The sequence below is a fragment of the Rhinatrema bivittatum genome, chromosome 9, assembly GCF_901001135.1.
Source record: "Rhinatrema bivittatum chromosome 9, aRhiBiv1.1, whole genome shotgun sequence".
Lineage (NCBI taxonomy): Eukaryota > Metazoa > Chordata > Amphibia > Gymnophiona > Rhinatrematidae > Rhinatrema > Rhinatrema bivittatum.
In genome coordinates this window covers 109,514,950-110,507,998 of record NC_042623.1, presented here as the reverse complement: position 1 = coordinate 110,507,998, position 993,049 = coordinate 109,514,950, and the positions used below count along the sequence as shown (strand labels likewise).

At 43.2% G+C, this 993,049-nt stretch overlaps 4 protein-coding genes across 16 annotated transcripts; 2 read left to right on the top strand and 2 right to left on the bottom strand.

Annotated features, from left to right (window-relative positions):
• Positions 1 to 36,894: 36,894 nt before the first annotated feature.
• TMEM117 (transmembrane protein 117) lies at positions 36,895 to 673,881 on the bottom strand. 4 transcript variants are annotated; one of them, XM_029616183.1, is made up of 8 exons: positions 673,767 to 673,881; positions 640,094 to 640,395; positions 517,424 to 517,556; positions 309,908 to 310,007; positions 234,900 to 234,997; positions 134,106 to 134,265; positions 59,447 to 59,576; positions 36,895 to 40,253 (listed from the first exon to the last, which is right to left on the bottom strand). In XM_029616183.1, the coding sequence occupies exons 2-8, from the start codon at positions 640,365 to 640,367 to the stop codon at positions 39,598 to 39,600; spliced, it is 1,551 nt and encodes a 516-aa protein (XP_029472043.1). In that variant the 5' UTR covers positions 640,368 to 640,395; positions 673,767 to 673,881; the 3' UTR covers positions 36,895 to 39,597. The 4 variants fall into 4 exon arrangements, with proteins under 4 accessions (XP_029472043.1, XP_029472045.1, XP_029472046.1 ...); XM_029616185.1 differs by lacking the exon at positions 673,767 to 673,881 and adding an exon at positions 673,574 to 673,659; XM_029616186.1 differs by lacking the exon at positions 673,767 to 673,881 and adding an exon at positions 673,084 to 673,567.
• Positions 673,882 to 722,624: 48,743 nt separating this feature from the next.
• Positions 722,625 to 789,734, top strand: TWF1 (twinfilin actin binding protein 1). 2 transcript variants are annotated; one of them, XM_029615198.1, is made up of 9 exons: positions 722,633 to 722,848; positions 725,388 to 725,465; positions 728,787 to 728,965; positions 734,265 to 734,360; positions 748,954 to 749,058; positions 773,646 to 773,771; positions 778,553 to 778,703; positions 779,099 to 779,220; positions 783,037 to 789,734. In XM_029615198.1, the coding sequence occupies exons 1-9, from the start codon at positions 722,824 to 722,826 to the stop codon at positions 783,205 to 783,207; spliced, it is 1,053 nt and encodes a 350-aa protein (XP_029471058.1). In that variant the 5' UTR covers positions 722,633 to 722,823; the 3' UTR covers positions 783,208 to 789,734. The 2 variants fall into 2 exon arrangements, with proteins under 2 accessions (XP_029471059.1, XP_029471058.1); XM_029615199.1 differs by lacking the exon at positions 748,954 to 749,058 and having other exon boundaries at positions 722,625 to 722,848.
• Positions 783,004 to 875,080, bottom strand: IRAK4 (interleukin 1 receptor associated kinase 4). 7 transcript variants are annotated; one of them, XR_003858553.1, is made up of 15 exons: positions 874,858 to 874,985; positions 873,126 to 873,295; positions 860,683 to 860,828; positions 843,555 to 843,707; positions 840,518 to 840,681; positions 831,625 to 831,689; positions 819,999 to 820,113; positions 809,358 to 809,467; positions 803,677 to 803,860; positions 803,084 to 803,182; positions 797,131 to 797,193; positions 796,091 to 796,249; positions 795,912 to 795,978; positions 794,291 to 794,402; positions 783,004 to 783,139 (listed from the first exon to the last, which is right to left on the bottom strand). XR_003858553.1 is itself a non-coding variant. In XM_029615192.1 (14 exons), the coding sequence occupies exons 2-13, from the start codon at positions 873,284 to 873,286 to the stop codon at positions 795,934 to 795,936; spliced, it is 1,464 nt and encodes a 487-aa protein (XP_029471052.1). In that variant the 5' UTR covers positions 873,287 to 873,295; positions 874,858 to 874,985; the 3' UTR covers positions 783,011 to 783,139; positions 795,912 to 795,933. The 7 variants fall into 7 exon arrangements, 6 of the variants coding, with proteins under 6 accessions (XP_029471052.1, XP_029471053.1, XP_029471051.1 ...); XM_029615192.1 differs by lacking the exon at positions 794,291 to 794,402 and having other exon boundaries at positions 783,011 to 783,139; XM_029615193.1 differs by lacking the exons at positions 783,004 to 783,139; positions 794,291 to 794,402 and having other exon boundaries at positions 795,820 to 795,978; positions 874,965 to 875,080.
• A 538-nt stretch (positions 875,081 to 875,618) lies between these two features.
• PUS7L (pseudouridine synthase 7 like) lies at positions 875,619 to 932,059 on the top strand. Of its 3 annotated transcripts, XM_029615349.1 has the most exons (9): positions 875,619 to 875,674; positions 885,153 to 886,073; positions 886,960 to 887,119; positions 891,686 to 891,881; positions 898,308 to 898,406; positions 900,792 to 900,873; positions 905,068 to 905,345; positions 913,114 to 913,167; positions 931,570 to 932,059. In XM_029615349.1, exons 2-9 carry the CDS (start codon positions 885,167 to 885,169, stop codon positions 931,906 to 931,908), a joined length of 2,115 nt encoding a protein of 704 aa, XP_029471209.1. In that variant the 5' UTR covers positions 875,619 to 875,674; positions 885,153 to 885,166; the 3' UTR covers positions 931,909 to 932,059. The 3 variants fall into 3 exon arrangements, with proteins under 3 accessions (XP_029471209.1, XP_029471211.1, XP_029471210.1); XM_029615351.1 differs by lacking the exon at positions 891,686 to 891,881 and having other exon boundaries at positions 886,960 to 887,105; XM_029615350.1 differs by lacking the exon at positions 913,114 to 913,167.
• The last annotated feature ends 60,990 nt before the right edge of the window (positions 932,060 to 993,049 follow it).

The window sequence follows — 993,049 nt, the reverse complement described above, 5'->3', positions numbered from 1 at the left end:
CTACTTACTTGATCTATAAAGCTGTCAGTGGGAATGGACCTTAATATCTTACAGGTCTTTTAACGAATTATGTTCCAATACGGTCATTCCACTCTCCTGAAAAGGTGCTATTGCCTTGCTTATAAACTTGTGATTAAAAGATACTCATAACCCATTCATTTTCGATTGCTGGCCCCATTTTATGGAATTCTCTTCCTCTATCAGAGAAGAACATTATTTCTTAAACATTAGAAAGCATGTAAAGGCATTTCCCTTTGCACAAGCCTTTGAATTTATTTAAAACAGGTTACTTGAATTATTTTATTTTGCATAGCTGCTGTTTTGTTTGTTAACTGAGTCTTTTATGCTGTATTTATCTTGATGTTTTATGTTTCAGTTGTGATTCACTTAGAAAACTGTATGTTGTTTTCTGCAGAATAGAAATATTTTAAACACATATAAAGTAAGAAAGAAGACAAGGCATAACTACAGCAACAGGGGGTATCTCCTTCCCCCTCCCCTGGAACATATGCATTGATGGTAAGCACAGAAAGGAAGCAATGCAACAGTATTTATTTATTTATTTTATTTATTTAAATTCTTTTAATATACCGATGCTCAAGACAAGGTCTTATCGTACCGGTTTACAATGAACTAGGGGGAAAACAACCAGTTAACAATAGAAGCAGGAAATTACATTATAACAGGGAATGTGGAACTTGGTAGTTAGAGGAAAGGGATAGGTTTAACAATTTCTAACAGGAGAACAAAGCAAATAAGCAGAAACGTAAGTGCTTACATGGTAAGCATATATACCAAAATTACATCGTGTGTACTATTAGGCAAGTTATATTAAAGTGCGGTTGTCCGAGAAACAGTTCCTTTTTTGAGTTGCTGAAGGAGGATGCAACCGCGGGGTATGTAACTGTGGGGGTGATCCTGCGGTTTCTTCAGGGGTATGCTTGGGCGAACAGCCAAGTTTTTAATTTTTTTCTGAAAGTGATATGGCAGTGTTCCTGGCGGAGATCTGGCGGGAGAGAGTTCCAGTGATGCGGACCGGCAGTTGATAGTGCACGTTTTCAATGGTGTTGTGGAGAACGGACTTTTTTGGGGGAACCTGGAGGGAATCTCTGTATGCAGATCTGGTGGGTCTTGTAGAGGCGTGTGGTTTGAGGGTATGGTAAGTTGGAGTGAGGATTCCTGAAATAAGGTTTTGTGGATAATAGTAAGTGTCTTGAAGAGAATTCTGTAGCGAATGGGTAGCCAGTGGAGTATTTTTAGAATCGGGGTGATGTGGTCCATGCGGCAAGAGTTTGTGAGGATCCTGGCTGCAGCGTTTTGCAGCATTTGAAGAGGTTTAGTAGAAGAGGCTGGGAGACCTAGCAACAGAGCCTTACAATAGTCAATCTTTGAGAAAAAGTATTGGCTTGAAGGACCGAACGGTAGTCGTGGAAGTGTAGAAGAGGTCTTAACTGTTTTAGTACCTGTAGTTTATAAAAACCTTCTTTGGTGGTGTTGTGATGAATTTTTTGAGGTTCATTCTGGAGTCTAGGAATGCCCCCAGGTTTCTCACTTGACTTGTTAGTGGTGTGTTGGTATTGAAGGCTAGCAGGATATTATCATTGGGGGAAATGATTAGCAGTTCGGTCTTGGACGTATTGAGTACGAGGCAGAGACTTGAGAGAAGGAGGTTGATGGTGTGGAGGCAGCTATTCCAGTAGTTTAGGGTGTCTGAAACTGGATCCTTGATGGGGATTAGGATCTGCACATCGTCGCATAGATGAAGTATGTGAGGTTGAGATTATTGAGGAGTTGGCATAGGGGGAGAAGATATATGTTGAATAGGGTCGGCGAGAGAGGAACCTTGGGGAACTCCTTGTTTGGCAGCTACAGGATGAGATTCTTTGTTGATTATTTTAACTTTATAGTATCTATCGCTTAGAAAGGATTTTAACCAGAGGAGTGCAGCCCCTGAAATGCCTATTTCCATCAGACGGTTGATGAGGATTGTGTGGTTAACTGTGTCGAACGCTGCCGAGATGTCTAGCAGGGCTAGTAAGTATGATTGGCCTTTGTCGAGACCCAACAGGATGTTGTCCGTTAATGAGAGTAGGAGAGATTCTGTATTTCTGCGTTTCCTGAAACCGAATTGCGATGGATATAGTATGTTGTGGGATTCGAGGTAGTCAGTGAGTCTAGTATTGACCAGCTTTTCCATTAGCTTGGCTATGAAAGGTAGGTTAGCGATAGGGCGAAAATTTGTGGGGTTGGATGGGTCCAAGTTGGGTTTTTTTAGTAATGGTTTCAGCGAGGCTGTTTTTAAAGCATCCGGGACAGTACCATTTGAGAGTGAACAGTTTATGATGTCGGCCAAAGGTTTGGCGATGATGTTAGGGATTGTGAGAAGGAGTTTGGTCGGGATTTGGTCTATAGGATGCGAAGAGGGCTTCATTTTCTTGATGATAGATTCTATTTCCAGGGATGATGTAGTATCAAAAGATTCTAGAGATCGTTTGTGTGTCAATGGGGCATGGTTTTGGTCAGGAGGGGGCTGGGAGTTGGGAATGGGGTTGGAAGATAGTAGCGGGATAAGTAAGTTTTTTATTTTGTTGTCGAAGAAGACTGCCAGCTCGGAGGATTTGTTTTGTGCTTCTTCTTCCGGGATGACTGGAGGAATAGGGGTGGTGAGTGTGGCAACATATGAGAAGAGAGTTTTTGGGTCATAGAGGAAGCCGTGTATTTTTTTGGCGTAGAAGTCCCTTTTTGTACGAAGAATGGTGGCCCTATAGTAGCTCATTGTGGTTTTGTAGGAGGCCCGTGCAGAGGTGGTGGGATTCTTCCGCCATTGTTGTTCTTTGTGTTGAAGGTTTAGTTTAAGTGTTCTTAATTCTGATGAGAACCAGGGTTTCTTGTTAGTACGGGCAGGATTAATATGTTTGGATGTCAAGGGGCATAATTTATCAGCTGCTGCGTGGGTGATAGTTAGCCAGGAGTTCATGGCGGTGTCCGCATTTGTGAGGTCCAGGTTAGTTAGTTCCTTGGTGAGCGTGTTGCTGAGAGCATCCATGGAGCATGTTTTTCTAAATTGGATCGTGGATTTAGTGATGTTGGTGGTGGGTTTTTTTTTTATGGATATTTCGGTTTCAATAATCGAGTGATCTGACCAAGGGATGGGGGTGCAGGTAGGAGGATAAGTGTTCAAGATCTGGTCATTCGTAAATATTAAATCTAGCGTGTGTCCTGCTTTGTGCGTGGGTTTGTTAATGATTTGTTTGAAACCCATGGCCATGAAGGAGGAGAGGAGGGCTTCGCAGTTGGCTGAGGGGGAAGGGGAATCAACATGAATGTTGAAGTCTCCTAGCAGGATCGCTGGTGAGTTGGTATTGATGTGTTTGGCTACAAGTTCTATGAGAGGCGATGGGTCGGAGTCTAGGAGCCCAGGCGGGGCATAGATAAGGCAGATTTGGAGTTGAGTGGATTTAAATAGTCCGATTTCGAGTTTGGTAGAAGTTTTAATTGAGTGCTGGGTTAGTCTTAATTCTTTTTTTGCAGCTAGCAGTAATCCTCCCCCTCTTTTTTTAGTTCTGGTAATGGAGAAGAGGTCGTATAGCTGAGTTGGTAATTGGTTGATTAGGGGTGTGTCTGTGTTTTTCAACCATGTTTCAGTTATAGCACACAGGTCCGGTTGAGTGTCCAGTAAGTAGTCGTTGAGCAAATGGGATTTTTTTGACAAAGATTGGGAGTTGAGGAGGGTTAGTATGATTAAGGATAGACCAAGGAATTGGTTTAGAGGGGAAATCATAATGGGGATCAGGGATCTCTTAGAACGTTGTGTCTTGGGTAAGGGTGAATTAACTCTGTTGAGGAATGAGTGCGGAATGATAGGGATAGGGAGGGTTTGCATCATGTTGATTAACTGGAGAGGCTGGATGACTGCTGGTGAGGCTGGATGACTGCTGGTGAGGCTGGATGACTGCTGGCTGGGTGCCTGTTGGTGAGGCTGGATGACTGCTGGTGAGGCTGGATGACTGCTGGAGAGACTGGATGACTGTTGGAGCGGCTGGGTGCCTGTTGGTGAGGCTGGATGACTGCTGGCTGGGTGCCTGTTGGTGAGGCTGGATGACTGCTGGTGAGGCTGGATGACTGCTGGTGAGGCTGGAGGACTGCTGGAGAGACTGGATGACTGTTGGAGCGGCTGGGTGCCTGTTGGTGAGGCTGGATGACTGCTGGCTGGGTGCCTGTTGGTGAGGCTGGATGACTGCTGGTGAGGCTGGAGGACTGTTGGAGCGGCTGGGTGCCTGTTGGTGAGGCTGGATGACTGCTGGCTGGGTGCCTGTTGGTGAGGCTGGATGACTGCTGGTGAGGCTGGAGGACTGCTGGAGAGACTGGATGACTGTTGGAGTGGCTGGGTGCCTGTTGGTGAGGCTGGATGACTGCTGGCTGGGTGCCTGTTGGTGAGGCTGGATGACTGCAGGTGAGGCTGGAGGACTGCTGGAGAGACTGGATGACTGTTGGAGCGGCTGGGTGCCTGTTGATGAGGCTGGATGACTGCTGGCTGGGTGCCTGTTGGTGAGGCTGGGTGCCTGTTGGTGAGGCTGGATGACTGCTGGCTGGGTGCCTGTTGGTGAGGCTGGATGACTGCTGGTGAGGCTGGAGGACTGCTGGAGAGACTGGATGACTGTTGGAGCGGCTGGGTACCTGTTGATGAGGCTGGATGACTGCTGGCTGGGTGCCTGTTGGTGAGGCTGGATGACTGCTGGTGAGGCTGGAGGACTGCTGGAGAGACTGGATGACTGTTGGAGCAGCTGGGTGCCTGTTGGTGAGGCTGGATGACTGCTGGCTGGGTGCCTGTTGGTGAGGCTGGATGACTGCTGGTGAGGCTGGGTGCCTGTTGGTGAGGCTGGATGACTGCTGGCTGGGTGCCTGTTGATGAGGCTGGGTGACTGCTAGTGATGGTAAGGCTGGATGACTGCTGGAGAGGAAATGAGCGAGGGAGGAGAGGGTGGGTGCGTGATTGTGGGTAGCTGTGGCCGGTGCGTTTAGGTTACGAGAGGGGGGGATATAGGTGGATGATAAGCGTGGGTGGCTTCTTCTGTGATCTGGTGCACACTAAGGGGCACACAAAGGGGCAGGCCCCTTTGTCGCGCTCCTTAGACGCGCGACGCCAGGCGCGAGATGCCTGGGTGGGTCTTGAGCCCTTTAAGGGCACTTTAGATGACGTCGGGAGGTGGGCGGGCTTACCGCATGTCCCTCCTGCGCTGGGCCGGTTCGGGGCTCCTTCTCTTTTTTTCTCCACGGGCCGCTAGCCGCAAGGGAGGCCAAGGCCTTGTCCGCCTCCCCTGACCCCGATGGGTCCACGCCGATTGCGCGGGGAGGGTGGCCAGCCAGGAAATGGCCGGCCTGGGAGCGTCTTGAGCCCTTTAAGGGCACTTTAAATGACGTCAGGAGGTGGGCGGGCTTACCGCGTGTCCCTCCTGCACTGGGCCGGTTCGGGGCTCCTTCTCTTTTTTTCTCCGCATAGACACATGCAGTAGACACATGCAGCTATAACTGAGGAGGACAGAAGAAGGTGAATGCCCCAGCTGAAAGTTGGATCAAATAATTCATACAAACAAGACAAGAGATTGCTGCAGATGTCACACCTTCAAACCAATTAATCACTCCCAGGAACAATTGCTGCTCAAAAGATCTTAAAAAATGTCAACATTACTCTATAGGAGGAGGGTGGAAACCTCTGACTCAACTAGAGTTTGGGGGCTGATTTTTAATAATCAGTTACACCTTGCCCACCCAACAGGCCAATATTTTAATCAAAAACACATTTACATATATATTTTTGAAAAATTATTTAAAAATGACATTTCCCATGTATCAAAAAAACTTACTTGAAACAGCTATCACCAATGAGTGACCCGCCATGGCCATGTTTCGAAGATTTTTCCTTCCTCAGGGATCAATGCTGTCTTTGCTCCAGCGGATCAAGAAAATGGCAGTAAAATCTGCTGGACATTTATTTTCCTGATCCGCCAGGGACGGAAACTTGAAAATGGGCACACGAGTGCACATATACACGTGGGTATCAGTGCACAGCAATTTTATATCCTATGGGGTAGATTTTTAAAAAACGCGCATGCGCACACATGGACATGTGATCTTATAACGTGTATGTGCCGGCACGTGCATGTTATAAAATCAGCGGTGGCGCACGCAAGGGAGGGTTGATTTTGTCCATATTCACGCAGCAATGCATTGGGGCCTTCCCCAGTTCCCTCCCAGTCCAATCCAATTAAGGAGCGGACTGGGAGGGAACTTTCCTACCTCCTACCCTAACCTCCTGTCCCCTTCCCCTATCCTTCCCCGCCTCTTATCCCTATCCTAGGGCTCCCCATTTTGTTACCTTTTTTTTTTTGCTCCTGCAAAGGAATTGTAGTAAGTTGCACGCACCGGTACCCTGCCGGCGTGCGATTCTCCGGTACAGCAGCAAATGGCTGCTGTACCGGGCACCTCTAGCCCCTGTGCTTTACACGTGCGGGCCATTAAAAATCCAGCCGTATATGCGTAATGTTATAAAATATTACCTAATTTGAAGCTTGTGCGTGGCAAGGCAGCGTAAATCGGCTTTCAGATGCACAAGAGAGGGAATTTTATAACAGATGCGCATCCAGGGCATGGCCGGTCTAGAGCTAGGTCCTCCAAAACCCCCTGTTCTTTAGTCTGCACTCCCCCCCAGTTAACTCAGACCCCTCAAACACTTCAAAGATGCCTGGAAATACTTTTATTCAGACTTACACCTCATCCATAGCAGAAGTAACTTTGCACTGAAATATACCTGGGCGTGTGCCCAGGCGCGTACCTACTTGTATGCATATCTCTTGGCCCCGCCCCAGAATGCCCATGCCCTGCCCACATTCTGCCATTTTTTCCCCCGATGCAAGATATTCGTGCATCGGGACTTGTGCACACATGTGGACGGCTTATAAAATCGGGTGAACAAGTGCATGTGGCAGATGAGTGCCCATCCCCGATTTTGGCACGCTTCCGGCTTTTAAAATTCACCCTGAGGTTCCTGTAGAATGTATTTGTTTGTTGTTTTACATTGTTTCCGTTTTTTTTCCCTGCAGGACCTCTTTTTTTCCTACTTAAAGAATATTTTGTTCTTTGCACTTTTCAAAATAAAAAAATTGCCCTCCCTTTTTGCACAATTTAACTTGAAATGTCCTTCTAAAAGGTTTATAAGCTATTTGGTGAGGTGATATGTTTTTGACAGTTATCTGCCTTGCTAAAGGATACAAGTCAACAATCTAAGCTGTGAAGTTTCGCAAGTAGTACATTGGTAAACTGATTTACTGTGCTCTTCTTGGTAAGTATTTTTTGTTTCTCCTGACGCTATGTTCTAGGATGTGATGTTGAAATATTTATGTTTAGAACTTTGTATACTTTGAGAATACTGAATCTCTCCCACATTGTGATTTTTGATATATGTACGGTATATTATCCCAATGATAATTTCTGTTGGAAGAATACCATGAAATGTAATAATAATTTTTTTTTTAAAGATATATATTAGATAATTAAGCCAGTAACTAATGTCTACGCCGGACAGATACAGCAGAAGAAATTCTGTATAAGTCTTTCTCTGTTCAGCAATTTTGTTTTCAAAGAAAATTCTGAAAACTGCAAGAAATGCAAAATATTGGCTATGGGGAAAAAAACAGGGGCTCACATGGGAGTTCATGGGCCATTTCACCTCTCATGCTCTCAAGTTATTTCTGCACGGGGAGGGGGAAAGGACAAGCCTTTAGGGTCTTCCTGGAGATCCTCTGCAACCGTTCAGCAAAAATAAACACAAATCACCACTGTAAATAATACATCTTTTTTTTTTACCGGCAAACTTGACTGCTGGTGAGAAATCACAGTGAGCACACTCTTTTAGTGACATTCAATACAGAAAAATAAAGCGCCAATAAATCACAGTTTCAATCAATTGACAAGACATGCTGTAAACCCTAGCACAGTGTTTTCCAAACCTCTCCCGGAGGCACACTTAGTCAGTCAGGTTTTTCAGGATTGCCAAAATGAATATGCATGAGATAGATTTACATACATTGGACATGCAGTATATGCAAATCTATCTCATGCGTATTTATTACAGATATCCTGAAAACCAGATTGGTTAGGTGTGCCTCCAGGAGAGGATTGGGAAACACTGTCCTAGCAGTAGGTACTCTTGCAAGAAGCCTGCTGCTCTCCGTGGTCACTTCCTTTAATTGTACCAGCAAATCTGGATGCAGATCTCTGGAATCTAGTAAAGGAGAACTGGAAGCTCTTTAGTAAACAAACAAATGGGGTCATTTACTAAGCTGTGTTTGGCCTTTACTATGTGGAAAACCCATTAATGCAGTAATAACACAAAGTATTTTCCCTCTGGCACTGTCAGTACGGTAATGAGCAAATTAGCAGGCAAATGTATGCTAATCAGCTCATTACTATGCAAAAGTATGCAACTAGAAGTCTGTGGTTTGCTTAAAAATTTAAAAGCCACATTATTTGACACAAATTTAGCTAGAATTCCAGATAGCCATACCAGGATATAAGGCCACCATTGTATGTATTTCCAGGGGGCAGCTAAACTGCGGTATTTATCCTGGAGGTATTGAAAAAGTTGCTGGTACTCAGAACCACAGCTTTGCAGATTACCTTCAAGGGAAATTAACATGGTTTAGAAATGACCCTCAAAGACAGATGAGTCTCTGACTGATGCTTTCCTTAGATAGTAGTTATGGAACTCTACTCCTTTTTCACATGAAACAATTTCCTGGAACATTTCAGGAGTAGGGAAATATTCCTTTCTTCCTTAAGACCACAACCTGATTCTTCATAGTCTCAATGCTCCCCTTAAACCACATGCCAAAAATATCCCTAAACCTGAAGGCCTGGGCTTCCAGACCTCGGGCCCCAGCCACCTTCCCAGGGCAGGAAAACAATTTATTTCTCTTCATGACAGAGTCTACGAAGAATTCTGACACTTGAGGGTTCTATAGTGTTTTTAAATTCAAGTTACTTCCCACTGGGAAGCATCAAACTTCTTTACCAGTACTACTACTACTACTATTACTACTACTACTACTATCTCTGATCTCACACTGAGGATGTGTTGCTACTCTGAGGCCTACTATTTATTTATTTATTTGAAATATTTTCTATACCGTCGTTAAGTTATATACCATCACAACGCTTTACATACAGGCACATATAGTAATGTTAAAATTGTATTGGGTAATACTTTCTATCAAAGTGCCAGTAAGGTTCCGGTTACAATGTTTCAACAATAAAGAATGTTTGATGAATGTCATAAATCTTGTCCATTTATACGTGTAAAAGGTTTACTTTTAATGTATAATACTTTTGTACAAATTATGCACATATTTAACTACGTTCTGTGAGCTGATGTTCTTCTGCCTGCTTTATTTTCCTGTTCTCCATTCTCTTTGTAACACGTTTGTTTGAATAGCCAGGTTTTTTAACTTTTTTTAAAAAGTTTGAAATTTTTCTGTAATCTGATCTCAAGGGGCATGGTGTTCCATAGTATCGGTCCTGCTAAGAATAGTGCCCGCTCTCTAATTTGGGTCAGTCTTGCTGTCCTAACCGAAGGGATGGTTAGGAGGGCTTTGTTTGCTGATCTGAGATTTCAGTTTTGTGTGTACAATTTTAAGTGGGTGCGTGCCTATGCACGCAAATGCCGTTTCTACCACATAAGTGGGGGGATTTTAATAGACACGAGTGCCAATGCCATTACCAGTTTTCCCCAATTCGTTCCCAGTTCACCCAGGTAAGGGACAGGACTTCCAAACCCCTCTGGTTTAATAGCCTCCCTTCTGCCGTTAGCCCCGATCCTTAAAACCCCCTGATCTATTTATCTTTATTACTTATATATCCTCCATAGCATAAGTAAAGTTATGTGGCAAGGGGACCCCCAGCACGCACCTATGTGCGAAAGTATTTATGCACTAATTTGAACTTGAAATCTAAGAACGCCCATGTCCTGCCCAGCCCATGCCCCACCCCTTTTTTGGAACTTTTCATTTGTGTGCACAGTGGGAGATAACCACAAACTTGGGCTGCTTTTCAAATCCAGTTGATGCGTAACAGCCTGATATATTTGCATATCTCCCAGTTTTGGTGCATGTTGAGCTTTTAAAATTCCCTTTGTGTTTACTTGAATTTGTGGAATGGTAAACCCTGAACAATATGAACACACTCTGGCCACACTCTTCTCCTTTTAAAGTTTATGCTTAGGATCCTTCCTGGAATCAGTGATGTTGTCAATGGCATTCATGACAACGTTTTGCCAGAACTCCCTCATCGGTTCCTTCATGAGTTGACAAAGGTTTGCTATAAGAAAGAAATAAGCCTTGAATGTGACTCTTGATTCTTGATTTATGGGTTGGATCAATACTGTTATGTTTTGTTTTTTTAAGGAAGTCAGATCCCCTGGATTGATGGGATGGCATAGTCTATACCTTGTTGGTAAATTTGTTCCTGGCACAGTAGCGTTTGGAGGGCACAAAAATATTGTGAACTACTCTTGAATAATACTCATAGCTAACCCAGACCTTCTTGTTTGATCTTCAAATCACTGGTGAATATAGTTTTGTACAAATTTGAACTGGAAGCATTCATTTTATTCTTATGAGACAAGGGACCAATAATGTACAATTTTTAATCACTTTCTTACAAAATTAAACATTTAGAGAAAGACAAAATGAGCTATTTCCAAAGGTATTACTGTAGTCCTTCTGCTAGAAATAATTATTCCAATTATATATTATACAGTGCAACAAAGATTAAGTGAGATTTCTAAGTCATGTGATTTCAAAGCATAATAGTGAGATATTGTTTAAAAATTCATGGCAAAGTATATTCTGGGTGTTATTGTCTTCTATAATATCCTCCAACTGCACAAAACTGATGTTGTGTTCCGCGACCGTGGTGCGCCATGACCGCAGCCCTCTACCGTGTTCACGGTGTTCCCTCACCGCGGGAGGCCCGGGAGAGGGCTCTGATTCAGGCTGTCGCTCCCGCACGACCTCCGGGGCTGCTCGCTGCAGGGGGAGCCGTCCTGCTCCCCCCTCGCGGCGTCCAGCGACGTCTCTCCTCCGAGGGGGAAAATCCAAGATGGCCACCACCATCCTTAGGTGTGAGGCCGCGCCTCCTCTACAGATTTAAAGGGACCTAATCCCTTTAACTGGCTTCACCTGTTCCTGATCAGCCTAGGCAGGGGAAGTATAAAAGGAAGCTTCCTCTGCTCATTCATTCCCCCGACGTCATGACGACCAGCCAGCGGCGACCCGATTAACGGCGCGATTCCACCAGGCGCTGTTATAGAGGGGCAGCCCACTACCATCGGGCACTTAAAGAAAACTACATCTTGTGAGAAAAAGACACAAAAAAATAGTAAAAATGAACCGAGATGTTAAAAGAGAAAATCAGCGATGTGAAGACCCGCCCCCCCCGACGTCATGACGACCAGCCAGCGGCGACCCAATTAACGGCGCGATTACACCAGGCGTCGCGCAATGAAGGGGTTTTCCCCTTTGTGCTCCCCTTCATGGTAACCTTTGTGCTCCTTCTAATATAATTATATTTATGTTTATGTTAATAATTTAACTTTTATTAATGTTATTTAGCTTTTTGCTTTGTTTAAAATTATTTCATTATTGACATTTAAATGTATTAGACTAAGGAATTTTACTTCCTGCTTATTCTGTTTCATTGTAAACCGGTTTGATATACATTTTATGCAGGAAAATCGGTATAAAAAAACTAAAAATAAATAAATAAATAAATAAATAAATAAATTCAGTGACTTGACAATGTCCTCTAGCGCTGTCTAGTCTGCTTGCTTCGGTGAGTTCCTTGAGCTTGGATTGCTGTTCCTCTTGTCTTGGTGTTCCCGGTTCCTGACTTCAGATTGGCAAGTGGTGATTCTCTGGTGTGTAACTTCGAACTGGTGAGCGACGACCCTCTGGCACTCGACCTAGGACTCCTTCAAGACTACCGTCTCCAAGGGCCCGCCTAAGTCCCAGCGGCCTGGGTCCCTACGGGCTCCTCCCGGGGGGACTGCGGGCTTCCATAGCGAAGCTCCAGTCAGCCCTTGCACTGACACCTGACCTCTCAAAGGTCCACCTAAGTCCCAGCAGTCTGCGTCCCTACGGGCTCCTCCTGGGGGGACCACAGACTTCCAGGGGTGAAGACACAGCTCCTCTTCTCGTCTCTTCATCCGCCTCCGCAGTCGCCTCAGTCCCCAGTGCCAAGGGTCAGCTGGTCCCGTCTTCTGCTCTGCCTCGCCACCCAACGAGAGAACCTACGGATCCTCCGAAAGGTATACCATCCTCCTGTCGGCCAAGGGTTCACAAGCCTGAGCATAACAACTGAGTCAACAAGAAGTTAGAAAATACACAATACGAAAATCTATTATCTGGACAACTTCTGGCACTATTTTGAAACCTAAGCAATTCTTGTCAATGTGCATTGAGTCAATTTAAATATTGTAAACAAACTATAAGTGAAGCATACAATTTCAAATTAGGGTCAAATATACTAAAGGAATTTGGGCATATTAGTTCCTAAGTTACCTAATTCATTCCTAGCAATGTAACCCCCATCCTTGTAATGTTCCATCTTAATTGCAGATATATTTTCTCATGGAGGATCAGTTTGCAAGTCCCTGAAGATAAATCCTACCAAGTGACAGTATGTTATAATAAAAAAAAGCAATTTAATATTGCACTAAGCCTGATGATTTGGGAGGTCTGTCCGCCTGACTAGAACACAGAAGATCAAATATGAGAATTTAGCTGTTTGGTTTGGATTTAGCTTGCTTTTAACATTTCTTTTCTTGAACATAAGGTGGATTAATCTATATCACCTCTGAATAAGTCTGGGCACGTAGTATAAAGGGAAATAAGGGGACAGCTATGTAAGTGTATTTGAGAGAATTGTAACTTAAAAGGTCAAAGCAATGTCTTGTCTTCAGAATGTTGAAGACTAGGTGTCCATTTATTTAATAAAAAAATGATGATTTATTGAAAAGACTTTTCTTTATAGAACCAAGGCAGACATCTACCATGCTTTGTTATTAAATAATGGTTTCTTGACAAAGGTTCATAGGAGTGGTCTCATGTATACTTTCAGGATTGTAAGCAGGTTTAGGGGTACAGGGATCTGCTGCTACAAGACACTTCCAGCTGCCCTCCCACCTTACTTCAATCCTAACTAAGGGAAAAGACAATGTGTATTCTCCTCAGAAATAGACTTTTATCAGACTTGGCAGGATATAGTTTTTAGAAAATAACAACAATTCCTATCTCTAACATCTTGGCCACTAAGCACCAGTTTTTCCCTAGAGAAAGTTCTGTATCATGGGTAGTTTCACACATGTCATAAACCTTAGCTTACTTAAGACATTAGTACTTATGGCTAACTTACTTACCTCTGATTCCAACTTCAGGCAATACCTCTGTTCATCTCTGAAGCAGGTTCCGGCTGGAGAGCTGGAGAATGTGGGCAGGGGGAGGCTTGCTTCCTGGGCTTGGTGCTGGCAGTGCAGGCAGGCTGTGCAGGAAGGAAGCTAGCTTCTGGCTCTCGTGCTTGCCAGCTGTCTGGGCTGCTTCTCACCTTCCTCATCTATGGCTCCGTATCACTCTCCACAGCTGAGCCAGGGTCTCCCCTTGCCAATCACCTGACTATACATGGTCTTCTCCCTTCTCGATAGCTGGGAGGGCTGGTTAGCTTCTAGGGATGCTTCGACACAAATTTCAGGGTCACTCTCAGGATCCACTTTCCAGGTTTTCTCCCAGGGTTTGTGTTCAGGGTTTGTATCTTCTTTTCTTCAGAGTCTGTTGCTTGCCTTTTTAATTCTTTCTTGCCCCCCCCCCCTGTCTTATACTTTCCAGCTGATAAATATGCATAAGCTCATGCATAATCTCATGGTAGTTGGAGGGTCTTTTGCCATATTGCAGGTCTTTTTCCCTCCTCCTCATTACTTCGGGAAGGGTCCTGCTATATTGGGGGTCCTTTTTCCCCCTCCCATTCTTTTGGGGGGGGGGGGGGTGAACTACCACATCTGTAATTTTTCTCCATTTCAGGATGCCCTTCCTCTAAGAATGAGTGTCTTTCTGATCTCTGCTTGCTTGGCTGTCCCTGACACTTGCTTAGGATCTTAAGTCATTGCCTCTCTATCTGCTTTATATTTGCACAGGAACTGACAAACAGGCACAGCTGATAAGGTATCCTTCAATGTATCAGGACAAAGCCTCTTCATTTTCCACAGCAACAATGTTTTAAAGTTCACCTGGGCAAAGTTCCTTCTCTTTCTGTGATAGTGTCTGGGGCCTGTCAGAATTTGGCCTGTACATGGCTATTATATTTCATAATTGGGGCATCAGTGGTAAACATGAGATATCTCTCTACAGGATGAAAGAACCATGTAATGAAGCTTGAATGGTTCTGATATTCTATTTTAAAGCAGCATTTTTCTACACCCAAGCTTAGGTGAATCAGCTTCTAATTTGTGAGCACTCCCATCAATCTGCCACAGAATTAAAAATGACTCTACAGATCAGAATAAACTATGGGACTCATGTTATAAGAATATCCACACATTTATTCAGAGAAAGCTCAATGCATTCCTATCCAGAGCTTTGAAAAAGTTACAACCAAAGTTATTCACTGCCATGGGTGAATAAATACATTCAAATGTTTTCAAAAGACTGCCCAGAAGCCCTGTACATCTTGGGAAAACTGACTAAACTCCGTTAACATGGTTTCTTCAGGTTGCTCATGCCCTCTGATTTATAATACATTATCCACTTCATTACAGTATACATGGGCCTCAGTAACCCGTTTTGGACATGCCAAGTTGCTCTGCTGCTGTCAGCAACATCTGGAATAGGATGGAAGGAACTTATAAAGCATGCTTAGAGTGTCATATTAGCAAAATCTAAGGGCAAGAAGTCAAAAAACTTTGTCAGACTTGAACACATCAACCTCAACTCGGACTCAATCAAATGTCCTCTGAAACACTTATGTGGCACTGCTCCATATGAAAAAATGGAGAAACAAAAGATGTAAAAGCAGCTACAGAAAGTACATTAGCCAATGTTCTAAGGAGAGCAACATTTTGTAAAGCCCACTTTGTGCATAAAATAATGCATGTTATTGTGATAACCCACATAATTTTCCCTTCTAGAATGTGAAGCAGACTCTACTACATTTTTTGTTTTTCCAAATTGTAAATTTTTGCATAGCTTCACACTTGCTAAATGTATTTAAATTAATAATCAATGAAATGTTGCAATGGAAAATAGCTCATTAACTATCAGTGCATAATAAAAGTGCTCATAAAATTTGCTTTGCAAAATTGATTTTGCCCAAACTTTAACTTCACCACATATTTTGTGAAATTTCACATACAAACAATGCATGTGCTATTTTGCTACCAGATGTATTTGCATATAAGTCCCAGTAGGAAAATAGCAAACACAATTCCATAATTAGTGTGCATATGTAGCTCCCCTCAGTATATTGACCTCTAAGAAATAAATTCTAATGAGTATAATCTTTAAAACAAAGGAATCCATTACTTGTGAAATGGGCATATATCATACAAAACGTCATGTACCACATTAAAGTTGCCTTTGCTAACCTGTCCATTTCTGCTCTTCTTTTTTTCATTGCCATTAGATCAATCTAGCAGATGAAGAAAGCATGATCTAGTGACATAGGCAACAAGATAGCCAGGCTGCACCTAACAGGCTATAACTCAACAGATATCAATTCAGTTGATGCTTGGAGCAGCTGGGTACTATCCAGCAAGGATGAGGGATGGATATTCAAACAGCTTTACTAGTTCTTTTAATTGTTTAAATTATTACAAATATTGGTTATAAGGCTTAAGTGAGTTAAGTTGAGGTGTGTTGGATTAAATATGAGAACATAAATGTTCATGTATCCAGGACAGTACAGAATAAACGAAGAAAACAACTAAAAGTAACTTGGTTAAGGAACAAAACCCTAACAGTGATCAAACTTCTACAAATGGGTTATATCCTTAGTAGAGCAGACCAGAATAAATGGGTAAAATGAATGGGCCAATTGGTTTTTATTTACTGTCATCTATATTGTTTCTATGATACTATGTTACTCCATGGGGAAAAAACCTTCAGAAACCATTATGTTTCTCTGCTTTCAAACCCTCTGCCAACATTATCACTGTACCACTCTATCTTTAGCATGCATTCACATCTAGCAACTACATAATACATAGCAAATTATTTCAAAGGAGGGAGATGCAGAGGGAAATAAATGTGGTTATTATTATGACTGCTATAGGCTAATATAATCAGCATTAAACTTGTCAATTAATGATCTTTTGCTTTTTGCATATAAGCATCATGCTTTTTGCATATAGAGCCTTGTGAAGATGACCAAATTTCAACTGCCTAGATTTAGGTGAAATGTCAGCCAAAAACTTAAGAACCTAAGGGCCTCATTTACTCAGCATTACTTTAGTAAATATGGCCCTAAGTTTGGCTGAAAATTCATTAAAATCTACACAGGTCAAAATGAAGGGGTTTTTGAAGGGGTTAATAAACATGTTGATAAAGGTGAACCGGTAGATGTAGTGTATTTGGATTTTCAGAAGGCGTTTGACAAAGTCCCTCATGAGAGGCTTCTACAAAAACTAAAAAGTCATGGGATAGGTGGTGATGTCCTTTCGTGGATTACAAACTGGTTAAAAGACAGGAAACAGAGAGTAGGATTAAATGGTCAATTTTCTCAGTGGAAAAGGGTAAACAGTGGAGTGCCTCAGGGATCTGTACTTGGACTGGTGCTTTTCAATATATATATATATATATATATATATATAAATGATCTGGAAAGGAATACAACAAGTGAGGTTATCAAATTTGCGGATAATGCAAAATTATTCAGAGTAGTTAAATCAAAAGCAGACTGTGATACATTACAGGAGGACCTTGCAAGACTGGAAGATTGGGCATCCAAATGGCAGATGAAATTTAATGTGGACAAGTGCAAGGTGTTGCATATAGGGAAAAATAACCCTTGCTGTAGTTACACGATATTCGGTTCCATATTAGGAGCTACCACCCAGGAAAAAGATCTAGGCATCATAGTGGATAATACTTTAAAATCGTCGGCTCAGTGTACTGCAGCAGTCAAAAAAGCAAATAGAATGTTAGGAATTATTAGGAAGGGAATGGTTAATAGAATGGAAAATGTCATAATGCCTCTGTATCGCTCCATGGTGAGACCGCACCTTGAATACTGTGTACAATTCTGGTCGCCGCATCTCAAAAAAGATATAGTTGCGATGGAGAAGGTACAGAGAAGGGCAACCAAAATGATAAAGGGGATGGAACAGCTCCCCTATGAGGAAAGGCTGAAGAGGTTAGGGCTGTTCAGCTTGGAGAAGAGATGGCTGAGAGGGGATATGATAGAGGTCTTTAAGATCATGAGAGGTCTTGAACAAGTAGATGTGACTTGGTTATTTTCACTTTCGAATAATAGAAGGACTAGGGGGCATTCCATGAAGTTAGCAAGTAGCACATTTAAGACTAATCGGAGAAAATTATTTTTCACTGAACGTACAATAAAGCTCTGGAATTTGTTGCCAGAGGATGTGGTAAGTGCAGTTAGTGGAGCTGGGTTCAAAAAAGGTTTGGAGAAGTTCTTGGAGAAGTTTATTAATGGCTATTAATCAATTTTACTTAGGGAATAGCCACTGCTATTAATTGCATCAGTAGCATGGGTTCTTCTTAGTGTTTGAGTAATTGCCAGGTTCTTGTGGCCTGGTTTTGGCCTCTGTTGGAAACAGGATGCTAGGCTTGATGTCTCTTGGTCTGACCCAGCATGGCAACTTCTTATGTTCTTAGCCACCTAGATTTAGGATGTTCAACTTTGAGTGCATAAACTCTGCTGGCTAGTGCTGAAAATCAATGTTAATCAGCTAGTTCTCTAACTTTAAGAACTACTCCCTGTTCCATAAACAAGACCCAAGAGGCAGGCTGAGCTACAGAGTCTCACTGCATGGATGAGATGAAGGGGCATGGAGATAGACTTCAGATTTGCTAGGAATTGGGGAACATTCTGGGAAAAGAGAAGTTTATTCTGACAGGATGGACTCTACTTTAACCAGGGTGGAACCTGGCTGCTGGTACCAACATTTGAAAAGGAGATAGATCCTTTTAAACTAGATTATGAGGGGAAGTTAGTAGTAGATTGGAAGTACATGGTTCAGAGGAAGGTATTTTCAAAGGATACCTGCAAACTAGGGAAGTTAGAATATCCAGATAGAGAGCTGCGGTAAAGGTTTAAATAAGCCAGATGGATTTAAATAAAAAGCACACAAATATAAATGACTCCAATGTGCCTGTATCATCTGCAAATAAGCCATTCTGATACAAATAGAAATACAAATGAAAAATATACTTTACAAAATCTGTATGTGAATGCAAAAAGTCTGAAAAATAGATTAGCAAATTAGAATGCATGGCACAAAATGACGATATAGACATAATAGGCATCTCAGAGACCTGGAGGAAGGAAGATAACCAATAGGACACTGTGATACCAAGATACAAATTATATTTACATGACAGGGCAGATCAAATTGGTGAAACGGTGGCATTATATTTTAATAGTAGCATAAAATCAAGCAGGATAAAAGTTCTGCTGAAACAAACTGCTCTCTGGAATCCTTATGGATCAAATTTCTAAATGGAAAAATACTGCAGTGAGGATATTTTACCACCCTCCTGGCTAGAATGAGAAAACAGACTATAGAATGCTAACAGAAATTAGACAAGCTAATAAAATTTGCAATACAATAATAATAAATTTCAAGTCGCCTGATTTTGATTGGGAAAATTTCACCTCAGGACATGCTAGGGAGGTAAAGTTCCTGGATTCCAGAAATGCTTTATATAGCAACTGGTCATGGAACCAATGAGAAATAAAATTCAGATCCTACCCCCACCCCACCCCCATGATGTCCATGTTGATACCTATTCAAAGGTGCTGTAGACGTCTATGAAGCTTACTATTGCATGTCTGGTGACTCTTTGGGGTCATCACAAAATGGCCTTAGTCTTGTATGCTGTAAGCTAGGATAGGAAAGGTAGTGGAGGGAGGGCTCCATTTCTGAACAGCTCTTCCACTGAGGTTGCTGGAATGGCCAGTCCCCTGCTGCTTATAAAAGCAGGACGCAGCATTGCTAGGCATGGCATTTTGGTTAGGAGTTAGAAAGAGTAGGAATGGTTTTTTTCTTGAGTTGTTCCCCTGCTTGGGTATTGGGTTCCACAGTCTGGGCCAATACCCTAGTAAGAAAGGGAGCAGTGCCTGCCTTGGTACTGGTTCTACAATGTGATGCCTTTTGAGAATTCCTTCTGTGAGAGCCCTGCTACCCCTGGCTGGAGGAATTTGGGGTACCCACCACTTAGGTTAGATGAGGAGGTAGGGAAGATTCCAAATGGTGACCTGCTGCAAAGGATTTCTACTTTTCTGCCTTTTTTGTGAAATTTTTTTCTGAGCTCCTTAAGAGGGGATGTCTGTACAGAGATCTCTATTCCCTGCTACTGTACATTTCCTAAGAAAAATCCCATTGAGAGAACTGAAAAGGGAACTGTGTGCAAGACTTAAAATTCTATCCTGAGGTCACCCAAGTTGAGTCTTCACCTAGGAGAGAGACACTTAGGGAAGACTGTGCAAAGAATGTAATTCTTTTGCCATCACTATTTTTGGAAAGGGTTTTCCATCCCTGATAAGGATCCCCTGCCCAGCTGGGAACCTTGTTTATCTAAGTGATTGAAGGTAAATGTTTCCCTGCCCAGTACTGAGAGACACTTGCACAGATAAATTGGAGAACTGTAAATGTCACCTTTAATTCCATGACAATCACTGATGTGAACTCTGACAAGAACTCTGACAGAAAACATTTATTTTTGGACACTCAGTCTAAGCCTTCAGTCTTTTGTGGCACTCATATCCTTTCCAGTTGATAGAGACTTGTTACTCCCCAAGGGAAGCAAAATAAGAGTTACCCCAGCCATCTTCGGCCTTGGAGGATTTAGTCCTCCCCCCTAATGGAAAGAACCCTGTCCCGGACCCTTGGACAGTGTCGAAGTGGAAGAATTGACTCCGGGACCTTTGTGTGCTCCTGGCCCCTAAACCAGAGAGGGGATTTCACAAGGATGCACTTTATTTCTGGTTGCTAGTGACTGTTTTGGGCAAGGCAGTCCCCTGCCAACCAACAGCACCGCAGTTGTTGTTGTGCCCGTTGGCACTTTGTTCAGTAACTGTTGATCTTACCTGCTGCCAGGGACAACCTGGAGATTGGTATTCACCCACATGTGAGGACTACCATCCTGTTTGTCCTAGGAGAAAGCGAAGTTGCTTACCTGTAACAGGTGTTCTCCTAGGACAGCAGGATGTTAGTCCTCGGGAATCCTGCCCACCACCCCTCGGAGTTGGGTTCTCCTTCCGGTTTGTTGTTTTATTTTTTCGCTCGTATTTTTTTTATCTGTGTTACGAGACTGAAGGGAAACCTTGCGTGGACGTGCAGATAGTGGCATGCTGGGCATGCTCAGTGTGCTAGTCAAAGCATCTAGAAATTTTGACAAAAACTTTCCATGCTGGGCTCTATCGGATGATGTCTCCCACATGTGAGGACTACCATCCTGCTTGTCCTAGGAGAAATGGCTATTTACTAAATTGTATTCACATTGCTTTAAATTATTGAGTGATCAAGTGTCTTAGTATGCTATTTGCATTTCACTCAACATTTGCCTCCTGCATAGCACTATTTGAAGTCTTTACAAAATAGCAATACTAGTAGTTGAAATCAGCATGTGGACTGTGAGCCTGTACATGCTCACAGATGCTTGCATGGGTTTCTTTCTTTAAAAAAGCCCTGCATGAGGAGGGATTTGGGTCACAACAGAATCTGTGAGCTTGCAATGTTTCAATGGACTAGTGCTGATTTCAAGTGCTAATGCTGCTGACACTTGCAGATCTCCTTGAAGCTTATGACCTGCTATGAGGGGAGTTGAATGTTGAGTATGCAAGGGCTGCTGATGGTTGCCATGGCTCCTCTCAATTCATCCATTACAGAATCTCCTGATACAATACAAATCACTCCACTCTGAAGCTTACCATCCCTACTCACCAGGTATTATCCATCTTTGGCCTGTATTCTAAAGGAAAATCTTGCAGCTTACCTTGGACAGGAGGTTTCTACAGAAGAGGCTGTTTGAAAGGTTAGATCATGTGCTAGATAGGTTCGAGGGCTATATAATCTGTGGAGGGTGAGGGAATGGACATGAAAATGACTAAATATGTGAAAAGATCTGGTAGATTGAATGGGGGACCATCTGGAGGGGTGACAGAGAACAGTAGGAACAGAGGGAGAAATGACAATTAAGGGATTGGGATGAGACTGAGGAGGGAATAGTGAATGGGTGAGATAGAAGGGATGACAGAGGAAAGGAGGGATTATAAGATGGCCTTGGGGTAGAACGGATCAGATGAGAAAAGAGAAAAGAGAAGGTGAGCTGGGGAAGAGAGAAGAGCTAGGGGATATAAGAGTGTATAAGTTGGATTGAAAGAGCAAGAGATAGTGGCTATGCTGGTATGGAGGAGTGGTTCAACTAGAGACTGTAGAGATTAAAGAGGGAATCAGCTGGCTATCATTTAGAGTGAGAGTGGAGTGATTGTTGGGGAGGGACAACATCCCAGCTATTTAGTTAAGGCTTCCCTTTAGGCTCATGTGATTAATAGAAAAAAAGCAAACAGAGGGTGTCATTGGCTATATGTTTGGGAAGACCCATCTTACTTCTTCAAAGGGCCATAGAATTAATGCTGCCTTGCACAAGCACAGGAATACCTTTAGAGTGAACATTCTTGTCTGTTTCCCAATTAGTAATAGCACAGCACAGGTAGACCAGGGCACACATGAAGTGGCCCTTTCCACTACTGCACATGGTACAGTAGAGGAGATGTCATATATAAGTTCTGGTAGGAGCTTCATTCATCTGAAGCTGGCTGCTACTGCAAGGTTAACTAAATCTCTTCTGTGTCTCACACCTGCAGCTATGCTGCAAAAGAAAAGTTATCTTTCAAATCCCACAGGGATGATGGCCTACTGTAAGAAAGTTTAGAGTTGCAGGGACCTGTCTGCTACAGGACACTTTCAGTTGCCCTCCCACCTTACTTTATGATCCTAAGCTCAGAAAAAAACCCAATGTATTCTCCTCAGAAATAAACTTGTATTTATCAGATTTGGCAGGATATAGCATTTAGAAAATAACAACCATTCCTGTCTCTAACATCCTGGCTATTAAGAACCAGTTTTCCTTAAAGAAAGGTCTGTACCATGGGTGGTATCAAACATGCCATAAACCTTATCCTGTTTAACATGTTAATACTTTTACTTATGGCTAACTTACTTACCCCTGGTCCCAACTTCAGGCAATACCCCTCTGTTCACCTCTGAAGCAGACGCTGGCTGGAGGTCTGGAGAATATGTGCAGGGAAGGACTTGCTCCCTGGGTTTGGCACCGGAAGAGCTGGCAGTGATCTGAGGAGGAAACTGGCTCCTGGCTCTGGTACTTGCTGGGCTGTTTGGGGCTTGCTCTCGCCCCCTCACTGTCTCAGACTCTGTCTCGCTCTCTGCACCTCAGCAAGACATCTCTATCTCCAGTCTCCTGCCTCGGTCTCTTGGCCACACCTAGTCTTCTCCTTCGAGAGCAGGGGGTTCTAGTCTGCTTAGGGCTCCACTTTCTTCTGGTTCCTTTTTTTTCAGTGGTCCCTTCTCTGGCTTCAGGTCCTCTTTTCTGCCTTATCTGCCCCGTCTTATACTTTCCAGCTGATAAATATGCATAAGCTCATGCATAATCACGTGGTGGGTGGTCTTTGCCACATTGCAGGTCTTTCCCTCCTCCACATTTATTTGGGGGGGGGGGGGGCCCTGCCAAGTTGCAGGTCTTTTTCCCCCTCCCCATTTCTTGGGAGGGGGGGAGAACTGCCACATCTGTATGGCAAGCTGTGATTCCAGAGTGTTTTTCTCTGTCTCAGACTGACTCCCTCTCTTCCAAGGGTGGGGGTCTTTCTGATCTCTGGACTTGCTTGGCCGGTCCCTGACTCCTGCTTATGAGCTTAAGTTGTTGCTTTGCCTCTCTGTCTTCTTTTTATTTAAACAGGCAGCTCTAGATAACATATCCTTCAGTGTAAAGTTCTCATCAAGGCAAGGTTTCTTCTTTTTCCAGAGACAGAGTCTTTTGGGGCCTGTCAGTATTTGACTGCATATTTATTGGTTATTACTATTCATATTTTGTGCTTTCAGTGGTGAAATATGGGATATCGCCCTACACAACCTATCCCAGCTCAGACAATACATAAGATAATATATGAAGACAAAAACAAATGGCTGAACTCTACCATCAAGCTACATGTGCCTCAAAGGGATCTCAGATCCTATAATAAAGGATTATTATCAATACCAAATATAAAATCAGCACGCCTGAGTGAGGTTAGAGACAGGACAATTTCGGTCGCAGGACCAAAACTTTGGAACAGCTTGCCTCCAGAGTTGAGAATGCAGGAGGATTTAAAATGATTTAAGAAAGACCTGAAAACCTGGTGCTTTCAAGAAGCTTATGGAACCGAGATTTAAAAGATCATTGAAAGCTAGACTCCACACGAAACTTTTCCTATTTTTCTTATCTATTGAGTTCCTCTCTATTTTATCCTTTTTTAGTTTTTAAGCTTTTAATATGATGATTAACTTAACTAATTATTCTTATTGTTTTATTAATATTATTGTATCTCATGTTTCTTACTTGTTTTAGCTACATTGTAAACCGTAAAGATAGAATCATGTGTTCTGACTCACGGTATATAAGAAAGAAAGAAAGAAAGAAATATATATATATATATATATATATATATATATGACTACAGGTGTCTGAAGTCTCTATATCTATAATCCTAACCTTTTCCCTGCACACAAGGCTCCTTGCTGCCATCTGGCAATCCCCTCATTAACCTTCCTACACATATCTGTGAAAGAAGACCACATTTCACTGTAGATCAGTCTGCAAGAAGACTGGTTTGCTCTGTATGTTACTATACATGTAGGACTATCTCCCATTTAAGGGATCTCACACAAATGCTCCCAGCTGTGAGCTCTCAGGAAGCCTTTGCTTTTTCCATGACCTTACCCCCTCACCCACCTCCACCACCTGTAATCTTTTAGGAGCCTCGCACTGGCCTATTTGCAGTCAGTCATCAGAGCTTGCCTAATAGCTGAAGCTGGATCTGAACAGTTATTTCCCTCAGCTGCTGCCCTTTCCAACAATAAGAACAAAGAATGTATAAAGTAGATGAAGCTAGAGACACCCAGTAGAAACTATTTGCCCTATACATATGAATACAGAGGCCACACAAATATTCTTATGAGATATATTGATGCAGATTTCAAGTTCTGTTCATTACAGATGAAAAACCTAGTTTTATTTATTTATTTATTTATTTATTTATTTGTTTAATTAACAGCTTTTTTATACCGACATTAAAGTACACATCATATCGGTTTACATAACAACAAAAGGTAGAAAATACAAATAACAGGGGGAGGGGACAGGGAGAACTAAGAAACCGGGGGTCAGAAGGGGGGGACCCCAACAATTAGAGAAAAGGAGTGAAGCGAGAGGAACGGTAACACATGGTTAAATAAGGTGCAAGAGTACAAAATATACAAATGAGGTGTAAGAGTACAAACTATAAATGAAACCAGGATCCGGTGGGTCGTGATAGCAATTATAAAAATATGCAAGGGTTATGAAGATTACCGGAGGTGGGGTCATGAGAATAGCCAAGGTGTCAAGGATGTTAATCCGGGAAGGCTTGATGGAAGAGCCACGTTTTTAGCTGTTTTCTAAATTTGAAAGGGCAGGGTTCCATACGAAGATTAGGCGGTAGATCATTCCAGAGCGTGGGGCTGGCAATTGAGAAGGCGCGATTCCTTGTGACTGAGAGGCGGGCTTTCTTAAGAGAGGGAACTAGCAGGGTTAATTTATGAATTGTTCTGGTAGGGCGGGAGGATTGTGTGGGTGGAGGGGTTCATTAAGCCAAGAGGAGTTGTGGTTGTAGACAGCTTTGTGTAAAATAGTTTAAAGATAGACAAGCAATGGACAAATAAAACCAAGCTTCAGAGGATAAGGTCATCATCCATATAAGCCTTCCTTTCCCGCCCCTCATATAAAATCAGCAGGTGGGATAGCTGCAGACTCCATGCCATCAGTAACAGGCAAAGCTAGCCCAGCTCTTACCAACATTGGAATCTATAGGGGTAAATAATGGATTGGTTCCTAAAGTTCCTGATGAGATGCTTTTTGATACTATACCATTTATAGATTGACTCTGCACACTTTCAAGTATAAAAGTATGCATATACCACTACATTGCAGTGGTTATATGCATGTAAAATATACAAATATATGTAATAATAAACATGCACATATTTGCTATGAATTTTAAAAATATATCCATGTAGTATTTAATCTCATAAATCCCACCTCATTAAGAAGGCAATATTCAAAGGAATTGTGCATATAAAAGTAACATACTATCATAGTAATATTCAAAAGCCTATTTATGTGCTTAAAATAAACTTGCATGCGTAAACCTATTGACAATTCAATAGCATGTACTGTAAGCAATTTTCGAAAGCCCACTTACACAATAAAGTGTACAAGTTTGAAACACGTAAATGCTTTTGAAATTTAACCCCCATGTACATGCAAGTATGTGCCATTTTTGCATGTATGTGGGTATAAAGGGCTTGTTCCCAGTGCATGTCTTCCAACTTGCACCATATCCAGAAGGATTGGAATGCCACTAAGGAAGCTTAACTTTCTACTTAAGGATGTAGACTTTCTTGTCTGTGATGTTATAAAGGCCCAGCATCTCTTGTATAGCCCCGTGTCCAAGAGAGTGGGCTTATACAGGAAGATGAGGACATGGAAGAATATCCACCACAGACTTAATGCAGTCTTTCACAACCATAGCAGTGGGAAAGATGTGAGCCATAAGTACCAGGACCTCTGACATCTTGTGAAGCAGATCAGGATGACAGCTGGGGTGCCTGACAGCTAAATCACTTTCTTTGCAGCAGAATGGATGGTAGGGATGTGCAGAGCAAAATTTTATGTTCATATTTTTTATGTCCGAAAGGGGGTCCCACTTGCGGCCAATATGGACATAAAAAAAATCCAATGAGTTGGGTATATGTACATATGTGCAAAAAAAAAATTTAAACCCCCTCACCCTCCGTAATCCCCCCCCCAGACTTACCACAACTCCCTGGTGATGGAGCGAGGAGTGAGGACGTCATTTCTGCAATCCTTGGCGAGAAGCATGTGACGTCGGTGGCACGTCGAGTGACGCGGCGTCACGTGATTCCCGGCTCGTTCGCGCCGGACGGCTCGTTCGGCCCAAAAAGAACTTTTGGCCAGCTTGGGGGGGTCAGGAGGCCCCCCCAAGCTGGCCAAAAGTTCTTTTTGGGCCGAACGAGCCGTCCGGCACGAACTTGCCGGGAATCACGTGACGCCGCGTCTGAGTGACGCGGTGCCACGTGATTCCCGGCTCGTTCGCGCCGGACGGCTCGTTCGGCCCAAAAATAACTTTTGGCCAGCTTGGGGGGGTCAGGAGGCCCCCCCAAGCTGGCCAAAAGTTCTTTTTGGGCCGAACGAGCCGTCCGGCGCGAACGAGCCGGGAATCACGTGACGCCGGCGTCACTCAACGTGCCGCCGACGTCACATGCTTCTCGCCAAGGATTGCAGAAATGGCGTCCTCACTCCTCGCTCCATCACCAGGGAGTTGTGGTAAGTCGGGGGGGGGGGGGGTTAAGGAGGGTGAGGGGGTTTATATTTTTATTTTGGCTCAACAATCGCGATTTCCCACATATCGAACATATCTATGTTCGATATGTGGGAAATCCGATCGTTTATGTCGAATCAATTTTTTAAGTAAAAAAAAAATATGAGTTGCGTTTTACTAATGCGGTCAATCCGAATGCACACCCCTAATGGATGGTGCTCAGCACCATTTTGGATGCAACTGTGGGAGGTGTGGGACACTTGGACACCTTGCAAACTGAAGGCCATTCAAGTGAGCTTTTTCTATAGGAAAGTCACATAAAGTGCTTTCATGTATGTATTGACTATAATTATGTACAGCACCATACATTAATCTACATGATCCCTGTCCAGTGAAGGTCCTGTGCATGTGGCCATTCAGGGAGATACATTGGACCACTCAAGGCATCATGACCTCACAGGGTTCCTGCACAGAAAAACCTAACTAATTTATGTGCCATAATGCAGTTATACTCACAGAGACTTTTCCTGCTCATTAGTCATCATTAGTCAATCTTTTCATTAAAACACTCTGCACCCCAGTTCAATGGTAAAAAATGTAATGCTTTACGGAGTGATGACTGAGAAATGAATTCCTAACCAAGAAACTTTCCCGTATATTATTGTTACTCTATCTGAGGGCACAAAGAAACTACTAGAACCCACTTTCTTGTCACCTTCACACCTACTACACTCGTCAGGGACAGGCATCTCTTCCACCCAGTGGCCCCATGTTGAGATGGGGGTCAGCACTGATCCTCTGCTCAACTTCTCCTTTTGTGGCATCTTTTATTTTTTTATGCCAGCAGTCCTTTAAGGTGATGGCGGTTCTCTAAGTTTGGGCCATCATTGCGTTAAAAGGCTGCTTGCAGCGTTCTTTTGTACTGGTGTGTTTGGCTGCAACACAAAAGAACGCGCCAAGCAGTCATGATGCTTTTTCAGGGGAGGGGCTCCACTATCACGGCAACATCCCCCCATGATAGTGGGACCCCCTTCTGCAATAAAACATTGTGCTTAGTGAATCTAGGGATACGCCAGATAAGTAGCAATATTCAAACTTTTCCAGCTAACTAGCAATTTTTTCAGCTAACTTACCCATCTTTGAATATCTACCTCTAAAACATCACAGGGAACTTGATGTGATATCTTTGCGGCTCCACTGTTAATTGATAATATGGCAACTGCTATTATCTCTTATGTTAGATTATTTCTATTTCTTTTTGGTTTAAGCTTGGAACCTTTCTAGATCTCTCATTTGTGGATTCAAAAGACATTAAGAATTTATTATTCATGTTGTTTTTTTTTACTATTGTATTTCAAGCATGATGTTGATTTTCTAATACAAGTTTGTACTTGTGTTTAAAATTGAAATGAAATAAACAATTCATTACTTTTGTTATGTGTTATTAAATCTTTATATTGTCTCATTTTTGCAGTGCAATGGCCCTTTCCTGCTGCTTGCCAATATAGTGGCTCCGCTAGGCTTCCCTTACTGATTGTGTGGTGTAAGAAAAATCAATATTTCATTTCTTACAATGGCTAGATGGATTGTCCAGGTAAAGCATACAGTTGAAGGCTAGAATCGTCCTGACAGGGAATAAAAACTATGTTTTTCCTATTTCAAGCTCCACATATTACAAACAGCTACTGATAGCTGTGCAGTGCTTTCTCCAATTAGGATCTATCACTGTATAGCTTAAAGACCTTTCCAAGACTACAGAGTCATAAGTGTATGTCTAAACAGCATTGACTAAATCTCTTAATTGCTTCTTACCCTGGAATGTGTTTTATAAATGTTAAGGCTGATCAGAAAACCAGACAGGTGCTGTTGAATACTAATGAAACTAGGAAGTATGACTGAATGTTCAGCATTTTTAACAGTCTATCATATATTCAAAGACCTGTTCAATATAAATAAAAACATTGTTTCTGAAGACTATGTGACCAATGTATTAAAGTGCACTAATATTTTGAAATATTGCTGTCAGGAACTGGATCCTAGCTGACATTAAACCAGATCATTAGAAGAATCCCTATGTCCCCCTGTAGGTACCAGGGAAGGTACAATGAGTGGGAGCCAGGTCTGCTCCACTTTTCATATTGACTTGGATGTTAACTCCTTTGTCCAAATGACAGAGAAAGGTGCTATAACTCCTTTTATTTCCCTCCCAGTACTTATTTCCTTTGCAGGTTGACTTGGACCATCTCTATACACCTTAAGACATTGTCCAGGCCCCAGGATGGAGATTGCCAGTGACAGGAGCAACCATAAAGGGGTGTGAGCAAGCTTTAGTGCTGAGTACCTAAACAATCATTGGGCAGAGGTCTCTGGAAGCACATATCTTTCTGATGCGTGAATATATATTTTCCTTTATCCTGACTTGAATATTCTCTTATTAGTTTATTTTACATAGTTTTAAGTTTAATAATTTATCATTTTAATAACTATTGTTTGATGTACATTTTTGCATTGTATCATTGATTTGATTTATTTTCTGTAAACCATTGTGATGTAAATACGAACGACGGTATATAAAAATTGTTAAATAAATAAAAATAAATAAATATATAATAAGACATGGATGACTGGCCATGGCGCCCAATGGCATCTTTGCAAAACCTCTTTTCAAGGGTCATACAAGTCAAACATCCCCCCATTTCCACACCGCCTGCCAGTGTTTTACACATCCATGACAGAACCTCACTAGTTTCCACATGGATTTGGGAAAAAACAGAGATGAATGGAGTCAGCTGCATAGCCTAAGGCACCCGTGTTAGTACTAGCTAAGGAAAACAATGGCCAAATCCCCTGAAAAACACATGACATTAGAATTATCAGAACGCTATTTCAAGCAGAAACGTTATCGCCAGCACCATTTTGTGATTTATAGAAAAATAAAGGTAACAAGAAAATGACATCAGGAAGCAAAGCATGAATATGAGATGATATCACTGAAAGCTGGTTGGTCTGTTTGAAATTGAGTCTTGTGTAATAATTGATGCATTGAAGGCTATATAAACATACAGCCTCAGCACTGGTTTGCCATTTCTATTGAAAGTGTAAGAAAAAGCAAAAGTGGCTGTGAAAATGAATATATTTGATGGAATGGACAAATTTATTAGGTGGACCCCAAAAACTTTTGTTAACACTCTGTGGAAATAATAAACAGTAGAACAAATATTTAGGGTTGTCAACTTTCATTGTATACAAAGACAATAACTTTCAAAGGGGCATGTGAGCGCACGTTGAAGTGTGAGTTTGTGTGTGTACAGGGACGCGGCAATTTTATAACATAAACACACATACATATATACATTATAAAATAGCCTCTCGGTTTTGGCTTTTAAAATTCACCTCAAAGAAAGGTACAACTAAATGATCCCAAATATAAAAATACCAACAACATTCCATTACAACAGTCAGGAAAACTATAATTACTTAATGACTGCCAGTGCCACCCCTGCCATTAAGAAAACATGCACTTGATTTGAAGAAGAATCACGGATATCTGTTATTTATCAGGTCACACAAACTTTCTAATAACTCATCACTGTTGCCCATCACTGTTGCTTAGCCCGTGAGTAAGTGATCAGTTTTACAGTGACATAGAAATGATGGCAGATAAATCCCAAACTGGTCCATTCAGCCTGCCTGTTATGTTCGCTGGCCACAGTGCTCCACGGCCGGCCCCACTCACCTCCCAGCAGCGGGCTCCGGCTCTCTGGCAGCGGTGGGGAGCCGCTGCTGACGCAAGCCACTCTATCTTGGGGCCGCCGGAATCTCCCCTCTTTTTTCAGTGGCTGGAACGCTGCTGACTGCCATGGGCCCCCTCCTATGCACGCGCGTGCGCCTCTTCCGGGGCTTGCAGAGGGGAATTTCTGCTGGCTTCCCCTGATGACGACATGGCTCCAGCCTATTTAAAGCGGCATCGGGCTCCCAGCAGGTGGCTTGGCAACAGGTCTCCTCACTGTCTTCTCCAATGTACTCGTTTGGTGTTCCTGATCCTGCATTCCTGATCCTGCCTTCCAGTTCCTGTTCCGGACTCCTCTTCCCTTGGATGGACCTTGGCTCATGACCTGGCTTGCTTTTTTACTTCGTCTTCTGCCGCCCACCTCTGACCTCTGGACCAGACCTGACCACGTCTTCTGCCGCCTGCCTCCAAATCCTGGACTGGACCTGACCGCGCCTTCTCCCTGCCTCTGATCTTCGGTCCCTCATTACCAACCACCTCGTCTGGCCGTGCCTACGGGATCGTCCATGCAGAGGCCCACCTAAGACCAGCTGGCCATGGTGCCCAAAGGCTCAACCTGCGGGGAACGAGGGCTGGTAGTGGTGAAGCTTCTGTTGGTCTCTGCTTCCTTTCTGGCCTCGCCTTCTGATGGTGGGGTCCTGCAGGGGTCTCCCTCACAGGTAGCGCCAACATCACCTCAGGCCAAGGGTCCACATTTGCAACACTGCCCAATTGAGACTCTTCTGCTTTGGGAAGACAAGCATACAAATTCCCACATGAAACCCAACACCAACTCCCCTCTACTGTCTTGTGTTTTTACTTCATATCAGACCCCTTTACTCACCACTGGCATCCCAGGGCTAGTGCAAAGATATCAGGTTGCTCTAGGCAAAGCTTATAGCATTATGCAACCACCCTAATCCCCCATCCCAGCCCTTCCCAAACACAATTAAAAATTATATAATTAAAACAGATTTTATATTGAAAAGGCCATTCAAAGTGTAGTCACCTGAGGTAAAAATATGACTTACTATATGTATATTATATTACATGTACTGTTGGGGTGCCAAACAGAAAACCCTGCAAAAAAGACTTTTGGAATACATATGGCATTAGGGCTACTGTAACGCAGGTTGAGTGTGGGCTGGGCCCTTAAACGGAATTGCAATTATAATATAGTAAACCTCTCATGCCAAAAAAGCACTAACTGCCAGCATTCAAACAGTAAAAATCCTACCTTTGAAAATGTGATGCTGCAAATATTACTCTAGGCTCCAAAACACAAATACATCTTCTATTAAGAAAACTGAACAAGCCAGGCTGCTCTAGATCCCTATACAGAAACTACACACTGGCAGGATAGCTCACCTTGGTCACACGTTCAGAACACAGAGGGAACTTCAGCAAATATAGAATAAGGTGACCTTAAAGTATAAATAGAAATGTGAAGATGAAAAGTGAACTGGAAACAGCAAAAAGTCAGACTCTGCATACAGTGCAAGAATGGAAAAACAGAAACATCACCATTCCTCATAAAACATCAAATAATAAAATCAAGAAATATAAACATCAATAATAGCAAAAGCATATTAATAAAAAGAATACATATTTCATAAACGGGGGAGGGTGCAAGATGGCTGCCTGACTAGATGCGGGAACTTGGAGCTCCTGCTCTTTTTCATTTGTAGACTTTCCTAGCATTTTCTTATCCCCTAAGAGCTATGGGGAAAAGAAAAGCTTACCCCTTGGCAGGAGCCACCCGGCAGACTACTATACTGGAGTTTTCACCATTTCTGCCTTCTCCGATCGTCACCACAGACTTGGCTGAAGGGGCTGCTGATGCATCAATTGCTAAGGTTTCACTCAGCCCAATCGATCGATCATCGCCCCGTCCTCCTGCTTTAGCCACTCGTGCAGAAGTGGCATTGCCAGGACAGGTTTGGATTTCCGGCATTACTCCTGATTTGCCGAGCGGTGTCTCGCTGCCCGCTGAAGAATATGATTGATCAGATACACAATATTAGGAAGGAAAAATACCCAGACGCCTCTGCTGTACTGTGGCCTGTCAGAGGTGAATGAACTTTGAGTGCCTTTCTGAGCATGACTTGCAGAATATCCCTGAAGTAGACCTACTGGCACCAACATATTCAATGGCAACATTTACTTCATAATACACTGAAGCTGGGTTCGCATGAAACCAGGATGCAAGCTTTTGTCTTACAAATGCCTATCTCAACGGACAGAAACCAGGTAAAAAGAAGATCCTTTGAGGTTACAGTTTTAATTAAATCCTGGTGCCAAGAAACGGAATTCAGGCCTAACTCCTATTGAAGCCACAGACTTGCGATTTGTTTACACAACAAAGAATATCAAGAGAAGAACAGAAGAACACAGTGCATCAAAGCCAGGGTGATAAAGGAACTTTTATGGTGGAAGGGTGGTTTCAGGGAAGACAAGTAAATAGTATGATTTTTACAAATGAATGGAGGATGTCCTCACAAGCATTTCCTATACATGATAGATTGTCATGACAACAGCATCATGTGTTTTTGTAAATGAGGTTGTGGGCAGTTACATGATTCTGGAAACTTCGGTAGTGCTGTATTTTGATTATATAAGTCAGGGCATATCATATATTCATTGAGATGCTAGTTATTACAGATAGAGGGCATATAGCAACTCCCAGGAACACTTGTCTTTGACTCTTCTTTAAAAAGCCAAAATAAATTAAATTTTAAACCTCTTGCTGAGTTGAAGTGTTCTTGTTGCCCTGGCTTTGAGTCCAGAAATTATTGACACCGCCACCACTGAAGAACTGTTGCGGGGAACAGCAGCGCTGTGTCAGCCTTGTCAGGAGATGGGAAGTATAGCTGAAGGTGTGGTGTGTCTGGTGTTTCAGCATTAGGGGAGGCCCTGTTATCTGACAAGGTTCCTGCAATAGGTTCATCGATGATTCAAGATGCCATCAACACTCTTCAGGTCAGACCAAACCTCATCTAGTAACTTTGGATAGTTTGTGGGGACTTCTGGCTTCTGTTGAGAAGTCAAGTTTCTTCGCTGGTAACACTTACATTAGATATTTACTCCAAATGTTTGCAATTCGGATGTCTGCTTGTGAAATAACTATTTCTAATTCAGAGACTTCTGTTTTTAAAGTTCAAGAAATACAAACTAAACAAGTGATGGATTCTATTCTGGTTTCACATAAAATTGAGTTTGGAGAATGTGTCAAGAAATCTGAACCTGCGCATCTTGAATTACCCTCAAGTTCCTCTAATTTCTCCTATAGAGATGTTTAAATTATATATGAAAGAAATTTTGCTGGTTCAGGAATCTGCTTATCCCCCTATTCAAAAAATCTTCTGCTTGCCCTTGAATAAGAAGAATTCAGAATACAACAAGATGTCTCTCTGAATTTAACTGATTTCTTACAAAATTCAACTTTACATCATCATTATAGAGCCACCTTGTTGATTTCTTTTGTATTTTTGCAAGATCGTGATAATATTCTGTGTTTGTTTTTTTGTAATCGTGAAGCTTTGTTTAAGGGGGAAAAAAATCAGGATTTTTCCAGATTTAGTTCGTGCCACCAAAGAGAGCAGGAAAACATTTCTCCTTATGAGATCTGAGGTGCTAGCTTTAGGTGTTTCATTTGTTGTTAGTCACCCATGTAAATGTATTGTAATACTTAATGCCATTAGATATGTTTTCTTTGACCCATCAGCTGCGGGACTTCATCAAGGCCAGATGTACTACTCCTTCTTAATCCATCCTAGATGTTTTGTTTTTTTTAATATAAGAGGGCAGTGCTAGTTCTAGGCAGCTTTTATTATTCTTTTGTTATTACCTTGAATTGTATGGTTGATTTGTCCTAAGACCATTTTCTTTCTCCCCCATTATATATGTTACCATGAGGATACTGCTGACATTATCTTTATTATATATTTTCTTTACTTTTCTCGCAATGTATCCTCAGTTTTCTTTTGAAATATGTTTTGCATTTGAAATAATGTTAAACTTTAATAAAAAATAAAGTTAAAAAGATATTTCAAAAACAGCTGATGAATAGAATAACATCCAATTATTAACTCATTAACATTTTAAAAAATTTATCAAATCCCAATAAAATATTTCAAAACAGCAGACACAAAGTTCAATAATTAAAAAATAATAGGGATAAAAAAATTCTTCATACCTGGGAACCTTTGATTTCCAGTCATGCTGATATTGTCATGAATTAATGAGGGGGAGGTTGCAGAAACTTTATATTATCTCTGTGATATATACATATTCACTGGTCCTCTCTCTCTCCCCTCACACACATGCTCTCCCACATTCACTGGCTCTCACTCTCACAGACACACATACTGACTCACACTCACTGCCTCTTTCTCCCCTTACACATAGACAGACTGTGCACACTCTCTACCTTCTTTTCCTCATACAGAGTAGATCTCTCACACTCACTGGCTCTCTCAGACAGACATACACATACCAGATTTCTCACACTCACTGGTTCTCTCTCCCTCACACAGAAACATACACACACAGGCTCTCCCATTCACTGACTCCCTCACACATAGACACTCTTACTCCCTCTCTCATACAGGCTCTCTCTCATCTATATCTCTTCTTCTACACATGGGCAGCACCACTGAACATCTTGTTTTTCGGCCGCAGGCAGAAGGGTAGATGCCGTAGTTTGCGCTGGGCCTCTTGCTGTTGGAGTGGGAGAGGAGATGCTGATGGCTCAGGTGAACCTTTCATTATTCAGGTGGGAGGGAAGAATACCAACAGCCCCAATGGGCCTCTCACTCTTTGGGGGATGGTAGGTGCTGGCAACCGCACTGGGCATCTTGTTGTTTAACCACCAATGGGAAAGGAGATGCCAGTGGCCAAGCTTGGTCTCTTGCTGATGCTGTTTGGGTTGAAGGAAACTTGGGGAGATGTTGGTGGCCCAATGGGTCTCTTGCTGTTCAGGCAGGAGGGGAAGTGCTGGTGGCCGAAGAAGCAGAGATTCAAAGCTAACAAGACCCTGGCTTGTGTTGCAGATTGCTGTTGCTGCAGCAGGGACAGGGGGGCATGTGTAAGCAGCTGAAGTGCTCAGTCTTCTTGGTGGTAGTGTAGTGCCACTGTTGGCTGTGGAGTTAAACCACCACTCCTTCAGGTTAGGAGATGCAAATTGCTACTGTGTTTGATTGGAGGATTTAAATCCAGATAATTTCTGGACATTTTAATCTTCCGTCGGAATTCTGGACACTGTCTTTAAATTCTGCACTGTCCGGAGAAAATCTGGACAGTTAGCAACCCTACAAATATTTGACTTTGAAAGACAGAAGTCACTATAAACATAGAAATGATAGCAGAAAAAGACCAAACGGCCCATCCAGTGTGCCTAGCAAGCTCCCACACTTATCTGTTTCACTGACCACCAAGTTCAGGGCCCTTGTTGGTAACTGTTTGATTCGAATTTCCTGCCACTCCCTGCCGTTGATGCAGAGAGTAATGTTGGAGTTGCATCATAGGTGAAGCGTAAGGCTTAATGTTTGTCTTTTATAACACTTTGATAGATTATTTTTCACAATTTTACTTTGTTTAAACACTTTTCATGATTAAAATTTCTATAAAATTATTTAAAATCTAGCAAATATATTTGTAAGTTTGTGATGAGTTGGGAAAGCCTTGGGTGAAATCCATGGTAGTACACTTTCCTTTTTTGGGCTTTTATATCCTCTATTATTCATTTTTTAAATAATTTTTAATTAAACATTTTTGCTCATTAACAGCCTGATTTACTAAACCTTTTCTCCCAGTCTGGGTCTATGGGGAAAATATTTCATAAAGCTGGTCCTTAATTTTTCCATTTCAAAATAAGAAGTTGGCTTTAATGTTGTTCAGTGCTAGTCTAGTTTTAATGCTGTTCAGTCTGCACAAGTTCGCCCTTGATAAAACAGATGTAACTTTGTGGATGTGTGTTTGTATGAGTATTTATGCACTTGTGCACAAGAAAACATGCACTCAAATTTGTTTTAAAAATATAGGGGAAAGTCTGAGCATCAAAGATATATATAGACTTATCTCAAAAATCCATGCAAGGTATATCAAATGTAAAAAAACAAAAAAAGAAAACATCAAGTAATAAAAATCCAGAATACAAAAATAGTACAACTGAATATACAAACAAAACATGATTTCCAAATAACTTTATTGGAACCATTTATAGGGATAAATCAGCTATAGCAGTGAACGTTTATGTGCTTAGAAATACAGTATTTCAGTATGTTATAGAAACTTGGAAAAGTCAGTGGCTTAGGTCAAAGTCCAGGACCAAAAATTGAAAATGAAAGACAATAGTAAACAAATGTAAGTATGCACTCACTGCTGTGCTTATTTGAAGAGTGAACTGTTTAACACTGAATGAAAAGCAAAGACAACTGAAAGAAAATTCTTACCTCTTCTTTGATGGATAGAGCCAAGCTCCTCATTTTATTAGTCAGCCATGTTTACTTTCCTATCCTCTTTCTACGTGTTGGGTGAACATGACCCCTGTGTTTTTGGGTTTTGTTTTTTTTTTATCAGAATACCATAGAGATTTGCCATTGCCTTATATAGCCCACAGCACCAAGTCTCTTCTAGTGGCCTCCCTATCCAGATACTGGTCAGATCTGACCCTGCTTAGCTTCTGATATTTAAGAAGATCAGGCTCGCTCAGGTCAGTGTTACTACCAAGTAATATAGCTTACCTAAAAAGTGAACTGATATAGATTATATAATCTCCCAATCCATTTTCACAAATCCCCCCAAAAGTAATGTCCTATGAATCTTATGCATATATTATGTCTGGTGGTAGATTTTTGTATTGCTCTGTGTACATTTGACTATTCACTCACATTTTTATATCTAGATTTCTAACACGATTCCAAAAGTACAGGACAAGATGGGTTAATTGAGTAGTAATATATACAGTGAAAGTTCCATTATCCAATATGTATAGGGAATAGCTGGTGCCAGTTAATTCAATATGCTGATTATATGAGCATATCTCTTCTTCCTGTCAGTTCCCCTCCCCTCCAGTCCAGTCCCTTGTAGGGAGCAGGAGGGGAGAGGGTGATGCTGGAGTTACTCTACTCTACTCTCCTCTCAAATCCAGCTCTTCCCTTCCTGCCATTTCCCTTCCCCTTCCTTCCCCTCTTCTTTCTTGCTGGAAGCAAGGCGGTGGTGGAGTGCATTCAGCACAAAGCACAACAGCGAAACGCTACTCTACTGCCTAATCCAACATTGTACCCCCCCCCCCCCTTCCCCCAAAGGGCTGCCTGGGCAAGATGCCAGTTACTTGACCATTTCAGATGGTTAAGTTTAGGATAATGAGACTTTTACTGTATTTAATGAATGGAGCCCCCTTTCTCACTCATAAAGAATGATATATAATGTGGCTACTATCCCTCTTGATGAACTGAACTGTTACAATAGAAGCAGAAGAGAAAAGATGAGAGAGAATATGTGGAGGACAGCAAGGAAAGATGTTCCATCAGCTTCACAAACCATGGAGAAGATGAGGAATGCTTACATTAGTTGAGTCAGAAGACTGGAAATGAATAGGTCTGCTGTCTAGTCTTCATATAGTGGGTAAAGTAAAAGCATGTATCTCTATTATAAAGGCTTGCCATGGCTGTAAATACTTTGCCCTGAGAACAAGAGTGATGCAGAGACTTGTATGATGTCCTGCTTCAAAGGTTTCTTCTTTTTTTTTTAAAGGGTCAGAATGGAGGGCAGTGGTGCATTTTGGTCTTCTGCAGAGAAGAATATTCTAAGAAGCATACAACTAAAAAGAGATGTTATCTAATAATGTGGTTTGGCATCACAGGCCAGGATGGTCAAATGTTACGTACTCATGAGTTGCTAGGGAGGAAGGAGGTGTCCTTTTATGAAATGTTATAAATGTGTTGTATATATTTTGGGCCTTATTCAATGCATATTTCTTCCATAGACAACGAATGGGAAGACAGCACTTTTTTGAATAAGACACTGTATTGGTAAAACGTCATCTTACTGCATTTTCTAAAGATAATTGTCATTGATTTATAAAGATTTTTATCCATAAAGGTACAATATGGGGCAAATTCTTTTTTAAAAATGGGTGCTTTAAATATTATCAATGTGCAAAAGGGCAGGGGATGTAAGGACAGGTGACCGTCGGAAAGTACTAGGAAAACACCAAAAGATATTATTACTCAATTGCTATTACTAGTGAAGAAAGACACATTTTTATAAGTAGTGACCCATGTATTATCTCCCTACTGGTATGGAATTATACATCTGTATTTGTGTTTGCCAGTCAACAAGAACTGAAAGATAATCGACATGCCACACTACCCTGCAGTTCAACTGCCCATGTTACCAAGTCTATTGCAGCTCAATGTAAGTAAGAAAATCGTCATTTCAGTCTGGTACCTTATTAGAATCATTTTTTCACAAATATCTGTGTGTCTGATGATGAAAAAAATCTAATGTTATTCAAGAAGAGTACACAAAAACCCTGCACAGTACTGTATGTCACAGCATTGTTTTGTAAGTATAACATATCAAGGCACCACTATGGTTAGAACTTTATACCTGCAAGTTATCTAACACCATATCACAAAGCAAATCAAAACATTAGTAAAAAGCCTGTGCTATTGTGAGAGGCAATCTACTCTGTAAAGGAAAGTTCAATATAGGCACATCTATTATAGAAATTGAAAAAAGTGTTTTACAAAAAGCACATATGAGCACCGTTATAGCACAGGATATGCATAACTATTGTTTTCTAACCACTATGTAAACTTTAATTTATGAGAAGTAAAATTTGAGTTTCAGCTCCTGATTCTGTCGTTCTTTTTCTGGTTGAGGGACTATGCCATAGGCTCGCTATTGGGTATAGGAAGCCCAACTGGCTCTGTTGGTGCCAAGGTCTCTTGCTCATTAGATTGCAAGTTTAACTTCTCAGAAACCAGGAGGGAAGGCGGCTCTTCAATTTCATTCACTTCTGTCCTTACAGTAACCAAAGATGTGTTGTGCAAACTTAAACTTTCCTCTATAGAAGCCTTTAAATTTTCAATGGTCATTCCCATCTCTTTGCTGTGCTCTGATGGAGATTTCCTTTTTATGCGTGTGTATGTTTTGTCCTTGTTTTCCATGCCTTGCTCACTCTTTTGAAATCGTCCAAAGAACCAAACAAAGAATCCAAACAAAACAAAAGCCAATAGACTTGGAATAAAGGCCAGGCACTTGACATTCAAGCTAGTTCCAATATATCTGCTGTGTAAGAACATGTCTCCATTGACGTAGCTCTGGTTAGTATTAGGGTTGGTGTTATTGGACCTCCATTCCCACGATAATGTTGTCCTGTTAAGATTTTGTAGGCTTTCAGAATCTTTTACAGTGTAGATTTTCTTGCCAGGACCTATATACTGACCATATGCTGGAGGTTTGTAAAAAATTTGATTCTTCCACATATTAAGATCAAGGATCAAAACAAGAAAGATAATCCCGTAGTTAAACCATTTACCTGTATTAAAAAGAAAAAAAAGTAATTTAAATGCATAGAATATATCAGCAGGTCCATCTGCATGCCATGTATCATTTCCTAATGGAAATTTTACTGTTTTATCATTATTTCCTTTCAACTAAGGATCCTCTGTGTATATCCAATGCTTTCTTGTATTCTGCTATTGATTTTGCCTCTACCCAAATCAGCACTAGAGGCTATTTCATGCCTTGACCAACCTTTCCTTTATGTGAAGAAACAATTTATTTTGCTACTCCTCCCTTTGGGCCTCATTTCCAGGAAATAGTCTATCTTTTGGAATGATTTATAGCATTGATATATGTTAATGTCTCTATCGTTCCTCACAATCTCACTTCTCCTTTATAATATACATATTTCAGCCCCTTAGTCTCATTTCATAGGGTCTATGGAGCAGAGTCTGCACCATTTTATTAATCCTTTTCTGGACTGCTTCTACTCTGTTTATACCCTTTTGAAGATATAATCTCCAGAACTGGATACAATACTTCAGATGAGGCCTCACCAGTGATTTATACAGAGGCATTATCATTTCTTTTTCTACTGGTAATATCTCTTCTTATGCACTCTAGTATTCCACAGGTTCTTCCAACTGCCTTGTCACACTTTTTTGAAATCTTTTTTATTTAACATATTTATTACCCACCTTCCTGGTTTAAAAAAATCACCCAAAGCAGTATACATAATATGCATAATTCATAAAATCAACAATAATCAATCATAAAAACATTATACCAGTACAGTCATCATATCAGCTTGCTAGTGACCCATCCCACTCTCTTTCCTTTTACCTTCCCCTAACAGGTCATGATTTTACTTTTTTACAAGACAACAAATAATTATTTTCTAATCTATATCCATTAGAAGACAATGCTAAAGTACGGGAGGCAATGATGAAAAAATGCCCTAGCACACAAACAAACTTGCAAAATTTCTCTAAAAGTTGGAATGACCAAGAAAGCTCCCTGACTAGACCACAATGATCATGTAAATATAAATATCACTGTAACTTTTTCTGTAGCTAGTCAGGATCTTTACCACTCAACACTCAAAAGGTTAATGTCAAAATCTTAAATTGTGACTGTAGATTATGAGATGATTTGCAGCTGGGAGCAAAACATTTGATACTCGCTGCTGTTTAATTAAAGGAACTGTTTGTGGTTTGAAAGAAATTCCTGTACAGTTGTCGGAAATTGGTTTCTCACTGGGACAATGGACTTTTAAAAAGAAGATGATGACTTTCCCAATGAAGATGGGATAAAAGATCAGAAGACTCAAGGATGTTCACATTTTAAAGACTGAGAGGCCTGAAGTTAAGGAATGTTTGCCTTTGCAGAGACTTTGGTTTTGAAAGAAAATATGAAAATTTAGAAAAATATACAAAATTATGAAAAAGAATTGAAAAGGTGCATAAAAGAAAAAAAATGCTTTCTATAAAAATCCTTTAAAAAAATTGTTCACATCATATTCTTGCCTTCATTTGCATTTTTTTCAATGCATATGTTTGCTTAATTTTGAGTTTTGTGTTTCAGGGTTGCTTGTCTTTGGTATGACAGGAAATTGTGCTGTTAACATGGATTTTCCTTTATAGGATATGATATTCAGTCTCCTGGAAAATGGATTGAGAAGAAAAGTGTGTGTTTTCTCCCTGTTTCAAGTTCTTGGATCTCTAGCTTAGAATTTCCGTGAGAGGGTATTCTGAAAGAAGAGGCATTGAAGGAATGAAAAACTAAAGAATAATGTCACCCAGACAATCAGTCCAGTGGAAAGATGCCAACCTGACTCTTGTCCAATGCGAATAGAATCATATATGGTTTAAAGGGTATAGGTATGAGGTGTAGGCCCATTGCCAAAGGTCAATGTGGTTTAACTCATGGGTTTCTTGCAGGTAAGGCAAAAGCAGCCTTGGAAAACTTGACTTTTCCCCCCTGTGCGGGATCCCCGAGAGGTCATAGGGTCTTGCATGGCCCGTGGCCCTTCCCATGTGCCCCTATACCCAAGAGCTGACTGGGAAAGAGGTCAAATGGATGTTATCAAAACCTGCAAGAGGGTAGCCACTCAGGAAGGTGTGAAAACTATGAGGACAAATTAGCAAAGCTTGAAGAATGGTCTAGAGTCTAAGAGCTAAGATTTAAAGCTAAAAAATGTAGCGTCATGCACTTGGGTTGCAAAAACTCAAGGGAATGGTACAGTATATGGAATAAAATTCTTTGAAGCATGAAGCAAGAGCGGGATTTAGGGATGATCATATCTGATGATCTTAAGGTGACCAAACTGATGGAGAAGGTGATGGTAAAAACTGGTCAGGAGGAAGCAGGAGGTAATATTGCCACTGTATATGTCTCCAATGAGATCTCTTTTAAAATACTGTGTACAATTCTGGAGACTACATCTCCAAAAGTAAATAAACTGGATGGTGTAAGTCCAGAAGGTGACTACTAAAATGGTCAATGGTTTTCGTTGTAAAGCATAATGTCTGTGAGTTCCCCAGGAATGTTGGATGCCAGGGGAGTCAAGTCCAGGCCTCCACAAGACAGAGAGACTTCCGCCTAGGCCATCCACCTTTCCTTCGAGTTCAGCCCTCTGGTGCTGGTGGACAACAAGGCATGAAAAGTGAGGTTAGATCCTGGCACAAACAGGGAACGTGAGGTCTGGAACACAGTAAGGCACAAGAATGAACCAGAAATCCAGGACCCCATGCAGGAGAATAAATAGGAATTGAAAGTAGAAGCGGAAGCTGAAGATAATGCAGCCTTCCAGAATGTAGCCAAGGTATGAGTACTGGAAGGTAGGGCCAAGCTCTGACAACTCACTGCTAATATTATCTCAATATAAGTACAAACCTATACAGGAAACAAGATCGCTGCCGGGAGCAGGGAGAACGAGCAGCACAGAGCTGGAAGGACTAGACAGAAGGTTCAAGAGCTCACAGCACTGCCTGAAAGACTGGAGGAGCAACGGATATTTACAGGATTAGACTTAAAGATCTGAACATATATATCCTAGAAGAGTGGTTTACCAACCTGGGTTCCAGGAACTCCTAGGGGTCTGCAAGACCATCAAAGGGGCCCACAAGAAGGGAGGAAAGGAAAGTACAGCTGCTAAGAAGTAGAGCGGGCTGACTAATCTCTGAGGAGCTCTGCTCTAAAGGTTCCTGCTGCCTAATCCCACCAAGGAGAGGAAGATCACAGCCTTGAGAAAGCCCAAACTGAAATGAAGGGGGAGGGGGGAGAATATTGCTGATTGCCACCACAAGGAGTCTGAAGCTATGCAGAGAGGAGAGGAAGCATGTTGCCACCAGCACCTTCAACAGTCGCTGTGCCACATGACCAGAGGCAGCAGCAAAAGGGTGATGCCCCTGAGTAGCAATTCTGGCCACTGCTATATGTGCTCTGGTTGTCCTGAAGACCTGGTAGTGAAGGAAAAAGCTGGACTGAGGGAATAGTATGGCCATGATGGAGGTCAGAAGACAGGGGCCATAGCAGGTTCAGCACTCAGAAAGGAACAGAGAAGGGATAACAGGGAGGAGAGGGCAAGAGGGAGAACATAGGAGTGAAAGCACTTGGAAAGGGCCTTAAGAGGTAGGAGGGCAGAAGGAAGTGCTATAAACTACTGGGTATATTATAGGGGTGCTTTAAAAGTGCTGCTGCAATCTCATATTTTATTGAGATGTTTGTAGTTATATGAGTGCCTTGAAAATGCTGCTACAAACCTGTTGCAGTGCTGAGATGTTTATATTTGTATCTAATTAGTCCTGTGCTGATTTTACTGAGATGTGTTGTATTCTTAGTCCTGCTGTTGACATATTTCAAGTTTAACCCTATCCTCATTTTGTCTAATTCTGTTATTGATGAATATCAAGTTTAGTCCTTGCTAAAGTCTCCTTCAGACTGTAAGTTACCTTTCAAATTAGTTGACCAGAAAACACCATACCTTTGGTGAATTTCTTATTCAAAAAGGTGGATAATAAATGAAAGAATGCTTGGAATGGTCCATGGGGATAGGGAAGGAGGGAGAGGACCAGGAAGAGGACAGGAAGCAAGGCACTCAGGAAAGGGTCATGACAGTAAGAAGACATTTGAGAAGGGACTATGGGGAGGGGGGTGCAACACTCAGAAAAAGGCCAGGGAGGAGGGGAAGTATTCAGGCAGGGGCTTTGATATGGAGGACCAGGAATGGGGATATAGGAAGGAGAGGACAGAAGGGAAGGCATTAGTGAAGAGGACATAGGTGGGGCCAAGCAGGGAAGAAGGGAAGGCAAGAGGGAAAGCACTCAGGAAGGGGTTGCATGAGGAAGGCAGGAAGTACAGAACTAGAGAAAGGTCTATAGAGGAAAGAGCAGGAGGAAGAGTACTCAGGAAGGGTTCATTGGTGGAGGAAGGCAAGGCAGTAGGGAAGGCACTTGGGAAGGGGCTATTGAGGGAGGTGGGGAATAGCACTCAGGAAGGAGCTTAAGGGAGGACAGGAGGGGAGAGTACAGCTTATATCAGAAACCATTCCTTGTTTAATATTAAGTTTTATACATTACCAATGATTCTAGAGTATATATTTATTTATTACATTAATCAGTTTTCTGTATGGTATTTAACTGCATGTAAACATTAAAGAGATGCATGTGGGGGTCCGCAAACATTTTGGAGGTTGAAAAGGGGTCCACACTCCCCAAAGATTTGGGAACCCTGTCCTACATTTACATTTATTGCATTTATAAACCACCTAACACTAAGAAGGCCTAGGCGGTGAACATAAAAACATACACAATATAAATCAAGAATAATAGAAAACAACATACATTTAAAATCAAAATAATAATGTGTTACATAAAAACAAAATAAAAATAAATTAAAACAGTAACTTGAAAATAAAATTAATATGAATAATAATCAAATAGGTAAAATGGTAGGGTAAAATTAACCAAAAGCTAGATTAAATAAAAAGGTCTTAATGAGTTTTCTAAATTGAAGAAGTGAATCACAAAGTCTGATTTCCATTGGGAAAGAGTTCTGCTATGGAGAAGGTGCATTTGCGAGTAGTGCTGAGTTTGGCGAATTTTAGGAAAATTATAATAGAGATATTTAAATATCTACTAGGTATTAGAGATGTGAATCGTGTCCTCGATTGTCTTAACGATCGATTTCGGCTGGGAGGGGGGAGGGAATCGTATTGTTGCCGTTTGGGGGGGGGTAAAATATCGTGAAAAATCGTGAAAAATCGTAAAAAAATCGAAAAAACGTAAAATCGCAAAACCGGCACATTAAAACCCCCTAAAACCCCCCCCGACCCTTTAAATTAAATCCCCCACCCTCCCGAACCCCCCCCCCCAAATGACTTAAATAACCTGCAGGTCCAGCGGCGGTCCGGAACGGCAGCGGTCCGGAACGGGCTCCTGCTACTGAATCTTGTTGTCTTCGGCCGGCGCCATTTTCCAAAATGGCGCCGAAAAATGGCGGCGGCCATAGACGAACACGATTGGACGGCAGGAGGTCCTTCCGGACCCCCGCTGGACTTTTGGCAAGTCTTGTGGGGGTCAGGAGGGCCCCCCCCCAAGCTGGCCAAAAGTTCCTGGAGGTCCAGCGGGGGTCAGGGAGCGATTTCCCGCCACGAATCGTTTCGTACGGAAAATGGTGCCGGCAGGAGATCGACTGCAGGAGGTCATTCAGCGAGGCGCCGGAACCCTCGCTGAACGACCTCCTGCAGTCGATCTCCTGCCGGCGCCATTTTCCGTACGAAAACGATTCGCGGCGGGAAATCGCTCCCTGACCCCCGCTGGACCTCCAGGAAACTTTTGGCCAGCTTGGGGGGGCCTCCTGACCCCACAAGACTTGCCAAAAGTCCAGCGGGGGTCCGGAAGGACCTCCTGCCGTCCAATCGTGTTCGTCTATGGCGCCGCCATTTTTTGGCGCCATTTTGGAAAATGGCGCCGGCCGAAGACAACAAGATTCAGTAGCAGGAGCCCGTTCCGGACCGCTGCCGTTCCGGACCGCCGCTGGACCCGCAGGTTATTTAAGTCATTTGGGGGGGGGGGGTTCGGGAGGGTGGGGGATTTAATTTAAAGGGTCGGGGGTGGGTTTTAGGGGGTTTTAGTGTGCCGGCTCACGAGTCTATAACGATTTATAACGATAAATCGTTAGAATCTCTATTGTATTGTGTTCCATAACGGTTTAAGACGATATTAAAATTATCGGACGATAATTTTAATCGTCCTAAAACGATTCACATCCCTACTAGGTATCTATGCACAAGAAGCAGAACTTTTTCAGTGGAATGGAGGCTCTGAATGAGGAGTCATGGGATGAAAATGAAAGGAGGTAGATTTAAGAGTAGGGCTTCTGATTTTTGGTTAAAACTGAAAAACCCCGAAAAAACACCCTTGATGGGGAAACTGGATTTTCAGTTTTAACAAATCCCCCCCCCCCCCCCCACACACACATCAAAAATAGGCCCATCTGATGGTGCTTTGATGATGTCATCCTGCTGCTTCAGCATTGCCCAAATGTTTTGGAGCAGGCCAACAGTAGCACAAGGCCCATGAGAGGGAACGGACACCGAGGGGCAGCAGGTTGCAGGGAGCCCAAGCTCTGCTATCTAAGAAGAGGATCATGGGAAGTATAAGCAGGGAAGGGAGTGGAATAAATGGGGAAGGAGAGAGCCTGCCACCAGCCCTCCAGCCATACAAACACATCCTGCCACACTCTCTAGCTACACACAGTGCAATGGATTGGGGAAAGGGAGGGGAGAGCCATACACACACCCTGCTGCTCCCTCCAGTCACATACACACACACATGCACTCTGCATCCTATTCTAGCCACATATATACACATACACACCCACACCCATACTCTCGTCCCCTCCAGCCATACACACTCTCTGCCACCCCTTCAAGCCACAAACATGCACACACACACCCACTGCCACTTCCATCATCCTACCACTTCACAATAGTCATATACACACACCGCGCAATACACCATGAAAAATGTACACCTTATTAAACTGAATTCATAAAAAAGCACCAAAATTTCAGTCTATGCCATAAAAATACAGATAAACACCATTTTTGGTATCCTATTGTAAAACTCTAGGAGCAGTTTAGGGAAATGTGACAGAGGACAGAAGAGAATAAACTCCAGCCATTCTTCGCAAGACTTTTATTATTTACACAAAATTGAAACAAGCAGAAACTTATCTCAGCAGTATTTAAAGAAAAGTCACAAGCAATCAAACATAAATAGTTATAGCAAATTCTATACTTCTTTCTTTCTGGGGGCCTCCTTGTTCTCAGTTGGGCCTTCTCTCTTATTTCCCAGCTAAGGAAAATGCCCTGGGACCAGAATTCCCTTCTGGACTGTGCCAGATATCTGGAGCTACTACTTTAAGGTGTTCTGAAGGTCTTTCTTGAATACTCCTCAACATACCTTCCCCTCAGCTTAATCTTCCTAAGCTGAGTCCCTGCCTGTACCAGGGATATTTCTCTGGCTAAGAAGTCAGCATTGGCATTCTCCTTATTGGCTCGATTCCATACCTTATAGTTGAAGGGCCTGAGGGCCAAGAACCATTTCATGACCCTACCATGGGGACGCCTTATTTCATGTGATCTACACAAGGGGTTGATGGTCTGTCACAAGTATAAATTGGCAGCCAAGCAGCTAATACCAGGAAGGCTTCTAAGGCCCACTTGATCACTAAAGCTTCTTTTTCAATTGTTAAATACAATTTCTCCCTCTCCATTAGCTTCCAGCTAATAAAGGTCATTGGGTGTTCCTGGCCATCTTTCTCTTGTGCCAGGACTGCTCCTAAGCCCACCTCCGAGGTGTCTGTCTGGGCCACGAACACCTGGTGAAGACCAGGCTTATCAGAAATGGTTCTGAGCATAGAGCCTTCTTTAAAAATCTGGAAGGATCAGAAGAGGTTCTTGAGAGAGCAACTCTCCTGATGACGTTTCTTTATTTTCAGGATCTTAATTTAGTAATGAAGCACTACTTTCAAAACTTTAATACTTCCTTCTATGGTGGTCAAGTTTGGATGTATCACGATTTTGCTAAAGCTACACAAGATCGCTGTAAGGCTTTCTTAAATATGAAAAAAGAAGTATTGGATAGTGGTGCATCATTTCTTCTATGATATCCTTGCAGATGTGTGGTAAGAAAGGGAAATAACACCTTTATTTTCTTTAGTGCAGATCAGCTGAGTAACTTCCTTAAAAACCAAAAGAGCCCACAGACTTAAACAGCACCCAAATAATCTAGGCATTTAATACATTTATGGGAGTTGAGTAACCACTATTTCTTTTTATTTACTGAAATTGTGTAAGAATCTCCATATTATAAAGACATTCCCTTGTTTAAAAGATTGTGTATTCAACAATAGAGATGGTTGAGCTGGTTAGCTCTATGTTGTTTTTTCTTTTTTTTTCTCTTTCTTTCTTTAACTTTAGGTTTGCTTGGTAATGATCTCATTATTTTGCTGTACAAAGATATATTTGCCTTGTATTTTATGTTGAAAAATCAATAAATAAATAATAATAATAAAAATCTGGAAGGTCCTGTCTGCATCCATGGATCAGCTGACCTTCTCTGGGCCTTCTTCTGCAGCAGACAAAGGAGTGGTTTGGAGTAGAGGAGTAACTTAGTGGTTAGAGCAGCAAGCTATGACCAAGGGGAAACTAGGTTTCAAATCCCTCTGTCACTTGTGACCTTGAGTAAGTCACTACTATCCATTGCCTCAGGTACAAAATTAGATTGTAAGTCCTGTGGGGATAGGGACATACCTATACAATCTGCTTTTATGTATGAGTTGAAGTACCAAAAAGTGGAATCTAAATCTTTTGTAGTATCTGATGAATCCTAAAAAGGCTCTCACCTTACTCTTTGTCTGCGGGGTGATCATTTTTATTTTTGTGCTTGAGGATGGATCTTCCCCTTCCCAAGGGAGTATCCAAGGTATTATACTTTTGAGCCCCTAGCAGGTATTTATTGGGGTTGGCCATCAGCCCAGCCTTCCATAGGACTGTAGGTGCTGCCTTTAGTTGGTTCAAATGTGTTTTCCAGTAGCCACTATATATAACAATGTCAAGAAAGGCTGTGACATAGTCCTGGTGTGGGCTTAATACGTAGGAAACCAACCTCTGGAACATAATGGGAGCTCCATGAAGTCCAAAATGCAGAACTGTAAACTGGAAGTGTAGAGAAAGTGTAGAGAAAGCTGTTTTCTCTTTTTCTGTTGGTGTAAGAAGGACCTGCCAATATCCCTTTTGTAACCCAGAATATTCATAAACTGTCTTCTTCCCAGCCATTCAATGAGTTTGTCTATGGGAGGTATCAGATAGGCATCAAGCTTTGAGGTCTCAGAGATTTTTCTGAAGTCTAAGGAGAACCGTATGCTACCATTTGGTTTAGGAAAAATGGGCAAAGACTAGGCCCTATTGTTTTTTTCTAATATGCTGAATCAGAGCATTTGTTTTGTCTAAGTCTCTAGCATATGACTCTGGCCTCTGGAATGGCTGCTGTCGAACCACCACTCCTGGAGGGGTAATGATATAATGGCAAGTGAGGTGAGTTCAGCCTGGAAAATTGGAAAATACATCCTTATTCTGGTTTACCAGCTGGTCTAGGTCAGTTTTTTTGAAGGGCAGAGAATTGGTCCCAAAAAGGGACAAGTGATAGTCTGGGCTTTGGTGAGATTTCTGGGCCAAAATTCTCTCCTGAACAAGGCCGCATGTTGGTACAACCCACTTCTTTAGGAGGGTCATATGGAAAATTTGAGCCTTCTTCCTTTTATCCAGTTGGGCCACTTTATAGTTCATGGGATATATCTCCTCCGCTACCTCATAAGGGCCTTGACAATGGGACAATAATTTACATTCTGAAGAGTATGAAGACATGGGATCCACATTGAAATAACTGTTGAACAGCGGACTGGTTATATTACAGGGCTTGGGTATCTTGGGCCTTCTCCAGACATAGGTGTGCAGCTTCTCTAGCCCTTCTTAGTTGTTCCTGGATCTGGATTACACAGATGACCAGGTTCCTTCCAGAAGTCAGTTCCTTCTCCAGTCTTCTCCCATTTATTAGTTTAAACATGAAAAAGTCTGTTGAGCTCTGTGAACTTCTTGGACTGCAAATAATACATAGGGCAACAACAAATTCCAGTTCTTGTCATTCTCCACAATGAACTTCCTCAGCATCTGCTTGAGGGTTTTGTTAAAACATTCCACCAGCCCACTGGTTTACGGATGATAAACTGAGGTTCCCAGGGTTTCATTAACCCTTGATTGGTTAATATTTCCTTGGCTAGTCCAACCTGGGAGTATGTCTCCATCAAGGCCATTGCTACCATTTGAGTCTTCATATTTCTCACACATACAGCCTCTGGCTACCTAGTAGCACAGTTCAGACTAAAATATATTTATTCCTGCAGCTGGACCTTTCAATGGAGTTTCTATGATGAACATTGGCACCAGGGGAGCTGCTTGAACCCCAGCAGGTTTAGTTAGGTGACACCCTTCAACCCACCCATACCCCCCCCACCCTCCCTCCCCTCACCCTTTCCTTTTACCCCGCCCACCTCTCACCCCATCGCCACCTTTCCACCCTGCTCCACTGTAACCCCAGTTAAAACTTACAACCTTTATGTTTAAATCAAGACACCGTTATTACCTGCTGTAACTGCTGTAAATAAGCTAATATTTTATATATATGTGTTTAATTGTTTAATAAGTTATCAATATAATCCACCATAACTGCTGTAATTAAGCTTTAATATATATCATTAAATAATCTATTTATCCTTCATTAACCGCTGTAATAATCAACCATGTTCTAACCTCGTTAAGCAACCTATCCTGTAAATACTGATACGTTCCTTGTACCTTTCTCAGCTGCTGTCTTTCCTCCTTTACCTCTCTCCCCCCTCTCCCCCCCCCCTTTTTTCGCTCCTGCTCCATTCCCCCACTCCCTGTTTTTTGTAATTTCCTCCTTTCTCAAGTTTATTGTAAACCGGCGTGATGTGCTTGCACGAACACCGATATATTAAAAGCTGTTAAATAAATAAATAAATAAATAAATATGTAGGACAGGATTGACTTGTATCATCAATCCTAGATAGGTATTTATATCTCTATGGGAGGCCCACCTAGTAACTCAAGGTGAGGTTTAGGTATTAGTGTAAGGGTTAGGGGCCACTTTGACATTCAAAGTGAGATGTACGAACAGAACAGTTCTCTCTTGTGAAGGTTTGATGACCCTCGGAGTGAGGAAACTCACCCAAAGATGAGATTTGTGCAATGTTCTCTCAACCTAGCTTGATGTTACCCAGATAGAGAGTCCATGAAGCTAGGTTGAGAGAACATTGCACAAATCTCATCTTTGGGTGAGTTTCCTGTTGCATTCGTGCCTGTTTTCACTCTCGCTCCACCCTCTCTACCTCTGTGGCAACTCCCTTCGGGTCTGACGGACAGATGTTGCCGCGGCTTCTCCTCATCGCTTCTTCCCAGTGTCCCCGGGCTGGCCTGATGCTGCGGATCCGCCATATTCCTGATGACATAAGGGCGCGTGAGCGAGCTCCAGAGTTTGTACCGGCAAGGGCACGAACCTCAGGGGCGTCCCCCCGTAGTGACGTCATCCGCTTCCACCTTAAAATGTCTTTGTTTGCAACTACGAATCAAGTTAGCAAGGGGAATTCTTTCTCCGCTGCTCTGCCTCCACAAACTTACCAAGGGATACCCGCTCTTCGGGGGCCCCGCTCTCTCTTCTTGATTTCAGATTCTAAGATGGGATCTGGTACTCACTCGTCGAGGGCCTACATCCCTGAATGCTCAGAAGACTCCGTATTGCCTGGAAGCGATCGCAGACATGAACACTTTGAGTTCTATTGCAAATAGGAACCGGTACTCGCTCCACGAGGGCCCATGTTCCTAATACTGAAGACTTTCTTCTGTCTAAGAAGTTATCACCTACCTATATCTTGTGAATTACTATTTCATATTGCAGAAAGGAACCAGTACTCGCTCCACGAGGGCCCATGTTCCTAAAACCCTTCAAAGACTCTCTTCTATAACCCTCCAGAGATTCTCTTCTATTTCAGAAGCCATCACATACACAGATATTGTGAGTTCTTATTCCAGATTGCATTTAGGAACCAGTACTCGCCTAAAGGCTCCTGATCCTGAATATACTGAAGACTCTCGGTTGCATAGGAGCCATTACAGATATATCTACAATTGTGAGTGTATCATCTACTGGTTATGTATCCAGCATACCCTGTCTACTCACTACCTATAGTCTCTCTCTACAGCTCAGCAAACTCAGAGATCACAGTTCCAGTATCTGAGGGACTTCAGCACTGCCGAGTACTTCAGCTCACTACTGCCACCTCTGGTGGTTCTACTACCTTTCTAATAAAGAACTATCTGTGTCTGTCTCCATACTCCAGCCTAGCCGGTGGTCCCTCTCAGGATATCCCCCTGGGGGCGTTGTCATCTGCCATCGGCCCAGGGATTCACCAACTTACATTGGGTGCTCTTCCCCACACTACAAGAGTTGTATTGTACAGACTGTCACTCCGTGGGGAGCCAACCCACTACAGATTGATAACTCCACCTACGGAGTATTATAAATTGCCAGCTCCTCCCCTTCGGGGTACAACATTGATCAGATTGCTGTTCCTCCCTTCTGGAGGAGCTGATCATTAACAGATTGCTAACCTCTTAACTGGAGAAGTACCGATTGCTAACTCCACCCCTCGGGGGAATTGATCGACATCAGATTGCTAACTCCTCCCCTCAGGGGAGCTGATCGATAACAGATTGCTAACTCCTCCCCTCGGGGGATATGGTCGATAACATTTCCTCACGCCAAGGGTCATCGAATCTTCACAAGAGAGCACTGTTCTGTTCGTATGTCTCACTTTGAATGTCAAAGTGGCCCCTAACCCCTACCCCTCTCTGTGACATCTGGGTGAGAATCATCATCAGAGGCTGTTGAACGTATTGGCACCTCGTGGACCTCAGTGCCTTACCTTCCTGCTTCATACCATCTATCTACAGCAGTACAATAAAGCCTTCCTGCTATCTGAGTTTAGCCAAGGGTCCACAATGCCACAAACACAACAATAACTAAGATAGCCAGGAATATTCAGGTATATTCAGCAGTGCGTCTATGACACTGAACATACAACACTAATTAGCCGGTTATGTATATTTAGTCACGTATGTATATTTGGGCATTAGCCAGTTGTGACAATTTGGGGCACTTAACCGGCTAGAAGATAGATAGAAAGGTGCCCAAATATTCATTTAGCCAGATAACTCCTGAGTTATATGGATAAATGCTTCTGAATATGGATCTTCACATCATCTCCAAGTCAAAACCAAAGATTCAAAGACTGACCCATATGCTTCCCTTAAATAAATTTGAGTATCTCTTTAATGCAATAAATTAACCAAAGAAGAGTCCATATCTTCATTTCTTAATAATGTAACTATATCATACTTGTTTAACTGCAGAAGTAAGTCAGAATTTATTCTAAGCTGCCACGCAACATTATATCATGCTGGATCTAGAATGTTCAAGCCCCCCCTAATGTTTTATCTAATGTCAACTTGGCATAGCTAATCCTAGTAGTCTTCACCTACCAGAAAAATTGTACTACCACAGACAAACAACTGAATGTCTTTCTGCCTGACCCAACAGGGAATAATTTGCAATGGCTATAGAATCTTAGGAAAAATTACCATCTTGTCTACAGCACAATAACTAAACAAAAACACTGGTAACTCCACCCACTTAATTAATAAAGAATTATTAAGGCCAATATTCAAAAAATCTACAATGAATAAGTTATCCAAACTTAGCAAAATTTAGCCAGATATGTTATCCTGGATATTCAGTGGGATAAGCGTTCCACTGAATATCTCTGATTAAAGTTATATGACTACCTTAAGCTTGATAGCATTTAAACCTAACCCACTACCTTTTGAATATTGCTGGTTAGGTTTTAAGTAATTGGCCTCATGCAGAAAAAAAAAACCAAGCTATCTCACAGGCCTAGTGGCCTTCCCAGGCTGAGCATCCCCACCCCTCCAAATGGATTAAAAAAAAGAAAAACAATACGTGGTCCAGTGCCAGCCAGCACCCCTCCCACCGCCTGCTCTCCAGTCGCAGATTTTTTATCTTCAAATACCCCCCAGCTTCCATTCCTCCCTGTCCTATCCTCCTACCCGAATCCTAACCCTCCCACCCTCTCAATCCTTTTAAGTGTGTCATTCTTGGATGGCTTTCATGTTTTAGTTCTTTTAGAACTCTGGGGTAGTTGCCTTCTGGTCCCGGTGATTAGTCTGTCAAACTGATATATTACATCGTCCATTCTCACAGATATTTGTTTAAATTGTTCAGAATTTCCACCATTAAAGAATGTTTCAGGTCTGTGTATGTTCCGAACATCCTCCTTAGTAAAGACCAAGGCAAAGAATTCATTCAGTTTTTCTGCTATTTCTTTGTCCCCCTTGAATACCCCCCTTTTCCCTCTCGGTCATCTAGTGGCCAAACTGACTCCTTCACAGGCTTTTTTGCTTCAAATGAGCTTGAAAAAAATTATTCATTTTTGCTGTGCTGGCAAGCTTCTTCACAAATTATTTTTTGTCCAGTCTCACTACTGTTTTACATTAACCTGCCAGTGTTTCTGCTCTTGGCTATTTTCATCATTTGGGTTTGTTTTATATTTTTTTAATGTTATCCTTTTAGCTTTAATTGTCTCCTCTACCTCTTCATTAAACTGTGCTGGCAGTCTTTTGGTCTTCCATCTACCTTTTTAATGCATAGAATATATTTTAAGAACATAAGAACAAAAGAAATTGCCATGCTGGGTCAGACCAAGGGTCCATCAAGCCCAGCATCCTGTTTCCAACAGAGGCCAAACCAGGCCACAAGAACCTGGCAATTACCCAAACACTAAGAAGATCCCATGCTACTGATGCAATTAATAGCAGTGGCTATTCCCTAAGTAAACTTTATTAATAGCAGTTAATGGACTTCTCCTCCAAGAACTTATCCAAACCTTTTTTGAACCCAGCTACACTAACTGCACTAAACACATCATCTGGCAACAAATTCCAGAGCTTTATTTGCGTTGAGTGAAAAAGAATTTTCTCCGATTAGTCTTAAATGTGAAACTTGCTAACTTCAAGGAATGCCCCCTGGTCCTTCTTTTATCCGAAAGTGTAAATAACGGATTCACATCTACTCTTTCAAGACCTCTCATGATTTTAAATACCTCTATCATATCCCCCACTCAGCCGTCTCTTCTCCAAACTGAACAGCCCTAACCTCTTCAGCCTTTCCTCATAGGGAAGCTGTTCCATCCCTTTATCATTTTAGTTGCCCTTCTCTGTACCTTCTCCATCGCAACTATATCTTTTTGAGATGTGGTGACCAGAATTGTACACAGTATTCCAGGTGCGGTCTCACCATGGAGCGATATAGAGGCATTATAACATTTTCCGTTTTATTAACCATTCCCTTCCTAATAATTTCTAACATTCTGTTTGCTTTTTTGACTGCTGCACACCTGAGCCGACGATTTTAAAGTATTATCCACTATGATGCCTAGATCTTTTTCCTGGGTGGTAGCTCCTATATAGAACCTAACATCGTGTAACTACAGCAAGGGTAATTTTTCCTATATGCAACACCTTGCACTTGTCCACATTAAATTTCATCTCTGCCATTTGGATGCCCAATCTTCCAGTCTTGCAAGGTCCTCCTGTAATGTATCACAGTCTGCTTGTGATTTAACTACTCTGAATAATTTGTATCATCCGCAATTTGATAACCTCACTCGTCGTATTCCTTTCCAGATCATTTATATACATATTGAACAGCACCGGTCCAAGTACAGATCCCTGAGGCACTCCACTGTTTACCCTTTTCCACTGAGAAAATTGACCATTTAATCCTACTGTCTGTTTCCTGTCTTTTAACCAGTTTGTAATCCACGAAAGGCCATCGCCTCCTACCCCCTGACTTTTTAATTTTCGTAGAAGCCTCTCATGAGGGACTTTGCCAAACGCCTTCTGAAAATCCAAATACACTATATCTACCGGTTCACTTTTATCCACATGTTTATTAACCCCTTCAAAAAAATGAAGCAGATTTGTTAGGCAAGACTTCCCTTGGGTAAATCCGTGTTGACTGTGTTCCATTAAATGATGTTTTTCTATATGCTCTACGATTTTGATCTTGAAAATAGTTTCCACTATTTTTCCTGGCACTGAAGTTAGGCTCACTGGTCTATAGTTACCCGGATCGCCCCTGGAGCCTTTTTTAAATATTGGGGTTACATTGGCCACCCTCCAGTCTTCAGGTACAATGGATGATTTTAATGATAGGTTACAAATTTTAACTAATAGATCAGAAATTTCATTTTTGAGTTCCTTCAGTACCCTAGGATGCATACCATCCAGTCCAGGTGATTTGCTACTCTTTAGTTTGTCAATCTGGCCTACTACATCTTCCAGGTTGACAGTGATTTTCGTTCAGTTCATCTGACTCATCACCCCTGAAAACCATCTCCGGAACTGGTATCCTCCCCAACATCCTCATTAGTAAACACAGAAGCAAATAATTCATTTAGTTGTTCTGCAATGGCCTTATCTTCCCTAAGAGCCCCTTTAACCCCTCGGTCATCTAATGGTCCAACCGACTCCTCACAGGTTTCTTGCTTTGGATATACTTTAAAAAGGTTTATTATGAGTTTTTGCCTCTATGACCAACTTCATTTCAATTCTCTCTTCGCCTATCTTTCAATATGCAAACTTTACCCTTTGTACTTCTTTTAATTTTTATTTCTAATTGCCTCATTCTGTCATAGTCTTCCTTTTTAAAGTTATAAACTACAGCACTAATTTTACTTAATGTCCTCCCTCCAGTGATTATGCCAAATCTGATTGCATTACAATTGCTATTGCTTAGTAGCCCCACAATAGTAACTACTTATACCAGGTCATGCGTTCTACTGAGGAGTAGAGCTAATGTAGCTTCCCTTTTCCTTGGTTCTAGGAACAGCTGCTCCAGGAAGCAGTCATTTATGGTATCTAGAAACTTAATACTCTAGCATTAGGGCTGGTGCTAGCTTTTTGCTGCCCTGGTCGAACAAGAATGTGCTGCCCCCTCCCCCCCCCCCCTTGTTCATTCATTGTCTGTCTTGGGCTCACCAAAAAAAATAATCCCAGCTCCCTCCATGTGATAAAACTTTAAAAACTGACAAACCACCCCCTCCCCTGGTGAATTTTCTAGCCTTCTACAATGACACCCCCCCCCCCCCACACACACACACACACACACACTGCAACTTTCCCCTAGGCCAGCTCCACACACACAGTTAAGAGTTACGCATTTATAATAATATTTTACATGACAAATATCAAAGTACCGTATTCTGAGGTAAAACTAATCACTTAAATTATATTTACATGCACTGCTGTGATGCCAACCTGAATTCCCTGCAAAAACACACTTGAACTCGTATTTTATATTTTTTATATTTTGCTTTCGGAACTTCAAAGCAGATTACATTCAGTACTGTAGGTATTTCCCATCCCTAGAGAGCTTACATTCTAATGTTGTACCTGAAGCAATGGAGGGTAAACTGACTTGCCCAAGGCCACAAAAGGAACAGTAGGATTTGAACGCTGGTTTTCCTGGTTCATAGCCCACTGCTCTAACCCACTAAGCTACTCCTCACTCCTATATGGTATCAGCCCTACTGAATCACCCTAAAACACTAATCCGCTTCCTATTAGAGAATACCTACCTCAATCACACATGCAGATCATAAACAGACCCTCATCAAATACAGAATATAGCAACCATAAAGTAGAAATATAAAAGTGACAAAACCTGAACTGGAAACCACAAGAAGGCACACTCTCTATGAAGTGCAACAATAAAAAAAACAGAACTATTATTATTCCTCAAACATGAGAGGCTTCTAAGAAAACTAAAAAGTCATGTGATAGGAGGTGATGTCCTTTTGTGGACTGCAAGCTGGTTAAAAGACAGGAAACAGTTTTCATAGTGGAAAAAGGTAAACAGTGGAGTGCCTCAGGGATCTGTACTTGGAACGGTGCATTTTAATATATTTCAAAATGATCTGGAAAGGGTTACGACAAGTGAGATGATCAAATCTGCGGATGACACAAAATTATGTAGAGTAGTTAAATCTCAAGAAGATTGTGATGAATTGCAGGAGGACCTTGTGAGACTGGAAGACTGGGCTTCCAAATGGCAGATGAAATTTAACGTGGAGAAGTGCAAAGTGATGCATATAGGGAAAAATAACCCATGCTATAGTTACACAATGTTAAGTTCTATCTTAGGTGTTACCACCCAGGAAAGAGATCTAGGCGTCATAATGGATAATACATTGAAATTGTCGGCTCAATGTGCTGTGGCGATCAAAAAAGCAAACAGTTTAGGAATTATTAGGAAGGGAACAGCAAATAAAACAGAGGATGTCATAATACCTCTGTATCGCTCCCATGGTGAAACTGCACCTTGAAGACTGTGTGCAATTCTGGTCACCGGATCTCAAAAAGGATATAGCAAGAAGGGCAACCAAAATAAGGGGAATGGAACGGCTGCACTATGAGGAAAGGCTTAAGCATTTAGGGCTGTTCAGTTTGGAGAAGAGACGACTGAGGGGGGATATCACAGAATTCTACAAAATAATAAAAGGACATGAATAAGTTAATGTAAATTGGTTACTTACTCTCTCAGATAATAGAAGGACCAGGGGGCACTCCATGAACTTAGTAAGTAGCTCATTTAAAACAAATCGACGAAAATTCTTTTTCACTCAGCACATACTTAAGCTCTGGAATTCATTGCCAAAGGATGTGGTTACAGCATTTAGTGTAACTGGGTTTAAAAAAGGTTTGGATAAGTTCCTAGAGGAAAATTTCATAATATCTCTCTCTCATCATGTGTTGGTTAATGCCTTCAAAACATGTTAAAGTGTTTACACTACTAACCAGAAAACCATACATTAAGGAAGTTTATAATAAAGACATAAAAAATCAGTACTCTAAAGATGAAAACTATTAATGACAAATTACATTTTATATGCAAAATAAAATATGACTGCTCTTGATAATCCTTACTAAAAAGACTGTCACAATACCTGTTATGTGAATATGATATTCTTCCTTGAAGATTCGTTGCAAACGAGGTAATCTTAGCTGTAAATGTGCAGTGGGCAAGCCAGGAAGATTCACATCCACATCACCCATAAAATGCGGAAATTCCCAATCCTAACAGGTCAAAAATAATAATTAAAAAAAAAAATTGTGAAATTACAGAAAATGTTTTCCTTTATAATTAGCTGTAAGAACAGTACAAATTGTATTTGTGAATGCTTAGAAACCTTATTTAATATAACTCAGACAGCTAATAGATGCATCAGTGTGACCTTGATTAAGATACATGAATAGGCATTCTGCTCTGTGCTGCTATACAACAGAGAATTCAATGTTTAAATAAATAGAATGAAATGTTCAGATTATACACATGGGCATTCATTTTCAAAATAAAGACATGAACCTTGACTGAAAAAAAGGGCAAATTTAATTTCCAAATATGCAAGCTTATACTTTGCATTTTCAAGAACAGCTCATCAGCAATGTAGGAAGATAAGCCACGTTTAACCACTGGAAAGCACCGAATATGAATCATAATAGCCAAAGACAGATGCAGACAAATATGCTGACAGGCCCAAAAACACTGTTACAGCTAAAAAAAAAAGGAGAAACTTTGCCCAGATGAGAACAATGATATTTATCAAGATCTGCCTGTTTGTAAGCTCCTGTGTAAATAAAACTAAGGTAGAGGGACAATGCAGCAACTTAAGCTCAGAAGCAGAAGTCACTGACCGGCCAAGGGAAGCCCAAAGGTCAGAGGGATCCTCACCCTTGGATGAACGGGGAGCATTCTGAAATGGAGAAAAATGCTTACACTGGCATACAGCTTGGCATACAGAAATGGCAGGACCCTTCCCCCTGAAGAAAAGGAGAGGGGGAAAAGACTGCAATGCGGCAAAGACCCTCTATCCACTACATGATTATGCTGAAGCTTATGCATATTTATCAGATGGAAATTATAAGATGGGGGGGGGGGGCAAATAAGGAGACAAAGTGGACCCAAAGCAGCCCAGCAATCCCTGCTAATCGAGGAGGGAGAAGGCTAGGTGTGGCTAACAGACCAGAGAGAGAAAACGCCTTGCCTAGGGTCAGACGGTGGCATGAAGTCTGAGGCGGTGTGCTCTGCCAGTACCAGACCCAGAAGCAAGCCCCCTCCCCTGCCCACATTCTACAGACCTCTGCTTCAGAGGGAAACAGGGAAATTGCCAGAAGTCTTAATATATTAGGAAGGCTATGGTTTATGACATGTTTGAAACCAACCATGATACAGATGTTTCTTTAGGGTAAATTGTTGCTTAGTGGCCAGGACGTTAGAGACAGGAATTGTTGTTATCTTCTAAATGCTAAATTCTGCCAAATCTGATAAATAAAAGTCTAATTCGGAGGAGAACGTGTTGTCTTTTCCTGCACTTAGGATTGGGAAGTGAAGTAGGAGGGGAACTGGAAGTGTCCTGTAGCAGTCAGGTCCCTTCTCCCCTAAACTTACAGTACACCACTGCAACATGCACAAATGAAAGGACAAAGGTTTTGTCTGATGCTGAAGATCATTCACAATGGTAATTAGTCAAACACCATATTGCTAGCACCCCCTATTTATTTAATATAAAAAAGAAAAATGTTAATTATGAAGAAGGCAGAAAGACATTTACAGAAAACAAGGTAGAAGGAAAGAAAGGCAAAGCAGGATTAAAATCTAAATTCTAATGTGAGCCAGTTTTTAATATTATAGGGATCATAATCTACAAAGGTCAGACTGATGCAGAATGGGGATGAAAAAGTAAATGTCAATCCCCACCATTTTGAACTCCCTTTGGCAAACTGCCAGATATTTAGGTTTTCCCAAATAGCACTATCATGATTAGAAGATGTGAATCGGAACCGGAATCGGATCTGTTCCGGTTTCAACATCTTAAAATTTTTATCGTCCGGGTTCGATTTTTTTTTTTGTTATTGGCTGTGGCCCGATCCGATACACAAAAACCCCCTCCCCCCACCCTCCCGAACCCACAAAAAAACGTTTTAAAATTACCTGGTGGTCTAGTGGGGGCGCGGGGAGCGATCTCCCGCTCTCGGGCCATCGGCTGCGTTAATAAAATGGCGCCGATGGCAGGAGATCTCGCCGGACCCCCCGCTGGACCACCAGGTAATTTAAAAACATTTGGGGGGTTTTCGGGAGGGTAAAGGGGATTCGTTTTAAAAGGGTCGGGGTGGGGTTAGGGGGTTATTTTGGTGTGCCGGTTTTCCCACCCTCCCCCCAAATACTCCCGTACCCGATTAACGATTTTTCATGATAAATCGAGGGGAATTTGTATTGTATCACGCACTCTTAACGATTTTTGACGATTTAAAAAAATATCGGACAATTTTTTTAAATTAGTCAAAAAACGATTCACATCCCTAATCAGATAAGGGAACCCAGAAGAGCTGACCCACCAGCTCCCCAAGGGGAACCAATTGACTTCTATGTCCCTGTAACTGTAATCTTTCCAACTATTGTAGCTGGGGAGGGCAGTTATTTGCTGTGGCTTGAGAAAAGATATTTGGAGCATGCGGATGCAGACACCATGAATACTAGAGATTGTGAATCGTGTCCTCGATCGTCTTAACGATTGATTTCGGCTGGGAGGGGGGAGGGAATCAATATTGTTGCCGTTTGGGTGTTAAAGTTATCGTGAAAATCGTGAAAATCGTGAGCCGGCACACTAAAACCCCCTAAAACCCACCCCCGACCCTTTAAATTAAATCCCCACCCTCCCAACCCCCCCCCCAAATTCCTTAAATACCTGGGGGTCCAGCGGCGGTCCGGAACGGCAGCGGTCCGGAACGGCCTCCTGCAATTGAAATCGTGTTGTCTTCAGCCGGCGCCATTTTTCAAATGGCGGTGCAAAATGGCGGCGGCCATAGACCAACATGATTCGACTGCAGGAGGTCGTTCCAGACCCCACTGGACTTTTGGTAAGTCTTGTGGGGGTCAGGAGGCCCCCCCCAAGCTGGCCAAAAGTCCCTGGGGGTCCAGCGGGGGTCCGGAAAACGATCTCCTGCCGCGAATCGTTTTTCATACGGAAAATGGCGCCGGCAGGAGATCGACTGCAGGAGGTCGTTCAGCGGTGGTCCGGACCCCCGCTGAACGACCTCCTGCAGTCGATCTCCTGCCGGCGCCATCGACTGCAGGAGGTTGTTCAGCGGCGGTCCGGAACCCCCGCTGAACGGCCTCCTGCAGTCGATCTCCTGCCGGCGCCATTTCCGTACGGAAAACGATTCGCGGCAGGAGATCATTTTCCGGACGCCCGCTGGACCCCCAGGGACTTTTGGCCAGCTTGGGGGGGCCTCCTGACCCCCACAAGACTTGCCAAAAAGTCCAGCGGGGGTCCGGAATGACCTCCTGCAGTCGAATCGTGTTGGTCTATGGCCGCCGCCATTTTGCGCCGCCATTTTGAAAAATGGCGCCGGCTGAAGACAACACGATTCAATTGCAGAAGGCCGTTCTGGACCGCTGCCGTTCCGGACCGCCGCTGGACCCCCAGGTAATTTAAGGCATTTGGGGGGGGGGGTTCGGGAGGGTGGGGGATTTAATTTAAGGGGGGGGGGTGGGGTTTTAGGGGGTTTTAGTGTGCCGGTTTTCCCTGCCCTCCCCCTTCCCCCGATTTACGATTTTTTTGACGATAAATCGGGGGAATTGGTATTGTATCGTGGCCCTAATGATTTTTGACGATTTAAAATATATCGGACGATATTTTAAATCGTCAAAATAACGATTCACATCCCTAATGAATACCCTCAGCTCTGCCTCACAATTATGTATCTTTAATTTGGCACTCAGAAGACTCTAGCCCTAATGTATTTACTATGGCTCAGGGGTAGGAGTAAATCTGTTTTTCCATGCAGTACTCATTATCCTGTATGGGAGGAAAGTTATACGGTGTCCTTTACTTCTCATTGTTTGATTTTCCTCCCATTCATTTGGAAGAAAAAAAGGAGTTTTAGAAAGATCCCAAAAAGTACCATTGCTGCAGCCTTCCTAGGACTCAATGCTACTATTATAAAGGGGAAAATGCTGTAGAGAAACCTTCCTTAAAGACCAAATGAATCCTTAGAAAAGGAACACCACCCACTTCCCCCGCCTTCATCTCAAACCACCACACTTTCTGAGAAGTTTGTTTCTCTTGCTTGAAGAAGTAACATTAACTGGATGCCAAGGTGATGAGTGAGGATCAACTGGGAAGCAATTTGGCATAATATAGCAGAGATGGCATTCATGCTTAAAAGTACATTTCTACAGAAACTCACAAATACTTATACCTTAAATAAAATCATATATGTATATCGTTCATCTCAGTAAGTCTATGGTGAATAATTTGAGATTTGTGGAATTTTTTTCAGTACAGGCATATAGACCAATATTTAAAAACAGATTATATGATTTTCAAACTTCTGCAGTGCAGGGTTTTTGGTACATGAGGATTAAGCACACCGAGGAAAAAAAAAAAAAGAGGTCAATATTCAGATGCTGGTTGGCTTGCAAAGTTGGCTGGATAAACTTATCTGGATACTCAGAGACATGCCTGCGCCGCTGAATATACCCAGCTATGTCAAAGTTAGCCAAATAAGTTTAGGACTGTTTATTGTGAGTACTAAAGTTATCCGGCTATTAGGGTCATTTATCAAATTGCTATAAGGCGTTTTCGCATGCGTTAGCAACATAACTCATGTGTAAGCAAATCAGAAAAGAGGGAGGAGTTTGGGGTGTGATTTGTGACTGAGTTGACAATTTTGCAAAGCTGCATCACACAGCTTTAACTATATCTTTTTCATTAGTGTTAAGTCGTGCAATAGGGCATTTGCACATGCTGTTTTTAAGCTCCTGGAGTCAGCTTAGCTGTCAGGACCCTTCTATACCCATGGGGGAGAGGGAGAGGAGGGGGGGAGGGGGAGGGGAGGGGGAGGGGAGAGGGGAGGGGGAGGGGGAGAGAGAGAGAGAGACTAGCCATAATGCCCTCATCCTAGGTAGGTATTTCTATCTCTATAGGAGGCCCACCTAGTAACTTGAGGTGAGGTTTAGGTATTAGTGTAAGGGTTAGGGGCCACTTTGACATTCAAAATGAGACGTACGAACAAAACAGTGCTCCCTTGTAAAGATTTGATGACCTTCGGAGTGAGAAAACTCACCCAAAGATGTGATTTGTGCAATGTTCTCTCAGCCTAGCTTGATGTTACCCAGGTAGAGAGTCCATCAAGCTAGGTTGAGAGAACACTGCACAAATCTCATCTTTGGGTGAGTTTCCTCACTCCAAGGGTCATCAATCTTCACAAGGGAGCACTGTTCGGTTCGTACGTCTCATTTTGAATGCAAAGTGGCCCCTAACCCCTACACTAATACCTAAACCTCACCTCGAGTTATTAGGTGGGCCTCCTATAGAAATATAAATACCTACCTAGGATGAGGGCATTATGGCTAGCCAGGCTGATTCTCACTTTTTCTCTCTCTCTCGTTGTAGAAGGGCCCTGACAGCTAGGCTAGCTCTCTGGGAGCTTAGACCTACTAAACATGGTCCCCCCATTGGTTGTATTTAGGAAATACAACAATTCTGGCATTTATCGCAATTTGCGGTAACTTAGCGCTTTGCATAAGTATTAGCGCAAATTGTGATAAACTGCCTATTACCATAAAACTCACCCTTTTTCCTATCACACGCGATATTTAGTGCATTTTGATAAATCCAGGCCTATGTTATTTATTTATTTAATGTTTTTTCTATACTGACATTCGTTAGATACATCACATCGGTTTACACTGTAACAAACAGTAGCAAGAATTTGCTTTTACAGAGAACATATGAGTTAAAACAGTATAGTTGTGGTTACAGGGGGCGGGACAGTGGGAGAGAAAAATAGATGAAACAAACAACATGAGTAGGGGTGGAATGGTATTAGGAATTTGAGGGTTGTGGGCTCGGCTAAGGTATATATAACTGGGGAGAGTATAAAAGCAACGGCGGGTTACTATTTACAAATTAGGGTAAATTATATATAGAAAAAGCAATAATTTATTATGTTATGTTATGTTAGATAGATAATGCTGAAAATCTTACTTAGCTAGATAGCTGGCTCTGTCCTGGAATACCCCATTCTGCCCCTCAACTAGCCAGATCACTTTTTAGCTGGATAAATAAATATCCAGCTATCTCAGGGCCAATTAGTGTAGTGGGATTTTCAAATCCCACCATTTGTCTGACTAAGCCCCTGTCATGTTAATTTAATAGTTCTAAAATAAATCCCTTAGATAATCAGTACTACAACCCAACTAGCTGAAGAAGAAAGATACCTGTGAGAGTGCGCAGTGGGGCAGTAGGATCCTAAGCCCCGCAAGCTGAAGAAATGAGAGCGTTGTGGGACAGACAGTGATGCTGTACAGTTGGATCAGAGCAGTGGTAGCCACTGCCAGTACAGGCCAGGGGAGTTGAGATGAGAGAAAAGGGAGGGAGATAGAGAATGCTGGGGATGAGCTGGAGGGGAAGGGATATTGTAGACAGAATTGAGTAAGACTGTTATGACTGGGAGAGAGAGACTGGTAAAGCTGGGGAAAAAAAGACGGCCAGTTGGACTGTGGTTGGGGAAGTAGGGGGGGCAAGAAAGAGTGAGAGGTTAGAAAAGAAGGTGCCTGGGGGAGACATAGAATGAGGGGAAAGCTACTGTGGGGAGGCGCTAAAGAAGAAGGAGAAACTGGTGAGGTTTGGCTGTGGGGAAGGAATAGAAACTGTGGTAGAAGGAAAGACTTGTGGGGGAGGAGTCATGGAGACAGAGCCTGGTGAGGATGGGCTGGAAAGAAAGTGGGTGGAACAAGCTGGGAATCCTCAAAACATCGGGAGGCTGAAAATGGTCCATAACCCAAAAAGGTTGGGAAACCACTGGCGTATATTCTTTCCAATCTTGTTTCTTAAGGGATTAAATAACTACAGTTCATATAAAACCAAAGAAAGCTAAATATAATGTTTGTTGCCTTTTTGATTTTCAAAGCAATAAAATACTCAAAATCTTTCCAGATTTATACCCTGAATACTCCACTGGAAAAATATCACTCACCAGGGCAGTAAATCTCCATTCTGTGGGACAGGACACCCTTAGATTTAAAGGGCTGATAAGGTTAATGAGCCTGCATTTGAGAGCTCCTTTTAATGTGATTTTGCTTGCTTGCATCATGTCCCAACAATAAAGTGTGGCCTCAAAGCTTGTATACTCTTACAGTGTGCTTTCTCCTCTGTACAGCAGCCAGCACTCGGGTAAGCCTGTCACAGAGCTGCTGAAAACAAAAGGATTTGAGGATGGAGTATGATAGAGTCCTGAGCCCTGGGTTTCTTGAGGCAGATTTTTCAAGACTCTATGCAAGAGTCAGCAAAGTCTGTGGCAATTCTATGGCAAATTTGCTTAATTTCCTCATAGAGATTCCCAAAAAAGTCAATTTTTTTATTGAAAACAATTTGTTTTAGTTTTTAAACAATATTTATACAAATAGAAATTTGCCAAGTACAAAAAAAATCAGGAATTATCGATATAAGTTACAAACTTTTTAACTGTGAAATGTCGCTTTAATTTTGAATAGTGCAATCATCCTTTTTACATTTATTGAGAATGTCCTTGTCTTTCCAAGTATATGAGTTACATTTACTAAAAATGCTCTTCATAGCAGAAGTTTATCATGCAGCTAATTACACACAGAAAAGTATGTGCATATATATTAGGTATATGGTAATAGATTTAAAAAACGGGTTGAATTAATACAAGTTTGAAACTTTTCAGCAGAAGTGCCAGTTGTCAAGACTTCTATAAATTGAAATTAATGCCCTCTTTGCCAGCTGTGGGACGGCAGCAGATGCAGACTTCCAAAAACACATTCAAATCTTTGTACTTGGGTATTGGTTGGCCACATATTGAGTGCAAAAAATCTCTGTATAAAGATGAAATGTTTCTAAAGCGACATCACTCTATCCAGGTATATATCCTAACCATGTTTTGGTTTGATTTAAGAGCTCTTTGAGAGATCAAACACTCTGACTGCATTCGCTGTTCAACTTCAATTTCCACCTTTCCCCCATGTTTCCTTTCAGGACAGGGGGGATAGGGGGAACAGGAGGAGAGGGGCTGGATTAGGGGAAGAATGGCTCTTCTTTCATCAGCTCTGTCTGATCCAGCCTTGGCCTCACTCGCCTCCTCCTGTTCCCTGCAGGCTGTTTGTGAGAGGGCGTACAGAAGCAGGAACAGAGAGCTAGCTCAGACTGAAGGCTGGCATCCTGTGGCTTATTTAAATGTCTGAATTAGAGGGGTAGAGAAACTTCAGGAATGTTCATTGTGTAGCAGGTTGTATAATATGTACCAACATACAGGTCTATCCAGTACCGAGCGGTAGGAAGAGCTGCGTTAGTGCCCGGCGCACCCGCGGTTGCCGCACGCACAGTGCAGCTCACCTACCGCTCGATCCTGAACTATAATTTCATGCAAATGTAAACCGCGTCTAAGAAGGGTCCGTGAAGCGTTAGGCCCGCGCAACCCATTTTACTGGATAGAGCACTTATACAGTATCCTGGGTGCGCGGGCCTAACGCTTCACGCCACGCTGGTATCTGTCATTTCAAATGTCATTTGAAATGACAGATACCAGGAAGTCGGGACTAGGGATGTGAATCGTTTTTTGACGATTTAAAATATCGTCCGATATATTTTAAATCGTCAAAAATCGTTAGGGCCACGATACAATACCAATTCCCCCGATTTATCGTTAAAAAATCGTAAATCGGGGAAGGGGGAGGGCAGGGAAAACCGGCACACTAAAACCCCCTAAAACCCACCCCTGACCCTTTAAATTAATCCCCCACCCTCCCGAACCCCCCCCCAATGCTTTAAATTACCTGGGGATCCGGCGGTGGTCCAGAACGGCGGCGGTCCGGAACGGCCCCCTCAATAGAATCGTGTTGTCTTCAGCCGGCGCCATTTTTCAAAATGGCCACCGCAAAATGGCAGCGGCCATAGACAAAAACGATTCGACGCAGGAGGTCGTTCCGGACCCCCGCTGGACTTTTGGCAAGTCTTGTGGGGGTCAGGAGGCCCCCCCAAGCTGGCCAAAATTTTTCTGGGAGTCCAGCGGGGTTCCGGGAGCGATTTCTTGCCGCGAATCGTTTTCGTACGGAAAATGGCGCCGGCAGGAGATCGACTGCAGGAGGTCGTTCAGCATGGCGCCGGCTGAAGACAACACGATTCTATTGAGGGGGCCGTTCCGGACCGCCGCCGTTCTGGACCACTGCCGGATCCCCAGGTAATTTAAAGCATTGGGGGGGGGGGGGTTCGGGAGGGTGGGGGATTTAATTTAAAGGGTCGGGGTGGGTTTTAGGGGGGTTTAGTGTGCCGGCTCACGATTTTAACGATTTTTCACGATAGTTTACACACCAAAACGGCAACAATACGATTCCCTCCCCCTCCCAGCCGAAATCGATCGTTAAGACGATCGAGGACACGATTCACATCTCTAGTCGGGACTGCCAGTCCCCCCTCCCCTCCTCCCGAAGCAGGGCGCGAAAAGCAGCCTTGCTCCGGGAGGAGGGGAGAAGGGACTGGCAGTACGAAGCGACTTACTTTTTGCAGCCCCCTCCGGACATCGGACGACCTCTCCTGCCTCCAGCTGCTCGCGAAGATGGACGCCTGCAAAAAGTAAGTCGCTTCGTCTCTTCACACTGTCAGTGTCTCTTCTTCCCTCCTACCGGAGCAAGGCTGCTTTTCGCGCCCTGCTTCGGGAGGAGGGAAGAAGAGACACTGACAGTGTGAAGCGGCAAAGCAACTTACTTTTTGCAGCCCCCTCCGGACATCAGACCTCTCCTGCCTCCCGCTGCGTGACTTACTTTTTTTTGCAGCCCTCCAGCCATCAGCAGGAACGGATCGTGGCTCCCCTGCCTCCCGGCGAAGATGGACGCCTGCACGGGGGAAAGCGGCCCCTGTGCGTGCAATTGGCCACTCAAGACGTGACGCTCAAGATGTGACGTCACGACGTTTGGCGTCACGGCATGTGGCGTCACGTCTTGAGCGGCCAATTGCACGTAGCCGCGCGTATCTTATAAAATCCGGGGTCGGCACGCGCAAGGGGGTGCACATTTGTGCAACTTGCGCGCGCCGAGCTCAGCGCGCGCTGCCTGTTCCCTCCGAGGCCGCTCCGATTTCAGAGCGGCCTCGGAGGGAACTTTCCTTCGCCCTCCCCCCCCCCCCCCCCCCCTAACCCCCCCCCCCCCCCCCCCGGCCCTATCTAAACCCCCCCTAGCTAGGAACAGTTCCAGCCTCAAAGAGACAATAAAATCTTTTATGGCCCTCATTGGTGTTTGGATTGCACCCAAAGATGGGGGTTACATATGCATTTAGGCTGCAAAACCCCATAAGAGAGGTACAGTATTGGGGTGAAATTTTTCTAAGCATGACAGAAGAGCGGAATATGGAGATGATTGTATCTGATTATCTTAAAGTGGCCATATAGTTGAATAAAGTGACAGCAAAAGCCAGAAAGATGCTTGGCTGTGTAGGGAGAGGAATGATCAGCAGAAAATGGGAGTTGATAAGAACATAAGAATGTAAGATATGCTATACTGGGTCAGACCAAGGTTCCATGAAGCCCAGTATCCTTTTTCCAACCGTGGCCAAGCCAAGACTGAGAACCTGGCTAGTACACAAACATTAAATAGATCCCAAGCTACTAATGCTGGCAATAAGCAGTGGCCATTCCTTATTGGTTAATAGCAGTTTATGGACTTCTCCTCCACGAACTTATCCAAACCTTTTTTTAAACACAGCTACACTAACTGCCTTAATCATATCCTCTGGCAATGAATTCCACAATTTAATTGTGTGTTGAGTGAAAAAGAATGGTCTTTGATTTGTTTTAGATGTGCTGCTTGCTAACTTCATGGAGTGCCCCCCTAGTTCTTCTATTATCTGAAAGAGTAAATAACCGATTCACATTTACCCATTCAAGCCCTTTCATGATTTTATATACCTCTATCATATCCCCCATCAGCTGTCTCTTCTCCAAGCTGAACATCCCTATCTCTTTAGCCTTTTCATGCCCTTTTTTGTACTTTCTCCAGTGCAATTATATCTTTTTTGAGATGCGGCGACCAGAACTGCACACAGTATTCAAGGTGATGTCTCACAATGGAGCGATACTGCAACATTATGACATCCACTGTTTTATTCACCATTCTCTTCCTAATAATTTCTAACATTCTGTTTGCTTTTTTGACTGCCACAGTGCACTGAGCCAATGATTTTGAGTATCCACTATGACATCTAGATCTCTTTTCTGGATGGTAGCTCCTAATATGGACCCTAACATTATGTAACGACAGCAAGGGTTATTTTTCCCTATATGCATTTGTCCACATTAAATTTCATCTGCCATTTCGACACCCAATCTTCTAGTCTCACAAAATCTTTCTACCATTTATCACAATCTGCTTGTGATTTAACTACTTTGAAGAATTTTGTGTCGCCTGCAAATGTGATCACCTCACTCTTTGTACCCCTTTCCAGATCATTTATAAATATATTAAAAAGTACCAATCCAAGTACAGATCCCTGAGAAGCGATACTGTTTTTTTATTTCCACTGTGAAAACTGACCATTTAATACTACTCTCTGTTTCTTTTCTTTTAACCAGTTTGCAGTCCACAAAAGGATATGGCCTCCTATCCCATGACTTTTTACTTTTCTTAATAACTTCTCATGAGGGACTTTGTCAAATGCCTTCTGAAAATCTAAATACACCACATCTACCAGTTTACTTTTAGCCACATGTTTATTCACCACTTCAAAAAAAATGAGGCAGATTTGTTAGGCAAGACTTGCCTAACAAATCTGGTAGGTAAATCTGGTAGGTAAATCCATGCTGGCTGTGTCCCATTAAATCATATCTGTCTAAATGTTCCATGATTCTATTCTTTATAACAGTATCCATGATTTTTCCCGGCACCAGTCAGGCTCACCAGTCTATAGTTTACTGGATCATCTCTGGAGCCCATTTTAAATATCGAGGTTATATTGGCCATCTTCCGGTCCCTAAATACAATGGATGATTTTAATGATAGGTTACTAATTACTTGTAATAGTTCTTATTTTGCCCCTGTTCAGGTCCCTGGTGAGACCTCATTTGGATTACTGTGTACAATTCTGGAGACTATACCCTCAAAAGGATATAAACCGACTGGAGTTAGTCCAGAGGGTGACAACTAAAATGGTCAGTGGTCTTGACTCTAAAGCATATGGGGACAGACTTAAGAATATCCTAGAGGAATGTTGAGGCAGGGGAAATATGATAGAGACATTCAAATACCTCCAAGGTTTTCATACATAGGAGGCAAGCCTCTTTCAGTGGATAGAAGGTTCTAGAACAAGGAAATATTTTTTAACAGAGAGGCTAGTAGATGCATGGAACAGCCTCCCAGTGGAGGTGATGTAGACATAAATAGTATCTGTCTGAAATCAAGAAAATATGAGATAAACACAGGGGATATCTGAGTGAGTGATGAAAATTAGAAAGCTAATTAGTTGGGTAGAATGGCAAACTACATTGGCCATATGATCTTTTTCTGCCACCATGTTTCTCTGTTTCTATGGAAGGTGGTACTCCTGCTTGCTATCTCTTTCATTAGGCATATCAATGGCTACAGTCCTTCATAAAAGAGTGGTGTACCACATCGATCTTGAATTTCTCCTAGGGTGGACTGTTTTTCACTGGCATCAAGCCATCTTTATTGAGAAGGCCCTTCATTTGCTGGACTGTGAGAGGGCCATGGCCCATTACTGCAAGAGAACTCAGCCACATCATTAGGCTTATGACAAACCATTGGGTTTGTCTGTCTACAAACCCAATGGTCTGGGAGTAGCAGTTGCCATTCTTTCCTTGTCCAACTGGCTAGCATGCTGTATTGCACACTGCCATATGTTAGCTGGCCTTCGAATTATTGACTCTGTCAAGGCTCGTAAAGTTGGAGCCACAGATTTTTATTGCTCTCCAGAGCGCTATCCCTATTGCAGACATCAGCAAAGCTGCAACTTGGTTATCTGTATGGCACACTATTGTGTGGACAACCTGTCCAGAGGAGACAGTAAATATGGACAAGCAGTTTTGCTCAGCTTGTTCATCTGTAGTCCACTCTGTATGGGGATGCTGGTTTGCTATGTACAGTAAGTGCTCTGCTACGCAACCCTCAGCTTGGGACTCCCTACTTATCATGGCTAATTCAGCCCTGCTTATCAATGGAGAAAGCAAGTCTTCTTATTGTAAATTGTGTTCTCTGCAGATAGCAGGATGAATTAGCCTTGCTTAATATGCAACTGCCTTACTGAAGAGTCAGCTATCTAGCTAAACTTAAGTTCTACAATCGACTGAGGGGCTCACAAGGCAACATATCTGCTGGAACTCCCACACATGCTCCGTAGTAAAAACTCTACTGAGCTAGACAGATGGATCCGTTTGGCGCTATCGGGTGACATCACACACGTGTCATGGCTAATTTATCCTGCTGAATATGGAGAACACCATTTACAGTAAGCAATCCTAATTTACAATAGTCACTGTTCTTATTAAAGACTTGTTTAGATATGCAAGTTGAAGAATATAAGCAACATAGTTGGCTTCTGGGATGTGTGACCAGTGCGATAGGATGCCATGACTGAGGGGGCGGTCATGGACCTGTGCTGCCGGTACAGTATGATGGCATCTCCTCCAAAAAGTGCTGTGCCTTTCTGGTTTCTCACCAGTGCTTTGGCCCTAACTCATTAGGCTGCAACCAGCAGCTTATAAAGTACTGCCCATGTAGAAGTCTGGCTTGCCTCTGCAGCCTCATGCTGTTTACTCCCCCTTCCAAGGAAGCAAAGGCACAAGGTGTATTAATTCAGAGGATATCGATTCAGATCATCCTGGTGTTCAGAAAAACTAGTCTGTCTGTTGTCCAGCCCCCAAATCCCTCAATAGGAAAGCAAGGTATCCTTAAGAAATTTACCGGTTTTGGTGTTCCATTTATATCAATTACTGTTATTTTATAAACTTTACTGGAGAAATTTTCAAAACTCCAAGGGGTGCGTACAGGACCATGGATACTTTGTACCCGTGGGCATGAAAACAAATGTATAAAGGGAAACTCTCTGTGGCGTTTTTCTAAAAATGCTGGGCAAGCCAGCACTGTAAGTTCATTAGTTTCCGTGGACTTTGCACCTGCTTTAAAGCAGGTACAAAGTCTGTGTCAAAAATAAGACAGGAAGGGCGATTTTCTGAAAAAAGTGTCCTCTATGTGTTTTCTTCCCCCTCAGGAGTCTTGACACTGTTTTGCTATAAGAATCTTCTCAAGATTGCCATTTATTTTTTCTCCCTAGGTTTCCTTATTTATTCATAATTTTTGCACATTTATATTGTTAATTCACTTTGGAATGTCTATTTAAATCAGAATATCAAATTTGTCTTTCAACTAAACTTCTCTACACATATTTAATATTTTCTATTAAGTATTAAATGATGAGGTGAAAGAGGCTATTTTTAGACAAAAAAACATCCTTCAAAAATTGGAAAAAGGATCCATCTGAAGAAAATAGGATAAAACATAAGCATTGTCAAGTGAAGACATTGATAAGACAGATAAAGAGATAATTTGAAATGAAGTTGGCCATAGAGGCAAAAACTCATAATAAAAACTTTTTAAAACATATCCGAAGCAAGAAACCTGTGAGGTGAGTCGGTTGGACCATTAGATGACTGAGGGGTTAAAGGGGCTCTTAGGGATTACAAGGCCATTGCAGAAAGATTAAATGAATTCTTTGCTTCCGTGTTTACTAATGAGGATGTTGGGGAGATACCAGTTCCGGAGATGGTTTACAAGGGTGATGAATCAGACAAAGTGAACCAAATCACTGTGAACCTAGAAGATGTAGTAGGCCAGATTGACAAATTTAAGAGTAGCAAATCACCTGGATCGGATGATATGCCTCCTAGGGTACTGAAGGAACTCAAAAATGAAATTTCTGATCTATTAGTTAAAATTTGTAACCTATCATTAAAATCATCCATTGTACCAGAAGACTGGACGGTGGCCAATGTAACCCTAATATTTAAAAAGGGCTCCAGGGGTGATCCGAGTAACTACAGACCAGTGAGCCTGACTTCAGTGCCAGGAAAAATAATGGAAACTATTCTAAAGATCAAAATCGTAGCGCAAATAGAAAGACATTGTTTAATGGAATACAGTCAACATGGATTTACCCAAGGGAAGTCATGCCTAACAAATCTGCTTCATTATTTTGAAGGGGTTAATAAACATGTGGAGACGTAGTGTATTTGGATTTTCAGAAACCATTTGACAAAGTCCCTCATGAGAGGCTTCTAAGAAAACTAAAAAGTCATGGGATAGGAGGCGATATCCTTTCGTGGATTACAAATTGATTAAAAGACAGAAAACATTGGGGTAGATTTTCAAAAAGCGCGATTTGGCGTACTTTTGTTGGTGCATCAGGCGCTAACAAAAGTACGCTGGATTTTAGTAGATACGCGCGTAGCCGCTAAAATCCTGGATCGGCGCGTGCAAGGCTACCGATTCCGTATAACCGGCGAGCACCGAGCCGCGCAGCCTACCTCCGTTCCCTCCGAGGCCGCTCCGAAATCGGAGCGGCCTCGGAGGGAACTTTCTTTTGCCCTCCCCTCACCTTCCCCTCCCTTCCCCTACCTAACTCACCCCCCCCGGCCCTGTCTAAACCCCCCCCATTACCTTTGTCGGGGGATTTACGCCTCCCGGAGGGAGACGTAAATCCCCGCGTGCCAGCGGGCCGCTAGCGCGCCGGGACGCGACCTGGAGGCGGGTCTGGAGGGCGCGGGCATGCCCCCGGACCCCCCCGGGCCGTAACCATGCCCCTGGACCGGCCCCGAAACGCTACGTTCCGCCCCGAAAACGCCCCGCGGATCGGGCCCGCCCCCGATACGCCCCCCTCGGAAAACCCCGGGACTTACGCGAGTCCCGGGGGCTCTGCGCGCGCCGGTAGGCCTATGTAAAATAGGCGCACCAGCGCGCAGGGCTCTTAAAATCCGCCCCAGAGAGTAGAATTAAATGGTCAATTTTCTCAGTGGAAAAGGGTAAACAGTGGAGTACCTCAGGGATTTCTACTTGGACCGGTGCTTTTCAATATATATATAAATGATCTGCAAAGGAATACGACGAGTGAGGTTATCAAATTTGCGGACGATACAAAATTATTCAGAGTAGTTAAATCACAAGCGGAATGTGATACAATACAGGAAGACCTGGCAAGACTGGAAGATTGGGCATCCAAATGGCAGATGAAATTTAATGTGGACAAGTGCAAGGTGGAGCATATAGGGGCGGATTTTAAGAGCCCCGCTCGCGTAAATCCGCTCGGATTTACGCGAGCAGGGCCTTGCGCACCGGCGTGCCTATTTTCCATAGGCCTGCTGGCGCGCGCAGAGCCCCGGGACTCGCGTAAGTCCCGGGGTTTTTTGTCGGGGGCATGTCGGGGGCGTGTCGGGGGTCAGGGCCAATCGATGCGACATTTTGGGGGCGGGACGTGGCGTTTCGGGGGCGGGCCTGGGGGCGTGGTTTCGGCCTGGGGCGGTCTGGGGGCGTGGCCGTGCCCTCCGGAACCGCCTCCGGGTCGCTTCTCGGCTCGCTAGCGGCCCGCTGGCGCGCGGGGATTTACTTCTCCCTCCGGGAGGCGTAAATCCCCGGACAAAGATAGGGGAGGGGGTTTAGATAGGGCCGGGGGGGTGGGTTAGATAGAGGAAGGGAGGGGAAGGTGAGGGGAGGGCGAAAGCGAGTTCCCTCCGAGGCCGCTCCGATTTCGGAGCGGCCTTGGAGGGATCGGAGGCAGGCTGCGCGGCTCGGCGCGTGCCGGCTGCACAAAATCGGCAGCCTTGCGCGCGCCGATCCTGGATTTTAGCAGATACGCGTGGCTACGCGCATATCTACTAAAATCCAGCGTACTTTTGTTTGCGACTGGTGCGCCAACAAAAGTACGCGAACGCGCATTTTTTGTAAATCTACCCCATAGGGTAAAATAACCCTTGCTGTAGTTACATGATGTTAGGTTCCATATTAGGAGCTACCACCCAGGAAAAAGATCTAGGCATCATAGTGGATAATACTTTAAAATTGAATGTGCTGCAGCAGTCAAAAAAGCAAACAGAATGTTAGGAATTATTAGGAAGAGAATAGTTAATAAAAAGGAAAATGTCATAATGCCTCTGTATCGCTCCATGGTGAGACCGCACCTTGAATTCTGTGTACAATTCTGGTAGTCGCATCTGAAAAAAGATACAGTTGCAGTGGAGAAGGTACAGAGAAGGGCAACCAAAATGATAAAGGGGATAGAACAGCTCCCCTATGAGGAAAGGCTGAAGAGGTTAGGGCTGTTCAGCTTGGAGAAGAGACGGCTGAGGGGGGATATGATAGAGGTCTTTGTTCATGAGAGGTCCTGAATGAGTAGATGTGAATCGGTTACTTATACTTTCGGATAATAGAAGGACCAGGGGGCATTCCATGAAGTTAGCAAGTAGCACAATTAAGACTAATTGGAGAAAATTCTTTTTCACTCAACGCACAATTAAGCTCTGGAATTTGTTGCCAGAGGATGTGGTTAGTGCAATTAGTGTAGCTGGGTTCAAAAAAGGTTTGGATAAGTTCTTGGAGCAGAAGTCCATTAACTGCTATTAATCAAGTTTACTTAGGGAATAGCCACTGCTATTAATTGCATCAGTAGCATGGTATTTTCTTAGGGTTTGGGTAATTGCCAGGTTCTTGTGGCCTGGTTTGGCCTCTGTTGGAAACAGGATGCTGGGCTTGATGGACCCTTGGTCTGACCCAGCATGGCAATTTCTTATGTTCTTATGTTCTTATTATGTTTTTACAAATATCAATACACATTTATAAAATTATGTTATATTTTTCATACATAAAAAATATTTACTAACACAAACTTTTCTGAAAAATCTTGTTATGTATATATTTTTTAAATATATTTTCTTATAATTATTTTTTATTATTTATTTTATCTTTCTATTGTATGGCTCATAGTTGTTTATTGTCAAATATTTTGCCCTCAATTAAATTAGATTTTGTTTAGACTGAATAATTTTCGAGAATGTAAGTTTGGCATTCCTCTCCATTTCTATGAGCTCCGAATAGACACTGGTGTTGAATATCCCTGTCTGATATAAATTCTTATGGGTAATTAAGATGTTTTGGACTGTGAATCTGGTTTGTGTGTGTGTGTGTATTTATGTCTCTGTTTCAATTTTTAAATTTTCCCCTGATGTAGAAAGTCTGCCAAAACATGGGCATGTTGGGATCTTTTTCATTTATTTACCATCACAGTAAGACAGAGATTTACTAAGTTACAATAAAGCTATAAAACGCAAAAAATAGCTGGTTTTCATGTAATATTCATAATATTGTGCATTTGCATACAAAAAATTTACTAATGCATGCAAAGCAGCTATTGCATATGTAATCCTATGCTAATAACATAACATGACTTACCACAGCTCAATTATTTATTGAAAAATTATCTACAACTCAGGAGTTATAGATTATTTTTCAGTGGAAGCATTAGAATGTTAAACCATGTACTGATGCTTTTATGCTGAAATTCAAGGGTCCATCCCTCTGCCACCTATCAAGGTGGCCCCTCAGTAAAAAAAACAAAAAAAACTTTTATTGCTGTATGCTGAAGTTCCACACCCTTCCCAAAGCACCTCCCCTTTCAAAAAATATTTTTCACAGTTCTAACACCCCCAAGGGCTTCCTACCCCAACCCCTGGCCATACCAGTCCTCCTATACTTTATCACAAGTTCCTGGTGTCTAGTAGCCCCCTATCCCCAGGCACCCCTTCCTTTGATTAAGTCCCTGGTAGTCTAGTGGCCTATCTCTGGACCCTCCCGTACCTCGAGAAAAAATCCATAGTGTCAAGAGGGGCCCAAACTACTCTCTAGATTTCAGCCAGTGAATGCCATTTTCCAAAATGGCACCAACTGGCCTTTGCACCATGACATAATAGTTTTTTTGGGGGGAGAACCTGGGAGGGTGGGAATGTTTCAGTAAGTGGAGGGGTTTGGGTAGGGGTAAGAAGAATCACTGGGGTAGATTTTATAAATTTACGCAAGCGCGAACAAAAGTACGCTGGATTTTATAAGATACGCGCTGCCTGTTCCATCCGAGGCCACTCCGAAATCGGAGCGGCCTCAGAGGGAACTTTCTTTCCACCACCCCGCACCTTCCCCTCCCTTCCCCTACCTAACCCAACCCCCCGGCCCTATCTAAACCCCCCCCCACACCTTTGTTGGCAGATTTACGCCTGCTTTCAGCAGGCGTAAATCTGCACGCACCAGCGGGCTGCTGGCATGCCATCACCCGACCCGGGGGCTGGTCCGGAGGCCTCAACCACGCCCCCGGACCTTGACCAGGCCCCGGTCCAGCCCCGAACTGCCCCCTGACCCCGGACAAGCCCCCTCCCCCACCCCTTTTACGAAGCCCCGGGACTTACGCGCGTCCCGGGGTTGTGTGCGCGCCAGCGGCCTATGCAAAATAGGCGCACCGGCGTGCGAGTGCCCTGCGCGCGTAAATTTGGCTGGATTTACGCGCACAGGGCTTTTAAAATTCAGCCCACTGTGTGGCATTAAAAGTACTTATTTATTTTAATGCGAGCCTACCACAGCAGGCGGCAGGGGGAGAATATTTTGGCATGAGAGGAGGGTAAGGGTTAGGGCCGATGCTGGCCCTATTAGAAAATGGCGGCCCTGTACAAAGGGGGCTGCCATCGCGCTTTCACCCTTTTCCCATATTTTCTCTTGCAGAATTTTTCTATGAGAAAAACTATCAGAGGGAAACCACTGTGATATTTTCTTGTGGAAGAGGTGAAATAGCATGGGAACTCCCCATAGTGATATTTTGCCCCCCCCATAGTAAAATAATTGCAGCTTTATAAATCTCCTCTAATACTGTTTATTAGAGATGTGCCAAGCCTGAACCTTTTGGTTTTGGCTTCGTTTTGGCCTGCCGTGGGAAATTTTGTATTTCCCGCGGTTCGGACCTTTTAAATTCGAGGGGACCCGAATTTGGGGTTAATGTGGGCTAACATTTTTATATTAGCGTGCAGTAAACCTGAATACAAATTTTTCCCAAAATTTTGGCAAAAACTCATTCGGTATTTGGGCTCCCAGAACCAGGCCGAATTAGACAATTTCGTTGAAATTGCCTAATTTGTCCTAGACGAATGCACATCCCTATTGTTTATCATTATGGGGTAATTTTCAAAAGGATTTACACTCTTAAAACTTGGTTTTACTAATGTAAATGCACTTTACATGTGTAAGTGGGCTTTTGAAAATTGCTACAATATATGCTATTGAATTGTCAATAGGTTTTACATGTGTAAGTGCACTTGGCTGACAGTAATGCACAACTTTATTAATATTACCAATAGATGATACAATATAGTCCCCCATTTTCTGTACCATCTTCTGCAGTTCTAAGGTATACATTTACTATGTGACAGGGGATATATACAAATAACAGAAAAGAGAGACAAGTAACTGCAGAAGTGTACAAGCCAGTAGTAGGAGTAATAAGTGAAACAAATATTGATACATTTGAAAAAGCTATCAATGTGAAATATAAAATATATCTATATATAATTTCACTAAAGAATTCTAAATAAATAAATTAATTAAATAAATAAATACACAAACAATTAAGGTCATTCATCATTTTTACGTTAGGGCCTTAACGCTAGTGGGGGCCATTTTACATGCACAGTCACAGGTACGAATAGCACAGTAGTGAAATTTTAGGTGATTTGGAGTGAATAAAGGTAGAAAAAGATTAGATTATGTACAATGTACTCTCTACCTAGCTTGAGAGTACATTGTACAAATCTAATCTTTTTCTACCTTTATTCACTCCAAATCACCTAAAATCTTTACTGATGGCAACTGTGCTGTTCGAACCTCTGACTGTGCTTGTAAAACTGCCCCCCAAAACCTAGTCCACCCCACCAAACCTCACCCCGAGTAGCCCCCTCTTACAGTGGTATAAATAATTAACTTATATGTGAGCCTCCATAGAGTTTTTCTCTCTCTCTCTTTCCCTCCCCAAATTACAATTCCATTGTGAAAAAATAACTATGAAATGTGGTACCAGAAAAATTAGCTTAACCATACCTCTTTTTTATCGCAGGCACTATTTTTGCTATATTTATAGCAAAATGATGAATCTAGGTCAATATTAGTGTGCAGGTAAATAAATGAAAAAGTTCCTATGTCCATATTTTGACAGACTGCCTGTATCAAGGGACATTTTTAAAAACTGCAACAGAAGCATACACACACACACACACACACATACACATAAATACAGGAACTGTAACTACAAATGTATAAAACTGGTAGGCTGCTGTGAGTGAAAGAAAAATAAAAGTCAACTCTGCAAGTATATTTAGCTTGTTTGTAGAAAACCTAATGGGCCCTTTGCAACAGTAAAATGGCATGAAATCAATAAATCTCACTGGCGTACAGAAGAGAGGCACTACTGATATAAACTGGAATTTGGCAAAGAGATCAAAACATCTAAACCTTTTAGCTACTGATATCAATAGTACTGTAGATTTAAAGATTTTTAAATAGAGGAAACGGTTTCCATAGCACACATTTACTTAAAAAAAGCATGTCTTTAAATAAGTTATCAATATGAATACTCCTTTCCACATACTCCTTCCACTATACCTTTTCCCCTGAGTGTTTTGTTAAACTAGGTCATATAAACCAGCCATGAGAGCTATGATAAGAATATAATAAATCTCCAATAAAGGAATCTATATTTTATAAGAGTCTAGTGAAAACCGCTCTATGCTATAAGAGGACATGTCTCTGTTTAAACTCTATTGTGGATCAAAGAATGATATCAAATTGGCAGGGAGGGACTCTAGAATAAGAGGAAATCTTGGAGTTTTTATTTCAAAGCACAACAAACCATTTCACAAATCACAGAGTATTTCATGTACATAAGACTACATTTCTTGTAGCAGAATACTGTTTGTCTATGGGTTATTGAAATATTTATTACACACTTAAAACCAAAGGGGCAGATTTTAAAAAAATACGCGAACACGTACTTTTGTTTGCGCACCCAGCTCAAACAAGAGTACGCTGGATTTCAATAGATACACATGTAGCTGCGCGTATCTTAAAATCTGGGGTCGGCCCGCGCTGCCCGTTCCCTTCCCCTACCTAACTCACCTCCCCAGCCCTATATAAACCCCCCTACCTTTATTATAAAAGTTACGCCTGTCCGAGACAGGCGTAACTCATGCGCGCTGGCCGGCCGCTGGCGCGCGATTCCCCGGCCCAGGAGCAGTTTCAGAGGCCTCGACCACGCCCCCGGGCCGTAACCACGCCCGCTGCCCCACCCCAGATGACGTGCCGTGGCGGCACAGCCCCCCAGGAAAGCCCCGGGACTTACGCGCGTCCCGGGGCTTGCGCGCGCCGCTGAGCCTATTCAACATAAGCTCGGTGCGCGCAGGGGGAGCTTGGGGCAGGTTTTCGGGGGGTACGCGCGTACCCCTTTGAAAATCTGCCCCAAAGTGTGGTGTATACATTCAAAATTAACAAAATCAACAACAATTTTATTTATAATTTTATTTGAATTATGCATAATTATTATTCAAATGATTTGGATAGTATAAGTTGTTTTGTAAATGATTGTATTATTTTTGTATAACGCTTGCAAATTGTTGTTGATTTTGTTAATTTTGAATGTATACACCACACTTTGGAGCAGTTTCAGAGGCCTCGACCACGCCCCCGGGCCGTAACCACGCCCGCTGCCCCACCCCAGATGACGTGCCGTGGCGGCACAGCCCCCCCAGGAAAGCCCCGGGACTTACGCGCGTCCCGGGGCTTGCGCGCGCCGCTGAGCCTATTCAACATAAGCTCGGTGCGCGCAGGGGGAGCTTGGGGCAGGTTTTCGGGGGGTACGCGCGTACCCCTTTGAAAATCTGCCCCAAAGTGTGGTGTATACATTCAAAATTAACAAAATCAACAACAATTTGCAAGCGTTATACAAAAATAATACAATCATTTACAAAACAACTTATACTATCCAAATCATTTGAATAATAATTATGCATAATTCAAATAAAATTATAAATAAAATTCAATCTACAATCGTACTGAAATTATTACCAGCATTCCTAATCAAAATATACAAGCATTGGGGTACATTTTAAAAAACAGCGCGCGCTTACTTTTGTTCACGCAACCGGCACGAACAAAAGTACACCGGATTTTAAAAGATACACGCATAGCAAGGGGTCGGCGCACGCAAGGCTGCGCAAAATCGGAAGCCTGCCTCCGTTCCCTCCGAGGTCGCTCCGAAATCGGAGCGGCCTCGGAGGGAACTTTTTTTTTGTCCCCCCCACCTTTCCCTCCCTTCCCCTATCTAACCCACCCCCCGCCCTACCTAAATCCCCCCGCCCCACCTTGTTCAATGCCGCTGGCAGGCGTAATTTACGCGCACCGGCTGGCCAGGCCCCGACACAGGCCGCTGTGTCAGGGCACTCGGCCACGTCCCGGGACCGCCCCAGACCACAGACACTCCCTCGGACACGTCCCAGACCGACCATTTTAGCAAGCCCTGGGACTTGCGCGTGTCCCGGGGCTTTGTGCGTGCCGGCGGCCTATGCAGGGCTTTTAAAATCTACCCCATTGTTTTGTGACAAAGTAGCAGCTTCATCTTTTAGGAATCCCACCTCACAGAAATTCTGCAAGACTAGTCCTCAAGAGTCACTAACAAGTCTGGTTTTCAGTCAAATCCATCTCATGCATATTCATTGTAAATATCTGAAGATCAGGCCTCTTTGTGGATTTTGAGGATTGGATTTGGCCATCCCCATTATACAAGAATATTAAGGATTAAACACTTGTCTAAAATGCTATGTCATGAGTAGTTTTTTAAAGACAGCTAGATTTCTGGTTTCATGAGTCTCAATCAGCATAGAATTTCATAAGATAGGTAAAAAGCAAGAGAAAGCCCTATAACAAGCAGTAAAAGTCAAAAAAATAAGTTGGGAGAGTTAGAGTGTATACCACTGGATGAAGAGGTAGATATAATTTGCATCTCAAGGTCCTAGTGGAAGGAAGATAGTCAATGGGACACTGTGATACCAGGGTACAAATTATATCAAAATCATAGGATGGATAAAATTGGTGTATGGGTGGCACTATAACAATAACTTTTAAACAGGTGCACAGGGCACATATGTGCACACGTTTGCCGGCTCACATCCAGAGACACGTCCATTTTATAACATATGTGCATATATGTATGCATGTTATAAAATAGTAGGGATGTGAATCATTTTCCATATCGTCTTAACGATAGAAATCGTCTGGCAGGGCAAGAAAATCGTGTTAGGCACGATTTTTTAGTTAAAAAATCGTTAAAAAATCGTTTTTTCCGATTAGTGCGCACTAACGGGAGTTAGTGCGCACTAACTGAAAATGATACAATTTGACACTTTTCAGGTCAGTTAAGGTCAGTTTAGGAATGAATATGTATTCCTATTGGCTGCCCTCTTATTTATTCATGTTACCAAGGTTCCCACTGACAGTATATGGGGATGGGAAATGGAAACAGTTGGTAGCTTGACAAAACAAGTAATGTGATCAGTCAATGTAACTAGAACTTGTGCCCTAACCCTGATACCAGGGGTATTGTGATCTTCCTGCACACAGTGCCCTATCCCTATTAATACCAGGAGTGTTGTGATCTTCCTGCACACAGTACCCTAACCCTGGCACCAGGGGTGTTGTGATCTTCCTGCACACAGTGCCCTATCCCTATTAATACCAGGAGTGTTGTGATCTTCCTGCACACAGTGCCCTATCCCTATTAATACCAGGAGTGTTGTGATCTTCCTGCACACAGTGCCCTATCCCTATTAATACCAGGAGTGTTGTGATCTTCTTGCACACAGTGCCCTAACCCTGGCACCAGGGGTGATGTGATCTTCATGTACACAGTGCCCTATCCCTATTAATACCAGGAGTGTTGTGATCTTCCTGCACACAGTGCCCTATCCCTAATACCAGGGGTGTTGTGATCTTCCTGCACACAGTGCCCTATTCCTGATACCGGGGGTGTTGTGATCTTCTTGCACACATCCCGGTATCAGGGATAGGGCACTGCATGCAGGAAGATCACAACACTCCTGGTATCAGGAATAGGGCACTGTGTGCAGGAAGATCACAACACCCCTGGTATTAGGGATAGGGCACTGCATGCAGGAAGATCACAACACTCCTGGTATTAATAGGGATAGGGCACTGCATGCAGGAAGATCACAACACCCCTGGTATCAGGGATAGGGCACTGTGTGCAGGAAGATCACAATACCCCGGAGGAGTGAGGGTCAGGCAGCTCCCCCCTGTCTGTGAAGCCAGCCTCTCACTAGTAATGCAGGGAGGGAGCTGTCTCAGACTTCACCATCCTCCCCCCCCCCCTCACCCACACACCATTCACTGGCTGGGACATGGGGGAAGTCAGGAGTGAGGGTCAGGCAGCTCCCCCCTGTCTGTGAAGCCAGCCTCTCACTAGTAATGCAGGGAGGGAGCTGTCTCAGACTTCACCATCCTCCCCCCCCCCCTCACCCCCACACCATTCACTAGCTGGGACATGGGGGAAGTCAGGAGTGAGGGTCAGGCAGCTCCCCCCTGTCTGTGAAGCCAGCCTCTCACTAGTAATGCAGGGAGGGAGCTGTCTCAGACTTCACCATCCTCCCCCCCCCCCCCCTCACCCACACACCATTCACTGGCTGGGACATGGGGGAAGTCAGGAGTGAGGGTCAGGCAGCTCCCCCCTGTCTGTGAAGCCAGCCTCTCACTAGTAATGCAGGGAGGGAGCTGTCTCAGACTTCACCATCCTCCCCCCCCCCCTCACCCACACACCATTCACTGGCTGGGACATGGGGGAAGTCAGGAGTGAGGGTCAGGCAGATCCCCCCTGTCTGTGAAGCCAGCCTCTCACTAGTAATGCAGGGAGGGAGCTGTCTCAGACGTCACCATCCTCCCTCCCCCCTCACCCACACACCATTCACTGGCTGGGACATGGGGGAAGTCAGGAGTGAGGGTCAGGCAGATCCCCCCTGTCTGTGAAGCCAGCCTCTCACTAGTAATGCAGGGAGGGAGCTGTCTCAGACGTCACCATCCTCCCTCCCCCCTCACCCACACACCATTCACTGGCTGGGACATGGGGGAAGTCAGGAGTGAGGGTCAGGCAGCTCCCCCCTGTCTGTGAAGCCAGCCTCTCACTAGTAATGCAGGGAGGGAGCTGTCTCAGACTTCACCATCCTCCCCCCCCCCCTCACCCACACACCATTCACTGGCTGGGACATGGGGGAAGTCAGGAGTGAGGGTCAAGCAGCTCCCCCCTGTCTGTGAAGCCAGCCTCTCACTAGTAATGCAGGGAGGGAGCTGTCTCAGACTGGTATCAGGGATAGGGCACTGAGTGCAGGAAGATCACAACACCCCTGGTATCAGGAATAGGGCACAGGTTCTAGTCATATTGACTGATCACATTACTTTTTTTGTCAACTACCAACAGTTTCCATTTCACATCCCCCCAACCATCACCTCAGTTGGAACCTTGGTAACATCAATAGATAAGAGGGCAGCCAGCCAATAGGAATACATATTCATTCCTAACTGACCTTTACTGACCTGGATAGTGTCAATAATTTGTATCATTTTCTGTTAGTGTTCCTGAGTTTCCATTTCCATTTCCCATCCCCCCAACCATCACCTCAGTGGGAACCTGGTTAACATCAATAGATAAGAGGGCAACCAGCCAATAGGAACACATATTCATACCTAACTGACCTTTACTGACCTGGAAAGTGTCAATTTGTATCATTTTCAGTTAGTGCGCACTAACTCCCGTTAGTGCGCACTAACACGATTTAACGATTTTTAACGATAAATCGTTAGAATTTCTATTGTATTGTGTTCTATAACGATTTAAGACAATATTAAAATTATCGGACGATAATTTAATAGTTGAAAAACGATTCACATCCCTATAAAATAGCCTGGATACACACCCATGAGCGCACAAATTTAAATGGACACGCACATGTGGGCGCAAATGCTGCATCTACTGAGGAAGTGGGGGACTTTTAACGTTCGCCAACACCATAGGTAGTTTTCCCAGTTCATTCCCAGTTTGTTCAGTTTTGGGATAGAATTTGCAAACTTAATTTTATAGCCGCCCTCCCCCCCCCCCCCCCCCCCCCATTAGCCCCAACCCTTAAAACCTCACTGACTAGCCTAGATATTTTTGTTTTATGACTTACATGCCATCCACAGCAGTAGTAAATTTACCTGGCAGGGGATCCTGGCATGCGCCTGTGCACGTATTTACACACACATCTCTTGGCCTGGCCCCAACATGCCTATGCCACACCCAGATCACGCCCCACCCTTTTCTGCAAACATTTTACTTGTGCGCTCATCGGGAGATACGTGCGTCCTTGGATGGCTTTTAAAATCCGCTTGGTGCGCACCAGCCCCACTTAAGAACATAAGAACATAAGAAATTGCCATGCTGGGTCAGACCAAGGGTCCATCATGCACAGCATCCTGTTTCCAACAGAGGCCAAAACCAGGCCACAAGAACCTGGCAATTACCCAAACACTAAGAAGATCTCATGCTACTGATGCAATTAATAGCAGTGGCTATTCCCTAAGTAAAATTGATTAATAGCCATTAATGGACTTCTCTTCTATGAACTTATCCAAATCTTTTTTGAACCCAGCTACACTAACTGCACTAACCACATCCTCTGGCAACAAATTCCAGAGCTTTATTGTGCGTTGAGTGAAAAAGAATTTTCTCCGATTAGTCTTAAATGTTCTACTTGCTAACTTCATGGAATGCCCCCTAGTCCTTCTATTATTTGAAAGTGAAAATAACCGAGTCACATCTTCTCGTTCAAAAACTCTCATGATCTTAAAGACCTCTATCATATCCCCCCTCAGCCGTCTCTTCTCCAAGCTGAACAGCCCTAACCTCTTCAGCCTTTCCTCATAGGGAAGCTGTTCCATCCCCTTTATCATTTTGGTTGCCCTTCTCTGTACCTTCTCCATCACAACTATATCTTTTTTGAGATGCAGCAACCAGAATTGTACACAGTATTCAAGGTGTGGTCTCACCATGGAGCGATATAGAGGCATTATGACATTTTCCATTCTATTAACCATTCCCCCTTCCTAATAATTCCTAACATTCTATTTGCTTTTTTGACTGCTGCAGCACACTGAGCAGACGATTTTAAAGTATTATCCACTCTGATGCCTAGATCTTTTTCCTGGGTGGTAGCTCCTAATATGGAACCTAACATCGTGTAACTACAGCAATGGTTATTTTTCCCTATATGCAACACCTTGCACTTGTCCACATTAAATTTAATCTGCCATTAGGATGCCCAATCTTCAAGTCTTGCAAGGTCCTCCTGTAATGTATCGCAGTCTGCTTGTGATTTAACTACTCTGAATAATTTTGTATCATCCGCAAATTTGATAACCTCACTCGTCGTATTCCTTTCCAGATTATTTATATATATATTGAAAAGCACCGGTCCAAGTACAGATCGCTGAGGCACTCCACTGTTTACCCCTTTCCCCTGAGAAAATTGACCATTTAAACCTACTCTCTGTTTCCTGTCTTTTAACCAGCTTGTAATCCACGAAAGGACATCGCCTCCTATCCCATGACTTTTTAGTTTTCGTAGAAGCCTCTCATGAGGGACTTTGTCAAATGCCTTCTGAAAATCCAAATACACTACATCTACTGGTTCACCTTTATCCACATGTTTATTAACCCGTTCAAAAAAATGAAGCAGATTTGTTAGGCAAGACTTCCCTTGGGTAAATCCATGTTGACTATGTTCCATTAAATCATGTCTTTCTATATGCTCTACGATTTTGATCTTGAGAATAGTTTCCACTATTTTTCCTGGCACTGAAGTCAGGCTCACTGGTCTATAGTTACCCAGATTGCCCCTGGAGCCTTTTTTAAATATTGGGGTTACATTGGCCACCCTCCCGTCTTCAGGTACAATGGATGATTTTAATGATAGGTTACAAATGTTAACTAATAGATCATTTTTGAGTTCCTTCAGAACCCTAGGATGCATACCATCCGGTCCAGGTGATTTGCTACTCTTTAGTTTGTCAATCTGGCCTACCACATCTTCCAGGTTCACAGTGCTTTCGTTCAGTTCGTCTGACTCATCACCCCTGAAAACCATCTCCGGAACTGGTATCTCCCCAACATCCTCATTAGTAAACACGGAGGCAAAGAATTTTTTTATTTATTTATTTATTTAATTTTATATACCGGCAACCGTTTGCACATCGTGCCGGTTTACAGATAACTTAAAACAAGGATATATATAGGCAAAGCCTTTACAAGGAACATTGTGTAACCTAGAACATAGTAACAGATCAATAACTAAATAAATAGGGGAGGGAGGGGAGGGGGTGGTCGAGACAAAGGGGGGGGCAGGGGGGGGGTGAAGACGGAAACGTGAGGAGAAAATATGTACAGGGAAACAATGAACAAGTGGTATGTACATAGGTTGTGTGCAACATTTGAAAATGCGCAAGGGCAACAGTGAAAGGGGTAAAAAGATATGTACGGTGCTAATAAGAGATAGATTATTGTGTGGATGATAAGTGAGGGGTTTGTGGTTGTCTTGAGGGGATGGGTGTAGGTCCTGTGGTAGGGGTGTTAGTACTAGTACTAGATGGAGGTTGGGTTAAGGTGTTTATAGGTGGTGAAGGTGATTGGGGGTATGCTTGGAGGAAGAGCCAGGTTTTGAGTTTCTTTTTAAAGGTGGGTGTGGAGGTTTCGGTGCGAAGGTCAAGTGGCATGGAGTTCCACAGGGAAGGGCCTGCGAGGGAAAGGGCCCTATTGGTGGTGGAGATGAGTCTTGTGGATTTTATAGATGGGGGGATAAGAGTTCCACGAAGGGAGGAGCGTGTAGGTCTTGTGGAGGTACGAGGGAGGAAGGGTGGGCTTAACCAGTTGTAGTGTTCATTAGTAATACTTTTGTGGATGAGGGTAAGGGTCTTGTATAGGATGCGTGAATGGATGGGCAGCCAATGGAGGTTGATGAGGGTGGGGGTAATGTGGTCTTTCTTCTTGACATTAGAGAGGATGCGTGCAGTAGCGTTTTGAAGGAGTTGGAGAGGTCTGAGGTGGGTGGCAGGGAGTCCAAGTAGGAGTGCGTTACAGTAATCGATTTTTGAAAAAATTAGTGACTGGAGTACTGTGCGGAAGTCATGGAAGTAGAGGAGGGGTTTGAGTTTTTTGAGGGTTTGGAGTTTGAAATAGCAACTGCTAACGATAGATTTGATATATGGTTTGAAGGTTAGTTGGTTGTCAAGTATAACACCCAAGTTTCTTGTGTCGGAGATAAAGTTAGGAGTCTGAAGCGTGGAGGGACAGGGTATGGGTGCATGTTTGGAGGAGATGAGGAGGAGTTCAGTTTTCTGAGGGTTGAGGGCTAAGTGCATGTCGGTGAGAAGTTGGTTAATGGAAGTGAGAATGGTGTCCCATCTATGTAGAGCAGTGAGTACAGTATCTGTGAAAGGAATGAGTATTTGCACATCATCTGCATAGATGAAGTGTGTAATACCAAGGTTAGAAAGGAGGTTTGTGAGGGGGAGCATGTAAATGTTGAATAGCGTGGAAGAGAGGGAGGATCCTTGGGGGACGCCACAGTCGAGATTAACAGGGGGGGATGTGAAATTATCAATGAGGACTGTGTAGGTGCGGTTTTGGAGGAAGGACTTTATCCAGGAGAGGGCAGTACCTGAGATTCCTATACTGGTGAGAGTGTTGATAAGGATGTTATGATTTACAGTATCGAAGGCGGCGGAAATATCTAGCATGGCAATGAGATAGGATTTACCGGCATCCATTCCTTTGATGATGGTGTCTGTGAGGGAAAGGAGTAGGGATTCGGTACTGAGGTGTTTACGAAAGCCATGTTGTGTAGGTGGGAGTATGTTGGATTGTTCTATGTGGTCAGAGAGGCGGGGAATTAACTAGTTTCTCAATGATTTTGGAGAGGAAAGGGAGATTGGAGATGGGACGGAGGTTGGATAGGTTGGAAGGATCAAGGGAGGGTTTTTTTAGGATAGGTTTGACCACAGCTTGTTTCAGGGAGTTGGGTACCAGGCCGTGTTCCAGGGAGCAATTCACGATTTTGGAGAGTGAGGTGGCTATTGTTTTAGGAATAGCGAGTAGTAGTTTAGTAGGGATAGTGTCTGAGGGGTGGGAGGAGGGTCTCATCTTTTTTAAAATGTTTTCTATTTCTAGTGTTGAGGAGGGTTCAAAAGAAGTGAGGATGTTAGGTGTGTGTAGGATGGAGGGGGTTATACTGTTAGGTTGGGGGAATTTTTGGGGTTGGGGGTAAACTTGGCGGTGATGTTAGCTATTTTGTTCTTAAAGAATAGGGCAATATCATTGCATCGGGTCTGTGTGGAGGGGACTTGGGGTGCAGACATATTAGGTTTGGTAAGATTTGAGACTAGGGTGAACAGTTGCTTTTGGGTTGAATTGGAGGTGGTGAATTTTCTTGGCATAGTATTCCTTTTTTGTAGTTTGAATGGCGTTTCTATATGCGTGCATGAGTTGGTAATAAATGGTTCTTGTGGCAGTGGTGGGGTGTTTGCGCCAGTGTCTTTCTGCTGTTCTAAGCTGTATTTTTTGGGTTTTGAGTGTCTGGGTGTACCAGGGTTTTTAGATGATTTGGTTTGGGTGATTGTTTTTTGAATGGATGGACATAGGTTGTTGGCGATTTTCAGGGTAGTTTCTGTCCAGGTGGATATAGCACTGTCTGCTGACTCTTGGTCAATATGGTTTGTGATGTTGGAGCAAGCCGTGGCCAGGGTATCTATAGGGCAGGTTTTACGGAATTGGAAGGATTTAGGCTGGGTAGGGGGGGAGGTGGGAGGGGTTTGTAGAGAGAGAATTGTGTTGATGATGGAGTGATCGGACCAGGGGACAGGAAGGCATGTAGGGGAGTGGATGATGTTTATGAGTGAATTGGTGAAAATGAGGTCAAGGGTATGACCAGCTTTGTGGGTTGGAGAGTGGATGAGTTGGGTAAGGCCCATTGCGTCTAAGGTTGTGATGAAGGCTTCGCATGTAGGGGATTGTGGGATGGTGTCGACATGCAGGTTAAAGTCGCCAAGGAGTATCGTGGGGATGTCGGGGGAGAGGGAGATGGTGAGGAATTCAATGAGGGGGGAGGGGTCTTTTTCTAGTAGACCAGGAGGGGTATATATGAGGCATATTTGTAGGGATTGCGATTTGAACAGGCCTACTTCATATTGGTTGGGAATATTGCAGGTTTGTGAGGTGAGCTTGAATTCTTTTTTAGCTATGAGGAGTAGGCCCCCTCCTCTTTTCTTTTTTCGGGGGGATAGAGAAAATGTCATAGTTTTCGGAAGGTAGTTGGTTAATGAGAGGGGGTGTCGCAGGGTTTGAACCAGGTTTCGGTTACTGCAAAGATTTCTGGTTTGGAGTCAGTTAGAATGTCATTGAGAAGGTGTGTTTTTTGTTTAAGGGATTGGGCGTTGATGAGTAGAAGTGAAATGAGGGAGATGGTAAGGGCCGGGGAGGTGGGAGATATAGGGATGGAGGTCAGACGCCTTTTTTGAGTGTTGTGGTGGCTGTAAGAGGGGAGGAATAGTTTGGAAGTGGGTCCGAGTGGGTAAGTGGGTGGACGATGGTGAGCGTGTGGGGGCATTATTGGATGGGGGGCTAGTAAACAGATGTATTGGAAAGCAAAACAAATTGGGATGTGAGGGAACCTTAAGGCAATTAAATAGATTTAAAACAATTGTAGCAGAATAATGCAGATGCATGCACGGTATTACAATGAACAGATTGAGGCAACTTAAACAAACTATTGCACTTGGTGGGAGTAGTGGAGTTGGTGTAGAAGACATGCAATTTCACAGCTGACAGCAATTAGTAGGGGTAATGCAGGAGAATAGCTTAATGTAATATAGCAAACAATTGCAAATTGTAGTTGTAATATAACAACTAGTAGTATTATAACAGTTACAGTTACAAATGGTAGTCAGGCATTTAGATAACGTAGGTTATGAAATACAGATACTGGACTCACGTTTGATACGCTTGACGTGAAAAGAACACAGTATTCGACATTTGTAACATGGGGTGGCAGAAGTTTGTGTATAGTCCATGGCCTGTTCTTAGTGTATTCTTGTCTCCAAAGGGCAAGCGTCGGATTTTGTCGGGGTGATCTTAGTCTTAGTCACATTACTGGATGCAGTGTAGGAGGAATAGTAGAGCGCTGCAACAGGGCGACACGAAGGGGCGAAACAAAGGGGCAGGCCCCTTTGTCGCGCTCCTTCGTGCGCGCGACGCCGGGCGCGCGACGCCGGTAGAAGAACGCCGATTAAATGCCCCTGAGGCGGCGGCTGGTGATGAGGTCACCCCGGCGCCTGGCTCGTGATTGGCAGGCTGGGGGATCGCTGAGGACGCAGGTAAGTTGGGCCTCGAACGAGGAGGGGCCTGGACGCAGCGCCTCGCGGTCGGCAGGGAGCCCGTTGGGGGGAAGGGTAAAATCGAAGGCCTTACCCCGACGGGCTTTTCGCGCCGATCTCGCAGGCCCGAGCAGCCGCTTCCCCCGAAGTCCGTCGAAGAAGAGAAGGCCGCCAGTCTTTCTGCATTGGCCTTATCTTCTCTAAGAGCCCCTTTAACCACTCTGTCATCTAATGGTCCAACCGACTCCCTCACAGGTTTCTTGCCTAGGATATATTTTAAAAAGTTTTTATTATGAGTTTTTGCCTCTATGGCCAATTTCATTTCAAATTCTCTCTTCGCCTGTCTTATCAATGTTTTACACTTAGCTTGACAATGCTTATGTTTTATCCTATTTTCTTCAGATGGATCCTTCTTCCAATTTTTGAAGGATGTTTTTTTTGGCTAAAATAGCCTCTTTCACCTCACCTTTTAACCATGACGGTAATCGTTTTGCCTTCCTTCCACCTTTCTTAATGCATGGAATACATATGGACTGCACCTCTAGGATTGTATTTTTAAACAATGTCCATGCCTGTTGAACACTTTTAACCTTTGCAGCTGCACCTTTCAGTTATTTTCTAACTATTTTCCTCATTTTATCAAAGTTTCCCTTTTTAAAATGTAGTGTTAGAGCTGCAGATTTACTTATTGTCCCCCTTCCAGTTATTAGTTTAAATTTGATCATGTTATGATCACTGTTGCCAAGTGGCCCCACCACCGTTACTTGTTCGTGTATCTCACGGTTTTGGCGCACACAGGGCTTTTAAAATTCATATATATATGTTAGAGAGACCATTGAGTCAAATAGGATAAAATGTCTGCAGGAAACAAAATGCAATGTTGAATTGTTATGGATAGAAATTCCAGGTGAAAAGGAGAATAAAATAGTAGTGATGGTGTGTCACCATCCACTTGACCAGAATGAAATAACAAACAATGAAATGCTAAAAGAAATTAGGGAAGCTAACAATCAGCAGCAAGGTAATAATGGTGATTTCAATTACCCCAGTATTAACTTGGTGAATGTTACATCAGGTAATCAAACAGCACTCATAGATAAACTATATTCCTACAAACCAACTAAAGCCAAAAAGATTTTTTGAAAAAAAATGTACATTGTTGCGGGACTATTCATAGCACCTGTGCAATTGTTAAGCTACTATTTTCTTTGTATGCCTCAAGTCACATTTAATCATTAACTCTTGCCACCTCAACACACCTTATTTTTTTAATTGTTTTGAGAAAATGCAAATAAAAGAAAAGAAAATATTACTCCCTTCTGTTTTTTTTTTTAGTTCGCAGTATTCATGTTAAATTCATATAATGAAGCGAAGAGACCAGCCCATTGCATTTTCTCAAAAAATTTACAAAATAAGGTGTGTTGACTTGGCAGGATTAATGATTTAATGTGACCCGAGGTATAGAAAGCTGCTTAACTAGGACAACTACTACAAAAGGCAAGGGATGCCTTCAAGGGAAGTATGCACACCAGAGTCAGAGCTGCAAGCTTTGCCCAGGAGCACTCTGGCCCATAGAGGGCTTGCTGTGCAGGAGGGTACACAGGCAGTACAGGGAGAGCATCTTTCATCCATGAACCACATTGCTGGGGATGTCAGAGGAACATATGGTTATGAGGTATTGCCTCAGCTCTCAGGCTATCATGGAATTCTATCAAGAACTCAGAGGGAATCTGGATTCAGTCACAGAATAGTCCCGTGCTATACCAAGCCTCACCAAACTATTGTGCACCCTGTATTTTATGGAATCTGGCTCCTTCCAAACAAAAGTCAGGGTCATTGGGGGAATGTCCCAAACATCTTTTTCCCGCTGTCTGGGCCAGGTCACAACAGCTGTATGTAGCCACCTTAATCATTACATAAGATTCCCTCATGAAAAGAAGGGCTTGCTGGACTTGAAGAGAGGGTTTTATGCCATTGCCAGCTTTCCTAATATTCTGGGAGCTATTGACTGCACTCACATAACCATCATCTCACCCCATGGTAGGGAAGAAATCTACTGTAATAGAAAGCTCTTCCGCTCCACCAAAGTGCAAGTGGTCTATGATGCTCGACAAGTGCGTCACAGACCACAGAGATCAGCCTTAGCTAATAGATCAACAACACAAAGCAGTACCATTGATAGAAGCCAGTCTGTTAAAGTCTGCCTGGTCCCAAGCAACAGCAGTCCTCATTACTGGCTGCTCTTGGGCAGTGGGGAATCTCTATCCTCTACACCTTTGCAACTCATCTACAGATGTCACACAGCAGCTGACATAGTGTTCTAGCAAGCTGCAAGTAGAAGACATTTTTTAAACTGTCGACCTAAATAAGTTTTTAAGTGGTTTCAGGAGACAAGTAAGGGGCCCTAAGTAATCTCTTGTGGGGTTATTAGTGTCACTTTACCTAACATCACACAAGAATTACATGTACAACACTACGTATTTTCTGGCCTGGCACCTGCACATTTCTCCTCTCTAGAGACGAATAAGACCTAGTGCTTTGTGTACTTTTCATGTAGGCTTCCGACTAAAATGTTATGTGATGACAGCATTTGGTGCTATCCCGAAAGAAGGCCCATTGTTTGGTCGGAGTGATATATTTTCACAGTGGAAGAGGCCAATGGTTTGTTATAGCTGCATTATGACATTAGCATAGCTATACAATCTATTGATTAACTGGATAACTTGGCCATTACCCAACTTACTAAAAATTGGCCTCTTAGTGTTTGGCCATATTGGACTATCCATGACTAGAAGCACAGATCACTACTTTAAAATGACCTCATATATTAGGACTATCCAGAGCCAGTCAAACTTTAGAATGTCCCCAATGTGCATGCACATGATAAATGAAAACACACTAAATCTAACATAATAACAATCAGGTCAATTAAGCTGAAAACTAGACTTTTTATTTCCCTAGAAAACTGGATTTGGAAAGCTATGATCTGTGGCACCTAATCAAGTATCATCGCTACTTTGGCTGGGCTAGTTGGGGGTTATAAAATAGGACAAATGTCTACCACAATCCCCTCGGTAGTTGTGAATAAAGGCTCATTGGGTTGTAGCCCAATAAAGGCCAGTTCCAAGTAAGCTTGAAGCATAAAGGCGCAGGATGAAAGTATTCTGCCAAAAACATGCATTGTTAATTAATGCTGAAAAGACTGTGGCAAATTCCTGCTTTATACAGATTGTCAAAACAAGAGTCGAAAGTCTCATACAATATTCAGTAGCTACTATATATGATATTCTATAGTGTTTCATACCCTTCATTCTCTATTTTGCCTCATGTGACAGGGTCCTAAATAGGAGATGTCAAAAAAATCAGGAAAATCTTTTCCTGAAAGAAAGAGAAACAGGTGGTCCAGAAGCTGGGCATGGCAGCAAAAACTGCAGGTTAAAATCCCCGAGGGGAAAAAACCCCAATAGTAACAATAAGTCCAGTTGTTTGGTTACTATGGAACCAATTAATATTGTGAAGAGTTCCCTGGGGAGAGCCATAGATAGAGGATGAGGCAGGGTGCTAAAGCACCCAGATCTAGGTGGCATTGATTACTGAAATTGGGATAAAAATGGGGCAGACTCGCGATTGTGGGGAGGTTCCCCCCTTAACATGGCACTTGCCGGAGGGGAGAGCCCCCCTCACCCCTGTTGCTGACTTACCTGCGGCGCAGAGTTGGCAAACGAGCCTTCCCCCCGGCCCGGGGGAAGGGCCGTGATGATGTCAGCCTCACGAGTCTTGCGAGGCTGGGGTCACCAAAAACCGCGGTGAGCGCTGGGCCCGGCCTCTTTCCCGGCCAGCGCTCGCGTTTCTCCCCACCCACCCACCCAGAGGAGCGAAGGTGAAAAGGTCATAGCGTAAGGGGCAAGGTGGAAGCAACACGATCAATAATGTGAAGTTGATGTTAAAAGGTGGATAATAATGTATAATTCGTCGCAGCTAGATGGTGGTGGGGGTACCCGAGTCCGTAGGTAGATGGGGACCTCGAGGACACGGTCAGGCGGACCGGAAGTCCTCAGTGAAGGAAGGTGCGTGTAGCTGGGCGTGGGCTGCCTGGAGGAATGGCCTCGTGGCTCTGGTACGGCGGGGGACCGGAAAGATGGTGGCGGACTGGCTTAATATGGCGGACGCCGGATTTGACACCCAGATTACAGTATGGATGCACGCACCAATGGCTTGAGTACTGGTAATGTATTCATGTTAATTTACCTTAATGTTGTTAATAAATGCTGCGGCCTTGTTTTCACCAGAATTGGAGTTTGTGGAGTATGTTGGGTGGCATGGGAGTGGGGACCGGAAGTGAGGAGGGGGGAATGGACACGGAAGTGCAAGCTGCCAATGTTAAGGAAGCAGCTAAGTTCTTTATTTGTAAATTCAGCTATAAAGGAGAGCTGCCAGAGAGCTAAAGTAGGTAGACCAGATGAACCTAAGGGATGGGGGCACAGACTCCATGTGTTGGAGGTAAGAAGAAAAGGGAATAGCCAGATGGTTTCCTACAAAGGATAAGATTGTGCTGTACAGAGGGGAGCTGGGAGGTTTGTTTTTTTTTTGTTAGTGAACCCCAGAGGCAGCTCCTGAAATTTTGTATGAGGGGGTCATATCAGGGGCAGGATGTATGTCAATACCAAATGCCTTTTCTTCCAACCAAAGTGGTCCAGCTAGGAGGAGGTCCTGGCCCCCTGCCCTACTACTGGAGCAGCCCCTGATGTACCCTACAGAGGTATGCAGTTTGGATTTACTGTTTGCTGGCACTGCTCTGGCTCTATGCTTTCTGTACCGGGAAAGCTGCACATGTGAGTGTAAATTAAATAAAGCCATTTTATGAAGCAGTTCCTGTCTACAGCCTGGTTCAAGACAACAGCTTGAGGACTCATAAATCCTCACCCTCATGTTGCTGGATTAATTCTGAACATATATCTAAGGGGTTGGCATGTCCGAATATCTAACACTGATTTCTTCATTAAAGAAAATCTTTGGCAATGAAGAAATGTTTTATTGTGTAGTATAATTCTTTATAGAATAATGTGACCTATGTACTAAAAAAAATTAAAATTAACATGCATATCGATGCTGAATACAAAGGACACAACGTATCCCAACATGCACACAATTTAACTTTACATTTTAACTTGCCAGCATAAGCTAAACAGGTACATGGAATGCTAGTGACCTTATTATCTATTAGTGTGCGATGTACTTCGTTCCTTGAGCAGGAGCTAAAATTAACGTGCATGTCTAGCTGATTCAATGCTCTAACAGTTTATGACTGGGCAGAAGTTCAGGCCTCGATTTTCCCTCAATAACATACAAACTCCCCAAAAGTCACCCCACTCCTTGGATCCCCCATATAAAATGTCTATGCCTATGCTTGACCCCTTGCACACACTAAAATAAGACCTTGATCCTGGCTCCCCCAAAATAAGAAAATCCTTGATATCACTCCACAACCCTGCGAAAGGGCACCATGCTGACTTGACAGGAAGCTACTCCCTTATCACCTACTGTTCGACATCCAGTGCTGATCTAGCACTGCATAGCATCTCTAACTTTGAAAAAAAAACCCAATTACCTTGAAATGCACTTATTCTACAGTCCATATTCAATTGATATGTATACTCTACCTCCTCAAAAGGATGAATTAGTGTGAAAAATGAAAATAGTCATTAAGTATGAATCCGAAGTGAAGATTAATCTTCAACAGCCTTCCATCTGACCTCAATGCAGAACCTGCCTGATTGCGTGCACCTGCCAAGAAATGCAATTCAGCTTTTTATGCCACGGCACAATATCTGTCTCCTCTAGCTCCCTTCAGAAAACACGAAAGAGCCTTTCAGAAATCACTTGGGAAGACTTGTCAAAAACACAGTGAACCAAATTCTAATTTTACTGACTCATCTTTGTTTTGACAACGAAGATAACTGGTTTTGGCTTTCAAGATTGTCTTTAATACCAAAATCCACTACGAAGAAGAGCAATTGTTTAATATTTGTCTTTCCAGTTTTCAGACAGATTAGAATTTGCAGGTAAGTCTTGAATGCATAAAAGCATTTTTTCTTAAATTAATGTGAATCCCATAGAGGAGTATGCATATGGTAGTAAAATAGCTTTTACTTTATACATGTGCAGTAGAAAAGCTAAAGCACATTTTTAAATAATATTTTTGCTAGTTACCAAAAAAAAAAAATGTGATAGCATTACCTTAAAGAAATTAATAAAAGCTTGGCATTCTGGACAGAAAATTTATAAGACTGGAACATTACAAACAAAGTAATTATTTTCAATTGTCTTAACAATTGTTAAATCAATTTTCTCAATAAAAAAACACCATTTTAAACAATTCACTAAGTCAGAGAAAATCAACTCTTCCAGAGCAATGTGCTTAGCTGAGGCATCATGCAGAAAAAAATTGCTTATTTAATTACAGCAAAGATAACAGAAGTGCCACATAACTAAATTATTGTGTGCATTTTCCTCATTGTAATTAAACAAAATAATGACCCTGGCCTTAGGTACTGCTGCCTGGAGATTAATACTGGGCCATGGATGTTGATGATTAAATGTAAAGCCTTCAAGTCATAACCCTATCTTGAAGGTTTACCAGGAATTATCCAGGAAATGCGTAGTTTAGAGCAATATTTCGTTTTTCAAATGTTGATATTTTTTCAGTGTCAAAGAACTGTAGGCATTATTCAAAAAGGATTTCTTCCATCCACATAAAATGGGAGAGAGTCCTTTTTTAATACAATACGATGTACATTCTGTGGTAATGTTGCTGAGTAAAGCATTTCTAATGAATTTATTCCTAAATCCTATTCAAACAAAATCCTAGGAATCATAGTGTATATCTATTATTGTTATAGCTGTATACTAAAACTATGATATATGCATTATTGTTTCCTATTTACAACAAAATTTGAATTTGAAGCTGCTAGGGCACACCAGGAAATGAGGAAGGTGGACATGCTGGATAGGCCTTTGATTATTTTTCAAGTTAAAAGTGCTGGGAGGCACTGTTCCTTATAAACTATGTGTTGGTAATTTTCAAAGGAGTTATGCAGGTTAATGTAACATACTATCATAGCAAATTTCAAAAGCCATTTACTTGAGTAAAGTGCACTTACTTGAGTAAATTGTATGAACAATTCAATGGCAAATATTGCAGCAATTTTCAAAAGCCCACTTACTCAAGTAAAACTCAGTTTTATGGCTGGATTATGTGATGCAGTGAACCCAGATGGACAGCTGAATTCGGGCTCCGGGTGCTACCCCTGGAACATCATGTCTCATCAAAGTGAATTTCAGTCCTTTCTCGCCTACTTTTGTAGAACAGCTGTTAATAGTATATGGACAGATTCATAACAAGACTTCCCAAGGTAATGCCCACCAGATTCGCAAAAAGAGAAAAGAAGAAACTGCACTTGTCCGATTCCAAAATGGCTGCTGCAAAGGAGAATGCCTCCCCAATTCAGGTTAAAGTCATGAACCTAATGGCACTTACCATTGCGGTACTGGAGGCACTAAGCAGCAGGCTCATTGCCATCTCTGCTCAGATAGCAGGGGTGCAGAGCTCGATAGCGGATTTTGGCTCCCACTTAGAAGTGGTGGAAGGAAGAGTCGGAGTAGTGGAGGATGACTCTGTCGCAGCAGAAGGAAAATACAAAGCTTGGAGAAATTGATCATTGACCAATCTGAAAAACTCAAAGATTTGGAGAACTGCTCTAGCCGCAATAATCTGACAAGGTTATTCATCAAAATGTGTTATGGCATTAATGCACGCGTTAACACCATAATACATGTGATAACGCTAGCGCATGGTGCAAATGCAAATTTTGGGAAGGGGTGGATTAGGGAGGAGTTTGGACGGGATTTATGAAAATGAGGAGCAATATCACACTGTGTGATAGCATAATGCATGCTATTGCACAGTTTTAATGCAGGAAATAACTACCTTTTTTCCTGGCGTTAAGCTATGTGATATGACTGAAACGGCCGTAACGCAATTTGCGATACATTTTTCAAATTGCATTTCAGCCATTTCTGGGCTTGGGGGGGGGGGGGGAGAGGGCTGGAGTGGAGTGGAGTTGGTAGAGAGAGAGAGAGCCTCTGTGGGAGGCCCTCACAGTGTGCAATTATTTATATGCCTATAGGAAGGGTATCTAATAGCTCGAGGTGAGGTGTTGGTGGTGGTGGTTTAGGGTTTAGTGGCCAGTTTTTCATGTAGATTAAGACATATGAACAGCACAGTACACCTCGGTGAAGATTTGACATAATTTGGAGTGAGGAAAGTCTCACAAAGATGAAATTTTGTACTATGTTATCTCGGCCTAGCTTGATGGTACCCTGGTATAGAGTCTATTAAGCTAGGGTGAGAGAATATAGTAGAAATGTCATCTTTGTGAGACTTTCCTCACTCCAAATGATGTCAAATCTTCACCGAGGTATACTGTGCTGTTCATATGTCTCACTCTGCATGGAAAACTGGCTCCTAAACCCCAACACCTCACCTTGAGCTATTAGATGCCCCTTCTACAGAGATATAAATACTTGACTACTATGAGGGCCTTATAGATAGTCTCTCTCTCTCTCGCTTTCTCTCTCTCAGCATGAGATGTGAAATAGGAATTATCGCAGGGCGTGAAATGTTTACTGCACCATGCGATACTACCGATGTGAAGCAGTATGTTATTGTGTGTTGTGGTAATTCTAAAATTTCCATAAACATGCCCCTTTTTCTTAGTGTGGGAGTTATCCATGCATTATTACCACATTTTGATGAAACTAGAGGTGAGAGCGGTAGGAATTCCCAAGGCAGTGGAGGAGAGGCAATTAAAATCAATGCTGGTCTTGCCAAGGAATTGGGCCTTTCACTGGACAGTGGGCCTATTATTATTGAAGTGCACATTGGCTTGGTGGCATGAAGAACCAGGCCAAGAGTGATAATATTTAAATTGCTTAATTATATACAAAAAGTGGAGATTATGATGTTATACCACAAGAGAAAAGAGCTCCGTCTGAGTAATCAGTGTATCCTACTATTTCAGGATTTTTCTCCCTTCCAGGAGGAAGGAGTTCACAACAGTCTGTTTGACTTTAGCCTCTAAACAGATATGCTTTGTACTGCTCTATCCTGCACAGCTGAAAATCTGGCTTAATAATAAAGATAATTTTTTTGAACTGGTGGCAGATGCACAAAAATCTGTAGAGGAATTACCTGTGTCTGGGGAATGACAATTATGATATGTTCTAGTTATTGGGATTCCAGTTTCTCCTGGGGGGAAAAGAAGTCACTGTTTGTCCAGTTCTGGGACTGTCCTTTACAAGTATTGCTGCATTGGCATATTTCAGTGTTAAGTTATTTGCAACATACATTTTCAAGCTTTTAAATGTTCTCAACGATTGGGATTGGAATCAGCTAAGCAGTGGTCACAGCGGTGGAGATTTCATGCTGATTGTCATAACATCTTCTTCTGGACCTATGTGGTTTATATATGTTCTTTTTGTTTTCTCTTGAGGGACTGCTGGGCCTCCTTAGTACGTTTTCAGGGATTTTTACCATAATCTGTACTCTGCTGAAGTGGAGGATTTATTAATAAGGGGCAAATATATGTCCAAGGTAAATCTGCCACAGGTGAGGGAGCTAGAATTGCAGAAATTCAATCAACCAATTATGGAGGGGAAATAGCAACTGTCATCAGAGAGCTAAAATCGCTCTAGTCTCCTGGGCCAGATGGTCTACATGCTCTCTTTTACAAAGTGTTATTTGAGCCCATAAAGGAGCCACTTACCAGCCTTTTTAATTCTATGATACAGTCTGGGTGCATGCCGGACTCATCCTGGGCAGCTATGGTGATTGTTCTGCCTAAGCTGGGGAAGGATCCGGTCTGTCCTACATCTTATCGTCCTAACTCACTGCTTAATTTAGACATAAAGATTTATGCTAAACCGATAGCCAATCAATTAAAATACATATTATCTTCCTTAATATCTAAGGAACAGTCAGGCTTTGTTTTCGGAAGGCAGTCTTATGCTAATATCAAGTGGTTGCTATTGGCGATGGAAGAGAGCTTGTTTAATAAGTTTCAAGATCCGCTGATTGTTAGCTTTGATGTAGAGAAGGCCTTTGAGGGGGTCGCCTGATCCTTCGTTCAATTTGTATTGGGTGCCTTTGGTTTTAGTGGATTTATTCTGGAAGCGATACAGGTATTATATTCTAATTCATTACTTTATAACCAGGTCAATGGGGCACTGTTGGAGGCATTTTCCTTACATCGTGGCACTAGACAAGGCTGCCTCTTATCACTTTCATTGTTTATTTTAACTTTGGAGCCTCTGATAAGGAAAATCCAGCAGGAAGATTCTAATAAGGGCATTTCTTTTGGCCCACTAGATATTTTAATGACCTTGTCAGAGGCATAATCCTCTTTTCCACAAGTATTGAGATTAATTACAGATTTTGGGAAATTTTCAGGGTTGAATCTGAATTTAAATAAATCTGAGGGGTTGGATTTAATGGGACATTTAGAAGGGGGCTGGCCTGGTTTTCCTTTGAGATGGGCGGAGGAGAAAATTAAATATTTAGGAGTTATGGTTCACAGAGACCCTCAGCATTGGTATACATGTAATATACAACCCTGAGTTAAAGATTTTCATCAGAAGACCAAAGCTTGGATGGACTTCCCCAAATCCACCCTGGGTCATGTGGCCCTTTTACAGATGATACTAATCCCAAAGCTATTATATGTTTTGCAAATGGTACACATTATAATGAGAAGTAAGGATGTTAAGCTTATAAATATTAAATATATGGAAGTCAAAAAAGGTGTGATTCTCAATGGCCAAGCTAAGCTATCCTAAAGCTGAGGGTGCCATAGGTTTCTCTAATATCAAATATTACAATATGGAAAGTAATTTAGTCACCATTGCTGGGTGGTTGGGGGGGGGGCATGGTGGCTCCAGTACCTTGAATTTTGAAGCAAAATGTGTACATCCACTGAATTTAAAATATGTACTCCATGCCTTTATGGATTCTCTTGCTGTTAAGATAGTTTGTTCAGTATATTTTGGAACTATTCAACAGACATGGAAATTTCCTAGGGCATTACTCCTCTTTCCTGGGAACTTTCTTCTTGCCTACCATTAACTGGTAATCCACAATTTAGGGCTGGTGAGTCTAATATAATGTTCAAGATGTGGAGGCTAATGGAGTCCACTCCATACAATCCTTTTATGATATGAGGTTGGGGGGATACACTCAGTGCAGCATTGTATTGAGCTCTTGGGTTTCAGCTCTAAAGATTTTCTCACTTATTTTCAAATACAGAGTTATATGTCAAATCTTTTAAAAAACAGGCTCAGTGATTGCAACGCCGGTGCTTTTCAAATATTTCTTAATTTGAGAATAGCGCGAAAGGTAACTATGTCTGTGGCTTATAAATACCTTCATTCTATTTTCACATATAAGTTATTGCAAGCTATGGCGGATGTGTGGGGGCAAGACCTTGCAATTAATATTACAGAAAAGGAGATTCTGGCGGGTGTTCTGAACATTAATATGGTCACAGAGAGTATGACTCTTAAAGAACTGCAATTTAAAATACTTCACAAGTTGTTTTTTTTGGCCCATATCACTTCCTCTGATCAATGTCTGAAATGCAATGAGATAAAGGCAACTTTTCTGCATCGTTTTTGGAATTGCAACCATATTCAACAACTTGGCTGGTCAGAGGCATTCTGTATATTAGGTATAAAGGGGGATACCATTTATATCAATAAGGCCCATAAAGTATTATTGATAAAGGCTAGTTTAGTAGCAAAGAAATATATAATGTCTATGTGGAAGGATGTGGTGGGTCCTTCAAAAAGGGTCTGGAAAGCAAATATGATGGAATTGATGATGCTCGAACATAAATTTATAGATCCCCTAAGTACCAAAAGTAAAACAAAATGCCTTTTAGAGGTCAGGACACCATTCTTTTCATTGGTGCCTGCTGAAATACGGAATTCTCTGTTGCTATTGGGTATGACGAAAGCTTTAATCTAGGGTTAAATGATTTTTTTTTTTTGGGGGGGGGATATATTATGCTCAAGTCGCTTTTAAAATGTGGGGTATAGAGAGCTAGATTAGATAGTGAGTACAAAAGCTATGAGGTAGTCTGGAAGGTTATGTGTTGCTCTAATCATGGGGGTTGGGTGGGAGGTGGGAGGGTATACTTTCGGGTGGGGGAAGAAAAAGTGACAATATAGGGATACAGATGGCTAATTTACTGCTTTGTACTAATAACGTTTCCTGTTCTCTGTTTGTCAAGTTGAAACATATACTATGAGATACTGAATGTAATGTTTGTGAAAAAACCTAGTAAATATATTGGAAAAAAAAAAGTTTTATTCAAGTAAATGTGTTTTAAAATCAGGCCCTTAATGCGCAAGCTGCACATAGCTTATAAACCTGCCATATAAAGTCTTCCTTTCCTTACATACTGTCTAATTTTCAACCCATAAGAGGGGCCAGTATGCAAAGAAATTCAGCATCAGCATTCTGCCTGAGCAGAGGAGAAGGAACCAGTCACAGATTCAGCAAAGGAAACAAAATTAGATTCAATAAACTGTACAAGTTGATTTGTAATTGCCTTCTCAATCAGCTTTTCATAAAAAAAGTATATTAGGTATTGACTGGTAGTTGTTGCATAAGCAGGATCCAAGGATGATTTTTTTCAGAACTGGAGTTACAACTGAACCCTTCAATGGCAAAGCCAATTGACTCTTGACAAGGGAAATGTTCACACGCCTACTCAACCACGATCCAGGCTGAAGATGTCACAATTTTCAGGGACAAGCAGGGTGAGGAGGTTAGGGTTGGGGGTAAAGAAAGAGGGGAGAGTGAGAGGATGGGGCCACCTTTGAGGCTATTCAGAACTGGGAAGGGGAGAGTGAGGGGGAAGGTGGCAACATTTGTAGGGGATTCCTAGTTGTAGGTTGCAGGGAGGCTTTGGTTTCCTTGGACCTAGTGCAGATGGCAGGTAGGTTTTCTGCTGGAAATAATAGCTTAAGCACTAGTAGGGGAGGGCAGAGACTCAGGAACCTCTGTGTGACCACATGGGTGCTTGCGGAGGCCCTCTGTAGATCCCATTGGTGCCAGGCCCACTGGCAGGAGGGTCGGGGCTGGTAAATGAGGTCAGCAGCAGCACGGACGAACCTAATTCTGGTGGATCTGGAGTCCCAGGGAAGGGAAGACCTTGGATGAAGCAGGTCAAAGCATTACTCGCTCCTCCCTTATTTGTGGACAAAGCATTCAAAGAAGGTCCCAGTAGAATTAAAATGTTCCCACCAAATCTACCCACAAATGTTATACCTACTAAAAAATGTCCACACAAACTTTATATGAAAATTTACATGCATGCTTTTTGAAATTCAAGTGTATAATCTCAGCTTTAAAAACTGACCATGGTACGCAATCTGCATGTGTAAGTGGGCCTGCAAAGCTTTATGCTTGTATTTTATAAAATGTGATGGGAGCTGCACAGTTTATAAAATATCACATATGTGTATTAGAACAAGACGTGTGACTATATAACATCCCATTTCCCCCAACTGGACAGCATCCTGAATATCCACCCCCAGCCCCACTGAGAAGGCAGAAACCCAGAATTTCATGGATTACTGTGGGCTCCGGCAGAATAAGGCCTGTGATGAAGAGACACTCACTCGCCCACAGTTACTCTTACATAATACCTTTTCTGCATTGGATAACAAAGAAGCTCCAGCAATAGAAAACATAGTCACCAGGAAACCTTTAAACATTATTAAATGCCATATGAGGAATCTCCTTCTCCTGGGAGACTCAGTTATAAAAACATAAGAAATTGCCATGCTGGGTCAGACCAAAACCAGGCCACAAGAACCTGGCAATTACCCAAAATACTAAGAAGATCCCATGCTACTGATGCAATTAATAGCAGTGGCTATTCCCTAAGTAAACTTGATTAATAGCCGTTAATGGACTTCTCCTCCAAGAACTTATCCAAACCGTTTTTGAACCCATTTTGATGGGGACAGGACAGTTAAATGCCTTCCAGGATCCTCAGCAAGTAGAACTACCAACCAGATAATCAATGCTATTGCTACTGCAGAATAAAGTAAAGACTCTGATATCAATATTATCATCCATCTGAGGACCAATGATCTTTCTATAAATAGTATCCCTGAGGTACAGAAAGATTTCCAAAATCTAGGGAAGAGGTTTAGACACATGCAAAGTATTTCTTGAAGCATTACCTGTTCATGGAAACAGAAAGGAAAAGCTATGCCATATAGATAATTTCAATTTCTGGCTCAAAACCTGGTGTAAGGAAAGTGGTTTTGGATACATTGGCGACTGGGACCACTTATGTAGCAATAAAAGGTTATATGGTAAGGATGGCAGGAAAGAGGATGCTAAGTGAAAAATTCAGATCATATATTATCAGATATTTAAACTAGGAAGCGGGGGTGGAAGGAGGTGGTCAGTGAAATTGGCATGTCACTCCTAAGCAATACAGGAAGTGGGAACAGAAAGTAACAAAATCAGTCAGTTCAGAAAAACAGAAAAGGCGACTAAGAAGAGCAGCTGGAAAGCTATGATGACAAATACTCATAGTCTAAGCAATAACATTCCAGATCAGCAGGCCCTAATGGTGGAGGCAGACTTTGACATTGTTGCTGTTACAGAGACATGGTTCACTGAGTCTCGTAATTGGGCTATAACTTAAGGAAGGATCGAGAGGACAGAAAAGGGGAAGAAGTAGATGATTTTGTCAAAATCAATATCCAAGAAACTGAATTGGAAGGGATGTGGGGAAAAGAAGCAGCATTATGGATTGTTCTAAAAAAAAATAAGATGGTGCTTCCATTTCTACTGGTGTGACCTACAGGCCTCTGACTCAGATAGAAGAACTGAACAGAGATCTAATTGAAGACATTTAAAAGGTGGAAAAGAAGGGAGAAGTGTTGCTTGTTGGATATTTTAATCTACTGGATGTGGATTGGAGCATCCCTTCTGTAGAATCAGAAAAAAGGAGAGAGATGCCCTTCAAGTGGCTCTGCTGAAACAAACGGTAATGGAACCCACGAGGGAGGGTGTGATCCTCGATCTAGTGCTCACTAAGAGAGATAATGTCACTGATGTTCAGGTAGGGGCTCACTTGAGCACCAGTGATCATCAGACAGTATGGTTTGATATCATGAATAGGATACAGGGAAGTCACACCAAGACCCAAGTTTTGAAAATATCACAAATATGGATTTTGTCAAAATGGGGACTTATCTGGAGAAAGAACTGGAAGACTGGGAGAAAATGGGTGGGGTGGAACAGTGGGCCAAATTAAAAAGAGCTATTACAAAGGCAACAAATCCATATGATAGGAAAGTAAACAAGAGTAAGAGGAAAAAGAAACCAAACTGGTTCTCTCAGGAGGTGGCTGAAATAATTAAGGCAAAAAGAATAGCATTCAAGAAGTATAAAGAATCCCAAAAAAAGAATACAAGGAAGAATATCTTAAAATTGAGGGAGATGAAGAAAGAAATCAGGAAAGCAAAAGGTCAAGCAGAAGAAAGAATTGCCAAATAGGTCAAGCAAGGTGACAAAACATTTTTCAGATATATCAGAGAAAGAAGGGAGGTCTGAAGTGGTACAATGACATTAAAAGATGAGGAGGAGCACTGTATGGAGAGAGATGAAGAAATGGAGGAAAAATTAAACAAATACTTCAGTTAGATGTTCACTAAGGAAGACCCTGGAGAAGGACCACCGCTGGTTAACAAGACCATAGATTGGAATGGGGTAGGCGAAACTCTGTTTATAGAAGAGAATGTATGGGAAGAGTTAGGTAAACTGAAAGTGGACAGGACCATGAGATTCATCCCAGGATCCTGAAGGAGCTCAGAGATGTGCTGGTGTGTCCACTGAATCATCTGTTCAATAGATCCCTGGAAATGGGAGTGGTGCCATGGAACTGGAGAAGAACGGTGGTGGTCCTGCTTCACAAGAGTAGTAGCGGAGAGGAGGCTGGAAATTACAAGCCAGTTAGCCTCATCTCATTAATGGGAAAATGAATGGAGACTCTGCTGAAGGAAAGGACAGGGCAAACAAAATAAGTGGCATGGAACAGCTGCCCTATGAGGTAAGCCTAAGGAAGTTAGGGCTGTTCACAAAATCATGAAAGGACTTGAAAAAGTTAATATAAATTAGTTATTTACTCTCCCGGTATCGGGACCCAACCTTGTGTCAGGCCGAGGCTCAGGCATCAGGACCCGGCCTCCTTACTACTGGGACTTCCAAATAACACATTGCAACCTTTACAAATGTTACAGAATGCAGCTGCTAGAATACTGACAGGTACGAGAAAATTTGACCATATAACCTCCATCTTACTAGCATTACACTAGCTGCCTATAAAATATTGCATTGACTTTAAAGTTTTATATTTAATTCATAAAGTCATAAATGGGGAGCAAACTGAATGGTTGAAGACAGCGATTCACCTTCACACTCCTCAGCGTAATTTAAGGTTCTTAAATAAAGGCTTCCTAACTATTCCTTCAATCCGTACGGCTCATTTAAGTGAAGTTAGGTCAAGGGCTATCTCAATAACTGGACCTCAGCTATGGAACACCTTACCACTGGAAATGCATATATAAAATAATCTAAAAACATTTAAGAAAGATTTAAAAACATGGGTTTTTAGAAAGGCATTTCAGGAAATTGAACAATAACTCAGAGGCACATATAATGTTGTTCTTATTGAAGCAGCTTGGCAAGCAGAGATCTAGTACCTAGTTTATTTTACTTCTCTTTTATTCTGTTTACTTGTGCTATTATTCTTATTTTAGAATTATTTTAATTTGATTTTATTATTGTATTTAAAACTTATTTATCATTTTATGATTTTGTATTCTGATTTTAATTTTTGAACCTTTGTGATAGAACACTGAACAATGGTATATAAAATCAGTAAATAAAAAAATAAATAGATAATAGAAGGACTAGGGGGCACTCTATGAAGTTATCAAGTAGCTCATTTAAAACGAATTGAAGACAATTCTTTTTCACTCAGCGCATAGTTAAGCTCTGGAGTTCATTGCCAGATGATGTGGTTACAGCAGTTAGTGTACCTGGGTTTAAAAAAGGTTTGGATAAGTTCCTAGAGAAAAAAAATCCATAAACTGCTATTAATTAAAAAGCAATAGTAGCTTGAGATTTATTTAATGTTTGGGTACTCGCCAGCTACTTGTGACTTGGATTGGGCACTGTTGGAAACAGGATACTGGGCTTGATGGACTCCTTGGTCTGACCCAGTTTGGCAATTCTTATGCTCTTATCTACAATCAGGAGGGTTTATGAACCCAAGGTAGCATGGATTCACCAGGAGAAAGCCTTGTCAGACAAATCTAAAACATTTTTTTGATTGGTTGACTACAGAATTGGATTGAGGAAGAGTGCTTGATGTAATCTACTTGGATTTCAGCAAAGCTTTTGATATGATCTTGCATAGGAGGCTTGTGAATAAAATGAGAAGCATGGGAATCAGAGCCAAGGTGGTGGTATGAATTACAAACTGTTGGTTGACTGATAGGAGACAGCATGTAATAGTAAATGGAACCTACTTTGACGAGAGAGACATGTTAAGTGGAGTGTCATAGGGATTGGTGTTTGAACCAGTTCTGTTCAATATCTTTTTGAACATTTTGGAATGAACAGAAGATAAAGGTTGTCTATTTCCAGATGATATTAAGATCTGCAACAGACTGGACATGCCTGAAGGAGTAGAGAGAATGAAAAGTGATTTAAGGAAGCTTGAAGAGTGTTTGAAGGCTGGGTAGCTAGGATTCAATGCCATGAGGTGCAGGGTCATGCATCTGGGATGAGGTAATCCAAAAGACCTGTATATGACAGGGGGGGGGGGGGGGGGGGGAGAGACTGATGTCCACAGACCAAGAGAGAGGTCTTGAGGTAATAGTGACTGACGATCTGAAGATGGCAAAGCAATGAGACAAGGTGAAAGCTAAAGCCAGAAGAATGTTAGGCTGGAAGGAAAGAATAACCCGTAAGAACAAGGAGGTGATAATTGGTGAGGCTCACCTGGAGCAGTACCATGTTCAGTTCTTGAGACCATTCTTGAGACAGAATGGAGGTGGCTCAAAGAAGAGCAACCAAAATGGTGGGGTCTGTATCAGAAGAATTATGAGGAGAGGCTGAAGAATCTAAAAATGTATATACCCAGGAAGAGAGAAGGTGCAGGGAAGATATGATATAGACCTTCAGATACCTGAAATGTTTTAATGATGCATGAAATTTGAACCTTTTCCATTGGAAAGAAATCAGTAGAATTAGAGATCACAAAATGAAACATCAGGAAGGAACACTCTGAACTAATATCAGGAAATATTTTTTTCATGGAGAGGGCCGTGGCTACCTGGAATACCCTAGGGATATGCATTTGTTTTAAACACATTTGTAAAACACAATGATTAAGGGGCAATTCATTTCATTCAGGGGGTCACAAACCAAATTAAGGGGCCCCCAGAATTAATCAAATCTTATTCATTTAATTCATTTAAAACTTCGGGTTGGGTCTAAGCTTAGGCCGGGGCCTCACCTAGGGAATAGGCTGAGGCCCAAACCAAGGGCTATGGCCTAGGCCTGACTGCAACTCCAGGGTCTAAGCCTAGGATCGAGCTGACACTGGAGCCTCAGCCGAGACCGGAGCAAAGGCCCAGAATGCCCTCAAAAATTACTTACCTGATCCGTCTGGAATTTGAAGCATAACCTGGCTAGGTCTCGACACCAGGGCCTTGGCCTAGGCTGGTGCCTGTGCTCAGGCTAGACCCCAGGGACCAATCCATAGACTGAGTCCCAATGCCTAAGCCTAGGCCTAATGCTGGTTCCTGATGCCTAGTCTTTGGTCTAGGCCAGGGCTTATGGCTCCAGAGATTGGTCCAGAGGCTGAGTCCTGACACCTGAGCCTAGGCCCAGGCCTAGGGTCATTGCCAGGGCCCGGTCACTCTGACCAGATGCCTGGGCCTTGGCCTAGGCTGGAGTCCGTGCCCCAGGACCAATGCTGGGGCCAAACCCAGAGGCTGGGTACTTCTGCCTGGGTCTCATCCTAGGCCATGGCCCAGCCCCCAAAGCCAAGGCCTGGCCTCAAGGCTGAAGCACAACCCAGAGGCTGGGTCTCAATGCTGGGGCCTCAGCCTGTACCCAGGTCTGATGCCTCTCCTGGAGGCCAGGTCCTGACATCTGGGCCTCAATCTAGGGTCAGGCACAAGCCTCAGAGGTCTTTTTCTTAGATCTTCTTTCTTCTAATGACGCCGTTCACTGGAGTTGCACCAGAGTTAATTAACTCTGGCACATCCTTCTCAGTGGTGCTATATGACATTGGGCTTGAGCTTGGGTGCTAGGCTAGGCTGAGGCCCAGACATTGGGCTCAGCCTCTGAATTCAAGATGAGGAACCAGTGTTGGGATCCGGTCTTTTTCTTAGATCTTCTCTCTTCTTTCTTCTAATGACGCTGTTCACTGGAGTTGCACCAGAGTTAATTAACTCTGGCACATCCTCCTCAGCACTGCTATATGACATTGGGCTTGAGCTTGGGTGCTAGTAGGCTGAGGCCCAGACATTGGGACTCAGCCTCTGAATTCAAGATGAGGAACCGGTGTTGGGATCCGGCCTTGTGTCGGACCGAGGCCCAGGCATCTGGGTTGGGTCCCAGCATTGAGCCTTGGTCTGGGCCAAGGTCCCAGTGTCAGTACCTGGCCTCCGGGCCTGGCTGCAGTGAGCCCTGATCTAGGCTGAGGCCCAGACTTCAGACCTGGGCTCCAGCATCCAGTTTAGACCATGGCGTTGGGACCAGGTCTACATGCCTCGGGTCTTGCGTAGAGCCTAGGTCAAGGTCACATTGACCTACTGTGACTTTGGCCTACGCAAGTGCAAGCTTTTCGCCTGGATATAGGCCTCGCCCGCAGATCCCCAATGGACTGGGTAAGTGAGGGCCGGGGAATCCTGGCCCTGGAATTTTTCTGGATGTGAGGGATGGGTGGTAGGATTTTTGTTTTAGGATGTTTATTTTTTTAACGTTTGATTCATTTTTTTTTAAAAGAAAGAAACTAATCAAACATTAAACAAATTGAAATTTGTGGGGAGAAAAACCTCCCGAAAATGAACCAAAAAACAAAACAAATGTTTTACCCCTGTACATGCCTAGAATGCCCTTTCAGAGGAGGTGGTGAAGACGAAAACAGTCACAGAATTCAAAAGGGCATGGGATAAACTCTGTGGATCCCTAAAGCTCTCTAGTTCATGCCCCGTCCAGAACATGCCCACATCCTGCCATTTTTTGAAATCTTTGGAGATGGGAACACTGTGGGAGATACGCCCTATCTAGGCAGCTTTTAAAAGCTGCCCAGTGCGTATGAGCCCGACTTATTCACACATCCTGTAATTTATGCGTGTGCTGGGCTTTTAAAATCTACCTCAAAGGGTTTACATACAAAGAAGCCAATATTCTAAAGCATTTATCTGGATAACCTTTTAGTTATCCAGATAAATGCTGACTTTTGAATATCAGTACCACTTATTTGGCTAAATTTTAGCATATCAGGGCAGAGCTGTGATAGTTGAATAACTCCTTCACTAACTCTGATATTTGGAGTTAGGTGAATTATTCAGCTATGTATAGACGTAGACTCGAGGAGTTATAAAGTTATCCAGGAATGTGTTCCCAGATAACTTTAACTTAACTGGCAAAATTCAAAGAATAATGTGTTAACTAGTGCTACCAGTAAAAAAAGAAAAAAAGCTTTCAAATGGGCCTTATAGCCCAATTCCCTCCCCTCCCCCCCCCCCCCCCCCCACCTCAGTGAAACCAATGCCGGCCCTGCTGGCCAATGCCCTCTCTTCCCAAAATATTTATTTATTTTTTAGTTCTTTTTTTATATTTATTTTTAACTTTAGACATATTAAAACAGCAGGCTACAAAATAATAAATTAGTGCCAATCATGTCTGCATTACTATTCATATAAAAGAGCTCAACCTTCATAAGCCTGTTTAAATAAAAAAAAAAACTTTAACTATTTTCCTGAAAGTTTTAATACAATCAGCAGATTGAATGTCCTCAGGTACAGAATTCCAAAGCAATGGTCTTGCAACAGCAAACATTTGTTCTCTTGTTTCCCACAGGCAAAATTGTTCAACGGATGGCACTTCTAATAAGTTTATGCCTTGTGATCGTAATAAATGGGTAGAAACATAAACCCTCAAGGCAGCACTAAATGCAGAAAGGAACTACTCAGTGTAGTACCTGGAAGATTAAAAGTAGGATTTAGAACTTAATACACCACACAACAGGGGAGCCAATGCAAAAACTTCAAAATTGCTGTTACATGCTGATATCTTGAGGCTCCAACTTAATACGTGCTGTGGTGTTTTAGGCTAACTGTAAAGCCCAGAAAGTAGAAGCCAGAAGACCTAAAAAAAACTGAATTACAGTAGTCTAGACTTCATGCACTGTCATCTATATCACTGTTTGAAAGTCATCAAAAACTAATAGTAGTCTCAATTGCCATACCATATGTAGCTTATAAAGGTTTGCGGGCTCTAGGTCCAAAAAGCTTTCTTCCCCTCCTAAAAATGAAGATCTGCCACATAAGTTCACCCTCCTCCTCTCTCCCCATCATACCCAGACTCCCTAATCCTTTATGATGACCAGGCACTCAAAACTCACATATGGGTCCCGGCGAATCCAGCATTGCTCTATCAGCAGTGCTAATTGCGTAAGCTGTAAGAGTTGCTGTCAAAGCAATACGCTGACAGCTAAGTTAAAGTCATCCAGGAACATCTTTCCGAATAACTCTGAAACCTGTCAATATTCAAAGAAAGTCTGATAGGTTTCAAAGTTATCCGGGTAGATTTACAAGGATAATTTTATTTGGGGATATTCAGTGGGATGTTTATCTCACTAAATATCTCTGATTTATTCAGCTAACTTTAGCCAGAGATGGTATTAGTTTAAGAGGTTTTAAAATACGAACAGCACAATAGACATCAATGAAGATTTTATGTGATTTGGAGAGATGAAAGGTACACAAAGATGAGATTGCTACATAGTTCTCTTGACCTAGCTTGATAGCAGCTAGGCAGAGAGAGCATCAAGCAAGGTCGAGAGTACAATTACCAATCTCATCATTTTATACCTGTTATCACGCCAAAGCACATAACATCTTCATTGATGTCTACTGTGCTGTTTGGTCCTCTGACTGTGCATGTAAAACTGCCCCCCAAAACCTAGCCCACTACCAAAACCTCACACCGAGTTACTAGTTGCCACTCTTACAGTGGTATAAAAAGTTGACTAATATCTGTGCCTCCCCAGAGGCTCTCTCTCTCCCTCCCCTTGCCTGAAATGGGATTTGTAATATTTATCGCAAATTCCATTTTAGGCATAATGCACATAATAACGCCCTGAAAGAAAAGTGTAGTTATTTCTGGCATTAAATCCCACGATAGCATGTGTTACGCTAACGCACACAACTTTAAACACCCCTCACTTTCATAAACCCCGCCCAAACTCCTCCCATTTGACTAAATGTGTCAAATTTGCATCTGCATCTCGCAATGCGTTATTTATCACATGCATTATGGCATTATTACTGGGCAGTCCAGACACCAAACTGTTGAAGGACAAATCTGTCTTTCTACCAAGAGTCAGCAAGTTTTCCAGAGTAGTAAAAGAGTTAAACTCTTCTAAAGATTTAGCAAGGCAATGATTACAAGTCCTATATTTTACAGCGGTTACCAGAGATACCATTCCATAAACAAGATTCAACATGAAAAATCTGCATCTTTCACCTTTAATGAAACACGGTCATAATGTTTTTAAAAACACACTTCATTCCACCATTAAAAAAGGTTGCATTAAATTGGTAGAGAAGAGAGAGAAAAAAATCGCCCTTGGAACATCTCTGGGAGATCTAGAATATGTTCTAAGAACAGTCACCAGATCCTCAGGCCGGTGAACATTATCTATTAAATACGACTGTGCAGAAGGTACGGTCAGATGGAACTTTTGATAGTGTTTCCTGCTCTCACATACTTCCATTCATACATTAACAATTTCACATTAAGATCAGATAATATTGTTGCAGCACTGGATGTAAGTGTAAACTGTGTGCAGTTTATGATTCCAGAGCAGGTTTTAACAGAAGTTGCGCTGGAGCACGCTGGGAGCAGGTACGTTGAATAAGTGTGTATCCTGCTCCAGGCAGGGATTTATGTGTTTGGGGGGGGGGGGGGGGGGGGGGTCGGATGGGGTAGCGTCAAGGGAGAATGGGGATTGCAGCTGCCATATCTTTGGATTAGGGGGGCACAGGGGTGGGAGGGACCAGCAGCAGTACTTTACAATTAAGATAGAAACAGGGAAGGGGTTGGGAGAAGGATATAACACCTGCAGACCATGGCACTAAATTTAAAAGGGGATTGGTGGTAGGGGGTGCACGACCTGACAGAGCATTATGGAAAGTTTATGACAAAGGCTGAAAATCAGGCCATAGACCCTTTACTACTACTTTTTTTTTTTTTAAATTCACAGTGCTACTTGACTGAATGTCTTTTGAAGGTATCCAGTTAAGTAGGACGTTATCCGGCCACACAAGATTGGATAACTAAAATACCTAACCGGATATTTTCAAACATAGCCAGTTAGTTTTTTAGTTATCCAACTACATGTAGCCTGATTTATTTATTTATCTGTTTATTTGGACATATTTATATGCCATCTATACAAAGCTCGAGATGACTTTCATTATTAACATATATCAAAAAGATAAAAACAGTAAAGAAAAAAGAACATTTTTCATACTGCTGCTTCTATTAGGAGAAATGCTAAATCATCACTTAGCAGTCAAACGTCTAATGGAAAAGATGTATCTTTAACAGCTTTTTGAACATGTTCATGTAGTCAATAGTTCTGAGAATCAATGGTAAAGGGTTCCAGAGAACGGGACCAGGATTCCATCAAATGGACCTGCCGCATTGATGATATATCTAACAAGCCTCTGAGAGGCAAGCATGTTCAGTGGGACATTTATCCCGCTGAATATACGGGACAAGTTATCCGGCTAACTTTATCTGGATAATCTTACTGAATATTACCCCCATAGGGCCGGATTTTAAAAGCTCTATGCACGTAAAGCTCTACGCACGTAAGTCCACTGGCCATTTGCCTCTATGTTGGAGGATCGTGTGCCAGCAGGCTGCCAGCATGCGCAACTTGTGCCTGCCTGGAGGAAGGTGCAAAAGTCTCTGGGGTTTTATGTGTGGGAACATGCAGAATTTCTGACAATACAACCCTGGAGGTTCTGGATTTCAGTTTCCTACCTAAGATCCTAAATTTATCCTCCAGAACCTCCTTCCTGCATCTTCCTACATCATTGGTACCCACATGTATCATGGACTATCAGCTTCTCTCCAGCACTCTCTAAAAAATGTATCTAGGTGGCGCATGAGATCTGCCGCTTCATACCAATTTATCTTCATGCTCATCAGCCACCCAGCTATCTACATTCCTAATGCCAGGTCACCAACTATAACAGCCATCCTAACTCTTCCCTCCTGGGCACATGCTCTGGAAACACATTCTCAGTGCATGTAGATAAAGCATCATTTGAAGGGCACATCCTAGCTACAGGCTCACTCCCTGCCACACAAAGATGATGGTTTCCTGTCAGGTTACTTTACTTCTCCAAAGCAGATTCATTGGAGTTGGGACTGATCTACTATGTCCTTGAAGGTCTCCTCTGTATATTTTCTGTCTGCCGAAGCTCTTCCAGATGTGTCACTCTTTCCAGAGATTGGTCTCATTCTCTGAAAGCCGAGAACTCTTAGCACCATAGACACACATACAATCTCACTAACAGGTAGATAATCATACATGTGGCACTCGGTGCAGAAGACTGGATAGCCTCAAACCTACTGCTGAACTTCTGTGTGCATCTCAATTTTGTTGAGTTCTAAAGTTTTAAAAGCTGATTAAGGAGTTAGTATATCTATGAATTTAAGGGTTTTAAAATTTGACAAGGGTTTATAAATTATTTATTTGGTGTTTTATAAATGTAAGGTTTTTAAATTGATAACTAGATAACTTATGTTAGTTTGTGAATGACCGACAATACTTAAATTAATCAACCACTAAAATCAACCACTAAAATCAGGGCTAATTGTATGTTATTCTAAATCATTATTTGATTCTTATTTTGAAGATTTTCCTCCTAATGGAGAAAGATAATCTATATAACAAAAAGGTGGCTGGGGGTTGGTAGGAATCAAACCAGTGACTAATTGCCCAGGAACCAATACTCTCACCATTAAAGATCAAGTAAGTGACCTTTGCTAACTCACATTTCTGATGCAAACAAATACTAACCTTACGAATTCACAAAATTAATCCAGTCTATTAATCTTAAACACACACAATTCTTTACACTTGCAAATAAATACTAACTTTTACTAGTTAACAAATTAATCCAAAGTCTATTATACCTAAACACACACATTCTTAACACTTGTAAACTCTAGCCTTATACACTAACACACAATATACACAGCCAGTAATAGTTTTGTCCTTTAAAAATTTGTTTTTGAAGATTGAAACGTTCTTTTCCAGTAATTCCAATTTACCACCGGCAGATGAAGGTTATTAGAGAAGTGCATTCATTTTAAATGAATTAGACAATTTCAACAAAATTGTCTAATTCGTCATGGTTCGGGAGCGCTCTAAAATGAAGCAAATTTTTCTGAAATTTCGGAAAAATTCGTATTTCGTGTTAATGCACACTAATGGGAATTAGTGTACACTTTAAAATGTTAGTGCACATTAACTAAGGTTAGTGTACACAAACAGGAGTTACTGCACACTAACATGAGATTCAGGAACCACAAAAAAAAAATCCCGAACCGCGGAAAAAATGAAATTACCCGCAGGGGACCCGAACCAAACCATGAATACTACCCCTAACCAATTAAACCTAATACTTCACTTTGAATATATATACAGCACAGCTCGCTGCTTCAACGACAGGGGGGATGAAGATAAGAGGATTTACAGACAGACAACTACCAACTAGGACTCAATTGCATAATCTGGGTAAACAAATAAGTGTGGGAGTAGCTTGCTTGTTACGACGGTTACTACCCCAAACCAATACTTCACTTTGAATAATATACAGCGCAGCTCACTGCTTCAAACGGCAGGGGGAGAATGAAGAAAAGAGGATTTATATTAAGACAACCAACAAGGACTAAATTGCACAGGCTGGGTAATCAAATAAGCGTGGGAGTAGCTTGCTTATTGCGGCGGTTACTACCCCTAACCAATTAGGCTTGATACTTCACTTTTATGCGCTCCAGCACTGCTCTCTACAGCAATGGGCAGGGTGGAAGGAAATTAGAACCAAAAAGTTTACCAATAAGGGCCCTGACCTCAGCAGTCAGAGTAACAGATAAGTATGAGAAAAACAACTGTGAAAGCTTGCTGGGCAGACTGGATGGGCTGTATGGTCTTCTTCTGCCGTCACTTCTATGTTTATATATATATATATATGAATAAAAAAAAATACACATCTCTAAAGGTTATACAGTCAGCAATTCTTCTTTGTATATAGCTTCTGAATGTACTTTTGCAAGTTCTTGTGTTATATTACAAACTACAAAGTGTCTGGCAGTAGAGGGATTCTGATTTGCTGTTGCAGAGGTAATACCAGAATTTGAATATATATTTTTGTATGGTGAGTTGAAAGGGGAATTGTCCTAATTATGCTGTGCATATACTCAAGAATAGGTCTAAATATTTTGATGTTGACAGTGAGATACACTAGAGTTTGCCCACCCTTCAACCCCATTGTGATACCATTGGAGCGGTCTAAGACTAGGGAAAGCTGGAGAACAGACCAGGCTGGAGTCTGTTCTGCTTTTCATCAGGTTTATTGCAAAACATCCAACAAGACAGAAGTAAAATGGCTGCTTACCTCAGCAGACTCACAATGCAAGAACACTTTCAAAAGGACACAGCACTCCATTACAGCTTCCTTCTTCTCCCTGGGGCCTATCTAACTCTCTCAGGGCCTCACCTTTGTATCCCTTACCTCAGGGAAACGCCTCCACCCGAGGATCCCTTTCCTGTCTGTCTTAAGGTAGACCAGACCAGATAGCTGGAGCCGGTCTGTTAAGGCACTCTGAAGCTCTCTGTCATATACTCTATCATACCCATATTGAAAAACAGTGCAGCACATCAGTCTCAAGTTTCTCCCTGATGAAGTAAACGAAGACTAAAAGTTCTGTGAAAAAATAAAATTAATAACTTTAATTTCAATAACATTTTGTAAAAAATAGTTAAAAATATTTTATATTTCTTTTGTGCCATTTTAAAGAATAAGATAATATTTAGGATTTTTTTAAGGTCAGCTGCTACATGTAGCATGCAGTGAGTCATGCACTCTGTCAACTGTGTCACAATGGAAAAAAGAATGAGAACTGACCTTAGGTAAATCAACATTCTGCCTAGCGCAAGAAATCCTAAAGCGGGAAGAACAGCATATAAGTTCTTTCTCCAGTAATCATATAAATGATTTCCCAGTCAGGAATTTCTTTATCCAGGAGAATGGTCCCTTGTCAAGAGGCTTTTAAAAAATGTTTTCTCTTATGTCTGAAATCAATACATGTCAACAGAAAAGTGCTAGTGTGTATAAGCAGAGTTATAGAGCCAGAAGCCTTAGCAATGCAAGTATTTTCTGTATCATGGAATTATTTTCCAAGCTTTGTTTCATCTAATGTCCCTAATTCTAAATGGTCCTATAAAGATTTGCTAAGTTCTAGTGATAGGAATCCTTCCAAAATGGCTGAGAATGTGGTTTCTCTGCTTGTAGATTCACATAACTAAGTTCATTTTGGCCTCCCATTAACAGAAGGCCTTCTAATGTTAGGGTACATTTTCTTAAGTGCTAATTTGATTTCTTGGTGTTCTCTTACAATACTATAGACACCCTTCCTGTACTTCTCAGTTGTATCAATTTGTGACAGTATTGGTGTTATCTGATTAAGTTGTGGCAATGCAATGTGACATAGGTAAAGTTATTCTCTCTTAGGTGTTAAACATAAACACTATTGGATCCCAATTTTCTACCTTCTGTGCACTATTAAAATAATTTCTCTAACACATCCAGCAATTTCTTTCAGTTCAAGTTTCTCAGGGCTATACAATCATAACTCTGAGTTGACAGGGTCTGAAACTTTTTGATTTGTTGCCTCCTGCAAGATAGGAAAGCAATATAATATAAAAGACAAAGTTTCTGCTCCACAAAGCAAACTAGTAGAAATTAACAAGGAAGCAAAGTTAAAATATTCATGTTTGCTAAAATATAATTTCGTCAATATTTAAAAAGCCAGCGAGCAAGAAAGCTAGCCAATTAAGTTTATCTAGCTAACTTGTCCGGATAAAGTTACCTGGGTAACTTTGGCTCTCACCAACTTATTAAATATTTGCAAACCCCCACCCCCCGCCCCAAAAGACATGCAATGGCCAATTCCCCTCCCCAACCTGATTCCCTGTAGGAATAAAAATATTGGATAGCCAAGCATTTCCTTCCTGTCCCCCACTATAATTGAATATTGTCCCATGGAAGTAGCACTGATCCCCCCCAGCAGTACCATTAAAAATGTTTTTACCCAAAATCCCTTAAACCTCAAGCCTCCAAAACTGTCCTGAACGTAGACCAGGAGCAGTAGAGGCTGTTACCTGCTCCTGCTCTGCAGAATATTAAGTGCTGATAGCTCTGACAGCTACTTTTACTAGTATTATTTTGCTCCATCAACAAGCAGGGCTGAATTAGCCATGACACCTACGACATAATGTGATGGTGCTGAACAACCCAGAACCTTGTTTGTTAGTTTCACAAGGCAGTGCATGCTCAGGAGTTCCTGCGCATGCACTGCCTTGTGAAACATTCAGTCTTTTTTTGCCTGAGCTTCGCACAGACATGTACTCTCTATCTTTTCTCAAAATATGCTCAAGCAGTCTCATTTTGGTTTTTGATTACTTCCTCACTGTCTCGGCAGCCTATCAACATTCTTTTCAGTGCTAACAAAAAAATGCATATTAAAGATATTGGAATGTCTGATTCTAAGAAAGCCATACCAGTGGCTTCAAAGATTGTATCTGTGGTCGCAAGATGTCCATCACCGATAGTCATGACATCTCCTAGAAATGCCTGGGACCAGACTATGGCTTGGCTAATTGCTATGATTGTGGGTGAATCTGTCATTTGATAAAATAAAGCTATAGAGACTTTAAACCTGGGAAGTTCTTCCCCCTCTAGAATCCCTGTGCCTTCTGGGAGTTAGAGTCCAAGTCTTATTCTGATTTCTTTTACAAACTGGATCTCCTTTCCAGTTTTTCTTATAGCCCACCTTTTTGCATTCATTAGGGGAATATAAAATCCCATCACAATATATATGACAAGTTGGCCAATGACCCATGTTCTGTGGATAATCTCTTCAGGGACAAGAAGAGATTAAAAAGCCCAGATTAAAGAGCAGCATATGGTCACTCAATCCTAGTCTTCTTCCTCTAAGTATTCTTACTTCTCTTAAGTGGTCCTTCTTTCAGAGTTGCCCCTTCCACCAATTTCAGCGATATCAAACTAAACATAAACTCCCATAACAACTTCTGGCCCGAGGACACCCACATGAGATTTGTCAATCTAAGACACCACAGGAGGCTCGCAAACTGGGGCCTCCTGAGGCCTTGACCTCATTAAGGGGAAGGATTCAACTGTTCCTCAACAAGTGATAAAATATTTTTAAAAGTCTGTTGGATCCTCAAAACTGTAGAATCTGGTTACTGTTTGCTCTTCTCCCAGGCTCCAATGTTTCACCAATGTTCAGCCTTCAATCTGGATCTATCTTACTTGACTCAAATTCATCTCAAGATGGTTACTTCTCAGCCAGTGGATATAAGAACCTATCCCTCCTGAACAACATGGTAAGGGGTTCCATACCTGCTACTTTCTTATCCCCCAAGAAGTCAGAGGGATTGAGACCCATAAACATCCTGTATTTATGAAGTCTGAAATGGGATTTGTTATAGAAGTTTGAGATGAATGCCCTCCATACCATCCTACCCTTTATCCAAGACGGAGACTGGATATACACTCTAGATCTGATGGATGCATATGCTCACATCTATCCATCTCATATTCATGGTGCAAAAAATTCACTAACAAAACAAGGTTCTGGTAAAACATCTACATCATTGGAAGATTTGTGTTTTCACTTATCTGGATGACTGGCTGGTAATGGGGGTGCTAGACTTCAGTCCCTAGATTTCATAGACAGTTTCACCTATTTTAATGTCTTTACACTGGCTTCTGGAGATCTGGAGGGTCAAATTTAAGATTTTATTATAATATTTAAAGTGTTTCATGCACTGTATTGGAGCTACTTTAAAGTTTATACTCCTTCATGGTGCTCACAGGAAAGAACCTGCTGGAAGTAACATCTTTGAAAAAATACCACCTATGCACGACCAGAGAACAGTCATTTGCAGTTGATGGCTCCCAACATCTGCGAAGCTGCAACTTGGTCATCATTTCACACTTTCATGTCCCACTACTGTCTGGATAATCTGTTAAGAAGCAACAATAACTTTGGGAAAGCAGTTCTACGCAGCCTTTTCAACCAATAATCCACTCTCCATGGGGGATCCAGGTTCCCCTCAGTTTGGGATCCCCTACATTTCATGGCTAATTCAGACTTGCTTATCGATGGAAAAAGTGAGTTTGCTTACTATAAACAGGATTCTCTGTAGACAGCAGGAGGAATTAGCCATGCTTAATACACACCCACCTCTCTAGAGAGTCAACTTCTTATCTAAAGCTAAGATCTACAATTGACTGAAGGCCTGACAAAGCAATCCATGCTCAGTAGTAAAACTTTATTGAGCTAGAAAAAATGCCCCATGTCTCTTGTCTTGTAGGTTTGTCTTATTAGATTGTAAGCTCTAATTATCAAAGACTATTTTTGTGTTGTTTGTACAGCACTGCATATGTCATGTAGAGCTATAGAAATGTTAAGTAGTAGTCTTAGTAGTAGTGATTGGCGCTATTGAACAATGTCACTCATGTATCATGGCTAATTCAGCCTGATGTCTATGAAGAATCTTGTTTACAGTAAACAAACATGATTCACTGTACTTGAGCAATGATTGGTCCCTTCATTGACAGCTAAAAGTGAAGGGACCAATCCCCATTCAGAATTCAGTTCTCATATGTCATTCATGAATTCTGTCACTAGTAATTTGTAAGAATCACAAGAATTCCATATTAAGGTAGCATAGGCAGTGGGTAAGTTATCTGGGTAAAGTTACCAGATTTACTTTACTCCTGTATTCAACAAAACACACCCGATAATTATGTGTTCCACTAAATATACTAACACGTCAATTTTAAAAACATTGCTTGTACAAAAAACAATGGTCAAATATAAATTACGTCGTCGTAGAAAAAGAGGGAAATATTACTTCACTTGAAAATCGTCGCTCCAATAACTATGTATAAAATTTCTTAAATATCTTCGTTTTATTTTATGTTTTTTATTTTTTATTTTTTATTTTTGAATTTTGAATCTTTATGAACTTTTTAATTATTATAACTTTGAAGACGATAACTACTTATATAATGATATGAGAGTGAACTGCATCAGCAAGCCAGTTGGCGTCAAACCAGAAGTTTTATGGTGAGCACCCGGTCTTCTCAATCATTTGCAGTCACTTGTATAACTTCATTTTCTCATTTATGTTGAACAAATAAAGTTTTAAACTGATGCAGACACTTCTAAATGACGGCGGTGAATGTCGGTGAATGTCATTAAGAACGGCTCAACTGCGGCCGAAGTTTCACTGAAAAACAGCTTCATCAGGAGCCAAATCTAAACAAAATTTATCCAAAGGTTCCGTCTCTAAAGGAACAGCTGATGCTGTTTGATGCTTCGTCTTCATATTTGAATATGAGGACCGCAAGGTCTCTTTACTTCACTTCAGTATTCATAACTTCAATGTCCAATTATCACTAAATGAAAAGACAAAAGTGTGTAAAAATAGAGAGTATCTCTTATACTTATCTTAACACGGAGCAGGTAGTCGTATCCTTACTCTGGACGCACTGGTCTCACACATGAATTCAAAATGGACAGAACGCTATCACTGATTTCAACACCACATCAGTGAGATTCTATTGGTCACGCAAGGGCTAAGCGGCCCTATAACAGTGGTGTTGAAATCAGTGATAGCGTTCTGTCCATTTTGAATTCATGTGTGAGACCAGTGCGTCCAGAGTAAGGATACGACTACCTGCTCTGTGTTAAGATAAGTATAAGAGATACTCTCTATTTTTACATACTTTTGTCTTTTCATTTAGTGATAATTGGACATTGAAGTTATGAATACTGAAGTGAAGTAAAGAGACCTTGCGGTCCTCATATTCAAATATTTTCTTATGAAGACGAAGCATCAAACAGCATCAGCTGTTCCTTTAGAGCGGAACCTTTGGATAAATTTTGTTTAGATTTGGCTCCTGATGAAGCTGTTTTTCAGCGAAACTTCGGCCGCAGTTCAGCCGTTCTTAATGGCATTCACCGACATTCACTGCCGTCCTTTAGAAGTGTCTGCATCAGTTTAAAACTTTATTTGTTCAACATAAATGATGGAATGAAGTTATACAAGTGACTGCAAATGATTGAGAAGACCGGGCGCTCACCATAAAACTTCTGGTTTGACGCCGACTGGCTTGCTGATGCAGTTCACTCTCATATCATTATATAAGTAGTTATCGTCTTCAAAGTTATAATAATTAAAAAGTTCAGAAAAATTCAAAAATAAAAAATATAAAAATAAAACGAAGATATTTAAGAAATTTTATACATAGTTATTGGAGCGACAATTTTCAAGTGAAGTAATATTTCCCTCTTTTTCTACGACTTGCATTTACTGTGACGGAATTGTTGAGCTCTTTTTAGGAGTTCCAAATATAAATTACAACATATGGGTAATCTACAGGTATTATTCTGTCATGAATAAATATACAATATATTCCTGTATCTATTATCAACAAATGTTTTTTTTATTGTTCAGATTAAGCAAGAACCATATATACAACAAGAACAACAAGGTTATTGAATTTCATCTGCATCCAAATGGCAGAAGAAATTTAATGTGGACAAGTGCAAGGTGTTGCATATAGGGAAAAATAACCATTGCTGTAGTTACACGATGTTAGGTTCCATATTAGGAGCTACCACCCAGGAAAAAGATCTAGGCATCATAGTGGATAATACTTTAAAATTGTCGGCTCAGTGTGCTGCAGCAGTCAAAAAAGCAAATAGAATGTTAAGAATTATTAGGAAGGGAATGGTTAATAGAAGGGAAAATGTCATAATGCCTCTGTATCGCTCCATGGTGAGACCGCACCTTGAATACTGTGTACAATTCTGGTCGCCGCATCTCAAAAAAGATATCGTTGCGATGGAGAAGGTACAGAGAAGGGCAACCAAAATGATAAAGGGGATGGAACAGCTCCCCTATGAAGAAAGGCTGAAGAGGTTAGGGCTGTTCAGCTTGGAGAAGTGACGGCTGAGGGGGGATATGATAGAGGTCTTTAAGATCATGAGAGGTCTTGAACAAGTAGATGTGACTCGGTTATTTTCACTTTCGAATAATAGAAGGACTAGGGGGCATTCCATGAAGTTAGCAAGTAGCACATTTAAGACTAATCGGAAAAATTCTTTTTCACTCAACGCACAATAAAGCTCCGGAATTTGTTGCCAGATGGTGTGGTTAATGCAGTTAGTGTAGCTGGGTTTAAAAAAAGTTTGGATAAGTTCTTGGAGGAGAAGTCCATTAATGGCTATTAATCAATCTTACTTAGGGAATAGCCACTGCTATGAATTGCATCAGTAGCATGGGTTCTTCTTAGTGTTTGGGTAATTGTCAGGTTCTTATGGCCTGGTTTTGGCCTCTGTTGGAAACAGGATGCTGGGCTTGATGGACCCTTGGTCTGACCCAGCATGGCAATTTCTTATGTTCTTATGATGTTCCCTATAATGGTAATGAAGAAATGATAGTTCAGTACTGATCCCCTGAGGAAACCATTTGGGTGAAACGAGAGTCTCTCGTCAGGAGTTCTATCAATATCGAGAGAAAAGGGATCTGTGTGAGGAAGCATTAAGGGAAAATTTTGGGAGTTGTATGAAGAAAACATCTAGAGTTGTGTGAGGAAATATTTAGAGAAAATTTTGGGTGCTTCTGTGTAACAAAAAATTATGACAACAAATGTAATTGTGTAAAAAATATTAAGATATAATTAAGTAAATGTTAGGGAACTATTTGGGAATTGTATAATTATTGGACAATGGGATTAGTCACATGTATGAAATAATGATGGAAAATGTATGTATTTTAATGTAATAGGGATATGTGCAATATTATATTATGTGGCTGAATGTGGTATGAGTGGATAATGTTTAAAACTTTTAATGGTAGTGAACAATAAAAAAAATATTTGTTGATAATAGATACAGATATATATTGTATATTTATTGTACAAAAAACAGCCATGTACGTGTGTATGTGAGCCTTGCACGAGCAATGTGCAAAGTATGTGTGTACATAACCATGTGCATGCCAAGAAGAAGGGGTGGAAAGGGGGCAGGCATGGGCGTTCCGGAGCAAGGCCAAGGCTTAAGCCCACAAATCCACATTTTAAAAAAGATGACCATCGGCTTTTTATCTGCATAAATTTACTTTGGGTCTTGATGAGGAGCTAGTCTGGAGATCTCTTTTAGGGTATTTAGCACAGTGTTAGGGTTCAGGGTCAAATGGGGGGGCATGCAGGATGAAGGACCAGAGGGTCTTGAAGATGACAATATGAACTGGGCAAAGTGGTGGACTACTTGGAAAATCCGTTTTTTTCCCTCACGCAAGCATATTTTAAAATCCACCTGCATATGAGCATAAAAGCCACTAAAAGCCCTAGCTAAAATATGCATGGGAGGGGTTCTTTAAATGATACATGTTTACTTGTGAGCAGCATCTCTCTGCTTGCGTGCCGATACACCCATTTTTGAGTGTACGCACATTCCTTTTAAAATTACCCTATGAGAGAACATCTAATTTATCCACATCACGTTAGGACTGCTCTCTGGCATGAACTGACGCTGAATATTGACGTTATCTGGATAAATTCACCTCGCTCACAAGAACTCTTCAGATTTTTCAGCTAAAAACTTATCAGATAAAACACAGGTGGTTAACATGGTAGGAATTTCAAATTCTATGGTTTGTCTGGTTAAAACTGAACTTAGCTGGACAAATCTCTTTGAATATGGACCTCACGTGTTACCACTACAAAATTACGTTCATTTTATTTCATTGAAGAAAGCACCACCCCGTGCTTAAATTTACAGATCTAGAAAACTAGCTGATCGATTGAGTACTTTGAGATTTCAATTTGCTCTTGGAATGAGAAAGAGGAAAACAATTATGCTTCAGTGCAGCACTTGTTCACCATAATTTAAGGTGAGGCCACTTTGGTTACTACTGTTCATTTCTGTTTTACAATTCTCAAGCCTGTTGGATCTCCCTGTACCTTGACGTAGATATTGCAGATTTATGATTAAAATTCACAGGTGTTTTCTTTATCCTAGTTTGCTAGGTTTTATTTTAATGTACAGCATGTTCGTGATTGAGGACAAATGAAACTATGTGCAGGATTTGCATACGATGCACTGATTACAGCTATGCAATCATAACTTCTTTTCTTAGTTAAAGCCTATTTCATACAATATAAAAAATGCATTCATAACTTTGTAATCAATTCAGGAAAGTAATAGAAATTAAGAGAATGAAGCTCATCACCAAGCAAACATGATAAAATGATGCAAGAATGCCTAAGACACCTGAATATGAACAAGGTACAACTAATCAGGATGATGATCACCAGGGAATGCTTGTGAGACTTACACTTTTCTTCTATATTTTCTTTTCTATGTCTGCCATACTTCTGTTTCAGACTAGGCTTATGTATACCTTTTTAAACATAAGTAGCCAATCTATAATGCGCACACACTTAGGAGATGTATACAGAAATACTTATTGTCTATTTGTCTCCTATAAATCTGAATCTCTCAGTGCTGAAAAAATAAAGTTGTGACTACTGATGAAAACGTTCTTCTGTCTTGCCCAGTGTTGTTGTACTCCATATTTTGACTATCTTATGTCACTACATAAGAGTATAATGCAACCATCTACAAAATCTTTGAGCCATATATTTGAAGATATTGATCTGTAGCATTTTTATTCATGCTACAAAGAAGAAACATTTTTTTTCAGCATCTGTAAAAATGCCAAATATATCCAGTTAATCATTTATTATGTTATATCCAAATAAGCATTTATGCAGTGAGTAATTTGCAGATATTTTTGTTTGAGTTTTATGTTAATCTACCTCAATCACCACCATTTGGAAGATTGTTCTATGAGCTTTTTGTGTTCTTCCCCATTTCAGAAAGGAAAGAATTCTTTAAAACAGATTTAATGAAAGTCTTATAACCCTTAAACAAGCAGATATAGTGACCTTGCTTCAAATGTCTCTCTGTTACCAATAAAAGTTATGGACATGATAAAAATTCTCATTACTGTTTGCTCCAAGGTTGGACAGATAAATCACACCAGAGTTGAATAAGCAATATAATTATAAATTATAAGGTTATGTTTCTGAACTAAGATAGGTCATCTGCCAGCTTAATTTTTAATTTTCTCATTTACTAAGGCAGATGAATGGTGGCAATTCAAGCTTGACTTCAGACAACGTAAACTATCACTAAAGAAAGGAAGTTGCAGAGTTAATACAAAATGCTAAGTAATATAGGGCTCTTGATGCCCTAACGAACATTTACAATGTAGAATGTGGCAGATTTTTTTGTGATTGATGAGAGGATCCTCATCAATCACATATGGTAGAACATATGGTAGTTCCATGAGTCATAGAGAGGAGATTTTGGAGTCTGAAGCTCATCTTGAGGATTTCAGAGCATGGCTATGTGCAAGACCTTTGGATCCACTGGAGAGAGTAGTTTTATCTATCTGGTAAGAGTAACAGACCAGCTAGGGTCCTCTTGTCCTATTGGGATATTTTTTCTGACAGGGTAAGTCTGAAACCACAGGAGTGGATAAAGTGGGAAAGAGTTCTCCATTTTTTTCTGCAGACTGGGAAGGAAAGAAAGGCTTTTGGGGAAACTGAGCTATTTGATAGTAGCCAAACATACGTGCATATGTTCAGGGGCAGATATATGCATATTTTGTAATCTGCGCTAGCTGGTATGCATTTATAAAATACTGTTGCAGATCTAAGAGTGGACATATATGTGCATATATGAGGCCACATGGAGTTGTTTGAAAGCTATCCTCCCTGGTTTTGACTTTTATTTTAACATTTTCTTTGTGCAATTGGAAATTTGAATATATGTGCAAAGAAACCTGGATTATGGCATGCTGTATGAAGGCTCTCTGAAAGTACACACAAATCACTTAATTGTCCACTGAATTATCTGAGACTCAGTCAGAAGTTATTGATATAATAAAAAGGATTCAGACAACTTAATCCAGTTGTGCCTAGGCAAACAAGCAATACAGCAAGTACAACTAGTTCAGGACCATTCAATGCAATACAAACTGCTTCCTATCTTCACTTGCAATGCATTCAGAAAGTATTCAGACCCCTTCACGTTTTCCACATTTTGTTATGTTACAGCCTATTCTAAAATGGATAATATGCATTTTTTCCCTCCTCAATCTACACACAAAATTTCGCTTTTTTTTTAATTTGCAAAAAATTCTACAACCTGATTTTGCTTTGTGTGTGTAAATTCAGGAGGGAAAAATGCATATTATGCATTTTAGAATAAGGCTGTAATGTAACAAAATGTGGAAAAAGTGAAGGCATCTGAATACTTTTTGAATGCACTGTATAACATTTTGAGCTAAATGCTGAAAACAAAAAGCATACTTAAAAAAAATTCTTTCATGATCTGCTTCTCTTTGCTCCCTCTGGAGAACAACAAACTTCAGAAGGAAATTTCACAATATTGAAAAGCCAGGTATTTGTAAGTGTGTCTTATGGGTGTAGGAGCAATAATATATATACTTTAGAGTAGGATTCCATACAACTATTGAGAAACAGATGGTATTCATAGCAATTTGGTAAAAGTGAAAGCAAGCAAGTAATAAAAGATAGAGAAAGTGTTTCAATTCCTCCTCATCCTGGTATGGTTTTTTTTCGCTTCTACTTTCATATTTACTGTATCTATGACATGTAAACTCCTGCACAACATTCTGTTTAACTTCTTCAACAGTATTTTTTCCAACAGTAAAACAGGTCTGTGTCCTCCCTGATATATAGTTTTGCTCATAAGAGAAAGACAAAATATGAAAAAGCGTTTGTGATACAATTTTCTTTTTCCTATTTGTAATGTCACATGCATGTAAAGGTTTCCTAACTCCTATACAGCATTCTGCTGCTACTATTATTTATCAATTCTAAAGTGCTACTAGACATATGCAGCACTGTAGCGATGCGTATCAGTCATTGTTTCCCAACCAGTGTGCTATGGCACATTGGTGTGCCTTCAGACCTAATCAGGCGTGCCATGGAAAAGTCGCCACTGCCTCATACTCAGATCTAGTCCAGCATCTTGTAGTGAGTAACAAGAGACACCAGTGGTGGCTCTTCAACATATATAATCATGCATGCCTCTTCCTAGTTACAGCATGAACCTTGGATTGTGGTAATTAATGGGTAGCATGCATGGTACAGAGAGTTGGGACCTGCTTTGTACAGCACACACATTATACACAGCAGCTCCTGATCTTACCCATCTTTGAGTCCTTTCTGTCTCTATCTTATCCCCAGGCTAAGTGAAACAGGACTTGACTCAATCTGAATTTTGGCAGCAGCAGCAATGAAGGAGCTCTGGCAGCCACACGCAGTAACCAAGATAACTAATTGAGTTGGCTGCCTACACTGCACTAGACCTGTATATAGAGGGAACTGGCCCATCATGATAAATTCATGCTTGCCTTCTCCCTTCTCCCTTTGTTTTAATATTTGGAAGAGAGCCATGAGATTTTCAGTGCTTTTCTAGATCTTGTTTTCGCCATGGGTCCTCCCCCTGTCTGCATTGCCTGGTCCATGAGGGTCGGTGATACACACAATATGTTTTAATGGAGGTGTTCCACAGGCATGAAAAGGTTGGGAAATACTGTTGTAATAAAACTGATGTTTTATGCGATTTCAACAAGCAGCCATCCTAAAAAAACATAAATGAGTTTTATTTGGTTTTCTGAAGATACACAGGGACTCTGAGTCCTGTTTTTAAACATAAACTGTGATTATCTTTTTAAAAAAACACTCAAATAACTTTCTGCCAAAATATTTTCTAAGTCACAAATTAGGGTTAATTATGCCTTTGTGAAAGAGCCTCATGATGCTAGTTTCTACTACTCCATAATATTTGTTACTTGTTGATGGTTCTCCCATGATCTTCAAATGCTATACCTTCTGTTCCTTAATAATTTATGACTGCCACTAATATCATTTAGTAACGAGGGGTTAGATTTTCTGGTCCTTAGAGTCATTCTTAGAATAGGTACCAATGAAGTTATACTGGTTATCTGGCATTTTAGATAGCGTAAAGGGACAGTTGAAATAACTACAGGGTTCTTGCAAGGTTTCAGAATTCACAATTACATAATACATAATGCACAGAATCAGAAATACTGTTGTAGGTTTTCAGATGTAATAGACAAACACGTGATGGACAGGTTATATTCTCCACTGAGAGTAACTACATGAGCTTCTGCCACCTCTGCAATTCAAGCTTATCAGTCCTGTTCTATAGAATTAAAATATACTTTTTTAACTCCAAGATCATGAGTCTTCAGTAATGCACCATAGACTGCAGATGCTTAGTGACAGATTTAGGTTGATGAGACCTTGGGCAGTGTCAATACCAGTGCCATGCCACCTCCTTACACTGAACCTTGGAGCCCTTAACTCCTATTGTCACCTCCCTCCATCCACCTTGAGGCTTTGCGCTCCAGCTATGAAAAACTTCCTTAGACCAAATGAGTGCAGGGACTAAACTAATGCTCATAGTCCCCACCTAACAGCTGGTGAGCGCAAGCTTAGTCATTGCACTCATGGCAATCTAAGGATAGTGCCATATTGCTGAATTACAGCCTCCGAGGTCCAGTGTGGGGCGGTGAGTTGAAAAGATTTGGAGGTACAGGACAGGATAGGCAGTCTGTGGGGGGGCAGAAGCAGGCAGGACATTTGCTGCTCTCAAATTTTGGTGCCCTAGGCGCGGGCCTAGTAGAGGCCCATGAATAAAGCTAGGTCTATTGCTGCCAAGTGCCTTTGCCAGACAACTTTACTTGTTAAAAATGTAAACAATTTTTAAATTTGCTTATAGTGCATGTTCTCTGCTTTGTGTTTTCATCATTCGCATATCTGTAGCATTCAATTACCCTAATGACTAGGTTTCTTCTTTAGAGAAGATTTTGGCAGAAAACAATATCCCATTTGGCAAGTTATCAAATTTATAACTGGAAATAAAAGCAAAACAAAGCAATAATGGTCTCTTATTGCAAGACCAACTGGCACTTTGCTAAGTCCCTATGAATTCTAATTTAAAATGCCATCATTAATAGAAGACACCGAAAAGTTTTGTACTCTATTAAGTTATTTGTTCTAGTGGAGACAAGATATGCAGGCCTGGCCAACTTAATCAAAATGAAAGAAAAATTAGGACAATGTACCTGCATGACAATAAGAAGGTCAAAGACCAAGATGAAGGAAGCCAAGAAAGCTCTCGAGACCTCATCACTTGGAAGAAATCCGCGATTCAGCTTGTCCCAGCTGATCCAGTCAGTAGTGATGACCAGCACTACCACAGAGGTCAGAGTGAACAGAACGGTCCTGCAAAAAACAGGGATTTTTCTTATTCTTAAGGAAAGCTGTAAAAATGTTTAATATGTTTTTTCTCTCCAGCCTGCATAGCCAGCCAAGAGATCTCAAAGGAGGAGAGCTGTAAATTAAAGTCAGTAATTTCTATCCGATAAGGCAATGCACTGAGCAATTTCTTTATTTGCTGTATCAAGCAATCCAAAATAGGTTAGAAAACCAGTGCTATCTTAATTTTGTATCTTTCATTGTTCTTCAGTTGTGAACTATGCAAATAAAGATGTGGAGTAAATACACATCAGGACATAGTACATAAAACAAAGACTGCAATTTTTGGAGTTGTTCTGCTAAATTCCAAGCAGGCAGTTGTGCTCTTGCAGCTTGGAACAAATATATTTACTCTAATTTGGAGGCATCAGCCCATTTAAGTCTATGGAAGCTGTTTTCTCAGCTTCCACGTCATCTGCCCATCCCATTGCACCTTCCCCTTTTGTTCTCTTGCATTTAGCCATTTTGCTGGTATGGATGGACCTGACCTACAAATAGAAAATGAGTCAAATGCCCTAAATTAAAAAATGTGCATTGACTTGACGTTTCATGCCCTTCCTCAATAATTACATTAGTATTTGGGGTATGATCAGTTGGCTCCCTCTACCCAGGTATGATATCATCTGGGAGTATATATTGCTAGAAAGTCATAATTAGGGTAAGAGAGACTGAAGTGAACCAGAATATATATTCATTATTACTACTACTTATTATTTTTGTTGTGCTACTAAACATATTTAGTTTAGTTTATTAATCTGTTTAATCACATTTATTTTAAAAAAATCAATGCAATGGTAATAAGTATTCAGGCATGATAAGTCCCTGCCTCTAATACATTACAATGTAAAGGGCAAATTTTAAAAGATCTGTGTGTGACTTGGCTGCGCGCGGGCTGCGCAGATTTTAGAAGGCCCACGGCCACGCGCATATCTCCCGATTCACAGATACAAAAGATTTGACAAAAAAGAGGAAGGACATGGACGTGATCTGGGCAGGACATGGGTGGGCTGCAACTGCACCCACAAAGTCACTTACGTGCTTTAATGTGCACCGGGATCCCTCAACCACGTAACTTACTTCTGCTATGCGTGGTAGTAGTGAAATTAAAAAAAAAGGATAGTCAGCGGGGTTTTAGGGGTCGGGACTAATAGGGTAAAAGGGAGGCAAGTTAGGTAGAGGGTTTAGGAGGTCCACTCCTTTACTGGGGTGAACTGGGAGGGAACTCGGAAATAGGCCTATTGCGTCGCCATGTGTACCTACTAAAATTCCCTCCCTTATGCGCTTGAGATGGGATTCACGCACACGTGCGCACGTCGATATAAAATCGTGTGCACATGTACGCATGGCTAGCCGATTTTATAACATGCGTGCACAAACACTAGGGATGTGAATCGTGTACCCGATCATCTTAACGATCGGGTTCGGCTAGAGGGAGAAAAAAATCTGATCGGTGGTGATGTGAATTGGAATCGGTTCCGATTCACATCGTTAATTTTTTTTTAGTGAGGCCCGACCCTTTAAAATTGACCCCTTACCTTCCCCCACCCTCCCGAACCCCCCCAAAACCTTTTACGAGTACCTGGTGGTCCAGTGGGGGCGCAGGGACCGATCTCCCGCTCTCGGGCCATCGGCGCCATTTTATTATAGTTAAAATTCTGTGCTAGGGAAAAAACATGTGCCAAAACCCATGCTAAAGCTGTGCAGCAGAAAACTGCAGGAGAAACAGGCGCTAAAATCGGCAATAATGTAAAAAGTGCTGCAGAGTTCCTTAATAGCTGTTTAAAGTGACATGGGCCAAACTGAAGTACAATCGGTGTGCATAGATGTCCATCAAATTTATGGGACACGCCTTCTTGCAGGGGAATGAAAGGCAGCTCCTTCCAGGGCCATGTGCTGGGTGTTGCTAGGAGTTGGTTGGAGTTAGTGGTTGGGGGTATTCTTTTGTGATTTCTGAGTGGCATCTTCTGTGCTGCTGGTTTTTCCTTCCCTTTCCCTTTTCTTTTGTCTTTTGTCTGTATTATTACTGCATGCATTGCTTGTTGTCCTGTAATTGCCTGTCAGTCTTTTTTGCCTGCTTGTTTAGGTTCCCGAAAGAGTGGAGTAGGTGTTGTGACTAGGGTGAGAATGGAGTGTGACAGAGAGGGTGACAGTGGGGGAAAGTATGAGCATGACAGGTGGTGATGGAGTAAACAGGACGAGCATGGAGTGTGAGTCAGTTGAGTATAGCCAAAGAGGGGAGATAGGGTAGGAGGAGAGGGGTATGCGGGTCATAAGAACATAAGAAATGTCATGCTGGGTCAGAGCAAGCCCAGCATGTTGTCTCTGACAGTGGCCAGTCTGGGTCACTAGTACCCATCAGATCCAAAATAGTTGATCAATTTCTTGTATCTTACTCTCAGGGATAAGTGCTGGATTTCTTAAGTCTACCTACCTAATAATTGTTTATGAATTTTCTTTCAGGAACTTGTTAACATAAGAAAATACAATATGCCAGGGTCAGACTAAGGGTCCATCAAGCCCAGTACCCTGTCTCCAACAGTGGCCAATCCAAGTCACATGTACCTGGCAAGTACCCAAACATTAAACAGATTAAATGTTAGTTGCCTTGACCACATCCTCTGGTAACAGATTCCATAGCTTGATCATGCTCTGTGTGAAAAAATATTCTCTATGATTTACCAGTTGCTAGTTTCATGGAGTGTTCCCTGGTCTAAGTTTCATTTGAAAGGATAAATAACCATTTCCAAATTACCCCTTCTACCCCATTCATGATTTTAAATCTCAATCATATCCCCTCTTGGTTTTCTCTTCTTCAAACTAAAGAGTCCTATTCTTTCTCCATAAGGAAACTTTTCCAGTCCCTTTATCATTTTTGTTGCTCTTTTTATATGAGGGCTGACAATCCCCATGGCTTCTCCAATGAATTCCTTTGTTGGCTACGACAGGATTTGTCACTGATGTTAACCAGTTCTTTGACACTGGGCAAGTTGGTGCAAGGGAACTGGGAGATAGATTATCAGAGTGTGGCCATGATCTGCTTATGATTTAAGTAAACTGTGTGCCAAACAAAGATCAATTTAGCAAGTTGGGTTGATTTGGAAGGTTACCCACAGTAACCTTTCAAAGTTTACTTTAATGAAATGTGAAGTACATTTGTTTAAAATAAATGTGACATCTGAAACAAATGTGTCTCATTTGTTTCATTCATGAGATCCATCTAACAAATGGGGACCGTCCCACAAATGAAACATTCTATAAATTGCATTTGTATCGTCCCCCATTCATTTCTATAGACCATTGAAGTCTATGGGCCATAGGAATCAGTTGGGGAACAGGTGAACTGCAGTTAGAAAATGTTACTGGCCTGGGTGTTTCACTGGTGTCGCCAGCCCAGTATCCTTACTCCAGAGACTTCTTTGGACCAGGGATGCTGGGCCTTTGTTTCACGGATGTCATAGGCCCAGCATTAACACCGATGAAGAATGAGACCAATGAAGAACAAGGCTGTCATTTAAAAATTTAATTATATTAAAATTGCATTTAAAATGGGAAAAAAAGCATTTCATGAAACAGACATATTGCAACATTAAAAAAAAACAAAACAAAAAACAGGCACATTTACAATCTAAACATATTCATAAATGGTATGTTCTCCTTCTGGCACTCATCGTCCCGGGGATTGGCGCCAATCTGAGAAGACAAAAATGTTGAAGTCAGAATTCCACTCCACACACCACCAGACAATCCATCCCACCTCCACCATGTGTACAAATGTACCTCTGAAGTAGTCCGCAATGATCTTGCGACAGAGCTCACTCCCCCTTGCCGTGCTATGTTCACCTGCAGCAGGTGCAAACATTTCAAGCTTTGGCGCCAGGTCCGGAGTAACATCTTGATTGATACAATGTTGGAAGGTGATACTATGCAGCATACAGCACACCACTACAATATCTGCTACTTGCTTCAGCGAACACTGCAGTACACCTCCAGAGCACTCAAGGCAGTGGAATCTTCTTATCCGTGCACCGAATGTATATTCAAAGACTGCTCTAGTTTTTGCATGTGCCTCATTGTAACGGATTTCTACTACTGTACATGGCACAGACAATGGTGTGAACAGCCATGTTTTGCAGCCATAACCAGAATCTCCTGTTAAAAAAAAAAAAAAAAAGAAAAGGAAAGTGTGTACTATTGTTTAGCAAAGTGTTCAGCAAATTTCCAGCTTTTGGTATCCACCCCGAAAAGCTTATAGTGAAAAATTTCAACTAAACTTTTAATATCCCCAACTTGCTTCATTCTATGGCACAATAGTATGCACTTCTGGCACCAGGCACCTCAAAAAGCTTACATTGCAACTTTAAAGTATTCTCTTTGTTTTGACTTGCGTTTTAAACTTCACTGCATTTCCCTTCAGTGAAAATTTGGGCCAGTGCCGCCTGCAGAAGGATGAAGGCGTCATGGCTGCTTAAGGCAAAATTGGAGACAACCCTGATGATCCTCATATGCACATGGCAGACAACTTGTATATTCAGGGAGTGGAACTGCTTCCTGTTACAGTATGCAATTTCTTTCCCGTGTGTGGGGGTAAGAGCAACATAGGTGCAATCGCACCCATTACACTCAGCATGCCAGTTATGTCAAAGAAAGCACACTTCATCTCCTGCCACTCTGTAAGCTGCTGTGGATAGATAGTTTTAAGATTTCTAGAGATTATTTTTGTTATTTTATAATCATTAATTTATGTTTGATTTTATTAGAGTAGGGATTGTTTTGTTGAATATGTCATTTTATATCTGTTTTACGACTGTGAACATTTTTATTGTAACCCACCAAGCATATTGGATTGTGCGGGCTAAAAATCATTCTAAATAAATAAATAAATGTGCTGCCTGCCCCATTTCATCATGGCTCTGACTACCTGGCTGAAATGCTTTGGAAACAGACTGGCCCATACCAGTCGCCATATCCACTGTGTTCCAGAAAGAAACCGTGGCGAGAAAACGCAAGGCACTGAGAAGCTTGATCAAGCCTGGAATGGTATGTCCATACTCTGTTAGAGGATCAATATCAGGCTTGATTTCTTCATAGAGAGAAAGATTTGCCATGGAGCTCAGTCTATATGTCCCACTACATCTGTCTCTGACAACTGTAGCAGTGCTGCTGTCAGTCAGAATATCTGTTGTGTGCATGCCCTTCTGTGAATCGCTTCAGCAATGTCCTGCTCATCGTGAATCCTTCTCTCTTCTTCTGCAATAAACTGTTTTCTCTCAGTCTGTTCCCTCTCTTTTCCTAGCTGTAAAGCTTCTGCCACTGTTATTTGCTGCTGACCCACAAAATGTACCAATGCATCAAAAAAGGTATGTATATAATCCATGATTACAACACTGAAGCAGCCACACACAGCCACATAAATGCCAGCAATGGATTAAAATGGCCACCAGACATATGCTTTACTGTTTACTCCTGCCCTGTCTTAGGTGCTAAACAAACTTGTATTAAATAACAGGTGCTACAATGTTTCCCTGCTAATGCGGCTCTCTCTATTGCCCGGTTATTAGTTAATTGCTTAGTTTACATGGCATTTGCATGCCAACCGCATGTTTTTACTCCGATTTTTGGGTGAATATTTTCAGAACTAAAACTCATATTACATACATGACTAAGCTTAGCACCAAAAAACCTGTGCAAAAATCAGAATAAAAACATGCATATAGCTTATTAAATCAGCCCCTAAAATTACTGGAGTATGCATCTCTCAGATCCAGCTCACACTACATTAGAACCTGGAAGTGCATCTGAAAAAGTTAATGAACAAATCACATTACTGGACACAAAAGATACAAATACTACTGTATAATATGTTATACAGTAACAAGTTATATCAATAACAAAAAAATATAAGCCATATAATGTATCATAATGGTAGATAATATATGTCTAAATTTAAATGAAACTAGACCAGGGCAGACTCTCCATAGCTGCCTCTCATTGGCTACATTCAAATCTTTCGTAAATGTTACACCTTTTATTTATTTATTTATTTATTTATTTATTTATTTAAAATCTTTTCTATACTGTCGTTAAGGTGGGTACCATCACTAGAGATGTGCATCGTTTTTTGTGTTCGTGTCGTTCTTCGTTTTTCGGCCGCCATGGAAAATGTCGTTTTTTTTTCGGTTCGGGTCTTCTTTTTTGCGAAAAATCAAATTTTAGTTAGTGCGCGCTAACTCCCCGTTAGCGCGCGCTAACTCCCCGTTAGTGCGCGCTAACTCCTGTTAGCGCGCACTAACAAAAACCGTTAGATTTTGTTACTTTTTGTTTCTTTTTGTTAGTTTTTGTTAGTGCGCACTAACGGGAGATAGCGCGCACTAACGGGGAGTTAGCGCGCACTAATAGGAAAAATGAATTTTTGCGAAAAAACAGGAAAATCCTGATTTTTTTCGGGCTCCCTAAAACATGCCGAATTGGACAATTTCGTTGCAATTTTCCAATTCGGCAAAAACTAATGCACATCTCTAACCATCACAACGGTTTACAGTAAGGCACATAAATCAGTCATTGTCATTATTAATAATAATAATAATAATAATAATAATATCTTTCTTTTTCACTTGTTTTCTTCCTAATAGTAGTAACATTTAATAGCAAATTATACAAAACAACTGTTTAATGGAATATGCATATTTTGTAGCACATTACATTAAACTGTGTTGTGTAAGAGGACACTTCTAGAGGAAATGTTTTCCCGCTGCATTATATGATACTATCACCTTGGGAAAAACAGTATCAAAAGTTATATTTACATTGAGTTGCCTTTCTGTTCTACTTTTGCCAATTAATAGAGTTTAAATATGTGTTTTCAACAGATTCACATGTCATTGCTTTTTAATATTTATCCAGTTCTGATCAGTCTAATCTATGGGGTTCAACTTCCGTTTTAAAGAGAAAAAAAACATTGTAGGTCACATTAGGTTGGTTTCATTCTAATGTGAGTCAGCATTAACTGCCCCCTAACACTGCTCCTCCAAACGTTTTTAATCCCAAAAATGAAGCATGATAACTGGTGGATCTTTGTAGAACCAGGCTTCAGCTGTATTTATACAATAAGTCAGACTGAGGATAAATTGCTCCTTGATGACAAATGCTATAAATTACTTACTTAAATCTTACAGAGAGCTTGAGCTGTTGCATTGCATATAACTGTAGTATTTAGTTTACTTCATTTAACAAGCAAAGACAATTAATTAAATCAAGGCTTTTGGAGTTAAAACGGACATATAGTGGAAATAAATTAGAGAGAGAGAGAGAAGAAATCAACTGTCACAAATTGCCATTTCCCCTCAAATGATAGCTTGATTGAAATTTTAAAAAGTTGGAATTTGGATTTCTGTAGCCCTGGGATGCATCCTTTACAATTCAATCACACCCTCCTGCCCCCCACCACCCCATGCCTTCTTTCTGGTTAAAGTAAAATGACAAAGAAAAAGGAAAAAATGCATCGTAGTGATGAAAACAGTAAAATAACATTAGAGGCTACAGAAAGGGCAATAACGAGGATAATTCACAGGTTCTGGTGTTGGCCCATATTGTCCCTGATCATATCACATTTCTAACCTGGTGGCAGGATATAACATATTTTGCTGCTATGTCTACTGTCTCTCCTGTTCCAAAAAAATGACAATTCTGTGTTAAACTGTTCTAGTTCCCAAAAGTCATTTACTGAATCCAGACAGGACCGGCGGAACCACTAGGTGAACTAGGCCTGGGCCTCGTGCACCAACCAATAGGGGGTGTGAGCCATGTGGGGCTGCGAGCGGCAGTGCAAAGAGGAGTGGCGATTTGGCAATCTCCACTCCGCTTTGCCAGCATGGCACCGCCGTTCACAACCCCACATGGCTCGCGCCCCCTAAGGGAGGGGGGGGGGGCGGCGTGGCACGGCACTCCTCTTTGCTGCTGCAGCCCCACATGACTCGCATCCCCAAATGGGGGTGGCGAGGCGACCGGGGGGAGGGGGGTATGGCATGGCCGGGGGGGGGTGGGCAGCGTGAAGCAGAAGGTGCCTAGGACGCCTAATCCCCTTGCATTAGCCCTGAATCCAGAGTGACACCTACAGTTTGTTGCAATTTTGTAGCCAAGACTACCAGCAGAATTTTGCCAGCTCCTAAAAAATTGCAACCAGCTAGCACCCACGTGACTTGGCTGCTACTGCAGTTTCCTCCACCATTAACCACCTGTGATAACCACCATTGTAGTTCCACTCCCACAACATGCATGCTCTGCCTATTTCCCCTATCCTGAGAGTCCACAGCTGCTATTCTCCGCCCCTCTCTCTCATGTCTAGTTCCCCTCATAGCAGCTGCTTTTCTCCCACAGCCTCTTGCTGCCAAAGATCTCCTCCCACAACTCTCTGCGGCTCCTGCTTTTCTCCCCACATTACTCTTTTGCACCAGTTCACAGCTATCTTCCAGAGCTAGCCCTTGTACCTCTCCAGCACCTTCAGGAAAGGCAAAATAGCCCATAGGAAAAAGAATACTGTATCAGCATAAACTTCTGTGAAGCATAGTATGGAAATTTTTACATAAAATTCTATATTTAAGAAGTGTGTATCCTCCTCTACATTTCTCACAAAAAAAACAGGCTACTCCAAATTTCTAAGTGCTCTAACATTTGGGTAATGCATTCTGGAACAAGCATCCTTCAGACATTCAATATTTCTCTTCTGTTTCTAGTTTCTAGAAGCTTCTTTTCCAATTCACCCAGTTCAAACTACAGGCACTCAGCCTCCAGCTGTTCCTATCCATATAATGTAACTCTGCACCTGCCTACCCCACCATGACCTTCAGAACTAGGTGGCATGGTCAGTGCTCTCTTGCAGGACTGTGCTGCAGAAAGCAGAAAAGCAGAAGTAAAATCAGAGGTAAACTATGATTAAGGTTTATAACATGCCACTGGAAAAGGAAAAATACCTGAAACAATGAGTAAAACTGGGAGTTACTTCTAGGCAATTTATTACTTATTCCTCACCATGCACTGTGCATAAATCCATTGAACAGAGAATGCCTATGGCTTTTAATTTCACTCATGAATACTTTAGTTTACTGTTTTGGTGTATAAAATGGCTCAGCTTGTTTTAAGAAGAATGAAATTCTGTAACCCTGGGTGTAATTGCAGTAATTTATGGAAGAAAGCAAAGGAGACAGAGGAAAAGACAAAAGTTTGATGAACCATAGCAGAAGGAATAATTCATGACCCATGGGTTATAATGATATAACTATGGCATAGGTCAGATCTGGAACCCCTGGAGCTAACTGATGTGTCAGTGCATTATTTCTCAGTCCATTTTGTACGTACTTTGTACTATTCAATGAAGCACGCTTTCTTTTCTAATTATTTCGGATATAACTTTCCAGATTATTTATTTGACACAACAAATGAACTAATGCACTGTCAAGAAGCAGTTTAATTTGGGAATACATTTTTTATTGCACCAATATGCAGTGGCACGTTGCATTAAATGTGACCAGCCAGTTCTACTTTGTATTCATGGCATTCAGCAAATTCTGTATTAAGAACCACAGAAAAAACTGTAAGTCAAGTTAAATACTTTATATCAATTTTAATTCCAGATATATAACTGCCTCAGATGTATTGTGCCCCAGTGTCCTATAACACGCAAGGCAAAATAATGCTGCAGCTGCTCTTGTCTGATTGCTAAAACTGTAAATTTTGCTTGTTTTTCATAACCAATAGTTTTCTTATGCAATGTCTAGGAGTGTGTTCTCAAAAGGCACTAAAACAATTACATCTTCAAAAGTACCATTTCAAATAAGAAATGCAAACTTTCCTATGGTCTGATTTAAAATAACGTACACAGTAATTATTTTGGATTCATACTAGATTCTGGTACTCAAAAACACTATGCATACAAAGGTCAATTTTCAAAGCGTTTAGGTTTCTAATCTTGCGAGTTAGGCTCCAAAAATTGGTCCTTTTGAAAATTTACTAGGGGGGAATTCCTAAATGTATGCTCCTGTTTTCACTCGGTTTCTAAATTTAGGCACCTATGACGTGGGTGGCTACAAGGGTGGAGTTAAGAGTTGGGGGGAAAAATGCCCCATGGTATTCTTTTGCCTGTATCCCCAAACATTCAGCTTGCCAGGTATCTGCAACGATTTAGCAATTTTACAGTTTACATGCATAAGAGGCCAATCTTTCAAAAAAGCTGAGTGCTTAAATTTAGCACCAAAGTTAAGTACCTAAGGGGGTCATTTTCTAAAGGGATCGCACGCGAAAAGGGACTTTTCGCGTGCAATACCTAGATCAGGGTGGAGTCGGGGCTGCGTCAGCACCGGAAGGGGAGGAGTCGGGGTGGCACTGGGGCGGATGCAGTGAAGACGTTGACGGCGAAAAGGTAAGGCCACTTATCGCCACCAGTAACGCGCCCAATAGCACCACCTTTCACAGTGGTGCTATTGGTTTGTGAAAGCCGGCAGCGATAGCACCGCGGTGGTGTAATTGCTGCCGGCTTTCGCAGGCCCACCCCCCGGTACCACGCGATTCACTAAGACCTGCGATTTTAGAAAATCCAGGCCTAAATTAGGTTTCAGACAAACTTAGAACCCTGTTTTCAAAAGAAAATGTTCCTATACTAAGGATTATAAAGTTAGGCCTGCTATTTGTTTGTCGCACAAAGGGTGGTGGATGCATAGAATTCCCTCTCAGATGAGGTAGTGAGGACAAAGATGGTAATAGATTCAAAAGGACATGGGATAAATCCAGAGGATTCCTAATGGCTAAATGATGGAGCAAAGAAAAGGAAAACCCATGCTGACTGGGGTAACCTGCACAGAGCAACAACTACCCTAAGAATAAACAAAAAACAAAAAAAAGATTGCTGGGCAGACTGGATGGACAACTTGGGTCTTTTTCTGCCAATATTTACTATGTTATTATGTTAACTATGCAGATTTAGGATAAGTTTGGTGCCTAGTGTTGAAAATCACTGCTAAGCACCCATTTTTCCTAGCCCTAACATGTACGCTAAAATGTCACTTAGTTTTTGTTCTACATCGTTAGTATGCGAGCTGTGTAATAATTGTATTACACATACAAATTTTGCATGCATGCTAAAGTAGGCTCCACTCTTGGTGCAACTGGGGTGTGATGGCGTGTACCGACAACTCCCTCATTCTACTTCAAGGAGCCCTGTTCAAGGTTTTAACCAGTCCTCCTTAAGGCAGAAAGTTGATCCAGTCTTATTATATTCCTGAACTATTCCTGTGGCCGCAGCATGCCCAATTATGCTAATTATGGTGACAGAAGTGGGATTTTTTAGCTTAAGCGGGAAGCACAAGTAAAAACCCACAGCCTCCAAGAAGAAGAAAAAAAATAAAAAACTGCTTGTAGACTGTTTTTCCTGGAGCCTTCTGACTTCAATTTCTCTTACACAGGCCAAGGGGGCTATCCCCACCTGGGCAGTCAGGGGTCAAGTAGAAAATTAGGACCATGTGAGTTATCTGTTTCGAAGCTGGCTGAAAGACCAGACAAATAAGAGTATGTGGAAATGGATCGATAAGATTTAAAATCTGAAAGGTACAATGCATTCAGAAAATATTCAGAACCCTTCACTTTTTCCATATTTTATTATGTTACAGACTTTTTCTAAAAAGGATATTATGCATTTGTTTCCCTTCTCAATCTAAACACAATACCCATTAATGACTAAGCAAAATCAGGTTTGTAGAAATTTGTGCAAATTAATAAAAAACAAAACAAAACTGAAATATCGCATTTACATAATAAGTATTCAGACCCTTTGCTAAAAAACTCAAAGTTGAGCTCCGGTGCATCCTGTTTCCATTGATCATTCTTGAGATATTTCTCTAATTTGACTGGAGTCCATCTGTGGTAAATGCAATTGATTGGACATGATTTGGAAAGGTACATACCTGTCTATATAAGGTCCCATAGCTGACAGTGCATATTATAGCAAAATCAAAGCTATGAAGATGAAGAAATTGTCTGTAGACCTCCAGGACAGGATTGTGTTGAGGCACAGATCTGGGAAAGGGTACAAAAAAATTGCTGCAGCATTGAAGGTCCCAAAGAACACAGTGGCCTCCATCATTCTTAAATGGAAGAAGTCTGAAACCTGGAATTGTCCGTTCGCCCACTCTAACTGAGTAGTCAGGGAAGAAGGGCCTTGGTCATGGAGGTAAATAACTGATGGTCACCTTGACAGAGCTCCAGAGTTCCGCTGTGGAGTTGAGAGAACCTTCCACAAGGACAACCATCTCTGCAACACTCCATCAATCAGGCGTTTGTGGTAGATTGGCCAGATGGAAGCCACTCCTCAGTAAAAGGCACATAGCCCATTTGGAATTTGCCAAAAGGCACTTAAAGGACTCTCAGAGCCTGAGAAATAAGATTATCTGATCTGATGAAACCAAGGTTGAACTCTTTGGCTTAAATGCCAGGCATCATGTTTGGAGGAAACTAGGCACCGCTTATCACCGAGCAAATGCCATCCTTATGGTGAAGCATGGTGGTGGCAGCATTGTGCTGTGTGGATGTTTTTCAGCTGCAGGAACTGCGAGACTAGTCAGGATCGAGGGTAAGATGATCAGAGCAAAGTATAGAGAACTTTGATAAAAACCTGCTCCAGAGCTCTCTGGACCACAGACAATTCACCTTCCAACAGCACAATGACCCTAAGCACACAACCAAGACAATGCAGGAGTGGTTTGGGCAAAAGTCTGTGAATATCCTTGAGTGGCCCAGCCAGAGCCCAGACTTGAACCTGACCAAACATCTCTGGAGAGACCTGAAAATAGCTGGGCATCGATGCTTTCCATTCAACCTGACAGAGTTTGAGAGGATCTGCAGAGAAGAATGGAGTAAAATCCCCAAATCCAGGTGTGCCAAGCTTGTAGCATCATACCCAACAAGACTTGAGGCTGTAATCGCTGCAAAAGGTGCCTCAACAAAGTACCCAGTGAAAGGTCTGAATACCTATGTAAATGTGATATTTCAGTTTTTTTCTTTTAATTATGGGGTATTATGTGTAGACTGAAGAGGGAAAAATGCTTATTATCTATTTTAGAAAAAGGATGTAATCTAACAAAATGTGGAAAAAGTGAAGGGGTCTGAATGCACTGTAGAGGAGTTTAGTTGAAGAAAGGGGTGACTTATCTAGTTGGGTAAATCATATAAGTAAAGTAGAAAATGGAATGGGTGGAGAGAGGTTGGATGGGAGGGAACAAATTCGCACAGATTACTTTTTCAAAGACTTCCTTAAATGCTTGAGATTGAGATGGACTATATACCAGAAGACACCTGAAAACAGAATTTTTGCCAAAATCAAAGTACCACATTTAAAAGAGAAATAATATTTTCTTTCTTATCTGAAATGCAGGTAATTAGTTCCAAGCTGAAGCTCCAGCGACTACAGAGGCATAAGCCAATAAAAATGGCCCCAGTTTGTTTAAAACATACATTCTATGGATGGCTTCAGCCACCATGAATAAATGTCTCATCTAGAAAAGATTACTTTTTCAAAGACTGCCTTGAGTCTTGTAGCAATTGAGGTGTACTATATAGCTGAAAACACCTAAAAACACATTTCTTACCCTTTCAGAAAATGTATTTAGCAGAAAACAAATTTACTTTTACTTTTATTGTTGCTTTGGGAAAACATTTTATTTTACTTCAATATACAATTAAACAAATATTGCAGGTACTGTGGCAACATTTTTGTACACCCAATAATCCTATAATAAACACTTATTTGGACTACTATGAAATAGTCTTACAATAAACATTTCTTTATTAGTATTAGAGTATTAGAGCATGAAGAACTCTGAAACTCAAATGGAATAATGCAGTAGACTATTATGATGTCATCTGACAAATCTGAATGGTCAGCTGCTTGATAAACATGTTATTCACACATACCATAAACAATATGGGGTAGATTTTCAAAGGGTTACGCGCGTAACCCTTAAAAAAAAAAAACCCTGTGTGTGCCGAGCCTAATTTGCATAGGCTCGGTGGCACGCGCAAGCCACGGGACGCACATATGTCCCGGGGCTTTCGAAAATGGGCAGATCGGGGGCAAGGCCGGGGGCGTGGCGGCGGCATTTCCAAGTCCTCTGGCACAGCGGCCATGCCAGAGGTTTGTGCGCCGGCAGCTGGCTGGCGCACGCAAGTTAAGCTTGCCAAAGGCAGGCGTAACTCCATCAAATAAGGTGGAGGGGGATTTAGGTAGGGCGGGGGGGGGGGTTAGATAGGGGAAGGGAGGGGGGCAGAGGGAACGGAGGAAGCCTGCGCAGCTCGGCACACGCAATTGTGCACCCCCTTGCGCGCATGTTATAAAATCGGGCGTAGATTTGTTCGCGCAACCCGGCGCGAACAAATCTATGCCCGCGCGCAGGTTTGAAGATCTGCCCCTATATATATATAACTGGAGCAGTTGAGACACCCTGTTAGGCTGGCCTCCCAATAATTACATAACACAAATTGGAATCAAGACAACTTTGGATATAATGGCCGCAGCTGTTTATTAGATAACTAACAAGGAAATCTAATTAGGGTATTCAAATCCTGACTAGCCTATTCTAACCCTTGGGAGGTGCCATCAGGTCGATCCATGAATTCCCAAGGCTTTGTATCTTCTCTGCAAGCCTTGACTGTTGTACTGTCCCTTAAGGGGGTGCCAACTGGGCAGACTGTCACACAGCATGCTTATTGGTCTCTCTTCCTGTTGTCAGCAGTACAATCTGTTGGGTGTCTTTATGGCCCAATCCCCTGGGTCCCCTGTCTGTCATACCTAGGTCGTCATTTTTTGAAAACAGGCCATAGCTCTAGTTATGCCTCCTTTGCACCTCCTGATCCCTTCCGCACTCTCTAAAACAGGGCTGGAGCACTCTACCATGGTGTGGTCCCCATGCGCACCCCCAGACCCCACAGGACTCAGGAAGCATATGGGCGAACCTCAAACTCCTGCAGGAACAGGTCATTACCCATATATGACAGGTGAACCCTATCCCAGCTAAAGAGATCAGGGTAATGTACAACTACCAATTAATGCGAAAATGGAGACTTCCTCTCAGGTATATGGCTTTGGAGAATTGCCTAATGACTCTGAATAGTACCTTCCTCACCAGCCACCTGATGACGAGGCGTGGTACTGGATCACTTGATGCAAGTGTCAGGTCTTTAAGCAATTTTAGGTCATAGTATTTAACAGCGAGAGGCCCTGTATTTTTCCCTGTTATTACCTCCCAGATGTATGATAATAAGGACGAAGAGGATCATGTCTCACCCCCTACTATGTAGGAGAGGCAAGAGATGGCTCCAGCGCATACTCCCCTTAACGATCCACCGGACCAGCCACCCCTGCTGGCTAAACTAAGGTCATGACAAAAACTGCTGTGAATGGCCCACTGCTATGCATGTCATGAATGAATGGCCAACTACCCACAGACAACATCTGCAAGGAGAAACACAGAAGACACGTACAGGCTGATACAGTACAGTGCGCTCTGGTGAAGTGCACAGTTAACCCGCGTTTGGACATGCGTTTTCGACGAGCTAGCTTTACCCCTTATTCAGTAAGGGGTAATAGTGAGTCGAAAACGGGCAGCCAACCCCCCGAAACTAATAGTGCCCGCAACATGCAAATGCATGTTGATGGCCCTATTAGTTACTCCCACGCAATTCAGTAAGTAAAATGTGCAGCCAAGCCGCACATTTTACTTTCAGAAATAAGCGCCTACCCAAAGGTAGTCCATCAAGCTAGGTTGAGAGAACATTGCACATATCTCATCTTTGGGTGAGTTTCCTCACTCCGAAGGTCCTCAAATCTTCACAAGAGAAAACTGTGCTGTTCGTACGTCTCACTTTGAATGTCAAAGTGGCCCCTAACCCCTACACTAATACCTAAACCTCACCTCGAGTTACTAGGTGGGCTTCCCATAGAGATATAAATACCTATCTAGTGTAAGGGCATTACAGCTAGTGTCTCTCTCTCTCTCTCCTTCTCTCCTTCTCTCTCTCTTTCTCTCTCATATAGCTAGATTGGCTCTCTGGGACTAAAAATGGTCCACCCAGTGGTTGTATGCAGGAAATAGAATTCCAAAATGTATTGCAAAGTGTGAAAAGGGTAGCATTTCACATAGGTATTCATGCATTTTGCGATAAACTGCCTATTACCATAAAACATACCCCTTTTCCTATCGCAAGCGATATTTAGTGCATTTTTGATAAATCCAGGGGTCTGCTTGCAATTAATGCTGACAAGGCACAAAAGAATCTCACTGGAAGAACGAAGTTGCCTAACAGGGACCTTCATTTTCAGTTTTTATTTTATTTTGCCTGAGGATTTCAATGTTATAACAAAACAAGTCAGTGGAAAATGACTTTGTTATAACACACAGGAGAAAAATCAATGTAAAATACATTTTTCCTCTGATTCCTTTGTTGAAATTCCCAGGCAAAATAAAATGAAACCTAAAAACAAAGGTCCCTGCTAACAGGGAAATAGCAACACACCTGATTCTTCAAATAAATAGGGGCCAAACTAAAAAAAATCTTAAAAACCATACATACAATTTGAAATCTACATCTAAAAACTTGGAGACAAAGCAAAGTGCTAAGTGCTGGAGATACAGTATGCAGTCCCAGGGTTACAAGTCTAGTAATAGCTTAGCTGCACAATTTTGATCTAATTGCTTCTTTGCTGAATGTTTCATTGGTTAGACCACTCAAAAGCTAGTTGCACTACTCCAGCCTATTCATGACAAGGGACAAAGCAAGCGTAGATAACATAACTAAGGCCTAGATTTTCTAACACAGCGCGGCGGCGTAAATCGTGTGGTACAGGGGGGCAGGGGGATGAAGCGGGGGCGGGCCTGTGAAAGCCGGCAGTGATCGCACCTCTGCGGTGTGATCTCTGCCGGCATTCACACCCAATAGCGCCATCATAAAAGATGGCGCTATTGGGCGTGAAATAGGCAGCGAAAAGGCTCCTTACCTTTTCACCGTCCACGTTGTCTTCGCAGCGTCCGCCCTGGTGCCGCCTCCACTTCTCCTGTTCCGGTCTTGACGCTGCCCCTTTTTAGTGATCGCATGCGAAATGGGACTTTTTGCGTGCGATCGCTTTGAAAAATGACCCCCTAAGAGAGCCAGAAGATAAATACCTGCCAGGCATCACAATAAAGTCTGGGTGACAAAATCAGGCCATGCCATACTACCATGGCAACCAGCAATGGTCTTGTACTGAGTATGTCAACAACATGAAAAACCCAGCAAGTGTTCAAAATTGACTTGGGAAAAAATGTGTACAGAGAATTGTACCTGTGATTGTTTTACTGTAGATATTTTCCCCCTGTAAACAAAACACTTGGTTTTGAAAATGCAAAACTAAGGAGGTCTCGATAACCTGGAGAAGGCCTGGGCGAACAAGTGGACTAATTGGGAAATTAATTATTTTTATTTATGCGTGCAATTTTTAAAATACACTTACATGTGTAAATTTGGACTTACATGAGTAAGTCCTACTTTATTTTAATGCATAAAATATATGTATGTATATTTTTTAAATAGGTAGGAAAGGGTACAGCATTCAGTGCTTTGATATATGTGGTTTGAATACATTGCATGTATTTGTATGTAGCCTATATACATGGTAGGGTATATAGGGTAGAGATATGTGTATTTGCAGGGTAGAGATATGTTTATTTTATAAAATGCATGTATATCATACATGTGGTTTTAAAATACATATATATATATATATATATATATATACTTGCACAGATTTAAAAGGGGAAAATAGGGTCACTCTCTTAACCTAACCCTGCTTCTGATTCCACCTCCTTTTCTCACAGATAAAAGCAGGTATATTTTTTATTCCAGCACAAACTTTTAACTATGTACAATGTAGGCAATTTTCAGACAGCTTATTTATCCTGGTAAACAGCTTTTGACAATTGCCTTACCCAAGGTTCAACCTATTTGGTGGCAAGTTGCAGAGAAATGTTGTGCCTCTACAACTGCTGTATATGTATTGAAATTAGGGATGTGAATCATTTTTCTAACGAATTGAAATATCGTACGATATTTCTATATTCGTTAATATATCGGGTACAAAAAGAAACAATCACTTTTCCCCCCGTATTTTCTTAAAAATCGTTTTTCGGGTTAGTGCGCGCTAACTCATGTTAGCGTGCACTAACAAAAAAAACATTTATTTTTGTTATTTTTTGTTACTTTTTGCTATTTTTGTTAGCGCGCACTAACCCGAAAAACGATTTTTCACTAAAAAAAAATGGGGATCCACGGGAAAACGAGATTTTCCCACGGCCAGATGAACCTGAAAGCGGGAACGATTGGGCACCCGATTCACATCCCTAATTGAAATTTCTTTTAACTAACATAAAAATATGGACTACGCAATAGATAAGGTTTGTCTAGTTGCTTTGTTTCACATTGAATCTTAACTACTAACCACTGAACCACTCATCAAATTCTCGTTAAATCAAATCTCATTCTGTCTACTCCCTCGAAAGTGTCCTCTACAATATTGCTCACAAAGAAATTAAAAAGAATCAGCCCCAGGACAGATTCGTAAAGCATTCTATTAATCATGCTTTCCTCATAATGAATTTTATTTACCACCACCCACTGCTGTCTATCACTCAACCAGAAGAGACATATGTAGTGTATGGCCCTCATGATGTTGAGTTTTCAAAATTGATTCCTATGGAGTTGGGGTGAATAAGTGTTGCAAAATATTCAAATGAGGCATTCTTATTATTGAAGCATGAACAGCCATTTATAGCAGTGACTGGATAACACTATCACATATTTGGGAAGGAAGATGTGTTTGCAGATCCATCAGATGACAGTGTTGTTGAAATCTACTGAAAATATGACAAATGTGATAAATGAATAATCTGATCAGGAGACTCAACTGAAAACAGCCATTCCCAGCCTCAGCCTCAGTCTCTGACAGGGCTTTGACTACTTCTGGTCATTAACCCTCTTGTCTAGCACTTCCACTGAGTCCACATCTACCAGATGTGGGCAACAAACCAGAAATGGAAGGCCTGAAGCTGCCCACTTTCCTTGCAAAATATTTTCTATTTCATAAGCAAATGTCAGTCATGGTATGTTGCTTTACAAACATACTACTGATTAGGGATGTGCTTTTATTTGAAATGATATGGAGAATGTCAAGGACATTATCTATATTATTTCATTTCATTTTATAAATAAACAAAAAATGCAATTTGCATTCTTTTTGTTTTTAGTGCGCACTAACTCAAAATAATGTGCTATAAATTGAAAGTATGCAATAACTTGAAATAGTTAATGTGCACCAATTCAAATTAGTATGCACTAACCTGAAATAACGTGAACTCCAACAGTGAACACTCACTTGAAATAGCATGCACCAAAATCGAAATAGTGCACACCAAAAACGATACATAAGAACATAGGAACATAAAGCTTGCCATACAGGATCAGACCAAGGATCCATCAAGCCCCGTATCCTGTTTCCAACAATAGTCAAGCCAGGTCACAAGTACCTGTCAGGATCCCAAAGGGATAGATAGATTCCAAGCTGCTTAACCCATGAATAAGCAGTGGATTTCTGCAACTCTCCCTAATTGTTAAAGGACGTTTCCTCCAGGAGCTTGTCAAAACCATTTTTAAATGCAGCTATAATAATAGCTTTTGCCACGTCCTCTGGCAACGAATTCCAGAGCTTAATTATACATTGGGGAAGAAAAAGGAAGAGGGGATTAAAGGAGCCATGGGTACAATTAAGAGATATCTGTTATATTTTTTTTTTTCAGTTCTGTGGTTTTAAGAGTATTATGTACTATGTTGATTAAATGTATCATAATTGTAACTCATTGGCTTTTAACCCAACAAACAAGTTTGAAAAAAAAATCTTATTAGTTTTAAATGTATTACCCAGTAACTTCATTTTGTGTCCCCTGATCTTTGTACTTTTTGAAAGAATAAACAACTGATTAATATTAATTTGTTCCATTCCACTTATTATTTTATAGACCTCTATCATATCTCCTTTCAGCCAACTCTTCTCCAAGTTGAAGAGTCCTAACCTCTTTAGCCTTTCTTCATTAGAGATGTGAATCGTGTCCTCGATCGTTTTAACGATCGATTTCGGCTGGGAGGGGGAGGGAATCGTATTGTTGCCGTTTGTGTGTGTAAAGTATCGTCATAATCGTTAAAATCGTGAGCCGGCACACTAAAACCCCCTAAAACCCCACCCCCGACCATTTAAATTAAATCCCCCACCCCAAATGCATTAAATTACCTGGGAGTCCTCCGTAGCGGCGGTCCGTGGCTAAATCGGGGGAAGGGGGAGAGCACAAAAACCGGCACACTAGATCGTGAGGTCTTCAGCCGGCGCCATTTTTCAAAATGGCCGCCGCAAAATGGCGGCGGCCATAGACGAAAACGATTCGACGCAAGAGGTTGTTCCGGACCCCCGCTGGACTTTTGGCAAGTCTTGTGGGGGTCAGGAGGCCCCCCCAAGCTGGCCAAAAGTTCCTGGGGGTCCAGCGGGGGTCAAGGAGCGATTTCCTGCCGCGAATCATTTTCCGTACGGAAAATGGTGCCGGCCATACGCGTATGGCCGGCGCCATTGTCCGTACGGAAAATGGCGCCGACAGGAGATCGACTGCAGAAGGTCGTTCAGCGAGGTCCAGAACCCTCGCGAGATTTCCGGACCTCGCTGAACGACCTCCTGCAGTCGATCTCCTGCCGGCGCCATTTTCCGTACGGAAAACGATTCGCGGCAGGAAATCTCTCCTTGACCCCCGCTGGACCCCCAGGAACTTTTGGCCAGCTTGGGGGGGCCTCTTGACCCCCACAAGACTTGCCAAAAGTCCAGCGGGGGTCCGGAACGACCTCTTGCGTCGAATCGTTTTCGTCTATGGCCGCCGCCATTTTGCGGTGGCCATTTTGAAAAATGGCGCCAGCTGAAGACCTCACGATCTAGTGTGCCGGTTTTCGTGCTCTCCCCCTTCCCCCGATTTAGCCATGGACCGCCACTACGGAGGACTCCCAGGTAATTTAATGCATTTGGGGGGGGGTTCGGGAGGGTGGGGGATTTAATTTAAAGGGTCGGGGGTGGGTTTTAGGGGGTTTTAGTGTGCCGGTTTTCCTGCCCTCCCCCTTCCCCCGATTTACGATTTTTTGACGATAAATCGGGGGAATTGGTATTGTATCGTGGCCCTAACGATTTTTGACAATTGAAAATATATCGGACGATATTTTAAATCGTCAAAAAACGATTGACATCCCTATTCTTCATAGGGGAATTGTTACATCCCCTTTATCATCTTGATCACCCTGAACCTTTTCTAATTCTGCTATATCTTTTTTGAGATGTGATCACCAGAACTGAACACAATACTCAAGCTAAGGTCGCACCATGGAGCGATACAGAGGCATTCTGATATGCTCTGTTTTATTCTCCATTCCTTTCCTAATAATCCCTAGCATTCTATTTGCTTTCTTAGCTGCTGCTGTACATCAAGCAGATTTCAACATATTATAAACGATGATGCCTAGATCCTTTTCCTGAATGGTGACTCCTAATGTGGAACCTTGCATTTTGTAAGTATAATTTGGGTTTCTCTTCCCTAAGTGCATCACTTTGCACTTGTCTACATTAAATTTAATTTGCCATTTGCATGCCCAGTCTCCCAGTTTTGTAATGTCCTCTTGCAATTTCTCACAATCCTCTTGTGATTTGACAACTTTGAAGTATTTTGTATCATTGGCAAATTTGATCTCCTCACTTGTTGTTCCCATTTCCAGGTCATTTATAAATATATTAAAAAGCATCGGTTCCAGAACAGATCCCTGGGGCACTCCACTAGTCACCTGTTTCCACTGGGAAAATTTACCATTTAGCCCTAACTCTCTGCTTTCCAAATGGTTAAAAGATGGAATGAATACATGTGAATAGTGAATACTTACATTAAAAAAACAAAAAATTATATACAACAAAACTAAAGAAACAAAGAAAAAAAAACCTAAAAATGAAACAAAAGCAAAATGAAATGAAGGTTTGGTCATGCACACTCCTACTACATATCTCTTGTTTCACTGTTGCATTTTGTGCTCTCTATAAATTTTGCAACGAAAGTTTGGAACTACAAAAATTTTCTTTTGAAAAAAATCTTGTGATTGTTTTTATTGAGTGGGGTTAGGTGTTACAGGATAGGACCTTTCTTAAATATATTTCCTTCCTTCAGAAGTAATTGAGGGTGGAAAAGAGAAGGGAAGGATGTGAAAGTCAGAGAGGTGAAAAGAAGGGAAAGTTCCATATCCTCTCTTGTACTTTGCCAACTCTCTTCCAATTTTTCTCTCCTGGGATCCTTTCACCTCCTGCAAGCTAGGTCATTGTACACCAGGGACCATACCACCTGCTATCCATTTCCTCCAAAACCAGTACTGGCCTCCCCATATTCCACCTACCGATGACACCTGACAAGTGGCATTGTGGTCAATAGTAGGTATGCCTGGGCCTGACAGTGAAGGGATGTTCTCCCCTACTGTCTCTTTCTTTCTTACTCCTCTTTCACCTTTTCTCTCCCTCTTGCTTCTCTCTGTCCATCTCTTCCCCTTGGTTTCTGCAATGTTTCCTGCTGCATCAACCAAAATGCCTTCATTTATTTCTGTAAACTGCTTTCTGCCATCTCTTCTGCAGCTAGCAATGGTGGTATTCGCAGCTATGAGGCAGACAGCAGGATCCCACATTTCCAAAGCCAGGCTAGCGGCAGCGGTAATCATGTCCACAGGAGAGGGAGCAGGATGTATTTGCTGCCTAACCTAGTAGCGGCAGTGATCGTGGAGATGGCATGAGGCGGGAGCAAGGATATATTGACCATGATCACTGTGGGGGGGCAGGGGATGGGAGAGAGGGAAAGACAGCATAACTAGAATATGTCCAGCTTGGGCTGGAAAGAAAAACAGCAACAGGAAGCAGCATTGAGAATTTCAGGTATCTGGCTCTCTGCTCTCCTCAGCCAGCAGGCATATGTGGCCGTTATAGAAAGCACAGACTTGCTGTCTATATCAAATTTTGATGGCACACCTCCCAGCTCTTAGTGACACACTGGTTGAGAACTGCTGCTTTAAATAAGCACCAAAGAAAGTGATTGTTTCTTCTCTCTTTTCAACCTTCTATGCATATTTACAAAGTAGAGAACAATGGATAACACCCACGATAAGAAAAAGGGGCATGTTTAGGGAAATTTTAGAATTACTGCAACACACTGCTTTGCATCAGTAGTATCATGCGGTGTGGTAAACTTATCACACCCTGTGATAATTCTTTTTTTTGCAGCTTGCAGAGAGAGAGAGAGAAAGAGAGAGAGACTGAGACTATCTACAAGGCCTTCATAGTAGTGAAGTATTTATATCTCCATAGGAGAGCCATCTAATAGGTCGAGGTGAAGTGTTCGTGGTGGCTTAGGGTTTAGGGGCCAGTTTTTCATGTAGAGTGAGGCGTACGAACAGCACAGTACACCTTGGTGAAGATTTGACATCATTTGGAGTGAGGAAAGTCTCACAAAGATGAAATTTAGTATTATGTTATCTTGCCCTGAGTACCATCAAGCTAGGGTGAGATAACATAAGTACTAAATTTCATCTTTGTGAGACTTTCCTCACTCCAAATGTTGTCAAATCTTCACCAAGGTGTACTATGCTGTTCGTACGTCTCACTCTACATGAGAAACTGGCCCCTAAACCCTAAACCACCACGAACACCTCACCTTGACCTAGTAGATGGCCCTCCTATAGAGAAATAAATAGTTTCAAACTGTGAGGGCCACCCCAGAGGCTCTCTCTCTCTCCCCCTCCCTCCCAAGCCCAGAAATGGCCAAAATGCAATTCTAAAAATTTATCGCAAATTGCGTTATGGCCATTTCGGGCATATCACACAGCTTAATGCCAGGGAAAAAGGTGTAGTTATTTCCGGCATTAAATCCATGCAACAGCATGCGTTATGCTATCACACAGTGTGATCTTGCTCCTCATTTTCATAAATCCCACCCAAACTCCTCCCTGATCCCACCCCTTCCAAAAATTTGCATTTGTGCCATGCGCTAGTGTAATTATTGCATGTGTTTTGGCATTATCGCACGCGTTAATGCCATAACATATTTTGATAGGGATGTGCATTCGTTTTGAACGAATGCACAATCTGCAACTTATATGTCCCTATTCGTTGCATTCGTGGATCTGCGAAACGTATGGTGAACCCCCATGAATGCAAATTATCATTAACAAATAAAACCCCCACCCTCCTGACTCCCCCAAGACTTGTCAAAAGTCCCTGGTGGTCCAGCGGGGGTCCTGGAGCGATCTCCTGCACTCGTGCCATCGGCTGCCGGTATTCAAAATGGCGCCGATAGCCTTTGCCCTTACTATGTCACGGGGCTACCGGTGCCATTGGTTGGCCTCTGTCACATGGTAGGAGCACAAGATGGCGCTGGCTGTCCATTGCTCCTACCATGTGACAGGGGCTGACCAATGGAACCAGTAGCCCCTGTGACATAGTAATGGCAAAGGCTATCGACACATATGATACCTGCACTGATCTGAGCCAATTCAAGTGGTTCAAAAAGCCCCTGAGGCAGCTCGTAGAGCGAAATTCGGCCAGAGTCGGGCAAGTTTCAATAAAGTCCATGTTTTACCGATTCCACCTCGTTGTTCTTTGCTGCTAGCCATATTGGATCGGTTACCGGTTTGTTTTCTTGGACCATCCCTTTATTTGTTTATGATACAGTTTATGATACAAAACTATTAGGGGTAGATTTTAAGAGGCGCGCGAACAGCCTACTTTTGCTTGCGCATCAGACTCAAGCAAAAGTACGCTGGATTTTAGTAGATACGCGCGGAGCCGCGCGTATCCACTAAAATCCTGGATCGGCGCGCGCAAGGCTATCGATTTTGTATAGCCTGCGCGCGCCGAGCCGCGCTGCCTCCCCCCGTTCCCTCCAAGGCCGCTCCGAAATCGGAGCGGCCTCGGAGGGAACTTTCCTTTGCCCTCCCCTCACCTTCCCCTCCCTTCCCCTACCTAACCCACCCACCCGGCCCTGTCTACACCCCCCCCTTACCTTTGTCGGGGGATTTACGCCTCCCGGAGGGAGACGTAAATCCCCGCGCGCCAGCGGGCCTGCTGCGCGCCGGGCCGCGACCTGGGGGCGGGTACGGAGGGCGTGGCCACGCCCCCGGGCCGTAGCCACGCCCCGTACCCGCCCCCAAAACGCGGCCGACACGCCCCCGAAACGCCGCGTCGACCGGGCCCGCCCCCCGATACGCCCCCCTCCGAAAACCCCGGGACGTACGCGAGTCCCGGGGTCTGCGCGCGCCGGTAGGCCTATGTAAAATAGGCTTACCGGCGCGCAGGGCCCTGCTCGCCTAAATCCGCCCGGTTTTGGGCGGATTTAGGCGAGCAGGGCGCTGAAAATCCGCCCCTTAGTGAATTCCTCACTGATGTAATCTGTGGGTTATTAGCAGTAGAGTCAGGATTTAAGGATAGGGCATTATGTGTTGGGATACTGGGGTTTATACAATTGGGATATCTATTTTTAAAGGGTGATTTTATGGCTGAAATGCACATGTACAAAGGACATGCAAACCTCAGTCCTAATTTTGAAAGTGAACTTACGCATCTATATCTGCTTTTAATATTAGCAGGACTGTGCATACCTTAGTGTGGTACAGACACATTACACCTGCTAATGAGCAGCCTGTATAAAGATACATGCAGAATCTCTTCCGCATATACTTCTATGCATATAGCACCCAGGGTAATTTTCAAAAAGCATCTTTATATGCATAAAACTGTGTTTTATGTGCATAAATGCTTTTGAAAATTAGCCCTTTGATATTTATATTTATTGATGCAAATAATGTTTTTGTTATACTATCAATCAAATATGAAAGGTAAGAGATCTTGACAAATTTATATGAGGACCCCACAGAATACAGCAGGGAAGCAGAATGGCTGGGGGGAGACAGGAAGGGAGGAAGAAAGAGACACAGAGAGCTGACAGAGGCGGCTGAAAGACAGAACTAGAGGGAGGGGGAGGGAGAGAGCTGGGCCAGAGTGCTAAGGTTGAGAGAGAGAGAGAGAGAGAGAGCAGGGGTTGGGTATTGAGAGTAGGATGGAAGGAGGTAGAGAGAAAATGGGGGGGGGGGGGTAGTTGAGCCTGGAGGAGAGAGAGCAAGTGAGGGGGTAATTGTTGAATCTGAGCTAGAGAAGGAGAGAGTTTGAGTCTGTAGTTGGGAAAGGGGGAGAGATAGAGAACTGGGGAACATGCTGAGCATAGTGTGAGGGAACAGAAAGAGAGCTTGGGAATGTTGCACCTGAGATGAGGGCAGAAAGATAGAGCGATGGGGATGGGTATTGAGCTGGGGCGAAGGAGGAGAGAGAGAGAGATGGTAGGAAACTATTGAGCCTGGGGGTGGGGGAGACAGGAAGGAGAGCTGAGGTATGTCTGAACCTGAGGTGGAGGGAGAAGGAGAAAGCTTGGAACAAGTAAGAGAGAGCTGGGGTTGTAGTTGAGCCACATACAAAGTTGGTTATATCAAGGGCTATAACAACTCCCATTGTTGTATTTTTCTTTTGAAAATAAAAGGAACTCTGAAAAACACAATTAAATAGGAAAAAAGACTACATGGCATATCTTATCTGTCCATCCACACCCAATTGCTCAGCTCTACAATGCCTACCACTCTCTCAGAGATCCTTTGTGCTTGTCCCATGATTCATGAATTCAGATTCAGTCCTCGTCTCCAGCATGGCAATACTTATGTTCTTATGTAACTCTACTGGGAGGCTAATCCATGTATCTACCACATTCTCTGTAGAGAAATATTTCCTTATATTATTACTTATTCTGCCCACTTTTACCCTTAATGTTCAGTTTTTATATTATTGCAAATGACAACCACAGTGTTTCTAAGCATCACTGATGCTCAAAAGTTTCAATAGAATTTAGCAAAGAAGTATTTCATATGTTCATTACAGAACTGTGATTTATTACAAAATCCTATCACATGTATACATTTCCACTATGTACTTTATAACAATGATCTGCCAGTAGTTACTGAAAAAGCCATTTTTCTTCGATGACAGCAGCAGTGATCTGAAGAGCCTTTCACACTGAAGGACATTAAACTACCAGGCCCAGGAATGTTGCTAGCTCTGGGCCCCAAATCTTCCCAACAGTTCCATGAATCTCATTTTATCTGCCTTTGGCTTCTAAAAAAAGGAAAAAAATAAAGAGGCATACCTGGCCTTGAATGGGCTCTGATCTGTTAGAGGTAATTTTCTCAGCCTTTCAGCCAGAGGGTGAGCCTGTTCTTTATAACCAAATAAGCTAAGAAGGCTTTAATACTTGCTTCCAACCAGACATACCTGTAATCCCATCCCAGAAGACTCGGATTGATCCTTGGGGGATTGTAACAGAGTGCCCCTATTTTCCCCTTTAAACCTGTGCAGGAGCCTGGTCCACCTTAATTCCCCTTGAGAGAGAGAGAGACAGAGAGAGCGCTCTGTGAGTGGGGCCCAAGAAAGGATTAATAAGAGTTGGGTCCCATGTTGGTTAGTCAGAACAGGTCCAGGTCTCCAAGAAGAAGGCAGCTCCTGTAGAATAATGCTGTCCAAACAATAAGCTGTAAAGGAAGCTGTGAGTATTGAGAGTACACTGTTCTGAAGTTTAACAGTCTACTAATGTTTTGTTTGTTGAAGCTGTAAAATAAAGATAACGTGTTTTGAAAAGGCTGGAGTCAGTCTAGATTTATGCCTCCAGCCAAGGGATCGCTGCTCAGGTCCTATATATGGTGTCATGGATGAGATTTTGTTTCTAAAGCATCACAGAGAAAAAACCCAAAGCCTCCAGAGGGAAGGAAGAAAGGTTGTGCATGTGTGTGTGTGTGTTGCCTGCTAAAAGTTTGTAAGCTAAGAAGCCTGCAGAAGAGAAAAGATAAGTGTCTTTGTACATTTCAGAGACTTGTGATGAGGACCTGTGATTCTAAAACAAAGCACAGAACACAGGAGGCCTTTGGCTCTAAAACAAGGTACAGAGCACAGGAGTGCACAGAGCATGGTGGGCTCTAAAAGGTTGTGGCTCAGAAAGCATGACTGAAGAAAAAAAAAACAATTGAAAGGTTTCAGAGAGAGAGGAAATGGATTCATGGGTCTGGCTGCAGGGACATGAGAAAGTGGTAAGGTTAAGCCGGCTAAAGAGATAAGCTCTACTGGAGATATTTAGGGAATAAAAAGTGAAAAAGTTAATGCTGGTTATGCAGGATTTTTGTTTTTTTTTACCTTTGGAAAAGAAAAAGGTGCGAGATAGTGGTACAGCAAAGCTGTGCTAAGTAGGTTGTGGCCCTGGAAAAGCTACCAGAGTTGGCTGTGAGTGCTGAATGTGTGGGGATAGGGTGTGTCCCTTCAGAAGTGAGCATGTTACTCTAAAACAAGGAGTGCAGCCATGTAGGTCTAGCTGGTAGGAATTCCCAGCTATCCAGAGTCAGAAGGAAGAGAAAACCTGAGGCTGAAAGTACAAATGTTTGAAAGCAAGTTGAGGCTGGGAAACCAGAAAACCCACTCCTGGCTGACCTGGCGGTGCAGGGAGATGGATGGGCACAGATGGTGACAGATAAAGGCAATTGCAGCAGAGATTGACCAGGTGCTCAGCAAGCTCTGGGAATGTGCCCTAGATAGAGAGGCTGCGGTGAGTCCAGAAGGTGGCACCATAGATAAAACAAAGAAGGGCACTGTGAAGAACCATGAGAGAGGAGTCACAGAGAGCCCTGGGGATGGCAACACAGACTGCCCAGAAGAAGGTTGAATTGAGATGCCTGAATTTGGTGCTACAGGAGAAACTGACAAAGACCCTATAGGGTGCCCAAACATTATTTATTTATTTATTTATTTAGAATTTTTATATACTGACATTCTTGATACAATATCAAATCAAATCGGTTTCCAATATAACAAAAACAGTCGCTGTTGAAGCGTTACATTGAACAAGGTATCAGAACTACAGAACTTAACTTATTATATTATATAGGGATACATGAATCATAGAACATCATTAATAGGTGTAATAAATAAGGAAACAATAAACAACATAAGGTAAAAATAAAGTAGCAAACTATAAGGAGCAGCGATCTATGTTAGTGGGTGTGACATGAACTGAAGTCTCTGATAGGGTATCTTTAGTAACATATTGATTGTCTTAATCTGGCGTACGCGGGTCCTAAGGGTAGCGAGCGGGTCCTAAAGGGAAGTGGGAAAGATTATGGGTCCCATAGAAGACTGTTATGTCCTTTGGCCAGTGTCAGAGTGTTCTTGAGATTCCTGGAAGACTTGTCGAAAAAGCCAAGTTTTTAGTTGTTTCTTAAAAATTTGATGGCATGTTTCTTGGCGAAGTTCTGGAGGCAGTGAGTTCCAGAGGGTGGGCCCGGCTGTAGAGATTGCTCGTTTTCTTAATGATGTTTTGACCGGAGGAGCATAAAGAGATCCTTTGTAAGCGTGTCTTATAGGTCTTTGTGATGTGTGCGGGCAGATTTGCGAGCTTAACTTGAGGTGAGCAATGCCGATAATGTCCTTGTGGATCATCATTAATGTTTTGAAAGTAATCCTTGATTTTATAGGGAGCCAGTGAAGTCCGTGTAGGATTGGTGTGATGTGGGCTCTTTTATTAGAATTAGTGAGTAACCTCGCCGCTGCACTCTGGACCATCTGTAAAGGTTTGATAGTTATGGCAGGAAGGCCTAGGAGAAGAGAGTTGCAGTAGTCTAACTTAGTAAGTATGATAGACTGAAGTACTAAACGGAAGTCACTGAAATGTAGGAGGGGTTTCAGATTTTTGAGCACTTGGAGTTTGAAAAAACATTATTTAGTAGTGTTGAGGATGAAATCTTTTAAGTTGAATAGATTGTCTAGTCGTACCCCTAAGTCTCTGACCGAGGGGGAGTGGTTAATGAAAGATTTTACGAATTGAGATGCGCTTTGGGAGTTGATGTGAGAATGATTTTCGTCCGGCGAGATGATGAGGATTTCGGTTTTGTTAGAGTTGAGGATAAGGTTCAAGCTGGAAAGCAGAATATTGATAGACTGTAAGCAATTATTCCAGTGTGCCCAGGTTTTTTGCAGGGATTCAGTAATAGGAAGAAGTATTTGAATGTCGTCAGCGAAGATGTAATACTTTAGTTTAAGGCTGTAGAGTAGATGACAGAGTGGTAACAGGTAAATGTTAAAAAGTGTGGGGGAAAGGGAAGATCCTTGCGGGACTCCTCTGTTAGATTTGATTGGGAGAGATTCTTTGTTATTGATCCTGACTTTGTAGAATCTGTTCTCCAGGAACGATTGGAACCAGCTATGTGCCTCTCCTTGAATTCCTATGTCAGAGAGCCGTTCCAGTAAGATGGAGTGATTAACCATGTCAAATGCGGCCGATAGATCAAGAAGTGCGAGAAGGTAAGGTTGTTTTCTTTCAAGATTAAGGAGGATGGTGTCTGATAACGATGATAGTAAAGCTTCCGTGTTTTGCGATTTCCTAAATCCGAACTGGAAAGGGGAGAGAATGTTGTTCTCTTCCAGGTATTCAGATAGTTGTTTGTTTACTAGTCTTTCCATCACTCTAGAGATCAAGGGAAGGTTAGCAATTGGACGGAAGTTTGCAGGATCAGCCGTCGAAAGGTTCGGTTTTTTTAGTAGGGGTTTTAGGATAGCAGTTTTGAGTTGTTCTGGAACTTTTCCTTGGGTTAGAGAGCAGTTTATGATGTCTGCTAACGCTTTGGAAATGGTGTTTGGAATGGAGAGTAGAAGATTGGAGGGTATGACGTCCAAAGGGTGAGAGGAAGGTTTGAGCTTTTTGAGAATGATTTCGATTTCCATTGATGATGGGGACTCGAAAGAAGTTAAGTTGAACTTCTTGGTGGATGAAGAGGAGCTAGTAGGCAGTACTGTCGGCTGAATGGTGGATATAGGCTTAAGGAGGTCGGTTATCTTCTTGTCAAAGTAGATGGCTAATTCCGTGGCTTTGTTAAGTGCTTGCTCATCAGGAATGGTCGGTGGCGAAGGTTTTGTAAGAGATGTTACAAAAGAGAATAAGGGTTTGGAGTCGAAAGAGAAGTTATGAATTTTTTTTGCAAAAAAGTCTTTTTTGGCTTTGTGGGTGGCAATCCTATATGCGTTGAGGTGGGCTTTGTAGTTTAGTGTTGTGATGGTGGAAGGAGACTTGTGCCATCTAATTTCTTTTTTCCGAAGTTCTTGTTTGATGATTTTAAGTTCCGGAGTGTACCATGGATGCCTATTTGCTTGCGGTGGTTTCAAGGATTTAGTGAAGGTTGGGCAAGATAGATCTGCGACTTCATTTGTTATCGAGAACCAAGAATTAATGGCTGAGGAAGCGTCAGTGAGATCCAGTCGTTCAAGCTCTTTGGTGAGCAGATTACTAAGTAGGTCCGTGGAACAAGGTTTCCTATAATGTATTGTGGTAGCTGGGTAGCTAGGACGAGGCTGGACGTTGGTTTGAAGTTCGGCAGAGATGATGTGATGGTCAGACCACGGGATAGGGATGCAAGTTGGGATAATGGTCGAGGATAGGCCTTCGTTGAGAAAAATCAGGTCGAGTGTGTGTCCCGCTTTGTGCGTGGGACCTTTGACGATCTGGCTGAAGCCTAAGTGATTGAGGGCTGTGAGTAAGATGTCACAGTTGTGGGATAGATGTGGGATGTTCACATTACCAGGAGGCCAGAAATTGTTTACATTACCAGGAGGCCAGAAATTGCTCCCAGGAGAAGCCTAAAGAAGAGGGCTGTGAAGAACCCTGAGAGGGGGGTCACAGAGAGCCCTAGAGAGGGCAACACAGACTTCCCAGAAGGAGGTAGTATTGCGGTCTGAATCTGGCACTACTGGAGGCTCTGAGGAAGGTCCTGTAGAGCGCCAAACACGGAAGAGGAGTCGGTGGAGTCCCTAACGAGAGGGAGCTCAGAGAAGCCAACACCTCATGCTGCGGAGTCCCCAGCAAGTGGGCCTGGGAGGGGCCAGTGACTGTCACGAGTAGCCAGAGAGTTCCAGGAGGCTACCAGAGAAACCGCCAATAGAGACACCACAGCCAGTTCAAAACGTTCTGCCAGGTGAAATTCAAACCTGGAAGTAGCAAGGGATTTCGTTAAAGGACTAGGGGTGCACACTGTGCAGGGGGTGGTGACTGTAGTACATACTAGGGTAACCCCAAGCCTAATTGGCAGAAGGCCAGATAAGAGTGGGTGGGAATGTGAGGCACTTCCCTGGATGGGATTCAGGGGGAGTGAAAATGTTCAGACCAATAGGTCCAAGCTAAGGGGGGTATGTGACAGTGCCCCTATTTTCCCCCTTAAACCTTTGCAGGACCAGGCTAGATGCCTGGTCCATCTTAATTTCCCTTGAGAGAAAGAGAGCTCTGTGGGTGGGGCCCAGCAGGAGAGGAATAAGAGTTGGGACTCAGGTGGGTTAGTCAGACCAGGCCCAGGCCTCTAGGAGGAAGGCAGTTCTTGAGAATAATGCTGTCCAAACAGTGAGCTGTAAAGAAAGCTGTGAGTATTGAGAGTACACTGTTCTGAAGTTTAACAGTCTACTAATGCTTTGTTTGTTGAAGCTGTAAAATAAAGATAAAGTGTTTTGAAAAGGCTGGAGTCAGTCTAGATTTACGCCTCTAGCCAAGGAATCATTGCCCGGGTCACACAGGGATTATAAGGAATCATTGTGATAACCCAGTGTTCTCAACAAACTGAAAGCTGTAAGCTGTGCTGTGAACTCTGGCATGAGGGACAATGAAAACTCTAAGTATCTGTTGGTAGTATTTGTAATATATGTGAGAAACCTACTGGAAAATTCTGACACAGACAAGACTGATTGAATATTATGAAGTTGAAGAGAACCTGTTATCTTTCATGTTATGAATAAACCTGTAATGAATGAGAAGATATCTGTATTTCATATCCTGTGGCTAGCAACCTGACAAGGCTCTAGGAAGGGAACAGTCTGCATCAACAGTACCAATTCTAGAGAAGGGGGAAAATGAGGTACTAGCCACTGAAATATCTAGGGAAGGGCCAAACCAGGTGCTGAGCTTACTACTAAATTAGGATATCCTATACTGTGGTTCAGGAACCCAAATGGGGAACTAAATCTGCAGCTGGGGGGTTACAAGTGCCTCAAATAGCAGTACTTTTTAGGCACCAGCAGCATTAGTAGTGGAAGTCAGCATGGGGCCTGTGAGCCAGCATGCACTCACAGGCCCTGCAGTGGCAGTATCCTTGCATGGGTTTCTGTAACAAGAAGCCCAGCATGAGGATAGATCATGACCACTTCAGAGGCTGTGAGCATGCATTATCTCATAGACCCTTTGCTGACATTCATTACTAATGCTGCTGTCACTTACGGATCATCGTCAGACTTAAGACTAACCAAAAGGGGAGGGGAGAGATGAGTGTGCATGGGCTGGAGGAGATAGCCACAGCTCTTCTCACCTCACTCACTATTGAATCTACTCAAGAGAAATATGTTGCTCCTATCATCAGCTTGTCCCATCTTCTCACCAGTTGTCATCCATCTTTGACCGGGGCCCAAAGAAAAATATTAACATTGACCTTGGAGAGGGGAATGTTTAGAGAAAGGGCTGTTTGAAGGGAGGGAGGGATCAGATGTAGGAGGGGTTTGAGAGTTGGATCATCTAGAGAGGGATTTGCTGTGGAGGATGAGAGAAGGTAATGAAAGTGACTGGAGATGTTAGAGGAGCTAGGGGTTGAGAGGGGATCAACTGGGAGTTGAAAGAGAAGAGTTGGAGGAGTTGAGAGATAGGAGATGGAGGGGATGACAGAGGATCACTTGGAGGTTTTAAGAAAGGCTTGGGGATGAAATGATCAGCTGGGGGATGCAAAAAAGGCTGAAGGGGATGAGAGAGAGAATTTGGGTTAGGGAAGTGAGAGGAGCTGGAGGATATAAGTGAATATCAGTTGAAGGGGCAGAGGTTGAGAGAGCAGATATGCTTGAGGGGAGGAGGGTAATGAGAGGAGGTTTTCTGGAGAGGGTGGAGCCTGAGAAAAAAAAGAGAGCAGGGGGTTGCTGATGAGAGAGGGCTCAGCTGGATTGTGGTGAGAGTGGGAACAGAGCAACTACTGGATAGGGATCACATCTCTGCTAATTTATTTTGTTGCCTTCTGGGGTTCTGTGAATTTTCAAATGCTAAAATGGTGTCATAAAAACATGATGGCAGAAAAAAACATATGGCCTGCCTGCCTAATTAAGATTTACATTTTCCATCACTCCCTCAGAAATCACCTGTATTTATCCCATGCTTTCTTGAATTCAGATACTGTTTTTCTCTCCACCACCTCCACTGGGAGGCTGTTCCATGCTACCACTACCCTCTATTACAAAATCCTACTTAAGATTACTCCTGAGTCTACTCGCTTTCATCTTCATCCCATGAACTGTTTTTCCAGAGGCTTGCCTCCTGTGCATGGAAGGTATTTAAATGTCTGTCATATCTCCCTTATCGTTCCTCTAGGGTATACATCTTTAAGTCTGACCTCATATGCTTTAGACTACACACAATTTTAGTAGCACCTTCTGGACCAATCTCTTTTGAAGGTACAGTCTACAGAATTATACACAGTATTCCAAATGAGATCGCACTAGAGATCTATACAGGGGCAATATCACCTTCCTTTTTTTTGTATAATCATTCCTCCCTGATGCAACCAAGCATCTTACTGGATTTTGCTGTTGCTTTATCTATCTGACTGGCTACTTTAAAATCATCAGATACAAACACCCACAGATCCCACAGTTCTGTTGTGCTTAGAAAAATTTCACCCCCCAATACTGTACCTCTTAGGTTTTTGCAGCCTAAATTAATAGCTATGCATTTTTTTTTAGCATTAAATCTTACCTGCCAGACCCTAGACCATTCCTCGAGCTTTGCTAGGTCCTTCCTGGCAGTCTACCCTGTTGCAGGTTTTGTTAGCATTGGAAAAAAGACAAACCTTTCATTACAATTCTTCCACAATGGCACTCATGAAAATGTTGAAAAGAACAGCTCCCTAAAGCACACATTTAGAAATGTATCCTCGGCGTGAACCCCATTTACCAATACTCTTTGTCACTTCCAATTCAACCAATTTCTAACCTAGTCAGCCAGTACAGGGCCATTATCAAGAGTGCTCAATTAATTTGTAAGCTGCCTATGCAGAACTGAGTCAAAGGCCTCAGAGAAATCCAAGTACATTACATCTCACACTATTTCTTGATCAAATTCATCTGATAAAAACTATATTTGATAAAATCGTGCTACCTCGGAACTTGAAATCCATTGGATTCCAAAAGCTGCATTTTCCCCTAGGTTTTAATTAATTTGCTCACCACAGAGATCAGACTAATTGGTTTGCAGTTTCCAGCCTTCTCCTTACTTCTACTTTTATGAATAGGAACCATATCTGCCTATCTCCAGTCCTCCAAAACTACTGACTCTAAAGGAGCACTGAAAAGATCAGCCAGTGGAGCTGCCAGAACTTCTTTAAGTTTTCTTACTACCCTCAGATGTACCCCATCCTGCCCTATCACCTTATCTACTTTAAGTTTAGTTAGCTCCTCACTAACACACTTTTCTGAAAACCAATTGAGATCTACCTCACTTCCAATCTTATTTGTGTTTGTTTGATGTGGTCCTACTCCTGGCCCTTCCACATTGAACACTGAATAGAAATATTTGTTAAGCAATTTAGCTTTTTGTCCATCAGCCTCTAAATAGTCCATCCCTTCACCTCTGTGTCTCACAAAGCCACTTTTGCGAGTCCTTTTATCACTAACTTATCTAAAAAAAAAAAAAAAGGTCATGCCCCCCTATTTTACTCTATTTCCTATTGTTTCTTCCATTTGAATGTTTGCATTCATGACTACTTCCCTAGCTTCTCTTAGCTTTTCCAGATACTGTCATCTGTCTTCCTCTTTCTGCAATCTCTGGATTTTATGAAGGCTAACCTGTTCTCTCATACCTTTTCAGCTACTTTTTTAGAAAACAATAGTGGCCTCTTTATCCTCTTACCTTTATTTACTTTCCATTAATAAGGTTCGTTGCCTTTAGATATCTCCTATCAATTCTGCCCATGGCTCTTCTAACTACCTTTAGATTTTTCCCATTCAGCAAATGACTCCATGAGGTTCTCTTCCATTTTAACAAAGTTAATTTTTTCAGACGTTTAAGACCCTTGCCTTAGGATGGACCTTCATCTCCTGATGTCTAATACTGAACCACATCATCCAGTGATCACTGGATCCCAGATGATCATCCACTACGACATCAGAGATACTGTCCCTGTTGGTGAGCACCAGTATTGTCCTCTCCTGTATGGGTTCTGTTACCAGTTAACAGAACAGTTCAACCTGCAGAGAATCCAGGGTCTCCTAGAAGACACTGCAGCCAGGATGTCCCAATCAATATCCGGCAGATTGAAATCACCTAGCAATAGCATCTCCCCTTTCACAGCTATTTTGTGAATATCCTCCTTTAAATCTGGATGTATTTCTTTTGTTTTGACGGAGGCTTGTAGATTACATCAATATAAACAGATGTTCCATTGCCTCTTTAAAGATTAACCTGCAAGGGCTCCTCCTCCTCCTCCTTACCTCATAAGCCCTGCAATTCTGTTGATTTAATATTATTTTTTCATGCAGTGCCAGTCTCCTTCCTTCCTTCCTTCCTACCTAGCTCTTCCTGAAGAGATTGTAGCCCTGATATAACTATATACTAGTCAAGGTTTTCTTCCATGACTATCTCTAGATCCGGGGACTTTATTTCCCATACTATGAGCATTAGTTCACAGAGCTTTCCAGATATTGCCCTTTTTCACATTTTTATACAAGTATTTAATGTTTTATTTACCTTACATTTTTTGTTTCCCCCATCCCCAACATTTCTAGTTTAAAGCCCTCCTCAGCAGGCTCATATTGGTTAAAAGATTGTAAATCCCTGTACTTCGCTCTCCCACCTACCCCTTTTCCCAGCATGATCAACCTCCTTGTAGGAGGTCGAAAAGCAGCCACTGTGCTTCTTATCTGCAGCCGCCTGCTTCCTCTTCTGCTGGCTTTACTATGAAATATGTCATGTGGGGCCCTGTAGCTTTGCAGGCCCAGGCCTGTGCAGTCAAACATCATAGTGCAGCTGGTAGAGGGGAAAGGAGTTAAAAGCATGGATGCTGCTTTCTTTCTGCTGGTGTAAGGGTGGCTCTTTTGGTCTGTGTGATGCAGGGAGGATCACACAGGAGAGCAGGAATGAAGGGAGGAGAAGAAATGGGGAGAGACAGTGCAAACGGTAGCCAGGGGAGCAAATACAAAATGGGGAGAGTGTGCAAAGGGGCTGGGGGATGAAAGGAAGGGGAGCTGAGATGTTGAGTGAGGGGTCTTCAGGGGATGAGAAAGTACACAAGGGGGGCTGGGTGCTGAGGGCAGGAGTGCTGAGATAGAAAGTGAGCAAGGAGGGCTGGAAGTGAGAGCAAGAGAATTTTGAGGAGAGTGAGCAAGGGGGGGTCAAGGAGTGTGAGATAGCAAATGAGGAGGATTAGGTGGGCGTGAACAAGGGGGGATGGGTGGAGACTGTGCATTTAAGAAGAGAGGGAGAAAGTGACAGAAGAAATCTGCTATGAGGCAGCAGTTCATCACTTGATCCAGACCAGAAGATCAGGAGCCCCACCCACCAGTCACATTAAATGCAAGTGATACAACCTGATCTTAAAATCTTATTTAATTAAATATGAGGATTTTTATCCAGCCTTTCCAAATAATGTTCAATGTTATAGTCTTTTTTTTTTTTCATTATAGAATTCAGGTGGAATAAGTCCCTGCCTCGAACAGCTTAAAAAGCTAAGTGGGTACCTGAAGTAACTGGAGATAAAGTGATTTGCCCAAGGTCAGAAGAAGCGTCAGTGGAGGACGTGGGATTCAAACCCTGGCTTCTCTGCATTTCAGCCCATTGCTCTAACCCCTAGGCCACTCTGTTTAAAATGGTTTACACATGACATGAATGTGCAGTTTTAGGAGAGGAAATTGTGATCCTTCAGTTTAATTCTTAAAATGTTGGGTGGGGTGGGGGGTGGGGAGGCTCCATGGACCCGTGCCCCTGCCTGACCTTTTAAGTTCCGAGCAATGCCCCTGACCAGAATGCCGAAGGAACTTGCATGTTTGTTCAACATTCACACATTCAGAGAAAATGTTGGAAGGCGGCTTGAACAGTGTTTTACACGGGCTGTACAAAACTTGGATTTATTAATGAACCAGATTCCTAACCTGAATGCTAATGCAGCATAGCAGACTATGGTTTCTGCCAGTCTTAAGAAGAAGAGGATTAAAAATAGCCACTGTCACTGTGTACCTGTCAGCTGCAGCGTAATAAAGATTCACTACAATATGCATAGTTCTCAGAAATCTTTTTTTCTGAACCACCATGCATCAGCAAATAGAAAAGGCAGTGAATAAATTAAAACAAAAAAATATAAGCCTCAGGTTGATGTATTTGAACTTCACTGAAAACATTCTTCATACATATTTAATTGCTCCACTGAAACTGTATCTGTTTTCCAGAGCTTTCAGATATTTTTTCCATTTCATTAGTGAGCCTAAAGCATGAGTACCTCTTAACCCAAAATGATTGATTCTTTAAATTTCTTTCTATTTAGAGACCTGAACACTAAATGCGGTAGGGTATAGACTAAGACAAAGATCATATGCTTAAATAAAAAGTCTAACTACTGTAAATGCTGGCTCATCATATGGAGCCACAATAAAAATGCATTATGTCGTTTAATAAATGTAACCCTGGCACACTCTAACATGAGATGGGCACAGCAGTTCTTGTCCATTGCAGGGTGGGGAGAAGGGGGCACTGAGGGGGGAGGGGGTAGAATAATCTCCAAGGTCCTCTGGCTGGGGGAACACTGGTTGATATTACAAATAAAAGAATTCTCCTTTTACTTTGAGGTACAAGGTATATAGGTATTTACAACAGACTATACAATTCTTCCACTCTTCTATTAAAGAGAGCCTCAGTTCCACAAATTCCTTTTTATTAAACAAACTATAGATACTTCTTGAACAAAAAGGTTGTTCCCTTTTTCCAACATAACCTCCACCGACTTCCTATCTAATCAGTTACTTCCATTGAGATATCATCATCTACCCATCTCTGGCATACTCTAGGTTTGCCAATACCAAGTGAGTATTACATTGGATTCCCAGCAATATATCTTCCCACATAAAGGTTATGCACTGTTCCTGGACAAATCAAGTAATTTGTTGAGCTCACTCCAAAGGCAAACATGATAGCAGCTGAACTCCTCAGACTTGTTGACACAAAATGAGCTTTCCTCTCTTCCCTTTAATTATTCTGAGAGAAATGTACCTGGCTCCAGTCCACAGAAGACTATAGCTGTAAAATGCTACCATCCAGAGGAACAACATTTCCACAATCCCTCTGAATTCACTCTGTTGAGTCAAAACTTCTACTCCTCTCCACGAAAGATACCTCTCTATAGCATGAAGCAGACTTTTCTCTCTTCTTTCCTTTAGAGTAGGGATGTGCAGAGCAAAATTTTATGTTCATATTTTTATGTCCGAAAGGGGGTCCCACTTGCGGCCAATATGGACATAAAAAAAATCCAATGAGTTGGGTATATGTACATATGTGCAAAAAAAAAATTTAAACCCCCTCACCCTCCTTAATCCCCCCCCAGACTTACCACAACTCCCTGGTGATCGAGCGAGGAGTGAGGACGTCATTTCTGCAATCCTTGGCGAGAAGCATGTGACGTCGGTGGCACGTCGAGTGACGCGACGTCACGTGATTCCCGGCTCGTTCGCGCCGGACGGCTCGTTCGGCCCAAAAAGAACTTTTGGCCAGCTTGGGGGGGCCTCCTGACCCCCCCCAAGCTGGCCAAAAGTTCTTTTTGGGCCGAACGAGCCGTCCGGCGCGAACGAGCCGGGAATCACGTGGCGCCGCGTCACTCAGACGCGACGTCACGTGATTCCCGGCTCGTTCGCGCCGGACGGCTCGTTCGGCCCAAAAAGAACTTTTGGCCAGCTTGGGGGGGCCTCCTGACCCCCTCAAGCTGGCCAAAAGTTCTTTTTGGGCCGAACGAGCCGTCCGGCGCGAACGAGCCGGGAATCACGTGACGCCGGCGTCACTCGACGTGCCACCGACGTCACATGCTTCTCGCCAAGGATTGCAGAAATGGCGTCCTCACTCCTCGCTCCATCACCAGGGAGTTGTGGTAAGTCGGGGGGGGGGGGGATTAAGGAGGGTGAGGGGGTTTATATTTTTATTTTGGCTCAACAATCGCGATTTCCCACCTATCGAACATATCTATGTTCGATAGGTGGGAAATCCGATCGTTTATGTCGAATCAATTTTTTAAGTAAAAAAAAAATATGAGTTGCGTTTTACTAATGCGGTCAATCCGAATGCACACCCCTACTTTAGAGCAGAGGTTCCCAAAACTGTCCAGGGAAACCATCAGCCAGTCAGGTTTTCAAGATATGCTTAGCATGCACATTTTTATTCATGAATATTCATTGTGGATATCCTGAAAACCCGACCGGCTGGGGGTCCCGCAGAACAGGTGCTCAAGCTTCTACTCTAGAGAAACACTCGCAACTCTACTCTCCTGAGAAAGATCTAGTATTATAGGATTCCCAACATACTCTCTTATTGGCAGAAAGCATTTACTGTACACCCATCACTTTCTGAGTTAGAGAATGACGATTCGCCTGTACTAAGGCATTGGGTTTATATAAATGAACTAAAGTAAGCAAAAAGCAACTACCAACTGCAAGATACTGTGTCCTTTTTGAGTACCATAAAATACTGAGCTAAAAGCACAGTAGAAATGATTGTGAAGTACAACAAAATGACTTTCTAAAGAACAGAATAAAATTTGTATATATATATCATGTTACATGCTTTCATCATCACTGGGCTCTTTGTAAGTTAATTTGCTTTGTGAGAAAATACATACTTTTTAAGCTGTATAAAATGAACCTAGAATTTTTGTAGCTGATAATAATTATAAAGATTCCAGTGTTCCCAGGACCAATATGGCTACTAGTATGTTAAAGTAAAACAACTGTAAAAATAAGTTAATCATTTTAGCAATTTTGATAGGTACAAGAGAAAAAAATTACACATTTGTAAGACCTTGTACAGACAGAGGTACTGTGAAATACAAACTATTTGCAGATCTAAGATGTTAATTTTCATTTCTTTTTAATTATGTGTTTATAAACCATATTTGAATGCCATACAGTTATTAAATTGATATCACCATAAACAAAGACATGCTGTCTTGAGTCCAGTATGATACAGTGTAATGTTGGACTTAAAGGTTTCATGTTATTATTCATTTAACTTTGAAAATTGTTCACCGGCAGGGCAGGGGCTGGGGGGAGCATTCGATAGAGGGATGCTTCCCCCCCCCCCCCCCCAGAAGGGAAAAAAAAGGAAGCTGGTGCCATCGGGGCTGATACCACCCCCCACAGTCCCCAGACCACCCATCACCCGCCCACTGCCAAGGGACCACAACTGCGGCGGCAACACCAGAAGCGCTTGTGCCATCAGGTGCATGCCTTTGGCATGCGCACAAAGAAGCGCAATAAAGGAACCTGCCTCTTTGTGTGCACCTGAAGTGAAGCCAAAAAGAGTATACTCAGTTTCAGTTTCACTCCGACTATCCAACGACAGTCATGGAATACATACAATTCATAGAACCTATCTGTCCTAGGATGAGACATATATGGAAATCTAAGGAGAAGTCCAAGAATCAAGCAAAGAAGGATCGCACAGCTGGTCATCCCAATGATAAGTAACAACTCTCCCATTATCCCTTCATGCCTAATGTTTACACTGCTTTCATTGAATGTTCAATCCTTGCCAAAAAATAATGCCTCTGATAAATGACCTGTTAGAAGATTTAAATCCTACCATTTTTTGCATTTCAGAAACCTGGCTCAATAACAAAAATAATGTACTTCGAAACTAAATTTCACATCCTAACTATGATGTATTTCATTAACCTAGACCTAAATGAAGATGTGAGGGGTATACTAATAATCAGTAAAAATAACCAAAAAAAAACAAACTACTTATAAAGTAGAGATTAACCCCCCCTTACAAGGTGGCAATACTAAAATCACCTCAACTAAACATAGGAATGGTCTATTGTCCACCTGGATTACTTCAAAAAGACTGCTCACCTATAATCGAATTATTCACTAAGGCATTTCCATCACCTGAATCCACCTTAATTCTAGGAGACTTTAACCTACATGTAGATAGAACACCTAAAACTGCAGCATGTTAAATGTTCTTAGAGACAATGGAAGCAATGGGATGGTCTCAATGTATAAGTAACGCTACTCATAAAGCAGGACAATTCTTGACAATATTTGCCAATTACAATAATTGTCTATTCAATTACTGCCCTGGTCTGATCACCAATTAATAAAGGTAGAAATAACCATCCTCAACCCAACAAAAAAAATATAAATAACAATCAAATATTCACCTTCAGAAAAAAGATAGAAAGGGAGATACTGACAGAATCAATTAAAAAAATAAGCTACTTGATTTTAATCATGCTAATGCCTCCTCAGCATTTGACTCCTGGGATAAGATTGTTAATGAAATAGCTGAAAACCTAAGTCCATACAGATGAAATCTAAAAGAAAGGGATACCTCTAAACATAAGAAGCCATGGTACAACAATGAGTTAAGATGCACTAAACAGACCCTGAGAAAATTTGAGAAACAATGGCGGAAACACCCAATTGATGAATCCCTAGGAAAGTATAGATCTGTAACAAAATACCGTGAACTAATCAATAAAGCAAAAAAAGACTACTATGCAAAACAGATTCATGGGGTAATATTTAATTCCAAATTGCTCTGAAGTTGTTAAAAACCTAATAAAAGACCCATCATCCTCCGTCCCAAGTACCTATCACTTCTCAAAGAACGCCTGCAAAGAATATGCAACTTCCTTTTTTAGATAAAATCAATAGGTTGAAAATGCAATTCCCTACCTGCTCAACAAAAAAAACCTGAAGAAACACATGATTAGACTAAATGGTCCACATTCGACAGAATAACTAAACTTGAAATTAGCCAAAACATTACTGAAATTAATCCTATTCACCCATGTGACCCAATCCCTGCTAGTTCCTTGAAGCAAGTACACAGTGTAATCACTCTGACAATCACAACCTTAATCAATCATTTGCTCTCAGAAGAATGGGCTCCAGATGGGGCAAAAAAAGCTGTGATAAAGCCAATCTTAAAAAACTAAAACAGGTAGACCTGACAATTGGGACAACTATCGTCCAATACCCAACTTGTCTTTTCTCTCTAAAGTTCTTGAAAAAGTGGAGCTACCTCGACTAGTAAACCACTTGGAAGACCATGATATTCTATACCCAAACCTATTTGGATTTAGAAAAAAATCACTCAACTGAAACTTTATTCATCACTTTACCGGACTCTGTCCATCGTGGGTTTGTTGAAGGTAAATCTTATTTTTTTTGGTGCTAATTGATTTAACAGCTGCCTTCAACACTGTGGGCCATACCCTGCTATGCCACCAGCTGAAAACAATAGGAATAGATGGTAATATTCTAAAATGGTTCACATCATTTCTCTCTGATAGGACATTCCAAGTGAAACTGGGCAACTACATATCTGATACCTTCCATACTGATACTAGGGTGTCCCTCAAGGCTCAGAACTCTCAGCAACACTATTCAATATCTATATGCTCCCTCTATGTAAATTATTAGCAGACTTAGGAATCACTTTCTTATTCTACGCTGATGACATACAGTTCCACATCCCACTCGCCAAATCATATGAAAACACAGCATCAACACTCTCTACATGAAAGCAATATAGCAACTAACCGTAAACACAAAAAACCCCCTGAAATCATTTAGTTAAGGAGAAATTCTTAATTAGATAAACTTCTGCCTCTAAACCTGGGTAATTTTCACATTATCCCCTCAGATCAAGTATGGGACTTAGGGATCCAGACAAATGAAAACCTTACAATGAATAAGCACATAAATTAATGAATATAGGCTACACCAAGCTGCCCATGTTACATCGGCTGAAGCCATTACTGACTATTAAAGACTTCCACACTGTTCTACAAACTTTAATTTTCTCAAACATAGACAACTGTAACTCCCTATTACTAGGCATTCCTACAAATCTACTAAAACCACTACAGCTATTAAAAAATGCTACAGCAAGACTTCTATTGGGTAGAAGGAAATGTGATCAGATTTCATCCTCGCTAATATCACAGCATTGGCTGCTAGTACAATCCTGAATCTATTATAAAGTACTAACATTAATATTTAATATCTGCTACAGTGATAACCCTGGTCTGATAGGTGTGACATTACAACCATACACACCGCAAAATAAAAGACTATTGATTGTGCCAACAATAAGGAGCACACATCTGATGCAAATAAGAGATCAAATGTTTTCCATAACAGGACCAAAACTATGGAATTAACTACCTGAGACACTTTGCTTGATACCGGAAGGAAAGAGATTCAAACATGAACTGAAAACTTGGTTATTCAAGAACGTATATAACCCAACCTAAAAACAATTGCATACAGAGACTACAATAACAAGGACAAAGATAATAATAAGTAATGACAAATTACAAGAATCTTAAGACTACATATGTGAAAATTATTAAAATAGAACCTCTGTACTTCCAGCCTAAAGCTCTAGACCTTAGACAACTTGTTCCAGAACATCAATGTAGATTAAGATATATACCTATTGTGTTGATCTATATTATGAATGTAACTTTTGTAAACCCTTTACTGAAATTAATCAGTTGTTTGCTATAAATGATTTTGGTTTGAATGATTTTGGGTGCAAGATATATAGCGGCTGATGTCCTAAACTGGGTTAACACTGGCAATTAATGCCTGCAGATGTGGTGTTTAATGTGTTTATTAATAGCTGGTGTCAATGAGATGCAAATGATGCATGCATTATCACAGATGGTAACAAACACAAGTAAAAAGTTCACGTTTTAATGCAGGCAGTAATGCAAATACCTAACTACATATCTCTAAGATATCTCTAAGATATGTAGTTAAGTTTTTGTGTTAATGAATGTGTTACATTTTGTGGGTTTTAATGCATGCAGTTTTTCACTGCACTAATAAAGAGCTATTTTAAATATTATCTCTTTATCTCATTAGCACTGATTTTGCATTAACACTAACACTTGCTAATTTACATATATTAACTGCTTCTGATAGATAACAAAGGCATCTAACGCAGGTTACCGCCAGTATTACCGATAATACAATTTAGTACGTTTTCCCCTAGCGTGCATCTGGTTTATTCACCCACTCTGTAGTATATCTCTCCATTCTAGAAGACCATTTGATAAAAGTAAGCCTTTTATTTCCCTGAAGGCTTTTCATTGTTCTTTGGGCTAAAAGTGAATATTCTTTATCTGTTAGAAGCATTAAGGAAATGCCTTAATGTTAACAAACATAAACATTGCAGATCAAGAACCATATCTGAATGCATAATATGTTATGATGTTACCCGTGGGTCCTGACATTTGGGTGCTGCAGAAACTGTCAGCAGTTTTGTGATGGTACATCTCTAGAGCAGAAACTGCAACCTTTACATTTAAGTTTCAAGTGCCATATTTACAAGTGCTGGAATATGAGATTTTGAAGTTTCTAATCCATTATACATAACGAATGCATTTAGAGACATCAGAACACCAGATGACGGCACTATTGCCATTTTTAACCAGATTGTAAGGATTAGCAAATGTAGTCACAGTGAACTTAGCATAAGGTATGAACTCATTGCCTTTGAAGACTTATAGACATTAGATACAAAGAAAGAATATGTTTAAAAGTACATAAGAAATTGTTTTTTATTTTGTTTGAAGGTCAATATTAATGGGTATGTTGCCTGGGAAATAAAAGTGACTATAGAAATATGGAGTTCCTCTGTAAAAAAAGCATTTATTTTAACTGTTTTTTAAATGTAATTTATCATCTAATCATGTCTGATCTGTTAGTTTCTGAACCAGACTTTTCCAGGGTAATTTTCAACAGCCTGCATAGGACTGAAGTCTGTGTGTAGAAAGTATACGCAGACTTTAGCCCAAACCTTTGACGTGCACATGCATCCATAAGTCTGCTTTGAAAACTCCTGGCATGCGGAGCAACAGTGGCAACATACACATGCACATTTACACTTGCTCAGGAGCAGATCTAATGCATACCTTTGAAAATCAGAAATGTGCAGGTAAATGGTTTCGCCATCCCAGATCGTCTCCAAAACACTTCGTTGAAGTGTACACAAAAGTACATATGAAATTGCTCACAAAGGTACTTTTAGGTGCACAAGCCCAAGGGCAATTTTCAAAAGGCCACTTACATACATGTAACTGGATTTTATGCGCTTAAATAGCTTTGAAATTTTCCCCTTTCATATCCTTCTTGCTATTTCCATTGTTTCACGTATGGCCCCGAACTCCCAATATATCTAAAACCCTCTTATTTGCATAAGGTTTACCGTTATATACTGCAGCCAGCGATATGGAAAGGAAAGGATACGCTGTATCAATGGCTCTTCACCTGATGGCTTGGGACATACATCTATATAAATAAAAATGTAAATGTTCGCTTGTTCAAAATCTTAACTCTCCGAAAGTTCTTCACCGATTGCCTTGAAATTTTGACACAACGTTGCTTTCGAATACGCACATGTTTTTATATACCTATATTAAATGGATGTCACACCTGTGACAGGTAAAAACATGATTTTTTGGAAAAACAGTGCCATCTGTTGGACGTAAAAGCAACATACGCTATCTACAATATAAATGGGCTCTGACCGACGGACCGCAAATCCGCAGTAGAGAGCAGCTAAACCGCGCATGCGCGGACCATATAGCTCTGCGCTACATGCTGGGTGTCACAGAGGGGAGGAGGAAAGGGCAGACGAGTCGCCGCTCCAAGAAACGGCTCAGCCCGTTCCTCCGCCGCTGGGGAAGGGGGGAGAGAGTAGGGACTGCCGTACAGTTACACACAGGAGGAGGAAAGGGTAGAAGAGTCACCGAGCCAGTCCGTCCACCACCGGGGGAGGGAGTTGGGATGGCCGGAGCAGAGCAAATGCAGTAGAAAGTGGCTGTGAAGAGATCACAAGTAGCTTCAGCCTGTAGCAGCCAAAGCGCAAAGAGCTGAACAGAGAACAGCTCACCCTCCTCCCCCGCCCCCTGAGTCCCGCAGATAAGGAGAAACCAAGTAAATATCCCGCAACTGTGGGGGGGGGGGGAGGCAGTGCTGTCAAGCCGCCCGTGGGTCTCAGCCACCACGGGAAGAGTTTACATGGGCATCGCTCCACCCCCACTTCCAGCAAACCACTGTCACGAGAGTGAAAACCAGAGCCCTGCTCCCTCCTCCCTCTCAAGCCCCCGATCGGATTTCTTAAAGGCACAGGTCTCCCAGAAAGAGCAAAGTAAGCTAGGCAACGTGTCCCAAATCTGTTGCAGTGCCTACCGCCTGCCCTTTGTGAGGGGGATGGACGGAGTGTTTTCCTCACTCTCCCAGACACAACAGGCGTGGGAACTTTGCAAGCTCTTGCGAGTGCAAAGCAAAGACTTAGGTGGAGAGGGGACAAAAATATTGCCCGTTTTAACTGTGTGAGAGAGAAGTGTGTTAATGTGCGCTGAAGGCGAGTGTGAGTGCCAGAGAGAGAGAGAGGGAGACTACGTGAGGGATTGTGTATGTGTGTGAGTGGGATTGGGCGTGCATGTGTGAGGGACAGAGGGAGAGTGAATGTGCAAGAGAGCAAGAGAGAGGAAGCCTATGTAGGGGACTGTATGAGAGAGAGAGTCTCTACCCCCCCCCCCCCAGCTCTCCACTTATAGGTTAGAGTGGAAGGGGTTGAGTGTAGAGGGGAATAAGAGAGCAAAGGAGTCGAGGCCTATAAGGATAGAGTAAAAGGGGTCTGAGCCTGTCCCTCCACCACCAGGGAAGGGGGAGGGAGTTGGGATGGCAGGACCATTACGCCTCGCAAGATCCCCCTCAGCCACCACTGCAGCTCCTACCACTGCTGCCGCCTCTGGCACTTCGTGGTGCTGGGGGGGGGGGGGAAGAGCAGAGCAAAGACGTAGGAGGAGGGGGGACAAAAATCTCACCCGTTTTAACGGACTTAATGGCTTGTACTAAATATTTTACGATTCCATTTCAATGTTTCCGATTGCATTGTTAAATTGAATTTTCATAGATTTCGATTTATTTTCATTTTGATTTAATTATTTCATGTGACATTGCGTTGGAATTGAGCTGTGTCGTTTACCATATTGTTCATATACTGAGTATAGTTTATTTTTTTTCTTGTTTCATTCTTTTTCATTTCTACAATTATGCAGTTTACATCTAGACACGGATTGCTTCTCACATGGACAATTTATTTATTTATTTATTTATTTAATGATTTTCTATACTGGCATTCGCAATGAATATTGCATCATGTCGGTTTACAATTAACAAGTGTAGAGGGAACAAGAAAGATAATAAATAATAATGATTATAATAATTAATAATAGTAAACATTAAACAAGTGAAGGCGAAGGTTTGCAGTTACAATAAAACAAGGGAGTTATACAACTTGGAACAGAGAAAAGAAGCTAGGATTTTAACAGAGAGAACATCTGTGCCAATAGCGGCATTTGTAGCATTAATGAATTACCCTAGTGCGGTGAAGTTGTTAATTACTGTGTTAAGGTAAATTCTAAGTGATTAGTTAATGATGAATTGAGGTTCAGATTAGGTCTGGAAAGGCTTTCAAAAATAGCCACGTTTTGAGTCTTTTCCTAAATGTAGGAAGGCAGGGTTCCTGTCGCAAATCTGGTGGGATGGAGTTCCATAGTGTTGGTCCTGCAGTGGAGAAAGCCCTATCTCTGGCGGTTATGTGTCGAGTGGTTTTGGAGTGAGGTACTTGTAGGGATTCTCTGTAGGACTCTCTGATGGGTCTGTAGGAAGTATATTTTTTGAATGGAATTTGAAGGTTAAGCGGAGAGAGTTGATGGATTGCTTTGTAAATAGTGGTTATGGACTTATATATGATTCTGTAGTGAATTGGCAGCCAGTGAAGGTCTTTAAGGATTGGTGATATGTGGTCTCTTCTCCGTGTGTTTGTTAATATTCTCGCTGCCGTGTTTTGAACCATCTGCAAGGGTTTAGTGTGAGATGAAGGAAGACCTAATAGTATAGAGTTGCAATAATCTAGCTTAGCAAAGATTATTGATTGCAAAATAGTTCTGTAGTCCTGAAAGTGGAAAAGTGGTCTTATTCTTTTTAAGACTTGGAGTTTATAGAAGCAGTCCTTGGTAGTTTGATTTATGAATGATTTAAGGTTTAGCCTGTTGTCAATGATAGCTCCTAGGTCTCTTACTTGTGGAGTTTGTAAATTGGGTGGTGGATTTGTGTGGATGTTGCTGTTTTCAGAGGAAATTAGGAGGAGTTCGCTTTTTAAAGAATTTCGTATTAGGTTAAGGCTGGAGAGGAGTCCATCAAATTTTAGAAGACAAGTTTCCCAGAATTCTAGAGTTTTAGTGTAGGATTCTTTGATGGGGATGACTATCTGGACATCATCTGCATATAGAAAGTGTTTAAGGTTTAATTTGGTTAGCAGTTGGCAAAGAGGGAGCAGGTAGATATTAAAGAGCGTTGGTGAGAGGGAGGAGCCCTGCGGAACTCCCAAAGAGGAAGAATAGTGCTGAGATGCTTTGTTGTGTATTTTGACCTTATATTTTCTGTTCCCTAGGAACGATTTGAACCACGACAATGCTGTTCCTGTTATTCCAATGTTCGCTAATTGAATTATTAGGGTAGAGTGGTTAACCGTTTCAAAGGCAGCTGAGAGGTGCAGGAGGATCAGTAAGTAAGCCCGACCTTTATCCAAGCCCATGATAAGGTAGTCGGTCAGGGATATGAGTAGTGATTCAGTACTTAAGGATTTTCGGAAACCATATTGGGTCGGGAACAGAATTTTATGTTCTTTGAGGTAGTCTGAGAGTCTGGCGTTAACTAATTTTTCCATTAGCTTGGCTAGGAAAGGGAGATTGGATATTGGATGGAAGTTGGTAGGATCTTTAGGATTTAAGTTGGGGTTTTTTAAGAGCAGTTTGATAGATGCAATTTTCAGGCCGTCAGGGTAGATTCCTTGAGCTAAGGAACAGTTGATAATGTCTGTCAGAGCTTTGGAGATGGTGTCTGGTATTAGTAGGAGAAGTTTGGATGGGATGTGGTCTAATGGGTGTGACGAGGGTTTCATTTTCTTCAGGGCAGAATGTATCTCTGAGGCAGTGATGGGTTCGAAGGATTGTAGAGTAATCTTTGTTGTGATGGAAGTATGAGTTGGATGGCGCTGAGGTGTTGGATCTCAGCTGTGTTATAAGGTTGGAGATTTTGTTGCTAAAGAAGAGTGCCAACTCCTCTGCTTTTTCTTGTGCTTGGTTGGCAGGGATGTCAGGAGTAATGGTTTGCGTTAAATTTGATACATAGGCAAAAAGGGCTTTTGAATCAAAAATGAGATGGTGGATCTTGTGCGCATAGAAGTCCTTTTTTGTTTTTGAAGTGGCACTTTTGTATTGGTGGAGGGCGCGTTTGTAAGCGGAGAGGGAGGTCGGTGCGGGTGCTTTCCTCCATTTGCTTTCTTTCTGTCGAAGGGAGTGTTTGAGTTTTTGCAGTTCTTCGTTAAACCAAGGTTGTCTTTTGGAGGTGTTTTCTTTGAGTTTTTTTGTTGCCAATGGACAGAGTTTGTTTGCTGCTGTTTCTGTAATCTTGGACCAGGAGTGGAGTGCTGCATTGGGCGAGGATATGTCTATGAATGGGAGTTCTAGGACAAGGTGATTGTGTAATTCCTCGGAGTTGCAAGATTTCCTGTATATAAATTCAGGTTGCGGTACAATTTTATTGCTCATTTGTGTCAATGAAAAGGTGGAAGATATTAATGTATGGTCAGACCAGGGGACAGGTTTGCATGTGGGTGGAGTTGACTGTGAGATGCTTGAGTTTACAAATATGAGGTCCAGGGTGTGACCTGCTCTGTGGGTAGGTTTGTTTATGATCTGTTTGAAGCCCATAGCAGACATGGCGGTTAGGAAAGATTCGCAGTTGGTTGAGAGAATGGGGTCGTCGACGTGTAAGTTAAAATCTCCCAATATTATAGCAGGATGCTCCAGATTAAGATAAGTGGCTGTTAGTTCTAGCATGGGTGATGCATCGGAGTCCAGAAGGCCTGGGGGGGCATAGACTAGAAGGATTTGCAGATGGTGACGGGTGTGCGTGATGGGCGTGCGTGACGTACGCCGTGACGTCACGCACGCGCGTTCATGTGCTTTCATTGGCTTGAGCGCCCGTCAATTTGGGCGCTCAAGCCAATGAAAGTCTGCTTCACTTCGCTCGCGCCGTGACATCATGTGCTTCGGAGCCGAGAGCCCGAACTGTGCCGTAGAGTACCTGCTGGAGCTGAACATCATCGAGAGCCAGCAGAAGTTATTGGAGACGCAGCGGCGGCGCATCGAGGAGCTGGAGGTGCAGCTGTAGCGGCTGAGCCAGGACAACAGGGACCTGCGCGGGGACCGCTGGAAGGGATGGATGGCAGAGAAGGCTGAAAAAGGCAACAAAAAGTAAGTTGGTACATGTCGAGTGGCTTCGGGAGGAGGGGATTTTAGATTTTTAGGTTTTCCTTGGGTTAAAGTTGGGATCCACTTCCTGGTGCCTGTCATTTCAAATGTCATTTGAAATGACATTTGAAATGACAGTTACCAGCGCACCCAGGATACTGTATAGGCGCTGTATAAAGCGCCTATACAGTAAAATGGGTTGCACGGGCCTAACGCTTCACAGACGCTTCTTGGACGCGGCTTGCATTTGCAAACTATTTAAATACAGTATCGAGTGGTATGTGAGCAGGACTTTGCGTGCGGCAAGCGCGGGTGCGCCCGGCACTAATGCAGCTCTTCCTACCGCTCCTTACTGTATCAGCCCGAAAGATATTGAACAGAACCAGTCCAAGAACTGATCCTTGAGGAACTCCACTTACCACTCTTCTTTCTTCAGAGCAGGTGCTATTTATTACTACTCACTGATGCACAAAGCCTTTTCAAACACTGGGACAGATACAGTTTCTACTGAGAATTTGGGGTCGGCACTTCCTTCTACCTAATTGATTTGTTTAATGTTCTAAGGAATCTCGCTATCTAAAGATCTGATAATTTCTCATGCCGCAGTCAGCTTTCCCCAGCCAACCTGCAGTGCCTGATCCCGTCATTATAAACCATTGTTCTCATATGAAAGAGCCCATTCTGTGTCCTATCTATAAGATCTGATAACTGCTCTTACGCAGCGGTTGGGTTTCCTTTGCCAACCCGCAGCACCATTGCTTGACCTTGCCAGTATAATCACCTTTTCTAAATATCATAAACAGTCAACTCCAAAGTTTGTTTGCACTGAAAAGTTCCCGTGTGTAAGATTTGCACAGTGTCTGGTCCCTCTGACGCAGCCCTGTCGGGGTCCTTGTTCCTACACCATTAACTACATTTTTTTTAAGACAGCCCAGAGTGCTTCTTCCTTTCCCTACTCCCCATGCATTTCAGTTGCTCAGATATTGCTTTTGTGTTGGAATTTGCTGGATTTTCTAGTCAAAAGGCTTTGTTAGGTGATGTCAGAAGCTGCTAACAATTTGAAATTGCATACTGTGGCTTACCAATATGGCAGAAACTGCCCAAGACAAGAAAACTTAGGATGATGTAGCTTAGTATTGGTCCATATAGGTTCGTAGAACAAAGTATTCCAAGAATAGATAAAGATAAGTTGTTTACCTATTTAGCTGACCATTGTATCCCGCAAGGTATCATGCAAACAATGCATGCTTTATGCATAGGTATTAAACAGGGGCGTAGGGCGACTGCTGAAGTTGGTGGTTCACCAGAAAATTTGCTGCTGTCAAGTGCCCTAGAACACAGTCCACCCATCTACATTACCTTGTGAATACTACGTTCTTTGATGAACAAAGCCTATCAATTTCAAGTTCATAGAAATTCAATCTTTAGAGGGAAAATTAGCTAAATCCATCTCTTAAAATAATCGCCTAATCTATTAACATAAGTTACAAAAAAATATGTGAATGAAAATAATATTTTCTGCAAGCACATTCAAAACCATTTTTCTGCATGCAAATGAAATTAATAAAGAGCAAACTTCTGTTTAAAATAGAAATAAGAAAAAGAGGATCATAATTCTGTAAAAGCCAGTGATGATAAGTACCATAATTTTCACAGCAAAAATTCAAGTTACCCAAGAAGTGGATATTTAAAATACAGACAAATTCTCACCAAATACAAAATAGAAACTTGCCACCAAAAACTGTACTGGAAACCAGAAGCCCAACTGTATTATTATTCCTCATAAAACATCAAGCAATAAAATCAAGAGACATAAAACATCGTTCATAGTATTAAAACCATATGTGGGACCTGAGTGGCGATCCCTTGGCTGGAGATATAAATGTAGACTGACTGCAGTCTTTTCAAAACAGTTTGGGCCGGATTTTTAAAAAGTACACTTGTAAAACCCCGGGATTTACACGCATAGCCAAGCTTTACGTGCGCCAGGCCAATTTTCAAAGGGTCTGGCCACACATGTAAACCCCCAGGACACATGTAAGTCCCGGGGCTAGCCAAAGGAGTGATCAGGGGGGGCAGGGAGGTCCAGGGGTGGGGCTAGAGGCGCCCGGCACAGCTGCCATTTGCCACTGTGCCAGCATGCGCAACTTGCTCCAGCTCAGAAGCCAGAGCAAAAGGTAAAATAAGAAATTTGGGGGTAATTAGGATAGGGATAGGGGGAGGGTAGGATAAAGGAAGGGAAGGGAGGTTAGGCTAGGGGGTTGGGAAGTTCCCTCCCAGTCCGCTCCTTATTTGGAGCAGACTGGGAGGGGACTGGGGAAGGCCCCGATGCATCACTGCGTGCGCCAGCGTGCACATGTTATAAAATTGTGTGTCTATGTGTGCGCGCCAGGTAGCGCGCACACATGGACGAGCGCTTGTACCTTTTGAAAATCTACCCCTTTATCTTTATTTTATAACTTCAACAAACAAAACATTAGTAGACTGTTTAACTTCAGAACATGTGTACTCTCAATACTCACAGCTTCTTTTACAGTTTCATGCAATACTCACAGCTTCCATTACAGCTCAGTTTTAGACATCATTATTCAACAGGAGCTACCTTCCTCTTGGAGACCTGGACCTGGTCTGACTAACCCACCTGGTTCCCAACTCTTATTCCTCCCTTGCTGAGCCCTGCCCACAGAGCTCTCTCTCTTTAGGGGAATTAAGGTGGGCCTGCTCCTGCACCAGCTACAGAGGGAGATTAGGGTCACTCTGTCACACACCCTCAGCTTGCACCTATTGGGGCAAGTGTATTTACACCGCCTGGCTCTTATCCAGGGAAATGCCACCCCTTTGTATCCCCCTTAATTAGCCTCCACACTGCTAGGCTAGGGGTTCCTGGGTCAAGCTGCCCACCACAAATTAGGACTAACTCTGAAAACTTTGCCACCACCATCTAGTGTACCCTCTTGTCCAGGGTTTAACCCCAGTCCTTCCCATGAGTCCATATATAGCTCCAGGTTCCATCTCTCCTCCGGTAGGACTCCTTGGACATTTCATAGATATTCTAGCACTGGTATCCACTCTCTCTTTATTATTACCATGGCATCTTCTGACTTCTGCATACCATCTACACCAACAGTGCCACCCTTAGCCTCAATGTACTCTTGCCCTAGCTTGATCCACTCTCTATCTAGCTGTTATCAAGCTATGTCTAGAGTACAATGTACAAATCTCAGCTTTGTGTACCTGTCCTTATTCCAAATCACATAAAATCTTCATTGATGCCTACTATGCAGTTCGTACCTCTGACTGTGCATGTAAAACTGCCCCCCAAAACCTAGGTATTGTTTTGAGTTGTAGGGAGATGAGGTACCTGCACAGTCCACAACATAGGGAAAAGTCTTCGGGTTATACCATTGTACCTAAACGCCTCCTAGGGATCTTTTGTTAGATTGCAAATGGACTTTATTGTGATGCCCTCAGTGTTAACATGGAGATATATTTTACATGTTGTCTGCATGTTTAGTGGGTGAACTGAGGCGTTTCCTGTAATTAAAGATGTTTCCATGACTGTTGCTAAGAAACTTTTAGCTGAAGTTATACCTTGCTGTGGAATCTCAAAAACAATTGAAAGTGATAAGAGTAGCCATTATACAGGAAAGATGTTGCAAGAACTGGGACCCCTAAGCATCAGGCCTTATTGAATACTTAAATCAAGACCTGAAGAATAAATTGGCCAAAATCACCCATGAGACCTTTTTGAACTGGCCAGCTGCTCTCCCACTTGCCCTCATAAGCATGAGGTACATGCCCAATCGTAAACATGGCCAAAATCATGTGATACTCATGGGCCTACCCATGCCTGTGTCTTCTATGCCCAGTCTCCCAGATAACATGGATTTTGCACAAGATGAACAGATTTTACATTTTGTTTCACAGCTACATCAGCAGGTCAAGAAGATACATCAGAAAGTTGTTCCCTCACTCCAAAGGCCTGCTAATCAAGTTTTCCCTGATGTCCAACTTGGTGACTTTATGTATTATAAAGTGTTTAAAAAACTGCTTCTGGCCTAGGTGGAGAGGTCCATACCAAGTGCTGTTGGTCACTCACTCAGACTTGTAACTGCAGACATGATCACTGGGTGCATGTCAGTCACTGTAAAAAGACTTACGAACCAGAGCTAGTGATCCTTGTTGGCAGAAGTGAGGCACTTTCAGTTCCAGGGTAATCCAATCCAACCGGAAAGTCATCTAGCCCTCACTAGCTTCCTGGCAAAACTAGGTTTCCTCTGGAGTCAGAAGTTGTAGTCTCTCTTTGGAGCTCATAGTCAAGATGCTGTGCATGCTTCTGTTCTTTTCTCTTGCATGATTAGTCCTCAAGTCTTCATGTGTACCATTATAATGAGGCCGTGAAGTTGTTTCACTCCATCAGCTCTGGCCTCAGTCTCACTTAGTGCTGGCTTTGCACCCAAATACCTGTCACCATGACCGACTACACCAATATGTTCAATGCTCTCCTAGTAAATCTTACCCTTACTAACTAGGGATATTTTTGTTGCCCAGTAGCTGCCTGCCAAGTGAAGAAACCAGTCTACCATCCCCCAAATATTCACCCTCATCGCCAAGTCAAGAAAGGAATGAATACTTCCTTAAAACAAAATGGCTGAAGTAGATTTGTCCATTTCTTCCTCCCAAGCCTTGGGGTCATCGAACTTGAGAAATTTGTCCTTAAGTTTTCCATCACCATTGACAGTATGACCAACTAAACTGGAATTGCCATCAGTGCCTTGCAACAGGAGGTTTCTTCTCTATCTGGCTCTGAACAATTGTATGGCCCTGGACATATTACTAGCTAAAGAAGGAGGTGTCTGCTAGGCCATAAATGCCTCCTGTTGTGCCTACATTGACAAAGAAGGGCCTATTAAAAAATCCATCCTTATGTTAAGTAAAATGGGCAACCAGGCCCATGAATTAACTGTTGGGGAAATGAAAACTGATGAAGGATATTTTGGGTACTGAATCTTGGTTTGAGGTCTGGGAAAGAAAATGACTTACTTCATACTCATTAATGCTGTAGATATAGTCCTTATATTATCTGCTTGTTTTCTTGTACAGGAAGAATCTTGCCTCTGTGTCCCCCATCACCCTTATGGTGATGCACACCTCTCAGATGCTTTTAGCACCATTGGAACTTCCAGAACTGTCTTCTTTCATGGATCCACATAGAGTTGAATGGTTGCCTGATACAGGACGAACTCCCTGGGGATTTTAGTAGTTAGATTGCTAGGCCTTTGGCAGCAAAGGGAGCATCAAAAGGGAGGGGTTTGTCATAATTTGCTGGATTTTCTAGTCAAAATCCTTTCTTAGGTGATGTCAGCAGCTGCCAACAATTTGAGATTGTGCAGTGTGGTTTACCGATATGGCAGAAACTACTCAAGGCAAGAAAACTTAGGTTGATGTAGCTTAGCATTGCTACATATAAATTAGTAGCACAAAGTATTCCAAGAATAGATAAAGATAAGTTGTTTTATCTCTTTAGCTGACCATTGTATTATGCAAGGTATCACACGAGCAACACGTGCCTTATGCATAGGTATTAAATATATGAATATTTATATTAGAGTGCATGGATACAGTTAGCTGCTTTGTTAATTGCTTTTTATCACATTTTATAGATCATAAGGTCGAATTTTAACTGTGTGGGCAAGACAAGTTCCCTTTTGCTTGATGGTGGCTTGTCCCTCTCAAATGCATGCATCTGATAAGGAATACATGGAAGCAGAACTTGCAATCTGTTTTGTTTCTTGTTTTAAAAGTAAGAGCTAAGAGTTTTGGCCTATCACAAAATTTCCTAAGGGGGATTTACCCCAGTTTTTCAGGGAATTTTGTCATCTCATTTCTATACTTTTTGAACAATGTATAGCCTGGTATGGTTGCATCCCATTCATTAGACTCTCTGAACAATGTCTCTTTAACAGCAATAATATCCAAGTCTGCTTCCAACACTATGACCTGCAGATCTGGAATTTTATTGCCCAGACTATGAGCATTTGTGCTCATAGCGTTCCAGTTTTTTTTCACTCAGCTTGCTACTCTTCCTGGTCAGCTTTTCTGCCTTTATGTTTAAAAGCAGATTATTTAGCTGATTTTTGTTAATTTCTCAACCCATTTCTTATATTTGTCAGGGAGGGGCAAAATTCCAACTTCCTTCTGCTACCCCCATCCTCTAGTTTACATGTCTTATGACATGTAATCTGAATTTCTCTCTTAGCATTGTCTTTACTGCTAAGGACAGATGCAGACCATCTTTACCAGATAGCCTTTTACATGGCTTCTGTTACAGGAATGGCTAAGGAAAGGTGAACTTAACCTAAAGATTAATGATTGATAATTGCAGCAGATAGTGGACTATAGACAAGAAGGTTCAGTCTGCAATAAAAAGAATGATAAAATACCCTCAAAAGATCGTACTTGTTCTTTGAAAGCCAAGAGCTCTTTGCAACTGGTGCAAACATACTGTTACGCCCATTGGTCACAGATGGCTGCGATTTCTCATGCTCACCTCTTACGAATGGCGACCTCCGCCAGCCACCGCCGACCAGCCTGGTGTCCCGGGATGGCGTGGGCGCTGCCGAACGCCATCTTGGACCAGGGATCACTTAGGCGTGCGCGCATGGGCCGCTCTTGTACACGTCATGGTAGGAACCTCGGGGGCGACCCCCGGAATGTCATCATCCACCTCTGGTACTTAAACTACTCGGCCCTTCACTGCTATGAGTTAGTAAGGACTTCCTTTCTGCTGAATTCCACTCATTGGACTTGCATTCAAGTTCTTCATTGGCGTGAGACTCTGTGTGCCCACTCCTCAGGGGCCCTATCCGTCTCTGGTTAGCCGCTCCTCGGAGGACCTTCTGCCTTGAACTACCATTGGTTCCTCTTCCTGGAACTCCCTCGAACTGCCTTCTGTGAGTAACTACTTCTTTGGACTTCAGCTATCTATGCCTCATTTGGGGATTCGCTGTGGTGTATCCCATTCTCTCCTGAAGGAACTACTCCAGTATACCTGGCCTATTGGCTTTTACTGCACTTCGGACAAGCCTTCTCTTTTCATCTTGGAGACTCATCTCCGGCGTAACCCGTTTGCGGGCCACTACCGGATCTTCATGTCCGAGTGCCCTCCATTACTGCAAGACTTTCTGGCATACCCCGCTCCGCGGCCCACTACCGGATCATCATCTGTGACATCACCATCATTGGGTATACCCCCTGCTCTGAACTTTACTTTCTGCTATCAATAGAAGACTATTCCACAGCTGTGTCTGATGTTGCTGAGGCCACGCCTGCTGGCGGTGAGGCTCACAGGGCTCCTCCCTGTGGGCGGAGACACCTCTTACCTTGGCCAGGGGGTAACACTAGAACTAACATAACACATACAACTTTTCAGCAACAGGTAGTTAATCATTTATTTATTTAGATTTAGTTCATGTGGCATTTGTGCAAAAGAGATAGTCCCATCCCACTGCAGGACTGCTATTTGAATCTTAATGTTGATGACTTATTAAGGTTATTTAAAGTTGTAGGAGGAGGGGGCAGTTAATCCAATTTGAAACACCCTAATAAATTTAAGCTACCTTAAATTAATCTATTTTTAATTACTTGTAATAGGACTACAGTTAATCAGTTAATCAAGCAAATGTAAATTTTAAAAGGGTTGCACCGATTTTATAAACATGCGCATATTGACGCACACGTTATAAAATCAGCTACCTGCACGCATATGTGCGTGAGTGCTGATTCATGCGCTGAGGGGGAGAATTTTGTTTGACGCATGCAGCAATGAGATCGGGCCTTCCCCAGTTCCTTAACCCCCTAACTATTCTTCCTCCCTCTTTCCCTCTCCTCTCCGACCTCTAAACCCCCGCAACTACCTTTTTTTTTTTTTATTTGTTGGCTACTTACTTGCTCTCCGGAGCAGTAGTAGCTTCCGCATGCCAGTCAGCTGCCAGCGAGCACTTCAGTGAGACAGCACCTAATGGCTCTGCCTGGCCAGCCCCAACCCAGACCCTGGCCATCCACTTTTTAAAAGCTTGCCACATCCACATATACCGGGCTGCTGGGCCGCTTTGAAAATACGCTGAGCCCAGCCACATGCATATCTTCCGGGATTTGTGCGCACTGGGCTTTTAAAATCAACCCCTTATTGATGTAAGCTCTAATTGACTTATTAGAAAATATTCCCCTTCTAACCTTCTAATTTGGATTACAGACTATAAATCAAACTATGTATCTGAAGTGGAGGGAATCAACACTGCTGATTACTTCTCCAGGAAACAGCTCACACACCTTCCCACACCTGCACTTGGGAAAGTTATTGTTTTCTTTTCTGCTAGGAGTTAGCAATCTGTTAGAGTTGCTGCTTGAAGTTAGCAATCTGGTATAGGTTAGACTGTGGAGTAGCAATCTGTTGTAGGAGCTGCTAGGAATTAGCAGTCTGTTAGGGTTTGCTCCTCTTAAGGGGAGGAGTTAGCAATCCTGTTGAGCTTTACTCCCCCAGAGGGGAGGAGCTAGCAATCTGTTAGCGACTCTGCTAGGTTAGCAGTCTGTTGGTAAACTGTTATAGAGTTGCTTCCCAGAGGGGAGAGGTCAGCAACCATATAAGATCTGTTCTTCCAGAGAGGAGGAGTTAGTATCTGTTATGGATCTCCGCACAGAGTGGCAACCTGATATTCGAGAGTTCCCCAAAAGGGAGGTGTTGGCCATCTGTATGGTTCCTGCAAGAAGTAGCAATTGGATATGATACAGTTCCTAAGGAAGGTTAGACTGCAAGGTAGCAGTTTGTTGTACTCAGCTCTTGAAGTGTGAGAGATGAGCACTCTAATCTAGAATGGTGAATCCTTGGGCTGATGGCAGATGACAGTGCCCTCAGGAGGATATCATGAGAGGGACCACCGACTAGGCTGGAGTATGAAGACAGACACAGATAGTTCTTTATTAGACAGGTAGAACCACCAGAGGTGGCAGTAGTGAGCTGATGTGCCCGGCAGGGCTGAAGTCCCTCAGATTCTGGAACTTCTATCTCCGGGTTTGCTGAGCTGTAGAGAGAGACTCATAGTGAGTAGACAGGGTATGCTGGATACATAACCACTCACATAGATTAATAAGAAGGCTCAGTAGCTGGAGAGAGTTAGGCCCTCGAGGAGTGAGTACCTGGTTCCAGGGACAGCTCTGAGAAAGCGATGGTAACTCACAGTTATAAGAACATAAGAAATTGCCATGCTGGGTCAGACCAAGGGTCCATCAAGCCCAGCATCCTGTTTCCAACAGAGGCCAAACCAGGCCACAAGAACCTGGCAATTATCCAAACACTGTAATGGTTTCTAGGCAATAGAGAATAGTATATTCAGGAACAGGAGCCTCTAGACGAGTACTGGTTCCTATATGCAAACTGAAATAAGAACTCACAATATCTGTATATGAAACAGCTTCTGAAATAGAAGAGAGTCTTCGGCGGGTTTTAGGAACATGGGCCCTCGAGGAGCGAGTACCGGTTCCTATCTGCAATCTGTAATTATAACTCACGATCTCCATACCTGCGATAGCATCTTAGACAGAAGAGAATCTTCAGTGTTCTAGGAACATGGGCCCTCGAGGAGCGAGTACCGGTTCCTATATACAACTGGAATAGAAACTCACAACGTTCACGTCTGCGATCGCTTCCAGGTAATAGGGAGTCTTCTGAGCATTCAGGGACATAGGCCCTCGAGGAGCGAGTACCGGATCCCATCTTAGCAATCTGAAAACAAGAAGAGAGAGCGGGGCCCCCAAGGAGCGGGTACCCCTGGTAAGTTCGAGGAGGCAGAGCAGCGGAGAATGAAGCGGGTCGAGATGATCCCCGTAATCAATCCCTTGCAAGCTCAATTCGTAAGCATAAGCAAAGACCTTTTATGTTGGAAGCGGATGACGTCACGCCCTACGTCATCAGGAACATGGCAGATCCGCAGCTTCAGGCCAGCCCAGGGACTCCGGGAAGAAACGGCGAGGAGAAGCCGCGGCAGCAACTGTCCATCAGACCCGAAGGGAGTCGACTCAAAGGTAGAGAGGGTGGAGCGAGGGCAAGAGCAAGCATGAACTCAACAGTTATCTAGCTACTTCTGATATTCACAGTTAGCCGGATAATATATCCAGCTAACTCTGGTCATGCTGTAGAGCAATCCTAAAGTTAGCTGGATAAACTTATCCAGCCATATTCAATGGTGTGTCTACATCACTGAATAGCCCTCCAAATGTACACCTAAAACCACTAAGCTGCAATGTTTTTTGCAGAAGGGCTCTCACTGCAATAGAGGGCTCCTCCCCTGAATAAAAATTGCAGCTTGATGATGCATTGTTTTGTCTTGCAGCCAAATACCTTGGGACAAAACAATGTGACTAATGACCCTTTAGGTGCAATGATGGACCGAATCTCAAGGGCCCACCATCGCCTTAGAGGGCCAATTGAATAAAAAAAATGTGAGGCAAAAAAGAAGTTGAACAGAGGTCAGGACTGACCCCCAGCTCAACTCGGGGCCACATTTGAAAAGGCTCTGATACCACAAAGTCAAAAAAATAGAATAAAGTGCATGTGTAGTGTAGCGACGGCCTTCCCCAAACCACTGTCACATATAGAAGTTGCTATTTTAGAAGAGACTTATACACGTACAATTGGCAACTTATTCATGTAATTTTATACATGTTAATTATTTTGTGCAATTGATATCAGACTTATGAATTGTCTACTATTGGTCGGGTAGGAGGTCTAGGGGGAGTTCAGAGTGAAGAACTAAGAGGGTTTTGGTGAACTCGGGAAGGACTGGGTAAACTGGTGGAAGCTTCAGCAAACTGGTGATTTCAATTATGCATTCATGTTTTAAAATATACTGACTTCCATGCATAAAACAGGGTTTTATGCGAGCAATTGTCAATGTAAGATGTAAATAGGTAAGAAAAGTACAACCTTTCAATATACTGCAGACATTTAGACACAAGAAAAGATATGTGTATATGCTACAGCATACACAATTGTATATTTTATAATCTGTGTGAACCTGATACTTTTATCTAATCCAATAATATATTATAGTAGATCTCCACTTTGAAAGTTACTTTCTTAGAATACATACAGTATTTTGCTGATAGATTATTTGCATCTCAAAGATCTATTTTTAATATTTTTACAATTGCTTTGCATTTGCTATAATGAAACCTCCATTTCTGTTAGTCGATCTTCAGTTTTCAACTGTTGACAAAACTGAATAATTTGCGTATGTTACGGCTATGGCTGCTGTGCAACTGCCTCACCACCAGGGGTCCTTCTAGAGCTGGCTCTCCTGACGGGCCCAGTCCATCTCCCTTATTCACTCTGGGGCGGATTTTCAGAGCCCTGCTCGCGTAAATCCGCCCAAAACCGGGCGGATTTACGCGAGCAGGGCCCTGCGCGCCGGGAAGCCTATTTTACATAGGCCTCCCGGCGCGCGCAGAGCCCCGGGACTCGCGTAAGTCCCGGGGTTCTCGGAGGGGGGCGTGTCGGCAGCGTTTTGGGGGCGGGTACGGGGGCGTGGCTACGGCCCGGGGGCGTGGCCGCGCCCTCCGTACCCGCCCCCAGGTCGCGGCCCGGCACGCAGCAGGCCCGCTGGCGCGCGGGGATTTACGTCTCCCTCCGGGAGGCGTAAATCCCCCGACAAAGGTAAGGGGGGGGTGTAGACAGGGCCGGGTGGGTGGGTTAGGTAGGGGAAAGGAGGGTAAGGTGAGGGGAGGGCAAAGGAAAGTTCCCTCCGAGGCCGCTCCGATTTCGGAGCGGCCTTGGAGGGAACGGGGGGAGGCAGCGCGGCTCGGCGCGCGCAGGCTATACAAAATCGATAGCCTTGCGCGCGCCGATCCAGGATTTTAGTGGATACGCGCGGCTCCGCGCGTATCTACTAAAATCCAGCGTACTTTTGCTTGAGTCTGATGCGCAAGCAAAAGTAGGCTGATCGCGCTTCTTTTAAAATCTACCCCATTATGTTCTGGACTTTATTTATTTATTTATTTATTTAACAGCTTTTAATATACCGGTGTTCGTGCAAGCACATCACACCGGTTTACAATAAACTTGAGAAAGGAGGAATTACAAAAAACAGGGAGTGGGGGATGGAGCAGGAGCGAAAAAAGGGGGGGGGGAGAGAGAGGGAGGAAGGTAAGGAGGAAAGACAGCAGCTGAGAAGGTAAAAGGAACGTAGCAGTATTTACAAGAGAGGTTGCTTAACGGGGTTATACATTGTTTAATTACAGCGGTTAAGAGAGGGATAAAAAGATTATATAGAGGAGAAAAATGGATGCTTACTTACAACAGTTATGGGATATAATGAAAACTTATTTGAACATTTAAAAACACAAAAATGTAACATATTAGCTTATTTACAACAGTTATGGTTATAGCAGGTACTAAAAGGGAGCTTAATTTAAGGTTTTTAGCACAGGTTCAATGTTTTAAAATTGAAATACAGCGGAGGACGGTAATGGGTAGCGCAGGAGTGAGAGGTGGGCTGGGGGGGATATAGGAACGGGTGAGGGGAAGGAGCGGGGTGAGAGGGGGGGTATGAGGGGGTGGAGGGGGGTGAGGCTGGGGTGGATTAAGGGAGGCTTGGGTGGATTAAGGGAGGAGAGACTAGGGAGAGACCAGAGGGGGGAGACTGGGTGGACTAGGGGGGACGGCTACGAGGGGCTGGAGTTGGGGTAAGCCTGCCTGAAGAGCCAGGTCTTAATGCCTTTTTTGAAGATGGGTAGGGAGGGTTCAAGACGGAGGTGTGTAGGGAGGGAATTCCAGAGGATGGGGCCTGCGATGGTGAAGGCTCTTTCTCTGGTGGTGGATAAGCGGGCTGTTTTGAGGGGGGGGGGTGTGAAGGGTGCCTGTGGAGGTGGATCTTGTCTGGCGGGTTGAGAGGTGGAAGTGGGGCATTTCTTTAAGCCAAGGGGGGTGGTTTTTGTAGAGGGTGTTATGAAGGATGGTGAGGGTTTTGTATTGGGAGCGGAAATGGATGGGCAGCCAGTGTAGGTCTGTTAGGATGGGTGTGATATGCTCTCTTTTACGTGTATTGGTAAGGATTCGAGCCATGGCATTTTGGAGGGTTTGGAGAGGTTTGATGGTGGAGAAAGGGAGGCCTAGTAGCAGGGCGTTACAGTAGTCCACTTTGGAGAAGATGGTGGACTGTAGGACTAATCTGAAGTCTTGAGTGTGGAGTAAAGGTTTGAGTTTTTTGAGGATCTGAAGTTTGTAGAAACCTGCTTTGAGGAGGGACTTGATGTGGGGTTTGAAATTGAGGTGTTGGTCAAGGGTGACTCCCAGGTCTCTTACGGCGGGGGGTAGTGTGGGGGAGATGTTAGGGGGCGGTGGTGTGGTGGAGGAATCATGCTCAGGTTGCTTGGATATAAAGAGTAGTTCGGTTTTAGTTGCATTGAGAGCAAGGTGAAGGTCGGTTAGTAGGGCGTTGATGGTGACTAGGCAAGATTCCCAGAAAAGGATGGTTTCATTGAGGGTTTTTTGAATGGGTATGAGTATTTGTACGTCATCGGCGTATAAGAAGAAGTTCAGGCCTAGGTTTGAGAGTAGGTTGCAGAGGGGGAGGAGGTATATATTGAAGAGGGTGGAGGAAAGGGAAGATCCTTGGGGAATGCCTTGTCTGAGGGGGACGTGGCTGGATTCAAAGTTTTCGAGTTTTATAAGGTATTCTCTGTTAGTGAGGTAAGAGGTGAGCCAGTCCAGTGCTGTGTCGGTGACTCCTATCTCTGTCAAGCGTGTGATAAGGATTTGATGATTGACAGTGTCGAAGGCTGCCGATATGTCTAGTAGGGCCAGTAGGTAGGATTTTCCTTGGTCAAGTCCGATGAGTATGGCATCAGTGATGGCTAAGAGGAGATTCTCGGTACTTCGGCCTTTCCGAAAACCAAATTGTGAAGGGTGTAGGAGGTTGTGGTCCTCGAGATAGTCGGTGAGCTGGGTATTGACTACTTTCTCGAGGACTTTCGCAAGGAAGGGTAGGTTGGAGATGGGCCGATAGCTTGCAGGGTCAGAGGGGTCAAGGGATGGTTTTTTTAGGAGGGGTTTCACAACGGCGAGTTTGAGGGGATCTGGGACTTTGCCGAAGGTGAGGGAGCAGTTAATAATGTTAGCTAGGGGTTTGGCGATGGTGGTGGGTATGGAGAGGAGGGTTTTGGAGGGGATTGCGTCTAGGAAGTGTGTGGCCGGTTTCATTTTTTTAAGGATGGTCTCGATTTCTAGCGTGGAGGTGGGGTCGAAGGCTTTGATGCAGGAGCTATTGTGTATTGTGGAGGGGGTGTGGCCATGGGGTGGTGGGGGAAACATAGGAGGATACTGGAGATTTTGTGCTGGAAGTATTTAGCAAGATCGTCGCATTTTTTCTTGGAGCTTTCTTCCGTCGTAGCAGGGTGGGGGGTTTTAGTGAGGTTATTGACGTAGGAGAAGAGGGCATTGGCGTTGAATTGTAGGTCGTGAATTTTTTTGGCATGGAAGTCCCTTTTGGCATTGATGGTGGCTTGTCGGTAGTTGTGCAGTGATTGCTTATACACTGCTTTGTGTTGGGGGGAGTGGTGGCAGCGCCACAGGCGTTCTTTTGATCTGAGGTCCTGTTTCAGTCTTTGGAGTTCTTTGGAGTACCAGGGTTTTTTTTTGTTCTGTAGGATGGGGATTTCTTTATGTATCACGGGGCAGAGTTCATTGGCTATTGATTTGGTTATCTGATTCCAGGAGTGAAGGGCTGCATCTGGATTTGAGAGGTCAAGGTTACCAACAGTTTTGTCGAGTGCTGTGGTTATGCTTTCAGAGGAGCAGGGTTTATGGAAAGATATAGTTTTCCTTTGGGATGGTGATATCTTGGCGGGGGAGGTGAGGCAGATTTGGGCATTGATGATGAAGTGGTCGGACCAGGGTATGGGGGTTGTTGAGGGGGGGCAGGGTGTGGATAGATGGGAGTTGATAAATAGGAGGTCGAGGGTGTGCCCTGCCTTATGAGTGGCGGAGGTGATGAGCTGTTTGAAACCTAGGGCTTCGAGGGTGGTTAGGAGTGTTTCGCAAGAGGGGGTATGGGGAGTGGAGTCCACATGGAGATTAAAGTCTCCGAGGATCACTGCGGGGGGAATCTGTTTTGAGGTTGTCTACAATAAATTCAATGAGGGGGGAGGAGTCATGTTCGAGAAGGTTGGGTGGGGCGTAAATAAGGCAAATCTGGAGGGTGGGTGATTTAAAGAGTCCGATTTCTAGTTTAGGCGGGGGGCAGATGGGTTGGAGTTTGAGGTTCAGGTGCTTTTTTGCGGCCAGGAGTATACCACCACCTCTCTTTTTAGGTCTTGGGATGGAGAAAGTGTCGTATAGTTTTCCGGGGAGCTGATTAAGATAGACATGGTCTGATTCTTTGAGCCATGATTCAGTGATAGCAAGAAAGTCAGGGTTATCATCCGTGAGCAGGTCATGGATGATGGGGGCTTTTTTGAGGATGGATTGTGCATTTAGGAGGGTTAGGGTGAGAGTGGCTAGCCCAAGGAATTGGGTGAGGGGAGAGGTCAAAATTGGGACTAGCGAGCAACGAGGATTGGCAATGTGGAGAGGGGGAGCGCAGGGTTTGCGCAAGTGAGGGAGATATAGGATGGGTACAGATTGTATGCACATGTCTGGTGTGGTGGGGCCGGGAGGGTGTGGTGGCCCTTTTGGGGGAGGAGTCTCTGGGGTGTGGGGAAATTAGACTGGTCAGAGCTTAGAGAAGAGCACATGAGCATTAAGACAGTGATAGGGCATACAGAGGCAGGCACAAAAAAACAATATAGGTTCTTGTAGCATAAAATTCTTGTAACATAAAGTAATGTAGGCAACGCAACAACACAATATAGGCAACACAAAAGCAATATAGGTTCATGTGACGTTCTTGTAAAGTCAGGTACTCTTGTTTGGAAGGGGTCATGTGAAGGAGACACACTTACGTATGTGAAGGAGACACACTTACGTATGATACACTTGATGTGAAGTCCAGGGTGTTGGATGATTTATCTGGGGGAGGGCAGAAAATTTGCCAACAGTCTAGCTTGTCTTTAGTGAGCGTGGTTCACTTGGTGTGGGTTCCTGTTTTCTAGTTACAGGCGGTGGTTTCTGGCAGGGTGTTTTTGTCTTTAGTGAGGTTGCGGGATACTGTTTAGGGAGAAACACGGGGTGCTGCTCGGGGTGAGCGAGGGGCGAACCGAAGGGGCGAAACAAAGGGGCAGGCCCCTTTGTCGTGCTCCTTCGGCGCGCGACGCACGGCGCGCGACGCCGGAGCTACTGTAAGTTTAAAGGGCCTCTGTGCCCTTTCCTATTGGCTGCCGGTAAGTATGGGTAGGCTGGCCTTTAATCGCGTCTCTTTCCGGTCGGGGCAGCGGCAGGACGGAGCGGCAGGCCGCGTGGTCGGCCTCGGACCCAGCGGGGGCAAGGGAGAATTTGAATGGCCTTCCCTTTATATCCCTGCCTGGCAGTTCCCTCGGTGCTTCGGCATCGAGCTCGCCTGGGATCCCTGCTCTAGCCTTCCTTGCTTTGCTGTGCGTGTGGTCTTTGGGCCCTGCTTTGCTTTGCCTTGCGCTGTGTGTGGCCTTCGGGCCTTCTACCCTGCTTTGCCTTGCCTTGCGCTGTGTGTGGCCTTCGGGCCTTCTACCCTGCTTTGCCTTGCCTTGCGCTGTGTGTGGTCTTCGGGCCTTCTACCCTGCTTTGCTTTGCCTTGCGCTGTGTGTGGCCTTCGGGCCTTCTACCCTGCTTTGCCTTGCCTTGCGCTGTGTGTGGTCTTCGGGCCTTCTACCCTGCTTCTGCCCTGCCGTATGTGTGTGGCCTTCGAGCCCTCTGCCCTGCTGTGAGTGTGTGGCCTTCGGGCTCCCAGCCCTGCCGTATGTGTGTGTGGCCTTCGGGCCCTCTGTCCTGCCGTGTGAGTGAGGCCTTCGGGTCCGCTGTCCTACTGTGTGCGTGTGTGGCCTTCGGGCCCTCTGCCCTGCCGTATGTGTGGCCTTCAGGCTCTTTACCTTACTACTAGGTACCTTGACCCAGCCTGGACTCTGATACTGTTGCCTGCCGCCTGCCCTGACCCAGCCTGGACTCTGACACTGTTGCCTGCCGCCTGGCCTGACCCAGCCTGGACTCTGACACTGTTGCCTGCCGCCTGCCCTGATCCAGCCTGGACTCTGACACTGATGCCTGCCACCTGCCCTGACCCAGCCTGGAATTTGACACTGCTTCCAGCCTTACTCTGCTCCACTGTCACCATCATCAGAGACTTTCCAGCCATCCCTATCTCTCTCTACCTGGAGTCACTCCAGAAGGTGGTATTCACAACACCAGAACACAGTCCGAGTGTAACAGCGTAATAAGAGTAATAAGAGTGTTTAGTTGGTTTTCAGCAATTTTTGATACTGCCCTGCATTGGAGGCTCATGTTGGTTAAGTTTGCTGTGATGTGTTTTATTATATATTTTTGTTCCTTTTTGTCAGTAGTTTATAATCACATACATTTTTTAGTTTTGCTAAATTGCTGGGATGTTTTTCTTCTACCTTGCTTCTATTTTATATTTCTATTTTCAGTTTTTATTGACTAATATTGTTTTGTTTAAATGTTGCTGTACATAGCTCTGTAGTCTATTTGGGAGGAATGGTCTAGAAATATGAATAATATATAATTAAATAAATATTACTTCTTCTAACCACTGAAAATAAATAAAATACTTCTCTATAGACACTTGACATAAAATGTGTGTGTATTATTCTGAACTGTTTCCAATAAAAGGAAAAGAAACAAAATTCAACTAAATATGTTATTACACTACAATTTCTATCACAAGATATTACTGAAACCTGAATTATCTTCACAACAGTCTGTTCTCTATCTTCTGGCTAGAACAATATATCAGGCAATATAAGTCTCCTCCAAAAGCTCATTAACTTTAAACAAAATTACTAATGTAAGGCTGGACTGGATTCATTGCTTCTTTGTACAATAAGCTGGATATGTTATCCGGCTAACTGTGAATATCAAAAGTAGCTAGATAACTGTTGTGTTCATGCCTGCTCTTGCCCTCGCTCCACCCTCTCTACCTCTGAGTCGACTCCCTTCTGGTCTGATGGACAGTTGCTGCCACGGCTTCTCCTCGCCATTTCTTCCCGGAGTCCCTGGGCTGGTCTGAAGCTGCAGATCTGCCCCTACAATGACTTAGTTAAAGCTTCATCTTCTATGGAAGTTCAGTAATTAAACTGGTTCTGTATTCACCGATAAAAAGTCCCTCTCCAAGTTAAAATGTTCTGCCCAAAGAAAATCACTTTCATTTTAATTGAAATTAATTTAATATTTATATTATGCCTTTCACTGGTTGGCCACTTCTGGATTAACAAGGTAGAATCTGTTAGCACAAAAAAATGACCTATCTGCTTCAAAGAGAAAAATACCATTAGCTAATTCAATTTTTAACAAGTTTGCTTTTCATTGGTTAACAGATAAAAATAATTAATATGAGAACACCTGATGAGGTGAGGTATTCATCAAGTCATTGGGCTTCAGTCATTGAACTTATTTAGGATCTATTTTGTCTGCAGATCAGACTTCCCGAGAGATTCCTATAGGGAACTGAAACTACAATGTTCTTTTCCTATTAATTCAAATTTAATACCGATTTATTTTCCTAAAAATGCATTAGATCCATTACAAAAAAATCTACTTATTATGGTTAAAGTTTAAGACATCTTTGACTTGTAGTTTTCCTATAAATCAATAAAGTCACCCTTTCCAAAAGTACTTTTCTGACTCATTTTCACACTGGCAAGTCTTTTTGTTCTCAACAAACTAAAGTATTTTCATCTCTGTGACAACTATTTATTTAGAGCAAACATCTCAGTCAGCCAGACTTTTGCATAACACATGCTGGAACATAATCCTTAGAAGAAAAAAAAACACCCTCTTGGAAAGCCTTTCTCATGCACATAGAAATAAAACCTTGCTTGCTTCTCTAGAAATTTTTGAAGTCAAATTGTAGAATTAAATATAAAACTCCAAGATGTTCTCTTATCTTACAGAAAGATTGCATAGAAGGGGACCATATGGATTTGTGGGCAATGGGATCCTTGTTCTCACAATCTCTTGCCCTCCTACTGTATCACAACTACAGTCTCTGGGACTCTCACATTTTAAATAGGAACTAGCCAACAGTTCCCATGATAGCCAATAATAAACAAATACAAAAAAAATAATTACCTTAGGGAAATCAGTCTCCTGTGTATAGCAACTATAGTTTATATTAAGGGGGATTAGCCAACCTAAACAATTAAATAAATGCTTTTAAAAGCACCGGCTCATATTAACATATGGAATTATGCTAAATGTGCTTTTTATTTTGCTTACTAAACACAGAAATCTCATGTAATAGTAAAAAAAACAGGCACGCACAACAACCTTAGTGTTGCAACGGCCGGCCATGGGCTCTTTGGCCGGTCCTTCTCACCTCCTCTCTGCAGTCCTGCCAGCTTCACTCTGCCTCACGGGGCACTGGAAACATCGCCGTCTTCCTGGGCCTGTCTTACGGCCGCTGCAGAGTTCCCTTCTCTTCCAGGTTTCCCTAGCGCATGCACGTGCGCCTCCGCAGGATTTAAAGGGGTCACGGAGCACTAGGGCTGCCGGGCTCGCCCAGATGATGTCACTCGACCAGTCCTACTTAAGGCAAGCTCTGACTGTCAGAGCTTGCCTTTGCAACAGGTCCCTTCCTAGTTGCCACAGGTCCTCTCCAAGTTCCAGTTCTGTTTCATTTGTGCCTTTTGGAGCCTGACCTCTGCCTGTCCACTGACTACTCTTAACTGCTGCCTGGAACTGACCTCTGCCTGGACAGTGACTACTTCCGGATTGACTACAGGTACTGAACCCTGCTTCGGCTGACCATTCTGAACTACTACTTTGGCCTTGATCCTCGTTTTCCATTCGGACTCTCTGTTCTGGCCTCCTGTGACCGCTAGACATTCTGGTTTGGACCTCGACCACGCACCCTCGTTCGTGGTGGGCACTCCTCTGCACTTCCTCTCCAGGAGATCCTGCGAGGCCCACCTAAGACCAGGCAGCTCGGGTAACCAAGGGCTCAACCTGAGGGAACCCCGGGTTGCTATTGGTGAAGCTCCTGATTGCCTATGTCTCCTCCTGTGGTCCGCCTCCTGGTGGCAGGCGCTCTCCGGGTCTGACCGGAGTGCCTACCAATCCTGCACATCCAGCTCCAGCACAACACTTAGTAACATTTTGCCGTGTTTTATCAATTCTAGCTTGTCTGAGTATGTTGATGTATCTGTACCAGTTAGTGGAATATCAGGGCCGGATTTTAATACCTACGCACAGGCGCACATGTTATAAAATCCGGGGTCGGTGCGCTCAAGGGGGTGCACAATAGTGCACCTTACGCGTGCCGAGCCCTTGGGGAGCCCTGCTGGCTTTCCCCGTTCTTTCCAAGGCCGCTCCGAAATTGAAGTGGCCTCGGAGGGAACTTTCCTTCCGCCGCTCCACCTTCCCCTCCCTTACCTGCCCCCCAGCCCTACCTAAACCCCCCCCTAACCTTTATTTTATAAGTTGCGCCTGCCTCTGGGCAGGCATAGGTTGTGTGCGTCGGTCAATGGCCGGCCTGCAATCCCGGGCACAGCAGCAAATGGCCGCTGTGCCTGGAGGCTCCGGCCCTGCCCCCGCCCCAGACCACCCCGCCCATGCCCCACCCCTTTTTTCAAGCCCCGGGACTTACACGCGTCCCGGGGCTTTACACGCGCCACCGGGCCTTTAGAAAATAGGCCCGGCGCGTGTAGGGCTTTGAAAATCTGCCCCTCAGTGTTTGGAAGTTCCATTCCAATGCAAATTTCTGACAGTTTCTTGGCATATAGCTTTTATTATATACTTGAATTCCATGAGACGTAAAGTATATTATGGTGATATTTAGGAATACTGGCCAGTAATAGATTAAATTTAAAGTGTGAAAGAAGGCTTCAAATAATTTTACATGTCTTTCTCTTACATTTCCCCCCCAAGATACCATGTAGGCTTACAAATATTCAAGAGTTGTAGTTGTCTAGTACTGATAAAAAAAAGAGAAAAGTGTAAGAGAACTTCAGGCATAGCTCTTCAAATGTGCAGATCAAATACTTTTGTAGGGAAAAAAAAAATCTAATCAAGTTATTTGTTGTATAACATGACACCACTTAAAGCAGTAATCTTCCTGAATTTCTACACTATGGGCATGATTTTAAAAAGCATTTACATGCTTAAAATTGGGTTTTACACATGTAAATGTACTTTACCTATGTAAGTGGGCTTTTGAAAATTACTACAATATCTGCCCTTGAATTGTCCATAGAATATTCATGTGTAAGTGCATTTTATGCATGTAAATAGCTTTTTAAAATTGTTATGATAGTATGTTACATTTACATGTGTAACTCCTTTTAAAATTACCTCTTTATTGCTTTGAATCATGGGTGAATCTTTTCCAATCTAGTATAAATCCAGGTTTGAATCTAAAGGTATTTAACACAAATTTATTTTGACTTGGATTTACTTAAATTGGCAAAGAATGGTGTGATCATTTCCATATTCAAAATGCAAATGAGTAAATATTCACATCTGACTTGGTCACAAAGATCTGAACCGGTATATGTAGAAATTTGAACTGAGCAATGAAAATATTGAATTTATTTACTCCATATCCTAAATTAGTTTGTGGTATGTCCATGATTCACTCCAATTATCCTATCCCCCAACCTCAAGCCTAGAGTTACAAGCTAACTACATGTCAATTGGAAATGCACAGTCAATTCAGTTTACCGCTTGCAACTATGTACTAGAGGTGTGCATTCGTTTTGAACTTAAATGTAAAACGCTACTTTTTTTTTTTTAACTTAAAAAAGTGATGAGGCGAAAACGATCGGATTTCCAACTTATTCAACATAGCTATGTTGAATACATTGGAAATCGCGATTGTTGATCCAAAATAAAAATTTAAACCCCTCACCTTCCTTAATCCCCCCCCAAAGACTTACCACAACTCCCTGGTGGTCCAGCGAGGAGTCAGGACGCCATTTCTGAACTCCTTTGCGAGGAGCACGTGACGTCGGCGCCACGTCGGAGTGATGCGGAGTCACGTGATTCCCCGCGGGTTTGCTCCGGGACCCTCGTTCGACCCAAAAGGAACTTTTGGCCAGCTTGGGGGTGTCAGGAGGGCCCCCCCAAGCTGGCCAAAAGTTCCTTTTGGGTCGAACGAGGGTCCCGGAGCGAACCCGCGGGGAATCACGTGACGCCGCGTCACTCCGACGTGGCGCCGACGTCACGTGATTCCCCGCGGGTTCGCTCTGGGACCCTCGTTCGACCCAAAAGGAACTTTTGGCCAGCTTGGGGGGGCCTCCTGACACCCCCAAGCTGGCCAAAAGTTCCTTTTGGGTCGAACGAGGGTCCCGGAGCGAACGCGCGGGGAATCACGTGACGCCGCGTCACTCCGACGTGACGCCGACGTCACATGCTCCTTGCAAAGGAGTTCAGAAATGGCGTCCTGACCCCGCTGGACCACCAGGGAGTTTTGGTAAGTCTTGGGGGGGGGGGGATTAAGGAGGGTGAGGGGTTTAAATTTTTATTTGCACATATGGACATAGACTCAACTTATGGAATTCTCCATATGTCCATATTGACCGCAAATGACCCCCCCTTTCGACTTATGGACTTATGAACATAAACTTTTGGTCTGCACATCCCTACTATGTACCTGCATTTCTGCTTTTCTTGGGAAAACTGGAACCACATATAGATTCAGTAGGTAAAAATCAGGACTGTTTCAGCCTGTCCAGATGATTGGCAGTCAATTGGAAAAGCTATCTACATTAACATCCTAATTTGGATGAGTTTCCCATTTCATTTGAACCTGTTTGCATATTTCTATTTGCCCTGCATGCTATTTACATTAGCATTACATTCTAAATAACCAAGTCTCTAGATCATTTCTTTACATTAATTCTAAGGGCAATTTTAAGAGAGTTATTTTCCACAACTAAACACCTGTTTACCCATGGAAAATACCCCTTTGAAAATTATCTTCTCCTCTGTGCTGGGAGGATGGCGATTTCATTTTGAAATCCCTGCGCAGTATTTGTTCCATATACTTTGCCTTGCACAAGCTATTTATAAATTCTTAAAATAAATTAAATGCCAGTGGTACCACCTACGCCACATGGATTTTCCCCTTGAAATTTGGCTTGCAGGCCCACAACTACAAAGTACCTGTTGTCCTGCAATCTGCTTAGGAGGGCTGATAGTAGCCCTCAATACCTCTACATATTCCTCTGCTTTTATAAAGTACTACAGTTAAAAAAAAAAAAAAAAAGTTTAACAAATCAGCCAGATTTATCTTATGCCAAAGCTATGAAAACATGAATTACAAGCTTGTTTTCCCTTGAGATCTAATAGCAAAATTAGATTTTTTTAAATGAAAGATCAAGGAAACTAGCAAAATGCGTACTGAGAAACCTTTCTGAAAGACCCTAAGGGCAGCTTTCTCTAAGATACTGCAGCGTATTGATATTTCAATCTGTCTGTTTTGCTTATATTGTACAACCATACTTCATAATTGCTGAATTGGATTAGATAAAAGTATGAACACAATGTTCATTTTGTTGAAAGCAGGTTCAGGATACACAGAGGTTGTAGAGCTGGATGTCTGAATGTTAATAATCAAAAAGGCTAAATTCTGTCTCTCTAATAATTCCATTAGATGATTAGTACGGAACGGAATCCATTTACTATGAGGTGAGGACAGTGACAAGTTGAGGCTGCATGATTACAAAATACAATTGATAATTCAGTAATTTCATAAAAATCAAAATGATGGGGACAAAGTAATGTGCTGTTGTAATTGAACATTTTATGCACAATTCAGCTGATGACTCATACAGACTCTGTGCACTATGTTTAACAATCCTGATCTTTCATATGGTACGTGGGTAGAGGAAGGCTGAAAGCAGCTACTGCGTGGCAAATGACATTTTCAATATACATACAGTAGGGTGCTACAAAGATCATTCATCAATAAGGCATATTGCCAATTTACTTTTACAAGAAGTACAGTAGTTGAGAGAGGTTAGATCCTTTGTCTCAAGCACTACAATGATACATAAGTATACTTCCAATTAAGCTAAGTGAGCTAACTAATGAGACAGTTTTATCAATTGACCACCAATCTTTTATGGAAGTCGAAGAAAACATTTTTCATATAGCCAAGCTTGATTTGGGCACACCAGTTACTCTAATTCTATTACGTTTTATCTTATGGAAGAGGAGTTAACTTATTATAGCATTTGAATGCAAGTTTGAAGTCCTTTTCTTATAAAAGCTCTGTGTAACTTTGGTTAAATCACTTTGCTTCCCTGAGCTTTAGTTAACTGAAGTATAATTGGGAATTATCGGTGTTTCTTTTTTCAGCATCTCTGGATGCTTTCGCTTTGCATGAGTACAAGAAACATCCTGCCAGGCCATTCATTCTGAATCTAACTTTATGAAGTATTAAACTATAAAGCATGTCGAATTCCTGTTATACAGTAAGAACCACTGTCTGACTGTTCTTTATTATATGTAAACAGAATGGATAACTTGAGCCCAGGGGAGGTTCTATAATGAGGCAGGGTGAGGAGCCCGCTTCAGGCGGCAGAATTCTGAGGCGGCAAAAAATGCCTCTCTCAGAACACTGTTATGGCGTCCGCCTCACACTGCTTGCCCCTGCTGCGTATGCCTCAACTGCCTGGGGGTCACCGCTGGAGCTCAGGCCTGTGATGGCTGAAGAATGGAGAGAGGCTGGGGGCTACTGCCGGAGCTCAGGCTGGCGTCTGCTGAAGAAAGGAAAGAAGCCACATGGAGGAAAAGAAGAGGCCGTCGGCCAAGCCACGTGGCTGAAGAGAAGAGGCCAACCGGCCGGGCTACAAGGCTGAAGAGAATAGGCCGACTGGCTGGGTTTCACGGTCTTCTCTTTTTTGCCTCGTGGCACAACTGTCAGGGGCCTCTTCTTTTCAGCCACTCAGCCTGGCCAACAGTGGCCTCTTTTCTTCAGCCGCACAGCTGAAGTGTAGAGTCCCCTGTAAGCTGGACTTCAAGGCAGAAAATAGAAGGCTGTGGTCTGCAAGACTGCACCACTAAAGAGAAGAGGCCCTGTCAGCTGGTATGTTCCGGAAAGAGAGAGAGAGCAAGAGTGTGAGTGTATATGTGTGAGAGAGAGCATATGTATGCAAGATGGAACATCTATGTGTGTGAGAGAGCATATGTGTGAGCAAATAGCATGTAAAAGAGCATATGGGTGAACTTGTTTAGGAGCATGTGAGCAAATAGCATGTAAGTCTTCATGTGTATGTTAGAAAGAAGCTGTGCAGGCTCAAGGAAGCCTCTGTTTGTACATTCTGGGGAGAGAGAATGTGCATGAGTGAGAATGTGCACGCATGTATGTGTGTGAGAGAGAATGTGAGAGAGCATATGAATGTGTAAGTGAGAGAGAACATGTGTGAGGATATATGAGTAAGCAAGTGCACGTGTGTGTGTTGGAGAATATGGGTATGTGACACAGAGAGAGAGAAGAAAGTTGTACCTCTTCCCGAACTATCTATGACAATTTCAGGGTGACTTGAAATCAAAAGTTCCCAGTTATAGGGAGCAAGAGATTGTTTTTATCCATGTTATTTGATGTCTTCTGTGTTTAAATATTTTATTTATTTGGTTTATATTCTGCATTTAAGGGTATTTGGGAATCATTTAAAAAAATTATTATTGGGTATTCTTTTCATCAGGTGTTTTGAATATTTATTCTTTTTATGATTATGGTTTTACTATTATGATTGATGGTTTATATAATCTTGATTTTATTTGATGTTTAATGAGGAATAGTGATGTTTCTGGTTTTATACTGTTGCACTGCAAATGGAGTCTGTCTTGTTATGGTTTCGAATTCAGTTTTTGTCTGCATGTTTCTAGTTATAATTTGTCTCTTTATTCTGTATTTTGTGAGTATCTATATTCTGCATATATTTTGCTAGTATGTAGTTTCAGCTTTGCTTGCTCTATTTTCCTATTATCAGGTGTATTGCTGTTTTAGGGTCTGGTGTAATATTTGAAGTGTTGCCTTTTCATAGGTAGGGTTGTTACTGTTTGAGTGCTGGCAGTTAGTGTTCTTTTCGTATGGGAGGTTTACTATATTGTAATTAAATTTACTTAAAGCTTTCTGAGGGCTGACATACTTTACAATAGTCCCAATACCTTATGACTGTAGCTGTTTTTTCTGGAGTGTTTTCTGGTTGGTACCATCAGTAATGCATGTAAATAATATACTTTTTAAGTGATATTTTTACCTCAGAACATTAAATATTCTTTTTCATGTAAAATCTGTTACGATAAATGCATATTTTTTAAATTATTTGTGGGAAGTGTGGGACCAGGAGTGAGTGCAAGGCTGTAAGGTTCGCCTATGACACCTAAGACCCTCGCACCAGCTCTGGCTGCACTGGCTCCACAAGAGAACGTAGGATTTCATATGGAGCGGCCTTGGAGGGAATCCTCTAACGCCCTCCCCTCACCTTCCCCTCCCTTCCTCTACCTAACCCATCTGCCCGGCCCTGTCTACACCTCCCCCTTACTTTTCTCCGGGGATTTACGCCTCCCAGAGGGAGGCGTAAATCCCTGCGCGCCAGCGGGCCTCCTGCGCGCCGGGCCGCGACCTGGGGGCGGGTACGGAGGGCACGGCCACGCCCCTGGACCGCCCCGGGCCGTAGCCACGCCCCCGTACCCGCCCCCAAAACGCTGCCAACACGCCCCCCGAAACGCCGCGACGACCGGGCCCGCCCCCGACATGCCCCCGACACGCCCCCCTCGGAGAACCCCCGGGACTTACGCGAGTCCCGGGGCTCTGCGCGCGCCGGGAGGCCTATGTAAAATAGGCTTCCCGGCGCGCAGGGCCCTGCTCGCGTAAATCCGCCCGGTTTTGGGCGGTTTTGGGCGGATTTACGCGAGCAGGGCTCTGAAAATCCGCCCCTATGTGAGCACATAAGCAGCAGTACAACAGTATCATGTCAGAGAGTGTGTGTGTGTCTGTGTCAGATGAGAGAGAGACACACACACAGCCATACACACTTTGTCTGTGAGAAAGAGGGAGTGTGTGGGTATTTTTGTCTCTGACACAGACATACTCTCAGTGCATGGGTGTCAGAGAAAGAGTATGTGTCTTTGTGGTTGTTAGTGTATATGTGCCAATAAAGTTTCTGCAATCTAAAAAATCTGTTTGTGACTGAGAATGGTGTCTGAACCTGTCTGGCAGTGTCATTCATTACTTGCAACTGGTTCAAGAGCCAGACCAGGAATCCAGAATATATCTCTATAAGAGATATATGCAGATGTGTAGGGGGCCCAGCAATTTGCATGGATGGAATGGGGGCTGCAATTCTGTTCACCCATCGTCTCTAGATTGTGTTCAACTTCTTAGTTATTTAGAAAAGATTATTTTGGAGATATTTTGGCTCAATTCTGCTGGGTTCCAGGGATGATTTATTGTGCTTTAGGGAACTGTTGATATATGTGCTGCAGGGAAAGCACATGAAGGTGTCAGATACCCCATGGGCCAGTTTTGAAAAAGTCCCCCGGACCAATATTTGCTTGCAGTCTGCCTGTGGTGGGAGTCCAGGCCGGCAGCAGCTGAAGAAAGAGAAGAGGCCCCATGTGAGAGAGAGGCAGCTTGCTTGTATGTGTGTGTGAGTGGCAGCTTAAGTAGGTATGTGTTTGTGTGTGTGTGTGTGTGTGTGTGTGTGTGTGTCTGAGAGAGAGAGAGAGAGGCAGCTTATGTATATGTTTTTGCACCGTGTTAATCCATGACAATCTCATAATGATTGTAAATGAAAAGTTTCCAGGTATGGAAAGCAGAGTAGTGTATTTTTAAATATTTTATTGGTATTTGGGAAATTTTACAAAATAATGTTTTGAAATATGTTCTTTTTATTAGCATTTATATTAAAGGGCCGGTGGGAAATTGCTGCCATCCCTCCCTGATGACATCACAGCTCCAGCCTATTTAAGGCTGCATCTGGCTCCCAGCAGGCGGCTTGGCAACAGGTCTCCTTGCTTCCTGCAAGTTCCTAGTTCTCCGCCTACGCTCTAACCTTTGTGCCTCTCTGCTTGACCTCGGCTGACCTTGGACCGGACGACTACGAGCTTCACCGCCTGCCACGATTTTGCCAGGACTCCGACTATGAGCTTCGCCACTTGCCACGTCCTTGGCCCGGCTACTGACTCTGAGCTTTGCCACCTGCCACCACTTCGCCTGGACATTGCCTTCGAGGCTATGCTGCCTGCTTTGACCTCAGCCCAGGCACCGACTTGGTCCAGAGCTACCCTCGGACTCCGGCCTGCCAGCCAGCCGGCCCCAGTACCCGAGGGCTCAACCTGAGGGGAACAAGGGATGGTAGTGGTGAAGTTCAGCAGGGGTCTCTGCCACCTTCCTGCCTCACCAACCAATGGAGGGAACCTATGGGAGGCCTCCCTACAGGTGGAGACAACTCCTCCTCGGTCCAAGGGTCCACAAGCAGAACAGAAAGATGTAACCAAACTTGTGGAGGGCCCAACAAACTGCTTGGATGGAAGGGGGACTGCAGATCAGTTTGCTCACCCCTGGTCTAAGGTGTGCTGTAGTTGTTTAGAAAAATATGAAATTTGTTGGAGATTTTTTTGTCTCAGTTCTGCCAGGTTCAAAGTCACACGATGTATCTTTCAAGGGTCGATGGTGCAGTTTTTCGAGCTGTTGAAATATGTGCTGCACAGAAAGCACAAGAGTGAGTCACAGATATCCTGTGGGCTGGTTTTAAAAAATATCCCCTGGGCTGATACTTTCTGCAATCCATCCCTGCTAACACTCATACCTAGGATCTCTCCAGATTTGGCCCGGAGACCGGGTGCCCTGTTGCAGAAGGCCAGAAGAGAAAAGGACTGGAGCAGCACACACTCGAAAGAGAAGCATCAGCACCCGTGCCCCCAGAAGAAAACGTGAAGCCCGGTGCTGCGCAGCAAGAAAGACAAGTGGGAGTGTCACCCTCCTCCATGGGCAACAAAAAACTGAAGAGGCAGGAGGAGGAGCAACAGTGTTGGGCCATGTGTGGAAAATAAAACAAGGGTAGAGTGGGCCGACACTACTGGAGGAGGAGGAGGAGGAAGTGGAGTGCATGTCCCATGGGCCTGGGGAAAGAGGAGGCTCCTGTGGTTAATGAGAATTGAGGTGAGAAGAGACCATGAGTGCTTGTGTGTATGGAAGAGGGAGAGATGTGAATGAACATATATGTTTGCGGAAAAGGGAGAGGGAGGGGTGGCAGGGTGGGCACCATCTCATCCCTCGCCTCAGGTAGCAGATTACCTTGAGTCACCCCTGCTTGAGCCTGTTTTCAAACTCAGGCTCATATGCCCCAAAGTGCAATACTTATCTCAATTTGACATTTATCTTCCTGCCTAATTCAAATCAACCAAAACTCAATATTATAGCACATGACAAAATCATATTTTGAAATCAGTCCAAATATAATGCTATAAGTACATCCTACACAAAACAAATCTTCAAATCACTGTTTAAATGCACTTTCGCATCAGTCTATTTGAAACATCTTCAGACTTGGTCATACAAGAGGGGAGGTAGGACAGAACCAGTAAGAGAATGTAGCTCACTCTTACTAATATGGGAAAATAAGGCACATCATTTCCCAAAAGGCATGATTAACTGGGTTCATATACATGTAGAAATGTAGTATGGATACTTCCAAACACACCTGGAAAGTGTGATTAAAACTCCTTCCAGTATGCTGGGAGCCAAAGGTAAGAGAGTCAGTTTGGATTAAATGCAAGTCTCGTTCGAGCCAGAGAGAGAACTGCCTTGGCTCTGGTTACATATGATAGTAAGAGATGCATCAGTTTTAAACTTTTTTTTTTTTTTTAAACTTGGCTCATAAATACTGGATTCAAGCTTGCAGATTCTTGATTTCCATAAATAATGAGTTTAATGAACAATAACATCACTTTTTAGCTGCTGCTAAAGAAACTCTTTTCAGCAATAAGAATGGCTAGGAAAGGCCATGTAAGATAGCTTAGTGCACCAGTTTTTGAGCTTGAAAACAAAAGAGGGCAAAACTGACCCCACTACAATGATGCAGCAATGTAATAAATACAACATATTTCCTCTTTAAAACTTAATGGGTAGTTTCAGTGGGATAATTTAAAAGAGAAAGTATACTTTCCCTTTGAAAATTGGTATAACTTGCAAAATTTGTTTTTTAATTTATTCAGGCTTTTACAAAATTACCCCCATAAAACCCATGTTCACTGAGTGCTGAAACTTTCAAGGAGGTGGCACTTACTTTTTCAGACAACTCTGGGTACAAGACAAATGTACAGTTCCTATGTTATGAACCCTGCCCGCGGAGCTAACCCCCATGAGCAGGCACTCACTCACCCTTTGCTGCTTCTACCATGCTTCACCCGACGCGGCACGGACGCCGCCGTCGGGCCTTCCGGTGCAGCTGGAGCCGTGGACTTTCTTGTTCTCGCGGCCCGGAGGCCGCCCCTGCTGCTCTGCTTCACCACAGCAGGAGCCGCGGACTTTTCAGCATCCTCTTCGCGGCACGGAGCCGCAGATGACGTCATTAATATCTTCATGGCCGGAGGCCGCAAGCCCCGGCCTGGATTAGCGGCTGGAGCCGCCCTCGGGGCCTCCTGCAGTGGCTGGAGCCACTGCCATCATCGGGGTCTGCCTCCAGGCCCAGCCCTGCTCTTTCTCGATGTCGTCGTGCAGGACCACTGTCCACGGTCCTGCACAGTTCTGCTTCCTTCCTCTAGGTGCGCGGCTGCGCCTCTCTACTGAATTTAAAGGGCCAGCCACAGGAAGTGTTCCTGTGGCTGGCCCCACCTATGGACTGATTTCCTGTTCAGCCCTATAAAAGGGCTGGTCTCGTCATTGTTCCTGGCCTTGCATCGGAGTTACTTCACTCTGGAGGATCCTGCCTGCCAGAGCTCCATCAGGTCTTCTTCGTGGAGCTCCTCATCGTTTCATCTTCATGTCATGTCAAGTCTTCGTGCCTGAGGTCTTTGTCTAGGTGTCCTGGTGTCTCGTCTTGATCTTCTGCTTCCTGATGTCCCAAGTTCCTTGGTGTCTTGCTCCTGTGTCTTCAGCGCTCTTGAGCCTTCTGATCCTGTCAGGCCCTGCTCCCTCGGATGACGTCTTTCCCAAGCGTGCAGTGGCCTGCAGGTGGAATTCGTTCCTGTGCTCCTGAGCCATCGTGTCCTGCCAGCCTTTGCAAAGCTCTGGATGACTTATGGCTCTGTCATCAAAGTTCTGCCTCAGCTGGATTCTTCCTTGTGCTTGTCCCACTCTCCATGTGGTCCATGACCAGCCTCCTCGGGCTGTGTAGGGTGCGCAGTGGGATAGGGTGGTCCGGGACCAGCCCATTGGGTCCGCCTGTGAAGGTGGGCTGAGTAGGGCGCCCTGACAGACAGTGCCAATGTCCTTCCGCCCAATTTCTCGTCTTGTCTGGACTTCGTCAAGTTCCTTGTCTCTGATGTCGTCGCAGCGACCCTGGTCCGCGATGTCTTCGCATCAGCCTTGGTGTCATGTCTTCAATAGCCCTGGTGTCATGTCTTCAACAGCTCTGGTGTCATGTCTTCAACAGCGCTGGTGCCATGTCTTCAACGTCTGTGATGCCGTTGCATCAACCTTGGTGTCATGTCTTCGTATCAGGCCCGTCTGCCCTCGTCCTCAGCTCAGGCCTGCTGCTCCATGCCGATCTAAGCAGCAGGTCTGAAAGGGCTCGGAATGGTCGGAGGACCATTCAACTTCCAACATCATCTTGTTCTTGGCCTTGGGAGCTTGCAGGCCTGGCAGAGGGTTAGACCGTTTGCCATGCTGGAACACGCCGCCAACCCTCGGTTCGGTCCTGGATCCGTCTGGGGTCGGGCTGAGGTCCATGGACACACTAAAACACCCCTTCTCAACACCCTATACATAACAGCTGCATTGTGCAAATATTTTTGCCTGATTATTACCTCATCATGCCTGTATTATGCAGAGCTGGGCATAATATTATTCAGCCCCTCTTTAAACCAAGGGCTGAATCTGAATCATACTATGCTTTGCATGAGCACAGACATTCCATGTGTACCAGCACCTGAGTTTCCATGCGTTACCATTTACCCCAATGCCTGAATTCCATCAAGACAGGCACCTCAATGATATCAGCACCTGTGCAGAATCCCTCTGCCCTCTTCTGGTGGGATCCTGCCACCAGAAGGACTCAGCGACATCTCACCTGGGTCCAGGTATCCCATTCAACCAATCAAACTATCTTCTGCAATGCTGTGTTAGCAATACATAATCTTATACGAGTTAAGTATGCCTAGGGTCCATTGGGGCAGATTTTCTAACCTGCGCACAAATGTATGCCCGATTTTATAACCTGCGCGCAGGTTATAAAATCTGGGGTCGGCGCATGCAAGGGGGTGGACACTTGTGCACCTTGCACGCGCCGAGCCCTAGGGGAGCCCCGATGGCTTTCCCCATTCCCTCCGAGGCCGCTCCGATTTCAGAGCGGCCTCGGAGGGAACTTTTCTTCGGCTCCCCCCCAACCTTCCCCTCCCTTCCCCTATCTAACCCACCCCCAGCCCTACCTAAATCATGTGCCTACCTTTATTTCAGGAGTTACACCTGCCTTTATTTCAGGAGTTACACCTGCCTCTCCAGGCGTTAACTTGTGCGTGCCGGCTGGCTGCCGGCATGCCATCCCCCGGCACAGCCACTGTGCCGGAGGACTTGGGACTGCCCCTGGACCGCTGCCCCGCCCCATTTTCAAAGCCCCGGCACATACGCGCGTCCTGGGGCTTGTGTGTATCGCCGAGCCTATGCAAAATAGACTTGGCGCGCACAGGGACAGGTTTTCGGGGTTATGCGTGTAACCCTTTGAAAATCTGCCCCTTTGTTTTCAGTTTAAACAGATTTTTCACCCATAAATTCCTGGATTTTTCCAAAGGTGACAATCAGTTTAAACCAATATTTACATTAATTTTAGGATGATTGAAAAGCTGCTCCAGAGCTGCAGATGCATAGTTTCAAGGTCTTCAGCCACTGTTGGAAGCTAGTGTGGGCCGAAGCGCTTGCTGTGCTTCAAAGTCCCTTCCTCCAAGAGTGAAAGCTCCAGTGCTACCCATGCCACATTTCAAGTCCCACCTCCTCATCCCCCCATGCAGCCAAAGTGCTTTCTATCTGATACCGTGAATGTGTTTGAAGCAGGCTCTGTCCACCAGAAGCACTTCTCAGCAGGTTCTCTGGCCCTGCACAAAAGCAGAAATGTAGTGTTGCAGAGCGGGGAAGAGGAGGGTGTGGGGGCGGAGAAGAGAGTGATTCTCAGTGGGATGGGAGGAGAGAGAGAAGGGGATGCTAGGCAGGGGATGGGGGTAAAGATGTGGATGCTGCTGAGTGGAAGAATATAATAATGTTTTATTGTCCTGGCTTCCGTCCACCAAAATAAACTCAGATATTTACCCGGAAAAATAAAGCAATACAAACCAAAAATGAAGTTCTCTAAGTGTACCCCATCCAGACAATAGACAGATCTACATTTTAGACCTAAACCTTAATGTTTCACTATCTAGGTCCCTTGCCCATCCCGAAATAATACCTATCCTTGTTTAAGATGTTTAAACAGCCAGGTCCTCCAGCAGCTGTGGTTAGGCTGCGAGTTTTTTTTGTTTCTTTGACTCGTTAATTCGACAGAGCACTTAGGGAAGATGAGGTCATCGTGTAAAGACTAAATTGATTCTTTGCTTCAGAGGCAGTTTTCAAGGGTGACTATTCAGATGAATTGACCCAAATCACGGTGAACCTAGAAGATGTAGTATGCCAGACTGAGAAACTGAAGAGTAGCAAACCACCTGGGCCGGGTGGTATCCATCCCAAGGTTCTTAAAGAACTCAAAAAATGAAATTTCAGATCTATTACAAGTAATTTGTAACCTATTATTAAAATCATCAGCTGTACCTGAAGACTGGAAGGTGGGCAATATAACCCTGATATATAAAAAAGGCTCCAGAGGTGATCCGGGAATGTATAGACTGGCGAACCTGACTTCAGTGCCAGAAAAAATCATGGAAACTATTATAAAGAATTAAATCACAGAACATATAGACAGACATGATTTAATGGTACACAGCCAGCATGGATGTACCCAAAGGAAGTTTTGCCTCACAAATCTGCTAAATTATTTTGAAGAGATGAATAAGCATATGGATAAAAGTGAACAGGAAGATGTGGTGTATTTGGATTTTCAGAAGGTGTTTGAAAAATCCCTCATGGGAGGCTTCTAAGAAAACTAAAATGACATAGGATAAGAAGGCATTGTGCTTTCGTGGATTACAAACTGGTTAAAAGACAGGAAACAGAGAGTAGGATTAAATGGTCAATTTTCTCAGTGGAAAAGGGTAAACAGTGGAGTGCCTCAGGGATCTGTACTTGGACTGGTGCTTTTCAATATATATATAAGTGATCTGGAAAGGAATATGACGAGTGAGATTATCAAATTTGCAGATGATACAAAATTATTCAGAGTAGTTAAATCACAAGCGGATTGTGATACATTACAGGAGGACCTTGCGAGACTGGAAGATTGGGCATCCAAATGGCAGATGAAATTTAATGTGGACAACTGCAGAGTGTTGCATATAGGGAAAAATAACCCTTGCTGTAGTTACACGATGTTAGGTTCCATATTAGGAGCTACCACCCAGGAAAAAGATCTAGGCATCATAGTGGATAATACTTTAAAATCATTGGCTCAGTGTGCTGCAGCAGTCAAAAAAGCAAACAGAATTTTAGGAATTATTAAGAAGGGAATGGTTAATAAAATGGAAAATGTCATAATGCCTCTGTATTGCTCCATGGTGACACCGCACCTTGAATTCTGTGTACAATTCTGGTCGCCACATCTCAAAAAAGATATAGCTGCGATGGAGAAGGTACAGAGAAGGGCAACCAAAATGATAAAGGGGATGGAACAGCTCCCCTATGAGGAAAGACTGAAGAGGTTAGGGCTGTTCAGCTTGGACAAGAGACGGCTGAGGGGCGATATGATAGAGGTCTTTAAGATCATGAGAGGTCTTGAATGAGTAGATGTGAATCGGTTATTTCCACTTTCAAATAATAGAAGGACTAGGGGGCATTCCATGAAGTTAGCAAGCAGCACATTTAAGACTAATCAGAGAAAATTCTTTTTCACTCAATGCACAATTAAGCTCTGGAATTTGTTGCCAGAGGATGTGGTTAGTGCAGTTAGTGTAGCTGGGTTCAAAAAAAGTTTGTATAAGTTCTTGGAGGAGAAGTCCATTAATTTCTATTAATCAATTTTACTTAGGGAATAGCCACTGCTATTAATTGCATCAGTAGCATGGGATCTTCTTAGTGCTTGGGTAATTTCCAGGTTCTTGTGCCTGGTATGGCCTCTGTTGGAAACAGGATGCTGGGCTTGATGGACCCTTGGTCTGACCCAGCATGGCAATTTCTTATGTTCTTAAGCTTAGTTCTGGGAAATTTTCCAAAAAACTAGCCCCTTTGAAAAGGGTCCCTTTATAGAAAACACGTGGCACTTTTAAACAGAATCAGATGAAAAAGACTTTCCAGATAGCAGTTTAAAAAAAAAATGCTACCACTAAAAAACTTCTATTTTTCACACATCTGAGAAGCTACCCGAGCAGAACAAGCTTTAGTGACAGGGCTCTCTGAAGTTATTTGTACTGCTTTATCTCCTCACTGCCTTCCAATACTGCTCATTACAGTGACATGCTACTGGAAGCACCAGATTAACAGCAACAGATGGTGCTTTTGAAAACCGATAATAATGATGATGCATAGCAATTGACAGAATTAGTAGGTCTTTCTGTGCATTTACCCATAAAGACACTCATTCATTATAGAGAAGTATATTTTCAGATCAGCATATCAATATAGTCAAGGCATTCCCAAAGTCAGGTTTAAATAACTCATAGACAGTGACACAATAGACTTCTATTATCTTCTATAAATTTGCATGTGACTTGTTTGGCTTAGTGACCTAACGTCCATGAAGTTAATGACAACATTGTGGAGGCACTGAATATATCACAGATGTAGCCATAGGAATCCAAATTAGCTAAATATTTATCAGGACCTATACCTCCAGCAACTGTGAGCAATTTTTGAAGTTAAATTTACAGGAGATTTATAAAAGGAATGATCCAACTCAGAGTGACACAGTCTTTGGGTAATCTGCACAGAGAAGTTATTCAGCATAAAACACAATGCATTGTGCTTCCAAGAAGGCACTGGGGTACCCTGCATGAAATGGCAGTTACAGCAACCCTAAACAGAAGGCAAAAGGCTGACTTGCACAGAATGGCAGTTAGAACCCTAAAAAGAAGCCATAGAGTTACAAGCATAGAGTGGTTACAACACTAAACACTTTACTGAGTAGATTGGAAGGGCCATTTTTAGGGATGTGAATCGTTTTTCTGACGATTGAAAATATTGTACGATATTTTCAAAGTCGTCAGAAATCGGGGGCTCCCCGAAACCGATAGGAAAACCCCATAAAATTGTTCATGGGGTTCTCATCGTTTTGGGGGAGGGCGGGAAAAACGGCACACAAAAACAACCCCTAAACCCACCCCGACCTTTTAAAACAGCTCCCTTAGCTTCCCCCACCCTCCCAACCCCCCAAAATGTTTTAAAATTATTTGGTGGTCCAGTGGGGGTCCCGGGAGCGATCTCCAGCTCTCGGGCCGTCGGCTGCCACTAACAAAAATGGCGCCGATGGCCCTTTGCCCTTACCATGTGACAGGGTATCCGTGCCATTGGCCGACACCTGTCACATGGTAGGAGTAATGGACGGCCAGTGGCATCTTTAAAAATGGCACAGGCCATCTAGTGCTCCTACCATGTGACAGGGGCTGGCCAATGGCATGGATACCTGTCACATGGTAAGGGCAAAGGGCCATTGGCGCCATTTTTATTAGTGGCAGCCGACGGCCCGAGAGCGGGAGATCGCTCCCGGGACCCCCACTGGACCACTAGGTAATTTTAAAATGTTTTGGGGGGAGTCGGGAGGGTGGGGGAAGCTAAGGGAGCTGTTTTAAATGGTCGGGGTGGGTTTTTTGTTTATCGGCTCGGGCGCAGCCGATAAAAAAAACCCTCGATCGGGCCGCACGAAAAAAAATTCACGATGTGAATCGGAACTGATTCCGGTTCACATCTCTAGCCATTTTTATCTTTATCCATCATCATTTGCCATGTTATTTTGATGGGTTGATCCTACTGTCTGTTTCCTATCTTTTAATCTGTCCACAATCTCCAACAGCACATTGCCTCTTTTCCCATAATTTTTTAATTTTCTCAGGAGTCTCTCATAAATGACTTTGTCAAATACCTTCTGAAAATCCAGATACACTAAATCCACTAACTGACCATTATCCATGTGTATTAACCACTTTAAAAAATGTAGCAGATTGGTGAGGCAATCTGCTACATTTTTTTTGGGTAAATCCGTGTTGGCTCTAATCTATTAAATTATGTCTAACTATATGTTAAGTAACGTTATTCTTTAGAAGAGTTTCAACAATTTTTCACAACACTGACGTCAGGCTCATTAGTCTATAGCAGGAATGGCCAACTCTGGTCATCAAGAGCCACAATCAAACCAAATTTCCAGGATATCCACAATATCCATGAGATAAATTTGCACATAATGGAGGGAGTGCATGCAAATCTATCTCATGCATATTTATTGTGGATATCTGGAAAACCTAGCTTGTTGGTGGCTCTTGAGGACCGGCGTTGGCTACCACTGGTCTTTAGTTTCCTGGTTCACCCCTGAAGCTCTTTTAATGATTGACATTACACTAGTCACTCTCTAATCTTCATATACAATAGAAATTTTAATGATAAATTACCAATTACTAGTAATAGGTCTGCAATTTCATTTTTTAGTTCTTTCAGAATTCTGGGGTGTTCAGATAAATAGAAAAACAGATATGAACTGGAATGCACATTTCAAAAGCTGTTAAGCATTGGTAGTTAGGTCATCTTAACAAAACAGGCACCCTTTACCTCAATCAAATAACAATGATTGCACATACATTTATGACAAATACACATGTATGGAGTTAATATTCAAAGTTGTCCATTTATCTAAGTTAGCCAGATAGACCTATCCGGCTAAATTAGATGGGATATTCAGCAGTATGGCTATGTTGCTGAATATCCCTGGACAAATCGCTACTTAGACGGAGAAGTATTATTAAGCAGGTCTAACTTAAGAAGATAAGTTATCTGTCAGGCTGAAGATCTCTACTTAGCCACGTAATTTATCTGGCTAAGTAGCGCTACCCCGATCTGCCCATTGCTCATCCACAAATTGGCTAAAAGATAGCCGGATAAGTCACTTATCCAGCTATCTAGCAGCTGCTGAATTTAACTGGATATTCAGCAGCTGCTAGATAGCCGGATAAGTCCTACTTATCCAGCTATCTGCTGGCTGAATATTGGGCCCGTACATGCCTTGTGTGTACATTTACACTCCATTTTATAAAAATACATGTGTTCAATTTGCACACCATATAATTTCCCACATGTGTGGGTAACTGACTGTAAATTAGGAGCAGATGCAGTTATTTTAGATCTGTGTGCATACCTACTGCCAAGTATGCACATAATGGCTGCCAGGAGTGGCGAGCAGCTGCAGAAGCTTAATTTCCTGCCTGAAGTAGTGGTCACACTGCTCAATGACATTTTGAAGGCCCAAAACCATCTCTATGGCTAGGCATCCACTAGAGTGAATGACTATCAGAAGGAAAAAATATGGGAAGCTATAGTAAACAAGCTCCACACTGATTTCCATAATCACTGCAATATAAGATTTATGTAAAAAATAGCAGGCCCTCCACAGGAAGGTCAAAACCAAGCAGTGTTTTTTTTCCTCAATTCTGCTTATCTGCCATTGAATGCAAGGTAATGCACACCATGGATGAAGCAACATTGGCAGGTATTAGCCAACAAGATACCTCCCACTCAGAAGGACACAAGTTCAGGTCAACAAGTTGCCATCCTTACTCTCTGCCTCTATAAATTTACCATGAACGTGTGCTTTTCCTCATAGGACTCTCCCTATTTGCTGCTATCCAAAGCTGACTTGTTATAGCCTGTAACAGAGGAGTGAAAGTAGCCAGCTCCTGCAGAGGGTGAATAAAGGCCAGTGAAGTTTTGGAGACCCCCATTCAGAAGCAATTCCATTCCTGTGGGAGTCTTTACAAGGCCACCCAGCAGCAGCATGTGGTATTTCAAATACCAATTGTTATAGTACCTTTGAATACTGAAAGTATAATGACACAATTTGCATGCAAATACATAGAAATCAGCTCATTACGAGGTAATCTGTTGTAAATAAAATAACATAGTTTTCCTAAAAATATCATCAGTTATACTCTTGAGTAGTAGCTAGCTTTCCCAGGGAACATAGCACTCGTTAACATGCACCTCGATTCTCCTGGGGTCACTGCAAGTAAACACTTCCTCCAAGGGTGACAAAAGACCTGGGGATCTGTCAAAACTCACTGCCCCAACCCCTGCTGCCCCTTAATGCAGGCAAAGTTCAAACATTGAAATGATAACATAGTAAAGATGTGGTGAAGGCCCCACCTCAACCCTTCTCCTTTTTCAGAAAATAACCCTTCCTGGCCCTCCAACCCTCCCAGGCCTTAATAAAATTGCCCTGTATTCTAGTGGGAACCCGGAGCACCCCTAGGATCCAGACCCAGCATAGCTATTGGCAACTGGGAAAAGCAGGAATTAGCTGTGGAAAAAAAAAAGCATATTTCTGAACATCTATCTATCTCTATGTGTGTGTGTGTGTGTGTGTGTGTGCGTGTGTGTGTGTGAGTTTTATTGTGAGTGTGTGTGTGTGTAATTGTATGCAAAAGTTCAGGTACCCCTGGTCAAATTGTACAAGGGAGCAGAAGCTGACACAACTTATGCATGGTACAAAGTTAAACATGGGCTACAACAACACCCAGAGGTGGAAGATCACACACTAAATCAAACAAGATCAATACTAGGGATGTGAATCGTTTTAGGACGATTAAAATTATCGTCCGATAATTTTAATATCGTCTTAAACCGTTATGGAACACAATACAATACAGATTCTAACGATTTATCGTTATAAATCGTTAGAATCGTGAGCCGGCACACTAAAACCCCCTAAAACCCACCCCCGACCCTTTAAATTAAATCCCCCACCCTCCCGAACCCCCCCCCCAAATAACTTAAATAACCTGCGGGTCCAGCGGCGGTCCGGAACGGCAGCGGTCCGGAACGGGCTCCTGCTCCTGCATCTTGTCGTCTTCGGCCGGCGCCATTTTCCAAAATGGCGCCGAAAATGGCGGCGGCCATAGACGAAAAAGATTGGACGGCAGGAGGTCCTTCCGGACCCCCGCTGGACTTTTGGCAAGTCTCGTGGGGGTCAGGAGGCCCCCCACAAGCTGGCCAAAAGTTCCTGGAGGTCCAGCGGGGGTCAGGGAGCGATTTCCCGCCGCGAATCGTTTTCGTACGGAAAATGGCGCCGGCAGGAGATCGACTGCAGGAGGTCGTTCAGCGAGGGTTCCGGCGCCTCGCTGAACGACCTCCTGCAGTCGATCTCCTGCCGGCGCCATTTTCCGTACGGAAAATGGCGCCGGCCATACGCGTATGGCCGGCGCCATTTTCCGTACGAAAACGATTCGCGGCGGGAAATCGCTCCCTGACCCCCGCTGGACCTCCAGGAACTTTTGGCCAGCTTGTGGGGGGCCTCCTGACCCCCACGAGACTTGCCAAAAGTCCAGCGGGGGTCCGGAAGGACCTCCTGCCGTCCAATCTTTTTCGTCTATGGCCGCCGCCATTTTTCGGCGCCATTTTGGAAAATGGCGCCGGCCGAAAACGACAAGATGCAGGAGCAGGAGCCCGTTCCGGACCGCTGCCGTTCCGGACCGCCGCTGGACCCACAGGTTATTTAAGTTATTTGGGGGTGGGGGATTTCATTTAAAGGGTCGGGGGTGGGTTTTAGGGGGTTTTAATGTGCCGGTTTTTCGATTTTTCGATTTTTCGATTTTTACGATTTTACACGATTTTCACGATTTTTCACGATATTTTACCCCCCCAAACGGCAACAATACGATTCCCTCCCCCTCCCAGCCGAAATCGATCGTTAAGACGATCGAGGACACGATTCACATCCCTAATCAATACTGGATTTTAAGGTTTGGGTTTATTTTGCTTGTCTGGTTTGCTGTCTGCCTTTCTTTGCACATGTCCTATTTAATTATTTTCTGTTTTATAGGTACTTATCTCCCCCCCACGATGAGGCCTTAGTGAGCACAGTCTGTGTCAGGGGTACACAGCATTTGTAAGAGAGTCTTGGACATTTATTGTTACCAGTAAACTTTTCATTTATTTGACTAGTTTGTGGACAGACTCTCTCTTCTTTATTCTCACCTCCTACATTTTTCAACAAAGTTAAACATGTAGGGGTAGATTTTTTAAAAAAGCGTGTTTGCGTACTTTTGTTTGCGCACCGATCCAGGATTTTGCGTACTTTTGTTTGCGCGTGCCGATCCAGGATTTTATAAGATACGCGCGTAGCCGCGCGTATCTTCTAAAATCCTGGATCGGCACGCGCAAGGCTGCCGATTTTGGGCAGCCGGCGCGCGCCGAGCCGCGCAGCCTGTCTCCGTTCCCTCCCCTCACCATCCCCTCCCTTCCCCTACCTAACCCACCCCCCCGGCCCTATCTAAACCCCTCCTACCTTTATCCACGGATTTACACCTCCCGGAGGGAGACGTAAATCCACGCGTGCCAGCAGGCTGCTGGCGCACCGAGACCCGACCCGGGGGTGGTTCCGGAGGGCGCGGCCACGCCCCCGGAATGCCCCGGCCCGAAACCACGCCCCCGGGCCCGCCCCCGAAACGCCGCGTCCCGCCCCAAAATATCGCGTCGTTCGGCCCCGCCCCCGACACGCCCCCTTCGAAAAACTCCAGGACCTACGCGCGTCCCGTGGCTCTGCGCGCGCCGGCGGCCTATGGAAAATAGGCACGCCGGCAAGCAGGGCTTTTAAAATCCGCCCCGAAATCTTTATGCAAATTCCTATTTGCCGATTTTAACAAATTGAAAATAATAAAATAAAGAATGTAGCATGTGTAAAAGTTGGAAACACACTCTCAGCCAGTGCTTTGTAACACTTCCTTTGGCAGAAATAACAGCTTCCAAACACTTCCAGTAGCCAGCTAAGTCTTTTGATTCTGGCTTTTAGAATATTTTCCCACTCTTTCTTGCAGAACTTTTCTGGCTCAGACATATTCATAATTCTCCATGCACTCCCACAGATTTTCAGTAATATTCAAGTCTAGGACCATGAAAGCCTCACCTTTCTTTCTTGTAAACATTTCAATATTGATTTTGACATTTGTTTTGGATCGTTGTCTTACTGAAATATCCAACCTCTTTTCAATTTCAATGTCTTCGCTGTCAGTGGGATATTGGCTTCTAAGATATATTCCTGAAAGTTTCAAGCTTATCAAAGTTTTGGTCTGCAAACGTTAGGCAATGACTTATGTGATGGGGTTGAGGGAAAGGTTTCCTTCTGACAGCTCTTCCATGCAAACACTGTTGTGTAAATAACACCGAACTGTAAACTTGTGAACGACTACGGTAATCCAGTGTCAGTTAAACTTTTCAGCAGGTCACTTCAAGTGACTGGTGGATTCTGCTTTGCAGATCTGACCAATTTTTCGTAGTCCTATTAGTGATTTTTCTTCATCGTTCAGATCTTGCCTTGACTTCAACAGTTCCAAGCAATTTCCATTTCATAACAATATTTCTGGCTGTACAAATTGCCAGCTGGAAGCATTTGGAGATGTTTTTATGCCTAACCCTACTTTCTAAGTGTGAATAATCTTCATTTTCAAATGCTCAGACATCTAGTTTGAAGAACTCATGAATACTGATGGAAGTCCAGAAGAACCATCACAATAAGAGAGATTAGAAGAGTAAGGTTATTTGTACAGCCATGGAACTGACCACCTAATTAGGTTGGGCCCTATTAAAAACTTAAAAAAAAAAAAAGTAATGAAGAATGAACTGGCAGGGTGTCCAAATTTTTGCACTTGCTATATTCATTTTTTCATTATTTTGAATCTGTTAAAAATCAGGAAATAATAGCTATTTTTATTTTAAAACTGCAGAAAGCTGTCTTGTTTAACTTTGTATCATGTAGAGGTCGTGACAGCTTCTGTTCACTTAGAAATTTACTGAAACATACAATTTTGTCCAGGGCTACCTAAACATTTGCACACACCTGTGTCTCTCTCATTCATGTGTCTCTCTATTGAGCACTTATTAGGGATGTGAATCGTTTTTTGACGATTTAAAATATCGTCCGATATATTTTAAATCGTCAAAAATCGTTAGAGCCGCGATACAATAACAATTCCCCCGATTTATCGTCAAAAAATCGTAAATCGGGGGAAGGGGGAGGGCGGGAAAACCGGCACACTAAAACAACCCTAAAACCCACCCCGACCCTTTAAAATAAATCCCCCACCCTCCCGAACCCCCCCAAAATGCCTTAAATTACCTGGGGTCCAGAGGAAGGGTCCCGGTGTGATCTTTTACTCTCGGACCTCCGTGCGTTGTAGAAATGGCGCCGGCGCTACCTTTGACCTGTCATATGACAGGTCAAAGGTAGCGCCGGCGCCATTTTGTTTTTTTTGTCCCCTGACGTCAGGAGCATAGGAGATCGCTCCTGGACACCCGCTGGACCCCCAGGGACCTTTGGCCAGCTTGGGGGGGCTCCTGACCCCCACAAGACATGCCAAAAGTACAGCGGGGGTCCGGGAACGACTTCCTGCACGCGAATCGTTTTTCCGTATGGAAAAACGATTTGCGGTAGGAGATCGCTCCCGGAACCCCGCTGGACCCCCAGGGACTTTTGGACAGCGCCATTTTGCGCAAAATGGCGCTGGCCGTACGGCAACACGATTCGACTGCAGGAGGTCGTTCCGAGGCATTTTGGGGGGGTTCGGGAGGGTGGGGGATTTATTTTAAAGAGTCGGGGTGGGTTTTAGGGTTGTTTTAGTGTGTCAGTTTTCCCGCCCTCCCCCTTCCCCTCCCCCTTCCCCTCCCCCCCACTGGACCCCAGGTAATTTAAGGCATTTTGGGGGGGTTCGGGAGGGTGGGGGATTTATTTTAAAGGGTCGGGGTGGGTTTTAGGGATGTTTTAGTGTGCCGGTTTTCGATTTACACGTTTACACGATATTTAAAAAACCCAAACTGCGACGATCCGATTCCCTCCCCCTCCCAGCCGAAATCGATCGTTAAGACGATCGATCACACGATTCACATCTCTAGCACTTATCCCATTCACTGTAAATAAATAATTATTTAAAACAATTATCTCTGTATCTATGTATTTCTCTGGCAGATGGCCTGGTTATGGGCATGAACTCTTCCAGTTCGCCCTGTTCACTTTAAATGTGAAGACATCAATACTCACTCTTTGGACACAGGGTGGTCTCCCACACCACCTCCAGTAACTCTGCATCCACTCCAGACAACTCTTCAGAATCCTTCTTCAGGCCTTTTCAAGAGATTTTTACAGTTTCCCCCCCTTTAGGAATCTCTTTTCTTCTAATCCTGTCCTGGGCTGTGGGGCCAAATATTTCTTCTGCTCCTCCTTCTCTTAGACCCAGGCTGGTCCCTTGGTTGCTTCTCCATTAGAAGAAGAAACATCATTTTAACTTCATGTCTTTCTCCTTAAAGGGGCAAGCCTCTGCAGGGCCCCTCCCTGAGGAGAAGCTGCTCTGGGCTAAACAGAGTTCTGATGATTCCCTCCAAAACTCCTGCCAAACTTTGATCAGCATTATTTATGTAATGTTTGGCTGGCTGTGGGACAGCCCCACGACTGACTGTACTTACCCAGATTCCACCAGAGCCCCTTCGTGGCCAGAATGCCGCCATCAGCTTCCTCGTACTACATCGCACCATAGGCGCACATCTGTGCACACTTTAAAGGTTCCGCAGCAGGAAATCCGCTTTGTGGTGCCAATGTACGATCTCACTGTTTCTCCTATTTAAGGCCTGGCTTCACAGCTCTTCCTTACCTCAGCAACAGGTCCTCCTGCTTCTTTAGCAGTGCGTGTTGCTTCTTCTGATCCTGCCTCATTCCAGCCTTGTTCCTGCCTTGCCTTGTCCAGCACTCCTTGTCCTGTTTCCAGCCTTACCTCAACCTGGTCCTTTTCTTGCCTACCTGGAATTGACCTCTGCTACAGACCTGGACTACTGGACCTGGACCACTGTCCTGCCTGCCACTGACCTCTGCTATGAACCAGGACTACACTCTGGCCTGCTGCTGAACTCAACTACATCTTGCTCACTGCCTGCCCTGACCCTTGGCCTGAACCTGGAAACTGATTGCTGCCTTCCCTGATCTCAGTCCGGCCCCAGACTCCCTCTTTTTAATTACCCTTTGAGACTGTCGACTAAGTTCCACCGGCCCTTTAACTCCAAAGGCTCAACCTGTGAGGAATGGGGCTGCTATAGGTGAAGGTCCAGCTTTGTTCCAGACTCACAAAGGTTCACTGCCATTACAAATTAGTCCTTAATTTATTTCTCTAGGATGATCTTTATCCCCTAACCTCTTTAAGGAGACACTTTCTAAAGATCTCACTAGAAATTCACTTCATAAGCTTTCATTGGTTTACATACACAATGTAGCATTTTGTCCCTTCGGTGTTATCTTATTATTTTTATGGAACTTTTATTATGTGAATATGCAACTTATAATCCGCCTCGAACATTGCATGTACAGTGTGGAAAACAAATTCTTTTAAATAAAAATAAATACATACTTTGACCATTCACTGTGCCATCTAGAATCTATTGATGGTAATTGCAAGCCCCAGTATTTGTCCCACCAAAACATTCAAATTTTATCAATTATTTACAAGATCCCAGAAACAAATCAAAGGCCTCCCCCACAAAGACCCTTTTTCTAATGAAACAGGACTCATTTGGGAGGCCCATCACAAATGGAACATGAAGTAGAATGTCATAGTGGAGATCTCTCAAAGACATCCTCCTGATTTCTCCAGGCACCTAAAGTAGCTTTTCAAGAAGTCAAATGTCTTCTCTATGACAGCCCTGATCTGCCTATAGGCATGATTATAGCATTCATCTGCTGCACTGTTGGGACATGCTAGGGGTTCATCAGCTATGTTTTGAGATTATTAATGAAGAAAAGGGGTAATCTATGTTAATTTTAGGTGTAACATTTCTGTATCGGTGTAACCTGCACGATGCTACATAAGCCACTTGCTTGGCAGACTGGCTGGACCATTTGATCTTTATCTGCTGTCACTGGTATGTTACTATATTACTATGTATCACCTGTGGGGGAGAAGGCAGAGAAGAAGAAAGTTAGAGAGGCAAACAGAGGATACACAATTGCTGGACTTTGGTGAGGCCTGAGGGGGCCTCCTGGTGCAGAGTTACAAGACCTGTTTGAAGCTGAATGAAAAGAGAGAGCAATGGTCAGTTGTACACTAGTGGTTGTGTGAGCTGCATACATACCTAGGAGCCATTTCCCAACGATTTGGTCATGCTCAAAGCGGTTGTGAATGCCTGATTGTGCCTGGAAACCTAGTTATGTCTTCAGCTATATAAGACCTCTGGCACTGCAGACCACCTGCACGTTGAGGCAATGGAAGCTCTTGCATTAACAGAAGCTGGCCTCACTTCCACTTCCAGCAGTGGACTGATTCTAATAAGTGTGTATGAGCAATCAAATCCCAAAACTGATGGAAAATGAGCAATGTCAGAGAACTTTGTTATGGTTAGCTGTTGGTGCTGTCTATCATCAAGAAAAAAAAGCCCTTGAGAAAAGCACTCAAAAACTGAGCAATACAGAACAAGGTGACTGCCAGCAAAATCAAAGAAACAGCAGACAGATAATTTAAAAACACAATTCTTTAACTCGTGACAACTCCAAACACTCTCCAACAACTCCCACCAATCTCCAAACTACAGCACTAAATACTACTCCAGTCATCAGGTCCCAAAGACAAGCGAGGTTTAAATTCAGTGGTTTATATAGCAGGTGTAAAAATGTTATTCATATTTGATAACGTATAGGCATTATTCCATTTAAAAAATATGTAAATATGTACACACTTGCAGGAATGCTCTCTTTGTACATCCACACTTTTTCGCATGGCAGTGACAGTACATATGGTATTCCCGACCTTCTGAAAACTGGTTTTCCACACACACTGTGTATTCACAGATTTTACATAAATAAACCCCACGTAAGTCTTTGAAAATTGTTTATAACTATCTAATTTCCTTTTCAGCTGCATACTTACCTATATATTTTTGTCCCCCTAATATTTTTTTTTCAACAAGCACAGTGTAAATAGCTTCGGTAAAACCCAATAAAATAATATCAACATTATTTTCATTGTCCATGATGGTAACTTTCTAAAAGAATGTATGCAGTTAGTCTGGCAGGGCCAATTTACAATGAAACCATGACAAGCCTGTTAATATTCTTCTTTCTATGCAATACTTCACTATTTCTACCTCAATTATTGATTCAAGCTTTTTCCTGCTACAGATATTGGACTAATAGGCTGACATTTATCTAGTTCAGTTCTAAGCTGTTACAGAAGTTAATTTTGTGTAACTAGCTGTTGCCAAAAATGATTCTAACATTAGCTGAAAATGTAAATGTTTACAAAGTCTGGCATATAAAAATCAAAGTGCCCCGAGGGGGTAGGGCTGACTTTATCTCGCCGCCGAGATCAGCTTCTGCTTGAAGCATCGCATCAGCTCTTGCTTACCCTCTAATGTTCATGGTACCAGAAGGAAGAAGTTGCTTCAAGTCAAAAAGCAGATGTGACTGATTAATTAATCAACTAAGTCCCTGCCCCAAGATCACTTAACAACAACTTCTATGAAGGCTTCAGATGGCTTTTAAATTTGAAAGAAGAACTTCAACATGATGTGCCCCTTTGAAAATCACTTCAGACGGGCTCCGAAAACTGGGCAACAATTTGCAATGTATTTATTTATTTATTTTATAGCTTTTCTATACCGATGTTCCTGTAAAATATACATATCACAACGGTTTACAATGAAACGACAACATTCGCTCAGTGCGATACAGAGAACAGAGATGGTTATTAACAGTAAAACGGGTCATAACATCACATAAACCTTATTAGATAATTCAACGCTAATCAACGCTAATCAACTAATCAACTCAGAAAGGATGAGATGAAAACTGTATAAAACATTGGGGATAGTAAACTAGACAAGGTGTCCACAAGGAAAGATTACTTGAGAGCGAGAAGTTGCAAGTGAAGAAGATTACGTGTCCGGGAAGGCTTGGCTGAATAGCCATGTAGTTTCTTTTTGAAAGCAGATGGGCAAGCATGTAGTCTAAACGTTAAAAGTATAACATCCAACAGATATTCATTTACAACAGTTTCTCTTCCGTTGAATAAATGGCATATTAAACATCAACTCTCTCTCTAACCATAATTTATAGAACGGGATTCAATATAAACTTACCAGAATAAAATAATCCTAATATTTCCTTTTTTCCAAAAAGCTCTAGCAGACTTTCCCCAGTCTGGATATGGTTTGTCCTGAAGCATCATGTCTGTGACCTGCAGAAGGAACATAAAATGCTGCAATTTAGACAGAAATGCAAAACTATAATAATAAATTGCAAACGTAATCAACAAGCAGATACATAAATCTGGCAACAACAAAGCAGCAACGAGCCTGAACAGAGCAATTAGATTGGAGGTTTTTCTTTTCACAGGATCCTTCAGAATGTGCAGGAAAAAAATTGAAAACATGGTTGATATTTACAATTTTCAATTAATCTCGTAATGAGTAATTATTGGGGATTGTGGACATAGTGAAAAAGCTCATACTGTGATCTATAGTAGTATCAGGGAGACCTAGCAGAAATAAGTATTAGTGGTGTGTGATAATGGCTGCTGTTAACTGGTAAAGAAATGTATTATTTTTAAAATTGTATTTTGTACATGGTATATTATATAGTTGTACATTGCATTGGATGTTTTTAACAGAAAGGCAATTAATAAATAAATGTAAAAAATAAATACAAATAAATAAATGTGCCACTGAAGTCTACGATAAAAAAAAAACAAAACCACAACATAGATTTCTAATAGATTAGTTTGGATAAAGTAGATACAAATTTTATCAGACACCAACCAAAATGAAGCTGTTACCCCTCCAGAATCAAGCATACATTTGTTTCTGGTCCCAGAGGTGGCTGGCTATGAAGAAACATAGCTGGGGATGAGGATAGGGTAGGGCCACCATGGGGACCAGGAGTGCATGTTAGCTCAGTCACCTCCTTTGTAGCCTGACACCACCGGGACAGGAACAGCCACCCAGAAAGTCTGGGCAGGTGTGCAAAAGAGGATCCATAAGGAAAGAGAGCGAGAGAGAGAAGGTACCACTCAGGAAAAACATCTGGGCGTAGCTGTTGATATTACATTGAAATCGTTGGCGCAGTGTGATGTGGTGGTTAAAAAAAACAGCAAACAATGATAGGAATTATTTGGAAGAGAGTGGCAAATAAAACAGAGGATGTCATAACACCTCTGTATCACTCCATGGTGAGACCACACCTTGAATACTGTGTGCAGTTCTGGTCGTCACATCTCAAAAAAGATATAGTTGCACTTGAGAAAGTACAGAGAAGGGCAACCAAAATGAGAAAGGGCATGGAACATCGCCCCTATGAGGAAAGGCTAAAGAGGTTAGGGATGTTCAGCTGGGAGAAGAGACAGCTGAGGGGGGATATGATAGAGATCTACAAAATCATGAAAGTACTTGAATGGGTAAATATGAAATGGTTATTTACTCTTTCAGATAACAGAAAGACTAGGGGGCATTCCATGAAGTTAGCAAGTAGCACATTTAAAACAAATCAGAAAACATTCTTTTTCACTCAAGCTTAAATTTTCAAAGCACATCACCAGGTTACATACATTTGTAATGCTGGCACGTGCACGTTATTTTGCATTGCCGGTAGTTCTACGCGTATGTATTCTTGAGTGCACAAATATGCGCGCATGAAAAAGGGGCGTGTTGGGGCGGACACTGGACATATGTGCATTTCACGTATTTTATAAGGGTTGCGATCTCATGAGATGGCGCGTTCAGCCAAACACACATGTATATATTTGCTACTGCATGTATACGCGAGCCAGTGCAAACTTTCAGTTTTGCTCGGGTGTTTTCTGTTGGTTTGCTCTATGCTCTGGGACACTGGATGCAGAAGCAGGGCAGAAGGTGGGAGGGAGTGTTTCAGGGACTTACTGGTGGAAATTGGGAAAGTGTCAGCTAATAGCAATGGCTTGCAGGTTTAGAATGTGGGTTTGAAAGGGCTAAGGCAGGGAATCAGATTATAATGTATGCACTGTGCTTTAAGTATAACAAGGACGAGACAGGAACAGGAGGTGAGAAATCAGTATTGTACCTACAGGTATTGAGGGGGATATAGATAAATAGTGTATCTTTTCAACATTATGATTACAATAGCTGCATGAGTACTCAGATCATTATGGATCAGAAGAGAAAGAGAGAAGAGGAGGAGAAGAAGAAAACAGAGGAGGAGATACCCCTTACAGAGAGTTTACAGGACTCAAGACACAGGTTCTGGATCTGTCCGACAAGGAAGTAATGCGCAGGTTCAGATTTAACAAGGAAACCATATTGTACCTATGCCAACTGTATAGATACAATATGGTACCTGTATAGGTACAATATAGGTACAATATGGTGCAGTTAGAGCCAGAACTGTAGTTCTGGCTCTAACTGTTAGAGCCAGAACTACAACCTACTACGGATGTGCATTCGTTTGTGACGAAATAGGAAATAGACGATATTTCCTATGTCGTTGTGTTTCGGGGGGGGGGGGCGACGAAATAGGAAATTTCGTCGCGTTTTGGTGGGGGGGGCGGAGAAAGGGCACATAAAAAAAAACAAAAAAAAACCAAACCCACCCCGACCCTTCAAATTTAGTTAATTGCACCCCCCACCCTCCCGACCCCACAAGACTTGCCTGACCCCCCCCCCCCCAAGATTTACCGAAAATCCCTGGTGGTCCAGCGGGGTCCAGGGAGCCATCTCCCCCACTCGGGCCATCGGCTGCCACTAATCAAAATGGCGCCAATGGCCCTTTGCCCTTACCATGTGACAGGGGCTATCAGGGCCATTGGTCGACCCCTGTCACATGGTAGGAGCAATGGATGGCCCACACCATTTTTTAAGATGGTGCTGGCCATCCATTGCTCCAACCATGTGACAGAGGTAAAGTTAATCACATCTCTACAACCTACCATCCAAAGGGGCTATGCCTTCTCAGTACATGTCAAGGTAACTACCGCCCTGGCCTTTTATTGCTACCAGAGAAAATCCAATCTTAATATAATAATAATATTTATTTATGTAATACACGAATCCCTATCTATACAGATAAAAACTATTCACATTCAGCTATCTTCCATCCATACACCCCAATTAAAAAAATACACTCAATTATACATTTTTATTCTTATCTAAAAATATATATCTCTATACTTCATTACCTAAACATATAAATATATGTAGCCAAAAACCTATTCATTATCATATCCTAGAATCAATGTTTCATCAAAAAGATCAGCATCATCCTCTCCTCAATTTCCCAAGCATATAACTATATATAACAAGAACTTCTCATTTATCTTGTCCTAAATCAATTCATTGTTATTTCAAAAAGACCTAGCTTAATGTTACCCAGGTAGAGAGTCCATCAAGTTAGATTGAGAGAACATTGCACAAATCTCATCTGTGGGTGAGTTTCCTCACTCCGAAGGCCATCAAATCTTCACAAGAGACCACTGTACTGTTCGTACATCTCACGTTGAATGTCAAAGTGGCCCCTAACCCCTACACTATTACCTAAACCTCACCTTGAGGTACTAGGTGGGCCTACCATAGGGATACAAATACCTATCTAGGGAGAGGACACTATGGCTAGTCTCTCTCTCTCTTTCGAAGAGTGTCGCAGTAGTGGAGAATTTTCTACAGAATATTGGTTATTAGTCCCTGAAGAAGCCGTAGTAAGAGAGGATGATACAGAGATTTCTTTGTTGGACAACATAAGAGGGAAGGACAACGCTGATCTTTTTGAAATAACGATGAATTGATTTAGGACATGATAAATGAGAAGTTCTTGTTATATATAATTATATGCTTGGGAAATTGAGGAGATGACGCAGATCTTTTTGATGAAACATTGATTCTAGGATATCATAATGAATACGTTTTTGGCTACATATATTTATATGTTTAGGTAATGAAGTATAGAGATATATATTGTTAGATAAGAATAAAAATGTATAATTGAGTTTATTTTTTTTAATTGGGGTGTATGGATGGAAGAGTATGAATGTGATAGATAGTTTTTATCTGTATAGATAGGAATTTGTGTATTACATAAATAAATATTATTATTATATTAAGGTTGTATTTTCTCTATGAGTAGGGTCATTGTATTAGTGTAGGGAAAATTTAAAAAGTAGTACCCTCTGATTTAGTGATACCTTTTTTTTTGCTACTGGCATCTTCTAAACCCCTCTAGGGGTCACATCTGGAATCACTCAGTCAGCCACCTCTAAGTGCCTAGAGCAGGTCCTGGCTGCCTTGCACAGGAAAGCATAATACTTTATCTCCTTCCCCTCTAGAAGACAGAAACAACATCAAATAATGACTGATTTCTATCAAATTGCATGCTCCCCCTCAGTTTTAGGGGTTATCGATTGCACTCACGTCACCATAAGGGCACCAGGAGGAGACGAGGCCACATACTACAACCACAAGGGATCCCACTCCCTAAACATGCAAGTAGTTTGCAATGCCAAGGACATCATCATGAATGTGGTGCCCTGGTTTCCAGGATCCACTCACGATGCCTATAATCTCTCGCAATCAAGAATTCATGACCATTTCCAGTAAGGACACATCACTGGGTGCCTTCTAGTTAGGAAGGCACCCACCACTTCTACATATACCCATTTTTCCTGCTTACTTTTGTCACCCTTGTGTTAGACGCTGCGGATGGCTGCAGCAGGCCCTCCTTACCTCTGCTCTGGGCGTCGGCACTCACGTGTCGGCGGGGAGTCTCTCCCGCAGCAAACCTTGGGCCTCCTCCACTCCCGTGGGTCCTGCCGCAGGATCTATGCCGTATTCTGCGGCAGCCGGGATGATTCCCGGGCCCCCTTCGCAGCACCAGGCCACAGGCCTCCGCTCTCAGCAGCCCATGTCAGGCAGGGCCCTCCCTAAGCACGCAGCTGCGCCTCCTAAGCCTTCTTAAAGGGCCAGCATCAATTGATGCAGCTCAGCCTCCTGGAGGACATCAGGCGCCGGGAACTATTTATTGGAGCTTCCTCTTTCTGTTCCTCGATTTGGCAATGAGTCTGCTTCACTTTGGTGGAGTCTTCTGAGCTGCTTTGGTGTCTTGCGTCCTGTTCCTGCCTTCCAAGTCTCATTCCTGCTCCAGCTCCCATCCTTTGGTTCCGACGTACGGATCTTCTGGCTTCTGACCTCGGACTGGCTTTCGGTGATTCTTCTGGCTTCGACCTCGGACTGGCTATCGGCAACTCTCTAGCTTCTGACCTCGGACTGGCTTTCAGTGATTCTTCTGGCTTCAACCTCGGGCTGGCTATCGGCAACTCTCTGGCTTCTGATTCTGGACTGGCTCTCGGCGATCCTCTGGCTTCTGATCCTGGACTGACTTCGGACGACTCTTCCGGCTGTGAATCCATCGTCTTTGCAGGGTCCATCTAAGACCAACTGGCCCTATGCAACCAAAGGCTCAACCACCGGGGAATGGGGCTGGTATTGGTGAAGCTCCAGCCTGCCCCTGCGTCAGCTCGGCCTCGCCTCCCGACGGTGGGGACCTGCGGGGGTTCGCCCTCTCAGGTAGCGCCAACTCCCCCTCGGGCAAAGTGTCCACATCCTCGTCTGCCAACACAACACTTATATTTAGGGTGCCACTGAAGGGTTCCTCTAAACTAGTCCTCTGAGCTGTGCCACTATGAAACCCAGAAGGCATATGTAACCCTGATTCTCTGTGTCTTCTCCTCCTACAGATGACAGAAGCTATCCACTGAAAACCTGGTTCATGATCCCCATTGCCACCCCAGGAACTGCAGGTGAGTGTTGCTATAACAAGGCACACTGTAAAACCAGGGCTGTCATAGAGAGAACCTTTGGTCTATCTAAAACACACTTCCGCTGTCTGGACAGATCTGGAGAATGCCTTCTTTATAGCCCCCGAAAGTGTGTGAGATCTTTCCAGTCTGCTCTTTGATACATAACCTTGCACTAAACAGACACATGCCTTCTCTGATGGAGGGCCATCAAGAGAATGAGGAGGAGGAAGAGCATCTGACTCAGGAACAAATGGAAGAGAAACATCGCTTGAGTCAAAGGCAGGCTATACAATAAGGGGTAGATTTTAAAAAGCATTTACTCAAGCAAAACTGGTTTTTGCTCGAGTAAATACACTTTACTCAAGTAAGTGGGCTTTTCAAAATTGCTACAATATATGCCATTGAATTGTCCATAGGATTTACTCAAGTAAGTGCACTTTACTCGAGTAAATAGCTTTTGAAAATTGCTACGATAGTATGTCACATTTACATGCGTAACTCCTTTGAAAATGACCCCCTAAAGGAGCACTCTCATTGAAAGACATTTCAGAAGGTGATAGTGCATTTATTTACAAAAAAGTGCAGCAAAATAAAGGATATGAAACAAAAGCATCACTTCCATGGCCGGCCTCTTTTTCTGGCTTCAGGAAGCTTAGGCTGCCCCAACCTGGAGCTCCTGGCACAGTAGACTCCTGCTACTGCTTACGCTTCCCTCAGAGGGCAAAGGAGTTTGTGGTAGTTCAAGTTCATGGCTGCAGGAAGGTACAAATGGAAGAAGCAGTGGCTGTGGTGCTGGTGGCGGAAGCATGACAGGTGGTGCAGGCGGGGGTGGTGCTTGCTGAGGTGCCATCCAGGGATAGCCTGGTGCAGGCTGAGCCATGAAGAGATAATTTGCAATGGCCATAATTACCAGCTATTAAAATGCATTTTACTTGTAATGAATTAGATATTGCAAGTTTTTCCATATTCCGCCACTTTCCAGCTAAGTCATTATCCAGTTAAAATTTAGCAGGCATTCCGGGGACAGTTCTGGGAGGGGTTTGGTTATCTGGCTATCAGCCAATTTTGAACCATATCCTGGGTTATATAGAATTATTTGCATATTAAAGAAAAAATTGAGTGTAATGTGAATAATGTTAACAATTGTTGGACCACCTCTCCTTTTTGATGATTTTAATTTTTTGAGATAGAAGTTGGGCTTTTTTTTTTTTGGGGGGGGGGGGGGGGGCTATAGTTTCTGTTATAGCAGTGGCAAGTAAGCCATGACGAGTGAAACATATATTTAAGACAGTATGTATAAAGTAAAGGCTGAGATAATTTAAAATGGCCATAATTGCCAGCTATTAAAATGCATTTTGCTTGTAATGAATTAGATTTCTAAAACATATGTAATGAAAGTGCAAATGACTGTTCTCTGATTTACTTCAACAATCTACTCCTTCTAAAAAAAATATTACAATGTATAGTTTTCCCTGGGCAATTTCCTTGTCAGTTAATTTTATTATGCCTGTTTTGTCTTACTCTTAATACGACCCCAGGTTGGGAAAATAAATATTTGGATAAATATTTAATACTCAGCCGGGTCTCTTTAAAGATTTAATTAATTCAGTTTAGCATTACTTATCTAGTTTCAGCAAGGTTTTGCATAGCAATAAGCAATTGCAAGGAACAAAATGATTATCAGGTGGCCTATATTCAATTTTCACTGTTTTCTCCTGGGCACTTCTGAAAAAAATACTTATTTGTTAGAAGAATGTAATCTGCCACGGCATGACCAATTATTACAGCAGCATGTTTTACAAGAATGACATTCAAATAGGAGACATTTTCCTTGGGAAACTGGAAAGATGAGACAGAGAACGGTGCCTCTGATATTAGATGGCTGGTCTTTTTCATCTCCCAACTCTAAGCCTTTATTTTAAAGCCATATATCAGATCAATGTAAGGTCACTTACAGCTAAATTGGCAGAAGCCGAGGCAGTCATTAAAGGGATGCATTCAATAAAGAAAAATCCAATTACCTTTTGCATTAGAGAAATCAAATTCATTTTCTGGTGTTGGTCAAGGACAGTCATTGAGGGGGGATGGTGCAGGGAAGATGGTATTTAGAAGAACAGTATCAAAGTTTAAAAAAAAAAAAGCTTGTTTATGTAGAATAAACAATTCCACCCTGCCCCTTTAACTGTACAGTTACCTCTACTGGTATTTAATGGAAAATAAAATGACTTTGTTGAGAAGTAGATTCAACTAAACATCAGTTGTAGCATATCATTAATCTGGTACACCGTATACAGAGAAATCAAAGATCCATAAAAACTCAAGGATTATTTGGCAATACAACAATTCACCAGGTTAGTTGAAAAATATAAGCACACAGTTTCAGAATAACTGAAATGAAATTGTCACAAAATCTTTTTGGGAAGAATTCACCCAAAATAAATTTGGCCCCTGGAGGGTGAATATGAGAAAAAAAAGCCAAATGACTGTCATTTCATAGATATCAGGGATCTATCTGGCTGAAAAGAAGACATATAGGAGCCACCTCCATAGATTTTCCACGGATATCCTCCACACCATCTACAGATCTTCCTATAAAGATTAATTTAGTAAAATATAGATATACCTTTTCTCTTTAAAACCCTCCTCTGTTGTGTCGTTTTAGTAACATCTGGGTAAATTCTTACCACAAATTTACTCCTTTTCCCATAGCCAGCTCGGCTCCACATCGCAGCTCGCACAAAATGGCGAAAAACACTATGGGAAAAGGAGTAAGTTGTGTTCCCTAAAGAAGGCATAAGGTAATGCTGAAACATTGTCAATGTCAGATGGAGATACTACAGCGAGCAGAGAAAGAGATTAAGATTTTCCAAGCAAATGTTTTGCAAGTGAAAGATAAGTAAAAATCTTTTTAATGTAATAAATGAATAAAATAAAATAAAAGAATAAAATAGAGTGAAGCGTGGGAAGAAGTAAATGACGTGAAACCTGGTACTCATGTATGATACTGGTTGAAGCCCATTGCGGGCAAGAGCCTGGAGATTGGATTGAAAGAGCACTTCTATTTCTGATACTAATTCCCTATACCAATTAGATTAAATTATTTGAAAATAATATTTGGTGTTCCTCATGAGTGGAGGGGGTGTTTTTGATAAACAAATGAGACATTTATTTGTTTCATTCATGAGACTCGCGCATTTTTTTGTTTCATTCATGAGACCCGCGCATGTTTCGTAGGACCTAAAATGAAACATATTTCGACTCATTCACTGTGTTTTACCCATTTTATTTTAATTTAATTTATTTATTTAACATTTTTATAGATCGACATTCGTTGGGAATATCACATCGGTTTCCAGAGAACAAGTATTGCAGCGAAACAGAGCTTTACAATAAACATAATTATAACTGGGGGGGGGGGGGGGTTATTAAAGTTATAACAGGGAAAAAGTATAACAAGTAATCAGTTATAACAGGGAAAACTATAACAGGCAAGCAGAAAATTGGGGAGAAATGTGATAGGTGAGCAGTAACAATCACATAAATCAGGTACATCAGGCGAGCAGTATCAATCACGTATATCAGTTACATCAGAAGTCAATTTGGTGGAATGGAAAAGGGAGGGAATGGAGGAGGCCGAAGAGTTGAAGGAAACAGTTATACCAAAGGGAGGCGCTGGGACTATTCACAGGTGCTGAGGATACCAATGGGGCACTGGAATGATTTACAGGCGCTGGAACTATTTACAGGCGCTGAGGCAGATTACAGGGTTTTAATGGTAAAAATAAATACAAGAGTGTCACAGAGGAAGGAGAGGGAGGGGAGCGTGGAGAGTTGCAGGAAGGAGAAGAAAGCGAGGAGGGAGGGGAATGCGAGGAAGGAGAGGATGGGCACTAAGCTAATAAATTATAAAGGGAGAGGTAGGAGGGGAAGAGTTGCAGGGGAGGGGGGGAAAGGAAAAGTAGGGGGAGGGGGAAAATAGAGGTGTGAGGGGGGAAATAGAGGTGTGAAAGACAGGGGAGAGAGGAAGGGGTAAGGGGGAACAGGAGGTGCTAGCAAACAGCTCTAGGGGCAGAAAAAAGGGGGGAGTAGGAAGGAAAGGGGGGGGTTAACACAGGGAAAAGAGAGAGGGGTTAGGCGTTGCTACTGTAGGCCTGGATGAACAGCCATGTTTTGAGTTTTTGTTTGAATTTCTTAATGCAGAGTTCTTGTCTCAGATCAGGGGACATGGTGTTCCATAGGATGGGTCCAGCGATAGATAGAGAGCATTCTTTAGTAGATGTAAGGTTGGTGAGTTTAGGTGAAAGAGTTTGTAATGTAGCCTGGTATTGCGATCTAGTAGGTCTGGTGGTGGAGCGGAATTGTAAGGAGTCGCTAAACCAATGCATGTTAGGGTTATGAAGGGCTTTGTAAATGAGGGAGAGTGTCTTGTACTTAATTCTAGCTGATATCGGGAGCCAATGAAGTTGTTTGAGAGGCCAGGAGGGTTTTGCAAGTGTGTGATAGAGGGAGGGCGTTTACATGCAGATTAAAATCTTCGAGGATAATGGCTGGAGTGTCAAGTGATATATTAGTAGCTATGTGTTCAATGAGAGGAGATGGGTCCCTGTCTAGTATACCTGGTGGAGTGTAGATTAAGCATATCTGCAGATTAGGAGATTTGAATAGGCCGATTTCAAATTTTGGGGGGGGAGGTTAACTGAGTGTGGACTCAGCTTGAGATCTTTTTTTGCGGCTAGTAGTATACCGCCGCCTCTTTTCTTGAGTCTGGGTAATAGGAAGATATCATAGGGGTGGTTGGGAAGTTGGTTTAGTAGCACTTGGTCAGTATCCTTAAGCCAGGTCTCAGTTATGGCACAAATCTTGGGTTTTTTGTCGAGTAGTAGATCATTGAGAATGGGGGGTTTTTTTGGTTAGGAATTGTGAGTTAACTAGAAAGAGTATGAATGTTGCAAGGCCCAGGAGTTGTGTAAACTGACCTGATTTGATACTTGTATTGAGAAGGTCGGTATATAAAAATCCTAATTAAATAAATAAATAAGAGGATTTAGCATGATCGGTAATAAAGATCTGACCTGATGGCGGGAGTGGGTGAGGTGGGGTGCATTACGTGGGGGGTTATGGTGTCTGAGTGTTGGTATTGGGTGTATCATTATGAATGAAGTGGTTCAATGGCCTGTATTATGTTGGTGGGGGTAGGACGGACTGCAGATAGGTGGAGGGAAAGGGGTAGGGGGGAGAGGTAAGGAGTGCAGGCGGAGTTCAGGGGTGTGGAGAGAAGGGGGAGGAAAATTGGTGCAGAGGGGCCGGAACTAGCAAGGGGAGTGAAGGAGAGGAGTTAGGGAAAGGGTAGAGAGAAAGAGCTTAGGTATAAGGGGGGAGATGAATAGTATATCTATTAAGGCTGTTAGAAAATTTGCATTTTTGCTTGTAGAGGAATGGGTAGGGGGAGGGGTAAAGAAGGGGCAACAGGGGGCAAGAGGGGAGGTCTAGGATGTGGAGAGATCTTGGCGGGGAGAGGAGACCTAGTGCCGGGAAGCCGGTGTTAGAAGAAGGAAGTGAAGGGAAGTGAAAGGGAGGCAAGGGCAAGGAGGAAGAGTTTAGGTTAAAAGGAATGAGATAATCAGTATATCTAAAAAAGCTTTTATATATTTTGCAATTTGTTTGTAAAGGTTATAATAATAATGCCTTACTTGTTGTGGTGGTAATTTATTAGTCTTGGTTGTTGAGAGCAGGCAATACAGAGGGGACACTGAGGGGCAGGCCCGATAGTAGGCTCCTGATCCTGGAAGCTAGTGCGTGATGGGCATTGCATTGCAGCTTGAGTCAATTGTTACTCGGCGTTCCTCAACAATGCATATTCCTAGTGTCCAAACAGTTGGAAAAGGCAATGGAAAAATTCAGAAAAATGCTTGGGTGCATAATGTTCAGCAGAAAACAAAGGGGCGGATTTTAAAAGCCCTGCTCGCGTAAATCCAGGCGGATTTACGCGAGCAGGGCCTTGCGCGCCGGCGCGCCTATTTTCCATAGGCCCGCCAGCGCGCGCAGAGCCCCGGGACTCGTGTAAGTCCCGGGGTTTTTCGAGGGGGTGTGTCGGGGGCGGGGCCGATCGGCGCGGCGTTTTGGGGGCGGGACGTGGCGTTTCGGGGGCGGGCCTGGGGGCGTGGTTTCAGGCCGGGGCAGTCCGGGGGCGTGGCCGCGCCCTCCGGAACCGCCCCCGGATCTCGTCTCCGTGCGCCAGCAGCCCGCTGGCATGCGTGGATTTACGTCTCCCTCCGGGAGGCGTAAATCCAGGGATAAAGGTAGGGGGGGGTTAGATAGGGCCGGGGGGGGTGGGTTAGGTAGAGGAAGGGAGGGGGAAGGTGAGGGGAGGGCGAAAGGGAGTTCCCTCCGAGGCCGATCCGATTTCGGAGCGGCCTCGGAGGGAACGGAGACAGGCTGCGCGGCTCGGCGCGCACCAGCTGCCCAAAATCGGCAGCCTTGTGCGCGCCGATCCAGGATTTTAGCAGATACGTGCGGCTACGTGCGTATCTACTAAAATCCAGCATACTTTTGTTGGCGCCTGGTGCGCCAACAAAAGTACGCGCTCACGCTGTTTTATAAAATCTACCCCAAAGGTAATATTCCCCTTTAAGTCCCTGGTGAGACCTCAATTGGAATTCTGCACCTTCAAAAGGATATAAACAGAATGGAGTTGGTCATGAGTGGGGTTACAAAAATAATCTGTCTTTGTTATAAAGTATATGTAGACACATAAAAATCTGAACATGTATACCCTAGAAGAAGTATGGAATTGGAGAAATATGACAGAGACATTTAAATACCAAGGAATAAAGGCACAAGAGGCTTTAGAACAAGGAGTCATACAATGACAGTGAAAGGGATAGATTCAGAAATAAAGTGCAGAAATATTTCTCTACAGAAAGTGTGGTAGATGCACGCAACAGCCTCCCCATGGAGGTGGTGGAGATAAGGGGATCTGAATTTAAGAAACCATAGGATAGGCACAGGGGATCTCTGAGGGAGTGGTATAGAATAGATGATAGAGCTAAGCAATTGTAAAGATAGGCAGACAAGATGGACGATGATCTTTTTATGCCATTGTGCTTCTACGTTTCTAGATACTGTTGAATAAAGGATGGCTATTCTTTGCCTCACTTTTGTGAATATATTTTAATAAATTTTAACACAGACCTTTTTTTCAAGCCAGTGATTAGACGTTTAGAGGTGAATTTTAAAAGCCTGGCACATGCCAAAATCAAGAGATACGAGCCCAAGTTGGGCTGCATGTGGAAAATTTCAGGGATTCCAGCTCTGAATTCCTTTGTTAGTTGTGCAGACAGTTGTTGAAAGGTTTGAGACTGCACTGTTTAAGCTAGGAAAAGTAGTAGACGCTCTTGGGTCTGGACATGTGACAAAGTAGGCTAAAAAGCAAGCTAACATACACCAAGCAAACTCCTTTTTTCCTCATAAAAGGCAAGGTAGCAGTACCAGCTAAAGGCTAGAGAACCAGAGATAACATAGGACTATTGAATGCTAAGGTTTAATTAAATATATATTTATTAGGAGCTAAAGTTTTACTTTATATAGAAAGAATTAAGTATTTATTGGTTAAGTTGACCATTAGGACATGGAGACAAAACGTAAGCTTATGCCTGGTATTACTTACAGGAATTAAGCATTAATTCTACAAATCTAATAAATATTGAGATATATGGATGCTGATTGGTTGAGAGCTTGTTATCAATGTTTCTGGATCTAAAGTGTTAATTTCAACTGTGACACTCAGAGCTCTCCAGGTTTGGTCAATGACTGTAACCTGTTTATTATCTTGCACGTATAAAAGAGGAACTTTAACTGGACTCAGCTGATTGCACTGTATTACCAGTTTTTCTTTAGCTGAGGTATACAAAGCCAATTCCGAGGCCTCCGGAAATCCAGAGAGTCTTTCCCTTAGGATTTTCTACACATGCACCCACCAAATTTTAAAAGCTGCCAAATGCGCACGTATCTCCCGCTGCGCGCATCTTAACTGTTTTAAAAAGGGGTGGGGCAAGGGCATTTCAAGGTGTGGCCAAGAGATGTGCGCATAAATATTTACATGCCTGGGTGTGCACCCTGATCCCCTGCTGTGTATGTTTACTTCTGCTTGGGATGAGGTATAAGATAAAAAATAAAAAGAAAGAGACATTTCTCAGAAGTTTAAAATGTCTGGGGTAACTAGGGAGAGTGGAGACTATCAAAGCGGGGTGGGGGGGGGGGGAGGTTTGTAGGACCTGGCTGTCAACTGGTGCACGAACTGGTGAAACTTGCAATGGCATGGATGCGCACCCCTTTTAAAATTTCCCGTCTTATACGGGATTTACATGCATAGGTGTAAAATTGGGCACATACGTGCGGTCAGGCTATATTATAACCATGTGTGCACGTACGTGCACAAGTTATAAAATGGCCATACATCTGGGCGCACGCCGATGCACACGTGCCAAAGAGTTTAGGCTCGCTGGTTTGAAATTTATTGGCCATGGGCTTCTTTGTCATTGTTTAGTAATCTCCAGATGTGCAAGCCCTTCTATATATCCTACTTAGTATAATTTACATCACTATCCTTTCATTATAATAACCACTTTGTTCATGCATTTAGGTTGCTTTGTGGCTAAATTGTCTCATTTTGGTTCTCATTTTATCTTATTTCAGACCATGATTTGCTGAAATCTCCCAAATAAGAACATAAGAACATGCCATACTGGGTCAGACCAAGGGTCCATCAAGCCCAGCATCCTGTTTCCAACAGTGGCCAATCCAGGCCATAAGAACCTGGCAAGTACCTTTTATGACTGCTACTATTTGTATTTGTCTATGCTCACTTTCTTGAATTTTAAAAGATTTTGGGTGACTCAAGCTCTTAGAAGATAGTGGGCTGAAAAGATCACAGGTTGAGTCATTTGGTTTTGAACTGAATACCATCCAAATGATTTTATACAGAAAATGTCCATTGCTGTTCTATAACTATATTAAAATTATTAATCAGGGAAACTGAGATGACACATTATTCCATCTGTAGAACAAAAACTCTCCTGTTTCTGTTCTACACACAATATGACTCATGCATTAACAATCATTCATTTAGGGAAAGAAAAATAGGGAAACTGTTAATGCCAGACAGAGATTATGATAAATTTACAACAAACCTTTCCAACCAGATACTGAACAGTTAAAAAGAAACATGCCGTAAAAATTCTTCCCAACTTCTGAAGACTCAAACTAATTTGACTAATACAATCTGTGCTACAATATATTTTTCTAACATAATTTCACTACTACTACTTACTGCTTGTGTAGTGCTACTAGATGTTGCACCAATTTAAAAGGGTACTGTTAATGCTGGTCAATGAGAATTTAAAAACACATGACACTTTTTACACCTGTGATGCAATCGCAACTAAATATAAATTGAAGCAACAGGATTGACTATCCTGGTGAGGTGGCTCACCAAGACATGAGCACACCTTCAATTTGTTGCTTCAGTTTTTGTATCTTTATTGATTCCTCAGAGTTTTATTCAAATGGGATCCACAGCAGTGTCAAATAGTGAGACACTACAAATGTACACATCTGACTGGTGCCTTAACTGGTTATTAAGCAGAATTTTTGGATCATAAAATTATAATTGTGGGGATTAGAACCAAGATGGCGGCATGAGAGGCTACTTGAAAAGCTGCTCTTCTGAATATTTGTTACTACATAGAAATGCCTGCCAAAAGGAAGGGTAAATTGTGGGTGTATCCTCCCGAACCTGCCTTACCCACTGGTCAGAGGATGATTACGGCTTTTGCTGCCTCGATGCCAGAGAAAATGGGGGCGGAAGTTCCCGCTGTGGATGTCAAAGGGGGAGCTTCGTTTCCACCTGGGGAAACTACGCTCAGCCCCCCCGGATTGTAGGCCTCCGCTGGCCCCGATGACACGGGCCAGCCTCCAGGAAGTGGCGCAGATTAGTGATGTCATCGCCCCAACAGGAGGGGGACACCAAGGAGGCAAATCTACGCCGGTAATGCAGCTCTACTCAAGCCCATTGGGAGCAATGGAGGTGCGGGCAATGGGAGAAAATTTGTCACCTATATCCCCATTGGACTCCGCCGAGGAAGAGCGCAGGATCCAAGAGGCGCAAAGATCGGAGGCAACAGGGTTATCGCTTGTTCGAGCAGGGGGTGAGTTTCAATTACCCCCTAAACTGACTGTCTTTACCCTGTATAAGTTGTGGGACCTGGTGGCTAGCTTGGGACAGCTAGTCATAGAATGTGACTCAAAATACCTAAAGATAGAAATGGAATTACATTCTTTAAATCAAAATCTTGGGGCCCAAATAAAAGATCTTGGAAACAAGCTGAATGTAGTTGAACAAACGATGAGTCAAGTACAAGCTGTGAATGATAAAGTGATTAAAGACATTGCAATGCATTCCAAACGATTGGAATTGCTTGAAAATCATTCTAGACATTTTAATTTAAGATTTCTTAACTTTCCCAGAACTCTGGTTGAAGGAATTCAATGTACTTTAAAAAAGTTTTGGATTGAATGTCTAAAATTTGAAGAATCGCAGTTACCAATAATTAACAAAGCTTTCTTCCTAACGAAGTCAATGAGAAAACCAGGATGTGCTCAGATAGGAATTATGGAAAATTTAACACAATTTATTGAAAATACTGACATAGAAGTTATGGATAGAGGAACCTTGCTAGTGTCCTTTGTCATTGAAAGGGACGTTAGCAAAGTTATGAAGGGTTTCTTTCAGAACCAGAATGTTGAATTCTATGGTCAATTAATTAAAATATTTCCAGACCTATCTAGACTACCCAGGTTAGAAGGAAAGAGTTCATTGAATTGAGGCCTCAAGTGCTGGCTTTAGGATACACCTTTGTATTAAGGTATCCGTGTAGATGTAATGTTAGGCGTAAGGATAAGAATTTCATATTTACTCTTGTAGAACAATTAAAGTCTTTTTTGTACGCTAGAAGTGTTGTTAGTCCATCTGGACCAGATCCCAAATAACAATCATGAAAATGAATCCGGCATAGAACGTTAAGCCAGTTACTATTGGAAATAATGCTTAAATAACTCCCTATAAGTTTCGGTTCTACTTTGACCCATATGATACCTCGTTTTAAAAGCATGTAAATGTGATGGATCCTTGATTAAGAATGTATGGTTATAAGAAATGCTACTTGTATGCTTTTATTTTTCCTTAAAAGTATGAATTGTTATACTTTGTAAAAAATCAATAAAGTATAAATTAAAAAAATAAATTATAATTGTGGATTACAGTGTAAAAATGAAAAATGGTGGGAAATGCCCAAATGGATCCCTAGATACTTGGATGGTAATTACTACAATATAGAAATGGTCCCATTGGTATTCAGAGGTTCACATTCATGATCACCTGCCCTTTTCCATCCCAGTCCTTTGAGATAAACACTTTTAAACTTACAATGTGCAATGCTGAAAGAGGTGCAATTTAGAAGTGTTGCTTGCGTTAAAAGACCTATATACATCTATACATGAGCGGTGTGTGAGCATTGCACATTTTAAAAGCCACAAATTACATGTTTATGCGTGTGTGCAAGCTAAAAAAAAGGAGGGGGAGGGGCAGAGGTGGGGCATGTCAGAGGCATTCCAGGGTGGGGTCAAGAGTTACATGTGTTACTAAGTATTTTAAACCCGATGGCCGCAGAGTGCAGAGGGCTATTAGCTATGCATGTTTACTTCTGCTCTTGATGAGATAGAAGGCTGCATAAATCTCTATTTAGGCCTAACATTGACTGGATGAGGGATCTCGGTCTACTGGGAGGTGTGCAGGCTGAAGAACCAGAGAGGTCTGGATGACCTCAAGACTGACTGGGCAAATTGGTGAACTAATTGGTAAAACTGGGAATGGCATTCACGTGAGCATTTTTTAAAATCTGCTTACTTGTATGCATTGAAGATGATAAAGACTTAAGGAAGATATGGAAAATATATTTGCTTGAATAACCACTTAAAATTAGGGGCATACATACGTGCGGAGGCGTATTTTAAATCATATGCACATAAATGCACGCATGATTTAAAATTCCAGCATATGAGTGCTCACGTGCCCATATGCATGTGTTTGGGACCTGTGTGCTTATTTTAAAGTTTCTACCAAAATGTAATAGGTTGTTGACTGATAAAGCAGTCTTTCTATGCAGAAACTAGAACTGGAGCTAATAATAGATGGACATAATAAATTGTTTCTCACTTATTTTCATTTGAAACAGCTTATATTTGTAAGATTATAGACTTAGCACATTCGACTTCACTGTGTTTACCTCCTTGAGATGTATAGATTCACTGACAAATATCTCTTTTTTTTTTTTTTTAATATTCATCCTTATTAAAAGATTTTACCATGAACATAGTACAAAATGAAAACTGCTTTGTTTCTCCAGGCATAACATGTCCTTTTCATGCAAAAATACAAAAGGAGCTACCTCCCATCCCCAAATACAGGGGAAGGCCACAACTGCAGATATTTATTTATTTATTTATTTTATTTATTTTTTATTTATTTAACGGTTTTATATACCGACATTCATCAATGATATCACATCGGTTCACAGCGAAACAAGAAACTAGTGCCTGTAGCGGCGCTTTACATCGAACAAGTTTAACATAATACAATTAGAACATATTGAAACATAATAATTAGAGAGTAAGGAAAGGTAGGGGAAATAAAGCATTAATCTAAAATTAAAATAAAATGAATACAAGAGGGTAAAAAGAGAAAAAAGGAGGAAAAGTGACAGAAGTATGAAATTAGATTAATAAATTAGTGTAGGCAAAGATTGCAGGTATATACAAAATGTACAATTATAGGGAATAACATGAAATATCAAATGTGAAGGGAGGGGTGAGGAGAGGGGGGGAGAAGAAGGGGTAGGGAGGGGGTAGGGTAATACAGAAGGGAGTGAGGGGAGGAATGATGTATGCTTAGGGAGAAACCAGTTCGAGGGGGACTCATCCGCATTTAGTGAAAATCTGGGTCAAGGGGGACAGAGATGGGAGGGCATAGATGAGAGAAATGAGAATTTAAGTGTATGCTTTGGTGAAGAGCCAGGTCTTAAGCTTGCGCTTGAAAGTTTTTGGGCATTCTTCTTGGCGAAGTTCAACTGGCATTGTATTCCAGAGAATGGGCCCTGCGATTGATAATGCACGTGCTCTCGTGGAGGTTAATTTGTAGAGTTTAGGTGAAGTGGTGGGCATGGTGGCGAGATGAATGTGTCTAGTGGGTTTATTGGCTTGGTGAAATCGGAGGGAGTCATTGAACCAATTCATTTCGGGGTTGTACAAGGCCTTATGAACGAGTGAGAGAGCCTTATATTGTATACGGGAGGCTATGGGAAGCCAATGTAGATCTTTTAGTACCGGTGTGATGTGATCGTGTCTGTGTGTGTTGGTCAAGATCCGTGCTGTAGTATTTTGTAGTATTTGAAGGGGGTGGATGGCATTGTTGGGGAGTCCGAGGAGAAGGGAATTACAATAGTCTGTTTTGGCAAAGATAATAGTTTGTAGAACCGTACGGAAGTCAGGGGGATGAAGTAGAGGTTTAAGTTTCTTGAGGGTGTGAAGTTTAAAGAATCCATCCTTTATTATATTACTGATGAATTTCTTCAGTGAGAAGTGACCATCGAGAATAATACCCAGATCTCGGACTTGTTGAGCAAATGGGATGTGTGAAAGCGGGGAGGGGTTCAGTTGGTTTTGAGGTGAGATAAGCATAATTTCGGTTTTAGAGGTGTTAAGGGCTAGGTGGATGGAAGAAAGGAGGTTGTTTATGGATTGGAGGGTATCATTCCAAATATCCATGGTTTTTGAAAGAGAGTCGGTAATGGGGATGAGCAACTGAACATCGTCAGCGTATATATAATGAGGGAGGTTGAGGCTAGAAAGGAGGTAACAGAGGGGTAAGAGGTAGATGTTGAAAAGGGTTGAGGAGAGGGATGAACCTTGTGGGACACCTTGCTTGAGGGGTATGGCCTTGGAGACATGGTTTCCTAGCTGAATTTTGAATTCTCTATTACTGAGGTAGGAGTTGAACCAATTAAGGGCAACACCTGTGATGCCAATTTCAGATAATCGCTGTAGGAGAATGGAGTGGCTGATGGTATCAAATGCAGAGGAGATATCAAGAAAGGCAAGGATATAAGATTGCCCTTTCTCGAAGCCTTTGAGGATATGATCTGACAGGGAGAGTAAAAGAGTCTCGGTGCTGTGGGATTTCCGAAAACCATACTGAGAAGGTGCAAGGATGTGGTTTTCATCGAGATATGCTCTGCTTCCAGATTGAGGAGAGGAGTGGAAGCTGGGAAGCAGACCTGCAAGCATGATTTAAACATGGACCGGTCAACCCACCAGCCTCTTTTTTCGATGTTTTTTTTTTCAAAGTGCTCACCTCACAGGTCACTTCAGTGTTTTTCCCTTCCTTCTATGCCTCTGCTTGTACACAGTTTTGCTGTCAAACGCTCACGTCTCCCCCAGTGCTGCTCCTGCATCCATCTGTGCACCAGTTTGCTTCTAGGACCGGAGGCCTCTTTAGCACTGGGTTGGTCCTCCCATATACAACCATGAACCCAGCCCTCTCCTCTCCTCACCTCCTTGCACTCTTGATGCCTCCCTGTCTGCCTACGGTCCTTGTGGCTTTTTCATAGTTCTCAAACAGATATGCAGGTACCTTGCAGACGTTGGGGAGCATGTTGGCCAGGGTTTTGAGCTTCAAGGTGGTATGGTGCATCACCCATTGGTCTCCTGGGAGTGGCCAGCAGTGATGTTTTTGCTACCATCTCCCATGTAGTTAGTGGTTTGGTGTGGGGAGTTGAGCCTCTGGGTGGTAGAGATGCCTTGGATGGACATCTGATGGTTGTGCGTGGAAGTGGGGTTCCCCTGCTTTGTGATTGGATGCCTGATTGTTCAAATGAGACAAGGGGGATGAAACAGCGACTTGATATTTGTGATGTGTGTCCCCCGCCATGAGAAGGGGATCAGCCTTTTTGGGGCCATTTCTGATCAGTATGCTACAATTATGGGTGGCTATGCTGCACCTTTCCCATAGTACAGGTGGGTTTTGGGTCAGGTGCTGCTAGACTGATAGGGGATGGAGAAGCCGTCTTGGTTAGGTCAGGCTACTTCATTGGTAGCCATATTGAAGGGGTCATTACCACAACAGATATCAGCCAATTTTAAGGGGTTGATGGTTTAGGATTACAGCCATCTTGGGGAGGTCTGCATCTGGTTTTCCAGCAACTGTGGACCGCAGCCATCTTGAAAAAGTCCACATCAAGTTGTACAGCAGCCATGTTGGTTTTCAGGGAGTGCTCCAACTGCAGCCCGATTTTGCTTTTGTTGTATTGTATATGTAGTGTGTGTGTCAATGGCGCCTCCCTGGTATGGTCCAATAGCCTGTGTCACTCACAGCACAGCCAGTTTAACACTGTGTTGCAGCTCTGATACTTTGGGGGACAGCTAGAGTGCCATATCTGCGTGTATGAGCACCAGTGGCTTTAAGTGACATTCACACATGCCCTGCCACATGGCCTTGATATGGCAAAGTCACGTTCCCTCTTTTCTCTTCCCCTCATTGCTCGAAGAGAGGCCACAGTGTGCAGCAGTGATAGTGTGGAGGCGGTTCAAGAGGAACCGTGGCTGCAGCTGGTTTGTTGTCACTCCCTTAGCATCAGGTGGGTGTGCTTGTGACTTGGCAGACTGAGAGGTGTTTTCATTGGTGGGTCATGCTACTTGGGGGATTGCAGGCCACCTCACATCAACAAGGTGCTCGACTGCAGAGATGTATGGCATAGCATGTGATTGATAGATTCTGCAGCCTGGTGTTGGGATAGCCAATGATATCAGCTCACTGTTGGGGAACAAGCTTGCCGTACTGGGGCACTGGATGAATGGAACCCGTGGGGTCTGCTGGTGCACAGGTCTTGATCGGTGGCTTATCAGAAGAGTCAGCAATGCTAGCATCTGAAAGGTATTTTGGCAGAGTAGCCAAGGAAACAGGCATGCAGACTAAATTGTTTTGGAGGCATTCTTCGAGCTGCTGGGGTTAATTTTTCCGGCTCCTGGTGTCAGGATCAGATGGCATTGGGCCTTTTGGGAGGATGTAACCTAACTTAGGGCAACAAAAAAGGAAGCTGTGTCAAAGCTGCACTAGAAATGATAGACTCAGTAGAGGGACAATTTGCTTCCACAGCAGTGGAATACAGCATGTCACAGCTCCTGTTCTTGTCAGCAACTGGATACAATATAATGCACATCTCTCTCTTCCACCTTAAATGTCTAATCATTTCTTATCTGTATGGTTCTATACAAGTGATTGGGCTTTTCAAAGGAAGTAGGAGGCTGTAGCCCCTGCCCCATTTACTGTATTCCTGTCAGAATGCCCTCTGGGGCTTGGCCAGCTGCATTAAAATGCTCTCAATGACATACAGGTAGGCTGGGCAGCCAAAGGCCCTCAAGCGACATGCTGAAGGTTTTAGGCAGCATTGTCTTAACAGCAGGTCCAATAGTTGTATTTTGTAGTCTCAGGAAGTTGACATCCAGCAGTGTACTCTATAATACCATCTCCATCACCTTCCAGCTCTTCCTCTCAGTTATTCGGGAAGAGTGTCCTAGTCTGATGTGTGATGGTATGACCCATGTGATATGCTGCAGCTGTACCATGCATGCTTCAAGTTTACTCACAAACACTGCTGCTGATCTAGGGCTTTTATGCCAAGATTTCCTTCAGCAATCACAATGTGTCTCAAGTGATGGGTCATTGTGCACCCTTTATGGTGGTCAGGGGTATCTCATTCAGAGTTTCTAATTTTGGTCCATACTGATCACTGTGGATTAGCATAGGGGAGTCGAGTTGCACTTCCATGGCTGACCAAGGTAGGGATTTGCATGTTGCGCTGATATTCTGATAGCACATTAAACATTATGGGGCAGATTTTAAAAGGATTATGCGCGTAACCATGAATTCCCGCTCCTGTGCGCACCAAGCCTATTTTGCATAGGCCTGGCGACGCGCACAAGCCCCGGGATGTGCATATGTCCTGGGGCTTGAAAAAAGAGGCGGGGAGGTACGAGGCGGGGGCGAGACCGAGACCTCCAGCATAGCGGCCCGGCCGGCGTGCGCAACCTACATCTGCCCAGAGGCAAGCGCAACTTCTTTAACAAAGGTCTGGGGGGGGGAGTTTAGGTAGGGCTGGGGGGCAGGTTAGATAGGGGAAGGGAGGGTGAGGTGGGAGGGGCGGAAGGAAAGCCATCGGGGCTCCACTAGGGCTCAGCGCGCGCAAGGTGCACAAGTATGCATCCCCTTGCGCGCGCCGAGCTGCGAGCAAATGTTATAAAATCGGTTGTAGATTTGTGCGCACCAGGTTGCGCGCACAAATCTACGCCCGCGCGTAAGTCTTAAAATCCGGCCCTATGCCTAGAAGTGGGCATATTTTCTTGCCTCTGAGAGCACACGCACACCAGTGTATTCTATGATGGGTCATCTGGTTAGTAGTAAACACCAGCTACTATATTTATTACATTGCTTTTGCACCCAGATACCTGTTTGCTGCAGGGCTTTCCTATAGCAGTGATGCTCAGGTGGCTTTGCCATTAAGATGGCTTATTCATGCCCAGTCCTCTGGGCATGGCTGCATTGCCAGATCTTCTGCCATCCTGTTTGTTCTGTAAATCTTTTTATACCTTTACATTAGAACCTATATATATAGTTTTCTTATGTATTTACAGACTGGTGGGCTTGTGGAGCTGCTCTAACTCTATCTTTACAGATAATTCTTTCCACGTCATCTTCCATAGAAGACTGTGCACATATTCTTGTTCTATGCCTGATTTGCATGTTCTACTTTTATTTTCATATGGCAGTCAACACTGAACAAGCAAGTCATTTTGCCATTTGAACTGCTCTAAAGTTAATATCCACAGTTCCCTATCCAGTTTTCTGGATACCGTCGCCACTGCTATTGCAGATAATGATGTTATTGCTAGCAGATGTTAAGAACATAAGAAAATGCCATACTGGGTCAGACCAAGGGTCCATCAAGCCCAGCATCCTGTTTCCAACAGTGGCCAATCCAGGCCATAAGAACCTGGCAAGTACCCAAAAACTAAGTCTCCTCCAAGAACTTATCCAATCCTTTTTTAAACACAGCTATACTAACTGCACGAACCACATTCTCTGGCAACAAATTCCAGAGTTTAATTGTGCGTTGAGTAAAAAATAACTTTCTCCGATTAGTTTTAAATGTGCCCCATGCTAACTTCATGGAGTGCCCCCTAGTCTTTCTACTATCCGAAAGAGTAAATAACCGATTCACATCTACCCGTTCTAGACCTCTCATGATTTTAAACACCTCTATCATATCCCCCCTCAGTCGTCTCTTCTCCAAGCTGAAAAGTCCTAACCTCTTTAGTCTTTCCTCATAGGGGAGTTGTTCCATTCCCCTTATCATTTTGGTAGCCCTTCTCTGTTCACGTCAGGCAGCATATAATGCATCACCTCCAATCCTCATATGCCGACTCTGCTTACATATTTTCTTTCCTTACTACAGCAAGGTCACTTATAGCAACCAGGCTTCTGTTACTTGCTGAGGCTTACCTCAAGGCTTTTGGAGGTTTCCCATCGGCTTTCAAGTAGAACACACAGTCAATATTTTTTTTTATGAGGGGAGGTTATGTGAGCCACTCTAGTTCTGTGGGAAGTAAGAGGTTATTGCATATAGGAATTAGACCTTCAAGCACCCATTATCTCTCAGATGCAATCCAGGAATGAGTTGGTCAACAATACTCTAGTTTTCTCTTTTTTGGAAAACACCCTGGCATCTCCTTGTTCCTCCAAACTTGACCAATTCAGAGTTTGGCTAATATACTTGTGTTTATCAACTGTGAAGTTCTGCCTTCTTAGGAATATCGCTAACAGCATGCTATCTGTCAGCACTGGGCATTATGGCATACCCCTATTGAGATTCCGCGATGGCCTCTGACAGTAGATGCTCTCACAAATTGTCCTGAGCTTGTCAAGGAACGCAATTTTCCCTCTGCCAGGTTCCCTTTGTCTCCTGCAAGCTCTTGTACCAATTAATGACAGATGGCTTCTGGGCGTGACTTTTTTCTTTAAGAACATCAACTCACAGCATTGACACTATGGATTGGGTGGCAGTGGTGCTACATCAGTGGTTAATTATCTGACTCACAGTTCCCCCTCATTTCTTCAATTACTCCTTCCTGCAGGTGAATTCGGATATGGACAGCTTGCACTCTTGTTTAGTATCTAGTGCAGATAGTAAAGTTGTAGAGGATTGTGATAAAGCAAGACAGGGACATTGTGTATGCGTCACCATCTCAGGCCTTCCAACATGCATTCTAATCAGTCTAAATTGGCTATTTGGCTATATCTTCCTGCAGTTCCTCAGGCATGGTAGTTCATGCATTTCTGGTCTAGTCTCTAATGAAAGTGGCCAAGCTTTAATAGACCAGTGGTTCACAATGCATGATAGTGTAGGCGTGTCACCATCTCCAGGTCTTCCGCCATACCTTCCAAACCCATGGATTTGCTACAGCCTCTAATATCTTCCCACTGTTCAAAGTCGGGATGTACAACATCAAATGCATACCATTCAGTTGAAGGTGCCTTCCCAAGACAGCTTATGTTTTGTTCAGCTTTAGGTGCAAGCACCAGAGAGCGGGCGCCTTCTTTGGTCTGAGGTGGAGTAAACTCATATTTCTAGGGGCCAAAGTTATTCTACTGCTGCACCCAGTCTGGAAGAAAGATGCTAGAACTTGGGTACTGCCACAGAATATCATGGCCACCAGAAATGTGAGTTAACCTTTGCTCCATCTGAGGCCAAGGAGTTAATATGAAAATCTACTTAAATACATTAAACTAGGAGTATGGAGGTAAGCACTTGAAGTTGGAAGGAGTGTGACCAAAATGGATATGTATGCAAGATTATAGCCAAGTTGGGATGCCCAGTGCCAACCTCGCATGCAAGGCCATTTTGCCAAGTGAAATGAAAGGGTAAGCTCTCTGGAACAGGCAACAACAGCCATTTGAGATACACAGCACCAAAGTGTATACCATTTGATTCCACTTGGCATGCCTTGCCCAAATGGTCTTGCATGTGAAATTGTTCCTAAGTCAGGATGCCCAATGCCATTCTTGCATGCAAGCTTATTTTGGTCACATTCCTTCAAACTTCAAGCACTTACCTCCGCACTCTTGCTTTAAAGCACTTTTTAAAACACCTTTCTGCATTAGTGTGGCTTTTTCAGTTTAACTCCAATTTTAGCATAAATGTTACTTTTAGTATGCTTTAACTCCTGTTTGATTTGCATCTCATTAGCTTACTGCATCCCGCAGGGAACCCTAATTTAATGTGCACATAAAATAAAACCCGTGCTAATATTTAGCTCCAATTATAGCCCACATTTTATTACTTCAGCCTTTAAGTTAGTTGGAAAAGTAGATCTTCCCCATTATGCCTCTGTGATACCCACTACATAGTTAGCTAACTATTTAGCCATATAAATATTTATCTGGCTAAGTGGTGGCCACTGAGTGTGTAGAGTCACCGCCACTTAGCTGGATAAGTTCCTATTTATCCTGCTAAGTGGTGCTGAATATTGGGCCAATGTAACTTAAATGGATGATGTGCCATTTGTAGGTGCCCAATAATGAAGAATATAAATTGGGCTTCTGAGCCTACATTTGTAAACTTCAATTTTAGGTGCCTATTTTTTAGGTAATTCTGATGTCTATATTCAGCAGTGCGGCAAGCAGACAATTTAGATATTCAGGAAAGCTGATATTCAGCTTCTATTTACCTCTTCCAGGCCAAAACTGCTGGGGGTGAATCAACCCTGTAGTGAATAGGCAATAACGTATTTGCTTCTAATCTTAATGTTAAATGCAATAAAAACATTATCACCCTTTAATTAACAGAAAGACAATTTTCAAATGATTTTAGTCGAGTAACTAAGCAGTTACCCAGGTAAAATCAGTGGCACAAGATTGCCCCCACCATCATGGATAAAATTACCTGTGCTGTTTCATGGCATGAGTACTTTTACTTATGTTACAAATAAGAAAATAAGAACATAAGAAATTGCCATGCTGGGTCAGACCAAGGGTCCATCAAGCCCAGCATCCTGTTTCCAACAGAGGCCAAACCAGGCCACAAGAACCTGGCAAGTACCCAAACACTAAGAAGATCCCATGCTACTGATGCAATTAATAGCAGTGGCTATTAATGGGTGGGGTCAGGGTGGGCCAGGGAGACTTTTGTGTGCTTTACAGAGCTGAATCTGAACCTGCTGTAAAGCTGATACAAAATCCATGGGTACATAAGCATCCATGCTGCACGATAACTCGTGAATTTTTAAAGGGAAACTCTCTTTAAAAATTCATTTGCAGGCCCACCGATACAACGTACCTGTGTGCCTGCAAGCAATGCAGGGATTTAAAAAAATGTCCTTATATGTGTAGACATATAGATAAATATAGATACAGGGAAGAACATACATAGAAAATCATTATTATTCCTTATGAGATCCCAAAAACCAGATCTGTACACAAGGACTGGAGCTGATAATTGCAGGTCTCTACTATGATCAGTGGATGTCAATTCAAAGGAATATTTCAGTTTGACTCAGAAGACAATTGCATTTATGCTTTGCTCTGCACTTTTCCTCTGCAGATTATCCATAATACTTATATTACTTTGCCTTCAATTGTTTATTTGCCCTTGGTACACTACACACAGTATTGAACCTCTGCCTGTTTTTGTTGTAGTGAAGCATAATTTGTTGCAGTCATTAACAGAATGACCATAACAGCAGAAGCAGGTCACAGTCATACATCATCTTTGTTCACCTCAGAAACCATTACGTTTTTAAATGTGGCTCGCACATGCTGTGGCGCTACTCTCTTTATGGCAAGCCAGAAAAACTGAGAAAATACAATTCTTGGACCTCTTCTCTTACATAGAAGAGTAGAGGAGCAGCCTGCTGTGAACCAGGAAAGCCAGGATTCAAATCCCGCAGCCGCTCCTTGTGACTTTGGGCAAGTCACTTCACACTCCATTGCCTCAGGTACAAATTTAAGAACTCGTTTACGAAGCTGCCTTATGCTGTTTATCACATGGCAAATGGCCTAATACAGTGATAATGCAAGGTATTTAAAATACTGCGCATTATTCAGCCCCTGGCACCATGAGTCTGATAATGAGCTAATTAGAGGGGTGTTAGTCGGGGCCACCATTGTGTGAAATTTAGAGGCCTTGTAATGCCTCAGTATTTATCTACCATAGAAAATACATAGAAACATGACGGCAGAAACAGGCCATACGGCCCATCCAGTTTGCCCATCTGCCCAATTAATTAAGCATCTCTTTCTAAGAGATCCCCTGAATTTATCCCCATGATTTCTTGAATTCAGAAGCTGTTGTTTCCACCGCTTCCACTGGGAGGCTGTTCCATGCATCTGCCACCCTCTCTATAAAGAAATATTTCCTAAGATTACTCCTGAATTTACCCCCTTTTCACTCTCATGACCCCTCATTCTAGAGCCTCCTTTCCATTGAAAAAGGCTCACCTCTTGTGCATAGAAGCATTTGAGATATTTTAATGTCTCTATCATATCGCCCCTCTGTTTAAATCTTTAAGTCTGTCCCCACATGCTTTAGAACGAAGACCACTGACCATTTTAGTAGCTACTCTCTGGACCAACTGCATCCTGTTTATAACCTTTTTTTACATCATAACTATCGGGCCAATACAGTACAGTGCGTTCTGATGGAGCTCACTGTTAACCCGCCATTGGACGCGCGTTTTCTCTTACACTTTATTCAGTAAGGGGCCGAAAACGTGCGTCCAACCCGCCGAACCTAACAGTGCCCTCAACATGCAAATGCATGTTGATGGCCCTATTAGGTATTCCCGCGCGATTCAGAAAACAAAATGTGCAGCCAAGCCGCACATTTTGCTTTCAGAAATTAGCGCCTACCCAAAGGTAGGCGCTAATTTCTTCGGGCACCGGGAAAGTGCACAGAAAAGCAGTAAAAATTGCTTTTCTGTGCACCCTCCAACTTAATATCATGGCGATATTAAGTCGGAGGTCCCGAAGGGTAAAAAAAAGTAAAAAAAAAAAATTAAAAAAAATGTGGTCGGCCCGCGGCTGTCGGGTCGAAAACTGGACGCTCAATTTTGCCGGCGTCCGGTTTCCGAGCCCGTGGCTGTCAGCGGGTTCAAGAACCGACGCCGGCAAAATTGAGTGTCAGCTGTCAAACCCGCTGACAGCCGCCGCTCCGGGCCAAAAGGAGGCGCTAGGGACGCGCTAGTGTCCCTAGTGCCTCCTTTTGCCTGTTTTTACCGCCGGGCATCATTTAAATACAGAATCGCGTGCACAGGCAAGTGGGCCTGTGCGCGTGCCAGGAGAGCAGGCGTTCGCCCGCTCTCCCGCGGACTTTACTGAATCGGCCCGTATGTGAATACATCTGATGAATATTTATTGTGCATATCCCGAAAACCAGTCCTGTATCAGTCTGTCACTACCAGCACCGGATCTAGTTTGCTCACCTTTCTTCGTGTTGCAATGCTGATCTCTGGATTTTTCCTATGTTGTTTGCACCTATGGATTCCCTGGCCTTATCTCACTCCATTTATGAATTTACTGTCTCACCCTTCCTGGAGAAACTGGAACTACAAGTTCAGAGATGAAATGGGCCAAAACCAGAAATGGACCAGCTTGTCAGGGGTGAATAGGCTGATGAGTACATGAGGGATCCTATGCAGAATGCAATATTTCCCTCATTAAAATATATATATGAGCCTCATTGTTCCAGTTTGGTCATACAGTTATTCCTCTGTCATTTACAATATCTAAAATTGGATGACATTGCACTTGGGGCATACTTAGTGATGTCCATGAAAGTATAGGTAGTGGTACGGGATAATTTTCCTAGCTTATAGTTATTCATAATTCTCATTTTATACCACCACTCTTAAACAGCTCTGAGCAATATACAGCAATAAAATATAAAATATCAAACATTTAAAAACATAAAATACATGTATTTCATACTAAAGAGTTGTTATAACCACGTCGGGCTCTTTGAGCAGTTGGCCGAGTTGTGGGAAAAGTGCAGTATATCTGCATATTTCTCTCAGTTACATCAATAGTTCATTTTGGAAGTCATCACAACCCACCTCAGGCCTGAGCTGTTGTCACCTCCCTGTGCTCCTTGAGCAGTTGGCCAGGGACTGGGAAAGTTGCAGTATATCTGCCTCTGTGGCATCCGGAAAATATGTCAAACCAATGGGCTTTCACCAGCTGGCCAGGAATTGAGTGCCATAGCATTACTTCAGGTCAGTACACTCTCCCTTTCTTTATTTCCTATGGCTCCACTACATCTAATGCTAATCCTTCCCCAACCTTATTCCCTGATGCAAACCACTACTAACAGCAAATCTACGGACCCCATTCTCTCAATTCTTTGCCTCATCAACCATTTTCTTTTCTACCTTGTCCACTCTATTAACTTACCAAAAAGAGACATACCAGTGTGGTCAGATTTTGAAACAATTTCAAAGATAGAGATAGAATCAATGATAAAAAAAACCGAACCCTGCGACTCATCCATTAGATGTAATTGATACAGCCACTTTAAAATTATGTACTGAAACTATTAGTTATTAGATATTAAAAAGGGTAGCTGAGAGGGCGGAACCCTGTGGTACTCCGGTTTCTAAGTCTATTTTAGCAGACATCTTATTTTTAATTTTTACTGAAAAAGTCCTATTATCTAAAAACGACGAAAACCATTTCAAAGTATTATTTTGGATGCCTATCTCTTGTAACCTAGTGATGAGAATTTTATGATCTATGGTATGAAATGCAGCAGAAAGATCTAACATTATTAGTACATAGCTTTGACCTCTATCAAATCCTCTCAATACAGTGTCAGAGAGGGTTAATAGTAATGTCTCAGTGCTGTGTAATTTTCGAAACCCATGTTGAGATGAATATAGTACCTCATTGTTTTCAAGATGCTCGCTTAGTTGTTTAACAACTTTTTCAATTAGTTTAGCCACAAATGGTAAATTTGAAATGGGTCTGTAATTCTTCAGATTAGAAGGGTCGAGAACTTTCTGCCTCAGAATGGGTTTCACTACAGCATTTTTTAAACTGGGGTGAACTTTTCCTTAATTGAAGGCAAAGTTCACCCCAGTTTAAAAAATGCTGTAGTGAAACCCATTCTGAGGCAGAAAGTTCTCGACCCTTCTAATCTGAAGAATTACAGACCCATTTCAAATTTACCATTTGTGGCTAAACTAATTGAAAAAGTTGTTAAACAAAAGCGAGCATCTTGAAAACAATGAGGTACTATATTCATCTCAACATGGGTTTCGAAAATTACACAGCACTGAGACATTACTATTAACCCTCTCTGACACTGTATTGAGAGGATTTGATAGAGGTCAAAGCTATGTACTAATAATGTTAGATCTTTCTGCTGCATTTCATACCATAGATCATAAAATTCTCATCACTAGGTTACAAGAGATAGGCATCCAAAATAATACTTTGAAATGGTTTTCGTCGTTTTTAGATAATAGGACTTTTTCAGTAAAAATTAAAAATAAGATGTCTGCTAAAATAGACTTAGAAACCGGAGTACCACAGGGTTCCGCCCTCTCAGCTACCCTTTTTAATATCTATTTATTGCCATTGTGTCATCTTTTAACTGGTCTTAATCTCATCTATTATGTCTATGCAGATTATATCCAAATTTTAATTCCAATTGAAGGGAGTCTAGAAGACACTTTTATTTATTTTATTTATTTATTTAGCATTTTTCTATACCGACTTTCCAATAACAGAATTATTGATCAATTCGGTTTACATTCTCAACAATAACAATGACAAGTAAATGTCTTACAATGAACAGGTCGAATTAACTTGGGTTAAGATATATGGGGTTAATAACATAATTAAAAGGTACGGTGCCTAATGTAGTCTAGCTAAACAGGTGGTATTATAATGTTGTTAGATAATTTTAAAAGCATTCAGATGTATTTGAATATCACTAGTCAATTGTTAATTCAAATGAAATTAATTTTAAATTTAGATAAGTCAGTATTTATGGTTTTAGATAGGAAAAATGTGTTTTCAGAACAGAAATCTGTAGTGCTAAATGTTGATACTTGTTTTAAATTGGTCAATGTAGCTAGGAATTTAGGTTTACTTATAGATTTTGAGATGAACCTAAAGGCTCATATCAAAAAGAAAGTTAATGAAGGCTTCGGTAAATTGAGGATGCTTAAACGTTTGAAACCGTTACTTTCTAGAGACAATTTTAGATATGTACTTCAGGTGATGTTATTTACAGGTATTGACTACTGCAATTCTACTATGTTAGGCCTACCTAAATCATCGATTTATCCACTACAGATATTACAGAACGCTGCGGCGCTGGTATTGACTAATACCAAATGGAGAGAACATATTTCTCCTGTCCTTCAAAGTTTGCATTGGTTACCAGTTGACTTTAGAATAAAGCATAAAATGTTGTGCATTATTCATAAAATCTTATACAGAGAAAAGACCGATTGGCTAAATTTACCTATAAGACTACATATCCCCCAATGTGAATTAAGATCTGCCAACAAAGGTCTTCTTACCGTCCCTACGGTAAGATCAGCACATCTCAGCGAGGTTAGAGACCGTGCGATATCTATCACCGGTCCAAAACTATGGAATACCTTACCATCAGATTTAAGACTGCAGTCAAATTTGAAAACTTTCAAAAAGGATCTAAAAACCTGGTGCTTCAGGCAAGCTTTTTTGAGAGTAACACAGAGGATGCAGCATGAATTCAAGTTGGAGAGTTACTAACTTGATCTCATTAACTTGGTTTTATTTTCTTTTATAGTTTTATTCTTTCTTTTCATAATTTTTTAATGAAAATTTTATTTACTTTTCTAAGTTTTTATTTCTATTAGTCGAATTATTGTAATTTTTATTCTACACTATGAGATTTTAGTAATTTATTGTTTTTTTCTTAATATGTTGTAAACCGTAGAGATGGAGATATAATCTCTCAACAATGGTATAAAAAAGCTGTACAAATAAATAAATAAACACTATTTTTGAGCTTCAAAGTGTTCTTCCTTTCATCCAGCCATCTCCATCTCATCCATATGATTATATTCACACATCCACCTCTTTTCCCTGTGTTCTTCTGCTCTTTACCTCACAGCTGGGGATATCAAGTGCAATCCTGGCCCTCCAAGGCAAGTTTCACCCTATCTATGCACATCAAACTGTAACACTGCCAGTCTATGTTTATCCTCCTACTCCTCTCTTCCTCATCTCTCCCTTTCTCATGTCCATTCTGGAATGCCTGCTTTATTTTCAACAAGTTTGCCTACATTCATGACATCTTTCCTCTCATAATTCTTCATCTCTCGCCTTGACTGAGACTTGGCTTTCTCCTGAAAACTCTGCTTTAATTGCTGCTGTCTGTTATAGAGGTTACCTTCTCACCCTGCAGCTCCTAACTACCATTTCTCTCTTAACTATCACTGCTCATCGGGCAAGTCACTCTTATCTTTGCCCTCTGCGCTCTTCCACTTTCAACTCATGACTGTGCTTTCCACCTTGCTGCACCAAATGCTTGGAATAGATTTGCTGATTCGATACACCATGCTTTCTCTCTCTCTCTCGTCTTACTCAAATTGTCTAAAAACCTATCTTTTTTAGGCTGTTTTTAAATCTTAATCCCCGATTATTCCACTCATAACCTTATTGATTTTAACCATTTTCTTAATAAATGAAATTCCCAAAGTCTCTTTGCCCTGTATGTTTGTCTTGATTAGATCACAAGCTCTACTGAGCAGGTACTGTCTCTTATGTATTTTAGTACAGCGCTGCATACATTCAGTATTTATTTATTTACAAATTTTCTATACCACCTATAACCAATAAAGATATGCCTGTTTATAAAAGTTGATCTCAAATGTATTAAGTAGTTTTTTGGTTTCAGTTACTGTTAAATGTACTAAGTTGTTGTATATGTAAACTGGAGTGAAGGCATCTAGCTATACTTCGGTATAAAAAAAAACCCTTAAATAAATAAACAAACAAACAAACAAATAAATAAATAAATAAATGACAGAAAAACCAGGCTATAGTAGAGCTATAGAAGTGATAAGTAGTAGTTATAGTAGGTAAGAAACCAAAAATGCTTGTCCATCTTTTAGTCACAATTCTACTTCATTTAAAAATCCGTTACAACAATTATACAACCTGGGTAAGACAACCACTATAGATGAATAAGGTACAAAGCAAGATGAACTGCAGTCTTGAAATGAAAACAAGCCCAATAATTTTCTTTTAGGGTTTGTTTTTTGGTTTTTCAATTGATTATTTTTTTATTTATTTCATTTCTGAACCTAGAAATACAAAAAATCCCCCAAACAAACAAAAGAAATGAAATGCCCTCCCAGAGGTCTTTCACCCCTCCTCTAGCTCCTCAGCAAAGCTTTGGGGCTCGGGCTGGCTCAGGCCCCTTTGACCTCATCTTGCTCCACAAAACCAGCGTTAGGCCCAGGTCTACCTAGTTCGGCTGAGCTGAGCCCATTTAGGGCCTCCTTAGGCTCCTCCAAACCCCCTCCCCCACATAGCCTGCTAGATACCTTCACGGCCTTAACTAACCCCTTCAGTGGGGAGATACCCAAGGAAGGAGTAAGAGTGATGCCCATTTCTCCTGCCTCCACCAATTAATTTGAAAAAATGGTGCCATCTTCAAAGCAGCCAGCATTGCTCCTGCCCCATTCTTGGGCACAGTTTAGTTTAATTTAGTTTTAATTAACCACCTTTCTTATGATAAATCAAAGCAGTACCCAACTACAGAAGAAGAGTAAATGGGGTCTGGGATGTCCCTAGCCTTGACAAGCTAGGCAGGGGGGTGGGGGGTGGGGCCTGTGTAGGCCCTGCCTGGGCTCTGTTCAGTCTAGTTCTGATAGAGCCAGGCCCAAAGAAGGTTTTGCAGGGCTGAGGGAAGGTCATTAGGGCCTCAGCAGACCCTGGCAAAGGTAGGCCAAGGCTTCAAGGCTTTGTTGAGGGGTAAGAGGAAGGCTAGAAGGCCACAAGGAAGGCTTTTGAAAATGAAAATACCATAATTAATGGGCATTTTTATGAGGCCATTTTCAGTTTGTTCCATTCAGAATGAATAAAAAATGGCCTCCTTCATCCTGTTTAACACATTTGATTTAAAAGAATGCACAACCCTACCAAATATATAACCACTGTCATATAAAAAGTCCATGTCTGCACTGCACCTTTTTTTTTTTTTATAAGCAATGAAGAGCTGCCCAAAAAGGTGGCATACTCCAAAGTTGCACTCCATCCATTCTAGATAAAAACCCTAACTGAACCAAGACCCAGAAGAAGCTGAGGATACAGATTCTCTGAAGGCAAAAAAGCAGGGGAAGCTGCAGCAACAATGGCTTACATCATAAGTCAGTATATCAGCTGAGTCCTAGCAGGGTATGAAGGTATGAAGTATATGAAATGTTAATGGTATCTTTTCACAGTTTACACTGTAGTGCGTGTATGTGAGAGAAAGAGAATTTCTACCTTTGGCAATCTGTCATTTGCTTTTTTCTTTTACTGTGTTTCAGGTGGTATGTTTCTAAAGGATGATTAGTGTACCCTTGTGTGAGCCTCCAATTCCCATTGCTCCTATCTTCCTTCTGTTGTACCATGTCTATATAATGATGTGAGTTATCTGAGCTACCCAGCATTGAAAATGTGGTGTGCAGATTCTTCAATGTAAGAGAAGAGTGTCATTTTTTCAGATGAGCAGTCAGAAGTTCTCCTTAATGACACACAGCTGTTAAGACATTGAAAAGCAGGCAAACTGAATGCATGGGAAGAGTTTTACTCTTCTTGTTCATACATGACTAGCCATTAAGCCCGTAACAACGGGCTACATTAAAAAAAAATTTTCGGTCCATTTCCTTCTCCCTCCCACCTCCCCCTCTAGTCTCCCTCCCTCCCCCCTCTAGTCTCCCTCCCTCTCTCCTCCCCCTCCCCTCCCTCTCTCCTCCCCCCTCCCCTCAGTCACTCCCTCCTCCCTCCCCCCTCCTCCCCTCAGTCACTCCCTCCCCTCTCCCCCTCCCCTCAGTCACCCCTCCTCCCTCCCCCCTCCTCTCCTCAGTCACTCCCTCCTCCCTCCCCTCAGTCACTCCCCCCTCCGTCATTCCCCCCCTCCCTCCCCCTCTCTCAGCTCATTCACAACCCCTTCAGATGGCACAAAAGGAAGATCTCCGGGGGAGGTCCCTCCCTCCCTCGCGCACGCCGCCGCTACCACTCCTCGCCGCCACCACTGCTCCTCGCCGCCGCTGCCGCCGCCATGTTTTCAAAGAGCTGACGCTCTGCTCTGACTGACGTGTTCGCCTGCACATGCGCAGTAGAGCTGCTCTCTACTGCGCATTTGCGGCACATCGGTCAAGCCTCATTTATCTAATAGATAGTCTTCTACTATTGCAAATTACCAAGCTGTTAACTTCCTAAATCATGGGAGTTAATTTTCTTATGATAGATTATATATTTTGGGGTAAATATTCAAAGCTAAATGGCTAAGCAAGTTAGCCGGATAAGACTTATCCAGCTAACTTACAAGGGATATTCAACAGCATGGCTATTGAGCAGGTCTGACTTATCTTGCTATTGAGCAGGTCTGACTTATCCAGTTAATATAGCTGGATAAGTTTAAATTTCATAACTTATCCAGAATTGTTATCCAGATAAGTAGCTTCTCCCCAAAATACCCATTTCTTGCCTACTATTTAGCAAGATAAGTGCTTATTTAATTATTTATACATTTTATATATATATTGTTCCATGTATAGATCACAACAGTTTACAAAGTGACATTCATAGTTATTACTCAACAAACATACATTGATTGGTTAGAGGCGATATTCGAAGACATGCATTAATGTTATCAAGTGAAATTATCTAGAACATAATGATGAGTGATCTAGTGTTTAAGATAGAGGGTACAGAAAATTGAAACAAAGTGATAATTTACACATCTTAATCAAAGGGTTGTTTTGAGAATCTTACATTCTCTCATTTGGTTTATTCTTCATGATTCCATTATTATCTTTTATCCTTCTTGTCTTGGTGGCTCAGTGTGTTCAGATGTTTTTAAGTTAGTTCATATGCATTTTTGAATAGCCATGTTTTTAGCTCATGTTTAAATCTCTTTCTATCTGGTAAAATACATAATGTCTCATGCAGAGTATTCTAGAGCTTTGGACCCACTATGGAAAAAAACACGGTATCTTATTTGTGTCAGATGTGTGCTCCATATTGTGGGGATAGCCAATAGTCCCTTATTTTGACATCTCAGTGTTCGCTGTGGATTATATAGTTGTAGTGTTACTTCTAACAAGCTGGTGTTATTGGAATGAATGATGCTGAATATTATCGTTAGAACTTTATAGTAGATTCTGGCTTGTACCAGTAACCAATGCAGTGACATAAGTGAGGGTGTTTTGTGATCATATATCCTAGATCCTAATAAGATCTAGGATATATGATCCTTGCTGCAGCATTTTGTAATAGTTGTAGTGGTTTTAAGTGACATGCTGGAAGACCTAATAGTAAGGAGTTACAGTAATTTAGGTTTGAGAAGATTAGAGTTTGCAATACAGTATGGAAGTCCTCAAAAGTTAACTGTTGCAACCAATGAAGAATACATAACTTGGCATAACCTGTCTTAATTTACTGATGTGCATTTTCATTGTAAAGTTCTCATCCAGCTGTATTCCTAAATCCTGAACTTGATTTGAGGGATTAATTTGAAAATTACACAGGTTAAGGACAGGTGGTTTAATTATCGATGAGTTTCTACTCAGCCAAATGATTTACATCTTTTTTAGTGATAGTTTAAGTTGTGAAAGCTCTTGTTGTATTGCTTTCATATATGTAGAGAGTATCAAAGCTGTATTTTCATAAGATCTGGAAAGAGGGATGTAAAACTGTATGTCATCAGCGTCCAAGAAAAAAGTTATTCCTAGGTTCGTCAGTAATTTACATAGTGGGAGCATGTAAATATTGAAAAGTGTTGCTGAGAGTGTTGAGCCTTAAGAGACACCTGTATCATACTGAAAAGTATCAGATATATGGTTACCCAGTTTGACGTGGAATGATCTGTTAGACAGAAATGAAGAGAACCATCTGAGAACCCTGCTGTCAATTGCAATGTTTCTCAACTTATCTGAATAAGTGGCAGCCACTACATGGCCAGATATTCAACAGCTGCCACTTATTCAGATATGACCTTACTTCTCTGACTAAGTGCCACTGAATATCAACTTCTTTGTACATAGTTTTTCTTTCCTCTGCTTCTTGCATTATTTCCTTTGAAATTGGGGTATGCAAAGGTTTGGAGGATGTTGAAATGATGCAGTGAAGTGATTGAAATGTTGGCAAATATTTTTGTCTTCTTGTCCTTAGTTTGCATGTGTTTTGTGTGTTTACTCTACTTAATATCAGATATTGATGACATCAAGAGGCTGATTCTGCACATCTAAAAAGGGACAATAAGGACTGTATATTTTTATTAAAGCTGATAACATTACATGCTATAGAGAAGTGGCTGATTTTAAAACTTACATAAAGACTTTTGTGGCTTTTTCCAGATAAGCAGCACCTACTGATTCTCTGTGTAGGATATGATTATTTTTGCTAAATTTGGGAAATATATCATTTCAAAGTAATGATACCAGCAGCCAATCTGAGTGAGCTCTCCTGAACAGGAATTCAAGTATCTTTCCTTCCCAGAAATGAGGCAAGATGTAATCATCATTTTACATGCTTTATTTTCAGTCACAAAAGCATACTTCACAGCTTATTTCCAGTTAGGGACTTTGCCCATGAGTTCAGGACTCTAACTGAAATTATTTATTTTATTTTATCCTCTCTCCTCGTTCACACCGAGGAACCATGTTAATGTTACTGTTATTTCTCGTCTATCCTATTTAATTATTTACCCTCCTCCCAGTTTCTAATTCCTTGTTAAAATGTAATTTCCATACTTTACCAGTTTTGATGTAAACCGGCATGATGTCCACAACTAATGCCGGTATATAAAAATGTTTAAATAAATAAATAAAATTTAAAAAAACAGATGTATTTCCCACCCTTCCTAAGTTCAGAATGGGGTAAAATGTAAAGTGTACACAGAAAAGGAGGAAAAGGGGGGAAGAGGACAAGGTAAATATCTTAGGAAATGGGGGAAGGAAAGCACATGTATCTAAGGATTGGAATCATTAGTGAAAAAGGTGTAGAAGTTCAAATATGGAAAGGGGTAGAGAAGAGGGAGAGGAAGATTAAGTAGCATCCCCCACAGGGGGGCATGTTGGGGATAGTCCATTGTCATATAGGTTGGGGAACACTTTTTAGTGCTTTTTTTGAAGAAGGTCCTTTCACAGAGACATCTAACTTTGTTGGGTAGCCTGTTCCATAGGAGTGGTCCTGCAGAGAAGAGTGCGCACATTCTGGTTTCCTCAATGTGGGTGAGCTTTGGGCGTGGAGTATCCAGTAGCATTTGGTTAGATGATCTGAGCAGTCAGGAAGGATCATGGATTTTTACTGTTGAGGAGAACCATGGGGAATCCAGGTTGTGTATAGAGGAATGAAGAATCATCGCTAGTTTATATTGGACTCAGTAGGAGATAGGGAGCTAGTGAAGAGATCTGAGTACAGGTGAAATGTGATTGCACATGGGAGTGCTGGTAAGGAGTCTTGCTGCTGAGTTTTGTATGATTTGTAGTGGGCGTGTAGCGATTGACTGTAGACCTGTCAAGAGGGAGTTGCAGTAGTCTAACCCAGAGAATAGTAGGGACTGAAAGACTGACCTGAATTCTGAAAATTCGAGAAGGGGCTTGAGGTGACGGAGCAGGCATAATTTGTGGAAGGAGGAGTTGGTGATAGCTTTTATATGATTGTACACAGAGAGTGAGAGGTCGATAATGACTCCCAAGTTTCACACACTTTGGGAAAAGAGATGGAATGGGAATCAAAGGAGATATGGTCGGGTGTGTCAGCAACAGGATGGCGGGACAATACAATGATTTCTATTTTAGATGTGTTAAGTGCTATTTTATGGCAGTTCAGCCATTTTTTAATAGATGTAAGGTAGTTGGTAAGGAAAGATTCAGTCATAGCCCATGTTTCCTTGAGAGGAAAAAAGAATTGAATATCATCAGCATAGATTTTATAGTGAACTCCAAGGTCACTAAGGATGCAGTATAATGGAGTTAGGTAAAGGTTAAATAATATGGTGGAGAGAAGAGATCCCTGGGGTACTCCAGAACTCAGAGGTGTCAAGGGGGTGGTAACCTATTCAATTTGGACTTGTTGTGTCCTGTTAAGGTATGAAGAGAACCAGGCAAAGACTGAACCAGTTATCTCGAAGGAGCACAGTCTTGAAAGCAGGATGTAGTGACTAACAGTGTCGAATGCAGCAGAGATGTCTAGTAGACATAGGAGAAATGAAGAGCCTTGGTCAAAGCCCCAACTCACTGTGTCAAAGCTTGATAGTAGTAGCAGTTAGGTGCTGTGGTGTTTCCTGAAAATGAACTGGTATTGGTTGAGGATATTATTTGAATCAATAAAGCCACAGAGTTGGTGGAGAACTGCATTTTCTAGTCTTTTGGCCATGAAAGAAAGGGAGGACACTGGGTAGTAGTTGGAGGTGATGGTTGGATAAGCAGTCAGTTTCTTGATAATGGGTCTAACTGAGGCTTACTTTAGGAGATCAGAGACAATGCCATGTTGTAGTGAAGAGTTGATGAACTTAGTGATGAATGGAGCAATATCCAGCTTGATAAGTTTAAGTAGAGATGTATGGTAAGGGTTGAGGGGATTCGAAGAAGGTTTCAGGTTATTGATAATTTTAGTGGTGTCTGATGCTATAATTTCATCAAAGCATTTCCAGATTGGGCCTTGAATGATAAGGACATTGTGGGGCTCATCATAATCGGATTTATTGAAGATGTTAATGACATTTGCAATCTTGCTGATGAAGTAAACCGCGATTGTTTCCGCAATGTTCATTACGGGAATGATGGAGGGGAGAGAAGAAGTGGTCAAAATAGGGTTCATTGTATACTTAACAGAGGTATGTAGTTCTCTGGAGTTGTTTCGTGAGGCTGATAATTTCCTGTAGATATAGGACTTCTCTGGAGAGTTTACAGCCTCTTGATAAGATGCTAGTTTATCATTATATATCGTTTATTCATGTGGGAAGGTTCTTTTTTCCATTTTTTTCTCATGTCTCCTCAGCTCCCGCTTAAGGGATTAGAGTATGTTCTTTTTATTGAGAATGGTTTAGGAGGGGCTAGTTTGTTCTTTTTGTTGAGAATGGTTTCAGAAAGGCTAGTTTGTCAAGGGTTGATGAAAGGGAGGAGTTCCAATATTCCAAGAGTTCTTCAGGTGAGTTATAAGAGCTGTTATCTAAAATCGAAACAAGGTTGGATGCAAGAGACTCAGGGTCAATATGGCCTCGTATCATGGATGTGGAATTATTTCTATGGGAGATTTGATCACAGGATTTGGGCTTGAGGACAAAGTTGATAAGGAAATGGTCACTCCAAAGAATTTCAGTTTCGGTTGTGTTCAGATCTATTACATGATAACCCTCGGGGTTGACAAATATTAGGTCCAGGCAATTGCCTTTTTTGTGAGTGGGGGATGAGATGATTTGCTACCAGCTGCATGAGAGATGGGTAATTAAAAAAGTGTTGGTAGGGGATGAAGAGTGTGTGGCTGGCTGGTGGAGGTTGAAGTCACCTAGGATTATGGTAGTAGACAATTCAGGTTGAGATTAAGGATTGCCTTGCACATGGGGAGTGCATTCTTGGCAAGGAGCCCGGGAGGGTTGAGGTCAGACAAAGGTTCATGTGTTGGGATTTTAGGCATAGCATCTCATAAGCAGCAGGGGTAGAGACATCTAACATAGTGAATTTCAAGTGAGATTTGAAAAATATAGCCAAATATCCACCTCTTCATCCTATTCTTGGTCTATGGAAGTATGATAAATTAGATGGACAGCAGTGTCATAGTCCTTTAGCTAAGTTTAGGTAATACATAAACAGTCATAAGATCCAGAGGCAAGGAGGTTCTTCTTCAGTGGAATTTGGTTTGTTGGTTATGAGGCCATGATGAAGATGCTAAGAAGAAAGCAGGATAAGAAATTATTGACTGTGCCCTTAAAGAAGAACATGGAGAGTAGTTCGAAACACTGACTGTGTCTGGCATGGACATCAAGTGACAGAAAAGAGCTTAAAGATCAAGACACACTTATATATTAAGAAGCCTCTATGAATTGAGAGTGCCATTGTTCGGAAAGGACATTTTGCAGATAAATGCTATTATAATAATTTGGATTTTATTTGCATAAAAAAAAACAGATTTGGCAAATCAGGCCTATGCACAATGTTGAGCTGTGATTATATATTAGATGGATGGTATTTAAAAGTGAGTCATTCTGATGATGCCTAGTATGATGGTCAATAATGTATTATTAAACAATTATTGAAGATGGCTACATTCAACAACACTATTTCCTGAATAAGTGCTGCTGAATATTCAGGTAAAGTTAACCAGATAAAAGTATTCATGTAACTTTTATTTATTTATTTATTTAACATTTTTTTTTTTCTATACCGACCTTCATGGTTAAATACCATATCAGGTCGGTTTACATCGAACAGGGGTAAAAACTAAGGTAAAGGAAAAAAACAAAGTTATATTAAACGAGGACCGTGAACTTGGAAGCTTAGGTAGCTGGAAGAAGAAAGATTAAGTTAAGTTAAAGGGAGACATAACAAATTCCAGACTAGAGTTAGTCCAGACTAGAGTTAGTCCACATGTTAGAGTCGGTATCCATGTCGTCCAGGAAATCAGAGGAGGGGAGGTTCCATTGTTCGTGAGTAGATAACGCCTAATGTGCGTCCCAGGGTTCTGAGAAGGCTTGGCGGAACAGCCACGTTTTGAGTTTTTTCTTAAAAGTTAGCAGGCAAGGTTCCAGCCTGAGTTCTGCAGGGAGGTTGTTCCAGATGGCTGGGCCTGCTGTCGAAAAATGCTCGGTCCCTAGATGCGATGAGTCGTGTGGCTTTGGTTGGGGGGGCTTGTAGCGTACCTTTGGATATTTCTCTCATTGGTCTGTTAGATGTATGGAGTTTTAATGGAATTTCAAGGTCGAGATAAAGGAGATTGTGGATGGATTTGTGTATTAATGTTAAAGATTTGTGTAGGACTCTGTGGTTGACTGGTAACCAGTGTAGGTTTCGGAGGATGGGTGTAATATGATCTCTCCGGTTGGTGCTGGTCAGGATTCTGGCCGCAGCATTTTGTATCATCTGAAGTGGCTTGATGGTTGAGCTGGGTAGTCCTGTGAGGAGCGCGCTGCAGTAGTCTATTTTGGCAAATATCAATGATTGAAGGACTGTCCTAAAGTCGTGGAAATATAAGAGAGGTTTGAGTCTTTTTAATACCTGTAGTCTGAAGAAGCAGTCTTTGGTTATGCTGTTAATCATACTCTTTAGATTAAGACGGTTATCAAGTATTACCCCAAGGTCTCTAACCTGAGTATGAGTGAGGGCGAGGTTATGGTGAGTCTGTGATTGGTAGATGTTTTGGTTGGCGGAAATGAGGAGGAGTTCAGTCTTATTACTTCTCTCAGCAGATCTTGGAATATAGACATATAAGATTGTTAATGCAGGCCATAGAATCAGGACCAGCCCTTGGGTAGAGTGAATCAGGAAAACAGTACTGGGCCCCACTCTTTGACATCATGTTGGCAAGTAAAGTTCTAACTAGCACAGTACTTGTCAACCAATGGACATGCTGCTGTCCTGCTCAAGGCAAAATCCTTGCTCTTCCATGGTAATGGCAGCTCCATCTTGATATGCTGTGCCCTACTCTAGCACAATCCTCTTGCCCTGCCAAGGTACAACTCAATTCTATCTCTCCTGTTGGCAGATGGAGAGCAGCATAAGAAAGAACATAAGAACATAAGAAAATGCCATACTGGGTCAGACCAAGGGTCCATCAAGCCCAGCATCCTGTTTCCAACAGTGGCCAATCCAGGCCATAAGAACCTGGCAAGTACCCAAAAACTAAGTCTATTCCATGTTACTATTGCTAATGGCAGTGGCTATTCTCTAAGTGAACTTAATAGCAGGTAATGGACTTCTCCAAGAACTTATCCAATCCTTTTTTAAACACAGCTATACTAACTGCACTAACCACATCTTCTGGCAACAAATTCCAGAGTTTAATTGTGCATTGAGTAAAAAAGAACTTTCTCCGATTAGTTTTAAAAGTGCCCCATGCTAACTTCATGGAGTGCCCCCTAGTCTTTCTACTATCCGAAAGAGTAAATAACCGATCCACATCTACCCATTCTAGATCTCTCATGATTTTAAACACCTCTATCATACCCCCCCTCAGTCGTATCTTCTCCAAGCTGAAAAGTCCTAACCTCTTTAGTCTTTCCTCTCTTACCTATCCCTGCCTCTTCCTCTGTCAGCTAAAATCTGTTGTCTGGAAATGATATGTCTTGTACTGGAAGACACACCTTCACCACCAGAAGTATCAGGGAACCCTCCCAGACTCGCTCATGACTCCTTCCCCCTATGACAATCAGATCCTTGGTTCTATGACACCTTCCCCCTCCCAAATTCTTATCAACATGATGAAGCCTCTGGGACCCATGCACCATGGCCTATCCAACATGATTAAGCATCTAGACCTGCATCCCCTGAACCTGCCACAACCCCATCGAAGATTCTCCTCCACAAATGCATACATCCATCAGCACCCTCCAGTCCAATCTCCCCGTGCCACAGCCCTTCAAACTTGCAGCTCCCAAAGTCCAATTGTGTTTGGGAGGGAGTGGGTGGGTGGCATGTCAAAAGGTCCAAAAGTCATTCTAGGGACAGGGAATTCCTCACGTTAGACAGTTCTATCACTCTGGGCCAGTTAATGCATGGAAAGCATGGTACAAGTTTCCTCCTGTGTTACCATGACTACTCTGTCTTTAACGTGGCTCTAGTAATGCAGGGCATAATCTGCATATCATTAGATAATACAAAGGGCCAAATGTAAGCCAGCATTAAAACCAGCAGATAGCTTGCATTACCAATCCTGTTTTAACACCAGTTAATACATAGATTCTATAGGAAATTCAAAAAGTGAGAGACATGCAGCTTTCAAATTATTTCTTCAGTTTATTTTATGTGTTGAATTCTTTTGACAAAAAGAATTGACAGACAGAAGCTCCTCATATGAAATAAACCACAGGAATTTAGTTCCTGTGAATTTATATCCATGGATTAATTTTGATCATTATTTTTAATTATCCCTAAATGTCTACTTATCTGACAGTGAGCATAGTTTAGAATTTAAATAGATTAACTCATTTCTGAACTGTCACATGTAAATTCCTGCCCAGCCCTTCAATCCAAAACTGCTGGCTTTGTTACATTTTGTTTTATGTTTATAGAGGTTCCCAGGGATTTACTGAACATAACATCAAAATGCTTTGTAATTATTTAACTGAATGCTTAAACAAAGCGGGAGGCATTTTCTGATTTTTTCATTACTAACATGCTCATGGTGCATCAAACAGAAGAAAATCCAGTGCTGAAAAATAGACAATTGAAATGTGATGTACTCCAGACTGGAAGCATGGGGTTTAAAGTGCTTGGTATCATCTCAGCTTACTGAATATGTCATTAACATCCATATGGTGCTTTAAATTCTGCAGAATGAATAAATTAAATCATCAACCTTAAATGGATTACTTAAAACCAGTCTCTCTGACTATATGGCACCTTGAACTGTTTTGTTGGCTCTGCTTCACTATCTTCTAACACAGATTGATTACTATCAGTGATCAGCAAACAATGTTTAGTAATATTTGTATGGCTATATAATTTACAAAAATATAAAAACTAGAGATGTGAATCGTGTCCTCGATCGTCTTAACAATCGATTTCGGCTGGGAGGGGGAGGGAATCGTATTGTTGCCATTTGGGTATGTAAACTATCGTGAAAATCGTTAAAATCATGAGCCGGCACACTAAAACCCCCTAAAACCCACCCCCGACCCTTTAAATTAAATCCCCCACCCTCCCGAACCCCCCCCCCCCCAAATGCTTTAAATTACCTGGGGATCCAGCAGTGGTCCAGAACGGCGGCGGTCCGGAACAGCCCCCTCAATTGAATCCTGTTGTCTTCAGCTGGCGCCATTTTGCAAAATGGCCGCCGCAAAATGGCGGTGGCCATAGACCAAAATGATTCGACGCAGGAGGTCGTTCCGGACCCCCGCTGGACTTTTGGCAAGTCTTGTGGGGGTCAGGAGGCCCCCCCAAGCTGGCCAAAAGTTCCTGGGAGTCCAGCGGGGTTCCGGGAGCGATTTCTTGCCGCAAATCGTTTTCCGTACGGAAAATGGCGCCGGCAGGAGATCGACTGCAGGAGGTCGTTCAGCGGGGGTTCCGGACCGCCGCTGAACGACCTCCTGCAGTCGCTCTCCTGCCGGCGCCATTTTCCGTACGGAAAACGATTCGCGGCAAGAAATCGCTCCCGGAACCCCGCTGGACTCCCAGGAACTTTTGGCCAGCTTGGGGGGGCCTCCTGACCCCCACAAGACTTGCCAAAAGTCCAGCGGGGGTCCGGAACGACCTCCTGCGTCGAATCATTTTGGTCTATGGCCGCCGCCATTTTGCGGCGGCCATTTTGCAAAATGGCGCCGGCTGAAGACAACAGGATTCAATTGAGGGGGCCGTTCCGGACCGCCGCCGTTCTGGACCACCGCTGGATCCCCAGGTAATTTAAAGCATTTGGGGGGGTTCGGGAGGGTGGGGGATTTAATTTAAAGGGTCAGGGGTGGGTTTTAGGGGGTTTTAGTGTGCCGGTTTTCCTGCCCTCCCCCTTCCCCCGATTTACGATTTTTTAACGATAAATCGGGGGAATTGGTATTGTATCGTGGCCCTAACGATTTTTGACGATTTAAAATATATCGGACGATATTTTAAATCGTCAAAAAACGATTCACATCCCTAGTAAAAACCATTTTCCAGATAAAGGTTCATTTCAGTTGACTTTATTTGATTTATATCCCACTTTTAAGGCACTTCTAAGTGGATTACATTGAGGTACTGTGAGGTGAGTAGTTGAGTAGTTATCTATCCTCATGTGGCATAGGTCCAATCCCCAGACCTTGGTGTCGACAAGGCCCAGGACTAGGTGGTGACCTGTGCCCTCCAATGACCATCTAATATTAACTTCTGAGTTACTGAGGGATTAGGAAGTAGGGATGGGAGTCCACCTGACCCCCGACTAGCTCAATTTTGGGGGGGTTGGGGTACCCTAGACAACAGGGATTTAAATATATTTGGATGGGGAGATAGGGATGGGGATTTTGGGGAGGGAGTGTAGCCAAAGGGGCAATTTGCTTTGATAAGGGGGAGGGGTGGGGAAGGTAGTGGGCCATCACCCTAAGGTTGACATTACTTTTTATTTTTTTGATTTTATGGGGCAGGATCACCTCAGAAGGCAGCGGTGGTCTCCACTGAACCCAAGGGTGATGATTTCTTATTTGGGCAAAGGACAATTTTTCAGGCAACTGAACCTTTAAGTGATGGTGGCCCTGGCTGGGGTGGGCTGCCATCATGCGGGAAAGGGAAGTACTGCGATGCGATTTTTTTGTCATGCGTTTGTACCACGATGAAATATCATACCACGTTAGTTTATCAGGGAGGGCCAACTTTCACAGGGACACCCTACCCTGCAATATTTGGCCCCTCCTGTAATAAACTATTGTGTCTTAATAAATCTCCCTATACCTGAGGCAATGGAGGGTGATGTGATTTGCCTAGGTCATAAGAACATAAGAAAATGCCATACTGGGTCAGAGCAAGGGTCCATCAAGCCCAGCATCCTGTTTCCAACAGTGGCCAATCCAGGCCATAAGAACCTGGCAAGTACCCAGCAGCAGCAGAATCTGAATCTTAGTTTCCCTGGTTTACAGCCCATTGCTCTAAATACTAGGATACTCCTTTAGGGGCAGATTTTAAAATATATGCGCGGGCATAGATTTGTTTGCACAACCTGGCACAAACAAATCTACGCCCGATTTTATAACATGCGCGCGCTGCCGTGCGCATGTTATAAAATCCAGGGTCGGCATGTGCAGGGGGGTGCACAATTGTGCAACCTGCATGCGCCGAACCGAGCAGCCTGCCTCCGTTCCCTCCGAGGCCGCTCTGAAATCGGAGCGGCCTCGGAAGGAAATTTGTTTCCGGCCCCCCCCCCCCCACCTTCCCCTACCCAACCCACCCCCAGTCCTAACTAAATCCCGCCCTACCTTTATTGAGAAAGTTACGCCTGCCTGAGGCAGGCGTAACTTGCGCGCACTGGCTGGCCAGGCCCTGACACAGGCCGCTGTGTCAGGGCACTCGGCCATGCCCCCGGGCCACAGCCCCGCCCACGGCCCCGCCCCATCAATTTTTCGAAGCCCCGGGACATACGCACATCCCGGGGCTTGCGCGTGCCGCCGAGCCTATGCAAGCTAGGCTCAGCGCGTGCAGGGGGAGGTAGGGGGAGGTTTTCAGGGGTTGCGTGCGTATCTTACGCACGCAACCCTTTGAAAATCTACCCCTTACTGTTTATGATTCATTGGATAAAGTAAATTTTTCAACTGCCCTAGATAACGTACGATTGGGCAGAGCACCAATCAAACTGGACCTGATTTACTGAATTTTTCTCCATAGACACAGAATGGGGGAAAAAACCTTGGTAAATCATGCCCTTCTATAGGAGAGGTGCCAGCAATAAACTGTAATCATTAGTTGTATGATATGCATTTCCTATTCCCATCAAGAAGTTAGGAAATAGATAATAACATAGCATTATAATAATAAATATAATACTGGTAAATTTCAAACATAGCAATAATACTAAAGTTCAACTCTAAAAAGACACAGGACAATTTTTTTTTCCAATTTGTTTCTTGCCTTTGCAGAGTGTAAATCCATGGCACATGGTTTTCAAACAGTGTTCATTCATCAGCATCTCTAGGAACAAATAGCTCAACTCATTTTTTAGTTTAATTCTGATCAACATATCATAATAATACAAAAACAGTTTTGAAAAACAATTCTCTGTGAAAGTCATGGTTGCTGACCAGTAATAACATAATTACTGCAAAAAAAATGGGTATTTTTAAAGAAATGTAATGTGCAAAGCTCCATGTTCCATGGGGGCTTTGCTAGCTGTCAGTTCTGAGAGTGATCCTAGTTTTCAGCATCGTGCATCGTGCATCAGTGCTGTCCGTTCAGCACCATGAGGAAAGCAGGAGCCGACATGCAACACCAGCAGCCAAGGCATAATTGATAGTCTCTATAGACCTTTTAGTTACCAAGCATTGAGATTTGTTAAATAACATTTTTAGCTGAAATTTACTACTGTGCAGTAGCCAGTTTAATACCGCAAAAAAAAATAAAAATGTCAAGCTACTGTATTTTACAAAAGCAGCACTTCACCATGAGATGACCATTTTTATAGACACTGACTACATGGGTGCTTCAGGGCTGAAGCAAATATGGAAATATTAAATTGGGTTCATAGCACCCACATATATTTGCCTCTCTTTTCAGAGCAGTGAGATGTGCCATTCCCGAATCCCCTCAGGCTGCAGGGATGTTGACAGCATTGCACTTTCTGTTCTTGCATTCACCCTTCCGTCTCTATCCATGCTCTTCCTATAACCGCACTGGAGGAAGCAGGGGTCAAGGAGTGGGGAAAGAAAGGATATAGAGGGGAGATGGAGGGTTACAGGAGTGGGTGAAGAGACTGTGATGAAAGCTAAGAATATGTTATGAGCAAGCTCCTCTGGAGGGAGGAGCTAGAAATCTGTTATGGTTATACTCCTATGAAGGGGAGGACTTAGCAAGCTGTTATGGTTCCTGCTAGGGAGTTCGCATTCTGTTAGGAATCTCCTCCTGTGGTAGCAGTAGTTAGCAATCTGTTATGAATCTCCATACAGAGTTTAGCAATCTGTTATAATCTATTCCTGAGGAAGGAGAGGTTAGTAAACTGATATGCTTAGCTCCTGTAGAGGGAGTAGTAACAAACTGTAATGAATCTGTTGCTGAAGGCTCCTGGTAGGGAAGGAGTAGCCATCTGTTACCAGCGGAGTGCTTGGAGAGGACACTCAGCTGTAGAGGAATGTAGATAGGTGAATCCTTGGGCTGATGGCAGATGACTGCGCCCCCAGGAGGATATCCTAAGAGGGACCACCGGCTAGGCTTAAGGGAGACAGACACAGATAATTATTTTATTAGACAGGTTAGTAGAACCACCAGAGGTGGCAGTAGTGAGCTGATATGCCCGGCAGGGCTGAAGTCCCTCAGGTACTGGAACAGCAATCCCAGGGTTGCTGAGCTTTAGAGAAACTATAGATAGTGAGTAGGCAGGGTATGCTGTGTTCATAGCCAGAACTGGATGATAGATCTCACATAAGGTCTTTAGAAAGCTCAGTAGCTGGAAAGGGTTAGGCCCTCGAGGAGCGAGTACCTGGTTCCAGGGAAGGCTCTGAGAGAGTGTTGGTAACTCACAATTGTCTGTATCTATGATAGCTTCCAGGCAGTAGAGAATCTTCAGAGGAGCGAGTACCGGTTCCCATCAGCAATCTGAAATAGAGAAAAGAGAGCGAGGACCCCGAGGAGCAGGTACCCCTGGTAAGTCCAAGGAGGCAGAGTAGCTTGGACGAATCCTTGCTAACTCAATTTGTTAGCAAATACTGAGACCTTTTATATTGGAAGTGGATGTCGTCAGTTCAGGGGGACGCCTCTGAGGTTCGCACCCTTGCTGGTACATTATTCGGAGCTCGCGTGCCCTACATAATCAGGAACATGGTGGATCCACAGCGTCGTGCCGCAGACAGTAAGAAGACGCCGTGGCAGCAAACCATCCATCAGGCCCGGAGGGAGTCGCCACAGTGGTAAGGAGGGCGGAGTGAGGGTGTCGAGCAGCGATGGACGCAACAGAATAAAATTATATAGTCACCTCCTCTGCTACTTTTAGTGAAGAAACACAAAAATTAGCCTAATTAGCTTAACATTAATTAATTAAATTCATATCGTAGCAAAGGAATGGGATGGTATGTGCACCCTGAGATGGTTGTGCATACTAGATTGCCAAAAAAGGGAGTAGAAGACTTCTACCTTGGAGAAGATAATAATTACAGCTCTTACCTGTCTTGGATAAAAAGGAGATAGGGAGTAAAGACCCTTGCTGGGATTTCTAAGAAAGGAGGCATCCAGGAATTTCCTGTAATATTGTGCTGGAAGAAAGAAGAAATCCCTAAAATGATTTATGGATGACCAGGTAATAGAGCTGCGTCTCTTCGGCTTCATGCCTAAGCGCTCAGAAACCACTGCTCAGCTTGAGCTGGGTGAAGGAGAGGAACTTTGTTCACAAGGCCCGTCAATAGGTTTTGGTGCTGAAAAATTGAACACCTTCCTTGACAGTGTTTAGAGCAGCTTCATGGTCTTTTAGCCTCGCCAATGACTTTGGAACTGGATTTATGGACTCCGGCCTTTTCTTTAAATTTTCCCTAGATAAGATTTGAATCTCATCTGATAAGTTTTGATGGCCCAAAGCAACATCTTAGTGCAGATATTATGGGTCATAATGTATTTTACTGTATGTCTAGACATTTATAGCAGGTTGTATGACGGACATTTTCTGCCTGCACTCTAAATGCTGGTCTTCTTGACAGTGGCAGAAAAGTTGGCAAAATGAAATCAAAATAATAAAACAATTTCAGTAAAAGACAAAAAGAAGAAAAAAGAAATTAACTGAGGAGGCCTGATAAAGGATTTAAAAAAAAAATACAGTTCCCAATAGGAGTGTCAAAAAATGAAGAAATAAAACAATGCAAAAAACCTTAGATACTAGAGGGTAAGAAAGAAAATGTACTAGGGCACACGAGATCAGGGGATGAGAAAAATGCTCTCGAGCTACCGTACATGACTAACCCCTTGATTCATTAAAATGCATTAGTAAGACATCAATAATGCCCACGATAAGAAAAAGGGTGTGTTTAGGAAATTTTAACATCCTGCACTGAGAGAGAGAGACAGACAGACAGACAGACTACCTACAAAGCCCTCATAGTAGTTAAGTATTTATATCTCTATAGGAGGGCCATCTAATAGGTCGAGGTGAGGTGCTGGTGGCAGTTTAGGGTTTAGGGGCCAGTTTTTCATGTAGAGTGAGACGTACGAACAGCATAGTACACCTTGGTGAAGATTTAATATCATTTGGAGTGAGGAAAATCTCACAAAGATGAAATTTTGTACTATGTTATCTCACTCTAGCTTGATGGTACTCTGTTATAGAGGTGATGTGAAAAAGACTCAAGTATCTCTAACAATCCAAAGTCAATGTTTGCCAAAAGAAATTTTTTGCATTTAAATGACCTCATACCGGGCTTGGATGTGCAGAATAGCATGGTCATTTGCCTCTATATGTAGGGTAGCAAAATTAGTTGCCTCTGCCAAGGTTTTTAATCATTGGTCATGAAAACGTTATTTTCATTATGCTTATCGTGATAAAATGTTCTCCTTATATCATGATGAAATTTCTTATTGTGACATGCTATTTTCTTTCAAAACATTTGTTTCATAAGTTTGCGATGTAAAATTACAAGCTACTTAGCATGGTTGAAGAAACATTATAGACCCAGTGCGTTCAGAGGTGTTAGCAAGCTGCCCAAATTTCTTTTGGCAAATATTGACTTTGGATTGTTAGAGGTACTTAAGTGTTTTTCATATCACCAATATATACTATGACAATTACCTCACCAAAAATTGTCTGAGAGATTATTATAACTCTGTTATAGAGTCCATTAAGTTAGGGTGAGAGAACATAATAGAAATGGCATCTTTGTGAGGGCCTCCCCAGAGGCGCACGTTCTCTCTCCCCTCCTCCCTTCCCAAGCCTAAAAATGGCCAAAATGCAATTCTAAAAATTTATCACGAATTGCGTTTTGGCCATTTCAGGCATATCGCATAGCCTAACGCCTGGAAAAAAAAAGCATTAAAACCGTGTGATAGCATGCATTAATCTATCACACGGTGCAATATTGCCCCTGCCCACATTCCTCGCTGATCCCACCCCTTCCAAAAATTTGCATTCGTGCTGTGTGCTAGCACTATTATCGCATGAGTTATGGCATTAATGCGTGCATTAACTCCATAACACATTTTGATGAATGACCCAGTAAATTTGTACTCACATGCAGCCAAAAATATGTTTGTTGCTGGCAATAGAAAAAAAGGTACGGGAGTATGCTGTGCTGGTATGTGAGCGCAATGTCTGCCAGCAGTCAGCCACGCCCCCGGACCACCGCCACACCCCTGGATGCGGCCCCACCCATGGCTCCGCCCACACCCCGCCCATTTTTGCAAGCCCCAGGACATACGCGCGTCCCGGGGCTTGTGCGCACCGCCGAGCCTATGCAAAATAGGCTCGGTGCGCGCAGGGGGGGTTTTAATGGTTACGCACATAACTCTTTTAAAATCCGTCCCAATTTGAGCTCTGCATAACTTAGTGTACCAAATGAAGAATGGTGACTTAATTGAAATATGATCTATATGTGTACAGCACAAGATTTGTGGCCAAGGAAAAGGAAGTAGTAAGCAGACCAATTCATTTAGCTTATATAATTTTGCATTGTATCACCACAGATTCTTCTATTAGAAGTGAGAACAGGTATGTAAGCCTGGACACCTTAGGACTCATTCTCCTCTCTTACTTTCTTCAGCTATCTACTAATACTATGTTCAAAGACTCCAAAAAGATGGAAAGTTACATTACGTTTTGTAATTTTTGGGGAACATATGGATGCAGCATGCACTTGTATGCAGAATTGCCTGCAGTTATAGAAGGTAATGAGGTAGAGTGTTTTTTTAGAATCTAGTTAGGAAAGTAGAAAGCATAATTATTAAAATCATTATTTAGTCTTTTGGAGGCCAATTTTCAGCCTCCTTGCAGTGCTTGCAATCTGCAAGCCAGTTTTGAAAGGAAAACTCACAGAGCTTCACCTTATAAATTCTGTGATGTCCTCCTTGCTACAGATTTGGAGGAAAAATCAAATTCTGGAAGATAAACTAGAGGATCTCAAGAATAGGAGCAAGGCAGACAATGTGGAGTGTTTGAGCCTTTCAGAAAGTCTGCAAGGCAACACTCTATAGTATTGGTGTGAATTGACCTCTCTGAGTTGTTGGAAACAGAGATATGCAATTGTCCATTGCTGGTGGAACGAGCACATCGTGCGAGTCCCAACAGTGAGAATGCTTCTCAATCTAGGCAAGTGATTGTTAGATTTCTCAATTTTGTGGACAAAATGAAAAGTCTGACTGCCTATTATAAAAAAGAAAACCTACAATGCAAAAACTGTAAATTGCTATTGTTTCTGGATTTTTCAGCGAAAGATTTGACTTGGGGCAAAGAAATGTCTCCTTATAATTCTCAACTGTTTCATAAGAGCATTTCATTCTCATTGCAATATCTTGCCTGCCTAAATGTTTTTCATAATGAGGTAATGAGAATCTTCACTACCAAAGAAGTATAATCTTTTAAGGAACTTTTGTGAAACATTACTTGTGATGAAACATTTAGGACATTGTAATTTCATGTTGAGTTGCCAAGAGATTCATCTGGCCAGAGCTTCTCCATTTTGTACAACTAACATGGTGGTTGAACAATTGTGATGGATGTGATGGTTGGATATATTCTCAAAGTCTTTTTTTTTTTTGGCTTGGTTCCTTAAGACTTGCCCATTTGCTGACTCTCGCAGAGTTAGCAACGGATTGGATTTGTTCCGGTCTGAAGCTGCTCTGCCGCTTCTGCTGCTGCTGGAAGCTCCTTGGGTACCCGCTCCTTGGGGACCCTTTCCTTATTTCCAGGTGCCTATCCTGAATCCAGGTACTTGCTCCTCGAGGGCCTATGTGTCTATTCTGGTGCCTGCTATCAATTCGTCTACCTGCTGGAACACCACCTATCAGCTACAGAGAGTGAGTACTACTTCTCCCAGTCTGTTCATCTACAGCTCCTCCTCATCTATCTGCATCGGGCCCTACACCACCATTGTGGAATGCTCTGCTGATGATTGTTGCTGGGAATTCCCCTGTGTCTACAGTTCCCCAAAGGCCGACAGAACATTATCAACTCTCCCAGTAACAGATTGTTCTAACCCCTTAATGGCAGGCTATAGGGTTTCCAATGTAATAGATGATGATTTCTCCATCAAAGAGCATATGGTAGAGCCAGCAGCACTTTGTACTACAGCTTCTTCATAAATGTTCCTGGACTTGCTGATTCTACTTGTGCAACAGTCTGCCCATCACCATGATTTTGACCTATCACATCTTGGGTTAAGGACAACAGCCCCTCAAACTTTGCAAACTGCTCTGTGCCAATGTTGAGAGGAACATGAGAATTGGGGGCTCATGGAGATAACAGTTCCATCTCAAGTGGTGATAGAAACACTTAACTTATCAGACCCCCAAATGTACACCAACATTAGATGGGATATTGATTGTCAACCCCTGGAGAGAGGGGCCTCAGACCTGGATGTGTGTAGGACCTAATGGATCCCTTTCTCTTCTTCCTCATAAGAACCAATTGACGGAAGCTCAGGAAAGTCAATGCAAGGAAGTTACTGTACTCATAGACCAGTAGCTCCCCTCACTGATATTTATTTTATATTTCACTTTGTGGCACTTCTAAGCGAATTACATTCAGGTACTGTGGATATTTCCCTATCCCTTCTGAACATTTCACTGAAGGCACACCTCTTTGGCGCACAGCTTTAGCTGCATACTGGCAGCTGCGCACTAGACAGTGCTGCCTTTTCTCCCCTCAGCTGAGATGCTGGGCTGAGAATACTGGGTCTTTCCCACGGCGATAGAACAGCATCTAGAAGGTGCAACAGCCAGGGAGGTGTTTCCTCTGCGCTGCCCCCAATTATTTCTCCAAGATTGCCCTGTCATGAAATATAGGCACAAGTATAAATAGAGTGGAATGAAAACATTGTGTTGGGTACACTGTCTGAGAACAAATCTTTGTACAGCTTTGTTATGGTAAATTTCGGGAAATGAGCCTACCCTGTCATAAAAACTGTTCCTCTCTTGATAGTGCCAAAGCAGTGAGGTGTACAAATAATTTCTTTCACAAAATGAAAATTTGACAAGATGTCAATTTAGAGCAGCTACTTCTATAAGAGATGCTGATACTACAGAATTGAAGTTTCTGCTAAATGCAGGCTTATTCAGTGAACTCATTCCTTATCACCAAGTTTAATTATAGTATTCAGGAAACATCAGGAGATGTTTTCATACAGTATGTGTAGACATAAGTTGAGTAAATCTTATTAATATCAGCGGTATCACTTTTCAAGAGTGCATACAAATTAAATAGAGATGTATGAATGAAACTGAGGGAGGCGCCAATATCTGTTCTTTGCAATTTGGTTAGAGTTTAGCAGGGTGTATGATTTGACAATATACATTGATTAGGAGGTAATTTTATGTTATTAATTTACTTGATTAATCGCATTATCATACAATTGTAAATCAAAGTGATGCACATATACAAAACTAACAGAATAGAAACTTGGGCAATAGATTAAAATTATAACATACAATATCATGACATCCTCATAAATAATGAGAAAAGAAAGAAGAAAAAGTAAATAAAATTAATAACATTAAAAACACCATTATAAAAATAATATGGAACAATAATAAAATGAACAAAAATAGACAATAAATAGAATTTAAAAACTCAAAGAAATACAAAGGGATTATAAATAAGGAATTTCAGGTTGTGCCCGTTTTATAAACATCACATATGTGCTGGTTTATAAACCTTGAGAATATGCGTGTACTTGCAGTATCAAATGTGAATGTGAACAGAGGAAAAACAGTGGTGCTTTAGGGGCGTTCCGGGGTCAGGGTTTCGAAGTATGCTCATAAATTGCTATTTTCTAGGCAGTATACGTGCATACATTACCGAACATGTCTGTATGCTTTTACTTTGCTAATTGACTTGCACAATTGAAATCACACTTGTCTCATGTCAGTAGTTTTTGGGTGGGATGTCTGGGGGAGCTGGTGGGGGATCAAGGTGAAGTGCTGGAGTGTTTAGATCAGGTGTAGGCAACTCTGCTCCTGGAATGCCTCAAACCAGTTTGGTTTTCAGGATACCCACAATGAATATGTATGAGGTATATTTGCATGAGAAAAATTAATTATTTCTTTTCATAGGAGGGAAGCTTGTACTTTAAGGCCCTATTGGTGGGAACAGGTAAAAGTTACTTCTAATGATGCTGGAATAATTCAGAGTTTGATTGTTCCCAAAATTTTATTCTTTACTTCAATTGAGGATTAGAAGAAGTACTTTACAGAAGAAAAAAATATTTAAAGGTGAATTTTCAAAATGTTACAAGCATAAAAATGTGCATATACATGCATCAGTTGCCTGTACTCGTTTATTCTGTATTTTATAAAAGCCAAAAATACCTCCATATTGTCACTTTCACATGCACATATATGGGCATAAAAAAGGGGCAGTCTAGGGGCAACAGTTGTGCACCTGAGTTGATTTTTTAAAAGACACATGCATACATTTGCCAACTTATGTATTTATGCAGCTGTTAATTGTACAGCATAAGTGATATTAAATATGTTTATTATGTAGTACTGGGTGGGAGATGGTGAAATTGGGAGAGTTTGGACTGAAGAACTAGGAGGGTCATAGAGACCCTCCTGGTCAAACCGGTGGACCAATTAGTTAAACTGGTAATTTCACTTACATGCGTGTGGTTTAAAATACACTGATTTATGTGTGTAAATCCCAACTTATTCAAGTAAGTTCTACTTCATTTTCATATGTAAAATATATATACATATATTTTTAAATCAGGTGGGTAAAGTACGTGCTTTCAGTACATTAAAATATGTGGTTTCAATGCATTGTATGTATTCACACTGGCTTGCATACATGTATGTGGTGTAGTGTACCACAAGTTACGTGTAGCTGGAAAAATTCAAGTTGGTGGAAGTTACATATAGAAATCACAAAACTGAGAAATAACTTACCAATATTTATATCTTATATTTTGTAAGGTATGACCATCATAATAGGACATATGTCATATTGTGTACAAGACACATTCAATAACTATGCCAATGTTTTGTAATCATCAGCCATTTAAAATTAATCTTTTTCTTTATCTTTTCTTTTGCATCAATAAAAATCACCCTTATGTATTCTACTTGAAATAACAAGGTTGGAAAAAGCTACTTTGTATTTCTCTATACAACATCATTTTACAAATATGAATTTCCTTGATATACTTATCAAGCAAGGTAACCATCTAACTACTAATCTCTTTTGTAAACCAACCGATAGGAATGTATTGCTGGATTTTTCGAGTTACCACCCATATCACCTTAAAAGGAGCTTATCTATAGGACAATTTTTGAGATTATGACGCTTATGCACAGAAAAAATGGACTTTGAAATACAAGCACAACAATTGTTTCATAGACTACTTCAGCGGGGTTACCCTTTAAAATTATAAAACAAGCCTACAAAAGGGCGAAGCATGCTAAGAGACAATGGCTATTGTTAGACAACAATAAAAATAATACATCAGTCACCTCATTGGTATGCACACTCCGATATTCCACCAAATCAAAGCAAATAGCATTTATTTTAAAACAACATTGGTCAATCTTGAAAATTCATCCAGTGTTTGTGAGTCCACCCCTTATTGCATATAGCAAAGGTAAAATCTGCAAGACATGGTGGTACACTCTTTTCTCCCAACTGACAAAACTATTAGTAATGATCGCCCTTTGGGACACTGGCCCTGCAATAATTGCACAATATGCAAATTCACCATACCTGGTCCAATTTGGCAAGATCATTTTGGTACTGAACATAGGGCTCATACATACTCAGATTGTAATACCACACATGTTATTTACCTTATCAAATGTCCTTGTGACAAATATTATATCAGAAGTACTAAGAGGCCTATTCGCACAAGACTCATTGAACATAAGAATTGTTTAAATACAGCGAAGGTACAAGCACCAATCATATTACACTGTTTGGAATACCTCATTCATTTCTGGATCTGCAGTGGCGGGTGATTGACACAATACATACTAATAGCCAGGGGGGGGGGGGGAGATCCGCAATTCATTTTGAACCTTAGAGAACAACAATGGACTTTCAGATTAAAAACAGTGCATCCAGCTGGACTCAATTTGGCGGTGGAGTGGTATTCCATCATCTAAAAGGATCGGGAGCAATTGACTGACTGGTAGGCCTTTAAATACCTGGACGTAGCCACACTTCCGGTAGATGCTTTTGGAACAGGAGCAAGCAAGCAGACAGCCGGCAGGCGTAACTCAACAAAATAAGGTAGGGAGGGGGATTTAGATAGGGCTGGGGGGTGGGTTAGATAGGGGAAGGGAGGGAAAGGTGGGGAAAGGTGGGGGGGAACAAAAAAAAGTTCCCTCTAAGAGAACAGGAGAGAACAGGGAAAGCCATCAGGCCTCCCCTAGGGCCCGGCGCGTGCAAGGTGCACATGTGTGCACCCCCTTGCATGCGCCGAACCTGGATTTTATAACATGCGCATGGCAGCGCACTTGTTATAAAATCAGGTGTACATTTAAGCGGCCGGGTAGCGTGCACAAATGTATCCTCCGCGCATAATTTTAAAAATCTGCCCCATTATATATGCAAGTTTGTAATCAGGAAACCTACTCATATTCCAGTTGTCCTGGGATATTCTTGTGCACTGTAGGAAAAATTCTAATACTTTTCTTTATTTCTGTTTCTAAAACAAGCTACCAAATGTGAGAACACATTTACATACTACAGGATAAATTTTGTATTCCATGACAAGGTCATAAATCAAAGCCTTGGCCACTAATTACCTTGAGAGCTCCAGGGAATTTGCATGGTTAAAGTGTCAATACACAAGGAGCTGGATGAGCAAAGACTAATTATGTTTTAGTCACAAATATACATGGAAAGAGTTTATCCACTATTCTCATATTGGATATTACTATATAACCAGCTCTCTGTGTATTTCTCTAAATCATTTTATATTCCAATATAAACACTTATAGGTGAACACCTCAGAGATATTAGTGTTTCCATAAGATGCATCCTATATTGCTTTTACATATGAAATTCAAGGTATTTCTAAAAAAATACAATAAAGGATATGACAAAAGTTACTTTGTATGAATAACTTCTTGCAAAATCCCTACTTTAAACAAAAAAGTGTAATTTTATGAAGAATCTCCAAAGACAATAATTTGCATTGTTTTATTTTATTTTTCACCCTTATGTCTTCAGCAGTCTGAGTCACTCCCAGGCCTCCCTGGAAATGTCTACCCATGCAGTGCAAACAATCCTTGCTGGTCCCAAGGACTGGAGGGGTGCCTCTTTAGACATGTATCTTCAAGTATGGCTGTTTTCTGGTAGATCTTCCACAGTAGCGAAAGCTACCTTTCCTTCCTCCACAGGCTTGACAGCATCTTCTCTGTGATGTGCCCAGATCCAGCTGACCTCAAACAAGGGATCCAAGCTTGGACCTCTGCACCACAAAGCAAAGCAGTCCATCCCGAGCTCTACATTCTTACTTTTGGGGCAAACATTTTTCCATATCACTGACCAGAGTACTGTGAAATCAGATAGCAAAGAATCAATTAATTCTTTGCTTTCTTTCATGTGCTCTTTAGCTAAATTTGTTTTATGGACTCATTCTAGCACCTTTCCATTTGTCACAATTTGATATTACTCTTTAGAACAAAATCTATTTTGATAAACCATAACACCAAGTGATTTAAAAAAAAAAAAATTGTGTTTGTCACGTATGTTTTGGCTGTGATACTGAAACAGCAAGTATGCTTACCTTTTCACAGGGGTCTCCCTAGACAGCAGAATGAATTAGCCATTATGCAAAGGGTGACGTCATCCTACAGTGCCAACATAGACCCAGCTCTCAGAGCTCAGTAAAGATTTTACTGGGCATGCACAAGAGTTACCATGAAAACATGCTGCCTTGTAAGCCTTCAAAGCCTCTTTCACAGCTTAAGCTTTAGCGACCCAGTCGACACTCCACGGATGTAGGCTGATGTTAAGAATAGTTAATTCATCCTGTTGTCTACAGAGAACATGGTTTACAGGTAAAGAAACTTGCTTTCTCCATCGACAAGCAAGCATGAATTAGCCATTAGGCATAGGGAGTTCCAAGCTGAGGAAGCATTTACTTTAAGACAACCTGGCCCCATCAGTTAAGAGTGGACTATTGGGTGAACAAACTGCACAGAACTGCTTGTCTAAAGTTGCTGTCTACTATGGATTTGATGTCCAAACAGCCATCCATGTAACAGCTTTGTACATCTCTTCTGTAGAAGTGGCCCTGAATGAGCCATTGAAGTTGCCATGGCTCTCACTTGATGAACCTTGACACATTTTACACTTCACAAGCCAGTCAGTGCTGCATGATACAGTCCACTAGTCAACTAGATACAGAGCTGACTCTAGGATAAATGGCTCATTGAGCAAAAATTGACAATGACAGCCGCATCCCCTCCAGACATTCCTCCCCCTTTGATCCTGTTCTCTCCCTCGTTCTAGCTATTCTCTCCCCTTCTCCCTTCCCATCCTGGATCCTACTCTCTCCTGCTTCATGCCCTCATCCCAAGTTCTCTTTCCCTCTCCCTACCCCCATTCATCTACAGTCTCCACTTCCCCCTATGCAATCCTATGTAAGTCTCCTTCCTGTGCCCCCACCATCACCCCAAATTGGTCACCCTGTTCCCCACCATCACCCATGTAGCTCTCCCTCCCTCTGATCCCCACAAATACTCCCACAACTCACACAGGTCGTCCTATCTCTGACTTTTCCACCACCCCATGCATATTCTCCATGTGCTCCTCCCCTGATCACCATTATCACTCCATGTAGATCTCCCTCTCCCTGCCTCAAACCCTAAATGTTAAAAGGAAAAAAAGTGAGTAAATTGTAGGTCTTCTCTCCTCCCAATGGTCATATCTCACACTCTTCCTTGAGCCCACTACTGCCTGGCAGGAGGAGCAGTACTTTAATGCCTCAGCTTTCTCTGACACGCAGGACCAGGCTCATGGTATGAATTACAAGATTATTGGATCGTGTGGCTCATGTTGCAAAACTGGCCCTGCTCAGCAGAGGAAACTTATGTGCTATTAATTGTCACTCCTTTTGCCAGTTGGCATGTGGCAGATCCAGCATAACCCAATTGGTGATGCCGGTATTGCAGGTATGTCCCTTATTCCATGGCATCCAGGGCAACTGCCTAGTTCTGTCTACCCTAAAGCCAGCCCTGATTGGACAGAGTTTGGGATATGCCCCCTCCCAATCATTGGGATCAAAGGTCACAAACAGTTGAAAATTGCGATGGTGCAGATGAGTCATCTTTAAGTAATATGTCAAAACTCTCTTACAGTCCAAGGAGTGGACAATAGCTTAACTAATACTGAACACAAACAGTACATTCGGAAATAAATTGGAATGGGTCCATAGAATGATCCTATTGTGAAAAAAAGTGCAGAGCTTGTAGTTCACTTACTCTTTTTTCCAAAATGATGGCCACATGAAACAACACTTTCCAGGTAAGAAACTTCAATTCCAGTGAACTTGAGAGATTTGAAAGGAGATTTGATGAGTTGAGCTAGAGCTACAGAGATGTTTATTGAGCAGAAGTTTGGAATGCCACAGTCCCTTCATAAACATGGATACCAAAGGATGGTGAGAGATCACAATTCCTTTCACCTGCTGGTGATATGCTGCAATGGTGCCAATATGAATTTTAACTGAAGAGGTGCTGAGGCCTAAGGATGAGAGAACTAATAGACACTGAAGCAAATCTCTTGGGCCACAAGAAAAGGGATCCAGATGGCAGGACCCATATCAATTCGAGAACCTCTTCCACTTGAATCTGTAGGAACGTCTGGTTCAAGAATTTGTAGCCAAAAATCAGTATGTCCTCCACCTCCTTTGGAAGGTGTAAGGAGGTGACTACTGGACTTAACATCCATGCCGTGAGTGATGGTAGGTTTGGATGGCATAGACTGTAGTCTTCCTCAGTGATAAAAGTTGGAGAGTTTTTCAAAAGAACTGTAGACTGATCTGATAGATGGACGAGATACTCTACTTGTCATGGTGAAATTTATGCTACAAGGATTATCCTTGACATATCCTGAATGATCTTATGGATTAACCTGGCACTGAGAGGAATTGTCAGTCCAGTCTAGCACTAAATCATCAGAAGCTGATCTGTATTTGCTCAGATGCACAGAACAGAACTTTTCTAGCTTTCTATTGTCTTCTGAGGTGAATAGGACAATCAATGGCTTCCCCCAATGACTGAACAAGTCATCTGCTATTTTTTGGTTGAAAAATCACTTGTAAGGAAGCAACACTATGCTGAAGTGGTCCACCAACAAATTCTGATTCCCAGAAAATTAGCTGCCTGGAGATGTGGGTTGTGAGATCCGGAGATAAAACAGAGACTGATTCTTCTCATCAGTACAAATATAAAAAGACAGGAAGTGAAACAAGAAAATTGTATTTACTTTAAGTTGATTGATAGATCAGTCTGGGTGGTGGACAGTTTCTAACTTCATACCATCTGGCTTGTTGACACCATTATAATATTTCACTGTAGATTTAGTGTTCTTTTTATTTTGAAATTTGTTTATGTTTCACTCCCTGTCTCTAAATTTGTACCAGTAGTGAGATCCTGCATATAACCGGATTTGAATGGCCTCCTGACAAAAGGTATAAGTTCTATCTGGATTATATTTTTCTTCCCCAAGAGGAAGTGAGAGAAAGTCCTCAGAACACAGTGAATGATTCTCTGTTGGGGACTATGATCCTTGGTGGAGATGTTGACAGAAAGAACCACTTGATGCAGAGGGACAAGTAGTGAGAGACTCACCTGTAGAATTTCCAGCTTCCTTCACCAATGAAGGGATGCTCTCATTCCAGAGGTCACAGATATTTGGTGGGATAAAATTGATAGAGTGAATACCATTGGCTTTGAAGACCCCACTGAAGATCCTACATGTGCAAATCAGTCAAAATCACCACATGTACCGCAGCTGCCTTGTGGCCAAGAAGGACCAGGATTGATCTTGATGACACTCAGTCCTACTGAACTAAGGCCCTTATTAGGCCCACCAGCAATGTGGCCCTTTCAAAAAGAAGAAACTCTTTTCCTGAAGTGAATCTATTCAGACTAATCTGAACTGAATTATTTGAGATAGAACCAGGTCTAACTTGATAAAGTTCACCAGGAAGCCCAGGGACTGGAATGGAATTCTCAAGGGACCACAGAACGTCTGACAGAGATGGGCCACCACCAATTGCCCAGGTGTGGGATTATGCAGACTCCTTTTTGATGAAGCTATGCTGCTGTTACTGCAAAACATACGGACGATAACTTTCAAAGGGGCAGCAATTTTATAACATATACGCATGTTATAAAAAAGCCTAAGCGCACGTATGTGTGCACTCAATTTTGCAAGTGGGATCATACAGTCACATAAAGACAGATTTGAGCCATGCAAGTGGGGACATTTTTTTTTTAACAGGCATGTATCCATGCCATGACCAGTTTCACCAGTTTGTCCACCAGTTTGCTCAATCTAGAACTAGGTCTTCCAACCCCCCTAGTTCTTTAGCCATTTACTCCAGAGCCCTTAAACCCCTCAGGGATGCCTGTATTTTTCTTTTAACTTACACCTCTCCTCCATAGAAGAAGTAAACATATGCGGCACTGGACCTGGATTCATGTCCAGGCATGTTGGTACTTGTGTACACATCTCTTGCCCCCCTTGAATGCCAATGCCCCTCCCACACCACACCCAAACCACACCCTTTTTCATTCAACATGAGATATTCGCATATTGGGAGATATGCATGCACATAGGTGGCCTTTAAAAATGGGGGGGGGGGGACAATACGTGCATGTCCTACATGCATGCACAATTCCCGATTTTGGCGCATGTCCAGCTTTTAAAATTCACCTCTTAGTGAACACCCTTAGGGTTGCAGAGAGGCCAAAGGAAGCACCTTGTATTGGTAGTGCATATCCTTCATCACTAACCTGAGGAAATTCCAAAGGGTGGGATGAATGGGAATATGTGCATAAGTGTTTTTCAGTTCCAGATCACAAATCCAATTCCTTGGGTGAATAAAAGGAAGAATTCTGGTGAAAGGTCATCTTGAATCTCTCCCAAGCCTGCAATTTATTTAGTCTTTGCATGTCCTGAATAGGCCTTTCTTGCCCTTACTTCTTGGGAAGTATGAAATAATAGACATAGAATCCCTTGTCCCTGTTCAGGGAAGGGACAAGTTTGACCACCTCTGCTGAAGAAGTGACTCCACCTCCAGCTGCAACTGAGTTGATTGAGAAGGGTCTGAACTGAAGACTGAAATCCTTTGGGTTGGAAGAGAGTGAGAGAAGAATAAGTGGTAGCCATACTCCACAATTCTCAGGAACCAGACGTCCTTGGTGATATGGAGCCATTCTAGGAAGTAGGACTGAACCCTTACCCATTTTGAAGGAGGTAGAGTCATCAAAAACTGATGCCCAATGTCTACTGTTGAGCCTTAGGCTTATTCCTTTTCATCTGAAGATGTTGAGAGAACACCTGCTAATGATGATGATGCTAAAAAGTGCATACAAAAATTCTTTGGAAGACCGGGCATTTGTAAAGAAGTGTGGGCATCAGACAGGAGGCGTTTGGTCCCCCACCGCAGCTAATGATTGTAATATTGATTGATGCTCCTTAATCAGATCTATTGTGTCTTGAATTTTGTCAATGAACAGGTTGTCACCTGTTCAGGTCACATCAGCAAGTTGATCATGCACATCGTCTTAGAGGCTGCTCACCTATAACCATGTGAGCCTTCTGGACCCTATAGGAGCAGTCAAAGACCTGGCCACAGTAGCGAAAGCTTTATAAAGGGAAGGATAAGGTGCTTCTCACATTCCTCTCTAGCTTCCACTGCTCAAATGAAGTCTGCCTGCTCAGTCTGATAATTCTGGCAAGGGTTTTAGCTTCTGGACACATCCATGCAAATACTACACTATGCAGAGTTAATGGCCTGTAATCCCAGCACTGAGCATAGAACCTTGAAGACCTTCTTCCCATTATAAATCCAATGCCTTTGGATCCTTATTCGGGGTGTGTTGGAGTGATCACAAGTGTACTTGGTATGATTCAACACTGATTCTACCATCATGGACTGGTGCAACAATTGGACAACCTAAAACCCAGAGAAGTCTAAACTCCAGGCTACCAGAAGACATGATATACACATCTGTCACATCTCATCTGCAGATCCTGTAGAAGTGAGTGAAGTGGGATAACTGCAGAATTTGCAAGGGGTTCAAGGAACTGAAGGAGCTCAAAGATGTCTGTTCTTGGATCCTTTTTTTTCCTAACGCTAATGAGATAGAGTTTTCATCAGCTTATCAAGATCCTGAAGTAACAGAAATGTTCTGGGGGAAAGATATGCTGTGGCAAGTCTGGAAGGGGATCAGGTGGAATCCCTTTGGCATCTTCCTTATTTCCTGACCACAGGGAAACACAAAATCATGACCACAAAGATGAAGAAGGCAACAGAGATAGAGAGATCAGAGAGCTGGATCAGTGGGAAATGTCTGGAAGGAAATCAGAATGGATAGAGTCTACTTCTTCACCCTCCAATTTGTGAGGAGACTTCCCTGGAGGAAGAGGATTTCATTCATTATAGTCAGATATTATTCTAGTATATTAATTTGCTGTTTGGTTGCTCTGCTATAGAGTTAAGATTTAAAAACAAACAAAAAAAAACACTCCAGCTTTTAATCTGATAAAATCTCTCTCTTATTTGGAGTTAGCTGGAACTAATAATCTCTGTTTAAATATTAATATTGGGTATAAAGAGCTGAGTAAAAAATTTACAAAAAAGGATAAACAAACTTCTAGAAATGTCCTGTTCTACCTGGATTGGGTGTGGCTGTCTCAGAGCTCGGGGAGGTAAACTTTGAGAAGCAGGAGATCCATTGTGGACAGTGCACAGTGTGAAGCCAGGGAGCACTAAAAGTTCTTGTGTCCAGCTAAGTAAAGGTTTAACTTAGTTAAATTTAGTAAGCCAATCAGGGGGAGGGTCTTATTAAACTCAATTGCAGATACAGAATCCTGAGAACATCTGTGACCAAGGGTTAACTGACTCCCTCCCACCCTACCCCTGGGTTTTCTGATATAGTCTGCCTAAATTCATAATTGGCAACAAGATAAATTAGTAAATTGGTATTTCTTTAAGTGTTAACCATCAAATTACCAAAATGAGGACTATCCAATGTAACTATTGTGGAGCCTTTATTCTGAGGGAAATCACCTGGAAACGTAGGGCTTGCCCCATTTGTTCAGGACACTCTTCCTCGAAAAAGGAGCTGGCTGAAGTTAAAGCTCAATGAGCTTCAATGAAGAAGTTCATTGAAGAAGCTCATTGAAGAAGCTCATTTACAATATTCAGGAATTAATTCCCCATTACCACAGAAAAACCAAAAGTCAAGGATAGAGAGATTTACAGTGGGCTCAGGCAGGATAAGACCTGTGATCCACAGCACCTGTTCTTGACTAGCTGTGCAACCCACAAGTCTACCCCCCATTCACACAGGGCATTAAGGAACTCAATAAACAACAAGATTACAGATGGCTCTGGTAGAATTGAACCTCTGATGGAGAGACACACACTGTATCAAGTGCAACAAGTACAAAAAGCCTTCTCTGTATTAAATACTGACGAAGTTCTTGAGAAAAAGATTGAAGTGTTATCTGAAAAGAAAGAAGAAACCCAATGCATACAAGAATTCCAGATCAGTAACCAAAGGAAAAAGCTCATTGTGCTGGATGAATCTGACATCAAAGGCACTAATCTTTTCCCTTGCACAATTGCAAAGGGAAGGGAGAAGTGGATAACAAAACTCAAGTAAAGTCACAAAGGAGTCCAGGTACAGCAGTAACCTGAACGAGGAAAGCTGGAAAGCTCTGTGTACAAATGCTCGTAGTCTGGGCAATAAAATCCCAGATCTGCAAGCCCTAATGGTGGAGGCGGACTTGGACATTGTTGCTGTCACGGAGACGTGGTTCACGGAATCTCACGATTGGGATACAGCAATACCGAGCTATAACTTGTTAAGGAAGGACAGAGAGCATAGGAAAGGGGGAGGAGTGGCTCTTTATATCAGAAACAATATCCAAGCATCTGAGCTGCAAGGAAGATGGGGCAATGAAGAAGCACTATGGGCCAACCTAAAAAAAGATGGGACATCCATTTTATTGGAGTGGTTTACAGGCCTCCAAACCAAAACAAGAGCTTGACAGAGATCTGGTTGAAGACATCCAAAAGATGGGAAAGAAGAGAGAAGTGGTGATTGTTGGAGACTTTAATTTGCCATATGTAGACTGGAGAATCCCATCTGCAGAAACCACCAATAGTAGAGAAATAGTGGATGCTCTGCAAGGAGCTTTGTTCAAACAAATGGTAATGGAACCCACAAGAGAGGGAGCTATACTCGATTTAGTGCTCACTAATGGAGATAATGTCTCTGATGTCCAGGTGGGCACCCACCTCAGCACCAGTGATCATCCATTGGTATGGTTTAGTATCACAAAAAGGATACAGAAAAGAAGTACATGGACCCGAGTTTTGCAGTTGAAAAACATGGACTTTGATGAAATGGGGAAGTACCTGGAGGAAGAACTAATTGGCTGGGAGAATGAGAGAGATGTGGAACAACAGTGGATCAAACTAAAAGGAGCAATTACCAAGGCAACTAATCTATATGTTAGAAAAGAAAAGAAAAATAAAAATAAAACCTATCTGGTTCTCCAAGAAGGTGGCTGAAAAAATAAAGGCTAAAAGAACAGCATTCAAGAAATATAAAGGATCCAAAAGAGAGGAGCACAAAGAAGAATATCTGGTAGAACTGAAGGAGACAAAGAAAGTAATCAAGACGGCAAAAAGTCAAGTGGAAGAAAGGATTGCCAAAGAGGTAGAGGTGACAAAACATTTTTCAGATACATCAGTGAAAGGAGAAAAGTTCAAAGTGGTATAGTGAAATTGAAAGGTGAAAAGGATCAATGTGTGGAGAGAGATGAAAAAATGGCAGAAATATTAAACGAATACTTCAGTTCTGTGTTCACTAAAGAAGACCCTGGAGAAGGACCGACTCTAGTTAACAAGAAACTAGAGGGGAATGGAGTAGATGTAACTCCATTTACAGTAGAGAATGTATGGGAAGAGCTGGGGAAACTGAAAGTGGACAAAGCCATGGGGCCTGATGAGGTTCATCCCAGGATACTGAGGGAACTCAGAGATGTGCTGGCAGGTCCACTGTGTGACCTGTTCAATAGAGCCCTAGAAACGGGAGCGGTGCTGAGTGATTGGAGAAGAGTGGTGGTGATCCCGCTTCACAAGAGAAGAAACAGAGAAGAGGCTGGTAACTACAGACCGGTTAGCCTCATCTCGGTGGTGGGAAAAGTAATGGAGCCACTGTTAAAAGAAGGGCTCCAGAACTATCTACAGGTCTCCAGTGAACTATCTACAGTCGGAAGAATTGCTGGACCAGAGGCAGCATGCATTCACCAGGGGAAGATCCTGTCAGACAAATCTGATAGACATTTTTGACTGGGTAACCAAGGAATTGGATCAAGGAAGAACATTGAATGTCATCTACTTGGACTTCAGCAAAGCTTTTGATACAGTTCCGCACAGGAGACTGGTGAATAAAATAAGAAGCTTAGGAGTGAGTGCCAAGGTGGTGGCCTAGATTGCAAACTGGTTGATGGACAGAAGACAATGTGTGATGGTAAATGGAACTTATTCTGAAGAGAGAGCGGTGTTGAGCGGAGTGCCGCAAGGGTCGGTGTTGGGACCCGTCCTGTTCAATATCTTTGTGAGCGACATTGCGGATGGGATAGAAGGTAAAGTTTGTCTTTTTGCGGATGACACTAAGATCTGCAACAGAGTTGACATGCTGGAAGAAGTGGAGAGAATGAGACGGGATTTAAGGAAACTGGAAGAGTGGTTGAAGATATGGCAGCTGAGATTCAATGCCAAGAAGTGCAGAGTCATGCATATGGGGAGTGGAAATCCGAAAGAACTGTATTCAATGAGGGCAGAAGGGCTGATGTGCACGGGGCAGGAGAGAGACCTTGGGGTGATAGTGTCTAATGATCTGAAGTCGGCGAAACAATGTGACAAGGCAATAGCTAAAGCCAGAAGAATGCTGGGCTGCATAGAGAGAGGAATATTGAGTAAGAAAAGGGAAGTGATTATCCCCTTGTACAGGTCCTTGGTGAGGCCTTACCTGGAGTACTGTGTTCAGTTCTGGAGACTGTATCTCTGAAGGGACAGAGACAGGATGGAAGCGGTCCAGAGAAGGACGACCAAAAAGGTGGAGGGTCTTCATCAAATGACTTATGAGGAGAGATTGAAGAATCTAAATATGTACTCCCTGGAGGAAAGGAGGCACAGGGGTGATATGATACAGACTTTCAGATACTTGAAAGGTTTTAATAATCCAAAGACAACGACAAACCTTTTCCGTTGCAAAAAAATCAGCAGAACCAGGGGTCACGATTTAAAACTCCAGGGAGGAAGACTCAGAACTGGTTAATTTCCTTGATGTGTGCATGTCTTAAAATCTGCCGACTTGTGATGTGTAATTCAGGACTTACATGAGTAACTTCTAGTTTGCTTTCAAGTGTAAAATATATGCATGTATACATTTAAAATAGGTGGGTAAAGTGGGTATATTCAATCCATTGATATACATGATTTCAATGCACTGCATACACACACATGTAAACCTATATATGCACGTATGCTGTGTGATACAATTAAGCCTATTTTATAAAACATATACATATCATATGTATGCATTATAAAATACTATAGCAAATATGTGCACAGCCATATACAAGTGTATATGCCTCCACGCATAGTTGTTTGAAATTTATCCTCCCTCTGTGTAATTTCTATCCCTTTGTCTTACTACATAGAGATGGTTGTATCATAATAAACTTTCTCTTAATATTGACAAATCAAAAATCATAATAATATCCTCTTTCCCACATGACAATATTTCCTCTATTCTTTTTTTTTAACCTTTTATTTAGAACATTATTAATGAACAAAGAACAAAAGCTTTGTAGAGAAACAGCGAGATCCAAATACAAAGAAAATATCCATTATGCAAATATCTTTTTAAAAATGTCAATATTAATAAGCCCCAACCATTTTAAAGAAAAACAAAGCAATGGGGAGCAGAGAGAATAATAGGGAGAAAAAAGGAAATTACATGGAAGCAAAGCATTAACTAGAGATACATGCCCCAAAAATATTTTATGCAGGATTATTAAGACTCTGAAGGGACAGGAGATGATGTGAAAAGTTTCTCGGTTTTCACAAAAGATTTAAGCTGTCCCATAGAAAAAAAAAACATAAAAATCAGAGCGAAACTTAACAAAACATTTACAGAGATAACATAAGGATAAAGTTGCCCCAATTTCCAAAGTTTCTTTCCTTAGAACCAGGAACCCCCTCCTTCTCTCGAGTAACTCTGCAGATGTTAGGAAAAATTCTAATCTTTTTACCAAGAAATACAGAATCCAGATTCCGAAACTATGAGAGCATCACAGAGTGAATATCAACATCAGCTACAAAAGAGACTACAAGAGTGGTACAGTCAATATCTATAGTTGACGACTTTCAAAAATTCAATCAAATTAGGTGAGCCTCCCTGACCACACGCCCCAGAACCAGGGCAGTGAGATAAAGCAGAAAGAAAGGAATTTTTATTTATTGATGGAAGCTTATCCTGAGGGAACTTCAAAACCTCCAGGAAATATCTTTTCAAGGTCATCAAAGGAAGCACTCCTATGAGTTTAGGAAAATTCAAGAACCGTAAGTTCAACCTATGTGAGGAGTTTTCCAAAAACTTTACACGGCAAGACATAAAAACTCACTCCTGAATCATAGTGGCTTGAAAGCTTGAATTTTTTCCACATATCTTGATGATGACTCAATTTGCAACCTAGTCTAGACTCATGATTCGATGCTTAAGTATCCACTTTAGATAGAACAGAATTCATCTTAGAAGTGGAACAGTTAGAATTTTAGCAAATTGCTCCAAAACTTCCCAAACAGAGTCAAGAGTTACTACCACAGGCTTTTGGGGGGGGGGGGGTTTTCAGCTTGGTTACAAACTCATCTGGCACAAAATCAGCAGAGAATCTAGAGGCAGTCAATGAGGAAGAAACACGAATTTGAGGAAATTTCAAACAAGAAGAAGTAGCCACCTCTCCGTTATGATCTGCCTACAGACTGGTGGGATCCAACCCAACCAAGCTGGTAAGGTGCAGGAGCACAGGGACTTCCTCAGCTCCCTCCCGCACTAGCACTGGAAACTCGTCATCCTCCAGCACCAGCACCACTTCCTCGGAAGTGTTGATCTTCTGAACCGGCAGTAGACTTTGCTCCCTTGGGCTGAGGGAAGCCTCCTCCTCTAGCCAAAGCACTGCTCCCCCAGTGATGACTACAATGGAGACCTCCTTGGAACAACCAGGCATGGCAAACATGAAGGAGATGGTAGATTGCTGGCCTGAAAGATGAGTAGACTTGGCAGGGAAAGTCCTCACTTTTCCTTTTCTCTTAGGAGCCATATTCAATAAGCAAAATGAAACACAAAGGGCAGCCAGCACTTCAGTTTAAGCTTGAGCAGCCATCTTGCTTCGCTACCGCTGTTATTCATTTTGATGACCTCAAGATTCAAATTTCCATCAAAGTTCAAAACCTTGGGGTATTCCTAGATCCAGCACTATACATATAAACTCATGTTAAATTTGTAGTACAAAGTTCATTTGTAAAGTTATGCTTAGTACACCATCTAAAGCCTCTAATCGATCCTAATGATTTCCATATGGTCGTTCCATCACTAATACTTACTGGACTAGACTATTTCAACTCCCTTTACACCAGACTACCATCAAGTATACTAAAACTGCTTCAAATCATTCAGAATGCAGCTGCCCAAGTATTAACGGCACCTTGCTTATGAGAGCATATCACTCCAATATTCACACTGGCTTCCAATGCACTCCCATATTAGCTATAACTTGGCAATTATTATTCACAATCTTCTGAATAATCAACATGGATTCATTCTACTTTATATACTCCATATTCTCCGTTCCTCTAACCAAGGTCTCTTAGAATTCCCCTCCATGAAAGCCGCACCTCTGAATGAAACACAAAAGAGATCTTCTCCACCACAGGCTCTGTGGTGTGGAACACTCTGCCAGCAACCATATGTAACTTAAAAGATCCAAAAGCATTTAAAAAGGTTTTAAAGATGCTCTTATTCAAGGAAGCATTCAAATCATCTGCCTAAAATTAGTCTTCCCTGAGCCCATGGTTTGTTTTGTTTTTGTCTTCCTGCAGCATCTTGTATAATTGCATATTTATTTGTGGTTTTCTTCTTTCATGTTCCATTTTTATATTATGCATGTTGTTACACACCGCCCCAAACTTTGGAAGGTGCAGGGAAGAAGTACCGTATTTTAAATAAATAAATCTCAGCTAACTCATGTGTCCAAACGATGTTACCTTCACTTATATTCTGCCTATATCACAATACCACAACTGACTCAGAAGGGTGAGGTTACCCCCTACTGAGGCACAGAGGGTACCTGGAAGTTCTCCCACCTAAGTGCTGGTAGGTTTGAGCTTTATTTAGGTTTTGAGGTCTCAAAGGATCAGATCCCTAAGTGGAACAGAAGGCTGCGAAAAGTGCTCCAGGTAAAGATGTCTTTAAAAATAGTGCAATGCCTGTCGGCATAGTAAAATGGATTTATTAGGAAAAGCAAAGCTCTCCAAATGGGAAAATAAAATATTGAAGTATCTTTAGTCTATAAAAGCATAAAGTTTTAATGCAACCATTCTGTGTTCAAATTACTACATGCAAATGCTCCAAGATAATTTGTCTATCATTCCAAAGTGCACAATTGTACTGTATTTTCAGACAGGTGTAGAGGCCCTATGATTGTAGCTTTCAGTTCAATTTTGCTTACTATAGCAGATCAATATTTCTGAGTCACCACAAGAGTACCAGTTCAGTATGTTTTCAGGAGCCTAGACTAACAGGCTCTTAGCAGATTAAACAAGATCTCACAGATTAAACAAGAATGTGTAATCCCTCTTATCTTTAATAGATATGCTAGGTAGATATACGTGTTGCATAACTTGGATTAATAACCCAAATTTAAGTCTTGAGGGAATTTTGAGTAAAAATGAAACCTGGCATAGAGCTTTTTATCTAAAAAATATTTTTAAGACTGCTGATTCCAATGAAAGCCAGAATGCTAGAGAGGACGTGCTTTGAAGTAGTTTTCTCCCTGTGATTTTGCTTGATTAATAAAGCAATATTATTCTGGATTGGAGTCTGGTATATTTCGTTTGTGAGCCAGAGGAATTAATCATATCACAGGATAACTTGCAGACTTGGTAATATAAAGTGTAAATGTATTTTTTTTTTCAAACCATAATTTTTAAAAGCTAATGTTGCCTCCACGTGTTCCCCTACTTTACAGTATCCAATCCTACACATGCAGAAACACAATTTAATGTGCTTTTTTTTAAGCCAAAGTACCAACAGATGCCTAAATTGTGGTTCTTCAGTCAGTCAGAAACGTGATGCCAGGCTGGGTAAATTAGAAGAGGGGGTGCCGTTTCAGAACACAATGCAGGGTACACAGGGGGTGGGCAGAGGGCTGACCGCTGTGGTGTAACCTGTCAATAACTTTAGCACACAAAAATACAATTTTCATAAGCAGGTATATTTCAAACTTCAGTTTACAGAATTCCATAAAGAAAGAATTAAGTCAATTCAGTTGAAAAAAAAATGATTACATTTTGGATACTGGAATTATATGATCCAGTTATGAAGTGGAGCTGTGAAGATTCTTTAATTTCTTACCATCCATGCAGTGACAAAGTCTCCCATCCATGTTCCCACTGCTGCTACCTTCATAAAGCTCTCATTCCTGATGCCCATGTACGCTGAGATAATGTATGTGCTGTGGAAAAAATGCAATGTCTTATGCATTCATTTAATTCTATAAAATATACTCCAGCATGCTGCAATATAAACAGTGGTATTTCTTCCTTAAACACAATTGAGACTTAAAGATTACAGAATACTAATCAGAATATGAATCTATCTACAGCATTCAGTTTATACCAGATTATTCTAATTACACTTTGACACTAGGGAATGCAATGTTATATGTAACCAAAAAGTTGTGCATGGCTGAAATAAAACCAATATGCATTGTGCAATATTTCAAAGGTATATACAACAAGCAGTGAAAACCTGTTAAATAAAAAATGTTATTGCCAAGTCATTAATCCTTTGGACCTCTTAGAGCAACCATGTTTGGGAAATGCCGTAAGTGGAGGAGTTAATGGTTAGAGCAGCAGGCTGCGAACCAGGGTGCAAATCGCACTGCTGTTCTTTGTGACCTTGGGCAAGTCACTTCACTCTGCATTGCCTCAGGTACAAACTTAGGAGGCTTTTTACCAAAGGTTTTCTCCCATTTTGTATCTATGGAGAAAAATTATCCGTCTAAATGGCTAATTTGGCAATTTCAGACACTTATCCGTCTAAATTATAGCTGGATAACTACTTATCCAGCCACAATCCAGCTGGATATAAAATGGGTGTGGTCAGATAACTAGCTACATACCCGGACATCTTCAGAGATAAATGGGTAAGTACCGCACCTTAAGAAAAAAAAAAAAAGACCAAATCGCAGGACTCTCGGCCTGATGTCCTCCTCATCCCCGTCTCAAACCCCCCTCCCCTTCTGCTCTCCTGGAAAGCTGGCACCTAAAAAAAAATAATTTAAACTTAAGAAAGAAGATAGCCACCGTCCGGAGACTCCCCCCTCCCTATCAGCTATAAAATATGGAACTTGCCCAGTCTGCCTCCTCCCTCAGCCAAACCCCCCCCCCAACCCAGGTTCATACCCTTCCACCCACCCATTCTGTTCAAAGTTGCCCCCTGTCTTGTCCGTGCTGGGATCGCTGTGTTCTGTGGTCCCTACCGCTTCCAGTATTACTTAAGTAATAACGCTAGAAACATACTCTTTAGTGAAAAGTGTGCTTCCAGTGTTATTACCTAAGTAATGCTGGACGAGGACGAGGCTGCAGAACACAGTGATCCAGGCAAGCATAAAGCGGGAGACAATTTTGAAAGAAACAGGCGGGAGGGAAAGGTGTCAACCTGGGGTAGGAAAGGGGGCACAACGTCACGTGATTCCCGGCAAGTTCGCGCCGGACGGCTCGTTCGGCGCGAACAAGCCGGGAATCACGTGACGCCGACGTCACGTGATTCCCGGCAAGTTCGCGCCGGACGGCTCGTTCGGCCCAAAAAGAACTTTTGGCCAGCTTGAGGGGGTCAGGAGGCCCCCCCAAGCTGGCCAAAAGTTCTTTTTGGGCCGAACGAGCCGTCCGGCGCGAACGAGCCGGGAATCACGTGACGCCGCGTCACTCGACGTGCCACCGACGTCACATGCTTCTCGCCAAGGATTGCAGAAATGACGTCCTCACTCCTCGCTCGATCACCAGGGAGTTGTGGTAAGTCTGGGGGGGGGATTAAGGAGGGTGAGGGGGTTTAATTTTTTTTTTTGCACATATGTACATATACCCTACTCATTGGATTTTTTTTATGTCCATATTGGCCGCAAGTGGGACCCCCTTTCGGACATAAAAAATATGAACATAAAATTTTGCTCTGCACATCCCTATTGCAAACCCCCTGGGGATAGGGAATTACTACAATACCTGAATGTAATCCGCTTTGAAGTGTCTGAAAAGCAGAATATAAATCAAATAAATACAAAAAATAAGAATTTACAAGGCATGGGGATTAACTGGTTCATGCAGTATATGCGAGCTTACAGTTGGACTCAGTGAATGTGAGGTAGTTGATTGATATAAAAACAAAAAAAACTTAAGAATTGCCATGCTGGGTCAGACCAAGGGCCATCGAGCCCAGTATCCTTTCTCTGACAGTCCTATTAAGTAGATCTATTTCCTATTACTCACTCCCAGGGATAATGATGGCTTTCCCTAGTTTACATAGCTAAATGTTTAGGGACCTTTTCCTCTGGGAACCTGTGCAAATCTTTTTTAAACCACAGTATAGGGCCGATGTAGAACAGTGCGCTCAGCCGAGCGTACTGCTTAACCCGTGGTTGAGTGCGCGTCCAAAGCCCCTGATGCTATAAGGAGACCAGCGCATCCAAAACGCTCGGCCAACCCCTCTGGGCGAAACTAATAGTGCTAATCACATGCAAATGCATGTTGATGCATTTGCATGTGTGTGAGAGATGGAGGAAGAATGTCTGTGTATGAGAGAGGTACAGAGAAAATGTGTGATTGTGTGTGTGTGTGTCTCTCTCTCACAAACACATGCTCCCTCTGTCTCTCACCAAGCATATATGTGTGTGTATGAGAGAGAAGGAGCATATTTTGTGTGTGTGTGTGTGTGTGTGCGTGCATACGTGGCCCCCGTCTATAACAATCTTAGGATGACAGATATGGAGAGTGGGAGATTTTTAAAATCCTTTTTAGTTTTAATTATTGGGTGTTATATGATGTGTCTGCTGTTTTAAAATATTTTATAGATGTTTAGGACATTTAAAAATTATATATTGGGGGAGGGGGAGGGTGTGCCAAAGAAGTATTTGCCTCTGGGCATCGGTTTCCTTTGATTTTAGTGAAGGCTTGGGCAGTTTTCAGAGCAGCTGAGTGATGTCATAACACCTCATTCACCCCACTTTCATCTCAGCATCATGGCTCCTCCTGGACAATCACAAGGCTCACATACCTCATAAAGTGGCCTGAATTCTAGATCTTTGCTCTCCAAGTCACCCTACCCTCTTTTTATGCAATGCTTCAGACACAAGATGCAGGAATAGGGGGGTAACTATGCTGCAAGCCTGATTGGTTACCCATAGCCATGGTCCTTTTAAATTGGGTAGATTATGCACATTTTCATGTTTTTTCTTTTTTTTTTCTTTTTTTTTTTTTTTAAATCATGCAGCCAACGGAGTTATATTTCACCTTCTCTTAAAGATCGCCTCTAAAACATCCACATGCTTTTCATGGAAAAAGTCTGAACCAATTTTGTGGGTGCCTCACATGTCGAGCTGAACATGAAGTGGTGCCTAGAAAAGATACGGTCGGAAATTCTTTTATCCTTTAGGAAAAAAATGTGTTCCCAAACAGGGTGGTGAGATGAATGAAATGGCTCTCTCAGGGGAAGGAGTGAAGGCAAATACAATAACAGAATTTAAAAAAATGGGATAAGCACAGAGGATCTTTCATAGGAAAAAAAAGTGAAGGGAAAATCAAAGATCAATTATAACCTCTGGCACTACAAAAGGAAGGAAACCAGGCAGATTAAATTTGCCTTACCATTATCTGCCATCATATTCTATATTTATTTGCTTATATTTCTTCCCTCTTATCTTTCTTTGTGCTTTACATTGTCCCCATGAGCTTCTACCGTCTCAGTCATCTTCAGGTTCCCTTGAAAATATAAATCCTCCACTCTGCCAGGGCCATCAACCCAGCCCTACAGTTGATATATGGTAATTACATGCAAAACTATAAACCTGGATGGGAGCGCATGCTTTATTCAAGGCTAAAGTGAAGGCTAATCCAGAAAGATCTGCTGCTCTTTGGATAATTTGTATGGATAAGAGCAGTGGTTCTCAACCTTTTTTTGGCCGGGACACACCTCACAGATGGTTCTCACATGCGTGACACACTGAGCATGTGACCGTCACGGGGCTAAATGTAAACATGCACTCTGCATCCACAGGAATCCCCTCAACCCCCCGCAATGAGTGCAGAGCAGATCTAGGGCATTACCCTGTACAACTCGCCATACAAAAAAAGATATTCTGGTTCTGATGACATCTCAGTAAAGCAAAACAAACTCCCTTTACTACCAGGCACAATAGCCCTTCTTATGAAAAGACAGTAATTTACCACTAATGCATATCCTATTGAGAAAACACAACAAATAAGATTGATACAAAAGCCTACATGCTAGTAAAATATCTCACCTCTGTCACACACCCAGAACTGACCTTCACCAAGTACAGAAAGACCACACATTATAAATATGGAGACAGAAACTGGAATGGAAAACCAAAAAAGCCACTCTGCATGCAGTGCAAACCTAGAGAAATGGAAAGAGAAATATAGCACCTAACATAGTCCCAGGATCTGCAATAATGCACACAAACTAACCCGCACAAAGATACACCTGTATTATGGAACACACACAACAGTAACAACCCTATCTAAGGAATACAACTATTAAACCAGGCCCTAAACACTAATACATTTCCTATTGGGAAAACAGAATAAGCCAAGCTGCTATAGCGCCCCACACAGAAATAATTGTAAAGCTTTACTAAAAATGTTACAAAACAGCTGCTGAACAGAATATCCAACAATTAAAAACTCATAAAAATTATTAAAACATGTCCAAATATCAATAAAATATTTCAAAACAGCAGACATCGCATAATACCCAATAATTAAAATGGCAATCAAGAAAAATAAATTTAAAAAGCCACCTTTTCTTACCCTCTCCAGCAACTCTCCTACTCCTTTCCCTTCCAGGCCAATAGCACTCACAGGAAGCAGCAAGGGCTGCTGAAGCTCTGTCCTCACAGTCCTCTTCCTTAGCGCCCACAACCAGTCACTCACACACACATAAATCCAATTAGACCCCACGAACAGTCTCGGTCTCTCTCACCTCCCTGACCAGTCTCTCTCTCAATCACACTCATGGTCTCTTATATACAAGCTCTCAATCACACACAAATGCGCTCACACCCACACCAGCTCTCACCCAGGCTTCCATTCACACCCACACACACCAGCTCTCACCCAAGCACCCATTCACACCCACACACACCAGCTCTCACCCAAGCACCCATTCACACACAGACACCCCAGCTCTCACCCAGGCACCCATTCACACACAGACACCCCAGCTCTCACCCAGGCACTCATTCACACACAGACACCCCAGCTCTCACCCAGGCACCCATTCACACCAGTTCTCACCCAGGCTTCCATTCACACCAGCTCTCAACCAGGCACCCATTCACACACAGACACACCAGCTCTCACCCAGGCACTCATCCACACACACAGACGCACCCGCTCTCACCCAGGCACTCATTCACACACACAGACGCACCCGCTCTCACCCAGGCACTCATTCACGCACACAGACGCACCCGCTCTCACCCAGGCACTCATCCACGCACACAGACGCACCCGCTCTCACCCAGGCACTCATCCACGCACACAGACGCACCCGCTCTCACCCAGGCACTCATTCACGCACACAGACGCACCCGCTCTCACCCAGGCACTCATCCACGCACACAGACGCACCCGCTCTCACCCAGGCACTCATCCACGCACACAGACGCACCCGCTCTCACCCAGGCACTCATCCACGCACACAGACGCACCCGCTCTCACCCAGGCACTCATTCACGCACACAGACGCACCCGCTCTCACCCAGGCACTCATCCACGCACACAGACGCACCCGCTCTCACCCAGGCACTCATTCACGCACACAGACGCACCAGCTCTCACCCAGGCACTCATTCACGCACACAGACGCACCCGCTCTCACCCAGGCACTCATCCACTCACACAGACGCACCCGCTCTCACCCAGGCACTCATCCACGCACACAGACGCACCCGCTCTCACCCAGGCACTCATTCACGCACACAGACGCACCCGCTCTCACCCAGGCACTCATTCACGCACACAGACGCACCCGCTCTCACCCAGGCACTCATCCACGCACACAGACGCACCCGCTCTCACCAAAAACTTCTTCTTCCTTCGCTGCAGGGATGGGCTCCAGTTCTGCCGCGGCTTTACTCCGGCGGGCCTTCTTTTTTCGCCACCGCGGGAATGGGCTCCCGTGGTGGCCTCGGTCGGGTTTCCTCTTCGCCGCCACAGGCTGTGGCGGCCTTGCTTTGTCGGGGTCAGGTCTCCTCTTCGCCGCCATGGGAATGGGCTCCCATGGCGGCTTTGCTTCGTCGGGGGTCGGGTTTCCTCTTCACTGCGCGATCTTGCTTCGTCAGAGTTCAAAATTCCTCCCTGCCTGCCTCACCGGCCAATCAAAGGCTTCCTCCCTTCTTCCTACTCCCACTGGTAGGGAGGAGGCTTCCGATTGGCCTGCGCGGGAGCAGGCAGAATGAAGGAGGCTTCCCATTGTGTAATGGGGGTAGGAAGAACAAAGGCTTCCAATTGGCCCGCGTGTGCTGGAAAAAGGCAAAAGGAAAGTAGAACGGGGTAGTGGGACACCGGGAGACGCGACACACCTGGCGGTGTTTGGCGACACACTAGTGTGTCGCGACACACCGGTTGAGAAGCGCTGGATAAGAGTATAGAAACTGATCCTGTTATTATGGCTGGTTATGAAAATCCCTCAACAAGAAATAATAATAGTACTAAGAGTAAAAAATGTTGCTAAACTCAGGATGTCAGATCATATTTCTACTCGTTAGCAATTCATTTTATTTCCTATGGTATGTCAGACACTTTAAACCTTTTGTTGAGTTCCATGATTCAGAAACACTGGTTCATTCACTTGTTTTATCTAGGTTAGGCTACTGCAATGAATCATTGCAAGGACTGCCAGTGGGAACAATATCTTGGTTACAACTTATTCACAACGCTGTGGCAAACTTAATTTGGGGATTGTGAAAGTATGACCATGTTTCCCCTGCACACAGTTTTAACGCACAACGAACTTATTATATCAGCCATACAGGAAGGGAGTGAGAGGGCGGTTACTGCCACTGTGCTGCACTGCCCGCCCCTGCACCAATAGCAGCAACTTGGACCAGGGGATGGGAAGAGCAGCACAGTGGCAACAGCATCATTGGGTGATAAGAATGTGAGGACACTATTATTATTATTATTATTATTATTAATCAAAAATTGTATTATTAACTCCCGATGCAGAAGGGTAATGGCATGCTAACGCATCAGGAGTTTAAAAAAGCACATTAACTAAAAATTGTGTGTTACAAAATTCTTAGTGCACATATGATGTATGCACAGAAAATATGTTTCCACAAAGAAAACATGGTTTATGGGCACAAATCATGTTTTCTTTGCATATATTATTTTTCTTCACAAAAGAGAATTTACAACAGCATTTACACAGAGATATAATATGATGGCAGACTAAGGCCCAGTGGTCCATCTATTTTGCCCAGCAACTTGTTCAGTGTAGTAACTGCCACTCCCTGCAGATTACCCCCATGCCTTCTGTTAACAGTAGTAACTGCTGTTCCATGCAGGTTACCCCCATGCCTTCTGTTAAGAGTAGTAATTGCCGCTCTGTGCAGGTTACCCCCATGCCTTCTGTTAAGAGTAGTAATTGCCGTTCCATGCAGGTTACCCCCATGCCTTCTGTTAAGAGTAGTAATTGCCGCTCCGTGCAGGTTAACCCCATGCCTTCTGTTAAGAGTAGAAATTGCCGCTCTGTGCAGGTTATCTCCCAGATCTTCTGCAAAGAGTAGCAACTGCCTTTTTGTGCAGATTACCTCCATGCTTTCTATTAAAGGAAGTAACTGCCTCTCAGTACCTCAGTACAGATTACCTCCATGTCTTCTGTTAAGGGAAGTAACTGCTGCTTCAAGCAGGTTACCCCCCCCCCCCCCCCCCCTTGCCTTCTGTTAAAGGATATAACTGCCTCTCAATGCAGCTTACACCCCCCATACCTTCTATTAAGGGTAGTAACTGCCATTATGTGTAGGTTATCCTCATGCAGAAATGTTACACCACAAGTTAATAAACCATTTTCTTCATTTCCATTCTCTAGTCATTAGGGATCCTCTGTGTTTATCACATTCCTTTTAATTCCATTAGTGTTCGTGTCTTCAATACCTCTCCCAGGAGGACATTCCATGCATCCATTACCCTTTCCATGAAGAAATATTTCCTGACATTGCTCCTGAGTGTATCCCCTTGGAGTTTCAAATCATGACCCCTGGTTGTACATCTTTCCGTCGGAAAAGGTTTTATTCTTTTGCATCAATTATATCTTTAAGGTATTTAATAGTATCACATGTCCTCTGTCTCTCCTTTCTTCCAAATTTAGGTCCTCCAGCCTCATCTCATAAGTCTTTTGGTGTAGACCCCACATCGTTTTGGTTGACTTTCTCTGAACTGCTTCTATCCTATCTCTATTCCTTTTGAGATATGATCTCCAGAACTGAACACAGAGGCATTATCACTTCTTTTTTCCAGCTGGTTATGCCACTCACTATGCAGCCCAGCAGGTTTCTAGCCTTAGCCATCACCATGCCACATTAATTCACTGCCTTCAGATTGTCAGATACTATCACCTCGAGGTCTCTTTCCCAGTCTGTGAATATCAGTCTTTTGCTCCCCCATTATGTGCCCCTCCTTTGGATTATTGCACCCCAAATGCATGACTCTGCACTTTTCGGCATTGAATCCCTCCTGCCAAACCTTTGACCACTCTAGGTTTTCTTAGATCACTTTTCATTTCCTCTACACCTTAAGGGGTGTCCACTCTGTTGAAGATCTTAATGTCATCCTCAAAAAGGCAAACTTTACTTTCTAATCCCTCCACAAACTCGTTTACAAAAATGTTGAACAGAACAGATCCCAGATCCCAGAACAGATCCCAGAAACGACCCCACTCATCACTGACTATTTATCATTACACACTGTCACTGGTCAATCAACTAATTTGCAATCCATTCCACCACCTTAGGGCCCACTTCTAGGTTTATCATTTTGCTCATGAGCCTCCTATGCAGGACTGTATCCTGCATAGGAGGCTCATGAAATACAAGAAAACCATAGGAAGTGCTTTTCCTTGATCTAATTCATTAGTCACCCAATAAAAAAATCAATTAGGTTTGCTTGACGTGACTTTCCTCTGGTAAAACTATGTTGCCCTGGATCCTGCAACCTACTAGATTGTAGATAGTTCATTATCCTTTCCTTCAGCAGTGTCTACAATAAGTTTCCCACTACCAAGGTAAAGCTAATCGGCCTGAACTTTTCATCCTCCTCTCTGCTACCACCTTTGTGCAACGGGACCATAACTGCCCTTCTCTAATCTTTCTGCCCCACTCCCATTCTCCAAGAATCTATTGAGCAGATCTTTCTGCAGACCCATAGGCTGTTCACAACATTCTGTGAATTCATTTCATTTCTGGGGTTTGTTTTACTGTGAATTTCTAGACTTTAAGCATTTCTACAAGAAGAACACGGGGGGAGGGGATGCATTGGCCCCCGAGAGCCAGAGACCTTCGGTACTCCTCTGCCAGTCAGTCACTTTAGAGCCCATACCTAGAGTGCTCAGTATGATTATAATTTATCTATGAGGAACTACATCAAAGGTCTTGCTGAAATCCAAGTACACTACATCTAGCATTCTAGCCTGGTCTAATTTTCTGGTTACCTAGTCAAATAAATTGATTAGATTTGTCTGACAAGACTTACCTCTGGTAAAAATGATACTGCCTCGGAAACTATACTCAATTTGACTTCAGAAACTGCAATGTCCTCTGTTTTAGCAGCAATTCCATTAATTTATTCACCACAGAAGTCAGACTAGCTGGGCTGTATTTTGCAGACTCCTTACTTCTACTTTTGTTGAAGAGGTACCATCTCTGCCTGTCTCCAGGCCTTTGAAACCATTCCTAACTCTAAAGAAGCATTAAAAAGGTCAGACAGTAATTTCCAGAACTTATATATAGAAACATAGAAACATAGAAATGACGGCAGAAGAAGACCAAATGGCCCATCCAGTCTGCCCAGCAAGCTTCCCTCATTTCTTCTCCCATACTTATCTGTTTCTCTTAGCTCTTGGTTCTAATTCCCTTCCACCCCCGCCATTAATGTAGAGAGCGGTGGAGGAGCTGCATCCAAGTGAAATATCTAGCTTGATTAGTTAGAGGTAGTAGGAGTAGTAACCGCCGCAATAAGCAAGCTACACCCATGCTTATTTGTTTTTACCCAGATTATGTTATACAGCCCTTATTGGTTGTTTATCTTCTCCCCTGCTGTTGAAGCAGAGAGCTATGCTGGATATGCATCGAAAGTGAAGTATCAGGCACATTTGGTTTGGGGTAGTAACCGCCGTGACAAGCCAGCTACTCCCCGCTTTGTGAGTGTGAATCCTTTTTTCTTCTCCCCTTCCTGAACTTCCTGAAGTTCCCTTAATTCCCTCGGATGTATCCTGTTCGGCCCCTTTGTTTTATCTACTTTTTGCTTTGCGAGCTATTCGCTAACGCAGTCTTCTGAAAATTGTTTGAAGTCTAACTCTCTTCCATTCCTATTTGTGCAATCACTCTCTCTCTCTCCCCCACATGTAATCTCTCTCTTTCCTACTTGCAATCATTCCCTCTCTCTCCCACATACAATCACACTTTTTCTCTCTCCACGGGCAATCAAATGCTCTCTCTCTCTCCCCCTGATGCAATCACACTCTCTCGCTCACATGTAATCACACACTCTCTCTCCCCCCATGAAATCACACTTTCTTTCCCTCTCATGCACTCACACTCTCTCCTTCCCTCCCACATGCAATCTTTCTCTCACCCTCATGCAATCATATGCTCTCTCTCTCATTCTCTCCCACAGGCAATCACACACTCTCTCTACCTCCCACAAGCAATCACACTCTCTCTCTCCCTCCCACATGCAATCACACACTCATATGCAATCACACACACACTCTCTCTTTCCCACATACAAACACACTATCTCTCTGACATGCATTAACACACAAGTGCTTGCTCTCTCTCTCCCTTTCCCACAAATAATCACACACACACACACACACACAAGCTAACATACACTCAGTGCATGGGCCTCTTTTCAGTTGCCAGCAGGATGGCGTCTGCTGACAGCTGCTGGTTCCTCCATCTCTCTTCAGCGACCACGGACATGACCTGCCAGACTTCTTAATCTTCACCCATCAGGGGATCTTCTGGCAGCCACCAGATCTTCCCTTTCTCTCTTCCTTGACAGCCTCTCATATCATCGAGAGTGCGGCAGTAGGAGTCGCGTTTAAGGAAACTTCATCTCCTGCTGCTGCGGGGCCAGTCTCGCAATAAGAGACATGAACCTGGCCCCTCGTCAGCAGGAGATGACATTTTATTAAATGTGACTCCTGCTGATGGGGTGAGGGTGGACTATACCTTAACTTGGAGCTGCATGCACACATTGGTGGCAGCAGCAGCTACTTAGCTGCTATTCAGTGCCATGCGACTGCTCCCGTGCCAGTAAAAATGGGTTTGGGTGTCACTTATGGTGTGGACTCAGAAGTAATCTAACAAAATATATCTTTACAGAAAGAGTGGTGGACACACAAAACAGCCTTCCTGTAGAGGTGGTGGAGACAAGAACAGTATCATAACTGAAAAAATAATGGGACATGTACAGAGGATCGCTGAGGGAAAGGAGGGGACCTTAAAGCTGAGCAGGAAATGTAGCTGGGCAGACTGGATGGGCCATATGGTTTTTATCTGTTATCATGTTCAATGTTTCTATTCTATTCTTAGGCTTTTATTATATCACCTTTTATCCCTGCAAGTTAACTAAAGCGGTTTGCATCATTTAAGATAGAATACATCAATACAGCACACTATAACTTATAAAAAAAAACCTAATTTAAAAATCCCTAATGCAGTCCTACCCATTTCTCACTCTCACCAGGTTAGTGACAAGACAACACTCCCTTCTAATTTACAATGCATTAAATCTAAACAAGCAGCATATAAAATACAAAGTGTAAAATATTAATACAACACAATAAATAACAGTATCCCCTATAAAGAACATATAGTTTTGCTAAAGTCATTTTCCAGTCCTAAGAGGCCCAGATTAAAATATGTCTAAAAATACACAATGGGAACATCCACCTGTGAAGGATTTTTTTTCCCCCAATAAATTAGATTATTACCACTAAATCTAGGAGCAAATGCTTAACATGTGGCATTTAAATGCAAGCCTTGTAATAACTAGCTGTTCTGAACATTCATTGTGCTTTTTCCATCACTTAGTAAAGTCAGGGATTACTGAGAAAAGCAGAGTATTTTGACATCTGCATGTTCGAGATGGCAAATTACAAACTTTAACATGAGAAGCAAGAACTGAAGCAATCCCTAAGTGCCTGCCCGCTTTAGTGGTTTTAAAGATTCTCCTGTAGGGATGGTTCAATCATGCTGATGTGCAGCTGGGTAACTTCCTTGCTTTCCTTTTAACTGTGACCTCCTTTGCCAAAGTTTTGATTATAATGAAATGTTTTGCTTTTTTAAAGTCCTACATGTCAAGCATTTGTATCACTAGGAATCTATACAAAAAAAAAATCTTTAAACATGTAACTATTTAAAGCTGTTTTGTACAAGTTTCTAATAATAAATCATACAATAAACTCACTCTAATAAATTATTTTACAACTGCATAAGTATACTAATATCATAAAGAATTCTATAATGCCTTGAAGCATTCCAACATCAAATTATGGCTGGTCATATTCATTACACTGCAATGGTAAATGATATAAGCAGGCAAAACTAAGTATTAGGTTGGGGAATTTTAAAATTTTTTCCAAAACCCAAACTCAACTGCCCAGTGATTTGAGGCTGAACAACAAATATCTTAATGGCTGGCTAGGTTTGAATGGGGTTGCCGACTGGTTCCCTCCAGTCCTGATTTTACCCCATTGCATGCATGGACATATAGTTATGATTTTCCCATTAATTTCCCTAAGAAAAAACTATGCATACGTTGTGGAAAAGACAAGACTGGATTAGTCTGTTTATTATGACATGGACCCAGTTGGGTCATTCCATATCAAGTGGACCAGGTGTCTATGCTCAACTTCCACCAAATCAGACCAAATTTTGCATGGATGTTCTCCAGGGTCTCAACAAAACTGTACTATATTTTTTCACCTGGATCTCCATTGGTTGGAGAGCTAGAGGCAGTACTAAGTACCATGCTCCACGCAACCTAAAATGGCCATTTTGTCCGGCTGCAGCAGCCAGACAACACCTCTCAGGGGCTTGAAATTTAGTGGATTAGTACAACCCCTGGTGGTAAATCCCAGTGCAAAGTTTGGAACATAACGTGAGATTGCCTCCTTCTTTATGGGCCAGCAAAATATATGAAAAATGTTACATACTTTGATTCAGGCCCTGACTGGACCAGTAGTCATGGCCCATAGCATATATGTATAACATTTGTACTAAAAGACTTTACAGGCAACTGGAAGCAAAGATATCATTACATAAAGAAATGTCACTTTTTTGCAAATTTTTGCCAATTTTGCGGTGCAAATATCTCTACCATGGAGTTTTTAATTCTTTTCTTTTGTATGTCATTTGAAAGAGCATCTTTATTTATTTCTACAAAACTCACCCTGTTTCATTTCTAAACCGTTCTTGCTTTGGTCAGAATTAAGGCCCCAATGATATGCATTATTTGCATGCGTGGGCATGCTATGTTAAATAGAGGCATCTTTGGTGCCCTGCTGTATAACACACAAATGAGCTAGAGATGTAAAAATTCTACAGTGCGGCGAAGCTCGTTGTGCTTACCATGCTTATAGCTTGTGACACATCTTGCTTCAACATACTTTTATAAATGACCCCGCAAAATGGACATTTTATTGTGCTGTGTTATTTACTATTTGCAAGCCTGAACATGCAAAAGTATCACCTTCACAAGGAACTATGTTAATGTCATATTAACAGTGTGTTGTGTTAGAGATTTTAAAAACATGCCCTGGCCTGTTACACCATTGTGCTCTTTGGGGTAGATTTTATAAAGTTGCATGCAGGCGTCCATATGCACGCGCTACCCGGCGCTTGCACATGGATGCCTGATTTTATAACATGCACGCGCACAAGCACGCATGTTATAAAATCGGGGGTTGGCGTATACAATTGTGCACCCTGTGCACGCCGATGCCCAGCGGCCTTCCCCAGTTCCCAACCCCCTACCTTAACCTCCCTTCCCCTTCCCCTAACCAACCCGCCCCCTATAAATTATTTTACCTGCCTAGGGGCAGGCGCAGGTTGCATGCGCCGGCACCCGACCGGCATGCATTCCTCTGACACAGCGGCAAATGGCCGCTGTGCTGGAGGCCTCTGGCCCCGCCCCTTTCCCGAAGCCCTGGGACTCAGACACGTCCCGAGACTTTATGCGCGTCACCGGGCCTTTGTAAAATAGGCCCGGCACACGTAGGGCTTTTAAAATCTACCCCTTTGTGTGCCTTGTATCAATTTTTTCTTTGTGTCAAAGGAGGACATTGAAGCAATCAGACCTGTTCAGGCTGAGAGGTTTAGCAAAGGTCATGCAGATGCTGGCACAAGGGAAAATCAACAATTCAAGCCCATTGATGCAACTAAAATTTACATTAGCAAAATTTTGAATCACATCATCTCATTTATTGCAAGTGCTCTTGAACTTGAACATGAATATTTTCATGCCCTTCAGCTTCCAACTTAGCTTGCATCTATGATAAATTCTGGTGGATTGGCCATATAAGCAAAGTCTCAACTGAAGAACGTGATGTCTTGGTCAATTTCTTGCACCCCCAGCAGCTATGATTAAAAGACACTGGCATATATTGTCTCTTCATGAAATATTTAAAGAACCTCCACTCATTGCCACTTCTAGAAGAATAAACATTCGAGACAAATTAGTGCACGCACAATTGTTAGCTACATCTAGGGCCATAGAAGAGCCAGGCCATTTTGAATGTGGACAGTGTATGAGCACACAATAACAGGGAGAGTGTGGCAGGTACCGAGCACCGGATATAAAATTATTATAAAAAGGGCCACAAATTGCCTTTCCTCTAATGTTGTTTATGCTGTTATCGGCCCTTGCCCTAAAATTTATGTTGGGCGTGCCACCCGTTCAGTAAAGGTGAGACTTACAGAGCACAAATCGAGTTTCAAAACATCGAAAGCAAAGGCAACAATGGAACAACATCTTAAGGATGCCAATCACAGCTTCAAACAATTAAAATGAACAATTATTGAACAAATACAGTGTTCCTTACATGGAGACAACATAGTGGCCCGACTGGACCATCGGGAGGCTTTTCGGATTTACACATTAAAAACATCAGCCACAAGTGGGATGAATGAAGAATTAAATTGGTCTTTACTATTATAATCTATTATATCTATTTGTGCGTTTAGCGGTTCCAGATTTAAAGCCGGTGAAGGATTGACAGGCAGTGGAAGTGTTTCATTGGTTCCAGATTCAAACGTGATTAGGAGAGGCTCATTGGTTGGAATAGGAGCTTCTGATCACGTATTTAAAGGAAGAGTGAGTGTCAGAAGATGGAGTATGGCAGCGCGAAAGATCTTACCTAGACACAGGCATGCAAGGAAACAACATATTCATCAAGACATTGATTTTCCAATATCCCCCTGAGGAAGGACTGCGAGTCTGAAACATGGCCACTTTGGGAGGAAAATATTTCATTTCAGTGTCTGACTGATTTAGTGTTGCAACTCACCGGTTGTTCATATTAACGAGAGCTGGGTATAGACTGTTCTTAACAGTTTTCATTTTGATTTACTAAAAATATTTTGCACTTAGAGCACTTTAATGATAAAAATCACTGAGTGGAAGGAGGTTGGCGGTTAATGATTACAATCACACATCGTATAACATTACTGTGGGGTAGTGCCAAATGTATGAAACCAACAGTCCCCTTCCTTAATAATTATGAATAACTAATTAAATTGCTCTTATAAAATTATGTATTGAAGTTATAAAAGGGTATGAGTTGACTCCGTCAACCATTTCAAAAAAATGTGTTTAGGTTTATGAAAGAGTTTTATTAAACTTAATAGATTAGGTGATTATATAATATTTGGCAATACTATTAAGATATCACCTGTTTGTGGTTTATATATTTTTTTGGTCTTTTTAACATAGAGCATTCATGCATGCAAATGATGCTTATCTTTGGGACTGTAATTCTGAACAAAGCAAGGCTGGGTCCAAGACAGAGTGACTTTTGTAGCAAAAAAGGCACTCTTTCAAACACATTAGAAAGAAAAAAAATAAAAACTCACAGTAGAGCTATTTGCACCCAAAAAATGGTAAAAACTTGCATAACAAGGTGACATCATGTCATTATGGAACCATATCTTTGCTTCCAGTTGGCTGTAAAGCCTCCTAGTGCAAATCCTAGATATATGCCATGGGCCATGACTACTGATCCAGTTATGGCCTGAATTAAAGTATACATCAGGAGCACTGAGGAGTCAAAGTAGGCCTTACATTTTTTTTCTCAAAAATTTCACTTATTTTGCTGGCAAATCAAAAGGGTGGCAAGCTCATGTTAGGTTCCAAACTTTGCAAAGAAACTTAGCACCAGAGAGGTTGTAATAATCCACAAAATTTCAGGACCCTACCATGGGTTGTTTGGCATGGATTACATTACTCTAAGAGTGACCTTCATTCAGCTGCCTCTAGCTCTTGAATCATAGATATCCATCTGAAATATTTTGCATCGTTTTGTTTGAGGCCTTAGCAAGCATTCATACAAAATTTTATTCAATTTGAAGGAGGTCAAATGTGGATGATTTTCTAAATTGGGCACTTGACATGGAATGTCCCAGTTGCAATTCCTGGTTTGGTTGAAATGCTATGAAAATCCATTCTCTCACTGTGATTCAGATACAGAAACATCTTTCCTCCCTAAACTTACTTCCCCCCTTCCACATTTTTCTATGTTGGTGGATAACACCATTATCTTCCCTGTCTCTGTTGCCTGCAACCTTGGGGATGGTCTCTACCTCCTCTTTCTCCTTCTTTGTGTACAACCAAAATACTGCTAGAACACAGTGAGACTGATTTTGAGTGGGCTGGTGAGCAGGAACACTACTCGGATAGCATTATCAGGATATTCAGCGGAACAAACCCAAATAAGTGTTCTGCTGAATACCTGAATAAAGTCATCTGGGGAAGTTTAGGACAGGTATTTTTCCAACCAGACACATTTGACTATCTTTGTCCAGGCAGCGCTGAATCTAAAGGGAACCTGTGCCCAGGAGTGACCCAAGCACCACTTCTTTGTGCAAGTAATGAGTAAGAGAAACAGTGTAGCTAGTGAGGGTGCACTGGGATGGGAGTGGGGAATATCAAATCTTGGTTTTTGTTTGGATAACTCCAAACGTTACCCGGACAAAACTTTTGAATATCAAAGGTATTGTTTCTTTCTCTATAACATCACCAAATTCTGACACTACTTTTCTAAATGCACTGCCAAGTCTCTTATTCACTCTCTCATCTCCTCCCACTTGAACTACTACAGTCTCATTTTCACAGGTTTCCTGCTGAATTGCCCTTGCTACACAGTCTCTCTAAAATTTAGCTGCACAACTGATATTCTTTCAGTGTCTTTATGACAAGGCTACCCCTCCTCTCACGGCACTGCATTTGCTCCTCATCTGCTTTCCTATTCTTTTCAAACAATTTCTTCACACCTACAAGTGCCTTCACTCTGCAGTTCCACACTTCCTCTCCTCTTTTATATTCCCCAACAATCCTGCTTATGATCTCCATTAATAAAGCAAGCTGCTCTTTTTATGACCCTTGAAGAACCAGGGCAAACTGGGGATAGAGCGTGCCCCCGAAGAACCTTTGTCAAGCGAAACATCTTGGGGTATATTATTTTCATACATGTATGAATGATGGTGGTGTGATGTTATCTACTGTGAGTATTTTGGATGTATGGTTGTAGGTGAATCTTTTAGGATAAAGGTGGTTGATGTATTTTATGGTGTGGGTTTGTATATTATATTGTGGTATTATGTTTGTATATTTTAATAAATATTTTTGCATTGTGTTTATATCATTTTTTTATGCATAGGTTGATATAACAAGTAGTGCAGCCTAATTTTTTTTTTTTTTTTATTTAAGCTGACTCCTTCCCATTACATTGTTCAGTTTTTCAGATCTAAACATAAATCTTTTCTTTTCACATTTTCTCCAAACTTCATGGTGTCATCTTAATCAATGACTGATTGAATCAACACTTGATTGGTTCGATGTCAAAAGAAAGGAGGAAGAGAGAAAGGCAAAATCTCTCTATGCCAGATTTTGACCACCTCTACAATGTCACATTTAAGGATAGTCTATACCAGATGTTCCCAAACCTGTCCCGGGGGACCCCCAACCAGTCAGGTTTTCAGTATATTCGCAATGAATATGCATGAGCTAAATTTATATGTTATGGAGGCACTGCATGCTAGGGGTGTGCATTCGGATTGACCGCATTAGTAAAACGCAACTCATATTTTTTTTTTACTTAAAAAATTGATTCGACATAAACGATCGGATTTCCCACATATCGAACATAGATATGTTCGATATGTGGGAAATCGCGATTGTTGAGCCAAAATAAAAATATAAACCCCCTCACCCTCCTTAATCCCCCCCCCCCGACTTACCACAACTCCCTGGTGATGGAGCGAGGAGTGAGGACGCCATTTCTGCAATCCTTGGCGAGAAGCATGTGACGTCGGCGGCACGTCGAGTGACGCCGGCGTCACGTGATTCCCGGCTCGTTCGCGCCGGACGGCTCGTTCGGCCCAAAAAGAACTTTTGGCCAGCTTGGGGGGGTCAGGAGGCCCCCCCAAGCTGGCCAAAAGTTCTTTTTGGGCCGAACGAGCCGTCCGGCGCGAACGAGCCGGGAATCACGTGGCGCTGCGTCACTCAGACGCGACGTCACGTGATTCCCGGCAAGTTCGCGCCGGACGGCTCGTTCGGCCCAAAAAGAACTTTTGGCCAGCTTGAGGGGGTCAGGAGGCCCCCCCCAAGCTGGCCAAAAGTTATTTTTGGGCCGAACGAGCCGTCCAGCGCGAACTTGCCGGGAATCACGTGACGTCGGCGTCACGTGATTCCCGGCTCATATTGGCCGCAAGTGGGACCCCCTTTCGGACATTGGCCGCAAGTGGGACCCCCTTTCGGACATAAAAAATATGAACATAAAATTTTGCTCTGCACATCCCTACTGCATGCAAATGTTTCTCATGCTTATTCATTATGGATGTCCTGAAAACCTGACTGGCTGGGGGTCCTCCAGAACAGGTTCGGGAACCTCTGTTCTATAACTTGTTTTGCATATTTCTTCATATTACATTTTGCTTTTCAGTAGAGTTGGATTTGTTTTACATCTTTCTTAGGTCTAAGATCTTCTGTGGCTTGCTATTATTTCAAAGTTTACATTACAATTGTTAGTCTCCTACCAAAAGAAAAAAAAAAAGTCAAACCACAACATCCCAGGAGTACAGTGCCTGTGGCTTTGAATGGTATGCCAATACCATTGCTAAGGTCTGTGAATAACCCGGAGTAATATCCCAGGAGTACAGTGCCTGTGGCTTTGAATGGTATGCCAATAACATTGCTACAGTCTGTGAATAACCCGGAGTAAAACCAGTGGGGTACATTTTAAAAAACAGTGCGCGCGCGTAATTTTGTTCGCACACCAGGTGCAAACAAAAGTACGCTGGATTTTATAAGATACGCGCTTAGCCGCACATATCTTATAAAATCCGGGGTCGGTGCACGCAAGGGGGTGCACCGCGCCAAGCCCTGCGCGGCTTGCCCGTTCCCCCTGAGGCCGCTCCGAAATCGGAGTGGCCTCGGAGGGAACTTTCCTTCCAACCCCCGCACCTTCCCCTCCCTTCCCCTACCTAACCCACCCCCCCCCCCCCGGCCCTATCTAAACCCCCCCCCCTTACTGTTATTGTAAAAGTTACGCCTGCAGGCTGGCTGATGGTGCGCCATCTCCCAACCCGGGGGCTGTTCCGGAGGCCTCGGCCGTGCCCCTGGAACGCCCCCGGGCCGGCACCACGCCCCCGACACGCCCCCCCGGAATGCCCCGAATGTCGCTCCGTCCACCCGACACGCCCCCCTAGCGAATCCCTGGGACTTATGCGCATCCCGGGGCTTGAGTGCGCCGCCGAGCCTATGCAAAATAGGCTCAGCGCGCGCAGGGGTGTTTTAAAAGGGTTACGTGCGTAACCCTTTTAAAATCTATCCCAGTGTGTGCAGTTAAGAGATGGGAAAGGGAAATCTGGATTTTTAACCCTCCTTTTAAAAGTAAGGCTCCAGGCAACTTGTAACGCTTTTAGAATTCAGCAACAATAATTCCCTTCCCCAAAGAGCTTACAATCTATGTGGGCAGCTGAGGCAGCAGAACAAAGTGACTTGCCTACGGTCACAAGGACTGTCAGTGGGAAAAGTGGATTTTAACTCTTGTTTACAACCCATTGCTCTAACCACTAGGTCACTCTTCCTCCTTTGATTTAAATCAGTGCCTCAACTAGAAAATGACCATTTCTAAACCTACTTCACCTTCAAACCTATTGGACTGGGTGGGAGAAAATACAATCTAATCCAAACTAGGTTGTTATTTTCAGTTTGAATTATTTCAAGATAATGATATCTTTTATTGGACCAATATAAAAATTATCCAAAAATAATGATGCATGTGAGTTTTCCAGATTAATATCATCCTGAAAACTCATATACATGTTTGAATAAACTTTATAGTCAATAGAAAAGGTCCCTATCTGCAAAAAAAAATAAAAATAATAATAATAATAAAGTTTCTCTAGAAATAACATGGCTACTAGAATTCTATGCCTATCTTTCTTTTCGCTATATTATGGTTGTTTAAAAAGGCAGCACTGGACTCAAGCAATGAAAGGCCCTCCCATACATTAATTTTATATTTTGTCTCCTGGTTTCATCTTCGTATGCAGGTGGAATATTATTAAATACAGGATGACCTAAAAGATTGTTTTCTTCTTTTAGGAGAAGGTGTTTGCTTAATGCTGCTGTTGGTCAAACACTGCTATAATGCTGGTGCACAATAGTTGCCAATGACTTGCCAGCTGGGGTTATTTTTCTTTTCCTTCTGCATGTATTGCGGCATAATGATGCAAGCGCACGTTTCAATTTATTAGAAAGTGAGGCGCTTAATGCATTATACAAACAAAATACTGATGTCAGTTTTTAGCAATCATTGCCTGATGGTCTGTCTCTGACCACTATCTTGCAAAAATATCCCCTTGAAGAACCAGGGCAAACTGGGGATAGAGCTTGCCATCTGTCGCTCATTCATTTGGATTGTAGCCAATTAAAGGTGGGTCAGGATAATATCAGGAATGTGATGTTGTCAGGGTGACCTTCTTCTATTTTAATCCATTTTTCATCAGACACAGTAGGCTTGTTTGAAAAGAATAACCTCACTGTGTTTTGTGCAGAACAATCCTCAAATCAAAGAGCAGAAGCCACAAAATTAAAATAAAAGAAGGTATTCTCAGGGCAGCCCAAATAATGCATAAAACAGCAACTTTATGTGCGACTGCTCTGTGTTTTTAATTGGTTTTACATTATTGCTAAGAAATTTGTAGCACGTGGCTCTGAAAGGGGTAATTCTGGTGTACTTTAATTCTGGAACGAGTTTAGTCAACATGCTCCTGATAGCAAGGCAATTACAGGGCTTTAAAATGCCATGTTTTTTAAAAGAAAAAAAAGTACCCAGACAGCTAAGGCTCCCTGTTCTAAGACTTTTGCTATTTTAGTGTAGTTGCTCTCACAAATATCTTTATTAAACATCATTTTAATGGACTATTTAACAATTGAGCTTTTCATGTTACAAGTTTATACCTATCTTCTATTTCTTTTTCAATATACAAATAACAGAACCCTCTTGCTTCAAGGTTTATTCTTTAGCCCTGTATCACATAAGATATGTACAGATTCTGTCATCTCCCTACTAGAAATCAGGCAAAGTATATCATTGGTGTCTGGAGGAGACAGAGCAATAATATAGGTGTTTTTCCCAATGTGGAAGAGAATCATTGGTAGATTCCTCTAATACATAAAGCCAGACCACCATCTTAGGGTGTGGATTCATTAGTTTGTTTTGCAGAGGCAGCTTGCTCTGGATGTTATCAAATTTTGCTGTTGTTCAAGTTGCTGCCTTCATGGAGCCTTTTAGTTAAATGGGAGTTTCTTTTGACCCTCCAAATCCATTTTATTTTTTCACATTTGGATATTTAATTTTTGAGTACCCACTAACTAGGGACTCACTTAAGTTAATTTCTTTGCTGCTGTAATGTCAAATGTAGGCGTTTCCCTTCACAAAAGAGGAATCTAAGATCATCAAGATCTGAGGTGAGGGATGACGTTCAGCCATCCAAAGGGGACAAAGGAGAGATGGGAGAAAAAAAATTGGAATGGACCCCCAACAGGGCTTAACATCATCTACTGGAGATTTGGAGTACTGAAAGGGACAGGAGGAGAATGATTGGTGCCACTCAGGTACTGTGAGGAAACTTTGGAGCTCAGAGGAGAAAATTACATGGAGAAGGTAGGAGATAAATGACTCTGTAAAATACATATCATCTTTAATACTTTACAAAGATTGAGAGGGAAGCCTTAAATTGCCCTAAGCCAATGGGTTGGGAGAAACATCAATATAAACTTTATCAATTTTCTTTAACTTCTACAACATGAATAAGACTTTTGAGAAGTCACAAATTCATTTAAAAACACTTCTGCCATTTAAAAGTGAATTGATCAGCTGAAAATATTCTTTTTACCATTTTACCACTTATCAGTAAATGTACTGTTGGAAACAACTACAGCTTCCAGTGTGTCTCACTTTTTAATGACTAATGCTCATATGTGTTGTTATCATCACTGCAGTATGCAAAGACTTCACACCCGGATTTACCCGGCTGCCAGAACCCAAGGGCTCAATCTGCGGGAGAGGAGGATGATATAGCCTGTAATGCTCCAGGGCGTGTTCGCCAACTGTCAGCATGGGCTTTTAGGTTCGCCTACGAGTGTATGTCAACTACACCACAGCACTAAGGGCTGATAGGCATCACACTCATCACAGTTTGCAAAGGGAATGAGCTTGACTGACTTGTCTCAGGCTTCCACCATCTCTGGACTGGTGCTTCAGTTGAAATAGTCAATACAGCAGAACATTTTTACTTGTGAATCTATGGAGACAAATTCAATATTTTAAGAAACAAATTATAATCATGTTTATTGACTTCATAGTGACACCTCAGAACTGTATCAATTATGGAAATAGTCAAATAACTGTATTTTGTTTGACTATTTTGTCCTTGCACCTCATTTATAAATATTTCTTGGTTTATAAAATATAAATGTATAAAACAATAGATCTACATAAACAAAAAAAAATAAAGACTGAATCTCAGAAGAAAGTGGCCAACAAATCATTCACCTGAGCTTAATACAATAGTAGGATCTGATAAATCATTACCACATTATCCAACAGTAGGTCTAACAATAATAAACTTATATCAGGGATCCATATTGAATTGCCAAAAACTTCAGAAAAGAACCAGACCTTAACTGCCTTCCTGAACCTCAGATAGCTTCTGAGCAAATATCTTGGGGGAGACAATTCCATAATAAAGGGGCCTGATAACTAAAGGATGCCACATGTAGACAGTTACAACAAACCGCTCCATTCAATGTCATCTTCTTCAATAGTAGGGTTACTACTGATTTACTTAACCTAGAAGGAATGACACTTTCTACACACCATCTAATGTTTTCCTTGTTTTCCTCACATCCTTTTCTGTGAAAACTCGTTGACAGCCGCCGTTCCTGTCCAAAAAGAAGCACTAGGGATGCGCTAGTGTCCCTAGTGCCTCTTTTTACCGCGGGCCCTAATTTAAATAAATTAAGTTACTGAATCGCGTGCACAGGAGAGTGGCCTGGGCGCTCGCCCGCTCTCCCGCGATTTTTACTGTATCAGCCCGAATGTAATTTAACCTGGCTATTCCACCTTCTGCATTTTACTTATTTTTCAATTATAACTGCAGTTAACTGTCTCAGACCTGCAAGGATTATATATATCCATCCCTCTCTTTCCTACCCACCAAACAGTATCCATCCCATTCTCTCCCCCCTCCCCCTGAGCAGTATCTTCTTTCTCTTCCCCATCCCTGCTCTCTCTTTTCCCTCCCAAGCACCCATTCCCATCTCTCTCTCTGCCCCCAGCAACATTCCACTTCTCCCTAACTTTGTCCAGTATATCCCCTCCCCTACCAGCATCCATCACCTTCACTCTTCTCCTTGTCCAGCAGCATTTCCTTCACTCTCTCTTCCCACCCACTTCCCAGCATCCCCTCTCTTCTTCTCCTTCCCCTCCCCAGCTGCCCAAAAGCATTCAAGTTCCTCTTTCTTTCTTCCATCCTACTGGTGGTGGCCTCCTCCTCCTCTCTAATATACCTCATGGTCCGACTGGCTTCCGCACACACTGCACCTGCCTGACAGCATCACATCAGCATTCCGGTGTCTGTGCTGAGGCTTAAACAGCCTACAGGAGTATAATGCAATGAGCTGGCTAATGGCATAACACCCTGGTGCATCGCTGGTGCCTTCACAATTTGATGCCGTGGGCAGTTGCCTTACTCTGTGTTGCCAATGCTGAAATCCAAGACTGGCGAGCATAAGCATACAGATGCATGTCAAAAGGGTCAGTCTGAGGCAATGCCAGTCTTTACCCCCTATCGCATATGAAGGTGGGGTCCTGTTTATCTTCAAGACATCAAAATTGCATCTCTTCCTTTTGATTCGGAGCTAACTGGGTACCTGCATAAGCCTTTAAGAATCTCTGACAAATGTTGTTCCTTGTCAAACCACCAGCAGTTGCTTGATGAACATGTCCTAATGCTCCTCTTACCAAACATATGACTACCTTAGTAGCAGTCAATTCAAACAGTAAGAGAAGTGGAAATCCCATCAGCAAACTATTTGGAAGGACCAAACATCACTAGGACCACTGAACTGACCTTACAATAAAAAAAAAAAAAAGAAGAAGATTTTAACTTAAACAACTATTTTAGACAATGTATTACATATATCTTAAATGAGTGCTATACTTCATTTTATTTTCACTTGATAAAATGAGCCTTTATGTACTTACAGTAATAAGAACATTTTATGACCTTTTTCCTTGCTCAAGAAAATGTCATACCACCAGAGACTGGTGTCTGAGTCAATAAAATATTGTGAGACATTTACATGGAATGTGACATTAATTTCATAAATTATATGAGGCTGAACAATTCAAATATATGCTGCAAAAAAAAAAAAAAAAAAGTGACATGAAATCTGTCACCCAAGCCTCAAAAGCTTTGTCTGCAAGGGTGTGTGTGTGTGTGTGTGTGTGTGTGTGTGTGTGTATACATATATATTCAATGCCATGAGGAGCAAAAGATATGGAGTTTTATATGCAGCCTAAAAGGAATAAGGCAGTTACTTTGTCTTGCATGAATGAGCCTCACACCACCCTGGCTTTCACATCTGTCACCCTATTGTCCCAGACTCCAGTAGCAGCTGTTGAGATTCAAAGGAATGCCAAGACGTCAGCTACAGAAATTGGTGGCACCCATGGTGACTCAATCACTGCAAACAGAGAGGCAGCACAAAATACAGGAAAAAAAAAGTTAAATTATAAAAATAAAGGCTAGAAATGTAGGTGATGTTGGGTAAAAATACACAAGAAGCCAGAAAAACATGCAAATGATCAGGAGAAAGGTATTACAAAAAAAAAGCAAACCATGTAATATTAAAAATGGAAATTTAGCCCAACAGCTTAGTTGACCATACAAGAGTCTGTCACAATACATAAAGGCTCAGAAGAAGATTGTTAAAGTTACCGATTATAGTAACTTAATATAACATCTGATTCTGCTAAATAATATTACAGAAAATAAGTTTTAAAAGATATATAAACAAGTAATTAGGTTTTTAAAGAAAAAAGCAACATCAACATCCATTATTTCTACTTGTCCTCCCTTTCCAGCAATATTTTGTCATTCTCAGTACACCTGAAAATATGAGTAACTCAAAAGATCCAGCTATTTTAAAAGTTTGGGTTCTTTTTATTTACTGTGTTGGCAGCACAAATCTTTTGAACTCAGGAAATGCCAATCAGTTTTTGCAGTAATAATGTAGTTTGACTCTTCTGAGTACCATAGAAACAGATGTGGACAGAGAGGAGGAGCCAGAGAAAGCGATGGGGCAGGATGGGATAACATCCGAAGGTTTTAAGGAAACTTAGAGAGGTCCTGGAAGCTCCTCTGGCTGACCTTTTCAATGCATCTTTCCAGCTGGGAGGAGCTCTGGAGGAGTGAAAACAAATGGATGTGGTTCCTCTTCACAGAAATGGAAGCAAGGAGGAGGCTGGGAACTAAAGACCAGTTTTTCTGACCTCTGTGGTGAGTAAATTCATGGAATCCCTGCCAAAACAGAGGACAATGCAGTTTCTGGAATCCAACGGATTACAAGATCCTAGACAACATGATTTTACCAGGAGTAGGTCTTGTTAAACGAATCAGATCAATGTCTTTGATTGGGTGACCAGAGAGTTGGATCAGGGGTGAGTGTTAGATGGATTTCATTAAGGTCTTTGATGCAGTTTTGCATAGGTGGCATAAATGGAGTGGGATCCAAGGTGGTGAAATGGATTAGAAATTGGATGGCCGACAGACAGTGCGCAGTGGTAAATGGAAGTCACTCTGAGGAGAGAAAGGTGATTAGTGGAGTGCCTCAAGGATTGGTTCTATTTAATATCTTTGTGAGTGATATTGAGGAAGTAATTAGAAGGAAAAGCTTATCTTTTTGTGGATAATACTAAGATCTGCAACAGAGTGGACACCCCTGAAGGACTATCGAGAATGAGAAGTGAACTATGAAAGCTTGAGCAATGGTCAAAAATTTGGCAGCTTGGATTCAATGCCAAAAAGCACAAAGTCATGTATTTGGGGTGCGGCAATCCAAAGGAGCTGTATATGTTGGGAGGCACAAGACTGATGAGTACAGACCAGGAGACAGCTCTCGGGGTGATAAGGATCTTAGGTTGGTGAAGCAATATGACAAGGCAGTGACCTAGGCCAGAGGGAGGCTGGGCTACATAGAGAGAGGCAGAACCAGCAGAAAAAAGGAAGTGATAAAGCCCCTGTACAAGTCTTTGGTGCGGTCTCATTTGGGATACTGTGCTTAGTTCTGGAGACTGTATCTCAAAAAGGATAGAAGCAGTCCAGAGAAAGGCAATCAAAATTGTGTGGGTTCTGCACCAAAAGACATACTTTAGAGATGAAGAGAGACAGGGAGATATTACACAGACTTCTAAATTCCTGAAACCTATTCATACTGCTGAAGAATTACAGGTCAGGATGAGAAACTCCATGGCAGTAGACTCAGGAACAATGTCAGGAAATATTTGTTCACAGATTGGGTGGTAGATGCATGGATTACCCCTCTTGGAAAAGGCAGTGAAGATAAGAACAATAACGGAATTCAAAAATGTGTGGAATAAGCACAGAGAATCCCTAATAGCTAGAAGCTATTTATTTATTTAGATTTATATTCCACTTTTTGCATTTTTTTCAGAGCTTCAAAGTGGATTACATTCAGGTACTGTAGGTATTTCCCTATCCCCAGAGGGCTTATAGTCTAAGTTTGTACCTGAGGCAAGTGGAGGGTAAAGTGACTTGCCCAAGGTCACAAGGAGCTTCAGCAGGACTTGACCCCTGGTCTTCTGGTTCATAGCCCACTGCTCTAACCACTAGGCTAGTCCTCCACTCCAAGGAAATGGATGGAAATGAAGAAACGGGGTAATCTGTAGTATCACTTCTGCATGGAACAGCAGTTACAACCCTAAACACCTTGCTGAACAGACTAGGAGGATCACTCTAGTCTTTATTTGCTGTCATTTACTATGTTACAATAGAAATAAACTGAGCATCCTTGGTATGGGTCCTAAAGACCCTTTTTGTCCTTGAGCCCTTCAGAATCCACCCTCAGAATTGGAGGGAAAACTCAATTTACATGCCTTTCAATTCCACTCCTTTCCCCTCCAGCCCCTATCCTACTCTGCTGCTGCTTCCAGTCCTCTTCCCCCAACCCTGCTGATAGCTGCAGAGCTGACAGGAAAGCACAGTCCTACTCTATCCGTTTAAGTAATTTCGATACTTCCACATGGCGTAAAAGTGAACTTTGGTTCTTGAAACAACTAATGGAGCAATTCTGATTTATATTCCACTTTTTGTGACTGACCAGCCACTTCAAAGCAGATTACATTCAACTACTGTAGGTATTTCCCTAGCCCCAGGGGGCTTACAATCGAAAGGGGTCATTTACTATGATGTGGTGGGGCTTCAGTGCACAATATTTTGCTGCTATAGCATGGTAATCACTGTTAACACAATATATATATTGTGCATTATTTTAACTTTTTCACTAATGTGCATGTAAATATGCAAATCTCATGCAAATCATGGTAACTTTCCGCTTCTTATATTAAGATAACACAATTTTTCACTAATAAATATCGCAAAAAAATGGAAAAAAAAATAGCTACAGCTTTTGAGTTGTTGCTATTTAAGTTTTGGACAAAATATGTGAAAATGGCCAAATTTGGGAATTATTTTTTCCAAACTCCTCCAGACAAACCTAGAGGCCTGCACCTATAAAAAAAAAAAAAAAATCTTTCCTATTGGACCATGCTTCTAGGAGCCACTCTGTTACACCAGTTTATAGTGGTTTTGACATACTGGATGGTTCAGCAGTGCCAAGAGGGAAGAAAAGCAGAGATGCTACCTAGGATAGTCCCGGGGCAAAGCAGCAATAGGTACAAGTAGGGCAGTAGGGCCCGCATCTAGAATCACCAAACAAGTGTTACACAGGGCCCACAGGGAGCAAATCTTGATCCCCATACCACATTATTAGGTCTTCTGGAGGAAGAGGTGATCATGAGATACTGCTTGAGCTCAGAGGCCATTATGGCTTTTTAAGAAGAGCTCAAAGTATACCTGAATTTGGTGAGGTCCCATGCCATTCCAGGCCTTGTGAAACTGATGACCACCCCCTATTTCATGGCTTCTGGCTCCTTTCAAACTGTAACTGTTGTAGGGGGCATGTCACAAGCCTTTTTTCAGGTGTCTGTACTAGGTGCTGCCAGCTATATGCAGCCATGTACAAGCTGACATCAGATTCTTTACTCAAAGGCAGGAATTGCCAGCCCTAAAGACGGGTTTCTAATCCACGACTGTTCCCCCATGTCCTTGGTGCAATAGACTACACCCATGTAGCCCTCATTTCACCCTATTAGAGGAAGGAGTCCTACCACAAGTGAAAGTTCTTCCACTCCCTCAATGTGCAAGTGGTGTGTGATGCACAAATATATATCCTCAATGTCATGCTTGAGACCCAGGAACACCTATGATGCATATATCCTGTGACAATTAGCATTTTTACTGCAGTTTGAGAAGGAGGAGATGTATGGCCATGGCTGGCTACTTGGTAAGATTGTTGTTTCCATTTTCATTTCCTTTCAATGTCTTTCCTGCATATGCCTGGGAGGTAATATGTCAGCCTAAGGACTGTGCAGCTCTAAGGCTCTGTACCTTCAGAACCATTATCTATTCATAACCAACACATCCAGGCTTTGTCACACTGTCTAGAAGGTAATGAGCAGAGGGAGTCTAGTAACGACCTAGGTCAGGGCTTCAATCATCGATGGCAACTCTTTATCGATTATTTATTTATTTATTTATTTAAAATTTTTATATACCGGCATTCATGTTGCAAACACATCATGCCGGTTTACATATAACAGGGGTGTAAAGTGAACAATTCAATAACCTATTTGTGTAGAAGGAAGCAGTTACAAATAACAAGGTAAAAGAACTGGGAGGAGAGAAGAAAAGGGAGAGAATAACATTAGGTATAGGTATTTACATTAGTAATAACATTTTTACATGTGGAAGTGGTAGAATCTGGCTGAATAGAATTAATCGGTGTCCGGGAAAGCTTTTTTAAACAGCCAGGTCTTAAGTCTCTTCCTGAAGGTTGGGAGGCTGGGCTCCTGTCTAAGGTCCGGTGGGATGGAGTTCCATAGAAGGGGGCCGGCTGTTGAAAAGGCCCGATCTCTCAAGGTAATGTGTTTGGTAGTTCTGGCTGGGGGCACTTGAAGAGATCCTCTGAGTGTGTCTCTTGTTGGTCTGGAGGAGTTATAAATTTGGAATGGGAATTGTAAGTCGAGTGGGGTGTGTTGATGGATGGTTTTGTATATTATGGAAAGAGATTTGTAGAGGATTCTAAAGTGAACAGGCAACCAGTGGAGATCTTTTAGGATTGGAGATATATGGTCCCTCCTCCTGGAGTTTGTCAGTAATCTTGCCGCAGCGTTTTGTAACATCTGGAGGGGTCTAGTATAGGAGGAAGGTAGGCCCAGTAGGATAGAGTTACAGTAATCGATCTTAGAAAAAATGATAGCTTGTAGAATGGTTCTGAAGTCCTGAGTGTGGAAGAGTGGTCTAATTCTTTTCAGAACTTGGAGTTTGTGGAAACAGTCCTTGGTGGTTCTGTTGATGTAAGCTTTAAGGTTCATCCGGTTATCAATTAATACTCCTAGATCTCTCACCTGTGTAGTAGTTGGGATAGTTGGAGGATTAGAGATGGCATTGTTATCTGGGGAGATGAGAAGCAGTTCTGTTTTAGAGGAGTTTAAAACTAGGTTTAGGTTAGCCAGGAGATGTTTAATTTCGAAGAGACAGTTTTCCCAGTGAACCAATGTTTTTGTGTAAGATTCTTTAATGGGTATCACGATCTGGATGTCGTCGGCGTAGAGAAAATGTTTGAGGTTAAGGTTGGAGAGGAGTTGGCAGATAGGTAAAAGATAAATGTTAAAGAGTGTAGGTGACAGTGAGGAGCCCTGAGGGACTCCTATGGATGCGTCCATTCGTGAAGATTCTTTGTTCTGTATCTTAACCTTGAAGCCTCTGTTGGAGAGAAAAGATTTAAACCATGAGATACCTATAGAAGCCAGAATGGAAGTGAGAATGGAATGATTGACCGTATCAAAGGCGGCTGATAGGTCCAGTAGAATTAAGAGGAAGGATTGGCCTTTGTCAAGGCCCATTAATATGAAGTCAGACATGGAGATGAGGAGGGATTCTGTGTTCAGTGATTTGCGAAATCCGTATTGTGATTGGAATAGGATTTTGTTTTCTTCTATGTATTCGGAGAGTTGAGTATTGACAACTTTTTCTAGAATCTTGGCTATGAATGGGAGATTGGCGATAGGACGGAAGTTGTTGGGGTCTTTAGGATCCAAGTTGGGTTTCTTGAGTAGAGGTTTGATGGAGGCCAATTTGAGGTCGTCAGGATATAGTCCTTGGGAGAGTGAGCAGTTAATGATGTCCGACAATGTTTTAGCGATGGAGTCAGGGATGGCCAGGAGCAGTTTGGTGGGGATAGTATCCAAAGGATGGGAGGAAGGTTTCATTCTTCTTATAAGAGTTTGTATCTCTAAGATAGAGATGGGTTCAAGTGTTTCCAGACCATTGTTGTTGGGGGATGATTGTTGAAGAGACTGGTAAAGAGCAGGGTCGGTGGGATTAGAAAGCAGATGAGTTAGAAGGCTGTTGACTTTGTTGTGAAAATGAAGAGCAAGTTCTTCAGCTTTGGGTTGTGCTAGGTCATTGGGAATCTCCTGTGGGATGATTTGGGTGAGATTGGAGACATAGGCGAAGAGGGCTTTTGCGTCGAAGATTAAGTGGTGAATCTTGGATGCATAGTAGTCCCTTTTGGATTTAGAGGTAGTTGACTTGTATTGATGGAGGGTGGCTTTGTAGATGGATCGTGTATTGGTGCTTGGGGATTTGCGCCAGTCGCTCTCTTTCTGTCTTAGATTATGTTTTAGCTTTCTTAGTTCTTCCGTGAACCATGGTTGTCTTTTGGAGGCGTTTGGGAGTGATTTTTTGGTTGCTAGCGGACATAGCTTGTCGGCTATGGAATCTGTGATGGCTTTCCAAGAGCGGAGAGCTGTGTTCGGGTTTGAGAGATCAATGGATGGAAGTTGAGAGGCTAGGTGTGAGCTGAGGTCTTCTGTAGAGCAGGATCTTCTGTATGGGAAAGATGGTGAGGGCCCTTTGGAGGTGGAGGGTTTATTCAATGAGAATGCGGTTGAGATAAGTGAGTGATCAGACCAAGGGACCTTCTTGCTTTTGAGGCGTGAAGAATGTTTGATGCCTGGGTTAATAAAGATAAGATCCAGCGTGTGGCCTGCTTTGTGTGTGGGTTTGGTAACTAATTGTTTGAAACCCAGGGCTGAGAGGGCTGAGAGAAAGGATTCACAGCTGGATGATGGGGTAGGGTTGTCCACATGCAGATTAAAATCTCCTAGGATAATTGCTGGAGCGTCCAGTTTGATGAGGGTTGTGATTTCCTCTACTAAGGGGGAGGGGTCTGTCTCAAGGAAGCCCGGAGGGGCGTAGACGAGTAGGATTTGTAGTTGTTCCGAGGTGAAGAGACCCATTTCTAGCTTAGAGTCTGAGTTGTATGGGTGCTGGATGAACCCGAGGTCTTTTTTTGATGCAAATAGGAGTCCTCCTCCTCTTTTTTTCAGTCGGGGGATGGAGAAGATGTCGTAGTTTGATGTGGGGAGTTGGTTTATAATTGCTGTGTCCGTGGGTTTGAGCCATGTTTCTGTTATAGCACATATATCTGGTTTGGTATCAAGGAGATAGTCGTTGAGGATTAGAGATTTCTTGGACAGAGATTGTGCATTGAATAGTGAAAGTGAGAATACAGTGAGGCCTAAGAGTTGGGTGATGGGTGTTATCAAAATTGGGGTGAATGATTTAAGGTTTCGGTGTAGCGCCTGTCGTTTGTGTTGTAGTATGAATGATCTGTTAGGTTTTCCTATTGCTGACAGGCTGTGTTGTAAAATAGGTATTGGGAAGGTGGGGAACATTTTAGCGTGTAGCGCTTGTGTTGTAGTGGTGCTGCGTTTGTGCTGTTGATGGACCGGGGGGAGAAGGCAGTCTTTGTGAGTCTTTTGCTTTAATGTAGAGTGCTGAGAGGTAGTTGTTTTGCTGTTGCTTGAGTGTTGTTTGCTCAGGATGGTTGCTTGTTCAGGATCGTTGCTTGCTGAATGCTTGTAGTATGGTTGTTTGCTCAGGATGGTTGTTAGCTGACTGCTTGCAGGATGGTTGTTTGCTGAATGCTTGTAGTATGGTTGTTTTGCTCAGGATGGTTGTTAGCTGACTGTTTGCAGGGTGGTTGTTAGCTGAATGCTTGCAGGGTGGTTGTTAGCTGAATGCTTGCAGGGTGGTTGTTTGCTGAATGCTTGTAGTATGGTTGTTTTGCTCAGGATGGTTGTTAGCTGACTGCTTGCAGGATGGTTGTTTGCTGAATGCTTGTAGTATGGTTGTTTTGCTCAGGATGGTTGTTAGCTGACTGTTTGCAGGGTGGTTGTTAGCTGAATGCTTGCAGGGTGGTTGTTAGCTGAATGCTTGCAGGGTGGTTGTTAGCTGAATGCTTGCAGGATGGTTGTTTGCTCAGGATGGTTGTTTGCTGAGCACTTGTTGAATGCTTGCAGGATGGATGCTTGTTGAGAGCTTGCTGAGATGACACTGGCTGGGTGCAGTATGGTGCTTGCTGGGAGAGAGCTGGAAGAACGTGAAGCAAGATGGATGCTGGCTGAGTACTAGTGCAGCATTGGTGCGATGCTGCTCGGGGAAGTGAGGATCGAAAACGAAGGGGCGAAACAAAGGGGCAGGCCCCTTTGTCGCGCTCCTTCGGCGCGCGACGCTCGGCGCGTGGCGCCTAGCAGGGTCTGATTTAAAGCCCTGCCGGGCTCTCTCTGGTTGGCTGCCTTCTAGTTGAGGGCGGGCCTAGGCGCGTTTCTTTTTAGTTTTTCGTTCGCCGGAATCGGCCTCGGCGATCGCGGCTGGCGTCGGGGTCCCCCGGGTGGGGAGGCCGAACACTGACCTGACCTTCCCCCGGTGGGGCTCCGGCGCCGGTCGCGCAGGTCTTCGGTCGCCGCGTGGAGGAGGAAGAGAGAGATGGCGCCTAGCAGGGTAGGATTTAAAGCCCTGCCGGGCTCTCTCTGGTTGGCTGCCTTCTAGTTGAGGGCGGGCCTAGGCGCGTTTCTTTTAGTTTTTCGTTCGCCGGAATCGGCCTCGGCGATCGCGGCTGGCGTCGGGGTCCCCCGGGTGGGGAGGCCGAACACTGACCTGACCTTCCCCCGGTGGGGCTCCGGCGCCGGTCGCGCAGGTCTTCGGTCGCCGCGTGGAGGAGGAAGATTATCTATGATTATCCCTCTCAGACTTATATTCTAAGAACCCAAGTGAATGTAGATTGCCAAATTTCAATATAAATAAATACTATATTCTGATAATGATTGTATTTGTAGTAATAAAAATAAAATATTGGTCTATTTGGGTTACTTTATGGTTTCTAAGAATTATTTGGTTTTATCATTCCTTATTTTAGGCATTATTACCACTCTTATTGCTAATTCCCCTCACAAACTGATAACAGGAAGAGATAGATTTGCATATGCTGGGTCTCCAAATATATCTCAGACATATTCATTATGGATATCCTGAAAACTATACCAATTAGGTATGCATCCAGGAAGAGATTTGGAAACAGGAGGCTTTACATTACTAGCTTTCTTACCTCCATTCTATAATCGAGAAGGATGTCCTAGGATATGCATAGCCTTTACTGTAGGTGGCAATGATTCACTAGGAACTAAAATAATTTCCATCATTCATGGTTGAAACAGATCCAACCCTGAAATAATTTAAAGTTTAATCACCTTCAAATTTCCACATTTTAGATTTTCCATTTCCACACTGTCCTTTATCAAAGAATTATAAACAATGTCTTTTATAGTACATTACTGAATATGAGTAATACAAATTTTTTAAATAAATAAATTTCCAAGTTAGACATTATTTTCAGGTCTTTTACTCTTTTCCTAGTTTTCTATGAGATTCCATTTGCTGATCCATCTTAATTCCATTAGTCTTTTTTTTTTTTTTTTTTTTACATAACTATAAGTCAATTTTTCCAGTAGCTACTGTTTGAAGATGCATCCTAATTCTTCCCCCAAAAATCTCATAAGGTATTTCTCCTGAGGTTTCTAGATTCCTGTTTCTCCCATCTTAGAATCTACAAAATCATTTTCTGCTCAGCAACACAATCTACCATAAACAAGGCTAAGTACCTACTACAGAGAAACTGCTTCCAAATCCATAGCTACTTCGAAAGCTGCAGTCACAGCTATAGCAGTGGCAGAATCTTCCATCTTTTGCTAGATAAACTTACTATAGTCCCATAAATGGTCACAGTTTTCCAGAACCAGAGCTGTGGATTCCACCACCACCACAATCTTTGGCACCAGACAAACAATTGTGTTGGGTCTGTGAGGTGACTTGCAGCATGATGCCACCATTGCAGCCACTAACTCGTAGGAATCTGATGCAGCTTTTTGGAGATCTTGGATAACTATACAAGCTCCAGGCTAAAGGTATGTTTGGCATCAAGAGTCTGGTACAGTCTGTAGTTACGTCTTGTAGAGGGTCTACCGTTTCAGTGCTTTATCCTCGACTAGAAGTGCTACAGGTCTGGGTTCAGGTCCAGACGGGCAGGAAGATTTCTCTTCCAGGGCCCTTGGTTCTGTCGATCATAATCTCTGTGACTACTTCACAGATCAAATAGTTTCATGAGGTGCCAAATAATGAAGAATAAGAGTAGGGAAGACAAAATCAACACAACAGTGAGAAAGCAGGAATCACAAAAAAGTGTCCACCCATCCCCCTAAAGTCCACTCTGGGGTTCACTCAAAAAAAGGACTGGAGTCCATAGTTGGTGTTCAAAGAAAATATAGACTTTACTGTAACTTAAAGAAGATCCAGGTCAAGACAACAAAAATAAGAATCAACATACATTCAATGATCAATAAAAAGCAAATGGTTTCTCTGTCCAACCTTCTTCAGTTCACTTCCCTTCCTGATCTTTTACCTTCATCCTGATTGAAAATATTCTCACCAGTAAGAGTGGAATAACTAGAGTATAGTTCCAGTTCTGGCATGAACTGGGCTGAAAGAAGAAAAATATCCCCAAGCAAAAATACTAAACTGGGTTCTAAAAAGTCAAACACTTCAACTGTAATCCCAACTCTCAAAAAATACAAGCCTTTTGAGTTATTGGCTCAAAAGGCAACTTCCTTCTCTTTACCCCAACTGTGAACTGGTCAAATGGGCAAAAAGATCTCTGATTCCAATCCTTTGGGATACCGGAGGTATGCCCTTCCCTCAGGCACTGGCCAGTAAAAATCCAAAAAGTCTTCTCACACATCTCTTCCTCAAAACCTCTTCACCAAATGCTTGAATTGCCTTCAGTGAGATCCTCGGGGAATCTCCAGTTCTTTGACTTCCTTGCTTTGAGATCTTGTGGAAATCTCTTGTTCTCCAATGCACTCTCTATAGAAAAACAAAGAAGGTTTCAAACTCCTCACTCTTCCTCTATCTCTTTTTCACTTTCCAACCCACTGAAGCACTGGGCATGCTCCATAGGTTTTTATACCCCAAAAAGCCTATCCTCCAAAAAGGTGAGAGTTAAAACAATGGGAGGAATAAAAAATGCCAAAACCCTCCTAATACACCTAAATAGAAAAATCACATGGGGATAATGTTAGTGACTGGCACAGTCCCGTCATACTTCTGAAAGTGTTTTACTATTATATTTTAAAGATTCCCATTTTTTTTTATTTCCATTTCCCTATGTTTAATGATTTATCTGTGTTACTAAACATTATCCAATAGCATACAGCCACAAAATAACAAATATGCTACTGTGTGGTTAAAACATTTTTTAAAAGAAGTCAAACCACCTTCTAGCAAAAGATCAATAAACCAAAGTATGTTTCTGGCATGCAGATTACTCTTTCCTCTTTTCATGCTACTTTCCTGACTTTTACCCTTCTAGAATTAAATGAAATTTTGATTAAAAGAATGCAGAGTATGCCTCCAAACTAATCAAATTAAATCTACAATACGAAAAGTTTTAATGTCAGCAATATTAAAAATGTTTTGTACTATGACTTATTTAAAAAGCATAATACTGAGGCATCATACTTTAAATCATAAAACATCAATACTCATTACATTATGCTGATGGCATTTCATTAATGGAATCGAGAGGCATCATGTTACTAATCTCTTGGCATCTCTAAAATAACCTTCTTGATGAGATTAGAGACTTAAATATAGGCCAACTCTGTCAGAGGGTTTGTGTCTTGGACTCACTCTAGCCTTCAAAAGGGATCCCACTGGGAGTCACTTGCTTGAAGAATAATTATGATCAATAATTCTACAGACTACAGTCCTGATTTACTAAGCTTTTTCCCAGAGACACGGAATAGCCTTAGTAAATCAGACCCTTAGTTGTATAACATCAAGCCAACTAAAGCTAGCACCAGACAAGAATAAAAAAGAAAATAAAACGCAATGTAAGATCCCAATAGAAGATGATGTGCACTATAATTTTGAACAAAAATGATGATTGATCTTCTTGACAATAAAACAAAGAACAGAAATCTTCAGAGACCAGGAAATGGAAGGAGAATACAGCAAAAGTCCACACAGTTTTATGTGCCACTGGTCTGTTTTAAAAGAACTTCCATTCACATCCCAATATGTCACTTGTGTGTATGACACTAATGAGCCATAGAAGAAAGCTCTTTGGAACAATGCAAGTATTAAAACGAGCAATAGCAACACATTTGAGAGACTTGAGAAAGAAAATACTTAACATATCCTGGCTTACAAGTGAGATTGGGTTCATTCTCATCCCTGTATGTGAAAAACAAACCCATCTAGAGAAATTAACCTGTGTTCAATCAAAATGGTGGCACGATGAGAAAGATGCAAATTCGAAACATATCGAGAAAAACACTGGATTTCTATTCAGCTAATTTGGAATAATCATGGCATGTGCCAAGATGAACAATTTAGGTATTTTTTTTAACCCAGCTTTACCACAAGTGATTTTTCATCTTCAAATTCAAGCACTGCAAACTCAAAAATTGGACACACTGGGAGGTAGCCTAATGAGTACATTTTCAAAGAAGTTATGCATTTAAAATCAGCATATATGTGCGAAAGTAGCTTGTATTTGCGTACATGCTATTTTATAAACATCAAAGGTACACACATTTTGGGGTAGATTTTAAAAGAAGCGCGATCAGCCTACTTTTGCTTGCGCATCAGACTCAAGCAAAAGTACGCTGGATTTTAGTAGATACACGCGGAGCCGCGCGTATCCACTAAAATCCCTGGATCGGCGCGCGCAAGGCTATTGATTTTGTATAGCCGGCGCGCGCCGAGCCGCGCTGCCTAACCCGTTCCCTCCAAGGCCGCTCCGAAATCGGAGCGGCCTCGGAGGGAACTTTCCTTTGCCCTCCCCTCACCTTCCCCTCCCTTCCCCTACCTAACCCACCCGCCCGGCCCTGTCTAAACCATCCCCTTACCTTTGTCGGGGGATTTACGCCTCCCGGAGGGAGACGTAAATCCCCGCGCGCCAGCGGGCCTCCTGCGCGCCGGGCCGCGACCTGGGGGCGGGTACGGAGGGCGCGGCCACGCCCCCGGACCGCCCCGGGCCGTAGCCACGCCCCGTACCCGCCCCCAAAACGCTCCCGACACGCCCCCGAAACGCCGCGACGACCGGGCCCGCCCCCCGACACGCCCCCGACACGCCCCCCTCCGAAAACCCCGGGACGTACGCGAGTCCCGGGGTCTGCGCGCGCCGGTAGGCCTATGTAAAATAGGCTTACCGGCGCGCAGGGCCCTGCTCGCGTAAATCCGGGCGGATTTACGCGAGCAGGGCTCTTAAAATCCGCCCCTTTTTGTTTTGCAAGCACATTTACAATGTGAAAAGGGGTGGTCTGATATGGGGCCAAGTCATAGGCATGGAAGTTGCCATTTTAAGAGATTTACGTGAATACATTGTCACGTTTAGTTGACTGCGGCAGCCACGATGCAGTCGGCCTCACTATCTCCAAGATGCCATCATGCCACTCCTTTGATGCTACTCCTAGGTACATATATGCGCACACTTCAGGGCTTTGCCCCGGTGGTAAATTCCTTCAGGGCATCAGATGATATCATCCCAGCTGAGAATTTAAACTCTGATCTTGCAGACAGCCGGCAACTTCACAACAGGTCTCTTGTGCTGCATTGTTGTTGCTTATGTGTCCTGATTGTCCCGAGTCCTGCATGTTTCTGTCTCCTGCCCTTTGTCTTGGGTTGTTCCTGCCAGTGTCATCTTGTTCTTGGTCTCCCTCCTGCCTTGTCTAGTCCTTCCCTTCCTGCCTGTGTTGCTGTCTTCCTTGGCTTGTTACCTTGAACTTTGACTATGGACTGGATTTGGACTTCTGCTTCCCATCTGCCTGCCTTGCCCTTGGAATGGATCTGGACTTCTCCTTGCATTCTGCCTGCCTTGACCTCAGATTGGACCTCGATTTTGCTTTGCTCTCTGCCTGCCCTGATCTTGGCCTGGTCTTCAATTCCATCTCAGCTTGGCTACTCAGCTTGCAATCCCTGCTGGCCACCAGAACCCAAGGGCTCAACCTAAGAGGGAGGTGGTTAGTCAGGTGAAGGCCCTGTCTAGTAGCAAGCCAGCTGCCGCCTGTTAAAGCCTTTCTTGTGCCTGTACAGAATAGGCTGTACAAACTTAACAGTGATCTAAGGGCTCATGAACCCTGCCTCGGGATAGTCATGCAATTTTACTTCTGCTAATTAACTATCGCAACTAATATCATACTTGCCCATAGTCTATTTTTGTGTGGGAGGTATGAGTGAATTGGGGGAGTTCAGGATGAAGTGCTAGGAGGATCTCTGTGAACTGGAGATAAAGTGGGTGAAATGGTGAAAGCAGGGCTTAATTTGTAAACAAAAAGGAAGTGGAACTGAGGAGGATGGTGGGAGGGGCAAGGCCAGGGCCAGGTATGACCTGTGCAAATGGGCAGGACCAAGGCTGTAACTCTCTCACACACACACACACAATATAACTGAAACCATTCTCCACTTTTTTAACATGCTCAATGAACACTGTTAGACAAAGGATGGCTGGGGATACAGGATCACTGGGGTAAGGAGGAGAAGGTGGATAGAGAGCATGGGGCTCTCTCTAACCCCCTCCTACTCTCTGCCCTGGTGAGCCTGATCCTCAATTTCCAGCCCCTGCCCCCCCCTCCCTCCCCATCCTCCTCCTTCCACAGTGGTCCTAAATCCCTTAAGTCTAAACACTTATCCCTGGTGATCTTCAAGCCCCTCCTTTCCCTGGAAAATCATGCTGTGCAGCCATTCTCCTCCTCCCCCCTCATTGGCCAGTAGAGTACAGGCCTCTTCTTGAAGCCAGAATTAGCTGGCTTACTTCCGCTTTAGGGATTGGAAGCAGTCTGGCGAGCAGTCTTCACTGTTCTCAGTCTTTTTGGACAGGAATGTGGGGCCCGGAATTCAAAAGCATGGCCTGCTCATTGCCTCCTTGGGGGTGGAAGGAAGGGAGCAACACCACATGCTCTCCTCACTCATTCTCTTCTCTCCCTCCCCCCATCATACACAATCTTTTCTCTACCCCCCTCCCTGATCACTCAGACTGATCATCTCACTCACATCTCCATATCCCTCTGATCTCCTCAATCACATCCTGCAGCACCTCTGATTCCAAGACTCACTCATTCCCCTCTCTCCCCCACATAACCCACAGTATCGCCAATCCCTTCACTCACACTCTTGCTTTCCCACATCCCATCACTCCTTCTCCTTCCCCTGCCTCTGATCCCTTCATTCGTTTCCCCCACCATCCCCTCATTCACTCTTTTGGTCCTCTTCACTCTCACCAGCAGAGAAGGCAGGGCCTGGGATGATGGCATAATAAGCAGGAAGCCAACACACGAAGGAGTGCCAGAAGCAGTGGAGCTGACTAGCATTCACCCCGTGTCTTTTTTTTTTTTTAAACCTAGGCTGTTGTCCCTCACAGCTTCCTAAACTGTGTTGGGAAATTGTACAAAAATCAAAGTTATGCGGCTGCCCTTGTCTTCAGGGTAAGCAGCTCCAAAACCACTCTGTTCTTCCCTGCTTCCTCCAAAGGACTGGGGGGTCCATAAATAATCCATGCAACTACCGGCTCTCTTCTGTTTCGTCAGGGAGCCGGCCCTGCTCCACTTTCTCGGCTACCAGAATAAAGGTGGCAGTACGCTGTTCTGGGTTATTCTGCTAGAAATTAAGCCCTCGGTAATGGACCCAAAAAAGAGGCTGAGTTAGTACAAGTTTAAAAGATGCGAGCAGTGGTACCCATTCAGCAGGGCCAGGGTTGAAGACCTGACAATGTGCAGCACTGCTTACAAGCTTCAGATTGGTGCTAAATTTAAACTTCTCAACCCGTTCTCTTCTCTTTCCCTGCAGACGGCCTGGAGGGGAGGAGATGAAGAAGAATATATCCCTGCTACTCTGCTTCTTGAGCTTAAAATGAAGTACCAGAACCGTGTTCCTGGCTGTTCACTCACAAATTCAGCCCTGGGCAGAGGTTTTGGCAAATGGTGATTTCAAATGCATGTGCATATGCTAAAACATACCTGCTTCCGTGTATAAATCAGGCGTTTATGCATATACGTTATATTTTTTTTCACACACAAAACATATGGGCCTATGTTTATAAAATAGATAAGAGAAAGTATACACTTTCATTATATGTTGAAGGGCAGATGTATGCCTATTTTATAATCTGTGCAGACCATTATATGAGCAGATTATAAAATACCATAGTAGATCTTTGTGTGCCCATATACGCATGTATACGGGGCCGCATGGAGTTGTTTGAAAGTTATCCTTTTCAGTGTATTACGTTAATCATTATTGTTTAGGATCCTTATAAAGGTTATTCAAACAGAACATTTTCCTATTCTGAGACTATAGAAAAAATTCTTATAGCATAAGGTTCTAAGGGGGAAATGACAAAACATAGCTTTAAATGAGCAGATATATAGAACTCCAGGATATAGGATAGGGGCTGTTGTCCTTGGTGGATACAACAGGGCAGAAGAAGCCGATAGATTTTAAATAATTTTCTTATACAAACAGATCCTGTTATTGATGGGGGCTATTCCCACATCGCAAAAGGGTGAAATGCTCACTAACTGGCTTAGTTTTAAAAGAACGCACGTTCACCCATAAACACGCAAAGCAGCACGCGAGCTAAAGATATGCTGCAATTTTATATAAGAACATAAGAACATGCCATGCTGGGTCAGACCAAGGGTCCTGTTTCCAACAGTGGCCAATCCAGGCTATAAGAACCTGGCAAGTACCCAAAAACTAAGTCTATTCCATGTTACTGTTGCTAGTAATAGCAGTGGCTATTTTCTAAGTCGTGTGCACACATACATGCGTATCATTTTAAATATCCCACTGCGTAGAAGAGGTGGCTCAAATAAATGTCCTGCTCGTATTACCACCGGGGCTTTTGTGGCTTTTATGCACATATGCTCACACAAGGGGAAAACCAGTTTTTTCATGTCCTTGGAGAGAGGGAGAGAGAATGAGAGAGAGATGATGATGATCCTAAAGATTGCTCATGAGAAAAGTGTTTCCACTTGATGTATTTAAGATAAGTAAAAGTTTTGATAATATATGAACATGACACTAAGGCATAAAAGCACAGAAAACCTTTTTATATAAAAAATGCATTGGTAATGGAAGGCAGACCAATGAGTATATATTGTGGCAGCAACAGAATTTGCAATAAAGATTTGCAGCAATGAACACTGTCCATTAACCATGAATATGATGATTTTGCCTGTATACATTTATATTTTTGCATCAATCACGTGCATATATTTGACTGCGAAGAATTAAGAAGGATTATTTATAGTTATTCAATGTAGGTGTCTATATTAGGCACTAAAGTTAAGCACCTACATTCAGTGAGTATTGGCCCCTAAATGTATTTTCAGAATACAGACACCTAACTTTAATTTCGAGTGCCTAAAGTTAAGCCACGTATAAGAACACCTAACTTTAGGTATCTCACCCCTAGATTTATCAAAATGCTGTAAATATAGCAGAAATAGCTCCAACGATTAAAAAAAAAAAATGGGCATGGTTAAGAACATTTCCAAGCTACCGCATCGCATAGGCAATTTCTGCAGTGCATGCTATATTATCGCACCTTGCAGTAATCTTCACAGAGGGAGAAAGAGAGAGAGACTCTGAATAGAAATCAAAGTCACTCTCTATTTATATCACTAACAGGGGGCACTTTTAACTTGAGGGCGGTTACATACATAGTCAGAAGAATCTTCAGTGATGTCATCTTTACTGTTCATGCCTCTGACTGTGTATGTAGAGCCCCCTCGTGCCCCCTTTTACAGTGGTATAAATAGAGTCACTTTTTGATTTCTATAGAGTCTCTCTCTCTCTCTCTCTCTGTGATAAAAACCTTTTCCCTGGTAATGTGGGCACAATGCACAGAAAAATGGTGCCGTTATTTATGGCATTAGAACCCGAGTTACTGTATCACAATCCATGTTAGGAGCTGCTCATTACCGTTAACTCTACCCAAACTCCTCCCACTTGCATAGCAAATGTGAAATTTGCATACTAGCATGCCTTGCGCTATTTAACGTGTGCGTTATGGCATTATCGCGAGCGTTAAAGCCCTAATGCGTAATGATAATTGACCTTGTACGTTAGAAGCCCAACACTGGAAATCAGAGCTGAGTAACTAATGTTATTCCCTGAACCCGTCCCCACCCCCTTTGTAGACCCCAAAATTTAGGGGCCTTGGAATTTTATGAACTTAAATATAGGTGCTCAGAGATGACAAAATGTAAAATCTAGGCTCCTAATTCTTAAAGTTAGGTGCCTAGGTCTACTCAATATTGAACTCATAGTTGTCTTAGACTAGACAAATATCTTGTGAATCAGAGGTACTTAGAATTATCTAAAGCTATGCAAAAATTAATAATGAAGTTAGTGTTAGCTTATAAATTTCACCAAATCTTTTTGATCAGTCTTAAATATACTGAATATCCAAGGTAGTGGCATGATACTGAAATTGTAATACTGTATAGGTAGCCAAATGAAGATATATTAAAACTCTCAGTAGGTAAAATATGTATTATAATAATATAACTTCAAGCTGTACCAGTAAAATGCAATTACCATCCTGAGAGCTGGACTAATCAGAAACATATTTGTTTCTACAATTATGATAGCACAGAAATCTGCAATTTGTTATAAGCTTATGAAAAAATAGAGTGATTATTATGAGTCATGGAAATGGAGATAGGGACAAAAAGCTAAATGCCTGACTAATAGGTAAAGCCAGAAATAACTTCCTAAAGTTAAGCAATTGTGCTATATGCATATGTAGCAGAATTCATTATCATTATCTGAATAAAATCTAAATGGGTCATTTTTTGGTTATACATCATATAAAAATTAATAACTTTTTTGCGACACAGTATCAGGTTTGCTGCATAACCGATGTGATCCAAACTCATTCTTCACACAGCAGCATTCAGTTTAGGAAGAGAGTACTGCCTTGAAAATTACACATTTCCAGGTAGTGCTCTTGTCCTCCTGCAAGTATTTAGCACCATAGAGAGGGAGAGGCTAAAGTGGTGGCCTGGGGAGGTCTGTCCCGTGGCACGAGGGAGGAGGGGAGAAGCAACATGGCCAAGGACCCTCTGCCCTGAAGGAGAAGTGAGTCAGTATAGATTCAGGAGAGAAGGGGATGAAGGGAAGGAAAGATGGGAAAATAAGAGGCAGGAAAGGGTTTGGAGACAGAAAGAGACTATGGAAGTGTAACGCCCCTCACCTCTGGTCTGAAGCACCTCCGGCACCAGGCTGCATCAAAACAACTTCCTGCTGCCATTGAGCCCTTTTATAGGTCCTGTTGGCAGCACTTTCAGTGATGTGCTCAGATGACATCACATCTTGCCTTGTATAAAGGGAAGCTCAGAACTACTACCCAATGCCTTTGCAACAGGACCCCCCATGCTTTCTTTTGCAGTTTCAGTTGCCGAGCATGTTCCCAGCATTCCTACTTCCTGCCTTGTACCTGGTGCCCTCCTTGTGAGTCCTGTGGTTCCCTGTCCCACTCTCCATTGTCCTTGTTTGCCCTGGTGCTTGTTCCTGTGTTTCTCATCGCACCCTCAGACCAGACTCCATTCCCGTTCAGCTCGGCTAGCTGTCTAGACTCTGTCACCACCTTTGGATCACAACAGGCAAGACCTACCGGCCGCCAGAACCTGAGGGGCTCAACCCAAGGGGGGAGGTGGTTGACTAGCATAAGGCCTTCTCCAGGGCTGCATCAGCCGCAGCTTGTAAGACCTATCTTGTGTTCATACAAGATAAGCAGGGTAAACATAACAGTGGCACAAGGACTCACGACGCCCCCCCCCCCCCCCCCCCCCATCCCCAGCATAACAGGAAGGATGGAAAGATTGCAGGAGGAAACATGGAAAGAGAAGGTTGTAGAGTGGTGAGTGGAGAGGGAAGTATGTGGAGGGTGGGATGGAGGGATAAGGGTAGGGAGGATACAAGAATGTCCAGGACATGATGAAGGGAGAAAGGAAATGAAGGTTGAGGAGGAAGAGAAAGAAGAGTTACAGAAAAGGATGATGGATGAAAGGGGGAGAGTAGTAGAGGGATGAGAATTAGTTTGGGGAAGGAGTAAAGAAAAGGAGAGACAGTAAAGAAAGAAGAGAAGACAACAGTAAAAGGAGGACAAAAATGAGTTCAAGAAAAAAGAATGAAATGACTAAATATATAATGGAGACAGAAAAAAGATTTAGAGGAAAAACACACCAGACACAGATAGGTTAGAAACATTTTTCTATTTAATCACCCTCTGGTATTTTAAACTTGCTACACAACACATTTTCCATAAAATATTCCCTGTTCAGTGTGCCCTGCAACTTAGAATAAAAATTAGTGCTATGAAGACTGGAATACTTGAGTTGGAATCCCACCGTCTGTGTGATTGTGTACATGAGAGGTATACAACTCTGGTCTCTGAGGCCACAAACAGATGTGACATTTTCAAGATAAATATAGAAATTCATATTAAAAGCCTTTGGGTAACCTTTTGAGTTATGCACACAAAAATCAAGCATTAAATACTTCTCCCCTGCCGACTGCATAAATTCTGTGCACAAAAGGAGTAAAAATGGAGGTGTTTTGGGGGCATGACTAAACTTCAGCCAATGAGCATACATATTGACTGTGCTCCTGGTAAAGTTATGCACATAAGTCAGGTTGGAGGATATAGTCATTCATGACATGCAGAACCTTTGTTTTCCTAGATGCTCTGATTTGACGTTTACCCAATCAATACTGGGGTAATTGAAATTTCCCATTATTATTGTGTTGGCAATTTTATTTGCTTTTCTATTAACATTTCACTGTCATGTCTTCATTCTGGGCAGGGGGATGGTATTATACTCTTACTACTATACTCTTTTCCATGATGCGTAACATTTCTATCCATAATGATTCCACACCACTTTTTGTTTACTGCAGGACTTTTATCCTACTTAACTCTATGCCACCCTTCACATATAATGCCACCCCCTCCACCAATTTGATCTGCTTTGCAAAGTTGATGTAATTTGTATCCTAGTGTAACTTAAGGGTGGGACAGAACCCTGATGCTGTTCCCAACGGCACACAGAAATAAAATAAGACCCTTTCTGCAACCAGTTCTCCATGGATAGCTTTTCACTTCTGAGGTCCAGGATTCTTGGTGGGGAGAAGCATAACTTCAAGACTCTAAATCCATGGGATTTACGCGCGCCGGACTAATTTTCAAACAGGCCCGGCCATGCGCGTAAACCCTGGTACACGATTAAGTGCCGGGACCTGAAACGTGGGTGTTCCAGAGGGCGGAGAAGGGTGGTATGGGGGGCAGGGAGGGGTGGGGCTGGAGGCACCAATACAGCCGCCATTTGCCGCTGTGCCAGGGAAGCATGCGCTGGCAGTTGGCTGGCGTGCACAACTTGCTTCTGCTCTAGAGGAGCAGCAACTTAAACAAAAAAAAACAGGTAAGGCAGATTAGGTTTTGGGAGTGGGGAGGAGAGATGAAGGGGAAGGGAGGCTAGGGTAAGGAAAGTTCTCTCCCATGCCAGTCCTTAATTGGAGCAGATTGGGAGGGAACTGAGGAAAGCTGTGATGCATCACTGTGCAAAACTAGCTAAAATCTAACCCCCTTTCGCGCGGCCTGCCAATTTTATAACATGTGCACGCCAGCATGCGCATATTATAAAATTGCGTGGCCATGTGCGAGCGCTGGGTATTTTTTAAAAATTTTACCCTTTATGTTTCAAATAAAATTGATGAACAATAATGGACAATAAAGTTAAATAAATTTGTGTCTTCTCTCTTCTAGTAAAGTATTTGAATTTATAAAAGCCATTTTATCTACTCCTTCTCAATTATGCAGATTGAAGAAAGTGTATTTTCATTTAATATAATTTATTAAAATTTATATATCACTTAACATTTAAGGCCTAAGCAATGTACAAGATAAAACATTCAAATAAAATAACATATAAATGCAAAAAACTTAGAAACAATACAAAATCAACAAAAAATGTGGATGTTCACTAAAGTCATAGCTTCTGGAGGCATAATTATTTGAACCCATATGAGGGACGCAAGAATTGCTGACGTAGCACAAGAGGAGATCCTTCTTACAACTCCTAAATTTATCTGAAGCTTCTACCCAATGTGGAATGGTTGGAATCTTAGTCCAAATTACTTATCATAACACAAGTCCCAGTTGTCCAACCTCTCCTGCAATCTTTTTAAATATCTTAGATCTCCTTCTGAAAGCACCAAGTGGGCACTCTCCTCTCAGGTGCAGCACACTTGAGTCAGTAAAAAAAAATAAATCTTTAACAATACCTTCAACTCTCCCCTCTGATAATTGTTATGAATCGCTCTGCCCGCGGGTTCCCCCGCAAGCAGGCTCCGTTGACTTACCACGTTGTGCTGTCTTTTCTTCACCGACGCGGCAGGATGCCGCCGTCGGCCTGCCCACGCAGCCCGGAGGCCGCCCCACATCGTTCTGGCTTCCGCGGCCAGAGCCGCGGCCTTCTTCGGGGCTGGGACCGCCCCCGACGTTGACTTCCTCTTCGCGGCGCTAAGGCCGCAACCCCGGGCTGGAGTGGTGGCTGGAGCCGCCCCCGGGGCCTCCAGCAGCGGCTGGAGCCACTGCTCACGTTGGGCCTGTGTCCCAGGCCAGCCCTGCCTCCTTTGTCGCAACTACATCGGTGCAGGCCGCTGTCTGTGGTCCTGCACAGCTCCTGCACTCTCCCTAGGCGCGCGGCCGCTTCTTCCTTTACAATTTAAAGGGCCAGACACAGGAAGTGTCTTGGCCCCACCTTGCTGACTGTTGCCTGTACCAGCCCTATAAGGGGCTGCTCCGTCTGTTGTTCCTGGCCTTGCATCATCGTGGAGTCTTCGCTCTGGAGGCTCTTGCCTGACAGAGCCTGTGTAAGGTCTTCTTGTCTCATGGAGCTCCTCATTGTGCTGTCTTCTCGTCACGCCATGTTATGTCTTCGTGCCTGAGGTCCTCGTCCAGGTGTCTTGATCCTCTATGTCCTGGTGTTCCTGCCTTCCGTGATGTTCCTTCCCACATTTTGCCTTCAACGCTCTCGAGCCTTCTGGTCCGGTAGGCCGGGTGTCCCTCAGATGCAGTACTCCTGAGTGGACTAGCCTGCTGGTGGACGGTTGTCCTGTGCTCTTGAGCCGTCAAGTCCCTGTTGTGTGTTCATGTGCTGTCCCGCTCCCGTCGTGGTCCGTGACCAGCCTCTTGGGGCTGTGTATGGCGCGTACTGGGACAGGGTGGTCCGCGACTCAGTCCCACGGGTGGCCTGAGTAGGGCGCCCTGAGAGACAGTGCCAATGTCCATGCCTTGCGTTGCCTTTGTGGATGTCAAGAGTCTTCGTGCTATGTGATGCCATTGCATCAACCCAAGTCTTCGCCATGGATGCTGTTGCAGCAGCCATGTGTCTTCGCCATGGATGCCATTGCATCAACCCAAGTCTTCGTGCCATGTGATGCCGTCGCTTCAACCCAAGTCTTCGTGCCATGTAATGCCGTCGCATCAACCCGAGTCTTCGTGCCATGTGATGCCGTTGCATCAATCCAAGTCTTCATGTCAGGGACCATCTGCCCTCAACCTCAACCTCAGGCCAGGCCTGCTGCTCCATGCTGCTCGCAGCAGGTCCGAAAGGGCCCGGAATGGTCGGAGGACCATTCACCTTCCATCATCCCTGGATGTTGGCCATGGGAGTTTGCCGGCCTGGCCGAGGGCACAATTGTTCAGCCACGCGGGGCCACCGTCAACCCTTGGCTCGGCCCGGAAGGTCTGGGTCAGGCTGAGGCCCAAGGGCGCACAAAACACCATACTCAACAGAATGCAAGGCCTTTCGAGGCCGTACTCAACAATAATAAATAGGAATCTATTCCTCTCTAATAACACTTCCACTCCTCAGTCTCTTCCTAGGTTAAAGACACATCTTTTTCTCCACAACTTTGTAAACTGGGACCCTGGTACCAAGGGCACTCAGTCACAACAGAAACAAAAGTAGACCGATTAAAAAAAAAAAAAAAAAAACCAGAGACAGGAAAGGAGGAAAAAATTTCCTTGTCTCCATAAAATGTGAAGATAGTCACGGAGAAAAACCACTCAAAATTGAATCTCCTCTATATCGGGTCACTAACTGATCTACATATCCACTGAAAGTGAGATAAAGAGGAGCAGAATCTTCTCTACCCCTTGAATTAACCCTTACATATGGATTTCTCAAATCCTCTATGAAGGAGGTACCAAGGCTCTCACAGGGATGGTGTCCAAAAAGTGGATCAAAAAGGACAACACAGCAAAAATGGATCAGACAAGCAAGATGACCAGGAGAGCAAATCAAGAAAATTCTCTGAACTACCAGTTTCCAAGGTGCAATATAATGGGCTTATCGCGGCGGTAAAATGAAAATTAGGGGAAGGGGTAGAGTTAGGGAAGAGTTTTGGAAGGGTTAAGGGAAATAGGGTGGCGGCACCGCTGCTAACAATAATGTTTTGGACATTATCGCCAGCAGTAGCACAGGAAATAGCACCACCTTTTAGCGTGGCGCTATGGGGTCGATAGTGTGCTGCAGGGCCGCACCGCGGCAGGCGAAACCTCACCGCTGTGATGTGGCTGGCTGCACACCAGCTCCCCCACCCTTTAATTCATCCCCCCGCCCCCTTTACCATGGCAGCTCTTCATTCCGCAGGGAATGATGAATCTAGCCCTAAGTTAGGAAAATATTTAACAGGAAGCAGGTCCATCCTTCCTTCTGAAAGAATAACCACAAATCCAACTAAGAATTCACTAAGATCTAAAAGTCCAACAGAAATCCATGCTCTAAGATAGTGGCAGAGGTTTATATACTGCTAGGGCATGCCATCTACAGCTTCCACTTGGGGGGAGTCAAACCCAAACCTCTCTTCACCAAATGTCTCTGAATCTCCACAGCTAGATAGTGCATTCCTTCTGAAAAGGAAACTAAGGGTTTCTTACACTAGCATCACAGTGTCACACTGATTATTGTCCTTCTACCAGGTCTTTGAAATGCTTAATTTAAATGATTTGTTTTGTATGTTGGGGGACAGCCAGCAATAGTTTGATTTCAGAATAGGCCAACCCGGCCCTAGGGAGCACACCAGGTTTCCCTAGGCATCCAGGGAGCTGAAAAGTTAACCCAAAGGGGTAGGGTGGCAGAGTGGGTGAGTGAGAAGGGATCCAGAATTTCTTGCAGGAGAGGGGTAAATAGTTGAGAATTTGATGGGGGATGGCCAAAATAATTAACTTTGCAGGCTGGGGACTGCTGCTTAGGGGAGGGGGGGAGTTATTGGCTGAGGGGATTCCAGATGCTGTTGGGGGGTGGTTGCTGCTCAGTGGGAGGTCTTAAGGGAGTGGGGTGGGGACAGGGAAAGAACCACCGTTCTATATTAGGTGCTACAACCCAAGAAAGAGATCTAGGCGTCATAGTGGATAACACATTGAAATCATCGGTTCAGTGGGCTGCGGCAGTCAAAAAAGCAAACAGAATGTTGGCAACTATTAGAAAGGGAATGATGAATAAAACGGAAAATGTCATAATGCCTCCGTATCGCTCCATGGTGAGACCGCACCTTGAATACTGTGTATAATTCTGGTCGCCGCATCTCAAAAAAGATATAATTGCGTTGGAGAAGGTACAGAGAAGAGCTACCAAAATGATAATGGGAATGGAACAGCTCCCCTACGAGGAAAGACTAAAGAGGTTAGGACTTTTCAGCTTGGAGAAGAGACAGCTGAGGGGGGATATGATAGAGGTGTTTAAAATCATGAGAGGTCTAGAACGGGTAGATGTGAATCGGTTATTTACTCTTTTGGATAATAGAAAGACTAGGGGGCATTCCATGAAGTTAGCATGTGGCACATTTAAAACTAATTGGAGAAAGTTCTTTTTCACTCAACGCACAATTAAACTCTGGAATTTGTTTCCAGAGGATGTGGTTAGTGCAGGTAGTATAGCTGTGTTTAAAAAAGAATTGGATAAGTTCTTGGAGGAGAAGACCATCACCTGCTATTAATTGAGTTGACTTAGAAAATAGCCACTGCTATTATTAGTAACGGTAACATGGAATAGACTTAGGTTTTGAGCACTTGCCAGGTTCTAATGGCCTGGATTGGCCACTGTTGGAAACAGGATGCTGGGCTTGATGGACCCTTGGTCTGACCCAGTATGGCATGTTCTTATGTTCTTATGGCTTTGGCACCTTTTACTTAATCCTTGCGGCCCATCTCTTGAGACAGTGGGGGGGGGGGGGGGGGCGCAGAGGTCTCACATGCTTTCCGGGAAGGGGGGGTTAACACGAGGGGGTTATTGTGGGCCAGCATATCCTTTTTAGAAGATGGTGGCCCTGGCAAAGGGTGCAGCCATCTCTTTCCCTTTCCTCTCAATATTTTTTCTCACTGAATTTTTTCGTAAGAAAAATACCATGGGGAAGCCGCTGTGATATTTTACTGTGGAGGGGAAAAATACCCTGAGAACACCCCGCACAGTGTTGTACTGTAGACCACAGTATTTGTCCCTTCCCACGGTAACATATAGCAGTATAGTAAATGACCTCCTTCAATTTTAAAACTTTTTTGCCTTTTAATATTTTGCAATATCAGCATGTTTTGTTAAGTGGGAACTTAGATTTATTTGCATTCATTTTTTTGTCCTTTGTGTGTTTTTCAAATTTTTTCCTATATTTTTAATTTTTGTAAAGGCTGTCGTAGACCAGATGGATTTAAATAAAGGGCAGACAAATACGAATGAATACAAATTACCTTATCAACTGCAACTAAAAAGAAAAAAAGCATACCTTCAATTGTCTATAAATGAATGTCAGAAGTCTAAAAATAGATTGGAAGGTTAGAATGCATGGTACTAAATCATAATACAGATATATACAATATCACCACAATAAATGTATAGCACGTGATAATCAGCATTTTTCACATGATAAACTGTTTTTCACACGTTAAACACTTATTGTGATTTAGTAAATATACCCATAAATATGCAACTGGCTTTACCACAACCCCTTTATCAGGATATTCAAACATCCCTGTTTTGCTAGTATCCATTCAGGATACTTTACTCTGAACCATATGCTCCTAAATGACAGCCAGTTTTCCCTATGGTATTGTTTAAATTTTGCTCTCTTTTTTTATGTGTTAGCATCGGTTGCCAGATTCTCCAGTAGTTAAGGTAAGACGGCATAGGTGCCACCATCCCCAAAATGTTCCCCAGCTCCTAACAAATCTAAACCCTCTTCCATACACCATCATCTCAGCCACACACATAGAGATTATGGAGCTCAGCCTGCCTATGGGGTCTTGCACGTTTCTATTTCCTATATAAAATCCTATATTTGGCTCCCAGAACCCCCTTCTTCAGCTTCCTATGTCATTGGTACCCACATGAACCACAACATATTGAGCCACTCTGGCATTCTCTAAAATTGTATCTTGGTGATGTATGAGGTCTGCCACCTTTCAACCAGACAAATCAAGCGATCCTCATGCACACCAGCCACCCAGCCATCCACATACCTAATGATACAAACACTAATCACAACAATTGAATTGCTTCCCTTCTGGGCACAATTTCCTGGAGACACATCCTTAGAGGGAAGATAATGAATCACTTGGAGGGCAGGTCCCAGTAACAGAATCACTTTCAACTATATCAAGCTGATGCTCTCTTGCTACACCAAAGAATTTTGTTTTGGTCCCACAGAATTTATGACTGGACCAGGCTACTCTATACCACCAATACCAAGTCATCCACCCACACACTTTAATACAATCTCTAATACCTGTTTCTCACCAATACAGGAGGAAAGACTAAGCAGCACGTGATACTTGTGTCCCCCAAAATAAACCTTGATATTTACCCAGTAAATTATGAACCGTTTTTCTCTTGTTTTTGTTGTTAAAATAAATATTGATAATTTCTTAGGGGAAATGAAATGAAATCTGAAAAAGAACAATCTTGCCCATCTCCTCTTCACTCCTTCCAACAGCTATTCATGCTGGGCAGCTGAATTGTTTGAGTTCAGAGGCATCATCAGTAGCCCTGCTCTGAAATAGCTGACTCCCCCGGTGCTTTCAGAACACTGGGCTGCCGGCACCACTCAGCTCTAATTTACTGCCACTAAAAAGCAACAGAGACAACATCAAGCACTGAAATATAGATTGATAACTAAAACCCAGAAATAATGTAACTGCTTCCACCTGATGACAGAAAGAATGGGCTCTGCCTTCAGGAAAAATACAGTAAGGCTGTGCATTATTAGCCACAGTATCTGTATGTCTCAACACTTTTTTCACATAAGGTCAATATGCTCTAATGGGAATATGATTAATAGGGCTGGCAACTTACAAACAGATTTCATTCAATTTATTTCAACAGTTTTAGTAGTAAGCCATAGAGAAGGTCTACTATTGGTAAACCAGTAAATTGTCTTACATGACTGTATACATAGCCTCTTTCTCTCTCTCTCTCTTTCCATATACCTCTCTCCTTCAAATACCTCCCTCAATAAACATTCAATCAGTATTAAACCTTTATTATAATATTTTAAAAATAAATTTGATTAACTATATTGATTTTTTTTATAAAAACCTGTCCGTTGCCTTTTCTTACAAATAAAGAATACTTCAAATTTTGTTTTAAATCAAACATCTCACAAATCACCCAGTCACCCACTCACAGACATATAACATTTTAGAACTGATATTACTGCATATCCCTGTACCTCTATATGTTATTATTATGGAGAGAATTACAATAGTACTTTTCAACTGGAACATATATTATATAATACCATATGTTTAACACATCTATTTCTCTGATGCAGTTCCTTACACACTCATTTTCTAAACAAATGTTCTTTATTGTGTCATTGCACATCATGCAGATCTGTTACACAGTAAATTCCACACAAAGAGCCAATACAGGTCTGTAAATAATCCCCAATGATTCAGACGCTATAGCTAATTCTTAAAAAATATCTTATGATGTCATGACCATCATACTAGGCTTCATCGTATGGGCTTTCGCATATTCGGACTCAGCCTTATATATAATCATAGGTCATTTCAGTTCTGCCTACAACTGCAATGTTAGCATATAATTTTTTTAAAGAGTTTTTTGAAATGCACTTAAAATTAAATTATTGAAGAGTAAAATCTCAACCGTACAAATATACCACACTTATCTTTGAACATTTTTCAACATCTATCATGACGGTCTTGCTGTAATTCACAAGAAGCTGGTGACCCGACACGGGACCGTGTTTCGGACTGCTGCTGGATTTTATCAGTCCTTTTTCAAGGGTAGTAGTTTCTGCGTCAAAAAACAACATTTCAATAAAAATACCACTAAAGATTATAACCACGATAATACAGTCATAATGGACCACAGTTATAGCAAACAACCGCGTGTCTCAAGATACTCGCATTTGTTTCACGGTTTTTTCAAAGTATAGTTTACAAATGGCAACCCGGTGTTTTTAACAAATGCGAGTATCTTGAGGCACGTGGTTGTTTGCTATAACTGTGGTCCATTATGACTGTATTATCGTGGTTATAATCTTTAGTGGTATTTTTATTGAAATGAAAAAGGACTGATAAAATCCAGCAGCAGTCCGAAACACGGTCCCGTGTCGGGTCACCAGCTTCTTGTGAATTACAGCAAGACCGTCATGATAGATGTTGAAAAATGTTCAAAGATAAGTGTGGTATATTTGCACGGTTGAGATTTTACTCTTCAAGAATTTAATTTTAAGTGCATTTCAAAAAACTCTTTAAAAAAATTATATGCTAACATTGCAGTTGTAGGCAGAACTGAAATGACCTATGATTATATATAAGGCTGAATCCGAATATGCGAAAGCCCATACGATGAAGCCTAGTATGATGGTCAATCATTGGGGATTATTTACAGACCTGTATTGGCTCTTTGTGTTGCATTTGATCTCCGATACAGTTTGGAACTAAAATACTCTATATCCCTACTTTGGTAATTCTTAAGTTCACACAGTAAATTCCACCAGGTCCAAAGATTATCAATGAACAAGCACCCTCAATTCAACAAACAAGCTCCAACAGTTCCAAAAGTAAACAGTGAATGGACACCCATCTCGTGAGTAGACAAACTCCTCTACTGAAGCTTTTGTTTCACTCTGTTATGGGCTTCCTCCTCAGGAGGAACCAGTGCTATTGTAGTGATCCTCACGAGGGGATAATCCAAGCAGGGCTGCACCCGAGCCACGCTCTAATGTTGTGTTGCTTAAAAGAACAATCTTGTCACAAGTCCACCCCAGACTAGATTTAATTTCCATAACACCTCATCTCAAGGTAAATTCATAGAAAATGTATATTTCAGCACAAAGTGCTTACCTAGATTAAAAAAAAAATCATAAATACTTTCCTTTCTTATTTGTAGCATGCATCAACAAAGCAACAGGATAGCCACTTAAACATACTATGCAAAACATTCACTATCTCTTGTGGGTTTACAGCATTCACTCCATTACAATACTGCATAATAACCCTGGCAGCAGTATACAGGCTAGAATCTGCTTACATAGCTTTAACTAAAAAACTCAACCTATCATTCATAAAAACTATTCCCTTACATTTTAAAGCTGTCTAGTACCCCCAATATTACCTGATCTGATGATCAGTCAGTCAAGACAGTTAGAGACTCGTTCCTTGACGGTGCAAAAGAGCTTGAAAAAGGGTGAAACAAAAGCTTTTGTAGAGGAGTTTGTCTACTTATGAGGAGAGTGTCCATTCACCATTTACCTTTGGAACTGCTGGAACTTGTTTGTTGAACTGAGGGTGCTTGTTCATTGATAATCCTTCTCCAGGGTCTTCTTTACTGAACACCGAACTGAAGTATTTGTTTAATATTTCTGCCATTTCTTCATCTCTCACCACACATCGATCCTTTTCAGCTTTCAATTTCACTATCCTACTTTGGACCTTTCTCATTTCTCTGACATGTCTGAAAAATGTATTATCAGCCCGCTTTACCTCTTTGGCAATCCTCTCAGGTAGTACAATCGCACATGGACGTGGCTATTTTATAACATGCATGCTGAATTTTAATAAGGAATGGACAGGGAGGGAACTTCCCTAACCCTATCCTTCCTCCCTCTTCCCCTCTCCTCCCCACCCCTAAACCCACTCTAATTATTCCCAAATTTTTTATTTTCATACTTACTGCTCCTCCGGATCAGAAGTAAACTCCGTGCACCAGCCGGCTGCTGGTGCGCACTTCCCCGGGACAGCGGCTAAGGGCGCTGTCCCAGCCCGCCTCCCCGCCCCAACCTGACCCCCAGCCCCTTTCTTTAGGCCTGACATTTCTGCACTTATCTGGGGTTACACGCATGGCTAGGCCCTTTGGAAAATGCAAGCGGTGTGCACAGGGCCCAGTCACGTGCGTAGCCCCTGGTATTTGCGCGCATGGGCCTTTTAAAATCTACCTTTTATTCTTTTTTTCTGCCTTCCACATGCTTTTGAATGTCCCATCAATGCGTGACAAAGTGGCTTGTGAATAAATGTACTGCCTGCCTGATGAAGGTGTTATGGGTGCATCAAGGGTAGCAAAAATGTGCTGGGAAATCTGGATTTCTGTGGTAGTTTGTTAGTTGGTCTTCCAGCTAAGTCATTACAAGCTTTGCAAATGGTTCAAAATGCAGTAGCCAGAATGATTAGTGGAATTGGGTATCGGGAACACACCACTATAGTTTTAAGTATGTTACATTGGTTACCTGTAAAATGCAGATTACAGTTTAGAGTAGTGGCAATAATCCATAAATTTTTATATTCTGAGGATTGTTGTACAGTGGCCAGTGGATTACGTTGATATGAGCCGGTGTATACTTTGCAAACACTGAGAACTTGTCTGTTGGAATTGCCTGCTGTTGGTGGATATAAATTGCAAGGAATACATAGAAGAGCATTTTATTATGCAAGTCCTAAATTGTAGAATGCACTACCCATAGAATCAAGGGCTGAGGAAGGCATTAAAGTGTTCTGGAAAAGGGTAATGGCACTTTATTTTAGAAAAGCATTTGAAAAATGTTGGTCTTATTGTTGACTGGATTTTACATATTTTAAAGTTTTATTTTTCTTATATCTGTATTTATAGATGTGTTTTTTTGGAATCCACATTGGACATATGTATTTGTGGAAGATGTGGAATATAATATTTAATTAAATAAATAAATAAATAAATAAATAAATAAAGTCGGACAACAAATGGCAGATAATAAAGCAATTCCTGCACCACATGGATACTGCCTTGTAGCATGAGAAAATAACTCCTTTGACCTCTATGCTACTCATCCTACACACTCATTTAGCTCAGAGAATCACATTGTCAAGCCTCAGCCATACATGATTTTGTACTTGGTAAGTATTCACATTCTTGAAGCAGGCAAATTTGGAGACAGCACTCAAGATGGCAATGATGCCTTTGGGACGCAGCCCCCGATGGGACCTCTGGCCCGGAACGGCTTTGCTGCCAACAATGACTTGTCTTTCTTCAAGTGGTACCCATAACAAGGATCGCGATAATGGATTCAAAATCTGGTTTCTGCAGAAAAAGTAATTTCCCTCAAAATGGCTCTTTGTACAGCTCAGTCTGAGCCACGTCCTGCTCCTTGTGCTTTTCACAAGCTCGGGGGTCAACGTTATTAACATAGTGGATGTGATGACGTGACCCTATGATGTCCCATCAGACTGGCCAACACCGGATGACACGGTCCATGGATATTTGAACATGCGCAGTATGACATTCTTCAGAGCCACCTTTGCATGCTTTATACTCTAAGATGTCCCCCAAAGTGGGAACGGTGGCCATCTTAACTAAATCATGCAGTTAGCAAAAGCACAGCGGTTTCATTCCAAAATAAAACAAAATGTAGCAAAAACACACCGAATCACATTTTCTTCAAATAAATTTACAATTACAATACTTCAGGGTCCCTGTTCATGCACCAGAAGTGTTGCTATCCTTTCCTACAGTTATTTAATCTTAATGTCCATGACTACCTGATTGGGGGGGGGGGGGAGAGGGGGAAGAGATTGCTTCCTAAGTATTCCTAAGTATTCACAGTGACTCTCCTTTCGAACAAAATAATAATAATAATCACACTGGATTCAAGAAGTGGTTTCCAAGCCAATTTTACTGACAGTTGATAGAGTATAATGTGATAAATTGATTCAAGTAAATAAAGCTGTGGCCATGTGGTAATCCATGAGTCCAAGTCTCAGTGTCATAGTTTGGATGTGCAAGGTAGTAAGGGAGGGAGCGATAAAGCACGGATTTTGGGGAGGCCGCCCCCTCCCCCCCCCTCCTCAGGGACAGAGTTGTGAAGAAATGTATAACTATAAAGTATAATATTTACAAAGATTTGTAGACTTGAAATCAGTACTAAACAACACTAATTTTAAGCATAAGCTTCAGCAACAGTTGCGTATCACTGTACAATGGGCTCATTTCAAAGCTACAAGCAGTAAAGAGCCTCAGAGCTGCAAAACAATACATATGTGGCTCATTGAAATGGCTGTTTTAATGAACTGTTTGCACTCCATCTTCAGCAGGTTAAGGATGTTAAACTGCTGCCCCTGTTGAGCATGACTAGATAATTCCTCTTTGTTATCTCCCTGGAAACATGTCATGATGTGTCTTGGCGAGCAAAGAATAGCACTGCATTTACTCCATGCCAGCTGCTAGGAGGGCACACACCTGGGTAAGGTCCCTGCAAGATTATATATATTGCATCTGAACGGCATATGTGACAGCTTTAAAAAGACTACTTCTGACGCTGACCTTAATTTTAATACACTGAAGTGCTTTAGCTGATACACGTCTGACCCATTATGTCCCAGTGGTGTTTCACTCTCATATTCTCCTTCTGTGAACTAAATTATTCACGGTCTGATTCTACTGGAATCCCTTGATTTCATTTCTCTCTCCTTTATTAATTTCCAAAAAGGCTTCTGTCATGGTATCACCTTTTAAAAAACTTTCTAGTGAAACACAGTTAAATCAAACTTGCATAACCAATATAGTCTCTATGGGGGGAGAGGGGGGGAAATCCTTCTGGATACTCTTTGCAACTCCACCTTTAAGGAATACTAAAACTGACACTGAAACTAACACCTTTAAGGGACACTCTGATCTGACTGGCCAACAGCTGTGCCCTTCTTTAGAATAACAAAGCTTGTGTGCCTGGTCAGGGCTCCTGTGATATCTGTTGGGAAAATTCATCACTTCTAAAGATAATGGGTATTAGCAAATGGAAAGTATGTTAAAGTATTTAGCTGAACTATTTTTGGAGCTGGGCATTACTGGCAATATATATGTGGATGATATCTAGTTCCTCCAGTTCCTGATTCCTGTCAATGATGATATTAATAAAACCATTAACTTGAATTCATATTTAGCTAGTTAGCTGCAGTGAAGCAAGTTGGTCTTAAAGATAAAACTGAGATTTTGTGTATAGGTAATTCTAATAAGAGATAACTGAATTTAACTGTTTTCTCAGTTTTGAAGGCTCATGTGCTAATGATTTAACTTTAAGTTTGGGGATTTGGTTGGACTCTAGTTTTTCTTGGAGCCACATATTGGAATGGTGGCTCAGAGGGCTTATCTACAATTAGAGTCAGTTTGCCAACTTCGGTCTTTTCTTGATTTACAAGCTTTGAAAATGGAAGTCTAGTCATTGGTAGTCTCAGTCCTAGATTACTGTAATATTTTGTATGTGGGATTTCCAGCAAACCTTACCTACAGGTTATAGCTATTGCCTAATATTGTGACTCATCTGGTATTGGATAACCAAAGTAGGAAAAGGTATCTCCAATGTTCCAGACAGTGAACTGGCTACTAATTGTAGAAATGGCAAAATTTAAGCTATTGACAATAGTTTCTTGCTCAATGAGAAGTAATGGCCCTAAATATTTTTGGGAGAATCTGACCTAGTATAGCCCCGGCCATATGCTCTGGTCTTCTTTGGTTGCCTACGGTTTGGCCACCAGCATCCATGGACTCAATCCAAGATGAATGTGACCATTGCAGGCAGAAGATGACCTGGCACTGTTCCAGTTGGAAACTGTCTTACTCACCTTGGCAATGTACAAGCCACTCTGGCCTTGGCATCACACTTCCAACAGACTATGCCATTACATTGTGGAAGGAAGACCAATACAGTAATTCAAAAAGGTAGTCAATCAAATAGAAAATCGATAGTGGGAAACTTGGAGATCAAGTAGGGTATTTGCCATTGTAGTATATAGGGGAAATGGGTAGATTGAATGGGCTTGATATTTCATTCTCTATCAGTTTCTCTCTTTCAGTTCTGCCATATAAAAGAAAGTAAAGATTCAGTGTATTGTTTTCAAATAAAAATATATAAAACTGATAAAATAATCACAGGAAACCGAATACAGCATTACTCTCCTGAAATAATGCTGAGCTAACTCAGGATTGTATCTTGTTTTCCCAGAACCAGTTAGGTTCACACCAAAATGCAAAAATCAGCTTGGATTTTTACATTTAATGTCAGATAACATGAACTTTTAATGTTATAATCAGCTGGGATTTTCAAAATGAATCAGTTCAAAGTTGCATCACTTTTCATATAGTGTGCTGGCAGAAATTTTACTTCACATTCCTCTAACTTAACCTATGCATTTTGTAATCAATCTTACAGCAATCAGAAAAAATAAGCATCCAGCTCTTATTTAGACGTGAATTGAGTCAAAAACATGCAGAGCATTTGCTAGGTCCATGAGACCTGTGCTCTAAAGCAGTTGTGAGGGACATTGTGCTAAGCACAGGACATAGTTTGATCATTAATTTTTTTCGAGTTCCCTCTATTGTCATCAGTGCACGACCTGAAGCTGAAAATGAAATGTGGGCAATTTTCAGCTTGTGAAATTTAGTTTTAAAGGGACTATACTTTGGGAGCTGAAGCAGCTTGGAGGGCAAGGATAGAGAGCCAGCCTGTCAGCTAGCCCTGTCTGGTCAGCCAGCCTAAAAGAAGAGTGACTTTCAAATGTAAAAGAGACCGCACTACTAGAGTTGAAACAGCTCAAGAAAAGAGAGCAAGAGAGAGAGAGAGAGACGGTGACAGTCAGCCCACCCAGATAGCATGCCACTTTCAGAAGGAACTTAGGGCAATTTTGAAGAACCACCCTATTATGAAAACACTGAAGGTATAGTAAGTATGAAACAAATGCCTGTGGTTCATTTACACTTCATGACCAAGTGCTGGTTATGAGAAACAATATTTTCCAAGTGAGAAACTTCAAGCCATGGACTTGAGAGGATTAAAAGAAGGTTTTATAAGTTGAGCTGAAATGATATAGAGGTCCCAAGATCCTGGAGGTTTACTGACCAGAGGTTTGGAACACCACTGTCCTTTCCAAAATTTTGATAAAAAGGGGTAGAGAGAGATTAGAGCTCCTTCCACCTGCTGGAAATGCACTGCAATGGCACTAAAATGAACTTTGACTGGAAGAGATGCTAAGGCCTGATGACAAAAGGCAGAACAGATAATGAAACAAGTCCCTTGGGCCACAGGAGAAGGGATCCAGTTGGCTAGTCCAACACCAGGGCGAGAACATCTTCCACTTGAAACAGTACGATCTTCTGGTTGAAGGTTTTCTGGCACTAATCAGAACTTCTTCCACCTCTTAAGGAAGGAGTAAAGCGTAGACTACTAAGCCCTCAATATCCATGATGTAAGGGGCCAGCGAAGCCAAGTACAGATGGCAGAGTCTGCCAATCTCCTGTGTGATGAGTCAGAGATGTTCCCAATGGAACCAGAGTCTGAATTAACAGATGGACTAGATACGGCACCACACTTGCTGTGACTAGGCTGACACTATGAGGATTATCCTCACTTTGTCCCAAAGGATCTTTTGGATGGTTCTAGCAATCAGAGTATTAAGGGGGTATATATAAAAAGGGAATTTTCAAAAGTTGTGCATGTAAAAAACAGCACTTCCACGTGTAAAATAGCCTATATGCGAGTATATGATATTTTAAAAACCTCAACATAAACCCATAAATCAGGGTCCGCGAGTAAATTTACACAAGTAATAAAGGGGCAGGACGGGGTGCTCTAGAGACGGGCCAACATTTATGCAAGAAGTTGCTATTTTATAAGCAATTTACACATGTAAATGTGACACTTTATTTACTCCTGCTCAGTATCAGAAGTAAGTTATTGTAAACATCTTAAAAGTGAAAAAAAATGACTGGGTAGGGATTCTAGGTAAAATGGGGGGGACTTCAGGCCAAAGAGCCAGGACAATCTTAATGAGCTGCAGTTGGCCAGCGTGAACTGGTAGCCTAATTGGTAAAACTGGTTATTTCGTTGCTGCACGCATGTGAGAAAATCCCCTGACTTGCACGTGTTAAAGCTGACTTTCAGAGATAAAATGCATCTAAATAATGCGAGTAAAATCTACTTGCGTATCCCTTTAAAATTAATACATGGGTATGTAATTTGCGCACACTTATCCAGCACCTTTGCTGTTATTTAGAAGGACAAATTTGAATTTATCTGGATAAATAGCAGCACTTATTTGGCTATATTCCAATTTATCCAACTAAGTAGCCACAGGAGAAACTTAGGTGGAAAAGTCTGAAAAGCACTACTTATTTGTCTAAGTAGCACTTTTCAGACTTCTTCGGCTAAATGCTGCTGCTTATCCAGATAAGTCTGAACTTTCACGGCTTGTGGTTTTTATATATGCGAGCATGTTTGCATGCTTAATATGTACTCATATTTTATAAAATGCACATGCCTGCTTTTCAATGGAGAATAGGTTTGATTTTTTTTTTTTTTAAGACAGCAGGAAAGGGAAGCAGTTCATAAAGAACGCATGCTGACTTGGGTATCTTTCAGAGTCAGATATGGCAAAAAATGCTTCATCCAGCCTCGAGCCAGGGTTTGTTCAATTCAAGGCTGGTGTGTTGCATGCTGAGCCATAGAATAGTTTAAATCAGGGATAAGCAACTCTGGTTCTGGAGTGTCATAAACAGGTCTGGCTTTTAAGATATTCACAATGAATATGCATGAGATATATATGCACACATTGCCTTCACTGTGTGCAAATATATCTCATACATATTCAATAGGGATGTCCTGAAAACAAGACCTATTTGTGTCATTCCAAGACTGGAGATTCCTACCAAAAATTTAGATAAAATGCAAGACCAGACAACTGAAATCAAATCCATGTCTCTGCCCCTGAAGATCTAGATTGGTCCTCAGATAATTCAAAAGGTGTGCTGGGATGCAAAGAAGGCCTTTCCAGTATTTGGAAGGCTTGGAGGACAAGAAGTTGTATGGAATTTGGGTGGAAGACCCATGAGCTCTTAAATTGTTCTGTATAGATGTTTTATGATATGAAAGTACTGATCTTGTTTAACCTTGTAAGAGGAACTGACCAACACCAATGTTTTAAAGTAGGGGAAGGGGGTAGGAGGAAATCATCAAAGTTGCCCAGATAACTTTATCTGGGTAACTTTTGTTGAGTATATTCCCATTCCCAAGTCTTCCATTGAGTATATTCAATGGGAGACTTGTCTGGCTGAATATTCGGCTAAAATGCATTTTTTTCTATTTATCTGCACTTTCCAGAAAAATTCCAGGATGGCAAACAGCTGACAAAAAGTAAAAATAAGAAAAATTTCAAACATTTTTAAACCTGCTTTCACACCTTTCCTGCTACCATCCATCAGTTGAACTCACCATCTGTAGCTATCTACCATTTCAGTGACTGCTGTAGCGGCCTGAGCCCTGTGGTCATTAGCCTGGTCCACTTGATGTCATCTATCGGGTGCCGGCATTTAACCCAGGATCAGATGCTGGAGGCGCTCACACCGGAAAGGCATGCACATTCGTCATGTGCACGAAGAAACGAGACAAAGGGGCTGCCACTTTGTGCGCCCCTTGGGTGCGCTTTCGGCTAGTAACGTCTAGCATTGTTTGATATTTTCTTTCTGGCCGTTTCAATTTTGTGGTTTATTTTAAGGTATATTTAACACTGTAGAATGTCTAACATTTCTGTTGTAACTGGACAAGATTGTTATATTACACCAAAAATAATGCATACCTGGCAACCAACCCCCAGTCATCGTGTCCTGGAAAAACGTCTCAGTTACACTTACCTCTGTATTAACTTTACATCCACTTTTCTGATTCTGTTAATTAATGCTCAGACCTTTTATCTGTTTCCATCTCTCACTGTTTATGTTTAACTCAAAATGGGCTCAAGGATATTGATATCTCTGTTTTGAACAGGTATTGCCCTTCAAACTACAGTTATGTATTTAAATCAAGGCAGCTACGAAAAGGTGGGGGCGTGGTTATATTTTACAAAAATAAATCTGAAATTTATTGAATATGACATTTTGAAGCCCAACCAATATGAAATACTTTGTCTAAAATCAGACTTTATTAATATTTGCCTTATTTATTGCCCCCCAGGCCTACTCAGCTAAAACTCTTCTCCGATTTTTGAAGTAATACTTAGTCTTCAACTATCTATCTAAAACTATAGTTCTTGGAGATTTTAATCTTCATGTCGCTGTTACACCTCCTACGCACACGTTACATACTTTTCTCGACACCTTTCTAGCATGTGGCTGGGACCAAATCATCTCATCGCCAACACACATAAAAGGACATACTCTTGATTTATGTTTCATAAACAGAAGCAACTTTTTTAATGCTAAAGTGAAAACCTCCACTAAAGCTGCCTCCTTCAGCTTAGGTTCAAGCAGGCCTATGGGGGTGGGCCATAGCCACCCATGACTACAAACCTGGACTGCCAGCACCTTGCAATGCTTTTGACCCAGAAAAGTTCTACAGAAATGTGTGTCTTTGGATATCACCATCAGCTACTTTAATAATATGTATAACAGGCTGCATATATTGTTTCCAAAATAATTTCTAACAAACATGTTATATTATGTTGTAAATATATAAACAAATATTCATATTTTAGGAGAAAATTTTCAAATGCATATACACAAGTAAAACACAGATTTACACATGTATATAAGCCTTTTGAATTTTACCTGGGGATTGTACACATTAAAGTAGGCACAGAAGCGATTTCTTGCATACTTTTATGCACACTTGAAAGTCGTATTCCTGGAAGTAGAGTTAGAACAGTAAAACCATTTATGGGGGGGCACTAGCGAGAAGCTTGGAAGATGGCAGCCTAATTCACTCGCTCCCGCAATCTTTTTCATAAAGTGTTGCAGATCTTCTTTTGCCCCACTGATCTCCAAGTGGTGGGTCACACTTCTCACTTGTCTGCAGCAAAAACTGGGAAATTTGAGGCAGGCTTTGCACTCTCCTCAGGCATGAAGTGATCCAAACAAGATCCTCTGTTGCCAGTGAAGACATCGCCAGTATCCATGAAAGCAGGGTCTCACAAGATGCCATCCTGTCGGAGCTCCTTCAACTTAAAGAAATACTAAAAATCAATATTACAGCAACTAGTGAAATTAAGCCGGAGATCTCAGAACTATCGCTTAAAATAATCTCCTATGCTACTAGATTGGAAGAATTGGAGCAGCTTACTTCTACTCTGGCGTCAAAGGTGATGCTCTTGTTGGTATTGTCCAAGAAGATGGAGTCAATGCAGCACGACATTGAGGACCTCTCCAACTGCAATCACAGGAACAATCTTAGAATTCTTGGCCTGTGGGAGGGCATTGAAGGCATCAACATGATCGTCTTCTTGGAATCCAGGATCCTGCAATGGCTGGGAATACAATTTTCACATCTTTTTGAGATAGAAAGAGCCCAAAGGGTCCTTCCAGGTCTCTCACTGAATCAAAATTTCTAACTGATCATTGGTGTTCAAGATTCTCCGATATCCACAAGTATGGAGATCCTTCAAGCGGCTCGCAAGAAATGATCTCTGCTGATTGAGGGTAACAAAGTGTTTTTTGCTCCTGACTTGGTAAAGACAACAGCGCAGCATTAGAAAGCCCTGCTGGAGTTGCAACCAACTTCGCAAGCTTGGTGCACAATTTGGGCTTTTCTACCCCCACTAGGAGCTTTGAACCTCTGGAGGATCTCAAGCGGTTTTTAGATCCCTTGTTGTCTGATTCCGCTATGATTAGATGAACTGTGACCTTTCCGGTTACTGTTGTGATTTGGTCATGTTTTGCATTGTTTGGTGGCAAAAGGCTGCTACTTCTATGATTAGTTTGACGTAGCAACTTTGATATCCTTTTGAATATTATGCGGGTGTGTTGCTGCTAGCTTTCAACCTCATTCTCATTGATCCTGCTTGTTTTTGTATTTTTGATTCTTCAGTGGAATAGTCTTCTTTTTGGCCAATTCCCTTTTTCTCCTTCCTTGCCTTTTTATTTTTGACATTCAATGTGCCACTATGAGGCATCTTCATCTTTTACTTGTAATTGGATCATTTTGGTTCCCATCCATTTTCTTCCTCGACTATGGCTAATATTCAATATGTTTCGTTGAATGTCAATAGACGCAATTATCCTATCAAGCAGAAGAAAGTTTTTTCTTACCTTGGTTCTCTCCATCCTGATATTTGTTTTATTCAAGAATCCCATCTCAATAACTCGGAATCACTTAAATTACAGCAATCATGGGTGGAGGAGAAGGTGTTTTCTTCAGCTGGTAGTAATGAAAGGGGTATGGCAATTCTTCTGCACAAGCATCTTGATGCTTAGATAGTAAAGAAGTCGGTTGATGTTTTTGGATGGTGGCTCCAGGCACCCCTTCAGTTTCATTCTCGCTCTCTCCTTGTTTTCAGTATATGTGCTCCTAATTCAGATGACCCTGATTTTTTTCATACCATTTCAAGTATTTAGTTGGAATATTGTGGCACAGAGGTTTTTCTGGGAGGTGATTTCAATTTGCCTTTAAATCTTGATAAACAATAAAAATGTAAGGGCCATCCCTCCTAAGTACATCAGGCTCTTCTGCATCTGCAACAGCAATTTGGCCTTTTAGATCCTTGGCGTCATCTGCATCCCACAGATAAGGACTTCATTTTTTTTTCCATCTCGCATAAGTCATATTCTCGTACCAACTATTTCCTTGTTTCCTTGTCACTCCTCCCACAATTATCTGCTCGTATACAGCCTATCCTTATTTCAGATCATGCAGTGGTCTCCCTCTCATTCACTTGGTCTGGGGAGCCTCCATCTTGGAAGACCTGGAGATTCAATTCTAGTCTACTGGCTGATCCTCACTTTGGGACTTTTTGAATTAAAAGAGAATTCTTCTGCACTGCAGAGTGTCTTTGCAATCAGTGTGGAAAGCCTTCAAGCCCATTATCCAAGGTCATATTATTTCCCATTCCGCTTATAAAAATAAAGAAATAAATTCTGCATTACTACAATTGGAAAAGGAAATCACTCTCCTGGAATTAACCCATATCATGGTGGAAAGACCACAGGATCTTTATACTCTTTTTTGCAAGAAATATGAATATAACAAACTCAAGTGACAGAGTTGGCCTCTCTATTTTTTTTTGGGCAATGCTCGCTATTACTCTGACAGCAACAAAAGTGGCCGGCTACTTGATAATTACTTGAAGCAGCACAACGACGGAGTCATGTTTCAGCTATCTCATCTTCATAGGGATCAGAATGTTTTGGATCAGTTTCAACAATTTTATTCCTTATTGTATACTTCACACTCTGGTTCTGTTTCTGTTCAAAAAAAATCTGGAGTCCTTAGTTCATCCAACCTTCATGGAGGTCTAATGGGAAAAACTGGATGCTCCTATTTCCCTACTGGAAGTTCAGCATGCTTGAGTTCTCTCCTTTCTGGAAAAGCTCCTCGTCCTGATGGCCTGTCCGTTGTATTTTACTCCACTACTAGGGATATATTGCTTCCTAAAATGCACTCTTATTTTTGTCTTGGAAGTTGGTCTGTGGGATAAAGCATTTACTGAGGTTTGCATTATTGTACTCCCTAAACCAGGAACAGACCCCTTATTCACTTCCAATTATAGGCCTATTTCTCTGCTTAATATGGACTATACAATTTTTACCAAAATCTTGACTTGTCATTTGAGTTTGGTAATTGGGAGCTTACTTCACACAGACCAAACTGGTTTCTTAAAAGGTCATAATATCACCCATAATCCCCACTTGTTGCACACTGTATCTCATATTTCTAAATTGTGCTCTGATCCCATTATTGCCCTTTCCCTTGATGCCAAAAAGGCATTTGATAAGGCGGAGTGGTCCTAAATGTTCCAAATTCTCCATTGGTTTGGCACTGGTGAGTGCTTTATCTGAGCGGTGGGTGTTTTGTATGATTCTCCTAGGGTCACAGACTTTGTCAATGACCTCAACTCTGCTATTTTTACTTTGGGGAGAGGCACTAGGCAGGACTGCCCTCTCTCCCCACTTCTCTTTAACCTCTCTTTGGAACCACTTCCTATAGCTATCCATTCACATTTTTTGATTTCTAGTATTACTTACAAGGATGTGGAATGTAAGCTTTCCGCCTATGTAGATGATGTCTTGCTTTATATTTCTTTGACCCTGAAGTGTCTTTCCCTGCACTTCTGAATTTGATTACTACTTTCTCTTCCTTCTCTGGATACAACGTTAATTGGCAGAAGACTCAGGCCATGCAGTTGAATGTACATGGTGTCTGTATTGATCTCCATAAATACAATATTCAATTTACGACTTCTGGGATGAAGTATCTGGGTGACTTTTCAATCAGATTTTGCTGCCACAATTTCCAATTATGAGTCTAGTCTCATTCATATGGTTCAGAAAATGTGTTCTCAATGGTCTCCATTGTATTTCATCTCATGGGGGAGATTGGACTCGATTAAAATTGTCTTGGCCCCATGTATTAATTTTTTATTGAGTATGTTCCCAGCTTTGTTCCATCTTTTTTTATATAGGCAACTTGATAATTATATGTCCTCCTTTTTAGGGAACGATAAACCCTCCAAGATTGTTCTAGCTAAATTAAAAGCTTCTAAAGAGTGAGGTGGTGTTAATTTTCTGGATTTTTATAATTACCATCATGCCTATATGTTGCACCAGGCCTATTTTTGGTTCTCTATTTTAATATTACTGTTTGTCCATCTTGGCTTGCCTTAGAAACAGCAATTGTTTCGCCATTTTCTTTCTTACTACTAATGTCCCCTCTTGTTTAAGATGTTCCGCTGCATTTATTTTTCTACTGCAAAGCTTTTATCTGCTTTGGATGGTATTTAGCCTACTGACATCCCTGGATGGACATGTTCCAATACCACTCCGCTTTACTTTAATTCCCATATACTTATTGGGAAAGCTTCTTTGGATTGAAAAATTTGGCAGTCCTGTTTTATTTGGTTTGTTCCTCAGGCAAGATGTTATCTTCTGAAGAGTTGAGTTCTAGATAGTCACATCTCTCTACTCAGAAATACAAGTAGCTTCAATTATGCCATGCTTTAAAATCTCATAGTATTCTCTCTTCCGAAATGGTGGTGGATTCCCAAGTCTTTGTTTGTTACCATAAATTAGAGGCTGGTGGGCATTCAGCTTCTTCTTTTTATAAATTGCTCAAAAAACACCTTTTTCCTCACTGTGCTGGTACAGAGAAATGCTGGGGGGCTGATTTTCATTTTGTTCCTTCTGCTTCTCAGTTGGAAATATTTTGGCATTCAACGGTTAGAATATCTTTATCATCGTCTATTACCAAATCCATGCATTTATTGTCACATTGGTCCCTCTGGACACCTTGGAAATTGTTCAAGTCCAGACTCTAAAACTCTCTTCGATGCTGGTTATGTACTGCCAATAGAACGGCTCTCTCTCATATGCTCTTTGAATGCCCTTCTGTTCGATTATTTTGGGAGGTGGTATGGTTTAAACTTTGTGAATTCTTTCCTTTAATGTGTCCCATTAACTATAGTTTAATTATTCTAAAATCCTCAGCTCCTGAAGCTGACCTTTCATTATTGCACAAAAAACTATTAGATTTTTTTCTCACCATTGCCTTAAACAGATTTTGTTGAATTGGAAAGATTTCTCCTTATTGAATGTTCATTTTTAGTAGAATTCAGTGTGTCTTTATTATAAATATGAGAGAGTAGCCGCACTTAAATGTGGTTGTCTTTCTTCCTGGCTTTGTATGTGGGGTCCAGTTGAGAGCTTGTTTAATGTCCCCTAATCTGTCTTTTGCTCTTTTAAATCTGTATTTGTTTCTGGTCCTTTCGGTTTTTGTATATTCTGGTTTTTTCCCAGAATCTCCTCTGTTCCCCATGTTTTATTTTACAATTGTATTCTGTAAATGGTACTTTGACTTATCCCATATTGCAACTTGTTTGCTTATTTTTCTTTTGCTCCTGTCTGCTTGTATTGCTTCTTGTAATGGCATTTTGAAGTCTCCCTCTCCTTCCTTATTGTAAACCATTTTACTTCAATAAAAATATTGAACTTAAAACCAATTATGTGTTTTCTTTCAAAAATTGAAAGTATGCATATAAATGTGCATGACCACATTTACATCTGCTGCCAAGCAGGTGCAAACATTTGCGCATACCTGCTAATTTTCAAAGTCCATTTTGAAGTCCACTATGAAAATTAAGGCAGAAGCGTGCATGTACTTTCTACATGCAGACCTCAACCCTATGGGGTAGATTTTCAGACCGCGCGAATAGGTGTACTTTTGCTGGCGCATCAGGCGCAAGCAAAAGTACACAGGATTTTAGCGGATACGCGCGTAGCCGCGCGTATCCGCTAAAATCCTGGATCAGCGCGCGCAAGGCTATCGATTCTGTATAGCCGGCGCGCGCCGAGCCGCACAGCCTACCCCCGTTCCCTCCAAGGCCGCTCCGAAATCAGAGCGGCCTCGGAGGGAATCCTCTAACGCCCTCCCCTCACCTTCCCCTCCCTTCCTCTACCTAACCCACCCGCCCGGCCCTGTCTAAATCCCCTCCTTACCTTTGTCGGGGGATTTACGCCTGCGCGCCGGGACGCGACCTGGGGGCGGGTCCGGAGGGCGCGGCCACTTCCCCGGACCGCCCCGGGCCGTAACCACGCCCCCGGACCCGCCCCCAAAACGCTGCCAACACGCCCCCTAAACACCGCGCGGCTCGGGCCCGCCCCCGACACGCCCCCCTCGCCAAACCCTGGGACTTACGCGAGTCCCGGGGTCTGCGCGCACCGGTAGGCCTATTGAACATAGGCGCACCGGCGCGCAGGGCCCTGCTCGCCTAAATCCGCCCGGATTTGGGCGGATTTAGGCGAGCAGGGCTCTTAAAATCCGCCCCTATGTGAGCTATTATAAATTGGGCTCTTAGTGTAAATTGACCATGTGTTTTTACAGGTTCATCCTCAGGGGGTTTTCGTAACGGGGGTTATCATAACTGTTGAATGTAATTATCAAAATCTTGAGAAGGGGATAAGGGCCTGAGCCCCTGAATCTTTAAGTACCTACCCATACCCTTTGAAAATAGACACTAGCTTGGATTTTGATGAGGCAAATCAAATGGGTTTTGGATTTAACTTGATTTGTTCTGAGACAGAAATTAACTAGAGCACAGACAATCCAAGGCATAATAGAGCCAATATGATCTGTGATATAGATATAACTTTAATTACGTATCTGAGACAATCCACCAAAGCTTATACCCACCCACAGCTCACATCCAAAGCTCTATTTAAATTGTGGCAGAATCTTAACATTGCAGGATCACAAATTTCAGTAAAACCATGACTTATGCAGGACCTTATCAATCAGGTGTTTCCTGCTGAATGGCTGTAGATCAGCTTAGCTGTTTCTCACACTATTCAATCACAACTATTTGAAGTTTATTTTACAATTTAGGCAGATCCAAACTCGTAACATATTTGACATCTGCTTTACATTAGCTCTTTATTTTAATAACATTGCATCCCAGAAAATGTTTTTTGTACAACTATATATTTTACTTCTTTAATATAAATAAGGCCAATAAGTTTTTAATATTTTGAGGAGATGCTTCAATATACATTTCTAGGAATACTTATCTTTGTTATATAAATTCTGGTAGGCTATCTAAAAGAGGCTTCTTAACTCTGGCCTAGCTAATACCTTAAAGCTATTGAAGTGATATTTGTAAAAGACCCTTGCAAAGGACATATAAATTGAATTTAACTAAAATCTTTAGCTTAGCACACAGATTGCATCTGCGTTTGAAGAACACAGATTATCTTGGCATTTTATGTTACCTGCTGCTACTACAGTGCTTGCCAGGAATCCAGATATAATCACTGTCCCAAGGATATGCTGAAACTACGTGCAGTCAAAACCAGCGAAGTTGGCACTGTACCTAGCATTACCTCATGGGGTGAATATATTCCACAGCTCCCTGGAATGTTTCTTATATCTTCTTTAGCATTTTCTTTGTTCTTTTCACTCATTGGCAAATCAAACCTTTGCATCATCAGACAGCATCTATAAACCTGCAGGCCATTTATTCATGCCACACATTAAATTAACATAAATGTATTTACAAAAGCCAATTTAGAGTAATTTCTGGGTGGTAATCAACCAAACGTTAGGAAAAATAGACGGTCCAACAACTATATGCTAGATTTTTTCTTATTCATGACAATTCCTCAGTGAAATTTGTCTACACTCTCCACCTTTTGCTTCTTAATCCAATCCTACCTCTAATTAGACTGGATTAAGCCTCTCTCACTAATTGAGTGTAGAGACATGTAAGGTACTACTTTCTAATTAAAAAATGATTCCTTCTGCATTTCATATAACTGTGGAATTATGTAATAGAAAATGAGATTATTTGTGATGTAGCAATATTAAAAAATGATACCAAATAATGAGGCTGATCTACTATTCTGAGAAAAACTTTGTAAATGAGGCTCAATCCACAACCCCCCTTTTTATATTTACTTTTGTTTGTTTTCTTTTAAATGCACTCAATCTCCACCTCATTGGACGCCAGAACACACACCCACCTACCTAACCCCTCCATCGCTTACTATGTAGTTCCTGACTGTGTAGTGGTGGCCCGGAGTGCCTTCTAGGCTCCAGGCCCGGTGGCAGCCATTTTTCAAAATGGCACAGGCCGGCCCTTTTCCCCTATCTCATATGGGGATCTGGCCTCCAGGGAGAGGTTAGAGAGGCTTAGTGAATTTAAATAGAGAAGATGGAGGTGAGGCCTGGAACGGATCTTACAACTTTAATTTTTTGTACACACCTCCAGTGCAGTGGGGAGGGGGGGTGTCTATGGAGTTCCCCAGGCCTTTTTCATGACTTTGGCGTGGCTTACTTGGTAGGCGCAGCAGGGTAAGGCCCCCAGGACTGTTGGACCAACAGTCCTGGGGCCACCATCATACCTTCTTTGGAGACGTTTATCATCGAAATATTTTTACCAGCAGAAATTTACTGCAGGAAAAATACTGTGGGATTTACAAAGCAGCAAGTCCAATTCCCTCCGCTTTGTAAGTCCCGTGATATTCTTCCCTGCGGCTTAATTAATGAACCCCTAAGGTTTTATCTGAGTCTCTGTAGTTATTTGTTTTGCAAAATTTTACATAGTAAAATCATTGGGGTAGATTTAAAGAGCTGCGCGCGGGTGTACATGTGTGTGCACTACCCGACATGCACACATGTACACCTGATTTTATAACATGCACGCACATGTTATAAAATCGGTGGTCAGCGCATGTAAGGGGGTGCACAATCATGCACTTTGTGCACGCCGAGCCTTCCCCATTCCCTACCCCCCCACCCCACCTTCCCTTAACTCCTCCGCCCCCCCCATCCCTAAGTTAAACCCCCCAAAAAATTGCCTTACCCTGCTGCGCCTGCCTTGGGCAGGTGCAAGTTGTGCGCGCCAGCCAACTGCCGGCACGCAATCCCCCGGCACAGCGGCAAATGGCTGCTATGCCGGGAGCTTCTGACCCTGCCCCCGGACCGCCCCACCCCGCCCCCGGACCGCCCCTTTTTGAAAGCCCCAGGACTTAGCTGCGTCCTGGGGCTTTACACTCGTCGCCGGGACTTTTTAAAATAGGCCCAGCACGCGTAAGTCCAGTTATGCGCGTAACGCTTTGAAAATCCGGCCCATTGTGCACAAATTTTCTACACGGTTCATTTGCTTGAGAAGAAAAATAAGTGAATACCTAGCTAGTGTGTGCAGAAACAAAAAAAAAAGCACGGTTTAGTATATGGGTCTCCGTGCTTGCCAAGATGGCAAGAACACTGAATTTTTGTTTCATCTGTGTTAGATCCATAACTTTAAAACAGTTTGAATGAATTACTAAGTTTGTTTTATTATTATCATTACTTTATCAAATCCCATTCCTATTGACATGACCACCCTGTTTCCTATGGAAGGTCAGGGTGTTTGTTCACAGTTACTGGAGGACATCAGTGATTCCTAGTTTGTTTTACCATTCCAACTCTTTTTACCATGCTACACATGCAAGTTAATGCAGTAGAAGAGGACCAGAAGGGCTCATCTGCACACTGCTCCCAGCATCCCCCGGGAGAGGAGTCCAGAGGTCACTGCAAGCAATCCAGGGCTTGAATTCCACAGCCCCAGCTTCCAGAGGCCCCGCACCCTTTGCAGCAGAGGAGGACCGGAAGGCTCATCTGCACACTGCTCCCAGCATCCCCCGGGAGAGGAGTCCAGAGGTCACTGCAAGCAATCCAAGGCTTGAATTCCACAGCCCCAGCTTCCAGAGGCCCCGCACCCTTTGCAGCTAATATGCTTCCCTTTAGCCGTAACCCTTAAAATCCCACTAGCTAGCCTAGTATGTTTTGTTTCATTACCTACATGCCATCCATAGCAGAAGTAAAGTTCCACAGCAGAGGACCCTGGCGCACACTTGTGCGCGTAAATACTTACACACATATTTTACATACCCAGAGCACCCGTATCGCACCCATGCCCTACCCAGACCCTGCCCCTTCTTTTGCCTTTCCCATTTGTGCGCGTACCGGGAGATATGCACATACTCTTAAAATCCACGCAGTGCACACTGGCCCAAGATACTTGCGTATCTCCTGGCTTTGGCACATGCAGGGCTTTTAAATTTGCCTTTAAGCATTTTCCCCGTAGATACAGAATAGGAGAAAAGTCTTAGTAAATCAGGCCCTTTGCTTGATGATTTCTTGGAATCATTTTCTTTGTAGATGGATTGTCTTCATTTGCCATGTCAATTAAGGATTTCTTTGGATTGTTATTTAAACTTAATAACAATAATATAAGAAAAATAATTTTTTGTCAGAATTATTCATTTTTTGATGCAGAATTCCCCCATCAGTAAGATCCTGAGCACAGATCTTTAGTAAACAGATATTTATATTTACACTCATACTTGTCCAGGATAAGTGGTCTGACTTTTTTTTAAAGTGCTATTTTAGAATATCACTGACATCTTTCTAAGTACACATGATGACTGCTCTAGTCACACAAGATCAAGCAGTATTCCAGTCTCGTTTACTTGTCCACTGAACAGGAAACCTGTTTCTTACTGATAGCACCATCAAGATAAATGATGATCCTAGAGCTCAAAATGCCAGGCCTGTCAATAGTCTAAAGACTTTTTCACTCACTCATTAGAAACCTTCTGACATACAAACTTCCATGAAGTCAAAAAACAAGTACCTTTTAAAAATGGAAATAATAAATCTTTTCAGAACAGTGTAGATTCACTTATTAAAGTTTTCCTTTGCAGCCAGTGGCCTCCACCACCCCATCCCCTTCAAAGGGTAAGGAGGGGGCGAGGGCAGAAACCAATAGCACCAGAAATTTGTTATAGTTCAATTTATAACTACTTTTCCAAGCTCAGGGCAGAGTCCACGTTGTCATCTTCACGGTTTGTCTGCAAATCAGCAGAAATGTTCAAGCGCGAGCAACAGTGAGGTTCCTAGCTTTCTATGGGATTCTTCCCCCAAAGCAGCGTAGAAGGAAGCTCATCCCATAATGGCGTGGATCCAACTGTTCTGTGTTTCAGGACGTCTCACAGGTTTTGTAAACCACCCACCAACACAGGACAAGGGTGCTGTCTGTCAAGTTAGAACAAAGATATGAGGAGGACAATTTGCAAACGATGTTACCCGGCTAATTAAGCAGTTACCTGGGTAAAATGGGAAAGGGGCCTCAAAACTTTGCCCAGCCCTCTCTGTGGGTATCAGTGACCTGCACTTTTTCTCAATGTGGGTATTCACCCCTTGCTGAAAAGGGACAGAGGCCAGAGCTGGCCAACAATGTGCAGGGATTTCATTTTGAAATCCTCATACGTGGCTTAAGGCACTAACTTGGCACCCGTTACAAAGGAAGTGTCCCTTTGATATTGTGCATGCAGGCCCACAATTTAAAAATTGCCCCATAAGGGAGGCATTTTCTTAAACTGTCCACATTGGGATGAAGTCTGCAGTTCCTTTTATCTGCAAATTTTGCAGCAACTTTCAAAGAGAAAGTTTGCGTATGCTTTCACTCTGCAACTTGCTGTGAGAACTAACATTTTCACCTGCTTTTTGTGGGGGGAGATCTTCTATGGAATATAATATAAATGGACTTGAAAATGTAACCTATACATTACTTTCTAATCCCCTCCAAATCCCACCCTAGGCAATGCTTCCTTTAAATGCAGCTAAAAGAATGCTCATTGCTCTACAACGTGTGCACTTTCAGCCATATTTACACACATAAATCACTAGGGGCCTGATATTCAAAACTATCCGGGTATGTAACTTATCTAGATAAGTTGCAAGGTATGTTCAGCGGCACGGCTATGCAGCTGAATAGCCTCATGGAAGCCGCTACTTAACCTAAATTGTATCCGGCTAAATTAGATCAGCTCTATTAAGTTAACCAGATAAAGTAGCGCCACCTCAATCCGCCCACTGCCCACCCACAAAGTTCTCTGGCTAAGAGATGTCATAATGCCTCTATATCGCTCCATGGTGAGACCACACCTTGAATACTGTGTACAATTCTGGTCGCCGCATCTCAAAAAAGATATAGTTGCGATGGAGAAGGTACAGAGAAGGGCAACCAAAATGATAAAGGGGATGGAACAGCTTCCCTATGAGGAAAGGCTGAAGAGGTTAGAGCTGTTCAGCTTGGAGAAGAGACGGCTGAGGGGGGATATGATAGAGGTCTTTAAGATCATGAGAGGTCTTGAACGATTAGATGTGACTCGGTTATTTTCACTTTCGAATAACAGAAGGACTAGGGGGCATTCCATGAAGTTAACAAGTAGCACATTTAAGACTAATCGGAGAAAATTCTTTTTCACTCAACGCACAATAAAGCACTGGAATTTGTTGCCAGAGGATGTGGTTAGTGCAGTTAGTGTAGCTGGGTTCAAAAAAGGTTTGGATAAGTTCTTGGAGGAGAAGTCCATTAATGGCTATTAATCAAGTTTACTTAGGGAATAGCCACTGCTATTAATTGCATCAGTAGCATGGGATCTTCTTAGTGTTTGGGTAATTGCCAGGTTCTTGTGGCCTGGTTTTGGCCTCTGTTGGAAACAGGATGCTGGGCTTGATGGACCCTTGGTCTGACCCAGCATGGCAATTTCTTATGTTCTTATGTTCTTAAGAACACCAACAGCCTGATTTTAAGGCAGTGCTGTTCTCAAATCTCAGAGGCTACCACAGGAGCAGGATATTTTATGGCACCTTTGGAGCCAGAAGCACCACTCCCTGGGAGCTGCCCAAGACCAGCAGGACTGGAAAGGAGACGGCAGAACAAATTATTAAGATAATGGTGTCAACACACTCCCTGAACAGTTGGGTCCACAAGTCATGACTGCTGGGGAGTGCAATATTATATAACATTCTACCATGATCATTTAAATGTCTCTCGCTGGTACTGTATTTTATCTTCCTATTGTCAGAGATTAATGAAGACTTTTGTGTACAGAGAAACTGTTTAATCATCATTCCTGTAGTGTCAAAGTAATAATCCAACATTTATGACCGTCAGTTTATTACCACAGAAATGTTAATAATAAAATCAAGCCTCCCCTCAGGAGCAAAATCCATTAGAAAAACGGCTTTAAATTTCAAATGTTTGTTGATTCAAGGTGTATCCAGCAGTATTTGAAACATAAGGAAAATGCATTTTAAACACAAGTCCTGAATCTAGTTTTCCAGTTTTCATATTCCTCAGTAGAAAATGGGAAGATTTAACTGTTCATTTGTAGTACAATATCTAAAACTGGGAACACCAGACACCACCTTTAACCCCTTCTCCCGAAACACACGCACAAAATCTTTGCAATCATGTGTTCTCACATTTGGGCAAATGCAAGCAAGAGAATAAATAAAAGACATGGAGAAGTGCTAAGCAAGGTGTGCCATTAATAAAAATACACAATTTTTTCTCATTATATTAATGAATTTTTTTCTTTACACTTTATATTCTTTTCTATCTGCACAGTTTTACTTTAAACAAAATATCCATCAAATCATTCTTTTGATGTCCTAAAACATTCTAAGACATGCATAATGCTGATACCATATTGTGACCTAGTGTTTGGGTACCTAAAATATACCTAAAAACCAGACAGAAAGACACATTCTGATTAATTAGTTAATAGTAATCTGAACTGTCATATTTAATGAAGCATATTAAAGGAAATACTGTTCAGTAAGCTCAATACAACCTTGATTTGCCATTGTTGAAGCATTTTTATGCTTTAGCAATTCCTGACTAGAAAACTTTGTATGTTTGTACCGGTGGCTATCATTCTTTGTGTGACATCTGCTGCCCTAGTTTTTATTTAACTGAAAATCCCTGAGGATCCCGTTAAGTGCCTCAAATTTGTCACTTCACAATAACACAGTCATTTCGTTGCTGTTCCCAGTATACCCCCTCCTAATTTAGTCTATCACCATTTAGCTAACTAAGAGATTGGGCCTTTAATTGAAGTCCATAAAGCTGTCACTGTGATCCTCATGGAAAATTTACTGTAACTTGCCCATAGGCATGTCAAAAAGAAAAATACATTTTAAGTGTCATAGTCATGGTGCCAATTTGTTCTGGGTATTCTGCTGTTGTAATTTTAATGAGTGCACTGCAAGTTCTCACATGGGGCCTACAATCCATTACAAGATGTTGCTCTATATATAAACTGAAGGCAATATATATAAACTGAAGGCAATTGACTATCAGTCGGCACGGACAAAAATTACAATTATGCTATATTTTCACTTATTGTATAAAAATAAAAATGTTGAAATTGTTGAAATTGATACAATAGTAATACAAATTCTTATTTGTTTACAAATAGGATGCAAAGCATACAGAACTATAGATACATGTGGGGCTTGATTCTTAGAAGCCCAAATAGGAGGAAATAGGCTAAAAATCAGTGCAGACTGAGAGATAGAGAGGAATATATATATATATATATATATATATATATATATATATATATATATATATATATATAAGCATCATTATCCCTTTTGGGGCACTTAAAGTTGCTATGATGACATTGGTCCCCTAAAGAAAAAGGCCAAAGAAGCACACAGGAAGCTCAATAAATGACATTAGCAAAATGTAAGGACAAGAAGACAAAAATACTTGCCAACACTTCAATTCTCACACTGCTTTATTCACGTACTCTCTTGAACACTTATTTGGACCTACTCCATATGATATAATGAGGTGAATATACATCAATCAGACCTATAGAAAATGTCCCAATTGTCCCAAAACACAATAGTCTTCCTATGTATACAACTCTACAAAACAAAACTTGTTCCATGTTCATCTTAATTGATGAACAGCTCTTAAGGACGGAAAGGTGATACACAAATTACTTAGAAAGCAAAGCACACCTTTATCAAATAGGGAAAAATAACCCTAGCTGTAGTTACAGGTTAGGTTCTATCTTAGCAGTTACCACCCAGGAAAGAGATCTAGGCGTCATAGTGGATAATACATTGAAATAGTCAGCCTAGTGTGCTGTAGCAATCAAAAAAGCAAACAGAATGTTAGGAATTATTAGGAAGGGAATGGAAAATAAAACAGAGGATGTCATAATGCTTCTATATTGTTCCATGGTAAGACTGCACCTTGAATACTGTGTGCAGTTCTGGTCACCGCATCTCAAAAAGAATATAGTTGCACTGGAGAAAATGTAGAGAAGGGCGACCAAAATGATAAGGAGCATGGAATGGCTGCCCTATGAGAAAAGGCTAAAGAAGTTAGGGCTGTCAGTTTGGAGAAGAGACGACAGAGGGGGAATATGATAGAAGTCTACAAAATCATGAAAGGACTTGAACAACTTAATGTTACTCTCTCGGATGATGGAAGGACCAGGGGGCACTCCATGAAGTTACTAAGTAGCTCATTTAAAACAAATTGAAGAAAATTCTTTTTCACTCAGTGCAAAATTCACTGCCAGAGGATGTGGTTACAGAAGTTAGTAAAACTTGGTTTAAAATAGGTTTGGATAAGTTCCTAGAGGATAAATCCATAAACTGCTATGATGGTAATTAATAAGCAATAGTAGTTTGTGATCTTATCTAATGTTTGGGTACTTGCCAGGTACCTGTGACCTGGATTGGTCACTGTTGGAAACAGGATACTGGGCTTGATTGACCCTTGGTCTGACCCAATATGGCATATTGTTGGTATTTGAGGTAGTTGTGGGTGGATCCTTGGGCCAGTGGCAGATGACCACGCCCCCGGGGAAGATCCCGAGAGGGACCACCGGTCAGGCTCAGAGTATGGAGACAGACACACACTAGTTCTTTTATTAAACAGTAGGGATGTGAATCGTTTTAGGACGATTAAAATTATCGTCCGATAATTTTAATATCGTCTTAAACCGTTATGGAACACAATACAATACAGATTCTAACGATTTATCGTTATAAATCGTTAGAATCGTGAGCCGGCACACTAAAACCCCCTAAAACCCACCCCCGACCCTTTAAATTAAATCCCCCACCCTCCCGAACCCCCCCCCAAAATAACTTAAATAACCTGCGGGTCCAGCAGCGGTCCGGAACGGCAGCGGTCCGGAACGGGCTCCTGCTCTGAATCTTGTCGTCTTCAGCCGGCGCCATTTTCCAAAATGGCGCCGAAAAATGGCGGCGGCCATAGACGAAAAAGATTGGACGGCAGGAGGTCCTTCCGGACCCCCGCTGGACTTTTGGCAAGTCTCGTGGGGGTCAGGAGGCCCCCCACAAGCTGGCCAAAAGTTCCTGGAGGTCCAGCGGGGGTCAGGGAGCGATTTCCCGCCGCGAATCGTTTTCGTACGGAAAATGGCGCCGGCAGGAGATCGACTGCAGGAGGTCGTTCAGCGAGGGTTCCGGCGCCTCGCTGAACGACCCTCCTGCAGTCGATCTCCTGCCGGCGCCATTTTCCGTACGAAAACGATTCGCGGCGGGAAATCGCTCCCTGACCCCCGCTGGACCTCCAGGAACTTTTGGCCAGCTTGTGGGGGGCCTCCTGACCCCCACGAGACTTGCCAAAAGTCCAGCGGGGGTCCGGAAGGACCTCCTGCCGTCCAATCTTTTTCGTCTATGGCCGCCGCCATTTTTCGGCGCCATTTTGGAAAATGGCGCCGGCTGAAGACGACAAGATTCAGAGCAGGAGCCCGTTCCGGACCGCTGCCGTTCCGGACCGCCGCTGGACCCGCAGGTTATTTAAGTTATTTGGGGGGGGTTCGGGAGGGTGGGGGATTTAATTTAAAGGGTCGGGGGTGGGTTTTAGGGGGTTTTAATGTGCCGGTTTTTCGATTTTTCGATTTTTAACGATTTTTCACGATTTTTCACGATATTTTACCCCCCCAAACGGCAACAATACGATTCCCTCCCCCTCCCAGCCGAAATCGATCGTTAAGACGATCGAGGACACGATTCACATCCCTATTAAACAGTATATTGAACCACCAGAGGTGGCAGTAGTCAGCTGGAAGTGTCCAGCAGGGCTGTAGTCCCTCAGGTACTGGTACAGCGATCGTGGATAACTGAGCTGTAGAAAAACTGAATATAGTGATTAGGCAGTGTATGCAGAGCTCAGGAAGAGAACCTTGATGGTAACACTCACACAATAGTCTCTAGAAGTAGTCCAGGTAGTCCAGTAGTTTGGAATGAGTTAGGCCCTCGAGGAGCGAGTTAGGCCCTCGAGGAGCGAGTACCTGGTTCCAGGAAAAGCTCTGAGAGAGAGATAGTAACTCACTGGTGTAGTAGGCAGTGATGACTTCCAGGCAGAATAACTATTCAGCAACCAGTCCTGGAACATGGACTGGTTCCTGACTGTGACCTGAAAAACAAAGAGAGAGCAAGGCCCCCGAGGAGCGGGTACCCCTGGTAAGTCCGAGGAGGCAGAGTAGCTAGGAGAGAGCGAAACTGGTCCTGTAATCCAACTCCTTGCTAACTCGATAGTTAGCGATTTCTGAGACCTTATATATCCGGATCGGATGACATCATCTCAGGGGGACGCCCCTGAGGTTCACGCCACTGTTGGTACATCAGTCAGGGCCGCGCTACGCGTGCGCCCTTAGGCACTTGTGAATCATGGCGTGGCATTCTCTGAAATCCTTCCTGTTCCACGTGCAGGTCCCCAGAGGCAGGCAGAGCTCCAGAATTTCAATGTGTGGATGAGACGATGGTGCAGGGAAGAGGGATTCAGCTTTGTAAGGAACTGGGGAAACTTTTGGGGAAAGGGGAAACTTTTCCGAAAAGATGGGCTCCACCTTAACCAGAGTGAAACCAAGCTGCTGGCATTAACTTTCAAAAAGGAGATAGAGCAGCTTTTAAACTAGAACAAGGGGGAAAGCCGACAGTCACTCAGCAGTGCATGGTTCGGAGAAATGTATCCTTGAAGGATACTAATGAAACAGGAGAGTTAGGGCATCCCAACAGAGAGGTTCCATTAAATGCAAACATAGTTCATATATCTATATGTAAAAAATCACCAAAGCTAATGATTTCTGAATTATCCCAAACAACTGAAAAGCAGGTTGTTAAAACAAACAAAAAACACACTTTGAAATGTCTGTATGCCAATGCCAGAAGTCTAAGTAGTAAGATGGGAGAGTTAGAGTGTAAAGCAGCAAATGATGAGATTGACATAATTGGCGTCTCAGAGACTTGGTGGAAGGAGGATAACCAATGGGACAGTGCTATATCAGGGTACAAATTATATCGCAATGATGGGGAGGATCAATTTGGTGGGGGTGTGGCACTTTATGTCCAGGAGGGTATAGAGTCCAACAGGATAAAGATGAATTAATACAAGAGACTAAATGCTCAGTAGAATCTATATGGGTAGAAATCCCATGTGTGTTGGGTAAGAGTATAGTGATAGGAGTATACTACCGTCCACCTGGACAAAATGGTCAGACAGATGATGAAATGCTAAGAGAAATCAGGGAAGCAAACCAATTTGGCAGTGCAATAATAATGGGAGATTTCAATTACCAAAAGAAGAAGAAGCAAAAAACCTTGCACATCCGCAAGTATCAAAGTACACTGGTGCAGGATAAATTTTGTCACCACCAAATTATTCAAAAACCTTTATTAAAGTTCCAACGAGAAGAGGTAAATCAGTATACAGATGGCAACTCCATGGGTTAAATGGAAGAGATATTACAGCGGTCCCCCGACATGGTCCCGTGTTTCGCTAGGCTGCATCGGGAGGGACCAACACGAAGGTTATTATCTAGACATAAAAATATATATAAAAGTCACTATACATAGGTGGTGAAACGGCTGTACATATAATAGCAAACTGTACACATACCTTCTAGCAGTAGTCAATGGAGCGCGAACGCCCTCACATTTGACAGTCATTTAAAGGTGAGAAAAGGCGCGAAAGCAGACAGTCTTGCGAGAGCTGTCAAAGGAAATCACAGCAGCGACTCAGTCGAACAAATACCACTCGATATCCTTGTTGAGTCCTTTCGGGGAAACCGTGTCCAAAGTGAAAATCCATTTCTGTTCCCTTCGACCCAGAATCTCGGAGAAGTCACCACCCCTAGTGGGACGGTGAACCACCTCGAGAACTGAGAAGGAAAGATCAGAAACGGAGTGGCCGCGTTCCGACCAATGTGAAACCAGGGGTTCATCTAATCTACAAAGACGTATATTTGAGCAATGCTCTATCATCCGAGTCTTGAGCATCCTGGTGGTCTTCCCAACATACAGGAGTGGGCAAGGACATTTTATAACATAGACAACTCCTTTTGTCACACAGTCAGAGTCCACTCGTACTTTAAAAAAACGGCCAGTAAGGGGTTGCACAAACCCGGAGGATTGCTCAGTGTGACAACACATGCTACAGTGTCCGCATGGCCTGTGTATGGCATTAGTAGAAGGGGTAAAGACAGCTGGGGAAGAGGCAGTATGTACAAGCTGGTCACGTAGATTTTTGCCCCGCCGAAAGGTGACGCGCAGGGGGCTCTGCAACAAGTCAGAGAGTGCTAGTAAAGTCCAGTGTCGGCGAATCATGGTGGCTATAGCATTCCCTAGAACGGAAAATGGAAGGATACAATTATTAGCCACGTCGTCCGAACAAGAGGAGGGAAGGAAGAGCCAATCCCTATGTGTATAGAGTGCCCTTTTAAATGCTTTTTTTTTTTTTTCAATTACCCCAATATTGACTGGGTAAATGTAACATCAGGACTTGCTAGAGACATAAAGTTCCTGGATGTAATAAATGATTGCTTCATGGAGCAATTGGTTCAGGAACCAACAAGAGAGAGAGCTATTTTAGATTTAATTCTTAGTGGAATGCAAGATTTGGTGAGAGAAGTAATGGTGGTGGGGCCACTTGGCAACAGTGATCATAACATGATCAAATTTAAACTAATAACTGGAAGGGGGACAATAAGTAAATCTGCAGCTCTAACACTAAATTTTAAAAAGGGAAACTTTGATAAAATGAGAAAAATAGTTAGAATAAAACTGAAAGGTGCAGCTGCAAAGGTTAAAAGTGTTCAACAGGCATGGACATTGTTTAAAAATACAATCCTAGAGGCGCAGTCCATATGTATTCCGCGCATTAAGAAAGATAGAAGGAAGGCAAAACGATTACCGTCATGGTTAAAAGGTGAGGTGAAAGAGGCTATTTTAGCCAAAAAAAATCCTTCAAAAATTGGAAGAAGGATCCATCTGAAGAAAATAGGATAAAACATAAGCATTGTCAAACTAAGTGTAAAACATTGATAAGACAGGCGAAGAGAGAATTTGAAATGAAATTGGCCATAGAGGCAAAAACTCATAATAAAATCTTTTTTAAATATATCCAAAGCAAGAAACCTGTGAGGGAGTCGGTTGGACCATTAGATGACAGTGGAGTTAAAGGGGCTCTTAGGGAAGATAAGGCCTTTGTAGAAAGACTAAATCAATTCTTTGCGTCCATGTTTACTAATGAGGATATTGTGGAGATACCAGTTCCGGACATGGTTTTCAGGGGTAATGAGTCAGACGAACTGAACGAAATCACTGTGAACCTAGAATATGTAGTAGGCCAGATTGACAAACTAAAGAGTAGCAAATCACCTGGACCAGATGGTATGCATCCTAGGGTACTGAAGGAACTAAAAAACGAAATATCTGATCTATTAGTTAAAATTTGTAACCTATCATTAAAATCATCCATTGTACCTGAAGACTGGAGGGTGGCCAATGTAACCTCAATATGTAAAAAAGGCTCCAGGGGTGATCTGGGTAACTATAAACCAGTGAGCCTAACTTTAGCATCAGGAAAAATAGTGGAAACTATTCTAAAGATCAAAATCGTAGAGCATATAGAAAGACATGGTTTAATGGAACACAGTCAACATGGATTTATCCAAGGGAAGTCTTGCCTAACAAATCTGCTTCATTTTTTTGAAGGGGTTAATAAACATGTGGATAAATGTGAACCAGTAGATGTAGTGTATTTGGATTTTCAGAAGGCATTTGACAAAGTCCCTCATGAGAGGCTTCTAAGAAAACTAAAAAGTCATGGGATAGGAGGCGATGTCCTTTCGTGGATTACAAACTAGTTAAAAGACAGGAAACAAAGAGTTGGATTGAATGGTCAATTTTCTCAGTGGAAAAGGGTAAACAGTGGAGTGCCTCAGGGATCTGTATTTGGACCAGTGCTTTTCAATATATATATAAATGATCTGGAAAGGAATACGACGAGTGAGGTTATCAAATTTGCGGATGATACAAGATTATTCAGAGTAGTTAAATCACAAGCAGATTATAATAAATTATAGGAGGACCTTGCAAGACTGGAAGACTGGGCATCCAAATGGCAGATGAAATTTAATGTGGACAAGTGCAAGGTGTTGCATATAGGGAAAAATAACACCATATTAGGAGCTACCACTCAGGAAAAGGATCTAGGCATCATAGTGGATAATTTAAAAATTGTCGGCTCAGTGTGCTGCAGCAGTTAAAAAAGCAAACAGAATGTTAGGAATTATTAGGAAGGGAATGATTAATAAAACGGAAAATGTCATAATGCCTCTATATCGCTCCATGGTGAGACCGTACCTTGAATACTGTGTACAATTCTGGTCGTCACATCTCAAAAAAGATATAGTTGTGAAGGAGAAGGTACAGAGAAGGGCAACCAAAATGATAAAGGTGATGGAACAGCTCCCCTATGAGAAAAGGCTGAAGAGGTTAGAGCTATTCAGCTTGGAGAAGAGACGGCTAAGGGGGGACATGATAGAGGTCTTTAAGATCATGAGAGGTCTTGAACAAGTAGATGTGAATCGGTTATTTACATTTTCGAATAATAGAAGGACTAGGGGGCATTCCATGAAGTTAGCAAGTAGCACATTTAAGACTAATCGGAGAAATATTTTTTTTCACTCAACACACAATAAAGCTCTGGAATTTGTTGCCAGAGGATGTGGTTAGTGCAGTTAGTGTAGCTGGGTTCAAAAAAGGTTTGGATAAGTTCTTGGACGAGAAGTCCATTAACTGCTATTAATCAAGTTTACTTAGGGGTACATTTTAAAAGAGAGCGCGCACGCGTACTTTTGTTTGCACATCAGGCGCGAGCAAAAGTACGCTGGATTTTATAAGATACGTGCATAGCCGCGCGTATCTTATAAAATTCGGGGTCGGCGCGCACAAATGGGTGCACATTTGTGCAACTTGCGCATGCCGAGCCCTGCGCGCGCTGCCCATTCCCTCCGAGGCCGCTCCGATTTCGGAGCGGCCTCGGAGGGAACTTTCTTTCTACCCCCCCACACCTTCCCTTCCCTTCCCTTCCCCTACCTAACCCACCCCCCGGCCCTATCTAGACCCACTCCCCTCCCTTTATCGGAAAAGTTACTACTGCCTCCGGGCAGTAGTAACTTACGAGCGCCGGCGCAACAGGCCCAGACACAGGCCGCTGTGTCGGGGCACTCGGCCATGCCCCCAGACCACCCACACGCCCCCGGACACGCCCCCGATCCCTAACCACGCCCCTGGCCACATCCCGACCGCCCTTTTTTGCAAGCCCTGGGACTTACGCACGTCCCGGGGCTTGCGCGCGCCGCCGAACCTATGCAAAATAGGCTCGGCGTGCGCAGGGGGGGGGTTTGGGGTAGGTTTTCGGAGGGTACGCGTGTATCTTATGCGCGTACCCCTTTGAAAATCTACCCCTTAGGGAATAGCCACTGCTATCAATTGCATCAGTAGTATGCGATCTTCTTAGTGTTTGGGTAATTGCCAGGTTCTTGTAGCCTGGTTTGGCCTCTGTTGGAAACAGGATGCTGGGCTTGATGGACCCTTGGTCTGTCCCAGTATGGCAATTTCTTATGTTCTTAAGCAAAACTATGTCTGCATAATTCAAACTTCTCCTGCTCAACTACAAGTGCCTTCACTCAGCAGCTCCTCATTACCTCTCCTCTGTTGTCTTGTGAACTCCATTTATAAAGGAAGCTGCTCTTCCTTATGATCCCACCAGATGAGTCCAGAACGCATGGGTTTAGCCATCCTACCAGCAGATGGAGAACAGAGAGGATTCTGATTCTCTGATATCACCCCTTATAGGATACTTTGAAACCTACAGCTTGCATTTCTCTATCTCTAGCAGATGATAGAGCTGCTGAATCCTGCAGCTTGAAAGTTGCACACCATTTGAAAGAAGCTATTGTGGAATCCTCCTGTGCCCCTCTGGAGAAAAGAGAAGTGGTAAAGTCCATGCTGGAGCATCTTCTCCAGTTGGCAGCCATGGTCCAGGAACCATTACAGCGGGGCCTAGGTATATATTCCATTTCTTTTGTGGTTCTAAAGAAAAAAGTTATGTTCAGGCCCATTCTAGCTCTCAAATGATTGAACAAGGCCTTGAAGGTTCTGCATTTCTGAATGGATAATCTTCGTTCCATGATTGTGGTAGTGACAAGAGGAGAATATCTAAGCTCTTTGGATCTTTCCAAAGAGCAGTATCTCAGATTTATGGTCCTCGAAGGTCATATCACTTTCAAACGCCACCCTTTGACTCCCGATAGCGCATTAACAAAAAAACATTTATTTTTGTTATTTATTTGTTACTTTTTTACTGAAACATCATCACAGAACAAACTTACTAATTTGCCTTTAATCACAGGACAAAATATCTGCAGTGTTTTCTATATGGCTGTTTCCAGATGATTTATTGACCTTGCCACCTCTATTGGATACTAGACACCCTGTGCCGTAGGGATGTGAATCGGGTGCCCGATCATTTGCGCTTTCGGGTTCGTCTGGCTGTGGGAAAATCTCATTTTCCTGCAGATTGGCATTTTTTTTTTAGTGAAAAATTGTTTTTTGGCTTAGTGCGAGCTAACTCCAGTTCTCTGTGCCAGTTCTACACCTCACCATCTCCCCTGTTTATTGCCCTCTGTCAGTCCTCCCTCAACCCTTCATTGAGTTGCTCCTTTTACCACTTCCAGCTATCTGGCTAGCCTGATCCTTTCCCTCAACAGCTGAATCCTTTCTTGTTCTCTAGAAAACCCCTCCCCCCAAATCCTACTTCTCTGCATTTCTCCCTTGCTTACCTTCCAACCAATCATACCTTCCATTCTTCCCTGGGAGAAGTATATCACAAATTATGCATTTATAATTTACTTTCACTGAAAGCCCATTTTATATGAAAAAGGACTTTCAGAGGTAAAATTTTCACTTACAACTGTCACATGTGCAGAACACAGACAAACATTCACTAAATACAGAGTAAAGAGATCATAAACTATAAATAAAAGCATGCAAACAAAAACTGAACTGGAAACCACAATAAGCCAGATTCTGTATGCAGTGCAACAAGGGAAAAATAGAAATGCCACTATTCCTCATAAAACTTCAAACAATAAAAATAGCAATATAAAGCATGAATCATAATAGTAAAACCATATTCTTAAAAAGAAATAGTTCAAAACAGCCGACAAATAGAACCACATCCAATAATTAAAAATCATATAAAACTTTTCCAAATGGCAATAAAATATTTCAAAACTGCAGATATATCAAATAACCAATAAATAAAACTAAGGATTAATAAAGTCCCCACTTTCCTGAGATTGTCATGGATTATCCAAGAGCGAGGAGGGATTTGTTGCATACAAACTTTCTCTCATATATACGCTCATTTGCTTTCTCACTTTCACATATTTAATCATATACACACATACAAATGCTCGTTCACTCTCGCATACTAAATCATAAACACACACGTTCATATGCTATGCTTGTTTGCTCTCTCACATGCTCAATCATACATACTCATTTTCTCTCTCACATGCTCAATCATACACATGCTCTTTCGCGCTCTCACATGCTTAGCGAATGAGCGTGTCTGTATGATTGTGCATGAGAGTGATTGAGTGTATGTGATTCTGCATGTGAGATAGTGAACGCGTATGTGTGTGAGTATGATTGTGCATGTGAAAGAGTTAACCAGTGCGAATGTGTATGATTGAGCATGTGAGAGAGAGAGTCACATAAAAACACACACTCGTTCGCTCTCACATGCTCAATCATACACATAAGCACTGATTCACTCTCACATGCACAATCATACTCACACACACACTGCAGTCAGAAAAAGGGAGGGCGGTGGTGTTACTGGAGTCTATAGACCCTTGTACTCTAGGCAGATCAATGTAACACTGCACTCCTCAAAACCCACCCTGAGTTGAAAGTGCCTCTCTTACAGTGGGAGATATACAGAGTGCCATATTGTGTGTGTGTGTGTGTGTGTGTCTCTCTCTCCCCCACTCCCTCTACCTCCATGTTCAGGACCCTTCTGGTTCCTCATCCTGAAAGCCCCGTACTTGAGCCTGAGCCTTGCTCTTCATCAGGACCCTTTGCAAAATTCAGGGTTACGCGCTTAAGTCTTGTCCCCGCCCCTTTTCCGTCTTCCTATTCTCGATGCACACCCAGATATGTATGCATGTACTTCCCAGCTTCTTAAATTTTGCGTTGCTTGCCACGGCCCATATACTCGTGTTTGGGGCTGTTTTTGCGCGAGCAACGCTTCTAAAAGCTACCTGTCAGGAAGAATACCATAAACACTAATCATCAATGTAAGTTAAAATTCTCCTTCTGAGTGTATGTATGCATAGATACATGTATACATATTGTAAAACCATGAAACAAATTCCTCAGAGATATGAACATTCAGCTGTTTGTACCAGTTTATGCTAATATCAATGCCTGAGCTCATTAATATGTCACAGTTGTAAGGAAACAAAATCACACTCCAAGTAATGTAAATTCTTTTATAGTATTAGCTCCATTACTTAAAGATTTATGGAGCTGATCTGGATTATGCATACTCTAAGTTATGAATGTATCACATCCATTATCCTTATGAAAAAGTGCAGGGGAAGCAAAATATTAGTTATGGGGAAATGAGGATATGTATGGATTGTGCAGATATTTCTGTAAACTGCTAATCAGAACATGTCTGGAAAGACAGGGTATCTGTATGCATCAAAATAGAAAAAGTAACTCAGGAACAAGGTGCTTTATCTCGAAGAATCGAGTCACTGGAAAATGCTTCTAGACATTTAGGGCCGGATTTTAAAAAGGTTACGCGCACCGGACCTATTTTATAAAGGCCCGGCGACGCGCGTCTAAGTCCCGGGGATTTACTAAAGGGGCTGTCTGGGGGCGGGGAATGGGCGGGGTGGTCCGGGGCAGGGTATGGGCGGGGCTAGAGGCCTCTGACACAGCGGCCATTTGCCACTGTGTCAGATGATCGCATGCTGGCAGGCTGCCAGCATGTGCAATTTGGGCCTAGGCAGGCGCAAAAGGTAAGATAAAAGTCTGGGGGGTTAGAGTAGGGCTAGGGGGGGAAAGGTTACAGAAGGGGTGGGAAGGCCAGGCTAGGGGAAAGGGAACGGGGAAGGCAGCGCGGCTCGGCACACACAAGGTGCACAATTGTGAACCCCCTTGCTTGCGCCGACCCTTGATTTTATAAGTTGCGTGTGCAAGTTATAAAATCGGGTGTACATGTGAGTGCGCTGGGTAGCGTGCGCACATGTATGCCCGCACGCACCCTTTTAAAATCTACTCCTTAAGTCTTCGGGTTTTGAATTTCCCCAAAATTATGGGGGAGATTCCTGTTATTACTTTTAAAAAATACCTAGTGGATTGTTTACAGGAAAGCATTCCCACTGTTAATAAGATCTTTTTCTCTCCATCTCCTAATGCACAAGGTGTAATTACCTCTTCACCGTTGCTTAATTTGACTCAGATTTTGGAATCTTCTGGGATAGAGATTACTGAGAGATCCACTTGGACTGTTCCTGTTGTCACAGATCTTGACCTCAGTAAAGTTATATCTGCTTATTTTAGGAATATTAACACTCCTTTTCATGGTCAAACGGTGAGAGTATATCCAGACTTATGGAGAATAATGCAAGAGAAGAGCATTTCTCGCTTTGCAGGAAGACACTATAGCACTGAGTGCAGCATTTTTGTTTTGTTACCCCTGTAAATGTTTTGTCAGATACCGCAATGATTCATATGTCTTTTTTTCTCCTAACCAACTTAAAACTTTCCTAGAGGCTAGGAGAATTGTTTTACCATTGTCTGTTCCCAATGTGAATCAATAGTCCTGAGCTATATAAAGAGCCTATTTTATCTGGAATTCAGGCTATTATTGTGCTTTTTTTTTTTTGTTTCTTGTTCTCCTTTTATTACTTTTGTCCCCTCTCCCCCTATTCACTTACTGAGAAAACAGAAATAGCTCTTTGCATATTTTGCTTATTGTCTGTTATACATGCATTATTTTGTGCCATTCCTGTTTGTTTTTCTATACAAAGTTTTGTGCTTTGTTTAATATTATCTTCTAATAAAAATAAAGTTAAAAAAAATAGAAAAAGTATTTGCAGACAGTCCAAGTCTGAATTGTCCACAGGGAAACCAGGGGTTGGAGTGGGTAGGGATGATGAGGACGATGAGAACAAAAACTATAGAAATAGATACCCATGCTTAACCCACTCTTAATAATAAATTAAAAAAAAAAAATTCAAAAAAACCCAGCATATGCTGAATATTGCTGACAGTTACCAGAAGTAGAAAAGTGCTATGTATCAATATTATAACTACAGAAGCCAATGTACTGAAGTCTGATAAGCTAATGCTGTGTTAACATGCATTAATTCCAGTTTAATGCATATTGATGCTGCATTGGTCTTAACATACTATTGCATTAGTCTACATTAAAGTTAAATGTAGTGTTAACACAATAAAAAATATTGCATGAGTTGCTTGACCTGCATTTGCACATGCAAATTTGCAAGGGACTCTATTAGCTAACACAGACACTTAATATCCATTAAGGCAGTGGTTTTCAACCCTGTCTGTTGTGCTTCGGAGTGTGAACCCTTGGTCCAGCGAAGAACGGATGTTCAAACGCTGGAAGGCGAGGCCCCGTCAAGGCCTTATGTTGAAACAGAAGAAGATCTGGATGCAGGCGCCTCCTGCAGGTCGTGTAGTCCAGATAGCTGGCGCCTCCAGCAGGTCGTGTAGTCCAGATAGCTGGCGCCTCCAGCAGGTCGTGTAGTTCAGATAGCTGGCGCCTCCAGCAGGTCGTGAAGTTCAGATAGCTGGCGCCTCCAGCAGGTCGTGAGAAGTAGAAGAATATGAGCAGCCAAAACAAGGGGATTTTCGGGAAAACCGCAGCCGGTCCAGGGGTCGGAGCCAGAGAACACCTCAGCCGGTCCAGGGGTCGAGAGCCAGAACACACCTCAGCCGGTCCAGGGATCAAGAGCCAGAATACACCTTAGCCGGTCCAGGAGTCGAGAGCCAGAATACGCCAATGCCACTCCAGGAGTCAAGAGCCAGATACCACACCAAAACCAGTCCAAGAGTCGATCACAGGAGAGCAGGAAACAAGTACAGGAACCACTGGGAGCCAAGAAGCCAAGGCAAGGTCTGAGGTGCAGACCTTGCCTTAAATACCCTTAGCCAGCAAGAGCTAACAGGAAGGAGCCACTCAATTTCCTGTAGTGGCTCCTTTAAGAATTCTTCAGCCGCGCGCGCGGCTCTAGAGGAACCAGCAGGGGGCGGAGTCAGGCGCGCGTTGGGGGACTGCAGACGCCGTGGCCATGTTGGAGCAGGAGCAAGAACGCCGCAGGACCACGAGGCAAGTGACGGAGGTTACCGCGAGCAGCGCGGTCCACCGCCCCGGTGAGTGGCCAGCCCCGGCGGCGGCTTGCCGCCATCGGGAAGCATAACACTGTCCTGGGGACCCCCCCAACCAGTCGGGTTTTCATGATATCCACAATGAATATGCATGAGAGAAAATTTGCATGTTATGGAGGCAGTGTATGCAAATTTTCTCTCATGCATATTCATTGTGGATATCATGAAAACCCGACTGGCTGGGGGGGGTCCCCAGGACAGGGTTGAGAACCACTGCATTAAGGCCTTGTGGCACTGTGAATGAGCAGTCAGGCTTGTGTTTAGTAATTTTATTTACAGTGCACAATAAACTTACATAAAATTGTATACCTTCACAGTAAACACTGAAAGCAACAGCATTCAAGTATAGACTTCACCTTAGGATAGTAATGTTGCACAGGAGCTGCCTTCTCCTGACTGGTAGAACAGCAAAGTTAAACACGTGCTGCCTTCTCCTTGAGACCTGGGCCTGGTCTACTGATCCCAGCTAAGCTCTGACTCTTATCCTCCCCACCTGGGTCCCACCGACAGAACTCTTCCTGCCCAGTAGGGCTCCGTCCACAGAGCTCTCTCCCTTTACAGGATTTAAGGTAGACCAGATATCTAGCCTGGTCCCACACAGGTTAAGGAGGGGGTCTAGGAACACTCCTTCAAAGGCCTACATTAGCCTCATAGCAGTTTAGTACCTAGATTTCTGTATTTACTCAGGTACTTAAGTTAGAAAGTTTGCTAGAGGAAGAAAACTGAAAAAAGATACTGAACTGTAATATTAGGTGCATTAAGGTTTTGAACTCAAGAGCAAGTCAAGAGAACTGCACCATGTAAAAATTAACCAAGGCCAGATGAAATTCATCCAAGTGTATTACTGGAAATATGGCTTTACAAATATTTATTTCATGCTCCAGTTAAGTGAAGTGCATTCTAAGGAACTTTTCTGTTTATCAGTTTTTAGCCATCAAAAATTATAGGACAGAGCAGCCATAAAAATGGTTTTTGCCTGATACAATTATCACTAGATTTATACATGGTAAAATTAATAAAAGATGTCAATGGCATTTAAAACAGTTTATCTTATGGAAAAGGCTTAAGGAAGTGTTGCAGTAGAAAATTTAATACACATACTTTAAAAACAAAATCTCCTTTGCTTTCAATCTGACAATCCTCAAATATAGACTAATCAAATTGAAGAGATCTGTAATTTGGTTAAAGTCCTGCAGTGGACACCAGTGAGTATGTATCAAAACTCAGTCAGTTACAGTCTAATGACAAGACTTCCACAATAAGTAGAAAATGATTCAACAAACCTGTTATGTTTTGGTGGTGTTGTGGGCCCTAGATCGTAGCAAGAGATGGAACCTCCCACAGGGAGGAGCCCTGTGGGGACTTGCTGCGATAGGCTGGCTCTAATGATATACACACAGAAGTCAAGAGAGTCTTTATTATACAGCCGATGATGGAAATAACCTGAGGAGCGGACAGAGGAGGGTGGTCCCAGAGTAGAGGTTTCGCTGATGCTCCGCAGCGTGACTCGCGGAGATGAACTCACACCAGTAGACTGTAGATCCGGTAGTGGTCCGCAGAGCGGGGTATGCCGTGAATCCACACTGTAGATGGCAGGCCTGTAAGGTAGATCTGGTAGTGGTCTGCAGAGCGGGGTACGCCATGAATCCACACTGTAGAAAGGTGAGAGAGAGAGAGAGACAAGCTGGAAAGCTGGTGTACTCACTCTGTAGAGATAGGCAGATGAAGATAGGGCCCTCCGAGGAGCGGAGGCCCAGGATGAGGCAAGGCCCCCGAGGAGCGGGTACCAAGGGTGTCCTTTTGCTGGAACAAGCTGACCCCGAAAGGTAAACAGGAACATAGTAAGGCCCCCGAGGAGCGGGTACCTGGGTTCTCCGGAGTAGAGAACAGAGCGAAGGAGTCTGTATCCTGAGCGAAATCAGCAGGAACTTATCCTTGCTAACTCGTAGCTGGAATGGAGTTTAGAGTTTAAATACCCGGAGGTAGTGATGTCATGCAGAGGAGACACCCCTGAGGTTCCCACCATGATGTACCTAAAGGGAAGGTCAGCGAGCGCGTGCATGCCCTAGGTGATCCCAGAAGGAAAATAGCGAACGCAATCGCCCTTGTTGGTCCGGGGACGCCGGAGCGGTCGGCGTGTGGAAGCGGAGGCAGCCATCTTGCCAACTGGAACGGAGAAAGGTAGAAAAGAGGTGAGACAGAGGCCGCAGCCATCTGCGGCCGATGGGCGCAACAAAACCAAAATCATTTATTTAGTCCTTGAGATATCCACACTTTTGTACCAGAGACTATATCCCCCAACACATACATGTTTCGGGGACATGCTGCATCGGGAGGGACAATAATAGTAGAATAAAGCCAAAAGAATAAATATCAGTAACAACTCAAAACCCCCAAGCAAACAAGATATAGACATACCTACTTTCAGTTAGCATAAACAGTGTATATATATATATATATATATATGCATATTCTGTATTCAAGGACAGATGAAACGCCAATCAGGGAGATGGCTTAAGAATTTGGTAGGAGCCACATCTTCATACTGAGAATCAAGACTTCTTGTACTGTTCAAATTAGATCCTGAATAAGTGCTCTTTGGAAGTAATGAGTTTAATTATTGAAACAACTCTTTCTCGAGCTGCAGTCACAGGGTCTACCCAGTTTGATATTTTGAAGACACAGACATTGGTTGATTCTTTTTCCATTAAGTTGGTTACGTTTAAGGAGGAATTAGATAAGTTTCAAAATGTTTTAAAAGCAGCTAAATTCAAGAAATTTCAACACGACGAGTTAGATTACTCCTGAGGATTTATATATCCACGGATGTTGGCACAACAATCATCCAAGAAACGTGTGGCTTTTGCTTCATCCTCAGATGACACTTCAGGGGACAAACTTCCCCCTTGTCCATCCGAAGAATCCCCAGTCTAGGCCTCTTCTGCTCCATTTTCATCAGACTCTGGCTCCTCTGCCCATCATTTTTTTTTTTACAGGAATGCTATACATGTGGATGACTTTGACAGGAAGCACCATTGTACAGTATGCACCTTTGGCAGAAGGGCCATCATATAACACCCTCTCACAAGGATGACCTGCACACCAGCAGCAGGAGCCCTGGTAAACACTCTGTCTCCTGCTCATACGTCTTCTTTAGTATGTAATTTTTCATCATATCACTTATCTGTGGCTGAACACATTGTCTTGGAACTTGGACTTACCTTTTTACCTAGCATTTCCTATGATCTGTTTAACATTTGTGTACATTGACATCATTTTTTCAGATCACTTCATCTCAAATTATTATTTTTAGAACATCCCTTTTCTCCAGATTCTTCTGTTATCAATCACAGATAGGTGACTAGCCCTTAGAACCTTGTTTTGGGACAATGCAGCTATTTAAAAAATATAAGGAAAATTAAAGTGGGTAACCCCTCTGCCCTATCACCAGGAAGGCTGAGAGTGGCAGTTCAAAGGAAAGTAAAGATTTTTAAAAGTAGCACTACTTTGTAGTGACATTAATGGAGAAAGGATTTGCTCTGTGATAAGGATAATTTTCCATGTGGGGAATTAAGCAAACGGCAGAAAATTTAGCAGAGGAAAGGACTGCTGGTGGTCAGCTCTGCCAAGCCCAAAAAGTATTTGTGGTGAATCTAGCCTGCACCCTAAGGGGAACAGCCATGAACCAGTAACCCTGCTGTTACTGAGTTCCTGTATCCCTGGAAGATTTGAAAGAAAAGGAGAAAGAAAGAAAAAGAAGATTTGATTCCAGATCACAGAGAGATTCCTGTTCCTTGAAGGTAAAAAGAAGGGACAGAGTAGTTAAAAGTACAAGCAATTGAACAGGAATGTGGTAATTGTTTTTGCCTGTTCTAATTAGAGGGGAGTGGGATTTTGTTTTCTGTGTACAATAACTGCTGTACACAGATCTGTTTGAGGGGATGCCCTGAAATTAAAGATGGTGTCTTCCTGATTATCATTTATTTTCTTTAGCTAGATAAATCAGTTTCACCAAGCAGATGCACACCCACAGCAGAAAGACTTTTAGCTTGTGGAAGATAACTCACTCTCAAAAGTAAAGTAAAGCAGTGGAGATACCCAAGGCCATCTGGCTAATGAGAAATTACCTAATAATTTCCTTTTCTTTAGGACAGTCAGAAAAATTCAGAACAAGTGGGTTATGCATCTCTACTAGCAGATGGAGACAGAGCAAACTGATGTCACAGTACATATACCCCTGCAGTGACATCAGCTTGCCAGTATTGTCTTCAAAAGCAACTGTGGACAAACTGCAAAAATCTTGATTAAAAACAAGTAACCATTTCAATACTCGGCAAACAGTCAACACTGAGCACAGACATGAATGTATAAACAGCAGTCTATGGACTGGATTAACACTTACCAGTAATCCCTGTAACATGTAGTCACAAAGAGGACCATAATGCAAACATTCGACAGCCATGGGAGGTAAACTGGATTCATCTGACTGCCCTAAAGAAAAGGAAATTATCAGGTAAGTAGTAATTTCTCATTTCAAGGTGTCCAGTCAAATGAATCTAGAACAAGTGGGATGTACCCACGCTACTGCCAAATAGGGTGGGAAGCTGCCCATGGTCCATTCAAAACTGCACGTACAAAGGCTGCATCCTCCATGGCCTCCATACCCATATGGTAATATTTGGAAAGGGGTGTAAGGAGGGCCACATCGCAGCTCAGCAAATGTCAACAGGGGACAACAATAACGTCTGCCCATGACACTGCTTGAGCCCTAGTGATATGAGCCCTAATCTGACTATTGAAAGGCTTCCCAGCATCCATGTATGCAGCCATGACTACCTCTTTAATCCAGCAAGCTATCATAGCCTGTGAGGTCAGCTCTCGCTGTCCAGTACCACCGTGAAAAACAAACAGGTGATCCAACTTCCTGAAAGGTTTAGAAACCTCCAGATACCTGAAAATATGTTTTTTGACATACAAGGGTCACAACAGACGATACCCTCCACATCTCTCTTTGTCCAGAGAAAGCAGGGAGATGAACTGATTCAAGGGAAATTCAGTGACCACCTTCAGTAAAAAGGTTATCACTGTACGCTCCTGGAGTCACCTGAAGGAATGGCTCATGGCAAGACAAGACCTGGAATTCAAAACCCTACATGCAGACCAAATTACCACAAGGAACAATATTTTCAAGGACATAGTATGCAGTGGTCTAAACTCAGGGTCTGCCAAGAAAACCAATATCAATTAAGACTCCAAAGGAGCACAGGAAACTGCAAGGGAGGACAAAGATGGTTCACTCCTTTCATAAAACGGCCACATCAGGATAAGCCAACAAGGAACCACCGTTTACCTGACCCCTGAAACAGGCGAGAGTCGCTACTTGCACCTTTAAGGAAATGAGAGGCAAGCCTTTATTCAAGCCATCCTGCAAAAATTCCAAAATGAGCAGAATCTTGACCAAGGAAGAAAGAGTACCTTGATTTTCACACCAGACCTCAAACACTCTCCAAACCTGCACATAGGCCAAGGAAGCAGAGAACTTTCTAGCTCTCAGTAAGGTGGAAATCACCACTGCAGTCTCACCGTTTCATCAAGCGAGCCCTTTCAAGGGCCATACTGAAAGACAAAATCAAATCTTTCGGTATGGCCCTTGAAGGACAAGTCCCTGATGCAACAGGGTCCTGTTCACCAAACAAAAGCGAGTCATTAAAGGGTAACTTGGTGAGACTACTCTTGGAGATCGTGTCGGCCAACCAATATCTCAACCATAACTGACACCTGGCCACTACTATAGAAGCCACCCCACTGGCTAAAGTGTGGACCAGATCACAGTCCACATCTGCAAGAAGGCAGAGTTGGTTCCATAACTGCCCTGGAATTTACCCCAGGGATATCAACCTCCTGGGATAGAAGCAAATAACAGCAAGCCACCAAAGAAAAGAAGTGATCTGCAAGGACATTGCTACTGCTTCAAATGCTTGCTGAAGTATAGTCTCAATCTTTTTATCATGAGCATCCTGCAGGGCCTCTCCGCCTTCCACAGGATTAGTTGTTCACTTGGAGACTGCACATACAAGTGCATCTACCTTCGGAAAATGAAAGAATTCTCTTAACACTGGATACAGAGGGTGCAGGCCTTCCAAAACCCGACCCCCTTTGAAATTAGCCTCTGGAGCACCCCACTCAAGAGCAATCAATTCTTGAATGGCTTCCGTAATGGATTTCTCTTTGGCTCAGACCCAGAATCTGCCCCAGGAACTCCAAACATTTTCAAGGTCTGAGAAATCAGAGCTGGCAGATCTTCTTCTGTATGAAAGAACCATTTCATAGTTCTATATGGTTCTAATATGGGGGGAATTTCATCATCCTCAAGAGAGTCAGGATCGGCATCATCATCTGTGCCATCTGGATCTTGATCCAGAGGACCCGCTGCCGCTCTAGCAGTACTCCGGCACTTAACAGAGATCCAGCAAGGTTCCTACCTGCACCTCTGCTATGGGAGCAATGGACAGGGCTGTGGACTGCTCCTGAAGAAAGGATTGCAGCCCCTGAAAAAAAAATTCTACCCTTACCTGGCTGAATACAGAGACAGTCCCCAGCTGCGGGGGGAGAGGGCATGTGCCATCACTGCCGTGTACGGCTTCCTGCACCCGCTGCCTTTCAGCTGCTTAACCAGCTAACTCCATACCGGCTGAAAAACCAGCTACTGGACCAAGGCATTCATCTGAGGGACCACGGAAATCATCTCAGGAATTCTCAACTGTGGGAGGGACCATTTGTTATCACCACAGGAGAGCAGGGTGAATTTATTTCCTCAATTCTCCTTTTCTTTAAAATGAAGTAATCTCCAGTGGGGAGATGAACGTCCACCATCTGCTGGAGATGGAGAATACTGGCAGCTGATGTCAGTGCAGGAGTATATAAAATGTGACAATAGTTTGCTCCATCTCTAACTGCTGGTAGATGTGCACAGCCCACTTGTTCTAGATTCATCTAACTAGACGCTAAGAAATTATTATTTAAGGACCTGTCTTCCATAAATTTGTCCAAACTTTTTTTATACTCAGCTATGCCAGTAGCCTTGCCCATATTCTCTGGCAATAAATAACAGATTAATTTATTCACTGACTGAAAATGCACTTTCTTAAGTTTGTTTTAAATCTGTGACCAGTAATTAACCATTCCCTATTAACTCACTGCGCACCACACGTAATTTTATAAACCTCTATCATATCCCTTCTCATCTGTATCTTTTCCAAAATGAAGAATCACAACCTGTTTAGTCTTTCTTCATAAAGGATCGACTCCATTTTATTATTTATGTTGCCTTTCTCTGCAAGTTTTCTAATCTTACCATATCTTATTTGAGATGGGGTGATGAGAACTGCACACAATACTCCAGGTGCAACTGCATCATAGATCTATCGAGGCATTATTATATTTCCAGTTTAGTTTTCTATGGGAAATGGAAGGAAAGAGACAAAAGACAGATGTTAGGAAAGCAGAGAAGATGCAGGAAATAGATATTGGCAATAAAGGGGAGAAGCAGCAGGGGGACAGATGCTGGGGAAAAGGGCAAAGAGATTTGGGGTTGTTACTAGGAAGGGGAAAAGGCAGGAAGCAAATCAGGAAGAGAAGAAGAGAGAAAAATTGAGGATTGGTAGAGAGAAGGATTAAAAATGTGGAGGGATGGGATAGAAGGCATTATCAGAATAAGAGATGGTGTTTAGACAAATAGGAAAAGTAGGCGAAGGGAATAGGAGACAAAGAAACATAATGGATACAAGGAAATGGAGTGGAGTACTAGGCAAAACAGCTGAGAGATACGAGAAACGCTAGACAGGAGTAAAAAGAGAAGAGATGGCAATAAAGAGAAGAGAAATATGGAAGCTAAGAAGAGAAAATTCCTTGAATCTCTGATGGCCATAGCAGTAGGTGGCAGTGCTATACAAGAGATAGCACACAATGCTACACAAAAATACGCACTTGGAAAGATATGTGCACATATCTCTGTAGGTATGTGTGTCTGTGTACATCCCAAAACCAGAAAAAATTAGATGGAATATTAGTACCTGCCTATACTGTGTTTTAATAGCTTGTTATGCAGTGAATATTGCGAATATACACTTGCACGGTGTTAAATTAAAAAGTATGTGCATTAGTTACATGCCTATTATGCACATACAATACAGTTATGAAAATAAAGAGGTCTATATTTAGCTGCTGTGTGGTTCGTCAAGGTAGACATAAATTTATACTGCTAACTTAGTCTACATACTCAGTAACACGGCTGCACCACTGAATATATCCAGCTATCCTACAGTTAGCCAGATACGTTTATCCAGCTAATTTTAGGCCAGATTTAGGGAATGACTAGACTTAGCCAGATAACTTATCTGAGTAACTCAGGTCCTCCCAATTAGCCAGATAAGTTCCAAAATATTAATTTAACCGGATAACTTCCGAGTTATTTGGATAAATGCTTCTGAATATGGACCTTGAAATATATATGTGATGTTTTCAAAAATGCCTCCAAAATGTCCCCATAAAATGTCACTTTTCAATGCAGCCAAAAGTATACAGGTTATGGAAGCATGCGTGCATTTTCTTGGTGGCTAAAAATCGGTTTACCTGGATATAGCTGATTTAGGAAGGTTCACTCCATTTTTAAACAAAACACAACTTAGAGAAAGTGCTAACACTAAAAACACTTCCTTTCCCAACTCATAAACTTACATAAATCTACAATGGTCCTTATATACAGGTTAGAGAGATTTGATCCAACCTGAATATGAGGTCCATCACTGATGCATGGAGTTTATGAGATGAGAAGGCAAATATTTTTGATAACTGTATTTTTACCCACATAAAAGGACCTAAGCTTTTGAAAATTTACCCTGTGATCTAAAATCCTATTAAAGCCAATACTGAAAAAAATGATAAATGAATAACTTTTCTGACTAAGTTATCGGAAATATTTAATAGGATAAACCAATGTCTCTTTGAATATCCTCGAATAAAATTATCTGTCTTTATGTTGGCAGATAACTTTGACACTTAACCAGCTATGTTTGAATATCAGTGGGTATCCAGATAACTTTACCTTAGTTGGCTATATTCTAAGAATATATTCTAAGAATATAGCCAATTACATGGTGACCATGCTTAAAAAGAAAAGAAAATCTAGCAGGCCTTCCAGTCCAATTCTTTACCTCCCACCCCAGTGAGACTAATGTGAGGCCTGCTGACCCAAGCCTCCCCAAAGACTGTGCCAAAGTCGAAGGCATATAAAGCTTATCGCTATCCCCCTCCCTCTGCAGTTTGTTAAAAAAAAACTTACCTCAAGCATTTCCTTTTATCTTCTCCTCCATTTTCCCCCACCCCTCACCCCAATCCTAACCCATCTGTCCCACCTGACACCTTCTAAAATCCTCTGGAATGCTGAGATCATGGTGTACTTATACCACTAAAGCGAAACAAAGTGGCTGCCCAAGCCGCAAGGCAAACAATAACACAATGTAGGACAGGAAAAAACACTTTATGTCCATAAACTTATGTTTCAAAAAAGTTTTTAATACAAAAGATCCAGATGGATCCACAGATTGGAGAGCATCAACCTGATGCAGCAGGAAAGGATCCTGTAGAAAGAACCTGCTCTCCAGGTGATGCATTGTCCTTTCACACCAAGTATATCTCCCCAAGGTCTACTGCCAAGGAGGAAAGGGTTAGGTCGGCCATCATAGTTGGTGATTCGATTATTAGGAATGTAGACAGCTGGGTGGCTGGTGGGCATGAGGATCTCCTGGTAACATGCCTACCTGGTGCGAAGGTGGCGGACCTCACACGTCACCTAGATAAGATTTTAGACAGTGCTGGGGAGGAGCCGGCTGTCGTGGTACATGTGGGCACCAACGACATAGGAAAATGTGGGAGGGAGGTTCTGGAAGCCAAATTTAGACTCTTAGGTAGAAAGCTTAAATCCAGAACCTCCAGGGTAGCATTCTCTGAAATGCTCCCTGTTCCACGCGCAGGTCCCCAGAGGCAAGCAGAGCTCCGGAGTCAATGCGTGGATGAGACGATGGTGCAAAGAAGAGGGATTCAGTTTTGTTAGGAACTGGGGAACCTTTTGGGGAAGGGGGAGTCTCTTCCGAAGGGAAGGGCTCCACCTTAACCAGGGTGGAACCAGACTGCTGGCGCTAACTTTTAAAAAGGAGATAGAGCAGCTTTTAAACTAGAACAAAGGGGAAAGCTGACAGTCACTTAGCAGCGCATGGTTCAGAGAGAGGTATCTTCAAAAGATGCTAATGATGCATTAGAATTAGGGCATCCCGACAGTGAGGTTATAATTATAAGAAAAGTATTCCAAGTGCCTGTAATTAAAAACTCAGCTGAGCTAAAAAAATTCTAACTTATCCCTTTCAATTAAAAAGCAGAATGAAAATACAAACAAAAAACAAACTTTGAAATGTTTGTATGCTAATGCCAGAAGTCTGAGAAGTAAGATGGGAGAATTAGAATGTATAGCAGTGAATGATGACAGACTTAATTGGCATCTCAGAGACATGGTAGAAGGAGGCAATGACATAGAGGAACACCCGGGAGGCGGTATGGCGCTTTATGTCCGGGATGGCATAGAGTCCAACAGGATAAACATCCTGCATGACACTAAATGCACAATTGAATCTTTATGGGTAGAAATCCCTTGTGTGTCGGGGAAGACTATAGTGATAGGAGTATACTACCGTCCACCTGGTCAAGATGGTGAGACTGATAGTGAAATGCTAAGAGAAAGTTTATTTTATGTTGTTTAATTAGTTTCTATTAAAATCGATGGGGAAAGAAATGCTTACTAGTTTGGACTCTAAAACAGTGGCAAGAACGACCCAAAGCACAAAAAAATGGGCAGAGGGCATCACAAGTAGCACGACCAACCCATGGCACTGTAGCATGGGCAAAGCAACAAAAAGAAAACAGAAATATCCCACAACATAGAGTTTAGAGTGAAGCAGGAAGCGCAGTGACTCAGAGTTTCCTTGTACTAGAGCCTACCAGTGCACACAGTAGCACCCTAGCAGTAAGAGTAGCACAACTGACCTGACCAGTACTGGGTACTGAATTACCGACAGAATATTCCCCAAGTCTCTTGTAAACTTTTAACAGGACTCTTAACACCGAAGCAAAACGTTTTACAACCTGTGTCTGACTCGCTCAAAATCTAACACAGGAAGACCAAGTAGAAATGTGAGGGGGTAAATAATATTCAGCCAAAAAGCAGCTAGTTAAGTGAGCCAGATACCCATATCCGACTAACGTACCTGGGATATTCAGCGACAGGATATCTGCGATATCCAGCTAACTTTAGACTTGCCCTATGGCACGTTTAGAGTTAGCCGGTTAAGTTAACGGGCTAACTCTGAATATCAGAGATAGCTGGTTAACTTAACCGGCTAACCCAGCTCCTCCCTGGAATGCCCCCGACTTACCCGGCTACATTCTAGCTTATTAATTCGTTATCCGGCTAAGCATTTAAAATGCGGCTAGGCCATTTAGATGAACTTTCCCATTATCCAATGAAATGGCTTTTGAATATGTACCCCTATGTGTTTTAAGCTTAAGTTTTGCTTTGGCTTTCAACTAAAAAAAAAAAAAAAAAAAAGATTAAGAAATTCATGCTGGTATAGGCTGGTTGGAAAACTGCTTCAATATGAATAGTTTTGCTCCTTCTTTTCCCTAACCCAAAACAGTTCCACTCTATCTCGTTTGAAGTTTAAAAAGAAAACTGCACTGCTTTTCTTCCTCTATAGACATTTAAGGAACTGAAGTGAATGAAAACAAAAAGATTTGGGTATTTTTGAGTTCCTCATTATTTCTGTTTGGTGGCAATAAACGGCACCAAAAATCAACTCATTTATTGTGTTTTCCCATTTGGATTCAAATGCACATCCCTAATGTTTTACATTTTAATTCAATGTTCATGACAATAGGATTATCTTGCAACTGTGAGATGCCTGAAAACTTTAATTTTCCACAGTTTGGGAATTCTGAACAAAGGACTTTAAGGGGTAGATTTTATAAATTTGTGCGAGGGCGTACTTTTGTTCGCACACCAGGCGCAAACAAAAGTACGCTGGATTTTATAAGATACGCGCGTATCTTATAAAATCCGGGGTCGGCGCGCACAAGGGGGTGCACATTTGTGCAACCTGCGCGCGCCGAGCCCGGCGCGCGTTGCCTGTTCTCTCCGAGGCTGCTCCGAAATCGGAGCGGCCTCGGAGGGAACTTTCCTTCGCCCTCCCCCCACCTTCCCCTCCCTTCCCCTACCTAACCCACCCCCCGGCCCTATCTAAAACCCCCCTACCTTTGTTGCCAGCGGGCTGCTGGTGCGCCATCACCCGACCCAGGGGCTGGTCCGGAGGCCTCGACCACGCCCCTGGTCCCGCCCCGAACCACCCCCTGACCCCAGTCCCGCCCCCTCCCCACCCCTTTTACGAAGCCCCGGGACTTACGTGCGTCCCGGGGCTGTGCGTGCGCCGGCGGCCTATGCAAAATAGGCGCGCTGGTGCGCGAGGGCCCTGCGCACGTAAATCCGGCCGGATTTACGCGCGCAGGGCATTTAAAATCTGGCCCGAAGGCTATTCAGATGTAGAATATTAAAATGCAATAAGATAATTCTATTTAAATCTAATGCACAGTATTTTTTCCTGCTAAAGTTACAATATAATCATAATCAGGGGCAATAGGAATTTTCAGAAAATTCTCCTTAGACCTGAGAAGAGTTTTAATAGAAATTTTGCAGAGTATTTTGCAGAACTTGCATGCTGGTGTGAGAAATTCTTTTGACCTAGCGGTTTCTTCCTGCTCCTTTAAGCCTCCAGCTCAACTGGAACCAGAGCTGGGATCCTGTCACCATGAACTTTCATTCACAATACATAAGAATTGTTCCCTATTTTATATCCCCCTAACCTCAATGTACCTAGTCTGGTCATTGCAGTTATGGCCCTGGGCCAAGGAGTAATACACTAGGGCTCTTTCCAGAACCCTGTAATCATGAGCTCTGAATATTTATTTATTTATTTATCGAGGTTTATATACCGTCGTTCAGTTTTTGCCATCACAATGGTTTACAAAGTTTCGATGTGGCCACTTGATGTCACTCTTGAGTGATAATCATGACTCCCTTGTAAGGGTGCTTTGAGAAGGTTTTCTGTGTAGCCAAACTAGTTTGGTGGCAGTGAACAAATAAAGATAATTATAGCACAATGAAATTGAACTGATCAGACTTGTAGAACTATCCAAGGCTACTGAAATACTAAAAAGTATGATGAAGATTAAAAAGTATGTTAAAGGTCAGTACTGAGTTTCATTTCTGCCTTCTGGGCTCCATTTACATGAAATAATATGACATAAGGATCCAGTCTTATTAGCATATATGAGAGAAAATGTAATGCCAACCAATTGGAAAATGTTATGCAAACAAACTAACCCACTGATGTGTATGTTTAGAGGCAGTGACATATTTAGCTGAGTGTAATGGCTCAGAAGAGCTGAGGTGGTGTTTACTCTGCATTGTCTGGTAAGCTGCATTGATCCTATTATGAGATATTTTATAATAAAAGACTGATTTTTTTTTCTCTCTAGCTGTTGGGATTCTGTGTTTACTAACACCCCCAACATCCTCCCCCCAGGTGGGATTGTGAACAGGAATCAAACGATGGATCTTCTGCATGGCAGTGCACAGCACTCGCCAACCCATGAGTATTATTTTATAGCCTCACCTACTGTGGTGTGAGAGGGGAGTCCACTTCAGCAACTGTGCCATGCAGACAATCCCCAAAACTGCCAAACAGGGTTTGTGCAAAGCCTAGATACCCCAGAGAGTAGAAGGGAGTACCTAGGACTACATTTCTCAGGTTTCCTAGAGAGAACCAAGAACTATAGGGCTCTGAGGGTGGAGTTGCTTAGAGTAGACAGGGCAGGAATGCCAATCTCACCAAACACATGGGTGGGATAAATTAAAAGGTTTGTGATTTGCCAAGGCAGAAAAAGGGGCTGCCTTTGCCTGAACTGATAGAAGTAGAAGAATGTATGACTACTGGATGACAGAGGAGTACAAAAGGAGATATCAAAGATAACAGACGATTTTGACATGGATGTTGACTGAAGGTTACCCCTATTCTTGTTTTACTGTAGCAACTGAAGAACTTTGGGGTCCTATGTCACTATGGAGAGAAGGAATGAGTGAAAAGCAGTTCTACTGCAAACAGTTGCTAACTAAGGGCTTCATTTACTAAGCATTTTTCCCATAGACATAAAATGTCAGAAAAAACACTAGATAAGCTCAGTACCTGGGACAAACATAAATTTAAAGACTTATTCAGAGGCCTGGTGCAAGAGTGGAGAAGACCTGCTGGCCAAAGTGGCTACTCACCCCCGCACAGAACTATTTCTGGACATAGTGGTAAAAGTGGACCTCCAAACCCACACTGTCACATAAATTCTAGTTTTGACTCCTGGAAAAGGTTAACCTACTAAACTAGTTTACAAAATATTGCAGACAGTTACTATATTTTTTGTTGGAAACTTTAAGCTTTTTCAGTCCTATAGTTTAGGACTAGGTCAATTACAGAATTTCGAGACTAATGCCTAAGAGGTAGAATGCAAAAATGTAATATTTGTCCGCACCGAACTATTATATGGGGGCAACAGAATAAAATAAATTTTTTAATAAGATTCACTAAAACTGCATGTATGACAGTACATGTCAATGCAACTGACTTCTGATTGCATCATGTTTAAAAAAAATACTGCTTTAAGGGGTCTGCTATAAGTAAAATGAAACTTTTATTTCATTAAAATAAGCATTTTGCCTGCAGGGTCTTCCTGTTTAGCCATTCATATTTTGCCTGCCATTGTTTTCAGATGTTCTCTCCTTTACCATCACTCCCTGATACATTTAACACCTGTTTTGCTCGTCCATCTTCCTTCTATTATTTCTGCCCTGCTCACTCTTTGATGATGACAGTCTGAATCTCTCCAAATGTCTACTTAGCTTCAAGAATTCAGAAAGCCTGAAGTTTCATTAAACCGATCTGTTAAAATTTTTTAAAGCACTAGGGGGAGCTCAGGCAATCAGACTGCTTGATTGGTTGACATGTCCCCCAGTATAGTGTCATCACATAGTGTGAAACAGCAGTTGAAACAATGCACCACAGGACAGGGGAAAGGTCAGTAACCTCCACCTGCACCACCTTTTTAAATTTAAATAAATATATATATATATATATATATATATATATATATATATATATATATATATATATATATATCATACAATGTGGGCTGACTTTATAATAAGGTTTGGCTCATCAGAACTAAGAGTCTCCATAGCCAAACCCGCACAAGGTGAAAGTCAACAGAAAGAAAATTACAGCAAAGAAGGGGAAGGAAAGACTAAAGCTTGGGGGTATTTATGGGGCTTTTTGAGAGTATAACTTACCAGTGTCCCAAAGTATAATCAAAAACATAAGGTAGGTGACAAGTGAATTTGCACTGTAGAGGCATTTCCCGCAGTCCCAGGTTTAAGAAATGTTTTCTTATTCCATGCTGCCTTAAACAATTTTCAAGAACAAATGAAATGCTAACACCAGGGAATTTATAGTAGCAGTTAATCTACAGCAGTAGCTAAGTAAGGTCAATAATGTTGATTGTATCTATGCAAAGCTAAAGATTAAACTAAGTCAACCTTACTCTTTGATGCACAGCTCTATAAACCTCTAACACTTTGGAGGATTAAAAGACTGATTTCTCTGCTTGAACAGCAAAGGTCAGCCTAACCATACAAGCAACTGAAAGGACAAGTTACAATGAGGCTGATCCGGTGGCTCAGTGTTGGTGCTGTGCACAGCCATGTGGAAGGGCCTGAGTTCAACTCCCACCTTCGCATTAGATAACATTTGGAATGTTCTTTCTTCTCTGGAACAGACTAAGTTCTTTGACCACCACCATGAAAGTTATTCTATCCAATGGAATCTCAAGAAACTATGGTGAGGGCTCACTCAGATCAGATTGAAAATCTGAAACACACTACTGAAAAATTATCTACGATAGGGTCTACATTAGTGCAAGATAAGTTTTTGCTCCTCCACAGATTGGAGAATTTAAAAAATGCTTTGAGAACTTTAAGGGGTAGATTTTATAAATCACCAGGCGCGAACAAAAGTACGCTGGATTTTATAAGATACGCGCGTAGCCGCACATATCTTATAAAGTCCGGGGTCGGCGCACGCAAGGGGGTGCATATTTGTGCAACTTGCGCGCGTCGAGCCCGGTGCGTGCTGCCTGTTTCCTCCGAGGCCACTCCGAAATCGGAGCGGCCTCGGAGGGAACTTTCTTTCCACCCCCCGCACCTTCCCCTCCCTTCCTCTACCTAACACACCCCCCTGGCCCTATCTAAACCCCCCCCCCACCTTTGTTGCCAGATTTACGCCTGCCAAAAGCAGGTGTAAATCTGCGCGCGCCAGCGGCCTGCTGGCGCGCCATCACCCGACCTGGGGGGCTGGTCCGGAGGCCTCGACCACGTCCCCGGGCCGGCGCCACGCCCCCCGGTCCAGACCCGAACCGCCCCCTGACTCCGGACACACCCCCTGACCCTGGACACGCCCCAGACACACCTCCTGACCATGGACACGCCCCCTCCCTGCCCCTTTTACGAAGCCCCGGGACTTGCGCGCGCCGGCGGCCTATGCAAAATAGGCGCACCGGTGTATGAGTGCCTGCGTGCATAAATCCGGCCGGATTTACGTGCGCAGGGCTTTTAAAATCCGGCCCTTAGTCTACAAGTACTGAATTTTCCTGTAGTTTTGATATCTCCTGTTGAATTATTTAAAACCCATGGGGCATGATTTTAAAAAGTATTTACATGCTTAAAACTGAGTTTTACACGTGTAAATGTACTTTACTCGAGTAAGTGGGCTTTTGAAAATTGCTACAATATAAACCATTGAATTATAAGATTTACTCGTCTAACTGCACTTTACACTAGTAACTGGCTTTTGAAAATGACTACGATAGTATGTTACATTTATGAGTGTAGCTCCTCTCAAAATCACCTCCTTTGTGCAGGCAGTTCTTGGAATTTCACAGAGTGTTGTGCCTAGGGTTGCCAATGGGCTCCAGATTTTCAGGACAGGTTGATCCAGATCTAGTTTTACCTAACTGGATGCTGGCATTTATTCTGATTTCCCTGCTGCATTTCCTAAGAAAAGCAAAGACTATAAGTACCTGCATGCAGGGGAATAAAAGGAGGACTGGATCAAACTGTCCTGAAAATCTGGAGCCAGTTGACAAGCCTGGTTATGCCTTCTATTCATAAAACTTTTTACCTGCCAGGTGGGAGGGGGACAGAGGCCAAAAATACTGATCAGGCCATTTCACATTAAAATGGGACGATTATGGATATTTCTGCATTATCAGAGTAAACAGAAGTGGACAAGGTGCATAGAGCCAGACTGTTAGTGTCATTTGCAAGATCGAGATTTTGGGATTCAGCTATTTTTTCATTCAGCTCATATTTTGTTCGTGGGTTTTAAGGTTTGGATTTTTCCTGGCTTTTGTAGGCACCTCAAGAACGGAGGAGGAAATTTCTCAATATGTGTCAAAAGATTGTGGTTTTGGGGGCTCATTTCTTTCTACAATTTCCTTGCAAATGTTTGACACTATTTTCTTTTTTTTTTTTCTTTTTTCTTTATCAATTTACACAAATTTACAAAGAATAAACTTTGCGTGAAATACATTTCATGAGATATAGGAAAAAAAAAGAAATTCAAGAAAAATAATATATAAGTATACATAATTCCAGAGTACATTTAACATGGCCCTGGATCCTTATCATATCTCAGAAATTTACAGCAGGAACATTTAAAGGGGGGCGTATTTTCTATAACATTGAGAAGAAATAATTAAGTCAACTAAAGACAAATAATTAGGCGATTCACTGCACTTCAATTTGTTATTGATCTTCATTTATGGAAGGTTGTTTTCTGCTAAGTAGGAACTCCTTCAAATGATCAGGGTTGAAAAATATAAAGGTATTATTGGAAAATTTCAACACACACCTGCATGGGTAGCGAAGTTGGAAATTTGCTCCTAAAGCCTGCGCCTCAGGTCTCATAGATAGAAACACTTTACGATGTTGTTGTGTCGGTCTAGATAAATCAGGATATATTCGGACAACTTGATCCGATATAGCGCTTTAATATTTTTAAAATAAGCTTTCATTATTCGACTAAAGTCTTGTTCCGAGTATAAAGATACAAATAATACCGCTCTCTCAATTACTTCCAGCTCAGAATTTTCCAGGTACTGGGTAAGATTTAGGAAATCAGGCCTGTTCCCTTCAGCTAAAGGCATATTTCCAGCTCTTTGAACCAAAAAGCTGATCTTTTTCACAGCAGGTATTTCTTCCACTGGGATCTTCAAGACCTCTTGAAGGTATCTTTTAAAAGTAACAATAGGTATTTCACCCATAATTTTTGGAAAATTTAAGAGTCTGATATTCAAATGTCTAAGATAATTTTCGACTACTTCAAGCCTTCTGGAAGAAATTTGAGTATCCTGGATCAAGCTTGCTGAAGTATCTTGTAATTTACCTACATCAGATTTTAAAGACTCTGTAACTGCACTTGTTCTTGCTGTGCTAGGAGATTGTCCTTAGTTACAGAGTCTAATTTCTTCCCCAGCTCTACTATTTGAAGTGTTTGCTCCTTAATTAGCTTAGACATACCTGCCATCATTCCCCAAAGGGAATCCATCGAGACAACCTCGGGTTTGTTAAAATCCTCAGTCTCCAAGATGTTTGATCCATTTTCTCTTGTCGAGCTTCTCCCTTCTCACCCGGAGACAATCACTCCTCCAACCACTCCTCTCTCCGAGGAGTCCGGAGCTCTCGACAGAGCACCAGGGTGAAGCTCTTCCGGGTCACCACCGTCACTCCCGGCAAGCAAAGATCGTCTGATGAGGTCCTCATCCTTCGTCGATGCAGGAACGGTGAGACACGGTGAGGAAGCTATAATGGGTTGTCTAAGATCTGGCGGGCTTAGAGTGACTTCCCGGGCGAGATCTGGCCTTCTCCCCCAGATACGCCAATGGGGCTTGAAGCCTGCTGAGTCAGTGCAGGGGCGGTGTACTGCGTTATTAATCGCTGCTCCATTACAAAATCTGGATCTGCCGGGAATACCCTGATTTTTGCTTTACGCTTATGAGGCATTCTTAATAAAGAAAATCCCCGCTTAGATAACAAGTATCTATTCGGTTTAAATTTATTTAGGAAAAGAGTTTTCGGAGCTGGTGCTCGTACGTCCGACTAAATCGCCATCTTGGAACGCCCCCTCGTTTGACACTATTTTCTAAAGAGAAATTTGCTTTCTTTGAGCCTTCTCAGCTTTGTACTTTTATGACTCTAGAGTTGCTAGTAATTGATCTTTTCTTATTCCTCTGGCTTCTGAGTGACTTTGGCTAGTGGCTAGGTTAGCAGGGGAATCTGCTGGCTTTATTTGAGGGAATAATTGTTCTCTTGGGAAAAATGCCTAGACCTTTTCTTTCTTTATTCTCGCCCTGTATTTTCGGGCCCCCTCATTATATTCTCGTCTCCAAACGCAATCGATGTTTTACTTTTATGATGTATTTCCTGCTACGTTTTACACTGCTGCTTGTTGTTTCTTTTGCAAGATATGCTTGTATCTTTATTTGATAAAGCATAGTTTACAAAAAAAAGAATAAAACTGAAAATATCATAATCTATGATGATATCACACTTTGAATACAGTTGTGATCGCTCCATCTCAAAAAGATAGAGCAGAAGTGCAACAAAAATGATAAAAGGGATAAAACAACTTCCTTATGAAGAAAGGCTTAACAGGATTTGGGCTTTTCAGCTTGGAGGAGATGACAAAAGTGATACTATAGAGGTTTATAAAATCATTAGTGGTGTAGAAAAAGTCATTCAAAAACAGCTAGACAATTTTTTAGAAAATAATATTTTATTTCCTAATCAGTTTGGGGCAGATTTTAAAAGCCCTGTGCCGGCGCGCCTATGTTGCATAGGCCATCGGCGCGCACAAAGCCCTGGGACGCGCGTAAGTCCCGGGGCTTTGCTTGGGGGGTGTGCCGGAGGGCATGTCGGGGGCGGCGCAGCATTCGAGGGCGTTCTGTGGGCGGGGCTGTGGGTGTAGTGCCAGCCCGGGAGCGTTCCGGAGGCATGGCAGAGGCCTCCGAACCAGCCCCCGGGCCGGGGAATGGCGCGCTGGCAGCCCGCCAGTGCGCACAAGTTATGCCTTCCCGAGGCAGGTGTAACTTTCTTAACAAAGGGGCGGATTTTAAAAGGCCGGCGCACCTATTTTGCATAGGCTGCAGGCACGCGTAAAGCCCCGGGACGCGCATAAGTCCCGGGGCTTTCAAAAAGGGGAGGGAGGAGGCGTGTCCGGGAGCCTTCCCGAAACGACGTGGCGTTTCGGGGGCGGGCCCGGGGGCGTGGCGCCGGCCCAGGGGCGTGGTCGAGGCCTCCGGACCAGCCCCCGGGACCGGAGGACGGAGCGGGGCTGCCGGTCGACGCGCGCAAAGGTAAGGGGGGGTTTAGATAGGGCCGGGGGGATGGGTTAGGTAGGGGAAGGGAGGGGAAGGTGGGGGGAGGGCGAAGGAAAGTTACTCCGAGGCCGCTCCGAAATCGGAGCGGCCTCGGAGGGAACAGAGGCAGGCTGCGCAGCTCGGAGCGCGCAGGATGCCGATTTTGCACAGCCTTGCGTGCGCCGACCCTGGATTTTATAAGATACGCGCGTACTTTTGAAGATCTACCTCAAAGGTAAAGGGGGATTTAGGTAGGGCTGGGGGGTGGGTTAGGTAAGGGAGGGGAGGGGAGGGGAAAGTGGGGGGGGGGCTGGAAACCTGCCTCGGAGGGAACAGAGGCAGGCTGCGCAGCTCAGAGCGCACAGGATGCCGATTTTGCACAGCCTTGCGTGCGCCGACCCTGGATTTTATAAGATACGCGCGTACTTTTGAAGATCTACCTCAAAGGTAAAGGGGGATTTAGGTAGGGCTGGGGGGTGGGTTAGGTAAGGGAGGGGAAGGGAAGGTGGGGGGGGGCTGGAAAAAATGTTCCCTCCGAGGCCGCTCCGATTTCAGAGTGGCCTCGGAGGGAATGGAGGCAGGCTGCTCGGCTCGGCAGCGCAGGTTGCACAATTGGGCACCCCCATGTGCGCGCCGACCCTGGATTTTATAACATGCGCACGGCATTGATATCTTTTGAGGAGGTCGGTATACAAAAATCGATAAATAAATAAAAAATACATATGCTTTTAGTGAATTGTTATTTAGTGAACTGTTATGAAATTGTGTATTGTTAACCGACTTGATATCTTTTGAGGAAGGTCGGTATACAAAAATCGATAAATAAATAAATAAATTGAAGGATGGCTATTTTAAATTATTAATTTTGAGAAGGCTGAAACCATTTTTAGACCAATCAGATTTTAGATCTGTTTTACAAGCGTTAATTTTTGCCAATATTGATTATTGTAACACGATACTTTTAGGTTTACCAGCATCTACTATTAGACCTCTCCAGGTATTGCAGAATTCGGCCGCCAGAATATTAACTGGCCAAAGAAAATGTGATCATGTCACACCTACTCTGATCTCCCTACATTGGCTTCTGGCATTTTATTGGGTTCAATATAAAACAGTCTGTATAATAAACAATATAATATATAGTGAAAGAACTGAATGGCTAAATACATTTATACGATTGTACGTTCCTCAAAAAAATTTGAAATCAAACAACAAAGGACTTTTGACTGTGCCAACAATAAAATCTGCCAGACTTAGCCAAGTATGAGAACGTGTAATATCAATTGCAGGAACAAAAGTGTGGAATTCCCTTCCAACTCAATTGAGATTGCAAGCAAATAAGAAAAAAATTCAAAGCAGAGTTAAAAACTTGGCTCTTTAAATGTGCCTATATAGAGCAAGAGCACTAGTTACGTATTGGCTTAACTTTTCTGCCTGCTTAATATAAATGAAAACTGTTTTTAGTTTAGTAATAATGTCTTTTGCTGTTCTTAATATTAGTTTTATGAAGAGTGATGTGTGATGTTTATATTTTAGTTTTTGAATCTTTTAACAGCTAAGTTATGTGATTTCTGTACTTTTTATCTTTTTAATTTTTAGCTGTTAATTCTTTTAACATATTATAGTATTTCCCTTGTAACTGATTGTAAACCGTTGTGAAGGCCCCACTGATGTGATGGTATAGAAAAACAATAAACCATAAACAGGTTACTAGGAACCAGTTTATTTACCCTTTCAAATAAAATTAGGACTAGGAAACATTCCATGAAACTAACTGGAAGCAGATTTAAAACAAATTAAAGAAGGTATATTTGCAATCAACATATTATTGTTCAAGCTCTCATTTCAACTCGTATTGACTACTGCAACTCCTTATTGATAGAGCTCCCCAAAGTACATTTACATAGATTCCAATTAGTACAAAATACAGCAGGAACGAAACCCTGGGAACATATCCAATCCGTGTTGACATCATGCCATTGGCTTCCAGTATCTAAGTGAATAGACTTTAAGATTCTGTGCTTGATATTTCATATTATATATAATCTGGCTCCCCAATATTGTGTGACATCATATCTTTTTAGCAGCCATTCCAGCCTTTATGGTCAACCCAATAATATCATCAGATCCCTTTTTTCAGGTTAGAAGAAACTAAGAAACAAAAATGTTCTTTGCACAGGCCTTCATCTTTCAAATTCATTACCATTGTCAATTAATCCTACAGGAAACTTCCCATCCTTCTGGAAAATGTGTAAAGCATGGCTTTTTAAAACATGCTTTGAATAAATTTAATTATGTTTATGTCTTGCTATTTGACATTTGTGATCTGTCTTAGTTGTAGTTATGCTTTTTTTTATCTAAACCACTTTCTAGCCTATTTGGAAGAAGTAGGCAATAAATTATAAATTGAATAAAAAATAATAATAATTTGTTGCTAGAGGATGTTGCCAAGGTTAATAGTATACATGGGTTTAAAACAGGATTAGCCAAATTTCTGGAGGACAGGTACATTAACCAGTTGGACATGGGGAATCATCCTTTCTTACTTCTGGGAGTGAGCAACAAGGAATGGATTTCCCCATTAGGATCTGCCAATTACTTCAAAGTGATTAGGACTGGCCACTGAGATGATGCTGGACTCAATGGATCATTGGTTTAAGCCAGCATGGCACTTCTTATGTTCTCATGGGTATGTCACATTGCCACTAATCTGGGCCTAAAGCAGAGGATTTAAAAGGCTGCATGAAACTTGGTATTCTTCAGCTGTCTGTGTATGCTGTTTCCCTGTCTTCCACTTAACCTCCCGCACGTCTCCGTCTTCCTCACTCAAACTCATCTTGGCACCTCCCAAGTCAACTCTCCCCTCATCTCTACATTAAGGAAGCCCCCAACTTGCATCCACCATTTTACTTACAGGCTGTGAGCTAGTCTCCAGGAGCAGCCATACATGCATCGGAGAAGATGGGATACTTATCCAGTATACATCATAAGTGGCGGAGGCAAGAGATAGGAGACTCATCTGGTATTACCCACCTCCTGTGCCCATCATGTACAACAGTTGGTAAAGGAGAGAAGGGAAGAATTTGATATCTAGCAAACAGATCCCTGGAAGTGTTTTTTATTTGTTATTTTTAATTGAATCTTTATTAATTTTTTCATCAGTGACTTACATCATGAAAACAAGAAAATATGTATTCCAACACAACATAAAGGAAAAGAAAACAATTACCATTCTAATCTGTTGTTACATATTCCATAATTGAGGGACTCTCTTGAAAACATATATATATATATATATAATCTTCATATATAATAAACCAGGAAATTTCCTACATTCCATTTATTTAAACAGAAAAAGAAAAATATATAAGGAGAAGGGAGTTATACTTTTTCTTTACTGAACGTCGTCCTTCAATACCTCATCTTGACTTTTATCTGATAAAAAAAGTTTCTAAATATGTTGGATCAACAAATCCAAATTTTTTTCCTCTATAATTAACTAAACATAGACATGGAAATTTTAAGAAAAATGTTGCACCAATTGCAATTACACGATTTTTTAAAGACAAGAAGTACTTTCTTATTGCCTGTGTGGGTCTGGCCACATCCAGGAATATTTGCACTTTGTGCCCACAAAATAACATATCTTTAGATCTAAAGAACTTCTTAAACAAATTCTCCTTGTCTTGTTTGGCAATAAAAGAAATAAAAAGGGTAGCTCTATTGTTTAGAACATCCATTGACTCCTCTAGAAAAAGTCGATATTCCCAAAGTAGATGGAGCCTCTCCAGTAACTCTGGCTGGCTTTTTTATTAAGTAATAAATCTTTGAAATCTTTGGAATCTCCTCATCTTGATATAACAAAATTTCTTTTAAGAATTTTTTAAACATCTCCCAAGGAGATAACAGCCGGGTCATAGGAAAATGTATAATTCTCATATTCCTAGATCTCAACAAGTTTTCTATATGTTCAATTTCCTTATGCATTGTTATTGGAATCTTTTTGATGCCTATGTTTACTTGATTCTGGAGCTGATTATATAATCTCAATCGGTTTGAATTCCTAAAGATCTGTGGAGACTGGGAGGAGGTAAGGTGACAGGAAGTGTGGAAAAAAGCACCAAAGGCAAAAGGTTAGTTTCACTTTGGGGCGGAATTTCAAAGGGTGACGCGCATATATTACGCGCGGAGCCCCGAAAACCCGCTCCTGCGTGCACCGAGCCTATTTTGCATAGGCTCGGGGATGCGCGTATGTCCTGGGGCTTGAAAAAAGGGGAGGGGCGTGGGCAGTCAGGGGCGGGGTGGGAGCATGGCCAGAGGCCTCTGAAGGCCTGCTAGGCTGGGGAATCGCGTGCCGGCACTCAGCCGGCGCACGCCAGCTACGCCTGCCCAAAGGCAGGTGCAACAAATAATAAAGGTGGGGAGGGGATGGTGCGGGGGGGGGGGGGGTCGAAAGGAAAGATCCATCTGAGGGTTGCGCGTACAAATCTACACCTGCGTGTAGGTTAGAAAATCTGGCCCTTTGTCTAGAGTGGATACTGCTTGAAGAGGCTGAACCAATACTCACCTCTAGTTTGATATTATGGCTTAGGCACAGGAAGTACGTTATACGATGTTGCTAGCTGTTTTGAAAGTTTACATCAGGGTAAAGATCAGTGCAAACTCTACCATGAGAAGCTGACTGAAAAGTCTTTCAATCAGAAGAAACATCTATAATGACATTGCTCAAATATTTATAAAAATTGCTAAAGGAGCAAGATAAAAAGAAAAAACAGCCTCAGTTTAAAAAGAGGCTTTTGGAATTGCACCAGGGTCTAAGAGTTTGAAAACGCCACCAGGAAAACGGCTATACTGAGTGTTTTGACTCTGATCTGCAACCTTTTTCTAACAGGGAATTACCAGCAGTCAGGTATATACATTGATATGTAATATGTCTCAGTTGTTTTTATTTTTTTCTGTCTACTCTATGGAAAGATTAATTGCTCAATTTACACTTTTGCATAGCACCATTTCTCTTTTGGAGGGACAGTCCCTCTTTTGGATCCAAGTCCGCTTGTTCTCTTTCCTATTGGAATATTTATAATCCAGGAACATCACTTAGAAAATGCTATTAAGCTTATCACAATACCATACCTTTTTTTCATTCTTCCCCAGTGGTTCTGGAGCTGGAGCCTAGTAAAAGCAGCCGGAGTTGGTGTAACAATTTGGAGATGCTCCCGAGCCAGAGCAGGGTTTTGTGGAGCAGTCTGGAGCTAGAGCTGAAGGTCTACTGCAGCCACTTCAGAGTTGGAGCTGGCAAGCCCACAGCATTGCCAACACTACCACTTAACCCAGGGTATAGCATGTGCTCCCTGTGGTCTGAAAGGACCCCAGTCTATGGGTTATAAGTGAAATTTAGGTGCCCAGTGTTATTAATCTGGTACCTTTCATGAACATAAAATGTGCTCGAAAAAAACTGGTAATCTGTAATGTCAATCACTGCAGACACAAGCAGAGTGCAAATATTTGTCAAATAGGTGTTTATTAATATTATTTATAGATACAGATATGTTTGCCTCTGTATGTTTTCTCTGCAAATCCATGTGTTTTTGAGGAACAAAAAAAACAGAAATTTTTCAAAAAAAAAAAGGTCATTTCTGGAACCACTTTCAGCAGCATGTGAAGGATAAATCACACCATCTGAAGACCGACTGGTGTTTTACTTCTATTTTAAGCAGGCATTTAAATTTAGCACTAAATTCAAGACTGATAACCAGGGTTGGCTGGTGCCTACATTGTTCCATTCCTGTATAAAATCCAGACAAAGGCAGCGTAGTTGAATCATGGTGCAGCTGTAACACACAGCATGATAGTAATCCCAGCTGAGTTCTACAATCTCCACCAACAGACGGCATGCACCAAATTGGGCATGATTAATGAGTGATCCACCAAATAGCTGGTCTTAATTAAATAACAGTGGTTAATTAGGATGTGATTTATGCACATAAAAAGCACTTAGAAATGTCCGGACCAGAGTTTACATTAAAAAAAATATATCTCAAGTCCTGTACTTTTATTGCAGTCAGTTCAAGAAATTCTTCATTTATGACACTCCTAGATGAGGAAGATTCCTATAGTGCTGAGAAATCTTCAGGCACATAATTATCATCCTTTTTTTTTTTTTTTTATAGATTACAATTTACTGTATTTCTTAATATAGCCTGGAAATGTCTCATGCACATGCCTCTTTGTCATTCTTGTTTGGTATGAACTGAAACGGGGTTTTTTACCAGCTTGCTACAAACACAATGCAGCTCACACACCTATGGTTAACATGAGAGAACTGGAAAATTTCTAACAGGTCACTTGTTTACTGGTATTGTCCTCTATGCCCTGGGTTATTCATTTTGTTGGAAAAGCTAGGGACAGAGTCAAACATGTACTATGGCTGGTATCGGCACTTATATAGGATTTAGTCACCAAAAAGGGCTAAACTGACCAGATTGCCTGGGTCATCATATTCCAGAGAATAAGCCCTCCAGATTTATTTACTAAACTTATATTCCACTATATCCTATTATGATTGATCACAGCAGATCACAAATATCCATTCATAAAATAGTTACAATCACAGATAGATGAGCCAAGGTGGTTTCAATATAGTACTTAAGAACTAGAAATGCTCAAACAGAAACAAACTCATAGAAAATATGTGGCCTGGGATGATAACCCAAGGTTTCATCCGTCATGACTCATGTCACCAAAAGCCCTACACTAGAGGTGCAATGTGACCAAGTCATCATCAATCCTGACTTTTTTTTTTAAGAGGCAATAATGTCAAAAATGTTTCTTTACCTCAAAGTGTCCCTCAAACCTCAACAGACCGGGTCTGATAAAAAGTATCTAAAACTGCAGGGCTAGTCTTCATATATGCGAATGCTAAAAGGTAGATTTTAAAAGGGCCGTGCGCCCATAAACGTGCGTATCTCACCACACACAAAAATACGCGCTGTTAGGTTATAAAATGCCCTCCACGTGCGCATGGCTGGAGCTGGTATGCACATAGATACGCGCGCCACTTTGCTACTGCTCCTTGTTAGGCACAGGAGTCAGGAGACCATCACGGGGGGGAGGGGAAAGAGACTCTTTATAGGGCTCAGTCTGATACTCTATCTATGGACCCATTGTAAGGGGGCACTTTGATTTGGGGTGAGTTTTTCAGGAAGTGGGTTGGGGTTAGGGGGTGGTGTTACAGACACATTCAGAGGTATCCATTGTAAAATTGAGCTGATTAAAGAATTTTGGACCTTATAAGTGATGAAAAGGAGTTGCCTCAGGCTCTGGAACGCCCGTGCCCTTCCCCTTTTCCGCCCACTTTTTCTGGACTCGTGTACAGCAATGTCAATGTACATGCGCCCTTCCCGGCTAATTCAAATTTGCATAGCTCCCGCTCGGGCCACTTGCGCGCGTAAATGGCGGGTTTTGCACGCGCAAGGCTTTTAAAATCTACCTTAAAGTTGGTATTTTTCATATCTTACCTAAAATCATTTTGGTCCAGATTTTATTTATTTATTTTATTTATTTAGTGTTTTTATGTAAACCGGCATTCGCGATAAAGTTCACATCATTCTGGTTTACATTTAACAAGGGGTGAATGAAAATAACATAGAACTGTAACAAGTAAGGAGAGACTCTGAAGTTACAATAAAACAGGGATGTTTAAAACTTGGAGAAGGAGAAAAAGGCGAGAGGAATTTAACAGACGAGCAATTGTTTACAATGTTCTAAGAATGTCTGACTATGGTTGTCTGTGAATTAGGGATCAGTTGTGGTCTGGATAGGCTTGCTTAAACAACCACGTCTTGAGCCAGATCCCACGTGCGCTGGGCACCATGCCACTTTTATGACATCTGAGTGGAGATCAGGACATAGGGACATTTCCAGAGAAGCAGCAGCCAGAATAGACAGTCTGTGATCCTCTGAAGCTTCTATCCAGCAGCTCTCGCCATTCCTGCTGTTGCTTCAGCAGCTGCTTCTGAAGGTCCCACAACCTCTGCCAATCCAGAGAAGCCAGTGACTCTTGCCATTTCAGTAGCCCCACTGGTTTCTGCCGTTCTGGCTGCCCTGAAGGCAGCCAGTGGCAGAAGCTGCTGGAGGCACTGGAGCCAGAGAAAGCAATAATAAGTAATAAAAGGAGCACAGTTCTGAGTGAGACTAGGGATCACCGTCCTCCTCAGTCCCATTCAGACCGCTATCTTTGTCCCTGGCTCCAGCCACTACCTTTCTCACTTCCCATATCTCACCTCTTTCTTCTCCTGGTTTCTATGATCTGAGATCACCCATTTTCCCCAACTCTGGACTGGAAAGAGGTTCACTGTTGCAGAAGATACTGGTCTAGGGGAAGGACACTGCCACCACAGGAGAGAGAGGTGTGTGTGTGTGTGTGTGTGTGTGTCTTCTTCAACTCCTTAATATTGTAAAGTGACACATACCCAGAACATGCTGGGACCGTTAATAAATGAATCAGGTTTCCAAATGTGCTATTTTACAATTAACTAAAAGAAGCACACCATAGATATTTTTTAAATTAATCTAAAAAAGTATGCTGTTTAGGGAACATTTATTTTAAAAAAAACTATGTATTTGGCAATATTTCCCCTTTAAATCCTTGAACATTCAAGATGCTTTTGCACTAGCCTAGCAGAATTCAAGGTAGCCCAAATGCTTAAAGATAGTAAGGCCTGGGTGTTTAATAATTCAGACTTGGAGACAGGCCAGCTTTAGGCCTGTCATGAAGGACATACCATAACATCAGTTGTTTCTCACTGAGCTTGTTAGATAATTCAGAGTTCCCACTGCTTTTAATTCAGTAAGGTGATTCCTTTATTAAAGTCAAAATAGTTGCACTCCTTTTCTACCATATTATACAACTGCTTTTGTTCTGATTTCTTCCGTGGGATGTTGCAGTCTGGCTCCTTGTATTTTTCAATTCTTCCATTATTCGGAATCTCTCCAGACAGATCAATTAAAAACTTAAGCTGTCAATTTTTTTTCACTCAGAGCCATCTGTCCAGAGAAGTTAGTTTAAGTGCATTGTTGACAGTGAAATAAAACTTACATCAAGCCTTATCTTACTCAACAGGATACAAATATTTTGCTACAGCGCCCTCTAGCTGTCAATTCTCATTCTGCAACCTCAGAAAAAAAATATTTGAAAATATTAAACAGATTTTCATAGTAACAAAGAAAATAATGCTGATAAAGGCCAGAAGATTTGTCTAACTGACCCATTTTTTCCTGTTGCAATACTGCACACTTACAGTAAATCATATTTAGCTTTGCTTTTGTTTTCCCACCATTAAGGATCTTCTATGCTTGCAATCATGCTTTGTTAAATTTCAGTATTGTGTATACATCCACCACCTCCACTGTAAGGTTGTTCTTCCACACTTTCTGTGAAGAAATATGTCTTTGTTATTGTATGGTATGTCCTCTTTTAGCCTCATACCATGACCCTGTGTGGAAACTTCATTTTCACTGATAAATATTTGCCTTTGGGGCATTATTTACACCGGCATGTAAAGTCTCTGTCACATCATCTTCTCTCCTCTCCTTTGTCAGAGCAGCAGCACTCACACTTGCTGCTACTGCTTTCTCTGGGACCAGCTTCAAAGAACCCTGGCTACCCCAAACAATTCCTTTTATACTCACCACAAATGTAAAATTGATTTGGATTGGCTGCTGCTTGTTCCATTAATTTGCACTCTTGTCTTTGAAATTTCTATTCAGTGGTATCCATGTGGTACAGTGATATCAGAAGACTGACATATTTCAGCAGCCAGTACAATTGTTCTTCATCAGCACATCTCTGAGTTTAGTTAAATTTTAACATTCATTTATCTCTATTTCAAATTCAATAAACTTTGATGAAAACAATTTTACATTGCCCAGTCCCAAAACCATACTCCACTATTACCTTTTCAAGAAGATGATCACAAAATTATTAAAATCAGAAGATTTGTTTTTACTTTTAAAATAATTTTCTGTCTAAAACTCCATTTCTGCACATTTTGATGGGAGGGGAGTGCACGTTTGTCTACAAAGCACTAAGAAAATCTGTTTAAAAGGAATCCTGTCAGCAGTTGTCAGTTTAAAACGTCCACATAAGAAATCATGAATGCCTGTCAAAATACTAAAATAACTTATTTAAAAAAAAAAAAAGTTCATTATATAAAATTTTCATGACAGACTTCCCCAAGTACTACAGTCTCCTTATCTTGGGACTATAACCTCTATTCATGAAAACTGAATATTTGCCTATAAAAATATTTTAAAGAAATGCAGAAGAACACAGAAATAATTCTCACTGAAGTCTATGGGGAAATAAATTTTCAATTACAATGGGCCACCCAACTTCCAAACAGAGGCACCACTCCCCCCCCCCTCCCCCCACACACACACACACGCACGAGGTATAGCACTAGAAAAGCCTCAATCAGACCTTTCTAATGCCACTGCCCTCCTACCCATGTGGGCAGAAGGTTTCTGCAGTTCTAATGGCCTGCAAAAGCAGTTGCCATCAGTATAAAGGAAGTCCCTGCCTAATGTCAGACATCATCAGATCGTCTGCTTGCATCATTGGGCTAGTGTGGTTGACTGAAAACTATGAGGGCCAGATTTTAGTAGCTACGCGCAGGCGTAGATTTGTGTGTGCAACCTGGTGCTCACAAATCTACGCCCGATGTTATAACATGCGCGCACAGCCGTGCGCATGTTATAAAATCTGGGTCGGCACACGCAAGGGGTTGCACATTTGTGCATGCTGAACCCTAGGGGAGCCCCGATGGCTTTCCTCGTTCCCTCCGCCCCCCCCCCCACCCCACCTTCCCCTACCTAACCTGCCCCCCAGCCCTACCTAAATCACCCCCTACCTTTATTTTATAAGTTGCGCCTGCCTCTGGGCAGGCGTAGGTTGCGCGCGCCGGCCAAATGCCGGCAAGCGATCCCCCAGCACGGCCGCTGTGCCGGAGGCCTCGGTCCCGCCCCCTCTCCGCCCCTTTTTTCAAGCCCCGGGACATATGCAAAATAGGCTCGGCGCGCAGTAGCGGGTTTAAAAGGGTTACGCACATATATTACGTGCGTAACCCTTTTAAAATCCACCCCTGAGGTTTTAACCACAGGAACAGGAAAAATCCCAGGGATCTGCCAATCACAGGTATTCTCTGAAAGAAGGGCAGATCAGGCCAGACCTTAAAGAGAGGAAGGTAAGCCTCACCCCCCTGCCAAAACAAAAAAAAAAAAAAGATATTGCCTTATTCACATCTTTATCAACATAGAAGAGCAATCTCTGACTTCCAGAAGAGCATAACCTGACATTCAGTGTCAGTGAAGTTGTTTTATTGGTCAGCAGCAGCCACTTCAGATGCAAGCTGCCTCATGATCAGGAAGAAGCAGAGTAGACAATGAGGACTCAAAATCCAATATCCATCCTCTCCCATGTCAGAGGAAGAAATCCATCTTTTGCCTCCTCTCTTTTCTGCATCGACATCTGTGATAGATTCCTGGCTAGCCAGCTCCTCAGGAAAGAAAAGCTGTGGACAGGTTCATTACTTTCCCTTATACCTGCATCTCACCGGCACTTCCTGGATCCTCATGCATTCTCATTTTTTGTATTTTTCAAAGGCTCTTATTCTCCTCTTAGACACCCTTCTGTGATGGATGTGAAAGAGGTAGATGATTCACTCCCCATCGTTAAGTATAAAAATTAGAAAGATCTTTTTGTGTACTTAAGGTGATTTCTGTCTTCCGGCCAGGAGGGGTGCCGGAAAACAGAAATCACTTGGACTCCAGCTTTCAAAAGAAAAGGCACTATTTTTTTACATAAACAGAAAAAAGCAGCAAAAACCTGGTTACTTCAGCAGTGATATATCAAAAGTCAGGCATTTATATGTACAGGGCCGGATTTTAAGAGGTACATCAGATTTTATAACATGCGCGTGGAACCGCGCGCATGTTATAAAATCCGGGGTCGGCACGCGCAAGAGGGTGCACACTTGTGTACCTTGCATGTGCCGAGCCCTAGGAGAGCCCCGATGGCTTTCCCTGTTGCCCCCCCCCCACCTTCCCCTCCCTTCCCCTACCTAAACCCCCCCCCCCCCCCCCCCCCCTCACCTTTGTTTTACAAGTTGCGCCTGCCTCTGGGCAGGCGTAGGTTGCACGCACCGGCCGAATGCCAGTGAGCGATCCCCCAGCCTAGTGGCCCCTCGAAGGCCTCTGGCCACGCCCCACCCCGCCCCTTTTTTCAAGCCCCGGGACATATTCGCTTCCCAGGGCTTGCACGCGTCACCGGGCCTATGCAAAATAGGCTCGGCGCATGTAGGGCTTTTAAAATCTGCCCCTCAGTGTTTTGGCATACTTCCTAGAGCTTCCTCTTCCAATTCTGGGCCTATCTGCTCTTTCCTGGTTTCAGCTTTTATTTTCCTTCTCATGGAAACGCCTTGTGGCCTAGATTCCCATTCTGCATATAAGGTGGGCTGGGCTAAATAGATAGTCCTAGTCCTTTAAGGTGTCATGGGACTCTATCCTATACCCCTTCATTATAGATAGTTAGAAAAACAACAAATAGTAAACTTTAAATTTTTATTGACTAGATTTTCAGCCAGCAGCTGTTCATGGGATAAACTGAATTATGATTATTTTACTTTTTGCTGGTGTGTCCTCCCCTATTAAGAGAAAGTGAACATGTCAATTAAAAAATTACAGAAAGGTCTGCCTTGTTTGTGACTCTTTATTCAGAAATTGATGTTGGAATAATTATGAAGAATTATTTCAAAAATTTAAATGTTTCTTTTATGGGTGGTCAAGTTCGTATCTTTCCAGATTTGGCAAAACCAACGCAAATGCGAAGGAAAAAAGTTTATTTCACTGCGCCCAAAAGTGCTTGCACTAGGAGGTACCTATATTTTAAGGTACCCCTGTAGGTGCATAGTCAAACTTTTGGGGAATACTTATGTGTTCTTTAGTCCGGAACAACTTCAAGCCTTTCTAGAGGCACGAGAGCAGACCCCGCAGCCCATAGAGCTGGATCCAGTAAATGAATCTGATGTTTAAACCCAGCCTTACTTCTAAATTGTTTCTTATGTTCTCCTTTTATTCTTTTCCTCCTCAGTTACCTACGAAAGGTAGAGATTGTGAAATTTTGTCATGTTTCAATATTTAATTTTCAAATTTCAAATAAGAATTTCATGTAAAGAACAATTTCTCAATCTCTTGTGATTCTAGTGGCTCATTTATGTGATAACAAATATCAGACATTAAAATCAGTCTAGGCAGGGCAAGTCTTTCACTCCTCTTTAATTCTAAAAATAACAGGGTGTTCATGTTCTTCCAAAAAGCTCTGCCTAGGATGATAGATAAAGCTTTTTATTTTTTTACCTAGGAGGTAGATAGGTTATTCTGGTCTAAACCCTTTTGTCAGCTCAGTTTATTCTAGTGAACATATATGGTTCAATTATAAAGTATAACTCCTTTAATAAAAGCTTAGAAAAGTTTCTCAAAGATGTATCTGATATCCTGGGCATCCAAATGGCAGATGAAATTTAATGTGGAAAATGATGCACAAATGGAAAAATCATCCCCACTACAGGTACACAATGTTGGGTTACATATTGGAAGTCACCACCCAGGAAAAGACCCTTGGAGTCTTTGTGGACAATCCATTGAAATCCAGTGGCGATGGTCATGCAAACAAACAGAATGTTAGGAATGATCCAAAACAGAATGGAGACTAAAGCAGAAAATATCAGATCGATCCATGGTACGACTGCACCTGGAGTACTGAGTGCATTTCTGGCAGCCTCATCTCAAAAAAGACATAGGGGACCTAGAAAATATGCAGAGAAGGGCAACAAAAATGATAAAGGGGATGGAAAAGCTCCCTTGTGAAATCAGACCTCTTCAGCTTGGAAAAGAGATGGCTGAGAAAGGACATGAGTGGGGTGGGACAGGTAAATAAAGGATAGTCATTTACGATTTTGAATAATACTAAAACAATAGCAAAGGGCTTCCCAAATCTGTCCTGGGGACCCCACGACCAATGATCCCTCCAAGGAGTGCGTAGGTGTCTGCCCCTAGTTTGAGCAACATTTTTTTAGTGTGAGCAACATTTTTTTTTAAGCCAATAACTTTTGAATGCCAGTATTAGCGTTGCATTTCTGTATATAGCACAAAGAAAAATTTAAATGTAAAACCTGTGAATGACACTCCAAAATGTATGCACAATCGCTTAAAAACATAAGAACATAAGACTTGCCAAGCCCAGTATCCTGTTTCCAACAGTGGCCAAGCCAGGTAACAAGTATCTGGCATGATCCCAAGGGTTAGTAGATTCTACGCGGCTTAGATGGAACCATGCCTACAACCAGTCAAGTTTTCAGGATATCCACAATGAATATGCATGAGATAAATTTGCATATAGAGTCTCCATGATATGCAAATTTATTTCACACATCCTGAAAACCTGACTGGCTGTGAGGTCCCCAGGACAAGTTTGGGAATCCCTACAATAGGACTCTTCATGAAACTATCAACCAGCAGATTTAAAACAAATCATAGAATCTACCTTTTCACTCTACACACTGACAAGCTGGGAAATCTGCTGCCAGAGGACATGGTCAAGGTGACTAATAAAATGAGGTATAAAAAGGTTTGGGCAAGTCGCTGAAGGAAAAATCCATGAAACATTAGTAGCCAGGCAGACTAGGGAAAGCCATTACTATCCCTGGGAGTAGGTAACAAGAAATAGATCTACTGTTTGGGATCTGCTGGTAATTTATGACCCAGACTGGCCACTGTTGGGTTTGATGGACCTTGGCCTGACCCAGCATGGCATATCATATGTTCTTTTCCTCTATTACCTGGAGGAAATAGGAATATGTATGTTGACCCCAACAGAAACAGGTAGAAAGATCTCACCCTAAAATATAAGCAGAGCATAGATCTGACATAGCTTATTAACAAACAAACTGCAAGATATATGGAGTCTGCTTAACCCTAACAGTAGAGATTTTACTTACTTCTCTCTTCAAATTTTATTTTTTATTTATTTGATTTGATTTATATTCCACTTTACTGGCTTCTTATAGTAGGTTGAACTTTTTACTATGCTTATCTGTACTGACTCTTAAAATTAATACATGTAACATATTACCTAGCACAATATCAGATCATAACCCTAATTCATTTCAAATCAATTTCTTTCATTATACTCCTAGAAACTCAATTTATCCTTGTTAGGAAAGGATGACTTCAAGATGCTAGTAGCAAATACCATATCTGGCTTTTGTTCTCATCACCCAAGGAAGAGTATTCACTCACTTTAGGATGGGAGAGGCTGGAGAGAGAAATGACATCATGTTATTGCCAGGTTCTTGTGGCCTGGTTTGGCCTCTGTAAGAAACAGGATGCTGGGCTTGATGAACCCTTGGTCTGACCCAGCATGGCAATTTCTTATGTTGAAAGGATGCTTCTCAGCATGTTTTGGTTTTTTTTTTGTCAACCTGGCTCTTTTTTCTGATGTCAATCAGCTGAAGCACAAGGGGAAGTCTAAAATTTACCCCTCTGAGAAAGCAATCATCGGTCCAATCCAAAAAGTTTCATTATTGCTAGGATCTCAGCTTCCCCTGGCAGAGAATTCACAGTTTGATTCCATCCCCAGTTGCAGACACACCAAGAAGCAGAAACCCACATAAGTTGCAAAGACACTTTCACGAGATATGTCTTCACTGGCATCTTTGTTGTATTTGATTGCTGTTTTCGGTGACACTGATTGCTGAGCCCTCTCCTGAGTCTATGCCCATGGAAACAGCACAGAAGAAGAAGGAATGTATAATCTATTGAGCTTCAGCAGCGTTCTCAACAGGAGTAATGGTTACCGTATCCAATACAGCCCGAATCTCTTGAACCTATATAGAGTAGACGGTTATGATATTATCAGAAGCTACTATTACTGGCACATCTGAAAAAGCACAGGCCAATATCACCTCTTTGGAACATGTGCAGGAGGCGAAAAGTACACATAATTGGCAGTGTAGGGCAAGAGAAGTGCTGCTAATTCAATGAAATCTAATAAAAATTATGAACTTCATTAATCTCCTTTATACTTGAATCAGACTGTAATGTCTTTCAGTTGTTTTTCCTTTTTGTGGATTTAAGCACCCCTGCTATAGCTCAAGCCACCCAGATCGGAAGAAGAGTCCTGCAATTAAGACAAAATGTTCTTGATTTGGGGGCTAATTTTGTGCTCTACTCTCTTGCTAAATATAAAAGGTGTGCTATTAAGGAAACAATTATATTTTTAATGATCCAAATCAAACAGTCAAATATTTTGTCAATTCTCTATTAGACAATTATTCAGTATTGTCTGAAGATTCTTTGTTATTGGACTCATAGGTAGTTTTTGTCTCCTATATTTTGTGACTGTAAGGTTACAATCTCTTTGAAGATCTTCATAATTCTCCTAGGACAAGCAGAATGGTAGTCCACACATGGGTGACATCATCAGATGGAGCCCAGCACGGAAAACGTTTGACAAAGTTTCTAGAACTTTGACTGGCACACTGAGCATGCCTAGCATGCCACTATCTAAGCATCCTTGTGGGGTCCCTCTACAGTCTCTTTTTTTCCGTGAAGTAGTTGCCTCATGGTAGTGGAGCTCTGCTCTTAGCTCATCCTTTTCAAAGTATTTTCCAGGTCGTTTTCAAAGTTCTTAGTGCCAGGTCCCTCCTTCTTAGTCGGTGCCATCCGGTATGCGGTGGGTGTTTAAATTTTCCCTCCATGTGGTCGATTCCCAGCAAGTCGCCTCTCGGTGACCGATGGCCATCGACCACTCGCCAACTATTTTTCATGGCGTCGTCCAGTTTTCGCTGATGCCCCCAGTGCACGCAAACCTTGTTGATTAGTGATCCGCAAGAGGTCTGTATCCTCTGCCTGGGGGAGTCACACGACATCCGAGGTGCCATCTGTGTGACCAGATGACCCCCAAAGGCTGTCGTGCCCCACTGGATAAGATGAAAAAGCTTTTTGCCAAAATGTCTGATCCATCTACTCTGGCATTCGGGGCATCAACAACTAGAGGCCGAGGAGAGCCATTAGATACGCCATCCCTCTCTACCGCTCCAGCGGGTCCTTCTTGTGAAAAAGGAGCCAGTGATAGGCTGTCTCTGGTGTCATCGCACTCAAGGACTCAGAATCTTCACCTTCCTTGGCTCTGGGGAAAGACCAGGCCGAGCAAAGAGGGAAATCCCTCAAGCATCACCACCAGTCGCCGTTGGCGCATGGCTCCAGGACTGGTGTGGCCACTGCAGTGACCCCATATTAAAGAGGCACCATCCTCTATCAGACCCGGGAGTCCAAAGCATTCTCCACTGGTTGTGGTGCTGGGCACCGAGCCTCCTTGAAGCTCGGAGGATGCTCTGGTGACACCTCCTCCTCCTCCATCCGTCTTAATTACAGTGGACTTTCAAGAGGAGTTGGACCACAGGGTTCAGCAGGCAGTGTTCTGAGCCCTGAGGGGTATCAAGCAGACGTCAGCACCGGCCCCCATGCCAGTGCTGGAGCCTGCACAGTCTCTCTTGGCACCCCTGCTAGAGCATCCAGTGGCCACCGATGCCCCCTTCTGGAGCTATTCCCATTATCGAGTCCTCCAAGAAAGAATCCGTGCAGCAGACAGAGCCCTCAGGGCCCTTAGTGCTGCAGCCAGGGTTCCCCAATCCCACTCCCAGACCATCGGGGATCTTGGTGCTATCGACGGCCTCAGGGCCATCAATGCCAAAACCGAGAGGCTTGGGCAGGGATCCTACACGCTGGTCCCCGAGGGACCTTAGCGAGGAGCCCCCCATTTGAAAAACAATTGATCCAACCTAGAAACCTGTACCTCTCCCTCCATTTCTGCTTCAAAAAATACACCTATATTATGAACTTTTTCTACAGCCAGTGGCATTACCACATTGTTTGAAGTCACAATTCTGAGCACCTCTGTAGCAAAGTCCATAACTTATCTATTCTGTTTAAGATATTGTGCAACAGTCTCTACGTAAATCATAATCCTTTGGGAATAGTTTAGACCATCGTCATCCAAGGGAATCATTAAATGAATGTCATCTACATAAAGGTACCCTTGAATACCCAATGATTAAATAACTTCTCCCAGTGGCTGCAAAAAATACTGAAAAATACTGGAGAGAAAAGGGAGGCTTGCAGGACTCCACAATCAAATTTCACCTCTGACAGTCCCTCTATTAACATCAAGAATGACAATCTGCTGTAAGGCCTTCCCATGGATACTCATTTCACAGAATCTCTGAATCAGGATAGGTCCACCAGATCAAAGGAGAACTAAAATTACCTCCTTCCTCTTATCCAGCTTGCATAGAATGTCATAGCCACTAAGATTAAAATTGGCTCAGTGCTATGACTTTTATGGAATCCCTCTTGACATCTATCTGACTTCCCCCTCTCTTCCAAATATGCTGTTAGCTGCACTGTCACTGCTTTCTCTATAGCCTTCGCCAGAAATGGAATGGATGCCACAAGCATAAAACTAGCACAGCAGCTTTTATCCAACCCAGATCTCTTTAGTAATGGTGTAAAAATCACATTATTCAATCTTAACAGCAAATACCTTTCTCTAATAAGGCATTAATGATCTGTATTTTAAACTTACATCTAGTACAGACCTTCACAAGACTATCTGGACATGGTCTAACATACAATAAGTAGCTCAAACCTATGTAAGAAGCTGTTTAAATTTTACCAAAAACAGCTTTTCAAATTCCACCAAATTGTCCAATGTAGCCTCTTCCCCTGCTTCAATAACGCATTCTGTATTAAAGGATGTGAAGAGTTTAATTGTGCCCCGAATCCCACTTGCAGTTCATCAAGTTTCTTAACGTAATAAGCTCTAAAATCATTACTGGTTGGAATCATACTATCAACACCGGAATTATACCACCTCTTTACCCAACATTTTCTTTATGTAAAGCAGAGACCCCCAGCCAGTCAGGTTTTCAGGATATTACAATGAATATGCATGAGATAAAATTTGCATGCTATGGAGGCAATACACACAAATCTATCTCATGTATATTCATTGGGGATATCCTGAAAACCTGATTTGCTGGGGATCCTCCAAGACAGGTTTGGGAGCCTCTGCTAGAAAAGATATTTCAGGATTGCCTGCATCCAAAGAAAGAAGTCTAGAAAACCACTTAAGAACATAAGAAATTGCCATACTGGGTCAGACCAAGGGTCCATCAAGCCCAGCATCCTGTTTCTGTTAGGATCTGCTATGCTGATGGGAGGAGCTAACAGATGGGAGTTAGCATTCTGTTACAGAGTTGCTAGGGAGTTAGCAATCTATTGTAGTTCTGTTGTAGGTCTGCTGCTGGATACTCCTATAAGGGGAGGAGTCAGCAATCTGTTCAGAATCTGATAGGATCTGCTATGCTGATGGAAGGAGCAAGCAGATGGGAGTTTAGCAATCTTGTGATGATATAGACTGACGTTGACAATCTGTACCAGCGGAGTGCTAGAGAGGGCACCCAGCTGGAAAAAATGTAAAGAGGTGAATCCTTGGGCCGATGGCAGATGACAGCACCCCCAAGAAGATATCCTGAGAGGGACCACCGGCTAGTCTTGGGTATGGAGACAGACACAGATAGTTCTTTTATTAGACAGGTTAGTAGAACCACCAGAGGTGGCAGTAGTGAGCTGATATGCCCGGCAGGGCCGAAGTCCTTCAGATACTGGAACCACGATCCCAGGGTTGCTGAGCTGTAGAAAGACTATAAATAGTGAGTAGACAGGGTATGCAGAATACATATCCAGAGGTAGATGACAAATCTCACATAGGGTCTGAATGAGGCTCAGTAGCTGGAAAGGGTTAGGCCCTTGAGAAACGAGTACCTGGTTCCAGGGAAAGCTCTGAGAGAGCGATGGTAACTCATAAATGCCTGTAACTGTGATATCTTTTAGACAGTAGAGAATCTTCAGAGTGTTTAGGAACATGGGCCCTCGAGGAATGAGAACCGGTTCCTGTCTGCAATCTGAAAGAGAGAAAAGAGAGCGAGGCCCCCAAGGAGCGCGTACCCCTGGAAAGTCCAAGGAGGCAGAGTAGCTTAGATGAATCTGTAGAGTCCCCAAATCAAAGTCTGAATTCATAGTCCAATTCGTAGTCCTTGCTAACTCAATCTGTTAGCGAAAGTAAGAGACCGTTTATGTTGGAAGCGGATGACGTCAATATAGGGGGACGCCCCCGAGTTTCGCGCCCTTGCTGGTACATACTTCGGAACGCGTGCGCGCCCTACGTCATCAGGAACATGGCGGATCCGCAGCGTCGAGCCGGTCCGGGTACGCCGGAGAGAAGCATCAAAGAGATGCCGCTGCAGCAAGCCGTCCATCATGCCCGGAGGGAGTCGCCACAGAGGTAGAGAGGGTGGAGTGAGGGTGAAGAGCAGCCACGAACGAAACAGTTTCCAACAGTGGCCAATCCAGGCTACAAGAACCTGGCAAGTACCCAAACCCAAACATTTTTTTAGCTTTAACCACCACTCTAGTAAGCTTTGGCTTTCTTATACCAATTACTTCTAGTAATAGGTGTGACATATTTTCACTTCTTTTATCAAATTATGTAACTCCTCTGTAAACCAAGCCTTTTCAGAGCACCCCTTATTCCTCTGAATTTTCCAAGGTGCAAATTCATCCAATACTCTGGTAATTCCTGCATACCATTGATTTGTTACCATTTCAGCTGAACCTCCTGATAAACTATTTACCATTTCATAAGAACATAAGAACATGCCATACTGGGTCAGACCAAGGGTCCATCAAGCCCAACATCCTGTTTCCAACAGTGGCCAATCCAGGCCATAAGAACCTGGCAAGTACCCAAAAGCTAAGTCTATTCCATGTTACCGTTGCTAGTAATAGCAGTGGCTATTTTATAAGTCAACTTAATTAATAGCAGGTAATGGACTTCTCCTCCAAGAACTTATCCAATCCTTTTTTAAACACAGCTATACTAACTGCACTAACCACATCCTCTGGCAACAAATTCCAGAGTTTAATTGTGTGTTGAGTAAAAAAAGAACTTTCTCTGATTAGTTTTAAATGTGCCACATGCTAACTTCATGGAGTGCCCCCTAGTCTTTCTATTATCCGAAAGAGTAAATAACAGATTCACATCTACCCATTCTAGACCTCTCATGATTTTAAACACCTCTATCATATTCCCCCTCAGTCATCTCTTCTCCAAGCTGAAAAGTCCTAACCTCTTTAGTCTTTCCTCATAGGGGAGCTGTTCCATTCCCCTTATCTATCATCAAAATCACTTTATCTATCTTGACTCCAACCAATCAAACAGACACACACAACATTCAACCTCTTATCTATCGAATAGGAAAACCTCACTCCCCACTGATCAATCCAGGGAACCCTCTGTAAGCCTAAACAAATGCATCCCCAAACTTGCAAACCAACTCAGTGTTATGTAGGCCCTGTAGGCAATAAAGATAAACCACTGTCTTTCAACATGCTTACAAAATTTTGTGCAAGTCGATATTCTGACTCATATATAAAGATTAGAATACCCCACTAACAATAAATAAGCTGATTCTAAAGCCATCAAAGCAATGGAAATTCAGCCAATGCAGCATGAATTTGATGCGTTACATCCAGAGGACAATATATTAAAAGTAAGTTAAACTGAAATGGCTTTTGAAACTTTAAATTAAGCACCTCACATTCTATTGGAGCAATCAAATCTACCCACTGTACCACCCTATCTTCTTTAAATACTATGGCTAACCCTCTCTCTTTCCTTTCTCCTCGAGAAACAAATTCCAAGCATTATATCACAGAGTGCAATGGACATACAGGTAATCTCCCCCTCCTATGACAGCCAAGTATCAGTAATTAAAACTAAATTCACTTTAGAATCTTCAATTAACAACAATCCAGAAACCTCTTCAGTTACCTTATCATCAATCAAAATATTGTTCTGAACTGATATAATTGCCTCCCCATTTCTATCCCTAATCCCCTATCAGAGGTCTAGTCCCCACAATTCATGGAATAGAGGAAACAGCCTCTTTTGAAAAGCACATGATTTCAACACTCAGTTCCGTAGGTTATGAGATAGTTCTGATAATCCTCTGGATCCTCCTCAGCGTCCCCCAAAGGGCACACTAAGGAAGGCGAGCCGAAGCCACCTCACAGCGGCCCAGTATCTTTTTATAAGAGGGCTGAAGAAGGCGTCAGTGGGCTTAGCTAAAATGTACATCAGCATGCGAGAAGGACTATGAGCCGCTTATTAATGGCTCTCCCCAGGGTAGTTCTCACACTACCTGGCACTGCTGCTACTGACAACACGGCAGAGCAAAAGTCCCCCTCAACGCCCTCGATAATAAGTTTGCCAATAATCTCTGTAGTGGTCCAATGTTTTACGTGGGCATGGCAGGGACGTGAGCCGGCAAGGAGGGGCTTCGAACCGCTGACTGATGGCTCTCCCCAGGCCATTTCTGATACTACCCAAAACTGTTGCTGACAACATGGCAAAGCGAAAGTCCCTCTCACCTCCCTTGATTTTGAGGTCACTAAGGTGCCAAGGCCAGCCAGCGCTATTTTCAAGCGACGCCGGAGGTGCAGGAGGTAAGTAGACATCCGTTTTACTTCTTTTACTAACCAAGCGTAAGTGGAGGCTAGGGCAGACCCCAGCCCTGGCAATCTTTTTTTGGGTGGGAGGGGGGAGGGTTTGAGGAAGCCAAGGAAAGTCCCATTTCTTTTCTTTCTTTTTTTTTATGGAAAATTCTGGGCTTATCACTCCATGTTCTCAGATTAATGCATGTCATTTTTTTTCCTTCCAAAACTTTTATTTTTTGTACTGTAGTTATAATTAAGGATCTATGCTTTCAGTTTTTATTTTATTTTGCCTGTGAATTTCCATATTTGAACAAATGTCAGTAGAAAAATGACTTTGATATAACACACAGGAGAAAAATCAGTAGAAAAGTCATTTTCAAATACCTGAGTCTGATAATATGCCAGGCATAAGGAAAATCTGTACACATCACAGGGTTAATTTTTGTCCGCATTGGTGTAAAGCTGACTTTATCCTAATTTTCAAAGGGAAGGTATGCATGTACATTACCCTTGAACATTATCCCAGGAAAACTATCTGCACATATTTACTAGGGGTGTGCATTCGTATTGAACATAAATGTAAAACGCTACTTATTTTTTTTTAACATAGCTATGTTGAATAAGTTGGAAATCGCGATTGTTGATCCAAAATAAAAATTTAAACCCCTCACCTTCCTTAATCCCCCCCCCCCAAAGACTTACCACAACTCCCTGGTGATCCAGCGAGGAGTGAGGACGCCATTTCTGAAAGCCTTTCCGAGGAGCACGTGACTTTTGGCCAGCTTGGGGGTGAGGCCCCCCCAAGCTGGCCAAAAGTTCCTTTTGGGCCGAACGAGGATCCAGGAAGCGACCCCGCGGGGAATCACGTGACGTCGGCGCCACGTCGCAGTGACGCGGCGTCACGTGATTCCCCGCGAGTTTCCTCCGGCACCCTCGTTCGGCCCAAAAGGAACTTTTGGCCAGCTTGGGGGTGTCAGGAGGCCCCCCCAAGCTGGCCAAAAGTTCCTTTTGGGCCGAACGAGCGTTCCGGCGCGAACCCGCGGGGAATCACGTGACGCCGCGTCACTCCGACGTGACACCGACGTCACGTGCTCCTTGCAAAGTTGGTCAGAAATGGCGTCCTGACCCCGCTGGACCACCAGGGAGTTGTGGTAAGTCTTGGGGGGGGGGGGATTAAGGAGGGTGAGGGGTTTAAATTTTTATTTGCACATATGGACATATACTCAACTCATTGAATTCTGTTTATGTCCATATTGACCGCAAATGGGACCCCCTTTGGACATATGGACATATGAACTTAAACTTTTGCTCTGCACATCCCTAATATTTACATGTGTGAACATGTATGCATAGTATTTCTGACAGAAGTTATCATACACTTTTGAAAATTCAGAAGTGGGAGTGTAATTGCAAACCCCCACCCACAAGAATGCCTCTTCACACTACAAGTAAAAGTACATGCATATAGACCCAATGTGCATACTTTCACATCCATTTAGGAGGTAATTTTTTAAAGGATTTACAACAATAAAACTGTGTTTTACATGCATAAATGGACTTTTGAAAATTCATGTTTACACATGTAACTCCTTTGAAATTTCAATTCATTTTCAAAAGGTTTTACAAGCATAAATGGGCTTTTGAAAATTTCCATGATATATGCTACTTTCACATGCTTAAATCCTATTAAAATGACCTGCATGGGGTGGGCAAATTTCTAAAAGCCCATTTCCTTGGGTAAAGTACTGTAATGCCTGTAGAAATGGCATTGAAAATTACCAATATTCCCCAAATAAGATATCAATGCATTTGCCATCATATTAGGCACTACTGGTATTCTAATCTTCTTTGCCTTATTTATAATCATATGGCGTGATGAAAGTCCATTTTTTTGATTGCAAATAAGTGTGCATGCAATAAAAAAAAAGGACTTTCATCACGCCATATGATTATAAATAAGGCAAAGAAGATTAGAATACCGGTAGTGTTCCAAATGCATTGATATCTTGTTTGGGGAATATGAGTATGTTTGTATCACTAGGATTCCCTGAGATCTTCATGCCATTTTTGTATGAATACTATTGAAAATTACCCTCCATATGTCTTGTCTTCTAATTAGATTTCCATTGCTTAAAGTACACAATATATATATATATATACTTTGTCTAGTGCACTAACTCAGAGTTGTTGCAGAAGTCATCTATGCTAGGTGTATTATTCTTCAATTGAACAGAAACTGGGAGACTTCTGAAAATAGTCATGGACATTGGACACAAATATAAATTAGAAAGTCCTTGAATAAAGACATGTTGTTGCTGTATGTAATTTGTTGTAAAACGCCCTGGCATAGAACATTATATAAATGCCAAAATAATTATGGGTTCTGTCACTGTTGAGTATACCGGCATGCTGTACTCCCTACTGGATTATAATATAGTTAAGACCCATGTTAAGGACACATGTATAAAAACTTGCCTTCACAGTGTAATTCACAGGAATACAGGCAGCATACCTTTGTAGGGTAATGAAGGAGTAATTGATTCTTGTGTTTCTTTGTTGCATTGACACATGCATATTGAAAATGACTGTTTAATAACCAAAAAAAAAAAGGCTGAAGACTTTTATTGAAGTTTCTGCCTTTCTTTACATACATTACAGTGGACAGTAGAATACTGGAGTTTGACAAGTTCTGCTGAGGATCTGAAAAAGCATGCAATATGCTGTTTTCAATCAAAGATGTAGTCATTGACTGTTTAAAAATAGCAACAGATGTCCATCTGAAATATGTTCTACAAAATAGCCATGCCTATAACCATGACTGTATGTGATCAGCATCATATGGCCTGGCTCTTCTTATAGGATACTGTACATGAAGACTTTTATGAAAGAAAGAATTGGAACATATATCCAAACAGAAAGAGACACATATTCTCAACTGTATTTTCAAGGCATTGAGAAATTATAAAAGAGGCTGTTAATATTGCATCATTGGATACAAAGAGAAGATCAAAGAAAGAAGACATCTCCACATCCTTGTCTCACCACTCACTCTGATTTAGCCAATTAGGATGATCTAGAGTAGGAGTCAAAGCAAAGATGAAAAACAGGAATTTAAATTTGCACCACATTGCTACTATTTAACCCTTAAAGATCCCTAGACAATATTATGAAGGAAGATACTTATACAATATACCGTATTTTCCGGCGTATAAGACAACCCCCCCTTTTTTTATACATATTTTTAAGAAAAAAAATAATTTTACACTCAAACAGGAGCAACCCTATCTATGAAAAGGCAACACTACAAATACCGTATATCAGGCCCTAAAAACCAATACACCTCTTATTAGGAAAACAGAACTAGCAAGCAGCTATAGATCCCCACACAGAAATAATTGTAAAACTATACTAATAAGCAGAATAAATGTTTCAAAACAGCTATGAACAGAATAACATCAAACAATTAAAAACTCATAAAAACTATTAAACATTCTCCAAACACCAATAAAATATTTCAAAAAAGCAGACACATCACATAATATTAAATAATTAAAATGGTAGTCAATCAAGAAAAATAAACTTAAAAAGCCACCTTTACTTACCCCCTCCAGCAGCTCTCCTACTCCTCTTCCATGCAGGCTGTAGCACACACCAGAAGCAGCAGTAGTGGCTAAGCTCTATACTCATGGTCCTCTTCCTTAGGGCCCATGTCTCTCACACACACACCATACCAGTCATGCCCCCATGACCAGTTTCTGTCTCTCACACACCAATCATTTCCCAAACAGTCTTTGACACACACACACCAGACACCTTCCTGAACAGTTTCTCTCATGCCATACACACACACAGGCTTCCCACTCCCATGTTCTGCTTACCGTACATATACGGGCTTCTCACTCTCATAATCACTTTCTCTGTCTCACACACCCACACACCAGTCTCTCTCTCATTTCCATGCTCGCTCTCCATGTGCACAGGCTTCTCATTCCCTGAATCACATTCTCTCTCTCACATTCACACACACCAGTCTCTTTCTCTCACACACACCGTCACCTTATCAACCAGTCTCTCTCTCATGCACGCACACACACACAGCCCTCCCACTCCCATGCTCTCTCTCACATAATCAGGCTTCTTACTCCCATGCTTTCTCACATACCCAGATTTCTCACTTCCATGCTTTTTCTCTCTCTCACACTCACATACACATCAGTCATCTCTCTGAGCAGTCACTTTCATTGTCTCTCACATATACACACACATGAGCTCTCTGACCAGTTTCTCTCAATCACACTCATGCTCTCAATCAAATGCATTCTCTCACTTACACACAGGCTGGCTGGCTGCTTCTCTCTCTTTCTCTCACTCACTTCCTCTCCCCTCCCCCATCCCCAAGCACAAATAGTAGCTGCAGCAGCCTCCTCCTCCAGCCCCTGAAGGCCAAGAAAGAAGAATCCCATCGGCCGCGGGAGGCTCATGCTGCTGTCTCCTTTCCCTATTATAAGTTGCTTCGATTGCTCGGGGGCCGATGCTGCTGTCGCCGCTGCTATTTTTTCATGCGGCATGGCTTTCTCCTTCCCGCGCACCGCGTATCACTTCTTGTTCCGGGTCGGGGGGGCGGGAAGAAGAAAAGGCCAGCCGCGGATGCCACAGCTTTTTTTTTTTTTTTTGCACCGCTGCCGTTCCCGCTGGGCTTGAACGTGCTGATAGCCCAGCGGCAACGGCAGCACGGAAGGAAGAGCAGCGGGAGAGATCGGGAGCACGCAACACACCAGTGAGAAACGCTGCCCTATAAGACGATACCCGGCGTATAAGACGACCCCCGACTTTTAAGAAGATTTTCAAGGGTTAAAAAGTCGTCTTATACACCGGAAAATACGGTACATTATCAAGTGAATTTTAAAAGCCAAAACTGGGTGCTATGTGCATAAGTTGGGCTGGCAAATGCCAAGCGGATTTTCAAATCCGCCTCAGTATGCATGTATCTCCCTTTACGCTCACAAAGAAAAAGTTTAAAAAAGGAGTGGGACATGGTTTGGGCAGGGCATGGGCATTCCTGGATTTCACCTTGAAATTTGCGTATAAATACTTTGCACAGGTGCACGCTGGGGTCCCCTACTGCATAACTTTACTTTTGCTATGAAAGACGTATACATAATAAAATAAAGATAAATAAATCGGTGAGGTTTTAAGGGTTGGGGCTAACAGGAGGGAAGAGAGGCTATTACACTAGGAAGGTTTGGAAGTCTGATATGTGTGCCTGGAGTTTGAAAGCAACACAGAGACTACGGCTCAGACTATGGCTCACCCAGAATCCTTTGCTGCTTGGCCTGTCTGCAAATTCTCGCCATGAGAACCTCAAAATGACCCTAGACTGGAGACTCTGGGAGACATCTGGACTGCATTTGGAGCTGTTCAAAATTTATGATGGATGGTCATGAGGTCATAAAGAGCAAACTGACGAGGTCACGTTCTCACAAGATACCGTCTCAACTCCCAGTGAAATCAGAGTCCTAGAGATCTCCTGAGGATGAAAAGCTGACAGGACAAAGAACTAACAGAAGATTGACGTGAACAGCATACAACTGGGCCTCAATTGGGCCTTAAGGTGGGAGGGGGAACAGGGTAGCTTAGATTTAGTGTGTCTTGTTTTGATACAAGACACGTGGCACGTGATCCTCCCATAGATTCAAGCACTTTGGGGATTGAGACTGTCTGTGTTATCTATAAAATGTATGGGGAGACACACAGGAGTAGTTCTGAATAAAAAAAAAAAAAAGGAACTGCTACTCCGTTTCTCCCAAAGGTACCAGAATTGCTTTTTGATATGCAATAAACTTACATTTGTTTCTACTAAATTTGGTATGGTATCTTTGTGTTCATGGGGCAGCGCCTTTAAGCTGATTTAATGCTTAACAAGTCCTATCCCTGACCTGGGTGAATCAAAAACAAACTGGGAAAATGAGCAATGAAGTCGGCACATGTGCCTTTTAAAATTCCCCCACTTATGTGGGAGTAGTAGGATTTGCGCGCACAAGAAAGTGCGCACATGCGGGCCCGCACGCCAGTTTTAAAATTCACCTTTATGTAAACTGTAGTTAATAATATAAGGTTTGCTTACTTCTTGTCATCTGTTATCAAGTTTGTTTAACAATATATTATCTGATGTCCAAAACAATGATACTTTTTCAAAATTTTCATAACCAGAATAAATCTAAATTTTATATACGTTAGAAGTGGTTTCTTTTATTATTATATTCTCCGCAACACCTTTACTGTACACATATCATTTATTTGCTTTCCTTGACATAGATTTGATTTAAAAAAATAAGTGGTGCAGGAATGGCATTTCTACACCAGCTTACTTATTGCTGCTTTAGGGATATAAAGACTCCCTACAGGCATTTGAGACAAAAGATAATGCTGTACCTAGCAGTTGTAGAAACCAGATTTTAGGATCAGAAATATATTTTTTTCAGCAGAATGTAATTTTGGGTTGTTTGAGTTCTCTTAGATAGCTACATTCTTAGGTTTTTATGATTTACCTACACTACAACCGTTTCTGCTAAGACAGTAATGAACTTTGAGTTTTTTAGATCCTATATCTGTTGGGTGTTTAAAAAGGATTTACCTTTATGTAATAGAGAGGCTTTAATACTGTTTTCAGCTTGAATCTTTTAAATTATTTTTTTAAGACACAGAAACCATTTTTATTTTATTTTGCATGGAATTATAATGTTACAACAAAAACTGTGTGTTAATAAACCTTAGATGTTTACCACAGCATCATATGATTTCTTGTCTTGGTAGAAGCAGGTCACTGGTAAAGCAAATAAACAAGAAACTGAGAAATTAATTGACCATTTCTTCTAAATTAGACACTTTAAGCAATGTTTGTATTTGTTTATGTTTATTTGTATTTGTAATGTATAACCTGCTTTTAAACAATCTCATCAAAGTAGCTTATGTTACTAATACTAATAACATTAAACAGTAACTACAAAAGACTTCATAACACAATAAACAATATAAAGAAACACATCAATAGCCTTATAATAAACCAGTGGTTCTAAACCTTTTCTTCTGACAGATGATGCTCACGTGTGCCACACTGAACACATGACCATCAACAGGGCTAAATGTAAACATATATTCTGCGTCCATAGGAACCCCCTGGCCCCCCAACAATGAGTGCAGAGTAGAACTAGGATATTTCCCCACACAACTCACCATACAAAAAGGATATTCCGATTCTGATGTCATCTCAGTAACAACAAAACAAACTCCCTCTACTACCAGGCACATTGTAAAATAATACAAAACCTGGAAAAAAATCCACTCAGCACATGTAACAAACTTGCCATACCACGGCAGCACTAACTCCGAGGACTCAAACAGCAATAGCGCCACCTATGGAAAAGCAGCATTGCACCACCAATGCATGTCCTATTGAGAAAACACAACAAATAAGATTGAAACAAATGCCTACGTGCTAGTGAACTACTCACCTAAGTCACACACACAGAGCCAACCTTCACCAAATACAGAATGAAAACCAACAAATTACAAACATGGAGACAAAAACTGGAATGAAATTCCCAAAAAGCTCCTCTGCATGCAGTGCAAAACTGAAGAACTAGAAAGAGAAATACATTTCCTCCTACCCTTCTAACTAAGCAAAGTACAAAGACAGAACAAATGCACATTCCCAAAACTGACATATTATGGCTCTTGCACCTGTCACTCCCCCTTCATGCCCCAATTTCTCCCTTTCAATCATCCCCTCACACACAATCACTGCCAGCATCCCCACCCTCACCCCCTGTATCCTCTTCCCTTTGTTCCCTCTCTCCTTACCCAGCTACCCTGAACTTAGCAGTCCCCACAGTCCTTCCTCTCTTCCAAACCTCCCTGCTCAGCATTCCCAACTTCCTTTCCCCCGCCCTCACAGGATGAAGAGAGCATAACAGCATCACTTCCAGGCCCCGTGGGGAAAGTTGGTGTCCCATGAGGCCCAGAAGAGCAGGAGTTGGCAATACCTTGCTCTGATCTGGGTGAAGGAGGAAATAGCCTCCCCACTGGGCCAGAAAGAGGAGAAGGAAGTGAGAGAGTAGACTCCTGTCAAGCCCAATAAAGAAGTCCAACTCCCACCCGAACTAATGAAGTGAGAACAACCTCCTGCTTGCTCTGTGACACACTTCGCGACACACTGTAATATACTTTCACGGAGACTTAAATAATATCTCAGATAGAGCTTGCAGTCCAAAATTTAAAAACAGAGACTTTATTACCCATTAAAAATTTCATCAAAAAGCCATGGTTTAGGTGCAAAGGTCGAAAGATGAAGAAGAGTTCCATAGAGTAAGCCCTTGGTAGCTAAAAACAGTCTCTCTAGTGGTCTAACCTAACCTTAGTAAAGGAAGGAATAGTAAGTGACATTGGGATACATGTAACAACTCTGGTTCATAAAGTGTCAACATGCTTTTAAATAATTAGGGTGACCAGTATGCAAATCTTTGAACATCAACTAAAAAAAGAATACATTTTGTTCATGTAACAATTGGGAGCCAATGAAGAGCTTTCAAGAACGGCATGATATGGTCAAACGTTCGTGACCCAAAGATCAATTTGGCAGCAGTGTTGTGGAGTAACTGAATTTCTCAAAGCAGTCATTGACAGACCCAAATACAGAGTATTGCAATAATCTAGCATGTCATTACTAGGGAATGCACCAAAAGTTTGTTAATCTGCTTTTCCTTAAATGTTGACCTTTCTCTGACAAGGTCCTTGTGAGGGAATGTATAGGAAACTCTCTCAGTCTACCTTAAAGGACCGGTCACAGCTATCCCACCCAGTCCTCCTTAAGCTAGAGATCCACAGGGAATCTGAGATAAAGAAGGAGCCCACCACCAGAGCATAAGACTGGAGGCCCTAGAAGGGTTAGGTGGGACCCAGGGAGATGACCAAGCAAAGTCAGATCTAATTCACAATATGAGCTTTTCCGCATAGACTCACTACTTGTTGGAAAAATATTAAAGGATTGTGAAATGGGTAGAATACATTGCTAGCTATTAAACTGATTTAGAATCCTTTATATATGGGAGAAATTGCAAATTATAGCATTACCATTCCAATTTTCACGTTTTATTATCGTTTCACTTTTAAATCACATCAAATTGAAACCTGCTGTACCACTGGATTAAATCTATTGAGCAGTTTTAGCAAGCAACAAACACATGTAATTTCAGCCAGCTATCAAATATTTGTTCCCTAAAGCCATATATAAATAACGCTTAATTTAAAATAAATATAATTTTACAGATAGCTAATACTCAGTGCATGAATCCATTTCAGGATGTGTTTAAATTAGGACTGAAACACACAACTTGGAAAACTTGCTGTGGGCATATCCTGTTGTGCCAGTTTCAAATTCCTTTTTGCAAAAATGGCAATTATACAGAGGTCAATATTCAAGAGAGTTTGTCCCAGCTAAATTTTTTTTTTTTTTAAGTTAGCTGGACAAATCCAGAGATTTGAAATTTCTGCCCCGCTCACCAGCAAAATGTTAAGAACATAAGAAATTGCCATGCTGGGTCAGCCCAAGGGTCCATCAAGGCCAGCATTCTTTTTCCAACAGAGGCCAAACCAGGCCACAAGAACCTGGCAATTACCCAAACACTAAGAAGGTCCCATGCCACGGATGCAATTAATAGCAGTGGCTATTCCCTAAGTAAACTTGATTAATAGCCGTTAATGGACTTCTCCTCCAAGAACTTATCCAAACCTTTTTTGAACCCAGCTACACTAACTGCACTAACCACATCCTCTGGCAACAAATTCCAAAGGTTATTAGCTGGCTTAAATTTAGCTGGATATAAAGAAGCGGGGGTGGGGGGGGGAGTTATTCTGGGGTCGTGGCTAAAATGTATCTGGCTAGAGTACTGTTTCCCGACCCTCTCCTGGAGGCACACCATAGCCGGTGGGGATTTTCAGGATTTCCACAATGAATGCGCATGAGATGGATGTGCATACACTTGCAGCAGAGCCTTCTCTCTGCCACTATTAGTATTCCCTGTTTTCCCAGCTATAGAAGGGTTTTTTGCATTTTTGGAATCCTCACCCTGCATTTGGCCATCCCTATGTTGGGATAGGTCTTAGGGGTATAAATTGCCCCCTGAGCATAAGCAAACAGTCTTTCTGCTCTCTGGTGGATTGATTCGGAGATGTTTAAGAGTTCAAAGAAGTTTTCAGGAGAGCTTTACAGATATTTTTGCCCAGGCTCTGCTAGGAGGGCTAGTTACCACCTCCCTAGAATAACGATGTGATCTGTGTTGGGTTTGTCTTTTTTATTTTTGCTTGCATCCAGTAAACAGCAAGGCATGGCCTCTGGAAGTGAAGAAGTGGCAAGAGTTTTGGGACCAGTTTTGCAGTAAGGCCAGTTGTCACAACCAGTGGCTCGCATGACGGTCCTGCAAAATGCCACGCTTATCTCAGACGCCACCATGCCACTCCTCAGGCCCCGAATGCAGTCATTGCACACAGTAGAGAATCCCGCCAGCCACTGCTCCCCTCATGCCCAACAAGCACCCTCTTAAAGGGCCCATGGTGGGAACAGAGCCGTGGTACTCACTAATTTCATCACCAGCCTTAGCCCTTATAAGGGTCCTCCAGTCAGTCTTTCATTACCTTGGTGCTTGATTGTCCCAGGGCGTGTTGCTCTTTTGTGCTTCTTTCTTCATCTCATCCGTCCTTGTTTCTTGCCTTGTCTCTTGCCTTGCTGTTTCTCGGTCCTTGCCTTGCCTTATCTTGCCAGTCTATCTCTCAGTCTTGGTTTGTACTGCCCTTGTCCTCCTGGCTTGACTTCCTGGACCTCGACCTCTGGCTTTGAACTCAACCCTGCTTCATTTGCCACCTGCCCTGAACTCTGGCCTATCTTCAGTTACTGCTGTCTGCCGCTCACCTCAACCTCTGGCTTGTCTTCCGGTTCTGCTGACCGCAGCCTGCCCAGACACAAGCCTCCAGTTAGTTTCTTCTCCAGCCTGCCCAAGGGCCCCACCTAAGACCTGCCAGCTGCCAGAACCCAAGGGCTCAATCTGCATGGGAGTCGGCTGGTATAGGCGAAGCTCTAGCCGGTTCCACCTCTTGGTTTCCCTGCAAGCTGATGGTGAGGGTCTAGTGGGCTTGCTCACTAAATAGTGGTCAACCACACCTCATCACAGGGATGGTGACTTTTAACAGGCGCGCGGGCACACATGTTCACACATTCGTCGGCCCATATCCAAGGATGCGGCCATTTTATAACATACAGGTGTATATACAAACATCTTATAAAATAGCATGAATGCGCGCAAATCTGCATGCAATTTTTGTAAATGCCGCTTCTACCGCTTACATGGGAGGATTTTAAAAGACATGCATGCCGAGGCCATTACCAGTTTTCTCATTTTGTTCCCAGTTCGCCCAGGTAAGGAACAGACTTCCAAACCCCCCCCTAGTTTAATAGCCTCCCTTCTCCCCTGTTAGTCCCGTCCCTTAAAACCCTGCTGATGTGTTTAGGTTTTTTTTGTTTTACGACTTACACACCATCCATTATACGGTAGGGGACCCCGGCCCTCGCCTCTGCGCGTCACTATTTAAGCGCAAATTTCAAGATGAAACCCAGGAACACTCATACCCTGCCCCTTTTAGGAACTTTTCATTATGTGTGTAGCGGGAGATTAGCGCGTACATGAGCAGCTTTTAAAATCCGCTCTGCGCGCACCAGCCCGACTTGTGCACATGCCAGGCTTTTAAAATTCACCTTTAAGGGTCCATATCCCCGGTGAGTCTTACACCAGTATCACCTTGCTGTAGTAATTGGAAGTTGGCTGTTTTATCCCACAACTAGCAAACAGTGAGTAAAGGCTGCTAATTTATGTAATGGCTTTGAAGAAAATACGGGACAAGGAGCTTTTTCCATCCTACCCCTTTGCCTTATGCTGGCTGGTGAAGAGACTTTTCCCACTCTCCACAGGGAAAGCAATTTGGAAACCGGTTGGGTCAGAGAAAGAAGAATGAATGGGGGAGATGCTATGGACAAAGAAACCACTGCTTTTGTTGTTAGGATTTTTATTTTGCTGTCCATGATTTTTGCAATCCTAGCTTGGATCCTTCATTTTTAAGTAAAAGTCAAGAATGCCTTTCCTACAAGACTCTTCTGTTGTGAGTAGATACCAGCCAGAGAAAGAGAGAGAGAGAGAGAGGTGGGGTATGAGTACATGACTAAGACTGCGTTACCCACTACTGCACCAGAGGGCCCAAGAGGTTGAACGTCTTCCCTGCCAGATTAACCCCGGCATTCTCAGAGACTGGCCTGGACAACGTGCGAGAGGAAGAGAGATGTGGGATATTGAGGAACCCACCCTGGGAACTGTGTCGTTCCCCCCCCATGCATCCCCATGATGGGGGTGGTTTTTACACACTGTATGCAACTCCATCTCATGCGAATTCTTTGTGGATATCCTGAAAAAAGATGTGTTAAGTGTCCCTCCAGCAGAGGGTTGGGAAACACTGGCTTAGAGAGGAATTCAGCACTAGCCAGATAAACTTAGCCACCAAACAGGCAGAAACAGGATCTCAACTTGGAGGACGTACTGCTCAGAGGGGGTGGGGCTACTTTCTGAATGGCAGAAGGAGAGTCCCTTCCAGGAAGGGAAGCAGCAGAGCTCCAGAGCCCATGGAGGTTGGAGAAACAGAGGAGCCTCAAGATCATTCTGAGCTCACGGATACACCAGCACGATACCAAAGGAGGTAGGCTCCAACTGGTGGTTAGAATAAAGAACTTTCTTAAAAAAAAAAGAAAGAAAGAAAACCAGACAGACCAGAACCGCACACAAAGTGGATTTCAGTGGGAGGAGAGGGAGGTGGAAATCCCCAGCAGCATTATACGTTTACATGGGCAAAAGTGCCGTGTTAATGAATTTCTCTGCTGAGAGAAGTTTGATATAAGACGGTCATTAGATGTTTGTGAAGAAAAGAGCTGGCAATCACACAACCCCTGAGAAAGCCTCACCCAGAGTCTGAAAGCGACAGCAGTCACCTGAGTTTGCTAATTACCTGGATTTACTGCTAAGCAGAGAACAGTGGATCTTTCCATTCTTCTTTGTTGTCTTCAGACTCTGGTGGGAGAAGGCAAAGGTTTTCTTTTCTAGAAATGAAGATCTTTCCACATTCGGGATACTAAGAAAACTCAAATTATTATCAGGGACTTTCCCTAATTACATAAAAGGAAGACACCTTCCAAACATTGCACTGAACAAATGATAAACTAAAACCGCACAGTTCCTTTCCCCCAGCTCTATTACCAAACCAAAAAAAAAAAAAACCAAACCCTCATTTTCCCATTACTTTCATAAAAACAGGTTTTGTCCTTGTAAATTTCAGCATTCCGCTTCACCTTAGAATACCACCAGTTGTGCTTTCTGTCAGACACATGCTGTTTCCTTTGCACTAAAATGACTTGAAAAATAACTTACCGGGCCAGCCTACATTTTCCCAACTAAGAATAGAAACTAAAGACTAACAAAAAATGTCTTAATGAGTCCTTAGAGCACTCAAGAATTACAAGTGAGTCTGCAAAAATGTTTTGCGTGAAGATATTCAGTACGACTAAGCACCTAGGAATGGTTTTTCTTAAGCAAAATTTCAACCAAAGGATTCCCAGGTCGTTCATGTACAATTCTCATTCATTCTGAGTAGATTAAACTAAAAAAAAAGAGTCTAAAAAAAACAGGGGGAGGGGAGAGCGTGTCACAAAATGCCCTCGCTTCAAGGGTATATTTTAAAAAGGTATCATTTTTATTCCTATGGAAATAACTGCTTGACAATACGTCTTTAAGTTTCTTTGTCATATTTATGTGCATTTTCACGGCACAGTTTTTCAAGAAAAATGGAGGGGGTTTGTAAATAACTCATGAAATGCAATATGTTTTTTAATGTAATGTAAAATTGTAGCTCGCACGCAGTATTCAAAGCCAGGCTAAAAAAAACTAGAGATCATTCATATTCAACATGCACTGCATGCCATTAATTATTTGCTCCAGCTACCTGATTTATTTTCACTTGATGTCCATTCCCTGATAAACATTTTAATAGAATTAGTGGGTAAATAAATCTCTGTTTGGAAGGGAAGAGAGCATCACAAGACAGGAGACCTCTGTGCAAACTGGACTTGGTTTATCAGTGTGGCCGTGATATATATATAGGGGTAGATTTTCAGACGAGCGCGAACAGCCTACTTTTGTTTGCGCTCCAGGCGCAAACAAAAGTACGCTGGATTTTAGTAGATACGCGCGGAGCCGCGCGTATCCACTAAAATCCTGGATCGGCGCGCGCAAGGCTATCGATTTCGTATAGCCTGCGCGCGCCGAGCCGCGCTGCCTCCCCCCGTTCCCTCCAAGGCCGCTCCGAAATCGGAGCGGCCTTGGAGGGAACTTTCCTTTGCCCTCCCCTCACCTTTCCCTCCCTTCCCCTACCTAACCCACCCCCCCGGCCCTGTCTACACCCCCCCCTTACCTTTGTCGGGGGATTTACGCCTCCCGGAGGGAGACGTAAATCCCCGCGCGCCAGCGGGCCTGCTGCGCGCCGGGCCGCGACCTGGGGGCGGGTACGGAGGGCGCGGCCACGCCCCCGGGCCGTAGCCACGCCCCGTACCCGCCCCCAAAACGCTGCCGACACGCCCCCGGAACGCCGCGACGACCGGGCCCGCCCCCCGACACGCCCCCGACACGCCCCCCTCCGAGAACCCCGGGACTTACGCGAGTCCCGGGGCTCTGCGCGCGCCGGGAGGCCTATGTAAAATAGGCTTCCCGGCGCGCAGGGCCCTGCTCGCCTAAATCCGCCCGGTTTTGGGCGGATTTAGGCGAGCAGGGCTCTGAAAATCTACCCCATAATGTAAAATGAAACCCAGGAGGGGCAAAAGCAAAGTGTACTCATATTTCATGCTATTGGAGGGCTGATGCAAAACTTTTGCTTTGGTTCATTTCACTGATAAGTCAAGTCCAGCTTGCACAGAGGTCTCCTGTCTTGGGATTACTACACTTAAACCAGTAAGCCTTGATACGTTTGACAGAACTACAACATTGCTCTCCGCTTCGACAGCAGGGTCAAAAAGGGAGAATTGGATTCAGGTGATAGCTAACCTGGACTCCGAATTTTATGGTCTGGGATACTGATATACAGATATTAGGGGAAAAGTACAGGACTGCCTCTGTGGCCAAGTTCAAAAGCAAAACACGTTCAAGCAGCCTTGTCTGAATTATCAAGGCTGCTCATCCCATAAAAATGTTGGTATTGGTTTGATAGTTGCTTGATTTTGATTATTACTACTCTTAACCCATAGCTTGGGGATAACTGGCATGGAGTAGCAGTTACTACCTTTAACAGAAATATGGGGTACCCTGCACAGAGCGGCGGTTACTACCATAAGATACTTGCTGGACAGATTAGATGGACCATTTGATCTTTTCCTGTCGTCATTTACTATGCTACCTTAATTTTCTCTAACATCGATTATTACAATTCTTTACTGTTAGGCTTACCAGCAAATACATTAAAAACATTACAATTGTTACTACAGCTCGAGTCCTAACAGGCAGCAAAAAGTCTGATCATATCACACCTGTATTAATATCCTTACACTGGCTTCCAATAAATTTCTGGATACAATACAAAATATTACTCCTCATACATAAAATCGTTAATAATAAAGACACTGACTGGCTCGGAGCAATTCTCCAGAGAGCTTTAAGATCAGCCGATAAAGGCCTTCGAAGTATTCCGTCATTAAGGAGCGCACATCTGAGGGAAGTAAGGGATCATGTGATCTCACTGGCAGGCCCTAAATTGTGGAATACAAAGCCTGAAACTCTTCATTAAGTGACAGAAATTAAAGGATTTAAAAAATAACTAAAAATAGGGCTTTTCCAAATGGCATATGAAGTCACATGAGGTATAGAAGTTAAGATAAGCAACTGATAAGTGACTGTTATTTTATGAGGATGTAATGTTTTATTTTATGTGTTTCACTATTGTAAAGCACCCTGATCCTTTATGAAAAGACGGAATATAAATATTTGAGAAAACCGAAATTATACTATTAAATAGAAAATCAAATCCCAACAATTTTGCATTGCTGCACATTTCACAGGAGAAAACTGAATTATCAGCGTATGCTAGGGATTTAGGAATTATAATAGATAGTGAATTAAACATGAAGAGAACATCAGCACAAAGTTTAAAGAAGGTAACAATAAACTTCATATGCTAAAACGGTTAAAACCTTTACTTCATCAAGATCATTTTCGCACAGGTCTCCAAACTTTAGTTTTTTCTGGCATCGATTACGGTAATGCCCTATTACTTGGCTTCCCGACTTTTACTCTTGGACCTCTACAACTATTACAAAATGCAACTGCCACTCTGTTAACTGAAGCGAGAAAATTTGACCACAGAACACCTATATTAAGTTCATTACACTGGCTTCCTATTAAATCAAGGATCAAATTCAAAGTACTGTGTTTACTACATAAATACCTGAACAATGATAAAACAGAATGGCTGAATGCTATTTATTCATCTTTATATCCCTCAAAGAAATTTAAGATCCTCTAGTAAAGGTCTCCTTGAAATACCATCAATACGTACGTACAACTCACCTCAGTGAGAGATAGAGCCCTAATGACTGCAGGACCGAAGCTCTAGAACTCAATTCTTACAGTGCTGAGAACACAAACAGATTTCCTGGCGTTTAGAAAACAATTAAAAACTTGGCTGTTCGAGAAGGCTTTTTAAGGTTATATCTGGCTATCAAAGGCGAAAAACAAAACACAAAAAAAACCATATTTAAGAAGATAATATGAAGGCACTGTTATTTTTTCTTATTATGTTTATATTAACTATATTCTTATGTACTGTTTTATAATTATTTATACTTTTAGAATAAGATTGTATTTTATAACTCCTTTTAATTTGTATGCATTTTATACATGCTAAATTTGTAAACCGTCATGATTGTTTTCAGAATGATGGTATATAACAGTTTTTAAATAAATAAATAAATAAATAAAATTCTATGTTACATAAGAGTCACATTTTCCTATTTTCCTACTTTCTCTGGTATCCAGTTGTTGCCTAATGCAGTTTTTCTCTCTGAGTCACTAAGAAGGAAAATGGCAAAATAATCAGACTTTCCAAGGGTTTAATATCATGAATATTCCATTTTGATACTTTTAGAATGGTTTGTTCATTGAAGCACTGAAATATTGACTAATGTAAGTTTATGCTTAATTTGCACTTTTGTTAAAAATCAAGATCTGGAGGCATTGTGGTAAAACGCCAACTTCCTGTTGCTTCTTTTCTTGATGATATGGATTTTTCGGTTCGGTAGTAGCAGAATTATAAGTAACAAAAGGGTGACTTTGGGGTAGATTTTCAGAGCCCTGCTCGCCTAAATCCGCCCAAAACCGGGCGGATTTAGGCGAGCAGGGCCCTGCGCGCCGGGAAGCCTATTTTACATAGGCCTCCCGGCGCGCGCAGAGCCCCGGGACTCGCGTAAGTCCCGGGGTTCTCGGAGGGGGGCGTGTCGGGGGCGTGTCGGGGGGGGCGGGCCCGGTCGTCGCGGCGTTCCGGGGGCGTGTCGGCAGCGTTTTGGGGGCGGGTACGGGGCGTGGCTACGGCCCGGGGGCGTGGCCGCGCCCTCCGTACCCGCCCCCAGGTCGCGGCCCGGCGCGCAGCAGGCCCGCTGGCGCGCGGGGATTTACGTCTCCCTCCGGGAGGCGTAAATCCCCCGACAAAGGTAAGGGGGGGATGTAGACAGGGCCGGGCGGGTGGGTTAGGTAGGGGAAGGGAGGGGAAGGTGAGGGGAGGGCAAAGGAAAGTTCCCTCCAAGGCCGCTCCGATTTCGGAGCGGCCTTGGAGGGAACGGGGGGAGGTAGCGCGGCTCGGCGCGCGCAGGCTATACAAAATCGATAGCCTTGCGCACGCCGATCCAGGATTTTAGTGGATACGCGCGGCTCCGCGCGTATCTACTAAAATCCAGCGTACTTTTGTTTGCGCCTGGAGCGCAAACAAAAGTAGGCTGTTCGCGCTCGTCTGAAAATCTACCCCTTTATGTTTAGCAAGTTTGCTTACCTGTAAACAAGGTTTCTTGTAGATAGTAGGATGAATTAGCTATAATGCATGGTTGATGTCATCTGATTGTGCCGACATGAATCTAGCTCAGAGCTCAGTAAAAATCTTAGAGATAAATTTTCAAAAGATTACACGTGATAAAAGGGGCATATAGGTACATATGTGAAGCATCTGTGTGTAATCCATATTTTTTAAACATGTCATATAGGCATACAAATACACCTTCGCAAGTAAAAGAAGGCATAAAAAAGTAGGCATGTTAGGGCATGATTTGCACATATGTGCGTAATGAACTATTTTAAAATGACTTATGTGTGAACTTCATCAGCACTGTGCAAGTACATTTACAGCTGCTTGTTTACTCACCAAGCTTAAACTTTCAGGGTGATTTGCTACTTTATGTTTGGCAGAATGGCTTCTCTGACTGCATGGACATGGCAACAGGCTAGGGAGTGAGCATGAGCATACCTTTGACATGCTGGGCCATACTGGAGGTTACTGGGACAGACTGGGCCACACTTGGTGGTGTGAGTGTACATGGGATAGACTGAGCTATACTGGGGGTTAACTGGAAATTGGTTATACTTGGAGGTGTTAGCATATCTGGGACAGACTGGGTCTTACTGGGGGGTAACTGGGACAGAATGTGCTATACTTGAGGGGGTGGTATCTCGACCTTGAAGAGTTTGGGGTAGATTTTAAGAGGCGCGCGAACAGCCTACTTTTGCTTGCGCATCAGACTCAAGCAAAAGTACGCTGGATTTTAGTAGATACGCGCGGAGCCGCGCGTATCCACTAAAATCCGGGATCGGCGCGCGCAAGGCTATCGATTTTGTATAGCCTGCGCGCGCCGAGCCGCGCTGCCTCCCCCCGTTCCCTCCAAGGCCGCTCCGAAATCGGAGCGGCCTCGGAGGGAACTTTCCTTTGCCCTCCCCTCACCTTACCCTCCCTTCCCCTACCTAACCCACCCACCCGGCCCTGTCTACACCCCCCCCTTACCGTTGTCGGGGGATTTACGCCTCCCGGAGGGAGACGTAAATCCCTGCGCGCCAGCGGGCCTGCTGCGCGCCGGGCCGCGACCTGGGGGCGGGTACGGAGGGCGCGGCCACGCCCCCGGGCCGTAGCCACGCCCCGTACCCGCCCCCAAAACGCCGCCGCCACGCCCCCCGCAACGCCGCGCGCTCCGGCCCCGCCCCCCCGACACGCCCCCCTCCGAGAACCCCGGGACGTACGCGAGTCCCGGGGCTCTGCGCGCGCCGGGAGGCCTATGTAAAATAGGCTTCCCGGCGCGCAGGGCCCTGCTCGCCTAAATCCGCCCGGTTTTGGGCGGATTTAGGCGAGCAGGGCTCTGAAAATCTACCCCTTTGTGCATTAAAATAACTGCAAAATTCTCTGGAGGTTGAGAAAACTGAGAAAGTCTAAAGACATCTGTTCTCGGATCTTGTTTCTTCCTGGACCTGATGGAAAATGTCTTATTTAATTATTTATCGGGTTTTATATACCGTCATTTGAATTCATCATTATAAATCCATCATAACGGTTTACAAATATGAAGGTTACATGTTAAGGGATAAACAGAGTTTCAAAAAGGTTTAAACTGTTGTTAAACACAGGGGAATCAAATTATTGATTACTGTTAATTACTGTTCTGGTTTACGTTTAACTTCATAGTTATAGTCCATAGTTGGGATAAGTTCATATATTCATTTAATCTTCAGATTGAAGTGGAGGGTGAAGTTGTTGTGTTGTTCATTGGTGAGTTGGTATGCTTTGTTGAACAACCATGTTTTTAGCTCTTTTTTGAATGTTTTTCGGTTTTCAGTAGGTAGGGAGTTCCAGAGTTTTGGGCTACCTAGAGAAATTGCTTTCTTTTGGGTTGAGGTGAGTTGCTTGGAATGCAAAGGAGGTGTTTTTAGAAGTCCCTTGTTTGCTGATCTGAGGTTTCTATTTGGGGTATGTAGTTTTATAGATGAACTTAGCCAATTTTCTTGTTTTTCATATATAATTTTATGGAGGATGGATAGTACGTATTCAATTCTGAATCTTATTGGTAGCCAGTGTAGTGAGATAAGTATTGGAGTGAAGTGGTTGCGCTTTTTGGATCCAGTGAGGAATCTTGCAGCTGCGTTCTGTAGGATCTGTAGTGGGCGAATGGTATTTATAGATAGGTTGAAAAGGAGTGAGTTACAGTAATCTATGTTGGAGAAAATTAGTAATTGAAGGACTGTTCTGAAGTCATTATTGGAAAGAAAAGGTTTTAAATGACGGAGAGTAAGTAGTTTATGATATCCATCTTTGATTTTTATTGTGATATGGTTTTTAAAAGAAAGTTCTCTGTCAATTATTACTCCGAGGTTGTGGGCATGGTTGATTGGAGATATAACTGAACTTTGGTTCATTAGGTTGAGTGGTGGTATTTGAGGAGAGTTGTTTTTTCTGTCTAATAAAATCATTTCAGTCTTGTCGAAATTGAGGATGAGTTTTAAGTTGGTTAGAATTTCCTTTATATTGTTTATGTAAGTTGCTGTTAATTTGTAAGTTTCTTCTAGTGATTTTTTTATTGGGATTAATATTTGAATATCATCAGCATAGATGAAGTGTGTCAGATTGAGATTTGATAGGAAGTGGATAAAGGAAGCAGATAGATGTTAAAGAGCGTTGCTGACAGAGCGGATCCCTGGGGAACTCCCGTGTTTAGAATGATTTTCTTTGAGAGGGAATCATTGAGTAGTACTTGGTAGGATCTTTGAGATAGGTAAGAGGAGAACCATTGTAGGGTTGTTTCTTTAGCTCCAATTTTGGATAGACGGTTAATCATGATGGAATGATTTACTGTATCAAAGGCTGCAGAAAGGTCGAGTAGGATTAGCAAGTATCTGTGGCCTTTTTCAAAACCTTTGAGTACGAAGTTGTTCATTGCTAGTAGAAGGGTTTCAGTGTTCAGTTGTTTTCTGAAGCCAAATTGAGCGGGTAGCAGGATGTTTTCTTCTAGGTGGTCAGGGGATGGCTTTTTCAATGATTTTGGCAATGAATTGGAGGTTTGATATGGGTCGGTAGTTCATTGGGTTTTCAGGATCAAGATTATTCTTTTTGACAATGGGTTTGATGATTGCCGATTTTAGGCATTCTGGGTAGTTTCCTTCCGTGAGGGAGATGTTTACAATTTCATTTATCGTTTTAGTTATTGGTGGTTCAAGATTTTTTTTTGTAATGGGAATGGCGTCAATAGGGTGTTTGGCTGGGTTCCTTTTTTTAATGATCATTTGGACTTCTAAAGAAGATGCTGTCTCAAAGTAGGGTCAGCTTTTTGTTTGAATGTTTGGTATTTTCTTGTCTTGTGAGTCATTTTTTAGGTTGTTCTTTATGAGGGTTTTGATTTTTTTTATTAAAGAAGTCTGCGAAGTCGTTACTAGAGATCTTTGATGTTGCTTGTGGTTGGTCATCGTAAGATGATTTGGTTAGGCTTTTTACTATGTTGAAGAGCATCTTAGGGTTTTGTTGGTATTTGTTTATTTTGTTAGTATAGAAGTCTTAACCAGTTTATCCAAAAACCCTGCATAGCACTGATCCTACAGATGAGAGGTATGCTGTGACACGTCCGGGAGGAGATCTGAAAGGTTTTCGTGGAATCTTCCTGCCCACCTAACCGTACGGATAGACTGAGCAATGACCCCTATGATGATGAGGGCAACCGAGGGGGGAAACCTCTGTTGGTCTGATGGGGAGACATCTGACAGGAACTCTGAATGAACTGACCCTGCTTCTTTCCATTCATTAAGGAATCCCCCTCTGAAGGAAGTGAATCTACCACTTCAGAATGAGGAGTTACTCCCAATGTTGAGCGTCTCACAGGAGGGACATACGCCTCTGGTGGGATTTTGGAAAGCCCGTTGTATAGGAAAACAATTCCTCCATCTTAAAAAAAAAAAAAGAGATTCTAGCCTCCCTCTCTGGTCTTCAGGGCTTAAGGAGACAAAGAAATTCTTCACCAGCATCAACAGCTTGGCTCCCACTGGCTGAGGGACCCTTGTTCTGCAGCTGAAGGAGAAACGTCCTCTTCTGAAATCGATGCTACACTCAATCCCTGGACTGTGATGGATCCAGGAACCAGAACCACAATGGGGGGAGCCTTCCCATGCTTGCAGGAACAAAAAGAGGGGAAAATCTCACCTCAACTTTTTTTTTTTTTTTTTTTTACCTGCCAGTGCCTTCCTCGGGGCCTCCATTTTCCAAATGCAGTACCACTGCTTCCTTAGGGACATCCGACTACGGCTGCAGCAGTTAGAGGAGTCATGATACAGGTGCAGAAAGCGATGGCAAATGAAATGCATATCAGTGGTGGACATAGAACGCCTAAGATTCAGGCCTTAAAACTGCTGACTGTGGTGTTCTTGGCCTTGGGCCTTCCCATAATCTTTTTTTTTGTTTTGAGTAGAAGTGAAAAGTTCTGTTGAGGTGCTGACAAGATAGTGGCAACAATAGTTTAAATGTAACAAGGCAGATAACGACTAAAATATGCAGCCAAAATCAAAAACTAAATGACATGTCTGTGCGGTACGTCGCTCACACAAAGCTAACAAGGCACAATGCACATGCGCGTGCTCAGTAAGACGTTTACTGAGCTTTGCAAACTGGGTTTATGTCAGTCCTGTTGGATGATATCACCTACGAGTTACGGCCGATTCATGCCAGCTTCTCAACATAGAAACCAGTTCAAATTGTTCCCTTTTTCTCTCCTCCACAGAACGATTGCCTGGAAACACAGGCTGCCCTTAGCCAAGGGGAAGCAGAGAAGCCTCTTTCAAGATTGAACCTTTGAGCACCAGTCTGTGCAGGCAGCAAATTCTGCTTTTCCTCCTCCCAAGATTTAAGTGCAGCACTTTTGTAAAGAGATCTGGAAACTCCCCCAAGACTCACCATCCAGGGATGAAATGCATTTTCCATGTGTTCCCCCACCCCCTCCCCATACATACACACACACACACACACACACACACACAGTTTAGTGGGAGTACACATTGAGTGCATCTCTTCCCTGGTCAGTGCACGCCCCCAGCTCAGCTCAATGGACTGCTTTCATTATCTTCCCCCAATACCCAACATCTCCCTCCATCACCCCCCACTGAGGTGCAGTCCTCTCTCCTCCAGTCACCACCCCAACATCCACACACAGATCCCTCACTCTCTCCACTGCTGCTGCTTCCTCCAAGGTCCTAATCCCAAGCCGAAGAGGAGGCCTCCTCCCTCACCGGCAGATCAGGGGCCAAAGACAGCCTGCAATTTCCAGGGGCTCTCATCAGCACCAAAAAATACTGAAGCTGTTGGTTCCTGAGGGCCAAGCTGCCAGAGTCAATTTGCAGGGGCCTAATCAGTGGCTGAAAACAATGCCTCCTGCACCCGGGGCAGTCTTACCAGCAATGAAAATTCACTCATCTGGTGAGAGGATTTTCAAAACATTGCCTTTGCAACACCTTTATATCACTTGACTCACATAAGATGTGAACATTAGTCAAGTACATTAAAACGTGCGGCACACTGGGCAAGTCACAGGATCAGCCTTCAATGATAGTAACATAAGAGAACTGAAAGCCTTGAAAACCAAGTAGCCCTCCAGCTCAGAATGAAAATGTATAAAAGGATTTTGTTTCTGAAGATTTCAGACTGCTCCTCTGGAAATCCACTCAATTTTGTCTGATTAAAGCATCCCCTCCCTCAATGAATCCTCTACAAATTCCCTGGTTTATTTCCTTCCTATTCTTTTACTGATATTTTCCTTTATAGAACTAAATTACTGCTCCATTTTCTTCATTTTGTTTCTCCTCCCCCTCAAAATGTCAGCCCATCAGGACCCATCGGGGCTGTTCTCTAGCCATCCAGCACACTTCATCCCATCACCTCATCGCTGTCCCCCATCTGTTACTCTTAATTTCTGCCCCTCCTCAATTTAATCCCACCAACCCTAAATTTTCTCAGTCATGGCTATGCTATCCTATCCAAGGCCTCCTGCTTGCTTTTCTTCTTGTGGGTCCTGCCTTAATTAGATTGTAAGCTCCAAGGAATCGGGACCGTCCACTATGTGTGTCTATACACCACTGTGAACATCTAGTATGCACCATACAAATCATACTACTACTACTACTACTACTACTACTGCTGCTAATTTCAGAACACGAAGACGTGTGTGTATGCTTGCTAGGTATGGAAATGTTCTTGAAATATTTCTTTTGTAGTACCACTTAAAGCAGGTCACAAAGGAAAACAGGCAAGGTCATTACTGCAACTGCCCACATTTCAGCCTTGAATGCTCGCATCTAACAATGCTTCTAGTTCAGCTACAATCTAATACTGAAAAATTGTTCTTCCTTTCTATATAGGTCACAATGTTCCTACAATAGTTAAATAACCTAGGGAGATGGGGGGCACATTTATTTCTGTCATTTTTTATTGAGTAGGTTTATTTGGGATCACTGTGCTAGTTAAGCCTAACAATGGCTGTAACAATTGGAAGGGTCTGTAATGCCGCATATTCACTTTCCACTGCATATGTTAATGACCTTCAATTTGTCTTTCTCTTCTGTTTTAGGATGACCACAAACTACCATGCAGTGGGACTGCTAAATTGAAATCTTTCCATTTTTAATCAATTAACTATGAACAGAGCTTATGACTACGCAGTTAGAAGTCAAAATGACATTTTAAAAGTAATCATATAATTACTGTTTGGGCTACAGCAGAACAAAGTCACAGCGCCTCAGCCCCAACCCCCACCACCTCCTTCACTATTTTTCACCAGGAGGTTTCCATGATTAGCTACTGCAGTACAACCACCTCCCACTAATAGTTTGTCAAATAAACAGGTCTTAACAACCTAGCATCTTATTTCTTCAGCATTCTCTCTTGTCTATGGGCTCACAAGAAACAAGTTTAGCCTGTATCACAACCAGTTCATAACTGAACACAATATATATATACCAGCCGTTAAGCCCGTAACAACGGGCTACATTTAAAATTTTTTTGGTCTATTTCCTTCCCCCTCATTCTCCCTTCCACCTCCCCTCCCCATTCTGCCTCCCACCTCTATTCTCCCTCCCACTCCCTCTCACCTTCCCCCCTCTAGTCCCTCTCACCTCCCTCCTCTAGTCTCCCTCCCTCTCACCTTCCCCCTCCCCTCCCTCTCTCCTCCCTCCCCTCAGTCACTCCCCTCACTCTCCCCTCAGTCACTCCCCCCTCCCCTCAGTCACTCCCCCTCTCTCAATCCCCTCCCCTTTCAGCTCATCCACAACCCCTTCCCTCGGATGGCGCAGACGGAAGATCTCCTGGGGGGGGGGCGGTCCATCCCTCGCGCGCGCTGCTGCCGCCGCCATTGCTCCTCGCCGCCGCTACTGCTCCTCCCAGCGCCATTTTTTTCAGGCACTCTCCGCTCTGACCGACGTGCTCGCCCGGGCATGCGCGGTAGAGCTGTTCTCTACTGCGCATTTGTGGCACATCGGTCAGGGCTCCCTTATCTAGTAGATACGAGGGATGAATATTCAAAGGGATCTAACCAGCTAAGGACCGGTTTACTAATAGAGGCAAAGATGTGCCTGGGGTCGGCCGGTGCCATTTTAAAAATGGAGCTATTGAGGGGCCACAACCGCCGCCACTAGACCACCAGGGATTAAACGTAAGCTTTGGGAAGGATCTGGGAGCAGCGAGGTGAAGAAATGTGTTTTATCAATGGGATGGGGCATCCTTACTGGGAGCAGGGCCCTTTATTTATTTATTTTATATATATATGACAGAGTGTACAGGAAGGGATTTTGGAGAGGGGGTCCCACTAGACTGCCAGGCATATTTTTAACTCAGGGCTGCGAAGGGCTTTTCTGAGGGCTAGGTAGTCCTTTTAAAATATGGCAGCCCCAGGATGTGGGACTGCCGTAGTGCATTGTCAAGGCCAGAAACGTGCAAGGTTCGCCGCCAAACAACATGAGGAAAATTAAAGCTGGCTTCACGAAGCTGCAGTACTCAGGACCACAGTGTAGTAAATCCCACGGAAATTTTCTGTACAGTAAATGTATCGCACTTTAGTAAATCAGCCCCTTAGCAGCTAATCGAAGTCTTTGAAAATCTAACCACCCTAAGTCGCTAATTTAGCTGCTAAAATTGCAGGTATTCCTGGGGTGGGGTTAGGTTGGGGGAAGGAATATAACCAGGTAACACTAATTTTCAGTGCTAGCCATCTAAGTTAAGCGACTTAAATCTATGCGACTATCCAATTACTCCTGATCTTGCCAATTAACTTCCCAACCACCCCAAAACCCTGATCAAAAACTGCAGCCCCTATCCCACTACCCTCCTCCCCAGAAAGCATCCTCTCCTCCAAAGGTCCAAGCAGAAATGGACTTCTCACCCACATCCCAGACTCATTGATAACCCTCCTCTCTCACCCCCAAACCCTGATCATAAACTGAACACCCTCTTCCTCCACCTACTTTCCCCATAATGGATAATCTTCCCTCCCCCACCCCTGAAACTGCATCCCTCTCTCCCACCCCTGAAGAATGATCCTCTCAGCAATTGGCTTCAGGGGTGGGAGAGAGGGATGCTGTCATCTTCAGAGAGATTGTTAAGAGCATTGCAGCTTTAGGGTGGGAAGGTGAGAAGTAGGGTTATCTGTGGAGTTCAGGGGAACTTGTAATTAGGTGACTGTGGCTTCAGGGATGGGAGGGAAGAATTTTTGCTGGTTCTGGGGATGGCTGTTAAGAAGATTGCAGGTTAAAGGATAGGAGGGTTATCCACAGGCTTTAGGGGAAGGGAATCCCTAGGGATTGTCTTTAGGTGGTAGTGGACTTTCCTAAAAAAACCCAAAACCAAACAAACCTATCTACCTCCTAACTTAGGGAATCAGGAGCAGAGATGGATTTAGGAATTTGCCACCCCTAGGCACTGTTTGCTGCTATAGTGCCCCCTCTTCCATCTCCCCTCCCCCACAGAGAGCAGGAGGCGTAAGGCACAGTCCCAGTTTGCTGTGGCAGCTCAGGCATAAATTCTGTGGCAAAAACTGGAAAAATCTGAAGCACACTGACAAATATTTTCATCATTCATATTATAAAAATTAAGTCATTTTCCAACCTTGCTTGTTGCTGTATAATGTATTTTTTTTATTGGATGAGTAAAAGGGACCTTAAGCATCGGTACAGGGATGACATCTCAGGGATGGACAAAAGAGGAGAGGGTAAGAAGACCAGGGATGGGGAGAAGAAAGGAGGAAGACCAGGAATGGAGTGAGGAGAAGATGAAAGGACTGGGGATAGAAGGAAGGAATATGAGGACTGGGGATGGGGGAGGACTGATATAAAGGTCTAGAGATGGGGAGGATGGGATAATGGGGAAGGTAGAGGAAAGGGGAAAATCAGGAATCTGAGATGGGAGGAAAAGGAGGGAGAGGAATGGAGATTCTGGGATGGGGAATGGGATAAGGACATGTTGGGGGCGGGGGGGGGGAGGTTCCAGGATCTGGGGGACAGAATCTGAGATCAAGTGGGAAAGAGAACCTGAATTGCAGTGGGTGGGGGAAGAGGAGAGGAGCTATCCCTACTGTACTCTGGTCCTGCTCCCCTTACAACTGCTCTCTGTCTGGCACACACACAGAAACACTGCCCCCTTCCCCCCAACTTATCTATTCTCGTTCCTCAGTCTCTCTTCTCACTCCAAATCATTCAGCCCCTCCTAATCTTACCAAAATGATCCCCCTTTGCTTTCTGTGCTCCAGGCTCACCCTCCTCCCAGTTTTGTTCCCTGTCCCTGGATCAGGAAGCTGAGGGCTATTCTCTGTTGAGTGAGATTCAGCACCGCTGGAAGGCAGTAAGTCTTCCGCCAGCCTGCTAGCCCCTTAGATGTTTGCCACCCTCGGCACAGGCCTACAGTGCCTATTGACAAATCCAGGCCTGATTAGGAAGGTAGATCCTCTATAGCTGCTCAGGGGTTTATTTAAAAAAAAATAAATAATAATAATAATAATAATAATAAACCTCTGTACCCAATTTAACAAGACTATAGATGGCTGAGTGCAGGTGTATTTTGTAGAGATGTGAATCGGAACAGATATCGGATCCGATTCTGGTTCCGATTCACATCTATAGAGATGTGAATCGGAACTGATATCGGATCCGATTCTGGTTCCGATTCACATCTCTAATTTTTAGTCACAACCTAGCCAACTAGATTGTGGCTGCAAATAAGCTTACTCTCAGCTATCTACAATCTAATTAAAAAGGGCACTCAGAGTGATGTGCTACCAATTTCTGATCAAGAGGATCTGGCCAGCTAAGACACACTTTGTTTTCATCCAAACATTTGGCAAAGGAGTACCCAGAAGAACCCTCCCAGTGTTGTGGTTGCATATCACTGTATGCAACCACAACATTGGTACAAATGTATAATATGGCTCAAAAGAAATCCCAAGGCACATTGTGATATATTTAATCTGACATGCAAATGTTAGTCTTATTCAGCAGATGGCCAGGGCCATCCCTGATGGAGTGGTGGGGGGGGGGGGAGGCGGAAAGGGAAGCCATTTGGGGTGATTGCCGCAGGCCCCACACTTCATTGCTCAATTCCCTGATGCATCAAAATCAGTTGTTCTTGCCACTGCTAGAAATGAGACAAGTGGATCTCTATCTGAGAAGTAAGTCAGCTTCACCAATTTTACATTTTTAATATAGCACAGAACTGACTTCTTTTCTCAAATACATTAATAATTTCAGATTTACTGAGATAGCAACGTTGGGCTATATTGAAGTTGGTCCTGTAACATGGAAAGGGTATGGCAAGCATCTTTCTTTCTTTCTTTAATCATCACTGAGGAAGCTCAGAAGGATCCTGCTCTGACTGCTGTGCGACCAGCTCTCTATGCTCTCATGCGTTTATTACTGTCTTCTACAGCACCCACAGATAAATTTTCTGACGAGATAGTAACTATGCTGAAGCATATTTCTCACCTAGTCCATCTGAAATTATCAATTGATTTCACTTCAGCCAGAAGATTAAAACATCCTCACAAAAGTGTTGCATCTTATATTGCTGAGCTTCAACAAATAGCTGACCTCTGCAATTCTGGCAAGAACGCAGAATCTAAACTACAAGATTATCTGTCTTGTCGAAGGCATTTGTGATGAAGCTCTGCAATGTCATCTCTTCCCTGAGAACACCTTAACATTGCAGTTTGTTGAGAAAGGGTTATTGTAACTGATGCTGCATAACAGCACCTACTTAACCATTTCAACAAAAATATACCACAATCACAATGCCTACATTGATCAAACTGTCTGGCAAAAACCTGAAAACTCTGCATCATCGTGTTTCTACTACAATGGAAAGCACACACTGGATTTGTGCCAGCACGTGGACATAGAGTGTCATTTTTTGTTAGAAAGATCCCATCAAGCATGTCTGCTGCCCAAAATCTATAACATCAAGGAAGAAAGAAGTGTGAGAGCAATTGCAGGTCTTTTCTACACAAGTTGAGTTAGTCAAAGGATCAAAGTATATTCAACACCAAATCAGTGGTTATAAATGAAGCAATGCAGCAGACAGAAGTGGACTTAAGAAAGGCTTTCAGAATCCTATCACAAGAGACATACCAACTACTCTGGTATCAGTATTGCCTGAAGTAGATAAGCTTTCGGCAGTTATTTGCTATCATTTGAAACAGTACTGGTGCACTACAATGAGAAGTCATCAGTTATTACTTGTGATACTTCACTATATGACAAGTTCAGACTCACAAGATAACAGAAGGAACAGCTACTACTTGCTTACTACTCCAGGACACTGGCATCCATGGAGACAAATAATATACAAACTGATTGCCAAGTACTAAACATCATATCAGGGATCAAGAAATTCCATGATTATCTGTGGTCATGTGAAGATGTGCAGAGATTGCACGCTGCTATTAAAGATACCGTAATGATCAAGAATAAGCCCATATCACAAGTGTTGTCTCTGTTGGATTATTTGCTAATCTACTACTCTGATAAATGAATGGCGTACATTGAGGATAACTTTCAAACAAGTCCATGTGGCCCCATATACATACGTATATGGCTATGTGAAGATCTGATTTTGTAACCTGCGTGACTTAGATATGTGTGTTTTATAAAATACATGCTCTACCCCACAACAAATGCATGTATGTAATCTTACACACAAATACAAGCAACACATTGAGAACAAATATTTTATTGCACTGAATGTGTGTACTTTTCCTACCAATTTAAAAAACATATGCGCATATATTTTATGCGTAAAAATAATTAGTACTTGCTTGCAAAAAACCCTATTTATGCACTGATATTGGTATATTTTAAAACATGTGCACATATTTGAAATTACCAGGTTTTTATTAATTCCTTTACCAGCTCATCCAGTCATTCTCCAGGTCAAGACCCTCCTGTTTCTTCAGCCTGAACTCCCAGCCAGCCAACAGTACACAATAAACAAGTCTGATATCAATTACGCAAGATAATTAGCAGGTATAAAATTGCATGAGTATGCTGCCAAAAGTAGGTGCGTAAGTGTCTTATAAAATAGCAACTTATCCATGCAACTGTTGGTCCCTTCAAATAATGTCCCTTTTTTCACACACATATATGTGCCCGCAAAACCAAAACTACACATGTACTTTGAGTTTTTATAAAACAGCAATTGCACAAGTACAGGCTACTTACGTGCGCATATGCTAATTTTTATGCATATAACACTTTAAAAATTAAACCCCAATATCCTTAACCAATACTAGAGAGGTAGCATGAATGTGATTTTCTGATACTGCAAGAAATTCTAATGCTATGAGCAGCGCCAGAACCATCCCTGCTTGGCAATAATATTGCAAGAATGACATCAAAGGACCAGATCTTGTCCAGTATCTTCAACTGAGTGGAGAGAGAATAATGCACAAAGAAACTGGAGGAGAAGTATAAGTTTTTCATTCTTCATCAAAATGGAAAAGTTGCATTATAATCCCAAAAGGAAGAAAGGTCATGCATTTTGGAAGTTCTACATGCTACATATCCAAGCATCATAGGTATCAATGATATAGCTACAAGTCATGTCTCATAGTCAAGAATGGATATTAAAACTGAATATACTAATGAAATGCAGCACATATTATACTTTACATAATACATCGCTAAAGATAAAGTTACACATACAAGAAGTCATAATGACTATCTGGTCAAGACTACACAATGGGGTCTATGCAATAAAGTTTAATGTGCATATTAAGAGCCTTTAGTGCATGTTAAAAATTGCATGCAAGGCAGTAGGTCCTTAACATGCATGTTAAGATGGTCCCCCAATCACACTGGCATATAGGTGCTAAAATTACTTACCTATATGTAAATGAGGAAGTGTCATAAATAAATGAGATTTTACCTGCCAGCATCATGGCCAAGTGGCACTGCTAGGAGGCACATCACCATATAAGGTGAAGCATGCCATTTATCATATATGATTACATGCTTCCTAATAGCAGCAACATTTAGTGGCATCTGTAGTGTGGATAAGAGAGCTCTGATGCCCCTTCTACCTGTGAAAATCCTGTTCCTCCAAACTGGTAAGACCTGAGCCTGAAAGTGAGGGGCCTTTTATGTCAGGGTTTCTACAATGCATAGGGGAAAAGATACTGCTCAGAGCGAGGGAGTCAAGAAGGGACCTCTTTCTCTATGCCAATATTCAGGGAGAGAAGAAATCCCATGTGCTGACCAGCCAAAAATGAAAGAGCCAATTAGTACATGGGATTGCTACATTGAGCTAGCATGCACAACCTAATATTTTTTATGTACATAATACTACCATTCCTATACAAGTGAGGCAAAAGTTTAGGAAGCACATAGTAAAAACTTACTGCATACCATATTGTGGTGCTTTACCATGCACATTAAATTTTTACCATCTCACAAAGTAAATTTTTTATTGCAAGTTGTCTTTGTGGAATCATTTCAAGGACAAGTATCTTTCATTGCCATGCTGTACATGTTTTTATTATGAATGTTTTTATGTACTCTGCTTTGAACAAAGGATAAAGGAGGATTATAAATCATTTAAATAAAGAAAAGAAAATAAATAACTACTTCACCAGGAGGTTAGAAATTACCCCAGACAGAATAACTTTTGTAAATGCAATCATCACTGTATTATGTCAATTATTTAAAACCCACGGACAGAAAGGTGTCATTGTGTCAGACAGAAGTCTGAAAAATTCAAGACATTTGTGAAACAAAATCAATTTCCAACACAACCACAGTATTATTTGATCCCTAATCAATGATACAATCAACAATTTGCAGAAAAAGATTGGCCAACCCGATCCATTCATTTCTTAATTGTACAACATGTTCTGCCATGTAGCACAATAGAAAGTCCAGTAGAAATGTGAATGAATTGCTAGCAGTGAAGTATGAGAACATGTACATCTGAAGGCTTTCTTGACCTATATATTTGTATACTTAGACTGGGCTGCGGATCTTAAAGTCATCAATCCATGGCACTATGAAAATGTGAAAGGGATAATTCAGTCTCCATGCAAAATTACAGCTCTAGACCACAGTGCACATCAGCTCCCATTATCCAAGGTGACCAGACCCGCTTCATAACTGAGAGAATGTTTGATGGACTCATCTGGCAGCATCATGTTGATCAACTCTGCATACTAAGCCAGATACACTATCAGTAGAACCTGTGATTTTTAAACTACATCTCTCCAACCCCATTTATAGCCTACTCCCATCTCAAGACAAGAACCAGTAAACAAGCATTGCAATAGGAAGACCAAGGCAGCATCAGCAGTGTGGGTTGTGGGCACATATAGTCCATGTGTACTGCCTGCCCCAGTAATGTGTACTGCCTGCTTAAATAGGCAACATGTATCCTGGGGAGAAGAGGAATGGCAGGCATGCAGATCGTTTGCACACACTCTACCCTCATGGTCCACACTGCCACTAATTTTGTTCTGCCTTTACACCAAGAGAACAAGCAGATAAACCAGGAAGGAGGGCATACTGTCCTCGGGAATTTGTAAGAAGATCCAGGAGATTTGGGCTTTCTACTGAAATTCCCTATGCATAATATTTAAATTAAAAATTAAGCGCAATTGAAGAAAAAGATGATTTAATCACACTAGAGATCTGGGTCTGCACTTTGAGATCACTATCTATAATTACACCTAAAATTTTCATTTCAGACTTTACTAATAAAGGGGTATCATCAAGTATTAGCTGTGATGTAAAACCTCACACAGAGGGTTTTTGGATCTACAGTACCATTTGATCATAAGCAATCAATGATCGCGTGCAGGCAGAACTGCAATTTCTGAATAGCCTCCACTCAGTTCTTATCCAAACTACAATAAACCTGAAGTTGTTGGTGTGTTTGGTTAATAATGGGCATCTGCTATTACAGATGAGTTCTAAAAAAATTCATTAATGATCATATCTGAAGTATAATGATTCAGTCACTGTGACTCCTGCCGCAATGTGTGTCAGATTAAACTAGTGAAATTCACTTTATAAAGGCTTACTAAAACTCAACTAATTTACAATTTAATCAGTATATAACTTCCTGTATTCTTCTGAGATTAAAAACGTGAGACCATATCATTCCAGCCTTAAAACAACTCTATTGGATTCCGGCGAGTTGCAGAATCAAATTTAAGATTTGCTTCTTGTTTTTTTAAGGTTTTGTTTTTAACTGCCTCATATCTCAACAACCATCTACAGATTTGACCTCAATAAAAAGTATACGTTTTTCAAAAGATGTTCTCCTATGTGTCCTTGTTTTAAATTATTCATTTACTAGTAGTAAATTCTCATCCAAGAACAGAGACATACTGTGCAGTGTAGGAAGTGTGTAATTGAGATGTGTGTGGTAGAAAGTGCACGCTAAGTTCGGATGTACTGTGTGGTAGTAGAGAGTGGACTGACTATTTAAAGAGAGTGAGAAGCGGAGGCAGGGAGAAGGTTGGAGCTCAGTTTCCAAATGTGGTAGTAGAAGGTGGACTGGACAATACAAAGAGAAAGGGGCAAAATGGGAGAGTGGGGAGAAGCTGAAGAGTACAGGGAAAGAGAGGGACCAAAGTCCTGTAGAAGATGAATCATCTTGTATAGGGAAAGCAAAATTTCTTCCCGAGAGCTTGCTATGATTAGCCAGTCATCCTGGTTATGGAAAAACCTGAATCCCCTGGTGACACAGATGTGCTGGTACCTCTGCAAGGCATTTGGTAATGACTCTCGGGCTGACGACAGGCCAAACAAGAGTTACTTGTATTGGTAGTGGAAAGAATCCACCTTGAAGTGAAGGTAGCGCCAGTGGGAAGGATAGATGGGTATATGAGCATTTGCATCCTTCAAATTGAGAGCTCATATTCCATCCCTCCTTTTGGATATAGGGGAGAATCATGCTGAGGGAATTCATTTTGAAATTCTCTCATTGTCTCAGATCCAAAATAGGCCTCAATCCTCTTTACTTCTTGGGAATGAGGAAATTTCGGGAGTAGAAACCCTGTCTATGTTGGAATGCAGGGACTGACTCTATTGCTAGTTGCTTGAAGAAAGAACTGTACTTCTAGGCAAAGCGGTGTCAAATGAAATGTGTATGGATTGAGAATCGAGCAATGTGGAAGAGTTGGTAGCCAGGAGGAACAAAGAGTATCCAGTCTGCACTATTTTGAGAACCCATGTCCTTGGTTATCTGGCACCACACCTCCAAGAAGGCTTGGATTCTGCCTCCCACCAGAATGAAGAACTGTTGACTGCTCAGAGGGATCAAAAATTGGGCCTAAGTTTAGGCTGGCATGTTATATCATTTTAGGCTGATGATACTCTCGCTGTCAAGGCTGACCAGACGCCATTGCTTTGTTGGGCCAGAAGTGATGGCAGACAGTACTGTAAAAAGGTCAGAACTGCCATTTTTGGAAGAAATACCTTTTGTAAGTGCAGAAGGAATGTCTCGACATAAAGGGCTGCTCAGGACCCATCAAGAGGGATTGGACCACTACATTTTGCTCTTTTATTTGAGAGACAGTTCCTTTGACTTTTTTGCCAAACAGATTGTTTCCCAGGTAAGATAGGTTTGCCAATCTCTCATGGACAACTTCTAGAATACTACTTATGATGAGCCATGCCATTTGCCTAGCTCCAATCAAAGCTGATGAGGTATGTGAAACAAGAGTCAAATGACTCAGACAGAACAGAGAAGGTGATAAACACATTCTTCTGCATCCAAAAGCCTACTGCTGTAGGCTGTAGAAAATGCAGTCATTAATATACTGTACCATATTGAACTAATGAGTAGCAATACAAGCGGTAAGCAAAGAGTTTCAAAAAACATTTTCTTGCCAAAATTGTCCAGTAGCCTATGGCCCTTTCCTGCAGGTGAATTTGAATTAATTCTCATCTTTTTTGGCTTTTTCCAGAGCAGATTACAAAATGACAGACTGGTGCGGCAGTTTCACAATGCTGAACTCTAGTGATTTTTGGACTCTGTATTTTAAATCTAGCTTCCTTGCTGTAGGAATGCCAAAGATAAACATTTCCCAAATTTTCATCTGCAACAAGTTTAGAATACTGTGGACTGGAATAGCTGCTGCTTCTGATGAGGGTATGTAATACCTGGAGCAGTCTGAAGACTTCTAACCAGCGGTCTTTATTTTTACATACGTGGAAGCCAAACATCGTCCCCATCGTTCCTATGAACTTTGAATCTGGCAAGTCCTCCAGGAATGATGTATAGTAAGGAGGATCTGTAAGGGGCCAATGCAAAAAAAAATGCACTGAAAGCAGGCACTGAGTGTTCAGCACCCGTTTTCCTAACGTGCCCCCAGGCACCACTCCTGGAGGTGCCATACAATATTTTAATTAGGGGTTGCACTGTCAAGGAGGCACTAGGGTTGATTGCACACCCCTAGCACCTCCTTGACAGCCAGCACCCGGGAGTGGTCGGCTGTCCACCGGTTAAGAAAATGAAAAGAGGAAGGCCAAATCACTAATGTTGGTAGCAAAGATACTTAAAGATGTGGCAACAAATTCTGTCCACAAGTATTTGTGAAAGTTATTAGATAATTTATTGTTTCATAGCTTTATTAGTGGTATTTTACTCATGGTTTTAACAGTGGTATTTACAGCTGAATTCACAGTCCCCATGGATATTAGAATTTGTTGCCAAGTCTTTACATATCTTTGGAATAAATATTTACCCAAAGCCTCATGTTTTCTAAGATGGACTGTGATTTTGTCATCTTCTGTGCAGCAGCTGAGAACCTCCTTGTCACTGATATGACTAGCCACTTTGCCATTTTAAATCCTATATACATAGTATATTATTCAATATGCTATATACTATAGTCTGAGTTACATTAGTGGCCACATTAGTATCCCTCCCTATCTCCAGGATTAGAGAAGATTTACGCCTAATCCAATATTACTCGCCTTTTATGTAGAAATGCAAAACCATGAAAGAGAGCAAAATATAAGGGAGATAACTAGTATACAACAACTACCAAAAAATTAACTAGTTAAGGATTGTATTTGGCACCCTATTAAATCTAAATTATGAATGTTGCTATTTATAATAAAATTTTACTTTTTATTGAAACTTATTAGTTAAAAATGTTTTTATGTTTATATGAAATTTTTTTGGGAAGGAATAGACCTCAGCACTGGCCCAATGATTCTGTTAATTAACAGAAATGCATCCTTATAAGCCGTGTTGATACAATCACAGGTCTATAAACCTATCCTATTTTTAAATTTATTCTTAAAATTATTGCTTAATAGTGAAAAATTTATTCTTGAATTTATTGCTCAAGAGTGAATCATTTTACATTGGAGATTTAAATGCTATAAAGTTTTTTCAGTTGCCCAACGATCTTGGTTTGATCGTGCAATATATTCCAACAACGAATCAAAAAATCTTGATTACATTGATATGAAAAAACTGCATAATATGTCAAAACTATATTATTGTTGGTTTAACATATAGTTCAAATTTCTTAATATCACTGATGTGAAAAAAATTTTTTTATAAACATGCATCTGAACCTCCATTTTAACTTTTACGTTGCAATAACTAGAAGGCTTTCTGGAAAAAGATGAAAAACACCATAACTGGTTATCGAGTGTGTTGACTTGAACTCTATATCACGAGCACTTCTGGTGAACAACAATTCAGTTGTGTGAAACACTTCTAATAAGCAACAGTTCAATTGTGTAGATTTGAACACAGAGCCAGACTGGCTTCCAGTAATATAACTTCCATAAACTGTGATAGTTTTGTGATGGTGCCACCCGACAGTAATTATAACAGAGAACCTGTTTATATGATGGCAAACAACCTTTCTTGTCCCGACAATAACTTATCTTGAAATCTTGTAGCCCAGATATCTTGTGGCTATGCGGTCCACTTCACATCCTTAGCTGAAGCTGCCGCAATTGCTTCAATTTCTTTACAGAAGCCGCCGACGTTGGCAACGTTTCGGAACCTGCATCAGGGCGAGCTTGATATCGGACAAGATCGTCTCCGTGGTCGGGTCTGTCCCTGGTTTGAATCTCCCCCTGCCAAACAACATTGTCAGAGCAACATAGATATAAGCTAGCGTGACATAAGAGTTCTGCCAGCTAGCTTGAAGTATCCTTGTGGATGAGTTCCCAACTAGGGATGGATATGGGTGGAGGGGAAAATAGGGGAGGAAGGGCATAGAGGGGGATCGTGACTCCCAGAGGAGGTTTTGAAGAAATGATGGAGTATCGAGAGGGGGTAGGAAGGATTGGGATTCCACGCAATAGGGAGGAAGAGAGCCAGGATGATCATGATCATGATGGGGGTCATGATAAACAGTTCTGAGCGTGAGGGGAAAGTGGGATTACGGCTTGGGTGTACTTCGTTTTAAAAACGTTTCTCTGCTATCAAGAGAGAGGGGGCAGAGGGATCGCAGTACTTTTTTTTATTAAACTAGGGAGGGGTTGCCGGGGGGATCTAGCCACTTAGTTCACACCTTAAACTTGGGGGTGTTAGGTAGGGAAAAATTGGACCACCACAGTCAGATAGATATATAAAACCTGGCCATCTTCACCAGCTATATTCAGCATGCAGCTGATTAAGTCTAAAGTTAATGAGGTAAACATACCAGGTCAACTTTAGCTGGATGTATTAAGTAGGGCGACTAATGTTATCTGGATAACTGTAGGTAAGTATATTCAGTGTTAGACTTGTCCCGCTGAATTTCCAAGACAACTCATCCAGCCACTCTTACAAAGATAACTTGTCCACTCACTGCTTTTCTGAATATTGTTTTCCAAATGGCTGAAAAAGCTCAAATCATGCGGCAGTGTGTGGATTTATTAGCACCCTAACCTCTTGGTGAATTCATTTTATTTATTTATTTTAAAAAATTGTTTTCCCCCTGCTTTTCTGCACTTCAAAGCGGATTACATTCAGATATTACAGTTATTTCTCTGTCCCCAGAGGGCTCACAATCAAACCCCTAGATTAGTCATTCTGCTATATTTATAGAAGAATGATGAGTCGCGAAAATAAAGGGGTGGGGGGCGATAGTGGGAAGCTGGCCGTATCGTATCATGGTTTGGCATATCGCCCCCATAGTGCCACACCAAAAGGTGATGTTATTTTGGGTGCTTTTTGCCCACCAAAAGCCTACCCTAACCCCACCCTATCACATGCAATAACAGCCTATCATGTTTTAAAAGAATGACCCTATAAATTTGTACCTGAGGCAATGGAGGATACTTTCCCAAGGAAACAAGTGGCGGTGTGGGATTTGAACCCTGGTCTCCCTGGTTCAAAGCCTGCTGCTCTGACTACTAGGCTACTCCTCCACTTCATTCTGTATATTTTGTACATTGTAAAAATAACAGTATAAAATGTGATGAGAGATTACGAAAAGCAATCAAGAATTAGCCAGATGGAGATGCGTTGGTAATGAGATTACAAACAGCTGTGAGGATTACAGGGCTAAGATTCATGTCTTCCCCCACCCTTCTGCCAAGAGAGGGAGGAATAATCTCCGAACATACAGTCTCTTTTTCATTGCTGAGAAAATGACATGCAAAATAAAGTTCAGAGAGGAGTCACAGTTCCAACCCAGTTTGCATTTTGCCTGAGTTTTGAACTTTAAGATGCATTTATATAGTAACATTCAGTACCATTTTCCATAGGGGCACCATGCATGGATATAATTTATGGCTATGTTGACTCATCTATAAATACTTAGAAATGATCCACTATAACTATTCTATCAGCAAGAACAGGAGTGATAGAAATTAAATATGCTTGCGACTGAATCAGAGGGCGCAAATAAGGATTAGGGAAAGAGATGACCAGAAATTGCACTGCCACTCTAGGGAGAAGCAACTGGGGCAGACTGGATCCATAAGCTCTTTATGTGCTATGTCACTCTGTGGCCATAATATTTCAGTATAATTCAGAATAAATCTTTTATCAAATGCGTTTTCCAAGCGATGTTCTCAGCAACATAAAATGGAACTGGATGGACTGACAAAATGACAGATTAGGGCATACCAAATATGTCCTTGCTGATTATATCTGAAGTGTGCCACTAATGCAGCGGTTCTTAACTTTATCCTGAGTCAGAGCCAAACTAAGACTTGCTGAGGCCCTTAGCTACATCAAGTTTAAGAGGCCCCATAGCAATACCATCAAAATTTAAAACGTGAAATATAGATTTTTTTTTTTAATTTAGAGGCTCCTCCCTTATAATTTGAGGCCTTAAGCTGAAGCTGAAATTTGTGCCTAAATCTGGCACTGCCTAGGGCCATACCTAAGCCATCTGGTTTTCAAGATAACCATACCGAATATGCATGAGATAGATTTGCATATATCAGATTTCCGATATTTGCAGTCTCTCTCATGCATATTCGTAGTAGCTATCTTGAAAACCAGACTGGTTAGGTATGTCCCCAGGACAGGGTTGAGAACCACCGTACTAGTGAATGGCAATATACGTTATGTTAAGGCCCTTCTTATACCCAGTGTACTAGCCTCTCATGTCTTAAAGAGAAAGAAATCCAGCTGAATAAAGGATGTAAAGGAGGGCAGGATCAGTGACAAAGGCAGAGACAGGAAATGGTGACACATCTGTATGTGTATAAAAACACTACTGAAATTAGTATCAATTTGGCCAGGACAGATCCACTGCCCAGTCCAAATTCTCAAGCAGTCTAAATAATGTAATCTACTTTGAAATGGCTGAAAGGCAGAATACAAATCAAAATAAATAAATACTATACAACTTGCCTTCTTCCTGCCACTGCCTCGTGTGAACATCCGAGGCTCACAAGCATTCCTCGCAGCTTCCTCACTGCTTCGGGACACTCGCTGCGCTAGGCCCTTGGACACTCTCTCCGCCCCCTTCTAATGTCATCTCGGGGAGCGAGGGGTTGAAAGCATGAGCACGACACCAGAGGTGCCGTGCACCGAAGGAGCGCATACAAGGGGCAGGCCCCTTTGTGTGCCCCTTTGTGTAGCCCACCTCTGGGCTACAGAAGGGGCCTCTTCTGGTATCCTTCATCTATTTGTCAATTAAATAACTTAGTGTTCCCATGGCTCAATACTACGATAAACCCATTAGTACTATATTAAACCAAGGAGGATATGGGACAATGCCTTATAATCCAAAACAAAAAAGACATAGAACTCTTCTTCAAATACCACTTATGTTAGAAACATTTGTAACTGCTTGTCTTGTGTTATCTATATTATTAATCAATGCACAATCGATAACGAAAATAATTCCAGTGATTCCATCCTGCAATTTTCTGTATTACAGAAACATGGCTAAAAACATATGATTCTGTATTAGTGAATCAAATTGCTAATTATTCATATGATGTTCTCTCAATAAGGACAAATCATAAAGGTGGTGGCTTAATGCTAATAGAAAAAAAGGATTTAAGTTTGAAACAAACTCAGATTTCTATTGCTCCACCATTTGAAGTTGGTTTATTTAAATCAAAAGTATCTCAGGTATGCTTAGTTATTGACCTCCAGGTCTGCTGGAACATAGTAGTTCGCCCTTAATCGAATTATTAGCACATAATTTAGACAATGATGTTCCATCCATAGTTCTAGGTGATTTTAATCTTCATGTAGATTCTATGCCCTGATCTTTTGCATGTGAAACTTTTCTTGACACCTTGTAAGCTCTAGGCTGATAACAGATTATCAAGAATCCTACTCACAAGACCGGACATACTCTTGATTTAATACTCATAAATAATGACATTACAGATCAAATAGTTATGGTCACTATGCCTGTTGCCTAGTCGGATCATAATCTAATCCAGGCAACGATACCCTTTAAATTTAACCCTCCGTCTATTATGATCAATGAACCTATTGTATCTTATCGTAAGCCCATCAAGATTGATGATTTATAATTTTTTTATTTATCAGCATTTCAATATTCACAAGTAAATCTTGCAGAGAAATAACAGTGCGATTCTGAAATCTTGTATATTAGAAAGTACTTAATACACATCTCCATTATTAGTACAGCACTGATAAAAATAAAGGAAATAGGAGGGCTCGGTAATATGAGTGTTATATTATACAAAGAAAAAATCCTAAATAAAACAATGGTCGCTAAATGAGATTCCCAACAAATATCCTATACCGCTAAGTGATCTAGGGGTATATTAGGTGTGTGTGTCCAGGAACGCTCTTAATTGAGATGGATCGAAAAAGATGTAATTCTGATTTTGATATTTAATACATTTACATGGGTAATGCAGTAAAAACTGTGCCCCTATTTGCAAAACGTCTGGACGCATTGTTAAAAAAATTTTCCTTCTTGATTGAGTTATTTTAGTAAGGTCAGGATAAAACCAAACCTTTTGACCATAAAATAAGGCCTGCCTACTACAAAAGAACTGCCTGAAAATATTATTCCGATCTACTAAAAATGCAAATGAAATTAGAAGAGGTCTCCTTCTAGTAACCATAGTCTCTTGAAACATCTCAAGTATCTCAGAGATGTCCAGAGATACCGATTGTCCATCCACATCCTCGCTGGTATCCATAGCTTGAGGCAAATAATATGCTTTAGTAATTACTGGTTTAGCAGAATCGGGAAGCTTCAGGATCTGAGAGGTATATATTTTGAAGTTCCATTGGGGAAATCATTTTGATCACAGGGAAATTCAAAATTCTTAAACTATGAGATCTTAAACTGTTCTCTATATTTTCCAGATTTTTGTTGTTAATCAATTCAGCTTGTACCAAATTATGCTGTACCTTTTCAACAGCAGCCATACGTTGCTCCAAAGCTTCAACCTTGTTATTTTGATGGGATATCATATTAGCATTTGATACCACCTGATTTTTAGTTTCCAAAGTAATTTTTGATAAGGAAATAACTGAGGCTTCCAACAACTTTAAGGCAGTCCAAATAGTGGCTAAAGTCATCTCAGAAGGCAGCTGGATATTTACCTCAGAAACAGACATTCCCGGAATAACACCACCTATCCCCAAAGCAGTGGCTGTCTCATTCTCCATACCTGGGGGTGATGGTAGGATTGACGATGTTCCTCTCAGGTCGTGCAGGCCAGGTCCCCCTCTGCTCCTATCCCCATAGGGTTGTACCTCCACGGCTCCTTCGAACCCACTGATCTCTTGCGGGGATCCTTCCGGCAGCCCAGCGGTCACACCTCCCCAGAGAACTTCTGGGGGAACCGCTTTCACTGATTGTTCTCCGCTCACTGGGCTCAACAAGATGTCCAGGGTCAAAGGGGAAGGTGTACGCCCTACAGCCGTCCCCACAGCGACCTGCTCTCCCAGCATATTCGTTGAAGCCGCTGCAAAAAAACTCCCGAGTCGCGGCTGTGAGGTCTCTAAAGGAGAGGAGCTTAACCCAGCTCCCCTCAATCTCACCTTCCTCTTCGTATGAGGCACTGAGTCGTGGAAATAAAAAATGAAAGGTAATCGAATCCAGAGCTTTCAGCCAGCGTGTCTCATCGGGCGGCCATCTTGAGACTCCAAGATTGATGATTTAACCGAAAGACTTCCAGGAGTACTTAGTAATATAAATTATGAAAATGTCGACATTGCTACAACATCTTGGTTTGATGTTACTACCAGCATTGCTGATTACCTTAGACCCATTATCAACAAATGTCCAAATAATAAAAGGTCAATTAAGCCCTGGTATAACCACAAAATAAGAGAATCAAAAAGATTACTTAGACAAAAAGAAAGAATGTGGCAAAATAATCCCTCCAATCAAACATTAGTTATATATATAGCGCTTTGCTTTCTAAATACAGAATGCTAATTAATAATATGAAACAAAACATTTTTACCAAACAATTCACGATATTAGATTTAACTCAAGAATCTTATTTTCTATGGTCCAAAATTTAACAAAATCTAACATAGGTATTTTAGTAGCTGATCCCAGAATACCAGGTAATAAATGTAATGAACTTGCAAGCTTTTTCAAGGAAAAGATTCAAAACCTTCTCAATAACATCCATTGAGCTTCAGACCAAACAATTACATTAAAACCATGAGCTGTAACCCCTTGAACATCTTTTGAAAGCATCTCTACTTTAGAAACTGAAAAATCTTAAAGAAAGTAAATCCAGTGACTCATCCTTTAGATACAATTCCTACCTCAGCATTAAAGTCAGTGGTTCAGTTAATTTCTTCTCCCATTGCTAGGATAAAAAAAAAGTCAACCTGTTCCCTATCGGGCGGATTTTAAATGCGCTGCTCGCATAAATCCGGCCGGATTTATGCGAGCAGGGCCCTCGCGCACTGGCGCGCCTATTTTGCATAGGCTGCCGGCGGGCGCAGAGTCCTGGGATGTGCGTAAGTCCCGGGGCTTTTTTAAGGGGGCATGTCGGGGGCGTCGCCAAATGATGCGGCGTTTCGTGGGCGTGACGCGGCGTTTGGGGGGCGGGCCCGGGGGCGTGGTTTCGGCCCGGGGTGTTCCGGGGGCATGGCCGCGCCCTCCAGAACAGCCCCCGGGTCGGGTCTTGGCGCGCCAGCAGCCCGCTGGCGCGCCCGGATTTACGTCTGCCTCCGGCAGGCGTAAATCCATGGATAAAGGTGGGGGGGGGTTAGATAGGGCCGGTGGGGTGGGTTAGGTAGGGGAAGGGAGGGGAAGGTGAGGGGAGGGCGAAAGAAAGTTCCCTTCGAGGCCACTCCGATTTTGGAGCGGCCTCGGAGGGAAAGGAGGCAGGCTGCACGACTCGGCGCACGTAGGCTGCCCAAAATCGGCAGCCTTGCGCACACCGATCCTGGATTTTATAAGATACGCGCAAATCTTATAAAATCCAGCATACTTTTGTTTGCGGCTGGTGCGCCAACAAAAGTACGCGATCGCGCTATTTTTTAAAATCTACCCCTATGATTTTATTTTCCCATCCTTTTATTAAGAGTTTTGTTATAGAAAATGTTTTTGTATTTTGTTTCCCACCAGTAAATATTACTGTTGTTTTATGATGTTTTGGTTATGTAAACCGTTGTGATGTCCCCTTCGAATGATGGTATACAAAACCTTTTAAATAAAATAAATAAAATAAAATAATAAATTTATCATTATCTCAAGGCAAGATGCCTGTGCCATTAAAATGTGCTGTTATAAGACCAACATTTAAAAAAGGAAATCCTGACTCAAATATGCTAATTTCAGACCCATCTCTAATTTACCATTTATGGCCAAGATACTGGAAAAAGTAGTACAGGCTCAGCTAGCAGAGCATCTTTGATGCAAGTAACATACTCTTTCCGCTCAAGTCGGATTTAGAAAACATTTTAATACCAAATCTCTACAGCTTGCCTTAACAGATACTGTGTTAAGGGGATTTGATGCAGGTCAGTCATATTTATTGGTATTACTTGACCTATTATCTACCTTTGATATGGTTGATCATTAAATCCTGATTCGCAGGTTGTCTGAAATTGGCCTCAATAGTCTCCAATGGTTTATTTCGTACTTACAGAATCATTTTCAGGTGGGGATTGGTAATTCTATATCAGAGAAATTCAATTTGGTTTCAGGAGTGCCTCAAGGATCATCTTTATCTGCTACCCTTTTTAATATCTATATGTTACCTCTTTGCCAACTATTAACCAGACTAGGTATCACCAATTATTTATATGCAGATGATATTCAGCTCCTGGTGCCCATTAAAGATTCAACAGAAAATACTTTGAAATTGGTCTATGTTTACATCTCAGCAATTCAACAACTATTAGTTCACATGAAATTAGTCCTGAACCTTAATAAAACCGAGATTATATTATTGAATAAAAAATTGACTTTAAATAACCCTCCACATCTTCAAATGGACTCCACCCAAATTGAATTAGTTAGCCAGGCACGCGATCTGGGAATAACAATAGACAGCGACCTGAAGATGAAAAAACATTTTAGTTTGAAAATCAGAGATGGATATAACAAACTACATATATTAAAACATTTAAAATCTCTCCTTAGTCATGAAAACCTTTGTACAGTACTTCAAATGTTAATATTTTCCAACTTGGACTATTGTAATGCCCTTTTATTTCGCCTCCCAGCAAGTACGATAAGACCTTTGCAACTACTACAAAACTCTACAGCCAGGGTCTTAACTGGGTGTAAAAGGTTTGGCCAATTTTAATCTATCTGCATTGGTTGCCAGTAAAATTTAGAACTGATATTAAAGTTCTGTGCCTTTTACACAAATGTATTAATAGTGATAAAACAGAATGGCTCAGTGCGGCCTTACATCTTCACACCCCCAGAGAAATTTGAGATTGGCAAATAAAGGCCTTTTGGTTGTCCCCTCAGTATGAAATGTACATTTGAGTGAGGTGAGGAACAGAGCCATTTCAATAGCAGGACCTAAATTATCAAACTCTTTACCTATTGATTTAGGGCTGCAAACAGATTTTATGATTTTCAAAACAAATCTAAAAATGTGGCTTTTTAAAAAGGCTTTTGAAGGATGTGATTAACTGGATATTATCTACCAAGGCAAGGAAATTAAATAGGGTTTTTTTGAAGAATGAGGCTAGCATCTTTTAGCTGTTTTTATGTTATTTATGATTTATCTCTGTTATGTGCCTATCGGTCGCAGACAGCTGCGACCGCAAGTACTCACAGCTTGTTCTGCTTTCCTACCCTCCCCGGGTCTCCTCGCTGCACGGGCTTCTCTGCATCACCGTGTTCCGAGGGCCTCCTCGCGGAGGCATGGACGCCATTACTTCAGGCTCCGATTCCGGGTCCTCCTAGGCGTGTGCGGGTGCGCGTCACAAGTCCCGCCTTTGAAGTTACTTCTCTGGGAACCTCGGGGGCGTCCCCTGTTGATGATGTCATCGGACACCAGTATTTAAGCTCCTGCTTCGTCCCGAGTAAGCCAAATTGGCAGCAAGTTCCATACGAGTCCTACGCCTGCCTTGTTCCTGAGACGCCACCGCTCCTGCTTGTATCGTGGACCCTGTCTGGCACCCGCTCCTCGGGGGTCAGTGTGCGCTCTATGGGGACCTGTTCCCTGGCCTACCCTGCTCCTCGAGCTGGCCCCACGCCTCTTGGGTTCCATCTGGCTTCCTGCTCTACCTCGGCTCTCCTTGGGAACTATTGCAGCGTTGTGTGAGCTCTCAGCCGGCCTTCCCCACTCCTCGGGGTTGCACTGTATCCTTCAAAAACTGTTCGCGCCTTCCCGCTCCTCGGGCCGCGCTCACCTACTCCAAGACCACCCTGGGCTTCCCCAATCCTCGTGGCTTGCTCCTTGTGATTCTACAATTGACAGCTGTCCTGCTCCACGGGCCTGTTTTTCCATTTCTCAGCCAGCTACTGGACTTGGGCTCAGGCTCACCACCCCGGGGGATTCGCCTACACTCTCCCTCTATGCCACTGCGCTGTGGTTCTGCCCCTCGGGCTGCACCATCGGAGAATATCCTGCTTGGCTATTCGGGCGCCCATCATCCCGTGATCTGCCTGGCGCCCTCTCTCTTCAAGCTCTCCAAGTGCCATCTACATACTGCTACCCTACGGGGTCATCTCCTGGTCTCTGGGGCTCTCCCCTCGACTGTGCATAGAGCTTCCTTACAATCCATCACCTCGCCTCCTGATGGTGCGGACCTGTGGGGCTCCTCCCCACAGGCTGTATCAACTTGCACCAAGGGTCCACTTACACACTAATCATAACAATCTCATAACTTTTGGTTTTATTTTATATTTCTTAATTTCTTGTCATTTGTTTTTACTTTATATTTAGTGTAATTTTAATTTGTTTATGATTTATTTATTTGATTTTATTTCTTATACACAGTTTTGATTGTTCACAGAATGACGGTATACAAAATTAATTAATAAATAAAACATTTATTGCATTATTTTATTTATGCCAATTTATATACCATACTTAGATTTTATATATGAGGTCAGGATGTATTACCAATCACTGGTACAAGCAGTGGAAGATTATCTGTGGGTATTATGACCAACTATTACTTTTAAGATGACAGCACTCTGTTTCCTGCAATATACAAATAGTGTCAAAAAACTCTAAAATTATAACAAAGTGTTTTCTTCTATAAATAAAACCTTTTTGTCCACATAAATGCATGCTGCTATTAGCACTCTGCAATCATACACTGCAGGTAATTTTGTGCAAGCAATGGGATTTCAGGAAAAAACACTGTACAAAATTATCAGACACTGATCTTTCATGGCAGTTAACCTCATACACATTGTACTCAGTTCAACAGTTCCTTCCAACAGAATGAAAACCCATTTATTGAGACCACTGAAGTACAAAACGCTGCCAAGAATAGGGTTTCACCATGATCTGAGCTGCAAATGTTATTTGCTAATTCTTAAAGAGGTACTAGCTCAAGCTAGTCCTATAGCAGCGCTATATACTGATATATAAGATATCCAGATTTACATCGTGAACCCATCTTCTAAATTCCCAGGAAGATAATCCTTGAGCCCACTCTATATATCTGGCACTGTAGAACTTGGAGAAGAAGGCTTCTTGGAAAAACTATTACAATTCTGAAATGGGCAAAGCTTAAATGAAACTGGTTACATTGGTATATTGAGCTTAAAGAATTGGATAATCATACAATTTCAAAGATTCAGTGATAAATATCACTTACCCTCATCTCAAAGTTTTAAGGGGACAATTTTGCATAGCCCGCATGTTTGCCAAGTACGCGAGTACTTTTATTTTGTGTACTTTGTGACTAATTGTCAAAGAAAACCTGTGCAGGTGGCTTCCTTTGAAAATCAACTAGTGCAAACTACATGGGCTAAAAGCACCTGTCTACTTTGCACTTGCTATTTGAATGGGTAAGACAGGGGTAATGGAAATTAAGAGAGAACACATACTTTTGGAAATACCTGCATGTAATCTATTCTGAAGTGTCGAAAAGTGGAATACAAATCAAATCAAATAAACAAACAAGTATGCATGCTGTTTTACTCCCTTGGCCTCAATGTTCAAAGGAACACCTGTTTAATGCGATTATGTGCATTGCGAACCCAAAATATGCTTTTTAACTACTCTGAGGGACATTTTCAGAAAGATAAATTTGCATAGAAAAAATATTTACCCACATAAATGGCTTTGAAAATTTTCCTCCCCATGGATACAAATAAATAATGCACTGCTTACAAAGTAGTTCCATGTTAGGAGTCACCACCCAGGAAAAGGATTTCAGAGTTTTTTTGTATAATACCTTAAACTCTTTAGCTCAGTGTGCTGCAGTGGTTAAAAAGGCAAATAGAATGTTAAGAATTATTTGGAAAGGAGACAAGAATAAAACCAAGAATATAATAATGATCTTGTGTGCAGTTCTGGTCACCCCATCTCAAAAACAACATAGTGCACAAAGAAAAAGTACAGAGAAGGGCAAGAAAAATAATAACGAGGATGCAAAAGCTCCCTTATGGAGAAAGACTAAACAGATTAGGGATTAGTGAATTACTATTTACATTTTCAAATAACACTAGGACTAGGGGACATGCCAAGAAACTAGCAACCAGCAGATTTTAAACAAATTATAGGAAGTATTTTTTCACTCAGTGCACAATCAAGCTATGGAATCTGTTGCTAGAGGATGTGCTCAAAGCAACTAACACAGTGGGGTTAAAAAGAGGGATGGCCAAGTTCTTGAAGGGAAAGACCTTTGGGGAAATGTATTGGATCTCGTGGGATAATATACAAATTCTGTGTGGATGACACTCAGCTTATTTTTCCAGCTGCTGATACAGTTGAAGAAACCTTTAAACAGATGGTCAACTGTTTGAGGAAAACAGAACACTGGATGGTGAAGAACGAATTAGTCTTAAACCTGGCAAAGAGAGTTCACTATGGATCAGTCGCACTATGGCGTCTGTCTGATGATAATCCCTAGTTTGTGTTTAATGGGCAAGATTTTCCATTTTCATCCAAAGTTCAAGATCTCGAAATAACATTTGATTTTAGGCTGTTGTTCAAACCCACAATCAGGAATGTATTAAAAACAGGATTCTTTAAGCAGAGGATGGTGAGACATCTTAAATGGGTGTTATGTAAAAATGATTTTTTATGGAGTGGCTCAAAGTCTGGTTCTTTCAACACTGAACTACTGCAATGCTATCTATATTGGGCTCATCAAAATACATCTCAAAGTTTACAGATGGTTCAGATAGCTAAAGCACAAATGATCATAGGCCTTGGTCTAAAGGAACATATTACACCGACCTTGATGGTGCTCCATTGGCTGCCAGTGGCCTACAAAACTGAAAATGATAATTATGTTATTCAAATCTTTACAGGATGATGGTCCTAGATATTTGAAAAAAACATTGGCTCCTTACATACTGAAGTGGACCTTAAAGTCTTCTGATCAAAAGAAGCTGATTGAATTACTATTAAAGGAATGTCACATACAAATGGTGCATTCAAGAGCACTTTCAGTCATTGGACCCAGGCTGTGGAGTAGCCTTCCTCTGTCTCTCAAATGAGAACCTGGTATAAAAAAAAGGTTAAGAACTGAAAACACTAGGTGGTGAATTTTAAAGTGCTGCTCACATTAAAAAGCCCATATACACAATTATATGGGCTGCGCGTAAGCAACGTGTATTTTAAAAGCCATAAATGACACGCGTATATGTGGATGCATGTGTAAAAATAAAAAAAGGGGCAGAGTTGGGGCATGTCAGGGACATGCCGGGAGGACCCAAAATTTAGGCACATAAATCTGTATTTTATGTCCGATGGCCACACCACACAGTGGGCTGTTAGCCGCGGATGTTTACTTCCACATTTGATGATGCTTAGACCTAAAACGACTGGGTGAGGAGTCTCGGTCATCTGGGGGGGAGTGCAGGCTGAAGAACCAGAGGGATCTTGATGACCTCAAGATGAACTGGGCAAACTGGTGGACCAATCGGTAAAACTGGGAATGGCCTTCATGCAAGCATGTTTTAAAATCAGATTACCCCCCCCCCCCCCCCCCCGTGTGTTAAAGCTGACAAACTCCGAAGGAAAATACACAAACTACATGAGCTCGAGTAACCGCTTAAAATTAGGAGCACACATATGAGCAGTAGGTGTATTTTAAATCATACGCACGCAACTGTGCATATAATTAAAAATTCCAGTGGATGAGCACTCATGTGCCCATACGCGCATGTACAGGCGCCCATGCATTCATTTTAAGGTTACCGTCCCTTATTCTTAGAGGCATATTCAGATGTGGTAAAATGATAGAAGTATTAGACAAGATGAGGAAATCAGGGGGATTCTATGTTATTTTAGCTGTGCTTTATCATGAGTTGGTAGAAAACATTTTATTGACAGAAGCCTATAATGATTATAACCTTAAGCTACATAGTCAACTTTATGGCATTTCAACATATTGTATGATACCAGAATATGAAATAGTTGAGAATTTAATTTATTCATTCTTTGTTCCTGTGTGTTTTGTTTGATAGGGTGGAAATGAATAGCTTCTTTATGTAGATAAGTAGCCTCTACATGTCAAATATTTAACATTTAAGATTGTAATCTGCCTTGTACAATTTTACTGAGAAAGGCGGAGTCCTTCCTGGAAATATTTTCTGTGTGCTCCAAAGCTTTTCAATCTAGTCCTACTCCATGAGAATTCTATAAATTCTAGGAAAAGCTTCAATAAGATTGCTGTGTAGGCTTAGTAAAGGTATGGAAGAAGGAATTAAAGATGTTGAAGAGTGTTTCTTGAGCATATTTGTGACTAAATCTGTACGATTATGTCAGGTGTGATTACAGAGTCACTTTACTCCATGATTCACCCATCTTACTGGACCCCTCTTTCAAAATTAAAAAGAATCAGAATACTACATGATTCTCATATGAATGCCTTCCCAGTCCCAAAACACTGCTGTGTGTGTGTGGGATGCCTTAAATAATCATATAACGCAGATACCCTTGTAGCCTGAAGTACACTGAGACTCTCAGGCCTCTCTGGGGAAGTTATGATGCGTGTCCCTGGAAACAAGGGTTAGGGGACGCCAAAAAAGACGTCTTGCTGTAAGCAAGAAATGATCCATGAAACTGAAGTACCAGGGACAAAACCCATTAAGCATCTGGTTATACGCGCAAGTTACATATTTTTCTTTTCTTCCCTTTTTTAATCAAGAAAAAAATTGACACAGAATTTTTCTGTTCAGGCTTAAAGGATAAAACTCACAAGAGGCATGGTCCTGCAGTCCAAAATTATATTCACTTGATGGAAAACAGAAAATTCCAGGCCTCTGCAGCCTTACAGTTTTGTTTTTAGCCAAATGTGACTCTAAAACAGTACTAAAGGGATCCTGTTGTGCGGTCTACCTACCAAGATGGTGGTCTCACACAAAATGACCTTCCTTCACTGTTGATATTACCTATGGACTGGCTGGGGTCAAGCATATGCTGCTGTGAAACTTTAGAGGCACCCGTGACAGTGCTTGGCTTTATTCTCCCCTAGAATCAGCACAATGTGGGAGCTGATCGCTTCTGCTTTCTTTCTATTCCCCTGCTCTCAGACCAGCAGAAACTGTGCAGGACAGACAACTGGAGGAGGTAGGACGGTAAGTATAATGTATTGAGACTATGAGGTCTCCACTAGATGGCCCTAGTTCCCAGCCCTTGGATAGACAATAGCAAAAGAGCATACCATTCAACACAGCTCCTCCCCCAGAGGTTGTCTGGGATCAGAAGTCATTTAGGCATAAGTTAATATGGCAGTGTAGATTTGATTTTTAGAAAGGAGGAGTGATTTCAGTATGCTCTCCATGTTAGGCCCCCAGCTTAGCACAGAAGGGAGAGACTGCCCTGGCAAGACTGGAGGGAAGAGAGTGAAATACTGAAGGATTTTTGCTGTTTTTCTGGATCTTTGCAGTTTTTGACCTGTACCATTCCTGACAGGCTGTATCCCCCTGCTCAGGGTGGTCAGGAGGGAACTGTATACCTCTTTGCCCAGCTCAAGAGGAGATTACTGTGACTAGTTAAAGAAGAGATACAGTTTTCCCAGTTTGAGTTTTTTGTCTAGCTGTAAAGGAAAGGAAGCTGTTTTCTGTCAACCCTCCTTGCCCAGAGCTGGAAGCTGTGAGGACTGCTTTCAGTAGTTGGTCTTTCCTCCAGGAAGGTCTGAGTTTATCTTTTGAAGAGGAGTCAAAGGGAGCAAAGAGGAGAAGGACATCTGGAGACCACCAATGTTCTATACACCCCTGGGGACACAGGAAACTGCCAGATTGGTGTGTAGGATTTTTCATGGACCTCAGGTATTATGGTAACAGATCCAGTCACGGTTAGAATACCAAAGCCCATTTGGGTGACTTATCCCATTCCATGGAGGATAAGCAAGTTTCAATCTCCTCCCTGAAGGGACACATAGGTAAATGCAGAGATTCTTTAAAACCTGACTCCTGTAAACCTAAGGACCCTGGATGTACTTGGACACTTTATTACACATATTAATTCTTTTGAAATCATCACAGTAAACTTTAATTTGAACACCCATCCAGAGAGTCTAGACTGGTTTGTAAGTGTACCTGTCCCAAAGAGCTATGGTAATACACACACATGGGAGATCACTACTGCCTGGACCAAGAAGAATCCATCCCTTGGGGAAAGAAGAGTTGGGGAAATGGCAGAGAAGGAAGCCCCAAAAGAAATTATTTTGTGTGCCCTTAGGATGACAGTCAAATCCACTGAAAAAGGGTTACATAAAATGGTGCCCAACATGGGGTTTGAGGGCAGTGGAGATGTGCAACAGTGTTGCCTTGTTGCGACCAGTAGGCCACTCCCTGCGGCCTGGTCGCCATCGCCGCCATTCTTCGCGGCAGGGAGAACCGCCTGCCAACTTCCTTCTTCACGGCAGGGAATGCCACTGCCTCTCCGATGCGGTCCTGTGGCTCAGGGTCCGCCTCCAGCTCCTGCCTGTTTCTGTTCTTTGCGGCAGGGAGCCACTCTTGCCACCTCCCTCGCAGCAGGGAAGACGCCGACACCGAGAAGTCTTCACCTTTGCGGCCTAGTGCTGTCGCCAGGTCACCTGCTTTTCTTCGTGGCCTGGAGGCCGCCGCTGTCCATTGTCCTGCTCCACTCCCTGGGCCCTCCTCTAGGCGCCAGCAAGCATCTTTTCTTCCCGCAGCTTCACCAGAAGCTAGTTTCAGTCCACTTCCTGCTTCAGCCCTATAAAAGGGCTCAGTTCCTGTTCCTCAGGGCCTTTGATCCAGAATCCACAGTTGTCTGTGTTCCTCTTCGGGTCAAGGTCCTCCGTGGTCTTCTCTTGTTTAGATGGCTCTTCGTTCTGTGTTCCTGGTCTCCTTGTCCTGATGTTCCTGGTCTTGTTCTCCGTCGGAGCTCATTGCCTGTTCCATGTCCTGATGTTTCAGATGTCCTGATGTTCTGTGGTTTCGTTCCTGAAAGTCCTGATGTTCTATGTCCTGATGTTCCAGATATCCTGTGTTCCTGATGTCCTGGTCCTGATGTCCTTGTCTTCGCTTCTGCAACCAGTTTCTGGTTTCCTTTTGTCAACCTTTCCTGGAGTGCCACAGTCATGATCCGTCACCAGCCCATGGGGGCTGTGTAGGGCGCTTCGTGGTACAAGGCCTTCTTCTCGTCTGCAGCACAAGCCTCCAAGAGTCTTCTGTTTTTAATGCCTTGCTTTTGAGAAAACTGAGTCTTGAATCCTGAGTCTTGAATCCTGTCCTGGTCTTTGGAGTCCCTTGTGTCTGCTTCCATCCATGCCTAAGATTCTGCCAGAATCTGCTCTGCTTCAGCGTGGTCCACGACCAGCCACAGCGGCTCTGTAGGACACGCCCCGGTGAATCTTCGTCATGTTCCAGTTTCGTTCCACTTCTTCGCCTGGAGTCTGCTTGTGTTCAGCATGGTCCGCAACCAGCCATGGGCGGCTGTATAGGGCGCACTGCAATGCAGTTCTTACCCAGTACTTTCATCTGAATCCTGAATTGTTGCCTGAGATCTTCTGAGTAACCTGAATCCTTATCCGAGTCTTCTGAGTAACCTGAATCCTTGTCCGAGTCTCCTGAGTATCCAAGTCTTCGTCTGAGTCTCCTGAGTATCCAAGTCTTCGTCTGAGTCTTCCGAGCAACCTGAGTCTGAGTCTTCAGAGTAACCTGAGTCTTCGTCCGAGTCTTTCTAGTTTCTGAGTTCCTGTCTTGTCTTGTTCCTGCCCTCAGCCTCTGTCTGGCCTCATGCTCTTGTCATTCCCAAGCGGCGGGTCTGAAAGGGCTATAGAGTTGGCCGTATGGCTACTCTTGTGACCAGCATTGCATTGCTGGGTCACACTGGTGCATGTAGGTCCAGCGGAGGGCTGATCCTGCCTTGTTCCTTCTCTGAAGTCCCTTGCCTTGGTTCCAGTTCTGCTGTTCTTGCTCCGCCAATGCTTGCATTCTCTCACCTCCCACGGTATGCCTTGGGACTCCTCCCTGAGTCATGCCGTGGTCCAGGGGCTCATGCTCTCCCATGAGCTAGCGACCACACCTCCATGCTCTCATCATCAGCTGAAGTCTGCAATCGCAACAATCCAGTCCTCTCCCAGGAAGGAAGGCCATGTCAGTGAGCAGAGAGTTCTCTGAGCTCCCAGAACCTGGCCCTGAGGGTGAGCTTCTATATCAACCATTGCCCCTCATGGTGAGGGATCATTCTTGGTTGATACCCAGCTACCTAAGTGATAAGAGGAGATTGTACCAAGTCTCCCATTGGGAGATAATTATATCCAGAAGAGTACAAGGAATATTTGGCCTCCAGTAACTGTTTGTACCAGTGTACGTTAGGAACTACGTGGAGGAAAATCATGAGGCCTCTTTGATAGACTATGCTGACTGTACCTTCTAGAAAAATTACAAAAAATCAAATTTCAATAAAAACATGGTATTCTTGATTTATTTATCACTGAATTAATTCACTATTGCTTCCTTTATAGGTGGGATCCTCTTCATAGAATTCTGTAGTATAATTTTCTAACATTTTTCCTTTGCTGTTAGTACCTTTAGCTAAAGTTCTCCTGTGGTCCTGATGCCTAGCTCATAATTATGTTTTCCTTTCACAGGACATGTGTAAGGAGCAGGGAGAAGAAGCAGCAGTTTGAAGAGATCTTCCACCCAGAGATCTAAAGAAGAGTGTAAAGCTTGTGTGTGGCTGAAAGTGTTTGGTATCCCCCACGGAGATTACCTATTTGAAGTGCTTAGCATTTTTTTAATATTTCCCTGCTGATGGTGTGGCGTGTCACCTGGATGGGACCGAGCTCTCTTTAGTCCAGGGTGAGCCTCACAGCCAGTCTGTGCAAGGGGCGGTGAGACTCATTGGTCCCACTTAATAGGTGGAAGAGGCCAGGAGTGCGTGTGTATGAGTTTTCCCCAAGGAAACTTACTTGGAGGATTGTGTATGAAATATATATCTTATGGTGGTTCCCACTGCCATATAGTTTTGTGGTAGAGTATGTAAGAAAGGTATAGTGAGTGACAACCCACTGGGTATTGTTCTTTCCCCGGGGGAACATAGGAATGAGCTTGGAAAATGTCCTCCCTTCAGGAGATGGGAGAAGGTGGTGGAAAGGAGGATTCTCCCTTTCAGAGAATGGAAATGAGGGTGGAATGTGGATGTATATGTAATGTATTGAAATAACTTGTGCCTTTTCAGTAAGGTCCTGTGTCTTTAGTCTGTGCTGGACATAGGCTCCACTTGGGATGGTATCCCCATGTGGTAAGGCCAAATGTTCTAACATCTTGCCATGTCATATGTCTATCGTGTCCTTCAATGTCAGAAAATAATTGTACTCAAGTAAGAGTCCTTCCACACAAACAAATCTTTTTTGTGGATAGGGAACTATGACGACCTCCTGGTTAGCCACTAGATGGCCCTAGATCCCTACCATAGAATTTAACAGCTCACAGGCTGATGCAGTAAAGTGCGCTCAGGCTGAACGCACTGTTAGCCCCCGTTTGGCTGCGCGTTTTTGACACGCGCGAGGAAAATGCATAGCCAACCCCCACAAAACTATGCATGTGGATGGGCCTATTAGTCCTTCCCGGCCGGCACCGGGAAAGTATATAGAAAAGCAGAAAAAACTGCTTTTTCTGTACACCCTCCGACTTAATATCATAGCGATATTAAGTCGGAGGCCCCAAAAATTAAAAAAAATTAAAAATTAAAAAAAATTAAAAATTAAGAATCTGCCCGTGGCCTGGAAGACGGACGCTCAATTTTGCCGGCATCCGTTTTCCAAACCCGTGGCTGTCAGCGGGTTCAAGATCCGATGCCGGTAAAATTGAGCGTCGGCTGTCAAACCTGTTGACAGCCGCCACTTCTGTCAAAAAGGAGGCGCTAGGGATGCACTAGTGTCCCTAGCGCCTCCTTTTACCGCGGGCCCTCATTTACATATTTTTTTTTCTGAATCGCACGCCCAGGAGAGTGGGCGCTCGCCGGCTCTCCCGCAGGTTTTTCTCTAACGGCCCGTTAGTGAGAAACATCAGTATTGTGCAACCTCTCCTTTGAGGCTGGCTGTAATTGTTGGTCTCAGCCTATTTGAGGGGGGGGGGGGCTAGAAGTAGGAGCAGTTTTGTCAGTTTGAGTTAGTCTTTGGAAAGATGACGAGCAAAGCTCATGAGGAGGGGTATAAGAGAGGAGAGGTAGTGAGGAGCTAAAGAATGAATGCACTTATAGGTGAGTAAACAGAGCGTGAACTGCAGAAGCAGATCGGGAACCAATGGAGTTATATGGGTGTAATGACACTGGCAAAAGATAGCTTGTGCAGCTAAATTTTAAATAAATTGTAGTGGAGAGACATAGTTCACTGGGAGATCTGCAAGGTGCAGGTTGCAGTAATCTAAGCTGGAGGCGATACGTGTGGATAAGTTTTCTGAGTGTATTCAGAAAGGAAGAGATGATATTATTGATACGATAGAGAAAGTAACATGTCTTAGCAAGCTATAGATGAGTGTAGAAAAGGAGAGAGAGGAGTCAAGGATGACCCCAAGGTTGCAGACTGAAGGGAAAGGGAGGATGGCAGCATTATTCACAAAAACAGAGAAAGAGGGGAAGTAGGCTTGGGGGGAAACTTGAGAAGTTCTGTCTTGGCTACTTTAAGATGGTGGTGGGGCATCCAGGTGGCAATGTCAGAAAAGCTAGCTGAGATTTCTGACTGTATTCCTGATGAAATTTCTGCTGAAAAGAGGTAGACTGAGGAGTTGTCAGTATGAAAGTCATAGGAGGGGATCAGAACACCAACAGAATAAGTATAAAGACAGAAGAGGACCCTTTATTTATGGCATGCTTTTCTAGCTGGAGAGTTCAAAGCATGCTACAAATAGAGCTGGTTTACAGTGTAGTTCACTACAGTGTAATATAGAAGTGGTAGAGATTCATAGATTAGTGGACACTTTGACGCGGCCCTTCAGCATTTCACCCAACAGGAGAGTTCACATATCTCCCAGCCCTTGAAGCGATGGGCGCAGTCAGATGTGGTGAGCAGATGGTATGAGGAGCCTGGATGCTGAGCTTCTGGAGAGGTTAAGAGAACTCAGCGTCATCACTACTATGGGGCCAGGTGGAGGGAGAGGAAAGAGGGACGTATGGAGGACAGATTTTTCATTCACCCCTGACAGCACTTCAATTTCCACATGTGGTCTTCAGCCCAGCCCTTAAAGAGACAGACGCAGAAAGATGAGGTGAACAGGTGGGTAGGAGGAGCTTTTATGGCCCTGCTCATGGAGTGTACAGAGACCTCTATGTTGCTGCTGCTACAGCACAAGTTGAGTGGGAAGGAGACCCTGGATGGAAGTCAGGCTCTTCACTCATTCCTGCTGGAGCTTCAATATTCCCTATGCAGTCTTCAACCCAGCCCTTAAAAGGAACGGGCACAGCTGGATAAGATGAATAGGTGGTGGGAGAAGGCTGCATGGATCTGCTCCTGAAGGGGTTTGGAGACCTCAGTGTTGCCGCTGCTATGGGGTTGAGGTCCTGGATAAACGTCAGGTTTTTCACTTATTGGCACTTCAATTTACCTGCATCATCTTCAGCCTGGCCCTTAAAGAGAAGATACAGTATAAAGGAGTAGTGGGTGATCAATAGTATCAAGATAGTATCAAAAGCAGTAGATAGATCAAGTAGATAGATAATGAAGATCAAGTAAAGGCCTTTGGATATGAACAGGTCCCTGGAGGCTTTGGTAAGGACTGTTTCTCTAGATTGTAAAGCATAAAATCCATATTAGAGTGGATCAAGAATGGCTTGAGATGAAAGAAAGTCAGCAGAAGTGAACGGCACATTCATGCAGCTTAGATGTGAAAGGGAGGAGGGAGTGGGGATGAAAGTTAGCAGGGCAAGCAGAGTCCAGTGAGAGCTTTTTGAGAAGCAATGTGAAGACAGCATGTCTATTGGGAGTGCAACAGTTACAGTGGAGAGTGACAGATTGAGGAATGATAGATGGAAGAGATGACTACAGGGAGAAGAATTGGGTAAGAATGGATTCAGAAGGGCATGTAGTGAATTTGGAGAAGGAGAGAAAATGGACAATTTCCTCCTCTATAACATTTCAGAAAACGAAAAGGAGATGGCAAGGTCCAAAGGTAGGGGAGGAAAATGAAGTGGGGAATGGGGAAAGAGATGATTTCAATGCTTCCAAGCCTTCTAACTCCCTCATCTTTAATGCTAGAAGTGGGGCAAGAGTGAAGGGGCAGAGATCCCAAGCCCCACCCATGGCTATGCCCCTGGCTTGAACTGAAATCTTCCTTGGACATGTAATCTGCCACTTTTACACATCTGTAGTTATTGAGTAATTCATGCTGTTGACATGAGGCACCTGAATCTTCTGAAAATGGTTCTTTGATGTCAGTTGCCACTTGATCAATATGGTTTGTTTTTCCATGAAGTGTATATTGCTTCTTGGTGGATTCAGAGGTGCTCTTTTCATTAGATGACACTTGCTATTTTTGCTTTCTGAATATTTTTTCGTTGATCTGTTTCATTGCTTCAAAAATATTAAGTCCCTGTTGCATTTTGATGATTTTTATTTCCCTTGGGTGTAAAAGAGCATTCCCTTCAAAATGTCCACATTTCTTGCAGTGACAGCATTTTATTTTCTGCCATTTTCTCTGAAGTTTCTTCAAAATCTGCATGCACTATATGCTTGTTCAGTATCTGCAGAATCCTTCTTCTGGCATTGTTCTTCTTGTAGAAGCGCATGACATTTGTTTTCTGAAGGCAGCTCAGATATGTTGCATACATCAGAACTCGAATTGTTGGTAATACAACTCCTGCCTCCTCAATTGGATGGAACATAGGGCCCGTCGCAGGGAAATAGCCAAAATCTGGGCGCAGAGTGAAGCAGGGGTGGGAGGCAGAAGTGAGAGAGGGAGGCAGTTTGAGGAGGAAGCTCAGTGTGGCGATGGGATGATTAAGATTGGAGGCAAGATAGTTTATCAAATGGAAATAGTAGACCTTGCTTGGTGACAGCACCAGCAAGCTGGAAGGAGGTCAGCATGAATTTGAATCAGCATGAGCATGGGATTTGAGAGAGAGATGCTCTGCATTGCGAGCACAGGAAAGTAGATGTGAATTTTGGAGGTCAGCAAAGGCTGGGGTCTGGAATGCCTTACAGGATGGAAAAGGGTAGGGGCAGCTATGTGAAAGCAGAGAAGAAAATAGTGTTAAGAAGAAATTGCCTCCTCATCAGACTGAAAAAATAGTGAAGGAGAGGAGAATTGAGCAGAGAGGAAACAAAGGTCAATAGCTTGGACGTTCCTGAAGTTTTTGGACAAGACTGTGGGGGAAGGCGGTTAAATGAGAAAGTTATCAGTTGATTGTCAGAGAAGGTAAGTACAGAGGTGGAGTAGTCCAAGAATTACTTGCGCTCCTGAAGATAAAAAAGAGATAGTCTGCTATTTTTGTATCTTGATAAGTTGCTGTATATATCTTACATTCTATGAATTCCAGAAAGAAGATCTCTGATATAATGCATGTATGAGACTGAGATTATACCAACATATCCTAGCTTTCCAGTGAAGTTCATTCCTGTTGTATGGACAAAACTAACCCATCTAGAGATATTACCCAAGAAAAGCAAAAAAGGTATAGGGCAGAGAATTTTCTCTCTCTCAAGCTAGCAAAGGGAATTCCATTTCCTATCTGAAATCCTGCAATTGCAACCATACTCAATCTCTACACACACACAGACACACACACACACACACACACACACACACACACACAGTGCTGAACAGGCTTTGTGACCCAGTTTACCTGCTGCAAACAAAGCCCAGACTGTACTTTTGATCCTAAGATTAGATTGGCAATTATATTTTGCATAATAATAAAATAGAATAAAATGATTTTGCCAGTAAATAGCAGCCTTTCATGGCAATTAAGCCCAATTTAGTACCTTCCTGAGAAAAAGAAAAAACGTACACTGTAGGAGTCAGTCACCCAAGCAATTTGCTAAGTAGTTTAGCTATATACTATAATTTTGTGGGCATTATGATTATAGAGAAGTGAACATGTTGGATTATTCCAGTTTCTGAACTACTCCGTAACATTGATGCGAGCTGTACATAGTAAATCCATTTAAGTGTAACATTTTAATCTGTTCTCAGTGCAATACACTGTAAGTGCATGTGCAAGCCAAGTTCAAAAGGTTAGCTAAATTGATCCCGTGTAACCCATCTAAACTGTCACTTTGAAAGAAACAGTTATCATCATCCACAAAGATTTCTCGGTAAGGGTTTGAGTGACCTTTTCCTACACCAATGTTACTGCCTCTGATCAAACAAATGTACATTAAATTTAGCACAATTTTAGGGGATCATTTACCAAGCCAAAGTATTTTTTTCCCTGGAGCAGAAAAATACTGTGGGGGCTTTCAAAGTTGCGGTATGTGGTATTTTCCCCAGCAGTAAAGTTCTGTGGGGAAAAAAAAGCGCAGTGCAAAAGCCCCAAAAGATGTGTGGTGGCAGCCCCGTCACTCAGAACCACCATGTTCTTAAAGCGTCATTATGGCCTGAAAGACAACTCCCCTCCCAATATGTGTAAGACCTTTGCCACCTCTAGAGGTGGTCCTCAGGAGAAAAAGTAAAAAAATAAAAAAATATGTAAGTCACACAACAACCACCCCACCTCCCTGTCCAATAAATAGCCTCCTCGGATCCAAATTCCCCACCCCCCCCTCCTGACCCCCCTGACCTACCCCTCCATCTGAGCATACCTGGTGATCCAGTGCTCTCTCTCTTTATTCAAAATGGCACCAATTGGCCAAGATGCTTGACATGCCATCTAGTATCATGGCCAGAAGGCACCATTTTGAATTCAGAAAGCACCAGGCCCAGAGCCTAAGGAATGAACTGGATCCCACTGAACCAGCAGGTACGCCTGGGGGGAGGTGGGCTAGGCAGCAATTTATTGGAAAGGTGGACAGGGCATTCGCCACCGAACTCAAACTTTTTTTTGGTTTGTTTTACGTTTATGCCAGATGGCCATCTTTAGAGGTGACGGAGGTCTCACAAGAATCCAGGAAGAGGGAGTCCTTACACACACTGAGGGGGAAAGTGTCTTTTGGGCCGTGATGGCCCTTTAAGAACCAGCCCGAGAGCATTGGGATACAAGGTTAGAGTCCCAATGCCCCCAGGGAAAATTAACTACAACTCCAGAGTTGTAGCTAACATTTATTTATTTATATGCTTTTATATACCGGTGTTCGATTTACAAATCACATCGGTTTACATATAACTTGAAGGTGCAGGAAGCAAAGCATTTCCTTTTGTCAGGTACAGGGAACGACTACAAAACAGTAACGTGACATAATAACAGTAATATGAGTAAAACAGTGTTAATAATAGCAATAAACAGTATTAATAAAAGGAATAAACAGTATATATAATAGCAACATTCAGGAAAATAACGTGGCTTGCCTTTTTTGAGGCAAGCCACGTTATTTTATTAGCATAAAATTTACTAGTAATGAGCTGTTTGCATGCATTTGCAAGGCATATGCTTGCAAAGTAGTTCATTACCATACCAGCATTATTTGAGCTTAAATAACGTAAGGCATTTAAAATGCCATGTGTTATTGCTGCATTAGGCATATAACGCATGGTTAAACGCCTAACGCAGCTTAGTAAATGACCCTCTTCATTTGAATATTGTGCTAGAATCTGATGCCAGCTTCAAATGTTTCTGTTACAAACCAGGTCACGCATTGCTGCAAAGTCATTTCCCTCAGAACTTACACCAGAACTTACACCGGTTTTCAAAGCAAACATATACATGTGACTTTGCTTTGAAAATTTCACTAGGAATACTACCTACTAATATGTATGGGTAGTTTTTCAGGGCAAACGCACACATACTGTTGAAAAGTCCAAAGAATACATGTCAATGCAAACGCCTTGCAAACCCATGCCCGGGAATGCCCCTTCTCACTGCAGGCAAGCATATGCCTATAGGCCCTATGCACGCAAGTCCACCCACATATACAGCCGGCCTAGGTCTGCAGGTAAAGCACTGTTTACCTACGGAAATGGGTAAAGTTACCCTCACAGAGGGGCCGATGCAATATTTGGGTGCTGAGCTCGGCGCGCCACTAAACGCGCAGCTGGACGTAAGTTTTGGACGCGCTAGATATACACCCGATGCGATGTCAGAATAGCGTGTCCAAAACGTCTGACCATACTGGCACGTAGCAAATAATGCTCATCATATGCAAATGCCGTGTTGATGAGGCTATTAGCTAGTACCCCGATGTAAAAAAAAAAAAAAGAAAAGCACACCCGACGCGCACATTTTAACGCTCAAAAAAGTTAACGTCAGCCCATAACTGGTGTTAAGTGTTTAGGCACCCTAAGCCATGCTCAAAAAAGCAAAAAATGCAGCTTTTCAGTGGTTCCTCCTACTTAATATCATTGCCATAGTAAGCAAGAGGAACCACAGAAAGCTGCAACATGAAAAAAAAAAAATCTTGACAGCAGTCAGGTTAGGAAAAGGGAAGCTCAATTTACGAGCGTCCGTTTTCCTAACCCATGGCTTATGCACGGGATAGGAAAACGGACGCTCGGAAAATTGCGTGTCCTTTTTCCTTACCTGCGCACAGCCATTTCTCCTGGGCACTCGATGCCATGGACGCACTACGAACGTGTATCCCTTTTAGCGTACAAGCTCATTTGAGAACTACATCGAACGCCCAAGAGAGGGGAGGTGCCCGCGTTCAAAAAATGTGCATCCAGGTTGGAAGCACGGTTTTTGCGCACGATATTGCATCGACCCCAGAATATGCTACTGCATTAGCCTTAGTCATAGTCTAGTTGATAGTGGGGAGGGACGTGGAAAAGGAGGAACTAATGTTTACAGTACAGTGGTGCAGGGCACATCTGGAGAAAGGTATAGACTGAGCTATCAAAGGTGATCTGCAGAAGCATAACTTATTATCATTATAGAAAAAAAATATTTAGGTATAAAATTTCAGGGGAAAAAAAATAAAAAAATAAATAATTCCAGAACTTGCATACTCCATAAGAACATAAGAAAATGCCATACTGGGTCAGACCAAGGGTCCATCAAGCCCAGCATCCTGTTTCCAACAGTGGCCAGTCCAGGCCATAAGAACCTGGCAAGTACCCAAAAACTAAGTCTATTCCATGTAACCATTGCTAATGGCAGTGGCTATTCTCTAAGTGAACTTAATAGCAGGTAATGGACTTCTCCTCCAAGAACTTATCCAATCCTTTTTTAAACACAGCTATATTAACTGCACTAACCACATCCTCCGGCAACAAATTCCAGAGACTAATTGTGCATTGAGTAAAAAAGAACTTTCTCCGATTAGTTTTAAATGTGCCCCATGCTAACTTCATGGGGCACATGCCTGACCCAGACACTAAAATCAAACAGCGTAGGGTCAGAGCTGTTGTAATCATAGGTCCTATTTTTTTAAATAAATGTCCCAACTCCTCACTATTCATTCCAATTCAAACAGTGCTAAAAAAAACAACAAAAAACATAATAATAATAATAATAATAATAATAAAAAAGGCTACAAAATCAATAATTAAATAAATAAATGTTATGTCCAATTCAAGCACTTTCAATAAAAAGTCCAACAACTAGCAGACCCAAAAAGAGAAACTTATCTCATTGCATGCAATCCTGACATGAATTCATGTTTCGTATATCTGCTTCAGGGGAGTCAATAGTGTCCTCATTCTCTATTACCATCTAGGCAAAGTGGAGGAGGAGGAGAAAACGTTTCCCACAGTTTCAACAGAGTGCTAAATTCTCTAGCTCCAGCATTGCAAGACACAATGAAATCCAACCTTTATTTATTTAAACCATTTATATACCACTTTCCCAGTACAACCAGGAATAGCCTAAAAGAAGGCAAATGGCATGTACTCCACAAACATGCATTGTAACCAGGCTGGACAGGGCCAGAAATGAACTCCCCCATGCAGGGAACTCAGGCTGATGGACTGAAACCTAAAGAGAACAGTATTAACACTCCCCAATAGGAAACCCTGGTGTACAACACTTACAGACCAGCTAGCACTAGAACCAGATTCCAAAAGGAAGCCGAGACTGGTGTCCCGGGGCAGAGGACTGCTTCTGTGAGGCCAGGCTGGAAGTGGAGGGAGCGGGGGACGTACCAATGGAAAAATCTCTTAGTGACTGCAAACTGAGTCCCACCGCACCTCGTGCTGTGAAAGACATACCCACACCACTCCTTCGTGCAAAAGTTATAAAGTACACCAGGGCTGTACTGGTGGAGATCAGGCCGAGCCACAGGCCCAAGAGCTGCAGAAAGCCAGTTTGTGACTGGAGCCTGCTTCACTCAAAGTTTTCTCCCATTTTGTGACCATGGGAAAACGTCTTAAGAAATAGGGTCTAAAACAAGAAAGCTGGCATCTGATTACCAGTGCGTATTATGGGAAAGTAAATAGAAGCAAAGCTGTATAGATGCTAATTCATATACAAGGTGGTTTTCAAAGGATTACATTCACAAACGCATAGGACAATACCAAGTTATTACAATATTTCAAGTAATTTCTCTGTCAATTGGTTTATTTTGCTGGAAAACCAGAAGATAATTTTATTTTCGTGGATGTAAGCTAAATAGGAGTAAAGTAAATGTCCCCGTACGTTATACGGACCCTTCCCCCATCTCAGTTTTTACAAAAAGAGACAATGAGGAACCCATGCAGCATTCACAAAGGGGACGCTTTATATCTATATATAAAACATTCTTTGCTAAAGTCCTATGCAGGTTCTCTGCTCATCACTAACTAGCCACAAAGCATTATGGGATAGGTTCTCTGGAGGTGAGTACTGCATTGCTTCAAAAAACCATTTTGCAGAGAGAGAGGGAGGGAGGAAGGAAGCACAACATAAAATATACAAATATCTGTATCCATGTCATTTATTGCTGGTTAAAGTGCAGAGCAGTGTAGGCATACATATATAAACACATACACATACACGTATTATATAGATACATGCACACAAACCATAATACTTTCTCTGCTACAGCAGAGCAGCATTAATGAGGAAGCGTTGCTTCTTACTTGTTTTGCTTCAAATGCTTCACACTGCTTTGATTTTGTCCGCTAGGGTATCTCCAGCTGCCAATGAAGTTTCAGCTCCAGAGATTTGGATGGGTTTTCTCCAGGAATTGTTGGAATCAAGATTTTGTATTTGTTACAACAGTTACAGTTTTTGCTAGAAGTGAAACACTGGTATTTTTTTCGGGAAGGCAAACAAACACTCTCGATCCCCATGACTCCTCCCTGATGTGTTTTTTTTTTTGCTAGGCAGAAGGTTCAAGTGGCAGAGGATGGAGCAGCCATGGGGACCAGATGCATGCTTATCCTTTGCTCTTGCACTGCTTGGGGAATGAGTGAGCAGGAAGCATAAGAGCAGGCTCACTAAGTGGAATCAGGTGGGAGAAATTGGAGGAGAAGATGTAATCACAGAGGCCGGCACTGTGCTCCATGTTGTTCTAGGCTCAGCTGTTTTGAAAGTGGCGAGTATAAAAGCTGCTGCATGGACTTTCTAAAATATTTTGCAGCTATTGCAGTAGCTGTAATGAAAAACATTTTTTTTTTTTTTATCAAAGCTCTGCCATTTATGCTTTTTGAAAACATGAACAGAGGAAACAGGAAGTGGTCAAAGACAAAGTTCACACAGGAATAACATGTTCCTATTAGGGGAGATTATTGCTCTCTACCTCAGCCTAAAATTAGAACAGATAATTCAGGGCTATGAATAGCAAAACGTACCAGTATTTGACTTCTTATAACTATACTGAAACAGAGAAAGAAATGGATACAGCTACTCAATAATTTGCATATTTTAACACAAAACAGGTAGAAAAAAATGGAAAGGATAATTACTGGTTTAGAAATGAAAAAAGCTGAGTATTTAATTCATAGCTACCTTAGTAACATAAATGTGCCTTCTGCTGCCATCTAGTGGCAATCTCGTGAAATTACATGACTGCAAAACAAATCTTTTGAAGATTGCGGTACTATCCTCACTTTTAAGGACTCGTTTACTTAATAGCGCTCAAACTTTGGGTGCTATTAAGTACGTTAATGGATTATTTTAATTCAGCTTCCAGAAGAGCAAATGGGGCATATTTACTAAAATGTCTTAATGCACAGTAATGTGATAGCGTACCTTAGTAAATCAGCATTTTAATGTGAACAAGAGGTTTTACAGAAAGTCAAAAGGGCTGAGGAGTTGTTACATTATCTAAAATATATAACTAAAATGTTTACACATTTTTAATTTGAAGTCATTTGATTTTACATTGGCTCCTGAAATTTTGCTGTAGCTCAAACAAGGACTTTTGGTGGATAATCTGGGACCACTGATATGAGGCATATAGGAAGGTCGCACTCTTTCAAGGTTTGGTTTGGGTGAATAAATATTTTAATATGATCTCATGCTTGGTCTGCCCTATATAGAGTTTCTGACAAGGGTTGTGTTGCTGAATACAGATGTGGATAACCATAGATGAACCTAATGTGCCTGTCTAGCATTCCAGAATTAAATTAAAAGGTAAACTATCTTATTCACTTTTATTTGCAATAGTATTAATATTGGTATGCAATTCAACATTAAAAAGCAGAAAGGCTGAATTCAACAGCAGATGCTCTGCTATTTAAATACAATCTCATGCCCCTGGCAGCTCTGAACAATAACTGTACAACATTCTCTTTAAACAAATTTTGCTAATAGAAGGACAGAATTTATTGGTTTTGGATTGTGCATAAACAAATGTCTTTTTTTTCTCTACACCGGTATCTTAAAAAAAAAAAAAAAAAAAAAAAAAGCAAGATGTATTTTATAAGTGAACTGTTATGTCTGAAGGGTAACTAGTGTCACATTTCTGGCACCTCCAGTGTCTCCACAAATTGCTGCCTTACATCCACAATATACTTTTAGCTGCTAATAGAAACACACAGAGAATAAAAGTGAACTGCAGATGAGCCACTCTAGACTGTAAACTGATAATGTAAAAATCCATCTACACAGCTCATATCTAATTCCTACTGGAGAGGCTGGAGTCAGGATGGTGTTGTCCCAATGGTTCAAATCCGGCGTAAACTGTACAAACTCAATTTTCAGTCGTACGCAATTTGGAACCTCAAGGCATCGGCTTGAGTTATCACATATTTTGAGATGTCTATTTCTAAATTCAGATAGGGATACAACAGGGACCTGATTTTATTGCGGGTCCCTGCTATAACATTAACAGCATTTAAAAGTATACTACTGCTGCTGACTCATCCTCCCCCCCCCCCCCCCCACCTCGATCCCTGAACCTCCCCTTGCTGGTCAGACTAAGAGTGTGCTTAACTGCATCTGTCTCCTCCATCAGCCAGCTTCAGTCCGCTAAGTTTGAACTGCACAGGGCCCTGCAGTGCTGCAGGTCCTCCAGGCTCCACACAATACAAAGAGGGAAACCAGCCAACGGAGGAAGGAGGGGAAGCGCAGGGATTGAGCTGGGGAGGAAGAGAGAGAAATCAGTGGGGACGGCAGCAGCAGCAAACTTTAAATGCCGCCTCCCAAAAACAGCTGCTTGAGCAGGAAACCATGATAAAACCAGGACCCTGGACATACAAGGCTAGGTTGAGGGTCTGCGGATACTTTTGTATCGTGGATTTCCAAGGTAATTTTCGGAAGGAAACTACCAGCACAGGTTCTCTTTGCATATTAGCTTTGGCAAGCTTGCTGAGGAAAGCACATGTGGGGATTTGAAAATAAAACCTCCATGCAAATTTTGCCTCCACCAACCTCTGTCCCACCCTAGGTCACCCCTTTTTCCTCCTACAGCTAAATCTGGTCACTTTGTGAAACTCAGTAGCTAGATTTAGCTGCTGGGGGGAGCGAAGGCAATACTCAGCCCTAGGAATTTACCCTGTAAAATCTCTGACGTCATACTCATAAGGGGACACCTGGAAAAAAATAACTAAGAGCAGAAGTCATCAAAATAAATGCGTAACTTAGCCAATGGTTTGACTACTTGTTACTCCTTTTTAGTAAGTGGACCCCTATCACTCTGCAGCTAAATATCCATTGCTCAAAAAATAATGCACAACATTGTCAAAAATCCTTTTCCAAGTGTTTTTATTCATTTAGAAGGCTTCATGGTAAATAGTTAGGCATCACACAAAACATATGCATTTTTTGAGTTCAAACACTAAAACCTAAATTCGGTCCCTACCTTTCACTCTAAGTTCCCATTCATCTAATTTCTTCATCTTCAAAAAATGCTGAAATCTAAGCAACATAACATTTTACCACACAATCACCTCATGCCTAGGTAAGGAAGCAAGGGAGCACAGGAATGGGGATGTCACCATTTGCTTCTCGTTTCAATGGAGCTCCAAGCATATAAAAGGCAAAAAAGATGTACTCGGTTTTCTCAATAAAGTGAATCAGAGCTACTGCTGATTGCAAAAGGATCATTTCAGCTCTAACTGGTTTCTATCTGATCTACTATGATCTGTAGCGCATCTGATTCCAAAAGAAGGAGGGAACCTAGTTTAAGAGAAATCACGGAGCTTGTATGCGAAGAGAACCCAAGCCCCTCACTTTGACAGCGTGACCTCTAGTGCTGATGAGATAATGATAGAGCTTTACCATTCACCATAACGAGCGGAAAGCTCAGCTTACCTCATGTCCCCTGCCATGTAGAGACACAAATTGTAAATATGGGAAAAGAGGAAGAGGAAGAGAATGGTGCTGAAGAACATGGTCATCCAAGATCCGTGATCCTCCCGAAACATCTTCAGCCGAAGTAGCTGACCTGTATTGTAAACATAACCGGTAATTACTACACTCATTCAAGGGGAATTAATACACATAAGGCCCGATTCACAAAGGCTTTTCTCCCATTTGCTGTCAATGGGGAAAACACAGGGGCAGATTTTAAAAGCCCTACGCGCGCCGAGCCTATTTTGCATAGGCCCGGCGACGCACGCAAGCCCCTGGGCTTGAAAAAAAGGGGCAGGGCGTGGGCGGTTCGGGGTGGGGCGTGGCCAGAGGCCTCCGTAGGCCCACTTGGCCGGCGTACGCAACCTACGCCTGCCCGGAGGCAGGCGCAACTCGCATAATAAAGGTTAGGGGGGGTTTAGGTAGGGCTGGGAGGCGGAAGGAAAGTTCCCTCTGAGGCCTCTCCGATTTCGGAGCGGCCTCAGAGGGAACAGGGAACGCCATCGGGGCTCCCCTAGGGCTCAGAGCGTGCAAGGTGCACCCCCTTGCGCACGCCGACCTCGTATTTTATAACATGCGTGTGGCTGCGTGCGCCGGGTTGCGCGCACAAATCTACGCCCGCGCATAGGTATTAAAATCTGGCCCTTAGTGAATCCGGCCTTTGAAATTCACATTTACTTATAGCATGAAATCTAGTGATTATCAATAAAAAGTGTAGAGATTTTGTAAACAGATGTTTGTCTCTATATCATAGATAAATTAGGAGCAATACAGGTCAGCAAAGCTTTACTGAAATCCAGTTTTACACTTTTAGGATTGCTACAGAATGTCCTTTAACACTGCACAGGGCATTCGGTTTGCTTCTCAAACACATAATATACCAGCAATTTGCCTGCTACTGTAAAATAACTTAATATTCTTTTAATTAAGCAAAGCATTCATTATGAAAAAAAAATTACTACTAAGCTTAAATTAAGCCTGATCCTTAATGGTGGATTTTTCTCACTTGATTACTCTCATCATTTGAACCAATTAGTTTTGATTTATCACCCCCACATTATAAGCCTCTTAAAACAGAAAGCACTTTCATTATTTCCTTTGACAATGCACTAAAAGGATTATTTTAATAGAAGTAGAGCGGCCTGGTCCTTGCATCTATGGTACATTATCCCTCTGCCTACCCACAGAAGGCTGTTGCTGGGAAACCTGAATATGTGTTTGAGTTTCCTGCAGTTATATTTCAGTTGAATTTCTTCTGGGAGGGAGAGGGGCTGAATCACTGAGTGACAAGCACAGATGCTTATTGCTCTAAGACCAGGTCTAGTATGGACAGCATGTTCAATAGCATGGTTCAATGATCTAGCATGATTTGCTTTATCATTTTTCAATTAAATTTAGGAAACAACTGAAAGTGTCACTAACAGCTAACGAGCTCCATTTAGAAGCAGGTTTCTTCCCTTAGGTGCTTTAGGGGGAAATTGTTTTATTTATTTATTTGTTTGTTTGTTTGTTTTTCTATACCGACATTCAATAAGGAATATCACATCGGTTTACATGGTAACTTGTGGGATAATTTTACAACAGGTCATATTATCTTTACATCGTAACAGCAACAGTGTCCTATTATCATAACAGTATAACTGATTAACACTAATAAACAGTTTGGAGATTCGTTTGGAATACTATTTAGCAACGTAACTGCATTAGATCATATAACAGAATAACATCAATAAACAATTTGAAAATTCGTTTGGAATATTATATGGCGACATATCTGCGTTTGATCATTGAGGTGTTTGTGAGCTCTAAGTTTGAGATATACAGATATTCTGGGGGGCAGGGGACTTGTTTAGATCAATCAGAAGTCGGGCTTGAGATTTATTGTAGTCTTAATAGGAAGTTCTCTTAGGGAGTTATGGGTCGTGTTGGTTTTCTGGTTGTTTTACAGAATTGCAGGGTTAACTTGTCGGCTGGAAGGGAAAAGATGAAAGAAAAAAATATATATATTGCACTATTGTATTCACCCAATCAATGCGCCATGCACTGCGTCTTTACATCTTTGCACTGGGGTAACCTGCGTGGAGCAGCGGTTACTATCCTAAACAGCAGTGTTATGATTGCATCAGGCCCTCAAGAAAGCATTAAGTTAACCTACACAGAGCACTGGTTACAACTCCAAACACCAGTGATGCAGGAGCAACAGACTTGGGGGGAGGGCTGGGGTGAGCTGCATGGAGGGAGCATGGTAGTAACCCAAACTTTGATGAGTCTGGGGAGGCTAGATTTTTTTTTTTTACAAAAGCCTCACTAACCTTGATGAATTATTACAACGCTTGGGAATAAGACATAGAAGGGAGGGAGGGGGGCCTGGATGTCTGTCCAGAAGGGGGCTATTAAAAATGGCCAGTGTGGTCTTTCTTCTAAAGCATATGGGGATAGACGTAAAGGTCTAAACATGTATACTCTAGAGGAAAGGCAAGATAGGGAAAACAGGATAGAGACATTTAATTACCTCCAAGGTTTCCATGCATACAGGAGGCCAGCCTCTTTCCTAACAAAGGAGGCTCTTGAACGAGGTGTCATGGGATGAGTGGGCAGACACGGAGTAGGAAATATTTCTTTACAGAGAGCATAGTGGATGCATGGAACAGCCTCCCGGTGGAGGTGATGCAGACAATAACAGTGTTTGAATTCAAGAAAGCATGGTATAAACACAGAGCATTTCTGACAGAGTAATGGGAATTGTAAAGCTAAATTAGATGGGTGGCTGGGTAGACCAGATAGATTATATGGACTTTTTCTGCTGTCACGTTTCTAAGAATTGATATTTTAAGAAGCAAAGTTGAAGATGGCAAAGCCTGAAATAGCCTACTAGCACAGTTGGTAGAGGCCATCACTGTAACAGATTTTGAGCATCCTTGAGATGGAGGGCAGTGATAGGGTGAGAGTTGGATAGAAGACTGAGGGGGGGGGGGGGGAGGCAGGGACTGGTGTTGGGCTGCATATGAGAATTTATACGTCCATCTATCCAAAGTGAACCAATCTCAACTGGACTGAATGGATAGGCCATTTCAGTCTTTAGCGGCCATCATTTACTATGTACAGTATGTTAATTCATTTCAAACTTATTTACTTCAGGGTGCTCGCAACTCGTTTCACACATCTTGCATTTCACATTTGTCTGAAAGAAAGCTAAATAACAATTGTCCTATATCAGAAGACAGTAGTATTAAAGAGCATTGTCTTAACTAGATTTAAAGAGTTTGAGAGCTGTTTTCCAACTGCCATAGTCATATCCATCCAAGAAGGAGGTAATGCTGGTAAGGGAGTTCATTTTGTCAGAAGACAGTTGGGGATATTCTGGCTGTAGTTGTAATTAGGAACAAAGAGACCCTAGTCTCCCCTCCAGGGGATATTCCCTAAGCAACTAGTAACAGAATTAAAAAATAAGAGGCTGATATTGGACCCGAGATCATAAATTAAGAAGGTACAGCCTAATATTAGGGATGTGAATCGTTTCCCATATCGTCTTAACGATAGAAATCGTGTGGCAGGGCAAGAAAATCGTGTTAGGCACGATATTTTAGTTAAAAAATCGTTAAAAATCGTTTTTTCCGATTAGTGCGCACTAACTCGAGTTAGTGCGCACTAACGGGAGTTAGTGCGCACTAACTGGGAGTTAGTGCGCACTAACTGAAAATGATACAATTTGACACTTTTCAGGTCAGTTAAGGTCAGTTTAGGAATGAATATGTATTCCTATTGGCTGCCCTCTTATTTATTCATGTTACCAAGTTTCCCACTGACAGTATATGGGGGATGGGAAATGGAAACAGTTGGTAGCTTGACAAAACAAGTAATGTGATCAGTCAATGTGACTAGAACTTGTGCCCTAACCCTGATACCAGGGGTATTGTGATCTTCCTGCACACAGTGCCCTATCCCTATTAATACCAGGAGTGTTGTGATCTTCCTGCACACAGTGCCCTAACCCTGGCACCAGGGGTGTTGTGATCTTCCTGCACACAGTGCCCTATCCCTATTAATACCAGGAGTGTTGTGATCTTCCTGCACACAGTGCCCTAACCCTGGCACCAGGGTGTTTTTTCCTTTGTTTAACAACTTACGCCAGCTGGCAGGCTGCCAGTGCACGATCCCCCAGCACATAGCCACTGTACCGGCCGCCTCCAGCTCCGTCCCACCGCTCCCCGCCCCTTTTGCAAGGCCTGGCTCATGTGCGCGTAGCAGGGGGGACGTGCGCGGCCAGGCCCCTTCTAAAATGTGCGCAGAGCGCACAAGGCCCAGCCATGTGCGTAACTCCCAGAGTTTACGCATGGGGGTAGGATTTTAAATTCGCCCGTAAATCAATAAATAGAAGCAGCCCAGTGAGTTCTAATATCATCATCATTCTCTCTCTCTGTCTTTCTTTTTCAACCCCTTCTACCTCATGCCATCACTCTCCCTCTCTTTCTCTCTCAAAATCCTTTCTCTCTGGTCTTTCTCAATTCCACCTACCCACCCATTCCCAGCAGACTTTCTTCTCAGTGCCCCCAACCTTTGTCTTCTGACCCATTTTCCCATACTCAACAGTTTCAGCTTGTTTCTCAAACATCACCCCTCAAACCCTCACCCTCCTCACACAGTAGCAGCTTCTGAAACCCCACCCCTCCCTACATATGCAGTAGCCTCATAACAGAAGGCTCCGAACCACCACACCTCCCCACAGTAGCTTTTCAACAACCACCCCTACCCGCACCAGCAGCTTCTCAACCCCCCAACCCCATAGCAGCCTATCTTACTGTGATCCGCCATAAGGAGTGTACAAGAGGCTGGCTGAGACACAGGATCACCAGTGTCTCCTCTTGCCTTGGTGCACCGGAAATTATATTTCCCCATCACCACTGCCACCTCTAACCTCATTGCCATCACCTCCACTCCATTGGCTGTCACTGTCTCCTCTGTCCTAAGCTCCCTGTTGCTTTTCTGCTGATTGGACCTACCAAGATGCCTCCTTTGCATCATTGGCCTGTACCAGAAGAATCCTCTTTGCTCATAATGATAAGAGCAAAATGCAAACCAGAGGCAACATTAGGGATCTGCAGGCCTACAAGCCTTACTTTGAAGAAAAATGTGATAAAGATTAATAAAATCATGAGTGGTGTGGAACAGATAAATAGGGAATGGTAATACTAAGCCTAAGAGACCCTCCAACAAACTAAAATTTAAAACATTTAAAAAAATAGTTTTCAGCAAACACAATTAAAATGTAAAATGTGTTGCTGAAGAATGTAGTCAAGGCTAATAGTATAGCTGGGTTTAAAAAGGGTATGAACAAGTTTCTGAGAACAGGTCCATTAACAATTATTAGCTTGTTAGATTTGGGGATCACCACCTCTTAATTCTAGGAGGAATATCAAGTTCAATAAATAAAAAATTCTCTCCATAGAGAGACACTGTTAGAAACAGGATGCTGGGGGGAAGTGACATCACCTAAGATGGCCACATAGCTGCCTAGCTCCTGCAACCGGCACCTAATAATTGTGATTTACTCAGCTCCATATAGTTTGATCAGCTTCCAAGTCAAATATTTAGCAGCGCGAAAACATGGTGACTCAAAAAAAAAAAGTCACGGACCTTTGGGAATTTTCCTTCCCCAGAAGGTGTGCCGATTTAAAAGAGGGATGCGATCCTAACATGGTGCCAGCAGAGATTGCTGACACAGTTACTGGGCCCGATCAACTTGTGGCTGGAGCCGGAGGACTCACTCAGGATGAACAGCTTGCATGGTTCAGGGAGTTGAAGGCTGATATCAATGCGGTTAAAATGGAGGTGGTCAAAACTGTGAGTGAGTTAAAGAAAGACATGGCTGTTTGATCAAAGGCTTATTGATGTAGAGAAGTGGGGTCATGAGACGGATAATTTCGCACAAATGCTATCTGATATACAAATATTGCAAAAGGATAAAAGTGCTTTAGCCCTCAAAGTGGAGGACCTAGAGAACAGATCACGACGTGGCAATATTAGGATCCATGGAGTTCCTGACAATCATAAATATAATAACTGCAGAGAAATCATGTAATCGATGTGTGCCTGCATTTCATCAGAAGCTAGCAATTCTGAAGGCAAGAGAGATATAGTGGAAAGAGCTCATCATTCCCTGGGTAACATTCAGCCAAAGCGAGCTAGAGATATTGTGGCTTGTTTACATAATTATGCCACCAAAGAAGAGATTATGCGCAAAGCTTGTTCAATATGAACTATTTCCTGGCATGGATATTGCTATTTTCAACAATTTGTCTCCTCAAACTCTGCAAAGATGATGGGAATTAAAGGCGATGGTTGATGCCTTATGATCAGAAGCTATTTGATATAGATAGTTATATCCTTTTGGAATAGCTTTTAGTACTGCCAATAAGCTGCAGAGGCCACAAAGTTTTTGTAAGAAGTTGGCATCTCTGTTCCACCACCTATGCTGGATGCCAAACCCAAATGAAGGAGAGAAACTTCCAGATGGCAAAGGATTGGCAAGGGAGCTAGAAAACTGCGCAGGAATTCTGATGGAAACATTCCTGAGGCAATATCGGCGGGAAGAAGTCTTCATTGAAGGACTGTATTTCTAAATTGTCTTCATTGGTATATTTGGAAAATGTACTTTTGGGACATTTGAAGCAATGACTAACGTTATTTGGCAAGCCATGAGAGGAAGCCAATGCCCCTATTTAATTTTTTTTTTTTCTTCTCAGGAGCTGAGTTTATTTGTTGGCTATAGTATTATGAATGTTGGTGCTTGCAGGAGACGTCATTTCGTTCTAATGAAGTATGCATATATACACACACATGGATATTTTGGTTGGAAAATGTTGGGGAGAAGGGGATTTTGTAGTGGTATCATAGATGAGAATTCTTATGGTGTGCTTCTTTACTATGTTCATATGAGTTTTTATCTAGTACTGAGGTTAGGAAATATTTGCAGGCTACTGCAGGTAGCATTTGGAGATCTATGTTTTTCTACTTTTATTGGTACAACTTAGTTTTGAACCACTTTTGAATTAAAAAGTTTTCATCTATAGAGTTATTCAATACGAAGGAATGTGGAATTAGCTGCACATTGCAGTTAAAGATTTTGGCGGCAATATAATGTCTTTTTAAGATATATTAAAAAAATACACATATAAATACAAAACATTTTTTTCCATTGGTGGCACTGCTAATATGAGGGTGGTTGGTGGTGTGTTTATGATTATAAAAGTAATACTGCTTGGTAATCGGGATGGTACCTATGAATAGTATATATATGAAACTATCATCAAGGGATGTTGAGCAGATTTTTTTCCATCATTTAACAGATTTAGTAGGTTTTGTTTTATTTTCGGCACATGGCCAGACACTGTTGCTCCTCTTCCTGTGTCTTCAATTTCCCATGGAAGAGGGCAACATTCCTTCTCGTCTTTCTTGCCACGCAGCACCGGGCTTCACATTTTCTTCCAGGGGCATGGGGGCTGATGCTCATCCTTCTTCAAACACATGCTGCTCTTCTGGTCTTCTGCAGCAAGGCATCCGGAGTTTTCAAGCGCTGGCTCGGAGACCCAGCAATTTGTTCAGAATTCTGGCATCTCCAGGCCAAATCCGGAGAGTTCCCAGGTAAGGCAGCCGTGGTAAAGGCAGGCAGTGTGAGACAGATGCCACAGCGGCATTCTGAGAGGGGTATTTTTTACTGCTTCAAAATACTGCCACCTAAAGCGGCCGCCTCACCCTGCCTCATTATAGAACCGCCCCGACCCCCATGTATCAGTAAGTTTTGGTTGACATGCCTTGCTTATGGCCTTGGTCGTAGAAGCAGTCCTGTGATTTTTCTTAATGTCTGAGCATCAATACCCCAGACTGTAAAAAAGTCATGACTCATGTTTGTTGTCCCTGAATCCAAATTTCCCTTTCCTTTCAGCCCCCACACTCCTCCATCAAAGCAGAGAGCAATGTTGCAGTTTCATCAAAAGCATCAAGGCTTATTGGTTAAGGGTAGTAATCCCATGTTTCTATTAAGGGTAGTAACTGCTGCACTGTGCTGGTTACCCCCATGCTCATCACTTCCGCAGACTGTGAAAGTCAGGGCTCTCGATGGTTGCTGTCTAAATCCAATTCCCCTTTTCCCCTGCTCTTGAAGCAGAGAGCAATGTTGGAGTTGCATCAAAAATATCAAGGTTTATTTGATTAAGGGTAGTAACCTCTGCACCAGCAAGTTACCCCCCATGCACGCTTTCGTTTCCTTCAGGACTTGGCCATAGAAGCAGTCCTATGCTTTTTCCCTTATGTCTGCCTAACAGTATCTCAGATCATGGAAACCGGGGCTTTCTGTTGTCATCTGAATCAAATTCCTCTTATCCCCCTGCTGTTTAAGCGGGGAGATAAAAGGAATGTATAAACTTGTGTGGCATGCTGTAAGGATTTGTGTACTATTATGACTAATAAACTTTAAACAATAAAAAAAAAAAAAGAAACAGGATGCTGGGCTGGATGGATCATTAGTCTGAACCCAGCATGGTGCTTCTATTCTTAGGTAAATTCTAGCACCAAGGGTGATATGAATCCTGCAGGGAGAAGTTCAGGATCCTAGTAAGTTTGTGTTTCTTCATAGAAAAGATGTGGATATATGGAACAGAATCAATCCCAGTGGGGATGGGAGGAGCAAAGACTGCACTGAAATTCAAGGAGGCACAGGACAAGAATCCGTACAGGTGAGAAAGCAAGGGTCGAACCAGAGCTCAAGCAGATATACCATACTGAAGTAGTCAGGGAAAAGGATACAAGAGATGGGCTCAGTGCTTTTCATCCAATATCTATTATGCTGTTGTAATCAGAATCAGCGTTACACAATGTTCTGTAAAAGAGGTTGGTGCATTATTTGACGGAAGCAAACATTTCAAAACTGGGATTTGAGTGAGTATTAAATCAACATATAAAACACTAACCAGCACGGACTGTACTGAATTTACTATATAGGAACTCTGTGCAAGCAGCACAGAACATTGGACCTGGCACAATGCTTGAAAACATTGGCTGGTAAGTAATAAGAAAATTGTAGACTTAAGGCGAATAGATGGCAGCATGTGCTCTTTTTAGACATTTTCCCTGCCTATGCTTATAATTGTTGCAATGCTGCGTTCAGCATCGCTTCATTTGGCAGCAGGGGATGGGGAAACAAATGGCAATTTCTCTTTAGAACAAATGGATTAAGGGAATCATTTTTAAACTTTTAAAAGGTGGTTTCATGCAGCAGATTTTGTTCCTTTAACCTGTAGCATTACCTACAATTCTCATAAATGCTCTTTCAGTAAACAAAAATGAACATCTGTGCATAGCGCTACATTATTGCACAGAATGAATAAAGACCAGAGATCCACTGAGTACAATCTGCTTCCAATTCTCTAATGGATTTCTATGGGGAAATTTAGAGGAAAATGAAATTGCGCTGCCTTGTTAGGAAGCGCATTGGAAAAACTCCCTTCCAGACCCTAAATATAATTATCAGAGAAACCTTTCCTCCTGCCAGGGATACATCGAAACTGAGAATACAGCACGGACCACTGAAGGAGGATCTTTGTGATAAAGTTGTTAGCCAATAGTCTGCACAGTGCTCCAAAAATTATATTTCCTATTTAAATACCAAAAAAAAAAAAAGAGAGAGACTGGGGAATAAGACCAGCAAAGGGAAGGATATAGCTATATAAAAGCAGGAAAACTCAGCGATGTGGTTCTATTATTTCGAGTTTATGTGCCAGCTTGAGTGACCAGGATGAAAAAGTATTTTATTGCAGCCCAATTTTTTATTTTTTTTTAAAGTTGCACGAACGCTATGAGTTGTCACTTTTTGGTATTGTGTGGGGGAACACGTTTCTGTGAAAAAATCTTTACAAATTTCTGAGTCTGTGGGGGCTATGATTATAACACAGTGATGAGAAACACTATAGGAGTCTTTGTAAGCTAATGATTTCATCATCGCATATGTTATTGACCCTCAATTTATGAACATAGTCATCCTGGACCTTTATTTATAGTTCCATGGTATTTTCGTGCACTAAACATGCAGCCAGGACTGGGATGTAGCTAATGCTTTACTATGCTGTGCCAGCTCTCATAACAGCTTTAGGATGGAGAAGTGAAGAAATAATATTCTACAAACATTATGTTACTCGTGCCGTCCGCGGCAGACCCTTGGCGCAGCCCCCTCACCTTCTTACACGGACTCCAGCTCCTGGTTCCTCTTCGCTAGCGGCGGTGGGCCGCCGGCTTCGACCTCGGGCCACCCTCGATGCCTCCAGCTCTACCATGGTTCCCAGTGTCACCAGTCAAGATGCCATTGCTCGTCGGGCCTCTCTGCGTGGGCAGCAGAGAGACGCCACCACCCGCGCCGCGCCCCTCCCTAGGCACGTGCGCGCATCGCTAATCCTTTTAAAGGGCCCGCAGCGGGAACCTGACCGCAGCCCCGGATGATAACATCAGACTCTCCAGTGTATTTAAGCTCAGGCCTCGCTCAATAGTGTTGCCTTTGCAACAGCTCTCCTCGTACTCCAAGTACTCGTTGATAGAGAATCCTCTCTATTCCGTGTTCCTGATCTTCGTAGTTCCTGGTTCTGTCTTCTACGTTCCTGCAATGTTTACGTTTTGGATTGACTCTACGGATATCGATTCTGCTTTGTTTGACTACGCTTCAGCCTATCTCCAGACCCAGACTTCTGCCATGCCTGACTACTCTACTGCCTATCTCCAGACCCAGACCTCTGCTACGCCTGACTACGCCTGACTTCTCTGTGATCAGACCATCACCTTGATTGACTATGCTATAGACTTCTCCGTGTTCAGAATTCTACATTGCTTGCCACGACTTCCATTTGCCTCCGGCCCTGATCCAAGCCTGTCATTGACACCTCTCCTAGCCTATTCCCTGGATGTAGACTTACTAGGCTTTGGCCAATCTTTGCTTGAGCGCCTCCAGCTACTCTTCGTTCCATTGGCGCCCAAGTTCCAGTACCGTACCCAGTCCAGGGTAGGACTACGCCATCTATCGACTGCTGTCTCCGGGCTGAACCACTTTTCTCGCAAACTAACCTCGAGGCCCACCTAAGTCCTTCCAGCCCCGGCACACAAAGGCTCAACTCGTGGGGAACGAGGGCTGCTATAGGTGAAGCTCCAGCGGCCTTTACCTTCAGCCCACTCCACCTGCTGATGGTGGGGACCCATAGGTCCTCACCTACGGGTTGCGTCAACCCAATCTCGGCCCAAGGGTCCACCTCCGATGCAACACATTAGACTAATATGGTAAAATACAAGTGACGCAGCCTGTTTCACAATTTTTACAAAAAAGAAGTGTAACTATGGGATCTATTCACTAAAGCATGTTAAAATTGGCTAACACACTTTACCTGTCAATTTTAATGTGTGCATTAAACTACAGTTTAAAACAGTGAGAAACATATTGCTATTGTATTAAAATGGCTGCATTAAACCAAACATGATCCCTTTAACACGGCTGTGATTTGTGTCAGCCACTAGAACCATGTTAAGTGGCTCAGGGATGTCAGCCTGGTTGGCGTGGGCTGCAGGGAATCTGATGTGGGCAAGGGGTGGTGTCAGCTTTATTCATCAGACCAGAGTGTGTGAAATTTCAAAAACTTAGCATTGTGAATACTTTCATTCGGGCCGATACAGTACAGTGCGCTCCGATGGAGCGCACTGTTAACCCGCCATTGGACGCGCGTTTTCCCTTGCCCCTTATTCAGTAAGGGGCCGAAAACCTCCGACTTATTCTCATGGCGACATTAAGTCGGAGGTCCCGAAACTTTCCAAAAGTAAAAAAAAAAATTTGAAGTCGGCCCGCTGCTGTCAGGTCGAAAACCGGACGCTCAATTTTGCCGACATCCGGTTTCCGAGCTGTGGCTGTCAGCGGACTCGAGAACAGACGCCGGCAAAATTGAGAGTCGGCTGTCAAACCCACTGACAGCCGGCGCTCCAGTCCAAAAGGAGGCGCTAGGGATGCGCTAGTGTCCCTAGCGCCTCCTATTACCTGATTTTACCGCCAGACCTAATTAGCATACTGAATCGTGAGCACAGGAGAGCGGGCGTTGGCCCGCTCTCCCGCGGACTTTACTGAATCGTCCCGAATGTCATATAATGTGATGACATCAATGCTTTTGCATTTGTATAACTTTAGTTACTCTGAAGCAGTAATGTGGCTGGTTTGGGTCCTCCCTACCTTTAGATAGGGCTATGTGACATTTTCTCTCTCTTTTTTTTTTTTTTAATTAGGCAACAATTTTTTAAAATACCCAAGCCTAGAAAGAGCCTTCTCCTCCTTACTTTAGGATCATAGACCATTGCCATTTCAAAGAGGCACCACCCTGGCACTCTGGCTACACAATCCCACCCCCGCTTTGCAATTTCTGGAGGTGAAATCCTCATTGTCCAAGCTCCTAGGGGAGGACCCCTGCCTTCACCCTACGGTCCTGTCCATGGGACTCCAAAATCTTAAATTCGGCCCTGAAACCAGGTTTTATGCACAGAAATGGCCATTCTAAGATTGACCTGGGTTCAGTGAAAATAAAAGTACAATTGGGATAAATCCTTGCAGTGCTGACAGGAATAATTGGACAGACTGGATGGTTAATAGGTCTTTTTCTACTGTCATCTACTATGTTACTATAGGAGAATTCAAACTGCAATAGTCGTATTGTGAGTGAATGCTGCTAAAGGGGCCAAGATGTGTGTGATAACCATGTTCCTATCTGATGCTGCAAACAGAAAGACATACTATAAACAGCATCTTGAATATATCACTGTATGTGCAGCTGCTCTGAATCATGTTTTGTAGGTGAATCCAATACCACATCCCTTTCCAGCCACTATTCACATTTATGGCAAAGGTTTGAACTGAGCTCAGTGTATAATTTAAGAATGACTGTGTTTATCATAACTAGAGTTGCTATCTTACCCAGTTCAACCTGAAGAGGCCGTCCAGATTTGGTTTTGCCCCTCTGCATTCATGGAGGTATAATCCTACTTTTCTTAGGGAAATTGGAAGTACAACTCCATACTTGCAATGGGGTAAAGCCAAGACTGGATCATCCTTTTTGAGTTGGCTTGGTTGAGATGGCAATCCTAATTATGACACAATCACTCAAGGAGAACTCATCGATCCCCTCAATAAATATACAACCCAACACACTTAGGGCCTTGATATTGTTGGAACAGAGAGGAAGTGAGTAGAACGGCGGCTGGTAGCGGCGGTGAGTTCGTTTGGTACAAAGTGAGAGGCCAGTATACAGTGGTGTGACATCTGTATTTTTGCACAGAAAGACTGAGCTCCTTGAAGTGTGTCCGGTCAGCCGGTTTTTCACTAATCGGTTAAGAGGAGTAAAAAGGAAGTGTTTGGATGTACCTTATAAGCGTGGGCATTGTGGTCCTGATATGTGGTGACTATAATTAATAGGAAATACTCGCTCATCAAGAATGATGTATGAGTAGAATTAAGAAATGATCCCCTGAAGAAGCCCAATTAGGGGTGAAATGAGGTGCCTTGTATGGTGATTGGTGTCAAAATACTTGTTGATGAAGATTTGGGCGATCGGTGTAAGAAACTTTGTTTTTGAAAGACTGAGAAGCAGCATTGAAATGGGTGATCATTTGGAAACACGGATTGAATAAACTATTTGGCTCTGATTAGATAAATCCCTATGGAATATATGGAGAGTACTGTTTAGTAATTGAAACAATTGAAGTATACCATTAGATGATACTGAATAAGATTATTTAAAGGGTATAGGGATATTTTATGGGGTATGTAGTTTTTAAGTGAATGAATGATGAGTGAATGTGAGTATGTGTTATTAGGGGGTTAGGGTAGTGGCTATGGGTGATTAGTGTTTAGTACATGTCCGGACTAGGTGCATATTAAAATCATCATTAAAATTTATTATTAAAGTTATTATAATACATAGTGTGATGATATATGTCTATGTTGAGGGGTGATATGTACTAATGTATATGTACTGTCATATGGTGCTGTTTGAAATTATGTATTAAATTGTTATTTAATTGTGATGTTAAAAGTGATACAACAATGTCTATGTGGTTTGATATGGAACAATAAAGTATATTAAAATTTATTAATTCAAGGTGATATTGAACATCAATTTAAGGTGATATTGAATATTCATGTTAATAACCTTAGGATTCCCTAAGTGTGTTGGATTGTAATCCTAATTATGACCCACCTCAGATTTCCCATGTCATGGTATACTCTGCCATCAAATCTTATCAAAATGAGGTTATGGTTAAGAATGGATTTGATTGGATTGACCCAAAGGAGCACAAAGACCCAGATTAGTTTAGCCCCAACTTCTGCCCACTGGGTTGGCAGCAATCATAAAACTCCTTCCTCCTGAAAGGAGAGGAGTGTAGATTCCAGTCATTCCACAGCCACAATATATATGGCTAGATTTAGGATTCACATATACCAGCTTCTGAAGGAATCTATAAGCTGAGAATTCTGTGAGCTTGTTGCTGCCATGCCTGGGTTACAATAGGAAGGGCCTTATTAACAAAACTTCCTGGTGACTACAAATTAAGGTCCATGGGTTCTCAACCTTGAGCTTTCAGTTATAAATGGTAGTAAGGTTGCGGTTTCCAGTTATACTGGAAGTTTATGTGTGAAAGTTGTTGAACGAGGCAATAAAAAATAATAGATATAATCTGACAATGGTCTAGTTCTGAGATTTACTTGAGGACACATTTCCACTTGTAGAGAGCCCTAGGTCTGCACCAGGTGGCTCTAGGTCCCTGCCCTTTACCTACACATAAGAACATAAGAAATTGCCATGCTGGGTCAGACCAAGGGTCCATCAAGCCCAGCATCCTGTTTCCAACAGAGGCCAAACCAGGCCACAAGAACCTGGCAATTACCCAAACACTAAGAAGATCCCATACAACTGATGCAATTAATAGTAGTGGCTATTCCCTAAGTAAACACAGACAGGAAGGAGATACCATCCCTACAGCACCTCCCCCAGAGGATGGCCAAGGTGGCTAAATCCCAGTTCAGAAAGGGGGCTAGGCGAGTAGAGAGAAGGATCTTTTTCATATGGCTTTTGGGGTGTGAGGAGCTGTTTTTGTTACCTCTGTGTTGAGTTAGGCCCTCCCGGCTTAACTTGGTGTTTTTTTGAGGAGATTCCTTCAGTGAACACATTCGGGCGGATTTTAAAAGCCCTGCTCACGTAAATCCGCCCAGATTTATGCGAGCAGGGCCTTGCGCGCCAGCGCGCCTATATTCCATAGGCCGCCGGCGCGCGCAGAACTCCGGGACGCGCGTAGGTCCCGGGGTTTTTGGACGGGGGGGTGTCGGGGGCGTGGCCGAACGACGCGGCGTTTTGGGGGCGGGACGCGGCGTTTCGGGGGCGGGCCCGGGGGCGTGGTTTCAGGCCGGGGTGTTCCGGGGGCGTGGCTGCGCCCTCCGGAACCGCCCCCGGGTCGGGTCTCGGCGCGCCACCAGGCCGCTGGCGCTCGTGGATTTACGCCTCCCAGAGGGAGGCGTAAATCCATGGATAAAGGTTGGGGGGGTTTAGATAGGGCCGGGGGGGTGGGTTAGGTAGAGGAAGGGAGGGGAAGGTGAGGGGAGAGCGAAAGAGAGTTCCCTCCGAGGCCGCTCCGATTTCGGAGCGGCCTCGGAGGGAACGGAGGCCGGCTGCGCGGCTCGGCGCGTGCCGGCTGCCCAAAATCGGCAGCCTTGCGCGCGCCAATCCAGGATTTTAGAGGATACGCGCGGCTATGCACGTATCTTATAAAATCCAGCGTACTTTTGTTTGCGCCTGCTGCGCAAACAAAAGTATGCGATCGCGCAGTTTTTAAAAATCTATCCCACTGTCTGTTAGGATCTGCCTCCGGTTTTGTGGCAAAGAGACTTCTGTTGCAATTTGAGCATTTTACCTTTGGGTGAGACCCTGGTGCAGTCTGGTGTGCAACAAACTCTGGATCCAGAGGCCAGGGGTTAGAAGATCTTTGTGCTCCTCTCCTGCAAGTGAAGGGGCTACAGTGACTTATCACTTCAGAGGAAGTTTGGTCTTTGAATGTGTTTTCCCTTTTTTTGGGTTTATGAGAAAGTTAGTACCACCCTTCCTCACAGTGCAGAAGCTGGGCTGTAATAGCCTGGGTTTTTCCAGCAACAGACCTTTTCCAATAAGAAATCACATCAGGTGGAGTCTGGAGTAAGAAGGACGAAGAGAAGAGGCAAGATCTTTGGAGACCCAGCCCTGGGATTTCCACCCCTTTGGGACACAGGCCACAGGCTGGGGTTTGACAGAACTGGACTCTCGTGGACCTCGGGTACGATTTTGAGACTAATGGGATCCTCCTCACACACAGGAATTCCCCTGCCCCAGTGGGATATCTTATTCTCTCACACCCTATGGAATAAGCTTTAGCCCAGGATCCTTCATTGAGGACACATGCACAGACAGAAAGGGGAGAGAAGTTCAGAGAACGAAACCAGTTTGAGCAGAGATAGATTTTGGACCACTTATTTGTGACTGATTGAACTTTATTTATTCTACAAAAATCAGAGTAAACTTTATATTTAAACTCCTTGGTCCATGCAGCCCCATCAGAAATTAACAAACAGGAGAAAGGATGGGATTCCACTAAACTGCTTGGGCCTTGAAGATCATTCTTCCCCTCAACTGAAAAGAACCCATCTCTTGGGACAATAAGATTGAGGAAAGTGAAAATTGGAATTAACACCAAGAAATAAATTATTTAATGGACCCTTAGGATTCAGCCCATCTATTAAAAAAAAAAGGAGTTACACACTTTTGATTCTTGTACCTCACAATCATCATTCATCATTTTGGCAAAATTAAAATTATAAAATTTTGATCTCCCCTTGTAGTTAAAGAATCACACAAATGGCTACAGATTAGGATTAGATTAACGGAGAAGATATCAGTGGTCTACAGAGTAAAATCAGACGTGAACCAAGTAGACAAAATACTAGCATATAAAAAAACTCTCCTATCTATAGTTCATTTCATCAAAGTATCTAACTTTGGGGTAGAGGTACTAAACAGTGTTAACATCGGCAGTTAACATGCATAAATATGGTGTTTTTTCATGCATATTAACAGTCAATGTTAACAAGATGCAAATGAAGCGCCCATTACTACAGATGCTAAAATATGCACATTAATGCAGATGGTATTGCAAAAACTTAACTATACCTCCCAAGTTATAACTTAGTTTTGTGCATTAATGTCTACATTGCATTTTGTGAATTTTAACACCCGTTTTTGCTGTGCTAATAGGTAATATTTTGCATATTTTTGCATCTCATTACCTCACTAGCATAGTTTGCGTGCTTTAATCACTTGGAATTGATAATGCAGTCATTTAATGTATATTAATACTTCTGATACCATTAATGAGCTTTAGTTCAGGGGCCCTTTTAAAAAAACTTTATTTAGAACACACAAAGGTACGAAGAGAATTCTATACCCAAGAAAGCCACATTTATTTAGAAACAACTTACGAACGGGTAATAATACAGTGACACAGCTTCACTGAGAATATGAATGTGTCGCCTGTTTGATGTATTTATGCCTTGGCACTAGAAAACAGCATTCGGCTAAAGTTGAAATCCTATTTCTGCCAAACTATATCTAGATCCTGTACATGCAGAAACAGCCTCGCCCATTCATGAAACTAAGATGAGAACCTGTGGAACCCAACAACACAGCTAGCAGCTACGGTACTTCACATATTGTTAACTGAACCTCGCCGCGATACTGGGCCAGCGCCAATTCTGCATCACATCAGCCAGCCACAATGCGAACCCTGCAAAGAGCCGCCCGGTAACTGGTGGGTGAGAGATTCCCCCTCTCCTGCTCCCTCACTTCATTTTCTCCTGCTCAGAAACAACTATAGCACTTTTGTTTTGTTTTGGGGGGTTTTTTTTGTCTATTTGTTTAAACGATTCTGGAAACTCCATTTAGAAGTCATACAGCAGCTGGAGGATATTAGGTATGGCTCCTTCAAAAATACAAATATCAAGGGAGAATGTGAGCCTGCCCAGGCCATTCTCGATATGAGAGCCACCATGAAATATTTATAAACATATGGTGGTAGATCTATGGGGACTCCATGAACAGCTTGTGTACGAGTCAGAAAACAAAACAGGGACAGACTTTTTTCATGGTTTTCTCCAATGTAAAAATTGCTCCATATCAATTAAAATATTCTATTTATTTTCCAGGATGCAAAGTTAATATATTCTCTGTCCTTGCCCCCCCCCCTCCCCCAAAAGTGAAAACTATTTAAATGCCTTCTTAGCAGGAACATAACATCCTACAGTAAGTATAATATATTCAGCCACAAGGCAAATGCAAAGTCACCCAAAATATGGCAGTTTCTCATAAACAGATGCTGCTCTTATTCAACCTGACTTCATACTTAATTGAGCGAAACTAAGTAAGACATAACTGTGTAAGAGGCACTTTTACACAGCTAAACACTTTAGAAATGTATATCATTTACAATGTTATTCTAGAGTTCCGGTGATACAGAAAGATGAAGTCAATGTAATAAAAGGTGCTAGAGCAAGCGCCTATCTTCTCCTGTTTGTATGCACATTCTTGTGCGCATAACTTACTCACAATTTAACAAAATATTTTAGCACACAAAAATATGGGCCGGATTTTCAAAAGGTTACGAGCACCGGGCCTATTTTAAAAAGGGCCGGCGACGCATGTAAGTTCCGGGTCTTTACTAAAGAGGAGGTCCATGGGCGGGGCGGTCCATGGGCGGGGTAGTCCGTGGGCGGGGCCAGAGGGCTCCAACAGAGCGGCCATTGCAGCTGTGTCGAAGGACCGCGTGCTGGCGCAATAAACAGATAAAATAAAAATTTGGGGGCGGTTAGAGTAGGGCTAGGGGGGGAAAGATTAGGGGAAGGGGTGAAAGGTCAGGTTAGGGGGAAGGGAATGGGGGAAGGCAGCGCAGCTCGGCTCATACAAGGTGCACAATTGTTCACCCCCTTGTGCGCGCCGACCCCTGATTTTATAACTTGCACGCGCCTGCGCGCGTGCAAGTTATAAAATCAGGCGTACGTGTGCGCGCGCCGGTTAGCACACGCACATGTTCGCCACGCGCGCTCCTTTTAAAATCTACCCCTATGTGTGCAAATCACCTCTCTTCCAAGTAAATCCCCCATTGCAGAGCGAGGTGTGTTAAAACCATAGAGGCTTAACTCATGCTTTTTTAATGCTGAAAGTTTTACTCCTGGAACTGAGATGGCACAAAGTTAACACACATCTCTGGGGCTAGGGTTAAGCAGAGTCTTTTCAAGGTCCTCAGGGTTTTCCACACAAGGGCTCTTCCTGCTAAACAGTCAAGCAAAACAAAAAAATCCTTTACAGTGCTGTTGTTCAAAAATAGTCTTTACTAGAAACTGATGGCAGGACAAAATACAAAGGAGTAGATTTTCAAAGGGTTACACGCGTAGGTTACGTGCATAGCCCCCGAAAACCTACCCCAAACCCCCCCTCGGCGGCACGTGCAAGCCCCGGGACGCGCGTAATTCCCGGGGTTTTCCTGGGGGGGCGTGTCGGGGCGTGTCGCAGCGGCGCGTCACCCGGGGGCATTCCAGGGGCGGGGCTGCGGGTGTAGTTCCGGCCCAGGGGCGTTCTGGGGGCGTGGCCGTGGCCTCCGGACCACCCCCCAGACTGGAACCTGGCGCGCCGGCAGCCGGCTCGAGCAGGCGTAACTTTGGGAATAAAAGTAGTGGGGGATGCAGATAGGGCTGGGAGGGGGTGGATTAGGTAGGGGAAGGGAGGGGAAGGTGGGGGGAGGCGGAAGGAAAATTCCCTCCGAGGCCGCTCCGATTTCGGAACGGCCTCGGAGGGAACGGGCAGCGCACGCAGGGCTCGGCGCACGCAAGGTGCACAAATGTGCACCCCCTTGCGCTCACCGACCCCGGATATTTGTTTGCGCCTCGTGCGCGAACAAAAGTACGTGCTCGCGCTTTTTTATAAAATGTTCCCCAAAGTCCACGCACAATACACTTAGGGGCGGATTTTAAAACCCCTGCGCGCCGGCGGGCCTATTTTGCATAGGCTGCCGGCGCGCGTAAAGCCCCGGGACTTACGTGCGTCCCGGGGCTTTCGAAACGGGGAGGGACGGGGCGTGTCCGGGGGTGTGCCGCGGCATTTCGGGGGTGGGCCCGGGGGCGTGGCGCCGGCCCGGGGGCATGGTTGAGGCCTCCGGACCACGCCCCCAGGACCGGAGGACGGAGCGGGGCTGCCAGCGACGCGCGCAAAGTTACGCCTGCTTTCAGCAGGCGTAACTTTGCCAACAAAGGTAAGGGGGGGGTTTAGATAGGGCCAGGGGGGTGGGTTAGGTAGGGGAAGGGAGGGGAAGGTGGGGGGAGGGCGAAGAAAAGTTCCCTCCGAGGCCGCTCCGAAATCGGAGCAGCCTCGGAGGGAACAGGCAGGCCGCGCTGGGCTCGGCGCGTGCAGGTTGCACAAATGTGCACCCCCTTGCGCGCGCCGACCCCGGATTTTATAAGATACGCGCGGCTACACGCGTATCTTATAAAATCTGGTGTACTTTTGTTCGCGCCGGTGGCGCGAACAAATGTACCGGCGCAAGTATTGTTTTAAAATCCGCCCCTTACGGCAATAACTCAGTCCAAATTCACAAAAAAAAAAAAAAACAACAAACAGAATCCAATCTCTTTCCACTTCCTCCCCACAGGTAAGCTCTTATGGGAAGCTACCCTTCCACCCTGGGCCCTCCGGGTATCTGGTGAGGAGATGAAATCTTTTTACTTTAGGTTCCTTGTCTCTTTCTCTCTCCCCACCCTTTGGAGTTTGGGGCTGACTGAAGCAGTCTCTGATTTGGCAGCCTTTCCTCTGGCACCTTCCAGTACACTCCTCCATCAACTCTCAAGGAAATCCTCTTCTCCTTAAGGCTCCCAGCTCTACTCTGATACACTTTTCAGGCAAGCTGTTCTTCCTCTGGCACCTTTCAGTACCCTCATCCCCAGCTCTTAGGAAACCTCTCTTCACCCTTCTGGGCTTTCAGAAATTCCTATTCCTGGAATCCTTTTCCTCAACTCCTCTGAGCCTTCTCTGTGAAGGGTGAGTCCTCTGGTGCTACTCTGTGAAGAGACAGCTGCACACGCCCGCAGAACTCCAGTTCTTAGAATCTCATCTCTAAAGCCTCCTCTATTCCAATGGGTGCAGGGGCTTTTATACCTCCCTGTAACCCCTCCCAGTGGGGCGTGGCATTCCTCCTTGACACACTAACAACATATGCAGGCAACGTCTCGTGAGACCTGCCACATTCCGGGCACTCAGACCAGCTGAAGCCACGTACTGCATGTTTGTAAGGGGCGGGAACATTTTCCTAGTGGCAGAAAATGGGCACTCCCTGCATGTTCTTCCAGGTCCTAAAAAAAAAAAAAATCAGGCTTGGCATTGGAGTATCCAAGTCTGAGACATTGAGCCAGAGTTCCTCCACCCTGGAACTCTAAGCCACAAGGACTCTAACCCAGGACACCTGAGTCAGCAACACAGAATTTCTATGTACAACTATCTGTCTTTACTTAAGCTCTCTGGAGCAGCTTTTTGCAACAGAATTGCCACTGCATGTACAACTGTCTACCACGGTCATTTCATACTTCTTCACTTCTCTGCGAAACCTGGAAAACAGCCGGCAACAGAACTGTTGGCCTGGCAGGAGCTGCAATAAAGCAGTGTGATGGGAACGGGGGGGGACGGTGAGCCTTATGCAGTGAAAAAGAGAAGCATGAGACGATGGTGATAGACAGATGTACTGTACATACAGTGAGTGCTGCACAATGGTGACAGCTGTGCTACTGTAAATGCCTAACAAACTGTACATATAACAATCCTGCTACAAATGTGCATTCCCCAATAACTTGCATAATAACAGAAAGTTGCATATACAACTATTTTGCACACAACGGGGAAAACTGTGCTAAGTGCTTGCCCCACAGAGAAGAATTTTTTTTTTTTAACTGTATGCCTGTTTTTGAGCCTAAATCATATTTTCTGCACATATTGTCTTACTATGGTTTTGCTTTATTATTTATATTAATTGCTATTAATAACCATTTTACTACTTTTATTATTGTCTTTTATCTATTTTGCTATTAGGCATTGTATTTATATTCTTTATTTATTGTATTAATTTATCTTATTCTGAACCGTTGTGATGGTCCCACTGAACGACGGTATACAAAATCAACAAATCAATAAATAAATAAACTATGTTCTATGCATGCCTCGCATATTTTTGGGTTAGTATGCTTTTTTTTTTTTTTTTTTTTAAATCTTCTAATGCATTTGCATACTATTTGCTTACAGTATGGGGAGTTAATTCAGTTTTTACTAAGCAAGTAAAGAAAATGTGAGCTAAAATTTAGCTTATATTTTTTACTCACATTTTATTTCATCATGCCCACAAAATGAGACAAAAGATGAGGTCCTCAGGGTCCATCTAGTCTGCATTGATCTCAGGCTTGCCTTCATTTCTTCTACATTAATCCCATTCTTTCATAAATTCAGTTACTGTTATTGCCTCCATCACTACTCTGGAAGGCTATTCCATGCCTCCATTACTCTCGCCATGAAGTAATATTGTTTGATATTATTCTTGAGTTTACCCTCTTGAAGTTTCAAGTAGTAACATAACAACATAATAACAAAAACTAAAACGCATCCCCCCAACACAATCTTGGATGACAGACTCACAGTCTTGGATGACATTGTCCCACTGGCAGAGTTCCTGACACAGGAGGGAGGAAAACACTTGGTCTGCCTTTCCTCTTGACTGACATCTTAACGATATAGCCAAACTCAGAGCAAGCAAGCCATGCATGTCTCCTCCCCCTGAACTGTTTCTACAGTAAAATTTCGGTTGAAACACCATCATAGTATCCAACTTCTTTACTGGCGCTCTGAAGAGTTCAGTTACAGCTACATCCATGTTGACTTTGGTCCTTTTAGTGGAGTATCAGCTCCATGTTCTTGGTATCACTTAGACTTGGCTTCAGGAGGATGAAAGTACATGTTTATCACAGGTTTGTCCACATGGATATATCTTAAGTTTTAAACGTAGAGACTGGCGTGGGGGAGGTGCCTTGTTTTACATTTTTGACTCTTAAAAGAGCGGCATTAGAACTAGCTGCTTTAGGAGTTTGATGCTCTGTTTGTTAAATTTGGAACAAAAATTAATTTAGCCTAACTTCTTGCCTTCTGCGCCCGGGTGTCTGACACTACTTCAAAGGACGAGGTATTTGATTTGATCTCAGGTATCTCAGTTGTTCGGTCTTTGAAAGTTTAACCTCCCTAGCATCATCCACGTTTTTCCCGCCCTCCCCCAAAACGATAAGAGAACCCCACAAACAATTTCATGGGGATTTCCTATCGGTTTTGGGGAGCCCCCGATTTCTGATGACTTTGAAAATATCGTACGATATTTTCAATCGTCAGAAATATGATTCACATCCCTAGTTTTTAATGCTTTTATAGGTTAGAGTACATTTTTATGCATGCTATATATATTTTAATATATTTATGTACACTTGCTTTCTGGTTTTATAATTTTGGTATATTGTTTGTTAACCCCTTTGATGATACTAATAGAATTGCAGTATAGCAAGTAAATAAATTACTAATAAGAGGATTACACAATTAATGTCCAGGGCTAGGAGAATCCACCCTCCCCCCCATGGAGAACCTTTTAACTGGGAAAAAAAAAAAAGAGAAAAACACAGTATAACCTGACTTAGCTTTGGTACTGAATATGCGCTCTGTGACTGTTTATTTATTTATTTATTTATTTAAAGGATTTATATACCGGAGGTTCCTGTATAATATACATATCACCCCGGTTTACAAGGAACAGTAACTATCACTTCATTTAGCGGTTTACATTGAACAGATTAATCGAAGTAACAAATTAGTGTATATTACATCTGAGAAGGGGATTACATAATATATTATAGATGCCCTACCAAACCAGATACCAAGTAATTTATGTTGAAGATGTGGCCAACCCTTCGGTTTGTCACTAGTTACAGCATAGGATTTCCATTGCCTTTCAGTCACTCCACTAAGATGATTGTGATTGGCTATACCAGGGGCATAAGGTGGAGTTAGGGGTAGACTGTGTAGACATTTTGAATTAGGTTTTGAGAAGCAAGGAGCTATTTTTACTTTTTCCCTGCTGAGTTAGACCCAATAACCCAGCTTGGTATTTTTTCTTGCATTAGAAGAGATTTCTCATCAGTACACTCGTTGTCTGAGAGGGGCTGCCTCCCTTTTGAAGAGAGACAGGTTTTTGTAGATTTTGGTCAGCTTTTGGATTTTTTTTTTTCTTATTCTAGGGAATACCCTGTGCTTTGGAGAAGGCAACCTCACCCCATTCCTGAGAGCAGGGGCTGGAGACCTGTGAGCAACCCCTCTACTCTCTAGAAGAAGCAAAGACCATTGACAGCATTACCCAGCGTGAGATATTTTAGATAGATACATTTTTATTTTCCCCCCTTTTGTTAGTCTGGAGATTTTTCCCCACCCCTCTGCACACTTGAGGAAGGAGACAGAGGGTTGGGAACCGAACTGAAACATCAGGCTTCTCTCCAAGAGAGGTCATCCAAGGTTGTAACATAAGGCTTAGGAGATTTCCAAAATGGATCTCCACCCCAAAGGGATCAGGACACAGGCTGTGGGCATCAGACAACTTTGGACTCAGGTAGGATATTTTCATGGAGTGGGGCTTTTCCCCAGATTCCCCTATCTACTGGGCTGATTGCATAGATGAGGAGACAGTGGCAAGCTCCTTCCCAGGAGCAAGGCAGATGGTCACAAGCCCTCCAGTAGTAAATAGTTCAGTTGGACAGTTTCATTTGTTGAATGTTTGTGGGACAGTGATTGATCTTCTGGAAATAATCAGTACATTTGATTTGAACACCCACATATTTCAGGAGAGACAATCCATCACCTGGGCCACAAAGGATTTCTTTTCCCCCCACAGAAAGAACTCACTCCCTGGGAAGTGCAGGAAGGAGGAGAAGGATGGCAAGCTCAGCCCCGATTAATAAATACTTTTATTATGTATTTATTTATTTAACAGTTTTATATACCACAGTTCAGGTAACAATGTTACTAATCACTTCGGTTCACATTTCAACAATTACAATGACAATATAAAGAATAATTTATAATGTCTTACATAGAACAGGGAGAGTGAAACTTGGATAATATTACCCTAGGAAAACTGATAAATCCCTGGCAAAGGGTAAAAAAGAAATTATTTTTTGAAAACTGTGTGAAAACTCCTTATTGTAAGTAAGAAAATTACTCCAGCATTGATGGCCCTGAAAGAAAATCCTTCCCGCGTCAGAGAACCACTACAATTTCCCAAGCTAAAAACTTTCCCAGAGAACTCTTCTGTACCATCGCCAAAATCACAGGCACTGCTTTACCTCTACCATCCTCTCTCAACAGTTCTACCCACTGCAACAAACTTGCTGAATGTTTTTCTAATAAAATCACAAAAATCAGATCTGAATTCCATAATATTACTGCAGATATCACACTGGATATGGAAATTACCACACCCACACATTCCATTAATACCTTCTGCCCTCTTACTCTGGAACAGGTAGATGACTACCTTTCTGACATCAAACCCTCAACTTGTCTGAATGATCCATGTCCAACGTGGTTCATCAAACAGGCCAAAGCTGGTCTTCTCACCTACCTTCACAACATCATAAACTCGTATCTCTCAGAGGGCCACCTTCTTCACTGCCTGATGGAAGCTGCTATCTAACCTACATTGAAGAAACCGAATCTGGACACCCAGTGTTCTTAGCAACTACAGGCCTGACTAACATCCCATTCCTCAGCAAAATCATTGAAAAGCAACTCTTTTCAAAGCTCCAAACCTTCTAGATCCCTTCCAGTCTGGTTTCAGACCAACTCACAGTACTGAAACAGATCTAATATGCTTGGTGGAAGATCTTTCTCTGTACATGGATCATGAGCAACAGGCCCTTTTTGTGCTCCTGGATCTATCTGTGGCCTTTGATACAGTAGACCATAAGATTCTCATCTCCCAACTATGGGATCTGGGTCTCTCAGGTTTTGCACTAGATTGGTTTAAAATCTTCCTACAGGGCCGTACACAAACTATTTCCATGGCACTGGCCTCCTCATACCTTCATCTCCTCACATGTGGTGTACCATGAGGCTCCATTTTAGCATCTACCCTGTTCAACAAAAATCTAGCCCCACTTGGTAAGCTAATTAGGAAGCATCACATCCCATTCAATGTCTCTGCAGATTACATCCAACTACTGTAATCCTTAAGCAGCAATATTGGCCAAGATATTTCTAACTTGAACTTCTGCTTCAAGAGGATTGTAAGTTGGCTTCACTACAACAAACTAAAACAGAATTTAACACCGGGGTTCCTCCTTGTAGCAGGTCACTGGTACTTCTTTTCCTCGTGGAGGATTTGGAGGGCAGGTCTTTCCTAACCTGCACAGCCTCAGCCCTGAGCCCACGTGGTGTCCAGGCTCTCACAAGGGTCCTACCCAAAAAACAGACCCAAAGGGAAAATCCTAACCAGCCAGTGAATGGACTGGATAAGGAAACTCCTCCCAACCAGGCAGGGCTTGCCTGGCTCCTCTGACTGGGCCTGAAAAAACAACTCCTCTCCACTTTCTAACTCTCAGCAAACCTAAAGGACTTTCACCTCTCAAGCTTTCTGTAGAGAGCTGCTACATAGACTTTCAGGGGGACAGCCATTCCAGACCCCACAAAGGGAGGGGCTGCATTTGAATGGTATCCTCCTCCTCTCACTAGCTGAACTAAAGCCTCACCCAGATCTTAAGGGTGACATAACTATAGGGTCCGTCACACTGGTTTACAGTAAAAACGAGAAAGCCAAGAGACAATGCTGGCATTCATGAAACCAGGTTGGTCTGGCAGGCTATACAAGGGATCTGGGAGGACAGATGATTGGGCAAAAGCTTTAAGATAAGACATGAGAAGGGAGGGGTACTGGTGTGAACTAAAGAGAGGATGGTATATGGTAGAGTCCTAAGTAGGAAGATGCCAAATCTGTCCCAGATGCAGAGTGATAATCTTACAACAGGTCACATTCTATGGCTGGCAGCTTCGATATAGCCTTATTGTGGACAGGATAACTAGACCGCCTGGAGGGTTTAATTGATCCTTTTCTGCCTCCGTTTACTATGTTATTATTGAACTTGCTTTTTCCACTTCTTAGATTTTGTATTTCAGCCACCTTACCTAAGCATCTCTCTCCAAGTTGAGTCAATATATGCAGATGAATACATTCTGCACTTCAGTTCCAAAGATAAAGCAAGCACACTGACATAACAAATAATTGAATAAAAAAACAACAGCAATGCAAGCACACTATAATAAAATATTTTATGTAGGTATTTAAAAATTCACAGGGAAAAAGTGCAAATCCTTATAATTGGGACAAATATTGACAAGCTTATTTAATAAAGAATTTTTCCATAAGCAAAGAAAGGGGGGAAATTCTGAGTCACATTTACTAAGCATTTTTCTTATAAACACAGAATGGGAAAAAAAAAACTTTAGGAACTCTAACTGTTCTTTTTACAGTACTGCACAAAGTGAGACACGGAATTACTCTTCACTAATGACTTTTCCTCTGAAATACGAGGAGGAGCTTGAAACCTAATTTGAGAAGCTTTCTTGCTCAAGCAAATGCTGTACTTAACACAGTTGATTGCTGGAAGGGGCGAGAGGCAGATTCATTCAACGCACAGAAAGAATATAGTGCTTGAAGGAGGATCAGCAGTAATCCGATGGAAGGACAACACCTGAGCTTAAAAAGAGCATCTTGTATTATTAACTATTCTTTTTACAATGACTCTTTCATTTTCAGACAAGGTAAGAATGCCATTATTACAGGAAAAAGATGACAAACTAACAGAGATAAGGGGCAATAAATGTTTCCTAATTACTATTTTATTTTAAGAGTGTTGGCTATGTGCACAGCATTGTTTAAATGTCATTGAGAAGTTATTTACCATTCTGTTCTATCACTGTTTCCTGCAGAAGCTGGGTGTTTGTCTTTTTCTTTGGTTTAAGAAACAACTTAATGTTATTAGTGAATGAAATCTACACATCTTTAGATACTAAATTTGTTTCTTTGCAGGTGGTTGATTAATTCTTACATTGGATCAATAAAAGGGTACTGATTGTCTATAAAGACACCCAGGATTGCTTCGGCTACTGGAACCTGAAATGAGCTTGTAACTTAGGGTTTATAAAAAGAATCTGTTTGGTCTGATAATATATGCCTAAATTAGCAAAAATATGTGCCAGCCTCCTAATAAAAAAAAAAAGGAGAACATTAGGAAGAGGGTCCTCCTTCACAGGAGTCAAATTAATGACATAAATTTGCAGGGAGCACACAAAAAGTACAAGATTATACAGTCATATGAGAAAGAGATTTATTAGATTAGGGCAGAGAGGTTTTGTTCTCACTGATCCCGAAAGAGGGAATAGTTTCTGTAAAGAGGCAAAGAGCAAAAGCGGCAAGTCACTTATGTAAATTCCAGCTGTGTGCACAGCGAAAATAAAATCCAGGTGGATAACTGTCAAAGAACTGTAAGCGGTGGCATATCCGCCTGCACGTGGCCGCGTGTAGTTTCACAATAGTATTTTATAACATGCGCTTCTCACACATGGCACGTATTATAAAATGTGTGTGTGTGTGTGTGAGAATGCACAAAGGCATGCAATGCACCGAAACCATGCATTTCAATGCAGTGACCGGGCACACTTTATCCACCCGTTCTAAACATCCGCGCGCATAGATTTTACGGGCGAAAATAAAGTAGAACTTGCCCGCGTAAGTCAGGATTTACATGCGTAAACTGTTTATATTCTATGATTCTATGTACAAATTACTGCACAGTGAGACTGCAACATAATGGAATGAATTTTCAAGGGGCTTTTGTGTGTAAAAATAGCATATATGTGCCTAAATGGCATGTCCATGCGTATATGCTATTTTAAACCCTCAAAAGCATGTGCATACATGTAGTATGGCATGCACATTTTAATAGGGAAGCAAGAAGTTGTCTAGGAATGTTGTAGGGTGAGGTTGAGAAGTACATGTGCAAATTGCTATTTTGTAAAAGGTAAATTCACATACACTACAAACTTGTCCACACATCAGACTTATCTTTTTTCTGCAATGTGTGGGGGGGAGGTTTGGGTGAACTGGTGGGGGTTAAGGGTCTAAGTCAGGGCTTCCAAACCTGTCCTGGGGACCCCACAGCCAGTCGGGTTTTCAAGATATCCACAATGAATATGTACGAGATAAATTTGCATACATGTGTAAGCCTGCATATGCACATTTTTATAAAACATGCATATGTCATACGTGCGGGTTATAAAATACTAGCTTAGATCTGCTACATGCATTCATATATGTCACCGCATGTATTTGTTTGACAGTTATCCTCATACTTTATAAAATACCTGCCACCATGGTCAAATCAGAGGTATAACTTAGTGGACATGTTATATATTTTTATGCATTAATCATGTACTTCTGAGGCAAAAATTGCCAAATTATATATCTTACCTGATAATTTTCTTTCCTTGACTACTGCTAGACCAGTTACTCTTGGGTATATTCCCTTTCCTTTTCTGGTAAAGACAGAGACCACACTTCTCAAGTTTGCTTGTGACATCAGGTCCACCATAAGAGGGGTGTGGATGTAGGTGGCCTTCAGTAGACTATTGACAGAGCTGACTCTTGCCCGGCTGCTTTGGAGACCACAGACCAGAATAAGTAAATCAAGATAAGAACAAAAGAAAATCTTTGCCGTGAGAGGACTTAGTCAAATCTTCAAGATTCAGATTTCATCCTGGACAATCTGAAGTTGATTTAAAATGAATCAACAATTACTGACATGACTATTAACATTTCATTTTTTTCTCTCTTTTTTTGCAAACTCTCAAAGGTGCTTAGGGTGCTCCCAAAGGTCCTTAGCGACCTGTTCCCTGGGGTGGGGCAGGCCATTAAGGAATTCCTTTACACTTGGAAGCACTCGTTCAGTTAGCTGGGGGGGGGGAACTAGACTAGTCTAGCAATAATCAAGGAAATAAAATTATCAGGTAAGATATAAAATTTAACATTCCTTATCCTACTGCTAGACCTGTTACTCTTGGGATGTATCAAAGCTTTTAATCTGGTGGGCGGGAGACTGCAAGCGCAGCCTTCAATACCCCGGCACCAAGGTTGTATGTGTGTCAACAAGTACATCCAATCTATAGCGTTTAGTAAAATGAGTGTAGGGACGACCAAGTGGCCGCTTTGCAAATTTTCTCTGGCAACAGCTTAGAAACCTCCAACCAAGAAGCCACTTAAGGAGTAGTTGAGTGCACCTGCAGCCCCACTGGAATTGGTTTACCTTTCAGAAGGTGTGCTGAACCAGTGGCCTCTTGATCCATCTAGACAAGGTAGCTCTGGAAGTTGCCTCTCCTTTCCATGGACCCGCGAAAAGAATGAAAAGTCTGTCGGACTACATGAAAACATTAGTAGCTTTCAGGTGTCCGAGTAAAGTTTGTCTAATGTCCAGGTAATATAGCTTTTTCTCTTCTTTCCCTATCCTGGCTTTTTCATAAGCCGGTAAGGTAATAGTTTGGTTCAAATGAAACGCGGTCCCCACCTTCACTAGAAAGGAAGGGAAAGGACTGAATTTGAGCACTATGTCTGAAAAAATCAAAAAGGGGTCTCTACAGGAGAGTGCCTGTAGTTCGGAGATCCTTCTTGCTGAGCATATAGCCACCAAGAAAGCTTTCTTGAGAGACAGATCCTTAAAGGAGGCTCGCTTCAGCAATTCAAATGGAGACTTTGTTAGTGCTTTAAGGACCAAGTTGAGGTCCCATGAGGGGATGAGAGGGCAAAAGGGTGACCTAATGTGCTTTACTCCTTTCAAGAAGCAACCTATATCCAGATGCATTGCTTTATTGAGCCATGAAATAGGCCTACACTTTATTGGGCCATGAAATAGGAAATGTCTGCAATCTGAACTTTTAGAGAGTTGAAGGCTAGACCCTTATCTAAACCTCACTGCAGAAAGTCCAGGATCTCAACTAGATCCGCTTTCCAGGGAGAAACACCCTGTTGATGACAGAAGCTTTCAAATAGGTGCCATATTTGGATATATGCCAGGGATGTGGAGGTCTTTCGGGCCTTTAACATAGTGGAAATTAGTATCGGTGAGTAACCTTTAAGGCTTACATATGCCCTTTCAAGGGCCAGGCCGTAAGACAGAATGAAGCTGGATTTTCTAATACTATCAGGTCCTGATGTAACAGGCCCTGTTCCACCTGCACGGGTAGTGATATGTCCACCAGCAATCTTTGCAGATCTCCGTACCATGATTTTCTTGGCCAGTCTGGAGCAATCAGGATCGTCAAAAGATGTTTTTCTATCGTTTTCAATGTTCTCCCAATCAGGGGTCCTTCCGTTAATCAGGGATTGATCAATGCATCTGTGCTGCAGAAGTTCCACTCCCTCCTTGGCTGAAGAAGCTGCTTTCCTTTGCATTGGATCGAGCTGCCATCAGGTCCATGGTTGTGAATCCCCATTTGGTGGTAATTTCTAAGAATGCCCCTTGACTGAGTCCCACTCTCCTGGGTCTAACTTGTGCCTGCTTAAGAAATCTACCTGAATGATGTTTGGTTCTTTTATATAGTCTGCCAACAGAAGGCTCAAGTTCCATTCCACCCAGTTGCATATTTCTGCTGCTTCCTGAGCTAGTTCCCTGCTGCGAGTTCCTCCCAGACAGTTCACATATGCCACTGCTGTCACATTGTCTGAAAGTATCCTGATTGGTTTCCCTCTTATCAGAGGAAGGAAGGCTATAAGGACTAGTCTGATGGCCCTTAAGTCTAGCATGTTTGCTGACCAAGTTTTCCTGTCCTTCCCACTATCCCAGCTCCCCCAAATTCTTCATGAATTTATCCAATTCTTCCCCAAATAACAGGCTCCCACAAAAAAGAAGCTTCGCTAAACAAGACTTAGATGTTTCATCAGCTGCCCAGTTTCAAAGCCATAGAAGCCACCTTGCTGCCACATCTAAAGCAGTCGCTGAGTGGAAATTCTGAGGAGATCGTAAAGGGTATCCGGCAAAAAGGCTACCCCATACTCTATTCGAGCTGAATCAGTAGACTCAGTTAACTGCTACACCTATTTAAAACTGCACCAACGACCTAACCCCCACTGCGTTTGTGGAAAAATCCTGCTTTAGAATGAATTCAATCTTTCTGATGATCCCACTTCCACGGGATAGTGGTATTATGAACTATAGATGATACTGAAGCATCTACCTTAGGGATTCTCAGGAGAGAATCCTTCATCTCTAGAAGTAAGGGATATAATTTCCCTAGAGATCTTGTCTCTCTGAAGATTCCCTGAGGATTCTCCCATTCGGCCATCATCATTTCTTTCAGGGCGAGATAAAGATGGAATGTCTTTGAAGGTTTAAGCAAGCCTTACAAAATAGGTTCCCCTTCAACTTGCCTCTCTTCTTTAGTTTCGGAAATTTAGAGTTCTGCTAGAGAACTGGAAATGAAAACACGTAACTCCTCCTTTTCAGAATAGGCAGAACACCGTTGACTCTACTTTGTTCTCTGAAAGCCAAGCCTCCATGTCAGAGTGAGTTGAAATTGATAATCCCAAAAAAAATCTCCTAGAGATTCCTGAATAGGAGACTTGGCTTTTACTGAAGCCTCTAGGGCTGTGCTGAACCTCGCATGTTAGATGTCCCTTTCCTGGTTGGCTTGCACAGCTTCAAAGCCCTGGTGCATTAAAAGAATAAATTCTGTGGAAAAACCTCCCTGGGAGGAGCCAGCAAGCTCCCCTTCTGACCTAACAGGCTGTCTTGTTCCAGGGCTGGCTCTCGAGGGCGAGGTCGGGCCTACAAGATCCCTGGGTAAGCTGCCTGACTGCAACTCAACCTTTTGTCCTGCAGGCTTTGTAATCTCTCCTTCTGGGAAATTGAGTGTTCCTTGTCGTTCCTCTATGGGGGAAGGAGACTGTAAAATGGGGTCTGGTCTCCCTGGGTTAGCATCACAGAGAGGACAGATAGACGAGGCCACAGAAGAAATCCACTTGGACCTGAATCCCGGACACCTTCCGCCTCTCAGCATTTTATCGGGAAAGGAAGAGAGGAAAAAAAGAATGCGGTTTGATTTTTTTTTTTTTTTTTTTAAACGTACTGCACATGCGCAAAGCAATACCTTAATCCTAGATGTAATGCCCCCCAAGCTGTTGCCTCTGGCACTACCTTCCACTCAATGGCTGCATATCCTGTCCTCGCGTTCGATCCGAAGCCCCTTACCTCACGATTCCCCCCTCCCTCGGGACTAAGAAGCGAGGTAAGGGGGTGGAGGGACCGACCCTGGTTCCCGGTCTCCCCTTAGATAGGGGAACCCCCACAAGGGCCTCCGCACCAGGAAACCCTGCAAGGAGCTGGAAGCACTGCCCGAGGGACTCGATGAGGAGGAGCACAAGGTTTTTTGTTTGTTTTTTTTTTTTGAGCAGGTCTGCAATTCCAGGCACCAGGCAGAGACATAGGTAGGGAGATGCTCTGTCGATCCACCTACAACCACACCCCTCTTATGGTGTGTACCTGACATCACATACAAAATTGAGAGGTGTGATCTCTGTTTCCACCAGAAACAGAAAGGAAACATACACAAAAGTAACGGGTATAGCAGTAGGATAAGGAAATAATGTAGTATTTTATAAACAGTGTGACATCCACCATACAGTTTATATAATACTTGCATAAATCTCCACGCATTCACTTATGCACACACAGATTGTGTACTGCAGTTTTGAAAATTGGTCTCAATGGAGTTGATATTCAGCTGCAGAGTGGCTAGTTAAGTTAGCCAAATATAGCTATCTAACTAACTTAAAGGGAACATTCAGTGGCGTGACCGCACTTCCGAATATACCCTGCTATCTTTTTTTTTCTTTCAAAATAATTTTTATTCAGTGGCAGGACATGCAACAAGATACACAGTGTCCATACTGTTACAAAAATCCAAATAATACCATACATCAGAACAAGACACTACTGGTCTGGAGTGAATCTAAGTATATATCATCCTGTCACAGACAATGTTGTCCTTTATATGTCCCCATGTATACTATCACATACACAACATAACACACAGTTCCAGACATGCACTTTCAAAGACCTCTCCCCATGTGATTACATATATTTTACATCGCATATTAATGATATCCAATAATAGATACTATAGATACCCATATATAAATAAGATATATACATGTGAAAATGCACATATCTTCATTATTCATGACCAGTCCAGCAAATAACCTTGAAGCATTAAAGATTGTTTCCTATCCTCTGCTAGGGTTCTATAAAAAGAATTCTACAATTTAATATATCTGTCTGATGTTTGCAAAGCGGAAAGCAACATCCAACCGCTCATTACCATCACTTCTGAATCTTGGACTGCCACAGTAACAGTTCCAGTGATTCGTCTGCAAACCACTTTTGTAGTTTACATTCACACACTGCTGGTAACACGTGAAGTATAAAATGCCTCTTTGCTTAACAGGCATCGGCAAGGTGATCTACTTTTCCAAACAGGCTTGTCTCTCCATCTGGGACAATGTGGATTCCAGAGATGTTAGACACTCTTTCCAGAACTGCATGCCAAAAAGGTTGACTATCACAACATTTAAAAAATGTGTGCTGCATAGCGCCAGAATCTGCTTTACTTCTATGTTACAACCTAAAGATTTATCAATGCCCTTACAATACCTCTTCAAATTAGTCATATAACAATGATGAACAATCTGAAATTACATTTCTTTCTTTTTTACATCTGTATTGTCTGCATGCAACCTCAAAAATGACTGCTGTACATCAGTTGTAGATAACTCTTTTTCCACAACTTCAATCCGGTACATTGCCAGCTCTGTCAGTACATTATGGGAAAATGTAAGCGGACATAATCTATACCACTGAGAAATGGAATTCTGCATCCCCCCCCCCCCCCCCCCCCCCCGCTGACTTCATATCTTCCAACAGATTTTTCCCCGTTTTCACTTGCGTGTCCAACTAACACAAAGAATGAAAATAATGCCTAGTCTGGAGATATGCATAAAAATGAGATTTAGGGAACTCAACCGTTTTGTAACTGAGAAAATGATTTCATAATTCCATTATCATCATATCAATGTTCAGCATACTTCAAACCTTTCATGTGCCAACTATGAAAAGCATTCGGGCTGATACAGTAAACAGCGCAGGAGAGCGGGCCTAGGCCACTCTCCTGGACGCGCCAATTCAGGAAGCCAAGCTATGCAAATTAGGGCCCGCAGAAGCGACGTCTGTCAGCGGGTTTGACAGCCGACTGCTTAATTTTACCGGTGTCAGCTGTCAAAGCCGCTGACAGCCACGGGTTCGGAAAATGGAACCCGTGGCTGGCAGTAAACCGATATGATATCTCTACTGATATCGGTATAGAAAATTCTTAAATAAATAAATAAATTTCCCCTCAGCCATCTTTTCTCCAAGATAATGAGCCTTAACCTCGTTAGCCTTTCCTCATAGGGGAACCATTCGATTCTCTATTTATTTTAGTCGCCCTCCTCTGAACTTTTTCCAATTCCAATATATCTTTTTAGAGATGTCGCAACCAGAATTGCATACAGAACACTAGATGCAATCACACCATCGAACAATTGAGGTATTATATTCTCCATTTTATTCTACTTTCCTTTCCTAATAGTTTCTAATATTCATTTTGCTTTTTGTTAATCGCTGTTCCAACTGAGCCAAGGATTTAAATAATTTGTCCATGATGACACATGGATTCTTTGCCTGGGTAGTGACTCCTAGTATGAAGCCTAGCAAAATTTTTCCCTATGTGCATCAATTTGTACTTGTCCACATTAAATTTCATCTGCCATTTGAATGACCAGTCTCCCAGGCGCACAAAGGTCTTCCTGCAATTTATCACAATCCCTTGCATTTAACAACTCTGACTAATTTATTGTTGTCTGCAGATTTGATCACCTCATTCATTCTCTTTTTCAGATTATTTATAAATATATTAAAAACATACCAGTCCCACTACAGATTCCTGAGGCAAGCCACTATTTACCTGCCTCCATTGAGAAAACTGACCCTTTTAGTCCTACTCTTTTCCTGTACTTTACCCAGTTCACAACCCACAATAGGACATTTCCTCCTATCCCATTTCAGAGGAGCACTGCGTCGTTCCCATTGTACAATTTACAAAATAATAGGATAAGTATCTGTTAGGGGTGTGCATTCGTTCCCTATGAATTGGCAATCCGCAACGTAAAGGGACATATTTGTTGTATTTGTGGGGAAGCGAAATGTATCGCGATTCCCCACGAATACAACGAATCTTCGCCGAATTATTCGGCCGTCTAAAGGAACCAATTTAAACAAACCTCCCCCAACTTTCCTGACTGGCCCAAGACTTTCCGAAACTCCCTGGTGGTCCAGCGGGGGGTCCGGGAGCAATCTCCTGCACCACACCCTCAGCTGCCGGTATTCAAAATGGCGCCGATAGCCTTTGACCTACTATGTCACAGGGGCTACTGGTGCCATTGGTCAGCCCCTGTCACGTGGTAGGAGCAATGGATGGCCGGTGCCAGCTTGTGCTCCTACCATGTGACAGTGGCTGACCAATGGCACTGGTAGCCCCTGTGACATAGTAAGGGCAAAGGCTATCGGCGCCATTTTGATTACTGGCAGCCAATAGCCCAAGTGCAGGAAATCGCTCCCGGACCCCCGCTGGACCACCAGGGGGTTTGGCAAGTCTTGGGGGACCCTCCTGACCCCCACAAGATGCCAAAAGTCCAGCGGGGGTCCAGGAGCGACCTCCTGCACTCGGACCGTCGGCTGCCAATATTCAAAATGGCGCCGATAGCCTTTGCCCTCACTATGTCACAGGGGGCGAAATAGTGACATAATGAGGGCAAAGACTATCGGCGCCATTTTGAATACTGGCAGCTGACGGTCCGATTGCAGGAGGTCGCTCCTGGACCCCTGCTGGACTTTTGGCAAGTCTTGTGGGGGTCAGGAGGGTCCCCCAAGACTTGCCAAAAGCACCTGGTGGTCCAGCAGGGGTCCGGGAGCAATCTCCTGCACTCGGGCCGTCGGCTGCCAGTAATCAAAATGGTGCCGATAGCCTTTGCCCTTACTATGTCACAGGGGCTACCGGTGTCATTGTTTAGCCCCTGTCACATGGTAGGAGCACAAGATGGCGCCAGCCATCCATTGCTCCTACCACGTGACAGGAGCTGACCAATGGCACCAGTAGCCCCTGTGACATAGTAGGTCAAAGTCCATCGGCGCCATTTTAATTACCGGCAGCCAAGGGTGTGAGTACAGGAGATGGCTCCCGGACCCCCTGCTGGACCACCAGGGAGTTTTGTTAAGTCTTCAGGGGCTCAGGAGGGTGGGGGGTTGTAGTTAATTTAATTTTAGCCGGGACGAATAAGAATTAACATATAAACGTATCGGGGGCTCCCCTTGCCGAATGCAACGTATCTGCCCCCGACGAATACAAATCCCGAATGCAACACATGGCGTCCCTCTGCACATCCCTAGTATCTGTGTGTCCACTTATTGATGCAAATGCAGTACTGTGAATATGTTTGAAAGTTAGACTTGCTGGTCTTAAGCACCAAAAAGGTATAACTGTACAGTCACACAATATAGCGTATGTTAATTTTAAGGTCTTCAGAAAATATAGTAAATATTTTATTTTGGCATAATAAAATCTAATTATTTGGATTCTATATCAAAATGTATATGTAAAAACAGAATCTGACAAAAAAGCTAATTTTCAAAACTATGCAGATTGTTGCAAAGTCCATGCATACTTTCCCTCAGATGCTTTGTACCAGTTTCAAAGAGAAAGCATGTGCATAGGGAAAAAGTACCCAAATAGATCTGCACCTGGATTTTCTGCTGATATGTGTTCCATGAAAAATAATGCTCAAAGCCTTACTAAATGAAGCTTATCTGCAGTACAGCATTTGCGTGTGTAAGTGGACTCCTGGAGATTAATGCTAATATTTTATAGCCTGTGCAGTGGGAGCTGCACAGTTTATGTAATACTACAAATTTCTGCTCTGAAAATACATTTCCAATGCAGGAAAACACATACTCTCTCTACGCATTTTATAAACATGTATGTATATTTATACGTGCAAAACAATTGTAAAACTGCACAAATAACCAGAATTAAATGTAGGGACAGGTATTTTATGACACATACGTGAATATTTGTGATCATCAAATAACCGACACTACCACCAGTTCACCCAGTCCTTCTCTAGGTTAACCTAGACTCTTTAGCATTTCACTCTGAACTCCTACCAGTTCACCCACACCTCCCACCCAAACAATTGCAGACAAAAGACAAGTCTGATTTCACATACGTGAGTTAATTAACAGGTGTAAAATTGTTTTGTAATGTATAAATGTATCTCTCTTACAAATTAGCAACAACCACACTTATTTCAGAACCCTGCCCTGGAATGTCCTAACTCACTTCTTTTTTCCCCCCTGATAAAATTATGCGAGAAACCAAAAATACATATACCCTTGATATGTATAAAACAGCATATCCATGCTACTTTTGCGTGTATATGCTATTTTTATGTGCAGAACCCCGTTGAAAATTCACTAAACAGAAACTCCAAAGCTACTGTATGTGCGTTGCTGCCTCCTCCAAGTTAACGCCTGCCTCCGATTCCACCTACTTTTCACATGGGTAAAAGTATGTGCTATGTTGTTCCCTAAGGGGTAGATCTTAAAAGCCCTGCACGCGTAAATCCTCCTGGATTTACGCGAGCAGGGCACTCAAGCGCCGGCGCACCTATTTTGCATAGGCTGCCAGCGCGCGCAAAGCCCCGGGACACGCGTAAGTCCCGGGGCTTCGTAAAAGGGGCGGAAGGGGGCATGTCCGGGGGGGCGGCCAGGGGTGTGGTGACTGTTCGGGGGCGGGCCGGGAGGGCGGTCCCTAGTTCCCCGGCACTGTGGCCTGTGCCGGGGGATGCCGAGGCGGCGCGCACAAGTTACGCCTGCCTCAAGCAGGCGTAACTTGTACAGCAAAGGTGGGTGGGGGGGATTTAGGTAGGGCTGGGGGGTGGGTTAGATAGGGGAAGGGAAAGGAAGGTGGGGGGACGCGGAAGGAAAGTTCCCTCCGAGGCCGCTCCGATTTTGGAGCGGCCTCGGAGGGAACGGAGGCAGGCTGCGCGGCTCGGCGCACGCAGGCTGCCGATTTTGCGCAGCCTTGCGCACGCTGACCCCGGATTTTATAAGATACTCACGGCTACGCGCGTATCTTATAAAATCCGGCATACCTTTGTTTGCGCCGCTTGCGCGAACAAAAGTACGCGCGCATACTTTTTAAAGATCTACCTCTATGTGTACTTTTACTTGCATACTTAGGGCCTGATTTTAAAAAGCATTTACTCACTTAAAACTGGATTTTACTCGAGTAAATGCACTTTACTCATGTAAGTGGGTTTTTGAAAATTGCTACAATATATGCCATGAATTGTCCATAGGATTTGCTCACGTAAGTGTCGTTTACTCAAGTAAATGGCTTTTGAAAATTGCTACAATAGCAGTTACATTTACACGTGTAAATCCTTATGAAAATTACCCCCTGAGTGAACAGTGTTTACTTGGGTAAATGTTAACTTTTAAAACCATCAGAATTGAGGCTGCAGCCTACTTGCAATCTACTCTATGAGCCAATCCAAGTTTTAAGATCATCTGGAAGAGCTAAACTTTGCATACTGTAGTTAAGGGAGGAACCTTTGTCGGCAACTAATAATAGGCAACTGTGCTATTGAATGTATACCCACTAGAGCTTTGTCAGGAAAAAGATGGCTCATATTTTCATAAGAAGGTTAAGGCATTTCTTTTCAATCAGGCCTTTTCATATGGATGACAGTGGTTGCTTTATTATGCCCATTATTTTATTAATTTTTGTTTTAAACCAAAAAATAAAGGCTTATTGCACTATGTAAATACCATAGGGGTAGATTTTTAAAGTTATGCGCGGGCGTAGATTTGTTCGCGCAACCCGGCGCGAACAAATCTACAACTGATTTTATAACATGCGCGCGCTACCGCGTGCATGTTATAAAATCCAGGGTCAGCGTGCACAGAGGGGTGCACAATTGTGCAACCTGCATGCACCGAGCCGAGCAGCCTGGCTCCATTCCCTCTGAGGCCGCTCCGAAATCCACCCCCCAGCCCTAACTAAATCCCCCCCTACCTTTGTTCAGAAAGTTACGCCTGCCCAAGGCAGGTGTAACTTGCGCACGCCGGCCAGCTGCCGGTGCACCATTCCTCGGCCCGGGGGCTGGTTTGGAGGCCTCGGCCATGCCCCCAGGCTGGCACCATGCCCACGGCCCCGCCCTCGACATGCCCCGACACGCCCCCCCCCCCCCCCAAGCAAAGCCCAGGGACTTACGCGCGTCCTGGGGCTTTGCGCGCGCCTGCGAGCAGGGCTTTTAAAATGTGCCCCATACTGTTTTGTGATTTTATTATGTTTTTATTTGTTGTGTTTTAAGTTCTTATAAGTGTTAGAAATATTGTACTCTATGTTTCTTTTTGTCCTCCACTATGGGCTTTATTATTGGTTGATGGACAAGAATTGCTTCTAAAATGATTAAATAAATAGCTTTTGAAAAATGCCCTCTACGTCAATTAAAATGATTAACCTGTTCAATTAAATCATTGCCAAAGAATGTTTTCAGTCCCATATTTCAATAAGTGTTGCACGTTTGCTCCACAGCCTGTATTGTGGAGCTGGATCTCCAGAAAAGTGAAACTAAGGGACCTGGCAATCTGATCTCGATATATAAAAGTTTGTAGATACTGAAACCTATCACAACCTTTTTACGGACAATTCCTCTGGGCCCTGAGGTATCACAAACATAACAAATCATTTCTGTATCATTCCTGGATTAATTTGCAGTACATAACGTTTTTCAGTAAATTCTGAAATGTCAAAATAACCAATTCCTTCTCATTCTTTCCCTTAGATACAATCCATGGAACAGTGACAAATGAGACTTGCATTACTTTCCTCTGCAGAGATCATAGCAACCGTGAATGGTACTGTTATTCCTTAATTGTAGTATGCATATTAGCACTAATTATAGGATTTGTGGGGAACACTGCTGCACTGCTAAATTATGCATACTGCAAAAAGTCATGGACCAGCAGCACTATTTTTCTCTTCAATTTGGCACTTTGCGATATCACTTGGATCCTTACAATTCCTATCTCAATTATCTTCAGTCTCCGGACATTAACTGTGCACTCTGCTCAGAAATTCTGCCAGTTCAAGAGAATATTATTTAATATCAATATCTACGGAAGCATCTTCTTCCTCATGCTCATTAGCTTTGATCGTTATGTGGGCTCTGTTCATCCTCTCAGTTCATTAAAATGGTGGGACAAAAGGAAGGCTACATTTTGCACCATAGCAATATGGATCTTCGTTGTTATTGAGGCAGTTCCTGATTTTTATCACACCTTAGCAGTTCAGGGGAGTAATAACATTATTGCTTGCCTGGACAATATTCAAGGACCTTTATACTTTGTAGCTCCCCTCATTCTCTCAAGAACTATATTTGGATTCCTCATCCCAGTCACAGTTATCTTTACATGCTACATGTTGACGCTCAAAGTGTTACGACAACTGAAGAAGCACCATCGTAGAAAGAACAGAATTGTGAAGCCCTTCATGCTGGTTTCAGCTTCACTGATTGTTTTTTCCATTTCTTTTGTCCCATATCATCTCATGATGATAATTATATTATTTTACAGAGTGAACTATTTAATAAACTCTGACAACATAAGCCTCATATTTGCCATCTACGAGGTTACCGAAACCATTTGCAGTTTCAGTAGTTGCTTAGACCCGATACTTTTTATACTGGCAAGTAATAAATTCCGTGACAAACTTAGGGCTATGAAATGCCCTTCTAGAAGTCTTTGCCACTGCTGTCAATCATGGAGAGTGGGAGATGTTACTATTCTTTTGGAAGCAAGGATGAATTAAACTGTGTTTTACACACTACAACATTAAATCTCAGAACATAAAGGAAATATACAAAGCTTATTGCTCTTTCACAGGAAAAGTTTGATAAATATGTTATCTTGGGGATTTTCATTTATTATTAATTCTCTTTGTTATACTGTTCAAGAGTGAGTTCATCTATGACTTGTTCAATCTTCATGTATTTTCAATGTTATATGCATTAAGACAGCCATCCCAAATACTTTTCATATTGCTTCTAGATATTTCATAAATTACCAATATACAAGAAGAGAGACACAAAAGTAACCTTTACTATTTTTTCCAAAAATTTCCTAGAAATTATTTTAAAGTTAAACAAAACATTATCTCTCTCATTTTCTACTATTTAGTGAACATTGAATTATTTAAGAGCAGGAGTGAAGTACTTTATTGTTTTCAAAGCTAGTTTTGTCTCTCATTCTCAGGTGTTCAGTTATATTCTAAGGACTGAAAGTAAAATGTACCAATGTTTACAGGTATTTGTAATGCCTGGCTGACCAGGGGGCAACCCATGGCCAGCCTCATTCACCCCAAAGTCACCAGATGCCGCCATTGCTAGGACCGCTCCTGCACACATGCGCGCTGCCACCAGCTTGGTAGGCTATGCGGCAGGAAAGTAGCCATGGCACCCAATGATGACCTCAACATGACTGGGTAATTAAACCCCAGTCATGCTTCCAGCTGGCGCTTCAACAACATGTCCCCTCTGCCATGCCTTGCCTACAGTGTATGTTGCTTCTCCTGCTCCAGCCCTGCCTTATTCCTGTCCTCCCCCGCTCCTGACCTTCCCCTCCATTCTCCTTGTCCTCTGCTTAATCCTCTTGTCTGACTGACCTCTTGTGCTTTGACCTCTGCTTGAATAGTGGTTCTGCCTGATTGCCGCTTGTCCTGACCACTGCACGGATACAGACTCTGCCTGACTGCCACTTGTCTGGAGCACCACACGGATTCTGCCTCTACCAGATTGTCACCTGCCCCGCCATCTGCTGTGATCCGACTCCACCTGATCACTCTCTTGCTGGACTCTCGCCTATGTCCTGCCAAACTCGGAAACCAAGGGTTCAATCTGAGGAGGAAGAGTCTGGTAAAGGTGAAGCCTAGTTCTTGTCCCAAGATGAACATGTCTGCCTGTTGTCGGCATGGCTCTAGCTCTTTTGCCTGCCAGGCTGCACCAAACACACCACAGTCAAAGGACACACACACTCCGTGACAGTATTTTTATATTTTTACAGATCAACACAATAATACAACTCCAATTCAAGAGAAAAAAAAACTGCCAGTGTTGGTTGCTTTCCACCCCGAAAAACGAAGGAAATTTTCCCGAAATTTCATTTTTCGTGGTTAGTGTGCACTAACACGAAATTCGGGGCGGACGAAAAAAAAAAAGGTCCAAACCGCGGGAAACCGAAATTTCCCGCAGCAGGCCTATAACGAAGGCCGAACCAAAAGGTTCAGCCAAAGCACTTCTCTAATAAATTTAAGTATGTATATATAGGAAGTAATTTTCAAACTGTCCATACTGAACAAAATCTACATGTGTTTTTGCTTTGAAAAGTGATGAAGGTACAAAGTATGCATGTCACCTGCATTTGCTTTTTCTGCAGGTAGAAGTTTGCTAGAGAAACATGTGCAAAGATTTGAAAATGCAATCTACATGCATACTTTTCCTCCCCAAACCCAAACATCCCCCGGGAACACCTCCTCTCAACATAACCAAATGTATTTAGTTAGTAGGTTTTCTAGCTCACCTCCTCATACAATTATGCTCAAAGCAGATAGCAGCAGCCAAAAGGGACATACATAATTATAAAATACAACCAATTGATGGGGGGCAATTTTCAGATAACTTTTATCCATGTAAATTACTTTGGAAATTGCCCTCATACTTTTAGAAGTACTGTACTTCAAAATGAAGGCCGACTGAAGCTCTGCATGTATTTAGTTTGAAAGCTTTTCAAAGCTCAGGCATGCACAGACTGCAGAAGTCTATGGTTTATAATGTCTGCATACAGAAAAATGTTCTGGAGCAATCCTGTTACACAGCATATGACATTTTCTCTAAAATGAAATGATTAACTTTTAACCTGTTTTAAAACTTGCTTCAGCCTTACTTCAGCAGTCGGCTAGGGCGCAATCCGCGGCACAGTGGCAAATGGCCGCTGTGCCGGGAGCCTCTGACCCTGCCCCGCCCCTTTTTCCAAGCCCCGGGGCTTTCATGCGTTCTGGGGCTTTAGGCCAGGCACGCGTTACCTTTTGAAAATCTGCCCCTGTTTGGGGTGTGGAGATTATTTTAAAATATCATCTTGACAGCCCAGATAAATTGATTCAACAAGTTTAAAAAAACCCAAAAGACAACCAAACTACTGCCGACATGGCTAAATGGTGCCGTGAAAGGATATTAGAGCCAAAAAGGTGTCCTTTACAAAATGGAAAGCAAACCTTAATTTAAAAAAAAAAAAAATAAGAAAGCATGTAAGTACTGGCAAATTAGATGTAAACCATTAATAAGGCAGGCCAGAAGAGAATTTGAGAAGAGACTTACCAAACAGGCAAAAATTAATAATTATAATAATACCTCAAACACAAGAAGCCTGCAAACCACATGGACAGTTTCAGTGCACATGCTTTATGCAAATTCTCTAAAAGAAAGCATCCACATTGCTTCTCTTTGAAAATGAAAAAGTACAAAGTATGCAAATTAAAAGTCCCCACATATTTAGTACCTGCTATTTGTACAGGCAGTGAAGTGGGGTAGGAGCAAAATGGTGTTTATACATTTGAAAATAAAGTGTACGTATTCATTAAGCCATTCTGTATTTTTGCCATAAATAAATGTAAGGGACAGAGTACTTTAAAGTCAATTCTGAATTTCTGATTTAAATACCCAGAAGCATGCCTCTTCACTCTACTAAAAAAAATGCAAGCTACGGAACTCACATGTACTTTTAGCTGCATCTGAGGAGAGCAACTTCCAGTCAAGCCATTTTACCCCAGTAAATATTTTATTCTGGATTACTACACTTGGTACTCAGCAATGGCATGTACTTTTGTGATGAGAGACCTTATTGCTGAAATATCCCAAGCACAGAGCCTTGGACTTGGCCATGAGGCTGATTGCCTAGAGGTCTCTAGCACTGCCATGAATGTTAACAAGTTTGACTCTTAGTTGATGCTACAAAATACCATGTGCAAAGCAATGTACGTTAAGACTCCTTTAAAAGATCAGAACCAGGCATTTAGCTGGGTCCACCTAAAGATAATGCATGTCGCACAAGGGCATCCTGGTTGCAAGGCATTTCACCTGAGAAGAGGAATAAAGATTTAGGCCCAAGGAGGAACAGGGAGACCATGGGGATGAAGCGAAAGTAGCTCCTACAACAAGTCTGTCCTGATGATGAGTACTGTAATTTATGATTTATACTGCTGAGGTAAGCAGACTGTTTTTATTATTTCTTTGCATTGTAAATAAAATCACTTCTCTGTGAAGGAAGGCTGGAGTCCAGACTGTTCTGTTCATTGGGTACCTGTGAAATTCAGAATTGACTTTAAAGTACTCTGTCCCTTACATAAATGTATTTATGGCAAAAATACATAATGGCTTAATGCTGCCCTACATTTCTATACCCCACAATGAAATCTCAGATCTGCTAATAAAGGTCTTTTGTTTGTGCCCTCCATTCGATCAGCCCATCTAAGTGAAGTAATAGATGGAGCTATTTCAATTGCAGGGCCAAAGATATGGAACTATTTGCCACCTGACTTGAGATTGCAGGCTGATTTTAAATCTTTTAAAAAAAATCTTAAAACATGGCTATTTAAAAAAAGCTTTTGAAGGTTGTGAATGATATGACTGAGCTGTCTGTTCGATTGTTTCTGATAAATATGCAAGAACTGGACCAATTCTTACGATATGGCTGACAATTTTTTTGAGAAAGGAGGCATGTCATTTCTTTTTATTTTATCTATATTAACTTTATTTTAAATTTTTACCAGGCTTTCCATTGTTATTAATTTGATGCCTTTATTATTATTTTTAAATTGTATTGTATTTTATATTTTCTAATTTACATTTATTTAAACCATTGTGATAGAATACGGAACAATGGTATATAAAAGTTTTAAATAAATAAATAAAATCTATATAAATAAAAATGTAAATGTTCGTTTGTTCAAAATCTTAAATCTCCGAAAGTTCTTCACCGATTGCTTTGAAATTTTGACAATGTTGCATTCGAATGCGCGCATGTTTTTATATACCTATATTATATAGATGCCACAGCTGTGACAGGTAAAAACATGCTTTTTTTGAAAAACAGCGCCATCTGTTGGTCGTAAAAGCAACACACGCTATCTACAATGTAAATGGGTTCTGACTGACGGACCGCAAATGCGCAGTAGAGAGCAGCTCTACCGCGCATGTGCGGACCATAGAGCTCTGCACTACGTGCTGGGTGTCACAGAGGGGAGGAGGAAAGGGCATACGAATCGCCGCTCTGAGAAACGGATCAGCCCGTTCCTCCGCCACTGGGGAAGGGGGGAGGGAGTAGGGACTGCCGGACAGTTACACACAGGAGGAGGAAAGGGTAGAAGAGTCACCGAGCCAGTCCGTCCACCGCCGGGGAAGGGGGGGGAGGGAGTTGGGAGGGCTGGAGCAGAGCAAATGCAGAAACGTGCGCTTTCTCTTTTCTTTCTTTTCCATTTAACCACACTGAGCCACAGCAACGCGTGGCCGGGTACAGCTAGTACATAAATATTAATTGATAAGACAAGACTTTCCTCGTGTAAATCCATGTTGGCTGTGTCACATTAAACCGTCATTCTTACCCCTTACCCCCCTTATCCCTCTACCCCCTTCCCCTCTCCCCCCCTCCTAGTTCTTTTATCAGTTTCATTGTAAAGCCCCTTCCCTCTACCCCCCCCCCCCCCCCCCCCCCACTAGTTCTTATTCAGTTTCAATGTAAAGCCCTTGTTGGCCACTTTTTGTTCTATGCAAACCGATGTGATGTTTTCTTAACGAATGTCAGTATACAAAAACTTTAAATAAATAAATAAATAAAATTCTATATCTTCTGTGATTTTGCTCTTTAGAATAGCTTCTATGATTTTCCTCAGCATTCACCAGTCTATAGTTTCCCGGATTCCTTTTAAAGATTGGCATTACATTGGCCTCTCTCCAATCTCCAGGTGCAAAAGACAATGTTAATAATAGATTACAAATTAATAGTAATAGAACTGCAATTTCATTTGAGAGTTCTTTCAGAACTCTAGAGTATGTACCATCTTGTCCGGGCGATTTGCTATTCTTTAGTTTGTCAATCTGCCCCATTACATCTTGCAGGTTTACTGTGACTTACTTTAGCTCTTCTGAATCACCACCATTAAATACTATTTCCACATGGGTATCTCCTTAACATCCTCTTCTGAAACACTGAAGCAAAGAACTCATTTAGTCTTTCCACTATGACCTCGCCTTCCCTAAGTGCCCCTTTAACTCAAAAGATCATCTAACAGTCCAACCAACTCCCTCACAGGCTTCCTGCTTCAAATATATTTAAAGTTTTTATCATGAGTTTTTGCCTCTCTTGCCAGCTTTTTTTCAAATTCTCTCTCTTTCCCTGCCTTATCAATGTTTTACATCTAACTTTTCCATGCTTAAAACTTTTTCCTATTTTCTTCAGATGGATCCTTTTTTTCCTTTTGCCAATTCTTGAAAGTTCTTTTGGCTAAAACAGCCTCTTTCACCTCACGTTTTAACCATGCTGGTGGTCATTTGTCCTTCCTTCCACCATTTTTAATATGTGGAATTTGATCACGTTATTATTCTGCATTCCTCTAAGAATTAGGTCTAAAATGGTTCCCCTCTTGTTGGTTCCTGGACCAGCTGCTCCATGTAGTAGTCATTCATTTTATCTATAAACTTTACCTCCCTGGTACATTCTGATGTGACATTTACCAAGTGAATATTGGGATAATTGAAATCGCCCATTATTATTATTATGCTGCTAAATTTGTTAGCATCTCTAATTTGTTAGCATTTGTTTGTCTTTCTGTTCATTTTGGCCAGGCAAATGGTATATACACCCACCACTGTACACTTTCCCATCACACACAGAATTTCTACCAAAAGTCTACTGTGTATTTAGTCTCCTATAGGATCTTTATTTTGTTGGACTCTATGGCTTCCCTAACAAAGCGCCATGCCCCAACCAAGTTGATCCAACCTATTATTGAGATATAATTTTTACCCTGGTATAGCACTGTCCCATTGGTTATCTTCCTTCCACTAGGTCTCAGATGCCAATTATGTCCACCCCTTCTTTCAGTGCTATACATTCTAACTTTCCTATGTTACTTTTCAGACTTCTGGCATTAGCATATTGACATCTCAAGTACGTTTTTTTTTATTTGTATATACAAATTTCCTAGCAGTGAACAGGAATAAGTTGGAATCTTTTAACTTAGTCTATTCTTTACTTACAGGCACATGGACTACGTTTGCTTTTCTTGAACCTATCTGGATGCTCTAATTCACCTGTTTCTTTAGTATCCTTCGAAGATGCCTCCCTCCAAATCATGCACTGCAGAGTGACTGTGGGCTTCCCCCCCTTGTTTTAGTTTAAAAGTTGCTATATCTTCTTTTTAAAGGATAGTGCCAGCAGCCTGGTTAAGGTGGAGCCCATCCTTTCAGAATAGACTCACCCCTTCCCCAAAATGTTGCCCAGTTCATAACAAAACTAAAGCCCTCTTCCCTGCAAAATTGTTTCATCCACACTACTCCAGAGCTCTGGAACACGGAGCATTTCAGAGAATACTCCCCTAGAGGTTCTGGATTATAACTTTCTATATAAGAGCCTAAATTTTGTTTCCTGAACCTCCCTCCCATGCATTCTTATGCCATTGGTCCTCATATGTACCATGACAGCCAGCTCCTCCTTAACACCATCTAAAATCCTGTCTAGATGACATGTAAGGTCCACCACCTTCACTCCAGACAGGCAAGATATCATGTCCTCACGTGCACCAGTCACCCAGCTATCTACATTCCTAATAACCCTTCCCTCCTGAGCACATGCCCTTGGAGACCCATCTTCAGTGCAAGAGAAAAATGCATTACCCGAAGAACAGGTCCTAATTACAGGATCACTTTCTGCTACACCAAAGTGATTTTCTCCAAGTGACCTTGTTCCTCAAAGGTAGCACAGGGGCTGCCAGACTGGAGTTGTGGCTTAGCTATGTCCCTGAACATCTCCTCTATCTACCACTCTGTCTGCTTCACCTTCTCCAAGTCTGCCCCTCTAGTCTCCAGAGATTAGACTCGTTCTCTGACAGCCAGGAGATCTTTGCACCATGTGCACACATAAATCCTTTCACTGACTGATAGATAAACATACATTTGACAATTGGTGCAAAAGACTGGAAGGCCCCCATCTCACTTCTGGCAAGAGAACAATAAGTAATCTACTAAAGGGATGGGTTACTCCCTTGTTTTAAATAAATCCCTGATTGATTTTTGGAATGAAAATGTCTCTTGTCCTCTTAAATGGGATAATAGTCTATAAATCAAAGAATGTGCTTAGGAGTGGGTGGAAGGGAAATAAAGGCATTACTAAAAATTACCTGCCTTTCCTTTTTAATTAAGCACACAAACTAAAGATTAATTTGCCCCCCCCCCCCCCCAGTTTCACTTCTCCCCCAAACTTTAAATCCCAAAATTACCCAGCAAAGTCACCAGCAAAATCTTCTTCTGCTCTCAATACTCCCTCAGGAGTATTTCAGTTAGTCACTAGGGCTAGGCAACTGTCCAACAGGTCGGGAAATGCCTCCCCACCCACAACCCAGAAAGTATGGATAAGTTCAGGGTAACACTACCTTTAGGATTCCCTACATTCACTAGGAACTCTGAACTGCCTTTATAGGTTCCCAGCAGGGACTTCCTGCGGTGCTGGCTGATTATGTCACATCCTCCAGGAGTATATAAGCAAGTTCCTTGCAAACAGCCAGTGCCTCACCAACAGGTCTCCTGGTGCCCTCGTGTTCCAGTACGTGTTGCTATCCTTGTCTTGTCCCTTCCTTGTACCTTGCTCTGTTTCTTCATTCCTTTCCTTGTCCCTAAATTCTCTGTGCTCTGATCCTTATCCAGTTCCTTGCCCATCCACTCTCATTCCAGTTATTGCTTGTCCCCTTCCTTGCTTGTCTGGTTAGTCTTGTCTTGGACTGATTACCCAGATTCTGACCCTGGCCTGGCCTCCGTCCTTCTGCTGCCTGCCCTGACCCTCTTGCTTGTTACCCATTCTACTGTTCTCTGGCTGCCTCGACCCATGCTTGCTTGGACTCTTCTCTTGGATTGACTTGGGACCCACCAAAGTCCTGCTAGCCCCTGGAACACAAGGCTTATCCTGAGGGGAACAGGGCTGGAATAAGCGAAGCTCCAGTCGGTCCTGTCACAGGGTTTCTCCACCAGCTAGTGGGGTGGGCTTAGTGAGCTTGCTCACTAGGCAGCGTCAACCACTCCTTGGCATTTGGGGACACTTCTTCAACAGGCATTACACATTGGTATGGTCTCTACTCCGTCTGATGCAGGTCTGGGAGGAGGTGGCACTTAATTGGGACCCCAGGCAGACAGACTAGCCTGCAGAAGTTGTTGCTGCTGCTATAGTAACTGTTGGCTCACTCAGTGCAATGTATCCAACTGTTGGTGGGTCTGCTGCTGATGGCCTAAGTGGTGAAAGAACTGTTGCTGAATTTTTGTTTACTTTCTGCTGCTCTGCGAGTTGCTTTAAAAGCTGATCTTCCTCAATGTTACTTTTGCTTCTTCCCCTAGTTGAAGATATCATATTCATCCCATTTCAACACCATTTGTGGTAGGGTAGGGCCCCTTTGAAACAAAACATGGCTCTGCCAACATTTGAGGTAAATCAGGTTTATTCATTGGAGAAAACAACAGAAAAGCTTCGCAGCTACGACATTTGAGTTTAGATCAAACAAACCAAAACCTAAAAATGGTGGCTCTGTGAAAATGTTAACTAAACTCCATCTTGGTACATATCTGTATCTTGGTAAGGACTATCTCTGAGTTCAATAATCAAATGTCCATGGCCTTACCCAGTTCATACCTAGGAAGGGACACAATTAGTCCCAACAATCTGGCTCCAGCCAGCTTGAAAGAATCCCATCAGGTAGCCTGTTTTAGCCCATCTTCCTATCTTCAAGGTGGCTTTAGAGGCCAGGATTTTAGAGTTCCTCCTGCAGCAAAGACGAGTAAAGTAACTGAGCAGTCTCCTCCCTAGCTTCTTCCTCCTCTCCTCCTTTTCACTGCCTTGCTCAGGATATGGATTGGAGTTCTGGGCCGCCTTCACCTCAGGACGTCTAGAGTCTTTTGTTTTCTTAAAGTTAACACCCCACTTTAAATCCTTCTCACTTTCTCCCCTGGGAGTTTCTATAGTATGCCCCCTGGCATCCTGGCTGTCTTCCAACACACTGCTTCGTAAGTGCAGATTTTGTCACAAAGATGTCTATTTTTTAATGTTTCTTTACCCAGCCACCCCCAATGGGGCCAAGGCGAATAGTATTTAAGAGATTATGCAAATGAGGCACAGATAAGAAAGAAGTAAGTTTTTAATATCACGCCTGCTCAGAGTGCTGTCTTTGTTTTATTATATAGAGGACCAACATCATCTGCGTGACTGAATATCTAGAACAAGATAAGGCTTATGCATATTTTAATGAGCCAATAATGCATTCCATGGCTTAGGGCAGGAATGACCTCCAAATGCCTCATTATGTGCTCATTAACAGCCTATTCACTATTATCTGGGCTCCAGAGACTGATTTTTCTTTTTGATGATACCAATTAAAATAGTCGTCAAACCTCTCCTGACTACCTCTTCCTTTCTGGTTTCTAAACGGTGAAGAGTGCATAAACCCCTAGTTATGAGAGGTTTGATATGCTCTAAGTAGTTATCAAAAAATGTTCCGCATTTGTTCCTTTATATTAGTGTTATTCTGAACACAGTAAGAATATATTTTTAATGGATTACGGAGACCTTTCCTGCTATATATATACAATTGTTTGCATAAACAGAGGGATAACTTCTCTACAGCTTAGTCGAGGAACAGGTAAAACCAGGAGTTACAAGGATGGAATGGCTGATTAAAAGTATTCATGTGCTTTCCCAATACATATACTTCTAGCCGCAATAAAAAAAAAAAATTGTTCTCAGAGGCATAATTTAGTAAAGGGAGAAAATTATGCGCATACACATAGAAATCTAGCTCAAACAGAGTATATTCATTAGGGCTGTGCGGAAAACCAGACAGGTGTGGGCAGTCTTGACTTAGTAAATCTGAGAACCAACAGTCAACACTTAACTTTTAAAAAGTTAGCATGTTTAAAAGAATAGTCAATCAAAGCAGAGCAACAGCATTGTATAGTGGTTGATATGTGAGATTTATTAGTAATAGTTTGCGCAATAGTTTGACAGTTATCACTGTGCAAAGATTTACAGAATGGGCAGAACCAAGCCCAAAATGCTAAGGCTATGAAAACTTGGTTATTGAAAAGCAGAAGGTGCAGCTAATACTTGGAAGTCACTACAACCTATTTTATTCCTACACTCCAGAAGCTGGAGTGTAGGAATAAAGAAAAGAATTTAAATCCTCTATGGAGGTTGAACTTCAACTCAAGCTGAAAAAATGGGAGTATCTTAAGGGCATTCTATAATGACCGTGTGTGTATATTCTTTTCCGAAGTGCTGCATATTATCTGAATCCGAGTGACCTCAGGATAAAGTGGAGGAACAGCGACAAACAAGATACTTCTGAAGAGTTTTCTAAGCAAAAGCATATAAACTGAGTTACACAGACCTGAGAAAATTGATCCGAGCAGTTATTTTTCAGGTTTTTGCCAGTGATGTTACAGAAGAAAAACCAAGAGGGCACTTGGATGCCCCTTGTCAAATGATTTTATGAAAAAGCATATTGGTTATTTATTTTCAGGTTGTAGACTGCCTCTTCCCAGAGGGCCACAAAGCAGTGAACAACAATCAACAGCAAAACAATTTAAATCATACTAAAATGATAAAATATATTTTCATACCATAAATTCATATATATATATACAATAACCAGTCAGATCATCTACTAAATTAGGTTGGAACCAAAACAGGTCCAAACATCAAACCAGGAAAGACTTTAAAAAAAGGATACTAGCATTGTGAAGGAGCGTATAGCCATCTCCCTCAATCTACCTTAAAGGACCAGGCTCAGATGTCCCGCCCGGTCCTCCTTAAACTTGGGCTCCCAAAAAGTATCCTGGGAGGAGGGAAGAGTCCAAACCTTGAGCATAAAACCTAAGGGCCTAGACAGGCCCCAGGGAGCTGACGGAGTCCCAGATTTCAGAGAGACCACTTTTCTGGGAAGCGGGCAAACCTGTATGCGCCTAAGCCAGAGACTGCCAGAATTCAAGGTGCCTGCTTTGTTGCTCGCTGTCTGATATCACTGTAAATAAAGAGCACTTAAAGCACAGCCAGAATGCACAGTGTGCATTTCTCTGGCTGTGCCCACGCCACTGACCACTCCTGTGCCACCAGCATCAATGTAACAGAGCCAAGAAACAGCCACAAGCAGCCTACTGGCGAGTTTAAGGAGCAAACAGGGGCCACAACATCTTTACACGACCAGCAACCCCCGATATAACAACAGAACAAGGAAACAAAACAAGTGAGCTCCTGGCAAATTTAAATTAGAAATTTAGGCCAGGCTAACTCCAGAATACCTACTGTATGCTATGCTATCTACAGGAATGCAGCCTTGAACAGCTCATGGCTATATCAGTGAATGATTTAAGCTCCTGGGCAGAAGACTTGAACTTTCTATTAGTCTACAACCCATTAACTGTACCCGAAACTGTAAGCAGTGATTGTTGAGGAATGCAAAGTTAGTACTAGCACATAATGCTATATATGGCAGGCAATATACTGTGGTGCTGAGTTATTTAAGACTTTATAGAACAAAAAGATTACCTTAAACTCCACCCTCTGAGCAACTGGAAGGTAGAGCAAGAGCTTAACAATGAGCAACATATGATCATAAGACTGAAACTTAGGAAGCCCTATAGAGAGGGAATTACAATAGTCCACGTATGTTGTAAGTATTCGTGGACCACTATAATTAAATTAATTTTTCCCAAAAAAAGACAGCCTCTTGATAAGAAATTCAGATATTGGGATAGTAAAGAATGGCACTTATGATTGTCTTGAATGAACTGAATGTATAACTGAATTTCTTCCTTCACTCTGTTAATATTTCCGTACACAATCTTTTCTTAAACTGTGAAGGTAGGTAGCCTAGACAGGAACAAATTGTCAAAAGTCAAATGAAAACTGACGCTACAGAAGGCATCAAAGCTTGTAGATACAATAGTGGGTGACAATTTTAATAGGTCTAAATTTCTAAGGTCAAGCATAAAAATGTCAAAAAATGTCATTCATGAAAAAAAATTAGGAATGCTACTAAGTTCTCATATGATGCAGAAATCCAGTGATGTGCTGTCAACTTTTTATCAAGGGCTCTCGCCTGCTCTGTGTCACTATATGAGACACTGATACATTTTTAATAAGCAGTTCTTGAGAGCTGCCGGGAGCTTGCTGCAGCTCATCATTGCTTAAAACGAGACACATTAGTTATGTTCGCCTTAAACAAATTCCAAACTTTCTAACTTTTATGCCAAAAGGCAAAATCAAAGTCGAGCGAGGACAAATATATGGCAAAAATAACTCCATCTTCAAACAGGGCTTTAGAAGCAAAATGGCACTGTCAATTTTACAAAGATTTTTACAGTTTGATGACGAGATAGTTACACAAAGCTCGTTGTAGACAAAAAAAGACACTTTTCACTGTGGCAGTACATTTTGGACCCAAGAATAACCTTTGCTGATCCAAGCCCTCTCACACACAAAGACAGAAGCCCAAGATATACTAAGACTCTGGCAAGTCTGGCATAAGTCCTGGTAAACTCAGAGGAAGGCAAGAAGCTGGCAGCTGAAAGGGTCCTAGGAGAAGCTGTAGCCAGCGTTGTGACTTTTTTGGTTCTCAGCCAGGCAATCAGTTTGATCACTTGATGTCTGTGTGTTTAGACTATGTTTCAGTTCCACACTTACCATCATTTAAAGAATAACTTAATAAGGACACCCTATACATCATTTTAAAGGGACCACATCTGTTCGTGCTGCCTAGGAACAGCAGCCAGGCATCCTGTGCTCTTTTATGATCATAAACAGCCTTTAGAGAAGAGGCAAGAAGAGTGAGTGCCAGTAGCCTCCACATGTGTATGTTTGTATCCATGGCATGATGGCCAACACGTATACTGGCAAGCATCATTATTCAGGGCTGAGGCAACAGGTGGTGTGCAGGGCATCCTATCAGAAGGGACAATCCAATATGTGTGAAGGAGGTGGTATAGAAGGTAGCAGGAATGGATCACATGAAGCAGAGCCCCCTCTATTTTGAATGACTGTTAGAGAAGCAGGGCAGGTGATGCAATGCCCATTTCCCCAAGCCTTCTTGCCCTGTGTTGATGAGGGCAAAGGGGGTTTGTTGAGTTTGTGAGGCCATGACAGTAATATAGGGGATGAGGACTGCATAGTGTATGTGTGTGAAGTTGTGTCGCTAAGCAGGGCTTAATTTGTGGAGGGGGAATGGGGGCAGAACGCAGTTCTGGCACATCTTTTCAAGCTAATGAGGCAGACACAGACGGATATTACATGTTTTAATCATAAATACAACTAGTGTTAAATGGGTTTTTTTTAAGTTACTTGTATGACTTATAATTCTTTAACTTTTAATGCTAATTTTTAATCATTGATGTCTCCTCTGTTTCTTTCAGTTCTCTGTTAAATGTAAGATGTTGTTGTAACTAAACCAGGGTGAAGGCTGATAGCTATATCTCGGTATAGAAAAAACTCTTAAATAAATAAATAAAATATTCTACTCCAGCTCTTCCCCTTCAGGCAGCCTGCAGGGAAGAGAAGGGGCTGAGCTCCCTAATCCAGGCCCTCCTCTCTTGTTCCCCCTTCCCCCCCCCCACCCCTCTTCTCCTCCTATATTGCAGGGAACGGGGGTGATAGTGAAGCAAGCACTACAGAGCAAACAACAGACACAAAAAAAAAAAAGGTTTCAATTGGCACACGTTTGAAAGTTGTGAGCAGTAAAGTCAATTGTCAAGGCTCTAACCCTAGTCTGGATGAATGTCACTAGTGCTCATAACTGTTAAACTTATGCTAATTCAACCCCTTTTTGTGTCCATTACCAAGGGCTTAATTTCTGGCAGAACAATCTAGAACGACATTCTGCCACCTTCTTTCTGTGACCTGAGAAAGCAGAGCAGAGCTAGCAGTGTATATAAGTTCTGGTTCACATATGGAAACAGAACAGAGCTACTAGTTGCATGGATCATTTATGACCCCCCCCCCCCCCCCGCCCCCCCCAGCCATTGGTGGAAGCAGAGAAGAACAGAACAAGAAAGTGCTGGAGCTGCTTACTCCGAGACAAGGGCGTGTGCGTTCACACCTAGCCCAGGCCCTGCCCCTTTGCACAGGTCATACCTGGCCCCGCCCATCTCACTCTCTCCACAATTCCTTTCTGCCTACAAAATTAAGTCCTGGGGCTAAGGTTCTGTGAATGATGTTCTTTCACAGGCAAGACAACTGTGCATGAGGTTTGGAGGCGTCAGAATGTCTGGGTTAGAAAAGGTGTTACAAAGAGAGAAAGTATATTTTTATCTATTTATTTATTTATTTAAAAGATTTTGTATACCGTCAAAAAAAAAAAATCCACAACTTCATTTTCGATTCAAAGGCACTTTTCTCCTACGTCTCCTCACTTACCAAACCATCTCCTCCCACTATCCCAGACCACCAAGCACTCAACAAAGCCAACAAACTTGCCAATTACTTTAAGACAAAAATCTCCAACCTTACCTATTCTCTCACATCCAACAGCATCCCCCCAATACACCACCTCATAACCCTGCCTCAACAAAATGCCAGTCTTGAGTCATTTGAACCCACCTCTTCTTTGGAGATTGAAAATACCCTCAAAAAACTCAAACCATCCTCCCACCCATCAGACCCATTACCGACAAACTTGCTCATCGCCATCCCGAACACCATCTCTAAACCTATTTCCAAAATTATTAACACATCTCTATCTCAAGGTTTAGTACCTAACCAGTTAAAATTGGCAATCCTCAAACCTCTACTTAAAAAACCAAACACCTCCCCATCGGACCTAGCTAACTTCCATCCAATCACAAACTTACCTCTCATTGCCAAATTGATGGAAAAAATTGTCAACAAGCAACTGTCAGAATATCTGGAAGAACATAACATTCTATCTCCTGCTCAGTACGGCTTTCGCAAATCCCTAAACACCGAATCTCTCCTACTATCACTCACGGACTCCATCCTCGTAAACCTGGAGAAAAAACAATCCTATCTGCTTGTTCTCTTAGATTTGTCCGCAGCTTTTGACACGGTAAAACACACAATACTTATAGACCAACTAGCCAACATAGGCATCAAAGGCTCAGCGCTCAGTTGGTTTCGGTCCTTCCTGAACAATAGGTTCTATAAAGTCAGGATTAACAACAAGGAATTTCATCCCATCCCTAAGACCAAGGAGTCCCTCAAGGATCTTCACTTTCACCCACCCTCTTCAATATATACCTCCTCCCTCTCTGCCACCTACTCGCAAACCTTAAGCTTACCCATTACCTCTATGTGGATGACATACAAATCCTGATCCCGATCACGGAATCCCTCAAAAAACTATTACCTATTGGAATGACTGCCTTCAGCCAATTAAAGACCTACTCTCCAGTCTCAACTTAGTTTTGAACGCCAATAAAACGGAAATGCTCATTATCTCCCATGACCCCCCCCATCTCATCAAGCTCCTCTCAATCAACAAATATCAATTTCTCTCCTGACGTCAGAGATCTAGGAGCTTGGCTTGACAACAATCTAAACCTAAAAAAGTTTATAAATACTACCACAAAGGACTGCTTTTACAAATTACAAGTACTCAGAAAACTAAAACCCCTCCTACACTTCAATGATTTCAGGCTAGTATTCCAATCCATCATACTATCCAAGCTAGATTACTGTAACTCCCTTCTACTCGGACTCCCTACAAATACAATCAAACCCTTACAAATGGTAAAGAACGCCGCCCCCAGAATCCTCACAAACACCAACAAAAGAGAACATATCACTCCAATCCTCCATAACCTTCACTGGCTTCCCATAAAACATAGGATCCTCTTCAAAGTTCTTACAATCGTTCACAAAGCGACTCACAAACTCGCGCCCATCATGCTAAGCACACAACTTCAACCTCATACATCCTCCAGACCCATCAGAAGCGCCTACAAAGGCACACTGTATGCCCCACCTGCAAAAACATTACTAAGGAAACAAGCACTATCTTCAGCAGGCCCCCACCAATGGAACGCGCTCCCCCCAGATCTAAGACTTGAACCTAGTCATCAGGAGTTCAAAAAAAAACTAAAAACCTGGCTCCTCCGCCAAGCCTTTCCAGACACTTAACGCTGCCTAGATGCTCGCATTCTCGCGTAATATATATTCAGTAATCAATCACATCAACCCGTCCCCTCGTTCCCTATTAAGATACTATGCTTTATTGTATATACTGCGCTTTATTGTTTTACTTTATTTTTCAATACTATGATACCTATTGTTTTATTTGTTACTATAATATGATATTGTGTTCAAAAGTTTTTCTTGTAACTATTCTATGCCATGTTCAATTTGTACTTTGTTTTATAGTTATATGTAAAGCCCCTCCCTTTTGGGCATCTCACTGTTTTATGTAAACCGGAGTTATTTGTATCTGATACAAGAACCTTGGTATATAAAAATTAAAAATAAATAAAAATAAAATTTGTGGTTACATCACAACGGTTCACAAGGTATTAACATCTAAAAACATGACATTTTCAATAGTTACATAATAAAATACAATTATAAAGACATTTAAAAGTAATAAAAAACAAAGCAAATCGACAATTATGTATTATACTCAAAGGAATTAGCTCAAATTGGAATTATCCAAATTCCAATTTTAATAAATTTTCAAAACTGTATACAAAAGCCACACAAAAATGATTTTCAATGAATGTTTTATCATCACTGATCACATCCCTAAACCCTTAAAAATCTTCCCAACATATATCATATGCATTCGCTCAAACTATTACATACATATCCATCATACACTCACATAATAATAAAATACATAGGCAAACAGTATCACATAAGTAAAATAAACATGAAGTGAATTTCAAAGCTTTCCATGTCAACTTATCCGGAGTATTCAGCCCAGTTTGTATAAGGGTTTCTCTAAGGACTTCCCTCTTCAGTCAGATATTGACACCTCTACTTGCTTGGAAAATGTGGAGCGCATTGTTAGCCCAGGTTTGGCCACGCGTTTTCAACGCGCTATTAAGGGGTAATAGCGCGTCGAAAACACATCGAAAAACGCGTCGAAAATGCGTGGCCAAACCTGGGATGCTGATTTAGCCAGCGTCCATTTTCCGAACCCATGGCTGTCAGCGGGTTTGAGAATCGATGCCGGCAAAATTGAGCGTCGGCTGTCAAACCCGTTGACAGCCACCACTCCTGTCAAAAAAGAGGCGCTAGGGACACGCTAGTGTCCCTAGCGCCTCTTTTTATCGCGGGCCCTAATTTGCATAGGCCACCCTCCTTATTCGCGCGCCCAGGAGAGTGGCCTGTGCGCTCACTGGCTCTCCCGCGCGTTTTTCTGTATCGGCCTGATTGTACTTTCTCTCTTTGTATTCTCTGTAATTGTACGTGAGAGAAGATTCCTTGTATTTGTACCTTCATTAGAAAAGGTGTTAACATTTTAATACATTCTGGCCTTGCACACCAGTAATTTCTCCTGCAGCTTGCTAACAGGCAGATATTCAGCACCACTTAGCCAGATAAGTAGCGACAGCTGAATATCTGGCTGCAATAAGTGGTCACCAATTAGCCAGATTAGTGGTGGGCACAGGGCTGGTGCAAGCTGCAAGGGTATTAGGAGCCCTCGGCGAACCTTCTGCCTTGTGCCTCCCTCCCCCCATCGGGCCACCCCCTACCGGCTCGAGTCAAACTAGTTTGACTCGAGCTGGTAGTCGGGTCGGGTGAGGACAGACGGGTCCACTCGTCGGTCGGCAGCAAGAGAGAAGAGACAGCCGCTGCTGGCAGGATATTTCACTGACGACTGACCTGTCCATCCTCACCTGACTAAGTGCTTGAGTCAAAGAGCCAGTAGGCGTCGGTGCGAGGAACGGACAGGTAGCTCGTCTGTCGTCGGTGAAATATCCTGCTGGCTGCTGCCCCTGGGACCCTGGTGCCCTAGGCCCCCGCCTAGTTCTTCCACCGGCCCTGGCTGGGCAGGATGTGGGTGGATCGGAGAGCAGCTACTTATCCGGTTAACTGGATAAGTTACATCTGCTCAATAGCAGATCTAAAGTTAGCCAGATAAGAATTAGAGGCTAACCAGCAACTTTTACAGGGATATTAAGCAGCATAGCCATGCTGCTGAATATCCTTTGTAAGTTAGCCGGTTAAGTCTTATCCAGCTGTTTGAATATCAAGTCCTAAATCATTTGCAATATTTTGCTCTCATGATCATAAGCATTTTAATGTTTTTACTGCAATCCAATCTGAACAACATGGAAATTGCAGAATATAAAATGGTATAAATAAACAAATAAATAGATAACTCAAATGTGTGTGCACATGCTGGGGTTTTCCTTAAGGTTTCTTGTGAAGCCAGGGCAAGTAAATGCTGAAGAGCAAAGACAAATGAGGCAGACTTCTGAATGCTGTAGGGGCAGGCATTCTCGCTTTCTTGCAGACGTCTGAATGCTGTACGGGCAGGCATTCTCGCTTTCTTGCAGACGTCTGAATGCTGTACGGGCAGGCATTCTCGCTTTCTTGCAGACGTCTGAATGCTGTACGGGCAGGCATTCTCGCTTTCTTGCAGACGTCTGAATGCTGTACGAGCAGGCATTCTCGCTTTCTTGCAGACGTCTGAATGCTGTACGGGCAGGCAATCTCGCTTTCTTGCAGACGTCTGAATGCTGTACGGGCAGGCAATCTCGCTTTCTTGCAGACGTCTGAATGCTGTACGGGCAGGCAATCTCGCTTTCTTGCAGACGTCTGAATGCTGTACGGGCAGGCATTCTCGCTTTCTTGCAGACGTCTGAATGCTGTACGAGCAGGCATTCTCGCTTTCTTGCAGACGTCTGAATGCTGTACGAGCAGGCATTCTCGCTTTCTTGCAGACTTCTGAATGCTGTAGGGGCAGGCAATCTCGCTTTCTTGCAGACGTCTGAATGCTGTACGGGCAGGCATTCTCGCTTTCTTGCAGACGTCTGAATGCTGTACGAGCAGGCATTCTCGCTTTCTTGCAGACTTCTGAATGCTGTAGGGGCAGGCATTCTCGCTTTCTTGCAGACTTCTGAATGCTGTACGGGCAGGTATTCTCGCTTTCTTGCAGGCGTCTGAATGCTGTACGAGCAGGCATTCTCGCTTTCTTGCAGACGTCTGAATGCTGTACGGGCAGGCATTCTCGCTTTCTTGCAGACGTCTGAATGCTGTACGGGCAGGCATTCTCGCTTTCTTGCAGACGTCTGAATGCTGTAGGGGCAGGCATTCTCGCTTTCTTGCAGACATCTGAATGCTGTAGGGGCAGGCATTCTCGCTTTCTTGCAGACGTCTGAATGCTGAACGGGCAGGCATTCTCGCTTTCTTGCAGACGTCTGAATGCTGTACGGGCAGGCATTCTCGCTTTCTTGCAGACGTCTGAATGCTGTACGGGCAGGTATTCTCGCTTTCTTGCAGGCGTCTGAATGCTGTACGAGCAGGCATTCTCGCTTTCTTGCAGACGTCTGAATGCTGTAGGGGCAGGCATTCTCGCTTTCTTGCAGACGTCTGAATGCAGTACGGGCAGGCATTCCCGCTTTCTTGCAGACGTCTGAATGCAGTACGGGCAGGCATTCCCGCTTTCTTGCAGACGTCTGAATGCTGTACGGGCAGGCATTCTCGCTTTCTTGCAGACGTCTGAATGCTGTACGAGCAGGCATTCTCGCTTTCTTGCAGACGTCTGAATGCTGTACGGGCAGGCATTCTCGCTTTCTTGCAGACGTCTGAATGCTGTACGGGCAGGTATTCTCGCTTTCTTGCAGACGTCTGAATGCTGTACGAGCAGGCATTCTCGCTTTCTTGCAGACGTCTGAATGCTGTACGGGCAGGCATTCTCGCTTTCTTGCAGACGTCTGAATGCTGTACGGGCAGGCATTCTCGCTTTCTTGCAGACGTCTGAATGCTGTACGGGCAGGCATTCTCGCTTTCTTGCAGACGTCTGAATGCTGTACGGGCAGGCAATCTCGCTTTCTTGCAGACGTCTGAATGCTGTACGGGCAGGCAATCTCGCTTTCTTGCAGACGTCTGAATGCTGAACGGGCAGGCATTCTCGCTTTCTTGCAGACGTCTGAATGCTGTACGGGCAGGCATTCTCGCTTTCTTGCAGGCGTCTGAATGCTGCTGTACGGGCAGGCATTCTCGCTTTCTTGCAGGCGTCTGAATGCTGCTGTACGGGCAGGCATTCTCGCTTTCTTGCAGACGTCCGAATGCTGTACGGGCAGGCATTCTCGCTTTCTTGCAGATTACCGAATGCTGTACGGGCAGGCATTCTCGCTTTCTTGCAGATTTCCGAATGCTGTACGGGCAGGCATTCTCGCTTTCTTGCAGACATCTGAATGCTGTACGGGTAGGCATTCTCATTTTCTTGCCTTTAGTTTGCACTGTTATGGCTTGCACATGCTCCAGGCAATTTCTCTGCCTTTTTCCACAGGGGACTGACCTCACCAGAGTGACTAAGTCTGAAAGGCATAATGAGGCTCATTCATATCATAATGAGGCTTGCCTGGCCTCAAATGCCTCATTATATGTTCATAAAAGGCCAAATTGCCACTATTTGGCTACCTTTCCAACTTCAAATTGGGTGAATCTACCCCCACAGTTTTCATTGTTCTCAGCTGTCAATTAGAATAGTAGTGAAAAAAGCAGTTTTATATACAAAATCATTAAAATATATTTAGCAATTATGTACTCTCATTTTTAATATAATAGAAAGCCATAGTTTCCCCAATTATTGCATGATTTTACATTTAATCATCATAAGGAGTCTAGATATCCTAATATCTGAAAAAGAGAGATTTTCAATATAATCCTCTGCAGTAAGCCAGAATAGAGAAGCCTTAATTGGGTAAACAATAACCCATAATATTTTTTTACATATGAATGTGGAAAAGATATGTGGATAGAGACAAAAATAAAAATGTTGCCTGTTTGTTCAAGTGAACCTGCTGCATAGGGATACACGTTTATTTGAAACAAAAATGGAAAATGAGACAAATAAGCCTGTTTTTGTTTAATATCAAATAGAAACATACGAAATAAAATGAATTTGGACCCCCAAAAAATGACAATTTTAGTTTTAATTTTTTTTTTGGCAAAATATAAGAAATAGCACGCATATTTGTAATACTTTGCCAAACACAAATGAAAACAAAAATATTAAAATACCTGAAAACAAAAAAAGCAAGAAAACAGAAACAACATTTTTGGCCATGCACATTCCTACTGGTACTTTAAGAACAGCTTCTGCAAACTTCCGACCTTAAAAAGTTTTAGGCCACACAAACATCAGATAGTCAGAGAATGCTTTAAAAAAAAACAAAAAACAAAAAACTAGCATAATTTACAATGTGCAAAACATCAGTAGCTGAGAAAGCAAATGTAAACTTTAAATCCACTGCCAAATCAAAACGACTGCTAAGTGCCAACGACTGTTCTAAACGCAACAACATTCACAAAGATTAGGAGATATACCCAAAGAGTGAAATTCCTTTATTCTGACTTTTATGAACAGTTGCGTACCTGGTACGGTACAACCCTGTTTAGGAAATCATTCTGCCCAATAGCCTGTTAATGATTAAAATATCTGGCCTTGCAACATTTTATAAAAGCCCCTTGCCTGGCAATATGAGTTGTTGTTTATGCAGCTTTTCTATGCTGTTTGTTTTCCCACAGCTTTGCAGAAGCAGAAAAAGTGCGATTCAAAACATCCTATTTGTTTTCCTGCTGCTTTCAACTCTGCCAGGCAGAAAAAATACGAGCTCAATTCACCCATTCTACAGCTGGTAAAGAGGATGAGGTGAAAAGCTATCGGGCAGGATGGCAAATAAAAAAAAATCTATATGCGCTATTCAAAACAGGAGCAGGAGCACACCAAATGGAATAAGTATGGTAAAAGTGTGCAGACAATAAAGCACTCAGGGCCTACCCTGCTCCAAGCTGTAGAAAGCATTCCCTGCCACATTTCCTTTTGCATGAGCCCTAATTATTTTTATAGTGCATTCCATATGTATGCAGGACTGTACAGAGACACATAATAGATGGTCGCTACTCCTTGGAGCTTATAATCTAGTCGAAACCAACAAATCAAGACAAATAACAAAAATCAAATAAGAGGCTTTGGATTAGAGCAGTCTAAGGCATGACCGAGAAGATTTAAAGTAGATTTGTTATAGATACAGATTTAATTGAGCATCATCAAGTATGATGCCGAGACTGGAAATATTGAGGTAGATTTTAAAAACATACGCGCGCGTGAACAAAAGTATGCTGGATTTTATAAGATACGCGCGTAGCCGCGTGCATCTTATAAAATCCGGGGTCGGCGTGTGCAAGGGGGTGCACATTTGTGCAACTTGCGCGAGCTGAGCCCTGCGTTCGCTGCCCGTTCCCTCTGAGGCCGCTCTGAAATCGAGGCGGCCTCAGAAGGAACTTTCTTTCTACCCCCCACACCTTCCCTTCCCTTCCCCTACCTAACCCACCCCCCCCCCCCCGGCCCTATCTAGACCCCCCACTACCTTTATCGGAGAAGTTACTACTGCCTCCGGGCAGTAGTAACTTACGCGCGCCGGCACGGCAGGCCCCGACTCAGGCCGCTGTGTCGGGGCACTCGGCCATGCCCCCAGACCGCCCACACGCCCCCGGACATGCCCCCAATCCCAAACCGTGCCCCCTGGCCACACCCCTGACCGCCCCTTTTTGCAAGCCCCGGGGCTTGCGCGCGCTGCCGAGCCTATGCAAAATAGGCTCGGCGCACGCGGGGGGGGGGTTAGGGTAGGTTTTCGGGGGGGTACGCTCATATCTTAAGCGCGTACCCCTTTGAAAATCTACCCCAGTGTCTCTTAGCCAATCAGATCTATGCAAGGGATTTCTGTAGTCTGTGGCAGGGGCTTGTTAGTATTTAATAAGGTTTGCCTCAGCCCAATAAGTGCTGGCAGCAGGAATGTTCATTCATTTGAAATGACAGACAATATCAATGATATTGTCTATGCATTTCATTTAGCTTTTGAAACAAAATGATAGAAAAAATGTAACATTTTATGAGGTTTTTCTCTTGTCTTTTGTGTGCACTATTGCAAACAGCGCAAACCAGGGGACTCCGGAGACCCTTCGTTCTATCCCCACCCTGTCTCCATTTCCCAAAAACGTAATAAAATATTAGGGGGCATCTTGACTGGGAGCCTGCCTGACTGTGGGAGATGATGCGTGTACTTCAATCTGCATCTGGGATGATTTCTGGGTCATCCTGATGCCATTGATGGGCATCCTCAAGCATCATAAAAACTGTGCACCTTCAGAGTCAGATTGGGAAGTTTGACTGGTAGCTTGCCTGTCTGTGGGGGATGCAGAGTGCAATTCCATCTGCACTTAGGGTGATTCCTCCATTGTCCTGATGTCATTGATGGGCACCCTCGAGCATCATAAAGAGCTGCATGTCTGAGAAGCGAGATACTCTACTTAATTTTGGTCCGGTCTTCTTTTGCCTCTTGATGAGGAGGAAAAGGAAAGGAGCTATACGTGCCAATCCAGCAAAGGGAGAAGCTCCTTCTCACTCTCCATGCAAATCTTTATTCATTTTTCACCAACCGTTCTCCAAGTGTGGGACAGGTGAGCTTGAGAGTTCCTCCTCCTTCTCCTCTGAACGTTCTGCATCTCTCAGCCCAGATACCAGGCCTCTACCATCTCTAGGAGGAGAAAGAGGTTCAGTCCTAGAGGGAAGAAATCAGGTAACTGTTATGGTTCTACATCCATTATCCCAAGATGAGTCCAGTTCTGTGGACATGAACAACTAGAAATCTAGGTCCATTCCCTCTGTGAATGTCCCTGGAGCTCAAGGATTAACACCTTCCTTCCCTATTCAGTTATGGTCTCTCGTTTTACACTAGAGTCTTTATGAACTCTTGTATCAGCTTTGGAACAATCACTTATGTCTAGGATCAATAGGATCTTAGTGTCCTTTGAACAACTGCACTCACAACTTGGTACTCATTCTCAATTGCTCCACGAATGGGAGAAGAAACTTGGGAATTTGGAATCTCAAATCACCGCACAGCAGAGTACATTGCTGGCCTTGATGAAGGACAATGAGACTTTGCGTTATAAAATCTAAAATAGGGAAAATTATGTATGCTAAGAGGTTCAATTTGAGTCTTCTGAATTTCCCTAAATCTGATACAGTCTCTCCTATTGATATGCTAAAGAAATTTATTTAGAATTGTTAAAGGTTTCTTCTGATGATGTTCCATGTATTCCATCTACACCTACCAGTGAGAGAATCTGACGTGCAGGTTCTTATCTCTTCAGTGGGTTTAGATGTACCTGAGAGTGTAGATTCTACTATCCCTTTAAATGATGTTTAGGAGTGAGATGCTCAGAGTGCAACATGACTGATTACTTATGCCCAAGAGTTTGAGAAAGATTAGGCAGACACTTACGTTTTTGGGGGGGGGGGGGGGGGGGTTTAGGATTATAGAAAAATTATTGACTATTATTCTAGATATGTCCAAGTCTTCTCAGCAAAGGTTTAGATTATTTCTTTAAAAAAAAAGAAAAGAAAGAGTATTGGCACTTGAAGCTAGTTTCCTCATGAGATTTCCTTCTAAATTTTGTGTCGAGTTGTTGAATGCTAAATACATCTTTCATGATCCTGATCAGTTAGAAAGATTTCTTCAGAATAGAACGCCAGTATGTAAGATTAATTAATTGATTAGCCAGTATATATTTTGGTTGGAGGCATTTCCATTAATTGTTTCTCTTTTTAGCGCCCTCTACTGTGGTCTATAAATTGAAGATCATCTCTATATTTTTTATGTGATTTTTCTATATTAATATTCAATAATAGGATTATCTATTTGGTTTCAAATTCAAATAATCTATTTGAATGGATATATTTTTAAATATATATATTTTGTAAAATAAAACCCCAGTCACAGGCCTTGCCCTATCCCCTAGCCCTTCCCCTTTGTTAAAGAAAATGCCCACTTTCCAGGAGACAGACCCCATGGCTCACCCTAGCCCACTCTCCTGCCCCTGGACTCACCAAATTCTCTCTGGTGGCCTAGTGGGGGCGCAGGAGTGACTCACCCACTCCTGGTCTCAGCAGCTGCCAATTTTCAAAATGGCGGTGGCCGCCCTTTGCTTCTTTTATGTGACAGGGGCAACAGGCCAGCCGACGCTATTTTGAAAAAATGGCACTGGCAGTCTTTTACCCCAATCATGTGACAGGGATAACCAATGCCATTAGGTCACTCCTGGGCCCCCACTAGACCACAAGAGAGAATTTGCTGAGTCTGGGGAGTTGGGGGGGAGATCATGTGGCTGGACTAGGGTGGGATGTGGAGGTACCAGTTCCCAGTGGGGAAGGCATTTTCTTTTCAAAATATGTTTATTAGCATATTGCAGCCAATCATACAACTATCCAAAACAACTCCATCGTAATAGCACAGCAATATAATAACAAAACACATAACCTGAGAAATAGACTATCAACCACTAATCAATTTATCGTTATTACCCCTTTCCCCCCCCCCCCCCCCCCAACTCACTCAGGCTCACACATGGCAGCACTCATACTTTAACCCCCCCCCCCCCCCACCTACCCCAAACTAAAGAAGCAACAACAGCACCAGAGTCTATGAAATAACCAAGATCACGCAGGGCTGTTTAGTTAATATCAGCAAAAGTAGGGTTGCCAACTTTCAACTGTGAAAAGTCCAAACACTTGGACGCACAGATTAACATTTTCAGCTTTGTCCAATTATTTCTTTGAAACTTTTATTACTTGCCTTATTACTAGAAAAATGTGCAGAAAGCCATATGATACCAAATATAAAAATATCAATAATAATCCATTAGAACAGTCAGGAAAACTACAATTAAGTAACAAGTGCCATCCTCACCTCCTAATCTAAGAACTCTATCTAATCTGAAAAAATTCAAAAAAGCTCTGAAGTACTATCTATTCAATCAAGCATTTCTAGAATTTTGCAACAATAATTACTATCTCTATTGCTGTACATTTTTATGATATTTCTATGTTTTATTTATGATATTTATTTTTATGTTCCTGTATTTTATTTTTAATCAATTATTTATTTGTGTTTAAATATTATGGATGCTCTGTTGCAACCTGTCCCGAACCTTGATGAGTGTGGGATATAAATTCTTTTAAATAAATAAATTAGGAAAACAAGCATTCAATATGAAGAAGAATCACAAATACTTGTCATTTTCAGGTCGTACAAACTTTCTAATAACTCATTAAATCTATTTTGCCTCATTACTGTTGCTTATCCCTTGAGCCAATGATCAGTCTCATAGTAAAGATACAGATGATGGCAGATAAAGCCCAAACTGTTCCATCCAGCCTGCCCAGTTGAGATTCCTCTGCTTTGGGTAGATGAAGCTGAACCGCAGCCAGGCCAGTTGGCACCAATGGCCAAGTGAAAAAGTGTGCTCTCACCATGAACACAACATACACCACCACAAGGCGGGAGCCTCTGTTAAATGTAGGGGGCTTTAATTTCTATTTTTAATTTTAACCCAGTAGTTTCCACCTGCTCCTTTGGGTTTCCAGCTCAATTAGACCTAGTATGGGGATATTGGCACCAGGAGCCTTATGTAATTATAAAAATGTGCAGCCCGCTCTATCTGCAATTTTAGGTGGAATACAAAATTACATACAAATTACAACTCATAACTATCAAAAAATTCACAAGACAAACAAAAACATTTATATATCCATGCTTCAAATATTATTCACCATATTCATTTATTTAAGCATTTTTATATACCGGGTTACGTTGGGAACATCACCCCGGTTTTACAGGTAACTTAATGCAGCAAGAGGCTTTACAATGAACAGGTATCAACGTAGTAACAGGATTAAATGAGCAACAGTAATAATTAACTATGTGGAAGGGGTATATATTACAGGCAAGGGGAATGGCAAGGGATCCATTGGCCTGGAAGGGAGATGTACAAGGGAGATGTACTGGGGAACTGTACAGGGGAAATGTACAGGAAGATAAAACATGTTAAGGAGAAATTCACTGAGACCTAAAAGGGAGGGATGTATAAACAGGGAGGAGGACTTAAAGGGAATTCGGGATTATGTATTACCGGAAGTATTAAGAGGGTAATTTAAGGAGAATTATGAAGGGGTATTGACAGAGAGACGGAGAGGAAGCAGGCTGGGTGTGGCGGGTCAGTTAGGTGTATGCCTGTTTAAAGAGCCAGGTCTTGAGGTACTGTTTGAATTTTTTTGGGCACAGTTCCTGGTGAAGACTGGGGGGGGGGGGGGCATCTTGATCCAAAGGGCAGGCCCAGCAATGGAGAGGGCACGTTGTTTGGTAGACTTAGGTTCTGTCAGTTTAGGCGAGGGTGTTTGCAGTGTCGCACGGTGTTGGGTTCTGGTAGGTCTGTCAAGGGTACGAAATCGGAGGTGTTCTTTGAACCAGGGCATGTCATGGTTATGGATTTATGAATGATGGTGAGGAATTTGTATATAATCCGTGATGTGATAGGCAGCCAATGTAGGTGTTTGAGGACGGGTATATTGAGGACGAGTATATTTAAATGTTAGGTTTCTAATGGTGGAATAATGAGCATGGAAAATAATTGTATCTGTATCTTATGGACAGTTCAGAAGATTCAATATCAGACATCCAATGTGCCTAATGTAAAAAGCTGAGAAACTTCCCATGAAGTTTCTCTTTGAAAATCTGGGGCCAGCCAGAACCATGGGTCCTTGCACACCCACAGACTTTACACCTGCTATCATAAAGTACATGCAGAATTTCAAAATTAAATCCCAGCATGTTTGCTTGCCAGTTCTATCCTCCCCCTTAAAGCCTTGCGCTCCATAGCAGTCACACCCTCCTCACAGAGAAACATTATGCATTCTTTTTGTGCCCCACCAGATGGCAGAACTACTTCTGAGGGTCATATCTAATTAGGAACGATCTTATTTCTGTATTAACATAGCCCTTGTATACTGTTAATGATGAGCGGACGGCTGGCCTGTTTTTGAGGGGGGAGGGGAATGTGACTTTTTGCTCTTGTACTTTGCTGTTATTATTATTAGTCTATTAGTGACTATTATTATTAGTGACTATTATTATTAGTCACTAATAAAACATGATAAAATAAAAAAAAATATGCATTTAGAATACATGAAAAAGAACATTCAAATTACAGTCTTCTGAGGCAAAAATAGCACTTACAACATGTATATGATATTTACACTTTCTGCTATGGTGCCAACCCTGCAAAAAAGACTCTTGGAACCCATATAGTATTAAGCCTATCATAACGGGTGCTGGGTGCTGGGTATGGGTTTGGCCCTGAGGATGCTATGAGTACACTGAATTACAATTATAATACACATGCAGATGCACACACACACACACACACATTTGATCAATGTCATACACACACACACTCTCTGCTGTGCTCAGTTTCACACACACACACACACACATTCTCTGCCATGCTCAATCAGACACACGCACACACATGCTCTCTGCCATGTTCAGTCACAGGCACACACGCTCTCTCTGTGCCATGCTTAATCACACACGCACAAAGACCTCTTTCTCTCATTTCCCCCCCCCCCTCTCTGGAAGCACAAACAGCAGAGCAGCAGCATCTAGTCCCAGGGGCCCACCAGACCCTCCTCCTAGCCTCAAGTCGGTGCTGTTCCTGCTCCTGACTGAAGCTGCATATATTTTGGCCGGGGGGAGGGGGGGGGCCATGCTGTTCCTCCCGCTTCTGACTGCGGGGGAAGAGTGAAAAACAATTCTTCTGGTGGCCCCGCGGGCCGAGCTGCTCCTTCTGCTGCTGCGTGCCGGGCGGGAGAAGCCCGTAACTGATTGCAGAGGAAGGCATGTCCTGTGCAGGCTGCCTCTCTTGAGCGGCAGTGTTTGTATTTGTGTTCTGACGGCATTTTACCGCCCCTTTCTTCAAAGAGGACGCTGAGGGGAAGGGGAACACCAAGAGCAGACAGAGCAGTTCATCTTCTCCCTGCTGCCGCAGAGCTCTAGAGGACCAAGGTTTTATCAGGAGAAGGGAAGGGAACTTTAAGCCACACTGTGGGTGGCGCTCCATGCTGGTTAGCACCTATGGCTATGGTCATATCGACCATAGGCTAGCTACAGCTCTGAGATGAAGATACATATTCCCACATGCAGCCCAACATCAACTTCCCTCCACTATCTTGTCTTTTTCACCTGATATCAAACCTCTTTACCCACCACTACCATCACAGGGCTGGTGCAAGGGTATTAGATGCCCTAGACAAAAAAAACTTATAGCCTTGCACGACTCCCTCCCTCTATTATAACTGCAAAATAATTATGCAGTTATAATAGATTTTTACCTGGAAAAAGACATTCAAAGTACAGTCTTGTGACATAAAAATATGACTTACAATAAAAGTATATTACTGGTATGGTGCCTAACAGAAAACCCTACATCTGATGACGTGTCCTCTCCTCGAAAGTTCATGCCTCCATGGATTGGTTAGTCCATAAGATGCCACCCACCTCTTGTCATTTTTGCTACACCAGACTAACACAGCTATCCTTCTGAAGATCAAAATTACAGTATAGTAAGCCTTCCAAACCAAAACAGTACTAACTGCCTGCACTCAAACAGTAAAAACCCCACCTTCGAAAAGAGAACACTACAAATATTACCCCAGGCCCTAAAACACCAATACACCGATTAGGAAAATAGAACGAGCCAGTCTGCTATAGATTCCTACACAGAAAATACACACTATCAGAATACTTCATCTGGGTCACACATGCAGAACTCAGACCATAAAGTATAAATAGAAACATGCAGCTGGAAACCGCAACAAGCCAGACCGTATATAGCACAAGAATGGAAAAAAAGAAACATCACCATTCCTCTCAAAACGAACAATAAAACCAAGAAATATAAAACATCTTAATAGTAAAACCATATTTCAATATGGTTCATAAAAATTTCAAAAGAGCTGATGAATAACATCCAATAATTAATAACTCAATATTAAAAAAATGTTAAGTTTACCAAACCTCAATATTTTAAATCAGCAGACATATCAAAGTCAAATAATTCAAATAAATAGGAATAAAAAAATATCCTCCGCTCTCCATACCTGGGAACTTTTGATTTCTAATCATCCTTAGATTGTTCTGGATTAGTGGGAGAGAGAGAGGGTGTTCACAAACACACGTTCATTCTCTCTTTCACAAACACACTCGCAAACACCAACATAAGGTTCTCATTTACTCAAAAATCTTCCCTTCCTTGCTCACTCTCTCATGCGCACACACACACATGCTCTCTCCCACTCACTCTCTCTCCCCCATACACAGGCTCTCCCCCCACCTCCACACATGCTCTCTCACAGATATAGGCTCTACACACACACACACCCGCTCTCTCACACTCACAAGCTCTCTCCCCCACACACACACAAGTTCTCTCACAGTCACAGGTTTTCCCCCTACCGATCACCACAAGCTCTCTCACATGCTCAGACCCTTCACTCACAGGTTTTCTTCCCCTCCCCACACTCATTCACAGACACTCTCACACTCAAAGGCTTTTTTCCCCTCCCCCACAAGCAAACTCTCTCTATCCCTCGGCCTCTGCTGCAGCACGCCCACGGCCCCTGAGCTTCTTGTTGTGCCACGATGAGAGGGAAGGTGCTGGTGGTCTTTATTTGTTGCACTGCACGAGGAAGATGATGAGCTGATGACCCTATTTAGTTCTTCGGTGGGCGGGTGGTGAGGTGTCAGCAGCTCTGCGGAGGCCTTTACTCCTTTCACACTGGAATTCCTGTCTCTACGCTTCTCCGTTCCTCAGGATAGCCTCAGCGTTAACACACCGGACATTCAATCTCTACGCTTCCCTGCTCCTCGGGAAAGCCTCAACGTTACCACACCAGAGATCCTGTCTCCATGCTTCCCCGCTCCTTGGGCCTGTTCTGTGCCTCTCTGTCTTGGAGATCCTTTCTCTGGTTCGTTCTATCTCCTGACCTACCCTGCACTGCAATACCTTGGAACTGTTTCTATCAGACCCGCTCCTCGGGGCACCCCGCAGTATTGCCACAGAGCAGGTGTCTGCGATCACGTGGCTGTAATGCAGACAGCTCGGGTATGCCTCCTGTCTCCTGGGCCACAGCCGTGGTCCAGTAGCCTGTGTTTCCATTACACCTCACCTCCCGACAGTTGGGCCCTGTGGGGCTCAACCCCCTCAGGGAGACTCAACTCCCACCTCGGGCCAAGGGTCAATGAAACCTACAAAACCTAATACCTAGGCAGAAGCTCATAAAACTTCCTCCATGCATTGGAAGCGGACATTCGCTAGGACTACATCAGAAGCGGCAGGTGGGTGGGGCAGGTATTCTGCGACCCATGGAGTCTTTTTTTTTTTTTTTTTTAATTTCAGAAAATAGGGCATACTATTTGCAAATAATGTGCACTATTTGAAAACAGCATGCACTACTTTCTGAAACCAAAACAAAAGAAAACTAAAAACTTAAAAAACAACAAAAAAACGAACTCCACTCAAATGAAAACGACAAAAAACTAAATGAAATTTTTTGCTGTGTACATCTCTAACTGACAGCCTAGTTTGTGGCAATACTTCTGTCTGTGCTCTGTTCCCATGACACAACATCCCGTGGCAGGCAGAGAAGAAGGGAAGTACAATTTTTCGTAACCAGCGTAGGAATTTTTAAAAAGCATACTTTGTGCAAATGTTCGCAAATAAACTATCCGAGTTGATTCTGTTTGAAAATCAACAAGGGCAAAGTAAGCATGGTAAAAGTGTCCATGTACTTTGCACCTTTTATTTATAAAGGCAGTGGAAAGAAGCAAAGTAGCATGCAAACATTATCAAATGTGCATGCACGGTTTTCCTTTGGACTTAAAAACATCCACATGAACGCCTCTTCTTCCTGAGGCTAAAAGTGTGCATGTTAGGGAACCCATGCATACATTTAGCCACATCAGAGGAGGGCAATTTTCATCCAGGTAAATGTCTTTGAAAACTCCCCTCAGAGAGTCTTTCATTCGGGGAAGGCGCTTTTTTGCATGTAAACAGTGTGGGGCTCAATCAGATCTGTGCAAGGGGTTTCCGCAGTTTGTGACAGGAACTTGTCGGTATTTAACAAGGTTTGGCTCAGTCCAAGTACTACAAATGTTGGCACTGTTTGAAGCAGAGTGGTAATATGCAGAATCTTTGCAGAAATTCATGCACCTGTAAAAGTGGCATAAAATATTAAGGTGGCCTCAGAGAGGTCAATTTCTAAAACAAAATCTAATGCTATACTAAGAAATATTCTGTTAGGATTTGTGGGTATGTGGGCCCTTTGGCTGAGGTGAGAGATGGTACTGCCCAGGGGAGGAGCCCCACTGAGCCTCACTGTCGGGAGGCGAGGTCTCGGCTGCGGGATGGTATACAGCAGAAGTAGAGAAGGAGAGGGTGACCCCAGGAGACAGGCCACGGAGCGAAAGCGCAGGTGCTGACGTCAGACTCAGCTTGGATAACTGGAGTCAGGCAATAGGTGCGGCACTACCCAAGGAACGGGGGTGCCGAGTGAAAGTACAGTCACTGAAGTTACACGGAGTCCATAGAGATAATACACAAGAGGGTTCCTCGGTGGGAGGTCACGGTAGTGGTACGCAGAGCGGGGTACACTGGCGAGGGTTCCTCTAGCGATATCACAGCACAGGTCCACAGAGCGGGATAGACCTGGAGAAGGCTCCTCTATCGATATCATGGCAATGGTCCACACAGTGGGTTACACCGGAGAGGATTCCAATGGAGATATCACAGCAGTGTTACTCACAGTGACTGAAGACAAAGGAGTAGATCCGTAGAAAACCTCGGGAAGCGAGGCAGGCAGGAGTCCGGGTGAAAGGCCCTCCGAGGAGCAGATATCCAAGAGACGAGGAAGAGCCCCCGAGGAGCGGGTACCCGGTAGTCTCACACCACGGAAGCAGGAACCGGAACAAGTACTGAAGCGAGAGTAGGTGGATTCAGCGAGATGAACTCGTTGCCAAGTCGTCGGCTGTCTGGGCCGGCGAGCTTAAGTATCCAAGATGAGTGACATCATCTGAGGTGGATGCCCCCGAGGTTCCCGCTATGACGTGGTTAAAGCAGGCCCCGGAGCGCGTGCGTGCGCCTAGGGGACCCAGAGAGTAAGATGGCGGTCGGCGGCGTCCATGCTGCTCAGGTGGGCCCGGGAACGGAGGCAGGAAGGCCGGCAGTAGCTGGCAGAGGCCGTGAGTTTGCCCAATGGAGCCAAAGCAGAGAAAAAGGAGGTGAGCAACAGAGGTCGCAGCCGTCTGTGGCCGCGGTGCGTAACATATTCACTTGTCTTCCAAAAAAGAGCATATAAAAATAAAGGAAAAATGTATTAGAATAAAATAAAGGAGAACATGGCAAAAGTTCAACTAAGGGAGAAATAAATTTAAAATAAAAATATCCACGTTAATATTATGAGTAAATTTGGATAGTGTTCTGCTTTAATAAATCAAATCACTGATAGAGTTATTCCAGAAATCCTCACGGTTATGTTAGAAATAAGAAAAGTCAGTACTCTGAGAAGATATGATAATGGATGTGCATTTTTAATAACATGACATTCTAGGAAAAAGAGTCATTGTGGAATTTTATTTCCAGCCGTTCTTTTGTACGCAGTCTGTAGTGGCCACACCTAACTTGGCGAACTGCTAATATGGCATTTACATTCGATCAAAGTTGGTTTTCAAAGTTCCTTGGATAGCGGAGAGTCTAACCAAGTGTTTCCATTGCTATTTGGAGAGCACCATTTAGTCTTGTTGCTATCCCAATCAGAAAATGTTACTACTTGCCCAGTAAACACAGTATCTATGTGTGAAAGAGTGGAGGTGTCCTCAGGTAGGAACAGATACTCTGAAATATAAAAATAAAAAAAAAAACTTACCTTATAGGAAAACAGTGCAGAATGGAAGGCACAGCGTGATCTGAAAGAAGTTGTATCTTAGAAAAAGCCTATTATTCAGAGAATGGACCAAGAGCAAGGGTGTGATACATCTTCCAAAAGTCAGCTAAAGAATAGCATTTTCCTCTATTTATACTATTGATGTCAGGATGGTTTGTATTTTAGGGATGCTGATAGCTCTTCTTCTGACAAGGAGCTCCGAAGAGCCTGTAGGGATAAGCCAGTCACCCTAAAAAGGAGTGTACAACTCAACCAAACTCTGCAGGCCTGAGCAACACAAGATGGAAGTCCAGCCATGTAATGGCCCCTGCAGTTTTAAGGCCTGTGAGAACAACAAAGAGGAGAAGTTGTTATTGTTCTTCATATCAAGCATCTATCTTCACCTTATAATTTTGCTGGTACTGCCAAACACAAACTTGCTTTGTTTCTAGTTATGAGACCTAGTATTGTTTGCCAGATGTCTTCTGATTCGTGCTAGCATTTCTGTGAGAATATGCATATACGTACCAGTGAAGAAGTAGTCATAATGGAAGCCCACCAGACCTATGAAAGTGGACTGTGATAACATCCAATCAATATTAACTTTTAGATTATATGCATATGTATGAAGTCTGGAGAAGAAAGAAAATGTCTTTGGACTTATAATTACTGGACTGTACTGCTATAGCACAGTACCACAACACTCTGCTTGCTGCTGTTCACACAAGCTCCAAACCCAGGAACTTGGCACCCGAGACTTTCACGTAGCTCAAGCTAAGCTTTAAGACTGGGCTCCCAGCTCAGCTCAGCCCAGCCTTGCTCCATTAATTTTAGAATACTATCCAACTTCATCCTTACCTAAGCCCTGGCAAGCCAAGCCATCTTTTCCCCTTCCTCTGACAACATAGCTTACAAACGCTTTTGTAAGCACTACGGGTTTGCCGCCCTAACCTGTCGTATGCCTTCCTGAGATCCAGCTGCCTATCTTTCGTGCTAAGGCAGAACCCTGATTCTCCTTAAGGACAACCCAGTTGCAGCGGAATCAGTTTAAGATAATTGGCTAAAATTACTACTGTAAGTTGGTATAGTTTAAATGGCATTGCATTTGAAAAGTGCAAGTTAACCCTCGCACAAAGTTTTCATAACATTTATAACAAGAGTGCTTTGCTCTGTTAAATCAGAAACTTAAAACAATATCTACTGTTTATAAAACCACTGTATGCTGCTACAATAAAACTATTTTATCTCTAAAAAGGTATGGATATTCTGCTCCCTTTTACCTGAACTTGTGACGCGTATTTAATTTTAAATGTCAGATAATCCATAATTGTAAAATCCCTTATAAGCCAAAGCCCTGTTGTGCTTTTATTACAAAGCCAGGGTTCTATCGTTCTTTTACTAAAAGATCCAGAGCTCTAGAAAGGCCTTGAGGCAAAGTCAGAAGTGTTCTGTTTGACCCTTTTCAAAGGCTAGAACCCAGGACTGTATATGATAAATCGTCATTACAACCAGAAACCCGAAGTCTTCCATTTATCCTTGCATTAAGGCTGGGAGCCTGAAAGGTTTTCTGTGCAAATCCTGAGGTGCTAAAACATGAAAAATAGAAGTTGTCTTGCTTCTAAACTTACTGACTTCTATTTCTGAGCGTGTCAGGAGACTGGATCCCTCACACTATGTAATACCTAAAGCTAGCGTAAGTTGACAAGTATGGGAATTCAGGATCTGGGAGAGATATACAATCTTTTATTGCCTTTTTATATTTCTCTTAGCACTGATGCATACAGGAAAAATGTGATTGATTTCAACCAAAATTGAATTCATGAACTGTAATCTTGTGAGGGCTGAAAGCTGATTGAATTCTCAACCCCCAATAGGCAAATAAGGTTAGAGGGGAAATACATCAAAGTGAGTGTCCTACAAAGCTACTTGAAAATAACACGGGGAACAAGAGGAGCAGTTTGGGGGATATTTGAAGGAAAGAATAAAGACCTGAAAGGCCAGAGCTGGCCTAGTGGCTCAGAAGCAGTGCTGTTCACTGCCTTGTGAAAGGACCTGGGTATGATTCTCAGCTCAAGTCTTTTGTTCCTCTGGTCAGCCGAGGCTGGGAATGCTGTGAAGGCAGTATTCAGCCTCTGAGAGGAGGATGGGGGTTCAAATCATAGTTATTGAACAACGGTGACACTAGTGACCATATTTAAGTCCATAATTGCAGGGTTCTGGAAGGAACCCTGGAGCATGGCCCTCAGTCACTTACTGTTGCTGCAGTGACTGGACTAACGCAAGTTAAAATAAGGGGAGAAAGTTGCAAACGAAAGCTCATGGTGCCTAAAGGAGAAGGAAACCACCAGGTCAAAAAATTACCTAGAACTCTATGAGGCCTATATTCAGCTGCAGATGAAACCATTCCACTGCATATACTCAAATTAAAACAAAGTTATCCGGATAAGCTTATCCGGATAACTTCAGGACTACCTCTCACCACGACTACAGTTATCCAGATAACTTCAGCCAGCCCAAAACACCATCCCTTTATCCAGTTAGATGGGTAAGAATTTAAAACCTTGGGGTTTTGTCTAAGTAACTCAAAGGTTACCCAGACAAACACCTTTGAATATCAATAAGTTGGAAGCACCAGGAGCAGATAAGGAGTTACCTCGCTCACGGCCTGGATTTTTATGCTCCGGGAAGGGAGGGGGCTATCACATTGGTGTTTGTAGGTGGGTAGCAGGGTGGGCAGGGAGAGCAGCAGGGTAGCCTTATAATATAAACAACACGGATAACTTCAGGACTACCTCTCACCACGACTACAGTTATCCAGATAACTTCAGCCAGCCCAAAACACCATCCCTTTATCCAGTTAGATGGGTAAGAATTTAAAACCTTGGGGTTTTGTCTAAGTAACTCAAAGGTTACCCAGACAAACACCTTTGAATATCAATAAGTTGGAAGCACCAGGAGCAGATAAGGAGTTACCTCGCTCACGGCCTGGATTTTTATGCTCCGGGAAGGGAGGGGGCTATCACATTGGTGTTTGTAGGTGGGTAGCAGGGTGGGCAGGGAGAGCAGCAGGGTAGCCTTATAATATAAACAACACGGGCAAGGAGGAGGGCAGGAGCAATCAGAGACCCTCCTCCCCCTGCCAAAATATTTTACTCTTGGGGGGGGGGGAGAGATAGTTGGCACTACTTGGCCTGTTGGGGCCAATTTGGACAAACTCAGAAAGGGCACAGGAATCAGGCCACAGGTCCAAAAAATGTCTTTAATTTTTCTTTTTTTTTAATATGGCAGGTGCTACTTAGCCAGAGATCTTTGAAGATACTCATCTAAGTAACAAGTTATCTGGCCACACAAGGATGGATAACGTAAATCTAACTGGCAATATTCAAACATAAAATGTTACATAATTTGTGGGAATCTCATATACTGAACCACACTTTATTTTAGAAGATTTTTTTAAAGCTGCTTCTCAAATACATTCATTCATCATATATATATTATACAATTTGTGTTTATTATTAAATTCTTTAAATACACTTTTAAATACAAAAATTTAAATATGCTATTACAAAATGGTATTACAAATGCATATATGCACAACAATTTACTTCAAAACGTAGACATATCACATAAAATGTATTCAATGAATATACCATGTGTCGCTAACTTTAGCTGGATAACTTGTCCACTAACCGGCCTACTGAATATTGGCCTTGAGGTGATCATACTTGATGTTCTCAAAGTAGCAAAACTGTGTGACAAGGCAGTAGCCAAAGCCAGAAGAATGCTAAGGTGCATAGGGAGCTACCACCCAAGAAAGAGATCTAGGCGACATAGGGGATAACACATTGAAATCGTTGGTTCAGTGTATTGCGGCAGTCAAAAAAGCAAACAGAATGTTGGGAATTATTAGAAAGGGAATGGTGAATAAAACAGAAAATGTCATAATGCCTCTGTATCGCTCCATGGTAAGAACATAAGAACATGCCATACTGGATCAGACCAAGGGTCCATCAAGCCCAGCATCCTGTTTCCAACAGTGGCCAATCCAGGCCATAAGAACCTGGCAAGTACCCAAAAACTAAGGGGTGGATTTTAAAAGGGTTACGCGCATAAAAGTTATGCGCGTTACCCTTAAAAAAAAAACCCTGCGCGCGCCGAGCCTATTTTGCATAGGCTCGGCGGTGCGCACAAGCCCCAGGACACGCATAAGTCCCGGGGCTTTGCTAGGGGGGTCATGTCAGGGGCGGCGCAACGTTTGGGGCATTCCGGGGGGCGTTCCGGGGACGTGGTTCTGGCCCGGGACTGTTCCGGGGGCATGGCAGAGGCCTCCAGACCAGCCCCCGGGTTGGGTGATGGCACGCCAACGGGCCACCGGCGAGCGCGAGTTATGCCTGCTTTGGGCAGGCGTAACCTTGCGATAAAGGGAGGAGGGGTTAGGGAGGGGAAGGTGGGGGGAGGCGGAGGGAACGGGCAGCTCGTGCAGGGCTCGGCGTGCGCAAGGTGCACAAATGTGCATCCCCTTGCGCGCGCCGACCCCGGATTTTAAAAGATACGCGCGGCTTTGTCTGGTTGATACCGCCTAAGAGATTATACTAACCCAATTAACCCGCCTAACCCAATTATACTCAATAACAACCAAAAAATAGAGTTAGCAGATAAAGTACAGAACCTAGGCATAATAATTGACACAGAGCTAAACTTAAAACAACACATATCTCTAAAAGTAAAGGAAGGATACGCTAAACTAATGGTGCTGAAAAGACTTAAACCTCTCCTAACAACCGCCAACTTCCGATCAGTACTCCAAGCGCTGATCTTTGCAAGTACCGATTACTGTAACACCCTTCTGCTAGACCTACCACACACGTCACTAAGACCACTACAGATATTACAAAACACAGCGGCCAGAATCTTAACCGGCAAAAGCAAAAGAGAACACATCACAGAAACTCTGGAAGAATTACACTGGCTACCCATTGAACAAAGAATTCAGTACAAAACACTATGCACCATACATAAATTAATACACAATGAGAATGCAGACTGGCTGAACACAGCCCTTCGTGTACACATCCCAAATAGGAATCTGAGATCAGCCAACAAAGCACTCCTCACTATTCCATCAGTCAAAACAGCCAGACTTACACAAGTAAGAGAAAGAGCTCTATCCTTGGCAGGACCCATACTTTGGAACACCATGCCCACAGAGTTGAGACTACAAAGCAACAACAAAACCTTTAGAAAAAATCTAAAAACCTGGCTTTTTAAACGAGCTTACCAAAAAGAGAAAGGAGAATAGCACTCAAGGGAAAGCAGGTACAAACAATTGAACCACAAACAACTGAACAACCAAAATCAATATGTGTGTAACTTTTAAGCAGATTAAGTTTCATTCTTTAAAGCTCAGCAAAAGAGTTAACGCACAATGTTAAAGGTATTCTAGTAACCTAATCTGTTACAATGTGAATTGGAAATGAATCATTACACTTACCAATTAATATCATTTACAAACTATGTTACCGACCCTCAAATGGCACCTATGTAACTTAAGATACATTAGCTTCTTTTTATTTGCCTTAATGTAAACCGTTGTGACGGTTCCCACCAAACGACGGTATAGAAAAATGTTAAAATAAATAAATAAATAAAATTATTTGAATCACTAGAAGACATCTGAGAGTGCTCAATGGTTCAAAAAGTGAGTAATAAAGAAAATTTAACCTTCTCTCCCAAAGCCTTCACTCATGAAGTAATAAATTGAATTAGAATTTAGTATTAAGGCTGGAAAGGCAATAGCGAGGTGATAAACTGTTTGTTGGTTCTATTAATGCCTCATACCAAGCGGAAGGCCAAAGTCAGGGAGATGACAACATCATCCCCTGTACTATTGGCCTCCCAACCTCGGATACCTGCCTTTTTCGCCCCTACAGCAGGAATGGAACTGGTGGTACAGGTCGCTGGAGGGATAGGCATTGAGCAATTGCCAACTTCCCTGACTGAAACATCTTTGAGTCCCGGTGCCCCTACCACTCCTCCACCTTTTCAAATTTCTTCTGATTTTGTGAGATTGCAAGATGATTTACAAGGAAAAGGAGAAGGAACCCCAGCCACAACGGGGGGGAATGGAATCAAGAAGCCCTGAGATTTTTTTACAACTGGATAAACCAACTGTAATAACTATGGACACACTTTGGGACGCTATAAAAGCTTTAGAGTCTGCTGTAATAAACCTTACAAGAATAACAATTGACTCTAATCAGCGATTTAAGAATATTGAAACATCAATGTCCAATTCTGAAGTTAAGACTCAACAAATGGAGAAGCGTCTTGATAAATTAGAGACATGGCAGCAGAAGTTTGCCGGAGCAGAAATTATCTATGACAAAAAATTAGAAGTTTTGGAGAATTCATTTAAATATTTAAACCTTAGGGTAATAAATTACCCAAAACATGATCTAATTTTAAAGAGTACTTGGTAGAAATTTTAAAAATTCCTCAATCTAATATTCCTACTATTTCAAAGATATATTATGTAAATCCAAAAGGAGTTTCTACTCAAATTAGTAGTGAAAGACAAAACTCTTTGAATTTAACGGGAGTAATTGAATCAAATATAGATACAGTCATTACAAATAGCTCAGTATTGCATGTATCTTTTTCATTTGCCATAGATAGAGATCTGGTATTTAAAGCATATATGAGAAATAGGACGGTTCCTTTCTATGGTGGCAGAATTTAGATGTATCCTGATCTTTCTAAGCAATCCCAAGATAGAAGGAAAAAATTCCTAGATTTAAGAACAGACGTAGAAGTAAAGGGTGGAAAAATGTTATTAAAATTCCCCTGAAAATGCGAAGTTGTTTTCCAGCAACAGAAATTTGTATTCTTTGAAGTTTCACAGTTAAGGGTTTTTCTAGACTCAGGCTCCCAAGAGGAGTTAGAGGCTAAATAGAGAGATACCTGTTCTGTAATACTCAAATTTCAGTTGTTCATCTGGTAGAAGGTATTCTCCTAGTAATGTCCTCAGATATTGCTCTATTACTTATAACTTCATGAGGTATTACCTTTTATTTTGAATATTGGATATGAATATTAGATAGGAATACTGATGTTGACATAAAGTAAATAATCTTGTAAAAACTTTCATTCTGATCTGTATTCATCCAAGATGATTGCTTGTTTGTAAAATGGAAATGCATAAATAAAAAATAATAATAATAATAATAATAATAATAATAAACACTGTATTCCTTCACTACAGTGTCCAATATTGCAGGAAAATGCAAATTCCTGTTACATTTCACATCAGAACAGCAGCTAAGGGCAACAGCTTCAGTACATGTATTTGTTCAATCACAAATAATGGACGCCAGTCTTTCACCGATTAAAATTAATATAGGCGTGAGTATTCCTTTTCCATAAAGCAAAAGTTCAACAGCAAATGCGACATCTGTCCCTGTGTACTTAGACATATTTACACTAAAATGAATGGTCTTAAAATCACTTTTATAAGTTGCCAGGCGCCAGCTTCATACACAGATTGTATGAAATAGGATTATTATATCTGCTGTAATAAAACAGAATAAAACAGAAATTATTTGATTGCCAGTGTCAATATTTTCTTTGATTAAAATATGTATTTTGCAATATTTCATTCTCATATATTGTTTGAGCTAGCTCATAGCATACTGCATCTGCTCCTCTAACCAGTGATTGTCAGCACAGCACACTCTGCATACTGATTTCTAATAGCTATAAAATTCTGCCACTAAATTCTGCTGGAGTTTGGGATCACTGCCAAGCGTGGACTTAGCAGGGAGTCAAGAGGCTGCCTTCTCTAGTGTAGCCCCCACGTTCCTGGGATGCCCTGCCTAGGGAGGCATGTTTAACTGACCGAGGATTAGAAAAAGGCAGAGTAATTCTGAAAAGCAATGTCATGGGTCAAGCAGCGCTTTAGCTGAGGAAATTTTTTTTTTTTTAAATAAACTGTCCACCCGATACGCGGGTAAAAGTGAATGTATAAAAGACCTGTATGCACACACTTTTCCCCCAAATTCGGGTGAAGCGTTACGGGGTAGGGTAGGGAGGCGGTGCAGAGGTCTGGACAGGGATTTCATTTATATGGGTACTTTTTAATTTTTGAAAAGTTAGGGGCATACATTTTCATTGCAAAAACTACTTGCACTCAATAGCAGGTATAACTGCATGAGCAATTTTGTTCAGGGTAATTTTCAAAGTGAATTTATGCAAGGCTTTGAAAATTGATACAATTTCTGCGGGACACTTGCGAAATTATTTAGATTCAGATCACTTTACTGGTATGACAATCTTCACATGTTTTGCCAAAGTGGTTAACATAGAAAGAGGAAAACACATTTCAAAACACTAATAACAGTAAAGCAACATTTCAAGGTATAGCAAGGATAATTCCTGGATTTTGGTGCATGTCAATAGTGTCCCTGGTCAGATTACATTTCTGGCCTGGTGGCAGGAAACAACACATTTTGCTGTTGTAGCTGCTTTCTGCTGTTTTCCCTATGGCTGTCTGCAAAAGTGCAAAATCTGTGGGTACTTTTTGCCCCAGAACTTTGCAATAAGTTTCATAGTGAAAGCATGCACCTAAGTTCACTTCAAAAACTGCCTAAGGAAAATTGTCCACAAGCACATTGGTACCTAATTTTTGCTGGTACTTTTCAATGCATAAACTATTCTCATGCTTTTTAAAATTCAGAAGCAAGCACACAGTTCCAAACCTGCCCCAGGAATGTGAGTAAAAGAATGTACATAGAGGCCCCGTGTGCATATTTTTACCTACATAGAAATTGGGTATTTTTCAAAAAGCCCATTTCCGCAGGTACAGCTCTTTTACCTGTGGAAACAGCTTTTAAAATTCTTATAGTGAAGGTTTTTTAATTTATATTTCATGGCTCCCTGTGGGTGTTTTATATTGGGTTTTCTCTTAACAATTTATACTTTTTTCTCTATTTGATTTCATGATGTTTTATTTAGTTATATGTATGATTTTATGATGTTATACATTTTTATGACCTTATTGCTATTTAATTACTTTGAGGGCCATATTCATCCACTAACCAGCTGAGCAGCTTAGCCAAATAAATATCTGGCTAATTTGGTTGGGATATTTAGCAGTGTGGTTGCACCCCTGAATATACACGGCTATCTAATAGTTAGTCACATAAGTTTATCTAGCTAACTTTAGTCCTGCTCAATAGCAGATCTATCTTATCTGATTATTTAAGCCAGATAAAGCTGAATATCAGCACTCATTTTGCTACATTTGCCGGATACGTAGCTCCGCCCCATCCCTCCCTCCACTCAGTCAGCTAACTATTTAGCTGGTTAGCAGAGTTGCTTACCTGTAACAGGTGTTCTCACAGGACAGCAGGATGTTAGTCCTCACATATGGGTGACATCATCTGATGGAGCCAATCACGGAATACTTTTGTCAAAGTTTCTAGAACTTTGACTGGCACCTACTGGGCATGCCCAGCATGGCACTAACCCTGCATCCAGCAGGGGTCTCCCTTCAATCTTGTGTATAGCAAAAAAGAGCGTGAGAAAAATAATATAATAAATCGCAAGCGTACCCAACTTCGCAGGGTGGCGGGTGGGTTTCGTGAGGACTAACATCCTGCTGTCCTGTGAGAACACCTGTTACAGGTAAGCAACTCTGCTTTCTCACAGGACAAGCAGGATGGTAGTCCTCACATATGGGTGAATAACAAGCTGAGGATGCCTGCGCATGTACCAAAAACACCCAAAGACGTGCAACATGCACAACAACAGGGGTGATTCTTTGGTATACAGGCAGCTTGAATATCCCAGCGGGTATAGAAGGAAGTTGGATATTAAGCTGAGAATAGATTGCATAGAACAGACTGGCCAAAGATAGAATCTTGTGTACCAGCCTTGTCTATGCAATAGTGTGCAGCAAAGGTATGAAGAGAACTCCAGGTTGCAGCTTTACAGATATCAACGAGAGGTACAGAACGAAGGTGTGCAACCGACATTGCCATTACCCTAATGGAGGGCAATTTAACTCATTCCTGAAGCGGAAGGCCTGCTTGCTGATAGCAGAAGGCGATACAGTCCATTAACCAGGAGGACAGGGTCTGCTTTCCAACCGGGATTCCCAGCTTAAGCTTATCAAAGGACATGAAAAGCTGGGTGGATTTCCTGTGACCTGCAGTGCGTTCCAAATAAAAGGCAAGCGCACGTTTACAGTCCAAGGAATGCAGAGCCCGCTCAGCAGGAAGTGAGTGGGGCTTCGGAAAGAAAGTAGGCAGCACTATGGATTGATTTAAATGAAATTCAGATACCACTTTCGGTAGAAATATAGGATGAGTGCGAAGGACCACCCGATCATGAAGAAATTTCATGTAAGGGAGGTATGTAAACAGCGTCTGTAGCTCACTGATCCTGCAAGCAGAAGTTAAAGCCAGAAGGAAAAGGACCTTCCAAGTGATATGTTTCAGCTTGCAGGAATGCAGAGGCTCAAATGGAGGTTTCATGAGCTGCGTTAAAACCACATTAAGGTCCCAAGACGGGGCTGGTGGACGGAGAGGAGGCTTCAGGTTAACCAATCCCTTCAAAAAGCGCACTACCAGGGGCTGGGTCGAGATAGAGACATTTTACCTGTTCTGGAGGTGGAAAGGGTAGACCTTGAAGTAGATGGGACTCCAGGATCCACCATGCCAGTGAGAGATGAAGTCGCCTGGTGACGTGGACAATGTTGGACATTGGATGATGTGCCTGTGACCACTGGGACTTTAATGTCCACTGTGTTACTCACATGGCTAGACGAGCCATTGGGGTAACATGGACCGAGGATGCCATATGCCCCAGCAAGACTAGTAGATGATGAGCCGTCATGGTTTGACGAGATCTTATGTTCCGCGCCAACGATGCCAGTGTGTGAGCTCGGTCCTTGGGAAGAAAACTCATGCTTGGATTGTGTCGAGATCTGCTCCAATAAAGGAGAGGAACTGAGATGGAATCAGGTGAGATTTCTGAAAATTGATTAGAAATCCCAATGAGAGTAGTAGTTGCACTGTAAGGTGGAGGGAGTGAAGAACTCCTTCCGATGACTGAGCTCTCAGCAACCAGTCGTCCAGGTAAGGATAGACATGAGTGCCCAGTCTTCTTAAGTATGCAGCTACTACTGCTTGGCACTTCATGAAAACCCGAGGGGCTGACGCTAGGCCAAATGGAAGGACCATGTATTGGAAATGTTGGTTCCCGACAAGGAAGCGGAGGTATTTCCTGTGAGACGGGGTAATTGCGATGTGCATGTACACGTCTTTTAGGTCTAGAGAGCAAAGCCAATCCCCCTGTTGAAGAAGGGGAAGCAAAGAGCCCAAGGTTACCATCCGAAATTTCTCTTTTCCGAAGATGTTTGTTTAAGGCCCTTAGGTCTAATATTGGGCGAATTCCTCCCATCTTTTTTGGGATTAAAAAGAATCGGGAGTAGAATCTGTGTCTTCTTTGGGCAAGAGGAACCGGTTCTATGGCATTTGCTTGCAGCAGGGAGGACACCTCTTGCTGCAGTTGGAGACAGTTGTCGGAAGAGGGCCACCCCGGCAGAGGTGGAGTATCCAACGGGATGGAGAGGAAATTTAGATGGTAGACTTGAGCGACAACTGCTTGCACCCACTGGTCGGTGGCGATGTTTAGCCACTTGGTGGAGAAGTGGCATAGGAGGCCGCCCACAGGTAGATTGGAGGATGGTCTTCGCTCTGAAGTCAAAATCCCGTTCTAGGAGCAGGTTGGGAAGGAGCTTGAGCTTTCTGAGCTGAAGACTGGCATGGTGTAGACTTCTGGAAGAGCCGGGATGGGCCGGTGGATAATATTTGCAGGTCCTGTAAGCCGTCCGTTTAGTTTCACACTGGAATGAGCAGTTGGATGGAGCTGACAGATCCACCTGGGCCGCCAAGAGCTGTCGAAGCGTTTCACTATGGTCCTTCAGTTGGGTCACCATCTCTTGGATTTTATCTCCAAACAGGTTATCCTGGCAGGGCACCGACTGGCAGATCCAGCTAGGAGAGGCAGCAGCACTGGAGGCAATGATGTCTATTCCGGCAGAGGCACCGGCGCTGGTCGCAGGAGGCCTTGGATCCCCTGGACCACAGCCTCTTGCACCATCCAGTGCAATTCCTCTCGGAGCGCTGGGGTGTGAACCCCAGGTCCGGAGTGGGAGGCATCACAGGCAGTACCGGAAGGTCCACCGGTCCCGGTGGAGTCTGGATAGCCCTGTCTACCGAAGGCGTGGACCGCCTCGGTGCATCCAGCTTCAAGGGCATGAGACGCTCCTCGACCTGGGTCTTCTTCATCGGTGGTTCAGACGATGGCTCCACCAATGTAGCAGAAGCGGAAGGCACTGGCCTTCGATGTTTGTGTCAGTGCCTCTCTCGGCGCTCCGCTTTTCCCGATTCCAGCATCGATGACGTAGACGCCGATGACTGGGACAGTAATCGGGAGTCTTCAGCCTCGGATCGACATCGATGCTTCGGTGACAATCGAGTCAATGGCACCTGTGGAGATGGGCAATGGAATAACAGTGCCATCTTTTCTAACCGTGCCTTACGGCCCTTCAGGGTCATTTGGGCACAATCGGTACATGTCTCCACATCGTGCAATGGCCCGAGACATAAAACACAGACCAGATGAGGGTCCGTGATTGACATAGTTCTCGGACAGTCAGGGCATTGACGAAAACCCGTCGCCATCATGGCCATCGAAAAATTTAGGCTGGTCGCGGTCGGCGCCGACAAGGCCCACAGAGGTACCCACCGGGAACCGACCAAAAAACGGTGGTAAACTTACCGGATGACTCGGTATTCGACGGCGAAGGGAGACCCCTAGTGGGTATAAACTTTTGCAAGTTTTGAAAATAATTTCCTGAGGAAAAAATTCCAGTCAGGAACTGTGAAGAGCTCCAAAAATCCGCGTGGCTATAGCTGCGTGGAAAAAAAAGAGACTGGAGGGTTAGTGCCATGCTGGGCATGCCCAGTAGGTGCCAGTCAAAGTTCTAGAAACTTTGACAAAAGTATTCCGTGATTGGCTCCATCACATGATGTCACCCATATGTGAGGACTACCATCCTGCTTGTCCTGTGAGAAAAATAGCTATCCAGCTAAGTGGCAACTGCTGAATGCAGCCAAATATTACAATGGCACCATTTAGTCAAATAATGTTGATACTAGTCGCGGTCCCTGGTCTCTTTTGGGCACGAGTCTGGCCGCGGTCCCCAGTCTCAGCGCTTTTTTGAGACGGAGGGGGGTGGCACGGGGTTTTGGGTCACGGCGGATTGTTGCTCCTTCGGGGTGGGTGGCATGGCTCGAGCCATCATGGCACTTGCTCTGGGAGCGTTTCGGGTCGACAGGCCGAGACGGATCGTTTGCCTGCGAATCTTCTTTATTGGACGCATGCGCGAGCAGCAGCTCATGACGACATCACGTTCTGAATGACATCACATGGGGGTTGGGTAAGGCCGTTGTGAGTATCTCTGGTTGCTTTGGCAACAATTCTGCTTAGAGTAAGCAACTGTCAGGGTTTTCTCCAGTGGATTCTTGTTTTTATTATTTTGTTCTGCTGTGTTTTTTTCCTTCAGTATAATGGCCTGTGGTCTCAGAAAGCGTGTAATCTCTGGACTGTATATTTGGCTGAGTTTTTAAAAGAATAAAGTTCTATTTTCTATCACCTCAGTGATTTATGCTTTAATCATTTGCCTGGATCATCAGACTACTATTAACTCTAATATAATTAATCTTGACTTAGATCTTCCTGGACTCTTTTTCTCCTAAAAGACTTTCTGATAAGTCCTACTGGCTCTGGTACCCAAAGGTACATCCTGCGGGGAGCATGGGCTAGTAAGGTGAAGTTCCTGTCTAAGCTATTAGTATTGTCCGCATTCTAGCTGGAGGTAATTCTAAGGGATTTTCCTTTAGTAGTTCCATCTACCTTCTACCAGCTCAAGGGTCCACATACATAACAATTAACAGATTGCCAAAGCCATGGAACCAGCGGATCTCTCTGGACTTCAGGCTATTCCGGGCTTGGCTCAGCGCCTGCAGCAACAGCAGCATTGTTTGGATATATTATCTGCCACGGTAGAGTGTTTAGCAAATCGTTTGGACTCCACTACTCAGGCTGCGACTTCCAGTCTGCCTTCCGCTTCTGCAGCGATGCCATCGACACCTTTAAACCTGCCAGTACCACCTCATTACGCGGGACTTGATATTCCAGCACAATATGCAGACTTTAGTGATGTTTTTTTCAAAAGACAGGGCTGAAACATTACCAGAACACCAGCCTTTTGATTGTGCTATTGACTTCCTTTCCGGCTCTATACCTCCAAGGGGTCGAGTATATCCTCTGTCTTTACCAGAAACTCAAGCTATGACTCAATATATTCAAGACAACCTTGATAGAGGGTTCATTAGGACCTCTACTTCTCCAGCTGGAGCGGGGTTTTTCTTTGTGGCAAAAAACATCATTCATTAAGACCATGTAGAGATTACCGAGATCTTAATGCCATTACCCGTCAAGTCAGATACTCATTACCAATTATTCCTGAACTTTTGGATCAATTGCAATGAGCTAAGATTTTCACGAAACTAAACCTTAGAGGCACTTATAATTTAGTTTGAATAAAACTGGGCGATGAGTGGAAGACAGCTTTTAATATTCGAGATGGACATTATGGGTATTTGATAATGCCATTTGGCCTTTGCAATGCTCCAGCAGTATTTCAAAACCTTATGAATGAGGTTTTCCATGACAAACTCCATTCCACGGTAATAATATATCTTGATGACATTCTTGTATATTCAAAAGACCTCCGTTCTCATTGCCATCAAGTACGACAAGTGCTTCAGCATCTTCGGGAACACCATCTTTATGTGAAACTTGAGAAATGTCTCTTTGAACAAGAATCTATTCCATTCTTAGGATATATTGTATCCTCCACTGGTTTTCATATGGATCCCAAGAAAGTTGCAAGTATAAAGAAGTAGCCTCGCCCGGTTGGACTTCGGGCTCTCCAACGATTTCTTGGATTTGCTGATTTCTTTTTTTTTTTTTTTCTTTTTATTGCTTTCAATTTTTTAAAGACAGACAATCAGGCATTATATGATCAAAATACATTTTTTAAAGAATTTCAAACAATACAATATTGTTTTTCATATTATCCTAAATTATAGGAAAATTATAAGAAAATTAGAGAACATTAAGAGTTAAGTAAACTAGGAGCAATACCTCAAGAAATCTTTCTTTTAACCATCATCTTATCTTTTTCCCACCATTTTATTTAACTATCCCTCACCAACAGTACTTAAGAGTGTGTATCTAAATATGCTCGTAACTGATCTGGATGATTGAAAATGTATCTAGTATCCAAATGTTTTATGTAGCACCTACAAGGATATAGAGATGTGAATCGTGTCCTCGATCGTCTTAACGATCGATTTCGGCTGGGAGGGGGAGGGAATCGTATTGTTGCCGTTTGGGTGTTTAAAGTATCGTGAAAATCGTGAAAATCGTGAGCCGGCACACTAAAACCCCCTAAAACCCACCCCCGACCCTTTAAATTAAATCCCCCACCCCCCCGAACCCCCCCCCCCCCCCCCAAATGCCTTAAATTACCTGGGGGTCCAGCGGCGGTCCTGAACGGCAGCGGTCCGGAACGGCCTCCTGCAATTGAATAGTGTTGTCTTCAGCCGGCGCCATTTTTCAAATGGCGGCGCAAAATGGCGGCGGCCATAGACCAACACGATTCGACTGCAGGAGGTCATTCCGGACCCCCGCTGGACTTTTGGCAAGTCTTGTGGGGGTCAGGAGGCCCCCCCAAGCTGGCCAAAAGTCCCTGGGGGTCCAGCGGGGGTCCGGAAAACGATCTCCTGCCGCGAATCGTTTTCCGTACGGAAAATGGCGCTGGCAGGAGATCGACTGCAGGAGGTCGTTCAGCGGGGGCGCCGGCTGAAGACAACACTATTCAATTGCAGGAGGCCATTCCGGACTGCTGCCGTTCCAGACCACCGCTGGACCCCCAGGTAATTTAAGGCATTTGGGGGGGGTTCGGGAGGGTGGGGGATTTAATTTAAAGGGTCGGGGGTGGGTTTTAGGGGGTTTTAGTGTGCCGGTTTTCCTGCCCTCCCCCTTCCCCCGATTTACGATTTTTTGACGATAAATCGGGGGAATTGGTATTGTATCGTGGCCCTAACGATTTTTGACGATTTAAAATATATCGGACGATATTTTAAATCGTCAAAAAACGATTCACATCCCTACAAGGATATCTTAAAGAAAATTGTGCACCTCTTTCTTGCACTTCCTTACGTAGTGCAATGAAGTTCCTACGTCTTATTTGTGTTGTACGTACAACAGGATTTGCTAATTTCTACTGCCACTTCACTCCTAATTAGTCAAGTATTGTGGCTCCGCTCACTGCACTAAGAAAGGGATGAATGCCAGAGATTGGCCACCTGAGGCACTGAGAGCTTTCGAAGAATTGAAACTAGCTTTTCTCCAAGACTCTTGTTTATGACATCCCAATCCTTCTTGACCATTTGTGGTGGAGGTGGATGCTTCAGATTCTGCCATTGGAGCTGTACTCAGTCAATTCTTGCCCAATGGAGCACTTTTGCCTTGTTCCTATTTTTCTCAGAAATTCACTTCTTCAGAGAGAAACTACAGTATTGGTATATAAGGAATTACTTGCTATAAAGATGGCTTTTGAAGAGTGGTGTCAGTGGTTGGAGGGAGCCCAACATGAAATAACTGTATATACCGATCATAAAAACTTGGAGTATTTGTGTCAAGCACAGTGATTAAATCCTCGGGAAGCACGCTGGTCCCTTTTCTTAAGCCAATTCAAATTCTCTATTCGTTATCGACCAGCCTCAAAGAATACTCAAGCTGATGCTCTCTCGCACGCTTTTGAGGTTGAGGATGCTCTTGTAATGCCTCAATACATCTTAGATCCAGCTCAAGTACATCTGGCTGTAACCAATGTGGCACCAACTGGCAAAATGGGGTTCCACTTCATCTCAGGGCAAAACTATTGTCATGGGCCCATGACTCCTTGTCAGCTGGACATCTGGGCAAGGAACGAACATTTGAACTATTAACTCGATATTACTGGTGGCCTCAAGTTAAACGAGATGTCCAGGCTTATGTTAGTTCCTGCCCGATGTGCGCCCAGCAAAAGCCTCTTCCTGGTCGCCCTTGGGGACTATTACAACCACTTCCTATTCCTGAAGAACTATGGACACATATTTCTATTGATTTCATAGTAGATCTACCAATATCCGAAGGGAAGCAAGTAATCTGGGTGACTATTGATCGTTTTTCAAAGATGGCTCACTTTGTGAATTTACTAAAATTGCCTACCGCTCCTGAACTTGCTCAACTTTTTACCCAACACATCTTCCATTTGCATGGTTTACCTCAACATATTGCATCTGATCGAGGTTTACAATTTATTGCTAAATACTGGCAAGCTCTCTGTAAAAAATTCAGAGTTAAATTAGATTTTACTTCAGCATTCCATCTGCAAGGGAATGGGCAAGTTGAACATACCAATTGAACACTAAAAACCTATTTCAGATCATTTGTAAACCAACGACAAAATAACTGGGCACCCCTTTTGCCTTGGGCAGAGTTTTCATATAATCATTACGTTCATTCTACAACTGGGAAATCACCATTTCAAATTGTCTCAGGAAAACAACCAATTCCTCCATTCCCATTACCTCTAGATGTACATTCACCAGCAACACAACTCATGGCTCAACAACTTCACACCTTGTGGAATACAACACAAATTCACCTCTGACAAATGGCTAAGACAGCGAAAAACACCATTGATAAACATCGTCAGCAAGCTCCGCTCTTCAAACCTGGAGACCAAGTGTGGCTAAGTACTCGTCACATCCAGTTAAGAATATCCTCTATGCATTTAGCACCCAAATATATCAGACCTTTCTCTATAAAGGAACACATAGGACCAGTCTCATAGAGGTTATCATTACCTACCACGTAAAAGATTCACAATACCTTCCATGTATCTTTGTTAAAACCTTTAATTACATCAGCATTTCATTGAAGAGCTCCTGAACTGCTAGAAGTGGTTGCTAATGATGACTCTATTTATCAAGTTCAGGATATATTAGACATCCGGTTCTATCACAGATGTTGGGAATATTTAATCTCCTGGCAAGGTTATGGTCCAGAGAACTCTTGGGAACCAGCGTCTAATATATTAGATAAGACTCTTCTCCTTCAGTTTCATTGGGGAAAACCTGACAAACCAAATCCTTCTCGGAGGGGGCGTAAAAGGGGAGGGTACTGTTGATACTAGTTACGGTCCCTGGTCTCTTTTGGTCACGGGTCTGGTCGCGGTCCCCGGTCTCGGCGCTTTTTCGAGATGGAGGGGGGTGGCGCAGTGTTTCGGGTCACGGCGGATTGTTGCTCTTTCAGGGCAGGTGGCGTGGCTCGAGCCGTCGTGGTGCTTGCTCCGGGAGGGGGACACCGGCGGGTGCTGGTGCCGTTTCGTGTCGGTAGGCTGAGGCGGCTCATTTGCCTGTGAATCTTCTAAATTGGACTCATGCGTGAGCAGCAGCTGATGATGTCATCACGTTCCGGATGACAACATCATGTGGAGGTTGGGTAAGGCCACTGTCAGTGTCTCTGGTTGCTTTGGCAATGAGTCTGCTTAGAGTAAGCAACTGTCAGGGTTTTCTCTGGTGGAGTCTTGTTTTTATTTTGTTCTGCTGTGTTTTTTCCCTTGATCTCATTGCCTGTGGTCTCAGAAAATGTGTAATCTCTGGACTGTATATTTGGCTGAGTTTTTAAAAGAATAAAGTTCTATTTTCTGTGGTTACATCTAGAGTCATAGCTACCTCAGTGATTTATGCTTTAATCGTTTGCCTGGATCATCAGACTACTATTAACTCTAATATAATTAATCTTGACTTAGATCTTCCTGGACTCTTTTTCTGCTAAAAGGCTTTCTGGTAAGTCCTACTGGCTCTGGTACCCAAAGGTACAACCTGCGGCTAGTGTGGGCTAGTAAGGTGAAGTTCCTGTCTAAGCTATTAGTATTGTCCGCATTCCGGCTGGAGGTAATGCAAGAACAGATGCTGCCAAGAGGTGAAATCATTATTACTGTTTGGGTTTTTTCTACAGTTGCAAGTTTGCTGTTTTACTAGCCCACCCCACCCTCACTTCCCAGTTTTAAACACAAATAGGCGATCTGACAAGCTGTAATTATAAATGTACACCACAAGATGGTGCTCCAATCATGGAAATGCTATAAAGTTAACCAGCTTTCTCTTTCCAAGATAATACCATGTACAAATCAGTGAAGGGAGCTTTTAGTGCAGGTTCAGGGAAACAGAGAAGTTCCAGTTAAGACAATTCCTCTTCTCAATTCCCAAAATCTAAAATTTGAGTATCTTCGAGCGTTCATTTACAATATTATATTATATGGCATTTTATCCGTAATTACCTCGGTATGATGATACAGTGTAATATATCACAAACATAAGATTCTTTTAGCTACTATAAAGTCAAAATACTATAAATAAAATTTATGGTCACTTATCACTGAATGAATAAACTTCAGCCTCATAGAACAATAACCAAGTAAAAAAAAAAAGTCTGATTCCTTTAAAATATATTACTAGCAGAATTACCCATACTCCACATGGTTGTGTTTACTGGCTATATGTCCTCCAGTAATTTTTAAAGATTGCTCTTGTGCTTTATTTATGGTCATTGCAAAGCACATTTTCATAGCAAATAGCAGTCACTTAAACTGAATGTATACATCAGTAGGAATTAATAAAATGTGTGTTAAGAATTTGCATGTGTTTTTGATATAGAGATATAGGAGCACGTATAGCAGAGTTGTTTACTTGTAACAGCTGTTCTCCCAGGACAGCAGGATGTCAGTCCTCATGCATGGTGACATTATCCAATGGAAACTTTATGTCAAACAGGCTAATTTTAAAACGAGCTGGCAACCATTTGGCGTATGGTTGGCAAATAAGGGATCGGATTAATCATGGGCTACAATGGGCATATATGCATGCTAGCTACTTCCTGTATTAGTATGTCTTTTACCTTTATATTCGTCATGGACTTCAATATAGAAATGGAGCCACTAGCCACTGGGGGGGAGGGGTTAAATCATAAAAGATATACATATAATTGCAGAAACATTGATTGGCTGCGATGTCATGGACAGCACGACTGTTATTGTACAATGTTTAATGTTTATTGAGTCAATAAAATTATATATATATAAAAAAAAAAAAAAAAACGAGCACACATGAGCCCATATACACGCATATTGGCACTCGAACGGAAATATGCTGCAATTTTAAATTGTGTGCGCACTTGCATGTTTTAAAATACACCTCCTGCGCCTAGTTTTAAGAGATTGCTCAAGAAAACACATCCTTCACATATCTTTCCTAGGACTTTGCCAGCATTTACGCACGTATTTAGGAAGATTTTAAAACATGCTTGCACAAGGGACAACCCAATTTTTCCATTTAGTACACCAGTTTGCCCAGTTAATATCAAGGTCTTCAATACCACTCTCCTGCACGCCCCCTAGTTGTCCCAGTCCTCTCAACCTGTCCTGCAAGTCCTAAAACTCAAAATCTACAACCTTGCTCCTCTCATCTAGAGCACCAGTAAAGTTATGCAGATAACAAGCTGACGGATGCTGTGGTCTCCGGTTTTAAAATAAAGAGTTTAGTGCATAACTGTTGACCCTGCCCCAAAAAGCCCATGTTCTGCCCATTTCCCGGCCTTCTTCCGCCCTTTTATTTTTAATGTGCACGGGTATATCCACGCGTACTTCACAGCTTCTTAAATTGTGCAAGCAATGCTTTTGAAATCTACCTCGAAGTTTCTAGAACTCTGCCTCACTGAGCATGCCCACATGTCCACGAACAGGTCCCTCAGTCTTGTTTTTAGCAGAAAAAAAAACAGGAAGGTAGGCGGGTTTCATGAGGAGTGACAACCTGCTCCTTTTCTAAGGAGTGTCCTGGAACAACATCTGTTACAGGTAAACAACTCTGTTTTCTCCGAGGACAGACAAGCAGAATCACAGACCCCACACATGGGGAATCCCTAGCTACAGTCTGTCCCAAATGAAAAAAAGGGAAAACAACATTTTTGTTGGCAACAAGCCTTTTTTCCATTTTATACCTAACTCAAGGGACAACCTGGAACAAAAACAAAACAGGTCCTAGGAGGGAAAGAAGTTGCGTTTTATACCTCAAACAAATTCCACAGGACACATTGGCCAAACCTGCTATCGCATCGGCCATCCCTATCCAGAGAGTAATGAAATGTGAATGTGTGGAGGGAAATACACATTACAGACTTGCAGATCTCCTCTACGGTGACTGATCACAGGTGAGCCACTGACGATGCCATAACCCTGAGTGAGGCAACAAAATGAGGATTAGAAGCCAAGATGTCAAATTTTAATCCTTTATTGAAGACTTGGAATTTTCAAAAGCGCCCGACTCAGGCCGAGTTTCGCCCTCTGTCAAGGGGCTGCATCAGGGGCTTTATTGTATCATATAACATTCATGTCAGTACAGATGGAGTACAAAAATGCATCAATGGTCTCCTTGCAGATTTTGCTTTGAGTATGTACTCAAGAGGTTAAAATCATCATTTTCCACTAGATTTCACACAGGCTGCATACTATATTCAAACACTCATGAATTGCTTCTTGTGCAGTCTCATGATGATTTTAACCTCTTGAGTACATGCTCAAAGCAAAATCTGCAAGGAGACCATTGATGCATTTTTGTACTCCATCTGTACTGACATGAATGTTATATGATACAATAGAGCCCCTGATGCAGCCCCTTGACAGAGGGCGAAACTCGGCCTGAGTCGGGCGCTTTTGAAAATTCCAAGTCTTCAATAAAGGATTAAAATTTGACATCTTGGCTTCTAATCCTCATTTTGTTGCCTCCACGGCTTTATTAGATAGCCTTCCTTGTTGCTTTCTCAACCCATAACCCTGAGTGAGCCTGCCTGGTGAAACAGAAAGAAATGTGATCTGCTAGCCAATTAACTAAGAGTCTGTTGGCAACGATTATCCCCAGTTTGCTGGTATCAAAAGAAAAAAAAAACATTAGATGGACTTTCTATGGGCTTTAGTCCACCTAAGGTTGACGGCCAAGGCTTTTTTGCAGTCTACACAGTGCTTGTTCACTTTAGAGGACAAATGGCCTAGAAAAAAATGTTGGAATGATGATTTACTGATTAAGATAGAATTCGGCACCCGATTTGAAGAATATTGGAGTGAGTTACATACCCGTGAGCAGCAAGATGGGGGAAATGGATGCGATCGAGGAGGTGGTGAGAGGGAACTTGGCTGGAAGGGAGATGAAGGCACAGAAACCCTTGCTGGAAATGTTTGTCCCTATGGAAAAACCTCCTGTTATAACCATGGACTCTTTATGGTATGCTGTGAAAAGCCTTAAAAATGTCGTTTTGAACCTGACTAAAATAACACTTGACTCGAGTAAAAGGTTTGTGAATATAGAGAAGGAAATGAGTCTACAGAAGAGTTGAAGATGTAAATTTGAAAAAATTGGAAAACATAGAAAATCAACTAAAGTATTTGAATTTATGTATTTTAAACTTCCTCTATATTAAAGAAATTTTCGCATATGAGCTATTCAAAACTTATATGATTAAAGTTTTGAAAATACCAGCGGAAGGATTACCGGTAATATCTAGACTCTTCTCCCAGTGAAAGGGAGTAAGATAGAAGACAATGTGGATAAGGAAAAGGAGCAACAGCTAAATCTGACTGGAATCTTGGAAATGTCGACAGAATATGAAATTCATAAAAGAATGACTTTGTTCTTGTCTTGGACTTTCACAGCAGATACAGAACTGATCATGAAGAGATTTATGCGGAATTGATCTGAATTATATTATGAGGGAAAAATCTGGATATATCCAGATATATCACGTATTACTCAAGATAAAAGAAACAAGTTTTTTATCATTAAAATCAGATGTAATGGCAAGAGGGGCTATTTTTAGCCTTAGATATCCCTCTAAATGCATTATAAAACATCAAGTATATTTTTCTTGAACCGAACCAGTTGCAAGGTTTTCTAGTCCCATTAAACCCATAAAGTTCAGCCAAGTTATGGTGCAAGTTAAAGAATTTCTCTCTCACATGCGACGTTACCTTTTTTCATGATGATATAGGGGCGGATTTTAAATGCCCTGCGCGCCGCCGCATAGGCCGCCGGCACGTGCAGAGTCCCGGGACGCGCGTAAGTCCCGGGGTTTTTTAAAAGGGGCGGGAGGGGCGTGTCGGGGGCGTGGCAGAATGATGCGGCGTTTCAGGGGCGTGACGTGGCGTTTTGGGGGCGGCGACGCGGGCATGGTTTCGGCCCGGGGACATTCCGGGGGCGTTGCCGCGGCCTCCGGACCAGCCCCCGGGACTGGAACATGGAGCGGGGCAGCTGGCCGGCGCGCGCAGATTTACGTCTGCTTTTCGCAGGCGTAAATCGTGGAATAAAGGTAAGGGGGGTTTAGATAGGGCCGGGGGGGGTGGGTTAGGGAGGGGAAGGTGGGGGGAAGGTGGGGGGAGGGCGAAGGAAAGTTCCCTCCGAGACCGCTCCGAAATCGGAGGGAACAGGCAGCCGCCCGAGTGCAGGAGATCGCTCCCGGACCCCTGCTGGACCACCAGGGACTTTTGGCAAGTCTTGGGGGACCCTCCTATCCCCCACAAGACTTGCCAAAAGTCCAGTGGGGGTCTGGGAGCGACCTCCTGCACTCGGGCCGTCGGCTGCCAGTATTCAAAATGACGCCGATAGCCTTTGCCCTCACTATGCACAGGGGCTACCGGTGCCATCGGTCAGCCCCTGTCACATGGTAGGAGCACAAGATGGCACCGGCCATCCATTGATCCTACCATGTGACAGGGGCTGACCGATGGCACCGGTAGCCCCTGTGACATAGAAGGTCAAAGGCTATCGGCGCCATTTTGAATACCGGCAGCCGAGGGTGTGAGTGCAGGCGATGGCTCCCGGATCCCCCGCTGGACCACCAGGGAGTTTTGGTAAGTCTTGGGGGGGTCAGGAGGGTGGGGGGTTGTACTTAATTCAATTTTAGCCAGGAAACGAATAAGAATTAATGTATAAACATATCGGGGGCCCCCCTTGCCGAATGCAACGTATCTGCCCCCCAACGAATACGAATCCCGAATACAACGTAAGGCGTCCCTCTGCACATCCCTAGCATCTGCCCAAATTTATTTTGAAGACAGAGTATAAGACTGAAACAAAAAAATTATACAGCGTATATGCCAACCAAAGAACTAAGACCTTAGCACTTGAGAGGAGAGGCGGACAGCTGCTGAGCACCGAGTCTGTCCAGCTCAGCACAACCACCTCTGCAATGATCTGGATTTCCCAGACCTGTTCAGTACTCACAAAAGATAATACTTGCTATCAAATGTCTGAGAGATAAGAGGACACCTTACAGGAAAGTGACTGCTTACTGCTAGGTTATTTGTCTATATAATTACCTCTTTTAGCTGCAGGAAAGAGTGTGCTTGTATGACTTCATTTTCTACTTTATGTTAACAGTCACTCTTATAAGTGACTGATTTGTTTCATTATTATACTCTGCAAATACACATATGTACTCATATTATCAAACTAAGTGGTTACCTCTCATTATTCTTTGGGGAAAATCAGATTATTTCTCCTTTCATGTATATTCCCCCCCCCCCCTCCCCACTAGTTTCACCCGTGACACTGAAGTCAGTGACCACCCCCACCCCCCAACTGGGGTCCAGTGGTTGATTTGATGGGATACCCAATAGATTTAATATATATCCTTTTCTGACAATGCTGAAGACCCATGGGTCCAAATTTACACTGGGACACCAGTTTACATAAAACAGCAGCCTACCTCACACAAGAAGGTCCTCCGGCACAGGTACTGGAATATTGGCTATGTTCTCTGCAATCCAGTCAAAACCCCAGCCCAGGTGTTGACTGGGTTACTGTCTGGGGCTTAGGGGCCTGCTGTTGTAAAGTATACCTTTAAAGCACCCTTTGCAAGATATATACTTTTATTTCTATTATCCAGATGAGCATGTGGGGCCTACTGTTGATGAGACCAAGGGGAGTGGAAGATAGCACCTCCTCAGCTGGAAGAAATGCCTCCTCTGCCCAACTCTCAAGTACCTCCTAGATGAGGAGACCAGGTCTGCAGTGCCAGCAATTCTGTGCAACCGCCTCCTTCACCTATATCCAATGAGATTCTCTCTACGGATGTGCATTCGTTTGCAACGAAACAGGAAATAAAGACGATATTTCCTATTTCGTTGTGGTTCGGGGGGGGGGGGGGCGCTGAAACGATAGGAAAACCCACGAAATTTCGTGCGGTTTTCTTATCTTTTTTTGGGGAGAGAAAGGGCACATTAAAAAAAAAAAACCAAACCCACCCCAACCCTTCAAATTTAATTAATGCAACCCCCCCCCAAAAAAAAACTTACCAAAAGTCCCTGGTAATCCAGCAGGGTCCTGGGAGCGATCTCCCCCTCTCGGGCCGTTGGCTGCCACTAATCAAAATGGCGCTGATGGCCCTTTGCCCTTACCATGTGACAGGGGCTATCAGTGCCATTGGTCGGCCCCTGTCACATGATAGGAGCAATGGATGGCCCACACCATTTTTTAAGATGGCGCCGGCCTTCCATTGCTCCTACCATGTGACAGAGGCCGGCCAATGGCACCGATAGCCCCTGCCACATGGAAAGGGCAAAAGACCATAGGCACCATTTTGATTGGTGGCAGCCGATGGCCCGAGAGGGGGAGATCGCTCCCAGGACCCCGCTGGACTACCATGGACTTTCAGTAAGTCTTGGGGGGGGGGGGGGGTCGGGAGGGTAGAGGGTTGTAAATAATTAAATTCAAAGGGTTGAGGTGATTTTCGGGTTTCGATTCAGGGGGGGGGGGGGCAGCCGAAATAAAATCGGCCCAAACCGCGGGAAAACGAAATTTCCCGCAGCGGGTCGATAACGAAGGCCGAACCAAAAGGTTCGGCTGAATCACATCTCTAATTCTCTCCTCTGTACTGCCTCTTGATAACACCTTTGCCAGCACTGTTTGGTTGAGTGGGGCAGGAAATAAAATTGGACTGGATGATAACGTGGAATGGGGACAGCAGGAAGGGACTGGAAGCCTATGGGGGGGGGGGGGAGGCAGAAACTACGCTGCCCACAAAATTTGCTAACCTCTGTGCAAGTCTAGTGTGTCTGTGTGTAAATTCAGGCCTGCATACCACACTAGTTCACAAGTTAAAACCTCATTTGTATATGACACTTTCTAAATCACATATGGGAGACTGCTAATTTTAGCATGTCCCAACTAACATCATCAGGGACCCATTTAAGGCCTTATTATATAATCTACTAATTTTAGCATATACACAATGGTCTAAACATGCACAACTAAGCTTTATTGTGTAGTCCCTTCCTAAGAAATTTCACAAGGTCAGATCCAAGGCAGGAAACAATATGGAGCAGATGACAGTTTAATTCCCAAACACAGTTCCTGTTCTTTGAGCCAGAAGGGCTCATGGGCTGTATTAATAACCCGTGCAATGAAATCAATAGAATTAATTAGCTGTCGGGACTGTCTGATAGGCTGCAAACACAGTAACAACTAGAAATCCTAGAAGAAAACACAGGCACTCATATTGCTGGATCTGTCTGGATAAGTGCAAGGTGATGCATATAGGGAAAAAGTGCAAGGTGATGCATATAGGGAAAAATAACCCATGCTGTTGGGTTCCATATTAGGTGCTACAACCCAAGAAAGAGATCTAGGTGTCATAGTGGATAACACATTGAAATCGTCGGTTCAGTGTGCTGCGGCAGTCAAAAAAGCAAACAGAATGTTGGGAATTATTAGAAAAGGAATGATGAATAAAACGGAAAATGTCATAATGCCTCTGTATCGCTCCATGGTGAGACCGCACCTTGAATACTGTGTACAATTCTGGTCGCCGCATCTCAAAAAAGATATAATTGCGATGGAGAAGGTACAGAGAAGGGCTACCAAAATGATAAGGGGAATGGAACAACTCCCCTATGAGGAAAGACTAAAGAGGTTAGGACTTTTCAGCTTGGAGAAGAGACGACTGAGGGGGGATATGATAGAGGTGTTTAAAATCATGAGAGGTCTAGAACGGGTAGATGTGAATCGGTTATTTACTCTTTCGGATAGTAGAAGGACTAGGGGACACTCCATGAAGTTAGCATGGGGCACATTTAAAACTAATCGGAGAAAGTTCTTTTTTACTCAACGCACAATTAAACTCTGGAATTTGTTGCCAGAGAATGTGGTTCGTGCAGTTAGTATAGCTGTGTTTAAAAAAGGATTGGATAAGTTCTTGGAGGAGAAGTCCATTACCTGCTATTAAGTTCACTTAGAGAATAGCCACTGCCATTAGCAATGGTTACATGGAATAGACTTAGTTTTTGGGTACTTGCCAGGTTCTTATGGCCTGGATTGGCCACTGTTGGAAACAGGATGCTGGGCTTGATGGACCCTTGGTCTGACCCAGTATGGCATTTTCTTATGTTCTTATGCTAGAAGGCCTGGTGTTCTGACATCAGTCATGCTAGTACTGGTAGCTAGGTTATTGTGAAAAAAACTTTGTGATTAAAGAAGGGAAGAGAGGAGTGCTGGGTGTGAACTAAGCTGTATGCTCATCTGCACAAGAAAGTGGAGTCCATATGAGGAACATGATAAAAACTGTCCTGGATAGATATTTTACAAGTCGTAATGCTCTATACAATATGGAAAGGAATTAGTGGGCAGAGTAGATGGGCAATTCTTCTTTTTCTGCCATCATTCACTAGGTTACTAGAGGATGGAGGGAGGCCAGACACATTGAAGATTGCCATCTACCTGGCTGGTTGAAGAGACCTTTTGTTTTTGGGTTGCAGAATTAACTGCAGTGCATGCCTCTCAATCAAGAGACAGCAGCTGCTTTGGTTGGACTAGAACGGAAGCTGAGAGAGGGAATAGAAATGGAAAAAAAAAAAAAATCATGTACAGTACATAGTTCATGGCTTTCATAGTTCCAGCTGAGGAAAGTTCCAATTGATCTGAGAGTCACAAAAGGAACAGAAAGAAACTGCTGAGCAATAAATCACATTATATATAGCTTTCATTAGCAGAAAAAAAAAAAGTAGGTAGGCTTTGCATTTTACAGAATGGTAAGTACTCATGCTGCACGGAAGAGATACCCCTTCTATGCTGAATGTCTACAGGAAAGCGCCTCCAGCTTTGGAGTTGCTCTCTTCCACCACACTGTGCCTTGTTTTGCAGCTCGATACCTTGCTAAAACAGGCTATCATCCATCCAGACAGGTTAGATTTTGGGGGGAGAGCTGTAAAAAATGCACTCTGCCTACAATTTATTAGCTCAGGCTGTAACAATGGACAGCATGAGCTAAAAATTAAAAAGCTGTCAATTGTGGTGGTAAGTTTGCATGAAATTTCTGCACACCCTATCAGTCATTAGCCAGATTAAAAAAAAACAATAGGACATATGGGAAATCCAGATTCAAATTCAAAGCCCAGCTTTTGCTTCCGTGGCTGGCGGGGAGGCAGTATTTACAGTGCCAAGGGAAGGAAGGAGGCTCAGCTCCTGAGCAACAGCGCTATATAGGCAGGGTTCATGCCCACTAGGCACCAGGAGGGACCCGCAATCTGTGGCCCCCACTGAAAGACTGCCACTCAATAGCTAAGTTAGGAGGAAGAAAGGGGAAAAACCTGGGCCGTTGCAGATTAAGCCTCATAACACCAAACCCCCAGTGGTAGGCTGGTTCTAACTGAGCTGGAACGCCAGGGATGCTAACTTTAAACCAAGCGCGCGGGGGCCCATATTTGTGCATATGCGCACGCAAGCACACATATGTAGAAATTTTAAATTGTGCACGCAATTGTGCATGCAAAATTTAAAATACACCCATCACGCATACGTGTCCTCCTAATTTTAAGCGGTTACTCAAGCAAACATATTTCATGTACCTTCCTTAGGAATCTGTCAGCTTTAACGCGCGCAGGAAAGCGGATTTTAAAACATGCTTGCGTGAAGGACATTCCCAGTTTTACCAGTTAGTCCACCAGTTTGCCCGGTCTATCGCAAGGTCATCCAGAACCCTTTGGCTCTTCAGCCTGCACTCCCCCCAAGGTTGCTCAGACCCCCTCACTCAGTCGATTTAGGCTTGAAAAGATTTATGCAGATTTACACCTCATCAAGAGCAAAAGTAAATATGTGTGGCTAACAGCCTGCCATGTGCTGTGGCTGCTAGATCTAAAGTACAGAGTTGTGTACCTAAATGTTGGCCCCACCCAGGAATGCCCCGACACGCCCTGACTCTGCCTCTTTTTTGGCCATTGGGCTGCTCACGCATAGGCAAATATGCACCTCATTGGGTGGTTTTTAAAATACGAGTTGCTCGCGCTCAGCCCAGATACTCACATGCATGGGCCTTCTAATGCGAGCAACTCTTCTCAAATTCACCTCTAAATGAGCAGGATGAACCAGCTAATGGTCTCCCCCTGAACCAAGAAAACCCCTCAACAGCAACACAGCAACACTTCTCTCAGCATGCTTTGGAACGCCTGAGGGGCGAAAGAAGGCATCCAAGCAATTTCAATGCCATTTTACAACAGCCTGTGTTCTTTTCAGAGCTAGAAAATCAGAATTTATGCATGCAAAAAAAATATAGGACTTTGCAACTTTCTTCATCCAGCATCTCAAATGATTTACACAAACAAGTAGCAAGCTTCTGTACATCTACAAGATGCCCTGTGCCTGCTCTGCACAGCCTTAATCATCCAACAAGTGCAGGTAATCTTGATGCACATTCAGAAAATTCTTGTTCCCTTGGTTTTGTTTAACCCTGAGTATCCACTTTGGTGCAGCCGGGGAAGTCTGAGAGCCAGAGGGGAGGATGAACCATCAAATGTGCTGGGCTGAAGCTCAAAAGAAGCCTTTCCCTCCAGCTCTTTGGACAAATGGTCTGACTTCCACAGGAAACAGAAGATAAACAAGACTATAATGACCTACTAATCCTCATCTTCTCAAACATGCCCAGACAAAACTTATGCAATATTACTTAAGTATGTGTTGTGCGCACATAATGGAATGTTTTATTAGTCACTCAGCTTGTTCCACATGCAAAATCTATTTTATAAAAATAAACGTTGCTCCAAAGGAACAAACAAGGCCTTATTCAAAAAGCAACTTTTTTCATTCTCTACCTGTGGGAAAAAAAAAATCTTTCTTGAATAGGGCCCACAGTCTGCATCAGGGCTACTGAGGGAGGGAGGGGGCAACCAAGCTCTGCCCCCAGCTCCACCCCAGGATCCACTGCCACTTTCTTACTTTCAGGTCGATACTGTAAGACCGCGGGAGAGCGGACGAACGCCCGCTCTCCCGGCGCGCGCACCGGCCCCTCGCCGGTGCGGGCGATTCAGTATTTAAATGAGGTGACGCGGGAAAAACGGGGAAAAGGAGGCGTAAGGGACACTAGCACGTCCCTAGCGCCTCCTTTTTGTCAGGAGCGGCGGCTGTCAGCGGGTTTGACAGCCGACACTCAATTTTGCCGGCATCGGTTCTCTAGCCCGCTGACAGCCACGGGCTCGGAAACCGGACGCCGGCAAAATTGAGCGTCCGGTTTTCGGCCCGACAGCCGCGGGCCGAATTCAAATTTTTTTTTTTTATTTTTTTTTTACTTTTTTTTACTTTTGGGGACCTCCGACTTAATATCGCCATGATATTAAGTTGGAGGGTGCACAGAAAAGCAGTTTTTACTGCTTTTCTGTGCACTTTCCTGGTGCCGGAAGAAATTAGCGCCGACCTTTGGGTCCATCATTTGCATGTTGAGGGCGCTATTAGGTGCCGCGGGTGGGCCGCGTGTTTTCCTCCCCTTACTGAATAAGGGGTAAGGGAAAACACGCGTCCAGAGCAGGCTGACAGTGCGCTCCGACGGAGCACACTTTACTGTATCGACCTGTAAATGCTCACTTTAGTGAACTAAAATATATTTGTGACTAGATTTCAAAGGTAATGCTCCCTTCATGAGGTCAGTGAATTACAATACAGATGTGCAAAGGCTGAAGTGCTTTTCCAGAAACATCAAAGCCAGCAATACTTTGGTTAGTTGCACAAACTACTGAGCTAGCTGAGGTGGAGTTTTACTTCCAGCCCTGTAATCAACATCAGGCTTAGGAAAAAGTACCACAAGCTTAAATTCAGGTCAATTCAGAGAGAAGGGAGGAGAGTTCTTGTAGGTTGGGTGCATTACCTCTGAAGAACCAGTTCACCATGACTAATACCAAAAAGTGCTTCCCTCCTCCACAAATGAAGATATCGGACTTGTTTTGAAAAGGCCATGTGCTTTCACAGACAGATTTGATCCAAACTGACAACTCCATCCATTCTATATGGAGAAGTGTTTGCTACCTATCATCATGCTTCCAGGGTAAAAAGTTAAGACGTTGACTTTTTATTAACCTAGTTTCCTATAGGGCATGTTCATTTTCCTAATACGAAATCATATCTGTGTGCCTGTTCTGTTTGCACCCCCTCTCCCCTCATAACTTCTGAACCATTCATCCAAGCATTCAAATTTCTGCCATGGACAATAGAGCACCCAGTGAACCCTGGCTCACATTTTTCATGTGTCTCCGATCCCTCCTACACGGAGGACTGTTGTATATTTCTTTAATTTTTCTATACGAAAATAGACCAGTTCAGTTCAGTTGAAATCTCAGATAGATCAGAGCACAGTGGGATGTCAAGCAGGGGCAGCTCAAGGCAATCTCCTGCCTGAGGCAAGGGATAGTATTGTGCTCCCCATCTCCCCCCACGGCACAGCACAGGCCAAACATCATATTACAAAGCTCAGCTCTCAGGGCTTCCCGTGAGCCACCTTACCTACCCCTGATACCAACGGACCCTGCATGAAGCAGGCACACCACTCCCCGCTGCCAAGGCCATGCAGTGCGGCATGCACGTCGGTGTGGCACCCAGGCCCCATTGTCGTCCTGCTCCTTCTGGCTCTCTAGGTGCACGCGCACAATGCACACCTACCCTTAAAAAAAAGCCATGGCGGGAATCCTGACTCAGGCACGCAGTGATGATGTCAGCTGCTGCGGGTACTTAAGGCTGCTTCAGATGCCCCACAGATGCCTCAGCAATGGGTCTCCTACCATAGCAGAGTGTGTTTGCATTCCTGATTCCAATCTTCCAACCTTGTCTCATCCAGCCCTACTTTGCTGTCTCGTCCAGTCTCTTCTGTGTGTTTTGACTTCCCTTGGCCTGACTCTCTGCATCTTGACCTTTTGCCTAGACCTGACCTGTTATAATTTGGCTTGATTCGTGGGCCCTGGGTCGTAGTAAGAGATGACTCCACCCACAGGGAGGAGCCTTGTGGGGACTTGCCACGATAGGCTGTCTCCCAGTAGTAACTCACACAGAGGAAAAGAGGAATTTTATTATACTACAATGTAGAATACTGCCCGAGGAGCAGGCAATGAATCTCTATTCAGAGGAGGATATGTCCAGCTATAATGTCTGTCAGTATTCCATAGCACGGATGAAATAGAAGGTAGATCCGGTAGTGGTCCGCAGTGTGTTATCCACTATGACGCCCAGATCTCTTTCTTGGATGGTAGCTCCTAATATGGAACCTAAAATTGTGTAACTATAGCATGGGTTATTTTTCTCTATATGCATCACCTTACACTCACAAGAAGGTAGGCCAGAGAGGTAGATCCGGTAGTGGTCCGCAGAGCAGGGTTCGCCAAGAATCCACACTGTAGATGGTGAGAGAAGTAGAGAGACAAGCTGGATGGCAATGGTACTCACTCTGAGGAAGTGCAGGCAATAGAAACGAGGGTCCTCCGAAGAGCTGAGAACCGGAACACGGCAAGGCCCCCGAGGAGCGGGTATCTAAGGCGTCCAAGCTGGAACTGAGGCAACCCTGAAGGGTGAATGTCCGGAGCGCAGCAAGGCCTCCGAGGAGCGGGTACCTAAGACATCCAGGCAGGAACTCAGGAACAATGAGTCTGTAGCGAAGCAAAATCAGCAGGAAGGGAATCCTTGCTAACTCGTAGGAAGGAAAGTGAAGAGAGGTTATATATATACGCTGGCGGATGACATCATGCGGAGGGTACGCCCCTGAGGTTCCCGCCATGACGTGCATAAGAGAAGGGCTGGCGTGCGAGCACGCATGCCCTAGGTGATTTCTGGCCCAAAATAGCGAATGCAATCGCCCATGCCGTCCCGGGGACGCCAGGGAATCGGCGTTTAGAGGCGGAGGCAGTCATCTTACCAAGAGTCGCTGGAACTGAGAGAAGAGAGGTGAGCAACAGAGGGCGCAGCCGTCTGCAACCGACGGGCACAACATGACCATGATAGCCTGCTGCCTGGACCTGACCTCTTGAATGACTTGACCGTCCCTTCTTAATCACCTGCCCTGAACTTGGCCTGTCTCTGACCCTATTAGTCTGTTACCTGCCCTGACCCCATCATGCCATTGCACTCTTGTTCATTTCACCATCTTAAGGACCCACCTAAGTCGTGCCAGCTGCCAGAACACAAGGCTCAACCTGCGAGAGATGTGGCCGATAAAGGTGAAGTTCCAGACTGTCCTGCTACAGAGTGCATTCGCCAGCTGCCAATGTAGGCCTTATAGGTTTGCCTATGAGACTGCAATAACTATGCCACAGCATAAAGGGCTCACATCCACACCACCTATCACACATCAAGAGAGACAAGGGGATCCCCTTGGAGTTTGGCCCTTTCACCGATTTGAAATGCTGCAGAAGGGAGAAAGCAGAGGTCAAAGCTCCCCGAGGAGTGGCAGATAGAATGTCAGTGAGAAAATTTCTAGGAAGCTGGCAATCCTGTCACACTACCTGCGACTTACCTCCCACATTTCCCCAGCAGTTTCCCTTTAGAGAAGTGGGAGATAGGTGAATGGTGGGAGTCTGTGAGAGGCGGACTCTCTCCAGATCAGTGCAAAGGTATTAGATACTCTAGACAAACCTTCCAGCCTTCACTACACACAATTTAAAATTATGCATTTATAACAACAGATTTTACATGAAAAAGGACAGTCATAGACTTAAGAACATAAGAACATGCCATACTGGGTCAGACCAAGGGTCCATCAAGCCCAGCATCCTGTTTCCAACAGTGGCCAATCCAGGCCAGAAGAACCTGGCAAGTACCCAAAAACTAAGTCTATTCCATGTTACTGTTGCTAGTAATTGCAGTGGCTATTCTCTAAGGGGGTCATTTTCAAAGGAGTTACGCATGTAAATGTGACATACTATCGTAGCAATTTTCAAAAGCTATTTACTCGAGTAAAGTGCACTTACTTGAGTAAATCCTATGGACAATTCAATGGCATATATTGTAGCAATTTTTGAAAAGCCCACTTACTTGAGTAAAGTGTATTTACTCGAGCAAAAACCAGTTTTGCTCGAGTAAATGCTTTTTAAAATCTACCCCTAAGTGAACTTAATTAATAGCAGGTAATGGACTTCTCCTCCAAGAACTTATCCAATCCTTTTTTAAACACAGCTACATTAACTGCACTAACCACATCCTCTGGCAACAAATTCCAGAGTTTAATTGTGCACTGAGTGAAAAAGAACTTTCTCCGATTAGTTTTAAATATGCCACATGCTAACTTCAAGGAGTGCCCCCTAGTTTTTCTATTAACTGAAAGAGTAAATAACCGATTCACATTAACCCATTCTAGACCTCTCATGATTTTAAACACCTCTATCATATCCCCCCTCAGCCGTCTCTTCTCCAAGCTGAAAAGTCCTAACCTCTTTAGTCTTTCCTCATAGGGGAGCTGTTCCATTCCCTTTATCATTTTGGTTGCCCTTCTCTGTACCTTCTCCATCGCAACTATATCTTTTTTGAGATGCGGCGACCAGAATTGTACACAGTATTCGAGGTGCGTTCTCACCATGGAGCGATACAGAGGCATTACGTCATTTTCCGTTTTATTCACCATTCCCTTTCTAATAATTCCCAACAGTCTATTTGCTTTCTTGACTGCCACAGCACACTGAACTGACAATTTCAATGTGTTATCCACCATGACGCTCAGATCTCTTTCTTGGATGGTAGCTCCTAATATGGAACCTAAAATTGTGTAACTATAGCATGGGTTATTTTTCCCTATATGCATCACCTTACACTTCTGAGGTACAAATAGCACAACAACATGTATATTATTTTTAGATGCACTGCTGTACTGCCAACCCGAAAACTCTGCAATAAACACACTTGGAACCCATATGGCAGGAGTGGCCAACTCCAGACCTCAAGATAGCCTGAAAACCTGGCTTATTTGTGGCTCTTGAGGACTGGAGTTGGCCACCCCTGCCATATGGTATTAAGCCTATTATAAAGTGTATTCAATGTGGGCTTGCTTCTCTTAAAGCTATGGATTAACTAAATTACAATTACAATATAGTAAACCTTCCATACCAAAACAGCACTAAATGCCAGCACTCAAACAGTAACAACCCTTCCTATGAAAGTATTACACCAGACCCTAAAACATCAATGCATCTATTTGAAAAACAGAATAAGCCAGGCTGCTATTGATCCCTACACAGAAACTACATGTCAATGGAATACCTCACTTCTGTCACATACACAGAACACAGACAAACTCTCACTAAATACAGAATAAAGGAACCATAAATTATAAAAAGAAATGTGCAGACAAAAACTGAACTGGAAACATCAAGAAACCAGACTCTGTATGCAGTGCAGCGATGAAAAAACAGATACCATATCATTCCTCAAAAAACAATAATAAAATCAAGAAATCCAAAACATCAATCAAAACAGTAAAACTATACTAATAGAAAGAATATATATTTCAAAACAGCTGATGAACAGAACATCATTCAATAATCAAATTTAAAAAAACCAATAAAATATTTCAAAATGACAAGTCAAATAACACCCAACAATTAAAACTAATAAGAATTTTAAAATTTCCCTGCTCTCCATATCTGGAATCTTTTCACTTCCAGTCACCCTGAGATTGTCAGATTGCTAGAGGGTGGCCACACAAATTATCCTCTCTCTCTCATACACCCACACTTACACACATCCTCTCTTATACATGCACCCATGCTCTCTGTCCCTCACACACAGAACATAGGCTCTCACGCACACCCTCTCTCATACACACACACAGGCTCAGGATCTCTCTTCTTCAGCTGCTGGGGGATAGGATCCACACTAGTCTATAGGGCTTCTCTTTGGCTGCCTTGGAATGGGATCCACAGCAGCCCCATGAGCCTCTTTTCAGGCTGTAACAGGATGGGATCCACTGCAGCCCTGCTGGGCATCTTAGGAATCCCACAGGCACTTCGGTAATCACTCTGTGGCAAGGTGAGGCGGCCACCACAGAAATGTTTTGGGGAGGCACTTTTAACTATCCTCAAAATTTTGTAACCTAAGGAGGCTGCTTACTTTATCTAATTATAGAACCGCCCCTGATGTCAAACATTTGAAAAGCTGCCTTGCTATTGGTTAGTGTTGTGTTTCCCAACCAATGCACCAGCACCTGGATTCTGCTCTCAGACCTAATTTGAACATGTCGTTTTTTGCTAAAATAATAGATTATGCAGCATTGGCTCAAGTCCAGGATTTCTTAGATGATACACAGTTTCTGGATGCGAGATTGTCAAGATTTAGAAAGGCATAAAGGAATCAAACATTCACTGTTGTGGTGCTTAACGTTCTATTGCACATAACAGATTCAGGCACTTACCTTCTTCCTAATACTGTTAGCTCTTCAGCCATGTTCAACAAGGTTGACTACCAAAATTTGAATTGTCTAACTTAAGCAGGGCTTCAGGGAACTGTTTTTGAGTGGCTATGTTTGCAAGTTTTTATGGGACAGTACTGTTCAGCACCAAGGAGGCCAATGTAACAAAACCTGCACTAAAATCGGAGTTCAATTTTAGCACTAGTTTTACTTAATGCATGCATTAAAAACAGGGCCCTTGTGGGATACAGTATGCTAATGGGATGCAAACTGAACAGAAGTAAAAAAAAATGCTTAACAAAAAAAAGCGCCACTAAAATGTGAGTTAACCTGAAAAATCCATACCAATGCAGAAAAGTGCTTTAATTAAAGTGCTCTAAAACAAGAGTAAGTAGGTAAGTGCTTGAAGCTGGAAAGAATGTGACCAAAATGACTTTGCATGCAAGACTGGCACTAGGAAACCCAACTTGAGCATAATCTTGCATGCAAGGCCATTTGAACAAGATATGCCAAGTAAAAGATAGGCTCTCTACAGGGGCACCTACAGTAAGTGCTGTGCATCCCTAATGGCCATAGTTGCCCATTCTAAAGAACTTTGCTTTCATTTGGCATGCCTTGTCCAAATGACTTTGCATGTGATATTGTGCCCAAGTTGGGATGCCCAGTGCCAATTTTGTATGCAAGGCCATTTTGGTCACATTCTTTCCAGCTTCAAGCACTTCCTTACTCCTATTTTAAAGCACTTTAACATACTTTGATTTTTAGGTTGATTCCTTGGCCAGAGATGGCCATGATATTCTATTGCTGTGCTTAGCGGTAGCATCTAACTGTTTCTGCTACACTGGGCACAGCATTAGAATAACTTTAGCCACCAAAAATGTGAGTTTTTTCCTCCTCGGCCCACAGGAGTTACATTTCTGGCGTAAACTCTCTTGGGCAAAGGATAAATGCTCTTCATCTGAATAGTATGCCCTTTGGTTTTGTGAATTCCAACTGATGTACTGTTCAGCTGTAAGTGCCTGCCCCAGAGAGCTTACACATTATTAAGCTATAGGCGCCAGCCCCAGAGACCTAAACTGTAAATTGAAGTCCTCCCTGCGTCTGAAGTAGAGTACCATACTTAGCACAGCAATACACTCCATTCAGATCCAGGAGTTTAATTTCCAATGTAAGCTCTTTGCGGAAGGCACCAGTCCCAGATTGCTTTCCTGAACAGCTGGACAGCACACGTGCATGCAGTTGTTAAAAGTGTGTACTGTTCAGCTGTTGGTGCCCACCCAGACAGCCTATGCTTTGTTCATCTAGCTGTAGGTACCTTCCCCAGAGAGAATTTATTCTTCTATTTTACTTGCCATTCACATAGTAACATCACATAGCATTGATGGCAGAAAAAGACAAAATGGTTCATCTAGTCTGCCCGGCAAGTTTCCTAAGGTAATAATTGCCGCTTCATGCCTTTTACCCCCCTGTTTCTGTTAAGTTGACCTCATCTTATGGTGCTTTCTAGGAAATCTTGAAGGTCCCACTGAGTGTGCATGGAAATTCCCATGTCCCCAATCTTGTATGGTGTATCCTAATTTCTATAATTAAACTAATGAGCTCTCCTCGGGAAGGTAGAGTGGTATGACAGACAGGCAAACTGCTGCCCTCAGATAACACCTGTTACAGAAAAGCTAAATAAATAAACTTTGCTTTCTCTATAAGCTAGCAGTTTACCATAGCCACAGGGACTCCTGAGCTAAGGGTTATTTTCTAACATAAGGGATAAACAAAAGTCTCACCAACAGGATAGAACTTTGTAGTAAGTTAGATTTTTTTTTTTTTTTTTAATAGGATGATAAACCTAAATGAAAGGATGGGCCCTAGTGGGGCCTGGAGATGGGAGCTAACCTCAAAGAGACCCTGAAAAATAACTTTCCCATACTTGCTGTTGCCTCGGGAGTCAGCATCTTAAATAACGGGATGTAAATACGTGAAATCTCTTCAATAAAGGGTGACCTTGGTTGGGCAGGCAATGCAGCCATGATCCTGTTATGGGTCTCCACACGCCCCATTAAGGTCAATCCTGTTTAGAATCAATGAAGGATATGCAATCTGCTATCCGATCAGTAACATACAGGGCGTTTTTCTTTGAAAGAAAGGTGCCGGTTCTCAGATGCAGGGAGGAGGGGGGAAACAGGGCAAGCACCCCACTTCCTGCAACAGATTACAGGGTTCAGTCACAGCACGATTTCTCCCATCCCTCCTCCTGCAGGCAAGAGGCATAAGAGAGCAGTGCCTCCTCTACCACCATCATGAAATGGGAAAAGCACCATGGGGGAAGGAGGTTAAAAGAAAGAGATGCACCACTGGGGCTTTTCTCTCTCTCTCTCTCACCTCCACCTCTCCTACTAGTGCTTTGCTCAGATTTAGATTCAGGAATAGTTATTATCATGACAAAATCTGTACGTGTTGCCAAAGTAATATATAAAGTAGTTAATTTATATTATTTATATTTATGTTATATGTTATATGCTACTCATATGTTAAGAAACGCTGTTTAATGTAACGCCCTATTGCGACAGTTTTGTTCTATGTAAACCGACCTGATTCGATACCTGTATTGAGAACGTCGGTATATAAAAATCCGAAATAAATAAATAAATAAATAAATAGTTAAAAGGAGAGAAAAAAAAAGAAAACATACATAATAGTGAAAATTAGAGGGTACAGAATGGTGACTAGTAAGGACAATTACCAAGTTCCGGTGCCGTTCTACATGGTTTATTGTCATGGTATACACGGCTCTATTGGCCAATACCCTACAGAGAACAGCTCTCTGCTTCCTGCTCCGTCCAACCCCTCCGCTCCCGTACAGCAGCCTGCAGAGATCAGGAGGAGAGGGGTGAGACTGGAGAAGACATAATAGAGCAGAGAAATATTGGCAGGGAAAAAAAAAGCCCTGATAACATAGTAGAGCACAGAAGAAAGAGATCACCCAGGCCATCCAGCCTGCTAAGGATATATCCCAGCCACATGCTTTTAAGAGTTCTCCTTATCCAGGACAGTTTTCATTATCTTCAATCCCGCAATCATAGGCTTACTGAGGCAAAGAAAGTAAAAAGCTGGATGGACCTTCTATGGTCTTTCATCCGTTTCAGAGAGAAAGTTATGGCTCTCTTACAATCCGTGTGCAGGGCTTCTTCACCTTTGTAGGCATGAGGTCTTGAGAAAAATGTTGGAAGAACAAAATGATGGATTAAGGTGGCAATCAGTCACAATCCTAGGCAGAAAATTGGGATACATTCATAGCATCATCCTGTTGTGGTGAAACTTAATATGAGATCTGGAACTCTGAGAGCTAAAATATTTGTACTTATTAGCATTTGCAATCCACCAATGCCAAAGCTCTAGGCAGCAAACAAAAATACATACATAATTAAAATATGACAAACTAAACCGAAAGGCCAAATAAAATCAGCTCCATTTCAGCATCACAAGCCAGGCAAAAAGCAATTCCTTCTTAAAATGGTCTTGAATGAGAGACTGTGCCCACAAGTTGGGATGCACAGCACCAATCTCGCATGCAATGCCATTTTGATGCTGTGAATCTGATTTTGGTATAGGTTCCGCCCTCCCCTGCAAAAAAGATATATGTGTGTGCAGTCCATCTGCTCAGTCTGATCACTTCCCTTTCTCAATAAATGGGTGTGTTCTTTCAGTTAAAAAGAGGTGGTCCATAGTCTGGGGCTTCATTTAGATCAGAATTAACTGTGCAGCTTACCAGCACAGCTTACTGGCGTCACACAATGAGCCAATTAAAACCGTATTTCAGTTAGAACATCTGCCAGCTTTTATTCATGCCAAGGTAAAGTTTTGTTTACACAACTGCGACATGCTGAACCTTGGTTTTTCAAATCAGCATGCTGTAGCATTTGCAAAGAGTCCAGAAAACTGTGGCGTGAGTATTAACTGCCAGGTCTGTACACGGTCACATCAAGCCTACTTTGAAAGCACTACAATGGTTACCTATAGGTTCAAGGCTCTATGCCTCACTTTCAAGGCCTTATATGGCCTAGAACCTGTATACCACTGGGAACTGTTAATCTCCAAGGGACCCTTTGAAGTCATGAGCGGTTTGTCTCCTGGAACTAGTTTCTGCTAATGAGGCACATCTAATGCAGACTAGGAAGCAAGTACTCTCTTGCTCACTTCTGCAGCTGTGAAATCATATGCCTGAAGATCTGGCTCCGTGACCAAGCATATGGGTTGTGATTTGGATTTAATTGTACTGCCTGTAGCACTGTGGGAATGGTCTTTGGCTTGCCAGAGAACAGACAGTCTGGACTCTGGCTATTCGTGCACAGTTTTTGTTATAAACAAGGCAAATGAACAAAGAAAGCTTGCTTACCTCAGAAATGCTTAAAAACAAAAAAGGCAGCAATTATGCATAAGCAGTTCAGTGTAGTTCCTGATTCCTTCTCCTGTCTGGAGCTCAGCCTCCTGCTTCTTTCCTGCTATGGGAAACGCCCTGGGACTAGGATTCCCTTCCTGTGCTAGGGCTTAAGATGGACCCAAGCAGATCCCTGCGCCTTGACCCTTAAGGTGTTCTGAGGCTTTGTCACAGACCCTCCCCCTCAGCTCAACCTTCCTTGGTCGAGTGCCTTCTTTACTAGGGAGACCTTCCTGGACAGGAAGGCCCAGGTGTCAGGGCCCAGCCTTCAGATCGGGCCATGGTGTCGGGACGCAGCCTCTGGATTGGGCCTTGGTGTCAGGCCAGGGCCAGGGCCTAGGACCAGTCTAGGAGGCTGGAGCCCAGACCTTATACATTAATCTTCTCTTCTTTCCCTTTCTTCTTCAAAATGACAGTGATTGCTGGGGATGTTTTGGAGTAAATTTAATCCAGTGCTGCCCTCCGCTTAGGAGGAAGGCACCGGAGTTAATTTACTTTGGTGCATCTCCAGCGGATGCCATCATTTTGAAGATCCCCGATGGACAAGGTAGGTGGGGGGGGGGGGGGGTGTTGGGAAATATCCTGGCCTCAGAAAAATGTTTGGGCCCGAGGCCTTTGCTCGGGGCTCAGCCAAGACCCCAGCGACAGGCCCAGTCCTAGGGTGAGACTTCAGCATTGCGCTCAAGCTTAGGCTACGGCCCCTACATTGGGCCATGGCCTATGCCTAGGCAAGGCCTGTCCTTGGGCCAAGACCGAGGCACCGGCATCACACTCTGGCGTAGGCCATGGCTCCTGCTTTGGGGCTTGGCCTATTCCCCAGGTGAGGACCCGGCCTCCAGCCTGGGCCTAGGCCTGATATGTGACTCTTTTTTTTTTGGTTTTCAAAATGAAACCTGAAAACCAATGACATTTTGTTAGATTTAGAATTGTTTAGTTTTGAGATTGAAATGAAACAAAATAAGAAATGACAATGAAATGTTCTAACAAATGCACATATCTCTTTCCTTCCTCCTCCACCTTCCACAGGCGACTGGCTCATTCTACCCACAAGAATCAGTCAGCTGAGGTAGGGGCTACAGTAGTGGGGCAGGACAGCATCCCAGGCCTGAGCCATAAAAAAACAAGATAGGAGATGGCAGGGAATAAACCTAACTGTAGTGCTCTTCCGTCCTACTTTTCTCTCCTGCTGGGTACATGGCATAAGAGTCATCTCTTGTGACTGGGGCCACTTTCAATACAGGACCTTGGTAAAGCTGCCCCAATCCCCTCCACCCCTCGCTGGCTGAACAAGGTCATTTAACAGCTGTTTTTCCTACCTCAGGGAGCCTCTTGCCTTGCACTAGCAACCAGGCATAAGAACATAAGATATGGCTTACTGGTTCAAACCAAGGGTTCATCAAGTCCAGTATCCAATCTCCAACAGTGGCCAATCCAAGTCACAAGTACCTAGTAAGTACCCAAACATTAAACAGATCCCATGCTACTAATGCCAGCAACAAGCAGTGGCTATTCCCTATTGATTAATAGCAGTTTATGGACGTCTCCTCCAGGAACTTATTAAAACCTTTTTTAAAGCCATCTGCAGTCTGGGTAAACAAGCATCGGGGTAACTTGCCTGATGCGGCGGTTACTACCCTTAACCATTAAGCCTTATGATTTACCTTTGATGTATCTCCAACATTACTCTCTGCATCAACAGCAGGGGGTGGCAGGAAATTCGAATCAAACAGTTACCAACAAAGGCCCTGAACTTGGTGGTCGGTGAAACAGAGAAGTATGGGAAAATAAGTATGGGAGCTTGCTTGGCAGATTGGATGGGCCGTTTGGTCTTTTTCTGCCGTCATTTCTATGTTATGTATGTTACACCAGCTGCCTAACCACATCCTCTGGCAATGAATTTCAGAACTTAATTGTGCATTGAGTGAAAAAGAATTTACTTCAATTTGTATTAAATGTGCTACTTGCTAACTTCATGGAGTTCCCCCTAGTACTTGTAATATCCAAAAAAGTAAATAACCTTTTCACATTTACCCATTCAAGACCTTTCACGATTTTGTAGACTTCTATCATATCTCCCCTCAGCCATCTCTTCGCCAAGCTGAACAGCCCTAACCTCTTTAGCCTTTAGTACAGGTGTCCTTTTCAGGCATACTTTCTGCAAGAAAACTCTCATATTCTGTCATATCCATCCATCTGTGACCCCTGATCATTTAATGACAGAGCCTCCAAGAAGAAGATAGGGCGGTACCAACTGCAGGATCAGTGGCAGGAGCCAGGTTAGCGACACCACCCCTGGGCCAGAGTACCAATGAGTGGAAGTTTCCCTCTCTTGCATGGACAAGCAGGAGACTCCTACTAAATATGGGAGACTTGGCAGGTCTGAAGGATAAATCATGATGAATACATATACAAATGTATCTTATATATTGGGTCTCCAATGCATGCAAACCTATCTCATGCATATTCATTGCAGATATTCTGAAAACCTACCTGGCTGTGGGGTAACCAAAAAAGATTTGAGGAAACCCTGAGATGAGGTTAGAAGCCTTGGGAAAGCTGAAGTTGCCTGCATACCATCATTACTTCTGTCATGTGATTTTACAAATAAACACAACCTCCACAAAATCACATTGACTCAATCACAAGGGCCAAGCTATCCTAATCTATAATTACATTACTTATCTGCACCCTCTCAAACTACCACCTTTTTACTTTCTGTATCTAGAGAATAGTAACAGATGTATCAAAATAAAAAATCCTCTTGGTACTCTTAGATTATAAAGGTTTCCAAGAAAGTTTATATTCTCCACAAAAATACCATGGCAGCCATACTATGCTGCTAATGTAATTTGTTGATCCTCACCCTTCAAGCACCATGGCAGAAAGACTAATCATACATTGAAAATAAATCAGGTTCCCAAATCTGTCCTGGGGGACCCCTAGCCAGTCGGGTTTTCAGGATATCCACAATAAATATGCATGAGCTAAAATTTGCATGCTGTAGAGGCAGTGCATGCAAATTTATCTCATGCATATTCATTGTGGATATCCTGAAAACCCAACTGGCTGGGAGTCCTCAGAACAGGATTGGGATCTACTGCAATAAATAACTGAGCATAATAGTGCACATACTGAAAACAGCCACTTGTTTTTAAATCAATTTGAATGTGATATCATTATATAACACTGTGCTTTTACCAGCCCGGCTACAGCTGTTGCTGCTGATCCCAAGATGACATTTATCCATGGACTTTCCAAACAGGAAGGTCAGTTTGCAAATGTTAATTTGAACAACATAAAAGGTAGGATTGGCTTGATGAATAAACACACTAAAGGCCCAGCAGTAATTTGAAAAGACGTACCTCTGGATGAGCACTTTCACTGGTGCCTATATAAATGATTCACAGAAATAAAAGCAAAATAAATATATAAGGTGATATCTTTTTATTGGACTAACTTAATACATTTGTTGACTAGATTTCAAGAGCTAATATTCTCTTCTTCAGGTCAGAATTCAAATGAGTAAAAGGTGGCATTACCAGGAAATAAAAAGTAGTGTGGCTGTCCTAAGTGAAGCATAAAGAGATCAAAAGGTGACAGGCAGTATAATTTTATGGCTCATAATGTGATAAAAAACCTAGATCTTTACTAATTCCTTTTTTTGTCAAGGAATGCAAGACTTTTGAACTCAAGATGATTGAACAGTTTGGAAATGACAAAAAAAGGACTCAAAGACCTAGGTTTTCTATCACATTATGAGCCATAAAACTATACTGCCTGTCATCTTCTGATCACCCACAAACCCGCCCCACCCATTCCCACCTCCTTCACCCTGTCATTAGAATGCCTTTTAAATAATTCATTTATGACAGCTATACTACTTTATATTTCCTAGAAATTATCTTTTGCTCACTTGAATTCTGACCTGAAGAAGAAAGCAATGTATTATCAATAAAAAGGTATCACCTTGTATATATTTATTTTGGTTTATTTGTTAACTTTTATCTTTGTGCATTTAAGTGAACTCACACAGCAGCCAAACTACTTTATGTAGCTGACATTGCAATAACAGCAATAATAGTTTAATATTAATATTTTGTATTTCCTGCCGATTTTAACTCCTCCTGCTCTCATTGGCTTAAGGCAAAGTGGATCCTCCTGCTCTCACTATCTAAGAGCTGCGCAGCTCAAATCCCACGGGGAAAATTGGTAAATTCTGCACAAGAGGAGGAACGCTACACCAATTCAGCATTGCCAAGTGTTGCAGGATCCCCCCCAGGAGGCATTGTGACCTAAGCCACTTTAATATTCCTCTGTAAAGAGAAGAGCATTACCCATAACCTGCAAAAATACCTGAATCCATCTCGCCTCACTCATCCCCTTCAAAGGAGAAGGCAAATATGTAACTGCTGATGGTTAAAGAGTTCCAGATACATAAAGTAAAATACACAATCAATTCTATAAAGTAACCACACTGCATTAATGGTAAGCATAAGGCATTATGATACTTACCAAAGAGTCGCTGATGAAACAGGAATTTCCCTGCTAATAGTCCTGTTATAATGGCAAGGAGCCATAAAAGAACCTTTAAAAAACTCCAGCCTCCCCCGGGGTATTTGTTCATTACAAATGAAAAGCAGTTTCCAACAACTATCATATTGGCTTCCATTTGGCTATGAGATACTGGGTCCTCAGCAAATATCAAAAAGTTAAAAAACGTCACAAGGTAAGCCACAAGCAAGCGAGTCCAAGGATGCTGGAAGTAGTAACGAAAGTCTCTGCCCATCCTTAAGAATCTCTGCTTCGTAATTCACCTGCATTAGGAAAAAGGTACGCGACACATTAGACCAGGAACCAGAAGGCATAATGTACATGTTCAAAAGAAAATATTTTTATGACTCCCCCTTAAAATGTCAGGCCATATCATCCACTGTTCAAGCAGCACTGGGTTTGTTCTTTGAAACAGTTATTTGACTGTTTCATGACCCTATTCTACCCTAAGTTTTCATTCTGAACTGTCCTGTTTTCTTTAATTTTTCACATTTGTAAAAATTAGAAGTATGTATCTATAAAAGGGGCCATTTTCAGCAAACCACCTAGTGGAAAAGTGCACACTTTTGTGGCTGCGTATCGAATTCACAAAGAGAAACTCCCCAGGTAGTTTCTGTTTGCAAATCCACTAAAATTAAGTGGGATTTAAGAAAAAGCACGTGCTATATCTGCAGATGGGGGTTAGACAAGGGAAACTATAAACATCTGTTGGAATATTCAATCTACATACATAGTTTTCTCCTCCAATCAGCTGATGCACTCAGAAACACCCACATTTAGAATGGATAAATATTCATTCATTTATAAAATGTATATACCACATGACCTGTCCATACAAGAAAAGTGGTCTACAAAAGGTTTCATACATAATAAAAAGTAAAACAATACTATAAAACATAACACCCTGAAAAGGCCACCTAATGAAACTGGGGCGCTGCATTTAGACCAGTGGTTCTGAACCCAGTCCTCTGGATACATGCAGCCAGTCGAGTATTCAGGATATCCGCATACAATGGAGGCAGTGCATTCAAATCTATCTGACCACATAAAAAGTTTTACGACTAACTCTGAGTTAGTCGAGTTAGTCGTAAAACTTTTTATGTGGTCAGATAGATTTGAATGCACTGCCTCCATTGTATGCGGATATCCTGAATACTCGACTGGCTGAGTGTATCCAGAGGCATAAAACGGTGTATCCAGAATGGGATTTTCAAATTCCGCTATTTGTCTAACTAAATCTGAACTTAGATGGACAAATGGTGCAAATACCAACCTCATTGTCTACAAGCTGCTTAAACAATTCTTTCAAATCCAGTTTTCAACTGTGATGCTCCAATGCTCTCTGTTTCCACTTTACAAAACATAAGATATTTCCATCAGACTTCTACTAGTCAGCAAAGTAGTGCTTGGACTTAATGCATTACTGTTTGGAAACATAAGCAGGTAGAGCTTCCAAAAACTTTCAACTTCATATTCCATGAGGAATTCAATAAAAATCTTAATGATTTTGGGAGGGGGTTTTTTTTATCTCCCAAATAAATTAACAACAAATCTTTTGTTAATATTACTACTTTAAGGCTGAAATTGCATTGCTATAGGGCAGGGGTCGGGAACCCATGGCTCGCGAGCCAGATATGGCTCTTTTGAGGGCTGCATCTGGCTCGCAGACACGTGTCGCCATACTTTGCGGTTCCCCGCTGACCCAGCTGCTCCCCGGTCCTCCGCCGCCCGGGCTTAAAATGCTGTCAGCCCGGGCGGAACGCGGCAGGACAGCTGGAGTCAGCGGCACCGGCGTGCTCTCTTCTCCCCCCCCCCCCCGCGGCCCGGAAGAGGAAGTGGAGAGCATCGGGTGCCTGCGCGGGAAGAAGAGACCACACTAGCGTGGTCTCTTCTTCCCCGCAGGCACCCGATGCTCACCACTTCCTCTTCCGGGCCGCGGGGGGGAGGAGAAGAGAGCACGCCGACTGGAGTCATCCGGGTGCCTGCGCGGGAGTCATCGGGTGTCAGCCGGGTGCCAGCGCTGGAGTCATCGGGTGCCTGCGCGGGTCTTCCCGCGCAGGCACCCGATGCTCTCCACTTCCTCTTCCGGGCCGCGGGAAGAAGAGAGCACGCCGGTGCTCTCTTCTTCCCGCGGCCCGGAAGAGGAAGTGGAGAGCATCGGGTGCCTGCGCGGGAAGAAGACTGCAGCGGGGCTCGGAGGAAAATGAAAATCTTCAACCGCGGCCGATGGGACTCCGCCTTCGCCTCCGCGAGGGCTGAAAATGAAGGAGGTTAGCGTTGGGAGGTGGCTGCTGCTGCCGCGAGTTCCCGGGGGGGGGGGGGAAGGGGGAGAGAGAGAGAGTGAATGAGCGAGCAAGCATGTGTGTTTGAGATCCTGTGTGTGTGAGTGAGAGATTGCATGTATGTGAATGATTGAGAGCCTGTATATGTGAAAGAGAGTATGTCTGTGATTGAGATCCTGCCTGTGAGAGAGAGAGCATGAATGTAAGTTTACCATTGGGAACCTGTATGTGTAAGTTTGTAATTGAAAACCTGTTTGTTTGAAAGAGTATGTGTGTATGATTGAGATCCTTTGTGTGTGAGAGAGATCATGTGTATGTATGATTAAGAGCCTGTGTGTATAAGTAAGAGAGAGATCATGTGTGTCTGTGTCTGATTGACAGCTGGTTTAGGTGATGGAGCATGTGAGTATGTGATTGAGAGCCTGTGTTTAAATGAGAGAGAGAGACCATGTGTGTCTGTGTGATTGAGAGCTGATTTAGGTGAGGGAGCATGTGAGTATGTGATTGAGAGCCTGTGTTTAAATGAGAGAGAGAGACCATGTGTGTCTGTGTGTGATTGAGAGCTGATTTAGGTGAGGGAGCATGTGAGTATGTGATTGAGAGCCTGTGTGTAAATGAGAGAAAGAGAGGACATGTTTGTAAGCATGTGAATGAGAGTCTGTGTGTGAGAGAAAAAGACAGCATGTATTTATGTGATTGAAAGCCTGTGTGTGTGTAAGCGTGAAAAGATAGACAGCATGTGTGTAAATGTGTAATTAAGAGCCTATATAAGTGAGAGAGAAAAAACATTTGTATATGTGAGTGACTGAGAGCATGTGTGTATAGGTGTGTCATTGAGAGCCAGTGTGAGAGAGAGCGCTGGTATGTGACTGAGAGAGGAGAAAGTTCCAAGCAAACCACCCCACCTCCTGCTAATTCAGAACAATCTCAGGACACCTGGATATCAAACGTTCCCAGGTATGCAGAGCAAAAAAAATTTTGTATCCTTATTATTTTTCATTACTGGATCTTTGTGTCTGCTATTTTGAAATATTTTGTTGGTATCTGGAAATGTTTTATATGAGTTTTTAATTATTGGATATTCCACTCATCAGCTGTTTCGAAATATGTTCTTTTTGTTAGTACAGTTTTACTGCTGATGATTTTATATTTCTTGATTTGTTTTATAAGGATGTGTGATGTTCTTTTTTCCTTTGTTACACTGCATACAGAGACTCTGGCTTGTTGCAGTTTCCAATTCAGTTTTTGTCTGCATGCTTCTTGTTATGCGTTTTGGTCTCTTTATTCTATGTTAGGTGAGGGACAGCACGTGATTCAGGTGAGGTTTTCTGCTGGCGTGTAGTTTCTGTGTAGGACTCTATAGCAGCCTGACTTGGTCCGTTTTCCTAATAGGAGATGTATTGGTGTCTTAAGGCCTGGTGTAATATTTTCAGAGACTTATTGTACTTTAAAAGTGTGATCTTACATAAAATGCACACATTTACTTGTATTTAGTTTTAAACATATTGTATGGCTCTCATGGAATTACATTTTAAAATATGTGGCGTTTATGGCTCTCTCAGCCAAAAAGGTTCCTGACCCCTGCTATAGGGAATAGCCACTGCTATTAATTGCATCAGTAGCATTGGATCTTCTTGGTGTTTGGGTAATTGCCAGGTTCTTGTGGCCTGGTTTGGCCTCTGTTGGAAATAGGATGCTGGGCTTGATGGACCCTTGGCAATTTCTTTTGTTCTTATGTTATACTTCTTTTGGGAGGCAGGGACTCAGACCTCAGATAGTCTGTTCCCAAACGGGAGCGGGGAAAGTTAATTCATCAAAACAGTTGCCCAGAACCCCCCCCCCAAGACGTGACTTACTTTCCACCTGGAAACTGGACTTACAGCCTTTCTGGGAGCAGCCTACTCATAGCTGTAGCACCAGTCAACACGTCTGTACCTCTACTTAGTCAGGGACAAATAATGAAGAGCTGAGGGCACACTAAATCCTTATAGGAGGAGGAGTGAAAGTCAGTTCTGAGCTTTTGTCTTTGCCTCCATTTGCTGGCTGGAGGATATATCTCACCTGGACTGGTCTGCAGGAAGATGAGGAAACAGAGGATAGTACAGTTTGTGGAATCCAATGGATTACAAGATCCTAGGTAGCATGGTTTTTCTAGAGGTAGGTGCGTCAGATGAATCTGATCAATTTCTTTGACTGGGTGACAAAACAAGTTGGTTCGGAGGAGAGTATTCGATGTAATGCACTTGGATTTCAGTAAGGCCTTTGGCACAGTTTCGCATTAGCGACTTGTAAATAAACTTAGCATCTTTGGAATGGACCCTAAAGTGACTAACTGTGTTAGAAACTGGTTGAGTGAGAGGTGACAAGGGTAGTGGTAAGTCGGTACATCACTTCAGCCTTTTGTGTGAAGCGATTAATAAATTCTATTAAATGAAATGAAGGAGAGAGGCATTATTAGTGATATGCTGCAGCGACTGATCCTTAGACCAGTTCTTTTCAACATTTTCATAAGGTGAAATTTAGTCTTACATGATGATTTCCGTTCCTCGAGTCCTGCTACATCAGTCCACACTAGTGGGTTATCTCCACCTACAAGCAGATGGAGACAGATGTCACACCCTTTTTCAGTGACATCACCACTTGATATAAAGGCTGGTGCTGCACCGACAATAATCAGTATTCTTATGTCAAAACAATGGCAAATATCAACTCCCCCTAAAACACAATTAACTTTAGGAATAATAAATAGAGGGATAAACAGGAGGGACAGAGGAAACCGTAACGGTCTGCTTAGAAAGCAAAATCTGCTCAGCAGGAATCATATCCCATGTATCTACGTATGGCACCACGCAAGCCAAGTAGTGCACAGGAGAGAAAAGTAGCCCAAAAGAAGTCATCTCAGGAGCATTTTCAAGATCAAATCATATGTTTCTGCCAAATCCAAGGCCCACTGCCAAGGATAACCGTGCAGGCCCTGACTTCCCAGGAAGGTCCTGGACTGGTATAATAGGAATCAAGGAAAGGAAATGTAAAAGGTATGACTAAATTTCACGTTCATTATCATTCTGCTACACCAGTCCAGACTAGTGGGATGTACCCAAGCCCATTCCAGTGGGAAGCCAACAGAGCTGCTCCAAAAATGTCTGCCCCAAGGCAGTATCTCCCTTGGCTTGCACATCGAATCTGCAGAAGCCTTACAGATGTCCTCTGGAGCAGACACCGCAGACTCTGCTCAAGAGGAAGCCTGATCCCTCACAGAATGAGCACGAAGCACTCTCAGAACCTGTTGACCCTTTCACAAAGACTGCGGAGACTACCTGCTTGATTTACAACGAGAATTCTATAATGAAGCTGCCTCATCCCATGAGGTCCACTGAATAAGGACCTATTGGTTAGCTGAAAGGGATTAATCATATTTTAATATCTGAGGAATTATTTAATAAGGGGAGAGATTTTGCTTACCATCACATTCCCCTTTATAGGGGAGACTCTGCCTGTTTACTGAAGGCAAAAAATAAAAAAAGGTGACGCTGGTTAAAAGTGACCAACTCTTTGGAAAGACTAGGAGACAACTTTGAGGAATATCCTTTGTGAACAGGTGATTAAGCATCTTGAAAGGAGGAGACAAGAATTCTAAAAACCAGATCCAGATTACAATGCCCCAATGGAAGGGCAAATACGCTGAACATTGAACTCCTTGAACCTGATGTCTGTACCATGAAACAGCCACAAAAGAATCCAATGGAGGTGACCTCCTAGGGGCCCAAGACTCACTAGTTAGCATAGGCTGGAAGGGCACTACATTTCTGCATGGACAAAGGTCCTTAGGGAGAGGGAAGAGCCCCGCTAAGGATCCTGGACTCCAACATTCAGGAACAAGGGCCATTTTTTATTTTTCTTCCACACAAATGTTTTAAGAGCCTGCACTGAGAAGGACCAGGACTCTGAGGGAGGAGCAAGCAGTACTTTTTAGTTGGGGCCCGGGCACTTTCCCACAAGCGCCAGGAATGTGAGAGTAAAACAAGCCCTCTTTGCATGGTTTAAACTTCATAATGCTTTTAATATGATGCCTGTGCTGAATGTGTGGACTCACTGCCGCCTGTGCACATGTATAACAACAGAGCTTCTCTGCCTATGGTTGTCTGCTCAGTCCAGAGGACACCTAATCGGTTTCACCACGAGCAGAGAATAAGTGGTCACATGGGATACCCAAACTGGTGGCTGGAGCTGCCAAGGCAGACTGCTGAGATAGCAGGGCCATCTGGTTCCCTTTGCCTTGTGGCTTTTCCCGAGCACAGAATAAACTATTGAAAGTTCTGTCTCTCCTTGACTAGCTGCAGAGCCTGCCACCAAAAATGCTCCTGTCAGGCTGCAGAGATCCTCTCTTAAGGGTTGATTGTTTCCACAACAGCAGTAGCAGCAGCAGCCCCCATCCAAACATCCCTCTGGAGGGAGAAAGCTGGCGGCAATTTGACTTTATAAGGGCAGGCAGAGTTCCGATGGCTGCAGGTCCTGCCACAACAGTAAATACTTACACTTGCATGGAGGGTCTCCAGAAAGGAGATTCTTACCTGCTTGTGACTCTGTACACTCTCTGTCATGGCAGCTGCTGAAGAACAGCAGCTGGCTATACTATTTTATTTTTTTGATAAAAGCCTCTTTACTGCGGCTGCTGCCTAGCCCAGTCAATCCAGAGGTAGGGAAACCCAAGCACAGAGAGGAGGGGACAGGAAGGCTTGAAGGAGACAGAAGAGGGTGAGAGAGGACATGGTAGAGGGGGGACATTCCAAAGGCCTCCCCTATCAGTCCCCTTGAGTCTTAACCAGGCCCAAGAGAGAACCTGGGAGTCACTTGCCAGATGCTGTTCAACCAGGCCCAAAAAGTAACCTGGAAGTCAGGATCCAGGTTTTTGCTCAACCAGACCCACAAGGGAACCCAGGAGTCAAGATCCAAGCCTTGCTCAACCAGGCTCTGAGGGAAACCCTGGGGAGCTATGATTCATGCCTGCTCGACAAAGGAAAAACATCAACAAGAATTGTTTGCCCATGGAGCCGAGATCCTGCTGTACCAGGGAAAACACCCCCATTCTTGCCTTGAGAGCAAGCTCCATCCAGAGACCAGGCCTAAAGGCTGGGGACCTGGGAGCTAAGACTATTTCCAGTAGCATGTGTTGACCATCTACTGGAGATAGAGAAATACTGACTATTGCCAGTGCAGCACCAGTCTAGAGATATCAATGAAAAAGGATGTGTCTTCTGTCTCAATTTGCTAGTAGGCAGAGATAAGCAACTGGTCAATTCAAACAGCATCCGAGGGCCCTGACTTTTATGGTCTGGGAAATTGATAAACATGAGGGCATCCTGCACAGTACAGCAGATATTGGCATAAGCATAAGCTTGCTGGGCAGATCATTTTGTCCTTTTCTGCCGTCATTTCTAATTTTCTATTGTGTAACAGGATGATAAGGAAGCAATATTGCAGAAGGACTTTTTTTTTTTTTTTTTTCACAGTTGATATCAAAATCTGCAACAGGGTAGAAAGCCAGGAAGCCATGGAAACCATGAGGGATCTAGCAAAGCCTGAGAAATGGTCTAGAGTCTGGCAGCTAAAATGAAATTCCTAAAAATGCTTGCTCATGCATTTAGGATGCAAAAAAACCCAAGGAAGCAGTACAGTATAAGAGGCAAAACTCTTCACTGCATGACACAAGAATGGGATCTGGGCGTGATCATATCTGATGATTTCAAGGTGGTCAAACAGGTGGATATGGTGACAGAAAAAGATAGAAGCTTGGATGCATAGAGAGGAATGGTTAGCAAAAAAAGGAGGTGATATTGCCTCTGTATAAGTCCCTGGTGAGACATAATTTGAAATACTGTGTATAGTTCTGAACACCACACCTTCAAAAGGATATAAACCAGACTGAGATGGTCCAGAGGGTAGCTACTAAAATGGTAAAGTGTATGGGGAAAGCCTTTAAGATCTAAATATGTATATCCTAGAGGAAAGGCAGGATAAGTGAGATATGATAGAAACATTTAAATACCTCCAAGGTATGAAAGCACAGGAAGCGGGTCTCTTTCAACGGAAAGGAAGCTCTAGAACAAGAGGACATGTGTGAAAGGGGGTAGACTCAGGAGTAATCTGAGGAAAATTGTATTTAAAGAAAGGGAGGTGGGTGCATGGAATAGCCTCCTAATGGAGGAGGTGGAGACAAGGCCAGTATCTGAATTCAAGAAAGCATGGGACAAGCAAAGAAGATCTCTCAAGGACTGGTGGGGATTCTAGAGCTGAGCAATAGGTGTGGAAAGGAAGACTAGACTGGCCATATGGTCTTTTCCTGACATCGTGTTTCTATGTTTCTAAGTTAAAGAGGATCTGGACTTCAACTCCAAGCTTGCTGCATTCACCTCCCAGGGAGTAGTGTATCTACTCTTGATAACTGCCCCAGAGGTCCTGTAACTAAAACACTCACTGCCTTAAGTCAAGAGTTGATCCCCAGCACATCACCTTCCCTTCTCCTTGCTCCAAGAATATAGGCTGCCCCACCCCAGTCTCTTCTTTCCTCACAAGAACCAGAGACTGTGCACCCTCAGCCACCACAATCGGCACGCCTCCCAAAACCATCAGAAACAAAATCTGCACCTGAATTCGTGCATTGTAGGCCAAAGATATGGGACCAATTTGTCTAGTAAGACTCAACAAGATGATGGCTTCCAAACAACCTGCTGCTCCAATACTAGTGGTAATGGAATCATCTGGTGGAGACAGAAAGAACACTAGGACAAGGGGACACTCCATGAAATCAGTGAACAAAAGATTTAAAACTAATCATAGGAATATTTTTTCACAGCGCACATTCAAAATATGGAATCTGTTGTCAGAGGATATAGTCAAGGCAACTAACATAGTGGGGTTCAAAAGAGGACTGGACAAGTTCCTGAAGGAAAGGTTCATAAACAGTTATTGGCCAAATAGACTTGTGAAAGCTAGCGCTGATCCCTGGATGTGGGATACAAAAAATAGATCAACTATGTGGCTAGTTGGGGTCTGACGAGTACTTGTAACCTGAACTGGCCACTGTCGGAGACAGAATGCTGGGCTTGATGGACCTTGGTCTGACCTAGATTGGCACTTCTTATGTTCTTATGTGCTCTAGCACCAGTCCTGGATTAACTATCAAGCAAAATATGCACGTGCATAGGGCACCAAGGGATGGGGGGAGGGAGAAAGTTTTAAGTAAATAATTTGCTTGTATTGCTTTCTGCTATTTAGTGCTAAATAAATAACATTTTTTTTAAAGTTTATATTTAATCTAGTTGTGGGGTCTGGCTTCAGGGATGACCTGAAAGAAAACTATTTCACATTCAGCACTTATTGAGTCTTAATGTTTTGCCAGGTAAGCAATGGAAGGGCCAAGGGGCACCATTGCTGAGCTGGAAAGGCTAAGCTGTACAGATAACTTCAATACAAAGGGTCAAAACCTGGTGTGAAAGAGTTTTGAACTTTAGGTGACTGGATCCATATATGGAACAGTAAAAGCCTATACAGTGAAGATGGCCTACATCTGTCCGTGGCAGGAAAAAGGATCCTAAGTTAGAAGGGGCATCAGGCATTTGAACTAGGAGGAAGGGGTGGCAGAAGTAAGCCAATGGAATTGCAATGTCACGCTGGTAAAGAGGGTAATTAACAGAATTATCAGCTCAAGAGACTATTTTAAAGCATACGGGTTAAAAAAAAAAAAGAGAGAGAAGGAAGAGAAGTAAGCTAAAGACCACACCTTGAATACTGTGTACAATTCTGGTCGCTGCATCTCAAAAAAGATATACCGTATTTCCACGACAATAACCCGCCCACGTATATAACCCGCCCACACACATAACCCGCAGGTTTTCAAAATTTATGTAAGAAACCTTTAATATACCCCGCCTCCTCATATAACCCGCGGGCAGACAGGGCGCTTGTCCGAGGGGGCGGGGCCGCCGGCACACTGACCTTGCGCACTCTGCGCGCCGTGTACAGCCCCATGCCGTCCTGCACGCTGGACGCCTTCAGCGAGAAGCGCTCCGGTACGTACATGCCCAGCATTTTCATGGCCTGCCCCGGGGTGCGAGCCGCTCCCTCTCACATCGCCGGCGCTTTGCTTCCCGAGGGAGTTTGACCCTCCTCTCTCGTTGTCCCCTCGTTCCTTCCTGACCAATCAGGAAGCGGCCGGGCGCAGGGATAGGACGGACTCCTCTCAGCTGCAGCCTATCAGATGCGCGCTCTCCTTGACGCTTTGTTTTGTTTCCTCCTTCGCTTCTATTCAGAGTCGGGAAACTTTATTGGTCGGAAAGTTTGTCCACGTGTAGCCGAGTCAATGCCCGCGGCGGAGTGGGCGGAGGGATATACAGCGTGAAGCGCCGGGGCGGGGGGAGAGAGATGTTAACCGCTGCTGTAAAATTTTTTCTGGATAACCCGCCCACGTTTATACCCCGCGGGGGGCATGCGGGGTAGGTAAAAACGCACATTACCCGCGGGTTATATGCGTGGAAATACGGTAGTTGCGATGGAGAAGGTACAGAGAAGGGCAACCAAAATGATAAAGGGGATGGAACAGCTCCCCTATGAGGAAAGGCTGAAGAGGTTAGGGCTGTTCAGCTTGGAGAAGAGACGGCTGAGGGGGGATATGATAGAGGTCGTTAAGATCATGAGAGGTCTTGAACGAGTAGATGTGACTCGGTTATTTTCACTTTCGAATAATAGAAGAACTAGGGGGCATTCCATGAAGTTAGCAAGTAGCACATTTAAGACTAATCGGAGAAAATTCTTTTTCACTCAATGCACAATAAAGCTCTGGAATTTGTTGCCAGAGGATGTGGTTAGTGCAATTAGTGTAGCTGGGTTCAAAAAAGGTTTGGATAAGTTCTTGGAGGAGAAGTCCATTAATGGCTATTAATCAATTTTACTTAGGGAATAGCCACTGCTATTAATTGCATTAGTAGCATGGGATCTTCTTAGTGTTTGGGTAATTGCCAGGTTCTTGTGGCCTGGTTTTGGCCTCTGTTGGAAACAGAATGCTGGGCTTGATGGACCCTTGGTCTGACCCAGCATGGCAATTTCTTATGTTCTTAAAGGAGACAAGCTAAAAAGCTCATAATCTGGACAATAAAAGTCCAGACCTGCAGGCTCTAATGATGGAGGCGGATTTGAATTATTACTATTACAGAGACATGGTTCAGTGAGTCTCATGAATGGGATACAGCAATACCAGGCTAAATCAGTTGAGGAAGGATACAGATGAGAGAAAAAGGGAAATCTGACGGAGTGGTGTTCAGAACTAAATAGGAAACTCCATCAGTCTACATTAAAAGGACCAGCCACTGCTATCCTGGTCAGTCCTCCTTAAGAACCAACCCCACAAGGGATTCTGGGCCGATGGAGATTCCCCTCACTACAGCATAAGAAGTTGAAGCCCAGAAGGGTTGAATGGTCCCCAGGGAGAAGGCAGGAAACCAGCCTAGGCATAGACTACCTATATTTGAGAGTTTTGAACTGATACAAGAGACTGCTGAGATAAGCCGCCTTTATGCTGTACTTTTTATTGTCTGTAAATAAACTGTGAGGAACCAGTCAGAGTATAGCCTCCTTTTGCTCTCCTGGTTGTTTCCCAAACCATGGCCACTCTCAAGCGCCCACATTTATTTTATTTATTTATTTGTATACCATTACTCTGTATTCAATCGTGGTGGTTCACAACAAAATTAAAAGATTAACAAAAATAGGTATACTAATTGACAACATATATAATACAAATCATAATATGTTAGACCTGTCTGTTCCTCAGCCTATCAATTCAAAAGAAAATCTCTCTCTCAAGGTTACTGCTATCATATGTCTATTTGAAGAGCCAAGTTTTAATTTCTTTTTTAAACAACTTCAAATATTTCAATAACCTCAGTTTACATGGCAGTGAGGTCCACAGTTTTGGCCCTGCCACAGATATTGCTCTCTCTCTCAAACCTCGCACAAATGCACAGAGTGCAGCATTGGGACATCCTAATCTAAGAGTGAAGCACAGACAGTGACTCACAACCATAGAGGAAAAAAAAACCCAGAATTTATTGTTCTTTTCCCGGGGCCTGGTGATTCCAGTAGCCATGCCCAAATTACAACAGGCTAAAGGACTAGTCCTGCTGGGTAGACTGGGTCTAAGGGCTGGACAGGCCAGGTTTTCTTTTTTGTTTGTTTTATTTTCTCTGTCTCCTTCCCCTGGGAGAGGCACAAAACTGTTTGCAGAGCATAGCTGGGGGAAGTAAGAAACCTAGAACAAATGTTACAACTCCTTGCTGCAGGGCAGCAACAATTACAAACTACTTTACAGGATCAAATTGGCCAGCAGTAGCTGCTGCAAGAGCAAGTGATACAGCAGCAAAAGCTGCTAACTCAAGATAGCAGAGGACGTACAAAGAGCAGTAACCAAGCTGCCTCCCTTATCACCAGTAATACTGAAAATGGCTCCGGGAGAGGAACCCAATTGCTTTTTGAGGAGCTTTGAATGAACTGCGTGCTGGCCAGAGGAACCCTGGACTATGTACCTTGGTAACTTACTTAAGGTAGTAATCAAGCTGAATTTCAAGCCATCAAACCAGAAGTGCGGGCCACATATGCAGAGGTTAAAGCAGAGAGGGTGGAACTTACCCCCAAAGCCTATCGAGAACAATTACGGTGGGGAATTCTTCAGCCTAGAGAAGGCTCTAGGAGCCTTTTCCACAGAATCAAAGATATAGGTTGGAAGTGGCTACATCCAGAAGGGAAGACGGGGATGGAAGTAGTAGAACTGTTGCTGGAACAGTTCCTAGATGGGATAGGGTGGCCTACTTTGGCAATGGCATTAGACCTATTATCAGGCTCAGACAATGCCTGAGTCATCATGACCCCAGGAGAATCCATTCTACCTGGCTAAAAGACACTGGAGTCTAAGAAACAAGTGTCCACAATAAGCCCTGGGTCAGGACAAGCCCGATTCCTCACTCCAATCCACAAACAGGAACATTACGCCATGTTTGAACTGCAGGGAAAGGGGCCATTTTGTCCAAAACTGTGCCTTAAAGGAAAATAAGCCGATGAATGTTAACCTTATGACCTCACAATTTTGTAATTTTGTGAGCATCCCCAGTCCAGGAGGCCCTGCTTTTGTGGTTCCCGTCAAGATAGAAGGTTCGCCAACCCAGGCATTAGTAGAATCCGGGAGTGTGACGACACTCATCCGAAGAGAATCTGTGAAGTGGAGCCAGATTGAGTACAAAAGGAACCGTGACCCTGGTGTGAATCCATGGAGACAAGTGTCAGTATCCCACAACCAAATCCAGTTGAAGACCTGGCTAGCCAGAGTAGAATGGAAATGGGAATTCTCCCCTGGTTCCCTTACCATGTAATGATAGGCCAGGACTACCAGGGTTTCAAAAACCTGTGCATCCAGCTCACATCGAGTTCACTTAATCCCAAAAAGGGCTTGCTAAGGGGCAAGAAGACCTCAACATCACCCTTGGGAAGGGGAAAGTCCACCTGTAAGGAATATCCAAATTCTTGCTAAGAGGACATGAAGCTAAGATGGACTCTCTGACATCAGTAAAAATGGACATTGGCCTGTTTGGCTATCTGCTGACAAATGCAGGGATAAGAGAGACTTACAGTTGCTGTGCATGTGACCACTTTGACAGATGACCAAGCCCTTTCAGCCTAGACAGTGCCAAAAGAGGCCAAGAGCAACAGGACAATTGGTGTTGTGTGAATCTGCACAGCCAGAACACTATGGGCCTCTTTTTATGGCTCTGGAGCCAATCTGAGAGCAAGACTTATCAGTGCACTATCACATGTGAACAACTTGGATTCTTCAAGCTGACTGCTCGCTGAACCTGGAGAAAGAAACAGACTGGGAAAAGAGCATAAAAAAAAAAATTAGTCGATTAAAGCCTTAATTATGCATTCAGCTGACAATGCATTAAGCTGCTGAATTATGTATAGATAGGCCCTTAAAAACAGCAGGGTGCAAGCACTCAAGGCTGTTTGATCATTATCCATCCAAAGAGGAAGACGACCCATCTGAGTGCTGCTTTCCCTAACCTGCCTTGCCTCCCCGCATCCTGGGCAACCTGTTGAGACTAAGGGCACAGTACTGTTGCTTCAGTGACAAAGGTTGTTCTCTTTATCACCACACTGAGGACTTGAGAAAGGACGAGACAGTCAGATCAGACCCAGAGAGCGTGTGTCGTTACAAATCCCATATGGGTGAGAAACTGTGGGCTCCAATCCTGTTTAATGGGTTATGAAGTCAAGGCTTTTTAGCACTTTACATATGCAAGTCTTTGCTAGAGGGATGCGAGGCTAGCATTAAGTAATTGTAATCTGATAAGCATCGGATGTCAAACATGCTTTTGTAACTATTGCTTTCTTATTTTTTGTTTCCGTAATGATAAGTGCTGTCCCTGTATTAGTGTCATTACCATAGCCCCTGAATAAATAAGATTTTCCTCAGACTCAGTCTGATAAATTCTCTAAGCAGACAGACAGGAGACTGTGCTAAATAAAGGAGGTAAAAAGGGGGGTTGGACTAGGAAATCCCAACTCTTCTCCCTATACACCCACAGGCCTGGAAGACCAAGGCAATCACCCAGATTGACATCAAAAACTAAAGTGAGAGTTTTCCTAGGCCTCACTGGATTAAACAATAAATTGATTAGTCTAAAGGTGGCCATCTGCCTCGTGTCATTTTTGCTATACCAGACTAGCATGGCTATCCCTCTGAATATCTGAACCACAGGTTATTACAGAAGATTTATACCCAACTACTCAGAGAAGGCAGAGTCTCTCATGTGGCTGTTAAGGAAGAAGGCCTCAGAGAGGTTCACCGAAGTTGGAAAGGCCTTCCAGGTTCCACAAGAGCCCACATGTTCAAAACTAGTCCTGATCAGTCAGGACTTCATCAAATCCTTTATGGGGCAAGCAGATGCTTTGGATGTAGGTTTGGGGGCAGTCTTGGCTCAAGACAGCTATGGCCAAGTACACCCCGTAGCATACATTAGCAGGAAGCTGATGCTCCAGGAGAGGCAATATTTGACAAATCGAGAAGGAAACTTTGGCAGTTATGTGGGCCTTAGAGGCTTTTCAACATTACCTGCTGGGGTGGCAGTTCGTACTTAGGATGCATCAACAACCTTTTCTCTGGATAAAGAGGAACAAGCAATCCAATGCAAGAATGATGAGACTGTTCCTGGACCTACAACCCTTTGTCTACCATGTCCAGCATAAGGCGGGGAAGGAAAACACCAACAAGGACTTCCTGTCAAGAAAAGTAACCCTCGTGCGGGCAGATGGTCACCCCAGGAAGGGCATGCTGAGGTGGAGTATAGAGGAAACTCCCTCAGAACACTTTAAAGGACCGGCCACTGTTATCTGGGCCAGTTCCTCCTTAAGAACCAACCCTGCAAGGGATTCTGGAACGAGGGAGACTCCCCTCACTTTAGGATAAGGGTTGAGCGGACCCCAGTGAAAAGACAGGAACCAGCCTATGCAAGGACTACCTATATTTGAGAGTTCTGGACTAACATAAGAGATTGCTGAGGTAAGCAGCCTTTAAGCTATAATTTTTGTTGTCTGTAAATAAACTGTTTATGAGGAACCAGCCAAAGTTTGGCCTCCTTTCACTCTCTTGGCTGTTTCTCAACCCATGGGCAGATGAGCAGACTGGATGGGCCATACAGTCTTTTTCTGCCCTCATGTTTCTATGCTAGTCACCTTGATTACATCCTCTGGCAACAGAGTCCACACCCAATAGTGTGCTGAGTGAAAAATTACTTTCCATGATCTATTCTGAAATTGCTGGTTGTTCGTTTCATGGAGTGTCCACTTGTTTTAGCATTATTTGAAAGGGTAAATTTATTTATTTATTCATTTTTATATACCGTCATTCGGTTCAGCCATCATAACGGTTTACAAAGTCAAACAAAAACAGATAAATTATACATAGTTACAAAAAAGTTACAATGGGGGGGGGGGGAATGGAAGGAAGGGGAAGATGGTGGGGTGAAAAAGGGAGGAAAAGGGAAAAAAGGGAAGTAACAGTAATAGTATTAATTTATCATAAAGGAGGGATTCTATCATTACTTCTTATAAGTTCCAAATTGTAATGAATATGGTTGATGCTAGTTGTAGATACTTTTTCTTTCGTGCCTGGGTTTGGTTAGTTGAGTTGATTGTAGAAGGATTGTTGATAAAGATGATCATTAATGTAGACTGTATGAAAAAGGAAAGTTTTTAGATCTTTCTTGAACTTTTTGATATTGGTTTGATGTGCTTTATTTACCTGCTCCATACATTCATGATTTTATAAACTTCTATCATGCCCCCTTTCAGCCATCTCTTTTCCAAGCTGAAGAGCCCTAGCATACATAGCCTCTCATAGCAGGAGAGATGTTCCATCCCCTTTCATCATTTTTATCACCCTCCTCTGTACCTTTTCTAGTTCCACTATGTCTTTCTTGAGAAGCGTTGACCAGAACTGCACACAACACTCAAGATGCAGTCGCACCATGGCTGGATACAGAAACAATATAATATTTTCCATTTTATTCTTCATTCCTTTTGGATCATTCCTAACATTCCAATTTATACTTTGACCATTGTCGCAAGGATTTCAACATATTGTCCACAAGGACTCAAAGGTCCTTTTCCTGAGTAGTGATTCCCGATAAAGAACACAGAATTATGTACCTGAAGTTGGGATTATTTTTCCCTATGTGCATCACTTTGCCACATTAAATTTCATCTGCCATTCAGTTGCCCAGGTCCCTAGTCTTGCAAGATACTTCTGCAGTTCCTTTCAAGCTGCTGCTGTTTTAACAAACTTGAATAATTGTGTGTCATCTGCAAATTTTTTCACCTCATTCATCATTCCTTTTTCCTCGTCATTTATGAATATGTTAAACAGCACATGTCCTACTGCCAGTCCCTGTGGTACTCCACCAACAGCCTTTCTCCATTTGGAAAACTGATCACTTACTCCTACCCTCTGTTTCCAGCCTTATAACCAGTTACCAATCCACAATAGGACACTGCCTCCTATCCCATGACACTGTAATTTCCTGAGGAGTCTCTCATGGAGAACTTTGTTAAATGCTTCTGAAACTCCGAATGCACTATAATCAACCTTTATCTATATGTTTATTCCCACCTTCAAAAAATTCCAAAAGATTGCTAAAACCATATTGACTCTTCTCCATTAAGCCATGTCTATCTGTATGGCCAGTGATTTTGTTTTTAAAAATGGCTTCTTATTTATTATTAGTTATGAAAACATTTTTCCCTTTAGCATCAAATGCGAAAAAAAGAAAAGTAAAATAATTACAAATGTAAACAAAACATACAAACAACAAAGAGAAGAAAACAGGAAAATAAACATCAGAATTACTCAAGTTCCCTAGAGGGATCCAAACAGCAAATAATGTATAAAAAAAGAGGAAATTTAATACCTTAAAAAAACAAAATTATTTATTATGCCCTAGGAACTATTTTCACCCCAGATGTTCAAGATCCATTCAATTGTCTATCAGAAAGAAACTTCTGTAACTGTAATACCTAGAAAAAAATATACCTGTTGCCCTGAAATTCAATAATACAGTCACATGGAAATTTGAAGAATAATGTGGCCTCCATCGCAAGGACCTGACTTTTAAGAGAGAAAAATGATTTCCTACGTAACTCTAGCACTTGCTTTCTGGCCAAAGTACAACAAACCATGATCTATTTCCAGGGCAAAAACTAGCCAGGTCCCCCTCCCTACTATTTCTTTCTGCGAAGCACCTGAAACACCTATAAGAAGGTGCCCCAACCTTTCAGGAAACGTGGACCCCTTTTCAGCCTCAAAAAAGTTCTGCAGACCCCCCCCCCACGCACGTCTCTTTAATTTGTGCCTGATGTAACAAAAGAAATTAAAATGATATGTACTCCAGAATCACTCATAATGAAGAAAAACTTAATATCAAATAATGTTGATTGCCTTAAACTGAATAGATAAGGAGGGGAATTTCCAAAATGGAAGGCTGAAGCCAGCAGTGGCCTCCACCTCCCATTCCAGCTGCAACGGGGAAAAGGAAGCAAGCTGAAAAATGTTCCAGGTTGGTAACTTAGTGGAACCCAGCAGAAAATCAGCACCGGTACCTGCAGACCTGCACTCTAATTTTCAGAGGGAAAACTGCCCATGGAATTTCCTTTTGAAAGTTTGCACCGTTGGGGGGGGGGGGAAGCCAGTCCTTTGGTACTCTTCCTCCCCAACCTAACCCTGCGCCTTTCCATGGGGGTAAACAGGTGTTTACCCATAGAAAAAAAGTGTTGATAATTACCCTCCCTGAAAACTGACCCCCCCCCCCCCCTTCTAGCCTGCTTTTTATACTTTGTTTTCTTTTATGATTCTTACAAACTCATACAGAGAAAGGATAGTCGCAAAATTTATATTTTAGAAAAAGCAAAACGATAGCCTGCTTTTCAAAGGAGAGGTGTCGCCCCTAAATAACTTTTGTGTTTAATGTCATAGCCACACCAGCTGCTGTGTCTCTCTCTCCCACCTCGATCTCTAGCAGTCATCTCTCTATTTCTCCCTCTCTTTCTACCATTGGCCCAGCTCGATTCCTGAGGGTCCTCTCCTTTTTCCCCTAGTCCTTTCTCCCCCCCCCCCCCCCCACTGATAGGCTGCCATCTACTCTTACTTCCCTTAACCAGGTCAGTTATGGATTCCTGTCACCCTCTTTATCTTCCTTCATTCCTGTTTCATTCCTTCTCCCCTCTTCCTCTCAGATATTCTACTCACTTTTCTGCTGCAGCTCTCCTCTCCTCTTTTTCTCAGGCCAGTGGCAGAGTACATGGTAAGAGCAGAAAATGCTTCTCACCATCTTAAATTTTTCAATGATTGAAACTTGAGAATGAATTAAATCAACATATCCTTCCTTTATTTAACAATTGCTTGTAGACAAATCTTTCGGTCCCCCGACACGGACCGTGTTTCGCCACAAGGGCTGCGTCAGGAGGGGACAAAAGCCCAAAATGTGAAACGGTAAATGCTGTGACTGCAGGGCTGCAGAGTCGCCATACTGGTTGTTGCACCCGACAGAGTATTTCACACGCCTCTCCTCTCTTCAGAAATACTCCCGAAAGGAGTTGCCGTTAGATTTTTTGAATATTATGCTTGTGAGTTGAATTGAATTCCTCTGCAGGGCTCCATTACATTCTCAACATATTCAGGTCACAGCGTTTACCGTTTCACTTTTTGGGCTTTTGTCCCTCCCGACGCAGCCCTTGTGGCGAAACACAGTCCGTGTCGGGGGACCGAAAGATTTGTCTACAAGCAATTGTTAAATAAAGAAGGATATGTTGATTTAATTCATTCTCAAGTTTCAATCATTGAAAAATTTAAGATAAGGTTCCATGAACTTACATAGTGCTATACCATTTTTTATGGTTTCCTATTGTTACATTTGGCAGCTTGCAGGACTGCCCTGTGAGCAGCTGCTGCAAGTCTTCAATGCTGGAACCCGCCAGCATCCAGGCCTTGCTGGGCGTGGCTTGAGATGCTGCCACGTCACCTTTCCTCTAGCCTTACCTAGACACATGCACGCCAGACACTCAGACATTTAAAGGCCATGAGGCAGGAACTAGCCTTGGTGTACTTTGACAACATCACGGAACCTCCAGTATATAAAGGTCCTTCGAAGGAGTAGCAGCATTCCTGCAGTGCGTGTTGCTCCTACATTCCTGGTTCCTCTTTGTTTTTTGGGGTTTTTTTTATTTATAAATGTATTGCTGTTGAACATTAACATGTATAACCATATGCGACAGCAAACCATAATGAAACAGCATTGCCTAAATTCGACTCAACTTGGAATCAAGTGGAGACAACTGCCTTTTTCTTCCAATCCTTAATGATAGCAAACTTTATTTTACTCTGCACCTATTCTCAACTTAACATAGTATACTGTATTTACCATATAACATTACCTCTTTGTTTTTTTATTCCTGGTTCCTGTTGTTCTTGCCTTGTTTCCTCACCCAGCCTTGCCTTCACTAGCCTTGCCTCATCCAGCTTCGACTCGTCCAACCTCGTCTCCTCATGCCAGTGTTGTGTGTCTTTGTCCACTCCAGCTTGATCTTCTGGTACTAACATCTAGCCCTGGAACTGACCTCTAGCTTCAGACCTGACATTTGCCTGCCGCCTGGACCTGACCTCTAGCTTTGGACCAAACCATGCTTGTCTGCCGCATGCCCTGACCTTGGTCTACCCCCGGCTTCTCCAGTCTGTTGCCTGTTCTGACCCCAGCATGCCCTTGGACCGCCCTAGGGAGCCACCCAAGCCCTGCCGGCTGCCAAAACCGAAGGGCTCAACCTGCGGGGGAAGCAGCTGGTATAGGTGAAGCTCCCCCAGCCTGTCTCGCTTCAGGGTGCATTCACCAGCTGTCGGCATAAGCTTCATAGGTTTGCCTAAAAGGCAGCGTCAACTATTCCACAGCAACAAGGACTCACACCCATTACACCTATGCTATGGAAACCAAGGTGACTTTCCCATCAAAACCAAAAATGGATGACAATTTCTCTTTTCTGGGATTTGGTTGCATTTCTTCAGAATGAACCAATCAGCAGCAAGAGGTGCAGGAGCAACTTTCTCATCTCCTTCATAGACCAGGGTAAAGGAGAAGGAGAGGCAACAGCAAGAATGTGAGCAATGGAGGGAAGGAAAGGAAAGCATAGATGGGAGAGCACAAAAGAAAGAGTGTGTGTGTGTGTGTGTGTGATCAAGAGGGAGACAAAAACTATGAGTATGTAGGGGTGGTAGTGAAGAAGAGAGCAGAGTAAGTACTGGGAGGGGCAGTGAGAGGAGAGAGAAAGGGGTGTGTGTGTGAGAGAGTGCGAGGAGAGGGTGGGAGAACAAGAATGTGAGGGGGGATGAGAGGTGACAGCAAGAGGAGAGAGAGCAAGAGTGTCGTCCATGGTGGAGAGAAGGCAATAGGGAGGAGAGATGGTTAAATTAGAGGAAGATAAGAGCAAAGAGATGGAGAAAAAAGGTGGGGAATGGGGAAGAAAGGAGTGTGAGGACCAAGGATGGAAGGAAATGGTGAAGGAGAGAACACTGGGTTAGGGAGGGGGAAGGAATCCATGCTGATAATGTCAGCGGAAAGGGCTGAGAGATGAAGGAGACAGTGCAGTAGAAAGAGGAGGAAGAGTAGTGAAAGAAGAGTGAGTAAGTAAGATGAAGAGGTAATAAGGAGACAGGAAAAGAAGGAAGAGAAAGTATTAAAATGTCCACTGCTGAAGGAAAGAGAAAGACGAAAGGAAGGAAACACAAAGAAAAAAGGAAGGTGAACATCAGGGAGAGACAGAAAACAAAAAGAAAGATAAGAAAAGAAAAGAACAAAAAGACACTGAGCCAGAAAATCAAACCAGAGATACCAATGGTTGGAAACTATTTTCTTACCTGATAGAGAATAGTAAGAAAGTAGTTACCAGAAAGCGGTAGATGGAAGAAAGCCAGTAGAGCCTCCCCCTCCCCGCTCACGTGCTGATCTCAGATGTTTCCAGGTATATTCACTAACTCAACTCTAACTCCATCCTTTAAAGGACATGGTCACTGGTACCCCAGCATACAATAAAGTGCAGCCAGTTACTAAACCTCGGAGCTGCTGCAGAAGATGCGCGCCTTCGACAAGGTCAAATGAGACAGTACGGGAAAAACTCAGGATGAATCCAGAGGATGAGCTGCAACAAGGGGATCCTGCCCGCCGGCCCTGCAGGTCTCAATACAGGCCTTATCCCCACCCCAGAGCTGATCATGCAGGTGGTGAGAGGGGCTTGCGATCAGACTGCTCTTTCTCAACATGGGGGATAGATCCAGAGGCCACGTCTCCAGCATCCTTCCATGGCAAACCGCAACATTAAACGTGTACAGCTTAATGCAGCGCAGGCGTGGTAGAGCCAGGGCCCGTGTGTGGGCAGATGAGGCTCAGACTCTTCAAACCCTGGGTTGCTCTGCTAAATACAGTTGTGAGCTGCCAGGGCATGAAAGCACTGGAGGAACTGAGTAGATTCTTCTAAGACAAAGGCGTGCTTTTACATCTGAGCTGCCAGTGTTGCATCTTTACAGGAAGGAGAGTTATTCATTAACTGGTTAATTAATTAAAGACAGGGCAAACATGGGAAAAGATCTTTTGTTGCTGTTTTAGAGATGTATTTGCCATCCATGACTGTCAGTCACTATATATCATTACTGAAAATGTCAACAGCACTTCAGAATTGCATTTAATTTTGAGTGAGGTTTCTTATACACACTGGCACAGACAACTAGAGCCCTCCTTTGCAATGAGATAATATTGCTATGAACATCCTGAGTGTAACATTGTACTATTAATAAAGATGCTGATGCTCCGAATGCTATAGGGAGCAATCAGTTATGCACAGCAATACCTTCTCACTGTGATCATCATAACTAGTGAGAGTCTCACTATGTACAGAGAATCCGCAATAAACCTACCTTCTGTTATGGAATCACTTCCCACGTTACCCATAGCTGCTCTTCTAAATCCTGCTGCCTCTATAGCCACTACAGAACTATTGTAGTCCCTGTTTTCTCCCTGACAGGCCCAGCCAATCCTGAATCAGAGGCCTCTGATTTGCATTTATTAACATTTGTTAATTGCTTAACACAGAATAGGCCTAAGCGATTTACAATCTTTGGATAAAGCAGCAGCAGATCTTCCTAAGGAGGCCAAAGCAGGTTTCAGCATCTTCTGGTAAAGTTACCTGTTTTCTCTGGCCAGCTGCCTGCCAGCTCATTAGTTTACCATGGACTAGCCCTGATTGGCTGTAATATTAAACCCTTCTGCAGCACTAGCTTCTGCTGCTATAAAAACACAGATTCCTTGAACCTGCTCCCTGAAGCCATGTCTGGCCTGTTCCTGTGATATGTCCCTGCCTTCTTGCCTGCACAGATCCTCACTTGGTTTCTGTTGTGTTTTCCTGCTCCCTGACTGGCTCCTAAACATTTATTCATTCATTCATACTTGAAATTTCATACCTTTCACACTATGCTCAAGTTAGATAACAAATTTATAGTATAGTCAAATACAATCAATACATAAAACTAACATACAGTAATAAATACATAAGCAATAAAAATATATTCACACACAACCTAATATCAGAATTAAAACCATATTTAAATTCAGTACCTACCTCATTAAAGATCTAGTGATAAATCCATATATCCTTTTAAATGTCATGTAACCTGTCTCTACTCATTCTTGTGGGATTTCATTCCAGACAATTGGAGCATAATGGCAAAATGCTATTTGCATGGTTTCTACAAATTTTACTTTCAAAGCTGGTAGAACCTCTAATAAATCCTTCTGAAAGAACCTTAAAGTCCTTGCAGGCTAGAAACGTACCAATAAATCATTTAAGTATCTTGTTCAAAGATTTGAAAATTATACATAGGACCTTAAACTTAATCTTATTCTCCACTGGAAGTCAGTGCAGCTCCCTCACAATCAGTTTGATGTGGTCACTACATTTTCCTCCTATCAGGAGTCTGGCAGCTGTGTTCTGAAGGAGCTGCAGATACTTCAAAGTCTTCCGTATAAGACTATGATATTGGGAAATACAGTAATCGATACAATTGATCACTAAGGAGTAGATTAGAGTAGCCATATCTTTTCTAGCCAATATGGAACAAAGTTGATGAATCAAACATAAATACATAAAAACAAGATCTAGCCACTAATGAGACTTGAGACTTGTCACAAAGAGGAATCAATGATTACTCCTAATGAATGAACTATTTCCATTGGGGTCAGATCAACACCTAATATACTAGGCCAGTGTTTCTCAATCTTTTTTCTGTTGGGACACACCTGATAGATATTTCCCACATGCATGATACACTAAACATGACAGTCACAAGACTAACCCCACCCCTCAGTAATGGGTATAAAGCAGAACTAGAATATTCCCTGTACAACTCATCGTTTTTGTATGATATTCTGGTATTATCTCAATAACAGCAACACAAACTCCCTCTACTACCAGGCGCAATAGCCCTACTTACAAAACGACAGCAGTTTACCACCAATGCATGCCCTATTGAGACAACACAACAAATAAGCGGGCCAATACAGTACAGTGCGCTCCGATGGAGCGCATTGTTACCCCGCGTTTCGACGCGCGTTTTCGATGCGCTAGCTCTACCCCTTATCCAGTAAGGGGTAATAGCGCATCGAAAACGTGCATCCAACCCCCCCAAAACTATTAGTGCCCGCAACATGCAAATGCATGTTGATGGCCCTATTAGTTATTCCCGCACAATACAGAAAGTAAAATGTGCAGCCAAGCCACACATTTTACTTTCAGAAATTAGCGCCTACCCAAAGGTAGGCATTAATTTCTGCCGGCGCCGGGGAAGTGTACAGAAAAGCAGTAAAAACTGCTTTTCTGTGCGCCCTCCGACTTAATATCATGGCGATATTAAGTCGGAGGTCCTAAAGGTTTAAAATAATTTAAAAAAATAAAAATTAAAAAAAAATCGGCCCGCGGATTGAAAACCAGACGCTCAATTTTGCCAGTGTCCAGTTTCTGAACCCGTGACTGTCAGCGGGTTTGAGAACTGACGCTGGCAAAATTGAGCGTCGGCTGTCTAACTCGCTGACAGCCGCCGCTTCCGTCAAAAAAAAAGAGGTGCTAGGGATGCGCTAGTGATAAACTGATCTTATCCTACAGACATACAATATTGCACATCATCTGCATACCATAACATTCAATATTAAAACTTTCAATTGAATCTATCAGCAGTGGGAGGTATGTATTAAATAAAACTGAAAATATTACAGATCACTGATGACCTCCATCTTTGAGGTCCCTAGTGCTTTTTCCATACAAAGGTCTGAATTTTGTCTTTCAAAAAGGAGCCTACATGACCATCTGTAAGGGTGCTTTGAGGGGTTCTCTGTGAAGGCAGACTAGTTGGTTGTGGTGAAGAAACAGAAAGATAATAGCAGCACAAGCCAAGGCTGTGGAAATGCCAAAGGTTTAGTATATCAAAGGTCAGCATTAAGTTTAGTTTCTGTCTTCTGGGCTTAACTTACAAGAAATCATATGACTTACAAGAATTAAGTCTTATTAGCATATATGAGATAAAATAATACTACCAACCAGCTGGAAAATGTTAACCAAATATATAAACTAACTCACTGGTGTAAAGTTTAGGGGCGATGAAATATATAAAACTGACTGTAATGGCTTGGGAAATCTGAGATATGGTTTACTCTACATTGAACATAAGAAATTGCCATGCTGGGTCAGACCAAGGGTCCATCAAGCCCAGCATCCAGCCCATAAATCCAGAGGCCAAACCAGGCCACAAGAACCTGGCAAGTACCCAAACACCAAGAAAAGGTAAGCTGCATTGCTCTTTTATTATAAGATATCCTATAGTAAAAATTAAAGAGTTTTCTCTTACTGGTTGTTGGTATTCAGTGCTTACTAGCACCTCATACACAACCAAGCCAATTGTTCTGAAGTGCTATATTGAAATGTCATAGTCAAGGGTACTGAATATGGTGGCTAAATCCAATAAGGCAAGCAGGGAGTTGTCTCCCTGATCTGCCTGTATTCATATTCTGTTGACCAATAATAAAAAGACTGTCTCTGTTCCATAACTTTTATGTAAACCCAATTTATATGGGTGCAGGACATCCAATGCCTCAATAAATTCTGATAACTTATTGCATACCAATTTTTCTAATCACTTTCCTTGGAAAAGTAAGGTTAGATACCAGGTGATAGTTTTCCACCACTCTAGGACTGGATCCTTGTTTGGGTTTTGTTTTTTTTTTATAACTGCCTATTCCTGGAGAAATTCTGTGATGCACAATTGTGCAGAATTCCCTGCCTGCACAGAATTCGTTACCCCAGAGATGTAGACGTAGGGACCAGAAATCCGCAGAAGCAGCAATGGCAGTGGAGGCCTGTGTGGGCCAGAAGGGAGGAAGGAACGGCACTGGTTTGAGATGGAAATGAGAGAGGAGCAGCAGCAGCAGGCTGGCCTCCATGGATCAGAAGAGAGCTGGGAGAGTTGGCATTAGCCCATGAAGGCCGGAAAAGACGAGTCTGCAGCGTCTACCTTGGCCTGCATGAACCAAGCATGGACAGAGCTGTGGGGATTCAGTGGATCCTGAATGAGCAAGGTAGACCGCGACCTTGGTGGAAGGTAATGAGAAAGCTGAGGGTCTTGCTGAAGAGGAGCTGACAGCGAGAAAGCCAGGAGGGTTTTTCTGGGGTGAGGGAGAAAACTAGAGGAGGGGGAGCTCTCTTTTTCTGCCTCTCCCAGGAATCAATCCTAAGGGGGCAGACAGAGAAACTGGAGGTCTTGCTGGGGAGAGGGGGGCATTCAGAAAGACAATTAGATTATCTTGCCTGGAGAGCTGGGGGGACAGAGAGAGGCCAGGGAGGGGTTCAAGCCTTGTGGGGGGAGGGGGGAAGGGATGAGAGAGGAGTTAGCCATTGGGGGAAGATGGGTAGCAAGTGAACTAGGGAGCTGACCCAAGAGAACGGAGAGATCAAACATGGGGAAGGCATTCAAGCCATAATGGGGAGACAGCTGGAGAGGGTCATTGAGCCCGGGGGCTAGGAGAGCAATCTAGAGGGAGAAGGCCTTATGATGGGAAAAATATGCACACACATTAAAAATCCTGAATCCTTGAGTAACAACTTTTATCTGTATTGCATTATAAATTACTCAAAGAAGCGATTATATTTTTTTATCTGAACAAATAGAGTCTGCAGAATTTTAAAATATTGTGTGCAGAATTTGTAAATGTTTTGCAAAGAATTCCCTTAGAAGTAACAGCCTCTTTTAGGACTGGCTGTAGTTCTTTTTCTAAACTCAGGTTTACACTTTGTTTTTTTCTATTATCTTTGATGGAATTAGATCTAGCTTAAAAGTTGTCATTCTGAGTTTCTATCTCATTAACAGAGACAATTCTAAAATTTACTAAGAACTTCTCTTTTGACAAAAAGCAGAGTTCTGTCATGCCAGTATAAAATCAGTAGTAGGCTTAGCACCTTCTTTCCTCTCAACTGTCTTAATACCTAACATCCTTGTGAAACATCTACTATAGAGGCCTTATTACGGTATATTTGTATGTATTGCATGCAGGAAAACACAGAAAGGATGGGATCTAATAAGAGTTTATGCAACAGCCAAGGTAGAAACTTGGAGCTTAGGATCACCATGGGTAGACTTGCTCTTTTTCTGAGTGTGCACTGCCATGTCTGTACTTTGTACATGTCATTTTATAAAAATCTGGGCAAACAGAACCAGTTGCTTCTCTTCCTTTAATATGCAGCCCTCTGGTTCAACCTATTTTGTTTATAAAACAAAAATGACAATACACTTCCAAAATATGTGCACAGAGCATCTGAAACAGACGAGGCTGCATCCAGCAAGTATTTAAAAAAAGAAAGAAAAAATCACTGGTAAGTATGACCAATTTATTGCACTAGCCACATTCTGACAGCAGCTATAAGCTAAACAGCGTGTCACCGACTGACTTTACCATTAAACTTTCAGATTGTTGCTGTCATGTGATAAAGGAGAGCCAGAGATTTTAACAGCAAATTTACTCAATCTACCTAAGCAATAGGCAATGTTGGTTCAAAGAAGTCCTGCTACCAAGAACGGCAGCTTCTGCATTAAAAATAAACTAGAACGTTGTGTAAACCCTCTTGTCACAGTGGAAGATGATACTCCTGGTTGGCAATAAATCAGCCACTTGAGCAACAAGGCCAGTCTTATAATTTGCAACCTAGAGATATTTTATGTGCTGTGTAAATTATATATTTACTTGCCAAAATTGTAATCAGTTTTATATAATATAGATATAAAAAGAGAAAACCCAAATTCCTCAGATATAGTAATTCACGAAGACTGAGCAGGCATGTTGGGATACATCTGGGCAAGCATGCTGGCTGGTTCACGCCCTCCTCACACTCACCTTCAACGCTTCCTCCTCGCAATGTGGGGTAGTGTAAAGGCTGCGTTTACCCCACACCCCCTCCCCCACCTCCCACTTCCCAAATACTGCACAATTTACATAACTTCTTCCGAAAAGCAGATTTTATTGATTGGACAAAGATGGCCGCAGCCCATAGACATTGAATAATCAGCAATTAGCAAACATATCAATAACATCATCATAACTGTACAAAACTCCATAACAACTCGCAACTAAATTAGTGACCAGCGAGCCCCCCCGCTTCTATGTGGTAAGTATAAAAGTCAGCTGAGGCGGGCGCACACCCCTTGGCCGTATAAGCCGTGGAGCTGTCCTTTGACACCTGGCCGTTAAAGCCATAGCGTCCGGCGACCCGACCGTGGAAGTCGGGAATGTTTGTTCTAATCGCCCCAGCATTTCCTTCTTCTTCCCTCTTGGCCGTTGAAGCGTCGAGGGACTACGCCGGATCTGTTAGGCCGCTTGCCCAGTCCGAACCGCCTGTTCGATCCTACCTAAATGCGGGGGGGGGGGGGATTTGTCGCTTCTGCCAGTCACCATGCCATGCCATGCAACGCCAAGGGCTGCGACAGGACCAGAGGATCTGGCCCTCTAATCTGGATCTAGCTACCCTTATAGATGCGAGGGTGGGAGGGGATGAAGCTGCTCTGTGCCTGGCCGAAAAGGAAGGGCCGCCCACGCTGGCTCTCCCTTTTCTACCTGCCCCCACACACCCCCCCACCCCCACCCCTCCCCTGGCCCCTGCCTAGCCCTGCCTACCTTGCCTTCCACGCCCCCATTGTGTCCTGCTTCCTTAGCTGAGTCGCAGGCTCTCAATGTGGGGCAGTGTAAAGGTTGCGTTTAACCCCCCCACCCACCTCCCACTTCCCAAATACTGCACAATTTACGTAACTTCTTCCGAAAAGCAGATTTTATTGATTGGACAAAGATGGCCGCAGCCCATAGACATTGAATAATCAGCAATTAGCAAACATATCAATGACGTCATCATAACTGTACAAAACTCCATAACAACTCGTAACTAAATTAGTGACCAGCGAACCCCCCGCTTCTATGTGGTAAGTATAAAATCAGCTGAGGCGGGTGCACACCCCTTGGCCGTATAAGCCATGGAGCTGTCCTTTGACACTTGGCCGTTAAAGCCATAGCGTCCGGCCACCCGACCGTGGAAGTCAGGAACGTTTGTTCTAATCGTCTCAGCATTTCCTTCTTCTTCCCTCTTGGCCGTTGAAGCGTCGAGGGACTGCGCCGGATCTGTTAGGCCGCTTGCCCAGTCCAAAATGCCTGTTCGATCCTCCTAAATGCGAGTCACCATGCCACGGTTCTCCGGTAGCGACACTGCTTACCGGGGACCCCCCCAACAACCCACCCAGGCTGCGGCCATAAGGTGCAACACCACTTGAACCTGCAGATCAGAATTAAAATGTCCGAGCCGACGTCAGATAGATGTACACCATCAGGTCGAAAACATCCCTGGACTCATTTATAAATTCGTGTGTAACAGACAAACCAAAGACACGCATTAATTTTCCCATCCCTTTGTTAATCTTTTCCTAACCTTTTCCATCGCTGAATGAGAGCGCTCACCTCTCCATATTCTGCGAGGGGTGATGCAGGACCAGACCATCACCGACTGCGGGAACATGTTATGCAATACCATTAAATCTTTCTGCATTTTTTGGGTGAGAGCGACGCTTTTGGTACGGGGCATATCATTGCCGCTGAGATGTATGCCGACTGCCGAAGGAGTGTCAGGGTTGCGATTGCGTAGCTCCAACACAGTCGGTAATAACTGGTCCCACAACATCCCTTTCCAAATCAAAAACAGTCGCTGAGGTGCCATCCCTAGGTGCACCCCTGTCGGGCATTGCAGGGCCCTCCTATGTGCCCAATCATCCACGCAAATGACATCCTCCACCCACGATCTGCGCAAATTAAAGCAAGAGAAAAGAAACACATGAAGCGGGGAGGGTCGATAATCCCGGCTACCTGCTACCTGTAAAATAACCCGGCAGCCTCACATATCTCCTGAACCTTCCAGAGCGCCAACTGCCAATTGCCATGACCTCGCCAAACTAGCTGCCGCTGTCGCCACCCCTATGCAGAAGGAGTGCGACGAATAGCCCTCTGTGCCCAGACCCAAGGATTTTAAAGCCATTGCAATCCAGACAAAACTGGTATCTCATTAATGGTACCCCAGACGCGTGTACCAACAGAGGACCTCCGTATGTTGTACACCGTATCTGCCAATATGCTATCGAGCAATGAACTGGGCAAGTGGGCTCGCCATACCATTCACGGAGGGTGATATTCACTCCTTCTCTCAATTGATCTGTTTTGGACCTGTGAATGTGAGGGGTCAGTTTTCCTTCTTCAAGCCTTGTATCTAGCATCTCCCGAAACGCTAGGAGGTAGCTCTTCCGTGTGTTCACTGACAAGGACCGCAAAATCATGCTCCAAAGTTCGGAGGGCCAAGTAGCCACACCATCTCGGGTGTGGGGGTCGGGTAACAGTCTGCCATTGGTGCTAGGCTGTGAAATGTTGTGAACTGCAAGTGGGAGAGAGAGTCAGTAATGTTATTGAGTCTACCTGGGACATGGGCTGCTCTAAAGGTGATATTGAAGCGCAAGCACGTGAGCATCAAATGCCAGATGAGAGCATTCGATTCAAAAGTGCGTGCAGACAGTACATTAATCACTTGCACCGCAGCCATGTTGTCAGATCTGAACACAATGTGAGACCCCACAAGTGACTCTCCCCAGATAAGAAGGGCAACCACAATTGGGAATAACTCGAGGAATGTTAAGTCCTTGGTGACTTTGTGCCGGCACCACAGATGTGGCCACCGCTCAGCGCACCAAGTTCCCTGGAAATAAATCCTGAATCAAACGCCTCCTGCCGCATCTGTGAATAACTCCAGCTCACTGTTCTGCCTAGGGGTCCTGCCACAATGCAATGCCATTGAAGTCCTTTCCAAAGGTCTCCCACACAACCAGGTCACTCTTAATTGCACTGGAAACCCTTAGACGGTGGTGTTTTTTCACGCACCCCAGCCGTAGCAAGTGATAACCTGCGTAAAAAAGGCCCTGCCCATAGGAATCACCCTTGAAGCGAAAGTAACCCGATCAGGGACTGGAACTGCCTCAAGGTGGCCTTCTTAAGGCAGCGCATTTCAGAGATTGCCTCCCTAAGCTTAAACACTTTATCCTCAGGCAACCTGGACCGCAGGGCCACCTCATCCAGCTCAATCCCGAGGGAGGTAATTGTGGTAGCTGGTCCCTCCGTTTTCTCTTCAGCTAACGGGACACCGAAGTGTCTAGCTACCTCTTTTGTGATGACCAGTAGGTTAAAGCAGTCAGCGCCGTTCCTCCCCACCAACAGGAAATCGAGGTAGTGCACTATCTGCCTTCTATCCGCATGCTGTTCGATTACCCAATGCAAAATGAACTAAATAATTCAAACAATGCCCCAGAGATTGAACAGCCCATCAGTATGCAGCGGTCAATATAAAACTGCCCCTTGAAATGAAAACCCAGCAAGTGGAAAGAGTCCGGGTGCACCGGCAGAAGGCGAAATGCAGACTCTATGTCTACCTTAGCCATGTGCATGCCGGATCCTGCCTCCTTGATCATCTGAATTGCCGCTCCTATGCTCCTGACATCGTTTTGCCGTACAAAATGATTCGAGTGCAGGAGGTTGCTCCCGGACACCCGCTGGACTTTTGGCAAGTCTTGTGGGGGTCAGGAGGCCCCCCCAAGCTGGCCAAAAGTCCCTGGGGGTCCAGCGGGGGTCCAGGAGCAATCTCCTACGCTCCTGATGTCGTTTTGCCGTACAAAATGGCGCCGGTCATACACTGTATGGCCGGCGCCATTTTGTACGGCAAAACGATTCGAGTGCAGGAGGTCGCTCCCGGAAACCTGCTGGACTTTTGGCAAGTCTTGTGGGGTCAGGAGGCCCCCCCAAGCTGGCCAAAAGTCCCTGGGGGTCCAGCGGGGGTCCGGGAGCGATCTCCTACGCTCCTGACGTCAGGGGACAAAAAACAAAATGGCGCCGGCGCTACCTTTGCCCTGTCATATGACAGGGCAAAGGTAGCGCTGGCGCCATTTCTACAACGCACCGGAGGCCCGAGAGTAAATGATCACACTGGGACCCCCCCTCTGGACCCCAGGTAATTTAAGGCATTTTGGGGGGGTTCGGGAGGGTGGGGGATTTATTTTAAAGGGTCAGGGTGGGTTTTAGGGATGTTTTAGTGTGCCGGTTTTCCCGCCCTCCCCCGATTTACGATTTACACGATATTTAAAAAAACAAAACCGCGACAATCCGATTCCCTCCCCCCCCCCAGCCGAAATCGATCGTTAAGACGATCGATCACACGATTCACATCTCTAATAAACAGTAATAAATAAGCGGAAAAGACAATTACCATGGGGCCGCTGGCCCTATAAACAAATACTTTAGATGCAATAAAAGTTAAACACATAGATTTGAGGGCCGCTGGCCCTTAAACATAAACAATAATAATACAATTAAACGTATAATAATAAATACAGGACCGCTGGCCCTTTAAGGATATAGAATTAAATACCTTTGCTTAACTGTTCAGCTTGGTTCACCAACAAGCTGCAGGCTCCAGCTAAAGCAAGGAGGAAAGAACACCATGCCTGGCTACCTGATTTCCAAAGTGAAACTAAAGGGAAAAATTCTGCCGGCTGTGCTAGTGGACTGGCTGCACCCCATGCTGTGCCCAGCAGAAAGAAAGGGGAGTGCCCTGTTTTTCCAAGGCTGATTCAGGAAAGACTCTGCCCTAACACAAAAGGAAAAAGCTGAAATGCTGTACCCGGTTGCTCCCAGCCCTGCCATGCCTGGCAGGAACATTAACCACTGAAATGCTGCCTAAGCTCCTGAAATGTATTCAATGTTACTTCTGCCGAACTCCCCCCTCCCCTCCTGAGTCTTAAGCTTCCTCCTTCACATGAACTGCAAAACGCTACAATTGTTTCTAAATGCTGCCCGAGCCTGGCAGAAAATTGCAGAGCCCCAGCATGGGTCTGGCCAGGACAGAACCTTAAACTTACTCAGCCACCTGAACTGCAAAATGCTACTATGTTTTCAATGCTGCACAAGGGAAGACGAAGCCCTGATGATGAAGCTGCTCTGTGCCTGGCCGAAAAGGGAGGGCCGCCCACGCTGGCTCTCCCTTTTCTACCTGCCCCCACAACCCCCCCTCCCCTGGCCCCTGGCCCCTGGCCCCTGTCTAGCCCTGCCTACCTTGCCTTCCACGCCCCCATTGTGTCCTGCTTCCTTAGCTTCCGCAGCAGCGGCTCCTCCAGGGTGCAGCAACCCGCGTCCTCTCTCTCCGGGATCTGACCTCACATGATCTGATTTATTCTATCTTCCTGCATGCAAGGAGAAAAAAAAAAAACCCGCTCGGAAGGAATCATTTTCAGAAGAAGTCACGGGGAGCGCTCAGCTGCCTTGTGACCTAGAGCGACACCGGCAGGATGACAAGCCAAGCTTCGGTCTGCCGGCGTCATCTCACGCCATCGGTCCCTCAGGGCATGTAGGCATGCAACTGCCCTCTGACACTACTAAAGATGAAGCGACAAGGGGTGGCGAATAGACTAGTGCCTCAAGATCTGTCCCTAACCCACAGCCTAGCGCACGACCGACTCACTTAAATCTGCTGTTTCTTTAAGCTCTGACGAGCGAAAATGATCACGTGACGCACCGTGCTCGGAGGGCAGAAGATTAAAGAAGCTTAGGCGGTGAGATGGACGGGCAAACTAACTTGAGCAGCCGAAAAAAAATTAACAGCCAGTATAAACTTGTAATCTATTTATTTTGCATACATGCTCGTACTGCAGTGAAGATGTAAAGAAAAGATATAGAATTAAGTGCTAAGCTAGGAAATCTACTATGTATTGGTGTAACGGTGGATCACTATAAATTGCTATGCTGCAACTGCAAGCACATCAGTTACAGATGTTAAGCAGGGAAATGCATTTTTGTCATTAAACTTCTTGCTGATACCTTATATAGAAGCTGCACAAAGTAGAACTCTAAAACTCATAAATAGACCGGGCTGAGCAAGCAAATAGAGTGACGAGCGCCAAACCTTTAGAAGAGAACATGCATTCCCGGAGCTACAAGGTGGGGAGGCCCGAGGTCGCTATAGCAACTCCCAGCTGACTCTGGGCTCCTGTACCAAGGTTGCAAAGGAGGGCTGCTTGCATTACCCGAAATCATTTACATTAAAAGCAAACAAATTAAACAACATAATAAAAGTGTTGCTTTACAGTTAGGGCAAAGTAAGTCCAATGCCTATTGATAGAAGTAGACTTTTTTTTTTTTTTTTTTACAAACATAGGTCTAGATTTATCAAAATGTGGTAAGTACCGCATGTGATAGCAAAAGGGGAAGTTTATTGCAATCTGAAGAGCTAAGTTAGTGCAAATTGTGATAACATTATCAGACTTTGTGATATGTGCCAGACCTGTTGTATTTCCTGCATACAACAACTGGGGGGGGGGGGGGGGGGGGAGAGAGAGATAGACTGAGAGCCTGGACGTAATGGCATCTCCCTAGATAGGTATTTGTATCCCTATGGTAGGCCCACCTAGATACTCGAGGTGAGGTTTAGGTATTAGTGTAGGGGGTTAGGGGCCACTTTGACATTCAAAGCGAGACGTACGAACAGAACAGTGCACTCTTGTAATGATTTGATGTCCTTCAGAGTGAGGAAACTCACCCAAAAATTAGATTTGTACAATGTTCTCTCCACCTAGCTTGATGTTACCCAGGTAGAGAGTCCATCAAGCTAGATGGAGAGAACATTGCCCAAATCTCATCTTTGAGTGAGTTTCCTCACTTCGAAGGTCATCAAATCTTCACAAGAGATCACTGTTCTGTTCGTACGTCTCGCTTTGAATATCAAAGTGGCCCCTAACCCCCTACACTAATACCTAAACCTCACCTCGCGTTACTAAGTAGGCCTACCATAGGGATACAAATACCTATCTAGGGAATGACATTATTCTCACTCTCTCTTCGCAGACAGGCAAACCCAGCCCAATCCCTAACTCCTCCTATTTTCCAAATTGGCAGCGCACCATACAATATGGTGCTTTCGCAAGCGATAAGCCCTTAGCGCATTTTGATAAATGACCCCCAAAGGGAGCCATTTATCAAAGTGCTATATAGCGTTTTCGCATGCAAAAAACACCTTTAACACATGCAAAAACGCCATAACGCCATAACGCATAGTGCAATGCAATGCAAATTAGAAAAAGGGGAGGAGTTTTGGATCTGTAGCCAAGTGGGCCGGCTTCATAATTTGATTTTAACTAAATCTTTTTCATTTGTGTTAGGCCTTGTGCTTTATTTTGTTTTTGCAAATACTGTTTTTAGTATTTTAAGCTTCTGGAGAGCCAGCCTAACTATCAGGGCCCTCATGAGAGAGAGAGACTGCCTAGCCATAATGTGCTCATACTAGGTAGGTATTTATTAGGGATGTGCAGACAAAAAGTTTATGTTCATAAGTCCATAAGTCGAAAAGGGGGGGTCAATTTCGGTCAATATGGACATATGGAGAATTCCATAAGTTGAGTCTATGTCCATACGTGCACCGGTTCCCTAAATAAAAATTTAAACCCCTCACCCTCCTTAATCCCCCCCCCAAGACTTACCAAAACTCCCTGGTGGTCCAGCGGGGAGTCAGGAAGCCATTCCTCTATTCCTTTGCGAGGAGCACGTGACGTCCGCATCACGTCGGAGTGACACGGCCGTCACGTGGTCCACCGCGGTTCCGCTCCCGGACCCCTCGTTGGACACAAACGGAACTTTTGGCCAGCTTGGGGGGGCATCCTGACCCCCCCAAGCTGGCCAAAAGTTCCGTTTGTGTCCAACGAGGGGTCCGGGAGCGGAACCAGCTTGGGGGGGTCAGGAGCACGTGACGTCCGCGTCACGTCGGAGTGACGTGGCCGTCACGTGGTCCACCGCGGATGTCACGTGCTCCTCGCAAAGGAATAGAGGAATGGCTTCCTGACGCTGGACCACCAGGGAGTTTTGGTAAGTCTTGGGGGGGATTAAGGAGGGTGAGGGGTTTAAATTTTTATTTAGGATCAACGATCGCGATTTCCAACGTATTCAACATAGCTATGTTGAATAAGTTGGAAATCCGATCGTTTTCGCCTCATCACTTTTTTAAGTTAAAAAAAAAAATAAGTAGCGTTTACATATAAGTTCAAAATGAATGCACACCCCTAGTATTTATATCTCTATAGGAAGCCCACCTAGTTACTGGAGGTGAGGTATAGGTATTAGTGTAGGGGTTAGGGGCCACTTTGACATGCAGAGTGAGACATACGTACAGACCAGTTCACTCTTGTGAAGATTTGATTACCTTCGGAGTGAGGAAACTCACCCAAAGATGAGATTTGTGCAATGTTCTCTCAACCTAGCTTGATGGACTCTCTATCTGGGTAGCCTATTACCATAAAACATGCCCCTTTTGCTATCACATGCAATATTTAGTGCATTTTGATAAATCCAGGCCATAGTTAAGAAAAATCATATGTTGTGATTTTTGAAAAAGCATCATATGATAATGCATGGAAAGCCTTTAACCAAGAAAAGTTACTAAACAAAAGCAAGATAGTTTACTGACATCCAGGGCCACTACGTGCTGTTTTCATGCTATAGGGTAAACAATATTTGGTCTCCAAATGATTATAAATTGCCATATCTCCAGGCTCCTGGAATGGGCCTCAAGTGAAGAAACTCCATTGCACACATCTGTTTTATTCGCCTTGTCAACATCACAGTTTGCTGTACCTCAGCTGAACATAAGAAGTTGCCACACTGTGTCAAACATGGGTCCATCAAGCCCAGCATCCTGTTTCTAACTGTGGCCAATCCAGATTGCAAGTACCCAAAACAAAAAGTAGATCCCATGCTTCTAATGCCAGTAAAAGCAGTGATTATTACCTAAATTAACTTGATTAATAACAGTTAATGGACTTCAGTATCAACCAACTCAGTTTAACTTAACATACACTGCCTACCTCTCGGTTCACATATATTGAATGAATGACACAGTTAAGCAAAATTTAGAGTAAATAAAAAAAGGCAGGCAAATAACAACTGTAATCAGAGTTCTCTTAAATAATGAAGACACTATCATCATCTTTAGAAACATGATGGCACAGATTGTATGGCCCATCCAGTCTGCCCATCTGCCCAATTAATTTAGCATTATAATTCCCATCACTCCCTTGAAGATCCCATGCTTTCTTGAATTCAGATACTGTTTTTGTTTCCACTGGGAGGCTGTTCCATGCATCCACCATCCTCTATGTAAAGAAGTTTGTGAATTCATGGAACTCTGTTAATATCTTCAGTTTAATCCTAGTTATAACCAAAGCCCCTAGTTTTCTATTGCAGATTTTTCAAGATTCTGCAGCAAGAGTTAGCAATAGTAAATTATGTGGCAGATTTTTCAAAATTGTGGGAATTATGTGGCTAATTTGCATAATTTTGCATTTGTTTGCAATGTAAATGTTTTGGTTTTTTTTTATTTAGAAAAAGTCCTTTTCTGACTTTCTGTGTCCAGTTAATTTATTTGGTTCTTTATTAGAAGAAAAAAAGATCATAGTGATTGGGCTAGGGAGGAAAGAGGGGAAGGGGGCTGGGGAGAGGAGAGTTCAGAGGAGGGAAATGAAGAAATCTTAGGCAAGAGTGGTAGAAGGATAAGGGATAGAGGAGAATAGAAGCACAGAGGGAGGAGAGGGTGGAGAAATCATGAGGATAAGGGAAGGAGATGCGAGAGGGAAGAGGAATGAGGAATGGGGAGGATCAGGGTGGAGGAGGCTGGAAGAAAGGGAGTGTGGTAGATGAGGGTGGACAAAGGAATAGGGAAGATCAGCATGAAGAAGAGGAGGATAACTGGGGTGGAGAAGGAAGGAAACCACACCCCATCCCTTTAACCCTCCCTCCTAGAGTGTCTATTGGGGGTGTGATCTCCTCACACCTCTCCTGGCCCCCCCCCCCCACACACACAATCACCTTGCTCCCCATCATTCACGCCCTCCCCTCACCCCCACAATCTCCATTTACCTCCTTCACTCTGTCCCCCTTCACTCACTCATTAATTGGCATTTGTGGGATAGCAAATTTCTCTCTTCCCCCGGAGAGAAGCCTCATTGATGGCAGGTGGGGCGGCACATTACTTCCCTTCTGGCGCCCTTCCCCCTCTGCCGTGATTCCCCTCACTCGTCCTCCATGTCGGGAAAGAGGAGGAGGAGGACCACGGCCTTCCAGCATCTCAGGAGATGTCCTCCTCCGTTGCCGGTGCCTGCGTCGCTTTTTCAACTATGTGGTTCAAAGTGTGCTATTCAGGCTTCAGGAGCGGAAGAAGAGGATATGGCCCAAAATGCTGCAAGGCTGCAGTCCTTCGCCTCTTGTCTGACATAGAGGGAGAGTGGGGGGATGGGGGATGGTGGTGGTGGGGGGCTGGGAGGGTGCCAGAAGGAAATTAAAGCGCTGCCCCCACCTCCCACCAATGAGACTTCTCTTCTGGGGCAGAGGGAGGAAAGGCATGCGCTGTCCTACCTGCCACAAATGCTCTTCTTTTTTTTTTTTTTTTTGCAGGACCCGACCTGGTCTCCCGTGGCAATTTCGCTAGGACTGACCTATTAAGCGGCAATGGCTGAATTTTGCAGCCTTTGTCATGGCCACGGAATTGCAGGAGACCAGGGACCCTTCGTATAACCACTTGTTTTAATCCTCAGGTATGTCCTTGCTGCCTTAGCCAAAAGTCTCCTATGTGTTTTTTTGTTGTGTGTTTTGTCTGTTTGTCTTAACTAGATTGTAAAGCCCCAAGGAGTAGAAACTATATTGTGTATCCCTGGCCAGCACTATGGACATGTTGGTATGCACTATACAAATTAATAATGATGATAATAATAATATTACCTGCTTGCTTGAGCTGCTGGAGATGTCCAAAAAAGTTTATACCAAAATTGAAAAATCTGAAAAACTGAGTTGTTTTACTTATTAAATTTTATTTATTTTTATATCAACAGAATCATCGTTCTAATAAGGTTTCATCACTTTCCCTAGCAAGTTTCCCCAAACTGGATAGACTAGAAGGGACTGGCTATCCTTATCTGCTATTATATTATTTGTTTCATTAAATCCAGTTCCCTGGGAGGGAGCAAAATTTGTCCTTTCCTCTCCACTGCCCCTGCAAGAACTACGGTGCTGGACCAGAGTGCAGGGGGAAGGAACTACTCAAGTGTTGGAGGTATTCAGTCTATGCCCTTATGCTTTCTACTACAGCAGGGCAGGCACTGAAATTGTGTAGAGCAGGGCATCCCAAACCTGTCCTGGGAACCCCACAGCCAGTCAGGTTTTCCAGGTATCCACAGTGAACATGCATGAGATAAATTTTCCATACAAGGTGTTGCCATTGGATATGACTTTCTGAACGCATATTCATTGTGGAAATCCTGAAAACCTGACTGGCTGGATAGGGTTTCCGGAATGCCATATACCAGAACCATCTAGCGTTAGATTACATACTAGCTTCAGAAGGAGGACTATGTGGTAAATTTAACCTCAGTAACTGTTGTCTTCAAAGAGACGACAAGGGTGAAGTAATTGAAGAGATCACCCGCAACATGATGTCAATTGCTCATTTTTCACAGATAGTTATTATAGGTGGCGGGGAATGGCGTGTTGACGTCATTGGAATCCAGGAGCATGGTTCAAGGTTTCAGCTTGATTTAGCATGATCCGTGCGCTGGTCTGGGTTACCAGCATTTCAGAGACTTGATCGCGGCATCTTCGTATGCAGATACAGAGGCAGGGCAAGTAGAGACAGACAACAAGTCCCAGTAAGGCAATCATACACATGGAGCCAATTAGAATTTTGAATCCTGAACCTAAGCTAGAGAACCAAGATCTAAGGGAACCAAATGGATCAGTAGTCCACTGCGCAGGTTTGAGAAGTTCTGCTCAACTTTATCACATGTCAACCTACCAGTCACATTTTTCAAAACAAAGGTGAAATATAGCAGCAAGATGTCCTGATTACTGCAGACATCAGTTTATCAGCTTGCTCGCTTTTTGGGATGTGTTCTTGGTCCTAGGGGCAAATGTTTTGATACCTTGAATTTTTGCATTTGCTTGGAATAAAAGGTATGCACTTTTTAAATATAGTCAAATCCTTTTGTTTTTCTGTAACCACCCTTTCACTTCTTAATTTAGATGCTTCAGGACTGCAGGCAAACACCAGCACACTCTGATTTTCAAATGGATTAAGTAGATAGTCTCTAAAATTTCAAGCATATATTTCTCCTAAAACCAATGCAAAATGGAGAACAAATACAAGTCTCCATTTTCTAGTTGCCTAAAAATATTTTTAAAAATATAGTAGCACTTCTGCTCCAAGTATTTTATGTAATCATGTACTTTTTGCATTAAAAATGGTTGATGATTGAGCCAGCCCATTGACTCACTGGCTGTATGCTGCTGTGCAGAAAACCCAGGTTTGATTCCCAGGCCTAGTTTTGTTCCTTGGACTGGCAAGGAATGTGGGTGCTGCAGAGCCCTTAGAGGAGAGTCTCAGCCATCACTCAGCGGTGACACCTACTGGATAGATTTAGGATGCATGCACATTGGATTCCATAAGGAGCTGCAGTCTGTGGCTGCTAGGGAAGAACAATGAGATGGCTGAGCTTGCTGTGTATGTGTGGGGAGGGGATTCGTTTTATAAAAAAAAAAAAAGGGAAATAGAACCCTGCCTAGTTGGGAATGAAGGTTCATGGCACTAAAGGTCAGATCCAGTTGATCTGGAAACCCAAAGGAGCAAGATTAAATCTGTGGAGTCAAAAGCATGGTTGAAAATTATAACTTAGTAATATATTAAAACTGTATGCAGAGGTGACCTGTTCTTCGTGACTCTCATAAACTAAAGCCCAAAACAGATGGCAGAAGTCATTGCCGGTGATATATTGAGACACAGTTTTACATTCACACTATTGAAAACGTCTTCTGCTGAGAAAAATATACATATCTCTCTTCCAAATACAGAGGACCTCATTCCCTTAAAATGCAGAGAGATAGAAAAGCCCTCCTGGGATGAGATTAGTGAGCTCTGATTCTATTCTAGTTGTATTTATTTTTATCCTCCCCCCCCCCCCTTCCCCATCACTCCATCCTCCAAATCCAGATAGCATATCCACAAAAGTTCTTACCAGCAAGGTGTTTGCATATGAAAAGTGGAAGCAGCAGTGGAGTTCCCATACAGATCACAGCAACAGACCCAAATAGCCAAAAAGTGCTGAAGTACGAAAGTGAACGGCCACCTTCGATCTCGAGTCTTAAACTTGGACAATCATTCTGGCAAATAGAAGGAATAAGTGAAAAGCCACCAGCACATGAAGGGAACGAGGCAACAGAATTTGCAAAAAAGAGAAAGGGCTCTCTAAAGAAGCAGACCAGCAAACAAGGAAAAACAATTAGCAGAATCACAAATACAGTGGGGAGTACAAGAAGTTACTGTGTCTGAATGTAACTCACCTTGAGCTACCAGTGAAAAGACATGGACTAAATCAATACTCGATAATCCATACTTGACAGAGCCATGCCTGAGGAGAGGTGAACTTAGATCTAAAGATGAGAGAGAACTTCAGTGCAGAATAATGGACTACAAAAAAGATGGTTTACAACCAACATAGAAAAAATTGTAAAACAGATAAATGTAAACTCTATAAAGCACACCTGGAAATAGTTATGCATCTCATCACTGGGTGCAATATGCTGATGTCAGAAGACCTGTACACTAAAGGCACAAGATGCTGACATGACTCATCCACTGAAAATTGTATAAACACTATCACTGTATGAGAAAAACACTGGAATCATGACACTAACAGAATGTGGAGAACAAAGAAGTTGTGATCACCTGGGACATTCCCATTCCAACTGATAAGAAGCTCAATGCTGGATAAGGAGAAAAGCTTCAGAACACATTACTGACAGAAGCGACAATACCAAGCAACCCTTCTATGCATAGGTGGCAGAAAAGGGTGGGCCACTTAAACTATGATATGACCAACTTGTGCCCACATGGCATCAGCAACTAGGGAGCTTGGGGAGTAGGGGTGGAGGTTGGTTTGTTTGCCCCAACCCTTCCCCACCAACCAAAAAGGTATTTTGCTGCCTGTGATTCTGTGGTTTATATAGAGCGAGAGCAGATCCTTTAGTACCAAGAGGTGCAATCAGAGACCAAGAAAATATTGCAGAAAGATACAGAAATAGTCCCAGTTGTGTAGGGTATTACTGGCCTGATTAGAAAGAATTTCCAAGTTCACCTGGATATGTTGCCTATACGTGTTACAGCCTATGAACTCCAGAAGGAAGCTGTCTTTGGCACGCTGCATTAGCAGTAAATTTTAAAGACTGAAATTATTCTCAACATGCCCTGGCTTCTAAGTGAGGTTCATTCTTGTCAAAGTAAGTAGTGTAAAACAAACTTAGTGCCCTATTTGCTAAGCATTTTTCCCATAGATGGAATAGAAAAAAAACTTTAGTAAATAGGTTCCTTATTTGGAGACTGTTCCTGAGAATCTCAATCCCTTATAGAATTGCAAAGAATGAAATCATGGTGATCACATGGGCTATTCCCATATTAATACCGTAAAAAAAAAAAAAGTTTGTCAGAAAAGTAGAAATAATGTATAGAAGAAAAACACAATAACAAATTTGCCAATAGAAACAGTGCCAAAAGGCTATTCTGTACCATATGCAAAGAGAGAGAATACCATCAAGTACCAAGAGATGCAATCAGAGATCTAGGAAATGTGACAGAAAGATACAGAAATAGTCCCAGTTGTTCTTAGGTACCTCTTTCAAGTGCACTTCAATATGTTGCCTGTTACTGTATATATGACATCATATGAGCTCCAGAAGGAAGCTTTTTGGCACAGTGCACATATTAAGAAGAGCAATAGCATAAAATTTGAGAGATTAAGGTTATGTCCAGTAGCCCTGGTTTAAGAGAGAGATTCATTTCTTCAATAGTACGCACAAAACACACCCGTCTAGAGACACTATCTCAAGAAACGATGAGGATATTTGCAACAGAGGTTTGTTTTTTTTGTTTGCTTTTTTTAAAAGCAAATACAGTTTATTAAGTTGCTTCTAAGGCAGGAGTGGGTTATTCTGGTCCTTAAGGGTCAGAAACCAGTCCGGTTTTCAGAATATCTCTAATGAATATAAATGAGAAAGATGTGCATGTACAACGGCTTCAGCTGTATGCAAATCTATGTCAAGCACATTCATAAGGTTATCCTAAAAATCAAACTGGTTTGTGGCCCTTGAGGACCAGAATTGCCTACCCCTGTCCTAAAGTCCTTTCTTCTCTCTTTTATGTTAAGAGAAAGGAGACTTTTGATTTGGAGGAAAATACAACAATGTAATACATAGTTTAGATAGGATCCCAGTCATTCATAAAACATATACAGTATTTGAACAGTGCCAGGGCATACACGAACCGTGTGCACTGAGGGGAAAGACTTTCTAAGCCTGTGGATTATCAAAAGTAAAGAATAAGAAACAAGTTATTGAAAATTTATCCTAAATAAATTGCATTATTTTACCTCTTTATGGAAGTTTGCAATTGTGTGTCTCCTTCTTTCCTTGGATGCCTCTGTGTACCTTCTACTAGCTTATACCTCTGCTAGCTTATACCTGTTAGACCAGTTCTATCTGGCATCAGATGGTAATCTAGCACACGAGGGAACCTGTCAGTTCACTACTGGAATCTGCTTGCAAAATGGCTCCCTTCATTTTCTTCTCATCTATTTTTATGCCCATGCTGAGAGCACAGAAGTGTAATATGCTAAATTCTTACCCACCCATCATTCCGAGGTAATGATTTGCCTACTTAGATGTCTGAAGATGGCTAATTAATGGGGTTTCTGATGGTATTTGGTGAATCACTGTTAGATGTAACCCAAAATGAGGGTAGAGAGAGTAAAAGAATCTCTTCTTCCAGCTGGGTCTTCTGAAAAGAAACAAGGGGCAGAACCCACCCAGATAGTGTCCCAGGGATAGCGAGGGAAGAGAGTCTTGAAAGCAATAATCAGATGGAATACAATTGCCTGGAAAATAACTTTAGGTGCTCTGTTTTATTGGTAGCATTCTGAAATAATTTGCAGAGTTAACGCATTCCTATTAGCAATGTCAGTTCCAACATTTCGCACGGGCAAAAGCGGCCCCTGTGCATGCAATTGGGCCACTCAAGGCGTGACGTCACGACGTTTGGCGTCAAGGCATGTGACGTCACGTCTTGAGCGGCCCAATTGCATGCACAGGGGCCGCTTTTGCCCGTGCGATGCGTCCATCTTCGCGGGCAGCTGGAGGCAGGGGAGCTGCGGTCGTCTTCACCGATGTCCGTCTCCGGAGGGGAGCTGCAAAAAAAGTAAGTTGCTTCGTTGCTTTACACTGCCAGTCCTCTCTCCCCTCCTCCCGAAGCAAGACTGCTTTTCGTGCCTTGCTTCGGGAGGAGGGGAGAGAGGACTGGCAATCCCGAGCATAGGATTGCCCGTACTCTCTCCCCTCTCTCTCTTGCTACTTTTTTTTTTTTTTCGTTTTTTCGATTTTTTCCGCTTTCGTTGCTTGCTTCGGGAGGAGGGGAGAGAGGACTGGCAATCCTGAGCGTCGGAGAACAGTGCACTTCCTGGTACCTGTCATTTCAAATGTCATTTGAAATGACATTTGAAATGACAGATACCAGCGTGTCTGTGAAGCGTTAGGCCAGCGCACCCAGGATACTGTATAGCGTTCTATACAGTAAAATGGGTTGCGCGGGCCTAACGCTTCACGGACGCTTCTTAGACGCAGCTTGCATTTGCAAGCTATTTACATACAGTATCGAGCGGTAGGTGAGCCGGACTGTGCGTGTGGCAACCGCAGCTCTTCCTACCGCTCCTTACTGTATCGGCCTGCATGTGAATGAAATAAAATAATTCAATTGCCCTCTCCTAACTAAGGCACAGAGGAATTGCTTCAAAGTCTTTTCCAGGCTGGTGAGGAATAGTTTCACACTCTTTTGCTGTTTTTGACTCGCATACACCTGATTCCATTCACTTTTCCCAAGGCCCGTTCCTATAACTATGTCCAACCTGGGGGTGGATAACAATTTCTTTTCTCACCTGAGATTTAGGAGTGATAAAACACTGCTGCACTTGACTCTGGCTTTTCCTTATTCACTCTCACTGTCTTGGGCTTAGAACCCAGAGTGATAATCTTCCCAGCGCTTAATTTGTTTCACTATAGATAAAGTGATTGTTTCATTCACTGAAGGTGAAGCACTCCACTCTATCCAATTACCTTAACTCTATTAGAATCCTAGTTTTACTTTGTTATTTCAGGTTCTGCAGTGGGACTCTGCTTCAGATTAAACAGATAAGCTAATAAACAGTTTTAGAGAATTGGTAGCTTACCAGACACACCCTAATCCTAATACATGTCACCAAAGCCATATGCCCTTCACTTTCAAAAGAGAACCTAATCACAATATAACATGTGTAATCAGTGAGTATTCTATTATTCAGGCAATATATCTTCTTTCTCTTATTTTAACTTCTTATGCTCTCTTTGGTGCTAAAGAGACAAAAGCACATCTGAGTTTCAGATCAGAGATAAGAGGTTATACAGCTGTTTGACTAAAAGTGTAATCATGAACTCACTTCACAATGTCCCCCCCTCCCCCCAGTGTCAGTCAGCTCATCTGTCTATTAAAGGCTGCTAAATTAGCACATTACAGCCACTGTCATTTAACATTAAAAGTTAACTGACTTATCCTGGCTCTTACCTGGAGCTCTCTGGATTCTCACCATTAAAATACCCCATTCAAATAAAAACATACACTATTAATACAATCTGATAATGTGTGCCTCCTCTATGCTTTTCTAACACTCTTAAACACTTTTGAGCAGGCTTTGGTAGAGCTGAAGGATAAAAGCCCTTCTGCTCTGTGTCCTCTGCCAACTGTCCCTCTGACCGAATTCTCACCGTAAGAGTTTGGAGAGAATCCTTCCATTGTCACTGACATAAGCTTAAATAGTTGTTCTGGATCCTTTAGGGAACGTTCTTATATAGTTTCCTTCTATGGATATCCCCCTTCTTTATATTAAGTTATAGGAATAAACTTTTGGGATTTTCAAAGCCTTCTTAGAAAATTGAATGGGATCTGAATTGCTTGATCAGTTGGGAATTCAAAGGTGTCATTTCACTAGCCTCTTCACCACACCCCCTCAACACGTGCATACAAAATAGTGGGGGCTAGCTTATTTGCATACACACTGACTAGAAATCTATGAAATGGAGTCAGATAGAATGGAGTCTAATTTTCTCAAAAAATTGGCTTTTAAATCCAGATTTTTCACAACTGATTTTTTTTTTGTCCCATTTAAAATGGTTCCCAATATTTTTCCAAATCACGGATCCCACTAAGAGTGAAAGTATCATATATGACACCACAATAAAACTTGTACTTGTACTTTTTATCTTTCTTAAATAAAATTGTTTTAAGGGTCCTCTCGGCTTCTCACTGGTGTTCATTGAGGCTTTGGTACAGGATATTCCAGTTTTTATAACTGGCTTAGACTATTCACATTATTCCCAACATATCATAATTTCAGTCCATTTAAACCCCTTCCAAAATCTTTTAAGGGAAGAGTGGAGATACTGAGATTCCTCTCACTTGCTACCACCATTATTTGTGTTCAAATCAGGCTATTTAGAGAGTTTGGCATCCATTTAAAACAGGGCAATTAGGGTCCAGTCTGAGCTTGAAGAGGACCCCCTGACCTGTGCACAATCTTTAATTGGCCACATTTTAAAGTTTCAAGTGGCATTTGGGACCCTTTTAAACTCAAGTCAGGTGATGTTCACCCGGGCCCTTCAAATTACTGTGGGAGCTGGCTTCCCCTACCCCAGATCAGGTTTTAATTTTCAATTTCACTGCTTTGTTTTTGTTTTATTAAAGTTTTAAATTACCTCCCGATCCCGCTACTAAACTGGAAGTGCAATCTGTCATCACTTCTAGTGCAGCCTGTGTGTTGCTGGCACCAGGGATTTTCCTTTCTGGTCCCCAACATTAATTCATGGCTCCCATGGAGCAGCCCCAAACCAAAAATAGTTCCCAAGAGAACCTGCACCACTACTGTGTATGATGGAGGGACCTCAGAACAGATTTTTAAACTCCATGATAACTTATACCTCTTGGAGTCCGGTGGTTCTTATCATTGATCCATACCACCTTCCATACCTCCTAAATTTTATCTAAATTTTAATCTTCAATCCAATCCAATTTGTGCTTTTTCTTTCATTTTTATACTTCTAAAAAAAAAAAACATTTTGCATATCTTTGCACTTCCTGATTGGTGTCTATCCTTTCAATTAGGAATCAATGACGACTCAATAAAAGCTCAGCTCATTTATCCACAGGATCCGTTCATTATCCACTGACAACAACAACCTTTAAATATTGTACTTAGCTTTCCTGAATGATTCTTCCTGCTAATGATTCCAGTAGTGGCTGTTGTGCTGCCCATTCTACTGGTCCCGACGCTGGCAACGTTTCGCTTTTTTTCAGCTGCTTCAGGTTTATTTCTTGGGACATACAATATTTTATGTATTTTTATTTATTTTATTTAAAAATGTCTATATACCACCTTTACAAGTAAATTGATTAAACCGGTTTACAAAACATGAAAAATAAAAATATGATTATAAATCATAAAATCAAAAATAGAAGAAAATTACATGAAACTAATTAAAAATAAAATAAGCATTATTTTACAAAAACAAGAAGGAAAAAAGCTTGTGCCCATGAACTATAACTGAGATTAAAATACAATTTGAAAATGTATTCATTGTAACAGTTCGTTTAGTGGAATATTGTATGCCAGCTAGACATTTCAGTTCAGTAGTCTGCACTTACTTGTATCATGAACAGCTGTGACTAATGGCAGCTTCACATTTTTTTCACACTTTCAATATCTTTATTTATACACAGTCAATGGTTCTCTCCACCAATCATTTTGTGACAAACCTTCCGATCCACTTTTGCGTATCATACTTCATTTCACTCTCATTGGATACACTCCCATTGCAGTCAATTCCGTTCTGCAATTATGTTAAATCTGTTTAATTCCACAGTTTCTATCTGTTGCTTCCATTGGTATTTTCTTTATTACTATCTCAAGGATATTTCACTCTCATTGGATACATTTCCATTATAACAATTCCATTCTGCAAGTGTATTAAATCTTTCAGTTCCATAGTTTCTAACCAGTACATCCATTGTTGTTCTTTTCTTAATAATTGCGTCTGTGTTTCCACCTCAAGGATGTTTCTTAATCACTTCAATCACAAAACATTGCAATTGTCCAAAAATATGATTCTCCTTATTACAGTGACCCACCATCAGTGCAATTAATTTGTTTAACCTCAAACAGCTTCTATGTTCTATCAATCTAGTTCGTAACGCTCTACTTGTTTTACCTATGTACATTAGTTGGCATGGATATTTGATCATATAGTTCACTGATGATGTAGAGCAATCAGAAAAATCCTTTAACTCGTACTTCCTATTTGTGTTTGGATTCACAAATGATTTAACCTGAAAATTTACTTCACATACTGAACAATGTCCACACTTAAAATGACCTTTTACTTTTGATCTATACAAGGTACAGACAGTTACATCAATTTCTGGTAAAGATGATGGCGACAGATATTCTTTTAAATTGCGGCTTCTAGTATAAGCCATCCTCACTTCACTATTTTCAAAACAGGGAATAGTCTGCATAATGGGCCAATGTCTGCGGATAATCTTGTATATCCTTGATGATAATGAAGACTATCTCGTGACATAAGTAAGCACATTTGCTTCAGTATGTTTTTGTATTAGTTTTTTCTCCAATAATAAATCTCTAACAAATCTCGCTCTTTTTTAAGCCTTTCTAACACAGGTTGCTGGATAACCCCTACTCAAAGTTATTCTCAATCCTCTTAGCTTCTCGTCTGTACATGTTTACATCAGAGCAGTTTCTTCTGCATCTAAAAAATTCTGAAATTGGTAAATTATTCTTCAATGGAATTGGTGAAAACTAGAGATGAGCTTCGTTTTTCTGGCTCGGGTCGGGTTTCAGTTCGGGCGCTTTATGGGAAAACTCGTTTTTCGCCAAAAACAAAGCTGGAACCCGACCCGAACCTGGAAAAACAAATAAAAAAAACCCAGAATCTGAAAAAAACCCACCCCATCCCTTCCATTTTACTTTCTTACAACCCCCCCCCCCCCCCCCCCACCATCCCGATCCCTCCTCAAGACTTACTAAAAGCCCTGGTGGTCCAGCGGGGTCCCACAAGTGATCTTTCACTCCGTGCCGTCGGGCTGTCGGGCCTACTACGAATCAAAATGGCACCGATGGCCCTTTGCCCTTACGATGTCACAGGGGCTACCGGTGCCATTGGTCAGCCCCTGTCACATGATAGGAGCAATGGACACCGGCGCCATCTTGTGCTCCTTCCAAGTGACAGGGGCAGACCAATGACACTGGTAGCCCCTGTGACATAGTAAGGGCAAAGGCTATCAGCGCCATTTTGATTACTGGCAGCCGACGGCCCGCGTGCAGGAGATCGCTCCCGGATCCCCGCTGGACCACCAGGGACTTTTGGCAAGTCTTGGGGGACCCTCCTGACCCCCACAAGACTTGCTATGTGACAGGGGCTGACCAATGGCACCGGTAGCCCCTGTGACATCGTAAGGGCAAAGGGCCATTGGCACCATTTTGATTCGTAGTAGGCCGGACAGCCCGTCGGCACGGAGGGAGAGATCGCTCGCGGGCCCCCTCTGGATCACCAGGACTTTTAGTAAGTCTTGGGGAGGGATCGGGATGGTGGGGGGGGGGGGTTGTAAGAAAGTAAATTTGAAGGGTTGGGGTGTTTTGTTTTGGTTTTTTTTAAATAAATGTGCCCCTCCCCCCCGCACTAACCCGAAAAAGGAATTTTCCCCAAAGTTCAGGGAAAATCTGTTTCGTGGTTCAGGTCCCCCGAACCACTACGAATTAGGCAATTTTGTTGAAATTGCCTAATTCGTGATAAACGAATGCACATCTCTAGTGAAAATTACTATAATTTAAATTTTGGCTTTTGTCAGTTGGTTTAACATATAATGTGGGTTTTCAACAATCCTTCTTCATCCTTATATATTTCTAAATCTAAAAAAGAAATACAATGTTTAACAAAAACCATTTTAATGTAAATGTGGTGAAGAGAATTAAAAATAAAATAATTAATTTGAAGGGGCTGTATGAGTGCCAGTGATGCCTGCATTGAGTAAAGTGCTTGGGAACCATAGCAACGGGTATCCAGGGAAGCTATTACCTTAACAACAGAGCACTGGTCATCTGCTCACTGTAACAAAGTTTAAAGTAATGGTTTAAATTATAGCCAAATTACTATTTTGTTTAAAGTGTTGGTATAATTGAGAATGCATTTAAATTAGTTAATAAGTTTCCTTTTTACTAGTCTCTTGAACCAAGGGTTTTTTGTTGGTTTTTTTTAAAGATTTCTATTAATTACTAATCTATCCCAAGTAAACACTTTTCTTTTTATGACATCAGCAATATCCTTTTAGTTTCTCTGCATAACAGTTGGTCAGTAAGGGGTTGAGCTGGGAAAGGTGACAGAGAGCATGTGCTGCTGAGCTCTGTTACTAAGGCCTGTATATTGTGTAAAACACCTTAAAAACATTTAAGAAACACTAATTAAGAGTGAATGAGAATGAATGATAGTGATTATAATGTTTATTTGCCTGCCAAAGGTAAGGAAATTACTTTAGTGAGATTAAAAATAAAACAGCTGAAACGCGGATATTTTCTCAGCTTTCATACGGGCCAATCCTGTATCGTGCGGTAGGAAGAGCTGCGTTAGTGCCTACGGCACCCGCGGTTACCGCCCGCACAGAGCAGCTCACCTACCGCGCGATCCTGAAGCCTAATTATATGTAAATGTAAGCCGCGTCCGAAAAGCCTTAGTCCCGCGCAACCCAGGATACTGGATAGAGCGCCTATACAGGATCCTGGGTGCGCGGGCCTAAGGCTTCACGCCACGCTGGTATCTGTCATTTCAAATGTCATTTGAAATGACAGATACCAGGAAGCAACGGCGGCGACAGCGCAGAAGCAACGGCGAAAGGACTTTTCAGTGTCCCCCCTCCTCTCGGAGCAGGGCGCGAAAAGCTGCCTTGCTCCGGGAGGAAGGGGGACACTGACAGCGACGAAGCTTTCCCCCAGCCCGGACACCGGCGAAGCCAGAAGACAGCGGCGGCGAAACGACTGTCAGTGTCCCCCCTCCTCTCGGAGCAGGGCGCGAAAAGCTGCCTTGCTCCGGGAGGAAGGGGGACACTGACAGCGACGAAGCTTTCCCCCAGCCCGGACACCGGCGAAGCCAGAAGACAGCGGCGGAGAAACGGCGAAACGACTGTCAGTGTCCCCCCTCCTCTCGGAGCAGGGCGCGAAAAGCCGCCTTGCTCCGGGAGGAGGGGGGACACTGACAGCGGCAAAACTTTCCCCCAGCCCGGACACCGGCAAAACTTACAATTTTGCAGCCATGAGCCACGAGCAGGAACGCGAAGATCTGGCTCCGATAGCTCCTCCCGACAAGATGGCCGCCTGCACGGGGAAAGAGTACAATTGGCCGCTCAAGACGTGATGTCGTGACGTCACGTCTTCAGCGGCCAATTGCACGCTTTCCCCGTGCAGGCGGCCATCTTGTCGGGAGGAGCTAAGGCAGGCCAGATCGTGTTCGTGCTCGTGGCTGCAAAAAAGTAAGTTTTTTGCCGGTGTCCGGGCTGGGGGAAAGTTTTGCCGCTGTCAGTGTCCCCCCTCCTCCCGGAGCAAGGCGGCTTTTCCGCCCTGCTCCGAGAGGAGGGGGGACATTGACAGTCGTTTCGCCGTTTCTCCATCGCTGCTTGTGCGCTGTCAGTGTCCCCCCTCCTCCCGGAGCAAGGTGGCTTTTCGCGCCCTGCTCCGAGAGGAGGGGGGACACTGACAGTCGTTTCGCCGTTTCTCCGCCGCTATCTTCTGGCTTCGCCGGTGTCCGGGCTGGGGGAAAGCTTCGCCGCTGTCAGTGTCCCCCCTCCTCCCGGAGCAAGGCGGCTTTTCGCGCCCTGCTCCGGGAGGGGGGAGAAGAGACAAGCGGCGAAACAACTTACTTGCACGGGGGAAAGCGGTCTCCGTGGCAGCCCCAGTCCTCTCCCCTCCTCCCGAAGCCAAAAAAAAAAAAAAAGCTTTTTTTTTTGGCTTCGGGAGCAGGGGGGAGGACTGGGGCTGCCACGGAGGCCGGCACCCATGATCGCGGCCGGGGCAGGTGAGCGGGGGCTGGGGGAAAGCTTGCCACCTACCCTGACCCCTGCCTCTACCGCCTGGGTCAGGGTAGGCGGTAAGTTTGCAGGTTAAACGCGCGACAAAGCGGCAGGGAAAGGTAGCGTTAGTCGGGGCGCGGGTTACGGGATGCTAGGGGAATAGCTAATTCGCTCGTTTGCATGCAATATACATGCCGCGGGCGGAAGGGGTTACCCGGGGAATTTAGGACGCGGTAGGAGTAGGTTAAAGGGGATTCGGGATCGCAGGAAGGGCTAACGCGGCCGGAACGTGAGTTAAAAGCGGCTTAGGAGCAGGGTAAATGCAGCCGCACTTTACAGGATTGGCCCGATAGTTAGCTGAAAGAAAGAAAATTTTGAAACTGATTGTGTGATATCATAATTACACTGAAGTTAAAGTCCTATTAGAAGCAGACAAATATTGCTGCTTATATATATACTAGCCGTTAAGCCCATAACAACGGACTACATTTAAAAAAAAAATTTGGGGTCCATTTCCTTCCCACTCCCTCCCCCTCATTCTTCCCCCTCCCTCTATTCTCCCTTCCTCTCCCTCCTCCTCTATTCTCCCTCCCTCTCCCTCCTCTATTCTCCCTCCCTCTCACCTTCCCCCCTCCCTCCTCTATTCTCCCTCCCTCTCATCTTCCCTCCTCCCTCCTCTATTCTCCCTCCCTCTCACCTTCCCCCTCCCTCTCACTTCCCCCCTCCATTCCCCCTCCCCCTCTATTCTCCCTCCCTCTCACCTTCTTCCTCCCTCTCCCCCTCTATTCTCCCTCCCTCTCACCTTCCCCCTCCCTCTATTCTCCCTCCCTCTCCCTCCCCCTCTATTCTCCCTCTCACCCTCTATTCTCCCTCCCCTCACTCTCTCCTCCCTCCCCCAATGCCCTCCCCTTTCAGCTCATCCGCAGACAGAAGGTCTCCGGGGGGGGGTCCCTCCCGCTCGCGCGGCGCCGCTCCTGCTCGTCACCGCTGCCGCCGCTAATGCTCCACCCACTCCTGCTTCTCGCCGCCGCCGCTCCTGCTTCTCACCGCCGCCACCGCTCCTGCTGCCCCAGCGCCATTTTTTTTTCGGGCATGTTTGGCTCTGACCGACGTGCTCGCCCGCGCATGCGCGGTAGAGCTGCTCTCTACTGCGCATTTGCGGGCCGTCGGTCAGAGCCCATTTATAAGGTAGATTGCTGTACACCTAAAGATAATGTTACAACTGTTGCTGCCCGACGTCTCCACTCTGCCCTCCTTACCTCTCTGGCGACTCCTCCTGCGGTTGACGGAAGTTTGGCTGTCACGGCGTCTGTCTGCCGTCCTCTCCGGCGTCCTCGGACCGGCTTGGGCGCTGCCTCCCGCCATGCTGTTCAGCTGCCTTAGGGAGCACGCGCCGCGCGGCCCTGCTTCAAGTACCTTCAGTGGCGCGAACCTCAGGGGCGTCCCCTTGTGATGACGTCATGCATCCAGGATACAAAAGGCCTATGTTTTTGCTAGCTAATCGAGTTAGCAAAGGTTTCCTAACGGATGAAATTCGCTCTCCATACCTTGCGACTCTGCCTCTCTCGGACCTACTCTATTTGGGGTACCCGCTCCTCGGGGGCCTCTCTCTCCTTATCTTTCAGGTCACAGTCTGGAACCGGTGCTCGCTCCTCGAGGGCCCATGTTCCCGGACTCGCTACTTGGACTCCACTTCTGCCAGGAAGACACCGCTGCCTATAACTTCTGTGAGTTACCATCTCTATCTCTCAGAGCTGGAACTAGGTACTCGCTTCTCGAGGGCCTGCCTTTACTCCAGTTCCTGTGCTCCACACTGAGAGACCGCTGCGTGAGTACATTACCAATGAGGCTCTATTCCTGAACTCTGCATATCCTGCTACTACTACTCACAATATCAGTTCTCTCTATTACAGCACAGCCATTGTGGGATCGCTGTTCCAGAGCCTGAGGAACTACAAGCCCAACCGGGCTACTTTCCAGCTCACTACTGCCACCTCTGGTGGTTCACCATTCCTGTATAATAAAAGAACTAGTATGTATGTGTGTCTCCTACGCTGAGCCTGATCTGTGGCCCCTCACGGGACTTTCCCCCCCCCCCCCCCTCGTGGACATGGTCATCTGCCACAGGTCCAGGGATCCACCCAAAACCCTTACAAATAATAACAGATAAGGGTGACTGCTGCTGAATTCCAAAGGGAAATTAAAAGCACTTTTGGCAGAAGGGCAAAAGGATTTTCATTTTGGGCTTCAAGACTTATTTTCAAAACCTCATTTCCATTTAAATACAGTTATCTGAGAACTGTTTGAGGAAAGAGTGACTGAATGGGTATAAGGATCTCGTGTGTTATCTAATTTAAAGAGTGTCTGATCTGAAAACACATTAATTTATTCTTATCCACCTTTCCTAGTTGTAGACAGGGAACTGAATTAGCCTTTTATTTTGAAGCTAGTAACATTAAAGAAATTAAAAATTGACAGTCTCAGGGAGACAGGTTCTTTTATTGATTTCTTAAAGTCAGAATAGTAGGAAATTGTTCCAGAGACGACGTGATCAGGCATAAATCCAGAAAGAACTGTAGCCTTGTTATGCTCAGGCTTGTGAACCCTTGGGCCGACGGGAGGATGGAATACCTTAGGAGGAAGATCAGTAGGTTCTCCCATCGGGTGGCGAGGCAGGAACAGAAGACGTGATCAGCTGACCCTCGGCACTGGAGACAGAGGCGACTGTGGAGGCAGACGAAGAGTTGTGACGTCGAAGAAAGGAAGTGTGTCTTTGCCACTGGAAGTCCGCGGTCCCCCCAGGAGAAGCCCATAGGGACCCAGACCGCAGGGACTTAGGTGGACCTTTGAGAGGTCAAGAAGTTTGGTGCAAGGGCTGACTGGAGCTTCACACCTGGAAGCCCGCGGTCCCCCCGGGAGGAGCCTGTAGGGACCCGGGCCGCTGGGACAGGCGGGCCCTTGGAGACGATGGTCAAGAAAAGGTCCGGGGTCAAGTGCCAGAGGGTCATCGCTTACCAGTCCGAGGTCACACACCGAGGGATCACCACTTGCCAGTCCGAAGTCACACACCAGAGAATCACCGCTTGCCAATCCGAGGTCAATACCAGGAATCACCGCTAGCCGATCTGAAGTCAATACCAGGAATCACCACTAGCCGATCCGAAGTCAGGAACCATGAACACCAAGACGAAACAGGAACACGGATCCAAAGCACAAGAACTCACCGAAGCAAGCATGCCTGACTAACCACGGAAGTTGTCAAGTCAAAGAGGAGCGGATTTTCAGAGCCCTGCTCGCCGGTGAGCCTATTTTACATAGGCCTACCGGCTCGCGCAGAGCCCCGGGACTCGCGTAAGTCCCAGGGTTCTCCGAGGGGGGCGTGTCGGGGGCGTGTACGGGGGCGTGGCTACGGCCCGGGGCAGTCCGGGGCGTGGCCGCGCCCTCCGTACCCGCCCCCAGGTCACGTCCCGGCGTGCAACAGGCCCGCTGGCGCGCGGGGATTTACTTCTCCCTCCGGGAGGCGTAAATCCCCGGAGAAAGGTAAGGGGGGGGGTGTAGACAGGGCCGGGCGGGTGGGTTAGGTAGAGGAAGGGAGGAGAAGGTGAGGGGAGGGCGTTAGAGGATTCCCTCCAAGGCCGCTCCGATTTCGGAGCGGCCTTGGAGGGAACGGGGGTAGGCTGCGCGGCTCGGCGCACGCCGGCTATACAGAATTCATAGCCTTGCGCGCGCCGATCCAGGATTTTAGTGGATACGCGCGGCTCTGCACGTATCTACTAAAATCCAGCGTACTTTTGCTTGCGCCTGATGTGCCAGCAAAAGTACGCCTATTCGCGTTTTTTGAAAATCTACCCCAGAATGAGCAGAGGAAGCCTCCTTTTATACTTCCTCTGCTCTGGCTCACAGGGAACAGCTGAGCCTGGTTAAAGGGATGAGGTCCTTTTAAATCTAATGAGGAGGCGCGGCCTCGCACCTAAAGATGGTGGCGGCCATCTTGGATTTCCGAGGAGGAGGAACTGCTTCGGGACACCACGGAGGAGGAGCAAGGACGGCTTCTCACCCAGCGGCCAGAGCGGGGGAGCGCCGAAGCGATGGGCATCATTTCAAGGGTCTCCCCCGGAGTTCCCACGGCGGGTCGCCATTTCAGGCCAGGTAGAGGGCCGCGCTCGTGGCCTTCCACGAGTGCGGAACACAACAGTACCCCCCTCTTTAGGGCGCCTCCCCAGAGGCCTGGGCTTAGACGGGTGGTCTCTGGAATTGCTCAAGCAAGCCCCGGTCTAAGATGTTGGCCAACGGCTCCCAGGTGTTTTCCTCGGGGCCGAACCCCTCCCATGCTAACAGATACTCCCATTTCTTCCTATGCTTCCTAACGTCCAAGACCTCCCGGACTTGATAGGTGAGGTCGTCTTCAGAGGCAATAGGTTGGGGAGTTGGAGGCGTGCTGGAGGGCCATGATAACACCAGTGGCTTCAAGAGGGAAACATGGAACGTGTTGTGTATCTTGAGAGAAGGTGGGAGACTAAGCTGATATGAAACGGCACCAACCTGTCGGATGATAGGAAATGACCCAATAAATCGTGGGGCCAGTCGCGCTGATGGCAGCTTCAGGCGGATGAACTGTGTGCTCAGCCATACCTTTTGGCCCGGCCTGAGAGACAGATATGGTCTTCTTCGCTGATCGGCATACCTTTTCGCCGCCTGACTGGCTTTGATCAGTGCATGTTGTGTGGAGGTCCACAGGCGGTGTAGCTCGTCTGCCAAAAGTTGAGCAACTGGGACATAACTGAAATGGGAACTGGCAGCGGCGGGCATGGCTGCTTCCCATACACTATCTGGAACGGCAAGGATCCGGTAGCCGTGGAGAGATGAGAATTAAGAGCAAATTCTGCCCAGGGTAGCAGGCTAGCCCAGTCATCCTGTTTCTCATTGATGTAAATATGGAGGAACTGCTTTAAGGTCTGGTTTGTCCTCTCCGCAAGGCCATTAGACTGTGGGTGGTAAGCCAACGTATAGTCTAAGGTAACGTCAAACTTCTGGCAGAGGGCCCTCCAAAACCTGGCAGTAAATTGAGGCCCTCTGTCTGAAAGGATGCTTCTTGGAAGGCCATGTAGCCTGAAGATGTGCTAGACGAACAGCTGGGCCAGCTGTGGAGCAGACGGCAATCCTGGGAGTGGCACAAAGTGTGCCATTTTACTAAACCGGTCGACGACCACCCATATGACCGTGTTGCCACTGGATAATGGCAGATCGACCACAAAATCTGTTGCCAGTTGGGTCCATGGTTCAGAGGGCGCTGGTAAGGGCTGAAGTAAGCCTGGGGTTGCCCCTGGGATCCTCTTGTGGCAAGCACATGAGTGACAGGACTCAACATAAGCCTGTACATCTTTACTGACCTTAGGCCACCAATAGTACCGGTGCAGATTCTGTAGGGACGGGATTGTCCTGGATGACCTGAACAGTGGGAATCGTGAGCCCATGCCAGGACTTGTTTCCGTAAGTGCGGCGGAACCAGGGTTTTCCCGGGAGGGATGGTCATAGTAGCAGACAGAAGAATACGTGACGGCTTGATGATGTACTGTGGTTCATCAGAACTCTCCATAGATTCAAATACCCATGATAGGACGTCAGCCTTGATATTCTTCCCGGCCGGTCTGTAGCAGAGAACAAAATTAAACCGGGTAAAAAACAGAGCCCAATGTGCCTGCCGTGGGTTGAGCCATTGTGCCCGGTGCAGGTACTTGAGATTCTTATGGTCTGTGTAGACTGTGAATTGGTGCTGTGCCCCCTCTAGCCAAGGGCGCCATTCTTCGAGGGCGACCTTTATCGCTAAGAGCTCCTTGTCGCCTATGGCATAGTTTTGCTCCGCCAGGGAGAACTGGCGAGAGAAGAAGGCACATGGATGTAGTTTATGGCTTTCAGAAGTCTGGCTCAGAACGGTGCCTACGCCTTCTGATGATGAGTCTACTTCAATGACGAACGGCCGCTGCGGGTCCGGATGCCGAAGGCACGGCTGTTGCAGGAACGCCTCCTTGAGGCGATGAATGGTGGTCTCCACTCCTGGAGGCCACTTCTTGGGGTCCGTGCCTTTCCGGGTCAGGACTGTCATTGGGGCAACAATGGACACATAGTGTGGGATAAATGACCGATAATAATTTGCGAAACCCAAGAATCGTTGGAGTGCCTTTAATCCGGAAGGCTGGGGCCATTCCCGAATGGCTTTCAGCTTCTGGGGGTCCATACGGAACCCTTCACTGGATATGATGTATCCTAGGAAGAGAAGGGATTCCTTCTCAAAGAGGCACTTTTCTAGTTTCGCATATAACTGATGTTCTCGCAGGCATTGCAATACCTGGATGACATGCTGACGGTGAGCGGTCAGGGTGTCTGAGAATATCAGAATGTTGTCACGCACTGATACAAGATATCGCAGAGTATCTCATTCATGGTGTTCTGGAACACCACGGGAGCATTACAGAGCCCGAACGGCATCACTAGATACTCATAGTGGCCGTCTCGGGTATTGAAGGCTGTCTTCCATTCATCACCCTGCTTAATATGGATCAAGTTGTAAGCCCCTCGGAGATCCAACTTAGAGAAGATCTTCGCACCTTGCAGCCGATTGAAGAGCTCGGAGATGAGGGGCAAGGGGTAACGGTCCTTGACTGTTATAGCATTCAGGCCCCGATAGTCAATGCAAGGGCGAAGGCTTCCATCCCTCTTTGCGACAAAGGAGAACCCAGCCCCTGCTGGGGACTTTGATTTTCAAATGAAGCCTCTCTCCAGGTTTTCCTCGATATACTCTTTCATGGCCTGCATCTTGGCCGTGAGAGGGCATAGGTGCACCCTCGAGGAGGCTCAGTACCTGGGAGGAGATTGATGGTGCAATCGAAGGATCGATGAGGTGGAAGTATCTCGGCCTTTTGCTTAGAGAACACATCCGTGTATGACGCATAGGGGGCCGGCAGGCCCTGGAGGCTGGTGGAGGCAATGGAACAGGGAACTGGAGTCACTGATTGGAGGCAATTGCCGTGGCAATTCAGCCCCCAGCAAGATAGCTGCAAAGTCTTCCAGTTGAACTGAGGCTCGTGCACCTGGAGCCAGGGAAGGCCTAGGATGACCGGATGTATGCAATACTCCAAAACATAGAACAACATCTGCTTTTGATGAAGTACCCCAGCCCTCAGCTGGACAGGAATCATGGTGTGTGTCACCCATTCCGGAAGAGGCTTCCCTTGGATCGAGGAGATGACCAAAGGAACAGGAAGCCGAACTTGTGGGATCTTTAGATGTTCCACCAGGCCTTTCATAATAAAATTGCCGCCGGCGCCGGAGTCCACCAGGGCCAGCGTGTGCAACTCCCCATCCACCGCGGTTAACGCCACTGGCAGAGTTAGTGGAGGTGCAGGTGAAGTATGGCCCAGGAAGAGACCTCCTTCAGGTCCTAGGCCCGAGAGTTTCCCCGACTGCGTCGGGCAAATGGCTATCCGATGGCCTGCTGCTCAACAGTAAAAACAGAGTCCCTCCCTCATTCGCCGCCGGCGCTCCTGTGGAGAAACTCTCCCACGGCCCAACTCTATGGGTTCCTTGGTGGGTGCTTGCAGGACTCCTGAAGCACTCCTAGGGGAGGGCGAGGGCCTTCTTGCTGCCTTTACCTCTGGAAGGTGAAACCGCATACGACGGTCCACTCGGTTGGCTAATTCTATCATGCCATTGAGGTCGTCCGGCAGTTCCTTCGCTGCTAGTTCATTTTGGAGGCGGGAGGCTAGCCCTTCCAAGAAGATCCCGTGGAGGCAATCTTCTCTCCAATTTAGCTCTGCGGCTAGAGTGCGGAATTTGGTTGCGTATTCGGCCACTGTCCGAGTACCCTGTCACAACCGAAGCAATTCCGAAACAGCAGAGGGTTTACGAACAGGCTCATTAAATATCTGTCTGAAAGCGGATAGAAACTGGTTCAAGTTTCCAAACACCGGGTCTCTTCTCTCCCATAGATGAGATGCCCAGATCAAGGGCTTTCCGTCGAGCAGGGACATAATGTAACTGGTTTTGACCAGGTCGCTAGGGAACTGCGCAGGCAGCAAGGAAAAACGAACCTGGCACTGTCTAAGGAATCCCCGACACAACTTCGCGTCTCCGGCGTATCGAGAGGGTGCCGGGACTTGCGTGGGAATTACGTGTCCAGGACCGCCCGTGGAGGCCTGGACGGCATCTTGCTGAATAAGGCGACCTCCTTGAGCCATGGGTGGGGACGGCAGCGTGGGGTTCATGGGCCCTAATGCCTCGAGGCACTGGTTCCGGCCCTCCATGGCAGAGACAAGCGCATCCAGGGTCTGTTGCTGATCCTTCAGGCACTGGGCCATTCTCCGCGGGGTTCATGGACTTGGCAATCTGTTATGCTCAGGCTTGTGAACCCTTGGGTCGACGGGAGGATGGAATACCTTAGGAGGAAGATCCGTAGGTTCTCCCATCGGGTGGCGAGGCAGAAACAGAAGACGTGACCAGCTGACCCTCGGCACTGGAGACAGAGGCGACTGTGCAGGCAGAAGAAGAGTCGTGACGTCGAAGAAAGGAAGTGTGTCTTCACCCCTGGAAACCCGCGGTCCCCCTGGGAGGAGCCCGTAGGGACCCGGGCCGCTGGGACTTAGGCGGGTCCTTGGAGACGATGGTCAAGAAGAGGTCTGTGGTCAAGTGCCAGAGGGTCATCGCTTACCAGTCCAAGGTCACACACCGAGGGATCACCACTTGCCTGTCCGAAGTCACACACCAGAGAATCACCGCTTGCCAATCTGAAGTCAATACCAGGTATTACCGCTAGCCGATCTGAAGTCAGGAACCAGGAGCACCAAGACGAAACAGGAACATGGATCCAAAGCACAAGAATTCACCGAAGCAAGCAGACCTGACTAACCACAGAAGTTGCCAAGTCAAAGAATGAGCAGAGGAAGCCTCCTTTTATACTTCCTCTGCTCTGGCTCATAGGTAACAGCTGAACCTGGTTAAAGGGATCAGGTCCCTTTAAATCTAATGAGGAGGCGTGGCCTTGCACCTAAAGATGGTGGCGGCCATCTTGGATTTCCTCCGAGAAGGAACTGCTGCGGGATGCCACGGAGGAGGAGCAGGGACGGCTCCTCATCCAGCAGCCAGAGCGGGGAGCCACGCCAAAGCGACGGGCATCGTTTCAGGGGTCTCCCCCGGAGTTCCCGCGGTGGGTCGCCGTCGCGGGACAGGTAGGGGGCCACGCTCGTGGCCTTCCACGATTACGGAACACAACAGCCTTCAAAACGTTTCATCTTTGTTCAAAAACCAGCATACACAAATCATCGCGGGAGTCATATATAAGTGCACCAACGAATACATGTGTAAAAGTATTAAAGACTTTAAAAACCGTGAAATTTGCAAACATTATTCAACATATTAACAGAGAATGATATTAGTAACATTAGTGATATTAGTCCTATTACATTAATATAGTTATAATTATCTAAAATGTTTGGAATGTTTTAAAACCTGGTACCAAGGTTAAAATATATTTATTTGTGTCATAATTCATGTTTATATTTGTTTTCCCAGTAAACCATATTCTCTGTTGCTAGTTTAATAAATTTAACTTTAATAATACCGAGTGTCAAAATAATTAATTTTTCTTTTATTGGTGAAACTTCATTGAGAAAAATTGTAAACTGTTAACTTATAACAACTTTAATAATAATTAAGGAAACCCCAAACCACACAGCTATCTATGTGACCGTGCATAAAAGCAGTTTACAATTTCCAAGTAGTTTACATTAAATTATATATTAACTTCATGCGTATTGATCCAATTGTGAAAACTTTCAAGTTCTTCAATTGTTCCTGACCAAAACATCAGCATATCATCGATATACCTTTTCCATACTCTTATGTTATCAGTGAAAAGGTGATTTCTGGATCCACTGCTTGTCCTAGAAGACCATATATAGATTAGCCCCGGAAGGTGCAAAGGTCACTCCCATTTGCTGTTCCAGAAATTTGCTTATCAAGTGATCACTCAAACATGAAATGAATTTCTTTCAATGCTAAATTAGCTAATTTAACAATTAAATCTGTTGGTACTATAGCGAACGTACCCAAGTGTTCAATACTTCTCTAATAACATTCACCACCTCATTCTGTGGAATATTCGTGTATAACACAGACACATCCAATGTCACTAGTACACAGTCAGAACAGCTATCACCTACTTCTTCCAAAATTTTAATTACATGTATCGAATTTTGAACACATGAAGGAGTTATGACGACAAACTCCTTAATAAATTGATCCACATACACCGATATTGCTTCCAACAAAGACTCACTGATACGATAGGTTGTCCTGGTGGCTTATCTCAACTCTTGTGTATCTTAGGTAAAATATATATTATAGGCATCCAAAGAAACGTAACATTAAGATATTCAAACTCCTTCTTAGTCAGATATTCATGATGTAATCCCTCTTCTGTTAAATGCCTAATGAAGCTTTGAAGTCTTTTGGTGGGATAACTTCAACTTTATGTAATGTAATTCGATAGATAATTGTTATTTTCATCAAGATAGTAGTTAAGGACGGATTGGACTATCATACCCCTTTGTTAGCCTTTTTAATCACAATTGTGCAATTATCCATCGATGATTGATTGTATTATTAATCTCTCACCACTAGTAAGATTGTCATGATGTTTTAAAGTGGAGATTTCTAATTCCTTTATATCAAGTACCAGATCTTTAAATACCTTAAAGGTCAGTTCCATACTACCAGATGGACTCCACGTAGAACGATTTTGTACTATAGATTTCCTTGCAGAGACAAAAAAATTAACAGATAAAGTTCTTAAAAATCTTTGAAAATCCAGCCTTATTTGAAATGAATCGTGAATGGATCTGGGCACAAATGATAATCCTTTATTTAATAATGATATTTCCTCCTCATTCAGTGCTCACTTCGATAGGTTCACCACTAAGGATTCTGTTGATATATCTGATGGGTCATCAATCTTGAATGAGCTTGGGTTTGAAAACTTGTCTCTTTGCTCTCCTCTTTGCTTCCTTTTCCTCTCAATGTTTTTCTCTCTTCTCCTAAAAAGAGACTGATTTTCAGTGTCGCCTCCCGATGAACTATCTCTTGACAAATCAAAAGTGACATGTTTACTTTTATCTGTGTATCGCACACAACCATCCAACGACATATGGGACCCCTGCCATAATCAGCTTGATACCTATTATATTTACTGATCTTATATTTTTTTTAAATCCATTGTAGTTAACAATTCCTTATGTAATGAATCAAAAGCATCCAACGAAGTCTCAGATTTAACTCCAATTCCCACTTTACTTGATTACTTAAGGTTTGTGTTGTATCAATTAGGGATGTGAATCGGGCTTCTGACGATTGAAAATATCATACGATATTTTCAAAATTGTCAGAAATTGAGGGCTCCCCGAAACCGATAGGAAAACCCTCATCATTTTGGGGGAGGGCGGGAAAAACGGCACACAAAAATAACCCCTAAACCCACCCCGACCCTTTAAAACTAATCCCTTAGCTCCCCCCCACCCTCCCAACCCCCCCAAAAACGTTTTACAGGTACCTGGTGGTCCAGTGGGGGTCCCGGGAGTGATCTCCCGCTCCCGGGCCGTCGGCTGCCACTAATCAAAATGGCACCGATGGCCCTTTGCCCTTACCATGTGACAGGGTATCCATGCCATTGGCCGGCCCCGTCACATGGAGGGAGCACTGGATGGCCGGCGCCATCTTTAAAAATGCAGCTTCTGGCCCACATATACATCCATTGGCTAGCAGTCATACTTGCCACTAACCAAACAGGCACACTCCTACCAAGGCCATTCTTGAGCCATACGCCAGAATTTTCCTCATTAAAAGGAGTAAGTTACACCTTTTTAGAAAAAAAACACACAATACATGTCCCTAAAGGAAGGGCTACCTACATATCTCCTCCTACTAGCCATTCCCATTTTTAGCCTCCAGTAATACCCACTGGAAACCAGAATATTTTTATAATATGATAAAACATTGAACTTTTAATCTGTTAGACTTAAAGATAAATCCACTGAAAGCATAGCCCCAGTAAAACAGAGCTACTATGCCATCTAGTGACCCCTTGAGATTACATTCATTTGTGTAAATTCAACACACTATATACAGTAAATTAGGGCTATATGCAGCACAGTTTCTCACCCTGTATAACCCTGGGCAAAAATCTGTTTAAGTCATGTGAACTTTATTAGATCATGAAAGCGCTTTGAAAATTAACTTCCCTTATACTTAAATTTTCATCACGTTTCTCAAGTAAAAACAGTTCTAATTCTGCAGTTCATGGACCTTATTGAGTTCCACACCAAATTTGTGCTTCCACTATGGGGGACTAATAATAGTTTCTCCTTTCTTTTGATTCCACCCTTTTGCTTTGAGATGTAAATGGAGTGGTCCCAAAAAGGAACGTAGCGACCCCTTACAGAGTTTCCAAAGAGATCTCCTGGAGGGAAGTTTGGAGGGAGGAGGCAAGGTCATGAGCTCTTCTCTCTGAGAGAGCAAAGGAAATCCTTGGTTCCAAGGGAGGAACAAGGAGAGAACACCTCATTTGTTACTAACGAGGATCACCATAGGATTTGGACAGATTCCTAAAGTCCATAAACTGTTGTTAACCAGGTAGACATGAGGAAAGCCACTGCTTATCCCTGGGCATTAACGATATGGAATCTGTCTACTATTTGAGGTCCTACCAGTGACCTGGATTATCCATTTGGTCTGACCAAGTATGGCAGTCCATATGTTTTTAGGAGCTTTCTGGAATCCAGTGCAACTGCCCTGTGTTTGCCAAGAGGAGAAAGGAGGGATTGTGACTGCCGTAGGTCAGTCTTTCCCAGCATACCCATCCAGTAGAACAATAAACAGAGAAAGCAGTCTTGTCTACAGCTAGTGACATGAGAATCATACTTGGACCCAAATCTACATATATTGGAGTCTCATACAGGGGTTGGTGAAAAACAAATCCATTAAGAGAATAATGTATGCAGAGAACAGTTTTGTGGAGAAAGATTTACTGCAAGTATCAGGAGTGATCCTCAGAAACTGGAAGTTAAAATAGTCAAGAGTGTAAAATCCTAATTAGCTTCCCTATAAGAAATGTGTTTTGAAGCAGCATTGGATCTTTTAAATCTTAAGAAGGGAGTGTACTGACTCATTACCAGCTACATATACTGAATGTGAAATCGTCACCATAAGACATTTATTTTCATCAAAGCTAACTTTCTTTAAAAAAAAAAAAAAAAAGTCCTGTTTATGTCTGAGCATTTAGTTACCTAGTAACATAGTTTCTCATAGGACAAGCAGGATGGTAGTCCTCACATATGGATGACATCATCAGGATGGAGCCCAATCACGGAAAATTTCTGTCAAAGTTTCCAGAACTTTGACTGGCCCCTACTGGGCATGCCCAGCATGGCACTAACCCTACAGCCAGCAGGAGTCCCCCTTCAGTCTTCTTTTTTCTGCACAGCAGTAGCCTCGCGGTAAAGGAGCTCTGAAGAGATTCCTGAATGGAATTTTCCTCACGGAATTACTAAAAGTTAAATTGCCCTACAGGCAGAGGGTCCCTCCTCTAACTTTCCTAAGTCCGCGGTACTCCGGTAAGTTTTTACCCATTTCCTGTTGATTACCGTCGAGTTTGGCCCTCGCGGCCTACTGGCCGTTGACCGTACCGTGGCTCGATTTTTTTCCATGGCGTCGGGATTTTATTGGTGCCCGGACTGTACCCGCACCATGTCTATCACAGATCCCCATAAAGTCTGTGTAATGTGTCTAGGGCGTGAGCACGATGTCCTGACCTGCACCAAATGTGCCTTAATGACACCGAAGGGTCGCAAGGCCAGAATGGAGAAGATGGAACTTCTCTTCCGTGCTCAAACCCTGACTCCGTCCATTGCATCGATGTCGTTGGAACTGGCACCGTCAACTTCACGCCAGCATCGACCACCGACCGGTGACCGACCAGCATCGATGACTTCTCGGCCATCGACACCCTCTACTACCCCTCAGGATTGAGGGGATAGTAGGGAGAAACACCGTAAGACTTGGACCATCAAGGGAGCGAAATCATCGACCTCGCCATCGTCTGAGCCGCTGTCGAAGAAACCCCGTCCAGGAAAGGCACCAACCATTCCTGCGACCAGGTCACCGAGGCAACTCTCACCCGATCAGGGATCAGGAGCCGCGACTCCGCCTTTAAAGGTGGTCCCTCCGGCTATGCCTCTGCCTCCTTCTTCTGTTCCGGAGCCGAGGCTGCTTGCTCAAGGTCTCCGAGAAGAATTGGACCGGATGGTCCAGGAGGCCATTGACAAGGCGATGCAACGTCTTCAGGTTCCTCCGGCACTGGCAATGCCTGTGGAACCAACCATCGACCCGATTCCGGCAGCGTTGGCACCGCTGCTCTTGAGGATGGAAGCGCTTATGGCCGCTTTTCCACCAATGGATCCCGGGTCTCTGATGCCCTCCCCTCTGACAGCATCATCGGGAGGAGAAACATCATTCCGCATCCCTCCATCGGGAGTCCTGCCTCAGCCATCGATGCCGATATGTCCCTCGCCACCGACCCATCCATCGGTGCCGATATGTCTGTTGACGTCACCAAGTCATCCATCGATGCCCTCAATGCCTGCACCGGTGCCTTCGATGCCATCATCGGTGCCTCCGATAATTCCTCCAATTCCTTCGGAGCCTAGACCTGGACCTTCAGGTATCCAACCACCCTGTCCCCCTCTAGTTCCTAGAGGCACGGGTGCCGATCCTTATGATACCTGGAATGATGATACCTCAACAGACACCGATGATTTGCCTTCACCACCTTCACCCACTGAGAGTAGGAAGCATTCTGAATTGGTTCCTTTTCAATTACAGATGAAACAGGATGACAGAAACCAGATGATGGAGTTGCTCCAATTCCTGGATGCCCCCAAGGTAATCACCTCTATTCCCATCCATCAGGTCCTTCGCAATCTCCTCAAGAAGAACTGGGAGCATCCTGGATCAATTGCTCCAGTGCACAGGAAAGCTGACACTACCTATTTGGTGCAGTCAGCCCCAGGTTTTCAAAAATCACAGCTTGATCACCACTCGGTCGTGGTAGAGTCTGCACAAAAGAGGGCAAAGAGGTCAAAGCCTCACTCGTCTGTTCCTCCTGGAAAGGAACAGAAGTTCCTAGATAACATTGGTTGCCGAGTATTCCAAGGGGCCATACTCATCTCCCGAATTGCCGCCTATCAGCTTTATATGACCCAATATAACAGGGTCATTTTTAAGCAGATACAGGATTTCTCAGACTCCCTGCCTCAGCAATTTCAAGAACAATTACAAACCCTAGTAAACAAGGGTTTTGAGGCAGGCAAACAAGAGATTAGAACATCTTATGACATTTTGACACTTCTACCAGAGTGTCTGCAGTTGCTATTTCGGCGAGACAGTGGGCCTGGCTCAAGTCTTCTGACCTTCGCCCAGAAGTGCAAGACCAGCTATCCGACCTGCCTTGTGTCGGAGATAATCTGTTTGACGAACAGATTCAACGGACAGTGGCAGAATTAAAGGACCATCATGAGACCCTAAGACAGCTCTCTTCGATGCCTTCCGACTTCTCCTCAAAACAGCCCTTCAGAAAGAACTCTAAGAAGTCATTCTTCCGCCCAAAGAAGTCTTACCCACCACCAACCAGATCTCGTGCCACGAGACCTTATCAAAAACCATAGTCTCGTCAAGCCCGTAAACAAAAGCCACGAGCAGCTCTTCAACCAGGACCTGCTTCAGGTTTTTGACTTCCACTTAGAAAGCAGCAGCCAAATTCCTCTGTCGCACATACCAGTGGGAGGTTGATTGTGCCACTTCCACAATATTTGGCACTCAATCACCTCAGACCAGTGGGTATTGGCAATCATTGCTCAGGATTACCATCTGAACTTTCTCTCCCTGCCTCCAGACTCCCCACCTCTACTGAGGTGGAGAACATCCAATCACTCCATTCTTCTGGATCAAGAGGTTACCCTCCTTCTCCAGACAAGAGCAATAGAACCCATTCCATACTCTCAGCAAGGCCTAGGGTTCTATTCCTGGTACTTCCTAATTCCCAAAAAATCAGGAGGTGTCCGTCCTATTCTGGACCTCCGGGCCCTCAACAAGTACCTCCAGCGAGAAAAGTTCAAGATGGTCACCTTGGGATTGCGTCTACCTCTTCTACAAAGAGGAGACTCGCTCTGCTCTCTGGACCTCAGGATACCCATACTGCGATAAGTCCAGCTCATCGCAAGTCCCTGAGGTTCCTAGTAGGCCCCAAGCACTATCAATACTGAGTGCTTCCATTCGGCCTAGCGTCTGCACCTCGAGTCTTTACAAAATGCCTCGTAATCGTCGCAGCCTTCCTCAGGACACAAGGAATTCACGTCTACCCTTGTCTGGATGACTGGTTAATCAGGGCTCCCACTCAGCAAGCTGCTCTGGCGTCCCTCAATCTAACCTTACACACACTAATTTTGTTCATTGGGGAAGACTTGGACAACTTTCAGGCAAAGGCTTTCCTGCCTTGACAACAAGCACTGACTCTTGAATCTCTTGCTCACCAGCTGCAGTCTCAGCACTCTGCGACTGCATGCCAATTTATCGTCCTCCTGGGACACATGGCGTCCTCAGTCCATGTCACACTAATGGCCCGCTTGCCATGAGACTCATGCACTGGACTCTGAGGTCTCAATAGACTCAAGCTATTCAGCCTCTGTCAGCCATTGTCCACATCACCGACTCACTCCATCTGTCTCTCGCCTGGTGGAAAAATCAGACCAATCTCCTCCAGGGATTGCCCTTCCAGGTTCCAAATCCTCAAATCATTCTCACCACTGATGCTTCCAACCTTAGGTGGGGAGCCCACGTAGCCGATCTGCAGACACAAGGCTCTTGGTCTCCAGAGGAAGCCAAACACCAAATAAATTTCCTGGAGCTTCCAGCAATAAGATATGCTCTCAGGGCTTTTCAGGATCGCCTCTCAAATCAGGTCATCCTGATTCAGATGGACAACCAGGTGACCATGTGGTACATCAACAAGCAGGGAGGTACAGGCTCCTTCCTTCTGTGTCAGGAAGCTGCACAGATTTGGGCGGAAGCTCTCTCCCATTCGATGTACCTCAAGGCCACCTACTTACCGGGAGTGGACAATGTGCTAGCAGACAAGCTGAGTGGCGTCTTTCAACCGCACGAGTGGTCTCTCAACCCCTCGGTAGCGAACTCCATCTTCCAACAATGGGGTTATCCTTGGATAAACCTCTTTGTGTCTCCTCAAAACCGCAAAGTAGAAAACTACTGCTCTCTCATTCGCAGCAAACACTCTCAACCCAGAGACGCATTCTCCCTCTCATGGGCAACTGGTCTGCTCTATGCATTCCCTCCACTTCTTCTTCTCTCAAAGATTCTCATGAAGTTATGTCAGGACAAGGGAACCATGATCCTGATAGCACCTCACTGGCCATGCCAAGTGTAGTTACCAATTCTTCAGGATCTCTCCATCTGCAGGCACATTCCCTTGGGAAAAGACCCGCTTCTGATCACTCAAAACGACGGGTGCCTTCGCCATCCCAATCTTCACGCCTTGTCCCTGACAGCATGGATGTTGAAAGGTTAATTCTTCAACCACTTAACCTTTCTGAACCAGTTTCCCGTGTCTTGATTGCTTCACGGAAGCCTTCCACGAGCAAAGCTTACTCTTACAAATGGAAAAGGTTCACGTCATGTGCTCTTCTCAGTCCCTTGACCCCTTTTCCTGTCCAAACCCGAAGTTTCTGGACTATCTCTGGCATCTATCAGAGTCAGGTCTTAAGACTTCTTCTATCAGAATGCATGTCAGTGCGGTAGCCGCCTTCCATAAAGGTGTCGGGGATGTACCTATATCAGTACAACCCCTTGTAACACGCTTTTTGAAGGGCTTGCTCCAAATCAAGCCTCCACTATGTCCTCCCGCCCCGTCATGGGACCTTAATTTGGTTTTGGGTCGGCTCATGAAACCACCGTTCGAGCCTCTTCACTCCTGTGACCTTCGATATCTCACATGGAAAGTGATTTTCCTTTTGGCTATCACTTCAGCTCGCAAAGTTAGTGAATTGCAGGCTCTAGTTACCTATCCGCCTTACACTAAACTTCTGCAGGACCGGGCGGTACTCTGCACTCACCCTAAATTTTTGCCTAAGGTAGTTTTGGAGTTTGATCTTAATCAATCCATCATACTAACTACCTTTTTTCCCAGGCCCCATGCCAACCCAGGAGAACAGGCTCTGCATACCCTTGACTGTAAACGGGATCTAGTGTTTTACCTAGACCGTACAGCTGCCCATAGGGAAAGCACTCAATTATTCATCTCTTTCCACCCTAACAAGTTAGGGAAGCCTGTGGGTAAGCAGACTCTCTCCTCCTGGTTGGCGGACTGCATATCCTTTTGCTATCAGCAAGCGGGCATTCCATTTCAAGACCGTGTTAAAGCACACTCTGTGAGGGCCATGGCGACTTCAGTAGCACACCTACGATCAGTGCCGCTTCCTGACATTTGCAAGGCTGCCACCTGGAGTTCTCTCCACACCTTTGCAGCCCACTATTGCTTGGACAAAGCCGGAAGACAAGATTCCATCTTCGGCCAGTCTGTCCTTCATAACCTATTTACATCGTGACGTACCAACACCCTTCTGCCTGCCCGGTGGGGTTTAGGATGCCCTCTACCAAATTCCACCCCAGTTGTTGTGCCTGTTGCATGCCTTAGGGTACATTTGATGCATGTTCGGACATCCTCAGCTTGGTACTCACCCATATGTGAGGACTTCCATCCTGCTTGTCCTGTGAGAAAGCAAATGTTGCTTACCTGTAACAGGTGTTCTCACAAGACAGCAGGATTTTAGTCCTCACGAAACCCGCCCGCTGCCCCACGGTGTTGGGTTCGTAATGTTTTGTTATTTTATTTTTCGGCACTGCCTGTTGCTTTCAAATAAGACCAAAGAGGGACCCCTGCTGGCTGCAGGGTTAGTGCCATGCTAGGCATGCCCAGTAGGGACCAGTCAAAGTTCTGGAAACTTTGACAGAAGTTTTCCGTGATTGGGCTACATCCTGATGATGTCATTCATGTGTGAGGACTAACATCCTGCTGTCCTGTGAGAACACCTGTTACAGGTAAGCAACATTTGCTAAATGATGGCAGATAAAGACCAAAATGGCCCATTCACTCTGCCTAGTTGAGATTCAACCTCTTTTGGAAGATGTCTACTGTATATAAAATTCCTGAACACAACCCAACACCAACTCCATCCGATCTCTCAGCCCTCTTCTCATCATCTCTCAGCCACTTCTCATCATCTCTCATCTTCTCATCATCTTCTCATCATCTCTCAGCCCTCTTCTCATCATCTCTCAGCCCTCTTCTCATCATGCCACGCTACATTTAAAAAGAAACTTAAGACTTGGTTGTTCGAACAAGCTTTCCCATAGAGTTAATGAGCAAGAAAAAAGGCATTTCATATCCTCCGTATCTTCCCCAGCTTATATCTCTCTGAAGAAATTAACACGAAACTGTACTTAAGCATATGCAACACTATATGTTATCCTGTTACCAGATTCTATCAAGTTCAATGTTATTTACTTACTTATTTACTTATTAACCTGCTTTTTAGTTATTAACTGGTTAACCATATTATATACTTTTTCTCAAATTAACTATTTTATGTTTATTTATGTTTATTTATGTTTTATTATGTTTTCTCAAATTAACTATGTTCAATGTAAACCGCTAAATGTTCAATGTAAACCACTAAATGTTCAATGTAAACCGCTAAATGAAGCGATAGTTACGGTTCCTTAGCGATAGTTATGGTTCCTTGTAAACCGGGGTGATATGTATACTATACAGGAACCCCGGTATATAAATTCTTTAAATAAATAAATAAATAAATAAATAAATAAATGGTTTAGTTAAAGGAGAACATCTTTAAAAAAGGTAGGGGAAACCAAGATAATGATGTGAAGGCTTGAAAAGGAAAACACCCAACAGACAAACTGGATGTATTGTGGAAGGCAATAGTAACATACACATGCAATTAACTCAAACCTAAGAGTTTATGTAACTTTGTAATATTGCAGATGTGAAAGCAAAGAACTACACACCACTTTTGAAAGAGCTTTATAAGTTACCAATAAGGGCTAGAGCTCGGGTTAAGGTCTGGTAATCACAGTTTGAGATGAAGTAGATCATTATATACCTGAAAGGTCTGCCATGGTATTTCCTGATTGCCCACTGAGTTCCTTTCAACAGGAATTTCTACATTTCCTTTTGATGAAGGAGATCAGACTAAATAGCTCATGAGAAAGATGTTCTCAACCACTCCTAAACTATGTCATGATTTACCTAGGGAGACAGGTGGAGAATGCATAAATTTGGCTCCTTATAAGACAAATATTTTATTTCTGGTTGTTGAATCAGCTGAATCATTTTCTTTCTTTTAGCTTTGGTCTTGGGATTTAATAGTACTGTTTATTTTGGAATAATAATTTGACTTTGACAAAATATTGTTTTAAGTTTATACTTAATTTTGCTTGTTATGTACATTTTAATATGATTATATTGTATTTATTTAGATGATTTATATACCGTCATTCCATATCAAGATCACAACAGTTTACAAAATTAACATACATAATTTTAGGAACAGGATTAACACATATCCTTGAGATGCTCTAGTACAAGTTCAACTACATACTAAAAAACAAATAACAGTTGATACAGGATATATGAGTTAATGCTTTGTACTTTTTGTTTATTTTCTAATTGCCTTTTGTTTTTAAAATGTTTTTAGTGCAATCTGCACTGAGCATCGTATTGGAAAGGTAAGCTATAAATGAATATGTTAAATTAAATATACAATCCAGGTAACATGGAAAGAATCATTTTTGTTTACAGATGATAGCACTGATGACAAACATTGGGGTCCATATACAATAGCATTTAGCTGTTTAACCTGTGAGATATCCAGCTAAATGTCATCTTTTGAATATTTCCATCACTTATCCAGCTGAATTTTAGCTAGATAACATTATCTGGCTAATTTTCAGCCCGATTAATGTAGGGGCATTCCGGGGAAGAATTAAGTTGACTGAATAAGTTTAACCAGCTAACTCTGGTTGTGCCATAGAGTGGTCATAAAGTTAGCCATGCCACTGACTATCCCAACAATTTTATCCAACTAAATTTTCAAGTTGGCCAGAAGCTAAATATTGCCTCCGTAGACGCGATATTCAAAGGTATTTATCCACATAGCTTTTGAGTTATCCAGATAAATGCCTACTTTTGAATATCCCCAGTACTTATCCTGCTAAAATTAGGATGGATAAGTCATTATCCAGCTAAAGTCTAGCCAAATAAGTAAGAAGCACTTTGAGGGCAAAGTTAGCCAAATAAGTTATCCTGCTAACTCTGATATATATATATTCCCAGATGGCTGGCTAACTATATATATATATATATATATATATATATATATATATATAAACTTATTCAGCTAACTGTAGACATCAGCAAGAGCAGGGTTAAGTTATCTGGGAATATGTTCCCAGATAATCTTGCTATTAACCAGCTATGTTCAAAGGATATACGGTAGCTAATTAAGTGCTGATGCAGGGGAAAAACAACAAAAGATTATGTTGCAGGCCTCTCGACCCAGTCCTCCCACATCCCATAATTCCCTGGTGGTCAACCCCCCCCCCCCCAAAGAACCCCAAAATAAAGTCTAAATGTCTCAGGCCTATAGATCTGTAACCCTCCCCTTACTTCCTCCTGTTATTCCAGAATCGCTGAATAGCCACAAATGTATGCTTTGACAGCCACGCCAGTCACATAAACTATCAGCGTTGCTGTCAGAGCTTTAATAGCAACACTGGTACAGCTCAACCACCAGAGCATTTAACTGGGATGGGCCCAAGTATCCAGGAACACATACTTGGATAACTTTGAAACCTAACTGGTGACATTCAAAGATAGCTGGTACGGTTTCAAAATTATCCAGCTAAATAGATCCAGATAACTTTATTCAGCAAGATATTTATCCCACTGAATATCTCTGATAACTTATCTGACTAACTTTAGCCAGATATGTTATGCATTTTAGGATTTTATTAATATTGTCCTCATTGTGTCTATGTCCCTTGAAACAGAAACATTTTTCTCTTATGCTCCCTCTTGCTGATCTGTAATTATGCAACAGTAAGTAAAATGCAACTATTTCACTGGGTTTGTACAAAAATTGGATATAAAATCAGCAATATAATCTCTGATTTATATATACTTGCTGTGTTTGTATATGTATGTATTTGTGTGTGTGCTATTATATTGCTACATAATTGCAATTATGAGGATACAAACTAGTTTTTTCACTGTTTTCAAGGTAGAGAGGGTGTTCTGTTTTCTTTTTTTGTGTGTGTCTAAGTATCCAAACATTTATTGAGGGACTTAGACAACACATTGAATCACTGTCATAGTTGATGGTTCACAAATGCTAAAAAAAAAAAAAAAAAAGGGGGGGGAGGGGGTGATTTTATGGATTGACTGAGGCAATGCTTCTCTCTCTACCATGAGATTTGACTTCTTCAGGCATTGTATGCATTGCTTGTTATGGAACCTTTATGGTATTTTGGAAATGGAGTGTAGATGTGTTTATGGCACTATGATATAATTCATTTGCCAACTGCGTCAAACATCTGATTTTAGGTTTAAACTATTCCTAATAAAATGAAATTATTTTCTGCATTACACAGGTAATCCACATCCATTAAATTGAGATTTATTTTACCTTATTTACCGTACTGTAAGGCACTTATGGCCTGTTCCATCATCGAGAACTTTTCCTAAAGGTACAGAATGGAAGGAAAGCATTACTGAATCCGACCCTTATGTTTCTATTTCCTGTAAGAAATCCTAACCAATACCAGAATAATAAAACTCCCATTGTTCTTGAGAGGGATTCATTGTGACTTTAAGTGCCTTTATTTTATAAAGCTTACTGTGTTATAATGTTGCTGTTGAATCATATCAAATCAGCAGGCCCCGATCTTCCATTCAGCTGTGAAAGCATGTAGCAAGGGGTGCCAGGTTGAAGGGGGTCATTTCTTCTTTGTCCCGAATGCACATTTTCAGTGGAATGTCATTTTCCCCTTTAAACGAGCAGGGCCTCTGGTTGTCTCTTTAAATAGTTCATGGACTGTCAGTATGTCCCAATGGTATAAAAGGATGTTCTGAACGTCCTAACATCTTGGCATAAAAAGTAAAACAGAAACCATCCCGTTGAAAGGTGTCTGCTGTTTAGGTGTTCAAAGAAGGTTTCTATTAGCAAAGAGGGCTCTTTTATATGCATGTTTAATACCTTGCATGGATAACCTTTTTCTGAGAAAACCGGTCACTCATCTGGATGGTCCGACATTTAAATTCTTCCGCGTTGCCACAAAGACGACAAACTGGTAGAAATTGACTTATGGGAATAGTTTCCACAAAAATGGAAACATGAAGGGGAGGATGACACTTACCCTATTGAAAAGGACCTTGGTCTGAGAAGGGTGGGGTCATTTTAAGTAGAATCAAATTTGAAAAGCGCTAGAAAATCCCTGCGTGAGCAGGGTTCTGTTTGCATCAGATGCACGGCTTTTGTCATCGCTGTTGACTCAAACTTATAGCCTTTGAGGTGCTTTCCAAGTTGTATATGTTCCTCTGTGCAGCTGCTGCATACATCTGTTGTGCACTATCCAAATAATAATAATAAGAAGAATCACCGTGTCATCACTTTGAAAACCTGAGTGTTTACAAAATAGAGGAAGTCAGCATTTCAAGGCACAAAAGAAATGTGAAAAACACAGTTAAAGACAGTACTGAAAAGTTGTTTTTAAAGAAGAATATTTTTGTAATGCCCCCTGTTCTCAGTTGCATTATTCTAATTATGTACTCCCTACATCTTTGTACTCTGGATAATGTATTAAAATTAATAAATACACTGAAACATAATAGCTAAGTAGGTAAAAAGCTTTATATAATGCTTATATGTGCAGTTTTCTTTCTGAAGGGAGATAAAGCATTTTTTGTGTTATTTCAATTAAAGTGATTCCCAAACCTCTCCTATTGCCCCCACAGCCAATCATATTTTCAGGATATTCACAATGAATATGCATGCCATAAATTTGCATACAGTGCAGACTAAGTATGTGCAAATTCATCCCATGTATATTTATTGTGGACATCCTGAAAACCAGATTTGTCATTTGGTCCTCCAGGAGTGGGTTGAGAACCTCTGCTGTATTGTATTTCACATAATACCAGCTCTGTCAGAAATTAGCCAAGCGTTTTAATCCAAACATCAACCCACTAACTCACCTAGGGTAAATTTACTGAATATGGGTGGAAATCTCTGAATTTAGTACACCAATCTTCAGATTCAAGCATTGTATGTTGTCGTATATTGAAAGCCTGCCAGATTCTGGTCCACGAGGTCTTGGTACTTGGGAAAACTGAAATATCTTATCTAATCATTTTGCTACACATCTATATTTTATATTTTATAATATACATATTTTTTAATTGATACAGCTGGTTAAAATGCTAATAGTCGTTCTACAATTCCTCCCCTTTCATATCCAAGTTATTTTTCCATGTTTTTTGTAACTTTCTCACATCCAAAATATTGTTATATTTGTTAAGTTTCATACTATATTTGTTCTTGTATTGGGAAATGTTCTTTACTTTGTTACTCTCTGCCTTTACTCACATTGTTAATTGTAAACCGGGTTGATGTGATTCCTATCATGAAACTCGGTATAATAAAAATAATAAATAAATAAATAAAATAAATAAAATATTTTCACCGAGTATCAGAAGTTTTGTGGTTTAGGATTAAAAATGTTGCCTTGCCAGTTTTTGTTTTGTTTGTTTTTTGTTATAAATGTATTTGGCACTTTTAAGCAAATCAGGAAGAAGGTCCAGCTTTTCCACTGCCCAGACTGGGGATAGTTTGGCTGCAGCGTTCACAGCCCATATGGGGAGGGAATCAGTCATCACGCAGTAGCAGGGTTTCAGATGGAGCCCTGGTTCATGGCCCTCAACTGAGGACTGTCACTACAGTGACTGGATTAAGTGAGTTGGAAGGAGATCTTTTAAAAGCCAGGTGAACACACCGTATCCTTACAAATGAAAGCTTATAGCACAAGATCCTGAACTGGGCAAAGTTATATAAAAGAAAGGGGCTCTGACAGGAGATCAAAGCCAGGAAAGTCAAATCCTAAGGCACATGGAGATAAACTGACTTATGCCAGAGAGGATCTGACCCAGGACTTCTCCTGAACCTAAAGTTCTTAATGCTGGGCCAGTGCTGCTCCTATTATAGTCATAATGGTGAAAAAAAAACAATTTAATTCAGTCAGTCCAAAAATTGAACTGGTGAGAGACTATGGGGCGGATTTTAAAACGCCCGCGCGCGCCGGTGCGCCTATTTTGCATAGGCCACCGGCACGCGTAAAGCCCCGGGACTTATGTGCATCCCGGGGCTTTCGAAAAGGGGCGGGAGGGGGCATGCCCGGGGGCGTTCCCGAAACGACGCGGCGTTTCGGGGGCATGCCGTGGCATTTTAGGGGCGGGCCCGGGGGCATGGTGCCGGTCCAGGGGCGTGGTCGAGGCCTCAGGACCAGCTCCCGGGACCTGAGGACGGAGCAGGGCTGCCAGCCGAAGCGCGCAAAGTTACGCCTGCTTTCAGCAGACGTAACATTGCCGACAAAGGTAAGGGGGGGGGGGGGGGTTAGGTAGGGGAAGGGAGGGGAAGGTGGGGGGAGGGAACAGGCAGCTCGCGCTGGGCTCGGCGCACGCAGGTTGCACAAATGTGCACCCCCTTGTGTGCGCCGACCCCGGATTTTATAAGATACGTGCGGCTACACGCCTATCTTATAAAATCCAGCGTACTTTTGTTCGCGCCTGGTGCGTGAACAAAAGTACGCAATCGCGCAAGTATTTAAAATCTACCCCAGCAAGAGCAGATTCTGTTGCCTGTAAGGTCAAAATGCATATCTACTAACAATTTAGTTAATTGCAAACACAGAAAAGCAATGCATCCAGTGATCTCCATCTTATTATACCTCTTCAAATAATGAACTTTTAGTTGACATAGATTTTTAAGTAAAGGTTGTTGGTGTGGGAGAGTGGACTATAAACCAGGGAGAGGTGGGTTCAAATCCTGCTCCTACTCATGTGACTGTAAGTCCATTACCTCAAGTACAAACTTACTGCTAGATTCATCAAAATGCTATAATTTTGCATGGATAATGCCCGCCATAAGTGAAAGGGGTGTGTCTGATCATTTTTTAATTACTGCACCACATAGGTAGCATCATGGGGTGTGTTAAAGCTTTCGCACCCCCGCTGCAGTGAGAGAGAGAGAGACAGAAACTCTTTATAAGACCTTCACAGTTTTCAACTATTTATATCACTATAGGAGGGCCAGCTAGTAACTCGAGGTGAGGTTTTAGTGGTGGTTTAGGGTTGTGGGGCCAGTTTTAAATGCAGTGAGACTTACGAACAGCACAGTACACTTCAGTAAAAATTTAACGCCATTTGGAGTGAGGAAAGTCTCACAAAGATGAGATTTCTACAATGTTCTCTCGCCCTACACAGAGTTGTACTGTGCTGTTCGTACTTAGTGTTTGGGTAATTGCCAGGTTCTTGTGGCCTGGTTTTTGGCCTCTGTTGGAAACAGGATGCTGGGCTTGATGGACCCTTGGTCTGTCCCAGCATGGCAATTTCTTATGTTTTATGTATATAAAAACTTTTGAATAAATAAATAATTAAAATGTTGGTGCTTTTTGGTCCTTGCTATTTAATTTACAAGTCAATTGCAATAAAATGAATCTGAAGCTGCATTCTGAATATAACTTATCTCATTTTATTGTACCCTAGATCTACAGTATGTTACCTTCAGTGTGCTTCATTATGGAGGCCATTTTATACAGAACACTGGTGATTATATTGCACTACTAATGTCCCTTCAGAAATTATGAAGATACTTAAATGATCGGTGAGGTGTTTGGGTGGCAATAATTAAAAGGCAAGTTTTTTATTTTTTTCCTTACCGTTTTGCTGTTTTTAATTTCATACCTGAGTTATAAATTAAGTACTTCTTGGATTCCTCCTTGAAAGGCTAGGCATCTGGCACAGCCATTGCAGTAACAGTCTGGTCAGGGACCACAAATCATGGTTCCCTATGGAACCTAAGACACATGCACCCTGACTCTGAACATTAGATGTCACTGTGGCTCCAATGGTTGCGAGTCCCTCCGCAGCATTCACAGCCCTGAGTCTGGGAATTGATTCTGTCACCCACATGACAGACCACAGCAATGCTACTGAGCCGACAGTTTGGCCCTAACATTAGCTGATTTGAACCAGTGAACTAATAATGAAAGACATTGTAAATCTGTGCTAATCCACTAAACCATCCAGCTGCTCAATCCCAGCCTGTGCTTTGTTCTGTGCTTAGTTTGCACAGGCCTGAACTAAAATATCTGAGGCAACTGTTACTGTTTGCTAACAAACTTCTTCTGACTTGAACGTCTTCTACGGACAAAGTAAGTTACAATATTTCAGTTTTGCTGAAAAACACACAATACTAGCCTGCTTGTAACACAGATTTTAAATTACAGGGGATTCATTTGTATCATAATCTAGTTTTCACATGATATTACTAGCATAATTTTTTTAGAAAGCAATTTTGATAGATTTCTAAACATTTGTATTTTGATGCCTTTAAGTTTAATGCCTGTGTCAGCTTCAGTAAGAAGAGTTCACCCTGAAAAACTGAAAGCTTAGTTTTGATATTTTGAAGGTCAGAAATGAAGAAGGGGGCAGAGGCACACTAGAAGAAGTAACACTGTGCAATAAATCTCCTTTTGCTCGCCAGCCTTCTCACTTTATGTAGCAACAGCAGAATCCATGAGAAAATAATCACTGCATGTCCCAAGTACTGAGAATAAATACGCTGCTTCAGTTTCTTTTTTTTTTGTTTGTTTTTTTTATGTCTCCTCATAATGTCCCAAAATAGGAAGCTGTCAGAAATTGCAGAGCCCTTGTATCATCCCACTTGACGTAGTTTTGGTTCAGTTGGTTATAATATTATTACAGAGGCTCAAAGTCACATCTCATCTGATGCTGTAGAGGGCTATTCAACCACTAGACTCAACTAGCTGAGCTTCAATGAATGGAGCTAACGGAGGTCTTCCAAGCTGATATGCCTTAGCAAGCTCTGTATATCCCTTAAAATATTTATTTTCACATTTGTAGACCACCTCTCCCCGGAGGGCTACAAAGCAGTGAACGACAGGTATAAATAATCATATTATTAAAATAATCCTACAAATGTAAAATAACTTATGTACAAAAGATTAAGCACTTATTTTAAGATCACATTTCTTACCATCATCTGTGTGCTCGTTTTAGTATGTTTCTCCAGGATCACTGTCCTAGAGGCTATACTAGAGCCTAAGACAGTGTCATGTTTAGGGGAGCAGTGAGTACATTTTTTGACTGTCATTGCAAACCTTTGAATGACTATGTGGGGTGTGGTTGTGTCTGGTTGCAAGAGTGGAATTGGGGCTGTTCCTCCTACATTCTTGTGTGATAACACAGCTGATGTCCATTTTGTACAGGTTAGGCCGGACAAGTTGTCCCATAACACAGTCTGTCACTGTACTGTCTGTACTGCATCCACATAGGTTGGTGTTGGTTGCAATTAGGCCAATTTTCAAAACAAAAGCTGAGCCTCTAAATTTGGGCTCCCAAATTAAGCACATATTTTTCATTGAAAATTCACATAAATGTGGGTCCTAAAACTTGGGCTCCTAATTGTAATTCTATTCATTTGCCTAGATTAGATTCCTAGTTCTTAAAATCAGGGCTAAGCACCAAACTTTGTTTCCCTCGCTTAACTCCACTCCTGTAGTCACCCACTTTTTAGGATATCCAATTTAGGACCTCAGGAAGGTGGTGGAAGGTTATCACTTGGTTAAGCTCATGTAAATGTAAATCCAATATGGGTAGTTGCAGATACATCACTCAGCATGATACATCTTATGTTCTTCAATAATCTTAGCTAAAGCAGTTTTATTAAAATGACAGGCTGATTAAGCTTCCCCAAAAAATCAATAGTCGGGCATTTAGTTTAAATCTAGTCTAAATTACTTTTTGTACCTGAATTCACAGTATAATTCTCACTCATTTAGAAATGGGCACTTGGCACAGACTCACTCTCTCTCGATTCCTCTGTCCAATCAGAAAACTCTAATTAGATAGCAGCATCCCATATATAAGCAGGGTTATGAGAACATTTTAATAGTAAAACCTAAACATAGAGGTGGTTATTTTCTAAAAGTTGCATGGAAATGGGCTGTAGGAAATTGCTACTAATAGGCGTGTAACTCCTAGGGCTTTGCTACCGTATATGCTACTTTTACCCAGGTAACGCCTCTGAAGAGCAATGTTTTTCCCTCCTACCCTACTGGGTCATTCCTGATTTCCTCCATTGCCCCCTCCCTCCCCCGGATGCCTCTGCCGGTGTTTCTGACGCTTGGGAATGAATCACCCGGCTTTACGCGGGCTGTTCCCGGGCCCGGCGCGGCTGAGTGACGCCGCACTGGAGCGGCAGCGGGACCGCCCCGGGCTGTGCCGGCCGGCGGGGTGGGGGGTGGGGTCGGAGCGTGCTGCTGCTGCTCTCTCTCACTTCCGGGTTGTGGAGCTTGGCCGGCGCGCGCTGCGGTCACGGGAGCGGCAGAGGCGTCATGTCCCACCAAACCGGCATCCGAGGTACAGCCCGGGCAGGGGAGGAAAGTCGCCTTTGCACAGAGGGAGGGGGATAGCTCGATCAGGGTAGGGGTGGGGGGGAGAGAGAGATAGAGAGAGCGACTCTTCCGCTGTGGACCGGGAATGCTGCCTGGGATCCGAGCGGGCGGGGGTCTGTATCCCGCCGAGATCTCTCCTCGGCTCACCTAGCAGTCGTGCAGGGTAGCCCCTCTGTCCCTCCTCGTAGCCCACAGGCACGTAGACTTAAGGTTGAAGTGGCACAAGTTTGATTTTGATGAGCAGGTCCGGAGGCACAAAGGTCTCTGGGCGCAACTCTTAGAATCAGGAGCCAGGGTTTGGCACTGACTACGGGACAGCTTAGGTTTTGATTTATTTAACTTTGAGTAACACATTGAATATGTTTTCATGCTTTTTTTTTTTTTTAGTTATTTAATTGTTAACATGCCAAGAGTTGATGCCAAGTATCAATGGATCAGGGAGCGGGGAAGAGAAAGGGGTTAAAAAACAGCCTTGTTTTCTGTTCATAACCATCTTACAATTAACGCGTAATACCTGTAAATCTCATCTAGCGTTTCAGTGTTACTTGTGGAAACCTGTTTGCCTAAATAAGGAAATTTTATAATATTATCTTCCATAAGCTTGGATCAGTTAATGCAAGATATAACTGGTTTCTGTGCACATGACTCCACAAAGTTTCGGAAAATTAATATCTTCCATCTGTTCATGCACACATCATCCTCTTTAAAGCAGCACTGCCACATACTCACTTTCCAGTTGTATCCGATTAAGGGTTTTTCTCCCATTCTATTTTGGGGGGAGGGTGTTAATGAATTGGGCCCTAAGAGAGGCAGTCATCCTTTACTCCTTTCATTGGATAATATATCCAATTCTTTAGCTCCCGTGTTTCTCAGAATTAGTAGAAAAATGCTTTTAAGAATAGTCCTTGAGGGTATAATTTTTATGTCTTTTAGAACACCTTACAGAATTACTGTGTGGTTTCTGATGGGTTAATTAGAAAGATGAGGAGCGGTGTCATATATATATATATATTACAGATATACTGGGAACATAGCATCTTCTTCAGGATTGGTCAGCCAAAGAAAATATTCAGTAAAATGAAATGAAAATTAGAGAAAAGAGTTATAGAAAGTTACGTTTAGGAATGAGGAAATACATGTTAAAGCAGCAAACTTATTTTAGCTAATTAGCAGTGACAATGATATTAAAATATCCCTTTGCTGTTCTACTTTTTATTTAATTCCTGAGAAGATAAGTTGTTAAAGTTCTTGAAAGCTGCATGTCTGCCATTAAACTGACAGTGCTGCTGTGCGTATCAGAGCCCGACACAGACTAATGTGAGAACATAGCAAGAAGAACCTTTAAAGGAAGAGACTGCGTTAAGAGGTGGACATATGGAGAAAAAAAGATAACACAAAATTCTGAAAGAAAAAAAAAAGTATTTGCATGCTTCTGGTAAAATTGGGGTGAGGAACAAGAAATTCTTAAATATATATTGTAAAATTGAATATACAATACACTCCAGAAAACCATATTTATTAGCTCATATTGCCACTGCTTTGGTCACATAAGTTAAGACCTCAGGGAAGTATAGGCTCTGTTTTGTTAAAATTAATAAAAGGCATATGCTTTTTAATTCAAAGTGCTAAGATTAAAAATGAAATAGAAAAATGGCAGAAGAAAGGAACTGACCCAAGAAACAGGTCAGTTGATGCACTGCAGAATGTTACTAGTACTACTGCTTTAACATTTTTTGAAATAGACACTTTTTTTTTTAGTATATTTGATTTCCCCTTTTTCTGCACTCCCACTCCTGCCTGAAAAGGAAGTCTGAAATCTTCTAATGTCAGCAGGGGGCACCCCCTCTGGCAGCAATTAGCTTCTCTCTCTGTGTTAAAGGCCCCCAGCACATCACCTTTGAATTGTGCACCCACGCTGTAGGGGAGGCTCAAGCATGGCTTTTATAGACTTTTTACACATGTGCCTTGGTCTTGTGTAGCCACATTTTAAAATATTCCTCTGTGTAGTGTAAAGTCTCCCTCAGGGATATGGCAGTACATTACACTCGCTCAGAGCATTTGCACATAACAAGCTTTCACCTCGGTCATGTTTAGAATTGCTATGTTAGCACAAGCACAACTGGAGATGTGTCCTTTTCCTCTTGTTTTAATTAAGGCATTGCATTCCTTGTGAATGTTTGGTTTAGGTGATCCGGTATAAATAATTTTATCTGTTCATGCGTAATAGAGCTGGAGCTGACTGTTTGACCTGTGAATGACAGTAACTGGGGCCCACTGGTCCTTTCAGCAGATGTGACTTTGTAATTTGTAGAGAGAGGCTGGATTCCTTGCAGGTTTTAATACATTCTATTGGATTAACATAAAGTAGCTGGATGTACATGAGCTGTTCAGACTTCACAGGTCTGTTCTTCAGATGTTGCACAGCTACCAGCACTGTGCAGCACAGAGATGAAATGTGCTCAGTTACTAATTTTGTTTTGATTTATCTTCTTTTTTTTTTCCAGCTAGTGAAGACGTTACAGATGTATTTGCCAGAGCCAGAAATGGACAATACAGACTGTTAAAAATAGATATTGAAAATGGTTAGTTCTGATTTAATACTGTTAATTTTAAATGGCATTTTAGTAACGTACTTAAGTGTGAAGGTTGTTGTTACAGTTGTTTGACTTTAGAAACCCTAAAGCTGTCTTGTCATCCAAATGCATACAGTGTTGCCCAGCTTTGTGTGTGAAACGTGAATTCTGCAGTGGTTACCTGCCTGATTCTGGAGGCGGCAAATAATTGCAAATCCAAAAAAAAAAAAAAAGAAAAACCATTCATAGACCATTTTCATACATGCTATGAATTCTGGACCATGTGCAGCTTTGAGCTACACTCGCTCCCTGTTTGCATAAATTGTGTTCATATTGAAAAGTGAATGGGGGAATGAGTGCACATTGATACCACATTTATTTCTTATTCATGTTCTTATATTTAATTTGGCCGTTTCATTCAGATACAGTAGACTAGATATTTCTCTGTCCCCAGAGGGCTTACAATCAAAGGGCCTGACTTACTAAGGTTATCCCTCCCCCCCCACCCCCATTTCTGTGTCTATGGGAAAAATAAATGTAAATGAGACGCTAAGTTTGTTCCTAAGGCAATAGAGGGTGAAGTGACTTGCCCAAGGTCACAAAGACCTTTGAACCCTGGCTTTCCTGGTTCTCGGTCTGCTGCTCTAACTACAAGGCTATTCTACCACTCCATTAATGGAGCCGGTTTGTCATAGGGGAGCTGCTGTGGAAGTAGGTACCAGTCGTTTCCAACACACAGACCTTTCTGATGCAACAGTCTGTTTGGATTTAGTCAGCCTGGCTATGCAGCTGCTCTTTCATTTGGAGAGGAGTAAAGGGACTTCTACAGGTAAAATTGTTTTACGCACAGACGTGGACTTTTACAAAATTGCTTGTGTGTGTCAGGTTCACGAGCAACTGTACCCAGACTGAGCAGAGGCGTTCCTGGGAGAAGAGTTGAGGAGCGGTTTAGACATTTTGCTTGCACTTTTAAAATTTGACTGTCCGTGCATAACTTTTCAGAAAAATTTAGTGCGCCTCAAATGGCAGGTGTAACTCATGCAGGGTGGATTTGGTGGGATAGTTTTCAAAGAAGACTTGTGCATGCAAGTCCACTTGGAAAGTTGGGGTAACTGATGCACGATGTTTGAAAACTTACCCTCCCTGTATGGATTATGCCAGGAACGGTTTCCCTGAAATGAGCAGGCAGCAAAGTCGGAGTGATTAATCCAGCACTGAATATATTGCATCAACGAATCCAGCATTAGGGCTGTGTGTGTTTGAATAGAGCAATGCAGGGTTATAAACCGTTTTGCTTGAAGCATGTCACTAAAGTGACACATCAGTGCTACAAACTTGCAGCATCATCCAGAATTCAACTTCAGGGCAATTCAGTCACAGTTTATCACAGTGATGCAGAGAAGTCCCTCTCTTACAGATTTGCTTCCCAAGTGCTGGGTACAGCTGAGGATTCTGGCTTTAATCGCTGTTCATGCTTTCTAGCTCCCCATTCTCACTTAGTTGAGCTCTATATGCAAGCATTGCCTTTTATATGTTCATTTATGCTTTTGTAAAAAGCCTGGCTGATTTAGTGATATTTAAGGTTTAGAGATGTCTCTCCTCACCTGATAGCTGTTATTGATACTTCTGAACTTTCTGCCATGAAATCTGAGACTCTGTGGTAAGGACAGTGCATAATAGAATATGAGGAGTGCTGAGATGTTGACAGTACGTCCTGTTTCCGTCTCTTATAAGCATTGTAACTATGCCGTTCATATGCTGGCATTGGCCCTTATTGAACCAGTCCTCACTGAAATCAAAACCGTGATTTCCTGTCACTGTTCTTTCTCTGAACAAGGAGAAAGCTGTCAGCCATATGTACGTTATCCTTATTGTAAATCAGTTCTTTATTTTAATTTAAGCCTTTGACAAACATAGAAGTGATTGGCATCTGGCATCTTTTCCCTTTCCGCCCCTCTGTGTCTATTTGAGGCACACATTTTGCCGCCACCTTTTTTTAAATTTTTTTTTTTTGGCTCCTATCATCTCCAATAAATAGGCAGGGCTGTGTTTGCCCAGCAGACTGAAGTAAAAAAGAGCTTTCAGGCCATGCAACGGCTCTTGCAGTACATAAGCTCCTAACTGATCTATTGGATTGGCTGATAATATATAGCATAGGCCTGAGGCGCCATGTATAACCTGATACTTCCAGCTAGATTAGAGTCAAAGGCTTTTAACACGTTCGTGCTGAGGGAAAAATCCCAAGAGAATTCACTGAGGGGATAATTTTGTAACAGCCCACATAAATTTGGAAGTGGAAAATCCACACAGTCTATCCCTTTGAAAATGATTCCCCCCGCCCCAAACTACTCTCACATAATTACACCATCAAATTTGTACACAGTTTTTTTTTTTTTTCAGGAAATATTATGCACCATATTTTGAAAATGCAAAAGTATGCGCCTAAGTACAAGTGGTTACTGCAAGTAAACTTGCGTGCATGGAAAGCTTGCCCACATGTCTGGCAGGCAATTTTGTAGCGGGCCATTTCTGCGGGCAAAGCATTGCTTTACCCACGGAAGTGCCTTTTGAAAATTACCCTCTCTTTATATTTTATCCAAAACATCAACGCCCAAAAACTGCTGGTCACGTATGTAACATTACAGAAAGTAATTGGCAGCTTCCTGTCCGCTGTTGAGTCAGCTCTGCTTCATGAGTTTATAAAGATTTCCAGGTAAAGAGTCTTCAGTACTTTGTACAAGTATTACAGGTTTGACTGCGTTGTCCTCGTTACGTAGGACAGCTGGTATATAATGGCTTTTCTCTCATTCGCTCCACAGACAAAAACTGAAGAACAAGCCATCTGCTAATGACAGTTTGTGCACTCATGCTGTAGCCACACAACTTGTTAGTGTGTATTAGGAAGCCATTTTTATTTAAGTTTAAATGGCTCTTTCTGTATACATTCATTTGAAATGTCTGCATCGTGGTAATGCCTTGGTTATTTATAACAAACCAGGAAATTTGAGAGTTAGTCATCTGGGAAACCAGAAAGCTCTGTATTGTTATGATATTTCAAAGGATGGTTTTGTGAACTATCTTGGACTATTCTTTTTGTTTCTTGTAGATCTTTTTCTCTGTGTTGTTTCCCCTCCTATACCTATTATCACTCTATATCTCTTCTTTCTCTGTCCCCATACCATTTCCCTTCTCTATCCTCCTTTAAATCAGGCCCTAAAGATTTTCTCTCCTGCTACCATTAAAATCTTTCCTGTGTAGGACTCTGCATTATAGGAAAAGTTATTTCTAGACCTATGTATACTGATTTGTAGTATTGGTATTAATTTCTAGAGCATCTTACGGTGGGATCTTCTAGGCAGCCTGAGGAATCCTGGGATAAAGACTATGATTCCTTTCTTCTGCCACTGCTAGAAGATAAACAACCTAGTTATATATTATACCGGCTAGATTCTCAAAATGCACAAGGATATGAGTGGATCTTTATTGCCTGGTCACCAGATCACTCTCATGTAAGTAACATTCTTACACTTATTTTTTATACAAAATTATTTCTTAGGAGTATACCAATGTAATAAATATCAGCACTTGTGCTATAGAATAGTAACTAGCTGCCTCGTCATTCTGTCAGACCAGTCCAGACTTGTGGGATTTGTCCCTCCTATCACCAGATTGAAGGAGAGAGTAAAAACTTTGCATTAACATCTTTTTCCCTATATACGGGCCGATTCAGTAAAGTCCGCGGGAGAGCGGACAAACGCCTGCTCTCTCGGAGCGCGCACAGGCCACTCGCCTGTGCACGCGATTCTGTATTTAAATTAGGTGATGCGGTAGAAACGGGCAAAAGGAGGCGCTAGGGACACTAGCGCGTCCCTAGCGCCTCCTTTTGACCCGGAGCGGTGGCTGTCAGTGGGTTGACAGCCGACACTCAATTTTGCCAGCGTCTGTTCCCGAGCCCGCTGAGAGCCACGGGCTCGGAAATCGGACGCCGGCAAAATTGAGCGTCCGGTTTTCGGCCCGACAGCCACCGGCCCATTTAAAATTTTTTTTTCTTTTTACTTTTTTTACTCTTCGGGACCTCCGACTTAATATCTTCGGGACCTCCGACTTTTTACTCTTCGGGACCTCCGACTTAATATCACCATGATATTAAGTCGGAGGGTGCACAGAAAAGCAGTTTTTACTGCTTTTCTGTGCACTTTCCCGGTGCCGGCAGAAACTAGCGCCTACCTTTGGGTAGGCGCTAATTTCTGAAAGTAAAACGTGTGGCTTGGCTACACATTTTACTTTCTGTATCGCGCGGGCATACCTAATAGGGCCATCAACATGCATTTGCATGTTGAGGGCACTATTAGGTACTGCAGGTTGGACGCGTGTTTTCTGCCCCTTACTGAATAAGGGGTAAGGGAAATTGCGTGTCCAAGGGTAGGTTAACAGTGCGCTCCGTCGGAGAGAGACAGAGACAGACTGGCCATAATATCATGGCCCATAGGCAGGTATTTGTATCCCTAGGGTAGGCCCACCTAGTAACTCGAGGTGGGGATTAGGTAAGAGTGTAGGGGGTTAGGGGCCACTTTGACATTCTACGTGATACCTACGAACAGAACAGTGGTCTCTTGTGAAGATTTGCTGGCCTTCGGAGTGAGGAAACTCACTCCAAGATGAGATTTGGGCAAGGTTCTCTCAACCTAGCTTGATGGACTCTCTACCTGGGTAACATCAAGCTAGGTTGAGAGAACCTTGCCCAGATCTCATCTTGGAGTGAGTTTCCTCACTCCGAAGGCCAGCAAATCTTCACAAGTGACCACTGTTCTGTTCGTAGGTGTCACGTAGCATGTCAAAGTGGCCCCTAACCCCCTACACACTTACCTAATCCCCACCTCAATTTACTAGGTGGGCCTACCCTAGGGATACAAATACCTGCCTATGGGCCATGATATTATGGCCAGTCTCTCTCTCTCTCTCTCTCTCTCTCTCTCTCTCTCTCTCTCTCTCTCTCTCTCTCTCTCTCTCTCTCTCTCTCTCTCTCTCTCTCTCTCTCTCTCTCTCAAAAACTGGTTGCCTGCAGGAAATACATCAGGTTTGGCACTTATCACAGAATCTGAAATGGTATCGCAATGTGCACTAACTTATCTCTTCGCACAGGTAATTATCCCAAATTGCGAAAAATACTATATTAGCATAAAACACACCCCTTTTGCTATCGCATGCGGTACTTACTGCATTTTGATACATCCAGGCCTAAGCTAGATATTTCACTTAGATGCAGCTCCAACTCTGCTCTTTGCATTAATGGTGGGGGTGGAAGGGAAATAGAACCAAAGGGTTACTAAGAGCCAAGAGTAACAGAAAAGTATGAGGGAAAAAAAAGTGCGAAGCTTGCTGGGCAGACTGGATGGGCCGTTTGGTCGTCTTCTGCCATCATTTCTATGTTTCTATGAGAGGGTAATGGAATTGAACTTTGGGAGTGGGGTCTTAAAAGCCAAAGGAAAATTCCAGAGAGGTGGGGGCAGGGAACTGCTGAGGAAGGGAATGGATTTGGATTCTCAGGGTAGGGGGAAGGAGGTTGCTAGCCACATAACATTTTTCAAACAGGATATGGGGAGGGTTATGGCAGCCCACATCCAGCCACATTACTATTGCTGCTAGCAATGCCGATGTGTTACTGGCAGCGATACTCCTACAAAACTCTGGCTTTATTCTCTGTTAGCACATTGAGTATTTAATGCAAGATTTTGCAAGAGATAAGACCAGCATTAAAATCTGCCAATAATACAAGTTATCGTCCTGTTTTAGTACATTGGCCCCAATCTCTTCGTCCCTTTCACCGCAGCCCTCCTTTAGAAACAATTTCATTCTAATCTGGCATAAAGACAAAGTCTTCCCGCCTTTTTCTTTTCCCTTCATCTTCACACAGATTGTACAATTATCCAAATTTCTTGTCTAGCTATGTCATATTGCACCATGTTTCATAAATAACACTTATGCTAAGTGCTTTGTTGGCTCTTTTTTTTTTTAAATTTTTTATTTCTCAAAATTTTCAATTTTTACAATCAAGCATCCTTGATAGAAATACTGGCAACAGCCATTTCTAAGTCCACAAAACGTGAGGAAAGGTTTTACACATATTGAAGGCATTACAATCTAATACAAATAATAAAACTAAGTAATAACAGACAATCAACCAGGGCAGCCATATTATATCTATTATTTAGAGTTTTCAGCTATTTCACTTCGGGAGCCATCGATAGTTTCTGTAGCTTGTTTTTCCATTATAAATCTATGCAAATGCGACGGTTGAAGAAAACAATATTTCACCTTGTCATAAAAAATATCACATTTACATGGATATTTTAACTTAAATATCGCACCCATTTGCAATAATTTTGGCTTTAATGTGAGAAATTCCTTCCTCCTATTTTGAGTTTCCTTTGTTACATCTGGAAATATTCTCACTTCCATCTGGCAAAATTTCTCTTTAATATTACGAAAAAAAAAGTTTCTGAACCCACTCTTTATCCGTTTTCAATTAAAAAAAAAAAAAAAAAAAAAAAGATATTATCATAGTAGCAGGTTGAACTTCTTCTACACCAGTGGATTCAAGAATATCTGTAATATTCAACGGTTTCAAAGATTGAAAATGATCGTCTTTTACACATTACTTTTTCCATAGAAGGTAAACAGTATACGTGAGATAATGGGGGTAACGCTTGTTGTGGAATTTTTAAATACTCTAAAGCAAATTTGTTCCACATTTCCTTAACTGACAAACTTACCATTTTAGGGAAGTTTATCAATCTTAAATTATTACTCCTTAATTGGTTTTCCAAATTCTCCATTTTTCTCGTCAAAAAACGATTTTCCTTTATTATTAAACTATTTTGGTGGTTTAATTTTTTAATTTCTTGAGAATTCCTTCCAATTACCAAATCTCTCTCTTTTTATCATCACTGATTATTTTATTCACTTTTATTTCTATCTTTTCCATATTTTTAACTATTGGTTTTAATTGAAGAGAAACATTTTTATCTAAAATAACAAGCGTTTCCCATATTACCTCTAATGAAAATGTATGTGGTCTCACAATAGGTATCATTTCAAATTTCTCACTTTCAAAACCAGATTCTTGAGAACTCCCCTCTCATAACTGCCCCTTCTAACCCACTAGAGTTCCTAGTTTCTTCTGCTACAGGGACCTCAGGTGTTTCCAGAGGACCCTTTATGCCATCACATTTTCTCATGGATAACATAGTGGTCTCTGTAGATACAGATCTTGAAGTAGTAGGGTTGGCTCTTACTTAATATGCCAACCCTTAGCGACTTCTCCCAATTGGTGTCTTCCAACCTGGCAAATCCTAGGCAAAGAATAGGATGGGATGAGAGATGATGCTGTACCAGAACAGTGTTTTCTGAGACAAGGTTTGGAACAGTTGCAATACTATTGTATAGTTTCCTTCAGTAGAAAACAAAAAAACCTAGGAAATCTTTTTATTGTACATGTTCATTTTACATTCCTACTTCCATTTCCTGCCCTGTCCCTCCCACCTCCCTGGCATCATCACCTACCTTCCCTCTCCCTCCACCCCCAGGCATCATCATTACCTTCTCTCTCCCTCCATTCCTCTGCCCAGACCATCACCTACCTTTTCCTCTTCCTCCATACCTCGTGGCACATTCAGCTGTCCCTTCTCTCTCTCCCCCCCCCCCCCCCCCCAGCAATCTGATATTGCTTCTTCTACCTCTGCTGGCTTCCCTCTGCAATCTGAACTGCTTGGGGCCAGCAGGTCTGGCAAGACTACAAAGATCTCATGCAGTTTCCATTGCAGATGGGAAAGCAAGAGCAGCTGCAAATAAGTGCTGTTCTCCATCCCTCCTCTCGCCCCCTGCTGGCAGGAGGACATTTTTCATTTCAGGAGGGAAAGAAAAAAATGTAATGACTGCAGCTGCAGTAACCTGCCCTGCAGCCATAGCACACCATGTGGGAAACACTGGTTTATGTATGTAAATGGTTTGTTACAAAATTACCCAGGGTTTGTGCAGGTAAAAGTAGGCTCAAAATGCTATTTCACTCATACTTTTACCTGCACAGAGCAGAGGCGTTTTGGGGAAGGGGGTGGGGTGCTAACATTTATGCGCATACTTTTCCATTTTTGAACAGTGTGCATGTAAAATTTCAAGAAAAATGCATGCACATCAAATAGCAGGTATAACTTGTATGGTGGGCACCACTGAAAATTGGGGTAACTTATTCACGTAATTCATAATTGCTGCATAAGTCAACTGCGATGTTACAGAATTATCTTCCCTCTGTATTAAGATTCCATAATCAATTAACCATCATATAGAAACACAGAAACATAGAAATGACAGCAGAAAAGGACCAAATGGTCCATCCAGTCTGCCCAGCAAGCTTATGGTAGTAACTACTGGCCATACAAGCCATCTTTATAATTATTAGTTTCCCAGACTGTCAAAGCAGGGGCCCTTGCTGATTGCTGTCTGAGTCCAATTCCCCGTTACCTCTTGCCATTGAATCGGAGAGCAATGTTGGAATTGCATCAACAGCATAAAGGCCTATTGGTTAAGGATAGTTACTGCCATCTCAGCAAGTTACTCCCATGCTTATTTGTTTTCCCAGACAGTGTCCTTGGTTGTATCTGAATCAAATTCCCCTTTCCCCCCTGCCATTATAAGCTCTGAACTTGCAGACCCATGCTTTTGCAATGTTATCCTAACAGTGTATGCTTTTCTCAGTCTGTGTGTGTATGCATATCAATAGTAATCTAAGGCGACTCTGTCCTAATATAACAGGTGCGTCAAAAAATGCTATATGCTGCCACTAGGGCAACTCTGAAGAAAGAATTTGGTGGTGGCCATATTAAAGATGAATTGTTCGGAACGGTAAAGGTACGTGTATTTTAAAACTATAACTATATTTCAAATGTTCACAGAAATGCACTTGCTTAGTAATGAACATTTAGATTTGTATGTTTCTATTTTATCAATTTCATGATGCAGGGAAGACTATTGTAATAAGATTTATTTTCAGGTGTTCCAATTTGCCACAGTAAGGGTTCTGGATAGATCTTCTGATTCAATTTATTGAGGTTAAATAACTTTTACTACAAGAGGCTCATGTGCAGTTGCTGGTGTTTTTATTTGCTCTGAAATAAATTGGAAGCTGATGTGCTCACTCCTAGCAAGGCGACACTGAACCTGGTACTGATAACCTCAGTGATATTGTGTGCATTTATGGAAGATGACTGCAAAAACTAGATCTGAAGTTAGGATACTAGAAAACTGCCCTAGACTTTTCAGAAAAGTCAGCTTCTCAAAAAAGAATGATTATGCTAAGGAAGCATTGTCAGGAGTAGGGAATTTTGGACAGCAATAAAATGGAGTATTGAAATGGTAAGAAATCATTGTGTCAGGCACGTTAGCAAAGGGAAGAGAATAAAGAAGCCATTATTGATGTAGTGTCTATTTCAGTGAACCACAACACGGTGGTTCACCAAAGAATTAGGAGGGTAATATTCAGTCACTGGCTGGATTGCAAAGTTAGCCAGATAAAATTATCCAGCTAACTTTGGAGAGGTATTCAGTAGTGTAGTCGCACTGTTGAACATAGCTGGTTATCTTAAAGATAGTCTGATAAGTTTATCTAGCTAATGTTAAACAGCTCTTTGACACAATCATAGTTTGCTGGCTATGTTTTCCAGCTAACTCTGAATATTAGAGTTAGCTAGTTAATTAGCAGGCAAATTTAACTCCTCCCAGAAACAACCCTGGAATGCCCCTATATTATCTGGATAAATTTTAGTACGATAATGAGATATTGGGCTAAGGTTTAGCGAGTAAGTGCCCAAAATATTCAAAAGTGGACATTTAGCAAGATAACTTGAGAGTTATCCGGCTAAAAGGCTTTGAACATTGACTCCTAGGAGAATAAGTAAGAACAGAAAAAATTAGCCTTCTGAAAATACAAGACAGAAGGAGAAAGACAGGCAAAATTCTCCATTTCTTAGCATTTAGTCAGGTGGATCCAGAATAAGTGGGTTAGGCACTTCTATCAGCAGATAGAGACTGAGCAAAGCTGACATAACAGTATATATACCCCTGCAGTGACATCAGCCCGCCGGTATTCTCCATCTCCAGCAGATGGTGGGCATGCATCTCACTACTGAGGATTGTTTACAATTTTTAGAAGGAGAAAAGAAGAAAATTAATTCGCCCCGCTCTCCTGTGATGATACCATATGGTCCCTCCCTCAGTTGAGAATGCCTGAGGTGATATATATTGGATTTTCCCTCAAATGAGTGCCTTGGTCTGGTAGCTGGTTTTCAGCTGGTGTGGACTTAGCTCTAAAAGACAACTGAAAGGCAAGCAGGTGCAGGAAGCCGAGTGCTGTGGTGACAGTATATGCCCTCTCCCCCCACAGCCAGAGACCAATTATGTTCTCAGCCAGACGTGCTGAGCTCAGGTAAAGCAAAAAAAAAAAAAGAGGGTCTTTTGTAGGGATTCCTCATTCCTCCAGTCTCTGTGCTCGGGGAGCTTAGGGGACGTGGGCAGCCTGGCGGATTGAGCAGCTTTTTTGGGCAAGGCCCTGCTCTTAGGCTTATCACTGTGCGCCATGTGGTAAACCACGGAAGCATTTTTGCGCATTTTCCTGTGCATTAGGCTGCCCTTTTCAGGACCATCTGCTCATGCGAGTGCATCCTGATAAACATCCGGTTGTGTACCCAGTTTTTGGATGTTTAGTTGGGCGCCTGCTTGGGTGCCCAGCTGGTAGCAGCGTCTGAGGCGCATGCTTACCTATACACACAATCTGAGTGGCATTGAGGGCGCTCAGATTTTGGGGCTCATCGAGGCACAGGCTCGTATGTCTAAATTTTGGACGCCTATTTTTTTTGCAGCTGGACGCGCACTTTTCAGTCGCCTGTTAACGCATACTGACAGACTGATGGGGCCTATAGCAAAGAAACCCAAGCGCCTTACCCTCTGTGCTGGTTGTCATATTCGGACATCTCAGCCTGGCATTCCCTCTAACTTGTGTCAACGCTGCTTGGAGGCTCAGAGGGAATTGCCTTCATCTGATTTTACTAAGCCCAGTTCTTCCCTGCCTGTTGCGGGCCTAGGTAAAGATGTGTCAGAAGGGGCACCTGACTTTGGAACTCCCCTAACTGGTTCATCAGTGGGGGAAGGTAGTTCAGTGGGCGGAGGACAGGTGCCTCCTGGTTTTGGCATGGATCCTTCTGCCTTTTCTTGGGTGGAATTTTTTCAAGGATTGCAGTCTTTTCTTCAGGCGCTGTCCTCTGCACCGACTAGTCTTGCCAGGTCAGAGTTGCAGATGGTGAACTCCTGCACACCTGGTGCTGTGGCTAAGCATCAAAGTACACCTAGATCGGTGGCCGCTCTTCCCGATAAGGATCTGGAGGATGGGGAAATTCCTCTGGGATTGGAACCATATAGAACTATGTTGCGGTTCTTTCATAGAGATGCGTTACCTGCTCTGATTTCTCAGACATTAAAGATGCTGGGAGTACATGGGGCTGAATCCATGTCTGAGCCAAAGAAAGATCCCATTTTGATTTCTTTGCGTAAAGCCTCTTGTTTTTTTTCCCTATTATGGAGGCCATTCAAGAATTGATTGATCTTGAGTGGTGCACCCCAGAAGCTAATTTCAAAGGGGGATGAGTTTTGGAAGACTGTATCCCTGGATTCAGCTACAAGAGAGCAGTTATGCTTTCTGAAAGTGGATGCACTTGTGTGAGCTATCACCAAGCAAACGACTATCCCTGTAGAGGGAGGAGCGGCCTTGAAGGATGCGCATGATAGGAGAATTGAGGCCATCCTTAAACAAGCATTTGAAGCAGTGGCAATGACTTTGCAGATATCTTCTTGTTGTTCCCTGTGGCTCGCTCCTGTTTACTTCTCTCTCAGGAGGTCAAGGAGTCTGCAGTGAATTCAGGGCAATGGTGGAGCCTGCAGCTACCTTTTTGGCAGATGCAGGCTGCGATTTGGTCTGCACCTCAGCCAGAGGGGGTGTTTTCAGTAATTAATAGCAGCCAAGCGCCACTTATGGCTGAGAAATTGGTCGCCAATGCGTCCTCCAAGTCTGACCTTATGAAGTTATCCTTTAAAGGCTTGCTCTTGCTTGTGAGCGAGTTGGAGGAAATGGCCAATAAGTGGAGCAAGTCCCAGGTACCCCATTTGCTGAAGGATAAGAAGCAGATGCTGCGCTCCTTTAGCATGAGAGGTCATGCAAGGGGATCCAAACGTTTTCAACCCTACAGAGGAGCGGCCTTTCAGAAGTCTCAACCTTTGGGTAGGTCCCAGTCCTTTCATCCCAGATGAGGCACAGCACATGCTCAGGTAGTGGAACCCCCCTAGCCTCCCAATGAAGGTGTGCTGACCCACCCCTGGGAACAGGAGATAGGGAGTTGCCTTTCTCTCTTGTCAGAGGTGGGTTGAAATAATGTCATATCAATGGGTCCTGGAGGTGATACGAGATGGATATGCACTGAAGTTTTGCAATGTTCCTCAGGATGTTTTCATGGTGTCTCCCTGCCACTCCCTGAAGAAGAGGCAGGCAGTGGACTGTTCATTGTCAAGGCTCCTTAGTCTGAGGGCTGTGGTTCCACTGCCCGCGTCTCAAGAAAATATGGGCTGATATTCCATTTATTTCATTGTGCCCAAGAAGGATGGGCTCTTTTTGTCTCATCCTGGATCTCAAAGGGGTCAACCATCATTTGAGGATGACTCATTTTCCATGGAAACCCTGTGCTCCGTGATAATGACTGTGCATTCGGGAGAGCTTCTGACGTCCTTGGATCTGTCCGAGGCATACCTGCACATTCCCATCCAGCTAGAACATCAATGTTTTCTGCAATTCACAATTTTGGGATGTCATTATCAGTTTCAAGCACTGCCTTTTGGTTTGGCCATCATGCCCAGAACTTTTCCAAGTTTGTGGTGGCAGCAGAGTTGAAAGTGAATGGCTGATTTGGACCAAGACTTTGGAAGAGAGCCTCCTGGTGTCACGCCCAGTGATGTCCTTGTTGCAGGAGCTTAGTTGGGTGGTGAACCTGGCCAAGAGCAGTCTTCAGCCATCTCAGTCGCTAGACTATCTTGGGGTTTGATTCGACATGAAGCAGGGCAAGGTGTTCCTGCCAGAGGGTCGTATTCAGACATTTTTTTGGCGCAGATGTGTCTATTGATGAACATAGGACCACACTGTTGGACGTATTATCTACAGGTGCTCGGATTGATGTCCGCAACCCTGGAAGTGGTGTCGTGGCTGAGGGCACATATGCAACCTATTCAGAGCTCCCTGATATCTTGTTGGAGCCCACAGTCTTAGGACTATTTGTTTTGATATCACCTGCTAATGCAGGTCTACCCTCACCTGCAGTGGTGGTTTAAAGCAGATCATCTTAGAAAGGAGTTTTCCCTAAGCTCACTGGCTGGTACTCACGACAAATGCGAGCCTCCGGGGTTGGGGGGCTCACTGTGAGGAGCTGATAGCACAAGGGTGCTGGAGTGCAGAAGAGTCTCTCTGGAGTATCAATTGGTTGAAAGCCCATGTGGTCCGTTTGGTATGCTTGCGGTTCGGTGACCGATTGCATGGTTGAGTGGTCCGGATAATGTCGGACAATGCAATGACAGTGGCTTACATCAATTGGCAGGGAGGAACCAAGAGCCAGCAAATAGAATGGACAGAAGTACATCTTCAGATCTCAGCCTCGCACATTGCAGGAAAAGACAATGTAAGAGCAGACTTTCTCAGCAGAGTCTTGACACAGGAGAATGAAAATTCAGACAAGGTGTTTCAGCTGATGATGGATTGCTGGGGCCTTCCGTTTCTGGACTTGCTGGTGACTAGTTTCTTCAGTTGCAGGAGAGATCCAAAGTCCCTGGGCATTGATGCCCTTGTGCAGACGTGGCTGGAGAGCAAGCTGCTGTATGCCTTCCCCCGTGACCCATGTTGGGCAGGATGATTTGGAAGATTGAGTCACAGGTGGATGGTGCTTTTGGTGGTACCAGATTTGACCCAGGAGACCATGGTATGCAGATCTGCGGAGGCTCCTGGTGGACTCCCCCCCCCCCCCCCCCCCACTCTGGTTTCCAGCACACAGGGATCTGCTGCGGCAGGGGTCTGTTCTTCACGAAAATCTGACTAAATTTTGTCATATGGTGTAGACCATGAGAGGGCTCGGTTGCTGAAGTGTGGATATACTACTGTGGTGATTGCCATCTTGCTACGAGCTACAAAGTTCTCCACTTCCTTAGCCTACATTTATTGATTTTATTGTTTATTGATTTTGTATACTGTCATTCGGTGAAGCCATCACAACGGTTAACAAGACGTAAATAATATGTAAATTCTAAAACATATAAATATAATACTTAATTAAAATGTAGCTAAAAGACATTAAAAGAAAAATAAATATTAAGAGCAATTCATCAAGGAGATAGCTTGTGATGTGGTGAATGTAGAGGAGTAAGTAAGGAAGGCTGTGAGTGAAGAGCTAAGGGTATTGGTATGCCTTTATGAATAGCCAGGTCTTTATATCTTTTTTGAATGTTTTAAGACTCGTTTGTAACCGTAGTTCAACGGGGATTGAGTTCCATAACTTTGGGCTTGCTAATGAGATTGCACATTCCCTGACTTGGGAGAGTTGTGCTGATCTTACTGAAGGGATTGTTAATAGACCTTTATTGGCTGATCATAGAGATCATTGTGGTGTGTGAAGTTTAATTGGGTCTGGCGAGTGTTTGAGGCTTGGTGTGAAGATCAAGGGGCTCTTCCTTATTTGGTTAAGATCCTGCTCATTTTGTAATTTTTGCAGGATGGATTGAATAAAGGCTTGGCTCTTAATTCATTGAAGGTACAGGTGGCAGCTCTTGCCTGTTTCAGGGGTCAGGTGAATGGTGGACCCTTGTCTGCTCATCCAGATGTGGCCTGTTCTTGAAAGGTGAAACATCTTTGTCCACCCTTGTGGAGTCTTAATCTGGTTATGGATTTTTTAGCAGACCCTACTTTTCGACCGATGCGTGCCCTCTCCTTGCAGTTACTGCCCTTGAAAATGGTGTTTCTTGTGGCAATTTGTTCAGCACATAGTATCCGAACTGCAGGCTTTGTCTTTCTGGGAGCCGTTCCTTCGAGTGACTCTGGGGGCGATGCAGCTGTGTACTGATCCTTCCTTTTTGACAGAAGTGGTTTTGGATTTTCACTTGAATCAGTCCATTTCCCTTCCATCTCTGGACAGGGAAAGAGATGCGGAGAAAAATTGCCTGTTACAGCCCTTGGATATCGTGAGGTATTCTGAGGTTTCTAAACCTCTCAGGAAGACAGATCACCTGTTTGTTCTCCACTGTGGAAATAAGCAGGGCGAGCTGGCGTCATGGGCTACAATAGCCCGCTGGATTAAGGAGTTGGTCATGCCTGCGTATGTGGATGCTGGTCAGCCATTGCCTAGTCAGGTTAGGTCTCAGGCAGTATCATGGACAGAGGTTAGATTGTTGTCTCCCTTCGACATTTGCCGAGCTGTGACGTGGTCCTCCTTACACACCTTTTCCAGGTATTATCGTCTGGATGTGCAGGCCCGGGAGGATGCTGCCTTCACACATGAGGTTTTGACTGGACCAGGGGCAGCCTCCTGTCCTGTTAAGGAGTAGCTTTGGTACATCCCACTTGTTCTGGATCCACCTGACTAAACACTAAGAAATGAGAAATTACTGCTTACTTGATGATTTCCTTTTCTTTAGTATAGACAGGTGCATCCACCTTCCCACTTTTGACTGCTGGCGGATTATGCTATTGTCCTCCTGTGTGGCTGCGTGTTCCTGGGGTTACTGGTAAGTGTTAGTGCGGTCCCTAGACTAATGTTAATACATTCTTTGTCTGAGCTCACTGTTTTCCTGTTGGCTGAGTGCTGTTAATAATCAAGTTTTCTTAGTCTGTCCACGTTTGGCTTTTGCAGAGAATACTGGCAGGCTGATATCGCTGCAAGGTTATATATACTGTGATGTCTGCTTTGCTCCATCTCCATCTGCTGGTAGAGGTGCATAATCCAGTTGTTCTGGATCTACCTGTCTATACTAAAGAAAATGAAAGTATCAGGTAAGTAGTAATTTCTCATTGACGAGGAAGCATGAATTAGCCATAATGATCATAGGCGATGTCATTTGACAGCATTGACATGGACCCAAAGCTGAAAAATGTACTGAGCATGTGCAGGAGTTTTGTCCAAATACGCTGACTTGTGAGCCCCTCAGTCTCTCTTCTCTGAGTTACTGCATGGAAGTCTCTCTCTCTCTCTCTCTCTCTCTCTCTCATTTTTTCTTACTGCTTCTTTACTTTGTTTTCTTGCCACTGTCTCAGCAGCACTTCAAACAGAACTTTTCAGTTCTTTAAAAATAAAAAAAATAAGATGTGTGGAGAAGTCCAAAACCAAGAAATCTGCACTCAGTGGCTTTAAGACCTCTGTCTGTAGGTGCAAATGTCCATTACAGATACACATGCCATCTGCTATTGCTGCCTGGGCCCAGACCATGAGTTTCCAACTGCCAACTTCGTGATTGGATCTCGCCCAGGGTGCAGTAGTGCACCACCCCTGAAAAATGGAGGCCGTAAGGAGGGTGCTGTCAGGTTAGAGCCCCAAGCATAAGCATGGGTCTCAACAGCTGAGCCTCTCCTCATTTTAGGAACAAAACATCATCATGCAGGGAGTCAAGGCAAGATTCCTACCCATCTCGACCCCCTGTGCAAAGGAAGGTCTCTCCAGTTCAACCTTGGGTCAGAGGCTGCGCGTGGTATGGAAACCTGTAGCATTGGACAAGGTTTGAAAAAGAGCAGTTGAATGATGTGAGGGATCCCCTTCTGGACCTTCCCTTTCGAAGCCGAAGAGAAATTTTGCACCTTTATCATGAGACTGCCAGAGCGGCTCCTTCTTGACACTGAGGCATCAGATAGGTTTCTTCATCCTGTATGGCATGGAAGATTTCCGTGGCCTCAAGTCATTGGTTTTATCAAGACCCAGGGACAAACAAGGCACTGTCTTATCCTATCACAGAGCTCACACTCTTAAGGAACATTCATCCTGCTCAGTGCGACATGCCAAGGCAGCATCGGTTGTATCAGGGACAAGTGGTTCAGCACATAAGCCCAGGAGTCCTGCCTCTGAGGTTTATGGTGCTATGGAAGGTGCAGCTAATATCATCATCTATGGACCAGGGTGCCTTTCAGAGTTAAAATGTTGATGCTTCTGGCTTGGGGATCCTTGGAATCAGCCACTGCCATGGCATACACAGTTGTCATTGTGCAGCATTCTTCCATGGGAGAAGTACAAGATGAACTCCCTCCCTTTCATTCAATCGAGGAATTGGATGTGTGCTGTGGATCTGAGGGATGCTTATGCACATGTCCCCATTCATTCTACCCATCGAACATTCCTTAGATTTGTGGTGAAGGAGACACACTACAAGGTACTCCCTTTGGCCTCTCTGTAGCTCTGATGTGCTCACAGAATGCCGAATGGTAGTGGCAGCACAGATTCATTGGCAGGGAGTCTGTGTTCCCATACCTGAATGATTGGTTGGTGATGGGTCCATCTCCATCAGGATTTCGGGAATCTCTCAGGAAAACCATATGGCTCCTCCAGTCTCTGGGTTTCCTGGTCGGCTTTGCCAAGTGAAGCCTGGTTCCTTCTCAAGGAATTCAGTTCATAGGAGCCTGGATAGATTTGCTTCAGGAAAAAGCATTTCTCCCCTTCAGAAAAGCTGCATTACTAATGGGCCTGGCAAATATCAGCAAGGTTAGTCCTGGGCCTCCTTGGACACATGGCTGCTGTGGTACATGTGGTTCCTTTTGACTCGTCTGCACTTGCAGGATCTTCAGTGGGATTTACAGAGCCAATGGAATCCTATCAGCCATTATTCCAGGAAAGGAAATCTCTGTGAGATGAAAATATCCCTGCAGTGGTGGATGAATCCAGAAGTCCTAAATGTGGATCTCTCATTGTGGGTTTCACTGCATCAAGTAACTATCTTCAGACGCCTCCAAGAAGGGGTGGCGAGTGCATGCTGGAAAGACTTGGACCCAAAGAATGTACTGCCCAACGGAGAGTGACCTACAAATCAACTACATGTAGCTGGAAGCTATCCCCTATGCTTGAAGAGCTTTCTCTTACCTTTTTTTTTCAGTAAAGAGAAGCTTTATCAGATGAACAACCAAGTGGACATGTTCTACATAATTAATCTGGTAGGTATGGACTTTTTTTGCCCCCTGAATCTGATAATGGGCAGGTCCTCAGAATGCCCATCTCCAGACATCTAACTTCTGGGAATCTAGAACACAATAGCGAGCCACTTTAGCAGAGTGTTATCTGCATGCTTGGCCCCTCGAACAAGGGATCACGGATGACTTGTTCAGTCATGGAGAAAGCCAGTGATTGATCTGTTCACCTCCAGAAGGCAACAGAAAGGTCAATAAGTTCTACTCAGTGCAATAGAGCTGTTGCAGATCAACGCCCAATGCTTTTGTGCTAAACTGGAGCATCAGGCTACTCTAATCATATCCACCAATTCCTGTCACTGTTAGTACCTTCCAAAATGTCCTTTAGGAAAAGACTAGGATAATCCTTGTAGCACCATCCTGACCATAGCAAGTGTGGTATTTATTTCTCATTTATCTGTCAACCTCTGGTTCCGCTGAGAACATCTCTGACTTTCATCAGACAGGAGGAAACAATCTGTGCTAACTTATTTAATTTATTTATTTATTTAATGGTTTTTCTATACCGCCGCTCATCAAAGATATCACGTCGGTGTACAAGGAACAAAAATACGCAATTGCGTGTACATATAACAGGATAATAATAGATGAATTCTAAATTACATTAAACAATATAAAACAGTAACAAGAACGAATTATTTAGCTAATAAAAAGATAATGTAAAACAATATAATATAGATAACTATAGCAGCATAACTTAATCTAAAATCAAAAAGTAATCTAAGGGGGAAAGTGGGGAGGGGAGATAAATGAAATGGGGAGGGAAAGGAAGGGTCAGAAAAAAGGAGGGTCAGGAAGGAATGGGTTATATACAAATATATAGAGGGCAAAATCAGAGGTTAACTTGCTTGTGTAGGCCCTCAGAGTATGGATATTGAATGCAGAAGTCTCCTTATTGCTCCTTCCCAAAGAGGTGGAGAATGTTCTGATTTCCACCACGAAACCTTCATCAAGAAGATCCTACAGCTTCAAATGCAAGAGGTGTAGGGCCAGTTAGCTGGACCCCCTTCTCATATGACCCAAGGAATTTGCTTCAGTATCTGTTCTTCCTCTCATCCTCAAGCTTCAGCATTTCTTCAGTCAAAGTTAATCTCTGTGTCATTGTGGCATATCACCAAAATAGATTGGAGCCCCAACCAACCTCAGTGTAGTCCTAGCTCAACTCATGAAACTTACTTTCAAACCTCTCAAGTCATTAGACTTGAATTTTCTCCCTGGAAAGATTCTCGTGACCATAAATTTGGCATGAAGAATAAGTGAACTACAGGCTCTGGTTTCAAATTCTCCATACCTGCAGTTATTTCAAACTCATCCCAAGTTCCTTCTGAAAGTGATGTATGCGTTTCACATTAATTGAGCTATTGTACTGCCTACATTCTTTCCAAGACCTCATGCACACAAAGTAAAACAGGCTTTTCCCTTCTTGGACTGTCAGAGAGCCAGGGCATATTACCTAAAGAGGATGCCACCTCACTGTACATTTCTCAACTGTTTGTATCCTTTGTTTCCAATAGAATGGGAAAGGCAGTTGCCAAATTAACTCTAATTGGCTAGTGGGCTGTAAAGTGCACTCTTATGTGCTGGCTGGCTTACAGATTACATCAAGGCTTATCAAATGAGAGCATGGTGACTTCAGTGGCACATCTGAGGCCACTTCCATTAAAGACATCTGTAAAACTGCTATTTGGTCATCACTTCACAATTTCACATCCCACTACTGACTGGGCAGCATAACTCAAGCTAACAGTAATCTTGGACAAGCACTTTTGCTTAGCATGTTCTCCCAGTAGTCCACTCTCCACTTGATGGGATCAGCTTGTCTTTGAGTAAGTGCTTCTGTTGTGCAACCCTCAGCTTGGGATTCCCCTCGAATTATGGCTAATATATACTTACGTGTCAATAGAGAAAGCAAGTTTGCTTACCTGCAAATAGGGTAGTTCATAGACAGCATGATGAATTAGCCATACTTAATCACTGCTCACCTCTCTGGAGGGTCAACGACCTTACTAAAGCTTAAACTATGGAAGAGACTAAGAGGCTCACAAGGCAGCATGTGTGGGACTCCCGCGCATGCCCAGTTAAGTTTTACTGAGCTCTGAGAGCTGAGTTTGTTGGCACCATTGGAAGACATCACCCACACGATAAGGCTATTTCATGCTGCTGTCTATGGAGAAGCCTCTTTACGGGAAAGCAAACTTGCTTTTAGGAGAAACAAAGGGAGGCCGGAAAGGAAAGGCTCAAATGGAGGCCCATCATTTTATTTTATTTTGGATTTAGCTAACACCTTATTGTTAGCTCACTGAAGATATTTCCCTATCCCCAGAGGGCTTGCAATCTAGGTTTGTACCCAAGGCAGCAGATGTACCCATGGTTATAAAGGGTGACAATGGGATTTGCACCCTAGATTTCTCCACTGCCTAATCAATAAAGACAGGATATCTGTTTTTAGGAAGCAACTGAAAACTCATTTATTTATGGAGGCATTTTAAAGTTTGCCGTCTAAAAGTTTTGACTGTTTTTGTTTATTGTTTTTATGGAAGTAATGCTATGTTTAATTTTATGTTTTAATGTTATATGTATGTCCATTGGAATCTGCTTTGATATATAAATCTGCTCAAAGTGGAATACAAATGTTTTTTCAACAAAATGTTGGAATAAAGCAGATATCTTGAACAAATATTTTTCTTGGTCTTTATAGTAAGGGAGAGTAAAGGGCCAAAGGCAAGGACATAAGGGACTGCAGGGTAAACAATACTACCAGTGCCGAGGATATATTATTCGAGGAACTGGCAAAAATTAAAGGACAAAAAAACAATGGGATCCAATGGGGAACATCTGAAAATACTGAAGGAGCTCATGGAGCTGTATTCAGTGTATCATTTTGAAATAGGGGAGGTTCCAAGAGCCTGGAACGCGCAGATTTATTACTGCTCAACAAGGATGAAAACAAAAGAAGAAACGGAAAAATACAAACCCGTTGGTCAGTTGTGGGAAAATGGAATATAAACAAGTAGGGAATGCATGCAGCGGCATGGCTGTGGGAATATTTCCAACACAGATTTATGCAAGGGTGCGTGTGTGGCTGTGTTTGGTGGGGGAGTTTAGGGAGTGTGTGTGTATGTGGGGGGATGATATAGAACTGAATATGATGTGGGCGGGTAGGCTGTGTGTTTTGGGGTAGGTAGGAAGTTGTATGCATATGGGGGTGGAAGAGTGTGGGGTTTTTTTTTTTAGGGATATGACTGTGTACGTTGTGAATGTGTTTGTGAAAGAGTGTGCATGGACGTTTGGTGTAAGTTAGATGTGTGTGGGTATCTGGGAGGTATGCGTGTGTATGTGTAAGTTGGGGGCAGGTGGTGCAAGATGGATGTGTGTGTGGATAAGATTGTAGGCTAGGAGGTAATGTGGCAGGGTTGTATATGTAAGGGGAGTTGTGGGATATAGGGTTTTGGGGATATGGTTGTGTAGAAGGGAGGAGTTGCTGGGGAAGGTGTATTTTGGAGGGGGGTATGTGTGTGTGTGGTGAGGTTTATTGAGAGTCTGCATCATTTATTTTCCCTGGCGCTGTGTGTGTGTGGTGACGGATGTCGACTGGTGTGGAAGCAACTTTTGGTGCCATCCTTTGCTAGTTGCTTTGGTTATTTTCCCTGTCTTTTTTTTTCTTTTTCTTCCTGTATTGCTTTGCAGTAAAGTGTGGGAAGGGTAGGGGGCTTTGGAATGAAGCGAAATCTAAGTTTTCAATAACTTCTAACAGTTTCCCATAGAAAATAATGGGGGGATTTTTTTTTTCCCCATTGAAAGAAGTGGGTTTTCTTTTTGGAGGCTCACATCTGAAAATACTGAGCTGCTGATTCTGGTTTTCAAACTTAACCGAGGTATGCATATTTTCTTCCTACATGCCAAATTTGGTGAATTCCTATCCCTTTTGTGGAGAGTTATTGTGCCTACAGGCAGACAGATGGACGGATATTGATCCTTTATACATAATTCATTCCAGTGTTCCCTATGTTGGAAAGCATAAAAAGCAAATGGAATTCAAACAAGTCAGAACTGCATGGTAACTTTAGAGAGTGCTTTTTAAAACCCCGTGACCTACATGTATGGGTGGGTAAGGAGCCCCTGGGGATAGGTGAGGGGGGTGGTTATGGGTGGGGAGACATTATAGGATGTCCCATACTCTTTTGGACCCTCTCCATGCCACAGTCTCTCTCCCCAGCTCACACTCTCTCTCCCCTACAGTTCTCCACACTCTGTTCACCATCTTGCTGTCTCCACACCTTTCCCAACAGTTCTCCACGCACTCCTCCCCAACTTGCTCTTAGCCCACCCCACTGATTCTATTTGCTCTCCCTTTTTCGCCACCCCCGCAGTTCCCCTCCCTTGCTCCCCTACTCTCCCAGTACATTTGTCCTAACCCATTTTTTAAATAGTAAATAGTGATCCTTGCCTCTTTATGTTTCGTGTGTTAATATTTATTTATTTATTTATTTATTAATATTAATATTATTAATAATATTAATAATAAAAATATTAATACTATAGATTTTGAATAAAAAGTAGTTTATTAAAAAAAAAGAAGACTCAAAACAGTCAGTGAAAGGAATGGCAGCAAAGACAGAGAGCAAGAGCCTTGCATTTTAGCAACGCTACTGGCAGGGCTCCATATCGCTGGACTGTTAACTTTATCTTGCAGTTCTGAAGACGGCCGAAAAATCTAATCTGTGGTTTGTTACCAGAAGCTCTGGATTTAACAGCTTGCTTGTGAGCATTTTCCTGTGAGGTGTGTGTGTGTGTGTGGGGGTGTGTGTGGGAGGGGTGGTGTGTGTGTGGGGGGGGTGTGTGTGTGTTTCAGTTTCAGGGGAATTCATTACCTACTTAATGTTCTAGTAGCCGTATGTCTTGGTGAAAATTAGATTATTTGCAGCCCCCTTTGTTGCCTCAGCGTAGAAATTATCCAGAGATGATGATGTATGTGATCTTTTGATACCACATAGTCTTTCTTCAAGTGCCAATCAAAAGCTCATATATAATAATATCAGATAATTTTTGTGTTGAGCCAGTAAAAGAGATCACATCCTAAGATGTACATTTTAATGTGCAGGGCTTCTGCTATTTTTGCGTGTTTCCTCAGCTGGCACCTAGTTTGAGCATGTGCGGAGGGTAATGAATGAATATTGACAACAGCAGGCCATTGTTTCTTTGCAGGATGATGTTTCACTGAGTGGATACAAAAAATACTTGATATCACAGTCATCCCCTGCTCCCCTGACCTCAGCAGAAGAAGAACTGAGACAGATCAAGATTAAAGAGGTATCCTATAGTATCTTGGAGATAAGTGTCTCTAGAGCAGTCTGTTCTTCAATTTGGCGTTATTACCTTTTAGATAAAATTAGTCCTTTAGACTGCACAGGTGGATTTATGTAATCTTCAACATAGCAAGAAGATGCCATTGTCTTTTTTTTTTTTTTTTTTTTTTCCCCTGTGGCACCTTGCCTGTAAACAGCATATTTATAAATCATTTGATATTCTGCTTTTTACCAAGAATGGCCTCAAGGTGCAAGTTAAATCAATTGCAAATGAATGCAATTTACAGCAGTGATTAAATTCACAGTAGGATAAATAACTCCCAAGTGCTTGGTCAGAGGCAGGGGGAGTTAGATCAGGGGGGAATGGGGTCTCTGCTGGGAAGACCAGGCTGGAAAGCCATTCCTTCACTTGTTTCCTGAGGGTAAGGTAGCAAGGTTCAGCATTGCAATGGAAGTACACGAGGAAAATAGAGCTTAATATTCCAGGATAAAAAAAAAGGAGCCAGTGTTTTGTGAAACCTGCCCCACAGTTTCAAAAGACATGAGTATTATGGATGAGATGCAGAGGACTCTGGTGATTGGCAGAGGAAAATGAGAGCAAAGATATATATATATGCAACAAGAGTGACAGAGGAGTAGTGAGGAGAGGGAAGAAGCTTTGATAAATTAGTGAGGTGAAAAGCTTTATGGGCAAAGTAGAATTTGAGATGTCTTACAAGGCAGGTGAACAGGCCTGTATAAAGGGCAGGGCATGTTCCACAGATGGTATGGGGAGAGAGCGCTGGTGTTTGAGATACGTCTTACAAGGCAGCGGAGTAGGCCTGAGATGGGAGGGGGAGAGTGAGCTGGAAAGGAACAATGAGAGAGGGGAGTGGAGAAGAAGGTGTGGGTGGAGGTACAGTGCAAGTGAGAATGTCAGCAAGAAGGTTTAGAGGACTATGAAGACCAGAATTAGGAGTTGCATGGAGATTAAAAACCAAGGAAGAATTGGAGAACATAAAAACAGAGCAGCAGAAGGGGAAAATTATAGTTACAGCAAAATTTTGAAGGGTTTAAAGAAGGGAGCTTGATGAGGAAACAAGATTTCCATAATCTGTACTACATCTTACTAGAGGGTTGGCTTTGTTTTTTGGGGTGGTTTTTTTTTTAAATAGTTTCTTGGGAAATACATTTGGACTATTTTCAAATGAATAAAATGCAGGGTTTTGTTTTGTTTTTCCCCAAAACATTTATATCTTGATTTCCTCCTCTTTGTCTGTCTGTCCCTCCTCTGTTGTATTATAATTCATATTTGTATATTTTTCTCAAAGGAAATTTATAATTATTGTGCATAGTTAGTTTTAGTATTAAGTTTAAATTTTATTTGTAATTTTTAGTGTTGTATAAGTGTTTACCTGGAATGTAAATTAGTGTTATATTCCTCTTTGAAGCCATCTTTGGACTGTGTAAAGTGGAATATAAATATGTAAATTAAAGGAAATGACTCAAAGTGTGTTACAAACCAGAAAAAGATGAATTTTCAAAGGTGCATGCATAAGAAATAGCCCTTGCTTGTGTAAAATAGTCTATACCTGAGTGTGCTATTTTAAAAACCTCAACATAATGTTAATCGGGGTCTGCAGGTAAATTTACAATATTAATGTAGGTAAATAGCTATTTTATAAGCAATTTATGCATGTAAATGTGGCACTTTACTTGCTTATGTATACTCCTGCTTATTATCAGGGTAAGTGATCATAAACATCTTAAAATTAAAAAAAAAAAAAAAAAAAGATTGGGTAAGGTTTCTGCTTGAAGTGGGGGGATTTCAGTCTAAAGAGCCAGTCACGAGCTGCAGATGGACTCGGCGAACGGATTATCTCATTACCACATGCATGTTAGAAAATCCCCCGACTTAGGCTTGTAAAATTGTCTGAATAACATGGGCAAAATCTACTCATGTTTCCCTTTAAAATTTGAAGTAAAAATATGCTGGTATATCATTTACACACACTTATTCTGCTAATTTCTGACATATCCAGCTAAGTAGCAGCTTTGCCGCTACTTAGACAAATTGGAGCTTATCCGGATAAGTAGTGGCACTTATCTGGCTAAATTGTTATTTATGCGGCTAAAATAGCCAGATAAACATTATAAAAAATAAAAAGTGCTACTTAGCCAGACAAATCTTGTCAGGTAGCTGGATAAGTCTAAAAGCATTAGCTATCCAGCTGTTTGATTTAGCTGGCTATGTAGCGCTTTTTAGACTTATCCAGCTATCTAACTTAGGCCTGGATTTATCAAAATGTGATAAGTATCGCATGTTTATTTAACAACTTTTAATATACCGACGTTCGTGAGGCACATCACGCCGGTTTACAAGTAACTCAGTTAAAGGAGGAAACTCAGTAACGCCTGCGAAAGGCAGGCGTTAATTTCTGAAAGTAAAATGTGCGGCTTCACTGCACATTTTACTTTCTGTATCACGCGGGAATGACTAATAGTGCCCGCAACATGCATTTGCATGTTGCGGGCGCTATTAGTTTCGAGGGGGGGGGGGGGTTGGCCGCATGTTTTCCTCGTGCTATTACCCCTTACTGTATAAGGGGTAAAAATAGCACGTTGAAAACGTGCGGCCAAACGGGGGCTAACAGTGCGCTCAGCTTGAGCACACTTTACTGCATCGGCCTGATAGTGATGTCAGACTGGGCACCCTGTTATACAAACTTACTAGCAATACAGATCTCTGATTTTCTCCGTTGATTATAGCTCTGTCTCTGTGTATGGACAGTCCTTCTCTCACTCTCTATGTAGAGAACCATAATTTACCAAAATCCAATAAAACAGGAGAAAAGCCTCTGGTCTAGATAGAATTCTTGCAGAGGTGTATCAGATTGAGTTGGAGTAGTGGATTTCTATGTTGACCTGGTTTAACAAGATAATTTGATCCTAGTAGTTTCCCCAGTCCTTTGAACTAAGAAGGAACCAATAAACTCAATGTTTTCCATGAAACTCTTTCAAAGGACATGCAGAGGGTAATTTTCAAAGACATTTTCACACATAAGATCCACTTTTATGAGGGTAAATGGTTGTTCTAAAACTGACCCTGGCTCAGTGAGTGTACTTTTATGCACACCAAAGAAATGCATTAGGGAAGGGGGGCAGAGTTGAGCTGGAATCAGCCCTTATGTGCACACTTTTTTGATTTTAAAAAGTATGCGTCTAAGTATATAGGTGTAAGTTATGCCCTCCGAAGAGAAGGCGTACCTTTTCAATGAGAGAATGTGAGGGAGTAGTTGAGTATTTTCAAAACGAAAATACGCGTGCAAATTCACTTTGAAAATACTCAGTAAATTCTGCATATACACCGTATAGACTTTACTGCTATGCGGGCAGTGCCGGTGAAAGGGTGTCCAGCCATCCTAGGCGGTGATGTCACCATGTGATTGATCTCTCTCCGTGCATAACAAATGATCCCAGCTCCTCAAAGAAATAAGTACCCCCCAAAACGGAAAACTCTCTTCAGCTCCGTGCCTCACCCACGCCACTGGTCATCTTGTCCATCCTTTCAAAACTGCTGCCCTTACTGGTTACTCTGTCACCCACCCTCTTCCGCTGCTCTAGGGTACTGTGTACCCTGTCTAATGCTTCCGACAGCCCTGTATGCGAGTTCTTTCAAAATTACCCTTCCATTGTTCCACCTGCTAAACTGGCCTGGGGAGCAGGACATTTAGAGAAAGAACTGCCAAGTTTTTAGACCTGGGCGCTTCCCTCTGGATATTACTTTTACACTCATATATGTTGCATAAATGCGAGAAAATCGTCAGATCTCTATATTTTGCTTTATTGATCTCCGTGCAGCCTTTGAGTCAACTGAGATGGAGAAAACTGGATAAACTAAGTATGGACCCTACATTATTAAAATTAATTGTGGCATTATAAAGATATCTGGTCTCGGCCAAGCCGCACATTTTACTTTCAGAAATTAACTCCTACCAAAGGCAGGAGTTAATTTCAGATGGCACCAGGCAAGTGTACAGAAAAGCAGAAAAAAATGCTTTTCTGTACACCTTCCAACTTAATATCATAGCGATATTAAGTCGGAGGCCCCAAAAATAAAAAAAAAATAAAAATCTTATTAAAAAAAAAAAATCTGCCTGCGGGTTGGAAAACCCGCTGACAGCTGCTGCTTCTGTCAAAAAGGAGGCGCTAGGGCCCTCATTTACATATTTTTTTTTCCTGAATCGCGCGCCCAGGAGAGTGGGCGCTCGCCGGCTCTCCCGCGGGTTTTTCTGTATCAACCCGAATATTGTTACCTAGATTTGCACTCATTTTAAGCCCACTCTTAAAACCTGCGTGCCTGATTTTTTATCGACACGCGGGTATAAGTGGGGGGGGGGGATTTAATAGATGCGCGCTGCGACGCAATAGGCCTTTTACCCAGTTCCCTCCCAGTCTGCTTCAGTAAAGGAGCAGACTGGGAGGGATCTTCTTAAACCCCCTACCTAACCTGCCTCCCTTTTCCCCTACTCGCTCCAACCCCTAAAAGCCTGTTGAGTTGAAACCATTAAGATAAGTGAATTAATTTTATTTGCTAAAAGGAAAAGAAGTCTAAAAAAAAAAAAAATGTACAATTTTCAGACGGATGATTAAGAGTAAAGCAACGAAGGTCAGATGACTGGGAGCACTTGTTATGATGGTCCTATATTAACACAGTTATGTATGATTTAAAAATAATTTAAGAAAGAGAATTCTTTGGAAGGTTTGATTGTGTATGTGTATGCATATGATTAATAAAGTGACTTTGGCTTAGTGAATTATAATATTCCCAGATCATATTTAGGATGGTTTTCTTCACTATCACCTCATTTCAGAGCACCCATGCTAGGATTAAAATCACCCGTGATTACTCATCTAGTTCCCAGATAGTTGTCTCTTAATCTTTCTAAATAGAGTTGGTATTGCACCTATTAATGTGAGCCGGCTGAAACTGGAAAGAGAGAGAGTCATTTGAAAAACATCTATGAACTAGGCAGAGTCCTCTTATAGAAAAGGTCTCCAGAGAGTCACTACGGCCACCACGCATCCTACAGTAAATTAAGTTGTTTGGTGTCAGGGGCAGCCAGAAACTTCAGAATAGGGGTGGTGGGTGTTGCTGCCACAAACAGAGAGGGAACCGTCAGCTGGCGGGGAAAGGAAAAAGTAGTGCTTGGGGGGGTGTCCGAGAATAGAGGAGGCCAGCGGGTGGGGGATGGCATGCCCGGGAAGGAGGCTATGCAGTCTATTTCATGCTATTCTGCAGCGGGAGGGGAAATCCTGCAGCAATTGGTGCATCCACAGAATTGCAGGAGACTAATGTCTTTTCTTATGTTGCCCGGTGGTGCATGTGAAGATTTTGCTTTTGATTGTAGTCTGCTTTGATTAGTGTATTTTGTAAAGGCAAAATATAAGCCTGAAATTTTATTTATTTATTTTTATTTAAGGCTTTTGTATACCGATGTTCCTGTACTAGTACATATCACATCGGTTTACATAGAACCAAAGTTGGAAATTACATCAAACAAGAGGGTACAGATAACAGGGCTAACTTCGTATAAACTTATAGATAAAGCAGCGAACGACTTAAAAAAAATAAAATTATTATAAATATAAGAATAAATATACAAAATATAAATAAACATTCAACAAACTTGGATTTACAGCAGACTTGAAAAGCATGAGTGCATTATAACATACAGCTTGTGGGGAAATAATGAGATTAAATTATAAGATTAAATGGTTACAGCGTCGGACATCTCGCATCATCGTGAATCTGACCCTGAGGGAGAGACTTTTAAGTGAAGGCTTTTCACAAAAGTACAGGAAAGTGAAGTGAAAGTACAGGAAAGTGAAGGCTTTTCACAAAAGTACAGGAAAGTACAGATTCCACTGGAAAGTATAGAGACTCCTCAACAGAGAGGGTAAGAACACCAGGTTTCCGGATATGGTAAACTATATGACTTGCCCACAAAATCAAGAAAGTTTACATTCCCTAGCTTGGATTTTATGCTGTGATATTTCGGGATGATCTTAATGCAGACCAGAACCCTATTGGTTTATCTCTAGTCACCATGGGTCAGTAAAATGACTTTGTAGATGGTAAGTTGTACATATGGCATGATTACAAAGCACATTCTGCGATTCTTGATTTCAGCTTTTCATAGTAACTGGCAAGAAGTGGGGGCAAGGAATAAACAAAGGGGATCGACAGAAGCATGATTTTCATTCCACATAGCAAATGGTTTTTATATCTGAATCAAGGAAGAGACTGAGATATTGACCCCCAAATCACTAAGCAATGGAATAAGTAGAGTGCCATGCCATTTTACAATCAGTAATCCATAGGTGCTGACAGTGCTTCCTTATGGCATTCAGATTATCATTCTGTATCTTCTCTAATCTCTAGGCATGAGATTCTTTTAGAACTAGATTTTTACAGGAAAAAATCAGCTAGACGCACCCTTACCAAATGAGCTTTATTGGCATCTTCCACCAGAAGTCTGGTGACATAAGCATTAGAACCCTTTGACAGAATTCTTAGCCTGTGGAGCACAGCCTTTCTACAGTTCTTAGGGTTTTTCTATTTTCAGATACATTTTGCTACTGCAGTCTCTCTCTCTTCTCTGATGCAAGCTGTGCAGTTATTGGACGATAGGCGATCCTTAGCAGCAGACATGGTCATAACATAGTTTACCCTACATTTTTACACATTATCCTGGAATGGAGGGGAATATTGTTGGGCTCATTATATCACTTACCTTTATATTCAGGCCTAAATTGGGATGAGCTTATTTGAATCACTGAGGCGCGGTAGAATAGTACAAGATGATTCACTAGTTAACAGGATGGGATCATTATGTGCAGCCCTGTTACTTACTAATTCCTCAATTAAGCTTTGCAAATCCTTTGGAAACTCCTAGGTCACATTTTAGTACTGATTTAACCAACAGAGCTGTCTGACAAGTCACTTTTCAGAAAATGTATCATCTGCGTTTCTTAGATCAGGGTTTCCCTAGAGAAAAGAAGAAAAAATAACTTGTCACCATGTTTTATGTTTGCTTCTTGCCAGGATACAGTGATGTCTGTTTTGAAGCCATTTTTTCCACAGCCTTAGGGGCAGAACGAACATCCTCTAGGGCAGAGCTTTCCAAACTTTTCATGTTAGTGACACACTTTTTAGACAAACATAATTTCGTGACACAGTAATTCAGTCTACCAGCAAACCAGAAGTTAAAGGTTAAACGAACAAAATGTATTTCAACAATTTATGTATGTTTCCTTAAATATATACATAAAATGTTTCACAACACAACCTCTCATAATAAATATTTGCAGGCTTCCACGTCCTCCATGCTGATCTCGTACATTGTGAGATCGGCATAGAGAAAGTGCTACTCTTGCACATTCCCAAAGATTACATGTGCCAATCAATAAAAAGTAATTTATTTTTTTTTACGTTTGCTGTCTGATCTTAGTTTTCTAATCGGTTGGTCACAGGCTTTTTTTTCCACCTTTCCTTTCTTGTTTTTTTTGCCAATTCCTTTTACAGGGTCTTTTTTTCTATTTCTTTTCTCTCCATCTGTCTTCTTCCCTCAAACACACAATCAGGTTCTCATTCTCACACGCTGTCTATCTCACACATTCTCACACACACAGGCTCTCACTCACATGCAATCTCACACATCCACAGCTCTCACTCTCACATGCCTCTCTCTCATACATACATATTGTCTCTCTCGTGCACATGCTGTCTCACTCTCACACACACAGGCTCTCTCACTCCTACATGCTCTCTTGCTCAAGCACAGGCTCTCACTGGCACATGCTGTCCCTCTGCACGGGTTGCCGAAGGATGGGCTCTTCAGAGGCCCTGATCTTCCCTGGCCGTGACATGGGATCTGCAGCGGCCCTGCTATCAGGTTTCCTCTTCTTGGGCTGCCGCGACGTGGGATCCGCAGTAGCCCTGCTATCGGGTTTCCTCCTCTTCTTGGGCCGTCGCGACGTGGGATCCGCAACGGCCCATTAATGCTGCTCTTCTTCTGTACGCAGCAGATGCTCCTCCTCCTTCTTGCCCACGCGGCTCCGGCAACGTTTTTCTTCCGGGGCTGCACAGGCAGGAAGGAGGAGGAGGAGTGAACGTGACCCTCTTCTTCGGGCCGTGGTGATGTAAGCTCCACCACTGCCCGCCGATCTTCCTGCTATAGTTCCCTGCTTCTGCCGGCCCTGTGGACCGGGCGACACACCTCCACACTACAGGCGACACACTAATGTGTCCCGACACACACTTTGGAAAGCTCTGCTCTAGGGACTTAAAAAAAAAAAAAAAAAGCTGAAGCAGACAATCTTGTTTAATTATAGATACAAAGCTGGTTGGAAGTGTGCTTTCCCCATGAATCCAAAATGGTTGCACACTTCTACATTGTGGATATCCTGAAAATCTGACTGGCTAAGTGGGTTGAGAAACCCTGCCTTTAATCAACAAACAACACAAACCTATTTGAATGTACTCACTGTATCCTGGCAAGAAGCAAACGGAATACATGGTGGCAAGTTATTTTTTTTTTCCCTTTTACTCGTGATTTCTTTTTTTATTCTCTTTAGCGTTTGTGTTGGAGCAAAATAAACAGAAATTTAAACATCTAAAAAGCTTTTAAAAAAATAAGTAAATAAAATGAATTAAAATGGCATTGAAATAGAATACGTCCTAAGGTACCTCATTAAAACACCCAGCAGCCAAAGGCATGGAACAGCTCTCAATCAAGGCATGCCTCGACCCACAGTGTCCCAGCAAAGCCTGAGCACCACCCTCTAGCGGTCACCGAAAAAAAATAGAGCAACAGCTTGGTGAAAAGTCCCAGAATCTCCTGCTTAGACATGCATCCCACTTTCTCAATTTCTTGGTTTTGTTTTTTGATTTTAAAAGAAAATTGTTCTAAATTGTAATTCTTCCAGCATGTGACGTCACCTTTTTTTAAGTGGAGTGTGCATGAATTTGATAGTTTGTTTTATTTTATTATGCAGTTTGGCCGCAGAGGAACATTTTGTGGTATGCCAACAGCACATGCTGTGTCACATCTTCATTGTCTGGTGTCATTTTAAGCTGTACAATATCCCCATGCATTTCATTATTGGAAATTGTTTGATCTTTTTTTTTTTTTTTTTTTTTTTTTTATTTATATTTTTATTGACACTTTCCAATCAAATAATACAACCGGAGTATGTGTAACACAGCATGTAACTATGTACATTGTACAATAAACTGACTCCATTATACCATAGTATCTTTGTTTTGCATGTTTTTATCCCCCCCCCTTTCCTCCCCCCCCCATCCCTCCCCTTCCCTATGTGGTATCTATGATGTCCCCGTAACAGCAAGCCCACACATCTTGTCACCTTACAACCGCACCCAATATCTCATTGTGGACATTTCCCCCATCATCCCTCACCGAAAACCGTGCCCAGAGGGTAGACAGTATTCCCCTTTCCCAACCGGCATGTCTATCTTTTAGCACAATGGATACTCAGTCCCCGTCAGTAAGTCCCATACCACCGCAGAAATGGTTCCCATATGATAACATGCTTGGCCATTGTATCTTGATGTTGAGCTCTAATATATGACCAGTAATGCATTAGCCAAAGTCTCTGTATAACATTAGTCAAGGTAGGCACTTTTTCCGATTTCCAGTGCACCACTAACTCAAGACGTGCCGTGCTGAGAATGTAATGCACCAATGTCCGCTTAGGACCCGTCCAGGAATCCGGAAATGCCGAAAGTAGATATATCTCTGGGCTTAATGCTACCCGAGTAAAAAGCAGCTGACCCATCATTGTCTTCAATTGTTGCCAATATATTTTAATTTTAGGGCATAGCCACCATATATGCAAAAAAGTCCCCTCCTCCCCACAGCGCCGCCAGCAATGAGCCCCTTGAGCGGGATATATTTTATGGAGTTTAGAGGGGGTAAGATACCATCGAGTCAGAAGCTTATAATTAGTTTCCGTTAGTTTAGACGAAATAGAGCTTTGGGACTGATTTTCGAAGCATCGCTTCCACTGAGTAGCCGTCCATTGTAGTTGTAACTCCTTTTCCCATTGCCCCTGAAAGCGAGCCTCTATCGCAGTCGAGTCCCGCAGCCAAATATATATATTGGAAATAACTCCTTTGGCTTCCGTGCCGGGGCTGCACATGGCTTCAAAGGCCGTCTTCTGCCGAATCACTCCTTGGTGCACATGCGGTGCCTGGATACAGTGTCGTAGTTGCAAATAGTAGTAGAATTCCGTTACTGGTAGGCCATGGATACGCTGGAGCTCTGCAAATGGTAACAACCCCTGTGCCTCCAGCACCTGCCCATAGTGCCAGAGCCCCCATCGCCCCCACCTGCTAGGATTATTACCTTCCTGGTAGACCCAGCTCTTGTCTTTATATAAGCCAAGTGGGAGAAGAGGGGTAATCAAACCGGGCCCCGTCAGTTTGGATCGACACTGCCGCCAAATTTTGATAGTAACTCGGGTAAAGGGGTTACACAGCTCCGTATTGGAACTGGTCCACGGCAGCCCCCACACTCTATGTATCAGGGCCCCCCCCCTGCATGAATCCTGTTCAATCTTTACCCATTGTTTCATGTCCACCCCCGCTTTCCAGTCATAAATAACTCTTAATTGGGCCGCCTGAAAATACCTCGTAAAATTCGGTATCGCCAAGCCCCCCCGTTCTCTGGAGCTCCATAAAATTTGTCTGGAGATCCGTGGCGGTCTCCTTCTCCAGATGAAATGGAAAATTTTAGTATGTAATTTTTTCAAAAACTTAGTTGGTACATCTATGGGCAAGGTCTGAAACAGGTACAGCCATCTAGGCAACACATTCATTTTAATAGTGGCCACTCTGCCGAACCACGTCAATCGGTATGGATTCCACACCTCAAGATCCCTTCCAATTTGGTCCATCAGGGGTACATAATTTAAGCGGAACAATTGCGTCCAGTTCGCATGTAACATTATGCCCAGGTATTTCAATCCCTTTTTGGCCCATTTAAAAGGAAAGTGGGCTGTAAGACTATCAATTTGACTCGTCGTAAGTGTTAGATTCAGGAGTTCCGACTTAGTCAGATTAACTTTAAAGCCAGAGAGGGCCCCAAAGCTCTCTGTTTCCCTGATTAAAATTGGTAGAGTCAATTGGGGTGCGGTTATGGAGAACAAGATATCATCCGCAAACAGCGATATTTTATACTGTTCCCCTCCACTAGAGATCCCTTTAATGTCCCCCTGCTGTCGAATCCGAGCAGCAAATGGCTCCATGTATAATGCGAACAGCAGTGGTGATAGGGGACACCCCTGTCGTGTACCCCTACCAAGCGCAAAAGGAGGAGAATATCTCCCATTAACTTTAATACACGCCTTCGGGGAAGCATACATTGCCTTGAGCCAGGTGCAAAAATTAGCCCCTATGCCCACTTTGCGCAAAACTGCGAACAGAAACTCCCAATTCACCCTATCGAAGGCTTTTTCTGCATCGACCCCGAGTAGGACTGCAGGAACCTTCTGCTTCTGCGCTATCCACATTAAATTAACTACCTTCCGGATATTGTCCCCAGCCTGACGTCCCGGTATAAAACCAGCCTGGTCTGGGTGTACGAGCATGGGCATAACCAGATTTAATCTCTGGGCGAGAATTTTGGCCAGAATCTTTAAGTCCACATTGAGTAGCGAGATAGGGCGGTAGGACCCACATACCATTTTATCTTTACCAGGTTTAGGAAGTACCGTAATACCTGCCAGTTCCATTGTTTCAGGCAGGGTATGCGTACTCAGAATGTCATTATATACTTTTTGTAAATGCGGTACCAGGGCATCTTTAAACTTTTTATAAAAGAGGCCCGTAAACCCATCCATCCCCGGTGCCTTTTGGGGTTTAAGGCTAGTTATAGCGTCCACTATCTCCCCTCTGGTAATAGGTTTATCCATACTCTGCGATTGCGGACCCGTCAGGGCCGGCAATCGCACCCCTTGCAGATAATCATCCATCAATTCCCGTGAGACCGGCGGACCTGCTGCGTATAAGTCCCGGTAGAACTGAGCAAACCGTTGCCTAATTCCCTCATTATCCCAAATACAGTGCCCCTTTATATCTTTAATCTTTAGTATAGTGCTCTGTGAGACTTGTTTTTTTAATTGCCCGGCCAGAAGTCTGCCCGGTCTATTACCCTCAATAAAATACGTCCCCCTCCTCTGATCTAGTCTGTCTGCTATTTCCCCATCCAACATAACTTGTAATTCATGTCGTTTCTTATCCAAGTCTCTTAAGATGCGCCACCCTCCATCTATTTTATGTTTCCGTTCCAACCGGGCTATATCCTGACGTAAGTCCCCTTGCGCCTGTCGGTGCTCCCTTCTGTCAGAGGCTTCCTTAGCTATTAATCGGCCTCTCATGACAGCCTTAAAACAATCCCAGATGGTCCTAGTAGGAATCGTCTCCGTCTCATTCAACTCAAAGTATTCCTGAATATCCCTGTGCAGAGTTTCGCAAAACTGCGAATTAGCCAATACCCTCTTATTTAACCGCCAGACCGGAGGTTTCAATTCCTCCCTTACCAGGCCAAAGGTGCCTTGAATGCTAGCATGGTCCGACCATACAATATTCCCTATCTTCGTATCCTTGCAGCACAAGTGCCATTGTTTACTCCCCAACAATAAGTCAATGCGGGAATAGGTATTATGCACTCTGGAATAGAAGGTATAATCCCTCTCGGTGGCATGGTGTACCCGCCAGATATCCACCAATCCCCAATTGTCCATCAAAATTTTCAAGCGTACCCTATGGGCATTTCCCCCCCCTCTTTTCCAGTTACTATGATCTAACTGAGTATTTAAGAGGGTATTAAAATCCCCTCCCAATAGCAGGGCTCCCTGAATGAACCCGCTCAAGGTTTGCTCTAAATGAACAAAGAATTCCCCTTGCTGTTGGTTGGGAGCATATATATTAACAAACGTAACCAGAACATTATCGACTTTAGCCACCACTGCAATAAATCTACCCTGTTTGTCCTTTTTACAGTCCAGGATTTCAACTCGGAGGCTATTAGCAAACATGATACCCACTCCCCCTGTTTTTTTCCCTTCCCCATTAGAGGCTAACAGAATGTGGGGGAACGCGGGATCCTTCAGCAGCCTCTCATCTTTTCTAAGTAAATGTGTTTCTTGTACAAAATATATGGAAGCTTTTAATGCCTTTGCCTCCTTAAATAGTAATTGACGTTTTCTGGGGTGATTCAGCCCTTTCACATTTAGGGATACCACCTTAAAATCAGCCATCACATCCCAGGACCAACTGCTGCTGCAAGTGCCTGGCCCTCAGCAGACACATTAGACCGCAAGGAAAACCCCCTCCCTCCAGCCCCAAAGATACCACATATACCCCTCCACAGTACCCTCCCCTCCCCCCCCCTCCCTCTCCATCAATAATGAGGTCCGGACCCTCATTCTTTCCAGTAAGGAGGAATGATATCACCCAGTGTAGCATATAATAAACACTTAGTAAACCATGTTAACCAACAATGTAAACTGTAGAAACGGACCCTCTCCAGGGCCTTCAGCTACTATAAAACAGTGCCCCCCTGCACCCACATCATAGGCAGTCTCTCCTCGTTGTGACCAGCATATGGTGAAACTCAGTCCCAATTGGAGGACACACTTTTCCCAACCAGTCTTCTGTAGCTGCGGCTCCTAAGCAAAACTCAAAAAGCTCCATCCATCCTTCCGCTCATGGCCGGTCAGGTAGCCACATCCACCGGGCGCTCCTTAGCGCTATCCTGCCTTCGCAGCCTCTTCCCTCCTTTGCCAGCATGTTGCCATCTGGGACCAGGATTACTTCTCCCAGCCGGTTCCCCCGGCTCCTGCCCTTGGATCGCGATGCCATGTTGCCGCAAAAATTTCCCCGCCACGTCGGGTTTCCTCGCCACGCATGAATCACCTGATATGTTGAACAAGATCCCAAACGGGTAGAGCCATCTATAGCGTATGTTCTCTGCTCTCAATGTATCCGTAACGCTCTTCATCTCTCTGCGCTTCTGCAGGGTTACGGAGGACAAATCATTAAAGAGTTGAATGACCGATCCCTTCCATTTAATCTGTCCCATACCCCGTGCCTTAGTCATGATGAGCTCCTTGATGGGGAAGTTGTGAAGGCATGCCACTATGTCCCGGGGCTTGTTGTTAACCAGCTTGCCCAGTGCTCTATGCGCCCTATCAATGGCAATATTTTCTTCCACCGGTTTCTGAGTATCTCCTCCCAGCACAGCCCGGCATATATCCTGCACGACCGCCACATAATCCAGGGTCCCCTCCACCTCTGGGACCCCCCTGATGCGAATGTTGCATCTCCTCTGCCTGTTCTCAAGTTCCTCTATTTTATTGAGCATTTCCTCCCGGGCATTTTGTAATTGCAAAATCTCAGCTCCCTGGTGCTGCAGGGCCTCCGCGTGTTCATCAGCTCCCTGCTCCACCACGTGGAGCCTCTCTCCCAGCTCTTCCACTTCTACACGCAGCGCGCCCATACTATCTTTGATTTCTGCCTTCAAGGACTGGATAATTTCTTGCTTTACCTCCTGGAGCCACCGCCTGATCTCGGGTGCCGTCGGGGCGCTTCCAGGGCTCATGATCGGTTGTTCCCCCGGGCTCGGGTCCTCCTCCTCCGCCATTTTGTCTGCTTCTTCCTCGCCCCGGGTGCTCTGGCGCGCGTCTGCACCTCCATATGAAAATTCAGATAAATCAATTGCCCTGCGTCTCGTCGCCATTACCGACCCCCGTGCAAGCGATGAGTCCAGGCAGGTAGAGGAGCCGTTTCGCTAATTTTTTAGCGTTTTTTATAGCGTGGCTACACGGAGCTCCGCGGTTAAGCTGCCGCTCGCATCGGGTGACGTCACTTCCTCTGAAATTGTTTGATCTTTTACTTACAGTATGCCAAATATTCCCTGATATTTTCCTATAATTTGTTTAAAAAAAAATCTATGCATCTGATTCTGCATGTTTTTTGTACAGTGTCTACAAAGGTTTATTTAAGTCTTATTCAGTACCCATAATTATGTAACACTTGTGACCATCTTCTGGAACCAGGGAAAACCTGGTTATCTCCCTGCTAGTGTTCATGTGTAATTTTTGTTTGTTTTTATTTTTTTCTTTGTTTATATGAAGGGAGCTTTCTGATTTTAGGACTTTTATGCCTGAAGTGTATTGGAAACTTCCAATATATCAGAGTATTTTCTGAGATATATATATATATATATATATATATATATATATATATATATATATATATATATTTTTTTTTTTTTTTTACTGAATGCTTAGGTATTATTTATAATATTATGTCTTTGATTTGTGTTGGGGTTGATTGTTTTTTTGATATGTATACAATGTAACTTTGACAGAAAATATTTTTGCTTTTAAATTGAAGAAAATATGTCTTAAGTTCTTCATTGACAAGCAAGATTAAATCAGTCAGAACCAGTAGGTGATGACATCCAATGATGCTGACATGGTCCCTGCTCTCTGAGTTTATCTGAACATGCGAAGAAGTTCCCGCTTCACCTTCTCGGTCTTTCTTTATCCGAGCTGCCACACAGATGGATGCTCTCTTGATATATATTTTTGTCATTTTTGGCTATTTTAAAATAATATAAGGGTCAATATTCAGATGGTTTGTCCAACTAAGTTCAGGACTTAGCTGGACAAATCTTGGGTTTTAAATTTCCCAACCTTCCGATTGCCTCTGATTTATCCAGCTAATTGGTTAGCAATATGAAGTGGAAGGGTCCCAGGGACATTTTGCGGTGGAGTCATCTTAGCAAGATGACAAACTAAATGTCAGCAGATAAAAATTACAAAATGGTCCATCCAGTCTGCCCACCAAGGTGTTTAGGGTTGTAACTGCCACTCCATGCAGATTACCTCAGGGGTAAGGATGCCCCATCCAAGCCATAAAAGCAGGTGATAGCCGAACCACCTCCTCCCAATTTTATTCATTCATTCCTTCTTGCGGTGCATAGAGAGCCTTCCCCAGATGTAGAAGCACAAGGGTGGACTGCTTCTGCCTGCTGCCATCATGAGTGAAATTGATCAAACTCCACTGAAGTAATGTAAACGGCCAGACAGCTAAACCATATGTTTACTGCAACATCTGCCCAGCTGGATCTCTTAAATGCATCACTGATGGGTTGTAACTGCCACTCCATGCACTTTACCCCTATACAGAGTGATTGAGGAGCTTTGGATTCTCTTCTCATGAAAGAACTTTTAATAAAGAACTGCACAACCTAAATATGTTACAGAATATACTACCTTTTTGTTTGTTTTGCATTATTTTTGACACAGAACGCCAAGGTACCCTGTAAAAATTTAGAAAGATATCTATAAAGCATGAGGAAGATGGTCAGAGCAGTATAGCAGGCTTTTTCGCTTTTAGAGTTATTTTAAAGTCACGACAAAAGGTGACCTGAGAAGGAAGCCCTAAAGCAGTATCCAGCCCTTGAAAGGAAAAAGACTGAAGGTGTCCTACAGTCCCATGCAGGAGAATTGTGAGCTAGCTTTAAAAAAAATATATATATATTACACTGGCCAGAGACATTTACACTTACACTAACTCTGATATTCAGAGTTAGCTGGGTAAGTTATCCGGCTAAATCTTGTCATCCCATTGTGCAGTCCTAAAGTTATCCTAAGTTCATGAGGCTAGTTAGGACTTTATCTGGCTATATTCAGCTGAGAATCCTATGAAAGGATTCTAGCAGTTGCCAGCCCTATGGCCTAGAATCCGCTTCCCGTCACTTTGAAGTGAGAGTCTTTCTCAAGTCTTTGGAAGCAGGGCCGGCGTGACCATTAGGCAGGACTAGGGAGTTGTCTAGGGCAACGTCAGTGGGTTGGGTGCCACCAGGTGTGCAAGGGTGCCATTTTCAAAATATGAAAGAAGGGGTGACAGCAGTCAGGGGAGCACTCGCGAGAGAGAGAGAGGGTAATCATAACTTTATATTTCTACCACTGTCAGAAGGTAAATTCAACTCAGGTTGGGTTTGGGGGAGGTGGTGTTACATTGGTCTGCCTAGGGCACTACAGACCCTTGCACCAAGCCCTGTTTGTAAGCATTTAAAATCTATGCTATTTAAGCAGGCCTTTGAGTGGCTGGACGAGAGGTAATCAGGAGCTAATGTTAGGAAAATAGCAAATTCAGCAAGCACTCTGGACATTTGACACAGGGGAAAGGAGTAACAGTTTAAGTCAGTATTTGCCAACCTTTTCATGTCAAAGGCACACCTACAATAACAAAAATGTTGAGTGGCACAACAGCTTCCATGCAGCAGCCAGTGCAGACACGGAGAGGACTCGTGGCCAAAAGAAGAGCTAGGAAAGCACTTAAAACCCCACCAGTTTTTAAAATAGAGAAAGGGGATGAAGATAAACATGAGCCTGCCACAAAGGACCATGTCCCTCCACATACTTGTGGCTGCCAGATCTCTTTCACTGCTGCTGCTCCCAATACTCAGAGTAAGTCATACGCAGTGCTCAGTGTACGCTCTCCCTGTCTCACTCAGCCTGGGAATAAGACAGAGGCTGGAAGGACACACAGATGGAGAAAGGAGGAGGTTCTGTGTGCAGTGTGCACAAAGTGAGTCCCAGCTATCCAAGTCCTGCATGCTGCCCATTAAGGACTAAGGATAATGCCGAATATAGATGCTTTAAATAAATAAATAAATAATCACCAAAAGCACTCTGCTGAATATCTGTGACAATTCACATGGTTACTTTCAGCTGGATAAATTGTCCAGTTGTCATGCTGCTGAATATTCTTAATTCTTTTTTTCCTGCCGCTGCTGCCTTGTTAGCCCCTCAAAAAAGACTTTCAAGCCGTACTTTAAAAAAAAAATCAATAAAGTGAATATCATTATAGAAAATTCAAATCTAAGAAGGCTTCCATTAGTGAGTTCAAAGCCAGCATTTCTGGGCATCACACATCAATTAAAGACCATCATTCCCTCTGCTGCTGCTTGTGCCCAGACCATCCTACCTGCAGCAGGAACTGCGATGTATTGCCCCAAAACTTTGGCACAATGGCGGGCAGTGCAGCTACTCCACCTCCTGAAGACCTCTCTGGATTCCCAGTGCCAAAAGAAGCACTGGAGATCATGCCAAGTGTTGACCTCCCCATATTCTGTTGGGAAAGCTCCCCCCACCATTGAGGAAGATTTGAGCTCAGCACAGAAGCCAAATGGCACCAAGAAGAGCATTTAAGTGGCACAAGAGTTCTCCTCCAGGGTTGTCTCCTTCAGTGCCGAAAAAGACAGCATCGCTGGAGTGGACCACGACTCGATGCCAAAAAGGTTGCCTTCAGTCTCCTTTGTGAGGAGCACTTTGGTGCAGATGGCATTGTTCTCCATGGTGCACAGAGGCTCCTCAGTTTTCCAAAATGTTCCGGTCCAGGATGCCTTTGGTTGCTACAGTGTACAGTGTATTGGCACTGGCTAAGGCACAGTCAGTTTGATTGGCTGAGAGGAAAATTATCGATGATGGAAAATAAGACCTTGGTGCAGAGAGAATCCTTGTAAGTGCTGATGATTCGGTGATACGCCAGCCAGCAGAGCACATTGGTGCAGCTGGCATGCAGCGCATCTGTGCTAAGCATACCCCAGGCCCAAATGCCTGCTTCATTGAGCTTCTTTTTGGCACCCCCAGCTACTGTGGGTCCAAGTGAGGATGAACCATCTATGTGTCAAAGGAGGGTGTTTCCCTGCTACTCCAACAGAGTATGTCTCTACAAATGGCAACATAGCTTTCCAAGATGGTGAGGAGTAGCTTAGGAACATCCCCGAAACCTTTATGGAAGGCGGCTACCGCACTGACATGCATTCTGATGGAAGACGTCTTTAGACCTGACTCTGATAAATGCCAGAGATAGTGATTGGACAGGAAAAAAGGGGTCAAGGGACTGAGAAGAGCACCATGACTTGAACCTTTTCCATTTGTAAGAGTAAGCTTTTCTCATGGAAGGCTTCCGTGAAGCAATCAAGACACGGGAAACTGGTTCAGAATGGTTAAGTGCCTGAAGGATTAACCTTTCAACATCCATGCCGTCAGGGACAAGGCATGAAGATTGGAATGGTGGAGGCACCCGTCGTTTTGAGTGATCAGAAGCGGGTCCGTCCCTAAGGGAATGCGCCTGCAAATAGAGAGATCCTGCAGTATTGGAAGCCACACTTGGCATGGCCAGTGAGGTGCTATGAGGATCATGGTTCCCTTGTCCTGACGTAACTTCATGACAGTCTTCGAGAGAAGAGGAAGTGGAGGGAATGCATAGAGCAGACCGGATGTCCACGAGAGGGAGAATGCGTCTCTGGGCTGAGAGTGTTTGCTGCGAATGAGTGAGCAGAAGTTCTCTAATTTGCGGTTTTGAGGCGACGCAAAGAGGTCTATCTGAGGATTTCCCCATTGTTGGAAGATGGAGTTCACTACTGAGGGGTTGAGAGACCACTCGTGCGGTTGAAAGATGCGACTCAGCTTCTCTGCCAACACATTGTCCTCTCCCGGCAACCAGGTGGCCCTGAGGTACATCGAATGGGAGAGAGCTTCTGCCCATATCTGTGCAGTTTCCTGACACAGAAGGAAGGAGCCTGTGCCTCCCTGTTTGTTGATGTACCACATGGCCACCTGGTTGTCCGTCTGGATCAGGATAACTTGATTTGAGAGGCGATCCTGAAATGCCCTGAGAGCATATCTTATTGCTCAAAGCTCCAGGAAATTTATTTGGTATTTGGCTTCCTCTGGAGACCAAGATCCTTGTGTCTGCAGATTGGCCACATGGGCTCCCCAGCCGAGGTTGGAAGCATCGGTGGTGAGAGTTATTTGAGGGTCTGGAGCATGAAAGGACAAGCCTTGGAGGAGATTGTTCTGATATCTCCACCAGGCAAGAGACTGATGGAGTGAGATGGCTACGTGGACCATGGTCGACAGGGGCTGAACGCTTTGAGTCCATTGTGACTGTAGAGTCCACTGCATGACTCTCTTGGCCAATCATGCCATTGGTGTGACTTGCACTGAGGATGCCATGTGTCCCAGGAGGATGAGAAAGTGACGTGCAGTCACAGATTGCTGAGACTGCAGCTGGTGTGCAAGAGACACGAGAGTGAGCGCTCGCTGTCAAGGCAGAAAAGCCTTTGCCTGCAAGGTGTCCAAGTCTGCCCAATGAACGACAAGGTTTGAGATGGAACTAAGGAGGATTTGTCTTAGTTGACGAGAAATCCTAATGAAATTAGAGTGTGTAAGGTTAGATTGCGGGCCGACAGAGCAGCTTGCTGAGTGGGAGCCCTGACTAACCAATTGTCTAGATGGGGGTAGACATGAACACCCTGAGTTCTTAGAAAGGCTGCAACTACTACGAGGCATTTCGTGAAGACTCATGGCGCAGATGCTAGGCCGAATGGAAGCACTCTGTACTGGTAGTGCTTGGGGCCTACTAGAAACCTCAGGTATTTGCGATGAGATGAAGTTATCGCTATATGAGTATATGCGTCCTCGAGGTCTAGAGAGCAGAGCCAGTCTCCTCTTTGTAGAAGAGGAAGAAGCGAGCCCAAGGTTACCATCTTGAATTTCTCTCACTGGAGGTACTTGTTGAGGGCCCGTAGGTCCAGGATTGGACGAACGCCTCCCAATTTTGGGGGGATTAGGAAGTACCAGGAATAGAATCCTAGGCTGTGTTGAGAGAAGGGCACAAGTTCTATTGCCTTGGAGTGGAGGAGGAGGGAGACCTCCTGATCCAGAAGGTTGGAGTGATCAGATGTTCTCCACATCGGTAGAGGTGTGGAGTCCGGTGGAATGGAGAGAAAGTTGAGATGATAGCCCTGAGTGATTATTGCCAGTACCCACTGGTCTGAGGTGATTGCCATCTGTTGTTGAAATGGCACAATCGAGCTCCCACTGGTATGTGAGGGAATGGAATCTGGATGCTGCTCTCTAGGTAGAAGTCAATACCCTGAAGCAGGACCTGGTTGAGGAGCTGCTTGCGGTTTTTGTTTCAGAGTCTGACGAGACTGGGCTTTTTGAAAGGGTCTCGTGGAACGGAATCTGGCTGGTGGCAGATAGGACTTCTTTGGGTGGAAGAATGACTTCTTCGAGTCCTTGTGGAAGGGCTGTTTTGAAGAGTAGTCAGAAGGCATCAGAGAGAGTTGTCTTAGGGTCTCATGATGGTCCTTAAGTTCCACCACCATTCACTGAATCTGTTCGCCAAACAGATTGTCCCCCACACAGGGCAGGTCAGATAGCCTGTCTTGTACTTCAGGGCGAAGGTCGGAAGACGTGAGCCAGGCCCATCTTCTTGCTGAAATAGCGGCTGCAGATACCCTAGTGGCAGTTTCAAAGATATCATAAGATGATCTGATCTCATGCTTTGCCTGCCTCAAAACCCTTGTTTACTAGGGTTTGAAGCTGATCTTGGAATTGTTGAGGCAGGGTATCTGTCAAATATTGTATCTGCTTAAAAATGACCCTATTATATTGGGTCATATAGAGCTGATAGGCGGAAATCCAGGAGATGAGCATCGAGCCTTGGAATACCCTGCGGCCAATGGCATCTAAAAACTTCTGTTCTTTGCCCAGGGGAAAAGAGGTATGAGGCTTTGATCTCTTTGCTGTTTTTTGTGCTGAATCAACAACTACAGATTGGTGATCCAATTGAGTTTCTGAAAGCCTGGAGCTGACTGCACCAAATAGGTAGTGTCAGCCTTTCTGTGCACTGGAGTAATGGAGCCAGGATGTTCCCAGTTCTTCTTAAGGACATCCAGAAGAACCTGGTGGATAGGGATGGAGGTTATTTCCTTGGGCGCATCCAGGAATTGTAGCAACTCCATCATCTGATGTCTGTCATCCTGTTCAGTCTGTAATTGGAAGGGAACCAATTCAGACATTTCCTTCACAAAATTTATAAAGGAGAGGTCCTCTGGAGGAGAACACTTCCTACTTTCAGTGGGTGAAGGTAAATCATTGGTGTCTCGAATTATCAGTCCAGGTTTCATAAGGATCAGCACCTGTCCCTCTAGGAACTAGAGGGGGACGGGGTGGTGGGATAACTGAAGGTCCTGGTCTAAGCTCCGAAGGAGTCGGAGGAATTATCGGAGGCACCGATGAAGGCATCGGTGCAGGTATCGAGGGCATTGATGGATGGCTCGGTGGCGCTGACGGAAGTATCGGCACCAATGGGTGGCGAGGGACATATTGGCATCGATGGCTGAGGCAGGACTTCGGATGGAGGGATGCGGAATGGTGTTTCTCCTCCCGATGACAGAGTAAGTGGAGAGGGCACCGGAGCCATCGGTGACCGGGGTCCATTGGTGGAAAAGCAGCAATGAGCGCTTCCATCCTGGATAGCAGCGGTGTCAACGCTGCTGGAATCGGGTCGGTGCTCGGTTCCACAATTGGTACCGGTGTCGGTGCTGGAGGAACCTGGAATCGTTGCATCGCCTTATCAACGGTCTCCTGAAACATCCAGTCCAGTTCTTCTCGGAGACCTGGAGCAAGCAGCCCCGGCTCCAGAACAGAAGAAGTAGGAAGATGCATAGCCGGAGGGACCACTGTTAAAGGCCGAGTCGCAGCTTCTGATCCCCTGTTGGGTGAGGGTTGCCTCGGTGACCCGGTCGCCGAAAAGGTCTGTGCCTTTTCTGGATGGGGTTTTTTCAATGGCGGCTCGGATGATGGCGAGGTCGATGACTTCGCTCCCTCAATGGTCTGAGACTTATAATGTCGATGGCGATGTTTCTCTCTGCGATCCCCTCGGTCCTGAGGGGGAGTAGAAGGTGTCGAAAGCTGAGATGTCGTCTATGCCGGATGGTCACCAGCCAGTGGTCGATACTGGCGCGAAGTTGACGGTGCCGCTTCCGACAAAGTTGATGCAATGGACGGAGTCGGGGTTTGAGCACGGAAGAGAAGTTCCATCTTCTTCATTCTGGCCTTGCGACCTTTTGGTGTCATTAAGACACATTTGGTGCATGTTAGGACATCGTGCTCTTATCCAAGACACATTACACAGACTTTATGAGGGTCTGTGATAGACATGGTGCGGGCACCGAAGGAACCCCGACGCATGGAAAAAATTGAGCCGCGGTACGGTCGACGGCCAGTAGGCCGCGAGGGCTAAACTCGACAGTAATTGACGGAAAACGGGTAAAAACTTACTGGAGTACCACGGCTTAAAAAAAGTTAAAGGAGGGACCCCTGTGGGGCAAATAAACTTTTAGTAATTCCGTGAGGAAAATTCCTGTCAGGAATCTCTGCAGAGCTCCTTAACCTCGCGGCTACTGCTGTGCGGAAAAAAAGAAGACTGAAGGGGGACCCCTGCTGGCTGCAGGGTTAGTGCCATGCTGGGCATGTCCTGTAGGGGCCAAAGTTCTGGAAACTTTGACAGAAGTGTTCCGTGATTGGGCTCCATCCTGTGATGTCACCCATATGTGAGGACTACCATCCTGCTTGTCCTGTGAGAACAGAGTTTTTATTCCTTGGGCTTTGAGAGAACCTTAGTGTGTAACCTACAAAGGACCCAACCTCATAATCAAGCCTCTCAGTTGTTTTTGTTCCTTCGAGCCCAGCAGGTTGGGAACGGAATAGCCAAAATAATGTTTTTCTAATTGGCTATTTGATTGTTCAGCACACTGCTATAAGCTGGCTGGACCACAGCTAATGGACTCTGTCAAAGCTCATTAAGTACAAGCCATGGCTACCTCAGTGACTAATCTGCAGGCACGTCTATTGAAGACATCTGCAAAGCTACTACTTGGTTGTGTATTCACACCGTCACATCCCACTACTGTATGAACAGTGTGTCCTGAAGAGAGAGTATCTTTGGGTAAGCAGTTTTGTGTAGGCTGTTCACCTAATAGTTCATTCTCCACTGGATGGGGTGCAGGTGGTCTGTAAGTTAGTTGCTCGGCAGTGCAATCCTTAGCTTGGGGCTCCCCATTGATTATGGCTGATTTGATCCTGATTGTTGATGGCGAAAAGCAAAGTTACTTACCTGAACAGAGGTTCTCCATAGTCAGCAGGATAAATTTAATTTAATTTATTATTTATACACCATCTTTACAAGAGCCAATTTGCTCAAGGAGGTGAACAAAAATGAAAAAGTTATACAACTAAAACCCATTCCACTCTCCAATCATTAACCTCCCTTCACCCTTAATCCTCCCAGCAATATATCTATTACCTGCCCAACTCCATGGAAGAGACTGAGGGGCTCACGAGGCTGTGGACACATATAGGAGCTCCCACATACATGCAGAAAGCTTCTGAGCTCTGAGAACTGTCAGTGCCACTGGATGATGTCACCTACTGGTTATGTCTAATTTGTCCTGCTGTCTATGGAGAACATCTGTTAATAAGTTCTGTCTCAATATTGTAAAAATAAGGCATTCAGAGCAGAATTCTGCTTACAAGTACATACTGTATACAAATCGGAATTATCCCTTACATTCATTTCATAACATATGGCAAAACTGAATCCTCCAAAGTGCATAGATTAAATCTGAAGTTGTTTGTGCATCTTTTTAGATACAGACGGACATTAGTGTGGACACCAAGCACCAGACACTACAAGGAATTGCATTCCCAATAGACAGGGAAGCATTCCAGGCGTTGGAAGACATGAAAATGAGAAAACTTGATTATGTACAATTGGTAAGTGAGAATTTGTTCATTTAATACTTTTATGAAACTTATTTAATGTTAGTTGTAAAGATGTTTACCAGTATTTTAGTAGAGTTAACTGTGGCACTATAAATGAGTGGTCAAGGCTTCTTTAAGTGTGTTTATTTACGGTGTACATCAAATTACAACATATCTGCTTACCTTCGGCAGTAAACATAGATACAATCAGCATTCAGATACAGTTATCACCTTAGGACAGCAATATGCCCAGGAGCTGCCTTCTCCTGGAGACCTGGGCCTGATCTGCTGATCCCAGCTAGGCTCAGCCTCTTAGCTTCCCCAGTTGGAACTTGCCAACAGGACTTTTCCTGCTCAGCACCCACACATCTCTCTCCCTCTAGGGGATTTAAGGTGGACCAGGCATCTAGCCTGATCCCGCACAGGGTTAGGTAAGGCCACTCCTTCACATACCCTCCCTCTCAGCTTGAACCCTTTGGGGCAAGCGTCTTCACTCACCCTGGCTTCACTCCCCAGCAGACTTTTCCTGGCCTCCCGCAGGTAAACTCTTGGTGCTACAGGGCTGTGCTTCCCGTTTCTCATAGGGTTACCCCAAATACCATCGCCATTACCATCAACCACTGTGCCCTTTGCCCAGTGTCCACCCCTATTCCTTCGTCTGAGTCTTTGTACAGTTCCGGGTTACAATTCTCCTCTGGCTGGACTGTCTTTGTGTGCTCGCTTTTTTTCCAGTTGTTGTAGAACTCGCTCTCCTTCAGGCTTCCACTCTCAAGTTTTGCCCCTGCATTTTCTGACTCATCTGTGCTGTCTCCACCTGCGCTGCCGCCTCCCCCTGGCCATCCCACAGTGATCGTATTTGGGCACCCTACAGCGCCTTTCTTTGGCCTCTCTGTAGTGCCATTGTCTGGGCTCTATGCAGCGTCTGGCTCCTCTACAGCACCCTACTCTGGGCTCTCTGCAATGCCTCTGATTGGCTCCTCTGTACTGCCTCCTCCTATGCAGGATGTATCGCCTCTTTCAGAACAAGCTGTAAAGCTCCCCCATGAGCTTTCTTGAATTTCAGACTCAGTTTCCTTGCACTCTGCTGTGCCTCCTCTTGCCCCTCGGGCTCTCTCTTTTCTTCCACTTGTTCTAGCAATATGTTTACCGGCTACCCGCCTTGTTCCTCTATAACACTTCCTACAGGATTTTCTCTGTCTCCAGCACTCTTGCTGCTTTTATATTTCTTTGCAGCTCTGCCTGCTTTCAACTTCTGCTAGACTGGCTGTTATATGCACCCAGGATGCTTCCTCTTTTTTCCCGATAACTGCCCAGACCATCTGATTTCTCCTAACACACTCTTGCAATTGTCTCTGTCCTTCCATGAGGCTTTGTCACAGTTTGTATTGCTTGCTCATTCATACTGGCTTCTGGAGAGCCACATTCTGTTCAACACAGCAACTCTGACACAACTGTTTCTCTCTCACTTTTTTTTTTTTCCAAAAGTAAAAGGTAAAAAAAATCCTGCTTTTCCAGCTTTAACTTACTCACTTTTCTCTCTCCAAGGTGAAGCTAATCTCCTTGGCCTGTTTAATTCCTCATACTCTTGTGGCTGTTCCTACAGCCAGGCCCATTAAACCAATTTCCACTTTATACTGGAAAAACTTTTAAACTGTTTGGCTTTGTGCTTCTCCCTGAGCCAAAATCTTTCAGTCCTCCGTGCTCTGTGCTATCTTTAGAGCCACAGGTCCTCCTTTTAATGTTCCAACAGAATTCTTTTTTTCTCAATTGTTTTACTTCAGTTTGCTTCCTGAGCCCACACCCTTTTAAACTCTTCAGCACTACTTTGCCATACACACAATAAACTTTCTTATGCAGTCTCCCTGGAGACTTGGGTTTTCTCTGTGCCGTGCTTAGAGAGAAAAAAAAATCACATTTCTGATTGTTGCGTTGTAAATGAGCGATCAAGGCTTCTTTCAGTGTGCTTATTTACAGTGCACATCAAATTACAACTTATCTGATTACCTTCAGCAGTAAACATAAATACAATCAGCATTCAGACATACTTCATGTTAGGGCAGCAATGTTTTACAGGAGCTGCCTTGTCCCATGATCCTAGCTGGGCTCTGCCGCTTAACATCCCCAGCTGGGTCCTGACCACAGGACTTTTCCTGCTCAGGGTCACACCCACACAGCTCTCTCTCCCTCTATGGGATTTAAGGTGGACCAGGCATCTTGCCTGGTTCCACACAGGTTAAAGAGGGGTCGTAAGGCCACTCTTTCACAGCAATCCCCAAGTCACCCATCGAAACGTTCTCCTACAAGTTTATGGTTATTATATAGTTGTGTGCAGTAAAAGTAACATATTTAAGAAAAGTTTCTATCCTCCGTGTTTGGGGGTTAGCTTGTCTCTGGAGCTTTTTCTTCCTTCTCTGTAAACCTTGAACCCGCTGCTAGGTGCTCTTTCTCCTGGTGCCAATGTTCTCAGATTAACTCCTTGCAAGCAAAGAATAGTTATGGCTATTTCTCTAAATCAATTCAGAAGTAAATTGGCCAAGTTTTGGAGCGGATGAGTAGCCTAGTAGTTAGAGCAGTGGCCTGCAAACCAGGGAAGACAGGGTTCAAATCCCACTGCTGATTCTCATGGCCTTAGGCAAGTCAGTTCACCCTCTATTGCCTCAGGTATATGCTTAGGTTGTAAGTCCAGTGGAGTAAGGGGAAATATCTACAATACCTGAATGTAAACCAATTGGAAGTGTCTGAAAGATGGAATATAAATAAAATAAAATAGAAAAAGATATTGGTGAATATAATATAGGTACACAGTAGGGAAAAGTGCTAATTCAGTAAATTTGATCTTCAGTATTAAAGAACTGGCTATGGGTAACAATATTTTCTTTTGGTTTTTTTGGGAGGGGGATTGTCTTTCCTGGGGTTGCCACATATTGGGACTGATGCAATATTGTGTACTCAGGCTAGCACATAGCTTAACCAGCAATTGGACACGCTAGGCTAACACCCGATTCAGTAAGGAGATTAGCACGTCCAAACTCACTTGTAGCTATTAACATTCATCACTAGTAAATGCCATGTAGATCAGGCTATTAGCTATTACCCCCAATGCAAAAACTTGCCATGCACCTGACCCGCACTTTTAACACAGAAAATTTAACGCCAGCCCGGAGCTAGCATTGTCTTGCTGCGCGTGAAGGGCTCACAAAAAAACAAAAAATAAAATCCGGCTTTCTATGGTTCCTCCTACTTTTAGTATCATCACGATATTAAGAAGGAGGAACCACGGAAAGCAGCAACATGAAAAAAAAAAAGTCCTGACAGCCTCCAGCTTAGGGAAATGGACACTCAATTTACCAGCGTCCGTTTTCCTAATCCTGTGCGCACAGCTTAGTCTCCTGGGCGCCCGATGCCCATGGATGGGCTAGGGACACACAATTGATCCCTAGCTCGTCCTTTTTTAGCATGGCACCTCATTATCATACTGCATTGGGTGCCCAGGAGTACTCGGTTTGGAAGCATGGTTTTACATGTGGCTTATTGCATCGGCCTCTGAGGGAGCTGTGAGGCAATAGGAAGAATGAAAAAGGTATGAGCTAAATCTAAATAAATGTTGAAAACTTCTTTCAGCCTCCCTAACTATATGTAACCGTGTAGCTACTGTAGTGGCAGCTGCTTTTTCACCCATTACTGGAAAAGCTGCAATGTAAATAGAATGAGCTTTAGTCTCATTATAATTACACTTTGTGCTTTGATAAACTGGATTTGTGTGTTCATGCTTTTTTTTTTTTTTTCTGGCCAGCAGTTTCCTTCTGTTCCATTTGCTTTGTCGTAACTTGCCTTTAGCAGACTAAAATCACCCTGAGGCCAATTTCCAAACTGCCCACATTGGGACAAAGTCTGCAGCTACTTTTTCCCCTACTGACTTTGCACAGTTTTAAATATGAGAGCACATGTTGGCTTTTGCTTTGAAACTTGCTACAAGTACAAAATTCCCACGGACATTTTCACTTGCATTTACCTGTGGGCACTTTTTTCATGGAGAATGCAATCTACAAATGTTGTTTTCTCTCCTGCCCTAATGCCCCCCAGGAGCACAGCCTCTGAAAGTGGCTAAATGTTCACACATTGTGGAAGAATGTACAGACTTTTAGTTACATGGAGGGGTGGGCAGTTTTCAGAGAGCTGCACTTTGAAAACTGATCTTCAAAAGCTTTCATTTGCAGCTAGCAGGGGATTTCTACCATTTTTGTTTCATCTCATCTCCTGTCCAGTTCAGCCAAAGTGGTGACACTTCTGGGGGAAAAAAAAGGCACTGTGGTTCCTTCTGGAATCCTTGTGGTTCCTTCTGGAATCCAGCACAATCGCATTCTTGAACCAGCCAGTAGGTGGTGGTGGTGTACATTGGCTGGTCGTGCTGCCCCCACAGGGTCCCCTGCCCCGGCCAGCCTGAAGAAGAGGAGATAGGCTCGGCAGCGCTTTGCCATCAGGCCAGGCTCATCTCACTTTATATTTGAGACAGCTGTCTTCTGATTGATTCTATTTATACTTTTAGGAGTAAACAGCTGATTACAATAGCACACTTGGGTTATGTTAATATGATGCCCCAGCTTGTGATATGATCTACATTGAAGGTATAGGCTGCATGCAAACATGCAGAAGCTAAAAATCTGAAAATAGTGTCAAAAAGAAAAAATTGTGTGCTATAAGATTTGTAATGACCTTTTTCAATTTAGCCATATAATTTTTCAGGGTATGCTGTCTGAAGTTGCTTTATATTAATCCACTGTATTTGTTATCAGCAAATAGACATAAAAAATGAAAGAATTGTTTTGGCCAATACGGCGCCAACTGAAATAAAGGATTTACCCAAAAGGATCCCAAAGGATGCTGCACGATATCATTTCTTCCTGTACAAGCATTCCCATGAAGGCGACTATATGGAATCCATAGGTACCAACTTTTTAATATTTATCTGTCAGTTGCTCATCAAAGCAGCAGCTCTTTTTTTTTAATATAAAGTTAAGATTGGTTGCTTCTAGCATGGTATCCAGCACAAGCACATTCTTGAACCAGCCAGTAGGTGGTGGTAGTGTACAATGGCTGGTCTTCCCTCCATACCACATGAGTTAAATAAAATTAAGGGATGTGTAGCACAATATATTAAAGCCCCCACCGAAGTAGTACATGAGAACACCACAAAAAAAAAAAAAATCTCATGATGTGAAATATTAAAACATGGTATAGCTTAATGTTGTATGGTAGCTGCCAAGCCTGTTTCTCTGATCAGTATTCAGTGTGAGAATTTTCAGAGAGAGGTTTCAGCTTCTTCATCTTTAATTTTTCAGTTTTTCTTTACTCGATGCCTGGATATTCCTGCAGTGTACGAGAGCGTATGCTGTACTCCAGCTGCAAGAGTCCCTTATTGGAGATTATTGAGAAACAGCTGCAGCTGGACGTAGTTAAAAAGGTAGGTTACTGTTGCTCTGTAGTCTCAGTGCAGCTGACATTCAGGTGGCGCGATACAGTACAGTGCGCTCTGTTATCACCGCATTTGGGGACGCGTGTTTGACACGCTTGCCTTTAACCCCTTATTCAGTAAGGGGTAATAGCGCATCGCAACTGTGTGCCTCAAACCCCCCCCCCCCACCCCCCCACCCCCCCCCCATGAAACTAACTAGTTGCCCCACAACATTGCAAATGCATGTTGATGGACCTTAGTAGGTTATTCCTCCCGCGGCGATACAGAAAGTAAAATGTGCCAGCCAAGCCGCTCAATTTATCTTTCAGAAATTAGCCGCCTAAACCCAAAGGTAAGGCGGTTCAATTCTCGCTCTCAGCAAACCGGAAAGTGGTACAGAAAAAGCAGTAAAAACTGGCTTTTCTCTGTACACCCTCCGACTTAATAGCATGGCGATATTAAGTCAGAGGTCCCAAAAGTTAAAAATAATCAAAAATAATAAAAAAAAAAATTTAAAAATCAGCCTGCGGCTTGAAAACCGGATGCTCAATTTTGCCGGCGTCCGGTTTCCGAACCCGTGGCTGTCAGCGGGTTTGAGAACCAACGCCGGCAAAATTGAGCGTCGGCTGTCAAACCTGCTGACAGCCGCCGCTCCTGTCCAAAAAGAGGCGCTAGGGATGCGCTAGTGTCCCTAGCGCCTCTTTTTACCGTGGGCCCTAATTTGAATAATTGTTTTTTTCTGAATCACGCGCACAGGAGAGTGGCCTGTGCGCGAGATTTTTACTGTATCGGCCTGATTGCTGGTAAAGATACTGGCCCTTGAAAACTTGATTTTATTTAGGAGTTGGATTGCCATGATAGATGAAGTTCTGCTTTCCATCTCTGTGATCCTGCTCTGTCTTTCAGGTTGCAATATCTTACTGCAGCAGTTCCCAGCCCAGTTTCGTGAGCACACCTAACCGGTCTGGTTTCCTAGATAGCCACAATCAACATTGACTGGTCTCCAGTAGATGTAAATCTTTCTCATGCATATTTATAACAGATATCCTGAAAACCAGACCGATTAGGTGGGTGGGCCTTAGGGGAAATTGTTTGATGAACAGAATCCCCAAGATTAAACTTTTATATATAGTTTGTAAAGGATTACTTTGCATTCTTCACTATTGGTTAGCTGTATTTGATTTCATAACCTACCTTTAAAATACAGGCTGAAGCACAAGATGAGAAATCGGACAGATTTAAAAGTACATCAGTATTACAGCTATCACAATTTTTTATTTTTCTGCTTTTTTTTAAACCAACTTGCTGTTCTTTTGGCACTTTTGGCTCACCTATACTTACATTTTTTGGGTAACTGTAGGTCTTCAGTACCCCCGAGTGGTCAATCTAGTACTTTTTCACCATCGCCCAAGAATGAAAGATACTTAAGCCTTCTTCCCACAGACACAAAATAAGAACAGGTTGGAAGGGCTATACACCCAGAGGGTGTACAGATGAAAGCACGTTCTTTCCCCCTGCTCTCTGTGATGCCTCTGGCTGACTGAGGGCTCTGGATGCCAGCGCTGCCCTTCCAGGTTGTGTGGATGCCTGTGTCTGCCTGATAGCTCCAGATCTTTGGATGCCAGTATTAGCTTTGTCCTGCCATTTGGGCCTTCTGGTGGCTGCTGTTCTAGGTCATGTGGATGCCTGTGTCCGCCTGACAGTTCAAAGGCCCTGGCTGCCTTTCCTGTCTCTGCTGGCACAGTGCTCCCACATGTCATGGCCCGGAGTACGGCCCCCTAAGACAGATGGGAAAGTCAGACAGAAGGACATGACAGATGAGGCAGTTTTACCTCAGAAAGAATGCCAAAAACCTCTAACCTAAGAGTTTTTAAACGAGACGCTTACCAAATAAAAATCAAATGTATTATTCAGGGAACTCATTACAAATAAAAATATTTCATAGGCTGCCTGTTGCATTGTTCTTCCATGGGACACCCATGAAAAAGACGACCTGGAAGGGCTCCAATATTCATGTGTAGAAGATCCAACAGCAGGGATCTGGTGATTACTCTCTGAAAAACTTAAGTTGCTGATCCATAACATAGAAAAAAGTTTTTAAAAAAACAACCCTCAATAACTGACTAAAATGAAGTAAGTGCTTGTGAAAGTTGTCAGATTGACAACACTGATGACTGAAGGCGTCCTGACATGAACTCTAGATTCCATGCCCATTTATCCTTTTTCCTCTCCCTTAGTTTGCAGTGTGCTGTCATCTGGTGACAGCTGTGAATGACAATTTTAGTAATAATGTTTAGATTTATAGCAGCCAATGGCCGGCCCGTGATCCCGGGCACAGTGGCAAATGGCTGCTGTGCCTGGAGGCCCCCACCTCTTTTTTGCAAGCCCCGTGCATGCCGAACCTATGCAAAATAGGCTCGGCTTGTGCAGGGGCAGATTTTCTCGGGTTACGCTCGTATGTTACGCGCGTAGCCTTTGAAAATCTGCCCCAAAGGGCCTGGTACTTATCATGGCTTGATGTAGATCATGATTCAAATGAGGTCCATGCTTGTTTCAATGCCTAGATCCATGTTTCAAAAGAATCTGCCTGATGAAGACCCATAATGGCAGAAAGTAACCCTTTAAGCACATTCTTTCAAAACTGCCTGGCCTCATATTGAATGCCTTGAAACCTGCTGCTACATTCAGACAAGTGTGCGTGGTGGTATATATGCGTATATGTGGCCGCACGTAGTTTTATCATTGTATTTTATAACATACATGTATCATATACTCACATATTATAAAATACACACGTTTACCAACATGCAAATACATGCAATGCATTGAAACCACACATTTCAATGCATTGAAAATGTGTACTCTACACACCTATTTTTTTAAATAAACGCATATATTTTATATGTGAAAATAAAGTAGAACTTGTTCGATAAGTCAGGGTTTGCATGCAAAAATCTGTGTATTTTAAAACATAACACGCATGCGTGTATATTACCAGTTTAACCAATTAGGCCAACAGATTGCCCGACCCTTCTCCAGGTCATCAAAAACCTCTTGATTCTTCAGCCTGAACTCCCACCCAGTCAGTACCACACAATACATTTAATATCACTTTTGCCAGATAATTAGCAAGTGTAAATATACGTAAGTTACAAAGTGTACATGTGTATGTGTTTCTTAAAATAGCAACATACATGCATAAGCGCTGGCCCTGCCCAGGAATGCTCCAGACCACGTTTGTGTACGTGAAAGTGAAAATACATGTATTTTTTACTTTTATAAAATATGGAATATTTTATAAAAGTACATACGTGCATATATGCTAATTTTTACAAGCCTAACATTTTTTAAAATTCACCTTTAATGTTTTTGCTAGAGTGTTATTTTCTCAGGGGCTTGTATTTCTGATGTTACTAGAGCTTGCTTTATTTGAACTTAGACTTTAAGATACAACCTTTTATTGCCAAATTTGAAATATGATTTATGTTGCTGTTTTCAAATCTGTTATACACTTTTTCTTACTGTGAAGCTGCTAAATGACATCTGTTATATGCTCTATTCTAATCTGCTGTAGACCGCTTTGAGTGAATCTCGTTTTCAAAAAGGTGGTCAATAAATCCAAATATATAAATAAAATAAAAGTGGGATTTCAGCCCTAATGCTCGAAGCCTATGCTTTACCCACTAAACCACTCCTCTTCTGGGGCTATTTTCAGATGTCAACAGCTTTTAGAAGTCAGGCTCTGAATCTTGCAGTAAGCCACCGAGCCAGCTATTAAATATGCATTTTACAAATAATAGATCACTTTCCCTCCCATCTTGACAGATCGAAATAGATAACGGCGATGAGTTGACTGCCGATTTCCTTTACGAAGAAGTTCATCCAAAGCAGCATGCCCACAAACAGAATTTTGCAAAACCAAAAGGACCTGCAGGGAAAAGAGGCATTCGAAGACTAATTAGGGGTCCGGCAGAAACTGAAACATCTAATGATTAACATCCACCTTGAGCAGACAGTCTCAATCTTTAGTACTGAAGAACTGAAATCATTCCACATATTTTTATAAGCCAAAAAAATAAAAAAAAAAAGCATTGCTGTAGCCATATGGTTTGTATTGTCTCTCTTGCTTTTCCACATGGAAGAATTATGATTCTAGTAAATTTTTCTTTGTTTTCAAATAACTTTTTTCAAATATTCTAGGTTAATAGCGGAATGCCAAAATCTTTCACTAAATCCCTTCCCCTCCTAGTCCCAGAACTGAAGTCTGACGGTCATAATGTATGACCATCTTTGTCCAGACAGATCCCATTTATAATGACAAATTCATTTGAAAGCAGGTTTGCTTACTGTAAATGGTGTTTTCCGTAGATAGCAGATGAATAAGCCATGCTATCTGAGTACTTCCTCCGTGCCACTAGGTGGTGGAGCTCTCAAAGTCTAGGTAAATATTTTAGCTAGGTATTCCCTCCCTCCTGTATCCTGACAGGATCACTTCAGGCTCCTCAGTCAGTATCATAGCAAGTAGGTATGCTAGAACTGTCCAGGGAGGCAGGCGGGTCAGCATGGCTAATTCATCTGCTATCTATGGAAAACACTGTTTATGGTAAGCAAACTTGCTCTTTTCACGTAGATAAGCAGCTGAATTAGCCATGCTATCTGGGAGTCCCCAGCTGATGTATTGAGCTGGTTAATTAGTGTGTAATTTGGTATATTCGGGCAATATGGGAGATTGAGGCGGACAGTTCCTATGAAGGCTGTGTATGTGAGAAACATGTGCTCTTCCGTAGGATAGTCCATCCTATTAGTGTATCATCCATAGTTTGTTTATCGAAACAGTAATGGGATGTGAAAGTGTGCAGTGATGACTATGCTGTCGCTTTACAGAGGCTTATAATGGGAACCTCATGTGATGGCCATCGGGTTGAAATGACACGCAGTCGGTGTCTGTGTATTTGGAGGTAATGTTTGCGATCGTTGTTGATAGCAAAACTGAATACAGTCCAATATGGATGTAGATAAAGTGCATTTTGTTACAGGAATTCCAGAGTGTTCGGGTTGAACGATAAAAAGAGCTTTGAAGGTCTGTCAGGTGAATGAGTGCGCTGTTTGTAGTAGTCTAGCGCACATGTCCAGTCAAAAGTATGGAGCTTTGCCTCATTCTCATTTACATGAGAATGGGAATGGAAAGTGGGTAAGTAGATGGTTTAGTGATATGGAAAACTTGAAAACAGCTTTCCATGCAAGTACTTTCCATGAGAGATATTGAAGGTGAGAAATGTCTAATGGTTAGGTATTCATTGACCATAGTGACATTCCACGGCACCGGTGGTTTCTGTTAGTTGGACATGGACACAATACTCCTTTCAGGAATCAGGAGACTAGTTTATGACCTGAAAAGGGTTCTCTAGTGAGATGAATGTGGAAAGCCGCTATAGCGTGTAAATGAACACATAGTGAGGAAACAGCAAGTCCCTTACTGTAGGGTAGATGAAAGTAGGAGAGAAACCGGTCAGGTGGGCAAGTTGACGGGTTCATACCTGTTGTTGAACCCAAGAAGCGTAGCGTGATCACCTTTTGTAATAAGTAAGTGAGTTAGGTTGATAGTTGTCTGGAGGACAGTAACATGCGATGAAGATCAGGAGAATGTTTAGGTGTTGGTATGTGACTCGATTAATCCTCCTGCCATGAGGCGTAGGGAGGAGTAAAGAGGATGTAGGAGAGATCCCTTATCCTGGGTGAGTAGCTGAGGGCTGCTGCCCAGTGAAATTGGGTCACAGATTGATAGATGTAGTAAGTAGCTGTGCTCTGGTTGCATGGACACACTGGCACAGTCTAGATCAAATTCGCTTGGTCTTCAATGCGTCTCTGGATCATACAAGAGATGAGTGGTATCGGAGGGCACACATGGTTGTGAGACTAACTAATGAGAAAACCGTCTGGAGCGACACTCCATGGGCTTGAGTAAACTGATAAGGTGTGTATGTGGGACCATATAGATGGATTTGTCTCAATGGTGCCTTGGCTAACTGTCAGGGACAGGCAGTCAGTCAGGTAAGAAAAACATCACGATGCTATGTTGTACCACCGCGCAATCCCTGGCGAGGATTCTTAAATCAGTAGGAACTCTGTTTAAGAATTCCTATTCCAGTTTGACGGAGGCTATAGTCCTGCATGTCAAGCAGAGCAGTGTTAATAAAGGTTAGAGCGGGGGAAGGCAGCACAAGTGTGGCGAAGATGAAAATGGAGAAATTGGTCTATATAGAATTCCAAGAGTAAGTACGGGTTGACCTGAATGTTATGACATAACAAGTAGAAGAGACTGCTTCACACTAAAGGTGTGGGAAATAGGAAGTGTAAGAAATCCCCTGACGGCTCAGGGAAGCTGGCAGATGTTTGAAAACGCCACTGCTTTCCCTGTGAAATGAAAGCTGAAGTCGTGGTGGGTCAGGAAGTGTAACATGGCCAGTACAACGATATAGATAAAAAGTCATTCGATAACCAGTCTGATGAAGCAGGTAAAGACAGAGACATGATTTGTTATTGTGCCGTGCAGTCAGCAAGGATAATGTAAGGAGAGACTCAATCGTGTCCATCGGTGTGGTACGCATAAGAATGCGGGAAGACCAGGGTGATCGGCATTTGACAGAATTCTGTGCTTGTTCCTGGCAAGAAATGGCAGGATGCACAATTATGTGTTTGGGTTTTTTTTGCTGTGGAGTTTATTGAAACAGCTTATCTTCATAGAAAATAGAAAAAGGTATCGTGAAGTATCCCATGTTCTGGGAGAGAAACTTTAGAGACTGGAGTCTTGCATGGAAGATTACATTTCACAAAAAATATTACTTTCTCCAGTAATGGAAATAGTAGTGCATATTGAAGTGCTCGTTTAGCGAAAGGTAAAACAGTCCATGTCCCCAGGTAGGGGGCTGGAAGAAGGTGAGACTTTTTTTTTTTTTTTTTTTGTGGACAACCTTTGTGCGAATCAGAAAGACTTCTCACCACGCAGTGCAGTAGGGAGTGAGAAGCAGTCCTAGAGAAAGCTGCACAATAGATAGAAATATCTGAAGAAGATCTCCGAATGGGCAGACGGCGGAGGGAATTGGAGCCTTCCCCTGTGTTACAAGTCCTCAAAGGTCATGCATGTCCCCATGCAGGGTCCTTAATACCGAAATGGAGCAGAGGAGTAGCCTAGTGGGCTACGAAGCTGGAGCAGGGTTCAAGCCTCACAGTCATTCCTTGTGAATCTGGGCTAATCACTTTACCGTCCATTGAGTCAGGTACAAACTTAGATTGGAATTTCTCTGAGAATAGGGAAATACTCACTGTACCTGAATGTAATACTCTGAAGCGCTGAAAAGCGTAATAGAAATAAAAAAGAGAAGGATCCACGATACCGAAGGTGAGACCCATGATGGTCGACAGGGCAATTGCATTGCGTGGGATGCAGCTTCCCTAGCAGCGTGGTACTTAGCCATAGTATTACACGCAGGCTGGGGCTGCACTGCAGGGCTGATCTGTTGACGGTGCTCGATTACCTGCTGGTGTGCCCCAATTGATTTGGCGGCCAGCAGTCATGGTAGTGTGTTGCCATGCTCGTGGGCATGTCGCACTATTCACGTGGATCCTCAAGTCTTGAAAGCTCCTGGTTCGATGGAGACTGTGCTCCCACCTTCACAAAAATTTTTTTATTTTTTTTTATCGTGCCCAGTCTATGGGCCTTTGCCTTGATTAGGCACGTGGGTTTGTTTTTTTTTTGGTTTGTTTTTTTATGACTCTCGTCCTGTTATAGAGTTTAAGTATGCCTACAGCGTAGGTGATTCGGTGAGCTTTTTTTTTTTTTTTTGTGTCACCGTGCGCATTGTTTCTCTGCTCCTGGCATGCACAACCCATCTGTGGACTCGGTGCTTTCGTTGGTGACCCGAAGCGCCCAGCATCCACGGCCACACTACCTGTGGTACATCCAAGCCCACGCCAATGGACGACGCGTTGTCAACGCAAGCCTTGCTACGGGACAGGGTGCCCTGATGAATCGGCAGAAGTGTTCTAGCACCTGTTTGGCGTGCTCCTTGAGCCTTGTGCTCATAAGCCAGCTGTGTGGTGCGACTTTTTTTTTTTTTTTTTTTTACCCAAACGCCTGGTGCAATTGTGTTTGCACGCTCTAGCTGCAGCAATGTGCTGGCACGTCTGGTGCCTCCGCCAACACTCCTGCTTACTTTAATGTGGCTGTGTCTTGCATAGAGTAGTGTGTCTTTGCGCCAGTACCCCTGGCGCATGCGCCGGCCTCTCTGGCGCACATGCCATTGCTCCAGCCTCTCCGGCGCATGCGCCCAGCTGCACCGGCATCCTCGACGCTCCGGTGCACGGAATGATGGCTTCGGTGGTCCCGGCGCATGCCCTGATCTTTACAGCGTGCTGGTGCACATGGATGACTCAGCGGGCCGAAAACTGAGGTAAATCAGTCGGCGTGCCGGCGCGCATATCCATGTCTCAGCCATATCCAAATAGCGATGCCTCGGTGCACCGTTGTTGAATATGGCGCCGTTTCCGTGGGTAGGCCGGTGAGTTGTCCAATGGCCGTGAGAAACACCCCTCCCCCAGTCTCTACCCGGTGCCAGCCCGGGAAACCCAGTGGGCTAACCGAGGAGACGAGATAAAAGGCAGCAAAATTGTTGAGAGGGGGGGAGGAGAATGCCCCGAGATTGTAAGGAAACTCGTGGGGGCAGTACTCCTTATGAATGTGTTTTTTTAAATTTTCTTTCCTCCTCTTTTATGAGTGTTTTACTCGTTGATTCTCTTCATCTCATTTATTTATCACTCTCTTGCGCGGAAAAAATTAGACTGAGGAGCCGGAGGTGATCCTGTCAGGATACAGGGGGGGAGGGAGTGCCTAGCTAAAAGATTTACCTAGACTTGAGAGCTCCGCCACCTAGTGGCACGGAGGACGTACCCAGACAGCATGGCTAATTCAGCTGCTTATCTACGTGAAAATAATTTCACCATGTTTATTCTCTGCCGGCATAGCTCTCCTCTCCCTTCTAGCCTCAGCCACTAGAAAAAATGGAATATAAATGTAAAATGTTATATGAAGATTGTTATAATCTTCGATGCAGCTGTTTAGTTTCTTTTGCTGTATGGAATTCATCATTTGAAAGCTAATGTAAAAATTCTAATTTTGGGAACCAGTTGTGGTATGTAATTTAGGCACTGTAAAATGAAGTAAAACACTACATTTCTACGAGTTTGGTACCTATTTATGTTCAATTTAAATCAGCAGTTGTTTTTAAAAATATATTCAAGCCAAGGTAGAGTGATGTAAGAGAAAGTTTTCCTGTAGGCATAGAATGATAGAAAATCTGTGATAGATCAGATCCATAGTAGCCAGTGACCCAATACATGTAGTACAATATTTTTTTTTTCTCAAAAATGATTAAAAAAGAAAAAACACTAAACCATAGTGCTATATTGCTAAAACAGCTCTCAGGCACTATATTGCACTTTCACAAGTTCACTGAGTGATACCTTGTCAGGGGTAAGCAAAATCTAAAAATCCAGTCTTGAAGATTACAAATAATTTTCAGAAAATGCCATCAGTCTCAATTTAAAAAAACAAAACTTTGACTTCTCTCCTGCTATTGAGATTGTGCATTCAGCTTGCATGTCAGTCTTCAGCATAGCTCCAACTACAAACTTCATCAGTCTCGGCAAATAATCTGAGATTGACAGATTATTTTTTCTGAAACTAAAAAAACAAATCTGAGAAGTTCTTTCTTGTACACCATATCTGGAATTTCTTCTCTCTTGTCACTCCCTCAGATCACTGCAGAATTCAAACTGAACCAGTTTGCCCTGTGTTATAGATGGGCAGTCTGGCCTACTCAAGGCACAGATGAGATCCAAAATGTTTGCTAGCCAGTTTAAAATATCGTCAGTCTTCACAGAGACAAACCTTTCCTCTGGGTTCATGCTGTTGGCTACATTTTTGTTTCAGAATAAGCGATAATTTGTATGACCATATGGTGTGCAGAAGGCTCATGGTTATCACATGAACATTTTGTGGGGATTTGACAATGGAGCTTTGCTTGTGAAAAGAGCAGGGAAAGCAGGAGCATTGAAGTGTTTTTCCTATTGGTCCTTTCTTCATCCCTGTTGCCCTCTGTAGTCACTATGGAATCTACATTTTGTTCACTATGAATTCCGCAGTAGTCCAAGGGAGTAATGAGGAGAGAAGAAACAGCAGATATAGTGAAAAGCAAAATAAAGAGCTGCTCAGGTTTTCTTTGAAGTTGCAGAGTAGAAAGCATATGGTGCTGAACTATATTCTGTTTTTCAAGCTAAAAAAAAATTTTTTACAAAGATAACTGCTGTTTTAAAGCAACACACTAATGAAAGGCTGCGATTGACTGACTAAAATGAAGATTGGTCAGTATCGTGCAGTAAGATTGTGTTTGAAGGCGACTCACTAAAATTGTTGGTGTACTGTATTGCAGTTTGAACTGCAGATTAATAAATGAGATATTTTGACAGCAAGGTTGTTTTTAATTCTTATAGTTATAATGGTATAAAATAGAAGATTGCTTTGGCAGCATCCACATCTTCTAATTTAAGGCCTGCTTTACCACATCAGGCGCTTATAGGAACATTTATCAAAATGCATTACGGTGTTAACGCCATAATGCATGTGAAAAGTATGGTAACATAATGCATGCTATTGCATGGTTTTAATACCAGAAATAACTATAGCTTTTTCCCTGGCGTTAAGCTGTGCGATATGGCCAGAATACAATTTGTGATACATTTTTGGAATTGCATTTTGGCCATTTCTGGGCTGGGGGGAGAGAGACACAGAGAAAGAGCCTCTGGGGAGGGCCTCACTGAGTGCACCTATTTATAGCTGTATAGGAGGGCCACCTGATTGGTAGAGGTGAAGTGTTAGTGGTGATTTAGGGCCTGTTTCGTATGTAGAATGAGACGTAGGAACAGCACAGTACACCTTGGTGAAGATTTGACATCATTTGGAGTGAGGAAAGTCTCACTAAGATGAAAATTTGTACTGTGTTCTCTCACCCTAGCGATAGTACCCTGTTATAGAGTCCATCAAGCTAGGGTGAGAGAACGTAATACAAATTTCATCTTTGTGAGATTTTCCTCACTCCAAATGACATCAAATCTTCTCCAAGGTGTACTGTGCTGTTCGTACATCTCACTCTACATGCGAAACAGGCCCCTAAACCACCACTAACACTTCACCTCTACCTATAGAGATATACTTAATTACTATGAGGGCCTTGTAGATAGGTGGTCTCGCTCTCTTCCCCCCCCCCCTCCTTAGCACATCTGTGATTACCGTGGTGCAGTAATTTACAAATTTCCATAAACATGCCCCTTTTTGATAACGCATGCATTCACTTTTTTTGATGAATGATGGGGTAAGTGAGGTAAGGCCTTAGTTTACATTCACAGGCTGAATAACCCCTGTACTTAGATTAATAATTTATCAGATGTACTAAGCAATGTAACTGATTAGAAAAGTGCTTCAGTTACATTTTATGTATGAAAGAGAGACTGCCCATGGAAAATATGTATGAAAAACATTTTCTCTGGGGTATTGATAGTCCTCTTGAGGGGTCCATATAGCACAGTATCATCTGGATAATCATAGAATATAGAAGTAAAAGGTGGAAGCCTAACTCTTTAAAGGGGTTTGAAAGCTTTAATGGAGCACTTTTCAAGAACCAGGATAAAGGGGCTTTTTGAAAATTGGTCACCCTGTATGTGGGTAAAAGCACTGTTGCACATTTTTGAGAAGGAAAGCCTGGGTCAGGATTAGGGCAGCAGAGAGAACTTTTTTAAAAAGCAAAACTATGTATGTTATGTACATTTTAGCCAGAAAAAGCATCTACTGGAAAAAAACAGGTGCAAATCACTGTGGCTACTTTCTTTCCTTGGGCAACTTTCAAAGGGAAAGTATGCACTACATTCCCTTTGAGAACTGGTGCAAAATCCATGGGTAATGGAAATGGCCACATAGCTGGAAATTGCCCACCCCCGTGTTTACTTTGATGATAAAAGCGCAGTCAAGGTTGGAAGGAAGCTTAAGAGGTCATCTAGTCTACTCCTTTACCTTCTGGAAGAATCATCTATACCAGAGGAGCCAATTTTTCATCCTTAAAGAGCCACTGAATCAGAATGCACACAATAGCCTCACCTTTGGGGTGGATGGGGAAATCCCCTTACTTACCCCCCCCCCCCCCAAAGAAAGGGCCCAGTCTATCAACAACCTCCTCATCCTTACCAATCTCTCTGATACTACCTGACCCCACAAATCTCTCCCTCAACTCCCCTCTCCCCACCCATGTCTGCACCACCAGTAAGGGCAGCTCTACTCCTCTGGGCTGTGGATGTCCCCACCTCTACCTCCCTTCAGCCCATACTGACACAGTGTAAAGCAGAATTATCATTATTCTTTTTAATTGAGGGTGATGCCTGGCTTGATGTTTATTTTTATCCTAGAGTGCTGCTTTTCAACCCAGACCTTGGGACATACCTAGTCAGTCAGGTTTTCATGATAACTACAATAAATATGCATGACATGGATCTGCATGCTTCTTAGTCCATCACTCCCTAATATTTTCTCCTATGAACAGGGTATCAAACTCAAAATTGGTGCCTGAGTCATGGTATTGCTCTGGGCCTGTGAGGGTCCCAGAGAGAAGCAGGGGCGCATTGACAGCTCTCACTGCTTCAATATAGGTTGTGAAGCCAATGGGATGTGCTGTTGAAGAGCAGGTACATCCATCTCTCTCTGCGGCACCTTGACCACTGCCCCTCCTCATCTATGCTGGTACTGTAAGCATGTTCTTGCACATTGGCCTTGTGCAACATGAGATCAGCATACAAGGAAGTGATAGCCTATAAGTTTTGAACATGCTTGCTGTGTTGGCACAAACTGGGAGAAGCAGCATCAGAAGTCCACTTTTACATATGCGGCCACACCCAGCTTAAAAGAAACTGCCACTGATCGTCATGGAAAGAACCATTTTTTCGTTCTGGGGAGCCACATCTGGCTTGTGAGGTCTAATTGCTCACCCCTAGGCTATAGAGACAAAACTACAGCTAGCTCTTTGCTTTCTTGGTTAGTGAATTCCTTCAATCTGGGCTAAGGATTGTCTGGCCTTAGATCTGTGGCTCCAGGTATGATGTTCCTTCATTTGCAGGACATGCTAACCACATCAATCCTATAAAACTATTTCCTTGCTTCTGAGTAGGAAAGCAAATAGGTAAGTTTTCTAAAATAATTGTGGTTGTTAACTGCACTCATGTGGGCTTCATGCCTCCAATACTTCAAGAAGTCATTCACCTTAAAGCCAAGCATTACATGGTTTCAACATGCTGATTTGCACAGATTATAGCAAGCTGGTTCAGACATGGTGATGTTTCCTGGGGTCTGCCATGATGTCAAGATAAAGAAATCTGATGGCTGCTACTATGAAGGCTGCAAGAGCACAGGTTCTTTTCCGTTCTTGTTTGGAAGTTGGTTTTGCTTCTGTGATGCCACATTCGGCCCAAAAGCATTAGGCCAAGGAACAAACATTCCCCGCAGTCCCCTTGAATCCCTCCATTTTGGGCCCTATGGATGCCCACGTTCAGTGGGGACAACGATCGGGAGGTTTGCCCTTGGAGGTGGAGATGGGCTCAGTCTTACCATTCTCCCCTCTGGATTTGTCTACATCCTTATCTCCAATGCCCAGGTTCCCACCGACAAATCCAGCCATCTCCAGAGTCCTGGGAGCCCTGTTGGGAGGAGCTACCGCCGCTGATGCTGAAACCAAGCGACCAGTTGTGGGGTCAGGACTCCCAGTGAGCAACAGAGAAGAAGCCGGTGTGGGTTCCAATGGAGGCCTTGTCGGCTCACCAAAAGGAGGAGTTTTTTCTACCCCGAGGAGCTAACTTCTACTCCTGTCTTGAATCCTCTGCAGAGAATTAGCGTTGTGATTCTGGTAAGACCCCAAGAGATTACTCTTGACTCTATATGGGAGGCTATTGTGAATCTTGGATCTGCTATATCTTCTCAGCTGAATCCTAACATTGATAATATTAACACTATGGAAAACTTCATTTTAATGGAAAGTTCTGTTTCTCTCCAAAAAGAGATTAACTTCTGTAAACAAAATACTCAAACTTTAAAATCTACTCAGGATTCTTTAATAAAGGAAAATCAACTGCTTCAGTACAAAATTGAGAATTTAGAAAATACCATTCATGGGCAAAACCTTCGCTTTATAAATTTTCCCAAACTTCCACATGGCTCTGCAAAAGAAATGTTTAAAAGATATCTAATGGAACATCTTAATGTTCTTGACGCAGCGGTTCCTCCTTTATCCAAGTTGTATTACCTGTCTCCATTTAAAAATAAGGAAAATCAAGCAGGCTTCATTTTCTTGCTCTTACCCAAATTCATATGCTCCAGCTCCATAGGGTTCAATAAGAAAATCCCCAGTGCTCCTATATAAAACCACTTATTACAGACAGCAAGATAAAGACCTTACAAACAGCTTAGCTGCAATGGATAAGCAATGGCATTCAGTATCTCTGCACACATCTGTAAAAGGGAAGGTGAAAAGGGCATCCTCTCCTCTAAGCCACTTTCCCAATGTATGGGATGGATGTGTGTTTCTGGTGTAGCCTCAAGTTGTGAATCCCATTTAAAAAAAAAAAATTCATTACCTTTCCAGCCTTAACTTGGATAAATTGAGCTCTAGGTTATTTAAATAATTTTCCCATAGTATTTATGCTTCCTAATTTTTAAAAAATATATTTAACTCAAGTTATTAATTGAATTCCATAGAATCTACTTTACAATATCTCAGCTTAAAGGATGGAAGCTAGGATGTTTTGACAACCAGATCAAGAAAACCACACCTATTATAAATGTGTCTGAAATGCTATTTAACAGACCTCTGGTCTTATTACAGATTACACTTCCTCCAACACCTGTGGAATACTTTAATTAAAAAAAAAATAAAATTTATAACACATTTGACTTCGAGTTTGAATTATATCCCATCGGGCATTTGCTAACCTGTTTTGCCAGTTGTCTAAATTCTGCTTCAGTACTTCAAGTCTTGCATTGACTCAGGCCACTCATGACAAAAGGATCTTTTTGTGATTGTGCGGAATGAGTAAAGCTGCATCTGTATTGATTCAAGATGTATAGAAACATTGATGCCTATCACTAATGGATGTCGTGGCAGCATGTGCAGTCAAAGGCCAGAGAACAGAGGCAGACTAGGCTCTAGCTGAAGATTCAAGAACTTTATTAAGTCATAACAGAAAAACAATCTGCATCTCTTTGCAGTTTATAAACAAAAGAAGCAGCATCAGATTTAGTCTCTTTCCTAAGATTCCTCCAGGGCCTAGCTATATATATATATATATATATATATATATATATATATATATATATAAATCTGATACTGCTTCTTTTGTTTATAAACTGCAAAGAGATGCAGATTGTTTTTCTGTGTGTGTATATATATATATATATACACACACACACACACACACCTTCCCTGTGGCCTCCTCCCAGACCAAGATTCCCTGTTATCTGAAACTTAAGGTGGACCCGGCCTGATCCCTGGCTCTGCACACAAAGTATTCTGTGGTTTTCTTGTATATACCCCTTCACAGCTGCACTGAGGAGAATCTTTTACATTTCTCAGTTTTGCAAGTCCTTTCCTTGTCTAGTTAGCACCATTCATGTTCAGCATTTAACCCTTTCCAATCTCAGTTGCTTCAACAAAGCAATGGATGTCACCAATGTTTTGCAGCCTTCATCTGTCTTTTCTAGGAGTGCTGCTTGCCATCTACATTCCATGACAGTCTAGGAAATAAGCAGCTAACTTCTTACTTCATTTTATTCTTTACAATGCATCTCTCTCAAACTAGGCATCCTACATTGCCAAAATACCTGAGACACAAAACAGAAAACAAATATTCTTAATCCTCTCAATTTGTGAATCTTTTCCATTCATGGCTTCTACAAGACCATTCTTAAGTTTGTTGCACCTTATGTGCCTCCTTACTGTTATAACTAAAAGTTCCAAAAGTATCTAAAAAAAAAAAAAAAAGCTGTGATTTTAATTCCATTTTTTATGAATATATTTTTATAGCCCAGCATTAGTTATAAGACATGTAGCTCTGTTAGAAGTGTTAGCATTTCATAAACTGATTCGTGATACTAATACTTCCCTTGGAAAGGGCTCACAACTCTCCCTTAACATTAGTATGTAAATAATTAACAATACACCCTCCTGGATGGGAGAGGAAGAGTGGCTGCATAATACACATTATTTACATGCTCATCAGGGGAATCTTCAGCCCTTTGCATGGGGAAACTTTGCCTGCCTCAGGATGCAATGTATAAGTTATTGCATTCATGAATGCAGCTTGAGCTAAAGGACTGATTTAACATTGAACACCCCATGAATCTCTTGATCATTTTGCATGGTGACACAATTTATGATCCCCTCTGAGTGCAAATCACTGGCCTGCAGTCCCAGTGCACCTCATGAACAGGATTGCAGGTAGGATGGAATGAACGTACTGAAATATAATAAAAACACCAAATAGTGCACTATTTATTTATACAAGTGAACAGGACAGTCTTCAAAAAATATAATATACAGATTATACAAACGTACAAAGGGCATGTTTTGGCAGATTTCAGACTCCTAGAACAGACATCATCTTTTCCAGATCTTGTTGGACCTGTAGCAGAAAAACAAAACATTAAGAGATCATTGTAATATAACATACACAAAAGCATAGTAAAGCCCAAAAATGGAATGGGATACCTTCACACAAACACACACAAAAGTACCGTCTTAATGACAGGTCTCCTATTTTTCAGTTGATGTAGACATCGGCTAGCTAAGGAAAACATTTCTTCAACTGTACTGAAATATTCTTGTCCTATCTTTTCATCAACATAGTCTTCAATTGTCTTTTCCTCATCTTCAATTTCGTCTTTGATATCAAGCTAAAAAATAAAAAAGCACAATTCTATTTTCACAGTATTCTAAAGAATTAATCGTTTGAATTAGATAATAAACAGTTTAAAAAAGAAACAGTGTCCTTTTGTTGAAACAGGCGAATATTAATTCTGAAGAGAACTTCCATTTGGGTCAAGCTTAATAGGATGTGTCACTGCTTTCCCCACAGCTACTAACATCTGAAGAAGAGGCCTGTGAGGTCTTTCACAGCTATAATCTTTGCAAAAGGGGGAGATGAGGGGCAGAGCCAGCTAAGTTCAGTTAATACAGAATAGACAAAGTGCCAACAACAACAAAAAAAATCCACCCATATAAAATCTCTCTCTCTCATCTCCTTTACAAAAAAAGGAATACAATACTCACACTGGGCATTTATCACTTGTAATTCACAGCACAGCCTTCTGAAAGCAACTTTAAAATGTCTAATTTTTATTTATTTATTTATTTATTTTATTTATTTAACGTTTCTTCTATACCGATGGCCGTTCACACATCGCATCGGTTTAGAGTGAACACAAAACCATTGGGCAAGGCCCTTACATAGAACAGATAATATATTGAACTAGATTACAAATAATTAAACTGTGGGAGGAACCCGTACATATTGAACTAGATTACAAATAAACTGTGGGAGGAGCCCATACATCAAACTATATACATCAAATATGTACAAAGTTAGTGCACAGTACCAAATCGACAGGCTAGAGGCGTTTATATCAGGAAAGCAGAGTCACATTCGGAGGGGGGATTTATGTAATTTTCACAGTTTATGGGTAAAAATCAAATTAGTTTGGTGAGAATTCTATATTAGTCTCCTAGAAATTATTATTTTTAATCATTTGGTTGAGGGAGACAGAAAGAACAGTACCAGTAATTGTGGTTCTCGCATTTCATCCACTGCTGGAAGTCCTGTTATTATTTCCAGCAAGACCTATGAAAAGAAAAACAAAAACATGTGCTAGTTACTTTTGTACACTTAATTATAATTTTTAAGAACTGTTTAAGAGTCTTAAGATACTGAATGTAAACCAAATAAGAATAAGCAGTTCGTAAATATACATTTTTACAGTCCATGCAGCTATTTTTAACTATCTATGACATTAAAAAAAGGCATGCCCTAGAACATTTTGATGGAACATTTAAGTGTTGTATCTCTTAAACCAAGCCTTCGGCAAAAACAATGGTTGGTAATATTGAGAAGCAGTGTCACAAGTACCATACATTTTGTAATACTGTTGCATAAGTTCAATAACTAGTCAATTCATTCTCTAGCCGACTACACAGTGCACAGTTGGCCTTCCTTATGGTACTGAACCACTTTAACCGTAACTAATTCCTTTTCACCTGTCACTGCCTAGCACCCATAGCCTGAAACCCCCCTTTCCATCATCTATAATGAGAAATTACAAATGGAGATGGAGCAAACTGACGTCACAGTATATATATACCCCTGCAGTGACATCAGTCTGCCAGTATTTTCTTCAAAAGCAACTGTGGACAGACTGGCAAAAAACTTGACTAAAAACAGATAACCATTTCAATACTCAGACAACACTGAGCTCAGACAAGAATGTAACACTAGTCTAGGGACTGGAATATCACCAGTAATCCCTGTAACACGTAGGCACGCAGAAGGATCATTATGCAATCATTCGGCAGCCAAGGGAAGGAAACTGGATTCATCTGTCCTCAAGAAAAGGAAATTATCAGATAAGTAATAATTTCTCATTTCTTAGTGTCCAGTCAGATGAATTCAGAACAAGTGGGATGTACCCAAGCTACTCCTGAATAGGGCAGGAGGCTGCCCTCAGTCCAGTTAAAATCGCATGTGCAAAGGCTGCGTCCTCCCAGGTCTGAACATCCAGACGATAATACCTGGAAAAAGTGTGTAAGGAGGACCATGTCGCAGCTCAGCAAATGTCGAGAGGAGACAACAATCTAACTTCTGCCCATGACACTGCCTGAGCCCAAGTGGAATGACTAGGTAACGGCTTCCCAGCATCCGCGTATGCAATCATGACTACCTCCTTACTCCAGTGAGCTACTGTAGCCCACAAGGCTGTCTAGTACCACCGTAAAGGACAAACGGGCGATCTGACTGCCACAAAGGCTCAGTAACCTCTATATACATCTGACAATATGTCTCTTAACATCCAAGGGTTGCAACAGATGATACTCCTCTGCATCTCTCTCTCTGTGTCCAGAGACAGCAAAGAGAAGTACTGATTCAAGTGAAACTCAGTGACCACCTTTAGTAAGAAAAGGAAGGAACAGTATGCAGCTGTACCGCACCCCTGGAGTCACCTGGAGAAATGGCTCCCAGTTCGTAAACCCTGCATGCAGAACAAACTGCCACAAGGAACACCGTTTTCAAGGTCAGCAACCGCAAGGACAGAGTACCTAGTGGTCTAAATGTAGGACCGGCCAAAAAAATCCAAAACCAAATTAAGACTCCATGGGGGGCACTGGAAACCGCAAAGGAGGATGAAGATGTTTCACTCCTTTCAGAAAACAGGCCATGTCAGGATGAGCAGACAATGATCCACCATTTACCTGAACCAAGTGAGAGTTGCTACTTGTACTTTTAAGGAATTGAAAGCCAAGCCTTTATTCAAGCCATCCTGCCAAAATGAGCGGAACCTTGACCAAGGAAGGAAGAGTAGCTCAAGCCTCACACCAGGCCTCAAAACACTCTCCAAACCCACACATAGATCAAGGAAGTGGAGAACTTTCTAGCTCTTAGCAAGATGGAAATCACTGCCACAGAGTATCCACATTTCAACAAGCGAGCCCTTTCAAGGGCCACACTGTAAGAAAAAAACGAGAATGGAATCTTTGTGAAGGAAAGGTCCCTGCTGCAACAGGTTCCCGTGCGCTGGAAGTCAAAGAGGTGAATCCAGCAGGAGCCTCCACAGCTCTGCATACCAAGGTCTCCTGGGCCAATCTGGAGCGACCAAGAGCACTATCCCTCTGTGGCGTTCGATCCATCAAATCAATCTGCCCAACATGGGCCATAGAGGAAAAGCATACAGCAACTTGCTTTCCAGCCACTCCTGCACTAGGGTATCGATCCCCAATGATTTTGGATCTCTTCTGTGGCTGAAGAATTGCGGAACTTTCACATTGTGCAAAGTTGCCAACAGATCTAGGAACAGGAGAACCCAGCAATCCCGAATCAGCTGAAACACCTCATCTGACAACACCCACTCTCCTGGGTCCAGATGCTGCCTGCTGAGAAAATCTGCTCTTATGTTGTCTTTGTCTGCAATGTGCGAGGCTGAGACAATCTGGAGATGTACCTCTACCCATTCCATTAGTTGATCTATTTCCTGTGACACTTGCTGGCTTTTGGTACCTCCCTGCCAATTGATGTAAGCTGCAGTTGTTGCTTTGTCCAACATTATTCAGACAGATTGACTTTGCAGATTGTCACCGAACTGTAAACATGCCAACTGGACTGCCCGGCCTTCCAGCCAATTGATGTTCCAGAGAGATTCTTCTGCAATCCAGCACCCTTGTGCTGTCAGCTCCTGACAGTGAGCTCCCCAACCAAGGAGACTCACATCCATTGTCAATACTAGCCAGTCCGGTGGGGATAAGGAAACTCCCTTCTGTAGGTGATCCGCCTGCAACCACCACTGCAATTGGGAGAAGACCTCCATTGGCAGGTGGAGCCGAATCCAATAGTCATGAGACTGAGGATTCCACAGAGACAGCAGGAAGCACTGAAGAGGACGCATATGCGCCCTCGCCCATGGTACCACTCTTCCAGGGTCGCTGCCATTAAGGCATGGACCTACAGGTAAGACCATAGGGTCGGGCACAGAGTGTTTAACAGAGTTGAGCTAACAAATTTTGAATTCGAGATTCCGGCAGGAACACCGTGCCTTGCTTTGTGTTGAACTGAACTGCTAGATATTCCAGCAACTGAGATGGCTGAAGGCTGCTCTTGGCTAGGTTCACCACCCAGCCAAGCTCACGCAACAGGGAAATCACCTTGCGAGTCATCAGGCAGCTCTCTTCCAGTGACTTGGCACAAATCAGCCAGTTGTCTAAATAAGGGTGTACTAAGATTCCATCCTTTCTCAACTCTGCGCAACTACCACCATCTTGGAAAGGTTATGGGAGTGGTGGCCAGACCAAAGGGAAGCACCCGAAACTGAAAGTGGCGTTCCAGAACTGTGAACCGCAGGAAACGATGTTCTAGTCAGATGGGAATGTGGAGATACACCTCGGACAGAAATTCTACCCATGAAAAAGTAGAGGTATCCAGACCAGGAGGTACTTGAGATGTACTCACTGAGCTACCTTCCCTTGCTGAGGAACCAGTTAGGGGAGTTCCACAATCAGGCACCCCACCTGATTCATTTTTACCCAGACTCACATCTGGCTGGGAAGAGCCAGGCTTAGTGAAATTAGAGGAAGACAATTCTCCCTGAACCTCCAAGCAGCACTGGCACAAATCAGCAGGCACTCCTGGCTGAGACACCAGAATATGACATGCAGTGCAAAGAGAAAGACACTTAGGCTTCTTAGGTAGAGGAACCATCATGGCCAACAGTGTGCCTAGCTGTTATACTTTTTTTTTTTTTTGTGTGTGCTCAACTAGGCACCCAAAAATTATGCATTCAACACTTAGATGCACACACCTAGGCACTTACCTAGGCATCCAAAAAATAAGCACAATATACCACTTGTGTGCAGAAGTAAGCATGCGGCATTGCTTAACTTGGGTACACAAAATAGAAGGCCCAACTGTACGTCTAAAAACTGGGAACACAAGATGGATGCACAGCTAGACTGACAATCTTGCAGAGGGCAGCCTTACAGCAAAAAGTCTCAGAGCAGGGCCTAGCCTAAGGAGGCTGCTCAACCTCCCACAGAGTGGGACTAACAGCACACCAACAACGGAGACCAGGGGAGGAGGAAGCCCTGCACAACAAAAAACCTCCTTCCAAATCTCTGTATGTATATATATATTTTTAATTTTATTGGAGCTCAGCCTTATAGTACAGAGATTGTCTCCGGCTGCAGGGGGGGGGGGGGGGGGGGGGGGGGGGAGATATGTGCCATCACCGCCATGCTCTGCTTCCTGCACCCGCTGTCTTTCAGCTGCTCAAGCAGCTGTCCACGCTAGCTAAAAATCAGCTATGGACCAAGGCACTCGCCTGAGGGCCCATGGAAATCACCTCAGGAATTTTCAACTGTGAGGGGGACTATTTGGTATCACGCAGGAGAGCAGGGCAAATGTATTTCCTTAATTCTTTTCTTTAAAATAAAGCAATCCCCAGCTGGACATAGAGAATACTGTTAGATCAGTTTGATCTGTCTTCATCTGCTGGTAGAAGTGCATAACCCACTTGTTCTGGATTCATCTGACTGGATGCTAAGAAAACCACCATTATGAAGCCAACCACTGTGCCCATCTACCTTACTGTCCTCAAGATTCTCAAAGTTCTTCTCTAGGTCCTTGCCATTGTCCAGTTCTTTAAGCTTCCTGGTTGTAACCTTCTCCTGGAGGTCTGTTCTCAACTCGTAATCAACTTCAAATTGTATTTATAACTTTGTGAAAGGATTTCAAGAGTTTTTTTGACATGGCATTTACCCCTACATCTGCACATCCAGCTCATGCGGAACTAGGACTGGGATCAGACACCATAAGCCTTCATTTGCAGCTACCCAGGGATTTTTCCTAGGAGCCTATGAATTAAAGGATTTCTCCCATTTTTTTCTATGAGGAAAGTTACTTAGTACATGGGCCCATAGTCTAGGCATTGTAGTGATGGTCCTTTGCTTGGGAACTCTGCCATCATGGTTCCTGAATCTAACCATTGTTATTTCACCCCTTAAGCAATGACCACAACTCCCTCCCTGCTGAGGGCTGTGAATGGTTCCACTGCAACATCCCCAGCTAACCCTGCAATGGAAAATCTGACTCTGGGATCAAACTGGGAAGCTCCCACAGGACAGTGCCATTGAGCCACTAGGCTGACCCAACCTTTTGTTTGGATTACCCTATTTTGTCACTTCAAGTCCTTTAGTAGAAAGCAGTATATGAACGCTTCAAAACCAAACACCTAAAACAAGTTTCAAAAAGTAAGGAGAATCGCTCATCTGCTTCTTAAAGCTTAATATAACCGCTTGGGTTAGATGTGTCTCAGTGAGTAGTTAAATGAAGTACCTCATGTCATCTTGCCCAAAGACACACTGCTTTCTAAAAATTATTGTGCAGATAGCTGCATTCATAATTTTTATGTTCGCTAAAATTACCACTTTTCCAAGACTTGAGCACCTATTTATTATAGCTGAACTTAACCCCAGTTTCCAGTATAGGCAACTCCAGTCCTGGAGTGCTACAAACAGGTCTGGTTTTCAAGATAACCATAATAAATTGCCTGAGATATATTTGCATACAATGGAGGCACTGGATGCAGATCTATCGCATACGTATTCGTTGTGGATATCCTGAAAACCAAACCTGCACGTGGCACTCCTGAACTAGAGTTGCTTACCCCTGTCCTACCATTTATTTATTTAAACATTACTTTTAGATTGCCTGCTCCAAAGGTGGTCACAGCAGTTTACTAAGTTAACATACACAAATTAAAAATCATCATCAAACAGCAGAAAATAATACTAATAATAAGACACAACGCTAGCTACATATATCCTGTGATTGCTGGAATTGTGTCAGTACAACTACTTAATTCAATTTCTTGCTTGAACAGCCAAGTTTTCAGTGTTTTGTTTTTTGGTTTTTTTTTAAGAGGCCTTTGCATTTTGCAAAATCTGTAATTGCTTCAGCATGGCTGGTCCCTCACCTCAGCAAGCTGTGTCTGCCAAACCGTTGGGGTTTCCAACAAGCCTTTATTGAGGGAAGGCAATGATCGGGCTGGGGTTGTTTCTCTCTTTACACTGTCCTATAAGCGTGGAAGGAAACAGGATGAAGCTGCCCGAGCAGAAGGCTGGGGCCAGGCACAGCTGTGATAGACAATTGCCTGATCCCAATTTCAACATATTCATGTACTATCTTCTTGCACCAGGAGGCTGAATAATATTTGTAAATAAAATAATAGCAGCTGGGTGCCAAAGGGAACATTCATCATACAGTATACTTTTAAGTAATGATGTAAGAACTGATAGGCCTCATTTAAACCTCAGTTTGGAGGGGCTTTTTTTTTTTTTTTTTACCTCTAAAATGTGTAAAGGCTTCTAAACATTGAAGAATAAAAATGACTTGCAAGATTTGTTCTTTTTTTTAAATTTGAAATCTTAAATTTACCTTAAAAAAAATACGCATACCTCCAAAATGTAATGTGTATCTGAATTCCTGATTACAGAAAACACAGCCAAGAAAAAATTGTTAGCATTGTTTTACTTTAAAATCAATACATTTTTCTCTTTTGCTACTCACCACACCAAAGCTAAAAATGTCAGATTTGATGGTTATCTCCCCACGCAGTGCTTCTGGTGCCATGTAGGCTGTTGTTCCCACAATTCTGTCAGTCATGACTGTGTTTTTTAATTGTCCACAAGCTCTTGCAAGTCCAAAATCAGAAATTTTGGGTATGAAAGTTTCACTCAGTAAAATATTTGCACTAAAAAACAAAAGCAGCCACGCTGTGGGTTGTTTTTTTTTTTTTTTTACAATGCAATATACAAACATCTCAAACCAGTGTACAATGTACAATACCAAAACAGAGTGCAAGAAAGAGAGTGTACAAGCATATATCGAATTGCTTTTTATATCAATTTAAAATAAAGTGGAAAAGAGAACACCCTCCCATAAAACAAAAGCCACCATAGCAGCAAACACACGACATCTCAGTCACACCACACAATCATTCATATCTTTCACCAGAAGTCAAAGTATCAACATACAAAGGATTAAAGCCTCTGAATGGAATAATCCATTGCTGTTAATTTAGCTTTCACATCCTGAGACAGATTAGAATGAAATAATCCCCAAGCAGTCATACAATCTTTGCTTATATTTCGATGTAAATATCGAACCTTTCTACTTACATCCAGTATATTTTTATATTGAATCCACATTTTAGAGGAGGGTACTGGATCTTGTATCCAATGCATTAAAGTACAAAATTTTCCAAGTAACAATGCCTGTCTCACACGTTTTGATAAATTCTTTAGCTAGTTTAGGAGCCCAGTGCATGCAGCATATTTAAATAAAGCTAAACTATCAAAAGGAGGCTTAATAGCTATAATTTTCTCTATGCTTTGAAGAATGAAATCCCAAAAGGAAAGAGCTTATAACATTAACATAAAACTGAATCATAGCATCCTTTTCTATATGACATTTTCTACATTGATCAGTTTTGCCTTACCCATTTTATAAACTTCTACTGTGTCTATATAACTGTGGTATACAAGTCTGAATTGTGATTCTTATTTAGAATCAGGGGTTGTTTTGAAAGCTATATCAAAATAATAGGGGACCACATCATCCGAAGAAATAGGTATTCCTATTTTCAGACCAAAACCTCACTAAAGAAGAACATGTTTCAGAAGGTCAAGTATATGAAGTTTATACCAAAAGGAAAGACTTTTGCGTTGCTTATGAACCCAACAAAACGCAACAATAAGTGTGTCTACCTACAAAATCATTGGATGCAGAGAACACAGTGTTTTAATATAATGTCTTATTTGTAAATATGCAAATAATTGCTTATTATGTAGCATATATATTGTTTTCCTTTGTTCAAAAGAACATTTGCTTGTGTACCTCTACAATAAAAATGAAAAACAAACAAGTCCTTTGTGTTTCCATTCTTGAAATACTGCTTGTTGTAAACCAGGAAAAAAATTAGAATTCCCAAATAGGGGGTAATAATTCAGTAAAAGGAGAAAATGTTCCACTATTGACACAAAAAGTGCAGTGCTGTAATACTGGTTTAATCAACACGAGTCTATTTTAGAATGTAATTCTAAATTCCTGGAGTGAAGTATGCCTAAAGGCGAAAAAAGTGCCAATATTCTAATTTATTTATTTGTTTATTTTTCTATGCCAAAATTTGATTCAAAATATATCACACCGGTTTACATAGAACAGGATGTCTAAAAGGCATAATAAGATGACCAACTGCAAACATTCTCCAGAGCAGCAGTTCTCAACCAGTGTGTCACCAAGCACATGCAGGTGTTTTGTCACACTTCCTGGTCCCCCACTGACCCAGCTACTTCCCCTGACCCAGCAAAATATTAATTCATCTTCCGCCCGGGCTTAAAATGCTGATAGCCTGGGCGGAACGCGATAGGATAGCTGGAGTCAGCTACACCAGCAGGGTCTCTTCTTCTTGCCGCCCCCCCCCCCCCCCACACACTCACACAGAGCCTGAAAGAGAAAGTGGTGTGCAGCAGCCACTCGTGCTGGAAGAAGAGGAGATCATGCTAGTGTTTGCAGCATCAGCCCAAACCTACTGTTGCGTCTGCCATCCCTATCTAAGCAACAGTGAAATGTGAACGTGTGGAGAGAACTCCACGTCGCAGCCTTGCAGATCTCCTCCATGGGAATTGCTCGCAAAATTGCAGGAAGACCTTGTGAGCCTGGAAAATTGGGCATCCAAATGGCAGATGAAATTTAATGTGGATAAGTGCAAGGTGATGCATATAGGGAAAAATAACCCATGCTATAATTACACAATGTTGGGTTCCATACTAGGTGCTACAACCCAAGAAAGAGATCTAGGTGTCATAGTGGATAACACATTGAAATCATCGGTACAGTGTGCTGCGGCAGTCAAAAAAGCAAACAGAATGTTGGGAATCATTAGAAAGGGAACGGTGAATAAAACGGAAAATGTCATAATGCCTCTGTATCGCTCCATGGTGAGACCGCACTTTGAATACTGTGTACAATTCTGGTCGCCGCATCGCAACAAAGATAATTGCGATGGAGAAGGTACAGAAAAGGGCTACCAAAATGATAAGGGGAATGGAACAACTCCCCTATGAGGAAAGACTAAAGAGGTTAGGACTTTTCAGCTTGGAGAAGAGACGACTGAGGGGGGATATGATAGAGGTGCTTAAAATCATGAGAGGTCTAGAACGGGTAGATGTGAATCGGTTATTTACTCTTTCGGATAGTAGAAGGACTAGGGGACACTCCATGAAGTTAGCATGGGGCACATTTAAAACTAATCGGAGAAAGTTCTTTTTTACTCAGCGCACAATTAAACTCTGGAATTTGTTGCCAGAGGATGTGGTTAGTGCAGTTAGTATAGCTGTGTTTAAAAAAAGGATTGGATAAGTTCTTGGAGAAGTCCATTACCTGCTATTAAGTTCACTTAGAGAATAGCCACTGCCATTACCAATGGTAACATGGAATAGACTTAGTTTTTGGGTTCTTGCCAGGTTCTTATGGCCTGGATTGGCCACTGTTGGAAACAGGATGCTGGGCTTGATGGACCCTTGGTCTGACCCAGTATGGCATTTTCTTATGTTCTTAAGGCTTGGACAGAATGAGCCTTGACATGACCCCCAAGATGCAGTCCTGCCTGGGTATAACAGAAGGGGATGCAATCTGCCAGGCTGACACCTGCTGGCTCTGCTGAATCTCTGCCATGATGTCATCACAGTGATGGCCCTTTGATGAGGCAGGAAGGCCTTGGCCTAAGTTGTGTCTAGCAGGGCTCCTATGAAGTCTAATTAAAGTGACAGGCTGAAATGGGACTTCAGGTAGTTGATGATGAATCCTAGTGACTCCAACTGCCGGATGATAAAGCGCATGAATCTGACGGCCCCTGCCTCAGATGTGCTCTTGACCAGCCAATCATCCAGATAAAGGAAAACGTGCATCCCCAGCCAGCAGAAGTGCGCTGTTACCACAGCCAGGCATTTCATGAAGACCCGTGAGGCTGATGCTAGCCCAAAATGGCAACAGCTGACATTGGAAGTGCTATTTTCCCACCACGAATTGGAGATATTTCCGATGACTTGGGAAGATCTTGATGTGGGTGTATGTGGTCCAATCTATTTCAACAAGGCAAAGAGGGCAGGGATTTTATTCCAGGTACTTCCGATTCCAAAGAAAACAGGAAGACTTCATCCCCTCCTAGCCTTAAGGGCCTTGATCAGATTTATCAAACAGGAAAAGTTCAAGATGGTTTCCTTGGGCAACTTGATCCTCCTTTTGCAAAAAAGGGGACTGGCTATGTTGCCTCAATCTGAAGGATGCATACACCATTGACTCTCCCAGAATGTTGGGCCTGTGCATTTTTTTAAATTTTGGTATATCTCTGATTACAGAAATTGTTCTCATCTAGAGGACAACGAGAGGTTCACTTATTTTTGTCTGTTCTTGTTCTTCCTCATTAACCAGAAGAATTTTGGTTGGTATTATCTTGAAGGAGGATACCTTTTACGTGTTGTATTTCAAGTTATTTACAGGTTATTTTTGAGTTGTTAGATTTTTATTCTTCATGGCTTAGACATGGAGCTGAATCCAGGTAACAACCAATGATAATGTCACAGAAAAAGATGTGTCCAGTCTATCTACTAGTAGAGGGAGTAAACCCACGTATCTGGACATGTAGCAGGGTTCAAAGAAAGGAAATTATCAGGTAAGTTAAGGTTCTCCATCTTTCATACAACTGTCAACATTTTTTAAAAAGCCATGAAGAGATGTTGCAGTGAGAGAGAAAGGTTGGAAACCAATGGAATAGAGATGTAGATATTGCTATGTATATTTCTGCATTGTGTTATTAGTGATATTGTATGTGTATTATTGCTTCTTTGCTATATTGTTTTGAATTGTTTATGCTTTTTTATTTTATTGCTGTAAAGGTGCTTTGAGTCCCTTCGGAGAAAAGGCAGGATTATAAATTTAAGAATAGATTAGAGCAGAAAAAAACAGTGATTCAGGTCAATACAAAACTATAAATGCATGACTTGAATAAAAAGAAGTTTGATGTAATTGCTCAAGGTTACACAATATGTAAATATTGGTCATGTACTTGAACTTACTTTTACAGCTCTCTGCTCTAAGCCAGTCAGCATTAATTTGTTAAGCAAACAATGTTAGTGCTACAGTAGATCTGAGATATCTTTTGACATTGCAAATATTACAATGTAAAGTTAAGGGATAGCCAGGGCCCCTAGAGGCCGTGGGAGAAGCCACATAATTAGTTTGTTAGTGCATATTTGATAACCTGACACAGAATCAGTATTTCTGAAAACTTTCACCCTCTTAATTCAGTGTTTTGAAGAAAGCTGTAGGATGCCTGTCTGCCTTCACTCTCTGCTCCTGCTGTAGCCCCTCCTCTCATAAATAACCTGCAGGGGGAACCCTCTCCTTCTGTTGTTCTCCTAACCCCCTTCCTCCTATCTTAAGGTAAACAAGAAGGTAGGTGGTGAAGTTGGAGTGGACAGAGAAAAGCAGTCTGAATGTTTGATCCCTCAAAAGATCTCTTAAATCCTTATCAAGCTAAAGATGATTTTGATATAAATCCTGGATGATATTTTTATACAAAGGTTCTTGCTCTTGCATATGAGGCCAAAGCCCTGGGTGTGTTTTTGGAAGTCTGCACCTGGTGGTGTCTCACAGCTGACAAAAGAGGGCATCAACTGCAATTCAAAGAATCCTTGATGATTGGCAGTACTGCTGACAAGTTTCAAATTTGTGCTAATTCAGACCCTTTTTGTATGTCAAATATACATTATGTACACATCTTTTTGTGTAATTAACAGAATGACACACTGCTGATGTTAAGTGTTTTAGCATACAGAAGCTCATATACTTGGAAAGACAACTAGGACTTTCTCATGAAAATATAAAAAGGATGGTTGCACTAACTAGGGACTCTGGCTATAGCCATCCTAGTTAAATATGTCTAACAGATAAAAAGCAAGTAGCATGGTAAGCAATCTTGGATCAGAAGAGGCAATTTCCTGGTAAGAGTGAGGAAAGGGAGAACAGTAAAACAATATTTGTGTGATCAATTTAAGCTATGAATTGCTCAATGAAAAGATGGGCATCAGATCACAAAACTGAAAAGCAAACGGCAGAAGATTTAACAAAATCCTCTCTTCCATCTACATTTATTAGGCATTATCAGAAATTAGTTTGTCAACAGTTACCTTTTAATATCCCTGTGAGTATGGTTGTTTTCATGTAAGAAACTGATGCCTTGTGCTGTACCCTGAACAATGTTACATCTTGTAATCCATGGAAGAGGGGGACTGCCATCCTTAAAAGAAATTGCAGACAAAAATTATGTAACTCAGTATAAGTAAAACAGGTTCCATATGCATTTTTCTAAGACCCAAAAGTCTGCATTTCCATTTCCAAAGGGAATCCTACAGAATAAGACCATAATTTCAGATCGAATAAATAAAGATCAATTAACAAGTGGAAGTAATATACATCCAAGTGGACTAAAGGAAAATTAGTTCTTACCTGTTAATTTTCATTCCCGTAGTACCACAGATCAGTCCAGACTATGGGTTGAGCCTCCTGTCCAGCAGATGGAGACAGACCAAAACTGAAAGAGTATCCCATATCAGGACAGAGCCTACCCTGCAGCCCTTCAGTATAACCATTGTCAAAGCAGAAAAATATAAAGATACAGTAATGGATCGAGCAACTAACAAGAGAACTCAGAAACTTTAACAATTGCAAACATTGAATGGACTCTGTATAAGAACGCTCGTCTGAATGTCCATTGTCAAAGAGATGCTTCCAGTGCCTCTAATTATAATCACAGATGAAAAACATTCCGTATCCTGCAAAAAGAGGAAAGAAGCTTTGAGCAGACGGCAGGAAGTATAGGGAAGGGCGTCTGGACTGATCCGTGGTACTACAGCAACGAAAATTAACAGGAAAAAACTAATTTTCCTTTCCCTGTACGTACCTGGATCAGTCCAGACCATGGGATGTACCAAAGTTTCCCTAAACAGGGTGGGACTGAGACAGTCCCGCTCGAAGCAACTGCCGACCGAAGGAACCAAATACTGGCGCCTGTACATCAAGGCGGTAATGTTGAGCAAATGTATGCAGAGATTTCCATGTAGCTGCCCTGCATATTTCTTGCAGAGAGATCAATTGACTCTCCGCCCAAGAAGTAGCCTGAGAACATAAGGAATGGGCCTTTAGACCCTCTGGAACCGCTCGGCCTTGACAGATATAGGCCGACGTGATCGCCTCCTTTAACCAGCGAGCGATCATAGCCTTAGAGGCTTTGCCCGTATTGGGACCGCTTCACAGGACAAAAAGATGATCTGAGACTCGGAAGTCATTGGTGACCTGAAGAGAACATAGTAAGACACGCTTTACATCAAGACGGAGATCACCACCCCCAACCATACTTGCTATATCCTCGGGAGAGAATACGGGGAGCTCCACCGACTGATTGACATATGAAAAGAAGAAACAACTTTCAGTAAGAAAGATGGGACAGTCTTGAGGGAGACTCCAGAGTCCAAAAAGCGCAGAAAAGGCTCCCTGCAAGACAACGCTTGGATCTCAGACACCCGTCTGGCGGAGCAGATAGAGACCAGAAAAATTGTCTTGAGAATCAAATCCTTAAGAGTAGACTGACGGAGGGTTCGAAGGGTGCCCGACAGAGAGCCAGAAGGACCAAATTAAGACTCCACGAAGGACAAGTGGAACGAATAGGCGGATTCAAATGCTTGACGCCCTTGAGGAACTGGACAACATTTGGATGAGACGCAACCGCATAACCGTCAATATTACCCAAGAGGGAGCCGAGAGCGGACACCTGTACTCGAAGCGAGCCGAACGAAAGACCCTTGGAGAATGCGCCAACACGCCCAATTCCGCACAGTTTCGAAAACCTTCCAGACCCGTACATAGGCAAGTGAAGTAGAAGTCCAAGATGTTAAATCGGAGATACCTCTGATGCTCGTAACAGATTGGTATGTGTAAGTAGGCCTCAGTCAAGTCGAGAGAGGTCAGATATTCTCCGGGGTGAACAGCCGCTATTACCGCCCTCAGGGTCTCCATCCAAAAATGAGGCACCTTGAGGGCCCGGTTGACTCTCTTGAGGTCCAAAATGGGGCGGAAAGAACTGTCCTTTTTCGGCACCACGAAGTAGATGGAATACTGGCCGGCGCCTTGTTCCTCCACCGGGACTGGGACTATGGCCCCCAGCCCTTGGAGTCTGGCATACGGCAGCCTGCTTCCGATGTCCACACGGGGAGACTATGCGCAGATCCGGTAGGTCTCAAGCAAATTCTAAAGCGTAGCCTTTCTCGATTATCTCGAGGACCCATTAGTCCGATGTGATTTTGGCCCATTCCTCGAGGAATAGAGATAGACGACAACCTAAGTTTGGAACGGAGGAATGGGCCGGCCGAATCTCATTGGGAGGCGGGCTTGGCGGTGGAACAATGTGGGATGCCATCTCGGAGAGTGCAGCGGCCTCGAAAGGACTGAGACCAGGACTGAGATCTGGAGGAGTTTCCCCTAGACAAGGCCCCTCTCACCCGAGGATTATATCTTCGCTGACCCCGGAAGCGGGTATGTGTAGGGAAGAAGGCTCTCGACTGTTTCGAGCGGTCCTCGGGTAGTTTATGAACCTTGTTCTCACCCAAGGATTTAATAAGCTGCACCAGGTCCTCGCCAAAAATCAACTTACCTTTAAAAGGAAGCGTGCCCAACTGCGCCTTGGAAGACGAGTCAGCTGACCAATTACGGGCCAGAGAAGCTGTCTGGCTGAGACCGCTAAAGCCATTGCATTTGCTTGGACGCGGAACAACTCGTAAAGGGCATCCGCCCCATTCGCTATAGCGCCTTCCAATCTTTCAGCCTGCTCTGCCCCTGCAGACGGGAGGACCTGGGTGCTGAGCAATTGTTGAAACCACCTAAGGCTTGCCCGCTGCATGAGACTGCTGCAGATCGTCGCCCAAACTCCCAAGGCCAAGACTTCAAAGATGCGCTTGAGATAGAATTCTAGCTTGCGGTCTTGAACATCTTTCAGGGCCATAGCACCCACCACCGGAATGGTGGTGTGCTTGGTGACTGCAGACACAGAAGAATCCACCTTAGGAATTTTCAGCATGTCCAGGCACTCCTCGGGAAGATAATAGAGCTTGTCCATAGCCCTCCCCACTCGAAGCCCCGACTCGGGAGCTTCCCATTCCCGGAGAAGCATCAGCTTATGCATGGGATGGAACAGGAAAGTGCGTGGAAGGGCCCTGAGTCCCGCCAGGACTGGGGGGGGGGTCCCCCGACAAATCCGCATCCTGGTCTGGAACCGCCAATGGAGCAGGAGGATCCGGAGGGGGGAGCCCCTGGCACCACCGCACCCTGGTAGACCCCTGCGCATCCGGCGCCGTGGGAGCAGGTGGGGAGGGCATCAGAGGGATTTTAGGGGGAGGGGGACCTGGGGGGGTCCACCTCCTCTTGCAAGCTAGCTAAGTAAGATTTGTGCATTAGAAGCACAAATTCAGAAGAGAAACGAGGTCTGGATTTCCCGTGGGGGGGGGGGGGGGGGGGGAGTCAGTACCCTCATCTGGAGGCTGCACGGGGCTCAAATCGGGGGGGGGGGGGGGGTGTGAAACAGCAAAATCAGGCTCCTCTGTGTCCTGCAGCCCTGAAACAGGAGCTGCCGATATTCCCAATATGTCCACCATTCCCGCGGTTTGCCGACCCGAGAATGGCCTGGCCATACGTTTAGAGGACCTGCCCCGGGTCACTGATTTCTTCGCTGCCAAGGAAGGGCCCTCTCCCCCGGCAGGCACCCTGAACACAGCCCTTCGCGGGAGAGCCGAATCGAAGGCTCCCCGCAGGCAAGGCACAGATTAGAACGCGACATGTAAAAAATTACAAGCAGCAGTGCCTGAAGGAGCATGAGCAGGAGAATGAACCCTGCTCGCTCCTGTCTCTAAATAAAAGCTGCCGAGGTAAAATGGGCACCCAAGATTCACTTTAACTTTTTTTTTTTTAACCTGAGCAGTGCATGGGAATGAATCGTCCCTGCTGGCAGTGCCGGGGAATCAAGCATCCCGGGAGAGAGACAGCTGTCTAGGGGGAGTGACTGGACCACCAGTATTGCCCCACAGCAAAGGTACACCGGGAATAGGGAGCCTAGGCTGTATCACACAAGGGGCAAAGCCCCCCTAGACTCCCCCAAGAGCGAGGAGACAGTAATGTTTCCTGAAGAAAAACAGTCAAACTTTTTTTTTTTATAAACTTAACTTAGAGAAACAATAATACTTGCTTGATCTTGACAGAATTAGAGTAAGGAAAAGCCCCACAGGGCAAAGGCCAAAGAAGAAAAACCAGGGAACCGCAGGGTGAGCTGCCCGCATCTGCTGGAGACAGACAAATACTGAAGGGCTGCAGGGTAGGCTCTGTCCTGATATGGGATACCCTTTCAGTTTTGATCTGTCTCCATCTGCTGGGCAGGAGGCTCAACCCACGGTCTGGACTGATCCAGATACGTACAGGGAACATGGCAAATTAGAGAGAGAGATTTATGCCTCATTTCCTGCCTTACTTTTGTTCTCATGCAAAGGTGAAACATACATTCCAGCACAAAATGTCCCCTCCTGACTCCTTGGGCAAATGGATTCACTGGGTAGTTCCAACTCCATGACATTAGAATGTCATCCTTAACAGAGCTTTAGAAAACTTACTGAGAGGGAATGTACCTGCTTTTCTGATAGATTTTTATAGCCTAATGTATTTAAAACTATTTGTCCTGAGAAGGCAGGCCCCCTGCTTTCAGTTGAGTCTGATTTTCAATAAAGTGTGTGTGTGTGTGTATATATATATATATATATATGGTTTAGGAGGGAAAGCAGCTCTACTAGCAAACAAATAATTCAGAGTAAAAACAGTTACAATGTTGCCAATGTTAGTTTAGTTCCTGAAGAGTCGGTAGTGTTTAAAAGTTTTGGCAAGCTTGCCTTTTAACTGCTCCCATCATTAAGAAGATAAGTAAATCTTAGTGCTGCTGTGCTGACCTTTCTAAGAACTGTGCTGGAAGCACAATACAAACAACCAGAGTGAATACAAGGAAGGAATTCTTCAAAACAGGGAGCATTGGCAATAATAAAAAAAAAGTGCACAAAATGTTACTCTAAGAACATGTTAAATAATAATAATAAAAAGTACTAACATTTCTATAGATCCGCTAGGCAGACAAGCTACATCAAGAACGGCTCATTTGACATTTTAAGCATTTTATTATGGCCATCTTAAAACAGTATAAAAGGAAGACCAAAAAGGTTTAGTACAGATATATAAACCCAAGGCCTTTAGCACTATAAACCCTTACAAATTTCTTTTAATTAAGAAAGATATTAATTTCTATTTACTAGGGTTTACTCTGAATGCTTCATTTCCAGTTGCATTCTGACCTCTTAATGAGTGCCTAATAAAACTCAAGATAAGTTCATAAACCAGGAAAACAATATAACATTTCCTGGCATAACCAGATGGTATTCAAACCTGTCCTATTGCCTCCCCACCCATAGAGTTTTCAGGATATCCCTAATGAGGGCCAGTGCAAGGGTATTGGGTGCCCTAGGCGAGGGGGGGGAGGGGCACTGCTGCCCCCCCCCCCCCCCCCAACACCTGTTTCGTCGCAGACTGTGCTTTTCAGGGCCGTAAGCAGCGCTGCTCGTGACCCTGAGAAGCACACAGTCTCTATTTCTCTTTGCCGTGAGTGGGTAGGCCCCGCTAGTGGCACCACGTGGCTGCTCTTCAGCACCCCCTACGGCTCGGCGCTCTAGGCAAGTGCCGAAGTTTGCCTAATGGACGCGCCAGCCCTGTCTCTAATAAATATGTACGAGATATTTACATGGATGCCTGCAACCATTTGCAAATATCTCATGCGTATTTTGGCTGGGTAAGGAGGGGAAGTGGGAGGGCAAGGCCAAGGATCATAACCTACACTCAGATACACAGAAGAAACTGACATACAAAAGAGTGAATGGTGCATAGACATTTTCTTGGTTCTTTTTCGAAAATGGATTCCCTCTCCCCACTAGGTGTTTGTCCATCTTTCTCAGATCACTGCATAAATATGGCTGCTAGTCATTTAGAAGAAGGTTGGGCTCAATGGGCAATTGGTCTGCTTGCAATCTGTGTAATACGCACACAATAAATCTCTCAGACATGTAAGAGAATATTCTGTATAATTGTGAATTTCTGACCACTAAATTAAAAAATAAAAATCTGCATATAAGTTACAGGCAATACCATTTACTGGCCTAACATATTTATGACCAGATTTCAATTAAGCCATTAAAAAAAAAAAAAAAGTGATGGATGATGCTGCCTAAATATACAGCAAAATTGTTGGTTGATTCACATCAGTTTGTTACTAGTCGGAAATAGTTTTAAAGGATGATTGGTGGCTGGAGGTGGGAGTCAGTCTGAGCCCTCAGTTTCCTTCTCTACCTTATTTATGTGTCATGCCTTTGACCACTAACTGGTTGCCTTTAAAAAAGGCACTTAAAATCAGGGTTGGGGAATGACAAGTATTGTGTATTTTATGCACAGTAGCAATTAGGCCACACTGTAGCAAACATTAGGTAATGACAAAGTGAAGGAAAAGGGAGACAGCGGTCAATGCTATTTTCTTCGTTCCTTGTTCATTTTAAAAAGGAGCTATATTTTTTCTACAAGGATACTGTCTTCCATTGCTGGTTCTGTTCTCTTACCGTGGATTTGAATCGTAACATTTCTAAGCCAAAAAAAGTGAAGGAGCAGACTTTAAAAACTGAATATCCTTTAGAAATCAAAATGAACCAAGCCATGATTAACATGAACAGTGTGAAAAAATGAATTCTTATAAGGAAGAACTGGCTATAGCCATACACAATACAGAAGCCAGTAATCAATGACCCGCTAAAAAGAAATGTGAAAATATGCATTAGTACTGAAAAAATAAAGTTCACTAAAAAAAAAAAGCAACACAAACATGCAGGAAGTGTTGAAACCACAAAGTAATTCTTACACAAGAACAAAAGAAGTGCCATGCTGGGTCAGACCAAAGTCCATCAAGCCCTGCATCCTCTCTCAGACAATGGCCAGTCCAGGTCACAAGTAGCGATCAGAACCCAAATACTTGATCTATTCCTTGTATCTCACTCCCACGGATATGCACAGACTTTCTCCAAATCTACCTAGCTAATAATTGTATATGGAACTTGTCCAGCCATCTTTTGAACCCCACTATGTTAGTTATCTTGACCACATCCTCTAGCAACACATTCCACAGCTCAATTGTGCACAGAGTGAAAAAAATATTTCCTAGGACTTGTTTTAAATCTGCCGGTTGCTAGTCTCATGGAATGATACCTAGTCCTAGTGTCTGAAAGGGAAAATAACTTTTCCCTGTTTAGCTGTTCCATCCCATTCATGAGTTTATAAATCTCAGTCATATCCTCTCTAAATTGTCTCTTCTCCAAGTTAAAGAACCCTAATCTTTTTAGCCTTTCTCCATAAGGGAGCTTTTCCCATTGCCTTTATCATTTTTATTGCCCTTCTCTGTTATCTTTTCTATGTCTGCTATGATTATTTTTTTTTTAAACAGGGTGATCAGAACTGCACATAGTACTCACAGTGATGTCGCACCATGGATTTATACAAAGGCATTATTATGTTCTCAGTTTGGTTTTCTATTCCTTTCCAAATAATTCCTAACATTCCATTTGCCTTTTTAACTGCTGACACACACACACACAAAGTCGAAGATTTCAAGGTATTGTCCACAAGAACTTTGAGGTCCTTTTTCTGAGTTATGGCTCCTAAAACGGAACCCAGCATAGTGTTCATGTGGTTGGGATTATTTTTCCCTTCATGCATTACTTTGCACTTGTCCAAATTAATTTGCATCAGCTATTTAGATGGCCAATCTCCTAGTTTCACAAGGTCCTTCTTAGTTCCTCATAAATCTGCTGCTACTTTAACAACTCAAAAACAAATTTTGTGGCATCTGCAAAGCTGGTCACCTTACTTGTCATTACCTTTTGCAGATCATTTATGAATATGCTAAATCTTACAGGTCTCTACACAGAACCCTGGGGCACTCCACTAACAATCTTTCTCCATTTGGAAAACTGACCATTTAGTCCTACCCTCTCTATTTCTTGTTTTCTATCCAGTTACCAATCTACAGTAGAACACTGCCTCCTATCCCATGACCTCCCAGTTTCCCAAGGGACTCTGTCAAATCTAAATTCATTATAATCAACCAGCTCACCTTCAAAAAATCATCTAGTAAATTAGAAAGGTAAAACTTCCCTTTGCAAAAGCCATGTCTATCTACATGCTCAGTAATTTTGCTTATTTATTTAAGGTTTTTCTATACCGGCATTCATGATAAGATCATATCATGCCGGTTTACATATAACAGGGGGTGCAAAAACTGTTCTTTTGACAAGTGTGAAGGAAGCAAAAGTTACAATAAAACAAGGTTGTAGAACTGGGGGAGGAAGGAGACAAGGATAGCAGCGTAAAAAATTTACAGAGGTAACTTATTTACAATGTGCAGTGATGTCTCTTTATGGATAATTACATTGGGCAGTGAGGTCTCTCAATGGATATTTGACTCCGGAAAGGCTTGCTTAAATAGCCAAGTCTTAAGTTTTTTTTTGAATGTTGGTAAGCAGGGTTCAAGTCAAAGGTCCGGTGGTAAGGTATTCCAAAGAGAGGGGACCGCTGTAGAAAAGGCCCGGTCTCTGAGTGCCTTATGGAGTGTAGCTTTAGTTGGGGGAACGGACAGGGAGCCTTTGTAGGCGTCTCTGATAGGTCTGGATGATGAGTGTATTCCGAGGGGGATTTGGAGGTTGAGAGGGGCCTGTGAGTGGATGGATTTGTGGATGATGGTGATGGACTTGTGTAGGATTCTGTAGTGTATTGGCAGCCAGTGAAGATTAGATAGAATTGGCGAGATGTGGTCTCTTCTTCTGGAATTTGTCAGAATTTGTCAGAATTTTAGAAATAGCTTCTACCATTTTGCCCAGCACTGACATCAGTCTACAGTTTTCTGATCACCCCTAGAGTCCTTTTAAAAATTGGTGTCACACGGACCACCCTCCAGTCTTCAGGTCCATGGCTGTTTTAATATAACCAACATGGAGATATTTTATTTATAAAGAAATATGGTAGCTTGTATCCAGGGAAAATCTTGAAGTTGATCACAGTTGATCACAGTTTTGTATTACCTTTTAAAAATAACCATAATAATTGCCAAACTGGCAACACACCAGAACAACCTCGAGCCCAGTATCCTCTCTCCAGCAGTGGCAAACATCAGATGCTTGGTATGTGCAGAATCAAGTCTCACTGAATTAAGAATTTTGTCTTGGATGCTTGAAATCATTGTTTTTATAAAGGGTTCAGATGTGCTGCGTAGATAAGTTTACATAAAGTAATTTCATTACTAATGAAAAAAAACAGGTTTATCTGTGACAGTGCTAATGAGCACAGTAGGTTGTAACTTGAAGGACTTAAGAGATGATGTGTATTATCAATTTAGTTGATAAATTAGTCAGCTATGATAGTCCTGTAAAAGATGAGGAAAGGGAAGTCTAGAAGTTGTAGGTGCTACCGTTCTCCTGGATTAAACAGACCTGGTACAAAGACTGCAACAGTGTACAACTGGTCTAGAAACTATTCAGTTAGTTAAAAAAAAAAAAAGCTACAACAAGGGTAGGCAACCTTTTTGAAGTGGTGTGCTAAGATTTAAGTCAGGGGTGGGCAACTGCAGTCTGAGTGTCTAAGTGCCTCACGTCAGTCAGGTTTTCAGGATATCTATCATGAATTTGCATGCAGTGAAGGCACAGTTTGCCGACCCCTGCGTTACAGTCTTCTCGGTTTTCATTGACATCCTTCTGTGCCCCTTATTTATTTATTTTTAATTTTTCTATACCGAAGTTCCTGTACGAATACAGATCACACCGGTTTACATAATAACAACAAAATTCGCTTAGGAGCGTTACATATAACAAATAACCTATAACAAATAACAAAGAACAACATAACAAAGAAGGCATAAAAATATGAAAAGAATTTTAACTTAATATATAGTAAGCAGAAACATATCCTATCATATCAATTAACTTCTCGTAAATATGTATCGGTGGAAAGCTTTGGAAAGGTGGGTGGGAAACAAAGTGTGAGCCAATTACGGTAGAAAGAGAGGGGGAATAAACAGTCGGAGATTGCAAGAAATAAGAGACTATAAAGGCTGGAATCTGGAGTATGGGAAGAATAGCATTAGGAGTCTGGGAAGGCTAGGCTGAATAGCCATGTTTTAAGTCTTTTTTTGAAGGAAGATGGACACTGCTCTTGCCTGAGGTCTGGTGGTAATGTGTTCCATTGATGGGGTCCTGCTGTTGAGAGGGCCCTCTTTCTTAGGGCTGATTTTGCTTGTGGGGCAAACAGGGTGTCTTTATAGGCACTTCTAATGGGTGTGAGGTGTGAATTGAATGGTGGTGTCGATGGATGTGAGGTTGTGTTTAGCTTTATGGATAATCGTGAGGACTTTGAAGAGGATCCTGAACTTGACGGGAAGCCAGTGGAGGTGCTGAAGAACGGGGGTGATATAATGTAAGGGAAAAAAAAAGAGATCATAACACAAATGTTTCATATCTAGTTGCATCTGGACCCATAATTTGAAAAACTTTTGTTTAATCACTTGGTACCAACTGGTGAATCAAATACATTTACACAGTCTCAGTTTGTCAAAATTATAAGATTATATAAGAATGAAAAAAATAATAGCTGCGAGTTTAACCTACCAGACAAGCCAACCTGTCTAACAATGAACCGTTGGGCATGTAAACATACACCAGGCAATGTTCATCACTGTCATTACAGAAACCAATCAGCTCTACTAAGTTTTCATGTCGACACCTGTCAAAAAAAACCAAAAACATCTTTGATGAATTCATTAGTGAAACTTCTATTAGATCTCATTTAAATTAATTATTTCTACCTGGTGGCTTAAAATGAATGGTACAGTTATAACTGGTTTGACCAAAATGCTACAGAGAAAGTATTTTTTTTTTTTTTTTTAACATCCTGCATTGCAGTAAAGTCTGTGTATATTGCACACACAGAATCTCCCCAAGTATTTTCGAAGCAAACTTATGTTTGTATGTTCGCTTTGAAAATCCTCAGATAATGACATAAGAACCACCCCATACTGGGTTAGACCAAGGGTCCATCAAGCCCAACATCCTGTTTCCAGCAGTGGCCAATCCAGCATCTACTGTTTGGGATCTAATACATGCTTGCTTACTCTCAGGGATAAGCAGTGGCTTTCCCCAAGTCTATCTAGTTAATAACTAACTGTTTATGGTCTTTTCCTCCAGGAACTTGTCCAAATGAGGATCCATTGCCAAATTCACCTTCTGCCTGTAGGTGGTGCTGTGAGCTGCTTGGACTATTTACCTAATCCTTCCAGCCCTATACCCCTCATATCCTCCCTCAACAGCCATCTTGTTTCCTGCATAGACTTGTATTTATACTCAAGAGGTTTTGTCAGTTAGTTCTCAGAGCTTTGTCCTAATTTCTGGTCTTTGTTCTCTGGCTCCATCTTGGTTACCTGAATCCAGAAGATTTCTTCATCTCCAGTTTCTGTCTTCAGTGTTTCTGCTTGACCTCTTGTGTTCCTGGTGTGCTCCAGCTTCCCACACCATTCCACGCTTGTTTTAGGGGCTACCCCCATTCCTCACTAGCTACCAGCACCTGAGGGCTTAACGTGGAGGGGAAGGTGGTTGGCTTAGGCGGAACCACCCCACTTTTAGGTTTTCAATCATCAGCCTGGATTTACCTCTCTGAATTGTCAAGCCGCTCATTCCAATCCTCAGATGAATGTCACAAAATTCTTTTTAGGCCAACTACACTAAAATGTTTTTATCACATACTAAAATAATGAATTCCAGAGCTTGTGTATTGAGTGAAAATTATTTTCTCTATTTTGTTATAAATGTGCTATTTAGTAACTTCACTGTGTCCCCTAGTCTTTGTATTTTTTGAAACAGTAAAATAACTGATTTACATTTACTCGTTCTATTCCACTCATGATTTTATGGACATCTATCATATTCTCCCCCCCCTCAGTCATGTCTTCGCCAAGCTGAAGAGCCCCAACCACTTCAGCTTTTCCTCATAGGGGCCTGTTCCATCCCCTTTATCATACTGATCGCCCTTCTCTGTTCTTATTCTAGTTCCACTGTATCTTTTTTGACATGAGGCAACCAGAATTGCACACAGTACTGTAGGTGTGGTCGCACCATGAAGCAGTATTATGATATTCTCCATTTTATTCTTCATTCCTTTCCTAATAATATTCTTATTATGTTTACCATCACCATACACAGAGCCAGGGATTTCAACGTAATATTCACAATTATAACAAAATCCTTTTTCTGGGTGATAACTCCTAATATGGAACCTAATATTGTGTAACTGCAGTTTGGATTATTTTTCCTTATATGTACTTTGCACTTGTCTACATTAAATTTAATCTGCCATTTGAATGCCTAGTTTCCTAGTCTCACAAGTTCTTCCTGCAATTTCTCACAATCCATTTGTGATTTAACAACTTGGAATAATTTTGTGTCTTCAGATTTGATCACCTCACTTGTTCTCTTTTCCAGATCATTTATAAATATATTAAAAAGCACTGTTTTCCAGTACAGATCCCTAAGGAATTCCACTGTTTACCTTCCTCCTTTGAGAAAACTAACCATTTAGTCCTATTATCCATTTCATGTCTTAACTAATCCACAACAGGATTCTCCTCCAATCTCATGACTTGGCTGAGTATACACACAAATTATCTTGCACAAAGTTACATTTGCTCCAAGCAGGGCAATTTATGTGCATTTTTTTTTTTAAATAAAAAAGTATGTTCATAAGTCCCAACTCCACCTCCTTGGACCATCTCTCCTCCATGCAGTTTTACATGCACTGAGCTAGAGTCAAATTTAGAACAGCTATTTACATGCATAAAAATCAGATCTTATGCACATAAATAGTTTGGAAAATTACCCACAAAATGATCAGTATGATATAGCTTTTTTTTTTTTTTTTTTAAGTGACTACTGGCTACTGTTTGGTGTTGCTGTGTCAATCCTTGAAACTTTCCCATGTTGCAAGATAAAAACTTTGCAATTTTCTGCTGCTCATTTGTGATTACTAACTAATATACTTAGGTGTGTTAATTCTTCTGGTGTTCAATAAATTGACCTTTCAGTAGCTCTCCATATGCTGTTTATTGTTCACCTGCTATAATGCCTGAAACTAGTACTGACAGAAGCTGTAGAATAAAGCAATCAATACAGATCCCATTGTCTCCAACAAACTCTGTAGCAATCTTAGGTCTGGGTCAAATCAATGGTAATTTTGAAAATAGGATGCTTTCTAAGTAATAACTATGAGACCTAAATTACAAACCTAACTAAACAGTACCTTTTTTTGACAAAAGGTCTATTCTTATACAACTATAAGTAGTTCATTGATTTTCTAATTCAAAGTTAGAGGCTGAAGGCACTTTTGCCTGCCTAGGATGACTGCAAACTGTGGGTTTATATTAGCATCAGCCAAATTCAGTAATGTGCACAAAAGATTTCAAAATGATATTCCAATCTATGTATATAGTTTGCAATAAACCTAAATAAGTTAAGAGCAATAGATAAAGCAACTCGGACAGCAACACTATACGGTATAGAACAGAGGACATTTTTTGTTCACAGAAGGCCAGTATTTGTTTTTCTCTCCCCAATGTACACTGTGTCCATAGAGACCTGTTTACTGAACTATATTAGTTTTCACAGGGAGATTTCACTCTTAACACACTTTTACTTGATGAAAATTTTAAGAAGCTAATATGCAAAATAGATCAATCTAGCATGGATCATGTTAATACTCACATCCACTTTAATGCTGGCATGGATTTTAACGCACATTAATGCAACAGAATTAACATGTTATATATACAGTAAAGGCTTTATGACCTTTACTGAATATGCATTAAATTTGCTGCAAAAACACCCATTTGTAATGTGATATTTTCTGTTTGGTTCACACCTTTCTATTGTTGAAACCAATACTCAATGCATGTTACAATATATGATTAAAAAGTCTAGTGAAATAACAGATCAATACATAAACATAACAAATCATTGACATTCTAGACAATATCAAATTAAAATCAGCATAAAAGTAAACATTGCAATAAAAAACAGTAAATCAGTTTCCTAATTATCCCCTCTTCCTCCTCTCCTTAATTGGAGGAGGAGGAGGAGGATCACAATATACACAGCAGAATGGTGCAGTTTTTGGCCATTCTTAGCAGAATAGCTCCAGCTTTCAAGTTGGCTAGGGATTGTCTGTGGACTGCAGTCTTCAAGTCGTGCCACAGATTTGCTAATGGATTCAGGTCTGAGCTTTGACAGGGCTACCTTGAGGTCATTCACTTTCTTCTTGCTGAGCCACTCCTTTGTTGCTTCTGCTCTGGATCACTGTCCTGCTGAAAGGTGAATCTTCTCCTCAGTCCCAAGTCTATGGCAAACTGGAATAGGTTTTCCTCCAGGCTCTGCCTGTAGTTTGCACCGTCCAACTTTCCCTCAATCTTCAAAAGCTTCTTTGTTCCCATTGCTCCAAAGTATCTCCACATCATAATGCTGCCCCACCATGCTTTACTGTAGGGATGGTGTTAGCAGGGTGATGTGCTGTGTTTTATGTCACACATATCGCTTAGCACAGAGGCCAAAAACTTCCAGTTTGGCCTCATCAGACCACAAAACCTTCTCCCACATGTGTGCAGTGTCCAAGTATTTCTTTGCAAATCCCTTGTGGCATATTATATGGCTTTTCTTCAGCATTAGTTCCCTTCTTGCCACCCTCCAATACAGACCATAAGAATATAAGATTCGCCATACTGGGTCAGACTAAAGGTCCATCAAGCCCAGTATCCAGTTTCCAAAGTGGCCAATCTAGGTCAAAAGTACCTGGCAGGATCCCCAAAATTCAACAGATTCCATTTTGTTTATTCCAGGGATAAGTAGTGGATTTCTCCAAGTCCACCTTAATAATGGTTTATGGACTTTTCTTTCAGATATTTGACCAAACTTTTTTTTTAAAACCAGTTACATCAACAGCTTTCACCACATCCTCCAGCAATAAAATTCCAGAGTTTAATTATGTGTTGAGTAAAAAAATATTTTTGTCTTAAAAGGTATTACCTAGAATGTTCATTGTGTGTCCCCTAGTCTTTGTACTTTCTGAAAGAGTAAACAACCGATTTGGGTTTACCATTCCACACTCATTTTTATAGACATCTATCATATGTCCCCTCAGCCGTGTCTTCTCCAAGCTGAAGAGCCCTAACCCAGGGCTTCCCAAACCCGTCCTGAGGACCCCACAGCAAGTCGGATTTTCAAGATATCCACGATGAATATTCATGAGATACATTTGCATATACGGCATCTCCATGGTATGCAAATGTATCTCATGCTTCAAACACAATAGTGGTAATAAAGATGAAGTGGTTGAAGAAGGAAACAGAATTTCCCAATATATTCTGGCCACATTTACATTTTTGCCTAAAGCAGAAGCACTTTATTAAAAAAAATTAATAAATAAAAGTCCTAGTGAAACTGGGCAGACTAGAGGAAAATTGGTTCTTACCTGCTAATTTTCGTTCCTGAAGTACCACAGATCAGTCCAGAAAAGTGGGTTTATGCATCCCTACCAGCAGATGAAGGCAGAGAACAAAACTTTGAGGCACTACTAGATAAGCAAGAGTGCTACCTGCAGTCCCACAATACTGACCTGTACCCAAGTCAAGATGTCTACCTTAAACCCCCAATAAACCTGGGGTGAACAGAGATTAAAGGTTGTAGCCCCCTGAAAACAAAGTTCTCTTAGCCTAACAAAACACACCTCTCAAACTATATATCACATATCAGCTCAGCAACATCCAGAAGTGAGGAAGACTTTCGAAAATGGGGGATGGGTCTCTGGACTGACCTGTGGTACTTCAAGAACGAAAATTTGCAGGTAAGAATCAAATTTTCCTTTCCTGTTCATACCCTGGATCAGTCCAGACATGTGGGATGTACCCAAGCCCCTCAATTCTGGGCAGGAACTCGAAAGACCCATGCGCAACGCACTTTCCCCAAAATATGCCTCACTTCCAAGCAGTAATGTTTGATAAAAGCGTGAAGAGAAGACCACTTTGCCACATGACAAATCTCCTGTGGAGAAAGCAGTTGGCACACCGCCCACGAGGTTGCCTGCACCTTAGTGAAAATCGCTCTCAACCCCTCCGGCACCGACTGGCCTTTACAGATGTAAGCCGAAGCTATTGCCTTTTTCAGCCATTGGGCAATAGTACAATTGGAAGCCTTATTTCCCTTCTTAGTGCCACTGCATAGGACAAACAGATGATCAGATTTACGAAAGGCATTTGTCACCTTAAGATATTGCAAAAGAATTCTGCGCACATCCAACAAGCGAAGCTCTCTCGCCATAGAAGCATCTGCAGACAAATTTGGAAAGGCAGTAACTTGATCACCTGGTTAATGTGAAAGAAGGAAACCAACCCCCCTCCTCTGAAAAATGCAGGAAAGGGTCCCTACATGACAAAGCTTGCAGCTCGGAAATCCTTCTAGCTGAACAGATAGCCACCAGGAAAACAGCCTTCAGGGTTAAGTCCTTTAGAGAAGCCCTCTTAACCGGTTCAAAGAGAAGACCCACACAGCACCAGAAGAGCTAAGTTCAGATTCCATGCTGGACAAATCTTCCAAACCGGAGGACACAGGTGTTTTGCCCCCTTGACGAAATGAACCACATCCAGATGAGACACCAAAGGTCTTCCCTGAATCCTACCTCGAAGGGAACCTAAGGCTGACAACTGAACCCGAAGGGAATTATAGGCCAAACCCTTAGCCAAACTGCTTTGCAAAAAGGCTAGAATCTGCGGAACGTCCCCCTTCAAAGGCTGCATCTTGGTCTGTAATCCCCAGGATTCAAAGACTCTCCATTCTTGGACTTAAGCCAAAGACATGGAAGGCCTCTTTGCCTGAAGCAAAGTTGCAATCACAGTCTCCGAATAACCTTTCAAGCAGAGCAGTCACCTCTCAAAACCCAAGCTGCTAGAAAGAAGCAATCCTCCTGGTCTGAAAATATGGGTCCCTGCCACAACTCTGACAGATGGGCCAAGCGAATGGGACTGTCTATCGCTAGATGAAGAAGGTCCGCAAACCACAGCCGATGAGGCCATTTGGGTGCCACCAGAATCACCTTGCCCAGATGAAGCTAGATGCGCCGCAGCACTCAACCGAGAGGCCAAGGTGGAAACACATGCAGCAACAGATGTGCCAGCCAAGGTTGAACGAGAGCATCTATGCCCTCTGATCAGACCTCCCTTCCTCGAATGAAAAACCAATCCGCCTTTGCATTTCCTGGAATCACCTTGAGGTCTACCACTGGTCTGCCCCCACCTGGCCTGAATCAAGGCGAAGGCCTCAGCCAACTCCCATTCTCCCGGATCCAGTCGCTATCTGCTGAGGAAGTCCACCTGCACGTTGTCTACTCCGGCCACATGGGAAGCTGCTATTCTTACTAGATGTTTCTCTGCCCAAACAATTCTTTTGCCTCCAGCGCTACTAGACGACTCTTCATTCTGCCCTGATGGTTGATATATGCCACTGTTGTCGCATTGTCCGAGAACACTTGAACCGACTTGCCCTGAATGAGCGGGAGAAAACACCAGTATGGCTTCACGCAATGCCCTGGTTTCCAGCCAATTGATGGACCAGGTCGTCTCCGACAACGACCACTGACCCTGGGCAGATTTCCCTTGACAAATTGCCACCAAGCCCGAGAGACTGGCATCAGTGGTCCCCACCACCCAGTCGGGCACTTCAAGGTCACCATGACAGCCACCATGGGTGACTGGACCTGGCCTCCTCTGGCAATGGCAAAGGAAGCTGAAATTCCTCCAAAAGAGGATTCCAACAGGACAACAGAGCCGTCTGCAGAGGACACATGTAAGCAAAGTCTTAAGGAACTAATTCCAGCATAGAAGCCATGGAACTCAGTACCTATAAATAATCCAAGACCCTGGGAACAGACCTGACTCTGCAATTTGACTAAAATTTCCAAAGTCAGAAACACCTTTCCTAACCAAGTATCAAAGTGCGCCTCCATATATTCCAACAACTGGGCCAGCTTCAAATGATTCTTTGCCAGATTCATCACCCACCCTAATGAATCCAGGAGTTGCAGGACCCGCTGAACTGAGTGCCAACAATCCACTTCCGATTTCGCCTGTACAAACCAATCGTCCAGGTACGGGTGCAGCAGGATACCTTCCTTCCTGAACCGCTGCCGCCACCACCATCACCTTTGTGAATGTGTGTGGCGCTGTCGCTAAACCAAAGGGATGAGCCTGAAACTGGAATTGCACCTCCAGGACCATGAATCTCAGGAACCTCTGGTGTTCAGCCCGAATGGGGATATGAAGATAGGTTTCAGTCAAGTCCAACTATGCCAGAAACTCCCCTTTGCACACTGCCGCTATCATTGTGCGTAATGTCTCCATCCAAAAGCGTGGCACCAGAATGGCAGCACGGACCTTCTGCAGATCGAGAATGGGCCAAAAGGGCCCATTTTTTGGTACCACGAAGTACCGACCCTGCCTCCTCTCCAGAGGTGGTACTGGAACAATGGCACATAGGAGCTGTAGTCATTGCAACATCTCTTGCTCTGACTCTCGCTTGCCCCAGGAGATTACAAAGGTGTCCCTGAGCGGACGAGAAAATTCTAAGGCGTAGCCATCTCTCACCACCTCCAGGACCCACTTGTCTGACATGATCTTGGTCCACTCCTCGTAAAAGAGGGACAACCTCCCTCCAATAGCCTCTGGAGAGGAGTGGACCAGCCCGCATTCATTGACCAATCTTACTTCCACCTCCCTCGGAGGCCTGCGTTGGGCTTGAAAGAACAGCTGTGTGCCCAAACTCTGTTTTTGTGCCGCCGTCGGCGCAGGACTCCTGTCAGCGCAAAACCTCCTTGCTTCTTGGAAGTGAGTTTGCGGAGGAAAAAACCTCTTGGGGATTTTTTTGTCCTCAGGCAACTTATTGCCCTTCGACTTCCCCAATTGCTTCATGAGCTGCTCCAAATCCTCTCTAAACAGCAGCTTTCCCTTAAAGGGGAAGTTAGACAGCTGGGCTTTAAACCACACATCTGCTGACCAATTTCGTAGCCATAGGAGTCTCCTTGACGCTACCGCTGAGACCATACTTCTGCTGGAAGTCTGGATCATGTCATACAGGGCATCCACCACATAGGTCACTCTCGCTTCCAAGCAGGCAGCCTGGGCCACCTCAATGGCCAATCCAGACCGCTTATCGTGCGCCTTCTGCACCCAGCATAAGCAGGCTCTCTGCATCAGACTTCTGCAGACCGCCTCACAAAGGCTCAGCGCCGAAACCTCAAACAGCCTCTTAAGAAGGATTTCCAGTTTCCGATCCTGGATATCCTTCAAAGCAGCAGCAGCAGCACCTACCACTGGGATGGTCATCTTCCTGGTAACCACGAAACTGCAGCATCCACCTTGGGAATCTTCCATGCCTCCAACATCTGTTCCGGCAAGGGATATCATTTAGCCATAGTCCTGCCTACCTTCAAGCTCGCTTTGGGAGATTCCCACTCCCGATCCACCAACTTCTACAGAGAAGGGCAACCAAAATGATAAAGGGAAAGGCTGAAGAGGTTAAGGCTGTTCAGCTTGGAGAAGAGATGGCTGAGGGGGGATATGATAGAGGTCTTTAAGATCATAAGAGGTCTTGAACGAGTAGATGTAAATCTGTTATTTACACTTTCAGATAATAGAAGGACTAGGGGGCATACCATGAAGTTAGCAAGTAGCACATTTAAAACTAATCGGAGAAAATTCTTTCATTCAATGCACAATTAAGCTCTGGAATTTGTTGCCAGAGGATGTGGTTAGTGCAGTTACTGTAGCTGGGTTCAAAAAAGGTTTGGATAAGTTCTTGGAGGAGGAATCCATTAACTGCTATTAATCAAGTTGACTTAGGGAATAGCCACTGCTATTAATTGCATCAGTAGCATGGGATCTTCTTGGTGTTTGGGTACTTGCCAGGTTCTTGTGGCCTGGTTTGGCCTCTGTTGGAAACAGGATGCTGGGCTTGATGGAGCCCTTGGTCTGACCCAGCATGACAATTTCTTATGTTCTTATCTTAGGCAACAGAAAAGCCTTAGGAGGCCACTGTAATCCCTCCAAGACTGGGTTTACCCCCTCATTATCCAAATCTTCCTGAGTGACCTTAATCCCCAGTTCCTCCAGAACATGGGGAATTAGTGGGCCCAATTCATCCCTGCTGAACAGGTGGACCACCCGAGGATCATCACCACCCGCGATCGGAACCTCGTCCAGGTCCTCCATTGGATCCCCCAACGTGCTAACAGAGTCCCTGCCTGGATCTACCAGCCCTTGCCCTATCTGATCCAGATCATCCATCATCTGATGTGTCTTCCTCCATGGACCTCTTGAGACCCCAACCCCGCCTGCCTAGGCTTCTTGGCTGCCTGGGACGTCCTAGGTAAAGGCCTCTTGGTCCCTGTTCCCTCCCTGGCCAAATAGGCCTTATGGAGCAGAAGGACAAAATCCAATAAAAAAGGTTCTGGATCAGAGGAAGAAGGGTCCAGGTCCGCATCCCCCTGCACCTGTTCCCTTTCCCTGCCACCAGCAGGGTCTTGTTCCACGGAAAACAGTGTGAGGGAAGTCCTGAGGCTCTGAAACCGCAGCCTGGCTCCCAGCACATGTAGAGAAAAATGGCCACCGGCTCCTCCAACCCCACACTGGGCCTCGAGAACCAGCCCAGCCATCCTCATGCTCCTGCCGCCCCCTCCGGAGGTCCCAGCTCCTCCAGAGACACATTTGCGGCAAAACGTGGCCAAATCAAGGACCGTTCAACAAGAACCGCAGCCATGACAAACTTTGCTGCGCTGTGCGGAGGCGACATGCCGGCGATTGGGCCTAAAAATAGCCCCCACCAACACAAGGAGAGGATCGGTACTGTCCGGTGCTGAAAACAGCCCCTGGGCCCAACTGAGAAACAAATTTGGCCTCCCCACCCTGCACCCTTATCTGCCTCCCGGCAGAGAACAACTCCAGCTGCTCACAATGCCTCAGCCCTGGCTCCTTTGCTTTCTGAGAACCCCCCCCTTTTTTTTTTTTTTTCTTTCAATAAACTTAAAACATAAAGACACATAGGGCCAGGGAAGGGAAGAAAATAAATACTTCCCTGCTTCTGAAGGAGGCCAAGCGGTGAAGGTGCCTGGGACCTAGATGGGGAGGGACCCCTGGCTTTCACCTCCCCTCCAATGACGAGGGCTGAGACAAACCAGAGATCTCCAACCCCTTGCTTGCCCTGCTCTACCTGAGGGATGGCCCACGAAGAAACCTAACACCTCAGGGAGCTGAAATCTCCTTATAGATTTTTTTTTTTAAACTCCAGACTGCAGGTTTGTACCTCTACCATCTGCTGGAAACAGAGAAATACTGAGGGACTGCAGGTGGCACTTTTGGTTATGTAGCAGTGCCTCAAAGATTTGTTCTCTGCCTCTATTTTATTTAATTTATTTAAAAGTTTTTTATATACCGCACATGGGGTCACTTACGTGTCCGTCTAGGCGGTTTACAATTTACATACACAATAAAAACAATTTGAACATAAGACACAATAAAACAAAATAATTCTTTCTTTACAAGTATCAAGCAGATATAGATAATTCAGAGTAAACATTTAAATGGTGGTACTGAGATTATATGCTTCATTAAATAGAAAGGTTTTAACCATCTTTTTGAATTCATTTCGATTAGATGTCATTCGGATACTGTCTGTTATAGAGTTCCACAAGGAAGGACCAAAAACTGAGAAAGCTCTGTTTCTTGTTAGGGCTAAGCTAGTAGATCTGACTGACGGAATTTCCAGTAAACATTTGTCTGTGGAACGGAGTTGTCTTGTTGGTTTATATATCGCTCGTAGGGATGCATAAACCCACTTGTCTGGTCTGATTTGGGGTACGAAGAGGAATTGGGGATTATAGTCCTTACTATTACATGTTTGTAGTGGGTCTTTTTCCTCCTTTTAGTAAGGCTTCACTCCCTGTTCATATCACATTTAAAATTATATCATTAGGTTGCGACTCTACTACATTAAAAGTAAGCACGACTAGTGTAGCGCACAAATAAATACCTCTAACCATGTAATGAATCTGAAATTCTGGGTAATCAACATCACAATTCTAATCTATTCATACTGCAGCTGAAGTGACAATTTAAGTTCATCACATTAAAAGGGTACTACTACTTGTACTTACTTTGCCATTGTTTTTATTTCTTGATCAAACTGATCTTTCATTTCTTGAATACTAATGTCAGCAAACTAAAAAGAAAAATAAGTGGATAAGTCACACTGGGTAAAAACAATACAAAATAAATTTTATTGCAAACATTTGCTACAATTTTTTAAGTTATAGGCAGGAGCAGGCAACATAACATATATGGCAGTTTGCAGGTACTTTGACATAAGAGCCAGTTCAATCAGAAAGGCATTACATAGTACAACAAACATAATTAAGCAGGCCAATCTAAGTGCTATTAAAGCTACAGAAGTAGCTACATTAATCAAATATCAACATGTCTTTTTTGGCTCTATGGCTTCCTTTTTTGTTCTTATTTGTACACTTTTTGGGAATAATAATTATAAAGGCATATACATTTCTTCATGACCATACACAGTTTGTGAATCTCCTACACTGACTAAGGCTATATCTCTACCTACATGTACCAGTGTCCTATCAGCATTTGGTTTTGATGGATAACAGGAATAGTACATCAAGTTATTGTGTTTTATAATGAAGGGATGAGCTTTCAACAACTTTAAATGCTTCAGAATAAAATCAAACCACAAACGAGAATCTTAATTGTTCTGTCTGCTTTAACTGCAAAGTGATTTAAGATGTGTTATTGCTTATACTGCTGCTTTAAATTTAAAAAAATGTCATTAATCATTCGCAGGTGCCAAGTTATCTTTGCTATAATTTTTTGTGAAGCAGTTAATAAACTGATATGCCCCCTGCGTCTAAAGGTAGGTATGATGATAGGAAAGGCCAATGTGCTATTTAATTACAGATACTTTTGGTTTTGGCCAAGTAGTTCTGCTTTCCTTTTTCGGCTCAGCTGGAACTAGTGCTGGGATTTTGGTGCCATAAGCCTTCATTCACAACTACCTGGGATTTTTCCATTACTTTAATAGATCCATCCTTCTTATTTATTTATTTATCCTTCTTATTTATTTATTTAACATTTTTTATATACCGAAGTTCTGGTAACAATGTTACCAATCACTCCGGTTTACATATAACTTAAGGAATGACATAACACAAGTGTCTTATATATAACAAGGAAAAGCAGAACTGGGAGAATAATTAAATAAATTAACTTAAATTGCTTAAAGCATTAGGAGAAACATTTAACTTAATGAAATCTAAATTTAACATTTAACTTAATGAAATCTAAATTCTTAGCCTTTGCATTGTGGCAATGGTCTGGAGGCCAAGAGCCATGCACTAGGGCTCCCTTCCAGAACCATGTATCATGGGCTCCAAGTCTAGCCACCAGATACTGCCCAGAATGAAGACTAGGATTCCCTTCCTCTTTAAGAGCTGTAAAAAATTGCCTCCACAGCATCTTTACACCAAGCTGACTTAGGATGTGGAAGACCCAACTTGGGATAACAGAGAACAGGGAAAATAGAGAGGTTGCAATAAATGCCAAAGGGGATCAGGTGCCTTTAAGTAAAGTGCAGAAAGATTCCAAATTACCCCTTGTCAACTGATGAGCAGGATGTTAATACAAACAAGAAAAATACTTTGAAATGTCTATATACAAATGCTAGAAGTATAAAAAATAAGATGGGAGAATTAGAGTGTTAAGCACTGGATGAAGAGGTAGATATAATTGGCATCTCAGAGACCATATGGAAGGAGGATACACAATGGGACAATGTGATACCAGGGTACAAATTATATTGAAATGATATATGTTAAAGAGAGAATTGAGTCAAACAGGATAAATGTTCTGCAGGAAACAAAATGAAATGTTAAACCTTTATGGTGAGAAATTCCAGGTGAAAGAGGAAATAAAATAGTAATGGGGGTGTATTACCGTCCACCTGGCCAGAATGAATTAACAAACAATGAAATGCTAAAAGAAATTAGGGAAGCTAACAAGAGCACAATAATAATGGGTGATTTCAATTACCCCAGTATTGGATGAACACTATATCAGGACATTCTAGAGAAGTAAAGTTCCTAGATGAAATAAATGACGGCTTCATGAAGCAGCTGGTACAAGAACCAACAAGAGGGGAAACTATTTTATACCTTGTCCTTAGTGGAACAAAGGATATGTTGTGAGAGGTAACAGTGTTGCAGCCACTTGGCAATAGTGATCACAACATGATCAAATTTGATTTAGTAACTGGAGGGAGTGCAAAAAAAAAAAAAAAAAATCTACTACGACAGCATTTAACTTTCAAAAAGATAACTATGATAAAATGAGGAAAATGGTTAGGAAAAAACTGAAAGGATCAACTGCAAAGGTTAAGAGTTTAGCTCAGGTATGGATCTTAAAAAATACCATTTTGGAAGCCAAGAACAGATGTACTCCACGCATTAGAAAAGGAGGAAAGAAGGTCTAAACGACTTCCAGTATGGTTGAAAGGTGAGGTGAGAAATATCTAAAAGAGCATCTTTCAAGAAATAGAAAAGGGATCCAAATGAAGAAACAGAATAAGCACTGGCAAGTCAGATGCAAAGCACTGATAAAGGCAAAGAGAGAATTTGAAAAGAAGCTTGCCGTGGAAGCAAAAACTCATAATAAAAACTTTTTCAGATTCATTCGAGGTAAAAAGCCTGCGAGGGAGTAGGTTGGATCAGTAGATGATCAAGGGGTAAAAGGAGCACTTAGGGATGACAAAGCCATAGCAGAGAGACTAAATTAATTCTTTGCTTCAGTATTCACTGAAGATGCAAGAGATATACCCATAACTCCAGAAGCAACTCCTCTCTTAATAATTACTCAACGAATAAACAAAAGAGAGAGGGAATAGAATATAATCCTATAAACCACAATTAAATATGACAAAGAGACAATATCATATGCTGATGCTCAAAAGTATTTAATCTGCTGTCTCTCGCCCCCAATGGGCTGCAGGCAGTATTCAGCCTTGTGAGCAAATTTTATATAATCATTTATTGTCTCTTGTTTTAAATATTCCACACAAACATTTCTTTTATTAAAGTACTCAATTCATTTCTTAATAGCATCTATTGCTGCATGGTGTATGTCAGCCTACAAAAATATTTAAAATGAATACTTAGCCGCACTGTGAATCATTCAAAACCCGACATGGGCCATGTTTTGACTAAAAAGTCTTCTTCAGGGGAAATTATTTTTTTATTTTTATTTTTTTTTTTTTTATTAACGGCACAATATTCTCAAATCCCAGACCATTTCATACGTCTCTAAACGGATCATAACATGGCGACTCAGCGTCTAAGTTACTGGCTGATGCTGAGTCGCCATGTTATGATCCGTTTAGAGACGTATGAAATGGTCTGGGATTTGAGAATATTGTGCCGTTAATAAAAAAAAAATAAAAATAAAAAAATAATTTCCCCTGAAGAAGACTTTTTAGTCAAAACATGGCCCATGTCGGGTTTTGAATGATTTACAGTGCGGCTAAGTATTCATTTTAAATATTTTTGTAGGCTGACATACAGCATGCAGCAATAGATGCTATTAAGAAATGAATTGAGTACTTTAATAAAAGAAATGTTTGTGTGGAATATTTAGAACAAGAGACAATAAATGATTATATAAAATTTGCTCACAAGGCTAATCTATATATATATATATATATACATACACACACACACACACACTCCCCCCTCAGGACCAGTTTCCGTCTCACACACCAATCATCTCCCCAACCTGTCTCTCTCTCTCACACACACTCAAGCACACACATAAGTCATTTCCCTCATCAGTCTCTCACACATACACACGTCACCTCTCTGGCCAGTCTCTCTCAATCACAAAATGCTCTCACTCTCTCTTACTTACACACAGGCTTTCAATCACACACATGCTATCTCTATTTCACTTATACACAAGCTCTGAATCACACACGTTATATCTCACAAACAGGCTCAATCACACACATGCCCTCTCTCACAGCCACAAGCCAGCCAAAAACATGCTCCATTTCTCTCGCACACACACATTGATACACACAAGCACCCTCCCTGACTCACATATATACCACATACAGAAGCACCCTCCCTGTCTCACATACACACCACATACAGAAGCACCCTCCCTGTCTCACATACACATTACACTCTCACAGAAGCACCTTGCTTTCAGACTTGCATGATTTTTCACTTTTACTAAAAGTGAAAGTGATGCTCCCAACCCTTAAATAAGAAAACCACATTCCTATCAGAAGGCGAAATGACACCCTTCCTTTAGGTTCTGTCCTCCCAAGGGACAGACAGCCACCCACACCCTACAGCTTCTCTTGTTTTATGCTTTCAGGCCATAAAGCAAGTGTCTTTCTTCAAACTATCTGTCATATGATTATTCATGTGGGAGATATGGAACAAAAAGACATCCTTAGTCAGCTCCCCTTTTAAATGGGAAGATTCCAGTCTTACAGGTCGATACAGCAAGGCCGTGTTAGAAAGAGTGCGGCAGTGCCGGGCGCACCCTCGTTCCCCACACGCACAGTCCTGCTCACATACCGCTCGATACTCTATTCAAATTGCTTGCAAATGCAAGCCACGTCTGCGAAGCGTTAGGCGAAGGGTTAGGCCCGCGCAACCCATTTTACTGTATAGGCGCTTAATACAGTATCCTGGGTGCGCTTGTACCTGTCATTTCAAATGTCATTTCAACTGACATTTGAAATGACAGGTACCAGGAAGTGGATGGTTCCCCCCCTCCCGGGAGCCGGCAGGCGCGCGTTTATCCAGGCGGCGGCGTTGGGAGCCGGTGGGCGCGCGTTCATCCGGCGTGCTGTCATCGAGGCGGGAGCCGGCAGGCGGGTGATTGTCAGCCCTCTCCCCTCCTCCCGAAGCAAGGCGCGAAAGCAGCCTTGCTCCGGGAGGAGGGGAGACAGGACTGGCAGTGTAAAGCGGCGAAGCAACTTACTTTTTGCAGCCCCCTCCGGACATCGGACGACCTCTCCTGCCTCCAGCTGCTCGCGAAGATGGACGCCTGCACGGCCGCTGAAGACGTGACGTCACGACGTTTGGCGTCACGGCATGTGACGTCACGTCTTCAGCGGCCGTGCAGGCGTCCATCTTCGCGAGCAGCTGGAGGCAGGAGAGGTCGTCCGATGTCCGGAGGGGGCTGCAAAAGTAAGTCGCTTCGCCGCTTTACACTGCCAGTCCCTTCTTCCCTCCTCCCGGAGCAAGGCTGCTTTTCGCACCCTACTTCGGGAGGAGGGGAGAGGGGACTGGCACGGGGGAAGCCACGATGTCCGGAGGGGAGCTGCAAAAGTAAGTCGCCGAGCTGCCTGTCCTCTCCCCTCTCTCTTGCAACTTTTTTTTTCGCTTTTTTTTTTGCTTCGGGAGGAGGGGAGAGGACTGGGGGGCTGCCCCGGAGACCAGCATCCATGGACGTGGCCAGGGCAGGTGAGCGGGGGCTGGGGGAAAGCTTGCCGCCTACCCTTACCCCTGCCTCTAACGCAGGGGTAAGGGTAGGCGGTAAGTTAGCAGGTTAAACGCGCGGCAAAACGGCAGGGTAAAATAGCGATAGTCGGGGCGCGGGTTACTGGATGCTAGGGAATAGCTAATTCACTCGTTTACATGCAATATACATGCCGCGTGCGGAAGGGGTTGCCCGGGGATTTTAGGACGCGGTAGGAGTAGGTTAAAGGGGATAGTGTATCGCAGGAAGGGCTAACGCGGCCGGAAAGTGAGTAGAACGCGAGTTAGGAGCAGGGTAAACGCGGCCGCACTTTACAGCATTGAGCTGTTAGTCATTTAAAAAGATACATTTTCTAAAGGCTTAAAAAAAAAAAAAAAAAAAAAGAAAAGCAAAAGTTTCAGATTGGAACTATTCTAGTCTTCATGCTTAAATTATGCTTCAAAAAAAAAAAAAAACCAAACCCCACCTGGCATCAGTATGTTAAATTTGTAATTTTGCTGAGATGAACATTTTAAATACTTTAATTTTTTTTTGCTTTAGTATTTGTCTCTACCCACTTCAAGTTTAATTTTATTTTCCAGAAGAGGGATGCTTAAACGTCAGTAATTTCATCTTTCATCCAACTTTTCAAAAGTTGCGCTACCAGCACAAAAGTTGAGGTATATGTATTATCACATTTCATTTTTTTTTTTAAACTGGCACACCACATACACCCACACAGAAACACACACACAGACAGAAAGAAGATCAGCGCAGCCGGAGACCAGGCCGGCGGGGCCTTAAGAAAAGCCGATAGAGAAGGAGCTCCGACCTAGTCATCCCCTCCTCCATTGGCCACTGGTAAAAGGCTCAACCAATCAATCACTGATTAGAAAAGCAAGCCCTAGGCGTGGAGGCTGTTTGACACTGCCTGTGTATGTTCTCCCATTCTGAATGTTAACAGCAGGGTGTGAGCTGAAACTGTCTAGCTGAAAAGAATGATTTTTTGTTTGGTAAAAGTAAAAATCTCCTTTCACGTGACAAATCTTCAATTTCCCTAGTTCAGCGCTAGTCTGACATCTCCAGTTATTACATTAATCTGATCATGTTAGCCAGACTGAGCTGTGACTGGTGTGCAGGGCCAGCCTGGTCTCCGGCTGCGCCAATCTTCTTTTCCTCAGCCACGTGAGCAGCTAGACTGGCCCACAGGGGGAAGCCCGATCCCCCGATAGGCCATCCGCCCCAGGTGCCGGTGGCCTTCAGCTCCTACCATGTGACAAGGGCTACCGGTGCCATTGGTTGGCCCCTGTCACATGGTAGGGGCTAAAGGTCACCGGCACCATTTTGGTTAGTGGCAGCCGAGGCCCCGGGAGCGGCAGATCTCTCCCGGGCCCTCCGTTGGACCACCAGGGGAAGGTCGAGAGGGTGGCATGGAGAGTCGGGGGCTGGCAGAAATTTTGAAAGGCACTTTTTGCCCTTTCAAAATTCTGCTGCTGCCACGGCGCCCCCTACGTCTCGACATCCTAGGCACAGGCCTAGCTCGCCTAGTGGTTCCTCCGGCCCTGGTCTGACCCAGTATGGCAGCCTTATGTTCTTAATGCTGGCCTGTTGTAATATACTTTAAGCTCTCTAGTTGGAAAAGCGTGATTTAAATAACTGTTTTATTCTTTTCTGTACATCACTTTGCACTGATTTTATATCATGAACATATTTTATTATGATTTAGTTTTATTTGATTAATTTAATCTGTTTCAGTGGGGTGATTTTATCTTATTTTAAAATAATAAAATAAGATAATAAAATATCTTATTTTAAAATAATAAAATAAGATAACATCACCCCACTGAAACGGATTAAATTAATCAAATAAAACTAAATCATAATAAAATACGTTCATGATATAAAATCAGTGCAAAGTGATGTGCTTTACCCTGTTTCCCCGAAAATAAGACATCCCCCGAAAATAAGACCTAGTATTGCTGAATTGCTAAATATAAGACCTCCCCCGAAAGTAAGACCTAGCAAAGTTTTTATTTGGGAGCATGCCAGTCACACAGAACACCAGAGCATGCAGCTGTGATTTTTTTTACCCTGCAGGATTCACAGTTAGTTGTCATCACAAACCAGCATAACCAGACAACTATTCAGAATATAATAAATGTTCATTTTTTGTTCAACAATATATGTGAATTCTTCTTCATGGAAAAATAAGACATCCCCTGAAAATAAGGCCTAGTGCATCTTTGGTAGCAAAAATTAATATAAGACACTATCTTATTTTCGGGGAAACAGGGTATATGAATTTAAACTGTATTTTTAATGCATTTTATGTTTGGAAACCATTGTGAGGGCCCGTCTGAACGACGGTATATAATAATTTTATAAATAAATAAAAATTTTTTTCCATTTTTGCTGTTCTATTCTTGAATGCATCGAAAATGGACTTAATAAGTTTTAAACATATTGTATATTATATATACACACACATTTAGATGTGGTGCATCTGTCAGTGACTGGAGTGTTCAAGCATGTGCTCACATAGATCCAAGCAAGCTGGAAGCTCAGGCACTAGCCTCCAGTCCACATGGTTGAAAGACTGAGAAGTGGTACAACAGTGGCCAATATGGCTGAGATGGATAGATTGGCCCGAGCAGATCAGAATAATCATGGACAGCAGTGCAGTTGAGCTTGGGTAGAAAGTGCTAAGGTTAGGTAGGGAAAGGGGGCATACAAATCATTCCCCTGCAAAATGTTTTGCAGGTGTCAAGCTCTCTTATAATTGAGCAGTGACCGACATGCCACAAATGCGCAGTAGAGAACAGCGCTGACCGACGTGCCGCACACGTGCGGAAAAGAAAGTGAGCTCTGACCGACTTGCCGTGAAGGCGCAGAAGAAGAAAGCTCGGACCGACGTGCCACGAAACAAAACTCTCACCTGACGAGAGGGGAAGGAAGGAAAAAGGAAGAGGACATGAGTAAGTGGGAAGGGTAAGAAGTTGGGGAAAAGAGAGCGGCTCTGACAGACGTGCCGGTCTGACCGACCGAATCCTGCCCTTTTGAACGGGCTTGCAGGAAAAACAGGGAGTGGAGGAGGGCTGAGGGAAGGGTTGTGGATGAGGCGAGAGGAGAGGGGAAGGAAAGGGAAGATAAGAAGGGATGGAAGGAAAAGGAAGAGGATATGAGTAAGTGGGAAGGGTAAGAAGTTGTGAAGAAGAGAACGGCTCTGACAGACGGAATCTGGCCCGTTTGAATGGGCCTAACGGTTTGTTGTGTATATATGGTGAGAGAGAGAGAAACACAGTTTTCTAACAGTCAAGGCCTGATGTGCTGAAGGATTTTATTTCCCATTTTGTGTCTATAGGAAACATGCTTAGTATATCTAGCCCTACATGGCATTTATTTGTGGAACAAAGAGTTCCAAACTTGTCCCTGATTTAATATTATGTTATTTTGCTTTTTTGAAGAATTATGGTACAGCCCTTTTATAGAAAACACCACATTAGAAGAACTTACAGCTGTTAACTTCTTCACTGCCACTGTTCTATTGTTGATGGTAGCTCTGTAGACAACACCAAAACCTCCTTCTCCCAATTTTTTACCTCCAGCTGATACAGGACGTTCGTCAAAGTTGTCTGTACTCTTCTTCAACTCTTCAAATGAAAACCTGCGAAAACCTACTTTTTTTAAACATAAAAAGTCGAGTTTTCAGTTATAACCAAATACATTTATGTATGCATATCATAACCTATGGTCCTCTATGCAGGGATAGTAGCAGCTTTAATAATATGACAAGTTTGATCAAGACCTCTACAGCCCAAATGACAATCATATCCAAAAACACACTTATTAGAAACTCTGCTCACATTTCTGAGATGGTAGCAGTGCACAACATGTCCTAAATCACAGAAACATGGCAAGTCCTTCCCAGGCTCTGTTACTGCCACAAACCTGAAGCATCTCCTGCTTAAAAATCATAAAATTGGAGCCCAAACAAAATGTGTCCCAGTTACCCACTTATTACACCCCAATTATCTGTGTCTAGCACTGCCTAGGTTTAAACACTCTAAAGGTCCATATTCAAAAGATTGCCAATCTAAATATTTCTACTTATTTAACTAAGTTAGCTGGATAAGTAGCTCTTCCCCATTATACACCCATCCCACCCACCACTTAGCCGGCTAACTACTGAATACAGTTGGACATTCAGATGCCACCACTTAGTTAAGTTGGAACTTATCCAGCTAAGTGATGCTGAATATTGGGCCCTCTCTGACCCAAATTTCTGTCATAAGGCTATATTTCATTAATAAAATAAGAAAGACTTATGTGGTCATGTCCCCCTTTATACAGGAATCTACTGAACATGTTAGCAACAACAGCAGCAACAACAACAAAAAGCTATGATATATGATAAGCTATGATTGCCAAATACTTCCACAACAAAGTCTCTAACCTCATGATGACCCTTCCCCCACCCAACCCTAACTTTCACATCACTCCCCTGAATCTACACTCCACTATTAACTCTTTTGACTCCATCTCTGCCTCTGAAACTGAAACTCTCATTAAGAAAATAAAACCCGCTGTTCATCCCACCGATCACATCCCGCCCAACACCCTTAAATCAATCTCCTCCACCTTAGCCAAACCCTTAGCTGACATCATAAACTCCTCCCTCATCCACAGAACAGTCCCTGACATCCTGAAACAGGCCATTGTCAAAGCCATTCTAAAAAAAAAAAAAAAAAAAAAAAACCACCCAACCTTAATCCTACAGAACCTGCCAACTTCAGACCCATCTCTAACCTCCCGTTCCTTGCTAAACTCCTAGAAAAGTTGTCAACACCCAGCTTTCTGAATTCATCGAGAAATTCAGCATCCTCTCCCCCTCACAATTTGGTTTTCGTAAACTCTTAAAACCCTCCTCCTCTCCCTCTCTGACACCATTATCAAGGGTCTTGACTGCGGTCAATCATACATCCTTGTTTTACTTGACATATCCTCTGCGTTCAACACCATTAGCCACAAAACCCTTTTAAACAGACTATCTGAAATTGGTTTTGCAGGGTCAACTCTCAACTGGTTCAAATCCTATCTTGACAACAGAACCTACAAAGTAAAAATTGGCAACAACGAATCCCACCGCAACAAACTTTTCCATGGTGTTGGGGGGGGGGACAACTCTTTGTCATCCACTCTTCAACTTATACATGTTGCCCCCTCTGCCGTCTTCTTTCAGACTTTGGCTTCTCCCACTACATCTATGCGGACGACGTCCAAATTCTCATCCCTATCACAGACTCCATTGACACATCCCTTCAAACCTGGCACAACTGCTTTTCCTCTATTAATCTTCTCCTTTCAAATTTAAACCTTGCACTGAACTCCTCCAAAACTGAACTCCTCTTCTTTATATACTCCCAACCCCCCCATCCTCCTTCTGCTCTCATTCCCATCCCCCCTTCCCCCCAATTACTCCTCCAAGCAAAAAGCCTCGGTGTCATCCTTGACTGCAGTCTCAACCTCAAAAAATTCATTAGCGCCACCAAGAAAGAATGCTATTATAAACTCCATGTCCTTAAAAAACTCCAACCTCTCTTCCACCTAAATGATTTCCGCACGGTCCTCCAAGCAGTAATCTTCTCCAAAATGGATTACTGCAATGCACTTCTGCTAGGCCTCCCCGCTGCTTCTCTCAAACCCCTGCAGATGCTCCAAAATGCCACAGCACATATCCTCACCAACTCCCGAAAACACGACCACATTACTCCCATCCTTAAAGACCTCCACTGGCTCCCTATCTCCTTCAGAATCCTATACAAAACCCTCACCTTAATTCACAAAAAAAACTCTCCACAACCCCAACATGCCATGGCTAAACAAATCCCTATACTTCCATACCCCTACCAGACCTGCTCACACCGGCACACTCTTCGTCCCCCCCCCCCACCAAATACACACACCTCAACACCAAAGACCACACGCTATCTATTTCTGGCCCCTATCACTGGAACACCATGCCCCCCGATATTCGTCTCGAACCCTGCACCCAGACCTTCAAAAAGAAATTAAACACCTGGCTCTTTAAGCAGGCCTTCACGTAACTCCTCTCCTCCCCCCCCCCCATGCCAACACACAACCCTTCTCCAATGTACATACTCTCCCCTGTATATATTCCACCTATGAGTTCTCTCTATTACCCCTAATCCATTTACCTGCTTCTCTATTGCTTCACCTCCCCTATATACCTATTCTGTCCCCCTCTATCCTTTAAACTCTATTCGTTAATTATTAATTTGAAACAGTTATTTGTTATTATGTAACTATTTCTTCCTCTCTATCCGTTTTATGTAAACCAATGTGATGTCCCATACGAACATTGGCATATAAAGTGTTAAATAAATAAATAAATGATATGTCTAAGGAAATTAAAATTTAACTGATAAATCTGAATCCAACAGCAGATTATTGCTCAAATGTAGCTCTGTAATGGATTTTCCCACAAGATTTCAAATAGTAATAAGTCATTTATGTGAATAATTTTTCATACCTGTTTCATTATCCTGAGAACTATTTTTTTCACATGGACTGTCAGGAACTAAATATGGCACCTCCATTTTCCGAGCAGGTCTTTCACGAGTCATGTAGATTTCATGTACAGGCATAGTATTTTGGGATGTCCATGACACTGCTTCAATAGAATCTGTGGGCAATTAAAATAATGGTTACTCAAAATGCCAGAAACTATTTTTTTTAAATCATCATCTCTGTTGCATTCCCCCCCCCCCACCCCATTCCCTACCCCCAACTCCAGAAGCCATGCCATGGCAACCCGCGGGCTGGAGGGGAGCCTCAGAGGAGGTGCCACTGATTAAACAGAGGGAGCTATCACCAAAGCATGTCATCTTCCTTCTTCCCCTCTCCCTGGGCCAAAGTGAATATACCACCTTGGATCACCCACACTACAGTGCACTGCTGCCTGACCTACAGGGCGAGTCCACTCTTCATTTTTTATACAAATGTATTCTTTGACAATTAAATTTAATGGCAGCTGTGTTGCAAATATTATATATATGTATAAATAAAATATATATAAAATCAGTGAAGGACTGAAAAAAATCAAATTTTGATCAGCAAAATACGCAGCAGAGCAGCCAGATTAAAGGAAGGAATGACACTGAATATTCCCTTGAATGGCCAAGGTTAACATCATTATGAGTGGAATGGGGTTAAAGGAGAAAGTACTACTTACCTGATAATTTCCTTTTCTTTAATGAAGACAGGTTAATCCACAACCAGTGGGTTATGCACCTCTACCAGCAGATGGAGACAGAGCAAAGATGACATCACGGTATACGTACCCCTGCACTGACGTCAGTATTCTCTGCAAAAGCCAACCGTGGACAACTAAACAATACATGATCATAACTTTTAACAGACAACCATTCAAACAATCAGTTAACAGGAAAACACTGAGCTCAAACATGGAGTTTAATAATCACTAAATTTAGGGACTGGACCTGATACTTATCAGTAATCCCCGAAAACAAAGTCATTCAGGAGGACAATAGCATCACCATCCCGCAGTCAGGGGTGGGAAGGTGGATTAGCCTGTCTTCATTAAAGAAAAGGAAATCATCCGGTAAGTACCGTATTTTTCACTCCATAAGACGCACCTGACCATAAGACGCACCTAGGATTCAGATGGGGAAAATTAAAAAAAAAAAAAAAATTGTGCTAAACCGGCTCTGCGTCTGGGCGTCTTATGGAGCAAATTAGGGGAGTGCATAGCTTTTTTTTTTTCTCCCCATTTTGTTTTCGGGTCTGGGGAGGGCCATTTCGGTCCACTCCCCAGATCAGAAAACTTTTCTTTCTCTGGGAACCCCTCCCCCCCAAAAAAACCCCCATCCCAACCCTTTAAATTAACAACCCCCACCCTCCTGACCCCCCAAGACCTGCCGACTTAATTTCCTACAACCCCCCACCCTCCTGACCCCCAAGACCTGCCAAACATCCCTGGTGGTCCAGGAGCGGTCCGGGAACGATCTCCTGGGCGTGGGCCGTCGGCTGCCAGTAATCAAAATGGCGCCGACGGCCCTTTGCCCTCACTATGTCACTGAGACCGACCAATAGTAGCGGTCGGTCCCAGTGACATAGTGAGGGCAAAGGGCCGTCGGCGCCATTTTGTTTACTGGCAGCCGACAGCCCACGCCCAGGAGATCGTTCCCGGACTGCTCCTGGACCCCCGCTGGACCACCAGGGATGTTTGGCAGGTCTGGGGGGGGGTCAGGAGGGTGGGGGGTTGTAGGAAATTAAGTCGGCAGGTCTTGGGGGGGGTCAGGAGGGTGGGGGGTTGTAGGAAATTAAGTCGGCAGGTCTTGGGGGAGTTGGGGGGGGGGGTTTGTTAGATTTTTGTTTGGTTTTTTTTTTTTATATTCGCTCCATAAGACGCACATACATTTTCCCCCCACTTTTGGGGGGAAAAAAGTGCGTCTTATGGAGCGAAAAATACTGTAGTAATTTCTCCTCTCTTAGAATTCAGATAGGTTAATCCATGACCAGTGGGATGTACCAAAGCTACTCCCGAACAGGGTGGGAGGCTGCCCTCGGTCTGATCAACACTGCACGCATGAAGACTGCATCCTTCCCAGCCTGCACATCCAAGTGGTAATGACTGGAAAAGGTGTGTAAGGAAGACCATGTCGCAGCTCGGAAAATTTTGACGGGAGACAACAATCTAATCTCCGCCCATGACACTGCCTGAGCCCTAATCTGACTAAAACTACAGCTGCTCAGCAGCTACATACACGGCTGCGATAACCTCCTTAATCCAGAGGGCTATTATAGCCCATGACACTGGCTCACCCTGTTTACCCCCACCGTGGAGTATAAACAGCCACTCGGCTTTCTGAGAGGTTTAGAAACCTCCAAATATATCTCATGATATACCACTTGACATCCAAGGTCCATAACAGACAATATTCATCCACATCTCTCTCCCTGTCCAGTGTCAACAGGGAAATCTATTGTTTCAAGTGAAATCCAAGACCATCTTCAGCAAAAAGGACGGAACAATTTGCAGCTGGACTGCCCCCAGAGTCACTTGCAGGAACATTTCCTGGCAAGACAGAGCATACAGTTCGGAAACTCTACACGCAGAACACCATCCTCAAGTAAGTAACCTCAAGGAGAGGCTACGCAGTGGTTGAAAGGTAGGACCCACCAGAAAATCCAGAACCAGATTTAGACTTCACAAGGGCCCTGGCAACTGCAAGGGGGAATAAATATGCTTCACCACTTTCAAGACCCGGGCCACATCTGGATGGGTCAACAAGGGTTCACCATTCACGTGACCTCAGAAACAGGCAAGAGCCGCCATCTGTACCTTCAAGGAATTAAGGGCCAAGCCCTTAATCAACCCATCCTGCAAAATTCAAATTGAGCAGAATCTTAATTGATCGAGGATGAACCCCTCTCGTTCCTCACACCAAGCCTCAAACACTCACCAAACCCAAAAATAGGCTAAGGAAGTGGAGAACTTTCATGCTCAAAGCAAGGTGATAATCACAGCAGTAGAATATCCAAACTTCAGCAACCTAGCCCTCTCAAAACCAAACCATAAGACAAAATCAAGTCAGATCTTCGAGAAGAATAGGCCCCTACCGTAGCTGATCCCTGTGGACCAATAACTGGAGAGGGGAGTCCACCAGTAGCTTCCAGATCTGCATACCATGGCCTACTGGGCCAATCTGGTGCCACCAGAAGCACCAACCCTGTGCATCTCTCGATCCTCCAAAGAATTCTGCCCAACATGGGCCGCAGGAAAGGGGCATATAGAAGCTTGCCTTCCGGCCACTCCAGCACAAAGGCATCTGTCCAAAAACTTCAGATCACTCCTGTGACTGAAGAAGCGAGGAATTTTCACATTCGGGCCGATGCAGTAAAGTGCGCTCACGCTGAACACACTGTTATCCCTTGTTTAGCCGTGCGTTTGACGCGCTGTTTTTACCCCTTACACAGTAAGGGGTAATAGCGCATGGAAAACGCGCAGCCAACCTCCCGAAACTAATAGCGCCTGCAACATGCAAATGCAAGTTGATGGGCTTATTAGTTACTGCTTTTCTGTACACCCTCCGACTTAATATCATAGCAATATTAAGTCGGAGGCCCCAAAGATTTAAAAAAAAAAAAAAAAAAATTAAAAATCTGCCAGCGGCCACAGGTTGGAAGACATATGCTCAATTTTGCCAGTGTCCGTTTTCCAAACCCGTGGCTGTCAGCGGGTTCGAAAACAGATGCCAGTAAAATTGAGCGTCGGCTGTCAAACCTGCTGACAGCCGCTGCTTCTGTCAAAAAGGAGGTACTAGGAACGAGCTACTGTCCCTAGCGCCTCCTTTTACCGTGGGCCCTAATTTGCATATCTTTCTTTACTGAATCGCGCGCCCAGGAGAGTGGCCTGGCGCGAGTTGGGAGAGTGGGCGCTCGCCAGTTCTCTCGCGCATCTTACTGTATCAACCCGATTGTGTGATGTCACCAGCAAGTCTACAAACAGGAGGCTGCAGCAGCCCACTATGAGCTGGAACGCATCATTTGACAATTCCCATTCCCCTAGATCCAGACTGTCTGCTGAGAAATTCGGCTCTTACATTGTCTTTTCCTGCAATGTATGAGGCCGAGATTTCCTGAAGATGTACTTCCACACATTCCATGAACTGGGCTATTTCCTCTTGCTTTCTCCCTGGCTACTGATGTAAGCCTCCATCGTCACATTGTGCAACATCATTCAGACTGCTTGACCCTGCAAGCGGTTGACAAATCGCAAGCATGTCAACCAAACGGCATGGGCTTCTAGCCGATTGATGATCCAGAGAGACTCCTCTATACTACAGCACCCCTGTGCTGTCAACTTCTGATGGTGAGCCCCCCAACCCTGGAGGCTCACATCTGTTGTGAGTTCTAGCCAGTCTGGAGTTCGTAGGGGAATGCTCTTCCTTAGATGATCCGCTTGCAGCCATCACTGCAGTTGGATGCTGATCTCCAACGGTAAGAGAAGCCGTATTGAGTAGTCCTGAAACTGTGGATTCCAACATGCAAGCAGTGTTCACTGAAGAAGACGCATATGCGCCATTGCCTACGGAACCACTTCTTTGGTGGCTGCCTTCAAACCGAGCACCTGTAGATAAGACCACACCGTCTGGCGTATTGTTTCTGTCAACTGTCACACCTCCGCCATCAGTTTCTGAATGTGGATCTCCAGTAGAAACACGCTGCCTTGCCTCATGTCGAAAACAAACATGGAGATACTCCAGTGTCTGGGATGGCTGCAGATTGCTCTTGGCCAAGTTCACCATCCTACTAGTTCCTATAGCAAAGAGATCATCTTGTGCGTGGCCTGAAGATTTTTTTCATACTCTTGCCTGAATTAGCCAATTGTTTAAGTACAGGTGGACCAGAATACCATCTTCTCTCAACACTGCCGCTACCACCACCATGACCATGGAGTAGGTTCTAAGCACGGTGGCCAAACCGAAGGGTAGCGCTCAAAACTGATAATGTTGCCCCAAAACAACGAAATGCAGAAAATCGTTGATGCTCCAACTGGATGGGAATATGCAGATATACCTCTGACAAATCCAGAGATGTAAGAAACTCCCCTGACTGTACTGCCATTATCACAGAGCATAAGGTTTCCATGTGGGAACAAGTCATCTACAAAAGACAATTTACTCCCTTGATATCCAGGATGAGGCAAAAGGAACCCTTCTTCCTGGGTACATAGAAAAAAAATGGAATGTCAGCCCATATTTTCTTGTGACATGGACAATAGGATCACAGCCTACAGGCTGAGAAACTTTGAAAACTTACACTCTACTGCCTGTCTCTTCTGTGGAAAACTGCAGGGAGACACCATGAAAACGTCCCAAGGAATGCTGAGAAACTCCAGAGCATAGCCATTTCTGATCACTTCTAGAACCCACTGGTCTGGGATGATCTCAATCCATCTCCAATATAAAAAAAAAAAAAAGAGAGAGAGGCAATCTCCCATATCTCCTGTTCCTGGGGGTGGGTTGGCTCACCCTCATTGAGGGGATTGGGGGGCACTGCCACTCTAGCCCATACCCTGTCTGGGCTGCCTGGGATGAAGGACTGAGACCTAACCAAAGACCAAGCCCTCTGAGAAGCTGCTCCTCTGTAGGGTTGAAAATGTTTGAAACTCCTAGCACAATCTCTTGCGCCGAACAAGCGTGGCACCTGCTTTTTATCCTCTGGTAACTGAGGAACCTGGGACTCACCCCCTCTTATTGGCCATTTTTTCCAATTCACTCCTAAACAAGAATGATCCTTTAAAAGGCAATTTTGTAAGGTTAGACTTTGAAATTGTATCGGCCGACCAATTTCTCAGCCATGGCTGAAACCTTGTTGCTATCCTCAAAGTCACCCCTCTGGCAGAACTGTGAACAAGGTCACTGCCCGCAACTGCCAAAAAAGGCAGCTACTGGTTCCATGTCACTGCCCTGGAATTCAAACCAGACTCATCAACTTCCTGAGAGAGAAGCAAGCAAGAGCGAGCCACCAAGAAGAAGCAAGAGTATCTGCAAATTCATTGCCACCACCTCAAAGGCTTGCTTAAGGATCTCCTCAATTCTCCTATACTGCACGCCCTTTAATGTCACTCCCCCTTCTACAGGGATAGTCATCCGCTCAGTGACGGCACACACCAGCGCATCCACTTTCAGAAAGTGCAACTGCTCTCTCGCTGCTGGATCCAGGGAATACAGTACTTCCAAGGCTCGTCCCCCTTTAAAATTAACTTCCGGGAAACACCATTCTAGATCAATCAGTTCTTGAACAGCATCTACAATGCTTTACACAAAAACTATAATGGGATTCTTCTTTGGCTCGGACATGGAATCAGCATCCGGCATCCCCAGCATCTTCAGTGTCAGAGATCAGAGCTGGCAACTCATCTCTATGAATGAAACACAACATTGTTCTATATAACTCCAATCCCAGAGAAATTTCCCCATCCTCCATGGAGTAAGAATCGCTTTCATCATCAGTGCTATTTGGGTCCCTATCAGCGTGACCCACAGCAGGTCTAGATGTAATAAGAAAATTATTTCCTTACCTGCTGATTTTCATTCCTGTAGTATCATGGATCAGTCCAGACCGTGGGTTATCTCCCTCTTCCAGGAGATGGGCGTCAGAGCAAAAACTGAGAAGGCGGTCCCTTATTAGCTGGTGCGCCCTCTGTATCCCCTCAGTATTAAGAACATCCAAGCAAGAAAGAACTAAACATCTTGGATGGATCTCTCAAATGAACTTGAACTGTGGATGGACCAAGTTAAACAAACAATCAGAACCATGAAGAACAAAATAAGCGAAACTTGCAAAATGAACTCTTAATCAGTTGCAAACCGGTCCTGAGACAGGAATTAGACAGTTGAGCTGAAAAGTATCCCCAAAACTCACCCAATTATCCAAAGGGTGGGCGTCCGGACTGATCCATGGTACTACAGGAACGAAAATTAGCAAGTAAGGAAATAATTTCTTTTCCCTTTACGTACCAGGATCAGTCCAGACCGTGGAATGTACCAAAGCTTCCCTAAGTAGGGTGGGTCCCTGATAGCCCAGCTCGAATGACCTTAGCACCAAACGAACCCAAAACTGGTGGCTGGAGGTTCAAGCGATAGTGACGAGCAAATGTGTGCAAAGACTTCCAGGTAGCTGCTCTGCAAATTTCCTGTGGAGAGACCGCTTGACTTTCTGCCCAGGAAGCTGCTTGAGCATGAAGAGAGTGAGCCTTAATGCCCTCCGGTGGCTGCTGACCAGCACCAATGTAGGAGACAGAGATTGCTTCCTTCATCCAGCGAGCAATGGAGGTCTTTGACGCCTGGTGTCCCTTCTTGGGACCACTCCAGAGGACAAAGACGGTCTGACAGGCGAAACTCATTAGTAACTTTCAAATAACGCATGAGCACGCACTTGACATAAAGTCATCGAAACTCTCTTGAATCCTCATCAGAAAAGGACGAGAGTGCCACCAATTGATTCAAATGAAAATCCGAGACCACCTCTGGCAAAAAAGAATGGGACTGTAGTCAAGGTTACTCCCGAATCCGTGAAGCAGAGGTAAGGCTCCCTACACAACAATGCTTGCAGCTCCGAGATACGGTGGGCAGAACAAATGGACACCAGGAACACTGTCTTCAAAGTGAGATCCTTGAGCGTGGCTTTTCTTAAAGGCTTGAAAGGTGGACCTCCAAGAATCCAAAGTACCAAGTTTAAGCTCCACGAGGGGCATAAACTGCAAATAGGCGGTTTGACGTGCTTAACTCCTTTGAGGAACCGCACAATATCAGGATGTGAGGAAAGGGGAGCTCCGTCTAGGTGACGCAAGAGCGCTCCGAGAGCTGACACTTGAACTCTCAGGGAACTGAAAGCTAATCCCATGTCGAGACCCTGTTGCAAAAAATCCAAAATCTGAGCAATAGTTGCCTGACCACACACCAGGACTCAAAAACCTTCCAGACCCGGACATAGGCTACCGATGTGGAGGTCTTCCGGGCCTTTAAGAGAGTAGAGATAACCGCTTCCCGATAACCTCGTTTTCTCAGCCTGCGCCTCTCAAAAGCCAGGCCACAAGACAAAAGCGTTCTACCTGGTCGAAAAATACTGGCCCCTGTTGGAGGAGGTTCGGCAAATGGCCCAAACACAGAGGACCGTCCTCTGCTAGGTTGATCAAGTCCGCAAACCATGGACAACGAGGCCACTCCGGAGCCACCAGGATGACTGATCTCTGGTGAATCTCAATTCTTCGGAGATTCCCACCAGCGTCCAGGGCAGAAACACGTAGATTAGGATGTTCTGCAGCCACGAGAGGACTAGGGCATCTAAGCCCTCTGTGCCATGCTCTCTCCTGCGGCTGAAGAAGCATGGAGCTTTCGAGTTTCTTTGAGTGGCCATCAGGTCTAGATGGGGATTCCCCCATCTCTGGAAGAGCAACGATGCTGCCTCCTCGGACAGTTCCCACTCTCCGGAATCTATATGCTGCCGACTCAAGAAATCCGCTTGAACATTGTCCACTCCTGCACTGTGCAACACCGCCAGGCAAGAAAGATGGAGTTCTGCCCATGGCATGAGCTTGTCCATCTCCTGCGAAACATGAAGACTCCTGGTCCCTCCTTGACTGTTGATGTAAGCTACCGTAGTTGCGTTGGCTGAGAGTATTCAAACCGCTCGACCCTGAACCAGAGGCAGGAAATGCTTCAGCGCCAGGTGGACTGCTCTCGTCTCCAGACGGTTGATAGGCCAAGCCGCTCTGGAGTCCATTGTCCCTGCGCCGATTGCCTTCCACACACCACTCCCCAACCAGAAAGACTGGCATCCTTGGTGATTACCCATTGTGGGATCTCTAAACCCACCCCTTGCAGTAAGTGATCCAGATGGAGCCACCAGGATAGGCTGGCCCTGACTCTGGGGGGTAGTGGTAGCAGAGTCTGAAATTCTCGGGAGATCGGCTTCAAATAGTAAAGCAAGTCTCTTTGCAAAGGACGCATATGAGCAAAAGCCAACGGCGCTACATCTATCGTGGAGGCCATGGTTCCCAGAACCTGCAAGTAATCCCAGGCTGTGGGGAGCCGGAGGTCCCAAAAGGGCTGTACCTGAGATAGGAGATTGAGCGAGCTCCAGACGAAGAGAAACCTTGCTCACCTTGGTGTCGAAGTGTGCCCCCAAAAAGTCGAGAGATTGCGATGGATTCAGCCTGCTCTTGGCAAAATTGATCACCCAGCCTAGCGACTGAAGAAGATGCAATACCCTGTTGACCGCTTGCTGGCCAGGACTCTGGATTTCGCCCATATGAGCCAGTCGTCCAGATAGGGGTGAACCAAGATTCCTTCCCTCCGAAGAGTCGCCGCCACCACCACATGACTTTGGTTAAGGTATGAGGTGCAATCGCAAGACCAAAGGGCAGGGTCTGAAATTGGAAATGCTGGCCCAAGATCTTGAATCGAAGAAACATCTGATGCTCTTTCAGGACTGGAATGTGTAGATAAGCCTCCATCAAATCCAAGGAGGTGAGAAACTCTCCTCGGCATACTGCTGCTATAAAACGGAGCATAGAGTCTCCATCCTGAAGTGAAGAATCTTGAGGGCCTTGTTGACCATCTTGAGGTCCAGGATTGGATGAAAGAAGCCTTCCTTTTTGGGAACCACGTAAACGGAATAGTGGCCGAGCCCATGCTCCACGAGAGGCACCGGAAGGATTGCCCCCAAGGCCAAAAGATGATAGGGGGTCTGGCGAACGGCATCCTGCTTCCTGGTCGGGCCGCATGGAGAGAAGACAAACCAGTCTTGAAGGGGGTCGAGCAAATTCTAAAGTGTAACCGTGTTTTAGAATATTTAAGACCCAGCAGTCTGTGGTGATCTTGGTCCACTCCTCGTGAAAAAGGGACAGGCGACCTCCTATCTTGGAAATCGAAGAGTGGACAGGCAATACTTCATTGAGAGTATTTAGCCGATGCGCCTTGGGCAAGGGTATCTCGAGCCAGACGTCATCCACAAAAGGAATGAGACCAGGACTGCGACCTTGAAGAAGGTGGCTTGTGAGAGAGTGGTCGGGACTGACAAAAACATTTTTGCCCCCTGAAACGGGTTCTCATGGAGCTGAAGACTCAAGGAGCTTGAGGACGATCTTCCGACAGCTTATGTACCTTATTCTTACCCAGTGATTTCATGAGCTGGTCCAATTTGTCTCCAAACAGCCTTAAAGGGAAGGGAGCCCAGCTGGGCCTTGGAGGAAGAATCCGCTGACCAGTTATGGAGCCAGAGAAGGTGCCTCGCTGAGACCACCGACACCACTGACCGGGCCAGCACCTGGAGATGATCATACAAGGCGTCCGCCCCATACGGAATGACTGCCTCCAGCCTGCTTTGGTTCTTCAGGGGGACGCTCCTGAGTACTGAGAGGTTGCTGGGCCCACCAGAGCCCTGCTCTTTGCATGAGGGAACTACATAACGCCGCCCGAACTCCCAAGGAAGATACCTCAAGGATTCTTTTTAAATAGACCTCAAGCTTGCGGTCTTGCAGGTCATGCAGGGTGGCTCCCCCGGTAACCGGAATGCTGGTCCTCTTCATGACCGCCGTCACCAAGGCATCTAACTTAGGTACCTTGAAGAGTTCCAAGTACTCCTCTGGAAGCGGGTACAGCTTGTCCATAGTCCTGCCTACCCTCAGGGACGCCTCCGGAGTCTCCCACTCTCTGGATAATAGCTGTAGGCGCATGTGATGGAAAGGAAACGTCTTCGCTGGTGGGCGGAGACCCGCAAGAACAGGGTCCCCTTTCTTAGTAGTGGCACTGGAGGCTGGGGACTCCTGGGGAGGCTCGATGTCCAATTCATCCAGGACATGAGAAATGAGAGGGTCCAACTCATCCCTCTGAAAGAAGCAAAGGACCCGGGGATCATCACCTTCCACTTGAGCCAAGGGGGTAGGGTCATCCAGGTCGGGATCACACAATGGATCCTGGGGGAGGCATAAGATCCGGGAGGGCAGGCTGGGAAACCACCCTCACTCGAGAAGAGCCGGAGGGAGCCTCCGCTAAGGACCCCTGTTGTGGAAATCCGGAGCCCTGAGAGATCCCAGCTGAACCCTGGGATTCATCTAACCTGATGACCTTTGGTGGAGGAGGATCAGTATAGAATCCTGCTACTGCTGGCTCAGCCGAGCCAGGTAAGCATTATGCATCAGCAATATAAACTGAAAATGGCCTGGGGGGAGGATCCCCTCGAGGTGGGTCTGCATCCGGGAGGGTAGCCGGCGTGAGTACCGGCGGCGAGGGAGCCCGGCCGAGGTCAGAATCAGTGGTCCCTGCGTCAAAACAGGAGACTGAGAAATCAAAATGGCTGCCGTTCCCGCGTTGGACGGGAACGGGGCCTACCCCTCCACAGTCAGGCGCGCCTTTACGCGCAAATCTGAGCGTCGCTCCTGTCTCGAGGTGCCCTCCCCACCCTCGAGAGCTGGAATCTGGACTCTCCACAAGCGGAGCATCGAGCGGAGCGCGGCATGGAGGTAAGTAGAAATAAATAAATAAACCTCCGGAGGCTGCCTGCAGCGAAATAAACGCTGGTCCTCACTAAACAGTACAGGCACGAGACATGACTGTGTAAACTCAATTATTCCTCTTATTTTATTTTTTGCACAGAGGGATGTCGCATCTCTGACAGTCTCAAGCTGCTCCTGAGGAAAACGGCATCTCAGGCCAGCAGTGGGTCGCTCAAATGGGGGAGAGGTTGGACCACCAACTTACACCCCAGGCAGCAAACAAGACAGTGCTGAAATATAAAAAAAACATCACTTACCCCAAAGAATGGAAAGGAGAAATAAAGAAAACAGAGTGACAGGAATGTCACTGATAGGAGCTCTGCCTGCAAGTTCAGCCAAACAAAAGAACTCCTGAAATAACCCTTTTTTTTTTTTTTTTTTTTAAAGATCTATCCAAGTCAAAGTAAAAAGAGAGAAAGGATGAAGAAATTATGGAAAAGAACTATCCTTTCAAAGATTAGTGGGGGAACCGTAGGTGCAACCCGCATCTGCTGGAGTCAGAGTAATACTGAGGGGATACAGAGGGCGTACCAGCTAATAAGGGACCGCCTTCTCAGTTTTTGCTCTGACTCCATCTGCTGGAAGGAGGAGACAACCCATGGTTTGGACTGATCCTGTTACATACACGGAACCGATGCTTACCTGTGGTACCAGGCGTATGGGGATCCACAGTCTGCAATCCTAAACTCTTAGGTTTGGCTGGCTCTGCAGACTGACTGAAGAAAAGACTGCAGCTCTTGAAAAAAATTCCACCGAAGAAAGGGGATGTCGGTCCTGCACCCACTAAGTTGCCTTCCCCTGCTGACAAACCAGTTATGTGAGCCAAAAACCAGGAGAAACATCTGACAGGTCCCCCTCCAGTCTGATTCCCACATCATGCTAGGAAGGGCCGGGCTCAGCCAAATCAGCTGGAGACAACTCTCCCTAAGCCTCCAAGCAGTGCTGACACAAGTTAGAGGGGACGCCAGGCTGAGATGCCCAAATATGCAAGCAGCACAAAGGATAAGGCACTTAGGCTTCTTTGATACTGGTGCCATGGATAAACACTCACTAGCAGCATGCTCCCAAAGGCGTCTGACAATTGTGTGCCCAACTGCGCGTCCGCACAAGTGAGCCTGGACAGGGTGCCCACAAACAAGCTCTGTCCAATAAACGCACACTACGAACACCCAAACTTTAGGTGCCCAAAATGCAGTCCAGGGAGGTGCCCACCTGGCACTTACCTTAACGCCCACCCGTGAAACATCAGACACTGTTTCACTGTAGACTTGCGTGCAAACGCCACCACTGCCTACCACATGGCGTCTGAGAAAAGCCTGAGAGCGGGGCCTAGCCAAAAGGCTGTTCAACCCGCCAAGCTGCCACAACTCCCCAAGCTCCCCTGGAGGCGGAAACAGATTTCGGATCAGCGCACAGAGGCTTGGAGACCAGAAGAGGAATGCAATCCCTCACTCTTTTTTTTTTCCCCCCAATATTTACTTTTTACCTGAGGTCAGCCCATCTCGGCCAATTATAGAGTCAGTCTCTGGCTGCAAGGGAAGAGGGCAAAGGCCTTCACCGCCGCACTCAACTTCCTATATCCGCTAGCCTCTCAGCTGTTTCTCTCTCTACAAGACGTCCAAACTGGAAAACCAGCTAGCAGACCAAGGCACTCTGGAAAACATGGCTCAAGGAGGGACATAAGGTACCACCATTGTCACACTGACAGATTTCCTCTGCAGAAGCGGCAGAAAGCTTGCAACGCCAACCTAGCTGCTCTGGTTTTCAGACAGTTTCCCGACGTTTGACCGACCAACTGGAACCTTCCAGCGACCATAAGCCTGTACTGATTTGCCTTGGCAGACCGTTCCCCAACTGGACAGGCTGGCAACCGTGGGCACTACTCTCCAGACAGGTATTTCCAGGAGCATTCCCCGGTGCAAATGATCTGAGAGGAGCCACCAGTTGAGACTGGGCCGAGCAAAGTCCATAAGGGGAACGCGAAGGTGGAACTGTTCAGAAACGGGGTTACCACGGGAAAGCAATGCTGATTGTAGTGGGCTCATATGAGAAAGGCCTCTGGCACCAACCCTAAAGTGGAAGTCATGGAACCAGGGACCCGCAAATCATCCCCTACCTTTGGAGGATCCTTGGACAACAAATCCCGAATCTGGCCTTGCAACTTTACAATGAAGTCCTCTGAGGAAGACTGCCACGCGATGTGCCGAACAAAGCTCCCAGGAATTCCAAAGACTGTGAAAGATTCAAGTGGCGTTTGGCAGGGTTGACTACCCCAACCGAGAGACTGTAGTTGAGGCACACTGTGCACCACCGAACAGAGCTCTACCGAGTTCGACCGAAACAGCCAATCGTCCAGATAGGGATGCACAAACAAACCTTCTTTACTCAGGTGCGCCGCCACCATGATCATGATCTTGGTAAAGGTTCTGGGAGCCGTAGCCAGGCTGAAGAGAAGGATGTAAAATTCAAAATGATCGCCCAGGATGGAGAACCGTAAGAACTTCTGGTGGTCCAGATGGGCGCCGATGTGCAAGTACGCTTCGGTGAGATCGAATGACGCAAGGAACTCGCCCTTGTGAACGTACACTGCGACTGATCGCAGAGTCTCCATGCAAAATCGTGGAACCCAAAGGCATCTATTGACTTGCTTCAGGTCCCGTATAGGCCGGGATGAGCCGTCCCCCCCCCCTTTTTTTTTTACTCCCCTCGGGTGGGGGGGGGGGGAACTGGACCTATTGCCCCTATAATCAATCAGGCGCCTCACCATGTCTCTGACCGCCTGACGCTGTTCTTCGTAGGAACAAGAGATTAGGAAGCGATCTCGAAGGCGCCGAGCGCACAGCCTTGTCTTACCACTGTGAGGAGCCATGGGTCTGAAGCTAACTTGGTCCATTCCTCGTAAATCTGAGACAGTCTGCTTCCCACCAGCGGAATGGAAGAATGGACCATGCCCATTTCATTGAGAGGATTTACCTCCACCTGTGTACTGCGAGAGCCCAGATTTCCTGAATCTGCGGCCACGAAAGGACCGAGACCATGATTGCTGCCGAGCTGCAGGTTGCCTGGAGGTTTATCCACCGGCAAACGATGGACCTTGATTTCTCCCAAAGAGTATATTATATCTCCAAATTCTTTCCCAAATAGCAATGTGCCCTTGAAGGGCCAACAACCAAGTTGAGCCATAGAGAAGACGTTGTCTGACCAATTTTGTAACTACAGGAAGCGGTGGGCCGAGACAGCCGCCACACTGGATTGGGCTGATGTCCTAAGTTCAAACAAGGCATCCGCACTACACGCCACTGTGGCTCCCAGATGTGCCGCCTGAGTGGCTTGATCCTGAGAAAGAGAAATAAGATTCTGAAGATGTTAGACCCAGTGAAGCCCTGCGCACAGGGAAAAAACTGCTGCACATAGCAGCCCGGACCCCTAGCGTCGACACTTCAAAAATGCGCTTAAGCTGCACTTTAAGCTTACGGTCCTGCAGGTCCCAAAGCGCTGTTGCTCCCGTTACGTGGATTGTGGGGTTTTTTGTTTTTTCTGGGTACCGCAGACACTGTCGCGTCCACCTTAGGCACTTAAGAGATCCGATGCTCTTGCAGGCAGGGGATACCACCTATCCATGGTCTTACTGATCTTTAACCGCAAATCAGGGGTGTCCCACTCCCGGAACAGCGAATCAGTGACTGACAAAAGAAAATGAAAAGACTTTGTCGAACCCAGGAGTCCCAGCCTGATCAGATCAATGTTTCCCAATCAGGAATCCTCCTCAGGTACCTCAATACCTAATTTCTCCAAAACAGCCAGAATGAGAGGGTCCAACTCATTCCTCTGAAATAGACGGACCACTTTGGGGTCATCTCCATGCATGCCGTGAGGCTTAACGTGTTACGAGTTGTCGTCAGGAACCATCCCCAATGGGGGCTTGGTCCCCCAATTTGTATCAGCCGGGTCAGAATCCGTTGAGGAGGCCTCGCCATCCAGACGGGTTGGAAAAGAACCCCAGAGGGACCGAAGTATCCCCTATGACTGGAAGCCAAGGCCGCTTGGAAACACATGCTCCAGAGGATAGTGAAGCAGCTCCTGCCCCCCTCTTGGCAGCTTTGCGGGCTTTAAATGCTTCGTGCAGAATCATTATAAAATCTGATAAAAAATGAAGAGAAGGCGTCAGAAACATTCTCAGTACCTTGTGTTTCTCATCATTGGCCACCTTTTCTGCCCGCTTGCTCCCCTCAGGAGCCTGTAAATGGGGAGACAAGGGTGTGGGAAAATTTCCCATCCCAAGTGTGGCAAGCTCCGCCACGTGAAAAATTTGTAAAATGGCCACCGTTCCCGCACTGAGCGGGAACGGATGCACTGGTTCCAGCCAAGGACACCCGAGCCCTGCCGTGCGGTGTGGAAAATGGCGCTGCCGGCGTTAAAGGACGTTCCCGCCCCACTGGGGAGGCAAGCCGAACAAAGGTCGTCCCCAGTGACTCGCGCGTGCACGCATCATCCACTGTACGGGCCGCTCGGCACGGCATGAAGAAAAAATGAAGAGAAAATGAAGATGCTATCAAGAGAAAACAAACCCACCCCTAGCTCAGCATGGCACTCTGCCGCTAACAGGAAACATTTTTATTTATTTGTAAACCTGTTTGACGTCTTCCTGGGTCTTCTGCCTCTGCGGTTGAGTGAGCCGGACTCCCCGGTATCACCCGAAAGCTAGGGAGGGATTCAGAGCCGACAGAGGTCCTCAAGCCCTGGCTCACACTGCCTCAGATACCAGGGGGGATGGCCCCCTCGGGACCTGCCAACCCCCTGGGAGGCTCCAAAGGATGCAGAGAAGAGAAGCCCTTCTTTCCTTTCTGGCTTTGTCTTCTTTTTTTTTTTTTTTTTCTTGCAAAAAAGGAAAACTTACTCAGGAATCAAAATTAAATTCCGGTCTCTAATGTTTTTGTTTTTTTTTTAAAGAACTATCTTACTAAGACCAGACTGTAGGTTTTGCACCTCCACCATCTGCTGGAGACAGAGAAATACTGACGGACTGTAGGTGGCACCTCAAGGGTATACGATGGAGTCCATTAAAACTTCTCTGTCTCCATTTCCTGGAGGGGAGGCAAAACCCAGGAGTCTGGACTGATCCGGGTACGATGGTTTGGAGGAGAAGTCCATTAATGGCTATTAATCAATTATACTTAGGGAATAGCCACTGCTATTAATTGCATCAGTAGCATGGGTTCTTCTTAGTGTTTGGGTAATTGCCAGGTTCTTGTGGCCTGGTTTTTGGCCTCTGTTGGAAACAGGATGCTGGGCTTGATGGACCCTTGGTCTGTCCCAGCATGGCAATTTCTTATGTTTAAGAAGTTAGCGTAGATTAAAAAAGGTTTGGACAAGTTCCTTGAGGAGAAGTCCATAAACTGTTAACCAAATAGACTTAGGGAATAGCCACTACTTATCACTATGCAACAGCAGCAGCAGCAGGAGCCATACGTAAGCCTTTCAGAATCTTTTAGTGGGTCCAGTCGCACAGTTCTGAAAGCACTGCATGAGATCAGTTTTCAGGCTTTGATATAACACATTGCCAGCAAGTTACCTGGAAGTAAAAGACTTGCAGCTGCTAGGAACTGATTCCTCACCAGAAGTTCCACTAGATCGCTCACTGTGCAGTTTGTGGTTCCCCAGTCAAAGAGTAATTCACATGTGGGACTCTTCCCCATTTGAACTGATCCTTCAAATCTCCTGAGAGCAAGTTAAATGTAAAAGACAAAACAAAACATAAGTTTGTTTTAGATAAAGCATGAAACATAATTCAAAAATAACTTCTAGCCTGGCATTTCTTATGTTCTTAATCTCCAACCATATTCACAGATTGAAAGATGTGACGTGAAAAACTACAGTTCAAAAACATTTTTTTGTATGGTTTTGCTTCTGCATAAAAAGAGAAGTATCATTTAATTCAGAAATACATAAAATGTGGGGGGGGCGGAGCCACCACGGGCTAAGATAGCTGCTTGAACCGAGAGCTCCTGGATACCCAAAGCTAGAATCTGCGTCCATCGCAAACCATCCCCCCCCCCTTGCAGCGGATTTTAGGAGCCCCACTGTCTTCTAACCTTTTACAATGGCTACTAGGCGAAAAGGAGCTGATCTCAGCCAATATTCCTATCTCAAAGGAGGACCGGATAGCGAGGGCTTATCCGCCACTGAGGGCCTGGAGATGGCTGGTTCAGGGGACAGAGAGGAGGAAATGCCATCGGGATAGCCATCGCAGCAGCCCTCATCTGTCCCAACAAGGGAAGAATTTCGCCAATGGTTTATGGATTTGAGAAAGGACTTAAAGGCCAATAAACAAGAAATGCTGGAAAGACTGGCAGAGATTAGAGACGAAATGGCAGAGATAGGCCACAGGGTGGATGAGTGTGACATCCGCCTGGAAGCTCAAGCTGATCAAATTGAAAAGCTAACCACTCGCTGTGACAAGATGGACAAAAATGAGACCGACATGCTTCTCAAACTAGAGGACTTGGAAAATCGGAATCGCAGGTATAACCTGCGATTCTGGGGAGTCCCTGACACAGAAAACTATGCTGACAGCCTCGAGGTTGTCCGATCATTGTGCAAGTTTTTTCTAACACAAGCGCGAGATAGCACCCTGGAAGAACAGGAGTGCCAATTGAAAATGAGATAGCATATCAAACACTGGGCCCCAGGATGGGGAACCAGCCGCGAGACATCATTGTGTGCTTTCTCAGATATCCCATAAAGGAAAAAATGCAAGCCGCAGCACGGAAACAACAATCATGGGACTGGGAGGGGCATTCGATTGCGGTGTATGCTGATATCTCGCCAGGGACCCTAAAGCGACGGCAAGCATACCACTTTATTACCACCCTGCTTCAGAGGGAAAATCATCACTATCGTTTGCTGTACCCGGCGGGCATCGCAATCTCCATATGGGCACCATGTCCAAAGCTTTCACCCCGGAAGAGGCGGCCATTTTGAACAACGCCGGCCTCCAGATACAAGTTACAACCCCTGCAGCGCGTCCAGAACAGAGCCCCCGAGGTGGCAGCGCGTGGAGAAAGGGGGACAAAGATTGTGCTGGAATGCAGAGCCGCTCACCACCACTTCAGAGGGACCTGGGTGATCAATGGACAGCCGGGATCAGGCACTGATCCCTGATAAGTACATGTGATTTCAGTGACTGCTTGTTCTCATGTTACTCTCTGCTGTTGGGGGCCTGATGGCCGTTGTTATTGTTAATGGATTTAAGGTTATAACTTCTCAATGCAGTTGGTGCGTAGCCTGGGGGGGGGATGGATTTGTGTAATGGGAATTCTTATATGTGCGTATGGGGGCGTCTGTTTGACCACCATCTAGCAGTTACTGAACCCCGCTGCAGTAGCAGGAAGGCCATGACACCATGGCATTCAGGTGGGAGGAAGGGGGGGAGGGGGGAGTAGACTGGATGAGAGGAGCTTTTCTTATAACTTTGGGAGGCAGAATAGGCAAGGCATATGCGAGGCCCCTCCAGCGAGATGGTGCAATATACAGGTCACGAACGCTAGTAGCTGGGTTACCAGTTCGTTGGTACAACCTATTAGCCATTTTATGCAACGGGGGATGTACTTCAAGACTTTGGACATTAAAATAGTATTATGGCACTTCATTGTTTCTCCTTCAATGTAAAGGGCCTTAACTCACCCTGGAAACGACACTTAATTAGGCGGGAGGTCTAGCAAGCCAGGGCCTCCATCATTTGCAAAGAAGGTATGAGCACCTCCTCGCTTGGCCCGGCTTTACCTATCGCTTTTTCTCTGCCGCTAGCAAACGCAGTAAATGTGCGGGAGTGTGTATCCTTTTAAAACAGGGCTTTGATTATGTAATCCAAAAACATGTGGAAGACGAACAGGGCAGATTCATACTGGCTAAGTTTCAATATCAGGGGGAATTAATCACTGTACTGAATTTTTATGCACCTAATACTGACCAGAAGAGCTTCTATGAGCGTACGGACAATCTCCTTGATCGGGAGGGGGAAGGGACGGTAATATTGGTCGGGGATTTTAATTTAACTCTTAACTCGATAATTCTGGAGGGAGCGTGATCAGCAGTCGCCCTCATAGGAAACTGTTGCAGGTCTTGATTTGTAAATGGCATTTATTGGACATTTGGAGGCAGAGGCATCCTCATGCTAGAAACTACACTTACTTCTCTGCACCACACCAATCCTATTCCCGTACCGATTATTTTTTGATAGACCGCATGGTGGCTGGGAGGGTGAGGAAGCTGGCTATCAATTCCATCACATGGTCCGACCATGCCCCCGTAGGTTTGGAATTAGATCAAGCTGGAGGGGAGGGGGGGTACCATCCCTGCAAGCTAAACGATTCCCTACTGGCAGACGGCAACTATTGCAATGCACTGCAAGAACATATAGCTAATTATTTACAATGCAACAAACCTGCGCTCCTTTGGGATTGCCTAAAGGCTGTGGTTCGAGGCTATCTTATCTCACATGGTACACATGTTAAGAAACAAAATCAGATGGCTAATGGAAATAGATACTCTCTCTCTCTGCCACACATAAACAGACACTATCCAAGCACATTTATGCCAAATGGCAAAGGGCTAGGGATGAGCTACAGGCATTAGAGGACTCCGTTTTGGCCTCCAAGATGGCTCTGATCACTCAGGAAAAATCTGAATGGGGGAACAGATTGGGGAGGCCCCTCGCCCGTTATTTGAAACAAAAACAGGCCCAAAATCAAATTACAGCAATCAAAAGCACAGACAATATTCTAATCACCTCCCCATCGGATATTAGAGTTAGGTTCCAGCAGTTCTATGGCGCTCTATATGAAGTGAAAAGCACCATTACCGTAGATCAAATTGACGTGTACTTAGGGGGCTTACACCTGCCAGTTCTAACTGAGGATAAACGTGCCTTCCTGGATCGAGATATTACCCCTGAGGAATTCCAGCAGGTCATAAGGGACTTGAAAGCTAATAAGGCGCCCGGGCTGGACTGATTTACCCCACAATTCTATAAAAGAGTGGCACCAGCGGTGGTTCAGCCTCTGACGGAACTTTTTAATTCCCTCGGCTCGGGACACTCACTTAGACCGGGAGCGAACGTTGCAGGCATCACTATCCTGGGTAAGCCAGGGAGAGATCTTACCAAATGCGGTTCTTACCGCCCAACATCTCTCATTAACGTTGATCTCAAACTATTGGCTAAGATCATGGCAACTCGCCTGAACGCAATTATTGCTCTGTTTATTCACATAGACCAGGCGGGATTTATCCCAGGGAGGATGGCGGCAGATAACATCCGAAAAATAGTGGACTTAATAGAGAGGGTCCAGGGACAGGAGACCCCAACTGTACTGTTGTCAAGATGCCGAAAAAGCTTTCGACATGGTGCACTGGGACTTCCTATTTAGCACTCAAAGTTATGCGATTTGGCCCACAATTTTTAAATTGGCTCTCCCAACTGTATAACGAACCGCAGGCCAGAGTGAAGGTCAATGGTATTTTCACGGAAACATTTCAGATCAACTGAGGCACTCGGCAGGGATGCCCCCTCTCAACCTTACTGTTCGCACTCTTCCTAGAGCCTTTAGCCATCCGGGTCAGAAGAATCTCATCATTAAAGGAGTCCCTATCGGTGAGTCTGATTATAAAATGTCAATGTTCGCCGATGATGTCCTCTTTACTTTAACGCAACCATCCCAATCCCTAACTGAAGTCCTTAATGAACTGCGTGGTTTTGGTGAGGTGTCTGTTTTCTCATTAAACGAGGACAAATCGGAAATCCTTAACATTAACGACCCTGCAAGCGAGCTCCCTAGCTTAAAAGCTTCATTCCCTTTTCAATGGGCCCCAAAGAAGATTAAGTATCTAGGTGTCTACATTAGCAACAATTTATCTGAATTGTTTCAGATCAATTATCCCCTCATGAGGAGAATTTCTGGGGACTTAGACAGGTGGTCGGCACTGTATTTATCCTGGTTTGGCAGGATTGAGTCAGTCAAGATGAACGTTCTTCCGAGATTGGGATATCTCTTCCAAGCCCTGCCAATAACTATCCCTCCTATTGCTCTCAAATGATGGCAACAGAGAATCGTCTCATACATCTGGAGAAGGTGGCCACCTCGGATATCTCAATTGGTATTATATAGGCACAAACTACGGAGTGGACTAGGAGTTCCTAATTTTAGTTGGTATTACGCCACAGCACAAATGAGGGCCATCTCTGACTGGAATAGGACTGGAGAGCAGAAACAGTGGATAAATGAAAATTGGTTCTTACCTGCTAATTTTCGTTCCTGTAATACCACAGATCAGTCCAGAGAAGTGTGTTGTGTATCCCTACCAGCAGGTGGAGTCAGAGAGCAAAACTTTGGGCACTGCTATATATACACAAGAGTGCCACCTGCATGTTCCCAAGCCCATGCTAACATAACTAACTAGCAGGAAGAGGTTGAACCCCAAACAAAATAGACAACCTCTCCGCCGTCATAACAAAAATCAATGAGAACGAACAAGAAGAAACTGCTCCATCGAGAAATTCTGTCAACCTGGAGCTCCATAACTAAATACAGCAAATCTCAAGCAAAGGCAGTCTTTCGGTGTCTGAAGAAAGGGGTGGGCCTCTGGATTGATCTGTGGAATTACATGAATGAAAAGGTAAGAACCAATTTTCATTTCCTGAACATACCCAGATCAGTCCAGAGAAATGGGATGTACCCAAGCCACCTTACACTGGGCGGGAACCCGAAAGACCCGCATGTAGCACACTCTCACCAAAGGACGATTCATCAGTAGCCTGAACGTCCAAATGATAATGTTTAGTGAAAGTGTGTAAGGAAGACCACACTGCCGCCCTACAGATCTCCTGAGGCGACAGGAGTTGACACTCTGCCCAGGAAGTAGCCTGGGCCCTGGTGGAATGAGCTCTGAGGCCCAAAGGCATTTGCTGCCCTCAGGCAATGTACGAGGAACCTATAGCTTCCTTAATCCAACGAGAGATGGTCGCCTTAGACGCCTTGTCCTCCTTTTTGGGACCCCCAAAAAGGATGAACAAATGATCTGAATGTCGGAAGTCATTGGTAACCTCCAGATAGCGTAACAAGGCACGCCGCATATCCAAAAGATGAAGATCCTGATCCTGAGAGGAGACCTGAGATCACTATGGAAAACCCGGAAGCTCCACTGTCTGATTGACATGAAAGGCCGAGACGACTTTGGGAACGAAAGACGGAACCGTAAGCAACGAAACTCTATCATGGTAGATCCGCAGGAAGGGGTCATGACAGGACAACGCCTGTAATTCGGAGATCCGACGAGATGAACAAATGGCCACCGAAAATACCGTCTTTAAAGGTCAGATCTTTCAATGACACTCTTCGGATAGGCTCAAACGGGACTCTGCAGAGAACACGAAGCACTAGATTCAAACTCTAATCTGGGCACAGAGGACGGACTGGAGGACGGAGATGTTTGACCCCCTTGAGAAACCAAACAATATCCAGATGGGCAGCCAGTGAAACACCATTAACATGTCCCAGCAAGGCACCCAGAGCTGTGACTTGAACCCGAAGGGAATTGAACGCTAAGTCTTTAGTGAGCCCCTGCTGCAGGAAGTCTAGCACCTGTGGAACCTTCACAGTTAACGGATCACAGGAACATTGATGGCACCACGACACAAACAGCTTCCAGACTCTAACATAGGCCAGAGAAGTGGCCGGGCGCCTCGCCTGAAGGAGAGTGGAAATGACCTGTTCAGAATATCCCTTCAAGCGTAAATGTCGCCTCTCAAAAGCCAAGCCGCGAGAGAGAAGTGATCCTCCCGATCCGAAAAGATAGGACCCTGGCGAAGTAGATGTGGCAGATGAGCCAGCTGCCACAGGACCCTCCAGAGCCATGCGAACCAGATCCGCGAACCACGGGTGACGCGGCCACTCTGGTGCCACTAGCACCACCCTGCCCGGATGGAGTTCTATGCGACAGAGATGGCGCCCGATGAGCAGCCATGGAGGAAAGGCGTACATAAGAATTCCCGTGGGCCAGGGGCACACCAGTGCATCGAGACCCACCAAACCCTGCTCTTGCCAACGGCTGAAAAAAGTTCCGTCTTCGCATTTGCCCTAGTTGCCATCAGATCCAACTGCGGCACGCCCCACCTGGCACAAATTAGATTCCACGTGTTGCGAGAGAGTTCCCACTCCCCTGGATTGAGTTGTTGTCTGCTGAGAAAATCAGCCTGCACATTCTCCACTCCTGCGACGTGAGAAGCTGCGATTCCCTTGAGATGGCGTTCTGTCCAGGCGAATAGGTGGCGCGCCTCTAGCACCATTGCGGGACTTCTTGTCCCTCCTTGCCAGTTGATGTAAGCCACCATCGTCGCATTGTCGGAGAACACTCAAACCATTCTGTCTCGTATCCAGGGAAGAAACGCTTGTAGGGCTAGCCGTACTGCTCTTGTCTCGAGTCGACTGATGGACCAGGAGCCCTTCGTCGGAGACCAGTGCCCTTGGGCGGATCTGTCTGCACATACCACTCCCTAGCAGGCCAGGCTGGCATCGGTGGAGATTATCAGCCAATCCAGCGTTTCCACATCCACTCTCTGGCCCAGATTGTCGCACGATAGCCACCACGATAGACTGAGTCTGGAATCGGGAAGCAGCAGCATTGGAAAGTGGAACTGTTCCGACACTGGACTCCAGCGTGACAAAAGCGCATATTGTAATGGTCGTGAGAGAACGCCCAGGGAACCAAATCCAAGGTGGAAGCCATTGAGCCCAGGACCTGCAGATGATGCCATACTGTGGGATCTGCAGCAGAGCGTGGATCTGGTCCTATAACTTTATCAGACGATCCTCTGCAAGAAACAACTTGCCTTGCCAGGTATCGAATCGCGCTCCCAAGTAAACCAGTTCCTGGGCGGGTTCCAGGTGACTTTTCTGCAGATTGATGATCCACCCCAACGATTGTAAGGTGACCATCACCGTGTGTATTGATCTCTCGCAATCCTCCCGAGACTTGGCACGAATCAACCAGTTGTCCAGGTAAGAATGGACTAAGATCTCTTCCTTGCGAAGAAAGGCCGCTACCACCACCACCATCACCTTGGTGAAAGTCCAGGGAGCAGTTGCAAGACCAAACGGGAGGGCACGAAATTGGAAGTGCTGACCCAAGACCTTGAAGCGCAGGAACCTCTGGTGATCCAGCCGGATTGGAATATGAAAATATGCCTCCGTGAGGTCCAGGGACGCTCGAAACTCTCCTTTTCGCACCGCCGCCATTACCGTCCGCAGGGTTTCCACACGAAAACGAGGGACACGCAGACAACGATTGACCTTCTGAAGATCGAGGATGGACAAAACGTGCCCTCCTTTTTGGGAACTACGAAGTAAATCGAGTACCGACCCTGCCCCTGCTGTTTTTCTGGAACTGGGACAATGGCTCTGAGTTCGAGCAGCCGTTGCAGGGTATCCTGTACCGCCACGCATTTGGTATGAGAGACCACTCGGGACTCCATGAATGCCTCTCGAACCGGATGCGAGAACTCCAGGGCGTAACAGTCTCTGATCACCTCCAAGACTCAGCGGTCCGAATTAATTCTTGCCCATTCCATGTAAAAGTTGGATAATCTGCCTCCAACAGCGTCGACGACGGAATGGGTACTCGTGGCTTCATTGGGCGGGTTTACTGCTTCCTGCCCAGAGGTGACCAGAGACCCTACCAGAGCGGCGACCACCACAAAAGGACTGCTGGCGTCCCGATGCTTGCTTAGTACCAGACGGAGTGGAATATCTGCCAGATCGAAAATGGCGAGAATCCCGAAAACGAGCTCGAGGGGGAAAAACTTTCTTGGAAGTTCTTCTATCCTTGGGTAACCTATTGCCCTTTGATTCCCCAAGCAGCTTGACCAACTGGTCCAACTCTTCCCCGAAGAGCAGCTTGCCTTTAAAGGGAAGATTACAAATCTGGGATTTGGAGGACAAGTCCACAGCCCAATTCCACAACCAGAGAAGACGACGAGCTGCCACCACGGACTGAACAGAGGTCCGAACGAGATCGTAGAGTGCATCCGCTTCGTACGCAATGCCTGCTTCCAAACGGGCAAACTGCAGCGCACCAGCGTCGGCGTCCCCCACATTGGTACCAGCCTCCTGGACCCAGCACAGGCACGCCCTCTGCATAAGGCTAGCGCAGAGTGCCGCTCGCAGACTCAAAGCGGACACCTCAAAGACCTGCTTCAACTGGATCTCCAGTTTGCGGTCTTGCATGTCTTTTAAGGCAGCAGCTCCAGCTACGGGTATCATGGTCTTCTTCATGACCGCAGAAGCGACCACGTCCACCTTCGGAATCTTCAGCAGGTCCAGAATATCCGATGACAGCAGGTAGCGCTTAACCATAGCACTACCTACCTTTAAACCTGCCTCCGGAGCCTCCCATTCGCAAGTCACTAGTTTGCGGGCCTTCTTAGGCAAAGGGAACGAGGTCGTCGGACCCCATATACCATCGAGGACCAGCTTGACCCCTTCACTATCGGATTCCTCCTGAGAAATCTTAAGGCCCAGAACGTCCAGAACCTGAGGGATGAGCGGACAGAGCTCATCTCGCTTAAACAAGCAGACAACACTGGGATCATCTCCCTCCACCGGAGTAAGGTCCTCCCCATCAGAATCGTTCGTTTCCACCAAATCAGGATTCTGGTCCGAATCCGCATCCGGAACTGGTGCTGCTCCTGACCCCAGACCTGGGGCCGGCACCGACCCCGACACAAGGCTTGGTTCTTGAGGGCCCCTGAGACTGTCATCCCCCGGCCCAGGGTGGTCAACCGGCCTCTGCAGATCGGAGGCGGACCGTCCCTGCTTCAGGGAAGGTTCGGAGGGGTCCCCCGCCCTCCCAGGTCTTTTTAGCGACACTTGCCTCCTTGCTAGAAAGGCCTGATGCATCAATAAGATAAACTTCGGGGAAAACTCCTCCGGGTCTGCCCCCCCATTCGGGGGTTCCTGAGGTACCGAATCTCCAGCCCCCAAGGCCTGAGCCTCTCCCATGGGGGCCAAAACGGGAGGGGAACTCTCCTCCCGCACTGCACGACATGTCACCCCCCCTCGAGGAGGAGGGGCAGACTCCGATAAGCCTTTTAATCCGGAGGCGCAGTCAGGGCAAAAGGAGTCCGAATCCAAAGCCTGCCCGCTTGCCCCACACGTGCGGCAGGCTGGCGATTTGGAGCACAACGCCATGCTGAACCGTGCAGCCACGTGGCAAGAAACAATGTGAGGAGAAGATAGGCCTCAGGCAGTCAGCTGCGCGCGCTGCCGGCCGAGTGGGAAAAAAATAAAAACAAGGCCTCCGTCGCAGTGACCGTGCTGTTCAGCCCAACGGGTACTGAAAACACGGCCCCAATCGGGCACACTTACTGACTCGCCGATTCGGCACACTTACTGACTCTCTTCACCGACAACCCGGGACAGGAAGGAGAATAAAGCTCAGAGGCTCACACGCTCCCCCAACAGCCTCTGCACGGCAGGCCCCCCTGGTGCCGACTCCTTACCTCAGGTGAAAGACGCCAATAGCACTGAAGAGAAAAACTTTTTTTTTTTTTTTTTTTAACAACTTTACTTAACTAACTACTGAAGCCAGCCCAAACAGGGGTCGAGGGAGCAGCTTTGGGGGTAGGAAGACCAGGAGCCCATGGCCTGTACTCCCCGAGTCGGAGCGGACAAAACGCAGTCAGGGGTGTACAACCCCCCGGACGCCCAGCTTCCACTGAGGGATGACCCACAAAGGTGCCTTACACCTCAGGAAGCAGACGAGAAGAAAAATAAAAATACAATTTCTAACTACACTGAAAAAATGACTAAGACTGCAGGAGTGCACCTCTATCGCCTGCTGGAGTCAGAGAAATACTGAGGGACTGCAGGTGGCACTCTTGTATATATAGCAGTGCCCAAAGTTTTGCTCTCTGACTCCACCTGCTGGTAAGGATACACAACCCACTTCTCTGGACTGATCTGGGTATGTTCAGGAACCATAGAACAGTGTTTAATTGGAAGGATGCTGCTCCGGTCGTTACTATGGCAACCCTGAAAGTCATGGCTCCCGATACGGACCATTCCGCTGGCGACCCAAACTACATTGCAGGTGTGGGAATTATGGAAGGAGAGGACGGTGGGTAACAGGAGTTATTTTTATAGTTCCTATATATATATATATACTAACAACAGGTTCCCTCCCGGCAGACAGAAAAAAGCCTTCATTCAGTGGGAACGACTAGGCTTGCAATATCTATAGTATACGGAAGGAAGACACAATGTCTTCCTTCCCTATACTACAGGAGTTACACAGCCTATCAGGTGGGAATGTTTTCCCATATTTCCAGCTTAGACATTTCTTCCATTCAGAACAGGTGGGCCAAGATTTAAGACAAGGCAAGACACAAATGGAAAATTGGTGCGATCAGGCTGATAAACTCCGTAGAGCGATATCACAGGTATAACACTTTATAAATAGGGACCCCATGCAGAAATCGGCATATATGAAAGCATGGGAGGATGATATAGGCAAGGAACTCTCGGAAGCCACCTGGGATTCAGTCTTTCTGTACACCAAGAAGAGTTCCCCCTACACATCCCTAGCTGAAAATAGTTATAAAATACTCTTACGATGGTATTATTCTCCAGCCCGGATTCATAAATTCCATTCATCACAGGATCCCCGTTGCTGGAAGAGTTGTGGTCAAATTGGCACCTTCTACTACATGTGGTGGACCTGCCCAAGGGTCATAGAGTATTGGTCGAATATATCCCACATCATTCAGACCATCACTTGGGAATGGGTGGAAACACCAGAGACTACTCTTTTGAATCTACCCACTGAACTTCCATGAGCTCTGGAAGGTACAGCACGCTTAGTCATACTGGTGGCAAGGTGCGCACTAGCATTACACTGGAGATCTATTGCCCTTCCTTCAACCTCAGAGGTCTGAGTGAGGGTGTCGAGGCTCTGTCATCTATATAAACAGGCTTCAGCGGGTAGGTTGGGGGGACCACAACCCAAATACCAATGGTATCTCATACGCAATTGGCTACAAAGGGACACCAGCGGGAACACGGATGCCTTGCCTTAGGTCTACTGCTTACTAGCAGGTGGTTGAGCTTTCTTTACTTTTTTGAGGCTCTACAGCAGTGGTCCTCAAACCTGTCCTGGAGGGCCACCAGCCAGTCGGGTTTTTGGGATATCCACAATGAATATGCATGAGAGAAAATTAGCATGTTATGGAAGCAGTGCATGCAAATTTTCTCTCATGCATATTGATTGAGGATATCCCAAAAGCCCAACTGGCTGGTGGCCCTCCAGGACAGGTTTGGGGACCCCTGCTCTACAGGGTCTGCAACATTTCTATAACCAATGCTGTTCCATTGCAGTTCTACTCGGGGGGGGGGTTAGTATAGGGGTAATGTAACATGACATTGTCGAGAACGAATATAACTTTTATTTTGTACATGTTATAGACACCATGTTATACAATGTTTTTCAATTTCTGTATTACGAGCTTAAGTTCTCAATAAAAATGTAAATTAAAAAAAAAAAAAAACATAAAATGTAATTATACAATGTTTACTATCAGCTTAATAATATTTGCCTCCATATCTGGCTATGTAAGTTAGCCAGATAAGACTTGTCCGGTTAACTACATTGGGATATTTGGCAGCACAGCTATGCTACTGACTATCCCTATATATGGCGCTACTTAAACAGATAAGTTAAATCTGTTCTATGGCAGGTCTAACTTATCCAGTTAACTTAATGGATAAGCCTGAATATGAGCACTTATTTGGCAACAGTAACCAAATAAGCTTATCCGGCTAAGTAGTGCTGAATATTGGCCTCCCCGGTTTTAATTTGCTCCAAGAATAAACTTTCATTTACTGTTAATGAAGCTTTAGTATACCACATTCACCCTTAAATAATCTATTTGGCCATATTCACTCTTGATTCTGCAGAACATTTTCATACCTTATATGAAGCTGGTTATAGCGAGCTTCACCTGAAGGTTTTTTAATATCTACTGCTATCTTCTTCCATCCTTCCTGTGGATCAAGAAAGTCTGCCAGCTGCCGTAAAACCCCAAAGTTGAGGCACCGGACGTACGTAGAGGGAGAAATGGATTTGCTCATCTTGTGTGCCTAAAAGAACAAATGAAGTCAGCACACGGAACATTTTGAATCATTTCAATCTACAGAACTATCTATTAAGGGGGTAATTTTCAAACACATTTCTGCACAGAAAGCACTGTTTTATGCGCAAAAACGGGTTTGCCTCTTCTGATTTTGGGGTGAATTTACACACACGTCCTGCTTGCACACAAGTTTACCCAGACAATATGGAGGGAGAGGTTTCACTTCCATGTACACTTGATTTTGAAAAAAGTATGAATGTAAATTTACATAGGAAATGCATGTATTCCAGATAGAAGAAGTAACTTACACTGGTACTTCTGATGCAATAAATGCACATATATTCCCTATGACAAATCTGTATAGCCTTGTGTGTATTTGCTGAATAAGTTACCTGTGATGTTATGAAATTTTAGCAGAAAATGTTGTAAGGACAATTTTCATGGGAACAAAAAAAAAAAAAAAAAATCTACACAGGCCATCCAAATAAAAATTGCGTTATTTCAAAATGTATTAAGCGCTTCGCTCAAAGAGGCTACAACGGTTCTCTACACAATTTCTGTCAGCGTGGACATATTTGTTGTGCTTGGTGACTATTAAATAGCTCACACGGGCCAGATGCACCAAAGGGTTTTTCATAATTTACTAAGCCTTTTTCCCCCCATAGATACATAGGAGAGAAAAGCCTTAGTAAAACAGGCTCTTAATCTACAGGCAAAATGTGTATATCTTGTCCACTGAAAGCATAAATACTTTCAAGCAAGAAGTAGCATTGCCATTTCACTACCAGTCCAGTTAGGCTTCTGGGAGATGTTTTAGCACACTAATTAAATACTCTGTGATACAAGCGGATAGGCAGAGATCAGGTATCCATTTTGAGCAGACAGATTGGAAAAGCAGGTAAATAATCATAATTGTCAAATGTTCAGAACAATTCACACAGAGAAAGTAGGGGAAAAAGACCACATTAAAAAAAAAAAGTGTTCTTACTTAGTAACAGAGATAAACATCACAATATATTTCTTGCAGTTAGGAATTATATAAAACATACTCAGCTCCCCCTTTATTTACAAAAAAAAGTGTGTAAAAAATTGGCTTCATCCTATTGTTACTTTCAACTTCAAGCATGCTGCTGCTACTGCTTTACATTTCATATGTTTTCCAAATTCATATGTAGATTACCATCCTGCATAAACCGAGTATCTTCCCCAGATCTTTTCATATGCTATTATTGTATTTAGGGACATTTGTGTTAAGTTTTCTATTAGGATAATCTAATGTACTTGTTTACACCATCAATGGTGGGGATTTCCACAAAGTTGCCATTGTGAATCTTGCTGTATGTACCAATTGATTGCATAGTTTGCATTAAGACATCTAAATTTGAGTCTCCTCAGTGGGAAACAACTTCTTTCCCAGATTTTTCCCTGCCTCATCCTAACACTCTTTCCCAGAAATCTTTAACCCATACACATGTCCAACACACATATAGATAAGCTTCTCCTCACCACGGCTACAACATTGCCTGAAGAAGAGGGGGCATATCTTAGCAAAGATTAGGGAGTACCTACATGTCCTATACAACTTATACCAGCGTTTCTCAACCGATGTGTCGCCAAGCAACAACCGATGTCACGACGACTCCTGGTGTCCCACAACCCGTTATACTTCCCTTTACCTTGTTCCTGCCTCCCGCGGACCAATGGGAAGCCTCCTCCCGTATTCCTGCCCCCGCGGACCAATCAGAAACCTTCTTCCTGCCCCCACGGACCAATCGGAAGTCTTCTTCTTGTCCCCCACCAGCCAATCGGAAGTATTTTTCTTGCCCCCGCCGGCCAATCGGAAGTATTCTTCTTGCCACCGCCGGCCAATCGGAAGCCTCTTCCCTTCTTCCTGCGAATGGGAGGAGGAAGCCGCTGATTAGCCAGTGGGACAGGAAGAAGGCGGGCATCTCACAGCCCGGGGGTGGGGTGGTTTGAGGGGAAGCAGTGTTGCCAACCTCGCTTATTTACCGCGAGATTGGGCTTCTTTTTGTAGTCATTCGCGGTTTTTCCCCCCCGATTCGCGGGTTGCTTTTAATTGGGCTATTTTTTCTGCCAGTCGCGTTTTATTGGGCTTGTTGGGCGGGACTTGTGCTCCGAATCATGTTACAGTGATTAGCTGCTGCTGCTGCGATAAAGCCTGTCCATAGCAGGCGCACCCTATCCCTATAGTGCAGCAGTAAGCCAATCAGAGCAGCGCTGCAAGCCTTGTTGATGCACACGACATGAGCACATTTTGTGGGCAGACCCAGCCAGCACAGCATCCCACGTGGGCGGAACGGGAAGGCCAGCAGCACAGCGTTGGAGCGCAACAGCAAAGGAATCCAGAGTGTGCAGCTACAGCCAGGTATCAGGAGTGAAGGATTTAGTATGTTGGGAGGGGGGAATGAGAGTGTGGGGGCCAGAGATGTGCTTGGAGGGAGATGGGGAGAGGGGAATGAGAGTGTGGGGCCAGAGATGTGCTTAGAGGGGAAGGGGGAGAGGGGAATGAGAGTGTGGGGGCCAGAGATGGGAGGGGAGGGGGAGAGGGGAATGAGAGTGTGGGGGCCAGAGATGTGCGGGGAGGGGGAGAGGGGAATGAGAGTGTGGGGGCCAGAGATGTGCGGGGAGGGGGAGAGGGGAATCAGTGTGTGGGGGGCCAGAGATGTGCGGGGAGGGGGAGAGGGGAATCAGTGCGTGGGGGGCCAGAGATGTGCGGGGAGGGGGAGAGGGGAATCAGTGCGTGGGGGGCCAGAGATGTGCCCAGAGAGGGGAATCAGTGCGTGGGGGGCCAGAGATGTGCCCGGAGAGGGGAATCAGTGCGTGGGGGGCCAGAGATGTGCCCAGAGAGGGGAATCAGTGCGTGGGGGGCCAGAGATGTGCCTGGATGGGGGAATCAGGGGGTGGGGAGGCAGAGATGTGCCTGGATGGGGGAATCGGGTGTGGGGGGGGGCAGAGATGTGCCTGGATGGGGGAATCTGTGGGGGGGGGGCAGAGATGTGCCTGGATGGGGGAATCTGTGGGGGGGGGGGGCAGAGATGTGCCTGGATGGGGGAATCTGTGTGGGGGGGGGCAGAGATGTGCCTGGATGGGGGAATCTGTGTGTGGGGGGGGGGCAGAGATGTGCCTGGATGGGGGAATCCTTAGACCCAGGGGAGTGGGAGCTGGCAAACGATGCATTTCAGCTCATAGTTTCTCGATGGGGGTCAGCCATATCTGGATTTAATAGAAAGCTACGGCAATGCAAAAGTGTCACGGTTCTGCAGTCACAGAAAAGACCCAAGTGTTGGGAATTGATGCTCTCATCCAACAGTGGCAACATATGTTTTCCTTCCCTGGCTGATTGATCAGCAGGATAATTCGGAAGTATGTGAGTCATACCTAGACCTGCTTCTGGTGACTCTGGATTGCCTATGGAGACCATGGTACGCCGACCAACTCCTGGTGGGCAGTGTTGTGAGACTGCTGGTCTGGGAGGACCTCCTCATCGGGGCCGATTGTGTCGGTTTTGTCTTATGGTTTGGCCCTTGAGAGGGCTCATCTGCGGAGGCGTTATTCTCCAGCAGTGATATCCACATTGCTTCGCACTAGATATTTTTCTGTATCTCTGGCTTATATTAGAGTTTCGAGAGTGTTCGAGAACTGGTGCAGGGTGAGATGTTCTCATTCTCTAAGTAGAGATCCCACTGATTTGGGGAATTTTTGCAGGAGGGTTTGGTTAACGGCTTGGCTCTAAAAACCTTGAAGGTGCAGGTAGCAGCTCTTGCATGCTACAGAGGGCGGATTAATGGTGGGCCCTTGTCCTCCCATCCAAATGTGACTTTAAAATGTATGCACAAACGTAAGTTAAAATATGTGCTTAGCTTTTTGCATAGTCTGAGTGCATATTTTCACTTGGGGAAAATCTCATGCTTCTGACATGGAGAGTGGGTGGTGGAGGGTGCTGTGTGTACTGTTTCTGCACACAGACTTATTCTGTGGATGCATTTTGGCAGGGAAGCCTATCCTAAAGCCTCTTGCTCTTTATGGAATGGGTGATCATGTCTGCCTCTGTTCCCCCAGGCGTTCCTGCCAGAGAAGTAATGCTTCTACTGTTGCCAGTAGTCATTCATGCAGAACCCTGCTGTGCCTAGCAGATCAGGAAGCTGGGGATAGCAACAAAGCACTGGCCTTCCATCAGTCACAGCTGCTGCTGCTACCAACACCACCTCCTCTGTCTCCCTGATATCTTAGCTGGGCTGGACTGCAGCTGGAGTTGCTAAAGGGGCCACATGTAGGAACAGGGTTCACTCTGGAGTTTGAAATCCATCTCAATCAAGAGTTCAGCCTTCAGGGCTTCTGTGCATTTCCCTGCATTTGTCACTAATAGGTCATGTCTTCATTACTATGACTTTTTTTTTTAACCTTTTATTTATGCATTTCAGTGATTACAACAAGCATATATTTGATAAATAGGAGATTAAGAAGGCCAATGTTTTTTAAAAAGATAAATCAATTTTGGCAAAAAACATACATAATACTCAAAATAGTGCACTCACAGAGGGATACAAAAAAATAAGCCATTAAAGGTATAGCAACAAAAGAAAAAGCAAAAAGAAATTAACACTGAGCCATAATCCTACTTTACTCTTCATGCAACAAAACCCCCTCAACATTAACTGATCCCCATAGCCCCTCTACCTACCATCCGTGTAGAATCTAAGAAATTCTACAACTTTGAGAGTTACAAAAAAGTGTATGTAATGCTCTGAAATTTATCAAAACATTTGAGAAAACTCAAACTATATTAAAAAAAAAAAAAAAGCCCCAAGAGAACACAACTTCTAAAATGTGTTTACAGTGATCCTGAGGGGTTTTTTTTTTGGGTTTGTTTTTTTTTTACATAAATCTGGAAACACCCAAATCTTTCCCCCCACCCAAAGAATAAAGTATCCTTGCGATGAAAACACAAAATGGAATCTGTATCTTGATCAATAACAAGAGATCAGGAGTGAAGCACTTTTAATGTCCTCCTCAATGGATTTCTCCAGCAAAGCAAAGTCCAGCATCCTGTTCCCAACAGTGGTCAATCCAAGTCACAAGAACCTGGCAAGTACCCAAACATTAAATAAATCTCAAGCAACTATTCCTTACTGATTAATAGCAGTTTATGGATTTATCCTCTAGGGACTTATCCAAACCTTTTTTTAAATCCAGTTACACTAACTGCTGTAACCACATCCTCTGGCAATGAATTCCAGAGCTTAACTATGCACTGAGTGAAAAATAATTTTCTTTGATTTTGTTTTAAATGAGCTACTTCCTAACTTTATGGAATGTCTCCTAGTCCTATTATTTGAGAGTAAATAGCAAATTTACATTAACCTGTTCAAGTCCTTTCATGATTTTATAAACTTTTATCATATCCCCCCCACCTCAGTCAGCCATTCTCCAAGCTGAACAGCCCTAACCTCTCTAGCCTTTCCTCAAAGGGCGGCTGTTCCATGCCCCTTATCATTCTGGTCACCCTTCTCTGCACGTTCTCCATTGCAACTATATCTTTTTTGAGATGTGGCGACCAAAATTGCAGACAGTATTCAAGATGTATTGAGCTACTCAACCCTTCAGGTCTCATGGTGTCCACTATAAAAACAGGAGAAGAGACACTCCAAATATCTGTGAGCACACTATTCTGCTTTGGCTGGAGGGGAGTTGCTGGGAGGCCCGGATTGACAGAAACATCAGTCCTGGAACCAGAGACCAAGCCCTCCAACTCACATGCTTGATACTGCAGCAGGTTGTAGAAACCCAGCCATTGAAAGCTGGTGATTTGCAGGTAACATCCAGGACACAGGGATTGCTTCCCTGACTTTCCCATTTCGTTGTCACCATTCCAGGAAGAAAATAGTTACAAAAGAAAAATTTAAAAAGCTTAGCTTCAGAGCCTGGGATAACATAACTCACTCGTGCTGCAAATACAATAACTTATGTGAGCAGATTTTGTGCATTGGTGGGCAAGGTATATGCACAAAAATGTGCGTAAAAACTTGTGCTGCACTGTGTGTACACAGCTTTAACCTTTTTGATTACAATGGCCCATAGCACTGCTCGGCACTTCCTCCTAGCTCACACCCTCCCTTTCTGTAAATGGAGCTTGCCTCCACTTCTCCAGCCTCCAGCACAGTCCCCATTGACTGTGCTACACAGCCTGCTATTATGGTCCTACAGGCTCTGCTCTGCCTACCTGCTACAAGAGAGGAGGGACCAGAAGTGATCCATGCTACTGGATTTCTCTGAGGCTTAAAAAAACAAAATTGAGCTCTGGTGGAGACTGCACACATCATTGCTGTGGCCAAGACTGGGGAGAGCCATTGACCCAAAGTAGCACAGCTCCAGATGGAATCCTACTTTCCCACGTGGAGCCAGTGCAGTCAGGGCCAGTGCAAGTATATTAGGCACTCTAGACCAGTGGTTCTCAACCTCTTTTCAGCCAGGACACACTTGACAGATGGTTCTCACATGCATGACACACTGAACATGTGACCATCACGGGGCTATATGTAAACATACACTCTGCATCCACGGGAACCCCCTTGACCTCCAACAATGGATGCAGAGCAGAACTAGGGCATTACCCATAGAACTCACCATGCAAAAAAGATTTTCTGGTTCTGATGACATCTCAGTAAAAGCAAAACAAACTCCCTTTACTACCAGGCACAATAGCCCTCCTTATGAAAAGGCAATAATTTACCACTAATGCATATCCTATTGAGAAGACACAACAAATAAGATTGATACAATTGCCTACATGCTAGTAAAATACCTCACCTCGGTCACACACACAGAACAGACCTTCACCAAATACAGAAAAACCACAAATTATAAATATGGAGACAGAAACTGGAATGGAAAACCAAAAAAGCCACTCTGCATGAATGCAAACCTGGAGAAATGGAAAGAGAAATATAGCACCTAACACAGTCCCAGGATCTGCAATAATGCACAGAAACTAATCTGCACAAAGTTACACCTGCATTATGGAACACATAACAACCCTATCTATGAAAAGGCAACACTACAAATATTAAATCAAGTCCTAAACACTAATACACCTCCTATTAGGAAAACAGAACAAGCCAAGCCGCTATATATCCCCACACAGAAATAACTGTAAAACTATATTAATAAATGTTTCAAAACAGCTGATGAACAGAATAACGTCAAACAATTAAACTCATAAAAAGTATTAAAAATTGTCCAAATATCAATAAAATATTTCAAGACAGCAGACACATCACATAATACACAATAATTAAAATGGCAGTCAATCAAGAAAAATAAACTTAAAATGCCACCTTTACTTACCCTCTCCAGCAGCTCTCCTACTCCTTTCCCTTGAAAGCACATACCAGGAGCAGCAGCGGCTGCTGAAGCTCTGTCCTCACGGTCCTCTTCTTTAGGGCCCACAAGTCACACAGACACACTAAACCCTACGACCAATCTCTGACTCACATACACCCCAGTCACCTCCCTGCCCAGACTCACACACGCTTGGCTTAGAGCCCCAAAGCTGTGTTCCCTTTTAATTTCGCAGTGGCAGATTTCCCAGTGCTGCCTTCTCAGCCACACTGAAGCAGCAAACGTTTTTTAGAAAAATATGCCACAGCACTCAAGCATTTCTTCTGGCTGTCGGGATATTCCTAGGCTCCCGTGGCCCCCCATCTGCCTGCTTTTATGGCTGCTGGGAGCTCCAATTGCCCCATCTGTAATCAGCATGGCTGTGCACCACTATTACTTTAATCGCGGCTTTTCCGCACTCACGGTTGCATCAGTGGGGGCAATTCCCGGAACAACCGACCTCTTTGTGCTTGCGACTCACTGCCGCTTTGGGGAGTCCCTACTCTATCGCGGTTCCCTGCTGCTTTGGAAGCGGGAGATCCTGGCGCGGCTGGCCTCTTTTCTTTGTGGCTCGCCGCTGTGTTTAATTTCAGCACTTCCACGTGGCGGTCACAGGATCGGGCTTCTTCGCCACCACGGGCCTGGACACTGCCACTCCTCCCATCCCCCTCAAACCACCCCACCCCCAGGCTGTGAGATGCCCCCTTCCCTTCTTCCTGCCCCACCGGCCAATCGGCGGCTTCCTTCTCCCACTGGCAGGAAAAGGGAGGAGGCTTCCGATTGGCCCGCGGGGGCACGAAGAAGGGAGGAGGTTTCTCATTGGCCTGCCGGAGCAGGTAAAAGGTAAAGGGAAGTATAACTGGGGCTTTGGGACACCCGGATCCTGTGTCAAAACACATCAGTTGAGAACCACTGCTCTAGATGAACCTCAGTCTTCCACCTCCTACCTGGGTCCTGTCCACGTCACACACAATTAAAAATTATGCATTTGTAATAGATTTTGCATGTAAAAGAACAGTACAATCTTCTGAAATAAAAATATCACAGCAAGTGCACTATGTTTATATGCACTACTGCAAAAAGACACTTGAAATTTATGTGGCAGAGTGGCCAGCTCTGGTTCTTGAGCCACAACAGGTCTGGTTTCAGGATTTACGCAGTGAATATTCTTGAAGTATATTTGAATACAGTGGAGTCAGTGCATACAAATCTATATCATGCATATTCATTGTGGATAACCTGAAAACCAGACCTTTTTTAGCTCAAGGATTGGAGTTGGCCACCACTGCTATATAAACATGTTGGATGTGGACAGGCCCTTAGAAATTCATGCGTTAATGGAATTACAATTACAATATAGTAGTCCTTCCATGCTAAAAATATCACTAATTGCCAACATTCAAAAAGTAACAACCCTACGTATGAAAAGGCAACCCTCCAAATATTACATCAGAACCTAGAACCTCAATACATCTCCTATTAGGAAAAGAGAACAAGCTGGACTGTGACAGATCCTACAAAGACACTAATGCTAGCAGAATCTCAGTCTCTCATGCAGAACACAGGCAGACATCTGCCAAATACAGAATAGAGAGACAATAAATCATTCATGCCCGACCAGTCCAAACAAGTGGGTTATATCCTCCTGCCAGCAGCTTTAGACAAAGCTGATTTTAATTTCACCTGTAAAGTTCTAGTGCTGCCTTCAGCTCTTTAGTATTTCTCTCCAGTAGATCGTGCAGATGTGATGCTCGCTTGGTAGGGCAGGCAGCAAGAGCTACGCACACGGCTCGTAGGGAAACAGTCTTCGTGCTGATTTTCTGCATGCAATAGGCTTCTAAGGCAATAGTCTTCGGAATGATTTCCCTGGTAGAGCAAGAGCGTACAAACATAAGTTGGCATCCTACCACAAGCAAAACTAGGTAGATTCCCCAATTCAAAACCCTGGCCTCCATGGAGGAAGGCAGCACTATAATGCATTTGAAATAGGGCCTGCTCAGTGTCCTTCCTCCCTTTTCCCCTAATCCCCCCCCCCCCCCCCCCCCCCCCCCCCAAACTAATCAAATTTTTTTTGTTTTGTAACTTCTGCTCAGGAGGTGAAGTTGTGCGCGCTGGCTGGTTGCCGGCACACACTTCACTGGGACAGTGTCTAATAGAGCTGCCCTGGCCGGCCCCCGGCCTGACCCTTTTAAGAAACCCTGCACTTCCACGCGTACCAGGAGATATGCGCATGGCCAGACTGCTCTGGAAATGCGCTTGGCATGAGCGTGGCCTGGCCATGTGCATATCTCCCAGGATTTGCGCGCACCGGGCTTTTAAAATCGGCCCTTAAGTTTGTATTGAGGCAGTGGAGTCCTTTTCTAATTCTTTATTCATGGTCTTTGCAGATGGATATAGACATTTTCAGGTTCATTACCCTCCTACTCTTCCAGAAACTATAAACTCCACACAATGTTCCATTGATCTGAGAGTACTCATAGGGAAGGTACAAGCCTCTAAGTGAGTCTGGAACAGCTGTCTTCTGGCATGCTTAGTTAGTATTTTGAGTTCCTAGGGTTCACTAGGAAGACCAACATAATTTGAGATTCTCAGCTCATTTCTGTTAGGGTTGGCTGTCTGGACTCAGGGAACACCATCCATGGAGTGCCACGAGACAGCAGGTCAGGACTAGGGCCAATCTTCAACTCGTCAGCCCATTCCCCACAGATTGAGCCCTTGGGATCTGGGGACCAGTGGGGCTTGGCTGTGGCACTGGTACATTTTGGTGAGTGCTGGCGAGGGCAGGAGCTGATACTGGAACAGAGTGCCGGTAAGGGCTGGAACCGAGGCTTGGGTGCAGGCAAGGACTGGAGCAGGACATGGGCAGGCCAAAATGAGGATGTATGGACAAGGTGCAAAGAGCAGGAGCGATGACCATTTGCTCCTGGCTTAATCTGCTTTGTTTAGAAATGGTGTCTGCCATCCCTGACATTAATTTGGCCTGGCCCATGGCTGCTGTCGCTAATTGTAAACAGTGGCGATCAGGGCAGAAGTGAATGGGCATCTCCCCCTGCCCTTTGCATTTCAGGATCCCTCTATGGATGGGGTAAGTTGGGGCCAGGGAGGTACCCAACCCCAGCAATTTTTTCAGGGGTGGGAGGCCTGGCTCAACCTAGCTGAGTAGGTCCCAAATCCCAAAGTTATTTTCGCAGGGCAAGAGGGGGTCCAGGAAGGCCCCGTGACTTTCTTGAGAGGTGAGGGGGATTAGAGGGCCTTCGGGAGGCTGTTTTTTGTTTTTTTTTTTAACAATGAAACTTTCAGATATTTTCATACCAGGCCAGTTTTGGTTCATTCCAAAAATGGCACTTTTTGGTTGGATGTGCTGTTTAAAATGAATGCACATCCCTAATTTTGTAGAATGAATTATCTCCACAACTTGAATGCTCCGATAGTTATAAAGTCCAGTAACATTTCAGTAGTATATGGTTCTAGGAGCCTTGTTAGTCACCTAGAAAAAGGGATACTCTGTAGGTTGTAATACTATTAATTGGACCAATATAAAAAGGTCCAAAAACACTGTGGTACTTAAACTTTCAAGACACCATAGGTCCCTGTTTCAGATTTGAAAAGGGCCATGTATGGTCTTGAAAGTTCATATTCTACATCACATTGGAATTATTTTTCCATTAGTTCAATAAAAGGTATCACAATCAAGAATCTACATATTTTTATGCCAACCTATGTCTCTTGTCAATTAAAAAAGGGCTTTCTTTAAATCAGCAATATGAACTTGTTAGATTACATACAAGATGTTCCTAAAGGATAGGATTCTGAGAATGTACGGTCTTCTATTGTTCAGAATGCATTTTCCAAATTTTTCCTCTGGATGGACATATGGGCTTCACTATTTTTCTTTGTAATCCTGGTGGAAATTGCTAATTTCTTGATTATTCTGTGTTGTAATAATTAACAGCTAGAAAGCTCTAATAAGTCTCTAGAAATAGAAAATCTTTGAGACATAGGTGCCTCAAATCACAGGCTACATGCTAATATGTTAATAAAAAATATAATATTTAATAAGAAAACAGCAAATATGACACCACACCAGAAAGCGATGCACAGCAGTGCATCATTTCACATTTCTTCTTTCTTAGGGGGCATGTCATTTACATGCTTATATTTGCTTTTTGTTTGTTTTTTAATTAAGTACTGCATTTTACTTAGCACTTCTGAGCATGAGCCTTGGTTTGAAGCACTTAACTTGGATTATTATATTGCATCTTCCTGTGAATTGCATGTAGTCTATAGTTGTATATTAGGGAAACATCCATTTACTAAAATGAGGTTTTGCATCATTGAAGATGCAGAGATTTATTTCCTATTGGAAGTTTTAGTACTGAAAATGTTATTCACTGTGACAGTGATGTCTTTGAACTTTATCATGTTATGTCTTTTTACAAATGACTACATTCCTCTTTCTTTTTCAGATTATAATTGCAAAATGGAAGGGGATGTTAACCATCCAAGCTGTTTTCACTCTCTTGGTTATCTTAATGATCACATTGGCTTTTGTGGGAGTATAAAAAATAGCCCAAGTGATTTTGTGGTAACAGAAATTGATATGTTTGGACAGTCTGTCAGAGAAAATGTTACTGATTCCTTACTTGACTTTGATGAACTGCCTGACGAACAAAATAGCTTGTGCCAGCACAAGAAACTGAAGACGGTTCCTGAGGAGTCTTCCTTGGAAGAAGAACATTTTCAGAGATGGAAAGGATTTGTCAACAGAACAAATCCTTCAAGACAATATATGATTCTTGATACAGATATTGTGGCGGGAACTAATGATGAGTGTGGGCCTGAGGAAACCGATATCCTGAGCTCTTTGTTAGCAGTACCCATCTTGGAATCACTAACTGAGTTTGCTTGTTCTGTAAAAAGCGAATTGTGCTCTAAAATGGAGGCTGCCACTCCCCAAATTGAATTTTCACTGGGATCGTTCATAGATAAAGGCCAGAGGGCCATAATCCACAGTGCCATCCAACAAACCTTCCCTTTTCTTATCACCGCTACACGGAACACAGAAGTTATTGTTAAACCAAATCTTGATTACAGAGAGCTCTGCCAACTGGTGTCTGAAGAAGAAGCGGGAAACTTTTTCAAATACTTGGATGCAAAACTTGCAAATTCAAAGTTTACCTTTAAACCAGATATGAACAAGGAGCACAGGAAAGCTGTCCACCACTTTCTCAGCAAGAAATTTGGGAAACTTGTGGAAACAAAGACGTTCTCTAAGGAAGACTCTGGTCAGCAAAATACAATAATTACGGCAAGGTTTCGCGCGAAAATTGGTTCACGCAAAAGAAGGTGCAGAGCTGATTGCCTAGATACGATAGACACATACACAGGTGAATATGTAGTGCCTTGTATTTCAGCATATTTCAGACTGATACAAAACGAGCTAATTAGTTTAATGGATGGTATTTCCTTGCTTTAGGAAATACATTAAACAGCAGAGTTAATGGCCTTTAAAAATGCCTTTTACTTTGAAACCCTCTTCCTCTCTCCCATCCCTCAACACTTTATTTCACTGGTTCACATCTTCCACTGGAAGTTGTCCTTTACTTTATCCTACCTGTTTCCTTGTTCTCACTGCTTACTTGAGATGCTGCGATATAGGGCCGGATTTTAAAAGGGTTACGCACATAAGGTACATGCGTAACCGTTTTAAAAGTCCCTGCTCGCACCGAGCCTATTTTGCATAGACTCGGCGGCGCGCGTAAGCCCCGGGGCTTGCAAAAAGGGGCAGTCGGGGGCGTGGCCAGGGGCATGTTCGGGGGTGTGTGGGCGGTCCGGGGGCATGGCCGAGTACCCCGACACAGCGACCTGTGTTGGGGCCTGCCGCACCAGCAGACAGCCGGCGTGCGTAAGTTACTACTGCCTGGAGGCAGTAGTAACATTTCGAATAAAGGTAGGATGGGGTCTAGATAGGGCCGGGGGAAGGGAGGGGAAGATGCGGGGGGGTGGAAGGAAAGTTTCCTCCAAGGCCGCTCCGATTTCGGAGCGGCCTTGGAGGGAACTTTTGTTTGCGCCTGGTGCGCGAACAAAAGTACGCGTGCACGTAGATTTATAAAATCTACCCCATAGTGATTTTTTTCAGGGCAGGTGTAAGGCTTGATGGCCTATGCTGCCAACGAACAAAAACAAATATATAACAAGTAGAAAACATTTGTCTATCCTGTCACTTATACTTCAGTGGTTTTTCTCACTAACTTTGAATTACTTTTGTTGCAGCTTTTACACTACGAAAAGAAAACCTGGAAACTTTAGAAGCAATCTGCTGTTTGTCCTCTGAACTTGGTGTGCTTCCTTCAGACTTCAGCTATGCAGGCATTAAAGACAAAAAGGCCATTACATATCAAACTATGGTTGTCAAGAAAGTAAGCTCCACGAGGTAGAAAAACATTAATTTAAGTAGGCATTTAAATATAACTCATTAAGAGATACCGATTACCTACCAGCAATATTTCATAGACCATGCATTAACTGGTTTAAAAATCTATCTGATTACACACTAGGTGCAACCTGTAGTGCACACATTTGTAGAAAAGCTTTTACAAATACCAAATACTTTATTAAATTTGCATTGTGGGATCTTCTGCTACCTGGTCAGCTAGTACTGGGGATGCTGCAAAGGCAAAATGTACAGTCATAGGGGGTGGAGGGGAGACAGAGAGGAAGGGAATCATAGTCATTGTGTAATGGCAACACCTAATATGACCAAATTTAGGGCCTATGATTGCAGGGTTTTCAAAAGAAACCTTGAGGACAATATTGAAATGCTATTTGCCAGATAATTAGGACATATTCAGCTAACTGATAACTGCTGAATTTCCGGATATGCTCAGCGACCACCACTTAGCCGGATAAGTCACTTATCCAGCTAAGTAGATAGCGGGATAGGCAATGGGTGGATTAGGGTGACACTGCTTATCTGGTTAACTTAACCGGTTAAGTGCTTATATTCAGACTAAGCCAAATATAACTTATCCAGCTAAGCAGAAACATATACATGGATATTCAGTAGCATAGCCGTGCTGCACAATATCCCATTTAAGTTAACTGGATAAGTCTTAAAAGCTTAAATATTTAATTTTGAGTATTGGTTCCTTGTGCCTTATTCCTGGCCAAGGACTATCCCTGCAACTTGGACTTTGGCTGAAGTGGGAAGGGGATATAAAACAGGTAAAAAAAAAAAAAAAAAAAAAAATCCACAGTTACAATTGAAGCCTCATGGCACCAGATTACAGCGCTGATTAAGCTGAAAGCCCAAAAGAGCCTTAGGAAATTTCCAGATTAAAAAAATATATATTTATCATATATATCCAATTTTCATCTGTAATATGCTTTGCCTCAAACACAATGCATCTTCCATCTTGTGAATCAAAATTTGCATTTTCAGTTTTTACATATTTTATTTTTTAAAATATCCAGGAAAAGATTAGAAAGCCATTGGTTTGGGAAAAAGAGTCTGAAGCTTTCTACCACCAAGAGGATGTCATCATTTGTTTTTCTTCCAAGTCTGTAGTTGGTTTATAACCATGCTGTATATTCATGAATTAGCAATTCAGTACAGCTAGCTCTTTCATGCTTTGTGCTTCTTTACAAGCAAAGATCTTCTGAGTGTTGAAGAAAAACACAGAACTTCAGGAGAATAATGCACTGGTGTGCTGACTATCTAGTACAGATTAAAATAGTCCTAGTGCAGAAGAAACAGAACACCCTACTCAGCTGTGGACAATGAAACAATCTATGTACGAGGAAAAAACAATATTTATGCAATACATGGGGTCTCCTAGGAAAAGCAGGATGGCAGTCCTTGAACATGGCTGACATCATCAAATGGAGCCCAGCATGGAAGTTTGACTTCAAAGTTCCTGAAAACTTTGGACATGCCGTACTGGGCATGAGCAGTCGTGTTATATCTCTGCTGGTCAAAGTGGGGCCCCTTCAATCTCATCTATTCCATGGAACCCAGTTGTCACTTACTTTCTGTCTCCTGTTAGGGAATCGTTGCTTTCTAAGAGCACAGGGTTTGTCCTCCACAGGGCTCCACACTCCTTTAGCCACTTTTAGGTAGATTTTTGGGCATTTTGTAGGATTTTGTTTTTCTGTGGCTGCATGGTGCACCAGAATTGGTGGCATCGGTCACATCATTGACTTGTTTAATTTTGCTGCTTTAATTTTCCGATTGATACCCTAGAAGGAAAAGAATCCAGCAGTTTCAAAAAGTGCCCCCTATGCAAAAGGGTCATGACTATCACGGATCCCTATGATAGATGTGTCCTTTACCTGGAGGCTGACCACAATATCCAAGGGTGCAAACTCTGTGCAACCATAATCATAGAGGGTGGTGTTCCCAGCTTGATCTGATGGAAAAGCACTTTGAGTGAGTATAGGCAGTATGGCCCATCAATATTGAGAGACTGGAGTTGTACAGTTTGCTAGTGGTGCATCAACATTGGGAAGACATCTATCCTCCTCAACATCGAGCGGCATTGAGAAGACATCTATCCTCCTCAACATCGAGCGGCATACAGGACCAGGGAGACAGGCTGTCGACTGCCTCCTCCCACCTGAAGAGAGCAAAAGGTTCAGCCTGTTTGGTACCATCATCACAGAACTCTGATGACACACATTGGGTAAAGGCCAAGAAGCATCGACATCAGTCTCCGTCAGTGCGTGATGCTGAGAGTGAGGCCATGCTGGCAGAGGGTCTTGAATCCCAAGGAGGAGAGCTCATCCTCCATGCAATCTTGAAACTTGCATCAGTCTCAGAGGGTCCAGGTGTTGGCTGCTGAGATATCTCTTGTGTCCCCAGATATATCTCTTGTGTCCCCAGAAGACATGGCCTTCTCCCCCTTCCTCCAAGGCCATGGCCTTGGCAGTTTTTGAGGAAGAGCTGGATAGAAAAGTCCAGCAGGCAATTGATCATAAGGTGCAGAGTATTGGTACATCAACATTGACTGTGTCAGTGTTTCTGCAGATGGATGTCCAGCCCCTGCTGGAATCCTTGCTGGCTCCTAGTGGGAGAGCTTCAGTTCCAGTTTGTGGAGGGGAATTGAAATTGGGAGTTGCTACTCCGATGATAATCTCCAGCCTGTTGGGGAGAAAACTTCACTGAATTGCAGAAGTTCATTGGGTATAGGCTCCAAAATACTGGTGCTGCCCTCTTCAAGGCCTTGGCTGCTAGCCAGGGATAGCCAAGTTCATATCACCTTCACTGATTTTTGTTAGGAAAATGATGGATACCATTCCATTTATATTGCAGAAGGAGAAAAGAGTCCACAGCAAAAATGTTTGAACTTCTCTAGTTTGTGGATCCCTCAAAGGATATTGTGACTGTGTCTGTCCATGAGATCCTTCAGTAAGTGCAGATGAGAACCTTTCTGTGGCTCTAGTTGATAAAGAGGCAGATGAGTTATATTGTGTCCAGAAGACTTATGAATTCAGGAAGTAACTGTTCCCTCACCAATTGGTGATGATTGAATCCATTCTTAAGAAGGCCAAGAGGTTCAGAACCCATTCTAGGGAGGGATTTTCATGCCCTGAACTTGCTTGAGAGAAATATTTTAAGCAACTATGCTCAGTGTACGCATAGCATCCTATCAGCTTTTAATGCAGAACATACTGAAATGTGTGACAGAAATGGTAGAGCAGCTTCCTCAAAAGTAGCATGACACCTTGGAGTCACTGATGGACAAGTATAAGGATTGTGGTCCTTTGTTTTGAAACGGCATTGAGAGTCTCTACAGTATATCTTGGCACCTGTAGACTTGACTGGCTGCAGCCCTCGGACCTCTGTCCCGATGTCCAGGAAAAACTCACTGTTGTGCTTTGCAATGGAGAGAGTCCTTTTGGAAATAATATCAAGGAAGTGGTGGCTCAGATTAAAGACCACTGTGTGATTCTTCAGACCCTCTCCACTACCACTCCAGACCCACCTTCCTCAACAAGGAGGCTTAAAGCTTGGCCAATCTGTTCTGAGGAGTCTTTGAGCTAAACCCAATTCCATCCCCACTTAGGCCCATTATTTTGGTTCCAGGATGCCCCTAAAAAAAAAAAACCCTCAGAAAATTTGAAAATGGCTTGTTGCCACCAAAAACAATTTTTTTCTGTTGGCACTGTTTTGAGGTTTCTTTCCCCTTTATTCTTTTGGGCCACTCTGCTTTGAGGAATTCTCCATATGTGAGGACTGCCATCTTGCTTGTTCTTAGAGAAAGCGGAGTTGCTTGTCTGTAAGAGGTATTCTCCGTGGACAGCAAGATGTCATTCCTCACAAAACCCATGTGCCTCCTCTTGGCATTGGTTTCTGTAGGTACAAGCTGAACGATGGACTGAAGGGGCTCCCGTAGAGAGGTATAGCAAAGTGCACATGCCCAATAGGGCATGTTCAAAATTTCTAGAAACTCTGAAGTCAAACTTCCGTGCCGGGCTCCATCTGATGGTGTCATCCATTTGTGAGGCCTGACATCCTGCTGTCCTTGGAGAATAGCTCTTACAGGTAAGCAACTCTGCTTTCCTGTTCTGGCCACATTTTGTTGAACTCTTTTGGTTTGTTCAAAGTTTCTGTTCTTACTCCTGCATAGATCGTACCTGTGTCTGGCACCTTTAATGTAGTTTCTATTAAACACTAACACATTTGTATCTTTGGTTGATGCCATCTGGTTGCCATTGCCATAGATTCTGTTCCTTTTGATTGTATTAATAAGTTGAAAGGCAGAAATAATTGTGATAAAATGTGCTGTTTATCCCCAAAATATCTTTATTCATGTTTACCTAAATCTGAAATTCTTAAACATTGTTTTTAAGAGTGCAAAACAGAAAAGAAGCAGCTTGCAAAATTAGTTTGAAAAGGAGTAATCTATGGGTTCATTATTTTTATAGTAATAAAAAGAAGTTACATGCAGTCTCGTCATACTGCGTACCTGCAGGATCTCATGGCTTGTAATCTGTGCAGGATGAAAGAAGTAGAAAGTAGAATTGAGAAAAACAGATTGAAAGTGTACAACATCCGGTCTGCACATCAGCACCTTCGACTGGGTCAGTTGAAAGGAAACCTCTTTGACATAAGAGTGAGAGATCTGAAAACCCAGAGGGGAGACTCATCTGCAGACATTAAAGGAAGAATTTGTGAGGCAGCTGAGAACATTAAGGTGACAAACTGTGCATGCAAACAAATATCTGTGAACCAGAGACTGTTTATTTTTATGTTTAAACCAGGGTTTCTCAAACATGTCCTCAGAATATTCCAGCCCATGGGTCCCCAAGCTTTTCAAGGGAAGGGCCAAATAGGATATTTCAAATCCTGGTATGAGCCAGACGTTTTTGATTGAGGGATGCCTCCACCCCATTAGAGTTTGCTGACTTGGGGGAGGGGTGTGACAGCATGACTGGCCCTTTTGTTGATCTGAAATGCTGGGGAAAGGAAGATGGTAGGGGGCAGATAAAGTGTATCATCTCGATTTCTCAGAAGTTGACCACTCGACCACACTCCTGGGAATGCTACCCCCAACCTTCCCCTACATCTGCCCTTTGAGGTAGGAAGGTTTTCAGGTACATGTATGTGTAGACCTCTCTTCCCCCTATCAAGTCATCCCTCTGCCCCTCCCCTCCCTCTCACTCCTCTCCTTTCATCCTCTCTCATCATTCTGTCTGCACTTCTAATATACAAGTAAGTTCTCTATATGACGCTTTCCCTGTGCAAACAATTTAGTATCATTATTATTTTTCTTTTTATTGCTCTTTAATTTGTTGTCCCTCCTCCCCCCCTTTTTTTCTTCCCCCTTTTTTTATATTTTGATTCATCGGTATAAGAGCTTTCCAGTGAAATTTGTAATCTGAGGATTTCACTGTTTGGATCTGAGAGAGTCATTCTTTTCTGATCACAAGCAGCCTCACTGCAGGTACATGTGTGTCACATGAACTTTGTTGCATATGTTGTCAGACAACATCTGTAGAACTTTCCAAAAGGAGCTTCTGAACATGATTGGTGAAGGGCCCACATGACCGTGGACCAACTGTCATTCAGTTTTTTGATTTTTGTCTGGACCTTTTGTTTTTGTAGTTCTTCATGCGGAGAATAATTTTTTTGGGATATTTTCTAATTTTCTGTTTAATTTCCCCTTTTAGTGTCATTAGTTAGGTATTTAATCCATTTTTTAGGTTTAAAAAAAATGTTAGCTACCATAGTAATCACTTTGCATTGAGCGCAGCAGCCCTCTGCTTTACCTAACCCTGTCGAGTTGGATCTCTTTCTCGTTAGAGGGGTTTTTTCCCCCTCTTTTTGAAGATCTCACCTGAAGAACATTTTCTCATCTGCTGTTTTCCTTTTGAAGATGCCATCAAAACAGGCCAGTGTCTTCAAGAAGTTTTCTCGATGCTTTTACATGACGTCTATTGCAAGGAGCACTGTCACTGCCTTGGGTCAACATCTCCAGTTGTGGCATTTACTCAAGGATTGGCTTCATGCGGTTTGGGTCTAGCAAAACAGATTTCGTACCTAATTGGCATATCCAACCAAACCATGCTTTAGTCTGACCCCAAGGATTGGGAGAAAGAAGATCCAGGCAACCATGTTGAATTCTTCTGGTGGTCGTACTATGTCCAAGTAGTACTCAGCTGCTTTGATGCCTTGGTAAAAGGCTAAGGGCCCGAGCATGCCTTTATCTTTCTGTCCTTTCTCAGCTACTTCTAATGGCTCAAAGCATAGGTCAAAGAAGTTACCAGTTTTCTGAAGCAGCCAGGCCTCACCTGGCCTCACATATAGGACTCAAGCCACTTGCTTTTGGTAGCAGTCCCTTCAGCCCACAGAGTCAGTGAGCTCCAAATCCAGCTTACACAAAATTTCTTCAGAACGAAGGTACAGTTTCACACCTATTCTAAAGTGGTGCTGAACTTCCAGTTTAACCAGTCAATCATTTCTCCACCATTTTTTCCTTTACCTATGTGGCCTTAAGGGAGACACTGCACTTTATACTCTGGATTTCACCAGAGCTGTGACCTTCAGGGTTAATTTTGAAGCAGCTCGCATAACAAATATGCACATGAGTTGCACCAATTTTGAAAGCAAACCTGTACACATATGTGCATACTTTCTTTTGAAAATTATCCAACTGAAACTCCCTGCACACAATTACACTTGCTAAATTGTGCAGAAACATTTTTAGAGAAATTTTACACACACTTTTGAAAATGCCTCCACTTAGTCCAGATAAACTTACCTGCAAGCATGTCATACACATGTGGTTACCAGTGTGTCAGGCAGGCAATTTTATAACGGGCTATTTCTGTGGGTAAAGCGCTGTTTTAGAAAATGACTCTGTGTGATGTGAATTAAAACCCTCAGAACGTTCACTCGGCTTTTTGTTTCTTTTGATTGACACAGGCCTGGAGTTCCTGTAGAGAAACAAACCCTCATTGGTCTATTTTTAAAAGCCTTGCGTGCACCGTAACCAGACGATATGCGCGTCTCGGCCCCCACACACGCCTCGTGGATTTTAAAAGGCCTGCGGCAACGCGCTTATCTCCTGTACGTGCGCAGAAATATTTTTGCCAAAAAGGGATGGGGCATGAATTCAGCGCATAAGTATTTGCGCGCAGCAGGGTCCCTTACTGCGTAACTTTACGTCTTCTATGTATGATGCGTAAGTACTAAAAAAAAAAACCAAAAACAAAACAGAGGCTGTTTAGCAATATTTAGGGAGTCTGGGCTACCAGGGTCAAAGGTAGGCAAACCAGCGGGGGGAGGGGGGGTTAGGAAGGCCGATTGGGAAAATAGGTTCTAGCATCGGCGCACGTATCTATTGAAATTCCCCCCACTTACGCAGTCAAAGCAGCATTTGTGCACGAATGCGCGCATCCATATAAACTGGGGTGCACATGTACCCGCGTCTAAGCTATTTTATAATATAAGCACATCAAGTAGATAAGGGAGCCCTGACCGACGTGCCGCAAATGCGCAGTAGAGAGCAGCTCTACCGCGCATGCGCGCACGTCGGCCGGAGCGGAGCGTGCCCGAAAAAAAAAATGGCACCTGCTCCTTAGGAGCAGGAGCAGCGGTGGCGGCCAGGAGCGGGAGGAGCAGTAGCCGCAGCGGCGATGATGAGCGGGAGGGAGGGGCGGTGGTGACGCGCGCGACGGACGGACAGACACCCCCTGTCTGCCGGTTGTGAGCAGGAGCGGTGGCGACGAGCGCAAGGGACGGACGGAAGGACACCCCCTGTCTGCTGGTTGTGGATGAGCTGAAAGGGGAGGGGATTGAGAGAGGAGAGAGTGAGGGAGGGGGGGAGGGAGGAGAGAGTGAGGGAGGGGGGGAGGGCGGAGAGAGTGAGCTGAGGGGGGAGGGAGGAGAGAGTGAGCTGAGGGGGGAGGGAGGAGAGAGTGAGCTGAGGGGAGGGAGACTAGAGGGGGGAGGTGAGGAGGAAGGAAATGGACCGAAAATTTTTTTTTTAAATGTAGCCCGTTGTTACGGGCTTAACGGCTAGTATGATATAAAATGGCAGTGTCCATTGACACGCGCACATGTGCGCCCACACACGGCTCTTAAAATTTACCTCTAATTGTCTAGTAGGTGTTAAGATTAACGGCTCGCAGGTCATCGCCATGAGCCACAGCTGTACTGATACCAGCCCCATTGCTGGCTCTTCGCAGCCAGTTGTCACCAATGCTGACTGCCTCCATAGTGGCGTGGGATGCCACCATGCTGCCCTGCTCTTAGCTCCTCTTAGGTGTGCGCATACCCAACGCCCGGATGTTTAAAGGGCCCACGGCAAGAAAGCAACCCAAGCACCCCTTGATGACATCACCAGCTCCTCCAGATAAAAGGCTCCTTCTGTGGAGCACCAGATGCCTCAGCAATAGGTCTCCTACTCCTGAAGTAGTGCTTGTTGCTTCTGCATGTTGGTTCCTGATTCCTGTCTATGTTCCTGGTCCTGTGCCTTGTCTTCCAGCCTTGCCTCTTCCTGCTTTGCCTTCCAGCCTTGCCTCGTTCAACCTTGCCTCATCCAGTCTTGTCTTTTCCTGCCTGCCTTGTCCTTTTCGTCTTGTCCACCCTTCAGTGTGTCTTTGTCCACCCTTATCTTGACTCCATGCTTGAACCTGACCACAATTGCCTGGACCGGACCACAATTGCCTGCTGCCTGACCCGACCTTGTTAGCTACCTTCCCTGACCTTGGCCTGTCAGTTAGTTTGCTGCCTTCCCTGACTACATATGCCTTTGGACTTTTAGTTATTTTCACTGCCCTAGGGACCTGCATAAGTCCTGCCAGCCACCAGAACCCAAAGACTGAACCTGCCGGGGAAATGGCTGGTAAAGGTGAAGCTTCAGACTGCCCCCTTACAGGGCATGTTCATCAGCTGCTGACATAGGTCTTGTGGGTTCTCTCTCGAGGCTACGTCAACTACACTGCAGCACAAAGTGCTCGCACAGCTGCTACTCTTCACAGTATGTGGCAGTACTCATTGTTGCTTCCTTGCAGGATTGACCTTAGGAGAGAGTGCCAGAACCTGTGCTTTTTAGGTGATGGTTGTAGTTGTTACCAGTCGAGCAGGCTCATTAGTAGATATCGGCAAGGCTGCAACATTTTAGTTCATGCATTCACCAAACAATACTGCTTTAGTTCTGCCTTTTTCTTCAGTTTGAGAATAGGCTTCAAATCCTTTTTCTTGACAGGGCCATCTCCCACCACCCCATATTTCTGTTTGTTTTATTTATTTGATTGTATTTTAGTGTTCACATTTGTTATCCTTTCTTTCATTGTCCTAAGACTAATCACATAAGATATAATAAAAATTTACAATACATTCCTTTGGTAAGGCAGACAGAGTTACACATCTAAGTGACTTATCTAAGACACACTGCTACATTGGATGTCCAGGCCAGTGAGGACACAGTATTCGTTAGGGCTGTACTAAGTGGGCCTCGGGCAGCTTTTGTACATCCCATTGGTCCTGATTCCATCTGCTACACGCTAGGAAATGGAGAAATTACTTACCTGATAATTTCGTTTTCCTTAGTGTAGACAGATGGATTCAGTATCCCGCCCACGGCTGCCTCATAATTCGGAAACCTCGGGTGACAATCCCCGAGAGCAAGACAAGCACGGGTAAGCCACGCTTTACCTCTAGTTTGGACACCTAAACTAGTGTTGGCGTTCCTCGGTTGAGTGCACTGGCTGTCTCCAGCTAAAATTCACGTCAACCAGTTCAAGTTAATCAAGTTATTCAAACACACACATATATCCACAATTGCTTTTTGAGGAGAATACTGAAGAGCAGAGCTTCCTGCAGGGGTATATGTAGTGCTGATGTCAGATTGAAATCTGACTTCGTCTCCAACTACTATCAGGAGCACAGATGGTCCTGAGTCCATCTGTCTACACTAAGGAAAACGAAATTATCAGGTAAGTAATTTCTCCATTTGGACACTGTAGCGGGGTGAGGACATTCCCTGCTGCAAAGAGCGTTCTAAATGGGAAGAAAGTAAGCATAAAACAGTTTTTGGGTGCGTGTAGTTGCAAACCATGCAGGGCGGTTGTGATGGGCAGACTTTACGCAGATTTTCAAAGAGAACCTACCAACATTGTTTCTTTTTGGAAGTTAGCAAGTGTAAAGTCTGTGCGTTAAAAACGTCCGTGTATTTTGCACCTGCTATTTGTGTGGCGGGGAGGGGGGAGGAGAAGGGAATAGTAGCTCACGCACATTTAAAAATCAAATGAACGTGCAGTAATTCTCCCCTCCCCCTGAACTAAACCAGAGCACAGGGACACCTCTTTCTCCCGCTGTTGAAAGTACTCACAATATGGGACCCTGTGCATGCTTATAGCCACATTTGAGGGAGGAGCAACTTTGTCAGGCCTTTTTACCTAAGTAAATTCCTTAGAAAAATTGCTATCCCCAAGGATGCGGGCTGGCCGCAGGAGGGGTGGGGTGACCACCGAGAAAAGACCGAATTCTATGAGTCTTCATGTAAGCTAAAATAGTGTACCTTGAGGCAGGACTTGAAGATGCACTGAAGGTGGAGAAAGTTCCAGAGAAAGCAAGCGGTTTTGGAAGTGGAGGGGCGAGAGCTGAGGAGACAAAGTTGATAATGAAGAGCGAGGGATGTGTCAAGCACAGCATGTCAGATGGAAGCGGCATGGGGGGGGGTCCTCGATTTAAAACTCTGGGCTCGCATGTAAATAGGGACAGTGGAGTGCATCGTCTCGAAAAATAGAGGAAAATCATTTGAATTTATTGCAGAAGGTAATGGGGAATCAATGAATAGGACTGGGGAGGCAGAAAAATGAATTGTGGAAAAGTGCGCCTGCATTTTAAGTGAACTGCAGTGGACTAAACTGAGAGCTAGGCAGGCTTTATGAAGACACAAGCAACGTGATTTCTCAAGGAACTGAAGTAGGGGTACCCAAAGATCGTGATTGCAAAGTAGGGGTTCTGGTGGTAGTGATGATGGGGAGAGGGAAAGAAATGCTTATGTGTGTGGTTGTTGGGGAGAAGGATTGAAGAGGAAACTGGAATAGCCAATATCTTAAGAAATCTGCCACTTTTTTTTTCTGATCACTAAATATTTATTTCATTATAGAAAAATGGATTTATAAATTATTACGGGCCCCAGCGATTTGGACAAGGCAAGCATGTTCAGTCAAATCAAATTGGATTGGCTTTACTGAAAGAAGATATGGTATGGCTCCACTCTTTCATTCTTACTTGGCTGGAATCACCATTTCATGCAAAATGTAACTTCTCTGTAGCTATGCTACTTTCAAGATCTGCACCTAAAAAGCAATTACGTTTTCTTTTTAGGCCTTCATAGCCTTCTCTCCTTCCTGCTTTCAAGTATGCAAAGATTACATTATCAGTTGGGTTTTTCATATTTTGTGATTGCGTATTTTACAGTGCTTGACTCTAGGAGAACATTGAGTAAGCTAATGTGAAGTGCGTATAGGTTACACATTCAAGACACTTGCAAACATAGTATTATTTGTATGACAAAAATATGAAGTATATAGGACAGTATTTCCAAGATGTTTATAAGGACAATTTTATTTGCATACAAAACAATAATATAAAATATCAGAATGGGACAACTCCCAAAAATCTGTAGAAAAGCCATGATTATAATGGCAGGTTCGCATATGATATCTTGAGTGTGATCCATGTCGTTGAATTAGTGCTCCTGTAGATGAACCATTTCTAGCTAAATTAGTATATCCCTGTGAATACATTTGGATGTTTTGGTTGTAACATATTCTGCCTCTAAAATAACTATGTTCTTCTTATACAGAGCACAGAACTGTCTAAGGATGAGATAATATACCAAAACACAATCCCCCACAGAAGTATAATAAAAAATAAACAATTAAATCTGCTAATAATTTGTTGAAACTTACTTATTTATTTATTTTATTTATTTTAAATTTTTGTATACCGACATTCGTTAGGCAAACATCACATCGGTTTCCATGTAACATAAAAACTGGCCAACATGGCTTTACAATGAAACTGATAATGGAACTGGGTGGAGGTAAGGGAGGGGAAACAAAAGGGAATTACTGAACGAAAAGAATATAAGCTATAAACATGATGATATATAAGCAATAAAAATTATATACAAAGGATTATTTACAAGTAAATTGTTTACAATGAATGAGTTAAGGGTTAGGGGGGAGAGGAGGGGGGCAGGGGAGGGGTTTGGGGAGGGGGAGTGTCAGACAGAGGGGTTCATGTGTAGGCTCGTGCGAAGAGCCAAGTCTTGAGATTTTTTCTAAATTGTTTGGGGCAGGTTTCATGGCGTAGGTAGGTGGGGATAGAGTTCCATAGTGAGGGTCCAGCTAGGGAAAGTGCACGTTGTTAGGTGGTAGAGTTTAGGAGATGGCGTATGAATATATTCTGTGTAGGGTGTTCTGGTGGGTCTGGAGGGGAAACGGATATGTAGACTGTCTGAGAACCAAAGCATGTTAGGATTGTGGACGGCTTTATGTATGAGGGTGAGGGTTTTAAACTGAATTCTGGCAGTGATGGGAAGCCAATGTAATTGTTTGAGGACAGGGGTGATATGTTCTTTTCTGCGGGAGCCAGTTAATATACGAGCGGCTGCGTTTTGCAGTAGTTGAAGGGGGGCAAGGCTGTTTTTCGGGAGGCCTAGGAGCAAAGCGTTTGCGTAGTCTATTTTACATGGACCTTCATATGTTAAGGCTTATGGCTACACTTCAAGTCACTTATCCTCCTATTATAATCATAGGTCCAAAATGTCCCATACTTAATTTTTTCAAAAACTTCTATTTGCACTAAAATAGTTCAATGACATGGCACAAAATGTAAACAAAAAATGAAGATATCAGTGGTGAAACATTCATTCATTTATCTCTTCTAACTGTTGTACTCAGCAAATTTTCATCAGCCCAAAGCCAGACATAGGCGGACTGGGAGGGAACTTCCCTAATCCCCTACCTATCCTTCCTCCCTTTTCCCCTCTCCTCCCTGACCCCTAAACTCACCCTAACTCTGCTAAATTGTTTTGTTTTTGAACTTACCTGCTCTAAGGAGCAGAAGTAAGTTCTGCCCACCGGCCCGCTGTCGGCGCGCGCTTCACTGGGACAGCACCTAATAGCACTGTCCCGGCCTGCCCCTGCCCCTTTTCAGACACCCACCACTTCTGCGCATACCGGGAGATACGCGCGTGGCCGAGCTGCTCTGAAAATGCGCTCAGCGTGCAAAAGGCCCGGCCACATACGTATCTGCCGGTATTGGCACGTGCCAGGGATTTAAAATTCCCCTGTTAATGTTCTGTTGAGCGCCTCGTACTTTAACTGTAATGACCCTGTCTTTACTATATATTATTGTCACCATAAATCATAACATCTAAATTAATTAAATTGTACCCTTTTATATGAAAAAACAGTGGGAGTCAAGTAATTTGAATGTTTTATTTTAGCAAAACCAATTATAAAGAAATGTAAGAAGTGAGACCTTAGTATGTACTGTAGATATGCAGCAGAGGGTGTTCAATCAGACATTTTTATATTTAATAACTACAGTCGGTAATAAAATATTTTTTTGTGAACAGGTAAAGGCTGTTAAATTACTTTTCACACCAGAGGAGGAAGATAATCCTGTAAACCGGGCTAAGAGACATTTTCTTCAAACTGGTATATTTAGAATTGCCTTAACATATTGCTTCCCTTGATTTTCCTGTTTAAAGCAGGGGTGGTCACTTCCAGTCCCTAAGAGCCTTAGGCAGGTCTGGTTTTCAATATATTCACAATGAATATGCATGAGGAGGGATTCTAAACTTACCAGGGAAGAAATTAATTTGCCATGTACTCCTGCTTCCTGCCCCTTCCTCCCCAATAATTTGTTTTGGTAGGTTGTAGGGTGACAGCTAACGTGCATAATGAGTACATTTCTGAGTACATTTCTTCCTTGGCAAGGACACATGCCACACCCCACCGCTGTACAGCCCTCTCTCACTCTCCTTCTTTTCCCCTCCCTCCTTCCTCACTCCTTCCAGGTGCACTCCATTCTCTTCTAGCCCCTCCCCCCCTCCCCACGGCCTTACCACTCTCCTTTTCCTTCTCCCTTCTCACTCTCTTCTCCCTTCACTTAACTCTTTCTCCTCACTCGCTCATGCCTTTTAATCTTCTCTTCAACTTGCCTGCAGCTGTTGCAATCCTCTCCCTATCCTCGACTGGGGCTGAAGGCGCTGCTTCTTTCCCTTTGCCAAAGGTCTTAATTAGGGCCAAATACACTACCTTCTCCTCTTCTTGTTGTCAATGCTGCTTTTCTTAGATCAGGATCGAAAATGAAGCTAAAAAATATCCACTCACCCCATGCGAACAGATGCATGGACCTTTGAAACCTATGAATGGAATATATAGTATTTGCATACAATGGAGTTAGTAAATGTAAATATCTCATGCATATTCACTGGGAATATCCTGAACAACAGACCTGTTTGTGGCTCGTGAGGACTGGAGTTGGCCACCCTTGCTGTATAGGAACTGTTTGTACTTATGTTATTTACCACAGAAAATATACTGTTGTATTCAGGCTTTTCCACAATAAGAGCCTTCCAATGACCCATAATCCCTGGCACCAAGCAATGTGTATTCCCTGTATGTACCCAGATAGAGGGAGTTGATGGGTAGCCAGTGTAGGTCCTTGAGGATGGGTGAGATGTGATTGGATCTTTTAATGTTTGTGAGGGATCTTGCCGCAGCGTTTTGGAGTAGCTGCATTGGTCTGAGGGTGGAAGCTGGGAGGCTGAGGAGGAGAGTGTTGCAGTAGTTGAGCTTAGAGAAGTGTAGAGATTGGAGGATGGTTCGATAATCTTGGGAGTAGAGGAGCGGTTTGAGTCGTTTTAGGATCTGTAGTTTGATCTGTATTCAGCACGGAAATCCGTCTTTTATCACTGTGTTTGTGTTGTTTGAGGCTTAGTTCGTTGTCTAGTACTACGCCAAGGTTTTTTACTGAGGGGGTGAGCTGGGTCTCTGGGTTGGTACGGAGTCTAGGGAGAGAGGTGTGATGTGGTTGTTTGTTAGGTATAAGATTTCCGTCTTGTTTTGGTTGTGAGAGAGAGACAGTTTGAGAATAGCTGCGTTATTTTAGTTTGTAGTTTGTCCCAGATTTTTAATGTGGTTTCAAGGGTTTTATTTAGGGGGAGATGGATTTGTAGGTCATCCGCATAGACATAGTATGAGAGGTTTGATTCTGACAGGAACTTGCAGAGGGGAAGGAGATATATGTTGAAGAGGGTGGATGAAAGGGATGAGCCTTGCGGGTCGCCATGTGGGAGGGGTATTTGGGAGGATTCTGTTGTATTTATTCTTATTTTGAATGTTCTGTCTGTGAGAGATGATTTGAACCATTTGAGTGTGGTGTCGCATAGTCCTATTTCTTTCATAGTGTTTCATGGTTGATGGTGTCAAATGCGGAGGAGATGTCTAGGAGTATCAGTAGGTAGGATTGGCCACAGACGAGTCCTCATAGGATTGTGTCAGTGAGGGTAAGTAGAAGTGTTTCCGTGCTGAATAGTTTTCTGAAGCCGTGTTGTGCTGGTTTTCTAGATAGTTGGAGAGTTGATTGTTAGCCAAGATTCTAGAAAAAATTGTTATGAAAGGGAGGTTGGAAATGGGTCTGTAGTTTCCTGGATCAGATTTGTCAAGGATGGGTTTGACTACTGCACATTTGAGTTTGTCGGGGAATATGCCATGTTGGAGAGAGAGGTTGATTATGTCAGCGATGGGTCTGGTGATGAGATTGGGGACAAGCTTCAGGAATTTGATGGGGATGGGGTCAAGAGGATGAGTGGCAGGGTTTATCTTTTGGATGATGGTTTCAATTTCGATGGATGCAACGGGTTCAGATTGTGTCTATGTAGTATTGGGTATGAGTGGAGAATTTGGGGGTTCCATTCTGACGGGGGGATCTTTGCAATAAGATTGTAGACTTTGACCTTGAAGAAATGTGCTAGTTCTTCGCAGGTGACGGTTGGGATGTCGTTTGACGTTGCATTCTGATATGGGTTAGTTAGGTCTGTGACATAGGCAAATAGGGTCCTGGGGTTAAATCGAAAGTCGTGGATTTTCTTTGTGTAGAAATCATGCTTCGCTTTGTCGAGGTCAGTTGTGTAGATGTGGAGTATTGTACTGTATTTGTCTTTTAGTTCTGGTGTTTGCATCTTCTCCATTTTTTTTCGGCTTGTCTTAGTATTAGTTTGTTTTTTTTAATTCGGGGGTGTACCAGGGGGCCTTGTGTTTGGTGGATGTTTTAATTTCTTTTATTAAGGTTGGGCATTTGATCTTGGCTATTTGGGAGTTGATGGAGATCCATGAGTTTGTTGCAGAGTTGGCGTCGTTCTTGTTTAGGGTTTTTAACGTGTCTGGTAGCATTTCAGTAAGGTCGTCACTGGAGCAAGGTTTGATGAGGTCAATGTACTTGTTGGGGGTGTCTGACTTCGTGTGAGGGTATTGTAGCTGGAGTTTTGTTTGCATAAGTTTGTGATCAGACCAGGGTATGGAGGTGGCTGAGGAAGAGCTGTTGGAAATTTTATTGTTGATGAATATTAGATCCAGGGTATGACCGGATTTTTGGGTAGGAGTGTTGATTATTTGTTTAAATCCAATTGCAGACATGGTGTTGAGAAGGAGCTCGCAGGTTGGAGAGAGGGGTATTGTGTCTAGGTGGAGATTGACGTCTCCTAGAATGATTGCGGGTATGTCCATCTTAATGTTGGTGGATATGGCTTCAATTAGTGGAGATAGGATATGTTGGAGTATTCCTGGGGGGGCATAAAGGAGGAGGATTTGGAGGTTTTTGGATTTGAATAGGCTTGTTTCAAAGGGGGGGAGGTCGAGCAGTTGGGTTGAAAATTTGAATTTTTTTAGTGCTAGGAAGAGCAAACCGCCTCCTTTTCTTTTCGTTCTGGGTATGGAATAGATGTAGATTGCTTTGGGGAGTTGGTTAAGGAGTACTGCGTCAGTGTTTTTGAGCCAAGATTAATAGTAATGTTCAAGTATAATCAGTGTTGTCCACAGTTTGGCTTTTTTAGAGAATATTAACACCTGATGTCAGGGTGGGACTATATGACCATGATGTCAGCTTTTGCTCCATCTGTGGCAGAGGTGCATAACCCACTCTTTGGGGTTGACCTGCCCTTACTAGAGGAAAGGAAATTATCAGGTAAGTATTTTCTCCTTATGTGTCTGCCCTTTTCACTAAGAAAACAATCTTCAAAACAATTTTCACAAGTCAGAAGTATTCTGCCAGCATTAATTGGCTGGCTGAAAATGGCCCTCCGTCAGTGTGACTAAATATCCATGCATTGTTCCACAACCACATTTAGAGGAGCAGGCTTTGGTTGGGGGAGGAGAAGTACACACATAGATTGCATTTTGAAATCTTCAGGCTTGCTTTTCTAGCAAAACTGTAGCCACAGAAAAATCAGCTGCAGGTGACCGTGTACGCACTTTGTACCCGTGGCAAGTTGCAAAGGAAAAAGTGCACATACGCACATATGTCTTCACTTTGGAAATTGATGGAAAGCCTGTGGATAAAAAGTATGTTCAGTCGTCTTCCCAATATGGACAATTTGAAAATCACCCCCTGGAATACTGCTCTACACGCTCGCCATTCCCTGTGAAACAAGTGCCTGCTTGTATTTCCCTATTTCTACTTCTTTCTCTTTCTCATAGACTTGTTCCATAAACAAGTTGAGAAAATTGAGCGGAAAAGTTAAATCCCTGGTATGAACCAAGATTCATCATGCTGCACGCTTAAAAGTTTGAATTTCCAACCAAGTATACATGGAAAACTAAACTCATTCTCATTTGTGCCTTCTCCAGAGGATGCTAAAGGTACCTTGGCATTATTTCCGGAATGTAAAGTGCGGGAGAGAATGGTGCTGCGAGCATTGAATCGTTATGGTGTCAATCCGGAGGGCTGCACACGAGCATGGTTTAGCATTCCCCATTCCATGCGAATCTTCTATGTTCATGCATACTGTAGCAAGGTCTGGAATGAGGCTGCATCTTACAGGCTGAAGACTTATGGTTCAAGAGTTGTGGAGGGTGACCTGGTCAGCTGGGAAGCTGGCACTGATGAAACACCTCTTAGTGACAGAGTAAGTAAAAGGTTAAGCAATTTTGGTTGTAACTGAACAAAAAATGTACGCATGGTAACATCAAAGATTGATTTTTTGAAAACAGACCCGTTTTTTCTTGTTTGCAGTAAAAATGCTCTGAACAAATGGTGCAAAATTGCCTAGTATGAGTTCAAAGTGTTGTTTGATTACTTCGCCAAGGAAAACAAGACAAATGCCACTGTTGGTAAACATCCTGTTCTGTGATAGCAGGGATTTGGAAGAGCTCAATGGCAAGGAGATCTGTCTAGATTCAATTCCCGGGCTAGATTTCTGCTTCCCCAGCCCCTGGCTAAATGCCATTCTGAAATGGCTGGGCTGAGTTGTCAGGGGAGTATAAAAATAAGGGAACAAAACTTGGGTAGTTTTAAATGAAGACTCATGGTCCTGTAGGCCAATAGAGGCCAGTTCCAGTTGAGCTGGAAGCCAAAGGAGCAGGAGAAAACTGTCAGAAAAATAACCATGATTTAGTTTTACCATAAAAACATTGATATTAACCCAAAAAAGATTAGAAACTACTGAGGGTAAAAAAAAAAGTACTTGGCAATAGCAAGGAAAATTACTGGTCAGAATCTAAAAGGTAAATCAGAGAGCACAAATAATTTTGTCTAAAGCCAGCATGGCAGAAAGAGCATTCAGAAGAATTAGATTTAATGAGTTAAGTTTTTTGGTCAGTTTGTTTTGCCAGATGTAGTTTGAAACTGCAGTTTCCCATGAATAAGGAATAGTGGTTACCATATTAGTTCATTTGGATACATGGAAGGGTCAACAAGAAGTTGTAGGCAACACCTTTTTATTGAACTAAATATTTATTTATTTATTTAACAGTTTTATATACCGCAGTTCAGGTAACAGAGTTACTAATCACTTCGGTTCACATTTCAACAATTACAATGACAGTATAAAGTATAATGTCTTACATAGAACAGGGTGAATGAAACTTGGATAATAACTTACAATGAACAGGGAGAATACAATTAATATACAAAGAACTTGGAGGAACAATGTGTGAAATCGTTGGGCCTGTCTTGGCGAGGCCTAAAGCTAACTGTTATGACGTTCACTGGGAGAGTGAGCTGAAGCGAATGGATTCTTAGTGTTGGAGGGATGTTGTGGATATGTCAAGGGGAAGGGTCTTCCGTAGGGATCTGTACTAGGATAATTGGGTTAGGAGAATGCTTGGTTTTTATTGAACTAAATATGTCTTAATACATCTCTCAAAAGCTTGTCACAGATGTATTAAGATACCTTTTTATTGGACTATCACCTACAACTCGTTTATGGATGAAAAAATCTGAAACTGCCACAGTTTTGACAGCATGAACATGCATAATGCCAAAAAGAGAGTGGTTACATTTTTGTAAAACATTAATAGTGCATTTTAGAAAGTCCTGTGCACAACACCCTGAGGTCCTTTCATCCCTTCATCCAAATCAAGAGACTACCTTTTTTTTTTTTTTTTCTATGTCTTTTTTATTAAGTTGAAATGCATACATAGTTTAATTTGAGCAAGCCAAGTGGGACCTCGTTACAAGACCAAGGAATCCATCACAACAAAACAGATCTAGCACACTGGCTTACAGAAAAGCAGAGGCTAACCTAATAGCATTAACAGCAGAGCATGATCTTGAAAGTGCCTGTATGTGAAACTGTTGTTCCCTGCATGTACCAGGATCAGTCCAGACTGCTGGGTTATGCCTCTCTTCCAGCAGATGGAGTCAGAGAAAGCTGAAAAGCACCCCCCATATAACCTGGTGTGCCACCTGCGATCCCTCAGTATTTCTCTGACTCCAGCAGATTGTGAGAGCATAACCTGCGGTCCTGACTTTATCTAAATTTCCTGTGATCTTTCTCCTGACAGGTTTGATTCCTGAGGAAAGCCTTTGACTAGATCAACTTTATATAAAAAAAAAAAAAAAAATAGTGCATACTGAATTGTTGATTTGATATTTGATCTCTGCAAATCTTTTGAGCGTGTGAGAGAAGCAGCTAGCTGCAGGCAGGCGAGACAGGGCATTGCCCTACAGCCGTTTACGCGGAGAGTTGTACTCTAACCCGGTGAGCTGAGGGGAAAAACACCAGTGAGCCAGTCACTCTCCCCCTCCTTTGACAACTCAGAGACGCGAAATTACTCGGATTCTTTAGCCTGGCTGCTCAGAGAGGATTGTTCCTCGATATTGTGGGCTGAGTAAAAAAAAAAAAAAAAAAAAGGAGTTTATTTTAAATGCGCCTGTTTCTTTTCTCAGCCCTAGCCTGCCACGTTCTTCCGGGCCTCCGGCGGGGGTGGAGTTTTTACCCAGCTGCTTCGCACGTTTTGCCTATGCCGCATGGGTCAGTATGTGGAGCTTATGGGGAGCTGGGGACCCGGCTCTCCTGCGAAGGCCTCTGCTCCCGGTGTATTCCCGGGGGCGAGGGGCCTTCGCGGCGATCAATTTTGACCCGGGGGGGGCAGTCTTGCAGCGTCCGCGCGGCGAACAGTCAGCTGGGAGGCAGAGGCCTGGTCTCCCAATTGGCGCGGGAGCAGCGGCCATCTTGCCTCCATCGGACGGCGATGCTGATTTGGCTGAGGGAGAGGATCTCCCTCCTCTCTCCCCACCGGCCTTAAGCCCACAATGACCGCACGAATTACCATCGGACTCTGCTCCTCCTCCGACCTTACCCCCCGGGGGGGGCGGGGGCCCTTAAAAAGGCAATACCCGTTTTTTCCTTCCAATTTGTGTTACTTTTGCATTTTAGGGCTTCTACAGACCAGGGGAGGTCTGAACCTCGGACTTCCCGCTCTGCCCCGGGGGATGGGCTACCTGACTCTCTTCCACCTGCGGATCCGGTGCCTCAGGACCCCTCCACCCAGGATGTGAGCGATGAGGTAGACAGTGTCGCTCTGGTGGAGGGGGATGATCCGCAGGTGCTCCGTTTATTCTGCAGGGAGGAACTGGATTCTATGATTTCCCACGTGCTTCAGGAACTGGAGATTCCAGTCCCGCAAGCTGTGCCGGATTCTTCTCCAGGTGATTCAGTTTTGTCGGGGCTTCGAGCCCCACCTCAAACTTTTCCTTTCCATCCAAAGCTTTTCCAGCTTGTTACCCGAGAATGGGATACACCTGAGGCCTCCTTGCAGGTTAGCAGGGCTATGGAAAAACTTTATCCGCTCCCTAATGAATCTCTCAACCTTCTTAAGATTCCTAAGGTAGACTTGGCCAAGCATACAACTATCCCTGTGATGGGAGGCACAGTGCTCAAGGACCTCCAGGATAGGAAGCTGGAAGTTTTGCTTAAGTGGATTTTTGAAGTGTCCACCTTGGGTGTGCGGGCCGCCATATGTAGGAGCCTCATGCAAAGGGCTACTCTCCGTTGGGTTCAACAGATGCTCACGACCCAGGACCTTCCCCCGGGAGAGGCTAGGCAGGCGAACCGCATGGAATCAGCGGTAGCCTATACTGCAGATGCTTTGTATGATCTCCTTCGTACTTCTGCCCGCACTATGTCTTCGGCAGTTTCCGCAAGGCGACTGCTATGGCTCCATAACTGGTCGACTGATGCCTCTTCTAAGTCTCAGCTGGGTTTCTTTCCTTTCCGGGACAAACTTTTATTTGGGGACGAACTCTAGCAGCTCATAAGAGCCTTGGGGGACAACAAGGTTTACAAGCTCCCAGAAGACAAACCCAGATCGGCCCGCTCGCCCGGCGCCTTTAGGGGCCATTTTCGAGGGCAACACTGTTTCCGTTCTGGTAGGGGTTCTTCTTATGCCCCTAGGCAATCGTCTACAAAGGCGCAATCATGGGCGCATTCCTTTCGTGGCAGGCAGCCTCAGCGTGCTGGAGCCTCTCATGCCTTGGCCCCCAACAAAACTCCCCAATGAAGGGGCACTGGCCCATTCCTCAGTCCCGAAGATCGGGGGCCGACTCTCCCTGTTTCGCGAAAAATGGGTCAAGATTACCTCAGACCAGTGTGTTCTAGATATTATAAATCACGGTTACGCTTTGGATTTTGCTCGCCCCCCCCCCCCCCCCCCCCCCCCCCACGATCTCTTTCTAGAATCTCCCTGCGGGCCTCAGCTGAAGCAATAAGTGGTTCTTCAAACGTTGTCCCGGTTGAAGGCTGTAGGAGCCATTGTTCTGGTTCCCGTGGCCGAACGTCGGACCAGTCGCTACTCCATTTATTTCGTGGTTCCCAAGAAGGATGGCTCTTTCTGGCTGATCTTGGATCTCAAACAGGTCAACAGGGCATTGCGTGTTCCTCGGTTTTGCATGGAGACGTTGAGGTCAGTCATTGCAGCAGTCCACAAAGGCAAATTTTTGGCTTCTTTGGATCTGATGGAAGCTTACCTCCACATAGGGATCCAAGAACACCATCAGAGGTTCCTGCGGTTCATGATCGCACCCTACCCTTCGGGCTGGCAACGGCTCCCCGTGTTTTCACCAAGGTGATGGTGGTAGTGGCAGTGAGCCTTCGCCGGGAAGGGATCTTGGTACATCCCTACCTGGACGACTGGCTCATAAGAGCAAAGTCAGAAAACCTTTGCACAGAAGCGGTTCACTCTGTTTTGCATCGCCTACATTCCCTAGGCTGGGTCGTCAATCATGCAAAGAGCCAGCTGGTTCCATCCCAAGTGTTGGAATTTCTAGGAGCCCGATTCGACACTGCCGTGGGCAAGGTTTCACTGCCTCTGGTGAGGATGGAGCGGTTAATGTCTCAGGTACGGCGCCTGTTGACTCTTCCCTCACCCATGGTGTGGGACTATTTGCAGGTTCTTGGTTTTATGGCATCTACCCTGGAATTGGTTCCTTGGGCTTTTGCGCATATGAGACCTTTGCAGAGGACACTGCTTTCTCGTTGGGATCCCAAGTCGGAAGAGTTCCACCTGCTATTACCACTGCTAGAACCGGCTAGATCCAGTCTGGATTGGTGGCTGACCCTGGATCACTTACTTCAAGGGGTGGACTTGGCGAATCCTCAATGGTTAATTGTGACGAGGGATGCCAGCCTGACCGGTTGGGGGGCAGTCTGTCAATCAGGTCAGCGCAGGGCCTTTGGACACTGTCGCAGACCAAGTGGTCCATCAATCGCTTCGAGACCAGGGCGGTTCGTTTAGCACTGCACCAATTTCTTCCCCTTGTCCGCCACTGGGCTGTACGAATTCTCTCCGACAATGCGACCACCATGGCTTACATAAACCGTCAAGGGGGGTATGAGAAAGTCGCCTCGTGGCCGCCAAAGCGGACATGTTAATGACCTGGGCAGAACGCAATCTGACCCTCATAGCTGCATCTCACATAGCCAGGGTCAACAAAGTTCAGGCGGACTTCCTCAGCCGCCGGCGGCTAGATCCCGGAGAATGGGAGCTGTCCGGGGATGCGATGCGGCTGCTATTGAGCTGGTGGGGGACCCCCCGCCTAGACTTAATGGCGACTTGTCTGAACGTGAAAGCATCTCGTTTCTTCAATCACAGAAGGGATCACGGATTAGAAGGGGTGGATGCCCTGGTTCTTCCATGGCCTCCACATATTCTCCTTTATGTGTTTCTTCCTTTGCTGTTGGTGGGAAAGGTTTTGCGACGAATAGAATCTCACCAGGGGCCAGTAATTTTGGTGGCCCCGAGTGGCCATGAAGACCGTGGTTTGCCGATCTGATCAACCTAGCGGTGGACGGTCCCTTGCGCCTCTGTCATCTGCCGAACCTCCTCCGGCAGGGTCCAGTATTTTTCGATCAGACCGACCGCTTCTGTCTAGCGGCTTGGCTTATGAGAGGAGGCAATTAAGAAGGAAGGGTTACTCGGAGGCAGTTATTACCATTCTTCTCCGTGCTCAAAAAACTTCTACATCTATCACCTACGTTCGGGTATGGAAGGTGTTTGATTCTTGGTGCCATGGGTTGAGTTTGTCCCCGCGGCAGGCCACTATTGTTCGCATTCTTGCAGGACGGCTTACGGAAGGGCTTGGCGTACAGTTCGCTCCGGGTGCAGGTAGTGGCCTTGGGCTGCTTTCGAGGTAAGGTTGATGGTGCTTCCATTGCTGCTCACCCGGATGTGGCATGATTCTTGAAGGGTGCCAAGCACTTGAAGCCGCAAGTGCCCGCGATCTGTCCATCCTGGAGTTTAAATTTGGTTCTCTGTAGCCTTTGCGGGTCCCCCTTTGAGCCTTTGAAGCGGGCTCCTTTGAAGGATTAAACGCTTAAAATGGTGTGTCTCGTGGCTATCTGTTCAGCTAGACGGGTTTCGGAGCTCCAAGCCTTGTCATGTCGAGAGCCTTTTTTGCGTATCTCTGATTCTGGGATTTCTCTTTGGACAGTGCCCTCCGTCCTTCCAAAGGTAGTCTCGGCATTTCATGTCAACCAATCAGTCGAGTTGCTGGCATTCTCTGATGAGGATAAGGATCTGAGGAGGTTGGATGTCCGTAGAGTCCTCTTGCGGTACTTGGAGGTAACTAATCTGTTTCGATTGTCTGATCATTTTTTTGTTTTGTGGAGCGGTCCTAAGAAAGGGACTAAGGCTTCTAAATCTACTATTGCCCGCTGGTTGATAGACGCTATTGCTTCAGCTTACATATGTCACGGGTGCCCAGTACCGGATGGTCTTAAGGCGCATTCTCTTAGGTCACAAGCAGCATCCTGGGCAGAAAGCCAATGTGTCTCGCCCCAAGAGATTTGTCGGGCGGCCACTTGGAAATCCTTGCACACGTTTGCTAAACATTACCGGTTGGATGTGCGGGATCCGAAGGTGGATTCTTTTGGCAGCAGTGTGCTTCGCGCGGGACTCTCCAGGTCCCATCCCTTTTAGGGCAGCTTGGGTACATCCCAGCAGTTTGGACTGATCCTAGTATGTACAGGGAAAGGAAAATTAGTTCTTACCTGTTAATGTTTGTTCCTGTAGTACCAAGGATCAGTCCAGACGCCCACCCATAGGCAGGAGAGTCCGCTCAGCTATTTGTATTTCTCTTGGCAGATTTTTCGAAGACTACACACCTCCGCGACAGTTCCTTTTGTCACAAGTTAGTTTTTTAAGAGGTTAATACAAGTTCTAGCTTTTCAAGAGGTTAGTGTTTGACTTGATCTTGTCATTGGTTGGTAAAAAAAAAAATAATAATAATAATAACAGCAGCCATTCATTCTGCTTTGATATTGATTATACTGAGGGATCGCAGGTGGCACACCAGGTTATATGGGGGGTGCTTTTCAGCTTTTCTCTGACTCCATCTGCTGGAAGGGAGGCATAACCCAGCAATCTGGACTGATCCTTGGTACTACAGGAACGAAAATTAACAGGTAAGAACTAATTTTCCTTTAGTATAATGTTTGACTTGTCAATTCCTTGTAGTGTGCTGCTACTTGTCACACTTGGAGTGTTTTTTGAGAACAATTAGTAAAGATCTCATTGTCTATAGGCAGTGCTTTGTTATTAGATGGCACACTGGACCTATTTTGTTAGTAAAGTAAATGATGGCAGAAAAAGACTAAATGAGTCCATCCAGCCTGCCCAGTTAAGATTCTTCCACTTACAATTTCCCATACCTGACCCAACTCCAGCTTCCCACCCCCTTGTGAACTTTTCTTCTTTGTGATGCTCAGTCAAGTTGATGATATATTTTAAGGGGGGGTTGGAGGTTTTGGAAGGGGGAGAATGAAGACTGGATGATAATGAGATTGTTTGAGAGGGTGGGGGGTTTTGCTTTTGGAAGACCCGTTTCTGTTAGAAATTCTGGGACCTGAGTTTGTATCTACAGTGTATAACCTTCTGGCTCCATGTGGATTACAGGTTCATGTAGTGACTGCTTCAGAGGAGACATCTAAAACATACGCATTGCACCAAGTAAGTTTGTTGAAAATGCACACACTATCCAGTTTTTGTTGTTGTTTTTGGTCCTTTTTCCATTTTAGCCTGGGAAAGCAGTAAAAGTTGTCATTTGACATGATTGACGCCTGCATTTTATGTCTTGAAATTTTTTTCCTGTCAGCTCATTGTTGTATATTACTTTATATGCTGACTTTTTGTAGAAGTTTCAGCCTAAATGAAAACACTGCAGATAAGTGTTATAAAAATATAAACTTTGAAGACAATATTAAACAGGTTTTATCCAGCTAACTTTGGACCCAGTGTACTGTAATAAGGTGCGCTAGGCTGTGTGCACGTCAGTGTACTCCCAATGTAGTAAGACATTTTGTACACAAAAAATGTAAACACATCCTTGAGTCAAAAGGTAAGCACAGATTAGTGCTCCTCAGTACAATTCCCCTGTTAATCAAGGCTTAGCTGTTACTCCCCAATGCAGAGAGGTGCATAGATTGTACCCCAGTTTTCTTAACAATGGAAATGTATCTCCTTGTCAGAGGTAGAGTAGAGCTATTGGGACTAGTGTTAGTCTGTGGGACTGAACATAGAGCTCGTGGGGTTAGGGTCCTATACTCTGCATTTATGCACTTAAAACGTGTTTTGTGTGCACAGCTTTTAGGAACTAATTTATGCTCCTAACTCATTTTGTAAGCACAATTTATGCTCCTAAGTCTTAGAAGCATAACTTTTGTGCTCCTAATTCCTGCTATATTCTTTACTTTTAGAAGCACAATTTTTATGCACAAAATTCATGTTTTCTGCACACAATGGAGTTAATTTTCAAAGGGGGTTTACATATAAAAGTAGCGCATATTCGCACAAGTAGAATGTACTTGCATATATGCGATTTTATAAACATCGAAAGTAAGTACATATTTTCCATTTCGCATGTACATTTTACTGCAGAAATAAAGGGGCAGAGCACAGGTGTTCCGGGGCAGGGTTCTGTATATAGGCTGTAGTTGCTATTTTAGAAGAGATGTACACACATACATTACCAAACTTATTTGCACAGTTTTACATCTACTAATTGACTTGCGCAAGTGAAATTGGACTAGTGAGCAGTTTTTGGATGGGAGGTTTAGGTGAACTGGAGGGAGTTCAGGGTGATGTGCTAGAGGGGTCTAGGTGTACTGGAGATGCAGTGAGTGAACTGGTGGAGACATAGTCTAACTGATGATTCCAAGGTCATGTGCAAGTATTTTCAAAAAGATATATGTACACACATTATAAAATACCTGCCTTCGCATATACAATCAGGGTTATGATTTCGTGTTAAATTTTACGCACCTAAAATATCTGTGCATATGTTTATAAAATAGCTAGAGAAAATAAGCATTTTCTGGCATTGGAAATATTTGTGTGTACTGAAACATTCATGCATACTTTCAGAGCCGAAGTACATGGTATTTAATAATCCGTGCAGCTCCCACCACACAGTTTTTAGAATACTAGCATTAATCTTCGCACTTCTACTTACGCGTGTAAATGGTGTTCCACAGATAAAGGTGAATTTTCAAAAGGGTTACGTGTGTAAAAGTAGCATATATACATGTAAGTAGTTTGCACTTATGTACATGCTAGTTTATAAATATCAGAAGTACACGCGTATTTTCAGTTTTGCGCACACATTTACCTGCACAGAAAAAGGGCAGTCTACGTGCATTCCAGGGTGGGGCCAAGAGGAACAAAGTTGGTATTTTATAAGAGATTTACGTTAATACATTAGGCAACTTATTTGCACAATTTTACACCTGCTAATTATTCCTCGCATTTGATATCAGACTCATCTGTTGTCTGCTACTGTTAGGTGGGAGGTCTGGGTGAACTGGGGGGAATTCAGAGTAAAGTACTAGGTGAGGATATCCATGAATGAAGATGGCTTGGGTTTAGGGCTTTTGAGGGTTTCCAAATGGGTCATGGGATGGGGGGGCAGGAGGGGTCTGGAGTCATGGTCTTCTTTTTTTTTGTGGGGGGGAATTAGAAGGGGGACCAAGCTAGAAGCTTTTTGTGTAACATCAGATGGTTTAGTGTCTTATATCTCTTGGCCAGAAAGGAGGGGGAGATTCTGCAGGGCGCTGTTGGGCCTTCTATGTTAACTGCATTATAGTCAATGTTGAGTAAGCTGGTGAGCAGCAAAATTACCCGAATGACTTTATCTGGGTAGTTTTTAGCTAAGTATATTCAGCGAAAGATAAGGTCCTCTGATTACCCAATTATCACTATCTAAGCAACCTTATCCACATAGCTATCATGCTCACTGGCTTACTTAATATAAACCTGATTTAACTGTTTGTTGGAGATTTCATACCATTTGACAAATGAGCAGTAAGATTTTGTTAAAGAAAATGTGTTATGCTTATCGTGATACAAACCATAAAAAAAAAAGTACCCATTTTTATTGCATCTTCCTGGAAGTTAGAGAGAAAAATGTTGAATTTCCTAGCGTGTAGCAGATGGACTCAGGACCAATGGGTATAGTGTGCTCCTGATAGCAGTTGGAGATGGATCAGATTTCAATCTGACGTCAGCCCTAGTACATATACCCCTGCAGGACATCATCCTCCTCAGTATTTTTCTGTCTCCATAGCAGTTCAGGACTCTATACACGCTTGCACAGCGTTAGAGTATTCTAACCAAAGAAATCCAAAACAAGAAGAAATCTTACCTCTACAGACGAGCCCCGCTCTCCTGTGGTGATATCTACGGGTCCTTCCCCCAGTTGAGAATTCCTGAGGTGATTTCCACGATCCCTCAGAGGTAAGCCTCGGTCCGGCAGCCGGTTCCCAGCGTGGACTTAACCCCGACATTGGGCGCAGTTGAGAGGCAGCGGGTGCAACTTCGAGCACTGCGGTGAAGATACTTTCCCTTTCCCCACGCAGCCGGAGACCACCCGGAACGAGACTGGGAAACGCCGAGACAAGGTAAGGTAGAAAACTTCCTAAAAGTCTCCGGTCTCCGAGGCTCGAAGAGCCGCACAGATCGCAAGCCGACGTCAGTGCCACCGGGTTGATCAGCCTTCTCCGGGCTACACCCCGGTCCGATACGAGGGTCCTCCCACGTGGAGACCCTCCGAGGAGGTCGCCATATTGCTCGCGTGGTCGCCGATTCGATCTGTGCGCACAGAGGCGAGCTGTGCGCATACCGGCGTGCACATAAGTGTTGTGCGCACAGCAACACACAAGAGTGTGCTGGGCGCACAGCCACACGCTTTACTGTGCCGGGCGCATAAATAAATCCCGTGCGCGCATTCGACCTACACGCACAAATTAGGCGCACCTGGAGTGCACAACTAAGCCTCCCTGCGTAGTCTTGAATGCACAAACCGGAGGTTTCTGCAATCCTACGCACGCAAGCCATAGCACCACCGGACAAGAAGCTCAAAGCTCAGGGCCTCTGCCCAGCATGCCACATCAGAGCTGCGCAGCATGAAGAGGCCACGGCCTTGTGTATACAGTGCGAGGAGGCCCTGGGTGATCTAGCCCAAGGTCCTCCCCAGCCGGTACTGGGATCCAGATCCACTGATAGTACACCGGACCTTGCTACCCCCTGCAGGAGCCTCCTTCAAATGGGGCTCCCCAGGGATGCAGCGCCTCTCAATTTAGACCCAGCATCTTTCTCCTGGGTAGAATTCTTCAATGGCCTACATACCTTTGTCCACATGCAACCGGCGCCCCCAATGACACAGCCACAGCCTCCTCCAGGGGACCCTGACATCCCGGGACCCTCTAAACCAGTGGTTCTCAACCTTTCTAATGCCGTGACCCCGAAATACAGTTCCTCATGTTGCGGTGACCCCTTGCCCCACCCTCGCAGGGCGAGGGTGGGGTGAGGGTGGGGCTTTGGTCATATGGGGGCGGGGTTATGGATGGGGTTGGATTTTAGTGCATACTTATTTATTATGACATTTATAAACAGAACCACCATTCCTCATAAAACAATAAAATTAAGAAACATAAAGCATCAGTTATAATAGTAAAACCATACTAATAAAAGAATATTTTAAAATTACTGATAAATAGAATTTCTATTAATTAAAATCATATACATTTTTATAATTTCCCACACACCAATAATATTTCAAAACAGCACATATATCAAATAACACACAATAATTAAAACTAATAAGGATTTTAAAAAGCCCCTGCTGTCCATACATGGGAGCTCTTGATTTCCAGTCACCCTGATATTGTCGAGGATTAGGAGGTTATCCTCTCTCTCACACATACACTCACATGTCCATTCTCTCTCACACATACACTGTCACATACATACACATTCATGCTCTTATACCCACCATAACCTCTCACTCTCACAGACACTGATACACTCTCAGGGTGTAAGACACTCTTCCCCCTCCCCCCCCCCCCCCACTCACACACACTCTTACTCCCCTGGATTTTCTCATACACACTCATGCTCTCACTCTTACTGGCTCCCTCACAACCTCAGAGCCTCTCAGATAAAACTCTATGCAGCAGAAATAATGCTGAATGTTGAGAATTGTGTTATGCAGACTAATCTGGAAAATGCACTAATTTCTACATGAGTCATAATGAATCAGTCCTCAGCTGCAGGCATCAATTGATTATCCTGACTCCCTTTATGTTTGCCAAATACAGTTCATGTGTAACAGCAATCCTAATTCTCCACCAGATCAAGCTGATTTCACATCCCACTTCATACTTTGTCACCTTCAGCTGAGTCAAACAATTAATCTAATTACTGCCACTGCTGCCACGTGGCTATTGGGGAGACACTGATTGCTGCTATTGGCATTGAAGCCCATTCTGCTGCCTCCTCTGTGCAGGCCCCGTGGGTTTCCACTTCCTCCATGTTGATCTCGTACATTGTGAGATCCGCCATAGAGAAAGTGCTACTCTTGCACATTCCCAAAGATTATATGTGCCAATCAGTAAAAAGTATTTTTTTTTTACATCTGCTTCCCTTTCTAATTTTTTGCCATTTCCTTTTATATTGCCTTTTTTTCTATTTCTTTTCTCTCCACCTGTCTTCTTCCCTCAAACACACAGTCAGGTTCTCATTCTCACATGCATTTCTCTCTCACACACACATACACAGGCTCTCACTGGCACAGGCTATCTGAGTCTCACACACAGGCTCTCTCACACCCCCACATGCTGCCTTGCTCAAGCACAGGCTCTCACTCTTACATGCTGTCTCTTTCACACACACAGAGGCTCTCACATGCTGTCTCTGCAAACACACACAGTCTCTCAACTCATCTCATACTCGCACACACCTCTCTCTCACCTCTGGGCCTCTTCTTTACGGGTTGCCACAGGATGGGCTCTGCAGTGGCCCTAGTCTTCCCGGCCCCGCTGCTCCTCTTCTGCACGCGGCTGAAGCGCCTCTTCTACCCACGCGGCTGACACGCCACCTCCTTCCTCCCCATGCGGCTCCGGCAACATTTGTCTTCCGGGGCAGGGCAGGCAGGAAGGCAGTAGGAGGAGCACCTGCAGTGGCTGATACACCTCCTTCCTGCCTGCGCGGCTCCAGCAACATACGTCACTGCGACGCGCTACCTTTTTGGGCCATGTCTCTTCTCTTTTGGGGTTGGAGGAGGCAGGTCGCCAGCTTCGCCCCGCCTCCCTGCAGCAGCCGTGGCGCCACGGACCGGCAAAAAACCCCAACGGCCCGGTACTGGTCCGCGGACCGGTGGTTGGGGACCTGCTTTAGGCGCAGGGCCGGTGCAAGGGTATTAGGCGCCCTAGGCGAAACGTCAGCTATGCCGCCCCCCCGCCTCCACACACAATTAACTTACATTGTGCATTAATGAAAATAACGAAGTCTGTATTTATAACAGAACACTTATTTGACATTTTTATGCCATGTAAACCATTGAGATGATTTGTCTTATCGACTGTATAGAAACTCTTTTATAAATAAATAAATAAAAATATATAAAATAAACATAAACCAAAGCTATACTTGTTGCTCAAACAAAAAAAGCAGACACATCACATAATATCAAATAATTAAAATGGCAGTCAATCAAGAAAAATGAACTTAAAAAGCCATCTTTACTTACCCCCTCCAGCAGCTCTCTTACTCTTCTTCCATGCAGGCTGTAGTACACACCAGAAGCAGCAGTAGTGGCTGAGCTCTATACCAGGGGTCAGGAACCTTTTTGGCTGAGAGAGCCATAAACGCCACATATTTTAAAATGTAATTCCATGAGAGCCAAACAATATGTTTAAAACTAAATACAAGTAAATGTGTGCATTTTATGTAAGATCACACTTTTAAAGTACAATAAGTCTCTGAAAATATTACACCAGGCCTTAAGACACCAATACATCTCCTATTAGGAAAACGGACCAAGTCAGGCTGCTATAGAGTCCTACACAGAAACAACACACCAGCAGAAAACCTCACCTGAATCACGTGCTGTCCCTCACCTAACATAGAATAAAGAGACCAAAACGCATAACAAGAAGCATGCAGAAAAAACTGAATTGGAAACTGCAACAAGCCAGAGTCTCTGTATGCAGTGTAACAAAGGAAAAAAGAAACATCACCCATCCTTATAAAACAAATCAAGAAATATAAAATCATCAGCAGTAAAACTGTACTAACAAAAAGAACATATTTCGAAACAGCTGATGAGTGGAATATCCAATAATTAAAAACTCATATAAAACATTTCCAGATACCAACAAAATATTTAAAAATAGCAGACACAAAGACCCAGTAATGAAAAATAATAAGGATACAAAAATTTTTTTGCTCTGCATACCTGGGAACATTTGATATCCAGGTGTCCTGAGATTGTTCTGAATTAGCAGGAGGTGGGGTGGTTTGCTTGGAACTTTCTCCTCTCTCAGTCACATACCAGCACTCTCTCTCACACTGGCTCTCAATGACACACCTATACACACATGCTCTCAGTACTCACATATACACATGTTTTTTCTCTCTCATATAGGCTCTTAATTACACATTTACACACATGCTGTCTATCTTTTCATGCTTACACACACACACAGGCTTTCAATCACATAAATACATGCTGTCTTTTTCTCTCACACACAGACTCTCATTCACATGCTTACAAACGTCCTCTCTTTCTCTCATTTACACACAGGCTCTCAATCACATACTCACATGCTCCGTCACCTAAATCAGCTCTCAATCACACACAGACACACATGATCTCTCTCTCTCATTTAAACACATGCTCTCAATCACATACTCACATGCTCCAACACCTAAACCAGCTGTCAATCAGACACAGACACACGTGATCTCTCTCTTACTTATACACACAGGGGTAGATTTTAAAAGAAGCGCGATCAGCCTACTTTTGCTTGCGCATCAGACTCAAGCAAAAGTACGCTGGATTTTAGTAGATACGCGCGGAGCCGCGCGTATCCACTAAAATCCCTGGATCGGCGCGCGCAAGGCTATTGATTTTGTATAGCCGGCGCGCGCCGAGCCGCGCTGCCTACCCCGTTCCCTCCAAGGCCGCTCCGAAATCGGAGCGGCCTCGGAGGGAACTTTCCTTTGCCCTCCCCTCACCTTCCCCTCCCTTCCCCTACCTAACCCACCCACACGGCCCTGTCTAAACCCCCCCCTTACCTTTGTCGGGGGATTTACGCCTCCCGGAGGGAGACGTAAATCCCCGCGCGCCAGCAGGCCTCCTGCGCGCCGGGCCGCGACCTGGGGGCGGGTACGGAGGGCGCGGCCACGCCCCCGGACTGCCCCGGGCTGTAGCCACGCCCCCGTACCCGCCCCCAAAACGCTGCCGACATGCCCCCGAAACGCCGCGACGACCGGGCCCGCCCCCGACACGCCCCCCTCCGAAAACCCAGGGACTTACGCGAGTCCCGGGGCTCTGCGCGCGCCGGTAGGCCTATGTAAAATAGGCTTCCCGGCGAGCAGGGCTCTGAAAATCCGCCTCACAGGCTCTTAATCATACATACACATGATTTCTCTCACACACAAAGGATCTCAATCATACACACATACTCTTTCACACAAACTTACACATACAGGTTCCCAATGGTAAACTTACATTCATGCTTTCTCAATCACAGACATACTCTCTTTCACATACATAGGCTCTCAATCATTCACATACATGCAATCTCTCACTCACACACACAGGATCTCAAACACACATGCTTGCTCGTTCATTCACTCTCTCTCTCCTCCACCCCGGGAACTCGCGGCAGCAGCAGCCTCCTCCCAACGCTAACCTCTTCATTTTCAGCCCTCGCGGAGGCGGAGTCCCATCGGCCGCGGTTGAAACTCCATTTTCCTCCGAGCCGCGCTGCAGTCTTCTTCCCGTCGGACACTAGCGTGGCCTCGTCTTCCCGCGCAGGCACCCGATGCTCTCTTCTTCCCGCGGCCCGGAAGAGGAAGTGGAGAGCATCGGGTGCCTGCGCGGGAAGACTCCCGCGCAGGCACCCGATGACTCCAGTCGTGCCCGGCGTGCTCTCTTCTCCTCCCCCCCCCCCCCCCCCGCGGCCTGGAAGAGGAAGTGGAGAGCATCGGGTGCCTGCGCGGAAGAAGAGACCACACTAGCGTGGTCTCTTCTTCCCGCGCAGGCACCCGATGCTCTCCACTTCCTCTTCCGGACCGCGGGGGGGGGCGGGAAGAAGAGAGCACGCCCGGTGCCGCTGACTCCAGCTGTCCTGCCGCGTTCCGCCCGGGCTGACAGCAAAGGACTCACATGCTTGAAAGCGCGGCTCTCTTAATTTTACCGGGGCAGTGCCGCCCCTGGGAAGCTGGCGCCCTAGGCGATCGCCTAGTGCTTCCGCCGGCCCTGTTTAGGCGACCCCTGCGTTTTGGTCATTCGACCCCCGCCGGGGTCGCAACCCACAGGTTGAGAACCGCTGCTCTAAACCCAGAGAAGTGCCTCGCCCGCCCAAAAGCCCAGCATTGGGGACACAGACATCTCAGATGAGGATCAAGACTCCCTGGAGGAAGGAGAAATCCCTCCAGGAACGGAACCTTACCGAACTATGAAGCGGTTCTTCGCCAAAGACGAGCTTTCAGACCTCATGGCGCACAGCTTGAAAAAGCTCGGTATCCCAGGCACAAGTGCCCCCTCCTAGAGAGACTCCGCCAAACCTCCCGCCATTTTCCCTTGCTACAAGCCATCCAACAGCTGATTGACCTCGAATGGGAGTCTCCGGAGGCCACGTTCAAAGGAGGGAGGACCCTGGCAGCCATGTAACCCCTGGACCCCACTGCCAAAGATCTCCTGGCATTCCCCAAAATAGATGCCATGGTCTGCGCGGTCGCAAAGCGCAGTACCATCCCAGTCGAGGGAGGAGTGGCACTCAAGGACGCCCAGGACAGACGTCTGGAATCCATCCTCAAACAGTCATTCAACGTTTCAGCTATGTCACTATAGATCACGGCCTGCTGTGCCATGGTGACACGCGCCTGCTTATCTAAGACCAGGAGCGCCACCTCGCCCATTGAAGCACTAGAACCAACAGTATCATTCCTAACGGATGCGACCTCCGACCTGGTACGCACCGCAGCCAGGGACGTTTCGTCCGTTGTGGCAGCCAGAAGACAACTCTGGCTCAGAAGCTGGTCAGCCGACGCGACGACCAAGACGAGACTCACGAGAATGCCCTTTAAGGGAACCCTTCTATTCAGAAGCGAACTGGAGAAGTTAGCCGACAAATGGGGCAAATCCCCACTACCGCAGCTACCGGAGGATAAGAATAAGAGAAGCCAGCGCCTCTCTCCCCGAACATCTAAGGGCAGGGGATCACAGCGCTTTAAATCGTACAAGAGTACATATCAAGCATCTCGCCCTGCAGGCAGGGGCCAGTCCTTTCAGAACAAGCACAACAAAAGGGGAGCCGGCTCTGGTCCAGGCCCCAGCCGCACCCCGCAATGAAAATCAGCCAGCCCATCCTCAGGAAGAAGCCATAGGGGGCAGGCTTGCCCTATTCTACCAAAGATGGGTCGAGATAACTTCGGACAAGTGGGTCCTAACCATCAATCGAGAGGGATATTATCTGGACTTCCACAACATCCCTCCGGTCAAATTTGTGAAATCTCCCTGCCACAACCCCTCCAAGAGGACGGCAGTAGAAACCATGCTGACCAAATTGCTTGCCTTAAAGGCCATAACGCCGGTGCCAACGCAACAACAAAATACTGGGCACTATTCCATCTATTTTATCGTTCCCAAGAAAGAGGGTACGTTCTGACCCATCCTGGACCTCAAGTCCATCAACCGTCACCTGAGGGTCCCTCGCTTCTGCATGGAAACCCTACGCTTGGTCATAAGGGCGATACAGCCGGGAGAATTCCTCACATCCCTGGACATGCCAGAAGCCTACCTGCACATCCAGGTCCACCACGAGCATCAGCATTTTCTGCGCTTCGCGATCCTGGACCACCACTACCAGTTCCAGGCACTACCCTTCGGGCTAGCCACAGCGTCCCGAACATTCACCAAAATCATGGTGGTAGTGGTGGCGACGCTGAGGAAAGAAAGAATCCTTGTACACCCATATCTGGATGAGTGGCTGATCAGGGCAAGATCACCAGAGAAAAGTCATCAGGCGACCACCAGAGTCAAAACTCTTTTGGAGAACTTCGGGTGGGTGGTCAACACGAACAAGAGCTGTCTGCAGCCCTCCCAATCTCTGGAATACCTGGGAGTCCGGTTCGACACCAGACAAGTCAAGGTCATCCTAACTCCTACAAGGAGAACAAAACTGATAAACCAATTTCGAAACCCGTTAAGCAGTCTTCGCCCCAAGGTGTGGTACTACCTCCAAGTCCTCGGCCTCATGTCATCCACATGCGGCCCCTACAACGTTCCCTACTGTCACGATGGAATCCGATGTCTCAGAACTACTCCGTCCGCCTCCGGCTCCCGAAGGAAGTTCAAACCCAGCTACAATGGTGATTACAAGAAGACCATCTGAGCAAGGGAGTAAGGCTATCCCCGCCGACCTGGACCCTTCTCACCACGGATGTGAGCCTACGAGGGTGGGGAGTCCACTGCCAGGAACTGACCGCCCAGGGATAATGGGAAAAGGAAGAATCGGGATGGAGTATCAACCGACTGGAAGCACGGGCAGTCAGACTAGCCTGCCTACGGTTCAGTCACAGACTCCGGGGCGAATCGGTCAGTCATGTCAGACAGCGCCACAACAGTGGCCTACATCAACCGCCAGGGAGGAACCAGGAGCCAACAGGTGTCCCTGGAAATAGACCCCCTAATGTCGTGGGCAGAATCAAACCTACGAGAGATCTCAGCCACCCACATTGCGGGAAAAGACATCATCACTGCGGACTTCCGCAGCAGAGAATGTCTAGACCCAGGGGAATGGAGGCTGTCGGCCACAGCCTTCCAGTTGATAGGAAACCACTGGAGAACTCCAGCCATGGACCTCATGGCAAACCCGGTCCAACACACAAGTTCCCAACTTCTTCAGTCGCAGACGGGAACCACAATCCCAAGTGATCAATGCCCTCGTCCAGGCCTGGCCACAGGAAATCCTGCTATACGCCTTCCCTCCGTGGCCACTACTGGGCAGGATCATCCACAAGATAGAACACCACAGGGTTCTATCTTGTGGTACGCAGACATGCAAAGGCTACTGACAGGGAGCCCTCTCCCTCTACCTCCGCACAGGGATCTGCTCCAACAAGGCCCAATCATCCACGAAGAACCAACTCAATACGGTCTGGCCATTGAGAGGACTCGCCTGAAGAAGAGTGGATACTTGGGGGCAGTGATTGACACGCAAGTTTTCCACATCTCTAACATACATAAGGATATGGAGAATATTCAAAGCCTGGTGTGAAGACTGCGACATCCTCCCGCGGACAGTCAAAATTCCCACGATTCTGGAATTCCTGCAGAACGGCTTACAGAAGGGGTTGTCTCTCAACTCCATCATGGTGCAGGTGGCCGTGTTGGCATGCTATAGAGCCAAGATGGAGGGCGGCAGCCTAGCCTCTCACCCAGATGTCTCCCACTTCTTGAAAGAGGTCAAACAGATCCGACCACCCCTAAAGTGGCCGGTGCCTCTATGGAATCTCAATCTAGTCCTAGACCTCCTAGCGGGAACCTCCTTCAGACCCATCCGCGGTCTGTCCCTCCGACTACTAACATTGAAGACTGCATTTCTAGTGGCAGTCTGTTCGGCCCGACGCAGCTCCGAGCTTCAAGCACTGTCCTGTCGAGAACCGTTCCTCAGGTTCACACCGGGATCCATACAGCTACACATGGTCCCCTCTTTTCTTCAAAAAGTGGTTTCTCACTTCCATCTAAACCAAACCATCTCACTGCCATCGCCAGACGAACATAAGGACTCTGAAGAATCTCGCCGCCTTTGCCACCTTAACGTCGGCAGACTCCTAGTCCGATACCTGGAAAGGACGGAATCCGTACGAAAGACAGACCACCTATTCGTCCTTCACAGCGGGAAGAAACAAGGGGAAGCGGCCTCGTGGGCAACCATAGCCCGCTGGATCAAAGACATAATCAAGGCGGCCTACGTTGAGGCAGGCAAACCTCCACTTCTACAAGTCCAGGCTCATTCCACTAGAGCCCAGGCAATGTCCTGGGCGGAAACCAAGTGGATGTCACCTGCCGAGATCTGTCGGGCGGCGACATGGTCCTCCATCCACACCTTCTCTAGGTTCTACTGCCTGGATGTTCAGGCTCGGGAGGACACAGCATTCGCAAGGGCAGTACTAAGTGGGCCACGGGCAGCCTCCCATCCAGTTTGGGAGTAACTTTTGTACATTCCATTGGCCCTGAGTCCATCTTCTACACGCTAGGAAATGGAGAAATTACTTACCTGATGATTTCGTTTTCCTTAGTATAGACAGATGGACTCAGCATCCCGCCCACAGCTGCCGACAACCACAGAAACCTCGGGGGACAATCCCCGAGAGCAAGACAAACATGGGTAAGCTTAGCTTCCCTCTAAATAGGACACCCATACCTACCGGGTGTCAGCGTTTCTCGGTTGAGTGCACTGGTGGTCTCCAGCTATAACCACATCAACCAGTTCAAGTTAACCAGGTTAATCAAAGTTAACCAAGTTAATCAAGTTATTCAGCCACATATATCCACAATTGTTTTTCGAATAGAATACTGAGGAGCATGGCGTCCTGCAGGGGTATATGTACTAGGGCTGACGTCAGATTGAAATCTAATCTGTCTTCAACTGCTATCAGGAGCACACTATACCCATTGGTCCTGAGTCCATCTGTCTACACTAAGGAAAACGAAATTATCAGGTAAGTAATTTCTCCATTTCATTTTCTTTTAAGCATATTTGTAAAAGAACTGATAAGGAAAATGTTAATGCATTATGGTGGGTTTCCAGAATATCCTATCTTATGGGAAAAAACTATATACAAGGCGTGTAGGGCTTATCTAGGTCATACTTGATTTGTGGTTGTATAGCACCCTAAGAATGCATATTTTCTACCCTAAACGTTTGAAAGCATCATTGAACAAAATTTATATTTATTTATTTAATACTTTTCTATACCGACCTTCATGAATAGATTCATATCAAATCGGTTTACATGGAACAAGAGGATTAACTTAATAAACTGTTTAACAATTAAGGAAAAGTTACATAAAAACAAGGAAATAGAACTTGGGGGCTAGGGTAGCCAGAAACAAAGGACAGCTGAACTAAATAAATGAAAATATAAAGCGCCGAAATTAGGCGTGGTGTCTAGTCAGGAAGTAGAGTCTGAATATGTAGCATATTGACGGTGTAGGGAGTTAAGGGAAGGCTTGAAGGAAAAGCCAAGTCTTAAGTTTGTTTTTTTCTAAAGGTTAGAGGGCAGGGTTCCAGTCTGAGATCTGTGGGCATGTTATTCCAAATAGCAGGACCTGCTGTTGAGAGTGCTCATTCTTTGGTAGTTGATAGACGCGTGGCTTTAGTTGGTGGGACTTGAAGGGTACCTTTATACGCTTCTCTGATGGGTCTTGTGGAGGAGGAATCTTGAGTGGGATTTGCAGATCTAGTTGAAGCTGCTTGTGGAAGGTTTTATGGATTGTGGTGAGGGACTTGTTTAAGATTTTGTATTTTATTGGCAGCCAATGCAGGTTCCGGAGGATAGGAGTGATGTGTGCTCCCCGGTTGGTGTTGGTTAAGATTCTAGCCGCTGCATTCTGGAGCATCTGTAGAGGTTTGGTGGATGAGATGGGGAGCCCAAGGAGGAGAGTGTTGCAGTAGTCTGTCTTGGAGAAGAGCGTTGATTGAAGGACAGTGCTAAAATCCTGGAAATGGAGGAGGGGTTTGAGCCTTTTCAGAACTTGTAGTTTATAAAAGCAATCCTTAGTTGTGTTGTTGATGGATTTCTTTAGGTTCAGATGGTTGTTGAGGATTACTCCTAGGTCTCTTACTTGCGTGATCTGGGTGTTGGGGGGTGTCTGGGTTAGGACCGTGTGGTCAAAGGAGATCAGAAGGAGTTTGGTCTTGGCCGCATTGAGAACCAGGTTCAGGCTGGTGAGGAGGTGGTTAATGGATTGGAAGCAGTTATCCCAATAGGTGAGTGTTTTTGGGAGGGATTCTGTTATGGGGATCAGAATCTGTACGTTGTCTGCGTAGAGCTAGTGTATTAATTTTAGGTTTGTAAGAAGCTGGCAAAGGGGCAGAAGGTAGATATTGAAGAGAGTAGGTGACAGGGAAGAGCCTTGGGGTATGCCTAAAGTTGATTTGATGTCTGGAGATTCTTTATTATTAATTTTGACTTTGAAGCTTCTATTGTTAAGGAAGGAGTTGAACCATCTGTTACGATCCCCCCTGTTGCTGCGCTACAGGTGGTCTCTCACCTTCCACCGGAGGCCGCTCCGAAGCCAGGGCCTCGCCTGTGTTCCATCCGGGACTTGCTCCAGGGCCTGAGAGGCCTAGCTGTGCCTGTGGCTTGCATGCCAGCGTTTGGACTTCCTGTTTGGCGACGCCCTTCCATAGGGGCTGGCCCGCAGCTCTCCACCTTACTTATAGGACCAGCGAGGGGCGGTCCTGGCAAGCTCCTCCCAGGGAGTTGCCTTCTACCTCCAGTATATAAGGACTTCCTTGTCATTTGCAACTGGCCTTCGGATTGAGCATTACAGTTGCCTGTAACCTTGCCGATCCAGGTCCTCCATGTTTTGATGGCGCCTTGTCCTGTCTCTGTCCGGATGTTACTGATGTCTGCCTTGATGTGTTCCTGTGTCCTGATCCAGTTCCGCTCGCTTCTGCCCTACGTCCTGTCTGGTTCCTGAGCCTTCTGTCCTGTTGGGCCCTGGAGTGGCCAACAGGAGGGATTCGTCCCACGGGCTCTTGAGCTTCCCTGCCTGCCAGCCGAAGGGGCTTCGGATGTCAGTATCCCAGCATCGGAGTTCCTGTTCACCTGGATCTTCCGCTTTGTCTTCCCTGCACCCTCCTTTCCTCAGCGTTGTCCGCGACCAGCCTTCCTGGGCTGCGTAGGGCGCGTCTGGGACGGGGTGGTCCGCGACTCAGTCCCACGGGTGGGCTGAGTAGGGCGCCCTGATGGACAGTGCCATGTTTCCTTCCAGCCCTCCTCTTCAACGTCTTGCTTCAGCCTGTCTTAGATGTCTGCTTCAGCCCCCGTCTGACGTCTTCAGTGTAAAGGACTCTGTCTGCCCTCGCCTCTGTCCGGCCTGCTGCCCATTGCCGTTCCCAGCGGCAGGTCCGAAAGGGCCGGGAACAGTCGGAGGACCGTTCATCAGTCAACTTCCCAGTGTTGGCTACCATGGGCGTGCAGGTCCGGCTGAGGGTCTGACTCTGTGCCTGCTTCTGTACCCGCCTGGCTCACCATGCCTGCCCAGCTCACCTCCCACGGTGTGGCTGGGGCTCCTCCCTAGCTTTCGCCGTGGCCCAAGGGCTCACCACCAGCTCGAGACGACCGCGCCCGCGCGCGCTCGTAACACCATCTGTGGACCGATCCCGATAATCCGATGTCTGAGAGGCGATTTAGCAGAATGGCGTGGTTCACGGTGTCGAAGGCAGCAGAAATGTCTAGAAGGACTAGAAGGAATGAGAGCCCTTTGTCTAGGCCCATGAGGATGTGGTCTGAGAGAGAGAGATAAGAAGAGTTTCCGTGCTGAATGATTTACGGAAGCCATATTGGGATGGGTAGAAGATTTTATGTTCTTCCAGGTAGTCTGAGAGTTATGTATTTACTAACTTCTCCGTGAGTTTAGCGAGAAAAGGGAGATTAGAGATGGGGCAGAAATTGGAGAGTTCTCTTGTGTCAAGGTTGTGTCCAGGTTGATGCTAATACTTCATTCTAAAGGTTTAAAAGATGTTAATATCGAAACCTGACAGTTTGAGATTCAGTTTACTTCTAATGTGTTTCACTGAGTGATTGGTAGTTTGTCAATCATTTTATCAATCAAAAATGATTTGTCCTTCTACTTTTTTCATTGGGCCAAGTCACTAAAGGCTGCTAAACTTTAGCGTGTACACTAAATAGCAGCTGATTAACTGTTGATGTAACCCAAGTTAAATTGGTAATTTGTGTGCATGCAGATAGGGTAATGAGCTCTTTAGCTAATATCATCCTAAAAAAAACAGTGACAAATTTACCAGGTAAATTTAGCACCTACTTCAAGGCTATGTCCATGGGGTCTCCTCCATAGAAAAATGGCCCACCCCCAAACAACAAGGGCCTCTGAGCCCTCCCCTAAACATTAGTATAGGGCCTTCGGGCCCTCACCTACTCAGATCCATAATTTATCACCTTCCTATTCCAGTTGCTCCCCAAGTTTTTTCACAGGAGGGAATCTATCCACTTTTTGTCAGCCCTTCAGCTGAATTCAGTTTGCACTATCTAGCAGTGCCTCATGAACTTGGGGATATACCAGAGGGCCCAGTTTGAAGTCTGGACATGTAAGGATATTTGTGGTCTTATAGTGATTTTAGGGGGGAGGAATCCCAGATAATCATCTTTGATGTTGAGGAGGTTAGAAAGGAGGGGATTTGGAAACCATATATTGGCATTCAGTGGTATGGGAGAGAGAGAGAGAGGGTGCTTCTATGGGTTCAGTTTTGATATTTTTGGGTTTAGGGGATAGATGGGAGGCTCTCCTGTGCTAAACGATCCTTATACATTAGAAGATCTCAAGTTGCAGAGCTCGCATCTATTAAAAGGCCTGCACTCCATTTAGTACAGCCTTTTTAACATGTATATGCACTGCATCTCATTAGCATTTGAAATAGGGTGCTAATGCCAATATTAGCATGCATGCTAAAATGTTTTTAGTGAGCCTTTTAGTTCTGGCAGTTCATTCCAAAGGGTAGGCCCAACAACCTGAAACATCCATTCCCAAGAATGTTTTAAATGTATTAACTTATATGAGGGGATCTACCCATTAAAGTGCACTTATGTGTGAAAATCTATGGACAGTTCAATGTCATATATTGTAACAATTTTCAAAAGCCCATTTACACGTGTAAAACCCAGTTTTAAGGGTGTAAATCCTTTTGAAAATTACCCGTGTGTGTGTGTATATATATATATGTGTGTGTGTGTGTGTATATATATATATATATATATATATATATATATCAATGCATATATAAAAAAAAAGGGGGGGGGGCATGAATGAACGCATATATTAGTGCTCTCTGGCTAAAGTTATGCACCTAAGTCTGGACAGAGATTTCACAGTCTTAATTTATTTTGGATAAAGTTGTGACTTACTGTGTAAGTCATGCTGAATATCCGGGACAAGTTACGTCCATAATTCTTCCTGGATAAATTTGTGCTCGCCACCTCACTAAATATTGACCCCCTAAGATTGCACTAGAAATGTACACCCAGAAAAGCTATAGTGACCACAGCACAGGCAAATTCAAATAATAAAAAACCAGCAATTAAAAAACCCAGTATCATCTATATGAATCTCCAATATTATGAATCACCTCAGAACCTAGGCACCTGGATCTTTAGAATATCGGCTTTGAAGCACATACGGACTGGATTACCATGTAAATAAAACTGATTTTATGGTATGTTCATTTCAACTCTGGCTAAATCACGCATTTGCCTGCAAGTAACTTTAAAGCATTCTGATCAGTGTTCCCATTACATTGTGCAGTGGCCTGTTACCATCTGGCAGTGATCGACTCATCAGCAATGACCTTGCACAGTTCAAACTATGTGACAACTGGAATGGCACTGGGTGCTTAGAGGCTAATGTATTTATTTAAAATGCTTCTATCCCCAGTTTTAGGGGGTAGCAACAAGGAGAAATAAATACTCCTTTACGAAAGAAGAGGGTACTTTTGAGTGAGGATAGGAAGCTGATGGAAAGTGTCAGAATTTATCTTGATTTAAGAAGGTAGTGGTGTTGACTGACATCTTTCTGTTTATTTTATTCTTTTAATGAAGGTGATACTTCCGATGCTTGGGCACAATATAAGATACCCAGACAATAAAGTTGGAGAGTGGTACTTTGAAATGCTTGGCAAAGATGAGCTACAGAAATGCACATTCAGAAATTCTCTTCTACAGCTGAATATACCAGGATGTTACAGACACATTGTAAAGTATCCACGCCACTTGTCATATGTTATAGAGGACAGTGAAAATGTGTTAGACAGTAAAGATGGCACAAAGGAATTGAATTCCACTTTATCATCAAAACCATCCCTCAGCATATCATTTGAGCTTGATTCATCATGTTATGCAACAGTTTGTCTCAGAGAAATAATGAAATATGGCTGTTAGATTAAACGAAATTGTGTAGAAGTTTTGCATAATTTTTCATCCAGTTTAAAATGCTGAAATGGTGGTTCTCATCTAAAATTATGAAATTGTTTTGAATACTGTACATATGTAATATGTAAACTGATTTGCATTATTAAAAATGTTTAAGCATTTGAAATAGTTTCTAGGTGACGTTATTGTTAACCTAGTAAAATAGAAAGCTGAGCCTACGAAAATCGATTGATTTGAACAGTATAGACCACGCTCCATGGCAAGAGAGAGGAGGGCATCAACTAGAGGAAACAACCCAGACACAGTTCATTTGCTGGGTTTCCACAAGCAAAGGACCCATTCATCAGTGACCTAGACAATCCAAAATAGACTGACTTACAGTAACTCTGCCTAAAAACCATGGTACTTCCACAATCAGCAGCAAGAGCAGAGGGATGTTGGTGCTGCCAACTGCTTAGTGTCTGTGTAGGCCTCCAATCGTAAACCCTGGATCTACAGCAGATTCTGAATTCCTCTTTCTCAGATCATTCCTTATGCACCTAGGTTAAAAGGAAGATGGTATGTACCTTGCCACTCTAAGCCCTTTCTGCCTTCTACCCTGTAAGGATGTATTTCTCGCCTTAAGACTCATTCACACCAGGGAATAGTTGGACAGCACAGAACCAAATGGATATATAGTGGTAAGGTGGGGAACAGCTGATGATAGGTCTTTTGAGGGTGTTCATAACTACAGCCTTATCATTCTGAGGGAAAGAACACTGAGGAATAAAATCAGGGGAAATAGTTTCTGGATAATAAGTGGAAAGTATTATTTACTGAACTGCTCTCTTGCATTTAAGCTTAATTCAAAGCCATGACTGTGCCCTTGGTCTCTGTTGACCTGAAGAATAGGAATACAGAATTTGCTTTTGAACTTGTGACTTTCAAGAACCTAAAAAAGCAATCTGCTCTTTTTGTATATGTGTATGTCTATGATCATTTTATGAATGTATATCCTGTTACCCACCTTTAACTGGTGCTGGTGCAAGTTTCTTAAATAGCAGTAAAGCTACCAAGGATTTTCAAAGCAAACTTATATGCATAGGTTCATTTTGAAATCCTGCCTTAATTGGTTGGTTACACCCGGGGGAGGTAATGTTCAAAGGAGTTGTGTGTGTAAATGTAACATGCTATCGTAGTCATTTTCAAAAGCCCATTTACGTGCTTAAAGTGCATTTGCACGCATAAAACCTATTGACAAATCAATGGCATGTATTGTAGCAATTTTCAAAAGCCCACTTACACAAAGTGCATTTTCCTAGCATGTAGCAGATGGACTCAGGACCATTGGGTATAGTGTACTCCTGATAGCAGTTGGAGATGGAACAGATTTCAATCTGACGTCAGCCCTAGTACATATACCCCTGCAGGAAGTGCAGCTCTTCAGTATTTTCTGTCTCCATAGCAGTTAGGGCCTCTATGCACACTCGCACAGCGTTAGAGTAATTTTACTAAAGAAAACCAAAATAAGAAGAAATCTTACCTCTACAGACGAGCCCCGCTTTCCTGCGGTAACACCCATTGGGTCCCTCCCTCAGTTGAGAATTCCCGAGGTGATTTCCGCAAACCCTCGGAGGTAAGCCTCAGTCCGGCGGCCGACCCTCGGTGGGGACCTAGCCCCCGACATCGGGTGAGGCTGAGAGGCAGTGGGTGCAACCTTGAACGTGGCGGTGAAGGTATTTTCCCTCTCCCCCTGCAGCTGGAGACCACCCGGAATGAGACCGGGAAGCGCCGAGACAAGGTAAGGTAGAAATCTATTTAAAAGTCTCCGAAGCTCAAGGAGTCGCACAGGTCACCAGCCGGGACCAGTGCCACCGGGTTGATCTGCCCTAGCAGGGCTAGACCCCGCTCAGATCCGAAGGTTCCCCCACGTGGAGACCCTCCAAGGTGGTCGCTATATTGTCCGCGTGGTTGCTGTCACCATATTGTTCTGTTTACCGCCCTGTCCGCCGTTCCGATCTGTGCGCACAGAGGCGAACCGTGCACACAAATGCCTTGTGCGCTCAAGTACCATGCGCACAAGCGACGCGCATAGCCAAGCGCTTACTGTGCCGGGCGCATAACTTTAATCTGTGCGCATAACAGCGTGCACATCTTCCTGAGCTCGCACCAAACCTATGTGCAAAGCTTCAACGCACCAGAGCACACAACTGTATTTTAAACGCACAAAACATGGCACCACCGGAAAAGAAACTCAAGACTCAGGGCCTTTGCCCAGCATGCCACATTAGAGCTGCACAGCATGAGGAAGCCACGGTCCTGTGTATACAGTGCGAGGAGGCCCTAGGGGATCCAACTCATGGCCCTCCCCAGCCGGTACCAGGTTCCAGCCTCTCGAACAGAACGCTGGACCTAGCATTGCACAGCAGGACACCCCCCCCCCCCCTAAAACAGGGCTCCCCAGGGACAACGGCGCCCCTTAGTCTAGACCCAGCATCTATTTCCTGGGTGGAATTCTTCAAAGGTCTGCATACCTTCGTCCACATGCAACCGGGACCTTCTATAATACGGCCACAAGCTCCACCAGAGGACCTCAACATCCCGGAACCCTCTATGCCCAGGGAAGTGATCCCACCGCCCAGAAGCGCCACCTTCAGGGACACGGACAATGAGGATAAGGATTCAGAACCCCTGGAAGAAGGGGAACTCCCTCCGGGGACAGAGCCCCACCGAACCATGAGACACTTATTCACCAAGGAAGAGCTTCCAGACCTGGTCACACACAACTTAAAAGAGCTTGCTATCCTGAGCACAAGCGCCTCAGGGGAACCTAGGATAAACCCCCTACTAGAGGGACTCCGTCAGACCTCCCATCATTTCCCACTATTACAAGCCATCCAGCAACTAATTGACCCTGGAATGGGATGCCCCAGAAACTATGTTCAAAGGGGGGCGGGCTCTGGCAGCCATGTATCCTCTGGGCCCAGCCTCCAAAGATCTCCTGGCATGTCCAAGAGTGGATGCCATGGTCTGCGCGGTTTCGAAGCGCACTACTATCCTAGTGGGGGGAGGAGCATCACTCAAGGATGCTCAAGACAGACATCTGGAATCTATCCTCAAACAGTCCTTTGATGTCTCCGCTATGTCTCTACAGATTGCGGCCTGCTGTGCCATGGTGACACGCACCTGCTTATCACAGACCAGGATCAACACTCTGGGGAAGCCCTGGAACCAGCAGTATCATTCCTCGCGGATGCCGCTTCGGATCTGCTGCGTACCGCAGCTAGAAGAGTGTCATCCGCCATGGCAGCCAGGAGACAACTTTGGCTCCGAAACTGGTCGGCCGACGCATCTTCCAAAACAAGACTCACAAGGATGCCCTTCAAGGGAACCCTCCTGTTCGGAAGCGAACTAGAGAAACTAGCCAACAAATGGGGCGGGTCCCCACTGCCTCGGCTACCGGAGGACAAGAATAAGAGAAACCAGCGACCCTTCCTCCGAACTTCCAGGGGCAGAGGATCACAGCGCTTCAACCCATATAGAAGCACATAACAAGCGACCTGCTCCGCAGGATGGAGCCAGTACTTTCGGAACAAAAACAACAAAAGGGGAGCCAGCTCGGGCCCAGGCCCCAGCCGCACCCCACAATGAAAATCAGCCAACCCATCCAAAGGAGGAAGCCATAGGGGGCAGGCTTGCCCAATTCTACCAAAGATGGGTCGAGATAACTTCGGACAAGTGGGTCCTAGCCATCATTCGAGAGGGATATTACCTGGATTTCCACCACCTCCCTCCAGACAGGGAGGTGGTGGAAATCCAGTGTGGATGCCATGAGGCCGAGGAACTGTAGGTAGTCCCATGCTGTGGGGTGAGGCTATTTCACTGGTGCCTCCGCAACAAGTAAATACTGGACATTATTCCATCTATTTTATCGTTCCCAAGAAAGAAGCAACGTTCAGGCCCATCCTGTACCTCAAGTCGGTCAACCGTCACCTGAGCATTCCTCGCTTCCGCACGGAAACCCTACGCTCGTTAATAAGGGCGATACAACCGGGAGAGTTCCTTACATTCCTGGATCTGTCGAAAGCCTACCTACACATTCCAATCCATCAAGAGCATCAGCATTTTCTACGCTTCACGATCCTGGACAGTCACTATCAGTTCCAGGCACTACCATTCGGGTTAGCCACAGCACCCTGGACGTTCACCAAGATCATAGTGGTGGTGGCAGCAACACTAAGGAAGGAAGGAATCCGCATACATCCTTACCTAGATGATTGGCTGATCAGTGCGAAATCCTCAGAGGAGAGCCACCAGGTGACCAACAGAGTCAAAACTCTACTGGAGAGCCTCGGGTGGGTGGTCAACACAAACAAGAGCTGCAGCTCTCCCAATCTTTAGAATACTTGGGAGTCCGGTTCGACACCAAACAAGAGAAGGTCACCCTGACACAGACAAGGAGATCGAAATTGATGACCCAGTTGCGAACCCTGTTGAGCGAGCTTCACCCCACAGCATGGGACTACCTACAGTTCCTCGGCCTCATGGCATCCACACTGGAAGTACTGCCATGGGCAAGAGCTCATATGAGACCCCTACAGCGCTCACTACTATCACAATGGAATCCACTGTCGCAGAACTACACCATACGCCTTCAGCTCCCGGACAAAGTCTGGACTCAACTACAATGGTGGCCAGGGAGCGAGACTATCCTCACCATCCTGGATCCTGCTCACCATGGACACCAGCCTACAAGGATGGGGCGCACACTGCCAGGAGCTAACCGCCCAAGGGCAATGGAACAAAGAAGAGTTGGGGTGGAACATCAATCGCCTAGAGGTCCGGGCAGTCAGACTAGCCTGCCTACAGTTCGGTCACAGACTCTGAGATAAAGTGGTCAGAGTAATGTCGGACAACGCCACAACAGTGGCCTACATCAACCGTCAGGGAGGAACCAGAAGCCAACAGGTGTCTCTGGAAATAGACCTCCTAATGTCATGGGCGGAAGCGAATCTTCAAGAGATCTTGGCCATCCACATTGCCGGGAAAGACAACTTCGCTGCGGATTACCTCAGCAGAGAAAGTCTAGACCCAGGAAAAGGAAGACTGTCGACCACAGCATTCCAATTGATAGTAAACCGTTGGGGAACATCAACCATGGGCGTTGGACTGGTTTGCCAGGAGGTCCAAGTGCCCAGTTTCTTCAGCCGCAGGCGGGAACCCCAGTCCCAGGTAATCGATACCCTGGTACAGACCTGGCCACAGGAGAGACCGTTATACGCCTTTCCGCCGTGGCCCCTATTGGGCGCAATCATCCACAAGATAGAACACCACAGGGGACCAGTACTTCTAGTGGCCCCGGACTGGCCAAGAAGACTGTGGTACGCGATGACTGCTGACAGGGAGCCCCCTTCCGCTACCTCCACACAGAGACCTGCTCCAACAGGGATCGATCCTCCATGAGGATCCAGCTCGATTCTCTCTTATGGTCTGGCCATTGAGAGGACTCACCTGAGGAAGAGCGGATACTCGGGGGCAGTAATTGACACCCTACCCCGAGCATGCAAGTTCTCCATATCCCTAACATACATAAGGATTTGGAGAGTATTCGAAGCCTGGTGCGAGGACCACGACATCATACCACGTTTAGTCAAAATTCCTGCGGTTTTGGAATTCCTGCAGAACGGCCTACAGAAGGGATTGTCTCAACTCCATCAAGGTACAGGTGGGCGCATTGTCATGCTATGGAACCAAGAGCGAGAGCGGCAGCATAGCCTCTCACCCGGATGTCTCCTGCTTCCTGAAAGGAGTCAAGCAGATCCGACCACCTCTAAAGTGGCCAGTACCTCTTTGGAACCTTAACCTGGTCCTAGATTTCCTAGCAGGAACCTCCTTCAGACCTCTTCGCGGCCTGTCTCTCCGACTATTAACATTAAAGTCAGCCTTCCTGCTGGCAGTCTGTTCGGCCCGTCGTATATCCGAGCTACAAGCACTGTCCTGCCGGGAGCCGTTCCTCAGACTCACCCCGGGAACCATCCAGTTACGCACAGTTCCGTCGTTCCTCCCCAAAGTGGTGTCTCACTTCCATCTCAACCAAACCATCTCGCTTCCATCGCTAGAGGAGCATAAGAATTCGGAAGAGGCTGGAAGTCTACGCCATCTCAACGTCGGCAGACTCCTAGTCCGATGCCTGGAAAAGTCGGAATCCATACGAAAGATGGACCATCTATTCGTCCTTCACAGTGGGAAGAAGCAAGGGGAAGCGGCCTCGCGAGCAACCATTGCCCGCTGGATCAAAGAAGTCATCAAGGCGGCCTACGTAGAAGCAGGCAAGCCACCACCTTTACAAGTCAAGTCCCATTTTACTAGAGCCCGGCAGTGTCCTGGGCGGAAACCAGATGCTGTCACCCGCCGAGATCTGCAGGGCGGCGACATGGTCCTCCATCCACACCTTCTCCAGGTTTTACCGCCTGGATGTTCAGGCTCGGGAGGACACCAGCATTTGCAAGGGCAATACTAAGTGGGTAACGGGCAGCCTCCCATCCGGTTCGGGAGTAGCTTTTATACATCCCATTGGTCCTGAGTCCATCTGCTACACGCTAGGAAATGGAGAAATTACTTACCTGATAATTTTGTTTTCTTTAGTGTAGACAGATGGACTCAGCATTCCACCCACGGCTGCCGTTACTCATGGAATTCTTGGGTGACATCCCCGAGAGCGAGTGATTCACGGGTAAGCCATGCTTTCCTTCAGCTAGGACACCCATCCTACCGGGTGTTGACGTTTCTCAGTTGAGGGTACTGGCGTTCTTCAGCTATAACCAATTCAACCGGTTCAAATTAATTAAGTTAACTAAGTTTTAAAGTTAATTAAGTTATTCAAGTTTATAAAGTTAATCAAGTTATTTAAATTATTCAGTCATACATATATCCACAATGCTTTTCGAGGAGAATACTGAAGAGCTGCACTTCCTGCAGGGGTATATGTACTAGGGCTGACATCAGATTGAAAACTGATCCGTATCCAACTGCTATCAGGAGTACACTATACTCATTGGTCCTGAGTCCATCTGTCTACACTAAGGAAAACGAAATTATCAGGTAAGTAATTTTTCCATTACATGTGCAAAACCCAGTCTTAAGCATGTAAATCCTCTTGAAAATTACCCCCATACTTTTGAAAATACAAAAGTATGCTCATATGTCCTACCCCTATCCCCAGCTCTGCCTCTTAAAATACCTGTCATGGGTTTGTCTAAACATATGTGCATAATAGTTACACACAAACGTTTACATGCAGTGGTCCCCTGTCCTTTCCAATCTAACGATAACTTGAGGCCTGGAGAGCCTGATGTCTGTGCCATAAAACAAAACTACTGGCTGTGTGGATAAATATAGCTTAATGGGAAAGAGCCAGCTTGGATTTAACAAAGAGAAGCCATGCCTTACTAACCTATTAGAATTTTCTGCAGGAGGAAGTAAGCACATGGCTAAAAGTGAGTCAATGGATAATAGTGTATTTGGATTTTCAGAAGGTCTTTGATAAAGTCCCTCATGAGAGACATCTCAGAAAACTAAAACGCCATGTGATAGAAGGTGCTGTCTTATGTGGATTAACTCAAAAGTTCCCAGACATACTTATGTTCAGGTTATGTTCAAAGAGCCAATTACATGCATAAAACCAGGTACTATACACTTAAATGCTTTTGAAAATCAGGCCCTTATTAGTAGGTGACAGGATTTAGAGTTTCTGGCATTTATATAGTACTCCAAAATAGACTGCTTTACAACAAATTAAATACAAATATAGGCCACTGCAAGGTTATCTGATGCCTGCAATCGTGCTTTCTGTGTAGCCACCCTACCTCCTCTGGAATGCCTTGCCAGAAGGCTTTCGGCTGTTAGTTGATTTAAAACAGTTTAAAAAGGAATTGAAAACTGTTTTATTCCGAGACGCCTTCAGGTAGGGATTGTTCCTTCTTAGCAGTGTGCTCAGCAATGATGTTTATGTTTTCTGGTTTTAGTTATTGTATTATTAGTTCTCAGTTTTATATTTTTATGATTGTTTTAACTGTACACCGCCTCGACCATTGGCGAGAATGGTAAAGAAATACTGCAAATAAATAAATTAATATATAAGAATTTACAAACTAAGGAGTGAATTTTCAAAGCAGTTTTGCATGTAAAAGTCGCTTGTATTCGTACATGTGCTAATTTTTTAAATGTTGATTGTACACGTATTTTCCATTTCACTCTTATTTTACTGGGGGAAAAAGGGGCGGGATGGAGCCTTCTGGGATAGGATTCAGAAGTACATGCAGTAATTGCTGGTTTGTAAGAAGTACATGAGTATACATTACTGAACTTATTTGTATGCTTTTACACCTGCTAATTGACTTACGCAAGTGAAATCTGACTTGTCTGCGGTATTTGGGTCAGAGATCTAGGTGAATTGAAGGACTGAGTGAAGTGGCAGATGTATCAGGGAGCTGGTGATTTCAAGTATGTGTGCAAGTAAATATTTTCAAAATGGTGCATGTACAAACTTTATAAAATACCTGTCTGTGTGTATAAATTGGGGCTATTGTGTGTACATATATTTCTTTACATAACTTAAGAAATATCATGCTAGGTCAGACCATCAAGCCCAGCATTCTGTCTCTGACATTGACTAGGCTGGGTCAAAAGTACCCATCATATCCCCAATAATTGATCTGGCTAATAACTGTTTATGGACTTTTCCTTCAGGAACTTGTCCATAAAATATACATGCTTATGTTTATGAAATAGGTAGAAAAATTGTTTTTTCTTGCATTGATGTTATTTACACATAGTGACACATACATGCATGCTTTCAGAGCAGAAATATACTGTATTTTGCAAACTGTGCAACTCTTGTACTAGGATTAATCTCTGCGCATCCACTTATGTGCAGAAATGCTTCATATTCTAAAACACCTTAAACCAACTCACTCTTCATTGGCCTCCCCAAATCAACATTAAAACCACTTCAATTGTTGCAGAATGCAGCAGCAGAGTTCTCACCGGCAAAAAGAAATTTGACCACATCACTCCGGTTCTGAAGAATCTTCACTGGTTGCCGATCGATCAAAGGATTATATACAAGACCTTAACATTACTTCATAATGAAAATACACAAAGCTGACAACAATGCCCTCTACCACTTGATCCAACTTCACATAACGCCTCGCTCAACAAGAAATTCCAAAAATATCAAATTAGTCATCCCATCTTTACTCTCTGCCAAACTATCTAACACCAGAAATAGAGCCTTCTCAATTGCAGGACCAAAAGCATGGAACTCTTTGCCAAACTATCTATCCTCTATTAATGACTGCAAATCTTTCAAAAAAGAACTCAAAACATGGTTATTTACACAAACTTTCATAGATGGCATTGGATAAACCATCTCTTTCATATCCAGTTCCTCATCCCCACTGATCTTCCTTTCTTTTCTACTCTCTCCGGATATATACTTTATATCCCACCATTCCTCCCCACCCCCCATATTTTATAGTATATCTTTTTAACTCTTTTCAATTTGTAAATGGAACATTAACTCTCTTTCAATGTAAATTAACATCGCTATATTACATCTCATATCATAACAACCTTCAAGTGCCTCTCTTGATAACTGACTTACGTTATTCTTCTTGTCTTCCTGTTAATAATCTATATCCGAGACTGAAATATATCCAGTTTTTGTAAACTTATTAATAAGTTAACACACAGAAATGTTATATGTACTAAGTTGTTTGTTTAATGTAAACCGGAGTGAAGGCAATATGCTATACTTCGGTATAGAAAAGAATCTAAATAAATAAATAAATACTATATTGCGTAGGTTTGAAAGTTAGGCTCTAATATGGTAATTTTAAACGAGCGTGCGTGCGCCCATACACACACGTATTGATGCATGAGTGAAGATACACTGGAATTTTAAATCATGCGTGCATTTGCTCACTTATGTTTTAAAAGACACCAACGGCATGTAAGTATGCAATTATTGTTGAGGTTACTTGAGATGACTTTGTCATCTTTTACACGCGTATGTAAACGGATTTTAAAACATGCTTGCGTGAGGCACTTTCCCAGTTTTCCAATTAGTCCATCTGTTTGTCGAAGTAATAGCAAGGTCTTTCAGACCCCTCTGGTTCTTCATCCTGCATGCCGCCCAGTTGACCCGGACCCCTCTCCCTGTCCTATAAGCCCTAAAACTTGAGATCTACAGCCTTGCTCTTCATCAGGAGCAGCAGTAAAGTTACACGTGCTGCGGTTTTCTATTTAAAATAGTTACAGTAAGTGTTAGCTCTGCTCCAGGAAGCCCATGACCCACCCCTTGTCTGCCCCCTTAGTGCTCATGCGGGTACATACGAGTGTAATTTGCAGCTTTTTAAAATCCGCGCTGCTTGCATGTGTCCCACGGATGCATTCATGTGGCCATTTTGGTGCCAGCAACGCTTTTAAACTTGACCTCTAAGCTGGTACCTGAAGCAATATGAAATAAAGTTATTTGCCCAAAGTTACAAGGAACACTAATGAGAGAAGCAGGATTTGAATGCTGGTTTCCTGTTTCCTATTCTATTACTCTAACCATTAAGCTACTCCCTTCCAAGCACAAAAACAATTACCGTACTGTACTTGGAAGATTATTTAATAGACATACATTTTTCTAACTGTATCATATCGTAGGTGGTATCTTCCACTCTAGGAAGAACACATCCTGTGCTTTGTTTACAGTTCTCTCTGTGCAGTAACAGAACGGGTGAAAGAAGATTAATTGGTGAAATGAACATTTGTAAGATGTAACTTAGGGCCTAATTTACTAAACTTTTTTCCCATAGGCACAGATTGGAAAAGAAAATTTAGTAAATCAGGCTCTTTGAGAACAGGCAAGCAGACAGAAAACCTTATTTTAAAGAATGATGTTTATCTGAAGGGATACTTTAAAGTACAAATGCAAACTAATAGGAAGTTTATTTGAAAAGCAAAAAATGCAGAACTAACCCAATTTCAGTGTTGAGATGTCATAATTTTTCCAGATATCCTGTGTCATCTATAGATGGCACTGTGACTTAACATACAAAAAACCGTTTTTTCTTTTATGTATGTGTTTGTTTATATAATTGTGTTTGTAAAAATTGCTTTCTTAGTCTCACTTCAACATTTTCTCTTGTCTTATGCTTTTAGGTAGATAAAAGCTGTCTGGCACAAATCTAGTTAGGCTTTTAATTCCAGGAAGCTAATTTTTCAGAATCAGTTCAAGCAAATCTGATTTTTCTTTGTCTCTTGTTTCAGATGATTGAAATAATGTTTAAACTATACTGTTTCCTCCTGAAATTACTGTGCTAGTTCTAATAATAGAAATGCTATTGCTGATTCACACTCTAACCAAACGACACCCAAGCAATGTTCTCTCTAAATTTTGAAAGGTTAAGTGCCCAAAAGTTTTCTTTTGTTCAACTTTTTATAAGTTGAATTCAAATTTGTACACTAAGTGCCAGGATTTTCTACATGCACCAGTGGGTGAATTTTCAGAGAGGTATGTGCGTGAAAATACGCATATACATGCTTATGAAACATGGTCACATGGAAACTTTAATTTATAACTGTTACTTGAGTATATGTGCATGCCTGAGTAAATATACGTGTGAAAAAAAAGGACATGGTTTCCATGTACACATGACCTGTTTTCAAAGTGACTTACACACAAATGTCATCAAAACTGCGCAAATACATTTACTACTACTTATTTAGACACACAGCTTCAAACTTTCATTTTCTTTGGTGACTTGATCTTTGGAGAGCTAGCTTCTCCAGATGAGTGGATACAGCAGTAGGCTAGGTGTGAGAGGGAATGTCCTTAGGACAGATTAGGCAATACTGGAATGTAACAGACTGATAATCATCCCCTCTCCCACCCCCCACCCCCAGTGTAACCTTGTATCTGGGACATAGAGGGCTCAGCTGGAGTGTAACAGACACTCAGTTGGCTATACTGGGAATTAACTGGGGAATGATTGGAATATACTGGTTTATAGTGGAGGGTGGCAGTGAGTGTGTCTGGGACATACAGGACCATACAGGGGGATAACAGGCTTAAACAGAAAGTGGAATCAGTGATGGAGAATCATTTTTCAATATGACTCTAATGAGCTTATGAGTACTCAATGTCACAATGGCTGAGGAGGGAAAGAGAGGGGAGGAGGAGATTTTCCTTACAGCAAATATACCGGTATAAAACAAGGGCACAGTGTATGGATCTGTCAGAGATGCAAGTCCTGTACAGGTTCAGAGTCAACAAGGAAACCATACAGTACCTATGGCAGCAGTTAGAGTAGAGTCTACAACCTTCCACCCACAGGGGCCACGCTTTGCTAGTACACATTAAGGTCACTACTGAATTGGCATTTTTGGCCACTGGCACCTTCCAGACACTTCTAGGGATCAAGGCTGGAATAAGCCAGTTTGCGAACCTCCATATATATGGAGCAGTTCCTGGCTGCCTTGCTCAGGAAAACTAAATATATAGCCTTTCCTCAGAGCAGACAGCAATAACAACAATTAATGACTAAGTCATACAACTTTGCATGCTTCCTCTCTATCTTAGGGGGGCTACCAATTGCACTCACATCCCTATAAGGGAACCAGGGGACCTCCTACTACAATCACAAGGTCTTCCACTCCCTCAATATGCAGGTGGTCTGTGATGCCAAGGGCATCATCTTGGATGTTGTGCCCAGGTTTCCAAGATCCAGTCAAATTACCTACATTCTCTTGCAGTCAGGAATTCATGACTGCTTTTTGCCTACGCAAGCAGCTTCATGGTCACTACACTAATTCTTCAAGCAACACCAAAAACTGTATAGAAAGCATCTTCATGGTACCTAAATAAACCCTTAGTACAATAGTAAAGCACCAACAGACAATAGCCCAAAGATGACTTGATTATTGATGTGCCTTTTGAAGAGGGTTGCCAACTGGATTCATATTTTCTCTATAGGTTGATATGGTCCTTGATGTTTACAGTAGCATTCTGGGAGTTGTAGTTCTTTCTTCCCTATTGTATTCCATTAAAATCACTATTATATATAGACCCTGTATGCAGTAATGTAAAATCAGGACTGGTTCAACCTGTTCTTAAAATATAGAGCTTCTCGGTGACCCTAATCAGTGCTCACACTTTCTGACTTGTGTACCATGTAATATTTGTAACTAGTAACAGATCTGTATGTGCAGGCAAGAGGGCATTTAGTACCTCTTTTACGTGTGTATATTCCCATACCTACGGTGGTTTTGAGTGCCCTTGGTATGACAGAGATATCACTGCACCTAACCTGTCACATGTCAGAATACTGTAAGTATGCAATGGAGGTGCACCATTCCTCTTTTGGGTAGGGTGTCTTCAATGAGTGCCAGCCTAGGTATGATATCATTACCGAGGAAGCTCTGAGGAAAAATGAGGAGAAAATAAGAAAGAAAGAAAGGTTCCCATAAACTGTGGACTAGTGTACATTAGGTTCTACAGTTAGGACCTCCTGCCAGTGAATGGTCACCAGATTCAATTTCATTCCACTACAAGCCATGCTAACCTGTCAGAAGAGTGCACATTACCTATGAGTTAAAAATTAAAGCTACTGTTCATCTACTGAAGGGGGGAGGGGCTGGAAGTGGTACCAAGAACTGGACCAGTGTATTGATCTGGAGATGACAATAAGGTGTGGTCTACTGTTTTCTGTATGCATACATGTCGAGTCACAAATGTATAGCAAGAAGTTTCCTGCTGAGCCATTCATTTCACAGCCCTCATTCAGTTAAGCATTTCATTTTCTTCCAGGGCATGAGTGTGCCCAGTGTTTTAATGGAGAGAGAGCATGATGAGCATGAAAAGTAACAGTGATGACAATAACAGCAACTTATAGCCAAAGATAATACTCCATCCCATGAAGGTCATGAGGCTTTGGGAGGTCCATTTTACCACTCTGTGTCCTCATACAACTAGGACCTTCCATGGACGGGGACCACTTAATGGAAATTTATGGTACTATAAATAGTAATTACATACATACAAGCTCCCTAAAGTAAATTTCAGTAGAAATAGCTCACCTTGATGGCCTTCAGCATGTGAGGTGTCCAAGGCTCCCACCTCCACCACGGCTGAATCTGAAATGATGATCATGATGCTGCATTTAAAGGTATATCTTTGAGATATGGAAGTGTGGTTAACTTCATGAAGGGATTGGCATTTGGGACCAGGGGTCCTTCTGGAACTCAGCAGGCCACTTCCTGCAAGGATAGCCAGTATGAGCAAGGAGAAGGGTATGCTTGATGCTGTACATATATCAGACACTGGTATTAATGCAGGTAGGCCTTCATATATGTAGTGTAAGAAAGTTTGCCATTCTTTTCAGTGCTATCTGAAGCTTATGGAACATAGAGGTGACTTAGACCTTGCAGCAGCCAGGTTCTGGTGAATGAAGCTCTTATTAGAACATCTATATGATATATGTTGGTTATAATTATGTGCTGAATCAGAAAGGGCCACTTCATGTGTGCTCCTTGTCTCCCTATTCAATGCTTTTGTTAAAGGCGTCACATAAAAGATTGTTCCCTGTACACATTTAATCACTGCTTGTAGCTTGGCAACACTCATGTCTGTAGCCCTTAGGTGAAAGAAGAAGTACTTGTAGACTTATACCTCATATTTGTGGTCTCCCTTACTTGTTGCTTTCAAAGAGTGCCAAGGTAAAGGCAGCAGAACCAAATAAAAATGCTACTGTAAAGGTAGATAAGAGGAGGATAAAAATTAGTGGACTAACCTGCATGGGCAAAGGAATATGTTTTCTATAGGATGTCCTTAAAGGGACTTTACTTTTTAAGAAATAAACCATGGTATGCAGGAAATAACACACACACACACACACCCAAATTGATGTTTGAAAATAGAAACTTTTATAAAATATTAAAAAACAGAGTAAAACTTTTAAAACTATGTACAAAGAAATATAAAATAAAAGGACAGGGCCAGGAGCAGGAAAAACTAAGGATAAAACTATTTACACAGCCAAAAAATGGCCCAGGATGCTAGTCCTGAAGGCCTAGGAGGCCGATGGTAGTGCTGGTTGCCTCATACCCATGAAGTGAATCATGGCTAGTCACTGTCTCCTGAGGCTCTGGCCCCTTGCAACTCCTCCACTATCATTTAAAGCCCTTGTCCAAAATCCTCTTTCAAGACTGGCTCCTGTACTGGAGTTAGTGCTCTATCCACTGTGGCAGCCTCTGCAGCTCTTCATAGCTCAATAGAGGAGGATGGAAGTGGTTGAGGGGGTCTTTGCCTCCCTCGGCTAGCCATGGTTGGCCAGCCAGAAGGAAGTCAGCTGCAGCTGGTCCAGGGTCTTCTGTGTGGGGGGGGGGGGGAGGAGCTGCACTGCCACCGCTGAGTCCCCCAATGAAGGTGGTGGAGGGGGATGGCAATAGTGTGGGCTGCTTCTCAGCAGTGGCATCAGCTTCCATATCATTAGGAGCGGCTGGGCCTTTGTCGCCATCTTCGGCCTCTTCAGGCAATGACAAAGAGGTGTCATCTGTGAAGAGAACAAACATTGTGTGTCAGTTCCTGTTCTCATATGCTCATGGCTATGATGTGCATGATCATACAAGCATACCTTTTCTGGGAGAGGTGTAGGTGAAGGGACGTTCTAGCTATGGAACATCCATGATGTATAGGGGATGGCAAAGCCATATATTGGTTCCTTGAGTATTGTAAACTTTAGTTCTGCAGTATTTGACTACATAGTTCTTAGCTAGTACTATAGTCTCAGAAGTAGACTCTTGTGTCAGAATAGTTCACGGGGTGAGGCCTACATAGCAAGGCAGCAAGGGCCATGAAGCACCACCTAGGATATGGGTGTTTCTAGGATAGGGGGCACATATTTTCCCTAGTACTATATTTAGGAATGAGTTGAACCACTCTCAGTTTCATATTAGGCCTGAGGGCGCATTACAAGTCATGCTCCATGATTGTGTTGCCCGTGACCCAGAAAAATGCAAAGGACAATATGTTTTGGCAAGAGGGTTTGTTGAAGCTTATGGCTGAGCCAGGATCTTGTCGAATGGCAGGCCATTATTGGGGCCAGTGATGGAAGCAGTACATAAACCATGTTCTCATCTCCCTAATGGCCATATAATGAAGTACTTCTGGCCCCATCCCACCTTGCATGCAGCTATTCCAGCCACCTCTGTTTTTTCCTGTGCAGCTCCCGGGCTGTTACAAAAATAGCTTATCCACTCCCGGCACTGGCCAATGTTTCAGCAAAAGCTTGTCACCTGTTTCAAGGGTTACAAACTCTAAAATAAAAGTAAAAATAATAGCAATCCAAACAAAATAATAAATAACAATAAAGAAACAGATAAAACATCCCAAAGAACTATACCTCCTCACATTTATAGTCATGTCTCATAATGATGCAAATGCTCAAGAAGGACACAGGCGCTCTAATACTGCTAAATAAAATAAACAAACCAGAACCAATCACCGCTGAAAAAGCTCCTTAAACAAACTCTAGGTATGGAAAGACATAAGGCCAAAGCACAACATGCACTCTAATCAATCTCCTAATTAAGTCAATTTGGGTACACTGTCTTTAAGCAATGTATCTAAAGTTGTTCCTTCCTAATAAGTCACTGGCACTCCCACATCTATCCAACAAGGGTTTTTCCAACACCACAAGTTTAAAGTGATCAAAAATATGCAGAACAGAAAGGCAATGTTCAATCAAAGGAGCTTCCATTCGCTTACATTTAGTGACAAGGTGGTGTTCAATCATGCAGACCCACAGCATCCACTTGGTTTTTCCTATATACAGCAGGCCACAGGTGCACATGAACTGCATGCTTCTATATAATCAAGCAAATTCAATTTCTATATGAAAGATCTCAAGCAATAGAGTGGAAAAGATGACATTAGCTTGAATTAATGCACAGTATTTCTATTCTAGTACAACAAAATTTTTAACCCCTGTCCACACTGAGATTATTGAACAAATTGAGCTGGAGACTATGGGCCTTAGTCAATAAAGATTTCTTATGTAGGCCCAAAATAGGGAAAAGTTATTTTCAGCATTATTCAAAATATGTCAAAAGCACTTATAAGTTGCTTCAACCTGACTGTGCATCCATTCATAGGCATGGATTCTGTTAAGTTACACCCACTGGATACAAACTTGAGAGCAAGGTCTTCCATAATATTACATCACATATTGATGAAAGTGACCAGAACCTGACGAGGTTCAGGTCATTTTCAATTGGTTACGGCTGGAAAGTCTAGACAATCTATGAAACTTTTAGGTTTTTTTTTAATTTCTTTCCTCTTTGAATAATATCCTAGAAATGCTATCAAGTGCAAGGAGTACAGGATAGCTGTGTGTAAGATTGGAATGCTTAATTTTGGAAGTAAGTTATGGAAAATAGTGGGTCACTGTGTTTGGATTTATATGGTCATATTATTGGAGAGATTCACAAGCTGTGCTGCACAGCAGCGTGTGAAGTAAAGATTCTGTTTTTAGTCATGGGTCACACATTAAGATTGAATCTCAGTGAGGGATTTGTCTGTTATGATCTTCTTCCAACATGATTCCTTTTTTATGGTCAGTTTTTATAAATTTCCTCTTTTTATGGATGATGTATTTATTTTATAGAATAGAAACCTGCATGCTTTAGCCACAAATAGTCCTACAGAGGCATAGCTACATCTTATCATATATTTTCTATTCCTAATTGACTTTCAAAATTATCTACATTCATTGGCAGGTAGACCCATTGTGTATCCATTTGTTCCAATCAAGTTATAATTAAACTGTATAAAGAAGTATATATACAGATACGGTATATCTAAGAAATCAAGTTGAACCTTCATGTTTTTAGAGCTGTAGTTCTTTCTTTTCAAACCTTTGTAACAGTTGCTGTGATTTCTATAAACTTTGTGACCATTTCCCATGGGAAATAAATGACATTATTATCAAAAGTAAATTTTCCAGGCTCTTGAAAAATCAAAATGTCTAAACCAAATTTACCAGTTGTGGTCTAGAGGTCACTTCCTGTGAAGAGATGGAATGTCAACCTACCAGCTTTCTCAGCTTAGATACAAGGTCAGTAAAATGAATAGAGTACTCATTCCAAACTTATTATAGAGTTTATGGTCTCTGTAAATCGATACTTGATTTAGAGGTTCAAAATCTGCTTAAGAGATTTTCATGTGAAGCAACTGAATATATAAATGTTGTTAGATGATGGTATTAAAGGAATGAAATCCCTAGTAATGCTTGGGTTGTGGGTCAGCATTATACCTAAGCACTTAAAAGAATGGTAAGCTTCTTATGCAAATCATTCATTTTTCATCAACTCTGAGGTAAAAGAGGAAAGTTTATCCTTGTCAGCATATATAATTCTAACCTTTGAAAGGAATTGCTTAAGAATTTAATGGACTTTTTTTTTTTTTTTGCTTAATATCTTGGACAGTATTAATAAGTCTACTCAGTGAAAGAACTATTTTGAAATGTACATTTTAAAAACAATCACATTTTGAAGGACTGATAAAATGTCACAGTAACAAGACACAGGATAAGAAATATGAATCCAGTGCTTTATTATACAAAACATATTAGATTAAAACCCAGATCACCTACTGACCACAGGGAAAAGAACTGGATTCTTCATGTTGATAGCAGTGAATGCTTCACTGGTAAGCAATGAGCATCATTAGAATATTGTTAGTATTAGGATTCTGACTTTTTCTCTAATAAAATACATTTTAATCTGAGCTGGTTGTTGATTTTACTATTCATTGAGACAAATGTGCCTTTTTACGGAAAAACAAAATTGTATTTCATTTTCACAGACAAAATTAATAAGATAGTAATAGTGTACTTCATGGTGTATGCAAAATTTCAAAAAATATTTTTTACAATGAGCAGTTCCTCAGCCACCCTCAGCCTAAATCGGTCACAAGCTGTCATCCCTGCAACCAACCTCTGTCAATCGCTCCCCCACCCAAACCTCCTCAGTCTATCAGACCTTTCCCCAATTTAAGTGCCCCCCTACACCCGCAGACTTAGTCTTTCTGGCTCACCCCAGCCACCCTCAGTCAGTCAGCCCCTCCTTCTTTTGCATTTATAAGCTCAGCAGGCACCTCCCCGCCAACCACAATCAGTCTCAGTCACTATTTAGGTCTCAGATTCTCTAGTCCTGCTTTGTGTCTTCTCTCACTGTGCCAGTGCTGCTTTTTGGTCTCAGCTCTGTTACCCTTATCCAGAATTTATGTAGTAGTCTGTAGGCAGGGTATAAATGGCACATTTGGAATTCCACCTACTCTAAGTACTTTATCTTGAGAATATTGGTGTCGATATTCAGCCGCAGAGTGGCTAGTTAAGTTAGCTGGATATAGCTATCCGGCTAACTTAATGGGGACATTCAGCGGAGCAGCTGTGCCTCTGAAAACCCTTGGCTATCTTAAAGTTAGCCAGATAATTATATCCAGTCAACTTTAGGACAGCCCTATGGTACGAACAGAGTTAGCCACATAAGTTAAGAGGCTACATCCAAATACAATAGTTAGACACATAACTTAAGCGGGCAACTCTGCTCTGACTGGAAATGCTTCCAGCCCACCCCTGGAATGCCCCTGACTTGTATGGCTAAATTCTAGCTTCATAAGTTGGGGGCTAGAATTTAGCTGTATATGGCTTTGAATATAGCTGGGTAGCCATTTAGACTGATAACCTTTCAGTTAGCCATCTAAATGACTTTTGAATATCAACCTCATTGAGTATAGGATACATATTGCAATGTTTCTTTTATTAGAAGTAGTGAGTAGGAATGTGGTTTTGAAATTCATTTCATGGGGATCCCAATTTGTTTCTTTAGGTTCAAAACACAAAACAAATTTCCTTTTTTTGTTTGGTTTGGTTTTTGTTTGCTATTAAAGTCAATGGGAGAAAGATTGCAGCCTATATTAGGCTCCAGAATTGGTGATTTCTAATCAATTATCATAGAACTTGTGGGAAGAAATAATCTGAAGGGGGAAAGAACTCCAAAGTACCTTGAAAGACTGTGGAAAGTGGCACCAAAAGTGGCATGAATAGCCTATAAAGGGGCAAAAGGGTATCAGCATTGGCAGGAGTTCTCCAACTCACTGATAGAAGAGCAAAGAAGCAGCAAAAGTGGGAAGAACATCCCAAGACTCCAAAATATTGTACCAGCAATAGTGACAGGGTATCTCAAGTGGCAAACTGGCACCAAAAGTGGCATCTGTATCCTAAGGCACCATGAACTGGCAGAAAAACCCCAATATACCAAAACAATATGAGATATGCAAAACAGCCCCCCAGACTGGCAAGAACAATTCAAGGTGTAAGGTCTGGGGTATGACAGCAAGGCACAGTGGCAGAGAGACCTCAAAGGTATAATATCTGGGCATGGAAGCAAAGCTGAGTGGCACAAAGATCCCCAAGGTATAGCAATGAGGACTATAGCAGTAGCATGGGAGATGCCAGTCATTCTGTTAAAGCACACTTGCCTGTTGTCAGATTCAGTATAAGAAAAGGACCTGTAATAATCATTTTTAAAAAAATACATTTTTATTACATTTCCTGTTTGACTTGATCTACTTGCTGGGTGGAATTTTTATTTTCTTGTGAAATGGACTTTCCAAATGAAACTGGTAACACATTCAGAACATGAAAATAGTTTCACAAATGAGTGTGGTTAGGTTTTATAGTAAGTTGTGAGGGGTTTTTTGGGGTTGGGTTTTTTTTTTTTGCTTTTTTTAGAAACTATTTTCCATATTCTGTAGCTGAACTTTGATTCATTCATTTCCTGATTTTCTGGTTTTACATGAGTTCTCTCTCACTACTTTAACTGTTATGACATTCAGTAAATGGTTTCTCTTGAGCATCTTTTCTCTTGTGCCTGTATTTTTTTCCTTCTAACTGATGGCTTTTTTGGACAAATCACCCCATAATAACCAACCCTCAAACAAGGTGGGAGAACCAGGCTGAGATTGTGGAGAGGTTGAAGAAAGGGAAGAACTATAGAACAGGTGCCATGTAGTAGTGAAACCTGTGTTATTTTACTTTTTTTTCAAATTTTTGTTCTGGGGACAAAATACTCTAGTATAACAAATCAAGAAGAAAGCAAGTGTGGTAGGAAGAATACCCCAAGGCTTCAAAAGAGGGCACCAATAACATTATGGCAAGTTGGCAAGTCCCCTATGATGGTACTAGGAACATGGCAGCTAGACATGAAGTAGCAAGTCCTAGAATTAGGTATTAGGGGTATGGCTGCTGGACATGAGAAAGTAAGTCCCCTATGGTGGTATAAGGGCATGGCAGATAGGCATGTGTCAACAAGTCCCCTATGGTGGTATTACAGGTAGGCAGGTGTCAGGCAGGCAGAGTGGTAACAGTTATAGCCCTGGAGTGGTATATCTGAGCATTGTCAGGCATTGGCACTGGATAGTGGGTTTCAGTGTTAGAGTGCAAGCAGTGAAGGTTTTTTTTTTGTTCACATGCAGAAAACACCTTAACGCGTGCAATAAGCACCATAACGCATGCTGTGATGCAAAATTTTAAAAGGGGAGGGATTGGGGAGGAGTCGGGGGCAGGATTTCCATAAAAGTGGGCTGGCTTCACACTTTGCAAAGCCCTAACGCACGATATCACATGGTTTTAATCCCGAAAATAACTACACCATTTTCAATTGCGTCAAGATGTGCGATATCATGCATTATGCCCATAATGCAATTTGTGATTTTTTCGCAAATTCCATTTTGGGCATTTTTAGATGTGGGAGGAGAGTGGGGGAAGGGACCGAGATGTGGGAGGAGAGCGGGGGAAGAGGGGGAGGGTGGCACCATAGTAAGCAGCTATTTATGCTATTATAGGAGGCCCACCTAGTAATTCAAGGTGAGGTTTAGGTAGTAGTGTAGGGGTTAGGGGCCACTTTTATATGCAGAGTGAGATGTATGAACAGAACAGTACACTCTTGTGAAGATTTGATGTCCTTTGGCATGAGGAAACTCACACAAAGATGAGATTTGTACAATGTTCTCTCAACCTAGCTTGATGTTACCCAGGTAGAGAGTCCATCAAGCTAGGTTGAGAGAAAACATTGTACATGTAAAAGTGGCTCCTAACCCCTACACTACTACTACCTAAACCTCACCTCAAGTTACTAGGTGGGTCTCCTATAGTAGCATAAATAGCTAACTACTACAAGAGTCTTGTAGATAGTCAATCTCTCTCTCTCTCTCTCTCTGCGAAGTACTAAGATAATGCACATTGCCATAAATAGGCTATTAACATAAAACACACCCCTTTTCCTATCGTATGTGATATTTACTGCAGATTGATAAATCTAGGCCTAATATTGTTAAATAGGGGAGTACTTCAAGAAGTTGCTAGCTGGATGGGAAAATCTAGGGGAAATACAAAAGCAGTGGGCAAAAACTAAAAGGAGATATACAGTAAGGGCAATGAACCTTTTGTTAGGAATGTAAATGAAGGAGGCAAAATAGGCTGCTATGTTTTTTAAAGAAGTAACTTAAAAGGTAAGGATAAAAAGGTTAGCCTTCAAAAATTACTAGATATTGCAGAAGAAAAAGACAGAAGACAATATCTGGAAAAGCCAAATGAGGATTGGAAAGTAGTCAGAAATGCAAAGATGCAACTAGAAGAAAAATAGGTAAAACGAGGGGCGAACAGGATTTTTTTTTAGATGTTAGTGATAGAAGGAAGGGCAAAAGCAGCATTGTTGGATTCAGAAATGAAATGGAGGAGTATAAAGCGGCTGATTTGGAAAAAGCAAACTTGAATATTTATGTTTGGTGTTCAGGGATGGGGAATTAGGGACATTTAAATTCTTCCAAGATTTTCATGCAGAGGAGGCATTCCTCTTTCAATGAAAAGAAGGTTCTAGAATGAGGGGGTCATGGGATGAAGATGAAAGAGGGCAGACTCAGGAGTAATCTAAGGAAATATTCATTTACAGAGAGGGTAATGGATGCATGGAACAGCCTCCTCATAGAGGTGGTGGATAAAAAGACAGTATCTGAATTCAAGAAGGCATGGGATAAACACAGAGGATCTCTGAGGGGAGTGGTAGGGATTGTACAACTGAGTAGTAGTTAGTGTGGATGGGCAGACTAGATCAGGCATAATTGGCTTTTTCTGCATTAGGTTTCTATGAGTATATTTTGTGTGTCTCAGAACTAGCTTTGTAGGGTTTATATTGCAGGGCTTGTACTGTGTTAGTAGCCCTTTTCTGAACTGCTCCCATCCTATCAATGTCTTTACAAAGGTATAGGAATGAACACATTACTCAAGATGGGTGTCTCACTGGTGATCTATACAAAGACACTATCTCCTTATTCCTGCTGATGGCACCTCTCATTAAGCAACCAAGCATACTGTTAGCTTTCTCAGTTGCTATATTACATTGACTGGCTCCCTTGAGATCCACTGTTCTTTGTATAAGTACGGTATTTCAAATACCTTCTCTGTAACTTGGTTTGTAATCTTTTCACATTTATCAATGACCATGCTCACTTTAGGTCTGTCGTCTTCTCCTGTAAATACTGAGCAAAAGAACTTATTTAAGATTTCTGCCTTATGCTGGTCCCCCTTTTCACAAATACCACTTTATCCCTTTCTTACCTATTTTTCCTTTGGGTTTTGGCCTCTTCTTTATACATCTAAAGAAGGTTTTATCTCCCTCATTTATTGATTGGCAAGTTTCTCCTCTGTTTGAGCCTTTGTATTTCTAACCTTCCTTCCAGGCTTTGTTTATTTTTTTGTGATATTTCTGCCTTAGTTGCATAATTAGATGGAAAACAGAGTTGGAGTAAAGGCCAAGTGGAATAGATAAACTAATAAAATGCCTTTAATGTTTTAGAAAAAAACATAAACTCTCAAGAACACAGAACACAAGACTTATTACAACCCTGCTAGAAACTATTAGAATAGAGTGCACATTTAATCAGTGCAAACAAGTTGCTGACCTTTTCCAAAATCTCTGTGTTGATTAAAGTGATGTGTGTTTCTATCTGATTGCTGTTCTCAACATTATTATGCTGTCACAAGCTTGGCAGATTTATTAAGAATGCATTTATTTTTAATCCAGTTAACAAAAATCTATCTTAAAAGCTCTGACAACTTCATTCCCTGTTTGTGCACCATTTTATATTTATGTGACAGTTCCATAAATACTTAGCCAAACAGTAGTTACATCATTTGGTTAAAAGAAAATTATATCCCTCTTATAAAGAGCCTTGTTTATGAATTTCATGATCTTCTATATAAATAGGATATAAACAGTGTTAGGGCCAAGTTGTAGGCCAAGTCATTGGTAGGGTGGTCTTAATCTGTGAAAAAGAGCTATCTCTGCTCAGTGAAGTGTGATACATAATGAATATATTTAATATATGCTTGATATAATCAACTTTTTTACTGTGCTCGCAAACTGTTGTCTGTTGCAAAGCAGTCTACACCTTCATTGTCAAACCTTTTAGTTTTGAATACTAAATGGACCAATCACAAGCTAGTGCTGGATTGGAGTGACCAATCTAAAAAAAGGAACCTAGATCAGTGTGAACCAATTGATGGTTTTGTTTAGACCCTTTGGAGCAATTGTGTCCAATTGAAAAATTCATCGTTGTTCCTTATAATTCAATATAGCGGCTGAATCACCTTCTCTTTGCGGCTTGATGCATAAAGGGGAGAGTTAGTATGTTCAGCACACACTATCTACTGGCTAGCTTTACTTATGGAGTGCACAACAGTTGTACAGTACTACACCCAGTAACCCTAACAGTGTATGCAAAACTGTCCCTCAAACGCTGTGTATGTGTGCTGACTCCTTGTGCACACACACAAACTCTTGAGAGAGAGAAGAAACAGACAAGTATCAGGCTATGTTCACTGCAATCTGTCTCTGAAGCTAATATTATTTTACCATCAGAAAAAATACTGCAGGAGTCACAAAGCGGCAGGGTCAGTTATCATGGCTTTGTGACTCCCGCTGTATTTTTTTCCTCTAATGAACCCTCTGAGAACAAGGAAATAACTGCAGTATCTGAATGTAATCCACTTTGACATGCCTAAGAAGTGGAATATAAATAAACAATCTAGTAACATGAGGGTATAGGTGTGCACATAGGGCCTGTATGTGTGTACATTCACCCACAGTGAACAAGATTGGGGAGAGCAGAAAATGCATATGCACATGTATTTCCAAAAAAACTATGTGCACCCATTAGTAGGTAAATGTGTGCAGTTAGGTACAAAATGACCCCAGTATTGGATAACCTAATGAAGGTGAGTCACTTCTAGTGCCAATGGTTGGAATCACATTCACTTGTTTGAAAAAGTGAAAATAAAATCCTAAATGCAGGGGTATCAGAAAATACTGTCTCAGAAACAGATCACATTTAGGATCTTTTACACTTTAAAAATATTATGAAACTTGTATAAAAAATGCAATGAAGGGATTCAAGATGGTGGCAGGCAGCATGTAATATGTGACCCTCTTTTGGCTTACCTTATATTCCCTTGACATGGGTCATAAGAGGCAAACAAGGTACGGGGTAGTCTCTGCAGCCCCATTTGCCTTGCCACTGTTGAGACTAATGGATCCCCATATTCTCCATGGTCCTTTGCCACAGGTTGAAGAGTGCAGAAGGGAATATTTTAACACTGTTTCCTCTAGGCTCATCAGCTTCCTCTAGGCTCATCAGCTTCCTCTAGGCTCATCAGCTTCACCTTTTGGATTCTATCATAGCCAGAGCTCCCACCATGTGATGAGGAGCATTGCCATCCAATAGCTTCAGAGTGCAGAGACTAGGGAATCCCTTAAGGTACAGCATTTAGGAAGGAGATCTCCATGGTACTGAAGGAGATACTGGTGCAGGAAGAAGAAGAAGATAGAGGTGTTTTGGAACCTTCTGCTAACGTGCAGGCTCCTGTTTCCTCAAACGTTTTCTCTGGTAAAACTTGCTGAGTTTGCTCTTGAAGCTATATGGACTGCAATTGAAGGCTTGGGTACAGCTATAATTTCTCAAGTATCTGTGCTTGTGGACAAGAGTAGGGCCTTAGAAAACTGAATCCAAGTTGGTGGAAAATTCTTACTCCGAGGTGCTATCGAAAGTTTCTGATTTACAAAACAATATGAAGTAGGTAGAAGCCCTTCAGGTTACTTTGGTTAAAGACAATGTTTATCTAATAAAATGGAAAGTATTGAAAATACCATTAGGAGGAAGAATTTGTGATTTATACATTTTCCTAAATACCATTGGTGTCTGCAAGGGACATGTTTAAATGGAAATTCTTAAAGCTGCTAAGCAATCTATACCACCTGTCTCAAAGATATTTTATATTCCTTCTCTTAAGAAAGAAGGTCAAACAGCAGAAGGTCATCAGTGATTGTCTTCTATCTCTGATCAACCCTTAGATGTTATTGCATTATTGGAAGCTTCAAACCACTTTGGCTGCTTTATCTATTTTAATAGTCTCTATAGCACTGGAACTGGACAGAGACTGGCTTTTAAAGCTTTACTTTTGGACATTGTGGAGAAGAGTTTTTACACCATAAGGTTATGGTCTTTCCACATATAGCTAAACAGACACAAAAATACATACACAATTCTTGTTATTACGACCCAAGGTTTTACAGTTAGGGAGCTTTGGGGTTTTATTTTTTCTGAAATTCCCTTGTAAGTGTTCTATCAAGCATAAGGGTAATCCTTATGTTTATTGGAAATGAAGTCAATTATCCTTTTTTCTAAGTGATAAGATTGCACAAAGTACATCTACACTTTCTTTGTCTGTTACAGCTTACATTCCTCTATACCAATGGGATATAGCTCTGGGATGATGTTGCCTTTTCATTATCTTACTTTTTGTGCAGTTTCCTTGTTGGATTGGGAATTTATTTTTATTTATTTTTATTTATTTGTGTTTTTCTATACCGGCATTCACGGAAGTTCGTATCATGTCGGTTTACATAAAACAAGGGGTGAGCAATACATTATAACGTACATAACTATAACATGAGAGTATACATTACAAAATTATAACAAGTGCAAAGAAAAATAAAATAAGTTACAATAAAACAGGGATGATTATAACTGGGAGTAGAGTAAGAGGAAAGATAGAAGTTTAACAAGAAGTAGAACGTTGCAGTGATTGGTAATGTCTGGATCAGTTTAATGGATGATGATCAGTCTTGCTGCATTTGATGGAAGAGAATCAGTAAGGGTCCGGAAAGGCTTTCTTGAACAGCCATGTTTTAAGTCTTTTCCTGAAGGTTGGAAGACATGGTTCCTGTCGTAATTCTAAGGGAATTGAGTTCCATAGTGGGGGACCTGCTGTGGAGAAGGCCTGATCTCTCAATGTTATATGTTGGGTGGTATTGGCGTGTGGTACCTGTAGATATTCTCTGTACGCTGGGCTGGAATTAGAATTGTAATGTGTCTTTTTTTTTGCTTTCTTTCAAGGTTAATTCTTATCGGTGTGATATTGTTCAGTTCAGCTCTTCCATTTCAAGATATATCTTGAATTTTGTAATTTTAAATTATGAATAAAATGTTTTTAAAAAAATGCAATGAAAAGGGTCATAATACTTCCTACAAAGAAGCAAAAGGTTCTGTTCTCCAAGCTCTATAAGAAGCTTTGGTTGTAGTGCTCCCATGGACAGGCGTGATTCTGTAAATAGTATTTATATGTTCAACCAGGTCCAAAACCTGATGAAGCATTCTGACTGAATGGAACCATGCTATTAAATTATTTTCTTCCCTGAAGCAGGTGCTGCTGAAATATTGGCCACTGGCCAGTGCTGTAATCTTTCCTCAGATATGTTCCATTGGTCAGAAATTGGGTACTGAGTAACTGACGTCATGTTCAATGGGAACAGAAGAGAATACCGCTTATTATGCTTTCTGTAGAGCTCAGAGAAGACAATCTTTTGCTTCTTGGTAAACTTATTAAGGGAAGTAATATATGACCTTTCAGTGCATTTTTTGATACACATTTCATTTATATTTTCTTGTCTTTCATGCATTTAGGTTTTTGGGGTTTTTTGGAGTATGTTTTTGGTGATGTTCAGCATTTGAAAACTAATGATATTTTTTGGGCCGTCCTGATTGCTCGACAGTAGTACTGTGCACTGCCATGCTGAAGATCCACAATTCAATCCCAGAGTCAGATTTCCACTCTCTGGGTTGGATGGAGCACAGGCAGCATTCATAGCCACCGGGGTGGAGGAAAGGGGGAATGAGTCATGTTCATTGCTTTAGGGACTATTTTTTGCAGGAACCCAGGTCATACTTCTGGTCCAGAAACATCACAGCAATAACCAGATTTGGATGGTGTGGGGAAGAATATAAAATGGGAAAAATCCCAGGGTTGTTGCAAATGAATTGCTACTACCCTTAATAGAAGGCTTGGGGGTAGCCTGCATGGAGCGGCAGTTGCTGCTACCCTTAACAAAAGGCTTGGAGGTAGCCTGCATGTAACAGCAGTTGCTACTACCCTTAACAGAAGGCTTGGAGGTAGCCTGCATGTAACGGCAGTTGCTACTACTCTTAACAAAAGGCTTGGGGGGGGTGGGTAGCTTGCATGGAGCTGCTACTACCCCTATCAGAAGGCTTGAGGGTAACCTGCCTAGGGCAGCAGTTGCTTCTACCCTTAACAGAAGGACTGGGGGTAACTACATACAGTGGTAGTTGCTACTACCCCAAAAAACTTGCTGAGCAAACTAGAAGGACCATGTTGGTCTTTAGCTGCCATCTTTCACTTGCAGGCCGATTCAGTATGGTGCGCTATTTTTACCCCTTATACAGTCCCTAGCGCCTCCTTTTGGACCAGAGTGGCAGCTGTCAGCGGGTTTGACAGCCAACGCTCAATTTTGCCGGTGTCGGTTTTCGAGCCCGCTGACAGCCACGGGCTCAGAAACCGGACGCCGGCAAAATTGAGTGTCCGGTTTTCGACCTGACAGCCGCGGGCCAACTTCAAATTTTTTTCTTTTTTTTTTTTCTTTTTTTACCCTTCAGGACCTCCGACTTAATATCGCCATGATATTAAGTCGGAGGGTGCACAGAAAAGCAGTGCCCTAAGAAATTAGCGACTACCTTTGGGTAGGCGTTAATTTCTGAAAGCAAAATGTGCGGCTTGGCTGCACATTTTGTTTTCTGAATCACACAGAAATACCTAATAGGGCCATCAACATGCATTTGCATGTTGCGGGCGCTATTAGGTTCGGGGGATTAGACGCACGTTTTCGGCCCCTTACTGAATAAGGGGTAACGCTTCGAAAACATGCATCCAATGGCAGGTTAACAGTGCGCTCCGTCGGAGCGCACTATATTGTATCGGCCCATTAGTAATTAGAAGTGTAAAACCTGAGTAAATTCATTGTTACCATGAACATCTGACAACAGCATTTTAAGTCTGCAAGAATGTGTAACTGCAGGAACCATACTCTTCCTGCTACACCACAGCTGTTTTACTGAAAGATAAACTCCTTTTTTATGCACCCAAAGCAGCAGTACTGCTCCAATTAGTGCTATTGACTTTGCCAATGTAGTATACATAGGGGCGGATTTTCAGAGCCCTGCGCGCCGGTGCGCCTATGTGCAATAGGCCTATGGCGCGCGCAGACCCCGGGACTCGCGTAAGTCCCGGGGTTTTCCGAGGGGGGCATGTCGGGGGGCGGGCCCGATCCGCGCGGCGTTTTCGGGGCGGGACGTAGCGTTTTGGGGGCGGGCCCGGGGGCGTGGTTATGGCCCGGGGCGGTCCGGGGGCGTGGCCGCGCCCTCCGGACCCTCCCCCAGGTCACGTCCTGGCGCGCTAGCGGCCCGCTGGCGCGCGGGGATTTACGTCTCCCTCCGGGAGGCGTAAATCCCCCGACAAAGGTAAGGGGGGTTTTAGACAGGGCCGGGCAGGTGGGTTAGGTAGGGGAAGGGAGGGGAGGGCAAAAGAAAGTTCCCTCCGAGGCCGCTCCTCGGAGGGAATGGAGGTAGGCTGCGCGGCTCGGCGCACGCCGGCTATACGGAATCGATAGCCTTGCGCGCGCCGATCCCGGATTTTAGCGGCTACGCGCGTATCTACTAAAATCCAGCGTACTTTTGTTGGCGCCTGATGCGCCAACAAAAGTACGCCAAATCGCGCTATTTGAAAATCTACCCCATAATGAATAAAATAAAAAGAGGAAGAAAGAAAAAAAATTACAAAATAAGTGAAGTAAAATTACAGGTTACAGAAAGTACAACAGGGACAAAACTCATGAACTACTTTGGCAACACATGTAAAATTGTCATGCCAATAAAGTTATGAGTCTCTTTCTGACTTTGCAGTTGAAAATTATGCCCGTGGATGTAGAGCACCATTCTTCCTATCTATTATCCATTTTCCCTCATATATATATTTTTTTTTCAAATTGTTAATTGTATTACCAAAATCGCAAATGGATACAAACAGAAAATGTTAAATAGCAAGTCAAAGTAGACAAAACTTGACCATCACAAAAATAAAAATACATCAAAATAGAAATCCAAAAATAATGGTAATAACTACACACACAGTTGAACATTCTCTGAAGTCCTTTCTGATCCTTTGTACCATGCCAGCTGCTTCCCTAGTGCTTAGCCATCTTTTCTTTGAAGGTTTAATGCCAGATTTTTATACTTTTTTTATTACCATTTACTTATTTTGAGCATTCATTTGACAAAGGAAAACAAAAGCCTCTTGAAAATAATTAAGGGATGAATTTTCCCAAATTCTTTGGGATCTCTAGAGGCTGAATAGCGGGACATTTTTGGGATTTGCTGAATAATAACTTGTCAAAGGAAGAATCCAGGAGAAATTTGGCACTAAAAGGGTATTCAGATTGGTTTGAAAAAAATAGTTGAAGGGAACAGAAGGAGGTACCATAGACACCCCTTTCGCATGGTCAATTCAACCCACAAATATCTATTCGTTTTCAGGAGCCCTACATTTATTCCTGTTCAAGGCTGGCATAAGTCCATTCTCAAGCAGCTTTATTGTCATACAGCTTCTGGTTTTCCTATAAGAGTGATTTTAACACTTTTAAAGTATTTATTTAATGGCTTTTCTATACCGATATTAGTAGAAACATCATATAGGTTTACATCAAACTGCAGGTAGAAAATTACATCAAACAGGGACTGGGCAGTGGGCTGAAGGAACATAACAAGAGCAAGTATAATATACAGAGTAGATATAATATACAGAAAGCAGGAAATCCAACTGAGAGCAAGTTAACATGTTAGAAAACAGGTATTGAATTGGAGGCATAATAAAAGCAATGGATAGAGGGGGCTGAGGACCTAATCTGGGAATGCCTGTTTGAAGAGCCAGGTCTTCAGCTTTTTCTTGAATTTGATGGAACAAGGCTCAAGGCGGAGATTTGAGGGTTGTGAGTTCCAGCAGGAGGGGCCAGCAATGGAGATGGCACGATCCCTAGTGGAGGTAAGGTGTGCATTCTTAAGGGATGGGATGTGGAGGGTACCTTTGGTTGTTGCTCTGGTAGTGCGGTTGTGGGGTAAGACGTGGAAAGGCTTGTCAAGCCAGTTGGAGTTGTGGTTGTATAAGGATTTATGAATAATGGTAAGGGTTTTGTAGATGATGCGTGAGAGGATCGGGAGCCAATTTCCTTGAGGAAAAATAAGAAAACTCCCTGCAATAAACCCTCTTGTTTTACTCAAATCAAATTGCATCACAAAAAGTTTTTAGTAAAATTTAGCATTAGCTAAAGTTTCCCAAGCAAAATCTGCTTTCAAAGTGTCAATGCTGCTTTATCCATATGGAACTATAGCCTCGCCTTTGAAAAACCACTTTGATCTACCTTTATAGCAAGACTCACATTTACAATTTGCTCACCATCTCTCCCATTTTAATAAAAACCTAATTTTTCTTACAGTTCCATCTTTAATACCCCTCTTTCTTTCTCATATAGACAGTCACATGTCACACACTCACATTTACAATTTGCCCATATTCTACATATATGTAAACATATTATCATTGTACAGTAGAATCTGTAGGGGTATGTGTATCCCCAATACTTTAGCTAATACAAAAATTATCTCCGCCTACAGTATTGTGATAGTCTCCAGCAATCCCTCAAAAGGCTCTCATGCCTTTTGAGGGATTGCTGGGCAGCCTCCCAGCGCACCCCTCTGCACTGGGAGGCTGCCCTTGTTAGTCCAGGTGACCTTTAGGGGAGACCATGAAGCAGAATGCCTTTACTTGTTGGCCTTGAATAGCTATAGGAGAGGTGGTGTAGAAAAGGACTGGGGGAGAGGGGAAGGAGATGGGGGTGAGGCAGGGAGGAACTGATATATGGGCTTTGAACTCTGACTCAGATGGGTTTACATTTAATTCAAGCCCCTTTGACATGGCTTGTAAATTTTCTGTTCAAGAGTGGTTTAACTATGATTCCCACCTTTGAACCAGGTCAGCAGGTCACGTCCTCACGTTCTGGTTATCTGCCTGTGACAAAACATTTTCCACAGTCACATACAAGGGAAGGATAAAAAAAAGAGGGAGGCTGTGCATATTTAAGCAGCTGCACAGAACACACATAGTCCCATAGTTATTTTATGATCTAAAGACAGGTAGCCTAGAGGGTGAGAAATATTATTGTATTTAAAGACAGAGGGGTCAGCTCACCCATTCTGAAGCCAGAAAGCAAGCTGATCCAAACAGCTATTCAGCCAGAACAGCAAATAAAAACCATTTTCTATTTGAAGCTGGAGAGGAAGCTTTGCAGGAGGCCAAATAGGGGCATACAATGAAGCATTTCATGGCTGCCTTGCTCTGAGGCGCATGATGCTTTACTTGCTTTATTTCCATATGCATGAGCCTCATTGTCTCTTTTCTGACCTGCAAAGTCATTCTGGTGATGTCCATTCCCCGTAGGAAAAGGTAGGAAGATCATACTGGACAAGTTTGTGCTGTGGGATTAGCACAATCTAAGAGCATCAAGGCAAAACACCTAGCCACACTTCTATCTCCATATTGCTTCATTTGCATACTCTCTGAAACACTTATCTTCCCTTTCTCCGAAAGTTTCAATGGGGAAAAGATCAGCACTCGCACAGATGGAAGACATGCTAATTAGCTAGAAAATAAACGGCCAATGCCTTAGCAGGCTGCAGGGCATAGGGAACTGCTGGCATGCAAGTCCAGCAGGTGTTTGAATGTTAAAAATGTATACTTATTCACATCCCTTATTCTTCCGAATCCAATATAAATCTTACACAACAACGGCTCACTGCCTCAAAATTTATCAACTAACAAAAAACAATTATATTTGAGGATTAATGCTTAAAGGCATGTATTGTGATTTGTAACGCTTTAACAAACTATACCGGGGAAGGTATCAGATAGAAGTGCTCACAGTCTCACAGGCTCTTGCCCTATACAGGGCTACAACCCTTCTCATGTATCGGCACTGTTAAATCACGTCATCTACCATTGCCCCATGGTAAGCCTGTTTTATTTGTGTTCTTTATAATAAATCACCAAAAAACTTTTCTTAAAAAATTTTTCTTTTTTTACCCGTGAAAACTAATCACCATTATATTATTATGTGATCTCTCTATTCAATAAAATTATTTAGTACTGTAACTTAATAAAATTACTTATCTTCACTTATTGTGTGCTCATTTGTTTGTTATCGGCTGGCTTCCTGCCCGACATTGTCAATGTTTCGGCGCAACGAGTGCGCCTGCTTCAGGGGCTTACTGCTCAATATTCTACAAAAAACACATTTTTGTTATTATCCTCTTATAGATACATTTCTTAATGACTAAACACTCAATGGTACTCACTATTCACGTTAGCACTTTTTCACCCACTCTCTCACAGCGTTCAAATATGGCGCCTAAACACCTTCTCTATCTCAATGCCGGAAATGCATATGCTCTTTATTTCCTGTCAAGCATTGTTACAACACCTATCAGCTGATTTATCTAGAACACTGACCAATCGACCTCCTTATTAAGCCCGTCTGGGGCTACTGTTTGTAATTTAAAAATCCACTTTTGCTCATGTTGTAATAAACGTAAGTTTAGATTGCCTCCTCTTTCGTCCTGCTCCATCACCTCTAACACCGTACTTTTTAAATTCCAAAAATCATGTGATTTATCTACACAATGTTGCACCAGCGGGGCCTCTAATCTATTACGTTTCAATGCACTCTTATGCTCTATTAGGCGAGTTTTCAGCTGTCTTGTTGTTTTGCCAATGTAAAAAAGACCACAAGGGCACCATATAGTATATACTACAAAACTAGAATTACAAGTTGACTTTTTTATAGGCTTAAACCTTTGAAGTTTATCTAAGGGGATATTGATGTTAGAATGAGCTAATGGGCACATCACGCACGACCCACATGCAGAATGTCCTTCTCGATTTACTTCATACTGTAGGGAACTCTGAAAATGTGATCTCACTACTTGATCTTTTATATTTGTTCCTCTTTGAAAAGCTATTAATGGTCGAGATCCAAAAACTGTATGTACTTGGAGGACATTCCAGTGGCGTCTAATGCTGCGTGCTACCTCATTCGCCCCCTGAGAATACGGCAAAACACATGTTAAACTTGATGAAGTTTTTCTCTGTTGTGGTTGTAGTAGATTTTCTCTGTAGTTCCAACGTGCTCTCTTGCAAGCTTGTCTTACAATTTTTAACGGGTAACCCCGGTCTAAAAATCTCTGGCTCATTTCTTGTGATCTGACTTTATATTCTCCTATTGTTGAGCACAATTTTCTGAGCCTTAGAAATTGGCCAAACGGGATACTATTTTTTAAAGGAAGCGGATGACAACTTGAATATTCCAACAATGTATTACGATCAGTTGGCTTTTGATAAATCGTAAAAAAGAACTTATGTTCTTTAATTGAGATTTTTATATCCAGAAAAGAGACCGAGTTCTGATGAAAAATATAAGTAAATTGTAAAGCTTGTTCGCGAGCATTTAACCATTGAATGAACTCTTTAAATAGAGCTTCAGTGCCTCTCCACACTATGAAGATATCATCGATAAATCGACGCCATACCAAGATGTTCTGTTGATATGGAGAAATTGATAGCCACTGTGATTCAAAGTGTCCTACATAAAGACTCGCGACACTAGGGGCCATTGTGGCTCCCATCGCGGTACCTCCCACCTGTTGATAGTACACTTTATCAAAAACAAAAAAATTTTTTTTTTCAAAGCCAATGCTGCTAATTCAACTATGAAAGTAACTGGTGGATGAATCTTTGAAGATTGTGTTGTTAACTGGGAATGAATCACTTGCAAAGCCCCTTCTTGGGGCACATTCGTATAAAGGGACACGATGTCAATTGTGGCTAAAGAAACTTCTTCAAAAGGGATATTTAAGGTTTCTAAATACTGTATTAAATCTCCAGAATCTCGGACATACGAGGGCAAGGAGGGTACATTACCTGGGTTCCTCCAGGTAATATTGATCCAGTCATACATACTTTCGCAAGATTGGTGCAAAATGACATAGATAAGATTCAGAATGATTCTAGATCAAGATTTTTTAATTTGAGCGTGCAAGAAAATAGGGCATTACAAGAAATCAGAGAGGATCCAACGTTAGTAGTAAAAAGTGCGGACAAAGGAGGAGCGGTGGTTATAATGAATAGAGATTTGTATAGGATGGAGGCACTACGACAACTATCAGATCAACAGTTTTATAAACAGTTAGATGCTAATCCTACACCGCAGCTGAAAGAACATATAGACATCCTTTTGGAGGACGCCTTAGCGCAAGGTTGGATCACTGTAAGAGAGTTTCGTTTCTTAAAGGTTGAACATCCTAGGGTGCCAACCTTTATCATCTCCCAAAGGTTCACAAGAATTCAGAGAACCCTCCGGGACGTCCCATTATTTCGTCACGAGGTTCATTGCTTGAACCACTTTCTCAATATGTGGATACATTTCTACGTCCTCTTGTACCCTCCTTGCCCTCGTATGTCCGAGATTCTGGAGATTTAATACAGTATTTAGAAACCTTAAATATCCCTTTTGAAGAAGTTTCTTTAGCCACAATTGACATCGTGTCCCTTTATACGAATGTGCCCCAAGAAGGGGCTTTGCAAGTGATTCATTCCCAGTTAACAACACAATCTTCAAAGATTCATCCACCAGTTACTTTCATAGTTGAATTAGCAGCATTGGCTTTGAAAAAAAAATTTTTTTTGTTTTTGATAAAGTGTACTATCAACAGGTGGGAGGTACCGCGATGGGAGCCACAATGGCCCCTAGTGTCGCGAGTCTTTATGTAGGACACTTTGAATCACAGTGGCTATCAATTTCTCCATATCAACAGAACATCTTGGTATGGCGTCGATTTATCGATGATATCTTCATAGTGTGGAGAGGCACTGAAGCTCTATTTAAAGAGTTCATTCAATGGTTAAATGCTCGCGAACAAGCTTTACAATTTACTTATATTTTTCATCAGAACTCGGTCTCTTTTCTGGATATAAAAAATCTCAATTAAAGAACATAAGTTCTTTTTTACGATTTATCAAAAGCCAACTGATCGTAATACATTGTTGGAATATTCAAGTTGTCATCCGCTTCCTTTAAAAAATAGTATCCCGTTTGGCCAATTTCTAAGGCTCAGAAAATTGTGCTCAACAATAGGAGAATATAAAGTCAGATCACAAGAAATGAGCCAGAGATTTTTAGACCGGGGTTACCCGTTAAAAATTGTAAGACAAGCTTGCAAGAGAGCACGTTGGAACTACAGAGAAAATCTACTACAACCACAACAGAGAAAAACTTCATCAAGTTTAACATGTGTTTTGCCGTATTCTCAGGGGGCGAATGAGGTAGCACGCAGCATTAGACGCCACTGGAATGTCCTCCAAGTACATACAGTTTTTGGATCTCGACCATTAATAGCTTTTCAAAGAGGAACAAATATAAAAGATCAAGTAGTGAGATCACATTTTCAGAGTTCCCTACAGTATGAAGTAAATCGAGAAGGACATTCTGCATGTGGGTCGTGCGTGATGTACCCATTAGCTCATTCTAACATCAATATCCCCTTAGATAAACTTCAAAGGTTTAAGCCTATAAAAAAGTCAACTTGTAATTCTAGTTTTGTAGTATATACTATATGGTGCCCTTGTGGTCTTTTTTACATTGGCAAAACAACAAGACAGCTGAAAACTCGCCTAATAGAGCATAAGAGTGCATTGAAACGTAATAGATTAGAGGCCCCGCTGGTGCAACATTGTGTAGATAAATCACATGATTTTTGGAATTTAAAAAGTACGGTGTTAGAGGTGATGGAGCAGGACGAAAGAGGAGGCAATCTAAACTTACGTTTATTACAACATGAGCAAAAGTGGATTTTTAAATTACAAACAGTAGCCCCAGACGGGCTTAATAAGGAGGTCGATTGGTCAGTGTTCTAGATAAATCAGCTGATAGGTGTTGTAACAATGCTTGACAGGAAATAAAGAGCATATGCATTTCCGGCATTGAGATAGAGAAGGTGTTTAGGCGCCATATTTGAACGCTGTGAGAGAGTGGGTGAAAAAGTGCTAACGTGAATAGTGAGTACCATTGAGTGTTTAGTCATTAAGAAATGTATCTATAAGAGGATAATAACAAAAATGTGTTTTTTGTAGAATATTGAGCAGTAAGCCCCTGAAGCAGGCGCACTCGTTGCGCCGAAACATTGACAATGTCGGGCAGGAAGCCAGCCGATAACAAACAAATGAGCACACAATAAGTGAAGATAAGTAATTTTATTAAGTTACAGTACTAAATAATTTTATTGAATAGAGAGATCACATAATAATATAATGGTGATTAGTTTTCACGGGTAAAAAAAGAAAAATTTTTTAAGAAAAGTTTTTTGGTGATTTATTATAAAGAACACAAATAAAACAGGCTTACCATGGGGCAATGGTAGATGACGTGATTTAACAGTGCCGATACATGAGAAGGGTTGTAGCCCTGTATAGGGCAAGAGCCTGTGAGACTGTGAGCACTTCTATCTGATACCTTCCCCGGTATAGTTTGTTAAAGCGTTACAAATCACAATACATGCCTTTAAGCATTAATCCTCAAATATAATTGTTTTTTGTTACTTATTCACATCGACATAATCTGTATTCTCTATCCTTCACTCACAGCTGTCCTCTCCACAGAGGGACAGCATTCTGTGGACACCAACCATATAACTTTATCCTGACACACACCATGTAATCCTCGAGCCCTGTACTGCTATCATGGTCTCTCGACCACTGAGGAAGAAGAACAAAAATTAGAAACAATCACTTTTGAACCACCCAGTTTGCCCATTTGTGCCTGTCTACTGGGCTGTCACTGTTCTTACTCTACTCAAGGTCTACTCCCTCCTTTCTCCTACCATTAAGGTTCAAAGAATGCTGAGTAACTGACTAGATGCTTCAGTTTTAAGCACTAAAGTAAGGTGAGATTTCAGTCTTGCATTCTGCCACTGTTTTGGCTCCTACAATCTCCACTGGAAGCCTAAGAACATAAGAACATGCCATACTGGGTCAGACCAAGGGTCCATCAAGCCCAGCATCCTGTTTCCAACAGTGGCCAATCCAGGCCATAAGAACCTGGCAAGTACCCCAAAATCTAAATCTATTCCATGTTACTGTTGCTAGTAATAGCAGTGGCCATTTTCCAAGTCAACTTAATTAATAGCAGGTAATGGACTTCTCCTCCAAGAACTTATCCAATCCTTTTTTAAACACAGCTACACTAACAGCACTAACCACATCCCCTGGCAACAAATTCCAGAGTTTAATTGTGCATTGAGTGACAAATAACTTTCTCCGATTAGTTTTAAATGTGCCACACGCTAACTTCATGGAGTGCCCCCTAGTCCTTCTATTATCCGAAAGAGTAAATAACCGATTCACATTAATCCTTTCTAGACTCTCATGATTTTAAACACCTTTATCATATCCCCCTCAGTGGAAAGGTATTTCCACATATTCCTTTGAGTATTTTGCTCTTCCTATGATGACTCTTTGATTTTTTCATTCTATTAAGAGTAATGCATAGTGAAATGATGCAGGGGAATTCTGAAATGTTCTGTAAAGAGAGCTTGTGTACACTTGATGAGATATGCACCTCCTTCAAGCTATAATTGTTTAACGTAGGATGCACCTCCAGGAGTCTGCAACAATTTCAAAAACATCTAAAAAAGAAGACATTTGTAAGTGGATGGAGCCCAACAAGTCCAAAGCAAAAACTAGTCCAGAAAAAGACTCACTTGCACATAGCAGTACACTTTAGTCTCATGAACAATATGTATGGACTCTCCTTACTCACCAATGCAAGCCAGTGCACGTTTTTTTGACACACAGATTAAATTTCTTTTTTTTTTTTTTAACTTCCGATGCAGTGAGCTAATGCTATGGTAATGCATTGGGAATTTTAAAAGGGCGCAGACAGCAAAATGTGCATTCAGCCAGAGCAGAGGGGGGACTGGAGTGGGGGGAGAGAAAGCTCTGGCCTGCCCGATGTTCGGCTGGGAGGGGAGAAGGAGAGAACCGTAGTACTCAGCAGCAGGTTCCTGAGAGGAGAATGAAAGAAAATAACAATAAAAATGAGGTATGGTATTGTGGGGGGCTGGTGCTGGGAAGGCTGCTGAAAGGCAGGAGGAAAAAAAACACAAAAAAATCCTAAAACACAGCAATGGAAAGTTGCTGTGTGCTCCCGAGGCCTCTCCCTCTTGCCACTTCCGACACACCTGCTGGAAACTTTACTCCACCTCTGACCAGGGGTAAAGTTTCCACAGTAAAGAAAATGCAAGTTAAGCCAGCGCACCTCTCTGCACTGGGAGGCAATTAATGCCCTCATTAGCATGCAATTTCCATGCGAGGGTGCTAAGCTGACCACACTTTTTCCAACACACATTTTGTGCATGCAAAACTCCTTGCTGCATCGGCAGTAAGTCTTGGATGCAGAAAATGCACATTCAAGAGCAGGTAAAACTGTGGTTGTCTTAAACTAGTCCTTCCTTAGGGGTAGATTTTTAAAAACTGCGCGATCGCGTACTTTTGTTTGCGCAGCAGGCGCAAACAAAAGTACGCTGGATTTTATAAGATGCACGCATAGCCGCGCGTATCCTCTAAAATCCTGGATCGGCGCGCGCAAGGCTGCCGATTTTGGGCAGCCTGCGTGCGCCGAGCCACGCAGCCTGCCTCCGTTCCCTCCCTTCCTCTACCTAACCCACCCCCCCCGGCCCTATCTAACCCCCCCCCCCCCTACCTTTATCCATGGATTTACGCCTCCCGGAGGGAGGCGTAAATCCACGCACGCCAAGACCCGACCCGGGGGCGGTTCCGGAGGGTGCGGCCACGCCCCCGGAACGCCCCATCCCGAAACCACGCCCCGGGCACGCCCCCAAAATGCCTCGCCCCGCCCCTAAAACGCCGTGTCATTCGGCCCCGCCCCCGACACGCCCCTGTCCAAAAACCCCGGGACCTACGCGCGTCCCGGGTTCTGCGCGCGCCGGCGGCCTATGGAAAATAGGTGCGCCGGCACGCAAGGCCCTGCTCGCGTAAATCTGGGCGGATTTACGCGAGCAGGGCTTTTAAAATCCACCCGTTAATGTGAATAAAAATCCACACATTGTTCCACTGTGCTCATACTTCTAGAATTTTCTCCCAATTTGTGTCTATGGGAAAAACCTTCAGTGAGATTGATAATAATGTCCTGGGGAGGCTGGTAGTCTTGAGAATGGGATAGTGCCTAGGGAATTGCTATCTTCTTGTTCATATTCGAGATCTTCTTGTGCTTGTTCTTTCCCTGTCCCCAGAGCATGTCCTAAAAATATTTTCTTTTTTTCTGCTGCCACTCATTTGGACAAAATTTGCCAATATATTACTACATACGTGCCAAGTATTTATTTATTTACATTTATTTCTTTACCGCACACTCCCATAGATCATGGCGGTTCTCAAAGATACACACAGAAAATCATGAATCTATACATAGGTAAACCAAAAGATACTTAAAATCAATTGACAACAAAGACCAACCCATGTTAACAAAACAACTTCTTTAGAAGGACATTTAAAGGAATATTACCATTACATTCCTTCCAAATCTACAGGCTAAAGGTGAATTTTAAAAGTCTGATGTGTGCCAAAATTAGGGCATGCATGAATATGTCGGGCTTGTGTGCGCCAAGTAGATTTTAAAAGTCACTCGGATACGCACATAAATGCTGCTGCTTGTACTTATCGGAACTTCTCACATAGGGGTGTGGCCGGGGGATGGGCAGTAGAATGGCATTTTGTGACTTGAACCAGAAATTTGGGCATAAATACTTACCCGATGTGGTGCGTGCCAAGGCCTCCCTGCTGCGTAACTTTACTTCTGCTATGGATGGCGTGGAAGTGATAAAGAAAATTAGGCAGATCAGAGGAGTTTTAAAGGTCGGGGCTAACTGGGGGTAAGGAAGGTTATTGAACTACGGGGGATTGGAAGACCTGTCTCTTAAATGGTCAAAATGGGGAGGAACTGGTAAAAAAAGTGCATGTCCCTTTTAAAATTTCACCACTTAGGTGGTAGAAGCAGCTTTTGCACACACAGGCATGCATTCACTTAAAATCGGGTGTACTTATGTGGCAGCCAGGCTATTTTATAATATTGTGCATATATGGGCGTATGTTAAAAAAAAACAAAAAAAAAACCAACCCGCACGCCAATTTAAAAGTTAGTCCCTCTCCCTTTTGTTCTTCACCAACATACAAAGGGAAAAATATCAAAGATTTTGTGTGATTCATTCAACAAGGTCAAAGTTACTAAGAAACTGAAGAACTGTCAGAATAACCAAAGAAATATTTCCTCAGTGTTGCACTGTGATTAATTTCTGAGACGGATCCAATTCATGCTTGTCATAGGCAAATCAGATATGTAATTAATCCACCTCTTATTGATCAAGTTTGGAATGCAGTCTTCCGAAACCCCTGGATCAAAGGAGAGGTTTGACTTTTTTTTTTTTTTAATGGCACTCAACTTTATTGCACAGTATATGGCAGTTATGGTTCTAAAACCGGACACTAACGTAACAGAAGATAATTTCAAGACAATCTAATTTTTAGAAAGCAAACCCTGAGCAGGTATTTTTTTTTTGTTTGTTTGTTTACTTGTTGCATTTTTTCAGCCCACTGATATTTTGCAGCTCTTGGAGATCCTTCATCTGCGATCAGGAAAAAGGGCAAAGGGAATGAATGAAAACCATTCCCCTTTCATCTCATCTCCTATGAGCCGTGCACTTCTGCTGCTGAGTTTTTGTTCTCCTGTTGGTTCTTTATTTTTCTTTGCTTTTTAGATGAACAAGTTCCTACAAAAGACACTGACTCAAAAGGCAGCATGTCACTTCTCATCTGTCAAGCACAAACAAAACATCATCCTTGGGACACCTAGCATTCTACGATGTCCTGCAGGGATTGCTGCTGATTAATGCTAATTAGCCCACATGAAAGATAAGGGTTTCTTCTAATTAAGGCTAGTTCTTCAATAATAAACTCAGACTTTTAAAAAGAATGTTCTGGAGATTTAAAATCATTTGATACCAAAATAAGTTTTAGACTCTGAAAATGGGAAGGTAGTATTGAATTCCCTGTTCCTGAAATCTCATAACCAGTTTCATCTAGAAAGATGAGGCTGCATATGAAAAAAAAAAATTATGCGATTTTGTAAATGAATTAATCCACATAAAGACTAAAAGAGTTTGAGGCATCATTTTGGGTAATTTCATGACTTGCTGCAGAAATGTAAAATCTGTGGATACTTTTTAACCGCTGACTTTGTACCAGTTTTCAAGGTGAAATGATATTTAAAAAAAAAATTGGGAGGGGTGCCAAAAGTTTTTTTTTTCCTGCTTCCTTGGGGTTCCAGTTCAATTAGAACCAGCCTCTGTTCTTCTGTGGCATCAGGAGCCTTCGTTGGCACTACTTGGCAGAGCCTGGGGGACTGGGACATTGTGCTGCCACACTGTGCCAAGTTTCCTCCTACTCTTTTTACAGTATGCTTCTAGCTCAGTTGGACCTGGGGCTGGGACACTGTTTCATGAGCTTTCATTCACAACTACCCAGGTAAGTCTACCCCTTATTTTAAATTACCCTCCCTCATTTAGCTCAGCCATTGAGATAATGACTCTTCAATTACAGAGCATGCAGTACAATTGTGGTCCCTGAGTCTGACCGCTGTTTGTTGAATAATGGCCAAGGCTTCTCCTCCAGGGAACTGTGAATGCTGCCTCTACAGTATTTCCTTCTGTGGCCAGGCTGAGAAATAGCCCTAGCCTGGGAATCCAAATCCAAGTCTTCTGTATGGCAGCACATAGTGCTTCTACTAAGTCACCAAGCCAGTCCCTCCCCTTCTCTCCCCTCTTTTTGTAACCCACTCCACTAATTCAAACATTTCACTGATCACCCTTGCCCCCAGGTGCCATAGACCTCTCCCCTTTCAGGAAGCCACTATACAGTACATACATCCTGAATCTGCCACTAGCTGTTGTTGCTGTGCAATAGCTAAGATTCTCACCTGCTAGGGCAGAGGTGTCAAAATGAAGTCATGGAGGCTGCAAATCAATTTGAGTTTCACAACATCCCTAATGGATATACATGAGAATATCGGTATATAAAAATGCCAAATAAATAAATATATGCATACATACAGTGGAGGCAGTACATGTAGCTGTACCACAACCTGACCAGCATGTGGCCCTCCAGAATTGCATTTTGACATCCCTGCTCTAGGTGTTATGAATACTGCATCCACAGCATCCCCAGCCCCGACAAGGAGCAGAAACTGTGCTTGTTTAGGCATCAAACCCCTGTCTTCCACAGCCACCGGGCAGACCCAGATTTCTTTATTTTTGAAGATTGGCAGTACTCCCACACTCAACTGTGGCTCTTCATTGCTTGACAAGTTTGCCTTTACTTTTTTTGTGCCTCCACTTAAGAACTCTGGGTGGCAGTGAGAGGCAAGAGATGATGGAAAGCTGATTATGCTTTTGATGAAGTATGTCACTTAACAAATGCTAACTGAATACAGAACCAAAATATGTAAAACAGAAGTTTGTATTATGCATGACAACTGACTTTACACAGAGAGGGTTTGTGTGTAACTTGATAGAGTATTCTATATGAAAGGGTCAGAATTCCAAAGCACTGTGATGGTTCCTAATTATGCAATAGTTCCTGATAATGCAGCACTGATATCATCTCATATTCAGCATGCAACATTCCAGACCACCACAAACATGTTTGATATCCATTTTTTATTATAATAAGATTTTTCTGAGGAATGACTTGTTCAGTATGACAATCATTGATCAAAGGGGGGGAAAAAAGTGTTTAAGATCTTTAATGTGGGTCTGTTTTTTGTTCTGTGTGGTATTGCACAGTGTCTTAGATCAGTGCTTCGTAAGTTTTTCAGTTATACCCTCACAGCAAAAAGGTGATTGTTTCCTTTCATAATTGATGCTTATTCTTTCTGCAGTTTGATATCTACTTTTTGTTCTTTTTCTATAAAATCTCTAAATGCAGCTGTCTGTGTTTACCTTTCCTTTATATGAAAAAATGCCTTCTGTATATGGACTGTCAATCACCCCCTTGCCCCCACCCCACAGGCCATTCAATAATCCAGGGTGAGGTTCACTACGTAACAGTATCCTTAGCTAGTATCTGCTATATTAAAATACTTGAATTATTTTGGAGCCATTTAGATGATTTGTTGAATACTTCAATGACAATTGATGTATAACAGATAAAATAATTGAAATGTAAATGAAGTCTTAGCATTGATTAACATTAGACCTAGAAGAAATGACTACACAGAGGCTGTTTTGTAGCCTTGGAAAGGCTTGCTAATAGTTTAGCTCTGCCAACAACTATCAGTCATAAATGACATAAAACAGTGCAGTTTATTCATTGCTCTCTGTGGTTACAATTACATTATGCATAGCGGCCAACTGGTATGTTCTGTGAATCTTAAGTGGTGTGTGTACTGCAGAGGGAACACGTTGTGATAGAAAGGCAAGTTATAAAATAAACTCCATAGAATGCCTTTAAAACAAAATCAATCACATTTAAACTGGTGGAACTTAATAATTTCATTTTAAAAAGTTGCATTTTTGCTTCCTAGATATATTTACTATAACCTACTGTTGACTTTATTCATAGTCCTTATTTATCCAAAAATATTTTATTTCCCATATTTTTCTTTGAAGGTGTTGATACATACTCATAATTATTACAGCATTGTGTACCAAGTTATAAATATCTCCCATAGATTTCATAATACCTGAATGTATGTTCTGTGCTGGTTATGACATCAGACAGTTCAGTTAAAAATAATAGATGTGGAATTATTAAAAACAGGCAGCTTGATATGAAACTGAAATGAGAGAACACATCTTTAGTTATTATTGTACAACAGATTATTACTTAGGTTATATATTAATGTTATTGAACCAAGTTAAATGTCATGCACAGATAATTTATATCACTAAGATTAAAGAAAGTAGGCATAAATATCTAGAAATAAGGTTGAACACAATTATTCTGTGAAAATGAACCACCAGAATATTTTATTCAATATGGGACAATTTTGGGGTTTATTTCTTCTAACTTCCAAGTGAAGACACTTTAAATGTAGCAGGCAAGCCCTCCGTAATTCCTCTTGCGCCGGGACAGACGACCACGCTGCCACTGCGCCGCCTCCACCCACCCTCCAATCCGACGCACTGCTTGCTCGCACGGCTCTCTGCAACCGGCAGGGGAGACCCATCGGGGTCAGAGCCCAGAGCCCAAAGCCGAGGCTAATCTTGCGGCCCACCTTACCCGGTCATGATTTGTAGCCACCCACCCTGGGTGCCTCACATCCGGTGCTGGAGACACTTTAAAAGTAACAGGCCAAGCCCTCGGCGTCATACGCTGGGCGTCTCATGCCAAAGGAGCGTGAGTAAGGGGCCTGCCCCTTAGTGCGCCTTTTTGTGCACCCCTTCCCCCCTGCTCGACCCCCCAGCCCACCTTCCTCCTCTTTAACCCTCCTATGGTTCCCATAATCCTTTGCTCCGACCATTCTGCAGCAAACTCTGGAACAGTTACTACAATTTTGCTCTTTTCCACATATACACCATATGATTGTCTCCTTAACCTTGCCTACATCTCTACTATTGAGTCCATAATTTCACTTATGTCTTTGATTGTAGATTCCACAATTTTGCATATGTTCTCTATTTGCATTTTCCTTAACACTGTCTCATTAGTATTGTTTCCACAATCTTGCCATTGTCTCTAGCCTTAACTTTATACAGGCTGTAACATGACCCTTAATCCCAGCTGCTACACTAATCCGCCTTCCACACTCTACCCTCCACCACAACTTACCCCACCACACTCCATCAAAGATGCAACCTTTCCACATCCCAATCCCCATCATCAAACACCTCTACCGCAACCATATAAAACCCCCTACCCCATCCCTAACCCACCAACCAAGATCCCTTATACCCATCATGACCTCCACCCTTACACAACTCCTTGGATTCACCCTCTTCACACTGACTCTTCAATGCTCAATCCCTCACAAAAAAAAACCCCACATTCTCAACGACTACCTACTGGACTCGAAGCCAGACATCCATGCTATCATAGAAAGCCGGCTTAAACATACTGACATAGCTCTGATTAACCAATTACCACAACATCTTTATGATATATTCTCACTACCCAGACACAGAGCAAGAGGCGGCGGCCTACTATTAGCCGACAAAAAAGAACTAAGGTTAATCCCCTAGACTGCAAAGACCGCCTCTAAATTCGAAATCAGCCTCTTCAAACCTAATCAACTGCAAATCTATCTAGTCTACATCCCCCCAGGGATACTAGATACCGATGCCTCCCCCCTCGTAGAATTTATCGCCAAACACATTAACACCGACTCCCCAGCTATTATCATGGGGGATTTTAACCTCCATGTCGACGCAACTCTACTATCCCCTAACTGTGAAGCCATTCTGGCTTCCTTTAAGGCCATGGGGTTTAAGCAAATCATCAACAGCCCTACCCACAGAGCAGGCCACACCTTAGATCTCATATTCATAAACTCTTGCCTCACTCACACCACTCCTCCCACCTGTACCCCAATCCCTTGGACAGACCACTCGATGATCACCACCAACCTCATGGTAAAACAAAAACTGACCTTTCCCCTCCCCAAGACCACCCTCCATTTTTGAAAAGCCTGCTCCATGGATAATTCAAATGCAGACTCGGCCATCTCCTCCTGGTTCAACATCACAAACTCTGTAGCCAACAAAATTTGCTCCTTAACAGCTAAAGAAATTAATCCTGCCCTCAAGAACAAAAAACCCTGGTTTTCACCAGAACTAAAGAAACTAAAACAAACAAGAGCTAAGACATAAAGAACATAAGTGGCATAAAGACTCCGCCCCAAACTCACTGACTGCCTACAAAACTTCCATGCACAGCTACAGGACTACCATACTATGAACAAAAAGAGACTTCCACGCCCGCAAAATACATAACTTTCACTACGACGCAAAGGCCCTGTTCTCGTATGTTGCAGAACTTATAACTCCCCTCCTCCATCCCCGATAACCAAGCCCAAACTAAGTCCAGCGAACTTGCAACCTTCTTCCAGAAAAAAATTTCCAACCTCTTAGCCCTTCTCACTTCTACTAATACCTCCCCCATACCCCCTTACACCTCCAACTTCGACCAGAGAGCCAATTTTGATACCTTCGAACTCACTTCATCCCTTGAAATCGAATCCATTCTCAAGAACATGAAATCCTCATCCCATCCCTCCGACCCTATCCCGATAAAATTACTGCTCACCATTCCAAATACCATTTCTAAACCGCTGGCCAATATTATAAACTCCCTGTCTCAGGGAATAGTCCCTTACCCTCTGAAACTTGCCACCCTTAAACCCCTACTGAAGAAACCAAACCTTGATCCAGGAGACCCCTCTAACTTCCGCCCCATCTCCAACCTGCCATTTATCACCAAACTCATGGAGAGACTTGTCAACTCCCAACTCTCCAACTATCTAGACAAACATAACATTCTCTACCCCGCACAGTTTGGCTTCCGTAGATTCCTAAACACAGAATCCCTGCTAATCTCTCTCACGGATACCCTCCTCATAGGATTAGACAAAGGACAACCATACTTACAGGCACTGCTGGATATCTCATCTGCATTTGATACCGTGAATCATTCCACCCTGCTAAACCGCCTCTCAGACATAGGCATCTCAGGAACTGTCCTCAGATGGTTTGAGTCTTCCTCAGCAATAGATACTGTAAGGTCAGAATAAGTAATAAAGAATCTCCCCTCCCACCCCCATCAGTTCAACCCTTGGAGTACCCTAAGGCTCTTCCCTCTCTCCTACCCTCTTTAATATCTATCTTTTACCCCTCTGCCAGGTCCTCGCAAAACTAAATCTAACTCATTTCATATAAGCCGATGATGTGCAGATTCTGATTCCCATAACACATTCCCTCCCCAAAACTCTCAAGTTCTGGGACAGCTGCCTTCATTCCATCAACCTCCTCCTCTCCAGTCTAACTCTCGTCCTCAACACGGCCAAGACTGAACTACTCCTCATTTCCTCGGACCACAATAACCTTTCCCTCCCTGACTCCCCATCCGCCACAGCTGCCCAAGCAAGAGACCTCGGCGTAGTACTGGATAACCGACTAAACTTAAAAAAATTTGTTAACACAAAAAAAGACTGCTTCTACAAATTACAAATTCTGAAAAAACTTAGACCACTCCTCCATTTCTATGACTTCTGGACAGTCCTCCAAGCTACCCTTGTCTCTAAAATCGACTACTGCAACTCTCTCCTTCTAGGCTTCCCCGCAACTACTACAAAACCCTTGCAGATGCTCCAGAATACCGCTGCCAGAATCCTAACTAATTCCAGCTGAGGAGATCACATCACACCCATCCTCAGGAATTTCCATTGGCTCTCTATCAGCTTTAGAATCCTTCATAAGTCTCTCACTAGCATTCACAAAACCATCCACAATCAGCACTCGCTCGAGCTAAAAATCCCGCTACGACTCCACACTTCTAAAAGACTAGTTAGAACTGCTTATAAAGGAACCCTACATGTTCTCCCCCCCCCCCCCCAAATCCATTCTTCACACCACCACTAGGGAACGCACCTTTTCCGCAGCTGGGTCATCCCTATGGAACACCATGCCTCCAGACCTATGCCACGAACACTGTCTACTGACCTTTAAAAAAAAAACTAAAGACCTGGCTGTTCAAACAAGGCTATCCTTAACCATATAATCTGTAACGTTACATTCTTTATTCTATATTTTATATCTTGTTATATATATTATTGTTATTACATTTATCATTCAACTGTCCCCTCACCATCGTTATTCCATATATTTATACAATTACTCAACTGTTCCTCTCTCCTTACTCTCTTCCATCCTCCAAGTTCCAGTAACCCTCGTTCATTGTAACTTACCTCTTCCCTTAACTCTATCAGCAGCTCTCTAGCTATGATTGTTAATGTTAAATTCCCATGTTTGATGTGAACCGATGTAATATGACATGTGTCACGAATGTCGGTATAGAAAAGAAATAAATAAAATAAATAAATATGTCTAGAAGTCAAAGGAAATGTAATATAGTCCAGTATATGAACCAATACACCCACTCCTTTTCAGCAGTAATGCAGTACTTGCAGAAGATTGGCACTAGAAAAAAGTACAGAAAACAGCAAAGATGACCTTATTTTTCCTGACTCATTCCTTATTGATATGTTGGGTCTGTGGCTGGAAGATCATGATCAAGAAGAGGAATATTTTAAATAGTTGATCACCTGATTCACACTTGAAATTTGCAGTCATAGGAAAGGTAAGTATGGCTAATTTTAGTAGTTTTAATTTTGGTGAGTTTGTATTATCTTATCACTGCATATAGGCAGTCAGCCATCAACATGCTGGTTTAGGTGCTGTAGGAATAGTGAGATGGGAGGCCAGGCTCAATTTCTCACAAAGCTAGGAGAAGAAAGCAGTGACCAATCTGAATGCATGAAAATAATAGTAGAGTTCAAGATTGCGGTGTGTTGAGCTTTCTATGCATTCCTTTGGCTTTCCTCTGTACTATATTCCTTTTTTCCAAATTGGCTATGCCTACTAAGTGGAAAAGGAAGACCGAGGCAACTCCCTCTGAATCCCCAGTGTTACCTGGTCAATGCACTTTAGATTCCATTGTGAGCCGGTTGTCTCAAGGGGGTGAATGATCTGTTGTGGGCTTGGTGGAAGGAATACCAGATCCGTTGGAGGTGTTTCTGAGTCCGTCTCCCCCCCCCCCCCACCCCCCCAAATTCCTTCCTCTGAAGCAGCCAGGAATCTCTATCAGCATGATGGTGGTACAGTCACAGCTTGATGACTCGACTGCTTTTCTCTGCCGGAGAAGAATCTTGGTTGCTTGTTTCCATCAGCTCTGGAGGTATGGAGGAACTTTTGCTAGCTGGCAGTACACCATTAACCAGCCAGCCTAAAGACAATGCTTTGAATCTCCTGAGCAAGCCTCTGGAATCTCTAGTTAACTTGCTGAGGTCTCCCTGGACACATTATAGTCAGTATCGGTGTGGGTAGATAGCACTATTTCAAACCGTGCTGCTGATATAAGGCTGCTAGTTGAAATTGGGGTCTGCGTGAGGTTCAATCAAAGAGATTTTAAAACTTTGAGAATAAGATGGATCTAATGGAAAATAAAGTTCAAGATATAGGATGTTAACATTGCTTTGATTCAAGAGAAAAATCTGGTTCACAGAAAAATTGAGCAACTTGAGAACCGTGCTAGATGTTCCGAGGCGAGCGCCCGCTCTCCTGACACGCGCCCAGGGCATAAGAACATAAGAAAATGCCATACTGGGTCAGACCAAGGGTCCATCAAGCCCAGCATCCTGTTTCCAACAGTGGCCAATCCAGGCCATAAGAACCCTTGCAAATACCCAAAAACTAAGTCTATTCCATGTTACCATTGCTAATGGCAGTGACTATTCTCTAAGTGAACTTAATAGCAGGTAATGGACTTCTCCTCTAAGAACTTATCCAATCCTTTTTTAAACACAGCTATACTAACTGCACTAACCACATCCTCTGGCAACAAATTCCAGAGTTTAATTGTGCGTTGAGTAAAAAAGAACTTTCTCCGATTAGTTTTAAATGTGCCCCATGCTAACTTCATGGAGTGTCCCCCAGTCTTTCTACTATCCGAAAGAGTAAATAACCAATTCACATCTACCCATTCTAGACCTCTCATAATTTTAAACATCTCTATCATATCCCCCCTCAGCCGTCTCTTCTCCAAGCTGAAAAGTCCTAACCTCTTTAGTCTTTCCTCATAAGGGAGCTGTTCCATTCCCCTTATCATTTTGGTAGCCCTTCTCTGTACCTTCTCCATCGCAAGTATATCTTTTTTGAGATGCGGCGATCAGAACTGTACACAGTATTCAAGGTGCGGTCTCACCATGGAACGATACAGAGGCATTATGACATTTCCGTTTTATTCACCATTCCCTTTCTAATAATTCCCAACATTCTGTTTGCTTTTTTGACTGCCGCAGCACACTGAACAGACAATTTCAATGTGTTATCCACTATGATGCCTAGATCTCTTTCTTGGGTTGTAGCACCTAATATGGAACCCAACATTGTGTAATTATAGCATGGGTTATTTTTCCCTATATGCATCACCTTGCACTTATCCACATTAAATTTCATCTGCCATTTGGATGCCCAATTTTCCAGTCTCACAAGGTCTTCCTGCAATTTATCACAATCTGCTTGTGATTTAACTACTCTGAACAATTTTGTGTCATCTGCAAATTTGATTATCTCACTAGTCGTATTTCTTTCCAGATCATTTATAAATATATTGAAAAGTAAGGGTCCCAATACAGATCCCTGAGGCACTCCACTGCCTACTCCCTTCCACTCCACTGCCCACTCCCTTGCACTCTCCTGGGCGCACGATTCTGTATTTAAATGAGGGCCTGCGGTAATAAGGAGGTGCTAGGGACACTAGCGCGTCCCTTGCGCCTCCTTATTGACAGAAGCGGCGGCTGTCAGCGGGTTTGACAGCTGACGCTTAATTTTACCGGCATCATTTGTTGAACCCGATGACAGCCACGGGTTTGGAAAATGGACGCCGGCAAAATTGAGCGTCTTTCTTCCAATCCGCTGGCTGCGGGCAGATTTTACTTTTTTTTTTTTTTAGAATTGTAATTTTTTTTTTATTTTTGGGGCCTCTGACTTAATATCGCTATGGTATTAAGTTGGAGGGTGTACAGAAAAGCAGTTTTTTTCTGCTTTTCTGTACACTTTCCTGGTGCCGGCCGAAATTAACTCCTGCCTTCGGGCAGGCGTTAATTTCTGAAAGTAAAATGTGCGGTTTGGCTGCACATTTTACTTTCTGTATTGCACGGGACTAATAGGCTCATCAACATGGATTTGCATGTTGCGGGCGCTATTAGTTTTTGGGGGGTTGGACACGCGTTTTCCTCGCACGTGGAAAATGCGCATCTAGATGGGGGCTAACTGTGCGCTCAGCCTCAGCGCACCTTACTGAATCGGCCTGTATATTTGCAGAATGTGATTGTAAATATGAGTGATTGTAAATATGAGTTGCTGACCTTTGAATTTATACCATGGATCTAGCAATGTAATCATTAGCTGCTACCCAGCTAAAGTATTCTTAATCACTATGAATTGTAAATTTTTACATTATGTCTGTAAATTATAGTCTGCTGTAGCATGCTTTGAACTCTATAGCTGGAAAATCATGAAATATAGATAATGATGATGAAGAAAACAATCCAAGAATGTAGGACTTTATTTTTATTTACAGCATTTATAAATTGCTTTCCAAGTTTTACAATAAAATCTTCCAAAGCGATGAACAACAGATTAAAACAAAGTATAAAAATTAAAATAATCAAACATCAGAACTGATAAGAAAGGACTCAAAGACCTAGATTTCTTAACTCATTATGAGTCATAAAATCATACTGCTTGTCACCTATCACCAACAATTTCCTCTTCATCCCCTCCCCTTCCACTATCATTGGAATGCTTTTTATGATTGACTTTTATTTTCTGATGTCATCAGAAAATAAAAGGAAGAGAGTATTGACTCCCGAAAGCTAGTCACAAATGTATTAAGTTAGTTCAACAAAAAGGTATTACTTGAGACATGTATTATTATTTGTCAACCTTTATTTCTGTGCATTCAAGTGGACTAACATGGCAGCCATTCTCGGTCAGCTCCTCTAAGTCTACCCTAGGACAAATTATTATAGCACTTTGCATGCCAAATGCAAAAATAGTGTGTGCCATCTTGAGAATCACATATTATATTTTGATTTATGGTGTAAAGCACTAGTTTCTGATTTTTTCTGTGACTTAGTACATGAGTATTTTAGTTAGAACAAATGGCAAGGAAAGCACATGCACGTTCCACTCGTTTTTATGCAGGCTGCTATTAATTGTATGAAAAGAGTTCAGCTTTGCCATGACCATCTGCCTTCTTTCAGATAGTTCTCTCAGACCACTACTGACATTATAGTACTGTCTCTTAAAGTGGCAAGAAAGAGTTCCAAAATCAAACTTTTTTTCCAACTCTTTCCTAAGAGAGAACAGTTTATTAGTTAAGAGGATATGACCATGGTTGTTCATTTTAGTTAAGTCAATTTTGTATAATTTGGATAACTATTTCTAATCTTCAGGCATCTCTAGATTTCAGGATAGCCATCATGAGTGAAAATTAGATTGTTTTGTACACTGTACTAAACTGAAAAGACAACTAGGTTAATCACCATTTTTACTTTATTTGGAAAACTACGGTTGCTGTGGCCTTTTAAGAGCTCATGGGCTCACGGAGCGCACTGCTAACCCTCTATTGGACGCACGTTTTCAACGCGCTGGCGTTAACCTTATTCAGTAAGGGGCCAAAAATGCGCGTCCAACCCCCCGAACCTAATAGCGCCCGCAACATGCAAACGCATGTTGATGGCTCTATTAGGTATTCCAGCGCGATTCAGAAAACAAATTGTGCAGCCAAGCCGCACATTTTGCTTTCAGAAATTAGTGCCTACCCAAAGGTAGGTGCTAATTTCTTCGGGCACCGGGTAAGTCCACAGAAAAGCAGTAAAAACTGCTTCTGTGCACCCTCCGACTTAATATCATGGTGATATTAAGTCGGAGGTCCCGAAAGTTTCCAAAAGTAAAAAATTAAAAAAAAAAAAAAAAAAATTGAAGTTGGCCCGCGGCTGTCGGGTCGAAAACCGGATGCTCAATTTTGCCGGCGTCCGGTTTCCGAGCCCATGGCTGTCAGCGGGCTCGAGAACCGATGCCGGCAAAATTGAGCATCAGCTGTCAAACCCGCTGACAGCCTCCGCTTCCAGTCCAAAAGGAGCCGCTAGGGACGCGCTAGTGGCCCTGGAGTCTCCTTTTGCCTGTTTTTACTGCTGGGCCTAATTTGAATAGTGAATCGCGCGCACAGGAGACGGGCCTGTATCGGCCTGTCAGTTTGGCTAATGGCCATCCCTGCTATAAGGCATGAAGGATTTTCCATGTATCTTAGTCTGGCACCCTTTCAGGTTGGCCACTAGATGTCACTAAGTCCCTGCTTAGAACTTTACAGCTATGTGTCTTCCATCCCTTTCTGCCCCTCCCAGCTTGGAAGGTCTAGATTGCTCCTATTTAGTCCAGCCATTTTAGTATTCCTTGGAGTGAATTTGATTTAGATTCAGAGCAGTGAGAATGGAGCTTTTCCACTCTCTGGTGAGGCCTCCCTGCCTCATCAGGAACTTTATATATTTTTTAAGAGGTTCTTCTCTGTGCATACCCTGCCAGAGGTTTATCCTGTATTTTGTTGTAGTGAGACTTTTGCTTGATTCCCTTTGGGGCAAAAGGGCGCTCAACCCAGAGACCTGCTAGACCCTCCAGATCCTCACTTTTAGAAGGGACTCCTGCTTAAACCTTGCACCCTTTGGAGAAGGCTTCCCCTCCAGACACAAAGGACAAGGGCTAAAGACTTTTGAGCCTTAATCTACACCCAACTAAAAATAAAATTACCTGAAGTATATACTATGGTACTACTAAGTAAGCTCCCCTTGAAATTTACTTAAGTGTTTTGATTTTACAAATAACTACAACTAAAGTTACTTACTTGTGTTACTGTGCCAACCAATGTCAAGTTATTCTGTGTAGTCCAACCCCTAGTTAATGGGTTAGTCTATAAAGTTAGAACTGAAGGTAGGGGTGAGTGGGAGTTAGAGTTGGGGAGAGGGAACCTCTTCTACTCTCTAAATCTAAGCAGTAATACCCAAGAAACAAAAAGGCAAAATATCCCTTTTTCAAAGAATTCCCCTTTAAAATAAGATCTCAGTAGCTGAATTCAAGCCAGAAAAATTACCTGCTGGAAGATCAGCTCTTCCAAGAATGGCAGAGATTTTTTTTCTTATCTTGGCTGAGAGAAAAGCAGAATTCTTAATTTTATTTCCTACATCACATTTAATTCCCAATGAGATTTATTAGAGCATAAGAAGTGGCATGCTGGGTCAGACCAAGGTCCATTGAGCCCAGCATTTTTTCTCAATCAGTGACCAGTCTGGGTCACAAGTACCTGTCAGATTTCCAATAGTTGATCTAGTTCTTATATCTCACTCCCAAGGATAAGCGCTGGCTTTTCCAAGTTTACAGGGCTAGTAACTGTTTATGGAATTTTCTTTTTTTGACCCTCATTATCTGGGTGATGCATCAAGCTGCGGTACTACTCTAACATGTGTTAAACAGCGTAATTCACACAATAGAGCACTATCACATTGATATTGTACAATATACGTGAAATTGTGCATAGCTCTGCCCATATTGACACCCCTCTTACAATGAGCTACTCTGCTTGTGATTTGCATGCATGAATAGTGCAAATGTACGCAAAGCAGCTCATTACTATACAATTTGATGCAAATATTTTATTGCGGCCAGCTGAGAAATTGGTGAGCTGCAATAATATAATGCCTTTCGAACTTTGTTAAATGTAATGCTAGAGCCCCAGGACAATAACGCAGGTCTTAGGCTCCACATTACATTTAAACGGCGACAAAATGAAAGTTGAGCAAGAGTCAGGATTGACCCTTGGCTCAATCTGGGGCCACCGCTCGAGGCGGCTCCAACTCAAATTAGAAAAAAGTCTTCATTACATGCGTGACGATGGCTCGCCCCACCCCTACCCTCCCAAAGGTGATAATAAGCATAATGGTTCAGGGTGCCCCCCTACTCTAATATTAAATTAAAGTCATTGGGGTATAGTTACCCCCTGGGCACCCCTCCCTCGCAAAGGTATCCAAAAAGATCATTGAGAGTGTAGTGGGGGGAATCCCCTTCCCTCTCCTCCCAAAAGTATCAAATAAAAGTAATTGGTGTTCAGGGAGGCTCCCTACCCTCCTTTTGTACCCTCTGAACCTTAAAAAAAAAATAAAAATTGAGGTACGTTCCATAATTTATTTTATTATTTATTTATTTAAAGTTTTTTATATACCGACAATCGTTAAGAAAACATCACATCGGTTTCCATAGAACAAAAAACTGGCCAACAGGGCTTCACAGTGTAACCGATAAAAGAACTAGAACTAGGGGGAGGAGGTTTTACATAGAAACTGGGGAGATATTAAGGGAGGGGATGTGGAGGGGGGTGGAGGGGTAAGGGAAACTAATTTTAAACTGTACAAATATTTACATACAAAATATCATGCTTAAATACAAGAAAAAGTATAATAGTACGGTATATTGGGAGGAGAGAATTGAGGGGGGAATTCAGTAGGGGTGGCGAAAGAATAGGCATGGGAGAATAGCAGGGAAGGGAAGTGTGGCTCACGCATAGGCTCGTGTGAACAGCCAGGTCTTGAGATTCTGTCTGAATGTTTTAGGGCATTTCTCAAGGCGTATGTGGGTGGGCATGGCATTCCATAAAGATGGACCAGCTAGGGATATTGCACGTTGTTAGTGGCTGTAAGATGGAAGAGTTTGGGAGAAGGAGTGTGAATGTTTGCGGTGTAGGGTGTTCTGGTGGGTCTGGAAGAGGCACGGAGGTGTAAGCTGTCAGGGAACCAATGCATGTCAGGATTGTGTATAGCTTTGTGGATAAGGGTAAGGGTTTTAAATTGGATTCTAGCAGTGATGGGGAGCCAGTGAAGTTGCTTCAGAATGGGTGTAATATGTTCTTTTCTACGGGTGCCTGTCAAATACGCGTGCAGCTGCGTTTTGCAGCAACTGCAGGGGGGCAAGGCTGTTTTTCGGGAGACCTAGGAGTAGGGCATTTGAGTAGTCAATTTTAGATAATATAAGGGCTTGTAAGGCTGTTCTAAAGTCGTTGAAGTGCAGGATGGGTTTAAGTTTTTTTGAGGGTGTGTAATTTATAGTAACAGTCTTTGAGGGTGGAGGAGATGAATTTCTGTAAGCTGAATTGAGGGTCAAGAATAACTCCTAGGTCTCTTACGGCTTGCGAGAGGACTGGGGGAGCAAGGGGGGGGGGGGGGTTGGCTGAGGAGGTGGCTGAGGAGGTGGGTAGAGGATTGATGTGTTGGGGTGAAATGATCATAAGTTCTGTTTTATTAGGATTTAGGGCTAGGTTGAGTTGTGTGAGTAGACAGTTGATGGATGAGAGGGCATTATCCCCATCTTTTAGTGCGTTGGCGATGGAGTCGGTGATGGGTATAAGAACTTGGACATCATCTGCATAGAGAAAGTGTGGAAGGTCAAGATTTGAGAGTAGCTGGCAGAGGGGGAGGAGGTATATGTTAAAGAGGGTTGATAAGGAGGAGCCTTGGGGGACACCCCTTGTGATGTCAATTGGCTCAGATTCGTGGTTTTCAATTTTTACCTTGAATTGTCTGTCACTTATGTAAGATTTGAACCAGCAGAGGGGGGTCCCAGAGATGCCAATGTCAGCTAGCCTGTCGAGTAATATAGCGTGGTTAATAGTGTTGAAGGCAGCGGAAATGTCTAAGAGGGCAAGAAAGAAAGAGTGACCTTTGTCAAAGCCTCTGATGACAAGGTCGTTGAGGGAGAGCAGTAGAGTTTCAGTACTGAAGCGCTTTCTAAAGCCGTGTTGAGAAGGATAGAGTATCTGGTGCTGGTCTAAGTAGTCTGACAGTTGGGTTTTGACAGATTTTTCAAGTACTTTGGCGATGAAGGGGAGGTTGGAGATGGGTCGGTAGTTGGATAGGTCAGAAGGGTCAAGTTTTGGTTTCTTAAGGATGGGTTTTACTATGGCTGATTTGAGCTGGGAGGGAACATCTCCAGAGGATAAGGAGGAGTTGATGATATCAGCTAGAGGTTGAGAAATGCTATCTGGGATTGTCAACAACATTTTGGAGGGGATCATGTCAGAGGGGTGGGTGGCAGGTCGCATTTTCTTGAGTATTGTAGAGATTTCAGAGGAAGAGGTACTTTCGAATGTATCCATTTTATAGTCAATGACATTAGGGGTGAATTTGGTTGGTGAAGGAGAAGAGGGAAAGCGGGAGGCAATGGTGGCAATTTTGTTGTGGAAGTATTGTGCAAGTTGGTTGCATTTAGTGTGGGGGTCGTCGCATGGAATCGAATTGGGAGATGTCATGGTGAGGTTGGTTATTATAGAGAAAAGGGCTTTTGGGTTGTATTGAAAATTGTAAATTTTGATGGCATAGTGGTTGCGTTTGGCTTGGAGAGTGTTTAGTTCTGTAGTCATGCCTAAGATAGCTGAGTTTTCCAGTCGTAATGGGGCTGGGATGTCCCCTAGCACCTGGACTGGTTGACACCATTTTTCAAAATGGTGCTGACCTGACCTTGCCCCATTTATGTTACTGAGAAATGTCCGGGGGATTGGACCTAGCCACGTGGAGGTGATCTCACTGTTAAGAAAGTCTTAAGGATAGTTTTGGCAGAACCCAAATATCTGGCTTTCAGCTAGTAGAACTGACCTTGGACACTTTCTAATACACTGGGGATGAGCAGAAGTAGAATACTGATGAGCAGTGTAAAAGATAGATCTCCTTCTCCCATCATCCCAGGCTTCCACTTCTGCTGTGGGCCAGGCTCCCATCATCCTGGGCTTCCACTTCAGCTGTGGGCCAGGACCTCTCCTTAGGCAATACCCATTCTTTCCTTGAGATACCTCAGGCTGATCTAATCTCAGTATCTTTCTTGGCCTCCTTCAATGAATGGTGACTCTTTAAGGGACATGGTAGCAGACAATTCTGCCACCAAGGGGATACTTATGGCCTAGATTCTCACTTTGGATTTTCCTCGCTTGCTAATTAGAAAACCTCCAGTTTCTCAGCCAACACTTCCTCTAGTGCTGCTTATATCATGCCTTCTGATCCCTCAGTTGATGATTAGGGTGATACTAGGGTCAATGTTTTCTGTTTGTCTAACATAAGCACTATGGTTTAATTTCTTTCATGTTCCTCAATCACAAAGTTTTACCTTTTCTGGCTGGACCTCCCAATATCCTTCAGCATCTGTATCTTCATGTTCAACACTACTAGTTTAAAATATTGGAGCCCTCACCACATAGCTGTACAGTTGTATGTGTATGGGTTCTACTCTGTAAAAAGCAGGAGTTGCATGCACTGTCTTGCCTTCCTCCAGGCTTAAAAAGTGTGATGGGGCACAATATATTACTTCTTTCTTCTGTGCTCAGCAAGTTCCCTTTCTCTGGGTTCAGCGGACTTTGTCCTGTGAAGGTTCTCCTTTTATTGAGAATGCATAGGCATTCTCAATCAGCAAGCATGAGCATGGTTGTCTCTCCATGCATATGGTGAAAATTCTTGTTTTTCAGTGGTGACTCAGTCGTGATGTTGACTGCCTTCCCTGATTTCTCAGAATTTGGCATGCCATGCCCCCACTGGAAACTCAGCTATCTTAGACATATGTAGTGAGACACAATAAATGGTAAAAACAAAACGTTATTAAAAATCTTCAGAACATGGCAAAAGTCTTTCAAAGAGTCCACGTTTGACTTTGAGTGCCATTTGTATGTAACCCTCTAACATGAAATGGGCAGAAACCACCAGCTGCACACCCAAAGCAGTGCACAGGACTATACACTTTGGGGTGGATTTTAAAAGCCCTGCGTGCCGGCGCGCCTATTTTGCATAGGCCACCGGTGCGCGTAAAGCCCCGGGACGCGTGTAAGTCCAGGGGCTTTCGAAAAGGGGCGGGAGGGGGCGTGTCCGGGGGTGTGGTGCAGCCCGGGGGCGTGGTCGAGGCCCCCGGATCAGCCCCCGGGACCAGAACACGAGCGGGGCTGCCGGCCGGTGTGCGCAAAGGTTGGGGGTGGGGGGTGGGGGGAGGACGAAGGAAAGTTCCCTCCGAGGCCGCTCCAAAATCGGAGTGGCCTCGGAGGGAACAGGCAGCGCCGCTGGGCTCGGCACACGCAGGTTGCACAAATGTGCTACACGCGTATCTTATAAAATCCAGCGTACTTTTTAAAGATCTACCCCTTTTTGTTTTAAAGAATATCATTGCTTTTTAGTTAAGGAAAAGGCCCTTACATATTCATTGTGGATATTTTGGAAGCCAGACCTGTTTGCAGCCCTCGAGAACCAGATTTTGCTGTTCTAGTGTGATAACTAGCTTTGACAGTTATGAAGGCCTGAAACTATATATTTACATAATCATGTTTGCATTGTACATTGCTAACTGAGAAATGTAAATTATGTTATTACTTGTTGGGGAACCCAGATGTCCTTGGGATAATTAACTTGTTTGATAAACTAATTCTGATACCTGCTGTCAACTTAGATGTAAGTATTGCATTGACTGAAGCTGAGAGGATTTAATTCTAGTTTTTACAATAGGCATAGGAAATGTGTGTGTATTTTTTTTTTTAACACAAACATATAAACCAAGTCTATATTGTTTGCATGACAAGATAAATCAAAGCATCTCAGTTTTTTCCATTTAATCTTTGACTACTTTTACAGTAAATGACAA

What these genes read in the sequence shown, in the direction of transcription:
- TMEM117 (XM_029616183.1), bottom strand. Translation starts at nt 640,367, where the DNA reads ATGGGCAGAGACTTTCGTTACTACTTCCAGCATCCTTGGACTCGCTTG. An exon ending in ATTAGGATTATTTTATTCTG is followed by an intron (nt 134,266 to 234,899) that starts GTAAGTTTATAT and finishes TGTTTTTTGCAG; the next exon opens with GACCGTTCTGTTCACTCTGA. An exon ending in ACCTTCTTATTGTCATGCAG is followed by an intron (nt 59,577 to 134,105) that starts GTACATTGTCCT and finishes TTGACCTGTTAG; the next exon opens with GATTGGGAATTTCCGCATTT.
- TWF1 (XM_029615198.1), top strand. Translation starts at nt 722,824, where the DNA reads ATGTCCCACCAAACCGGCATCCGAG. An exon ending in AAAAATAGATATTGAAAATG is followed by an intron (nt 725,466 to 728,786) that starts GTTAGTTCTGAT and finishes ATTAATTTCTAG; the next exon opens with AGCATCTTACGGTGGGATCT. An exon ending in CGACTATATGGAATCCATAG is followed by an intron (nt 778,704 to 779,098) that starts GTACCAACTTTT and finishes TTAATTTTTCAG; the next exon opens with TTTTTCTTTACTCGATGCCT.
- IRAK4 (XM_029615193.1), bottom strand. Translation starts at nt 873,286, where the DNA reads ATGAGCAAATCCATTTCTCCCTCTACGTACGTCCGGTGCCTCAACTTT. An exon ending in TATAACCAGCTTCATATAAG is followed by an intron (nt 860,829 to 873,125) that starts GTATGAAAATGT and finishes ACTTGCTCTCAG; the next exon opens with GAGATTTGAAGGATCAGTTC. An exon ending in TGCGAGAACCACAATTACTG is followed by an intron (nt 796,250 to 797,130) that starts GTACTGTTCTTT and finishes TTTATTTTTTAG; the next exon opens with CTTGATATCAAAGACGAAAT.
- PUS7L (XM_029615349.1), top strand. Translation starts at nt 885,167, where the DNA reads ATGGAAGGGGATGTTAACCATCCAAGCTGTTTTCACTCTCTTGGTTAT. An exon ending in AAGAAAGTAAGCTCCACGAG is followed by an intron (nt 887,120 to 891,685) that starts GTAGAAAAACAT and finishes TAATCTGTGCAG; the next exon opens with GATGAAAGAAGTAGAAAGTA. An exon ending in AGGCAGCTGAGAACATTAAG is followed by an intron (nt 891,882 to 898,307) that starts GTGACAAACTGT and finishes ATTTCATTATAG; the next exon opens with AAAAATGGATTTATAAATTA.